Source organism: Drosophila willistoni, chromosome 3R (genome assembly GCF_018902025.1).
Source record: "Drosophila willistoni isolate 14030-0811.24 chromosome 3R, UCI_dwil_1.1, whole genome shotgun sequence".
In the NCBI taxonomy this organism is placed as follows: domain Eukaryota; kingdom Metazoa; phylum Arthropoda; class Insecta; order Diptera; family Drosophilidae; genus Drosophila; species Drosophila willistoni.
In genome coordinates, this window is record NC_061086.1 from 25,715,273 (window position 1) to 26,835,200 (window position 1,119,928).

General features: G+C 38.3%; 134 protein-coding genes, 6 long non-coding RNA genes, 1 other non-coding gene and 2 pseudogenes across 204 annotated transcripts; 73 read left to right on the plus strand and 70 right to left on the minus strand.

The window, feature by feature from the left end:
• The first annotated feature begins 403 nt into the window (after positions 1–403).
• Positions 404–44,165, plus strand: LOC6646923 (nephrin). Of its 4 annotated transcripts, XM_047013682.1 has the most exons (19): positions 404–646; positions 21,063–21,195; positions 22,445–22,659; positions 22,728–22,838; positions 22,951–23,163; positions 23,228–23,397; positions 24,441–24,576; positions 25,627–25,763; positions 28,077–28,215; positions 30,096–30,244; positions 31,052–31,202; positions 31,763–31,977; positions 33,519–33,693; positions 36,314–36,605; positions 38,187–38,458; positions 39,708–39,815; positions 40,626–40,650; positions 43,490–43,506; positions 44,031–44,165. In XM_047013682.1, the coding sequence occupies exons 1-19, from the start codon at positions 406–408 to the stop codon at positions 44,093–44,095; spliced, it is 2,964 nt and encodes a 987-aa protein (XP_046869638.1). In that variant the 5' UTR covers positions 404–405; the 3' UTR covers positions 44,096–44,165. The 4 variants fall into 4 exon arrangements, with proteins under 4 accessions (XP_046869638.1, XP_023034279.2, XP_002069871.3 ...); XM_023178511.2 differs by lacking the exons at positions 39,708–39,815; positions 40,626–40,650; positions 43,490–43,506 and having other exon boundaries at positions 44,019–44,165; XM_002069835.4 differs by lacking the exons at positions 39,708–39,815; positions 40,626–40,650; positions 43,490–43,506.
• A 5,495-nt stretch (positions 44,166–49,660) lies between these two features.
• On the minus strand, positions 49,661–62,831 carry LOC6646921. Its single transcript, XM_023178696.2, has 7 exons — positions 62,769–62,831; positions 61,481–61,754; positions 61,099–61,414; positions 57,843–60,695; positions 51,318–51,597; positions 51,101–51,221; positions 49,661–50,577 (listed from the first exon to the last, which is right to left on the minus strand). The coding sequence occupies exons 1-7, from the start codon at positions 62,829–62,831 to the stop codon at positions 50,204–50,206; spliced, it is 4,281 nt and encodes a 1,426-aa protein (XP_023034464.1). The 3' UTR covers positions 49,661–50,203.
• A 23,415-nt stretch (positions 62,832–86,246) lies between these two features.
• LOC6647347 (probable serine/threonine-protein kinase cdc7) lies at positions 86,247–87,666 on the plus strand. The gene is made up of 2 exons (XM_002069831.4): positions 86,247–86,357; positions 86,430–87,666. Exons 1-2 carry the CDS (start codon positions 86,346–86,348, stop codon positions 87,438–87,440), a joined length of 1,023 nt encoding a protein of 340 aa, XP_002069867.2. The 5' UTR covers positions 86,247–86,345; the 3' UTR covers positions 87,441–87,666.
• Positions 87,667–87,799: 133 nt separating this feature from the next.
• On the plus strand, positions 87,800–107,921 carry LOC26529393 (dynein beta chain, ciliary). Its single transcript, XM_015177484.3, has 21 exons — positions 87,800–87,860; positions 87,943–88,041; positions 90,074–90,247; positions 90,723–90,982; positions 91,042–91,381; positions 91,436–91,701; positions 91,754–92,321; positions 92,381–92,493; positions 92,548–92,839; positions 92,899–93,052; positions 93,112–93,945; positions 94,010–96,688; positions 96,749–97,329; positions 98,405–100,077; positions 100,138–100,357; positions 100,415–102,453; positions 102,514–102,652; positions 102,713–102,879; positions 102,940–105,705; positions 105,787–105,981; positions 107,537–107,921. Exons 1-21 carry the CDS (start codon positions 87,831–87,833, stop codon positions 107,634–107,636), a joined length of 13,689 nt encoding a protein of 4,562 aa, XP_015032970.1. The 5' UTR covers positions 87,800–87,830; the 3' UTR covers positions 107,637–107,921.
• A 2,014-nt stretch (positions 107,922–109,935) lies between these two features.
• Positions 109,936–137,503, plus strand: LOC6647345 (dynein beta chain, ciliary). The gene is made up of 30 exons (XM_002069829.3): positions 109,936–110,130; positions 110,216–110,749; positions 110,973–111,061; positions 112,226–112,885; positions 112,944–113,226; positions 113,290–113,768; positions 113,823–114,322; positions 114,377–114,690; positions 114,761–114,864; positions 115,422–115,972; positions 116,066–116,283; positions 117,452–117,628; positions 117,695–118,072; positions 118,163–118,336; positions 118,421–118,693; positions 119,880–121,331; positions 123,443–123,709; positions 123,893–124,938; positions 124,992–125,544; positions 125,659–126,179; positions 126,250–126,996; positions 127,061–127,649; positions 127,854–128,102; positions 129,317–129,793; positions 129,859–130,223; positions 133,333–133,471; positions 133,542–133,708; positions 133,763–136,540; positions 136,598–136,792; positions 136,862–137,503. The coding sequence occupies exons 1-30, from the start codon at positions 109,936–109,938 to the stop codon at positions 136,959–136,961; spliced, it is 14,574 nt and encodes a 4,857-aa protein (XP_002069865.2). The 3' UTR covers positions 136,962–137,503.
• A 1,006-nt stretch (positions 137,504–138,509) lies between these two features.
• Positions 138,510–139,268, plus strand: LOC6647344. Its single transcript, XM_002069828.4, has 2 exons — positions 138,510–138,613; positions 138,712–139,268. Exon 2 carries the CDS (start codon positions 138,722–138,724, stop codon positions 139,013–139,015), a length of 294 nt encoding a protein of 97 aa, XP_002069864.1. The 5' UTR covers positions 138,510–138,613; positions 138,712–138,721; the 3' UTR covers positions 139,016–139,268.
• Positions 139,269–139,966: 698 nt separating this feature from the next.
• On the minus strand, positions 139,967–142,066 carry LOC6647313 (adipocyte plasma membrane-associated protein). Its single transcript, XM_002069827.4, has 4 exons — positions 141,836–142,066; positions 141,544–141,749; positions 141,184–141,484; positions 139,967–141,091 (listed from the first exon to the last, which is right to left on the minus strand). The coding sequence occupies exons 1-4, from the start codon at positions 141,949–141,951 to the stop codon at positions 140,050–140,052; spliced, it is 1,665 nt and encodes a 554-aa protein (XP_002069863.1). The 5' UTR covers positions 141,952–142,066; the 3' UTR covers positions 139,967–140,049.
• Positions 142,067–147,416: 5,350 nt separating this feature from the next.
• LOC6647312 (putative uncharacterized protein DDB_G0285119) lies at positions 147,417–159,198 on the plus strand. Of its 2 annotated transcripts, none has more exons than XM_002069826.4 (4): positions 147,417–147,520; positions 156,086–156,283; positions 157,427–158,022; positions 158,089–159,198. In XM_002069826.4, the coding sequence occupies exons 1-4, from the start codon at positions 147,473–147,475 to the stop codon at positions 158,348–158,350; spliced, it is 1,104 nt and encodes a 367-aa protein (XP_002069862.1). In that variant the 5' UTR covers positions 147,417–147,472; the 3' UTR covers positions 158,351–159,198. The 2 variants fall into 2 exon arrangements, with proteins under 2 accessions (XP_002069862.1, XP_015032831.1); XM_015177345.3 differs by lacking the exon at positions 147,417–147,520 and adding an exon at positions 155,595–155,959.
• An 835-nt stretch (positions 159,199–160,033) lies between these two features.
• Positions 160,034–161,938, plus strand: LOC6647311 (TRAF3-interacting protein 1). Its single transcript, XM_002069825.3, has 3 exons — positions 160,034–160,168; positions 160,224–160,341; positions 160,398–161,938. The coding sequence occupies exons 1-3, from the start codon at positions 160,034–160,036 to the stop codon at positions 161,936–161,938; spliced, it is 1,794 nt and encodes a 597-aa protein (XP_002069861.1).
• LOC6647310 (protein suppressor of hairy wing) lies at positions 161,925–166,045 on the minus strand. Of its 6 annotated transcripts, XM_047013685.1 has the most exons (8): positions 165,699–166,041; positions 165,464–165,601; positions 164,455–165,398; positions 163,965–164,392; positions 163,770–163,902; positions 163,514–163,704; positions 163,329–163,453; positions 161,925–163,258 (listed from the first exon to the last, which is right to left on the minus strand). In XM_047013685.1, the coding sequence occupies exons 3-8, from the start codon at positions 165,379–165,381 to the stop codon at positions 162,246–162,248; spliced, it is 2,817 nt and encodes a 938-aa protein (XP_046869641.1). In that variant the 5' UTR covers positions 165,382–165,398; positions 165,464–165,601; positions 165,699–166,041; the 3' UTR covers positions 161,925–162,245. The 6 variants fall into 6 exon arrangements, with proteins under 6 accessions (XP_046869641.1, XP_046869643.1, XP_002069860.3 ...); XM_047013687.1 differs by lacking the exon at positions 165,464–165,601 and having other exon boundaries at positions 165,980–166,045; XM_002069824.4 differs by lacking the exon at positions 165,464–165,601 and having other exon boundaries at positions 165,887–166,041.
• A 461-nt stretch (positions 166,046–166,506) lies between these two features.
• On the plus strand, positions 166,507–167,189 carry LOC6647309 (DNA-directed RNA polymerase II subunit RPB9). Its single transcript, XM_002069823.4, has 3 exons — positions 166,507–166,586; positions 166,647–166,706; positions 166,766–167,189. Exons 2-3 carry the CDS (start codon positions 166,651–166,653, stop codon positions 167,097–167,099), a joined length of 390 nt encoding a protein of 129 aa, XP_002069859.1. The 5' UTR covers positions 166,507–166,586; positions 166,647–166,650; the 3' UTR covers positions 167,100–167,189.
• A 72-nt stretch (positions 167,190–167,261) lies between these two features.
• On the plus strand, positions 167,262–170,910 carry LOC6647308. The gene is made up of 7 exons (XM_002069822.4): positions 167,262–168,018; positions 169,126–169,239; positions 169,308–169,556; positions 169,622–170,226; positions 170,282–170,399; positions 170,465–170,621; positions 170,686–170,910. Exons 1-7 carry the CDS (start codon positions 167,595–167,597, stop codon positions 170,798–170,800), a joined length of 1,782 nt encoding a protein of 593 aa, XP_002069858.1. The 5' UTR covers positions 167,262–167,594; the 3' UTR covers positions 170,801–170,910.
• A 1,010-nt stretch (positions 170,911–171,920) lies between these two features.
• LOC6647307 (pro-corazonin) lies at positions 171,921–172,624 on the plus strand. The gene is made up of 2 exons (XM_002069821.4): positions 171,921–172,213; positions 172,272–172,624. The coding sequence occupies exons 1-2, from the start codon at positions 171,984–171,986 to the stop codon at positions 172,501–172,503; spliced, it is 462 nt and encodes a 153-aa protein (XP_002069857.1). The 5' UTR covers positions 171,921–171,983; the 3' UTR covers positions 172,504–172,624.
• Positions 172,625–173,375: 751 nt separating this feature from the next.
• On the minus strand, positions 173,376–182,969 carry LOC6647306 (acidic repeat-containing protein). 3 transcript variants are annotated; one of them, XM_023178672.2, is made up of 7 exons: positions 182,421–182,969; positions 176,745–176,833; positions 176,432–176,686; positions 175,805–175,862; positions 175,649–175,747; positions 175,034–175,582; positions 173,376–174,972 (listed from the first exon to the last, which is right to left on the minus strand). In XM_023178672.2, exons 2-7 carry the CDS (start codon positions 176,751–176,753, stop codon positions 174,842–174,844), a joined length of 1,101 nt encoding a protein of 366 aa, XP_023034440.1. In that variant the 5' UTR covers positions 176,754–176,833; positions 182,421–182,969; the 3' UTR covers positions 173,376–174,841. The 3 variants fall into 3 exon arrangements, with proteins under 3 accessions (XP_023034440.1, XP_046869645.1, XP_023034441.1); XM_047013689.1 differs by lacking the exon at positions 182,421–182,969 and adding an exon at positions 178,459–178,476; XM_023178673.2 differs by lacking the exon at positions 182,421–182,969 and adding an exon at positions 176,902–176,962.
• Positions 182,970–184,166: 1,197 nt separating this feature from the next.
• Positions 184,167–185,136, plus strand: LOC124459784 (extensin-like). The gene is made up of 2 exons (XM_047009406.1): positions 184,167–184,217; positions 184,287–185,136. Exons 1-2 carry the CDS (start codon positions 184,190–184,192, stop codon positions 185,108–185,110), a joined length of 852 nt encoding a protein of 283 aa, XP_046865362.1. The 5' UTR covers positions 184,167–184,189; the 3' UTR covers positions 185,111–185,136.
• A 4,496-nt stretch (positions 185,137–189,632) lies between these two features.
• On the minus strand, positions 189,633–221,866 carry LOC6648010. Of its 4 annotated transcripts, none has more exons than XM_015177382.3 (7): positions 221,580–221,866; positions 214,869–215,145; positions 205,613–205,854; positions 205,324–205,496; positions 204,962–205,173; positions 192,612–192,798; positions 189,633–192,546 (listed from the first exon to the last, which is right to left on the minus strand). In XM_015177382.3, exons 2-7 carry the CDS (start codon positions 214,876–214,878, stop codon positions 189,675–189,677), a joined length of 3,696 nt encoding a protein of 1,231 aa, XP_015032868.1. In that variant the 5' UTR covers positions 214,879–215,145; positions 221,580–221,866; the 3' UTR covers positions 189,633–189,674. The 4 variants fall into 4 exon arrangements, with proteins under 4 accessions (XP_015032868.1, XP_023034105.1, XP_046869646.1 ...); XM_023178337.2 differs by lacking the exon at positions 221,580–221,866 and adding an exon at positions 218,999–219,086; XM_047013690.1 differs by lacking the exons at positions 214,869–215,145; positions 221,580–221,866 and adding an exon at positions 206,439–206,835.
• Positions 221,867–222,725: 859 nt separating this feature from the next.
• On the plus strand, positions 222,726–223,064 carry LOC111519229. Its single transcript, XM_023178901.2, has one exon. It carries the CDS (start codon positions 222,747–222,749, stop codon positions 223,002–223,004), a length of 258 nt encoding a protein of 85 aa, XP_023034669.1. The 5' UTR covers positions 222,726–222,746; the 3' UTR covers positions 223,005–223,064.
• A 1,136-nt stretch (positions 223,065–224,200) lies between these two features.
• LOC6648008 lies at positions 224,201–229,814 on the plus strand. Its single transcript, XM_002069815.4, has 6 exons — positions 224,201–224,307; positions 225,111–225,460; positions 225,522–226,314; positions 226,373–226,800; positions 226,859–227,573; positions 227,647–229,814. Exons 2-6 carry the CDS (start codon positions 225,123–225,125, stop codon positions 229,357–229,359), a joined length of 3,987 nt encoding a protein of 1,328 aa, XP_002069851.1. The 5' UTR covers positions 224,201–224,307; positions 225,111–225,122; the 3' UTR covers positions 229,360–229,814.
• Positions 229,815–230,494: 680 nt separating this feature from the next.
• On the plus strand, positions 230,495–231,110 carry LOC6648007 (cystatin-like protein). The gene is made up of 2 exons (XM_002069814.4): positions 230,495–230,731; positions 230,796–231,110. Exons 1-2 carry the CDS (start codon positions 230,607–230,609, stop codon positions 230,989–230,991), a joined length of 321 nt encoding a protein of 106 aa, XP_002069850.1. The 5' UTR covers positions 230,495–230,606; the 3' UTR covers positions 230,992–231,110.
• Positions 231,111–231,129: 19 nt separating this feature from the next.
• On the minus strand, positions 231,130–231,722 carry LOC6648006 (cystatin-like protein). Its single transcript, XM_002069813.3, has 2 exons — positions 231,390–231,722; positions 231,130–231,328 (listed from the first exon to the last, which is right to left on the minus strand). The coding sequence occupies exons 1-2, from the start codon at positions 231,575–231,577 to the stop codon at positions 231,130–231,132; spliced, it is 387 nt and encodes a 128-aa protein (XP_002069849.1). The 5' UTR covers positions 231,578–231,722.
• A 388-nt stretch (positions 231,723–232,110) lies between these two features.
• LOC6648005 (cystatin-like protein) lies at positions 232,111–232,637 on the plus strand. The gene is made up of 2 exons (XM_002069812.4): positions 232,111–232,324; positions 232,390–232,637. The coding sequence occupies exons 1-2, from the start codon at positions 232,149–232,151 to the stop codon at positions 232,586–232,588; spliced, it is 375 nt and encodes a 124-aa protein (XP_002069848.1). The 5' UTR covers positions 232,111–232,148; the 3' UTR covers positions 232,589–232,637.
• A 1,537-nt stretch (positions 232,638–234,174) lies between these two features.
• On the plus strand, positions 234,175–234,790 carry LOC6648004 (sarcocystatin-A). The gene is made up of 3 exons (XM_002069811.4): positions 234,175–234,299; positions 234,365–234,471; positions 234,527–234,790. The coding sequence occupies exons 1-3, from the start codon at positions 234,240–234,242 to the stop codon at positions 234,720–234,722; spliced, it is 363 nt and encodes a 120-aa protein (XP_002069847.1). The 5' UTR covers positions 234,175–234,239; the 3' UTR covers positions 234,723–234,790.
• Positions 234,791–237,357: 2,567 nt separating this feature from the next.
• Positions 237,358–239,086, minus strand: LOC26528813 (protein new-glue 1). The gene is made up of 2 exons (XM_023178900.2): positions 238,828–239,086; positions 237,358–237,513 (listed from the first exon to the last, which is right to left on the minus strand). Exons 1-2 carry the CDS (start codon positions 239,044–239,046, stop codon positions 237,358–237,360), a joined length of 375 nt encoding a protein of 124 aa, XP_023034668.1. The 5' UTR covers positions 239,047–239,086.
• A 3,421-nt stretch (positions 239,087–242,507) lies between these two features.
• On the plus strand, positions 242,508–243,322 carry LOC6647391. Its single transcript, XM_002069809.4, has 4 exons — positions 242,508–242,567; positions 242,630–242,668; positions 242,740–242,828; positions 242,891–243,322. Exons 1-4 carry the CDS (start codon positions 242,508–242,510, stop codon positions 243,255–243,257), a joined length of 555 nt encoding a protein of 184 aa, XP_002069845.2. The 3' UTR covers positions 243,258–243,322.
• A 28,535-nt stretch (positions 243,323–271,857) lies between these two features.
• LOC6647390 (cGMP-specific 3',5'-cyclic phosphodiesterase) lies at positions 271,858–289,043 on the plus strand. The gene is made up of 13 exons (XM_047010946.1): positions 271,858–272,002; positions 275,475–275,932; positions 279,802–280,069; positions 281,657–281,902; positions 281,978–282,243; positions 284,519–284,608; positions 284,699–284,989; positions 285,057–285,300; positions 285,367–285,458; positions 285,525–285,848; positions 286,615–286,768; positions 286,830–286,989; positions 287,060–289,043. Exons 1-13 carry the CDS (start codon positions 271,858–271,860, stop codon positions 287,670–287,672), a joined length of 3,351 nt encoding a protein of 1,116 aa, XP_046866902.1. The 3' UTR covers positions 287,673–289,043.
• LOC26529175 (protein new-glue 3) lies at positions 285,913–286,272 on the minus strand. Its single transcript, XM_015177465.1, has one exon. It carries the CDS (start codon positions 286,270–286,272, stop codon positions 285,913–285,915), a length of 360 nt encoding a protein of 119 aa, XP_015032951.1.
• A 2,613-nt stretch (positions 289,044–291,656) lies between the features above and the next one.
• LOC6647388 (protein PDF) lies at positions 291,657–292,196 on the plus strand. Its single transcript, XM_002069806.4, has one exon. The coding sequence runs from the start codon at positions 291,657–291,659 to the stop codon at positions 291,957–291,959; it is 303 nt and encodes a 100-aa protein (XP_002069842.1). The 3' UTR covers positions 291,960–292,196.
• Positions 292,197–293,117: 921 nt separating this feature from the next.
• LOC26529714 (putative uncharacterized protein DDB_G0275629) lies at positions 293,118–293,829 on the minus strand. The gene has a single exon (XM_015177504.3). It carries the CDS (start codon positions 293,466–293,468, stop codon positions 293,214–293,216), a length of 255 nt encoding a protein of 84 aa, XP_015032990.1. The 5' UTR covers positions 293,469–293,829; the 3' UTR covers positions 293,118–293,213.
• A 227-nt stretch (positions 293,830–294,056) lies between these two features.
• LOC6647387 (golgin subfamily A member 7) lies at positions 294,057–295,797 on the minus strand. Of its 2 annotated transcripts, XR_002724265.2 has the most exons (5): positions 295,648–295,797; positions 295,140–295,305; positions 294,926–295,078; positions 294,498–294,847; positions 294,057–294,435 (listed from the first exon to the last, which is right to left on the minus strand). XR_002724265.2 is itself a non-coding variant. In XM_002069805.4 (4 exons), the coding sequence occupies exons 2-4, from the start codon at positions 295,296–295,298 to the stop codon at positions 294,707–294,709; spliced, it is 453 nt and encodes a 150-aa protein (XP_002069841.3). In that variant the 5' UTR covers positions 295,299–295,305; positions 295,648–295,797; the 3' UTR covers positions 294,057–294,706. The 2 variants fall into 2 exon arrangements, 1 of the variants encoding a protein (XP_002069841.3); XM_002069805.4 differs by having other exon boundaries at positions 294,057–294,847.
• Positions 295,798–296,238: 441 nt separating this feature from the next.
• On the plus strand, positions 296,239–297,488 carry LOC6647386 (serine protease 44). Its single transcript, XM_023178260.2, has 6 exons — positions 296,239–296,361; positions 296,438–296,579; positions 296,636–296,737; positions 296,814–296,929; positions 296,992–297,184; positions 297,240–297,488. Exons 1-6 carry the CDS (start codon positions 296,253–296,255, stop codon positions 297,382–297,384), a joined length of 807 nt encoding a protein of 268 aa, XP_023034028.1. The 5' UTR covers positions 296,239–296,252; the 3' UTR covers positions 297,385–297,488.
• LOC6647826 (organic cation transporter protein) lies at positions 297,423–302,635 on the minus strand. Its single transcript, XM_002069803.4, has 7 exons — positions 301,737–302,635; positions 299,077–299,523; positions 298,864–299,018; positions 298,636–298,804; positions 298,428–298,569; positions 298,209–298,362; positions 297,423–298,149 (listed from the first exon to the last, which is right to left on the minus strand). The coding sequence occupies exons 1-7, from the start codon at positions 301,850–301,852 to the stop codon at positions 297,596–297,598; spliced, it is 1,737 nt and encodes a 578-aa protein (XP_002069839.1). The 5' UTR covers positions 301,853–302,635; the 3' UTR covers positions 297,423–297,595.
• A 2,314-nt stretch (positions 302,636–304,949) lies between these two features.
• Positions 304,950–306,728, minus strand: LOC6647825 (putative flavin-containing monoamine oxidase AofH). Its single transcript, XM_002069802.3, has 3 exons — positions 306,265–306,728; positions 306,019–306,201; positions 304,950–305,965 (listed from the first exon to the last, which is right to left on the minus strand). Exons 1-3 carry the CDS (start codon positions 306,648–306,650, stop codon positions 305,098–305,100), a joined length of 1,437 nt encoding a protein of 478 aa, XP_002069838.1. The 5' UTR covers positions 306,651–306,728; the 3' UTR covers positions 304,950–305,097.
• Positions 306,729–307,011: 283 nt separating this feature from the next.
• LOC111519203 lies at positions 307,012–307,798 on the minus strand. The gene is made up of 4 exons (XM_023178738.2): positions 307,631–307,798; positions 307,487–307,569; positions 307,255–307,426; positions 307,012–307,197 (listed from the first exon to the last, which is right to left on the minus strand). The coding sequence occupies exons 1-4, from the start codon at positions 307,755–307,757 to the stop codon at positions 307,112–307,114; spliced, it is 468 nt and encodes a 155-aa protein (XP_023034506.1). The 5' UTR covers positions 307,758–307,798; the 3' UTR covers positions 307,012–307,111.
• A 730-nt stretch (positions 307,799–308,528) lies between these two features.
• LOC111519189 (organic cation transporter protein-like) lies at positions 308,529–312,695 on the minus strand. 2 transcript variants are annotated; one of them, XM_047013691.1, is made up of 5 exons: positions 310,415–312,695; positions 309,567–309,765; positions 309,429–309,498; positions 309,197–309,362; positions 308,529–309,137 (listed from the first exon to the last, which is right to left on the minus strand). In XM_047013691.1, the coding sequence occupies exon 1, from the start codon at positions 312,525–312,527 to the stop codon at positions 310,854–310,856; it is 1,674 nt and encodes a 557-aa protein (XP_046869647.1). In that variant the 5' UTR covers positions 312,528–312,695; the 3' UTR covers positions 308,529–309,137; positions 309,197–309,362; positions 309,429–309,498; positions 309,567–309,765; positions 310,415–310,853. The 2 variants fall into 2 exon arrangements, with proteins under 2 accessions (XP_046869647.1, XP_023034401.2); XM_023178633.2 differs by having other exon boundaries at positions 309,429–309,508.
• Positions 312,696–313,912: 1,217 nt separating this feature from the next.
• LOC6647823 (organic cation transporter protein) lies at positions 313,913–316,071 on the minus strand. Its single transcript, XM_002069800.4, has one exon. The coding sequence runs from the start codon at positions 315,802–315,804 to the stop codon at positions 314,125–314,127; it is 1,680 nt and encodes a 559-aa protein (XP_002069836.1). The 5' UTR covers positions 315,805–316,071; the 3' UTR covers positions 313,913–314,124.
• Positions 316,072–317,170: 1,099 nt separating this feature from the next.
• On the minus strand, positions 317,171–319,810 carry LOC6647822 (organic cation transporter-like protein). The gene has a single exon (XM_002069799.4). It carries the CDS (start codon positions 319,119–319,121, stop codon positions 317,415–317,417), a length of 1,707 nt encoding a protein of 568 aa, XP_002069835.1. The 5' UTR covers positions 319,122–319,810; the 3' UTR covers positions 317,171–317,414.
• A 592-nt stretch (positions 319,811–320,402) lies between these two features.
• LOC6647821 (prolyl 4-hydroxylase subunit alpha-2) lies at positions 320,403–322,754 on the minus strand. Its single transcript, XM_002069798.4, has 8 exons — positions 322,463–322,754; positions 322,255–322,406; positions 322,043–322,193; positions 321,784–321,986; positions 321,151–321,734; positions 321,051–321,089; positions 320,828–320,993; positions 320,403–320,770 (listed from the first exon to the last, which is right to left on the minus strand). The coding sequence occupies exons 1-8, from the start codon at positions 322,651–322,653 to the stop codon at positions 320,703–320,705; spliced, it is 1,554 nt and encodes a 517-aa protein (XP_002069834.3). The 5' UTR covers positions 322,654–322,754; the 3' UTR covers positions 320,403–320,702.
• An 809-nt stretch (positions 322,755–323,563) lies between these two features.
• Positions 323,564–340,934, plus strand: LOC6647819 (myosin heavy chain 95F). Of its 3 annotated transcripts, none has more exons than XM_015177347.3 (18): positions 323,564–324,096; positions 335,092–335,286; positions 335,643–335,716; positions 335,789–335,918; positions 335,983–336,144; positions 336,213–336,475; positions 336,541–336,947; positions 337,014–337,758; positions 337,828–338,260; positions 338,316–338,557; positions 338,617–338,837; positions 338,896–339,126; positions 339,329–339,376; positions 339,587–339,631; positions 339,927–340,047; positions 340,121–340,238; positions 340,297–340,398; positions 340,467–340,934. In XM_015177347.3, exons 2-18 carry the CDS (start codon positions 335,100–335,102, stop codon positions 340,748–340,750), a joined length of 3,813 nt encoding a protein of 1,270 aa, XP_015032833.1. In that variant the 5' UTR covers positions 323,564–324,096; positions 335,092–335,099; the 3' UTR covers positions 340,751–340,934. The 3 variants fall into 3 exon arrangements, with proteins under 3 accessions (XP_015032833.1, XP_023034578.1, XP_023034577.2); XM_023178810.2 differs by lacking the exon at positions 323,564–324,096 and adding an exon at positions 334,916–334,981; XM_023178809.2 differs by lacking the exons at positions 323,564–324,096; positions 339,587–339,631.
• Positions 329,640–329,723, minus strand: Trnal-uaa. The gene has a single exon. It is a non-coding gene; the product is annotated as a tRNA-Leu (tRNA).
• Positions 340,935–341,402: 468 nt separating the features above from the next.
• LOC6648183 (probable ATP-dependent RNA helicase DDX55 homolog) lies at positions 341,403–343,416 on the plus strand. Its single transcript, XM_002069796.3, has one exon. It carries the CDS (start codon positions 341,441–341,443, stop codon positions 343,280–343,282), a length of 1,842 nt encoding a protein of 613 aa, XP_002069832.1. The 5' UTR covers positions 341,403–341,440; the 3' UTR covers positions 343,283–343,416.
• On the minus strand, positions 343,390–346,350 carry LOC6648182 (DNA replication licensing factor Mcm2). Its single transcript, XM_002069795.4, has 2 exons — positions 344,110–346,350; positions 343,390–344,041 (listed from the first exon to the last, which is right to left on the minus strand). Exons 1-2 carry the CDS (start codon positions 346,237–346,239, stop codon positions 343,517–343,519), a joined length of 2,655 nt encoding a protein of 884 aa, XP_002069831.1. The 5' UTR covers positions 346,240–346,350; the 3' UTR covers positions 343,390–343,516.
• Positions 346,351–346,562: 212 nt separating this feature from the next.
• Positions 346,563–348,856, plus strand: LOC6648181 (replication protein A 70 kDa DNA-binding subunit). The gene is made up of 4 exons (XM_002069794.4): positions 346,563–346,692; positions 346,763–347,007; positions 347,071–348,304; positions 348,374–348,856. Exons 1-4 carry the CDS (start codon positions 346,666–346,668, stop codon positions 348,683–348,685), a joined length of 1,818 nt encoding a protein of 605 aa, XP_002069830.1. The 5' UTR covers positions 346,563–346,665; the 3' UTR covers positions 348,686–348,856.
• Positions 348,857–350,420: 1,564 nt separating this feature from the next.
• On the plus strand, positions 350,421–353,724 carry LOC6648180. The gene is made up of 5 exons (XM_002069793.4): positions 350,421–350,597; positions 352,136–352,252; positions 352,317–352,826; positions 352,902–352,991; positions 353,057–353,724. Exons 1-5 carry the CDS (start codon positions 350,421–350,423, stop codon positions 353,705–353,707), a joined length of 1,545 nt encoding a protein of 514 aa, XP_002069829.1. The 3' UTR covers positions 353,708–353,724.
• A 17,409-nt stretch (positions 353,725–371,133) lies between these two features.
• Positions 371,134–372,818, plus strand: LOC6648178 (uridine phosphorylase 1). The gene is made up of 5 exons (XM_002069791.4): positions 371,134–371,287; positions 371,350–371,576; positions 371,796–372,140; positions 372,193–372,528; positions 372,598–372,818. The coding sequence occupies exons 1-5, from the start codon at positions 371,203–371,205 to the stop codon at positions 372,736–372,738; spliced, it is 1,134 nt and encodes a 377-aa protein (XP_002069827.2). The 5' UTR covers positions 371,134–371,202; the 3' UTR covers positions 372,739–372,818.
• Positions 372,819–373,858: 1,040 nt separating this feature from the next.
• On the plus strand, positions 373,859–374,182 carry LOC124460354 (period circadian protein-like). Its single transcript, XM_047010956.1, has one exon. The coding sequence runs from the start codon at positions 373,859–373,861 to the stop codon at positions 374,180–374,182; it is 324 nt and encodes a 107-aa protein (XP_046866912.1).
• Positions 374,183–377,385: 3,203 nt separating this feature from the next.
• On the minus strand, positions 377,386–379,065 carry LOC6648176. Its single transcript, XM_023178899.2, has 4 exons — positions 378,802–379,065; positions 378,138–378,625; positions 377,694–378,063; positions 377,386–377,630 (listed from the first exon to the last, which is right to left on the minus strand). The coding sequence occupies exons 1-4, from the start codon at positions 378,989–378,991 to the stop codon at positions 377,434–377,436; spliced, it is 1,245 nt and encodes a 414-aa protein (XP_023034667.1). The 5' UTR covers positions 378,992–379,065; the 3' UTR covers positions 377,386–377,433.
• A 6,617-nt stretch (positions 379,066–385,682) lies between these two features.
• On the minus strand, positions 385,683–419,543 carry LOC6648175. The gene is made up of 3 exons (XM_002069788.4): positions 418,981–419,543; positions 386,556–386,613; positions 385,683–386,171 (listed from the first exon to the last, which is right to left on the minus strand). Exons 1-3 carry the CDS (start codon positions 419,359–419,361, stop codon positions 386,026–386,028), a joined length of 585 nt encoding a protein of 194 aa, XP_002069824.3. The 5' UTR covers positions 419,362–419,543; the 3' UTR covers positions 385,683–386,025.
• Positions 406,503–407,329, plus strand: LOC124462132 (E3 ubiquitin-protein ligase complex slx8-rfp subunit slx8-like). The gene has a single exon (XM_047013692.1). The coding sequence runs from the start codon at positions 406,612–406,614 to the stop codon at positions 407,008–407,010; it is 399 nt and encodes a 132-aa protein (XP_046869648.1). The 5' UTR covers positions 406,503–406,611; the 3' UTR covers positions 407,011–407,329.
• A 3,551-nt stretch (positions 419,544–423,094) lies between the features above and the next one.
• LOC6647900 (chymotrypsin-2) lies at positions 423,095–424,091 on the minus strand. Its single transcript, XM_002069787.4, has 3 exons — positions 423,938–424,091; positions 423,516–423,878; positions 423,095–423,447 (listed from the first exon to the last, which is right to left on the minus strand). The coding sequence occupies exons 1-3, from the start codon at positions 424,073–424,075 to the stop codon at positions 423,145–423,147; spliced, it is 804 nt and encodes a 267-aa protein (XP_002069823.1). The 5' UTR covers positions 424,076–424,091; the 3' UTR covers positions 423,095–423,144.
• On the minus strand, positions 424,079–426,560 carry LOC6647899 (serine/threonine-protein kinase ULK3). 3 transcript variants are annotated; one of them, XM_023178694.2, is made up of 7 exons: positions 426,349–426,559; positions 426,133–426,281; positions 425,849–426,073; positions 425,041–425,783; positions 424,757–424,941; positions 424,611–424,697; positions 424,079–424,131 (listed from the first exon to the last, which is right to left on the minus strand). In XM_023178694.2, exons 1-7 carry the CDS (start codon positions 426,433–426,435, stop codon positions 424,123–424,125), a joined length of 1,485 nt encoding a protein of 494 aa, XP_023034462.1. In that variant the 5' UTR covers positions 426,436–426,559; the 3' UTR covers positions 424,079–424,122. The 3 variants fall into 3 exon arrangements, with proteins under 3 accessions (XP_023034462.1, XP_023034460.1, XP_023034461.1); XM_023178692.2 differs by lacking the exon at positions 424,079–424,131 and adding an exon at positions 424,208–424,318 and having other exon boundaries at positions 426,349–426,560; XM_023178693.2 differs by lacking the exon at positions 424,079–424,131 and having other exon boundaries at positions 424,208–424,697.
• Positions 426,561–426,852: 292 nt separating this feature from the next.
• Positions 426,853–429,114, plus strand: LOC6647898. Its single transcript, XM_002069785.4, has 7 exons — positions 426,853–426,925; positions 427,186–427,361; positions 427,424–427,562; positions 427,642–427,771; positions 427,983–428,077; positions 428,339–428,575; positions 428,637–429,114. The coding sequence occupies exons 2-7, from the start codon at positions 427,291–427,293 to the stop codon at positions 428,736–428,738; spliced, it is 774 nt and encodes a 257-aa protein (XP_002069821.1). The 5' UTR covers positions 426,853–426,925; positions 427,186–427,290; the 3' UTR covers positions 428,739–429,114.
• Positions 429,115–430,182: 1,068 nt separating this feature from the next.
• LOC124462135 lies at positions 430,183–431,614 on the plus strand. Its single transcript, XR_006955411.1, has 2 exons — positions 430,183–430,721; positions 430,797–431,614. It is a non-coding gene; the product is annotated as an uncharacterized LOC124462135 (long non-coding RNA).
• A 789-nt stretch (positions 431,615–432,403) lies between these two features.
• Positions 432,404–447,554, plus strand: LOC6647897 (AN1-type zinc finger protein 6). 3 transcript variants are annotated; one of them, XM_002069784.4, is made up of 5 exons: positions 432,404–432,887; positions 443,774–444,149; positions 444,213–444,374; positions 447,039–447,276; positions 447,347–447,554. In XM_002069784.4, the coding sequence occupies exons 2-5, from the start codon at positions 444,051–444,053 to the stop codon at positions 447,493–447,495; spliced, it is 648 nt and encodes a 215-aa protein (XP_002069820.2). In that variant the 5' UTR covers positions 432,404–432,887; positions 443,774–444,050; the 3' UTR covers positions 447,496–447,554. The 3 variants fall into 3 exon arrangements, with proteins under 3 accessions (XP_002069820.2, XP_046869649.1, XP_023034177.1); XM_047013693.1 differs by lacking the exon at positions 432,404–432,887 and adding an exon at positions 443,509–443,579; XM_023178409.2 differs by lacking the exons at positions 432,404–432,887; positions 443,774–444,149; positions 444,213–444,374 and adding an exon at positions 446,547–446,792.
• LOC124462133 lies at positions 438,853–441,888 on the minus strand. Of its 3 annotated transcripts, none has more exons than XR_006955410.1 (4): positions 441,791–441,888; positions 440,537–440,900; positions 439,524–440,465; positions 438,853–439,456 (listed from the first exon to the last, which is right to left on the minus strand). It is a non-coding gene; the product is annotated as an uncharacterized LOC124462133 (long non-coding RNA). The 3 variants fall into 3 exon arrangements; XR_006955408.1 differs by having other exon boundaries at positions 438,853–439,459; XR_006955409.1 differs by having other exon boundaries at positions 438,853–440,465.
• Positions 445,156–446,717, plus strand: LOC26529962 (AF4/FMR2 family member lilli). The gene is made up of 2 exons (XM_023178408.2): positions 445,156–445,585; positions 445,674–446,717. The coding sequence occupies exons 1-2, from the start codon at positions 445,282–445,284 to the stop codon at positions 446,561–446,563; spliced, it is 1,194 nt and encodes a 397-aa protein (XP_023034176.1). The 5' UTR covers positions 445,156–445,281; the 3' UTR covers positions 446,564–446,717.
• A 6,630-nt stretch (positions 447,555–454,184) lies between the features above and the next one.
• On the plus strand, positions 454,185–455,643 carry LOC6647896 (phosphotriesterase-related protein). The gene is made up of 5 exons (XM_002069783.4): positions 454,185–454,280; positions 454,339–454,851; positions 454,920–455,084; positions 455,149–455,366; positions 455,429–455,643. Exons 1-5 carry the CDS (start codon positions 454,262–454,264, stop codon positions 455,564–455,566), a joined length of 1,053 nt encoding a protein of 350 aa, XP_002069819.1. The 5' UTR covers positions 454,185–454,261; the 3' UTR covers positions 455,567–455,643.
• Positions 455,644–456,497: 854 nt separating this feature from the next.
• LOC6647895 (L-threonine ammonia-lyase) lies at positions 456,498–458,926 on the plus strand. The gene is made up of 6 exons (XM_002069782.4): positions 456,498–456,821; positions 456,879–456,949; positions 457,451–457,901; positions 457,957–458,142; positions 458,199–458,305; positions 458,375–458,926. The coding sequence occupies exons 1-6, from the start codon at positions 456,543–456,545 to the stop codon at positions 458,751–458,753; spliced, it is 1,473 nt and encodes a 490-aa protein (XP_002069818.1). The 5' UTR covers positions 456,498–456,542; the 3' UTR covers positions 458,754–458,926.
• A 50-nt stretch (positions 458,927–458,976) lies between these two features.
• LOC6647951 (tyrosine-protein kinase Fer) lies at positions 458,977–491,657 on the minus strand. 4 transcript variants are annotated; one of them, XM_002069781.4, is made up of 14 exons: positions 491,365–491,657; positions 489,795–490,080; positions 485,613–485,800; positions 465,494–465,590; positions 465,090–465,426; positions 464,732–465,010; positions 464,491–464,668; positions 462,680–464,293; positions 460,700–461,074; positions 460,422–460,635; positions 460,025–460,111; positions 459,836–459,964; positions 459,595–459,777; positions 458,977–459,528 (listed from the first exon to the last, which is right to left on the minus strand). In XM_002069781.4, exons 2-14 carry the CDS (start codon positions 489,988–489,990, stop codon positions 459,377–459,379), a joined length of 4,029 nt encoding a protein of 1,342 aa, XP_002069817.1. In that variant the 5' UTR covers positions 489,991–490,080; positions 491,365–491,657; the 3' UTR covers positions 458,977–459,376. The 4 variants fall into 4 exon arrangements, with proteins under 4 accessions (XP_002069817.1, XP_046869650.1, XP_015032865.1 ...); XM_015177379.3 differs by having other exon boundaries at positions 458,984–459,528; positions 464,093–464,293; positions 491,365–491,653; XM_015177380.3 differs by lacking the exon at positions 462,680–464,293 and having other exon boundaries at positions 458,985–459,528; positions 491,365–491,652.
• A 3,889-nt stretch (positions 491,658–495,546) lies between these two features.
• On the plus strand, positions 495,547–496,921 carry LOC6647950 (odorant receptor 85f). The gene is made up of 4 exons (XM_023178838.1): positions 495,547–496,322; positions 496,384–496,585; positions 496,643–496,798; positions 496,868–496,921. The coding sequence occupies exons 1-4, from the start codon at positions 495,547–495,549 to the stop codon at positions 496,919–496,921; spliced, it is 1,188 nt and encodes a 395-aa protein (XP_023034606.1).
• A 1,323-nt stretch (positions 496,922–498,244) lies between these two features.
• On the plus strand, positions 498,245–499,447 carry LOC111519228 (odorant receptor 85f-like). The gene is made up of 3 exons (XM_047010967.1): positions 498,245–498,259; positions 498,320–498,475; positions 499,394–499,447. The coding sequence occupies exons 1-3, from the start codon at positions 498,245–498,247 to the stop codon at positions 499,445–499,447; spliced, it is 225 nt and encodes a 74-aa protein (XP_046866923.1).
• A 491-nt stretch (positions 499,448–499,938) lies between these two features.
• LOC6647949 (odorant receptor 85f-like) lies at positions 499,939–501,083 on the plus strand. The gene is made up of 3 exons (XM_047010987.1): positions 499,939–500,082; positions 500,817–500,972; positions 501,030–501,083. The coding sequence occupies exons 1-3, from the start codon at positions 499,939–499,941 to the stop codon at positions 501,081–501,083; spliced, it is 354 nt and encodes a 117-aa protein (XP_046866943.1).
• Positions 501,084–501,617: 534 nt separating this feature from the next.
• Positions 501,618–504,886, plus strand: LOC111519227 (odorant receptor 85f-like). Its single transcript, XM_023178894.2, has 5 exons — positions 501,618–501,865; positions 504,103–504,285; positions 504,345–504,546; positions 504,612–504,767; positions 504,830–504,886. Exons 1-5 carry the CDS (start codon positions 501,618–501,620, stop codon positions 504,884–504,886), a joined length of 846 nt encoding a protein of 281 aa, XP_023034662.2.
• Positions 504,887–505,727: 841 nt separating this feature from the next.
• On the plus strand, positions 505,728–507,681 carry LOC111519194 (odorant receptor 85f-like). Of its 2 annotated transcripts, none has more exons than XM_047013695.1 (6): positions 505,728–506,391; positions 506,467–506,620; positions 506,680–506,835; positions 506,895–507,017; positions 507,086–507,328; positions 507,390–507,681. In XM_047013695.1, exons 1-4 carry the CDS (start codon positions 505,778–505,780, stop codon positions 506,946–506,948), a joined length of 978 nt encoding a protein of 325 aa, XP_046869651.1. In that variant the 5' UTR covers positions 505,728–505,777; the 3' UTR covers positions 506,949–507,017; positions 507,086–507,328; positions 507,390–507,681. The 2 variants fall into 2 exon arrangements, with proteins under 2 accessions (XP_046869651.1, XP_046869652.1); XM_047013696.1 differs by having other exon boundaries at positions 507,150–507,328.
• Positions 507,460–508,021, minus strand: LOC6647947 (protein FMC1 homolog). Its single transcript, XM_023178667.2, has 3 exons — positions 507,961–508,021; positions 507,702–507,899; positions 507,460–507,641 (listed from the first exon to the last, which is right to left on the minus strand). The coding sequence occupies exons 2-3, from the start codon at positions 507,896–507,898 to the stop codon at positions 507,533–507,535; spliced, it is 306 nt and encodes a 101-aa protein (XP_023034435.1). The 5' UTR covers position 507,899; positions 507,961–508,021; the 3' UTR covers positions 507,460–507,532.
• Positions 508,022–508,054: 33 nt separating this feature from the next.
• LOC6647946 (N-acetyltransferase 9-like protein) lies at positions 508,055–508,953 on the plus strand. Its single transcript, XM_002069776.4, has one exon. It carries the CDS (start codon positions 508,291–508,293, stop codon positions 508,882–508,884), a length of 594 nt encoding a protein of 197 aa, XP_002069812.1. The 5' UTR covers positions 508,055–508,290; the 3' UTR covers positions 508,885–508,953.
• A 2-nt stretch (positions 508,954–508,955) lies between these two features.
• LOC6647945 (mothers against decapentaplegic homolog 4) lies at positions 508,956–513,353 on the minus strand. 2 transcript variants are annotated; one of them, XM_002069775.4, is made up of 9 exons: positions 512,663–513,353; positions 512,323–512,594; positions 511,778–512,135; positions 511,443–511,679; positions 510,684–511,331; positions 510,312–510,618; positions 510,083–510,251; positions 509,886–510,015; positions 508,956–509,818 (listed from the first exon to the last, which is right to left on the minus strand). In XM_002069775.4, exons 1-9 carry the CDS (start codon positions 512,712–512,714, stop codon positions 509,607–509,609), a joined length of 2,385 nt encoding a protein of 794 aa, XP_002069811.1. In that variant the 5' UTR covers positions 512,715–513,353; the 3' UTR covers positions 508,956–509,606. The 2 variants fall into 2 exon arrangements, with proteins under 2 accessions (XP_002069811.1, XP_015032864.1); XM_015177378.3 differs by lacking the exon at positions 511,443–511,679.
• Positions 513,354–513,517: 164 nt separating this feature from the next.
• On the plus strand, positions 513,518–527,345 carry LOC6648140 (cyclin G). Of its 2 annotated transcripts, none has more exons than XM_002069773.4 (6): positions 513,518–513,606; positions 522,438–523,288; positions 523,362–523,601; positions 523,676–524,050; positions 524,132–524,346; positions 525,341–527,345. In XM_002069773.4, the coding sequence occupies exons 2-6, from the start codon at positions 522,458–522,460 to the stop codon at positions 525,414–525,416; spliced, it is 1,737 nt and encodes a 578-aa protein (XP_002069809.2). In that variant the 5' UTR covers positions 513,518–513,606; positions 522,438–522,457; the 3' UTR covers positions 525,417–527,345. The 2 variants fall into 2 exon arrangements, with proteins under 2 accessions (XP_002069809.2, XP_023034538.1); XM_023178770.2 differs by lacking the exon at positions 513,518–513,606 and adding an exon at positions 515,340–515,891.
• LOC111519207 lies at positions 514,127–515,143 on the minus strand. Of its 2 annotated transcripts, none has more exons than XM_047013697.1 (3): positions 514,995–515,143; positions 514,521–514,924; positions 514,127–514,457 (listed from the first exon to the last, which is right to left on the minus strand). In XM_047013697.1, exons 2-3 carry the CDS (start codon positions 514,654–514,656, stop codon positions 514,156–514,158), a joined length of 438 nt encoding a protein of 145 aa, XP_046869653.1. In that variant the 5' UTR covers positions 514,657–514,924; positions 514,995–515,143; the 3' UTR covers positions 514,127–514,155. The 2 variants fall into 2 exon arrangements, with proteins under 2 accessions (XP_046869653.1, XP_023034539.1); XM_023178771.2 differs by having other exon boundaries at positions 514,521–514,938.
• Positions 518,953–519,362, minus strand: LOC124462136. The gene is made up of 2 exons (XR_006955413.1): positions 519,270–519,362; positions 518,953–519,212 (listed from the first exon to the last, which is right to left on the minus strand). It is a non-coding gene; the product is annotated as an uncharacterized LOC124462136 (long non-coding RNA).
• A 1,555-nt stretch (positions 527,346–528,900) lies between the features above and the next one.
• Positions 528,901–530,012, plus strand: LOC6648139 (60S ribosomal protein L6). Its single transcript, XM_002069772.3, has 2 exons — positions 528,901–529,059; positions 529,199–530,012. Exons 1-2 carry the CDS (start codon positions 528,949–528,951, stop codon positions 529,874–529,876), a joined length of 789 nt encoding a protein of 262 aa, XP_002069808.2. The 5' UTR covers positions 528,901–528,948; the 3' UTR covers positions 529,877–530,012.
• On the minus strand, positions 530,009–531,810 carry LOC6648138 (acyl-coenzyme A thioesterase 9, mitochondrial). Its single transcript, XM_002069771.4, has 2 exons — positions 531,338–531,810; positions 530,009–531,270 (listed from the first exon to the last, which is right to left on the minus strand). The coding sequence occupies exons 1-2, from the start codon at positions 531,498–531,500 to the stop codon at positions 530,027–530,029; spliced, it is 1,407 nt and encodes a 468-aa protein (XP_002069807.1). The 5' UTR covers positions 531,501–531,810; the 3' UTR covers positions 530,009–530,026.
• Positions 531,811–531,976: 166 nt separating this feature from the next.
• Positions 531,977–533,734, minus strand: LOC6648137 (acyl-coenzyme A thioesterase 9, mitochondrial). The gene is made up of 3 exons (XM_002069770.4): positions 533,545–533,734; positions 533,394–533,470; positions 531,977–533,324 (listed from the first exon to the last, which is right to left on the minus strand). Exons 1-3 carry the CDS (start codon positions 533,658–533,660, stop codon positions 532,156–532,158), a joined length of 1,362 nt encoding a protein of 453 aa, XP_002069806.1. The 5' UTR covers positions 533,661–533,734; the 3' UTR covers positions 531,977–532,155.
• Positions 533,735–534,099: 365 nt separating this feature from the next.
• LOC6648136 (tricarboxylate transport protein, mitochondrial) lies at positions 534,100–535,205 on the plus strand. The gene is made up of 3 exons (XM_002069769.3): positions 534,100–534,393; positions 534,450–534,664; positions 534,723–535,205. The coding sequence occupies exons 1-3, from the start codon at positions 534,143–534,145 to the stop codon at positions 535,145–535,147; spliced, it is 891 nt and encodes a 296-aa protein (XP_002069805.1). The 5' UTR covers positions 534,100–534,142; the 3' UTR covers positions 535,148–535,205.
• Positions 535,145–542,608, minus strand: LOC6648135. The gene is made up of 15 exons (XM_002069768.3): positions 542,394–542,608; positions 542,002–542,339; positions 541,603–541,947; positions 541,339–541,538; positions 541,002–541,213; positions 540,685–540,939; positions 540,166–540,623; positions 538,837–540,095; positions 538,390–538,778; positions 537,803–538,314; positions 537,380–537,749; positions 537,059–537,308; positions 536,153–536,981; positions 535,459–536,092; positions 535,145–535,403 (listed from the first exon to the last, which is right to left on the minus strand). Exons 1-15 carry the CDS (start codon positions 542,487–542,489, stop codon positions 535,293–535,295), a joined length of 6,258 nt encoding a protein of 2,085 aa, XP_002069804.1. The 5' UTR covers positions 542,490–542,608; the 3' UTR covers positions 535,145–535,292.
• Positions 542,609–542,721: 113 nt separating this feature from the next.
• On the plus strand, positions 542,722–547,543 carry LOC6647979 (protein pygopus). Its single transcript, XM_002069767.4, has 3 exons — positions 542,722–543,280; positions 543,345–545,938; positions 546,004–547,543. Exons 2-3 carry the CDS (start codon positions 543,639–543,641, stop codon positions 546,122–546,124), a joined length of 2,421 nt encoding a protein of 806 aa, XP_002069803.1. The 5' UTR covers positions 542,722–543,280; positions 543,345–543,638; the 3' UTR covers positions 546,125–547,543.
• A 242-nt stretch (positions 547,544–547,785) lies between these two features.
• On the minus strand, positions 547,786–551,398 carry LOC6647978 (coatomer subunit gamma). The gene is made up of 6 exons (XM_002069766.4): positions 551,258–551,398; positions 550,342–550,997; positions 548,801–550,271; positions 548,550–548,735; positions 548,337–548,489; positions 547,786–548,245 (listed from the first exon to the last, which is right to left on the minus strand). The coding sequence occupies exons 1-6, from the start codon at positions 551,295–551,297 to the stop codon at positions 548,115–548,117; spliced, it is 2,637 nt and encodes an 878-aa protein (XP_002069802.1). The 5' UTR covers positions 551,298–551,398; the 3' UTR covers positions 547,786–548,114.
• Positions 551,399–552,146: 748 nt separating this feature from the next.
• On the plus strand, positions 552,147–561,295 carry LOC6647977 (probable Rho GTPase-activating protein CG5521). The gene is made up of 6 exons (XM_023178582.2): positions 552,147–552,372; positions 553,588–553,698; positions 554,836–555,007; positions 555,070–560,184; positions 560,245–560,429; positions 560,498–561,295. The coding sequence occupies exons 1-6, from the start codon at positions 552,267–552,269 to the stop codon at positions 560,761–560,763; spliced, it is 5,955 nt and encodes a 1,984-aa protein (XP_023034350.1). The 5' UTR covers positions 552,147–552,266; the 3' UTR covers positions 560,764–561,295.
• Positions 561,296–562,934: 1,639 nt separating this feature from the next.
• LOC6647976 lies at positions 562,935–569,733 on the plus strand. 2 transcript variants are annotated; one of them, XM_023178577.2, is made up of 5 exons: positions 562,935–563,069; positions 568,260–568,508; positions 568,563–568,727; positions 568,796–568,937; positions 568,997–569,733. In XM_023178577.2, exons 1-5 carry the CDS (start codon positions 562,955–562,957, stop codon positions 569,532–569,534), a joined length of 1,209 nt encoding a protein of 402 aa, XP_023034345.1. In that variant the 5' UTR covers positions 562,935–562,954; the 3' UTR covers positions 569,535–569,733. The 2 variants fall into 2 exon arrangements, with proteins under 2 accessions (XP_023034345.1, XP_002069800.2); XM_002069764.4 differs by lacking the exon at positions 562,935–563,069 and adding an exon at positions 565,377–565,655.
• Positions 569,734–569,901: 168 nt separating this feature from the next.
• On the plus strand, positions 569,902–573,581 carry LOC6647975 (adenomatous polyposis coli protein). The gene is made up of 3 exons (XM_002069763.3): positions 569,902–570,746; positions 570,806–572,983; positions 573,046–573,581. The coding sequence occupies exons 1-3, from the start codon at positions 570,129–570,131 to the stop codon at positions 573,484–573,486; spliced, it is 3,237 nt and encodes a 1,078-aa protein (XP_002069799.1). The 5' UTR covers positions 569,902–570,128; the 3' UTR covers positions 573,487–573,581.
• LOC6647974 (vesicular integral-membrane protein VIP36) lies at positions 573,466–575,089 on the minus strand. Its single transcript, XM_002069762.3, has 5 exons — positions 574,826–575,089; positions 574,645–574,760; positions 574,379–574,576; positions 573,990–574,325; positions 573,466–573,916 (listed from the first exon to the last, which is right to left on the minus strand). Exons 1-5 carry the CDS (start codon positions 574,959–574,961, stop codon positions 573,710–573,712), a joined length of 993 nt encoding a protein of 330 aa, XP_002069798.1. The 5' UTR covers positions 574,962–575,089; the 3' UTR covers positions 573,466–573,709.
• A 3,651-nt stretch (positions 575,090–578,740) lies between these two features.
• Positions 578,741–586,784, plus strand: LOC6647973. Its single transcript, XM_023178488.2, has 4 exons — positions 578,741–578,812; positions 579,106–579,191; positions 585,843–585,999; positions 586,069–586,784. Exons 2-4 carry the CDS (start codon positions 579,183–579,185, stop codon positions 586,197–586,199), a joined length of 297 nt encoding a protein of 98 aa, XP_023034256.1. The 5' UTR covers positions 578,741–578,812; positions 579,106–579,182; the 3' UTR covers positions 586,200–586,784.
• Positions 586,785–592,045: 5,261 nt separating this feature from the next.
• On the plus strand, positions 592,046–593,447 carry LOC6647972 (cysteine and histidine-rich domain-containing protein morgana). Its single transcript, XM_002069760.4, has 4 exons — positions 592,046–592,167; positions 592,232–592,800; positions 592,855–593,049; positions 593,108–593,447. The coding sequence occupies exons 1-4, from the start codon at positions 592,107–592,109 to the stop codon at positions 593,381–593,383; spliced, it is 1,101 nt and encodes a 366-aa protein (XP_002069796.1). The 5' UTR covers positions 592,046–592,106; the 3' UTR covers positions 593,384–593,447.
• LOC6647855 (RWD domain-containing protein 1) lies at positions 593,396–594,354 on the minus strand. Its single transcript, XM_002069759.4, has 2 exons — positions 594,197–594,354; positions 593,396–594,125 (listed from the first exon to the last, which is right to left on the minus strand). The coding sequence occupies exons 1-2, from the start codon at positions 594,270–594,272 to the stop codon at positions 593,467–593,469; spliced, it is 735 nt and encodes a 244-aa protein (XP_002069795.1). The 5' UTR covers positions 594,273–594,354; the 3' UTR covers positions 593,396–593,466.
• Positions 594,355–594,515: 161 nt separating this feature from the next.
• LOC6647854 (structural maintenance of chromosomes protein 6) lies at positions 594,516–598,750 on the minus strand. The gene is made up of 13 exons (XM_002069758.4): positions 598,503–598,750; positions 598,301–598,440; positions 598,154–598,236; positions 597,820–598,093; positions 597,626–597,752; positions 597,491–597,568; positions 597,264–597,436; positions 596,801–597,198; positions 596,346–596,745; positions 595,209–596,283; positions 594,884–595,102; positions 594,690–594,820; positions 594,516–594,632 (listed from the first exon to the last, which is right to left on the minus strand). Exons 1-13 carry the CDS (start codon positions 598,671–598,673, stop codon positions 594,611–594,613), a joined length of 3,291 nt encoding a protein of 1,096 aa, XP_002069794.1. The 5' UTR covers positions 598,674–598,750; the 3' UTR covers positions 594,516–594,610.
• Positions 598,751–598,878: 128 nt separating this feature from the next.
• On the plus strand, positions 598,879–602,112 carry LOC6647853 (NFX1-type zinc finger-containing protein 1). 2 transcript variants are annotated; one of them, XM_023178518.2, is made up of 6 exons: positions 598,879–599,087; positions 599,149–600,158; positions 600,225–600,392; positions 600,449–601,591; positions 601,654–601,953; positions 602,011–602,112. In XM_023178518.2, exons 1-6 carry the CDS (start codon positions 598,961–598,963, stop codon positions 602,014–602,016), a joined length of 2,754 nt encoding a protein of 917 aa, XP_023034286.1. In that variant the 5' UTR covers positions 598,879–598,960; the 3' UTR covers positions 602,017–602,112. The 2 variants fall into 2 exon arrangements, with proteins under 2 accessions (XP_023034286.1, XP_002069793.3); XM_002069757.4 differs by having other exon boundaries at positions 601,654–602,112.
• An 836-nt stretch (positions 602,113–602,948) lies between these two features.
• Positions 602,949–621,049, minus strand: LOC26529340 (CCR4-NOT transcription complex subunit 6-like). Of its 3 annotated transcripts, none has more exons than XM_023178515.2 (8): positions 620,990–621,049; positions 619,649–619,680; positions 619,248–619,379; positions 618,869–619,055; positions 618,613–618,788; positions 604,847–604,915; positions 604,462–604,774; positions 602,949–604,403 (listed from the first exon to the last, which is right to left on the minus strand). In XM_023178515.2, exons 2-8 carry the CDS (start codon positions 619,653–619,655, stop codon positions 603,626–603,628), a joined length of 1,662 nt encoding a protein of 553 aa, XP_023034283.1. In that variant the 5' UTR covers positions 619,656–619,680; positions 620,990–621,049; the 3' UTR covers positions 602,949–603,625. The 3 variants fall into 3 exon arrangements, with proteins under 3 accessions (XP_023034283.1, XP_046869655.1, XP_046869656.1); XM_047013699.1 differs by lacking the exon at positions 620,990–621,049 and adding an exon at positions 620,052–620,095; XM_047013700.1 differs by lacking the exons at positions 619,649–619,680; positions 620,990–621,049 and adding an exon at positions 620,052–620,183.
• LOC124462138 (homeobox protein prospero) lies at positions 614,491–618,106 on the minus strand. Its single transcript, XM_047013698.1, has one exon. It carries the CDS (start codon positions 617,393–617,395, stop codon positions 615,380–615,382), a length of 2,016 nt encoding a protein of 671 aa, XP_046869654.1. The 5' UTR covers positions 617,396–618,106; the 3' UTR covers positions 614,491–615,379.
• Positions 621,050–621,268: 219 nt separating the features above from the next.
• LOC6647851 (telomere-binding protein cav) lies at positions 621,269–622,719 on the plus strand. 2 transcript variants are annotated; one of them, XM_023178516.2, is made up of 2 exons: positions 621,269–621,494; positions 621,552–622,719. In XM_023178516.2, the coding sequence occupies exons 1-2, from the start codon at positions 621,375–621,377 to the stop codon at positions 622,263–622,265; spliced, it is 834 nt and encodes a 277-aa protein (XP_023034284.1). In that variant the 5' UTR covers positions 621,269–621,374; the 3' UTR covers positions 622,266–622,719. The 2 variants fall into 2 exon arrangements, with proteins under 2 accessions (XP_023034284.1, XP_023034285.1); XM_023178517.2 differs by having other exon boundaries at positions 621,423–621,490.
• Positions 622,720–623,299: 580 nt separating this feature from the next.
• On the minus strand, positions 623,300–626,552 carry LOC6647850 (transcription factor Sp2). Its single transcript, XM_002069754.4, has one exon. It carries the CDS (start codon positions 626,284–626,286, stop codon positions 623,401–623,403), a length of 2,886 nt encoding a protein of 961 aa, XP_002069790.3. The 5' UTR covers positions 626,287–626,552; the 3' UTR covers positions 623,300–623,400.
• A 61-nt stretch (positions 626,553–626,613) lies between these two features.
• On the plus strand, positions 626,614–629,002 carry LOC6647849 (solute carrier family 25 member 35). Of its 3 annotated transcripts, none has more exons than XM_047013701.1 (5): positions 626,614–626,908; positions 626,973–627,008; positions 627,083–627,464; positions 627,513–627,669; positions 627,738–629,002. In XM_047013701.1, the coding sequence occupies exons 3-5, from the start codon at positions 627,217–627,219 to the stop codon at positions 628,263–628,265; spliced, it is 933 nt and encodes a 310-aa protein (XP_046869657.1). In that variant the 5' UTR covers positions 626,614–626,908; positions 626,973–627,008; positions 627,083–627,216; the 3' UTR covers positions 628,266–629,002. The 3 variants fall into 3 exon arrangements, with proteins under 3 accessions (XP_046869657.1, XP_002069789.1, XP_046869659.1); XM_002069753.3 differs by having other exon boundaries at positions 627,534–627,669; XM_047013703.1 differs by lacking the exons at positions 626,614–626,908; positions 626,973–627,008 and having other exon boundaries at positions 627,408–627,464; positions 627,518–627,669.
• LOC6648063 (signal peptidase complex subunit 3) lies at positions 628,342–629,062 on the minus strand. Its single transcript, XM_002069752.4, has one exon. The coding sequence runs from the start codon at positions 628,964–628,966 to the stop codon at positions 628,427–628,429; it is 540 nt and encodes a 179-aa protein (XP_002069788.1). The 5' UTR covers positions 628,967–629,062; the 3' UTR covers positions 628,342–628,426.
• Positions 629,063–630,688: 1,626 nt separating this feature from the next.
• On the plus strand, positions 630,689–647,576 carry LOC6648062 (ankyrin repeat and KH domain-containing protein mask). Of its 9 annotated transcripts, none has more exons than XM_023178748.2 (17): positions 630,689–632,035; positions 634,119–634,157; positions 634,590–634,722; positions 634,795–635,035; positions 635,096–635,267; positions 635,351–635,650; positions 635,879–637,868; positions 637,937–638,001; positions 638,074–638,301; positions 638,367–639,726; positions 639,793–639,935; positions 640,055–640,342; positions 640,401–640,973; positions 641,043–641,373; positions 641,455–646,700; positions 646,765–646,938; positions 647,020–647,576. In XM_023178748.2, exons 1-17 carry the CDS (start codon positions 630,740–630,742, stop codon positions 647,056–647,058), a joined length of 12,618 nt encoding a protein of 4,205 aa, XP_023034516.1. In that variant the 5' UTR covers positions 630,689–630,739; the 3' UTR covers positions 647,059–647,576. The 9 variants fall into 9 exon arrangements, with proteins under 9 accessions (XP_023034516.1, XP_023034519.1, XP_023034517.1 ...); XM_023178751.2 differs by having other exon boundaries at positions 630,696–632,035; positions 639,793–639,902; XM_023178749.2 differs by having other exon boundaries at positions 630,696–632,035; positions 639,796–639,935.
• A 2,589-nt stretch (positions 647,577–650,165) lies between these two features.
• On the minus strand, positions 650,166–652,435 carry LOC6648061 (phenylalanine--tRNA ligase beta subunit). Its single transcript, XM_002069750.4, has 5 exons — positions 652,196–652,435; positions 652,086–652,141; positions 651,864–652,021; positions 650,453–651,798; positions 650,166–650,395 (listed from the first exon to the last, which is right to left on the minus strand). Exons 1-5 carry the CDS (start codon positions 652,251–652,253, stop codon positions 650,244–650,246), a joined length of 1,770 nt encoding a protein of 589 aa, XP_002069786.1. The 5' UTR covers positions 652,254–652,435; the 3' UTR covers positions 650,166–650,243.
• Positions 652,436–660,357: 7,922 nt separating this feature from the next.
• Positions 660,358–661,502, plus strand: LOC6648060 (protein atonal). Its single transcript, XM_002069749.2, has one exon. It carries the CDS (start codon positions 660,358–660,360, stop codon positions 661,351–661,353), a length of 996 nt encoding a protein of 331 aa, XP_002069785.1. The 3' UTR covers positions 661,354–661,502.
• Positions 661,503–669,878: 8,376 nt separating this feature from the next.
• On the minus strand, positions 669,879–670,727 carry LOC6648059. The gene is made up of 2 exons (XM_002069748.4): positions 670,678–670,727; positions 669,879–670,613 (listed from the first exon to the last, which is right to left on the minus strand). Exons 1-2 carry the CDS (start codon positions 670,723–670,725, stop codon positions 669,936–669,938), a joined length of 726 nt encoding a protein of 241 aa, XP_002069784.1. The 5' UTR covers positions 670,726–670,727; the 3' UTR covers positions 669,879–669,935.
• A 377-nt stretch (positions 670,728–671,104) lies between these two features.
• On the plus strand, positions 671,105–671,938 carry LOC6648058. Its single transcript, XM_023178892.2, has 2 exons — positions 671,105–671,161; positions 671,234–671,938. Exons 1-2 carry the CDS (start codon positions 671,105–671,107, stop codon positions 671,891–671,893), a joined length of 717 nt encoding a protein of 238 aa, XP_023034660.1. The 3' UTR covers positions 671,894–671,938.
• A 292-nt stretch (positions 671,939–672,230) lies between these two features.
• LOC6648057 lies at positions 672,231–673,503 on the plus strand. Its single transcript, XM_002069746.4, has one exon. The coding sequence runs from the start codon at positions 672,232–672,234 to the stop codon at positions 673,402–673,404; it is 1,173 nt and encodes a 390-aa protein (XP_002069782.3). The 5' UTR covers position 672,231; the 3' UTR covers positions 673,405–673,503.
• Positions 673,504–673,571: 68 nt separating this feature from the next.
• On the minus strand, positions 673,572–680,443 carry LOC6648056. Of its 5 annotated transcripts, none has more exons than XM_023178452.2 (14): positions 680,375–680,442; positions 678,787–679,444; positions 678,478–678,729; positions 678,252–678,415; positions 677,783–678,187; positions 677,665–677,727; positions 677,551–677,607; positions 677,118–677,492; positions 676,910–677,051; positions 676,614–676,846; positions 676,246–676,555; positions 675,912–676,173; positions 675,733–675,853; positions 673,572–675,658 (listed from the first exon to the last, which is right to left on the minus strand). In XM_023178452.2, exons 2-14 carry the CDS (start codon positions 679,365–679,367, stop codon positions 673,791–673,793), a joined length of 4,833 nt encoding a protein of 1,610 aa, XP_023034220.1. In that variant the 5' UTR covers positions 679,368–679,444; positions 680,375–680,442; the 3' UTR covers positions 673,572–673,790. The 5 variants fall into 5 exon arrangements, with proteins under 5 accessions (XP_023034220.1, XP_002069781.2, XP_046869660.1 ...); XM_002069745.4 differs by having other exon boundaries at positions 677,665–677,715; positions 680,375–680,441; XM_047013704.1 differs by having other exon boundaries at positions 677,551–677,727; positions 680,375–680,443.
• A 608-nt stretch (positions 680,444–681,051) lies between these two features.
• On the plus strand, positions 681,052–682,359 carry LOC6647355 (50S ribosomal protein L1). The gene is made up of 3 exons (XM_002069744.4): positions 681,052–681,314; positions 681,383–681,692; positions 681,750–682,359. Exons 1-3 carry the CDS (start codon positions 681,124–681,126, stop codon positions 682,320–682,322), a joined length of 1,074 nt encoding a protein of 357 aa, XP_002069780.1. The 5' UTR covers positions 681,052–681,123; the 3' UTR covers positions 682,323–682,359.
• On the minus strand, positions 682,319–683,734 carry LOC6647354 (GDP-fucose transporter 1). The gene is made up of 4 exons (XM_002069743.4): positions 683,559–683,734; positions 683,150–683,494; positions 682,709–683,087; positions 682,319–682,646 (listed from the first exon to the last, which is right to left on the minus strand). The coding sequence occupies exons 1-4, from the start codon at positions 683,633–683,635 to the stop codon at positions 682,434–682,436; spliced, it is 1,014 nt and encodes a 337-aa protein (XP_002069779.1). The 5' UTR covers positions 683,636–683,734; the 3' UTR covers positions 682,319–682,433.
• A 128-nt stretch (positions 683,735–683,862) lies between these two features.
• LOC6647353 (protein SGT1 homolog) lies at positions 683,863–684,697 on the minus strand. The gene has a single exon (XM_002069742.4). The coding sequence runs from the start codon at positions 684,586–684,588 to the stop codon at positions 684,043–684,045; it is 546 nt and encodes a 181-aa protein (XP_002069778.1). The 5' UTR covers positions 684,589–684,697; the 3' UTR covers positions 683,863–684,042.
• An 845-nt stretch (positions 684,698–685,542) lies between these two features.
• LOC6647352 (THO complex subunit 3) lies at positions 685,543–686,854 on the minus strand. The gene is made up of 4 exons (XM_002069741.4): positions 686,698–686,854; positions 686,466–686,631; positions 686,030–686,398; positions 685,543–685,955 (listed from the first exon to the last, which is right to left on the minus strand). Exons 1-4 carry the CDS (start codon positions 686,794–686,796, stop codon positions 685,618–685,620), a joined length of 972 nt encoding a protein of 323 aa, XP_002069777.2. The 5' UTR covers positions 686,797–686,854; the 3' UTR covers positions 685,543–685,617.
• A 108-nt stretch (positions 686,855–686,962) lies between these two features.
• LOC124462140 (salivary glue protein Sgs-7-like) lies at positions 686,963–687,352 on the minus strand. Its single transcript, XM_047013709.1, has 2 exons — positions 687,317–687,352; positions 686,963–687,265 (listed from the first exon to the last, which is right to left on the minus strand). The coding sequence occupies exons 1-2, from the start codon at positions 687,342–687,344 to the stop codon at positions 687,048–687,050; spliced, it is 246 nt and encodes an 81-aa protein (XP_046869665.1). The 5' UTR covers positions 687,345–687,352; the 3' UTR covers positions 686,963–687,047.
• Positions 687,353–688,718: 1,366 nt separating this feature from the next.
• Positions 688,719–689,237, minus strand: LOC124462139 (salivary glue protein Sgs-7-like). Its single transcript, XM_047013707.1, has 2 exons — positions 689,077–689,237; positions 688,719–689,025 (listed from the first exon to the last, which is right to left on the minus strand). Exons 1-2 carry the CDS (start codon positions 689,102–689,104, stop codon positions 688,808–688,810), a joined length of 246 nt encoding a protein of 81 aa, XP_046869663.1. The 5' UTR covers positions 689,105–689,237; the 3' UTR covers positions 688,719–688,807.
• Positions 689,238–689,920: 683 nt separating this feature from the next.
• On the minus strand, positions 689,921–691,218 carry LOC6647351 (vesicle transport protein SEC20). Of its 2 annotated transcripts, none has more exons than XM_002069740.4 (3): positions 691,097–691,218; positions 690,814–690,929; positions 689,921–690,751 (listed from the first exon to the last, which is right to left on the minus strand). In XM_002069740.4, exons 2-3 carry the CDS (start codon positions 690,892–690,894, stop codon positions 690,149–690,151), a joined length of 684 nt encoding a protein of 227 aa, XP_002069776.1. In that variant the 5' UTR covers positions 690,895–690,929; positions 691,097–691,218; the 3' UTR covers positions 689,921–690,148. The 2 variants fall into 2 exon arrangements, with proteins under 2 accessions (XP_002069776.1, XP_046869662.1); XM_047013706.1 differs by lacking the exon at positions 691,097–691,218 and adding an exon at positions 690,976–690,994 and having other exon boundaries at positions 690,814–690,912.
• A 3,952-nt stretch (positions 691,219–695,170) lies between these two features.
• LOC6647350 (neurexin-1) lies at positions 695,171–711,934 on the minus strand. Of its 6 annotated transcripts, none has more exons than XM_002069739.4 (13): positions 709,783–711,934; positions 709,233–709,709; positions 708,861–709,172; positions 708,684–708,800; positions 708,238–708,622; positions 707,782–708,152; positions 707,602–707,713; positions 702,732–702,879; positions 701,914–702,671; positions 701,502–701,852; positions 701,200–701,435; positions 698,788–699,136; positions 695,171–696,607 (listed from the first exon to the last, which is right to left on the minus strand). In XM_002069739.4, the coding sequence occupies exons 1-13, from the start codon at positions 710,740–710,742 to the stop codon at positions 695,580–695,582; spliced, it is 5,604 nt and encodes a 1,867-aa protein (XP_002069775.1). In that variant the 5' UTR covers positions 710,743–711,934; the 3' UTR covers positions 695,171–695,579. The 6 variants fall into 6 exon arrangements, with proteins under 6 accessions (XP_002069775.1, XP_015032862.1, XP_023034117.1 ...); XM_015177376.3 differs by having other exon boundaries at positions 701,245–701,435; positions 707,593–707,713; XM_023178349.2 differs by having other exon boundaries at positions 698,788–699,157; positions 701,245–701,435; positions 707,593–707,713.
• A 1,769-nt stretch (positions 711,935–713,703) lies between these two features.
• On the minus strand, positions 713,704–714,430 carry LOC6647349 (protein D3). The gene is made up of 2 exons (XM_002069738.2): positions 714,008–714,430; positions 713,704–713,949 (listed from the first exon to the last, which is right to left on the minus strand). Exons 1-2 carry the CDS (start codon positions 714,400–714,402, stop codon positions 713,802–713,804), a joined length of 543 nt encoding a protein of 180 aa, XP_002069774.1. The 5' UTR covers positions 714,403–714,430; the 3' UTR covers positions 713,704–713,801.
• Positions 714,431–714,662: 232 nt separating this feature from the next.
• On the minus strand, positions 714,663–715,363 carry LOC6647348 (phosphatidylethanolamine-binding protein homolog F40A3.3). Its single transcript, XM_002069737.4, has 2 exons — positions 714,946–715,363; positions 714,663–714,887 (listed from the first exon to the last, which is right to left on the minus strand). Exons 1-2 carry the CDS (start codon positions 715,326–715,328, stop codon positions 714,752–714,754), a joined length of 519 nt encoding a protein of 172 aa, XP_002069773.1. The 5' UTR covers positions 715,329–715,363; the 3' UTR covers positions 714,663–714,751.
• Positions 715,364–716,424: 1,061 nt separating this feature from the next.
• On the minus strand, positions 716,425–717,217 carry LOC6648159 (protein D3). The gene is made up of 2 exons (XM_002069736.3): positions 716,802–717,217; positions 716,425–716,742 (listed from the first exon to the last, which is right to left on the minus strand). The coding sequence occupies exons 1-2, from the start codon at positions 717,188–717,190 to the stop codon at positions 716,607–716,609; spliced, it is 525 nt and encodes a 174-aa protein (XP_002069772.1). The 5' UTR covers positions 717,191–717,217; the 3' UTR covers positions 716,425–716,606.
• Positions 717,218–718,051: 834 nt separating this feature from the next.
• On the plus strand, positions 718,052–719,162 carry LOC6648158 (valacyclovir hydrolase). Its single transcript, XM_002069735.4, has one exon. It carries the CDS (start codon positions 718,254–718,256, stop codon positions 719,094–719,096), a length of 843 nt encoding a protein of 280 aa, XP_002069771.1. The 5' UTR covers positions 718,052–718,253; the 3' UTR covers positions 719,097–719,162.
• LOC6648157 (protein D3) lies at positions 719,120–719,787 on the minus strand. Its single transcript, XM_002069734.3, has 2 exons — positions 719,378–719,787; positions 719,120–719,313 (listed from the first exon to the last, which is right to left on the minus strand). The coding sequence occupies exons 1-2, from the start codon at positions 719,770–719,772 to the stop codon at positions 719,178–719,180; spliced, it is 531 nt and encodes a 176-aa protein (XP_002069770.1). The 5' UTR covers positions 719,773–719,787; the 3' UTR covers positions 719,120–719,177.
• Positions 719,788–719,919: 132 nt separating this feature from the next.
• On the minus strand, positions 719,920–720,924 carry LOC6648156 (protein D3). Its single transcript, XM_002069733.4, has 2 exons — positions 720,180–720,924; positions 719,920–720,122 (listed from the first exon to the last, which is right to left on the minus strand). Exons 1-2 carry the CDS (start codon positions 720,587–720,589, stop codon positions 719,984–719,986), a joined length of 549 nt encoding a protein of 182 aa, XP_002069769.1. The 5' UTR covers positions 720,590–720,924; the 3' UTR covers positions 719,920–719,983.
• A 435-nt stretch (positions 720,925–721,359) lies between these two features.
• Positions 721,360–722,202, minus strand: LOC6648155 (protein D3). The gene is made up of 2 exons (XM_002069732.4): positions 721,709–722,202; positions 721,360–721,649 (listed from the first exon to the last, which is right to left on the minus strand). The coding sequence occupies exons 1-2, from the start codon at positions 722,200–722,202 to the stop codon at positions 721,508–721,510; spliced, it is 636 nt and encodes a 211-aa protein (XP_002069768.3). The 3' UTR covers positions 721,360–721,507.
• A 58-nt stretch (positions 722,203–722,260) lies between these two features.
• Positions 722,261–724,805, minus strand: LOC6648154 (AP-2 complex subunit mu). Its single transcript, XM_002069731.4, has 3 exons — positions 724,487–724,805; positions 723,986–724,424; positions 722,261–723,927 (listed from the first exon to the last, which is right to left on the minus strand). The coding sequence occupies exons 1-3, from the start codon at positions 724,661–724,663 to the stop codon at positions 723,230–723,232; spliced, it is 1,314 nt and encodes a 437-aa protein (XP_002069767.1). The 5' UTR covers positions 724,664–724,805; the 3' UTR covers positions 722,261–723,229.
• An 82-nt stretch (positions 724,806–724,887) lies between these two features.
• Positions 724,888–726,386, plus strand: LOC6648153 (26S proteasome non-ATPase regulatory subunit 6). Its single transcript, XM_002069730.3, has one exon. It carries the CDS (start codon positions 724,987–724,989, stop codon positions 726,154–726,156), a length of 1,170 nt encoding a protein of 389 aa, XP_002069766.1. The 5' UTR covers positions 724,888–724,986; the 3' UTR covers positions 726,157–726,386.
• Positions 726,387–726,711: 325 nt separating this feature from the next.
• LOC6648151 (broad-complex core protein isoforms 1/2/3/4/5) lies at positions 726,712–739,229 on the minus strand. Of its 2 annotated transcripts, none has more exons than XM_002069728.4 (3): positions 738,447–739,226; positions 731,187–732,128; positions 726,712–727,576 (listed from the first exon to the last, which is right to left on the minus strand). In XM_002069728.4, the coding sequence occupies exons 1-3, from the start codon at positions 738,649–738,651 to the stop codon at positions 726,876–726,878; spliced, it is 1,848 nt and encodes a 615-aa protein (XP_002069764.2). In that variant the 5' UTR covers positions 738,652–739,226; the 3' UTR covers positions 726,712–726,875. The 2 variants fall into 2 exon arrangements, with proteins under 2 accessions (XP_002069764.2, XP_023034360.1); XM_023178592.2 differs by lacking the exon at positions 726,712–727,576 and adding an exon at positions 728,684–729,940 and having other exon boundaries at positions 738,447–739,229.
• Positions 739,230–740,561: 1,332 nt separating this feature from the next.
• On the plus strand, positions 740,562–747,198 carry LOC6647224. The gene is made up of 2 exons (XM_002069727.4): positions 740,562–741,077; positions 741,139–747,198. Exons 1-2 carry the CDS (start codon positions 740,657–740,659, stop codon positions 746,973–746,975), a joined length of 6,258 nt encoding a protein of 2,085 aa, XP_002069763.1. The 5' UTR covers positions 740,562–740,656; the 3' UTR covers positions 746,976–747,198.
• Positions 747,199–757,691: 10,493 nt separating this feature from the next.
• LOC111519215 lies at positions 757,692–758,334 on the minus strand. The gene is made up of 3 exons (XR_002724287.2): positions 758,256–758,334; positions 758,082–758,176; positions 757,692–757,997 (listed from the first exon to the last, which is right to left on the minus strand). It is a non-coding gene; the product is annotated as an uncharacterized LOC111519215 (long non-coding RNA).
• A 1,358-nt stretch (positions 758,335–759,692) lies between these two features.
• Positions 759,693–765,687, plus strand: LOC6647223 (putative mediator of RNA polymerase II transcription subunit 12). The gene is made up of 4 exons (XM_023178891.1): positions 759,693–759,755; positions 763,278–764,381; positions 764,437–765,484; positions 765,626–765,687. Exons 1-4 carry the CDS (start codon positions 759,693–759,695, stop codon positions 765,685–765,687), a joined length of 2,277 nt encoding a protein of 758 aa, XP_023034659.1.
• Positions 765,688–767,885: 2,198 nt separating this feature from the next.
• LOC6647222 (protein kibra) lies at positions 767,886–791,481 on the minus strand. Its single transcript, XM_023178352.2, has 9 exons — positions 790,870–791,481; positions 772,210–772,511; positions 770,468–772,142; positions 770,218–770,398; positions 769,738–770,155; positions 769,368–769,679; positions 769,188–769,308; positions 768,914–769,123; positions 767,886–768,846 (listed from the first exon to the last, which is right to left on the minus strand). The coding sequence occupies exons 1-9, from the start codon at positions 791,115–791,117 to the stop codon at positions 768,447–768,449; spliced, it is 3,867 nt and encodes a 1,288-aa protein (XP_023034120.1). The 5' UTR covers positions 791,118–791,481; the 3' UTR covers positions 767,886–768,446.
• Positions 791,482–793,146: 1,665 nt separating this feature from the next.
• LOC6647221 (progestin and adipoQ receptor family member 3) lies at positions 793,147–800,659 on the minus strand. 3 transcript variants are annotated; one of them, XM_002069724.4, is made up of 6 exons: positions 800,570–800,659; positions 799,881–800,012; positions 795,888–796,043; positions 794,356–794,460; positions 793,809–794,282; positions 793,147–793,738 (listed from the first exon to the last, which is right to left on the minus strand). In XM_002069724.4, the coding sequence occupies exons 2-6, from the start codon at positions 799,992–799,994 to the stop codon at positions 793,508–793,510; spliced, it is 1,080 nt and encodes a 359-aa protein (XP_002069760.1). In that variant the 5' UTR covers positions 799,995–800,012; positions 800,570–800,659; the 3' UTR covers positions 793,147–793,507. The 3 variants fall into 3 exon arrangements, with proteins under 3 accessions (XP_002069760.1, XP_046869667.1, XP_046869668.1); XM_047013711.1 differs by having other exon boundaries at positions 800,560–800,659; XM_047013712.1 differs by lacking the exons at positions 799,881–800,012; positions 800,570–800,659 and adding an exon at positions 797,796–798,068.
• On the plus strand, positions 800,238–801,187 carry LOC124462141. Its single transcript, XR_006955416.1, has 2 exons — positions 800,238–800,326; positions 801,035–801,187. It is a non-coding gene; the product is annotated as an uncharacterized LOC124462141 (long non-coding RNA).
• Positions 801,188–803,065: 1,878 nt separating this feature from the next.
• LOC6647220 (ubiquitin-conjugating enzyme E2-17 kDa) lies at positions 803,066–812,714 on the minus strand. Its single transcript, XM_002069723.4, has 6 exons — positions 812,439–812,714; positions 811,804–812,371; positions 808,734–808,797; positions 805,235–805,266; positions 804,162–804,345; positions 803,066–804,083 (listed from the first exon to the last, which is right to left on the minus strand). The coding sequence occupies exons 2-6, from the start codon at positions 811,825–811,827 to the stop codon at positions 803,944–803,946; spliced, it is 444 nt and encodes a 147-aa protein (XP_002069759.1). The 5' UTR covers positions 811,828–812,371; positions 812,439–812,714; the 3' UTR covers positions 803,066–803,943.
• A 423-nt stretch (positions 812,715–813,137) lies between these two features.
• On the plus strand, positions 813,138–867,801 carry LOC6647218. Of its 3 annotated transcripts, none has more exons than XM_015177352.3 (5): positions 813,138–813,958; positions 860,533–861,447; positions 861,514–861,953; positions 862,022–863,762; positions 867,027–867,801. In XM_015177352.3, the coding sequence occupies exons 1-5, from the start codon at positions 813,527–813,529 to the stop codon at positions 867,531–867,533; spliced, it is 4,035 nt and encodes a 1,344-aa protein (XP_015032838.2). In that variant the 5' UTR covers positions 813,138–813,526; the 3' UTR covers positions 867,534–867,801. The 3 variants fall into 3 exon arrangements, with proteins under 3 accessions (XP_015032838.2, XP_046869669.1, XP_002069757.4); XM_047013713.1 differs by lacking the exon at positions 867,027–867,801 and adding an exon at positions 865,813–866,070; XM_002069721.4 differs by lacking the exons at positions 813,138–813,958; positions 867,027–867,801 and adding an exon at positions 821,368–821,448 and having other exon boundaries at positions 862,022–864,090.
• On the minus strand, positions 815,630–829,142 carry LOC6647219. The gene is made up of 4 exons (XM_015177373.3): positions 829,049–829,142; positions 827,989–828,992; positions 815,926–816,644; positions 815,630–815,868 (listed from the first exon to the last, which is right to left on the minus strand). Exons 1-4 carry the CDS (start codon positions 829,110–829,112, stop codon positions 815,676–815,678), a joined length of 1,980 nt encoding a protein of 659 aa, XP_015032859.1. The 5' UTR covers positions 829,113–829,142; the 3' UTR covers positions 815,630–815,675.
• On the minus strand, positions 817,675–818,793 carry LOC26529224 (regucalcin). Its single transcript, XM_015177468.3, has 2 exons — positions 818,015–818,793; positions 817,675–817,954 (listed from the first exon to the last, which is right to left on the minus strand). The coding sequence occupies exons 1-2, from the start codon at positions 818,731–818,733 to the stop codon at positions 817,762–817,764; spliced, it is 912 nt and encodes a 303-aa protein (XP_015032954.1). The 5' UTR covers positions 818,734–818,793; the 3' UTR covers positions 817,675–817,761.
• A 1,532-nt stretch (positions 867,802–869,333) lies between the features above and the next one.
• On the plus strand, positions 869,334–871,536 carry LOC6647259 (organic cation transporter protein). The gene is made up of 4 exons (XM_002069719.3): positions 869,334–869,818; positions 869,881–870,139; positions 870,209–870,632; positions 870,697–871,536. The coding sequence occupies exons 1-4, from the start codon at positions 869,486–869,488 to the stop codon at positions 871,349–871,351; spliced, it is 1,671 nt and encodes a 556-aa protein (XP_002069755.1). The 5' UTR covers positions 869,334–869,485; the 3' UTR covers positions 871,352–871,536.
• A 10-nt stretch (positions 871,537–871,546) lies between these two features.
• Positions 871,547–874,898, plus strand: LOC6647258 (organic cation transporter-like protein). The gene is made up of 4 exons (XM_002069718.4): positions 871,547–872,819; positions 872,899–873,157; positions 873,579–874,002; positions 874,070–874,898. The coding sequence occupies exons 1-4, from the start codon at positions 872,472–872,474 to the stop codon at positions 874,713–874,715; spliced, it is 1,677 nt and encodes a 558-aa protein (XP_002069754.1). The 5' UTR covers positions 871,547–872,471; the 3' UTR covers positions 874,716–874,898.
• A 487-nt stretch (positions 874,899–875,385) lies between these two features.
• LOC6647257 lies at positions 875,386–877,673 on the plus strand (annotated as a pseudogene).
• A 16,246-nt stretch (positions 877,674–893,919) lies between these two features.
• Positions 893,920–896,358, plus strand: LOC6647256 (annotated as a pseudogene).
• A 1,371-nt stretch (positions 896,359–897,729) lies between these two features.
• Positions 897,730–900,177, plus strand: LOC6647255 (nose resistant to fluoxetine protein 6). Its single transcript, XM_002069715.2, has 9 exons — positions 897,730–897,820; positions 897,878–898,250; positions 898,304–898,377; positions 898,441–898,643; positions 898,708–898,820; positions 898,878–899,091; positions 899,160–899,335; positions 899,407–899,872; positions 899,931–900,177. The coding sequence occupies exons 1-9, from the start codon at positions 897,730–897,732 to the stop codon at positions 900,114–900,116; spliced, it is 1,896 nt and encodes a 631-aa protein (XP_002069751.1). The 3' UTR covers positions 900,117–900,177.
• Positions 900,178–902,017: 1,840 nt separating this feature from the next.
• Positions 902,018–903,167, minus strand: LOC6647254. The gene is made up of 2 exons (XM_023178671.2): positions 902,948–903,167; positions 902,018–902,886 (listed from the first exon to the last, which is right to left on the minus strand). Exons 1-2 carry the CDS (start codon positions 903,092–903,094, stop codon positions 902,338–902,340), a joined length of 696 nt encoding a protein of 231 aa, XP_023034439.1. The 5' UTR covers positions 903,095–903,167; the 3' UTR covers positions 902,018–902,337.
• A 23,531-nt stretch (positions 903,168–926,698) lies between these two features.
• Positions 926,699–931,566, minus strand: LOC6647370 (indole-3-acetaldehyde oxidase). Its single transcript, XM_002069713.4, has 6 exons — positions 931,333–931,566; positions 930,033–930,958; positions 929,650–929,883; positions 927,778–929,587; positions 927,101–927,721; positions 926,699–927,043 (listed from the first exon to the last, which is right to left on the minus strand). Exons 1-6 carry the CDS (start codon positions 931,370–931,372, stop codon positions 926,859–926,861), a joined length of 3,816 nt encoding a protein of 1,271 aa, XP_002069749.1. The 5' UTR covers positions 931,373–931,566; the 3' UTR covers positions 926,699–926,858.
• Positions 931,567–931,984: 418 nt separating this feature from the next.
• On the minus strand, positions 931,985–936,479 carry LOC6647369 (aldehyde oxidase 3). The gene is made up of 5 exons (XM_002069712.3): positions 936,212–936,479; positions 935,408–936,142; positions 934,806–935,039; positions 933,269–934,751; positions 931,985–933,201 (listed from the first exon to the last, which is right to left on the minus strand). Exons 1-5 carry the CDS (start codon positions 936,422–936,424, stop codon positions 932,069–932,071), a joined length of 3,798 nt encoding a protein of 1,265 aa, XP_002069748.1. The 5' UTR covers positions 936,425–936,479; the 3' UTR covers positions 931,985–932,068.
• A 191-nt stretch (positions 936,480–936,670) lies between these two features.
• LOC6647368 (indole-3-acetaldehyde oxidase) lies at positions 936,671–941,477 on the minus strand. Its single transcript, XM_002069711.4, has 6 exons — positions 941,219–941,477; positions 940,674–940,831; positions 939,857–940,603; positions 939,555–939,788; positions 937,683–939,489; positions 936,671–937,620 (listed from the first exon to the last, which is right to left on the minus strand). Exons 1-6 carry the CDS (start codon positions 941,256–941,258, stop codon positions 936,821–936,823), a joined length of 3,786 nt encoding a protein of 1,261 aa, XP_002069747.1. The 5' UTR covers positions 941,259–941,477; the 3' UTR covers positions 936,671–936,820.
• Positions 941,478–942,904: 1,427 nt separating this feature from the next.
• Positions 942,905–944,058, minus strand: LOC124459786. Its single transcript, XR_006953800.1, has 3 exons — positions 943,712–944,058; positions 943,132–943,455; positions 942,905–943,064 (listed from the first exon to the last, which is right to left on the minus strand). It is a non-coding gene; the product is annotated as an uncharacterized LOC124459786 (long non-coding RNA).
• Positions 944,059–1,043,796: 99,738 nt separating this feature from the next.
• On the plus strand, positions 1,043,797–1,066,240 carry LOC6647367 (TSC22 domain family protein 1). 2 transcript variants are annotated; one of them, XM_002069710.4, is made up of 5 exons: positions 1,043,797–1,044,241; positions 1,050,111–1,050,552; positions 1,057,851–1,057,963; positions 1,063,316–1,063,568; positions 1,064,287–1,066,240. In XM_002069710.4, the coding sequence occupies exons 2-5, from the start codon at positions 1,050,331–1,050,333 to the stop codon at positions 1,065,694–1,065,696; spliced, it is 1,998 nt and encodes a 665-aa protein (XP_002069746.2). In that variant the 5' UTR covers positions 1,043,797–1,044,241; positions 1,050,111–1,050,330; the 3' UTR covers positions 1,065,697–1,066,240. The 2 variants fall into 2 exon arrangements, with proteins under 2 accessions (XP_002069746.2, XP_046869671.1); XM_047013715.1 differs by having other exon boundaries at positions 1,050,114–1,050,552.
• Positions 1,066,241–1,071,489: 5,249 nt separating this feature from the next.
• On the plus strand, positions 1,071,490–1,072,386 carry LOC6647366. Its single transcript, XM_023178726.2, has 3 exons — positions 1,071,490–1,071,642; positions 1,071,704–1,072,167; positions 1,072,236–1,072,386. The coding sequence occupies exons 1-3, from the start codon at positions 1,071,505–1,071,507 to the stop codon at positions 1,072,321–1,072,323; spliced, it is 690 nt and encodes a 229-aa protein (XP_023034494.2). The 5' UTR covers positions 1,071,490–1,071,504; the 3' UTR covers positions 1,072,324–1,072,386.
• Positions 1,072,387–1,074,429: 2,043 nt separating this feature from the next.
• Positions 1,074,430–1,075,527, plus strand: LOC6647365. The gene is made up of 3 exons (XM_002069708.4): positions 1,074,430–1,074,635; positions 1,074,704–1,075,170; positions 1,075,234–1,075,527. Exons 1-3 carry the CDS (start codon positions 1,074,519–1,074,521, stop codon positions 1,075,316–1,075,318), a joined length of 669 nt encoding a protein of 222 aa, XP_002069744.1. The 5' UTR covers positions 1,074,430–1,074,518; the 3' UTR covers positions 1,075,319–1,075,527.
• Positions 1,075,528–1,085,459: 9,932 nt separating this feature from the next.
• Positions 1,085,460–1,088,315, plus strand: LOC6647364 (sodium-independent sulfate anion transporter). Its single transcript, XM_002069707.3, has 5 exons — positions 1,085,460–1,085,947; positions 1,086,389–1,086,609; positions 1,086,676–1,086,997; positions 1,087,062–1,087,223; positions 1,087,293–1,088,315. The coding sequence occupies exons 1-5, from the start codon at positions 1,085,473–1,085,475 to the stop codon at positions 1,087,994–1,087,996; spliced, it is 1,884 nt and encodes a 627-aa protein (XP_002069743.1). The 5' UTR covers positions 1,085,460–1,085,472; the 3' UTR covers positions 1,087,997–1,088,315.
• Positions 1,088,316–1,097,104: 8,789 nt separating this feature from the next.
• LOC6647363 lies at positions 1,097,105–1,098,311 on the minus strand. Its single transcript, XM_002069706.4, has 4 exons — positions 1,098,140–1,098,311; positions 1,097,814–1,098,065; positions 1,097,635–1,097,757; positions 1,097,105–1,097,571 (listed from the first exon to the last, which is right to left on the minus strand). Exons 1-4 carry the CDS (start codon positions 1,098,229–1,098,231, stop codon positions 1,097,349–1,097,351), a joined length of 690 nt encoding a protein of 229 aa, XP_002069742.4. The 5' UTR covers positions 1,098,232–1,098,311; the 3' UTR covers positions 1,097,105–1,097,348.
• A 925-nt stretch (positions 1,098,312–1,099,236) lies between these two features.
• On the plus strand, positions 1,099,237–1,100,150 carry LOC124459787. Its single transcript, XM_047009408.1, has 2 exons — positions 1,099,237–1,099,813; positions 1,099,911–1,100,150. The coding sequence occupies exons 1-2, from the start codon at positions 1,099,581–1,099,583 to the stop codon at positions 1,100,038–1,100,040; spliced, it is 363 nt and encodes a 120-aa protein (XP_046865364.1). The 5' UTR covers positions 1,099,237–1,099,580; the 3' UTR covers positions 1,100,041–1,100,150.
• Positions 1,100,151–1,117,234: 17,084 nt separating this feature from the next.
• Positions 1,117,235–1,118,197, plus strand: LOC6647530 (tetratricopeptide repeat protein 12). Of its 2 annotated transcripts, none has more exons than XM_023178731.2 (3): positions 1,117,235–1,117,445; positions 1,117,504–1,117,863; positions 1,117,985–1,118,197. In XM_023178731.2, the coding sequence occupies exons 1-3, from the start codon at positions 1,117,249–1,117,251 to the stop codon at positions 1,118,136–1,118,138; spliced, it is 711 nt and encodes a 236-aa protein (XP_023034499.2). In that variant the 5' UTR covers positions 1,117,235–1,117,248; the 3' UTR covers positions 1,118,139–1,118,197. The 2 variants fall into 2 exon arrangements, with proteins under 2 accessions (XP_023034499.2, XP_002069741.2); XM_002069705.4 differs by having other exon boundaries at positions 1,117,236–1,117,445; positions 1,117,922–1,118,197.
• The last annotated feature ends 1,731 nt before the right edge of the window (positions 1,118,198–1,119,928 follow it).

Sequence of the window (1,119,928 nt, forward strand, 5' to 3'; positions counted from 1 at the left end):
CTAAAAGAGCTTGAGGAGAGCTTTAATGGCAAGTTGAAATGGCCATTTTATGGGCCAAATGCGAGGCAAAGAGCAGCACATTGGCGCTTCATTAAAGTCAACTGCGGAAACGGAAATAGTCCTACTACAGTGAAGAGTGAATTGTGCCACATATACAAACGCAGCATATGAATTGAGAACATGATATGTGTGCGATAGACTCGGCAATTGTCCTTTTTGGTTTTGCACTTTGATTTCTTTTTACACTTTTCATTTTGGTCAAATTCAAGTTTCTAACATAAATGACGAGTCGTTTTTGCGTTTGCCACAATGCAACACAGAAACAGCAACAAAGACAACAAAAACAACGACGACGACAACAAAATAAAAGCTATGCAATTTTTAATAACAACCGCAACAACAACAATGCCATCAGCAGCAACAACAACAACAAGAATACCTACAACACATTGTCAACTGCCACACAATGCCCATCGAAAATCACGCACGAGATGCACGTCCTCCCATTGGTTAACAATGTGGGCGAATGTCAGCAAAACGCTTTCGATTGTCGACCGCTCCTGGCTGTTATTGTTGACTCTGTTGATTTGCCTGCAACTGAATGGGTCACTGGCGGACGAGGAATCACAGGATTTTCAAAAGAACAGTGAGTACCACATATACACACTTCCTCAGCAATAAACATTTTTACCTATGCAAAAACAAATTGTAGAGTTATAAAACGTCGAAAGAGATTAAAAGATATTAGATATGGTTTTTATCGTAATTGATGCAAGGATTAAAAGTTTACTTATGTACATGAATGTTATTTATTTGTTGTCCCTTTTGCGGTGGATTAACCATAATCGGAGTAAAAACACTGTTTCAGCACTTTACTTAACCTAAAGTAGGCAAGGAATCAGTCAAGATCGTTTTTATTGAATGAACAGATCTTGATAAAGTGGTCCGAACATATTTACTGCAAAAACAAAAGGAATTTCATTAGAAATTAATATACAAAATAATTGGTAAAGAATGGTGAAAGTAAAAGGGGGACAAGTAAACAGATTTAATAAAATCACACACATCCATACATACAAATGCCTTGTCTGTGTCCACGGGAGTCACACTTTGTGTTAATTGCAGAAACTAACTAACTGCAATAATTGTAGAACCACGGCAATTAGTTTGTTACATTCATTAATTTATCTCTTATTTGCAATCTTTCAACACTTTTATACGCGAAAAATAAAAATTAAATAATTATTTTCACAAAAAGCATGCAACGGCAAAATAATGTTGCCAGACTGGCGAAATATAGCTCTGATCGCACTAGACAAAACTGGTGGAAACATGGAAATTGGCTAAAACCCGCTAAATTGTCATTTCTTGCATTTAGCATGTTTGAATTTAGGTAACGGTTGATCGAAACTTAACGTAAAAAGCTATTCATTAAAGTAAAAAGTTAAGTTTAGTTTAGTTTAAACAGTATGTGAACTTCAAAATACAAATTTTTAAAACAAAATATAATCCTCTTTATTGTTGTTTATAATTTCAAATTGATTTGGTAATAGAATCTAGTATAAAGAATAGAATAAAGTAATAAAACTTTGATTTAGTCAATCAAATTCTGTTTAGACTTATTAAACTAAACAATTTTTGATAGCAGATACGGTTTTGAATTGTTGTTTTTTGTCCAACTTGGATCTATTATTTGACAACTCTTCTTGCCCTATCTAACATTAATATGCCAATCCGGCTTTTTAAGCCCAGTTATCAACACCTTGAATGATTTACTTTTCATTTAAATATTTTGTGGCGCATCAACAAAAATTTCAGTTTTCAGGTGGGTCTCTTCTTCTATGAATATTCTGAAATTTAGGCAAAATATTTTCATCACGTCCACAAATGTGCAACTCGTGCGTATTTGACTCTTCTTAACACCATTCACCATTCCCAGGGAATCGTCTCACCTTTGCCCCTCCCGTTTTGAATCGCATATGTTACCAACTTTTAGTGTGCCATGTTTCAGACAGATGTGGTCAAGTTAGTTTTGATTATCGCTAGCATGTAAATCAAAATCAGGCACTATTCGTTGAAATTTACGCTCACGTGGGCATAAAATCATAGTCAGACCTTTCATGTCTTTCTCTGCCTCTCTTTCTCTTAGTCGGTCTGGCTAACTTTCTTGCAAGAATTTTGTGCAAACTTGCAAATCATGCGCCGACTGCCAAAAAGGCTAAAAAAAAGATCTCATTCTTATCACTCTATGCGTTAGATAAAACGTGCGCACAGTATTTTCTCTGTGTCAATTTTGTTTCGTTTTTGGCACATTTTTCAAAAAAAAAAAAAAATAAACCAAAAAAACGAAAAAAAAACTTGGCAGATTCAGCAAATTTCTGGGCTAAACAACTTTATAATTTGCGACGACTGGAGCATGTGTTGGGGGTGCCTGATGCTTTTTACGACCATCTCAACTGGTTGCTGTTGTTGTTTTTGTTATGTACAATAAGTAGTTTATGTGGGGAAGTCTGGTTCAACCTTGAGGCAAATCGGTTTCAACCCACATCCACATCCCATGTCGGGCACACAAAAACAAATCATAACTCGATATTCGACATCGGCATCAGCATATTTTGTTTCTTGGGTCTGAGCAGCAGTAGTAATGTCTGGGTCTCTCTCTCTCTCTCTCTCTCTCTGTCAGTCTCTCTGTCCCTCTTTGGGTGAGGAGCTTTAGTCGGTCGGCTGAAATTTATGACAAGGATTTTGTGGGACGAGATACATTTGGGCCAAAAATTTTCGATTTTTTCTTCTATTTCATTGCTGTCGATGCGTGGGATTTTGAAGTAAATTGAATTTGTATGCTTGGATTTGGACAGTATTCAATTGGGCGTCATGGCCGCTTGTCTTTGGCTTTGGCTTTAGCTTTCTAGTCTAGTCATTGAGCATTAAATTTAATTATGTATGTATATTCGTGTGTGTGTGTGAGAGATGTTGCTTTATTAGTGGCATCTTCCATTTCCATTTCTGCTTTTGACAATCTCAAGTGGAATGAAATGGAGTGAAGACCAAATGGCAGGCTTTAAGTGGAATTCAAATGTGCTGCGTAACGTGTTGGCACATAAACAACAACAACCCCAACACCAATGCCAAATCCATTACATGCGACTTCAACTTGAATTCGAATTCCAAACTCCGTGCAAGAAGTAGGTCCTTCTGCTTATTGCCACGACATTTGGCTATGGATTTTCCCGTTTTGTCGCATGAATATTTTCATCATAATCGTCGCCGCTATTTTTATGTGTTCCTGCTGACAACTACGACCCAAGTATACACTAAACACAAAAAAGAAATCGAAGGCACTGAGAAGGCATTCAAGTGTTTTGGCATTAGTAGGGGATTTCATATGAAGAGAGAAGGTGTGTGTGTGTGTGAGTGTGGGGGGTAAGCAAATCTCTTGCTGTGTGTTAGCCTTGACACTCCCATTCGAGTTTCGATAGGCAATCAACCCCTTTGTTGATGGGGTTAAAAGGGGCGTGGCGGCAACGGCGGCGTCTCTAAGCGCACATTTCAATTGCAATGAAAATATTTACAACAACATAAAAAAGTAAAAACGTTTCGACTGGTCCTCGTTTGGTTCTTCTACTCATCAGCGCATCATTTGTGTTGTAAAATGATTTTTATACCCTTGCAGAGGGTATTATAAAATTGGTCAGATGTTTGTAACGCACAGAAGGAGACGTTTCCGACCCCATAAAGTATATATATTCTTGATCAGCATGAGAAGCTAAGTCGATATAGCCATGTCCGTCTGTCCGTCTGACCGTCTGTCCGTCTGTCCGTCGGTGCGTACGCGTTTTACTCAGCCATCTTAAGAGCTATCGGGATGAAATTTTTTTTGGGAGCTTTTTTTTACCCGGGTGAGATAAAGTATGAAAATCTTTGGGATCGGACCACTATATCATATAGCTCTAGAAGAAACATTTTTGCAAAAATTGGAGTATCCCCATGAAATTTACCAATATGATAGTAATAGATATAAAATCTCAGATCCCAAAATTTGAATCTGATCCGATAAATAGAACACAAGTTACAGTCAATATAAATCGGTTCAAACGCTGCCGGCAGCGCTGCTTGCTGCCTACTACTGCCATCATCAAATCAACAGAGCACACGCATACACACACAGACGCAACGCTACATGAACTGTATGTGTATGCGTGCCGTGCTTTGCTTAGAAAATGATGGAAGAAGAAAAACTTGTGGTAAAAAGAGAAATAATATTTTGTTTGTGTATTGATGAATTGAGTTGCAGGGAAAGAAATTTCAAAAAGGAAAAATATTATTGCCAAGTATACTGCAAGGGTATATAAACTTCGGCATAGCCGAAGTTAGCTTCTTTGATATTTTTCCTCTCTTTTTGTTAATTTTTATGAACTTCAAAGGAACGACAAGCGAAAGAAGGGTGTCTGCCACACACATGTGAACGCTTGTGTGTGTGTGTGTGTGTGTGTGCCATCCAAAAACAGAAGCATGGAAAAATTTCCACATATATATGGATATATCCACAATATGTATTTGCATTTATTTATAAACACGCGCGCGCGTTCTCGCAGTGTCAAAACAGCGTCATAAGTGTTGCAATGCACCACGCGAGGAGGGGATGGAGGCAACCAAGATGAGCAAGGGGGATTGGGGGGGTTGGAGTTGAAGGAAATGGAGTGCAAAGAGTGTATCTTCGATGGCAAAGCGCCACAAGTCAAGTGCACGCAGAAGCAAATGAAAATTGCTTTCGTCCCCCTTCCTCCACCACCTTTTCTCACTCTGTGTCTCTTTCTTTCGTTTCCACATTGCAGCAAGATGCAAAGTTCAATTTCACATGTGGAAAAATAACAGCGAAAATATTGTTGGGGAGAGAACAGACAAAAATACAACAGAGGAAGCACATGTCACAGTGCGCCACTACGTGCTCGGGATAAGGGCAGGACTATGAGCAAGAGAATTTTGTACTAAGACTGAAGACTGAAAACGGCGGAGTGGGAGCGGGAGGAAGAGGAGGTGGAGGGCCAACAACAACTGGCACTGGGCCTTGACAGACGACAGCATCAAGTCAAGCAATGAGAGTGGGAAAAATAAATGTGATTCTATGGGAGAAACGAAAACACATCATCGGGACAAGAGAGGAGATAGATTCAAAAGAAACAAGCTAAAACATTTGCTAGATGATCTCCGATATTAAATACATACATACATATGTAAATAAGATATATCAGAACAAATGCAGAAAACTTAAGATATGGTATAACTTCTACAAATGGTTCAGAAATTTCAGTTTGATCACTGCTGGAATTGCTGGAAGAGTTACAAATTGAATAAATTACAACCAATCGACTTAATCTTTTGGATTGAGATTCCCTTTTTTTTACAAATTCTTGATCTAAAATTGATTATTACTTAAGAAAACTTAAGTAATAACATAATAGACATAATCATTGAGATTAGAGGAGGTCGCTTACCTCCAATCTCAACAATAGAGTATAGAAAATCAATTAAAGTGAAGACTTAAGAAGTTAAATTCACTTCTAAACCCTTTTAGCCAATTCGATTGGATATAAAATCAAACTTAGCAACAGGATTAATAAAATTTGTATAATTAAAAATTAATTTTGCGGAATTTCTTAACTAAATAAAATTCTGTCTCATTGAATTTGCTAATTTTAAAGGCATTTGAATAGCTTTAAGTAAGCCGATAAGTACTTTTCCCCTTGACTGGAGAATTATTTTAAGTCCTTAGTTCCATTCTTTGTAGTATTAAATGCGTCTAATTAGTGAGTTTGCTAATTGACCAAGGTACGAAATCAATGAAAGTAAAATTATTATATAAATTCTTGTACTTATTTGGTAAATTGCAGGTCGAACAATTCTTTTCTCACTCTCGTTCGCCCACTTGTTCTGTCTGTGTGGCATTGTTCATTTTACAATAGAGAGATTGCGACCGTAAACAATGATAATCCTTGCAGTTCACAAGCAATTCACAGCACAACACAACACACACCCAACACACACACACGCACACTCTCCCCACACAAACACACACACACTTACAGAAATTTCGCATTTTCTCAGCTCTTTATACTTTTTTTTCCGAACGAGGCTCCCGAGTAGTTTTTCTCATAAATATTATTGCATTTTCGCATCTTCTGCTGGTTGTTTATGAACTGCATTTCACCCACCACTTGGTGAAAATGCTGGCAAGTAACCAACACATCGCCACACCCATCCACCCGCACCCACACCCCCACTCCTTGTACACTTTTTGCCTAGAAAAAGCTTTCAGACTCTGCAGAAAAAAACACTTGAACTGGCCGCAACAACTACAAAAGCATAGCACAACGGCCACTTCCTGTTTAGCGCGAAATTTCAATTATGAGCAAACATGAACCGACATCTCGAGGTCCAGTTTGTGATCTCCCTCCCAAGCCCCCATCCTTCTGCTAGCCATAATTTTCTAGAATAGAAAGAAAAGTAATATTTGCAAGTTTCCCCGCTCTTTATTAAACAGGAAAAATCGCTTTGCTCCATTTTCATGGGCATCGCGGCGTGCACTCATGCATCTGTTCCATTTCTCGTGGAGTCTCTCTCTCTCTCTCTCACTCTTCGTTTCTGGGAGGCATATACTAACTTATGTCTGTATATATATATATATACAGATGGATGGATAGATAGATAGATGGAGGGATATATATGTATATGAGTTTATAAGTTACTACGCTCGCCCGCTGACTACTCAAACGTGACGGTCCAAAGTTTTTCAATAAACTTTAACAAGAAAACATTAAAAAGCCACAACGAGAGATGGCGCATTTCCATTTCCATTTTCGCTCCAAATAAGCAAAAGGGAAACTCTCTCCCACCCTCCCACTCTCCACTCCACTCGTCTGGCAAAAAGTCAAAGCTTCAACTCCATAAAAGAAGCAAATAGTTCCAGCTTTATCTCCACCCTGCCTTTTGCCAGGATCCGCTTTTGTGTTTTTTAACCAACTTCTCGACACTCGAATATAAATTTCAAATAAAAAGCAAATCTACGCGTTACCCTCCCCCCTCCTCAACGGATGCCTGATGGTGGTGCAGTTTGCTGGTGATGGTGGTTATGGTAATGGTGGTGCTATTCCCAACTTCTGCTCCTTCATCTTAATCTTCTTCACTTTCATTCTTGATGTCAGCTGGTGCTTCTAGTTTGCAATTCTCATGCTTTTTCTGGCCACCCGCGAGGCAAGTTTTCTCCCTTTGTTTGTAAGCATCCTCTCACCCCCTCTCTGTCAATGATTGCAACGCATTACGAGGCTGCAAAATGAAATAAATATCATTCTATGACTTTTTAACTTGTTTCTCTCGCGTTCGCTTCCCTTTTTAGCAGCCTTTAACAAGCGCAATAAATGCAACACCAAAGCGCATCAATGAAGCGTGGGAGTCGTGATCGAGGGGCAGCGAGGAAGGGGCAGATGTTGTCGGTACCTTGGGTGTCGATAAAGATGGCAAGAGGGGAGCATTACTTTCAACTTGGCTATTCAATGCTTTTATAGTCCACACAGCTTCCTTTTGTGTTGATATTTTTAGAGCTGCTCAACGCATTTGCATTTTGCACTTGATTGAGACCTTTTTCACTTCCCACCTACAAGTCCCCTCCTCACTCTTCTACGATGAGCAATGTTTCCGTTCATCAGAGAAATCCAACCCCATCTACTAATTCAACTTGTTTGTTAGTCATCGTCAAAGAGTCAAGCCAAAAGGTGGAAATCAACAAACATCCACAACATCGTTTGGCCTTTTGACCCTTCTTTCTGTCGTTGCTTTACGGTTCACTTCACAATGAAATTAACCCTTTAGGGCGAAATTTTTATTTGTCCACTCTTTTCCTTCGTTCGTGCAAAATCGCATTAAAAGCGCCAAAGGACCATCCTCTCCCCGCCCCCAGATAGAGAAGACTCTGGTTAATTTCACTGAAAAATTTTACAATCAGTATACCAAAAAAAAAAAAGAGAAGAGAAGTGAAATCTTCTATGTTTCTCGTATTCCTTGTAAACTGAAACGATTAAGGTTGAATTTGTGGATTTGTGTGATTCACACAAGACGAGAGAATGAGAAGTCCAACTGGACACGCCCTGGACACAATGCAGCGGCTCACACGCTTCAACGCTTACCTAGAGTTTTGTCCCACAGTTTTTGGTCCTGGCTGCAGAAGCAGGAGGCCAGGGTTTCCTTTCTCTTGGTAATTTTTATCGCTGCCAGGCACGCGCCCTTTAGAGGGGGAGTGGGTTGGGAGGGAGTTGCCGTTTATGTTGATGTTTATGTTTGGACAACACGCCTTTATGATTTCTGTTTGATTGCCGCCAAGCGAATCCGTTTGCCAACCCAAGCGCCATTAGTCACACACATGAAAAGGGGAAAGGGCAAGTGGAGGTCAGGGATGGGGGATTGGTATGGGGTTGGTTGAGGTTCTGGCGTTCAAGTGGAAAATTGAATTTATCACTTGAACATGCCAAAGCCAAAACCAAAGCGTCTCGGCCCTCGGTTTTGCCTTGTTTTTCCGTTTTATGGCTAATTCGCAACAACAACAACAAGAACAAAAAATAACAAAAATTCTATGGAATTAGTCAGCAAATCTATTTGAGACACGTAATCAACTCGTTTGTGCATATTTAACACACTCTACCCCCTACCTCCCTTTCCGCCTTCCTCCTTTATATCTCTGGCCTTGCCACGCCCTCCATTTTGCTTTTCATTTACTTGTACTTTGCAACATTTTCCACTTGGCAGACCTTTTACTTTTTCTTACATTTCTACCCTTTCGTTTCGATTCGTTTGGTTTTTTTTTTTGGTTAATTGAAAATTAGTCAGCCTCAGCGTGGGGCGTGGCTGTTGACGGAAATGGGCGTGGCCAGCAGCAACTGGCCTGCAATTTATTTAATTTGCATTTTAATGGAACTTCTCGAATTTTTGATTAGTCGTTGCATTTGCATAAAATGGAAAATTATAAAAAAATATATAAAATATAAACTACATATGGGAAAAATAATTTGAAATGCCATAAATTGCTTTTGGTCAAAGCCAAATAAATTAGAACGAATTACACAAATTGCAGCTGCATTTGAAGTTCAAACATTTTGTTTGTTGCACTTTTGCGGTTCTGGAATCAGTTATTTATCGTCAGTTGGTCATAAATTTGTGCAGTTTGTCAGCCGTTCTCTCTCTGGGTCTCTTTCTGCGTTTAATTAAAACAAAAATTATCTAAATTATGGCCCAGAAAACATACACATACACACACACACACACACAGAAGGGGAGAGGAAAGGGCGGAGAGCTGTCAGGAGATGAGTTTATTTTATTCCATTTGCATTGAAATGCATAAATTTGGCAAGGGCAAGTCATTTCAGCGGCCACATAAAATAAACTCAATCGAAATCGTACTTGTAAATCTAGAGTGAAAGAGGGATAGAGAGAGAGAGAGAGAGAGAGAGATATATAGAGGAGAGCGAGAGGGGGTCAAAGGTGGTGTTAGTGTTGCTGCTGTCGTAAATTTACATATTTCGCATATAAATAAAACGGATTTTGTCGCCAAAAACGAAGCCTGAAACGAAGCGCTGAAATGTCACAGCATAAAATGGCAAAAGAGAAGCGCCAAATAAATACAAAATAAAACAGCCAACAAAATGGCCAAAAAATATATAAAAAAAAAAAGAAACATAGTTTGGAAGGCCAAACAGCCAAAAAGGGCAGCAACCAAAAGGAGCAAAGCACCAGACTTTAGCTTCAAGGTGTACTTGTGTGTGTGTGTGTATGTGAGAGTGTCCTGCTCCTGCTGTGGGGTCTTACTTGCTGCCAACTAAGCAAATTGAGTGCGCCGCATCTGAGTTATGGCAGTCTGCCGAAGCTGACAACAACAACAGCAACAAAGGCAACAACGGCAACATCAGCTGCGATAACATTTGTCCCTGTCCCAGTCCCAGTCTTTGTCCCAGTCTCCCGGTCGGAGACTGAGACACCCCAACCCGGGGCGTGGCCATAAACTAGCGCAAAGCATTTGATATATGAAACGATTTCGATAGAAATTGTAAGCAAAATGTGTTGAGTCGAGGTCTATGGCCACTTGAGCTTGGGAATTGAACTCCATCGTTTTGCCTGATTTGGTTTATGGCCATAGAAATTGAAAGGCTCCCTCCCAGTGTCAAAGGCAGATAAGATCGTGCAAAATATTTGTTTTCGTCAAAACAGAGAAACAAATTTATATATTTAAAATGGAAGAGGATTAAAATGATTGAAGGCAAACATAAAAGTGTTTGGATTTCTAAAATTTGATTTCAATACATAAACAATTTTGATAGCTTATACATATTTATTTTAAATTTAGTTGTGATTTGGATTAATCCAAGCTTGAAAAATTTCACTATATCTAAAGAAAAACAATTGAAAGGTTTATTAGAAATGTTTAAAATAGGAACTAAACAAAATGAAAATGGCAATTAAAACGCAAATCAAATGCGTAAGTTAGAGTTAAAGACAGAAACGTATTACAGGGACAGAAAGGGCGCTAACCAAAAGGCAGTTCAAAAGTAATTGGATCAAAATGTTGGAAATCATTGTGACAAGATGAAACATTCAAGCGAGGAGAAAGAAATTAAGTCTAAAGTCTATTTTGTTATTATTCTATTTATAGATAGATCCACCTTTCGGAACCAAAGTTGGTGAAAATATCTTTGTAAAATTTGATAAGGGTCTATGGTAAATTGCTTATACAAGATATTTACCCTATCAAAGATTAATTCAAGCAAAACCAAGTTGAAGTTGATATATTTTCCTCTGTGTATCTTTATTTGTTTGCTTTCGTTTTGTTGCGTGTGGAGAGGAGGGGAGAGCTCTATTTCAGTGTGTGTGCTGGGGACAATACTAAATCATCTAATGCTCATGCTCATTAGCAATCAATGCACACGAAGAAGAAGAACAACAACAACAACAAGGCTTCACACTTCATTGGTCTAGGCCCCAGCCTTTTGCTTTTGTGATACAAACCAGCGGGGTAATATCAACGGGGTGGATACAGTGGAGTGGGGAGTGGGGGAGACTAGGAACGATTAACAAGCAAATTAGCATGCAATTATTTCAAAACAGGCGCACACAGTAAATAAATCAATTAGAACTCAACAGCAATAGCAACAACAACAACAATAAAAACAAAGAAATGAACAATCATCAGCAAGTGAAGTGAAATTACGAGAAATTTTTGGTGGTTGGCAAAGAGAGGGTCGGGGGGCAAGAGGGTCACAACGAGGTTGCCGACAGCTGGCCCATTGATAAACAAAAACAAACACTTAAAAGCTTTTATGTACACTGACAGAAATATTCAAGCATCTAATCTTTATTTGAAGACGAAGTGGAATAGAGGAAATAGAAAGTTTAAAAAATGTTGCTGAGACATGAATCAAATTTGTTTATTAATTGTTGATCAGTTTATAAAAGATCTCTCTTCTAAATTATTGTCAGAGAATATACGATTTGTTCAGAAATCTTTCATTAGCTACTTTACAACGATATCCTTAGTTAGTCTGTGCCGAAAACTAAATCCAACAAATGACCTTGAGACTAATCATTAAAAAGGATTAATAAAGATTCAATAAAAAGAACCTTTTGCAAGAGAAATACGTAAACAAAATTTCAGTATATTTTAAATATGTATAAGATCAAACGATATATAATTTGTGACTTCTTTACGCCAATTTACTAGTTACTAGTCGACTTTGAATTAAAATATAAACTTTTTATCACAGTGTGGCATATGCACAACACATTGGCCCAGTCAAAGAGGCCGAAAAACTGGGCCAAAGTACACAAAATATTGAGTTCCCATGACATCGGCAACGGCAACGGCAACTGCAGAAACAGCATCTGGCTCTCCATTTGGCATGAAGCAAACAAAAGCTACAACTTGGCTACGCTTGATGGCAAACACAGATGCAGTTGCAGTTGCAGTTGCAGATGGATGGATGACTGGATGAATATGGAAATGTAGCAGCTGCAACTGGTGATCTGGCCTCAACGCATTATTTTAATTATTTGTTTACGCAAGACAAACAAACTTGCAAGCGGGCGGCACTTTGCTTGTCTTGTTTTTTTGTATTTTGGTGTCATAAAAAAATAACGACTCGAAATTCTTGGAAATATCCAAATGCAAAGCGAAGACAGGGCAACTAATAAATGGATGAAGGATGGGGCGCCTAATTAGCCCAGCTTTCGCTTTGTCGTTGTTGTCGTTGTAGTTGACGTTGGCATTGGCTATGGCTTTGGCGTCATGCGAATTTGTCAAATTAAGCATCAGTCGTGGCTCCAATGAGTCAGCTGTTCGGCATGCCACTGTCAAAATTAACGTTTCCCGAAAATGTGCAGGCAATTATCATGACCAGCCGGCTGGCATGGCATGGTAACTAGGGCAGAGGAGACAACAACAAAAGACAAAAAAAAAAAAAAAGAAAATTTAAATGGCAAATTCAAGAACGTTAAACGGACGGACAAGAAGAGGCTTGTGGAACAGGCATCAGGGAAAATGCTGAACGACTGCGGCGCCACCAAAAGCAGCAGCAGCCAAATGAAATTAAAAGTCACAACTCTTGTGCAAATCGGACGGGCCACCAGAGAGGTGAGGTATTGGGTGAGAGGGTGTCGGTTGGAGGGGGCACGTGGGGTAAGCCCGAGGACAGTGCTACTGAAGCGACACTGATTAAAAAATTGTTTGACAAGAAATCAGCGCGACATTTGTCCGACTACGTTGAGTGGAAACTGAGGGCTTCACAGTCAGGGAGTAGCCATTTGGAATGGAATGGGTATGTGGAGTTTGCGCCATTGCTGCTGCTGCTGCTGCTGCTTCTGCTGATGTTGCTCCTGGAGCATGAAGAGTGTCGCGACTGCTGCTGGCGGAAAAACGCAAAGTGTCGCTGTTAATTTGGCGTAAATTTAATTGTCAGCTACAATTAAATTGATTTTCACGCCGGTAGCAACAGAAACAGCAACAGCAACTGCTGCTGCTGCAAGGCTGTCCTTATGAAGTGGCGCAAAATAAGCTTTAATTTTCTGTCTCTCTCTATCATTTTTTCTTCCTGTTATCTCTCTTTCTCTCGTTTTACACATTTTACTGCATCGTTGGGCGACCATTTTTTTTTCAATTGCTGCTCATTAAGAATTTAATTTTAAGCAAACAAGCAAAAACTGAGAAATGGCCGACAAAACTTTCTGCAGACCCTCAAAATGGACAGTCGTTCATTTGTTTAAACTATGGCCAAGCAACTTTGAAACACTTTGAAGTTAGCCTGGCACACACAAATCATATTCAATGCAAGACAAACATTGAAATGGTGTTTAATTATGAAACAAGTCTTTAGTTTAACTGGCCAAAATGAGTCCAAATCAAACAAGAAATTCTATTTTATAACTTGAGAATATTTAGCACTTGTATAAAGTGTCTTGGGGTACTTCCCTAAGATGAGTTTTTATTAAAATGTGGAACCTTTGTGCTTAATCATTACTCTATTAATTAAACTTTCAAAGAACTCAATTCTGACTACTGTCTTTTTCTGGTTGCCCAATCCTAATTACAGGGTATCACAATGTTTGGTTCAGCTTAACTTGCTGATAACTATGATCATTGAACTTATTTGTGTATAGTATAAGGCTATAAAGAAAAAAACTAAATTAAATTGCATTAAAAACACATAAAAATATTTTAAGCACGCTTGTGTGTCATGGGAAATATCTTTGAGACGCACAACAGAAAAAGAAATAAACTTAAATGTATATATTTATATATATGTATATCTACCTTCAACTAATATAAACATTCCTAACCATGTGTGTGTGTGTGTTTGGTGTATGTGCCGCAGGGCTGTTCGTTGTTTCGTGTTCATCTCAAATCGAAAATAAAAGCAAGAAAAACTGGCACAAATTCAAAATTCAAAATTTACGCAATTTTACGACAACTTGAACAAAAATAAGAAAAACTATAAATAAATTGCCCCTTAGTTTAGTTTTTTTTTTTGTTTTGAGCGGGCGAACTATTTGTATTTGTATTCTTTTTTGTATCTCTTATTTATTTCTTGCATCTTTTTGGTTCATTGGGGGCAATGCCTGGGCAATGAGTCACCAGGATGATGGCTAGCAGGAGGAAGGGTGTGGTGCGGCGGCGGTGGCGGCTATTTACCTATGAAATTTGCTCGCTGCATTTTAATTGAAAATAATAAACACGCGTGTAAATAATGTGCCATGCCACTGTCAGACTCAGAGCCCAGCAGTGTCCTAGATTCGAGCTGCTGTTGCTGTATCTTTGTCTCCATCTCTACCTCCCTCTCTCTCTCTATCTCTCTCTCTCTCTTTCGCACTGTGGGCTGTGTCCTTTTGCTGGCTGGTCCTCTACTTGTTCTGTCCCTCACCATGGCAGAAAACATTGCTCTACAGCTCCAGTAACAGCAAACGGGTCATGTTGCACAGCATGTGTTGCATGTTGCAGCGCCATCCAGCAGCAGCAGCATCAGTAGTTGCTCTTGCTGCGTCGCTGCGTTGGCAAAAATGTTTTGCTGCATCCACTTGCCATATTTCACTTTTTAAATACCGTGTGGCTGCTGCTGTTGCTGCTGCTGTTTGTTGTCTGCCATTTTAATTTATTTGCTCATTTTCACAATTTTAAACTTGCTCTCACATCTCTCGTCGTCTCGTCGTCTCTTGTGATTGTTGGCCATATAATTGAAATCTTGTAATACATTAGGCAAACATCCTAAGAGGAGTGACGAATGGTTAGGGGGTTCCAGAGAGCATTCAGTCTTCGTTTCGATTTAGTTCCCAGTTATTTCTACATTTGTTCAAAATGAAAACTTTTATAAATCATGACCGAAAGTGGTCAAGGGCCAGCAGATGTGGCGCCACCGCAATGCCGTGGGGCATGCCGCATTGCACAAAACATGCAAACACACACAAACTAATATAACTCCACGACTTACATAATATATATGTACATACACACATATGATTCTGAGTAACTCGTGTAATTCGAAATTAAAACTTTTCAAAATTAAATGGAAAACATTACAAAAAAAAGTGTAAATTTGTTTGTCAAAAGTGCAATCGTATAACTTGAGCATCATGAAAACTGAGAGGGGATAAATGTGTGTGTATAAATTGTATAAGTAAATGGCTCATTCACTCATTTGCATTGCAGTGTTTGCATATAATTGAAATCGAGTAATTTATCCGCCATTAGTGCACGATCTAATGAACTGGACCCTATTATTTTGCTTTTTTTCTCTCTCTTATTGTTTGATTATTTAGTGATTGTTGTTGTTGTTGTTTTTGGTTCTTGTTGACCCAGCTGGGCATGGCAATGCAATTATAATAAAACAAAATTACACCTTAACTTCAATGGTTTTATAAATTGTTGTAATTTGTTGTAATTGCATTCACTTGAATTCTGCAAGTGAGCTCCACTTTATAATATTCATTCCAATTTAATTAATTTCACCAAGGAAACCAGAAAAACAAAAACCACTAACAAAATACATACACGGAATGGAGCTCATTAAAAAAAATTAGAGGAAAAAACTAATAGAAACAACAAGTTACCAGTAATAAGAGGATTACAATTTAAATCTGCTAAAACCATCGAAGGGCTTAAATCATTCGAGTGCTGCAAAGTAGGCAATTATTTTTTTTTTTTGGTTCTTGTTTTTTTTCTCAACTATTACTTCTCGAGGGAATGGCCGCAACTCGAGCAAGCTTCGCCCACACGAAGGACTGTGGCCATTTTTTTTGGAGTGGAAGAACGGCCGAGCAACAGTTGCACAACGAAAACAAGTTTACTTCGAGATGGAGCGGGAGAGGAAAGTCGAGAGAGAAAAAAAAAGCCACGTAATGGCCGGCAACAAGGACAACAAAGCGCTGACTGGAATATTTTTCGTATTTTATTATTAAATCACGTAGCGAGTGCAATACGGCGTCCAAAATGACAGCGAACGCATTTTAATTGAAAGCAAAGGCAAACTGCTAGAAAACCAAACGATGCCGTTGCCGCCGCTGCCTCTGCCAATGATGAGGCAGTATCGAAGCAGAGCAAAAACAAAAAAAACAGCAAAGACCTGAACAGAAAGAGAGAAAAGGCAAAAACTAGGGGTAGATGGAGGCGCGTTCCTGCAAAAGACTTTGGCCAAGAAGTTTTCTAATTGAAAATGGCGTCGCAAAATTTAATTTGAAAACTTTCACTACCAGGCTGACCCACAACGACAGCGACAACCAACAACGACTCTTTGGATTTCGATGAAACGGTGGGAGGACACAAACAAAAATAACAAAAACTGTTCATCAGTTTTTTCTAGCTACCTTTCTCTCTCTCTCTCGCGCTCTCTTTGTGAATGTTTGCCGCCCCATTTGTACAGTTCACACTTTAATCAGACAGCAAATAAACTAATGTTCAGGTCCTCTAAAAATAAAGTCATTTCATTTCATGTCATTACGTAAAGAAATACAGTAACAAAAATGCATACGACAGTACCTCAGTGATGTTGATACCCTGGGAAATACTTGACTTGACGGCAATTCATATCTTTGTCAACAAAATTCAAATTCAAAGATAGTACTTTTCTCTAATTCCTGAAGTCCATAAACACTTTAAAGTGCTTAGAAAAGGTAAATCAATTCTTTAGATTTTCAAATTGCTGATTCTCCTTTTCCTAATATACTCACTCTTGTTGGTTACATACAGGGTATGGCAACATGTATTTCACCTAACTAATTGAGTCGCCGTAAACATTTGTTGCTTGACTGGCTGCTGGCGCCACATTTTGATATAGCAATTTGGCAAAAATCCTTTTGCCATCCATTTTTAAACATGAGCACAAACACACACACACACACACACACTGACAGTGAAAATACTTGGACATATAATAAATATATATTCTCATTGCTTGGACTTTTGAAAATAGTTTTCAACAAGCTTTGCCCTTTGGCCAAAGAGAAAAAAAAGAGAGAAAGTCGCAATGTGGAGTATGGCAAACAAAGAACATAAAGCAAAACACAAGAGTCATGTAGGTAAAGCACTTAGTTTACAAAGTTTTTTTTTTTCGACCTCATAGATGATGGCAACCGGAAATGCATACACACACACACACACAGAGAGAGAGAGAGAGAGACAGAAAAGTAGTTGAGGCTAGTGGAAAAGTCAAAGGAAACAATAGGAACATACCCGGCATTTCTAATTATAAGTAAATACTCATATATGTACATGCATATTAGCAGCAACTAAGTGCATGTATGTGTGTGTGAGTGTGAGTGTGTGTGCGAGTGTCTGAGTGTAAGTAAAGCATTTTAAAAACTTGTTTACTTACCCACACATACACAGGAGAAAGGGAAGTCACGTTGGCTAGTCCTTAATGCATGCTAAAAAGTGTGAGAAAGTACATTAGGGTCACTGACGACTTTGACTATACTATACTAGCCAAAAAGGGGCGTGGCTGGTTGGGCACAAACCACTTTCGTTCTCAACTCGCAAACATTTTGTGGCCATGCCGGGTCGGTTCTCTTCTTGTATGTGCCTGTGTGTGTGTGTGTGCCATAATGTACAATTTAAATGTAAACAATTTGCCCCAACGCGGCAAAGGCAAAGCAGAGGCAAAAAAATAGAAGGAATATGCAGCAGCAACATAGTCAAGCCAAAGGCACAACTCGGTCTGAATAAAATATTTAAAAGGCATGCCCCTTCGAGAAGCGTGTTTGGCATTGGTTTCTCTGGTCCCCGGAGCCTGAAAAGAAATGGAGAAATGAAGCCAAAGCTCTCTCTCTCTCTCTCTCTGAGCATATGGGCTGAGCGTGGCAGCTGCTGTGAATAGTGAAACTCAAATATTTATCTTAGCAATTGCCTGTAATTTAGTTTCAGTTCAGGCTTTTGCCACCGCTCTAAATAAACTTTTCATTAGCATCAACACACACGCAGATAAACATATAGAAAGGGGGGGTAATGGCTCTTTGAGAGAGGCAGGAAGGAGTATATAATAGTTATAAGAATCGAGAGCATATACATATTTATGCAAAGTTTGCACTAATTGCATTTAATTAACTAACTTAGTTTCACCCTTTGATTGACTTTTATGTGCTTTTGGCAAATGTTTCTATCTAATTCCCATCCACAAAAGCTAAAAAATAAAATAAAATAGGTCTCTGACCCCAAAACGAAACTGGTTAAGCAGAGAGTGGTAGAAATAGGCAAAAAGTTGCCGCAAACCGCAAAAAAACCCTCACACATACACACACACACACACACACACACACACACACACACACACACACAAATAAAACCGCAATACGTTTAATGCGGCGTATGCGTAATGTTTCAATCGCATTCCAAAAACTTTCACTTTAAAAAACCAAATTTAATAAATTCTCTATATGTGCAAAAAGTGCACAGAAAAGTGCACATCAGCTATTGAAAGGCGGCCAACCAGGCAGCATTTATTTTGGTTTAGTCTCTATTTATTTTCAAATGTTGTTAAACGAGTGTGAACACTATTGCTGTTGTTGTTGTTGTTGTTGTTGTTGTTGTTGTTGTTGTTGTTATTGTTTCTGTTTTTGTATTTTGTATTGGACTAGCGACACAATTTCTGTTGATTTTCTATTCTATTATTTGCTTTTGCAACACTTTATTTTAGATAAATTTTTATAAAAATCTTTTTGGCTATTGTTGATTTAGTTTGCAAAGTTTATTTAACTTTAAAATTGTTTTAAATGGGCTATAGGCGATTTTGGTCATAATAATGTTACCATTATTAACTGACAATTGCTGCCAAAAATATTCTAAAATGACAATTCGTTGAAAAAAGTGCATTAAAAAAGATTAGTAAATCAAAATTTTGACTATACAACTTAAAAATCTTTAGACATTAAGATGAAAAGTGTCACAAAGTTGGTGGAAATTTAAGGTTTATGAGATCTTGTACTCAGGTTGGCGGCGGCAGAGTCGACAGTGTCGAGTGCATAAATAATGACATGTTTTTCTTGTGGCTATGTGGCTTGTGGGTACCCTTAAGGATGTCCTCTACCATTCATTCCATTTCATTCCAGCTCATGGCCTAGGTAAATGGTGCACGAAATGTTTGCCACTCCACTTGCCACTTTTGTCGGCGGTTTCTCCTACTGTGTTATGCATGCAAAGTATTGTAACATGCTGCGTATGCGCAATATGTGTGTGAAAGGGCAAACACACACACGCCCACACACTCGACAGAATTTAAATTGTAATTCTACTTAAAGTATGTTTCTCTTCCACTTTCAATTTTCATAGGAAATACATCTTAATGGGATGGAATTAGATACAGAATTAGAATTCGAATCAGAATTAGAGAAACAACAGCCATAAGCACTCAATATTCGATGGAAATTAATTGATCCATGTTGAGAGCCTGTCAAATGCGTCAATGCACAAATATTAATAAACTAACCCACACACACACTTACACACACACACACGTGCCCTCGCCCCCATTTGGATAGTAAAAATTCCAATTGAAATTGGTGCCTAGTCTTCTGTGTGTGTATGGCAAGCGAGGGCCATAGTAATTTACTTATGGCTAAAAATAACACGGAAATAATGTGATGTGTCAAAACAAAACATCAAAAACAAAGAAGAAATTCATTGGGTCGCAGGTAGAGCTCAGAGCTCAGAACGCAAGGCAACGCATTTTGAATGCGTGGCGGACATCAAAGAGGATGTCGTTTGACGTTGACGTCGACGTCGTCGTCGTCGTCTTGGCTGCCAATAAAAGAATTAAATTTAGGCATAAATCATGAAAAACGAGCAGACGATTGCCGCTAACAACTGGGCAAATGCCGCAGCCAATTAAAAATAGATTTCCCTGATGCCCAAAAGAGTCTCTTTGCTTTCTTTTTCTCTCCAGAGAATTACTGTAAGACAGATAAATGTAGAAAGAGAGAGAGAGAGAGAGAGGGAGAGGGAGTAAACAAATGGAATGTTATTTCTTTTACACCATTCATAAGGATTTAAAACTTACTAGGTGTCCTCTTTGCGCTGCTACTGGCAAATATTTGCCCTACAAGGAATTGATAAATTGCATTGGCAGGAAAATCCAACCGCCATATTTGTCCTTTTACTCAACGAAAGCATCGTTGGCTAACAGGGGGAAAAAGATGTAAATGGGAATGGAGCTTTGGTCTTACTCTGATCTTAAAACCTGAGGATACCAACTATCAAAATGGAGCAGAAGCATTAATTCTTTAATGATATATATGTATTTGTATATAATATTGTCTCGAATAATGCTTCAATTTAAGTGAACTAACGCCCTCGAAATAAAAGGCACATGTTAGGAACCAAAATCGAGTGAACTCAAAAATAGATGAAGCCGTTGGGGCGGAAACAATGTGGAAATTTTACAGGTTGCCCATGTCAAATAAAATAACACAAAACACGAGCCTCAAAAGACAAAAAAAAAGGCACTCACACACACACACTAAACGAAGAAAAAACATTCACAAGAAATACATAGAAATAAATATTTTGTATTCCTTTACATTTTGCGTTCGGTATATGTACCTATATTTTCTTTTTTCTAAAAAAAAAAAAAAGAATATCAAACACGACGACGACGGTGACAACAACCGGCAAACGGAAGCAGTAACAACAACAAAAACAGCAAAATGAATGAAATCGGTGTGGGTTGGGTGGCAAAGTAGTGGGGCGTGGCTTGTCGCGAATCGCAAAGCGGAAGCTTTGTGTTAAAATAACAAACAATCAGCCCAGAATCATGCAGGAAGTGCAAATAATAAATAAATATATCTATAGGTATTCCTTTTTTTTCGTTATTCCTTTTCAGGCAGGGTTCAATTGCTTACCCAGTAGACCCACCTCCAGCTCTTACCTTTTTAGAGGAGGGGGAAGGGCTGTTCGGGGCGTCAGTTTTCTTGCCTGGGCTAATAAAACGAACTTTTATCTTTCATGTTTTCTTACTCTTACTTATTCTCTCTTTTTTTTTCTTTCTTCACAGTACCTGCACGCTTGGTCTGGGCCGCTTTGGGCAGGACTGTGGATTTGCCATGCGATTTGACACCGCCCACGCCTCAGGATTCTGTAAAGTTGTTGCTTTGGTTCAAGGACACAACAGGCATACCTTTATACAGGTGAGTGAGTAAGAAAGCGAGAGTGAGTGAATTGTGAAGGATCCAAATTGATTTCACACACAAAAAGAGAGCGCGAAGTAGAAAAAGAAAGAGAGAGACAGACTCACACAGATGCCAGTTGGCCATTCATCAAAAGCGTTAAATAATCGTCAACATCCTTTTTCTTGCAAATTATCGCGCAAGTTTATCCCTTTTCGTATGCTACATATGTTTTTTTTTTTTGGTCTTCTTTTGGTTCTCTGCGTTTTTGGCTTACTTCCGGCAGAACATGTGAATGTACATGACATGTGTGTGTGTGTGTGTGTATATATTTGCAAGGATGCGTCGCGTCATAATCCACTTTGTTATAATAAATGTAAAGCACATCCGATTACATCTGCCGCTTGGCAAATTTTCACGCATGTAAGTGTGAGTTGTCAGTGTTGTCTTTTTCGCCATTTTTCCAATAGATCTGGCTTTTTCTGTTTGGAAAACTTGAAATTAGCTAAAAACGGCCTTTTTTCTTGTTACTCACAAATTTAGCCGTTTTCCTTGATTGAATCAGCTTTATGTGCTCTTAAAAATATGGCATCACTGCCGTGAGTCACCCTCTTTCTCTGCATGTGTGTGAGTGTGAGGAAAAAGCCTTTACAAATTTGTGTTAATAAATTTTCAATATAAATTGTGGAAAAATGGCGGCTTGCATTTCAAGTAGTTTGCCCTCTCGGTAACTACTTATTATTAGGATTTGGCGCTTAGCTATGCAGGTGAAGCGCTCAATACCCATTAAACTGCAACAGCAGCAGCTGATAGAGAGGGGGCCAGGGTTCGGTATGGGGTCATAGTGAGAGTGAGAAAGGAAATGGTAGCACTGCCCTGGTACAAAACAGAGTAATTTAGTAAAACAGCAACAAATTACTGCAATTTGCACAAAGCTGCCAAAGTCGCGACGTGGCACGAACACACACACACACACACACCAAAACACTCTACAACTGTCGACACTCCAGTGTATTCCTCCTTTCTTCCTCTCATCATCATGATGATGGCTCCATGGCTCATGGTGTGCAAATTGAGCGTCATTTTTTATGGCCGTAAATTATGCGAACCTGGGCGCCAGGGCAGTCATCTTATGGTCGTTGTTCTCCCTCTCTCTCTTTCTTTGTGCATATGTTTATTTATGACATCTAATAATCGCTACATGCCCCGCCCACACACTTGTACACGCACTTATATAACTTTCTTTTCATTTGCTTTCTCTGTTTCACAGTCTGGACTCGCGGGGCGGCAATGTAAAATTGGCTCCACATGCGGCCATAGCTAGCGATCTGGGCCAACGTTTATTTTTCAGCATTGGCGATAATCCCAAAGATTCACGCTTGCAAATAAACGATGTGAAGCCCGAAGATGGCGGCGTCTATCGATGTCGCATTGATTTCTTTAACTCACCCACTCGCAATTTTAGGCACAATCTAACTTTAGTTGGTAAGTAAAAATATAGAGACAAGATTAGCAAAGTTCCCAAGACTATGATATGGATTTCTCGTTTTTAGTGCCGCCAGAGGAACCACGCATCTTTGATGCACAAGGCAAGGAAATCTCTCAAATGGCCGGGCCATTTCGAGAGGGTTATGAGCTATTTCTCTGCTGTCAAGTGAAAGGAGGTGAGTCTTGTTTGACCCAATTTGTGGGCGACAACAGTTGCGTGTGACACCAACAGCAACATCTGCCATTGACATTTGTAACCTGCCTTCTCCTCTTCATTCTATCTGCCAGGACGTCCGCCACCCAAGGTCACCTGGTGGCGCGATGATATCGAACTTATTGGCACCAGTCACACATCGGTTGAGGAGGGAGCCACTGTAATGGTTAACCAGTTGTTGATTGGCACCACCACACGAGATTATTATGGAACGCGCATTGAGTGCCGCGCCCAGGGCACTCGTCTGGTTGAGCCTGTCACCAAGGATGTCACCGTACAGGTTCACTGTGAGTGCTCTTCTCATCTTATTTGCCATAAATGTGTTATATATATATGTGTTTTTTCCCTTAGTAAAACCCGTACGCGTCAAGATCATTACGCCGAATGACCTATTGACCGCTGGACATCCTGTGCCCATTCGCTGTGAATCCTGGGGCTCATATCCGGCTGCGAAAATTGCCTGGCTCTTGGATGGTGAACCCATACGCAATGCCGAAGTTACTGTCCACAATGACAAAGAGGTAAATGTCGCGCAGTTAGCCACCAAAAATTTTCTTCTCTCGAGCAAAAGTTTCTTTTATTGTCATAGTTTCCAGGACAACGGCAAATTTGCTTAGTGCGTTTGACATTTGATAGGAGTCTCTCTCCCTTTGGCTTAATAATGTCAAATGCATTTTGCCTCCACCCCCTCCCCCTTTCAAAAAAAGAGAGCATCTAGACAAAGTTTTACAACAGACCAGACAAGTTGACTTCGAGTGGCCAAGGCAAACTCTTCTCTACTTGGCCATCTTCATCTTTGATGAACTGCACTAGGGGAAAAACTTTCAACTTGGCCAAAATTGCACAAATTTGCACTCGATGCCAGGCGCAGCATAAAAGACAAAGAGTATAGAGAGAGAATGAATTTTCGCTCGACTAATATGCGAATTTTTATTCGAATTTATGTAGCCCAAGCAGGACCCAGCAGCAGTAACATTTGTCTACAAATGGAGGGTAATTTTTTTTGTTTCTCTTTCAACCGAAAACTGAAATTTATCAGCTTGCATGCAGCACGAGTGAAGGCGAGTGAGTGAGGACCCAGGCTAGCAAAACGACCAACTGACTGACCGTACGAACGACCGAACGACGGTCTGTCGACTCAGTTTTCGGCATCCATTAGTTCGTTTTTGGCATTTGACTTTTTCGCTTTCTAATTATGCCATGTAAATGGATAGAGACACATCGAATGGAAAACTGGGCAACGTCGCCAGGCATTAGTCAACTCGTGCATAACCGATTCCTTATGTAAGAGAATCCATTCCAGATACCCCCGTCAACTCACTCACACACACACATACGCGCGCAACTCATGTCTCTGTCGGAAAAGAATAGATTCGAGACGCGACGCGAGTGCGTGTGTGTGTGTGTTGCCTTTCTGGCAACTTAATACTGGTCACATAGTTTCAGTATTCAGCTTTAAATTCGTCTCATTATTTTCAAAAGTCCATGCAAGAAACAGAAGTCCTTCTACACGTCATAGCATCTTTACTAACATTTTTCTCTTTCTTCCTATCGCCTCTTGCAGGATGCCAACATTACGACCAGCACACTGACCCTGAAGGTAACATCGGAAAATGACAATGCGGAGCTGACATGTCGCGCCACGAATCCTTGGTTCTCTGGTGGCGCCATCGAGGACAAACGTATTATACGTGTAGCATGTAAGTAGTAGTAGTAAAAAAAAAAAAAGAAGAAAAACCAAGAGATTTTCCTTGAAACCGAAACTCGTTTTATGCCTGCTGCCGCTATTGCCGCTGCTGCTGCTGCTGCTGCTGCTCCTATCCTTTCAATTATAACAAGCACAATGCACACTGAGGCAGACCTCAGTCTGTTAGAGTCCGGGGCAAGTCCAATTAGAAGCATATTAAGGACAGAGCAAACATAATTTGATTAGAAAACCCAGTCACAGCCACAGCCACAGCAAAATGAAGTACTAGACTAAAGAGCAGAGGATGGAGCTGAACCTAGCTCTGGGGCAATATCAACCTGTTGGCCGCCTTTCGTTAAGCTGCTTATAAAGTGCAGCCAAGTTGCCAGCGTCGTCGTTGTCGTCGTTTTCTGTGCTTCGACTTGTCTTGATTAAATTTTCACTGTTATGTTTCTTATGCTCATTTTTGTGTTGCTTTTCTGTAGCTGCTGCTGCTGCTGCTGCTGCCATTGCTGTCCTCCATAATATTTGCAACATCCGCTTCCGGTTTCCGTTTTACATTACTCCTGCCGCAGCAACAAAGCACAAACTGAATTACCTGCACTCAAAAGAGGCCATGCCCATCTCTTTCCCTCTGCCAACTTCATTTGGTTTTCATTTTGTGAGCCATTTTAAATAATTCACCATAAATGTCAGGCGTTCATCGTCGTCCTTTCCTTTAGTAGGCCGCCATTGACATTTGCCCCGACCCCCGACCCGAGCAACCGGACTGGCGCCAGTCTCCTAAGCGTATTAGATTTTTACAACCGTAACTAATAGTCCCCATTTGGCGTGTGGTCAAGAGGCGCCTCTCTCTCCGGCATCAGCAGCAGCTGGACTTAACTACATTACGCAATGGCTCTTAGAGTTTGGGGCCAGTTTCGGGGTCCTCTCACCTTATGAGCCATTGCCGTTTATTATTTTGACTTTGATTCCAGCCATTTGCAGTACTCATTAAGCTGAATGCCCTGGGCACTTACTCACTTATTCTCGATTCTCTCTCTCTCTCTCTTTCCATTTGCAGATCCGCCCACCGTGTCCGTGCATTTGGCCAACGAGGATCCCAGTCGAGTGGTTACACGAGCCGAGGGCCAAAATGTGACGTTCAAATGCCGTGCAGATGCCAGGCCTCCGGTTACCAGTTACTCTTGGTTCAAGAATGTAAGTCCAAACCAAACAGCTGACGCCCACAATCACAGAGATACCTTTGTTTTTTGGGGCGACATTTTCTTTCCTTTTCAGAGGTAGGGGAACGAAACATTCTTGTGGCAACTTAAGCAGACACTTTTCGGTCTCGTTAAATTTACCCAAGAAAATTGTTTCACATATATGTATGCGTATATGTGCGTCACATGCCGCAAAAGAAATCGTTGGCTCATTTTTCAACTGTCTTATAATTGGCTCGTGATGTCCATTGAAGTTCATTCGTGTTGCAAATTATTTAACTATTAATCATGCGACAAATAAACCAGCAAATGTTAGCGAATCATTCACTTCTTCGTCTTCTTCGCCATCCCTTCGCATATGTCCTTTCTCAGATGGTTTCCTTTTGTTTGCGTGTTTGTTTCTTTTGTGACAAAAGCAAACAGAATTGACCCACAGAATGGTCCTTGGCTTTGGTTTTGCCTTTGCCTTTGACTTCGGCTTTGTCTGGGGTTTTTATTATTAAACCGCATGATTTTGACATCCTTTGACAGTTTTGTCCACATGGTCAAATCATCATTTTTCATAGGAAAAACCATAAACTCATAGTTTTCCTTCCTTGTTCTTCGCCTCGCACCGTGTCCGCTGTGCATTTAACAAATTACCAAAAGCATTTTGTGGCTAACAAAATGACAAACTTTTCAATATTCAGGACACTTCGATTTTCCTTTTTTTCATTTCGTTTTTTTTTTTGGCATTAATAACTTAGCAAAAAGCAAAAATGGCAAAGAATTATGGAAAAGAGCGAAGCAGCAAACAAGAAAAGGGAATAGAAAGTGAAGAAAAAAGTTAGCAGATGTGAGGAGAAAAAAAAATATCAGATGAAGCGAAAACTTTGTCACTTTGTTGAGTCGTCGTCAGTTTGGCATATAGATTTTCTTTATCATTTTTTTCAGATGGTTTTTTGGTTGTGTGAGGGGAGTGAGAGCGAGAGGGGAAACTTTTCATTGAACTGAAAACTTTAAAGTTCATGGCCCAGCTGCCAGTAGAAGTGAAATAACAAAAAAAAAGCTAATAGAAGGTAAATGAAATTAAAGTGACTTTTCGCGTTAGCAAAATGTAATTATTTCAGTTCATCAGTTTGACTTTTATTTCATTTTGGAATTTTTAATGAGTTTTATAAATAATCAACCGATGCAATATGCTCACACACGCATACACCCACACAAATTAGCTGTCAACAATATGATTGGTGAACAAAAAAATAAAGAAAAATTACTATATACTCTGCATAAGCTACTTAAAATGCATCATTATCATAATTTAATTGAATTTACTATATAAATGGCAAAGGGAGAGGATCCTCTTTGTTCCCATTCCGTTTCCATTTATCGAAACGAAACGAAACGTCAAATTATTGCCGTGTTAATTGAGCAGACAGCCCAATGTATCCGGACTGTGATTTCGTTATCAATACAATTGAATTGAATTTTCAATTCAATGGCTGCTAAAATGACAATTTGACCAAACAATGGTTAAAATGTGCCAAAAATGCAAAATTAATTCCATTTAATAAATTTTGCATTTGAATAATTCGCACCACTTAGTGGTTGCTTTGGGCTTTGCCTAACCACAGCAAATGTTTGCTAAAATGCTCTTGCCCCATAGCTAATCATATATAGAGCACTCGAATTTCCCCCCATTGCCAAAAATTTAGTGCTGCATTGTGGTCGTGGCTCGCATTAACGTTCCAAGTGGACAGATGTGGTTAGATATGGGGGGAATGGTTACCCGTTTTGAAGAGTGTCTAAGGACTCTTGAATTTCATGAAACTCAATTCCACTCACAATGGCTCTCGTATTAACTTTCTCTTAAACAATTGAACGAGTATTTTAGAGTTTCAATCCCGAGGGAGTTTTGTTATAGTTTTTGACGTATTTTCTTTGTCGATTTCTCCTTCAATACTTTTAAGCATAAAGTATTTGAATTTAAATAAACTTTTATCCTATGTTTCTAATTCCAATATTGTTATTTTCCTTACTAATGGGTTTTGTTCTGGCTATGAAGGGTGGACCTTTTTCAAAAAGTTTCTCCTCTTCAGCTGTAAAACATTATCCCCTTGTTTTCTTTTGCTTCTCGATCTATTTTATCTCTTTTTTACCCTCTATTTACCCTCTTATAACTAGGTGAAACGTGTCTGTTTAGACCATATTTGGTTTGCCACATTTGAATTTCACAATCCATCTTTTACTACCCATTGTTTACTCCCATTTTTTTAAGCACATTTGATCTTTCATTTACTGATATTGCATCTCCTGTATCTATTTTTAGGGTATGCGTATGTCTGGCGAGAGCACGGAAATAATGCACCTGACACAACTGGAAAGGGAGAGTGCTGGCGCTTATGCTTGTGGGGCAACCAACACGGAGGGCGAAACGCGTAGTTCGAGCTTGACTCTTAAAGTGCAATGTAAGTAGAGCAATAGAATATCATCTCGGTGTATATATACAGGTTTTACCATGTACATATAATAATGCCAACTATCTTGTTGGAATACCATGGCAAGGCGGAAACGGAAGCTGCCAAAATGAAATAAAATACACAAAATCACACAACTTTACAATTGGTGTAGAAATAAAATTTCGGCGAGAAACTTTTGCAGCAACGGATGAGGAAATTGCTCAAAAAAAAAAAACCCCACCAAAAAAGATGCATGATGCTACAATCTGTAGATGTGTGTTTGCTAGGGGCTAGAGTTGTCTTTGTGTGTGTGTGTGTGTGCCTTGTTTACTATTGTAAAATTCCTTCTAAATAACCTCCATTGATTTATTTACACGAGCAGACAAAAAGTTTTTCGTTCGCCTATAAATTTAAGAGTCGGAGCAATATTTGTCCTGTTAACTTTTTCATAAACTTCACACTTTTTGAACTTGGACTCGAGGCGCAGCCGCAAAAGCCCTTGGCCATTTTTAAGCTGTGATTAATGTGGATTTCATATACAAGCGATTTGGCTGCATAAATCAGAGTAAAAACGCACAAAAACACACATATACATACACAGAGAAACATAGTCTCTCCTTTTCTTTGGCAATCGATGAAGATTTAACTTTAAACGTAACACAGAAAAGAAGAAAAAGAAGAAGCCAAAGAGCACGGATTTTCTTTTTGCTTACCTATATACGTACATGCTTACTTGCTTAGTTGGGAGGGCGGCACTAAGCGAAAGGTACAGGAAGGGGTAGAGTATGGGTTGTAAGAAGTTTTGCCTCATTGGAAATGCGTGGTCTTTGTTGTTGTTGCTCCCCCAAACAAGAGTGTATCCTTACATAATCATACCACTTCTCGACTGGCAAATTTTCTTTTTCGTTTTTTGTGCTGGAAAACTGCTATTGCTTTTGCAAAACTGTAATGCATTTTCTCTTACCCTGCTCTCTCTCTCTCCCTATTTCACTATGCTCAGTATCCTCATTTCATTTCTATACGACAGTTTAAGTAGTTTATATTTCGAATTATGAAAGTTTCAAGTCTTTGAATTGAGTCTTAGGTAACTTTTTCTCATATATGAAAGAAAATAGCAACAAGTACTTACACATACACAGACAGACAGACAGACAGAAAGGCAGACAGAGAGAGGAAAGGGGGGAGGCAGACTGGAGGCTGGCTTAAGTATTTGAAAACTGAAATGCAGTTGACTTGTGATAAAAGCGCCAAGTAATAAAGCTGAAAATGCTTATCTGACTTGGCGTGACTTACATTTTAAAGGCGGCTTTCACCGCTATACACACATATACAATCAAACACACACACACAAGCATATTTATATGTATTGCCTGGAGGCCAAAGCACAGCAGCTTCCGTGTATATCTGTTCCCATTTTACAATCCCAAACAGGGTAAGAGAGAAAGTTAAGTCGAAACTCCGCCTTTTCCTTTTCTTTTTCGTTTCTTTTTTTTTCTGTTACCAACTTTCAATACCTGGCCCACAGACTCTTAGCCGCGCCACAAGACATAAGCTAACAGACAGGCAGAGAGAAAGACAGAGACAGGGAGATTGAATGAATCTCGCTCCGTTCGTGAAACGGAAACATGTTAATTACTATGCTCAAGGCTATGTTTCTGACTCTTCTTTTTGCCTTCTTCCCTTTGGAGGATTTCCTTGTTTTTTTTTGTATGTATTTTTCTCTCATCTTCGTTTTTGGTAGCCCTTAGAGACAAGACGAGTTTGTTTGCTCACCCCAAAATGGGAACGGGGGCGTAATGGAAAAATTCTCAAATGAAAATTTTGCTTTTACCTACCCCAAAGTTTTATATACATATTTCTAACATTTGTTTTGCTTTTGGTATTTTCAGTCTCGCCACGCTGTAAGCCAGGCACTGAGCAAACATCCATTGGAGCCATCAACATGCACTCGATACAGGTGAAATGTGAGGTAGATGCCGATCCCCCCGAATCGGTGAGATTCAGTTGGACATACAACAATACGAGGAACGTGTCGCCGGTAAGTCCATAGTTCTCTTTCGCTTTCTAGACCTCAGGCCAAATGTCCATGTAACTCTGTAACTCTGTATCTCTGTGCTCCTGCAATTATGCTTTGGAAACGTGCACAACTCAATTGTGTCAGTTGGTTGGTCGGTTGGTGCCAGAGTCGGAGTCAGAGTCGAACTTGAAGTCGAGTTAAAGTCACCATTAGCACAACTTGTGCTAAATACTTGAGGGTTGTCTGGGATTTTCATTCAACAGAAGCCAAACGGGAATCGGACATTGTACGTGACTGAATTAAATTTTAATCAGAATAAATTTTAGTTCATAGAAAACGGAACAAAATAGAACAGAATAGAGGAATCGGAAACGAAATCATTTAAAATGCAAACCATTTAGATGCCAGGAGTAGGAAGTGCAAAGCTGACAGTGCCAACATTGGAAAGGACATACATACATACATACATATGTACGTACGGATAAATGTATGTATGTAAGTCTTACTGTCTAGGATAGCTCTCGCACTTTGAACAGCTGTGCACAATAAATAAAGTAATTCATTTACCGCAAAAGTTATTTGAAAATCTGCACGAAAATCCATTGGGCCAAAAGAATGACTTATCCTTGGCTCTGCACTCCACTCCACTTGGCTCGGAGTTCTCTCGTTTTTGGCCATAAAAACTTATTTGCCTTCAAATATTTATGCTTTGCCTGACTGGCAAGTTCTATGGGAGAAGTGGGAGGACAAGAGAATAAACCAACCAACCAAACAAACGAACGAACGAGTCTAATCCTTTCAATCTTCTCCTCTCTTCTTGCCGTACAGGTGCTCAACTCGAGAATACAATCGAATGGACTGACCAGCACGGTGACGTATCTGCCGCAAACCGACTCCGAGTTAATAACACTGGCTTGCTGGGCCAGCAATGCGGTTGGTAGACAGACAACGCCCTGTCAGGTTCACATACTACCAGCAAGTAAGTATAAAAGGAAGTGCAAGTGCAAGGTGGAAGTTGTTGCCATTGCCGTTACCTGAAGATGCTTTCGATATTTGCCTCCATCTTGTGCCGCAATTTAAGCAAGTCGCCGTCCCCATCTGTGTCCTTGTCCCACCTGTCCGGTGTCGATGTCTGTGGGTGTCTGTGTGTTTGTGCCGGTGTCGGTCTGAGTTCTATCTCTTATGCACACATAAGGATCTACTTACATAATTGCCGGGGCGAGTGAGTGTGTGTGTGTGTGTGTGTCTGTTTGCTGGGTGAAATTGCATGCCTCTCCTTTGCCAAAATGTTTGCAAATAATCATCAGCTTAGACTACTAGCTACTATTACCTGTGCCATTATTGCCAGTTCGGCCAAAATTTGAGCGTTATTAATGCAAACTATGGCGCGCCTTTATTTACCCCAAAATTGCCGCTTGAAGGCGATGAAAATTTTGGGTTTTCATGCAATTACGATAACGATAGCGCAGTGAAGGAAGGAAGCGTACTCTATCTATATATCTCTCTCACTCTCTTTCTCTCTCCCTCTATTACCTGCAGATCCACCTGAGGCACCAAAAGCCTGCGAATTGCGCAACGATACTGTACTGGAGGTAGTTTGTGTGGCTGGCAGCGATGGCGGTCTCTCGCAATACTTTATGCTGGAAGTTGTTGGTGGAGATTTACTCTATGCCAGCGAAACGGCCGCTGCTGGCTTACCTCGTGGACAATTTGGTGAATCAATTGACAATGAGATATCCACACTGAATGATCAGGTAAGGAATGGATGGGAGACAAGAACTTAGTTCATGCCAACTCAACTGAACTCGACTTTAACTAAATTAAATAAAACCATATTGTAAATTGTTATCTGCTTGATTAAATTATTTACAAGCCAGCTAACGGCCTGAAGCAGAGATGCAGAAGCTTGGCAATAATTCACTTGAAATCCATATGGTCAATTAGTGTGCATGTCCTTTGACTTTTCTGCTTGAATTATTAATAAATATTTAAGGGTCAGCCAGTTGCTGCGGGGTTTCTGCAGCTTCTGCCGGCAACAGACTGCTGAAGCTGCTGCTGCTGCTGCTGCTGATGTCCTGGTCGACTCAAGCGTAAAAGGGACAACATAATTAATGCTATAAGTTCTCATATGAAGAGAAGGCAAGGGCAAGCCTTTTAGCCATTCGACCCAACTCGACTATGTCTATCTCTATCATTCTGTACTTTCTTTTTTTTTTTTTTTGGTCTCACCCCCCTAAGCGAATGCATGCTGAGTTATTAAATTATCTCTGTCAGTCGTAAAAGAGAATATCATATGAAAATTTCATTTCATTTCGTTTGGTTGCTTTCAACAACTTGGAACAAGCAATAGAAAGAAGGGAGAGAATGAGACGATGGGAAAGGGATGACAGTAGGGGTAAAGGAGAAGTAGTAGAATGAGCTGGGTTGGTTGATGAAGCGCTTGTCGGGCGAGTTTATTAGCAAAGTAGCCAAGCGCAAAGTATACGACGACCAAGATGATGATGATGATGATGATGACGACAATGATGATGCTGATGGTTGAGGAGAAGGACTTGGACTTTCTATGTCTAAGTAGAGTATGACCCAAGCTTTAAAGTTTCACGCTAGATAAAAACACACACACACAGACAGAGAGAGAGAGAGAGACCAACAGACGCAGACATAGACAACAAACCATATATACAAAGACTAGAAGAAGATGAAGAGTGGCTGAGTGAGATGGGTAGAGGTGGATATGTGGGTAGGTGGTTGGGTGGTAAAAAGTGCCGCCAGGACAACATAAATTACTTACGCTTACTTGAGTGGGAATTTGTGCGTAACCAACGAAGCTCACTCGATTGTGTCCCATTACGGCAAACGGATATTCAGTTTAAAATTTCAGACACTGTCGAGAGACGTTCTCTATCTATGTATCTAGCTATCCTCTTCTACTTTTGGTCAGTGTTTTTGTGTCGTATTTTTTAGGCATGAATAATTATTTATGTGTTGGGTTCTTCCTGTGTATGTATTTGTCTGTATGTGTGTATGTATGCTTACGGTTGTTTTTTCGTTTGTTGTTTGTCCCAAAAAGTTAAAAATATATATATATGTAATGTGTGTATGTAGTAGGTACATTTGTATACGTGTATATAAAGTATAGCATACTTTGCAGCGCGTGCATAAGAGTAAACCAACCATGTGGCAAGTGAATTATATATGCGGCTCCTGTCATATCGCATACAAACTGACAAAAAACCCATAACAAACAAACATACACATACATATATAAATTGTCTCTATATATTTCTGCTTACAGGCGACATCTGCACCCATCTTTCGCATGCAGGAGAATAGTCCACAATTTCGTTTGAATAATTTAGAGCCGGGACGTGAATATCAATTTTTAGTTTATGCCGTCAACGCCAAGGGACGCAGCGAGCCTCCGGTGGTGATTGAACGCGTGCGCGTGGCTGCCCAACTGGGACCATATGGTGAGTACCAAATGCTTCTCTATTCCCTCCTGAACTTGGCTTGCAAAATTGTTGAAACAAAAGCTATGCACAAGATTTTCAATGTAATGTCATCGACTCGTACTAATCACATAAAGAGTCCCAATATATGTGATTGTGACTCGGCCCCTCAATTTTGTTGTTCAGATACATTTTGGTTTGGTTTTCCTTTTTTTTTGGGTCATTTTTCGGTTGAGGCCAATAAAATAGCCTGAGCAGCAGCCGGAGAGCTGTCTAATTCAACGCTTGACTGCATTTTCAAATCAACGCAAGTTCAGGGAAATCGTCTTCAATCAGCCGCCGCGAAAACTTCGCACATGGCCAGGCACACAAAGTATATATATGTGGCAAGAAAGCAACAAAAAAAAAAGAAGAAAAGTAGTGGCAACCTGGAATCGAATCTTTTGCTCTCTGGGCGTTGGGCTTTTGGGCGGGCCGCCCTTTTCTAATCCACTGACTGAGTTATTCAGTGAAGCGTAAAGCATTTCAGCATTTTCCATCAATTCCTTGTTGAGTGAGGGCCAGGCCAGAGACGACATAGACACAGAAACGCACATTACGTATACGCAGGGGCGTGCCACAACAGCCTCTTCATTTTACCCAATGCTTAACGACATAATGTGTGTGTATGTGTGCGTGTGCGTGAATGTGTGTGTGTGTGTGACTGTGTGTGTGTGTGTGACTGTGTATGTGTGTCATTGGCAATGCCTTTCTTTATTCCATGCCAAAGCGTAAGCGGAATTGCTTCAATTTTCGTTTTGCTTAACAACCACCGTAGACACTTTGCTTTTATTGTTCCTTTCGCATTCGCATTCGCCTACATGTCTCCTCCTGTTTGCTTCTTCTCCGTTTGCCTTTACGGACAACAATGTTGTCATTATTTTCATGCTGATTTTTATTTTATCTGCATTTCCATTATCATTTCCATTTTCATTTTCATTTTGCTGCGCCTACCGAAAAACCTTCGTGGCCATTTTCTCTCTTTGTGAGTTGGCCATAAATCACCTATATATGTATATATGTAGTATATGTGGCACCGATTTAATGCCACTAATTGTATTTGATACGCAAATATTCAATTCAATATGAGTGCGTCAATTCACTATCCTTGCAGACCCCATTTACAGGAAACAACAGCTGCCAGGAATTTGAACACACGCAGACACAGACAAACTAGAGCCAGAGTTACTTAGTTATGTTAATGATTTTACTCTCTTCCACTGTCTCTCCCCCTCTCCCTCTCCAGCTGCTAAAAGATGCCATGTGTGTGTTTGTATTTCTCTATGTGTGTGTGTGTGTGTGTCTGTGCGTTTTGGCCCGTAAAATCGGCCTATAAGATCCGAGAATGGGAACGCATCGTAGAGATTCTCAGCTTGTGGTTGAAATCAAGTGAAGGCTGCTCGCTAATTTATGCGGAATTTTAACAGCTTCTACTAGGCCCACAAGCTTTTTCCTTTTTATCTCTCTCCTTTTTTCGTATGCGGCGGTGCCGGCGGCATATGTGTGCGTATACATTCTTGTAGGCAACAACATTTCAGTCAGGCATAAATAAAAACCTTAACAAATCAGTAGACGTTGATTTAAATCAGTTTACGCAAAACTCATCAAGTGAATTTATTGCATTTTCTCGCAAGAAGAAAAAGTGAAAAGTGGCCACTCGACCTAAGCCAGAAAAAAACACATCGGTTGAAGGTAGTAGGAAAAGGCAGCAAATAAATAAGTAAAACAGGTAGAAACCAAAAGCCCAAGCTCAGCAACTGATTAAAACAACAAAACAACAACACAAAAAAAAAAGAAGCGGAATGAAAGAGACCAGAAAAGAGGCAAAATGATGACGAAGAAGATGAGAGGCTGTGAGTTGCCAGGGGCAGAGGCCAATAAAAGGAGGCAAGAACAAAAATTAAATTGAGCCGCAGGTGTAGGCAATTTCCACTCAAACGCTCACTTCAAAAGCCAGCACAAAGAGAATGAGAGAGAGGCAGACGAAGAGAAAGAGAGAGAGAGTGAGAGAGAGAGAGAATGAGAGGCTGCTGATGCTGCTGCATGATGTTGGCAATGTTTCAATTCCGAGGCCGTTGCTTTGACTGCCCGCAAATGGAGCGGAAATGCTGCCTGCCACCATCGAAGTGAGGCGGGCAGAGCCGAAGGAGCAACCTAAAACGAATGTCTGGCATAAATCTTGCCTGGGGATCATCTTACAATCAGTTTGCCTTGCCAAAAGCAAGGGGCACACACATTATGTTGCAATTTCCTCTTGCTGGCAATCTAATAAATATAAACAATACAAATGCCCCTTGGAACTACTCTGCTCCTCTCCCTCTCTTTCCCTCACATATGGCTAATAATTGCCAGAACTTTTGTTTTTTTTTTTTGTGTGCCATAAAATCTAATCTCAAGTAATCAACGGGCAAAGGTCGCATTGAAGCGTAATCTTAGGCCGTTAGATTTTCATATTTCATGACCAGAAGAAGATTAATTATTTCCCTGATTTCAATTTGCCAATTTGCTTAGAGTAAATATGTATGTATATGTACATATATATGCAACTAATTTGAAGCAAATAACAAATCAAACTATTTATTTTCTATTTCCCCTCATCTAGATGAGTCCATACTCTCGGAGGATCCAACGCCGGCGGAGACCACGCATCATGGCGGAAGCGGCAGCGCCGGTGGAGGAGGAGCTGGCGGTAATGGCAATGCCGTTGGCAATGTTGGTACCGGAGCCAGCATTGGTAATGGTCCCGAGAAGCAAGCATCCACACTATTGATATTGGCCGCTGTTGTGGCCATTGGAGCCGTCATTGTGACGTCAATTATAGTGGCCGGCATTGTTGTTGTCTGTCGACATCGGCCGCGACCACCTGAACCGCAGGAGGTGCGCAAAAGCATGAGGTAAGAGGAAACCACGACTTCTAGGAAAAACTAATAATGAAATTGTTTGCCCACCCACACACACACACACACACACCCATAGAGAGAATGTGTGAGCAAAAATAATTATTTATGTGTGGCACGTGAGAAAGTTATATTCAACTGAGAGTGGGGCATAATTTTGTTCACATTTTTCTATTTCTTATTACTTTTTGCCACCAAGAAGGCCAAAGGAATGCCAATTAAATGCCAAACTCAATGAGGAGCAGGGCAGGAGGACGAGGGTTCAATCAATTTGGCTTTAAAATCTCAACAATTGCTAATGTCAAGTTCATTAAAGAGATACCGATTAGCTAGCAGCTGGCAGGTGGCCAACAAATTATGCTTAGACTTGTAATTAAATTAATTAAGCCCAGCACCTGACCCACAATCACAATAAACGACACCAGCAAAAACAAAAAAAAAACGAAAGGAAGAAGCTACATTTTAGATGGGAAATCAGCGATTGTTATCTTTGTTTCTAGCCAGACCCTTTCGAGCTCGCATCTTTAGCCCGCACCTGTTTTATCCCCTTTGCTCAATTGTTGGTCTAATGAAAGATAAACACTTTGAACCACAAACTCTCATTACCCGGACGACCTTTTTTCTTCCCTAGCTGATTGCCTTCTATCTCTCTTCTACTTTCCCCGCTTGTGTTTGAAATAAATTGCTCAATAATGACTCAGAGATTCAGCCAACCACTTCAAAGCGTTTCAGGGCAAATGAAAATTCAAACATATTAATTATAGTTTCCAAATTTAGTCACATCAAAGGAAAAATTGCCCAAATGCTACGCACTCTGCCGCCATGCGGGTCATTAAATTGGTCAAATGTTTCGTCATTGGACTTTTTCAGTGAATGCGTAAAAGCCGCATGAGGCACAGGTGACACGCTCCCTCCGAAATATATTTGCCTCATGTTGTGCGCCTATGCATAAATTTTAATGATTTGCCTTTTGCGGGCAAAAGTATTAGTGCAAATATTTGAGTCACACACGTGATTTCCCCCCCACCTCTTTCTCTCTCTCTCTTTGTCCGTGTGTGTGGCGTAAAAGTTTTGACTGATTAGGGCTGATATGCTGATATTCGTGTGGCTTAATTGGTATTCCCTATTAACAATGGCGAACAAAGTATTTAAAAAATGTTGTGTATACGCCATGTTGAACCTGAGCAATTCAATGTTTGAACAGCTTGACTCTCTCTTTCTCTCTCGCTATCTCTCTAGAGATGCTAATGGCAGCTAGTTGAAGAGTTTTTGTTTAGTTTTTTTTTTTCATTCACCAAGGTTAAAGGAGAAATCAACAAGCAATTCTCCGAGCAGCTCCGTCCACTTTGTCTTGTTTTGGTTTAAGCAAAAACAAAAAAAAAGCAACAACAAAAAAGTGGCCTGCATCAGGGGAACTATTAGCAAGCTGACAGAATTGAAACGGAGGTGCAGAGGCATGCAAAATTTGTGTGTGTGTGTGTGTGTGGGAGGATAACTTTTAATAGATTTAAGCGAGCATATTTTCCTTCTTTTTTTTTAGTTTTTGCTCAACTCTCTGTTAATCTCTTGCCATTTCAGGCCGGCGCGCAACGATGTGCCCAGCATGTATATCGAAGAGGATGAACTGAATGAGCTGGAAGAGGGCGGCGGACGAGCGGCCGAGATTCGTGCACGTGTAGCACCACCCACCTCGCATTTATGTGGCCCCGGGGGCGGTGGCAGTGTTATGGGTGCTGGTGTTGGTACCACTGGACCGTCTAGTGGCGGTCCAATTGTGGGTCTGGGCGTTGCCGGGCCCCATCATTATATATCCGAGAGCTTCATACAGTATGCGCAGCCCAGTCTAAACGGTACTATTCCAAAATCTATATTGAACAAACTGTAGTGGCTATGTATCAATGAAGTAGTCTATTTTGTAGTTCAAGTAGTTCACTAGTAGCCGACCATTTAGTTTGCTATTCACCATATACTACACTTTATAGTATCTATATATCTATCTATAATGCATCCCCTCAAAACACACACTTTCTTTGCGTTTGCCATTTCCAAGTGCGCACTTTGAAATATTAATTTGTATTCATAGTTTTAGTTGATTGATTTGCCCAATTGAATATCGTCGATGCCGTCTGTGAATAGATATGTATATAGAGTTGCTTGTACATATACATACCATATACACTTTACACTCAATACATACATATACACACACTTTATATTTAATGCACATGTATTTTAAGTATCTCTTATGTTGTTAAATTAGTTTAATTTTATACGAACTGGCAACCAAATGAATAAATTGTCAATAACCCATATCCATCTCGCTCTCTCTCTCACTCTCATTCTGTTAGTATGAACATACTATTCTATATATATTTTATTTTCAATTTTGACCCTTTTCAGTTGCATGTGTGAGTGGCTTTTCATTATTCATTGATCTTTAGTTACACCAACCAAAAAGCACACACACTTAATTAACTTAAGTGACATTTAACTGGCGACTGGCGAGATTAATATCAATTTGAAAATGAATGAGAGCTAACATCATAATTACCCTTGATTTAGTAGAGCCAAACAATTTTCTAATTAGCCCTCATCGAAAGTAATCTAATGAGTAATTCATTCCAATTGAATTGAGTTGATTGATTCCCGCAAATTGCAATTAAAACTGAATTAGTGCAAGAATACTTCAACCATTAGTCCAGGCACCTTCCTTCTCTCTATATCTCTCTCTCTCTCTCTCTCTGCCTCTCTATATATATACATACATATTAGATTTCGCATCATAGAACCTAAGTATCACCCCTAAATCCCTTTCAAAAATCTGTAAACTTTCCAAATACTTATGTCACTCTGTCTTCCTTTTGATTCTCTCTATCTCCCTAACTCTCTGTCTGCCTTTTAGATATCCTAGAGTCCCTTTTGACAACTATCAAAAATCCTCAAAACTGAAGTTGTAAATACCTTGTCCAGTATTTAAAGCAATTTAGCCATTTGAAAAGTTTCTTCTACATATAGAATATATACTTTCCCTTCCTCTCCCACTCTCTATCTCTCGACTAACGACGTAATCAAACACTATTCCAACCTAAAACCCATCAGGCGATGTACTGCTACCTTTGCTTGTTACAACAATGGCCAACCAACCGGTGACTAGTTGCCATCCAGCCATCTCGAATGTGGTTGTGGCTCTGCCTCGACATACCGAATGTACTATGCCAACTAAATTTTATGTAACTAAATCTGTGCAGCAAGCCGTAAGACAACAAGCCAGCATTGCCACCACCACCACCACCACCACCACTTCTACTGAAAAACACAAGCTGCAACTGCAACTGCAGCTGGGTAGCCATGTCTGAGCCTCATGCAGCAACAACAACGGCAACAGACTGCTTCAACTGTTGGCTCAACTGGCAACTGACGATTGCAAACTGTCCACATATGGCAAACAAAAATAAAAAGAGACAACAGAAACCAATGCCGAATCCTTCAAATGCTTTTAAAATACAATTCCATATACAATTTTGCTTCATTTCACATTTTAATTTGTCCATTTCTGGTTATCTCAATTTGCCTTTTTTTTCGTTTCGCCACACACACACACACACAAACAATCCATTTGATATATGTACATGTGCATGAAGTATTGCATATAATTTGCTTTGCTTTTTTATCTCCTTTGAACCACTCTTTGGTCTTATTTCACTTTTAATGAAGGAATTTGCCTGTACAGTTAACTTAGTAAGAGGACCCAGGCTAATTGAAAGTTGTGAGTTTTGGTTTCAATTGAAAATAAAACAGACGTACATACACATACACACACACAAAAGATCACAAGCACAAATATTGAGTTCAGCAAAATGGAACAAAGATAGAAATTCCATTCATCCAAGTCCAAAAAAAAACAACAACAACTTTTGGGTGACTAAAAAATTAGCATATTATTTACCTACAGACTGCTGTCGGTCGGTCTGTCTCTCTACCAAGTTTTTCTCCGGACATTCTGCATAAATTTTTGAGGCAAAGAACCAGCAACAAGACCTGCATAAAGTAATATGTGAATATATTATATATATTTTTTGTTAGGTGTACGAATTTTGCAAAATATGCTTACCAGCCCCCGCAATCCACTCTCACTCCTACTCCATCTAAACTCGAGAGTTCTTCCCACATTCCATGTGTCTTTCTGTTTTGCTGAAATGCTTGGCCAGACTTTGTTTTAACTTTGAATTGCATAAATTTTAATTATTTCGAAAGCACTAAATTAAAACACAAAAATAATAATAAAAAGGCACAAACGCACATCACATGAGTCAAAGGACAACGCCACGCCCATTTCCACCCCAAAAAAAAAACGCCTCTTAGGGTGTAGGAGTTAGAGTGTGGGCTTTTTGTCTATTTCCTGTGGCATGCCAACATGTTGGCAAATGCAAATATTATTTAATGGGCAGATGTGTCGTATACGTGATATTATTGCTCTCAAATAATATATACTGTGCGTGTGTGTGTGTGTCTTCCATTCCCCATCCCCCGTCTAGGTTTAATGCGTGTCCTGCTTTGGGCTTAAAAGTCACAAATTAGCAAAATTTGATATTGTCAGCGATTAAATTTTAGAACTTTTTTTCCATTTCTGCTTTATTTTGCGTTGCTTGTATTTGAGTTCTCTCTTACAACTGACAGCGTTTAATTTATGTGCGCTGAAGGGCAAACACCCACACACACACCCACATACACACGAACACTGGCATACATAAATACATTTGACTGTCAAGCGAACACTGTGCATATTTGCAATTCCCCGTTGAACCCATGTGAGACAAACTGACGGGGGGCCCGCTCGCTATGGCACATAAACCAAGTCAACTTGCTTACAAGACACTAACAAGTGCCAAAGTCAGACTGAAGTGCGCCAAAGGAGTTGTCCAGAAGCTGTACAGAAGGGAACTATTGCTTCAGCTGAGTCGAATAACAAAATGCTCTACATTAACTATTAAAAATTACCTTCTTTGTTTCTTTCTTTGGGCTAGTTCTTTCATATAACAAAAGAAATTTTACCTTCATTCAGTTAAAAGTTAATCTCAAGTCTTAGACTTAATAAAAATTAGAAATAACGAGAGACCTTTCATAGTTGAAGAATATCATTAAGCTAGCCCAAATACAATGCTTGTGCTCAGAATACTTGTTCAATCTATTAAACTTCTTTAGTTTAATTATAACAGAACTTTCTTAACACTCTAAAAGACCGAAGATTTTATGGCTCTTCGTTTCACAAACTTCAGTTTTTTTATGTTTTTTTTTATAATAAACCAAGGGTTTAAGCTGTTGTTGGAAATTGGTCGAATTTTATGATTAATACCAATAAGCAATTCTTTGTCGAAACGATCCTTTAACAAAGTTTTTTCCCCAAACTTTATTCAAATGGATAAAGGGCCTCAGACCAAGTCATTTGCCCAGCTGTAAGTCATGTAAAAAAAGTGAACAACTATTCTCACACAGCCATCCAACCAACAACGTTAAAGGTTTGAGACGGGTGAGTGGGGAGGACAAAGCTGTCATTAGCCAACAGTTTTTAATTGCATAGGCCAGGTTCGCGTACATCACACAGGTGTGTGTGCCACGTAGGACCTCTCCTTGGGGGGAAAGCTGAATGCAAAGGGAAATGATGTTAGCGAGATGTTCGTTAGGCGCATTTAGCTACATGTAGTAGATCCTTCTAGAGAGCCAGAGACGAGGAAAAAACGTTTGACTTGGAGTCGCGGGCTTTTTTTACTCATCCTCCTCTCCGTGTATGTGTGTCTGTGTGTGTGTGTGAGTTGTTGTACTTTTTTTTGTTCGTTGCTGTTGTGTGTGCACACATTTGTTTCATCTCATGCTACATACATTTTGGCTCAATGCTTTTTTGCTACTTGTTCTTGTTTTTCTCTTGCTGTTTGTCTTGCCATTTGTTTTCATTTTTTCTTTGTTTTGTTTTGTCTGAGAGCGTCAAGAGTCGCGACGATTCTGAAGAATATTTGTATAGCTCTAGCTGTTGTCCTTGGGCTTGGGTTTCTTCACTCTGCGTTTGTGTGTGTGTGTGTGTGTGTGTGGTACTCGTCTAATTAGACAAAGTTGAGATAGAACCTCAAATGGCACACTCGAAATGAGTAGAATTTACTTTAAGATTTCAAATTTAAAGTGCGTGTGTGTGTGTGTGTGAATGTGAAGGCAGCTGCCTGCTTTATGGGACGCTACTTCATCTCTCTTACTTTGATGTCTGTGGGTAGGGCCACACACAAAAATGCCACACAATTTGCTTTGGCAACAATGTGGATGCGGCCTATATGCTGTGTCACTCACAAACGCACACACACACACACCAATACAATCTCCTGGCTCTTCAATGTCAACGCTCAACGCTCATTCATTGCTGGCGCACTTCCTTCCTTCCTTTCTTTTGCCCTATGACCCACTGTGGCCCTTTGCGCTCTTCATTCGTTTTTTTTTTTTCTGCTTCCTAGGCTGGCAACATTTTTGCGACTTTTGACATTTTTTAATGCTGCCAGGCATGGCGTGAAAGTAAACGTGAAAGGCCACACACACACTTACACGCACACACATATACACTTTTTCCTTAGTTTGTGCGTCTTTATGACTCAAAGACGCCACACAAATGTGACATAAAAGGCGATAATAATAAAATATCAGATGAATAAACGGCGGGGTGGGGTAGGGTGTTCTGAGGCGGTAGTACGACAAAAATAACAAACTGCAAAATCGTAAACAACAAAACGACTAATGCGGACAACCAACGCTAGATGGCGCTTAAGTTTCACTCACAAAAGTAGGCAACAAAAGTGGACGCCCCCCCGGCCAAATAAAAATGAATGAACGAATGAACATCTGACGGCAATTCCAATGAAATGTCCCATAAAAATTAAGAAATTGTTGAATTATTTTATCTTTACGAGAGTAACGAGAGAAGGGCACTAGCCAAAGTGAATATTAATGTTGATATTTTTGTTTGCCATGTTTCAGTGGGAATTTCATTTTATGCTTTCTGCTTGTTTGTTTGCTTTTGATTTTGTTGATTGTTGTTATCTGAGCACAGTTTGGTCACACGCTTATTGCTACAAATTATTTTGCGAATGGCTTTTATTTGCAACTCTGAACTTATGACGTCATTGTGCAAAAGCTATAGAAACGCAGAAAAATGAAAGAAAAACTAATCGGTATCAACATTTTACTTTTTTCCCTTCGTTCCTTTTCCGTTTATACTATACTAACCTTACCACTTTTCTCCAATTGTAATGCTCATTCGCCATTACTCACACACACAAACACACACACACACATAAATTTATGACTCACCCACAAATACATATACATATGTTCTTGCCATTGTTGTTGATTTTGTTTTATGCCAACCAACCAAAGTGTATATTGCAGACCCGGATCTGATATTGCCGCGCGGCGAATTGGAATTTACGACCCTGGATCCAACGCTGAAGTAATTGTAAAAAGTAATAATAAATATCTACCATAGACTACAGAAAAACCCACACATACACACTCACACAAACACATACATAGATTTATATATATATATATATATATATCTACATATAGCCGATCCGCGGTGAGGCCTCATAATTCATGGGCATTTCATTTTATATAGGTGTAAATTTTTTAGCATAAATTTAAAATGCATTAACGCATTAAGTGAATAAGTGTTAGGTGGTAATACGTATTACGTATATATATATATATATAGTATATCCTCCTACATAGTTATGTCTAATATATATATACATATACACATTATCGGACAAACGTGAAAAACCTTTTTGTAATTGTCAGCCATTTACATAATTGTCATACAAATCCTCGAAATAGCAAAATCAAATTTACAAAATTTACGCTACAAAATTGTAACTGAAATCAAAAAAAAAAAATTCTACACACAAACAAAAAACAATTGTACATACAAATCAATCATAGTTATTCCAGGCATACACACAGACAAACAGACAGACAAATATAATATATTAATTATTTGTATTTGAAAATCAAAACTATTGCGCACCATCAATTGTAAATAGGGAACGGGCAAACATTAATCAAACTGCATTTAAATGTTAAATATTAATTGTAATTTCTTATTAATAAGGCGCGAAAGCAAATTAGTTAAATAAGTTATAACGTTTAAGTATATCGTGTGTTAAAAGTGTAATTAACTAGAACTCATAGAGCAGCAGCAGCATCAAACGCAAAAACAAAGCGGAGTAGGTATTGTAATTTCAAATCCAAAACAAAAAACAAAAAGTAAACCAAACCGAAACCAACAAAATTCGTATAAAATATCTCTGCATGTGACTAATTGTTAAAACTAAAATGTAAAAAACCCAGAAAAAAAACTAAACCGTTCAAAGAATTTATGTCGTAATCATGAGAACATAGAAACCAAACAAACATAGATAAATTGTTAAGCATGCGAAAACTTTTCGAGAACTTGAACTATTTGTGAGCACAAAAGGGACAAACTTTATGTGGAAATTTGCGAATTAATTTCGCTTATACAGATTTTAAACCATATAAAGGGCAGAATTTCAGTAGCTGATACTTCAGAAAGTTCATTAGGACTAATTCTTTCGGATATATCCTCATATTTATGAGAAGAAAAGTTTCCATTGGCACTAGCAAAAAGCAAGGAACTCCTAAATCCACGTAGACTGATCCATCTGGGGACTTGGATAAAGCGGAGACAAGCTTAAACGATGGTCCTATTAAAAATGTTATATTTCAGATACTTCAGAGCTAAAATTCAATAACTTTAGCACATTTCCATGAATGTTATCATGTTGGATGTTGACAATGCTTTCATTGACAAATGTCCAATACGTTCGATTCTCTAAGCATAATTTTGAGAACTACAAAAAAAATCCAATGGGCAAACTGTAAGGTCTTTCAACTAAAGTTCTTGTCTTCGGACAACTTTAAAATTAAGCTGGTCCGAAAAACAGAGAAGAATTTCACAAGGAATTGAAGAATGAATAAGCCAACGTCCTTGGCATGCTCGAAGGATGCTTTATACTTATTTTCATTTTTTTCATCAAAATAAATTGCCAGACTAATAATGACGATAGTATCAACAACGTGCAACAATATTGCCAAGGCATTTTCTCTTTTCGAAAATTCATCATTCTAGTTGGATGCCATAAAAACAGAGCAATTACTTGAAGCTATAACTTGGACGAGTTTAAAAGACCATGTCTTTTATGACTTCACGAGGCATTTCTTGGCATTTGACTGGGATAAAACAAAAAAAAATAAAAACATCATATTTTCAAATTAGCCATAATTTGGCCAAGCACAAGCTAAGCTATATTCCAACATATCGAAAGTGTGTATGTATACTGTTATTCTTAGTTTATATATTCATCCATTTGGTCTGCTTAAATTACCATAAGAAAGGCCCGACAACAACAAGAAAGATGAATGAAACTATGCAAACAAATGGTAAAAGTGTGCTCAAAGTTCGAGTGCATTATGAATAAATGTTCAATAAATTACCTAAAGACCAACAACACAAAACCCAAAACAAAAACATTCTCTCATACAAAGAGATTTTCCCCAAAAATGAAAACGACAAAATGTTAAAAGAAGAAAAGGAATATTGGAGAAATGTAAGGAGGAGGAAAACAATAAAATTGAATTCAATGTAAATGTTATAAATAACTAAAGTAATAGCAAAAATAATAGTAACAAGACAGCAGTAATCCAGCAGAAAAGTACATACATACATACATAATCGTAATATCTATAATACGGCATACAATTTACACAATACTCCAAATGTAATTCGAATTCTAATTTCAAATAATTACATACATACATACTATTTACATACATACATACGAACAAAAAGGAAACCAAAAACAAAAGCAAAGAAACAAGACAAAGGAGCAAAATTGATTATGGCAGACTAGGAAAATATACAACCACAGTGCGTATGCGTAATAAAATAAATTCAAAACCTAATAAAATGAAACATATGTTTAGATATATAAGGTAACAGAAAGACAGAAAGAGAGAGAGTGAGAGGGAGAGGGAGAGAGAGAGAAAGCAGGAGTAGGAAATAGAAAAGAGTTAAGGGGTCAAACCCCATTTTCCATTTCCCATTTACTTTCTCTTTCTCTCTCTCTCTCTCTCCCGCTCTCTATATCTCTTTGTCTCTCATTCTCGCGTTCTGTGTCTCTATCACTCTGAACAAAAACCAAACTGATTGTTTTAAGACAGATTTAGATTTATATTGAATGACAGACAACAATTGAATTTCGTATTTAAGTGAAGAAAATGCATTACAACTAAGTCGAAACTACTGAGTGTGTTAATAATATTAACAATGAATACTATATTAATAAACCAGAATTCAAATGAAAACACAATTTACCAATACTCACTTTCCTTCTGTCTCTGAATCTCTATCGATTGCCACATCAAAGTGAAGATTAATGCTGAAAACTTTGAACCGCCAACTCGCCGGATTAAGTCAAATCCTAAAAGCGCCATCGGCCAGCCGTGTAAAGACCGTTTTGAAAAGCTAGTGCGGCTTCTGCTGCACTTACTGCACCTGATTGCCCCTTGGGGGCGTGTAATCGAAACATGGCCAGGACACGAAGTTCATTAATTTGCCTGCCCCAAAGCCAAACACGCGCTAAAAACCCTGGCCAAACGTTCTGAACTTCAAACAGTGCAAGGAAAACTGGCAAAGTTTTCAGTTCTTTTCCGAATGTATTTTCTCCTTTTTATCCTAATTTGTGGCAAGAAAGAAGAAAAGTAACGAGACAGCGCTTTAAGATTGATTAACTAACTCATCTGGCTAGAGACGACGACGACGACTAGAACGAATGGGCAAGGTAAGTCAGAAAAGCTTCTTTTTGAAATGCTTCAAGGGAGATCTAGTTGATGTTTTCGTTTTCTTTTCTGCCTTTTCTTTTCGCTGTTCCACTTACCTCACCGTGTTGATGGCAATTTCATTTCGGTTCAACTGGATGCTGCAATTGCCAGCAATTTTAAGCTGAAACCTAAAGAAGAGCAAAATGGAATAGAAAAGAAAAGAAGCGGACACAAAACAAAATAAATCTATATAAATCCAAAAGATTTGTCTCCAAATGCGTAAATCGAAATGAAATCCTTGGGTCACTAGCAAGCGTGTTGTCTCTTAGCTCTTAAATTACACTAAATAGGATGACATCCGAGCTAAAGCCTTAGTCAGAGGAGCCGTTCCGACTTTAACTTGCAACTCAGCGATTGACTGCAGCAATTATGATGTTCGAGAGTAAAAGAAGTAGAAGCTTAAATTTTGACAAGCTTTTGTTGAAGCAGAAAAAGAAGAATTTTTCCACATTTTCCTTTTACATCTCGGGTAGATGCTAGAATAATGATACCGGCGCCAGCTAAGGGAGCAATCTGGCTTGATTCGGCATATCTATGCCAAGGACATGACGAGCACAATTGTTTTGGCGGTCGGCCACAATTTTGTGTGTGTGTGTGTGGGTGTATGTGTATACAAAAGACATTGAAATTTCACTGCGTATAAGTGTATGTGTGTGTGTGTGGGTGTGCGTCTGTGAATGAAGAGGAAAAACACATAATTTTTAGACATTTTCAACGTTTATTTGTTTGCAAACAGCTGCCTTAAATCTAGAATGAAAACGGCAAAATGTGAAATTCTTTAAATGTGATATTTATGCACTTGACAAGTTTATCATAAATATTTTAAGCAAATTTCCGTCGTTCTCCCTTATCCCTTAGCCCTTACTTATGCAACCCAGTTGTTGCCTTTTATGCTGTCCGCTCCTGCTCCTGCATTTGCCTTATACAATTTTGAAAATCACGACGCTTTTTGTGTGCAATGCAATTATTCTCCATTTACAATGCACTCAGCGCGAGGTAAACAAACAGCTTGAATGGGAGAGCGCACAAGCAGCAGACAACAACAAGTAAATAAAATTGCAAATAAAGTAAAAATGTTGAAATGCCAAAGAAATGCACGGTACATATTTTACATTTATTCATACTCCTACGCCCTTCTCATGGCCCATGGTGTTCTCCCTATATTGCGCTCCGGCAAGGCCAACAAAGGCAACCAGATGGAGATGGAGGCGAGGAGCATGTCCTCACGCCTGTCGCCAGTCGCTAGTCGCTAGTTGCTAGCCCGGGTTCTGGTAAGCCGAGCGTTAATAACAACGCTTATCTGTGGCATTAGCAGCATACCAAGCAGCAACAACAACATCAACCACCACCAACGCCACCATCATCATCATCACGATGAGAACAACAAAAACAGCGAACAGAACAGCAGAAAAAAAAAATGATAATGAAAAACTGAAATAAAAGCGCAGCGCAGACAAACAAACAAACAAACAGCATAGAGAGGACAGACAAACAAAAAGAGAGTAAAATAAAATGGAGTAGAGGAAGCTTCGCTGACTGTGGCATAGCACATAATTTAAGCCTGCCTCCATCCATGGCTGCTGGCGTGACAACTTCAACTGACAGCCACAGCGCAGCGCCATCATCCATTATCAGCAGTTGGCCATCTTAAAGTGCATTGGGGCCAAAACCAACGGCAACAGAAACAACAGAAACGAACAAAAAACCAAAAGAAACCCATATAAGTATGCTATAGTTTCTAGCAGTTACGACCAATGAATACCACGCATCAGAACAGCTTCCAAGGCATTTTAAAAGGTTAGAATCTTGAAAAAATAAAAAAAAAATAAAAGAAGAAAACCGACTTAATCAAATCTATCGATCTTTCCTAATATTTCTATTAAGCTTGCCGAAAGAAAACAATCTGCACGAGAAGTAAAAAATAGAAAGTTTACCCATTGAGTAAAACGGGGCCTAATAGAATCAGTTTTGTTATTTTCTTTTACAAATATATAAATAAATACTAACTAGATAATAGAATAGAGCCATATTTTAAATACAAATTGTAAGCTTACTAAACTCTCTAAAAATGAAAGAGACTTTTGACAATTCTATTTGAAAAATGTTTGGAACTTGGAATATTGAAAGAATATTGGCTTTACTGTATCTCTGTATTATATGCATCTAAAGAATGATCTAATAATGTCTTCTTTTTCAGAATATTCATCCGAAAAATAGGAGCTCACTGTCTAGAGCAGTTTCATTCGGTATACCGCATAATCATCTCGAAGTAATAAGTACGATTACATACCTGGCTGCAAGCCTAATATGCTTTCGCCAAGAGTCAATTGTCATTTGCGTGGTATTTTACATAGAACAGCATCAAAACAGGAACCAACTAGGAACACAAAAAGGAAAAAAACGGCACGCGAACAACGGGCGGTCGGACTGTCGGTCAGAGGCAACTGAAGCAGCAGCAGCAGCAGCACAAAATGTTGCAATTGCATTGTTTTAATGCATTTGGAGCAACAACAATAGCGTCGGCGATGAGCATGAGGATGAGGTTTGGGGTGACTGGATGACGGCAAATGGAAGATGGTGGACGAGGTGGTGGTTGTGGATGTGGCCATGCTGATGGCAATGGCGCATACGCATTGGATTACATATATGTATGCCGCGTGTTGTTACTTGCCGCTTGGCTCGCTAGCGGTATTTGCGCATAGTTGTTGTTGTTGTTGTTGGATCTGCTTGTGTGACTCCTGCCCAGAGGACTCCTTAACTGTGAATGTCACATAGTAACGTTTATTGCTGTCCAACTTTTCCGCTGGCAGTGAAATTAGTTGTTTATTCTTGCCATGCGACAGCTCCAGTGCAACCTTGTGGTTGCATCGATTGCCACGCCCACCGCCAATGTAACCAGCACCACCGCCACCAACACCACCACTTGAGGCTCGTCCACTGGTTAATATTTTCGGCAAATAAAAACTGCTAACATTATCGCTCTTCTTATAGGCACCAAAGCCAAACTTGGGCATGGTATGATGATTCATCATGGGAACTGCAAATAAACAGGACCAAACAAAAGTCAGATTATAAATGTGAAAAATATTTAAATTGCCCACCGAAATTGACAAAATCATGGATTAAAAAACGTATTCACATTGGCTTAGCGCTGTGGCGCGTTGCCTGGCTACAATTTGTAAAGGCAGAAACACAAATTGAATGCAACCAGTTAGCTTCATTCCCCTTTTTGACCCAAAGGGGCAATAAAAAATAAAAAATATATAATTATATAATTTTTTAATTCGCTTGTGCCCTGAATAAAGTGCTCGTAATTAGGATTTATATACATTTTTGCCTTCTCTTCTTTTTTTTTTTTTTGATTTAGCAGCAGCCGCGGGCTTTGAATGTTGGCGTATCCGCTTGACCCAGACTCTAAGAAACACGAGCGAATGGTGAAAGTGTTTCAAGTCGTGGCCAAGCGATTTCCAGCAGTGTCTGCCTAGTGCGATATTTCACGCTTGCAAAGACTTTGAATGGCAAAACGAAAAAGAAACCCGGAGAAAAAGGAGAGAACTTACTGTAGGCGGCACAGGGAATGCCTGTATAGGCATGGGCAGCATGCAGACAGCGATGCGTCTTCGTAGTGCATTGCAAAGCCTTCTCGTAGGCATTGTAGTCCGGACTTAGACGTCGTTCAGCCTGCCATAGAAAAAAAGAGATGAAATAGAGAAAGGGATTAGAACGATGTGGAATGGGGAGGATAGGCAGCATTCTCTCTGTCTCTCTCGCTCTTACCTCTTCATAAACTTCATTAATGTTCTGAAAATTGTTAGTGCCCGGTTTTTGTAATCCCTTGAGAGTCTCGTATAGAAAAAGCTCAAAATTCTTGAATGTATATTCAGTGAAATTATATCGTCGCAGTCTGGTGCCAGTTTCACCGCCAAGAAGCACACATGATTTGTGATAGTCGTCGACGGCCCGCTTAACAAGAACCGACTCATTCAGTTTACTGGAACGTATCTGTAGGGATTTCAGCTCCAGCAAATGCTGAAAGATCTTGCGCTCCATGTAATATCTGCAAATGAAACAAACATAAATTTCAAGAGGAGAAAAGCGCAGCTTGCCCCAGCAGCTCAACCGAATGTAATCATCCAGCCAGTAGTAGTAGTAGTAGTAGCATCCTCATTCTCATCATCATCTTGGGGCAAATGAACGTAAATTGTCATTTTGATATTTTCAAAGGGAAACAAAGGACAACAGAACAGAACAGTCCTGCCTCCCTGCTGAGACCCCAAGACCGACAATACCGAGAGAGAAAGAGGGCAAACTTGGTTCAAGTCCAGACAATGCGCGAACGCAATAAAAAGGCATCATGTTATTAAAATTTCAAAAATACTAAAGTGCGTACGCGGAAAAAATTCTATTAATAATTGAGAGAGAGAGACACACACACACACATTGCGACCGAGAGATAGGGAAAGAATAAAGCGTGGCCCATTTCAAATTAAAGCCGCCAACGGCACGGCGTCTGCCATACCATAAAATGTTATTAGAAATTTTATTAAAAATTAGGCAAATACGTAACAACCAAGCAAAGCAAAGTAAAAGCTAAACCAGGAAGCAGGAAGCAGTAGATGGTAGTAGTAGATACGGAAACAAGAGACCTGCACCTGGACCAGGTGGTAGGTGGTGGTGAAGGCGTAAACCCTGAAGCCCCGAAGGCTGTGGCAAAACTCTTTAAGCACTTGAAAGTTTTCCTCAACTGTCGTCGTTCTGGCACAAGCGAAAATACACACTGCGAAAGGAGAAAAAAATAAAAACTGAGCAAATTTGTCGAGTGCACTTGACGAAAAACGCTGAGCAGCATTTTCAAATTGTTTATGCAGTGTGGCAGAGGCGCAGGCAGAGGCAGAGGCAGAAGAATAGGAGCAAGAACAGGAGAAGGAAGAGGCCGGATCGACACTGCTTGCCTAACCACTTGGATGCGTTCTACAAAATTATGCACAACAATTTGACTTTGAAACAAAAGTTCATTGGGCCGGGCAAGGTAAGAGTGGATGCTTGAGAGCTAAAAGCTGTATAGTAAATTGGCCCAGGGGCTGGCTGGGCTGGGCTGGGCTGTGTTGGCTGCTATAGCCTCTGCCCTCTGAGACCAATGTGCACTGAAGCGCCGAAAGTGCGCAAACCGCCACTCGCTGGCCATTGCTCTTCCGCTTGACGTTATCCTTATTGCTGCCTGCCGCTTGCTGCCTTATCCTGTGGTCATCTTCCCATTTCCATTCTCCATCATCATCTTCATCTGCATCGTCATCGCCATCGTCATCGTCATCTTGCTTGTTTGCCGAAGCGCTTTTCAATTTTACGCCTCGCTTTTGGCTTCACTCGGTTGCGCCTCAATTCTTTAGTAAGACTTTCTTCTTTGTGATGCTGCCTTGTGCCACCAAACAGCGCCTGGGTAAATACTTGTTCGTGTTCTTGTTGTTGTGCTTTTCTTTTTTTTTTATGTTTTTTGCACTGTCCTTGGCACATTTTTTATGCTACTGCTGCTGCCGCTGCCGCTGCTGTTGCTGATTTCCGTTTCCGTTTTACGTTCGCTTAGTACAAGTTTCATTTCATTTTCTTCTGTGCGCGTTGATTTTGTGCGCTACATTTTCAGCAGTGCAACTGTCCGACTGACAGCCACGCCCAGCCGCCCACGGCATCCTGTTTGTGACACAAATGTGACAGGCAAAAAGTGCATTCTGCACACTGCCAAAGTGCTGGATGAAGTGGAAAACCAGCAGCAAAAGCAGCCCGCCGGGCTCTGTGAAGGCGCTGACAACGCCAGCAGTGACAACAAAAAATTCAAAGAAATTAAGCGCTGCGCAAGTTGCAACAACAACAATTGCAACATGCCCCCGAGCAGTGAAATACACAGAGCAAAAGAGACAGAAATAGATACCGAAAGATATGCAGGTGAGACGACGACGACTTTTGTTTTAAAATCGATGCCACCTCCGTCCTGTCGGCCGTCGTCAGCATCTCAAATAATGACAAAGTCACCATCATGGCACACATCACTTGTGTTTCACAGGAAAAGCCTAGACCAAAGTCTGCGGTTGAATTTCGTTTTCTTTTTTTGGGAAAAAAGTTTTGCGCTTCATTTCTCATTATATATCCAAGTTGCTCAACGCGTACTTGAAACTTTGAAGCCGAGTAGAGAGGCCTACTAACTGCCTTGCCAGACAATTTGTGGAACAAGTAACAAAAACAGACGGAGAGAGAGAGAGAAAGGGAGAGATGGGGACAAGCCACGAGTTGAAAATAAAAAAATGAGAGGCCATAAAATATTCGAGTTTTTCCGGGAAAATTATTCAACAAAGATCTAGAATATCCAATGAAACTCGTCTGAAATACTCTTCATGCAAAGTGATGACAATATTTTGAAAACAGAGCTGCTAAATGGAATTGCTTAATGGCTTAGACTTTAACAAAAACAGAGAGAGCCCTTTGAGATGGCTGTTAATAAACAAAATATTTTAATTTAAATTACTTGAAACAATATAAGAAAACATAATTGACATGTTAGGAATGGAAATTGTTGCAAGAAAGAAAATTCTTCTTTGAGGTTTAAGTGTAGAAGGTTTAACTAGTTAGAAACAAACCTTTGGTTTCTTTTATTGAAACTATAAACATTAATGAACAATAAACAATTTTTAGCTATCACTTTGAAAAATCTATGCAAAAACTGTGGTCAATATGTAAAATCTGATGTTATTTTAGTTAGAAATTGCTGTCAATTGATTTTAGCCTCAATGTGGTTCATTAAATACTTTTCGATACAATACTGGCAATCAGTTTTTGCATAATTAAAACACATTTTTGTGTTGCCAGTTGCCAGATTGAAATAATATTCCTAATTGACTCACGCTCAGCTTGTAAATTATCCGCTAGGATAACATAACGGAAACCTTATTTAAAGGACAACAACAAAAAAAAGAAAAAAGTGAACGAAATTCAAATATTTAACAATGTCAATTACGTGAGCGTACATTATAAATCCCAAATCTCACCTGTGCTACTGGGACACACACACCACAAACACACACAAACACACACACAGAGAGACAGAGATGTATATACACGCAAAGAGAAGTTATTTGTTTAATTTATGCGTCAGATAAAATTTTAATCTCTTTGGAGCCAAAACGAAAAGCAAAATAAAGTTGCCAATGTGTGTATGTGAAACCTATATAAAATAAAAATACAAAATATGTATATATATATGGATTTATAAAACCATGGTGAAAAATAAAATAAAATTCTCTATTTACACACTTTTCATGGTGTTTGCTCATGCCACAACGCAACTTCCTCCCCCCCATCATACAGTTGCCCCTCTGGCTTCTGGTTAAAACCGTATCCTACAGGGGGTACTATGGCTTCCCTTTTTTACTTTTTTATTTTTTTTTTTTTACTTCATCGCTGAGCCTCAAGTAAATTTTATTTGACTTTTACGGTCTCTCTCTCTCTCTCTCGCATCTGCCCATTCTCTTCCCACTCTATACATCACTTTCCCTCACTCCCCCCTCTCTCTATCTGCATTTCTCTTTATCTTTCTCGGGGATATGTTGTGCGTGTGTATTTTTCAAGAATTAATTGACTCACACCGACAACTTGTTAAAAAATTGTTGCTCTTGTTTGACTTTTTGGTTTCTTTTTTTTTTAATTTTTTTTGCTTTTTATATTTGCAATGGCATGGATATTGCTGAGAGATCCCTTGCAAAAAAGTTTCATATTTCTTCTGGTTGGTTTTGACTACTGGTTTCGTTTCGTTTTGCTCTCTTTTGCTTGCCTTATGCAAATAGCCAGAGTAGGCCGCATAGTTAAACATTTTCATTAGTCAAGTGGAAAAAAATTATTTATGAAATGCGTTTTTCTGCCGCATTTTTTTGCCCCCCTTGTTTTAAAGAGTATATCAGAGTAGCCATAATCTGTGTCTGATAACGTATTGATCAACATCACTTGATGTTTTTTTGTCTCTGGACTAAAAGGTGTAGAATCACCATGAATCGATCTTGAAGATATTTGAAATTTCTGTAGTCACCTCTATATTTTAGTGTATTTAGGCAATGTTCTTTATAAAATGAGAACTAAGAATAGGAATTCCAAAGTTCGAAATAATAACCATAAGCAGCATCCTTTTAGAATTTTCCCAATTTGTTTTTGATTTAATTAGACTAATTTTAAATTGTCCAAAAGATTGTCAAACATTTTTTAATTTCACAGTTAAGAGTATTCGAAAGGAGATTCTGTTACTTGCTAATGAAATTTGTTTTGTTTTTGGCTTCTTGTTGTTCTCTTTGTCTACGTTTTTGTGTGTATTTTGGCATGCTTTTTGCTCAATATATCTCTCTGGCTTGTCAATTTATTCATCATGAAGGCTGTGGCAGATTAGAAAAATTAATAAAAGTCAGCTTACGCTGATTTAATTAAGTTTTCTCCAGCATTGGCTTATGCAAATGCCAGAAATACAATTGACTTTTAAGTTTGCCTGCCGACGGCTTACGAAATTGATTGCCAGACAGAAGAATACAAAAAAAAAAAGAGAAGAAGCTCAGATATAAATGGTAGGTATAATTGAATTATGCGGAAAATGTGTGGCATGATCCATCTATACATACATACATCCATCCATTCATCCACACGTGTCGCCATTGACTTGAGCCGGGTTGACGAAAAGGATTTCCGTAACAAGAACACAAACGAACAGTGAACACGAAATGGTAATTGCCTCATCTTGGCTTTGCCACTACCCTGCCATTCAATGTCTGCTTCTGCTTCTGCTGCTGCTTTTGCCTTTGCCTTTGCCTTGTCGCCTCTTAAAAACTCTCTCGCTAATCTGCACTAATTCCATTTACAATTAGCATTAGCGAGTTGTAAACGAAGCTAGCAAGTTGGTTACGCTACTGCTAGCTGCTGCTGCTGCTGTGGGCTTGCGGCTAATTTTCATATTTTGTTCAAGTTTTTGCATAAACAAAATATCACACCGCAGGTGGGCGGACAGGTACAACACTTCAGGGGACCGACTCATCCGTATAGTCTCCTGGGGGGTGGCAGGAGAGGGGCGAATGGATGTAAGGGTCGGGCATGTCCGGTGGGCCTCTGGCACTTAATTAAAATGCGCAACTCTTTACCGGAAATGAGCATTTCAGCTAATGACAGCGAATGGCCCTGGCTTGGAGCAGAGCTCGGAGATTTGTTCGGCATTTCAAATAAATCAGTGTAATCATAGGAAAAAGTTTACTTCTGAACCATGAGAGCAGAGAGCCAAAACGCAGTCACGAATATAATATTTGCTTAATATTAAAGTAGATAATTTTAGAATTATTTCCTCTAAAAAGTTTTTAAGTTTCATTTGAGTGAACATTAAACCAATTTAAAGGGAATTTGGTTGAAAAGAAAAAACCATTCAACTATTATATTTATAAGAAAGTCTGAGTTTCCGACTAACAATGATCAATTAAGTTGAACTTAGGTGACATTACTTGGTTGAAAAATAGATTGTAGGAAAGATATTTAATTGAAGAAAATAAAAAATTAATAAATATTGTAGGTAATTATTTTTCCGATTAAACTGAGGAAAAAAGGACAACTGCTTTTAATTGGTCACAGAGTAAAAGTTCCACCTGTTACATGTTAAGGGCGGCAACTTTAACCGGACGAGGTCATAGTTCATGCTTGAGTACATGGCAAATGAACATTAATGCCCTGTTTATTACCTTTAACCGCAATATAATAACTTTAAAGCGCGAATTCTCCTCTTTTCTTCTCCTTTTTTTTTGCCCGTTGTTTGTTAATAGCAACCGGAAGCCTGGGCAATTTATTTGCTGACCAGGACAACAATGGCGCCTCCAATGGAATTTAGAACGGCAAGGGGGAGTGGTGGGCATGAGAGGAGAAAAAATGAGAAAAATGAGAAATGTAGCCGAGGCTATTAAATCCTCCGACTAAATTAACTTTAAGGCGGCTGGACCCACTTTGATTACATTAAAAAGATGGAGATGGCGATGGCGACCGCTTTTGAGGCTGAAGTACGCGAAATCGTGATATAATGTTGATGCCCATGGCTGAGACTGAGCCTCAGCTCGCAGCCTGTAGCCTGGCCACTGTCGGGACAGTCAAGTTGATTAAAATCAAGCATCAAGTAAATAAATCTCCAAGCCAAAAAAGGCAAAGAACGACGCGCCATTGCCACTAACTGCCTGGAGATTAATTTAAATGAATGAAGAGCGAATGAATCTCAGCTCGAATGCGTCTTTCTCTCTCTCTCATACTCACCTACGAATGTTGCGTTGAATGGAGCGCGTGACACTGGTCATGTCGCAGGCACCCTTATCGCCAGGCTTTCGATTCTCGTGACGACTGCTGCAGGATCTGCCGTCTAGAGTGGCATAAATGGGTCGCCTTGGCACAGCCGTGTGGGCTGTGCGTGGTGTGGGAATCTTAGTACGCTCTGCCCTGGGACTGGGCTCAAAGCCAGAATCCTGATCCTTGCTGGTGGCCAAAGCCTGTCCATCCCGTGCATCCTGGGCATTTTTCCAATTCTGTCGCGTCTTGGCCCCACTACGAACACGTTTCTTAAGGCGACGCTTGCGTCCATTGCCCATTGCCAGGGCATCGGCTGCAGCAGCTGCATCACTGGTGGTCATATCGACACCTACACCATGACGATTGCCACTACTGAGGAAGCGACGCAAAGCACTATCGTGCTCCGGGTCAATGCCATCTGGATCATCGATATCATCATCCACATCGTTATCCGGATCAAACTCTTCAAAATCGTAATCCATTTTCTCCAGTTCCGCGGCACTGGGGAGTTTAACCGACGCAGCACCTGAGTTGCCATTCTGGACCACTTGAAATACTTGGTTACTAGAGCGTAGTGTGTCTTCCAGTTCGACCATCGAGTCGTCGCTCTTGAGTATTTGGAAGCTTGATTTGCGTTCGGTTTCGGGTTCATCGGCTGGTTTAGAATTGGGTTGAGTTGGAACTAGTTCATCATCAGCCGAATCGGATGGCAGTAGAGTAAAAGAACGTCTTGATTCTTGCTCTCGCTGTGGCTGGGGCTGTGGCGCCGGCGGCTGCTGTTGCTGATGTGTTTGGGAGGACGGTGGAGGCCGTGGAGGCTCTGCGGTTGGTGGCTTTTTGGGCTCAGGCTGCGGTTGTTTGGGCCCAGTCGAAACCGAAGCTGGCTGCTGCTCTCGTTTCTTGACAGCTTCAGCTGCTGCTACTGCTACTGGTGTTTCTCTCTCTTTAGCATTGGGAGCAACTGCCTGTGGTTTCTCTGTGGCTGCCGTCTGTGGCTTGGCAGCTGCTGGCTCAGCTGCAATTGGAAGTGGATCTGAATGAATTTCTGGCGGTGGGGTTGGTTGGGTTGGTGTTGGTGTTGTTGCTGTTGCTGTTACTGTTGGCTTGGCGTTGGACGCTTCGTTCTCTAATTCCTTCATGGCAGTGGCACTAGCTTTACTCTGCTCCATTGGCTTCTCCTTTACCGATGAAGTCTCTTCCATTGAACTTTTGGACTCGCTACTCAAAGCGGTGGCTGCTATTTTGATCACTTGTTCAACTTCCTTGGACACCAATTGGGTTTCCTCTTCACTTAACTCAACTTTGGCCTCTTTCTCCGGTTCCGGTTTCGGTGCAGGTTCCGGCTCTTTGGAAGGCGTCGGTACTTCTTCTGAAGACTTGGATTGATCTGGCATCTGTTCGGCATCGTGATGGACATCCACTTGGGTTACCACAGATTTAGCTGCCGTGTCATGCTCTTCATCGGTTAGCTCTACGGCATGTAATTCCTCTACTTGTAGGGTTTCCGGCTCGGCGGGTTTATCGCTCTGCTTGGCACTCTGTGGAGGTGATTTGATGAATGTTGCCTCCTTGGCGGCCAATATCTTGCTATTATTGGCACTGCTTTCTCTTAAAATGGGCACATTATGTTCTCCATTTCGGCCATGCGTCTCTTTTTCATCATCCTCATCATCATTTTGGTCTCCATTGCGAAGCTCTTTTATTTTCTTAGTGCAAGTGGCACGCCTGCGGGTTATCACACGTTGCTTCTCCCTCTTGTGATAGCAACAATTCTCACAGGAATCTTCCCCCTCCTCATCTCCATCACGATCATCGTCTTCATCATCGTATTCACTGGTGCTGGCATATCGTTCCCTGGACTTGCGTCGTCTAATCTCTATGTTGCTTTTGGATCGGCAAATTTCACTACATTTCTTATGCTTGGACTCGCCGCAACTGCTGGTCCTTCTGCGCATTTGTCGACGCTTGTGCCGCCTACAAATATGCTCCATACGCTGCTCTCTGCGATACGTTTGTTCCGAGCAACTGCATTCCCCTTCACCGCCCGCGCCATTCTCTTCGGCATTATCGGAATCGGAACGTTTTAAGTAGACAACATATTTCTTAGAGCTGCGCAAATCATGCACTTCCTCCTTCTCTACATACTTGAGAGGACGTACTAGATCGTTGGCATTCTTCTCGTGAAAGGGATTGCCTCTTCTCGCCGCTAGCCGCAACTTACTCGATGGTTGTCCATCGTGAGCTTGCAGGAACTTTGCCGTCGAACGATGTCCGCGCTGTAGAGCGCAATCCAAAGGTGTGAGGACCACTCCTCTAGAGTTTCTGTACAAGGCATTCACATCGCCGCCATAGTCGAGAAGCAGCTTACACATATCTGTGTAATCATTTGCCGCTGCAATGTGAAGCAAACTTCGTCCATCGTTGCTGGTGGTGTTCACCTGTTTGGAACGTTGTGCTAGTAGCCATTCCAGCAATTCCCTTCTGCCCGAGGCGGCTGCTTCATGTAGTGGCAAGTCACCTTTTGCATTTCTTAACCAAAGATTCGCTCCACGTTCTTTAAGTAGTTTAAGCGTTTCAAACTGTCCCTTGGAGCAACCACAGTGGGCCGGTGTGCGTCCCTTCCGATCCTGACGATTTGGATCAGCTTCTAGATCCAGCAGGCGCGCTGTGGCATCCGCATGACCCAGAGTGACTGCATAATGCAGAGCAGTGCAACCATTTGAGTCGATGAGATCAGTTGGAGCACCGCACAGGCTAATTAAAGTATCAATGCATTCGGTGTGACCACGTGAACCGGCACAATGTAGAGCAGTTAGGCCATCTCTGTAAAGGCAAAATATGTTAATAGAAGTTAAGAGAATGTCAAATAAATAAAAAAATCCTTGCAGTTATTAACTATTAACCAATTCTCTTTTCCCTGTTTCAATCCAATAACTTTATACTAAAAAGCGACCCTCGAATCTACATACATTGACTAGATTTTGAGGCATAAGATTTGCTGACCAAATTAAAGCCAATTGAATTGCTAATTGAGTGGGACAAAATAAATAATAAGATAGGGTCAATAAAGTTAAGCTTTTGTAGTTCAAACAACTATTCTTCTCATAAGTATAGCTTCAATTGGTATTGTGGCAAAGTTTTGTTTAAATAAATCAAAAACTTAAGGAAACAGAGAGGAGGTCAATTAAATAATACTCTGCAAGGGTTTTCAACGATATCAACCCACTTGTCAGCGCTCTCCACTCGGGCTCCAGCTTTAACCAGGGCTATCACCGCTTTGGCTGATCCTGCCGATGCTGCCCACAGCAAAGGCTGTCTGCCATCTTTGTCCTGTACATCCACGCTACTCTGTGGATGGGCCAGCAGAATGCCCAGAATCTCCAATGCCAATTTGCTGGAGTTGCTGCCCTGTTTGCTGCTATCATAGCTGGCACCGCACATCTGAGCAGCATAATGCAGAGGAGTGCCACCATTTACATCCGGTTTGGCCACATTTGCTCCGGCCGCCAATACAGCACGCAGCGACTCCACTTCACCGCACACTACATAAGAGAGAAAGAAAATAATTATTATTTTGGGAAGAGGAAAAGCAAATTTCTTCAACTCACCTGTGGCCCAATGGACAACCGAATGCCCCTCATTGTCCACCGCATTCACATCGGCTTTGTTCGCTAGCAGCAAATTGACCATGGCCAAATTGCCCTGAATAACAGCCAAGTGAAGCGGTGTGAAGCCATCTTCATCGGCAGACTCCAGTAGCTCTGGAGCTGCGATGGCAATACTGGCGGCCGCCACGAGGTCCCTCGTCTGTTCCACGTCCTGAGCGGCACAATAATGCAAGGCGTTCCGATTACTGCGATCTCTTTGCCGTAGCAATTGAGGCTGCAAATGATGGAGACATAGGGAATGATTACAAAATAAGTTGGTTGATTGTCAGGCTGGTTAGCGTCTTCCGGCATTAAAATTAATTAAAATGAAACTGAACCAAACTGAACTGAACTATACCGACTGCTGCTTGCCGATTAATAAACTAATTAAAATGTCATTTACATATTGCATCAACTGGAAGTGATGGCTGCTCGTCACCCCCGCCTCAATGGCCCCGAACAGTTCAATTTCATTTAAATTGACAAAAATAAAAGTATATCCTATAAATATTGAAGTATTTTCTTGATTTACATTAAGTCTTTAAAGTCAAAGATTAGTTTTATGAAGAAATGGTTAGTCAATGAAAGAATTCGATTAAGAGTTTGCATTTTATGTTTTCAAAGTTTTCCATTTCAGTTTCATTTGAATCAATTCTTTAAAGGTTTTCCATTTATTTTCACTATATCTTCACTTTATAAAGGGTATTCACTAGTTGTATGGCCAAATTCTTTTTGTATTTTTTTTTAATAATTTAAAATGCCTATAATATATATAAAAGTTATTTTTTGTTTGTTAAGGCCATTCCAATTATTTATGCCAAAATGTGTGTTGTTTATAGGAGGGAAGCCGTTGGCTCTTTTCCCCGTGATGTGTTAAATGCCAAATGTGACAGCTTTCCAATTAATTATTAAACATATTTACGCGTTAATCATGTGAAAATTATTACAGTAACAATAATTTACAATGTTAAAAAAAGAGAGCGATACAAATTAATTGATAATTTCTGCTTTTTTCTGACTCTTGTGTTTTTTGCCGCTCACTGTTGTTGTTGACCAGTAACTAAAGCAACAGCAACAGCAACAAAAGAAACAAAATGTAAACAAACAAACATAAAATGTTTGATTGTGGCGTCGCCTGGAAAGTGCAAGTGTGGCTTGTTGTCCATGGCAACGTGGTGAATTTTGTGTTGTAATTTCTGTTGGCAACATGGGCCAACTTGAGTTGAATTTTTCTTTTTGTAGATCTCACCAGATTAGCGTTAACATTTTTGGCGCGCAAAACGACATCAAACTCCAAGGGGCTGGCGAACATTTTCATTTAACTAGCGAATGAATCGTCTACGGAACGAGCCACATGCCTGCCTTTGGTTTTTTTGGCGTGTCAAAACATGTCAAGTGCACAGAAAATACTGTCGCCGACGCCAAAAAGTATGCTAAAACTTTGCTTGCAAATCGCAATGCGACGACAGCGACGCCGACAGCAGCAGCAAAAGCAACGACAGCGACAGCGTTGGCAGCACGCAAATGAGAAAGTGAAAACGTTGGCAAATCGTCGACCATCTCACTACTAATATAGTTTTCTATAGAAATGGATTGCCTTCTCTTCCCTTCCATTCCCTTTGCCAGAGCCATGTTTTGGTTAGGCATCGCAACAAAGTTTTTGATGTGGTCGGTCGTGGCTTAGTTTGCGCTAATTTCCTGCTTCCTCCCGCCCGTATATTATTCGCTCCCTCTAATTCCCTCACTTAACTTTTAGTTCGTAGGTTTTTATCTTGTCAGTTAGACAGAATGATTGACTGTGTTGCTTTTCCTCTAACCAACATTCAATTTTTGCAAACACTTTTCTATATTTATCTACAAGAGAAAGAGAGAGAGAGGGAGAGAATCAGGGGCCAAAGTATCGCGTGACTGCCATAAAATGCCAGGCGACAAAGGGCAGGCGGCAATAGTTGTGTGTGTGTGTGTACTCTTGTTGTTGCTGTTCAATTTATTGCACATTTAACTATAAGTCAAACAAGCAACCGATAACTATGGAAAGTAAGCCAAGAACCTATTGGGCCAAACTCAAGAAAACAAAAGAAAAAGAACGAACAAGCGTTAAAAATAAACTTAAAGATACTTTCGTGCAAGAATTTGATGAAAAGAAAATAGCGAACAATATATGCAACCTATAAAGAAAGAAGAAAAGAAATTTGGTTTTCAACAATTACTTTGATAGAAGTACCTTCTTAAGAACTTTTCCGACTCTTAAAATATACATTTTATAAAGAGAATGCCCTGTTTTATAACAAAATGACAGAAACTAAAGTGGTCTTTAAGTTGTTTTATATTTTTGTTAATATTTTTAGAGTATCTTGATTTGAAATTAACTGAATGATTCTTACTAATAATAAGTGCAAAATACGAAAAAAGAATCCTTAAAATAGTTTCCCTATTCTTGTTTGTCATTTCTTTGTTTTTAATTTGTCAAATATGGTCAAGATTAACCCCCTTTGCCACTTGATATTTTTATTTTCGTCTAATTCTAATAAATATTTAATATTTCACTTAATTTACAGTCTCGTATTTTTCATTTTCACCCTGTGGTTGATTCAATTTTTACACCCTACCTAAAATTGGATACACATAAAACATCGGAATAAGCAATGCACACATAATATGTAAAAGTGTAAACTTGATATGCTTATCAAGCGAAGATATACATTATAATTATTAGTTTAGTCGTTATACGATATTAAATGCTTTACCCCAATCCCAAAATTATTTGAAACATTTAAATGTAATCTAAAGGGAAGGGCCAAATAATATCTTTTCATTTCTTTTATTCTCAATGCCAAAATATTTGGTTCTGATTTATTCCTTGAAACCTGTCAGATCAACCGAAAGAGTATACAAACTTGATCAAGGTAAAAGTTAGACAGATTCACGCTAGGATTCATTTTTTTCTGTTTTCTTGTTTTGTTGATTGAATTGAATTTTTTTCTGGGAACTTCTGTTTGGTTTGCTTTGGTTTTTGTTTGCCAAAAAATGTACATTGGTCTAATTCCGTACCAAACAAATACCGGAGGGTGGTAGGGAGAGAAGTGGGGGGATGGGGAGGGGAAAAAAAAATGTGTTTACAATGATTTTTATTTGCTGCTTGCTGTTTCCGTTATCTTTGTGTCCCTTTTCACTGATGGCCGCCACTGCCGCCGCTTGGCCTTGTCTGAGTTCCGAGTTGGCTCTTTCTGTCTTACAGTTTTGGGTAGGTGGGTGGGTATATGTATATGTATATCTGGGTGTATATGTGTGTGTGTGTGTATTGCGGCGGACCTACGCTTCAGTCCGGATTATGAATAATTCAAATAAACTGAAATGATACCTAAAAACTTTGACAGCGAGCTTGGTTCTCGTTTCCCTCAGCCCCTTGACCCCTCACCTCTAACCATTTGCTGTCTGCTTTTTCTTTTTGTGCGGGCACAAAGAAAAGACCAAGGAGGAGCCGAGTTTGGCCAGGGGTTGAGGTTGGGAGATAGGGGAACTGAATGTAGGGGGCATGGACTTAACGCAGCGTCAAATAAAATTGTTCTGTTGTTGTTGTTGCTGTTGTTTTTGTTATTATTATTATTATGATGGTTTGGTGTGATTGTTGCCGCATTTTCTCCCTCATCTTTTTCATTCATTCTCTCTCTTTTTTTTGTGTCTCTATCTCTTTTTAGTCTCTTGTCTCGCTTCTGTTGGTGTCATGCAAATTTGCATTCAACTTTTCTACGTTTGCCCAACACAAAATGAAATGCGATAATCAAATACGTCCAACAACAATGCGCTCCAAAAAGAAAAAGAAGAAGCAAACACCATAACAGCAGCTGCTCCCCTTTATAACCATCCTTCCCCCTCTCTTTCTCACTCTCTCTCTACTACCCATTATTGTCTTTCTACGAAGCATGGCTAGATAAAACTTTGGCCTTGCCAGTTGGCCAGTTTTCATTCCCAGTGCCTCACCAACTTTCATGTTCTATATTCCTTTTCTCTCTGCTCCCTTCATTTCTGTTTGGTTGTTGCTGTTTATGCCATTTTAATAGTTTTTAAACAAATAAAACGTGCCCTGGCCACATAAAAATGAAGCCACAGAATGGCAGCAGCAAAAATGGACAGTAAATAGAGTTAATTTTTATACTCTTTAGCAATGTTATTGATATTATTGGGTTATCCCGATTAGCATTATGATAATGTATTATCCATAAATTTTCAACAGCAAAAAATTGATTATCATCAATGGCATCGAAATGTAATGGAATAATGCCGTACATATTTATTTAAATTTGATGTTATTGAGCCCCTATAAATTCGTAAATCATAATAAAAGTAAAAAGAACTAATCCATGTAAAAATAATATATCCTTCGATTTTAATACTCGATGCAGCTAGTTTTGTTAAGGTTTACTATTAAACAAGGAGAGGGGAAAAAGTCTAAATATTGCAAACGGTTCAAAACAAATAAAATGTCACCTGGAGAGTATTTTCCTGTCGAATAGTATAGAAAGAGGATTCAATTTTGTTGTTTTTGTATGTAGTTCCACCTGATTAAAGGCAAATGAGCTACAAAACAAACAACTACACCCACGCATGGGGATTTATGACAGAGAGAGCCCAGCAGCAGGTTCTACACATAGCTACCGGACCATAACCAAGAGCAAATGCATTGCCCAAGCAAAAGCTGGCAGCCAGCAACAGTTTGGCCCGGGGGCAAAGTCATAAAATTTCACATTTTTACGACTCTTTCTCTCACACTCTTCACTCTGGTAAAGGTAAGCCTAAGCCCAAGATGGCACGTGTTTGGTTCTTTAAGCGCTTCCGGGCAAGCAAACAGAACAGAAAAAACGAAAGCAAAAAGAAAGAAATGACAACTAAAAACTTCCTTTTTGGGTTTTACTTCTATATACATATATATATGTATTTTTTTTTATCTTTCTTGCTTTTTAAATCAACTTCCAGAGATCTCAGAGTCAGACTTCTTCATTTGGCAATATATGCAGATATTTATTTGTACGTATATTTATGTATATACATATCTATATACATTTGCATAACTGAAGCGACAACTGTCAGCGTTGGCACTTGTGTGTGGAGGATTCGACATTTGAATCTACAGAGAGAGCAAAAATTATTATCTCAAATAGGAACATCAAGTTAAGACCGATTCAATTTGAAGCCATTGAATTGAATTGTTTTTGATTTCATTCTCTGAGTGTAGCAAGATGTCTGTGTGTATGTGTGAATGGTTGTGCGTGTGTGTGTGTGTATGGGTTGACCAGCATTCGCGTTGCTGACCAAGGCTTATTATTCATATATCGTAAGCCATTAGCATAACAATGAAGCAACAGCCACAGAAGTCATAGAAATTTATACAACTATGACGCATACGACGTGTGGTACGACAATGAGAAGGAGTCCTTTATTGTGCACACACACACACACACACACATTGCCATCAGGAAGTGCGTACAAATATAAATAAAGCATAAATAATAATGAAAGAAGACATAGCAGGAGCCAAGTTACATGATAATGCATAAAAAATAAAATACATACATGGCCTGAAAGCCATGAAAGGCCACAAAACTGGCAACAGGGACAGAAAGAGAGAGAGAGAGAGAGAGAAAGATTGGCTATGTTGGAGTCGGGAATGAGGGGGTTTTGACTATGTTGGGTCAGAGAGCATAACCGAGAATTCGACTTAACGCTTCGTTGGCCAGCACATCCGCCATAATTATGTGTGACGCGACAACAACAGAACAGAACAGAAGAGAAGAGAAAAGCTCAGAACAGCCCAGACCAGACCAGGCCAGCAACAACATGAGCACATTAAAAGACTGCCTGCTTGCTTATGGAGGCAGGAACACGAAAGTCTTCCACCAGGATAACCTCAAGACCAAAAGCTGACACAAAATGCCGGAAGTTGTTGCCAGGAGGCGCCTTAAGGTCGCCATTACCCCTATAAATGTATGTGTGGCCTGCTCAAGATGTCAAGTGACCGACACACAAAAGCATAGAATCTCTTTCACTCAGCCACTCACTCTACCTCCACTCAATGGTAAATTTATGCGTACAATATGTAATTCATATGTTAATCACATTTACTTCGGGCCACTGAAGTTGTCTTTTAATTAATGCAACCGCCAACCACCAAATACAGCCGACTACAGGGCAGGTGATAAGTTTATGCGGGCAAGACGACAGCTTAGCAGATGCCGTCTCAAGAGTCCAGGACTCCCCATCCCTATTTCTTAGCATAGAACAATGCTGCAGTCTCTCCAGTCTAACTGCACCTTTTATACTTCTAATTAGTGCCACGTTGTCAGCTGCAACAACAATGCAATGTGATGTTGCATGCATTGCAGTTGCCGCTCTGAAATCGCAGCCTTTGTTGTGGCTGCTAGCTTGAGGACGAGGATGATGATGATGATGATGATGATGATGAGGATAAGGATGATGTAGGAAGAGTTTCACTACGCCGCATTCTTAAGTAGTTTTGGCAATTATTTACAGCTACTTTAGCATCCTTTTGCTGCTCCTTCTCCGCTTTGGCATCAACTCATCTAAAGGTTTGCCGCACGGATTATTATTATGCCGTGCTCTGTGTGTGTAGTTAAACTTTTGCATAGTTTTTATGCCATGCAACGGATTAACAACAACGGCAAACTTTCATTTTCATCTACAGAAACTTTGTCGGCGTTTTAAGTCCTTTACTTTCCTTACCCACTTCCTCCCCAAAAAAAAAAAAAACCCCCTTCTCTCAGGTGGTAAACAGTTTGCTAAACATCAACAGCAATTTTCATACTTTAACAGCCGTTCAATTCTATCCCATGCATACTTTAAGAAACTTTCAGATGAAACAAGAATCATGTAACTTGCATAATTCATTGAACCAAGAGTTGTAAGTCATCACTTAAGAGTGGTTGGAGTTGGAATCTTTGCTTCTTTTGTTAATTTTTACTGTGTTCAAATCAAATTAAGTTTGGAAAATATTTTAGAAACTTTCCATTCATTTGACCCGCCCTTCCCTCATAGCCAGCCAAGCTCATCTGGAAACCGGGACTTAGCTCAATTAAAAATTATGCACACCGCCCCCACCCAACCCCACGCACACACCCACACACACACACCCGTAAACCCCAGAAAGAGATTCAAAGTAATTTCCGCAACAGAAAAGTTTTATATGCCAACAACAAACTGGTTATGAACCCCTCCTGGACAAGGATCAGCAGACCAGACCAGACCAGAACCCAGACCCGCACCCTTTTGCCAGAACATTTTGAACTGTGCAACGAAGCGCATTAAAATTAGTAACAAGCTATGCTCATTTGTGTCAACTTTGACTGTCATTATGCACTCTGTGCAAATATTGTTGAATACTGAGCAAAAGTTTTGCCTTAACCATCCCTACTTTAGATTTTCTCGCATGTGATTAGCCTGCTGGGCATTTCCTTGAGCAAAAATGTTGCAGGAGCATACAAATTCATACACGGATATCCTTACATGTTCCACACTCTCTCACACACACCCAAGCGCATAGAGAACTAGCCAACTAGTTCTGGGCAGGAGACAACTCCAACTTGGTTGAGGCAACTTCGCAACTCGAAACTGCCAACTGGCAACTGACTCGGGCAGTAACCAGACCACTGCGGAAGTCATTTCCAAAGCCAAACAACAGTGACAACAATTCCACTCATATTCAACCCCCTCACCCGCCTGCCCGCCCATCCACTCAATCCTCTTCCGTCTTCCTTCCTCGCCATTGCAAGACAAATTTCTACGATTTCAGTAATTAATTTGCCATTGCAAAGTTTGACGCACATCCCAATCTGAGAGAGACAGAGAGAGAGAGAGAGAGGGTTAGGAGCCAGTTAGGGCCATTCCTCGTCATAGTCCGGTTACTATTTTTGTTGGTTTCTAATTAATTGGACAGCTGTCCGGCTAAAACCACCGCATATGCTGGGTCGGATGGTCCGAAAGTTGGCCTTGGCCAGCTTTCCTAATCTGGTTGAAATTTTCTTCTCCATTTTCCTATTTCTCGTTGGTTGTTGTTTTCATTGTTGTTGTTGTGGCGGCTTCTGCTCAATTAGCCAGTGAATAGGAATTCGATTCAGTTTTTTGATGAGTCAAAACCTCACGCTTACACCCCTTTTATTGACATTTATTTCGACATTTGTTATGGGCCATAACCTGGAATTAATTGTCCTAAAACATGCCATAATGAATTACGAATTTTAGTTTAATTCCCTGCAAATGTCAGCGGTCAATGGTTAACAAAACCGAACGAGGAAAACTAGTTATTGAAACCCCAACCGAAAGCTTTAAGAAATAAATCAGATTTTAGTATTGCAAAGAAAACAAAGAGAGACAAAAAGTGGAAATTGTCATTGGATTGAGTGAGATGACTGCAACTAAAGTCCCACAGAGAGAATCGGACAAAGTAAATGAGTAAATGCTTCAGAGTCTCAAAGACTTAAGAACTACAAGGGTATAGAAACTTCGGTTTATTGATTTTTTCAAATAAATTGCCAGCTTTTCGTGCACACTAATTGCATTCCATCTTGTAGTCAAAACTTTTACCCATTTCCATTTCCTAGTCCTCCGTGTCTTGCTACATTTATTTCATTTTGGACCGTCCATTTTTACAGTCAATATCGCGCCAATTTGCTTTTACCTGGACAAGGCAAACGGGGCGATTAATTAAAAATTCAAATGACTGCGACTGCAAACTAAAGTTAAATAGATATTGTGAAATAATTTGAATGTCAGCGGCAAAGGAAAATTCAAATGAATGATTCGAAACCGAACGGAATAAACTCTGAAACGAATCAAACCGAAGTGAATGGCAAATGGTAGGAGGAAAATACAGAATGGAAACTTTTTCAACATGCTTTCATTTTCTTTTTTGCCTTTTTAATGAAATTTGAGCAAAATGTGCCAAACGTGTTGAACATTTCGAAATGACGGGTGCGGGCAACAAGAGTAAAGAAAGTGATTGCGAAAAATTGCAATTAAAATTACCAAGCAAAGGCCGAAAAGGACAAGAACTCGGCCAAATTAATAATAATTTGAGCCTTGATTGTAAAAAGAGAGAGAGAGAGAGAGAGAGACAGACAGAAAGAGAGAAAAGAAAATGCATTAACTGAAAAATGTGGCAAGAATGATGATGAATAGTCATTCAATCGATGCTACACAAAAACACAAAATGCCATGCTAATGGATTGCAATATGCTCCAAAAGATGAGTTGAGCGAAATGTATGTAGTTAGCTTCTTGTGCTGCTCGTCACATGCCTCATGCAACATTCATCAGTATTCATCATCAGCAGCAGGTACTACTACAACTTAACTACGGCTAGAAGCTGCTTCCGGCTAAAGTTAAATCAGTTTTGCTCAAGCAACTAAAGTTGAATATTAAATATTTAAGAATCGAGCGCTAAAAAAACTAAAAAAAAAAAAAAGACCCAACCGAGTGCGTACAAATACAAAATTAATTTTGTACGACAACTTTCAACATTGGATGTAGGATGGCTGCCGAAGACCACACACAGTATTCCCCTCGATCCCAGAGGCGAGCAAACTGTTGAGAAATCACCAGCATCCAGCAGGACGGCTGAAGCATACCCTAGCAGTCTGTATTCGATAAGGTGGCTTAGGTAGAACAAGCAACACCTATTCCCAATTTGTAATCATAAAATTGGTATAAGAAACTAAATCAATTGGAATTAAATATTTAAAAAGAAGAAAAAAACAAACATCAAAATGGTCTCCCATCTGCTTATGTAGGGTAAATTATTTGTTCATCATTGAATATTTTGGTTGAAGTTTGTTAAATATTATTTGCAACAAACAAAAGCTGCCCCATGCTCGAGCATCAGCTACTCGCTGAGTTAAAATCAACTTCTGCAGCTGACTTTTGAGCAAAAACTTTTTAGCTGAGAGCTGTAAAAGTGAATGGTTAGATAAAAAAAAAAAACAGAGGAGAGACCGACTCTAGGTTGTGGTGGGTCGCTGGATGGGTGGGTGGGGGCGGTGGCGCAAATCTTAAGTGAAAATAAATAATTCACACCTGCAGCAATCTGTGGCACGGCAGCCGTCTGAGCCGGGCTGCTGCGTGGGCTGCTGCCAGCACCTTAGATAGACATGAAATTACCAACTTGTGGTGTAAAAACTTCACTTTTCGAACTGTTGGTCGAAATTGCGGTTTAAAGTTAAAGGCGGCCAGAACAACAACATTGACCTGGACGCTGAGGTGGCACAATTACACCATTAACATTAACTAAAGAGAAGCAAAGCTAATGGAAGAGATCTCAGATGGGGGTGAGTTAAAATGAGGAACGGTAGACAGAGAGAGAGAGAGAGAGAGAGAGCTAAACAATGCCAAGAGCCAAAAAGTTTTATTTTCTAAGAAATTAAGACTTAATTGGTAAAAAAAGAAAGCACCAGCAACAACAATGAAGGCAAGGACAGGCGAGGACAAGAACTGGCTCTCTAGAGAGCAGTAGGGAGTAGGAAAAACCAACATCAATGAAAAGTTTAAGCAAAACAATAGCAGGCAAGTAAACAAAGTCGATGAATGTTGGCCCAAGTGCTCCTTGTCTCTATCTCTATAAGAGCTGAAAACCAACGATGTATACCAACAAAAGACAAGCATATTTATAGCTGTGTGTGTGTGTGCGAGTTTTAAACTTAGCCATAGTTGTTACTCATACGCTATGTTGAACGAGAGCCAAGATATCGACAAAGAAAATCTGTATTAAAGCTGACAACAAGTAAAAGGCAATTCGCTGAGGCCGTTAACCATAATTTTAATTAAAAATTAAAAAAGAACAGTGAGTAGAGAGAACAGGGAACAAAAAAAAAGAAGAAAATACATCGCAAGACAAACATCAGCAACAAGCTATACAAAAACAAATAAGCCGCGTTTAATTATTCAACTTTGTAAAACTGAAAAAAAGGAAAGCCAAGTTAAAAGTGAAGTGAAATCTCCCGCTCTAACTCAGACCGACTGATGAGTGAGTCGGGAAAATTCAAGATGCTAAAACTTTTAATGGGTTAGACGGCCGCCTTCTTATCGAGGGGCGTGCACTGGGCGTGTAAGCCGCAGACAGACAGCTAACGCGACAGTTTGAGGGCTTGTCAAGACAAATTAAAACATATCCTACAGCCACAAGATAGGCACAAAATGAAGGCAACAAGAAACACAGACACAAATAACAAGAAGATCGCGAGAACAAACATTAATAATATCAGTCGGGATATAATGGCGGCATAATTAGCATTGGCAAAACAACACACAAACACAGACAAAGTTAGCTACAGAATTGTCCTGAACTTGCCCCACTTAGGCCAGCAACAAAACAACAAAATAAAAACAAGAAATAATGGCATGGCTTAAAATTTGCTGTAAGAGAAAATGTGAAAAAACCAAATACCAAAAAGGCTAACCCTAGAAAATGGGAAGATACAAATTGTAGTTTAGAGAAATGTAAAGCGAATCTTATAAAAAGCAACAACTATTTAAAATAATCATACCTTTGCCTTAGTCTAAAAATTCTTTCGTAACGCATTTCAATGTCCCTCAAATGTCTTCTGCTATCAATTATTTGACTATTAGGATGCTTTATTAATTGCCATTAAGGCCAATTCAATGAGAGAAATTTAATTTTTGGACTTAAAATATGATCACATTATAAGGCTTCGAAAACAAAATCCTTCTTTATTCATACATATGTATATTAGAATAGCTGATTTTGGGTTTTTAATACCACCAACAAGGGAGATTGTGATATAAATGAAGTATATGAGACTAATCGACAAAACAAAGTTGTAACAAATTTAAAATCAACTCCATTCTAGTCAAAGCAATAGTCAAAGAGTAACTGTAAGTCTGATGTAATCTTCTTAACATTACAGTTAACGAATTATAGGAAAATGGAAATTTCATTTGCAAAATGATTTTCATTAAATTTTCACTCAACTAAACTGAAATTCAGCGAAATAGCATTGAATTCAAATTACTCATACGCCCCGTTAGCCAATAAAGCAATGCCAAAACGAAAAGTTTTTCTCGCTACGCTTGCTCGCCCGCTCAATGGTTTGGGCCAGTTTGCCTGGGTAAGCGAGAGAGCGCTGGAAAAATGCGGTCATGTTGTTGTTTATGGCGCACATTAAGTAAGTAAGTAATAATTGCCCAACATTTGCCATATTTCACAAGCAAATATAAAGTTTGCCGCACTTGCTTTGCCTTTGGCTGCTTCAAAGTGGCTTCAAACTCATACCCAGGCGATAGGCCAAGGTTAGGCGACAACATAACACAAATGCCATTCTGCCCTATTATATAACCAACCAGTGAAGCGAATTGACGTCAAGCTCAAGCCTCTGCCTTGCCTTCTCATTATTCTCACTGCGAAATGAGAGAAAGGAAAAGTATTTCGATTGAGCCAATGTTCCTCAATGTCAGGCAATTTCACATTAAATTTGGCGTCATTATCAATTACGATGCCAAAATGGCTGAGAGAGAGAGAGAGAAAAGGGGAATCAGCATTCAATTGACCGGCTGGCCGGAAATGAAGCGCATTTGTCAAGCCAAATTAGAGAGAGAACGAATAATTGCAAAACTAGCAACATGACAATGTTTGCTCACGAAAAAAGGGAACAGCCATTACTTTTAGATAGGAGGCAAGTGGCATGATATTCTACCAAATTTATCTGCGTTCAATTAAAAACTTTTCAAATTTCAATTAAATGTGAAATTGGCTGGCATATTTAGCCGCTTGACGAGCGCTTGAAAGCAAAACGAAAACCAAAACGAAAACGAAAACAAAAACAAAACGATGCCAAATGAAATGAAATGTACAAAATTGAGAGGCCGGTCTTCTCGGGAAGAGCATAGAGAAAATTTACTGCTGCTGCTGCCTTTGCCTTTGCGTTTGCCTATGCCTTTCGCCATAACTAAGCTTAGGGATTATTTTGTCAATTTTAAATGTCCTGCCATTTACAGAATTCGAAATTCAACTTGTCTTTTGTCATTGGGAGCTGGGAGAGAAGATTTCGTTTCGTCCCATTCCGGTCTGCCTGGTTGTTGTAGAAATGTTTATGAAGCAATTAGGTCCCTGAACTGTGAACAATGCGCCCAAAATGACTGCAATGGAAGTTGTAAAGCCAGAAACGACCTCCACCTCTTCTGCTGCCACTCTTTGGTCCATTCCAATTTAAATTTCAGAAGTGGGAGAGAGAGAGAGATTGAAGTAGGAGGAGTAAAGGGTTGTCTTTGGCTTTAAGTTTTTGTGTTGGCTCATCGTGACTGTGGAAAAAGATTAAAATCTTGTTACGCCTTTTGCTCCGATTTTGGGCTTTTGTCTGGCTGCTTGTTCTTGGTCCCAATTGTTGTTGTTGTTGTTGCTATTTTCGTGCCCAACACATGTTTGGATGCGCCAAAAAACTTGGCTTTCTATGTACCTAATAGTTGTAGAAATCTCTTACCTTGGCGCGTATTTGGGCGAGAACTTGGATAATGTCGCCTTGCTGACACGCATACATAAGACGACTACAGCCTTCGGCGAGACGATTTTTTATGGCAACTTTAACTTCCGCAACAGCAGCAACATTCACAATGGCATTCTCTTGCTGCTGTTGCTTTAGAGGCTGCTCCTGCTGATCCTTTACTTTAGTACGTGTTCGTACCGGCAATGGACTTTCGAATTGCAAATGCTTTTTCGTGTTGGCCTTCAGACGCGGCGGTTTGACTGGACCCGTCTCGCGTTTCACTTCCGCTGTGGGATGTTCTTGCTGCTGCATTCTCTCTCTCTCACGTTCTCTCTCTCTATCTTTTTGTCTAACTCTTTGTGTTTAGTTTTTCCTTTTAACCATTTTTCGTTCGCTTTGAAGCATTTATGGTTTTATTTTCTTTTTTGCGCGTTTGTTTTTTGTTGTTTTTGAAAGTTAATGAATAGTTTGTTGGTTTAGTTGGTTAGGAGAATCCCTTGTTCTATGTATAATTAAACACTAATTTGTTTGCTTGGCAATGCGGGCGGGTTTGCTATGTTACTCTTCACGTCGATAGTTTGCGGTTGACGCTGACAGTTTTGCTTGCTCAAAGTAAATACGCTTTGTGCTTTTAAGCGTAAACGGAAATTGCCATATTCATACACAGTGTGTGTGTGTGTTTGTGTTGGAGGCAGCGTATGTGTGCTAATGCGCCAACTGCTTTCAGTCGAACGCCTTTAAAATTTTCAACATCCAACGACAAAAACGAAAGCAATGCGCGGCAACAGCCTCGTCAATAATTAATTTCGGTTTTTATCAAAGCGCTGACACACACACACACACACACACACACTGGGGACTAGCTTGACAGCGAAATAGACATCAGCTATACATATATCCCTTGCTTGATCCCGCTTTCTGTACCCCTCTCTCTTTCACTGTCTCTGTCTCTCTGTGTGCTGCGCGCTGGGCGTTGACAACTCCACCGAGCGCACTAAAGTATGCTATGAAAAATTCAATGCATCCGCATTTGATTTAAATTTCCCTTTTCACACATAAGCGCCGCACATTTCACGCGATATCAAAGTGAATTTGAGTTGTTTAATCGCGTGGAAAATAGTTTCATGAAATACAACAAGAACAAAAAATAAAAAAATTATATCCAACAGCGTCTTTTTGAATTTTCTTTCGAATTTTTGGGATTTATTTTTAGCCACAACAAATTATGGCATAATCATCCTTTTGAATGCATTCGATTTACGTGCTTAAAGCGCAAAGTAAAAGCAGCTTGATAAAGCTATAAAACACGATATACGATTCTATCGTCCGCATTGATTGAAAAGTCTGTGTGAAAAGCGAAATGAAATTATATAAACAAGAAAGATGCAATGATGGCGATTGCCAGGGCATTAAACTTTGAAGCGACTGTGGCTTATTTCGATTTTCCTTTACTGCGAGTCTCTCTGCCTCTGTCTCTCTGCCTCCCACACAGATTTACATTTCATTTGCCGTCATGGCTGCAACAGCAATTGATGATGATTTTGGTTGGCAAGGTTTACGAGGCGTTGAACAGGCGCCAACGTTGCCAGCCATCTCGACTCGCGGGAAGGCCGAAGCTTTTAATAAATTAATAAAAAGAAAAGAAACAAAAAATAAAGGCGAAACAAAAAAAAATTGCCTCACTGCTCGCACAGTTCGAATTGAAATGCAATAAAAAAATGTTGCCTCCCCCCCCAGAACATTTTGTCATCATTGATGCTGAGATATATAGAGAAGGAGAGCCTGGCAGTTTGAAGTTTGAGCTCCATTAGCTCGCAGCAGCGAATGAAGATAAAAAGTATCTAGCAAAACGTAAATAACTGATGGCAATTGATTAAATATTGCAAATTGAGTGGATTTCCGAGTTATTTGCTACAAGTTAAAAATGAAAAGTGAAGCATTTTGTAAAGAGAGAAATCATTGTTTGATTCATGCTCTATGCATTATGAAAATTATATTTTCCGCATAGACTTTTTCTAGTCACAAGTTTTACTCATTATCCCTTCTGTCTCCTATAATTGCCAAGAGGCCATTAAATAGCAGCCATTACAGATGTCGCAGAATCATAATAATATAACAGACATGCTACAAGTAAATAGATACTATACTAAGGGTGCTGGGAACATCTACATTTGCATGGGTGTAACAAGTGGGGGTATTCAATTCTAAGAGAGCGTCGGTTTTGCCATCGAACTCTTTACGAAAGTGAGGCTTGAGTTCAATCCGTTTTAGTTAATGTTTCCCTCGTCTCACCCTAATAAAGTAGTGAAAGTTTTTGTTTGCTCTTGCCTTTTGCATATGAGAAACTTTTGCCAGATTTTAGCTCCTTTTGGGATGAACTACACTCATTTGCATTCGGTTCGGTGTGCTCAAATGTGTGTCATAATCATTAAACCGTTTTATGGTGTTGCCATAATTATTCTATTATTAAGTACCAAAACATTTGTCATGCACGCATTGTCCAGGCATTGCGTATGCCATTGTTGTTGTTGTTGTTGTTGCTCCTACTGCGGTTGTTTATAAATGATTAAACCTAGTCCACGTTTAGTAAACTTACAGCAGCCCCAGGAGGTCCCTTCCTTGGTTCTTCTTCCCCTTCTGTCTGTGTGTCTATATCTATATGCTTACACAAGTCTGTGATTGTGTGGTGTCAACCCCAACTATTCAAGTGTATTAGTGTGGTTTTCTCTGGCCGTATGGATGTGTGGTGGTTGGAAGGCAGGTATGGGTGTATGTGTGTGTGTGCTGTTAAACGCAAACTCAGCCGCTTGGCAAATAAACATTTTAGCAAATTTACTACCAACTGACAGCTGTCAGCTTTATAACCATCATCAAACAATGCCAGCAACAACAACAAGTTAAGGATGCTGACAAAAGGTGTGTGTGTGTGTGTAGTCTAGTTTAGACCGCATCACTGTTTGCCAAGTTAGAAGCGACACAACACCAAAACGAGAACTGAATACACACACACACACACCTACAACAGCTGCCTATAAACATATGTGTGTATAGGTACCCAGATAGGTAGCTAGTAACTGAAGTAGCTAGAAGCACCCACCGACCACAGCAGACAGTTTTACCCACTTAACACTTCATTGAAAAACCACTCCAACCACCTTTAGCCCATCTGGCCTCGCATCTAACCACCTCTACCCACGATTTTACCTTCTAACTTTTCACCGGAACAACGACAACGAATTGTTGTTCTCTGTTTGACTCTGTTTATGAGAATATTTTCACTTTGACTTTGTTCAAAATTCATCTGGCTAATTGTCACAGTAAACCCAAAAAAAAAAAAAAATAGAAAGGTTAAACAGGAGGGAGAGAGAGAGTGAGAAAGAGAGAACGGAGAGAGCATTCTCCTTAGCCATCAGCATGCCAGCTTATTTTACTTCACTACAAAGCATTCCAGTCAGCTGTGGTAGCGTACAATTTGCACTCACTGTCCGCTATTTGCCGTTGACTATATTAAACAGGTAAACACACACACACACTCACAGACACACACACACAGGCACTGACAGGGTAAATATTTTGCATTTTTGAAATAGCATTTTTTTCTTTTTGGAGGTGAATTTTTTTTATATTCTGCGGTGAGGTTGAGGTTCACTTGAACTTTGCATTTTTTCTTCAATTTTTTCATTTTCTCTCTTTTGGCATCTTTTTTATTTAATTTAACACACAAATTTTTATTTATTAACAAAGAATTGGTTAAAAAAAGGTTAGCCAAGCTCTGTCGGAATCTCTCACACAACTGGCTAAAAGGGTGTGAGTGTATGTACACCGTGTGTGTTTGAGTGTGTGTGTGTGTGTGTGTGTGTGTAGGTGTTCAATTGGTGCATGCTCTGTTCCATTGTATTGGCCAACGATGGTTGTCATGGCAACTTTACATACCAAACGACTGGCCAACTCTGACTTCGGACACGCATTTCAGCGCCCTTTGCGTGTTGGCGGGCTCGTCTAATAATAAAGTTTACAGAAAACCAAACCAAAACCAAAAAACAAAAGTTTTAAGCTCCATAATTGGGTTAATTTCGATCCATTTTTTATTGGTTTTCCCGACATCAAATCATCATCGAAATGAGTCATAGATTCGTCGGTATTTGCTTGTTTCAATGAAGCAAATTGAAATAGCAAAATGTCAGCTGCATAAGAGTTACTCAAAACGCCGAGAAAACAAAGGACTTAACTGCTGACACTAAGGGTTAAACGTTTAAATTTCAATTAAGCCAAAAGCACCAACAGCACCAGAACAGGACGAACGAACACCACTGGCAAAACGTTACAGCTCATAAATTTCTTGACTTGTGTCAGGATGTGTTAGTTTGGCCGACATTCTGCTTGCAACCAAAGCCAGAAAAAACTTCCCCAGCCCCAACACCAGCTTCAGCCCTTCGTCCAGCCGTCAAAGGCATTGGGAGCCAGGCAAAGCCAGAATGCAACAACAGCGCAACATCAAGAGAGAATCAGCAGGAGAGCAAGAGAACTAGAGAAAACCAGAGAAACAGTAAGACTGTATAAGCGGGAGGGTGAGATGGAGAAAGGGGTAAGCAGTAACCCTGACTAAAGCGGCCAGTCACTTAAATGCCCCAGAAATAAACTGCACACATTGTGCACAAGTTAAGGCAACTTTTGGCAGCTGCATTTGGTAACTGCCAAAAAACAAAGGAGCAATAGTTCTCTTTCCATCAGCCGCCACATCAACTAACGCATGCCCTTGCAATTATGTATACATATGTTGCTTCTTACTTATCAACTAACTGAAAGTAGGTTGACTATATAAAGTTAACATAATTTAGTCTTACTCTTTGTTTGTTTAGCCTGTAAAAGTTGATAGACAATTGCTTATTTTACATCGAGACGAGCTCAGTACGTTAAACCAAGCTCCATTTTAGTTGTTCTCTACAAAACGAGGTATCAAATGGGTCATTTTAGTCTGTAATTTAGTACCGCTTAGTTAACATAACACAATTCGCCCTTAGCCAAGTTTGGTCATATTAAAACATCATTAAAGATAAGATCTATTCCACATTACTTAACAAGGGTCTGCAAAATGCTTTGGAGTTTAGCCAGAAAAATTAGCATACAACTACATTTGAAGCAATTTTGAGTCTGTAATCCGTAGATTTAGAAAATATTGAAAGGGTAAATCAACAAGAAGGAAACAAAAATTCAGACTACCATTCACAACCGAACCGTGTACGAGTATTAGGAACTTGTGGCAATCGTAAAGTACGAGTTTGAGGCGTAACAACATGATGTGGCCACAACGCTGACAATGGCCAAATAAGGCACGCGGTACGATTTTTTAATTAAAGTACGGTCTCTTTTGCAGGATGGCAGTCCACCCTTTTCGTGTGGATTCATCTTCTGGTCACCTGGTTAGCATGCAATTGCTTTTTGGAGCTGTTGCTGTTGCTTGAGCCTGTGCATTCAACATTCAGATATGGGAAAAGGAGGACCGAGAGATGAGCTTATGCATTTATTCGACTGAACTTGGCAGTTCACTGTGTGTGAGTGTGTGTGTGTGTGTGTGTGTGTGTGTGTGTGTTTGCGTATGTGTGTTTGTGGAGTCTCTGTGTATGGACTGGCATACTTGTTGATGTCTGATGTGTTCCCATTTGCATGTTGCATCCGAAAGCTAGAAAACAAGCCGACGCCCGCATGGACACATGCGATGGCTTCATTTGTTTGTTGAGCCAAAGGAGCTACTGCTGCTGGTTGTGCTACTTAGTTGTTGTACAGTTGGGTGCTGTCAACTTGTCAGTTGCTGGGCTCATAAACATAGCAGGCAACTACAAGGACTAGAAGGAAGGACTTAAAAGCTCTGACAGGTGCACTCAGGCACGCACTTGCTCCATGCGTTCCCGCACTTTGTTGTGCTAATCCCATTGGCATGATGGTGCTACTACTGCTGCTTCACATTGTCTATCAGCAAGCTTTTCGTCGACGTCGTCGTCGTCTTTCGACGACTTTCTGTTAATATGCACTCGACTTACGAAGCGACCCAACAACCCATCGTTTGATTGTTTCCCCCTTTTCTTTTGCAGTTTTCCCCCACTTCTTTAGGTATTTCCCCATGTCACGTATGTGGTAAGCAGATTGTCAATCAATCCATCTTTTTATACCCCTTGCAAAAAGGGTATATTAATTTTGGTCAAAAGTGTGCAACGCATAGAAGGAAGCATCTCCGACCATATAAAGTATATATATTCTTGATCAGCACGACGAGACGAGTTCAAATAGCCATGTCCGTCCGTCCGTCCGTCCGTCCGTCTGGATCAACGCAAACTCCTCCTAGACCGTTGAAGCTACAGAGCTGAAATTTTGCATGTAGGCTTGTATATACTGCAGGCGTTGTATATCTCGGATTCAGCCGGATCGGATCACTATATCATATAGCTCCCATACAAATGGCAAAGTCACGAACAGTGACTTTTCTTAATAACTTCATTATTTTTTGAGCTATTGTCGTGAAATTTAATATTGGTGAGTTAATTTCACATATAAACGACTACGCCAAATTTGATCAAGATCGGGTGACTATATCATATAGCTCCCATAGGAACGATCTTTCGAAAACAGTGACTTTTATCAATAACTTCGTTACTTTTAATGCGATTGCTTTCAAATTAATTGTTTGTCAGTTTAATATATCTGGTAATGACTGTGCCAAATTTGATAAGGATCGGGTAACTATATCATATAGCTCCCATAGGAACAATCGGTGGAAAACAGTGACTTTGATCAATATCTTCGTTATTTCCTATGTAGGCCGTTCTTTCGCAAACATTAGCCTTTTTAGCTTAAACGTTTTTCCACTTTGATGGCTATAGGTAAGGAAAGAGTTACCAAAAAAATTGCAAGGGTATACAAACTTTGACGCGGTCGAAGTTAGCCCCGGCCCTCTGGTTTTTATACTAATTGTGGCTGCTTTCACTTTTGTCTATAGTTAGTAAACTGCCACTCGCATATTTCTAAAGGGAAGAGAGACAGTAAAGGTTATATGTAATATCTAAAAGTCATTCAAACCGTTTTTGCCTTTTACTTTAATTTTATTAGACTTTTACATGGAGAAACATTTTTCTCTGAAGGAATCTTTTTGGTGTGCATAAAGAAATAAATTACTTTTTTAGTATGTGCTTGCGGTCGTGGTCTCTTTCCTTCACTTTGTCTCTCTCTCTCTCTCTCTCTTTGTCTAGCCAATTTCACTGGTGTCGATTTCATTTAATTACTGACACTATTCACATGACATACAATTGAACCAGTTGACCTGAAGTTGGGTAGGACAATCATCAAACCGCTTGCCCTGTGACTGGCAACATAATTAATTTGCACTTTCCCCGTTGCAGCAATTTAATTTTTATTTCATTAACATAAGAACGCGAACTTACCACCCACATTACACCAACCACACACACACACACACAAAAACGTTAAGCGGCTTTGTCTCATTAACTTTAAGGTGCACACACCCACACACATACACTTATGGGAAGCAAATTAAGTGTTTGAATGCCGTTGAGAAATTCATTCATTTTTATTCGCTTTGAAATTCATAGTAGCCAGCCACCTCCAACAACCAATGCCTGGAGGTTGCCTCCTTAGTTCAGTTCACTGGAAATGACGGTGCTACGGTTTATAGTGCGTAACGCCATCAAAAATAGTTAACAGCATTGAAATGCTTTTAGCTAAAATGCGTTGCGAGCTTTGAATGTGTGGCTATGCGTAAAAAGTTTCATCCCATCCACACACATACACAGAGAGACAGAAAGAGAGAGAGAAAGAAGGAGTCGTATGAGCTCTACATACAATAGTTCAACCCACGCCCACACTCATCTCTATTCTAATGTGTGAGAAATAAAATTATTTCCGATTTTATGCTTCTGCCTTTTGTCTCTACTGTTACAGCACAATCAGGTAATAATATTACATTAAACACTCATGACAGGCCAACATTTCATTTACATGGAATAATTTTCGCTGAATATTTAGCATACTTATTTGGGCTTGGGCGCATGAAGCAAAAAGTTTAAATTGTTTACACTTGCCTTCTTTAATCGTTTCTGCTGGGCACAGGAGAACTTCAAGAAAAACTTTTCAAGAAATTGCAGGAAGCACAATACATTTTTGTGTATAGGAGGTGTATATATGTATATATTTTTTTTCATATATATCTACTCTATATATTTATGCATGTATATATGAGGAACAAATTTTATTAGCATAAAATTTATAAAGAGCTTTTCGAAGATTTTTCTGCTTACTCTCCCACACTGTTGAAAAGGTCAGAACCCGACTCCTTCCCGAGCATACGTTCAACTTTTGAATAGCAACAAGAAAAAGTTGAAAAGTCCCAAAGTTGTTGACTCATTTATACATATATGTACAAGAAATACATACAGGAACAATAATTATGTGTATATGTGTTTATATAAGAGGACGAGAAGGTGAATCTTTTCTATTGAAGAATTAATTGTTTGGCATATTAAACGTTTGCGAAGTCTACCTTCATGAACTCTGAGCTTAATAATATACAAATTTTAGGATAAAAACAATAGGTACAGAAAATGCTGTTGTATTTGCGACTATTATTATCAACTATCTCGTGTTCATGTCTTTAATGATTCATTAGAAATAAAATTATTTTATAATAAAGATATGTCTAAAGGTAAAGTATTGTTTGAAAGAATTCGCTAATCTTTATCTAACTTTTTAATGTAAACTCTTAGGACCAACAACTTGAAATGTGTTTTGTTTTGTTTGGTTCTTTTAAAGAGTACCCAGACAAGATACTTTACCATTCGTATGCTTCATAAATGATAAAGAATGTCGTTACATAATGATTCAAATTTTTAAACTAACATGACTTGAGCTTATGACTGTCCATAGTTAATTATTCTTTCGATGTGTATATACTCACTCCGTTCTAAATCCTTTCACTTTTAGACACGCGAGAAATATATTTGCTTTGTCAGGGAATTTGCAACACTTTTTCGATTATCGTTCAACTTGGCGCGTTAGATATTGGTTTTAATAGCCGAAAATGACACGAATAGTTTATATGTACGCAAATGGCAAGTGCTTAAGCAGGTGCTGGGACACGTTGTCGCGTTACTAGCCAACTTCAAATCCTAACTGACCGCAAAGTATTCTTACTTTGGACTTTATGCCAAGCAGCAGACGACGACTATGTGGTAACGACGTCGACAGCGACGTCAGCGGCTGCTTCAGAGCTCGAAATAATAACAATAAAATAAAAAACTTTGCAAAAAAAAAAAACAAAAAGAAAAAAAACGGAAAATACTAAACCAAAGCAAAGGCAGTAAAAACCAAAAACGCGAATCAACGCGAAAAGCAGCTAAGAAGAAGGTACACTACCCTACTTTACTCCTTCTCAATGCAGCGTTGCAAAAGAAATTATGGTAGCGCCGCTACCAGCCACTGCCGCTGCTGCTGCTGCCACTTCTGTGTGTGTAGTGTTTCGTTTACGTTGTGCTGTTCGTAGTGTTGTGCTAATTTGTGTTTGCGGCTTTCGCACATCAAACAAGTAACAAGAAAACAGCCAACAACCGCCTGTTGTTGCTGCTGTTGTGGTTGTCGGTCAGCACTCACACATGACAACAAAAAAAGAAACACAAAATGAAGTTGACCTGCTTTCTGGAAACGAACGAAAAAAACACTCTTCAAAAGTGGAACAAATTTACATAGGCTCGGTCGAAATTATGCATGCCTCCGTTGATATTGAAATGGTCGAGCAAGTTGAACTCCCACTGCCACACCCCAAAGCAAGCACAAATCCAAAATCCAAAGGTAAAGGCAAAGTAAAGCCCAAAGGTGAATCAAGAATCGCCATTTGCAGGCGATAAACACGTCAAGCAGGCGCAAGAAGCCAGCAAGAAGAAGGGGAAAAGGTAAGAGAGGGGACGCGCAGTGTGTTAAGGCAGGACGTCAATGTCGATGTCGGCTATGCAAATGGTATTTTGCAGTGCTGCTGCTGCTTCTGCTGCTGCCGGCGTCTCAGGAAGTCGTTACAGCAAAGAGGACGCGCCAAAGAGCAAACCAACGGCAACCTTTGTGGGTCAAATGTTAAACAAAAGAAAAATGAAAGTGTCCTGCTTTTCACCACAAATAAATCAGTGGGCACAGTTTAGGTAGAACTTGGCACAAATCCATTAACATTAACACCCAGTTGTCGCATGCAAAGTGCGAATAATTGAAATCTATTTAAAACTTGGCCAATGTCATGCCAAGACAGACAAAGCACACAATTTGTTAAACCAGATGAAACGTTTAATCAATTCATTACCCTTAACATTACGTATACGCCCCCGTACATTTATGAGCAATCATGTTTAGTGTAACGCCCAACCAAAGTACGACCATGTAGCCACGTCTCTGCTGCTTTCGTATTTTGAGTTGCTGTTTTGACTTTGCCAAAGATATTGCCAATTTAAAGTTAGTGACACACACACACGCTCACGAGTCACCACGTGAGTCCTGGATGGCAAATTGTGGTAGATGAAGACGGCTCCTTAACTCATTGAAAAGTTTCCCTTTGAGAGCATTTATGTTTGCATAACTATTAAATCGGGTAATTTATTTGATGACCTCAGTCAACTAAAAACACTATATATAATTGACCATTTGCTGCTCCCATCCAAGGTCAACTTTTAGACCATTGTCCAATGGGGGCCATTTAAAAATGTGTTAGCAAAAAACGAAACGAATAACCGAAAAGCAACAAACGACACGACACGAAAAACTAAAATTTCGCGATTTAATCTCGAAATAAAATAAATGATTGCAATGGGCTGCTTGCTGACCCAAATACACAATCAAAATGAGGAAAAAACTAGGGAAAGGGATCAAAAGGCTCACTGGGCAGCCACTGAGAATTGCGAGCTGATTATCGCTAATTGCGCCCAAGGAAATAGAAACTAACTCTGTGTGCTTGTGCTTGTGTGTTGGGGAATGGGGGAAAGTGTTTAAATTAATTTTCGTGCCCCTTTAAATATGGAATGCAATTTATTTTATCGATAATTGAGTGGCACAAGGTCGATGACAATATTTTGTTCCAGCAATTGAGAATAATTGAAAGGCAGGCGGCGTTGCTTTCAATGTCAGACGAAAGCAATTTCAACGCTAAGAAAATTAACAGCAGCAGCAGCAGTAGCAGGCAGCAACAAAAAACAGGCCGACTGGAGCAAAAACATAAAGAAATTTCGTTAACTAACAAATATTATTGTTAGGTGAAAACCAAAAAAGTGAAATCGAAACGAAATCATGGCTCATCAGGTAGGCCAAGTTCATCAAATGTCAACGAATAATTGTTTACCTATTAACCTATATTCCACTTTATGTCCATAGTCAAATTTGATGCCTGAGAAGGTGAACAAAATTTCAGTTTTACGAAAAATGATCGGTTTAGATAAAAAAAAGCCAGCTAAAGACTACGTAGTACCAAACAATTCGGCCTTTAATTTGCAACAAAAAAGCGGCACTGCCGATCCTCCAATTTCGCAGGTTTTAGAGAATACAACAAGCAACGGCAACAACATGAACAACAGCAGCAACAGCAAGTGTCCCCATTGCGAAAATATGGCCAAGAATTTTCTGTATCTGGAGAGCCTGATACGTAATAACAGCGATAAGGGTGAACAAAAATGCATGTTATGTGCCTCTTCGCTAAAATATCTACAGTATGTCAATCGGAATATCATGCAAGTGTTTGGCAACACTGACTCAATTGTTAAGGCAGCTCGCTCATTCTCCAAGCAACCGCCGCCAGCTCTCAAGTATTCAGTGGCCACGCCGCAACAGCAGCAGCCGCAGCCGCAGCAGCAGATGTCACAGAAACAATTGGTTCAGCGTGCCAAGGGCGGTGCCGTGATCACCAAACAGAAATCGGCTAAAAATCTCAAACCGAAGACAGCGACAACAACAAAGACAAAGACGAAGACAACGACGACGACGGCGAAATCAGTTGTGAAGTCTCTCAAATCCAACAGGTCCAGCAAGTCCCTCAAGTCCCTCAAATCGGTTAAATCGGCAAAATCATCAAAGAGCTTACACAAAACGAAAGGTAAATCCAACACACTGAATTCGGCTGGGTCCAAGAACAAGTTCGGTCATGGCAAAATGCAACTGAAGCGCAAGTTTCGTGTGCCCAAGCAAATTAGCCATGCTAAAATGACACGCAGCGCCAGTCAGTATCATAGTCTGGGGATCATACGTTCCAAGTTGGCCAACAAGGCCAAAAAGCAAAAGCAATTGGCCACCAAGAAGCGTAACAACGATGCACAGCCCACAAGCATCAATTGGAAATTGTTGAAGAGGAATTTACCCAAACGTTTCAAAATGCCGCTGGCAACCAAATAGAGTGAAAGGGAAGGATGGCTCAAATGTGTTACACGGACTAGAATCATCGTTATACGTTGGATAGAAGAAACACAAACAAATTCACCCACTCACTCACTCACTCACTCACCATCATCTCCATCACCATCAACATCACCATCACTTGCCTGACTACACCTGCCTTCAAAATTCTTAGTAAAATGCTGCTAAAAAATCAAAATAAAATCTAAATCAAATGACATCTTCAACAAATCAAAAGTTGTTCTTTCTTCCTTTCATTTTCAGAGTAGGCCTTGAGATACACATTTGAAGCATTTTCATTTCATGATTTCATTTGATTAGTAAAAGTGAAACAAAATATTTCTAAAAAATAAAAACAACAAAAAAACATAGCAAATAATAATAATAATTATGGCCGATGATGAGAAGAAAAAGGAAGTGGTGGGTAAACTTCCTTCAGCTGCCTCTCGTTCTCCCTCTGTCTGTTCCTTTCAAGATTTGGGTTTCCATTTTCTTTTTACAGGTTGACAATAGACCAGAGTTTTTCTGGAATTATGTGAGCAAAACCATGCGTCTGAAGCAAGAGAAATGGACCAAAATGATAACAACAAACGAGTACAAGGTAAGACTTCATCATCATCAGCAGCAGCAGCATCTTCAGTTCAATCCTGATGTCCAGGAGCCTGTTTGGCATCCTGCTCTTTTGACACTCTTCTGTCCTGTCACAAATTTTTAATTTGCATAATTTGCTGCCGTTTGCCGTTGCCAGGCCTGCAAATCTGCTAAACGCGTTGGCCTTTTTATTTAATTTTTTTTTTTTTTTTGTGTCGTGCCCCTTTTGAAATGTGGAATTATGCGGCAGGTGGCAACGGCCCGGAGGCCAGTGCCTTTTTTATACGAATCCCTTTTTTAGGTTTTTGTTTTTTTGTTTTTTTCCCTTTGGCTTTCCTTAGAAATGTTGTTTGGCTCTTTTGTTGTCATTTAGCGCGCTTTTAATTGTTGCAAATATTATTTTTATTTCGAGTGTTGACAGGCACGCAATTAGCGTCCACTCTCCCGCCCAGACTCCTTTCCTCTTCCCCATCGTTGCTGACCTCGTTTGTTTAAAGATTTTTTTTTTGTTGTAGGTTGGTTGACTGGCTGGTTGGTTGGTTGACTGCCTCAAAAACAACCGCCATACTTCAATTTTCAGTTAACGACCAACGTCCAAATATTTTCACAATTTAAATGCAAGTGCCCCATGGTGTGTAATAGGGATGGGGGGGGTTCGATGGTATGATGGGAATTTGGGTTTTTAGCTAAGCAGATTGCCAGCCCAAAGTGACTTTCAGGCCGCGCACGGCCGGCAGTTTGACAATTTTTCGCCATACAAACTCAAATATGCCGCATACGCAGCTGTGCTCCAGCTACCAGCCTCCATCTGTACACTCCCTCCAACCCCGCCTTCTAAAAATTGTACTGACCCTTCATTTGTTTACCCCCGCCGTCAGACCATTCAATTGGGGGGAGGGTGAGGGGTTGACCCTTGTTGTATTTGTGTGGGTGCACGCTTCGTTGGCCATTTGGATAAAACTTATTAGACACAAGTGTATTTAGCGCATATGTGTCTGTTCCTTCTCCCAATTCCTCCCCCCAGTGTGTGTGTGTGTGTAACTAACTGCGGGTCATTCTTTAGGCAAAACCAGATAGTACGTCCAAAAACAACGCACTTATATATACACACACACACATACAAATGCAGATACCTACATATATCAATCGGATGCCCGCAGCATTTTTCTGCTGTTGTTATTGTGGCCATGGCCCAGGACCAGGACGAGGACCAGGCCCAAAAACCTATGCGGCACAGACCCTCTGTGCATTTGAACAGAAATAATATTTTACCAAACTGACTGAGTCTGACTGAAGCTGCTGCACTTAACAAAATTTGTTTCGGCCTTTCCTATCCAACACATTTTCAATCAATGCCTGCATATTAGAAAAACTTTTTGTTAGATATGTGGGCTGGAAATTCTGCAATTTCTTTAACAGTTTTTTAGATCTCGTTTTAAAGACCTTTTCTTTAGAGAAGTAAATAAAACTCTCTTAATGACATGTTGATAACTTTATGCAAATTTCTTTAACTCTTTTTTAACATATACTATAAATATTAATGACTTTTTTGTTGCTTACCTTTCCGCATTTGTTATACTTTTTATCTTTTTTTTCTTCTAGTGTGGTGAAAAAAAATAAAACAAAAAATACCAAACCTTCAAAAATCTGTGTGACGTTACTGCACAATTCCTTTGTAATTAGATAACGCAACAGAGCAACAACAACAACAACAATGCGACCACAGCACTTCCGCTTTACCTCGTGAATTTTCGTTTCGCTTTTCGTTTTACGTAAAATGTTGAGAGCATTTTCTGATTATTTTGCAAAATCGTAACATTTACCGTTGCTCTTTACCCGCTCTAGTGTTGCTTTTCTTCCATTTCGTTGCCTTTAGGACCCAGAAGGGTATAGAACATAATTAGCCACGCCCCCTGCCCAACACCCCTTACAAACGTTCCGCCTATGACTATGCATGGTGTGTGCTGTGCCTGCAGAATCATCGCAACATTGAATGCACAGTTGAATGAGTAAATTTTTCGCGGCCTTTTTCTCTTCGACAGGACCTGATAATGGAGTTTCTCAACAATCCGAACGTAGAACGTTTGATATTCACATTGAATTCCAGTTCCCAGCTCTATCCCACAAACAATTTTCCGGCCAAACCGCGATCGAAGGTGGCCTATTTCATACGAAACTCTCGACCATTATATCTAATTGAAGAAAATATGTTAAATGTGAGTAGATAAATAAAACGATTACGGGGCATAGCTCGCAAATAACTGTCGACCGTTTCTCGTTGTCTACAAATAAGTGTCTTTTCCTGACTCATTACGAAAAGACTCAGCAAGCAACAGATTTTTCGGTTCTTGAATTATCTCGCTCGCGCTCGGAGCGAAACCGTTTTTTTTTATTCTGTTTTGTTTTGGTTGTTTTTCGGTCAACCTGTCTTTTGCTGAGTCTCATTGTACGAGCGTTTCTCGTTTCGCTCTTTACTCACTGCTCATTAAAAGACCAAAATACAAAGATCTCAACGAAAAGAGCTCAACAGAAAACACAAATAAAGACAGCAAAAGTGTCTTGCTCAGAAGAAGAGCGAAAGAGTATGAGCGGTTTCGGTTGTGCTCGCAACAAGACCGCAAGAAAAAAATCTGTCGACAGTTATTTGCGAGCTATGTTAGGGGGAAACAAAAGTAAAGCTCTTTTTTGTAGTCACTTATGATTGGTGATCTATTGCCCAATCCTCTGGCAAATCTTTCCGTACTCTGCGATGAGATATTTTTCCCTTTGCTTAACAATCCTGTCAACCAAACTGGATGGACTAGTGTGATAGTTAATGACATGAAAACGGAATCACAAGAGATGCGTAATGGCATAGCCCAAATGAAGGGTTTGGTCATCAATCGAACTATATTCCCATTGCCCATATGCATGGATGAGGTAATGGAAGCGGCTCCAGCTATTGCAGCAGGGTGAGTAGCTTAATATAAAGACTCTAAAATAATTATAACTGTCTCTCTCTCTCGTTCAGAGATCTTTCAGTGGTCAATCATTTAATGAAGCATTCATTAGAGTTCATGGTGGTCAAGTGGCTAGATTCTGTAGAAGATTTAGTTGGCATTAAGCCATCCGAGAAAATATATTCCAAAGAGAAATATCCATTGCCAGAAGCTTTATTTCAATTCTGGGAATCACGCTTAGAGAATCTTGATAGTTTGGTTGACCAATTGTGCGATAAGCGTATCAAGACCATAGGTTTTGTCTTGGAGAAAATTCAATCGGTATTCGAACATTCGTATAGACGGATCGTGGAACTTGTTCTAGAGGCTTTAGCCGAGGCGAGAGATATAACCAAATGCCTGGCACCATTGGTAAGACAAAGATATTATATTAGACGAATTTGTGTAACTTTTGCGTTTTTGTAGAAAAAGAAAATGGATAAATTTGAGAATTGCGATATGGACGAAAATAGACCCGAAATTCGTCCACTTATGCTAACCGTTGGATTGGTCTGGGGACATTCTCGTTACTTTCACACGCTCAATAACATGACATTATTCTTCAATCTACTACATAATTCAATTATCGAATGTGCCATACGTACAATTGAACCAGATTCCATTTTTCAAGGCGACATAGATGAGGCCTATAAAAAGGTCGATCAGAATATTCAACATTTAGAGTACTATAAGTAAGTGAATCTCCCTGTGTAAATTCTTTCCTTAATCTCGCACCATTTATAGAACTATTTACAAGGAATGCCGTAATTCCTTAAAGAAATTCAAAATTGGCACCACATTCAATTCTCAAGATTGGACTTGGCATCCAGAAAAGATATTTCATCGTCTCGACGCTTTCATGTTGCGTCTGGGCGAACTCAAAGAGCTGTTCAACACAGGGCGTGATTTTCAGAAATTAGAGAAAATCGTCATGGGTGGACTAAAGGGACGTCAAATTACAGCTGCTTTGGAGAAAATTCTCGATGATTACAATTCCATCTATCGAGAATGGACAAACATACAATATAATCCATTAGATCCAGAAGCAGAGAACTCTGAATTTGAAAAGGATCGTTTGAAATTCATGCAGAAAACAGATGTGATGGAGCGCATGATATCTTTTCAGTTTGAGAAGGCACTCGAAGATACACACGATCTCTTGCTGGCCGGACAGCTTTTATTACGTCCCATTATCAGGGAACACATTGAACCATTTATGCATATTATAGTCGATGACTTTGAGGAAGAAATTCTAAATGTGAAAAAGGATTTTAATGAGTTTAAACAGATCTATCTGGTATCGGGAGAAGAAGTAAGTTGCATAATAGTTGACATTTTAACATAATTGACTATTATATTCCATCATCTCAGGAATTGCCAACAGATGATTGCTTTCCGCAAATATCGGGAGCTGTGGCCTGGCTTAAGAAACTTCGATATCGTATAACGGCAATGCATAAGGAACATGAATTATACGAATATCCGTAAGTGTTTGAAAGAAATTAATTGATTCATTAATTTTACATTCTTTGTTTTAGCATTTTTGAAAATGAACGTGGCCAAAATGTCATGGATATCTATGAACTAATGTTGCAGGAAATTGATGATTTCATTAAGCAGATATTGGACAAATGGGTTGTCGAATGCTGGGCTGGTATACAGCAAGGCATGGCTTTAACTCTTTTGGAAAAGAATGAACACGACATACTGAGTGTGAATTTCAGCGACAATCTAAAAACTGCTCTTAAGGATATTAAAGTATTGCGTTTGCTTCACTGTGAATTGACGCCACAGCTAATGAAGTTCTTTAGTCGCGAGGAGGAGCTATGGGTAAACATGACTAACCAAAACTAATACTAATAACAATAATTAATTATTTCTATTTATAGCAAGCGCGTATTAAACTAATGCGCATTGCCGAATGGTATAATGATATCCATGAAAGAGCCCATGAAACAGAGAAAGGTTTAATTGCCACCGAAATGGCCATGATTGAGGAGCAAATGAAGCCCCTTATAGAAAATATAACATGGAATGAGTTTAGTAAGTATTTGCGGACCAACCACGATTTCATTGCGAATGTAAAATAAACTTTCCATTAGGTCAAAAATTCATTGTGATGATTTTCAAAATGGTCAAATATTTGCATGATCGTTTGGTGGCCGCCCAAGAGAATTTGGAGGCCATTAAGGAGAGTATACGGTCCTGGGGGAAGGTGCCGCTTTTCCAACGCAAAGATTTCAATCCCACACAAATGTTACATACGGATCCTAGGGAACCTATTTTAAATAATCGTATGGAACAGGCGAATATCACTCAACGTCTCATCGATCTACTTACATACATTAATCTAAAATTATTCTTTGATATACCACGACGTTATAGTCTGCCACCAGGTGAGGCTGGTGAGGAGGAGGATGAAGGCGATGGCATTTGGCCACCAATTATAAGTCTGACCATGATGACAAATATTGGCAAAGTGAAAAAGAAGCGCGATGGCGGCGAGGAAGATTATTTGGATGAGGAGGGTGAAGAGGAGCAGTCGGAGAGCGAAGAGGAAGTGATTACTGCATTTCATCGATATGAATTGCTCAAGGGCGTCAGCGAGGAGGAACGTCTACTGTTTCGAACCTACGAACAGTATGTGGATACAATTATAGCTGAAAATCTATTGGATGCAGTCATCACCAGCACCACATACCTGAGAATGGAAGTGGAGAATCGTTATGAGAATAATGCACCCATTTTTGAAATATTTATGGAATTGCAAGAGCCGAATGTGGTTTATTTTCTCAATTTGGATCCAAACTCGAAAGCGGGTTTCCTATTCTTTGTAGAGACAATATTGGGTAATATGAATGAGATGATGAATCTGTTATATCGGGTCGCACAGGATCCCACCGAGGTGACGGGTGAAGAGCCCATACGTTTCATGTGTAAGTAGCTGGCAAAAAGTAATGATTAATGTCTGTTTTTGACTACTTCTCATGATTTGAACAGCTGAGTTGGAAAACAAACCCGATTTGGATAAACAGCGGTTCGATATTATAAACAAAATCAAAATGGCTCTGCAGTCAATACGAGTGCATGGCAAAGGTTATATGGAGTACTCATATCTCTGGCTCTGGGATAAGAACAAATATTTAATGGAAGTCAAAAAATATGGCCGTAACCTGACCCTAGATGAACGAGATGCAGAAGCAGAACAAGAGGGCAGCTCAGGTGTGAAACCTTTAGGGGAAGAGTATCCACCATTATCGGTTTATAAAGAACAATTGGATAAGTTTATAGAACTGCAAGATCAAGTACGCACCTGGGAGACATTTGTAGACTTTTTTGTCTTTCTGCGCCTAAATACGGCCGGTTTCAAGTCCTCAGTACTTAGTCAAGTAGGACAGTGGATAAGTCTCTTTAAAATGGATCTAATCAATCGGGTAAAGAACTCACTGGAGGAACTTCAAGCCTTTGTGGATGAGGCAAATGTAGTACTCAAAATGGAACTGCAAAAAGATGACTTTGAGGGTCTGGTAAAGATTCTATCTGTCCTGAATCAGATCAATGAGAAGCAATATGTCTACGATTATATGTTCGAGCCGCTGAAAGAAATTGTTGATCTTCTCAAGCAATACAATTACGAGTTTAAAGACACAGAGTTGGCTCAATTGAATGAATTACCCGATGCTTGGATGAAAATAAAGCGACTAGCAGCCACCACAAAGCAAATGATTGCACCCATTCAGAGTTACCAAGTAGACTTGATAGAAAAGCGCATCATGCTCTGTGACAACATGTCGAATACTTATCGCAAAAAGTTTGTACTTAAAAAATTCTTTCATGTTCCCTGTCCCAATTGCTACGAATTGATAGATGAGGCTGATTTGGAAATTGTGGCTCTGGAGGAACGTCAAAAGAATCTCGCTGAATCAGCTGTTCTGTTCGAGCTGCAGGGACCAGATGCTGCCAAAATTGAATTATGTCGCAGTGATTTGAAACTGGTCAAGGTAATGTGGGACTTTGCCATTACCATTGAGTCGACAATTAATGACTGGAAGAAAACACCCTGGAAGAAAATAGACATCGAGACCATGGATCAGGAATGCAAGAAATTTGGTCGTGAATTGCGTGGCCTCGACAAGGCCATGCGTGGCTGGGAGCCGTTTATATTCATGGAAGCATCGCTGAAGAATCTAATGACCTCATTACGTGCTGTGACAGAATTGCAAAATCCAGCCATTCGTGATCGTCATTGGATTGAATTAATGCAGACGACCCAAGTGAAATTCAGCATGGACGATTCGACAACTTTAAAGGACCTTATCGATTTGAATCTGCACGAGTATGAGGAGGAAGTAAAGAATATTGTGGACAAGTCAGTCAAGGAGATGGCCATGGAGAAGCAATTGCGCGATATAGCTGCTGCCTGGGCCAATATGGAGTTTGGCACAGAAATTCACGAAAGAACTGGTCTCAAGCTGCTCAAGGCATCGGAAGAGATGATTGAAACTCTGGAGGATCATCAGGGCCAGCTACAGAATATGGCCTCGTCCAAGTACATTGCCTTCTTTGAGCACGAGGTTCGCACCTGGCAACAAAAACTGTCGAATGCCGATCAAATTATTAGCTCATGGTTCGAAGTTCAACGCAAATGGCAATATTTGGAGAGTATTTTCATTGGCTCTGAGGATATACGCTCCCAATTGCCAGAGGACTCTAAGCGCTTTGACTATATCGATAAGGAATTCAAGGCGCTGTTGGCCCAAATGAACTCTGATAAGAATGTGGTAAGGTCCACTAATCGCTCGGGCAGCAAACTTTACGATCACCTGGAATCGCTTCTCAAAATGCTGCTACTTTGCGAGAAAGCTTTGAATGACTATTTGGAGACGAAGCGTCTTGCCTATCCACGTTTTTATTTCGTTTCATCAGCCGATTTGCTGGATATTCTATCCAATGGCAATAATCCCTCTATGGTGGCTCGTCACTTGACAAAACTCTATGATTCGATGGGCAAATTGAATTTAATTTCCGGCTCGAAACAAGCTGCTGGAATGGTGGCCAAAGAATTGGAGGAATATGTTCCATTTCTAGAAAATTGCGATTGCAGCGGCAAGGTGGAAGTCTGGCTAAATCGTGTCACTGACAAAATGCGCGATACTTTGCGTGATCAGCTGAAACGTTCCCTTTCCCATTACGATCACAAGCCGCGTCATGTCTGGATCTTTGAATGGCCTGCCCAACCGGCATTGGTGGGCACTCAAATTATGTGGACAGCTGAGACAAACGATGCCTTTATCAAAGTTCAGCAACGCTATGAGAATGCCCTAAAGGACTATAACAAAAAGCAGGTGACCCAGCTGAATAATCTCATTCTCCTGCTGCTGGGCGATCTCACTGCCGCAGAACGTCAAAAGGTAATGACCGTGTGCACCATCGATGTGCATAGTCGAGATGTGGTATCCACGATTATAGCCAAGAAAGTGGAAGTCCAAACTGCTTTTCAATGGCAGAGTCAATTGCGTCATCGTTGGGATTCTAAGATCGATGATTGTTTTGCCAACATTTGTGATGCCCAATTTCGCTATGACTATGAGTATTTGGGCAATACACCTCGTCTGGTTATCACTCCCCTAACAGATCGTTGTTACATAACACTGACTCAATCTCTACATTTGGTAATGGGTAAGTTTAAATTTCTAGAGGACGTGGGATGTTTAAATGTAATTGCTTTGCCGATTTAAGGTGGAGCTCCCGCTGGTCCAGCTGGTACTGGCAAAACGGAGACAACCAAAGATCTTGGTCGCGCCTTGGGCATGATGGTGTATGTGTTCAATTGCTCTGAGCAAATGGATTACAAATCGATTGGCAACATACACAAAGGTCTGGCCCAAACTGGAGCCTGGGGCTGTTTCGATGAGTTTAATCGCATCTCCGTTGAAGTACTTTCGGTGGTGGCTGTCCAAGTCAAGTGCATACAGGATGCCATCAAGAGCAAAAAGTTGACATTTAGTTTTCTGGGCGAGCATATTTCATTACGAAATACGGTGGGTGTCTTCATTACCATGAATCCTGGTTACGCTGGTCGTGCCGAGCTGCCTGAGAATCTAAAGGCACTCTATCGTCCTTGCGCCATGGTTGTGCCTGATTTTGCACTGATTAGTGAAATTATGTTGGTGGCCGAGGGATTCCAAGAGGCACGTCTACTGGCCCGCAAGTTCATCACGTTATACACTCTGTGCAAGGAGCTGCTATCCAAACAGGACCATTACGATTGGGGTCTGCGTGCCATCAAATCGGTGCTAGTCGTTGCTGGCGCCCTAAGGGTAAGTGCAAACGGGGGAACCATCCTAACAGGCTATAATTAGCTAACGCTGAGAAAAGGATAGCCCAGCCTAACCTAGTATGTAGTAGGGGTAGGTCGACAAATGACCTACAATAAGATTTAGTGTGCTCTCATGCAACTAAACTTAATATTTCACGTACATTTAACCTCCGGGTTTAAATGTCGTAATTTTCTCATTGGCATCGCCAACGCTGCGAAGCATTGCACGAATGTTTTACTGTCTCAAAGTTTGTCTCAATTACGTGCGTGCCACAGACTGAGGCGGCAGTAGCAGCTCATCCCCCGCATGGGAAAAATGAGGAAAGGGGGGGTTGTGGCGAAAATATTAAGACTATTGCTCGATTACTCAGGGTCGAGAGGAACCGAAAGCATCGCAGCCGCCACCCGTTTGTCATTGGCAACTTTTTAATTAAAAGTTTCATTCGAGTAATGGGATATTTGCACTACAAAATGCCACGACTACGACGAAAACGACGAAAACGACAACGACAACGACGATGGCGATGCCGATGGGCGATAGTCGATGGGCGATACCACTATGCTTCTGCAATATTTGTGGGTGTCCATCCTTCTTTGCCTGTTCTCCTTCCCCTATTGGCTGCAAGTATCTAATTGCCAAAAGGATTTGCGAAACTTCAGCCTTACACCGCGATGACCTCTATCTTAATTTGTATACCCTAAATAAATGAATGGGTACATTTACTTATATAAAGCTTAATAGATAATTATGCGGTTAGCAAGTCTTTGCTTACACTTAATTCTAACAATATTGGCAGGCATTGCGATTTAGAGACAATCATAATTTATTTTTAGTGTATTTAAAAGTCAGATAATGCTCATATTGACTTGGCCATTGTTGTTGCTGTTGTTCTTGTTGCAAACTTTTTTGGCAGCAATTGCCAAAAGTATGCCCAAACTCTAAGGCTACGTGAGCCAAACTAATGAGCCGCAAAAGTCACGTGCGCAATTAGCCAAGCCCGACCAATTTTTTTCCATTTCTTTTTAATTAAAGATTACGGTGGACCGTTTTCCTCTTTCTTTCTTCTTGATTGTAGCGCGACGATCGTCAACGACCAGAGGATCAAGTGCTTATGCGAGCTTTGCGTGATTTCAATATACCCAAAATTGTAACCGATGATGTGCCCGTGTTTATGGGACTTATTGGTGATCTGTTTCCGGCCTTGGATGTGCCACGTAAACGTAATCCTGAATTTGAGGCTGTGATTAAGCGTTCAGCATTGGATTTGAAGCTGCAGCCAGAGGAGGGTTTCATATTGAAAATTGTACAACTGGAGGAATTATTTGCCGTTCGTCATTCTGTGTTCATTATTGGTTTTGCGGGCACAGGCAAATCGGAGGTGTGGAAAACGCTAAACAAGACATATCAGAACCAAAAACGCAAACCCCACTACAATGATCTTAATCCCAAAGCGGTGACCAATGACGAATTGTTTGGCATAGTCAATCCGGCCACACGTGAGTGGAAAGATGGCCTTTTCTCTATATTGATGCGAGATCAGGCCAATTTGGGGGGTAGTGGCCCAAAGTGGATTGTTCTCGATGGTGATATTGATCCCATGTGGATTGAGAGTCTCAACACCGTGATGGATGACAATAAAGTGCTGACTTTGGCCAGTAACGAGCGTATTGCTCTGACCAAAGAAATGAGATTGCTGTTTGAAATTGCCTCACTGCGCACAGCCACACCAGCCACAGTGTCGAGAGCTGGTATTTTATATATTAATCCACAGGATTTGGGCTGGACACCGTTTATACAATCCTGGCTGGGCACTCGCTCAAATTCCAGTGAGGTGGCCACTCTGAATGTTCTGTTTGACAAGTATGTGCCACCATTGCTGGAAGCGTTCAAAAATCGATTGAAGAGTATTACACCAATATCGGATATTGCCCGCTTACAGATGACATGCTTCCTTCTGGATAGCATGCTAACACCACAAAATGTGCCCAACGATTGCCCCAAGGACTGGTATGAAATTTACTTTGTCTTCTGCATTGTTTGGGGCTTTGGTTCTTCGTTGTTCCAGGATCAGATTATTGATTGGCGTAATGAGTTTAGTAAATGGTTCCTCAATGAATACAAGGCCGTTAAATTCCCACCATCGGGAAATATATTCTCATTCTATATAGACAATGACACCAAGAAATTCTTGCCCTGGACAAATTTGGTACCAGAATTTGAATTAGATACAGATTTGCCATTGCAATCGAATTTGGTCAATACAAATGAGACAACACGTTTGCGGTTCTTTATGGACACTTTAATCGAGGCCGATCATCCGTTAATGTTAATCGGTCCATCTGGATCGGGCAAAACTATATTGATGAATGCCAAACTGAATGCCTTGCCCACCGAGAAATATGCAGTAACCAATGTGCCCTTTAATTTCTATACAACATCCGAAATGTTGCAACGCATTCTAGAGAAACCGCTGGAGAAAAAAGCTGGACGTAATTATGGTCCCATAGGCACCAAGAGAATGATCTATTTTGTGGATGATATGAATATGCCAGAGGTGGATAAATATTTCACTGTACAGCCACATACTTTAATCAGGCAGTTTATGGACTATCACCATTGGTATGATCGTCAAAAGATGACCCTGAAGGATATACATAAATGTAATTTTGTGGCCTGCATGAATCCATCTGCCGGTTCATTTACCATTAATCCAAGATTACAGAGACATTTCTGTTCCTTTGCTGTGAAGTAAGTAATTTTTATCTTTGCTTTAGAAGTGGTTCCTTGATTTAAATCTATTTTCTACAGCCAGCCCAGTCAAGATGCCTTGTTCCATATTCTGAACTCCATACTCTCGCAACATATAGAGAATCCAGTACACAAGTTCGACAAGACTGTAATTAGATTATGTGAACCACTGGTGACCACTGCCATAGCCCTTCATCAAAAGGTTGCCTCATCTTTTCTGCCCACGGCCATTAAATTTCATTACAACTTTAATTTGCGTGATATAGCCAACATATTTACGGTAAGATCTTTGTATCCATAATCAGGCAATCGCAATTAGTTTCTGTTCTTCTTAAAGGGAGTTCTTTATGCGAATAGTGAGACCTGCCCGAACGCTAATCTAATGATACGTCTATGGGTTCACGAATGCTATCGAGTCTATGGTGACAAATTGGTCGACTATACAGATATAGGTAACTTTAAGAAAATTGTTGCCGACGTGGTACGCAAGGGTATTGATGGCTTAAGCGACGACATTGTTTACAAGCAACCGCATATATATTGTCATTTTGCGAAGGGTTTATCGGATATCAAATATATGCCCATTAGCGATTGGGATAGATTAAAGGCATTGCTCGAGGAGGCTCAAGATCGTTACAATGACTACGTGGGAGCTATGAATTTAGTGCTCTTCGACGATGCCATGTCGCATGTGTGTCGCATTAGTCGTATAGTTGAATCCTCACGAGGATACGCCATGCTAATCGGTGTCGGTGGTTCGGGCAAACAGTCTCTCACTCGACTGGCGGCATTTATCTCCTCGCTCGATGTATTCCAAATTCAATTGACCAAGGATTATAGTGTTAATGATCTAAAGGCAAATATTGCCACTCTATACTCCAAGGCAGGTGTAAAGACAACGGCTTGTTGTTTCCTCCTTACCGATTCAGAGGTGGCACGCGAACAATTCTTAGTGCTGGTCAACGATTTGTTGGCATCGGGCGATATTCATGAGTTGTTCCCCGACGATGAGATTGAGAATGTGGTCAATGCGGTGCGTAATGAGGTCAAACAATTGGGCATTATGGATAGTCGTGAGAATTGTTGGAAATATTTTATTGAAAAGGTTCGCAGCTTGTTAAAGGTTGTCCTTTGCTTCTCTCCGGTCGGTGCCACTTTGCGTATACGTTCCCGCAAATTCCCGGCTCTGATTAATTGCACAACTATCGACTGGTTCCACGAGTGGCCACAACAGGCTTTGGAATCGGTATCGATGCGTTTCCTTTCCGAGATTTCAGTATTGCCCAAAGAGTTGGCACTTCCGGTCTCCAATTTTATGGCCTATGTACACAAGACTGTCAACGATATTTCGCAAGTGTATTTGGCTAATGCCAAGCGTTATAATTACACCACACCCAAATCATTCCTCGAGCTCATTGCTCTCTACTCCAAATTGCTTCATGAAAAGGTCAAAGCCAATTTAGATCGACGAGTGCGTCTGGAGAACGGACTCATTAAGCTGGCAAGTTGCACCAAAGAAGTAGACGCCCTCCAGGATGTTTTAAAACTACAGGAGGTCGAACTGAAGGTCAAGAATCAAGAGGCAGACAATCTCATTGTTGTTGTGGGCACAGAAAACGAAAAAGTGTCTAAGGAAAGAGCATTTGCTACCAAAGAGGAAAAGAATGTGCGCCAAATCGAAGAGGAGGTGACGGCCAAAGCCAAAGTATGCGAAGAGGATTTCCTTAAGGCACAGCCGGCTCTTCTTGCCGCCCAAGAGGCTCTAAACACACTAAACAAGAATAATCTGACGGAGTTGAAGTCCTTTGGCTCACCGCCAGATGCTGTGGTCAGTGTTTGTGGTGCTGTTCTAGTCCTATTCTCTGTCAAGGGTAAAATACCGAAAGATCGGAGCTGGAAAGCGGCACGTGGCATGATGGGCAATGTTGATAAATTCCTCGATAATCTAATCAACTACGATAAGAAGCACATTCACCCAGATATTATCAAGGCTCTACAGCCTTACGTGCAAGATCCTGAATTTAGTCCCGAAAAGATTATCTCAAAGTCATCAGCTGCGGCCGGTTTATGTTCTTGGGTAATTAACATCAATCGATTCTACGATGTCTATCTCATTGTGGAACCCAAAGAGCGTGCCCTGGTTGAATCTGAGAAGGAATTGAAAGATGCCCGTGATAAATTAACTGCCCTGAATCAACGTCTAACCGAACTGGAGGAACAACTCAATGTGCTGCAAGGGGAATACGATGAGGCGTTGGCCAAAAAGCAAAAATGCCAAGACGAGGCGGACAAAACAGCCTTTACCATTGACATTGCGAATCGACTGATTGGTGGTTTGGCCACTGAGAAAGTACGCTGGACAGAGTCGGTCAAGAGGTAAAATACATACAACAGAATATTCACTTTTTCGAAACTAAACCAACTCTGTCTTTTTAGCATTACATCAGGTATACGGCAGTTGCCTGGAGATATTCTAATTATATCCTGTTTCATATCATATGTCGGTTGTTTCACCCGCGCATATCGCATTGAACTTCAGCAAAAAATGTGGATGCCCGCTTTTATTAAAAGCCAGGTAAGTGCAAAGATAGCAATCAAGATAGAGTAACAAATGATTGTTAATCATTTGCCTTAGCCCCCGATACCATCAACTGAGGGCATTGATCCCTTTGAAATGATTTGTGACGATGCTCAAATAGCCGAATGGAATAATCAGGGTTTGCCCAGTGATCGCATGTCAGCGGAAAATGCTGCCATTTTGGTTCAATCTGAGCGTTACCCACTTATGATCGATCCGCAGCTGTAAGTGATTTAAGATCTATTATATTTTATATTTTTAGATACAGAATTTGTTTTCTTCAGTCAAGGCATCAAATGGGTGAAGAATAAATACGGCACCGGTTTAATTGTCCTGCGACTTACGCAAAGAAACTATTTGGATCATGTGGAGAAGGCCGTGAGCAATGGCAGTGTTTTGCTTATTGAAAACATTGGTGAAAATGTCGATGCCGTGCTCAACCCACTGCTGGGACGCATGTTGATCAAAAAGGGCACAGTTCTCAAGATCGGAGATCGTGAAATTGACTTTAATCCGAAGTTCCGCTTGATATTGCATACAAAATTGGCCAATCCTCATTATAAGCCCGAAATGCAGGCTCAAACGACTTTAATTAATTTCACGGTTACTCGTGATGGTCTCGAAGATCAACTGCTGGCTGAGGTGGTGAAAGTAGAACGTCCAGACTTGGAATCTATGCGTACGCGGCTCACCCAGCAGCAGAATCATTTTAAAATTACACTTAAATTTCTGGAAGATGACCTTCTAGCGCGTTTATCCTCTGCCGGTGAAAATGTACTCGAAGATGTAACCCTTGTTATGAATTTGGAGAAAACCAAGAAAACAGCCGATGAAATTGAGGTCAAGGTGGCCGAGGCTAAAATTACCGGTGTTCAAATCGATTCAGCCCGAGAGGCTTATCGCCCGGCTGCTGAGCGTGCCTCCATTATATACTTTATATTGAATGATCTTTTCAAAATTAACCCCATCTATCAGTTTTCACTAAAAGCTTTCACTGTCGTGTTTAACAATGCCATGCTGAAGGCCACTCCGGCAGAGAAATTAAAAGAACGTGTAGAGAATCTCATCGATTCGATTACGTACTGCAGTTACGTTTACACTTCGCGCGGTCTTTTCGAGCAGGACAAACTGATCTTCCTTACACAAATGTGCATACAGATTCTGGTAAATGCCGGCGAAGTGGAACCCAGCGAGCTAGACTTTCTTCTACGCTTCCCTTATATGCCTAATCAAACCTCCAATTTCACCTGGTTAACCAATTTGGGCTGGGGTGGCATTCGTGCCCTTACAAATTTGCCAGCTTTCAAGGGTTTGGAAAAGGACATGGAAGGCTCGCACAAGCGTTGGAAGAAATTTGTTGACTCTGAGAGTCCAGAGAATGAGAAACTTCCTGGTGAATGGAAGGGTAAAACAGCTATCCAAAGGCTATGTATAATGCGTTGTATACGGCCCGATCGTATGTCGTATGCCATGAAAACGTTCATTGATGAGAAACTGGGATCCAAATACATTGATGCACGATCGGTGGAATTCGCCAAAACCTATGAGGAGAGTAGTCCCGAAACGCACATGTTCTTTGTGCTATCACCTGGTGTCGATCCACTCAAAGATGTGGAGAAACTTGGAAAAGTACTGGGCTTCAGTTTCGATCAAGAGAATTTCCATAGCGTTTCACTGGGTCAGGGACAGGAAATTGTGGCGGAAAGGGCCATAGAGACTGCCTCACAAAATGGTCACTGGGTCATATTGCAGAACATTCACTTGGTGGCACGTTGGTTGCCAAGTCTCGAGAAAAAGATGGAATCTTCCCTCAACAATGCTCATCCTAATTATCGACTCTTCCTTAGCGCCGAACCCGCTGGCGATCCTGCCATGCATATACTACCTCAAGGCATATTGGAGTCGGCCATTAAGATAACCAATGAACCGCCCACTGGCATGTTGGCCAATGTGCACAAGGCTCTGGACAACTTTAGCGATGAAACCTTGGAAATGTGTTCAAAGGAGACAGAATTTAAGGCCATTTTGTTCTCACTTTGCTATTTCCATGCTGTGGTTGCAGAACGTCGCAAGTTCGGTCCACAGGGATGGAATCGAGGTTATCCTTTCAATGTAGGTGACCTGACCATTTCGGTATATGTCCTCTATAATTATCTGGAAAACAACACAAGAGTTCCGTGGGAGGACTTGCGATATTTGTTTGGTGAAATCATGTACGGCGGTCACATTACCGATGACTGGGATAGACGCCTTTGCCGTACTTATCTGGAAGAGTTCATGCAACCGGAACTTATTGATGGCGAATTGGAGTATTGTCAAGGTTTTCCAGCTCCGGGTATACTTAAATATGCCGGATATCATCAATATATTGATGATAATCTACCGGGAGAGAGTCCAGCTCTGTATGGCCTGCATTCGAATGCTGAAATTGGTTTCCTCACCACAGTTTCGGAACGTCTATTTCGCATAGTTTTTGAATTGCAGCCACGCATGTCGAGTGGTGGCACAGGAGGTGGCGGTGAATCAGCTTCACAAGAGGACATTACAAAGGGCATCATTGAGGATCTGCTAGACAAAGTGCCCACACCATTTAATATTCTGGAACTAATGGGCCGCGTTGAGGATCGCAATCCGTATATAATTGTGGCTTTCCAGGAATGTGAGCGCATGAATATCCTAATGGCCGAATTGAGGCGCTCTCTCAATGAACTTGATTTGGGTCTCAAGGGTGAACTGACCATATCATCGATTATGGAAGATCTAATGCTTTGCCTCTATATGGACCAAGTACCCGAACAATGGACTAAACTGGCCTATCCCAGTTTGTTGGGCCTGCAATCTTGGTTCGCTGATCTTATGCAGCGTTTGCGTGAACTCGAAGGATGGGTGGCTGATTTCCGTTTACCCTCTTCCATATGGCTAGCTGGTTTCTTTAATCCCCAGTCGCTGCTTACAGCAATTATGCAACAGACGGCACGTAAAAATGAATGGCCCCTGGACAGGGTGTGTCTCAATTGTGATGTGACCAAGAAATTCAAAGAGGAATTCACGTAGGCCATGAATAGATTCACGTGGTTGTGTGTGTGTGTGAGTGGGCGTAACTAATAACAATTTATTTTCTATATTTATAGATCACCACCAAGAGAAGGTGCCTATGTGAATGGTCTATTTATGGAGGGAGCTCGCTGGGATATGAAAATGGGTACCATAACAGATGCCTTCAACAAAGAACTATTCCCAGCCATGCCGGTTATCTATATCAAGGCCGTCACCCAGGACAAACAAGACACAAAGAACATTTACGAATGTCCAGTCTATAAAATTCGGTATGCCAACAAAACAACAAGAATAACACACAAATGCAGAAGAGACACAAAACATCACAGCTAGCCATGTCTAATCGCTGACGGATATCCGTAGAGAAATTTGCTTGCTATTGTTTTTTTCTGCTTTCGTTTTCGTTTGTTGAGGGATTCGATTTTTGTTCCTTTTCAAGTTTGCTGAGTGTGTATGTGTGTGTGTGTGTGTTGTGTGGGTGAGCATTGCCTTTCAATTTCCTCATCCACTCGAACTAACATCCTTCCTGCTGCTGACTTGTCATCATAGCCAGTGTTTCTATGTGTGTGTGTATGAGTTCTGTGTCTGGTCAATCGTCAGTCGACGTCAGCCAAATAACAAATCTCCCCTTGTCCGTTTGTCAATCAATTCTGAATTGTTTATTGAATGTTGTCGTTAGGCTGCCATCGCCGCTAAAGTTAGTTGCGGACCAATGGCCAGTCAACCAGACTCTCCACTGCACAAAAGACGTTTGTGCAAGGAAAATCCTTTAGTTTTTGGGACTGTAATATTGTATACATACAAAATAACCTAAACGGTTAGTGGGTTTGATTAAAGATTCTTAGACTATCTTCGGAGCTATGATTTCCTTACTCTAGTAGTAAGATTCGTTTTAGTCTTAGAAGTGATGATATGCCATAACAATTTTAGTTTCGCTCATTTTTAAAAACGATTTCAAGCCTGCCTCATTGGAAATGTTAATAAATTTTCATAAATTTTTTTTGCGAGTGCTTTTAACACATTGTTTACACTGTGTGTGGTGCCAAATGGTTTTGTTTCTTCTGCTCTTTATCTCCAGATTTGCTGTTGTATTTTCCTTTTTTTTTTTTCATTGAGTGCTTTGTGTGCGGTCATTTTTAAATAGATGCCGCATACCAATGTTCTCATAAATTTACCCAAATGGAAATGCCTTTTGTTCGTAATGAAATAGTGTGTTGACACACACTCGCACCGTGAATGAAATTGCTTTTAAACGAGAGCGACGCCATGCAGTCTCATCCAGTTTGCGCCTCTACCTCGGACCATAGTTTGCACTCCATACTCCCAGTCGTTGCCATGTGATGATTTGTTCACCCATAATGAAACTCATCAGCAGCAGCTACAACATTGGCCAAAAAGAAAACTTGCAAGCAAAAACTCATTCGCGGCGCTTGGCATAAATTCAAAAAGCAAAATGAAAACAGAAAAAAGGGAAAAACGACGAACCCACTTGAATGTAGTAAAAGCATTTTACAGTTTCATTTTTCATGGCTCAGCGCCCGACCAATGTCCGTTTCTGTCCCGGCACTGTGTGCGGCTTTTGTAAGATTTACTTAATTCGAAATGTGCCGAGGCCATCATCATCATCATCATCATCGAGAAATTCCTTTTAAAATCAATTTGACGTTTATTTTTCTTGCGGCTTTCTTTCTTTTGTCCACACTCCATTCCCCTCTCTTTACATTCATACTATTTCATTTCGTTCATTCTTGTTCCTTCGTTGCTTTTCACTTAATGTTTGACTTGGACTGTGAGCACTATTTATGCACATCTTTTATTTTACAGGCTACGCGGACCCACTTTCGTTTGGACATTTAATCTGAAGAGTCGTGAGCGTGCCAGCAAATGGACCTTGGCTGGCGTTTGTCTACTCCTGCAGACATAAGCTCCTGCTGACCACATCCCACTCACCAACCAGTGGCATCAGTTAAACAAACTATGTAAATTGATCCGTTTTGTGTGGGTGACAAACCTATCTACTCAAATATATTTCCATACACACAATATTGATGAGAGGCATAGCCAACAAGAAAAAAAAACATGCTGTATTTGTCAAAGGAGTTAACTGAATTCCAATGCTGAATAAATTCATTAGCCAGAGTAAAAGAAGACAACATCATGGACAAAACATTATCACATATTTGCTATCGAAATATAACAACAAAACATATTCATTGTGAATTCTTTTTCTCTGGGAAACCGATTTCGCAAATGGAAGCTTATTAGATCTGTTCCTGTTTCCAAAGTTTCCTTGTGATCTGTGTCAATTTATTACTAAAGCAAGGAAAAGGTATAAATACTCGATTTCTAATCCAGAATTTTCAGCATTGCTTTAGGTATTATTGGTATTAGATAGACTTTAAAAATAACAATTCCATTTAGTTCATCTTAAAAGATTTTTAAAAAGATAATTTAATTCGAAACATAGATAGATCGTGTAGTTATTAAAGTTTAACAGTGGCAAGTGGTTTTTCCACATTTTTGACCCACATTTTGTAATGCCTTCTCCAAGAAAAGAAGCAACACCACAACAGTTGCGGCTCCCAATGAAAACGAGGGCAATGCATTTGTCCCTTGGGCGCAAATGGATGCAACCAAGCATTGCAAATCCGAGCATTGAAAGTAGCATGAGGCAGGAAGTTCTGGAGGACCAGCAACAGAGTGGAGAACAGCGGGTGTCTGCCATGAGCTTGTTTTTGATGTGACGCTGATATTTTAAAGTGGAGTTCACATCAAAGTTACACAGCATTTTGGCATGATGGCCGTCCCCGAGTAGCACAGACCACCAGCCCCATCCACTGTAAATGCTCAGCGAAAAATAGAAAAATACTCATATGTGTGGGTATATTAAGCTTGACAACACGAAGTAACAACTCTCTAATCGGAATAGAAACTCAAAATTGTGCAGTGAGTGAAATCCTGCAACAAAGCTAGCCACAATTAACATATCTCAATAATTCTGAAGAACATGCATTGAGTTCTGGGCAAGTTGTTTGTGTATCTGTTAACAAGTTCTGTTATGAAATTCCGAAACCATTACTTCGGAATTACAACTAAATGTGAATTACAAATTACTTGGTAAAGAGAAAACAGAACAGCAAAAAGTTAGCCTCATGTTTACTAATTTGATGCAAGAAATTCATTAAAATTCAATAGAATTAACTTTACCTCTCTAACAGAAGATCCACAATCTTTTTGCTGGGCATCCGGAGAGTCGAATCCTGTTTAAGACTTGAAATATTCTTTACTGGAATCTATGTGTGTGTCAGTGTACTTGCGGTAATTGCGTAGCATTTTAACTATGCTTTACTACAGTCGGTTGCTGCGGGTGCTTTTGCCTGCTCTCTTACTTGACACATGTCAGTTGGTCGTCAGTCACTCAGTCAGTGAGTCACTCAGTGCGTTTGCCTTTTTGAACGTTGGCCATGCATTTGCTATAAATTCAACTTTGTGTGTCATACGTTAAATGCACTTGCCCACTTGCCCACTTCCATCTCATTCCCATTGCTAGAGCACTTAAAATGTCCAGTTATGAAGTGGTTGAGCATTTTCTTTTGTCTGAATGTGCGAATATTAAGCATACGGCATGATGGACAGCAGAAATCAACAACTTTCATTGCCACCTTCATGCTCATCAAAAGCGATGCCATGGATTTATGTTCCCGCCACGTCCGATGCTGATGATGATAAACAGTAGAAGAAGCAGAACAAGGTTGATGATGATGATGATGACTTATGAGCGGGCATAACTAACAAAAACTTGCTGAACAAACGGAAATTACATTTTGCTTAGTTCGTGTGCAATTAAAGTGATGTAGGAGTAGCAGTAGGAGGAGGCACACACACTTTAAAATCGTTAGTCTCCCTCTTGTGCGCTTCCACTCGCCTTCTCTCTATAACTCTCTGTTAATTTGAATTTGAAGTTTGATCGATATGCGGTGGCATGCGCCAGTGGGCGTTCACCTGACCCCCCGACAACTGGCCCCGGCATTAGAGGTCGGTCATACAACGCGCCTCATAATCATTTCAACGCCAAACGCCGCACTGAGCTGTTGCTGCTACTGTTGCTGTTTGATTTGCTCAATCAAGCGAAGGCACAGCTTCAATTGAATTGTTTGCATTTCATTTGCACTGCTCCCACATATCCTACTATAAAGTAGTAGTGGTAGTAGTAGTAGCAGACCATGTCCGATGCGGCTGCTTTGGCCAGCAGTGATGAGGAGGCGGCTGTCCCCAATGGCAGCATCAACCAACATTCGACGTATATTCAGCGTGAATATAACGATGCACGCTTGGACCGTGTGGCCACCTATACAATAACCACAATGCGCCTCAAACCAGATAAATGGGGTAAAATGATGGCCAACGATGAGTTTCGTGTGAGTAACCATCATCCTTTTTCAATCTAATTCCAATCGAATCGAATCCAAACCGATTTCCCCAACTCCCGCCTAACCACAACAGCGCATCGTCCTAGACTGGGCAAACGGACAAATACGAGTTCTCATCATAACGCTCAGTCCGGGCGGTGAGCTGGTTCCACGTAGCTGCATCAGTGACTTGTATCGCAAGTACACTTTAGCCAGCGGCATCGGTTTACGTGGCAGTAATCAGCAGCAGCAGGAAGATGTGGCCATGGCCACAGCAACAGTGTCCGCTGTGTCTGCGGTAATGGCGGCTACACCAGGCGCACTTTTGGTCCCATTGCCACCAGCCTCGTCCAGTTTCACCACACTGGATGGTGTGCCACGTGGCAAGTGTGCCTACTTCATACGTCGCAGCAGTGGCGGTGGCTCTGCATTCAAGCTGACAGAGGCTAATTTTGCATCCAGTGTCCTTTATGGAGATTTTCCAGTTCATAGCAAAATCGAGACAATGTCGCTGGTGTTTGATGAGATACTGCAACCCTTACTGGAGCAGGCGCAAAGTCAATGGCCTGCTCTGGTGCAAAAGGATCTACAGACGCGCATCAAGGAAGTAAGAAACACCCTTACAGAGGTATGTGGGTCATGGAGGGGCAGCATTCGCTGAGGCGTTATCTCATCATATTAATCTAATTGAGAGTCTTGTCTACAAGGGGCCTTGGACTAGCTCCATTGTCTTGGAAAAGTATTTCGCTTAATTGGCAAAACTTTTCATGTGTCTAAAAGCGAAATATACAATACATACATACATATATACTAAATATATATATATATATACTTTATTGTTATCCCCACAGATTAAGGGCAAAACCAACAATCGCACAATTTTATCGTTATTAGTTTCGCCAACAATCGTCGAGGAAGTGTTTGCGCACGTGGACCGAGGGTAAGTTGGAGCCCAATTCAATGCCCATTGTCTCAGACCTTAATAGAGGAATGTCCTACACCATGGCCAATTACAGAGAGTGTGTGAGTAAGGAGTGGCAAGCTATCGAATTGAATTTCAGGCAAATAACTTTTACCCATGAGTTGGCGCAAATTGATTAAATTAGTAATTTAGGATAAACTCAAGTTTTCTTTTATTTATTTATTTATTACTCCTCCATTTAAAAGTTTTTTATTTTGTTTTTTTTTTCCTGTTTTTTGCCTACTTTTGGAATCATACAAAATTTCTCCGGCTTAGAGAAATTTTAATTTTTCAAATGTTTTAATTGAATTACTAAAATAAAGAATTAAAAATTGCAACTGAATATGAATAGTGCTCTTACACTGTGCGAAATCAAGGGGTTTTCAACCGAAACTACCTTTTATTATAAATAAGGAAAAACCTATAAGTTTCTAGCTTCATAATTTCATTTTGTGATGAAAAGTAAAGTATCAAAATTAGTAACATAACTTCTTTAGAAAGGATTAAATTCTCAGACCTTTTTTGTAACCCAAATGCATTTATTGTCAAGTTTATGTTGCGAATATCCCTAAAAATAGTTCAAATTTTAAAAACCTAATGTAAAAGTTGCTTCTTGAGTTTGCCCTCAGTGTGGTTTTTCGTTTTAAAAGCAATTTGGCAAAAATGCCTTTGTGCATGTTGCAAAAGTATTTATTATCAACAATTGTTGCCATTTGTGGTCTTTGTCCATGCTTGAGCAATTTGTTTGTACTTGGGCAAAATGTTAAAAATCTAACTAAAGCCATAAAGAAAATAAGCCATTAAATCAATTCAATTGAGGTCAAATGTATATGAAAATTTACTTTAAAATATACAAGACAAAGAGAGCAATAAAATAGAAATAAAGAGAGAGAGAGAGAAAGAGAGAGAGCGAGAATTGAATAGAAAGAGCTCAAAATGGGAGAAGGGGTACAAATGTGCAAATATTTTGGGAATTAGGTCAATAAATGTTTTTGCTCATTAGAAAAAGTTTTTGGCCATTGAAGAAGAAAGTTGCTGGTCCTAAGAAACAAATGCAAAACAAATTGAAAGAAAGATAGAAACCAAAAAGCGTTTAACCCTTTGTTCTTTCGGCCTTTTTTGTTTTCTCTCCCTTGTTTTTAGCCAACTGCGTCCCGCCTTGGATCCAAAGTTTCGTAATTTATTGGAGGAAATGTTCATCAATTGGACAACCCAAATGCATGACATTGTCATGGAGCGTTCCGAATGCCAGCCCATGAGTCTAGCAACGGCTTCTTCAGTCGGCAACAGCATCAGTATTCCCTCGAAGCACATAAATATGGTATCGCTGCCAGCCCAAGAGATTGGCTTCTGGACAAATCGTAAACTAAATTTACAGAATATCTACGATCAATTAAGGGAGCCAACTCACAAAACTTTGGCACTAATACTCGAGCGAATTGAGTCTGTGTATTATGAACCATATGCCAAGGCATTTCGTCAACTTGTCACCGCTTGGCTTGAAGCCCAGGATGTATCGTTGTGGCTGCAACCTCTGCTGCGACACACTTCCGCCTTCAATTCGGTGCAATTTAGCAATGGTCATGAGTTGATTGCCCCACTGGTGCATGTAGTCCATTTGATTTGGAGCAATGCTCGCTTCTACCGCAGTTCCCGAAGGATGAGTGTCCTACTGCGTTGCATCTGCAACATGTTGGTGCATCGTGCTGCCGAAGATCTTGAGTTTCCTCTGCTCTTTCAAGGGGATGCCGATGAGGGGCTTCAAAGAATAAATCGAACCAGCAAAGTCTTGGAGTTTTTCAAGTAAAGTTTCTTATATTTTTGTAAATATATTTCTATGAATATTTAAATGAATCCTTAGACAACGCACTCTCGAGTATAAAGAACGCTATGCCAGCAATCAGATTTTACTGCCTGCCTTGCCGGAAGCTGCGCATTCTCCACCAGTCGGCGACGACGATGAGGGCCAACAGCAATTGTGGCGCTTCTCCAGCGAGGAAGTGTTTGGTCAAACACTTGATGGCTTCTTGGCCCAGCTGTCGGAATTGCGTCAAGTGTTTGAGGCTGCGGTGCAGTTTCAGCAACTAGAGAAATTGGAAATTGGTGGATTGCGTGGCAAGCTTCTCACTGAACGTTTGCGAGAGGTACAAGAGTGAAAAATTGCTTTAAGTTGATTTAAATTCATTTACTGTTTCCAAATTCTTTAGATCTTTAATGAGTTTAAACTGCTCTTTGAGCAGTGGAGCAATGTTGACATTGATCTCGCAGCTCCAGCTGCTCACAAATGGAAATGTTTTAAGAGGGAGCAGAATATATTCTTTGCTCGCATGCAATTGCTAGAACAGAAATTGGCCACAATTTTACTTCAGGCCTTCGAACAGTGTCCCAGTTGGAGACATTTGGTCAGGCTCACACTTATGTTTGGCACTTTGTTGCAGCGACGAGCCGTACAGCCGGAACTAGTGTGCCTCTTACCCCATATAATGAGTATCTATGATCAGGAACTGATGCAACTGGAGCAGAGTGTGGGAGAAGTTCTTTTGGGCTATGACTTGCGTGGTTTGCCAGCTGTGCCCTTGCCATTCAATTTTCCTCCCATTGCCGGGGCCATGATGTGGTTGGAACAGCATATCAAATGCTGCGATGAATTGGGAGCCAAGCCATTGACACAACTGATTGAGATATTGTGAGTCAATTGACATCAGAATATTTCTTCTATTAATTTGACATTCAATTGCAGATTGTGTGAGAAGTCAGAGCTTCAAACTTTACCCTCAAGGTGGAAATCTTTATTGTCACGGCGGAATATTTTGACCACCAAATTGAGTACTCTTCAAATGAAAATCTGGAACAATTGGCAACAGGGAATAGACAAACAAATTGCCAAAGGACTTGAAGAATCGGTTCTCACACAATTAGCCGACGTTAAGCAATTGCATTTGAATTTTTCCCTAGCTCTATTCACTTTGCTTAAGGAAACGAAATATTTTCTAACCCTGCAAGCAACTGGCAGTTTATCAGAGGATCTTTTCCAATTGCCAAAGTCATTGCTTTCGCTATATGCCCAAAGGGATGACTATTGGCAGCGTCGCATACGTTTAATCAAAATCGAGGAGTATTATAATGGCATAAGAAGTGGAAAATGTGCTCCAGCCGAGTTGCAATTGATTGGCCATGAGCTGGTGACTATAGATGAGCTGGTGGAAAAGGCATGTAAGCGTCTAACCTGGCAAAATTATGGTGAGTTATCAGTGTGAATTTGCTGCTGGTAGATTATAATTGATATTTTTTCAGATGATGAACTTATTGGCTGTATTTTTGAGCAGTCAAGCAACTTATTTAGTCGCCTGCAGCAATCGCATGCTAATTTGGATGCCATATTGGCAAGCATGCGTCGTTGGAGTCGCGAGCCATTGCATCAGCGTAGTCTCTATGGACGCAATCTCCTGGATTTGCGACATCAGCAGGAGCGTGTGCGTTTGCGTTTGCTGCAATGTGATGAGACGCGAATGTTGTTGAATCGTCTATTGATAGCAAATTTCTGTTTATTCTTCAACTATGAAACCCAAGAGTTTCAACTTTATTCACGTGACCTTAACGTGCAGGAAGTAAGTCATGCAAAAAACAAAAGAGCATTGCTAGTAACTTGAATGATATTTCTACTTTTGTCTTGACAAGTTCGTTTTAGAATTTCCCAAAGAGCAGCGATATCAATATAATAAATATTTGGCTAGTGTGGATGAGCTAATTGCCCAGGAAGTGCGTCAGGCTATGAAAATCAGGTTTCAACACACAAATAAATAATTGATTAATATTATTTGCTTAAGGCGTCATCTTTCATTTCGACTTTTCTCATTTCATTACATCTCAATTATTTGGAAGCTAATCACACTTTCGCTTGCACTTATTCAATTCTCATACTCGAAAATACAAAACAACTTCATTGCATTTTGACACGCTGGCAGCTACCTTTCATGTCTCATCAAAACTAATCAAGTAAATGAGCACAATATCGCACACAGCAACCGCAAAAATGAAGAAGACCCCTGCAATGGCTGAAACCAGCAACAACAACAACGACAAGAAATTTCTGAAGAGGCGGGGGCATTCATGCGTCAATTGCATGTTTCACTTAACGGCACTTTTCGTGATTGCATGCAGAGGAAAAAGAGACGGCAAACAGACAGACAGACAGACAGTCAAACACATACACCCACACACACTCACACACACACAATATCGTGATGAGGAGGAGGGTGGTTGACGAAATCAGCACAAAACAAACTCAACCTCAACAGTAAATTTAATTTTCGCATTACTCATACGCCATGTAATTCAGTTTAGAGTATTTGTACAAAGAAATGACGGCAACGGCAGCAGCAACACCAACACCAACACCAACAACATCAACAACACCAGAAACGGAGGCAGCAACAAAAATTGCACCTAGTAGTATGGCAAGGTTAGTGCTACAACAAATCACAATGCCGCAAGCGACAACAACAACAGCAACAACAGCAACCATTCAGGATGCACCGCTCTTCGAAGTAAAATTGGAACTGACGGAAACGGAAATACGCTTCTCGCCAGCCTTTGATGCAAGTGTGGAAAATAATTTTCAACAAATTGTCGAGCAGCTGTTGCTGGATATAAAACAGACATGCAACTGCATGCCAAGAATTGTGGCTGACAGTGCCCTGTCAGAGGATGAGGATGAAGATGACGATGAGAATGAGAATGAGAATGACGGCGATGACGATGGCTATGACAACAACGATGAGGCACAATTGGCAAAGGAGGCAAAAAAATCTTTTCAAGAACCCCGCCAGCAGCAGGTCGTGCAGTTCAACTTTCTGGCTGCGGCAAAGGCATATAGCGAAAAAAAGGAATGCAATGGCAACTTAACACCAGGTACATAGCACACAAACCAACCAACCCAACCACGTCTTGCTGTATTTTTTGTTTTCGGTCTCCTCTTTACAGGTAATGAAGACTTGGCACTCCTGGAGCAGGCCATACGCAATGCCTTGGCAGATACTGTGCAGTCCTCATTGACTTATGCTGCCAAATTCCACGCCTATGAATTCCTTTGGAAGCAAGAGAGCAGCCAAGTGCTAGCGGCTTGCATGAAGACAGCTCGCGACCAGACCAACCATGTCAGTGGCGGGGGCTTTGCCATCATGGAGACATTCAAAAAGGAGGTAAAAGAAATCACCCCAGAGAGGTCAGGGAGAGAGTGGGGGAGAAGTGGCCAACTCACAGACACTCTAGTGGGTCAGTACCCAATTGGCAACCACACAATTTACGTTGTGTAACCCCTGAGACCAATAACGGTTGATAAATGTTGACCATTTAGGGTCAAATGTGTGTGTCTGTGTTGGCCGAAAATCCAGAATGTAGCTCAATTCAATGCCAACAACAAAACAGAAAAAATATCAATGCTTTTTTTTGTGTTCTTGTTTCCTTTCGCTCTTAGCAAAGCGACAGAATGCTTAATACTTTCTTTAAACAATTATCAAGCGCCTCACCACCTCGAATCCCAAAAAAGTATGCTATAAATTGCACACATAGACATACAAATGTAAATGCTAAAGCAGACAAACACACAAAGCAACAACAAATCATGGTCACAAGCGTGTGAAATTGGTTGCTGCCCCATAAAATAGGACCCAAAGTATTTGATTTCATTCGACATGAATAACTGAATAATGTATGCCCTTTAATCAAGCCAAATATTTATATCGAGTTCTCATATCCAAATCCTTTGCCAACATATTATTCAAATCGTTTTACAATTGATTTTCTCACTTTTCAATTGAGATTTGAAATGCTTTTAATTATGGATTTAAGTCAATATATAAGCCTACTGCATTAGCTGCCAATGTTCACAATTAATCAGAAACTAATAAGTTTTGAAGCCGGTCTTTACTTTCCATCTGTAGAAATTATATCTCATAAATATCGAATAGTAAATAACTGAGATGTAAAATATCACTAATTTGTATTGCAGACTATATTCACAATCGAAGAATATTAACTTAAAAACTAATTAATTTAAATTGACTTATTTATACTCAAATGAACAAGGCGAAAGACTCTTCGGCAGAGTATAAAAAATCACTGACCGGCATTTTATTTATGACTGGCCATTGAGTAGCCTCTAGAGGCAGCTGGTGCGTCTAATAAACCAAAGCCCACAATACTATTTATACATATATATATGTGTATATAGTATATAGAATATATACAAAAGCCCACACTCACATGGCAAATTAGCAAATAAATTAAGCTACGGGCCAAAGCAAATGAAGTTGTCCCCCCGACAGAGCGATGTTAAAGTGTTCTCTCCATTCTCTCCCTTTCTGACAGATTGAGCACTACAATGAGGTACACGATGCCATCGACCAGGATGAGAATCGGCATTGCATCAACGGTTGGTTGGCATTGGATCTGAAGCCACTTAAATTTGCACTGCTCAATCATGCCTGCAAATGGTCTCATCTCTGCAAGCAATGGCTCTTGCGCTATGTACAATGCACTCTAAAGGTGAGACATTTGGCCAGAGGAGTTAAACAGTTTTGTCATGCATATATAGTGCCGTTTCTCTGATAGGAATTGAATGGCTTTATTGCTCGTGGTCATGAGACACTGCAATTGCATATTGCCCGTCAGGATTTCAAGGCACTTTTGCGTGTCCTGGGTATTGTGGCGGAAATCCGACAACGTGAACCCTATGCCGACAATCTCTTCAAGCCGCTCAAGGATATTATGGGCCTGCTCAAGACCTACAACGTTGAGTTTGAGGCTCAGCTGTTGCGTAGCATCGAACAGTTGCCCACACAGTGGCAGCAGCTTAAATTGAAAGCTCTGGCCAAACAGGAGGCCCTACAGGATACGCGCTACCATCAGCAGCAGCGAGTTGGGGCTTTGATTGGTCTGCACACGTGCCATCTGCAACATTACGTCATCAAGCAATTCCAACGCATGTCGGTAAGTTGCCCTTGTTGTTGTTGTTGTTGTTGTTATTCGTTTGACAAGCGTGGAGCCCCCATTTTGATTGCCTATTTGCGTTTTTGGCAGTTCTTTCGTGTACCCTGCCCGCAGGTCTACGATGACTGCGATAAGGTCTACGTGCGTTTACATCGCTTTGGTAATCAGCAACGTCGCTATACACACTGGGCCAGACTCCTAGATATTCCTGCTCCCGAAACGGCAACGTTGCAATTGTGTCACATCGAACTTCGACGAGTAAAGGTAAGCTCTGCGTACAACTGAAAAGATGTGAAGCTATACACAGATTTCTTTTTTTTTTTTTTTGTTTTGCCCTCCTTTCCGCAGCAATTGTGGGACTTTGTGCGCGTCATCGAGTCCTGCATTGTTGACTGGCATGGGACACCTTGGCTGCTCATCGATACAGATGACATGGAGCATGAGTGCAAGAAATTTACACGCGATCTACGTACACTGGACAAGTGTATCAGAGAATGGCAGCCGTATGTGTACATTGTGGGTGTTCTGCGTGAATTGGTCGCCTCGCTGCGAGCTATTACCGAGCTGCAGAATTCAGCAATTACTGAACGCCATTGGCTTGAACTGATGCAACTGACAAAGGTAAGCAACACTCGAAACTCAAACGCAAACGCAAGCCCAAAACAGTGCAACTCGTCGCAAATGCCTGCCAAATGATTGCGCGGCATAACAACAATGGAATTTGATGGCCAAACCCCCTGTCTGCCTGCCCCCCTTTCCTACTCCTATCTGACTGATATATCACTCTCAGTTCCCAATGGCCCGGCCCACATTTACCAAACACATTAGCAGCTGAATTGTGTGTGTGTGTGTGTGCGATTGTGTGTCTGTATATACAGGTTGACAAACGTTCACTGCATCTGACAGCGACCTCATCAGAAGCTGCAGGACATAGCCATGAATAAAAGCGTGGGATATAGCACTTTCGGCAACATAGTTGCTACAGCTGAAACTGCCACTATAATGGTTTTAGAGAGACCTATTAACAAAATAACGTTTAAAATTGACTACCTAATATGACTTATTCAAAGAAATTGTCCTTTACCTAGACTTTTTTCTCTCTTTTCTTTTTTCTTACTTAAAATTTTTTGAACTAAATTGGAACATCTTTTAAAAGTCAGACAACTTGCTAAAATCTTAGACCAATAAGCCATCTCGGAGAAGAATCAATTTGACAATCTAAACCATAATTCTGTTGTTATATTAGCTAACATCATAATTATAGTTAGAGACAGTTGTTATTAGTTGCATACCAGACAATGAAGTAAAATTAACTCTCTCATAGAATTTCTCTTTGCATTTCAGCTAAATGAACACCATGAAATGAAAACGCTCGTAAGTGAAAATTCAAGCTTAACTAATTTCAAATTTAATTAGGCCTTACACATATAAGCAACAAAGGTGTTTAGTTTCTAGTTGTTGCTTGTACCGGATAACATAATGAAGACACATTGTAATGAGTTATTTCGATTATTTGGTGCATATCTAGCTTATGGCCATTTCAATAATCAAAATGGTCATAATGCGTGTATTATTAAACAAAGGCTTGCCTTCTGCTTGGCCAGCCAAACGAGGCAATCTTGGTATTAATTAATACATTCATGTACATCGATTTTGGCACTTATCTGGCGGTTGCCACTGGCTTCCACCACCCCCCAAAACACCGGTACACAAATCAAATGTGATATGTTTACAAGAAACTCGAATTGAACAACAGACTTCCCAAATTCAAATGACATACGTTTATACAATTTGATTCCACATTTAGATGAGATACAAAAGCAATTCGTCCACCAGTCTGGCCGAATTGCTTACACTGAAACTGCATCATCACGAGGAGGATATTAAAAACACTGTGGATCGTGCCATTAAAGAGATGACAGTCACCAAAGTTCTAGATGACATAAGGGCCATTTGGTCCCATTTGGAGTTCGAATTGGAAGACCATCATACACGTTGCAATATAAAATTGCTCAAAGTATCCGAAGAACTAATTGAAACATTGGATGACAATCAAATGCAATTGCAGAATATATCCACATCCAAGCATATTGAATATCTGTTGGACAAACTCAATCATTGGCAGCGTGTTCTCAGTGGCATTGACAATTTGATTGGCAATTGGTTTGAGGTTCAGCGGAAATGGATTTACTTGGAGTGCATTTTCATTGGATCGGCCGACATACGAGCCCAATTGCCGGCAGAGGCAGCGAACTTTGAGCAAATTGATCGCGATTTCACGCAGCTTCTGGCTCAGGTCAGTCAAGTTCGTGTCGTCATGCAGGTTGTGCTGCAGCATACCGATATCCTGGCCCAACTGTTGCAATTGCAGCAGCGTCTGGCCATATGCGAAAAGGCCTTAAATGATTACCTTGAGACGAAGCGTTTGGCTTTTCCCCGTTTCTATTTCATTTCATCAGCCGATCTCCTAGACATACTTTCAAATGGCAATAATCCACAAGTGATTGATCGGCATTTGATCAAGCTTTTCGATTCCATACTCAGGCTACAATACGAAACGAATACCACTCATGCCGTTGGTATGCACTCCAAGGAGAATGATGAGTATGTACCTTTTGTGGGCGAAACTGGAGGCGGGCAGATCTTCATCGAATGCAGTGGTCGTGTTGAACTCTGGCTACGGGCCATTATCTATCAAATGCGAAGCACTCTGCATGAACTCTTTCGCCGGGCATTGCATGCATTTGGGGAGAAGCCACGCGAATTGTGGCTCTACGATTGGCCAGCCCAGGTGGCCCTCTGCTGCAGCCAAATCAGTTGGACAGCGGATGTGAATCGTTCATTTGCCAACATGGAAGAGGGCTATGAGGGCGTGATGAAAGAGTTGCACAAACGACAAATGGCCCAGCTTAATGCCTTGATCAATTTATTGCTGGGCGAGCTAACCCCTGGCGATCGTCAAAAGATCATGACCATATGCACAATCGATGTCCACTCGCGAGATGTGGTGGGTAAAATCATTTCATCCAAGGTCGACAACTCATTGGCCTTTCAATGGCAAAGCCAACTTAGACATCGCTGGGATGATGACCAGGCCGGTAGTTCAAGTAGTGGCCGTGGTGCCCTTAGCCGCGGCGAAGAGGATTGCTTTGCCAACATTTGCGATGCTGAATTTCGTTATGCCTACGAGTATCTTGGCAATACTTCACGTCTAGTCATCACACCACTCACCGATCGTTGCTACATCACTCTGACTCAGGTAAGTGATTGAAATCGATATAAAATTTAACCTTGAGATGGGCGTTAATGCTTTTAATAGCGGAAATCCGTCACAATATGCACATTAGTTACTCGATTGCGTTTTAAATAATTAAATGCAAATACACCTAGACCTCGCTTTGCGTTGGGGATACGTTCCAAAAAAACACGACGCAAACTGAAACGACGCAAAGTGAATTAAGATTTTCTATAGGCAACTGTGGCAACCCTGCCAGACCGATAACGGATATCGAAGAAATATCGGACGTAAAGTGGTAACGCTCGGGGATTTTTGAAGAGTGACAGCGAACAAGTGTAGATGTACAAAGAACTAAAGAATAAATTAATATTTAAATAAAGTATAATTAAACTATAAATTGCGAGTTGTTACAGCAACCATGGAAAGATCAAAGATAGGTTCCCGGGCTATGAAAATACTAATTTCTAGAAAGAAAAATTGAACAAAGTAAACATTTAAAAACAAAAATGTTATTCCATTCATTCATTAAAAAAAAACTGCTTCCATTAAATCAAAATAACCTAATAAAATATTTGATCTTTATGAGTTTTTAGTGGCTTCGTTCACCAAAAATTCGTCCAGAGTTTGGTGAATAGCTTTTTTTTGTAAATTTAAATAAATTTCTTGGTAGCAGTTGAAAAAACTTCTGTCATTGTCAGGATCGTTTTTTATCAAAATTCTCCATTGCTTCGTCAATCAAGCCCATCGCTTTTGAAATTTGTTTGGAGGATAAACACTGTTCTACGAACATTTCTACTAAACCTTCCCCGAGTTTTGATAGCAAGACGCAATTATAAACAGAAGTAGGTAAGCTAGATGTCAATGTTGAAAAACGTAAAACTGACAAAAATGCAAAGGCAATGTTGGTAAAAGTTTATATTGGCGTTGCTACAATGGCTGATTAAACAACGCATCAACGAGAATTTAACGACGCACAGTGAAAATTAGTACTAATAAAGCAGCGACGCAACTTCGAAAAAACGCAAAACGAAACGACGCAAAGCGAGGTCTAGGTGTACATTGAAACAAAAGGCCATTGTCAGTGTATGTGTTTAACAACCGGAAGTTAAATATCTGTTATTTGTCTCGGGCAATTAGGGGAGCTTTTTTTGCTTGTTCTACCCTTGAAATGTCGCCAATTTTACACTCAAATAAGTGATTGCTGCTAAACTTTAAACAATTCTTCTGCTTTAAGCTGACAATTATATTAAATTTCTTTACTAATTATGAACCAATTCTGATAGATAAAAAAGATATTTGATAAATAGTATGCTTACACTATCAAAAGATATTCATGCTAAAATATTGACAGCAAAATCGTTGTCTAAAGAACGAGAAAAGAAAATAAAAGAGAGAGAGATTTAAGAGATTTAAAAAATACTCGTATACAAAATATAGAAAATTGGTTTGACGTATTCTTTAATAATGGACGGTCAATTGCTTAGACTACAAAACGAGTCTAAATTTAAGGGAGCCAGAGAAAAATTGGTCAATGACCGTGTGTACTGGACAGATATAAATGGCTAAGCAAAAGAGGGTGAATCTATTTTCTTTTAAATTGAGACAAGCACCTGACGATGTTCCATTAAAATTTCAATTGTTTTTTAATATTTATAAATTTCGTAACTTTTACAAAGTCATGACACGAAATCCGTTGACTCCTATTCTGATGAAAAATTTGTTTATTTGGCCTACATAAAAAGAAAAAAATTGTTTTAGCTTTCATTAAATAGCTTAAACCCTTATGCTGTATACCAATTACCAATTATCACTTTTTTACTGACCAAAAATGAAATATTCTGTAAAATATTGAGAATGATAAAATTGTGCATTCTTTTGGTAAAATGAAACCAAATGCATCCAGCCAAAACAAACACCATAAAAAAAAAACAAAGCTAACGGAACTCTGGCCATCAATTTGGTAGAGTTTCAGATTGTTTTACAAGGCAACACGATGCAAAATGAAAGGAAACGCCTTCGCTCTCAGCTTTCTCAGCAAATTAAACAACTCGTTAGTGGGAAAATAAATGTTGCTTGTAATTTACATATGCCCATTTCTCCATCCCCTCTCTACTCCAACGCCCACATGACAGTCACTGAGGCTGAGGTTGGCCGGTGCAACCGCTGGACCGGCTGGTACGGGAAAAACTGAAACAACCAAAGACCTGGGACGGGCACTGGGCGTAATGGTTTATGTCTTCAACTGTTCGGAGCAAATGGACTACAAATCTTGCGGCAACATTTACAAAGGGCTGGCCCAGACCGGTGCCTGGGGCTGCTTTGACGAGTTCAATCGCATCTCTGTTGAGGTTCTCTCCGTGGTGGCCGTTCAGGTGAAGACCATACAGGAGGCGATAAAGGTGCGACCGACCACTGTCGACTACGTTTTTGCTTGCAAATTGATTTTGCCGCTTTCCTTTCATGCCTTGCCTTGCCTTTCCTTTTCTTTTCCCCTATTTTCCACGCTGCACATTGATTACATTTCTCTGGAACGGGAACTTGCAACCTGGACTTGGTTGGCTGGCTGCTGCTTCTGTTTACAGATGCATAAAACCCAATTTATCTTTATGGGCGAGAGCATTTCGCTGGAGTCGTCGGTTGGCATTTTTATCACAATGAATCCTGGGTATGCCGGTCGAGCTGAATTGCCAGAGAACCTGAAAACATTGTTTCGTCCATGCGCCATGATTGTGCCGGACTTTGCCTTGATTTGTGAGATTATGTTAATGGCAGAGGGCTTCCAAGATGCCAGACTGCTGGCACGTAAATTTATCACACTGTACATGCTGTGCAAGCAGCTGCTGTCAAAGCAGGATCACTACGATTGGGGACTCAGGGCCATCAAATCGGTTCTTGTGGTGGCTGGCACACTAAAGCGCGATGACCACAGTCGGCCAGAGGATCAGGTGTTAATGCGGGCATTGCGTGACTTTAATATACCGAAAATTGTGACTGAGGATGTTCCCATATTTATGGGTCTCATTGGTGATCTCTTTCCGGCCCTGGATGTGCCGCGAAAGCGTGTCTTTGAGTTCGAGAAGACCATTAGGCGGGCGGTTAATGAAATTAAACTACAGCCCGAGGAGGGTTTTCTCATGAAAGTGGTGCAATTGCAGGAGCTTCTCGATGTCCGTCATTCGGTATTCATTGTGGGCAATGCCGGCACTGGCAAGACCAAAATCTGGCAAACATTACGTGAAACTTATCGCATACAGAAAATGAAGCCAGTGTGCAATGTCCTCAATCCAAAGGCTCTATCGAATGATGAGCTCTTTGGCATAGTGAATCCCACGACACGCGAATGGAAAGATGGTTTGTTCTCTTCGATAATGAGAGATCAGGCCAATATGCCGCCGGGTAATCCCAAGTGGATAGTCCTCGATGGTGACATTGATCCCATGTGGATTGAGAGTCTCAATACATTGATGGACGACAACAAAATCTTGACATTGGCTAGCAATGAGAGAATTTCATTGAAACGAGAGATGCGTCTGCTATTCGAAGTTGGACACCTGAAGGCAGCCACACCAGCCACTGTCTCGAGAGCGGGAATTCTCTATATTAATCCACAGGATCTTGGCTGGTCACCGTGAGTAGTTGTACTTATAGTATGGTGGTTTAATTTGCATTCAATTCCATTAGGTATGTCTCATCTTGGCTGGAAACTCGTGTGGACATGATTGAGAGAGGCATTCTGACCACCCTCTTTGAGAAATATTTTCCCTGTTTGATGCAGCGCCATCGAGATTTTCGGCGCATCACACCCATCACGGACATGGCCATGATACAAATGACCTGTCACCTACTCGAATGTCTGCTGGACACAAATGGGAATGGGACAAATGGCTCAACCGATGGCCGTATGGATGGACCGAAAGCTGGCATCAATCCACATAGCCTGCATCATGGTGAACTTTCGCATGAATCCGCCGAACTGGCCCTCGAGACGATTTTCGTATATGCAAGCGTTTGGAGCTTTGGTTCGGCATTGCATCAGGATCTAATTATTGACTGGCATCGCGAATTTCACAAGTGGTGGACGGGTGAATTCAAGGATGTTAAATTACCAAACGTTGGCACCGTATTCGACTATCATTTGAATGTGCAGACATTAAAGTTTCAGTCATGGTCCGAAATGGCTGCCCAAGAGCAGCCACCGGATGGAGTACAAATTGATCCCGAGATGCCATTGCAGGTGAGTGTGCGTGCCCCAAAAGAGGTAAACTAATCATGCATACTAGCAAGACCAATTCATCTCTCTACCCATGTCCCTGTTCCTGCCCTGCCTCATTTCGGGGGGGGAGTGTAGAACGTGCTCATTTCAACTGCAGAGACCACACGTCTGGCCTATTTCCTCAAGCTGCTCATTGACCGCAATCTGGGCTGCATGCTGGTAGGCAACTCCGGCTGCGGCAAGGGCGCCATCTTTCGTGAGCTCTTTAGCAAATATGCCAGTGACCAGGAGCTACTCGAAATCGCTGTGACAGCTGTCAACGACAGTCAACAGCAACAGCCAGCACCTCTGAATAACCCGATGTCAACAACAACAACTCCAGGAGTGGCTAGCATACGTCGCAAGTCTTCGTCGTCGACATCGCCAATGCTGACCACTGTGCAGGCAACTCATTTCAACTTCTATACCACGTCCGAGATATTCCAGAAAATGTTAGATGGCCCTCTGGAGAAGAAATCGGGCCGATGCTATGCCCCCAGTGGGCCCAAAAGGCGTCTCATCTATTTCGTTAACGATCTCAATATGCCCGAAGTGGATGCCTACGGTACAGTGCAGCCGCATACCATAATGCGTCAATTCATGGACTACAGACAATGGTTTGTAATTTGTAAAAGAACGTTCATTTATTTTCTATTTGCCTTTTCCTTTCTCTTGCCCCCTATGTAGGTACGATCGTCAGCGTTTACAATTGAAGGATATAAGACACTGCCAGTTTGCAGCCTGCATGAATCCTACAGCTGGCTCTTTCACCATCGATCCCCGGCTGCAGCGTCACTTTTGTGTATTCTCGGTGGCCACTCCGGGCGAGGAGACTCTCCATTATATCTACAGTAGTATTTTAAATAATCATTTGGAGCATCCTGCTCAGGGTTTTAGCAAGGAAATACGTTCGATAGGCAATCTATTGGTACGTGTTGGCATTGCCCTGCATCGCCGTGTGGAATACGCCTTTCTGCCAACGGCAGTAAAGTTCCATTACATTTTCAATTTACGAGATCTCACCAGCATCTATCAGGGACTCATGAATAGTGTGGGAGCACCGAGTTCTGGTCAAGCGGCTAGTTATGGTGGCACCATATGCAGTAAACCCTCTGAGCTAATCCGTCTCTATGTGCACGAGGCTTATCGGGTCTATCACGATCGACTGGTCGATCTGTATGATATCAAATCTTTCAAATCCTCCATACGGGATATCTTCAAAAAGGATTTCGAGGATTTTGACGAGGAATTTGTATTTGCCGAGCCCTTAATCTACAGTCACTTTTCTCAATCGCTGGTGGATCAAAAGTATATGCCCTTGAAGAACTGGGAATCGTTATATCAACTTTTACTAGAGGCACAGGCCAGTTACAATGAGGTTGTGGGTTATATGAATCTGGTACTCTTTGAAGATGCCATGATACATGTCTGTCGGTTAGTAGGAATATTGATTATTTCAATTTCCAATTGTTCTTAATATTTGCGATTTATTTGCCAGAATTAATCGCATATTGGAGAGTCCGAGGGGCAATGCTCTGCTAATTGGAGTAGGCGGCTCAGGCAAACAAACGTTGGCTCGTCTGGCGGCCTTTATCTCATCGCTGAGTGTCTCGCAAATTCAGATAAAACGCGGTTTTGGTTTGCTCGATATGAGAGAAGAAATAGCCACACTCTATATGAAAGTTGGCCTAAAAAATCTAGCTTCAGTCTTTCTCATTTCGGATGCTCAAATACCCGATGAATCGATACTAATGCTGATCAATGATCTCCTTGCATCGGGTGAAATTCCCGATCTCTTCAATGACGATCAAATGGACACAATTGTAAACGGCATTAGGAATGAGGTGAAGCAGAGCGGCAATTTGGACACCAAAGAGAACTGTTGGCGTTATTTTGTAGAGAAAGTACGAAGATTGCTAAAAGTCGTACTTTGCTTCTCACCAGTTGGTCAAACATTGCGAGTGCGTGCCCGAAAATTTCCAGCAATTATTAGTAGAACGGCTATCGATTGGTTTCACGAGTGGCCAAAAAGTGCTTTGGAATCTGTATCACAGAAATTTCTCAACGAAATCAGTAACATTTTGGAGGTTTGTATTCCTTTAACAGTTCTCTCTCTATCTCTTTCTCTCTAGGTTTGTCCATTTATTTATGCATCTGTCGTGCACAATTTACAACTGAAACCTGTCACACAGAATGGAGGCTTTAAGGCCTCCACTACCAGCACAAAAAGCCTTCATTCTGTGTGGACCACTGAGACTGACCTCCGGCTACATTTTCTCACATGCACGCAGCCCGGTCTGGTGCCACCCATTGGGATTTTTATGGCCTACGTCCATGGGACCGTGAATCAGATATCGAAAATTTATCTACAGAATGAAAAACGCTACAACTACACGACCCCAAAAACTTTTCTCGAATACATTTTCCTCTACCGCAAACTGTTGGTGGACAAAAATGGAGAGTTCGCTGAACGCATTGCACGACTCCAGAGTGGCATGGCCAAGCTGGCCGAGTGCGCGCGTCAGGTGGACACATTAAAGGTGAGTAAATGATGAACAGAGAACAAAACTGAATGCCACATACACACACACACGCACCGACAGATGGGTCAGGTAGGTTGCCACATGCAAATAAAATGTGAATGCGGTGAGCCCCACTTTATGCTATATGCATGTACTATCTACATATGTATATATAAAAACAGCGAGTGAGAGCAGAGAAAGGGGAAGAAAGAGGGAGATGCATTTATATACCCTGGATAGGCCACATAGAGAGATAACGGTGGTGCTAGGATCTGACATAGTTAAATTATAGTAACTTACAATACAAATATAGATATATAGGAACTCACTATTTTATGAAATGCTACTTGATTTCCTTATTAGACACTATTCTTCATTGTGGTTACTTCTTAAGAACTTAAGAGTATTTCCAAAAAGTTCCTAAAAGCTTAAAGAGAATTTGATAAAATTGAATCAGATTTTTTCTTTTAAGAGAAGTAAAATCAGTCCAATTCAGTTTTTACAAACCAAATATCTAAAGATATTTACCAATTTCAAACAGCAGTGCCTAAAAGTATGCAACTAAATTAAACACATTTAATTTGTAGTCGTCTTTAGAAATTTTTCGTAAACTTTTAGGGTATAGAATTGATCGATACAACTTCTTGCAATGACAACGCGACAAGCGCACTCTATTCGATCCGTGAACCAATCCGCCTGCCATTCAATTAGTGCGTTTAATTGAATTGTTGTTGCAGCAAATCTGCTCACCATTTGCCATGGCAACACAGACGAAGGAACGAGAAAACCAATAAGTGTGAGTGTGTGGACAAAGCGGAAGGCACTTTTGGGACACAAGTTGAGAATATTCTTTGAATTTTTAGCGCCGTTTCCGGTTACGCATTTATTTCGAATACTAACAAGAGAAAGACCCACAAAGCTAGAGAGAGCAAGTGAGAGGCAGCCAAATGTTATTTAAACTAATTGAATTAAATTGAATTCGTTTGTATTGAACAAGAGGCACTTCAGTTTCACAGCCCCCACACCGCCCACTACGCCCCTCCTCTAGTCACTGACCGCAATTTGTGCTGGAAAGTTGCGCCGTGTAAATATTGAGCCAGCGTGCCTGAGCTTTAATTATTTTCATCAAAAGTTTTTCATCTGGCTTTTCTTTTTCGAAGGTTTGAGTTTTGTTCTAAAAGTTGTCTAAAAAAAAAAAAAACCAAAATCATTCTCTCTTCCGCCATGACCAGCATCAACTGGCCATACAGGAAGTCCAATTGGCAGCAAAAAATGCCGCAGCTGATAAATTGATTGTGATTGTCAGCGCGGAAAGTGAAAAGGTGAAAAGGGAACGTTTCATAGCCTCGGAGGAGGAGAAACGCGTACGCATTATCGAGGAAGATGTTTCGATCAAAACGAAAATGTGTGAAGAGGATCTTAGACAGGCTGAACCCGCTCTGGTGGCAGCACAGGCTGCTCTCAATACGTTGAACAAAAACAATTTAACCGAGTTAAAGTCATTCGGATCACCCCCCAAGGCGGTCATCAATGTGTGTGCTGCTGTCATGGTTCTATTGGCCACAAATGGCAAAATCCCAAGAGAACGCAGCTGGAAGGCAGCCAAGCTGATGATGGTTCGTGTCGATCAGTTTCTCAATGATCTACTCAACTACAACAAGGACAATATACATCCAAATATAATTGAAACATTGCAGGAATATCTTAAGGTAAGCCAAGTAGCAAGGCAAAATAAACGAAATCGACGATTTACTCTCCCTCTCTTTTGGGATAGGATCCTGAATTCAATCCCGATAAAGTAGTACAAAAGTCTGTGGCCGCTGCTGGCCTTTGCGCCTGGGTCATCAATTTGCATCGCTACCATCAGGTCTTTCTGATTGTCGGTCCCAAGCAGCAGGCTCTGCAAGACTCACACCAGGAATTGCTAGAGGCCCGCGAACGTTTGCAATATCTTAAGGCAAAGATCAACAATTTGGAGGCCAAATTGGCCGAAATTCAAGCTGAATTTGAGCATGCAGTGGCCGAAAAGCAAAAATGCCAACAGGAGGCGGATAAAACTGCCTTTACCATCGATTTGGCGCATCGCCTGATACACGGTCTCTCCAATGAGAATATACGCTGGCGCGAGTCCATCCAAAGGTAAGTGAGTGAGTGAGTGAGTGCGTCGCATTTATGCGTAATCAATTATTAAATTTAATTTACATTCCGTGTGCGCCCGCAATCGCTTTAATTGCCTTTCCACAACCTGCCCCAGTCCCAGTCTGATTCCCATTCTTTTCCCCTCGTCCTCTTGAATGGAATGAAATGGCAGTTAAAGGTGGCTGGCCAACTGACTGGCTAGCTGCCACCATTTTGCTGACTTGCGGGACACCACACAGCAACAAAAGGCCGTAAATTTTATTTACTTGCTCCCATTTCTGTCTCTGTTCTGGCTGTTTCTCCCAATTTTGTTCAGGTTCTCGACCCTCGACACGAACAAAAAAACTCATTGCGACTCGACAATTGACTAAAATTGTACAAATGGCATTCCGACGCAGTCCACTGTCAATCTAAAGACACACTAATGCATTTAACCATTGAATTAAGTCAATATACCTTTTGTTTTTATCATTGAAAAGTCTCTGAAAAGGTTTTTTCGAAATTGAAATGAAGTTTTCAACATTTTAATCTCAACTACAATATCACTGAAACTGAAAGAAAAGGGCGTCTAAAAGCATTTCGGCGTTTAAAAGGTTTTGGTCCAGAAGCTTTTGTACTTGTTGCAGACCAAAGACAACAGGATATATGTTAAAGATATTTTGAATCCTTTCGCGTCAATAAAAAACACCGCCTCTCTCAGTAAATGAATAAAGCCTAAAGTTTTAAGAAATTACCTAAATGAGACTTTGGTTCTCCGCTTTAAATTTTAATATTGCCTACTTTTCCGCTTCATTGTTAATCAAATGCATCTGAGCATTACCATTGCCACCTTTTGGGCATTGGTCAACCAATTGCCTATTTCCGTTTGAATGGGCATGCATTTGGTTATGGAAACCACTGTCAATTATATTAACCACCAACAAGTCGACCAACTAACCATACAGGCAACCAACCAATCAAGTTACATGCAACATACAAGCCAAATGTATGCCAAATGCCATATACCAGTTATATAAACTTAATCAAATTCATATTGATGTCAATGGCAAATTGTTGGCCAGCTGCCTCAATTGGCACACACACACCTGCTTGACTAGCGGATACAATTCATTGAAATTCAATTGACTGAGTGTATATGTGTGTGAGTGTTTGTGTGTGTTAGCCAGGTAAAAGGGGATAAAAATCGACAAAATCCACAAAAGAAGAACCAAAAGCAAAAGGGCTCTTGCATTTTCGCACCTAAATAACTCTGAGTACAGAGAAAGGCAAGGATAGAAAGGAATTTCACATTGGAAAGACTTTATGGGGGTGCATCAGAAAGGGAGAGAGAGAGAGATATGAAAATAAAAAATTTCTACAAATGCAATCTAATGCATACGTATGCAACAACAATGCACTGGCAAAGGAGCAAATAGCCTTTGGACGATTTCGAAAAATGAATATAAAACATATTAGTATATATGTAAGTATGTATAGAGACTTACCTACATACACACATACAATTTTAAGAATTTTCAAATATTTATGAAAATATAATTTGACTCACAACAACAAATTGCACCCAAATGGCTGTATGTGTGTGTGCGGGCTTGTGTGTATGACTTGCATATAAATTTCTACATATTTGACAATGACATTACACACACACACAACCAAGCACAAAAATACTCAATACACACACACACACACACAGATACATTGCACAAGAGGATGTTGGGTTATTTGTTTATGTACTTTGCTGTTGTTGGCATTGTTGTTATTGGTAGAGAGAAATGCTTTTTCAAAAATATTGTCTGCACTCTGAATGAGAATGCTCTTATGTCACTTGACAGGTATTTGACCAAAACATTTACAAGAATATTTCTTCAAAACAATTATTACACATACATACATTCACGCGCATAAACACTCACACATACACAACACACTACACACACTATGAATATTTGTAAAATATATTTCAACATTTTCATTCAAGAGGCTTTTTCTTTGTTTTTGTTGTTTTACCAAGCACTCTATCATTTATACAATTTTTTAAGTAATATTAACTAGATAATGGTTCTCGTTTAATAAAAATAAATTATATCTTCAATTCGTAGTTCCCAAAAGTATGCTACGAATAACTAACTAGCCATAACAGCAACTACCTATCTGCTCTTTTATATATATTTCTTCATTGTAGTACTTTTAAACTATAAAACTATAAACTATTTTAAACTCAAAGGGTTTCATTTCTGTGAACAAAGTCTATAGCTTTCTGAAAACAATGATGATGATAAAGCACAAATTCTTTTTTTCTATACATTTAATAATTTAACATTTTTTTTGCAAATTAATTAACTCAAGATTATTAAGGCTGAAAAGAAAATTATGCCAAAGTTCACAAAACTGTCCACAGTGCGTATGAAAAACCTGATATTGAGTTGCCTAACTTAAATCGATTGGAGAGTGTATAAAAGAGTCGGCATATCCTTATGTTTAGTTACTTATTCAATTACTAAGCATAAATCACTTGAGAAAGAAAGTATGTATGCATTTTTAACTGAGCCAAAGAGTAGAGAAGAGACTAATTGAAAATTATTTTATGCTAGTTTCGCATCAAATTAAGTCATAAAGTGGATCTAAAATGGGAGAAGAAATATTTCAATAATAGTTGGCATGCAGCAAATTTCTAATAAGTTATACGAGCTACTCAAAGATGCCATGGCATCCATCCTCCTCCACAATGTCAGCAAGAGCTGTGTGGATGTGGGCAGCTCGCAACTGGTAGAAGGATCAACAACAAGTTGCAAGTAGCAACCTCCTCCTGGTTCGACATCATTATTTTTTCAATTTCCCCCTTATTTAAATGCAGTATAGGAAGCACAACTACAAAAAAAAACACAAAAAAAAAAAGAAGAAAAAACGGAAGCTCAGGCGTCTGAACCTTCAGGCAGGATGCCTGCCCTCTTGTAATTTATACGATTTGTTAGTACCAAATGCGGCAGATTATGCCCCACTACCCCCTCCCACTTTGACTTGAACCCAACACAGCCACTCGACACATTCCTCTTTGTCGGCGTCTCATCTTTCCTCCTCTCGCTCGTTCTCATTGTCTCAAACGTTTTAGTTTACAAGCTAAAATTGGCACACTACCTGGAGATATACTGTTAATTTCCTCCTTCCTGTCGTACGTGGGCTGCTTTACGCGTCGCTATCGTGAGGAGTTGCAACACAAAATGTGGCTACCGAATTTTCGTAAAATCGATGTAAGTCAAGTCCCCCAGCAAAAAGTAAATTCCATGACTGACTGACTGAACTCTTGTCCTACTCATATAGCCGCATATACCGCATACCGAGGGTGTGGATACATTGGCTCTCTTCTCGGATGATGCACAAATTGCTACATGGAACAATGAGGGTTTGCCCATGGATCGCATGTCCACGGAGAATGCAACCATTTTACAACATTCAACGCGTTGGCCTCTTATGATTGATCCGCAGCTGTAAGTAGCAAAGAGAAAGAAGATTGTGGTTATTAATTTAGATTTTTTTTTTAGGCAAGGCATTAAATGGATTAAGAATCGTTTTGGTGCCTCTTTAGTTGTCCTGCGTCTTAATCAGCGTGGTTTTCTGGAGTCCCTGGAGAAGTCCATTTCAGCGGGCGACACGGTTTTGATAGAGCAAATCGAGGAAACAATGGACACAGTCTTGGAACCTCTGCTCAGTCGGGCATTGATCAAAAAGGGACGCTATCTGCGTATCGGAGACAAGGAAATCGAATTCAATGCAAATTTCCGTCTCATCTTGCACACCAAGGTGGCGAATCCGCACTACAAGCCGGAAATGCAGGCGCAGACGACATTGATTAACTTTACTGTGACACCGGATGGTCTGGAGGAGCAACTGTTGGCGGAAGTGGTCAAAATCGAGAGGCCGGATTTGGAGCTGATGAAAACAGAGGTCACGGTGCAGCAAAATAAATTTAAAATCTCACTAAAAGCCTTAGAGGATGAACTGCTGGCCCGCTTGGCATCGGCGGGTGAGAATGTTCTCGATGATCATGCTTTGGTCTTGAATCTGGAAAATACCAAGCGAACAGTGGACGAAATTGAGGCCAAAGTGAAGGAGGCACGTCTGACCACTTTGCAGATTGATGAGACCAGGAACATCTATAGATCGGCAGCCAAACGGGCAGCTATTTTATATTTTGTTCTCACGGATTTGAGTCGCATCGATCCCATCTACAAGTTTTCACTTAAATCCTTTATGCATGTCTTTCGCCAGGCCATTGCCGTGGCTCCAACCGACTGCAAGAGCTATGAGAAGCGAGTGGGTCATCTGGTGGACTCGATTACTCTACAAACCTATCGCTATACCCTGAGGGGATTATTCGAAGCGGACAAACTGACCTTCACCTCACACATGACGCTGCGAATTCTAATTGCCGCCGAACAGGTGGCCAAAGATGAGACAGATTTCTTGTTGCGTTATCCCCACGATCCAAATACTCTGTCGCCGCTTGATTTCGTGGGACGCAGTGCGTGGGGTGGCATCAAATCATTGACCCTGATTGAGCATTTCTATGGCATCGACAAGGACATGGAAAACTACACAAAACGTTGGCGCAAATTCATGGCCAGCGATACACCTGAACGGGAAGCATTTCCTGGTGAGTGGAAGCATCGGACTCCCTTGCAAAAATTATGCATAATCCGTGCCCTGCGTCCAGATCGCATGACCTATGCCATGCGGCAGTTTGTGGAACAAACCATGGGTCGTCCCTATGCAGAGGAACAGACGCCCTCGTTTATGGCCATATTTAAGGAGTTGAATTCAGCTACTCCAGCATTTTTTATACTCTCACCCGGAGTAGATCCCATACGCGATGTGGAGCGATATGGGCAAAAGCAAGGCTTTCATTCAGAAGCTGGCACTCTAATCAACATTTCGCTGGGTCAGGGACAGGAATCGCTAGCCGAACAGGCCATCCAGCAGGCCCTGGACTCGGGTCGGCAGTGGGTAATTTTGCAGAATATCCATTTGGTTGTCAATTGGTTGCCCACTTTGGAGAAACTAATCGAACGCATTGTGCTGCAGAGTGAGACGGACGGCGAATCCAATTTTCGCCTCTTCATCAGCGCTGAACCAGCTCCCGATCCTCAGTATCACATCATACCGCAGGGCATACTGGAGTCTTCGCTCAAAGTCGTGAATGAACCGCCCGCCGGGATGGCAGCCAATCTACATAAGGCATGGGATAATTTCTCCCAGGATGTCCTGGAAACATGCACCCAGGAAGCGGAATTTAAGTCCATACTCTTTGCCCTCTGCTATTTCCATTCGGTGGCCGGCGAACGACGCAAATTCGGTCCTCAGGGCTGGAACAAAGTGTATCCCTTTAATATAGGTGACTTGACCATTTCGGCGAATGTATTGCACAACTATTTGGAGCACAACAGCAATCGCATACCTTTCGAGGATTTGCGGTATCTCTTTGGTGAGATTATGTATGGCGGTCACATCACCGACGATTGGGATCGTCGCTTGTGTCAGACCTATTTGGAGGAGCTACTGCAACAAGATCTCATTGATGGTGACTTCGAGCTGTGTCCTGGGTTTCCCGCTCCGCCAAATCTAGACTTTGATGGCTATCACGCTTACGTTAACGAGATGCTACCCGAGGAATCTCCTCTGCTCTATGGCCTGCATCCAAATGCTGAAATTGGTTTTCTTACCACGGCCTCGGAACAATTGTTACGTACCATTTTCGAGCTGCAGCCACGTGAATCCGAGCTGAGCTCACACTGTGGAGCACCGCGCGAGGAGCTGGTTAAGATTATGATCGATGACTTCCTCGACAAGTTGCAGGATGAGTTCAATTTGGAGGCCCTGCTAAATCGTGTGGAACGCAAGACTCCGTTTGTGGTTGTCGCCCTGCAAGAGTGCGAACGCATGAATGCTCTCATACGAGAGATCAAACGTTCGCTGCGTGAACTTATGCTAGGCCTGAGGGGAGAACTAACAATAACCCAGGAGATGGAACGTCTGGATCATGCCATTTTCTATGATCATGTGCCCGATGCCTGGGCCCAATTGGCCTATCCCAGCAATTTGGGCCTTCAGGCTTGGTTTGCCGACCTCCTGCATCGCATCAAAGAACTAGCCGGTTGGCTAAATGATTTCAAGCTTCCGTGTGTCATCTGGCTGGGGGGTTTATTTAATCCTCAAAGTTTTCTTACTGCCATCATGCAGGAGAGTGCACGCAAACATGATCTACCCCTGGATCGCATGTTGATTAGTTGCGATGTAACCAAGAAGCAAAAAGACGATGTAACGTAAGTCTACTTAAAAGCAGCGAGACTCCAACTGTAACATTTGATATCCTTAATTAGTCTGCCACCCATGGAGGGTGCTTTTGTCCATGAAATATATATGGATGGTGCCAGTTGGGATTGCCAGCTAAATTCCATTGTTTCGCTGCATCCCAAGGAATTACTATGCGCCATGCCCGTCATCTATATCAAGTCTATTGTCCAGGAGAAACAAGAGCTGCAACGCATTTACGAGTGTCCGCTATACAAGACCAGGTAAGCACGTGATTTCGCACCTCTTACCTCAAGCTAGCTCTTAACGTGTTTTGCCCCCCTTTCTGGTAGATCGCGTGGCAACACTTATGTCTGGACCTTCAATCTCAAGACACGCGAGCGTCCAGCTAAATGGGTATTGGGCGGTGTAGCCCTTCTCCTCCAGCAATAAACAAAACGCCAACTACAAAGCGAAAAAGTCTCTTTTTTTATGCCAACCAACTAATCATCAATTTATTTATAGCTCATATCGCGCAAATTCACGTGAAGCTAACGTAATTTTCTGTGTGGCAATTTCTATTATCTAATGGCGTAGCGAAACTCTCGAAATTGCTGTTGCTATCGTTGGACTCTGTATTGTGAGGAGGTTCCATGTCTGGAGTTCAGAACTTCCTCTATTAGGGCTAGGCCTTTTGTTTAAACTTTAAAAACCATGCAATTTCAAAATTCCACTTAAATGATAACACAAGTCAGACAGAGAGATATCAAATGACATTATGGCAGACATTTTTTTCCATTCAATATTCAAAGCTCGACTCAACCTTCCTTTTGAACCCATCGTTCTAGACAAACAACTCGATTTACAGACAGACAAATAACACACAAATTTCATCAGACGTCACAGAGACGACAACAACGTTCGAGAGAAATGGTCAGATTAGCTATCTAACTAAAAGCGTCATATTGCATAGAACAAAGTCTGACCCTTCTCACTCTCCCTCTCTCTCTGTAAATGTTACAAAATATTTATAACTCAAAACTCGTGCCGCACTTTCTCACTTTCTAGAATGACTTTGAGGCCGACCACCAGCTAACCACGTGTGTCTGGCATAATTAGACCCTTGCGACTGACGTAATCTAACAACTAATTCATTTAACTTTTGCCAATTTCCGATCGCTATGCCCTCATTAAGATCTGCAGCCCACTTGCCTATCACGTGCCCTCACCACAATGGTTTGTTTTACACGCCTACAAAGCATCGAGTAGCATTAACCTGCCGCCAGTTGTTAAACGTCTGCTGATAAGGTGAGCAAACCCTCGCCGCCACCACCACGAACGAAACCTTAGCGGGGGAAAATTACTGACTAGCAAAAGTTTCTTGATGACGAGCCCCCCAAAAACGATTAAAAAAACATACGTCAACGGCGTGATCGCAATGAGATTATGATTGCGATTACGTATTTCATAAATCTCGAGCGTGCTAAGCCCTAGCGAGCTGTTGGCAAATCTTTAAATATCAGAGCAAACGACCTAGGTGACCCCGCTCGCCCTCACATTCCCTCAAAAAGGGCCTTTTCTGCCTCTAGGCCACTTTGTCGACCACCTGTTGTTGCCAAGCAAATTTTGGACTGTCTCGCCAAATGTTTGCTCATTGATTTAGCATAAAATTGGTATATATATCTACCTGAGTGTGGTCACAGTTTAGCGTATTCCCCGAGCACGAATTCTACACGTGATTATGAACATCAATTCGGAATGCTATATTCCGTTCCGTTTCAAGATCAAGGCGGGCGCGGACAAGGCAAACATGGCGAAAAAAAATGTGTGTGTTGTGTTGTTGCAGATAAAAAAAATCGAGTTCGTACTGGCCCAGACATATTACTAATAGAAATCAGGCCCTGCGCGAAACGTTTCTGCCTTCGTTTGCGTCGTTGGCGACGCGTCGGGGAAAAAGTATTTAAGCGAGAAATGATTCGGTATGACAAATCAGAAGTGAAATAGCTGTGAGAATAGCAGCACACACCAGAATAACTAATAGACAATAATTCTATCTACCAACGGAAATTTTTCAAATCAATTTGAATTTCAAAGAAGAAAAAAAGGTAAGGGAAATATTTCAAGAAAATATTCTTAAAAACTAGGCCAAACCATTTTGTGTGATGAAATTGTATCACTAAATATGAACTTCCGGTTTCTGCAGATAATACAAAATGCCTACCGCCGCCGCTGCCGCTCACTTACCCGTCCAAAAGCGTAAATACCATGAACATAATGGCGAACCCGGCTGTCAGGGACTGGAGGAAGTGAATCGCATGTTCCGCAACTTCTGGGATCCCACGGCATATTGGGTGTGCGATAAGCAGGGTACACGTGCTCGTCTTCAACATTGTCCGCAATCGCAATTGTATTCCGAGGAGCTGGGTCGCTGCATACACTATGCCGACTGGAGCTGGACGGATTTCAAAGAGCCACCAAGCCGTCCCAAGTCGCAGGCTCTGAACTAAGCCTAGACAACTTGCCCTAACTAGAGCTGACTCATTATGCTTAATTAATTTAATAATTATAATCTAAGACATCATCATCAGACAAAAAATATTCAAATCCATCTTTAGTTTTTACGTTATTATTTTCATTTGTACAAAAATGAGAAAAAATATAAGAAAAGAAAATTTAATGAGAAAATGAAAAATCAGTACGAGAAAAATTTGCTCACATTTCAACAGTTTTCTTCTAAATATAGATAGATTTTGAGCTTAACTAGATATTATATATAGATATATATATATAGGAATGATGATGAAGTGTGAATGGGGTGGGGAATCAGAGTGGAATGGTATGTGGCAAAAGCTAAATTTATATGAAATTGCTGAGTCATATAAAAGGCTGCCTTTAGAAGATCAATTAGAGCTAAGCTTGTAGCTAGTTGTGGACATTTAGCTAAAAATCTTATACTAAAATTTACTGAGCATTATCTTAGCCTGTGTAGAGTGCTGTAGAGTGTGTGGGTGTAGGTGTGGGTAGGTGCAAATAGCGTTGTGTCCAAAAATATATATAGAGAGCATATAAAAAGAAAGAACGTAAAAAAAGAGATAATATAAGCGCCATAGACTAAGATTATCACTAGGAATTTAAATTCAATCAAAATTTTGCTAAAGGCTTTGTTACACAGAATATGGAAATAATGCTTACAGATAACAACAAATGTCTGTGTCTGTCGAGGCAAAGTTATCAACTTTGTGACTAAGCGATATTCACATTAAAATCGATAATAAAGCCTTTAACAATATTCGCCATAACAAATTTCAATAAATTTTTACCGATTTGCTAAGCCTTTTTCAATTTTTAAATTCCCATATTTAAATTTGTGTGTGTGTTGGAGATTTTTGTTGTCGTTTTTGTCGTGGTGATTCCCCAAAAAAAAAAGTGAATAATTCTTTGCGCACTTTTACATCATCTTTTCCATTCCATTTTCCCGTGTTTTGGGTTTTTCTTTTGAACAGGGTATGGGAATGGTCGTTGTGTTTCGTTGTGTTTGAGTTTAGAGTTCCACATGATCGCCTTGTTTATTGATGACCTTTAGTTTCTCCTTCTTTGGCGGCTGAGTATCTTTGGGAATGTCTTCCTTGACGGGCGCCGGTTTTGTTGGAATTGGACGTTTGGTTGTTGTCGTTGTTGTTGTTGGCTTAGGTGTGGTTGTTGTTGTTTTAGCAGGCTTGGCAGTTGTTGTTGTTGTAGTGGGTTTTGGTGTGGTAGTTGTTGGCTTGGGAGTTGTTGTTGTAGTGGGTTTAGGTGTAGTTGTTGTTGTCGTTGGTTTGGGTGTAGTTGTCGTAGTAGTTGTTGTTGTGGTTGTGGGCGCAGCCTTTGGCTTGGCAGTTGTAGTTGTTGTAGCAGCTACTGGTGGCTTGCCCACAGACGCCTCCAATCCATCACCCTCAACACGAACATTACGCACTTTCACTGTGGGCTGCTTGGCCTTTGGGGATTTCACACGAGCCAAATAATGATTAAAGGGTGAACCCAAATACAAGTAATCTTGATATTCCAGGACATGTGACACACCTCCCACAGACTTATCAAAACCATGCAGAGAGCCAACAATGTTGCCATTCCAGTCGACACGCACCACAGTAGTACGTTTGGGAGCCAGGAGCATAATACTTTCGCCATGACCCACAAAATGGATGAAACGCTCTGCGAATTTATTCGGATAGACACTGTTTAGGTAGCGGAAAGGCAGCTCAAACAGGGCCAACATGCGAGCCAGGAATAGACGTATGGTGGGGAAGCGGGCGAACAACGCAAAGCCATTCGGATGCTCGCTATCGGCGGCAGACACAATGGGAACCCACAGGCCTTCGGCGTCGGGTGTCAAATTATCGGGATTACCCGGCAAACCATCGACAAAGACTTCACTCTGTCCGGCATTGGGTCCCTTCAAATGGTATTTAGTTAAACGCATAGCTCCTGTTTCGGCCACCACAACAAAGTCCTCATTGGGACTGAGAGCCACACCATTGGCAAAGACCAATTCGTCTAATAGAACCTCGCTAACGTTCTTCGAACGATTGTACTTGAAGAGACTAAAAGAGGCAGGGGAGAAAGAGAAAGAGAGAGGGATTCCATCATCATTTGGTCTTAGAAACCGGTTTGGGGTCAGCTTTTGTTAACTTACCGACCCGATGGATTGGCAAATGAGGCAAAGACCAGATCTTGTATGGTGAAATCAGATGTGGAATCTGTCCAGTAGATATCACCCTTCTTGTCCACAGCCACAGAGTTAAATGTCTTGCCTGGACGATTAATTTGCTTGCCCGGCAACTCCTGAGCCGGCGAGACGAGCAAAGTTTTCTTATGCGTGGACAGATCAACTTGCCAAATGCCATAATAACCATCGGCAACAATCAGGTTATTGCCCAATGTATCGAATGCCAGGCCCAGCGGGCGTCCACATCTCGACTCCTCATAGATGGCCTCTGTGAAAGAGAAATCACTTAAATAAAGATGCCAAATTCTTTCACTCTTCTCTACTCACCGCAGGGCTGACCAATCTTTGTGACATGGGTAACATGATTTGCCGTTAGCTTGATGACCTCACCGCCATGGATACCGGTATAGATCTCATTATTGCGAGCTATCAGACACTCTGGACCATAGACACGCCCTTCCAGCAGACGCTCCGCCTCGTCCAGGTGAAAGTTCGGCTCCAGAGCCCCCTTCAGTTCTTTGGGCTCACTTACACTAAGGTAAAAGAAAATCAAATTAACTTAAATAATATATGCATACTTTGAAGGTCCAAGTCCATTCAATTGGAAAGCTGAACTTACATGTAATCTTTGTAGGGGAATGTCGTGCGGGGTGGTAGACCGGGCAGAAGGATAATTATCAAGAAGAATATCATGAAATTCATGATTCTTAACTGCAGCGCATAAAACAGGCCCATTTTTGTTTGCTTATTTAGTGTATAAATTATAAATAATAAAGAAAAACTTTTATAATTTAGGAAATTTTGGACACGACGGCAAAGTTCAATATAAAATGGCTGTTAACTAACATTTTTTTTACACAATTCTGTTAAGTCATCGTGACCGGTATCGATGCTTAACTATCGCAAGCAGTGATGGCATTTTTTTTACAGTCAAAACAACACAAAATGGTAACTCCATGTAATAATTATTTAATAATTAATTTAACTTCATTTAAATAAAGTTGCTGATCAGCTGCACCACTCAAACCAAATGATTCTATTTTGCGATTATGTTTCATATATATAGACTAAATTTCCGCCAATTTTCGCAAATTGTCCCGCCAAAAGTGTTAAAAAACGGCTACACTGCCATTAAAGTTAACAGTGCTCACATATGATGGTGTAAAGTTAACAGTGCTCACAAATGATGCTGTAAAGTTAACAGTTGATACGGAACTAGTTCCAAAGCTTTGATTTCAAGCCGTTAAAATTTAAAAATATATATTGAAATCAGAATTATTATTTTGTTTTAAGAAAACACCTCGTATTTTGTGCCCTGTATAACATTTTCTACTGTTTGCTTTTGACCAACTAGTATTACAAATTCAAGTTTCTGTAACTGCTAATTCAAATAATTTGATGTTAATAATTAAATTAGAGCGTTGCCCATGCTAACTTAATAAAATAAACCAAAAATAAACATTAAATTGTTATCATTTAACACTTTTGTTTATGAATGGTTTTTCAACCTTGACATTGTGACTGACCGACCAAACGCACCACGAGCCAGACACAAACTCTATAATTATTATTATTATTTTACCCTGGCTTCAAATCTTGTTTTCTTTTGCACATTAATTAAACTTGATCTCAATTTAAGCACATGATACAAATTTTCCACACTCTACGCCACTGAAAATTTCCTAAATCGATAAAGCATATTGGACACCTTTCGGTTTGAATGATATTTTTTGTTTGGTATGTATACTAAATATTAGTTGCGTTTTGATAATTGAGCCATAATCCACAAAATGTACGAAAACAACATTATTGAAGTATTTTTTTTGTGGATCTTTGTTAACGTTATTAACCAAAATTTCTTGAAGTACAGCAAATGTCTTTGTCCAACTGACAGAGGCGCGAAAAATATATACAAATTCCCTGTTTTTGTACTATTTTTTTTTTTTTTTTTTTGGGTGCTACGTGTTAGAGTAATTAACACTTATTTGATTCATAAAACAAATAATTTGGATAGACCTTTCCACACGTCATTTGTCGTTGGTTATTTTTTTCTTTTTTAATTTTTTTGCTGGCGGATTTCACTTTTTATTCGCATGAAATTGAATCATTTTAGTAAAAATATAAATTATGATGAAGATATTGACAATAAAAAAGAAACCTCTACTATTTTTTCAGCTTTAGTATAAACTTTGCAATCCAAATGGAGTTTTTTTGTGGTTTTTGGTATCAACATTTTTCAAAAAATAGTTTCGATTTAGAGAATTTTAAGCAACGTTTTCAAGGATATTAGCATTTACGGATAAATCGAAAGGGAAATTTTAAAAATTTTAAAATTTCGAATAATTAATAAATCCTCAAAAGTCACATCAGTATACTATAGTATTCTACCTCATATCATCTCATCTATTCTCAAATATTTACGAAATATTCAGAGTTGCCGAAAATTTTAATTACTTTAAAATTGCAAATTAATTCAAAGTGTATATATAATTCGTTGTTTCTGAATTCAAATGCTAGTGTTGCCGTTAATCAATAATTTAATTTTGGTTTTAGTTTGGCCTACTTAATTAACTCACATGAACTTTATCAGTCCAAGGCAACAGGCAAGGATATATTTTTGATTATTTTGGCGCAGCTGACGCTTCCATTTTTTCGATGTATGTGTCTATTTGTGTGGATCACCGTTAGTCAGTATGTTTAGTTTAGATGAGATAAGGGTTATCGATAATGTTGTTTATGTTGCCATTTCGCTACGTACAAACAATATATCTAACATGGATTACCTTGTATGACAGCAGTTAAAAAAGCTTATCTGATGATGGAGCCGATTCTGACAGTCATAGTCATAATGAAACCTTTTTTTGCCAAATCTTATCAGAGTTTTTCAGCTAAAAATAGTAACACACTCACGGAATATTCGCAAACACATGACGCTAACTTGGAAAATTCCCCATTAAGATGTTCACATTTAGGTTTTCCAAGAAGGCATCTCCCTCCAATCGCACAGATAATTATTGTATGTTAATTAAGCTAGAAACAAACGACGTCGTCGAACAATGATGGCGCCCCGTGTGTGAATGGCTAACCAGGTGTCATCTATCAGTTATCATAATCAACTGGGGAACAGGAGAGCTCGAGAAAGAGAGAGAGAGGAAGAAAAGCTGCTTAAGTGATTAGCACCTGATTTTCAGTAGGAGACTTTATCAATACCCTAAAAGCAATTCTAGCAGAAGACCAAATAGTAAGTTCAACGATTGCTGCTGCTGCCTCCGACTTGTCAACAATAATAACAAATGATTATCACTTGAATTGAGCACAATCAATGTTTGTTAGCCCCATCTGGAGCACCACCACAAGCAGGGCAGGATTTAAGGGAGGGCAAGCCCACAAAACGTTACGAGTTTCAGAACCAATAATAGGCGTAATACTAAAAAAAGGGAAACTTTCATACCAGATTTTGCCTATGTTTTGAACAAAATGTCCAACTATTAATTGGTTTGGGGCCCTCGCAAGAAACTCAGCCCCGTAGACCTTAGTTCTGTAAATCCAGCCCTGACTATGAGCGATCATTTCAGTGAAAGGCAAATCTAGTGAGAGGCATATCCCATTCTTATACAGTTAACACTTGATATGATCACTCAAACTCATTGGGGCGATTCCCAATAAGTCAACTCAAAAGTTCTTCCAAGAACATGACTATAAAAATGGGATACAAATGGGATTAATCAGAATAAACTTCAAGTTCTTTAGTCTAGTCCAGAAACTATCTATAAGAAAAAGAAGGACATTAAATATTACAGATTATTTCATCAAAGTGAGTCTTTACTGTTCATATCACATCTATGCACTTGGACTAAGAACTTAGACGCAACTTAAACTCAAGTAACTAACTAACGAACAAAGAAGAGTGAACAAGGAGAGAGAAAAAGAGAGAGACGGATAACAAGAGGGAGATTTGTACAGAGAGAGAGAGGATCGTATCACAACTTAAGCAAATGGAAGCGGGGGATAAAGAGGTATGAGGAGAGCATTTGCCGACGTCAGTTTGGAGCTCATGTCGAATAAAGAAAGAGACAGAGCGACATCAAGAGAGAGAGAGAGGTTAGCAGAGAGAAACTCGATGGTGACTCGTTGTTGTCTCTGTCCAGCTGGGTGCTCCAGTCTCAACTGACATTTTCAGAGTTCAGTTGTTATCGAGTGCTCTTTGAAGTTGGTTGGGCTCCACCAGCAGCACCACCCGCACCACCACCACAACCACCTGTGGCCACGGCTGTGTTTTCTGTGTGTAGTTAGTTTAGTTAGTTACAGACAAACATATACATATGTATATATAGTTAGATCGTGTGTGTGTATTTGTGTTACGAGAGTGTTACGCGCTGCCAAAAAGCTGTATAGATCGCAACAACAACAACAACATCAAGAAAAATATTGATAAGTGTGAGTGCCAAAATACAAAAACAACACAAAAACGTCTAAAGAAATCGCCTTCTGCTTCGATTTGGAGTTTCGTTGCCAAGCAGCATCACAAAAAAAAAACCAAAACATGTGCAAAAAATTAATTAAAACATTTAATGTATATTTTAAATATTTAATATACATTTTCGCCACAAAAATTTAATTTTTTTTTTTGTTGATGTATGTAGATAAAAAATGCAAAAAAAAAAAAAATATATCGCACAACGTTGTCAACTGTAAAAGATCACGAAATGCGGTACACATTTTGCCGTTTTTTTTTTGCCTGACGCAGACGGAAAACAAATTCACTTACCCACACACTGAAAAGCCCACACCCACACCGACACAGACGGACTCACACATACATACACACCCACGCACGAGCCGGAGGCGTATCAAAAGCCACTCTGAAGATTTGCACAAGTGCAAAGACACACAACAAAATGAAAGAGTAAAAGAGTGCGGAAGGGAAGGGAAACAGAAAACTAATGCCGACAAGAGAGCGGGGGACACCCACTCCCCTTTTAGATTTCAAGAGTGACAGAGTTGCCAAAAATTATGTTTGAGACGATTATTCAAATTTAAGCTATATATAGAGGGAAAATCTACAAGATCGTGAGATTTTCTTTCGAAAAACTAAGTTTTTTTATATATAGATCAAGTATATTACAATTCACCTTTATGTTCTAATTATTTTTAAAAAATATAAGTAAATGGTTAATCATTTGTAAAACATCATCAGATTTCTAATTCTAATATAACTATACACGTTTTTCAAACGATCTTTTGTAGAAACAATGTTTCCGAAGAATATTTCAAGTAACACAACAGTTTGGCCTAGTTAAGACCCTTTCTTCGAATGAACTTCTGTTAAAAAGCTAAAAAAAAATGTACTTCATTAAGTTCTTATAAAGAATAACACTTAAAACGTAAGTGTTTTGTTTTTATTGGAACGAAGTTTTTAAAGAAAAGCAATAAGGGCATTAGAAGTATAGAAAAACGATCATTATTATAAAAATATTAATTGAGATAGTAAAAAAGTTTATAAAGTAAAGGGTAAAGCACATTATTCCAGTGGCGGAACCCGGGGAAATCCGTACTAAACTTGGTATAACTATTAAATAGGATAAACTAAAACCTTTCAAGATCTACTAACTAAAAATTAAGTTCTTAGAGCTTAAATTACTCATCACGTCTCTTATATAGATAGTTACAATATCTTTAGGACCCCCAAATAAAGTCAGATAATTTAACTACTTTTTTTCGTTAAAGATAATTTTTTAGAGAATTTCTTACAGTAGTTTTACAATTGTTTTGTTATGGTTTGGTTTGGGGTAAAGCAAACAGCTGAACAAAACTAATATGATCATTTGGTCAAGTGTATAAGTAACAAAATTTCCGAGTGTATCGCAGGCCTTGGCTCAAAAACAAATTACATTTAACTAGCGCAACGAATTTTGATTGCAGCAAACCGACCAAATGACAGAAGGAAAGAAAAATAACAAAATATACAAAAAAAAATACCATCTTATAATCGTGGAAAAATTCAACATCGTGCCGAAAATGAAAACAATTGACTAAATGTTGAAATAAAACCAGAAAAAAAACCCCATCACACATACATAGAAAAAATTTCAAATATCAAAACTTTTTATGATTGTGATAAAAAACAAAAACAAAGAACATATATGAAATTGAATGTAAAGTAGCTTCTTATACTTACTTTGCATATTTTACGTTTTCAGTTGTCAAAAATAAAAACAAAACCCAAACAAAAGACCACAAAAGATCACAGACGGAAATGGATTACATTGTGAAGGCCTACAAAGATTGGAAGCTGCACTCGCAGGTGAGATATATCTATATATGTGCATATGAATCATATCATTAACTGTCTCTGGCCATTGGGCAAGGTTAGGGTTGGGAGTTCTACTATGAAATAAATATTTTGTTTGTCGACAACAAAGTTGCTTTAGATGCGAAAATCTATATATATCGCTATATTCAGAGGAAAAGGAGGTGAATGATCTGAAAAAGATCAGTTATTGTCAGTTATTGAGAAAGAGCATTATGCAAATTATGACAGAGATCGGCATTCTTTTGGGAAGCCAAGCTAAAACCTTTGTCTAGCGCATATGTCATGCCCAATCAAGGGTCGTTCACTTTGATACTATATTTCTTTCATATATACATATCTGATATTTGCCAACATCATGATCGGCAGCAACAACAAGCCAGCACACATACACACACACCGTCAATACTTTCTGCAAAAAATAAAAGGCAATGGTGTGAGAGGGGCAAAAAAGAAACTGAAGCCAAAGTGCTTAACCGCATTTAAGAAACACACAACCAAAAGGCAATAGCAAAAATGAACTTAAGTAAGAAACAAAATAATAAATTATTCTCTTGGAAACACGATCATGTCGAAATAGTCTAGCATTACCCCCCTCTCCTGCCTTCCAACCAAAAAAGAAACACCATTCCCACCTATCATGGTCGTGGCTAGAATTGCATCTTAAGAATGGGGGGGTAAAGTAATAGATTTTTCCTGAATGTGATACAATTGAATAGAGAGACGTTCGGAATATCATTTTCACCAAGCTTGTGAGATTTAAAACCCAAAACGTGGCCATTTAATCATGTTGCCAAACATTAAACAGTTAATAGATTATATAATACTTATAATACAAGTCCTATAAATTGACAGAAATAGATACAAAAACAAGAAAGATGTCTTCGTGAATATTTCAAAAAGTTTTCAAGCCAGAGTCTGCTGAATATCAAGAAGCTATCAAATAATGTGACCAAACATACTTATATCATGTTGCTAAGCCATAATCAGCTGTGTTGCTAAACATGTAGCTAGATGGTTATAATTATTCTTGCCAAATAAAGTAAAATATATCTACATATTTGTCTATGTTGTGTTTATTTTTAACAAATTACTCTTTACCAACAAGTTAAACGATCTAACAAGATGTTGCTAAGCTCTTTAGTTTCTATGTATACGTTGACAGGTCAATAATATTGCTAAACAACAAAACACTTTCAAAAGTTGCTGACTTATTGATTAACCATTGTTTTGGAATGTGTTTAGGAAACGCATAATAATTATTTTAAAAATTATCCTGTCTATATTGAAAATCTATTTATATTAGATATGAACATAAAGCTTAAACACAGCAAAGAAACAAAATTATGTATCAAAAGTCCATATAGCCCGATCTAAATCCTCTAAACTATAGACTCTAGACCCATAAAATATTTATCCTACTACACCCATGATTCGAAATGAATGTTTCTTTGGATATGCCACCCATGCGGGGTGTGTGTGTGTGTGAGTGCATTGGCGATGAGTAAGCTCTAGCAGAGCTTGAAGCGAATCTGGCCAAAAGCAACTATAGCAACATATCAGCCAACAGCAGCCAGCAAAACCAAATAACCAAACAACCAACAACAGACCAGACGCCAGTCATCGTCATCAGAGTCAGTCCAGTAATGCGGCCAGCAACTTATGCATTGCAAATGAGTGAGCTAATGAAACAACAATCAACTGAATAAACTGAACAACAACAACAGCCAACGAAACACTAGCTGCAGCTGCTAATTAGGCCAATGATCATTGCGTATAATGCTAAAAATTCAGCATTTAAGTAGTAACCCAGCCCGGTTCCACATTCCATTGAAGCTAAAAATATCCTTAGGTCTGGCTGCAATCTGAGTTCAATGCACTGCACTCCACACCGAAGATTAAGAAGCCTCTAGCCGGTTTTAAGACCCTCTTTTGGGCCGCCATTTTTATGGCACCTTGGACTCGGACTTGGAGTTTACCATTCAATGGCAACATTAGAGCCAGACCAGAGCAGTCTGAAATGAAGGGCAGTGTTTCAACAACAAACAAACGCAAAAACCATTTCGGAAAGAGGCCAAGCGACCTGCATACTCATATCTTCATGCATTATAAACAAAAAGACAAAAGCCCAAGCAAGCCAACAACACCAAAAATAACCTTAAAAACCTTAAGTTGAAATTTATTGTTAACCCAAAACTAGATAACTTTACCAAACAAGCATAAATTTAGTCTACAAGTTGATAAATTGTACTGCAAATGGAACACTACAAACAAAAGTTGATTAATTCTTGAATTTTAAATATTTAACGAACGTTTTCTGCTCAACCAAGTTGTAGAGTTTATCTATTGAAAGCCTTTTACCACCACTTACCAAGAGCCTAAACCTTTTGAGAATTATAAAGGCAAGTTCTTTCTGATTGCCTAGACTGCCTGAGTCAAATCTTGAAACTTCTTGAACTGCGAATTTCCAATTTCTTTATTGAACGCTTGGGAAAACTCAAAAAACGAAGACATCTATTTAAAGCAGAAAACTTTCCTCTGAAGATGCCGCAAAATCTTTCAACAGACCACACAGACAATTAAGCTGCGAAATATTATGCATAAGTGTGAATTACCCATAAGAAATAAAGGTGGTTTCTCTCTGGAAATCTCAATGAGTCAGAGGATTGGACAACATTCGAAGCGAAATGCGAAACTTGAAAGAAACCAAATAACAGAGTCAATTTGGGGTTAATTATCAATCAATTATTCTTACTTCCTGTTGCAGTTCTACCACAAAAAAGAGAGACTGGTATTTCTTTTGGATTTCGATTTGAAAATCGTTTCTTGTTAAACTATCTATAGAACATTGGATGATGATGATGTTTTTGTGTTGGCAAACCGGTTGAGAATTGCTGACAACTTTGTACTAGTTCCTACCGGTTACATTCAAATCGAAATACAAAATAGGAAAAAATATAGATAATTCAGCATTTACTATGCCTTTCAATATAATCTCAATCTAGCCTTGACTCTTGCATACGTATTATCTACACAAATCTATATATGTATGAGTGGTTCACCCGATTATTGTATGCCGTAAAGTGTTTTCTTTCATTTCCAGCGTCAATTCTTTATGAGGAATTCGACTTTGTTTCAGTCGTAAGAGACGCCTTTGTCTGCTCTCTTACCATATATGCAATTAATCATATTTTAACCCCGCCTTACTTACTATACCTACACATAAATGTAGGTATATATATTCAGAGTACTATATATATTGATCATAAACAAACTTTGTGCTCCAACACCTGCCACCTTTCCCCGTACACAATCTTATCTACAAAAGGAAAAAAATAATAATACTAGTATATACTATGTCCACCAAAAAAAAAACATTTAATGATTGTAAAAAAAAAAAAACAAACAAAAAAAGTAGAAATGAAAGAATAATACTTACACACTAATAAATATAGAATTTAATAGTTGATTAAATCAAACAGAAAACCCACTCGATGGCTCCAATGACAAGAATATTTCTCTATATACATATATATTTGTTGGTTCAATCAATCACTCACTCAAGTACAGAATCGTTAAGAACATAAGGTAGTTAATATATGACTCTTATAAAGATTGATATATGTATACTATATATCCGCCTCTTGGCTATATATATATAATTCTCATAGCTGAAAATTCAATTAACTTGCTGAAAGTTTTGCCAAATGGAAATTTCCTATATACACGATCGTCACACTCATAAGAAAAAAAAAACAAAAGAAACCACAAAAAAATCAAGTAAAAACTTTTAACGACTTTTAGTTACTCTTTAAGAATAACTCTGCCACAATCTAAGTGGCCTAAAGATTTAGGCCTTGCTCAGAAAGAGATAGCCAAGAGGCGTTTACTTTTAAGCAGCCCAAAAGAAGTTAGTTAAATGTCTTTAAAGCTTTTTTAAGAACCCTTCCAGCCCATAGAGTAGATAGGGCCATCAATACGGCATTCCGTTCAAAATTTCATTTTCCATGTCATTCAGAGTCACGTTGAATAATTTTGAATATTTAATTTATTGAAATCTTTTCTCTGCCCCACCGACTGATTCCTTTTGACTTAGATAGAGTTATTTGGTTTTAATGAGCTTTCACAAGTGTCGTAATGATAAGTTTAGTGTCCGAATATAATTAAATTTGTTTTTACTAAACGTTATTAGCTGATAGTGATTGATTATGCCTCTGTTATGCAAGCAAATGACACCAAAATGTTCATAAATTAGTAAAATTATAAAATCTCATCTTTTTAATTTTCCAAATTCTGTGCAACGACATGGAAGTCTCTATTAGGTCGGCTCGTCTAATTTCTATATATATCGAGCGTAAAATATAATCAACTGCCCTTCAATTGGACACACACAACTGCTAAACAGCTCGACTAATAACTAAAACAGTATGTAAGTGCACAACTTAAGGTCTACAATGATAATAGTTGCAGTTACAACAGGAGGCGAACAAAAACAAAAAAAAAAACCCCGTCAATTTAATTTATCAAAATATATACACAAAAATAAACTTAAATGACAAGACACTCAAGACTTGAGCACTTGACTTATGGGTTAGGTAGGCTTACAAATTCTCAACTAGTATTCCCAGAGTGTTATACAAGACCAAAAAAAAAAGGTCTGGACATACGAGTAGTGTACCGAACGACAAGTTAAGCTTGACGCATTAATGATAGATAATTGTCATTTCCATACAAAACTTTGTTACGCAGAACATTTCGAATCAACAAAATAGAATAAGAATTTATAGTTACTTATAAATTTGTCATTAACTAAACAAGTGATTTAACTTATTGATAAGACTTACATGACAAGGTCACTCCTTGAGGTTAGAAGTTCTACAAAGTTCTAAAATCTATAAGAAAACATTGTTAAAACCTTATCTAAACTTATGACTACGTGAAATTGGTAAATTCGGAGATGATTTATCGTAATGAAGACTCTTTCATAGTTGTTTATCTTCTTGCAACCTGATATCGATTCTTGGAAACGTGCTTCAATGTCTCATTCATGAGGTCTCTTGATAGCTTGAATGAAATTATTTCTTTATGTTTTTTAACTTTTAATAAAGAAATTTAATTCCTAATGTGAAATCAGGGAAATTAACTACTAAAAGTAAACAGAAGCTTGTCAAAAGTAGATTCTTTGAGATCTGTTGCATATTTTGGGGGGGCGAATTTCATATATTTTCGTTAACAACGGAACTTTAAGTTCCAAAAATGTTTGAAACGGAACACTTTGAATTTCATGATATATTCATAAAAATATAATAAAAATTTCAACATTTTACCTTCAACGACATCCAAAAAAGCTTTAACTTCCAGTCTCCGTGTACCACCAATATAAAGTATGATTTCATTTTTTTCCAAGTCGATAAATTGCTCATAAAAGTCATTAGAACACTAAAGAAGCAAAAATAAAGCTAAAGTCTACTTTATACCAAAATTTTTGGTCATCCAGTTGAGTTTTATATTTCCTTTATTCAAGAGATAATACGAATTGTAAAGTTTAATGTTTACGGGATAATGATTTAATACATTTATCATGTTTTAGTTTTACTCTTCTATGATTTTATGGCTTGGAGAGAATTTGAAGCAGTTCTGAGGTTAACTCGCTGGAATTTTGAATCTTGTTTCTTGTTCTTAGGCCATTCCCAACCCGATCATTATGAAAGTAATTAAAGAATCAAATTGTGTGTATATCTGCGACTCTGTCAACCATTTTTAGGCTCTACCAATCACAATTCATTTTGAATATTCATAATGTAGTATATTTTATCTTCCAACTATAGATAGATACAAATACTGTTTGTAAGTTGGCACCATTTTGAATTTGGTTTTCTGTTTTGAAATTTGCTTTGGTTTTTGGGGCTTGCTTGCGTTTCGTTTATCAATTTGCAATTTCCTTTTTTGTTCATTTTAATTAATACATACGTATATATTAGTAAGTAGATAGATAGTGGCACATTGGCGGCATTACTTAAATTCAACCTTCGTTTTGAAGCGATTCCATAAATTTTGGTTAATTGAAATCGATATTGATATTGAATTTATGGAATGCCTTAAGCTTTTGGTGTGTGTATGTGTGTGTGTGTCTGTGTGGTGACCTCTCCCCCAAAAAGAGTTAATGGGGTTTGGCCTTCAATTGGTAATATAATCGTATGTAAAGTTCTTGGTTGTGGAAAATGTTGCCAAGCCAAATCAGATAGACAGATTTGTATCAGGTGACTCAGCAGAGAAGCATAACTGATACGTATAATTATTTAGCGTCTTTATGTCTCAACTTGATCTAGGTTTATTTTGTCAAAAATAAATAAATATATATTGTGTTATGGCTGTTGCTTGATTTGCTTTGATTAACATGACCATTAACACAATTACAGAAGAAATAACAAAAAACAAAAGTCCCCCGCACTACATACAAACATGTGAACACTGAGCGATCGCTCGTGTTGTGATCATTAATCAGCTGGTTTTTGTTTATTGTGCCTGGAATTGACAATTTGAAGAGCTTTCTCTATGGAACATACAAGGGCCACATGCCATTTCTAAAGGCACTAGGCCGAGGATTGTTGGGGCCATTTCCGTGAAACCCACACGACACAAGGAATGTCTTCTTCTTTACGGCCTTTGTAGGGGTCACCATCTCATATTGTTTGTCTATAATCATTGTATATATTCGAAAAGAATGCCAATTTTCTTCTTTTTGCTGCTGTTTGGTATATAACTATTCATGAATCCGGACCTGGTAGCAGACATGTGATAAATATATGAGAGAATAATAAATTAAGAATTCCCCTGCGCCGATTCCCACCCTTAATAGAAAAGAGTTGCATGGCAAAAATTAAAACAAAAACAAAACCAAGAGACAACTAAACTCGTGACTGGTTTGTGCAATTGTTTAAATAGACAGACTTATATGCATGTCATTGACCGACACCGTTAGACCAGCTATTAGAGCTGTGAGAAATAGTCAGAGCTCATAACCAAGTACTTGGAAACAAGCTCAGCCCAGTTCTGGCCAGCCCAGCCCCTGTCAGATAATTGGCAAACATAAAGTCGTCTATCAGTGGAATTTATCTCTCAAATGGTTAGCTGAAACATAAATCCACCTGCAGAAGTGTCATAATTCCTATTTGTTGTTGACCTTAACTGTGCCCCGTTGGCTGACCAAATGCAAATTGTTTGACAGAAGGAAGTAATTGTGTACAAGTTTTAGCTGGCCAAGTGTAATAATATTACAAGCCCGCCATCCAATCCATAGGGGAGAGTGAGCGAGATATCATTAATAAATAAATAAAGTCACATGTTAATTAACAATCACCGGCAACAGCAGCAGCACGTCGTCCATTAATTTCCATAATATTTGCAACAGGCGGAGACAGAGGCAGCTGTAGCCTTTATTTGTTTAGTCTTTGTTTGTAGGTACGACCTGCTTTACTCAAACAGGTTGGAGTTAAATAAAAACAAAACGGAAAATACAATACATTTACAAATGTATATATATGTATATATTTTTTAAATATCCATACCTCTAAACAACGGCTCGCTAACGTGTGTTGGTCGATCACGTGAACAAATTATTCAGCCGTCGTTTAAAAACAAAATAAACGAGCGAAAATTATAATAAAAAAGTAAAATAAAAAACAAGCTATGTAATTAACTGACTTCGAAATGTGCGCCCAGACATAATCAGACATCTAACAGTGTGGCAACTCCAAATAGTGATGAGTTTGCTTGTCAGTGATTGATGGCTTCTAGAGATGTGCAACATCAAGTTGCTCAGCTGCTGCATTTTATATATATTCATTTATTTTTTTTTTGTGTTTATTTTACAAACTACATTATTTGAAATGAAACTACTATAGAGCTTAGCTAAAATGCTTAAAGGATAAGTTTTACAAACTATCTTTTAGTTAGGGTTTCAACAATTTTGTAACTATCGGTATTTAAGCCAGCGCTCTCATTCTGTTAATTAGCAGAGTCAAATTGGCTAACATCTACGACAGTGACATGTTATCGATAAAATAAATAAGTTTTTAGTAAACAAGCCAAATAAAATCAAAACGTTCAAAAACTCTTGCAAATTACCCGATGTGGGAGCAACAAAGACCACACATGTAATGTGCATTTGAGAGAGGGAGGCAAACGGCGCAGTTAACGTTTAGTTAGAGGCATAAAGAGCAGCACAAAATACACGAATTTTACTTTTAGCAAAGTGAAAGGCACTGGCACTGGCGCTGGCGCTACTGCTGTTGTTGCGTTTAATATATTTATTTATTGGTATTGGTTTTTTCTCTTGTGGTTTTGTGTTTGCTTATTGTTCGACTAGGTAACTGTTACTGCTTGACACCGTTTTGGGGCCAAGTATTGCAAAGCGTCTAGAAGGGCGCTGTGGTAAGTGTTTTAGGCTGTCAGATTCTCCCCCATCACCCACCCCCTTCAGCTGAGACAGCTGTGACATCACAACCTGCTACATATCTACATATATACAAATATAACTTATATATCTCCAATTTGCAGTTTCAAGAGATCGTGCCTGATATGGATGATAGTGAATTCATGTTTAACGAAAAGCAATCGATACGCGACTCATCGCGCACCCTGAAGAAATATGGAAGTACCTGCTGTCATAATATGAGAAATAACGAGACCCTAATAAGGCATATGGTGGACAAATCCGATACACTACAGGGCATTGCACTCAAATACGGTTGCACGGTAAGTTCATAAGTTATTCAAATTGATGTGTGGACTACATTAACAATTCGATATTTATTCCACCCTCTCTCATATTGGAGCAGACTAGAAACATTCAAAGAATTTCAAATTTCAATCGATTTAATAATCGCCACCCAGTCTACTGGGGCAGTCTTCACACATCCACCATCCAGACCCACTCTCCCAACCGACAGTCATTCAGTTAGCCAGTAAATTATGGTTCCACCTTCAGTTAGCTGCCACGACACGCCATGTGGATGTGATAAGTCGTTCCGTCTGTTTAGTGACTAAAATAAATATCAAAAGATAACAATTACATTTTTAGACACCATCTAATATGTACTGTTCCATCTCCCTCTCCATCTGCACCTCTGTCTTCATATGTATTCAGTTCAATCTTTGCTTTTTCGTATGCTTATCTGCCATGGCTGCAGGTAAATGTTTCTCATTTCGACTCTTGACAGATTACTGCATATAATTTATGTCCACAGCAAGCAAACTGATCTTGTTTGCCCAGTTAGCACTGGTTCAATATTGATTTAAATTTCAAGTTTTTGGAAGAAAGAATAGTTGAGAGATTCCCAAGAAGTAGATAAGCTAATGTGTGCTAAGTGTGTATGGACTAAATTCTAAATAATGCTCAACAACAATATGTAATTTGTTGATAGATAATATCTATGATAAGCTAGAATTTCATTCTCTTTGAATCTAATGGCATTAAAAATTTGATGATATATATTTTTTTAATTAATCACTACAATTTGGTAAGATGATTCCCATAAAATCTCAAAACAATTGAAACTCAAGTATCTATTATTTTTAGAATTTATCATATAATTGTAAAATAAACATTAATCAGACATAATTAAAACAACTCTAGTTGCCTTTTTTTTTAAAGATTTCATCGAAATGATTAATAAGTTTACAATTAATTACTGAATTAGATATTTGAACAACTGTTTGCTCATCCATCATTCAATTGGTTTGTCAATCAATTGTCCATTTAATGCCAATGACAAATAATTGTACAATGACACAGAATAATGTACTTCGTGCATTGATTGTACTCGTAGTGATTGATATATATTGTATTAATCTGTTCACTTATATGTTTGCCTTTTCCTTTTGGGGCGTACCTTGCAGACGGAACAACTACGACGGGCCAATCGTCTCTTTGCCTCGGACAGCTTATTTTTACGTCAATTCTTGCTGGTGCCGGTAGAGAAGAACTCACCCTATTATCCACAGGTGGGCAGTGACACAGTTGCCACGCTGGTCGATGCTCTGGCCACACCACCCGGTACACCCGATGCGAATGTGGAAAGGGAGCAACATCAGAATAATGCAAACACATTAAGTCAAACAAATAGCGGCAGTAGCAGCAGTTGCAATATGAGTAGCTCCACATCAAGTATGCGTTCTGGTTCGTTGCCTCAGAATAGTATGCCACCACCACCATCGCCAGCACCACAAGAGCAGCAGCAGCAGCCACAACTACACCAACAGCAACCACCACAACGTCCATATTCCATTGCTGGTGAATTGCTGGTACAATCCAATGATGAGGATCCCGCATTGATGCATAATCATAATGCGTGCAGCAGCAAGCAAAGCAAATCACTTGATTCGGTTGCCGCCATGACGCCCGAGGAGGAGAATCGCAAGTGTATGAATGATTTTCTAAATAAAATAGATAATACCATATCGGAGTCAAGAAAATATGTGGAACGTTCAAAGGAGTAAGTGTTATCCTAATTGGTATTTCCTATTCAACTAAATTTAATCTCATTCTCTCTCTATTGCAGTATGGTGAGCAGTCAAAGTGATGCGGATATTTGCATAAGCATCAACACAGATGTCTTTCCACAACGCCGCAATAATCACCTGAATAACTCTTATAAGAACAACAACAATAATAATAATCGTCCGCCGCATCATCAGCGTCACAGTTCAACGGGCAGCGGTAACTCGGATACGGCGCAATTGCTAAATACGACACAAACCCGTCGCGTCCAGAACTCATTGAAGCGTCTGGAGAAGCAGCAAGATGATTTCTTTGAATTGTAGCAGCAGCAACCATTAAATCTAGTTTAATAACACACTGAGCGAGAGCCAAGTAGAAAGCGAGAGAGAGAGATAGAGAGAGAGAGTTAATTTTAACAAATTGTTTTTAATTATTTGTGTGTGTGTCTGTGCGTATGAATGCTCTATATGATAAACTTACTTTATCCCTAACTTTGTATGTTGTATGCATGATAAACAACTATATATACACATATATATATATATATACGTTTCACTATAATTGTAAGCGCTGCGCTATACCTAAATCACAGAAACCTGTACACTCTACGATGACAAGGCAGCCTCTGTCAAATGTTTTGATCTTATTCCACAAGCCCCTCTTGTAATTGCCGCCAAATTGCTTGCAAAGTTTATTCCCAATCCCAAACCATTTCCCCCCTACTAGCCCCTATTATAATTACTATTTTTTCTACATATGCCCTACATTAGATTTAATTGCAATTTGTTTATAATTTAGTTTCGAGATTTATTAATGTTAATGCAAATTTTTTATATGCTCATTTCCTGCTCGACTATTTAAGCGGAATGAAAAGTAAATGTTAAAGAAAATTTTGGCAGCTGATTATGTAATTTGTAATTTATTTGTTAGATTTTGAAAAGTATTAAAATTTCAATTGAATATACATAAATATCCATCACATTTTGTGCGATCAAACAAAGATCCCTCCCTCCCATCACTCCAATTGATCTTAAATCTAATACATATTTATATCGAGCCTTAAAAAAGAAAAGACCTCCTGATTCAAATGATATGCAACATAAAACTGAGAGTGAAAAACTATATGTAAATATTTTATAATAATAAAGCGAAAATGTGTTGATCATTAAAATTGTATGATTTTTGGAATTCTTTTAAAGAAGTCATAATAGTGAAATTAATTTTTTAAAAGTTGGTTTAATTTTGTTAAACTTTGAATTGGTTTAATAGTTAATAGGACTAAGCACAATACGATGTAAGATGTCTTGTCTTTTTGGTTAGAAATTTGATAACTCTAAAGCCTTGATTTGAATTTATGGAATGAAAGTCCAACCTGAACACAGTTATATCTAATGCACATATGTACATATATGGTATTAGTTGGTCTTAGACTAATTATTTCAGACTTCAGACGTTTCTTTCTTATTTTTTAAAATACCTTGAGTTTTTTTTAAAGGATCATCTACAAAGGGTTTATTTATTTATACTGTGATTGGGCAGTGATTGTAAATTAAAGCCAATCTTCTTACTAGCTATAGCTACTAGGCCTTAAGCTAAACAAAGGGTAAAATTTGTTTATATCAAAAAAGTTAATACTTCCACGAGTAACGTTTGAGGGGGAAATATACAACACTTTAATCCCCCGTACATCCGCCACTGACCAAGTGTCATATATGTATGGCAGACATACAAAAAGCAGGGGTGTACTGAGAATCACATTTCGAGGGGTAACCAATACCTTTACTTTAAAGTTAAAAATCTAGCATGAGGCAGCTGCCCGCCTGAATTATGGATAATCCATCGATCTGTCCGTGGAATCGTTATTGAAATACGAGAATTTCCGATGACGCCTGCGCAGCGAATTCTCGTAAAGAATGCGTTGCCAGGACAACTTTTTGGTGGACGTGGACAACAAACAAAACAAGCAAAACTAAGAGAAAAACAAGCAAAAGAAAACTTTATAGAAAATGTCTGGCCAAGATTTGGATGCAATTATTCAGGTTACCCAACAATCGTTGGGTAAATATATAAAGAAGCCGCCATTAACGGAAAAGTTGTTAAAAAAGCCACCGTTTCGTTTCCTGATGGACGTCTTTAATGCGGTAAGTGTAGGCAGCTCCGCCTCCCCCCTAGTTAAGTTGCCTCTTTTGGTTGCAGTTCATCAAGCAAACCGGCTGCCTGGATGGTCTATACACAGCGGATGAGCAGCTTTTCGAGAATATTGGTGATCGTGAGGACAAGATACGTTTTCTCCAAAAGATGATTGATGCCATAAGTGAGTTGACCTCTAGAGGTTCCAGAAGTGTGTACTAATTTGCTCTTAACCCGCAGAGCTAACCACAAAGAAGGAGCTAAAAGTGAAAACATCGAAAATTGTTGCTGGTCATGAGCCCGAACTGACCAATGAGCTGCTTCAGGCCATGGCTAGTGTGGCGGAGCAGCATCTAGAATGGCAGACTGCTGTCCAACAGGTGGTGGCATCCTTTGGGGGCAATAAGGAAAAGGAAAACAAGTCCAAGCCGAAGGAAACTAAAACTACAACTAAGAATATTTCACCCAATAGCAAACAGGAAGACGAAACCAAGAAGCGAAAGGAGAAACGCATGTCGCCACAAGAACAAAAGTTACGCAAGGCCACGGAGTTGGCCTCTCGGGTCACGCCCACTGAGAAGGAAAAGGCTGCCCAGCGTAAAGCTAAAGTAAGTAAACAGAAAACTCCGTCGCCGGACAAACCCGTGGCCAAGAGCAAGCAGAAACAACTTTCCACGGAAAGCGAAACCAAGACCCCATCGCCGGCTCCAGCACCAGCTGCTCCCCAATCGGTTGCCGCAGTTCCAGCAGAGCCTCCCACTCCTAAGAAGGAGCCTCAACCAGAGCCAATGCCTACAAAAGAGACTCTATCGCCACCTCCAGCTGTTGAGCCAGAGAGTCGCAAATCCTCAGCCCAGCGCCGTAGTTCGTCATCCTCCAGTAAGAGCAGACGTTCTAGTGCCAGTCAGAAGCAGCCCGAGGCAGTTGCCACGCCTGAGCCAGTCCATGTGCCCATTTCAATGGCTGATACCAACAATAACAACAGCCACAGCAACGCTGAGGTTAAGCGTGAAGGAACCTTCACCAGAGAGAACTCTAATGACACGAATCCACCACGTCCTCGCACCTCGCTGCGTCCACCAAGTGCAAGACCAGCCTCGGCACGACCCGGAGCTCCCAGACGGCGCAATGTCGAGATTGTTTTGCAGCCCAATGATCAGGTGAAAATGTCGGGAATTAATGTTAAACTGGAAACTTTTGGCGATTTAGATGATGATGGCGAGAATCTGGTGATTATTGAAGATGCTCACGCGCATGACATTGAAACTGGAGGCGATGGAGCAGGAGGACAAGGAGGAGAGATGGAAACCGGACAACCAAATGGTGAATTGGATGCTCATGGTCGTTTGGTCCAGCAGATATTGGAAACCCAAAAGGAGCTAGTCCAACAATCACCCGATTCAAATGATCAGCGACAGCAGCAGCAGCAAATAACCCATCAAGGAGCACGCCAAAGCTCCGCACGTCAGGTGAACGATCTGCGCGATGTCATACAGAGCCTAACCAAATCGGTTAATCCATTGGGCAAACTAATGGACTTTATACCAGAGGATATTGATGCAATGCAGCTAGAGCTGACCATGTGGCGTGACACCTACACACAATCGGCGATGGACTTGAAACGTGAAAGGAATCTCACAGCCTCCGCCACAGAGCCGATGAAGCAGCAATTGGTGCAAATTGAAGCGAGCATTTTGGAGTATCAGGAACTTGTGGACGAGAGTCGTCACAAGATTCTGCTCAATAACGAACGTATACACAAGATGCTTATGGAACAGTAAGAGTGTTTTTTATTTTTGTTGCATCTTTAATAGGTTTATTAAAAATATTAACTATATACTTATGTGTATATATATATCTCTCTTGATGATTACAAAATTTATACAATCTATTTAAATATTATTTTAAAAACTTTCGCATTTGACCCTTCAGATTTTGCAAATAGGTGGAACAATTTTCATAAAAAACGTATTTTTAAGGTCACTTAGTGTTCAAACCAAAACCACAAAAATGCTTGAAATAATTAAACCAGTTGGGGGTTAGGATACGAATGGATCTAAAAGTGATCCAATTCGTTTAAAATGGTCCTTAAATCCTAACTTTCACGACGGCCTCAGACTTTTTGATTGACTTCTTAACGCCATCATCTACATCATTCTCAGTGTCCTCATCATTGATGATATCCTCGTCGTCATCAATGTCATCGTTATCATCATGATCCTTGTCTTTGCTGTCGCTATCATCCTGATCCTCGTCACCCAGAACGTATTCAATAACGTCGTCAATGGGAAAATTGTTGAGCAAGGACTTTATGGAATCATTGTGAATGACTACAGTGAAGAGAAGTTTGCAGTATTCACGCATACGTGAGCCATATTCCATTTCTGCATAGTTGTCGCCACCCTTGGTCAAGTCGTGTCCACAATTCTCGATGACCTTGCAAAGCACCGTCTCCTCCGAGGTGTTGGGCCAGCCGTATTTCTTTAATATCGGTGGATCCACTAGCATATCAATCAGTTTGGCCACATTCTCCTTTAGCTTGACATCCTCTTCGGTTAGCACTTCGCCGGTAAAGTCCTCTTCATCGACCTTATCAGCAATGGCCTCAGCCAGACTGGCAGCCAAGGATTTACGTTGTTCCTTCTTAACGACAGGCGAAACCTGGGATGATTTCTTCTTTGATTCTGCTTTGGGTTTCCTGCCCGCTGGTTCCTCTCCACCTTCAATTTCGCCTTCCAGTGGCAGTATGGTGTAAGTCTCATTCTCGAGCACAATTGTTTGAGCGGTGCCATCGCCCTCATCCAAGAGGAATTCACGCACCACAACACCATTGCCTTCGAGCGAATCGGTTGCAGGATTAAGGTCTATACCCACTGACGATTCCTCGTCTGCTGCATCCACCAGTTCAGTAGACTTGTCGTCTTTCTTCTTTTGCTTCGCGGCCGGTGGATCTACGCCAAAGATGTCGTCCGGATCACATTCGTGCACGGTGCGTATGTGCTTACGCAGGGTATCGGTGCTATCGAAATTCTTGTCACAAATGGCGCAATCGGTGCGTCCAGTGATTTTGGTGCTACTGCGCTTGGCGCGTTGAGGCTTAGCTATGGGTGCAAATGAAATAAAATGGAGTGAGTTTGATGCAGATTATCTAATCTCTCTGATGACTCTTACGTGTATGATCGCCAGCGTCCATGTGCTCTTTGAGCAAATCAGCAGTACGAAAGTTTCGCTTACATTCGGAGCAAGTGAACGAGGCTCGTTTCTGTCGTGAATGATCCTTGACGTGGCGTTCCAATCTAAATATAAAAACCATTGAGTACCGATAAGCTGAGAGTTTTTAATCCTGTAAAACTTACTGCTTCTCGGTTTTAAATTTCTCATCGCACAAATCACAGGCATACGGACGCAAATGAACCTTGGAATGGGTGCGCAATTGTGTGGCCTGAATGAAGCTTTTACCGCACTCGTTGCACTTGTGTGGACGTTCGCCAGTGTGCCGTTTCATGTGACGATTAAGGACTTCCTTTACAGCAAAGGATTGATTACACTAAACAAAATGTAAGTTAAATTAATAATTAGGTAGAAGCCAGTTGGAGCAAAGGGCACACTTACCACTGTGCAGCTGTAGGGCTTTTCGCCAGTGTGATAGCGTCGATGCTTCTTCAGGGCCACCAAAGCAGAGAACTTCTTATCGCACAAATCACAATCGAAGGGTTTCTCGCCCGTATGTGTACGTATATGAATGCTGCGGGGATAGATTAAGTAAATTGAGTTTTCTTCCAACTGCCCACTAGAATTGAAACTCACTTGAGTGTGGATAAGCTGTAGAAGCAATTCTTGCACACATGACACATGTACTCCGGCTTCTTAACCACTTGAGTGCCCAGATGCAGCTTCAGATGGGAGCGTAAATTGTCTAGGCGGTAGAATACACGATCACACACCTTACAGCTCATGGTGTCCGTCTCGTTGGCCGAGCATGATGAGTATTTCTGATGTCGCTTTAGATGATAGGACCTTGTGAAATCCTTGCCACAGATCTTGCAAGCATAGGGCTTGCCGCGATTCTTGTGCTGCTCCTCGTGCAGCGTCAGAAGAGGTCCGCTGCGTAAATTTGCATTGCAAATGGAACAGGGAAACGTATTGAACTCAGAGTGAGTGATGAATATGTGCCGCTCATAGCTGGTCTGTGTCTTAAAAGACTTTGGGCAATCCGGGCAATTGATATGACCCAGCTGACGGAAGAGAATATACATTAGTAACTACATAAAAGGATTCCATTATTGTATATACATACATGGAAAGTGTCGTAGCTTTCGTTGCAACAGAAACATATATCTTTCTTCTCCATGACCACCGCATCCTTTTCGATCTTCTCAATGTTCTTTAACATATCCGCCTTGCGAAGATGATAGCCACTGTCATAGCGACAGAATTCCAAATGTTTTTTCAGACTCTTCACGCGACGGAATGTCTTGTAGCATTTGCCGCAGACATGCTCCACAATTTCCTTGATGCTATTCTGATTGCCCGATGTATTGTGGCCACCAGTGACCACTCGACTCTCATCGCCTTCCTCGTCATCGTCATCCTCATCGTCATCGTCTTTGTCTTCGTCGCGGGATACCACAATTTTTGTGCCATTATTACGTGCCACCGCCTCCTGGTCATCACCCTCCTCATCCTCGTCGACGTCGGCCAGAATAAAGGCAATGGCTCCATCATCGTCATCATCATCTTCGTCATCGTTCTGGACGACAACTTTGGCTGTGACGTCCGGCGGAGCTTTACTGTTTTCATTTTTAACCGATTCGAGTACATAGTGATCCATTTTCTTTTTCTTGCTGGGATTGGCCTTAATCTTTACCGTTTCCATGACTGGTGAGGCGAATCGCTTATCGTTAAGAATCTTTACAGCCGCTGGTGCCGGCACAGTGGGACTAATTGTCTTTTTGCTGCCTCCGCTTGTGCGTTTCTCTGCTCTAACGGGTGTGTTTGTATCATCGTTGAGTATTTTAATGACTGCACCTCCTCCTGCTGCTGCAGAACGCTTTTCCGGCTTTCCACTTGACGCAGTTTTGGTCGATCCTGTTACATCGTTCAGCAATTTCATACGTGTAGACGGGCGTTTATTGTCCTTGGTCGGCGATCTAACTTCATCGAGATCCACGATTTTCACTACAGTCTCTTTCTCCCATTTTTGACCCTCCTTGGAGGTATTCATCTTGACTCCTCGTCCAACTGAAAAGGATAAGGAATTTGGGATTAGTCTACTTTTAGGCACGTGATTGATTTACAATTTTTACTTTGCCAGCGTCATCAACGCCTAGAAGCAGCAATGGCGGTCGCCGACGATCGTTTGCCAAGTGTGCGAGCGAGATCACTTTATATGCAACAAGTGTGTTCTCGCTTTGGCTGATTGTATGCTGGCTGGCTGCTCTACTCTGTTGCAGAGTCGTTGTTGTATACCCCCAAAGAAATTATAATTATAATTTAGGGTTGAAAATAATTCTAGATCGAAAATTTAAATTTGTTGCATACTTTTTAATATTGAGTTATCTATGAATTTCTGTTGCCTGGACATCAACTAACCGCAAGACAAAATTGAACTTTACGCACTTCTTCAGAACTGAATACAAATTGCAATGGAATGTGTCAGAGTCGTTGTTGCCGTCAAAGGTGAAAAAGAAAGTGCGTGCCGATAGGTAGATAAGTACATTTCTTCTTACACTGCCTTCTTAGTTGTATCCAGTCCGCCGCTGACCAATTTCGGAATTCGTTTTGTTTTTTCTCTTCACCAAGCGGAATATAATAATTTTTACCTAATTTTATGCTTTAAAATTCCAACACGACAAACGCTGTGTATGACAATGTACAGGTTACTGAGTTATCGTTATCGGTGACACAACTGACTTCGAACTGGTTCCAGCTCACTAAGTGATTCCTGAAAATAAATTATATCTCCAATTAATTAGTGGTAAATATTATAAATATTTTATATAGAGTACAATTTGTATAGCATACAAATTCATATAGTAAATGATTCAAAGACAGATCATAATGATATTAATTTATGTGTAATTTTTACCGCTAGCAAGAAGTACTTTCGAATATGTCACATATGAAAACAAATATTGGTTTCTCATTAAAATTTTTGAATTGACTTGTAATGATTTGTATAAAATTAACACTGTTTAATAAATAACAATTATCTATGTACTAATATATTTAATGGCTTAATTTACAAAAACTAGTTCAAAGGGCTGTTATCGAAAATTGCAGTAATCGTAAGTGTAGCCACCTGGTTAAAAATACCGCATTGTTTACAATTTCTGAGCGGCTACAGGGCTGCAACAACAATTTAAAGCGACTGGCCACACTATTTGCCGCTTGTTTTTACTTGGTACTACAATTTTTTAGCAATATCAGGTAATTTTCAATAAAAATATAGAAAACAATTCATTGCTTACATATTGGACTTTAACATAGCACGATGGCAGCCGCATTTGATGTTTCACATACTGAAGGTCCTGGCTTTGTGGGCATACGGTGAGCACTGCGCCATTTTCCCTTTACGCTAAAGTTTCCCAATTTTCGTACTTCTGTAGCTTTTGTCAGGAATGCAATAACATGCTGTACCCCAAGGAGGACAAGGAGAACAAAATCTTACTCTATGCATGCCGCAATTGTGACTACAAACAAGAGGCCGATTCTAATTGTATTTATGTAAACAAAATTATGCACGAAATCGACGAACTGACTCACATAGTGCCCGATGTGATATCTGACCCGACATTGCCACGCACCGAGGATCATGCATGCCCAAAGTGCTCTCACCGCGAGGCTGTATTCTTTCAGGCCCAGACCAGACGTGCCGAAGAGGAGATGCGACTGTACTACGTGTGCACCAATCAAAATTGCACACACCGCTGGACTGAGTAGACACAATAGATGGCTAATGAATTACGTATAATGTATAACAATAACTTTAATAACAAAACTACACATATATATATTGATTCTAAAAACAAACATTTACAACCGACATTGGCATTCCACACGTCCGCAATAATATCCCAGAGGCGGCATCAATGTTCTGATTGTCGTCAATTGAATCGTCGAGGAGAACTCGCTTTGGGCTTGTTCATGCAAATGACAAAAATTTGTACAAACAATACATACATATATGAATATATATATATATGCATATAGAGAAACAAATTCCAAAAGAAGCAAATGATTGAACAAGTTTCTTGTGCGTAGCAAGCTTTCTAGATGTGGTCCCGGTCCAGCTAGCTGACTGAATAAAAATGTTTAGTTTGTGCTTAGAACTTGATGCGGCTATTACTGAAATGCGCTAGCTGAACTCGTGGTGATCATCAAACAAAAGAACGCGTTAAATTAGAGTTATTAACAAAAAAAAAAAAAGACTAAATTATGGCCAAGTCAAGGTCATCTGAAGGGGCTGCCGCGGCTGCGCAGCAGCATCAGGAGGAGGAGCCCAAATTGAATTATTTTCAAAAACTTTGGCGCTATCGCAAATATATGGTTATTGAACCGTTTTTCTTCTTCTACTTCATGGCATCTGTATTTAATTCGGTGGCCATGGCCAATTTCCCACTGGCTAAGGCTTGTCGTGTGAATCTTGGCTATAATCAAATCGTTTGTGACACTATGCTGGATAAATCTGAGTTGGGCATTGATTGTGATGAAATGACTTTCGAAAATACCACAACGGGAGCAAGTCTAGATCAGGCAAACATAATGATATCCTCTCCGGGTTTTAATTATACCGTTTGCAAGGCAGAATCCGAGGCTCAGTTTCTAGCCGCTGATGTTTCGGGCAAACGTGCGCCAATCGGTAAGACCAGTTTAATTTATTAGACTTTGAATTAGCATTAGAAATACCGGTTTGCTAAAAAAAACATGATCAAATATAATAAAACAAAATTTTTAATACAAAGACGAATCGATTATACACATTTGCGGAATGTCATTGTAATTATCTAATTACACACTTTGTCATTAAATTGTATTTCCCCCCTCTCACTCACTCGCTCTATCTCTGTCTGCCTAAGTATCTATTCAGTCAGTCTCGTGCTACTAAATGTTAGCCATTATAACTATTGGTGATTAATTAATTCAGACACACAGAAAAACCTGTTCCTTACATAGATTTCGTTTTTATTTTTTGTTCTCTATTTTTGGCAATTTAAACATGAGATTCTTAGCATTTCTTCTATGATGTAAAAATCTCAAACATAACTTTATTTCAATTTGCATAAAGCTTAATTCCGGTTTCATTGGGTTAAATATAGTTATTGACTATGGCTAAGCATTAAATATAATTAATCAGATTGCATAAAAAAACCCCGATAGATATTAAATTTAGACATTACAAATGAAAATTGCAACTTGAGTGTCATCAAACATCAATTTAGTCATAAAGTCCAAGGCAGTTTAATGTTATTGCATTTAACAATTGTTTGGAATTTTAGTTACTCACTGGATTTAATTATGATATATTGAATAAATCGAATCATAATGTTAATCGTTTGGTTTGGTAACAACATATATCAATAGTGGATCTAGGTAAAATCAATTGTTAAACAGCCTATTGCATATTTGAGGGGGTGAGTTTCCCTGGAACGACATACAGAAAAATGTATATTTATTTATTTATTTTACTGCAAATAGGTTGGAAAATTCAATTCGTTTCCTACTGTAAATTTAGAATATCCAAAATCCTATAATTTATGGAATAAAAATCATTTTCAAATAAAACGCTACTTCAACTTTGTTTTTGAATATTTGTTTAGCGTCAAATCACAAAATGATTAGCAAATATGAATACAAAGCAAATATGAATAATCAAAAAATGAAGAAAGGAAACCTGTTAATAATTTCAAGTTTTTAATACAAACAAAAGGAGGAAACAAGTTTTATAACATTTCTTTTTCAATTCCAGCTGCCATATTTCCGTTGCTTGTCCTACTATTTGCTGGGGGATGGGCCGATCGCTATAATAAACGTAAACCCTGCATGATTGTACCCATTGTGGGCGAGGCCTTGGGTTTTTTGTGTAAGTATCATCCACTACCTAAGGCGATTGGGAGTATCTATCAATTTAATACAACAATTGTCTTATAGGTCAATTTATATCGGCAATATTTTTTGACACCGTGCCCATGGAATTTGGAGCCTATTGTGAAGCAATTGTGCCAGCTCTCTTTGGTGGTCTTACCTTCTGTTTAATGGCCATTTACAGTTATATTACAATTGCCACACCGGAGGAGGATCGAATTTTCCGTTTTGGCATCTTTGCCATGTTTGTTACTGGAGTTCCATTCCTGGGACAACCGATAAGTGGTCAACTCTTTACATATTTGGGCTATTCATGTGAGTTAAATTGACTTTGAAAGAAGTGTAAAACGTATTTAAGAACTAACTTGCTTCTCTTGCAGTATCATTTGCCTCGGCTTTTGTTTTCCAGATAATAGCCATAACCTACATTATATTCTTTATTCATGAAATTAAGCCGAAAACAGAAGCACCAGCACTGCCCACCACTCAGCCACCTAGTCAGAGCCAAGGAGCCGACAATATGGCCTACGAGACAACTAATGTGGATGATCAGCTCCAGCAACAAGGCAATAAGAATGTTAACTTCCAATTGAATGCTCAAATGGAAGCTCCAAAAGTGGAGGTTACACCGCCGAAGCGTTCCTTTTTTGCTGAACTCTTTGATCTAACTCTAGTGATGGAACTCATCAAATTCCCATGGATCAAGCGTCCAAATAAAGGACGCCTGCTCTTGATCCTATTGATTTTTGCCTATTTTCTAACTGTCGGACCAGCTTCTGGTGAGAATGACTACTGGTATCGTTTCGTTCTAAAGAAACTTAATTGGAATGGCGACAAATTCAGTATCTATCTGACGCTGTCCAGTGGTGCCGCTTTGGTGGGCACCTTTATTGGTACTGCCATATTGAGTAAACTACTCAAATTCGCCGATTCCACAATTGGTTTGCTCTCTGCCGTAGCAATAGTGTGTTCCCGTGTCTTGTTTGTAAGTGCCATCGCTCACATTTTATGAATCAAACTCAATTTCTGTGTACTTTCAGGCCTTTTCCACAGATACGGCTTCATTTTACGTGGGTGGTGTGGTCGAAATGTTTGTTAGTTTACGTGTTATTGCAATTAAAACGATCGGTTCCAGCATAGTTGCCGGCGATGAATTAAGTAAGCCAAGAGTTACCCAAACATCCCAATCCATCCATCAATTGAATTATAATTTTTCTCAATAGGTAAAATGTATGCCATCTTTGGCATAAGTGAGCCCATTGGACAATTCATCTTTCCAATATTCTACAGTGAGATCTATAAAAGCACTGTCGACACATTTCCAGGAGCATTTTTCTTGTTCAGTGAAATTTTCTATTTGCCAAATGTGTTAGTTTTTATGTAAGTATATATAGATGTCAAATTGATCAAATTGAATTGAATTTAATCATAATATTTTTCGTAGCACTTGTTACATCGTTCTACGACGTATTAAATCAAAGGAGACTTCCTTGGAATTGGGACAGAATGGTAACTCAAATGGCCATACAAATCCGGATAATGAAATTACTAGTCTGTAATCTGAATAACTCAATAAGTATATATGTATATATTTGTAGTAATTTTTAATATGTACATACCTTACATACCTCAAATATATATAGCTAGAAGCGCTTTGTAATACAAACTAGCTAGGTATTATATTATTGACATAAAGTCGCTTCACTATTCAGTGCGAAAGCGTGAAAGCGACACAAACTATATCTAAGCTAGTGGGCAATACCATATAATACACTTAAAATTAAATCTTGTTCGCTTTGTCTTATACCACAAGACGAGAGTTTTCGACAAATTTCCGCCGCTTGCTTTGGATTAAACATTATAATACCTTCCGAAACTTATTTAGGAGGTATTCAATATAAATCAGAGGTCCAAACTAAGTTAATACCTCACGAAGTTTGTATAATCTATTAGGTTTTTGTACTACTCTTTTCTTTCTGCTCAAAGAATTCGCTTTCGCTACTAAAAAAATACATCTATCCTTTCATAATTAGCTTAGAAAGAATAGATTTAGAATGGATAGAAATATATAGATTTAGTTTATATATTTGAATATGTTTTTCTGTTCTACGCGATATGTAAACATCGGATATATCATATAGTCATCGTAGTTTAAGAAAATTATGACTTATTTATTTACCCAGCTTCTTGTTTAAATGTGAAACAAAAAGAAAGTATATAAATCGATGGATATCTGAAAGATTAGTTTTGCGAAATCTTGGTAAGTAAATTTAATTTTACCTATTTTTAGATGGTTTTCATCATCCGCAGGCTAAATAGCAGCCTGTTTGGCTTAGGAAAATAGTAATTTTCCAATCAACAAATGCATTCAATTTGAGCAGCCAGCTGGAGAAGATGGTGATGAGAATGGGCGTGGATATGTCGGTGGGTGTTAACTGCTGCTGCTGCTCTTCTATGGTCTAAAACAATTGGATACTAATAATCTCAGTTAATCTGCATAAGTGCGAGTGTGCGTATAGCCTGGAGGCAATTGAAGCCCGCACACTTGTTGTTGCCATCTTTTATGGCCCCCAAATTGAGGGGGAGGTTTGAGCTGAAGACAAGATGGAATTAACCCTTTTGCGATTCGACTATAAAAGCCACGGCCAGAAGCCGTCAAAAGCTCATACATTTCCCAGACTTTGACTCGGTTGTGTGTGCCTGCGTGTGTGAGTGTGTGTGTGTGTTCCAAAATCATTTGCCATGTTGCGTCTGCTATTGCTGCCACTTTTCCTCTTCACACTGTCCATGGCCTGTATGACCCATGGTCAGACATTTCAATATTCCCGTGGCTGGACAAATGGCAAGCGGTCATCACTCTCCTCTACGCCAACCCTTTTGAATAATGGACAACATTTTCATCGTTCCAACGATGTGAGTTTTGCCGATTTCTATGATTTTCCTGCCACAATCAGCGAACGTCGACTGGAGCGGTAAGTATTCTGTGTGCTCCTTTGAAAGTCTTTCAAATGAAATCCCCAATTTTTTCAGTTGCCTAACGCAACTCCAACACTTTGTGGGCAACTCTCTGTTGCATCGATCTTTTGCCACTGGCTTGGATACCGATTCGAGTGATGCTCAATCGAGTAGTAATGAAAATAGTCCATATACGAATCCCAAACGTCACCATCAATCGAGTGAACTATTCGAGGATCTCAATGCTGCAGTTGGCTCTGTGCCCGCTGCTGGTCCCGGAGAACCCAACGATTTTATTAAGCACTAAATAACCACCTGAATCCGTTTATACTCATAGGCGTTAAGCACATGTTTGTGAAATGTTGTGAACTTAGCAAAAAATGCTACAAAAATGTGAAAAAAAACAATTATTAAACTTTTTATTAAATCCTACGACATACGTTAAATAAAGAAATGAATTTAAAAGATGGACGAATTATAGAATGGTGATGTATTCGAAATTCGGAAGCTGCTATATATAGTCATTTACATAAATATTGAAACACCTAACATATCTGGTAATAAACATTTCTGATTTCAGGCTTAAATCTATATCATTTCCTCAGTTTTGTCGATTTTTGAGTTAAATTTCATAATTCTTATTATATTTCAACTTCATTTAAAATATAAATTTTATTACCAGGGTTTTTTTGACTTTATTTTGCACTCCATTTACTTTTATATCTGCTTACCAATATTTTTCAATAGATTCATTTCTGAACAGTAGGCAATGGTCGAAAAGGTCAATTACTATTTATCCCAATCGTCTCTTGAAGATTTGACGAATTAAAAGCGAGTAATTCGCATTAATAACAATAGACATCAAATCAGATCTCAATCTCCTTTAGATTTCGATCCATTTGAATATCCTCAATGTCAGCTTGTAGTTCCAGGGATTATGTGTATCTTCTTTTATTAGTTAAAGAACAAAAATTTCCATTTGCCTCACACCAGCAACTTCAACTTTTTATTACAATTCATTAATAAATGAAGTTACATTATCATAATTACAGTATTGTGTGGTAATGACTAAACGATAGTCGGTAACTAAGTTAAGAACTGCACACAAAGAGGCATAATTATATGAAATAACAATACAATAATTCAAATACTTAATTTAAATACAAATATGTATGTATATGTAGGATGATTATTCGAAAAAAAATGTTACAATATTTGAACATTTTGCAAGATATTGATAAGAGATTGACAATGTTTATGGATAATCAAAAAATATATGTATATGTATTTAGTATCTTATACATAGATCTCTACACATTTAGTTGTTGTTTTTTATGACTTTGGACCACATTTCCCTTTGTAGCTCCAACACACGTTCTTGCTATTCTGTAGTATCAGACTTTATCCATTTTAACTCGTACCGTTTTGTTTTTGTTTTCGTTTTTATTTGCGTTTTGGCTTTCTAAATTAATGCTAATCGTATAAGTATAAATTTTCTAAGAGTGGGAGGGGGGAAAAAATCGATCTCTCTATAAAATGCTAATGTGTAAATGTTTTTAGCCAACAGCATTCCAAAATCTCCAGTCCTGTGCGCTTATTTTGTCAGAGTGTCTTACTAATACATACATATGTATACATATGTATATAGATTTCTGTTATATATGATACCGAGTATATAGATTTATATATATATATATATTTACTTGCTCTTCAAGTGAAACGAGCATAAACTATGTTTTACATAAGTCTAGGCTATATAGTACATTTTACATATATAATGTTATTCAGTTTTAATGTAGGTATTATGTGTTTATGTAGTTTCTTTTTATGTATATAGTTAGTACTTATTAAGTTTTGTACGATATGTCGGTTTGTCTAGGGAATACATATTGCATATATATATATATTTGAAGTAAATAGTTTTGGAAAAAACACGTGTATGCAGTTTAGGGACGGTTTCTAGGTTCTTATAAAGCGCAATCGCACTAGATTTTATCGTTGCTGATTTTCTTGGGTATTTTTTGGTTTCTTCTAGTTATAAGAGGGAGATTAGCTGGGCATAAAGGGGGCGTACAAATATTTCTGTCATCAAGAATATACATAGCTACAGATATATATACACATGCATATAGGTACAAGAATTACACAGTGTAACAATAATGATTTTAAAATCTGGTTTTGAACCTAATCCACAACTATGAGAAAACGATATCGTGTAATGATACTTAAATTGTTGTACTATCTAAGTTAGATAAGTAAAGCACATAATCAAATGGGTTTAAAGTTACAATCAAAATGAGAACTTCTTAATAAACATTCAAAAATTTTGCCAAAGTTTTAAATTAAAATCAAATGGGTTTAAAGTTACAATCAAAATGAGAACTTCTTAATAAACATTCAAAAATTTTGCCAAAGTTTTAAATTAAAAGTAAAGTAATCGAATTCTTGTGCATATTTATACTAAAAATGGGAAATATTTGAACTTTTTGACGATTATAATAAAAGCAAATAGTAAGGATAAATTAGTTAAACACTCGAGAACTCATATATGTATAATATTTGGGGATTTAGGGTATTCACAAATTGAAATATTAATCCATTAACCGATTGCACTGTGTAAAGCAAAGATCTATGATTCCTTTCCTTCAATATTGACCATCATTGCTGCTGCCGGCTGAGACACCACATTTGGAGCGCAGAATGGCCGCCAATCGTTGGGTCAACGGCTCTGTGGGGGATTCCGAGTCACTGCATGAGGCTGAAGGTATTTTATTGCCTGCCAAGTAAATGAGAAAATGTAATAACAGTAAAAGGGGATTTGAAATAAAAATGCAAACCGTTGCTGACATCCAAATCTGTGGAGATGGATTCCTTATGGGTAAAATTCAGATTAACCGGCACAATGTCATCTTCCTCTTCGAGTAGCAGGCTGGAGTAGGAATGTGTGGTATTGTCGCTGCGACCTCCGCCACCGCTTGAGGAATTGCGAGAGGAACCAGAGTCATTATGGGAATGCGAATGCTTGTGTGTTGTGTGTACTGGTAAATCATCATTTGCAGCTGCTGCATCAATATCCTGAGGTTCATCAATCGGTAGATCAAAATCATCGCCACTGCTGCTCTCTTCCGCCTCCACATCGACAATGTCAATGTCATCGTCTTCGTCAACATCGATATCATCGTCATCATCATCATCATCATCATCATCAACATCATCATCAGCATCTTCAACATCATCATCCTCATCGTCATCCACATCGGCATCCTCGTCATCAGGATAATGTCCTTCATCGTCGTCATCTTCATCGTCGCTGGCAGGCAACTCCAAGGCCAACTCGGGCGATGAAGATTTATTATAGTTTTCATCACTGTCGCTTGCTGTGGCCACTGTGTGCCATGAAAAGATTACACTGTCAGAAGTTGAAGTTTGGTTTACAAAAACTTACAACTTACCACCACCAACACCACCGGCACCACCGCCACTTCCCAGCTTGTCCAATATGAGTGGATAGAACTCTTTGGCCGTGGCATTGTTCGGCTCATATTGAAGGACTGTGATAGAAAAACAAAGCTAAACCATTTTACATTTTCTGCCTTTTCTCTACTCACTCAATTTGCAATATTTCAATGCTTTCTTGTAGTCCTTAAGCATGACGGCAGACAGAAACTGTATGGCAAAAGAATTCAGAATGTAATAATAATAATAATAATAATCATACTGTAGGGAAAATACCAAAGTGAAATCCTTTAGAAATGCATATCAACTAAAGACAAAGAGAAAACCCGGAGAAATTCTCAACTGCATTCAAAGTTATCAACGAACGAACAAAAGGGAAGGCATCCATTTTTCTCTGCTGTTTGCCCCATTGCCCCATAAAAGTAGAAAATTGTTGGAATACAAATTTATTAGCAATCAATAAACTGGCGCACAAAGAAAACTTATCCTGCCACCGTAATCCTTTTTGCAAGGACTTGAAATTAAATCACAATCTCCGCTCCGTTGCAGCAATTTGCATAACTTTTTCTCAACTTTTCCCTCTTGTTTATTTAGACTGGCTATACATTCAATTGACAATGGGTATTAACAACAACAACTTTGATCTCAGCTTTCAGAGACTTTCGCACTTATATAAATGGGAATTAAGGTAAACGACTTAATTCTCAATTCGATCACAATTTTTATGGGTAACTTTGGTTTTTGTTTGGTGAGATTTGATTGTATATATTAAGTCTTACCTCTGCGAGAAATTCTGTGGGTGCCGATATGCTTTCATCGGCATCTGTGTACTCGGACAGGCTTTGGCTGAGATCCTCACTGGATGCAGAGGTGGGCAAAGTGCCGGCCGATGCAGCTGCCACAACAGCGGCCACAACCTGGCTACCCATGTTGGTTGAGCTAAGTCCATGACCATGGCCATTATTATCATTATCCATGCTGTTGGGTTTGGCTGCATAAACACCATTGCCATTCGATTTGTCCATATTCAGAAGCTAAATCAGGGAAAGTGTAACTTAATTAAGGAATAACAATTTGATAGTAAGTACTCACATTTGACATATTTTTAGTCTCTTTTTTTCTTGGAGAGGGAAAACTAATTACAAATTGTGAATTAGCACTTGCATGGTTCAGCGAATTGTCTGTAAATTAAATTAAGTGAATCGAATTAAAAAAAATTGCAGAAAAAAACATGAAAAATAACACACACCGCGATTTCGTTGTATACTGCAGCAAAATGATTTCGATTTCGATGCTTATCACTAATTGGATTACCTTAACCTGCGACCTTTGGCAATTTTGTTCGAGTGCCGTGGCTAGGCCGAGACGGAAGAGAAGCAAAATTGCAAAAAGAAGACTTTGTTACAAACGCTTTTATTTGGTATGAGTGGAAAAGTGGTTGGGGTAAATGCCAAATGCTAATTTCAATTCCCAAATAGATTCGCTTTCATGCTTCACACTGACTGGCAACCGCAGAAATATATTTAAAGAGTCTCATCATAGTAGAATAAGCCTTTTGGTTGTTTAAACGAACTATAAATACCCTAGTAATAATCTTCTTGGTAGAAATTTAATAAGAATAGGGGTTCTAAATCGGAAAGGGCTACACTTTTGAGGGGTTCTAAATCGGAAAGTGCTACACTTCTTAAACTTTATGGCAAAAAAACGAAAAATTAACTTCATGTTATGATTTTAAAAATTTTTTAAAGAATGAAAGTTTCTTAAGAGCATTTACTAGTTGTCAAGACAGTCAGCTAGAAGTCCATTACTTTTTAATTAAGTTTAAAAACAGTTAAGAAACTATGTAGTGGAATTTCTCCAATTCTTACTTTAAAAAGTCATTATTTTTGACTTTTACAACTCAAAGTGAAAGGGTATTTGAAAACAGTAGGTTACGGATTGGATCCTAGAGCAAGTTATTTATCTAAAAGCCTAAATCTATACAGTATTGATGATGACTGATGATGATGATGTTCAACATAAATATTTTGGTTAAAACCTCTTTTCTATATTGGATCCTTAAACCAAGATTCCTATATTGACTATACCTACATATGTATATATTATAGTCATAATCAGTACTGTACAGATTAGAGGTTTATGTGATTATTTTAAACATTTTAAAAACTTTGGTAAATTTTCTACCATCTTCAAGCTTTCTCCAGCTCTAATATACCCAGATTTTTTAGATTGCAACAGGGTAATAACAAAAGCGAATTTGAATAGTGAGAATTGGGTTTGATGGTGTGGTTGAATGGCGGTGGTTGGCTGGTTGTATGGTTGAATGCCGGGCTATGGATGAGTTCTTTGGCCAACAAGTTGAATAACTATGTTTGGCACGCAAACGATGTGAGCTATGTGAGAGAAGTGCAAATGTATGAAATTTTTGGCGTATTTTTTGGTTTAATTGTCAAACGACATGCAGGCCGGCGAAACGCCTGAAGGTATGCAACGAATATTTCATTATTTATGCAGACGAAACACTTTTGCAGACAGTTCGGCTTCGTTGACTGGCACTGAATGTCTAAATGAAAGTTATGTCTTTCGTATTGTCGCTCTCGTTCACAGTCAAGGACTTTCTTATGCAAAAATATGTTGCATCTGTTTATGGTAAAATCAATACTTCCCTCTCACTCACTCACTCACCCATCCACCCACCCACACACTCAGACCCAATTAATTTTGCTTTTTAGCTTGACTTGACCAAATTGCACTTAATTTCATTTCAGAGCCATTGTATTGAATTCTAATTGCCATTTACCCTTACCATGAACCCGTTGTGCAAACAACACGCCAGTCCATCAGACCGTCAGTCAGTCAGTCAATCAGTCAGTCAGTCAGAACTGTCTGTGATTTGTTTGCTTGTCGGTTGGGTGATCCTCTTTCTTTTAACGTTCTTGTTTTGTTTTTTTGGGTATTTTCAAATGTCAGACATGTCTGGGCCGTGTCTGTCACGCATCTCTGACTTAAATAGCAAAGTTTTCGTTTCAATTTGTACATTTTGTATTCGATTTCTATGGCAAAATCAACAAGAAAATAGAGAAGGAAAATGTTCAAGGCTCTTTCGGTACATGTTGCATTAGTTCACTGCTCAACGTCATGTGCAACAGTTCACATAATGTTTTCCATTGCGTTTCCATAGAATTTCCAATTTTCTACAAAGAACATACAATCCCATCCACTTGTGTTGTGGCTTTTCTTGGAAATTATTATCTGCATATAAAGTTTTCTTTCTCTTCTCGTAAATTTTTGTCTTTTACTTTCGCACAAAGCCTGTTTAGAGTTGGGATGAGGAAGGAAAAAGTTTTCTTTATGCAATTTAAAGTTTTCTTAGGCTTAAAGTTTCAAAGCCTGAAAAAAACTATGACCACCATTTCCCTTGAAATTTTGAAGCTATAACCCAGTGGAAATTTCACTTGGCTGTTTTTTCCTGTTAATATGGTCCTTTAAAAACTTCTTTCGTTCCCTAGTTTTCCAGAGATGACCCTTGCATAATCATGTACAGAGAAGTCTGTGAGAAGATTGAATTTGTATAACCAAGTGATGGTCAGCCGACAAACTCTTACCTGATCAAACCTTCTAACTAAATGAAAACTAAAGTCGGTGTAGCGTAAAGTTATATATGTAACAACATTTGTTTGGTCAGCACACACTATGTAGTGTGTGTGTGTGTGTGTGTGTGTGTAGGGGTCACATGTCGGTCACAGTGCAGCAAATTGCATAAAAAGCCATTGGCTGTAACTGCGATTCGGTTTTGTCCAGTTGTAAATGCAACGAATAATTTATAACAAACACTTAAAACGACAGCGGCGATACGAATCCCTTCACAAGGGTTTGCCAAATTGCCGCTGCCCTAAGGACATTACTTTAAGGCAAACCGACATGCAATATGCAGTTACTCTGCACACCAGTCGGAGGTCGCTGCCAGTTGCCAAAAAAGAATGGAACTGGCCAAAAAGTTAAAGCCCTCTTTTGGGCCTCTTTGCCATTAATGAGTTGGCCATTTAATCGATTTGCTGTAAATATTTACTGACTTACCAACAGCTGAATTGAGTTTTCTGTCTAAGTTCCTGTTTTTGGCATGGCTCTGTCCTGTCCTGTTCTGGCCATAAATGTTATATGTAGACAATTTTCAATAAACCTAAAATTTATGATGTTCATCAGACGAACTTTGAAAACTATAATATGGTTTCCCCTTTCCGCTTTTTGGCTCGCTCTTGGTTTGGCTTATAGGGTTGGCCAAATTGCATGATTATAATGATCACATAATGCTTGTTATTGCCATCGTTGTTTGCACTTTGAAATGCTGCCAAAGTCACAGAAACCTGAACGAGGTCTTATATATGTTTCTAAATACATAAACTTACTGGCCGACATAATCTGTTTTTCGTATAAAATTATAGAAGAAAGAAAGCCTGAAAAGAACTTTATCTTTCTGTCCAGAAAGTAATTCCTCAATTTTACAAGAAAAATAGTTTGCGCTTTTCTTAATTTTTTTAAAGGGCTTTAAGGGTTCAGGTGGAGAATTAGCCATTATTATTATATCATATGAAAAAATGGTAAAGTCCATTAACTCTTTATAATAGTCAACGCAATTTTCAGTTCCTTTTGCGTTTAAATTCTCAAGTTGTTTGTGATGGCCGAAAAGTTGTGTGTGGGAAACTTGAAATTTGTTTTTGTTCCCTTCGACCCTCCCACAAAAGGGGTCAGTAGCCATTTTGCCCTTGTGGTCATTGGCTTTGTACGAATTAGAATCGATACTTACGTGTGTATGTATTCAGAAGGGTTACTGAATGGAAATTGTATCCCTATATTTGAGGTAATTGTGGTTTAGATGGCCAACGAAGCAGAAATTGCACAATTATGTTTTATGAATTTCAGATGAAATGCTCATATCTCTTTGCCTTTGACATGCCACGTATGCAATATAAAGGTATTAGTATTGGTATTTGAAAGAGATAAATGGAATTGTCTTGAATGAGGTTTTATTGGAGCAAGTGATATGGTACATACATACATATGTATGTCGGTATGTGCATATGAAGGAACAATAGAGATATGCCAAACAATGCGGCTTAGAAAAGAATGGCGAGCATTGTCAATGCAGGGGTTTTGTTTGCCCTAAACGGGCTATATACAAATACATACGCATATATGTATATTGAAGAGTTATATGTGTAAAGGGTTGGCATTATCATTTCATTCATGTTGCGTATTTGCTTCGACCTGAAGTCTATAAAGTCGACTCACATCCACTGTGACTTGTGTTGCAAAAGTCGCTCAAGTGGTAATTAAAATTATACCTACAATGCGCCATCACTTGGCTTAAATATAAGAGGAGAAAGGGGGGAGGTCGTGTAAGAATAAGAAGAAGAGGCAGAGGGGTGCTGGCGACTTGCTGACACAGAAAGAAAAGCGGAAACGTTGTGGCCAAGAGTCCTCCTCCTTTCTCTCTATCTCTCACTTAGATGCTGATGAATGCGGCTCAAGCTACATACACGCTAACAAGTTGCGGCTCTACACAGACACACACACAGATACTCTTTCACGCACACACACACTTAGCCACTTGGACACTTATACATACATATAGTTATATATAGCTTTTGACATGTTAAAATATTTATAAGGAGATACGCCTGACGACTTGTAGTTGTTTAGCACAAAGACATTGCCTGACACTAGGCCACATAAAGGATGAAAAGTAAGTGTATACTCGTGTTCTTATAACAAAATATTGTATGACCATAAATAAGAGTATCTTTAAATTGTATTTAATTGCAATTTAAGAAAAAAGCAGAACGTATAAGCAGTTTAAAGATTTTTGCATATGGTATTTAGGTTATTGGATTGAAGTCTTGAGAGCTATTAATCGATCCACGGGGGGGTTAAAACGTACTAAATAACTTCTCGGTAATTAAAAACTCTTTGAATCAGACAACTTCACTCCTTTAATTTTAAACCTACCTATATAGATTCAACACTCAGCTACTCTTCACACTCCAATTCCTAAAAAGATATCTGATTTGTTTTATTTAATATATTTTTACGATTTCTCCAACTGTTATTATTTAAAAACAGACTCTTCAAACTATAGTTTGCTTTTTTTTGAAAATTTAATCGAATATTTTTTTTATAGTAACTAATAAATCTGTTTGTAATGGAAATTCTGGTTCTGATTCTGATTGGATGCTTGTTCTTTAGTTAAGAAGTTCATAGTTATTTAAATAATCTGAAAACCCATTCGTTTGTATGGTAACTATTTTTTTCAAATTGTTACCTATTTCGATATATTAATGGAACTTAGTTTGTTGGTTTACCTTCATGCTAAACACAAAATGTGTTTTATCAATTGAATCCAAAACTTCGGTAAGTGAATAATTGTTATTTCTCTTTGAAAGGTTTATCGTTAAACTCAACATAGGTAAGTGGTTTAGAATGTAGTTTAATGTTTAATAGTAAACGAGGTTTAAGCCCAGCTAAATGAAATAGTGTACAAGTTTTTGCTACTTCTCAAGTTCGTCATTAAAAATGTTTGGCTAGGTGGAGGTGAAAGTTGCTGAAGTGCTTTTCACAGGGGTTTCCATATCCTTTTTGGCAACATGCTTTTTATTTATTTCATTTTTTTTTGCGAAATGGTATTTAATTGAAGTAGTGAAAAAATAAACGGTAATGTGACCATAAATTTTATGCACTTGCCGACAAGGCTGCGGCAGGATGCCTTCTTACCTTTTCAATTATGCACATACAGATGTTGGTACTGCAAATGCCGTGTTTTTCTGTGGGCTGGTTGGTTATTCCAGGTTATTAAGGTTCGCCGTTTTCTGTGGTGCTTAGAGCCAAAAGTTATAATTTGTTACTTGGTTGTTGTTTGCGCCTTCTGTCAGGCTTAATTAGTCTCGTATTCCCTTGACTGTTGTGTCAGGCTGAAATTAAACATTCATTGAAGGCAGTCCACCAACTACGCAGCAGTTGAGACGTAGTGGCACTTATTTTTGTTTTGCACACACATACACACACACGTACACAGAGTGTTCTAGAGTAAGGGCAATAGTCCTCGAGGATGCTTAAAAAATGTCCTTCGAGTTGGTTACACTATTTGGATATTTTCATCTGCAAAAAAATTGCAGAATTTGCATTTGCCTTTTGTGTTTAAGCACAGCACACATAAAATTTGCTATTAAATTTTTCCCCTTTTACATGGAGTAACGTAAAATCCCAAAATATTGAAATTTGTAGCGCACTTTTTGAGTTTTGCGTCGCAGTTTCGCTTCATTGACCGAGTCGACTGAACGAATTGTCCTTTTTATACACACTTGTTCGCTTTTACCTTTCCAAGAGAGCTTTTCCGACTCTCTCTCTCTCTCTCATAAATTTGTGTTCTCTGTTTTGTTTGTGAAAAGCTTTTGGACATACAGAGTGTGCTTACAATTTGTGCGAGGGAAATGGAAAATATAAACCCATTTTCATTTACAAAGTGCATATATAGTGTTTGTCATTGAGATTCGTGTCCTTAGACTTTTCTTTTGAAATAAAATATTGTGGAATTTCATTTACCAGACACCCTGTATATAAAACTACCCTTCTGGATTATGCAAAAAGCCCGGCAAAAGCTTCAATTTTTGGCTCTCAGCCGTCAATACAATGTAAGCCACCATTGCGAGCATTCTTTAGCCATTCTCATTAAACAGCTGTGTATGTTCTCTCCATGCATCAAGGCACCGGAAATTGTGTGGGTCCATGTAACTAAAACAAAAAAAAGGGCAAATGGCGACGGCGGCGGCTTAGTCGATGACAGACAGAGAGAGAGAGAGACTTAAAAGTCAGCTGGGAAAATTACTATGAGCAAAGGCAATACACGAAGGGCAAAGCAGATGAAATAGTCTTTAGCCCATTGAGTGTGAATTAAGAGCTACCGGCTTATCCATGCCATGGAACATATGAGTTTGTATGTGCATTGTGGCACTCATGTGTGTGGGCCTTCCATGCAAATCAACTAAACTTGTGGCTTTACAGAATCTCAACAGGGAAATGCAAGAATATGGTTTCTAGGGGGGGTGCAAGGTTGTTGTATTTTTCTCACTTTTCTCTGTTTTTCCAACCCATGGACAAGTTTTTTTTATGAAAAGTTAAGAGCCAACATTTTTTCAAGTTAAAATTTTGAGTTTTTTCTCTCTCCATTTTTCAACTTTCTTATTATTATTACAGTCCACGACACAATTATTTATTTCATTCGGTATATCATCTTCAATTTATTTACATTTATAAATTGTATTTTGGCATTCGAATTTAAAGTTATTGGAACCGAATAATTAAATATGTTCGTTGTTTAGTTAACCTTTTGAACCGTAGATCGATATATTTTTAAACCCTATTTACACAATTGTTTAAAGACTATCATGTTTTGTTGAGCACATGCCTATAAATTAAGCGGCATGCTCTCAAAAGGCATCAGTGGGTGATTCTCTGCTGGAAAGTTGTAGACATCTCGATTCAACATGAAGATCACCATAGCTATCATTCTTGGTGAATTGATTCAACTCGAAGATCGTGATCTTGTGTAATAATTAAACCAATGGTTTCCTTTCATTACAGTGACTGTTGTGCTTATCGGTTGTGTGGAAGCCAATCGCCAGCCTCCCCGTAAGCCGTCAGCTTCTAAGCCGATACAACACAGACCGGCTCCGGGAAAGTCAGCTCCCTCTAAGAAGTCTCCAGGAAAGCCAATTCCAAATAAGCCGCCTTCCAAAAGGCCAACACCCACTAAGTCGCCTAAAAAGAAGCCAATCCCAAAGACGAAGCCTCCGAAAAAGACAACTCCCCGTAGGCCGGTCACCTGTCATCCAATCCCCTGTCAGCCATGTCCGACCCGTAAGCCAGACCCCTGTCAGCCGTGTCCACCTAAGCCAGTTTCCCCAATTCCATGTCCGCCTAACACGCCTAAACCCCGTCCACCTAAGCCATGTCCGCCTAACACGCCTAAACCAGCTCCACCTAAAACTACTCGTCCACCTACCAAATGTACTACGCCCTCTCCTTGCCCCCCAATCGTCACACGTACGCCCTCTCCTTGCCCCCCAATCGTCACACGTACGCCCTCTCCTTGCCCCCCAATCGTCACACCTAAGCCCACTACTTGCCCCCCAATCGTCACACCTAAGCCGACTACTTGCCCCCCAATCGTCACACCTAAGCCCACTACTTGCCCCCCAATCGTCACACCTAAGCCCACTCCTTGCCCGACTCCCGCTCCATCACCACCTTCATGCGGCTGCAATTGTGGTCCAGGCGGCAAACCTTGCCCAGGTTGCCCATCTAGGTGTGATCTCTGTAGCAGTCTTATTGGTTTGCTGAAGCAACTTGATGAAAAAATCAAGCTTTGCGTTTGCGGTCAACCGAAATGGTCAGTTATCTTATGATTCCAAAGCCCTAACACTGACATTGACTTCTAGATAAATAAACATTGTTTCTTCCTACATAATTTGTATAAACTTCTTTGAATTTGGTAAAAGCTTACTTAAAAATGGGTGAGGGCTTTTTGGCCTGTGGGAATACCTAAAAACACTTTAAGAATGTCAAGAATGAAATAGGTGAAGAATATACATATGTATAATATTACGTCGATTCATAAAGTACAAGAACCTTTATATTGATTATAAATGTTAAAACGCATATTCAATTATATTGTTAATAGTCGAGGAACTTTATTTGATCTAGTATTGAGTTCCATTTCCGCAAATGACTTTGACGTACGATGACGATGTCGCAGAATAATGTAACAAGTGCTAAAATATATAAACAAATATAATTCATCGTTCACATTTATATATATAGGTACCATATGACTTACAGAAAAATTAAAGCATTTGTCAAATGGAAAAGTTCACCGAACACGAAATAAAACAAGTTATTTTCTCGAACATTGGAAATATTAATAACACAGGAAATACTTTTAATGTTGTCAAAGATTTCGGTTATTAAATGTCCTAATGGTAGTATAAACTATGCCAAATAGAGCTAACAGTTTACCTATTTGGGTAATATTACCTTACCTAATTCATTGCTGGCCAAAATGATGGGTCCCATAGAGTTGAAAGTTAAAATGAAAAGTTAAATTAAAAGTTAAAAATCTTATTGTTCGGCTGCTGGACCAAATCCTCTCCGTTGATTGTTTCATAAGCTAAGTTGTTTGATCCTTGATTCTGACTGCATGGATCGCTGGTGGTCAGTCCATGCGGTGTCGGCTTTATCTCTTGGATAACAAATATAATGTAAATAATGCCTATTATCTGGAATGCAAGCAATTCTGCAAAACACATAAATTATGTGTAAAAACGTTGTCGTTTTCTTTTATTAGTTAGCTTTTCTCACACATGAAATCGAATATATATCTTAATATATATAAATCTCGTGTCACAATGTTTGTCCTCAATGGACTCCTAAACCACTTAACCGATTATAATAAAATTCGCACACCATGTGCAGTTCGATCTAACTTGAGAGATAGGATAGTTTAAATCTCAGCGTGGCAGGGTTTCTAGTATGTATATAAGTTTATATATATATTTACCCAACATCGGAAACGACAATGCCTCTATAGACATTGCAATGATTCCAAAATGTAAAAATCTATCCTTGGCAGGCATAACAATGGCGATATAACTGTACATGGCTATCAAAAAGGCATTGGAACCATCAAAAAAAAGGTGACAAAATTAAGCCCCATGGGGGGAATGGAATGGTCCAAGCGCAATGAATTGATAAAATCAGCCAATATTAATTCACCTAGAAGATAATTATCACCTATATTATAATTATTACATATACTCCTTAATATTACCTACTTACATAAAAAACCCAGAGTCCGTTGGGTATTTTCGTTGGCGCTGTATAATATGTTGCACACGATCCTTCTTAATGCCTTGCAAAGTGTGCAATTGAAGTACGATAGAATCCTGAGTGATCCTTTTGACCATGGAAACCGAGAACGATATAGTATTTCAACAAATTTGCCATGAAAAACAAAAAAATAATAGGTTCAAAAACCAAATAATTGCGCCAACGCCAACATTTTTGGAAATAGTTCAATTTTTGATGCCTCCTTCGAGCAACTGCATCACTACCTTCAGAAGACGCTGCCATCATTTGCTGAAAATCTCTTTAAGTGCTCTAAGCTTTGGTTTGGTAAATGATCCAACCTGATTGATTAGAATTAGCTTCATAGAGTTCTAAACACAGATTAAACATTTCATTTGTTGCCGGACCGCATCTTACAATTAGCATTTTAGGCACAAGAAACCTGTTGAATTCTCCTTTTTTATTAAGTACTCATTTTTATGCATATATTGCGTTTTTTCTGGTGGTAAGTATTATTAATAAAACTCAACGATAAAAGCACAACCAAGTAAGCATAAAACGTTTAATTCCTTATAATTTGTATTGCCCTTCTGAATTGCATTTTGTACTATTTTTATACCCTTCCAGAGGGTATAACGAAATATACATAAAGTAAATGCATCATTAATTTTTCCCTACTTTATCCCATTTCATCCCCTTCTTAATAAATATTATATCCTGATATATCCCGATATGTGAATGTTGTCGGTGCGACGACTAACTTTATACTACCAAGAGTATGCGAACATAGGGTGGAATTAAAGTGAATGCAAATGACAGGCAGAAGGAAACAATTCCATTGATTTTATCTACTCCTGATAAGCATTAACAGCCGAGTCGATCCTGTCCGTGTGAACACCTAGATCTGGGAGACTATAAATGCTATAGTCACAGAATTTATTTTTGAGAACTCCTGTCGATCAGGTTTGGTTGTAATCCAAGGAAATGTTTGTTGTAATCCGAGGATAAAATTAACATCTTAGCCATTTATGGTTATGCATCCTGATTGTTTAAACCTAGTCTTGACCATTTGGACTAGACAATAATTCACTAAGGCGAAGTATATGACTAGTACCCTTAAATTTTAAATATAACTGGAGTGTTTATCACCCTGGACAGGCTTTGTTATCATTAAATTATTTACATTAATAAAATGTATTTTTAGCATGCGAATTTGAAGTTATTGGAACCGAATAAAATATGTTTTTTGTTTGTTCAAAAAAATTTGTTTATTTAACCCGTTGAGTGGGCAATCGATATATTTTTAAAATTTATTTACACAATTGTGTCAAGACTACAAGTTTTGGTAAAGCGTATGCCTATAAAATGGGCGGCTTACTTTCGAAAAGACATCAGTTAGCGATTCTCTCCTGGCAAGTCGTGGACATCTGAATTTAATATGAAGCTCACCATAACTGCTCTACTTGGTAAATGGATTTAGCTTTAAGATCCGTGATCTTTTGTAGTAATTAAACAAAATTTATTCCTTCATTCACAGTGACTGTTGCGCTTGTCGGCTGTGCCGGGGCCAATAGTGTTCCATCATGCGGCTGCGAAGACCATACCACTACTACTTGCACGACACCGAAAACTACTTGCACGACAACTACATGCAGACCACCACCGCCACCTCCTTGCACGACACAGCCACCTCCTTGCACGTCACCGCCACCTCCTTGCACGACACAGTCAACTCCTTGCACGACAACGAAAACTACTTGCACGACAACGAAAACTACTTGCACGACACAGACACCTCCTTGCACAACAACGAAAACTACTTGCACACCAAAGCCACCTCCTTGCACAACAAGGCCACCAAAGCCAACTACTACTTGCAAACCACCGAAACCTACTCGCACAACAAAGCCACCAAAGCCAACTACTACTTGCAAACCACCGAAACCTACTCGCACAACAAAGCCACCAAAGCCAACTACTACTTGCACAACACCAAAGCCAACGAAAACTACTTGCAAACCAACCACAACAAAAAGGCCAACAAAGCCAACAAGACCAACCAAACCTTCTGGCCCACCACCATCATGCGGCTGTGGTCCAGGCGGCAAGCCATGCCCTGGTTGCCCGGATAAATGTGCTCTCTGTAAGGAACTTGTTGATTTGATAAAACAACTTAATGACAAAATCATGACATGCGTGTGCGGTCTACCAAAGTGGGCAGTGCAATAGTGCACTTAATCCCTAAGATTGAACCCGATCCCCAACACTGACTTCGCCTTTTGAACATTGTTCACTAACTAGATTAATCACTTTTGTTTCTTGTTACAATATTTTGTTATTAAACTTTTTTGAATTTAAACATTTAACATTTCTATTTCCACTAGACTTTTTTTTTCAGTTCATTCAATTTTAATATTCCCAAAAAAAAAAAAAAAAAGGAAAAACCAACTTAACCCAAAGGTAGCATTTAAATATGAAGCTGGGGAATTAAACGGAATTTTTCCTTTTCCTTTGTTAAAAAGCGAAATTTACGTTGGTGGTGGCAAATCCCTATTTTCATGTATGTAACTGCACTTTGCGACGAGGTCATCCACCATGTACCCACCCACTGGCAAAGGAACCAACTTTGGTGCAGTGAAAAGCGAAAGTTTCTTTTTCTTAGACATAATGAAACATTTTATTGCATTTAAAGATTTCCGTTTTTTGTTTAGAGAACGCGAGAATAAAGAAATTCTTAGGGACTACGAGTAAATTCTTGGATCTGTTAGATGCTTGATTCGTTGGTAACTTAAGTTGATAAAGAGTTATATTGTGTATCCTAAGTATTTAAAAATAAGTTGTGATATGTTTGTTGATTTGGTTGCTTGCAGAACATTTCAAAAAAATTTACAAATTCGTCGTACTAAACTAGCTTAAATTTATAATTAGAATATTTTTCTTAAATGTTTTCAACTTCGGAGATATCTTAACTAAATGTAGTTTGAACTATGGTCCAAAATCGAATATAATGCACTTATGAATAGATAAATCTATTGGATACTAAACCTACAGACAACATAGAAAACACATTCGACTCGTTGAAAATACATAACTGGAACACATTGTTATTTATTCAATGTTCATTTATTAGCAGTTCATATAGTTGGACGCTGGCGTCTCTCCGTTTTTGGCTGGTTCTGTTTCAAGCAAATCGCCACCCACATTCTGATAGACCTCCGCCTGGACCTCAATAGTGCCCACCTGAGGGCAGGGCACTTGCTTGGGCTTGAACGAACTGCACTTGCCGGAGACGGAGTTGGTTTTGGTTAGCTTGCCATAGATGATATTGGAGCGTTCATTCAACTTGATGGGTTGCAGGGTGACTCCATTCTGATTTTGATAGTGCTGCTGCTCGGCATGCTCCTTGGCTTCCTCAATGGTGTTTAGGTAGTTGCTACTCTGCGATTGCGACAGTGGTTGACTGCCATAGACGGGAATATTCGAGGGGAACATCTGATAGTGTTCAGAGCTGGGAGTTGGACTGGTGGGCGTATGCAAGCGCTGGGAACTGGACATGGGCGAGGGGAAGACGATCTGATGCCGTTCATCGCCAGGTGTTGAGCCGGGAGTGATGAAAACAGGACGGGCTGGCGGTGGCACCGAATAGTTGTCCATCAGTGAGCCATGGGCACCCAAACGATAGTTAAAACGTCGATCCTCATGATCCGAATGAGTGCCAGAGTCACCGAGAGACGCGCCACTGCAATTGCTGCCCGTGCTGAGACGTCCTGATGACGACGATGAACTAGAAACACTCTGCAAACTGAGCGAACTGATTGGACGAGCCGAAGATGACTTGAAGCTACTACTGCTGGTGGTGGCTATTGAACTTTTTGTCTCATCGAGCAGACTATCCGCACAGCTTGCCCCACCTCCAGACGAGGCAGAGGCCGCGGCCTTGGGCCTGGAGAAAAGTTTCTTGATTCTCTCAAATGGAGTCTCTCGTTTGAGTTGGGACTTAACCTGATCGTGAATCCTCTCGTACTCTCGTCGCAGCTGATCGATTTGATCTTGTTTCTCTCGGAAACTCTGCTGCACATCGTTGCGATGCTTCCATCGCTCTACAAGTAGTTCCACATCTCTAATCGATAGCACATTGTTTTTGAAATCATGCATTATTTCGGCCAGTTCATCGTCCGCATTGGTCCGGGCGGAAGTGGAGGCAGAGGCATCGCTGGCACTGCGTTTTAGTGTACCGTAGCCAGGCAGCTGCTGTGGCTGGTTGTGGGCCAATCTCGTTGTGGAACGACTCAAACGCAGCGGTTCCTCCACTGGTCGATTCGAGGGCTGGAACAAATAATTGCCATCATCTGCTGGAGCAGTCACAGGTATATTGGATGGCTGCAGGACATAATCATTGCCAGCGACTGCTTGATTCTCCAGCAACTGAGAGCACTCCTGACTAAACTTATCCGGACTGGATTGATACAGGGGAGCCGCATCGACCTCATCGCGTGATTTGTTTTGCTCCTTTGATGGATAGTAGGGCGGTTCGTTGATGCGCAACTCATTAGTGGTTTGTTCCGAGTTGGGAACAATTTCCGGGAGATTCTTGTGAGTTTCAAGATTTTTTTCTGTCACTGAAGTCTGGAGATTATTATCATCTTCTGTCTCGACGCTGATGTAATTGAGATTCGATATGGCCATTGTCTCTGTTTTGGCACGCACTTCAGGTGTGTTTTCGCGCTCGGAACCGCTGGACATTTCCATATACTCGGCCGATGGCAATTGCTTGGGCGGTTTCTGTGCCTTGGCTGGCACTGCCTCAATGACCACAGCAGAGTTGGGACTAGATTTGGCCTGCTGACCGTTACTGGCCTCCCCACCACTGCCGCCTGCAGGAGTGACCGCCTTGAAGTAGTGATACATGGTGGTCAGTTCGTGAAACTCCGAGAAACTGATGATATTCTGGGCCAGTTTGTGGTGACCCTCCTGATCGGCGAGATCGGCTGGAGTGCGGCCGACACAGTTGCGTACACCGCAAGCCGTATCTCCTCCAGGACACTCCATCAGCTGAATGCACAGGCGATTGAGACCCCAGCGAGCGGCGAAATGCAATAAAGTGGGATACTCTTCGGGACTCGACTCGAGACGTGTGAAGAAATGCGGTTGCCTTTCATATGGTCCGTTGAGCAGATGAAAATTTGGTGGCATATTACGCTGAAAGCATTGCAATAGATGCTGATCGAGACCATCTCTATCCACTGGTCCAATGCCCAAGGCATGGCACATAAACTCTATGGGTGAGTCCTCCACCCTCAGCAATTGTTCCAATTCACGCAGACGACTCTCACACTTGATGGGCCGTGCGCCGAGACTCTTGTTGTTCTTTTCGATGCGTATTTCGATCATGGTCGAGATTTCCATGCACGATTCGGGTATGGAGAACTGCAGTGTGTACGGATTGCGGCACTTGAAGTTACGCAATTCGATATGTTCACCGGATTTCTCGACCAGCAGCTTGAGCGTATCATTCTTCTCTAGGGGTTCAGCCAGCATGGCCACAACTTTATTCTGACCGAGTTTCACCTTTTTAGGCATCACAGTGAATCCCTCCGAGCAGCTGGAGAAGCTGCGCGATATTCCCACGCCGTTGCTACTACTACTACTGTCCGGACATGGTGGACGCTGGCACAGAGCTCTGCCCAATATATCAGTGGCAATGCCCAGAATATTACTAATCTGCACCTGGTCGTTGTCCCGCACCACACAGCGCCGCCATTTGTAGTAGCTGGGCAGAGCTGTCTTATGCATCTCCTTGATCTTCTCCTCGCTCACATCCAGCAATATGGCCAGCACCTTATCCACTCTGATAATCGATGACAATTGGGTCATCAGGAAACTGTGCGGCAGAGCCACTAGAACGGGACACAAAATTACAATCTGTAGAGCCGTATTCTGATACTTTTGGGAAATTTCTTCGCTGAAGGGACCATCATCAATTTTTATGTGCAGAAAACTGAAAGAATCAAAAAAGTTAGTTGAAAATATTCAGTGTATTAGTTTATATTCAAGTATACTCACTTGAAGGGTTTGCGTCCGCGCTGTTTGGTGATCTTATCGAAATGGTTCTTCAGGAAAGTGGCACGCAAATAGGCACGTTCACTATGCTTTGCCGTTATGATCAGTATGTCGTCCATATTATAGCCGAGCAGACCAAAGCCCGATGCATTCGTTCCACTTTGTGTGTTGTTCACGTTGCTGCAGTTGTCTGCAAAATGACGAAAACGAAAGTGCTCAAATTAGTAGTGATAAGACATTGGCCCAAGGCGACCTCCAGAATATACATATGTATATGTGCATACATATATGTATGTAAGTGTGTTAGTTGGCGTTTCTCTGATAAATAATGTTGTTTACTTAGGATTTGACTTTACAGTGATTCATGACCTCTTCAAATAGCACAAAATGTTTCATTGTATTTATCTTTGATTTGTTGGCTACAGAATAAACTTGATAGCCTGTTGGGTCAAATGGGAAAAGAAAACTGTGTCACCTGTGTGAGAATTTTTTTGGAATTCTTCATTTTTATCTGCTGGTGCATTCTTTTTTTTTTGGCTTAAACTAATATTTCTTTAATATTGAAAGATTAAAAATTGATTGTCTCTGGCGTTAGTTTTAATACAAACACAGGGTTTTTTTCTATACAGGATTGAGATATGGGCTCATGTAAAATAACCCATGGCAGCCACATCTTAGACATCCCCACAAAAACATAGAAAACGAAAGAGGAAACCAATCAGTAAAGCATAATATCCCAAGAAACTGCTTCTATCCTTATAGATCTTTGTATAGATTTGGCAAAAGTTTCTTAAACTTCAAGTATCTCATCAAAAGTATCTCGAATATAACCACAATAGTGCGAGCGAATTCAATATTTGTATGGCAATACTCAGAAGGAGTTAAAACTGAATGAATTCTTATCTCGAATGATTTTTATGTAGACCGAATTTCACTTGGCACTTTACACTTCGAAATCATAACTGAAAACAATTTGAAAACGCTTTTAAAACGAATTCTCGTGCCATAAGCTTACTTATATGTTTAATACAAAAGAGAATCTCATTTAACATTTTAATTTTGGAAGGCATTGCCAAAGAAGTTTATAAATTTCACTGCAATCAAGTCAAAGCGATTTTTGCAAACTGAATTTGCAAAATGAAATACCTTATCTATAACAACGTTCTCCTCTTGTTAGTCACTTGTTTCAACAGCTGTTCTTAATAATTAACTTGAGTCTTGAACAATCCGTTTTGGGTGTTAAATTAAATGAGAAAAAACACAGAGAAAGAGAATGGAATTATGAAACACATTGTGAACATTTCAGCAAGACAATCCTAAGACAACTGCCAAGGAATGAAGGCCCAGATGCATTTGTTTAGAAGCAGCTGCCCACATTTTGGCTTGTCTTGTCTTTTCTTTTTGTTATAAAAACAAAAGATTTAAATGAAATTAAACAACATAAATTTTAGCTTCATTTTTGTACATTAGAGCGGAGGGAGAAGCATTTAGTTAGTTAAGACTAGTGTCTAGGGCTAATCAGTTTCTATGGCGATCATAAATTTAGTCACGTTTAGCGCATTTAAATAAATCTCACACACACACATACACACGGAGAGACACGAAGTTTTCGGGGGGCGATGTTATCTCCTGGCCAAACCAAAATTTACTGTTGCATTTGCCTGAATTTGAACTTCTTGACACCCACAAATGGCGGCAGCATCAGCTCGTTGTCGACGTTGTTGTTGTCTCGTCAGTCTCAGACAGTCTCCAATCTCTCCCTGCCTCTTCCTGTTGCACACACACACACACACACACACACACACACGCACACATACAACATGAGAGACTTTGCAACGCAGCTGCTGCTCATTATATGGCGAGGGCATAAGGAACTGAAGGCCTCTTGCCTTTCGCTTTATATAAATGCAAAAAAAAAAACAAAGTATAAAAAATATATATGTACACATAATATGAGAGGAGGGAGCAAAAAATAGCAACAACTGAAACGTTTTTCGTCACAAAATATTATATATAGCTATATGTATATATATATCTTTGTGGAGTATTTCATTTTTTTTTTTTTTTTTCTAAAAACCCATGACAACACAATTAAGTGGAATTTCACTTTAGTTTTTTGAGAGCTCTTTCTCTTATATTTGTGATTAATGGACAGAGTCAAAGTTATGTCCTGGTTTTGTTCTTAATGGGCTTTTTTGTTTTAGTTTAACCTTTGAATTTTATTTTTATTCATTTCTCAATTACATGGCAGAAGACTGACGACAAAAATTTGCAAATGTCTGACATTTTGCAGTTTTCGTAGCTCCAATCGGCAATCGGAACATCTGGTAATTGTTAAGGCAATTGTAAGAAAAATGCCAGCTCTTTGTCTTTTTGTCAATAATTTGGTTTCTTCTTTTTTTTGTTTTCTTTGATCGATGCCTTTTTAATGGTCTTTGTATGGCTGCATTCTCTCTTTATCGTTACTTACTCATCTCCATGTTAACATACTCGTAGCCAACCCCATCTTCACACTCGTCATCATCCTCGTCCTCATCTTCATCCTCTTTGGCATGCGACGATAGGACACAGCTAAAGAATTTACAACTGCCCCGGGCAGACATTTTTGGAATTTTTTTTTAAACAAAATTATTTAATTGCTATCAACGCGTTGCACAAAACATTTGCGCTAATTGTCGTCTCAGCATCAGCATTTCAAATGGAACTGGCGATCATGAGATTACCAGACAGAGCATTTAGCTAAACCAAGCTTTAGTTAGTTCAGGCTAAATTGACTAGTCCTACGGTTTTAATTAATTGATTAAAATAAGACGGCTTGTCTCTCTCTCTCTCTCTCTCTATCTCTCTTTCTCTCTCTGTCTCTGTGTGTATGTTTGAGTGATTATGTGGGCAGTTAAGATTTAGTTTGAACTGGTTAAAAATTACATTAAGACCCATTTTAGAATTAGATAAATGTGGAACTCATAAACATTATCTTATTAGATAAAAGAAGTAACATTAAATCAAATCACATTCTATATAGAGTTAACAATATAAAAATCAACTTCAACATAGATAACATAAAAAGATAATAGATAATAGGTTGATCGATAGATAGACTTCAAGTGAAGTAAATGCATTTGAGGAAAGGCATATACAAAGGGTACTTGAAATATTAATTTCTTAATAGGTAAATGCACATAAAATCTTTCAGAACATTAAAGAAAACGAACCTAAAACTAAATCACTGAACTAAACAAAATCTTTTCGCCTTAGATGCAAACATAAGTCTTACTTAAAAAACAAACAAAAACCGAAGTAGAAACTGAAATCGATACTTAATTTTGTTTTCCATTTCCTGTAGGAATTCAAATAAATGCGATTCTTATGTTAGTCCATTTGATTTTTGGGTCTTGCCATTAAAAGGGAAACTCTTTAAGTCATTTCCAAGTATATATAAAAGTGATACTTAAACCGAAAACCCTTATATAACAATAATTCATCAAAATTTGTTCTCAGTATGGTATAATAACTTATAAATGCTTGCTTGATTTTTATTATTATGACGATAACGATGATGATGGCGATGGTGTCCCCATGGATAGGTCCATGAATTTGGGGACAATTTGAATTTGAATAAATGTCAACCCAAAAAAACTGAGTTCTCTCTTTTAGCAAGACATAAATCAACGAAAAGCGAACAAAATAAATGCGGGATTAAACGGACTACAAAAAAAGAGAAAAAAAAAAAATTAAGATTTGATGAAGAGGGGCAAATGGCAGACCGGACGATATATAAATTAACCCTCCCCACCAAAATGCAAAATGTATATAACTCAAATGTGTGTACATATGTAGATTCTGTGTGTGTGTGTGTGTGAATAACAATTATCATTTAATTATGTCAACTGTAACTTAATTATGCGCATATCTTTTAATTCCAGTTGAGTTCTCGCTCTTTTAGTGTCTCTTTTTTTTTTTTTTTGGTTAATTGGTGACTTCCTTATGAGATTTATGCATTTCATATCTTTAATTGAATATGAATGCCTTCATTTTGGGGGCTGTCCACTAAGATAAATCCTTTTGAATTCACCTACTTTGAAACACTTGACAAACGATTCATAAATTTATTGTCTATTGAAAGTGATTAGTTCTGTGTCATTCTGGAATGAAAAGTAAACCTTTATCTAGGGTAAACAAGCTTCGATATCTTTTTGAAGTTTTCTATTTTTTTTATGGATAATGTTTTCTGTTTTTTGACTTTAGGATTTTGTGTGTAACCCAAATACCCCCTAACTGCAGTAATTTTCACAATTTAATAAATCATAAATGATTTAAATTGTTTTTAGTTCTAGTTCCATAAACGGGGGCTACTCATATTCTCATACTCTCTCTCTCTCTCGCATATTCTATGCGTTTTGAGTGCGTTTCCGCCCACCAGGCCAAAAACAGCCGTAGAGTCCCTCCCCATTCCCCTTCACTACAGACAAAAGACGAACAAACTTTGATGTTAGTTAAATGAAAATTGTGTGTTCTCTCATTGTCTCTGCCGAGTGTGTGAGAATTAGACAGCTGGACACTGGTCAGGCCCAACGGGCATTGTATGTATGTAGTAGTAGTAGTAGGGGAATGGGGGCAGGGATATTGTTCTGCCACCAGGCACCAGGCACAACGATTATAAATGACATTGCATTTGATTTGGTTTTGCTCTCAATGAGCCTGCATCGGGGCTGAGGCAATCAGTGCCTTGCTTGTTTAGCATACAAGTGAGGTCAGAACTTGCTGTTTAATGAAAATGCTAAAGAAAAATAGCGAAACTAATTAGGGAATAAGTATAATAAATCAAAGCAAAAATGAAATGCGGAGATATTTTATCTATAGATCAAAGGTAATTCAAAGAAGATGGGGGTCTATATAGTCTCTCTATATCCTTAATATAGATATTTTGCCTGTACCAAAAATGGTCTGAAACATAGAAATATTGATCTATAAATTCTCGAAAAAAAACTTTTATACAAGTATTATCATCTAAGTCTCTATTTGGGCAGCACATTTAGGGCCTTATCTTCTTGGAAAATTTCTTAATATAGCCATACATAAAGTTTTGCCATCGTTTCACTTCATTTTGACCTAGTAAATGTTAAATTTATATTCTTATTGAAATGTTTTTTAATGAAAACGTTTAAAAGCACATCATAGATGTGTGTGTTAGTGTGTGTATGTGGTTGATTTTCTCATTTCTTGCATTCAACTAAAAGGGATACATAAACAACATTTTTGAAATTTCACCAGCAAAAAACAAAAACAAACAAAGCGAGGAAAATATTGAGGCATAGAATGGTTTTCCAAGCTAATAAACATGGCCAAAGGGTAAATGGATGAATGCAGTCATAGACATGGAAAACTCCGGCGCGAAATTCTAAATATATGGCCGAATGTATTGGAGGAATGGGAAGTTTCAGATTTCGAGGCATAAATTTTATAGTACCTCCCGATTGGAGTTAAGTTCATAAAAAAGAATGCAAAGTTCATAAAAGTTGTACAGTTTACGCTAGAGATTATGCAGATTGTTTATCCATCCGCACATAGTTGAGTAGTTAACTAAAGTCCTTGATAGAATGCTCGAATGCAATTTGAATTTTAATAGTGTCTTTGGCAACTGGGAGGTCTTTCCCAGCCAACTGCAGCAGAGATACATGTATGTATGTATGTATGTACGAGTGTATACAGTGGGATGGCCTCAAGAGTCAGAGAGCCTCTGATGTTATTTTTGACGTTTATGACATGAATGTTTTTGTTATTCCCAACTCTCCAACTCCAGGGTCTCCCTACTCACCCTCCTGTATGTCGCTGTCATAAAAGGGCTTGGACTTGGAATTTAGTCAGGGAGAATACATCTTCTCCCACACATGTTGCTTCGGCTAAACTCTTTCGTTTTTTGTGTTTTTTTTTGTTTTACTATATATCCATCTATATTTAGGCGCTGATCTATATGGCAATGATTCGTGGTATTAGGGCATTGAATAATTATCTAGCAGGTGTCAAATGTCTAGTCTCATCTGTCAAAGATTCCCGAAACAAAAAGCCACGACAAAGAAAGGAAATTGTAATTTTTCAACAAAAATATTAAAATATTTTTTATATACCTAAAGAGATTCGTGTAAAATGCTACTTCTGTGGTCTTAGAAAGGGGTCCAAGCGAGCTCCAATTGTTGATTAATGCCCGCCCCAGTTGGGAAAGAAAGACGAGAGCCGACAACTTTGTCAAACACTTCATCAACAAACATTTCAAAAATCTCTCACATTTTCCAGAGGTGTTTTTCTGTTTTTCCATTTCATTCTTTGTTTTATATTTTTTTACAGGGTGGGTGGATGAGAAATGAGAATGCAGATGCATTTGTGTCACTTTGGCTGCTATTTCACTGATCTATGCATTTTGTATGCTAATAAATGTCTTCATAAATTTCACCAACAACATGTCAAACAGAAGCAACCAAAAACAAGAGCAAGAGAGAGGGAGAGTGGGAGAGAGATGGTCTGAGAGGAGGGAAGAGCAAAACGAGTGAAAGGCGGTAGGCGGTTCCCTAATATAGTCATAAATATTTTCTTGGCTAATCTAAAACAATGCACACATCATTGAGTCTTGCATGATAATGATGTCCATAAACTAACTCCTTGAGGGAACTTTGGCCATTTACCAGAATATACATATTTTAAGTAAAAATCATATTTTCATACTTTATAGTTTTGAGATTACAATTTATGAAATCTTAAGATAAATGTTTCCTTTTTCCTGGAATCATATTTTAGAATATCATAATGGGGCTTGTCCCCAAATGTTTTTGAGGAAACTTAACTAAAAAGATTGGGAAAGGGATAAAACTGGCTAAAATATGTTTGAAAGTTTTGCATATATAACATGAAATCTTAACGATTTTTTAATTGAATACTTTCTAAGTAAAACAAAGTTTTTCTTATAGTTCAGAACTATTTTCCAAAGAAAATAGGGTAAATGGTATTAAAGTTGGGATGATATAAAAGAGTTTTCAAAACTAAAGAATATATACAATATATATAGATTCTTGATTCTTGAGAGATTCCCGTTTCATTAACATCACAATCTCAGTTATCTTTAAGTAGAGATTTCAGTAAACGATCCTTAACTTTTCTTAGATTTTATGTCTCACTTTCAAGGTTAATGGGCGTGAGTAAATATAGAAGAGCCCGCATTCAAAATGTTTAATAAAAAACAAAACAAGAAGAGCTACAATAACAATAATAATAATAACAACAACTTGACAATAATCAAGTCAAATTTTTCGTTTCCGTTTATTAAAACAGAATGAGATAAAAAGAGAGGGAATGAGAGCGTTAAAGAAGGAGCCAAATCAAGAGAGAGAGAGAGGAAAAAAGAAAGAGAGAGCTAGTTTGCATGTGTATGTGAGTGTGCTTCCTGCATGCAATTTATGCAGCAAGCTTCGATTACCACACACACACACACACACAAACACACGCACAAGCATAAACTGTCTCATTTATGCTTGAAGCTTCTATGAACGGTTTCCGGTGCGTATGAAGTTGACAGCGCTGCCGCTGCCTCTGCCTCTGCCTCTGCCACTGTTGCTGCTGCTGCTGCGTTTGCGCATTGCCAATTGTACGTTACTTTTAGTTGTTATTGTTGTTGTTGTTGCTGTTTTAATGCTTGTCTGTATTTATGTTGCATTGAGCGGCACCTGCCAATGGCCCGGCCTGGCCTGACTCCCTCTACGTCTAATTCTCAACCAACTCCGGACTGCTTCTGCTCCTGTTCCCCCCTTGCAGCCATTCTCTGCATTTCCATCACGCACACGCGAAGCCCTTTCAATTATAATTGCTTGCCTTTTTTTTTTTGTTCTTTGCTATTTTTATACACTTCAAACAACAACAAGACGAGGAAGGAAAAAAAATATGAAAAACGAAGGAACATTTGAAGCCTAGTCGAAATGAAGCACGCGCCTGCACATCTGTGTAGGGAGGCATATACAGCTGCGTTCTCCCCTTTCTTTTTTTGTTATTAATAATTAAAAATAACAACAAAAAAAGGGAAAAAAGGAAAGCCAAACATAAAGAAAAACTCAAGTCTAGACTGCGTAAATGGTGCAGCTTCAAGGGAAATTCAATCCATTGCTCTCATTTCAACCCCTCCACAAAAAAAAAAGACAATCTAATCCCCAACACACGTAACACACGTAAACGGAAATTGTAAGCCTGATGAGATCCTTAAATTAAAAAGAGAGTTTTCACTTAAAGAAAACCCCTTTTCGAATTTTAAGTGCTTCTCTTCAATTGGTTTTGAATATCTAAGCAACTCACCGCAACAGAACACATCCATTTCAATATCTTCCATTTTCAATAGCATTTTCAATTGTTTTTGTTCTTTATCTTTTATAGAAACATTTTTTACGAGCAAGAAACTTTACACTTTGCAGAGAGATTTTAAGTAAGTTCATATGTTTTTAGTTATTAATTTTCTTCTTTTTTTTTTTGGATTTGGATTTCTGATTTTTGAGCATGCGCAACGTTTCAACGTCAAGTTGCCACAGTCCTTCAACTTCAACTGGCAAGAGCTTCAACGTTTTGACTGTAACTTTGGGCCTTTTTTTCTACTATTTGAATGCCCAGAATAATAATGAGTTGGCCAAAGGTAAGTAGAGAGATAGAGGGAGAGAATTAAGAAGAGAGCGAGAGACAGAGAGAGCGAATTAAAATGCTTCTTTGTCTTTGCTGCTGCTGCTGCTGTTGTTGTTGTACGTGCCTGTGACGTTTAATCAACGTGTTGTCCATTTCAATCAAGCCCACTTCGGGCTAGGGCTATAAACGGAATTATGGCATTTTAAGTGATCAACAGCAATTTGTTTGTTGTTTTTAGCCAGGCTCTGTCCTACCATATTATTCTTGTTCCACCTGTCTAAAAATGGCAAAAGCTTAACAGTTAGGAATGGTGCAAAATGTTTATAAATATGAAAAGTATCAACAAGGTACCTAAATAATATTTAATTTTGATTTAAATGACAGTGACAGAAACTGCAGACAAGGCCAACAGAGAAGAGTTGCCATAAACAAAATCTATTTATTATGTTAATGAATTGTTATAAGCCAAAGGACAGCTGAAATGATATATGTAGGTATATAGAAAACAATCTCTCTCTCTCTATCTCTCTCTCTCTATCTCTCTCTAGATTTGATTTTTTTTGCCATCCTTTTGGTCTCTCAAAAGGAAACCTCATGCAGAACGTGATCAAAAATTTAAGCAAAATTTATGTCCAATCTTATCCTCAGTAAAATTATGTTAATCAACATAAAATTTTATGAATGCAACAAGTGTTTGTGTGGTTTCTTGATTTTTGGTAAGGCTCGCCAAAGAAGACCAAAGATTTTGTTTGTTAAAACGACCCCAGTAGGGGAGTGTATTGAACTGAACTGAAGTAAATTTCTTGTCCTCTCCCCACCTCCTCACCAAATGCACTCTGTGTATGTGTGTATATACAAGTGTACAGTGTGTGTTGAACAGATGTTTCCAAGAATTAAAAACAGAACACAGAAAAAGCCAGAAAGCACATGCCAAAGACCAGAGACCAAAGGCAACTCATATAAACAAAAAGGGAGAAAAACTCCAACTGACTGTTGACCTCAAATCACCTGCTACATTCCAGACATACTACCGCATATTTAGATTCATAGTTGTAAGCAAAAACTGATAAATTGCATATTCACTTGGTAAGTCGCAGTCGTTCTTTGTGAGAAAAAACATCGGTAAGGCTTGCAAGGGGTCTTGAAATCAATTTGTAAATCCGAAACCCGCCAGTCTTAACACAAAAGACAAAGTGTTTCCAATTGAAAAAACTATATATACTCTTTCGCCATATTAACTTCATATCTAGATTTCATACTTTCTGCATAGCATCATTCATCGAAGATCTCATCCGTAGAAGTGTTTGGATGTTCTTAATATACCAAAGAACATTTCTCAGAGTATTTTATAGACTCTCTCTTAATATTTCATTTTCCCTTTGATTTGAAGCGAATAATTAAGATATAGTGGCAAAATGTTCGATGCATGGCTAAAAGTAAACAATATATTTGGCGGGGGGTTTGTTTTTTCTTATTCGTTTTTGGCTTTGATGTATTCACAGTTTGTGCTGCCAATTTGTGAATAACAAATGCCAGAGAGAGGCAAGAATTGGCGCGAGAAGAGAGCGGGGAGAGCTGGTCGAGGTGTGGTATGATTGCTGGCCAAATTTGGCCAATGGCTTGACTGGCACGCGCCATATGCAAAACAGTTGGACGTCCACTTTGTTGTAGAGTTCGAGTGTTGGGAGAGTTGGAGTTCCCTTTTATGCTTCCGTGCCATCAATTATGCAAAGTTCCGTTTGGCTCTCCCCCAAAAACGCAAAAGCAACAGAGAAGCAAACCCCAACCCCATTTCCCTGCCCACTCCCACCATCTCCCATCCGCCCCCAACCCCTTGTGCCATTCATATTGCAGTTTTTTCAATTTATGCCTGTCATGTGGCCACTCCCACTCACACGAAAACCCAGAGGGATAGACGGTGAAGGGGTGAATAGAGGTGCCTTTCCGTTTGTTTAGCATGTTGCCCATCCGCCATGTTGCCAGCAGCATATTCCATAATAATAACAATAACAAAAAAACACGAAATGCATTTGCAATTGTTATTATTGTTGTTTGAAAAATAAAGAAAGAAAAACGGAAATGTATATATGCCCCTTGTCCACAGCCCCCTCAAACCTTCACCAAGCTTGCCTCATTAGCATATGACAGTTTGATTCTGGAAAAACAAATCGTTCTACTAACGAGTCGGGTCAAAACAAATATGGTAAACATTGGCAATTGGTCACTTAACTTTGCCATAAATTTTGGTGTTGAAAATTGATTTCAACTCTTTGGGTGGGTGTTGTGGGTTAATAGACGCGTGCTCAATTGTGATGAAGTTAAAATTGCATCAACTGATGGGCAAGTCGTATGTGTGTCATTAAATGGCATAGAAACTGCATTTCAACTTGGGCAGTATGAATGGAGAGTTGCTAATAGAAAACCATAACCAGAAGGCTATATGACTATATTTATTTAATACTGAATACTTTAATACTTTTTTACTGAAGAGGTCTTAAAGTCCTATAGAGGTACAAAACAGACATTAACTTGAAGAGTAGAGAGAAATGAAATTTTTAAGCCGTATCAAGATATAGTGAAATTCTATTGACTCATAAACATATAATTTAAACTTGATCTTAAATAAAATATATTGTAATGGATTTATGTGCCAGATGAGTAAACAGAATATGCGAAATGAAAATAAGAAATGGATCCTGAATGGTTTATCATAAAACGTCGCAAAGCAACTCGTGACTCGGTTTGTGTGTGCAAGTGTAGAGAATCAGGCATTCTAGTCCCTGTACAATTGGCATATATCATGATCTTTTTAGCTGCGGCTACTGTCAATGTCAACTTGGCCACAAATGTCAGTTAAGAGAAGGAGAAGCGTGCGCGCGCGCGCCCTGTTTGCCTCATTATGGCTGGAATTCTGAAACAAAAAAAAACAAAAACCTGGCCGACTTACTGGCGACAGCACAGCAACAATAAGAGAAACTGCAGCTATTACAATTATCACTTGCATAAACATTTAAATGTTGTTAAATGCAAAAATGTTGCCTGGCGCCTGCCAGCCACATGAACCAATACAAAAACAAAACATAGGAGCTCCAACGAACAGGGCAGACGCTTAATAAGTATGCAAACGTGATGCACAATGCCCTCGTTGATGTCGCCAAGGTAGGGAGTGGGGGGGTCAGTGGAGGATGGAGGCAACTAGTTGGGAGGGGAATACCAAAAGTAAAGTGCAAAAATGCGAACAAAAAACAAGGGCAGGCTATGCCATCTGACAGGGCAGTTTGTCTTTGTCAAGAGAAGAGGGCGTTGAGAGACTACGTTTCCTATATACAGAAAATGCTGACAAGTTAGAATTTTTATGAAGTGGAATCAGAGTTTCTAGTAAACCTAAATCTCTGAAATTTAAATTCAAAAATAAAGAAAATTCTTCTCTAGGTTCAAAAGCATGATAAAGGTATTGATAAGAATTATAACTAGATTTATAAAAATTACTTCAGATCAACATATATATAGTTTTTCAGAAGAATGTCGAAAACACAATCTACACAAGAGATGTTTCAATAAAGACGAACATAAACTAATTTTAATCAATATACAACAAATTAGCATTGACTTTGCAAAATGGAAACCAAATCGATGAAGAAATAGGAGAACACGAGTTCTGTGACATCTCTTCAAGAGTTGACACACACACAAATTGTACTCACCTCTTCTACGATGGGAAGAACTGCGAAATTTGTTGGGCGAAATGACTGGGGGACGTGGAGCCATCATGGTGGGCACCTCATCCGGTGAACCGAGGCCAATCGATGTTGCCGATGTGTTATGTTGACGTCTTTCGCCCTGCCCCTGCGCCCAATTGCCAAACGAATGACGACGCACTCCGCCACTTGGCAGGGTGTGATGACGTTGGGACTTGCTAAAAGAGCGACAAAAAAAAAAGAAGACAAATGTTGCACAGACGATTAGCACAGTCAATAGATGCATAGAAGGGGGCGTGAGAGGGGATTGCAGATCTGGGGCAACAGCTGCACAGCTACATCCTGTCAACACGTTAAAGCCAACTCACCTTGCTGGCGATGATGTCAACGGATTAAAGACTTCGTCGTGCTCAATGCCACCTCCAGGGCATTGGGAGCTGTGCGTCTCATTACAGGAGCCAAGACGTTCGCGAAATGTTTCCGAATGTGAATTGGACGAACGCTGGCGATGATGCATCAGCGGCTGCATTTCAAAAGATTTCTAAACGGAAGAGGGCGTAACATTAGACAAATGCAACAGGAAGTCAATACAGACAATTTGTAGTTCTATAGATTGTGAGTTAGAGATATGTATATATTTGCTGATCTACTACTTACTTGCGAGAAGCCGCCCAGAGAGTTGAAGCTGCCACGCGGACTGCCAAAGGCCATGGATGCTGTGGTATCCAGATTGGCCGATGTGATTAGGCGCATCTGTTCCGGATTCGTAACCACCACGGGTCGTGGACTACTTCCGCCCTTGGAGTTGCGGCGTTTGAAGATCGAGAAGCCTCTACTGGACGTCTGTGAGTCCGGTGTACGAGGCGATTTGGTGTCATTGCAAAAATAATATGGATTATCTATAAGAAACATAACAAATTATATTATTGATTTTTCGTTTCTTAAGTAAAGAATGGTTGAGTTTAAGTATTTTTTGTTTCCAAAGATTATATATATTTTCTAAAATTAAAATGGACCTATTCTAATTCTTTTAAAGTTACTTTTCTCATATGAGATTAAGGTTCCTTCAAATAAGACAAGGATATTTTAAATTCTGAATAATATCAAAATTGACAACTGCCTTAAATTTTTATAGTTATAAACTAAATATTTCACTCTTTAATTTCTGAAATGGACTTTGTAGTTAAATATTGTATACAAATTAACTTAATTATATGTCCTTACTATTTTACTTGTTAATAAGTCATGGAGCTTGTCTAAATATACACAAGTCAAGGAATTCTGATCTATCTAAGTCATTTAAAGATCCATGAGATTTGTCTAAATTATGAGCTTCTTGAAATATATGTATAAGCCCTTGCTTTCGGAAAATCTAGTAACCAAGTTTGGATTATAGAAAGTCTTCCTGATGATTCTGAGATACTTTATAGACTATAGCAACCTCTTTTGCAAATAACATGTCTCCATTTACCATTTTGTTTACCTGAGAAAAATGTGTTTGTATTGGTATCCACAGTGACAAACATTTTGAATGATGATGATCGATGCAATTGTATGGCAATTGCCAATCGTATATAAATAACTTTCACAAATGTCTATCTACAACTTTGATTTGTGTTGCATTTTTGTTTGTTTGTTTTGTTTTTTTGCACTTTCACTAACTGCGCATGCGCACGCGCCAAAAAAGTCCCACGTAGTGAGTTATGCCAGAAAAATAACCATAAATTTTAGCTGTATTTTGCTTTTCACTGCGTGGCCAGGGAAAACTATACGAAATGATTGATGGATCAAATCAACTTAACGCGCCAAAAACAAAATCACTTTTGTATCTTCTTTTAACTAAACTAAATATGGTGCGTGAGTGCGTGTGTCTGCATTGACATCCCGAAACGGAATAAATTCTAAAACTTCAACAAGAACAAAACACTTGAGTCCAATCGACTTGACGTCGCTGCCTCTGCCTCTGGCTCTGCCACTGCTCTGCTTGCTCTGGCATAGAGAGAATCCCTCTGGTAATTTTTGGTTTTTATTTTCCCTACCCGATGCCCATGCCCATGCCCAAGCCGCTTCTTCAATTCCATCAACGTGCGAGGGCAGCATAAAAATCATTTGCTCTCTCTCTTACTCGCAACTCGTATTTGCCTCTCGGTTGCATGCGGGATCAGTGTTTAAATATGGTTGCCATATTGCACCCACTCACAGAACGAGCGGTGGCACAAGGGAAAACTCTTCACAGAGGGCAAACTCACTTTTCCAGCTACGTTTTTTCTGTCTTTCTGTCTGTCTATCTGTTTGTGTCTGTGTCTGTGTGTGTGTGTGTACCTGCGTGCATGTTTTTCTTTTGCGTGCGTTTTTCGCATGATGATCAAAATATATCCCTCGATTCTTGATTCTCGATTTCAATTCCTCATTCTCCGACCACAACAAACAAAACAAACAAACAACTCCTCCCACTTCTCATGCCTCATTGGTTCTCTTATCCGTCGACGTGTTTTGTGCCCGTTGTGCATATCTGATGAGTTCCGATAGGTAAAAATCAGGAGAACTCTGTTTCTTGGTTTTTAATATATTCCCTGTGTTCAAATGTTATCCCTAATTTCCATGTATGTACGTTTTCAATTGGTTAAATAGGAAATGCTGATGAGGTTTTTGAATTTCTCTCTCTGGTTTTCCATGAGAACAAACAGAAAGATCAGCCGAAAAAATCCCACCATTAGGAAAATGTTAAGAAAAACCAATAGCTTATAAGAAAATCGATTGCAAAGGCAAACTATCTCGAGGTAGTGACCAATCCTTAGGAACCTCCAGCTTTTCCATTATTGATTCTGTCGGCCCTATTTGTGTTCTAGAATTTGCCATACTGTGACCGATTCGGACCAGAAATAGAAAAACATAATAAAAGCCATCAAATAGACAACACATTAGAAGCAAATGGGCAAAATACAAACTGTTTCATCTGAGGTAGGCACATTAAAACCAAGGGAATGGTTTGAAAACCAGAGAAGTTGTATTTTCAGATCGTAGAGGGGGGACAATTAAGTGAACACATTTTCACTTTTGCCAAAGACTACAAAAATGTTCAAGTGGCAAAAACAAGAGCGACTCCATGTGGTCTGTCTGAGGAATTTCTAAGTGGACTCGGGACAGATGCAGGGCACATACACACACAGATTTGGGACCTATGGAAAACTCGTAAAAAAAGACTCGGAGAAATTGCACATTTTGTGTAGTTCATAAATGCCAAGTAAGAGTCGAGCGAGGGTTGCAACTGATCACTCTTTCTCTCTCTCTCTCTATCCCTCTCTTTCTTTCTTTTTTTCTTTCTTTAGCTCTCTGGGGCATCGGCAAGTGTTGTATTCAGTTTGGGATGCAAATGATCTTGAAATGCAATGCACTGGGTACTTGTAGAAGTGCCTTTGCCTGCACATAAATGTCAAGTTGTTGTCTTCGCCTCTACGCTCCACGTGGCACCCATTCCACCGCATTGGAAGATTGAAGATTGGAATTGGATTCGGGTTTTTGCCTCGTAAATCTGTTAGGCACACAAAATGTGTCTCTCTACCTCTCTACCAGTGTCGTTGCTTGTTAGAACAATGTGGAGGAGCAACGACAGCAATTCCTATCCCTTCTATTCATGTCGGAGCTGCTGTTGCCACTAAATTTTTCTCTCTTAGAGGGCGCCATTTACTCAACTCGCTGATTGTTCTATAGCGTTGACAGGTTAATTGTTTTGATGTTCTGTTCTCTAGGGTCAGTTCGGCGTATTCTGTACAAGAATTAAGTGATTCACCTTTACGAAAACAATATACATATATGCACATAGGGTATAGGGTGTTGATACATAAAATACTTTGGGGAATATCTTTGCAGTTTGTAAGGAAAAGTTTTTCATCTAGATTTACCTAAAAGGGCACTGAAAGCAGTGGTTCTAAGGACAAGACAACAACCTAGCCAACCTAAAATATGTTGACTAATCATGTCTTCTATAACATTTTTTGCCGCTTTAGTTCCATGCTAAAAATACTCATTTAACACAAAAATAAACTAGTTGCAATTGCTTTTGTTCCCTTGCTAATTTAATTGTTATTTTTCCTATATAGAATTGTATATTGGAAAGCAATCGAATCGATGGTAATCTAATAAAAATAACAGCCAACAAACGAGGAGGGACAACAGGAAGATGGCAAAGCGCACAGAAATTATAATTGGAATTGGAATCGATATACATATATTCTCTAGTTATATATTTTTTGCCATTAAAATTGTAAATTATTTTGCCATCGATTACTTGACAAGAGTTTCCTCTGACACACCCTGCAACCTGGCAAGCCACTGCCCTCTCTCCACCTTTTGCCATTCTGTCTTCTGGTTTGATGAGCGTTTTGTATATTTATGCAAAGTCTTGCAACATTTGTTGTCAGGAATATTGCATGCAATGTTCATCCATGGGGGCATGGTAATGGGCAGAGGGGAAGAGGCATGCCAAGGCGGCGTGTGCTCCTATTTACTCAGTTAGTTTCATTAGAATTCTGCGTATTTCAAAATGTATTTCTTATATTTCCCTTTTTTTTGTACCCCCTCTTTTCCTTCTTTTTGGATTTTTGAGTCATTTTATGCGCACTACGAGTTTTCCTTCACGTTCAATTGAAAATTTTTGTTTATTATTTTCGTTCTTTCTATTTTTTTTATGATTTAACCCCAAAGGAATGAGAGAGAGGGGGAAAAAGAAACAATAACAGAGAACAGAGGGCCCCAGAAGGGGCTGAGAGAAGTCTGCCCGGAAGTTTGGCAGCCAGAGAAGAGAAGAGCATATGTAAAATGGGGAGGGCATGATTATTATTATATTATAATTATGATTACATTCAGACAAAAGAACATATTTATGTCTGCTGCAGGTGCTTCTTCATAGACTATTTCCTTGGAAAAGACAACAACATGTCCATTTTATTAAGCATTCATCATAATATCCATCGGCAGTGACTGGACCAATTCCAAGACCACACAAAACAACAAAAACAACACACTTTCGAGTTGAACTAAAGTCTGTTTTAAGAATGTTATTTTAGTTTTCCGAAATGGTCATTAAAATCATGGACTCGGCCAAGGCTTTTCATAAAAACGGAAGTGAAGTGTCCTGTAAGATGAGACCACTCGAAAAATAAACGAAAAAAAACAACTTGCGAAAAGTGGGATGTAACCGAAGGATTAGTAATTAAATATTCCAACTACAAGAACAGGAACGTGCTGTCCATATTGAAATAAACCTCTCTCCAAAATAAAACTATAAAAACCAGAAGAACCAAAAAAATATCCACAACGGAAATGCCAAAAAGAAATTACCAAAAACCAAAGATCACTGCAAGATCCCTTTTCATGTGTGTGTGTGTGTGTGATGGAAGGAAGTAAAGGCAAGATACAAAAGGTGTGCGTGTGTGTGTAATGTGTGAAGACAATTTTTACTACCTGATATATCTATAGTTAGCTACCGATTCATGTTTCTAGGTGTTGGCGGGGGTTTTGTGTCAAAAGTGCTATCAAAAGAATCAAATAAACACTTTTATGATCTTTGTTTTATGTGCATTTGTCGAGTTTTGTGTTCTTTTGTGGTTGACATCGGCATAGGAAGGAGCTATGTTAACCCCTCTATTATATATTTGTATTTCTAAGATTTGTATTAAATTTTTTTTTGGAGGGGTGGGGATATTTAAAGGTGTTTGGATATGCATAAAAATGTTGGCATCTCAAAAATCCAATACATACAACATTTATTTGGGCATCGGCATCAGCCGCAAAGACATCTGTTCAACAGATTTCATTCCCGAGACTGTTGCAGTCAGAGCGACATTCAGTCAGTCAGTCAGTCAGAGGCTGGGGCACTGGCAAACAAATGTTTAATTATTTTCTTAATGGAAATGCACACTGAGAGCACATGACAAAAACAAAAAAAAGAAAATAGACAACGGCAAACGGCAACGTAGTCTTCCGTGAAAAAAGGAGGAAAAAAATGAACAATCCCCGTGCCATCTTCATGTGCATTCCTCCCCTATACTACAGTCATTCCCTTGTTCCCTCGGTTCTCTGGTCCCCTATGGAGCGCGTGTCTTTCGTTTCGTTTTCTCTTTTTTTATGTAACATATTTTTATCGCCTCGCAAAGGAAGCTGGAGCAGTCGCAGTTGCTCCAAAACCATCCGAAAAGAATCTAAAAAGGAGCGGCAACAATTGTTATAAATTATAACGTGCCTAGCATATGATTCCATTGCAGCTAAAACCGCAGGTTAATGTTAAATGTCAATTGACATACCCCAGAGGATCAGTGTCGCATTAATTACGTCCCCTAGTTATCTTGCCTCTTCCCCGACTCCTCCAGCTCCGGCTCTCCAATGATGCCTATAATGAAGTTGTTGATCTCGTAATGCTTTGCACTTGGCATTCTCTTTCAAATATTTGATTTATTTTGCTTAGGCTGCCACTTGTAATACGAAACTTCGATAAGACCATGGCATACACACACACAACACACACACACTTGAAGCCAAGCGAGTTCTACATATGTATAAGTGTGTAAAAAACCAAGTCTAACTTTTATAGACTTATATTGCAAAGTTCATTATTATATCTTGGGCATTTATCTTTATAGTTATAAACAGTTTCAAATTCAGCTGAGATTAATAACTCAAAGATCTAAGAAATTGTCGTTCTAGGGGTAAAATCTTTTATCTGTCCAATGATGATCTTATTTCTTCTAAACAAGTATAATAAAACTAAACCCTTTTTGGCAATTTTTTAGAAGGATTTGCGTACTACAAATGTATAACTTAATGTGACCTCCCGTTTTGCTCATTTCATTGTAATTTTCAGTTAGAATAAAAATGTCATGGAGTTTTGCAATAAATTGTACAACATTTCCTTATTTCTGTCGACATAAATATTCATTGTATTGCCTGAGTGGAATGTGTCCCAATGTGACGATCTTTCGCACTGATCTTTTATGCCAACCCACACATTGTGGACTAGACAGTAATCTCGCCATGGTTGCGCATCGTTTCATTTCATTCACGAAATTTGATCAAGTTCTATTCTGAAAGAAATGTATCTACCTACCTACCTAGTCCTATGGCCACTCCCACTCCCACTTGCACTCTAAATTCATCTTGTGGCAAATGATTATGAGGTGTGTAATTAAAATTTTTACGCTCTTGTCTTTGGGCATGTAATTCAATTATGAAGAATCATTTGTAGCAGATGAACGAATGTCTGGATGCCTGGCAGGGTTTAGTTTTTAGACTATTTTTAGAGAGAGAGATCGAGAGGAAAAGAGGGAGTCAGAGCAGCCCCTGAGTCTAGGAGTTGATTTATGCCAGGGCCATATATATGTTATACAGCTAATTGTTGCTAATAATTCCTGGAAAATGAAACGAGACGATAAAAATGGAAAATAAATAAGTAAACTATCAAAATGATTCAACTCATTGTCTCTCTGTTATTTTTTTTTTGTATTTTTATTTTGCGTAAACAATGCTAAACTGGGCAAATGTCTGGCTGTGTTTCTTTGGTGACGTCGTCGTCAGCAACGTGATCGAGACCAATTGGTAGTGCCTCTGGTCCACTTTTCTTTCAATGTCTGACGGCAGCGTTAATAGATTTCTTTATTGTCTGCCGCTGCCAGCTGTCGATATATACAAAGTCAGACAGAGACCAAGACAATGCAAATTAATTTGCGTAAATATTTATAAACATTTACAGGAGCATTATTAATAAATTTAGACGTGCATTTCAGGTGCGGCAGCAGTAAAATTATGACGAAGATTAAACTTGCATCCCAGTGAGTCAGTCTGGCATGTGAATCTACTCATAATTATTCACATTACGTCAATGAAAGATTCAGATTCTGATTCACAGACAGTTGGTCAAAAATTTCACTTATGCCCAATTAAGCCAAATGAATAGAGTCATTGAACTAAATAACAAAACAAATAGTATTCAATGCCTAATCTATGGGAATTCTTGTGAATGAACCACAAATTCAATGAGCTAACAATAATGACAGTTTTTATAGTAAATTTATCTATGTATATGTATATAACTGCATAATGAATAGAAATGCTCCAACTGTCCATTGAGTGCAATTAAAATGCGCAAATGAATGAAATTCAATGCAGATTTAATGAATGATTTACTTAGACAACGATGACAGAAACTATTTATATAAATAAAATGGCACAAAGACAAACGCAGAACTTGATGGAAGTGTGCTAACCTCAAATCACACAGACCATTTAATACTCTATGTGTGTGGGGTGAGTTGGCATAGACACAATTATGAAATCAGTTTAGAGACTAGCTAAAAACCACAAAGATCAGATAAACAAATTTTCTGTAGCAGTTTAAATTAAGCTTTTGGCAATAAAAGGCTTAAATTTTTTTGGAAAATCCTCAACTCATCTCGCAAGCCAAACATTTGATCAAAAATGTAACAAATAGGATGATTTAAGAATCCAAATAATATAACCTTCTGTAAATACAGAAGAAGGAGGCCTCGAAACCAACAGCTTCCAGAGTTTTTCTCTTTGTTCTGGCAAACTGCTCCTCAAAAATTATATACCCTTACGGATAGATCACTCTATATTATATATATATACATATATTCATATAGACGAGGATGCGGGCAGTGGCACTAGTCCATTGAGTGAATGGGCGAGGGTTGGTCGCTTCTATCTCTATCTATCCATCTATCTCTGTGCGTTTGCGTCTCTTTGCCTGGCTGTGTTTTTGTGTTTTAATTGCATCATTTCCCATATCAGGCGGGGGCTATAGATGTGATTATTTGTTCTACATACATAAATAAAAATAAAGAGAAAATGTAAAAAGGGCAGAAAGAAATAATGCAACAACAATAACAACAACAACAACAACAAGCTAAACTCCACTGGAATTGGGGCCATGCCGATGGCAAGCCACAAAATCTGACTAATTAGATGACTTTTGTATAGCAGAATTTGGATTTTGTTTTGTTATTTATTATTGTTGAGGCTGTCCTTTTATTGTTATTATTGCTAGACAAATTGATGGATGACCTCGCATCTTGTAACTATATTTGAAACTGTATCTCTATCTCAAAGTCTACATATGCAGATAGATTGATTGCCTCTGCATTTGAGACCCTGGGAAACTATTGCACTTTCTCGTTGCTATTTTTTAGGTGGGCTCCCCTCCCCCATCTCGCTTCATAATCGTAGGAGGGGCAAGATCTTGGCATGTTCAGTGTACGCCCAATTGTTTCTACTGTTTTGTTTTGGCTCTACTTTTGAGTTCTTCAACAATACTTAAGTGGGTTGATCCCATACCCTGGCCTAGACTAATCGTTTCACTTTTCACTCCTAGCGACAGAGACACAGAGAGAGAGATCGACTGAGCGAGGTCATAAGATAAATGCGTTGGCGTTCTGGGAAATTGCTAATGTGTTTAGGTTCTCTAATGCTCGACTATGTTTTTCCATTTTCCACACAGTAGTCCCCGTGTATCTACTACTACAAACTCGATTTGGTGTCAAGTTAAGGCCGAGGCGTGAACGAAATTGTCATGTTTATGTCGTGTATGGGACACGCATCGCTTAGGCAAGTCACCAACTATAGAACCAAATCTAGTTAAGTAGAAAAATCATGTATTAATATCTTGTAATGTTGGTTGGAGGAATTTTGATTTCTGAGGAGGTTTCTTTGTACGATTTGCCGCAAAATTTAATGATGATTCGGCAATTCTTATTCTTGCTATCCATTTTGGCAATTAATCTAATTAATTGTGTCTTATACAGATCAGGACACAACTTGAGGACTACAAACTTGTATAAAAAACTTTAATTTATATAAGATTATATATTTAAAATTAATTTATTTATAATTTATTCGCACTTACCTACAGACATTTTGGCGATTCTTTATTTAAATGGATCTATGCTAATTGTTCTTCAGCAATTGCTTTGGCCAATAATAATTATTCTTTTCTTTTTTGTTTTGGCTATGTTTTCTAGTTTTAGTTTGTCTCCATATGAGGATTAAAGTTGCTGCCTATCGCAGGGCGCGGGGGCTTTGCACTTGTTTTGGCCGCTTAAGGTGCTTCCGGCGGATGTGACAACAACAAACAAACCAGAGTCCAAAAAGTTTTTGGTCAAACCACTAAGCCAGCAAGCAACCTGAGAAAGATAGATAGACAACATAGACAAAGGGGTAAGCATAACAATTATTATTTTTCTTCTTCTCTCAATTAATTATGCGCATGGCAAAGCAGCAAAGCACAGGTGCCTGATGGAAGGGGGAATTTGGTAACAAAAAGGGACAAGAACAAAATTAAAACTATAATACATACAATGGGAAAACTTATGGCTAACGGTTAACAAAACCATATGGAATCCTCAATAGTTTTTCAATCCCCCAAGAGAAACGGAAGCCAAAAGAGTTTTTCCCCAAACACGGATACCAAATTGTGGCCGGAAATGCAGCAATATACTCGTACATAACTAGCCCGGAAGGTGACATCAAAAAAAAAACATTGAGCATTGAGAAAATACATATATATACTATCTACTTGTTATTATATAGTTGTCATTGGTTGTTGGCCCACCAAAGTTGTTTCAAAATTTTACAACTTCCCCTTTGGAATGCACCACAAGGGGGAACTTGGAGCAGTTTAAATGGAGGCAGTCAGGCCAGACCAGAAACCGCAATTAGTACATCAAATTATTAAGTACAAGTGGGTAATAAATGGAAAACAAAAAACATTTTAATAGCTGCGCCAAATACGGCGGAGTTGTAGCTACATTATGTTGGTATTTGCCATTTGCTTGAAATATTTTTGTTGTATTTGTTTTTTTATTGGCATATTTCTGATTTAGTTGCCAATTAATATTCACGCCGCATAACAAACCGCAAAGTGATTTCTCGATTTCTGCTCGGCTCATTGGCCATCCCATAGCTCCTCACTCCTAGGCGTCGATATCGCAATCATCGGGCATCTATATATCAACACCTATCCATTTCACTAGCATAAATCGCTGGATTTGAATTTGTGTCGAAACCTTGACGAATAAAATATAAAAAAGTTCTCATTTTATGACCACTCTATGCGTAGCATATCAAAATTCTAGAAGAAATAAGCAACAAATTTGATTTAGGTTTGATATGAAAAGAAAGATCAATGATCCATTGATCTACTACAAACACAAACCTACACACACACACACACATAGGCATATCAATTGATTTATTTGCCTAGTCTTTCCATGATTTTGAAATAATTTCTTGCACTGCTTGTAATTACTTTTCTTTATTATGTTTTAGGAAAAATTTATGAAATTTTCCCAACATTGGGAAATTTTATTTTACATATGTATGTAAATTGTCTTATGGCATATCATTTAAAAAATTTATACAACTCAATGTTCAACTCCTTTTTTTTAAAGGAATTTCTCCATTAGCTAAGAAATTATTGCTACAGATTTCCTTATATCAACTAGTTCTTGGAAATACAAGGCCATAACATATGAGAAGTAAATATAATTTTCATAACAATTTTGTACATGAAAGCATGAAAGGCTATTAAAGATGAAACATCAGAAAAAGATATATGTATAAACTTATGTTACTTGCCATTCAGTCTATATCAGAAGTACATATTATACTAAAGAAAAGGAACTCTGTGCCTTCAAAAAGGACAAGTACATTTAAAAGGTTTGTTTTCGGTTTCTAGTTGGACCCATCCAAAGACCAAACAAACCCAAATTAAACCATAAAACGCTAAGTCGATATCACAAAATCAACCGTGACTAAGTTTAAATTGACTCACGATTTTAGGTATGTTTATTAATTAATAAAGTTTATTATTCTAAATATCGACAACTAAACTGAGTATAAAACATCTACTTAATATTCCTAAAATTGTTGGCTATAGAAATGTAAGTGCAAGAAACATGAAATTGTTTACAATTTTGTTGTAACCCAATTTGAAAATGTACTGCAACATACCCACATAAAGAGAAGGAAAGACAGAAAGAGAGAGGGAGAGAGAGAGTGCGGGAAAAGTTCTCCAAATTCTTGATTTTGTTTTTGTTTCAGCGTTGTTTATGCCATGGTAATATCTAAATTTAGTTAGGAATTCTGTGGGAAATATTATAGGCATATGTAGCCTGTACACGTTTTGGCATTGAATGCACGATTTTGAATATGAATATATAGAATACTTATAATAAAGTCATTAAAAATGAAAAATTATTAAGTAAATAAGTCATTAAAAAACTCATAAATGTGCCTCTTAAAGGCTTTAATGTCTCACATTTGGAGACACGCGATGAAGAGAGAGAAAGCAAAACAGAGAGAGAGCGAGAATTGAGACTTTAGCAGACTGAGAAAAGCAATTAAAGTGCACAATTTGGGATGATGGTGGGTCTATAGGCGAGAGGGGAAAAGCCTTCGTTTAAGACGATTATTTCATTTAAGATGGTGACATTCATTTGCATATCAATTTGAGAGTTTTCTGCTCTGTTCTGTTCTGTTCTGTTGTTCTCTTCTACTGACTTTTTTATACATTTCGCTTATATATGGGCATTTTTTTCGGGCTTGATTGCTACGATTTTCATTACGGTTTACCGGAAATTCCAATTTAGGTAAATGCGCCGTTGAATGCAGGCAGCCAACCAGGCAGGCAAACCAAGCCGAGAAGATATGAGTGGAGAGGAGAGGAGAGAAGACGGCCCGGGCAGGGCAGCCAAAACAGTTCAGTCCAAGCACGAAGCGGGATTAATGTGCTGACATCCCCAGGAACGCCGCACAAGATCAAGTGGAGCATGCCATGATGGAGACGACAGTTGCTGACTGACTGATGAGGCGAGGTGAGGGTTCTGTAAGGGGAAACAGTAGTTCCCCTTTATCGGCGAGACATGTCTGCTGGCATATCTTTTGTTTTTATTCCCATACATATAGTCCTATAGTCATTCTATATAGTATTTGTAGCTAAATCTGCTTAATCAATCGACATCGATTGATTGCCAAATGTCTGATTTATTTTGGCTACTTCACTAGAAATTCCTTGTGCGTATTTAAGAAACAATAAATTTCATTTAGTTGTTATAAACAAATTTTGGCCAAAATAGCTGGCCAAATAATACCCGCAAATATGTGCGTTGTTATTGGGAAATTTCTGCTAAAAATACTCATCTGGGCATCAAACCGAGAATGATGGATTAGTTAACGTAAAAAGATACTAGCTGCCATTTTAACCCAAAAGATTTCTTAAGCACAAATCCTAAAAATAAATGCTCTAAGAGAAATGTCTAAGCACTTGTGTTTTCTTTTAGAAAATTTATGTTAAAAAATGTTAAGTTGTTTTTAAAAAAAGTTTTAGATTAATCACTGAGCTCTTTAAATTTTATTGACATTTAATAGGAAATCTGGTAGTACATCGGTCTGAATTTAAATGGCCTGAAAAGCTTACCAAAATATAATATTCTAACTTTATCTTATTAATTGCTGATAATAGTTTGATAATTTAGAAGTAAATTGTGACCCAAAACGTTATTATAAAAATATCAAATACTAAAAGGGCAACTTTAACTTAGTGTAGGGAGTTTTTTTTTGGTAATAGAACCCACACATTACATGACATATTCAAAGAATAAACTCAGAGAAAGAAGTCATTTTCCATAATTTCCCACGAAAGAAGAAAAACCATTTAGCATCTCATACTAAACACATCAATAGATAATGGAAAGTGCTATAGGAATCATTTATGTCTATTGTATCTATTCATCTATATATTTATCCATAATACAAAAACAGAAAGTTAAAATAATCATAATCATTAATCTTGAATTTAGAAATTTATTTGGAGCCTTGCAAATAATAATTTGGTGAGTCGTTTGCATGTATCTATACTAAAAGTTTCCAAAATGAAACTTCTAAAATTTAATATCAAATATTCAAATTTTTCTTTTAGCTAATTTTATGATAATGGAAATCGAAAAATCACTAGCACACAATTGATGTATGATGTACCTTATGGTCCTTTATGGATTGTACAAATTCTGAACAATAACTGCTTGAGGGAATGTGCCTGGTGTGTGGTTTATTATACTGATAACCATTTCGATCGAGTCTTTATCACATTGAACACTATAGCACATACCATACGAAATCGGCACGTAGAATTCGCATCAAAAGTGAACCGAACGATCGCACACAACAACCGATTTGGAAAATATTTAATATTATAAACAAGATCGTTTACAAAATCGTTTATTACACGTTTTTCGTAACGCTTCAATTGTGCAGTTCTTTTGGTAAATTAAATAAAATCGAATAAATCAATTGAAGCGTTTTCGAATTTGTCAAAAAGCCAATAAAAGTAAAGGAAAAAGAAAAATCTTCAAAAATCGCGCCCGACTACGAAATGTTTTGAGCGCGACAACCATACACAATGCCAATAAAATTTATAATAAATTTGCTCAATAAAAAAATACAAATACAAAAAAAGAAAAGAAAACAAAAAAAAGAAATACGTCAGAGAACAAGAGAACATTTGTCTGCATGTGTGTGTACACAGAAGCAAAGTCAATTTATTTGCGCAATAACAAAAAGATCGTTTATAAACAATTAAAAATAATTTGCTAGATGACCAAAAGGCAAACAATTTGAATTTGAATTGAAAGAGAAAGAGAGAGAGAGAGACTCAAAGTACTTAAGAGAAACAGCAATTAAGAGAGAAAGTTGCTCAAAAAAGTTGTGGCAAGTTTATTAATAAAGAAAACGGAATAGATTTAGATTAGAGAGAAACAGAGAGAAGGAGAAAGAGAGAGAGAGAGAGTGAAAGAGAGGCCAGTAAATGTAGGACAACAGCTGATCGACAGGCATACATAAGCCAAATAGAAATCACTCATAAGCAATGTTGTACATTCCTTTGTGCCTTTCGCCCACTCGATCATATTTTTGTTGTTTTTACCACCCATTTTAAAGAAAATTAATCATGCAAGCTATGGTAATTATTTTCTTTCCAAGAATTTCATCTGCATTTCACTTCTGTTTGAATTCCCTCGTCCAAAAAATGTTCAATAATTCTGTTTGTCTCTTTTGTTTTTGTTTTTTGCATTTGTGTCAAGTTTTTGTTCAATTCTGTTTTGGCCCGCTTATCGCGATCAGCCGACCGAAATGAATGTGTGCCAACTTGTATTTTATGTGGGTGCACCATGAAGCAAACAGAATTCTACATAGATAGACAGATACATAAATTTCGTACGTTTCGAGGCCCCATTCAACAATGATGTGTAAAATTGTTAAGCAATAATTATGCAAAATGTTGAAAGAATTAAAATTTAGTTCAATTGTCGCAAAGTTTTCAACGCCTTGTCTATGGCAAAACGAGAATTCCTATTGTCTCAGATGGCTAAGAAATTTCGTTTTATTTTAGTTGTAAAGAAATTTATCAAGAATCGAGATAACACACTTGAAAAAAAATGTTACAAAAACTAATTCTTGATATCTTGATCTGACAAAAATCTTTAAAAGCTTGTTCCTTTTTTATCTTATGATAATCTAGTAGGCGAAAAATATAGTCTAATCTAGTTTTACATCTTCAAGTTAAGCACCTTGTCTTTTATCTTTTATCTTCTATCCATGATGACCCTAAAGGTATGCTATGAAAAACAACGACTCAAAGACTCTGATGGAATCTATTCCATTTAAACGCATAACAAAATTCCATTTAAAGTCTGCCATCCATAATTAATACCAAATCTTTTTTTCCCCAACCAGTCAATACCAAACACATATAAAAACTGAAATCATTGTTCGAATATTTCATATATGCTATGTGTGTGTGTGTGTGTGTGTGTGTGTGTGTGTGTGTGTGTGTGTGTGTGTTGGTGTGCTGCTGTGTGGGGGGAGAAGAAGTGCTTGGAATATTAATTAAAGTTTGCGCTTAGTTTGATTTCTTCCACAATGGCAAAAGGCAGACAACAAGTGTTTTGCGTTGTAAAAACAAGCGAAAGCAAAGGGAAACAACAACAAATCGAAAGCAAAAAAACAAATTGTATATGTATATGAAGAGATTCACTATGCCTTAAAAAATACCCTGTAGAAAGTCCTAAATAGCCATCAGTCGACTTTAATGCTCCTTTTTCAGGCATTTTACAATCATTATGTTGGCATTATGATCGTTGATATACCCTTTCAGTCCTCTGTATATACATACAGGGTATTTGGTAAAAAAAAAAACATTCAAATTCAAATTAAACGCATTCCAGAGAAGAGCAAAAATCAACGGGCGAAGCATGCAAAACGCGTAACCAAAAGCCAAGAGGAGAGAGAGGGAGACAGTGTGAGATCAGAGCCGGGAGATTAAAAGGCGGCAAATGCAGCTAGTATCGAGAGGAACTGGCTAGAAGGGGAGTGCGAAGGGAGAAGGGGTTGCGGGTGGGGTATTGCATAAATGGCGACCCTCTTTGGGATTTAAGACACGCATCTTGCATATTTCGCCTTGATGTTGATCGACAGTTTGACATTTTTTATGTCGTCGTTGCTGCCTGTCAAAAGGATGGCGGTTATTTTTTTTCTGTTTTTCTTTTTTCCGTAATGCACTTACAACGTCAAGTAGCTAGCAATAGACAGAGAAGGAGATATATCTGTAGCACAGCACTGCACTTCTGATGCGGTTCACTCACTCATACACACACACACGAAGCACGTTGCAGGTGCTCTAGATTTAACGGTAAACTAGAATTCAATCACAGTTCATTGGGCTGATGTTTTCTGTTTTGTTTCTTTTCAATTTTCCCAAACTCATTTGCTCGAACAAATGGTACAACAAACGGTACATAGCGTACGTTCCACACCAAAAACACACCGAACATTAAATAGCGGATCAGATCATTGGGGCCCCCGAAAAGCACGAGCGAAGCAAGCGAAAAGCAACGAGCAACAGAGCGGGTGGAATTGAATCGAACACAAAAACTTTGGCGCGAACGTGATCCACCGCTCGCCATTTGCATTTCTGTGGCATGCTCTGTGCGTGTCTGTGTGCTCTAGAGATGAGCATGGGCCTCTTTTTGGGGCACGGCACGGACAGACACAGGCGCTTTTAATCAACATTTTTAACCCAATTTTTTGTTGCATGTTCAAGTATTTTATTAATGCTATTTAATATGATATTATCCAAGTTTTTCATTTAAAATTGTGCCAGAAGTAGAAAAAGAGTCGAAACAATTGCTTGAGCAGTTTTCAACCAACTTCTGAAAAAATAAGAGGTAAATATCTATAGTTGGCTCTTTGTCACTACTTAGCACTCTTTAAAATCTTTAAGAAAAGTAATCACGTTTTAAATAAGCTAAAATCTAAATTAACAATGCGGCTGAGTTCGTTTTAAGTCATTAAGAAGATTTTCACTTCTTTTTGGACTTCTGCCTACCGTGCATCGAGACTTTGGCCAAAACGGAATTTAAAATAAAATTTAAAATAGACACGGCACGGCCCATGCCCATCTCTAGTGTGCTCTTAATTTGATAATCCAAAAGAGAAGACCAGCGAGAATGAAGAGTGGTGTGGATCGGAAAGAGAATTTTATGTATACGACGCACATTTAAACGATTTGATAAGCAAATACATATATTTGCTAAATGTGTTCTATAGAACACCTGAACTAACTTTTATTTTTTATTGGTTTTTAGTTAATCCCCAAGCATCTTGTGTTGGTATTAAGAGGTACAAGTTTTTGGCAAATTTACGCCAGTCGTTTAAAGATCGAGCTATCAAAATGTCTTGCCTGAAATATTTACTACTATCGCTTGCCATTTTCATTTACCTGGATCAAACGGATGCCGTTACCTGTGATGTGGCCCCACTCGATGCGAATTGCATTAATTGTCTACTCTATCCCACCAATACCGAATGCTTGGCCAGGTATTTGTCAACGAGCAGCACCACAGTAGCCCCAAGAGGCAGAGGACGTCGACGACTTCGTAGATTCTTCAATAGGCTTGTAAATCGCATTAATCCTAAGAGTTGGTTCTAAAATAAATATTTTGATTGAATTGTAACTGACAGCAATACGAATGGTTCAAAATTAAAGAGCTTAAACAATGAAATTGTAGAGTTTGAATTAAATAAATTGATCTAAAGAATGAATTTGAACCGGAAGCGGGAATATTTTTGCGACCGGAAATAAATGTCATCTGTTCAATTGTAGAAATTTTGATAACTGAATAAAGGAATACCAGCTAATCAAGTCTGACAGAGTATAAAAAAATTTGGGACTCCCTATGACCTGAGAATTCCTGATAGAAATTAGCCTGAAAAATGCAATTAAAAAACGATCAAATTTTGTTTTTAAGTGAATTTATTCAAATCGTTTTCGTTATGAATCTGGATTAGCCTGATTTCCTTTTAACTTTGATAACTCGCTTGGCTTTGTAGTTCATTTTAATCTTGAATCTCTTCCTTCGGGGACCAGTTTTTGTGGGGGTTTTCTTAGTGGTTGCATCCACCGTGGATGTAGCTGCTGTTGTTGATGGTGTTGCTGCCGTCGTTGATGGTGCCGGTGTGCTCGTAGCCTCAGTAGTTGTGGTGGTGGTTGTGGTGCATTCATCATTGTCAGGATCGGTGGTGCAGTCAATGCAAGCTGTGTCCGTTGGATCTTCTGTACATGTTACTGCTTCTACGCCAGATAATTGCCAACTCAGACAATAGAATAATGCAATGAAAAGGATTAAATATTTGGATAATTGCATCTTTAAAGACGTGCTTGCTTTTTCGAATTGCCTATACCACAAAGTATGAACTTGAAACTTATTAACTACCATATTTATACCGAAGCCGCAATTGTTTACTTCTTTGAAAAATTGGCAATACGAATTTTGTTATTTCAGATGTTTCAAATTTCATGTATAGGCTTTTGTCTTGAGAAATTTGGCAATATTTACTGATCAAATTATTGACATAGATATATTGCCGTGTTTTTTTTCTTTTGAAAATGTTTGTACGTCATTATTTGTTTAATTAATATTATTCTCAATCAAATATCAGCAGATGTTAGATTAGGCAATAATATGAGCAGCAGTTTGAAAAAATCAATTGCGCGGTTAAAAATCTAGCTCCTAATTGAGGAGTTTAACTGTAGTCGATAAATATATTCAGCTATAGCTACTTAAGCATCACCCCCAGTTGAAAATTTCTGGCAACCCTGTTCGGAACAGCCATGGCAATTCTAATTCTTCTTTCTCTGGTCGTTCGTGAACATTTTGCAAGAATTTATTTCGCCGCATTTAAAAACGGCCGCTTAAAAGAATGCAATCGTAAAGTTCGGATTAAATCAAAAGGTAAATAGCCGGGACTGAGTCGTACTTCACTTTGACATATTTAACCTCAAAGTGGACCTCAGCAAAGTGAACCAAAATAAATTGAAAATAAAAATTGCGTCTGAAAATTGGGCGTGATGTAACCGCGTGGCGCTGGAACGATACATTTCAGTTGGTCAGCACTTTGTCGGTGGGAAAGTTAAAAGGGTCCAGATGTTTGTTTATATTCGGCTTTTAGTCTGGAATATAAATAAAACGACTTAACCTCATTTTGTGTCCGAATTGGTGTTTATAATTGGAATATTTCTTATGACAAAAACCCTTTGGGGGCCATGAACAAAGCAGCAACAAACACAATGTGTTGGAGCGGGAAAGCTAGTGTGTGTTGGCTGGAAAGCTTCAGTGATACCATAATAAAAAGCCAAAGTTTATTATGTTTGATGTAAAGATTTTTCATAATTCTCAGAACAATATGTTTAAATAGAAGTTTGTTTTTACTATTATTTTTTTATGGTTTAATCTCAAGCTTGTTTATTGCTTGTCAACAGAATGTAATTTAAAAGATTAATTCTTATAGCCAAATCAAATGGAGGTAAAGCAGAAATAGAGTGGTTTCCCACCACCATTGGAATATCACATGGTGGCAACACTGCCACCAGTTTTTTTGCTCTCCTTTTCTCTCCCACGAACTAGAGCACATGTTGAGCTGCCAATTGTTGCTCGCGTCTGACAAACAAAAAACGAAAACAAATCACTTTATTGTTGTTGTTGTGTGATGCATTGATTTTCGTGTTCGGTTAATAATTGAACAAACTCTGTTGCAGGCCAAGAGAGTGATGAACAATTCGAGTTATGGTAGATTCCAATGGATACAGCACCACGCCTCCGGCGACGAGACGGAGGCGGAAACCATAGTCGGAGGCGATAGGGAACCTACAACTGCTTTTTTGGTAAATGGCACTGCCCCGGACGAAGATCTCGATCACATGGCGGCCGAAAATCTAATTTTCATGGCACGCGATGGCCAGCTGGATGAAATTATAGCTGCGAATGATGCGGATTCGGGCGGTGCCGTGCTAGCCTATGCCTCGGACAAACCTTTTGATGATGAAGCCGAGGTGGTCACCGAAGAGGTCATTACCGATGACTGGGTCCAACATCAGGGAGCGGAGAGGTAAGTGATAAATAAAAATCTTTCTAAGCTAGAAATTTCAATTTCGTTCTTTCTTTTAAAGGGTGGAAATTGCTGCAGAGCAAATAGCTGGTACCACAAGTTCCCAAGAGCTATTGGATATGGAGCAGGATGAATATACAGTGCTGCGTCCATATCCCTGTGATTTCTGCAGTCGCCGGTTTCGCAAAAAGGGCAGCCTCAACAATCATATGCAGGCCCATCAGAACGATCGGCCGCATCTCTGCAAACTGTGTGGCGCCCGCTTCTCACGTCGCGGGGAGCTGATTAGTCATTTCAAAGCCCATGCGGAGGCCCAGGATGCAGCCGATGCTGAAGCAGCAGCAGCAGCGGCCGCTGCTTCCGCCGCAGCAGTACCGTCTTCGTCGTGTGCATCAGTAAAGTACGAACAGCAACAGCAACGTCAACTGGATGATCACTACTACGAGCAGGATTGGCCATTATATCAGCAAGAGCAGAATCAAGAGCAGCAATGCTTGATCGTATCCAGCAGTGAGGTTCCGCAGTTGATGCAACAAACGAACTATATGACCGAAACCAACAGCAATTTGGCCACACCAGTGGCATCTGCATCTCGAGGCAGGATAAGTCGACTAAAGCCCAAAGAGGAGACCACCCAGTATATTGTGATTACCGAGAGTGTGCAGAATGAACCGGCTCAGAGCCAGGTGGTGGCCACATCTACTTTAGTTGAACCGTCATCAGGCGTTGTGTCCGCCTCAGATCCTCCTGAACATCTTCTTAATTTCCCAGTCCTGGATGAGGGCAAACCATTTGTCTGTCAGGAATGTGGCTTAGCCTTTGCCCGGGAGAAGGCTCTGGTGTCTCATATTAAGGTATGTTTGGATGACACGGCACCCACAGTCCCAGGATTAATCTTAACTCTTTTTTCAGAATCACCGCGTGGACTCACCCTTTGAGTGCAACCAGTGCCAGGAAATGTTCTGGGACAACAACAGCCTGCAGGAGCATCAGAAGACTCATCAGTTTGAGGAGAGTAACTCGGAATACGATCCGGCTTCGGCGTCAGATAGTGGCAGCGAGTCGGAACAGGAGGATCAGCAGCTTTATGGTGAATTCTATTGCAACGAATGCGGCATTTCCTTTCACAGGCAGAATCTGCTACGTCGCCATGCCAAAGAGCAGCACCACAAGTCCGCCAATGGAGCGCATCCATCAGAGAGCCACCAGCAGGAATTTGGCGACGCGGAAAATGCCACGGAAGGCTCTCCGCATTGTTGTCATACATGTGGCAAAGCTTATCCCAGCGCCCTCGAGCTGCTTGCTCATGCAGAGATTCATGCCCGTTTTCCGCCCTTTAAGTAAGTTTAGTCGAAGTTAGCAATGCTGAGCCACTAATGGATTTCTCTTGGATTATAGGTGTGTCCTGTGTGGGATGAGTTTCTATGAGGAGCAAGCTATTAAGCGTCATTTGCACACCCGCCATCCCCAAGAACTGAAGCCCAATTCGTGTGTGTTGTGCGGCAAGGAGTGCCGCGATAGAAAGGCTCTCATCAAACACGCCTGGGACCATTCACGTGAGAAGTGTCACTCCTGCTCCAAATGCGGCAAAAACTTTCACAACAAAGCCCGACTGAAGCGCCATATGGCATCTCATAGGGATAAATCGGTCGTCTGTGAGGTTTGCCAGGAAGAATTCCCCGATGGGCGAACTCTATCGAATCATCGACACTCACACAGCACCACTTCGCCGGGCAAACTGTTTCCCTGTCATGAGTGTGGAAAAACATTCGGCTCACGTAGCTCCCAGCAGATCCACGTACGTATCCACACGGGGGAACGTCCATATGGCTGTCGCTATTGCTGGAAAGCATTCGCCGATGGCGGAACCCTGCGCAAGCATGAACGCATTCACACTGGCGAAAAACCCTATGCCTGTTCGGTCTGTCCACGTGCCTTTAATCAGCGTGTGGTTCTTCGTGAGCATATTCGCTCCCATCATTCGGGTCTCGATGTGACAAAAGGAACCTATCACTGTACAGTCTGTTCGGCCGACTTACCCTCATCTAACGAGTTGATCCAGCATCTCATCCAGCATAGTGACTCGAACACGGCCAAGCAAAGAGCGCCCATTGTAAGTAAAACTTGATTTTATTTCGTTATGGCTTTGAATCGATTTCATCCCTCGCTCTTCCATTTTCTTGTAGACTGGTCCACGGAAATACAAACGGCGCCGCAAGTTACAGCCTCATGAGATAGCTCAAATGCGTGATGAGCACCAAGATGTTGAAACTGCCGGCGATGATGGTTTAGTCGAAGACGAGGGCGACGAGTATGCCACTGACATTGACATCTGTGACTTTGATATGGAGAATGTGGATGATATCTTTGATATGGCTTCATCTACGCATACCAACAAAAAAGAAAGACGCAAGAAACCCGTCACAAAGGACTCCAAACCAGTGCGCAATGGAACCGGGGCCAAGGGGCCGGATAAAACTACATCTAAACAGCGCTTTGACTCCAATAGTAGTCAATCGGAGCGTATGTGGGACGAGAAACTTTTGCAGGATAATCAAGTGGCCTTCTTTCAAATTGACTCGCTGGTGGTGGTTAACGATACCACTCTTGAACCAGCCAGCTCTGTGACTTGTTCCAATGGTGTGGGGAATGCGGCAAGGACGCGAAGAGCTGTCAAACAATCAGCCCAGACCAAACTGCCTGCGCCAGTTGATAGTAAAACCGATGTGATTGCCACTGCCGCAACCTATGCTTCTTCTGGGAATACGAATAGCCGCAGCAAAAAGAAGACTACAAGCAAACCAAGTGCCTCCACCACCTCGCGTCCCCGTATGATACACACTGAAAAGACTAAAATGCCTCGAGCAACGGCCACAGAGAGCTCGAATGGTGGTGGAGCGGCAGGAGTGAGTACCACTAAAAGGACTCGCGCCAAAACCTATATAACGCGCACAGAGACTAACAATCTGGATTTGCTTGCGGGAGGTGGCGGCAATCGTGCCAAACCAAGTTCCACCGCCCCTGGAAATATTGTAGACGACTATGAGATCATTTCCCCTGCCACTCAACCTCCTAATCAGATAAGTTCCAGCCCGCTGCATATAAAGCAAGAACAGGAGCAGCAGCGTGTTCAGATGATGTACGACGATACGCTCCTCATTGATGCAGCACTCCTACGTGAGAAGACCTACGAGAAATACAATCCCAGCATTGTTAATGATTTGGAGGAGATTCTTCGGTCACCACTTAAAAACGATCGCAACACAAGTCGCCTGCGTTTCACCAGTGAATCCTCTACAACTCCACAGTTCCTGCCCGGTGAGGAGCAAAACCTCATTAAAATTGAACCAACTTCACCCGATCTACGTGAAATGGTTGAGGGCCAACAGCGGATGACAAATTGTAATATTGCCACGCCCACAACATCCTCATCATCGTCGTCAACAGCAGCATCCAATTCCCGGCACTTGCGTCAACTTACAGCCAACAGTCAGAGGACAGCAGGCAGCAAACGACCTAGCAGCAGCACCAGCACCTCCAGCAAAGCTGCATCCACAACTGCCTCAACGAGTTCCGCCAAGAAACCCGCTACTTCCTCATCCACGGTGGCCTCCAGCAAGGTCACCAGAAACACAGTCAGCAATTCCTATCTAAGCTATGGAGTTGGGGTAGATGCCTATAATGTGAATGTACCTGCCAATGCCAGCACTGCCGATGTGAATTCTGGTTTCTTCTCCATCTCCGAAGTTGTCTCCGCTGCCGAGACAGCCGATGCGGCAGCCAAAGAAGCGGCTGCCGGCAAAACGGAGCGAAAGACGCGAAGCTTTGAATGTGAAATGTGTTCGGCCATATTCTATGATCGAGCCCAATTGCTGGACCATGTTCACATTCACATTTAGAAGAAGGCTACAAGCATTTCAAATGGAACAAAAAAGATTGGCACACCAGGGTATTTGGCGCTTCGAATTAGCTATACGAATGGCATTAAATCTAGTTCTCCCAAATGATGATAAATGCCTCAACACTTTCTCATGGCAAACCTTGTATTTTTTTGAAAAGAAACATTAATCTAAAAATTATTTACCATATACATATATATCTTATATGAAGGTATATATATAAAATTGAACTAATTTCACATTTCTAACTGTGTATAGATGTTATCAAAGGTTGGGGTACTTCTTGATGTTGTACCATCAAGTCCTGATCGTTGATTTATGCGTTATTTAAATTGGATACTACATATATAAGAGAGCTAAGAGTTATTAAGGCTTTTTCAATTTGTACCTCAGCTTTTGTTTTTGATTGAAGAATAAGAATTGGTATATTGAATTAATAAATAAATATCATCTAATGGTTTTTTATTTGATATACAAAAAATGAAATTGCATTGCAAAGTGTCAAATATTTTGCATTCTTTACATTTAATAACATTTTGAAAATTAACTATTTGTAAATATTATTTCAAGAAGAAGAGGTAAACAAAAATGTTACTACAAACATAAATTTTTTTGTTGTATTATTCATACTAGTCAAATCAGATCGAGGTGGCCCACTAAAGAGAATTTTTCCCATATATTAAATGAAACAAACAATGAATTATTGTATGAATAGCTTTTATTTATCGGCTCTTTTGTATTATTATATAGGAAACTGTGATCTGTATAAATTACTCAGCCCTTTGACGTGAGATCATTGGATGAGTGAGAGTATATAATACACAGCTATATTCTGTGCTTTGTTTATCGTGTTCTAGGGGACAAGTATTTTTATTTTTTTTGTGGGTAATCGAAGAACTATTCGATAATTAATCTACATTTGGTCAGTTATGTTTAAGTTGAATGTTTTTGGCTCTCTTACTGTGATAATATATATGTAATTATCATTAAAGTGGAAATAACTGTAAACATAATCAATAAGTCAACGTGATTATCAGAGAGACAGAGAGAGAGAGAGAACGAGAGAGCAACCTCATGAGTGGGAGTAACAGCAGGCAGCTATTTGTTCAGCTCGCTCAGTCATGCCAGCTGAATGAGTCAGTCTCGGTTGATTTTTAATGACAACCGGTGCCGGCGATTTCACGCCTTGTTGTTCCCATATAAAATCCCCTTTTCCTGCTTACTTTTAGCTGATTTCAATAACAACAATGTCCGAGGACGGTGATATTTGTGGTGGCATAAGCCAACTGGTTGGCCAGGAACGTGAAGAGGCAATTCAGTTTCTGCATTCAACACTGGCTAAACTGAACGAATTAAATGGGCTTGGTTATCAGTGAGTAATTCTCTTTTTGAATTCTAAATATGTTGTAACCAACAAGTATTTTTTTACCCTGCAGAGCAATCGAGGTGACTTCCGTCACTGGTCAAGTGGTGTCTGGCACGCTAAATGTCTATCAAGTTAAACTGATGAAAGGAAACACTTCCGTGCAGTGCTGTGTGGAGATCTGGTCACAGCCCTGGCTCGAATCGAACGGCACAAATGTCAAAATCAAAGTCGAGGGCGATACCGAAGAAGAAGAATATACCTTCTAGTCAAAAATGTGTCGACTCTGAGTTATCTAAGACGTGTCTTTTTTTATGTCGCTTTTTAATGTTTCGTATAAGTTATTGCATTTTGTTCATTCCAGTTAATAAATATAACGACAATCTTATTACTCCCTTGGCAAGTGCCTACCAGGTTTGGCTTTGTTCAGTGTCATCTCCGGTGCATTGAATTTTAATATTGGTGCCATTCTCTGTCAGCCAAGGCTGTGTCCAGATCTTGACAGTGCAATCCTTGCCAGCCTCGTCGCCATGAGTGAGTTCCACTTGGAAGGTATTCAAGGTGCCGGCTACAGTTTGACCCTTCACCGAAGTAACTTTAGTAATCCTGTAGACAATTGTCATAAATATTTAAGTATAGGCAAAATCTTTTTCGAGTGTTCACCCACTTGTAGTTTGGTCCATTGCCAGTTACGAGTTTGGTCAGAGATGCGTCCAATAGGTCTAAGGCTTCCTTCCTACTATCCCCACTCAATTCCTTGGCAGCACCTCGTGGTGTCAGGCCCGCGCTACGACAGAAGGCTCCCAAGCTTAAGAGGATCACACAGAATAAATAGAATACTTTAGAGCTATACATTATTGAAACTGATGGAATTTAAACAAATCTAGCTCAATTTATAGCCAAAATCTTATCTATTTTTGGGAATTTAAATTTGGCAAACAATTATTTATCTCTCACTTATTGTCCGCCTCCTTTTTGGGTGTATTTTGTTCATGATTAAAACTAATTGTATATACTATATATAATATTATACTATCAATTAGAGATTTCTTGGTCCAAATGCATTATGCATTATAAAGAGTGTATAAAAAATCATTTCTTATCATATTCATTTTGTTGTATGAGATCGAAAACTGGTTTTGGGATTTAGTTTGATATTTTATTTTAAATTTCCACTCAGTTCTAATCAAGTGTAAAATTAACGAGATCTGTAGAAATGTTAAGAAATTGATTTCCATATTTAAATATTCAAAGTCTACTATTAGCATATAAATTATCATCGAGCTCCAAAGCACACACACATACACACACACAGAGAGAGATGCCAACAGATATAGAATTTCCATGGGTATATAACTGAGTGGTGTTCGCTCTGTGACTTCAGTTTATTCAGCGCTGTGTTATACCTCACACATCACCTTCAACTATGATGGCCTTTAAAGTTTTCGTTTTGCTCATGGGCTTGATTGCCCTCACCCATGCCGAGGACGCACCTGTTCTTGGTGGAGTAAGTGAATTGTCAGGGGATGAGAGGAAGGAAGCTCTCGCACTTCTGGACACCACATTGGCCAAATTGGCCACCGGTGATGGACCCAGCTACAAGTGAGTAGGAAAAACCCAATTTCTTTGAGGTTAATTTATATTTCACTCAATATCTCACTCTACAGATCTGTTAAGGTGACTTCAGTTACGGGTCAAGTGGTGTCCGGTACCTTGAATACCTACGAAACGGAGTTGGCCAATGGCGATGAGCCCAGCAAGACATGCACTGTGAAGATCTGGAGTCAGCCTTGGCTGAAGGAAAATGGCACCAACATCACAATCAAATGTGCCGGTGATGACAAAGAACTCGATAAGACCTGGTAGAAAATAAACACAAAGATCGAAAAATGCAAAATAAATGGAACATTTCGTACATACTTATCTTTTAACTAAGCTGAAAGCCACCTGTTTAATCAGCAATTGTGATCATGAGTTAAACAGTCACAACTATGATAATTTCAATTGGTTTTGCTTTATTTGAAAAGCTGTTTACTCACTTTACTTTCCCCAGGCTCCCTTAGAGTAATCTCTACTCTGGTCTGATGACTAGCCTTGAAACCTCATCTCAGATGTGACTGCGGTTATCACGAATGAATTGATATTTTCGACCCACACTAATTTGTTTTCACAAAATTGAATTGGTTTGCCTAATTAATTAACTGTGTAATTTTCCACCGATAAGATGATGGGAATGAAAAAAAAATGCTAGGGGGAACCACCGCCCTCTATTAAAAGCTGTTTGACAGCTTTAGACGAATTATATACTACTTTTTTGAGAAGTTTTAAGAGAAACCCATTTAAACTTATTTCTAAAAGTAAATTAAATTTGAAACTGCTCTAAAAAAAATTAGAAAATTATTAAAGTTTCGTATTTTGGTAGTTAATTTAATGCTAAATCGAATACCAAACAAATTTACGTATTCCCAAAGTTTTTCTGTCATTTGAACCACTGTGCGTCTTATAATTGTATGCATGTATAAGTGCACTCTCATAACCTGAAACGAATTAATAATCCGAGATCTTTGAACGTCTTTCTATAGCTTAATAATCGCATAAGGTATATGTATACCTAACCACATAATATATATTATATAATATTTAATTTGAATAAGTTTGCCCAGGTCAGGAGTTCTAGCAAATTGAGATAAAGATGGCAATTTAATGTCCCACTAATAGATAATCCAGTAATTAGTACTCTTACGTTTAAAATGCTTGACCAAATTTAAATAAACAATCTAAAATCTTAAATGTCTATTTCTAGTACAGTCTCAGAAGAACTTACTGAGTAAGTTAAGTTACTGAGTAAGTGTCAAGCCACAAACGTTGATGGAAATTTGTTTAGCATTTACTGTTTGCACTTATCAAACAAAACAATGTATGTACATATAGAAGGAGCTTGTATATATTCTAATAAATAATACTAACATTTTCAAAGTAAATTGTTTGGTTATAGATGATGTATGAATATTCAGATATGACTTTGAGCTTTTTTTTTTTGCTTGTTTGTTTTGTTTTTGCTGCCAAACAGCTTTTAATAGAGGGCGGTGGTTCCCCCTAGCATTTTTTTTTTTCATTCCCATCATCTTATCGGTGGAAAATTACACAAACCAACTCAATTTTGTGGAAACAAATTAGTGTAGGTCGAAAATATTAATTCATTTGGAGTCATGTAATGTGATAACCTTAGTCACAACTGAGATGAGGTTTCAAGGGATAAAAGCCGGTACAGACAAACAAAATTTTTGCTCAGAACTGTATTAGATTCAGAAGTCAGTTTAATAAGCAACGGAACCACTGTGCGACAAAGATCGCTCAACAATAGATGAGCGCAAACGTAAATAATGAGAAATTATTTTTGTCATTCTCGTCTCGGACTCTATAAAAGCGGCCAGTTGTCCCACATTAAGCGTTCAGTGTGAAATAGCTCTTTGTGTGGTGTGTCTAAAGAAGGCAAATTCAATCTTAAGGAAACAATATGTTTGCCATGAAAGTGATCTTTGTTTTGGGTCTGGCCCTTCTTGTCGCGGCTGATAACGTAAGAATTTTTGATAATGGAAAAGGTTCAATGTTTTGTATGGCCTTGGTATTGTCTATATGTAGATTCCCGGTGGCATTAGTAAATTGGAAGGTGACAGGCTGAAGGAAGCCGAGCAGACTCTTAATAACTCTCTGTCGAAATTGGCCAGCGGTGATGGTCCCAGTTACAAGTGAGTCGAATCGTCTAATGGTATAATAGCTGAACTAACTTTAATTTCGATGTAGATTGGGTAAAATCATTTCGGCCACCCATCAAGTTGTCGCAGGCAGCAAATACGTCTATGAAGTGGAACTGATCGATGGTGAGAGCAAGACGAAGCAGTGCAATGTCCAGATCTGGTCCAGACCCTGGGAGACAAATGGCACTGAAGTCACTTTCAATTGTCCATCAGAACCCCAAGTAGTGAAATCTCACGCCTAAAGAAACGCATCGGACAATTTCTTGTCCTCTCCCATGACATTGAAATAAAGTTTGCATTGGCAGTCACAGAATGAAAAAATTCAAGTCATTTGAGGGTGGGGACAAAGGCGTTACTTAATTAGTTACTTAGCGAGCAACTAAAAGATGATGTCAACAAATCTCACACATCGTACACATCTCACACTCACTCACACAGACACACACACACGCACACTTACAAGGCAACTGAAACTGGTTTAATTAACCGAATCCAATCAACAACAATATTTATTTATAGCAAAACTTATAACTTTTTCGTTCTCTTGATCAGTGCAAAGAGATTATTTCAAATTCTCCAAACTTTTCCCCATATACCCATAAAACTTGGATAATTTTTGGAGAATTCTTCATTTTCGGCTGGAAACAATTTTTTTAAGTTTCCTTATCTTGTTATTGCCATTAAAAGTGTGTAACATTAGAATAACTTTGGCATATAACATTTTGAAATCGTTTTGGAATTGACTGAGTTATAGGGTAAGATTATAAATTTTTAATTTAGTTCTTGTTACATATGTTGATCAAAGCAAAACTCACTCTTTGAGTTTTCAATTTAGCTAAATAATAGATGATTAGCTTCTACTTGATGTATCTGATTGCCCACAGAAAATGAATGAATCTATACAACAAGAAAAAAACTTTCAGAGTTTTTAAAAGGAATTTTGACAAGACTTTTTCATAAATTCTGTTAATTTCACTTTATTTTGAAAGCTACTCCAAACGAATATTGAATGTAAAATTTATGGGAATTCGTAAGTTCGATCTGCTTCTGCTGTTCTTTCTGTTTCCGATGGGGTATTCAGGGCTTCTGGCTGGTATACAATCTGAGCTACTGGCATTTGCCGTATCGGTACAGTCCGTGCAGTCAGTTGTTACAGTATTCGAACACGCCACAGCATCGCCATCTCTCACACAGAATATGGCTATAATGATGGCGAATGCGAGAACTAATGCACTGACTTTCATAATTGAAGATAATCGACAGATGATAAACCAAATCATCACACTTTCAGTGCTTTTATACCGAAGAAGTTCTATTTGGCTGAATATTTACCCAGTTGGCTTTAAATTATGTTTGGTCTAGTTCAATTAATTTTTGATTATTATCAAAAATTTGCTACAATAATATTTACAAAAGAAACAAATGAACTGACAGTCAATATCATTGAAGACACGCGTAAAAAATTCTCTTTAGATGGCTTGGTTAGTATGGTAGTGTATCTTGGTTTAAATTTATACAGAATTTTAGAAAATGTTCATCATAGTATACCAAGTTTTATTTTCAATCGCAACCTTTAAGCTGAGATAAAGGTTTGGCCCACGAATCGGCTAATCGGGTTTGTCTGGTCAAACTAATGAGATTCTTAAGCTTTCAGTATTAAGATTTGCGTACTCCGTGCAATCAGTAGTCACTGTAGCCAAACATGCCACAACATGGCCATCTCTCACATAGAATATGGCCAAAATGATGGTACAGTTCAGAATTAATCCTCTGACTTTCATATCTGCAAATGATCGAGAAATAAAAACAAATTTGGCAACTTTTATATTGTATTGGTTGTATTTGCTTACATATTTACGCAGTTGGCTTTAAATTTATTTGTTATTTTGGTCGCCTGTTATTTGGCTTTGTTCAATTAATTTCGATTATTATACCAAAAAAAAAAAAAGATGTCGCTACTAATATTTACTTAATGAATGCGTCAATTTCATAGAAGAAACGTCTGCTAAAATCTTCTTCAAAGTTAATTTTAAAGCTTGCTATGCAGCGAATATTGTGATAGCTGACAAAAGTAGATATTGCTAAATCGATTTGATATTTTAATTCTAATCATATAGACTTTCAGAAAAAGATATGTTCTTTTTGCTTGTGGGATTTCATTTTCGCTATTCTCAAGGCATTTATTCAAAAAAGAGCAACTTTTTTATTCATAAAGTTTAGCTTTTGTTTAACTATTGTTTATAAAATAGGATAGATCTTTATTCGTCTATTGGTTTTTATGTAAAGTAAAATGATAAATTTCCAGGACTGAAAGACCAATAAGCTCCAATATAAGGTGATCGATATGACGCCGGTAAATTTACCATGGTCAGGAATAATGATGGCACAGGATCCCTGAAGATCGTTCAACCCCTGGACTATAAGGATCAATTGCAAAGCAATGGCTTCCGTTTCCGCACACAAGTGAACGATAAGGGCGAGGACAACGATATTGATAAGTACCATGTGGCCTACTCATGGGTGGTGATCAAGCTACGCGACATCAACGTGGAGGATAATGCAATCAAATTCCTTAAGGACTATTGACCTGTTCTACCCGAAGATGTGCCACCACGTAAAGTTGTTGAAATGCTTGCCATCGACGATGATGATCGTTCCAAGAGCAATGGACCACCCTTTCAATTCCGTTTGGATCCCAGTGCCGATGAGTAAGTAATCATATTTCTGGGACTTTGTAGAAATTTGCGATTAATTGAAATAACATAATAATAAAGAATTCAAAAAAAGAACAAGTTTTTTGATTGATGCGCCTTAAGTTTATTATTTATTTCCATTTTGTTTAATTCTTCACAACAATTTTAGTTTTAAACTGATGAATTAACCAGACCGGTTGTTCCTCCTGTTCCTCCTCCTTCTGGCAGCCCGCTGCCTGCGCCTTCGGGCAGCCCGCTGGCGACGTCGCCTGGCTTGCCTCCTTCTGGCTGCGGCGCTGTTATTGCTGCTGCTGCTGCTACTGGGGCTAGAGGGGCTTGTCTCAGAGTCACCTGAATTGCTAGAGCTGGCCTCTGTGGACGGAGAAGAAGCTGGGGTGGATGATCCGCCAGCTTCAGTTGGTGCAGTTGTCGGAGATGTTGATGCTCCTGACTCGGTGGTTGTCGTTGTTGTCGTGGTGGTAGTTGTACAATCTGCGTTACTGGCATTTGCCGTATCGGTACAGTCCGTGCAGTCGGTTGTCACGGTAGCGGAACAGGCCACTGCATCGGCTTCTCTCACATACAATATGGCTAGAAGGGTAAAACCCAGAATTAATGTTGAAGCTCGCATCTTGATCAGGTTGTAGCTGATGGCCGATGATGATGATGAATTAGTGGCAGGTGCTCTGCTTTTATACCCAATTTTCTTCCGCCAGTCACCTGTGGCAATAGAAAGGTTCAACCAATAATATATTAAACCTTCATTTTCAAATAAATACCTATTCTCTCAAAGAAATATTTTTGATATAGTTTTTGTTTATTAAAATAAATATTTAATTAGCTGTGTCAATCGAACGCACATCTTTGTTTTAAACAGAAGATCTCTGAGCTCTGCCATGATCTTTTCGCAATAAGCTGACAACTATGAAACTTTGTTGTGTTGCTTTGGCAATTCTGTTGCCTACTTTAGGGCACAATATCTCAATTGAATATTTGCCAATCACACAAAGTTCACTCGTGTAAACTAATGTGTTTGGTTTTAGTTAAATTCATAACATCAATTTAGAATTTAAACTAAGGATTTTTTTTTTTTTATATTTCAAGTATCTGAGCTGGATTTTTTAAATGCTGCGGTCTCTTAAATGAGATACTTTGAAAATATTTGCAACAAAAACAAATTAAACCTTTCTAAAATGTTATATTTGTATCTTGTCTGAAGTTATATTTCTCTTTGCTTGGATTTGGCCTTTGGTTACTATAAATTCTCTTTACCAAAATGGATTTTCTGGACTCCCCGTTTACCATTCTCTAAATACATTTTAGTCATTTATGTAATGTTCATATTATTTATTATTGTCAAATTATGTTAATATTTCACAAAAATTATTCAATTTCAATTGTCAGAATGTTTTGAAAAGATATAAAATGTCTCACAGATCGTTTATCCTTTGTTTTTACGTTTTTTCTGATTTCGTTTTCTCCTTTTCTCTCTGTTTGCTGCTCTTTTTGCCCTTGCTTGTGCTCTTTTAGCTTTCCGTATATTTTTTTTATTCTTCTTTTCCAATTGTTCTTTTTGTGATTGCAAAGTGTCAATTTTCGATTGTGCCGCTTCAAGCTCAGTATTCGTAGTCGAAGTCGAGGTACTGGATTCAACGGAAGATGTTTCAGAGCTTGAGCTGGGAGTTGCACTGGTTGAAGTGGGAGTGCTTGAAGAGGAGCTCGCGGGGCTTGAAGTGGTGGTGGTGGTGGTGGTGGTGGTGGTGGTGGTGGTGGTGCTAGAGCTGCTGCTGGTCCCTGTAGTGGATTGTCCCGTTGTCAAAATTATGCTTATCAGGCATATGGCTAGAACACTCCATATTGTAGCGGCTCTCATCTCTCTCAAGGTATTCAAAACGGATGATATTCTGGCCCCGAGTGCGACGCCTTTTATACCATTTGCAATCTATTTGCACAAAATGCCTCCATCATTTTGTTTAAATAAATGCAGCTTTTGTTTGATTTTTGAATCAATAGAAAACATTGCAACAAATGTTATTTAATTTGTTTTTATTTAAATTTGACAAAATTATACATTTTCTATATAATTAAACAAATGGCCAACACTGGCCAACAGAAATTTCAGTTTGATTGATCTTGTAAATCATTAAATTTAAGCGAGAAAGAAGACATTTTAATATCCTCAGTTCCTTAAACTTTTTTGCTGATTAAGTTTTTCGAAAAGTTTTTGTGTTATCTTAAATTTTTTTAATATTATAAAAAACTTCTCACTAAGCACACTTTATAAAGACGATTTTCGATAGCTGGTTTCTACGGCAGTTATATGTTATAATAGTCCAATCCTACCTTAAATACCAGGAATTATTCTAGTAGATTTCCAGATGGACAGACGGACATGGCTCCATTTACTTGGCTTCTCACGCTTCTCAAGTACATGTATAGTTTGTAGGATTGGAAATATCTCCTTTTCCTCGTTTTCAAAAATGAAAATCAATAAATATTCAATGGATAATCTACATTCTAAAATATATTTGAACTGTTTGCAGATATTAAAGATATTGTACATTATTAGCGACAAATTATTTATAAGACAGATTAGATAAAAAGTACAGCCAAAAACCATGTAAGTAAACCAACAATTTCAAGATTTTAATAGGGTAAAATATGATAAACATTTCCAATAATGGACACTATAAATAAAATTGTCAATAAATAAGATCGGGTGATTTCTAATCACGGATACAAAGGGCGTGATCGGAAGTCCAATTTTGTAATACAAGTATAATGAAGAACTCAAATAGTTTTTTTTTTACTTTGATTTCAAAACTTTTCGCCTTGGACTTAGTTTCTAGTTACTAATATAGGAAACACAACACAAAAAAAGTTTGTCTATTTTACAACGTCCACCCTGCGTATACGCGATAAATATAGAAACATAGAAACTTAAAACGAATTCAAGTAGTTTTATAACTTTTTATGCAAATGTGACAATTATGAGAATGTAGGATGAATTTTCAAATGCAAAAATTGTTTACAATACATGGTTGTATATCATACAAAAACCAAGCTAAATGTAGTTTTCTGTTATGATCTTGCTTGATCCTAATTTAGATCTGTTTTAGTTTAATGTGTGAAGTTCTTAATCATCTAAAGTAATCGAAGCATACGACCAATTTAGTCAATCAAGTCAGTAATTTATTGACTTGACTAGTTGTATTAAGCCGCATTTCAATTAAAATGGAAAGGTTACATATTTTCTACTTAAATATTACCTATATGCAATCAACATTTTAATTTGATACAATGATTTCTTTTAGTTCTTCAACCACGTCTCCGATAATAACACATGTTTAGAACTCCAAGCAATGCAGTTTTTTATTCAATAATGAAATTAAAGAAATATGTGTATATTTGATTTTTATTTAATTGCACAATGAAGAATTCAGCCAACGATCACATTAAGTTTCTTTAATTTTTTGTTTCCCTTCTTGAAATTGATCCGTCTCTTGTTAATATACAAACGAGATCGCCTTGTGAACTTTAATCCTTTAATATGAAACTTTTTCTTTTTTGCTTTGGATTTCGATGTCTTCGCTGTGGTGGCGGTTAAAGATGTTGCTGTTGCTTCAGTGGTTGTTGTTGTCGTTGTTGTCGTTGTTGTGGTTGTAGTGGTGGTTGTGCTTGTCGTGGTTGTCGTTGTTGTTGTGCAGTCCGGATCAGCGCTATTTGCGGTATCGCTGCAATCCGTGCAACCAGTTGTCACTGTAGCCGAACAGGCCACAGCGTCGCCATCTCTCACATAGAATATGGCCAAAACGATGGCACATTCGAAAATTAATGCACCGACTTTCATATTTGCAGAAGATCCACAGATAGCAGCAAATTCATCAACATTCAACCCTTTTATACCGAATCGTCTATCGTTCGAGGTTACATATTTACGCAGTTGGCCTTAAATTTTGTGTTTTGCATTCGTGGATTCTTATTTGATCTAGTTTAATAAATTTGGGATTTTTTTGCAACGACATTTTTTGTATAATAATATTTGTTAAACGAATTTGTTAATTTCATAAAGAGCACTCGTCTATAAATTGCCTTAAAAGAAGCTTTCATAATTAGTTTTATATGGTGCATCGCTGCGGAGAAGGCGAATGGAAAAAAAAAACCTTGAAAATATGAGGGTTGCATTTAAATTCTTTTTATTCATAATTTTAACGATGATTATGTCATGAAAATATTTTGAAAATTAATCACAAATTGCAAAATTATACATATGTATGTAGGAAGATTGAATCTTCTATAAGACTTAAGCCTGTCTTGGTCTTCACTGAGGATTTCGTTTATAAACCTTTGGAGAATGGTGATAATTTGTATTGAAAATAAACTCAAATTCTCTTGATATGCAAATGATTATTTATTCATGTTGAATTATTTAATTTAACCAGATCGATTTCTTCTATTCTTTTGCCTTTGCCTCTGTCTTTTTGCTTGCCGTTTCCTTCGCTGTTTTAGCTTTTTCAGACGTCTTTTCAGGGCCGCTGCCCTTTTGGCGGCTTTGTTGCTGCTGCTGCTGCTACTGCCACTGTCTCCACTGGAGCTAGTACTTTGTGAAACTGATGCACTGGAATCTGTTAGGGTAGCTGCTGTGGTTGAATTTGAGGCACTTGCTGCGGGAGTAGCTGCTGTAGTACTACCCGATGCCGCAGAAGAAGCATCGGTCGAACTACTGGAGTCGCCACTTGTGCTCGATTGCGCACCCACAGAGTTGGTTAACAAGAAGCATATGGCCAATAGAGACCAACACCAAATGGTTATAGCTCTCATGTTTCCGAACCTGTTGATGGAACTGCTTGGTGTGGATGATATTTTAAAGCAAAGACGACTCCTTTTATACCAATTTCAAGATATTTGCATTGATCTTAAGATAACTTGTGTCTAAATTTAAGCAGCTTGTTTATTGTTCTAAAAAAAAACCTTGCTTTAGCTATTTTTACAGATGGTCCACATAATATAAGAGGAAATTCCAACGCCTCTTCTACGAACTTTGGTTCACTTTGTTTTTAAAATTTTTTGCCATGTTTTGTTTGTTTTAGCGTGAGATTATTATTGGGTTTGTATGATGAGCTTTTCGCTCATTGTATTATTGTTATTATTTTCTGTTTTAATTATTATGACGTCAGTGCTACTAACTTTTGACTACGAAGCGAAGCGAGAACAATGGATTAACAATGGAAGTGTAAATGAATATGGAAATATTTTCCAAATTTTAATGCGAATGACCATTGGGTTTCGAGTGATTCTCTAGTCAGTTGAACCTGATCACTGCTTGGATTAACAATGAGACAAAATCTAACGCTTTATTTATATTTCATATTAGTTTTATTCACTGGACAAGTGGTAAGTTGAAATGAAATGTATACGCATCTGGGTAGATAAACCTTTTCTCAACTTTTTAATAGCTCTCAATATGTATACCACCAAATCATTGCATAGAAGATGTAAGTATACCCAGTAGAGAAATCCGAATTAAGATTATTACTTAACAACTTTCTTCTACTCTTAATTCAAGATGGAAGCAGCCGATGCAAAGGAACGTTTTGATTACGTTCGCAACAAGTATGAGGAGGTGGAAATGAAAATTACCGGCGAGCCTGTTGGGTGAGTTACACATTGCACTGGCAATGGACAATGATTTAGATATTTCCCCTTATAAACAACAGTTTGCAAGGAAAATTGGTAACCCATGGCGACATAGAGGAGCAGCATATAGTGTTTCAGTACATGGACAACACTCCACATGACATTATCCAGACGTGCGCATTTGTGGTCACCAATGCGCCCGGTCAATGTGAATCGATTCAGACATTTTGTTCGGGATTTCTAAGCCGCATGCCGCGTCCTCTGCTGGAGCGGAAACCATTGACCGTTTGTGAGGACGGGGTACGTGAAACGGAAGCGGAAACCGAAGCCACCGCAGAGACAGAGAACGATGACAATGAGGGCCTGGGTGAAACAACAGCGGAAACATTGCCATCTCAGCAGGAACAGCAGACCACCAAATTGACCAAAGACAGTGAATTAATTTGACTCCAATTCGATGGACAATTTCTAATTGCCAGCCTAAATATATGCTCTAATAAATTTTCTTCTGATCAGCTGGCACAAACATTTTGCTTTGGGTCTAATCAATGGCAGCAACATCTGTTGGACAAGCCAAGGCTATGTCTTTTGTTTTTCAATAGCGCCTGCGCTGATTTTTAAAAAGAGACTATCAAATACTCGAAAGAGTATCTAAAAGGAATGGTCTAACTTTGCAAATCAAAAATAATAAACTTATAGTAAACTTGAAGTTGTAATCTAAACAAGTCTTACGTCGTTTTCAGATCAAAATGCTGAAAACAGTTCTTTAAAGACGGCAAAATTATGGCAGAATATTGAATTATTGCACTTGGAAGGATATTCAATGACATCTGAGAAAACTTGGAAGAATTAAGACCTTTTCGAAAAAATTAAGTGAGAAAAATTGTTTAAGAGCGTTTGTTATTAATTTAACGAGTCATCACCATGGTTCCATCTGTCTGTTCTTAGAATGCAGACCAACTAAATGGAAGTTATAAATAATTTGAAATTCAAAAATTTCTTGCATTAACCAACACTACAGCCGAAAGCCAACCCCAATTACATATGGGCTCCCCTTAATGCAGGCGGAGAGTACTCAACACCGAGAGAGCGAGAGAACGTGTGTAAGTAAATGGCGTGCGTCAAATAACTGTAAACAAAGCGAAAGCACAGCTGCTGCTGCCGTATCAGTTGATGTCTGGGCGCCAAAGCCAACTGGAGCAACGCATCTAAGCTGGCCCAAGCATCTCTATGCGAGCTACGAGCTGCAAACTATAACCAAAAGAGAGCCGGCGCTTGAAATTTTACGAGTATTCTGCCGCTGCCTCTGTCTCTGCCGCCCCCTCACAGCTCCACTGCAGCAACCGAATTTGTTTTGATGAGAGTGAGAGCGTAAATTTCTGTGTGTGTGTGTGTTATTTGGCGACACAGTCCAGGCACTGGCACTGGCACAGGCACCAGGCAGAGAATTCCGTTACTCAGTCGCTCAGGTTCTCAGTGTTAAAGTTGTCGTCGTGCTGTGCAAAACTCGTGGGCCGTGTGTCTGTCGGGCTAGTGACCGCCCCACAAAAATAAAAAACCGTCCCGTCCCGTGGCCCCCCTTCTCCAGTCTACATTTGCTACGCTAACCAAAGACAGTGCGTGCGCGCGTGTTGCGGAATCGAAATTTTGCCGCCGGTTGTAATAAAAGAAAAAGAAGCAAAGGAAAAAAAAAACAAGCGAAAAAGGAAAGCAAAGGAAAGGCCAAATGTAAAGACAAGGCAACTAATGTTTTTGCATAATACTTTCTTTGCAGGACTCAAAATCAAAAAAATCAAAACAAACATTAGAAAAACAAAAATAGCAACAACGTTAAAATAAAATTTAAACAAATTAGTTAATCATCTGTAGGTATGTTTCTGTCAAGTGCAGTGCAAAGCAATTTGCCATTTGCTGTTATTTCTAATAAGCACTTAACATACATATAAACACACAAACACAAATGTATTGATATATTTATATATACCGTTATCGCAGCAGCATTAGCGCGTGTTATCAGTCAATGCGAAACGAGACAAAAACACAAAACGCGTAAAAACAAAAACAAAAAAATAAATATAACAACAAAATTGCAAATGCATGTAAATGCTTAAAGTCTTCATGTGTTTGCCTGTGTGTGTGTGTGTGTGTGTGCCTTCAGCTCAGCTGTGTGTTGAGTGGGTAAACAAATTCAACCAAAAACCAAATACAAATACAAAACACACATACACGCAGACCGAGAAATACACAAATTAGTCGAGCGCCTCCGTAACCCCCTTTACCACCCCTTCCTCTTCTTCCAGCGCATACCCTAATATTTAACCGCCATCTATAACCCACCTAAAAGCCCAATGTGGAAATTATAATATTTCACCCTTGAATGCTAGAACCCCACCAAAAACACACACACACACACATACAGAGAATGTGTGTAAGCATGAGTTTAACTTTTTAGCAACTTTTTTTTTGCCTCCAAAATAATATAAATAAAAAATTGAGCGCAAAAAAAAAGAAAACTTTGCTCTAACGTGTAATTTCTAAAGCAAATTACTTCAAAGTTAGTCGTTTGCAAGCATTTTCCCGCTTTTCGCACGCTCACTTACAATTTTCCTTTGGCTGGCTTTTTCTTTCGCCTAAGTATGTGTGTGCGTGTGTGTGTCAGCCTTAGTCAAAGTGTCTGTGAAATCCATTAAGTTTTGTTTTCTTTTTATGAACAGCATGGCCTATATCAACTTGCTTAGCCCATTTCCATTGCCTCAACCCCAACCGTCAGCTAGAAGTTCCCCCCTCTTTCGGGCAAACAATCATCCACCTTAATACAACTGTCACAAGTCTTTTTATTTTTTCCCCACTTCTCTCCATCGACATCGTGTGTGAGGGCAAGAGAAATGTTTTTAAAAAATGTTGCCAAACTTATTGACTTATTTTTTATATTTTTTTCTCATCTGTTTTTGTTTCTCTTTTTTGTTTTTGTATTATACGGCTTTATCGGCTGTTTTGTTATTGCCCCAATTCTTCTAACGTAGAACGTGACATTCCTATTGAACTCAAGTAGAAGTAACTAAGCTAAAGAGAGACAAAGCAACCAAAAAAATAAACGTAAGAAGAGAATTTAGTTTAAGATTGAACTGTTTTTGGAAGTGTTTATCCATTCTAAGGCAATTTTAGCACCTTTTATTACGATATTTTTTCATAATTAATTAACGAAATTTTTTGTCTTCAGAAATTTATTCAAACGAAAGCAATCAAAGTTTTCAAAAATTTATAAGCAAAGGCTAAAATACTTACAATTAATATCTGATTTCTTGAAATCTAAAACAGATCTAGCAGAGTATTCCGCATTTTGATTCCAACTAAGTCTCCCTCTAAAGAAGCATTTATTAATATAGTTTGAAAATTCTTGTCGTTTGAATTCGAGTTTTCATTGTGCTAACTTTTAAGAATTCTTTTAGATCCATTGTGCTTAGTTAAATTCAGTTTATACAATTTACTAAGTGCAATTAAAGATAAAAGAAGTTTCACTCGAAACGGTTTACCCTTGACTAAGCTAAGTCACATTACAGTTCTCGCGAAATTTACCTTTTTTATCGCCAGTTGGAAGGGTTAAGGTCGCGCGGATTTATTAAAGGACCTGGTTCGGTAAGGTCCATTGTGCTTTCTCTCTTTTTGTGCTTTTGTGTTTGCGCGTATAAATAGCTGCCTGGCGATTTTCTCAATAGCGTTTCTCACATGCCTTTCACACTCTTTTAGCTCCCTTGTCACCGCTTTGCAGGACCCGACACAATCCTTCGCCCTTTCAGAAACCGTGAGCCCTGCTTGGCGCAGTTTGCCTAATGTCTCGCTGTCTCTGTCTCTATGAACTGACGTTCATTGGCTTTTCGTGGGGCTATTTGTTTTTTTGTTATTCTTCCCGTCATTCTCAGTACCATTTGCCCGTTTGGCTTGGCTACTTCTCATCCTACTTTGCATCCTGTGCCACTTTTTGCCGCCAGCTTTGACCAGCATTCGGGTGACATACGTTCTCTTTATAAACTTGTCAAGTGGGTATAATCACTTGTCGCCTAAAATTTGTTACACAACTATCCTAAATCACTAAACTATGTCTGTCTGTCCTTAGACTTGAGGCAATTATGCTTTGTTCGCAGTTACATAGCCGATGGTTATGGTTTTTGTTTTAAAAATGAGTTCTTTAAGTTCTTAGTTCTAAAACTTTAAAATAATTAAAGAACTGGCAAAGGTAAAACGAATGTCTTAAACTTATATATGTTTGAAATGCTTTTCCAATTCGATTTAGACAGGTTGACCATATCATACGACACCCCTGGGACTAATCTCTCAGAATGCAAATTCGCGAGGGTATCCAAAGTAAGGGCCAACCGAAAAACATAGCCTGACACTTGGGATGTCTTTTTTGTTCGTTGTTTTCAGTGTTTTTTTGTTTTGTGTGCCTCTTTTGGTTTAACCTTGTCCGTTGGTTGCTTTTATGGCCATGTCTCTTTAACCGAACCCCATTCCCATTGTCCCAATTTTCACAAGTTTATTGTGTTACACAAATTCTTTTGGCATTCTTTGCATTTCATGTTGTTGTTTGTTATCGTTTCCCTCGGTCGTCTTGGGCATTGACCAACTTCATCTAATCAGCAATTCATTTATTAAAACGCCTCACAGTTCTATGGGCTATGGCCAGAGCATTTTATTCTGGTTTATTGATTCCACTCTGAGGGCCTGCGAATGAAAGAGAACTAGAGAGTGGAAGAGAGAAAGGAATAGAGATAAAACTGACACTAATTCGTTTTCGTGTGTCCAAAATTATTGCCAAAGATATATAGCCAAGACCATTTAATTACATTTGATATTGTGTCCCTCTTTTTTTTCCTTTCCTTTTTTGGGTGAATTTGCGTTGAATAATTTAATATGCTTACCAGATTCTTACCCTTAGTTACCATCAATTGAATCTTTAACTAAAATAAAATCTTATTTTAATGTTGTTTTTTCTCTTTTCTTGCAGTTATCGTAAAAAATATAAATTGGTAAGTTGCTATAAGAAAAAGTTTATAAACTTGCTTTATGATCGCTTAAAAAATTTAATCCACTAAACAAACTATCATTAATATTAACCCACAAAAAGATATTGGCAGACTTTACTATCTTTTAGTTGTGAAATGCCATCAAAAGCAGATTGCCTTTTAGCCAACTATGAACTTTATCCGGGCCTTGGCCAGGAAACAACCTGCACACGATTTTTGGGGGCAACCGTTTCGCTCGCATTCTCTTTCGTTCTCCTCAGAGTTTTATTTGCCATTTTGTGTTCAATGGGAAAGTAGAGCAAAATATCAAAATCAACAGCGAAAAGAAGAAAAGAAGGGAGAAGAGATGAAAAACTTCATCTTTAGCCGTTTTGTGCAGCGCTTATCCGTCTTACCCACTTTGAGCCATGTTTTTCTCGCCATTCTATGTCTTTACTATTTTTTTCCTGTGCTTGTTGTTCGAGAAAAAAGTTTATGCCACGTTTAGTAGTTGGCATCAACCATCCAGCCATTGATTCTCTCTGTTGTGGCCCGGGCACTAGCTGACTCTTGCTTTTTGGCGGAAATAACAGATAGAAGAAGAGAGAAAAAAAGTGAAATAAAAAAGCGAAGCAAAGAAGATAAAAACAAACGCAGCTTCTGCATTTGCCTGGTTTTTTTTGCCGCTCGCTTGGTAAAATTATTATTGTCTAAGGTTGTGTCCCAGCCAAACGCATAAATTTTGCTGAGGAGTGTTTTTTTTTTCTTTTGCACCCTCACATACACAAACACAGCCACCCCTTCACATAGTTACATATAGATTTGTCCTGCGACCGATTTTTGTTATTATATTGTTTGGCTTTTGGTTTTTTTCTATCGCTTTTGTTCAACGTCTATTTTTAGCCAACATTTATTTTTGGTCGATTATTTTGTTGGAAGTAAAAAAGCATGACTTTTGCTTTGGCTAAGCCATAACCACGTTGTTTGCAAACGATAATTTCCATTGATGGTTCTTAAAACATTAGCCTCGACTCGATATCGATTACGCGTGTTTGTTGTTTGTTAGAAAGTTTGAAAAAGCCACGTGGACTTGTCGACACGTAATTATATTTTCATAGCCCAGTAAGTGGCAATTACTTATATGAAAATAAAACTATATAAAAAAGATAATAACACATATTACGCATACGCCGCATGTGCTAGGCAAATGAGGGTGACAACTACTTCTACACAACACACAGACACATACACACACACACACACATTATGTCGTTGTCATATCGCAAGGGTTGGGTCCTTTAAGCCTAATGTTTGGCATGGGAATAGATCATGCTTACCTCATCACGATAAGCTCATTATTAACTAACTACAAGAACTGGTTAAAATGCATTTGCAGTGTAAAAGGTGAAAAATGTCAGACTTTTATTCCTCTAATTGCTATAACCTTTTACGAAAATTAACCCTCAAATAAAAAACTTTTGCTGGGCGCATCTTCCTAGAGCTAGGGGAAAACTTGACCCTTGTTTTCCAAGTTGCCAACAACGACAAATGGCTTAAAAGCGTTTGGCTTTACTACTCGTACTTATTTATGCCCTCGTCTCAGCATAATTAAATTATTCCACAAGAGTCAGTCATTGAGTTAATTTGCCAACAAGTCGACATTTTTGCTTTTGCAAACTTTCAAGTGTTTCACTGTCGTTTGTTGTCCTTAATCATCGTCATTACCAGCATCATCTTCATAATTATCTTTGACATCATTATGATTGGATGGTCATTTGGCCAACAAGTGCACTGTGGCCTAAATGATTTTCGATTTTCGAAACAAATATTACATTTTATTAGAAACAAACAATTCAAAACCATATAAGAAGACCAAATATAAAATATCCAAAATCCGCAAATAGAAGCTTAGAAGAGTTTATATGCCTCGTGGAATAAACTTGGCTAGCGATATTACTATATGTACATTTAAAACAGATTTCTGTCCACTGTGCGGCGACTTTAACTTTTAGCAAAAAGGATTAATTAGGATTAAAAGTGTGTGCTTGAGAGGCGGCCACAGCAGCAACAGGAACAGTAACCAGAAATAAATAAACACAAAAAGTTGCCATTACCTTTGGCTTAACCGTTCTGCTGCCAGTGCCCTTGTCACTCCCTCTGCCTCTGCTCCTGCCCCTGCCCCTGCTTCCCTTCCTCTTCTTGGCATCCTGCAGTTGGTTAAATTGTGCGACATAAAAGAGTCAACCCAGGTTGGTCAACAAATTCAACTTGGTTGCTCCTTACTCTCGTGTTTTTTACGGTTTTACTTTTTCTTTTTGCATTGCGCATTTAATTAACATAATTGAATGTACAATATAGCAAGGTTTTTGTACTTTGTATATTTTTGTTCTGCATTTAAATGAATTAACCATAAATTGCATTTTATTACATATGAATGTTGTTGGCTGCCTTTTTGATCTCTTTTACACTCTGTCTCTTTCACTCTATCCACCTCTCTTTCTCTTTCGATTGGCAGTTGCCATGGCATTAACTTCAAAGCTCAGCAGGCTCAACTTTTAACTTTTGAAGGAAACTCGACACTTCTCATCAGCCACCCACTCTCACCCCTCTCCCACCTTCTAGCTCGCCTGCTCAAGCACCCATAAATCCACAAGAAAATTAAATTTTCCAATTGAATTAAAAACTGACAACACTTTACAAGTTGCCAAATTGAATTAGTTTTCAAGCATTTCTACTTTTCTACTGTATTGGCAAAAGCGACTTGAATCCTCCTTAATGGAGTTTCAAACAAAAGTAGGGAGGCAAACTTGCCGTTTGGCAATACAGCTCAATTTTTCATTAAAAACTCCAATGGAAATTATATTTAAATTGATTTCACTTTAAAAGAAATTTATTGCTGACGCAAAAGTGAACATCCTACATACATTTATCTCCAACAATCCATGGAAAAAAACTGCAAACGAATGATAACCCTTTTTTTTTTGTTTGATGGTTTCATTCTTTAATTTTTTTTTATTTTTGGTCGACCTTGCCCCCAAGCAAGAAGCCCACAACTACAACATACAACGACTAAAATGCCAGAGATATTAGTTAATGCTCCACTGCGGTCGCCCATGCAAAATTGTTATTATTTAAATGGTCTTTTCATTCTGTTACTCAACCTTTTTTTATGGTAGTCCCAGAGGGTAAACGTTGGGCATTGTGCTTTTAAGCCTAGTGCCGAACTCCGAGTACGATTTGGTTGAAAATAATGATATTGCTTAATTCGACAAAGGGAATATTGAATAACCGAGACTAACTTCAAGTGAGTTTAATCATTTTGCCTAAAACATAGTTCTCAATAGTCAAATTTGTACTTGTTTAAGGAATACTTTAGCTAAGGTTAACTGGCTTTATTGAAAATGACTGGAATCTGAGGTAGAGTATAAGCAAGTCGTATTGCATGCAAAAATTTTGTTCAACTTGTTTTGGCTTCTGAAAAAAGAGGGAAAAAATCCCTGGCAAATTTTGGCTAAACTGCACATACATAGCATTTGTTGATCCAACAAACCGAGCGGAAAAAAACTTTTAACTATAACGGGCCAAACATTCTTATACACCCACACACACAGACACACGCGAATCCCATACACCGAAATACACATCAATACACACACAAAGTTGAAAAACGGTGAGCAGAAAAGTTGAAAATTGTGAAATGTAAGCAAATTTTAGAGGCTTAGAGATGCAAAGAGATAAAATGCCCATAGAAGAGGAAAACCCACACACACACACACACTTAAACTGAAACCGTGGCATAGAAAATTTCCTGGCTTTTATATCTAAGTTTATTTTTTTTTTTGAAACGCAACAGTGAGCCGCATAAGTACACGACTTCTAAGTAAATGCACACGAATGTATGTTCATACATATGAATATTTTATTTAGTAAATGTGACTAAATATATATATATAGGCAATGCCGCAGGACCAGTCTTTTCCATGAAATCTGCAAAAGGACATATGTAGTGAGTCAGTGTGTGTGTGTGTATTTGAGTGTTTGGGTGTAGAAGTGTTTGCCTGTTTGCCGGCAAGGCTCGTTTGTGTTTTGCGGTTTTGCAATTCAAGATGTGGCACAGAGACATTGCCTCCAACTCTCTCCTCCAAACCCATTGAATCCACACTTTAAGTAAAGTCTGTTGCTGGCTTGGTCTTGGTCTTGTGGCTTTTGCTTAAGTGCCCATACTCTCAGCAGCCCCTTTCAGCCCAGTCAGTTCATAAGTGTATGTGTGTGTGTGTGTGTGTGTGTATAAATGGGCTCTGTTTTGAAAGGGGGCTTATAGTTTGAAGACCATAAAAGCCAGGTATTTATCAACCAATTATCGGTTTAGATAAGTTATCTATCGTTCCTTTATTGTCAATTAAGCCTGATGTTATAGAAGAACCTGACTATGACAAACAAAAACAAAACAACTTGTGTTTTTTTTTTAATATCAAAATATAGTAATCTAATTGTTAAAAACACTTAATGTAAGTGAGAAAAGTCTTTACTTTATCATCATGAAATATCTGTAGTTTCTAAATTTAAACAAATTTCTAATATTCAGAACCCCTTTTTTATTTGTGATCCCTTTCGCTGTCAACGCATCTGGATTACCGTATGAAAGCCATAAACGATTTCTTGCTGCTTATGCTAAAAATCTATGCTACATTAGTTCGTTAGCTGGAGCACCAGGACTAGGACCAGAATTAGGACCAGCATCATCATCGTCATCAGCATGTTGTTCTTTTGTTACATATATTCAGCATTCGTTTTGTTTTAAGGGTCATGCTGTTGATGTTTGTTGTTGTTGTTGCGCTTTTGTTTTGCCCCCTTATGCTCGCATGCTTTGTGAGTGTGTGTGTGTGTGTATGCCACTGAAGTGCGCTTGAGGTTACCCCAGTAAGGGGCAAGTCGTGAAAGAGGGGCAAAGTGTGCAATCACAAAAGGTTTCATGCTCATGTACTGGCATTTAGCTACAGCCTAACCATATCTGAGTAACAAGACCACAAAATGATACAAAAGAGCATCAGCATAAAGCCATAAACCTAAAACATGCCCCACCCCCCACCTTTCTGCCTCCTTAAACTTGTGCTGTACTTGTACAATGTTCATGTAATTATGATGACTCCAAAGTTATGCTGTCATCCATAAGTCCTTACCCCTCTCTCAGGCCCATTCTTCATTCTGCTCCCTTCTGCTTAGTTGTCAACAACTTCTGACTTTTGTCGCCTGTTGTTATGCCTTAAGCTTAAAATTGGATTTATATTTCATACAAAGAATGAGCTAGAGAATGCATTTCATTTTGGATAGCACCTGCAGCAAATGCCACAAATAAGTAAGCAACTAAAACATTATTATAACTTTATGTTAATTAACTGTCATGTTTTAGTTTTAGACAAGTTCATTTTGCATGTTGCTTTAAGCAAAAGGTTTCAAAATTGAGTGGAATCCAATTCGGAATTCAACTGCAGTTGCTATTGCCGTCGAAGAGGCAAATGATTGTACGATGACGACAATTAAAACGAAAAATCGCTGAACATCACGTATACGCCATGTGACACTAGTTTTCGTGTTTAATTACAGTTTTTATGGACCCCTGAATGGGTACCAAAAAAAAAGAAAAAAAGCCCCATTCGCGACCACATAAAAAGGGTGGCCATATCCACCCATATCCTGGGCACTACGAGAAAAGATGAGTAACGGTCAACGCGTTCGACTGGCCGGAGAAAAGGAAATACCAACTGAAGCACATGCAATAAAAATGAAATTAATTACTTTTAGCTATACACACTCTCGCATTCATTTCCATTCCCCATTGCCATCGAAAACTATATGAAAATATTCATAAATGGGTCAAGTGAAGCGTAGAGGTCGTAGTCGGGGAATTGTGGGGGGGAAACGCTATTGACAAGTTCAAGGTGGATCAAGTCGAACTTTTAGTTTTCTTTAAGAAGTTTCATTTATATTTCCTTGGGAATTGTTTGAAAAAAAAACATAAAAAATAAAAGAATTATTATTGCTACTTAGTTTAACTATAGCGAGGTAAATATACAATGTTTTTATATATACATACAAACATATATATGTGTGTGTATATATAAAATATCGTACAATGTGCGTGGCAATAAACGTGTGCATAAATTTTCTGTGTGTTGAGTTGAGTTGTGCACGCAATGTGGAGAAGTCTTCAGGAAAAGCTATGGCGTCAGCTAACATTTGAATAACACGCACACACCCACACACCAATTCACCCACCCACACAAAACATTTTTCCAAACACATACCAATACACGCATGTGCAGTAAATACTCGCAAATTGCAATCAAAAGAAAGTGTAATTGGAAAATGAATCTAGAAATCCTTTAACTCAAATAATCCTTCTTTCATTTTATTTTGATTGAACTTACTTTAGATGGGCTTTTCTTAAGGTTAGACTGAAATTGTTTCCAAGTTAGTTAGCTTTGAGATTCTAGAGAGAGACTTGATTTCGATGGCTTGCAGATCTGAGTTTGGATTCTAGTGATCCTTCAGTTATTCACACTCGTTTAATTTATACAAATGTTCAATTTGAATGACTGCTCACTGTACCTAAACAAAGTGTGCGTGTGTGTTTGTGGGGGTGTTGGTGTGTGGTAGTACAATAGTTGTACGTATATTCAGTTTACGTGCCCTTGCCGTCACTGCTGTTTGCTTTTCCATTTCACTTTGGCGCTTGTTATCGTCACTTCTGGATTCAATCAATCTTCCTTTTGGTGGCAAACAACTTTTGCACGCACAACCAACCAACGAGTGCCACTCTCAGCCCGAAAAGGAGCTCAAAGAAGTAAAGAGCTCACTGCCAAGGTAGGAAAATGTTTTTTTTTTTTGTATGGGGTGGGTGGGTTTGAAAATTTCTGTGTTAATATTTGATTTTGCTGCCTGTCACTTTAAAGTGAGTGAGTTATTTCTGGTATTAGGCCTGTGGCATTAATTTGACAAACAAAATATTAATCTATTAGCTGATAATCGTTTCTCAATATGCAAATTTACTTGCCATAGGCCTATCATCAAGGACAATGGACAACAATGGTAAATATTGAGCTTGTCAGTATGGGTAAGGTGAAGGCAGCATGTGTGTCTGGGGTAAGGTGGCAAGGACACGCAATTGGCTTGCGCAAGGATTTACTCACAGTGTATGTATGCGGGCTGTGTGTGTGTGTGTGTGTTGATAATAGGCTCAGACAGTAAATGTTTACTGTGAGAGAAGCAGACAATAAGAATCATAGGTTCCATGTCCCCCATTCTCTCTCTCACTTCCTCTCTGTATCTCTCTCTCTTTTGGAAAAGGAGAAAAATCACGTACTCGACTTTTGCAGTGTTGTTTTTAGATTGCGACTATGGTTAAAGAGTTTTACCATGTCAACTAGATACAAGTTTATTGATTTACTCTATTTCTTTCAGTTAGTCTTGATAAGTTGCTACAATTTCCATCATTCATGTTATATCAATATGTCAATAATATCAATATTGAAACGCATTTGCATTTACATTTTATCCCCTTTTCTTTCCCATTGTTACTGAAATAGTTGCCGATGCGGTTGGTTTGGCTTGTACGTTGGTCATTTGGTTAGGCGTCCAACTGGGCGTATGAATAATTTTTCATTTCCTTTTGCCTGGCCTTGTGAGAAACGAGGAAAAATTACGAGCAAAGATTTAAGGCAAAACGCACTCAAGCTGAAAAGTAAATTATTTTCAACTATTTTCTGTTATACACATTGCCATAGAACATATTCGGCTTAAGCCCCACAATCTAAATTTGAATTTGAAATTCATGCATATTATGCAATTTAAAATGTTAAGCTCTCTTTTCTTTTATGTTGTTTGTCTATTTGTGCATTGAGTAAACAATATTTCCTAAGCCATTCACAATGATTCTTTCAAACATTTGCCCCCCTCAAAACAATCTTCGACACAATATCCAGTTGATTGCATTCAAATCTGAAATGCAAAATGCAATTGTTCATTGATTTGTTCAGTGGCCGTTGGCATTCACTTCACATTCTTGTCGGCATCATCATCGGCATCATCATCAGCATCATCATGAATATCATCGCACATCATCTGCCGGAAACAGTTTTTGTAAAACTGTTGCCACTGTGAAAGTAAACATCTGCTGGGATAGTTATTGTTACTATGAAACAAAAACATTTATGATGAAAAAGAGAAGTGAAACCGACAGAAAGTGAATCAATTTATACTGCAATCAATTCAAAAATATATTCGTATGTATTCAACTGATTTGTGACACGCAGAGCATTTTAATTGAATTCTGCTATCAGTACGTTTTTAGAATTTTTAACACAACCAACTGTCTGTCTGTCTGCCTGACTGCCTGACTGACTGACTGACTGACTCTCTATGCCCTGTTCCTGTCCTTGGCAAGCCAAATGTCCTGACTGGCTGCTGGACTGGGATACAATAGACAAAGTAAACAGCAGTCATAGGGAATGCAAAACGCACAATAAATATGCAAAACGCGAACGTTTCATATTTTTCACAAAAAAAAAAAACAACAACAACAACAAAAAACCAGACAAAGTTGGGGTCTGTTGCTTGGTAGCTTGACAGGATTCTCACACGCCAAGCAATGTGACAGAAGAGTGACAGCAGGATGACATCTGATTGATATGCAGATGGTGCGTGATGGGTATCCGTGTATGACTGTGGTATGTGTGTGGTTTGTGTGTAGTTCTCGCGCGCGTGTGTGTGTGTGTGCAACAGGATGTTTCAAAACAAACCACAATAAATACAACCGACATAAAAAATAATCATGTTTAAAGCACTGATTAACCGACAGATGCTTATGAAAGTGAACAAGATACAATACATCCATTACTGCAATCAAAAACTTATTCTTTTTTAATGATTTGATTAACTTTAATAGATTTGCCTATGTCACGAGAAAACTGGTTGAAAAAAAAGAAGAACAACTCAAATTAGCAGCCATTTAGCATGCCAACACCCAAAGTGTCGCCTCCGTCTCTCTGCCTCGCTCTTTATGTACTTGCTTCTCATGTGATTTGAATATAAACTTCTAGACAAACATAACTGCGAATTTTTTAAGTCAATAGGGATATTAACGAGTGAACATTGCGGGGGAAATAAGCCAAGTAAATGGTAAAATGCGACGCATTCATGCCTTAGGGGTTTATTGTACATATTTTGGCTTAAAACTTGTAACGAACATTGGCCATAGAAAAGGGCAAAAGAAAAAAAAAGAAACAAAAGTTATAGTAATCTTCTATCAGAGAGAAGACTTTTAATTTTTGGCAAGAAAAGTTAACAAACTAAAGTTTAAACAGTTGCCTTTTTGCGATTATAATTTGACTTTTACTCTCAAGTGGCTCCTAACTAATATTCCTTATAAGATATTTCAAATGTCTTGGCGTAGCCAAAACACAAATTGTTGCATTTACAACTTAGCGAAAGCAAAAATCATTTATTTCACATACATTTACTTTGCCGCTTTGTGACATTTGGCAATTTATTTTGAAAATAAAATTTGCCACCGCCTTTTTTGGTAGCAAATTGCTTTTGATGTCTGAGTAATTCGTCAAGCAAATTGTTGCCTGCTTGGCTCCGCTGCCTGTCTGACAGGCTGAGAGCATGCACTTGCGTTTGATATAGATTTGAAAAGGGTCATTAACACATCTGTGTTAAAATTTAACGAGCGAAGCTCGTTCTCTCTCTCCTGTTCTAATACTCTCAGCCAGGACAATGGCAAATGCTGCTGCAGTTCACAGGAGGGAAAAGCAGGATATGGAAGATGAGAATTCGAATGTGGTGGAGTCATAAAAGGCAATGCGGAGGCGTCCGGAAGTTGTAAAATATCCGCCATGTGTGAGGAAACGGAAAGTCGACATTTGTGTGCCCAAGCGTAACGTCTCTCCGAAGGACAAGATGAATGCAGAAGGAGCAAGCAGTTGGGGATCTGTTGCCTCTGGCTGCTTTTGTTACTGCGCCAAAGGCCTTATAAAGTTATATAGTATGTATTTCTTTTTTTTATCTTCGTTTCGGCAAATATAATGAAAATGTTGGAATGTTGCAAGGCTTAAATTACGCCCCCTTAAGTGCAGCAGTATTTCGTGAATTTTATTTGCTTTTTTCTCATATTCCGTATTACATTTATGTGAGAAATTTGTGTATCCGTTTTTCCGTTTTTCGGAGATCACGTATAATCCCATTGGTTTTTCTTCGTTTCTTCGAATCGTGCACTATCGATTCGTTGTTGGTGCTTGGCAATGCTTGTCCATTTCCTTTTCATTTTGGCAATATTTATATTTTTCTTTTGCCCATGAAAGTAAGTGCAAGTCAGTTTTGTTTGTGAACAAGCTGGACATTGACAGGAAATATTCGTACACAACATGTTCACTTTTATTGAGTACCAGTTTGGATAGACAGACAGACAGGGCATATGCACATATGTTAGGTTGTTATTTTGGAAAATTAAAGTCACTTCTGTGTTGTTTATATTTAGATGTATTTGCCATTTAGTTTTGAATCGTCAATTAGTTTCTAGTTATTGCAAAACCAAATTGTTATGCATTCTTGGAGGGAAAACAAAATGAATATAAACCAACAGACGATTATTTATCAAAGGAATAGAGAGAAAGATTGTCTACATTTTATACATTTATCTTGGACTTTTTGCTCACAAATGCAAACATTTGCATGTAGTCTGACTACCACTCTTTGCATAATACCTTGGAGTATGAGCAAAAACCTTTAGAAGCATCCCTTTGCCACTTTATAATAAACTGACTGACAAAAGAGTGAGCTTCAGAAGCGTTGAGAATTTTGCCGTTCATAAGTTGAAAAATTCATAAGGTAAATGCCAAATGGCAGGAATGAAATGAAAAGAGTAGAAATGAAAAATGTTCAACTCATAACTTGGATGCAGTTTTCAATGCTATAGAGCTATACGCTTGCCAACCTGCCATTTTCCATTTGGTCCATTTCCATGATGAGCTTGTCGGATGTGCACCATTTCAATAAGCCAGCGGCCAGATTGGGAGACCGAGACCAAGACAACCACAGAACCATCCATCAACAAGTAAAGCTCTTCCTCTCTATCGTCTCCTGTAACTGTTAAGGTGAAATGTTTATTAAATTTGTTCTCCAGTTGCATGCAATTCCTCCGAGTATATCTGCTCAACGAGTCCAGACGAGCAAGACGAGGCGAGATGAGAGGAAACAAACAAAACAAACAGAAGTGGCTTCAACTCATACGCCCCGTTGTCCTGTTGGCCGTGGCTATGTTCCCGTGTTTTCTCTGTAATGGCATTGTGCGTGGCTTACTCGGCACGAATGCTTGTTAAAGTTGGATGTTGATACCAATAACAACAACAACAACAACTACAGCAAGAACAACAGCTGCAACGGCAATAGGATCCGTAGCAGCAGTTGGTATGCCACTTCTACTGGGAGAGATGTCTGAATGGCTGTTAGCTTCGTTTCCGGTCTGGCATTGTAAAAGTTTTATGCCAGTCTTACATAAGTTGTTCTACCCGTTAAATGAAAAAGATAAACGAAAAAAATAAAGTACATTTACTTTGTCAGTAGGCGATATGAGAAGCAACTTTTTTGCACTAGAACCAGCTGACTTAATAAAGTTCAACTTTATTTTAGAGATTGTAAAGTGTGTTCGTAAATTCGTTTCCATTCAAAGAGTTGTGCCTTCTGCTTTTTCTTTTACTTTCTTAAGTTTTTCAATATTTTCTTTTTATGACTTGTTTCCTCTTGGTTGGAATTACTTGGTTTCCTTTCCTTCCATTTGCCAGCGATAATGTTCACATATCGAGGTATATGACGTGAAATAAATATATCGTTAATAGCCCATACTCTCTCGAGAAAGAGAGTTGCCTTCCCGTTAAGTTGACGCCTCTGTTTCCGTTTCCAGGCAATTGGATCTCTGCGTCAGCGAGTCAGAATCAGAGGCATGCTACGCTTAATCCGATATCGTCAATGAAATGAAAACTGCAAAAACAAGCAAGCGATGTGTGTTTGTGTGCGTTAAGAAGGACACGAAATTGACTGCAATTAAAAATGGCAACACCGACAGCAACACAAACAGCATTGACTGCACCAATGGACCATGAACATAGTGTCTGCTTCAATTAAGTCACTTGAAGTGCGAATGAAAGTCAAGGTGGTCAAATGATGGTCAATTTCAAGTGGTCTAACTCATAATTTCTAACATAGGGGGCTACACACACATCGATTTAGCAATTAGAGTAAAGTTTTTGGTTTTTTGATCAGTTTTAGCTTATGCTTTATAAAAATATGAAAATTTAAACATTTTTCACTAGCTACCTCTGACTTTTATGCAAATTTATTAAGTTTTATATTGAGTTTTTTTTTATCTTTGGCTTGCCCACCTGCTGTTCTCTTTAAACTATGCCTTTGATGAGCCCAGAACTTGACTCGACAGACCATTATCATCATCAGACAGCAACAGGAAATTTGCAAAAACAAAAAAATTAGGGGAGGAAAAACTCTCGAAACGAAAAGTTTTTCAGTTTTGTTGAAGTTTGCCTCAAAAATGCTTATGTAGTCAAGGTGTTTCTTTTTTCCTTTTCTTTTTGCATTTATTTACTAAAATATGTTTTGCAAATTATTTGGCTCAAAACTTTAAGCTTTGATTTAATTTCTCATCACAATCTCTTAACATGAAAATGAAAATGATTAAATTATAAGCCATAATCTGGAAATCTGGCCTTAGCTTCAATTTGGCAAATTGACTTTAATTTCAATTTGATTTGAGTTATAGGAATGCATGACCATGTCTTTGGCATTAGTTAAACTTAAATTAAAGGCATAATAATTGAGCTGGTGGGTCTGTGTAATTCTAATTAATGGTAATAAGCTGCCACAGCGCATTAGAACGTGGTCAAGAGCGCACGAGAGCGTAAATTAACAGAGTAAACGGGCGCACTTACCCTCTCGTAATTGAAGAACGGGACAGTATTGTTGTTTCGCGGCTATTGTCACTGTTGACCCAGTTAGATGGGCGACGCTTGATACGATAGAATTTCCTTCCCTCACACTCTGTGTCTCTCGCGCTCTCTCTCTGCACTAACACTACATGTTACAATGATAATGACAGTGTGATACAGTGGGAGTCGTGAAAACGGGGAGCCAGAAGGCTATGAAAACTTAAACATGAATGCAAATCCACTTGACTTGATTGAAATCATAAAAAGGAAAATTGTCATTGCAGACAAAACTGGCGGCATAAAAATAAACGCTCCGAGGCCGTGAGGAAGGGTATCCAAGGGTGAAGGAGGGTAGGTCGTAGTTAAAATACATCAATCATGTGCTTTCGTCTCTCACACATATGCACGCAAATAATACTCATACGCACTGTGTTGTCAGCACTTTGAAAATATTGTAGCATACATTTTGGGGCCGAAAGTTTGTGCAAATGATTTTCATAAATGAAATTTATGTACGCAAAAATTGTTTTGTCGCTTGGTCATGTGCCACGCCCCCGCTAGCAAGGCCAACCCCAAGAGACGTAAATACGGAAATGATGTGTGAATGAAAGAGATGGCAATAGCGAGCGAGTTGGATGATAAACGCGCATTTGTCGCATGATAAATAGCAGCAGGGCAAACAAGCTGACAAACTGAGAAATAAACAAACGTTAGTCCTGCTCCCTCTATATATGTGTGTGTAGTTCATTTTATGTATTTGGTTTGCCCTCCGTTGGGAAATGACATACTACTACTGACCATTCAATGGACATGTAGAGAGAGAGAGAGAGAGAGAGATAGAGAGTAAGCATGGGACAAGTAGCTCAATCCTCTAGTCAACATAGTATTTATTTGAGGTTGTCTCACATTTTAGCCGAATTGGCCCAAGACATAAATTTCAAATGTCAATTGGTCAGCGGCGTTCTATATGAAATTACACAATTGTTTATTCAAGGGAGCTACCGACGTCCCGATGACCGAATGACCGCCCAACCAACCAACCGACCCCATCCAATTTATGGTTGGCACATGAGCTCCGTTGTGTGCGTGTGCATGTTGGTCTGATTTATGCTAATTACTTAGACAATTAACTAACAGAACACACTAACTCACACACATAAAATGCCTCTAAATCATTTTACTTAAACCAAAAAAAAAAAAAAAAACCAAGAAAATGCCAAAAAATTAAGAAATTCTGCTATATTTTGCTTCATCTGCTTTCCATGTTCAGACATAATGGCCTCTGGACCCAACAGCAATAATAATCTTTAGCATTTATTTAGCTATTAATCTCAATCAAAATTAATGTTAACAAAACCAAGGCTTCCCCTCCCTATTTCCCAAATTTTCTCTTTCTCTCTTCCTGGCCTGGTTTTATTTCTAGATTTGCCTGCATTTGTTGCTTCGTTTTCCTCTTTCGGTCAGTATTTGGCAGTAATTGCTGAAATGGTTGCTCATTTATTTAATCTTTGACTGTTTATTGTTTTATTGAAAACATTTAAATGCCATTTGATTCTTTGGTTGGCCGAGATTCCAAGAAAATGTTCTTCCAGTTCAATAATTTGTGTTTTCTTTTTTGTCTTTCTTAAAATTTATGTCAATTGTCCTTAATATAATCATTAAATTTTCGTTTTTATTCATTGTGGGCCCCTTTCATTTATTTTACTCAAATTAAACTTGAAAGCGATGCAATCACAGTTTCTGGTTTCCTAGAAAAATCAACATTGGTAGCCACTTACTGAGCTGAACTGAAAGATGGGTCGAGCGAGAGACTGAGCAAGAGGGGAGACTCATTTCGCATTCATGCAAATTTCACTTTGAATTTTCCTTTTTCTTCCTGCTTTCTTTTTCCCATTCCTGACAGCAGCAGCAGCAGCTACACACACGTGCGCTGGCTACAAAAATATATATATATATATTTGTATATGTAAAAAAAAAGAAATGTTTTCCCCTCCCTTCCTCTCTCCCCTACACTTTTTGAGTTGGCCATGAACAATGTTTAGTAATTTTTGTATCTTTGCTTGGGTTTTCTTTTTTGTTTTTTTTTTCGTTAGAAAAGGAAATATACTTTCTAAGTAAATTAACCTTGCCTTTGGTTAAGATCCCCTGCTGTTGCTACTGTTTCTGATACTGAAACTGGCCTTGGTGTTCTAATTTCCCTGTTCAATGTGTTCTTGTGCTTAAATAGTTACTTAGTTGCCAGAATATTATGTACGTACCTTTTGGGTAACCATCAATAAATGGTTTCCATTCCTAGTTCTATGTTGATTTTGTGTTTACAAGCATAAATCACAGCTGTCAATTCGATTTGGCTTCTGTGTCTATCTCCCTTTACATGCATATAGATCCCACCCACACACATACGCACACACACACACAAACACACACACACAAGCCTTAGCGCACACATGTGACTATGACATTAATGAGTTTCACAGGCGGCAGCTGTGACACTTGAACATGAGATTTAACTAACGTTTAATTAATTAATTTGCTTGTTATTTTTTGAACGTGCAACATGGAAAAGTTTTTGTTTTTCTTGTATTTATTTTGCTGTTGTTGCTGTTAAAAAATGTATGCCCATCACCTGTGCTTGGACAGCATTCATATCCAAGAGAACTCCCATAGATACATAGTTACATATATAAAAAGCACTCACGTATCTCTATGCCTTCTGTACGTGTGACTGGTTTCGTGTATTTTGTGTGGTTTTTTTTTTTTTTTGCACAACACATGCGACACTTTTTGCAGATCTCATAAATTCGAAACTCACATGCATAGGAAAGTTCCAAACAGCAACAAAAATTTCTGCTATTATATATTTGAACTTTATTCCACTTTTTGTGCTGTAAAATATTTATGCATTTACAATGTACATACAATGAAATGAAGTGTAAAATTTTAATTGCATTGCACAAAATGAGCAAATGGGGTAAATTTTGTAATTGAGTTGCCCTTTTGCAATTGGGTTTCGATTTCATGTTGCCCAGCCAAAGTGCAAATTACAAATTGCATTAAAAAACTTGCATCGAAATCAGTTTCAAACGGAATATCAAATTTTACTGATAATGAATCAATTTTTACATTGCCATTAGAATAGAAATTTGGATTTGTTTTTGTTGAAACTAATGAGTTTATTTAAGTGTTACATTTCAAAAACTTTGGTAGTTTTTTTTAGTTGAGTTCATTTAGCTTTTAGTTTCCTACCAACTTTATGAAATTTACAAATAATTAGTTTAAGCTGCTTATCCTGAATATAAAATGCAATTTTCTTTAAATCAAAAAACCATTTAGTAATCCACTAAAAGAAAACAGCTTAAATACAGATTATTTTGAAGAAACCAAACCAAAAAAATTCATTTTAAACATTTTAACTGGAAGCACTTAAGCCTTTCAAGGGATGGAATAGCGTAGTGTAGAGACATGTGTGTGTATATAAATTCATATCATGGTGGTTTTCCCTTAATAATCATGCATGTGCGATATAATCCAACCCGGGCCAGCAAAAGCAGTGAACCTCGTGTCCTCTGGCGAAAGAGCCATTAACAATTTGCCAATCGAAATCGCATTAAAAATGAAAAGAAAGAAGAAAAAAAAAAAACGATGAGTTGAAAAAAACAAGTGGAGGGAAAAACCTTCTTTATTCCAATTGAATGACGGCAATTTAAATAGCCCAGTCAAGCGTCAGGAAGTAATAAAAAAGTTTCATTAAATGAGTGCTCACAGTTTATGTCAGGCTGCTTATCTGCCAACATTTATAATTTCTGAAACAGGAGTATCTTTATATCCTCGTATGTATGTGTCCTGTATAAACAAGATTAATAAGCTTCCAATATATCAGTATGTGTGTGTGTGTGTGTGTGGTGCTGGGTAAAGTAATTCCCATTTTAAATGTGAACATTATAAACATTTTAGCGACAATTTACACTCATTATTATTGGTTATAAAAATAGCCGAAGCAATGGCAAATCGATAAGTGATGTGCCCACCTCCCGAGCAAGAAAACAGGGACAAAGTCTCTTAACTTAAGCTCCGAAATCAACAATTCACTTGACATTTGCCAGAGATGAGTGCACTTTACTTAGATCCTTTTCTCAAACATAAGACGCACACAAAAAGCCAAAGTAAACGTAAATATCCAACTAACTACCAAATCCGATGAAAAACAAACGGAAACCGGAAACGACAGAACGAATGCCAAGTGAAATGGCAAAGTCATTTCGTGTTGTCTCGTTTTTTAATTAATGAAAAAAACAACAGGCACTTGTCACTTAAGCAAAATAAAGTAAAGTAAAGGACCCAGCAACATCGACACATAATGGTAAAAGTTTTTCGGGTATAATAAAACACACAGAAAAAAGGAGGGAAAACCCATTTAGCAGCAATTTGGCCTCATGCAACCCAGGTGAAGAAAGCTTTCCAAAACTTTCGAATTTGACCTTTTTGCCGGAATGAGTTACGAGTAACTTTACTCTGTGGTTAAAGCAATGGTGGCTGAAATCCCAGGAGGGGGGCCTTAAAGTGTTGTGAAAACTCATTAGGGAGACTCCTACTATTAAGTTCTTTGATAATTAATACCTCACATACTTATTTAAGTTTTTTATTTTCTTAAATTAACATTTAATATACCAGGTTATTCTCTCTTATTACACAATTCCAAGAAATCTTTTTCACCTTTTGACTTTTGAGCTCTTTGTAAAGGTATTAATTACGTATGTATGTATATGCTTGTGAATTTAAAGAACAAAAACTGTAGCATACTTATTACGTGCAATTTTCTAAGCGGATGTTAAGGTTGCTGCCATTAGCAATCGCTTCCGCTTGAAAAGTTTGTACAAAGTAAAAGTATTGAACTATCAATTTACTTTAATTTGCTAAATAATAATACTTTATTATTAAATTAGTAAAGAGTAATAACAATATGGAAGCTACATATACGTATTTATTGTACCTACATAAAAAGTTATGAAAGTTCTAGTACCACACAAAACGTAATTTTTCTCCAAAGTTCTAAATCAAATTAGAATCATAATTAGTAATTTACCTCACTCGTTTTATGTTGCTTTCTCTCTCCCTGTCTCTCTTTTGTATTGCAAGTGTTATAAGCCAATATATTTTAATTAGTTTTCACTAATGCGGTTTTCTTCTATGAAACTTGCGGTTTTTCCCACTTGTCTAGTTTATGTCGTTTTCACGTTTCTACCACACTCGTTTGATGTCCAGAGGACTATGGGGCTATTGAGAGGAAAAGTGGGGTCGATTGAGGGTCAGTTGTTGTGGTTCCCAACATTCTCAGCATGGCATAGACATGCTAATGACATTTCAATGTCCATGTTCATGCTCGTGCCCACAACCGTGGCTATATATATAGGTACATACATAAATGTGCCGCTGCGGCAATTATTAAATGAAATATTGGTAATCATTTTCAATATTTAAAGAGACAAAAATTTGTGCTTTGTGAGGTTTTATTGAATTTTTGGCTTCCACCCCAAGCATATTTAATTACATAACATAAACCCGAGAGCACATCGTTATCATCATCATCATCATCATCAAATTTGATCAGCATCCACATCATCGACCACAGACAATGTGACATTGTAAACCAAGGGCTGTGGTCTGAGGGATTTGGGCTTCAGTCAGGTGTGAAAATGCAACTGCACAATGAAGTTAACTAATCACCGAAATGCATCTATGTAACCAACTAGTTGAAGCAAATTGATCTTTTATGACTTAATTGGCATACACACACTCACACAGAACAACAGACACACACACACACACACACACACATCAATCAACCTCAAATTAAGTCTTAGAGTAATTAAACCACCGTAAACATAAGTAAATCTCAGCTTAAAATTGAAATTTTCAGGAAAATCCTTACTGTGCTGTGGCAGTGAAAAGGATTCTCATGTTTGGATTAGATTATCAAGTCTGATGTCATTTGAAAGCTTAACTAACTAACTACATGACAGCCAACATTTTGTAATGCCATAAAAACCCTCAACTATAGTGAACATTTTGCGCATTTTTTCGCTGAGTCAGTGTGTGGCGCTTAAAAGCCTCGAATTATTTGCAGAAAATACTTGCAAAAGAGAAACGAAAAAAACGAAAAAAAAAAAAATGATAATCAAATAAAATCACAGAGACATTGAGAATGTGAGAAACGCAGACAGAGAAGCAGAGGGCAACAACAACAACAAAAAAAGAGGAAAGCAAAAGTTAAGAATAAAGTGTATAGACTTACATATATAAAGCAAATGTCAAAGTGAAATTTGCTTTATGTGAAAAATGACAACCGTTGCTTTGATTTGCTTTATGAATGTGCCATGTCCTTGTCCTGCTAACTGAGTGACTGTATGTGGGTGTTTGTGTGTCTTTGTGTGTGGTGTCTGTGGACGTTTGTCAGTGTGGGTTGCATAGTAATGAGTCACAGTGCGAATCCCTAACCCAAAAACCAATCGCAATCCCAATACGCATACGAATCGGATTCCAAGTCATTCACATACATTTACAACAATATTACAAGTTTCTTTTCGCTTGATGTCAAGTAATTAATATGCTTTACGCTTCTCATATTTTCTATTTTTTTTTTCTTTTTGCCTTCAACTTTGACGTTAACGTTGTCTTTGTCTAGAGCTGTCCAAAGCTCTCTCTGTCCAGCTGCCCTGTCTCCTTTATCCTTGAGATCATCATCTATAAACTGACTTTGAATTGAGCATTGAAACTTTGCTTGTTTTTCTGGTCATTTTTAATCGAATCTATGGCACAACTTTCTCTCGCAAGTCTTGAAAACTTTGAACTGTCCCAGCCAGAATAAAGCAATTTATTATTCAATATTGCTTGTTGTTTTTTCTCTTTGAAAGTTTTAATTGCAAACTTTTCCTGTAAAAACCGAAAACGCACAAATTAATTTCCCGCCCCATTCTCATGCTTATTCTCATTCTAAATGTAATCCTAATAAAATTAAAATTCAATACTGGATGGCCGCAGGAATTAGCTAATTAAAGTGTAAAGTAAAATAAAAGTAAAAGTATGTTTTTCATGAATTGTAAACAGTTGCTGGAAAACTGTAGAGTAAGCAACAGGGACGTGGTAAGAGGGAAGAGGGAAGAGATGTGGCAAGTGCGTGGCGTGTGTAATCAATCAATGCAATCAAGCAGAAATTGTCTTAAAACAAAGCCAAAGCTAAATATTGTGATGCCATTAACAACAACAACGGATCAGGAGAAGGCAGTAACGGAAACGGAAGCAACTGCAGCTCTCTGTCACCTTCCCTTCTGCTCTTCTGCTTCCTATTCTTCATCTTTGTGTGCTCCCTCTTGGCTGTAGGCCACAACACAAAAGCCAATACCAATGCCACTTAAGCTTGTGCAAACCCAAAACGTTTCAGCTTGATGATGGACTGATGGAGAGGTGCAGACGAGAGAAGGTCTGTCTCTCTGTCTCCAGTCTGACGCTTCATGTGACAATCTCGACGCCATCAACGAGCAAACGAAGCATCTTCATCGACACACACACACACACACACACACGAACACACATAGACCCTCTTACATCCAGGCTTCACTCCGCTCAGCTCCATTCAGCGTTATCAAATTATTCAAGAACGTTATTATTGTGGCTTGTTTCGTAGAATATTTCGTGTGTTTTTGATGGCAAATTGAATAACAAACATGACAGCATGAAATGTCCGCCAGAGGGTGCCAAAGTAGGCCAAATTGGTATTAGATTGCCACTTCAGGCGAGAGAAAGCCTAGAATCCAAGCCACATATGACGATATACCCAACCGCAGCTAGTGGAATTGAAACCAATTTTATTTCGTTTGTTGTGGATAAATTCTGCTTTTAAATATTTTAAAATCGCTCAAAGCAAAATCAAATAAATGAAGAATTTTTGAAAAAGATATGGCACAAACGATTTTATCAATTGTTAATCGTGAATAAATTGTGCAAACTTCAAAGAAAAATAATCCTTATTTGTTATTAGCGGTATAAAAGTTTATAATTTCTTTTCTGCATAGTTTTCAAATTGCCTGCAAGTTATTTAAGTAGTTTGGAGTAAAAAGAGTAAAGAAATTTCGCGCCCATAATGTTTCAGCTTTTCACTTCTCTCCCTAATGAATTTCCACTGCCTGGTGTCATTTAAGCCATGTTGAAGTGGCAACTTTTCGTAATAGCCGTTTGTCCTGCTGCCAGAGGAGCATAACAATGCAGTGTCAACTGGGCTCGGGCTGCTCCTTTCCCCCGTCACACTCACTTTGTGCCTTCGCCCGAGTGAAGCTGAGCCGCTGTTGCATTATTGTGTCAGCGTGCAACTATTTTCAGTCGAGAATGTTGACATTTATGCCCCTAGCCGAAGCAACAGCTAAAGGAGCATTAACAGGTCCTGAGTGCACTGTTCTAAGAGTTCTGGGATTTAATCTCGAATATGCCCTCAGTCAGCTGAATGTGAAAAAGAAAAAAATATTTAAGTAGAAAATTGGCTATTGTGTTGCAGTAATGGACATGGCCATATGACATCATATCGTAAAGAGGGCAAACTCCTTACATACCATGTCCTCGAGCTAATGTTTTAATTAAAGGAATGCCAGCAGTATTTCTGTTGGCTTCTTGTGTTCTTTCTTCCGCTCGGCTTTGTCTCTTCAAAGTTTTTCAATTATTCTGCTTTGACAAGATTTGCACTGCTCGTGTATTGTGTATTTCATTAGACAAAGTGCAAATTTTCCACAGCTGAGACAAATATTAATGATGTTTTGCTCAGATGACTGGCCTTCAGCCTTCAGCCATCAGGCATCGCCTTCAGACTTTAGCCACACAATCCGCACTTTGTGGGTGGAAAGTTTTTTATTTTTGATGCATTTGCCTCTAATTGAATTTGTTCTCCTTACTGTCATACTGACATTTTGCAAGAGCTTTGTCAATACTATAGTCAATTGCATAAGAATCTATTCCCCAAATCTATTTAGACTTCATTTTTCTGAAAATTTATGATAACAAGCACCCAAAAAATGCTGGACGACTGGAAACTTGTTTAATCGCGAATTTGAGACGAATTTATTACAATATAGAAGTAATTTAATAAATTGTTTTTCTATATAAAAGAGATTGAAGAAATAGCTTGGGCACAACGTAATAAAGATCCCATTTTAGATTAATGTGCCATATTTCCATATATAACTATATCTATGATTATTGGTAATGATAACAAACGTTAGACAAACTTCAGGGTTAATCGTGAGGCCAAATTATGCTAATGGCATTTCCCAGTTCCGTCCTTTCTTCGATGCATTGCTGGGAAACTTTGTTGCATTTTCCCATCCATAGTCAACAACGCGTCAGAATGCCAACAATTAACCGTAATTGAAGCTATGCAAATGCATTTACTTGTTGTACAGTGTTGTCAGTGTCAACATCAACAACAACAACTCAACTTATTCAACCATTCAGTCAGACCGAACGACAGACGTTTTGGGAAAATTTGCATAATATCACGTAGGATAATCTGCAATATGCCAACGGAAGAGAAAAAAATAAAACACACACACACACACACAAAGAGGCAGAACTGTTCCACTGCAACAATTAGTGTTTCACATATGTAGGCATCAATGTATGAACAAATTATGCGAAAGCAGCCACATGACGGACTAACACGGGAGCTACTACTTTTAGTCCTAGTTCGCTTTCAGTCGTGCATCACGCACACTCCACACGGAAATGAGTAGCGGAAATGGCAAACATTCAGGGCATACAAAATGGTGTTTGTGTGGAGCAAACAAAATATGCGAGTTGAATAAATTTCACTTGTTTCGAGACTTTTCAAACTTGCCTCAAAGTTGTATGTAAAAGTGGTTTCTTTTCTTCTTCATGAAATATTCTCCATTTTTTGTAAGATATTCCAAGAAAAAAGATATGGCAGCCAGAAAGTAAAGTTTAGAAATGATAATATATATATAATAATAATATATATATATATCTTCTTTTTATGCTCTATTTCAAGTTTCAAGCCTTATTTCATAGTTCAAACCATTTAAATAAACTTGCTGAATACAAACTGAACATTAGCTTCTCTTTGCTAATAAAAATGTCAATTATACCTAATGATTTGCACAAATGGATGTACATATATCCTTATATGTACAGGTCATGCAAACAAAATTGTGTAGAGGAACTAAAATTATATTCTAAAATATTTATATGAAAATTGCAAGCACCACGGGAATCATTGAATAGAAGGTAGGGGAAGGGACGTTGGGTATTTATACTCATATTTCCGTTAATTAAAAAATGTGTTGTAGTTGTTATTTTATTCGCGTAGCTGTAGTTATTTTTAATTAAAATGCACCACGAGCACGTCAGCGGGAAAGGAGCAACTCAAAGCCGGTGGTCGCGTCATTAGCTGCAGTTGTGGTTGCATGTCCACAGGAGGGCTAAGAACGAGCAAGAGTGGGAAAGAGAGAGAGGGTGACTATGGAAGGGGCGGAGTATAGGTCGAATGCAAATGACTGCCCATGGACTTGCGGTGTAAAATAGCCCACCTGTCCTCGCCTCTAACCTACTGAAGCGCGCGTAGCTAATGGTGACCATAAATAGGCGACTAGTCGAGGAGCAGGACTTTGTCTTTGTAGTTGTGCACTTGGTTTTGCACACGTTTGAAATTACAGAATTACAGAATTAGTGGCTGGGCACAGAGTATACACATTGTTGCAAGTGTTGCCGCCATTTTGCAACCGGAAGTACCTATTACCTACACACTCTACTACATGTGCGTGCAAGCGGGAGGCGGACGAGAGGCGACTGCAAACGACAACGGCAAAAACACGTTGACTGAAAATTAACTTTGTGGCTAGTTTGTATATGATGCGGGTAAGCTGGCTTTGTCAGCGCCCTTCGTTTCATGATTTCAATTTGGCAAATTGCAACGTTGCTACATTTTAGAAGGCGCCTTCATCAACGACGCTTAACGGATGCCACAGCCCAATCCCAACACCCAAAAGCATCATGAACTCTTCCTCTCGGGGCCACAATGATGCATTGACAGGACAGTCACGTAGTGCACACTGGAATACCAAAGGCTTGCCATGGCATGGCAAGGAAAATGTGCCCAAGGCTAGGGATCTGCACAAGTCAGATCACAGAACGAGGGGTACGAAATGTTTGGCTTGTCCTACATAATGTATGTTTGTGTGTGGTGTTGACATGCCACAATTCCCCACTAAACCCACTACCTAGCTGACATTACCCTTTCTCCGAATGTGTGTGTGTGTGTGTGTGTGTGTGTGCATCTGTTAGATGCTGCGGTAATTCTAATTTTACATTTCCCCATTGCAATTTTCCCAACCTTCCCCTGCACAGCTCTCATGTACGACATTTCCTTAGACAATACTTGTTGCATAACAGATGCAAGACCTTGTAAATGGCATTTAGTTGAAAAGCGAAAAAAATATATACATATATATAAGTAAATACCCAAACCGAAACAAACAACAAACTTGGCCAAGATGAATAAATCGTTTTCCAAATTTGCAACCTGAGTGCTGGAAACTGTGACAATCTCCTTACAACAAACATTCAACAGAAATAAGTCTTCAAATATTTTATGCATATAAATATGCATGGCTTGCTGCCTTTTCATGTGTCAAAAACTTGCAATCAAATATATTCCCATTTCTTTCAAATGTTTAAAAGAAAATCAAAATCAAAATACCAATCTCTTGACAAACTGAAGTTCCTTAATCATTTATGATTATGTCTTTGACATTTGAAATGCAAAAATATTGATAAAACGACAATTTTTCATATTCCTCTTGGCACTATTATTGATAAAATTTGTGACAAACTACCGAAAACGAAAGTTAAATATTTAAGTTTCGTCTTTTTGCTGAAATTTCTGAACTTTGATAGTGAGGTACATATTATTGATTGAACAATAATTCGAATATGTTCAGGAAGAAACCAAAAAAAAGGTGCTTCAGCTAGCAATTTTTTTCTTATCTTTAACTTTTTACTCATGGCGTAAGTCTAATAACTCACAAGTGAATAATTCGAAATACTTGAAATTGACATTAAGCATTTTTAATTTCTTTTTTTGGTATCTTAATGCTGTAAATAAGATTTTTAGTATCATTCGAGTAAATTAATTCGTAATCTAAGAACAGTAAATTTATGAAACGAAAAGTTGATTGAACTTGATTTTAGAACAAAAAGAGACTTAAAAGATTCAAAGTTTCGGGTAGTTAATTTTGAATTTATGGCAAAGCTTGCTCGACAACCGCGGGCTAAGCAATGTCAATGAGAGCTATAAAATAAATTTGTTAACCAATGAACGCATTAAATTCTTAATCTTTAGTGTTGACATTAAATTCACAACTGGGGATGGAACTACACGATTGAAAGGAGAGTGTAGGGTGACACCCACAGTAAACCGAAGTCGAACAAAGCAATTTCATACGCACTCTGTTTCTCTCACAAAAGAGGAGTTTAAAAATTTATTACCCAATTTGAAATTGCAAACGAGTGCGTTATAAAGTCCATGGCTTTCGTTGTTTTTGTTTTGTCGTTGTTCTTGTTTTCTTTTGTGTGTGTGTGTGTGTGTGTGTGAATGTGTACTATTATTCAAAATGTCATTGTTTATGGCAAAAGGGGACTTGAATGCAACTTACATGCAAAGTAATTCTTGGTCTGGTCAACAAAGACCCAAAACTTGGCCAAACAATCACTTTCAAGTGTTGACACACTTTGATGTTGGTTTATGAAAATGAAGGTGATGCTAGTTACTGACTATATGAAGTAGAGTAAAGACAAAGAGAGACAGAGAGACAGAGAGAGAGAGAGAGAGAGATCATAGAGGGAGATAGCTGACTTTAACATTCAGGCTAAAGTCATAGTCAGAGTCAAAGCCAACGGCTGTATCCTCCAGCATCCCCACCACATGGCAAATGCCAAAAGGTGTTTGTGTATGTTTCTCTTATTCGTTTTTCTTTTCGTTTTTTTTTTTTTGGCATGCAAATGCCGAGAGTCACTTTAGTGCAAATGTTTTTAAATGGCAACTTTTGCATTTATCCATGGCATCTTCAGTTTTTGCTCTCCCTATCTGGTTGAGGCACTACTATTCTGATATTCCTTTTGTGTCTGAAATGTGAGTGGAGGCATTCAAGGTGGTAGATGATGATGATAGTGATGGTGGTCCCTGGATGGGTCGGTGGTTGTGCCATGGCATTTGCATTTGACGTCCACTGAAATTGCCTGTTTGCCATGGCATCGCCGTGGAGCACATATAAATTTATGTTTTTTAACTCGCCCACAGACAATTGTGGAACGTTTAAATATATTTTCAAGAATTTCGCATGCGAAAAATTTATTGGCCACAAAATAAATTCTATTTGATAAATTTCTTTATGCATTGGGGAAATTCCAATTTTCTGTGTGTTGGTGTGTGTAAATAATGGCTCAGATTGGAAGATAAACCTCTAAAGGTAATCACTTGCTAGCCCATTTCGAAACTGAGATTTGAGTTTTTGAGAGACTAAATATATGTATGTATGAACCTATATAATGTGATATGAAAAGACCAAGAAAATTTATTTGGCATTTATTTATTTTGAACTTTAAGAAACTCAAACAAAGGTTAAGAGCACAAAACTTTTAGCTTTTAGCTATAAAGTTAATGGTTTGGTTAAGACCACGCCCATTTTATCTCAAGTGTTCCCCGCCACCATTAAACTTAAGTGGCCCTGGTCAAAGTTGCGTCTAAACTTTCCATTTGTTTCCATTTGACTAGCAACTAATCCGCCATCAAATACTAACTTGATTCCTCCATGCTTTCTGCTTACTTTCACTTTCCACAGGCACTGGAGGCTAAGAAAATCAAACATAGAAATGAACTGTTAAATGGCTGTCAAGGATTAGAAAGAGACAGAGCAAAAAGAGACACAAGAGACACATGAAGCAATCGAAATACAAGCAGACAGTGGTCTAAAACTGAAGCAAACGTGCTTGAACTAAGAAGAGAAAGAAACATTAAGCATCTGTAGGCTGAACCAGGCAATGGACCTACCAGCAGGTGCTACTAAATCGGCCCCTGTATCAGTAGTTGATGTCCATTAATACTTAAACCCGCGGAGACGCTTCTCAAAGAGAGAGAGAGGGAGTGATACAGAGTGGAGATTGGAGAGGGGAGCAACAGGTTGCCTGGGATATAACAAATCCATGTCTTAGACGCACATAAGTGGGCGTGTACGTGACTTAATCAGTGAGCACAGCAGGAAAACCTTTGCTACTCAACGCCCCCTTCTCCCTATATCAGGTGGGTTAACGAGGCTAACGAGGCGACGCCTGGGCCATTTGCCGCAATGATTTCATGCACGAGCTCAACAGTAGCAGCAGCAGCAATAACACCAAGAGCAACAGCAGCAGACAGACATTGAGCAGCAGCAGCAACATGACAGATGTGTCAGCGGCAGCCGGCGGCGCCACAGCCGAGCCACCGACAGCCACAATGTCACCCACATCAGTTGAACCGCTGACCAATGGCGCCAAAAAGTCGGCAATGGCAACGACAACAGAAACACAAACAGCAGCAGCAGCAGCAGCAGCTACAACAACGCCAGCAGCAACAACAACAGTAACAGTAACAGCAGCAGCAACAACAGAAGCCAGCACAAGCAACCAGGTCAAGCTGGCAAGAGTTGAAAATGTTCTGGGATCTACATCTACATCCTCACCCGCTAACGAAACTAAGCCAAAATCCTTGCCAGATGGGGGCAATGCCTCAGTTGCACCTGCCAGCAGCAGCAGCAACAGTATCAGCACTCAGACGCTGATTCAGAGTCAAAGCCAGCCGCATGCCAAAACCAACAAATCGACGACAGTGGCCAGCCAGCAGGATGTGGATGAGGTGGCCCGTCTATTTGAAGAGAAACCTGAAGCATTTGAGAAGTGGCTAACTGAACGTGCGCCTCCCGAGGCTTTGAGTCGACTGCATGAGTTCATCGAGAGTCGTAAGCCGCCCAAACGACCGTCAGTTACTTCAGATTTATTTCAACAATGGATGGCCTCCTCACCCACTGTGCAGCAGGTAAGTGTTGGCTTTAAAAAGAGGTTCTTTAAACATCATAAAGAAGGGTGGGTCCGCTATTCTCTAGGTGGCCACAGTATGACAGAACTTTTTGTGCCTTAAAGTAATTTCAATTTGCTAAACATCTAATTTAAAAAGAAAGAATATAATCAATAGGTAGCTAAGAAGGGAATTTGAAACAATTTGACCAACTGTATTACCGTTATAATTAGTAATCTAAACAAAAACTACCAACCTTACCTTGCACAAGCTGTCGGCTTAGTGCTTAAACAAGATTGTCTTGCCTTTTTTCTTTTTTCTACTTTTCCCCATTAAATTCACTGTCGAAAAAATTGGTATAAAAGTTTTTGTTTTAACACTTGTTCTACTGGAAATTAGTTTTCGTGGGCAAAGCAAATAGTATTACATCTGTAGCAAAGATATCAGACTTGGCAGTTGGCCACCCGCCATTTGCCATTTCCCATTTCCCATTTTCACATTTTCCCGCTGCAGTTACTCTCTTTCGTTTTGTTTCTTAACTTGGCTAACAAAAGTAAGCAACTGCAATGGCAACTCGGCTTGGGCAAATGCAGAGTTGAGTGGCACTGCCAATTGCATTGCTCTGTCTCTCTCTTTCTCTCATACACACACAGACACACACACGAACCCTGTGAGTGTGTTTGCTCTCTGCCTCAGTCGCTTTTTGTGTCTGTGCCACTATTTGTATTTGCTTTGCTTTGTTTTGTTGTACTTTTCGCACCAAGTTCGCTTTGGATTTCCGCTTTTGTTTAACTTTGTCTTTGCGCACTCTTCTTGCCCGAGCCAAATTAGTTAACTAAATTGATATTTTCACAAATTCTTTTTCTTCAATATTTTGTCTGTTTCGCCAGTTTTGCTGTCTTTCGCTGTCTGCGTGTGAAATGCTCTAATTGGAAATGCACACACACACACAGTCACAAACGGAGACTTGCTTAAACAGAGGAGTTTCCATTTGTTGGATTTCTCCTGATGTTTAATTTATTATTAAAACAAAAAATTGAATTCCACATACGCCATGTATGCCATGTACACATTTATGTCTGCGTATCTGTGAGTAAAAGAGTGTGTGCAATGTTAAAATACTTTTAATCGACGTCGAGAAAGAAAAAAAAACAACATTTCACGAATTTTGTTTCTCTTATTTTTTATTTCTTTTTTTTTTGTGCTTTTTACTTGGTTATTGACAGCATCAAGTCCTGGCCTGAAGGTTTTTTACGCGCCATGTTTGGCGTGAGGTATTTTTCAATTAACTTTTATTTGATATTTTTATTGATATATGTATGTGTGCATACTCACACACACACGCATTGAATGTGTATATAATTTTAAATTCTTTAATAGCATACTTTTCGGAGCTGAATATTTTAATATTTAGTTGATTAAACATAAGATGGATATTATTTCGAATGGCGTATAAATTTCATATTTGCTTCAAGGAGAGAGAGAAAAAGAGAGAGTATTACTAAAGTCAATCACTCATGACTTTTGACATTTTGATTGTTTTGTTATATATATAAATATGTGGGTCCTTAAACTGGGAGCACTTGAACTTGTTTGAACCACTCATTGCCATTGAAATTGCCATTGAATTTCACTCATGCATTGCACTTTCTGAGTGCTGCTTTACTCCCATTCTCTCCCATCCTCGCTCCTCCTCAGTCTCTCTCTCATTTTTTACTTTTGTTATGCTCCTTTTTGTGGAACATCGAGCAAAATTATGTGTCTGTGGCGGCTCTGTGACTGGGCCTTGGTAATTGGTGTACTTATTTTCGATTTTTCAAGCAGTTGACCTGCCTGTTAACTGAAGATAGCAACAGAAAGAAAAGGTAAATCCATTCTAAAAGGCAAGTCATTCATAGTAACAATGATTTTTGTGTGCCTTGAACTACATGTCGTATACGCAATATTGGGCTTGAATAATTCCCAGTAGACTCTAGCAGTAAATTTGCACATTTGCAGATTCTTGCATAACAAAGGACCAGCCTAGCATAAACGTTTTTCCCTCTATGAGTGTGTGTGTGTGCGTGTGTCTGCATCAGTGAAAGGTGAACAAAAAAGTAGGCTATGTCAGGGTTAACTGCCAAGTGTGCAACAGTCACAATACAATGCCTGAAATCCATACAATGCCTGTCAAAGCTTGACTCTTATATGTATGTGTATGTTTGTTTCCCATACTTTCATACCCCCCTCCCTCCACTCCGATGGGTTGTCTTACCTATTATTCTCTTTAGAGGTGCTTCCACTTGTCTACCTTAAGTCGATATTGTCAATTTATTTAAGTGCATGTTACGCAATACAAAATACTGTGACTGCACTGCACAGCTGCAGTTTCATTTCCCTTGTTGTCATACTGATAGACTTGAGTTTGGCTCTTCTGTCCTCTAAATAAAGTGAATTTCATTTAATTTACCACAAGAATAAAAAGACAAACAGCATAAAAAGAATATATAAAATAAAATCACATACAATTTGCAAAACTTTTTAGAAAAGTGAAGCTCAAATGGAAGTTTAAAGACGTGATTGTTGTTTTCGAAACTCAAGATAGACGCCTTTATTTAGTTACTTTTAGTTTAAAATTGAATGCAATAAACATGTTTAGCGAAATTTAGCGAAAATAGTTATAGTTACTTTCAGTTCTATTTAGCTTTAAGCCCAACTAACTAAGACAAAAGAGACAACAAGTAAATATTATGAAAGGACTTGCATATTAGCAAATTATAACTTAAAATTTATTAAGGACAAAATGCATAAATTTCTAGTAATATGAATTAAGTTTCAATTGCCACAAAATTATAAGCCTATCAACTGTGCCTCTTGGCCATAGATTTTCTTAGTTTGCTAACTTTCGGGGGCTTAATTTAATTGAGATTATGTCTGACGTCATAAATTGTGTTTAATTATGTATCTAATGTTGCTTTAACGAGGCCTCTATGGATTCGTTCAACTCATTTAAGACAACAGACGACAACAGGGCCAATTGCCAGCCTGGCTGCTGCCTCATTCGAACCATTTGGAACCACTCCAAACGCTTGACACTTGTTTAAACAAAAACGAATGGCATTTTTCAATGTTATCACTTTAAAGTTTTAATCCCACGTGTTTTTAGTCTAATAATTAAATTTTAGTTAAACAGCAATTCATAGGCAACAATAACAAAAAAATTCTAATTCATTTATTTTTAAATGCATTATTATCGATAATTCTAACCAGGGGGGAGAGTGGTGAAGCAGAGGGAAAGGGGGGAACCAATCGTACTAAACTAAACAACAAATTACCTTAATTTGGTTGGTTGGTTGGTTGGCAAAGCGAAGTCTTTTCTATAGGATAGGCTTACAGCACGCAACATTTTGAGAACAGTTAATTGACTTTCGGCACGCAGGACTTTCGTCCCTTTCTGTATTCAATTACCACATAGAACGGCCCCAACGGCTGGTATGTGTGTGTGTGTGTGTGTGTGTGTCGAAGAGTCGAAAAAGGAGTTAATAGTTAGCTATTTCAACTGAAGCAGGTTAATTTCCAATAGAAGCAAGGTTAAATATACGCCACAAATAGGTACAATATCGAAACGAGAGCACGAGATACGGGTCGAATCGGGGGGATCGAAAGGGTGATTGAGGTAAAAATTTAATATTTAAATATTTAATTTTAATGGGCATATGAAATGTGAGGCTTGTGTCCGGTAATAAAGCCAATTAAATAATAAAGTCATTTGTGTAAAAGCTAATTAACTGGCCGGTCTTTGCGAGAGAATTCAATTACATATCTACCATCAAATTTGTGCCCTCCACTAAGCCTTTCATTAACATTTACTGTTGTTGCCACCCCCTCCAATTCGTCTTTCTCCCCCACAGAAATCACCGGGTCGCAGCCTCTCGAATTCATCGGCCTCCTCGCTGCCCGAATGTCGGCGACATTTGATGGACCTGGACGAGGGTGAACTGTTCATGGAACTGATACGCGATGTGGCCAATGAGCTGGACATTGATGTGCTCTGTCACAAGATATTGGTCAATGTTGGTCTGCTCACCCATGCGGATCGTGGTTCTCTGTTCCTTGCAAAGGGTACGGCCAACAACAAGTACCTGGTGGCCAAACTCTTCGATGTAACACAAAAGACAGGTGAGTCTCGACAACACAACACAAGACTAAAAAGGAAAAATGCAAGGACATAGCAAATGAAAACCTTTTTCATTTCCAAACTATTTGCCATGGGAAACTCTAGCTTTCTCTCTCCTTCTCTCTATCTACTCTCTGTGTTCAGCTTTAATTAAGATGAACAATGCACAAAGTGAACTAGGACCACAGAACAGCACAATGAAATCGAAATGAAAGCTGATGGCAACAATATTGAATGATTGAATATGGGCAGGCAGAATCGAATACGAATACGAATTCGAGTACGTGTACGTGTACGGGTACGGGTTTTGTGGCAACATTTACCTAGAACAAGCAATGAGAGTGGCACAGAAACCACAGCAGATGTTCAAAAGGGACAGAAACCCACACAAATAGTTGCTTATCTAATTACAATTGCTGGCCCAATTTACAATTCTCAAAATGGATTTTCCATTTGAAAAAGGGTTCCATTTATTTATGTTATTGGCTAATTGAATTTTGCCAGTAGTTTCCGGTTCAAGTTTCTGTTCTTAATGGCCCAAAACTTGCAAAAACTCATTCATTATGCTTAAATTGCCAACAAAGTGTGAGCCAAAATTATTAAAGAAATCTAACTACGACTTTTGCGATACCCAGTAATAACTTGGCATAGAAACATAAAATAAAAGAGGTGCCAAAAAGATCTCTGCAGCAGATTAATAAGGATAAGTGAGATCTGACTCTCTTATGTATCCTTTGACAAATTGATGGGAGACAGTGGAAAAGTGAGAATGATCGAGAATCTGTCTCTGGTCTGAAGGGTAAACTTTGTCATTTCCCATTGACCCAAAGGGCTTAGGGAGTACAAATATGTATTCAAATTTAACCCATTCGCCGGAGTACAAATTGGCACTCATTAGCGGGGCACCAAGTGAAATATTTCGTTTACTTTTTATGCTATTAATGGAGGGCAAAGGGGAGAGTAGGCGACGGAGAGAAGTGTGAAGGGAGGGCAAAAGCATTAGCAAAATTAAGCCAGAGCGGAAGTGGGCATTAAAAGTTGTTTTTTTTTGCCAAACCAGGGGCATAAAACTCAAAAGGTCGCTATCAAAATGAGAAATAGATGCAGACCAAAAACGTGCTCAAACACCCGCACACACACACACATACACATACAGAAACACACACATACATGGATACATTTGTAATGAATTTGGCCATAGAATCGTGAATAAAAGCCGATGCTGCTTCCGCTACATAATTTAGAATGAAAATGTGAAAAAGATTAGAAATGGAGCCCAAAATGAAGCAGAGCATGCTCTATAAGATTGTCACACACACACAAACACACGCCCATACAAACACACACACACACACACGTATACCTCAAAGTAAAGCCACCGTGTGGAACTGAGATTATGATTGGGCGTGAGCGAACTCATGCAAATACATATTTGACTTTTTGCCCTCGCATCGTGTGTGTATCTTTCTCAGTATCTTTTTGCATGGCAGAGTGAATATTTTGGCTATAAATTAAATATTATATTTGTGTGTACAATATTTATTTATTTCAATGCATTAACGATACACGCGATATACCATTACATGTAGCCCTCAAGGATGCTGTGACGCGAGCCAGTACCGAGGAGATAATCATTCCTTTTGGCATTGGCATTGCCGGCATGGTGGCCCAGACAAAGCAAATGATTAACATCAAGGAGGCGTACAAGGATGCACGCTTCAATTGCGAAATCGATCTAAAGACCGGCTACAAAACGAATGCCATACTTTGTATGCCCATATGCAATTACGAGGGCGATATTATAGGCGTGGCTCAAATTATCAATAAAACGAATGGTGAGTATCCTCCATGCATCCCTTGCCTCATTTATAAACCATTGTTATCCATCATCATCTCATCATCTCGTGCAGGCTGCATGGAGTTCGATGAGCACGATGTGGAAATCTTTCGACGCTATTTGACTTTCTGTGGAATCGGGATACAGAATGCGCAACTATTCGAAATGTCCGTCCAGGAATATAGACGCAATCAGATCCTATTGAATTTGGCACGCAGCATCTTCGAGGAGCAAAACAATCTCGAGTGTCTGGTGACCAAAATTATGACTGAGGCACGCGAACTACTCAAATGTGAACGATGCTCGGTGTTTCTAGTCGATTTGGATTGCTGTGAAGCGGTAAGTTCAAAAGAAAAACACTTAACGCCCAACAATTGACAATTGAAAGTGGCCAATTCTACAATACGAAATCAATTTAATGCCATTTCACTGACCATTGACCAGAAGGCAACACACTAAAAGCCCAATGAACCAAATAAATTTCGTTTAATTTTGTGACAACATATTATTTATGCAGGCCATGGAAGTTGCTCATAATAGTCAGAGAAATGTATTAAACAACGTTCATTAGACGTTTATATAACTTATTTACCAGACAATTAAGTATACGCACTGTAAGCCAAATATAATTGCCGCCAAGATAAGATAATTTCCAGTTAAGCACATAAATAGAAAACTTGACAAAATGTAACCCCTTTTCGCTACCACATCCATGTAAATTGCCCAAAGTAGATACAAACTATACATGCAAATTGTGTGTATGTAGGTAATATGTTAAATTGACGCCCACTAGGAGCCGTTGCGGTTGCTTTTTGCCGTGACTGTTGTGTCCGCTGTGTCAGTTTCATTAAAATTGTTTAAACGCCAGAGCGTCGGCCATTTTGTGCGTGTTTGTCAACTTTTTGCCACGTTTTTGGTGGCGCGCACCCCAAGGAAATTAAAATGTGCAATTTACATTATATGATAGATACGAACAGAATGAGAATGACTTGGCCCCCAACGACAGGACACCAAAAACATGAAACAGGAGGACAAAGAGAGATGGAATGACATTAAGCGGAATTGTGACAGCATGAAAATGAAAGAAATTATCTCAAAGCCAAAGCAATTTCCAGAGAGTTTTCGCCTCTGGCTTACAACAGAATGTCATCTCGATTGTGTGTCTCTCATAATTTGGTGTCTGAATTAATTAGCTGACTAAATGAAATACAGGATTAGCGGCATTGAGTACATATATGTACGTATGTATATATTGTATTTGTATATGCATAATTCGAGCAAAAATTAAAAGCTGGCAAATAATTGTATGTACAATGAATTTCATTGTGTGAAAATCCTTTAATTATGTTTGCCAAATTAATCAGAAAAATGCTTTAATTAAATTTATTTGCAATATTTACTTATGCCCATGGCCGGAGTCAATTAAAGTTTACAAGGATATGCTTTTTAGCCTCCATATTTGGCATCAACATGTTATATTCCTATGTAGGAACAAAATCTGATGATGCTATTTTATTTTATTGAGTAATAATATACATATTTGGAATTATTCAATTGATCACTTCATTGAACTCTTAGTCATTATAACTATATGTTAATTAGACTCTCTTGACGAAAAACATTTTGTCATCAAAGCAAATTTCTCTAAAGCCAAACAAAAACTATAAATATTTTTCGTTAAAAAAGAATTAGCTTTTATAACTCAATATAGTTTTGTGAATTTTGTTATTAAATTTTTGACCATAATAAGCCAATGTTTATGCGCCTAATGACACAATGTGTTGGCTTGAAATATGCATTAAAAGATACAAAATGTTGTTTTCCAAATTAATTGAGCATTTTGCATAAAATAAAGAGCACAAATGTTTTCCCTGCTGAATTAAATGCATATTATTATTAAGCCATTGCCTATGGCCAAAACGATGGGTCATTATGCTATACAGATATCATGGCAGAGAGAAAACAAAAAATAGCAAGAACAAAGACAACTGTCAGTCAGTCAGTTATGTGGTGTAATTTATTACCATCACTCAATCAGCCAAAGGCAATATAAATAAATTATGGCCATCTGCCTTCCCCTTCTACCCCTCACATACCTTTAAACTATGTGCAATTTTATGGTAATTATTATTTACTGTTGGCTTATTACAACCGAGAGTAAATAATTTCAAGTACAATGGATCAAATGGATCGACCACCAAAAGCCAATTGCCACATGCCTGCTAACTGCATATTATCAGAATGAAATGTTCTTGTTTACAACATTAAATGGATAAATTAACAATTAATGCAAATGGAACAATGCACATTTAGTTGGCTATATAGACCAGAGTGTCTGCCCCAAAGGGACAAAATGACCGTGGTGAAAACTTTTCCCCAACATTGCCTGTCATGTGCAACATGTCAGCTTAATTATGCTCCGAGGCCAGTGTCCAGAGTCCTTGCCTTGCCTTGTCTTTGAGTGAGATGCAATTTATCAACAAGTTCAACGGGTGTGTGACGGGAGGGGTGGGGAGGGGAGTAGCCACCATTAGTAGTGGCTGCCACTTAATGTACTTTGCCATCTACTTACTCACTCACTTTGGTTGGCCCTTTTTTATTCACTACTTTACAGAGCCATTTAGAGAAGATAATCGAGAAGCCCAATCAACTAGAGCAGCGGCCATCTCGTGCCATCAAAAGTGCTGACAGTTTTGAGGAGAAGGTAAAGGTAAAATGGGCAACATTGAAAATGTTTACTTAGCACAAAGAACCAAACTAATTTCCACAATCTCTCACTATCTTTCCTGGGCAGAAACTTCGCAATCGTTTTACCGTCCTGTTTGAACTGGGCGGTGAATATCAGGCGGCCAATGTTTCGCGGCCCTCGATTAGTGAGCTAAGCCACTCCACCCTGGCCCAGATAGCCCAATTTGTGGCCACCACCGGCCAGACAGTGAACATATGCGATGTCAACGAGTGGGTGAGGGAGCACAATCATCAGATACGTACCGAGAGCGAGATCGATAGCACCCAAGCAATACTCTGTATGCCCATTGTGAATGCTCAGAAAACTGTGATTGGTGTGGCTCAATTAATTAACAAGGTGCGAGCAACAACCATAAATATTAATTGTCAGCATTAATAAATATCATAATCCTCATTCTGTTAAGGCAAATGGAGTTCCGTTTACCGAATCGGATGCCTCGATTTTTGAGGCTTTTGCCATATTCTGCGGCCTGGGCATACACAATACTCAAATGTATGAGAATGCCTGCAAATTGATGGCCAAGCAGAAGGTGGCCCTAGAATGTTTGAGTTATCATGCCACAGCGAATCAGGATCAGACCGAGAAGCTTACACAGGATGTAGTCGCTGAAGCAGAATCATATAATCTCTATAGTTTCACCTTTACAGGTAAAAGCAGTTACAAAATGTCTCTCAATTTGCCAACTAACTTGAATTTTCTTTTTTTCAATCTAGATTTTGATCTAGTTGATGATGATACTTGTCGTGCGGTATTGCGAATGTTCATGCAATGCAATTTGGTATCACAGTTTCAGATACCCTACGATGTAAGTTCAATGAGAAGTAGAGAAGACTCTATCCATGTTAATTCCAATTACTTTTGTTTTTTTTAGGTTCTCTGCCGTTGGGTCTTGAGTGTGCGCAAGAATTATCGCCCAGTTAAATATCACAATTGGCGGCATGCCCTCAATGTGGCCCAGACAATGTTTGCCATGCTAAAGACAGGGAAAATGGAACGTTTTATGACAGATTTGGAAATTTTGGGTCTATTGGTGGCATGTTTATGTCACGATCTAGATCATCGTGGCACTAACAATGCATTCCAAACCAAAACCGAATCCCCATTGGCCATATTGTATACGACCAGCACAATGGAGCATCATCATTTCGATCAATGTGTTATGATACTCAACTCCGAGGGCAATAATATATTTCAGGTGAGTTTAGTATAATTTTATTTAAACCACTTTATAAGTACAAGTTAACAAGTGTGGGCCAGATTTAACCGCGAACAACACGTACATTTCGGTTATTCCTGCGGCCACTACGACCAGTACGACGAGCATTGACCCGGCGTCCATTGCGTGCACGATAGCGACCATTGCGAGTCCGTGTCGATCTTGTGCTGGAGGTGGTTGTTGATCCTACCCTAATCTTACGTACGGCTGTGTAGGTCAAATTGCTAACATAGACTTTCTTCCTTTTGCCGCCCGTTGCCGAAGACGATGTTGCCGATGAGGATGTCGCTTCCGTGGTAGTCGTTGTAGTTGCTTCCGTGGTCGTAGTATTAGTTGACTGTCCATGGACATAGGACACAGCGATAAGGACAACCAAAGTAGCTAGAATGATTGATACTTTCATCTTGATTGTTGTTGAGTTGATTCAATTGACAACTGATATGATGAACGCTTTCGCGCTGGGTCTTTTATACAACTCGAAGATAGTTAGAATAACCTTGCCAACCCATGCCAAGTCGTGAAACGGAAGGTGAATCGCTAAATGATACAAAGAACTTTCGAAAATATGATCAACAAAGTCGGCAAATATTGGGTTCCGCAAAACAGATGTAGACATAGCGATTTATTGACATTCATTTGTAGTTTGCCAAAACAAAACAGAAGAAAAATATTGAAATGGGAGAGAGAAACATAGACAGAGAGAGAGAGAACTTAATTATAATTAATTATTTGCACCATATTTTAGGCCCTCTCACCAGAAGATTATCGCTCCGTAATGAAGACTGTGGAAAGTGCCATACTCTCAACCGATTTGGCCATGTATTTCAAGAAGCGTAATGCCTTTTTAGAACTGGTCGAGAACGGTGAATTCGATTGGCAAGGCGAGGAGAAGAAGGATTGTAAGTGAGCAAGTGATATGTATATGGGAAGTACTAATTTTATGTTTTCTAACATTTTCAGTGCTCTGTGGCATGATGATGACTGCCTGCGATGTGAGTGCCATTGCCAAGCCATGGGAAGTGCAGCATCGTGTGGCCAAACTGGTGGCAGATGAATTCTTTGATCAGGGTGATCTTGAGAAGCTACAACTAAATACTCAACCAGTGGCCATGATGGATAGGTTAGCAAATAGATACCCCCCCAAACCGGAAGATGTTTCTGATTAATTGTAATTATTTTGATTTTTCTAGAGAACGAAAGGATGAGTTACCCAAAATGCAAGTGGGCTTCATTGATGTCATCTGTCTGCCCCTGTATCGTGTGCTCTGCGATACTTTCCCCTGGATAACGCCACTGTACGAGGGTACACTGGAGAATCGACGCAATTGGCAGGATTTGGCCGAAAAAGTCGAAATGGGCCTAACCTGGATCGATCATGATACCATTGACAAGCCAGTGGAGGAATTTGCCGGCTGTGCCGACGAAGATATCAAGGACATTGAGTTCACGGTGCAAACTCTAAACTGCAATCAGCAATCCCAGGAAACTGATGCCCACACCACGCCCGAACATCATCGCAGCGGCTCACGTCTCAGCATGAAGAAAACCGGCGCCCTGGGCAAGGCGGTGCGCTCGAAACTATCGAAAACGCTGTACAACAGCATGGACGGCTCCAAGCCAAAGACCTCACTGAAATTGCTCGAGTCGCATGTGAGCGAGGATATGGATGACAAGAGTCCGACTAGTCCATCGCAGCCACATGGTGGCAGTGTGGGACGCATGTCAGCCTCATCGTCCACCTCATCCGCGGGCACTGTTGTCGACAAGACCAAGAAGCGCTCCAAGCTGTGCGCTCTCTTATGACGAAAGCCATCCAATTAGAATTTAATGACCCCCTCCACTCCCAGTACAAGTAATGCTGCTGCAGCTGCCAGCACTGAGACTGAGAAGAGCGGAGGGGGGTTGACCGATTTCTAATTGGATGCTAGTATAATACAGAAATAGCAAACAAAACAAAAAGCCTATACATTAAATTGTATTAACTAACTTTGCTGCTCTACCTGTTTGTAAATGTCTTAAACATAGTGAAACTACACACATACACACACTCACCCACACACACACACTCAGTTACTATTACTACAGAAGCAAAAATGCAATTGCAATATTAAGCATAAGTGAATGTCAAAATATGTGATCTATTTAAGGTCCCGAAGGTTGAAAAGCCCATGCATAAGACCTTTTGGTATACTCTCTTTCTCTGTCTCTGTATCCTTCAGTAAGCTTTTAGATGTTTGTACTCGCAAAACTAACTAACTAACTAAACCAACTAACTAACTAATAAGTAAATAAATGTATGTGTATGTAGCTAATTGTATATGTATAATATGTAATAGTTAATCAATAATCCCAAAAATTGTGCTAGTCAAAAACTCAAACTTCATATATACGAAAATATTTAATTGATGAAACGTTTCAATTGCATATACATACATAAGAGAGAGGCTATGCGAAATGCATTTTTTTATGCAATTGTAATTAAACCAATGACAGGGAATGGCATTGGAAGCAGAATGGAAAACGATTTGCAGGTATCAACCAACTAGTCGCCTAATATGGGCTAGAAAATTTGTCGAGAGTTTTGTGTAAATTTGAACTAAAACAACAGATGGAAAACAAACGAACATACATAAATGGTCGGAACTCTTTAAATCTGTGTGTTAAACTAAACTAAATATTGATAAGTAATTATAAAAAGTATACAAATAGCAAATGGCAAAGAACTATATAGCAATATTACAAAACAACATGATATTATCCCTCCTTGACACACCTCAACACCAATCAATGTGAGCACAGCACAACAAATATTAAATATGAATGGAAAAACAACAACATTATGTTAAAGGCACGCACATACACACACACACTCAGCAAAAACCAGATGTATTTGATGGCTAAATAGAAATTTAATTGTTTTCATACATACATACATATATACTAATACATATACAAAGAGATAAACAAAAACTTTTGAACAAAAGAATCAACCGTTTTATTGTATAAATTAACTATATAATCCACAGTCAATTTTTGAAACTTAAACTCAAATAAATGAATGAAAAATACACACAAAAATATTAATAGTAAGTTCAATCAAAAACTGAATCTCTCAAATTTCTAGTTGTTGCAAAAGAACAAAACAAAAAAAGAAAAAAATTAGTTTACTTTATACATATATACCAACTAAATGTGTGTGTACAAAGTAATTTATAAATAAACATTTATATAAGCTATTGACTCAAATTATATTGTATGAAACTTGTATATGTGACTAATCTGCAAAACCACACAAAAATTACAAAATATTGCTTGCAAATTAGAAATTATAATACCTACCAACAAAAAAAAAATAACCCAATTTATCCATCATCAAATTCTTTTGTTATCCATTTGAGTGTGTACTAATCAAATTTTTCAAATGTCGACGCCTTTCTAAACTAATGAAACATACGCACATTCATAGGTAAATCATATTTCTCTAGTTCTTATGTCGAGCTCCCTTTAAAAAAAACAATCGAAATCGCAATCCAGACAACTTTATTAACCAATTTGCATTAATTATTTCATTTTGTTAATTGTATGTAAATTTTTATTATGTATGTATATATTCAAAACTATTTGTTGATTTGTTTCTAAGAATATTTAACTCACATTGATTTGCGAAACTATGTAAGACTTGCAATTGAATCAAAAATAAAACACACCATTTAAAACTATTTCAAAAACTAAAACCTGGGACATATATGCAAATTTACATGTTGGAAGGAGAAGAAAAAGGATTTGTTTTACAACCAAATCAAAACTTCAAGATTAATCGACTTCATCTACTTTGGGGTTTATTTTTGGTGCAAGTTTAATAGACAACTTACTCAAATTTAACAATGATGCTAAAAAGAAGAGGTAAGTTCAGAATTTGTTTTACCAAACTGCAGATTCTATTGTCAGATTTAAACACAAATATTAAGATCTCAAGGTAAAAGTGTTTTTGTGGACGAAATTTCATAAATTTTGCGGTCTGCGCTTTTGTGAGTTTCCAACCATTTAAAAAAAGTTATATTTCATGTTGACCAGAATTTGATGCACTTTAAAATGTTACAAATTGAAATCTTGGAAAAAAATATTTGTACCCGGTAAATGATGCAAAAATACCCAATTTTGATGGTAAAGAATGTAATCACATTATTTATTATTTTTAATGTGTTTAAAATCATATTAATTTAACAGATTTTATTCCGAAAAGAAATATATGAATTTTAAAAATAGGTCAAAAAATGACTGACTTGTAGGTTGGTAATATGAATTGGTTTTTGACCAAAATTTTGGCTCACTTTGCCCATTTTTGCATGTTTTATTTCTTTAAATAAGCAAAAATTGTGTATTCTACTTTTAAATATTTCAAATTCAAACAATAAAAACTTGATCGAAATAACATTTGGTAAATTTTTGAAAAGTTTTATGTTCGTTTGCCTGTTTTTATAAAAAATGTCTCGTGAGCTAAAAAATATATTCCTTTTGCAAATTCAAACTTGGTGAATTTAGACTTACCTAAAACTTTGTTTTTTTTTTCAGAAGAAGTTTTTTAAATGCATAATCCTTTTAATTTTATCTTGAAATTGTTGAACTTTATTGTTTCAATTGATATGGTTTTCAGTTATGGGTCTACAAATTAATTGGTTTCATTTTCTTTGTTCTCTCTAGCCACGTCTTACTTTAAGTCCCCTCTTCTTGAGGAGATTCCGAAGGCGACGATTGCGTAGACGTGTGCTCCGGCTGCTGCTGCTCTTGGAGCTGGTGGAGTTCTTTTTGATGTGAATTTTTCTCTTTGCGGTGTATTTGAGATTGGAAATGTAAATCTTCTTCCTATGTTTCTTGGTGCTGGATGTTGCTGATGATGATGTCGTTGTCGTCGTTGTTGCATCAGTTGTTGTTGTGGTTGTTGTTGTTGTTGCATCAGTTGTCGTTGTTGTTGATGTTGAACTTGTTGAGGAGGAGGAATCTGTAGCAGCATTTGTTATCCAAATACAAATGCCCACAATTAAAAGTCCTAATACCAATTGCCCTGATCTCATGATGGTTACTTTTTGGTAGATTGGTTAGTTGGTTGGTTGGTTGAGTTGTTGATGAATTACTTGTGATAATTAGCTACATAAGCTCAAGACTTTTATAGCAAGTGGCAACAATTGCTTAATTTGCACAACCAATATTTACTTTATAATTGCCAAAAATACGCATTTTGCTACAAAATGTATGTATTATTTTGTTCATTACTATACATACATCTATTATATAGAAGTATTTGCACAGTCTGTCGTTTACACAATAGAGAAACCAACTGGGGGGACCCAAAAGGAAAAGCCGTAAAAAAAATTTGTTATATTAAATGCGATGGTTTTTATTTTTATGACCCTCAGTCCAAAATTAATCATGACGAAGGCGAAAACAACCGAGGTCGCAATGGATGTCGCCATTCCACAGCTTCCATAGGTATGCCCCAGCATTAGCTGCAGTACAAACTGCCAAACATTAAACACTGCATAAGTAAATATTTGCCGGACTGACACAACAAGTTTACGCGTTGCTATTTGCCTGCGTCTGACATATTGGTCCTGGCGTTGACAATGTTAACTGATACGCAATGCTGACGCGTTGGATGGGATTGGATTGCGTGGTAGCGACCACCCGCTGTAGGTCTTCGTTTACCTAATATCCTGGCATCCTGGCTATAAAAATCGGTGCACTTTCTAGGGCCAACTCATTCACAAGTTAGTCCTCAGTCTCAGACGAATGGCTCGCTACGGCATGATATTCTCTTTGCTTATTTTGGCCATTTGCTGCCATTGCTGTTGCTGTGCAGCTCTGGCTGCGCCCGATGAGGAACGATACATACGAAAGGATTTCAATCGGGATCTTCTGGATTGGTATAACAATGCCAATCAATATCCATCTGGACAATTGGCCAGCCTTTGTCGGTATCCCTATTTCCTGGACAACTCACTGATTGGCCCTGTCCGCATGAGGAAACGCAATTCGGAGCTGATCAATTCTCTTCTAAGTCTTCCCAAAAACATGAACGATGCTGGTAAATAAACTGAACACTCCCTTAAAATGGTCAAATCTTGAATGGATCTGGACAACAAGATAAGCGATGTTGATATTTATGTTTGGGCAAAAGAAGGCGAAGTCTTTATGGATTAAAATGAATTATTTTAGAGATAAAAGACCTCATACATTTAAATACTCCAGTGTGTGTATATATGAAGAAGTATTACTAAATAGAAAATTATACATAATAGCACGTTAAATATACACAATTCTAGCAAAATAGACGGAAACTTTATATATAAACGAATGGAAATTGATTTCCTTGAAGAAGAGCCAAGTAAGTGTTATCACTGCACTAAAGGGGCTTCTTCTTCGACTTCTTAAAGATTTTCTGATTTTGGTACTTGTTATTTATTCATATTCAAAATTGTGCAAATTACCGAAAAATGTGGCATACTTTTTGGTGTCGTTTAATTTTGTTGGTTCAATGGGCGACGAAGTTGAATAAGAAATCGATGTATGGAAAGTTGGCCGAAAAGGAGAAACGTCGTTTGGACCTGTGTCGATTGTCTTTATGAGGTCCTGGAATGTCCTTTGAAAAGTCAAGATGAAAGACCTTCCCACAGTATGTTATGTCCTGAATCCTTAGATGACTCCCACTTTTTTTAATGTCAGTCGATGCGCGTCATCACGCAAACCACGGGAAACCTTGTTCGTTCGTCCGATTTGCTCAATGCGACATGTTTTGCGGATTTTAGAGCTTAAAAACGAAAAATTGAACAAGCCTTATGTATCTAAGCAGGACGTTGAATAATTTCGGTAGGATACGCTTTTTTTGTATCCCACAGGATCAGAACTATCAATTTGCATTCAAAGATTTTCAATATACTTTGAAAATCCATCAAAGACTACAAATTATTACAAAAACAATTAGCACACATTTTTGAGCAGGCGAACAGTAAGCAAAAATGGCCAATCACAAAAAAGGACTACATGCGAAAAATTAAAAATATCTTGAGAGTCATTTGAAGAATCATAACGAAAGTTATGTCAAACGACTCCTTACATCAATAATATCTGTGTAAAGGACATCTTACTAGTTATGTCAGGAACAAAGACATCAAAGATTTTCTGATTTTAGGATTAAGCAGCAAACAAACTTAGTTTACTTATTTTAAGTTACTGCAAAATGGATATAAATAGACTCAAATCGCAGTAGCCTGTAGTTCTCTGTATATTTTGATCTTTATTCACATTCAATTGTCCTATTGGAAATGGAAGTGTTTCCAGTTTCGTCATTTAACCAGATTTCTTATTAACCTTAATCTTGCGGACGCTTTTATATTTCAAATTCCGGATTGTGACACGTTTTCTATGCGAAGTTGAAGGGGCCAAGGTGGTTGTAGTGGTTGTTGATGCTTCGGTCGTTGTCGTTGTGGTTGTTGTTGTGGCGTTTGAACTTGTTGTTGTTGAATTCGTTTGCGCTGAAGTGTCCTCAAGTAGAAGCACTGTGGCCAGAAGGACAACGGCGACGATATAAGTAACTTGCTTCATTTTTCTATTGTACGACAATACAAAACCTTAAATCTATTATGATCTGCTCTATCAATTTACAGCCTCCTTTTATATAAGATGTCGCTCTGAATTTTGCAAAAAGTACAATAGACTCTTGGGTAAATACTGGAAAATCTGCACAAAGTAGACACATTTTGCAAAACATATTTTTGATATAGCAAATATTTACATTTCAATTGCGTTGAAGGGAAGGAAAAAAACCAAATACACAAAAATAGATCTGTTGCTTAGTGTTGCTTTTTTTGTTTGTTGTTTTAAACGTCTTTGTTCATACTTTCTTTAGAGACGACAGTTTATTTGCTTATATGTATTTAAAATTTTTGCGGCTGCTTTGCTCATATATATGTATGTATATAGTATATGGTTTTTTAATTCATTTAAAATCGAACAATCTTTTTTACGATTTTTTTTTTGTTTTTGTTTTAAAGGTTAAGTTCATTTGGCATTGTTCGGAATATGAATGTGTTTTTTGTTTTTGTTTAATAGACGTGTCTGCTAGCGTAAGTATGTAAATATATATGTATATATATCTAGAAAAGCGCAAAGATTGCGTTAGAAATGTATAAATTAGACAAAAAACATTTTAATAGACAATTAAAAAATAAAAATGTAAACAAATCTAGTTGTAATATAAAAAGAGAACAATAACATATGAAAATGTGTATACAATCAATGTATGACAGTATGCGGTTAAGCTGAAAATGCAGTTTCACTTATTTACTTAATAACTAACTTGGTGTAACTATTTATGTATGTATGTATGTAACCCTGCCTTTGCTAATTGTAATTGTAATAACTTGTAATTATGTTAATGTGTGTGTGTGTATGACTAAATACATCAACGATATAGCTATATAAATATCTATACGTATGTAGGCATGTATGTTTATCCAGCACATTTAATACTTATGACTAAGTCGCTTGCCCCACCAAAAAACGCGTCGAGCTAGTGAGATAAGTAATTGTAAGTTGCAAATTTAAATTGAACATACGCATACTTATACTCACGCATTATTGTAGATTATAAAGCTTTTTAGCTGATCCCACATACACACGCACACGCATACACCCACACACAGACACCGATTCCGGGGAGGGGAGACACACACAAAATGGCTTTGACTTTTTGCTTGATTAAACTCTGTTTGAAACGGATTTCTAACTCTTCTTGATGTGTATTACATGAAAAACTCATTGGCCGAATGCGAAAGCGGAAGTCACGTTCGCCCCGGGCGATCGAAGATTGTAATCTCTATGACGCGAAGACCACGAAATGTTGGATCAATTAACTGTAGACCCTTTGGATTGTAAATGCGCTCATTTTGGGAAGCAACAAATTTCGATATCTTACGTAGAGTCTGAAATAAACAAAGAAACCACAAAAAATTGATTAAATTCATATCTCTAATTGGATAAGTCATCATCATCATAGGAACCTTTTCATAATGTGTCTCGGAGCACATGTAGATCAAGTATGCTGTTATACATCCTATACAGCCTTCACAATAGGTGCCGCACGATCCTTCTTCCGCCTCGGCATAAAATTCGTTTAGCCTATTGATTGTGGCCTCGAAGACTTGTCGTTCAATCTGACAGAAGAGTGAGTAATTAGTTGGTGGCCGATATATTACGCATAAGATGTGTACTTACCATACCATCCAATTCTGTGGGAAGCCTTGTGTGGAATTTTACTGAGGTACCTTCGCTATAGTCCCTCTGGATGAACACTTTATTAAAGATTACACCCCCGCCAGAGCCTTGCAATGTGCCGGGATTACCGCCCGCTGGAGTGCCTGGACCCTGGGACATTCTGGCTCTAAAATAAGTACACATTGCATTAATAAATTCATGCTGAAGAGAACGATAGGCGTAATTAAGTGCTATCATTTTATAGAACTTAATGAAACTTTAATTTAAATGAGGGCACGTATAGGAATTCGTGCCCTTCGAACACTACACGCACGAAGCTGGAAAATAAATGTTATTATTCCAGGCTTATGAGATTAATAACAGATGTAACTGAATTGATACATATTGTAAATATAATTAGTACACAAGTGTGTGGGAGGTGGTGGGAACATATGTTGGTAAAAGTGGGCACATACATGAGTGTGTGTTCAGGTATCTGGTGAATTGCGAAGCCTTATATCTTTCCTACCTGATTTTCCAAGTGCAATAAAAGTTAAGTAGCGTATAGCTATAAATAAGACAGCGATTATGTGACTTTGATTATCTCAAATTAGCGATTTTTAACAACAATAAAAAATCTAAAGTTTTGCTTTTTTTTCTATTCTTCTAGAGGTGGAAGTTCCGCGATAGGTAAACTAATCGATAATAATTTCTCACTGTAAAGTCTGTTAATTAACAGATCTGTTACAGCGACCATGTTCACACATTCACGCAGATGGCGCCACAGAGCACGGACTATAAATTATTTGACAGATGGCGCTAATAAAAAACCGTTACTTTGTATAGGTAAATATTAAAATTTGTTAAGCATTTCAAATACGCTTGACACTTAACTCTTGTACTTTTGCTCTTCTCATCCAAGTCCTCTCTTCACTTTTGCTGACGCTCAGCCGTAGAGATTTCAAAACATTCGCATTGAAAACACATATATTTGCACAGCTTGTGCCCTTTTGTTTTTGTATCCACACTTATATATACATTCATATGTCTATTATTTAAACTTAAAACTGTTTCTCCCATTTGGAATGTCGTGACGATCGTGGTTATCAGTATCTTTTCAAAGTTCTTTATAGCATGAGGGCTCATGGTTGTGGTCACCTGTGCCTGCTGGTTCTAGTCCTCATCCAGGCTAAGATTGGTCGTCTAGTGCCCATAGTTGGAGGCCGTCTTGTAATTAGCGTGGGCAGTATAAGCAATTCTCTCTCTTTATATCACAAATCAATTGGAACTTCTTTCTCCTTGAATCTTCATTTACTTAGGTAGCACCAGTAAATATCCATTTATGGTCTCATTGCAAGACGTGGTGCAGCGAAATGGAAGTGTGAACTATCAACATTTTTGTGGAGGCAGCTTAATCAGCGATCGCTGGATTCTTTCAGCTGCTCACTGTGTGTGGAGGAAGTGAGTGAGAGTCACAACTTTAACTCTTTTTTAACACGAATGCTTTTGCTTTGCAGGAAACTGGAAAATATTGCGGCCTTTATTGGTTATGATGACATTGGCCTTAAGCATCTCGAGCCATATGGTCTTGAGAGTGCCGAGTATATATACTTCCAACCGTACGTCCAACAACAGCTGAGTCAAGTTTAATACACTCACACAGCTAGCGAAACAAAAACCCATTCGTATTTGCAGGTCTAATTTTCGGAATGATATTGTTCTACTCCAAATGAGCACGGCCTATGAAACATCTTTTAGGGATATGCCTTTTGCCCAACTACCGCCACAGGGCATGAAACCGGACCAAAATGGTAATTGGTGAATCGCAATCCTTTCACCAATGTTCTTCGATCCTTCTTTTTTGCTTTTGCAGAATCCTGCCGCATTATTGGCTATGGAGCAACTCGACATGCAGGTCCTTCGCAAAAACATTTGGCCGAGGCTGAGGTCCGAGTGATAGACAATCAACAATGTCGCAATATTATTGGACACGTTTGGGCTCCTCAAAATGGAAACACTGTCTGTGCTTTGGGCAATAATCAAGACTCCTGTCAGGGTGACTCCGGGTAAGAGTTCATTTCACGAATATTATTAATCTATTACTGAATTTATCTTAACTAGTGGTCCATTGATTTGTCCGTATGGCGGCAAGGATTACATCTACGGACTGGTTTCCCATGGTCTCACCTGCGGCATCAAGGGTATGCCGAGCATTTATACCGTGACGCGTCCCTATTACGACTGGGTCCAACTTTATATATCCTAGATCTCTCCGTGCCGCTTTGAATCTTTCATCTGGTCTGGTATAGGTATATAATTTATTTATTATACGGATATCAAACAGAGAAAATATTTACGAATACAAGTACACACATATGTATATATATAATGCAAAGGAATAGCACAGATTAACAATGATTAGGCTTAGGCTAGAGAACTGCTAATTATTATAGACTTAATCCTAATCTCCACTGCCTCTACTTCTTCTCGGCCTGCTCCATGGGAGCAGCATCGCAAGCCGGCGAGGTAGAAGCAGCAGCGGCATCGTCCACCTTATCGATCAGTTTGCCGGTGCCCGTTTCGGGCAGAGTGAGGGTCAGCAGGCCCGCTACTAAAACTAAACTTCCGCATATAGTTGTTGGAATGTACCAGCCCAATGCGCCCAGGACATCGACGACATAGGGCGCAGATATCGATCCGATGTGGGCGAACGTTGAGCATGTGCCCAAGGCCGAGTTACGTATCTCGGTGGGATACAGTTCAGCTGTGTATAGAGTGACCACCGAATATGTGGCACTGATACCAAAGCGTCCCAGCATAGCGAATGCCACAATCCAGGTAGTGCTGCCCGCGGGCACCGAAAGCACCAACAGCAGCGATATACCCGTCCACAGGAAGAGGAACGATGTGGTAATCCGACGTCCAGTGAAACGCAGCATTATCACTGGCACCAAATACGAGGGTATATCAACGACTCCAGTGGCCACGATATATAGATAACGGCTCACCGACAAATTGGAAGCATTCAAAGCTGCAAAGGATCACCAAAAGGATAAATTACAAATCCCACAACTTCTTAATTGAACTTACCCGTAACGTAATAACTCAGCGATGTCACACAGAACATAAAGTACGAGGTGAAAATCAATTTGCGCACTTTCGGATTGCTAAACAGCTCAATGATGGATTTCATGGGTCCATCCTTAAGCTTCTGTATCAGGGAAACATTAACTTCCGTATCCAACTAAATGAAAGGGGGGAACTTTAGAATTTGAAGAACTTTTTCTAAACCAAATCTTTGACACTTACAGCTTTCTTATCGCTAATAATCTCTGTAGCTGCTGCAATGGGTGGTTGAATCTCATAATGGCTCTGCTGCTTGAAGAGTATCCTATAACAACGATCGTAGCGCTGCTTGGTAATAAGCCAACGTGGTGATTCATTCATCAGACTAGAATGGGGGAAAGAATTTGTTAGCTATATTTCACTCCTTAATCCTTGGTTAAGGTTGACCTACTAGCAATTGAGTATAAGCAGAAGCGAAGGAATAGTCAGGGCCAGCTGTAAGTACCTCCAGGGCTGTATGAGATAACCAATTATTGCCAAGATGATCATGCCAACGGGATACGAGGCCGAGAACGCTATAGACATCCAAGAACGATGCTTCAGACAAATGTTCTCAACAACTGAAAGGGCAAGAACAAAGCGTCAGAAAAGTTATGTTTCAATTTAATACTTAACTCACTCATGGTAAAAGCTGGATAGAAGAGACCCGATGAAGCTGCTCCGAGGGCAAAACGACCAATCAGAAAGAGACTATACCAGGGCGAGAAGGTGCAAAAGAAACTACCCACTATGAAGAAGGCTGCTCCCAGTGTAAAAGATGCCTTGCGACCGAATCTACAAAAACAATTTTAAGTAAACTCAATCTCATTGTCAGTTTGTCACTTTCACTTACTTGTCAGCCAATATGCCAAAGGAAAAGGAGCCACAGAATTTGCCCAGCGATATGGAAACCTGAGCCGATGTCCGCTGTAAGCTACGATCACAGGTCAGTTCCCAGTCAGCAACGAATGTTGTCTCGGGATGGGCATATTCATAGTTGCCCCTAACCTTGCATGAGATCTCCGAAGGCCGTTCAATCTGGGTCATGCGATTCGTATATTGCAGAGCCGCCTCATACGACATGCTACTCAGATGTTTGTAGTCCCAATTCCAGACAGTGCAACCACCCGAATTTAAATCCCTTTCGGCAATGCTTCGCTTCTGTTCCGTTGTCCAATTGGTGGACTGCAGATCTGAGATGCCGCACCATTGATCATCCGGCAAATGACCCAACAGAGTGTAGGAGGAGACATGAAAACCATTCAGGATATTCGGTGTAACGCACAGGAAAAATATTGCCCTATAATAGAGACACATAGACTATTTAGTTATTTGTGAAATCTATTTGTCGATCTGTTTTGTAATCAAAATTTCACTAGATGTTAATTAAGATGTCGTTAGTCAATTGTTTACCACACGCAAGTTTGAAGTTTCACACATTGACACCCAGCAAAAGGTAAAGTAAAGTAAATATTATTAACATAAACCGATAATTGCAAAATTAAAAAATCAACAATAACAGCTGTCGAGGTTCCAAAAAAAAAAAAAAACTATTATGATTTGTATTTTGGTGGACACTTTCAGATAAACACAATTAAGCATTCCCCTCATGCAGATACACAAAAATACTTTATTACATATTTGAAATAAATAAGTAAATACAAAAACAAAAACAAAAGCGAAAACGGAAAAAAATTCAACCACCCAGCGTCATTAATCATTAAACAAATCGGGTAACCGGAACGGCAATGCGCAATATTTACATACATATCCGACTTATTTTTTAAATGCTTTCAATTCTGAGCAGATCGTCAAAAATTCAAAGCATACGCCGAATATCATTTTGTTATATAGCTCACGTCGAATAGTCGAATAGTTGAATGACTCTCGGTGCAAGTGTCCTCTAAACTTTGCTCTCTCCCTCATGCTGTTGAGGAATCATTACAACGATCTGGTTTAGTTAGTTAGTTAGTAAGTGGCTAGTGAGTAGTACCGGTTCTACATAGATTACAGTCACGAATCATTGACATTTACTTAATTGAAGAGCGCGCCAGATCAGAATTTTCAAAATGCTTTCTTATCAGCTCATTGATTAATTAAATTGTATTCAGTTGCCGGCCAGTGGCTATAAATAGGGCAGACTGCCCTTTGATTGGTTGGGGTAGGAAGGCGCCCACCACCATCACCACCCCCCCGCAATACGAATTTACATAACAAAACCTCAATCAACTTTCCGACAATTCAATACATCGTGTTTGACATTTAGTTAGGATCTAGATTATATCTAAACAAAACATTTTCTCCAGTTTATGATAATTACTTGTTCGTGTTTTAGTTAAAAATTGTTTTGAGAACACGTTGTAAACGTTTAATTTAAATACTAGATAGTTTTGTATTTTGTATTTTATATTTTCTTTGTGCGCATTAGAGAAATGACAAAAAACGAAAACCAAAATGATCTCCCAATGGTGTATCATTGGATCTCATGGGAAACATATTAAATATCAATAATTCTAGAGAACGTCACCTATATAGAGGCAAATGCATTAATGCATTTTGTAGGTCAAGTGAAACATGATTCACTTCAGCACTAAATTTTTCGCTGCATAAATTTCCTATCGCTTCCTAATAAACAGTCGATCAATAAAGTAAAATCACAAAACAGCAATAAATCGAAACTGAATTTCTATGCCGGTTTTTGATCATCTTATTCATTAAAACACTAATTTTCTTCAAACATTTTTAAGCTAACCCACAAGACCTTATTCAAAACATTGAACTCACATTTAAGAATATTTGCTAAAAATTGTGGACTTAATTGTGAATTGTGGCTTTGAAAATCTTATCGAAAGAGATTTCAAAAAATAGTTTTTCTAAAATTTTGCTGACTTTTGTTAAAAGCTTGTTAAGTTGAGAGTTAAGTTTTTGAAGAATAGAGAACAATTGATTTATTTATTATTTTTTTAAAGGACGTTTTGTATTCTATTGATCTAGAATGAAAATTTAAATTCACTTTTCTAGCTGCTTGCCGATTTCAGAAAAGTTTACTTCAGTTATTTCACATATGTAAAAAAAACTTAAGATTATTAAAATTTAGAAGAATTTTTTAATAAATTTTTGGAAATTTATAACTTGCTTACCATTAAAATTGACAAAAATTTCTACATCAATTATGCGAAATTTAAAAGAGGTCATTTGATGTAAAATCATTGGGATTTGGCAAAGTTAAAAAATATAATCAACGATCAACAGAAACTTTAAGGGTTTCTCTAAATATAAAATACTTGAATCAAAGATCATAGAAAAAAGACGATAATTTATGATAATTTTTGAATCTGAATAACGTTAATTTAGTAAAAATTTCTTTTCTTTTTTTTGCCTATTTATAAAGTGTTTGACACTTGAAAGGATATAAAATGCTTCACTACAATTAATTTCTATTTATTATTCCCATTAAATTGTTGGGTCATGTTGTGAGACTTTATTGACTCATTGTGTGTGTGTTTAACTTACCATACAAATGCTCCACCGCTTCCGACAATTTCCAATTGCTTGGTGAGCAAATCTTTCATACTCTCCTCGCTGATCGGCTCACGTGTTTTTTCCAGATTTTCTTTTGATTTAGTCATTGTGCTTAATATGAGATATCACAGATTTAGTCAAACAACAAACAAAAAAGGATGTTCTACTATAATTTTAGGTACACAACACAAGTAAGTATTTAAATTAGTATTTGGTGATAAGGGATTTTAGCTTTTTCCTTTTGATTTGTTGTTGTATATATTTCTAAAAATACACAATTCACTGAATTTTGCGAAGCTTGGAGTTCTTTGACACTGAACTTGGCAATATTATTTTGTGCAATCTCTAAAAACAATATATATATGTATGTACATATATTTGAGTCTGGATTTAGATTCGATTTGACGATCTCATCTGTTGTCGAGCGATAGATGCATCCGAGTGCAATAACTTGGCACTGGGCCGTGGTTTTGCTCTTTGTTGTTGTTGCCGTTGACTTCTTCTCTTCAGATAAAGTCGCAGCGGATCGATGGGTGGATGGATGGATGGATCGATGGATGGATCGATCGATCAATCGATCGTTTGTTATATATTGTGTAGCTTAGGTATTTACACACACGGTTAAGACTTTTCACTTTCACTTCTTGGAAAATGCGTTTCAACTCCTGCACGTTTGTTGATGTTTATCTGGTTGTTCTTTTTTTTTTGTTTTTTTGGGGCTTTTTGGTTTTCAAATTTTCTCTTTATGCTTTGTGTTTGTATATTATTCTCAATTGTTAGCCCCCTCCTCCCGCACACACACACACACAGCAAATGGGATGTACTTTGTCTATGACATAGAGCGACACGTTTTTTTTCTTGTTATTTGAAATTTTCTTTAAGTCAAAATAAACATAAAAATGTATTGAAAATAAAAATTTTGTTTTTTGTTTCGTTGTTGTTTTCTTTTTTCTTTGGTTATTTCTTTCGTTTATTCTCTTTTCTTTTTTTGGATTGCACTGTCGTCTTTTTGGTTCGTTTTCTTGTTGTTTTTCTAATTTGAATGGTTTTTTGGTCGAGCGCGTGTATTTGTTGTTCTCCTTGCAGTTGATGTCGTTTGCTATTACTACTACTTGCCGCTTCGAAAGCGTCTCACAAACTAAGCCCACGGGAGGTCGATCGCAGTGTTTTTGTACGCGTACGCGCCTCAAGTCCCCCCCCCGCACCACCTCCATCTCTGCTCCTCCCCGCTGCCCCTTATCACTGCCATATAGCTCCCCAAAACACACGGTTCCCTCTCGCACACTCGCACCCATCCCCCTTCCCATTTCATGCCCAGAGAGAGAACGTTTCCCATACTTCTGGTGCTCTACCCAGCTCCGACTCTATCTCTGGGACTTCTGCTATAACCGACACGATCCAAGCCGATTCGAATCGACTCCAGATCGGTATCGTTCGGCACTTTCCGTTCCATATGCTTTATATATTCGTATGTTGGACTTGCATATGGTTCGTTTGTTTTTTCTTCTTTTTTTTGGATTTGAGTGAAAGCATTAAGAAAACCCTCGTTGCACATTTAAGAGAGATTATTTACAAGTGACAAACAGATTTTAAATACCCTACAGCAGGAGAAGTCGGCCATATCTCATTAAATCAAACTATTTTCAAGAACAATTTGAAACTCTAAACCCCCTTAACTTTGAGGTCTTTCAAAAGGACTTAATTTCCCTCTTAATAATTGTTGATAATTCATTTGTAGAGCACTGGGCACTTCTATATGACCGAATATATTAAGAAAACATTCTCAAAATTCTGTCATCGTCGTCTTTTTTGTTATTGTTGTTTATTTGGTTGCTCTTATCGTCATTGTCGTCTTTACCCAGGATCCCCCTTGCTTGAATATTTTGTATATACTCGAGCATAAACTACTTAGTATAAGCATTTGGGCATTCGAATGCGACACTCCCCATTCATTGAAATGCCGAATTTCATATTCTTAACATAACATTTAATTATTTTCTTTTCTCACACTCATTTACACTATTCTGTTTACCCTTGAGGAAAGAAGAGGGCCATCTAAAGGAAGAGAACACAAACGAGAACTAGAAAACTCTTATGACAATCTTATCGTATATCAAAACAAAGCGAAACCAGATTTCTACGCAGTGACCTTTCGCTGGGGGCGGCGAGGTGGGGCAAGGGCGGAGATTCGATTAAGGTTAACCTACTCGGTTATCGGTTATGAGCTATTAAGAGTCCTCAACGCTGGCTAAGATCCATTCAATTGATCTCAATTAATTGGCCATCGAGTGAGGTAAGGCTAAGTAAATATCTATCAATGTACGTCAATCGGCGATCAATAGAATGACAATGATCGAGCATTGCAAAGGGAACTGGAAAGGGTATTCAACTAAGCTGGGATTCTTACATATCCCTTAGTGCAAACGACCTTCTAGTTAGTGAAGTTTGTTTCCGGCATACTCATTTTACTATGCTTCTATTAACTAAGTTTGTTGTTTGTTTAATTATTGTTTAAATTTTCTCATGCATTCTAATCAAATGTGTGTAGAATTTACCTCTATTCAACTATGAAAATTGCACTGACATGAGTCTCTCACTCTCTAACGGAATTTGGATAAGTAACAGAGGGTGGAGGAGGAGGAGGAGGGCATTTGGTTGAACGATTGTAATTAGAGATCTCTGTTCGTTGGCATATTTGAGCGCATTTGGGGCGTGGGTGTGGCACTGACGCACGTGATCCTATTGATGGGTTTTACGGTTTACAGCACAATGGAGCAGAGCACAGCAGAGCAGAGGTGCATATACTTGGAGCTCAGCCCACACCCTATACCCAGACACACTTTCACTTTGAATTCAAGTAGATCTACCCGCTGCCGATCGGCTAAATCTATAATTCAATTACTATAAATAGTCACACAGCTAGTTGAGTTAATTTAACTTGGAATGGGACAAAGTTACATGATCTATTATTATATGATTATAATTATGGTTTAGATCATCTCTAATACATATATGCATGTATATGGACTACCTCTCTCAGGGTTCTCTATTGAATTCAATTTTCTAAAGATGGCAGGCAATTTGTGATTCTGGCGTTGGCGATATTTTACTTAAGTGAATGATTACCCACAAAACGAGCTTAAAGATTATTATGCAAAAAGAAAAAGTGTTTTTTTTTTATACTTGTATTCAAAAATCTAGGCATCAATTTAATAAAAGAGATTTATTATGGCGTTTACGACTCGTCTGCGACTTGACTGGACTGGACTGACTGACTGAATAGCAAATGACAAAAGAATTAGACGAGATTCTAGTCTCCAGACACACAAAATTATGCTCTCTCTCTTTCTCTCTAAGAGACTGAACGATTGTAGCCTATGTTGAGGATAAAAATGATTCCCAGAACGAATACACTATAGAATGTAACATTGTAGAGATTAAGGCGACTGAGCAGGCCTCTTACACGACCCACATTGACGCCGGCATACTGATCCTTTTCATCTACATCCATCATATCCTTCCAGCTGACTACCTGAGGCCGAATCACGAAGAGGGCACTAACAGCTGCCCGTACTCCGCTCTGCACAGCTCCGCCCATCAAATTGCGATAGTAGGTACCAACGGCTGCCGAACTGGACCAGATCACCCGATGCCAGGGTGTGATTTGTGGACTATGAAGGGCCATATTCAACTCAAAAGTACTCTGCTGATATTCCAATGGGTGTTGCATCTCATCGCCAAAGTATTCAGACACCAAATCGAGTACAGTTTGCTTCACCTCGTCCACTTCGTCCTGAGTATGCATCATGTAGCCACGGTAAATGCCCGATCGACACTCACGGCCACACACAAGGGGCTCAGAGCTCAAAAAGTGGCCGGAATAACCCTGGGAGCGCCAATAGGATTTCGGATATCGCATATAGAACTGAGTGATGACACGTCGAGGCTTTTGATAAGCTTTCACCGTCTGCTGGAATTCCTTTGGCAATGGCGGATTAAACTCTAACTTTTGTACCTTATTCCATGGTATGGCCAGTATCACAGTCTGTGCCGTATGTTTCATTCCCAGTGAATCGCTCACCTCCACATAGTTCTTGAAGTGATCCACCCTAGTAGCCCGACAGTTCATTACCATGTCGGCGAATTTGATTTTTTCCATAATATTATCAACTAGTTTTCTGGTCGAGAACTCAAACAGTGAGCTGGGAAATGTAAAGTACCTGTCAAAAAAGTCGAATTAGCCAAGAGTCAAAAGGTCTCAATGGTCACCCACAAATCTATTAGCATGCGCAATCCTCCACATGAACTGCACACGACCATAAACTCATCATAATCCACATCGCTGGGATTGGCGCCACAGGCGATTTCCACCACATTGAACATGAAGAAACGCGACTTGTTGAAGAACAGATTATTGCAAATATGTCTTTCCATAGTAGGACCCCGATTACGCAAGCTGCAGAATCAAAATCAAAGAATTAAACAGATTTCGCAAAGTTTCAAACAACGAGTAACCAACTTGAATTTCTTCGAACCGAACTTCTTCATGCGAATCTCCAACATATTTATGTAACGCCACAACTCAAATCTGGCCGGTAAGGAGGTCAGACCTCGATCCAGATCCCAGCAACGTCTCAGAGAATCGCTGCTAAAATCTGGCACATAGCGATGTGGCAAGACCTGAACATACGTCAGGAAAGTAATCATCTGGTCCTGGTCGCTGTTCACGAATCGGTTACCACTCTCGCCCAACTGACCACCGGGCATCGGATTCTCATCAATAATTTTCATTTTAAGGGATTGCTCTTTGGAGAGTATCTTCACGGCCGAAGCAAGACCTGACAGACCAGCGCCCACAATAAGCACATCGAGCTCTGGAGTTTGTGTACCGAAAGGCAGGTCCATATCTCATTTCAAAATGGTCATTTTCTGTGTACACACAACCGGAAAAAAAATATAACAAAATACACAAAAATTATGAATAATTTTACAAAGGTATTTCAACTAACAATATACATACATCTATATGAAACCGACTTTATAGAGTTCGGAATAAGTAATTATGTGTGTAATAGTTTTTTAACATGGAAAACTTATACTATATATTCCAGCCAATTAAAGTTTTACAGGAACTTTACAGTTTGAAGATTTTAGCGGGGGAAAACGAAATATGTAGCATACTTTTCAGCATCGTTTTTTGTTCTTCTCTAAACTAATCAGTAAGATTTGAAAAAAATCAAAACTCATTTACATATATAATCGCACGATGAAACTTCTTTATTTTATTAAAAACTCTACACGGAAAACAATTCAATTAATTATGTTTGAAATAGTTACAAACTTTTACTCCTTCTTGTTTATTATTTTTACAGTTGGGCCTGCTGATGCTTTCGGGTGGCTTGAATCTCCTTATACAACGAGTAAATGCCATACAAGATATATAAACCAAACACTAGAAGATAAAATCCATGAAATATGAAAAAGAAAGAAAAAACTTAGACAAACTTACGCCAAGAAGGAATAACTAAGAGAAGCAATATCATTACGGAACATTTTGTCGATTGATTTACATTAATATTAAAATCTATCTCGTATCCCATAACAGTTGAAGACTGAAATATTATATATATCAATTGGATTCCAAAAATTATCAACCAGGGCAGTAATAAGAGATGACGTTGCTGCAATTACATTTGTTAGATTACAAGTTTTTATAAAATAAACAAATATTTTTAATTTACCATTTTGATGCCTAAGATCATCATGAAACCACTCTGAAGTTTTACAAAAACGATTGCCAAAACAATTAGCATAAAAACCTCACCTATAACAGGAATATAAATTAACTATCGTGTCTCCTCTCTATCCGATTATCAGTTTCTTACCATACGCCACATAATCAATTACGAAAAACAGAAGCAATGCCAAGAGTAAGGTATTTACAACGATATCGATCCCACCGAATACATAGCCAGCGGTTTTTAACCGCATGCAGCACATTCTCTTTAACATTCTGATTTGATAAGCTGATCCTGACTAAAGAGGGGATTAAACAATCTTCTCAAGTCGACACTTGTACTACAAATAAGAAAAACTATTACAGAATAGAAATTCAGAGAAAAGTTATACACCAGAGGCCAACTAAATAGCCACGCTTGTGGAGTAGATTACAAAAATGTATATTAATTGATTAGATGTAGTTAGCTCGAGTTGAGGCCCTCTGAATGATTAACAATTCCGATAAATTGATTGTATGTAACTGCCCTTTGCTGTAATTTAGTTGGAATCGTGGTTCTCTGTTAAACCAGTTTGTTAGAGAGAGACAGTGCATGTAGTGAATCATTTTAATCATCATCATTTGAATTGAAAATTCCCTGAATGATTATAATTATAATAATAATTGTCATAATTATAAAATAAACCTATAATGTTTGGATCATTGTCATAGTACTTACCCTTATATCTTGAAGAATTCTTGTTGTCAGATATTTAAAAAATATTTTAAAATTATATCTAAGACCTCCCACATTTAGAAAATGCTTGAACCTTATCAAATTAAATTTCAACTTGTAATCTTACACAAAGTCAGTAAGAATAAATAAAATTTGTGGCATACTTTTCAGCATTGAAATTTTGTTTCTCTCCATAATGTAAAATATTAAAAAGCAAATATATCAAATACGTAAATACGTATAAAAAAATATTCCAAATTCTTTCACTTTTATTATTAACAATTAATATTAATAAATACTTTTATCCTAATATTCGTAACTCGCTGAGAAATATGAGGAACTGAAAGCGAAAAAATTCAATTAACAGTGGATAACATATTAAAACAAATCCAAAATTTCGTTTAAATATAACTTAACCCATTATTTTCCTGATTAACTAGACTTGCAGAATATATAACAATGAATTAATGTAGTACACAAGTTTTACATCTTGTTAACTCCTTCTAAGTAAAATTTAAAGTCAATCCGGCTTTCTTTTCAGTACCGTTCGTTGCCCATATCAATAATTAACACAAGCATTAAAAATTGTTGATAAGACAAGACAATTGACAACAGGTGACGCATTTCACAATTCTTAAACAAATTTCAAACTACACAATGATTATATGAGCTTATGAGGTTATGGGCAAACAACTTGATTTCCGTTCTGGTCAACAACACGTTATAGAAAAGATATAACTGGAAAACAGATCTTAGTTCTAGTCGAGACAATTCCTGAGTATTATCAAATAAAGTATGAATTATTAAACACTTTATGTTTCTTCTTGTTTGTTAGATAATGTGCATTGGACGTATGAGAATTGGGCCTGCTGCTCCTCTCGAATGGCCTGAATCTCCTTATAAAGTGAGTACATGCCGTAGAAAATATATAAGCCGAGAACTAGAAGACATTAACAATAAAATGTAGAAACTTAAAACAAGTTTTGATCTCAAACTTACGCCATGAAGGAATAACAATAAGCAACAAAAATAATAGTTTTATTTCTGGGGACCGATTAGCATTGAACACAAACTCAAGTCCCATTATAACGGAAGAACAGAAGACAAATGCTATCAATAGAATGCCATAAAGTACTAGCCAAGGAAGTAGGAAACGATGGCGTTGCTGTAAGAATAAATTAAAATGTCAAACATTAATATTTCCAATGTTTATATATAATTTGCAACTTACCTTTTTGATACCCAACAACAGCAGAACGGCAATCAGAATTTTTGTGGAAATTAATGTCACTACAAGAAGACTAAATTCCACTGCGCAATAAAAATAATATACTTTCTGTACTATATTCTTTGATATTGAGTTTCTTACCAGGTGCCTCATATTCTGGATCAAACAAGCAAATAACAAAAATTATGAATGCCATGATGTTACCAATAATATCAATCCAACCGAAAACATTGCCAGCGGTTTTTAACCGCATACAGAGAAGTCTGTCCAACATGATATAAAGATCAGTTGATCCTGACTGAAGCGGGGATTGAACAACCTGCTCAAGTCGGCACTCGTACTACAAATAAAGAGAGTTTCAAAATATTGAGAGCTGAATCTCTACAGTCGGCAAAACCGTACACCAAAGGCCAACAGTTTAGGGACATTTGCGAAAAATGCAAACCATGTTTTCTAATAAAATGGCAAGAAAGGAATATTATTTAGCCAAAGTTGAAATTTGTATTAAATAGCACTGTATTTTGTCCTTATTTGTAAGTATTTATTTAATTTGGATATTTTGTTTGCACTGTTTTTCCGCAAATATCCTTTGCTGTAACTGAGAATAAAGCATTTTTCCCATTAAACCTGTTTATTAAAGAGAAGCAAATGCAGATTCTCAGTATTTACTGTGAGTCATATAAAAAGAAATTTATATATATACAGATGTTTATTTTGTTTTCGTCTTGCAATTGCAAATTCTGCGTACATATAGAAATGTATATCAATAAAGAGAATATAATATACATATATACAGACAAGATTATCTCTTTTACGTATTGAATTGTTGTTATTGTGGGATAACCAGACAATTAACTTTACAATTAAGGTTGATAGCTTAGAAAATATGTCCTCGAAGTGAAATTTCCAAGGATAAAAAATATATATTTTATTTTCTTTGATGGTTCAACTGTATTTTTGTTTTTATTTAAGGAAGAATTGAAACTTACCAGTTCTTTAATTACCAATAAATTTGCACAAATTATTAATTAATTAATTAGTTCAATCCTCTTTAATTCGAAATAACAATGAAACCAAAAAGTCTTTTTGTAAACAAACATTAATTTTATTTTATAAACATTATAAACATTTCTGATACAAAACAAAGCGTTTTAGCATTTTTTAGCACATTTTCATTTTCAGTTTTCGGCTAATGAAAAAAAACTGTTTGCTCTGACATTCAATTTTCGCTCATGGCCAATTTATCGTTATGTTTATTCAAAAAAATATATAAAAAGATTGATATACAATCAATATACTTTAGATGCATTTAAGTACGTTAAAACGAATGTAAAAATTATTCAAATGGTCAATTTAATCGATTCTCATAATACTTATGTAAATTAAAATAGAAATGCAAACAGAAAATGTTTAACCCCAAGTTAAGAATTAGTTTGATCTGCCATTGAGCATATTTTTCATCTCCTCACCCCCTTCCTCGGCCACAATGCATGCCTGGCGTTTCTTGCCAAAATTCTCCCCATCCTCAATGGTCTCTGGCATGGGTTTATTGAGGGTTTCGGGCAAAAGTAGCGACAGCAGACCAGCCGTTAACGAGAGTGCCCCACAAATAATTAGGGGCAACGGCTGCCAGATTTCCCCCAATAGTTTCAGATAAGGAGCTATTATTCCACCCACACGAGCCACCATTGAGGATGTACCCAAACCCACATTCCGCACCACTGTCGGAAACTGTTCCGATGAGAATATATACACAGTGCCATAGGATGAGGTGATGGCCATTTTGCCCACCATGGCACAGACTATAATCAGCCAGTTCATGTCCCGGGGCACAATTATGGTCAGCAGTAGACTGATACCAGATACAACCATAGCGCCGCAAAGAATGGTTCGGCGACCCCAGCAATTGAGTGTGAAAAGCAAGAAAGTGTAACCAGGAATCTCAACAGCTCCTGTGATTAGGAAATTGAGCAACTGATTGCCCCCCAAGTTGTTGGTGTTCCACGAGAGGCCATAGTACACGGTGGCATTGACAAACCAATCAAAAAAGATTAACAAAGTTTTGCGACGTAAGTTTGGATAACGTAAAAGATCCAAAACGGATGGGACAGGCTTCGATGCGGTCAGCTCGGCCTGTTTCTTCTTCTCGGCCACTTCTTCGACCAACTGCTCATAAATCTCGCTTGGAATTTCCACTTTATTGACTTTGGCTGCTTTCCTAATAATAACAAATGCCTCATCTTGGCGCCCCTTTGACAGCAGCCAGCGTGCCGACTCAGGTATGAGCCAATAATAACAAAGAAACAATAAACCAGGCAAGGAAAGAGCAATCTGTAGCCAACGCCAATCTCGTATAAAGTAGGCAAATGCCGCCGTTAACATAAATCCAACTGAGAAGAACATTTGCATGAATACGCCAGCAAAAAGACGTTTGGAGGAACCCACCATTTCCATTGCTATTACATAGGCCACCAAAAAGAACCCAGATGTGGTTGCCCCAACAACCATGCGCCCAATCGTATAGCTAAAGTACTCGGGAGCCACACCAACGAGTATGCCAAAGACCACCTGAATGACCAATGCCGCAAAGAAAGTGGGCTTACGTCCCACTCTATCAGACATTTGGCCAAAAACGAAGCTCCCAAAGAGTACGCCCACCATGAACAATGAATCACTGGTGGCACTCATCAGGCTGCGATTACAAACCAAGTCCCACTCGCTGACGGCACTGTTCAGATACCTGCTCTGATCGTAGAGATAACGAGACGAACACTCCAATGTGCCGTTTTGGGTGAAGGGTTCACTTCCATTGAGATAATCCTCGTTGTAAGCGACATTGTAATACTCGCAGGTAGACAGTTTGCCTGTTACTCCATCTACCGGATAGGCTAAGGACCATTTCTCCTGCGGCAGGGATGAAAATTGAACCGTTTCTCCATTCTCAAACGGCAGCTGGCAACGAAAATCAGGACGAGCTAGCAGAAACACGCCAGCCAACTTATGAAAAGCGCAAACTATGGTCGGAAAACAGAGAAGCAAATGTATACGCCTCTGATAGCGACCAAAATCGCCAAGGTACTTGATGACATCATCGTAGCCCATTTTGGAAAATTTTTCGTTTGTTGTTTGTTGTTTGCGGCTTACTTCACAAAATGTTTCCTCGGAGTGTGGGTTTGAGTGGCTTCAGCAACTTGGCTAACTCTTTTTTTGCTTATTCAACAAACAAAATCAAAAATAAATTAATACCTTTGAACAGAATATTTTCAGTGGCCGTTCAGTTTTATTGAATTCATGCGCGAACAACCGTTCGCCATGGAATAACGCTAACAATAGAAGCAGCTGTTAAAATGTTATAGGAGAGTTCATTCTCTTTGTCAAAGAGAACGTCAATAGTTGGTGAGAGATATCGGAAAATAAACTATGTAGTAACCAAACATTTTATCAGCATTACATACACATACGTACGTTTATATACTGAATACTGATTTCATTATTTATGACATTAAACTGATATTGAGTTTTAAGACACAAGAGAGGGAAAATTCCTAGGCAGAGAGAAATGTAAGCCTCTAAAGAGAAACCGATTAGTGGCAAATGCATGAGAATAAATTAATCCGATGAGAACATATATGAGGAAATTCCCAATACTCAACCAGAGCGGCAAGTATTATTTTAATATACATAAACCAAAAAATAAAGTCAAAAACTAATTTCGCATGCTCTCATTAAAATGTTTTGAAGCATATTGTAGCCTACTTTTAGGCAGAAATTTGTATGCTAAGTGAATTTTGTATATCTTTTAGATAAAAATATACAACATACGGCGAGGAGATATACAAAGAGTAATTAACTCTAATGGCAATGGGAAAATGTATAAGGAACTTTATTTAATTAAGTATAATTAAGTCTTAAATTAAGCTACAGACAGAGTTTAGAGCACAAGAAGGTTCGGTGAACCCAGAAACCTAGAATAAATGATAATAATGATATTTGTAGAAACCAAAAAAAGTATTTATCACTTATGTTTGAAATATTATACAATACATTTTAAGAACATTTTATGAATGAAAATCAAAGTTATATGCAAAATGCAAAGCTCTTTCCATATGCTTTCTTCAAAGCCTTAATATAAGAACAAGATATGGATATATTTTTGTTATCAGCGACACATTTTCGATAAGAATCGAACGTCAATGATGATAATTTAATGAGTTTCAGTTCAATGTTAGTATGTCTGATAAGGCCAACATCCCGCTACTCACTCTCTTCCTCCCTCTCACTCCCTTTCTCTCAGTCTAAGTGCAATTGTTGCACTCTCTTATCAATTGAGACCATTTAGACCTAATTTCGGAATAGACCAACAGCTATTAGCTTATCAACATGCTTCAAGCTAATTAAACAGAACAAAAAAAAAGACAAGGCACAAATTATATATACATTATTTTTTTTTCTATTTTTAATAAACAAAGTTTAACAATAAAGTTCATTGGTTCTTCATCGAGACAAAACAAAAGCCAATGACATTTTTATTACAATTTTTCATATGGCTTCTTTATAATGAAATAGTTGGGAAATCAAAATGGAACATCATGCTTAATGAATGAGTGGAAATACTTCTGAAATGTCTGAGTCGGTCGCAATTTGTTTAAATTCGTTGTTTGCTCAATTGAGAGGCGTCATTTGTGTTTATTGTCAGCAATTAGCTGGCCTTTCCGTTAAGCATGCCACTCAGTTCTTCCTGCATCTGTCCCGTCTCAGCAGCTGCTTGAGGCTGCTGCTTCTTGCCAAAGTTCTCGCCATCCTCAATGGTCTCTGGCAGCGGTTTGTTGTGCGTCTCAGGCAGCAGGAGAGAGAGGAAGCCAGCGGTTAGAGAAAGTGCCCCGCAAATGATCAGGGGTAGCGGCTGCCAGATTTCGCCCAAAAGCTTAAGATAGGGTGCCAGAATACCACCCACACGAGCCATCATTGATGAAGCACCTAAGGCCACATTGCGCACCACAGTTGGGAATTGTTCGGCGGAGAAAATGTAAATTGTACCATAGGATGAGGTGATGGCCATTTTGCCAATCATGGCAAAGACTATAATCAGCCAGTTCATGTCACTAGGCACAATTATGGTCAGCAGGAGGCTGATGCCGGCCACAACCATTGTGCCACACAGAATGGTGCGACGACCCCAGCGATTCAGGGTGAAAAGCAGCAGAGTATAGGCTGGGATCTCAACTGCTCCAGAGATCATAAAGTTGACTAATTGATTCCCTCCCAGATTGTTTGTATTCCACGAGAGACCATAGTAGACGCCACTGTTGACAAACCAATCGAAAAAGATCAGCAGGGTTTTGCGGCGAAGATTCGGATAACGCAAAAGATCCAGTACAGAAGCTGCTGGCTGAGACGAGGCCAATTCGTCTTGTTTCTTCTTCTCTGCCACCTCCTCGACTAATTGATCGTAGATCTGGCTTGGAATTTCTACTTTATTGACTTTGGCTGCCTTTTCAATAATCACAAACGATTCTTCTTTCCGTCCCTTGCTAAGCAGCCAACGTGCCGACTCGGGCACAAGCCAATAATAACAAAGGAAAACCAATCCTGGAAGAGTCAGAGCTATCTGTAGCCAACGCCAATCGTGGATAAAGTAAGCAAAGAGCGGAATCAGCATGAAACCTATAGAGAAAAACATTTGCATCACTGTTCCAGCAAACAGACGATACGAGGGTCCAACCATTTCCAAGGCTATAACATACGCCACCAGAAAGACACCCGAAGTGGTTGCTCCCACAATCATTCGCGAAATCGTATAGGTAAAGTACTCGGGGGACAGAGCAGCCAAAACGCCAAAGATTAACTGAATCACCAATGAGGCAAAAAATGTTGGCTTACGTCCCAGTTTGTCCGACATCTGGCCAAAGCCAAAGCTTCCCAGTAGTACGCCCAACATAAACAACGAATCACTAGAGGCACTCATCAAGCTGCGTTGGCAAACCATATCCCACTCAGTGACTGCACTATTCAGATACTTGCTCTGATCGTACAGATAACGTGATGAGCACTCTACTGTACCGTTCTGGGTGAAGGGTTCACTGCCACTGAGATAGTCCTCTGTATAGGCCACATTGTAGTACTCGCAGGTTGATATTTTGCCCGTCACACTGTCTTTTGGATAAGCAAGATACCATTTCTCCTCTGGCAAGGATAAGAATTGTGCCGTTTCATCATTCTCAAAGGGCAGCTGGCAACGAAAGTCTGGACGAGCCAAGAGGAACACGCCAGCCAATTTATGAAAGGCACAAACAATTGCCGGCAGACAGAGAAGAAAATAGATGCGTTTCTGATAGCGACCAAATTCGCCCAGGTGGGTAATGACGTCGTCGTAGCCCATTTTAGATTACAAAACTTAATCGTTGACACTTTGCACTTATCACACACGCAAAACTCGTCTCGTACGATCGCGTCGTATGAGCAATTTATGCAGGTGTTGCGTATACGCCACTTGTGCCCAAAATGTAACTAGTTTTTGGAATTTGTCAAGTCTGAGGTCAGGCCTCGTCTCTAGGCCTTTTCCACTTTGATTTGAATTGAGTTCAATTTTCGAGCTACGAGTTTTGGAGCGCTCGATCAACCGCTCACTAGCTACACCCATGCACGACTAACTGCTAGAGGCACACAGGGTGCGTTCTTTAGCCTCTGTTTCGACTGTGATTATGATGATTGTCTGAGTCTGAGTGCGACTCTCTCGCTTGCACATTATCAATCTAGGGGTTGGTTGTAGGAACCAATTTTTAACTATTACCGATGATCAGTTGCAATTTGAAAGAGAATGGTAACCAGGGGACAGATACTGCAGCTGCTGCTTAAGATGTCTTAAGGAACACCAGAACTCCCAATATACATATGTGGCCTGACCCAATCCCTCTCTTTTTATCGGTCAACCCGTCTCTCCGAGTAACACAATCTCTTAATTCTCTCACAGAGCGTTTTATATTTTTCTTGTATTCGCGATTTGATTTTCTGTTATCTATCAATGGTTTGTAAATCACTTTTATGTGGAAACACGCGACTTATTTGTGAAGCAAACGAGCAAAATAAACTATATACTAAATCGAATTAAGGATACCTAGTACTAGTATTAAGTTAATTACTTTCCAAACTCTGAGTTTGAAGTAAATCCATTTAAAATATATTTAAAAATATTTATCAATAAATACATATGAAATATTGTATGAAAATAAATTGTTTAAATTTAAATTTAGTTTTTTTTTAGAATACTAAAACTATAAAAAACATATATTAGGCCTAATTTGAATATTTTCCACTTTTATAGATGCATATAAATCGTATATTCAATTACAAGTATGTCAAATGTTCAAGAACAAAGTAATAAATTGTCACATAACAAGTTTTGCTTTGGAAAGATTTAAGTAAAGCCAATTGAAAGCAATTTATATATGTATTTGTTTGCAAGTCGTTAGCTGTTACTATATGTGTTCTGTATGTAAATTCAGAAGCTAAAATTAGTATTTTTTTGTTGTGTTTATTTGAGCAGCACACTTGGCAATCTCGTGATTTTAGCATTAACTAAATACCAGTCTCGTGTTTTGTTTTGAAGTGGGTGATGATAAGGAAAAACGGAAACACGTTTGACACTTTGGACACTTTGGACTAGCGCCATCCGGGTTGACAATGGGTCAAATAAAAATAAGGTTACTCGATTTATAAGTTAATACAATTTTTCTTTATTCTCAAAATACAATTTACTGGAATAGATGAGAAAGAATAATAATAATCCTAAAGAAAATAGATGCCAACCAAACATTAAGTTAGATAGAGGGCCTGGCTAAATGCTAAATAAATTTTATCTAAGAGATTTTTTTTAGGTAATTTGTATAATACTTTGTCTTTTGGTTGAAAATTGTTTAATCGTCATAGGTTTAAAGTTATCCCTGCACAGAAATGTATTCTTTTTATGATTTCCTTTGAATTAGGTTTTTGCTAGTTCTTGTGGCCATTGGCAAGGCCGTTGGCAGCTTTGAGTGGCTGAGCCTCCAAACTGTTGGTGTCGTACATCTCTCGTCCCGTCTCCAGATAGACATTACCCTTGGTCTGTTTGCCGAAATTCTCACCATCGGCTATGGTCTCCAGAGTCGGCTTGTTGTGGGTCTCGGGTAGCAACAGGGAAAGTAGGCCAGCACTCAGCGAGAGAGCGCCGCAGACAACCAATGGCAATGGGGTCCATATGTTGCTCAAGACATTAAGAAATGGCGCCAACATGTTGCTTATGCGAGCCACCATTGAGGCAGCACCCAAACCCACATTACGCACCACAGTGGGAAACTGTTCGGCAGAGAATATGTACACTGTGCCATAGGAGGCGGTTATGGCCAGCTTCCCGAGCATTGCGCATGCGACTATCATCCAATTTAGGTCCTCAGGAATGACACTGGTAAGCAACAGGCTGATGCCGGCCATCAGCATGCAACCGCAGAGAATGGACCGACGACCCCACCTGTTGAGGGTGAGCAATAGGAATATGTAGGCAGGAATCTCGACGGCGCCAGAAATCAAAAAGTTAAGTAATACATTGCCACCCAAGTTGTTGGTGTTCCACGAGAGTCCATAATATACACCACTTGTGACCAGCCAGTCAAAGAACAGGATTAAAGTCTTGCGACGCAAGTTGGGATAACGAAACAGATCCCATATTGATGGTGGCTTCTCTTGATGCTCCTGGTCAATTGGCTTGGCATTCGGCATCTCTGACTCACCCTCATCGAGCAGTGTGCTCAAGGCCTCATAGGTAACTTCCACACGATTAAAACGAGCCGCTCTCTGGATATTAGCTATGGCGCACTCCTTGCGTCCCTTAGAGAGAAGCCAACGAGCCGATTCGGGTATGACCCAGTAGTAGCACAAAAATATTAAGCCCGGCAACGTTAAAGCAATCTGCAAATTTCGCCAGTCGTGCACAAAATATGCAAATACAGCCGTCAGCATATAACCGAGCGAGAAGAACATACACACAAAGATGCCGGCAAAGAGTCGTTTGCTTGGACCCACCATTTCCATGGCAATGACATAGGCCACCAAAAATACACCTGATGTAGTGGCTCCCACCATTAGACGGGCCAGTGTGTAGGTGAAATATTCAGGAGCCATGGCCACAAGAAGACCAAAGACCACCTGGATGACCAGCGAGGCAAAAAAGATGGGTTTCCTTCCGTATTTGTCACTCAATTGGCCAAATACGAAACTGCCGAGAAGTACGCCCAACATAAACAACGAATCACTGGTGGCCGCCATGAATCCTCGGCCACAGACAAGATTCCATTCGGTCACTGCACTATTCAGATATTTGCTCTGATCGTAGATGTAGCTACTGCAACTATGGGTTGAGTTTCCAATCCGTGTCCAACTGCCATTATGATATTCCACTTCATATGACTCACAGGCGCCCGCCGATTTGGGTGGATAAGCTATTTGCCATTGTTCCGGTGACAGCTCATACTCACTACCCACGGCAGTTTCCGCAGACGCCAGGTCAAAGGGCAAGGCACATCGAAAGTCCGGCTTGGCGAGAAGAAAGACTCCAGCCAATTTGTGAAATGCCACAGGAATGGAGGTAAGACATATCAATAGATATATAATCATTTGATAACGTCCAAAATCTCCAACCACACTAATAGCCTCATCGTAGCCCATTTCAATAACCCCGAGCACAAGGTTCTATGTCGTGTGATGTCTGTCCGTTCAATACGAAATCTTTTTTCACTAAAGCGGCAACTTGGTTGACGTGTACTTTGGTCGGATGTCGAGGCAATACTGACTGAAGCACTGAGCACTGAGGCTAGCTAGCTTGCCGGCAGTATGCGTAAAGCAATTATCATCTAACACGTGTTTGCCAAAAAAAACAACCAAGAGCAACAACAATATAAAACTAAATAATTAATGCGAAATCCGAATCGAAAACCGCAACGAAACCAATTCGGAACTTTTTCGTTGGACTCAGCTGACTATATGATGATGATGATGCGTCACCTTCCGCTAACCGAACAGAACTGAGGGAAAAAGAGTCGCAGCAACAGAAATTGCATTTGCAGACGGAGGGAAAAACATGGCCAACAGAAAGCAGAATGAACTATAATATCTAGATACAAATGTGTGTATATGTGCCTGGCCATCTAACAATAAGATACTCGAGGAGACGAAGACGAATGTGTGTCGGCTGTTCGGTTCTCTCTCCCACCCATTTTCGTCTTCCATGTCGCTGTTTCTCTCCGCTCTCTCTCTCTTTCTCTCTCTCGGTGTTCCTCTCTGGGCCTGGAAAGAATTGAGTATTTGGCTTTTGCCGGTTAGTTTTACCAAGTTTCAAATTCAACAGAAAAAGGCAGGCGATAGGTTTCAGTTTGCCGGCAATAACAAACACAGACAATGAGTTGAAGCAACCCCTAGAAAATTCGAGAGGGGGGCTGGTGCTATACACGGGAAAAAAATATTCACCAATGCATTACATAAGGGTATGAATGCCAATTATATTTAGAAATATTCAAAACGATCACAAAAAAGATTTAAGAGCAATGCAAAAATTTGGAATTCCATTCATCTTTCTTTAAATTTTAAGGTTTCCTTTAGTGTGTTCGTTTTCTTTTAAATAGTTGTTGTAAGGATGCACAGGACTTAAATTTTATGCAATAAATTAACTTTAAAAAAGATAGACCTAGGAGATTGACCCTTTATTTAAGGGGCACAAGATATATCAATATTTATATAAAACATGTACCTAATTTATTTTAGTTAACTATAAATTACCATGAAACATTTCTTATAAAAGAATTGTTTGGCAATATTCCCTATAAACTAGTCTCTAAAACCCACATAAGCTGACAATGGCTACAAGCAATCAGAGACGAGTAAATATTTATTGTTTGAAAAAGAGAAAGGCTTGCATTTCTCTCAGTGCATGAGGTTAATAGACTGATGACGTATCTTTGGCATATTTGAACAGCCGGCATTGGGCATTTTTCTTTTCTATTTATTAAAAATATTAAATTTATCTACCTCAAATTCTTAGCCATCTTGGGTAAGGGTCAAATTCTATGTACATGTATATATACCTACATATACAGTAATCAATTGAGATTTGTCAAAGCCAATTAAAACTATCGTACGATTTCCAGATAGCAGCAGTCTCAATTAAGATCAATTAGTTTGGGTAACACATTCTGATTATGGTTCCAAAAATCAAAGAAAATCGTACGATACAGACCGACTGGAGTCTATTGATTACTTTTTGATTGACAAACATGGCCAACGAGTCATTTGATCAAAATGGTATATCCATTTGGTTGCCACTGCAATTATTACAAGATTTGCAGTATCAACTTTATTATTCTTTGAAAAAAGCTTACCCCATTTATTGCCAAAGAGAACTGGACAAGCAGAATGGGTGGAATCTTTGTCCCCAGACATAGCATTATCCAAATTACGAAAGATCAGTGCGGAACCCTTCTTGGGAAAATATGAAAGACGTAGAAATGGGAATACGGTGGCTCCTCCTTGTTGCACATCTGTTAACTGAATTGTCAGGTAAGCTAGTTGAGTAAGTCGCCAATTTTTAGTTCATTAACTTACGTAAAATAAAACCGTGGCTAACCGATCACCATTTTCTGCCTATAAAGGGAATACATAAAATGAATGAAATCTCCAAAAGGCCACAGAAGGTGAGTCTTACATTCTCGTCAAAATAGTCACAATGCGGTGTATACTGACCGCCCAAACCATAATTTATAACTTGCAAATCTTCTGAACTAATTGCCGTGACATAGAGATCTGTCATATCGGCCGCACGCTGTGATATTGTCTCCAACAAAGTGATCCCAGTTTCCTCCATAAAAACGCTATTGGATGTGCGATCAACATCCGCTTGATCTATGTCAAGGGTATGATTATACAGAAGACTACGTCTTATTTGGGGCGATGACATGAGTTTTAGTTCCTCAATTTCGCTATCATTGAGAACATCGTAGTAGGCTGCCACATAAGGACTGCGATTCAATAGCTCCACCTTAAACGGAGCAATACGCAGAAATGGATCTGCTCCATATTCATAATAACAGCTCAATCCTTTGGGTGGTTTATATTCTCCACGGCAGCACTCCCGATGATCAGTCCAGTATTCTCTTGTAACTGATGTTTCTGGTTTGGAGTGCACGTAAAAGTTCCTTTCGATTTCCCGCAATTTGCGGAATAGAATGATATCATGGTGCGGTAATAGAAGGGCCTCCTTAAGGACCTTCCAAGCTTCCACTTTCTTATCTACAAAACTCAATTAAACATATGTTACTTCACACTTCGAAGTACTTACTTTCTTTTAGAAGGTTCCTGGAATAAAGCTTGGAGAATCGAACAGGATCAAGGCCCATCAGAAGAAAGTATTTATGTTGTGATTCTTTCAAATTTTGCTGATAGTTCCAGCTAAGATAAAACCATTCTAATGCCTCCTTGTAATATTCATTCCTCAAAGCAAACTGAGCTACTGCATAACAATCCAAGGCATCAAGGCTAGAACTTTTGATATAAATGTAAATTAGTTTCATTGTAAGGATCGGATATATAGTAATTACTTATATTGTTTCCCGTTGAGTAATCCTTTAGCAAAGTCTTGTGGGGTAATCAGATAAACATCCAATAAAACATATATGCTGTTTAATGCCCCGTAATAATCATCTTCAATGGGTAACTTATGTCGCATCTCTTGAACACGATCTTGTGTCTCTGCAACAAAGAAAAGTCTATGTATTGATACTTTTATTAAATTTGTATGAACACTTCAAACCTTTTGCCACATTTTGCCTCATAAATTGAAGCCACTTGGGCCAGTCCGAGTGCAGACGTCGCAAACTTGAGAAATAATTGATCTGGTTATATTCCTGGCCTAGAATATTGTCCTCTAAACGCCTTATCTGAGTCTCCAAATGACTAATGCCTCTATAAGAACATTTTGAGCTTTTTTGTGATGTGTACAAAATTATTTCACAACTCACTTCTTCACAGATTGCAATTTGCCTTTCAATTCAGTGGCATATAGTTCCAACTCAGATATTAACGAATGTTTTAAATCTTGCAAACTTATCATGTCCGATACTGACGATGAGTAATATTTAGCATGAACATTTAATTGGCCCGCAACATAAGAAACACATAATAACACAAGAAACAGGAATAAAAATTTCATTCTGCCTCGAGTTAACTGAAGTAGTTAAATGAATTTTTGTAAAATGTTCGCCATTTATTGGCGACTGTAAAAAATCAATCCACCTTCTCAATAGAGCGTGAAATAAAGTTAAACTGTAAAAATAACAAGTCAATACATATGTGCTGCCAGAGAAAATCAAGTAGGTTAGATTAATAACTTTGTCGTTTTTCCAAAATATATCTTTAAATTAAATTACTTAATAAACTTTTCAAGATTATATATATCACTCAATTTTTGTACGAAATTTAAATTTTTTTTGTTTATTATTTAATTATCTAAAAAGTATTCGCACTTCTTCGAAAATATCTAATTTTTGTTATCGATATTTCACAATATTTTATTATTTATTTATTGGACTCAATCTGGAGAAAATTGATTGGCAATCGAAACATAGGAAATGCATATATGTATAATAAAACAATAACAAACTTTTTCCTCTTATTGGTCTATGTTTTCCTTTTCTCTCAGTGCAGACACTTCGCCTCGAATCTTCTCAATTCGCCCAATTGCAACATAACCCAGTATTTGAACCCCTATTTTAAAATTTCAGTCTTGGGAGTTTTTAAATTTGTTTAATTTGTATTTCATAAATAAGATAAGACAGTTAATGTTGTTAGCGGAAAATTTGCAAATCAGTGTTGGATATAGAGACTACAGGCGCCAAAAGCAAATTTAAGAGAGTCGAGGCGAACATGTTCGAGTTGGCATCATTGTTATGAGGTGGTTCGATGAGCGGCGAGTGTCAATTTTTTAAGGCGAAAAGGCAAGGTTTTAGGGCGAATGGCCAATTTTTTAAATTTTACCGCGAATATTCGCTCGGGCGAATTCCACATTTGACGGAAAAAAGGCTAATTTGGCAACACTGTTTCGTTTGTTGTTATTATTTTTCAAGCAGCGAGGGTGTGCGGTCGCGATATCGGCGGATATTGATATCTAGTAAATTTATATTTGGCCAATTGGATAAATTAACCAAAATTAAAAAGTTTAATAAACACTAACAATTGCGGCTGCGCGAATGTCGGGATCGCTTTTCCATTGATCGGTGTGTGATTGTGGCTTATAAATTTTACTGAAGCAAAAACAAAATTAAAAAAAATATAAACAAAACACTCAGTTGAAATACGTCAACTTTTTGTGTATTTTTTTCTGGCGCGTTTCACCGTTTTTCTTAATTTTTAGATTGCAGTATCAAAATTCTTGCTCCCACCAAAAAACGACGGTATTCAAAAAGTTTGCGATTTTATTTGTGTGTGGTGCGCGTTTTTTATGTGTGTGTGTGCATCGGTTTGATCCTCCAGCGACAGGTGAAGTGATTTGATCCATAGAAAGGTCGAAGGTCGCTTGAACTCCAAGCGGCCCCCCGTATCCCCGTAAGACGACGCAACGGCGGCACGCAAGAAGAAACAGCAGCGGCAGCAACAGGTAAGCATCGAAGTCCTTAGAGAACCTGTAAGCCTGAGATTTTTATTTACCCGTCATTCGTTCACCTTTTTTCATTATCTTTGATTTTGAGTGCAACATAAAGCTGTGATAAGCAAAGGCGGAACTTTTTATTTTCCATCTTTTCTGTTTTTTTTGTTTTTTTTTTGTTGTCTTTTTTGTTAAGTTTGTCAAAAAGCAAAACTACTGGGACCTTATACACATACGTTCTACATATGTACATATATAAAAACGTGACGGTGCATTGAGAAATTATGAAATATAAAATGTATAAATGTATGTACATATGTACATACAGAGAGGGAGAGAGCGCAGTCGCAACTGCCCTTGTCACCCCCGCAGGAGAAGAAAAAAACAACCAAACATTTGTCAACCATCCACCAATTCCATTCCCATTCACAGCTGCTCACTCCCGCACAGATATAGAAAGAGATAGTTATAGATAGCGAGAGAGGGACAGGGCTAAGGGATACTAAATTTAGAGTCAATGTCAACATCGCTCGCTCCCCCTCTCTGTTTGAAGTTAGAGGTTCTCGTTTCAAAAGCGATTCCTCAACAAATTTTAATTGAGTCTACGGAAATAAACAAAAAATATATATGTAGATATATATTTTATATCACTTGCAGTACATAGAATTTATGTGCAATTCATTTATTTATGTATCCGCTTCCTTGAAAACCTCATCATTTAGGCGTCATATCGTCGCGTCTCATGCGTGTTCCTGTCCAGAGTCAACGTCATCGTCGTCGTCGTCGCCGTTGTCACCAGAACGTGCCCATTCGATTCTGCACATTTTAAAGCCAATTAAAAGGGCTTTACAATACAGCACAATACCAACCAAAGCCAGATTATACACTATCTTGGTTGTAGGGTATAAAACTTATACATATTAGGCAAATAAATTCAAAATAAATTCAATATATTTTCTGGAGTTATCTGTGAAAGTCTGTCACTGAGAGAAAAAGTATGTAGATGTGTCTATAAGATAAGAGAAACACCTCATTTCACAATAACAAGGATATATTTAAGAGAACCTTTAATCCGATTCACTGTGAACCAGAAAGATGCACTTTTCTAGTAAATACTTTCTTAAGTTTGTAATCTCTTTGCCAATCGTAGAAAGTGTATACAGAATTCGATTCTTGCCAGCTATTTCTTGGTTTATCTACCGGTTAAGCATTGCTTGTTGTCGTTATTGTAGCTGTCACTCAGCCAAACCGAATATCCCTTCCCTCCGGCACCACCCAGCCCACTGCCCTCCCTCTGTTTTGGCCTCTATGTTGTGTCTTTGATACCATGAAACGAGTAGAAAAAGTGCTGCCCAAAGGGGATTTTTGCACGCGCCACACAGAACCTACATACATATAAGGGCCTGTTGTGTATATGTAGCTCTGACAGGAACTCAAATGTCGATCCTGATCAGAGGAGGAGAACACACCTTCGTTCATGCTTGCTTCTTTTTCCAGAGCACAGTCAGCAGCTGCCCTTCTGAGGCATGCAAAAATTATTTTGCAGAATATTTAACTAAACAAAGCAAAGTTATATATGTATGTATGTGTGGCTATAATAAATCGAAACAAAAGAGAGACAACTTTGCATATATATTTACAAAAATATTGCGGCCTAACCCCTTTCAGTTTTTTAAGTGCCCAGATGCGTTAGATGGATTGAGATTTGCATATGAGACAAAAGTGAAAAAATAGTCGCTGTTAATTTTTTGTTTTTCCAAGAGAAAGTCACTATGAGTGTGTGTGTGTGTCTGTTTGTATTAGCGGTTTAATTGCAGCTTTTGTTTTCTAGATAAATTAACATAATTTTTTATGTTTTTGCATCTTGTTTTCTTCTGTTTTTATATGTTTGTCTGTTTATGTTTCGGTTAGCTTATACCAAATGCAAAATGGCAATGCATGATGTGCCCCTTTTGCTTAATGAGTTAACTTAATGAAATGCATGAAGAGAGATACATGTATATCTATCTAATGGCTAGAGTTTCCTGTTGTTACATCACGAACTCTAACGGTCAGCCAAACCCCCAACCCACTAAATAGTTACGTCAACTTCCGTTGTGGCACATTGAAATATATCTTAAATTAATTTCGCGTTTTATTACCAATTATTCCATGAGAATCTAATTCAAACTAATTCTTGAAACCCAAAAACAATTAAGGTTTGCCATTTCCCATGTCAAAATTTGCCAACTCTTGACTTTTTTTTAAATGGCTTGCAATCTATTTATAAATCTTGTAATAATTAATTTCCAAACAAGCTGAGATAACTTTAGACAAAAAGCGATTATTAATGACATTCCCATTAGTCTAAAAATATGTTTTGTTGAATAAATGACGACAAGTGTGTGAATATTAGAGACTTTCTTTTTTTATGAAATTTCAATTCGCTTTGTTTCCATTTCTTTATATCGTTTTGTTTGGTGGGCCAAAACAAATACCTGCACTGTTAAATTAGAGATAAGATTAAATGTTGAACGATAACAACAACAAATAAAGGCCAAAAGTTTAGTTAACATGGGCTAGCACAAAAACTCCTAAAATGTTTACCAGTCAAATAAATATAGGTACCTATATATTTATTTTTCTGTATTGCTCATTTATTTGAATATTGTTTCACATCATGTACATATATAGGTCTGGCAAGTGCACTTGGCCATTGAAATGAGCATAAAGGGAGGGGGAGGGTGACGATGGACGTGAAGCATATGGTTAAAATCTGTGAACATGTGTTGACCCCCTCCTCAAATGGCTTACCATGCCGCACAAACTAAGGAGGGAAAGATACCTCTTCCCCCTTTCTGTAGGAAAAACTGTTGTAAACAAGGAAACGCCAAGTGTTAAATGGTTTCAGCGTATTTCTTCATCAAGAGTTTTCCTCTTTTCATTTTGTTTTGGTTTTTTTCTTTCCTTCGTTTTCCTTTCTTTTTGTGCATTAATTGGTTCCACTTGCGCGACGTTTAACTATCGACAAAAATCCAATCCAATGTTTTTAGTCTTTGCAGTTTATTTTCTTCCAAGTAACTCGTATGAATGGACAGACGGACAGGCGTTTTGATGATTGTTGCCAGTCAGTCAGTCGTTGAACTTCGCTGCACTGGAAAAACTAAGCTCTCTGCATTTGCGGGGGGTCGCTACCGAAAACCAAAATATATAAAACGCTCCGAAACTTGTTTCGCTCGTTGATTTGCGCATGCTCAGCGTTTTTTGTTTCACTTTACGGTACAGTGAACTTTAGCCCGTAAACAAAACAACAAAATGAAAATGTTTTTAAAGTAGAAAGACGAAACGTACAAATCATGTTCCTGTAACGCGCTTTTGGGGCATACAGCTGCAGCTCCTCTATTGGGCCCCCCTCTTGACCCTTGGTTAATTTAGGGCTAGTTAATACAGATGACTCATCAGCATTTTCTACTCCCCATTTTGGCATGTGGCAGCTGCAAATAAATGGATAGCAACTGGTTCAACTGGTTGCAAATCCCTGCCATGAATGCGCTCAGTTGGCCCCCGCGAACCTGTCGCACAGTTAGTTAGTGTGTCCACGTCCCTGAGTTCCCAGTTCCAAGTTCCCAGTTCCAGGTTCCCAGTTTGGTAGTTGAGCCTGCTGCGCTTGACTGGTTGAACTTGATATTGAAACGATTTGGTCAAAGAACTGACCAGCAAAAGCGTAACTGGTTTTTAGATTCTTATTATACACTCTCCCAAAAACAAATAAACTGGGTACATTAACTTTAACAGAGAAATTGCAGAAATACAAAAAGAGCATCTGCAGTTAACACTCATTATTCAATTACAGAAAGCGTAAAATTTGTAAGAGTATTATCATGTCGTTGGCTATAGAAAGTGTTAGGAATTAGGGCCTGAGCTTCTGGCCGGGCCTAAACAATTCTAAGATCTTTTGTCGTATTACCAAGACAATGTTCATAAAATTCCAATGAAATGCCCCAGCGATTTATTATTTTGCTAACGGTTCTTCGTTCTCATCGCGCTTTTATTTCACTTCTTGTCTTCTCTTTTTTTTTTTTTGGGGCCAGCTCAGACAGTTCTTCATGGCTTGTAAGTTCAAGTGTCGCAATTATTACACAATATTCGTGGTTTGTGTTTTTGTCTCTCTGTGTTTTGCGTTTTTCTGTGCCACTGGCAGCTAATACGAAATGGTTTTTCATTTTTCTTCCACAATGTAGGAAGAATGGTAAACTAGCTTTTGTTATTGTCTTGCTTTGGGTTATGAAATTATGGCAATTGTCTCAATCTCTTTGTATGCCATCGGGAAGTGGTAGAAATAGGGCAAAGTAGGAAGAAAAACCACAGATACTCTTTGGGGAACTTGTGTAAGACCACATTTTGCATTTCGAAAGGAAAAATCGATTTCTTTTCAACTTAATCTAATAATTATTGATTCAATTTCATTCAATCAATTTTCAATTTAAATTGATTGAGACCCGTTCGGTCTTCTTCAACGAAATCATCTTTGAATAATCATCAGTCACAGTCTGAAAAGATAAATCGACAAAGCAAACGCCTAAAAAACTCACTTTTGTTTCCCCTTTGGATGATCTCGAGAGTTATAAATTAGTTTTCCCCCCCGTGTGAGCAAAGAAATGCTTAAACTCTTGCATTTATTTAACGCAACAAATTCGTATTGCGCAATGTGCAACAGAATACATAACACAATGTGGCATACATGCAGACATAGACATAAAAGCCAGCATATCTACAAACAATAGACGCATAACGAACAACAACAACAACAACGTGATTGTTAATTATTCAACACAGGTAACGGCCACAGAGACCTTCCCGTACGCTTTGCTTTATGGTTAGTGGGTTTAGGCCAAACGGAAGGAAGACTCGACTCTAACCGCAGTACTATATTAGAATAGTTTTTTGAATAGAAAATAGTCTCCCCTGCTGTAAGTCATGTATGTAATACATAGCCAAAAAGGAGGCACTCCAAAATCTTTGATTCTTCAATTTAAACTTATATCTTTTACAAACCTCGAATTTGAAATAAATGATTTATACTTTTTTATGAAAAAAATCTAATTTAAAACATTCATAAGAACGTTAAATTATCTCTTTCACTATTTTCTTTTTTATTATAATATATATTTTTTTTCCATTCTTCAACTTTTTTATAAAATGAACAAGAAAAATCAAAAAAATTAAAAATTATTAGAACACTATAACAAAATAATTCAAATTATTTCCTTTCAATTATTTCCTTTCAATTATTTCAAGTTCCTGTCCTCTTATAATTGTTCAAAAAAGGCAAAACAAATAAAAACCATTGAAATTGTGTAAGAGTTAGCATTTTTTTTATACATAGATGACACTTTATTGTGTTGAAAAAGTTCTTACGTATTGATCTAATAAAAGTAAAATAGAAAAATTAATTTTAAAATTTCCTTAAGCTACGAAATTGTTAACAAAATATAGATAGAATGATTTTGAGAAAAAAATTGTTTATTTATTTTTCTATTAAAAATAAAAAAAAAAATTACATTTCACTTTTGACTTGTCAGGTGTGGGGTTCGAACCCACGCTCTCTCTCGAGAACCAGAGCTTAAATCTGGCGCCTTAGACCGCTCGGCCAACCTGACTTGTGTCTGCCTGTGCTCCGAATGTGCTACATGAATATTTCATTCTCAGTCAATATGAGGGTTGTTTCTGTGTGTCACATGTTGTTGTTGTTGTTAGTTGTATTGTCATGTGAATTAATTGAAAAATTCAATTGTATTAATATTATACATAATATATAATTTTATTCTCAAATTAATTATCGAATGCATTGCAAGTGGACTAAATATAATAATTAAATAAAAAAAAATCTTAATTAATATTGTAACAAAATATACAAAATACTTTAAATATTAGTTAAAGGTTAGTCCTTGACCCTGGAGGGGATTTGAACCAACACTGTTTCAAGCGCAATTCGTTTCTATGTAAGTTTCTATATATAGAACTCTTGCGATAGCAGCCTTTACTATACCTATGTATGTATGTATATAAACAGAATTTGCCACTTTTTGTTTGGTTTCTCGTATCGTTGTTAATCTGAAATAATAAAAACGCTTGGGCGAGGGCCAGTCCGGCAGACAGCTGATAGGCACACAATGGAGGAGGTACGAATTCCTCACCTCACCCCACGCCAACCCTCGCCATTGCCCCGTCAACCCCTTTCTGTAACAACAGTCAGTCACAGTTCAGTGCGATTTCTGATCTCTCTCTCTCTTTTTCTCTATATCTCTCTGACCTTATCTAACGCTGCATTATGCAAAAAGCTTATCTAAAAGCTTTATGGGATGAGATCTGAGGGTCTTATTGTTAGATACTAAATCTTATTCTAGCCCTTGCACGAGTCAAAAGTATGGTCAACTTCATTTGACACATTGTGTGGGCCGGGTGTAAGTTATACCGGAAATTGTTGCGCCAAACTGAAACTTTAATGTATATAATTGTATTGTTGTGCGTTAGAGAGAAAGAGTCATCATGCAGCACAGAGTTTACTTCCTGGTGGCTTCGGGCTAAACTTGAGGTTGAAGTGTTTTTTGGGGACCATTGTTCGCCCTGAATTGGAGCATAAACAATATGATCAGAGGGAAGAGGCACACAACACTCACTGACAATACACACATCTCTGACACGCAAATGGAATCATTACTGTGACACCCACACACAGGCAACACAGAGAGACTTGTGGCAATTGCGGATTCGGCGCAGTAACTTAAAACTGGAAATATCGTTTACGATATTAAAGCAATAACTACCCTCTCCCGGTAAGCGAAAGCATCCTGCCCAGAATCCGCAAAATTCAGTGCATTTTGAGAGCTCGTTGCAGTCAGTTGCCCGATGTGCCACGTGTCGCGTCTGTTTGCCATCTCTCGTCAGCTCTCTCTCTTTTTCTCACTCGCGCGGCATCATCACGGGGCGGGGTGTCCACAAAAAAAGGAACTCGGTTACTGGGTGAAAACTGCACCACAACAACAACAACAACAACAACAACAGCGAATTTTTTGTTATTATTGCCAATCGAAAGTGCGTCATTTGTGAAAAGTTTAAAATCTTGGATACCTAAATTGGATAGTCCATCTGCTTGGAGTCTGCTCCATCTGCCTTCAATCTCTCATCTGTTGCCATTTTATAATACTGTAATGTAGGTCAGAAATTGCAAGCAACACCTATTCTCGCTTTTCAATCGAGGAAATTCGATTAAAATTGAATTAAAAGCGAAACGCTCAAAGCGTAATCGTAGTGAATTTATCCAACGTTTCGAAAAATGGGAAAGCCAAGTGAAAAGCAAAGTGTTTAATCGATAGTGAAAACTCAGTCCAAAAATTGCACAGGCTGTTGTCAGGCACAACCCCTCAAGTGCTACACCCTTCGTATATCCTCCTTATTGTCTGCCTCTTAGGTGGTAAAAGTTGGAAGAAAAAAACAAAAGGGAGTTGCCCTCTTGTTGTTATTTGGTGCATTGCACTCTAATTAACCTATTGAGAGAAGATATATCTACTACAAAATGGATTTCTACTCAAATACTAATAACAATCCCAACGCTGGTAAGTTAAATGAACTTTATTTAATTAAAACTTTATTACCAGAGCAAATTTTCGTAATCTAATCTCGAACCGAAATAAGAGACGGTCATTATTTATTATTATGGCGTTTAATTATTAAACTTATTGTTTGATATAAGCCAAATGACTTGTTAAATTCTGTAGTTAAAACAATTGTTTGTACGCAGTAGACTTTAATAGCACATCTTTATTTCCATCGATCATTACAGAAAACAAAGAGTTTTTCCTGACTGACCGATAATAATTTTGGCCAAGTACGTTGGCCTTAAAAACACTCGGTCTTTCTCTCGAACTTCAGTGTAATTAGAAACCTTGTTTACTGAGGTGATAAATCAAATCCAAAGTGTATCACAGAATGTAGTCCAAAGGAATACAATTGTCCAGAACAATTAAGAACGAATTTAATCTGATTTTACTATATATGTACATGGAGAAGTTTTTTAAGGAAGTCGGAATTCTCTTCAGTCAGGTCATTAGCTTCTGAATCCAAACTTGAGCCGTGACTATTCAGGCTTTTCCCCCATATTGTCATGCGATTCGAAATCTGTGATATGTCTACTTGGCACTTTGCCTAATGCATAAAGCATTAAGACTAGAATACAAACATTGTACACCCATGCCTTCATTTTAATTCAGGAAAATTGCAATAATAAATCACAGACACGCAAAGGAAAAGGGCGAGTCTGTCGGTCGGACAGTAGGTAAACATTCTGTCTGATGATATCATGTGACCCCGCAAAAAAAAACAAAACATAACTACACAAGTTTGAAACGCGGCCGTTTCTAAAGAGGCGTCTGCTTTTACTGGCTAAGCTTTTGGCTAATTGGCCGGCCCTTTGCTTGCTTTGACTTGGTGTCATGTCATGTGCATGGGCCTCGGGTTACGGTCTCGATGCAAAGCAAAATAAGCCTGTTAGCTCTTTTTTTTTTTGTTTCTTACCATTTGCAGTTCAATCTTTATGTCCATTTACTGAACACAAAAATAACAAAAACCAGAGTGAAAAAGACCTGATGGCGGTGGCTTCACATTTCATAAGCTCTTGACGTCTTGGAGCATGACTTGCGGCAGGCTGATTCTCTCGTCTGTCTGTCTCTCTGTGTCGCCCATTTATGGTAGCACCTTGGTTTTGCGTTTTGTCTTGCCTGGCCTGGCCATTGTCAATGTCATCTTGAAGCCGTTTCCTCCCGTCATCAAAGTCATTTGTGCTGCCCCTCTTGGGTTGGTTGGGGGGACTGGGAAAACTGAACTCTTCTGGGGGGGACATGCATTTCCATGCAATGCAATCAGCAAGAATGCTGCCAGTCAACTTCTCTTCAAAGTTCTCCATGTATGTATGTATAAACGGCCATCAAATGTTGCATACAACTTTTTTTTTTTTCTCTCTCTCTCTCTGTATGTTTCCTAGGCAACTTCTTCTCTATACTTCAGTTTTATTCTTTCTTTCTATAATTTATGCCGCTGTCGCCTCCTCCCTGGCCAAAGATTCAAGTGCTCAGACAAATTGCCAACATAGAAGGCGACAACATTCAACTCTTTGTTGCTTGGTTGCATGTGTTTGCCTTCTCCATATCATCATCATCATCAGCATTTCATACATTTTCTATATGTATGTATGTACATATATACTCTCTCACTCGCTATCTGCATAATCGAGATTATGTTAAATTGCCTGAAAAATTGTTGTTAATTTCCTTGGCACATTATAAAGCAATTGCAACAGCCGCCATATGCAAAAGGTTAAGTTCCACTTTCTTTAGAGACCAAACTAGGCTAATTATGATGGACTGGATTGCAGTTGCTGCACAGATAAAAGAAAGAAAAACACGATACGCCTGAAATGGGGTTCAATAAAATTGGTAATAACACTCTGAGACACTCGTGAGTTTGATAATAGTTTCGTTTGAGTCGGGGGAAGAACCAGAGCCAAACGTGACGTTGTGAATAGATTGTTGATAAGGTTCTCTCTCAATGCATTTGGGTTATATATTTCAGTTCAGCTGTATGATTCATCTTGAAATTAGAATTAGAAACTCTTTAAAGATATTGTTTTCAAACCACTTGGCTAAAGTAATAAATTTTCCATTGTAATTAAAGTGAAAGCACATTAGTTTATTTGCATAAAGATCTCTAATCATTAAATGGAATCTCTCTTTATAACAATTACTATTCTCGGCATTGGAACACCCACAATACTTCATAGCGCGCCTTTCTTGGCAATTCGACCCACTCTTGTGTTCTCTCTCGCTCTGTATCTGAGATCTCTCTTTGTTTGACTCATTTGGCAAAATGAAATAACGCTTAACAATCATTTAATAATTTAGCACTTTTTTGTGTGTTGTTGCAAATGTATCTTAATTTATGCGCGGACTGCGCGACGGTGGGGGAAGATTACATTTCAGTTGACATTTCCCCCAAAGCTATTCTATTGTTTTCTACCCGACAACAATAAAATCTTTTCGTTCTCATAGTGTAGTTACCCTCTACGATTCGAGGCACCATTAACCCAGCGAACTAAATAAATGGATTTCACCTTGACGCGCTGCGGCTAAAACAATTGTCAACGTCATTGTCTCGCTTACTGAAATGAGATACTCTCTCTTCCTCTCTCTCTCTGGAGAAAGATACTTTTTGCGGTTTAGTTGGTTGAGGTGGGGGCCGTGGCATGGTAAACATTTCCTAGGATTGTTCTAACAACACAAGGTCATCATATTTGTTCCGTCTCCCAGTAGTTTGATTTTGTTGTCAACACCTACACGGTTGGTGGAGTTGGGGCTTGTGTGTGGCTTATCATTAAACCAGCGACGCGTCGCAACCGCCCATGAGTCAGTGAATGCATGACCAAGAAAGGTAACCAATGAATAGACACACATATAAACGGAAAGCAAAAGAAGCAGAAAACTGAAATTGCCACAGCGACAGAAGAACACAATGAGAAGGTGAGATTGGGAGTGAGTGTCTGTATGTTTGTGTGTGTTTGTGCGAGAGAACAAGTTAATAGCTGAGAAAACGTTAACTCTCACAGAACCATGGCCATAAAACACCGGTTCGAATACACTGAAAAACGGCAAAAATGGCCCTAATGACGCCAGTAACGTCAGATAGGGAGCGTACCCGATTGTAAGACAGAGAGAGAGAGACAGAGAAAAAGAGAGGAGTAATGGTAGTAGGTACACGGAGACGATCGCTCGCATATGGTTCTCCTCTAGCACCTCAGTTGCTATTCTGAACTCTGACGACGCGGCTCACACAGTGTGTTTTATTTTTCCACTTGGCATACACAAATGTTGGTAGTGCGATAAGATTTTTCATTTTGATTACAACTGTTTAAAGCCCACTGATTTGCTCTAGACATTTGTACTAATAGTCATCATTTCTTCCCCTTCTCGTCTGCAGTGCGCAAAATGTTGGAGGACACCCAACTAGTGTGGGTGAGAGATGCCAATGAGGGTTACATACAAGGACGGATAACAGAGATCGGTGCCAAGGAATTTGAGGTGACACCCATCGATCGAAAATATGCCAAACGCACTTGTCACCACGATGATATACACTCCTCATGCGATGGGCCACAGGATCATGATGATAACTGTAAGTAATTCACAAAATTTGTCCAAAAAGAAGCGACTCTCTTATGTAATCAGTTGGAGGGTAACAAAAAAATATTCAACAGTTGTCAAAAACATTTGGTTTTTAAAATGTTTGACAGTTATTTCAATATTCTGCAGTCTGCAGAATTCTTATCTTAAATGTTAAGCTAGATAAGCTGGCAACGATTCGAAGAATACCCAGAAATGATCTAAGAGAAATTTAACATTTATACTTTTTATACGTGAGCAAAAACAACTTGAATGATTCGAATCAGAGTTTTGATTGCTCCATTTCCATCTCTGCCCCTGACCAGGTGAAAGCAGTTAACCGACCTCACTTTTGCTCTAATTTTCCAGGTGAACTTATGCTGCTCAATGAGGCAACTTTTTTGGACAATTTAAAAACACGTTATTACAAAGACAAGATCTACGTGAGTAGTTAGCTCTCAACAAACTGGAAACGTACTAAACAAAAAAATAAACCTTTTTTAACCCATTTCTAGACATATGTGGCCAACATACTGATTGCTGTGAATCCCTATCGTGAGATTAAGGAGCTGTATGCCCCCGATACGATTAAGAAATACAATGGACGTTCCCTGGGTGAACTTCCGCCGCATGTGTTTGCTATTGGTAAGAATGGACTTGACTGGGCGCATAACAAGATCATTATCATGATATTAATTACTTCACACAGCTGATAAGGCCATACGCGATATGCGTGTCTATAAGTTGTCGCAGTCCATTATAGTATCGGGCGAATCGGGTGCCGGTAAAACAGAGTCCACTAAATATTTGCTCAAATACCTATGCTACTCACATGATAGTGCTGGCCCCATCGAAACCAAGATATTAGATGGTGAGTAACTAATAATATTCTAAAAGACACTTGATCTAGGAAAGAAATACTTTCCTTTTCTCTAACAGCTAATCCTGTATTGGAGGCCTTTGGCAATGCCAAGACAACACGTAATAATAACTCATCTCGTTTTGGCAAATTCATTGAGGTCCACTACGATGCCAAGTGCCAAGTGGTGGGTGGTTACATCTCACATTATCTGCTCGAGAAGAGTCGCATCTGTACACAGAGTGCCGAGGAGCGTAATTATCATGTTTTCTATATGCTCCTAGCTGGAGCTCCGCAACAATTGCGTGATAAATTGCATTTGGGCAAACCAGATGATTATAGAGTAAGTATTTTCTTCGTCTCAGAGTGTCTCCTTGATCTAATTCTTTCCCATTTTTCTTTGCATAGTATCTATCTGGATGCACACAGTACTTTACCAATGCCAAGACCGAACAATTGATACCTGGCTCACAGAAGTCAAAGAACCACCAACAGAAGGGTCCGCTTAAGGATCCCATTATCGATGACTATCAACATTTCCATAATTTGGATAAGGCTTTGGGTCGCCTGGGCATGTCAGAGACGGAAAAATTGGGCATATATTCCCTGGTCGCTGCTGTCCTGCATTTGGGTAACATTGCCTTTGAGGAAATACCCGACGATGTCCGCGGTGGCTGTCAGGTTTCAGAGGCTTCGGAGCAATCTTTGACCATTACAAGCACTCTACTTGGTGTGGATCAAACCGAACTGCGTACCGCTTTGGTTTCACGTGTCATGCAGAGCAAGGGTGGTGGATTCAAGGGCACGGTTATTATGTAAGAAGTCAAATGAACATTTTTCTAATATGAAAGCAAACTAAATTACTAATTTTCCGTTTGTAGGGTTCCTCTTAAGATCTACGAGGCAAGCAATGCCCGCGATGCCTTGGCCAAGGCCATTTACAGCCGTCTCTTTGATCGCATTGTTGGTCTGATCAATCAGAGCATTCCCTTCCAGGCCTCAAACTTCTATATTGGCGTTCTGGATATAGCTGGCTTTGAGTACTTTACTGTCAATTCGTTTGAACAGTTCTGCATCAACTATTGTAATGAGAAGCTTCAGAAATTCTTCAACGACAACATTCTCAAGAACGAACAGGAACTATATAAGCGAGAAGGTCTCAATGTACCAGAGATAACATTTACCGATAATCAGGATATTATTGAACTGATCGAGGCCAAATCGAATGGCATATTCACGCTCCTCGATGAGGAATCCAAGCTGCCGAAACCATCGCCCACACATTTCACCGCCGAAGTGCACAAATCCTGGGCAAATCACTATCGCTTGGGTTTGCCGCGCTCCTCCCGCCTTAAGGCCCATCGCACGTTGCGCGATGAGGAAGGTTTCTTGGTGAGACATTTCGCCGGCGCTGTTTGCTACAATACGGAACAGTTCATAGAGAAGAACAATGATGCATTGCACGCCTCATTGGAGGGACTTGTCCAAGAGTGCGAGAATCCATTGCTCAAGACTCTATTCCCATCGGGTAGTTCCACTTCTATACGTGGTAAATTGAATTTCATATCTGTGGGATCCAAATTCAAGACTCAATTGGGCGAACTGATGGAGAAACTCGAGCAGAACGTAAGTAACAGATAGAAATCAATGAGCTTCCTCACTCACTCTCTTTTATTTTCTTTCTCTCTCTTAAAGGGCACCAATTTTATACGCTGCATTAAGCCCAACAGCAAGATGATCGATCGCCAATTTGAGGGCAGTCTGGCTTTGGCCCAATTGAAATGTTCGGGCACAATTTCTGTCCTGGAGTTGATGGAGCATGGTTTTCCATCACGTGTCCTTTTCGCCGATTTGTATAGCATGTACAAGTCGGTGCTGCCGCCAGAATTGGTTTCACTACCAGCTAGAACCTTTTGCGAGGCCATGTTCCAGTCGCTCAACCTAAGTGCCAAGGACTTTAAGTTTGGCATCACCAAGGTCTTCTTCCGGCCTGGCAAGTTCGTGGAGTTCGATCGCATTATGCGTTCAGATCCAGAGAATATGCTGGCAATCGTGGCCAAGGTGAAGAAGTGGCTGATACGTTCCCGTTGGGTTAAATCAGCGCTGGGAGCTCTATGCGTCATCAAGCGTAAGTTTTGCCAAGCTAATATTTATAAACCGAGAGTAATACATTTATTTTATAGTGCGCAATCGCATCATCTTTCGTAATAAATGTGTCCTGTTGGCTCAGAAGCTTGCTCGCGGTTATTTGGCTCGTAAACAGCATCGTCCACGTTATCAGGGCATTGCCAAGATCAACAAGATTCGCATCAATACACAAAAAACAATCGAAATTGCCAGCGGTCTGAAGATGGGACGCGATGAAATCGTTGGTGGAGTCAATGATATTTACAGGCAAATAGATGAGGCCATCAAAAAGATCAAAGTAAGTTGCAATGGTTTTCACTTTTAACATCTTCACTAATGGAATATTCATCGTTTCAGCTCAATCCTCGTATTACCCAGCGTGAAATTGATTCCATGTACACTGTGGTCATGGCCAATATGAACAAGCTCACTGTGGACTTGAATACCAAACTGAAGGAGCAACAACAGGCCGAAGAGCAGGAACGTTTGCGCAAAATACAAGAAGAACTCGAACGTGAACGTGCCGCTAAGGAAGCAGAAGAACTTCGCCTACGCGAAGAGGCCGAAAACAAACGACTGTACGTAGAACTGTGCCATTTATGTAACTCAATCTTTAATCAAATCTCCATTCAACAGCAAAGTGGAAATGGAAACTCGACGCAAGCATGCCGAAGCCCAACGTCTACGCCAGGAGGAGGAGGATCGACGTGCTGCCCTAGCATTGCAGGCACAACTCGAAAAGGAGGCCAAAGATGATGCCAAGTATCGCCAACAACTCGAACAGGAGCGTCGCGATCATGAACTAGCCTTACGTCTAGCCAATGAATCCAATGGTCAGGTGGAAGATAGTCCACCTGTTATACGCAAGTACGTACACAGATTAACTATATCCATTGTATATATATCTACATATATTTTTGATTCTTGAGTATTATACAAATAATCTAATGAACTCACCAAAATGTTTTCCTTCCCTCCTCCACCCTCGACACAATCCACAATCAATCCCGAAAATACACACACTCACACCCAACCCAAACACACACACACACACTTGACACACACACAGTGGTGGTGTGAATGACGCCTCTCCCATGGGTTCCAACAAACTGATCAGGTATATAGCACGCTTTACAATTTATTTTATTTGTTTTTAATTTATTTTTACTATTTTTTGTATATTTATTTTCCTATTGCTTTTAATTACCTATTTGCTTTCAAAACTAATTGGAAATATTATGTAAAAACAAATTGAAAAAATCATCTTTACCTTTACCATTATCTTTACTTCTTTCTTACTTTTGAAAAATCAAAATATCTAAACAAGTTTCTCACAAGTTGTGTCAAACATTGCTTCGCGCTATTTGAATAAGTGAGTTGGTGCTGGTTTTAGAAAACTTTTCATAACTTTTAATTAACACACGGAAACTATAATGTCCACTTAACAAAAGCATAATTACTAATACCTGTACTATAGATATCTAATTGGCCTAAATTAATCATTAGTTAAAGTAGTTTTTATTGAATTGTTTTGATCTAAATCCCATTTGTGAATCCATTCAAATGCCATCGATAACTCACTTTGTTTTGCTTGAGCGCTTCTTTGTAATGTGATGTAATTATTTTATTTTTGTAAAAAACTAATCGGAAATGGATTTACTCCTTAGATCGGAGAATGTACGAGCTCAACAGCAGGCGTTGGGTAAACAGAAATATGATTTATCCAAATGGAAGTATTCGGAATTACGTGATGCTATCAATACTTCCTGTGATATTGAGCTACTGGAGGTACGTTGATAGGGTTATATCCATATTTCTTGACAATTTGAGAACTAATAGAGGGGCGTTTCGTTTTTAACAGGCCTGTCGTCAGGAGTTCCATCGTCGTTTGAAGGTCTATCATGCCTGGAAAGCAAAGAATCGCAAACGTACCACCATGGATGATAATGAACGTGCTCCACGCAGTGTAATGGAGGCGGGTAAGTTGCGCACAACGATATGTATGGAAACCAATTCAATGTCTATTGTCTATTGCAGCCTTCAAACAGCCACCAATTGTGCAGCCCATACAGGAGATAGTTAGTGCTCAGCATCGCTATTTCCGCATACCTTTTATGCGTGCCAATGCGCCGGATAATAGTAAGTCTCCGAATAAGATTTAACCCCATTTGAATAAAGGCTAATTTCGATTTCTCTTTACCTCGTAGCTAAGCGTGGCCTGTGGTATGCCCATTTTGATGGCCAGTGGATTGCTCGTCAGATGGAACTACATGCCGATAAGCCACCAATTCTCTTGGTGGCCGGCACCGATGACATGCAAATGTGCGAACTGAGTCTGGAGGAGACGGGTCTGACCCGCAAGCGTGGCGCTGAGATTCTCGAGCATGAATTCAATCGCGAATGGGAACGTAATGGTGGCAGGGCCTACAAGAATCTTGGTGTTGGTGCTAACACAAATGGTCCCCTTGCTGCTGGCGTTCAAAAACAATAGGCCACACATCCCCAAACTATTTAGGAACAAAACTTATGAAATGAAAATTCTAATATATATTCCGTTTCAATGGTCTAAATTATCAAACAGTAAAGAAATTCCAGAATATTTTTGCATAAATCAAGCGAGAACAAAAAGAATCGTTGATAAAAGCAACCGCGTCCAATTAAAATCTAGAAAAATATCAAGGTATATATATTTTTTTTTTGGAAAATTCAGTTTTTTAATGCGCCCAGACTGTGTATGGAAGAAAACTGGCGTCGGGGGCCTTATATATGCATCTCTTATATTATTTACTAAGTGTGAAATCAAATGATAAAAAAAAAGAAAAATTATAAAAAAAAAATAATGAAAATGGCAAGTTGTATTTAGTCTATAATGGATTCTATTTAAATTGTGTATTTAGTTCACTGCGATACATTTACATAATTGCATTATACATACATATATATAAATATATATTTACAGTATTTTAAAATAAAAATATTTGAAATGAACTTGGAAATTGTTTTATTTTGGTTAAAAAATGTATAGAGGGAATAATTCTTTCACTTTTCAATTCAAATCGAATCAAATCTTGGCGGGCAACATTTTTGAATTGTGCAACACTACTTACGTTTCGATTTTTGCCCTTCACAACACTTGAGTTTGTTCACACGTGTGATTTGTTTTGATTTTGTTTTGTTGGAAATGTCACGCAAAAAATGGAGCTCCTTGGACAAGCCACCAATTTCGGAGCCTGTGCTGTCGGTAATCCAAGGATTTGGCTTTGACGTAATGACGCCAGTGCAGACGGCAGCGATTCCCTTGCTACTGGCTCGCAAAGATGTCTCCGCTGAGGCTGTCACTGGAAGCGGCAAAACGTTGGCGTTTTTGGTGCCTCTGCTGGAAATCCTACAGCGACGGCACAAGGAGACACCTTGGGGAGCCAAGGAAGTGGGTGCGCTCATCATTTCACCCACACGGGAGTTGGCTCGTCAAATATCCGATGTGCTGGGCCAGTTTCTGGCTCATGAAGAGCTGGACTATTTGAATCAACAGTTGATCGTAGGAGGCAATAGTATTGAGGAGGACATTGCTATGCTCAAACGGGATTCCCCATGCATTCTGGTGAGCACTCCGGGTCGTTTGGAAGATCTATTCCAACGCAAAGGAGCTGCCGACGATCTGAACTTGGCCGCTCGTGTAAAGAGTTTAGAATTCCTGGTTCTGGATGAGGCGGATAGGCTGCTGGATTTGGGTTTCAAGACGAGCATCAACAATATATTGGGCTACTTGCCACGCCAGCGAAGAACTGGCCTTTTTTCGGCCACACAGACCACCGAAGTGACAGATCTGATACGAGCCGGACTGCGTAATCCTGTCCTGGTTTCGGTGAAGGAGAAGGCATCGGTTAATACGCCAGCCAAGCTCCAGAACTTCTACAAAATTGTTGAGCCTCAAGAAAAATTTCTCACGCTGCTGCAGTTCCTCCGATCACCTGCTACAAGCTCTGGAAAGGTGATGGTCTTCTTTCCAACCTGCGCATGTGTGGAATATTGGGCAGAGACATTGCCCCGGCTGCTGACCAATCGTCCAGTGCTGGGCATTCATGGCAAAATGAAGAATAAACGAGCAAGTGTGGTCGAGAAATTCCGCAGTGAATCGCAAGCGGTACTCCTCTGTACGGATGTGCTAGCACGAGGCTTGGATGTACCCGAAATCGAGTGGGTCGTCCAGTGGGACCCGCCACCAAATGCCTCTAGTTTTGTGCATCGCGTTGGTCGCACAGCGCGCCAAGGGAACGAGGGTAATGCCTTGGTTCTCCTCCTGCCTAGCGAAGATGCGTATGTCAATTTCTTAAAACTAAATCAAAAGGTTGAACTAAGTGAACTGCCCCAAGACTATCTTGAAACAGTCGATCAAGATAAGGAAAGAAAGCTCCTGGACAACACATTGGAGCAACTGCATCGCCTGCAGATTGCCGACAAGGGCGTCTACGACAAAGGTATGCGGGCATTTGTCTCCAATGTGCGAGCCTACACCAAGCACGAATGCAGCGCCATTCTGCGTCTAAAGGATCTAGATCTGGGCAAAATGGCCACCACTTATGGTCTCATCCAGCTGCCCCGTATGCCCGAACTGAAGAACTACAAAGGTGATGGCTATATTCCACCAAAATGCGAAGTAGATCCCAATAAATTGTCGTATAAGAATTCACAAAAGGAGCAAGTGCGTCAGCAAAAACTCCAGGAATATGAACAGACAGGCAGTTGGCCAGGACAGAAACTGCATAAGAAACGTACCGAATCCTGGGATCAAACCAAAAAAGCAAAACTTGACGCAAAATCCAAAAAGGAATTGCGGAAGGCCAAAAAACAACGCAAAAAGGACGCCCAAGCCGAGCAAGTTACACGCAAGAGAAAGCAACAGTTCAGCCAGGAGGATCTGGATGAGCTGGCCAGTGATATTCGATTGTTTAAACGTTTGAAAAAGAAGAAAATAACCGAAGACGACTATGACAAGGCAATGGGAATTGAGGAAGATAACTAATGGGGAAAGTATCTATCTGTATATAGATTATCATAAACAAAAAATGATATACTTATAAATATAGATTTCTGATAGATCGATACTTCTTACTTTAACTAAACAAAATATATTTTTACTCAATTTATTAAATTAAATATTAAATGATTGATGGATTTAGCGTGAGGATTAACAAAACAAACATACAGAAACTAAATGAGATGAGAACAGACGATTCTTAGGGATTAGGACATCTTCTTAGGCGGTGTTGCCATCAACAACAATCTGAAGAATGGTACGACGCTTGGGATCGTATGAGAAACCATTCGAACGGAATAGTTCAGATTCATAGAATGGCTTAAGATTGCTGATATCCAGCTGCTTGGCCCGTTCGATCAAATCTCGCTCCATAATCTCCACATGTGTGGCACTGGGACCATCCTTGCAACGAATGTAGGCCAACTGATCCAATGTCAGTTGACGGAGTATGAAGAACAGCAGTTCGGAATGATCCTTCTGGAAGGCCAAATACTTTTGGAATGTGTTGCGCATCTTTTTCATGACGCTGAACTTTTGAGCCTCAATGAAACTCTCTAGCATCATGCGTATGGCCATGCTGACATCAGCCTCCAGGACATTCTCGCGCAGATGCAAGCGAGCATGAGCCTCGGACATTCGGATGACACTCTCTATGTGACGCACAGTGATGGGTAACGAACCGGTGGCAAAGGATTCCTGGCGCAATTGTGCATACATTTTGGCAATCTTATCTTCATCAATATTCTAAAAATTCAGAAGTGGGGAATACGATAAATATGTGTAACTAAAGAGAGAGTAATCTAGAAACTTACCGTAAGCTTTGGTCTTATATTCTCCTTGGCATAGACAATATATTGACGCAGCAAATCCTGGGGAATCTCATCGACACTCTTTAATTGTGGTTCATCGATTTCAGGGACCTCCTCCTCGCTGGGATGATGTTTCATATGCGAATGGACCACGAATTTGGCCAATTGCTGATCCTGCATAGGATCGAATTCATCTTTTACCACACACAAAATATCGAAACGCGATAGAATGGGCTCCGAAAGATTAACATTCTCCGAAAAGGTCATCGAAGGATCATAGCGACCACCAATAGGATTGGCAGCGGCTATTACCGTGCAGCGTGCCTGCAGTGAGGTAACAATGCCTGCCTTGGAAATGGATATTGACTGCTGTTCCATGGCCTCGTGTATGGAGGTACGATCCTGGTCGTTCATTTTGTCAAACTCGTCGATTAGACAGACGCCTTGATCGGCCAGGACCAGAGCTCCTGCCTCCAGGGTCCACTCCTTAGAGACGGGATTGCGTCGAACATAGGCTGTGAGACCCACAGCGCTGGCTCCTTGGCCAGTGGTGAAAACAGCTCGAGGGGCTATCTTTTCAGTGTACTTGAGGAACTGCGACTTGGCCGTACCGGGATCACCGCAGATCAGCAAATTGATATCGCCACGCACCTTATGCTTCTCACCAGGATTTTTGGACTCGCCGCCAAAGAGGGCCAGCGCCAAGGCTCGCTTTATATAGTCATGCCCATAGATGGAGGGCGCCATGGAGGCCACAACTCGCTCAGCGATGCGCGGATCTTTGCTTAGTTTCTGAATTGTGGCTATATCCTCGTCGGTAAGGGACTGCACCACCTGCTTGGAGTCTTTTACGACCACATGATTGGCTATAATCACAGTGGCAAAGACAGGGAAACCCTGATCCGTATTAAGAGATCCATCATAGTTGTTGGTATAGATGCCAGTGACTTCCAATTCGTCGCCTGGCTTACACTGGTCACACAGATCCGCCAGCAAGATGCAATCCTTGCTACGTGGTATACGTCCAGCAGGTATTCGTCCAGGAGATTCTTGTAGTGTGATCTTCTGATAATTACGATACAGTGTCTGTTCCATGTTGATGGAGAAGGGACCAAAGCTCTGGCATTCGGGGCAGGAGCCTGGCTTTACTTCAGAATTCTGGGACTGCACAAATGGACCCAACACATAGCCACACTTGACACAATCGTATTTGATCACCGATAATTGAGGCAACACACCCGTGGTGGCCGTCACCACGCCCAGGGTACGAACCAGTTGATTAAGATGCAGTTTGCGGAATGTTCGCAGCTCCTCGATCAACGGCAGCTCGGAAATTCGCACATGAATCTCTGTGGTCACACGTTCGTATGTGGGAAAAATGGACAAAACCATTTCTTTGGCCACCTTGTCGAAGATCTCGAGCATTTGGAAGGGAGCCTCGGGCAGAAAGTATGCCAACACATGCTCTTTATTGGCCAGATCAGTGTATGATACAACAAACGAGGATTTGTTCTGTTCGCACATGCGACGAATCCGATCTCGATAGGTGTAGGCACCACGTTCATCCACGAAGGTGCGGAGGAACGATTGGAAACGATTAGCGATTTCGGTGCGAGGTCCCAACATGCTGACCCACTCCTTTGTGGAGTGACCCTTGGTATCTTCCAAATTCTCAATGGATTCAATCATTTCGGCATCTTCCACTTCGCCAACAGCGGCTTTCTCTCCTGCCCGCCGCTTGGCCCTTGGTCCAACATCATCCTCATCATCGGACTGACCAAAGCCCACATCACGATCATCGCGGTGTATGCCAGCAGCCCGATCTCGCTTACGCATCTCCGACTCGGCTGCGAAACGATCGGCCTGTGAAATCTCTGAGAAATCCTCCTCATCGTCCAGCATAGCGGGATCATAGTGATCCAGCTCTGGCATGGGACGATAATCATTCTCCATGTTGTCACCAAACAGTTCCTCGCCATCTTCCTCCTCTGCCTCATCTCGCACAGTCTGATCGCCAAGAATCTCATCCTCATTCTCAAATGGTTCGAAATCTCCCACGGGTGAGGTCATGGTGGCTCTGCGATCAATTACATCGCTTGGAGTATTCGGTGGCGGTGAACTTGGATTATCCATAGCGCTTTAGGCAGGCAATATATATTTATAAATAAATTAAATTCACTCTCTGATTTTATTCCGCCTCTTGTTTCGTTTGTTGTGTTTCGACGCGTGTGAAAAGCGCGGGAAAAATTAGTGGGGAAAAATGAAACGCGCTGGTAACACTGCGAGAAAAGTTATCGATAGCACTTTTATCGGCGTTTATCGATAGCACGAGCGAATTCGATACACAATTTTAGTGGGAAAAAGTGAAACGCGCTGGTAACACTACAAGAAAGTTATCGATAGCACTTTATCGACGTTTATCGATAGCGAATTCGGTCGATATTATTTCCCGCCTCTTCCTAGCTTCACATTCTCAATCCCTGGCAAAAAAAAACTTATTCGTCTCAGAAAAATTGCACTTGTGAAATTCGTAAAATAGATTAATAATAAATTTACAAGATGTCTTTATCGACGGGTGTTATTGGTGTAAGTCTCGACTTGAAATTCATCCAAGGTTTTGCAGCCATTGATTTTATGTGTGTTCCTTCTTCTGCAGCGCATAATGCAAGGCGAGGATGTGGAAAATCCTGTCCTACAGATTCTGGCCATCAAGCGAATCAATAGCAATGTGGAATCGGAACGCTATCGCATTTTAATATCTGATGGCATGTACTTCAATAGCTACGCCATGTTGGCCAGTCAATTGAATCATTTGCACCAAGCGGGTGATTTGGAAGAGTTCACCATTGTCCGACTGGACAAATATATGACATCCTTGGTGGGCAAAGAGGGTGTGGGAAAGTAAGTGCAATCAATTGTGCTTAGTTTTAGAGATGTTTACATATTTTCATTTCCCTTTTACAGACGTGTCCTAATCATCAACGAATTGAGTGTTCTTAAATCTGGATCCGAGCAGAAAAGCAAAATCGGCGAGCCGGTAACCTATGAGAATGCCAAGAAAACACCCGCCCCTGCGGCCCCGTCCATTCCCACCAAAAAGGAGCCTCTCTTTGGCAATATCAACAGCAGCAAGAACAACAATAACAATAATAATAACAACAACAACACCATGAATTCTACACTTAATGCTGGATTAACTCATCCCATAGCCAGTTTGAGCCCCTATCAGAATAAATGGGTTATCAAGGCTCGAGTTACCGCCAAAACGGCCATACGCACTTGGAGTAATCCACGCGGAGAGGGTAAATTGTTTAGTATGGATTTGATGGACGAGTCTGGTGAAATACGTGCCACCGCTTTCAAGGAGCAATGTGATAAGTTCTACGATCTCATCCAGGTCGATGGTGTCTATTATTTCTCCAAGTGTCAGCTAAAGCCGGCTAATAAACAATACTCCCAACTGAAGAATGACTACGAGATGACCTTCACGGGAGAGACGATGGTTCAAATGTGCGAGGATGAAGAGGACAGCATTCCCGAGATTAAATACGATCTGGTGCCCATTTCCCAAGTCTCTAATATGGAAAACAAGGCAGCAGTGGACACCATTGGCATTTGCAAAGAGGTTGGCGAACTACAGACTTTCACTTCACGCACCACCAACAAGGAGTTCAAAAAACGTGACCTTACCCTGGTGGACATGAGCAACTCGGCCATTAGTCTGACATTGTGGGGCGATGATGCCGTCAATTTCGATGGACATGTTCAGCCGGTAATATTGGTCAAGGGAACGCGTATCAATGAGTTCAACGGTGGCAAAAGTCTCAGCCTGGGCGGTGGTTCCATCATGAAAATAAATCCCGATATTCCAGAGGCTCACAAACTGCGTGGTTGGTTTGATAATGGAGGAGGTGATAATATTGCCAATATGGTATCGGCACGCACAGGCGGAGGAACATTTTCCGCCGACTGGTTGACCCTCAAGGATGCCCGAGAGCGTAACTTGGGCAGTGGTGACAAACCCGATTACTTCCAATGCAAGGCTGTGGTTCACATTGTGAAGCAGGAAAATGCCTTCTACAAGGCTTGCCCCCAGGCCGAATGCAACAAGAAGGTTGTCGATGAGGGCAACGATCGCTATCGCTGTGAACGTTGCAATCAAGATTTCCCCAATTTCAAATATCGCTTGCTTATCAATGTAAGTAGAAGATTTTTATCCTCCCACAGGAGATTATACTTATGTTTCCACACTTCTCCATTTCCTTAGTTAAGCATTGGTGATTGGACCTCTAACCGATGGGTCACCTGTTTCAGTGAGATTGGTGAGCAGCTACTCAAGCACACTGCCCAAGAGGTGGGCGAGGCACTGGAAAACGATCCACCCAAAGCAGAACAAATGTTCTCGGGCATGAATTTCTCGGCTCACATTTTCAAGTTGCGTTGCAAGAACGAAGTCTACGGCGACATGACCCGCAACAAGCTCACAGTTCAGTCCGTCTCACCCATTAACTATAAGGACTACAATAAACATTTGATTAAGGAACTCCAGCAGCTAACTGGCATTGGCAGCTCCAATTAAATTTACTCTCAGTGCAGTGCACGTTCCAAAATACATATATCTTCAATAAGCTACACACATAAGAATGAAATTTTTTCTATATATGGAATCAACATTAACGATTTGCAAATAATATTTATATGATTGTACATTTATTGCCAAAAAGAGAACTCATGAAATTCCTCAACATTATTCGACCTACATATATTATATTGGAAATCAGTTGATTATTAATTGGTTTTAAACTTGAAATTCATTCCTTTAACAATATATCTCTCTGTAGCATACACAGGTTGGGACATTTAGAATATGGGATATTAAATGATCATAAATATGTATCACACATTGTTTAAAGGAAATGATTGTTTTGTGTATGCGCGAATACGGAGATAAATAATATTGGTTTATTATAAAACTTTTAAAGTTTTTATTGTTATAACAGAATATTAACCAACCAAATCGTCATTACAATTTGTAAAATCTATTTTCGAACTAAATTTTGAATTGTTTTTTCGATAAAGTTGTAAAGATTGATTGAAAGTACTGTTTTAAAATTTTCCAACATTGAGTGTATGAGAATTAACCAATGAACTTTTAGAAATTGGCAAAATTAGAGACTTGGTAAGAAGATCCTTATCAGCATCACATATGTACATGTCAATTGAATGACATTCCCATAGTCATAGAAAACGCTCAATTGTTACATTCAAATTCTACAGATTATGTAGCATACTTATGTGGTGCATCTCAGCCAAATTTTGGCCTCAATTTGTTTTTATTATGGGAAACGTTTAAATCTATAAAACTAATTCGCCTTCACCTTGTTCAATTTCATGATAAATACAATTGTCAAAGTTATGCAAAATTTATTTTAAAAAAAATTTCTAATAGGAATTGGATGATTTCTGGGAACAACTTTTTATCCCACTTGAAATTCTAGATTTACCTAATGAAGTTAACCCCCTAAGAACACAAAATACTCGGCCCAATTACTAATTGCTGATATATATCCGAAATTGGGTCGAACGACTTAATCCAATTTATGTGCTCTTACATATATTAACTGTGCATAATTGTTCGATTGGAACATCAACAAGTTTTATTGAGACACGCAATGCTGCAGCGATTTTCGCCATGGCTATCTATGGCTAACGAGAACTTTCCTTTTTTATTAAGGCAGACATAAATGGAGAAGGCCACAGAAATAGCTATTGGAATTGGGTTAAGCTAAGGCAGCCGTGGCACAATTTTTGCGCAATATATAACGAAATTTATTTTATGTCCAAGTCTCGTTACGCCATCGACTGACTGACTAACTGCCTGACTGAATGTTTACCCAAAAATGCTCAAACATTGAAGCAAGAAGAAATATTTACATAAATGGCCAACAAAATTATAGTTACGCAAATGGAATGCAATCCCTATAGTCCTCCTGAACTTCAAGGACAGATGATAGCCGTGCTCAACTCACGTGCCTTAACCTAGGCTATAAATAGTAAACGTCGACGTCGTCGCCACCGCCGCCGCTGCCTAGACAACCAGCCAACCAAAGTGGTTTAGAGGAAAATTGTTGAGCTAGCACGTGCCTGGTACGGATCAGTGTGCAGCCAACCAACTGTGTATATGAGACACGAGTCTATGGTTTGGGTTGAGTTGAGCACGAGACTGGTTTTAGTAACGCGGCATTTGCTGAACGCAGCGCTACTTCCGCTTACCCAATCTCCAGACCCGGACGAGCACAGAGCCAGCATACAGAATGACAACCAGTGATGAAATGGGTGGCAATTTCTGTCATGACCATATCCAACATCCGTTGATGTGGTGCGATGAGAAGAAGCGTTTAGTTGAGCGCAAAAACGCCGAGGAAAGTTTACGTATGTGGAGACGTCGCAAGGCCGAGGAATGCGCCCGCAAGGAGAAGGACAAACAGGAGGTATGTATAACTCCATTTTTGCTTTTTTTTTTGTGTTTAATCGATGTGGTGAAAGGATAATTACCCGACTAATTGTAAGTTAGTTGCCTAATGAAATTTTAAATTAAAGTCTGGAATATATTTGGAACTACTGTCGTTGCAAAAATATGTTTTAAGCCACTTGATTGAATTTAATGCATTAATTCCAAATTATTTGAGTTCTATTCAATTCTGAGATAGTAAGAGACCTTTTATGAGAATCTGTGAGTAATGTTATTACTAAATTCAACTAAGTTGACGATCGAATTTCACGTGCAGACCTATAAATAATTAAATTATAAATTAAATCCTCTGTGCAATGCTGCTGCCATTTTGGATAATGCGGGAAAATTAGATAAGAAATGTTTTTTTACCCTTTTTGGATATAAAAGGCAGCCTTATTCAATAGTAAAGATCAAGGGAATTCGTTCCATGATACAAATATTTATTTGCCCTGAAATGTATGCTATATTTTTCTATATGAAGACCAAGAGCAGAAACTCTAAAGCTTTAAATTGTTTTTTTACTAGAAGGGTTGAAAGATCTCAATCTAGATCAGACAGGTCAAAGATAGGGCAAAGTATTTATCAATATTTTCCAACTAAATTTTTGTAGTTGTCTTAATTCTTAACAACCTAAATAGGAATCGAAATTTATCACTTAAAATTAAAAATAATAGCCAAGCATTAAAAGTAATGACCGAATTCATTTGAAACAAGTTTATTCCTATTTAAATCAAATGAAGAATTTGTTTTGGAAATTCTTGGAATAAAAATACATTTGCTCCATCATGACGGTAACAACTAAGCGATTTTGCATTTCTAATTCAGATAGATAGATAGATTCTAATCAAAGTCAACGATTGAATAGCTAAGAAGCCAACTTTAAGTTGGCTTTTTATAGAAAATTGTTCTGGCAAAAACTATTTGGTAGTATAAATCAAATCTCACCCACGCGATATTGTGGCAGCAGTTCAAAGACCTATGCCAAGCAACATGTAATAAATCCGTTCTCTGGTATTTTTTTTTTTTTTTGGTTCAACAAACCCTTTGACAATTTTGACTTTAGTAATCAAATCAAAAACGATTGAAGAAGGCAAAGCTTCATCCTGGCCCAACTTGAAGTCAGTTGGGAGCTCCTTTGCGTGACTACAGTGACTTGATATATATTTTTGGGCAGCTGCAGCTTGAGTTACGAGGCCTCAGCCATATATGGGTGAACGAGTTTGAGTGAGGCACTCCACAATTGCAACTATAACAACAACCTACAAACAAAAGCCAACAGTAAGGGGGCAGATGGGAGCTGGTGGGGGGTGTTATTGCCAATTTCCGTAAACAAAGGCCTAGCCCACGTAGTGACACACTAAAGCAAAGCATAAATAGGCTGCCATTAAATCGATAAGGCACATAAGTTGACTACATAATCACGAGAAGGAGGAGTCCACACTGAGAGAAAAAATATTAACTGGCGGTTCTTTTTCCTGTTAACAGTATTACGATCTTTCATTTTCCTGTTAACAGTATTACGATCTTTTTCATCAACATTGTCCTTGGGGTCGGCCAGGTGGTGGTGCACCCAATATTGAAGTGCGACGCAAGGACATTACGGCCGTCGGCCTTCATTCGACGCCCACTGTGGTGAGAGTCCATCTGCCATGTACCACCTGCCGCGCACCTTAATCACTCTACTTCCTTTCCCCAGACCACTGCTCACAGGATGAACTCACTGCAGCCATGCCGCTACAATGATTACTTCTCGATGCAAAAGAAATGCAGCAATAATCCACTGGCTGCTTATCATCATCATCATCACCATCATCCGCCTCCGGGACCACCGCCAGGGGGTCGTTTGGCCCATGCCCATTCCATACATCATCTGCAGGAGAGCGGACCACGTAGCAGCACTGTCACCATTTGCGAACGGGAATTGCCACCACCGAAAGCGAGGCACCCAGCGGGTGAGAGTCTTCAGATACAACTGAAAGAGCATCCATCAATGTCTTTTCGCAATAAAGGACATGTGGATATTGAATTGCGTTACCAGAAGCCCTCGCCTCCATGCAAGGGCAAGCCGCCGTTGCTCGACAAGATTGTGGTCAGTGAGAGTGAAGGGCCGCCGTGTCCTCCGCCTCCCCAGCCTCCCGGCCACTGTCCATTGCAAGAGAAACTGGCCACACAGAAGAAGCGTTTGCAGGCCAAACTGGAAAAGCCGGTGAGCGGCATTTATTACTCATTATTCGCTAGATCTATAACCAATATCTTTCCATCTCTGTTTCTATTTTGTTAGCCCTGCAAAGAGCCGTGGGGCAAGGCGGGGCCTGGCGGCAAACCTTGGCGCAGTCACAAAGAAGTTGGCAACTGTTTCATGAAGTCATTGGTGAGTAGAAGCCGCCTCCGCCTAGGCAAAGCCATTAACTAAATGTTCTCTTCTTTCTTCTGCAGGGCTGGACCAACAAGGAGATGTTAAAGGAACTGGACCAAGATAATCCAGTTACTCCAGCCGAGAAGAATACATTCCGCAAATCGAGAACCAATCATAAGCAACAGCCAAAGCCTCAACGGTGCTGTGAACGTTGCACTTGTACTTGCCCCGCCATGAATAGCCCACAGAAGCCAGTGGTGGTGGTGGGTCCCAAAAAGGTTTCTAGCTGCCCATCGCCACCCAAAGTGGTAATGCATCATCACCTCAAGCCGCAGGAATGCGGCAAAACGGTGAAACTATGTCCACGAATGGGACGTGCCGCCCATTGTCCAGGCAGCAATGGTGCCACTAGCACAGCTACTCCCGATGCCAGCACGGCAGACAACAATGGCAATGGCGGCGGAGTGGAGCTAGTGCCTCTGCTGGCCCGACGACGCGGCCTTCATCGACCCATTAGCCTGTCCAGTACGGACGTTACCAAGAGGACACCGTCGCATGATAGGTATGCATCCAAACACCCGAACAAGATCAAGTGCATCAACAGCATCATCAAGAACATCAGCCACATGAAGCGGTTGCCCAAGTTGCCATGCTGCCATGGCAACAATTGCCCCACAGCCACTTTCAATGCGGGCTGCTGCCTCAAGCGGCTCATCGTGCACATACGTTAGGCTCCACCTTCACCTCTTCCGCCTCCTCCTCCTCCTACTTACGTTTCCCCCATTTTCACATTACCCCATTTCCGTTTCCGTTTCTCATTTGCTTGCTCTGCGCCATTCAAAAAATTTTCGCCTCATTGTTAATGTCTCTATTTGCATTTTATGTTGTTGTTGTTTAATGGTTTCTCTACCTCCCGCCCCGCCCCCCTTTTTAAAACACCCGCGCTCCATTCCACTACTTCAGCAAGAAAATATCCATTGTAATACAAGTGAAAGTATAGCAACCAAAAGAGCAAACCCAATATCACCATAAAAAAAGAAAAACAAATTAAAAATTAAATCCATAATCAACCAAAAATCTTCTATGTATCCCCGTGCAAAAAACCGAATAACCGATAACCCAAAAAACAAAAAAAACTAACAATAACAAAACCAATATATAAACCATAAAAACAATCGACGAATCAAATTTGCTGCCCACCATCTGCATCCGCATCCTCCATTACTATGGATCCACAGGATACAAACGGCCGCCGACATGCGTTATCTGCACGATTTGAATGTCCAAATCTCACAGAATCGTCGCTCCGTTTCCGTGTCCAAGCAACAGGATCGGGATCTATGCAATCAACATTTCGACACTTTCGAAACCTTCTGGGGACGTCCGGGACATGGAGCACGTGGTGATAAGATCAACAAATTAAAATTGGACAATTTGCTTTACGGCGCAAGCGAAACGACGTAAAATAAGATAAACAAAAAGCAGTCCATAGGCAGCTAAGACTAGTCAACTGGGCCTTGGCATTCGCATTGCATTCGAATCGTTGTTTGATTCGAGTAAACCAATCGATGTGCCAAGGTGCCAGGTTTTGGTTCACTTTTAGCTGGAAAACTATTGTGGGAGTGAGAATTTTGCCAACTTGCCGCATTTGGTAAGTTGCCCAAAGTTGTCGCCGGCCTCTAAATCAGCTTGAAAAGTTTAGTTTGATAATGGAAAGATTATTTTTTCTATTGGGACTGTTTGGATTTAGTTTTCATTGTTAACAATTGCTCATTTAGTTATTTTATCACACATAAATCTATTCGGTTTCCTCGAATATGTTATACCCTTTAAAAAATTTGATATCTTATTGTCTGCTCTCGTTATATATCATTATATTTTCTCACTCATAATTCAATTTTAAATCACTTTTCTATTCTATATACCATTTCGAATCTTAAAGGGTGTAAATTAATATATTTATCTAACAAATAAATTAAATGTAAATGAAATAAATAGAACTAAGAATCAATATCTTGTAAATATCATAATTAAATTGTTAAAATAAAAAATATATTAAACTTTGGGTACTTCCTAAATAATCCTTAATTTTAAAGTGTTACAATTATAGTGAAGTTTTAAAAGAAGACTCAAGATAGAACTAAGAACTCTAAAAAACCATTAAGATTATAAATCGAAAAGATTGCTTTGAATAAGATATATAAAAATTCCTAAATTTTTCATACTTAGCTATTTCTCAAAGTTTCCGATTTTTGTGGGTAGAAATATATCTTAAAGACTGAAGGAAGCAATTGTTCTATTCAATTTCCAAACCTCAAATGGGTGCGTGTCTCTGCTAAAGTTGCCAGTGACTCTCCAACTAAAGTTAGCAATGACTCTAGAACGTTTGACTCTTTAAATTTAAACTGAAAAACTCAATTCTGGCAGCTGGCAAAAAGATTTCCCAACGCCTCAAATGTCAAGTCACGTTCTCGTCATTTATTATTTTAGTTTTATATTAGCCAAGTCGGAGATACATACACACAAGCAAACAAATCTACATATACCACATATGAAATAATGTTCATCTTTCTAATGGCAGCAGGGAGTTCGTGGTGAATGGGAAGGAAGAGTTGGTCGGGTTTATGATGATTATGAGCCTAGTTGCCTTTTTCTTGACATGACTTCCGAATGTCTTTAACTGACTCGTGAAATAAGAAATTATATGTCTACGAAAATATTTACTTAATTTAAAATTAAAATTAAAAGCTAATTTGATTGCATTTTTCCATTAAACTTACACCCAACAAGCAAAAAAAAACAATAAAATAAAGTCAGTTAAGGTGAGGTTCATGGGCCGAAAATGTCTTGAGAGTTCGAGCAACTTTTAACTTTCTGCTAAAGTTCTTTTCTTAACTTCTTCTTTTGCAACTCCTTTTAAGTAATAAATAAATTAGGCTTTAATTAAAAACATATTTAAAGTGAGAATAGCGCGAAATATTCACAGGCAGCAACCTCAAAGCTAATGAAGATGACTTTGGCGACTTCAGCGGATGGCAAAAATGGACGAAAAGGCAATCTAAGCCTATCAGCGGGAGAGACAACAAAGGGTAAAACGAAAAATCAAACACAATATCTACGAAAAAAACGTTGGAACAACAAACGGCAGGTCAAAGCGGAAAATCGCATCACAAAAAGATGGTAGGAAAATGGAAAGGCGAGCAAAAAACTGCGACCACTTTGAAAATGCAGATCTCTTTGAGTGGTCTCCGAAAATTGCTTCATGGGCGGGCCGATTTAAGAACTTTAAAAACTACCAAAAGCAAATATTTTCAATCAGTTGACACTTGAATGCACCAAATTCTCATTATCAAACGAAATAAAAGTACAAACACGATGCGATGACATTTGTAATTAAAATGCAAATAATTTTTCGAAAGGCAGTGAAAAGTGCTTTTGGATGGTCAGAAATTGTTGTTCAAAAATGAAAATGGGCGTCTTTGCTAAGAGAGTTTTCACTGTAGCAAGCATAAACAATGGAAACATTTGCTAACACAATGAAATGTTGAATTTTTGTGATTTAATTTCATTTAATGCCAACAAACGTAACTTCTCTAATTAAATATAAGTATACAAAGAGCATGACAAAGGTTATCCTTTTTGTGATGTTACATCTACACTCTAACAATTGACAATCAAACTATCTAATTACATAAAAGGACAATTTTGTCCACGTGTGTAGATAGTTAAAAGCCAAGTTAGTTATTACGTTTTCCTGCTGTTTCACCAAAAATACCTAGCTAATTTCATGGGCATGGACATCGTAATTTCATCTGAGCTAGAAAACTGTTTGAGAGTCGAGGTTCTCAGTTAATTTACAACGTAAATGTTGATCTATAATTACTGCAAATAAAATACGAAATGACTGTGTATATCATGAAATTGAAGCCTTTAATCGGGCCAAAAAGAAGTTTGTGCTGGAGCAAAAGCCACAGGGAACATATAAAATACCAGAGCAGTCAGTAGCATTTTCTATCCTTCTGTTTGCAGTTTCCCTATTCTTTTTTTCTCTTTTCTTTTTTTTGCACTGGAGTTTCGGGAGAAATTCTTCATTCTCTTATGCATAAAGCAACCGTTGACTTTGCTCCGATAACCAACACTGGCAAGTGGAAACACTGTCACTGGCATTTGACTTGGGGCAAAGGAAGAGGATGAAATTCTCCTGCAAATATTTGACAACAATTTTTGTTGCTGGCCAATGGGGCTAATGGGAATAAAATTAACTATACAAGATAAAGGAATGGCTAGTCTCAGATTTAGCATTCTCCGGTTTTGCATGGAATGTGTAAATGTTCATGAGAAATTCAATTTTACAAAACAAATGCCACAAATTAAATAAATAAATACAATTCAATTTCCTTTCTTTCCCTTTTTTTTTTTTTGGTGACTGCTTGAAACCGATAACGTTTGTCTTCCATTAACAATATAAACACAAAAAAAAAAACAGCATATGTCTGTGTGGGTGAGTCAAAGAGGAGTGTGTCTATGTATGTGTGTGCCATACATAATAAGCTTTTCAATAAACTGTAGCATACTTGTTGGCGGATTTGCATTTGTCACATGCAAAAACAACAACTCGAAACGAAACGAAAACGAACTCCATGCGATTTATGCCCAAAAATGCAAACGAGACAATTTGAATAAACACACACAGACACACACACACACACACACACACACTTAAGATGAAGAACAAAAACAACAAAAAAAATGATAAATTCAAATCGAAAATCGAATGTTATCCGCTCTCTTAGTTCAAGTTGTTTACTCATGTTGTTTGTGTGAAAGCGGTGGGCATGGGGTAGGCGAGGTAGGCGTGGCAGCTTCTGCTCATCGCATATGCTGATTTGTAGCTATGTTTGCATTTCCACGTAATTTGCAAGGGAGATTTTCTTGTTCGTCTCGCTTTCTAAAGGAAAACAAATATCACACACTGCCAGGGCGTAGCAGGGCGTTGGGTGGTGTGGTGGAGGGGGCGTGGCCAGAGGAGTGAGATGTGTGCTAGTAGTTTAACAATGCCAGACATTCTATGTGTGCTGTGTGTGTGTGTGTGTGTGTTTTCATTGTTTATTGAATTAGTATCGATGACGTGTTGGAGAAATTTACACACACACACATACATAGAAAACATTTCAATATGTACACATTTTATACACAATAGCAGAGACCGTAAATTGTTCCGTTAGCTCGTTTATTCAACCAAGGTGTATGTGTATATATGAGTGTGTAGGTGCGTTTGTGTGTGTGTGTCTGTGTGGGTCAGGCGATAAGTGTTTGATAAATGCGCCATTTTGTGCAAAGTTTACACAAAACAAATTGTTATAATAGAATATTGAAAAAAGATTACCAACCAAGCAAGTAAATATTGCATTTCTAAATATAATTTACTCAAATCAGATGTAGCATTTGTTGAAATAACTAGAAAAGTTGAGTAATTACATGTTTACATTTGAATAATTTGGAGTTTTGAGTTTCAGAATAGTATTAAAGAAGTAAAATATTGAAATACTTTGATCGATACCCAGTGCGAGTAACTCTCTGATCAGACTTTAGTTGCGTTTTAGTTGGCACTCGAAATGTAACCCACTAAAAAGCCTTTTAGTCTTTAAAGTTTTCCTTTATTACTCTTGACTCTTTTAAATGTGGCTTAAGCATTCACTTTAACTGCTCAACGAAGTATTTATTTCTGGGCTCTCCATACATAAACTATATGCACACATACACACACAAACACATGTACAAATGTTTACTTATTCACCGTGAACACAGGGTGACTGTGGCATCGTTTAATTATTTATGCAAGAGGGTCGCCTCTCCTGTGGGTTCTGCTTTTGGTAAAAGTCTCTCGTTTTGGCTCTCAAGCCTTTTAATGTGTCACACACACACACATACACACACACTGAAAAAAGGTGTCTGCATTTAATATTTATGCAACTTTTAGTTTCCGTTTCTTTTGGCAATTAGAGATGCTCGAAGATTTGTACTGAAAGTCTCGAAAATGTGTATCCTATTTCCTGTGCTTCTTATATTAAATATTATATCTACTATATAACAATTTAATATTTATAGAGTTTTTTGTGACCATATTCGTTTAGCATCTGAATGTGAAATTTATTCATGGTGCACTTGACTTAAAGTTGACGACGCGACGCTACGATTGACGTATGCAACAACAAGTGACATACATTTTACTTGCCCTCTCTGACGTGCTACCTCTCCCTTCCTCCTCTCTCTGTCTCTGGGACATGTCATGGGGCTACATGTGTTTACATGCATGTCCTTAGAAGCAAAACCCACTCGTCGGTTAGTTGGGTAACAAAATAATATTGCTCAGAGTCAGAGTCAGGCCACCTTGTTCTTGTTAGAGTCCATGTCCTTCGCCTGGGCAAAACCGTGGCATACCGGCGCTCTCTCAAGGCTTCTCGGCTGCATTCACTTCACTGAAACTGTAAGTTAGATGTGTTTGTGTGTGTGTTTGTGTGTGGTCTACAAAAAATCCATGACGTAAAAACCCTTCTCTTCTTTGTTGCTTACACAAACGCATTTCATCAGCGTTGACACGTGACGACATCTTTAAAATAATTTACAAAACGACTTTCTATCGATAAGAAACCAAGTAAACAAGAAACCATTCATCATTCTCGCAGTAAGAAATATTAATTAGCTTCCCATTCCCTTTGAAATTCGTTATGCAAATGTTAATTTGCGTGAAATAACTTACATTTAAAGTCAATTTGATGAACAATGAAAACTTTTTGCGCAACAACCAAAAAAGGAAGAAAAAAAACATTTCCAGAAGAGGCCAAGACCAAGTTAAGTTGGTCAATTGTTTGCTTACCAAAGCCAAAGCCACAAGCCACGAGCGAAGAAGCCCTTTCACCAAAAACCTTTCCTCCTACCATTCCATCTGCACTGGCGAGCAAGAAAATTTTCTACAAATTTGTTTAAAAACAAATTTTCTTCATTTTGTGTGGAAATTAATTAAAGGTAAATTGCCCCCTCCTCCAAAAGATTCAACTGAAAAGTCGAAGTAAATTTATATTCTTCTCCATTTCAAACGATATTCTATAGATAATCTTGTTCCCTGACAAATTGCACATGCACATGCAAATCAATAAGTGCAACATTCCTCAAAGTCAAAGCAAGACAAAAAAGAGAGAGAGAGAGAATAAGGATAAAAAGCAGCTCAATTCTGGTATTAAATGTCGGTAATATGTCTTTATCAGCTTTACCAAAGTGATTTGACTTTTGAAACGATATATGTACATGCATATATATATATTTGAGAGTGAATAAATAGATGGGAAATGGATGAGAAATATATCTCATTTGCTATTCAGTTTGGCTTTGTACTTGCATTTTCCATTCAATCTCATGAGTTTTTTACCTGTTTAGGGTTTTCCTGGTGCTTTAAACTTGCCTTGGGCCATGAGAAACAAGAAACATGAAAATGAAGCGAAGCTTAAAATGCTAGATAAACAAAAAAAAAATACGAAACGAATATTCTGTGACACGCTTGTGCACAGTTTCTCTGTGTGTGTTTGTGTGTGTGTGTGCTGAGCATCAAAAGGATGCAAGAGTGTGCGGTATATTGCGAGGCCAGGACATTCCCGCCGGCTACCTTGTACAGGAAGTGCATTAAAAGTGCCCGGTGAATGTAATGCATGACTTTATCGGACACACAAGTGGATAAACATCACACGAAAGAGTAAGAAATATATAAAAAACCAACACCCGACCCACTCCCCTTTGGGCTGGTTCCATAAAACATAAAAGAAAACAATAAAATGCCATTATGGAAATGGATTGGAATGAAACAATTATCCTTAAGCAATCATTTCAAGAAGGAAAAAAGTGTGATAAATTCAATTTACGCTTTGGGCAACGAGGCGTATACGCATTATTACTTGATGGGTCACAAAATAAGTCTCCCAGTCGCACAGCGAGCCAAAGAGAGAGACGAAAGAAGGAAGACAAAACAGTTCAGAGACAACTGAACCACAGATGCTAATTTTCACTGCACTGCCAACAAATTTCTCCTAACAGTAGCAGCATAATAACAACTATAATGAAAATGCCGCGCCAACAACTCGCGGGCCAAAAACTGACGCCAACAACGGCGGCAACGACAACAACAACAACAACAAAACAACTTTAATTGGACGCTGGGTTTGTGTGTTGGGGGGTGAAAATCATAAATATTACTTGGCACACAGCCAAGAATACAACAGGCAAAGAGATGGTAAAGCAACTGCAATGAAAATGAAAGCCGTCCAGTTAGCAAAAAAAAAAGAATGAAGATTGACATTAATTTTGGGCATGCCAAGCATATATTATACAGTGAAAACTTGCTGAAAGGACACCTTTAAATGGGCCAACTGCTTTTTTCGCCCAATGTTTTTGTCTTGGACTGTCTGACATGCCTTTAAGGCGATCACGAAACTCATTAATGCGGTGTAAAAATAATGAGTATTAAAATTAAGTTTAGTTTAGTTGGGAAATGTAGGGAGCTAGAGTTATTAATGTCTCAAAAGCTGTTTGATTAACAAATTTTGGCTGGGATGTGAATGAATCTTATACAAGACAAGAGCAAAGGAAAGTACACTTTTAGTGAAAATCAAGAAAAATTGAAATTTAAGTTAACAGCAAAGTGATTCCATTTATCTACCCAAAGAATCCGACTATTCAATTAAAAGAAAGGGGCAAATTCAACTGTCTGCCTTAAAGAGTGTTCACAGTATACATAGGTAGAAGGAAATTTCAACCCAATCATAACAAAGTCAAGCGGAGGCCTATACAAGCGCCTACAAGTATGCTGCAGTTTTTTCTCTTTTCATCTTCTGCTTTCTGTGTGTGCGTTTGTTACTTTAACGCTTTTGCTTTTTCTTCTTAAGTCCATTTGCATTAGCACGTCAATGACGTCATTTGCATCCCAACCATTTCCTTCCACCCCGCCCCCCGTTCTAGCACTTTGTGACCTTCAAAAAAGAGAAAAAAAGAAAAACACAAATACAAATTCTGTGTGGCGCTTTTTGGCAGCAGCAAAGCTTTTGCCACATTAACGTCGCCATCTGCTGTTGCTGCATATGCCAAAGATTCATTTTTTTTTCACTCTCTTTCTCATTTCTTAGTTGCTTTTCCTTTTTTTTTCATACTATTTGCCTTGTTGCGCATTTGCCATGGTTTGTGTGTGTATGTGTGTGTATTTGTCTGTGTGTATCTTTGTGTGGCCCAACACATGTTTGCCACTGACAAACTCATCAAGCCGCCACACACATTGCTCTCTGTGCATGCTGTGAACTTGGTTAATAATTTATTTAATTACTGCATCTTAAACCCAAAAAAGAGAAAAAAAAAGGCAAAAAGGCCTGAAAACAAATTTTACAGCTTGGCCTTTAACACTTTGACTAATTGTGTGAGAATATGTCAACCGCATGTCAAGCCTTTGCCTTGGCAAAAACACAAATTTAACTCCCGAACCTGTGTAAATTGAGCCTGATTAAATTTTAATTTTAAATTTTAAACCTCAAATGGCATAGGAGAAATAAATTAAGCAAAGATTTTAAATTCAAGTATTATTCATTTACAATCAACAATATTCATTCTTATACACAAATTGCATAAGTATGCATTTTCTCACTTTAATATTTCCAGGATTCCTTTTAAGCGAAAAGACTTTATTGAGGAACCTTTAAGACTTTTGGAAAAATTTAAGCCCTTTCTTCCTATCAGATTTATTTTCAGGTTAATCATTTTTACCTTTATCATTTCATTGTGATCTTTAAAGCCTAACCATTCTGAAATTTAAGACTAATTGATTTAATTGTTCAAGGATAACATATCTTTTGCTTGCTAAATCTGAAGGATAAGTTGCATATGGGATTCCTTTAGTCTCTGAATGGCTAATTGGCAATCGGTTAGCACATTTAATATTGGATTAATTACAAATGAGATGCTATCCGCTACATATGTATATATATACACACAGTTTATCACGCACAACAGTTGCAAAATTTGCACACCTGTGCTGTAATTAATATTATTACCTGCAATTTGTTTGGCTTATTATTATTGGCTTATTGAGTTGGCCTCTCCACCTCTCTTGGCTGGCTGGCTGGCTGCCTGCCTGCTGGCACTTAATCATTGCCCTCTGCACAATCAGAGATGAATATGATGAAATATCATTTATTCAGCTCAGCTTGTTTCTCTCTTTTTTTTGGTTTTGCTTTTTGCAATTTTCCATGCGAGCGAGTAATTCGATTATTCTTCTTTTTTCCTTACGCTGTTGGCACATGTTCGCTTTGCTTTTCATTTCAAATATTTATACCTTCATCTGGCATTGTGTGTATGTGTGTGTGTGTGTGTGTGTGTGAGTGTGTGTGTTTGCTGTATTTGATTTGCATTTCTTATCAAAATGGCTTTTAAATTTTTAATCGTTCCTGGAGATTTGAGGCCGTAGGAGCTCTTGCCAACACACGGCTTGGTCTTGGCTCACTTGACTCACTTTAATAATTACCGTAAAGCGTAATGTGAGCACGTCGCATTCATTGGAAGTCATTCGCTCGTTCGTCGTTCGTTCGCGGCAAGTTCTGAATTATTAATGCCTCAGGGGTCGCAGGTTGCCACATCCCATGAGTCGGCGGTGCAATTATTAACACTTGCTTGCCTGTAACACACACACACACACACACACACTCACACACATACACTTGTCGAACCTTGGCAAAGCGAATTATGTAGTTTTTGGCTCTTGTATTTCATTTATATATTCATATGCACATATCAATATATTTTTAATTAATATCGACAACTCACTGCAATAAAATGCCATTTTTCTTCTTTAAATATTGTAATAAATTCAATCGAATTCCACACCTTTAAGAAATTAGCTATACCTATGTATAAGTATGCTAATACTTTTCTGGGTAAAGTGTATCCTTTTTGGACATTGACAATTTTTGTCTTAAACATTCACGTATTATGTAATTCAATATTATTTATCAAATGGTTAATAAATATTTAAATTCCTCTTAGTGCTTGTATCTATTCTATTTATTTGGCTCAGTGTATAACAGACAAAACACGCTGCTTATCTCCCATCAGTGACTACGAAATCTTAGGCATATTCTGTGTAAACAAATATTGGCATCCGCATCCGCAGGATGAAACGCGTCACGGCATTTAATTAGCTTTTAATTACAATATGATTATAGCTTGATTCGTCTTGAAACGTGTTTATTATAGATAAATTTTGTGATTAAACTTCGACGTAAGTTCAATAAACTGAACATCATATCAAAATTAAACACATTTAGTTTACAAAATTGTAAAAAAAAACTCTTCTCACTTTGTTTTTTACTTGCGCGTTGATTAAGTGTAATTTAATTTAAATGTTAATGAAACCAATCAATTTACATTAACCAATGTGAGTAAAGTGACGGAAAATTGATTGTAAATATTGAGAGGAAAAGGGTGAAAGTATTTAAAGCCATTGCGACTTCATTTAATGAGCGTTTTCTGTTGTTTTTTCTTTTGAGTTCTCATAGCCTACATCATTTTTTAATTACCCATCTGTTTGCATAGTGAAAAATTGCCACAAACCACACGTAAATACAATTAAAATGGTTTTAAAATTACTCCTAGACTATAAATAGGTACGTAAATATAATCATGGATAAACTATGTGTGGAGGATATTTCATTTTTTTGAATATGCGAGTCCATCATCATTATGAAATGAAAACTAACATTTTCATTAATTTTTTCCATTGAGTTCTAGCCTGAAATTCAATTACAATTAGCCACAATTTGTACTACGCCAAAGCCAAATCAATCAAGAATGAATTAGCAGCTAACTCCGCTCAAATAGTGAATAGTTTTTGCATCAATCAAAGTCACCAAAACGCAATGTTCGCGCATATTGTGAGGGAAATTGAGGGAAGAGCTAATTAAGGGAGAGCTGATTCTGTCAGAACTGATTGGGTCTGGGGTAACCACAAATTGGTTTAATGCTGTCGATGCTCAACTTCCGTTTAGGTGGCAAACCAAAAGCTTCATGCATAAATTACAAATTAAATACCGGGCAAACAACAAAACTCAAACAAAAACTGAAATTATAGTGACTAAATCAGGAATCGAAGACAAAGTACTTAGTAATTAGAAACGAATTTCGCATGATTTCTCATTAAAAGTTGTATGAATTAACAGAGTAACATATAATTATAAAATTTTATTATAGTATTTTATTGTAAAGTAAGTAAAGTGAAGTTTTTTTTCGATTCTACACAAATGTATCAGATTCGAAATTGAAATTAGAACAATTCACTTTCAAAGATAAGGCATTTTTAATTCTTTTTCTATTAAAATTGAGGCTGCTAAACAAATTCTGCCGCCTCTTTTTCCTTTCAACTTGAACATGCCATTTTCATAGCATACATTTTGGGGCAACCCTTTAATATACGCCAGCGAAGTAAATTATTATGGAATATTTTGCTGGGAAAAGTCGTTGATAAATCGTCTAATAAATTACGACAGGTGCAGGGAGGACGTATAAGCCACCAGGCTCGATTTCAACATAACCGCATTTCGCATGCCGCAGGAGCAGAGAACCAACACCAAATTTGCATTAGACTAACGGAAAAATAGTCGAAAAAACCGCCGAAGAGCAGCACGAACCTTAACTGGTATGGGTAAGGGGATAAACCGGGTGACAAAAGTGCGTAACCATCATCGGAACACCAACACCATTGCAAACAGCAACAACCAAAGCTGGTTCCGGCCTTTCTCTCGCTCAATGGCTGGCTACTTTGCTGATCCAACGTTTTTAACACCTGACTGCCCATCCTCATGGGTTACAACATTGTGGCAATGCAGAGGTACGGGGCACAAATGCTGGTGCAGTTGCAGAAAATCAATGAATTCATGAGTTCTACCAAATAGCAAACAGCAGCAGGAGCAGCAGCGGCGGCGGCAGCAGAGAAAGTCACGCGGATTGCCTAATGACGTTGAGCTGTTAATGCTGTCGGGTTTTTTTTCTCGCTTTCCCTCCCTTAGTACCTCTCGCACAATTTGCGGTCTTAGTGTGTAGGTTTATGTGTGTGTGTGTTTGTCGGATGAACTGCAAATTCGCATTGCAGTTTGCTATTTACATTTGGCCACCTGACCACCAACTGACTGACTCGCTGACCAGTCATTTAAGAATTGAATTCAATGGTATGCAAAAAAAAAAAAAAATTATTCTATTAGCCTTTCAATTTATTTATTTTAATTTTGTTTTTTTATTCTTTTTCTCTTTATTTTTTGTTGTTGTTGTTTGTACTTTTATAATTGAATACTCGGACGATGGCGGCGGCTTCTGTGGTTGATGAGGATGAAGCAGCAACAGCAGCACATCCCAGGCATTAAAACAAAGGCCAAACAAGCTTAAGTACGTACAAAAACAACAACATCGTCAGCGAAACGAGGTTAAAACAAGTTAAGGACTTTGGCGGAGGTAGGTACATAGATGGTCAAATGGTCGGATGGTCGGTAGCATCATCATCATCATCATCGTGATGCTGGCCCAAAGTGTTGGTAACTGAAATTCGACGGGCTTTTTCGTCGTTCCTTGTTTCATTGTGTGTGCCCAGTGCGAAAAATTTTACGAGTTTAATGAAACCTGAAGAGGTAAACACAGTTAACGTTTCTCCAGGGACCAGTTTACAGTTCGAGAGCGTAAACCCACACACACACACACATATCTCTATATGTATTTCAACTTTCACTGTTGACCGCGTAGGTTAATTGCATCAAAATCTCTTCCACACTTTAAGTTACGCTTTTTGATTTGCCCAGAGCTATTTATATAAGTGTAAGCAACTATTTGTGGTATGAGAAGCCCAGGAAGAAAATTGTTTTATGTTCTATTTCATTCTAACTTGAGAGAGAAGAAGAAGGTTAAGTTTAGACCTAATTTTGGTGGGTATGCCTAGAACTCTTTCGAATTTTGACACGATCTGCAATAGAGGATTACACAAGAAATATTTATGCTCTTTATATACACAGAGACTAAAATTAAAGAGTTTTACTGTTCCTTCTTGCCACGATTTGGAGGATAACTACCTCAATGTAGATTCAAGCAGAGCTTAGCTCAATTTTACTGCAGTTCTTTATGGTCGTATACATGTATTTCATTTGACTACACCTACTTTCACACTTCAGGGACTTTAGACTTGACTTTGGGCCCCACCAGAAATTTGTAGACAATTTCGTTATACGCACCATAAACGCAAATTCCCGTCGCTCGACGCCTGGGTAAATAAAATTTATAATCAGACGGAAAAAAAGTCCTTTTCGGAATGTATATCTATGGCTTGGCCAAGTATCCGCAGCACACACAAAAACGGCAAATGTTGACGCCTTTATTGAGTTTAAAATGGGAATGGCGTCATGCTTGAGTTTGACATCAAGGCGGGGGCGTGGCGGTCATGGCTTTTAAAGCTTGTCGTAAGTAGTTGACATTGCCCAAACACAAAAAAATAAACGGCATCACAAAAAAGTACGTTTAAGCCAACTCTTGAGCCATGTTGAGGACGACAAACACGAAATTCCAATTAGCCTTCGATTGTGCTTTAAACAAATTTTTACCACACTCACACAGTTGATCCTTAGATAGGACGAGGTAGGGATTGCTGACCAGGCACAGAGATATGTATTTCTACTGTTGACAGTTACTATCCTGCCACGTTTTGTTACTACAGCTGTCCCCCTTGGACTTTTTTTTCCTGTTTTCTGCTCTACTCGAATTTCAAATGAATGTAGTTTTTAGTTTAGCTTTATTTACTGATGCTTGATTACATATACATACCTATATATATATATATATATATAGAGACCAATATTCCACAGTTTCCACTGACAGGATGACGCTGCTGTTGCAGTTTGCAGTTGGCAGTTTACTGTGTCTGTGTGGTTGCAACATTACCGCAGCAGCAGCAACACCAACAACAACAATAACAACAACGGCAACAGCAGCTGGCGTGGTGGCACGAACTTAACTGTTCGGTTGATAAATGTCACTCGAACTGTGGCCACGCAATTGTTGATACAAAGAAATTGCATTTTAAGTTATTTATGGTTTGCTAAAAGGTGCATCGAAATGTGAGCATCAACAGAACAATATTGCATCACAAAACGAATATCCTACAAAAGAACTGATTAAAAAATTAGTAATTTAATTATTTTAGTTTTGGTCAATTACATTTGATTTGATTAAGACTCAAATATAAGTCTAACATCTTATCTTTCTTTATTTTCAATTATCTCTATAGCGATTAAAATTTATACAGTTTATATATAAATAATTAATCGAATTATATAATTTTGTATATCATAAACTAATGATATTTCTTTCAATTTCAAAAACCACTTACCGAACACTATTACCTCCTGTTAAACTCCATTTTTCTTCATTTCACTTTTTCTCAAGGCTTCAAACAAAATGTTTATCCTTTCACTTTGTTTTCATCTCCTTTAAAAATGAAATAAAAAGCTATTATCTACGAGTTGAGCTTCAATCACACATAAACACTAACACATATACGCCGCCAGCGGAGTCTTAACTAAAGCAAAAATGTATCATTTCTTATTATTTCTATTTGCTTGCAATTAGTTAATTATGATCTAATTTGTTTATTCTTTTATGTAGTTTGAATACAGAGAAAAAGAAAAACACGAAATTGCGCGGCAAAGAACAAATAAAAACTGACAGAGTTGCCAGATGCTAACATGATGCTTAACACTGATCGAGCTTACAGAGAAGAACACTGTAAACTTAGCAGTGCTTAAGCCGCTAAAAGGTAAATGATGAAATAATAGATTTTTAAAAGATTAATCATTAAAAAACGAAAATTGTGTTATTAAATAAAATATTTTAACTGAGAGATGAAAGGTGAAACGCTAAAAGTGTCGTAACAAATATTTTGACTATCTTCCTCATATCCACTTCTTCAAATATACAAATCTATATTATAGAACTCCTAGATCAATATGTTATATATACTAAATAAACCCATACTGAGTCCCATTGATTAGAGGGTATACAAATCAAGAGAATAAGTCATAAATCATTGATATAAATATATCGGTATTGCTTTTAAATATTGTAAATATTTTCTTTTGGTGTTTTTACATGGTTTTCCATATTTGCATTATTAAAATGAAAGAATTCTATAGCCAAAACCAATCCATATCAAATCCCATAGCAAAAAAAAAAAAACATCGTGTACAAATATGTATGACTTACCAATGTCAAATTGTGATTGCACAAGCTTTATAAATGCTAAATGCTATATTGATGGTCGGTCAGTGGTTTGTGTTTCTATACATATACCATACATTTTTTAATAAACTCGCAAAGCGACAAAAATTACAAGAATTTCTGGCACACAGCCAAAATGGCACACAGGAGAGACATGCCATAGAGGGAGGGAAAAGAGGGAATGAGACAGCAGAGAGAAATGCCGAGACAAGAGGAAAATAAAGCCGAGCTACCAAAATATGTCGACTGCAATGGCGTAAGGCTTTGCCTTAATTTATGCCAACAAAAATTGCTACACAAAATGAGGGAATGGGCCAAATGGGAGATGGCTTATATGTATCTACATATATATGTTTGTATATGTCCATGTATAAAGGGAATCGCTTGGGGCAAAGGCATGCCAAAATGGGGAAATATTATAAAGGAATAAATCAAAGCATTTGTCTGCACTAGACAGAGAAAGTGGGCAGTGGTCACGCCCATTGTGTATATGGTTGTACATTATTAATGCCCCAAACATTACAAACAAACATGTATGTATGTATATGTGGACAAACTACCTACTTATGAAAGTAGCCATCTAATATAGTTTGTCACTTCTTTTTACCCATATATAAGTCTCAAGGCTGTTTGGCTTTTGTTTTCAATGCCTGCTTTAAGCCCCTTCCCAAAAAATATGTCAGCCAGGAGAGAGCAACAATTTATCATCTAGTTTTGGTAACTGATACCGCACCGAAAACTCAAATCCTAGTCCCTATTCCTGGTCAGTAGTCCTCATCTAGGCGATGAGTGAAAGCCCAATGCCTCTGCCTCTGCCTGTGACTTTGTCTTTGCCTGAAGCTGTCAAACACAAATGTTTGCTTGATGTTTGGATTAGCATAGAACATGCCAAGGACATATGTTTAATATGCACCATATGCATACACGTGTCCTTACAGAGCGTCATCAGCTGTGGAACTCATTCCGGTCGTGTGGAGTGTGTGTTTTCCTTTCATTTCGTATAACAAAAGTTTTTACCCGCTCCTGCGATAAATTGGACAACAGGTAAAAAGTTAAATCAAATTGAAAAACACACAAAGAAATTGAATACATATCAAAGGGAATGAGCAAGCTATTTGATTTTAGGAATTTTGGAATATAGATGGCTGGGGACTTTGGGGACTTTCGATCTCCCGATGGATGAAAGTTTCAACAGAATTGAGTGTTCTTGCTGATAAAATACCTATACCTATTTGAGAGTTAGGAAAGTACTCCCCCTGCCAGCCAAATACTTGTTCAACGTGGTCTGATTATACGTTGTTGCTTTCTGGCTTAAAATCAAAATCAATTTCAAAGGTTTTACATTTACTTTTAACTAACTTCTGCAGACAACTTACTGGTCTCTTGCTACAGGCAAGTCCTTTGCTCTTGGGCAAATCCTGTATCTGCATTTCAGCCTTATTTATATGCACAAAAATGATTTTTGGATTTTAGCCACTTCCTGTTCACAATCACCGCAAGCTGCTCCTGCGGCTAAGGGCTTTGCCACCCTCCAAACAGTTGACACTCGAGTCCAGAAGGTTTGGTTTGCCTCCGGTTGGGCCACAATCTGCCGCATCCTTTTTTATGTGGACTGGCAAGTTAGATGTGGACAGGGTATTCCAGTTGCCTGACTGCCAAAATTGTTATTAATAGTCTCTGTGATATTTCTTTTTCCGTTTTTTTTTTTGTATTCATTCATTCCTCGCCTCGCGTAGCCTATTAATTTTTGATTGCATTTCTGAAACGCTGCCAGTAAAAGCAAAGTTATGTTTTTGTGGTCGAGATCAGGTGAGTCAGGGAAATACATTTCAAAATCAATACGCAAAATTTAAAAGACAAAAAAAAAAACACCACATTCAGGCATTGTAATATGGTCGAGAAAAAAGGCCGTTTTCGGTCCAAGCAAAAAGTCATGACATCTGCTCCAAGGCGACGCAATGTCAGTCATCTGCAGGGTAAGTGGCAGATAGTCCCGGGGGCAAGTGAGTTTTTTAATTTTATTTTTGTACATGTGTAGGTGGTGTGGGACTATTGACTCAGCAGGCCAGTCAAATGAGTAACAATTTGTTCATAGCCCGTCGCTCGAGTGGCTTAATGTCCGGATCTTTGGAGGATAGACAATCGGGTAGAAACCTTGTACGTCTCTCTAATCCACGAATTTCACAGATAAAAAATGATCGTCTTTATCATCTGGGCTTGGACACTTCAAATACCAATATGCCCAATGAATTTGGTGAAATTAAGGTGGGCATTGACATAAAATTCCTTCCTTTCTACCATTTTTAACGCCTACTAGTTGTATGACTTTGAAATTTTTTATATGACGGCGACATTTTTGATGAGTTTTACCTACTTGATTGGTTTGTTCTAGCCTTCTGTTATTGAATTATATTTCGAAATGTCGTGGTCATTTATGAGAAAAACACTTTATGATAGATGAAATAAAACTTTTCATGTTCCCAGTTTGTAGTCATTGGTGAATCTGCTGGTCAGATGGAGGAATTTGCCCGACTTTTAGCCAAAGATATATCACAGTCCAAGGTAAATAATGTCGAAAATCTGGCTCGTGGAGGTGATAGTCCCTATGTCATGTATAAAGTGGAGGATGTTTTGATATTAAGTCATAGTCTAGGTGCCCCATCCATTAGCATACTGCTGAATGAGCTCATTAAGCTTATGCATCATGCCCATTGTAATAGTATGACTTTTATACGAATTGGTCAAAGCGGAGGCGTGGGTGTACGGCCCGGAACAGTAATAGTTTCAGAGCAAGTGTTTGATGCACAATTACGTAATTCCCATGAAGTGGTAAGACATACGTATACAGGTCAAAAATCTGAGCTATTCTCTTTATTAACAGGTAGTGATGGGTAAGCCACGGCTCTGGCCCACCAAACTAGATGGGCAACTGGCAAAAGAGCTCACAGAGATGAATATACCCGCTAGTGATGGTTTCGAGGCAATTGCTGGCCATACCATGTCAACCAATGATTTCTATGAGGGTCAATTTCGTTTAGATGGAGCCTTTGCCGATTACAATGAGGTCGATAAGCAAGTGTTTCTCTCGCAATTGGTCGAGAAGGGTATCAGGAATATTGAAATGGAGAGCACGGCATTTGCTGCCATCACCCACAAGGCCAATATCCGTAGTGCCATTGTGTGTGTGACCAATTTGAATCGCCTTAACGGAGATACGGTAAGTCAATCGCTTATACGTCTCTTAAATCATTAAGGTAATATTTCACAATCCCATATACGTATGTAGATAACAGCAACTAAAGAACAACTCGATGCCTGGGATAGACGACCCCAGAAGCTTGTCTCTCGGTACATACAACAAAATTTAAATATGCCCAGCAGCACAACCAAAGTCAACTTTGGTCCGAATTCAAGAAACTCTCAATAAGCGACAACAACTCAATGTTCAAATGCCGCATCAAGTGAAAGACAAAAAACAAAATAAATAAAGTAAAACCGAAAAAATCATTTAAACGGAAAGATATTGTGTGACAGAGCAAAAGCTCAAATAGATACGAATGGCAAGTCAAAGACAACCGGAAAATAATGTGCGATAAGGGATAAGAACCTAAACAACACAAATATAACAAAACAAAAAGGCAAATATATATTTTAGATACTCAAGTTAAGGCAACGACGTTGAGTTATCCTCTAAAATCACCTGAATGAGCCACCAATTCTTGTATTTGTAAGTCCACAAATGGCAAACTCTCTCACTTTCACTACTTTCCTAACAAATACAGGGTACATATTACCACAAAATAAGTAGACACAAAAAAGGGAAACCAAATTGCCACTTGAATTATTTACGCTAAAGTAATTTATAAGAAATTTTCGGTTCATTTTCTGTGCGGCCTTGAGAATAAAAAAGGATAAAGGGCAACGTAAAGAGTTATCTCACACCCAAAAATAGATCTCAATCTCAACTTAAATAGTTACAAGAATTCAAAACTTTAAGTTTGGTTTATTTGTTCACATGGTAAAGCCTATTATTAACGTAAATAATGACTATTCAAATTTTAACAATTGAAACACCTGTCAGTTCACAATAAGACAATACCAAATTACTAACAATGCCTTGCATACCTATGAATTGGAGGCTCGTGTCTCGTTTTTGTTGATTGTGTTCACAACAAATGACGTTAGAAAGAGGTTTAATATGGTCTATCAAATTAAGAAAGTGAGAGTTTTTTCTCACAATTTTCATAGGAAAGTTTTTTTTTAAAACATTGTCTCTTAGAGTCTAACTGTTTGTTGATTTAACAATTGTTTCGTATACCTGAGTATATGTTAGACTTGATTGCAGCTTTGTAAATTAACTTAAGAACCCATGCAAAGAAATAAAATAAAAAAGTCTATAGAATATAGAATAATATTGACATAACACATAATTTATAATACTTTTGCGTAAGTAAAAGACATGAAAACATGGGGAGAAAAAGTATAAAAACCCTTGACTCCATAGTATTATTATTAAGTTTGTTTTTGGCAGTTGTAAAAATTTAGAAATGAAGGTAGTCTTTATACTAGCTGTGGCTATTGTGGCCATCAATTTGGATGTAAGTTTTGCGGCTTCAACTACTGGTGGATCAGGCACCGGAACAACTGGAACCGGTACTGGAACAGGCACAGGAACAGGTACTGGAACTGGTACTGGAACTGGCACTGAAACAACTACAACCACCACAACAACGACAACAGAGGCACCCACAACAACAACAACCACAACTGTAAAGACACCAACAACTAAGAAACGTGTACATCGTCGCAAGCGTCGCATAATCATTATCCGTAAGATTCACCGTAAACGTGAAGCCGCCAAACGAGGTTAAACTTAACTGATAAAATGTTGAGAAAATCAATGCTGAGAAAAAAGACTTGAAAACTTCATTTGTTGTTTGCTTTTGAAGTTGTTCTAGTAATAAAGATTTCGATGGCATGGTCCAATAAACAGCTAATAAAATGCTTGACTGGAATTCTTCTTCTCTCTTTTTTCCTGAAAAAAATACATAATATTCAACTACAACATGAAGTGGGATAAAGGACAAGATAATGGTGAAAGTAAGAAAAATGTGCCGTCGAGCATATCAGGTTATAGTTTGTTTTGCGACGCGGAAGACTCTCTCTCTCACACACACACACACGGAAGTCGTTGTGTGCGGTGGCCCCAAAAAAATATGCTATATATTTATATGTGTAGGTATTTGTTTATGTAAGGATATAAATTTTGCTCTTTGTATGTTATGTTCTGGTATGTGGGTGAAAGGAGGATGGAAACATTATTCAATGCCTATTGTTACCTTGTGTCGCGTGTCCTTGCATGACAATGTCCTTGCCACAGCTGATGCTGTCCTGTCTGCACACACCTACCACACACGGAACATCATCATCGTCATCATCAGGAACTTCGACCCCAAACCAACTCTCCATCCCCAACCGAAAAAAAAAAACCCGATGCTTTGCTAGTTTCTTCATTTGTTTGGTTTGTTGCTCTACACACATAAATGAATGAAACAAAGTTCTAGCGCAATGTATTATCCTGATCCTGTGCAGAGAGGTGTGAAATTCAATTTCGCCAATTCCAGTCAGCCATTGTTGGCCTTTTACTTTCACTTGTCGGACTCCTTTTCACTTTTTTTTTGTGCACTTTTCGACTGTGCCTGTGTCTGTGCCCTTGCCTTTGCCCCTGCCTATGCTGTCCGTTTTCATTATTATGGTCATTTGGCTATGACTCTGGACTCTGGTGTGACTTTTGCCAAGAATCTTCAATGCCAAAGTTGACTGACAGACAGATTGCGGGCAGAACGGTTGGGAAATTAAATTCCAGTGAAATAAAGTAAGAGAAAATGAACGAAATCACGAAATAATTGAATTGTGTGGCTGGGGCAGAACGCTTAAAAATTCATTAGAGAGACACATGCATAGCAAATCGACAAAACAGGCCAACAAAACTTTCAATGTGACGACGGCTCAAATAAAACTTGGACAAACGACCCAATCTCTCTATTCGCAATCCAACACTAAAACCCTTCCCAATACCCAATCAATGCTCTGCAATTGCTACCAGCTCCTGTCATTCGTCTCCATTTCCATTTCCATCTCCATCTCTCTCTCTCGTTGTCCTCATTCTCATTCTCGTTTATGTCGTAGTTGTAGACGCTGTCGATGGTTGGCAATAAATTTCAAATGAAATCAAGTCCCGATGTCGATAACATAAATTATAAAATTAGTTTTGCGAATGCGTCGTACTTCGTCCCAATTCGACCCCCGAAAATGTTGGTCATCTTCTCGTTTCGGAGGCCCTTTCTTTGTTTCAATTCTGGACTGTCTGTCTAAAAGACGCATAAGCGTAGCCTTAAAGAAATTAATATTAAATTTAATTCATGAAATCTAAGCACAAAGAGGAAGAGAAGAAACCTGAGGAACAGTGAACTCGTTATTCTGTTCTATTCACTTTCTATTGAGACATAGTCGACGCCCATGTAATGGCAAATTGCTGTAGCTGTTCAATAAATTAAATTTACGCCATTTGAGTGAATTATTGCATTGCTACTATTGTCGAGCAGATTATTTGTTGATGTAGTTTTCCATTTCTTTGGTTTTTTATTATTATTTTTGGCATCTTTCGAAACTTTGACCTTCAATTAATGTAATCGACAGTCTAACGAATTGAAATTGACATAGCAATTAAAGCAAATGCCATGACGGCTGAAAATTTTTGTCGGCTCATAGATTGCATTTCGTATGCAATTCACTTGAATTTCTATCTAAAGTTCCATTTGACTTATCACAGAATCCTGTGAAGTTGGTCAACTGTTTTATCCAATTGCAGTCCCAGATTGATAGATACTCTTTTCAACTTACCAAAAGAAATGGAGTAATTCAATCTCAGAACATCTTTACTTATGGTTTAACCTTGACATTTTGGATCATTTCTCATTCTGCTTAATGAATTTTTAATTAAAATTGAGCCAATTCATGGAAATTGCACAATTGAGTCGACAAATTCAGTGAAATGAGTTAATTAGTTTAACATATGCTCTGATAGAATTTCCGTATAATGAGCGTTGGATATATATATGTATATAGAAGATGATATCTAAACTTAGATTGCTAAGCAACTCAGAAAAGTGGTCAAATGACCACAAATTGTTTACGCATAGGCATTCTCCTTGTTTGTTCATTGTGGGTTCAACGTGGCGTATGAGCAATTGCCAGCAAAGTCAGAATTTGATTAATTAACTAAAGTCTTGGCACTCATTAAAACAAACGGCTTGTGAAAACGGACATATGTCTGTTCTGGTTGGACATATAAGACATTATATTTGCACAATATTTAATTCATGTTGTGATTAATTAAATAAACATTTCGTAATTTGTTTAACTCTTGAAATCTTTGTGGGCTAATTTTGTTATATTAAATACAGCAAAGCAAAAGTGCAACGAAACACAAAAGTACAAAGAGTGAGGGGGAGGGAAAGAGGACGCGGCACTAAGAAGTCAAGGCAATGCAAAGATGTCGAGCATGAAAATGAATTAAATTTAAATATGAATGAAAAACCCAAAGAAACCCAAGAAAATGTCCACCATCTGCTGTTGACAGTAAAGGGCAACATGGGCGATAAAACGCAGAAAAATCCCAACTTTCAAGCCATGGGAACAATTACCTGTTTGCGTCTCCATTCTTATCCCGCCCCGCCCCCAATGATAGTGACAGTGAAATCCAAACAGAGGGAAGTGTGCAGAAATTGTATTGCCATTGCCTGCAGCTGACACTGATATGCAGTAGCAGCAGCAGCATCAGCAGCAACAACAAAAACAACAATGTAAAGAAGCCAAAGAGCAATTAAACAGCAAAATGTTGCAACAAGAACACGAAGAAGAAGAAGAAGATGAAGGGAGCAAAGAAGCGCGTTAAAAGACAACCTTTCACTTGATATACTCACTTAACAACTGCAAATGGCATTTGTTTTTTCCACTACTTCTTGTAAATTAACTTCAAGTTTATTATTTAAAAGACTCTTGTTTCGAGCAATATACGTAGATTTTATTTATTTAACATTGTAACTTTAATAGCAAGTGGCTAGCTTTTAGCCAAAGCTCCACGATTCAAGAGCCAAGGCAAAACAAGTGCTATATGCTTGCGATAGCGAGGATTTGCATGTAGAGGACACAGAGTCTCATCTCCTGGTTCAGAGGGCTTCAAAAGATTGGCCAAGCTACCAGAATCTTTGGGATCCAATAAAACGAATCCCATCACACCAGTTGCCACCGAGTAACCTTTATGAAAATTTTAGAAATAGTAAAATTATCTTTACAACTTTTAAGAATAAATGTAGTTACCATAAGTGCCATGCCTCAAAATTGTCATATGCAACTCACGTAAAGTGGGCAACGGTTTGGTATACTTGAGTAATTTTAAGTTTTCCACAATTTTGTCATGATAATATTTGATGTAGTGATCAAATTTGCTTATTTTATCTTCCAACTTGGTGGAAGACAGCAGAAAATAGATAAGATCATTTGCCACATTAGCATATTTCGATAATTGAAAGTCAACAAAGTAAGTATCTTTGATCGTATCAGAAGAAGAATCATATTGGAACATGATGTTATTAGACCAACAATCACCATGATTCAATACATTCAATTCATTGGGATCTATTTTGCCCATGCTCAACATCTCATCGGTCAAATGGGGTTGCAGGTTTTTCTACAAAACAAAGAAAAAGAAAATTTATATTATTTTCAATAAAAATTTTTGTTTTTATTTATTTTCTTTCTTACCACTTGCTCGAAATATTCATCCTTGCCCTCATAGGTGGCACAGCATTTCATAAATTTAGCCGACAAGCCGCGATTAATCATATCCAGCATAGGACGATTTGCCTCCTTGTATAGACCACTTATCATGGCTTCGGGATAGGATCCTTTATTGGCCACCCGGACCACTGAAGCTGCATGCCATTGCGCCATTTTCTCAAGAACATTTTCAGTATGTTTTTGATCCAAACCCTCAAGGCGATTGACGTTCTTGAAGCTCTGAGGCCGCAAATCCTCCAGCAACACATAGTTACCCACGGCCTCTTTCAGTCTATAATAGCGGGGACCAAACTTGATGTCCAGTCCCACATCATGATACAATTGCTCCAGCTCTGGTATTATATTCTCATAGATATTACATTCGGTATCAAAAATAGTAGATCTCCGATTCTGAAACATTTCCCGTTGATGAGGCAATTTAATCATATAAGAAATCGGTTTAGTTGAGCCATCTGCAAGCAAATGAAATCCAGAAAATGGCATTAAAGTTTTGAGGGTATTCCCTTTGTTAGTATTTTAGGCCAAGTTTGTAACTTTTGTTATCTGATAGTTCGAAGCAGAGATAAGACACTCTCAAACTGATAACTATGTTGGCTAGTGTACAGAAGAAGGCGAGACCTCCTCTTACCTTTCAGTTCCACTTCGATTTCGATGCGCAGCATCAAAGTTTGATAGTTTTCACCAGCTGTGGTTCCAGCATTGACCTTAAAACTTTTCGTCTTTAAATAATCAGAGACATTTGTTTCGAGTAACTCGGTGAATATCTCCGCCTTCAGCCAATCTGGCACCTGACTGCTGTTTGTATCACTTGCAGACATTTTTGGTAATTTTACTAATTAAATTAGATTTTCGGTTACAGCAACACTTTACGACAAATATTGAAGAAAATACTGTGTGCCTGCCTCTCTTTTGGCTACCCCAAAACGCAACTGGTAATAAACAATTGTCTAAACAAGTTTTGTGGCCAAACCTTTTATTTACCTTATCACGTCAGACAATTTTGTTGTTTTCAAGAGCATGTGAAATTGTAGTTAGAATTTGTTATATGCGCGGGCGCCAAATGTCTGTAGGGGGGTATTAGAGATATCTCTATGAACATTATCAGTGTTTAATAATATTAGAGTTAACATTGTTGACGTTTTGTTTACTATCTCACTCTCGCTATCGGTGTTTCTACGGCACTTAATCTCTCTTTCTCACCCTTTTTGTTTATGCTCACCTTCACATTTCTGTATTTTGTGTAATTATGAGAGCTTTTCATGTTGTTTGAACAAATATAAAAAAAAGAATAATATTATGATATTTAACTGGTTTGCCATTGTTGTTTATCTGCTCTCTTGTCTCTCTCCCTCTTGTCTTTCTATGGCTTTTAATCTATATCTCTTTCGCACTTCTTTGTTTATGTTCACCTTCTCATTTCTGTTTATTGTGTAATTTTGAAAGCTTTTTTAGCCACTCGTCCAAAAGTTTGCCCAGCCATATGGAAATAGGTCATCAAAGTTAATGGCATTATCATTTAATCAAAATATATTTTTAAAGCTTATACGACTTTGTGTTACCCGTTGACTTCCCACTTTTAGCTCTTTTCTAATGTAATTTCTAGTGATTTCTTTTTTAACGGATAAAAATTATTCCTCTAATTGTAAGAAGCTTATAATATTTCACAAATTCAAAATAGTTCTCTTAGAATATTTTCTTACTTTAACTCTCATTTATAATAATGTACATAAATAACTTAAACTTCAGGATAATGATAAAACTTGTTGGTTTTTGAAATAAGTTTTTGGAACTTCTTACTTTAAATAGTATAAACCTAATGTTAAAAACACAAATATCTGTGTAGTTCTCAAAAGAAACGTTTATAAAAGGTCCTGGTGAAAATATAAGACAAATTTGCTTGAAAATTTTAATAAAATTTATGAAAATTGTTGTTAAGCTTAACTGTAGTCGATTTTCATCTACTTTCTTTTGCCTAATAGCAAATGCCAGTTGAGTATATTAATATTTGAGCCTTATCTTACCAAAAGCAGATATGAAAATGAAATATGGTAACTAGATTATCTTTTAAACAGGCAACAATAACCACTTTCTGGGCTAAAATGACTTTGGTAAAGCAAAATCAATATGCTTAGCCTCGAGATGTTTGCCTAAACAAACAAAGCCTTTGGGCAGGAGGCAAAATTTGTTTTAATTCCTTTAACCCTTGATATTAGCCAGTTTGCCCATTTGATGCTATCAGAGCTGTCATTTGCGATAGAGGGGGAATGAATGTGCCACACCCATGTTGAATTAACTGAAACTAGAATAAGCGGAGAATGTCATTGTCATATTAGTAGTGAAATGTCAGTCTCATTATGCCTTTGATTTCATTCTATGCTCTATTAGGCACTAGTTTTTGGTGTGGTCCCTCCTATTTTTGTGTCAGTTGCATTCTGTTTACCAGGGGACTAGGTTCGTTTCCGAAACCGTTTCCTTTACCCTTCAATTTGGCATCGTAGCCCGTTGCATTTATTGGTCAACAAGCTCTTGGCAGCAGAGGCATTCATTATGGTTTTGTTTTTCTTTGGCAGTCCAGTTCAGTTGGTTTAGTTTTGGTTTCGTTTCGTTTCGTTTGGGTTCTGGCATGCCTGGCATTTATTATGTTACCCTCAAGGACATTGAAGCAGTAGCAACAACAACATAACTAAGGCGTTGTCTGCCAGCAAACACGCCCACAAAAATGACGTCTTTTGCTTTGCTTTTGTTTGCTTTGCACACAAAGTGTGATAAATTAATTCCTGTAACACATACACCTACACACACACACACACACACATATATATATTTGAATGGTCATATATGTGTGTGTGTGTCTCTGAATATCCTTTTGTGCAAGTTTTGTTGCAACAGAATCTGCAGCTGATTGTGTTTGCAAAAATTGTCAACATTATTTCATACTCAGGGCAGAAAACAGAAAAATTCATGTAATCAGTTTACAGAGACGTCTTCGAGATACCCTGCACAATCTTAATGAAAGGATCCCGCAAAGTTGTAAAGTATTGGCTACGAATAACAATCCTGTAACCCTTAATAGCTGATTTCTGCTTTGATCTGTATTTCTGTTAACAAAGGTCCGGATTATAACTACCAAGAGAAAGCAGGAAATAATATGGCATACCCACTTTGTTCAGTATCTACAGGGTATACAAATTAATTAACAAATATTTACAGAGATTTTGCCTAACCAGCTTGAATCTTAAAGCCATCATGAGCAGCAGCTGATGCTCCAAAAATAGCGCACGAAATGCGAAACTAAAAACTAAATGAAATGAAATGAAATGGTACTCTCTATCCAATCTCTGGCAATTGCACAGAGTCAATTGAGAGAGAGGGAAGAGATGGCCACTTGGGTCTGAAGGATGCAAGAAAGGAACGTTAGCTCAAGGAAAGTGGCTCGTATTTCCTATCCAACTTGATGAAGCGTTAAGCATTGCTGCCAGGCCTGGGCCTGGGTCTGGGTCTGGCCCGTCTTGGCCAAACATCTGGCCAAAAGTAGTCTGAAAATGATTTTATTGAAGCACTCACCTCACTGCTGCACATATATAGACATATATATATATATATATATACGTATGTATGTATAGTTTATAGTTTTCCTCTTCTCTTCTTTGAATGCCACTGACCGAACTAATGGAGCGCAATGCTCCATTTTCCTTCGCATTTTCTGGCCTGGGCCACATTGAGCCGCGAAGTTGTCTTTTAATCAAGCGCATTGCAATTTCGCTTGTGGCCATGGCACGGCAATGGCTTTGATGCCGACGCCAAATTAATCCCTTTGACATTTTCAAGGCTACATTTATTTTGGATATTTATGGTCTCACTGCCTCTCTCACTCACTGTCTATCTTGTTTTTTCGCACTCACAATGCCGCGTAATTGCGGCAAATCCTTTTGCTGACACAAAGAGCGCCATTTATTTGTCGTTTTCATTTTGCATTCGCATTTTTTGTGTTTTTTTTTTGGCTCTTTCTATCTGCAGCATGCCACTAAAATGTTATTTTTGTGAACGATATGTAAAATGCGTGGCTTATCCGGATTACCAAATGCTGAGCTTACAAAGAGCCAAAGCCCCCTACACTTTCCCAGACACAATTTAAAACTGTAACTTAACCATGACAGGATTGGTTCAATCAGGCAGAAAGGAAGCAAACCACACCATTAGACACAATGGAATTCTAGAGGGAAATCCTTAAACGAAATTAGGAATAAGCTCTACAAAGCAAAACCACAATAGACCAATAAAAAACCGACTTTCTTCTTAAGAATTATTAGATTAGTTTTCACAGATTAATTTATGTATGATAGTATTTTATTCAATCGCACATATATAGACTAATGAGCATGATTAATTTATGAATATGAGTGTGTTTTTTAAACAAGTTTTTCAGATCATTTTTAGATGTTTCTTTTTTCTACGCATATGAAAACAGCAGCTTGTGAGGTGTGTGATGGGGGATCTTTATATCCCAAAATCTCAAGTTTTGGGGAGCAAAATTATATAAAAAACCAGATGTATTATACTTATCTATGGAATAAACTGAAGTACGAGTTCTTTACTTGCAGAAGGGAACAGATTTCACTGGATATAGCTTGGTGGTCCGCCTCTTCATGCTGATACGAAAAAGTATAGTAATATTTCTTAACCCACTGATAAATACTTACTTATTACTGCGGCTTCTGTCACACACTGAGTGTGTTATAATCATGACGAGAGCCCTTCCTTTTGTTCGCCCATCCATCAACTGGGCTGTATGCCATACAATTTTCAACATAATGCCAAAATTTATTACACAATTGTCGCTGTAACGATAGCCCATAAAAGAAAGAAAAACACTCTTCAACTCATCTCACTCTCTCTCTCTATCTCTCTCTCCATGTCCTTGCCGTAGGAACAGCCAGTGAGAATAATATTTATTGCCCACTGAACTCTACACTATTTCTCAGCTAAACTCATTCATTTCTCTTTTGCATCATTCCATCTCGTTTTCTTTGTTTTTCCCATTGGGGGATTCTTTTTCGCATGTTGATACACTTTTCTATAGGGTATATTCACTTACAGAAAACTCAAAAAACCAAAAAACACTTTAGTTTTATTAATCCTTTAAACTAAATAGTCTGTTGTAGATTTCGCTCTTACATAGAAACAATCAATTAGAGATTCAAGAACTCCTTACTCTTAATTAGTTGATTGATAAAGACGTATTTCCTTTATTTAATACTGAAATCTCCTTTGTGGAACTATTTTTAAAGGGTAATCAAACTGCCTTACTAAATGAAGAAAAGTTCATAGTTTTTCTTTGTTAGTTTTTATTGTTTCAAGGAGCAAGAAAGAATTGAGACTTGAGGAATGGGCCAAATTAATTCAGTAGTTTGTAATTAATATGCATTGAATAAAATTAGCTACAAACGTCTTGTTTTTTTTTTTATTTTTTATTATTTATTGAAGTTTATTACTAAAAATTTAAATTAAAATTGTATTTTGGTATTGGAATTACATATACATATACATCTCTGAATACATAGTTAGTATTTTGTAATTTCAATTGTAATCTCATTTAGCATTTTTCATTGCAGCTTGCACAAGAGAGAGAAAATGTTTTGCAAAGTATTTTTTGTTTTTTTATTTTTTAATGCACTTTTTTTAATTGGCACAAAGTCACGACAAAGTTAAGCCAAACAAAAACAACACAACGCAACACAACAATAACAAATAACACTTAATAAAATGTAAATTAAAAATACATAATACAATTTATCTTTTCACAAGTTAATTAAAATGACAAAATGTCACAAATGTTCAATTGAAATGTTTTTTAATATATGCAAAAATGATTATACTATAATTAAGAATATAATAATTTTGAAATGATTGATCTCAAAAGCTTTCAAAATTATGGCAAGCATTTTTGACTTTATTTTTTTGTGGTTTTCTTTGCTTTTTGTTTTTGTTTTGGAGGAACTAACATTTAACAATTATGTTTGGTTTTGTTTTGTTTTTTTTTCACACTTATCATTTGCCGTAAATACAATAATTATATATATATATAGTGGAAAGCCTTAGAGCTAATTTCTATGTAGTTTTTCTTTTTTATTTTCGGTATAGTTCTGTATGGATTTGTTGAACATATATGTATGTATTTATCGTTTTTTTTTTTATATAAGTATTTCTTGTTTTTTTTTATCATATTGTAAATAATTTAAAAATGGAATCGCATATCTGCTGCTAGTATAAGAAAATCGTTTAGAACTTTATCTTTATATATATATATGTTTAACGTAATTTTATACGTGTTTTGGTTTTTTTTTTCTTTCTAATTGGTTGTTGTTGTTTTTCTTTGCATATAATTCTAAATAATTCTAATAATTATCTTTGCTCGATTTATGGTTTATAGCCTAAGTCATATGCCGAATTGGTTTTTTTGTATTAGATATTAGCTGAATATTTTCGTTTCGTTTCGTTTTTCATTTTATTTCTTTAGTATTATTAATAATTTAGAATTTCATGTACAGAGTGAAAATTTTGTTTTCGTGTTCATTGAGAGTTATCAATTTTGATTTGAATTTTCGTTTTTATATACTAGATAATTCATCCCACCTTAAAATTACATACTCGATGAGGGTAAACTAAAAACAACGAAAAAAAAAACATTATCATTAGCCAAAATGATTCCATAATTTTATATTACATCAAAATCCAAAGTCACAGACCCCAAAATATACTCACTGTGACTTTGCAAATTGTGTAATCGAAAAACAAAATAAAAGTTTCTTATAAGCAAACTATCAAATACTCTGCCTATTTGTTTGCAGTTGCCAGGAATATACGTTTTGCCTAAAATCTTTGCCTTACAAATTGATTGCTAAAGTCAAGAAAGTAGACTGAAAACCTTGTATGAACCGATTTGTAATAAGCAGGGTATTGGAAATTCTGCTTACAAGATCTTAGCTCAAGTACTTATATGAGTTGATGATAAATCTATTGATATATCTTGCTGGTAAATGTAAAAAAGAGCTCCCATGATGGCCAGGAAAAGTTTTTTGAATATAAGATTAGAATCCTTTAGTGACTCCATTTCTTAAACCACCTATGGGATCTCTCCTGTTTGCATGGTGTGGGATTGATAAGTTACATTTCATTAAATTTTCTCTATTATTTAACTATTTGATTTCGTTTTCATAATATTATCTTTATGCTTTTATATTGTAACATGTGGTTAGTATAAGTATTATTTTTTTTTAATTTTTCAGCTTTCAATCAATTATCTAGAAAGACTTTTTTTTAATACTATCTCATATATGAGTTTGGTTGTGTGTGGGTGTGTGTATGTTGATCTCTACTTAGATATACATTCATTGGGTTTTTTTTAGGCAGAGTTCATGTTTATTTAATTCTCTTTTATGCAGTTTTCTATTAGCTTTCGTTGCTAGAATTTTAAATGTTTTATTCTTTAATCTTATTAAATTTCTTTGCGTTTCGATTTTATTTTTTTTAGGTTTCTTGTGGGAAGACAGTGAGAATTACAAGCTTCAAACATATAGATATCAAATAAGAAAATTTTTTGCTTGAATTTTGTGTGTATGCGAGTAAATTATATATATCGTTTATGTATTCGAACAATGTCAGAAATTTTATTTGATTAGGTCCCGTTCACAGAATTCATTTAATTTTTCTTTTTTAAAACTTATAAATGCTAAATATTGGAATCGTTTTGTTTTTCATTTTTTATTTTTATAATACACTGATAAAAAGACATCGTTTTCAATGAGAACAAAGCAAATCAGAAATTGTAATTGAAGCAGAAAATAATTGAAATTTAACGTCTTCCATTGAAACGATTAACTAAAGTTGGCCAAATAATCGACATCAGGGGTAACATCAATAAGAGAATGGAATAGGCAAATTGAGGGGCTGAATTGCATCCATCCTCTGTGCAGCAATAGGTTTGGGTTTCCCAAATTTCTAAATGAAAAATAAATTACAAAAATTGCATAAATAAAAAGTTCCCTTTGACCAAAAATATTTTTGTAACTGTTGAACAGAAAATGCAAACGAAATATTTGTTATACATTTTCCTAATGTAAACATTTATCTAATCGGAAGAGAAACATAAATATTTATTTGCATTTTCACTGCCCATCTAGGGTTATAAAATGTCCCTTAAAGTATGCAAGTGGTAGGTCACAAAATTGACATTTTAAAACAAATAAAGATTTTTTGAAATAATAGTCAATTAGAAAAGTTCAAAATCTGTTAAAAACAATAAATGCTCTTCAAGTCCATTGCATACTGTAAGGGGCAAAGTTCCCCTCCTGGATTCATAGGCCTTAAATTATTGTCACTCACCTTTCTCCACACATTCGGTGGCACAATCGCGCACAGTTGACAGCTCGCTCACATATTTCTGAAATAAAGAATATTAAATTAGTTAACAAGAAAATATTTTATCTTGGATAATCGGCAATTTTTTTCGTTATGCAAATACATACAAAATATTGTATAAATTGTGTCAACATGGCGTATGGATGATTACATAAAGTTGTATTTGCACGTTTATTGCCTTTTGGGCCATTAAAAGTGTCAATTACCAGATATTCATATTGATTCAATATAAAAATCACAATATGTGATCAAATATTACCGAACAAACTCTTTCAACAAAACTGAATCGTGTGATTGAACAGACAAAGACACATCAAACAGAAGCCAAATGAAATCGAATAAAATTTTAAATATTTATTTCTTTCAGTTCTTTTTATACTTTTTCGCCCCCGTTGCACATTTCTTTTAACATTTTATCCACAATTGTTAAATATTTTATGTAGATTGTTATCAAATTTTATCAATTGCATTTGCAATTCTGCATGGCAATGCGGTCAAATAGTTCATTTTATTATTAATTCATTTGGCTTAAATACATTTCACAATAAATTAAATGCAATTATCAACATATTACATAATTAATTGTGGCTTTGGTTGAGATATATGCAAAAAGAGAAGCCACCTATAATTTAGTTAGATTTTGACACAAACCAAAAAAAAAAGAAGCAAACAACGAACAACCTATTACAAAATTTACCACATAAATATGACATTTGAATATTTATTTGAGAATCCTAGCGCAGATTTACAGACAAATTTATGTGACCTTTGTCCCCTATGAATATTTGATTTGTAAACTTTATTAATTTTAAACGTTTGTAGTATTTAATTGTGTGGTCCCAAGCAAAAAACTTCTCACATATCGTCTGACCATATAGCCATGTCATTCAAGATTTATTCGGAAGGAATAGAGTTAGTGAAGAGAGCCAACTATCAACCGCTTAGAAGAGAAAACCCGTTCTTAGGAAGAGAGGAGATTATAGTTTGAATCAGTGCCAAGAGTTAAAAATATTCGTTATAAAAGATGGCAGATCCTGTGAAAAAATAGAGGGAACTTCAGTTCTTCTTTTATATATTTATTTATCTGGGCTTCTAGTTCAGAATACATGTAGATTAAGCCAAATGTGACAAGTTTTTTAGAAAAATTACTCGCCATTTTAACGCTTTGATTGAAACAAGTGTGAAACTTTACACTTTTAGTTCTTTCGAGCGTTTCAGAGACTAAAATAAAGTTCTATAAGTATTAACAAGGCTGAAAAAACTTTAGCTTGATATTTTATTACTGCATATCTTTGTTTTAACCCCAAATAAAAGTCACTCAGAGCACGAAAGTCTTAAAATTTAATTGCATAATGTCACTTTATATTTGACATTTTGTATTTCACTCACAGACAAGCAAATGGGCAGTTAAAATGCCATCAATTGTGTGCAACTAAACTATGCTAAATCAACTTTTGATGCTATTTTAACGACAGGTTCGTGAGTTCAACTTCATAGACCAACACACACTGACACACACGCACACATACATACACACAAATAATAAATAAACATAAAACACATAATACATAACACTGCATAATGTACGTTACAATCTGCAATCTGTCTCCTGGTTTTATTTTAGAATACGTTTTTGACATTAAAGTTTACGAGCAACATAAGCACGGGACAGACACTAAAAAACTGAGGAGCAGAGAGATAGGCCCCGGGTGCAACAGAGTCATAAAGGATTTTACTGTATGTATCTACACACGACTGAGTTTGAAATCTTTTAGCTTGAAATCCCTCTAGCGATTAAATTGAAATCTAGACGTGGAGCTACTTGTTGCCGGAGCACTCCTTTTTTTGCGGTCCATTAAGCAAATAATAAACTTGTTCAATAATTGCAAAGGCATTGCCCCCCAGTGCCTCTTAAACGTAGTCGTATCTTCATCATCATCTTCGTTGTGCATGTGCATCATGTGTAAGTGTTATTATTTAACCGCAACACGGTAACAATGCACCTGCAACCAGAACTACCAGCATAAGCATCTCACAATGGTAAACGCCCCAGGATAGGCAATACAAAACACGTGTTCACGCTGCTGCAGCTTATGCTGGGCCCAGTGCAAGCACTTAACCCACTTAATCGATTCAGGGAGAAAGAGCCAGACACAATCTGCAGCAAGTAGTAGTCCCAAATGCCTCAAACCTGTCTCCCTCTGTCTCCAACCAACCAACCAAACAACCAACCATCCAACCAAGCCAAAGCTAAGCCATTTCACAGCACTTAACAACTTTTGCGTGCTCTTCGCCCATTTATTGCAACAAATTTCATGGCATTTGCAGCTGGCAATGGCCACACAGACACAGAAACAGAGAGAACATCGGCAGCTCATTGTTTATGTAGGTTTCCTGACCGCTTTTATAACCCAATGCACTTTACTGAACATCAGCCCATCAGCCTAGCCCAGCCCACTCCCACTCCCACTCCCACTCCTACTCCCAATCCCATCTAACAACCCATCTAACAGACGACAAGACAATTGTGGTCCCTGCTCATCTTCATTTCAGACCATAACCATAATGTTGACTTATTAAAATGGCACCACACCTAACACCCATTATACCTACTTGTAATAGAATGCACAGTTGGCATATATGTACATTGTACATACATATATACCAAGTAGATATATATCTTGAACAATGTTTGTGCATAATTTGTGTCAAGCAACCCAAGAGGGTAAGGGCAAAAAGCATGGCAAAAAAGGGTTAGCTCATTATGTAAGACCACAGAATGCGTTTATCTTGTGCGGATTTGTTAAATGTGTCACACGAATAGCTCCTTAAACAAAATGAAACATGATAATTTACTATTACAGAAACTCTGCGGAAAAAAGGGTGATTAAAAAGCAAGGAATATATAATATTAGAAGTGTAGTTTAAAAGTTCTTAAAAGGGAAATCTGATATTGATTTGAAGCTGTAAATAATTTGAAACTATTGCAGTTCAATTGCTGAAAATTGGTGATAGTCAGTGCCCGATTAAGTCAGCGCAGGGCTTAAAGCAATCAACAACCCAAGACATAAGTTTTTGTAGATTCAATGCAAATCATTGCATGACTTTTCACTGTAAAAGCTAAGATATATCATAAAGAAAATCATTTTTAAGAATTTTTCAAACAATCGTCCATTTTTTGGTCATTCTGCCTTTTCTTCTCAGATTGCATTTTAGCCAATTTCCAAATGATTTGAAAAATAATAAAACAATGAATAGTGATATAATGAAACAGAAACAAAATAGTCAAAATTTATTTTTAAAATTTTAAAGCAGATTGAGATTTATTTCAACTTATAAATTAAGACATGCATTTTTCAAAAACTCCAAGAATTAAAAAGAAATAATACAAGACTTTTGTCTAATGCTGCCTTTTGACATCGAAAAAGCGACAGCTAAATTTATGTTCTCAATGAATATTTTTGAACTTTTACCATTCTGAATAACGCCAAAGTTCCATAATCTTGTGTCTTATACAGACTTGCTCATGCATATATGAATCTATTTCGATTTGTAATAAATTCTGCTACTAAAATACTTAAAACGAAGTTGGCGTTGAAATCCTACCTTTTAAGCCTGACTAAGTTTCCAACTTAATTGGCTCCAAAAAATTGTTATGCCACTTACAACTGATTTCTCAGCAAAATCAACTTATAAAGTTTTGCCATTTTTACATTTCCACTTCTATCCTTAGTAATAATTCTTTTTACAACTTTTTCGCATGAAGTTGAAATCTTGGTAAACTCCGCTTACCATAAATATCTGGGCGCTTAGCTACAAAAGATTTATGCAACTGGCCTAGTTTAAAATAAAATGCAGAGACAACAACAACAACAACAGAAAAAGAAAAAAAATGCAAAACTGCATGTTATTTGCTTGTTAGGCCAAAAGTTGCTATCCAAAAAATGGGGCAAAGAGTAGAAAGAATGTGATACGAAACAAGACGAGGAAAAAACCGCTGAGAGCAAAGCAATAATCTTAAGTCTGCCAGACACAGTAGAAGGACCTCAACTGTGTGCTTAGTGTTGTTTTAGTTGTGCTCTAGTTTCACTTGAGCTAGTTATATCATCTTCAAATCATTTTAGTTGTGATTTGAAGAAAACCAAACCAAAGACTAACCCCCAGAAGACCCACAATTCAAAAACGCAGGGGAGAGAGAGGCAACTGATGACGACGTTGATGATTTCAATTTTGCATGCAAGTGACGGCAAAACGTACACACACACTCACACACACACATAAAGAAAGGGCAAGAGACAGAGCGAGTGAGTGAGTGAGAGGGCGAACGATGGCGATGGCGGCACAAGAATGAAAATGTAGAAAAGTGGTAATGACAGGAAAAGTACTGTCATTGCCAAGAAAATGAAGCAAAAAACGAAAAGTAGATGAAAAATGGGCGCGAGGGTCGAGGCAACCAAATGAACGAGATCCAGTCAGCCAGCCCATAACCCAACGTCATCAGTGGCAATGATGGCAAAGTTGGTTGGGCAGGTGCACAGACATTCACATACCAACCATGATGGCATCGTCCTTAAGCCATTTATGAAAATTTCAAGTGTTTGCCTAGCAGGGCAAGGGACACGAGGAGATGAGAAGGAGGCAAGACGACGATGCTCATATACACATATATCCTTTTAAAGTACAACAACAACAAAAAATATAAAGATTATTTGCTTGAAATATGAAAGACATATGGCTGGCAAATCATTTGAGCCATATATATATATACGTCTTTGTGTGTCTGTGTTGGTGTGGGTGTGAGTCTGTAGATGTTTCTGTCTAATGCAATTCACATTTTCTTGGGCATCCAAAAAAGTATGCAACATTTCCTGGAATTCAAATGTAATAACTCAATCTCTTGAGCTTGTTGGCTTGTAAATACTTTCGTTATTCCCATAAAATATTGATCTAGACCTAAAGATTGAAGAATATTTTGCATTGCTTGTTGGCCAATCTATTCAAAATTTATTATTTAAGCATAGGGATAAATGTGTTTTCTTAATAATCTCTTGCAAAGTTTCTTAGAATTTGAATTTTAGCTTGTTGGCTTTCTGGCTCGCATACTAAATTTTTGTATTGAAAAATTGAAGCATTTAAGTCCATGGCAATTAATCCACAATAAACATCTAGTTTAAGCACATGAGCTGAGACCATTTTGCAAATCTAGTCACGAATTCAATTGTTAAATTCATTTAATCTTTCAAGAGCAACCAGAGCTTTGACATTAATTACTAAAACGTGACTTATTAGCTATATAAAGACGCAAAAACAGAGACATGGCCTTATAGTATTAACGGAATAAATTCATACGAAATATTGTTAAATGAGAATTTTCTATTGGACCACATAAAGAAGTAACATAAACGGCGAATATAGATCATAATTTTGGTTGGGCAAACCGTTGATTTTGGTTATCCAAATTTTTCAAGATGATCTTCCATAGTTAATTTTCAAGCTAAATTGACTTAAGAATATATTTGAGTAAATAAAAATTAATGAACTAAGTGATAGAATGGATAAAGAAATAAGAAATGTAATTATAACCATGTGCTGCTCAAATTTATATAAATGGAAAATAGCCCAGTGACAAATCTTTATAATGCCGATTGCAGACTTTATTGGGCAAATTTTCAACGCCCACCTTGATATATATTAGGATCAACCACTGACTTTCAAATTTTCTCTTAGTGTACGAAAATTGAAATGGAAGTGTTGAAAGGATTCTGTTTGCTGAATGTAGAAGTGCAAAGAATATATTCTCTCCGAGTGTGAATATACATGTGTGTGTGTGTGTGCTTGTCTGTGTCACATTTAAGAGTCGCCTTCAATTATTAAAGCAAAAATATGCCCAGATGTGCCAACAGTGGCGGCAGGTGATGGAAAGAAAGACTGCTCCTTTCTCTCCAACAACAGCAGAGGCAAACAGCCTTGAGCTCACGCTTCAGTTGCCGCATTCAATGAGCACACAGAAAACTGTCTATACTATATACAGTATATAGTATATGTATGGGATAGTATATAGCTGTGTAAGAGGACGACTGCCGCTCCATTATCAAAATGCAATTTCATCAATGCTGGCTTTGAGACCCCCGAAAATCCAGACCAACAGCAAAAACAACAACAAGAACAACAACAGCAGGAACCAACCAACCAAAAAAAAAAAAAAGAGAAAAAAGAAAACCGGCTAGAGAAAATTTTCGTCTGAAATTTGATTTTCTTTCTAAAAGTGAACGTTGCACTCTCATGCAGGCGTAGGCCACCAGAACCAGCAGCAGAAGCAGCATCAGCATCAGCAGAAGGAGCAGCAACCGTTCAAGTAGTAGAGCCAAAATGCACAAAGAGAGCAGCCTTCAGCCAGTTTTTTGCCACATAGTAAATATTTTGCAAGTGCAATTTGCTGTTGTTGTAACATGCAAACCATGCACCAGGAATAAACTTTTCTTTCTTTCGGTTTCCTTTTTTTTTGCATATATGTGCATTTAGATGGATATATGTATGTACATATATATAAAGCGGCGCCCTATCTATGGTTGCTGAAGTAATATGATTGCCAAAAAAACGGAAGCTTCCTTTTTGCCTGCGGGGCGTATACGTAATGCAATAAACTGATTTAGCTCACCCACTCAGCCATCTCTCTCTCTCTCTCTCTCCCACTCTGTGTATGAGTGTGTGTAACACTTATCTAGAAGCCAACAATCAAAAAGAGATTTATTTAAATTTAAATTGAGGTCGATTTACGCATACACAGAAAACAGTCACTTGATTCCTAAATCAAATGCATACAAAGTATTTTACTATTATATAAAAACTTTTTTAATAAATGATTTATTTGAATTCTCATTTTCACCACTAACTAATGGAGAAAGAGAAAAGTATTAATACTAATTAATAAGTTAAGGGTTTAAACGGTACAGTAAAAGGAAAATATTTTCAATTGGGAAACACTTCTTATACCATTTTGTTTATATCAAATGTTATATATTTTAAAGGATTTTTTAAGTTTTTTTAGTAAAATATATTTTATTATTTTAGATTCTACAATCTTAAGCATAAAGAGATCAGTTGATTAACGAATTCCAACTTTGAAAGATCTTCAACTTAAACTTAACTTTTCTGGTTTTATTTCAAATTCTTTTCAAATCTTAAAACGAAATTTCACAAACTCAGAAGTAAAATTTTAAGCAACAAAATAATGTGGAGACTTTATCAACTTGGTGCGAAAATGATTAAAAGAGAAAATAAATAACAAATAATTTATCTTTTGATGAGAATTTTTGAAATGTAATATTCCCATTTTTTGTGCAAATTATTTTCACTCAGTTAACAGTTTTGCCTTTACATTTTTTGCTTATCAAACAATAAAAGGCAGTCAAGTTATTAAATTTCATTTCGCACACAATTTTATGTGGTAATTGGCAATTTTGTTGACTTGTCTTCTACCCGCTCAATTGAGTTCTCAATTGACTGGCAATATTATTTTATAATATTTTGATGCCAAAAGTTAATTGTGATGTGCATACATTTTATACATTTAATGTTTAAATTATTTTAATCGTTTATTTAAACATTTTAAATGAAGCGATCATTGGTTTATGATACTGAAATTATTCCAAGTCTAATGAAAATGTTTGGCCAACTTGATTTTACCATTTTTAGTCCAATTTGGATTTACAATTTGCTCTTAAGTAACGTCATTCTAAACTCACCTTAGTTTTAATTGAGCAATGTTTAAAATTCAAAATAAATTGTGTTGGATTTGCTCTTTGGTAATAAAACGTTGGTCCAATGGGAATTGATGACATAAAAACCAAATGACACAGATAAAACTCTCTTGGTTTATCGTGGTTAGGCTTTGGTAGAACCACTAAGATTTTCGCTTGAGCGGCGATAACAAAAAAAGATAAACACAAAATACACTAAAAAACAACAACAACACCAACAACATAGCCACTAAACAAATGTGACCAAGAGAACAGATGCATTTGTGGCTTTTTGCATTGACCCGGACTTGGAGCCGGACACAGACGACCGGCACAACATGACATAAGAACAACAAACATCCCAAACGGAAGCCGGATGTATTGTCATTTATATACAATGGCATTGGTAGAGGCGGGAAAAGCTTCGCCTTATCGCACAGTGGCACAATGTCGATACTTCAAGTGTGCATTGGATGGACAAACAAAGCCATCTGCTGCGATTATACACACTTGTTCAACCGTTTATTCCCCACTTTCTCTCTCTCACTTTCTGCAGTTTCTTATACATACATCAGGCCATTTCTATGTATGCCCATTATCGATTAGTCGGCTTCTTGGACTCAGACTGGCTTTTTCCAATATACTTTTGCCTTACTGGCCGCTGCTTAGTGGTCATCGGAAGTTTCCTTTAGATTTCATGTGGCATTAGTTGTATATAAACGGAATAATACTCTTGATAGGATTTAACTGAGCGACACCAGAACATTCAAATTACCTGTCCGACTACAATGTAGTAATAAGAAGTAATTAAAATGTCACAAACAATTACAATTACTCAAACAAGGAAATTACCCATTCAATGCAGGATAGAACAATGGAAGACTTTTACTAAACTGAAGAGGGATTCGGCTTCAATCAATATTTAGGATATAAATGAAGATTGTTTGGTTAGTAAGTTTGTCGATCGAATTCCCTTTGACTATATCTGTCTAAGGCTGCCAAAGTATCAACATTTCTTAACTCCACACCAAAAACCACTTAACTCTTTCAGTTAACACTTAGACCACAAAGAAACACATTCCATGAGACATTTCATGTTCCATACCATAAAATCCCAACCAAACACAATATTGGTAGCCATTGGAACATAAAAGCATCGACTTTAGCAGTTGCTAACGTGTCAACATGCAATTGACACCGAAAATGACAACGTCTAGGAGGTTTCGCCCCTCCCCAGCAGCACGGGTTGACAAGGGACAAAAACCATTAGTGCTGATGCAACACACAACACACAGTGACTCGCTGACTGATTGTGAATGGCTGAACCAGTATCCGTAGTCTCTAGTCCCTTTCTCTTCCTCTTCCTCAGTATTCCTTCTGTCAGGGATTCAAAAACACAATTCAAACTCATACATCACGATGCTTGGTTATCTTCTGATAATGGAGATGCTAGAAATGGACAACTCAAAGACACATAACTCTGATATACACTAAGCAAGGACATGAAGCAGTTCGTTCGATATCGGAATATGATTAAAGTAATGAATTAAGTTTTCAAATTTCGGGAAAAAAAAACCATCTGCTACTCTGACATCGAAAGAAATTTTTCCAATAAAGCGAAGTAATCAATCATTTAAAATGAAACAAAATCATATTCAGCAAAACTAAAATTAAAGAGTTTCCCTTTGCTTTCTTTATTCATTAAAGTTTTGCCCTCTGTTTATTGCTACCTTTAAGTTTGCGTATTTATTAAATGAAATCTGCTTACACTTTGGCATTATGCAATCAAAATGAAATCAGTAAAATATTCATATTATAGATAGATAATATAAAACGAATATTCAATAAGCAAAACTTGTGCACCATCTTCAAAGTTTGTCTACGTGCGCAAAAAGCCAGAGAGAGAAACTTTTGCTTTGGCATTAATTTGCGTTAATTTTAGCTAAAGAAAAGGAAGGCCAAAAGCGTCAGTAGTCGTCGTAGCACCATTGCTATTGTAATTAAATTTGATAAATGATGGCCCGCAAAAGGCAACTTCACCCCGCCCACCAAAGGCAAAGGGGGGGTGCCTTAGTCCTCGTTGTCGATGTGCCGACGGCTGGCACGTAGCCAGCTGGCGAGCTGTTGGGCTCTTTGCAAACTGTTCATGTGTAAATGATCTGCGATTGGCTTGAATTGGATTGTGCTAATTTCATCGAGCTGTTGACACACACACAGACACACAGAAAGAGAGAGAATGACGATGACGACGACACTGACAATTATGCGAATGCTCGGCTATACACTTTATGAGCTCGTTAAGGTGTGCGTGTATGTGTGTGTGTGTGTTTCTTTCAGTGTCCATGTGTGCTCTAATTAATGGCTGCTAATTTATCGAAGAAGGCAACTGCAAAACCGAACAAAAAACAGAGAGAAAACGAGACGAATCCTTTAGCAAATTCATTTGCAACAGAACTTGATTAATGTCGGTGTTTATGCGGTTGTTGTTCTACTGTTTGGTCCTTGGACTTTTTGCGCAATGCCTGAAATTGTAAAATGGGCGGAAAATCGGTAATTAATTGGATGGCCCCGTAAAGTATGCAAAATAAAAGCCCAGACACAGCCCAGCCTTGAGTCTTCAGCGTATTAAGTATACGTCATGTTGTCTGTGTGTGTGTGTGTTTGGCTACCCAACTCAAAATAAAAAGCCGCTGCTGTTCAAATGTAAATTGCAAAGCATTTAACATTTGCCAACGAAGAAAAAACTCAGAGAAAAACAGATTTTAAAACAACTCAATTGGTTTTTAATTGCCAAATTAAACACTTAACCAAAGTGTTGCCAAAAAAAAAGAAAGAGAAACAAATCTCTGCCACAAAAAGGTTAAAGGAAACAACTTATTTGACAAGCTCAAATATGTTCAATAAAAATGGCATTTTCTTGTTGAAATTTTTGTTTTTTCATATATGCAATTTTATTACCCATAAATACTAAATGTCAGAGTTAACACACTTTTTTTTTGCTTTTTTGTCAGGCCAATCGATTTCTTGCATAGGGTATTCCAGTTTTGGTAACAAAATTGTAACAGTTCTTCGATTCAATTTAGTATAAATCAAATAAACATATCACATCACATATTTCTTCAATTCCATTATAAACCTGTCATCAAAAACAACAAACAAAAATATTTATGTAACTAAATACGTCTGTAGGGTCTCAAGATCTTATCGACTTCAATACCCAATGGCCAAGATGGATCACATTCTCGAGAATTAAACAGACATGCCTGTCTACTTTGAAGTTCCCAAACTGTAAGAGAATTTCCATGCAATTAAACATTACTTCAAATGTCCATCAAAGAGCTTACTTTGATTTTGTGTGCACATTATATTTCTCAATCTGCATTCATTTCGAAAAGTGCACGTAACTGTCCGTCTCCGATCTTTCCTATAAGCAGCGCAAACGGGAATATTCTGCGAGGTGCATAGCTTGGGACAACGTTCCGCTAATATAGCCAAGCAACTGATCGATAAAACAAACAATATAACCAGATAAGATCTCATCTCTATGAGCTAGATCACTTAATTAATCATCTTAGGCTTACAAGTGACTTATATACTGTCAGATGAATGAAACCAGACTAAACCCTGAAGGTAAATTTCCAGAGAAAGGGCAAATCATTGATCATAAAAACATTCATTGTCACAGAAGTTAAGTACAATAACAATTTTTATTAATAGCAATATCGAAAATATGTTTTAACGTGGCAACAAAGGTATTGTTTTCTTACACGTGCTCGAAGCTGCTAAACTGGAACACAAGATTGCCAGCTGTCAATAGTCGACTATCAACAGGCTTCTCCATAAACGATAAGTGAAATTGTATGCTCTGATAATAAAACTACAATTTATCTTCAGATAACCTTTTTATCAAACGGTTCTAGCTTAAGTTTTGCTATATAATCTTGATGACAAAGCGTTTAGTTAAGAAAAAACCAATTAATTGTTTATTGTACAAAGCAAATTTCAATGTCTTTTACATATCAGTTCAAAGTTTCTGGAAAAACCCAAAGTATCTTAAATTTAATTTCAAAAGATGTCTATCCCTAGGATAAGATTGTTAATAGGTTCTTCATTAGCCCAATTTTCTTAAACTTACAAAATTGGTAAGTAAAAACAGCAAATAGTAAAACAAATATAAGCGATTTGTAAATAAGTAAACGATTCAAACAAACTTTTATTTATAGTCTCTGTTGTAAGGGTATAAAGACTTCGTTATGTCCCTTAGTTATTATAAAGTTGGTATTTTTTTGTTGGCCATTTATAGCAAATGCGTTTATAAATTGCAATACCAGCAATGGAGAGTTTGTTTTTATTTACACAAAACATCAACCATTTATCATGTTAAAATAAACATTTTAAATTTGCATAAATACAAATGCAAATATCATGTAGACTAGGCAACAAAAAAACAGAAAACAAAAACTGTAAATCTGAATACAAAATCTAACAATAAAACTTACCAAAGTCATCAATCAATTAGATGATCAATCAAGGCCAACACAAAAAAATAACCATCATCATCACATTTGATGGAAGGTGTGAGATATTTAATTTAAGTTTCCTAGTTTCAGACGAGACCCAGAGGCTGGTGGAATGACTGATTGGCTGTAGGACTCTCCGTCTGACTGACTGATTGATGATAGGCTGGTCCACATCAAATGAAATTAACTAAAGTGTTAATTCGACAATATAAAAGCAACTGGCTAACCCTTTTTACCCCCCTTTTGCAAGTCATCTTCTTTACAAAACAAAATGTATCTTTAAGCAAAAACCTTAATTTTTGGGTTTTTTTTTGCCTTTGTTGAGAAACTTAACTTACACTTTTCTCGGCTAAGGGGAAAGTTTTTCGCAAGTTGCAAGTTATAATTGCCACCAAGATCCCCTTGCCACTAATTAATTGCCTTTGTTTGTTTGATTCCAAGTGACTTTTGGATAAATAATAGTTTTTGCTTTGCTATAGCAAAAGTTAAAGGTTTTTATATATTTATAGATGTTTGATTTTTGTTTTGCAACTTTTGCATTCCATTAATTAAGAATTGCATCATGAATCATAGATATACAGATCAGTGGCGGATGCATGAGGGGATTTTTCATTTTCAATTTAAAAATTTCAAATAAATTGTTTTGTCTCTATAGTTCTTTTTAAATTTGCCAAAGTCCAAATAAGTTACATATTTGTATCTAGCAGATCTTCGAAGTTTCGAGATTCATTCTCTCTTCCAAAATCTAACAATTTTAACCCCAAAAATCTTATTGCAAATCCGCTCCTTTATATGAACTCTACAGTTAAATCTTACAGTTTTTTTTTTCATAAATAAAGCAACATTTAAATACATTTTTTGATGAGCCATTAGAAAAAAAAATCCTCATTCTACAATAGATACAACGAAAACCCTCAAAGATAAATGTAAAGACATTTGACAGCATCTGCCCAAGTGAACTCAGATGGAGAGAACGAGAGGATTGTGGCTGGTTGGTGAGGGGAGGGGTAAGAAAATGGCATTCAGGCGTTAAAATTAACGAGTGTCACAATTTACGCATGTATGTGTGTGTGTTTGTGTGTGTGATTTACGACAACAATTTTCCAACTCCAGCTGGTGGTCGCCTCTTTTTCCCTTTTAATTTTTTGTCGCTTTTCTTGTTTTATTTTTTTTTATTTTTGGTCCGGCAAGGTCAGAGAGGAACAGCAACATGGAAAACCACTTGGTAATTGTAGACTGGCATTTTGGTAGCCACATTTTTATTACTTAATATTCTTGTTGTTGTCATTTATCAGCAGCCACAACAATAACAACAACAACATCAACGAATGTCCTCGTTATTGTCCTCACTTATACGACGTTCGCCTCGTTAAAATTAATTAACCTTGCATAAATTTTTTCATTAACCAGAAATATGATTGTATATGGGTAAAGCAAGTATACATATATATATATATATATGTATGTGTAGAGAATACCTATACATTACGGGCAAAGAACAAAAATGGCATTCTATTAAGTATATTTGTGTGTCCTTCAACGGTTTTCATTCTTCTTTTTTTGGCATTGTTTCATTGGATAATTAATTAAATGCATTCACATAGTTAATTTTTATTTCATCTCTTTTTTCTGTGTGCTTAACTAGAAGACAATCATTAAAAGAAAGAAAACTAGACAAGAACATTTGATAATTAGTAATGAAAAGATGCTTCTTGCCTGTAAAATGTTTGTTGAAAAGGAGTAAATGTTAGTAAGAATATAATCTTAATTGGTATTTTATTATGAGTGCTAAACAAAAAGGAAACTCACATTCAAATTGTCAAAGTTTCTATTTGATTTCAAAGAATTGCAATCATTAAATATAATTATATCTACGAAATTACATTCGCAATATGCTAATGGAAACTCAAACAGACTTTAGCCATGTTGTAGCCTGAATATCCTTTAGTCTTGGGAGGCATTGGACAGAGCCTTGAATCTTTTTGTAATAGAAAACGCTTGAATATCACTAATATGCCCAACCTTTTTTGCAAGGGTATTTTAATCACAATATGCAAGTTTCATCTACTTATACGACGAGGACAAATATTTGAGCTTAGTTTTGCGTGAAAATTAACCAACCCATAAGCCTGAAATGTATTTTAGACCAACAGAAGTTTCACCACAATTAGCCAGCCGCATTGAGAGCACTTAGTTAGTTAGTTAGTTTGACTAAGCTAATGCCACAGTCCCTACCAATGCGGTCTAAACGAAAGAGACCATCTATTTGTCTCAAACAAACTCCCATCCAAAAGACTTTCTGCTCTGCAGGTGTTCTTTTCTAAATTAGCCATTAAACAAATAGATACTCGTATGCAAAAACTCAAGTACTGCCATCAGCTAATTCATTGTCATTTATACTGCAGACACACACGCTCGGCACACACACACAAACACACACACACACTGGGTTGTCAAAAACGTGTTGGAATTTCTAATGGAGCTCCCCCTTCAAGGCAAAAGGAACAAACTGATATTGTACAAAAGGATGACACTAAAATGATGCCAGACAGTTGACAGCTAAAAGATTGCAAATTTTCACATATGCATGGCCTAAATTTTGTTCTAGACATTATCATAGAGACACCACGTACAGTGGAGCAATTTTGTCTTTGTCGAGTTGCAACAAGATTATAAAATGCTTCATAAAACGTGCTAATTTTGTGCCATTTTCATTCAAAAATTTGAAAATGGGACAAAGTTGGTGCTTTTTTTTCGTGACGTTTTTATATACACATTGTGGAGAAATTGTGTCAATTATTTCTCATTTAAATGCAATTATCTGGCATGTATATACATATATGTATATTCATGGTTGTATATATCTAATTGTATAGGGAGGCATTTGTATATTTGGTTCGCAGCCGCCATTGAAATTATCTGCGGCTTCTAAGCGTTTTAGCATTTTTCTCTCAACGCGTAAATCATTTTAAGTGTGACAATGCCATGCCACACACAATGCCACATTCCACAAGGCTGAGCGGAGAAAGGGGTCCAAAAGGGGATTCACTTACAAATTTTTTTAATTTCAGCTTTAAATATTCATTTTGAATGGTTGACAATGATATGCAGAACTTTGACTCTTTGTGGCAAGTCTAAATATAGGTAAATCCATATGTATCTTGAGCTGATTTACATTTGACATTGAATTTTTTTTTACTTTTCTTCAATAAAGGCATAACTTTCCCCATTTCATCAACTGATATTAAATTATGTCACTAAGTTGACTCTAGAAGTAAACTAAACTTTAATGTATTGTGTTTTTAATCTTTTAGTATCCCTTACAGAGATTTTTGAAAGGTAAAGACCTCTTTCGCTAAGCATTTCTTTTTTTGGATAAGATAAGAATCTGATCTAATTAATGTATTGGTAGAATCTTTTAAACTATGTTTCAAGACTCTTGACTATATATTCAATTGCTTACAAACAGTTTATTGTTATAAAATGCATCTTTATTTATTCTCTCCATCCATAAAGGGATGCATTCAGTTGCATCCTTTTGTTTTTTTGGAAACTTATCCATATATGTTTAAGCCGCGACATACACACAAAATACCTAATCTAGACATTTAAAAATGCATTTTTCCATACTTTTTATTAGTTATTCAAAAATCCAAGCTTTTACAACCGAGGGTTATCTTTTATCCACAGGACATTTCACAAATTTATTTATATTTTCCAAAGAGGCAATGCTCACACTGCTTATTGCATGCTTTAGGAGACACTTCCTTTGTAATTTGTAAAGAAAATTTCTAAGAACCCAAACTTCGTATTTATCAACTGATCTGAAAGAAGAATCTGCAGCTGACTCCCTTTTAGCTACGCCCATGACATGACAATGTCGGCATTCGCTATGTGGAATTGTGTATGGGTTATGTCTGCATTCAGCCAACTTATTTTGTTGTACCGCACAGTTGAAATATTTGAACATAATTTAGCTGTTCTAGTTTTTTTTCTCTACACTCTTTTGACTATTTCTAGTGTTGTTTTTTTTTTTTTTGTAGTTTTTGTTCATATTTTCCTTTTTTGCTGTCGTCTGCCATTTTCATACTTATTATTGTTACCCACCATGCAATTCATTCTTTCTTTATGCCTGTTCAGCAATTTTCTCTCGTTTTATTTTCCTTCTTTTTTTGGGAGTGGAGGGAAATGCAGCCGTTTAACGCTTTCTTCTATCATTTTTGGAACATTTTTTTCATTTTTTTTTTTTTTTGAGCTTCTTTTGCACAAATCTTTGAAATATTTTAATGTGCTTTGCGTTTGGATTTATGTAGAGAATGAATGAAACTGAAAGATAGAAGTAGAATAAGTCGTTGCTTTCACTTAATATCATGCCTTAACCGCATAGTCCCTGCAGATAATGCGCTGTTTTATGTACTTGATTCGCGAACGTTTGACTTTTGGTCCCTCATAGTGGTTAGCTCGTGGTGCTAGCGGTGGCGGTGGTGATGGAGGAGGCCTAACCATTAAGTGGCTTTCGCTTGCAGCTGATAAATGAGGCCAGTTTTGGTTTCGGTTTGTCTAAAGGGGGGACTATAAACATTTTGGTTCGGTTGAATGAAATATGATAATCTTGCGGCTAGTGCTAAAGGGTCCATAAATCGTATAGGCTGACCTCAAAATGCAAAGGCAATAGGCAAAAGCCTGAGAATATGTATTAGTTCTTTTGAGCATACTTTTCGGTTAGCTTAGAGAAACAAATGCTTAACATAAACTTTTTTTAATCCGTTCTGCTTCCCTTCTTTGGATTCTTTAGCCGGATATCCATGAATATTTTCAACAAAACAAAACAAAACACACACACACACACACATATGGGTACAAAAAGTTGACCAAAAATGAGAATTGAAAAAGGTACGCAAAAAAAATACAAATAAAATGAGCAAAATTAGTTTCTACTACAAAGAAATTTCTATACACTTACTAAGTACAATTTCTGCTCTAAAGTTTCTATTTCCTTTTCATTTATTATCCTTTAATTTACAAAAATTATTTTGATAATCTTTTAAAGGAACTTAGATTTAAAATAAAACGGTTAATGGAAATGGAGCAATATTAACATTTTTAATGTGTTTTTCAAGGTCTTTTAATAGGTCTTTCACTTTTTCTAAACGCAAAATTTGGGTAATCTTTTCCATGGGTAATCCAAAAAGGACAAATAGCTTTCTATGCATTATAATCCTGAATCCTTAAAGTCCTTTTTGAGCAACTTTATCATAGTTTTCCTTAACCCTTTATTTTGCTTTACTCAAGTCTTTTTGGATTACATCTATGTACTTTAAAACCCTCTAACTATATAATAAAGAAGATTTTTTTCGTCTATTTTGTTCAAAAATCATTTGACAGTAAAGAAAATCAAACTCAAGTATCGAAAACAGAATACGTATTGACTCAGTGACCACAACAGCCAAAAGTGAAAACTCCAAAAGGCTCACTGCGAAATGAATTGATTTAACATCTTGTTGATGTCACTCAAACATAATTTCCATTCACATATACGCACTTGTAGTACGATTTTTTATGTAGAGTATAAGAAAACTGTAGAAGAGGAGCTCCTCCTAGACCTCAGCCAAGACACGAGCCTTGTAAAACGCTTCAAATTGTTGGCAAAACTGGCCAAAGAGACAGAGAAAGGGGGAGAGAGAGTGAAAGAGAGAGAGTAAGAGTGGCAGCTGCACTTTGCCTGTGCCACGTAAGCGCAAATTCCGTGCCATAAATCACGGGTAAACAATTTTTTCTTTCACCTAGGTGAAAAAGCTCTGAAAAGGAGAACAACCCCAACAACAAAACCAAACAAAATACGTAAAAACAACAAAAAAAACACGGCAAAACCAAGAACGCCGTAAAATTTCAGCTACAAAATAGTTGCGTAACTGGCCAGCAACGAGGTCAGTCAAAAAAAGAAAGCACAACCAACCGGTCAAAAGGAAAAAAAAAGCCTGGGACACAAATCAACAGCAGCTAAATTGAACGTCAACATGACTTTGATTGTTCTATGCATGTGTGAGTGAGTGTTTTTTGTCTTTGTATGCGAGTATCTCTATGTCTGTGTGTGTGTGTGTGTGTGTGTGTGTGTGTGTGTGTGGGGTTGGATGAATATCAGCTTCAGCCGCTGAAATGGCAAACAAACCCACACATAGACAACACACACACACTAACAGACAGCAAGAGTTATCAAGAGCAACTCGTCCTGGCTGCCAGCAAGAGTAAAAGCAAGAGCCACTCATCAGCACACGTGCCAACAGTAAGGCCCAGGCATCAGCCAGTTAGTCCCAGTCAAACATAGTTGAAATTCTGGCTAACAATTCAAAAAGCTAGCCAACAACCACAACAATCCATATCCAAGTGCTCCGTTGTCGATGCTGATGCTGATGCCATCGCCGACAGTTGGCAGCTGTTTCCTTAAAGGCCCAAAGAATGGATTTTTTGCTTTGATGCCCCCCCCCCCCCCCCAAACAGAGAGCGACAGAGAGAAAGAGAGGAAAAATGCGAATATATTCCAAAATGTCAGTCACAAACCATGTGCAAAGTATCTTGTCGCCCAGAGAGAAAGACAGAGACAAACAGAGATAAAGAGGGAGACAGAGACAGTAATATGGCAATTTCTAGGCAAATAAACACCTTGCTCAAGCAATAATTCATTACATATACCATTTTGCAGATTTCGAGTGTTCTATCTGGCCCCATGATATCAGAGATATATGGCCTTAAGGATTGTAAATGGAGTTTATCATGTGTCGTATGATATTCTTCCTTAGGCAATCATATTAAATTTAATGGATCTCTAAAATTTTTCAACCATATGAGTAACATGAAAATTGATTTGGAACAATTGTTTAAGCAGAAATTACCTTGATAAGACTATGTTGATTAAAAACTTATTATTTTCATACTTGATTAAAGGTAAACTCAATTAATGATGCTAACATTAGTTAAACGAACTTAAGGATCTCAAGCAACTCCAAAAGAAGAAATCATTTTCAATAGACAAAGATGTCATTTTTAATCAGAAAACAAACTGAAACTTTATAAAATGTTGGCGGGGATGTTAAAGAAGCGTTGAAAAATAATGCAAAATTCCCCTGAGCCTAAGTTAAATGAAAGTTTGATAACACAAAAAGGATATGATCTCCATCAATCTACAACGAATAATGTCGTCTAGATCCACAAAGTATTCTTAATATCTTTTAAAAGTTTTCACTGTGTTAAAGTATTCGTTTGTCTATATCAAACTATTGAAAATACATGCAAGTTTAGTTTCTACAGTGATTTTCAGTTTATGAAAGGGTCGAAAGCTGCTTGAAATCCACACCTCTGGCATATATGCATACATATATGTAGATGCAAATGGATGTAAAGGGGATGGAAGCAACGAGGCGGCAATAAAACGGTTTGCCTTTTGCAATTTTTTTCGGCTTTCAGCGAGTGTCATGCTCTGTCGCGTAGCCAGCCCCCAAAATGGATGTAATAGAAACATTGCAACACATAGAAGTGGCAAGGGGGCCACCACTTCTTCATTATTTTAGTTAGACGTTTCTACATAGAACATAATAGGCCAAGATTCGATAATTATTTGAGTCAAAACTTTACCTTTTTACGAACAGTTCTATCATAAAGTAGTTATGCTTAAAGCATCAGAAAGTATATTCGTAAAAATTTATACATATTTATATATATTTTATTCCTAAACAACAATCCCTTATTGAAGAAGAAACTTTGGTGATGGGCAATATGAGTTCCACAAACAATGAATCCGATTCCACTTCAGGATCTGTCTCAGATAGCGAGGATATAGTAGAGACAAGTACGAATTCAAATGCCAATGAACAAGAACTGGATAATACACCCAGTACTAGCAATAAAAAGCCTCGAACCCCGAAACGTTCCGTTATTAGTCAAATTGCAAAGAAACGTGCTCTTTTGAAGAAATCGCATAACCGAGCCAGCTACTACAAGTGTCCAATCTGTCAGGACAATGCCGCCGAAAATCATCCATTTTCCACAAATTGTGGTCATGTCTTTTGCCGAGTGTGCATTAAGCGCTGCATTTTTATGTTCCACAAATGTCCTTTATGCAGGAAGTCATTAACCTTCAAGAAAATAAGGCCCATCTATATTTAAAGGACGATCCTAGTCGAACAGCCAGTAACCTATATCGCAAAGAAGCCAAAAAAATAGTTTTTCTAGTTTCTGTTTACAAGTTCAAAACTCAAATAATTGGAATTAAAAAAAATGTTTCCATGTTCCTTGCTGCCTACACGTCCATGTTTTACACCTTTTCGTCTAGATAGAAACACTGATTTTAATTAAGCCATCAAAAAAGATGACACACAAAAACCACGAATGGCCAAAGGCCTACAAAATGCAATTAAAATGTTTTATCAAAGTGTTAAACTTTAAATAATAAAATGCAAACGGTTGGATTTGCACTATCAATTAACATATGTACATGAAATATGCAAGCCTAATGCCATGCCAACGAAAAGAACCCATTTGGCCAATAAAAAAGAGCTTAAAACTAAGCCAGAGATGGTAGATAAAATGAAATTTTGACAGCTGGGTCATCAAAAACAGACAATTTGCAGTTTGAGAACATCTTTTGAATGGCTTGAATTGGTTAAAGTTCCCAAAATGTATCTATGATTAATATTAATGACCGAGGATATATACATGTGAGGCCATAAAAACGAAACTTGTATGGCCATTAAGCCATAAGCCATAAGCCAAATGAAGCAACTCTGCCAGAGACAAAGCCACCGCCAGAAAGACAATGCCTGCTGCTACAACATTGCAATGGTCTCTTACAAGTTTCCTGCGGCATAAACATAAAAAACTGCAACGATAACAAGAACATTTCCCACTGAGAAATGTGGCATTACGATGAGGGACATATTCGTCGTTTATGGTCCTGTAGGCCGAAACGAGAATTTATATTGGATGTTGTAAATTTTTACAACTTGTCGTGTCTCCCTGCCAGCCTGCCTGCCTGACCTGACCTCACGTGTAAAAATTTCGTATGGCAAATTGCAAAATTTATGGCTTGACAAAAGTTTTGTAACGAATCAAAAAAAACCTCCTCACTCATATACAAACATACATATGTGTATGCATGTGTATGCGTGCATTTCGTTAGCTGTTTCAAGTTGTTGTTCTTGTTATTGTTTATTGAAAACTTTGTGAAAATTGAGTTCAACAAAACTAAAACTCTCCCAGGACCAACCTTGCCAGGATAAACAAAAATATGCTTGTTGTTCTTGTTATTGTTTGGTTTTTGTTTGAAAGTTTTGACTCTTGCGGTTCACTTGATTGATTGTGAAACGAAAAACCAAACAAAAATTTCACTTGATTGATATAAATGACTAAATCTATGAGATTTATTTAAACATAATCTAATGCTCACTTCTGGCCAAGCATCCTGTCAATTAGTTAACCCGAGTGCTGGGCCATCGATGTCGATCTACCAATATGCCATTATTTCCTGCAAATTTTCGAGCAACGGAAGTCAGCGATTTGCCGAAAGGCAAGTATCATTGTCACCCACTCAACCCAACGCACAGTGGCTGCTGCAGGTTTGTGTACTTGTACGGCGTGGTCTTTCGTCTCGACGTCTCACCGTTTAAAAACTGACTCCAGCGAGAAATCTAAAAGTTCAGTTTTTTTTTCTCTTAGTTGCCTTTTATTTTATTTCATTTTATTTTTTTTTCATCTTAGCCAGAATGTCGCTGTCATAAGGAAACTAAGGATTTCCGTTTTGGCTTCGCTTCGGTAAGCTTTATAAAAAAATTTTCAGATGTTGTGACAGAAAAAAACAAGAAATGACACAGAGAGAGAGGGAGAGGGAGGGAAAAACTCACTCACATACAGAGGAAAATTATGTAAAAAGTTTGTCGGGCACGTTTAGAGTCTCGGGGCTCTCGGCTACTCTTCTTCTGGTTATTAGTTGGTCACAGCTGCTTTCCTGTAGGGGCAACCATTTTTCATTAAGTTTTCGCGCCATATTGCGACTCATGCACATATAACATGTATATATATATATATTTTATTAGTATCTTGGCAATTGTCTGTCTCTGACTGCTTGATATAAATTTCGAGCAATAAATTATGGGTAGAAGTCTTGTTTTTTTTTCTTCTGTTTTGTATGTGTTTGCTTGCTGTGGGTTGTGCCCAATGAACTGGCAAAGTGGCTTTGACATGGTCCATGGCCATAACTTAATCCTGTCTGTCCTATAAGTCGACCTTTATCAACATCAACATGAACATCATCAACAGCCGCAGTAGCAACAGCTCATCAACAAATACAGCATTCTTTATTTGACAAGCGACAAAGAGAAATTTTGAATTTGCATACACCGCGTAAACGTAATATGTTTGAACTTCTTTGCCCATCCCATCTGCTCTGTGTGTGTGTGTGTGTGTGTTTGTCTGTTATCTAGAGAGAGCCAATAAAACCTATTGTCAGTCCAACACAAGAGCTTCTGACGTCTGTGACCCACTTTCTCAGTAAAAATAATTTGAATTTTAAATAATGAAGTCGCAAATATGCCAGTGCATGTGTTATCACCATCCAAAATCACAACTTTGCCATTATTTTTTGGGTTTGGACTCACATTCCCAAGTGCCAGCTGCCAGTTGCCACATTCATTGTGCAGAACAAGGCAAAATCACACAAACACACACACACACACAGAAACAGAGAGTATTATTTTGGTAAAATGCAGCCAACTGGGTAAAACTAAATGAATTATATTACCCTTGCCAGGCATTTCATATACAATATGTATAGAGCTAACTTTCTTCTTCTTTTTCTCTTTTTTATTTTGTCAGCTTAAGCTAAATCTTTAAAGTGCCTTGAGGAGCTATAGCATTGTGACATATTTTTCATGTTCTTTTTTTTATATTTAATACTTTTAAGAAAAGATTTTAATTTTCTTTGAATGTCAGAGCCAACGCTTAACAAAATTTATTAATTCTGCTGCAACGCTTAACTCAAAAAGCGATTATTTAGTTGGTTTAAAATTTAAATTCAGTAGTCTTAAATATTTTGTCTTAAGCTAAATCTGCAATGAAAAATCTTTGTGGTTATTGAAATATTTATTCAGAAAATTTGATCAGATTTTCTGCTTTTTATAACTACTTTTATAAATACTCTTAAAATTAATTTTTGAAAGACTCAAAATCTAGTTAAATCCATTTTATCAAACTACTTTTAATAGTTTGAAATTTAGCAAATTTAGCAGAATAACTTCTTGATCATTGAAGCCTCATTTTAAACCCATGTAATTTTTATAACTTTTTTTGATATTTTCAACAGACTTGAGGTCTTTAGCATGGAGAAAGCCTTTTAGATTAACGACAATGTCGTTCTTATTGGAATGAAACCTTCAGTTTTGGTCCTTTGCTTTAATTACTACCTTATTTACCCTATATTTAGTTTAGAGACCTCTCTTCCTATTATTAATACTATGGTATCTGCATCATAGGTATCTGTTTTTTTGAACTGATCGGACACTTGAACTTTCAGGCCATAATCTTGGCCTAAAGTAAGTAAAAAGTTGAAACCAGTCCAGTCAAGGCGCCTGGATCAGCCTTTTTTCACATAAATTGAATGATATTTTTGTGGTTTTAAATATTAATGCCCTTGTCAGATATTAGAACTAGAACTATTTTCCCTCATAGATGGCAACTTAAGCTTTAAAAGTGCCTACAAGAGCCTCGAGCAAAGTTTAGCTAGAACATCAAAAACTATTGCCTACTTATGAGCACTCATTATGTCTTGTCCGGGGGAAATGAGGAAACGAATTATAATACTAAACAAATAAAAGTAACTTGAATAAGTCACAGAGTGAGAGACCAGGCAAACAGTTAAACAGTCCGAGCAAAACTTTCTGACTAGCAAATCCATGTGAAAAGAACAAAGGCTGATAAATAATGCTACAAAGGCAAAAAGTGACAGCCAAATTTGTTTTGAAGACATTCGGGCCTGAGCTAATGAGCTCTTCTGAGTGTATGTAGAAGCTAGAGTTAAGCAAACGGAGCGCATAAACGTTCGAGGAAACCCAAATGAAAGCACATAACGCTGGCAAACCAAAACTTACTCAAATAGACAATGTGTAGAAGAGAACAGAGCAAAAACTGTGAAATGAAAAAGGGTCAAAAAAAAAAGAAGAGCCCAAAAAGAGACTTACTTACGAAGAGATTGAAAGAGAAGTTGGTTAGTGGTTGGAGGGCAGAGACAAAACAATGTAAGAAAAAGCCAAGAAAAATGAAACTCAATTGCCCCACACAAAACTGAGCGGCCATTGTTTTCTTAATTGAGTGCGCCCTCTGCCTATTCTGTGTTGAATTCTAGTGGCTAAATATGTGTGTGTGTGTGTGTGTTTGTGTTTGCTCAAGAGCAATTTGGAGTGACGTAGTGCCTCTCTGTCTCGCTTTGTCTCTTGCCTATCAATTGCATTACATTACAACTCAAGGCCCAATTTCTGATTTCTGTTGACTTTTTTTTGCCATGTCAATCAGTGAATGCCGGAAATGATGGAACTTCCAGTTCCTACTGATTTCACAGCTCGTCACACGGAAATTGCCAGCCTTATTTACGACTTCAACCGATATACACTTATTTCAAAAAAAAGGTATAAAATAAATCCATAAAAATATATGTATGTATGTATGTATGTATGAGTAGGTAGCATATTGCACTTGAAGCGTTTGCTCACCTTTTATTATATACATCCTATACATATTTGCATGCCCTAAGTCGATCCTCTTCAATGTCAGACTTAAGCTTCAAATGATTTATTCCGCTCACGTAGCAGTGCACATTTTGATTGCTGTCGCGTTGGCATGTAAATCTCCGTGCCATCCTCCAACCTCCTTTTTTCCACCTTCCTTCCTTCCACAAATGCCCACGTCAACACGCATAATCGCGCTTTTAATTTTACATAATAAAAATCCTGAATATCCTGGAAAAAACAGTAACGCCGACTAAATCTCTTCCTTGGGCAATAAATACGAGGGTCATTCAAAAGGTTGTTGGCAAACATTATCAGAAATCTGCTCATTGCCGAAATTGTTAATTAAAAGCTGCCTCATCTGACAAAGTTAACTCAGTATTGTTTCAACGAAACTTGTGCTAAATCTGTGTTAAATTCTTATTGTTTTAATATTTACAATTATGTAATTAAAGAAATTATGACTACAAGGAAGAACAAAGTATTCGTTGAAGTATATTTTCAGTAGACAGATCTTCCAGTCTCTATATCTATTAAGACGCATATGTGACGTATGAAATTGGAGAAGATAAAAGTCAGGCATATAATTAAATTGAATTAGTGCAAAACGAACAAAAATTAAGTACAATTGCGTCTTGCTCAAGACTTTTTGTTCTCAAGGATATCTCTAGAAAAAGTAGAAAAACGTTATTGTTTTTTTTTGTAATATAAAATAAACCAATTTCAGCATATCACAAAAATTGGCAAACTTTTGGCATAACTTTTTACGATATTCTTTAGTATATTGAGTTAGAAAATTGTTTTGTTGCTTTGCCTGTGATTGCCTTGTTGCCTTTTCCTTTTTGTTTGGTAAGTAAACCTTTAATAACTTTATTCGTTTCATTTTTCTTATGACCCAAGTTCCTATTAATTAACTAACATTAAAACAAACATTGATGGTCATTTATTATTCACTTACCTTTTCATCACTTTTGGCCAGCGAAAGAAATCTAAAATGTTTTACCAATTTATGAATAAATGTGTCAAGCTATAAATGGCAAAAATTGACAAACCGTAAACTTCAGATAAGGCCAACGACCCTGAGTTGATTTGGCCATCATTTCGTCTGCCATTCTGTCTGTCTATTGACCGTCACTCAGCAATAGCTATCTCAGTTTTGACAAGGGCATGGCAAAATTTAATATAAATAAGCGCCAACTTTTAGAGAAATATTTTTATTTTTATTCGAACTTGTTTATCGAAGAAATGTGAGAAAAAAATTGAAGTCAAAAAAAAATAGATTGAAGAAACTTTTAGTAAAAACTCTTCTTCAGGTGGACTTTCAAATTAAAGTCGTTTAATGAAATGAAATGGCATTATAGATTCCATTATAATTTATTTTGAAATCATACTAAAAGTATTACAATTGTGTTTAAGTTTTGTCGATTTCTGACTGTTGTTTCCCTTGTTTCTTTTCGCTGTTGCCTGTGTAAACATTCCTAATTGCAAAAACAACAACAAACAAAACGGAAGAGAAAATATTTGTAACAAAGCAAAATGAAGACAAAATATTTGCATGCTGTTTCTTTTTTTTCACTTTAGTTGATGGGGCGTGGTCAGTACTGCCCCAAATTCTTATTATGTTTGTTATTTTTACTTGGTTTTACTTATTTTATTTTCCATTGGTCACCGTATACATATGCAAAGGCACGTACAAAATGTCAGAAGCTTTCGTTATGCAAAATTTTACTTGGGCAGAAAGTCCAAAGAAATGTTGCCGAAATTCTGGCAAAGACTACAAAATACTTGGTTCCTTTAAAACATTTTTTAAAGAATTTGACTTTATATAAGAATAACATAAATAAGAAATATTCATGCTGTAACTTGTTGGAAACTTTTCATTACGATATCATCAAAAAAACGTTGTAAGTAAGTCAAGCCTTACAGCAAATAAAAGAAGAGTTTTGGGAACAAATGGAAGGTGAGACCAAGTGATTAGTTCTCTCAGTTTTGGCGGTTTTTCAGTCGTTGATTGATGAAAAGATGATCAGGAATTGTTGTTGGCCGCATGTTGGCCATTCTAGTTCATTGCGGTCAAGTCTGGCCAAGCCTTTGTACTGAAGCGTCGAAGCGCTAATGCCCTAGATGAGAAAATGGCGCAGTGGAAAATTGGAAAACGAAACAAAACAATGAAAGATATTAATTACTTGTCTAGGCGAGATGCCACAAATATCAGTTGGCCACATGCTCTCTAGGAGGTCAAGGGTTAAGCCCACACACAGAGACACAGAAATTGCTTGTTAGAACATGCAACTCATTATTGAAATTATAAATAATGTATACAAAGTGGAAGCTAACCACCCGGCTAAGTGACTGGCTGGCTGACTGACTGACTGACTGTCTAAACGATGCTGACTGAACCAATTTGAATACAAATTTTGCTCATAAATATATATAAGCAGACGTTGGAAGGCGCCAGCTCGTAACTTTTTGGCCCCAAAACTAGCAACATAAAACAAATAATCGACACACAAACAACAACTACTTAACAGCGTGTAACAACAACAACAACAACAACAGCAAGGAAGGGCGTCAGGTCAAGCATCAACAACCACCGACCCCGACCAAGAAACACTTTAACTTTTATGTTTTGGCCATTCTAAGATGTAGACAACAGCATAAAGGAAGAGAGATGGCTAAGCATTTATGTTGTTTGTTAATATTTAAACAAAAGTGTTTTTTCTTTCGCTTTTGCCTTTTGCTTCTTGTTTTTCTCCCATTTTTCCGTCTCTATGGCTTTTTGTTTTTGTGAGTTGCAACATATTTTCTTTTTGTATTGCCTACATTTCGGGGCCATCCGCCTTAGGTCATCATCATCATCATCTTCATCATGATTTTTCAGGGAATACTTTGGCATTTTACGTTTTGCGGGTGGCATAATTTACGCCACTAATTAAGTGGCTGCCAAGTTGTTAATAACAAAATGAATGGCAATTATTAACTCAAGAGAGAACCGAAAGAAGAATGCAAAACCCCAGAAAAACGAAGATAAAACTGTACGATATTTTGCCTTTTAAACATCTTCAAAATAACTTTCGTATCTTGCTTTGCATTTTGCTTGTCTAAGAGTGCTAAAAGTTTCTTAAGATTGGCTTAAAATCAGTTAATTTATAGGTGCAGGCAGCAGGTAAACACTCAGAACTGTTGGGACGTATAGAAAATAATCTGCAATTATTAATTTAATTAATTGGTTTTCAGAGTAAAACGCTGACGCTGCTTCCATGGGTAACCCAAAACCCAATTATGCCAGGCTTAAAATCAGGAATGGTTGGTTTTTCCCTCGTTTACACTATTTAGCATATTGCTTTATGGAAAACCATCCCGTGTAACTATAATAAATTAAACAATTTGGCTTTTCAGGAATTTATTAAAACCAGCAATGGATATTTTTGCAATTAGTTAAGCTCATCAATTGGTAATTGAATCGCAATTAAATCAATGCAATGCAGAGTGAAGTGAATAGGTTTTGTTTATCCGATTGCCATTACTAGATAATTATATGTATTTTAAGCACAATCACTAACAAATACAACTTGGGAATAGAACAAGACGAAGCCATGCGTCTGGCATTGCCAACTAGGGCCAACTACAACCTGGACTGGCAATTTCAATTAGTTTTGCGGTTGCTTCTGCCACGATCTGCCTTTTCCCTACAGTACGTGCAGTAAGTTTGCCCTTTGGCTTCTATATATACCTACATAAATATGTATGTATGACATACAGTACTGCAAAGTGGGGTTGGGTGTGTGTGTGTGTGTGGTGGGCGTGGTTGGCCAATTGTGCGCATAAATTGTGGCATATTGTAGTCTTCTCGTCTCCGTATGTGTGTGTGTGTGGTGTGTGCGGAGCACTTAACGGATTGCAGCGGCTGCCTGTTTGCGCTTTTGGCAATCATTAAATATTTAACACCTACTTGCCATGCACAGCTGGCAGCAACGAGAACCTTCAGTTCTTCTCAACTCAGCATGGCGAGAAATTAAAGCACAAAAACTAGGGGGAAAAAAGGACAGTGAAAAAACACAAATTGTTAACATTTTGCTTCACTCAAAAGCTAACACGTCTACAGGTAACCTGACTCGTAATTTACTTCAATCTCATGTGCTGTAGGAAATCTCTATAAATCTCAATGAGCATTCTTGCCATGCAATTGGGAATTTCACACTGTTCCCTCCCAGACCCTAGTTTAGTATCCTTTTTCTTTTAGGATATAAAAAGGGAAGTATTCAGGTTGCAGAAATGTTTATGTTAAATTATATCCTGGATTTGTGAAGGTCCTTATCCTTTCATCTGTTGTAGCAGGCTAGTTACAATTTGATTTATTTGAACATTGGAAAACATTTAGAACCTTTTCCGAAATATTTCCACAAATAGCTTGGTCCAAGGATCCAAAAATATCTAGACTCTGCGTCCCTATCTATTTCTTAACCAGATCTTTTAATCCTTAATTTTATTACAATTATTTCTACATTATGAAAGAGTATAAGCTGGTTAAACTATCTAGATTTAATTGACATTTAAATTTATGCCAACATTGACATTCTACTTGATTTTTTGTTTATTTTTTTATTGATTATATTTCCTACTATTAGTTTTTGTTTGATTGCCTTTTATAGCTGATTATTTTTGCATAACTCATCCTTGTTCTGTATCCTTCTCCTTCTCACACACACTGCTTGTCATTGATTTTATATTTATTGAGATTAAAATTATTCATTTTACGTGCATAATTATGATGACTTAATTGTTTGCATAATTATGGAAGTGGAAAACAAAAATAAAAAAATATGCGACAAATTATTGTTGCAAATAAATCAAAGTTATAATTTATTTTATTTAATTAAATTAAAAATTTACATTTGCAAAAAAACAAGGTTAAATTTAAAGAAAGAAAGTCTTAACTAACTTTCTAACCGAGAAAGGAAAATATTTTATATAAATAATGGAAGATGTGATCAAATAAAATTAGAAGGAGAAAAGTCTCGATTAATATTATCGGAATTATATACACAACTATTTATTCGTAGAAGTTATTAAACGATTGATTACTACCGAATAAATCCATTTATTGTTTCTCTGCCTCTTTCCTACAACCATTGCAACACCTACACTGTCACACACACACATAAACGTACTCATGTGCCAACTTATGGCAAATAGAAATAGTAATGGAGAGGAGTAGGAAAGTTATGAAACGCTTTGCGGTTCTTTGCTGCCGCTGAGCCACGAAAAGAGTGAGAGAGAGTGCAGTTCAGTGAGCAAAAAAATGCTCCCACGCTTTGCGGTTCTTCGCTGCCGCTGAGCTACGAAGGGAGGGAGTTCTCTACGGTTCTTCTCTTGCTGGCTTCGCTGACTACCAGGTGATTAAGAAAAAGAGAGAAAGCAGATCAGTGAGAGAGCTATTCTCCCACTTGGCGCTGGCGCTACCTCTGCCAATGCCCCTATAAAAGTAGCTGCAGCTGTGGGAGCGACTATAAAAGTAGCTGCTGTTAATGGGGCGCGGTAAGTAAAATCATATTCATTTTAAATTGTCCATTTGGATTTTTATCTTTGGATACACAATCAACTTTCGAATTATTTCTTCAGAAATTATTTAACTGGATTGTTGGCAGTCTTCAAAGATTTAATCAATGTTTTGGGTAAGTGGAACTTTTCCGATGCATTGCCATCTCTAACTAATCAGTTCTCTCAACTCCAGTGCTAACAAATGCAATACTAATAAATAAAAGAATGTAGTGTTTTTATGATCCAACTAGAACAACAACAATCCAACAATCCAACTAAAAATTAAATTTTTGCATTATTCGAATGTGCTTAAAAAGAACAATAATTGATAAAAAAATGGGTTTGCTTGAAAGAGAATCAATAAAATCACAAAACCTTCTCTCTAATTAAGTCTTAAAGTGTTTAGAAAGTCATGTCTGGGCATAATTTCATTAGATGACTACCCCACATACTAAAATGAAGTCAATAAATTTGTTTAGTGAAAATTATTTCTCCACTGTCCTTTGTCCTGTCAGCCAAGTCTCGCCCTTACTCTCACACCACAATTGGGCGAAATCATTTACTCTGTTTTTATAAGCAATTTATCTTTTCGGCTTGACAATAAAACAGCAAAAAAAATATACAAAAGCACCAGCAAATAGAAGAAGTACAAACAAAACTGCCAACGAGTTCAGTTCGAGAAGAATATATTGTATGAACATTGCAAGGATAGCTTACACATACATACATAGAAAGAAACAAATACACATAAAGTAAAATGGAAACATCAACTCGAAAAGTCATCAATGGGCAAAAAAGGAAAAACAATGATAAAAAAAATAAAAGCAACAAAAAAGCATTGGCATAAAGACACACAAACACTCACATTTCGGCATTTGGTATATGTATGTGTATGTTTGCTTTGCCCCCGCCTTTCGACACTCCTCTCTCGTAAAAACACATATAAATAAAGACAATGACAACAGCAATGATCGACAATAAAGCAAAATGAATGAGTGACTGAAATGAGTGCAGTGTTTCAATTCGATTTGTGATGAATAAAATCAACGAAACAATCATTTGGATAATCTCATTTTACTGTCAACTGAGTAGAATAAAAGAATTAGACCTTGGAAAATAAATATCTGAGCTAATTTAGACCTTAATTAGAACATACAAAGAAACATACAACTCGAACTCACCTCGCCCGTGCCTGAAAAGGGCTTTTCGTTTCCATTTGAATTTACTTTTTTTTCTATAAACTTAAAGATTTAGGTCTTTAAAATCTTTTGAAAATTAACTGAATTTGAGTCTTTTAATTTGAAGAAATTGCAACCTAGAAGTATGCAACAAAAACTTTCATTCAAAGTCAATACAACAAATGGATTAGAAACTTAAACTTTTTTAATATAGAAATCTATAGATCATTGGGAAATGAGATAAGATAGAAGATAAGATAAGAAATATGATTCATTTGATTCATTTTTTTAATCAATTATGGGAAAACTGCAACTAGAGAAATGATTTAAGAAATCTTTTCAAAATTGGACTTAATATAGGTTTATTTTGTACTTTCCAAAGTTCCAGCGAAAGTTTTTAGTAACTTCAGGGCAGATTTTAGATTTACGAGGTGTTTGGACAAAAAACAGATAGTAGACTTAACTAGATCAAGGTAATTTTCAGATAACCAATATTATTTACACACCTAAAAGGGTTTATAGTATTTTTTTTTAGAGAGACAGACCAGTACCTCTCTCACACTCAATGCCATCGCCTTTGACATTATTTTCTATTTTGAATCTAGTAAAAATGTAAAAAAACGCTTTTAAGTAGAAAATCTCACCACACAATATTTCTCGCTCTTCTTGGTGCATTCCTTCAGATAGAGATGGGCAATATCTTTGGTATAGTTGGTGCAGGGCGTAATGGAACCGACACCCTCATTATACTGTCCACACATATGACACTTGAGACCGTCGGCGAATCCAAAGTTGCCGCTGCACAAGATGATGGCCATCAAGAGGGCGGCAACTGCAACAGTTGCTCGGCTCGATTTGAATAGATGCATGGTAGATGCTGTTGAAGTAGTGGAAGTTGTCGATGTGCGGCAAGCGGATGTTGCTGATGATGTTGCTGATGAGACGGACTCATCATCGTTGAGGGCAACGGCGGTGACAGCGGCTTTTGTTGGCATTGCTTCTTGGTTAGACTGCGACATTTTCATATGAGTTCGGGTTCTGACCTTTGACACTCAATACACACACTGATATACACACACGCACACACTCACTCACTCACACACACTGACTGAAGCCGTGTGCACTCACTGAAATTGCAATTTTCCCTTTGTTTCTTGTTGAGGGTTTTGGCTCGTTGTCGCGTATTTTGTTTTTGTCGGCCTTTTGTTTCTTTTGGTGGTTATTTGATTAATATTTGTTGTTGTAGTTGCTGCTGCTTCTTTTTACAAATTATTTTTTATGTTTTCCCCTTTGTGTTGGTGTTGCTGTTGTTCAAATTTGACGGACATTTACCTTATTCAGATTGCTAAAGGTCACATATAGAGACACACAAAATCATGTAAATATAGTAAATTTATCAGTTGCGATAAAATATAAAAAAAATAAGTGAGTAAAGAATTTTTTAAATCCTTTATCACGATTTCCCCAAACCCTGTTTTTAATAATATTTTTTTTAAATATAAACTCAATTGTTTAAAAATAAAATGTAATGTGATCTTTACATGAAAATTAAATTTAAAAAAAAAACGAATTTTTCAGTTATTTAACTAATTGAGTATAACTTATATTTCTGTTGGAGTTGCGTGAATGGAAAATCCAAGGAAATTCGATCCTTTTTCTAGAAATTTTCAGCTGGTTTCAGATTTCCTACATGCGAAATTAAATTAAGCATTGACTTTATTAAAGTCGTTAGAAAATTCTATAAGTTTCTGGTAGATTGTTATTTAAAAAGTCGATTGGGTTAAGAGCTTAGAAAGGTAATCTTCTCTTTGTTAAACTTGGAACTCCAAAATGAAAAATAAAGTACGCTAAAAAGACAATAATTTATTTATCCATGTGGAATTTAGAGATTGTTAAATAAATGTTTATTTAGACTCATTTTTAATATAGGCCCATGTATTGTTTCTTACTTAGACACAATTGGTTCCACCTAAACTACTTAAGGAATTATTTCGTACATAAAGACGAACGAAATTGCCAAAATTTCAGATGTCCCAGAAGATAGTTTGAGTTACTCAATTATTTCATAAAGCTTACATGTGTTTCCCCTCTTAGTTGTCCTCCTAGTACATTTTGATATGATACATTTTGAATGTTATTGGTTTGCTATGCTTTTTGCGGTTACCAACATGACTAATCGCTAAACATTTTCGATTCGATTTCAAAATGCAGTTTTTTTTTAATCGCTTCAATAGAAGCTTTGGGAGTTGGGAGAGGAACTGCAGTTGCAACGAAAGTTGTCATGGCCCTGAGAAATGCACAATAAATGTTACAAATTGCCAAATGCGGCCGTTGCCACGCCCCAGCATCCAGTTTCAGGACCCAAATATTGCGCGATATATATATATATATATAGGTATGTCAAATACTTTGTGTGTGTGTGTATGTGTGTGTGGCACGTTTCTGAAAACTCAAAAAATTGTTTTCAAATTGCTTTTGTTATACGCTAAATGCATGTGACTGTATGTTTGTGTGTGTGTGGGTGTACGGGTGTGTGTGTGATGTGAGACTACGGCAAGTGGGTTAAAAAGTTCTCCTTTTACACATACATACATATATGCGTTTTCCACAAAATTCGGTACGTTTTTACAAAACAGCAGCCTAAAATTGTATTACAACAAGTTCAGTTCCACTTTGCCTACTTTTTGTGAGGTTTCCCTGATTTGATTCCATTTGATTTGATTTAGCAAATGTAAGTGGGACACAGGTATCGATGTATGTGTGTGTGGGTGGTGTATGTGTGTGTGTGTGTGGTTTGTGGTGGATCAATTTGGTGGCTTGCACTTGTGTGTCCCATCACTCAACTATCCGTTGGACCCCGCCAAAAACTAGCCAATTAACAAGTCAGTCGTTGAATATTTTTAATTAAATGAATGAATGCACTTGAACGCACACAGAGACACACACACACACACACACACTGGGTGACCCTCTGATAAATCCAAAAAAGAAAGGAAAAAAAGAAAACGAGACACGACCAAACAACACCAACAAGGGAAAGATCTTTTAAAGCATTTTAAAAAAGTTGTTATTAATTGTTTTTTACACTTTTTAGTTTATTAGTTTCAAACACAATTAAATAGTTTAGTTTTTGATTAAATTATTAAGTTAAGACACATTTCGAAATTTCAAATCTCAAACACCAACTGACCGTTGAAAACAAATTTCTGTTTTTAACTTTTGTTTAAGGTATCCGCTTAACACGTGCTGCACGTTTGAGTTGAATTCGTCGACTGCCAGCATCAGCCGAGGCAGAGGCAACAGCAGCAGCAGCAGCAGAGGCAACAGCAGCGGAGGAAGAGGATGACTGTGGATGGACCATGATGGGGACCATGCTTCATTCTCGTTACTCTGCGCGCGCACAACAACAAAGAGTCCCCCTCCCATATCAAAAAAAAATTGACTTAGTCAAACATATAGAAATCACTATAAAATGCAGCTTAGTCAGAGATATTTACTTGCGGGCAAGATCGGTTGGTTTAGATTATACATTGATCTTTAAAGAAATCTTATTTGGGAACATACAAAACGAAGCCTGAATGAATATTTAAAAGTTTATTCCAAGTTGTATTAATATTTTTGCAAAATGAGTTTATTATTTAAAGTTTTCAATCTTTTTGATATATAGAGAAACTCTATTATTCGAAATTATGTATGTGATGGGCTTAAAAACTTATTCCATTTTGTTTTAATTAGATTAAGTTAAATTGCAGTTTAGTATAAATTCCAAAATTCAAATTCTAAATTCAGATTTAATGCTTTTGAATGGATTGGCAAATAAATTTCTTTTGATTTAAATACATCAATTAAACAAAAGTGTATGAAGCAGAAAATATGTCGCAACAGTTTTTTAGATCAGTTGAAATCTCCAAATGAAAAACAATTGATTCTTGATCAAAGTTTTAAAAGTTAGCGATTTAGTCTCTATTCTATTTTCTCTATTCTCTATCTCTACTATTCTATAGATATTCAAATTATACATATTTTCTATCAAACACTATATATACTTGTGATATTATATGCAATTCAAAATAACTGACTGAAAGTTTTACATTCATTGAGTCTGAGCAAAAAGTTTGAGAGTATTTCTGGGTTTGTGTCTGGACTAAACATACTTTAAATTAACAAAAATTCATTTGTTACTTTAACATTAATTTAACAATAAGTGCACTTTTTTTTCGAAATCTTACAAAATAAAAATAAATAAATAAATTTTCCAGATAAATATATATTGTAATTTATAGAGAAACCTTTTTTTTAGTTAGTTAAATAACTTTTTTCCTCAATTTCTTTCAAATTTCAAATTGATACGTATGTTACAATTTTAACTATTTCTTTATTTTAAGCTAACATCAAAGTCCAAATCTAATCTAGAATATATCATCTGAACCATCCCCCCTTTTCTTGAGATTATCAAATCGAAGTGGATTAGCCATTAATAACCATTAATTGAGAAATCCCTCAAGGAAAGATTAACAATTTTAACTCAATGGGACAATCACAACGTAATGGCACCTTCTTATGAATTACGACTGTAAATTCGATTGAAATGCAAGTTGTTATCAGGCAACTCGAGAAAAATGGCCATCCTTCTTCTAGTTATACTATAAGTATTTGAAGTTCAAATGGCTTATCAAACTATAAATCAGAGTCCCACCTATGGAGTGGATCATTATCATTGAACGTGTCGCATTGGACTGATTGTCGAGTCATGACAGATAGATAGATACATATATTTGATTTATTTTGAGTGTTAACATGTCTCCTAACTACGCCAATATAATTTGATTCCTCTTAATCCAGTCAATATATTGGCTGACCTTGCAATAGACACCAGGATATGGGGCCACAGTGCAGGGCTTAATGCTCCAGGACACAATGCCAACCTGTCGATTCTCGTAGATTAGAGGACCGCCCGAATCGCCGCTACATTGTCCCTTGCCACCCTCGTCGACGCCGCCACAAATGTGATATTGGGGATCGGTGGAGCCATTGTGACGCTCTACACACTCCTCATCCGAATAGACCTTAAGTTGAACCTCCTGCAAAGTGTTCTGAATGGTGCCACCAGTCTAGGAAAGATAAGGAATAATAATTAGACTTAATTCAATTGAAAATTGGTGTCTTCCTTCCATCTTACAGCATTTAAGCCCCAACCGACGAGGACCCCATTACCACCAGCATCACTTTGAGGCGTGGCAAATTCAAATTCGGGCAATTGAACGGGGGCCAAGGTTACGTAATCGAATTTAAAGGGCTCTGCCACTTGCAACAGGGATATATCATTGGCATAATGGTTATTTGGATTATAATCCTCATGCTGAATAATCCTTTGAACGGCGACAATATTCGGGCCAGTTGCATTGATATTGGTCACACCATATTGGACAGTCAGCTGGTCGGCGGTGCGGCCGGCCGTGCAATGAGCTGCGGTCATTACAAATCGTGGGGAAACGATTGAACCACCGCAAGAATGCGAGCCAGAGGGACCACGTAGCGAGATCTGGAATTGAATTTCCTTCCTTAGATCTTAAATCCAATTGAGCTCTGGCCATTACTCACCACAAATGGATAACGTTCAATGCTGGAATCGGTGCCATTGACCACTCTACCAATGGGCGAAGATGGAGCCGCCTGGCATACGCTGGCCACTAATAAGCACAGGAGACCTGCAATTCCTACGTCTTGAACTGACAACATTTTCTCTTACTTCCCGACTTGTTAGAATTGGCGAATTGTGGCGGCATTTATACCCACTTTGTCGCATTGATAAAATTCAATTTATGATCAGCGATAGGAAAACCATGAAGATATGAAATAGTCGTGGTTGTATATATGTATATACTAAACAATTTTAATCAAATTAAATACAACAAACAGTAATAAATATATATGCATAAAGCATGGCGACCCGCCTGGGAATGTGTTTCTCCTCAAATAGAGCTTTAAATAGACAAATCGTTTGTGATGTGATAAAAGCAAATCAAATTAAAAAGGAGAAAATGGACAAATAATATGTAAAATAATAAGCCCCGTGTTAGAATACAAATATTTAACTTTGTGAGTGAGGATGAGAGATATAGCTAAGAATTGTCTACAATGGATCTACAAAAATACTCTACAAATGACGCACCAGGCGTCTAAGGTATAAATTGCTTTTGTCATCTATATATGTATATCTATGTATATATAATTAATATTCAGATTTGTTCTATTGGATGCTGCAACTGCGTACCGTAGATAGCTTTTGTTCCTCTTCATCCAAATGTTTAGTACTCAAAATGCTTTTAATGCTCTCCGCCTCTTTCATCCAAAACTCCAACTAAAAGAAGAGTAAACATTTGATGAATTCCAATCAATTGTACCCAGAACGTATCCCACCTGTTGCAGCAACAAATTGCGTCGTTCACCCTTTGGTTCATTATTTACGAATGGCACAAGTATGCCCAGAGCTGAGGTGTATGACTCCAGTGCGGCATCCAACTTGCGTTCGTAAAGATACAATTCGCCCTGGCGACCGATTTCTAGACCAGTCTTTAAGGACGGACTTGAGTTTGATAAGGCAACTGCAATAAAGTACAACAAATAATGAGAAGATGTATAAAATTACCTAACAAAGTGACAAGCAGTTACTCCAGCAGTCATTAAAAATATTTTGGACGTACATAATTGCTTATAGAGTGCATCTGGTTCCAGCATTTCTGAAATACACACATTGCTGGTCTGCGGCTGAGCAACTGCACCTACAGCTCCTGCTGGTGCTGCTGCTCCTGTTCCTGCTTGTGACGAGGATGGTCCCTTTTGTTGTCGCTCAGCCAATTGTCTGTACTCATCCTCAATGATGCAATTCTTAATCTCCTCAGCTCGTTTCATATAAGTTAGAGCTCGATTTCGCAATGCCTGACGCTTTGTGGCATCTGATTCTTCTGTTATTAATGGTACAAAATACTGCAATGCACTGCAGTAGAGATAATAGGCCTCTTTGTAATTATGCTTCTCATCGTATTCACATGCCTGTGTAACCAAATCAATGGCCTTCTTTAGCGTGTGTTCTGTGGGAAATGTTTTAAGGTCTAAAAACGGATGGGCAAAAAAATCCGCAAAACTAATGCGTGCCATTGGCTCATGGGCCAAGAGACGACGTAAGAGATCATGACACTCGTTACTAATACGAGCATTTGGTGGCAGTGTTATTGGTTCAGCATTCCGTATACGCAATAAGAGCTCATCAATGGTTCGTGAGCTATACGGAGCTTTGCCGAATAGGCACTCATACAAGATGACCCCGATACTCCATAGATCTGCTTTTGCATCATACTGATGTTTGCGTACAATTTCCGGTGCCATATACAATGGGGATCCCTTCAACTGTTGATTGATTTCACCCAATTTCAAGTGCTGGGCAAAGCTGGAAAACAAAAATAATTCCCTCAATATTTATAGTTTTCCAAATGAGTTGTAGGGAATATTTACCCAAAATCAGCAACTTTTAGGGACACATTATTAGCTCCTCGTGTGAGTAGCAAATTCTGCGGCTTGAGATCGAAATGGGAGACTTCATTGGATCGCATATACTGGACGGCAGCCGCCAGTTGTCGTAAAAAATAACGACACGTCGACTCCGGTAAGGCCTTTTTGGTGCGTATAAAAGCAGATAAATTTCCAGCGTTGCAATACTCGAGCACTATATAGATATTCCTATAAAACAGATGGAATATAAGATAGTTCAGAGCAAATAATTCAATGTTTATTTGTACTTGTCATCCCAGAAGAAATCCTGAAGTGTTACAATGTATTTGTGCTTGAGATCGCGCAGCAAACGAATTTCAGTTATTAAATTCTCCCTCGAGGACTGCGATAAGCTTGACATTTCCACATACTTGATAGCGTGATAAGTTCGCTGCTTCTGCAATTAAAGGCAAAATATAGATTAGTCCAAGTGTGTCATTAATATTCCTAAAAACTCATCCTACTTTGTGACGAGCCTTAAAGACTGTGGCATAGCTTCCTGCTCCAAGTTTCTCGAGTATTTCATAGTCCGTGATGCGCGGCAGTGACATGTGGATAAGGATATTGTGGTCATCTAAACGTCGGCGTGACTTAGTTTATCTTTTTATTTATTTATTTTTTTTTACTTATATGAACAATACAGCTCTACGGCGTTGCCAGTTGATAACAATTTTATTACTGATTTCAATTGATAAAATTTTGCCTGTTATCGATTAGTTCAAAAATTGTTCGTTTTCTAGTTGAAATTCATTAAAATCCATTAATGGCAATATCAAATAATAGAAAACAGAACGCATCAACGAGAATAAGAAAAACACACAAAATGTGTAGATACTGCAGGAATATAGACGAGTGAACAAGTTTCATGTACTTTTGACATTTTCAAATGTGCCGCGCTCTCTATCGATACACTTGTTGATTCCCCTCACTTTCAACACAGCCCTGTGTCTTTTTGACGATGTGGCAACGCTTATCTGATTCAGAGTTTTGTTGTGGAAGCGTTGCGAAGGAATTTGTGTATTTTTTTTATGTTTTCTAGAGGTAAATAAAACCAAATCGCTTTGGAAATGTGTTAAACAGAGGCTTCAGTCACCCAATTAGATCATGGTGCTATAAGCAAATAATAAAAGAAGCTCTAATGTGGAGAATTTGGACAAGATAGATACAAGCCCAGCTTTAGCAGGTGGACCGCACCCAAAATAAGACAAATTAAGCAAACAACGCCCTAATTGAAATATTTACAAATATTCAATGAAATCTTATTGTAATAATCTTCATATACTTCTTGTTGCACTTAATAGATTGATTTCAAAAGGATTTCCTATTTCCTGCTGAGTGTGACGTCACTTGAAAGGCTTCATTATCAGTATTTCTAAAAGACCTTCCACATATCGGTTGAATTCAAGATGAATTATGGCAGAAAAACACCTTCAACATATCGGTCGAATCCCTCGATGTATTCCCATGCAACGGGCAGGTGAGTATTGTTTATAAAAACACTTTAAAATCACAGCTAATTCAATATTATTTACTCTACAGATCCTCGACCAATTTACACTCAAAAATGTCGCGATCCACGCGTTCCGTGAGAATTCCTTGGTACCAGCGACCTCTGCTCAAGAACAATCAGTATATTGATATACAAAAAGGTGCCATGCTTATTGGATTATTTGCCATTGTAAGACTATATAGTAGATAGTGTAATCGATTCTGCCACGAGCACAGTTTATTCATATATCCACTGTTTATGTTTGCAGTTTGTTTCCCTTTTCACAATTGGCACAAGCATCTTTGACATCTATTGCTATGCCATGGCTGCGCCTGGATCGACACATTATGGCTACTACATCATATCCTATGAGTTTGTCTATGTGGGTAATAGACATGGTATGTATAAGAGATTTAAGGGACATTTAAGTTAGGATTATTTCGAAATTTGCAGTAATTAGTATAATAATCAAGCGAGAAATCAAAAACTAAAAGTCGATAAAAGTATTGTCTAAAATAGTTACGAGTTACATGCAACTATATCTTCATTTTCAGTAGAAAACAGAACTGTCATTCTTTACCCTTTCCAATCTTCTCCATCCAATTCTAGTTCGCAACATGCTGATTGTATTTGCCTTGTTCTCGTTGATTATGGCTCTTGTGAATTTTGTGACCAGCGTTTTACTTGTAGTTGCCCTGCGCAAGGTGAGTGGAAATGTTTAAACTATCAGTTAATTATCATTATACTTCACATATCATTTTACAATTCTCAATAAAAACAAAAGCAAGAAAAACTTGGAGCACAAAAACGTTTACTGAAACGAAGGGTAACCAAATGCCTAATCATAACACTTTCATAGAACAAGCGAAATTTATGCACCATCATCTAACGAATTGGCTAAACTCCTTGACATTTGGCATGGATTATGTTTTAATAATCATCTCAATTTGTTTCATCTCATCTAGGAATACGAACGCAAGGTGATGCCATGGCTTTGGTCGTTTGCCATATTCACGGTTTGGCGTGCTTTGGCATTGATATTCTTTGCCATTGTCAATGATCTGTATTTTGCGTACAATGTTATTATGGTCTTGCTGTGGACCGTATTCTGTTTGGTTTCCATTTACGGATGGGCTGTGGTCTACTCACTGTTCCTCGAATTAGTTGATCTAACTAAATTGGAAGATCTTGCGCATTTGCGGGTATGTTTTGACAAAGAAAACCAAACAAAAAGTTATAATTTAATAAATGCATCTTTTCTAGATGGGTACTATGGCCTCATTGCATGCTTCAACTGCCAATTCATTGGCCGGATCACGACCCACTACGCCGCACAGCACTGTGTCTACCATGCCTGTGGGTTAAAAGCAAAGAAGAAAGAAAACCCAAATATATTATATGTAGGGTATTCACAACGAATGAAGCACAATTCCGAAGCGATAACCATAGATAATGAACCGATTCGTTCTACACATTCCATCCACCAGTTTAGTGCCTTAGAGATGCGATTTAATCATTCGAATATACACATATATTTGATTTATCAAATATTCAACAACTGCAATCACAAATTTTATACACTATTCTATACTTTTATATAGCGTCTGCATAATTTAGTTGATAAGTTCATGTTCCGTCCACTTTTTCTTAATTGTAATTTATATTTGTTGATGAATCTCTTGACTTTATATACAAATTGCATATCATGTTCTTTTTTAAATATGTAAAGCAAACCAATTATATACAAACAAGAATAACAAAAAAAAAGTATGTACACCCATTTCTGCTAATTTTGTATGACAATTCATCTTAGCTAAAGCCGGACAACGACATCGGCAAAAGGCCTTTTGCAGTTCATTGCTAATGACTGTCACGTACAGTGGTTTAAGGTATCGGCCAAAACGTGTGGAATTACACAAGATCGTATAAAGTTCAATTCTTGAAAACACTTACAATTAACTTCTATAGAATGACTTAATGAAGATATGTATTTATACTTGTGCGATAAATTGGAAATTAATCATTTAATTTAATTCGTATAATTCAAAATATGTTAGAATTTTGACTACTGTGCACGCTGGGTTTTTGTGTTTTTTTTTTTGCATGTGGTCATTAACACCCGAAATTATGAGCTTTGCACGCCAAAGTGGGGCAATTTAGGTTCTGATCAAGATGTTGATGATGATGATGATGACCGAATAAAGTTCAATCAACTGTTTTTTGCTTATGGAGATAAAGAGGTTCACAAGGGCAAAGAAGCAGGAGGAGGAGGCGGCATAAGTTAACTGGTGCAATTTTCTCGATGACTTTTCTAACTTGCTTACTTCCTTTTACTAACTGGCGTAATTTGCTGTACAAAAATTGGAAACTACGTCATATAAACAAATGTACAAACGTAGATACATGGAATAATATGCAGTCTGTCTTGTCTCTTTGTTATTATTGTCTTGTCTGGCAAGTATACAGTAGAACGCAATTTGTTGGAATAACAAAAGACAGTAATGCTTACAACCCCAATTCACGGGGTATTTCTCTATACTCTACATCAAGGCAGTTAAGGATAAAACAAATACATTCGAATTTTTGTTAATTGCATTGACGAATATCTGGATGTTTTTAAGAGGAGAGATACATATAGGTTATTATAAATTTTCAAGAGTTTATTTAAGATCGCGAGTTGTAATGGCCATACCATATCTTAAACGCTAAAAGTAGTTCGGAATTCAAACTATGTATGTACATTACTACAAGAACTTTTGATTTATAATTCAAGTTGTTTTTCCAATTCTTATCTGATTTATGTAGAGTATACTATAATCGACATCGTATTGTTAAAATGTTTCAAACTTTTTAGCTACGTTTTATTTTATACGTTTGCTTTTTGCTACGCATTAAAGTTGATTAAATTGCGTTGTCATCAGGTCCTGTTACCTCTCCTGCTCCCACACTCCTACTGGCATCGTCATTCACACAGCTGTTGATCATTGGCAACGGTAAAATAAAAAGGCAACAACAGCAACAAAACAACAAATGTTGCAGTTCACCATATCGTGCACCTGTCCAAGTTGAATGCACCATTCAAAAGAGAGATGCACACAGACCGAGAGAGAGAGAGTGGCAGAGTGTCTGTGAGAGGATAGAGAGTGCGTGCCAAAAAACGAAATATGCTAAAAATTAAAGACAAAGCTTTGTGGATGCTTCTTCTTGTATAGATTTACTCAATACATTGTCCTTCGACCTCCCCCTACTACTTGGCTAGCAAACCCAGAGACTGCGTCATTTCCAATGGGGCACTATTAGTTTGAATGATAAACAAAACTGCAGTGTAAGTGCGTAAGTGTGTGAGTGGTGAGTGTGTGTGTGTGGATGTTTATGGGAGGGGTAATGTTAATGTTTGATTCTAATTTTCTCTATTCACCACAGACATGTTTGGAGCAGCAGAAACCACCCCCAAAAAGATGTATGCATGTCGATTCACCTCGGCTACTTCTCTGCTCTGCCGCTGCTCTGTTAATAAATGCCAAGCAATTTGTTGTTAAAACAGGAAATAATGTTAAATTTCTACCGCACAAAGGCAGATATTCTAGAGCTGTTTTTTTTGTTTTGTTTTCTGTATTCTTCTCTTTTATTTTTGTCATAACCTTGCCAAAGCCTTTGCTTTTGGTTCACATGAGGCGCCCCCGCAACTTTACAATAAGTTCATTAACATTAGCACGCTTTTATGGTTTTTTTTATCAACAATATTAAGTACACACCAAGGTTGAGATGTAGGACTACAATTATTATTATTCTAAATAATTTAAAATTATTAACAAAGTGCGCAGTTCGCATTGATGACGCAGCATAGCCTCTCTCGCTCTCTTTGGCTCTCGCGACTTTGGCCTGGCTACAATATGGCGTCGTTGGAATTGTGTCGTCGCCTAATTTAAACGTAAAATAATAAATGTTTTAAAAAAATAAAAGTTAGTGAATCGCCAGCGAGCTCAAGTTGCTAGCCCCTCAAATCCCTGCTTGCCCCATAAGTCATTCGATTTAATAACAGTGCAAGCTTGGCTCTCTTTTTTGTTATTTTGCGTTGCATTGGTCTTTTGCCCCCTCTCTGTCTTTCTCTCTGCCAGGGCTCTCTTTCTCCCTCACATTACTCTTATTGTGGGTGCACTTTGTACTATTGGTTGGCTAGGGGCTTCGCAGTCGCTGTTATTCAACATAAGAAAATAAAAGACGTTTTAAACAAATCGAAATACGCATTTTCGCCTTTGCCACATTTAGTTTATACTTTGAATTATAGCTATTTTATCACTCATGTGTGTGTGTGTGAGTGTGTATGTGGGTGCGCGTGTGTGTGTCTGTATTTCCTACTTGGCCCGTTTTCCACCACACCTTGTCACAATCGTCCGTGATATGCGATTTCTTTTTAACTCTTTGCACCCTACACATGTTTCAGCACTGCCTTCTGGTTCGTTGTCTCACTCTGCCTATGATGCAGAGCATTTTAGGCGTCGCCATGACCAATGCTATTGCTCGCTGCTCTGTTGCTCTCCGTCTGCGCTGTTAACAGCGCTGTTAAAGGTGTATTTTGTTTTGCACTCTTTGTTCGACTATTTTGCTCGATGTTCGCCCCCCTTTCGCCCGCTATACACCCCCTTCGCAGAGAACCACACGAGTTGCATCAAACGAATTAGTTCGAAGGTATGGTATCGCAGAAGGTTTCGCTGTGCGGGTGCTTGCGTTCTGTTACTCTCCGACTGCGCTGTTAACAACGCTGTTAAAGGCCTGTTTGGTGAGTTTCGATTTTTTTCATTTCTGTTCGAGTGCTTGGAGACTTCACATCGCGTTTGGAGGATCAGATCCACGTTGGGAAACTACAACTCTGTCATCGTCATCTATTAAAAAGAAAGAAAAAAAAAAAACAGCAAAGAAAAGAAAAAATAAAGAAATAATCGCGTTGTCTCTCTCACGCTGCTTCGTCGCTGGTTGGCCCTGTGTTCGTTTGTGTGTGTGCATGTGTGAATTGAAATTGAAGGATTTGTAATCAAATTTACATTTCTCAATAAAAAAAGGAAAATTACCAAAAAAGAAAATCGTCGGAAATTTAAGGAACGGAGGCAGGACCAGTTCGCAGCTGTGAATTCTGTCTGCGTCAGCGTCAACGTCGTCGAAAACCTAACGTCAGCGTCGTGAGTGCGACTTTAATTTAACAAAAGGCAAAAAAGCTGAAAAAAGGCATTAATTATTATACAAACCTAAAAAAGCAACTGCGTCGTGCATAATCTTGTGATATCTATTTGGTCCCCTTCAATACACCACCACCCCCCTCTCACATCCTTTACTCGCTCTTCAACGATCCCTGTGCAATTCTCTCTAAAAAAAAAAAAAATAACTGTGATTCTTAATTAGAAAAAAAAAAGTTTTTAACAAATTAATAGAAAAATATCTGCAATATTACTACCACTACCACCAACAACACCAGCACCGCACAAAAAGAGAAAAATACAAATTGTTTAACAAAAAAAAGTAAGTTAAATTAAAGTGATATTTAATGAAAAAAAAAAAAAGAGAAGTAAAAATTATAAATTATTTCTTTCTCGCTTCGTTTTCACCACGCCATTAACAAAGCTCTGCTCACCACGAACGCACACACTCACACAATCTATCCATGCATGTGTATTTTTGTTTGTATGTATGCAGACGTGTGTGACAGTGTTGCCAGGCTGACTAAAAATTTGTAAAAGCGAGAGATAAATAAAAGAAAATGCGAAGAAAAAAATAAAAGTTAAAAAATTTAAGTGAACCAAACCACAAATCGAATGCTCTATTTTTTTTAAAGGGTAAAAATAACTAAAACGGATATAAAAAGTGCGTTTCGTGAGGTCTACATAAAAAGAGGGGATACTCTTTCAACGACCTTCAGCTTTTTGCACGTTTATTCTTTTTTTTTTTTGGCTGTGTTGCCAACAATTATTGCGACTTTGCTGGGGCAGCGAAATAAAAAAAGGAAAACTTTGAAGGACGTCTCTTTCTATTTGCTATTGATAAACTTAAAATCTATGATTGATAGCCCACACAGTGGGGGGGAGAGAAAGAGAGAGATATGACTGCTGCTATCGCATAAAATTTAAATAACATTTCCTTATCTGCGACTACATTTCTTTGTACATTTATTATTCGCCTTCACTGCGTGACTGGAATGTTTTAGTGTTTACTGATTGTTGATGAGTCACTTTTGGCCGCAACCGAGAATCTATTCATCCATCTATTATCCCTCTAGATAAACAATATGCCAGCAGCAGTATTTGCTTCTTATCAATTTACTGCACTTTTTGTATTATGATGATGAGGGCGACGACGACGACATGGGTCAGAGGGCAATTTGCCACCATGCGGGCTGCATGGCGGTCGTTGCGTTTCTCAACACTGCAAGTACTGCGTTTGCTTTCGTCACTCTCTCTCTCTCTTTCTCGCTCCCTCTCTCTCTTGCTCACTTACACTCTTATTTATGGCTATTGGGGTGACTCACTAACATTGACATTTGTTTGTTGTTTGTTTGTTTTCTTACCTGGCCTGGTCTCTCTCACCTTGTAACGATTTGCCATTATTATTAAATACTTTTATTTGTTTTTTCATATTTTTTTACTCTACACACACTGTAATTATTCGCTTATCTCCTCTCCTTCTTTATTTCTTGAAGTTTCTCTATATTATTTCGTAATTTCTTTCTTCTTTGATAAGAATTTTCGTCACATTTTGTTTCAACTTGCTAAATAATCTTTATTTATTTGTTTCTTTCACTTTTCCCACATAATGGCTATATACACTTATATAGAAAATGATTCATTATAGGTTTAGAGAAAAATAAAATGAGTAAGCTAACAAAATGTTTGCCAAATCGAATTTTCTCGATTGACTTTAACTGTTTGAGGCGAAAGTGACTAAAATTCACACGTTTGTTTCGATCAAAATGTCACTTGGGTTAGAAATCTTTATGACGTCACTGATACAGCTGAAAAGGCGGAAAACTTGATCGCTACTACACTTTCAGTTTAAGTAGCGCAGTCTTTTTCGAAGAACTCACTATTCTATTGGCCAAAATATAATATCACCTGTTTCTGTTTCCAGTTATCATCGACGTGACAAATGTATGTATGTGTGGATGGATATATTGACAAGGCCAATTGGCACGATTTGTTAGCCTTTAATGGCTATAGCTCTCTGTATATCTACTTGAAACTTGTTGATAATAAACAACACGTGTCGACGTCGACGTCGTCGTTCGTTTTCCATGCAAATTAAATTTAATTTGTTCTCATAATAAAAAGATTCAAACAAAAACAAATCAGAGTCTCGTAAATTCTACGTATATATCATTTTGTATCAGTTTAAAATATTCCCCATTTTGTGTATTGTGCTCCTATTTTTGTTTTGAAACTGATAAGAGCGTACGGGGCGTTCCGTCCCGACAAACAGTCAGACAGACAGACACATGTGAGACGCGTGTACGACGACCGCGTCCTCATTTTTTGTTGTTATTTTTTGTGGGCCTTTTTTCGGCATACCCTGTAATACCCAGAGGTTAACGAAGGGGTATATTGTTGCTCACTAACTTAATTAAAACATGGTAAAGTGAGTTGGCAAAAAAAAGCTTAGAACAAATTTTTGGAAAGTCATCTAAAGGAGACATCGTTAAATGTGTGTTAGGGTTGCCTTCTAATGTAAAGAAATGTAAAGTTGTCAACCCTAATTCTGTTGAAAAGGGCATCATGTAGTCGAATAAACCTCAAAACGTGGTGTTTTTTGTTCAATTTGTTTATAGGTCGCGTGTTAATGCTTCCCCCGCCCACACACACACACACAGACACTCATACAAATAAAGAAGAATACGTTGTTCCACCGATCGTGCATCGACGTCGTTTCGGGTTTTTGCTTGAAATTTATTTATAGTGTAGTATCCAAATACCCCCCATTCATCCTATACCCTTGCCCCGTTGCCCCTTTCTTCTTCCTTCATGCTTGATCTTCTTTTTTGTTTTGTTTTGTTTTTCATTTCTTGTCGTTGTTGTTGTGTGTGTTTTTTTTTTTTAAGTTTTAAGTTATGCAATTTGATTTCTTGTTTTGTTTTTCTTATGTTGTGTTTGTTTCATTCATTTCTATACACACTATAAAATCATGGGCTAAACTGTACCAAAAGAATCAAAAATCTTTGAATATGTTTCAATGCAGAAACAAATATTCACTACATACATTTATCTATATCAATTATTTCTGAATTTGAACTTTGTCCCAATTTCTATTGACTTGGATCAATTCAGTCAGAAATTTATATTTTTCAAATTATTGTTACTCATGGGATGCACCCTCAATTAACCTTGATTCTCTATTCTTTTCTAAGTAAAATGTGACGAAATATATTCAATTTAATGGTATTTTAATTTCCTTTTAAACAGAAAAAGCAGCAGTGAAATACATGAGCGTAGGTGAAATTAATTAAAGGTGTTGTTTGTTATACGAAACTATTTTGCAAAGAAAGAGAAGCTTTCTTTTAAATTGTTTATTGGGTGGTCTCCTCCCCCTCCCCCTCCTATCCATGGAGACAGCCTCAAAGTCAGAAATTATTGTGGCCTTTGTTTTGCCATTTCTGTTTGGGTAAATGAAAATCGATTAAGGATTTGAGTTTCGCCTGTTTTACTTTTTGTTTTTCTTGTTTTTGCTTAAAGTTCTGGCCCTTATATTCTGCCACCCACACACGCACACATTCACACAGACATGTATTAAAGTTTTTACCCAAAAAAAAACAAAGTTTTCTCTGTTGTTTTTCAACACAGACGCTGACGTCGTCGTGGACTTCTGCAGCAGAGCGCAATATATATTCACCACATCTGGCAAACATGGCCCCAACACATAGCAGAGCAGAGCGCAGACAGTAAAGTACCGTTAGGTCCCACCAGACCCCAAATGAAAAGCGAAACTTTTTTTCTTTTTGCTTTTTGTGTGTTCCTTTTTGTGCCTCGCCCTGACTGGTATACACACACACACACACACACATATATATATGTGTGTGTGTGTGTGAAACTTCTTTGTCTTCCTTGGTGTTTTGCAGTTCATTTGCCTTTTGCGTGGTCCGCGCCACCGCCGCCGCCCACATGAGAAAGAAGAAAAAGCAACAAATTGAAATGCATATGTTGATATCAAAGAAGAGAGAGAGAGGGAGCGCGAGGGAAGGAGAGTTAGAGAGTGTCAAAAAGGGAACGGGGCATGCAAGTGCAAGAGCGAGAGGAGTTATTTTCTGAGTCAGCTGGCAAATAGTAAAAAAGCACAAAAAACATAAATAACGTAAAAAATATTGAAAAGCTTCCGCATCTCTTTTGGATTTGTCTTTGTCTTCATCTTCTTCTTCCTCATCCATCTGCAACTTTGTCTCCCTCTCTCTCTCTATCTCATTGTCTTTGTTTTCTCGTTGAACGGCCTTCACTTTACGTTGGAAGATCTTAAATCTCCTTTACTGCTTTTTTGCTTGCTCCTTATGTATTTTGAATTCTATAAATTAAAACTGGTTTTACTTAAGTTTTTTTTATGGTTTTTTAAAGAACAGACACAGACATCTATAAAAATACATCATTTTATGTTTATAAATAAACGATATATGTACATAGAAGAAAATGTTTAGCTGACTGTATTTCTAAAACTTTGGAAATATTTTATAGATAGTTTGGAGGAAAATTGTAAGTTAAGCCATACATAGCCATTTTACCTGGTTACGATCTATTCATGAATGTATGTAACTAAGGAAAACCTTCCTTTCTGTTAGTTTACTCTCAAATTAACTGGTATTTTCAAAAAAAAAAAGAAGTAAATTTTTAATGGAATCACAGTTATGGGTTTTCGTCGCTCTTTTTGAAGAGGATTTGTGCATTTTCACTTAATTTTTGAGTGCCTACTTATTTAGTTTATGTTTTTCTTTTGTATTTTGGTGCATTACTGCTGTAATATCAATTTGCCAATTAGTTTCGCTTGCTTCACACAATGGTTGCTACGCGCTGCTCTCCTTCCCCCCCGCAGCGTTGAAATGCTGCCCCACCACCATCGATACACATACAAACATATGTATGTACATATGTATGTACATGTGAAGTGATCGCAGTCGTCGTCATCGTCGCGGTGGTTGCTTGGTCGGTTGGTTGAATCTCTGTCTCTCTGTCGTCTGGCTTGTCAACGTCGTTTCTCATTTCAGAGAGTCTCGAGACTCTCTACTACACTCTACTCTACTATACACATGCTCGTTCACTCTGGTAGCGTTTCATATTTCATTTTCCCATGCGATTTTCATTAATCTTGTGGGTCTCCCTACCTATTTCCCCTCCCCCTTTCTCGCTGTAAAGTGAGTCGCAGTCGTCGTCGTCTGCGTCAGGGGCAACTACAAAAAAAAAAACTACTTTATAACAATTTAGGGATTACACTACTGATGGACGACTCTGTGTGTTTTATGTGTGTATGCGGGGGGTATATAGACTCTCACACACACACACATAAAGGACACCACCTTGCTATTTCCTTTCCTTTTTTTAATTTATACCTGCAGGAAAAGGAAGAAAGGTGTTTTTGTGGTGACTTTCGCCTGGAAGAGGTATTTTTTTCTTATTTTTTTGCACATATTTTTGTGTTACCTCTCGGTATTTCGTGTTTGTATGTGTGTGTGTGTGTGTGTGTGTGTGTGTGTGTGTGTGTGTGTACATATGTATTCATTCTACTCTTCTGGCCCAGCCCAGTTTTATTTTTATGGCCTTTTGCCTGGACGAGCCTGAACACTTAACTTGCACATAATTCATAAAAAATGGTTCTGGTTTGTTACCCCTCTCCCTCCCCCTTCACCATCTTGCCATCTATCTATCCTTTGTGCTCTTCAGTCTTAGCCATCCTCTGTGTAAGTGTGTGTGTGTGTGTGTGTTGGTTCAAGTGAGTTATTGAGGCTCGTAAATTCTTATAAATGAAATATAAATTGCTTTGAAAAAGACGTAGTATTTCTCTCTCTTTCCCTCTCTCTCTCCTTTTCTCACACTAATTAATAACCAATTTCAACAACCAACTTTAAAAGCTCTCTTTCATTCTAATTTTAAATGAGAAACTTTGTTTTTTTTTATTTTTTTGTTGACCTTCCAAGAAAAGAATCAATAAAAATGTACAAAAATTATCGTAGAACAAACAACAAGAGAAAGAGAGAAGAGAGAGAGAAATGTTTGACAATCGTTTTATTGCTTTTATCGAAAGGCAGCGTCGGCCATTTGCTGCACATTCCTTTGTTACCCTAAATGCAGGTTGGGTATATTGACTTTCATTGTAAGCAAGTAACTTTGGACGGAATCTCTCGGTAGAGGGTATTCTTAAGGTCGTCAGCTCTAGCTGTTGTTGTTGGTGGCTTTGTGTGGGGAGCCATGGACTTTATTTTGTTGTTGATTTGCACTTTAGCCAAATATCACCACCAGCACCAGGTTTTTATTTTGTATTTTGTTTTGTGTTGTCCACATTCATATTTGTTTTACTCTCTTAATGGCCGCCATTGTGTGTTGACTTTTGTGGTTCTTCCTGCGTTGCTTTGCTTTGCTCTTTGCTCCTTTGTCTCAGCCGTCGTCGTCATCGTCGTTGCTTAGCTTAGAGTTCAAGGTAAAATCAGTTCAAGTCATCATCATCATCATTTGCTTCTTCTTCTGCTTGCAGGCTGTTGTTATTTTTTTATCCTGTCACGCAGGCGTACAATATAAAGTCTGAGTTTGGGGGGTTTTTCTTCCTCTCCGTCCCTTTACCTCTGTGTATTATTGTTGGTTAAATAAACAAATCAATAGCTTGACGTTCATCGTCATTCATTCACCCTTATGGGGCTCAGTTGCTTGACCCAACATATCAGTTTGGTTATGGCTTGGTTTGTCTGTGTGTGTGTGTCTGTGTAATTTTCGACAGGTGTGCTCGTTTTACCTTCTGTTAATCCTTCAAAAACCACATGAACGAACCACCATGAACTCTCTACGTTGAAGGCTTCTTTAAGTGGGGGTCGCACGAAGTTTTAAGTGCACATGGGGGAAGACGAACGCGCTCTCCTACTAAGAAATAAAGTATATCGAATTAAGTGATGTATTAGCTTCCCTATTTTATACAATTTTCTACCATTTCTCTTGAATTTTTTTCACCATGACTCTTAATTTTGATTAATGACCCTATTCATATCTTTCCCTCTCTCTCTTCCTCTGTCTTCGTTGCCGTTATTCCATTTTAAAATCATGTAAATATTTCAATTTTATATTGATTAATGATTGGCGTTGTTGTTGTTGCGAATCTTTCTCTTCTAAATCCTCTGCGCTGGATGTGTGTGTGCGTGTGTGGTTTGGCTGTCGTCTGGACCGGAAGCAGCAGCTCCATATTGTTGTGCCTCTGAAATTCTTAAACGTAGCTTTAAAGCTCACTCTGTCTCCCTCACACTTGGCCTGAGCTTGGAAAGGGCAACGCCATTTTACTTTATTCCTTTTTTTACTTGTTTTTTTTTCGCTTTAGTCGCTCTTTTGAATAAACTTGAATAATTCATTCAATGAGCGACGGCGCTGCCTGCTGCTGGTGCTGCTGAGCTTGATGCTTTCGGCTGATGTTGGTCTCTTTGTTGCATTTCATCAGCATGTTTGTTGTCTGTCTGTCTGTCTGTCGTCCCTCCCTCCTCTCTCACGTCTGTCCTGTCCTGTCGTCTGGGTCTGTTGATGTTGCTCATTAATATGCAAATGTGACTCAGAAGAGTTGGACCTGCCCCGTGTGTGCGTGTGCGTGTGTCGTCTGTACTGGCTCACACTCTCTCGCCGCTCTCTCTATCTATCTCTTTCCCATCATCATAATCACCATCATCATCTTTGTTTTTGGGTTGCCTTCTTACACCCTTTGCTTGCTCCTTCTCTTCTTTTGAGTCTGTTGTAAATTTCATTATTTAAATGCAGGTCAACAGCACATTAACCTGTATGTGTGTGTGTGTGTGTGTATATGCCCGTCGCTTATCAACATTTTAATATCAAACATATTAAAAGTAACAAAAATGGGATGAGTAGGGAGGGAGGAGGAGAAGGACCCCTGATGTGGGAAAAAGTACAAAATGTATGTCAAACAGAAATATCAGTTCGGTAACCTTAAGATTTACATACGTCGCTTGCCTCTTTAAAAGTATTGAAGTATTGGGAATTGATTTGCCATTCCCCCACAGGTTTTCCGTAATGAAAATGACAACGTGGACTCATGTGGTTAAAGGGTCGCGGAAATCCCACACTTTTAACGTATTATATATGGCATAAACATTGGTTTTTCCTTCGTTTTCCTTGTTATCGATGCAGTATATAGACTTGCATAATTGTAAAGAAAAACTGAGTGCCAATTTCTGTTTGTTGCTAATTGTCTTGCACTTGGTATTAATATTGTATTTGCTGTTGCTGTTGTTGTTGTTGTTGCTTATGCAATTCACACTCAGCCATCGAAATACGGTCAATATTTCCCAACGAGAAAACTAAAACGCTTTATGAGGAAGAAAAAAAATAAATATATAAGACGACAATGACGTCAGAGATTGATGAACGAACGAAAAATACATCATATGATTTCCTATTTGTGCCTCGTTCGTTGTTTGCTCACTCACACACACACACACACCTACAGAGATGATAAAATGTATACGCGTTAAAAATAGCAAGACGTCAACTGACAAAACAAAATAAATACAAAAAAAAAAAAAAAAAAATACGCACAAACAAATGTACATACATATTTATATGTATTTGTGTGTGTACATCCATGTATATGTATTTGTATGTACAGCTTTAATTCTTGTTGATTTCATATAAAACGAAAAACAAAAAAATAACAACAACAACAGCGCGTGTTTGTTGACGTACAGGCTGCTGACTGACTGTTGGCTGTGGCTGTACATTATTAGACTAGTTTTGTTTTATTTTTCCGTTGAAAATTTGAATTTGTTGATATTAAATGCATTCTCAAAGGATTTCACAAGAGTTAGAATAAATTTTAGACCATATGCAAGTCATTGTCACCAGAGTCTCAAAGTCGTTAGCTGGTTGGTTGACTCATGGCAAACAGGGGTAACTTTAAATATGCAAGTCATAACAAGTTGTACTAAGTGTACTGACTAATTTTTGCAAAATAATAGAATATATATTAGTTATAGTCATGCTGAAAGACTAAAATGAAATGGAATGAGAAAATGTTGCACTTTAATACGTACAAATTTCCATTCTGTACGACTCGATACTGTTAAATTGTTCAAATTTTGTCACATATGTTCAAGTTAATACGGTTTATTGTAGGACTTTAATATTTTCGACCAGACTAAATGTACACACACATGTGAATTGAGTACAACACTCTCTTTTCGTCTCTCACTTACTCACCCACTCTCAGCATCTGTTTGTGGGGGATGCTGCCTGCCTGCCAATTGTTGTGTGGGGAATTGTATTTATTATTTTTTTTTTTTGTCTGTAGGTGACATTCTCCCTTTTCTTTGTGTGTGTGTGTGTGAGAGTCTCTGTTGACAGACAGCTGTTTTTTGGCTTTCGTAATTAAAATTGCCAGAGGGCGAAAAATAAATCAGATGCCTAGTAAATTATATTCAAAATTGTATTTTATGTATAAATCTATACATAAATATAAATTTTAACAAATTTAAATGTGTTGTAAGACAGAATGAAGAACAACAAAAAAAACATTGCTGCTAACAGCAACAATTAGCAGCAGAGCTACGACAGCGACGGTGACATCGACGCTTGCCAAAGAGGGGAAAGAGAATAATGTTCACCTCAGCAGCAGCGCAGCACTCCCTCGGCAGAAATAATAATAAAAGAAGACAAAAAGTAAAACTCCCCATGCTACGTTGTAAATGTAAAAGTCTCTTTCTCTCTTTTTGTGGCCATATTGGTGGCTGGTTTTTATAAAAAAAACGCAAACATACATAAATTTCATTTGCGTTTGTATTAAAATTGGCTAAATGTTGTGCAATTCGTTTATGCATTTTCTTTTGTCCATTTTCCATTTTTTAGCCAATTGTTTTACATTCATGTAATTTATTGACAGCAGCAGCAGAGCTCTCTTTTGTTGTAGAAATTCACCATACTGCTGCTGCTAATTTCACCACTCTACTAAGGTCAAATTTTGTATAACAGAACCCACACACACGCACACATTGAGTATGCCCCCCTCTGCTTGTGGTGTGCTCATTTCAATTCTGGCTCCCTCTCCACGTTGAAACTAACAGTACATATATAAATATAATTGTGCTCAATTCTGGGTTTGATTTTCCTCTCTGCACACATTGCCTCGGATTCATTCCAACTCTCTCTCTCCCTCTCTCTCTGTCTCTCTTTATCTGTTACTTTTACATATTTTTGGGGCTTTTACTGTCAAGTTTTCGATTGCTTTTTGTTGTTGGGGATGAGAAAGTGATCGCGCTATGCAATGCGATTTCTTGCCATTAACAGCTAACAGCTAGGATATGATTACAATGGGGGAAGGAAGAAAGAAAGACAGACAGGCAGAGTGAAAGAGAGGGAAAAGCCCCGTTAGGCGCGGCTGTTATTATTATGTTGATTAAATAAAAAACAAAAAAAAAACTTGTTTAATTTTATTTGCATCTCGTCCATACACACACTCTCACTCCATCTCTCTCTCTCTTCCACTTTGTACAACTCGTTTGCTGAGTAAAACTGGTTTAAGCTTGACTTCTTTCTCTCCGCTTGACAGCCTTGAAGAGAGACTCGATATAATACAACAACTATGTCTGTTTTTTTGTTTTTGTTTTTGTTGTGGTTGTTTTTCTTTTGCGGTTGCCACATTTTGTGGTGGGTTTTGTAATAAAATACTTTTTTTTTTGTTGTTGTAAAGAAAATTGATTACATTTGTAGTTCCCCCCTCGTCACACTGGTTTTCTCCCCCTTTCCCCGTTCACCTTCCTGAATATGGAGTCATCTTTCGATAAATATAGCTAAAATACATATTTATAAACAAAATTTGGGGATATCTCTGATTCAGATCATAGTCTCATAGTTAAATAATTCGAATTCTAAATCATTTTGCTTATATAGCTGTGTTGGAATGACAGTATAGACATCTCCCAATATTATTACATCATTACCACCCATACATATGTACATATATTTAACACACACAATTCAATGAAATTTATCGGTAATATTACATCAGGTTCTATATAAATTTATGCAAATCTGAAAATTAGCAATTCTCCATAAAACGAACATATGTATTCACAGTGCCCTCTTTTTAGATCTTGTCAATTAAAATTATACAAAATTTATATGTAATAGTAGTAATATTTTATTAACATTTTTTTTTTCCAATTTTTCAAATTTTTTCATGTGCAGTTTTCTGTGGTCACGAAAGTAATTGGACAAACTGTTGTTTGAACAGCAGCAAGCAAATAAAACGCAGAAAGATTTACAACGGAGATCAACCAGTAATTCGGAATAAGAAACTATAAGCAGGAAGAAAATACAATTTATATTTGCTGAGAGAAGGAAGCAGAAGAGGGGAAGCGGCGCAAAAGCACGAAAAATTTCGCTGGGCGAAAGTAAAAATATAAATCAAAAGCAAACTAAAAAACCTAAACAACACACACACACACACACAGGCGATTTAGCCATGGAACGTGAATCCAATCCAATGCAACCCATGTGCCGCTCTGGATGCGGGTTCTATGGTAATCCAGCCACAGATGGTCTCTGTTCGGTATGCTATAAGGTAAAGTGACATAGAATGACTTTTGAATTGTTAAATATTTGAATTAACCGTGATTATTTGCAGGACTCGCTTAGGAAAAAGCAACAGCCACCTGTGAGCAGCACACCTGTCTCAGTTCCAAGCCCACAACCTAGCCCAACATTCAGTCCGGCCATTGCAATCACCAATACCGCACAGCCCACAGTTACAAGCTTACAACAGCCACATATTAATGATGTGAAAGAGGTATGGAATAACTCCATTAGATCGAACGATTCTCTATTTAAATTTAGAGACCAAGAGAGAGAGAGTGAGCTAAAAACACACAGAATAGGCCTTGATTAACATGTAAAATTGAAAGTTTTTTTTTTTTTTTTTGACTGGTCAGAGAGAGAAGTTAGTCAGATTGTCAATCACAAATCCTTTTCTTTTTCGGTTATACGTAAATTTAACGTTATCAATTTAAGTGAACAAATTATAGAAATAATTGGATAAATAACGATTTGTATCTGGGTGATGAGTAAGTGGAGGGGTAAAGAAGAAACCGTACGATATCAAGAGACTTAAAAGAAAAACGGATGTATGTGTGTGTATTATTAAAGCAAATGATGTCCAAGTTAAGCAGATAGTAAGGTAAAATGCAGACGTATTGCTCTGCGGAGGTAAAACCCTGTAATTGCCATGCCCAGTCCAGCCAAGTAGAGAGCCACCCAGCCCAATGCATAGCTTCCATTACCATTATCTAAAAGTAATCTAAAAGTTTTTAAATTTCAAGAATTCCCATCTAAAGTGAGTTAGTCGTCAATTAGTTACAAGAATTTACATTTCAAATCGGTTTAAGTCCTCAATTAGTTATCCATCTTTGTATGCTCCTTATGAGTTTTACAACTATGACTAAATCGAAATAAACCGAAATATATCCCTTAAGGAAGAGTATAAAAAGAAGTGGAGTTGAACAAATTTATTTAACAAAGAGATCTGACATGGTGTGCCTAGAATTTTTACATTTCAACATGTATACATAGTCGTCATTTGTCAGATTTATTCCAGACTTTCGGAAGAAGACTTGCTTCAAAATTTTTCGGTTTAATTTTAGTAAAAAATAAATATTTCCAAATTCTAAATTGCAAGTTCAATCAGCCAGCAGCGCACTATGCCTATTCTGGGTGCTTCTCAACGTTCAATGGGTCGCTTTGCTGCACCCGCTGCCAATGTTGGAGGATCAACGATCCTTCCTTTAGGCGGAGGAGGTCTATCAGCTGCAGATTCCACAGCATTGGCAGCGCGTCGTATTAACCGTAAACGAACCACAATTCAAACGCGTTCCTCGGCTGGTGCATTGGGGGGCTTGAGTGGTGTAGGAGGAGGGCCAAATTATTCCAACTCTAGGCTGGGCATGGGCATGGGCATGAATATCTCTAGCAATATGCTGGCGACATCGACAATTACAAAGAAGGGTATTAATTATATTCACATTAGCATAATTCTTGGCGTCCTTCAGACGCACTAACATCATTTCATCATCTTCGTCCCATGCACAAGCAGAACAACCAGCAACAACTAGCAAATCAGCAGCACAAGTCAACAGATTTTATCGCCGAAGTGCAGCAGCAGCAGCAGTCGCCGTTCAAGGAGCCAACTCCTCTGCCACTGTTGCCACCATTGGTAGCGGCTCTACTACAAAACCGGCGGCATCGTCTAGTGCAGCACAAGGAGCGGCTGCTGGTATTGCCCTAACGCCCATACAATCCACCACAAAAAAGAGTTCACTGGTGCGTAAAGTTGGTGGCGGAGCCAAAAATATCAATCCCTTAGATACAATCAAACGCAGAGTTAAGTTCTCGGCCAATGTGCATACGTATCCATCGAGTACTAGTACCAAGAAATCGGCGCGTATTGGCGAAATTCAGTTGAAGAAGCGAGTTAAGAAACTCAAGCGTAATCGTTCTCGTAAAGAGGGCGGAGGAGGCAGTGGCGCTAGTTTATCCACGGATAGCCAACACGGTTACATATATAACATAGACTCAAAGCGGGTGGCTCCATTGGCACGTGGTAGAAGTGCGTCGACAGGTCTATCCAGTGGTGGCACAACAACCAACAGCAGTAAGAGATTGACGAAATCGTCAACCCAAGCCAAGGCCAAGGCGGCAATTAGTGAGGCAAGAGTATCAACAACGACAACAAGCGCCCCGAACAAGAAGCATCAGCAGCAACGCATAAAGGCTGGCGGTGTTGGTGGAAGGATTAGTTCGACTCGAACAGTACGAAGTGTAGCTCTAACCGAAGCGGCGGAGGCTGTAATTAGTAAAAAAACGGCAAATCAATCTTCAGTGGTTGGCCGCGACGCGAATAAAAGGAAAACGTCAACAGCAGCCCCAACTGGAACTAAAAAATCAGCTACATATTCTCGGCGTAGCAATGGACAAACCCAATGATAACAACAACAAAAAGTCACCGCCATCGACAACGCCGTCGCCTTCAAATTCATCAACACAAAAGCAACGTGGTTGCAAGCGTCGCCTAGAACAACATAATGCCCCCGAAACGGTGACCAAAGATGGTAATGGCAGCGGTGGAGCAAAAGGAAAAGAGAATAAAACAGAAGAGGCATCTCGAGAGACCATAGCCACTACATCAGATAGCGATACAGTCATTAAAAAGCGGGTAAACCAAACTACACACAGTAACTAAACACGAACTACTACCGAAAAATCGACCTATATAAATGATAGGGATTTGGTTCATGCTTCTCCTTCTCCTATAGAGATAGAATAGAATATACATGCCAATATAACAATATGCTCCTCTCGATTTGGGTTTTAGAAGTTAATAGAAGTCAATTTCACTCACAGAGAATCCTTTTTAACAAATTATCATTATTTTTAAACAATCTTGCTTTTTTTGTTGTAGAAAATCACTGAAGATGTTGCCACCGCCGCTGTTGCAGCCGCTGCCGCTGCTGCTGCCGCCGCTGCATCTGCTGTTAAATCTAATAGCGAAATTATACAATCGGCATCCGGTCCAAATACTTCCACACAAGCAGCCGCCTCAGCCAATGATGAGGATGATAAGGACAAGGAAGATGATAAGGATGCCAAAAAGAAGAAGAACCGATGTGGCGAATGTCGTAAGAAGGTTGGACTGACTGGTAAGTGCTATTTGCTTGCCCTTTCGATTGAGAATCTAATTTACTAATTTGGTTTGGCCTTCTCCTGTAGGTTTTCAGTGTCGTTGCGGCGGCTTGTACTGCGCCGTGCATCGTTATTCCGATAAACATAATTGCACATTCGACTACAGAGAACATGGTGCACAGGAGATTCGACGCAATAATCCGGTTGTTGTTGGCGAGAAAATTCAAAAGATTTGAATTTTTCTATAATGTGCCACCAGTAACAGTAGCCGTAGAATGATAATAACCAATCTAAACATAATAGTATATATATATACGCTACGCTAGAAACAAAAAAAAACAAAACAAAAACACAAAAAACATCAATGAAAAACCCAAAAAAATAATAAACAAAAAACAAAAGATAATAAGAGCAAGCAACACAAAAATACACACACACATACAGAGAGAGAATAATACTATAAGTGTAATGTAATTGTAAACAACACACACACACACACACACACACACCACGAACACACACACACATCCTCACAGACAACACACAATAGTACAGAGAAACTTCAACCAAATACCCCGCAAATCTGCAATAATTGGAACAACAATAAGAAAATAACTTCAACGAGTAACGAGAACGAAAAAGAGATGGAAATATAAAAGGCGCAGCGAGTAGCGAGAGTTATGTGTGAAGATGAAAAAGCTCCATTTCGCCGCCATTCAGCCCTGCAGTGTGTATTGTGTGTGGAGCCAGCCCAAGTCGCCAATCCTCTACAGAATTCTTCCCTCTTTCACCAGAAAACGGACGCGCAGCAAAAAAGCGTTAGCAAGCAGCCGCTACCCAAAACAATCAATCCTGTCAATCAATCAATCATCCGAATCAACTAAACGAATCAAATCAAATCAAACTTTGTTCACCCAACACCAATGAAAGCCACAATTCAATTTCTAATTTCGAGTTGAATTTGTCCAGCAACAATTATGACTACAGTTGAAATCTTTTGTTAATCCAAGAAAAAGAAACCAAAAAAGGAAAAATCATAATTTTGCTAGTTTTTTTTTTGTTTGTTACAATCACACACACACACACACATACACAAACACCACACAAAAACACACACACACTCAAAAATTAACGAGGACAACGAGCACACAACAATCGCAACAACAACAACAATTGTTTCAACAAAGAAAAAAAACTCAACTTTTAAGTAAGACAATGTGTGTAATTTGTTTTTTGTACGAATGTTTTTTTGGCGTGTGTTGTGTTTGAAACAAAAAAACAAAAAAAGATAACAAAATATGTAAAGAAAACATCAAATTTCAAACCGAGCAAATCAACACACACAACTTTCTTAATTCTTAAATACTAAATGAAGAAAAACAAAATAGAAAAATGCATATATATATTAATTGATTATTTATGTATATGTATTTAACACACACAAAACGATTATGGCAAAAATTAAGCATATAGAAACCATAAGAAATTGTAAAAAAGAAAGCGCTAGGAATCGGGATAAACTTTACGACCAGAACACTCTAAATTTAGTTAGAATGAGAAGATGGGAACGAACTTAAGAAAGAGGACGAAAGCAGCGCGTTAAAACTGTAAATCCTTATACATAAACACAACCACAACAACACCAACAGCAACTACAAACCACATACATCTCTATATATATATATATATATATATATATATAATTATAATTAATTAGTAAATCAAAGCAGGCAATTGCAGAAATAATGCAGTGTGTTGCGTTTTTCTAACCTAAATCTATATCTAAAATTGAATTGATTTTGATTTTTTTTATTAATTTTTTTTTGTCAACAACCCCAAAATAATAATAGTTTTGTGAACTTATCAGAAATATATATATATATGCATATAGATTAACATATATAGGGTAGACTTTCCAACCCAGACACACACACGCACAGACATACACTTTGTATTTTATACTGGTTTAGCTGTCTGTGTGTGTGTGTGCTTCTACTATAAAATGCGCTGCTTGCTAAGCCAACATCTAACTGGTTGACGGATCGTTTATATATATATATCTACACACATATTGCTTAAGTCAATCTTTTTCGAAAAGCTTTAGAAACCAAGAAGAATTTCTATTTCAACTAACACTCGAAACCAATTGTTTCGCCCCTAGCAAGCAGGGTATTTTGTTGTCTACTGTTCTCTTTATCAAAATATGTAAAGAAGTAAAACCCAACAAAAACCTATTGAAAAATCAACAAAAAAAAAAGTTAAAATTTTTTAAAAAATCTTCATGGTTCTTTGTCGAGGTTTTTTTTTCTTCCCTTTTTACTTTATATTGCTTTAAGCGTTATTTAGTTTTTTCTTTTGTTTATATTAAAAAAAGGCATCAACTGTGTGCGTAAACGAAATAAATTCATTAATATTTTGCTTTCTTTTGCTTTTTTTTAGTATATTATATATAATTACACAAGAAAAAAAGAAAAACACTAAAAAAAAACACACACACACACAAAAAAACAAAAAACAAATCAGTTTTTATTAAAACGAATTATATATTATATATAGAAATATAAATATAGAAATAAATTTTGTTGTTAATCCTCCTTCAAGCCCACTTTTAAAACATTAAAGTAAACTAAAATAACTAAAAAAGAAACCACAAAAAACGATACAAAAAAAAAAACAAAAAGGAAAATGCAATAAATTTTATTTTTTATTCACAAATATTTCGGAAAATCAAGCAAATAAAAACCGAAAACAGCTATAGATATTTTTAAACTACCACACAAGCTATATATTGTTTAATTGAGAGTCAAATCAATAAGATTTCAAAAAATCTGCTGGCCTATATATAGCAAAAATGTCTTCTTTTGAATTAGTTTGAAGTTTTCATCTAAAATGCTTTTAAAATGATCAAAAGATCAAACAAAAACTTCATGAATTGTCTTTTAGAATGCTTCCTTTTAACATATAGCCGCTGATCTGTACCCATATCGAGCTATATCTAAATTCTGATCTGTAATTCTTTCAAATATGTTGGAAAGCTTTCTTCAAGTTTTTTGTAAACTTAACAATTTGGAATCTTTATATCAATTAGAAACAGAATTTTGGTGGTGAGTTTCATCTGTATTGATCATTATAGTTTGTGGGGTAAATATTATTATATATATATCGCGTCTTGATACATCCATCCGGCATAAAAAAAATTCAAAAGAAGAAGGCAACAGAGTCAATAACAAGAGCTAAAAACAATAATGAAATATATATTTCACTTATAGGCACAAGTCAAATGCAAAATAAATAAACTGTACAAAATATATTTAAAAAACAAAAACAAATGTATATTAAACAACAACAAATGCATTGTGTAAACTGACAACAACAATAGTAGCAACAGCAGCCAACAACAACAGAACAGCAAAAATGTCATTTTAAATTTTAATGAACAGTTTAGTTATTTTTTTGTGTTTTTTTGTTTATGTTGAACAAGAAAAACTTACGTATATACATATATATATATATTTTATTATATTACACAACTTTAAAATTAATTAGTACAATTTTATGAAAGAAAAGTAAAAAGAAAACAAAACAAACAACCAAACAATAATAATTTAAATATGGGGTTAAAAAGAGATTGCAATTTCCAATAATTTGCTTTTGCTAATCACTTCAACTAACATCAATTGAATAAACTTAACTTGGGGCCATCCAAAATTTTTCAAATGTTCTTGCAGTTTCCAAATAATTAACAAGTTTTTCTTCCAATCTTACTTGCATGATGTTCAATTGAGTCCTTTACTATATTTCTGCTATAGCTTTATCAACTGCTATGATTTGTTCTATATGGAAATCGAAAAAATTCTAAGTTCTATCGAGATAAATGATAACTAATTTCTAATAATTTCAAAAATCTTAGCAAATGTTTTGCTTTTATTATATATTTATGTAATTTTCGCTTTATTCTTTTTGTAGTTGTCGTCTTTTAGTTAGATTTTTTGTGTGTGTGCTAAATTTTTTTCTATTATTATTATTATGTTTGCATTATTAACAAAATTTTTGCTTAGTTGAATTAGGAATTTGCAGGTTTGAAAGCGTGAAAATTCTAGTTGCTTGTCGATTTGTCTTCTCTAGTTAGACTTGTATATTTCTTGTTTTAGCTCTACTCAAAGTTTTTCCAGCCTTTTAAAGAAAATTTCTTAGCACAGATTTCAATATTTTAAGTATGAGAATTTTTTGTGCATTGAATTAAATTTCAAATTGTCGTATGAAGGGAATACGAATGCATCAATATCTTATATATAAAAACTTTATAAATATTGTACTAATATGTAATAAAAGAAAACTAAAAAAAAAAATCTCCGAAAACTTCAACCTAACAAGAATGAGAAATGAAAACAAAAATGGAGCATGAACAAGAAATGGTAAAGCTAGAAAATCTAAATAGAAATAGAATATTTATACAGTAACAAACAGCAACAAAAACTATTTTAATTAAAAAGTTTAAACAAACCAACAAAAGAAAAAAAAATTTAAAAAAATACAATAATAAGCCAAAATAAAACAAAATGAAAATAAAAGCTAAAAAAAAAAAGGAAAAATTGCAAATCAAAAAAATATATATTTATATAGCTGGAGAAAAGTTCGATTACGTTTTCCCATATATCTAAGAACTAATTTTTTCAAAAATTTATTGCTTTTTTCCTGAAAATTTATCTGAATTTCATTTGATTCAAAATGCTGTCGGTCGTTTGCCAAGGTGCTAAAAAGGAGAGGAAAATTAGTATAGGAAAAACGGGGAAAATCGTTAACGATCTGCAGGTTGACAGTTTTTCTTTATTATGATTATTATTATTGTTTTTATTCTTCTATGTAATAGCCATAAAATTTATTTTTAATAATGAATACCTAACTAAAGTCACAGCAAAGTGTTCAAAAAAACAAAATGAAAAAACAACAAATATTTAACAAAAACAAAAGTCAGCAACTTAAAACTAAACTGAAGCATATAAGGAATATAACTATATATATATGTGTATGTATCTTATATAATCGTTTTAATCCAATTTGGTTTCTATATATATTTTTATTTTTGTGGTTTGTGGCTTAAAAATATTCTTCTTTCTTGCTTACACTCACTCCACTCCACTCCAATCCACTTCGCTCACTTACCAAAACTTGATCACTGAGCAAATTGTTCTCGTAACCTTTATCGAGTAAGTTTGCGTAGCTTTATCTAAGAATTAACAAACAAGAGAAAAGAAAAGAAAAGAAAACCCCAAAAAAAAAGAAGAAAAAATCCGAGAAAAAATAAGCGCAAGAATTACAATATTAAATATATATATATATATGAAAATAAAATCGGTTAGCTTGTAAGATCTAAATCTAAAAAACAAGAAGAAAAGTGAAATAAAAAACGATATATATATATATATATATACATAAAGTTAAATTTAAAAATAAAATGCAACAGCAACAGAAATGTCATGCTAAAATAATATATTAATAATAATAATAATAATAATGATGAAAAACAAAACAAAAAATACAATCTAAGTATAAATGCGTATATATAGACTATATACATATAGATGTTATATCTGATAAATGAGAAAACGCTAAAACTGATTAAATTAAACCTAAGTAAACATGAAACAAGAAACAGAAACAAAATACAACAAAAAAACAAAAAAACGGAAGAAAAATGGAACTAATAAAGAGAATTATTCTGAGAAATATATTGAACGATCCTTGAATTTTTAATTCTAAAAAAAGTAATAAAATAATTACAATGGAATTTAGTTTGCAGATCCTTAAAGTTAATGTTGAAATTTTAAAGTCTGAGTGCTTGAGATCTTTCTTTTTATCTAAACTTGTTTTTGAACTTTCTTAAGTATTATCGACTTTTACTTCATTTGGGCCATAATGCAATTAGTTAAAGGTTTTATAGCTTAGACCAGCAAAGAGTATATTAATCCAAAAACAACAACACAATTTAAATTAAATAGACTTTCCATTTTCGATTGCACTACATTTTTGAAATATTTTAGTTCTTTATTTATATCTGAACTTGGTTTTAAAGTTTCACAAGTATTTTCAGTTTTCAGTTTCACTTAGTTTAGAGTAGAGAGTAGATTAGAACTCCTTAGAATTAGACGATTTAAATGAAATAGGCTTTAATTCACGGTGCAGATCAGAAAGAATATGATTGGACAAAGCCTGGAGTACGTATTTGACTTAAAATGTTAATTCTTTGTAGATTATTTAACCCTGTTGAGGCTAGATCCGCCAAAATATGGGATTTTACATCTGAAACTGTTAAAATTTTGATGTCTAAGAACGTTTTTCCATGCAAAACATCAGAATTTCATAAAAAAAAGTTTTTACATCTGAAACTGCTAAAATTTTTATATCTTAGAAAATCGTTCCATCCAAAATGTCAGATTTCCATGAAAATTTGTTAACTAGTGTAACAACTTTCGTGCCCACCCGATCCTTCTGACTAACTGTTTTGTTTTTATCTTGGGTAATCAAGTTTGGACTTATGACTGAAATTATTTTTATCTTTATCTTTATGATCCTATTTGGTAGGTACTAAGTTCTGTATCTACGAGGAGTATTCTGGCGATGGTCTTTTTCAAATAGATCACTTAGGAAGAGTCACATCTACATCATGAAATTCAGAGCGTTGACCTATAATTTGCATATTTTCAGTTAATTTTCATTTACCAACTTCTTAATGGATGTCTAATAAAATGGATAAATAATGGAATCAGCAAATGCAATCGCTGATAATGCGCAGCAGCTGAAGTCACAAGAGAAAGAGAGAACAAAGAAATTTCCATAAATCAGATTTATTTACATATGTATATATATATTCATTTATCTCCATTTCCAACGCTGAGCTCCTCTACTCCATGGAAGTTCAGTTGTACAGAAACCGCTGAAGCATTCGCACGCAAGCAGCTCTTTCTATATATATAGATTTTGACCCCAATTTGGTCCAACAACATGTCGACTGTGCAAACCGGTGAGTGCCAGTTGACTGGAGATAAGTTTCAGTGCTCATTTATCTCGATTTCTTGTAGTTCTTGGTGCAATCACACCCAATCTGCTGGGGAGAACTTTGACGCACGAACATGTGGCTTTGGATTTTGAGCATTTCTTTAGACCCCCACCGGCGGATTTTGAGAGGGAATTGCAGGCCAAGATTAGTATGTCAACATTGGGCTATGTTCGTATGTATCCGTATTCCAGCAAAGAGAATGTACGCTTCTACGATGAGGAAGCTCTTGAGGCAGCCAAAAAGGATGTCTTACTCTATAAGAAACACGGAGGCGGCAGCATTGTGGAGAACAGTAGCTATGGATTGAAACGTAACTTGGAATTTATTGTCGATTTGGCCAAAAGTACGGGGGTTCATTTCATTGCCGGCACCGGGCATTATATACATGCCGTACAGGATGCCAGTCATGCTAGCCTCACCGTGGAGCAAATGAGTGATCTCTATTCCAAGGATATTATCACGGGCATTCAAGTCAATGGTGAGACCGTTAAATGTGGTTTCATTGGAGAGGTGGCTAGTGTATATCCTGTTCATGGTAGGATTCATCCATCCATATCTATCTTATGGAACTTTGGTTTAGTAATTTTGGTGTGTCCATTCTAGAATTCGAGAAACATTCCCTTCAAGCTGCTGGCGAGATTCAAGAAGTCTTGGGCTGTGGCGTCTCTTTACATCCCCATCGTGTGACCAATGCTCCATTCGAGATAATGCGTCTGTATATGGAAGCCGGTGGAAGAGCCAATAAGTGTGTCATGTCGCATTTGGATCGTAAGTGAATGGAATTGACTGCATCATGCGAAAGATCTTTACAATCTTCTTCTTTTTGTGGTAGGCACAATTTTCGATATCGATGAGCTGCTGGAATTTGCCAAATTGGGTTGTTATATGCAATACGATCTCTTTGGCACCGAGTGCTCATACTATCAATTGAATTCCACCATCAATATGCTCTCGGATGGCCAAAGAATTGATAATTTAATGAAACTAATTGAAGAGGGTCTAGTAGATAGACTACTCATGTCCCATGATATACACACAAAACATCGCTTGGTGAGTTACGGATTCCTTTTCGATCGTTCTTCCACTTGCTGACTCTTTTACTTTCTTCCCAGACTTCATATGGCGGTCATGGTTATCATCACATTCATATGAATATATTGCCAAGGATGTTTGCCAAAGGTGTTACCATCGAACAGGTGGAACAAATGACAGTTACCAATCCAGCCAACTGGTTAGCCTTTAATCCTTGAAATCTTAGGGTATTTTTAATTGTCAATGTCAATTTATATGTTTCTGAACTTTGCAATGAATCGTATTTGTGTGTTTATTTTTCTAGTTGCATCTCTACGGCTTATCAGTGCTCATTCCCGATTAGATAAGCTCTGTTTGTTGTTTCAAAAAAAATAAATAAATTGGGTGTGTCTTTTCACAAATTTTGGCTTATCAGTTGGATTTTGTTTTGGGGCTCGTGCCAATCTGTGGAGTCTTTGGCTTATATGATGCTCTAATGAGCTACAGTTTAGTTAAAGAAATATTTAAACATAGAAAATGAATATTTAAATCTGGTTTACTTCTCTGGTCACACTCTTTTTCAGTCTTAGTTAACGGGAGACTTGAAATTGAAAATTTAAAACGTAACATACTTAACATTAAAGTATTAGAAAACTAATCCATCCATTTCCCATTTGATCACATTTTCCAAAAGTGTTTCACAGGTATGGAAATATTTCGTGGACTGCTGATTTTTCAAAATGCTTGGAAAATAACCAAAATTTTTCCATTTCATTTGCTTTTTTTGGGCTAATTGTAAGCGAAACCTTATCGCTGACCCACATTCATGTTGTTTTTCTTTCGATATTAACGAGTCAAGTTCTTTGGACTTGTTTTTCTCGAGAGTGATGATTCCCGAATTCGTTAGAAAATCACAATCCTTATCGGTTGCTTTTGTTTTCTTATTTTTTTTGGCATATATTTTGGTAACGAAAGCGGCGCTTATCAGCACGATGAACGTGTCGTCAGGCCAGGCCTCATAAAATGACCACAGCCACAGTTAATCGAACCAAAAAGGTGCCGTTTTTACGACCATCAGCACGTTAATATAATGTACATAGTACTCTCAATTGATTTGCCTTTATATACGTACATATATGAGCTATGTCGATTCGCATTATTATGCAGTAGTCTATAGACATTTGTCGGCAGCAGTTGGAATAAACACACACAAAAATGTCAAAGCCAGTGAAAATTGAAACGCCAACGGTTGTGGAAACCCTTTCCATACCTGTTCCAAGCACAAATGGGAACAGCAAAGTCAATACCAATGGCTCCTCTTCAAATGGACTGAAAGTTAGTGATATTAAATTGAGACCCCGACATGTTTCGGGAGGAACTGAAGAAATAGTTGATCCATTTTGTGATCCCAAGAATCCGCAACGCATTTCCTTTCATGATGTCACCTCGGCTGCCTTTCTAATCAAAGGCGGAGTAGAGCGTACTCCTTGTCCAGTTAGTATAGAACCGAAATAGATCTCGAGATAGATAACTAATAATTTATTAATACAGAAATCTACCTCATCGGAATCGTATGGCATGGACTTGTATTTGAAAAAGGATTTCCTACAATACACTGGCAGGTGAGTGGCAAAAAAAGAGTCCAAAGGTCATTTGGCCAGCTCAAGATCAGCTTGTAAATTCGACTCGTAGTTCGACGTTTCTAAAATCTATTCCGATGCGCATCGTAATGTTAGCTGTTCGAGATAATGCAAGTCGAAAGTGCAATATCAATAATCACATATATAGTATATATATTCTATATTGTCTAGTCGTTTATATTGATAAGAAAAAAAAAACAATAATAGTCGGCGTAGAAAAATCCAATTTTTTTTTGCCTACCCTAAGAACTTGATTAATCATCTATTGTATATGGCCTGACCACGCGCCTTTTTTGTCGTTTCGGCGTCTTCAGTTTGCCCAGTTTACTACGTAGTTGTGGCAAAATTGGCTGACTAAAAATAATCACATCGATAAGATTGATAAGAAAGTTTAATAACCAAGACTGGTACCAAATATTAATGTGTTGCTAATTGCTTCGCTTATTTATGATCAACAACATTAATTATTTTCTCCTATCAAAGTTTCAAAGAGCGTGGAGCACGTTACGCCCTGCTTTCCCTGAGCGAGGAACAGAAGCGAAAGGGAGTGATTAGCGCCTCGCTGGGTAATCATGCCCAGGCATTGTCGTATCATGGCTGGAAACTGAATATACCCGTGACTGTGGTTATGCCCACAGCGGCTCCCATTATGAAGATACAAAAGTGTCGCAATTACAAGGCCCGAGTGATTGTCGATGGCAATGATATGGGTGAAGCTAAATCCCTGGCCATGCGCATGTCCATCGATGAGAATCTCCTCTATGTGAATGGCTACGATCATCCGCATATTATGGCGGGTCAAGGAACAATTGGCTTGGAAATTTTGGAACAGGTCCCTGAGCCAGATGCAGTAGTGGTTCCTGTGGGAGGCGGTGGCCTCATAGCAGGCATAGCCACAGCTGTGAAGGCTCTATCCCCGAAAACCAAGATCATAGTGAGTATTACGCACAAGCCAAGGCATGAATGGCATTAACCCTTTTTAAACACAGGGTGTGGAGTCCGAGAAGTGTGCCAGCTTTAGTCGGGCCATGGAAAATAAGGGACCCATAGATACTTCCATTAAGAACACTTTGGCCGATGGCCTGGCAGTACCCAAAGTGGGTTACAATGCTTATTGCACAGCCATGCCTCTAATTGATCGCATGGTAGTGGTCAAGGAGGAGTACATAGCCGTGGTATGTCTCTATTAGGTGTATTAGTTGTCCATCCATTAATCCACTTGATCTTTCAGGCAATATTGCGCCTAGTGGAAGAAGAGAAATGTGTTGTAGAGGGCGCTGGCGGAGCCGGTCTAGCTGCCATTCTAGCTGGCCATCTAGACGATCTCAAGGGCAAGAAGTGAGTATAAAGAGATGGAGTCACCTCAAGATATAAATATACAACAAAGTGAAATTTCTGTTTCTATAGAGTTGTGGTCCTGTTGTGTGGTGGTAATATCGATACCACAGTCTTTGGACGTTGTCTGGAACGTGGTTTGGCTGCTCTGGGTCGTCTGGTTAAATTTAATGTGGAGGTCAGTGACCGTCCCGGAGGCATCAATGATCTGTGTGCCCTGCTAGTCCGTATTGGTGTCTCCATCAAGGATATTATGCATGAGCGAGCCTGGCTGCGAGATATCTACACAGTTGAGGTGAAAGTTGTCTGTGAGACATTGGATTGGTCGCACAGTCTACAACTGAAGAATGAGCTCAAGAAGTTTTATGCCAAAGTGGAATTCTCTGATGTGCCATTGGCTCTAATGGATAATAGCAATGCGGATACCCAAAACCCACTTATTGCAACTTAATTATACACATATCCAACATTCATTTTGGATGTATACATGTGATTTTTATATATTTGTGTTTTTTTTTTCCAGCCAAAAAAAACCTTAAGAACTATTAAACTTAAAACGTAAACGTAATGATAGTCGTGGTAGAAATAATGTAAATACAATTTAAATAAATATACAAAATACAATAGACAGTTAGATATACATAAATAATATACACAATGTTCTTAAAAACTAAAAACACTCAAAAAAACAAAACAAAAGCAAATAGAAATTCTATAGTTTAGGCTAGCAATCAGTTTTTATCAAGCACACAAATCAATTTCGAAAAGGGATATCATATCATTCCATTCGTTTTTCATTACTTTCCTGTTTCTTTTTTTGTTTTTTTTTTGGCACATTAAGGATTCGCTCAGACAGAAGCACACCAGTTACAGTTACAATTACATATTACATGGCTATAAAATATATATATATATAAATATCCGATTTCTTCTCGCTCTCTCTCTTTTATATGATAAAATGTATAAGTAAATACAGGCATTTCGTTGATGTACTTTAAAAGCGCTTACTAACTATAAAATCTACATTGATTATGATGATTTTTTGTTTTGTTTTGTTTTTTGTTTTTGAAGATCTTAATGGCTGTTATCCAAACGCAAGATCAATGCATCGACAACATTATAGATTTCATCAAAATGTGGACGAGATTCGGCATCGGCTGCCCAGCACTTAAGCATTAGACGATACATTTCCGGTGGCGTATTCTCCGGAGTAGGCATACGATACCCTTTAAGAATCAAAAGAAACACAGAATGAACTCTATTCATTTGTCCATTTCAAATTCAATACCTACCCGTATCGATGCGTTCTCTGGCCCGGGAATTACTCATACCCGAGTAGGGTGTATCACCTTTGGAGAATATTTCCCACATTAATATGCCATAGGACCAAACATCACACAATGATGTGTATTTGCCAAAATTAAGAGCCTCGGGTGCTGTCCATTTAACGGGTATCTGCTTCATGCCATCGGAAACTATAGAAATTCAAAATGTTAGAGGATACTTTTCACACGATCTAACTGTATGGATTACCTATATATTCCTCCTCTTCGCGTGACATGCCGAAATCGGAAATCTTTACACTATGCTCCAGATCGACCAGACAATTTCTCGCTGCTAAATCGCGATGTATGCAATTCTTTGATTCCAGATATCTCATGCCTAATTGGGATTATGGAAAATCAATAATTTGAGATTGGAAGAATTTTTCAACACTCTTACCTGCAGCCGCATCACGACACATTCCCATCTGTTGGCGTGTGGACAGAGCATTTGAATTCTTTCGCAAATATGTCAGCAAGGAGCCACCTGTTAAATGTTGAAGCAAATTAGAAGGGGTTCTTATAAAGTATTTACCTTTTAGGACATATTCTTGAACTAAATCGAGAGTTTTAAAAGCCAACAAACCATTCATTGGTCTATAAATTTCCGAACATCTCGATTTTAAGGAATATTTTCATAAAGTTTTCCATCAAGCTATAAATTGTTGTCAAAAATCTTTGATTTTCATAGCTTACAAGTCTAGATGCCCTTAAGTCTAGGCCTAAAGTTTAGGGCCTAAACTAAACTAAATTCTTTTGAGCAAGCTCTGTTGGAATCTCTCTTAGATATTACTCACCTAGAACTAATTCCATGACTATCATAATGGGCTGCTTCTGTACACAGATGCCAATCAGTTTGACAATATTGGGATGATCATATTGCTTTAAAATGCGTCCTTCTTGCAGAAATTTGCGTTTCTGTTCATCGGGCAGGGTCATGCGGCAGGTTTTGACGGCCACATCTTGTTTGGTGGACTTCAATTTTGCCTTGTAGACATCGCCAAAGTTTCCCTAAAATATAAACAAAGTTTAAAATAAAAAACTACAAATGAAAAGAAGTTTCTGTTGTGTTTACCCTGCCAATCCGTTCGAGAAGGACAACATCATCATTGCTGAGCTCCCAACGTTCCCGGCACACGGGTCGTCGGAGTATGGCTCCCGATTTAACTGTAACTGGTAGTTCCGAATGATATTGATGCATGATCAGTTCCTGTATGCTGGGAAATGGTGGGCCCTCGAATCGGAAGTGCCCATCGCCCGTGGTCTGGACAATGAAATGCTTATGTCCATTCCAGCAGACACTCAACACAATCTGACTCTCCTCGTTGCGAATGGTTTCGCGGACCAAGAAGTCGCCATCATTATTGAGCAGACGAACAACTTCCTCACGTGGCAAGACCCCATGGAACCATTCCTCCTCGTACAGTGGACGATTCGTTGAGAGTGAAAGCTGCAAAACATTAAACAATTATGTTAATCCCTTGTCCAAATCATCACAATGCTCTAAGATTAGTTAGTCAAGTATACAGAAAACTCATGCAGAGCAAAAATAAATTCCAAATAATACGAAAAATGCTTAATACGCCATTCCAAACGGAAATGCGTGGGTGCAATTGACTCTGACGAAATTGCATTATATACAGCAAAAACAAGAACAGCAAAAATCAAAAGTATATACAGTTTAAATTAACATTAAATACTTAAAGCAGATATAAATAAATAAATTATTACTACATTCAATATGGAAAATGGTCAAGGTCTCTCGATTCACAGGTGACTCACAAACAATTTGGATTTGGGACGTTTTCTACGAGCCGGCGGAACGGGACGACCGGCAAATAATATTGTCTCAAAGATACTGCAATCCATCAGTGCACCACCAATGGAAGGATTGCTACTCTGTGGACTGTGGCCGGAAGTGTTGCTGCTCATCACTTGCGCAATTCAGAAGAGATGCGGTGGGGAAGGAGAAGGCACGGGAAAAGACACGGGCGCTATTCAAATACAGATTATTTCCAACAGTTTGTCGACGCCAAACATTTTATAGATATATATGTTTCTTTTTTTTTTTTGGCCGGATTAATGGTCTCTGGGCTGTCCAAGCAGCTAGCCAGATCAGAGAGAACTGAATGAACTGAACTGGCAAATGTGCGTCTCGCTCTTTTGCTGCTATAAGTAAATTTAGCCATGAGAACTTTTCAATGAAGGTTTTTTAAAAAAAGTAAAGCCAACTATTCAATACCCTTTCGAATAAACTTTGAGACTGTAAGATAACTAAATGAAATAATGAAAGAAACTGATATAGATTTTCCGAAACTTTCACTAAAAAGTTTAAGAACAAAATTTAAATCAAAGTATTGAAAGTGTTTGAAAGAGTTTTCATTTGGCAAGTTCATTGTATAGATCGAAAATAGATTGACAGAGATTCAAGTGCGTCCGCGTTGTATTTTTAGCTGTGTCTATATAAAAATCAGAGAAATGGCCAAACTTTGGCCATGCCGATGTTTAGATACCCTTAAAGTTCATTGAAGTAAACTCTATTCATTTGTAAAAAGTTCAATTTCCACAAAAGGAGAACAAAGTTTAGAATATAGGTGAATTATTGATGATATAATCGTCTGAACGGGCTAAAATCGATATATATATGTATATACATATATGGGCATTAAAGTATTTCTATGTTTCATTGTGTTAATTCTTTATGTCCTTTTTATCCTAATCAAAAATACATTTGTAAACAAAACGAATATACCCCTTTTTGCTTTCGAAGGTATCTGAGCTTTTCCTACCCTTTCCATATTGAAGACAAAGAAAAGTTGAACACAAAAGTTGTTGAACATGCAAATCAATCAACATGCAATACTGAAAGGAAGCCACTACGACTACGGCTGAGATGGCAATGCAATGCGGTATAGATGGATGAGCCAAGGATCGCTCATCTGGCATTCGTCACATTATTCGTAAAGTGTTTAGATACTGTTGAGAGTGCGAGGAGTGGACATTGTTGCGCTGCTTGTTGGTGAAGGGATGGATTGTGGGTGGATGGGGGACTCACACTGGCCGCCAAACTGGGCACACAATAGCAATGGTCCTTCATGCTAAGCACATCACAGTCACTGCTGTTATCCTCCTCGTGGTCAAAGTCCTCCTCCTCCTCCTGCTCCTGATGAAGATGATCGTCGTCGTCGTCATCGTCGTCCGAGCTATGCGACTGTCTGTTTTTAATCTTCTTTTTTTGGCTAGTCACCTGAATGGGTCGTTTGAGTTTCGTTGTGGGCACTGGTGTAGGGCAATTGCAGAACTGCTCATCCTGTCCAGCCTCGAACTCTTTGGCAAAATCAAGTACACTCTTGCTTGGATGGATGCGACGACGTTTGGTGCACTGTTTGCATGGCTTTGTTTGTCGTTTCAATTGAAAATTGAGCAACTTGGTACGGAATGTCTGGCGTATGGCTTTCGATTTCTTTTGTATTTTGGGCACTTTGAATTTCAGTCTTGAGGTTTCTTTGGACGGTGTCATTGATGATGTAGTTGTTGTAATTGTTGTAGTTATCGTACTTGTTATAATTGTTGACTGTGAGGCACATGGATTTGCACCCTGTGTGGATTCACTACTACTGGAATGTTGACTTGGTTCCGGTTGATGCTGATGCGGATGCTGCTGTTGCTCCTCCTCGGTTAGGGTTGAAGTCTTTGCCATGCGAGCCAATGGACTGCGAGAGAACTCTTTCAGATTGGTAAAAATGCTGCTTATCGATTTCTGTGTAAAGGATAGCGAACGTTTTTTGGCAGCTCCCATTTCTTTGGAGGAACGACACTCTGAGCTCGAACTAGAGCTACGTTTGGCCTGACTCTCGGCATCGGATGGCCCACCATTAACGTGTCGTGTCTTCACCTGTTTGGTCGACTCTTCCTCATTAGCAGCAGCTACCGCATCATCGACTCGTTCAATGGCATTCACATCACTTGCAATCGGTTGCAATGAACGCTTAAGGCGATCGTCTAAAACACGATTTATCTCATCAATCCTATCCAGATGAGCGTCAATGGAGTTTTGTGGTTGTGGCGTCGCCTCTCCATTGATTTCAATTTCAATTTGCTCACGTTTTGGGGCTGGCAATTCCTCTAGACTATCGCTCGAGGTTATTTTTGTGGCCAGCTCCAAGTCCGCATAGATGTGATTATTGTTATTCGTGTTAGTAACGGCGGCAACTGTTAGGCGGGGGGTAAGCGGAACAGCTGGAGAATCGGAGGACACCACTGGCAACGGCTGCAGCGGCTCCTCATCTTCACCCAAACACAACATGGAACATTGCGTGCGCCGTAGACGGGGTAAAACTGGCGGCGATGACGACCTAAATACAATCTCCTCATCGAGATTATGACCGACACTGGCCGCCAGACGCAACGGGTTAGTAATGGGCTCATAACAACGTGCAGGACTACCCACATCCCTACGCATCCCTACCGACAACGATCCCAGGCTCTGTGAGCGTGGCTGCATCTTGTTGAATCTTCCCTGCCTGGATCTGGTCATCGGTGTTGTGGGTTGCGGTGTGGACTTACGCTTAAAATGCCGGCCACGTCCCCGAAGCAGCGTAAGGACACCGCCGCGTCGCATCAACTCGTTCATGATGCCCAAACCGGGAGAACTAGTCGAGTTCGAACGCTAATGAACAGCGTGAGAATGACGAGTTTTAAAGAGATTGAGAGATGTTAGGGTTAGGGAAATGTGTGTGTGTGTGTGTATGGAGAGATGGGCGGCATCCAGAGAGAAAAAGAGATTGTTAACAGAATAAAATTCACCTACTATCCCACTACGTATCCACCACCAAGGACATAGCCATCCAATTCCATTTAGCTTACCTGTTGCTCATTATTGTAGCCATTCTCGATAAAGTTCTGTTCGAGCGTTAAATGATCATCACAGCCGGATGGTAGCTCCTCGCAACCCACTTCATTCAATGCACACTTGATCATGTCGACCAATTTCTGTTTTTGCTTCTCCTGGCAACGTAAGGCATTCAGATCCTTTGATTGTCGACTGCCAAGAAAATTAGACATATATTAGAGAGGACTTTATTCCTCATCTGCAGTGATAACTCACCACATACTGTCCTTGTTAGATTGTATTCCATTCGAAGTGTTGCTACCATTGGATATAATGCTCCCATTGGCCTTTGGTGAACCACCATTGACATGCTCAATCATCTTTAGCTGCTTCTCTTGGCAATCCTTTACAGACGCCTCCAGATCCAGGAGCCGTGTACGTAACCAATCCACAGTCAGATTATCCACTGTCAATGTACTCGATTGCAGTTTCCCGGGTATATCCTCAATGAGCGTCTCATCGAATTGAAAGAGCAACGGTGTGGTCGGTGATGTTCTGTAATTAGAGCAAAAGAAATTGAGTCAGTCAATTCAGTCTTCATATCAGAAACCCTCTATATCTCCTATAGACTTACTTGTGTTTCTCGGTAAATTCGCCATATTCTTCGGCTGGATTTATATTGCTTATCACAGTGTTTATGCGTTGCTGGATTTCTGTATACTTCTCTGATGTTAGATCGCCATGCTGGGCTGCTTCCTGTAATATATTGCGCCACAAGAGTATGAAACTCTCCTGGACGGATTGCTGGTGCTCCAAGAGGCCTGGCAGCAGGACTGTACGGAAATCCTTCTCCACCTCAATGGCCTCTGTAATGGATAGCACATATTCGTTATGTGTCAGATGTAATTTGCGGCAGGCCTTTTGATATTTGTCACGAACATCGTCCAGTTTACGTCCACTCCGACCGGGTGCTAGGGGAAAACGATGTGGAAAGTGTTGAGATTATTCATAATCCGCAATGGAGGAATGGAGGCTTACCCTTTATATAGTGCTCCTCGAAACGTGTACGCAACGCCTTGTAGCCCTCCAAATGTTTTTGGTATTCGCTCTTCTTACGCACCACTTCGTCAGTCAACTGCAAAAGCAAAAAAAAAGAAACAAGTTGTGGTCACAATGCGGTTCCGAATAAGTATATATTCAGCAATTTTTATGGTGTGTGTGAGTGTGTGTGAGAGTGTGTGTGGCCTGTGCCATTAAACCACTTTCCCAAAATAAAGCTTGTCACATTACATCATGACAAAACCTCAGGCTGCATGCTACGTGTGTTGTGTGCTCTATATATAAAGCCAGTAATGGCAATCGGAGGAGTTGTCTCTCACACTTTCTTTGGGGCCAAACATTTTCTCACGTTTCTGCTGCATATTATGCAAACTCACAGCAAATGAGTGATAACTGACTGGGCAGAAAGGACAAAACCACCAACTGGCTGGCTCCCCCTTTCCCCTTGCCCCTTGCCACTTTTCAAAACATGCAATCGGCCAGCTGAGCTAGCAACATCCGTTAACATTGTCAACAAAATCAACTGCAACTTCAAAAAAACAGCAAACTAATGGCAACAAAGTGCAGTTAGACAAGCAGCTGCAAAGTTGCTGACTAACTACACACACCACAATCACACTCACACACACACAGCCATACACACTCACCAAAGCTTGCAACAATGTTTAGTAACAAATGTTGCTGCAGTGCAACGATAAAACCAAAGATATTAAATTAATTCGAACAGGATTCGATTACTAAAGCTGCATCTAAGTTGAAAAATAGGTTTCTTATAGGTTTTTTATTCCATAAACTGATACTTCTTCTTCTGTTAAAGATTCAATTACGTATACGCCTAGTATGCCAGCTAAATTATTTAAGTATGGAAAATTTGAATATGTCTAAATTAAGTTCGCAACTTTGTCTTTCGAATTCGATGCTCGATGGCTTCAATCATGTACTTTCTTGCATATCGTAGAGGTAGCCGCAACTTTCCAAACGACTTAAGATTCGAATATTTGGGATCTTGAACCATTCAATTAGAGATATATTTACAATTTTTGTGAGTTTTATATGTTTATAAGTTTCAATTGAAATATGCATAAACACTGTAATAATATTTGACTTGAACACAATTTTAGGATAAACAGAGATAATCTTTGTACTTAAATTTGTAAAAACAGTTCATAAATTATTTAATTAATTTCTTAATTGATCGATTGATTGATTGATAAGTTAGCATAGCTTGATGACTGTGGAGACAATACGCTTAATTAACAAATGAAATTTCAATTTCAATGCACTAGAAATAGAAAATCGAATACCCTCAAAATAAAGCGAATATCTGAATGTCTGTGTGTGTTGACCCACTTAACACAATTTGGCATTGAATATTTGTTTAAATTTGTTGCAATTTATATATAGTTGTTGTTATGGTCAGTTACTCCCATTTGTCGACGTAATAAAGCAATAATTTTTGTGCTTATGAATACAGTTTTTTTTGGGTGTTGCTTTTGTTTATTTCTTTTTCTTCTTTTTGTAATGTTCTGGCCACCTTTTTGGCAAGTGGTTAAGCAACTTTCAATGCCTTCGCAGCTGCTAATTTGCCTAAAAAGTTGTTTAGAGAGAGAGCACCAAGCCAGGGAGGGACAGTAAGAGCGTGAGAGACAGAGAGAGAGAGAGAGAAAAAGAAACATGGTTTGAAAGTGGGTCATGAGCCGCGTATTTCTTACTTCTGGCCAAAAGTTAAACATAAACAGTCAATACGCCTGCCAACCTCGCCTCACACATTGTTTACAAATGATTGCCAATTTTTCTCTCGTTTTTTTGATTTCAGTTTGCAGAGAATCCACACAGAGACCCCGGGAAAGTTGCTTACTTGATGCCACCTGCAACTGAGTAAACTTTCTCAATTTTCTCACGCCAATTTTTTGGGTTTTTGGTGTGGTTCGCAGTGAAAAGCGCCAAGAGTTTTTTATGATGATTCAATGACGTTAGAAGCAAAATACATAAAAAGTCTTCTTCTGCTATCGAATATATATATGTATGTATCTATGTAAATGCGGCGATGACCTAATGGAAACTGTGACAACTTGAGCCAACTGAAACGTTTTGCATTAATCAGCTTGATTCTGTTTTTGTTTCGAATTCTGAAAAGGAATGTCTGTATACATACGTATTCTTTGGCAAAGTAGCAAAAATCTTGCCTAATTGTTAGACATATACAAAAGGAAAACGAAATAATAGAAGATATTGAAATATTACTGACCTCAATTCAAGTCGAAATCTGACAGTTATATGTCATTTGTTTTGTAAGAATTTGATTGGCGAAAAGTATAGAAATGCGAATGATGATTTATTGCCATTTGCTGTTTTAAGTCGATCTAAACAGTTAACGAATATTATTCAATCATAAACAATTCACTGTAATTAACCACTTCATTCGATGAATAGAAAACAAGTCATTTAATGCTTGTTATTGTAAAAGCGAAACATCCGTTTCCCTCCCAGAGCATCTACCCCCCACAACCCCTTTTTGAGTTAAGTCGATAAAGAAATCAATTCAATCAACAATTTCAACCAGAAATTGCTTTTAATCAAAATAAATTTGTCAAATGTATTGCGGAACGTGATGCAATAATAATAACCAACAGACAAATACAATATACTCTAACCCCAACACTGGGGGACTTGGACTTTGTCACATTTCCATTCTCTCTATCTTTATTGTTTAAAATTTTTAAGTCTGTAGGTCTCTCTGTATTTGTCTATGGTTATTCGAAATAGTTTAAAGGATTCTTAAGGATCGATAATGGTTAAACATGTTTAAAGAACTTGAGGCAATCAAAGGGGAAACTTGTTCGTAGTAACAGAAGGGACCAAATGCAGATGAGAAAGGCAAATTTAGGCCTTTACTTTATATATTTTTCAACAAACTTTACCATGTATGACCCAAACAAAATGTGGCATTAAAGATCATACAAATGATTTTATAAATTTTCAAATGTTTTCTAAAGACTTTTAATGCTAAGAATTCTAAATATTTTTACTCCATTCTCATCTCTAAAAGAGGAAATTATATTGGCAAAAATATGTATATTATCTTTAGTGCTTTACTAATTTTCTATTAAGTCCATTTCGGAGTTAATATAGTTCTGTAAGAGTATTAAAGCTTCGGTATGGAAATACCATAACATTTCTCTGGGGTTTTTTCCCAAATTTTCTTTTTACGAGCAGGGCACAAAGGCGTGAGATAGTTTTTTGTTTTGCTGTACAAGCTGTGACAGAGATTTAAACCAAAAATATAAAAAAAAATGTCATGATTTTCCCTTTTGTATTGGACAATAGGAAATAGTCGTTGGGAAATCAATGCGACTGGTTTGTCAAAGAGGTACAGGCGGTGGGAGGCGGGGAAGGTGGCAAAGTGGGGAGGCATTTCCATGTTTTCCAATAGCGCCAGGCGGTGCGGCATCACAAGCTGTTGTTGCATAAGCGCTGACAGCATTGACAATAGTTTCCATGTTGTTTTTGTTGTTATCGTTTATGAAATATTACAATGTCAAGTCAATTTTGACTCTTGCAATTGCAAATTATGCAAATTTATGACCATTGGTCAATCAGCCAATAGCCAACGACGACTTCTCGAGTGTGGGGTGGGACAAGGGCGGGGCGGGGCGGGGGTCTAGGTCAATGAACTGCAAGCTTACAATGAACACGCTAATACTTATTTACAGGGAATCTCATTTTTGGTAACGGTTATTTGCTGCTGCTGTTAACTTGTTGTTCAAACAAAGCTCAGTCTCCATAATTGCCACGCAATATCTTCACTTTCATTGCTCTGATATTTAAATATCATTTGTGCAAAAAAAATAATAAGAAACAGCAAATTTGCATGCCAGTTTCAACCAGGTGAAAGAGCTGGAACTGACGAATGGACGTTGAGGGGGCATAAATTCATTTTAAATTATATCTGATGATATTGTTGAGCACTTTCTATTTCAGTCGAAACGAGACAAAAGAATAGAATGGCAAAAATTGCTGCTTATCTCGCAGTGAAAGTGTGGCTTAAGCAAACATTTTCTTCTTCTTTAGCTTTTTTTTTGTTGTTGTATTTTTGGCAAGTTTGTTGTTTGAGTCTTTCGTTTGTGGCTGTTGCCATACGCACACATACACACCCATAAACATACACAGACACAGCCGGGAGGTCTCAATTTTTGTAAACGCCGCAGGCAGGAGATGCTGTAGAACCACTTTTCAATAAGCAAAGCCACCTACGTGTCGCTTGCAACTTGTTTTCCATACATCCATCCATAAAAAGAAACGAAACCAAGCAATATAGAGGCCCCGAACCCAACCCTTCCCCTCCTCATTACCCCATTGAATGAGAAATCTGATAAAATATAGTTCTCCGACGTATACTCTAACTGGAGTATATAGTGAAGGAGAGGAACTGAACTATTTCCGGATGTTTTTGCCATCTCCAGGAACTATTCGAAATTTTATCTACGATTATACTTGTATATACTAATAATTCTTATCCTTTATAAAGCCTTTACACCATAATTCTAGAGATAAACAGCCAAGGAGCCAAATATCTTTCCGACCATTAATGAATCTAAACTTGTTAAGGATCTCTTTTAGACAGTTGTTCAAAAAGGTCTAAGTGTGAACTTCGAGGAGTGAGTCTGTGAAATCTGTCAATTTGGGAGCTTTAGAAAAAAATACTCGCTATTGGGGGATGAAAGTTCTATAATTTCCTCCCCCAAGAATTCATCAAGGGCTTTCCCGATTTCATCTTTGTTATATCCTAAAAATACTCAGTTTTCTATAAATAAATTTCTCAAAACTTTACTAAACAAATCCTCCTAAGAGTTGTTACTGAAAATCAAATGATTCAATTGCTCACCAGTTGGAAATTGGAATAGGCCCATTTCGAAAAGACTTACACTACTTGATTTGACTTGACTACACAGAGAGACATAACTTTGTATAGCTTTTGAATTGAATTTCTTAATTCTGTAGAGTGCAAATGTTTCTGCACTCAATAAACTGTTCGGTGCCTTCCTTTTTTCAATCACAATTTATGGGGCTTTGGCATTATATGGGCGCCTATACATATATGTGCATGTTTCTTTGTATATGTATAGGTATATGTGTATGTATTGTGTGGCTATATCGCATGTACATAGTCTGAACTTGATCCACAGCATGCACAGCTGCGCTTTTGATGTCAAGGGAGTGCTCAAACACAAACCAACAACACACAGAGAACTCTCTGGGCTATGTTGGCCAAGTTATTAAAACTTTGTATTGAGTAGCTAGACAAGTCGGGAAGTGGTCGGTTGGTTGGATGGTTGGTTGGCTGGTTGGCTGGTTGGCTGGTTGGCTTGATGGTGATCGGTTGAGGCTTCAGCTTTGTTAATTTATTTTTACTGCCGCTTCAAACATGATGAAGTACTTGCAAGCGGCCAGAAATTAAGTTGCAGTCACAGCTCTGCCCCAAAGCTAAGTGGCAGGTACCTACAAACATACATACATACATACAGAAAAGTCTTCCCGGACTATGACTTTAACTTCAATGTTGAACTGCAACAATCCCGATCCATAAAGTATTTTTCGCTGCGGCGGCGCATGCGCAGCTAACGAGACGGGGGAACTCAAAAGCTGAAGCCCAGATTCAGGCTATATTGCTTTAGGCCCTGAAATGGGTATGGGTTGGGGTTGGGGGTTTGGGTTTGCGTTTGGGTTCTTTATTGTGTTCTCTTTCCTTTCAGCTCCCCTCTCTCTCTCTAAGTGTGTGTGTCTGTGTGCATGTTGCAGACTTGTTTCATAACTGGTCCACAATTCTTGGAATTGAAAGGAACAAAGGCTGGGTCTGATTTTGATTTTGACCGACAAACGTTGTCTGCGCTTGTTTGCCATTGCTGTTGACTCTCTCTCTCTCTCTCTCTGTCTCTGTCTCTTCTGCTCCCCCTCTGTCTCCAAGTTTCCCCTGGCTGCTGACTGTTTGCTCAGCCTGCATCTCAAACAGAAAACCAGAAGAAGAGGAAGAAAAAAAGGCAAAATGTACTTGAAATTGACTGAAAAGATACGAATATGCCGCACAGGCGCGTAGATTATAATAAGATAAAGGCAAAACCGACAAAAAAAAAAGACGAGAGACAAAGAAAAAGAAAAGGGTTATAGTCAGACAGTTCGTTGCCTGTTGCTGTTGTTGTTGGCGTGTGTTTAATGAAATGCTGAAAAAACAACAACAACAACAACAAACTCTTAAACACAGGTAAATGTAGCTGAGCAACTTAATTTTTATTGCGTCTGTTTTGTTTTGGGGCTAAGCCGCAACACCAAATCAAAAAAAAATCAAAAGCTCTTGCAATATGAGACGAGTGCCTGAAATTCTAGAAAGGATTGATAATTTGGTGTGACTACTTAACACGAAATCTAATTCGCATCAGGTAAACAGACAGAAAACGCCAAAAACCAATAATTAAGCCGGAAACCAAAATATAAATAACTCACAATTGTCTTTTTGTCGCTTTTTAGTTGGTTTACTAAAAGCAAAAAAACGATTCAATTAGTTTTTGAATTAAATAATATAGAAAAGTACTTAATGGCTTTGTAATTATATATTAAAAAGCAATTATTAGATAATTAAATGCAACATATTAAAGTTTTATTATTATTTCTTGAACTGTTGACTAATCATATATATTTCTCATATATTTTGTCGAGATGCTTTCTATTTCTAAAAACCGTTTCTTTTAATGATTATGTCAATATTAGCAGTTTTTTTGTAGAGTCATTCTCATATCGTCAAATGTAAACTAATCAAGTTTATATATAGAAAACTAGTTTTCTTTTAAATGTATTTTCTCCACACTTTTGCATAACTTTAGTACCTTTTAAAATAGTTTCCTCTTCTATTTAGAAATACCTACTGATGCCTAATCATACATAAGCTCTACTTTAAGTCTATAAAAATAGTTGTAGAGATTTGCTAATCCTTAAATTTCATCTCCTAGGGCTATTCTAGAATTCCAATCATTAAATTCAGTTCAAAACTAAATCTATGTGTCATCTCAAATTATTAATTAAGCACCAAAAATGTTGAAATATATTTATTTTTAGCCAAATTCATTAACCAAATTGGTCATGACCAAATTGGGTATGAACGAATCTCTAAATTTTAGACGAGAACCAAAAGATAGCGCCACAGTATATATTTGGCAAATCTGATTGTGAGAGTAAAGCACGGATCAACGATTGTTTTTTTGGGGTTTTTTTTTCGGTGGTTGGTGGTGAAGCAACTGAATTTCATGGAATGAGTCGAAGCATTTGACAAAACAAAAAGTTCACACAGCAGATAAAAATCAAGGCACATATATAGATACATATGTATATACACTTTGTAGATACATATGTATCTTTGTTGCTTTGATATTGTTCTTGTGCGTTGTTTCTGGCTGCTGCTGCTGTCTTCTAGTATTTATCGTCATACATAGTCTGTCACTTTTTTTAATTGTTTATGGCCTTGTTGGTGTGTTGTTTGGTCTTGTTGTTCTTCAGTTTTCTCCGCTTAAATGTCTATGTTGTTGTTGTTGTTGTTGTTGTTATTCTTGTTATTGTTTTATTCAGTTTTGTGACCATTTTCTCGTACCAGTCTGCGCGAGGGCGATCAACTTTGCTCATTTTTGTGATTACTTTTTTATGCTCTGCCTTCTCTTTCTCTCTCATTGGGGTTTTTTTTGCGTCAATTAAAATGAATTCTTATAAAAATAAATACACATATACATATATATATATTTATATATATGTATGTATTCAAAGCTAAAGTGGAGAAAAGCTTGTTCTTATTGTCGTGATGTCAAGTGCATATTAACCGGTTTATCACAAGAGTTCAAAATGAATAATAAAAGAAAGAAATTATAATATAGCCGCAATATTTATATACACTGTGTCAGTCAGGTTTAAAATATTTACTGATAAGAGTAAAAATTGAAATACTTTATATTACTGGCATACATATGCATATTACAGGAAACTAAATATGTAAGCTCAATGGCAATTTGTAGCTCGAAATTGAAGTTTTAAAGCGAAAATTTGATCTTATTTACATCGTATATACATTCTCCCTTGCTTTCCGATAAACTGAACTCAAAACCTCATTGATACTCTAAATAAATACTCTCCAACTGAGACTACTTTAACCTTATTACAAATAGGAAACGTTAGTTTTGTTAAACTTTATTGATAAATTGCAATCAAAATAAGAGATTATGAATTACTAATGGCAATCAAACTAATTACATATAATGAGATTTCTTCTACTCCATTAAACACTGGCGATATGACAATACTTTTCTCATACACTGTGTGCAATTGGCTAATTGCGCCATCTGATTTTTGCTTATTTCTCTGTGTGTGTTGTGTTGTATTTGCTCCACTTCCCGACTTCATTACAAGGTAATCAATTGTTAATTACATAAATTGGCAATTAGGAAAAACGAAAGCCTGTATCTTGGCTGTATGATTTATTCTTCAGTTACAATTGAGATGGCAATTACATGATTATGTTTTGTGAGTGGCATTCTGTGGGCGTGTTCCATTTAGCAGACAATTTTGCTTATGATTATAGGGTATTAATGTTTGGATAATTTGTTGAAATCGTAATTATGATAGGAGTAAATCCTCTTTGTCGGCTTTCCGAGCACAAATTAGACAAAGACGATTGGAAGACGGGGACAACTTTCACGCACGAAAGTTGGAATGTTTTCTTCTGTATTTTTTTTTTAAGACATTAAGAATTTCTCTTTCGCAATAATTGACTCCAAATCTCTTCAATTAAGCATTGCAAACCGGAGCTTTAACGAGAACCAGAAATAAATATCTATATGGAGGCCTCTTCATGTCTCCTCTGTCTCTCTGTCCTCTTGATTGTATGTACATTTTGTTTGTTTTTAGTTGATTTTACGAGTGTTTCTTGTTTTTGTTTGTTTTTTTTTTCTGCAAACGCGTTCCGGTTATCTGCTCCACTTTTCTGGATGCGGATGTGGCGCATGAAAATCCGCCAGTAAAACAAGTTCAGCTGACAATCAACATCACTTGACGAAGCCACCAGCCACTACGTATATGGCCATATAACTGGAACACACACCAGGCCCAGTTAAGAGAGCCCAAACCCAAATCGGTGACCTTACAATATCATCTTTGGCACGTACCCCACTGCATCATCATCACCATCATGATCATCATTGGTGGTCATTGTTGGCCATTGACACAACAAGTTTATTGTCTCTAAGCCATAAATAAAACTTCCATAGGCCGCCCAAACACACACACACTCAAACACACACACACACTGCACACTCTCTTGATGGGATTTTTTTAGTGGCACTTTGTCAATTCGGTTTTCGCCTTGACCAAATGCACATGACGATGGGGCCAAAATAGTGAGTTTTTGTTTGTTGTTGGCTTTGTGAGTACATTGGCAAAGTTCAATGCCATTTGCCATCTCTTGTGTAGCCAGCCATTGTCTACCTCTGCTTAATTTACTTCTCTTTACTTTGTTTCGCGAATAAATAAAATTGAAATATTGTTGATATTTTTAAGTTATGACACGAGTATAAAGAAAAAATACAAACAAAAACTAGCAAGTGCCAAAAAAATGTTATAAATATATTCTAATTGCACAATTTGCGATCAAAAGGGTAGGAAAAGTCATTTCAGTATATAAACTAGAGAAATTCTAAAAACTTAGAGAAGAAATTTCAGAACTCTAATTTTGTATTAAGTCCTCGTTTTGGAAATTGTCTGCCATAGTAAGTAGAAAAGGAAGATATACATAGGTTTTTTTATAACTAATTTAGAAGACCGATTTGTTGAGGATTTGTTTGAAAATTACTCAAAAAATAACTCGATTCAACATTTATTTTTAAAGGGAATGCAGGGAGGGAGCCTGGGCTAACTGAATACACTCTGAAATGCAAGTTCTTCGTATGATTTTTTACTTTTAAACACACAAATTTAAAGATAACTTAAACAAAGTTTTAGCCAACAAAATCATGTATTTTCTTTAATAACGACTTGTTTATAAGATGCCAACTAGAATAACACTTCGTTGTAAGCCATTGACTTCACCTTAAATACTCTTATATAACACCATTTTAAGCTAAGCCATTTTGCCTTCGATATAATGTAACATAATGATTATTATGTATTGTGTCATCGGGGTCTCTCTCTCCCTCTCTCTATGTGTGAGTTGAATTTTTTGCACTTTCAATTTATTATTTAGCACATTTGTTAATTAACACATGGTCTTCCCAAATGATGTCTACAAGCTGACCTCAATTCTTAAGAAATCCATTAAAAAGTGGAAACAGAAATCTTGTGTTAACTTTTCAAACGTCCCCCAAATCGTATATAAACGGAATGGAAAGTAAAACTTTTGCTTTGTCCCTTGCTTGTGCACATTTTGTGGTCGTCTGCACTTACATTGTTGGTTACCTTCATTCATTGAGCCGTTCAAGTATATATTTTAATGAGACCGAAAACAAAACAACAAATTCTGTTGTCCTTTATGTTTTGTTTGTGTTTTTTATGGGGGTTGGTCTAGGGTAGTCAGGGTGGAGGGTTTCAAGGTGAAACTTTTGTGAAATCAATCGATTGATTTGCATAGATTAACGAGAAGGTAAGAGGCAATGGCAAAAGGCCAACTGAGAGGGTAGCAAGTGCCAGTGACATGACCTGTGCCCACACTTGTGCGGTTTCCAGAAGACAGAGAGAGACTACCACAATAACAATAACAACAACAGCATTAATAAAGGTTTTTGACTACCTTTTGATCTTGTCATTAATAAAAATACATTGCTATACATATAGTTCAATCATTGAGTCATTCCCTGTTTAGCTGCACTGAGCCAATTTTTATTTTTAGTAGTCAGCTATAAAATATTTTCAATCATTTTTGGGGCAGATATTTTCACACGAAAAAAAGAGAATACGACAAAAAGTCACAGAAACAGAAACAATTGTGTGTTCATATTAATTTTCTAATACTGCAGCTGTCGCAGAACTGCATTTAGCTTAAATACAATATCAAAGGAAAAAAATGTCGCGGCACACGCGGCGGCTACGTAATGTGCTATTTTAAGATTAGAAAATAGTCTAGGACGACGCCTCGCAGAGAGAATAAATGAGAGAAACCGGGAATATTAGTATTTTTGTCTCATTATTGACAATAGTATGCGATTTATGCCACATAAATTAGCCGCACCGACAACATAAATTTTACAATTGGACGACGAGTAAAACGAAATCAGTTTAAAAAGCATAGAAATAATCAGAGACAAAAGAGACTAAACGGAACTGAATTGTTTAGCATTTGCCAAACTTGTTGAGTTAAGTCAAAATACAGTCAAAACTTAATAAATCTAAAAAGGGGGCAAATGTGAATATATATACAAATAAAGTATTATAAGGGGACAGATGAGACAAAGTGAATCGGGGCCTTTTTTGCGGCCAACTTTTTGTGGTTTTGCCAATTACTAACGATTTTCAGGGAGTTATTAATAAGATGATAAAGAGATTTTCTAGTTAACTTTATTTTCTGTTATTATAAAACTCAACAAAAACTTGGTAAATTGTATTGTTGTAAGGTGCAACAAACACTTTTTTCGCTTCATAGTGTTGTAATTCCCAACTGGTTTTAAGCTTAAACCATTGATCAACTTTTCGAAAAGCAAATTAAGACTTTTACTTCACTATATTTTTGGATAAACGTAAAATTTGTTTAATTAGCTTTAAGTAAGTAAATAATAAGTTATTTGTATTACGTTTAGTACACATTACTTTAAAAAAATAACTTTAAAATTGGTTTAAAGTGTGGGAAACTCCAAAGGCTTTGACAAAGATTTGTATTACGTTTAGTACACATTACTTTAAAAAAATAACTTTAAAATTGGTTTAAAGTGTGGGAAACTCCAAAGGCTTTGACAAAGATTGATAGTCAAATGGTTGACATTTAGTTAAACATTTCGTTTTCATTTAAATCTCTTTACTAGGCCTTCACTGTAGAATTTAAAGATTTCAAAGTTTTTATTTTCAATTTGGCGCCATGCCAAATTAGCAAAAACCGAATTAACACAGACGCTGGCGCTGCCTGGTTTGCCTGTTTTTATCTCGTTGATTTTCAATTTTCCACTATTTTCTCAACAAATAAATTTGCCCCCCTTTTTTTCCTGTTGTTGCCGCTTCACTTGTTTGTTCGGAAACAACACTGCGTATGAGCAATGTGTAGAGAATGGTGGAAAATGCCGCTGGCTTGGAAAATGTCTTGTGCTGCGGAAAAAATATTACCACAACCCCGTAAAATTGTCGTCAACATAGTCATCCGAAAACGAGAGATGGAGTTTTGGTGGTTGAGCTCAAGAAAAGCGACAACGTTGTTGAAGTTTTGTTGATTGCTCTGAATTCAACCCCGCCCAAAAGAATCAGACCAGACCAGGCCAGAAGTTTGCTAAGGAAATTCCCAAACAATAATGCGTTTTCCATTAATGGCGACAGCATTGTCATTATCATAGGCAGACGGCAAAATTTCTTCAGACCGTAATCTAAAAATTTGTGTCTGGCTCAAATTTTTGCCAAATTTCGTATACGACGTGTGGCCCTTAACGATTATGGGTTTTATCCACAGTCTTTGCCAGCCGATGGTAGGTTTTTATTCGACAATTTCAATTAATTAAAGTCCTGTCTGATTTATGTTCTCTATTAGTTAAATTAAAACGCAACACAATTTTCGCCCGATTTTTCGCAACACACACACACGAATTGAACAACAAAGTTTGCCATAAATGAAAATTGCAGTTTTTTCTGTCTGGACAGCTGTTGTAACTAACTGGATATAGCCCTCGACATGACATCTACTGAAATTGTTGGCACTTCGCTCCGTTTTTGGAGAATAAACAAATTGCCCACACATTCAGAATGGCTGAATGGCAGGAATAGCAGGATTCTGCTGACCTTTTGCCAATCAGATGCAAGCACAGTGGTTCAAACTGTCCTTTAAAGAGGAACTTTTGGTTAGAACTCTAGCATTTGACAACTTTAAAGGGAGAATGCCTTAAAAACGTAAAGAAATTTTGTTGTGAAGCTGAAAATATTCCTAGAGCTGGACAAAATTTGGATTATTTCCATATCTAAATTCAAGCTTATATGGAAATTTCTATCTAAAATTCGAGTCATAACTCTAATTCTAAATGGGGACTAGGTTTTGTTGGCTTTGTAAACCTCATTCAAAATCAATTGTACTTGAACCACTGTGAACTCTGTTTGACATTTTGGGCATTATTTGAATATTTTGGCTAAGGGTTCTTCGCCAGTGACTTTTAATGCATTGTCGCTGCTCTGAGCGGAGACTCGTGTCAGTCGGTGGTTCGCCAACGTCATCGCATTTCGCCTGTCTGGCTGACAACCCTGTGCTTGACATTGCACACACACAAACACACACACATACACCCACACATGCAGACTGCCTCGATCTGCATATTACGAGTAGTTGTTATATATCAACCCCTTTCAATTTTCCAACCATTTTGCGGTTTAACTCAATTTGCCACCGCAGTGAGTTCCAAAATTAAAATGCAAGCCTAAGGAAAGGAGGGAGTAGGACATCCCTACTCCTTGCCCCTTTCCACCTGCCTTGCCGACCAAAAAAAAAATGTTTGCTTTAGAAAATTAAGAGCTATAATTTGTCGTCATTTATCGAGCTGCAAAAATACGAAAAAAGAATTATCAGCACACATGTATACCATCTTTTGTTTATAAATAAACTTTGTGTGTGTTTATTTATTCATTCTCATTCTTCTTTATTTTCTATCTCTCTCGTTTTTTCCCCCTGGTATATGTAAACACAATTTTTTTTTTAGCTCGGACGCTGCTAATGTTGCCTTTTATAAGCGAAATGGCAGCGTGGGCAGCGTTCATACCCCAGACCCAGGGGCGACTCACCCAGTCTCCCCTCGCTCTCTGCTAATTTGCAATCTAGAGATAGAAGATACCTGGAAGATACCGCACCTTTTGCATAAACAACAACCACATACATATAATTAATGTTATTTGCCTCAATTTCGTGTCTCTCCCCTTGCCATTTGTCTCTCCCATTTCAAACGAAATTGATTAAAAGAAAAATTACCGCAGCAAAATTAAATTTAGACAAAATCATGATCGACAAGGAAACTGAATAAGAAAAAACATATGATTATATATCCAATACGTAAATGGATAAACAAGAGATATATGTATATATAATACCGGTACGAAACCGGAACACCAAATTGAATGAAACCAAAACCTGAAGCAAATGTCCAAAATGGAAGCAAAATAATTACCGAAATTGTATATAATAGAGTTTTATTGCGTAGAAATCTAAATCTTTATATATTCAAAACTATAGTTAAGAGAATCAAAATAAATTAATAAAACTTCATAAATTTCAACTGCTATAAATCTCACTTGGACCAATTTGGGCTTATCATATGTAAGGCCAAATCGAAAATGTATTAAGATTATGCAAAGAAATGTATTAATATTTTTGATTTACTCATTGATACTCATTGATTTCGATTACCTTTGAGTCACTTAAATTTCAATTTCTTATTGCAAAACGATTTGAAACTAGAATAGACCAGAATGATTGGGAAAAGGACAAGCAAAATGATGAAATTCTTGAGTTTCCCCTCAGTTTTATTTTGGGTCTTTTTGAAAACTGATAAATCATTCATCCCGCCCTTAAGTATTTAGGAATAGTTACTAACTATTTAGTAGTTTCACTTTTGTTTGGCATTTGGAATGACTGGCTTTATGAAATAATCAATCGACGTTTGAACCTTTTCCCAGAAAACTTGCTTATTTTTTGTGGTTTTTAACGAGAAATCATGAATGCAAGGCAGGGAAAGCACGTGGAAACTGCACTTGCTTCAGCAAGTGGCCCGCCGCCCCAAAAGTAAGCGGAAGTAATCATCGTCAACGTCATTGTCAGCTGGGTCATGCTGGGGCAAAGCCCCAAACACGCATTTCGCACACACAATGACGAGACGGAACGGCAAACAATTTGATGATGATGACGACGACGACGACTTTGGCCGTCGATGACGTTGCCATCGATAAAGGCACTCTGGTTAATAGTTCCGCCCTGAAGAAAAAAAGGAAAGTTGCAAGCAAACTCCAACTCCTCAGAAGTTCCGGCCAGCGGTATGCGGAACTGGCGCCACTGTCATTCCGTGGCATTATGTGGCAATTATGTGAGTAAACGTTGCTGGGCATTTTAGAAAAACCACCCCGGGTGTTTGTCGCCAGACATAGACACATAAACACACACCCCATCGTGGATGTCTAAAAGTTTCGCTTTTGGTGGGGTTGCCCCAATAGAAATTACAGTTGTTGGCCAAACTTATTTTCACATTTTTTGTAGTTGGCTGCGATTTGAGCACGCGACTCCAAACAGAAACTTGGCCTGGCCCGGCCTGGCCATTGGCAACATGTTTGTTGTCAACAAATATCAACTCTAATTTTTATGCTGCGTGGTAGTTGCTTAAATTTCGCAGCTGCATGGCACGATAGAAATCACCAAAAAACTAAAAAAAAACAGAGACTTGCCCCCACATACAACAACAAGTTACGGCAGTGACTAGCAGATAAAGATACAAAGAAATGTATCTACAAGTTGTGCCATGTCGACTCTTAAGCAACAGTCTACAAATGTGTGCGTGTGTGTGTGTGTGTGTTGAGTGTGTGTTTGTGCAATTTGTGCAGCTTTTTGTCGCAATGTCAAGAAACTTTTCAAACGTTTTAACGTTTTTTATGTGCAAAAAGAGAATTAAGGTATCAAAGAGCAGTTAATAGTTCTAGTTTTCTAAACTATCCAAAAACCAAGGAACTCGCATTCTAAGTAGCCATTTTTCGCCCCCTTGTGTATTACTACAATCTAACATTTAAATTAAAGCCTTAGGCGGCTATGTGTCTTAGCCCTTCTTTGTGGGTGTCATGTTGCGGTTTATAATCATGCCCGGATTTTGTGTGTGAGTCCAATTATGCATAAGGGGGAAAACTTTGTAGACACTTGAGAACTCTCTGGACACAGGTCAATGAAGCACAATTAAATGCCATACCATGTGGGGGCCCTTTCTTGCCCTTGGTCTGGCCATGACTCTCAAGTGTTGAGACCCTTTCAGTAATGGAGAAAATGTTTCCTTTTTTTTCGTATAACTTTGGCGCCGCCTTCGTTGCTGGCACTTGAATGGCATTAGAAGCGCTCTTGTTTTGTCTGTCTTGATAAAGAATTTTAATCAAGCCAAGCCATGTGCAATATGTACATACATATAAATGTGTCTATAGAGCGAAAGATATAGATATGCAATTGTATGTAGATTTGTTGGCTTGTTGGTTGGAAATGCTTTGAATTCATATCTTATCGGTCTTATCTGGCATACCAAGCAAGGCAGACGGCCTCTCAAGTCATAAAGATACTTTCAATTGAATTGATTGTAATTAATACAGCTGCGAGAACTATATATAGAGGGGGGAGAGAGAGAGAGAGAGAGACAGAGACAGGGTAAGTAACAGAGAGAACAAGAGGAAAAGCTAATCCCATTTGCAGCATCTCTCGGATTGTTGTTCATGGTCGCCCAGATTGAAATGTATCTCAAAGTTGTAGAACAACTCTTCATGGCATTTTAGCATGCTTTCTGCGGTTGAGATAAATAAACAAATATCGATATACAATAGATATCTTGGAATGGGTCGGGGGAAGCCACAGCAAAGCTGACATATGTGTGTGTGTATTAGTGTGCATGTGTGTGCTTGGAAAATCCACCCGGAAGCAGTCAAATTGCATTCGAATGCTTAAAACCCTAATGCGTTTTGTATTTCCCTTCTAATAGTTTTGTTGTTGTTGCTAAGGGGGCGGTGCCTTGAACAAGCTAAATGACACGAAGAGATACATTAAAACCAATTTCATATCCATTAGCCAAGTGTGCGGGTGGTTTTTTCGTTGGTCTCTCTTGGCGCCCTTAAGTGTTGTCAATTAATAACAAAACTCTTGGCGCATTTCATTCTTAGATTCTTGTCATGTCTCTTCTGATATGTCTAAGCCAAGACCCACTTTTCCTTCTGAGTGATAGAAGATAGAGAATGGTAAATACATTTCATGTCTTCAGGTTAGCGCCCTCTTAAATGTTTATCATTTTTCAAGCCATTCAACAATTTTTATTCAAGAATCTACCATTTAGTTAAAGTTTAGATGCCTAAAATTAGTAATTGAATAATAATCAAGTTATTTGCAGCACTCAAATGCCAATGTAGAACTAATTGTAACGTAACCTTTAAGACTTTAAGTACCTATTGAAAAGTCATTTGAATTACCATTCATAAAAGATAAGATAAGGCTGATTAGACTTTAAATTCCTTTAACATAGAGGTATTTTCTTTAGTTGAATGCATAACTAGTACAAACTCGATAGAATCTTTGAAATGGACTTATGTACGAGGTAAGTTTCCAAAGTCTACTTCTAGTCTTGACTTGAAATAATATCTTCGAATGTCTTTATCACGCTATATCCTAGAAACGCAACTGAACGATCTATTTGTTAGATACTTATTAAATCAACATTTACAAGCAGTTTTTCGACAAGTTATTTGCCATCTTCTTTACAGTCCAAAGTTCAAAACAAAACAAATCACCAGATAGAGTAAGTATCTCTAAAAAAAAAGAGTCAAGCTGTTGACTGCCCATCTTCAATTTATTCACCAAGAGGAGGAGAAGAGAAGAGAAGAAACTTCTGGCATCTTTCTTTACCCAGAATTTTATTTCTTATTTTTATTGCTGCTGCTCTGTGTCTGGACAGTAATTTGTTGCCTCTTTTTTTCTCATCTTAAATTTTTTTTCTTGTTATTATTATTATTATTATTGGTAGTTCACTAAATTGTTGTCAATTGACTTGGCGCAACTTTCAAGAGCATGTAAACTTTGCTCTTATTTTTCTGATCTAAATGGCTCTTCATTTTGTTGTTGGAAATGGCATAAAAAAGCATTTAATAAACAAAAATTTGTACGACGCAAAAAATGAATAAATGTAGCTATCTTCTTTGGTGCCAAACACAGAAAATCAAACAAATATATAATCTCATAAAATGGGCTATAACATGAGTTTGTTTATTTAGTTTGGTTTATTCTCCGACACGGTAAGGATATAAAACAGTAAAACACCATGTACAAAACGGAAATTCATTATACAGAAAATAAAATGAAAATCAAACAAATCTGAAACTGGGTCGTCATAATGTTCTGTCTCTCATTCTCTCTCCATGTCTCTTTCTCTTTTCAACATGTTGCTGACTTAATATATTGCCATGGATTCTATATATACCCCTGGCTAATGGGATATGCTATATTTTGAACGGAATGTTTAGGAAAGCTGAGTTTTAGTTCATTATGCTTTTCATTTTTTGCTATATAATATCATATTAACTAAGTTTTTATTGATAATTGATAAAACTTATTTATTGTTTTAAGGATATGTCTGCTTATTTTTTTAAAAATATCTTCTTCAATTGTTTGGTTGATCCTAAACTATTTTGTAGAATGTCTTTAAGCACTTTTTAAAATAATAAAAACATTTGAACAGTATTTTAATACTCTTTAGGGTATAAAAATTGCGATTAAGAAACATTTTTCATAGTAGAATCTTAGATTTCAATCAAACTTTATATTATAAAAGGAGACAAGAGAGAAGCCACAAAAGCTACTAAATTTAAAGAGCCTCCTTATATGTAGATATAAAAGGCCTTGATCCTGTCTCAATTGAGATCTACTTGAATTATAATACTGTTGTGGTCGAGTTTAAGCGCCAATCTAGTTGGGGTTTATCCCCCAAAGGATGAAACTTAGTTCATCCAAGAGATACTAGAAAGATCTTTAAAAGAATTTTTTAAAGGTACATGTTGAAATGTTTACCAGGGTAATGAATTGATGGTACAATCAAAATTAGTTTGGTTTCCCCTTTCCTCTTCTTCTATAGTCTCTCAGTATTCCTCTGTCTCGCTATCATATGTAAATTTGCTGTCAGCACCCGTAAATATGGAAATTTGTTTGACCCCTTCTGCTGCTTCTTCTTTATGTTTTGTTATTGTTGTTACTCGTGTTGTTGTTGTTGTTGTTAATGTTCTAATATTTTGTTCCCCTTTGGGTTAATAAACTTGTTGCCGCTTGGCTCACAAATAAACACTTCTATTGATTTACTACATGGCCAGGCCATAACAAAGGCATTTTTTGTTCTCTTTCCTTTTATTTATACTTATTATTCTCCCTCTCTGCCTCTATCTCTATCTCTTTCTGTGTTACGCATATTTACAAACCATTTAAGATGCTTAAGTAACCCAAAAGACGGCGGCAGCGGCAAAAAAAAAACAAGCAAAAATTATCTTTTTGAAGGGAAGCAAACACAATGACAATGACTTTTTGTTATTTTAGCATGTAACATTTTATTTATTTTGATTATATAGTTGGGTGTTTTTTTGATTAAATAACGTCAGTCCAATTATTAAACCCCAAAGGGGATGGTAAAGCACTTAGAATAAACAAAGTTTACCCTTGAAAAAGGTGTTGATCGAAGATAACTGAGTTAGGATATCCCCAGGTATTTTAAATTGGTGCTAAATTGGTAATAATCGAACCTGATTATGCTTATTATTGGAACAAAATGAATGGGAATGAAATAAAGCTAATGTCAGACCATGAAATTAATAGAAAAGTTGGGGGTCTTTTACCATTAATCATCTAAACAAATTAAATATTGACATCTTTTTGTCTATATCACTCATTTTTATTATAGATAATGTTCGATTTTTAAATTATCAACATTTTTTGAACTATCAAGCATCGATTATTGGATTTGAAAACTCAAAACTCAAATCACAAAAGAGTTTTAGTTTTATTTTTCGCAGTGTAACATAATTTTAAAGCGGCTTAATAATGAATTATTTGCTTTAGCCATTTATTTGGGTGTGTTTTTATTTTTTTTGTTTATATACATATATTTATTATGATATTGGATTCTCTTTTACTCACATGATTCAGACGTGCTGCAATTTTGGCATGCTCCTCCTGATAGGTTTTGCGTGCCTTTCGTTTGTCCTGTGAGAGATGTGTCAACTTTTCACAGACCACTTCAAGCTGTTCGGCATTCAGTTTGAACTGTTTGGCCTGTTGATCTAGCTCATCCATATATGAACGCCAGGATTTTGTCATTAGGCTACCTGTAAAATTCGATAAATAAGAGAGAAATGTAACTTAAACTTGCTCAAAACAGATTTAAAACTCAACACAAGTCAACTGAAGTGGACTGACTCATGCCAATTGTGTAGACGAGTGACTAATTTGTTTTGCCCAACTTTAACTTCAACTGAAATTTTCATGGTTTAAATGTATTCTTGAAAGAGTTTGTCTTGGCATTTTATATAACATGAAATTGTTTCCGTTTTTTAAATTTTTTTTGCTCGCTTCGTTAAGTTAGAAAACGTTGGTTTTTGGCCATATTCGTCGGGTGGCTCATTCATCGGATGGCAAGTTCATGGTCAAGGTGAAACGAAAATTTTAAACAATCAAAGAAAAATTGCATTGGCATTAGTTAAAATTTTGCGAAAAGTTTTGTGTGCAATTTCTCGTTACTCGTGTTTTGTTTATTCGACAACAAAAACAACGTGAAGATAACAAAACTGACACTGGAAATTATAGCAATTATATGTATGTATGTATGTAGCTCTATATAGTAAATTCCCTGCAGTACGCGTCTGCGGAGACTCTCCGTCGAGTTTGCGGGGACATGTCCGCTGTCTTGGGGGACATAGCGGCGACACGCTCATTTAAGTTGCGGCGACATTTAACATTAGATGACCTAGCAATAAGGACAATCGGGACAACTGAGCGACAACGTCGACGGTATGTCCGCGGATGGTTTTTCGAAAATGTTTTGAGGGACATTTGCAAAGAAATTTCCTCTGAACGTCGACGGTACGTCGGCAGGTCTTATTTGCGTTCGTGTCAGAGGACGTTCCAGCGACATTTGCTTTGAATGTCGACCGTTGATCGATGGATTTTCTTTGCATGCGCGTCAGAGGACGTTCCATCGACAATTGCGTTGAATGTCGACCGTTGATCGATGGATTTTCTTTGCATGCGCTTCAGAGGACGTTCCATCGACAATTGCGTTGAATGTCGATAGTGTTGTCCATACAAAAATAAAAAACAAAATACAAATGTTCTTTTGATTAATTTATTCATTTATTAAATTTTTATTTCACAGCAATTTATTATATTATATTTTTTATTTATATTTATTTATATATTTATTCTTAATTTTTAACTAATTTTATTTAATTACAATAAGCTGTTGATCCAGACAGACAGTCGGACAGACGGATTCGAACTCGTCTTGTCATGCAGATCAAGAATATATATACTCCATATGGTCGGAAACGTCTCCTTCTGTGCGTTACAAACATCTGATCAATTTTATAATACCCTCTGCAACATAAAAAATTAAAATTTGTCACTTCTATTGTTACAATTTATTTTCATTAAACTTCATTTGATTTATTTTGAAATCCATGCAAACTTACCTTTATAAATTTTTAATAATTTAAATATTTTCACTGTAATATTTGACAACTGTCTTGTACGCAATTCTAAATCAAATGCAAAGAGAAACGAAAATTACAAAGCGACGCGTGCCGAAATGGTAAATAAAAACAACAATGCAATGTCCCGTTTTAACTTTGTTCTTTTTGTCTTCCTTCTTGTCGCGTGCCGAAAACACAGAGTATGCTTGGCCATAACCGACGATGCAAGTAAAATTATGTAAAATTTACATATGTTTCGCATCAAAAGAACATGCTTATTTAATGATCAATTTATAAGTAACAAGTTATTGACAAATTATGTATATATAAAAATAATATGTATATGGTAATAATGTTCAAATTTTTCCCTCATCCATAAGTAACAAGGGTATGGAAAAGCCGTCATGAAAATAAATATTATTTGATGCTGCATTTTTCCTATTCTTGCCTTTTTTTTTTTTGTGTCAATTTTTTTCAAGAAATTGTGTTTGCTCAATTCTTTTCGAACGACGAAGTGTTTCGACGACCACATTGGATAGTTCGGGCACCGTCGGCTGGTCTTTGCTTGTCGACGCCGGCAGAATTAAATTCTGCCGACGGCGGTATAGTCGACGATGCGGCGACATTGTCGACCGGGGACATTTGGTACTGGAGGGTTGTTTATAGCTTGCGTGTGTGTGTGTGTGTGTGTAAGTATCTTTGCTTTGGCAAGAGGGCTGCACTTTGTCGACACTTTGATTAGCTTAGATGGCAGGTTGTAATGTAGTATCTTACAGATACAAACTTGCCAGAAACACACACACTCAGTCACACACACGCACACACACACAAACACACAGACGTATGTCATGCGGAGCCAAGTTGAGGCCAGTTGCAGAGGCCAAATGCAGATGGCCCACACCGACGAAGACGACGACGACGACCGGTAGTTGGAAAACAATTTGTTCTGTCTATCTGATAGTCTGTCTGGCATTCGTTTGTTAGTTTGAAGCTTCTGCAGATCCCCTTACGTCTCTGGTGATTATCTTAAATCGTTTGAAATAAACCTTCACGCGTATTATTCACTCTGGAAATGCGATCAAGTCACGCGATTTGGCCCTCTCAAAGTAACTGCTGCCAAAATTCACACCAAGAGAAAATCAAAAAAAAAATAAATACATACATACACACATATGTACATATGTACGACTTATGCCCAAAAACCCTTTTCCACTCTTTAAGCGGCTTATCATAGTAGACAAAAGGAAACATTTCAATCTCCATTGTTTTTATACTCATCAGGAAGCGCAAATCTTTACATAACTGAACTTTAACAATAATTATAATGACCATTAACCATTTGTGTATGTCTTGAACTAATTTAAATAAATATCCACAAGTTAAGTTAAATTATGCAGTTTAGTTCAGAGTTAAAGCCTAAATGTCTCGTATACACACCCTGTTAACATGGCTATTACTGGACCTTTGAGTTGATTGACCAGTTGGCGTCACAATGACAATCAAAATGCAACTGGGCGCCGCAAAAGTGAAAGCTTTTTGGCGCCTATCAACAAATGCATACATCTCGCATATATATGTGTATTTATATATACATACAAAGCCCTGATGCCTGATCTGACTAATGGTTTGGATAGGCCAGACTTTAAACCGATCTGACGACAATTCGCATGAGTAAGAAATAAACTTATCTGTAAGAAAAAGAAAGCATTTGCTGAGACTTTCATACCCTTTCTCAAAGAAAAACAAAACAAAACTTAAAAAATTCGCCAGAAATATCATTAACAATTAGGAAAATTTTACAGAATTTCCTTCTCAGAGTCATAAGTTGGAAAATGGCATAAGCATTTCTTATGTTCAGATTTCCTCAATTTAGGATGACGATTGACTTGGCAAATTACTATTTCAGTTTATTCTGTTTAACTCCAAAAAGTGAAACAAATTTTCAGAACTAAAAGCGATTTACGACATTAAATTTCTCTGAAATTCCAATTAACATTTTTACACAACTTTTATAAACCAAACTAGATACCAAAATTCTCACAAATTCTCATAATTCGAGACTTTTTGAATCTCTAACTCAGTCAATTTTGGTAGCATTTTTAAAATTCGCATCTTAAATTTAAAACCAGAGATAATTCATTTATTTATTTATTTATTTTTTATTTATAGTCTGAATTGAAACCATAGTTGCAAATTACGGACAATTCTTAAATCTAGCTATAGCTACTAGGCATTAAGCTATTTCATTAAAGTCAAGTTCTAATGGAAATTCTAGAATTACGTTTGATAACAAAAAACTAAGCAATAAAAATGCATTACCTGGAATTTGCGATTATAAACTCACTGAATAAGAATGCACTTGAAATCGGTGGATTGATAGTTTTCAGCTGACTATTTTTTATGGCATTGATAAAATGCCGTTTAATAGACGTTTTTCAGGTGAAAAAAACAACCCACATTTCTATCTCTATCTATATTTTCTTCTATCTCACTCAGGGCTATTGCACCGCAAATATCATTGACCAAACAATTGATTTTTCTCTATCTTATCAGCATTTTATGTTGTTTCAATTGCATTGTCTTGAGTATATTTATATATATTGCCGAATATAACTTCGATTCGCATTCTTACCTTGCATTTCATCAGCCCTATCGATCTTTAATCCCTGTTGAGCGACAGCTGTCAAACTAATTGCGTATTCCTTGTCGCATTTGGCCTTCATTTGTATGGATCGTTTCATGGTCTCCATGAGACGGAGTTCAGCATCCTGACGCACGATCAATGCCTCGTGTGCGGCTCGGCTTTGTAGGGCCGATGAGAAGCCCATTTCAGTAGTGTATTTTGGGTATTTTGGATGTTTTTATATATATATTTTTGTATGATTCACTACCAGACTTGGATCTCTTTCTCTCTCACTCTAAAATAACACATGAAATTTAAATTAAAACTTTTGGGTTACACAACACTTTTTGAAGGGGGTTGGGGGCGCGGCGAGAGGGACTGCAACATGTGGCAAACACTTGTTGCATCTCAACAAAAAACCGAAAAATTTATGACATTTGCATTTCCATTCTCGTTATGGCACTCACACACATACACTCACATACGATATTAATTATTTTTGTCACACACATTTTGTGGCTTACATTTAAATTTCTTTAACGAAAAGCAAAAAACAAAGAAAGAAAAAAAAACAGAAAATTATATGCTGCTAAGGCAAAAAAACTTTCACATGCGTTGACATTTTTGGTTTTTTGGTCGTTTATCCATTTGCTAATTACTCATGGTCCCGGCTTTTGATTAACGACATCATTAGAGTAGCTGGCAGATACTTTTTTCCGCTAATTAACGCATTTTCCTACCGCAAACCCAACTGACACTTCTTCTTCTTCTTCTCCTTCGTTGTTTCTAGACATTTGCATAATTAAATGCCATTAAAAATGTATTTTTTTTCTCTGGTTTTTGCTGTCAAATATATGTTTGTAGTGTTTTTTTTACTTCAGCAACAGTTGTCTTCAGTTGAACTTTTCACAAAAGATTTTCTTCCTCAAGTCAAATGCGGCGCAGTTGTTTTTTTTTTTTTGTTTTTGGTTGTTGCCTGTTTGTGCTAGCTGTTTTTCTTTTCAAAAGGAAAAACTTGTTTTTCCCGCTTGAGCACTGAGCGCGGGCAAACAAAAATAAACATTGCCCCAAAGTCGCCTCGTCTTGCGCACAGTCAATAAGGAAGCAAGAGGAGAGAAAACAAAACAAAACCAAAAACCAAAACAAGGTGTGCACGGCAAGTACGTGTATCTTACAGATACATACTCGTATATCTTCAGATGCACCAAGTAACCAGAACTTGATGTATTTCTCTTCTGTGTGCGTGTTTGTATAGATCGGAGTTACCCAGTCAAGTAAAGAAAGAAGGAAAAAAAAAGAAAAAAAACTGAACATAAACGGGTTAGCCAGCAGCCCCATAGTCCATCCTCTGGGCAAAACTTAAGAACAAGAACAAGATCAGCAGCTGCAACAGGCAACACGCACCGTTATAAAAATAAAGCCAAGTACAACAAATTTCCAAGTGCCATAAATCTTGAAAAAAGAAACCCATAAACTTAATTACTTTTCAATCTCAACTAATTGAATTCTCAGCACATATTTTTTGCTCTTTTTTTTCTTTTTTAGTTGTTCACTTTTTGATTATTTTGATTTTCTTTACCGCTTTCAAAAAAAAACAATTTCACTTTCAATTTGCTTCAATCAAGTCAGCAAATCTTTGCAGACTCATTATTATATATAGATCGTTATCGGATTTTATCTCTTTTTTTATTTTGGTTTTCAATGCTTTATCAGGTATCGCGAAATGAGATATTTCAAATTTTTATGCTTGAACTTCACATGGCCGGATAGATTGTTAAAAGGCGGCAGCAGCAGCAGCCGTCGGACGAGAAAAGTTGCAGATACAGATACAAATCGAATGGCCCGAACCGTTCGCCTCGAGTGCTCAATGTAAACTAGTGATGTAAAATAAACAGCGATGTATCGAACTTCCAATGCGATGTATCATCACTAAAAACAAAGCAAAAAACAAACGCAGTTTTGTTCGAACCACCCGAAACCACCCGAAGCCTTGTCAAACCCTCCGAACCAAAACAAACTCGAGCCACTGAATCGAACATCGAACAAAAGAGTCGAACATTGAACACATACAAACGTAAACCCAACAAACATTTTCAGAGGCAAACAACAATAAGATACTTTTGCTTGAAATACTTTTGAATAGAGAAACTTTAGCTTGAGCTACTTTTGATTAGAGAATCTTTCAATACATTGACTACAGATTATGTTAACTTATTGGCTACTGTTAGTGCTAACTTTGAGATACTTTAATTTCCATTAAAGGAACGATACGACACTTCGAAAAATATTAAGTTTTAATGTCACTACAAAAAGTTGATCTATAAAATTTCAGTAAAGATCATAAGACAGTTTTCGGTGTTCCCGGGGGAAAGGGAAAATGTCAAATTTTATACACAAAACCAATATATTATTTTAAAAAATAGTCAAATTTTAAAAATCAAAGAACGAAGAATTTCCCTACAAAAACAAAAGGTAGAGCCGCCACTGCTTTAATTCAGTTTCAAAATTGATAAACATTTTGCATATTTGGCCCCAATGTGAGCATTGAAAGTTTTTAAAAGAGAATACATTAAAGAAAATTTTCGAACTTTGTATATATAATTTGCGATATTTATTTATCTTCAGATTATCTCTTCGATGTTGGCGCTATAACTTATGATGACACAAAGATTAGGCGGACTTTTCCTAGACAAAGAAAATCTATTTAAAAATTTCTGCCCAACGATAACGAAAACTGTAATTACTTTAATTTACCAAGAACAAACTCAATTAAAGGTGTCTCAGTATCGTGTATCAGAAGGTTTTAAACTATTCTGTGACTTTCCGGACTATTAATTATCAATGTGCAGCAAATGTTTTATCAATTTCGTATACGATTTCCGTTTTGTTCTTTTGACAGCTGCCGAGCACAAAAAAAAACCCCTGACTACGAGCAGCGACCTCCACCCACAACCCTCACCCGAAAACAAAGACCCGAATGTAACCAAAACAAAAGCTATGATAAATGTTATGCAGGACCAGAGCCAACCCTTGAATTGACCACTGCCCTCCCACCATTCCTCTCCCACTCCCACCTTCCTTACTACCGATTGGATGTACCATAGCAACGATAACTGTAAAATGCATTTTCGCTCATCAAATGCAGTCGAGGCAATAAATTCATTAATAAATGGGTGGAAAAGTGAAAAGCGCAGTGCGTTGGCTCCTGACGCTTCAGGACGCTCTTTGTTAGTCCTTGGGGCGCATAATGCAAATGTTGTAGTGGCCCTCCTCCGCCCCGATTCCTTTTAACGTTTCAGGCATAATGGATATTGAAATCGCATCGAGGGAAAACTCGGTGTGGGAAATTGTTGTTTGTGCGGATTAATGCTGCACCCACTTCCACACTTTTCCTCTTGACTCTGGACCATGGTGATTTGATTGCCGGTAGATGCGGTCGTGGACACTGCGTCAGACAGGACAAGGGCAAACAGGCAACAGGCTGTCCTTTCTCCGTCTCTATCTCTCTCTTTCTTTCTGAGTGTCCTCTCTATGTCCTTTTTTTCTTTGTTTGGCAAACAGCAGCCATTCATCTGAGTTTCCTTTCTTTCTTTGTGTATTTTTTGTTTCTTTTGGCTTTTCCAGGATATTTGTCTTTATGTGGGTGTATGTGTGTGTGTATGTTTATTTTTATTAGGACTCAGACACAAATACACCTCATAAAGTATTTAGTTTTTCGGCGTCACCAATGCGCGGCGGCACTTTAGGACCCGTCTGTGTGACGTGGGAAAACCTTTTGCATCTATATCTAGAATCTTGGATGTTTGTACCTATATTTATTAAAAATGTTCAAATTTGAAATTTAAATTTAAAGTAAAAAGCATGAAGATACATTGAGGGATGCATTAAGTATATAAAATCTTAGACCATGATTAAAATTATTATAGGAATTTCATAATATTTTTTAGATACTCTAGAGATGAGTTAAAAAGTTAGATAAGCCATTTAAGATTCATTTAATCTACATATAAACAAGTATATAAACTAAATTAGTTCAATAAATGGCTTTATTACTTATATATTCTATAGAATTCTCACTTATTTTATATATGTGTGTGTGTGAATTGTGCCAACTTGGGTTAACTATACATGTAATAGATCGTTAGTCAATTGAAATTAATGAATAAATTACGACAACGTCATGCAAGACAGTAAAAATTGATGATGAAAGAAGTTCAAAGCGAGATGAACTCTTTTTCAATTGTGTCTATAAACTTACTTACATATATGTACATCGTATATCGTATATGAACTTCCATAGATACATTTATGAGAGATGAAAATTGTGCAATAATGTTGACATCAATAAAATGTTATGACGGCCCACCAATTTCTCTTGAGACTTTAGTTAAAAACAAAACAATTGAACACTTGATTGGACTAATTGTAAGTACTAAGATATCTTCTTTAAAGTGTGGATAATCTCTTATTAGAACTGTGTTTTGTATTGGCTTGTATGTATAAGTGACACCTAGACAAGAAACACCTGCTATGGAGAATATTTTACTTTACTCTTTGTTAGACTATTGTCTTTTGTCCTCCTTTCTACTTAGCATTCCACTCAGAGAGTAGCAAACGCAGAGACGAGGCAAGACGAGACGAGGGGAGGGAGAATGACTTCAATGACAATTTTCTTGGTGTGTGCAAGAATGTCACTTATGCGGCGACAAGTGCAACAACTAACAACAACAACAACAACTGGCAAATAGAAACGGTAAATAGACGTCCCCTTCCTCACTCCCCCCCAACCAACACACCCTTCAGATAATAGAGAAGAAGCTCATTTAGTTATGGAAATTATTAAGTGCATGACCAAGTAATATTTTTCTTTCTTTCTTCTAGGCATTTTCCATAGATATTGATTACTAATCGCAGGTGTCACTAAGTGACAGATTTTTACACCTGGGTGTGTCCTTTTAGCGGAGAAAAGTGGCACCTGAAAATCATGGAAGTTGGATTGTGGGGTGTGGGGATGAGAAAACCGCATGTATTTCCCAGACAAATGACCTTCCTTGTTCACAAAAAAGAGTCATAAAAATAAGTACATATGTATATACAACCTTCTGTCTGAATACAAAATGATTTTTATTATTCCAACTTTAACTCTTCACATTCTTTAATTGATCTTAATTAATGTTAATATTCAATCTTTGTTCTTGTGTAAGTGAAGATTCTACGAAAGTGAAAATATTTTCCACATGGTCATTTCTTTAAAAAAAAAATTTAATTAAATCACAACTCTCTAAAGACTAAAGAGAATAAGTCTTTAACCTAAAGACACTTCCTAAAGAGTCATTGGCAATAAGCTTAACAATATAGGGGTAGTACCATTAAAAAATGGAATATACAATCTAAGAACCAGGCGATCCCATAGATGGATAATACCTTTTCACTTTTCCCTTCTTTGAATTGAGCGTCATGTACTTAATAGTAAACTTGTAATTACCTTTGTCTTTGTTTTAACTGGATTAGTTTCCTTCTAATGCTAGATAGTGAGTGACAAAGATTATTACTAAATATATTTTTCAATAGTTAAATGGCAAACTCTTAGACCGAAGGTATGTACCCGATTTTGAATAACAATACAAAATAATCTGTGCTACACACCTGTCCTTAGCTCCCATGGCAAAAACCACATCAAAGACTTGCAAGCAATTATAATTCTAACAAAAGGTATAAATTGTTTGGTCAATCTGGTTGCTAAATCCAAAAAGCCAACGAGATGGAAACCGTGCACTACTCCTATGAAGATTTCATCCGGATTCCTGCCCAAGTTCATCGTCTCATGGGCTACAATATCTTGGACTTGCCGCGTAGAGCTTGCGTCAAGTGGCTGATGCTCTTCTATCGCTTCTTGTGTATCTCTAGTCACATAATCTGTGTGATTTTCATGATATACAGAATATACGAAGGGACAAGTATCAACACAATTCAGTTACTAATGCGCTATGGCACCCTGGTTACCTATGTCATTCACTCGGATACGAAATTCGCCACATCGCAGCAGAAAGAGGACATCAAGAGGCTTAGTCGTAACTTATCAGAATTGTATCCAAAGGACACTGCGGAGAGATGCAATTATCGAGTTAACGATTTCTATTGGTCACGCCCTCTGATTGTCATGATTTCCACCTACATTATCTCATCGGCTATGGTGGTAGTTGGACCACTGCTTCAAGCAGCTTTTCTATATTTCTATAATGATGATAAACACTTCTTGTATTTGCATTGCTACGAGTATTTCATAATAGATCCAAACGACGAGAAGGCAGTCTATCAATACGTGTGCGCCTATATATTGGAATGGTTACATAGCACTCACATGGTCATCTCGAATGTGGCCACGGATCTGTGGCTGGTTTGCTTTCAAGTGCAAATTTGCATGCATTTCAAGTATATCGGACAAACTCTCGCCGAATATCAACCTCATTGGCAAAATGATGTCCAAGATCGGAAGTTTCTAGCGAAAATAATAGAAAAACACAATTGTCTAATTGTGTAAGTGATTGAAAAATGATACCAACTTTTTACCTTTCCTCTTACAAGTGTTTTTTTGTAGATTGCAAAATGATTTGAATTCCATATTTGGTGGTTCTTTACTCTTGAGTCTACTAAGCACCGCTGGAGTCCTCTGCACGGTTGGTCTATACATTCGCATGGGGGGCTTGAACTTGGAGAGTGTTAGTTACATCATGTTTATGACCACATCGTCCATGCAATTGTTTTTGGTTTGCTATTATGGAGATCTAATCAATGTGTTGGTAAGTCAACAAACAGAGAATCAGGCTGCTAGTCTGAATGGTAATGCGTTCTTACAGAGCCAATATATGGGTTATGCCGCCTACACACATAGCTGGTATGAAGCCTCTATAGGATATAAGAAGTATTTGCTAATTATCATTGTACGAGCCCAGCAATCGGTTGAACTAAGTGCCTGGGGTTATCTCACCGTTTCTCTGGACACTTTTAAGCAGGCAAAGAAACAAATAGAATGGGTTGGATTAAATAGAAATTCAAATTAAAGAATCGAATGTCTTTTACAGGTGATGACCGTCACATATCGTGTTTTTGCTCTCATACGTGAAATGATACAGTAAATCCTGGTATGAAGATAATTAAAATTCAACTTAAAATATTATATATAGAAAAGAAATATAGACATGACACTTGCTCAAATTTATTAACACCTTCGTAATTAAATTTTGTTAAATCAATATAACAAAAGCCACAACTTAATTATTCATATGTCAATTGGTAAGGATAAGTGCGGAAGTGAGTTTCTATCGCAATTATAAATTTCGTTCTTATAAAAGACTCTGACGGAGCAAGCCTTCACACAGTCATCGACAAATCCTAGAGCATACAAGATCATACAAGGAATATTTAACCCTTTACCAATGGATCCAGGAAACTCTGAAGATTATTCATATGAAGATTTTCTTCGAATACCCAGTTTACCGAATCGAATTGTTGGATACTATTTGGAGGGATCTCCATTAACACAACGGACTAAACTGTTCTTGGATATCTATCGTTGGATTTGTAATATCGGTCATTACATATGTGTGTTTACAATTGTCTATACTTTTTTCTGTGATTCTAAGGATTTAAAAGTCCTCATGAAATACGTCTGCGTGATAACCTATTGGATTAATTCAGATCTAAAATTCTTTACCACGCTACAGCACAATTCCATCAAGAGGCTCAACGCCAAGTTGGAGGCATTGTATCCAAAGACAATGGAAGAAAGAATGGTCTATCATGTCAACAAATTCTATTGGCCTCGTCCTTTGATATTTTTTATTCGGACCTTCTTTGCGACTACTATTCTAGTAGTCTTTGAGCCATTGTTGACGTCGGTGTTAAAGTATTTCCTTAGTCCAGGCAGTGAATTTCTCTATCGTCATTATTATCCATTCTTTCACTTTGATCCTCAACGTCATACAATGTGGCGTTATATAGCAATCTACTTCCTGGAGTTTTTTCATGCCTCCCATGTGGCCGTGTACCAAATGGGCGCAGATCTTTGGCTAGTTTGCTTTCAGATGCAAATCTGTATGCAACTCAGTTATATAAATCGAGCATTGTTAAGTTTTGAACCACATCGTCATCATGATTACACGGATCGAAAACTTCTGGCAAATCTGGTGGCCAAACACAATGAATTGTTTGAGTAGGTTTTTCTTTTGTAATCTGTCGAAGAAAACAAAAAGTTTATACTACCTATTTGCAGCCTTCAGAAGGATCTTAATAAAATATTTGGAGGTTCCTTGCTTTTCACTCTATTAACCACTGCCAGCTTTATTTGTGCTCTTGGAGTATACATTCAAGTTGGAGGGTTCGATAATGAAGGAATAATTCTTTGTGCATTCACAGTGATAACAATATTGCAATTATATTTGATCTGTCATTACGGCCAAATGGTTAACACATTGGTAAGGCAATCAAAAGGGCTTCTTCTGCCAGTATGGCAAGTAAAAAATTTACCTTTCTAGAGCACGAGCATTGCGAATGCCGCCTATAGCAACAACTGGTTCGATGCTTCGTTGTCCTGCAAAAAGAACTTGCAGCTTATAGCCATAAGAGCCCAAAGGCCGGTTGAGCTGAGTGCCCTGGGTTATTTGCCGTTATCTTTGGAGACGTTCAAAGAGGTAAGCAATTATATCGAAATTGTCTATACATTAAGCTCAGCTTTTTTGTGTCCACAGCTCATGAGTCTAACATACCGGTTTTTTGCTCTTGTACGACAGCTGATAGAATAACCAGGAATAATTGAGTTCCACATGTTTTTGACATAACAAAAATCTTTATTAAAATTTGTATTAACATAATAAATGAGGATAATTAAAATTTGATACATAACTTAACATTTAGTCATAGCACTTCCTTTATTTTTTTACACCTTTTCAATGACTTGTTGTAAAATCAATATAACAAAACATACTAAAAGTCAATTATTCATATGATAATTGATGATATGTGAGGAAGTGAATTTCTATAAAAGGCTACAGTACCGGAAGTCATTATACAGTCATCGACAAATCCTAGAACTTGCAAAAAGAATCGGAGAAATATTAAAGAATGAGTGGAAAAAACTCTGAACTTTATTCCTTTGAAGACTTTCTTCGAATACCCATTTTGTCGAATCGATTGGTTGGATACTATTTGGAGGGATCTCCATTAAGACAGCGGACTAAACTGTTCTTGGATATCTATCGTTGGATTTGTAATATCGGTCATTACATATGTGTGTTTACAATTGTCTATACTTTTTTCTGTGGGTCCAAAGATAATATAAAGGTCCTCATGAAGTATATCTCGGTAATAGCCTATTGGATTAATTCAGATGTAAGATTCTTTACATCGCTACAGCACAAGGTAATTAGCAAACTTAGGGATAATTTGGAGGCATTGTACCCAAAGACGAAGGAGCAACGAAAGGAACGGTTGAACTAAGTGCCTTGGGTTATCTCACCGTTTCTCTGGACACTTTTAAGCAGGCAAAGAAACAAACAAAATGCGGTAGATTAAATAGAAATTCAAATTATAGTATCCACTATCTTTTACAGGTGATGACTGTCACATATCGTGTTTTTGCTCTCATACGTGAAATGATACAGTAAATCCTGGTATGAAGACAATTAAAATTCAGCTTAAAATATTATATATAGAAAGAAATTTAGACATGACCTTCGAAATGTCATTTTATTAAATCAATATAACAAAAGCCAAAACTTAATTATTCATATGTCAATTGTTAAGGATAAGTAAGGAAGTGAATTTATGAATTTCGTTATTATAAAAGACTCTGACAGAACAAGCCGTCTCACAGTCATCAACAAATCCTAGCGCATACAAGAAGATACAAGGAAAATTTAATCCATTACCAATGAGTCGAGAAAACTCTGTAGATTATTCATATGAAGATTTTCTTCGAATACCCAGTTTACCGAATCGAATTGTTGGATACTATTTGGAGGGATCTTCATTAACACAACGGACTAAACTGTTCCTGGATATCTATCGTTGGATTTGTAATATCGGTCATTACATATGTGGGTTTACGCTTCTTTATACTTTTTCTGGTGGTTCTAAGAATGATTTAAAGGTCCTCATGAAATACGTCAGCGTGATAACCTATTGGATTAATTCAGATCTAAAATTCTTTACCACGCTACAGCATAATTCCATCAAGAGACTTAACGCCAAGTTGGAGGCATTGTATCCAAAGACAATGGAAGAAAGAATGGTCTATCATGTAAATGAATTCTATTGGCCTCGTTCCTTGATATTCCTTATTCGGACCTTCTTTGCGACAACTCTTCTAGTAGTCTTTGAGCCATTGTTTACATCAGTGTTCAAGTATTTTTTTAGTCCAGGGAGTGAATTTCTGTATCGTCATTATTATCCATTCTTTCACTTTGATCCTCAACGTCACACAATGTGGCGTTATATAGCAATCTACGTCCTTGAATTTCTTCATGCCGCTCATGTCACCGTTTACCAAATGGCCACAGATCTTTGGCTCGTTTGCTTTCAGATGCAAATCTGTATGCAATTTAGTTACATTAATCGAGCATTGTTACGTTTTGAACCACATCGTCATCATGATTACGCGGATCGAAAATTTCTGGCAAATTTGGTGGTCAAACACAACATACTATTTGAGTAAGTTTCCTTTTCTTTATTCTGTTGAAAGAATCAGAAATGTAATGGTAATCAATTTGCAGCCTTCAGAAGGATCTTAATCAAATATTTGGAGGTTCATTGCTTTTTACTCTGTTGACCACTGCCAGCTTTATTTCTGCTATTGCCGTATACATTCAAGTTGGAGGCTTCGATACTGAAGGCATAATACTAATCGTATTTACAGTAACAACAATATTGCAATTATATTTGATTTGCTTTTACGGTCAAATGGTTAACACTTTGGTAAGGCAATGAAAAGGACTTCTTCTGCCAGTATGGCAAGTAAAAAATTTACTTTTCTAGAGCACGAGCATTGCAAATGCCGCCTATAGCAACAACTGGTTCGATGCTTCGTTATCCTGCAAAAAGAACTTGCAGCTTATAGCCATAAGAGCCCAAAGGCCAGTTGAGCTGAGTGCCCTGGGTTATGTGCCATTATCTTTGGAGACGTTCAAAGAGGTAAGCAATTATATCGAAATTGTCTATACATTAAGCTCAGCTTTTTTTTGTCCACAGCTCATGAGTCTAACATATCGTTTTTTTGCTCTTGTACGACAACTGATAGAATAACCAGGAATAATTGAGTTCCACATGTTTTTGACACAACAGAAATCTACATTAAAATATGTATTAACATAATAAATGAGGATAATTAAAATTTGATACATAACTTAACATTTAGTCATGGCACTTTCTTAATTTTTTTACACCTTTTCAATGACTTGTTGTAAAATCAATATAACAAAACATTCTAAAAATCAATTATTCATATGATATGAGAGGAAGTGAATTTCTATAAAAGGCTACAGTACCGGAAGTCATTATACAGTCATCGACAAATCCTAGAACTTGCAAAAAGAATCGGAGAAATATTAAAGAATGAGTGGAAAAAACTTTGAACTTTATTCCTTTGAAGACTTTCTTCGAATACCCATTTTGTCGAATCGATTGGTTGGATACTATTTGGAGGGATCTCCATTAAGACAGCGGACTAAACTGTTCTTGGATATCTATCGTTGGATTTGTAATATCGGTCATTACATATGTGTGTTTACAATTGTCTATACTTTTTTCTGTGGGTCCAAAGATAATATAAAGGTCCTCATGAAGTATATCTCGGTAATAGCCTATTGGATTAATTCAGATGTAAGATTCTTTACATCGCTACAGCACAAGGTCATTAGCAGACTTAGGGATAATTTGGAGGCATTGTATCCAAAGACGAAGGAGCAACGAAAGGACTATAATGTCAATGAATTCTATTGGCCGCGTTTACTGATATTTCTCGTTCGGACATACATTATCACCGCTGTGGCTATAGTCTTTGAGCCGTTGTGTACGTCGGTGTTCAAGTATTTCCATAGTCCAAACAGTGAATTTCTCTATCGTCATTATTATCCATTCTTTCACTTTGATCCTCAACGTCACACAATGTGGCGTTATATAGCAATTTACGTCCTGGAATTTCTTCATGCCGCTCATGTCACCGTTTACCAAATGGCCACAGATCTTTGGCTAGTTTGCTTTCAGATGCAAATCTGTATGCAATTTAGTCACATTAATCGAGCACTGTCACGTTTTGAACCACATCGTCTTCATGATTACACGGATCGAAAATTTCTGGCTAGTTTGGTGGTCAAACACAACATATTATTTGAGTAAGTTTCGTATTCTTTCTTCTGTTCAAAGAATGAAAAATGTAATAGTAATCATTTTGCAGCCTTCAGAAGGATCTTAATAAAATATTTGGATTGTCATTGCTTTTCACTCTATTAACCACTGCCAACTTCATTTGTAATATTGCCGTATACATTCAAGTTGGAGGCTTCGATACTGAAGGAATAATTCTTATTGTATTCGCAGTGATAACAATATTTCAATTATATTTTATGTGCCATTACGGCCAAATGGTTAACACACTGGTAAGCCAATAGAATTTGCTTGTTTTGTCACTAACACTTTATTTTTGTTCCAGAGCACGAGCATTGCCATTGCGGCATATGGCCACAATTGGTTCGATGCTTCATTGTCTTGCAAGAAGAATTTGCAGCTTATAGCATTACGATCCCAAAGGCCAGTCGAGCTGAGTGCCCTGAATTATGTGCCAATATCATTGGAAACGTTTACAGATGCAAGAAATGATTTCGATATTATCTACGAATTATTAAGCAACATTTTTTATTATTTGCAGCTCATGACCCTAACATATCGGTTTTTCGCTCTTCTACGTCAAATGATTGCATAAAAAGCTAAGGTTAATAATGTTTTTTGCAGAGCAGAAAACTACAATGAAATATACATAAATTATGTAAATAAAATACATATATAAATTAATTACAATTTTAATAACAATTGCAGGAGGTGCATATAAATTACTAACTAATTAATTGTCACTTCTCCTAATTGAACGTTGTCAAGATAATTATATCCATATCACGATTGGAAAAGAAAGTAGAAGACAACTTGAGCTTTTATCAATAACAACTATAATAAGAAACATTAATTGAGACAAATTTTATAATAATAATTTTGCAAGTTCAATAATAAAAGTAATACAAAAATCTATTGCATACTTAAGAGCGCAGCACAAAATGGGATGCCATTTTAGAAAGCTAAACAAAATGTAGCTTAAATTCTTGAAATACTTTATTTTAGATAAGAATTTAATTTATGTCATACTTCTATATAATATGGCCAGTTAGGTAAGTTTCTAATTAAAAGAAAAATAATTAATTTAAGTTAATAATTCCTTAGAACCAAATAGACCACACTTAAATATGTTTAATCTCATTATTTATTTATTATTTCTAATTGTTGGAAAGCCAAAGGTTTCATGACAAAGACAGTTATGGCCACCTGTCATTGGCTTCACCCTTACCCATTTAAATTGGACACATCGGCCAATGGCAACTAGTAACATGTTCGTGCTTAGGCAATCACAATCGTTGGCACTTTGGATTAGTTTCCATTTGGAATAGTCGTACGAAGATATCAATCAAATGCAGCCGAAGGATTATTCATATCAAGACTTCACCAGAATCCCGCATCTGGCCCATCGCATTATGGGATATTATATGCTTGGATCCCCGAAAAATCTATCAACCAAAATTCTAATGTTTATCTATCGTTGGACATGCAATATCTTTCATGGCCTGAGCTTGTTCGTTATGATGTACCGCGTCTTTGAGAGGAGCACCATTAACACGCTTCCGATACTTACGCGCTATGCTTGTATGATTCCCTATGAACTCAATTCCGATATCAAATTCGCAACTTCGCAACAGCGTGATTCAATCAAAAAACTAAGTAACAAGTTATCGGAATTATATCCAAACAGCGCAGAGTCCAGGATTCGACATCAGATTAATAAATTCTACTGGCCTCGACCTCTACTTGTGATCATATTATTTTACTTTCTATCTTCGGCCATGGTAATCGTTGGACCATTTTTTCAATCATTTGTTTTCTATTTTTTCAATAGAGAGAAGGGATTTCTTTATCTCCATGGATATCCCTTTTTTATTTTCGACGCGCAACGTCATTCCGTGTGGCGATATGTGGGCATCTATATCATAGAATATTTTCACAGTGTTCACATGGTCAGTTCGAATATGGCAACGGATCTCTGGTTGGTTTGTTTTCAAATGCAAATCTGCATGCATTTCAATTATATTGCAAAATCTCTTCAAAATTATAAACCACATCGTAATCATGATAAGGAAGACAGAGAATTTCTAGCCAGATTGGTGGATAAACACAATGTGCTTATTGAGTAAGTAAGAACAAGAAGTTGAAGAATACGAAATACATGTACTCTATCTTTTTCCATAGCCTCCAGCGAGAGATTAACAGGATTTTTGGTGGATCAATGCTTTTAAGTTTGCTAAATTCTGCGGTTGTTCTTTGCTTTGTGTCCTTGTATGTTGAGGTTCAGGGCTTGAATATGGACGGAGTATCCATGTTGATGTTCACCTGCACGAGCACATTGCAATTGTATTTGGTTTGCTATTATGGTCAATTGGTTAGCACTCTGGTAGGATATATAATCTATTTTATTTTTGGAAATTTAAGTTGTGAAAGGATATTATCCATTCGCAGAGTGAGGACCTCATGCATGCTGCTTACTGTCATAGTTGGCAAGATGCATCAATATCCTATAAGAAATTTATCATTATTATCATTCGACGTACCCAGGAAGCTCTAGAGTTAAGTGCTATGGGTTATCTGCCCGTATCCCATGAGACATTCAGGCGGGTGAGTATGCAAAAATCCCTGTGAGACGAATTATTTTAAAATGTGATTTATTTTTCCCACAGCTAATGACTATTGCCCTTCGTGTATTTGTCTGCATTCGTGAAATGATTCAGACATAAAACCGATAACAGTGATGATTGAATAAAGAGGAATAAACATGTTACACAAATTTTGCACATAAAAGAAATCCGAAACACCCCACTACATTGAAATATGAACATAAACTGTTTTTAATCACAATTTCAAACTCTTTTAATTACAATTACAAGACGTTTTTATCAATTAGTAATTAGTTTTGTTACTTTTCATAATTGATTATTGACACGACATATTTAATTACCTCTAGACCATACTATACAAATTTTGATATATATATATAGACGACATTAAGTGTGACAAATACAGGATAACATTCTTGTTAACTGGGATTAAGTTAGTCATTGTAATCTTCTATAGAGCGCTCATTCAATAATAATAATGGAAATACCAAAAAATCTATTGCCTACTTAGGAGCGCAGCAGAAAATGGCTGGCATTTTGCAAAGCAAAACAAAATGGCGTTGCAATCTTTGTACATTCTTTTAGGTAAGAATTTTATTATATTATATTATATTTCTACACATTTGGCATTTTTCCATAATGAACAAAATCAAATTGCTAATTGTGGCTGCAAGATATAGGAAAAAAACTGACGTGGCTTTAGAATATGTAATAAGACAAGCTATAGAATTGCGGCTAGACCACATTAAAGACCAACTTAAGGCCAGCTGCTGACCGCAAAATTATTCCATTGTCTTTTGCAGCTTATATAAGTTTCCCCTTGCTAAATCAAAGTCATAGAAAGTCGTTGAAATGCAATCAGTGCAGTACTCTTATAAAGATTTCACCTGGATTCCAAGTCTGTCCCATCGTTTGATGGGGGACTACATGTTATATCCGCCAATGAAAAGCTTTTTCAAATATCTTCTGTCCGTTTATCGGTGTCTTTGCATTTTAAGTCATACGATATGCATGATTATTATGATTTTGAACATATACGAGGCTAAATTTATGGACAATATTGCATTAGTCATTGAATACGCCACCATGTTTACGTTTGCCATCAATTCGGACATTAAATTTGTGACATCGCTTCGTCTCGGAGCCATCAGGAGACTCAATGAAAACTTAAAAGCAATCTATCCACAACAAACTATCGAAAGGATCGAATATCTAGTGAATGAATTCTATTGGCCACGACCGCTGCTTATAATGATTATATTCTACTTCGTTTCTACGGCTATGGTACTTGTTGGGCCATTCTTTCAGTCGGTGTTTATGTATTTTTATTATCCAGGAATTGAATTTCCATATCTTCACTACTATCCATTCTTTCACTTTGATCCTCAACATCACACTGCTTGGCATTATTTAGGGATCTATTTAATAGAATGGCTACATGCCTCTCACATGATAGTCTCCAATATGTCTACGGATCTTTGGCTAGTGTGCTTTCAGATACAAATCTGTATGCATTTCAGTTATATAAATCGATCATTCTCAAATTTCGAACCACATTCTGAAAATGATTTACAGGATCGACAATTTATGGCTGAATTGATAACCAAGCATAATATATTAACTGAGTAAGTAAAAGAAATATATTCCAAAATAATTCTAGATCTAGAGAAATAGTCTAATATAAGGTATAATAATTGCAGACTTCAAAACGACTTGAATGGAATTTATGGAAGTTCATTGCTTTTCACTATGGTAACCACTGCAAGCCTCTTTTGCACAGCTGCCGTCAATATTCAGATTCAGGGATTTAGTCTGGAGGGAGTAACTCTTTTGATGTTCATGGTAAACACTTTGGTAAGTCAACTGTTGAGTGGAGTAAATGTACACTTTAAACATTGACATCTATTTTTTAGAGCACGGATATTGCATTTTCTGCCTACAGTCACAATTGGTCCGATGCGTCCTTGTCGTATAGAAAATATTTACTTATTATTGCAATCAGAGCCCAACAGCCAATCGAACTAAGTGCTATGGGTTATATGCCAATGTCGCATGACACTTTTAAGCTGGCAAGTACAAACAAAGACAAATTCAAAGAAATTTCATTTCATTTTGTTATTCCATAAAGGTAATGACTGTAAGCTATCGCTTGTTTGCTCTGCTGCGTCAAATGATCCAGTAGAAATATATGTATGAATTAGCCTTCTAAACTAATCAATGTTGTATGTAGAAGTAGTGGGGCATCAAATAGGTAAGAGTCTAATTATAAAAAAATAATTAGTTTATATAATAATTTAAAAATTCCTTAAAAACAACCAGACCAGACTAGACAAAGACGCTTAAAAATGTACAATCCTTGTTATTCATTAATGATTTCTGATAGTTCTAGCAATTTCAATGTTACACATTAGAAATATTTATCATGCATGCTGCTTACTGTCATAGTTGGCAAGATGCATATCCTATAAGAAGTTTATCATTATTATCATTCGACGTGCTCAGGAACCTCTAGAGTTAAGTGCTATGGGTTATCTGCCCGTATCCCATGAGACCTTCAGGAGGGTGAGTATGAAACAATCTCTATAGGGTGTTTCGACTTAAAACGTAAATACTTTTCCCACAGCTAATGAACATTGCCCTTCGTGTAGTTGTCTGCATTCGCCAATTGATTTAGACATAAGAATTAGACAAGATTTTTTTCTGATTATGTATAGCTTTAATCACTCTCTAATCACTACACCTAGGCACTAGCAGAAATAACACATTTCACTTGGGATCTGTTGGCAATTTGAAGCCCACCAAATCTGCGGTCTCTTTAACCGTGCGCTCGCCGCGTCCATGATACTCCATGTACAGCTCCTTGTAGTTCCTGAGGCTGTGCATATACATAAACTTATTTATAGAGTTTTCTTTAATTAAGCGTAGATATATTTACCTAGCGAGATATGTATTATAGGTGTTTCCTAAGAAAATTGCTTCATTGCGGGCCTTGCAAAGCTGCTGATCGGTCGTTTCGAATTTCTTATATTGGGCCAGGATGTATTTTGCCGCGAGAGAATCCTTAATGCAGCCGTTGGGAGATGCTCTACGCAGTTCGTTGAGTAAGGATCGTAGTACTTTGGTAGCCGACATTCTAAATTATTTTAGGCAAATAATCAAGTTATTTTGGAAAAATAGTCGGTAGAATTGCTTACGTGATTGTGTTACGTGACTTTAAGCAAAAAACATATGTAAATAGGCTTGAGAACGTTGCCACTTATTCACTGTCACGGCAAATGCCAAGATTTGGTGGGTATTTCAAATTAAAAAGAACAAAATTATGACAAAAGCATCACTTTCAGTGCTTTTTGATTTTGTAAGCCATTTTTTTTTTCAAATTTATTAAACAAAACATTAAAACGCAATTCTAGTTGATTAGTCCGGCAATGTTCTTTAAATTTGTAACGTCTAAAAATCAGCTGGTACCAGTGTAGTCCGGCAACACCATTTACAGCAATTGTTATTGTTATTGTTACGGGGAACCCATGCGTTTGAATGAGAAAACACGAATTGTTGGACAGCGGGTTATCCTTGTTCCTTACGAGGCTAAGCATGTCCCCAAATACCATCAATGGATGAGTAATGAAGCCCTCAGACAGTTAACAGCATCGGAGGAACTCTCCCTTCCAGAGGAGTACGCCATGCAACACAGTTGGCGTGAAGATGACGACAAACTGACTTTTATAGTTCTTTCTGCCGATCTCTATCGGCAGAGTAAGGATGAAATTGCTGCCATGGTGGGTGACACTAATCTCTTTCTGCACCAAGATGAAGATAGTGGACAAAAGATTGCCGAGGCGGAGATTATGATTGCAGAGCAGGACTCTAGAGGCAAGGGCTATGGGCGTGAGGCGATGCTTCTAATGCTTAAATATGCACGGGATCACCTGGATATAGATAAATTTGAGGTCAAAATCGACATGGACAATGTAATATCTCAGCGAATGTTTCAAAGTTTTAAATTCGTGGAAACACGACGTGTGGAAGTCTTTCATGAGGTGACCCTAGAAAGGTCTATTACGCCGGATTGGAATAAGTGGCTGGATGAAGAGGTGAAGCTGAAAATAGAGAGCTACTAAGGAATATTATTTGTAAATAACAAAAATATTAGGTTTAAACTATAATAAACAGAGAGTAATTGTAAGAGATGTATCTTGTTTCGTCTGTACTTATGGCAATATAAATAGTTGCGATCTATGTTTTTTTTTTTTTTTATTACATTTATTTTACAACTACATGCTTTTGTTTGTCTTATCTATGTTGTATGTATTTATGTATGTTGAATTTTACATCTTTTATGTGTTTTTAGTCGATGTTTGAGTTGGTTCTCTTGTGTTTTATCTTGTGGTTTGTTGTTATGCTATGTATTTCATGTGTATGATTGTGGCAGGATAATGGCAATCCAACAATTTAGGCCATTTGTCAGAAATCGGAGATAATGTTGATATTGGTGTGTATGTGATTTGTGTGTGTATATGTATATTTAAATATATATAGTACATAAAACTAGATGCTTAGTGTTTTACAGCTGCATACAAAACGGCTCAAATGTTCTTATTTCATTTTTTTTGTTTTTGTTTTATAAAAATTATTATTAAATAATTAAAGGCAGAAACATAATCAGTAATTGCAAATTAAAAACGAGTTGATCTCTTATACTTTCATTTTGTTGGTTCTCGTTGTTGCCTCCTTCTACAAAAACTTAAACGAATGATAGCTGCTCTTGAAATCTTAAATCTTGAACTTAAACATGTTGCTGGATAGTAAATATATATTATATATATTTCATGTTGTTTGTAAATTAAGCAGCAGCACGTGGTCCATCGATGGGCATGGCGTGGAGAACCTCATCAAGCAATTGCAGAGCCCGATGCAAATGAACCTCAATCCAACACGGTGTCTCCTTAATCGATTGTCGCGGATAATCAGGTCCCCAGCCCTTGACAAAGCTTAAACGCAATATGCAAAGACGACGCAGATCATCTACCCCAATTCCAGCGGCAGCTGTGATGCCTGTAAAGCACACAAAAAAACATCAGTGAATTCTCCGTAATTCAGTGAGAAGCGAAATTCAACTTACTTCTACCGCCACCGCCCATCTGTTGTTGATTGGAGACGCCAGCAACGGCGGCTGCTTGTGCAGCTGCGGCAGCCTGGGCATTGGTGGCCAGTGAGTGCATCTGTTGGTGACATTGTCGCAAATCGAAAACCTAGAAATTAAATCAAATGTTCCTTAGTTGTTTGCGTCTTTTTAATCATTGATTTGAATGTCCTTACTTTAATGCAGGCTGCCGGATAGATTTTGTGGACAGCATCGCCCGGCGTACGACCCGCCTCACGATCCAGGTAATAGCTTTGTACAAACACAGAATTATCGCTGAGGCAACGTAGCCAAACATCGCCCTCGCCTCGCAAATCCAACTGGACGCCCTTGCCAATATGCAGCCTAATGGATAAATCAGTTATATAGATCTGTTGGTATTCGGTGCCCATGATATTCTCTCACCTGGCACGCTCGGATTGTTCAGTTCGATGAACATTGCTGAGGGCACCCAAACAAAAACGATTCCCACCGGAGGGATCCACATAGCCATCAATAATAACATTTGGCTTTGCCGACGGGACTTTGAAGGTTTCACCCACTTGAGTGTCCAGCTCAAAGTATGCAATGGAACACCAGTATTCCGGTGGCGGTTGACGGGAGAGCAAACGTGGCTGCTGCTGTTGTTGTTGTGGTTGCGGCTGCTGTTGCTGGGGTTGTTGTTGTGGCGCTTGCTGTGGTGAAGCCAGGTCACCCGTTAGCGATGAGTTCCCTGAAAAAAAAAGAGATGAAACTCCACTCTAAAGGCTGATTTGAATAATTTCTTTATGCACATACAGAATGCTCCTGGCAATGAGCGTGGATCGGGCGGCTGCATTGATTGTGTGTAGGTGAGAGTATTGGGACCTGTCCAAGTACCAGCAGCTGCATTACCTCCGCCTTGAACCTGGCTGCTTGTCGCACCAGCAGCATTTGTTTGCGGTTGCACACCTGCTGGTGATTGTTGCTGCTGTTGCTGTTGTTGTTGCTGCTGCTGCTGCTGTTGGGAATTGGGTGGAGCAGATGCCCCAAAACCACCAGCACCCGCCACAGCAGCTGCAGATCCTGGCTGGGGTACATAACCGTTTTGCTGAGCATGCACAGATGGCGAAACTTGAGGACATTTGCCATCGTTACTAACATTTTGCATCTGATTGGCCGTGGGTTGAGGGCCATAATATTGTCCTCCATTTCCAGCACCAGCGCCGGCATTGACTGGTCCATTAGGGCCATTGGGAACACCTCCAGGCGGTTGTTGTTGTTGCTGCTGCTGTTGTTGTTGCTGCATGGCCATACTGGCAGATGGATCGGTTGGTGAATTAGCCTGGCCATGATGGACACCATTTCCTTGCGGATTCTGAGCTTGTTGGGGCGGGGGTGGCGGCGCCATAACCGGTCCCGGATTCATTGGTCCGGTGGGCATACCTGGCATGCCATGTGGTACGGCTTCAAAGAGAGAGGAAACAACAATTAAACATTGATAAAAGAAGGCTGATATATTGCCTAAAGGTAGCACTGTCTTCGAAACGAAATAAAAAGTTAAATGAAAATTCTTACAAAGCGAGTGGGGAGGACCCTGAGATTGGGTCTGTGTTTGCTGCTGCTGCTGCTGAGAGGGCGGCGGGGGCTGCTGTTGCTGCTGCTGAGTCTGTTGTGGTTGACCAAGCCGTGGTGGTGGTGGTACCATCCATGAACTACGCGACCCCGCCACCACTCCATCCTGCGGTTCGATTTTTGGTATTGTACGCCCTTGGGCGAACATTGCACTCATGGGATTGGTTGAGGCATCGCCAACTAAAGAATTTTACAAAACATAAAAATAAAACCGAAATAAAGCAAGAAAAAAATAAAAACCAAAGGAAACAAACATAACTAAGCGAAAACGGACATACCGTATTCACCAGGTCCTTGGGCATAGCCATAGGCACCTCCTGGCCCCACCATCTGCGTGGGATGATGCTGTATGGTGCCAATATCTGTGCCATCAATATCCATGCCACCCACTAATGGTCCAGCCGAGTATTCATCTTTAACCAGGCGACTGGGACCCGATTGCAAACTAAGTCCAGAGAGATCGATGCCAGGCGACACAACGCGTTCATAGTGATAGGGATTCACACAAACTGAGTCGCATTTCAGATCGAAGGCGAAAGCACAGTATTTGACATGTTTCAGCTCGTTCTTATGGAGATCAGGCCAACGCCAGATGCGAGCATAGATCACATGTGGAAATCCCTTGCGTCCAGCCACCTGGAAGTAAACGCAAAAACCGAATTGAAAAAAAACTTAAGTGAGATAAAATGATTAAATTTGAAAGGGTCAAACATTAACCGGAAATGCCTAAACAAACATCAGATAAAATATACGGAACGCTCGCTTGAGTCATTTATAAATTATCTTTAAATAAATTGGGGCTACTTTTTCTATATTTGCCTACCTGTAGCCGACCGTCGAGGGTGCGCTGAATGGTCACACATTTACTTGGATGCGCTCCGTTTGTGGTGATGGCCGTTATGAGGGAATCCAATTCGTCCCGCTTCTCCTTAAGCTTCTTTACCAGCGATTCGATGGCTCGCTTAGCGAATCCTTCACTCTCACCGCCCTGGCGATGGCACATCAGTGAGTGGACAATGCTCAGGCAGGCATCGGCCGATGTCGGAGCATTCGATGGTGGCGGCGGTGGCATCTGAACCATGTCCCGCACTATGACTGCAATGGAAAGGAAAGGAATAATTATTAATTTTCTATGGCTTTCTGACCTGATCTTGGCTACTTACTATCTTGTGGCCCATACATATGAGATGGCGGACCTGCCCCTGGTCCACCCATGCCAAAGTCCTGGGCAATGCCCAGGCCACCGCGTGCATGGGCATCCACTTCGGCGTTGTTATTATCGCCGCCGTCACAAAATCCGTAACCAGCTGATGGCCACAAAGTGCTGCCGGTATGAGGAATTGGAACAAAGGAGATAGGTGCGCTTCCCCTCCCCCCACAAACTTCTTGGCTATTGCTCTTAAAAATTGCAACCAACAATTTAGCTTAGGCTTGGGGGGTTGTTACACACATACACACACACAACGACTAAGAGAGAGCGAAATAGAGAGACAAAACATACACACACAAACACACACACAAATGCAGGCGCGCAGCTCAACTATGTAAACTTGAACTCCACAAAGTTGGCGTAATTACAGCGGCGAGGCTAGTGCTCCTTCCATCAACTTCACCTCCACCTCCTCCTCCGTCTGCTTCTCCTGCTCCACTTCCTTGGCGTAGATTTATTTCCTTTTTGTTCTTAACTACCACCGCTCCGACAACTGTGAACACAAACAAATACAAAGCTCAGTCATTCGCGCGCAATACTTTTAGTCACAATTTCAATTATTCTTTTTATTATTATTATTATTCTTATTTGCTTTTGATTCGATTCTTTCGTGAAAAATCTTTGCTCGATAACGCCGATAACGATAACGTTTCTCCGATAATGTTGATAACGATAACGTTGCTCCGATAATGTCGCTAGCGATAAATTCGATTCGATAATATCGATTACGATAACGTTGCTCCGATAACGATTTATATAAAAATCGGAAAATATAACTATCGAGGGTTGTGCCATCCATAAGCCAATCTTCAAAAAATTCTTTGGGAATATATTTTATATTTTGTACCTGTGCCGAAAAAGAAGCGAAAATACTGATCTGAACTCAGAGGCATCCGGGTAAGTGTCAAATTATTGTCTCCCGAAACATCAATTGTTGAAATTAAGTCTTGTTCAATACGTAAAACGGCCTTTTTATCAAATGACCAAAATACTTTTTACGCCACGAGTTTTTTTCCTATCCAATATGAATGTGTGCGTAAGCATGTGCATACATACATGTATATATATATATATATATATGTGTGTGTGTGTGTGGATGTTTGTATGTGAGTAATGTGGTGATGAAATTGAAATACCAATATTAACTAAATGATTACATATATACAACATATGTACATGTATATTATGTAGATAAGAATTTATGTGAGAGAGTTGCAAGTTTAAATAGTTACAGCCCTAGTGGTATGAGTTTCCAAGTGTGCCTGTGTTTGAGTGGGTGTGAGTGTGTGTGTGTGACAGGTAGTTGTTGTTGCTAATAGGGAAAACTGAAATAGCTTTCATTCAAAAAAGGAAAACACTGTGCTTGGCAACAGCGCAGTGCAAGATACATACATATATAGAGAGACCGAGCACCCTGTATTAGTCAAAATTTATTATATATTTCATTTAAGGTTCTTCCGTTATTTCATAATAAGTGTTGATTTGATGGAGGGGATACTTTGGTATCATGTACTCCATTCTCATATTACGACGAATTGTACATTCTTGATATTTGCGCCAATCGTCATATTTTTTCCCATGACACTCCTCAGATTTGCCAGACTCGAAGATTTCCCTTCTAAGTTGCATGTATAAAGGACGGTGCTCATAGCAATGATTGGGCGGTTCTTTTTTTAGCCACTCTTCAACTTTTGGAATATTATATATTGTCGATTTACCATAACACACACCACTCGGTTTTCCAGTTTCTTTAAAAGAAATATAAATGGGTTTACTAATTATAGAGAGTATAATAAATATAGTAAACAGACCGGGATAGTAGTTTTTTGCAGCGAAATGGTCAATTGTGATTCGCGGTATCACTGGCTTGTCTAAATTGTGAAAACGCGTATCCAACCATATATCGCCATAGGTGACGGCCCAGGGATTGAATACCCAATTGCCCATTACATCGGTATTAAATTTTGGAATCGGTATGGTGAGCTCCCTGCCTGGATTATTTCCGTTTCGTTCAGCTCTGCCTTCTTTTTCGGCTTTAGCCCATAGTTGAAGCAACTCTTTTGTAGATTCAGGTTTCCCTTTTATCGTCGTTCTTGGTAGTTTTGGAAACAAGCGTAGGCCACCAGCAAGATCTGTATTATCAGCAATTTCCTCATCATCAAGTTGTTCCCTTAAATTTGTAGCATGGTTAACCAAAGGCAGAGCATAAATAACTCTATCCAAAAGAACCTATCAATGAATATCATAACTTTTTAACTAAACTATAGTTACAATTGTCGTCTTACACAAATCAGGCAAACAGCTGTCCAAGATACCAAGTGTATACTCCACATTTCAAGCGGCAAACCAAAAATTGTTTCTTAAAAACTTGTCATAACTAATAATAGATTTTTTTGATTCTACCTCTTATGTTAAATCATTAAAAATAAATAAGACTAATAGCAAAAAGCCTATTTGAATTTAAAATTTGAAACATTTGGCGCTGCAATTTTAAAATCTGATTCCTCTATTAAGCTAGAGTTGGTCACACTCGAATATTCAATTGCGTGAGCGAATTCAGAATGGCTGAGCGAATATTAAATGAGCGAATTGGCTCTGCTTTAAAAAGGAACGAAACGGAATATTGGCAATGAAACGACATCTGGAAACAAGCAAGAGAAGACGTGCGCGCGAGTGTGTGTTTGATAAATATTATTTGTGATTGTATGTGTGCGTGTGAATGTTTGAATAGAAATTTTTACAACAATTTGAAATTAGATTCTTTAAGCAAAAAAGTTTCAATATCACAATATATAGAGTCAGCTACAATGTCCAGCTAAAGGAATATTACAGTTGCCCCAAAGCCCCACTTTGAAACTGGTGTATGGGAAAAATCGATCCACCAAATAAGAAAGAAGAAAAAGAGAAAATGTTGGCTTAACAATTTCGAAAAGAAACTCTTACAACACCAACAAATTTGTGATAAAAATTTCAAGTACAAATTAGTTAACGTAGCGCTTAAATGACAACTAACAAAGTTTTATAACAAAAACTTTCAACGCTGAAGAGAAAAAGAAAGAAAAAACAACAACAATTTACACACTTATTTTCAAGTGCAATAAGCAAAAGAATAATCCAAAAAAACAAACAAATTCGTCTCAACATTCCTGCGCAACAGAAAACAACAAAATGGCTGTAAAAATGTAAGCAACAAACTAAAAAATTTTTTAAATTATATTCTATTGCGTGCAACAGAACCAAAAACAAAAAAGAAAAAAAATCGAAAAAAAGGCCTTGAATCGAGAATCGAGAATTGTTTGCCAAAGCAAATCAGATGATTTCTTTTATATGTTTGCAAAGGAGAAATAACAAAAATAATTGTTTAAACAAAGAGATTGAAACTTTTTATATATATACATACATACATATATATGTATATACATGCATATGTATATGCATGTATGTATATGTAAGTACAAAGAAACAATTTACGTGTTTGTTTCAGTTTTCATATCGTTTCACAGCTGTTTGTTTGTGTCAGTGTGTGCGTGTGTGTGTATCTCCGTTACTTAGTGAGAGGGTGGAGTCTCTCTCAGATGGTTAGAAGGGGGGAATATGGAAACGGTATTTTATGTATGTGGGGCTGTACAGTTTTATGCAAACTTGTTTCATAGATTGAGCAACAACTATACATTCTAGCAAATATCCTAATTTCCTATTCTATGTTCTTTGTTGTGAATTTCGTTGGGGGCGCACTCTGTGAAATATTCTTTTCAATTTGCGTCAATTGTTTTTATTTAATGCTGTTGACTCTCGCCTTCTACTGTTTGCCCCCCTTCTCATATATATACACACACACACACACACAGACACTTGTACGCTCTCAGTTGATGACGCGCGCGCTCTGAAAGTGATTCTGTGTATGTGTTTCATTTCCACTGTTTTTGACCAGCAACAAACAAAGGCCTTTGGTTGTATTGGTGTGCGTTCCCATTTGGATTTATATTGCGTCAGCCAACAAAATAAAATGTATATATACATGTACATATATGTATGTACATATGTATGTACATATATGTACTATAATATGATTTACTTGTTTTTGTTTTTAAATGTTGTTAAAAACAATATTATTTCTTAACTTGACCAAATAATTAACAACTTTTGTCCCGTTTATCATCTTCGCTTGCTGGCTGGCTCTTTTTCCCTCTCTTTTTCTATAAGCGTCTCTCTTCTTCATACGCTTCTCTTTTTTACTTGATTTCACCTTCAGTTTTGTATGTGTTTTCTGGGTCATATTTGTTGATTTCAATTTGTTGTGTAAAAACAAAAAAAAAGAAAAAAGCTGCAAACACATAAAATTGCTTAATATTTTGTTGATTTTCATATTTTCCGTAGCCTCCATTAAGCAGTATGTATGCATGTGTAAAGGCCTCCATTCACACACTTACATTTATGCATATGAGTGTGTGTGTGTGTCTGTGTCTATATTTGTGTGGGTGTACTGTTATTTGATTTATTCTTCTACGCCTTTTTTTAACACACCAAAACTAATTTAAATTTTCTCTAAATATTGTTGCATTTCAACTGACTTGTATTGAAATAATTGGTAGTTAGACAAGGACCGCGATAGTAGTCTGCCTCTAAATAAACTGTTAATCCATAGACATTAAGATTTCACTTGCTTCTACCCTCCTCCCGTCTACTCTACCTGTCTGTTTGTCTAATTGCTGTCTCCCAAATTCAGTTTGAAGCGACTCAGCCTAAAGTGAAATTTAATACTGGACGACAACAGCTGACCATCCCAAAAAAAAAAAACAAAAAATAACCAAAACCGAAGTCCGTTCAGTCGAACTCCATATACACTTTGGCAAACGATTGACTTTTCGCTTTAGACAGGGTATCAAAACGATTTTTGTAAGCCAAATGAAATTCAAAGCCAAGAGAAACACCCCTTTCACGTGATGTCTCCTTTTGTCCTCCTCCTCCTCCTCCATTATCTAATTGAATTTTTTTGAGGTGACAACAAATTCTAAATTCCAGCTGTTGCTGCAATGCAGCTGCTTGTCGTCTGCCGCCTCCTCCCGCTATCCCGTTATCGTTTGTCTCTTGTCTGCCCCTGCAGTTCTATGGCTTTTTGGCAAAATGGCGATAAGATCGTATTGCTCTCTCTGTCTCTGTCTCTCTTCTTTTTTTTATCGTATCGAACCATTCAATGTTGTTGCTTACGTCATGGAATTCTTTTTTCTCAACCGAATGGGGGGCAAAGAGAAAATAATGGAATAAATAGATAAGCGTAACTACTAAATGCTATTGTTATATCAGACAATTGAGAATTATCTAAATGCAAAAAAAAAGGTCATCATGTATGTATGTAGTTGTGGTAACGGGGGATTAGGGTAACCAAAGGCAAACGTAACTTTCTATAAGCGAGCAGTCCAAAGCTCAACTATAATTCGATTTCCTCAATGACCGACAGACGATTGCCGTCCGCTTATCATTACAATAATTATCAGCAGGCAGGCGGGCACACAGTCTTTTGAAGACTTTCGGTCTGATCATCGGTCCGTCACGTTCATTTAAATTCATTTTGAAATACATTCTTGAAATGCATTTCCGTTGATAGTAAAATGAAAAACTATATGTACTTAAAAATTTATTTGCACACGAGAAGAGGAGACCAACATTAGGCAGATAGAACTACCAAACAAAAGGTCAATCCCCTTCCCGATACGATTTCCAAGGGAATTTCCTTTACTTTGAATTTTGTTAAATTATACAACGAAATAAACAAAACGTAGCTAAGCAATAGAGAGCAAAAACCCCGAGTACAATGGCTTATCCATACGTCCGTGCGTTGCTCTATTATTCTTTTGGGTTTTTGTTTCTTTTTTTTTTTTGTCTAGGTTTTCCAAAGATCAACTATCAAATTTATGCTTATCCACATGCCATAACATCGACTCTGGCAGCTGCTGCGCCTGCGCCCAGCCAGGCGGCATCGCTCGGCGGTTCCTATCACATACACATGAGTCACTTTGTGTTCTTCTATTATCTGTCTGTTGGTTCAGTGCTTTGAGCCCTATGTGTGAGGGGTTGAATGAGTTCAATGAATAAATTGGGGGTTGTTGGGCATAAAAAACCACCCTGACCAGTTCTTAGAGTTATATGTTTGGTTAATTATGAACAACTGAAGTCGTTTTCACCTTTTCACACCCCGTTCTGCAAGGGGATTCCCCCCAAGAAGAGTATGTGACCAACAGAGAGAGTATTTCAAAGTCGCTTTATTAATTAATTTTGCTGTGGAACAAGTTTTGTGAGAGGGTTGTTGTTGGTCCTTGTTGTTGCAAGGTGTTGAGAGGGGCCTGATTGAAAGTCACGTTCCACAGACGCAGCCTTAGGATGATGCAATAAACTTATTAACTTCAATCAGTTTAATTTCTTCTTATTGATTGACTTAAATCGATAAATCTGTATGTTTCTTCATCTCTCTTTCCCTTTCTGTCATTTGTTTGACCTTCAATGAGCTGGGGGAAACTTTTTGGAGATCAATCATCAATAATAAAGCAAGACAACAGACATACGATGCTTAAAAGAAAACAAGTAATATTACTAATTACTATTGTTTACGGGTTTTCACTTTTTGTCAACACATATTACAAAAAAATTTATGAAAATATTTCACACCTGTTTTTACACACACCACGCCACGCCTACCTTAGGCTTCCGGACAGTTTTATACACAAACTTTAAAAAAAAAAAAAAAACTATAAACAAATCAAAAAAAATAGGCAAAAAGTGAAATTTTTTTGAAATGGTTTATAAGTGTGTGTGTGTGACTGTGTGTATTTCTCTCTTAGGCTATGTGTGTGCGTATTTATATGTGTACGTGCTTATCGTCAGACATAACAAAAAATAACTAAAACTAAAAAGAAAACACAGATACATACATACATACATACATATGTTTTTCAATTGAGAAATTGTTGTAGTTGTAGATATGTAAAACGCATTCGAGCATGACAAAAGCAACTAAAAGCTGAGCAAAAGCAACTAAAAACTTACAAAATCTTGTAGTTTGAGTAACAATTTATTTACTTTTATATAAGCAAAGACATTCTAAATGTCCAATTCTCTCACAATTCCGTAAAAACTCGTAAAGTAACGGGCTCATTGTGTTCAAAGGGCAACACCCAAAAAAAAAAGTAGTTACAGTTGCATATCATCATCATCTTCTTCTTCCAGTCACAGACTGATCTTTGACCCCCCCTCCCCCCGTAAGAGCTAGAGTTTAGGTCTGCCTATGGAAGCAGAAAAAAAAAATACTTTTCAAAAACGAAACAAAAACTAGTTTTTACGTTGCTTGGGTGGGTGGCGACAACCTTGAATTATCTTTAAAGCAAGCAAAGCAGCTTTTGGCTCAAAGATCTCTTGACCATGTCTTTGTTTTCGAAACTTGAAACGGAAGTTGTATGAGCAAGAAAAGTGAAAACCTCAAAAATGATTCAGAAATAACCAATGATGAGTTTTTAGTCATATGATTCATTCTATGATTCGTTCGTTTTTAAAATATTGGTTTCGTTTCAAGTCAAGTTTAATCAATATTTAAAAATAATTGAATACTTTCAAGTACAGTTTCTCTCTGGGTTGTGTTTTGTGTTTGTTTTATTAATAGAAGCAGCAACAACAACAACAATAACAACTAACCAACCTTGTTTCATGTTTGTTTTGTTTTGTATTTTGTTGATAGCCATGAGAGAGGTTAAACTCAAAGACGTTTTTAGGGTTTCTTTGCATTCTTGGGTCGTCTTTGTTTAGTTTCCGCCATTATTGAAAAACTTCCTTCAACATTTAAAAATAACTTGCTGCAACATCTGGTGGATGCAACAAAGAGGAAGGAAGAAGGGGCATCAATCAATTGGCAACTCTCGAGTGGTTTAAGAAATTAGAGAAATTTAATTTATGTTTTGTTTATCTGTCATTCATTTAAAGTCATATAAACTAAAATCTTCAAACTAGCACAAACAAACTGAATAGTTTTATTTTTGGTGGGTTTTTTTTTCTCACTTTTTGTTATGTTTACTCAAGTGTCTGTCGTGTGGCTGGCTCTGTTGAGCCTCTTAATATTGAGTTTCGAATGGAATGTTTTGCTTTTTTAGCTTATATTGTTGGCTTATCTTTGGCGTTCATGTAGCTTTTGACGGAAGTGCGAATGGAAATCTATAATATAAACACTTTGGAATTAAGAAGGGGAATTCAGTTTCAACACTACAATTTGTGTGTGTGTGCGTGTGTGTTAGATTTTGCTTATCACAATAGACGAAATAAAAAGTTCAAAGAAAAATATACATACATACATACAAGAAGCTGCTGAGTCTCGGTTCGTTTAACATTAATTCGTATAGTATAGACAAAATGTAATAATCTGTAAATATGAAAACTTAAAAACTAGTTCACAAAGAATTCTAGTATTTTTCAATATTATCTTGTTGTGCTTGAAAATGCATATAAATTGTGTTTAACAAGGTATTTTTTACTTGAGTAGTTTACCTTGAGAAAAGGCAAACGTCCTCCTTCTTTTGCCCGCCCCATCAACCTCTTGGCCAAGTTGCCTTGTGATAAACACGATGGGAATATATAAAATTTTATATAAGACGACACAATTTTTGTGTTCATTTTGAGTTGAGGTCAAAATTAAATCAAATAAAATTTGTAATTCTCTCAATGTCATTCACCACTACCAACAACAACAACAACAACAGAATTAAAAAGGTCGTTACACGTATTGAGCAAAATTATATATATATAAAAAGTGAATGAAATTTGCTTGGCAAAGTGCATTGGCACATCAACTAACTAATTGATGACTGATAATGTTTAAATAATATTTATTTATTTTCAATTTTATTTTTAATATTCCCTCTTAATCCCCTATATATGCACTTATTTAATCTAATTGTTTATTAATTTCTTTAATTTAAAGCTCGTAAGTTAAAAAGAGAAAAAAAAAAACAGCTAAAAAGACACTCACTGAGAGAAAAAAGTTGAATTTAATTGACGCTAAGAGTTTATTATCGTGACAAGCATTGAGCTAATACATAATAAACCACAAGTAGCGCTTTAAATTCTTAAATATTGAGATTTATTCTTAAAGCGTACACATTTATATGGGACTGACTGTTAGACCAATAATTTTTTTATATTTGGCTAACTTTATTTGTCTTTTTGTACACTAAAAAAAAAAGAAAAAACAGATATATATATAAATACTATATATACTGTTGAGGGTATTATCAATTGTTTGGTAAATCGATTGCAAATTGTTTTCCAAGTGGGAATAGCATTAAGGTCATTTGAGGTCTTTTGATTTTCATTTCGACCAGTGTATGCATAACAAGTAGCAAACGATTTTGGTTTTATTTTCGGTCTAGAGTATAACCAATTTATGTGTAATACATAAATTGGCATATTCTATAATAATATTTTCATTCTTGAGCCTGACTCTGATCAAGCGCGAATCATTCATTTTACCTATCACTATCAACTCCAACTCCATTATATTATTATTCCAAATTTGATTTTGCTGAAAATAAAACACGTAACTAAACAAACAAAGAGCTCGAATTGAGATTATCTCGATTCTTGATATTTGTTTTGGCCTAGTTTTTGGTTCTTTGCGTGCAAAGTCAGTCAGTCGTCGGTATTAACCGCAACGCTAACTATAACCTTACTATAAACAAAAACAAATACAGGTACTAGGCCAGCCCTCACAATGTCTGTCCCTGTACGCCACTCTGCTGCCGCCGAATACGCCGCCGCCGTTGAACAGCAACATCAACTGCATCTGCAACTGCAAGAAGAGCAAGAACAGTACCACCAATATCACCACCGCCGCCAGTATCAGCAACAGCAACAACAGGAGGAGGAACAAGTGGTGGATCTATATTATTGCCAACAGCAGCAGCAGCAGGAGCAGATCAACGAGCAGGTGTTGAGGCAGCAGCAGCAGTTGATGCAGCAGAGGTCATCGATGTCGTCGTCGTTGGTTATGCCAGGTCTTGCCCACACCACCACCATCTCCCACAACAACAATAACAACAACAACAACCAGAACAACAGCATCAACAATCCAACTATGGATAACATTAGCATCAATGCCATCCTGGTTGATGATGAGCAACCCTCAACATCAGCTCAGGCAGCGGCAGTGGCGGCTGCAGCAGCAGCTGCTTTAGCTAATGCTGGTGCAATTGGTGGTGGTGCAGTGGGTGGCAATGACAATGGCATGATGGACCACAATGAGGCAGAGATGCCAACTGATTGGATGAGGATTGCGGAAGAGGGCCGGTATGGGACACCGGGTGCTGCTGGCTTGGAATATCAGAAGTACGAACAACAACAACAACAGCAACATGTGGAATCCAATGAGGCGGGAGTTAGTGGTGCTGGAGCCTCCAACAACAATGAACCAGCTTCAGCTATCAAAAAAATGGAGGATCAATTGCACGCCCTCACCTCAGATGAGCTCTATGAGACGGTTAAGGAGTATGATGCATTGCAGGATAAATACCATACGGTTCTCCTACTACCCAAGGAATCGAGGGTAAGTCTACATCCTAGGCTTGATAGCTTTACAGGGTGTTAATGTTGTTCAATTTTCCAATTTTTCCGTGTAGCGCGAAGTGACTGCTGGCGGACGAGATGGCTCGGCCTATGTTTTACGCTGCCTCAAAATGTGGTATGAATTGCCCTCCGATGTTCTATTCTCAGCCATGAGTTTGGTGGATCGTTTCCTGGATCGTATGGCCGTAAAACCGAAGCATATGGCCTGCATGAGTGTCGCCTCATTCCATTTGGCCATCAAACAATTGGATTTGAAGCCCATACCAGCCGAGGATTTGGTTACAATTTCTCAAGTAAGTTGGAAAATCTTAAAAACAAAGTTTTATTTCTTTACTACAGATATCCTTCTCTCTCTTCTCTTCTTCAGTGTGGCTGCACCGCTGGCGATTTGGAACGTATGGCCGGGGTCATTGCCAACAAATTGGGCGTTCAAATGGGTCATGCTCCCATCACATCTGTCAGCTACCTGCGTATCTATTATGCTCTCTTTCGCAATTTGGCCAAGGAGATTGGCGGCGATTTCTTTAAGTTCTATCAGCAATTGATTAAGCTGGAGGAACTGGAGAATCGTCTCGAGATCCTATTGTGCGATGTAAAGACAACAGTGATAACACCATCGACTTTGGCCTTGGTGCTCATTTGCCTGCATTTGGATTTCCATATCAAGGAGTCGTACACGCGCGGCAGTCCCGAACTGAAGCATGTCTTTGAATATATTCTTTTCCTGCAGCAATTTATGAGGGTAAGTTAGAGAGACTAGACTGAAACATACAACAGCATTCTTAATTTGGGTTGCCTTTTCTCTTATCTTCCATGATTCCAGATTCCCGATCGCGTTTTCACCTGCGGTTTCAGCATTGTCTCGGGCATTCTATCCCATTATAATGGCCAGAATAAGGCGCCCTATAAGCAACGGCTTGTCTGGAAGTTATCCAGTCGCACGCTGCGTGTGTTGCGCCCTATCAATCGTTTCTCCTCGGATCTGCCCACCATTGAGGAAGGCATCTCGAATGCCATCGATGAGGGACTACGTTCGAGGTAAGCATAAAAAAATAAAAATAAATGACGCCCCACCACATACACAAATGTAACACACTAACACACAGAGACGACATATGTACAATATATGTACATAGCTAGACCTGGGCTGGTTTTTTATTTTTAGTATACATTTTTTTGTTGTTTTTTATTATTTTGTGTATGTTTTCGTCTTTGGTGTTTTTTGGCGTAAACAAGTTTCTAGAATATTAGCGATTTCATTATCAGCCAGCCAAATAAACAGCAACAACATATAAGCCCATTAGATGATGCCTGCCTCGCTGTGTGTGTGTGTGTCTAGGTGCAAATGACTATATGTGTGTGTGTGTGCGTGTGCGTGTGTTTTTTTCGACAATAATCTTATCATGGTCAGCAGCAGGCACTAAGACACTGAGGGTAGTTCTACACTGTGGGAAATGATCAATTAGGCGGGAAGACGTGGGAGGACCTGCCAAAGAAAACAATTTTTCTCGTGACCATGAGCATTTTCTTCAATGTCATGGAAAATATGTGTCTGTCTGCCATTCAGTGTATATTTTCTTTTTTGGTTTTTCCTGTATTCGATGGGCGTAGGTCAGCATCCTTTCTAGGGGCAAGGTATTTCAGGTATTGGTAACTTTGACTTAAAGAAGCAATGAATCATTTTAAAGAGAAGAAAGGTCACCTTTATTTTTAGTTACTTGACTTGAAGTAGAAAGCAGCACCCTCCACCTTATCACCCCTTCAGTACCGCCCATGTTGTATTATCTAATCTGATTGCTGTTTTTGAATTGAGTCATAAGCAGAGAGGGTGGGAGAGAGGGGCAGAGATGTAGAGAGTTCAATGCACTTGTGGACTTTTGTTTCAATATCAGCTGACTTGAATTGCTTGTTCAATGCGCGCCTGCCCGATAATAAATTTTTAACCATTTGGCCTTCAACTTGAATACAAATTGCATTTCATACAACACTAATTAATGAAATTTGTTTATCTTTGTGGTTTTTCTATTTTCAGAACCGAGAGTATTAGCTCTGAGGAGGAAGAGGATTGGCCAACTTCACCCATAATTCCAATTTTCGAACAATGTTAGTAAAGAACTGCTGCAGCAATTAACAGCAAAGGAGCAACAGCAGCAGCAGCAGCAGCAGCATCATCAACAGCGGCATCACTAGACCAGATTAGATCAGATGACCAACAGTTGGCCGCTCACACACCCACACACACCACGCGATTCGCAGCAAAAGGAAGGCGATTAAACATATCTCCCCCCCTAAAATCCAATCACATCTACATCCTTTTGCCCTTTTGGAATGTGTATGTGTAGGTGTGTGCTTAGATATTTTGCTAAAATGCATCATAATTTATCAGGTTTTTAGCATTATGTGCTGGTTCTAACATTTAAGAAACTTTCGGAGGAGGCGTTGAAGTAGAAGAAATGCTAAGGCAATTTTTTTTCGATTTATTTGCGGCAGACAAAAAATACGTGAGAAAAAAAAACTACGAAAGAAAAAAATTCTTTAAAAAAAACCCAAAAAAAAAACAAAAATTTAATGCTGCGGACCATCATATAAAAGATTGATGTTGTTCCGGAACATTATATCACAGATCGAAGAGTTGAGAGGAAACCAGAGAAAAGGAAAACAACAATGAAAAACAACTGGAAAAAACAGCAATTTTTTGTTGTTGGTTACGCTCGAAAAACAAACAAAAAAAGTTAAAAAAAAAACAAAAACAAAAACTGAAAAGAAAAATTTACATTAGTTTAAATCAAAAAGAAAAAAAAATTTATGTTCTCCATGTTTGTGCCGCCTCTAATAATTTTCTGTATTTAAAAACGAAACAATGGACCCACAACAACAACAACAACAACACATGAAAGTATATTTAAAACAAAAAAAAAAAAAAGTACAAAAAATTAAACGTAAATCTAAGCTTAAAAAAACAAAACTTCTGATCAGAATACCATTAACTTTTAGCCGCGCTTCAAATAAGAAGAAACAACAACAACAACTTCATAATTCTCCTAATTACTAAGAATTAACTTAACAATCTTAACAACAACCAATATATAGTAAACAAAAAAAAATATGTGTCTAGTAGATTTTTGCTCTGTATAATGAAAACAAAAAGTAACAAAAACTTATACAATATACGAAAAACAATCAAAAACAAAAAACAAATTTAAATGCCGCCCCAAAAAAACAAAAAAAAGAAAACAAAACCAAAATAATATAATCTAACAATTTATCAATTATCATTTGTTATCATTATTATGTAGATGTAAACGAAAAATCGAAAGCCTCCCCCCTTTTTTCACTACCGATATAGAAATCAAAGTGATTCATTTCTTTTATATATTATTATATTTCTTTTTTGTTAAATAATCTTTATTAAATTATTAAAAAAAAAAACCTGTATAAAAAACACAAAGTCAATTCGATTTAATTCGAAATTCGAAAAAAGTTTGATTCATATTTAATTTTTAATTACACCTAAATTAAAGTCTAATAAGTTTATTCGCTAAATAACCAGCAAAAACCACTTAAAAACAAAAGCCAAATTCTGTAGCGCGGCAAAATCTGTTTCATACATTTTTTTGTTCAACATTATGATGCATCATTTAGCAAGATAAACGCAGGCCAGAAAAAAAGAAAATAACAATTAGGAAACGGAGAACATAAATGCAAAAACTACCGCAAATCAATACAACAAATGCAAAAAGAAAAAACAATTTTTGAAACTTTCTGTAAAGGTGAAAAAGCAAAATGCAAAAAAACAAAAAAATCACATTTCAATTTATTTACAAAAAGTATGTGCAAAGTGACCCCACAAAAAAGAAAAAAAAAAAAAAGACAAGAAATTTCTTTCAAGTCTTTTTTTTTGATGGGGTTAGTTTTATTTCTTGTCTGTAAATTTAAATAAAAATGTCCCATATCCTTCCCACACACACGGGTATGACATTGTAATGCCTTGTGGTGTGCAAGTGGATATAGAATTTTCATGAATATTTACAACAAAACGATCAAATGTTTTATTCACATTTATGAACCAGTGTGCAGGTTGAGTGATGTTGGGAGAGAAAGGACCTCTTGGAATGCCAAATTACCCGGCTCGACGAGCAAACCATCTATCTGTCCAATCATCCAGTCAACGGGTCCCACAAATGTGAGTACCAATCAGCAAGACAAATTCCTTCTAAATTCCTTTCCTCCCCTCCCCTCCCTTTACACAAATGTATTTTCAATCACAATTGCCACCTGCACACTATTTAGAAATGTAAATATAACGTTTAGATTTTAATGTAAATTCCCGCTAGAATTTTATATTGTGCAATAGTTTAATTATATATGCAATGTACATGTATATATCTTTATTCTTTTACTTCTCAACAACATTTCCAACATTTTCAAATGCAAAAAAAACTAAAACACATACACACAAGAAATACTCGAATTCAGATTTGACAAAAGCTAAAACAAAACAAATGAAAAACAAAAACGAGTTGAGAGTTGATTGTAATATTTAAGAGAAAATGTGTTCAAATCAAACATTTTTTGTATTTTTAACAAAAACTTAGTCTAACAAACAAACCAACCAACAAACAAACAAACAAAATGAAATGGCAAAGTGACAAATAAGCAAAAGAAAACTAATATGAAAGAAAGTTTATAGATCTAAGATTTTTTTCTTTATAAATGCCCTGACACCACCGCCAATCCAGCTCTTTTATGTGCTGGATGCAGTAGCAGGGACTGCTGAGATTTCAAAATATTTTGTATATTTTAAAAGCTAGTAAATTTTACATTTAGAAATTTAAAAAAAAAAGAAAAGAAAAAACGCGGGCGGAAGTTAGTTAAATATTTGCAACAACTGAAAAGCAGATGAATGTTAAAACAAAATCTCAATTACATTGTACAATTACATACATAAACCATACATAAACATTTATGATCTGCTAGTACAAACATCAACATAAACCAACAACAATGGATCGATATGTACTACGTCATTATCTTAAAACATTTTTTAATTTATAATTTAAGCTGAAAAACTGGTTTAAGGTGGAATCTTTGGTTTTGATTTCAAATTGAAACAAAAAAAAAAAACAACAAAAAAAAAAACAAAAATACGAATTCATTTTGTAAATTATGTATCATTCATTTTAATTTATTTTAAAAAATTTCAATTGAATTTGTAATTTAGAACTTTACGTTAGATATGTATATCAAAAAAGAAAAGGAAACAAAATGAGGAGCGAGCAGTTTGATTTATCGTGTAAAAACAAAACCAAGTTGTTAAACAACAACTAAAACTCGTGATTTAATTCATTGTACACACATTACAACAAAATAAATGGAAAAAAGTATTACTAAATGTAAAAAAAAAAATTGTCTTGTTTTTTATTTATTGCGCCACTTGTTTGTTATGGCCTTGTTTGAATTCGATATTTTTATAATTTCATTTTTTTTATCGCAGTTGATAACCCTGGCGAACACAGGGTTGCTTCACGAAGCAAATATATCGATATGTTATCGAGTTCTTTTTCTTGCTGCTGGCAATGCTGCGCTACATAACCTTCCTTTTCTAAATAATTTTTGTGCTGTGTACACGTGTTCTCCACAATGGCACCCGTCGAGAAAGCTAAAAAGGTCGCCAAATCGGCTAAAAAGGGCAAGAAGCACCCTCTCAACTCGTACCTGAAGGGCGGTGTCTTGCGTTACTCCAAGGCTCAGGTAAATATCATTGAAAAAACATTGAAAAATGTTAAAATCAAATAGACGCCGAGGTCTCTGCTGCTGCCGCATGGAATGTGGTGGAGCCCCTCTCGCTTCGATATCAATTGTTTTCTGATTCGAATCGTTTCGTTTGTAGATGTACAAGCGTCGTGGCTTGTACCGCCTGAAGGACAAGAAGAGCCCAGTCGTGCAAAAGGTGAAGGTGCCCATCAAGAAGGTAAAGAAGATCGGTGGCCCCAAGAACGGAGGTGAGCGCACTGTATATCTGCGTAAATCCAAGGCCAACTACCCAACCAAGACTTTCGTGAAGAGCCGTCCCAGCAAGGCCAACTTCAGCGAGCATAAGCGCAGCACGCGCCGCAACCTGAAACCAGGCACAGTACTCATCTTGTTGGCTGGCCGTCATCAGGGCAAGCGTGTTGTGTTGCTGAAGACCCTTACCTCTGGCCTTCTGCTGGTCACCGGACCCTTCGCCCTAAACTCGTGCCCACTGCGTCGCGTGTCCCAGCGCTTTGTCATCGGCACATCGTCGCGTGTGGATCTCGGCCAATTCAAAGTGGCCGAGCACATTAACGATGCCTACTTCCGCCGTCTGAAGGCCAAGAAGGAAAAGAAGTCTGGTGAGGCTGACATCTTTGCCGCCAAGAAGGAGCGCTTTGTGCCCAACGAACAGCGCAAGAAGGACCAGAAGGAAGTGGACAGTGCCCTGTTGAAGGCCATCAAGGCCCATCCAGATGCTAAATTCTTCAAGAAGTACTTGCAGAACATGTTCGCTCTACACTCCTCCCAATATCCCCATCGCCTTCGTTTCTAGGCGGACGGACAACTTCAGTTTAAGGATTTTTTAAAATACTTGAGACAGAGAAACAGAAAAAAAATACAAAGAAATTTGTAAAATAAAATTTACAAAACCGGAATCAAACAATCGTAAAAATCTGTGAAAAAGTTAAGATGATGAAGTGTACTAAGATTTATTTACAGTATTGAGTTTCGTTCCCGATTCATTTGAGGACTCCTCCGCTGGGAGATCGTAGGTGGGCTGAAGATTGAGGGCCGCCAAGAGTTTGCGTCTGCCGTGAACATACCAAAGCATCTCACGATATGAACGCGGTAGAACCTCATCAACAATCTTGTCTGCCTTATAGGTGAGATAGAAGACATTGGTGGTCTTGTCCTCGCCGCTCTGCGTGTCCCAGACATGGGCCACCGTCATTACTTGTAAATAGTTTTGCGCCGTATAGACCACATAGGCAGTCATCTGGAGAAATGAAGTCACCTTAACGGCACTCATGAAACTAATGTCTGAGATGCATTTTAGAATGGGTCGTCCGCCTACATAGATGCTCGCCATAATGAAGCTAATCTCGACAGCTTCTCGCATGATGTAGCCTCCAAAGATTGTGTTTTGGGCATTGCGGTTTTCCGGAAATGGAGATAACATTGAAGTCTGCTGGGAATTCTCCATCCAACGGCATTTTGCTGGCAATATGCGTCTATTCAGATCCATGCTGTCGGGTGGTGTGGTCCTCTTCAGTAGCCCATACATGATGGTCTGTTCGTGTTCCCTGGGCGGTGAATTGAACACGGATTCTGATTGGGTCTCGCGACGTTGTTTTTGCCTTAGATCTGCTTCTTTCCAGGCCAACTCTTCAAGCTCGCCAATTGGTTTGAGAGGATTAACCGGCGCCGGCCCCGTGTTGGTAGCATTTCGAGCAACCATCAGGAACAGGGCCTTGGTCACATCGATATAATGGCCACCAGTCAATTGTCTGACATATATAGTTATCTCCATGGAGCTACGACCCGTCCATGAGACATGACCGCTGAATGAAATATCCTGATTGGCCTTCAATTGCTCGATATTGAAGAACTCCACCTTGTCAACCAACAGGGTGACAAATGTATATGGCAGTGGCACATCTTTGGGTAGATCTGGCAACTGGACATGACGATGGCACAGCCAGACGGCAAACATATCCAGCTCTTCCATGATGCGTCCCAATCGTACGCGACCCAAGTGATTAATATAACGCTCACGGATTACCTCATCCGAGCTAAGCGGCAGCACTGCCGTCGTAAAGGAGTCCATCATGCTTCGCGCTGGCAAATCCTCGAACTTCGGTTGAAACTTCAATAGATGATCTCGTGGTTTCGGTATGGAGTGGTAGCCTATCTCTACTCCATTTCGTTCACGTATCTTCCTCACAACTGCATAGAGGAAAATCAATTTAGTCAATTCGAATTGAGTCCTTTATCCATTTACCATATCACTTACCATCTGCTAGGGTTCCCGAACAGTCTTCAGAATTCAATTTATAGCTGGGACTATCAGTATTAATGCCAAATGACCGTCCTGAGAGTGCAGTAATCCTTTCCCTGCCATTGGGCAAGTGCCTTCTACAGATTGTCACTCCACGTGTCATTAGTCGCTGCAACATTCTGATCTTTAGCAGGTTTATATTTCTTTGATTAAAATTCTTGTTTGAAAAACTATCACGTAATGAGAGAAAAAACAACTGAACACATTTGCATCGAGTACTTGTCGAGAGACTCTTGCCAAGATCTTGCTCATCGAGTGAGTGTTTCTGTTGTGGTGTGTCTCTTACAGGTTTGGATTCTCTTCTGTCAGTGCGTTATAGATGACGCGCCAAATACCTTACAGACCTGCCAGTCTGTAATCACTTTCATCCCCATTGCCAACCCAGGGGCGGTTGCCTTTGGGCCCGTTTATAATAAATATACGAATTTCTATTGACCTTTTGAAAAGAGTCTAAAATGTCATCATCTTACAAAAGCTGCTAAGATTTGAGCTAAGCTTTGATATTGGATTAAATTAGTTTTCACTAAAGTGAGAGATTCGCCCCTTGCTGAAAACCCATTTCGACCCTGGCTATAGTTTACCTTTTGGCTAACCTTATCTGATTATATTAGGGTTTATTCCAAAAGCAAAACAGAGAACATTCAGGCATACATAAGTACATATAAAGAGTAAGACTCATAGGCGCATACATATATGATAATAATAACAATACGCTTATCATATAGTCTGTCGGTTTCACCCAATTATGGTTTGATTCTGTGCGAATCATGCGTTTATTTTAGACCCATGCTATACTCGAACTTGCGGCGTCCCTGTATATACCACATGGTCTCGTGATAGGAGCGTGGCAGCACCTCAGTCACCGTGTCCGGCGCTGAGAACGTGTAATAGAAGGTGTTTGTGGTAACCTGATTGCCCGTGTGAGTGTCCACAACATCGGCAACAGTCATGATCTGAACATAGTTCAGTTTAGTATAGACAACATACGCGGTCATCTTAATGAAACTATCGACACTGACAGGTTTCTCGAAACTAATATCAGAGATGTGCTCCAATTTGGGTCGCGTCTTGCAATAGAGAAAGGCGGCAGCCCAGCTAATCTCGAGAGCGCTGCGCATTAGAAAGCCACCGAATACGCGATTGTGATGATTGCGATGCTCCGGAAATGAGGGAATAGTGCTCATCTGAAAGGAGTCCGACATCCAGCGGCTGTTTGGTGGCAGAATTCGTTTATTCAGCTCCAATGTGTTGGTCGGTGTCGTTCGTTTATACAACTCATACATAAGCGTTTGCTCCGGATCGTTGGGCTCCACTTTAAAGATGGACTGGGCACAAATGATCTGGCGCTGTCGTTTGCGATCTTTGCCGCCGGCTAAAATCACCTTCTCCTCTTCGTTGGCTGGTTCAATCGGATTCACGGGAGCCGCCGCGGTATTTGTGGCATTTCTCGCTGCCATCAAAAAAAGCGCACGGGTCAATTTCTTATAGCTGCCGTTAAGCATTTGCTCCAGCCACACGACCACCTCCATCGAACTAGTTCCCACCCATGAGACGTGTCCCGAGAGGCGTATATCGGCGGTGCCAGAGGCCAGCACATTGGTGAAATCAATGCGATCCACAAGAATGGTGACAAACGTATAGGGTAGATGGACGTCTGATGGAAGATTGGGCACAGCCAAATGCTTGTGACAACACCAGCAAGCAAACATATCCATATCCTCGAGTAGTCTACCCATGCGCACACTTCCCAGGTAGGTAACATACTTGTCCTGCAGCACACGATCAGTGCTCAATGGAATTATGGCGGATGTGAATGAATCCTGCATAGCCCGAGCCGGTAGCTCCTCCATTTTCGGTTGATATTTGAGTAAATGTTCACGGGACTTGGGCAACGGTTGATAGCCTGGTTCCAGACCAAGCCTCGTCATCATCTCCTGTTTAACTGTAAGCGAGAATTTCAAATCGAATTAGCACAGATTATCCAAAAAGGTTTGCTGAAAATGAAACTTACTTTGGGCCATGGTACCAGACTCGTTGGGCACAGCCGATTGTTTGATGTGTGTGGGTGGAGGCGGGGAATAGTGTCGGCTATACAAGAATGCATATGTACAGATATAAATATCAACTGATTTCAGAGACGCCTCCCTTTGTGGCATACTTACAGAGATAGCTCGGCGATTGGGGAGAACTTCATAGCCATGCCCGAAAGATATCCAGTCTCTGCTCCACGGCTAAATAAGCTCCAGCACTTTTGTGCTCTACTCAACGAACGAAACATTTTGTATACAATTTTCTTCCTTTTTTTAAAGAGATAATACTTCAATAGATTTCTCTATACCAAGACTAAGACGTAGCAGCAGCTGACTATTCACAGCTGATTGCTACAGTGGGGCGAAACTTAAGATATTATTTAAAAGAATTATGAAATGTTATGAATTGAAAGAATATATTAATCCCAATTCATTGATAAAGCTATTCGACAATTGCTGAGCGAGAGAATTTTCTAACATTTGAATGTTTGGAAAGTTTATTGAATTCCTCTGTTCAACTGGAACAATGGATGACGTCATTGCCCGCCAGTTGATAATTTTAAATTAAGTATACGCAACGAGCCTCCAAATTTCAATTAACACTTTTAAAGTTTTGTATGTACACGATTTTTCCATCATTTTTTGATTTTAATAGATCTTATAAAATATATTAACTACACAAATACGAGTTAGCACACACAAATACATAATTTTAAAGAAATATACATAAATGGCACCCGATGGATCAAAGGGTCTGAAAGGGGTCGTGGCTGGCGGTATTACGGGAGGCCTAGAGATTATGGCGACCTATCCCACAGAGTTTGTGAAAACGCAATTGCAATTAGATGAGAAGGGCGATGGTCGGAAATTCAAAGGAACATTAGATTGCATAAGAAAGACTGTGAATACGAATGGCGTTTTCGGTCTATATAGGGGTTTGAGTGTGTTACTGTTGGGCAGCATACCCAAGAGTGCCGCTAGGTATATTTGGCATCATCCATTGTCTTGCCAGCAATCATCGATCCCACATTTCTTAGGTTTGGATCGTTTGAGTATTTTAGCCACACTTTCCAAGGCTACAAAATCAACAATCAACGATTTATGGCTGGCTTCTTGGCCGGCCTGACAGAAGCTGTGCTGGTTGTTACCCCAATGGAAACGATCAAAGTGAAGCTCATTAATGACAATCGAAGTCCAAATCCAAAATATAGGGGTTTATTTCATGGTGTAACAGAAATTGTCAAGGCAGAAGGTAACGTCAGCATTTAATCATTTGAAATGCACAAATTTGGAGTTATAAAAATTCTTAGGAATTGGCGGTATCTACAAGGGTTTACTACCCACCATGGTCAAGCAGGGTACCAATCAGGCCATCAGATTCTGTGTGCTTTTCGCTCTAAAGGATATGTACACTGGAAATGATCCCAATAAGTCAGTGCCGAAATTGGGAGTCGGTATTTTTGGTGCCATTGCTGGAGCTATATCTGTGTTTTTCAACAATCCCGTCGATGTGGTGAAAACCCGTATGCAAGGCATGGGAGCGCATAAGTATAAAAACTCAGCCGACTGCTTTCTACAGACTCTACACTCGGAGGGTCCAATGGCATTTTACAAGGGCACATTACCACGTTTGGCTCGCGTCTGTGGGGACGTGGCCCTTACATTTATGATCTATGACACTATTATGGAGATTATTAACACTGTTTGGAAGGAAAACAAAATAAATACTTCGTAATTTACTCAAGATTTCCATCTTGATTTTAAGATAAATATATTTTATTGTAAATAATTAACTTAAACCTGTTTATTGAGTATAATGTACATATATTGAACTTAGAGACCCCTTACCTTATTATAAACACAGTAAGGGATTGTGTCTCTTATAGATTCAATTCTTTAAGGGCAAAATCAAGAATGACAGGCAGTATGCCAGCATCTTCTAGATCTAGAATTTGCTCACGTAAATTATCCATTGGCCGTGATAATATGAGCTGCAATAAAACAGACTCTTAGGATCAGTTAAAATCTTTGCTTTGTTGTACTTACCTTCTTGATGTCCTCACGCTGTTGGGAACTCTGGCAGAAGGCGAGTAATGCGGCTGCCATATGCGGTCGCTGAATCAGTTTACAGTGTTGAGCGAACTGTTGCAAATTCAAAGCATGGACAACTGGACAGCCCTGTAAGCGCAAGAGGACCTTGTGCAACTGTTCATCTTGCTCAAAGGAATGCGTATGACTGGCATTTTTAAGTGGATGACATAGCACATAGTCCCAGGCCACAGCTAGGCCATCCAGATGAAGCAACTGTGCCTTACAGCTTAACTCATCAAGTAATGCATTCAACTCCTGGATCATGTGAAAGATCACCATGCGTTTGAGTATGCCATTCCAGATTTTAGGCAAATGAATGTCAAAGCCAAGACAAATGTTGGCCATCACTACCAAGGAGAGAGGATTCTGGGCATTACGCTGCCAAATCATTTTCAAAATGTCAATTTTGTTACACTGATCGTCTTTAAACTTATCAATGTTGCAGTTGTAGCCAAGAGCTTTAAGATCATCAACACATTTTATGGTGATAAATTGTTTCTGGGTTATTATGTCGGCAAAGATATTACTGCCATCATTAAGCTTCAAAAAACACTCGTACATCTGGAGTTGAGTCGAGGTATTCACTGATCTGTCAGCCAAAAATAATGATAAATAAAAAGAGATATTAGAAATTCGTTCATCAACTTACCCGCCTTTAAATATGAAACCAATAAGAAATTTAACGGCGTCCGACTTTGGCCAACTGCTAAGTACATAGACAGCTCTGATCACATTCTCACTGGTAATGTTGACAGTGAGTCCATTAACAGCATCGATTCCATCATTCGGTGTGCCGAAGGGATCCTCCACAAGAGTTTCCTCATGGACGGTGACATCTGTTTGTTCCATGGTGACCGATAGCCATTTCTGCAACAAACTAAATTGTATGGCATCCAGATCCAATTCATGCAAATCGGCAATCTCCTTGACCAGAGCGTTAATATCAATCGTGCCAGACTTTATAATCAGGTCGTTATGATAGAGACTGGAGATGAGCTCTCTGGGATCTGAGACAAGCTGCAACAGCTTCTCATCGGTCAAACCATAAGTGTGAAGCAACAACATTGTCTTTTGTTTTGGATATTTAGATCTAATCTTGATCACTTTTTCCTTGACCATTGGGTCATTTAGCTGCAAAGCGTGCTTCTTGGCGAATTTCCAGCACTCGTAGGCGGCTTCCACCTGATCGGCTCCACTGCGAACATAGTTGGATACATAGTACAGCATAAGAAATGCTTTATTGTGACTATTCATGTTCTTTGCCAGACGCAAGACTGCTTGCAGAAAAGCATTGTTCGTAGGACGCAGACTCCATGCGTCCGAATTACTTTTGCATTTCAGCTCGTCCATTGAATTCTTAACTGCTGACATACAAAAATAGTCGCAATTTTGGGGACTATCCTTGGACCCTTTCAGTGCCGTACACATTTGAATTAATGGAAACCAGCTCTGACAGTTATCCACATTTATATCATAGTCTGCAATAAACAAGGCAATAAACGGAAAAGACATTAGAAGGATGGAGAATTGATTTAATGTTTCTGGTGGATCCCACCTAAAATATCCTTGAGAGGTTTCTCCACAATCGGTTTGAATGGCAGACGATATTGTGCAATTTTCGGTAAAACGGAGTTTTGAGACATCTCTATTTCCAGTTGACTAGGACGATTACGACGTCGAGTGATCATTTTGTGGCGCAGAAAATGCAAAATATTTGTCCAAATTTCCATCTCTTTGGGTGCGGCATTAAAATAGATCAGCATATTAATGACACACAGGTACAATTCATAAAAGTAGATGTTAATCTAAGAAAAAAAAAAGCATGTAAAAAGCAAATCATGTAAATCTCACGCATCTATAGTTATACACGACCAACCTCTTCGATGAACTGTTTTAGTCTGGTCGTAAATAGATCTATATTCTTTATTTCATTAATATACGGTTGGCACATCTCCCTCATTTCGTCCGTGTTACTCAACATGACCAGCTCTTCGTCGCCAAATGTATCGCGTTTTATCTCAAAGCGCAGTTCCTGGGCGCTTAGTATGCTCATTATTTGAGCAATCAGTATCTTCTGGTAGTCGAAGCCGAAATCGCGACTCATACGCTCTAGGAGTTGCACATCCAGCTGTTTGTTATGGAACTCCTTCAGCAATTGCTCAATATTATCCGTATCTGCATTGAATTTGCCCTTAATAGAGGGATCTTGCTTGCAGAATTCCAAATAATAATACAGCTTCAGGCGTCTGGCAAAAAATATGTTTAGATTATTTCGATTTCCAATCAATGTTATACTCACTTGGCACGTATTTTCTCCACTTCATCCGTTTCTCCGATATACTCATTGTACATAGCAGACAAAGTGAGGTAGTTCATTTTCTGCTGATCTGTTTTGATATCGGTAGAAAGTTTCACCATCAGAGCCATTGAATGACTATCGGCCAACAACATTTTAAATAGCTCTATGAAATTCACATCCTTGCTACTAATCGCATTGCGGATGAGTCGTCTCAATTGCACCGTCACGAATCCTTCATTGATAATTCTCTTTTTGCTGCGCCCGGTTGTCTTCTGATAGTCCAAAAGATGCTGTGCCATCGGATACCACACACTGTGCTCTTTTTCCCTCGTTAGCTGCTCCAAAGACTCAAAGAAATCGGTTCGAGCACCATCAAGATCAAGTTTTAGATTTTCGTCTAGCATGTTTCGTAATTCCAATAGAAGACAATTTTCCGGTTCTATTTCAATCATCATGAGTAGGAGAGTGCGTGACAAGAACTTGACCACGGGAAGACGATCCTTGATGTCCTTCTATCGAAAAACATAAGTGTATAAACAGAATTGTTCAAAAGGTTTTAATCAATTAATTATTAAAAAAATGTATACCTTCTTTAAGGCCTGTTGTCCTGGCTGAACATCAACTTCATCAAACATTGACACCGAGTTGCGACCCTTTGATGATTGCGGCTTCACATCGAGGGATGCGAAAGATGCATTGGTAAAATTTAGAGTAGTTTCACCTAGGGCGATGCTCGCTCCATCCAGTGATCGTACAATTTCTTCGTTAATGTTTTTCTCTTGGACTGTGCCCTGATAATGCTTATCGATGACATTTAACGGATAGTTAATAAAGGCAACGCGTACATATTTAATTATCTCACAGAGATCGCGTTGGCGACTCTTTTCGTACTTTAGGCTAGATGTCAGCAACTCGTAGGCGAGGGGAAAAGTTAGGGGGTCGCTATCTTTAACACAATGCAGGGCAGACGGTGAGTCTAGGAAGCAAAACATATATTATGTTAAGCAGCCGTTGCAAATTATTATAAATCTTACCCTGAGTGTTTCCTTTGGCTATGCTAATTTGCTGGGCAAGCAACTCCATGGCTAGATTGATAAAGTCTCGGCTGTTTTCTGGGTTGCAGTCGACAAATTGGACTACATGATAGGCCAGAGCACAGCTTAAGGGCAGGCAATTCATTCGTCGGCATATTTGTTCTATACCAAAGACTGTAGACAAATTTAGCAATTTGCAGAGATCTCTCATTTCACTAGCAATAAATGTGAACACATTTAAAGTGGCCTGGGCACGCCCCATTATTCGCTCCACACCCTCCTCTAACAACTCCCGCCGTCTACGCAGTGGGATAAGCTCACTGATGGCGTTTACTTCAATTTGAAATTGTTGTTTGAGATGAAAACGTTGGTATATTAGTAAATATCGCTGCTTATATGTGGCCTCCACATGGGGTAGCAATAGTTTGAAAAATTCCAGTTGGTTCAAATGCTCTGTGGCCTTTGTCTCATTGGACAACTCGAGTGATGAACAGCTCTCCAACATATTGGCCAATATTGCGACCACATCGGATTTCGTAGTCTTGAGGGATTTGTAAAACTCATGGGCTTGCTCAATCTGACCGCGTCTGGCCATTTGGTAGCAGCAATTGAAATTAGCGCTTACCGAAATTTCGGGAGCTGCCTTTGTCAATGTGCGTATGTCATGCATCATTTCGGGTAAATTCATTTTAACAATTCGCATTGAAAATAAATCCAGATTCATATCGGCCGAACTGTCTTCTGTCCAACCGTATTTGATCTTCATGATTTTAATCACTTGAATCTCGTATTCTGCATTGATCTTTATAGCTAGTGGATGTGAAGAGTTTCGTAATTTTATTAACGGCGTTAAACACTCTGGCCAGGGCACTTCTGCGTTTTGCAGAATAGAAAGGGCGCACTCCAATCGGCTATCCTCATTGTGAATATGCCTAACACAGGCAATGGCACGCTCTAGCCAAGAGCTGGATGACTGACGACTGGCCACTAATTGGGCAACATACTGTTGAATCACTTCCACGGGCTCCTTACCCTTCTCCTGGTATATCGGGTACAAGAAATCTGTTACTAGCTGTTGCAACTGATCCAATTTCACATGTTGCAATATGCTAAGCGCTGTCGCATCAATTGTATGCTGCATGTAATTGTCCAACGTTAAGGACATGTTGTAATTGGACTTTAATATTGTTAAATCATTTAGAGCGTTAACAAGGAGTCGCAGTTTATTTATATTCCGTTCATGCTGCCGGCGCACATCGCTGTTAAAATCCAGGTTAAGGGAAATTTATTAACTAGTAGACAATCATTTGGGGGGGGATCAACACTTACGAGTAAGAAAACGTAATTTCCTCAAAAGTTTTCAAAATCTTTGTGGAAAATTCCAAACCAATATCTGGCCAATGAGGAGAAAACTGCAATTTACGGGTCATCTCAATACCCCAGTCGGCTATAAAGGGCATAATGCCGGGATGAGTCTTGCTCACCAACGGTGTGAATTGGCTCAGCCATTGCACCATATCGAATGGTTTCGTATTGCTTGGAATGAAACCCAGCAAAGTCTTAAGCTCATCCTCGTTGACATTTGGTAAAATGCTGCTTGCATGACGACGCCAGATAATGCAAGCAGTTGGCATGTCGGTGTTAAACATGGACTTGACTGTTTTTATCAAATTATTATCATAGACAAACTTCTGCCAGTCGTTATTGCACTCATAGGGATCGGTAATGGCCAAGGTTTTCAGGCGATACAATTGCTCGTCAATCTCCAGAACATGTTTCTCATCTTCCTGGTTATAGGGAATTCCACATAAATGTGTCGTTAAAACGTCTCGTCAAAACCCAACTCACCTCAAAGTTGAGCCGCTTTCGGATTTCTTTTAAATACCGTTCAAGAATGGGCCGTGAACTTAAGTTGATCATTCGATTGCTTTTGATGAATGCCTTGCTTTCAATTAGTTCTAATAATTGAAGCAATTTCTGAAATGTTTGCTCTAGCTTTTTGGTATCCAAATTGATGTTGCTATTGCAAAGTTCCACTAAAATATGCTTGGCTTTGGCCTCATAAATAGGTTGTAGGCACAGTTCAAATTGCTTGCCGAAATCCTGAAAAAAAAATTCAATCGAATATTAAATATTGTGTATTGACTCCGGAGAAATCTATTTACCTCAGCCTCTTCGAGGCGTCCCTTGGCAATAAGTTTTTTCAATCGATCACTGGGATCGGTTTCCGATACGATCATCATCTCAACTTCTGATGGGAAGGAAGCACTTTTCATGTCTTGCTTGGCTGCCATATAATAAAGATTCACGGCACTTTTAGGCTGGCGGATTAGCCATGCATGCTTGGGTACTTCCACCTCGGTTTTGCATTTAAAAGCTAGAACATGAGTTGTGCGATTTAGCCATACTTAGAAGAAAAGAACTTTTTTCCAATTTGGAAATAACTCTTGGACTTAAAATTAGAAACAGGGAAAATGATCCAGGATAGTAATAATTCCTTACATGGGTATTCCACGAGTTTAATAAGTCGAGCTTCATCCTTAATTTTAGTTAGTATTAACAACTCTATGTTTTCCTCACTAGTTTCCATAACTAGCAGATCTTCAATAAGAAATTCTTCTTTTGGAGCTAATTGATACGCATCAACGGTGCGTGTGAATGGACAAATCTCTACCAAATGACCAGAGTGGGTTAGACCAATCCTAAAAATGGTTGAATACGTTTATAGTCAAATCTTAATTAATTAAATTGATTGCCTTGACCTACACGTAGTAATCCAAATTGTAAATGTATTTAATGTCGGCTAGGTGAGTTGGCAGAACTATACGGGTCGCATCGTTTGTAGATGTCCTCCAAATCAACGACTTCTGGGCAGCAGCTAAGAAAAGATCATAATCGTCGCAGGGTTCCAGTTGATTGTTTTTGGCATAACTATGGGCACAAATTTTTCTTAACAAAATAGCGTTGTCTATATTCCCAAGAGAGCGGTCTTTGGAAGTCCGCTCTAGTGTAACGTCATCCAGAATTGTCTTGTCCCCGACTGTGCTCTCATTTTCATTTAATACAATACTAGCTACAGACTCCAATGAGGCTTCATCAATTTCACTTAAACTACAAAACAAAATTATTAAGATTAAGAAAACTGGCCCTTTTAGGGGATCATACCGATATACGCTGCCATTACGACAGGTAAAGTAGATCCGCTGATTCATCTTATGGATGTTGGTGAATGTGCTGCCCGAGAGACCTACATCTTCCATTTTAATGGAAACACTGAACAAGAGGGCACCCTTTATGTATACACCATGAACTGTCCCATCGCTCAGGCCGCACACGATCAGGTTTCCGTTTGTAGAAACTTCAATTACTTCGATCTGGGCATCAAAGCTTAGGAAACTACACTTGGCCACCAGCTCATCTTCTAATAGCAGCAGACTTTTGTCTATAGATATCGCCATTTTGCCGCTTTGTACTGATCCCTGAATAACGGGATACTTCTCGACCTGAACAAAGGGTCATATGTAAAATAAATTAAACGGGATAAAAGACTGGGTTACCTGATCCTCGCTGGTTATACGAAAAATTCCACGGGACGAGAACATATTAGATATGGTCTCATCCTCCATAGGCGAAGCTTCAAAATTGTGCCACATACTGCTCTCCTTCTTTATATTAAAAATGTAGTATAGAAATATTTTAAAAAGCCACCGCCAAATCTAAAAGAAATGCAAGCGTCCAAAATTCGTCCGGTGATGCCAACTAGCTTTAAAAACCAGGTAAGTTGCAATCTATCGACGATATGCGATAACCAAACAAGGTTATCGATATTTACTCCACGATATGCGATTACTTATCGATTATATGCGATAGTTAATCGCCGATAGACGATCAACAATAAAAAAAAGCGAGAAAGAAACGGAGAAGAAGAGAACTGCAAAACTATAAAAACCGAAAGAAACTGTAAAAAATAAATGCTAAAGGTGGTTATTTTTTTTGTAAAGCAATAATGAAATCTTATGCGAGAATAGTGAAGTGTTAATCGTAACGCAGCAAATCGCTGCCGCTGCGTTGCTTGCGCTTGCAAAAAGAACATTAAATCGCCTGGCAAGAAGAAGAGCGGAACGGAGCAAAGTGTGTGTGTGTGCGTGTGTGAATAGACAACAACAAGAGACTTGAAGTGAAGTTCAAATGCAATGGAACTGCATAATTCATCTAGATAAATATCAGTAGCAATCAGCAAATAAAAACTTTAGTTTAGTTTACTTTTTACATTGTTGTTTTGCTGCCGCTGCAGGTGCGCGCTTCAATAGCAACAACAACACGACACGCACGACGACGCTGCCAACAACGCTGACGACATGCGCGCGTAGAGTTGCCAGCTGCAAATTGCAAATTGTGTTTTCCTCGAAATTGTGCACTTTTTAGTGAAGAAAATGATGAATTGGTAAATGTTATGGGCCACCTTTACTAAGAGCAGATAAATATTTTAATTTCATTTAAATTTGCAGGTTCATTAGCTCCCGCCGATTCCAGTTGCTGTCTCCCTTGATTGGACATTCCGAAACGAAGTAAAACAGTCTCAGCATCTGCATCTTCATTTCAAATATTCATATCCAAGTGCAATTGTTAAATCCAACCCAGCGCAGAGATCAGACACGGTCTTTGTTTTAGTGCTCAATCAAAAACACTTTTTCAACCGCGTTGTGGTCTCCATTGTGAGATCAACGACGCCGCTTAAATAAATTTTCCTTCTCCGACGTTGAAAAAAAGCTGCCACCATTCGGAAAAAAAACACCTCCAATATGACCCACAATCTCGGTATGGCGCCGTATCGATTGCCGGGTCCAGCAGGCGGACTATGTCCGCCTGACTTCAAGCCGCCGCCTCCATCGGATATCATCTCGGCGCCGAGTAATCCGAAAAAGAGGCGAAAAACCTCAAATGCGGCTAACTCGGCTGCGGCTGCTGCAGCAGCGGCGGCTGCAGCTGCGGCCGCTGCCGCCAATTCCATGCAACAACAGCAGCAGCAATCGGCTCCACCAACGCCGCAAGATCTCCTACCGCCACCACCAATGGGCGGGTTTGGGGACACGATAGTCGCCTCCAATCCTTTTGATGACAGCCCTCAGATATCGGCTATGTCTAGCTCGGCAGCGGCTGCTATGGCGGCTATGAACCAGATGGGTGCAGCAGGCGGTCCAGGAGGTCCGGGCCACTTTGGAGGTGGCCACCCACATCCACATTGGGAGGATCGCATGCACATGCATCCTCACATGCATCCACATCATCCAGGCGGTCCGATGGGACATCCACATGGACCACATCATATGGGTGGACCGCCCATGCGCGGCATGAGTCCAATGCATCCGCATTCGATGGGACCGGGACCAGGTGTTGGTTTGCCGCCGCATATGAATCATGGTCGGCCCGGTCCTGGCGGTCCTGTTCCCATGGGTAGTCCAATGGGAGGGATGGCTGGCATGGGTGGAATGAGTCCAATGGGAAATATGGGCGGACCAAGCATATCACCACATCACATGGGCATGGGAGGATTATCGCCAATGGGTGGTGGTCCCAACGGACCCAACCCCCGAGCTATGCAGGGTTCACCGATGGGAGGAGCAGCTGGCGGTGGTCCTGGTCAGAATTCACCGATGAATTCATTACCGATGGGCTCTCCAATGGGTAATCATCCCATAGGTAGCCCATTAGGCCCACCGCCCGGAGCTGGACCACAGCAACAGCAGCAGCAACAACAACAGCAACAACCTCCGCAGCCACCCATGAATAATGGACAAATGGGTCCTCCTCCTTTGCACAGTCCTCTTGGCAATGGTCCTGCGAGTCATGGCAATCATATGCCTGGTGGGCCAGGTCCGGGACCAGGTCCTGGGCCAGGCAATCTAGTCGGGCCTGGAGGCATTTCTCCCGCGAATAGCAACAACAACTCTGGCGGGGGTGGAGGCGGTCCAGGAATTAGCAATACTCCCAACAACAACAGCAACAATAATGGCAACAACAATCAAAATCCTCATTTATCCCCGGCCGGTGTCCGTCTAGGTATGCCCACGTCAATGCAGTCAAACGGTCCTTCATCATCGTCTGCGTCCACGTCCTCATCATCGTCGTCCTCGACGGCCGCATCAGCTATCACAGTCCCGCCTACATCATCGTCGTCGGCGACAGCCACATCGATGTCAACGTCAGTGCCTACATCCTCGCCAGCGCCGCCCGCCATGTCACCGCACCATTCACTGAACAGTGCCGGTCCCAGTCCAGGCATGCCCAATACGGGACCCAGTCCTCTGCAATCGCCAATTGCCGGGCCCAATGGACCCAATAATAACAATGGTCCCATGATGGGTCAGCAGATGAACCCTAATGTTCCTATGCAGCAGCAGCAACAGCAGCAGCACATGAGTGGCTTACCGCCTGGCCACGGCCCTGGACCCGGAATGGGAATGAATCAAATGCTGCCGCCACAGCAGCCGTCTCATTTAGGTCCACCACATCACCCGCAGCTAATGAATCACCCGCATCATCATCCGGGTGGAATGCCACCACATATGATGGGTCCAGGAGGCATGCATGGACCCGGCGGCATGCCACACATGGGCGGCGGACCCAATCCGCACATGATGGGTGGTGCAGGACCGCATATGGGTCACGGACACATGGGAGGCGTGCCCGGACCGGGTCCAGGTCCAGGCGGTATGAATGGCCCCCCGCATCCTCATATGCCGCCTCATGGACATCCCCATCATCCACATCATCACCATCACAATCCAATGGGTGGTCCCGGCGGCCCGAATATGTTTAGTGGCGGCGGCGGGGGAGGAGGAGGACCAATGGGTCCCGGTGGTCCTATGGGGAATATGGGCCCAATGAGCGGTCCAATGGGTGGCGTAGGGCCAATGGGCGTAGGGCCCAAGCCGATGACAATGAGTGGCGGTAAAATGTATCCACCGGGTCAGCCGATGGTCTTTAATCCCCAAAATCCGAATGCACCGCCTATATATCCGTGTGGTATGTGCCACAAAGAGGTTAACGACAACGACGAGGCCGTCTTCTGTGAATCTGGTTGTAATTTCTTCTTTCATAGGTGAGTAATAGGATAAGAAAATCTTGTGGCCGAATAAAACTAAACATTCACTTTTCATCTCTCAGATCCTGTGTAGGCCTATCGGAGGCGGCCTTCCAAATGCTCAACAAGGAGGTGTTTGCGGAGTGGTGCTGTGACAAGTGCGTGAATTCCAAACATATACCCATGGTCAAGTTCAAATGCTAAGGCTAATGCTGAGGAAAAGAACACCTATGACAAAGCTCAACTTACACTCGTAGACGGAAAAGGAGACGCATATGATAAGGGCAATCAAACAGCAGCTAGCACCACTCACTCACTGTATAAATATCCAAGCATTAACTATATCATAATTTAGCAATTAAGTCGCTCAATAGTCAAGAATCCCCATGACCCTCCCTCCCACACTCTTACTATCTCTACCTATTTACCTAACCCGCCCAGCCACTCCACGCCCACCCAAACTCAACGAATGCACTATAAGAAAGAACCAACCGATGTGCCGGAGAAGTGTTGTGACCTTTGGCTCCGGACCGGTACTATTACGTGAATGCTTGAAAGCAAAATGCATTATGAAAATGCTAATGTAAACCCTAACGAAATATGTTAATTGTAAAATAGATTAAACACATATATAAACAAAAAAAGAATGTTGGAATCGGAATTCGGATATGGCAACGGAAATGTAAAACTTAGAAATTAGATTTAAATAAAAAAAAGAGAAGAAAACATAACTTTAATACACACACACACACCCACACACAAACACACAGAGACAAAATCTTAATTTGTATTATAAACCAAAATTTTCATGAAATTATCAAACAGCATTAAAGTAAAACCAAATTCGGACATTTTTTTGTTTGAATAATAAATGCTCCACAATCATGTCAGATAAACACACAAATACAAATATGAAAAATATACAAAATATCTAAATAACATATTCAGACACACCTTGCGACAATGTCTCTATATATACATATATATATTGATGTATTGTAAAAACCTTGTAACTTCATGAAATTATCATTGTGTGCATGCGTTCAATTGATTGATTGATTTATATATACACCATATATATATATGTATATTTTTATCTTTTCTGCGTGTGGATGGATCTTGAATAATACAAATTTTTAATCTTGATTGAATTTAAAATGTGTGTGCGAATGAGAAATATAGAGTATGTTAGCAAAGCAGATGAAAAAAAAAACACAAAACACAAAAAAACATTTTACGATATACTAAAACGATGTGGGATAATATATCAATATCGAACAAAAAGCATAAAAGAAAGGCACAAGAAATTCGAAATTACATTGAGCAAAGAGGGAAATTTTTTGTAATTAAAGATAAGAGAACAATACGCAAGCTCAGCGAGTTGGAAGTAATTGGGAATTCGGAGAGAGAATGAGAGAGAGAAAAAACAAACATCAAGAAAACAAAATTGTAAAAATAGGAAAACAAAATTACTAGAATATATTGAAACTTTAAGTTATTTATAATTAAATAAAACTATAATATTAAATAAAGGTCAATGAAGTTTATATATATACATACATACATCTCGGAATGTAAACAAATGCTGATCATTTTAAGTAAAAGTAAATTTACTGAGTTTCATTTTATTTGTTTTATTAACAGATATTTTAAGACAAACTTTGATTTCATTTCAACTGTAATCGTTTCGATCACAACTTGGTTACAACCATTAACTCAATTTTCTCACCTTTAAAGATGATCATAATTTCAAGGGATGTGTTGCTACATCCTCATTCCATTTGTCCATTTGGTGATACCACAATATTAACTCCTTGGAGTTTTCCCATTTTTATTGATTTAATCAAAAACGAATTTGCGAAAAATCACTTTGCATATACATGTATTTATATATTTAGACTTAAAACTAAACGCACAGGCTAAATACGGGGGCAATAACAAATAGATAATTGAATGTTATGTGTTGGCTGTTGAATCAATTGTGTGAATGTTAGAAAACAAATTAACGCAAAGCGCTGGGGCCAGCAGCCACTTTAGGTTCGAATAATTAGGGTTTCCTTTTGTTTCTATTATTGTAATTTTAACTTTTCGATCTTATAGTGGATACGATCCTCTTTTAAATTTCCGTTCATTTATGTTATATTTTGTTAATTGCACGCAGAAAACCAACAAGATTTCTGCATGGCTCGCTGTCTTATCCAATGGCCGCCGTTATAACCTCTGCTACATCTTGATCTGTGCTTCGCACAGTTAGATTCAATGTGACGCCCTCGGAGAGTGCTAATTTGGCACGTACAAGGACCTCAATGCCGCCTCTAAATGAGCCTGTAAGAAACAAATGATTTGAAAAATTATAATTTATTTGTCCGTCGTTGTTTTGGAAGCATTTATAATGTAAGTAAACCGATATATATACCTGAGCAAAGTAATGTGTGTATATGTGTGCCTTCCGGAACTTTTTCCGACAGATTTGCGGGACCTAGACCCAATATTTTAATTATGCTATTGACGGCATCCTGTAAAGTGGTGACAGCGGAAAGCACAAAGGTATCTTCGGCTTGAAGCCACTCTGGCAAGAAGAATTTAAATAGAATTAAAATTTTAATCTATAATTTAAACAGATGCTTACCCTCGCTATCAGCTGCATCCCATGCCACTTGAAAGTTATTCTTTTTCGTTTTCTGCACCTGATCGGCCACTGTGATTTCCAGATCTTCCAGCATATACTCATCATCGTAGCCTTCTTCTGAATCGGGTTCGCCTGTGTTAGGGTCGCAGTCCTTGACCACAAACCGCAAAGTGGCCCCAAATGTGGCTGGAATTAAACATAGATTTCTCTTAAATACAGTGAATTTCGATTTGTTTGTAGTAAGGTTTTACCTAAGGAGCTGCCAGCATCGGGTGGGAACTCCACAATGGCATAGGTGGTCTGCAGCTCATTGTACGGCAATTTGGGACAAGGTATAATGCCGTGCGCACTATAGCCTTCGGGTAGTGTTAATTCCACTCGGACATTCTCCAGAAATTGGTCAGATAGAGTGTTGAGACAATCGAATTGGAAGACCACGTGCTGGGCAAAGATATGTTTGATGCACTGAACTGTGTACTCGGTCTCGCTTTCGGTTAGCTGAATAGAAGCTGTGCTACGATGTATGGGACCAAAGACCTGGATGCCCGGCAACTGAGCCAATCTTGCAGCGCTCTCTTCCTCGCGAGTAATTTTGGGTGGTCGTGGAGCGCTGTTGGTCACCAGCATGACATCATTGCTAATCTCGGCCTTGACAATGGCTGCCTTGGGTATTGTGGAGATATCAAAGCGGGAGTCCAGCTGGCCATTTAGATGCTCAACCAGAGCCTTTTCAAGCAATGCTAGCGAACAGTTCTCGCGTTCAATAATATAGTCTTTATAGATCTCCGGTTTCTCTGAATTAAGAATGTTGAGATAATAAGTGGCACGGTCGCGCACTTCATCATCGGGATCCATTTGACAGCGGCCCAACAGGACCAAAATGTTACCCTGGAGAGCCGGACAGGAGGCTCCAAACTGAGCGAGTGCTGTGACAGCAGCGGCTCTAACAATTGGGCTCTCGAGGATTACACGATTGTAAATGAAGCGTATATACTTGGAAGGAGTGGCGGCAAATGGTCCCTCCTTGCCCAGCAAGTGTAGGATGCGCACTGCCAGAGAAACGTGTTCGCAATCCTCAATGAATTCGCACAAATGCGATAGGCCCGATTCCTTGGCATCTGCGTTTTCCTCAATAATGGTGATAATTGTGTCTACAATCGATGTCTTGTACTCTAGACCGCCCTCCTCGCGTAGCATACTGCTAAGGAAGTTCATCAATACAGTATGCTTACGAGGATACTTGGTACATAAGGCAGAGATGGCTTGAACCACCACCACTTTGAATTCGTCAGAGATTTCCGCCACAAATGTGGAGATTTGCTTCATTAGGCGCTCTACAGAGGACTCTGCCCCCGTCTTTAGCAGCGTGGTAATTGCAAGAGTGGCCACAGATCGATTGGAGTCTGTGATAAGGCCCTCAAGATCGAGATTGCAAGTGGTCACAGCAGCCGGATGCGTCATGGCCACCTTGTTAAGGGTACGTACAGCGGCGAATCGAAGAGTTGCCTTGGGCGAACTGCAGAACAATTGCAAAATGGAGAAGGCTGGAGAGAGCATGCGAGGATTAGTATTCTTTAGATTGACAATGGCGTGCGCCGCTTCATAGATGACCATCTCGCTCTTGTGACGCAAACAACTTTCAATGAAGGTGAATAGCGGTGAGTCGGATAACTCCTCGGATGGTATGTCCTCCTCCTCGACCAGTTTGCAGGCGATCCGAATCTGCAGGACAGAAAGTATAGTTAGTTATTAAATTTGCCTTGCACACGGTTTATTTTTTATAAAGACCTACCAGCATACAGGCTGCATAGGGACTCTTTAGAGAACCGCGTGTGAGCTTGTTGACTAACTTAGAAACTGCCAGGCGATCCGATTTGCGAATGTGATAGAGTAAGCCAAGGGCATGATATTGCACCATAATGTTGTCACTGTTCATGGCCTCTTGGGCCTCGTTTGCCCAACGTTTCACCACATCGCCGGCTGTGCTGGCTAGGCGCAGAGAACTGACCAGTGCGGCACACGACACGGCAGCATTTTTGTCCACGATGCACTGCTTCATGTAACGTTCGACGGCCTGCAACATTGTATGATCTGTAATGCTGCACAGAGCGCGAATGGCAGCGGCACGATACAGATCTTCCTTGCCGGTCATGTCCTTGGTCAGTGAACTAGTAACAATGATGACATCCTCGGCAATGGAGCTTAGCTCCTTTATACCCAAGTAGACCATGCGACGCAACACTACATCCTTTGACTGAAAAAGCTTTGTCATAGCAAAGAAGCAGTCGGTTGCCTCACGGGCCACCAGCTGCTCGCCCTGATTAATCAGGTATAAGATTTTGGTCAGAATGTGGATGCACTTGCGGGCATTCACCGGCGTTTCGTTGAACGTTCGTGTCTCTTGCAGCACCGAAGTCTTTTCAAGATTCTGATAGGCATTTGATGGACCTGCACGTCGTTTGATCGAGGATTGTGAGAAATAAAACATAGTTTGTTATTCCCTTAATCACGATTAAAATGACAAATTGAGCTTGTTTTAAGTGTGTGTTGTGTGCGTGTCTGTGTGTTTTGGGTCGTGTCAGTATGTGTGCATGCCAGCGGAGCACATCACTTATCCATTCTTATCTTGCAACTAGCTGCTCGCTACTTCATTACCCCATCGGCTACTCCCAAATCCCGGCTACTACAGGGACTGCCCCATCACTTACCATCCTCCTCCTCCTCCTTTTCGCGGCGAAACGAACCCATTGCAGTTGGAACTTTCTTTATAAAACTTGAATTAAATAAATAAAATAAATGGTTTTTCAGCTGCGCTTTTACACGTCACTACCACACTCGATAATCTGGTATTGAAATAATCTTTTGGTCATACTAAAATCTGTGGCCACCGTTATCATGTTTATTGGTCACACTAAAACAGATGGTCCCCCCAGTGCTGCCCTAATCTCTGAAGCAAAAATTGCTAAAACAGTTATAATGCCAATCAAGTTTCGATTTTAAACTAATATGCGTATTTAAAGGAACAAAACAAAGGAAATTGAAAATACCTTTATTAAATAAGATAATGATATCATTATTTAAAATGATTATATTAGCATTTTATTAAGTATTGCTTTGAATAGCCAGTAGGCAGGTTTTACAAAAATTGCTTCCTTTTTTTTAAAATGCATTTTATTTATCAAAGTTTGTGCCTTCAGGTGCAGAAAAGGGAATGAAAAAGTAAATAATTAAAACGAATGTTAAAATATTCAAATTGATGTATTTGTGGCTAATGGCTTAATTGGTATCACTGGCCCCACCGATAACATATTGTCATCGATATGTTGTTGTTTTCATTGTTGTTTTTGTTCTCATGGTGAGCGGGGGTGTTATTCGCTGCTGAATTTTTGTTCGTGCATTAATAATAAAATGGAAGTGGTGTATTTGTTATGATGAAAGATGAATTGGTAATACCAATTGTTTGCAAAGGTTAGCAGTGCACAGCGAACAGAAGCACCCACGTCACCGGGCGGACGGGTGCTCCGCTGGACAGCAGAAGTGAGGAGAATAAAAAGAAAAAAAAAACAGAACGCACATAAAATAAATATCAAAAAGAAAGTCTAATTGTGTATGTGTGTGTGTTTAGGTACATATGTATGACTGTGTGTGTAAGTGCGCGATTTTATGTGTTGAGCAATAGAGAACACAAGGTGCAAAAACAACAGCAACACCAACAAAATGTTTACAAAGAAATCCCATGCGGACGTGAAGAAATCGACTCTGAAGCTGCAAGACTGTAAAAAGGATTCAGCCTCCCGCCTGCGCCACCTGCGCATGATATTAGGTAAGGTGATCCGATCATCAGGCCCACCATTGCGTTGGTGTTTTCAATGTTAAATATTGTCATAATTTATGGTCTGAATAATAATAATAATTAAATGAAATCAAAGAAAGGCAAACTGGTTCGAATCATTCGAACGCAGGTGGGCGTCGTTCGGACCATTTTAGTTTTAATTTTTTTTTTTCGCTCAATTTTACTCGATCCACACTGATAGAGAACTCTCTGCATTAGGCCCAACCATTGTGGCTGCCATTTCCTGTTGGGCGGCAACAAACATTATGTTTAAGCAATATTCTCGACCCGTTCACTCTGGTCTTTGGATACCCTTTCTTGTGGGAGTTTTATTCATTGACTTTATGCACCTGTATGCAGATTATGAATTCCTATAACCAACGGCAACATGAACAATGCCCACAAATGCGTATTACTCCCACCAACCCCCACAGTTGCCATGGCTTAGTACTTTTAACTTTCTTTTTGTGTCATTGAACGAAATAATTTTCCAAACAACACAACCAACAATAACAACAACAACAACAACAACAGGTGCTCATTGCTGCAGTCGTGTTGGTAGTGGTGCTCCATGTGGCAGCCACCCATTGTTGGCAAATTGCACGCATTAGACATTCTTCTACCATTGGGGCTTCCAAGTTAGTGATGAGTTCCCGTTTGTTGTTGTCATCATGATCATCATCATCAGTATCAGTATATCAGGCCTCGGCAGACATCTTCGTGTTGTTGCCTTGCCTGGCCTTCTATTGGAGAAACCGGTTTCTAAAGGTCTCTGCTTTTTCTCACCCATTGCTTTTCACTCTTTGTTTAGCTTTCTTCTGTTTTGCGCTGTTTTTCGTGCTGATGACTGCAAAGCCGGCAATGCCCTCCACCCCAACTCAATCCCCAACTAGCTCTCTGTGATTCACCAACCTTTTGTATTTAAACAATATTAATATTAGTAGATATTTTTTTGTGGTTACTTTTGCGCATTCGTCACGGGCGGTTTACCGAAATTCCATATGGAAATTCAGATTGCCAATAGGGGATTCGCTTGTTATCAGTAAACAGGCTTTTGCGTCACCTGTTGTGGCCCCTCGATGGAGGTCTTATCATAGACACTTAAGCTAGGCTATTATTTTATCTTCCTACTCTATACGTACATACATATATTCAACATGCCCTATATATCAACAATTCGTTTACTTCATTACATTCTTCTTGCAGATAATGTGGATTTCGAAGAGTCTAAATCGCTGTTCGAGACAAATTACAGTCATGTGTACTTCATACTCTACGATACCTTTATTCAGGCCGAGGCCAATCTGAAACAAAAAGGTAATTAAACTACATATATCCGCATCTCTATGTTCCATTATTGAAAGTATCAACATATATTTTAACATGGAAGAAGCTATTAGAGCGTAACTTAATTCGTTTAGACATTTTTTTTGTTAAAATATTTATAGTATTAATAAACCCTTTAAGAGTTTTACATCTAAGAAGTAGCCTAGAAATCTCAATCGTTTTATATTTCATTGAATTAGAAGCTAAAAAATAAGTCTTTACTACGAATTATCAAATATAATTTAATCATACCGATTGAAAAATACTGTAATTAATGTTTAATTTATAAATTAAAAGTATAAATATTTTAATTAGGGCTTTGTAGTTGATAATCTAGAGCTTGAAAACGATCTTGCATAGTTACAAAATGGTAGGTTTTTAAATATTTATAAAGGGTATTCAGAACTACTGATTGTCTTAGAAATACTTGTTTAAAATTTTGACCCATTTAAATGTGTGTGGTTAATTTTGCTCGTATCTTTTTCGGGCCAATTAAGATAGCAAGTCAAGGTGGCATTTCTACAGAATGGTTGCTTCCTATAGCTACTTCATTTTTTACTTCTTTTTTTTTTGGGTCTTTGTTAATCTTTTGATTGTGCTTTATTTTTCGTTCCTACTCCCATTCTAGTTTATATTTATTTAATTTAAATATGGATATAAAATCGACAACGCTAAGATCAAAGAAATTCTAAATTAAGATTTCTGTTCTATTTTTTATCCAATTTTCTCTCTCTTTCTCACTTTCTCTCTCTCTCTATATATATAAATGTATATATAATTTATTGTTGTAAATCCTTTAACCGGCAGAACTTCCGTTTCACATTGGTAAGTCAATGGGATATCCTAAAAATGAAAATTTGCATCCGCCCATTCGATTTTGGTTTAAATCATAATGTTTGTTTTATTTTCCCTCCCATATAAATTCATAATGCATATTCCTCTATATACATAAATATATACAATATATAACCCTTTTAGTGAGCATATTTATATTAGAAAAGCATTTCATTTGTCTGTTCCTTTGAAGCTCTACTTCTTGTGTATTAGCCATTGGCATGACTATTCCATGAATTGGTTGCATCTTCGTCTTACCATCTTTGTCTATATTAATCATTCCACTTCTTTTAGTGCATAAGGCGCATCGCGAGGAACTGGATGGTTCATTATGGCTGCTCGAGAAGATTCTGTGCCTGCTGCCGGAGCTGTTGGCGCGTCGATGGCAATGCCATTCGCTGAGTCGCATTATGGCCAAACTTTTACATTTGGGAAATTCTCCAAAACTGCGACGCGAGGGTGTCAGGTAAGGAGTAAATTGCTTATTGTAAATCCAAACAATATTCTAATTATGGTAATTAATTGCAGATACTTTCTACTATGGTATCAGACACTGGGCGAGAATGCCCCTGGCTATGTGCATGCCATGTATGCGGATCTAATTCCCGGGCTTATTGTACCCCAGAAGGGGATCGCGGGGCCTGATACCGAATTTAGCGCGTCGGACTTTCTCACACATCCCAATATGAAGGCAGATGGAGGAATGGCTTCTGTATTCCATGACAATGCCTTTTCGCATCCTGTACAAAGTTCTGAAGTAGTAGCGTTGCTTCCACCGTCTTCCAGCGAGAAGTCAGCACCGCCAGATCCGAGGGACGGTCTGGAGGTGCTCCTCAATAGCATGGTCCAGACGGCGGCTTGTCTTCGGTGGCGTGACAACCGTGCCCAGAAAGATCATCGGGCATTTGCGTTTCTTCTGCAGCGTTTCATGGATGTGTTTTTGCCCGTCTTCTCGCCGAATTTCGATGCCAGCTGCTCGATATATAATCCCCGATTAGAAATGCCTGTCATGCGATCAATCAACAAAAAGGAGGAAGTAATGGCCTCCTGTGTCGTGGTCCTGATTAATTGGGTCTCGCGATTCACTCACGAGCGTTTGCTCAGTCACCGTCTGGACTGTGCCCTTCACATCGAGGACGTGGATCATGTTCGTCTGCAGGGCTATCAGCAGGGCCTAATCGTGCGCGATGTCTTTTATGTAAGCCGCGAGAACATTAATTTCGTTCACGAAGTCTATCGTCAGGCTTTCCTACTGAACTTCACATCCAAAGCTCAAATTGAGGCTATTCGCACGGCCATCGCTGTCTATCGGGATTGGATGACTGGTGATACGCCACCTCCATTCTTGCTGGAGCCCAATGATGATCCACCGCCCATTTCAACGGCCGGCGGAACGCCACGGAGTCAGCGCCTGCGAACTCCCTCCTATATCGGAGCCATGACCAGTTCAAAGGATCAACTAATGGTGCGTGCTGGCAGGCAAAATGTTCTGCAAGTCTTTGTCACCAATGCAGCGAATGTCTTCCTGGTGAATACGGCCAATCTGAATATCTGTTTCCCCACCCGTTCGCGTAACTATCGTTCCACGCCATTGGAAGAGCAGACAGAGATTTGCAAGAAGGTTCTCAACGTTTATCGCACTATGGTTATGAACACGGAAATGGATTCGCGAACATGGGAGCAATTGCTGCTGGTTTTGCTACAGGTCACCTCAGTCGTGCTCCATCAGAATCCCTATCCCCATCCACATCCACCGCAAGGCGGCGGTGGTAACATCTCCAAGAGTGCAACTCTTGGTGGAATATTGGGATCAGCTATTTTCCAGACGCTGATTGTTACATGGATTCGTGCGCACACCAAGGTGCCTGTCAACGTGATACTTTGGGAGAAATTTCTCACAGTTCTTCAGTCACTGACACATCGGGAGGAGCTAATTGTTGAATGGAACAAAACAATTCAAACTTTAACGCGAGTTTTTTCCCGATACACCTATGGGATAAGTTTGTTGGACCTGCCTCTGGATCGGGTGGCCGAAAGCCGGGCCGAGAAACGTCGGCGCATAGGCAGTGTGTGGCAAGGATCGGGTAGCACAGCCACTGGAAGTGCCGCTTCGTCGGCTGTAAGTCAGAGTCGTCAGCGGGAATCGTTGCCCGAGTTTAACAGCAGTCGGTCAGATGAGAACACGGGCTCCCAGCCTCCGTCGGCCATTACACACCATACCCGCCCCAATCACCAGCATTCACAATCCCATGGTGGTAATGCCATCCCAGGACAGGGCTCACGTCCTGTACCATTGACTCCCATGCTTAGCCGAAGCTATAGCGAGGGTAGCTTAGCCTCGGCGGCCAGGAATTCGCGTATTCGTCGCCGACGGGCTGCCACGCCCAAACCGAAGGCTTTACATCAACACGAAGAGCAGACACCACCTAATAATGCACAGGATTTGAGGCGAGCCATCTCTTTGGACTCTCTGGCGGCTATCCCATCGAAAAAGACCGATGTGGATGATACCGATAGTTATCGGGGGGAGGCGGATAATGAGAGCGGACCTGGCTCAAGAAGCCCATCCCCCACGGCTAGTAGTGGGATTGAAGGAGGATCCATTAAGGATGCCCAATTGCAGATTGATGCCAGTCTGGAAGATGGAAACTCCGGTAGCTACGGCAGCAATAGTGGATCAGGAAGCATTTCAGGACGCCGTTGCATCATTCTCGGGGGATCAGCAGAGGGATGGCATCCCGACTCCACATCTATTATGTGGAAGCGCATGCTTGGAGCCTTGGGCGATGTGAATCGCATTCCCAAAGCTGATTTGCATGCCCAGGTTTTCATGCATCTTCTGGAGATGACTCAGAACTTGATAAAGATTAAACAGAATCAGGGCATATCTACGGACAATCAAAGTACTCCACCGCCGCCCACTCTAGTGCCGCCTATTGGCATTGTGGCACCCTGGTGCTATGGCTCTCTCAGCTTGGATCGATCCTTTAAGAAAGGCAAGCTGTGGGCCCTCCAATTGCTTTGTTCCCTGGCCATCCATGGAGCCGTCGGCATGCAGCAGCTGCCATTGTTTTATCATGCCTTGCATCAGCTTCTTACTGGCGAAGATCGCGATCTAATCTATGCGATACTGAAGCATCTAGAGGGGCCGCGACTATTGAGTTTGCTTTTGCCTGGGCACACTCTACTTCTGCTGGATCTGGTACACGCAAGCGCCATATTGCTTACCTCTTTGGAAGTGCAACGCAATGTTACGCCCAGAGCTGAGGTGGCCGCTCTCTTAGGTTCACTGCTCTGCTATCCCTCGTCGCTGTTGACACGTCCCGTTCTCCAGCCGACGCCGCAACAATTCGAACTGATGGAGTGTCCTGATCTGCAGGATCATATCTTAAACATTATGCTGCGCTGTGCTCGGCGTGAACCCTCCGCCAAAGCTCGATGTATTGCTCTCTGCCAGTTGGGCCAGTGGTTGCTCCTGCGTCTCTCCCCGGTTGCGTCATCCAGTGCAGCTCGCGCCGCATCAGGTGGATTTCAACAAGCTGTCCCCCATCCAAAGAATGTGCACCCAAAGGAATCAGCGGCCAATTTCAATCCTCGCATAAAGGAAGTCCTACAAGTTTTGCTTCACGCACTCCAGTTTAAGCATCACACCATTGCCATGGTGGCTGTCGATTCGCTTAAATTGTGTGCGGAACGTGGACCCCAATTGGCGGCCATCGAGCGAGTTCCTCAGCTTATTATTACGGCACTATGCAAGGCACTGGAAATACAGAATGTTACCAAACCCAGGGATTCGGATAAGGTTGTGCTCACATCACTGATGCTTGGTCTCGGCGAGTTCTGTATGGCTATTCCCTCGGCTCTGATGCTGGCCCCGCTCAATGAACAGGGTGATACTCTGATTCTTCAAGTTTTGCGGGTTCTCCTCCAGGTGGCATCTGGTGCCCCGCGCCACGAGCGTGTCAAACTAACGGCCGATGAAGATTTTGACATGCAAATTGTGAACGACGATCTGCAGGGGGATGGACAATTGCCAGGGGCCAACTATCAGACATCCGAGACGATTCAGGTGTGCATAACAGCCATTAAATTGTGCGCCAAGGCGGTAACAATGAAGCTAATCACTCACCTGGGACACTTTCCCATGGGCATTGGAGCATCGCGACTCAGTTCAATGGTTGAGGAGCAGGATGATCTGCCCAGTGGGACGGGCGGCAATCAATTGGCAGACAATCGGCGCGACTCTGTGGAACTGCCATCTGTAGTCCACGCTGCAAATATGCAACTTTTTATGCTTAACTCTGGCCTCGTTGCCAGTTTCATTGAATTGCCCACACTGAAGTTGCCGGGCGGAGGAATAACTGCTGGATTAGTTACCGCTGAGAAGCAAGTGCGGGTACTTATGCGGGACTTGAATGGAAAAGCCTGCTGGGACGCGTCCATTCTCTATTCGGAGCCGCGTAACTCAAAGCCGGACGAGATGCCCCTGCGAAGGTTTTCAAAGATTGCAACTAACACCCAAGCACAACCATTGGATTCGATGGTTTCCTCGATTGTCGGACTGGAAGTCCAGGCGCCGAGGCATACGCTGCGTCATCGGCCTGCTGGTGTCCTGCCATTGGCCAAGGACATGGCTCCCGACTTGGACCAGTTGGACGACATGTTGGCTTACATTGGACACACAAGTCCCGAGTGTGTGCCGCCCACAGTAACGCAATTGAATGCGCCCAGCAGCAGTCCTATCAGCAGTAACCAGGAGGCACAGGCAATCTCTGTTATTCTCAATCAGCGAGTACTGGAACAAGAATTTGTAACACATTCGGCACAAGCTCCGCAGCCAGTTTTAAGGCATGCCAGCTCCAGCTCTTCGTTGCAACAACAACAACAGGCGGATCAACGATCCGTGCATTCGACCACATACGATTCCCTGCCCAATCGAACGGAAATGCCGTTCCAGTATTGTCGCTTGCTCTTTGCCCACTTAGGTCTAGCCGGTTGGGAGCGACGATCGCGCACTCATTTACTACAACGAAGCGAGAAACTGATGCGTGAACTGCGGAATGTTGATTTGCAGAAGTGCCGCGAGACTCACAAAATGGCCGTGATTTATGTGGCCGCCGGGCAAGAGGACAAGGGGAGCATATTGAAGAATACCAGCGGTAGCAGCACTTATGAAATGTTCGTCTCGGCCCTCGGTTGGGAAATCGATTTGGAAACGCACAATGGTTTTCTGGGCGGCTTGCCACGTCAGGGATGTGGGGCAACAGCCCCCTACTATGCCACACCCTTCCTGGAGGTAATCTATCATGTGGCCACACGTATGCCCTCCGATTCCTCGGAGGCGATGCTCCTGAAAACGCGTCATTTGGGCAACGATGAGGTGCATATAGTGTGGAGCGAACATCATCGGGACTACAGACGCGATATTCTACCCACAGAGTTCTGTGATGTTCTCATTGTGGTCTATCCGCTGAGAAATGGTCTCTTCCGTGTAACTGTGAATCGCAAGCCGGAGGTGCCCTGGTTTGGTCCCCTAGCGAATGAGAGTGTTGTCAGTGGAGCCTGTCTGGCCACTTTGATACGGGCCACAGCAATCAATGCCAGTCGCACCAAACGATCTGCCTTACCCCTCTACCAGCAATTGTAAGTACTAGATTAGCTTAGAACCTTTAGACTTTACTTTAATCAAATTAATTTCCATAGCTACGAGGAGCGTAATCGGTCGTTGGACAGTGTCTCGTCGCGTTATAAGGAGAGCACAACATTTGAGGATTTCGCAAGTCGCATATATAATCCGATGCCTTTGTCCACAATGGGCACATTGAGGGAATCAAATCCAGCTCCCCTTGCCTCCGCTTTGCTTGATCACAATCGTGCCTCCGTTAAGGGTAAAAGAGAATTCCCTCAAAAACTACAAAACTTACAATTAATGAATTCAATATTGTCGTAATTTCAGGCTGGGTTCAGGCGTCCATTGATGCGGCTCCCATGCTGGGCATTGTCCCATCTGCCTCAGCAGGCTCTACAGCGGCCATGGAAGCAGCCGCTGCCAATAGTGTGGCGTCCGCGTCACCACGCGGTCCCCGTAAATTGGGTGCCCCATTCAAGAACGTCACCAAAAAGCATTCGCTGCAACATATTGTCGTTGGAGCCGGCAGCAGCACTGGCAGCGGAGACACACCGCCAGAGAGTCCAACATTGCCACAGCGACGACTTAAATAATAATATTTGGCATTTTCAAATTAGTTTTGCCTTTCTCTACCATCTTTCCACCATATTGCACTAATACACAAATCTAGTACTCATTCCTCCCCGAAATTATTCCCCCACCCCACCCTCCAGAGAGCAGAGAGTTCTATTGCAAATGAAAAGTATTGCGAAACACGTTTCCTCCTACACATACAGAACATACATTTATTAATTTATTTGTTATTTTATTTTTATTCCTACTTAAATTAAGTTTAACCAATCTTTGTATTAACCTTTTACATATTTATTTTCGCCACCACAAAACACTCTCTTACGCCCATTTCCAAATGCAACACACACACACACACCCAATCCGTGCGTGTGTGTGTGTGGTTAAGTCTATAATAATTAATACTTGCATACATGCCTATAACATATAGTGTAACGACTCGCTACGATTTGTTACACAACTCCGAATTTTATTTAGTTGTTGATAATTTTGAATGAATTTCTTTTACATATTGATTTCGAATGCAATTCCATGTTACGTCCACTCAAAATGAATTGAAATTATTTCAACAAATGCTCTCAATCGTGTTTATTAACCCTTTTTTTACTATTATTAAATTATCTATTATATTAATTTCCAATGAATTATTTGTGTTCGCTTTGTTTGTTGCACTAATGACATACTCTAAAGTGAATACCAAGTTTTTAAATCAAAGTCCCCCCACTCTTTTGATTAGAATTATAAAACTATTATATTTATATTTAATTTCTTTATCTGCTGTAAAGTATTTCGATATTTTATGCTTGGCAACGAAATGCAAAAATTCAAAGAATTTAAAAAATCGTTTTTTAATATGCACAAAAAAAATAATTTAAATTTAAATTAAAAAAAAAAACACAAACAAATCAACTGCAATTAAATCAAAAGGTTTTAGCATATAAAAGAAAAGAAAAAAAAAACTTATTTTTGTCTCTTGACTTAAAGCAAAGCCCTCACTACTACTTATAGTATTATTTAAACGAGCTCTTTGTATAGTTAACCTAGTTTTAGGAAATCGAAAGTTGAATGGCAATCGTCGAGATAAATCAATCTTTGTGTTTTATATATATTTTTGTGTATGAACGAAATCGAAACCAGAATAACGAAAATTGTTTGTTAAATGATTTAAAAGAAAACTGTAATTCTTTTTGTGTAATTTACGGCGAATTGTTTAAACAAATTGATCAAATTTATACACTTACAATATATATATAAATATATATTTTATGTATTACAAAAACAAGCAAACAACAGTTATGGTTCATTCATTGCAATGTGTTTTTGTTGCACAAATGTTTTGAATGCAATTTTAGTCTAATTAAACGCAGTTTTATATTAATAAACAGAATGGAAGATAAAAAAAAAACAGCATACATAGATAAATACATACATAAGATATGTGAAAATTGTAACTAACACCAAGTAAACGCATTATATACATAATATATTTACATTTATATATATATTTACTTATTTATTCGAAAACGAACCGAAAGATTCAAAAAAAAAAAAGAAGAAGAAAAAACAGAAAAGATAACGCGAGTATTTTTCGTATAATAAAACTAAAATTCAACGATACCAAAAAAGAAGTAAACTATCTGTTCGACCAGGTGTCTCTATATGAGCATTATATTGCAGTAATTAACAGTTAGCTCAGCTGGGCACGCAATCGCTCCACTGACACCCATTCCAAGCGATGTCCCAGGCGGCGCCAGGCCCAGGGTTTGGGGCGCTCGGGTCTAATTCGGTCATTGGCATTGTCTGAATTTATTAGGGGTGACTTCTTGTTGTAGGCCCGAAAAATAAAAAACACACCCTGAAACTAGGCAGACAGACAGACGACATGGTATGTATGTATGTGCATGTATACGCATCTTACCACCAAATTAGAATTGGAATTTTTGTAATAGTCCCCCCTCCCCCCTTTGTCTAAGAGCCACCTTTAACCACCTTGGCCTGCGCACAGTTCTCTCCGAACGGTCGTTTCGTGTGAACGTCTCATTCTTTGTACGCGCTTCGTTCGTTTCACATCTTTGTTTCTAGCCATTACCAATTATTCCGAGTCTCCAGTTGTTAACAACATCAAAATGCGCACTCAAGTTCTCAGTTTTTGTATAACCATTTTGCTAATTGTTTGCCTCATGTAGGCGTTTGAATTTGGCCCAGTTAACAATTATGACTGCCCTTGCCTCCACCATGTTGGGAAATACCCCTCAAAGAATACGTCGATTGGGCGACAGTCTTCAGATGCTGACCAAGGAGGCTCGCCGTGAAGTTGTGCGATGTGAACGTAAGTAAATATACATATATCATAAAGCTATTACCCATATACCCGTATGTGCATTGCATCACCTTTCCAATTGTTTTTCCTCACTAAAAATATAGTAGTAAAAATACCCACTGACTGGTCAGATCCCGTCATCATAGCATATCTCTCTATGTGAAACATTCAGACATCGCTCAATATTTAATAGTACGATTATGATTGATGACTATCAGTATCTTTTGTCTGTATCTATATACAATATGTAGGTACATGTATATAGCAGATTTATTGCTTGTAAAGATGTAATAAATTCATGTGAAATATTGCCAGCGGCACAAACAACAGAATTAACTCTGTCAATTTGCATAGACAACGCGTCATCGCCAATTTGAACATTGAAAACCAGAGACATATGCATATCGAATGGTGAAAGCTATATCACGATATGTGTTATATTTTGTTTACTTTAGGTTTTCCATTAGGATAGAAGCTTAAATAAATACATATGTTGGGACAGCATATTTTTAATGGAATAAATAGAAAAGATATATGATGAAAGAATAAAAATAGAATAATTTCAGATAGTTTTTGCCCTTTTTGTTTCCAATGTTTGTACGACATTTGTCACATTTAAGTATTAATGCAAACAAAGAGTTACGGAAAAATGTGATATTACAAATTACATCCTTTTTTGTTGTTGTTGTTGTTTCTTTATGTGTGTGTTTCCCTGGGGAGGTAACTTTAGCTAAATTTGTAAATGAAGTTTTATATCAACAAAAAAAAACTTAATACCTAGATGAATGCCTGTCACGCGATAAACGAGTGTGTATTTACATATGCATGTACATATCTGTGCGTGTGTGTGTGTGTGTGTGTATGAATATTTGGAAAAGTCCTTGAGCCTTGCTGGTACTGCTAATTAAACTAACCTTGAACTGGCAGAAGTGGGCTTTGTTTTGAAGGTCATCGCAGATAGTCACTTCCATGGCAAAAGCGAGAAATCCATTAAAACAAGAATAACCAAGAAAGGATTGCCATTAGAATTTACAATTGGTGAATTTTAGAATGGTTTTTTCTTTTTAAACAAGTACACAAATCCAGTAAGTGTATTTTTCAAAAAATTTTAAAACTTGGGCATATAAATGATAAGCGAAGTCGTTGAAAAGTTTGCTTTGCTTTATCAGTTTGGTAAAAATTAGAAAAGTTTTTGATAGAAGAATTCTTCATATTCAGAGTTTGTTGTTTATATTGCGTATGCGACCCTATAAACGAGTTGAACGAGCCAAAAATTCCAAAATTTTACAAAAATAAAATGGCAAACATTAATGTCCACACCCACAGTTTAGTAAATTAGAATAAAAAAGAAACAAACAATACATGAAATATAAAATCAAAACAAAAAACGATAACAAAACAAAAACAAAACAACAATTTGGAGAAATCCGAAAAACAACAATAAATAAAACGAAAAAAATAACAAAGAGAAACTGCCTCGCTCATGAGAGACACGGAGAAATAGAGAGAGAGAGAGACACCTAGAGAGACACAGGGGGAGAGAGAGAGACTCTCTCGCAAAGAATACTGGAGAAGGAGAATTACTATTCGGTCTGATTGGTCTGGTCTGAGGCGACAGTGTCTAAGCAACGGCGACGAGCTGCGGTTGGTTCTTCGATACGGATTTTGGTCAATTTGTTTGGCTTTTTTTTTGTTTTTGGTTGTTTTTTTTTAAATGCGTGTTTACCCGATTTTTTCGTTTCGTTTTTCAAGTAAACTCAGCGCCGATCTCATTTACATATGCAAAATACATGATATCGAGTTCTAATGCAGATAAAACACACAACAAAACAAAACAAATATAACCTTGAGTGGAGGAAGAGTAAAATTTTCACACAGTTCTATTTATTGAAACTCACTTAATTAGAGAGCACGAAATGGTGTTAATTTTGGCCTGTTTACGTATACGTAATGTAGTCAAGTGTTTTTCAATTCATGTAAATTGATAGCCCAAAAAAACTGTGCACGCAATTTGGTGGGGGAAGGGGCGAAGAAGAAAGGAAAATTGTTTTCTCTGTTTCTGCATTAATTTCAAATCAATTATATTCAATTATTTTGATCGGTCTAGCAAATAGAAGCGAAGCAAAAATAACAAGCAAAATTTCTTTGCTTCATTGACTTTTGGGGGCTCAACAATTGGAAATTGCAACAAAATTTATGATCAACATTTATATATCTACATATAGATATCAATCTGTTTCATTCAAATTATTTATTATTCTTATAATAAATTTTCCGTGCTCTTTTTATGTTTTCCGCTTGTTAGTTCTGGAATATATATATACGTATATATATTTACTTTCGGAGGCCATAAGAACTCGCATAAAAATCAAACAAATGTGAAAAATAACTAAACAAATTTCTAGTTGGATAAAGTCGTGAAATTTCATGAGATAAAAATGTAAAAATAAATTATACTTCATGTGAGAGAATTATCAAAAAAACTATAAATTCTACAAGGAAAAAAAAACAAATAAATTCCCCAAGTAATCATGGAGCTAATCAGAAAGTACAAACAGGGAAAGCTAACCACTGGTGATATACGAAATCTGAATAGTATGTTTTATTTATAATATTAATATAATTATTATTTTTTTTTCTGATTATATATATATATGTATGTACATATATTTACATATTTTCGAAATGTGTTGTGGCCCTTCGAATGTATTTTTAGCCTCAACCTTCATAACAATGAGAAAAATGACACCAAAACAATGTGAAATTTGTCGAATAGATGAAAACTGTCGAAATGTTGTTATTGACAAGGAATATTTTTGATCAATTAAGGCAAATTCGTTATGCTTGTCCGGCTGTCCATCATGACGGATGAGATGATGATGGCTGGCATATAGACATATATACTGAATATATTCGGTTAGGAGGCACGTCTTCTCTCATCAATAAACTCATAAAAGGCGTTGCAATCATCTGGCAAATGTTTTCAAAAACTTGCAGACAACAAATTTTAGTAATGAATATGGCCCTGACATTGCACAGTGGAGCAGAGCAATGAAACCGGTTTAAAGATTTATAGTTTTTTATTAATACACAGTCCAAATCGAATTCGAAAGGTGCTAAATAGGCTAATGTGTTAAATTTTGTCAAATATTATTGCCTATTTTTCTTCTTTTCTTTTTTTTTATTATTATTTAAACATTAATTTTCTTCCCACTTTGCCTCTGACGTTTCGTTTTGTTTGTGTTTGCCTTAACACACGGAAAGGGGGATGGCTGGTTGAAAGTTAATAAACAATTAAACAAGTGGGCAACAGTATGAGTGGATACAGTTCATAATGCGCATACGCCATGTGGTCTGCATTTAATGGCATCAACAAATTTTGGCAAAAATCTTAAGAACACCATAGAAAATAAACTTCCGCGACTACTTAAAAGTAGAACTAAAATTAATATTTGTAATAATGTTAACAAAAATTACAGCAAGAGTATAAGAAAGTTGATATAAACCTTTTATTAAACACTTGATTCAAACACTTGTTCGCCTATATGAAAGTGTACATTATGATGTGACCAAAATTGGAGTTTCTACAATATATGTGGGCATTTCAAGTTTAATTATTAGGTACTAATAGATGTTTGGATCAGACATAAGTATTAGCTTAGATTATAAGTCTTCTGCCCACTTATTGTCAGACTTTTTTTGAGTTACAATATAAATGTTTTTTATAGTTTTCACTACAATATTACGCAATCAGCGTACAATTCTGAGTCTTAAATCCATATACAGTTAAACAAACTGGCCAAAAAGAGCACAAACAAAACTGTGATGAGCTAACGATTATTTGAGTATCTCATCGAATAATGGCAATGACATTAGCTCAGGCTAAGGCTTAGGCCTATATCTACATACATACATATTTATTAATGTTTTTGTTCCGCACTCTGGCCGAGATGTGGGGGCATGATACACCAATTGATGATGTCATTTACATGTGTTTCCCGCTCTCAAGCGTTTCATGCAACTTGAAATATGTACAAACAAATATATGCGTAGTAAATGGCATGAAATGTATGCATATAGAAGTATGATTGTATTGTATTGAATGTATATAGACATAAGTATATTCATCCAAAACACACACACACACAGTCACACCAATAATATTCTATTTAATGCGTTCAAAGCACTGGGAATCGGTTGATGTTTTCTCTATTACTTGTAAATATGTATATATTTAGTAAAAAATCATCCGCCCATTTAATGGGCAATTAAAATGTGCGAAGAAAATGAAAGCGACACTTTTCTCAAACATTATCGTAATTTTCAAAACAAAAATTACTTTTTTGACTTTTGCATTTAATGAAACAAAACAAAAAATATACACATACGTCCATATATGTCAAAATAACGCATAGCATTCGAAATGTTGCATCAATTTATGAATCCCTATTGAACAGCAGGCATCACGACGAGACTCGTTAACCCAGCCCCGTACAACATTTTAGAATGATATCATACCTCCAATATAAACTTTAAAATCTACATAAACACAGCAAGCCAAAACCTGCCACTAATTCACAGCTGTCTTTAGGTAAATTTTATATACAAAGTTCATTCAATCAGGCACCCCAACCTTCCCAGTAGACGACGCATTATTCTTATAAATTTTCTTCGAATTTGTTGTAAACGCCAAGTTCCTGGTTTGTCAAGCGTAATAAATGGCAAACAATATATCTCTTAAAGTTTAACCTTGCCAAAAAAACTATATACAATATATTATAAATATATCTACAAGCGAGGCATGGAATGACCTTTGTTTGAAGAAAACTCTCATAGATACGTCAACAGTGCGTATACATGATATCTCGAAAACTATGAATAACGACTAATCATCTATACATTGAGAGGCATAAATAAAAATAAATGTAATTTGTATTCTTGATAGAGCTTCTATTAATCTTAAAGATATACATAGCTGTCGGTGCCTTTTTCAACATTTCGACGTGATTGTAATGTGAAATTATCAACAATTTACAATTATGATTTCATTGATTACTTTCTTCATTCAAATACTGACAGATAGTAAGATATCAGTCAATGAAGTAAGGTATTTGTTCAGCTTAAATTTTTGCAAAAATGAAACCATATATAATATATTTTACTTACAATTATTTGTAATTTCCAAAAATTATTTTTTAGATATAGTAATATGTCTACTGATACTCGTTGCTGTTTTTTCCATTGTATGGAGCTTTTCGCTGCGGATGTTATCAAATGATTTCTATGATGGCATTATCAGTCCCGAACTACAATTTCGACGACGCGAAGAGCATTCAAATCAGGAGGTATTCCATAGAGATTTTGTCAGGATACGACAGTCATTTAGTTATGGCAATAGGAATACCATAGAAAATGATGCCATAACTGAATCTCTAACCACCGAAAGCCGTAAGTAATCTAATAGTTTATAAAATGCAGAGGTTAATCAATGTTATTGTTTAGAAACTTCAATGCCAATCGTCTCGCATATCTATGCACTGAAGGAGGATCGATCAATTCCTGAACGTAGAATTGCCGAAGAAAATAAAACCACAAAGGCTACCACGAAATCTCCACAGCCAACTGTGGAGCCCAATCCTGAAGCAGATCTTCAATTTCTGGAGCATAGTAAGCCCATTTATAGTAACTATATTTAACAATGATTTAACCATTTGATTTAACCTTTATTTTGATAGTGTCTATTGATATACATACCACAATATGGAGCAGAGGATTAAGTGCTCAGTTTGTTTATGCATTTCCTATATTATCTGAAATTCTGGCCGTTATATGGACAGCAATGTGCCTGATCTTTCGAACGGGCAGCAAAAAGAACTCGTAAGAATTTGAAATTAAATTATTAATATTTGTTTTAAATGTTTTCTTTAAACATTTAGCGTTTTGCCGCAACCTTGGCGTATTGTAGTTCCATCGATAATAATTTACACCCTAATGAGCTTGGCCAGTGTGGCATATACGATTGTAACGAATGGACATTTGAAGCGTTTATGCGGCCAGCTACGTCAGAATGTCACAACTCCAATCAGTTGTGGCGATGCCATTGCCCTGCTGCGTCCCTATATACGGGAACATTATGTCTCCCATGATGTGTACTTGGACCTCTTCCGTGCCAGCTATATAATTGTAATGGTGCTCTGGCTGATGGCATTAATTATAACAGTGTTGCGCTTCATTTTTGCTGTCGACTTCCAATTGGTCGACATCGATGAAATGTTTGACCAACATCGAGCTGAGGTGCCTCCCCAGATGGTCTCCATTCAGCCAGTTTATACAGAGATCGTGCAAAGCAGTCCACAGCATCAGCAGATCGAACCAGGACAGAGGCCACGATCCGAAGATGATTATCAGAGTGCCAAGTCTCGATTGAGTGACCTGGCTATGCCGTTGCTTGAGCAACGGACGAGTTTAGCATAGAAATTAAATGTTTTAATGCATTATGTATACTTAAGCACATATAAGCAATCTCAGGTTTATTTTTATACTAAAATAACTATAATAATGTTCAGTGATCATTTAATTGATTATTGATTGATGTACATAAGCTTAAAACAAGGAACTAGTGCCTCGAAATAAAATGTATAGGTTTATGATGCCTTCACTTAGCATATGTAAATGAGCTAAAAAAAAACATTTATTCAGTGGATATTGAGCATATTGGGAACCCTGTTGTTTTGCTTTTTGAACCATGATCGACCGTTAAATTTCGTGCACTGGTTCCGATTCACAGGTGTCACGCTGTCTATCGATTTCGATTGTTGCGTGGGCGGTCGATTACACAGCTTCATTCCGCTTGCGCTATCGGCTTAGAAACGCGACATAAACAACATTCTCCATTTTTATTGTATCCATTTAGTTAGCTAGTATTATTTAAAGGAATCTGTTTATGGTGAGATAAACAATGTCCATGCCGGATACCTGAGAGACAAACTCACTTTGGCATAAAAAACATTGGGAATTTATATTCGCGGAATTCAAATACAGATAGGTAGAGAAGGATAATTTGTAGCAATGACATTGAACGAAAGTGACGCACACAAGCAACTGGAATTGACGCGCAACTTCCTAGAGCTCTCCCGCAATGAAGACACCTGTTCGGCCCTACGTAGCTCTGATTGCATTCAACTATTGGTGCAGATCCTTCATGGCAATGACGAGGGTTTGGCCACCGCCAGAAAATATGCCGGCCAAGCTCTACATAACATCGTACGGAGCAATGAACGAGAAGTGAAGGTACTTCGGCTGCTGGACCAACTTCTTGACTACTCCAATTTTCTAAGGACGCAGCTGCAAAGTGGTGGAGAGGCCATTGCCGATGATATAGATCGGCATCCCTTGGCGTCTGTGAAACTGCTAATGAAGGCCAGTTTCGACGAAGAGCATCGGCAAATCATGTGCGAACTGGGGGCTCTAAAGGCTATTCCAAATCTAGTCCATTTGGACCATGCAGTACATGGACCGGCCGCCCGTGAGCAATGCAATTCGTTAAGGAGCTATGCTCTGATGTCCTTGACGAATCTCACTTTTGGCGATGAGAATGTGCACAACAAGTCGTATTTGTGTGGCCAGAGACCGTTTATGGAGGTGCTTATTGCCCAGTTGCATACAGCGCCGGATGAGCTCTTACAGGTTTGTGGATTTACTCTTTCAAGTCCTCAGTTCTTTCTACTTTCTCTATATTCTTTTAGATTGTTGCTGGCGTTTTGCGTAATCTTTCCTGGCGCGCCGACAAGCATATGAAGACTATTTTCAATGAACTTGGAACAGTGACTGCTTTGGCACGGGCTTCTATGCAGAATAAGAACGAGAATACATTAAAGGCCATCCTATCTGCACTGTGGAATCTCTCGGCCCATTGCAGCACAAACAAGGCGGAGTACTGCGCCGTCGATGGAGCGTTAGCTTTTCTTGTTGAAATGCTGAGCTACGAGGGTCCGAGTAAGACCCTCAAAATAATCGAAAACGCAGGTGGTATCCTTCGTAATGTTTCCAGTCACATAGCTGTATGCGAAAGCTACCGACAGATCCTTCGGCAGCATAATTGCTTATCGATCCTGCTGCAGCAACTGAAATCGGAGAGCCTAACTGTCGTGAGCAATGCCTGCGGAACGCTATGGAACCTCTCGGCTCGCTGTCCTGTGGATCAACAGTTTCTCATAGACCACAATGCCATACCGCTACTACGGTCCCTCATTTCTTCGAAGAATGCCATGATTGCCGAGGGCAGCGCTTCGGCTTTGAAGAATTTGGTAAACTATCGAGCTTCCTTGGAACTATTGTCTTCTGCTGATAATACTTCCCTGGAGAAGGAGTCGAACGGGCATGCGGGAACACTACCGCGGCGGTACAGCTCCATGCGGTTGAGCTCCAATCCTACGGGTTCCTTAAAGAAAGTTCGACCCACCACAGTGACCACTGGCACCCAAGGGTTGTTGCCACGAAAATGTGAAAGTCGCGAATCGATATACTCGGGTAAATCGGACTCAACAAAATACTCTAGCAAGTCTGACGGGTGTAAGAGTCATTTTGAGATGGTCACACCAACAGAAGAGCAGCCAATTGACTACTCAATGAAATATGTAGAGCATAAGGCACCTCCAACCACTGCAAAACGCTTTGAAATCGACTTGGATCAGCCGACAGATTTCAGTGCTCGTTACAAGGAAATTAGACCTGCTCAGCTTCCACAAATTACTCCTGCTGAGAATGAGTTGCCATTGGGCAAGACAACCTCTGCTTCAGAGCTGAGAAAAGAGAAGGGAATAATTGTAGATCCTGCATCAAAGCAACAACGACTTACACCCGAAGCTGAGACAGAACCAGGAGAGCGTCCTATCAACTACTGCGAGGAAGGGACACCCGGTAGCTTCAGTCGTTTCGATTCCCTAAATAGTTTGACCGACAAGACTGAAAAGCCTGACCCAAACAAAACACCTGTGAAACCAGCTCCACCTCCGGCACCAGCTTTAATCACGGACTCGGCCCTGGAAACTCCCCTAATGTTTTCGCGAAGAAGTTCCATGGACTCGTTGGTGGGGAATGGAGAGGATGACGACACCATTGCCTGTGATGACAACGGTTCGGTTATCAGTGAGTATAGTCGGATGCAAAGCGGTGTTATATCGCCCTCAGAGCTGCCGGATTCTCCAACTCAAAGTATGCCACAATCGCCGAAGCGAGAATCGAAGCACACCAAATCAGAACTCCATGGACAGCAAGAGGAAATAAAAACAAATAGCAATGTATTCGCGGATAAACTTAACAGATTTCACGAGGAAACCACGCCAGCTGTGTTTTCGTGCGCCACCAGCTTAAGTAATCTAAGCATATTGGACGATCAGAATGCGAATCTTTGTCGAGTACAACCTATCGGCAATGACATCAATGGCAACAATGGAGATGCCCCTCGCAGCTACTTCACAGAAGATACGCCGGCATTGCTTTCAAAGGCGGCCAGTAATAGTGATCTGTCCACTTTGTCTATTGCTAATGCCGAGGATCAAGAACAGCCTCCGCTGCCAGCTCGGGCCAGACCAGAGGATCCCATTGCAAAGATGCGTTGTGGTGGCACCGGGCCCCTGCCCAGCTACCTGCCCGTAACAGATGAGATGAGCAAATACTATGTAGAGGACAGTCCTTGTGCCTTCTCCGTGATATCTGGCTTATCTAATTTAACCGTGGGCTCCGCCAAAGTGGGGCCAGCTCTCAAATTGCCACCACGAATGGCTGAGCAGGCGCCTAAGTTGCCACCTCGACGCACTGCATCGCAAGCTGATGTTGTAGAGCCACGCCTTCCGCCCAAGCGCAGTGATTCACTCAGTTCACTCTCAATGGATTCGGATGAGGACTGTAATTTACTAAGTCAAGTAAGTAAACTTTAAACTTGTATAGATTACGACCATAAACCATTTTGCTTTCGCACTTGTAGGCTATCGCAGCCGGTAGTTGCCGGCTGCCACCAAGTGGAGCAAGCACTAGCAACACCAGCACCAATACCAATCTCAGCATTTTGCCCAAGCTAAATGGACAACGAAGGCAGACAGTTAATGGAACTAAAGCTGAATACAGCTCCGATGACTCTTTGGACGAGGATGATGATGGCGAGTCCAAGTCGCTGTTCGAACAGTGTATATTAAGTGGCATGCACAAATCGAATGACACTCTAGAGATGGACAACGAAAGGCAAACCCCGCCGCCGCCACCTCCGCTCCCTGCAGCGACACAGTTAGGAACAGGGCAAAGCTCCCGGGATCGTTTTGTTAGCAATCAGGTTAAGCAAATTGAATCGATTCTCGCCGGACGGCCTTCCTCCTCTACTCTTAGTTCTAACAATAGCAGCAGCAGTCGATTACCTGCCCATTGGGTGTAATTCGATCTAATTTAATTTTTAATCTATGCGGTAATATTCTTACGGTCTCAATTTTCCTATAGTTCAGATTAAAAATTTGCGCTTAAATTTAACAATTTAAAGAAATGTAAATAATTAGTTGTGGTAGTTGGGATACAGCAGTCGATATACATGGATATTTTTAAATTAATTTTAGTGGTCAGCTACTCCTCTTTCCTTATCCTCTTCTTAGGTTTGTTTCAGCTCAATAGAAATGTTTTCGCGCATTTCGCTCTTTGAAAAACGAGATGGCGAAAATGGCCACTCCCGCGGCTGCGACCACAACAAATAACAGAATAAAAAAGATTTTGGCATTGGACATGCCCGGCTTGGGATCCTCTTTGTGCTCGCGGGGTGGTTCAAATGTTTTGGCATTTGGTATGATGTTGGCCCGAGCCATTGTATCCTGGTACTGGCAATCGTAATAGAAATGATAACAAAACTATGAATATTTGAAAGGTTTTGTGAAGATTAGGTAAACCTACCGGCACATCAGAATTTGTGTCGATGTCGAAGAACTTAAAACTGTGTATATCATGATTATCCGACAAGTCACCCGTTGTGGCAGATAGACCAAAATAATACCCTGTGGGCAGTTCAACATTGGTGACTACAAAGCAGTTCTTCCACTCGTTCTTGTTTTCCAAGTCCGTGGACACGGATAATATGTCGTTCTCGTAGCGTATGCTTATAAGCGTTTCATAATCCACATTACGAAAGCGAACTTCACAGCCTGCCAACTGAGTGTGGGTGCCATCACGATCATGATCATAGCTCCAGCTGCCATTGTTAACCATGGCACTCAGATATGGATGTTGATGCTGCAGAGAACTAAAGTGAGTATAATTCAACTGGTAAATGCATTGTCACTCACATTATGCGGACCATTGTGATTGCTGTAGGTATCCAATATAACAGCCAGCCCGGAGAAATGGTCTTTGCTGCCGAAAACTGAGCCAGTTTGCATGCGATCCTTGGTGTACCACAACGCAAAGCCATCACCAAAGAGTTCAGTTCCTTTCCCATGCACTTTGAAAGACACATGCACCTCCCAGTTTCGTGACATGACGGGCTGAGGGAGATTAAATTGAATTACACTCAACCGGCGTTTTCTTAAACCCCTCCCCCTTTTTATCATACCGCATAGTTCCAAAGGGCACCGCTCTTTGATTGCAGATCGGGCGTCAGTCTTATGTAGTTGCTGGTTACCATTGTATTGCCCAGGAAGTCCCAGTGAGGCAGTATAACGCCAACGCCTGCAAGTTTCGTCATTAGTCATAATACGAATTTTAGTCACGGCGATCGTCATTAGCGATATTACCTTGAAATGGACGCACCAAGCTATGTTCACGCTTCATGTAATCCCCGGAATTGCTGTTATCACAAGCAACCAAATTCAGGGCTATTACAGCGCCAATGTAAGCCAGGACGAGGTAGCCACTGTTAGTCTGCATCATTGTGGCATGCGGGGGCGACTTTTGTACAAACAAAACTTCTAGAAATTTATTGTAAAAAAAAATTTTTTTTTTTGCAAAACCGCTTGATTTTAATTAGAGGTGTCCCCAATCACTTATCGATAACAATAAAAAAGCCGCGATTATTTCACAGCTGATGGCCTAAAAATAAATAAATTTCAATTTATTTTGATTTTAACCTAATTGTGGCCGTGTGCTAGAACTGTGTTTAACGAAGTTAACTGAATAATCCATTTCTAGATATATATGTATACGTATGTATCTATAAAAATTCTTAAAATTCAGAGTTGAAGAAGTACTAAAGTCAGCAACACCACGTAACGCGCCTTGATTCTAGCATGTACATTTTTTTTTATCTACTATACTAAATTAAATTTATTGAATATTAAATTTAACAAAATGCTTCAATTAGTGAAACCTCCCCACGACAAAAGGCCGAAAAGTAATCGACGTTTCAGTCCGAAAAATTATCGATGTTTTGCTTTGATGACTTATCGACAATCGATGCCTTTCACCGTTGCATACTTTTCAAACATTATTTTCGTCGCCGTTAAATTAAAAAATCCACCTGCCTGGGATTTTGAGAATTTTTGTAATACATTTATGGTCAAACTCCTTAACTTAGTCAAGCTGTATATTGGTGAATTTTCAGCAGACTTGAAACGCAAATAGGTATTTATCTATGTATCTATCTCACACCATAAAGACCTTTCAATACATTAAATTCTGGGGAAACTAAAATTTCAACCCGATTTTGGCAAAACAGATATCACGATTTTTACCGAAAATGGGTCGAATATTGGTCAAAAGATACTTTGCGAGGTTTGAATGCCAATTTATAGCAGCAAAAGAAGATGCGAATTTCTTTAATCGTTCCAAAATTGGCTAAGTCGCAAAGTCTAAGATTTTGATAATTTGGTTTGGTCAATCTGTATTTTGACCAATTTTCAAAAAAGTCTCAAAAAAGGAAACCCTTTAACCTTTTTTAATTGAAAATCTTAATTTGAAACATAAACGAAATTAAGAAGTCAATTTAATTTCAGTAAGCTCAGACCGGCTATGGTTTCATTTTTAAATTTCTTCATATCAACATAAAAAACATTCAAGTTATTATTAAGATGTGGAAAATTGATTTGTTTTAGGAATACTTAGGTATGTAGCGGAACTAAAACTATTAAAATGCCTATGCAAATGACAAACAATTTTCCCCCCTTTCCATTTCAAAAGCAGGCCTTCGGCCGTTATCAACCTGTTTTCGAATATTTATCGGATTATGCCTACAAAATACACGCCAACATACAAACATTTTCAAAGTTTATTAACTGTCCCCCCCACCCACTTCCCCGTTCTTCATTACCAATAACGGTCACCGTTTTATGGCCTTATTGCACACGCATATTTCGCGCCTCGACAAATGGGGGAACCAGAATTACTAGAAACCAGTTCCATGCAAGACATTTCTTCCTCGCATTTACGCAGTGCCTCCACACCAAACGTTTATATGCAATCAACTTTTGCTGGGGCATTGTCAAGGTCGTAGCGTGAGGCCGAGACACGATGTGGTTAATTAAGGGGGGAGAGAGAGATGTCAATGCCAATATATCATAATTCTAATGCACAATTTGGGCACAATTAGTCGTTAATTGACAGCAGCACAAAATAACGGAGATTACAAGATTTGTCAACTCGAAAGCGAGGGAATGCTTCCTCAACACGTTGCTAATTGGCATATAACGTGCCTAATTATAACAGAATATACAAGTGAACTCGTCGTCATTTCACTTTTTTCTCTCCACCTGTTTCCGCTGAGAGTTGACAAAAAAATTCTTTCATTTTACTTCCTTGAATGTGTAATGTGTAATATTGCGTTTAATTTGCATATGAGTATTAATGTTTATTTTTGGAAACCGGAGCCGAAGATCATCTTCTTATGAAGATTAATGGGCTGTCCATAGGAGGTTAGCCCAACAGTTTAGCTGAGGATTGGAAAAACTAAACAATTAACATAGTTGATGTAGAATATCAGCTTACTATAAATAGAATCTCTTTAGCAATTAAAGGCACGCTTAAAATCTCATTTATTAGCTTTTTTAGCTGGCTCTCATATGCAGACAAGTTCCAGGCCAAAAACACAGATAGTTGATTCAATTCCTCAAAATGGCAATAACCTCTTTGGCCAAAGTGCTGAGGCCGCAAATACAAAAGTTTTGGCAGAGCCAGCAAGTGATTGATAACTTGGCAAAGAAAGCCAAAGTACGAGCAAGGCAATTTGTTAATTGATTAGCCATAAATCAATGGCAATCAACAATTAGCTACTTTAATTGCTCTCGTGGCTTACAACAATTGAAACTGAACTTGACCCCTACACCAGTAATGCTTGGCCAGAGCGAGAGAGAGAGACAGAGGGAGATCAAGACAAAGACAAAAGCAAAAAAAAAACTAATTTGACTTTGGCGGTTACGAATACACCTACCTTCTGTAGGGGCAAGCGAAGGAGCTTTTGTGGCCAGCTGTTGGATTGATCTTGAACTTGCTCTATCAATCCCCCCTATCACTCCCCTCTCCATCTAGCATTCTTGCCTTTGTGACGGAATAAAACCGCTTTAGGTAAACGCATTTCTCGCATAGCTGCGATCAGCAAAGTGTGCAATTTGTATTAAATTAAATTCAATGAATGCTTGACTAGCATTTGTTACTAAGGGCTGCACAGTGGGTTCAAAACAAATTGTTTGAGACATTAATATTTTTTATTTAACCCAAAATATTTTGCATATTTTTACGTTCGTAATAACTTTGATCACGAAAGTAGATCTTAATGTTCATTTTCCATTTATCGCAATTTATTAGCACCATTTTTGAATAGTGGCCCAGTGTGGGACGCGAATGCGATCTCATAAATGTCAAATGCCTGATGTTACACATAAAATAGACACAAAAAAAAAAAAAACAAGACAAATAAACTGCCGCGTAAAAGTTCTCAGCTAAAATATGCTTAAATGATGTGTAGATATTACTGCTTCCGGCTGCCGGAGATTCCGTGCGTTATGATTATGACTATGATTATGCATATTGCTATTTGTTAAATAGTTGTCATTTAAATCAACATCAACTCTCCAAAGAGGCTTACTAAAGACAGCAAAATTTCACGGTCAAGTGCCAGCAGAGGCGGAAGAAATTGTCAAAGCAAAGTGTGCATGTGTGTGTGTGTGTGTGTGTGTGTGTGTTTGCTTGTTGCGCTTGTGTTTGCTTTGATTTCTCACCTGCAATCAAGTCATAGGGTGTTGTCAGCTTTCCACTTACAAACATTTGCTTGAGCTTAGGTTTTTTTTTGGTTTTTGCATAAGCAGCACCAGCTGATTGACCTGTTTGTTAAAGCCAAACAAACTGGTTACCGGAACAACAACCGCCAGTTAAACTATTTAGATTACTAGAAAGTTGCCCAATGCAAATGCAAATGCAATCAATAACCATTATATACATATAGGCTAAATCAAGAACATATTGTAGGTACCCCCACATACATATATGATCACGTGCCACAGATCTTTTTTTTATATGGCATATAGCAAAAGCAAGTTGCACGTACGCCAAAAACGAAAGAGAAGAAAAAACTCACTCAAACATTCACTCAATTGAAAACGCACGACAACAAAGCAAACAGCGGGCAGCAGGCAAAACGTCCAGCCCCGCTGCCTGCCATGGTTTATATAAAATCAACTGAGCATATCTGTTGGAATTCATTAAACGTTTTACTGCACAACTCGACAGTCGACACTCGACACACAGCGAGAGCGCTCCACAAAATAAAAAAACAAACACAACACAATATTCGTGTAAGCAACACAATTCGCCACATTTGACTTAAGTTTTTCTTCTATAAATTCGCGTGTTTGCATCGTCGTCGGTTACACAAACAAAAAAAAAAAAATACAAAAAAAACCGTGTGCATTTGTTTGCAAAATCTTAAAAAAAAAAATTTCATCAATTTCATATGGAAATGTATATTTGCAATTAAAAAATTCAAAGCCAAAACGTTTACGTGTTTTTTTGAGGAAAACAAAACCAAAGTGCAGCAAGTGATTTATTTAAAGCAATAATATTTTCTTAATTTATTAACTAATTGCAGCTTTGCACACAAAGTTGCGAGTCCAGCAAAAAATATAAATAAACAAAACAAAAACAACAACCAAAACCATCACCAATATGAAATTCGTAAGTTTTAGCAGCAAGTTTGTTGCCTAAGTCTTTTGTTTTTTAAGTCATTTTAATCGGAAAATGTGACAATTTTCACAACATTTTCATTTCTTAGCCGCAAATTGAGTCTTTTGTTGGGGGTTTTTATTGTGTTTTTTAGAATTTTTATTGGACTTGCCGAGGCAATTTAATTTATTGCCCACAATGTCGTGTGTCAATTTGTGGTGGTGCCAGTTCAACCACCAATGTAAATGGTTTGGCGGTTTTGCTTTCAGGTCATGAAACCAAAAGACTGCTAATAGCCCCCACAATAAGTCCATATATACGTACATACATACAAAAGTTTATGGCCAGAAACCACAATGGATTAGAAGAAAGGAAACCAAATGACAACCACAAGTCCAAGGTTCAATCAGATTAGTATAGGAAAATATAAAGGGCTATAGTCAAAACGAGCTGAAGGAACATCGATAAAACCATAATTGGAATCATAAGCAAGAAGAAGGATCTGCTTATGATTTGGGCACATTAATTCGACAGGAAGCTGTATTGACATGGATTTAACTCAATCTCTGTTTGAGTTCTCTATCATAATTCAATAACTATTTATTTATGCAATCATTTGCGGCCTTTCCGCCCAAGAAAAACAAAAGAAAAATAAAAAAAGAATGAAAAGATAAATATAGACATCTAACCTGCCATTACATGATAAAATCATAGACAAAAATAAAAACTCACGCAAAAGTTCGAGCGAAAACGTTTTCAAGTTCATGTTGAAGGCCAACTTCAGATAGAGATACCAGACAAACAGCAGACTCAAACGCAGACCCAGACGCAGACGCAGACGCAGTGGCAGAGGCAGATCAAGCCAAGCCAAGACACAGGCCAAAAACGTGCTTGGGCCATGCGTTTTTTCGTATCACACTAATGGAAAAGTGCGATACACACGCGCCAAATGGCCAAAGCCAAGACCAAGCCAAACCAAACCAAATCAAACCAAAGACCAAGCCAAAAGTTGTAAAAACGTTTTTTTTTTTCCTTTACTGACCAACTTCTTGAACGAAATTGCGTGTTGACCATGCTCATGTCCAAAGTCAGGCATGAATGAATTGCAATCAATGGAAACTGTGCGTGGCCAACACGCAGCAGCAGCAGCAACAACAACAAATTATCAAAAACGCAAGCGTGCAGTGATTTAGAAACTAATAACTTATGCAATGCAATTGAGAGTCGGCTTCGTTTTATCCCGTACCCATACCCATACCCAAGGCACCCTGGGAAACTGCAATCAACGTCGCTCTCGATTAGGATGAAAATGAAAATGGGGAAAAAGATTTATTAATTGCCATCGAGGGGCCAAACGTTTTTCACTCTCGGTTAACCAATCGTTCAACAACGAACGAATGATGTTGTCGCCGTTTGCCGTTGCCTTTTACACGCTTTGCGTGTGGAAATTTAAATTAATTGCCATAAAATGTTGTCGTCTATTGCCTTGCTATGGACTTGTTGCGCTTGGTTTCTCACCGCTTCGTCCAATGTCTAATGAAGATGTCACGCCGGAAAGCGGTGGCAGTGGCAATTGCCGGTTCACCGATTGCCCAATGCCCATGTGCTGCGTCTGATTGTGGGCCAAAGATCAGGCCAGACCACAGTCAGAGCGTGCATAATTAGCTTAAGCAACTAAAGTTTTCTCAGGGCCATAAAATCAAAGAATACGAAAATCATAAAAACCAGATGCAAGTCTCTACAACACATCATAATTATAATCGTATCATCATAATGCTCTTATACATATCCTGGTCATCATAATTTCCTTTAACTCTGTCTCTAAGCAATAAGGAAATATGGCGTAAAATTGTATTCATAGGATCTCGTTGGATAAAAGGGATCAAGTTCAATTAGCAAACGATGCTTAGCTAATTCTTGTTTTCATATCTTAACTCTCAAATGTTATGTTTGCCATAATTAATCCTCACCCCTTGGGGATTAGTTATTGCCTCTTTGACTTGGCCATGTTATTCGATATCGTCTCTCATCGGCCACAAATTTTTGTTCATTACAATTTTTGCGGTCGTTTAGGCCGCGATTAGCCTATGTTGCAATCGTGGTTAGATTTTGAAGCTGGAGCAGCATTTTTTGGCATGTTGGATTTTGGATTTTGGTTTCGGTTTCGTTTGCCCAGCTTGACTGTAGCCAGTCAGTTATTTTGTCTGCCTTTCTGTCCGTCACTCAGCCAGTAAGTCAGTCAATGCGCATGGCAAGTGCATGGCATACACATGTCCAGCTCCAAAAGCTGCCCACATGCGAAGTTGCGAAAATATTTATGTTAGATTTATCGGCTGCAGCTGAGAGAGTGGTAGGAAGGAGGGATGCCTGTCTGATTACCATATTTATAAGACATGTGCGTTGTTGTTATTGCTGTTGTCTTTTGCTCTGTGTGTTTGGCAGTTTGTCAGGCTTTAAATGCTACAAATTTGCTAAATGCAAAACAATGAAAAACCAGTTGAACTTGAACTCATTTCGCTTTTGCAGTCAGCAGGCTGGCAGGAAAAAGGAAAAACTTCATCAGCATCAGCATCTCCGATCATTATTGTTGATTCTCACGCTGCTGCAATTTGCACTTCCTAGTCAAATTGATGCTTAATAATTCAATTACAATTGACAATAGTTTTGCGCCTGAGAAGTAGATTAGGCAAGAGCAATCAGCTGAGGCAACTAGTCCAAACAGCTGGCCACGACTCGACGACTGACTAGACTAACTCGATTTGACTTCATTTCCCAGCTATTAAACACAATTCAAAAGTAATTTGAAGCCAAGACTTGTGGAGCAGTTGCACCTACATAAAACCTACCCGCACTCCCCGCACTTCCCCTGGACATTTCAGTTGCCTGTTGCCTGTTCCCTCTGCCCAGCTTCCCAACTTCCACCTTTCAGCACCAGTTAAAGCCTCAGTTTTTGGCTTCAATGTTATTTGCGTTTGGCAACTTGCTAAAAAGGTGTCCAGTCAAAGTCGAGAGCCTTCAATCCACTCACCCGTATCCAAAGTCAGCTAAGCTTCCGTGTTGAAAGTCTCGCTCTCGGTCTCAGTCTCACTTTGAGTTGTTCAATCGAACATTAACCCCTCAGTTTCAGGTAGCCCCGGCAGCATCTCTGCCAAAATCCAAACCAAAATGAAAGATGGAAATAAAAATGGGCGTTGCTATCATTAAGAAAAGATAACAACAATAACAATCTTTTCGTCGTTGTGTTGTTGCTGTTGTAACAATTGTCGAAAAAGTGCAACCAAAAGCAACAGCAACAGCAGCAGCAGCAGCAGCAGCAGCTAGCAGATCACATTCACTTTTTGCTTGCACTTTAAATTAATTATAACCAAAAGGCCCCAAACAAAATGACAAATCGTTTAAGCCTAAATAAGATAAATTAACCAGGCACCTGGAAATCCATCAGTTTCCCCCTAGTTTCTCCTCCCACTCACCCGCTCACCCGCTTGGATTTTCGCTTTCCCATTGCGTCCAGAAGTGTGTTTGTGTGTGAGTCATGAATTTGAATTTACTAAACAAATTCAGGAAAAAACACAACGAGCTAAGAATTCTCCATACACAAGTGTCATATATAAATATATTGGGAATATAATTCTCCGATTACCTGTTCAACGGGCAAAGGCAATAAAAAAATAATTTATTTTTCACTACACATTTTGAGCCAATCAAAATCTAAACGCCAATAAATGCCAATACCAACGAGCCAAGAAAAAAATGCAACAAAATTAATAAAAATAAAAAATCAAATTGAAAATGAAAATGGGAAAATATAAAGTAATAAAAACCATAAGCGAATTTTTTATTCTCTTTCCCAAACAAAGATAACTAAGCTGATGCTTAGCACTTTGATTTTTATAATGGAAAAGTTAATATGGTCATAGATAGATAGACTATGAATATTACCTTTACTTTTTTTGTTGATATGTTTCTGTTAACATTTATTTTCCTCTTTAAAAGGATAAAAAGTTGGTTTGATTGTCTTATCTTAAGGGAGAACCAAGTCCTTATACCCATTCTAGGCTATGGAACACAATATGTTTCTATTTTTTGTTTTGTTTTGTGTCTTGTGGCTAACAAGACAGTCGATGTTGTTATTGTCGCTGTCGCCGGCCTGTCTCCCCGTCCCGTCGTCCCCTTTTTGGTTCAAGTGTTTGCTTTGGTTTGGTTTTAGTTTTTTTTTTGGTGATTTTTTATTTAACTTTAAATGCGCTGGCACGCTCACATGTTACTGGCACTGGAGCTACTGCTGGCTACACTTAATCATGGCTGTTGTGGGTGGGTTTTCCACCATATATCCCCCGTGACCACCACCCCCAATCCACCCATTCCAATCAGTTAGATGTCTGCGTGCTTTTGCTTGGCTTTGCCACCTGAGAGCAGCCTAAAAATCGCCCAATTACGAAATCATATCTAAGGTCATTTGTTTAACTAATTTGTTATTGCGGTGGCGTTAGCAACCAATCTGAGACGGAGGGGCGGGGGGTACACTTACCGCAAGACTTGTTCTCAAATTAGCTAACTCTACTTAACAACAATTTAATTAGTTTGAACAAAATACTTTCAAAATAGCAAACAATGAGCGGAATGCAAAAATTATTTGATTTTCTCACTCAAAATGCGGTGGCTTGACATACGAAAAGGCTTGAATGGAGTCCTTGATAGACTTCAACTCATGGCAAAAGGATCTCTCAAAGGTGTAGACAGAAGCTGCAAAGTCTTTTATTTAGTTTATATCATATTTGTATATCCCTAATGAATCGAGATCACTTTAAATCTTTTAAAAACCTGAATCGAACCAATTTTTGTATATTTTTTTTGCAGCTCTATTTGATGTGGCAATAGAGACTCACTTTTTTTTCTAAGACTTGAATTCATGTACTACATACGAGTACAACAGTAGCAACAACAGCCAGTGCAACAACAACAAACACGAATTAATTAAAAACATTTTCACAAGTTACTACTATGAGAGACTGAAAACTCTGAGAGATTTTCTGACTACCTCTTGTTGGCAGTTTAGTTTTTTTTTGCTGTTTTGTTTTATTTTGTTGTTATTTGATTTAAATGCAATTTTTTTGTTTATGCATATTTTTGGTTAATAGCAATTAGCAATTTGTTGTTGTTGTTATGGTTTTTGTTTGTTAATATTTGATAATTTTATGCAAGTTTAGTAGGGCTAAACCATGTGGTTATTATTCCTTTGGCCAGGTTACGCCAGGCTCCCAGCAGTGCAATTTGTTTATATGGAGGCGCGGCCCATTAAACAATTAATGAAGCACACTAAAGCAAGCGAGATTTTGCAATAGAAGACAGAGGGGGGAAGGGGGGTTGATAGCTGGCCAGCTGTTTGCCGTTTGCTACTTATTATACAATCGATCGACTGTGCGGAGTGTGAGGTAGAAAAATAATAAAAAAAAATAAAAAGCAAAACCCGTTCTACTTATTAAGCTCAAGCTTATGCCCTATGATTAGTGTCAGTTGCGTGACGGCCTTAAATAAGACATTAGACACCCTCAGAAAATGCAATTGCTGGTGATTCAATAAATATTCAATCGGCTTGCAGACAGGCCAAATGGATTTATGAACTTAATCGACTGGCTCAGTGCACAGTCCGCAGTCAATTTGCACAGCATGTGGCTTCCAATACAGAAATTCGCTTTTAAATTGTGCCGCTGCTTATCTTCGGTCTGAAATTGCAGCAGTAGATGGAATTGGGTCAGCAGCAACGGGAAAACAAACTGAGAAAATTGAAAATGGTTGTTAAAGCACAATTGTTATAAATTTGCTTGCCAATTGTTTAGTTGATTATTACCAAGAGATTCTGATTAAGCCAACGAGTTGCCATGAATGGTGTGAAAATTGATTGGATGGTAAATGTTTTGGCCAAGCTAATTGCAAGTTTGCTCAAAATTACAATAAAGGATAAAATGAAATACCAAAATGAACAAATCAAAGGGAAACACAGAACTCTTAAAATGAAAAAAATCAACCAAGAAATATCAAGTATACGAAAAAGCTTGAAAGATTTTATTTCCTAGCAATATTTTGGACTAAGTCAAAAAATTTATTACAAAAAGAAAGACAACGGATTCATAAATATTAAGTATACGACAAGGACAAGGAGGAGTACATATGTAATTCATTTAGGTACTCAATTGTGTTGTTGTTTCAATGAAATGAAAGCAAAGGTTTACATTTGTTTTGGATAAAATCTTGAAGAATTGAATTCCATTGAATTTCGTTTGGTAACTTGGCAATTGATATGGCTAATTGCAAGAACTAAGAAATGGTAACTGGAACTGGCAATGCATTGGGTTTTTGCATTTGGTTAATACTTTAGCAGTTTTGGCTCGTGCTCAAGGCGAGTGTGAGTGAGTGTGTGTGTGTGCATATGAGTGTGGTATAAATGCACTTGACCGGCCAAGTCGACGACTGGCGGCATTCTACATACACACACAAACACACAGCACTTTTGACTCGCTTGTCTCTTGTTGGCTTGTTGGTTAATTGTTTTCATTATGGCATTGGCATACATTTTGCATTGTTTAATTGCTGTGGCCAACAATGTCGGCGCAACGTCACTTGAATTGTCATAATATCTAAATGCTTTTCCATTTTCATTTACAGTTAGTCACCATTGCCGCCCTCTGTCTGTGTCTGGCCTTTGCTGCGGGTCAACAATACTTTCTGGGTCAATTTCCAAGCCGTTCACGATTTGCCTACGATCCCTTGGCTCTAGCCCAACCCTCAGCCAGCCAAGTGCGTGATCCACGTCAGAATAGAGGTGAGTGAAGAAGAAGGAAGAGACGAAGACGAAGGCTTTACCTTTACAACTTTCGTTTCTCTCTCACAGGACCCGTTGTCTTCCCCCCATCTCCACCAGATGCAATTGAGGAGTCCAGTGGTGTGGTAGTTGGTGCCTCTGGCTACGGCTTTGTGCCGCCACAACAAAGTAATGCGAATCTATTTAAACGCACTGCCTAATGACAGCAAAAACAAAAAACAATACAAATAAACCTAGAGATAGAAGCTAGATTCAATCTCATTCACTCACTCACATACACATACAGACACAACCTCATTCACACAAACACACACACACGCACACAGAGAAAAGCTTTATTAGTGCAATAGTAGTAGTGTCTTTTAGTTGTTTGTTATTATTGTTGATAATATTAATCGTTAAATAATTGTTTTAACTGTTTTATACAAATGTTTCAATTCACAGGCACAATCTTTGGTTAGCAAATCAAAACAAAATATATAGTGAAATCTCCCTCAAGCCAACATAAGTCATTTAATTAACCATCGCACAACCTACACCTACACCTACACCTATACACCCACACACACACACACGCACACCCACAACTCATCCAAGCAACACATTTAACCAGCACCGGAAACGGAAATGCATCCTTCCTCTGCTCCTCCTCCCCTGCTCACTGCAAATTATAGTGCACCCAAGCCGAATTTTCCCCTCCCCTCCCACTCCCCCTTCCTCTAGCACACCTTTAACAACTTAATTGTCCATTAAGCCTAATTTAGTTTAATTAGCTTGAAATAAAACAAAACAAAATTTACAAAATTTGTTATTATTTCCATTATAATTTATGATTTTGTTTATTATTTTTATTTACTTCTTTTTTCTGTAAAACATTTTACGTTTATTTCATTTAGTTTTTATATTTTTATAAGTTTATAAGTTTTTCCCTTTTTTGTTTTTGCTTTTTTAATTTATAATTTACTTTTTCACAAAATTGGACTTGATTCAAAATTAAATTATTAATAAAACACAATAAGAAAAAAAAAACACAAACATTTTAATGCAAAAGTTTATATTTTTGGTTTGATTTTGGCTTATTTAATTATTTATTGCAGATATTTGTTTAATACTTTATTTCCTTTTCGATTTCGATCTGCACATTTATTATAGATACAATTTATATATACAAATAATCTTAATCGTTCTTTATGTACATACATACAAACGTTTTAAATGTCTGTGTGTGTGAATGTGTTTGGATATTTTATGGCAATTATTTAAAGCGCACATAAAACTAGCGCCTAATTAGCAAATGCCAACAGCAACAATCACACACAGAAACACAGAAACCAAGTGCCAAAGTGGGCCTAAAGATGAAAGAGACTTGCCCCCCGGATATGCAAGAGGAGTGAGAGAGAGAGAGGGGAAGTAGTGTGATGAAGAGGAAAGTAGTCAACAGCAAAAACTATAACCACTTGTTAATGCTCTCTCTAAAACAAAAACTTGAACGAACTTTAAGGAGATTAGTGGGATTAGAATTTTAGAATTTTAAATTAAAAAATTTCAATATTTATTGGATTATTAAACAAAGAAGATAGATGAGAAAAGGATAGTAGATGACATACTTCCTTATCAGTAAAACTATTTGAACTCTTTTAAATGTAAACTAAAGAACTGATTAACTAAAAGCTTAGACTTAGTAGGCTTAGCCTTAAAACTACATATATAGTAGATAGTTTAAAACGTTTGAATATAGACAAATTGACATTCAAGGAACAATAATTGAATATGCAGGATACTTTTCGATTCAAAACCTATCCACATTTGTAGTCTTTGAAGTGAATTTGCTTTTTAAGCTTCAACATTTCACAACAGACATTAAACTGTTGCTTTTAAATGGGTTCAAAATATTAAAAACTTCATTATTAGTTGTTGATTGAAAACTTTTGTCGTATACTTAACGCATTAACAAAGTCTTGAAGCTCAGAAAATTGTAGGAAAACAAAAAGGCAAACCGCAAAAAAAAAAATATGAACAGTATAGAAATAGCATTTTAACGATCAGCCAACCAAATTGGCAGCCAACAGGCAGAAGCAGGTGCTGGAACAACAATCAACAGTCAGATTCAGACCACAAATGGCACTCTCGAGCCCGAAGCCCCCAAAAGTGTAGCCTGAGGCGGCTGACTCCGCACACAGATGCAGATGCAGGAATAGCGAGAAGGAGCCGTAGAGGAGAACGGGCAAAAGGAGAGCCAAATGATATGCGCGACTAATGCGACTTTTGCTTTGCTTTTACCGCATGCAAAATATGTTGGCAGTAGTTTTTGCTGTTTTATTTTTTTGCATATCGATTTTGAGACAGACAAACACACAGACAGACAGACGGCCAGAGAGAACGAGCAAACAAAAAACTAAAATACCAAAATGCAGAAATGGAGCAACTTTTTTTCGGCATTTTTTTTTCTTTTTTGGACTCATTGTACAAATGAATGGAAAATGCATTTCACAATGAATCGAACTAAGATCGAACAACAATCGAACACACACACACACACACACACACTGAAAGCGACGCCAAGTTAAGATAATTTTTACAATTTGACAATTTATGCACGATTGCTGGGCAACATGCGAGTTAAACGAGGACCCGGTCAAATTCAAAATAACCGAATCCATTGTGTAATTATTTTCTGACCAAAACACTAAGTGTTCTCTTAGCTAAATATAAAGACCAGAGTCCAACAGACGACTTTCAGTTACCCTGTACTCTAGTATACACCTTAAGGCATTCACATACATACATATGTGTGTGTAGAGGGTAGAAAACTCTTGATACGCAATTCCCAGCTCAGTTGTCTTCCTGATGAGGTGGAGAGAGACTGCCTGCGGTTACGAGTAGCATAACAATTGGGAAACAACTGAGCTGAACTGAACTGAGCTGAGCCTGGCGTAGATTAATGAGTCCATGCGGCGAATTCAAGCGGCGATTGGAATTGCAATTGCAACCAACCACCCACCCACCACATAACTTCAAATAGAAAGAGACAGGCAGGTTTAGATTATGACGAAGATTTGATACCCTTAGTTAATTGTTCATTGATTTATCTTTCCATTGGCTCGAGGCGTAAGTCAAAATGCCCCATTGGCCAGGGTATAAAAATCATTTGGAGTACAATTACAAGACACCGTCCATTCTATAATCAATGTGGTTGGGCGTTGCCAGTTACAGATTCAGACCTCTGACGCACACTGGACAAAAACCAGAGACAGATAGATGACGATGACGTCTGTGATTTTGATTGAAGCCGTGCATAACCATTAACCTTGAGGCGGCGGCGCCCACACTTGGAATTTACCAGCACCAGCACCACCAACAACAACAGCAAGAGCAGCAGCACACGCTCAACTAATAGCTCAACCCCTTCCTCCGCTTTCCCTTCAAAAACACCACCCGCCAATCAGCCTATCCAATGTATAACACTTGCCCAATTCGTTTCAAATTAAAAGAATGTCAATTCATTGTTTGCTTCTCATTTTCGTTTTTCCCAGCAGCAGTCGCAGTGGCAGCAGCAGCAGCAGCAGCAGCAGCGGCAGCAGCAGCTGGTGGCAGGGATCCAACCTATTTTGGTGCCACATTTCAAACACCAGATACTGCCTATGCAACATATAACTTTTTCAGTAATCCATATACCACACGATTTAGTTATTTCTGAAATGGTTGCTCCTCAAGCAGCTACGAGTCATGTCCATGTGTAGTCAGTTAGCCGAAGACCAAGGCGAGGAACCGGAGGATGATGAGAAGGAGGAGGAGAAAGAGTTGGGAGACTAGATACAAATTTTCCTTGTAAATAAATGTGTTTAACATTAGTTGGCTTGCATTTTCAATTGGGCCCCAAAAAAAAAAAAACCCACAAAAGCAAACAAAAGACTTGGGAAACGAACTTGAAATCGTGCAAGCGTGCAAAAAACCGAAATATTTCACTACAGACTTGTATTTATATATCATTGTTGCTGTTGTCTGATATTGCGTAAAGAGCAAAACCAAGTAGGAAATGGTAATTAAAATTGGTCAAACATCGTGTAAGCCTTTGACACAATTCGATGTGAATTGAAATAATCTTCTCAATAAAATAGAAGTTTATCTTACACTAGTTTACATATTTCACGATTCTGCGGAAATCAGACCAATGCTCGTCATCTCGATGTGTGTCTATGGAATGCTGCATGCATGGCAACTGCAATGAAATCTGTGCAGTCAGAGAAACATGACATGCTGCTGCGCCACATGTTGCATGTTCGCCATGGCCATTGTATGCTAAATTACGTATACGCCTAGTATGCCCGGGCCAAAGACAAAAGCAAATAACACCAAAGCCAAGCGCCAAACGCCAAGTCAGGCCAAGCCAGGGCAGGCAAGGCAATTGGGTGTTAATTTCCATTGACACTGTGGCGGACGATGTGTTTGCCAATTTTAAAATCAGCAGAGATGACCGCGTGAGTGAATGAAGAGGGAATACAATTCACATCTAAAGTATAATTTCGATTTAGTCGTATGATAGAATATCTATGTAAATCAACTTGGTTGCCAAAATTTACATAAATTGGAACACCAAAACCAAAAGAAACACTTATATACACCTAGATACAATTGTGAATATCACGCTGTCATATCTAATTTCGAACCTTTATAACTTATATATATTTATTTATTTGTATTTGTGGTTGTCAAAAAGTGCTCGTATATATATGACAATAAACTAAAAACCAAAAAAAAAAATGCAGTATTGTGCAAAAGTCAAACAATGGACAAGAGCTCGAAGAGATCATTAGCAATGGGCATGATTCACAGTAGTAAAGCAACAACAAACACAACAAGAACAACATTACTTATATCAATATGAATGTGGAGGTAAGTTTCAGATTTTTTATTTTGTGTCATAATTTGTATGAAGTGCAATCGCATTGATAACCTTGTTGACCACAAGAATTTCCAATGAAACGACAATTTGCTGATTGCCGACTTTGCAAGTTCAATTTATGCTCTAGAGCTTGGGGGCAATAAATGAAAATGAAACCATAGTTAAAAAACGGGTTAGAAACAAAACGAAAGAAAACTGAATATGTAACTATATGTTGGCTTGCATGCAGAGATTGATTGTGAGACATAACCTGGGGGCAGCCCACATCGACACCTTTCCCGTTCTTGATCTCAAACGAGCCATTATTTAATTAGCATGACCCACATGACTCACTTACAGAGTCACAAAAAGGAATATGGCATAAATAGATTCCCATGGTTTAAGAAGGTTTGCAATAAAAATATATGGCTTATATACCAAGTTCATATGTCAAATTCTTCATGTTGTTATTTGGCAACAGGATCGTTCGAATATAACTATATAGCCCATTAGACAATTCCTGGGTTCATAAATCAAGTCTTTATAAAACTGTTCGCTGGCCTTCATAAGCCACATAAATATTTTAGTCCAAACCAATTCGCTTTTTTTCAATTCCGGCTTGCAATTGTAATTAGACACATTCTCTAAATACAATAGAGTTCAAAGCTCTTTGAGCATTTCGGTCTATAATTAACATAATTTGCAATTTGACTATCACTTTTAATTGTTATGCATTCGCATAAGCCTTTCCAAACATTCACATTGAAATTGAAGCAAATTGGAAGACAGATTTAATTGTTCTAAAGCTGGATTTGAGATAATCATTTTATGATTTGCTATCAGAAGGGGGGGTGTAGGAACATGCACTCTCATACATATGTATATGTATATTAGTTAGTTGATATCAGTTGATATATTAGTAAAGTTTAATGTCCTATACTGTAACATAGTTTATAATCCAGTTACTATTTTTTGACTTTTAACTTTTTAAAGCATGTATACAGCTTATTTAATTTGCATTCATATGGACACAACGTTTGAATTTTGCGCTTTAAGCTTTCGGAGTGGCAGGGCTGCAAAAGCATTGATATATCGATAGTAACCATCGATAAATGCGGGGGGGTTTGTTGTTGTCAGCTGTTGTAACGGAGCCGCATTTCCGATATTATTTATAAAAATAAGAAAACCAACAGACGGAGAGTTCCAGAAAAATAAAATTTTTAACATGCTGCGCTGCTACAATAAAGGATGTGGGCAACTTTACGATGAAGCCACCAACAACAATGGTAAGATTCAGTTCTTGGGCTTTAATTCAGTCGAAGGAATTTCAATGAACATTTGTCCGATTAGAATCCTGCCGGCATCATCCTGGCGAGCCATTTTTTCATGACGCCTACAAAGGATGGTCCTGTTGCAACAAAAAATCGGTGGACTTTACGGAGTTTTTAAACATCAAAGGATGCACGCTTTCCACTCATTCGAACATCAAGCCACCAGAGCCCGAGAAGCCAGCAAAGGATAAAGAGGCTGACATCAATGAGGTCATTGAGGTGCGTGCTCCAATTAGAGAAGGCTTGCCTCGGCCACCCATCGATACCAAATTGACGGTGCTGCAGCCAACAGTGCCGGCTGCCGTGAAGGAGACTATAGACGCTGTAAAGATTAAACAGCCGTCAGCAACTACATCGTCGGATGATAGCTCGGTTTTATCTGTGGGGACAACCTGTAAAAATAGTGGATGCACATACACCTACACGGGCACAAGTAGCGATTACGGAGAATGCAACTATCACCCAGGTGTTCCAATTTTCCACGAGGGCATGAAATTCTGGTCATGCTGTCAGAAGCGCACTTCAGACTTTGCTCAGTTTATGGCCCAGAAGGGCTGTGTGTACGGTCAGCACAAATGGGTAAACGATGTAAGTCCCTTGCAAATATTATATTCAATCTAACTAACTCATTACGAATTTCAGAACGAGGATAAAAAGGTTGTTCAATGCCGCCATGATTGGCATCAGACCGCTACCAATGTGGTGGTCACTATCTATGCCAAAAAATATCACTATGCCCAGAGTATAGTGGAGGTGAATCCCATAAGGCTCCATGTTAATCTTGTATTTCCCGAACAGGAGAATGCTCAATTCAACTTGGACTTGGAGTTGCGTGGGGTAAGGTCTTAATCGAAACGAAGTAGTTGTTGGTTCCATTTCAATGATTCTCTTTCAGATTATTGACGTTGACAAAGCCTCGGCTCATATGTACGGCACTAAAATTGAGATAACTCTGCCCAAAAAAGAGCCAGGCTCATGGACCAAGTTGAATTTTCCACGTGACTCTTTACCGGCGGCGCAGAAATCCTCTGATGTCAACAGCAAAGAGTTGGAAAAGAATAATCCAGAGTCAGACGAAGAGTTCTTTGATCTCGATGACATCGAATCTGTGGCCACACATGGAATCAAGTTGTCCGAGATGAGCTTGCAAAATCCCAATGGCTTGGACTAAAATAAAAACACATTTTATATTTCAATGTTTTGTATAATAAAAAAGTACGCGAATATGCCTTCAACTATTTTATTCTTTTCTTTCTAATCATCCGCTCCTGGCACCCAATCCTCATCATCGTCCTCGTCGTCATCGTCCAATTCCAGTTCACCAATATTTTGGAAGAGTGTTTCATCAATTTTAACATTCTCAATATTCTCGCCAGCCTCCAACAAATATTTAATATCCGATTCGTTCAGTGTGTTGTCCCGTAGGAAGAGTTCTCGGCCAGTTACCTTTTTGCAATCGTTATTTTTCTCTCGTTTGGCCGCAATTCCCGTAGTCTCCTCAAAGTCCTGCTTCCATTTCATAAATGTCTCGACTGTCACCCGGGTGCCCTCGAATTTCTTCCGCTCAGCTTCTTCTACTTCTTGCAGTTTACGTACACGGGTCTCCTCCAATTCCCTTTTGTGATCATCCCAGCGTTCATTAAGCCACTCTTGACCACTGCTTACCAATGAGAATATCATCTCCATACCAAGGTTTTCCTCAATTGTCTTGTGCAAATGTTCCAACAGTCGTGTTTCAAATGAATCTTTGAAATTCTCAGCATCCTCGATTTCCACCTCAGGTGCTCCATCGGGATAGTTCGCTGTATAGGTAAAAACTAATTTGCAGGCCAGTCCGTTATCATTATCTTCCGAATTGTACTCTTCAGTCGCTATAGGGATTTGGAATTTATGGAATGGCTCTGTTGCCAAAACTGATGACGAGAGAAATCACGGGTTTGGATCACACTTCTTTCATATGTATATACCGCCTTTTTCTACTTACTTTCCATTTCACCGCAATAAATAGAATCCAGAGCTTCTATCTCATTGGTTTGGTCCTCTTTATAATTCCTACTCATTTTGTTAAATATTGTTTTATTTATTATTATTTCGGCTTCTTTCTTGCTTTTTGCCACTAATAATTTCGCCTCTTCGCAACACTTCCGAATTCGCCCAGCCGCATGGGATAGAGTAACTATCGGTTCACCTTCTACTGAGTAAGTATCGATACGTTTCCCGATAGCAAATGAAGCGGCAAACTTAAAACTTAAAAGAAAATTGTCAATGATATTCGTTTATATATTTCACTTAAACACAAGAGATTTAACAGCTGGGTTTTATTTATAAAGTTGCCGAGATGTAACAGAGAATATTTACATTACATTACTAACCGCAAAAAAAGGGTCCTTGAAATAGTTTAACGCTCTGGAGGTTCCAATCTAAAATATATTAAGTAGTTATTAAAGAGGATAAAATCTAAAACCAGATTAACATACTTGTGGACCTTAATGAAGTTGCTTGCTTCCACTTCGGTATCTTGGGGGGTCAAAAAGCAATACTGACGCCTTTTATGATCCATACCTTCATTAATGAGAATTTGTGTGATAAATTTTCGATTGACTTCATCCTGTTAATGAAACAAAAAACAACTTTATAGGGAACAGAGGGAAAATTTAACCTTATAGCTTACAGTGAAAACATCATATTCATCCAGAAAGTAAAATGGATGCTCCGATGTGCTCCAAAGACCCTTTAACAACGAAACGGTTGTGAAAGACCGCTCTCCTCCCGAAAGGCTTCTAGTATTTGAGGTTTCATTGCCGCTCGGTGGATACACATTTATCTCCCATATCTTCTCTCTATAATTGCTATTGAAACTTACCCGGAAGTTGCGCAAACCAAGTGCAACCTGTATGATTTTAAACAATATATATACAAATTAATGTTGAACCAAACGTCTAATTTTGATGAACAATAATACTGTCAAGTATTTCAATGCGCGATCTTATATTCACCTCAAACTGAAACTGGACCATAGTAAAATAATGATGACGAGACTTTTGAAATAATTGAGCTCGCTCGTGATAAGCCATACGTAGTTTTTTAACAACAGATTCAATAATACGAAATTCCTTTTCCTGAATGTTCAATTTGGTGCGCAGCTCGGCCACATCGTGTTCCACCTGATCAATACTGTATGTAGACTTTTCCAATTGTTTTATTTTAGATTTATAGCTTCCGATTTGATCCCGTATTTGTTCTTCCGTTTGATTTGTACTGACAAAATCTCCCAATTTCTCAGCCTCTTCTCTTGCCTTAGCTAAATCGCTTTCCATGGCTTTCTTCTTACTGATAAACTCTCGCTCCAATTCGAGTGTTTTCTTTAAATTACGTGTATTCTCTTCATAATGAAGATCGATACTACGTATTTTTGATTCCAGATTGCTCGATTCTTCCTCCACTGCATTAACCTGGTTAGTTATCTGAGTTAGTAATTTAGCCTCATCAGATTGTGATGTCCCGGCTATAGTTATTTTCTTCTGGACTTCCAACAATTTTTTTTCCAGCTCTTCACGTTCCTTCTGTACGCTTTTGATTTTTTCAGTGGAGTCGGCTAAACTAGTCTTTAGGCGATCATATTCTGGTAGCTCCTGATACTCATAGTTTTCAATGGCTATAATTTTCTGCATGGCTTTCTCGTTTTCTTTATAATATCGCTCTATTATTGACTTTTTTGTCTGGATCTCGCTGATAGCGCTCTCCAATCTCTGCCTGGCTTGTCCAAAGTTGAACTCCAGCGGACCCTCGCGTTCTTGCAGACTATACAGTTCATTCTGCAGCTGTGTGATGCGTTCATGAACATCCACTTGAATATACCGCGCTGGTCTACTACGTTTGGAGTAGACGCCATAGTTCGGCGATGGAGTATATTCGAGTCCAAGGTTTGGTACGACGACTCGACTTAAATTGGGTGGAACATTCTCCGACTCCGATGTCAAGAATTCAGCAATTTCTTTGGACTCTGTTACCAGAACAGTCTCAATCCGAAACATATCAATAAGGTAGTTCATTACGACTGGATCTTCGCAGCTAAGGAAAGAAATCGAATCATTAATTTAGAAAAAAAATTTTGATTTGTTAGACCTTCTTACCAGATTTCATCTATTAATACTGTGGTATTTGGTGTCGTTGTACGCACTTTATGTTTAGATATATTGTAGGCCCGATCACCAAATGGAGTTTTATAAATGGGGGGAATATTGCCTCCAGGATATATCTGATGCAACAGGACTCTTAATGATTGAAGATCTTTGTCTGAGTTAACGATATATCCATTAAGACATGACCGTAGTTCATTTTCAACCAGCTCCCGGTACTTGGGATTCGGAACAGTGATATATTGGCCAACGGGACCTCGTGGCATATAAAATTTATTTGAGCCGGTATACTGAACACGTAGTTTATTGACCACATGCATTGCTTGTTCGCCGTAGACTGACAGTTTATTGGCTTGGTTTCTTGTCAAGGATTTAATTTCCAATTGAAAGTTCTCTGCAAAAAAAGAGTCATGTTTCGGAATTTAAGTTGAAATAATTGCGCGACTTACGTTTGTTTCCTTGCAATTTGTTATGTTCATTTCTCAGCTCCTCCGTGTGCTCTTTTAGGGCAGCAATTTGTTCCTTCATTTGCAATTGCTCGTCCCGTACTTTGGTAAGTAATTCCTCATTTTTTGCCATTTCTGTTTTAAGGATCGCCAACGTGTTGGCATGATCTTCCTTTAGTTGGTTTACTTTGGTGTAGTCGGCATGATAATTTTCCACGTACTTTTTGCACGCTTCAAGAGAATGTTCCTCTTCTTTAATCCGTCTCTCCGAATTCTTTATTTGGTCCTTGAGTCTCATAGCCTCTAGAGCCTTCTCCTCAACTATTAACTTAGATGCCCTGACTTTAGCCTCCTGGGCCTTATAAGCTTCCATTATACGTCTCTTGGTTGCCTCGAACTCGCTAGTTATAATAAAAATGGGACTTGTAATAACAAGATGATTCCACAATATTAATCTATAGTCTACCTGAGTTGCTGGGAGAAAGCAGTTTGAGTGCTTTCTTTATTTGAAGTATTTTTTTCTAGAGCTGCTTTTTTTGCTTGAATTAGCGACAAAGATTTCTCAAATTTCGCTAACTCCTCCTGAAACCGTGTAACTGATTTCCAAGCTAACTTTGCTTTAGCCTCTGTCAACTTAATCTGTAAAAAGAATATTTATTACATTGAAGAAATAACAAATGTGCACAATTCTACCTTAAAATTTTCTTTGTTTTGTAATGCAGTAAGTTTATCCTCTTCCACTTCCAACTGGGCTTTCAAATGATTTCGTTTCTGTTGAAATGACAATCGTTAAGATGACAACCAATTTAGTGTATTGCAAATACATACCAGTTCTTCATTTTCAAGCTCCTTATTGAAAGTACATCGCTGCTTATGACATTCGGCTAAACTTAGGGCACAGTTGTCCAGTTGTGTGGCCTTCATAACTAGTTTGTAGTTCGAAGATGGCTCAAGCCTGTTGAAATGTAAATAGGAGATTTTATTTTAACCCAATTGGTAATTACCAAAGGAAGTTAACTTACGTTTTCAGAAATTCTCGTGCAGCATCCTGATTGAGAAGGAAAATTGGATTCTCCGCATAAATGCCAAACCGAAGAAGCATCCTGCGAATTTCGTCCAATTTCTTGGAGACACTCTTGCCGTGTGCATCCTTCATATCATATGTAGACGAGGACTGGCGAATGTGGCGAACCACAGTGATATGTGGACCATAAATGTCCGGTTTGAACCGACAGCTACCTATATTGGACAAGGTTATCTCAATGCTGGCACTAGTTTCTCCGTTCCTAATCAATTCTGAAATGAAAACGAAATTGTAATGTTTGGAGCTGTTTGAATCCCCATGGAGTAGCTTACTTTGTATGGTACTGGCGCGATTCGTGGCCCGAGCGTTGCTGGTTAGACCCAATGCCAGCGCTGTAATAACTGCGCTTTTGCCGCTTCATTAATTACAAGAGGACTTGTTAATTTATGCCCCAAGCGTTGTATTTGTTTTTCACTTACCTGCCATTGCTACCCACCAAGAAGTTAATGTTAGGCCCAAAACTCAGGAAGAAATTAGAGTGGCACATAAAGTTGGTTAGACGCATAGATATAACTTTTCCGCATCGATCAAATCCCCCACTTGGAAGTGTGGGTTCATGCTAGGATTACCAATAGAGTGTTATTTTAAAAACAGGAGATGATGTTACAAGCGTTAGCTTACCAAAAAAGATGAGGCATTCCTCTGACTTGTGGTAGACAAATGTTGTGAAGTCGAAGGTTCATCGCACAATGTCTCCGAATCTTGATCGCGTCTAGCTCTTTTCTTCCTGGGGGCCGACATATTACTATCATCGTCTGATGAGGGCTTTCTTCGATTCCGACTTTGATGCATTTATTAATTGCGCGGGACTTATTTACAGAACGCATCAACAAACTACGACTTTGTTATATTAAAAACGACCACACTAAGACTGGCGTTCAACGGTCACACTGTTTTCAAGAAAACGGTCACACTAAAAGTATTAATAACACTCCAAATTCGTAATGCACCGTCCCTGGTATTTTACATTCCATAACAGATGACCATGCAAAGAATATGGTCACACCGTTTACTACTTGTCGTGGAAAGCTTTAAAAAGCAAGAAACTGGGTATTCCCACGCTATAACAATATTTCATCATGTCAGACTCGGATGACGATTGGTTTACAAAGGACCCGGAGAAAATTGTGCAAAACGTGCAGGAGCATGTCAAGCGACAACAACAGGATGAAACTGAACACATTAAAATCCGGGATGAGGATAGCAGTAAACATAAAATGGACCAATGTGGTTTTTTTTTTTTAAATAAGTCTATAATATATTTCAGTGGACAACTATCTAAAGCAGCTCAGCTTGGACGCTTCTGCCGCTGATCTGGGATGTGGCGTTAAGTCCACCGACCGTTTTACTACAGGGGAATTCGGAGTCGCTCTGAAAAAGCCGCCCATCGACATATTTCTATATTTCATGTCAGAGGGAAGAGATTTGTTTTCAAATCAACTGAATGCTAATGATTCGCATAAGCGTCTCTTGCAGTATGTGGCAATTATTAAATCCCTGTGTCAATTGGAGCTAGGAGGCTTCGATGAGCAATTCTTGCGCGAATTTACCCAACAGACCGTGCTAATGGATATGTTCAAGCGCTATATACTACGGCTTTTAACGAAGTCCCCGAAAGCCAAATGGGATCCTGACTGTGAGCCGTTGTTAAAGGACATGAAATGGCTAATGATACGTGCCCATAAGTTGGGAGTACTTCATAACTACGACGTAGTGGATTTATTCAAAAAGCTAATTGCGGAGTGTGCCATACCCCAGGACTTCAAGAATGATTTTGCAAGTCAATTAAACATATTTGATATTGTTATCGGCAATGCCAAAGATGATATTTATCCTACACTAGAAAAATTACTATGCTCCACTGTTGCTGTCGAAAAAGGGAGAGTAAATTGTGATCCAAGTCCAAATGATGTGCACGAGTATATAAATAATCAACGAAAGACTTTATGCGACGATTTTACAATACCTTTATGGGAATTTGTCCAACGGTTGAGAGCCAAAAGTGATCTCAATGCCCTAGAACAGCAGGGCCTCGTTTGGAACACTCGTCTGAAAGAAAATACAGAATTTGCTAAGGCTTTGCGTCATAGTTTGATATTCGTCGATCTTAGACCCAATGAGAGTGAGAAATCAAAGAAATTAACAAAAATAGAACGTGAGTTTGTTAATAATACAAAAACAGGATCCCTGCTTTGCTTTACCACTGGCTTTGAGTTTGAAAATCTACTGCTGGCCACTGTTACCTACACAGATCCGGAACAGCTAAAACAAGGCTATGTAAGATACTTGAGATGCAGCGCAAAGTTCACTCTATATGTTTCTAATATCAAATATTCTTTGCAGCTAAGTGTGGAGATAATCAAACAACATAATATTGGAAATATATATGGCAAGCAGCTGTATATGTTTCAAACTCCGGTGTTTTTCGAGCCCTACTTGCGGGTTCATAATTATCTTAGCACGTGTAGTGCTGATAACTTTCCCATGCGTCGGTATATTGTGGATGGAGTGGTAAATACTTATTTGTCATATACTCAGACTTTAATTAATTGATCTTGCTTTTGTAGTTGGAGACTCAATCCCCCGCTTACCTTAAGGGCCAATCCTTAAAGGTGAATAGCAAACTATCCAAGGAACTGCCTCTTAATGAAATGCAACAAAAAGCAATTCAATCAGTACTTACCAATGAGTTTTGTTTAATCCAGGGCCCACCTGGAACTGGTAAAACCCATGTTTCTGTTCAACTAGTCAAAACGCTCATTCAGAATTCCAAGCAGCTAAAAACTGGTCCAATAATAGTGCTGACTTACACCAATGAATCGCTGGACAAGTTTTTAATAAATGTAGCCAAATATACTGAGGAAATAATCCGCTTTGGCAGCCAGTCACGGGATCCGGCAATAGCCAAATTTAATGTGCGCACCATGGTGGATCCAGAAGTGGTGCCACCGCGGTTGAAGCATGTTTGGTGGCTCATTAGCTGTGAATATAAGGAACAGTTCGAGCATCTGCAAAAGTTGCACAATAATTTCGATGGCAGCGAGCCGAGCTATCAAAAAATTTTAAGCGAACAGCTAAAGTTGCAGCAGTTGTCCGAGAAATTGAACACTCTGCAGGTAATCTTTCAGTACTATTTGGCCCGAGGCAAAGATCTGCTGGCCATGACCACAACGTGTGCTGCGCGTTTGAATTTCTTATTCCGCTTACTTCAATCCAAATGCGTATTGTTCGAAGAAGCTGCCGAAATACAAGAGCCTCACATCTTGGCCTGTCTCACACCATTTACCGAGCATGTCATTCAAATCGGAGATCACAAGCAGCTGCAACCTTTCACTGGCTCTAATAATCATCAACAAATCTCCATGTTTGAGCGGCTTATAAAGGGCGGGTTTCCGGCAACTGTGCTCAACATGCAATATCGAATGCGTCCGAATATTGCCCAACTATTGGTACCCAGTTTCTATGATGAGCTCCTTAATGCAGCTAATGTGGAGGCATACGAGGAGATTAGTTGCCTGACTAAAAATCTGTTTTTTGTGCAGCATAACCAACCCGAACACCAATTGTCCGACATGTCTATTGAGAATGAGTATGAGGCCACAGAGTTGGTCAAACTAACCGAGTTTTTAATTAAAAATGGTAAATATAAGCCCATCGATATAGTCATCCTTTCGCCTTACAATGCCCAAGTAGACCGCATCAAGAGAACTGTGAGTAAACGAAAAATAACATTTTCAATCTTTAATTCTGATTTCTGTCCTTAACTTTACAGCTGCCTACATCTCTTCGATCAGAAATTAAAGTCACCAGCGTGGACAGCTACCAAGGCCTAGAATGCAACATTGTGCTGTTGTCATTGGTGCGCAGTAATTCCAAGGGACAGATAGGTTTCTTGCGCCAGCCGAATCGTGTATGTGTTGCTCTATCCAGAGCACGAAGGGGCCTCTATATAGTCGGAGATATAGAAACACTGCAGCGAGGCAATCGTGAACTCTGGGGAAGAATTTGCCAGCAACTAAACGAAGACAATGCAATTGGTGAAAAGTTCCCTTGGCAAACAAACTTTGAAAATGTAAAACTATAGATTACACTGTGGTTTCTTTATACTTCTTGTTTTTTATTTATATAGAGATGAGTTCGCTAAACGAAGATTGCTTGCTATGTACGTGCACGCCTCGTATGATCAGATCAATTGGTTTTTTGATGCAAATAAAACGTTTTTTACACTGAATATTGAACAAGCGCTATTGGTGCGGGATTGAAACAGTTCCATTATTGATATTTTTCATTTTTTAGCTTTCTTTCTTTCAAGTGTTTTTCTAATACTAACAGAATTATTTTTGATAGTTTTTGATGCCAAGTGTGATATTTTTTTTTACAAGACTTAAGCATATTAACAATATTTAGACCTTGTTATACACACATGCCGTGACATATACATATATACACATTTTTTTAATATATATATATATATAATTTAAAGAATGAAACTAAATGTCGAATGAATAATAATGTTTTTTGATCAATATTTCATATTGCATCTACTTAAAGAATATCTCTAAGATTTCTTTCAGATTGTTTTTTGTTTGTTTGTTTTTTTTTTTGAAAATATGCTGGTTGATTAAACCCGTTAAACCGTTAGCCGATTTAATAACTATATATATATATATTTTGTTTAAATCCCCAAATTACATTCTTTACACATTCTAATACATCTTCATATGGCTGGTTTATCTGTTACTGTGTTACTCTGACACTCTGCTTTGTCAATCTAAATTATCGTATTTTGTTTATAAATCAATAAATTTGTATTTGCATATAATTTAGATTGTTTGTTTGTTTGTTTGTAACTTTACTTGCTGAATTTTGCTTAATTTTCATTTTTAATCTTACAAAATTAGTTTGGTTTACTTTAAGCTTATAACTTAGTTTGTTGTTATTGTTTACTTTACTTGTGTTTGCATTTCTCTGGTTGTCAAATTAAACATTTAGATTTGTATAAGAGCATGTGTTTTTGTATGGTGAAGAACTTAACAATTGGATGTATAAATATATATATATATTATGTATATGGTATTTATATAATTTATTCGATGTGAAGTTGATAAAATCAAAACGAGAAACGCGGAGTAAAAGAGCTGCAAGTTGTATAAAGATGATAGTTGTTGGTTTCGGTTGCATCACGGGCGGTTTCAGGGCAATTCACTTTGCGATCCAGCGCACAAAGGATTAATCCAACCACCACCCAGTCACAACCTTGTCTTCATCATCATCATCATCATCTCACTTAGTTTATGTGCGAGTCAAAATCGAATCTAAATATATGTAATAACTAAAACTGATTCTTGATGCGAGCAGAGCGCCACGTCAGCTGATTAATGTTTTCTTATGTTTTTCAAAGGCGAGGGTGGAGGCAGATAGGGTCAGGATTAGGTTCACTTGCTTCATGAGGGTGGCGGTTTTTGTTGTTGTTTCTCGCAGGTAGTTGATGACTGAGGTGTAGCGGAAAGGGGAGGCTTTCTTAAAGATCCATGCGCGGCCAGACGAATGTTTGTTCCACCAACACCACCACCACCACTTCCACCGATACCGCTGCCACTGTTGCTGCGTCCTCTAAAGCTGTTGTGCATCATGCCGGCTCCAAACCCAACTCCACCCCCACACCCGCCGCTTGTGGCTGTTGTCCGAATGGGTGTCGTGGTCATCATGGTGGTGGTGGGTCGGCCGCGTCGATGATTCTATTGCTACCGACGATTTATAAGCCCATTGGGAGGCGTCTGCTGGCTGGCTGTATGCATCAGTTCCAGTTCAACAAGCAGCGGGAAATGATCAGATGGTATATGCGGATGGGGACAGCCCACAACTTTGTTTTCGCGCAGCCAGTCGGTCGATACTGGTCCCAGCAGGCCCAATGGCACCATGCCAGTCTTCGTGTAGAATATATAATCAATTATGCCCTTGAAATCGAATGTGTAGTTAGTATGGGGCATAATGTCTTCACTATAGGCTGAGGCCAGCTTGAAGGAATGCGTGAACTCATTCGTATCGTTCGATAGCAATCGCTGTAAGCATGATTTATAACCCATATCCTTGAAATCCAAATGATCCATGGAAACGCGACCGTTGCCCAAATACTCAACCACTCCGGAATCGGGCAATGAATTGAAATCACCACAAAGCAACAGTTGTACGCTATTCGAGTCATTTTTGTGTCCCGGCCGAAAGCTATGACTCGCCTCATCAATGATTGTCTTCAATTCGTTGCTCAGCATCATTGTTTGGATTAGTTTGACATCGCAGAACTCGGGATCCCAGTGTATGTGGGCCGTGCACACAAGAAGCGGCTGTGAGATTTGCGTCACCTCAGACATTGGCTCCCAGGCAGTCTCTTTCACCTTAAGTAGTGCGGCCAGACCGATGTTGTCCTTGGGCATCACACGATTCAACATATTGTCCGAGCCCTCGGCATTAGCCATGGCCAACTGATTAAACTCAATCAAGTGCTCCTTAATTAACGTGAATCTACAAGGAATATATATATTCAAACACTGATCTGTTGTCTATCTGACTGTGTACTCACTTTGATGATCTAAAGAATATCGCACAGCCATCGACATATTTGCGCTCCACTTCTGACATTGTCTTGGCCCGAGATTTGGGGGAGAAAATCCCCTCATAACCATCGTTCTTCAGCTCCGGCAAAAAATAATGATAGAATTGCTCTGTCTCAATCTCTTGCAGACTTATGATATCCGCTGCATAATGCCGGATCTCATCGATAATCGATTTTTTTCTATATTCCCAGCATAATGCCCACGATGGACAGTATCCATACATTTGCCTCGTCGCATATTTGTCACACAGCACATTGTAGCACATTACCGTGAAAATGCCTAAGAAAAGATTTAGTTAAATGTAGTTAGAAGACATCTAGAAGGTCCGTGTCCCGTCGTCGTGTTACTTACAGGCTGGTCGTGTTTTATTGGGTTTGGCCAAAGGTAACCATGGTCTTTGTGGCGGTGGATTGACGGTAACTGTAAAGAGGACAGAGAGAAATCATTAGCATCTATATACAAACATATGCATGTGGGCAGAGTGGGTAAAATGTTAAGTGATGATTATGAAATTAGCACCCGCGCTGCTTACAATACTACCTCCCTCCCACCCACTGACACACTCTTGGCCTCATCCACAAACTCTTCCCCACTAGAGACCCTCATAACTTGGCGCCGCCGCCGCCGCCAAAAAGTGGTTTCTACCTTCTCAATTGCTGTGATTGCAGCAAACGGTGAAAGTGACATGCACAAGCAATCAAATTGCTTCCGCCTTTGCCTTTGGCTTGCCACCGACACAACGAAGGGGCAGGCAAGCAGGCAGGCAGGTGTTTCTTTGGTGTCTGGTTTTTTTTTTATTATTTTTTTTTATTTTTTTTGCATACTGCAACATGGGTTTCACCGCCAACTTCCAAACTTCAATCTGACTGAGTTGCCGCCTGGGGGGAGTAAGCATAAAATTGAGCTCGGTTGCGGGTGTTTTTTTGCAAAGATTGTGGTTCTGCTTACAACATATTCATCACCTTTTGGAGCTCGGGGTCGGAGGCAGTCTATTCAAATACATAGATAGAGGAACGCCATGCTGCATACATACATATGCAAATTTACACATGTATGTTTGGGGGCTTGAAACCTGGATCGTCTGCATGTACTTGGGATCCACATCTTCCCCACCCACCATCACCCTTCTCTCTCTCTCACTCTCTCTCACAATCTCTCCTGGCAGGCGCTCCGTTTTATGGGCGCTCTCTCGCAAACTGTTACTGCTGCTCTTTCTTGACAATTGTTTTTGCATTTCGCTTGCTCTCTCACTCTCTACTAAACTCTCAATCTCTCTGCGTGTCGCTGCTCTCTCGATTAATTTTGTGCGAACGATAACATGAGGCGAGATCCCGGGGAAAACTTTCACTTTTTAATAAAATTTTGTGATTTTTCATAATTTCGTGTTGTGGCTAAGTTTGAGTGTTTTCTGTTGTTGTCTTGTATTTAATTTGTATACCCTGTTAACTTTTGCTTAAAGTAAACAGTATATATTGAGTGGATTATCATACAAGGCTTAGGAAAATGAGTTCATTTTAAATCGGATAAAGAGATTTATTTAAGTACACTGTTTCTTTAGATTTAGATCGAATCATCTTTAGTTAAAACCTACAGTTCATCACAAGTACTGAAAAAGGGTATCAAAAAGTTGGCGAATTGCTTTAACTGGGCGTAACCCCTCCCCTTTCCAACTCTTATTATTCACCCTTTAATGACCACATTAACAAAACTTTGATTGCATTTTAATTGCACAATTTGTTTTAGGACACTTTTATTGTTGTTGTTTTACCAGTTACTCTTAATTATGCAAAAATTGTTATTTAATGTGGATGAGTCATCGGAAACTACACCAAAATGTAAATAATATAATAATAGTCTACAAAATATATAAATTTATACAATCATAATTGTACCTCAGAGTTGAACACAATAGAAATGTGTAGTGTATTATAAACCGAATTGAAGAAAAATTACAAAATGCAATTTAAATCACAGAGGGGGGCAAGAAACTCAATGCCACCACCTGTTGTGGTCATTAGAAGACATGGTTGTAGCAAGGGGCTAATGAGAAGTGAAATTGTAAATAAGATTCTATGTAAACTAAAGCCGATCTTATGTACTTTATGGCAAGCTTTTCACTAAAGTTAATATGCCCTTTTCTCTATTGGGTACTTTAACAAATAGTACAAGTGTTTGTCCATGACTTTTGGGCATAATTAGTTGATGTTGGCGGAAAAATTATGAAACTTTTACTCGACGCGTGCGCCCACGCATTCATTTTCAAAAATTGTTTGTGGGAGAGAGATTTTCGAGTAGGATGGTAAATAATTTCACCGAATTTATGAGTGATTATTCCATGGCCAGGTGTAACAATAGATAGACCCAAAAAAACACTTAAAGAAATCAGTATATTAACAGGAAACAATAGACTAAGAGATACTCTTTTTTCAGAAAAATAAAAAAGAGAAGAAAAGCCTTGATTTACGCCTTGAAAAGTAAGATGTCTTATTTCAATATATTTTTGTGTACTGATGAATTGTGATGCGATCGACTCGTTAATCATGAATTCCCTTTAGAGGTTTATGCCTTTTAAATTTGTTGATATATCCCCCCTAATGTATAGGGTATATTAACAAAACGATTGTTTTGTTTGGTATGAAAGCAAATTAGTTTAGGCAGCGAAGCGTGCCGCGTTTAAGTGGCAAATGTGTGGGTAAGGTATGAGGAGGCAGGCAGCCGACGAAAGGTGTCAGACGAAAAAGCCCAATGGGCACATACTTTATAAAAAAAAAATGCCTACGATTAAACGCAAATAGATAAAAAATATAATATTATTTTTAAACATTATGATTCAAGACAAAAGTTATGATTTATGAACATGTTTCCCCCCCTTCCCAAAGATTTTTGTTTCACCATCGAGAATGTTTACTCGATTGAATTAAAAAGAAACTTATTGATATTGTGTGTTTTTTTTTTTTGGCAGTTTCTCTAAAATGGAAACACAGATTTCCAAATGTTAGTAAACGATTCAAAGTTGTTTAAAGTGGAGCATAGCCCAAGTCTTATAGCCAAATTAAGGTAATTTGGTCAAATCTTATTTCGGCTTGTCGCAACTTTGATTGAGAATATCAATCTCAACGAAAACTAACCATACATGGATTATTTTCCAAAAATTTCTGCCTTTCTACTACAAATATTTCATGGCCCTTGCTTGCAGAAACAAAAACAATAACAAAAGAAAAAAAAAAACAACAGAAAAGAAATAAAGTACAAAAACAAAAAGCCAAAAACCAAAAGTTCGAAAGGCAAAAACTCAAGTGAGCGTATCGAAAAAGAAAGTGAAATTCAAATTGAAATTTGGTGCGATTAAAAAAAAAAAAAAGACAACAACTTCAAGAGGCCAAGCCAGGCAAAAGACTAAGGGGGAGGGAGGGTGAAGTAGAAAAGACGGAGCCTGTCTTTTTGGGTTAGCCAACAATTTTTGTATGCACAACATGTCGATGCACAAGAGTTGGAGGCCCATGGACACGCATGTAGACTCAAGAGCGAGAGAGAGAGAGAGAGAGACAGACAGACAGAGGAGACCTGCACCGCATAGAAAATAAAAGTCAAGTCGCTGCCACTTGCCACACTTTGGAGCTGCAATTAGATAACTTGTTTCATTTGCACCAGTTTGATTTTTTTTTTCTTCTTTTTCCACCACTTGATTCGCTGCTTTTGCACTGCAAATGATTGCCAATGTTCAATGGCATTTGGTGGTGTCGATGTTGCTGGCTCCACCAGTCGCCAATCTCCATCGATATCGACGATGCTGCTGCTGGTGCTGCCAGTTACCACTTATGACAATAATGAAACAGAATTTAAGGTGCACTTCATGCATATGCCAATGCAGTGCAGCACTTCAACTTTACTCCGACTCCATGTGACTGCTGCACTCCATCCATTTGAGTGTGTGAGTTTGTGTGTGTGTGGATGGGAAACCAGTTGGGTAGCATTTTTAATACCCTCATTCAAATTGATTGGGGTGGCATTGGGTATATAAGGCTAACAATCCTAATTAATATAGTTCTTCTATAAAATGTTAGCCATATTTGTCTTTGACACCAAAATTTTTGTCCAAATTGGCATATATTTCAATTTCATCCACATTTTATATTCTGACTTTCCCTATTTAAGTGGGGATGCCTAGGAAAATTAAATTAAAACAAAACTGAGACTGAGAAGAATTGTTCATGATGTCAATGGGTATAGCAAAAGTCGATTATATAGTCATTTCCAGATCTAAATATTATTTGAATTGTGTGGTTACTGAGATGAGTGGAACGAGCTCCATTTAGACATACATGCATGCATGTCTTCAAGAGATTCAAATTGTGCTGCGTCACATGGAAAATCAATTGAAAATTGTGCGCACAATGATTATGCCGAGGCGAATGGATGGGATCATCAGTAGTCAGTTGGTAGCTTTTGATGTGGTTGGGGGCTTTCTTTCCCCAAATAGAGAAGAGAGAGAAGAAAACAAAAACGCGGGAGGTAACTCACGCGATGTATGATCATCCACTCCATTCATCCATCTTCATCCCCCCTTGCCAATAGTGCTGCTTGGTTACGTTTATTTCTCATTCGCTGATCCACTTTTAAATCTTTTGCGCACTTTCTCTCTCTCCCGCTGTCTTGGTCTTGGTTGTTGGTGGTGGAAAGTTTAAGTGTTGGTGGCAATAGTGGTGCTGGTGGTGGTGGTTGTAGGTGGCCCCACCAAGCATTTGTTAATTGCAACAGCTGGCAAGGTGATATGGGCAATATTTGAGTATCGCTGACATTTATTTGCCCACTTCTTTCGCCCTTCTTTTTGGCTCCCTCCCCTCAAACTATTTCATTTAACTTTCTAACCATTTGCACTTCCTTTTACGCAACAACAACCTTGATGAAAGCAAAAACCTCAAAAAAAATGAAAACGAAACTCTACAAAAACAAAAACAGGCTGATGGTTAGTTGGTAGCCCACTTCCGGCTTCAGAAACCTTCGAGACGCGCTCGCATACATTTCCGATTTTTATTTTATTTCGTTGTTATAACAAATATGGGCCAATTATGCCAAAAAGCGATGAACAAGCAAACAAGATACAAAACGGAAAAAGCTTTGGCATGACAAAGCAAAAACCAAAAACATGACCAACAATAAAGAAGACAAAAAAAAAAAACAAAAAGAGGTTCACATTTCGTAACCGAAATAACCGTTAAAAATTCAGAAATACAAAAAGCGTTGGTCAGCCTCACGGTGGGAGGAAGGGCGGTGGGAGGAAAGTGCCAGGCAGCAGGCAGAGGTTTTAAATTAACAGCTGTCTGTTATTGTTGTTCCCACTTTTATATGTATTTATTATTATGATTTTCTTCTTCGTTTTTTTTTGGCACTAATATCATCATCATCATCATTTGTGATCTTCTTCTTTTTGAATTGCAGTTATAAATACCGGTTCCACGTTAAAAATAAATCATAAAATTGTTAAGAGAGATGGAGAGACGAGGGAAGGGAAATATGACTCCAATAAATGGTATATATTCTTGATTACAATCGCAATCTATATAGTTAGAGCTCTGGTTGTAATTAAGACTCTTTAGTATCTGACACACAATATCTACAGGATTATTCCTTGGTATAAACCTTTCAAGGGCCAAAAGTGAAATCCCATTTTTAAAGATCATTTTACATGATAGTCGAAATTGCAGTTCGTCTTCCAATTTAACATTTCTATATAGTAGGATAGATGTATTTATAATGTCGATAATGTTGAGAAACGGTGCGAACTGATGAATTTGCTACTGATATGTCTACAGCAAAAAATAAATGCCAATTTGAAAACTGTCATACAAATAAAACAAAAAAGAGTACATTATGAATGTTAAGTAGAATATGAATGTCAGATATAAACCTTTTATAAGGGGTATTTAAGAATAAATACCTAATTTTTAAGGTCATATCAGAGTAAGCTTCTCTATGGATCTAAAATATTGCCCACTTTTTGACTACTCTCTATTTAATGGAGGACCACAACTTCGGACATTCGAATGATGATTCGTGGCCCTTTTTTAACCTTTTGGAATACAGGGTACTAAAATAATAACCAAAATTAAACTGGCTTGAACCAATTAAACGATTAGGTAACAGTTACAACAATAAAGTATATGCGGCACACACACACATACACACACACGCACAATAAAAATCGTCATCAGCAAAAAGGCAGAGGCAACCGCCGCAGACAAACCAAGTTATAAACCTACATAAAGTAACAAAAAGAAAAAGAAAAAAAAAACACAACCAAGAAAGAAGTGGAGGAAAAAAAATAAAATAAAAAATTAATTCATGTTGTGCTCATTTCGTGAGTGAACAACAACAGCAACAAATAATCGTCGACGTCGTATAGTGAGTTGCAACAACACCAGCAAAACCAAATATATATATGTATATTGTTAACACCAAGAGCTAGCTGCTGGCCAGGCGGCTGCTCGGCCATTAGCAGTTAACAGACCAAGTTTGATTTAAACCTTTTAGATGCGGCAGCCACTGACTTTAGCCCTTCTTGTGCAGCTTCTTTAACTCTTTCTTCATCCAACACCAAGAGTAGGCTTGCGTCATAGACACACACTTCTTTTTCTTGTGCCCTTTTGGAAACGGAATGATGATTTCGTCATTGGGCTTTAGAGACAATACCTATATGTATGATGATGTATGTTAAATGAATGCCAATGATGACAATGACGTTGAATTATGATTTGTGTGTCTTTGACTTCGTGGTCTCCTCACTGGGTTACCTTTCGCTAATTAGTATGCATACATACATAGAGTAATGCCATTTAATTATTACAGATTGATTGATAATTCGGTCTAACAAGCAGTATTCAAGTACTGAGAATTCTCCATTAATTGAACATCATGTACTCGGTATTATATTTTAAATTTGACATGACTCTCTAACGAAGAAGACTTTGAAGAATTTTCAAGTCTGTTAAGAGACGGTGAGATGATCGGAGGTAGTTTTACTTCTTTTGCTCTAGTTGCTATCTTCACGTACTTTATGCTGAAGAATTGTTGTTAATGTGGCACAAAGACACAACCAACAACAACAACAACTCAAAGAAGGGGCAGAAAAGCAGCTTACCACACAAAAAATAGTCTGTGAAAATCTTAAAGTCAAGTCGACAACAGCAACAACGAAGCAGACGACTTTAAAAGTGGAAAATAAATGTAATAATGGCATTTTGTGTTGGCCGTTAGGAGTCGGAATTCTTAACTGTTTGACATTTTGCGTAACCTTTTTCCATAAGACATTTGACCTTTAATGCGCGGGATTAACAGCATTTTCCAGCTCGACAGGAAGTTGATGAACTTTTTTCTTCTCTCTTGATGAGTCTGGCCCACTGAACCGACCAAGTTAATTGGCAGGCACAATTTAACTTTCAATTTCATGGCAAAGAGATGTACAATTTTCCATCAGCTTGCCAGAAAACGAGAACAACTAAAGAATAAACGGCACAAAAGCAAAGTGAGTTGTGGACCAAGAATTACTTGAAAATCCGTTTTACCGTCATTTAGATATGAAAGATTTCTATTAAAAGAAATAGAAAACTAATTGAAATTACCATAATCCCTCTCCGCTTCTTCTGGGAAATAACTATTTAGTTAATTTCAATTTGCTAGAGAAATTTATTGAAACTTATAGACATGTCTAATTATGCATTTTATGTCGCGCGACAAATTTATGAGATTCGACCGAAAAACGTGTATTGGTAGAAGGAAAACAATTATATGGTAGACACTAAAAATGTGGGGACAGACACTAACAGAGATGGCCCCGCAACCACCAACAGCAGCAGCAGCAGTTACTACTAAGAAGCAACAACAAAAAGTCGACGCATTTATTGACATGGCCAAAAGACATTAGCTAGTCGTCAGCCAGTAAGTCAGTCAGTCAGCCAGTCTGTCAGATAGCCAGCCATTGCCATCGTCGCGTAGCGTCTCGTCTCCATCCATTGTAGCCGGCTGATGGTGCAAACAGTGTTGCCAATGACCCAATTATCCACTGACCCACTCAACAGAAGCGTTGTCCGGACCTGAGCGAAGTTGCTTTGGTTGTGAAAGAGAAGAAAAAAAACCCAATCTTGGCTTTTAGAAGCAGCGCAAACTGTCTTGGGGTCTTAGATTAACCAGAGACACTCCAAGAGAATGGTCAAAATGGCATAGATGAGAGATGATGAGACCCTAAACTGGAGACATTAATTAGCCTAATGACAGGCACAAAAAAGAAATTAATTTGCCAGTTACGGTTATTACGGCGCTTCATGAAAAAAAAATACCATCTTTAAAGGTTTTGTTCTTTCACATTTTGCGAAAACTTTGAAATTAAGTGATTCCGAAAAAATAGGTGAAAGGTATAACGACGATGAGACGCGACTGCAAACAACAAAAAGATCTTCACAACGGTTCAAAAAGTTTGCCCAAGAGATTTGTTTGCTAAGAAAACAATAAGGCTATGTGACCAGCTAATGCGTTTGGGAGAAAGAGACTTGGAGATTAGGCCAGGCTTGCTTCCCCCTCCAAGGAATACTTCTGCGACCCATACAATTGGATGGATGCTTTGCTTTCTTCGTTGCGTTTTCCAAAGGGCACACACAAAAGAGACCTTCGAGTGGTTAGAGCTTCCACTTTCCCAGAGAACAGAGATCCAAACTCACAACTCTCAAGTGTACCTCATTAGAAGATGCAGTCATGTTTGGAGTTCATTTACCATTTTTTCTTATTTTTTTTCTTTTTTGGGCTATCAAAATATCAATCGACGAATGAGTGAGTTATTAGTCTTTTGCTTGTTGTATATTTCGACGTTTTCTGTTTATCTTTTTTTTTTTTTTATTGAGTTCTCTTTTTTCTTTCATTTTTTTTTCTCGTTCGATCTTAATCAAAATAGTAATAAATAAGTTGCTTGATCATCATAATTATATTGTGTTGTTCAACTATTGTTGTGATATTTGTGCAAAAACGATGCCAACTTACAGACTAAATACAAACACATATGTATATATATATATAAAGAAATGAAAACATAATATAATAAATAGCTAGTGAAAATATTAATTAAATAAATTAGCTTCAAAGTGGTAATTTCTATCTGGGGAATGGTAACAACAAATGACTGACTGACTCTCTGTCTGCCGGAACTTGCCAATGGAAAACTGTGACATTTTTCCAAGCAGTCAGCAGCAAGCAAGCCATCGACTCAATTCAAGTTGGAAAATTTCAGACAATTTCTTCTCTTTGCGTGTAGTTGGTGTGTGTGTGTGTGTGAGTGTGTGTGTGAGTGTGTGTGCGAGACGCTTGTGAGTTTCTTTTAATTAAAAAAGAAAAAAGGCGAAAACTTTTACTCGCAACAACAACACACCAACAACAAATAGCAAACTAAGCAGGTAACTAGGGCTGCTCTTGTCTTAGATTTTATGGTTGGCGATCTCATGTTTTTTTTTAGTTTAACTGAATAAATAATCATGCACATGAAATTGAAAAAGCTTACAAATTATATACATGAAACCCCAGAAAGAAGAAAAACAAAAAAAAAAAAACAACTAAACCGAAACCCGATGAGAATTTTTAACATTGAAAAGAAAGGAAATCGAATTCAAATGAATACGTATAGAATAAATTAATAGAAATTTAATTTCTCTCAACTATCGCAAGGAATAACTAAATGAATTACCATTCCTTTCTAGACTTTAATACAAAGAATGAAAGTGATGAACAAATCTAAATACTAAAATCTGCAGATCCCAAACACTTGGCAGAGATCGTTTTCTAATTCTACTTAAATACTAAAAAGTTCACTTTGTAGCGCATCGATTAATATATAGATGTATATATAGTACATTTAAAACAATAACTATCAATTAATTTCACACAAAAAAGAAACCAAACCAGGACGACTTAAACAATAATGAAAAACCCGCACAAAATATATGATAAATATGTATATAAATATAATAAAAACACAAAAAAACCATATCGAAATAGGAACCTGGCTTTTAAGACCGCGACCCGAATTGAACTTTTTCTTGTTTTCTTTTCGATTGTTTTGGGAAATTTAACCAAAGAGAGAACACTAACGTTAATGCACAAATAACAACAACAACAACAACAATAACGACATTTACATTAAACCAAAACTACAATTACTACATTTAAATTTGTATGTTTATATATAGATTTCTATGATTATTTTAGCTTTGTTCGCTGTTTTTCTTTTTTTGTTTTGTCTCCCTTGAAAAAATCTACATAAGACCTCGAGACTCTCTTGCCATCTTGTCTGTGGTCTTGGCAAAAACAAAAAGATATGTCGCTTCAGTGAAAGTGAAAGTTAATGTATGTATATAGGTGTATGTATGTGTGTGTGTGTGTGTGTAGTCTTTGTATATATGTACAAGGTTTCCTGGCACGACCATTTCCATCTTCTGCGCTTGGTAGCGACCCGTTTGGATGACTCTTTGCTATCTCTTGGCCTTTTGTTGGTGCTGCTCTTCTTTTGCTTCTTCGTCTTCACCTTCTTGATTTAATTGCTTTTCTTTTGCTTTTTCGCTTTTTTTTTTTGTTTCTTTCTTTTTGTTCGATTATGTAATATGAAATTTACATTTCCTTATCCGAATGATGGGAGGAGATGCAGAAGGAGGAGAAGACACACCCACGCCATGTCGTTATAAAGTCTCACGTTTCCAATTAGCTCAAATTTCCAAAACTTTCATCCGTTTTCTGTTTTAAGGGCTTCCATCTATCCATCCAACCAACCAAACTGACTGATCGTCGTTTGGGGTTCGTTTTTCTTCATTTTTGATTAGTTTTTCATTGTCGTCTATAGCGTAGACGGCGTCACGAGATGGTGGAAAATGCTGGCTTCAATTTCCCCATGCTGGTGCCCAGAATTAGTTTTGTGGGTGTGGTTGTTTTGTTATTGTTGTTGTTATTGTCGTCGTCGTCGTCTTGGCTTAGTTTGGCAGCTGCCAGTTGGCTGTCATCGTGGTTGCCATGCCACAGCAAGTCGAAGCAATTGTTATAAAATTGCTGTTGCTGCTGCTGCTGCGATTGTTGCTGGTATGCAGTTGCTCCCTTGCCGCCTTCATTGGAGTCACTATAGTTCTTGTTGTTGTTGCAATCCACTGAAAAATCCAAAGATGTGGGCGTTGCTGCATCCGTCAAATTTAAATGCTCAAAGTTAAAGACCAAACCCGTCGTCGAATCGCAATTATAGCTGCTGGCACTATCCAAACCGCTATCGCTGCCTGAACCACCTCCACCACCACCACTACCACCATTGAGTTCATTACTAACACTGCAGGTCTCGATTAGTTTCCTTGATATCTCATTGATGCTTTCATTTAACAATGATTCGGCATTCGCCACTCCGCCATCGCCAGAATCCACGGATGTTGCCGTTTGCCTTTGCCTGAAGCAATTTTTGAACAAATCGTTGGCTATATTAATCCCACTCAAAATGTCTCCATAGCCAGAATCATCGCTAAGACATTGCGTGGGACCTGTCACCGTAGCTCTACCAACTCCTTCATGCTGATGATGTTGATGATTGTGGGTCTGACCCATTTGGCTACGTTGTGAGCCAATGACACCCACAATCTCGGCACGTTTGCTATGCCCAGTGATGGGTGCAAACTCCTCCGTTGGCTCTTGCGATATGCTATCACAAGAGCTATCCGAATGTGTAGACGCCACAGAAGATGACGACGAGGAGCCCTCTCTGCTATCCTTCTCACTGTACGAGGCATCGGAGAGTGATCGACGCAATGGATAGACCCAAAGCGAACGTAAGGGATCGCAATCTCGGCAAAAGCAAACACCATGGCTATGATCATGTTGCCATGAATGGCTGCCGTTTCCATTTATAGTAGGCAAAACCTGAGAACGACCCAGTGAATGATTGAATATCGAACCGGCGGCGGATGTCACAAAGTTTTGTCGCAGCATTTGTGATTGCTGCTGATGTTGATGAAATTGTTGTTGTTGTTGTTGTTGTTGCTGCTGCTGCTGTTGATGATGATGATGGTGAAGATGATGCTGGTTATGCAACTGATCTGTATCCAACTTAATTAGAACGCAATTGGCCGGCTTACGATCTTTTTTGCGGCGTTTTCGTGGTTTTATTATACGTGGTAAGCACGTCTGATCCTGATCCACCTGACCACCACCTTGCGACATAATTAGCTTCTCATTATGCTGCTGCTGCTGCTGTTGCTGTTGAGTTTGTGTGGGCAACACAGCTGGGGCAGAATTTTGATAGCGAAGGGCACGCGATTGCTTAAAGTTTCCACTTGGCGGCTGACCCTGATAAGCGGGCCAACAATGATGAGGATGTGGTTTATGATTAGCACCGGCGGTTTGTTGTAGCAAAGGCATCCCAGATAATTGGGATACAGCAGCAGACACCATTGTTGCAGTTGCAGTTGCATTTGATGTTGTTGTTGTTGGGGGAGGCGGTGGCGGCCATGTTGGTGGCACCACCGATTGCGGTGGTCCGGACGGAAAAGGCTTGGTTAATTTTCGCAGTAAACGCTGACGTTGAGATAGATGAGATGATGCATTTGATATTAGAGGAATGCCAGCACATTCGTTAATCCTCTGCTGGTTGACCATAGGACTGGGCATATTAAGACCATAGTTGGTTGGACCAGGCCATTGTATGGGAGTGGGGGTTGGTGGTCCATGATGTTGTACATTATAGCAGGTCGCTTGAGGCGTTGTTGAGGCGCCGGCGGAGGTCCAGCTTATAGGAGCTGTTGGATATCTAGCATAAGGTCCTGCTGCTCCTAGTCCAGCTATGCAATTTTTACCCAAATTGTCTGGCACACCATAAACGGCTACATGCGATCTCATAATCCTGCCGATCAACTTCTCGAATCTCACTTAGTTTTCTTATGTGTCTTAGATTAAGATTTCGATTGCACATCACTTGGCCGCTTTAATTTCAACACTCAATGATGCATTATGCGAAATAACGAAGCAACGAAATGAAAAGCGAGCTCCGAGAAACTGGGACAAAGCAGTTTCCACTGTTGTCGGTCAATTACGAAACACTACCACCACCAACAGCCAATTGAGAGCATGCGCAGCGGCTCAAAAAGAATAAGTGTATAAGTTGCGGTGCGAGGTTACGGCACGACGCGGAGTAAGTGCGTCCGCTATGTAGCCAATCGTTTGGCAGACTGAAGGCAGTTGAAAAATACAATACAAGCTTTTTCACCGGCTGCCGATGCCAATGCTACTGCTGCTGCTGCTGCTGCCACTGCTGGCCCAAAACAAAAGTTAACAGTAAAAGCCGTTATGCTGGCTTATACTGGTAATCTCTCTCGCTCACCCGCTCTCTCAGTCTCTCTCTGAGCCTCTCTCAAGTAAAATCAGCCGGCTCAAACAAGTTGCTGGGTTTCTCTCTCTGCTTAGCTCTCTTTCTCAGTGTCAATCTCGCTCTGCCTGTGACTCTCTCGCTCTCTGTCTCTGACAGCGTGCCAACGTCCAGCGGCATTTGCGTGTCGAGGTCGTGCAGTTCTTTTAAGACTCTGCCAATTGTTGTAATTGTTGCATTCAATTAAAAATAATTATAACAACAACAACAACCACGCATTAACATCACATGTTTTTGGTATTAATGAGAGAAAAAACCATGAGTTTGAACTTTAATTACCAAGTTGCCAAGCAGGTCCCACTTGATCCTGATCATAATTGAAAACGAAAGCTACATAAGAGAGGAAAATCATTTGAATTTAAACAATGATTTGTGATATTCTGATCTGAAGGAACATTTGATCGTTTATGTGTGCAAATTAATGTTTAAATTATCGTTTATATAGTTTTAATGTAGCCTATGCAAGGGTATCCACAATGTACAATCTACTCCTCACTAGCAGGGTAAAACTTTCTCTTTTTATGTGCCTTTTGACTATATGTATGTATGTATTTGATTGGCCCACCATTTCACCCTCTCTCTCTCTATCTTTCTCTTACGCACACAGGGATCTCCACAAGCAGGAGCGATCCCCATACACATACGCATACACAAAGCAAAATACAAAACGACTCAAGTGTCGGAGACTCACATGACAAGTTGTCCAGCATGTAGGTGAGCAGTTTTTGAGTACCATTCGGTTCATTGTAGATGTTCATGAACTCCTTTTGCAACGGATTGCCCATCAGACCCAGTATGACCAGATGAAAGAGCTTGCCAATCTCATAAGGCAGCACGCGCAGAAAGTTGTTATTGAGTAGCAATTCCCTAAAATGGGAGCATACAAATGGTTAAGTGAAAACTCATCAACTCCATTTGGATGGGGGATATATGACATGGATGCATACCTCAATTGAATTAGTTCGCCAAGTTCGGCTGGCAGGCTCCGTAACTTATTGCTAGATAAATCCAATGTCCTCAAGCTAATCAACATGCCAACATCGGCGGGTAATCGCAGCAGTTGATTATCATTCAAATAGAGGGCGGTCAGATGTTCAAATTGCCACAATGATGGACTAATATTCCGAACGCATCCTGTATGAAAATAATTCAAGAATTAATTAATATCTTAAGCCAACAATTGTATAGATGCAACTAAACATGTTTAGCAACATGGCTGGTTAGCAACATTACATTAAAGTGATCATTTTTCTCTTAATACAAAATACGAAAATAAACTTGCATTTTATGTATAAAACAATAAAAAGAGAAGAATAACCAACAAACCTGTTATCTCTAGGCCACTCCAGTTTGTCTTTTTGCCGGCTGCAATATCCTCAGGCGATAGAAAGATCTGCTGTCTTCGATTGGTGCTGTCATATTTGTCTTTGTTACGAGACATTTTATAATGATTGCCGCCTATATAAGTGTGTAATAAGGTAAATGGTAAGGAATAGGGAGAGAGACAGAAAGAGAGAACAGTAAACCGTTAGAGAATCATGTATAAAATGTTATTTGGATAAATTTGTTTGTACTACAAAGTTAGGAATCAAACTCTCGCTTTAGCAACAAAAATAACATTTGGAGCAACATTTTTTTTTGTATTTTTTTTTTTTTGATTATTATTAATTGCATACTGATTATTGAATATTGTAATTAGATTTAGGAAATTGGAATCAAATTATAACCTTTCATAATAACCGCCTGATGATAAGCGTCTCTGCAAAATATTAATAAATTGGTTTCAATTATTATACTGTATATTAGTAAACAAAGATAAGTAAACATATGTATGTAGGAGGAAAGTCGTTTTGTGGTGGAGGTGTTCAGATGGACTGGGGGGGGAGGGGAGGGATAACGGGAAGGGGTATATAAATGCAAAACGAAAGAAAAAGGACAATTGTAAGCGCGCGCAAAGTGCAAGCACACACACACACACATATATATATATATATAAATATATACACTCTCTTTCTCTCATACAGACACACACACCCGCCCACACACGCTCGAGTTTTTGAAATTTTAACAGTTAAATAAAATGGTTGGGAAGCATTTCAGTTCTGAATCTTTTTAGTTTTTAGTTTTTACCACAAAGAAATTTTTTCACTTTTTGCAGATTCCTGGCTACAAATTCTGGAAAGATGATCACGATTATGATGATGATGATGTTGATGATGTCCAAGTTTCTCTCGCCAAATTTTACTCGCACGTTTGACTCCTTTCAATTAAATTTAATTTATTAATTACTCAAACTTAATAATTTTGAAAAGACCAAAACGATTTTTAATATATGTATGTATGTGTGTTCTGGTTTAATTGTATTTGGCGTAGGTGTGTCCGTGTGTCCGTGTAGGTGTAGATGTACGTGCAGACGTTGATTCCTGATGTTAGGAATAGTCACAAGAATTTTGTTCTTACAAAAAAAAAACGTAAAAACAATACGCGCGGTATACTGGAAATTTGATTTGGAGTTTTCTCTTTATATTGTTTTGTTTTTGATGTACTTTTTTAATGCCTTTTATTATTTTGTTTCGGATACCTGTCTTTATCATGTATCGAAATGCAGTAAATTAAATGACGAAATTTTTGTCTATTTTTCCTTTCTCGTTTTGGCTTGCCTTTTCTTTTTCTACGCCGCTTGCTTTCCATTTATTATTTATTGCGCGATTCGTTTTCATCTTCTATTCTTGTTTTTGTTGTATACATGATGGATTGTTTGAGGGGGCTGCCCGGGTAGTTGCCACTTGAGTTTTTTTCTTCGTTGTTTTTATGTTGCTTTATTCAGTTTATATCTTAATAATATTTAACGGGTGGAGTTTATGTGGTAGCCGAAATACGTTAAACATTTAAGTAATATAATTTACTTCAATTTTGAGGGAAATTTCAATGTTTCATTTGTAGATAAAAATGAGAAAACAAAACAAGCGCGCGCACACATACACACACACACACACATCACACATTTACACTTTTTACAGTTGGGAAAGGAGGTGGGGGTGGCGAGAGGAATAAAGAAACCTTCGTACTATTTGCTTTGCTAGCCACTTTAGAACGATTATTTCGTTTAAATATGTATATAACGAAGCTTTCGTTTTATATTTTCTTTGGCTGCGGTCCAAGTTTATTTAATTTGTTGTTAAATTAATAATTTCGATTTCAGATCTTGGTCGCGTTTCGTTTTTTTGCATTTCTCTTCCTCTCCTTCTTCTGCTCAATAGTGTTGCCATCTGCAAAATATTAATCGAAAATCGATAACAAAAATGATAACTTTGCTGCGATAATGTCGATAACGACAGGGTTGCTCCGATAATTTCGATAGCGATAACGTTGCTCCGTTGCTCAAAATATTTAATGAAATTTTTATAGTTTGTACACAACAATATTTTTTGAACATTGCTATTTGAATGCGAAATGTCGCTGTTACTTAATTTGGAGACTCTTAGACTCCACCAGGAGGAGGAAAAACGTTCAATGCTGAGCGGGGCCAGTAAGAACAACCAGGATTTAATGCTCGATATATTTGAGCGGTCCGTAAGTGTTCACAGTTTTTTGGCGGTCGTACAAACCAAACACCTTTCCCAATTACAGAAAGTGACCATTGAAGACCTTAAGCGCCAGTATACTTCAGATGAGGTAAAGGCGCTCTGCTTGCGGACCAAGTTACAAGTAAATATGACGCACCTCAATTGCGTATATGATGCCAAAAAGAGACTGGACGCGAAGGGACGCCTGGCAAACCGTTCCAATCGTTTCATTGATAAAATGTTGGCCAAAGCAGTCAATCGCCGAATGGTTTCGCCCTATTCCGATGACGATGTGGCTAAATATAAGTACCTCAATCTTTGTGAGTTCAAGAAGGACAATAACATTCGGTTGGATTGTTGGAAAAAAAGAAAGATGGACAAATCATTAGATTTGCGCGAGGATCAAGATGAACGCCGATCTCTACCCACACCTGAAAACGAGGCAGTACTGAATAATTTGGAAGAGGCTTCTGCAATTGAAGCATTTAGCGTGGATGGCATCGGCGATGACATCGAGGAGGACGAAGCCGATCAAGGGAATACCAATGAGATTAGCAATGTATCTGTGCCTTCGACACAAATAGTTGCCCAACCTGATTGGCTCCGGGAGATCGATGAGATCAATTCGGAATCCATGACTTTTTGTTCTAATGAATTGCTTCAGACCCAGAGTCAGAGTCAGACTCAAAGCGAAGGTCTGGGCGCCGACTACGTGTCATTTAATACTCAAGTCCAAACCACATCCACCCAAGATTCGGCTGCGCATATGTGTTTGTAAATCCCAGACGCGTAAACATTAGAATTATGATTTAGTTAAGAATGAAGTTTTGTGTTTTGAATAGAATCGTCTGTTATTGAAGCATTTAACGTATATGGCATCGGCGATGACATGGAGATTAGCAATATAGCTGTGCTCAGGCAGGACTGGATAATTTGGAAAAGGCGTCTGTTATTGAAGCATTTAACGTAGATATCATCGCCGATGCCATCCACGTTAAATGCTTCAATAACAGACGCCTTTTTCAAATCATCCAGTCCTGCCTTAGGCACAGCTATATTGCTAATTTCCATGTCATCGCCGATGCCATCTACAGCCATATTGCTAATCTCCATGTTATTACGTGTCATTTAGTACTCAAGTCCAAACCACATCCACCCGGATAAGTCTTTGTAAATCCCTGACGAGTAAACAGAATAATGATTTAGTTAAGAATGAAGTTTTGTGTTTTGAATAAAACTGTGTGTTTTGTGTTTTCTTTAAGTTTATGTATATATATATGTATGTCTACTAAAATGAATAATAAAAAATAATGTCTTGATTTAAAATTTCGCTGAGATTCTGTTCCACAATGTCTTGAAATTGTTAAAGCATGGGTTTTTGGTCATTTTAGAAATTTATTTTGATACTGTACAATTTGCATTTTTCAAATAGGGTTATAAAAATTGCCTTAAACCTGTTTAGGTTTACATAAAAAGTTAAAAATCTATACTTTTAAAATGTTAAATTGGACAAAAATCACGTAAGTCAAAAATATCATCGACAAACTATATACAGTTCTTATATGTAACAATACATATTTCTAATCGAAACAAGGATAAATATTTTTTGCTCACAAATTATATAAAAGGGCGGGGGGAAGTACAATTTTAGTTTTGTATTTTCATTTTGATTTTTGTCTTGTAGTGTATCCTAAGGTTAAAAAACTTGAACTAGACATTATAATGATATATATTTAATATGTATGTGTATATATATATATATATACAAATGTACATTTTGATGGAGTGTGGCAGGTGCGTTTGGGGGTGAGGATTTATACAATTCAATTGGATCTCGTTTAAAATTCTATAACAATCCTGTGCTATGGGAAATGATCAAACATGAACTGTTCCATGAACAGGGACTCCGAATGCTAGTTGGATGAGTTGTTTTCGCCCAGCTCGCTAACCGAAATGGTCATCTTCTCCTCATCTCCACTATCCTCATCGTCATCATCTTGTTCGTCCATCTCCAATTCGTCATCCTCTTCATCATCTTCGCCATCTTCCTCGGTCATTTCTTCGTCTTCGCCTTCTTCGCCATCATCCTCCTCCTCGTCATCGTCTTCACCAAAAGTATTTATGGCTCCATCTTCCTGATCCTGCTGTTGATGGGCAGCTGGCAGTTGAACAATTGTGGCTCCTCCGGGCGTTGCCGTTACAGTTGAGCCCGCAACCGTTGCGGCTACACTTGAGGCACCACTTCCGGCTCCAGTGCCACCACCACTGGCTCCAGCAGGCAACTCAATGGTCACAATGCCACTCATTGTACTAATTGTCTTGGGGGCATGCTGTTTCTGCTCCTGCTTGATATTCAGATCGATTTGTTCCACTCCGGAGCGGGTCTTGAAGTGGGTCTTGATGTGCTTAGATAGGTGATCGCTACGCATGAACTTCTTGTTGCATTCGCCGCACTGGAAACGCTTCTCCCCGGTATGGGTGCGTCTGTGCCGCTGCAGCTCATCCGACCGAGTGAATCGTTTGCCACAGAAAACCCAGGAGCAAACAAATGGTCGTTCGCCCGTATGCCAGCGTAAATGGGCACGCAGATGTGAGGTCTTGCCGTAGACTTTCTGGCAACCGGGAATATGGCAAATATGCTGACGCTTACGATCCGAATGCTTCTCTCCATCCGTGCAATTGGGACAAGTGCAGGCCACACGCTTTAGACGGGGTTTGATTTCCGGAGCCAATGCGGGTGTAGCCGCCGGTGCACTTCCAGTGTCCACATTGATATTGACACTGACAGTGGTTTGGGTGGGCGGATTCACAGGAGTTGCTGTTGTTGCCGATGCGGACACAGTGTTTAAATGGCTCGTGGTGTTATTGCTGATGGTTGAAGTGTGCCTTATACTGGCTCCAGTTCGTGAGACCATCTGACCTCCAGTCGGTGCTATCGTTATTTGAGTGCTAATGGGTTGTGTCTTGGTTAAGCTTCTCGAGGAAGGAACTCCTTGAGCCTGGGTAGTTGTTGGTGTCGTAGGTAAGGCTGTGATTTGAATCGACGCCGGAATAGTCACACTGGCTAGGGAATTCCCTTCAGATTGTATGAATTTAATTTGTTGAGTGGTGGTGGATTGCGGAGGATGGACTGAAGGAGGAGGAGGAGGAGGAGCAGCAACAGGTGCTGAAGTAGGAGTGGGAGTAGGGGCTGGAGCTGGAGTTGGGATGGGATTCAGATTATCTGGTGGTTCCTGTTTGATGTGAGTCAACATCTGATTGGGACTTTGGGGTTCCTGTTTCGGTTGGGTTAAGCCAGGTAGCTGACCCATCAATTGCTGTAAATTGGCTGGCAAGTTGCTTGGCAATTGATTTGCTTGTATTATCTGTACTTGACCCAATCCGGGAATATTTTGTATTGGTAAAGCCTGAAGATTGGGTGGCAGCTGCAGTGGAGTTAGTGTAGGAGCAGGCGTGGGTGCAGGAGCGGGTACAGGAAGTGCATTTGGTGGTGCAGATGCTCCAGCGGACGGAGCAACCGAATTCTGTCTTAGTTGGGTAGGAATCACAGTCAGTTGCTGACCCTGTGCATTGGTGATTGTAATCGGTTGATTCGCTGGCAATTGTCCACCTGCTGACGCCTCATTGATGGCCTGTAGAAGCTGTTGTTGTTGTTGTTGCTGCTGCTGCTGCTGCTGCTGGTGAGGATTCTGTATGTGAATGATGTTGGCATTGGGTGGCAACTGTGGATATGGCATGGCCAGTTGCACCTGCTGAATCTGTCCATTGGGCGTCACAATTTGCGCAATTTGTGTAAACTGCGGCATCAACTGCATCTGAGCATGACCGGGCAGTGGAAGTGTCTGGGCTTGCATGAGGTTTGGCTGAGGTGCTGCAGCAGTTTGTACTGGCACATGAACTGTTTGGTAAATGGTCTGACCATTTGCCGTCTGCATTGGAATCTGAACGGCCACCGTCTGCTGCTGTTGTTGTGGCACAAAAGTGGGTTGTTGTGGCAGAGCGGCGGAGGGAAACTGCAGCAATTGAGGACGCAATTGTATCTGGCCATTCTCCAGCTTTACTGCGTTTACTGCGCTTCCTACTCCCGCGCCACCAGCGCCGGCTCCGCCTAAGAGATTCGTTAAATTACCCAACAGACCATTGGCTGCAGCCACAGAGGTAGGTATCTGTAGATTGGTTCCCGGTATAGTGAATGTACCACCACTGCCATTGGGCGCCGTATTTCCGGGTACTGTCACCTGCTGCTGTTGCTGTTGTTGTTGGTGCTGTTGCTGGGATTGGACTTGTTGCTGTTGTTGTTGCTGGTGCTGCTGCTGCTGCTGAATGAAATTTGCGACTGGAATGCTAAACAATTGAGTTTGCTGTTGCTGCTGCTCCTGGCCCAATCCATTAATCGCCGTTGCTGGCACCTGCTGCTGCTGCTGCGGAGCTCTCACAATCTGGCCATTTGGGGTAATAAATGCCTGCTGTCCATTGATATTTACCGCCTGAGCTGTGGCCAGTTGACCCATTTGGGCATTTAGATTGGGAATAAAGATGGCCTCCTGACCATCAATATTCACCGTCTGCATGGGCATCGGTTGGACAATCTGAAACATATTTTGGGGCAGACCAGTCGTGGCACCACCACCAGCAGCGGTGAATTGTGGTGGCATCTGGTGAATATTTATTATCTGCTGCATTTGAGGAACCGAGATACTAGCAGGTTGAGGACCACCTTGAGTGGATTGAGCAGGTTGAGGACCCTTGCCCGTGCCGCTGCTGGCTGTTGTTGTTGTGGCACTCTTATATTGCAGCATACTTATTCCGTTTATGCACTTTACTATTCCCAATCTTTGACTGGTTTTTTTAGTTATCCATTTTTTCTCCTCACTATAATCTTTTCTTTTCGTGTTGTTGCGACGCTCCCGTCTTTGATTGCTCTTTTCTATTTAAAAATTAACTTTACATGCAGACACACACATACACATATATATAGACAAATGCAAGGGCACTTTGTTTACATTTCAATATGCCAATTGTTTTGTTTTACAATTAAAACCGACACAATTTTACAACGAATATAAATTTTTTATAAATTTATTTTTTTTTGTTTTGACAAACACAAACGCGACGGGTACAACTCGAACTTGGTTCGAAGACGTGAGCACAACTCAAACGATATGTTATCGAATAAGTAACATGGTCACACAATTACGAGTGTCGAACACTCTGGTAACTCTGTGGTAGTTTTTTTATTTTCAAAATTTGTGTTTTGGTGTTCGAATGCAACAAAACAATTAACGCTTTAACTAACATAAAAGCATTCAAAGTACGCTTATTTTAGAATATTTATTATAATATATAAAATCAATTTATTTAAACAACATGGAACTAAACTTCAGCAGAGAGCAAGAACAGATCTCAATTCCGATTCAGACGGTAACAAAAACTTTTTTTCACTATGTTGCATTAAAGATCTCATAGCAAATATCATCATTTTCAGATTAGATCATTAGATCCCTTATGGACATTGGAGAAAGTAAGTAAACTATGATAATGATAACCCTGAGAACAATTCCTAACCATGTTTATCTTATCTCAAATAATCCATAGCAAATCTTCGAAATTTACGGTTGAATCTATGTTTAGACTGATGAAAATTTCGGTCATACACCAGGAAACTAGTTTATCATCGATTCATTTGTTCTGTTATTTTTTAAGCGGTTAGACGGCTTAGACAATCCGCAATGTCCGCAAGCGATTTTATTTTAGGAGGAGTGGCTGCAATGGGGGCCACCGTTTTTACAAATCCCCTGGATGTGATAAAGACACGGATACAGCTACAAGGAGAATTGGCACGTCGTGGAACTTATGTGGAACCCTATAAGGGCGTAGCTCAGGCTTTCTATACGGTGGTAAAAAACGATGGACTATTGGCCCTGCAACAGGGACTGGTTCCATCTTTATGCTTCCGCTTTGTAATCAATTCGATCAGGTAAAGAATGCTTTTTATACACTTGTTTATATTACAATCCATTTTAAGAATAGTTTCCCATCCGAGCAGATTGGGCGTTTATTCAATAGCTATGGATAACCATTGGATGCACACAAAAGACGGAGATGTCTCCTACGGCTTGGGACTATTTTGGGGTGCCCTGGGCGGTGTGACCGGTTCCTTTGTCGGGAACCCTTTTTTCCTGGTATATAGAAATTACGTAAAGAAGCAAAAAATGAAGAATGATAAGATCACATGCTCTGTTGCTTACAGATAAAGACACAATTACAATCTCAGACTGTGGATAAAATTGCTGTCGGACGTCATCGTCATTCCCATAGCTCGATGGTGGATGCCATTCGCACCATATTCCATAAAAATGGGTTCTTTGGTCTGTGGCGGGGATCGATGGCATCGATGTATCGGGCCACAGTTGCCTCCAGTGTACAAATCGCAACCTTCGGCAAAATGAAATCCCTGCTACACGATAACGAATGGATCACTCGACCAACCAGCATATCCTTTTGTTCAAGCCTATTTGCTGGAACTTTTCTTGCAGTGGCAAGTACACCACTCGATGTGATTGCCACCCGTCTATTTAACCAAGCAGTGGACTCCAAAGGTCGTGGTCTCTCATATAGTGGTGCATTGGATTGCTGTCTCAAGATTCTGAAATCTGAGGGCATATATGGTCTATACAAAGGATTCTGGGCCAACTATATGCGTGTAGCTCCGCACACGACGTTAACTTTGGTTTTCTTTGACGAATTGGTTCATCTCAAGAATCTGTTTATGTTATAACGATATACAAATATATGTATTTCTTGATATCACTTAATAGTATTCAGTATTTTTGACAATTATTCGTGTTGAAAAGTTTTTGTATTTTATATTTTTTTTTTTATTAAATACACACTAGTTTACCGAACATTATCAGTGCATTTTAAAACTTAATATGTATCTTAAATGGACGATGCCGAATATTCGGTTGGGAATTTGAATGTGTGCTTGCCAGTTGATTGGACTGAGGGCAGTAAACCGGCATTCGGAATAATGTTCCAGGACAGAGATAAGGTCACATTACGATTGTCCTTCAAGCCGTTGCCATCGTCCCAGAAGTAGTATTTGGTATTCATGTTCTTGAAGTCCAACACGGCATTTTCGCCACGCAAGATGATCTTGTCCCAAAGAACGACTTGATTTAATTGATTCGTTGGTGTCTTGTATTCAGCTGTCAAATACAGGAACAGTTGCTTCACATTCCAGTTGAAGATACTGGTGAGATTCGTCTCAAGATCAAAAGTGATGAAGCCGAGGTCATGTTTCTCCCGGGATGCACCATAATCGGGAACATTTTTTACCAGGACACGGACAGTATTGATGTTAGCATCGGTTCGGTAGTCCAGAAAAACGGTGGACAGAAAGCAGCTAAATGTTAGACAAGCTAGCACACTCAGCGAGTATGCCACTGTAGCATTGCCTCTAGTTAGTACCGTGTGCATTTTTTATTCTAATCCTGAGTTTCGGCTAAAATCAAATGACACGTATTGAGTAAAAAATAATATTTGCTGCCAGCAGTGTTGCTAATTCACTTTTTTTTTACGTCAAATCGAGCTGCGGGAATTCTGGCTTTTTTAAGAAGATGACACAATCGAGGTTTTTAGTGGTGAGTGACTGAACGATACCCAACATACAAGCATATGTATGTGTATATATTTTTTGATATTAAGATTTGCGTTGAATGTACGTGATATTGAAATGATTTTGTTTTTTTTAAGTATTCAAAGAAATAGAATAAAAAAATTGTAAATTATATCAGCATTCTTTTACCATCCATTTAAAGAAAATTTAAAGTTATTGATTATTAATATTTTCCATAAATCATTTGCAACACCGGTCACATTTGATTCTGTTAAATTTTTCCAGTTTACCATCACTAGTAGAGACTACGGTTAACAGTGCTCGTAAATGATGCTGTTAAAAACATCCCTGCATCCGGAATAATATGGCGATCCGAAACTCTGATGAAAGACAGAGAATTTTAACGTTGCTGAAAATTTGATTTATTTGCTATATATTTTAAACGGTAATACGCGGAAATATCAGAATTGTGTTTTAAATTCAGTTTTGCATGTATGGTGCTAGTTATAAAATGCATGTAGTACATATAAATTGGTGAAAATTCGCATCGGAATAGTAGAAAGAAAAATTTTCTCTTCATTTCTTCTACTCATTAATTCGCCTTCGTCGCAGTCGCTGCTGTCGTCGTCTTTTCGATTTCGACTTTGGCGTGTGCGTTTCGCTTGGTCGATGTGGATATTTACCTCTCGCTTGTGCACATTAAAATGTCCCAGTTCAATTCACTGTCATTGTCCTGTTGTCTCGCTCTGTAGCAATTCGGGGTCGCTGTAAAAATGTGTAAAGTGATTTTTTATTCGTTCGGGCGAAGTCGAAATTGCTCGAAAAGTTTTTCTTAGTTTTTTTATTAGTAATAATTTGAGTGTTGCAGTTGAAAATATATAAATCTTGATAAATCGAATTAAAATGCAACAAACTTGACGAGCAGTGAAAACGCCTAGAGCGATTATATAAATCGAACGCAAGGCACGCTGAATTAAGTTCAAATAAAACTAAATTGCGCATCGTTTAGGATAAAAAAGCAAATAATTTTTAACAAAAAACGATTTCCTCCTCTCGTATCTGTATTTCTGTGTGTTCATGCATGTGTGTGTGTGTGTGCGTTTTTTGTCTTTCTTTTTTTTAAATACAAATGTGAATTAGTTGAGCATACGAATGAGCGTGCATGGTGAAGAAGTGAAAGAATGCCGAGAGTTGCCAGACTTACAATTTGTGCGTGCGTGTGTGTTTGTGTGCCCTGCCCTCCCCGCATATTTGTATATATATAATATATATATATATAAATATATACTCTAATCTCGAAGAATCAATAAAATTAAAGCAAAGCACCCCTTTCAAAATTAATAATAATTCTGAAATAAAAAGTAACATTGGCATTTTTGTCGATTAATAAATTTTCGTTAGCTGCCCGCAGACAAAATAACAGAAAACATCAACAAAAATGTCAAATTCCTTTAAGTAGTATATTTCGTTAAATATTTTCTATTCTAAAATCAACCGAAACTAAATCAAATTTTTCATTTGTCTCACATTTTCCAAAAAAATTAAAATAAAAAAAAAATATATATAAAACTATAAAATACTAGGACGCGAATTAAGAGAGAAATTGAAAAAAAGAGAAAAAACGAGAGAGTAAAATGAATAATGATGCGAAAAATCATGAATGCGATGACTTAAATCTGCACCTGAATAAAAAATCAAAAACTACAAGTAAAAGCAACAACAACGCGACAGCTGCTTCGTCTGCCACCACAACAGCTACAACAACAACACCATTAGCAGCAGGAAAAACAACTGCCGCTGCCGCCAACATTGCCATACAGGTCAATTATAACGGGACACGCATAGCAGCTGCTAGACATTCAATAGCTGCGGCAGAGCTCCTTCATCTGGCCAGCAGTAGCAGTGGTAAAAAGAAGAGCAACAAGAAGCATGAGGATCTAACACCGATGTCGAAGGGCAATTCCAAGTCGTCAGCATCATCCACAGCCACAACAACAAGCAGATTAAAAGTTAACAACAACAATCCAGCCACTGCCAACACAACAACAACAGCCAGCAACAAAAACAAAATGTCGAAAACGTTGCCTAACGAAACGGCGTCACCGTCAGCGGCGGCTTTTATAACAGCCGGCCCAACTACCACGCCCACACCCACTTCAATACCCCAAGGGGCGGCGGCGGCTGCTCCTGTCACCACCACAACAGCTACATCTACAACAACGACCACAACGAATGCCGGCAGTTGCACCACTGCTGCCACCAGCACCACTAGTAGCAGCAATGGCAGCAACAGTGGAAATGCCAGCGGAGCTGCAGCTAAATTTCGTGCTGCAGTTGCCTCAGCGCCTGCCAGTGCCGCCGCCTCAACAGCCACTGCCTCCGCCTCCGCCGCTTCTGCATCCGCCAAAAAGACAAGGGCCGCCTATGCCGCCCTCAAACGTCAAGTGGCCATGCAGCAGCAGCAACAGCAACAACCTGGTGGTCCTCCCTGCTCCTCCACTTCTACTACATCCGGCGCTTCAAGCAAGGATTCGGCACATTTGAAATTTGCTGCCACCACATTGCTAATGGGCGCTGCTGCAGCTGCAGTCGATAGCAACGCTGGCGCTGCTACCACCGCTGCCGCCGCTGGTGCCCTCAGCATGAGCCTCAATCCCGCCGTGGATGTGGCAAATGCGGCAGCCGTTCTCAAACAAAAATTGAAAGACGCCGCTGCTGCTGCTGCTGCCACGTCATCAACATCGAACCGTTCTGCCTCATCGTCTCTGTCATCGAATGCCTCCTCCCTGTCGTCATCGGTGGGCATTGTGAATGCCATATCATCGGCCTTGCAGAATATAATCACACCTGATACGGATACCGATACCGAATTCTATCCGCAACCTGTACCCACAGATCTATCTGAATCTGAGGAGGAGTCCGTATCCGAGGTAAGTGAATGAATATCAAAATTTAAATCCATATAGATTCATCTTCATTTCAACTCTATACCCCTTTATTACTCTCTGCATATCTATGAGGAGTCTTAACTGCGGCTTTAAACAGATTTCTTAACATTTAAATTTTAAGAAAAGATTATTTCACCTGTAAAAGGATTTTTTTTTTCGATAAATCCAAGACACATGTCCTTCTATAATTGTTTGTCCGATGTCTATAATCTGATAATAAAAAATAGCTATTAATACGTCTACGTAAGTTATTCCGCATTTAATTAGCTTTCCTTATTCCCGGTGGTAAGGGAGTACCGGGTAATATCAGGTTTTTTGTTGGTTTATTGCGGATGGAGGGAAATTACTGTTTTAATTTTGCAAAAAACAAAGTTCAATTTTATAAGAGGGGGAGATATTTCTATATTTCCGTTTAGTCAGTCGTGTCGGCCCGTCCCTTGGCATTGGCTGGTTGCCTGATGATTAATCAGCTGTTAAACGACGACTGTTTCAAGTTTTTTTTATGCATGCCTATGCTTGTATGTGTGTACAAACTTTTTCTTTGTCTAGCATTGAACTAAATGTTGAGAACCCAATAAAAATAAAAGCAAAGAAAGGTCATTAACCAAATATACAAAAATGTCTTAGTAGTAGTAATTCGATCTGACCCTCGACTTCTTAACCCGACCTCCCGCCCACGTTATATGCCACTTTTTGTGTCTTAAATTCTCTAAACAGCAGCAGCGTGACACAAGACAATTTCTCGATCTGGCAACACTGATCAGGTCTTTATGTTGTTGTTGCCGCTGCCGTAGTAGTGAAATCGTGTGTGAAGAGAAAATGCGCAAGTGTGAAGAAAGAGAAAGATAGATAGTAAAAAAAAATAATAATAATAATAATAATCATGGTCGAAAGCAACGTACATGGAGTGAGTGTAATGAACTTTCGTGTCATTTAAAAAATAAATATGACAATTTTGCTAGCCAAAAAATAATGGTTCATATTGAGTTTTCATTTTCGCACACACACACAGAAATCCACACAATGCCCGTAACGAGAACGAACGACGGCAAACCCACGAGAACTGCTGCTGCTGTTGTTGCTGCGACCGTTGATGAACTCGTTCATCGCGTTGTTGATTTTCCAGAGTTCTTTCTTTAGCTGCTTCTTCTCGTGCAATTCAAAAAAAAAAAAGAAGTAAATTGTGCGATTTTCATGTTAATTTTTTTCGTCTAATAAAAGGCGTAGGTGTAGTAGCACACGCACACCCAATTTAGCATACGAATACGCCGCTCGGTCGATGTACGTAAATACATACATATGTATGTATATATATATTTGTATATGTGTGCGGACTGCAATGGACACTAGCAAGTTCCATGACTCATGCAATTCTCAAAATTCCAAAGAAAACATTTTGGTTTTAGTTTCTTCTCTTTTATTGTTGCAGAACACACACGCACACACACATCCATGCATTCATGCATCCATGTGTGTCTGTTTCGATATTGTGCTATCGATTCTTCTCATCCTCTCATCATCTGGCAACCTTGACAGTGATTTTAAAACTTTTGTTATTATGTACTTTATTTAATTTTTGTTGTTTTCTTTTGTCGGTTTTATATTATTTATATATTGTTATCTTTTTAATTTAAAGTTAGCTGTGTGTGTGTTGTCAACTTTTATTACGATCGTTAAATTATTTTTCCAAAATTTTGTTTTTTTTTTAATTAGAAATATTCCCAACAGTTTTACAGAGTTTTGAAAATGGTTAATTGTCGGATTCAGTCCATTTTATTGATTTTTATTAACGTGATGCGGAGTGCAAGATTAACATTGGAATTTATTTTACGATTCCTTGTCCACCACGTAAACACTTTCGACACCATATCCTTCCACTCACTTCCCCTGCTCCTGCCTTCTAACTCTCTACCATTGAAATTTAGGCCATTGGCAGCCTGCTATTTGACCATGTCCGTGTCTCTTGCCTTTTGCCATAGCCATTTTCCGCTTTTTGTGATGTGCCTTGAGTTTAAATTTTATGATTTATGTATATGTTTTCTTTCGTTTCTCTTTTTATTTGTAGATCCTATTGGCATTCTTGTGTTTAAGGCCAGATCTCCTGGTAAGTTTCTCCCCGCGTTTTAATTGCCTCCTACTTCAGCTCTCTTTCTCTCTCTCTTACTAAAAACAAAACAACTAAAACCATGCTACAAAAGTTACGTTTAACCCCACCAAAATCAAATAGTAATTGATTTATTAATTAGTGCCATTAAATTAATTTCTAATCCCAAGAAAGTACTCCTGCCTTTCGTGTCCAATTACACCGAATTTGTTGCTGGCCTTAGACAACAAGAATGTTCTCCTGTGATTGATTGATGTTAAATATTTAAAAATATTAATACATATTTTAATTTATGTTATACTTTGCTCCACTCGTCTAATTCTAGCTTTCGTTATCGTTTTATTCTCTTTCTACTCACCCCCTTTTTTCCCTATGTATTTGCTCCAGCAAAAAACAATGTTATTTATTTTGTTATCTGAATTGTATTTTCAGGACGATATACCCGAGTCTGATCCAGACAGTTGCCCCCATGAAGGTGAGGCACGTGAGGATGAAGACGAAACGGAAGAAGAATCTGAAGATTCGGATGAATCAGCCGAAGACGAAGAGGATGAGGAGGAAATTGGTGAGTCTCTGCAAAACTCTAAAAGATAAATCTATTTACTACTTGTTTTTTTTTTCTTTGTTTCGATTTTAGATGTTCTGCAAGACAACGATGCAGACGATGAGGAAATTGACGATGAGGATGAAGAGGAAGATGCGCCAGTCAGTCCTTTCCTATTGGACCCCAATAACAAACGTCCAAGTAATCTCACCGCCCTGCTAGAGGCTGCAGCTATTGAAAAGCCACCGGTTTTGCGTCATGCCACCCATGCCATCGATGAGACCAAGCAGGCTCTGACCAAAATGCGCTGTGCCAATAGTCCGCGTGATAAGAAGTATGTTCTTTTATCATCTGCCTATACCCTTACTCTATTGTAATTGCTTTCTCTCTGTAGCAGTGGCTTCTCTCGATCCCTTGTCGCCGCCTGCACGGACAATGATGTCAACACGGTTAAACGTTTACTCTGCAAGGGGAATGTAAATCTTAATGATGCTGCCGCTTCCACGGATGACGGCGAGTCCCTGCTGTCAATGGCCTGTTCTGCAGGATACTTTGAACTGGCCCAGGTAAGGGATATGATTTTCTTTTGAGACTCCTGTCGTTTTTAATATACGTATTTCTTCCTTCCCCCTTTCCCTTGTTCGTTTAGGTTCTATTGGCAATGTCAGCAGCCCAAGTTGAGGATAAGGGTCAAAAGGACTCGACACCACTGATGGAAGCTGCCTCTGCTGGTCATTTGGATATTGTGAAATTGCTGCTTAGCCACAATGCCGATGTTAATGCCCATTGTGCCACTGGAAACACTCCACTGATGTTCGCCTGTGCCGGTGGTCAAGTGGATGTAGTAAAAGTGTTGCTAAAACATGGCGCTAATGTTGAAGAGCAGAATGAGAATGGACATACACCGCTAATGGAGGCTGCCTCGGCTGGTCATGTGGAAGTGGCTAAGGTAAGAGCTTGGATTATCTATCTAGGGGGAAGAGCACATATATTCATTAAATGATTATAATCCGAGATTTGAGAGCAACGATATGACATGAATCGAGTTATTGATTTGTTGTACCAATATCTGTGATTTACTTTGATCTTATCTGATATACATACCCATGTATTTCCATTTATCAAATATATATGGTATTTCTGTTTTCCCATTATAATGGTTTCTTCTCTGTTGCAGGTGCTTCTCGAGCATGGAGCTGGCATAAATACCCACTCGAATGAGTTCAAGGAAAGCGCTCTTACGCTAGCATGTTACAAAGGCCACCTAGATATGGTGCGTTTTCTACTGCAGGCTGGTGCCGATCAGGAGCACAAAACCGATGAAATGCATACAGCCCTAATGGAAGCTTCTATGGACGGTCATGTAGAGGTGGCACGTTTACTACTCGATTCGGGTGCTCAGGTAAACATGCCGACGGATTCGTTTGAATCTCCTTTAACTCTGGCCGCCTGCGGTGGTCATGTGGAATTAGCTACTCTGCTCATTGAGCGTGGAGCTAATATTGAGGAAGTCAACGACGAGGGCTATACTCCGTTAATGGAGGCGGCTCGCGAGGGTCATGAGGAGATGGTTGCTTTGCTGTTAAGCAAGGGAGCCAATATCAATGCAACAACAGAAGAAACGCAGGAAACTGCTCTAACCCTTGCATGTTGTGGAGGCTTCAGTGAAGTCGCTGCCTTTTTAATCAAAGAGGGTGCCAATCTAGAGTTGGGCGCCTCGACTCCGCTTATGGAAGCTTCGCAAGAGGGTCACACTGATCTGGTACGATTCCTGCTACAAAATAAAGCCAATGTCCACGCGGAGACACAGACTGGAGACACCGCCTTAACGCATGCCTGTGAGAATGGTCATACGGATGCAGCCGGAGTGCTTTTGTCCTATGGCGCTCAGTTGGAGCACGAATCGGAAGGTGGCCGCACGCCACTGATGAAAGCCTGTCGGGCTGGCCATCTGTGCACGGTGAAGTTCCTCATCCAGAAGGGCGCCAATGTTAATAAGCAAACAACCAGTAATGACCACACACCCCTCTCTCTGGCCTGTGCCGGCGGACATCAGTCAGTGGTGGAATTGCTGCTGAAAAATAATGCCGATCCCTTCCATAAGCTCAAGGACAACAGTACCATGCTTATTGAAGCCTCCAAGGGCGGACATACGCGAGTTGTGGAGTTACTTTTCCGCTATCCAAATATCTCGCCCACTGAATTAGCTGCTGCTGCAGCGGCTAATGCCGGACAGACTCAAGCGGTGGCAGCTGCCGCTGCTGCTGCTGCGGCTGCAGGCTCCAATCAGATGCGGCTGATCAATTCCCAACAGCAGAAGATTCTTCAACAGCAACTCCAGCATCAGCTACAGCAACTCAATGCTCCACCCGGTCTGCATGAGGTATCCGAAGCAGCAAGAGCCTCCAATCAGCAACTATTCCAGCAGCAGCAATTTAGCGCTGGAAATGGCCAATCCGCCAATGTTGTCACACTAGGAGCAGGAGACTTTATGGATGCTGCCGGTGAATTGCAATTGACAGCTGCTGCGTCTGCGGTTGGAACTGGTGGCACAACCGGCACCAGCACGACAGGCAGCGAGGCTGGCACAGAGGAATTTGGTATTTCTGGTGTTGGTGGCATCGATTTAACTACTTTGGGTGCCCAGCAGCAAGAGGGGCTAATTGCCAAGTCACGGCTATTTCATTTACAACCCGGATTCGAGCAACAACAACAACAGCAGCCTACGACGACCGGACAGCAGCATCTCTGTAAGCATTTCGATCTTGATATGGATCATATTAATGCATTACAGCCTCCTCAAAAAGCTGCTCCGCCCCCGCCGGCTCCACCAGTTATGTTCCATACTGTTTGCCAGCAGCCAGTGATGCAACAGCAACCTCAACAACAACAACACCAATCGCAGACTAAACTCAAGGATCTGTTGTCGCGTAAAAATCGTTCACACGCCGAAGTCGAGTTTTCACCCTCGGAACGAAATTCATCGTCCGAGCAAGTGCGTTCTCAACCTTTGGGTGAAGATGGTAAATCACCGCCCCAATTCGCCTATATAGCTGGTGACGATCCGCGTCTAGCACGTCACCGTGGCTTTATGCAGGAAATGAAAAAAGGCGAAGTGCCACCAGATAATAATACTGTCGAACTGACTAGCGAATTGTCCTTAAAAGGTAAGGATGCCAAACGAAATGCGAAAACAACCTACCTATTATTAATTAAATAATTTATTTTCGAAAAGGTGATAGTGCTGCGACTGCCGCATCTGAAGTGGAAACCAACACCACCGGCTTGCAAATGCCAGCAGTAAGTACAAATGACAATCGCATCCTTAACTTTAGTTATTTATTTTCTCTCTGTGTGTATGTATTTCTTCAGCGAAACTCTGGCTCCGCCATTACCCACTCTTCGGAAGTTCTCCAGAGCACTGCCATCAGTGATAGACCCAAGGTGAAGGCTACTAATAAAAACAGCCGCAAGCAGGCAGCCGCCGCAGCTGCTGCTGCCGCCGCCGCTGCTGCAGCGGTACAACAACAACAACAACATAACCAACAAGTACTGCCAAATCTGCAGCAGAATCAAATGGTGTCCATTTACAATAATTTGGTAAGTTTCCTATTAATCAGCGGTCTGCGCATTCCTTGACATAATTTTTTTAAATTTTATTTTAGACGCATCTTCAATTGCAACAACATTTGCAGCAACAGCATCTGCAGCTAATTCACCAGCGAGTGGCCATGGACAGTGCAGCAGCTGGAGGAGCATTATCTCCGGCTATAGTATCTTCGTCTTCTGGTGTGGGAGTGGCAGCATCCGCTGCCGTGGCGCCAAATGTGGTTTACTCTAATTCACCAGCCTCTCCATTAGCATCACCCACTGGTCAAAATAATAATTTTGCCGATCAACAACAACAGCTGCAACAACACCAGCTGCCTATTGGTGTGGCTCTGCAACATAAGCCAACTATGGAAGATTTTCGTGGTCTGCTGGAGACAGCAGTCAATGAATCAAGGGGCCGCAATGATCTGACTGCCATCAATGCCTCGCAATTGAATTTCTTCAAGGATGGCTGGCATTATCTTGGAGTGCAGAATTTCTTCGGAGATCAACCCAAGTCGCCTACTGAGACGCCGCCTGAAATGGAAGAAATTACCATGTCGCCGACTGCTGTCGAGGGTATCGACCCAGCCGAAATGAAGAATCTGGCTACATTGTGCTCAGCGGCCGCTGTGGCGGCTGCTGAAGCTGCTGCTAACAAGAAAAAGGACAATGCTGAAAATGTAGAGAGTGATGGTGAGGGCGATGACACAAAAAGTGGTAGTGGCGGCGGTGATGGTCAAGTTGAAGATGGTGACGAGAATCTTTTGCTTCCCGATCCCATTGATCTGGCCACTGCTTTGCGTGATGATGGCATTATTGTCGAAGTTGATGAGGATGACGACGATGAGGAGGATGATGAAGATGATGACGAAGAGGACGAGGACGATGAAGAGGATCAGGAGGACACAAATAGCGGTGAAATTGAGAAAATCAACTATGATGATGAAGATGCCGAAATCGATGGCGATGTCGATGGTGAAGTGGATTACATAGACGAGGATGAGGCAGGCGGCGACGATGACATTGATGATGAGGACGATGATGAAGAGGACGATGAGTTCTTCATGAATGTCAATGATCCCAATGCTGCTGCAGTTGCTGCCACTGCAGCTAACAATAACAACAACAATTCAAAGAGTATTGGATCTCTGCCATTGAAACAACGTAAAATGTCGACACGTATGGAAAACTTGATTCTCACCAAACCCGAAATCTTTTCCCAAACGCAATACGATTTTCGTCAAGATCTAATCAATTCCGAGCTAGTACATGTTCTGCCAAGTAATCTTAAGGCAGCTGCTGCCAACAATGCGGCTTTAAATACTGTACTCCATCAGCAATTGGCGGCCGCTACAGCAGCCGCAGCCCATGCCAAGGCAGTTCAGCAGAAGCAGCAACAACAACATGCTGATGGAGACCAAGCAGGCCCAGGTGGGATTAGAGGACTACAGGTTTACCCAACAGGAGAATCTGATTATTTGATTTTTTGTGTTCTAGAAGAAGGCGGCGGCAACCCAGGCGATCTTTACCCCGGACTAGAGCACTTTGCTACTGATGGCGGTGATGGGACCCAGTATGATATTACTGAAATGGATGATATATTCCAGGTACTTTCTCATACTAACGAGCCAACTCTACAGGTTAGTTCCAGCGATCTTAATTTGCTGGTAATTACCATGTAAACCAAGTGACTTTCCGATGCACTTGTTCCTATATTGCTGATACCTTAACGCCATTTTACATTTTTGTCTAATCTCAGGAGCTAGCCAGCAATTTGAATTATCCCGAATTAGCTGAATTCAGTTTAAATCAAATGTGCAAGGGAAGGTTTGCTGGAAGTTGGGCACAATCGGCGGCCAAATGGACTGGCCAAGAGCAGCTTGTTGGCGTGGTACGATCGCCGGGACTGGTAAATCCCAGCGATGGCTCACAAGACCCACAGCAGCAGCAGCGTCAGACAAATCTTGTCCTCTTGGACTATCCGATGCAACAGAATGTGCCAATCGATCAGCGTCTCCTTGAAACAACTGAAGAGATGCATTTGCAAGTGAGTATCAATTATTCTCTACATGTTTTCTCTTTACAATTTCGTTATAATATTGCAGCAACATCAGCAAACATCCACTCCTTTGTCATTGTTGCCTTATGGGGATGGTCAACAGCAGGAATTACATTCGGCTGAGTTTCAAGAGCAGCAGCAACTGGCCATTGATAGTGATACAGAACTGAAGCAGCAGTTACAACAATACTCGAACGCACGTATTATAAAAGCAGTTGCCTCACAACATCAACAACAACACCAGCATCAGCAGCAACAGCAACATCATCAGCCGGCCACCAATTTTGTGTATAATATGGAAAGCGGGGATAAGAATGCTCCTCAGCCAGTGCAGTTGCTATTCCAATTGCCTCCCAATATCAATCAACAGCCGAGTGCTATTAGTGTCGATCAACAAGCTGGAGATCAACAACAACTACAAATCGATCAGAATCAGACTATATTCCAACATCGAGCCAGTGGCCAACAGCAGCGTCCACCTACACAGGTTGAATTGGAACAGGTAGCTCAGGAATTGTTGATACAACAGCGACAGGGGACGGGTTCTGTTGTTGGTGTCCAAACCTTACTCACCGTACCTCCTCCTCCGCGTATGCCGGCACCGTTTGTCCAGCATCAGGTAAGACATTGAATTACGAACCTATCGAAAGATTGTTGTCTTATAATTTCTTTAAATGCTGCTGTGTAGGTGGCTACTCAAACGCATCCAGCTTCAGTAGTTGTGCCACAGCCCGCTGTAGGACAATACACACAATTCGCTCTACAGGCACCCCAGCAGCAACAACCGCAGCAACAACAACAACAACAGCAGCACCAGCAACCTCAACAGCCACAACCACCAGGCCAAGGGCAAAATGAACTTTCTATTTGGCCTATGACAACGCCCACGCTTACCCTGAATAGTGGAGCTAGTGCTACTAAATCAATGCCAGGTGGCATAGCCAAAAAGGCAATTGACAAGCAATCGCGTAAGGATCGACGTTGCTCTGGATTCCGTCAAACTCCAGCGGGAAGTCAAGGTATATTATCCGTAATCATCTTACCATTATAATTGGTATTTCTCTAATCCAAATTCTTTTTCTCACGCCTCTCTCATGCAGTTAATACAAATCAGCATTTGCAACCCGCAACGGCAGCTGCTCAGCAACAGGCGCAACTGCAGAATCAATTGGCTGTGGCCGCAGCTGCCAGTGTCGATAAGACCATTGAGATTGATTCGGAAACAGAGTCCAATCACGATACCGCCCTAACGCTCGCTTGCGCTGGCGGTCATGAGGAACTAGTTGAGTTGCTTATCAATCGTGGAGCAAATATTGAACATCGCGATAAAAAGGGCTTCACTCCTCTGATTCTGGCCGCGACGGCTGGCCATGAGAAGGTTGTGGACATATTGCTCAAGCACAATGCTGAGTTGGAGGCCCAATCAGAGCGTACCAAGGATACACCTCTGTCACTGGCGTGCTCTGGCGGACGATACGAAGTGGTCGAATTGCTTTTGAGTGTTGGTGCGAATAAGGAACATCGCAATGTCTCGGATTATACTCCCCTCAGTCTGGCCGCCAGTGGTGGATATGTGAATATCATAAAATTACTGCTTAGTCACGGAGCTGAGATTAATTCCCGCACTGGCAGTAAGTTGGGAATCTCTCCACTCATGTTGGCCGCTATGAATGGCCATACCGCAGCCGTTAAACTACTTTTGGATCAGGGATCAGATATCAATGCACAAATTGAGACAAATCGCAATACGGCTTTGACTTTAGCCTGTTTCCAAGGTCGCCATGAAGTGGTTAGTCTGCTGCTTGACAGAAGAGCCAATGTAGAGCATAGGGCCAAGACAGGATTGACTCCGCTAATGGAGGCTGCCTCAGGCGGATATATCGAAGTTGGTCGCGTGCTTCTCGATAAGGGTGCCGATGTGAATGCAGCACCAGTACCAACATCCAGAGATACAGCGCTCACAATTGCCGCCGATAAGGGGCATCAGAAATTTGTGGAGCTTTTGCTGTCGCGAGGCGCCAGTGTTGAGGTGAAGAACAAGAAGGGTAATTCGCCGCTTTGGTTGGCTGCTCACGGTGGCCACTTGAGTGTGGTGGAATTACTTTATGATCATACTGCCGACATCGATTCCCAAGATAATCGCCGAGTATCGTGCCTAATGGCAGCTTTCCGCAAAGGACACACAAAAATAGTCAAGTGGATGGTTCAGTATGTCTCGCAATTCCCCTCGGATCAAGAGATGATTCGTTTTATTGGCACCATTAGCGACAAGGAGTTAATTGAAAAGTGCTATGATTGCATGAAGATTCTACGCAGTGCCAAGGAAGCTCAGGCGGTAAAGGCAAATAAGAATGCATCGATTCTGCTAGAAGAGTTGGATTTGGAGCGTACACGTGAGGAAAGTCGTAAAGCGGCCGCTGCCAGACGGCGTGAACGCAAAAAGAAGAAGAAAATGGAAAAGAAAGAGGAAAAGCGACGCCAACAACAAGGTGGTAACAATGGAGGAGCCGGAGGTGACGATCAACAGAACGACGATGATGATGCCAGCGATAAAGATGATGATTCGGATAAGGACGACGAAGATGATGAAGCTATTCAGCCCGTCCGCGAAGAGGGTGACTCTGGCATAGATCAGGGATCCTGCTCCAGTGGCGATACTAAAGCAGCTCGTAACACTGCCACTCCAGCTGGACAGCAGATTGAAGCCGCCGTCAGTAGTGTTAATCAATCCAAGAAAAACAAGAAACAGCAGCAGAAAAATAGAAGCTCCACAGCAGATCCACCGACAACAGCCGCCTCAACAGTCTCTATCACTGCGATACCCGCTGTTGCTGCGACGCAGGTTGCTCATCAAGCAGCCACCTCCACTGCAGCATCATCCGTGTTCAAGGGCGGCAATGTCATGGTCAAGAAGCAGTCCACCATTGATACTGTTAAGGCAACAAGCATGACTAAACGCCAAGTGGACACCAAAAAGGAAGAGTCACAACAACCTGCCAAGAAAAAGGATTCAAGTGGCAGCAGCAACAGCTCTAGTAAGCGAGAAAAAGAGAATCTGGCTCCCAAGGAGTCGTCGTCGTCGTCGTCGACCCAACAGTCAAAGTCCAATCAACAGCAGTCTATATCATCCTCCTCCGCATCTGCCGCTAAATTCACAAATAGTGAATCCACAACAAATATAAATGCCGCTGGTAACACCACCACTCGTAAATCAGAAAACGTCAAGGCTGCCTCAGCGACGTCCACTGCCACCACTACCACTGGCACATCGGCGAGCAAGCGTAGCGAAGTGGACGGTTGGAAGGAAGTGGTCCGCAAGAGCAGTGCCCAACAAACAGCGGTAAGCCCTGCTCCCGCCTCTGTGATCGCCTCTAACTCAACTACTAGCCTGCAACATCATCATTTGGGCAACAGCAGCAGTAATAGTTCCAGCTCTCTCTCAGTTAGCACAACGGCAGTGCCTCCGCCTCCCGAGATGACATGCAAAAAAGTTCAAGTTCCAGTGAATGCCATTTCTCGCGTTATCGGACGAGCCGGCAGCAATATAAATGCCATTCGGGCAACAACTGGAGCCCACATTGAGGTAGAAAAACAGGGCAAAAATCAATCGGAACGATGCATTACCATCAAGGGTCTAACCGATGCCACTAAGCAGGCGCATATGCTTATATTGGCCCTTATTAAGGATCCCGATGTTGATATATTGCAAATGCTTCCCCGCATCAATAGTAGCATTAAGGCGGCGGCAGCATCATCGGCATCAGCTAGTGGTGGCAGTGCCGCCGGCGGTTCCTCCTCTACTCCCATGTCTGTTGGTACATGGGACAATCGCACCGCTGCCAATGTGGGCAGTGGAACTGTCTCGAGTGTTAATAACTTCTCATCTGCTGCATCAACTACATCAACATCGTCAAGTTCATCGGCAAGTTCTTCCACACCAGCGGGAGGAGCCACATCTTATACGAATTCGCACAAGCAACAAATGGCCAATAAACCACAAACCGGACGAAGCGGTGGATCCTCCATCACGTCTGCCGTCAAGACAAATGGAAGCGGTAAATTGGTAACGACTGTCTCTGGTGGTGGTGCATCGACTCGCAGCCAGAATACTAGAGGAGGCGGTTTTGTGGGTCAACAACACCCACAGTCTGCTAGAGGCGTTGGTGGTGGTAGTGTTCCTGCCAATGGGTCGAAATCCAAGCAGGATTCAATTGTTACATCATCGAAAGCTTCATTGCCACCAACCCAGCAGAAGAGTTCGAATGCATTGGGTAAGTCGACAAGTGCACCGACAACTACAATCCCGAATTTCGCAAAAGCAGCGGCCGTCGCCCAGTCTTCGCCCAAGAAGGTTGACTCCACACAGCTGGGAGGAGGAGCAGTTATCTCGACTGGAGGACGCAGTGGGGTAGTAGCTCCATTCGGTCGTGGCAAGCCGGTGGCATTAGCATCCACAGCATCATCAGCTGGTGGCGTGAGCCAACTAGGCAGCGGCAACAACAACAATAATAACGCATTGGCTGGACCAATTGGAACCTTTAACGTGGCAGATGTGGCGGCAATTAATGCTGCCGCAGCAGCAGCTGCAGCCACAAATAACAACAACAATGTGAAACCCATTGCCCCGCCAAGCAAAAGGATTAGCTCACCCACACAGCAGCAGCATCAGCATCAGCAAGGTCAACAGCAGCAATCCCAATCCGCTGGAGCTGGAGTAGGAACAACTACAACCAGCACACAACAAACTGTGCCTACCGCAACGCCCCAACCACCACCATCCGCACATCAACAACATCCACAACAACTGCAACAACCACAAGGAACTTCTCAACAGAATCTTGTGATCAATACGCTGATGAACACAGCCGGTGATAGCTTTAGTGCCCAATTGGCAGCCAAATTATCGAATGCCTATTCCTTGTTCAGCGATTATCATCAATCGCAATGGGGTAAACTGGTAGTGGATCAAGGGAACAGTGGCGGAAATGCCACAGCTGGAATTGGTGGCAATGGAGTAGCCGGAAATCCATCGGCCGGTGTTGGAGCTGTTGGTGATGTTTTGCCCCAGGCGGATGCCTCAAAAGCCCCTGGCTATAATCGTAATATTCTTAGTTCCCCCGTGGGCAGCTCGAAGTCTTCATCGAATCACTCAACATCGCCACCAGTTGGCAATGTGATCCAGCAGCAACAGCAGCAACAACAACAACAGCAGCAGCAGCAGCAACATTCAGTACAGGCTCAAAATCATCAAAATGTTCAGCAATCCCTTAATATAATCACCAGTGGTCCTGGCTCTACTTCATCAGCAGCCGCAGCAGCATCTGCTTCCCGATCTCCCATGGTTGTGCCAGGAGGAGACGGCAGCAATACAGCCCCGTCCATGAATGGTACCCAGGCCGGATTATGTGAGGCAGCTCCCGCTCATTCTCCCGGAGTGATAAAACCACCCTCTGCCCCGGCACCCATTCAGAGGCCTGTCCAAATGCAAATATCTGCACCAGATGGGGCTCCTGCATCCACGAGTGGACTCAGTTTCGGTGCGATTGGTTCAACTGGCGTTGGTAATCCCACAGTTTCAGCGGCAGCAGCAGCAGCCGCTGCTATGATCGATCGACAGCAGCAAAATCTTCAGAGACTCCTCTACGATAAGCAGCAACCACTGAACTATCCCATTGATCAACAGCAACAACAACAGCAGCAGCAGCAATCGTCGCCCTACATTGTGGATGGGAATAATATACTGCGACTGAATCACCGCGCTTCTGCCTTCTCCCAGGGCAATAGCAAGCCTCAACAGCCGCAGTCGAGTATGACTCAGCAGCCGCCGCAAGGAGGCAGTGGGCAAGCGAATATGTTTGGTAACCAGCAGCCATCTAGGCAAGCACCAGGCGGCGGTGGAGCAGTGCGTCAGCCTGGCGGCGGTGGACCGCCTCCTGCAACCAATCAACGTTGGTATGGCGGCACCTTGGAGTATCCCTCATATACAGGACGCGATATGCTACATTTGGAAAATGTTGCAATGGCCGGATTGGGTTCTCCATCTGCCATGTCGCCAAATCACGATGACTTACGCAAAATGCCGCGTCCAATCGGCACAGAACGAGCCGCTTCGTGGAAGTACAACAATTTCAATGTGGCCGCATCAGCGCTCAGTATGGATGATGCTTTAGCCAGCGCAATGCCGCCATGGGCACATGAGCAGAAGGGTGGTCAGCCCGCTGGGTTGCAACAAGGGCCACCGCTGCCTCCTCAAACACAGCCCAATTGGTTAAAGCAGCAACAGCAACAATATAGGCCCTACAACAACGGGCCCTATTCCCAGCAGCAGCAACACGAGCCCTTGAATGTGAGTATGGTGCAGTCAATATAGGGGAATGGTAGACTTATTTTGGTATTCTTATTCTTCGCAGATGCCCATGGACTATCACAATATGCAGGGGCCAACGAATCTTGGACAGCAGCAACACCATGTCAATCTAATGCCGCCCTCATATGGCTTTCAGCATTTTGTAGGTGCTCCAGGATCAGTTGACATGCCGCACATTCCCGACAAAGTGGAGGTGTGGGATCATCATGATAAACATGTAAGTTTTATCAACTGCCTCCACTATCCTTACCCACCTGCCTACGAATTGGTGATAATTTGCATTTTCTGTCTTTTTTAGTTGCCCTGGGCCAACTATACCACAAACTGGTCGAATTGATGTTACTCGGAAGATGAGCAACATCAGGTGGATGAGGAGGATTGAGGTCAACATTTATTCTCCCTTCTGCATCTTCATACCTGGACAGAACGACGAATAGTAATAGCAGTACAATGATTTAATGCAAGAATCGATTGCGTGTTTCTACATTTTCTATTCGGCTACCTCTACCAAACCAACTATTATCCACAAAAAAAGCGCGCGCTTCTCAAGAACCGATCAATCAGCAAAATCAGCAACAACAACAAATACAACGAGATAACCATCTTCCAAATGTTTACACCTTAACACACTCACACACGCGCCCACCCCCAACCACTTGGCTTTGTTCATGAGTTTTTTCTTTCGATTTTATAATTTTCTAATTTCCTGGCAAAAACATTTCAAATTTTTGGGAAATTAAGCAAAATTATCAATTAGAAAATTGAAAGAAGAGAGTACGAGTTAACGGTGCGACTGGACAGACAAAGAGAGAGGGGAGGAGCAGGAAGAACAAGTAAATGGCGCCGGCGTTTCCATCAATAACATAATATATATATGCCTGGCTGCAATATATCATTATTTATTTTAACTCTAATTTTTGATATCCCCTAGTTCTTCTGTTTGGGGGGAAAGCATGAGATGAAGTAGTGTATTGTAGTCGGGGTAGGATTCACAATGAAAAGGAAAACACTTGAAAAAAGAAATAACCATTGCGAATAAGGATATGAAAATCGAAAGCTACGAAAACTACACAAATACTTACCTACCTACCTACATATAAACACCAACACACACACACACACACACACACATTGAAAATTGCATATACATACATATATATATATATATATACACACAAACACAAGAAAACTAATTTTAAGCTAGAAATCAGTCTTATGAATGAAACATTAAAGTGAAAAAAGGAAATTATTTTTTTTTCTTAGCTTCCTAGCTAAACAACAAATACCACAGTACACATTACTAAACCTCCCGCTTATACATACTTACGTACTATATTAAATACGTATATATATATATACACACAAATATATATATATATATGTATTATTAATAAAAATGCAAGAAATGAATGTCGAAAATTTTACATTTTAAGGTCGCGAAATTTTCTCTTTCTATTCTTCCCGCCCATACACTGACAGATGCCGATAAACACATATATATTTTAAACTTCTATATCCCATATCTGGTTTCCCCGATGAGACGCCGCCTCGCTACTATAGGGAAAGTAGGAAACATGAAGAAATTACGATTCGATTGGTCGAACAAACGAACAGAGCCAAACATTGTCGCAAAGAAACAAACACTCTAAACAGACAGACACAAATAAGCTATACTTTTTTCTGTAAACTCTAAGTAAAGAAAATATCGCCTTGGATTTTCGATTTTAAATTCGAAACAAAATGAAAACTCTGTAGCTAGTAGAAATTGAAGAATTGCTTAAAATTACAAAGTGAATGACAAACTAAAAAAAAAAAAGAATGCTAAGACAAAACAAAAGGAAGAACCTATAGACATACCTATCTAAACGAACTTTAAAAAGAAAAAAAACGAGAAAAAGCAAACGGTTTAATATTCCATTGAGAAACACGAAAACAAGTTTAAATTATAACAAAAACAAAAAAAAAAAACAACAAAATTGCATAGAAATGAAAGAAAAATTAAAAAAAGGCGCTTGCTTGCCAAAGTTGATGATATATCTATGATCGCCGATAACTGAAATATATATATGATGCTTTTCCCCCTACAAACACTGCGCTTAGACATACTAAGTATATAAATACATACATTCATAGATGATATATACATACAAAATACCTTTTTAAAATGTGTAAAAACAAAAAGAAAACTGAAATCGAAACTGCTGATTAATTGCAGAGGCGTGTGGTGTGGGCGTAACGCGAATAATTGCTATGTAAAATTATAGTGAAAATGCTTCAAATCTACATAGATGCATTATAAAATGGGTTAACACACACATACACACACACATGAAGCACGCATGCGTAGAGACAGAAAACGAAATGATGGTATAAATATTAAATATTAATATTTAAGAACTTTGAAAAACCTACGAATTTTTTTTTTTGTCTGTTTCTGCCTTCTCATTTATTTTTTGTTTGTTTTTTTTCCTCCCCAATTTGTTTGTTTCAAACAATATTTTAGCTGCAAGCAAATTATGTAATGAAAAAAAGGAAACAACAGAAAGTGTTCGTTTAGAATTATTTGATACAACAGCAACAACAACAACAACAAAAGATACGACAAATTATGCTAATCATATATAAATAAATATGTATGTGCACACACACACACCAACACCGGCACCCATATATACACACACACAAGAATAAAAAACGCAAATGAATTTTTGTTAAGACAAAAAAAAAAAACGAAATAGCTGAAAGGACTCGCACAGATGCATCCTTAATTAATTGAGTATAAAACAAAATATGGATTAAAAAATATAGAATTTTTTTCATTGCGAAAGAAATTTATGAATTCACATAGATTTATTAATTTAAAAAATTAAAATAAATTATACTTCAAATATGAGAGTGGGAAGTATGGAGAAAACAAACAAAACAATACAAAAAAAAAAAAAAAAAACCGGATGAAAAAAAAAAACAAGAAACTACATATATATTAAATACATACATACTACGGATTATTATTATTACTCTTATAATTATTATTATTGTATTGAAGGAAAAATATAAAAGAGAACATTAAACAGCATAAATAAAATATACAAAAAAAATTCTTACCATTTTTATCGTTTTTAAAATAATTTAAGAAAAAGTAGTGGACTCTCCAAAAATATATATTATGAAGCTCCGTTTATCCTAAATTATATTTCAGTTATATATATTTTATCGGATTATTTGGGCTCATTCGTTTATTTGGAGTTCTATTACCGTATGTCCATTGAGTAAAACTGGTCGAAGTTTAATCGAGAAATACATCAAATTGTGATCAAAACGTACACCGAGAGAGCGTACTAAAATTATTAACATTGCCACGTTCAAAAGGTTTAATTGCTACTTTTTCGTTATTAGCAACTATGGTAAATGGCTGCAAATCTCTAATGTATCATAAAATTACAATTTGTTGTCATCATATTGTGATAATTTATTTGTAAAACTTTTTGCAAATGTTAAACATTTCAAAAGATTGAGTACAAGTTAGACAAATGGCTCAATTGTGAATTCCACAACTGAGCAGGGTGTGGTCAATTCAAAGGCTTGCAAAACTGTAGGATGAAGGACACCAATTTTACCAATGGCCACATTGTCGTACATCACATTTGCGCAGCGTCCCGGGAAATAGCTGGGATCTGTTATAGAGAAAATTAGTGAGATTCATGTTTTCATAGATTCTTCTTTTAACTCACCATCAGCTGCCTGTAGGGAATAACCCTTGGTTACATTGCCAGTTTTCCATGGCACCGACAGCAGTTGCATTACGCGATCCAATAGACCATGAACCACTTCAAAGCCAGCAGTCTTGTTGCAATTAACAGCACACAAGCGTCGTTCGTTGCGGGCTCCAACTTCGGTCTTCTCGTCCGCTAAGACTACATCACTAATCTCAAAGAGTTTCAGGGGCAATGGCATTTTACGATTGGCCACCAAAGTCTTGAGAAGGCCAGGCAATAAAGTGGTTCTTACCACTTGGAATTCCAAAGTCTTGGGGTTACCTATATGAACAACAGACATTGAATCAATGGACTTATTTAGTTTACGCGCAATGTCATCGCGCGAGCACAGCGTAAAGGTTAAAGCCTCAGTGAATCCAGCTTGGGCCACTTGTTCGCGCAATTGCTCTGTGAGTTTGTTCAGTGGAAACTGTTTGGCTATCTGCATAAAAGCTGGCAGAGATTTCTTAATGTTGTTATAGCCGTAGGCAATGGCTATGTCCTCATAAATGTCACAAGCATGGATAACATCATGTCGCGTGGGAGGAATTTTCACAGTAAGAAAATCTCCCTGCACTTTGGCTTCCAGATACATTCTTGTCAGCATGTCGGCTAATTTGTCAGATGACTCATTGATACCGATGTAGTCATTGGCCCGCTTAACCGAAATCTTCTCTTCACGTACAGCTAGCTCCGGATACGAAACAATGCTCCCATCGGGTTTCACAACATCACAAGGCTCCACTGTGAATTTTTTGTCACAGTGTTGAGAGAAAAGGCAAACGATGGTATCCAGCACCACTTTTGCCTTGGTAAGGTCGGTGGCTGTACACTCGATGAACACATTTTTGGTCTTAAGTGAGATCTTTGAATGATCGCCATTAATAATGGGTGGCAGTGAAAGCACCACGCGTTTGGAATCATAGATCACTGGATAAACTGGCGAATCACGAATGATGGGCAAATATTGCTTGAGCTGGGAATGCGTAGCATAGAAATCCATCAGTTGGACACCAGTCATCTCGTTTTTTTGGTTAAGAGGCTTAAATTTGATTTGCTCCGGAGCAAGGGCCTCATAGCTGAAGGGTCCTTCCAAGGTATCCAGATCATGTGTACCAATGGCCACAAGGGTACGCTTGCGACATATATTCTGATGCAGTTTGTCCTGCAGATCTATGAAGCTATTGTAAGACTCTTGGGTAAAGGACACATTGCGCAGCACTGCGGCGACAGCATGGGGACGAATCTGCGCCGTCGATGGTGCAATTTTCAGCACTTGCCTTTTGCTAGGTTCCACAAACTCAAATTTGGGAGGTTTAACTCTTTAACAAAAGAAGCAAACAAATTAGTCATGTGGGGGATTATTTACACGGTATAATTCGCTTACTTGCCCTGGAACACAAGCAGACCCGTGACCAGACCCTCTAAGCAAAGCAAATCATAACGATTGGCTGGTATATCAATCCGGTATATAATCTCTTCACTGGCATTTGCAGCAGCCGCTACCTCCCCCTGTTCTTTGGTCAGCATCTGCTTCTCCGTCGTCTATATTAAATGAAACTCTGGGTCAGATTTTTTCACTAATTCATTCTGAAATGAGTATCCTTACCACTTCATCCAGTTCCAGACCAAAGGCAAAGCACAGCTCTTGGAACTCGTCATCGGCTAAAAGATTGATAAAATATAAAACGCTACATACACGTGGACAAATATACTCACTGTATTTCTTGCCGAGTGCTTCAAAGAGTAGGTCACGTTTCACTCCAATTGTTGGCATTTTGACAATATTTCTGAGTTATTCACTTTACACAGAATTATACAGGTCAATTAAGATTAGCGGCTTTTTATTTTATTTCAACAATTTTGCCACTTGTTTTATTTTACAAGTAATTATAAACTGTTCGAGCCAAAAAGGAGGCAATGATTTGTTGTGATCCGGTTGCTAACGGTGTTGGTTACCTCAAAAAGTGTCCAATGCAGTGTTGAATAACGCAAAATAATCCCTACATTTTTGGGTTCCCAGTATTAGCTCCGATAATGTCGATAACGATAGGTTCGCTCCAATAACCTCGATAACTTTTCTCCGATAATGTCGAACACGGTAACTATTGCTATCGGTATCGGGGAAATGGCGCTTATTTTAAAATATAATAATATATTAAAATTCAAACAAAAAAAAAAAAAAATAAGCAAATGAAAAGTGTTTAAAATATATTTTTACATATTTTATACACAAGTATGTTACCTGTCTCTACGGCTGATATTGAATCTCACAATCCCACTAGACATTCTTAGCGTTTACGCTTTTCACGCTACCACACTGTGTTTTCGAGTAAATTTACTCGACATAAATTTGTGATGATAGTTAATTTTTCTTTTAATAAATTAAATTCCTTATAAAATCTATCACAAATATTTGAAACTATTATTTGTGTACGATGTATCTACACATTGCAACTATAAGTTAATAATTATATGGCGAATGTGTTAATGTTAGCTTGTTTACGTGTTATCCTTTGCACCATCTGCTGCAACTTTCACAGTTATTTCTATTAAGTACTTGTAAACTACCCAAATGCATAAAAAATACCACACACACTTTGTGTGTTGTTTTGTTGCCTTGTATGGATTCCAAATCACCTGAAAAAAGCGTGTGCCAGCTGTCGCCTGGCGCTGCATTTCCAAAATATTGACCAAAAGAAGGATAAAAAAAAAATCGGAAGTAAAAAGCGTACATTTTTGCTCTCTTTTTGCCTGGCAGTCTACCCCGAGGTGTTTATTTAAATCGCACAAGAGCGAGCCTTAGGCCTTGGGCCTTGGGTCCGCAATTAAGCAGCTAACGCGACAAGTCAACAGAAGAGGCCAGAGGACGAAGAGCTGGACGGACTTAAGACCTCCATGGCAGACGCACGCCAGACCCAAAAAAATGTGGAAAGAGACAAAAAAAAAAAAGGAAAAAAGCATGAACAACACGCGTGTGGCCAAAAACTTAATGAAGCGTTAAAACCTCAACTTGTCGCCAAAAAACGGGGCGAATGGTGAGCTTGTTGCTTCCCTTGACAGCGAAATGGAGAAGAGAGAATTGTCTATAATTTTTGGGTTTATTCGATGATCTATTTTCTTGCTCATAAATATGCATTAAATTGAGAGTTCTTATTTCAAATAGAATAATCAATTTAAAAACGCCTTCAATCGCATATCCTGGCTGGCTGGTGTTTATTTTTTTTGTTTGTTCAACCCTTGAGAGATTGATTATTGTTTATATTTGTGCCCCCATCTATCTATGTTTCTCTATATGTGAATGCAGTGCAAACAAATCCAAAGGATTTGTGGTCCAATGGTCCAGCAGAGAGGGAGAAGGGGTGAATAAATCGACCTTAAACGCCAACGCACAACCCTGATCCTTTCTTTTTTTTTATTCTTTTTGAATTGGGGCAATTAAAGTGGCTGGCCGCTTGGCTGAATAATCCATAAACACGTGATAGACACAAAACATTGAGATGCAGAGAAAGCAGAAGAATAAGAAGGAGCGGAGCCTGTCTACCGACCACGTTTTTTTCGTCTACAGGCAATTAAACCCTTCTGCAAAGCGAGGGCGTTAAGTCAGACACGAGTTTCTGGTCAATTTATCAAATGATTTGAGGTAAATTCTTGGAAATCGAAATGGAATGATTATCGGCATAAAAGAAAAAGAATAGTTCTTACTAGTTAGTAATTATGTTGATTATGTGATTTGATTTCTTTATACAAGTGGATATATTTATTAACATATTTTATAAAAGAGGTAAATGAAATGAAAATCCTTTTGATTAAAGCACAATAAGGGCATACATTCCTATTAGAAATGCTACTTGAGCCATTACTAGTGATTTCACAACTAGTTTGTTCTTTGTTCTTGCCGAATTGCTTGAAAATCCTTTTTTTGCAATAATTACTAAGGACTTAAATTTTCACACGTCTTCAAAAAGACTCAGTCCGATGATGACCGAATTCCGAAGCATTTACTTGGTTTTTTTTGCTCTAGTTCCAATTATCTAACACGCCTTTTTCCTGTCCAAAAAGAAATGGCACAGCAAATTCAAAGTCAAAGATCATTGATCATGTGGCTAATTGGTTTTTCAAACTCTACCTGTGAATGGTTCACACCAGCTTCTGTCCAAGTGTGTGGTCAGCAGTAGACCTCTTCAATGAATTGTGGTTAGAAATATCAATTTTCATAAAATACAATTGTCACCTAATACTACCGAAAACAGAAGGAAAAAACCAACCAAGGACGGGCAAAGATCCTTGCTGAAGATTTTGAGACTGTCATCGGGATTGGATTGTATGTTGATTTCTTCCCCATTCCCTTTATCAGAATAACTCTACATCTACATCAATGTACTTGGCACTTTTATCTGATCAGCAATTTTTCAATTTCATGAACTGAAGTTGAAAAATTGGACTCAGCATCAATTTACATTCGAATTGATTTTATTTTTACACTGTAAAAGGTAAACATATCAATTACCACGACGAGTGACTATCGTTGACAGTAGCCTGGACCCTGGACCCTGGACCCTAACTTGAAATTGAAACTGGACCCTGAGCCTGCTCTGAGCCTGCTTCCTAGAAAGTAATTTCTCACACTTGACCATTGGGATTTGTTTGTATTTGATTTCGATTTCTTTTGTATTGTCTTGTTGCCACTTTCTGCTACTTTTTTTTCTTGACTTGACTTCTGGCTAAGTGTTTTCCTTTTTTTTTTTCTCTCACCCAGACCCAGACAGACGACAGCCAATGGCACCTATGGGAATTATAATAAACTGACCTTAAAAAAAAATTAAGAAAAAAAAATCCTTGAAACCGTTTGAAAGTTTCGCTTTTTGCTCCTTTAAGCATTGGCCTGGCTGACTGGCTGCTGTTACCCTAATTTTGGCTCATCTTCATCATCAGGTGATTGTTCAGTTCGGTTGTGGTTCATCGGCAGCTTATCTCCCTCATTCCCAGTCCATTCTTCTGATTTTCTGTATGTGTCTCCTCTAGTCGGCGCGCACGCGTGTCATTCCCGGGCAGCAATCAAAGTGATATGAAAATTGCATTTGGGTTCAACAGGTTCGCTTTTTGTTGTTCTCAGTTTCTGTTTGACTAAAGGTTAAACGTGCGAATTTCACCCAAAGGCTAAGCGGGATAGTGAGGCTAAGATTGAGGGGATTGAGTTTCATTTTCGGTGGTAATCGGTGGTCTGACTTCTGCTCCTGCTCCTGCCCGGCTCTGATCTCGGATCGACTTCATACCGATCGCGTACGGTACGCGAATTTTGTTGTTTCGCCTAATTAAATGTAATTTGGTACTTCCTTCTCAGCCGAAATAATGCATATAAAATCGTATCTTTTAGCTTACATTTAATATTCGCTGGTGAATCTCTTGCTTGGTCTTGGGCTTGATTTTGGTGTTTTTGTTGTTTTGTTTTTGGTCTTGAGGCCTGAAGGCTCATTATATATAAATTTTCGTTTTCTTTTTGAGTAAATTTTCTGTTAAGGTCAGGCTAGGGGTGAATTTCAAAAGAATTCGCTGCGTACAGAACTACTAAATACAAAATAAAAAAGGAAAAAAAAAACCCTTCTTCTTCAAGTGTAACAATATGGTATAACAAAGACTTTAAACTTGTTAATTGTTTCGCGCTCGAGTGGCGCGGCGACCACTGAAAACGAAACTGAATGAACTGAAATTGCTCGAGAAGATCGCGAGGCACACTTCAGATTCCAGCGAATAGTCCAATAAACTACTACAAAAAAAAAAAACCTATTCATGCGGCGGCCCCCATTCATGAATCCTATGTGTCTGGATTCTCGGCAAGATGGAGGTGAAGTGAAAGATCGTGCAAGACTGAGGGGATAGGCACACTATGGCAAATTGTTACATTTATCCGTCTGCTATGTATCTGGCCAACTTGGTGAATTAGATGCTCGCTCAATTACTTTATGCCAAAAGAATTCCTAAATAATTTCCATGCCAGCCAAGTGAATGACTCATACCACACTCAGTTGTTCATTCACTCACTCCCTCGACTTGAAAGTGAATCTTAACCACGTGAAACCCTTCGCTTTCACATTCATTTTTCATTTTCGTGGCCACATCCTTCCGTAAAATGTTCTCACACTTACCCCGGGTAGCTGGCCCCGCCTCTTGCTCAATATCAGGATCGGAAGTTGAACAGCATCCCCTTCGAATCTATGCAGTTGCAATGTTGTGTCTACAAATTTTCAAAAACTAAAAAACGAAATCTTATTAAAAATTGTTGTTATTTCTTTTTGGAGGCCTCTTTTCCTCTGCTCTCATCGTTGTTGTTTTTCGTTTTCGTTGGTCTTTTTTTTTATTTTTTTTTATTGCTTTAATCATTTTTATTTTGTGCGGCTTCCGTGCCACCTGTTATGTGTTATGGCCAAGATGTGAGGACCTTCTTTTTAGCCTTTTTGATTTTTCTCAAGTGATTGCGTAGTTTTCAACTGTTTTCTTTTGTTTCGAAGTCATCGAGTGGCTCAGTGGTTCAGTGTTTCAAATTTGAATTGATCATTGCGAGGGTCAAAAGCAAAGAACAAAGAACGTGGGATCCTTGCATCCTCTTATCCTACATCCTTCTGTAAATATATCAAAATAGCAATCACAATTTGTCGTTTCTTTTATGAAGCTTACTTCCGATGCTGCTAAAGAGAACGAACAAGGAAAAGCGCATTAATAAAGCATGAAATTAATTTCTAATTGTTAACCTACGAGTCATATGTTCAGAAAAAATAAGAAAAGTAGTCGTGACTGGCGCCAAATGCTTAAGATAGATAGCCATCAATATGTATGGTTGGCAATGTTGGCAAAACAAACTCAAAAACAACAAGAAATATGACTTCAAAGTCAAAGCCGTGCGACAAAAATTGCTCAGTTCTCTGATCTTTGATCCTTGTAATCTTAGTAGACCCAGGCTCGGCATGGGTGATAACCATCTGAACACAATCTATAACAAAGCACCCGAAACAGAGGACAAACTGCAGGGCGTGCCCAAACAATGACACAGTGGGCGCTGCATTGACCTGGCAGAATACAACAGCCATGACAAGGACCAGGACCAGGACCATAACCATAACCAGAGTCAAAGTACTCTATGAACGTGTGTATAATCTAGTTTTAATTTTCATGGGAATTAACCCATGCTCTTGTGTCAATAATGCGCAATTTTTTCTTGGTATTTGTTTAAAAAATGTTTTACCAACAGCATCCATATATGAGGACTATTTGCTATGATTTCCACTTGACTTTTTATTCGCGCTAGGATATTCCATTTTTTTTTTCTTTTTCACCCTTACCAATATTTGCATAGCCAAGTCAAACAAGTGAGTCCAGTCAGCCGGTTGGTTATCGCCCCCTCAACCCATCCCCCCCCTCAACCAATCAATGGGTAAACAAATGAACGGGTTAAAAATTGTTCCACCTTCCATCTCTCCAAATGTGAACTTTCGAAAAGGCATTTGCATACATAAATATTTCATTTGCCTTTAATGAATTTTCAATTTGACAATTGCCAAAATGCCGCACACGAGGAGCCCACCCACATGGAGAAAGAGTTGCTGCCCCCCCTTAGTGGCATGCAATTGTCCATTGGATCGCATGTCCAAGTCCAAGTCATGCTCCTTTCGCTTTTAATTCTCTCTCCCTCTGTCGTCTCTGTTCTCAATTATTTCTGGGGCAATTCTGGTGTTAAATGGTAATAAAATAAGTAACATACAAATTTTTCAATTTGGTGTAGCAAAAAATGATAAAAAAAAAACACAAAGGCATGAAATTTCATTCCATCAGAAGCCGATCACAACACTTTCACGGCCCAAAGCGACTTGCTAATAGGACTCGTTGACGCCTACTTTTTGGTCCTTTCGACTGCATTTACATGCTGAGAAAGGGTACAAAATATGTTTCTTTTAGATGTTGAGAAGTCATTTAATTAGAGTTTATGCAAATTCCACTTACTAAGCTATTTGATTTATAATGATTATTCTATGTAAACCTTCCACTAGAGATGAATAGTTTTTAGATTCCATTTGTTATGCCATTTTATAGAATAATCTTTGAAAGAAAGAGCATTTGAAACTCAACTGTAGTCGTTTTGGTTCACAACTTCTGGAAGCTGTTCCATATCACACACAGCCCCAGTTTTATGCGTATTGACATGAAAAGTACTGCCCATCATTACATACGAACGTGGATGATGATGATGATGATGATGAATATTGAAGTATGGATGATGGTGAGGTCGTATGGAAGGCTACTCTCCATTCTACTCGTTAACTGACAGGCACGCAAGGCGCCGTTAAGGAACACAAAAAGAGTGTCCCTATTCCTATCCCCTCGTTATAGTGATGGGGAGCAGCACGTGTACCTATACTTCTCGTTTTGTTTTTCCTTGTTTCGGGTTGTAAAAATTCAAATCGTTGGCAAATGCCTTGACATCAGCTAATGCCGATAACCTTACAACCAAAAGGGGATACCGTCATGCCTCAACTGCAGGTGTAATCGAGGAGGGTGTCGATCGATGCAACTGCTGTCACTTGTGCGTACACTCGTGTGTACACATATTGGCAAGCAGGATCGTAAATTGCAAAGGACATGGTCAAAGTCAAAGGGCATGGACAAGGGACAATAAATTTGTTGTTTGGCCGCCGGCCCTTGGTGCGGTTTGTTTGTGTGACATTTTTATCTAATTGATATCGACAAAGTGTCCTCGGCCGGCAGAATATCCAGGCGAAACACAATGCACACACACAACTTGGGGCGTGCTCTGGCATAGTTTTTGTTTTTTGTGTGTGGGCGTAGTCGGGGCACATCACAGGGATGGCAGCGACCTCGATCGGTGGGATTCGATTTCCAGCGAATCATTATGAGAATTAAGCGTGCAACCGCCTGGACCACCAAGTTAGTTTGATCATTTTCGCCATGTCATTGCCGGGGACTACAACTAAATTCCCATCCCCATACATACTAAATTAATTGTTAAGCGTTAGAAATCGTTAGACAAGTCAAGTCCTTTATATTATATAAGTAGACTTGATGTTGGCCACGCTTATTAGACAAGGGCCAAGCGTGTCCATGTCCTTGACGAGATAGCGCCGGCCAACTGATCCTCACCGATAGCAATAGCAATTGGAAAATTGGAAAATTTTGCCAAGTTGTAATAAACAAGATTTTTCCATTGTGATAGTCGGAGGCTCGGAGGCGGGTCAAGGCATGCCGAATCGCCTAGGCAGTGGCGGTAAATCTACAAATGAAGAGGCAGGTAGAAACAATTCAGACTAGTTAGAAAGATCAAATCAAATTTGGGTGCTGCTGACAAATCATTGCTGGATTTTTGCAAATTTCACCGCATTTTGCGGTTCTACTAATCCTGTTTAAAGCATACGCATACCTTTTCTTTTGCTGTTTTGTTTGTATTTCCGCCCCCATCGCCCTCTCTCTCTCTCTCGCTGTCTCTCACTCTCTTAGCCCCGTCATAATCACAATCCTCTGGTTCCGGTTGACAGCAACCCTATAATCATCTTGTTAGCGGCTTTAGATATATACCCATTGATAGTCCACTTGGTTTGGGTTTGCATTTTGGTTTCTATCGACCAAGCGCCATTTTAAGCTCCCCCACAAGAGTTTAAGGCAAAAACTCACCACCAATTGCCATTGGCCGAGAGAGAATTGCGGCACGTGCTGGGTCCAGACCAGACCAACAGGCAGGCAGTCAGGCAGGCAACTTGTTTACCTGTCCCTCTTACCTGAAAGTGGTGGATTTTCTGACTGCTTGTGTATAAATAGGGATGCTAGCACGGAGAGCAAGGCAGAAACTCGTCAGCAGTCAACGCAAACGGTTCACCATGTCGTCGTCCAGTGAAATTTATCGCTATTACTACAAAACCTCTGAGGACCTGCAAGGCTTTAAGGGTGCTTCGACTGAAGCGTATTTCAATCCCATGGCTGCCTACAATCCCGGTGTTAGCCACTATCAGTTCAATTGCAATTCGCTGGCCAGCTCAAGTAATTATTTATCGGCCAATGGTTTCATTAGCTTCGAGCAGGCCAGCTCCGATGGCTGGATTACTTCGTCACCGGCCAGTCATCGATCGGAGAGTCCTGAGTATGTGGATCTCAATACAATCTACAACAACGGTTGCCAATTGGAGCAGCAATATGGTTTGACAATGCCAGTGGCCAGCCAACCAACACCAGTAACAGCAGCAGCACCAGCACCACCGCAACCACCACCACCAGTCGAGTTGATGGGTTCGCCAAATGTGGGAACATGTAAAACCATTCACTCATCTCCGACAGCGCCAGCACAAGCATCGGGAGTCCCGGTAACAAAACCCAAGCGAACTTACACTAAGAGAAATCAAGCCACTGCCGCCAATACCTCCAATACTTCCTCCAACACCTCGTCCAACTCCAACTCTAATGTCTCTGTCAATTTGTATGCCGATGAGTTCCAGAATTTCGATTTTGACAACACGGCCCTCTTCGATGATAGCGTGGATGACGATGATGAGGATGAGGACATGATGCTCTTTGGCAGTGGCGGCGAAGACTTCGATCTGGCCGATGGCAATGACAGCGAAGACGGAGCCGCCAATGGAGCCGCAGGAGCTGGAGCTGGCAAGAAGCGTCGCAGTAAGCAAATCTCGCCAGTGGTTAAGCGAAAGCGCCGTCTTGCCGCCAACGCCCGAGAACGTCGTCGTATGCAGAATCTGAACCAGGCTTTCGATCGTCTCCGTCAATATTTGCCCTGCCTGGGCAACGATCGCCAATTGTCCAAGCATGAGACACTCCAAATGGCCCAGACCTATATATCCGCACTGGGCGACCTGCTGCGATAAAGCTAAAGTCGACAAATTTCTTTGTCCAAATTTGCCAAATGTTGTACCTTGATCCCCTCCACTTCAATTCCACCGCCCCTTCTCTAATGTGTGTATATAGTTACAATTACCGTCTAAGTATTATGATGTTTTAGTTAATTTAGCTTAAATGGAAGACAATGATTATAATTTAAAAATAAATATAAAACAAAAATGAAAAAGTAAAAGAAATTTATTTTTAAACTGGCAATAGAATGATCCTTAGTTTTCTCCTAATTTGCTCATTCAAGGTGGTCTGGGCTTGGGAAAATTTAAATAATAATCTCGAACTGTAAAAGTTTATAAGTTGAAGATCGACTTTCCAATGGGATTTTGCGGAATTTAAATTAAGTTTTAATCTAATTTAATCCTTCTATTACTCAATTCTGAACTGAACGTTCTGAATTTGAAGGCGAAGAATCTTAGCTAGGCAAAAAATGGTTTGTTTTTATACTCTAAATTATAATATCGATTGAAATATATGTACAACCTGTTGAAATTAGTTTTATCTGCTTATTATCGATTATCTTTTTTGATAATCTCGACAAGCCTGTGAACAAAGCCCATGGAGTAATGGGTATAGCCCAATCGGATAATGTACCCTACTTACACCCCCAAGTTAATTCATCCTCATTTATCTCGAAGCATATCAATTCTCACACAGTTTTGGTTTTTGTTGTTGTTGTTGATGTTGTGCTCCTTTTCCGGGACCTATTGAATTAAACTTTATTATAAGGGGCAAGGTGATCGATTTGGCGCTTCGCGATCAATTTGTAGACAGTTCAACAAAATTAGGGACCTCAAAACAAATACGCAAAAAAAGGTGATCTTCAAACCGATGCCTGGTTGAATGGACAGAGAGAGAGAGAGAGAGACGGAGGGACCCAAAAGTCCCAAAAGTATTGTGCCAATAATTACACAGAACGGCGCGCCAGAGTGTGGCTGCCAAATTAAGTTAAGTGTTGGGCTGATCTGCTTTTCAGCAGTCGGAGGAGTTCCAAAAAACAAAGAGGGCAAAAAACAAATCGTTTAAAGTGAACTTCGATCAACGATCGTTCGGGGGCGAGAGCTTAGCCAAACAAAAGCCGGCTTAAGCTTAGCCATTGATATGGCCTGGCTTTCTGGAGCTAAAGTTGAAGATGTGCTCCTCTCATTCAATCAATCGGAAGAGATACAAAACCAATTTGTTGATAGCGCGAATGCTGACGATCGACTCCCGAAACCGTAAGCGAACTCGATGACCGATCCCCCGATGGGAATTGGGGCGATATTCGTGGGCTGGATTTGTTTGTTTTTATAAAAATCATATATACATACATACATATATGTATACGGGCGTCGCCAATATGAAACAAAAACGGCAAAGCGAAAACGTTTCGTTTTTGGGTCTCATGATCAAAAGGAAATTCACATAATTAGTTAGCGCGGCATCGACATCGACCTGGACAGGTCTTCGTTAAATTGTTAATGACTTAATTTAGAGTTCGCGAGGTGCGGGCGTCTCCCTTTATGCCTGCCAATTATACAGGAACAGAGCGAACTTCAGATGAGGGGGCGGTCGGTAGTAGTAGTAGCTATCATTGTGGATATCCTGTCTCCTGTGTCTGTCCCCCCAACTGTGTGTGTGTGTGTCGCTCTTGTTAGCGACAATTTACGGCTTTGAACGCTTCCGCACAAAGCGTTGCCGTCAATTTGTCAATTACACAAATTGTTTAGGTCTCCCCGACAGAATCCCGATTCTGAGCCCGATCCCGATTCAGATCCCTCTACCGATCTGCCGATCTTGTTGCCACCTGCATGCAGCTGCACAGATTCAGATGCTACCAAAATGCTGCTGCAACTCTTTTTCAATACAATTAGTTAGAATTCATGAATGGAAACGAATTGGACCCCAGGCAGCTTTTTGGCAATGCCGCCAACTCCAACTGCAACAGCCACGAAGTCACAGTAACCGCAGCAGGAGCAGCAGCAGGAGCAGGAGCTGAAGCAGAAGTTACCTTGCATGTCTTTGTCAATTTATAGACAGCTTGCCTGAGCATTATTAACACGTATTATTATGCGTTCGATGCCTTTGCCTTCGGTTTTACCTTTGCCAATTCCCTTCGTCAATGTGGTAGATTTTTGAGGCAACAGGTCCGTGCAGTAGTATCTCAGTAAGCAGGGACACAAAATGGATGTACAACAATTTGTCATGTCGATAATTGGCAAGCTTTATTTTGAGGTTTCTTTCGTTTCCATCTCGGGGTAAGTTTTTTTTTGGTTAAAGCCTAAATATGTATCTGCATCTGTATCAGGATTAAATAAGTTAATGAGCTTTAACACCATCAATTTGTCACTTCTTGTTAGTGTCAACCATTGAATGTTGTGGTTCAGGCAACAATTTTGTTAACTGCTTTAAAATAAATGTATTTGTCAAGCCAAAGAAAGTGTAAGGACATCAATTGATCAACCGTAGTTCGAATTGGTACTCTTTTATGGACTGCTGGAGAACTAGAGTCCTGTATCTGACTTAGTTTTAATTTGCTACGATTTTAGTTATAGTCAGTCCCCAAAAAGGGGAGTTTCGATTAGAAAATAATAGAAAAGCTTTCTGGATTAGATTTAAAACGAATCCAATCATTTGAAACTGAGAAGTTTGTCTGAACGAATCGACCTTTTTTTTATATTTGCTGTTCCTTGTATCAATCATTGCGGTTTTACAATCCATAGCAATTATGGTTATTTTTACAACAATTTCCGTCGCCTACATAAAACATTTTCTCATGCCCATTTGAACATATTTTCTGTAAAGAAAAAGAAATGTATAAATGGAAAGGACTAACCACAAGAGATATTTTTGTAACATTTTTAATGTTTCTTCTCTTATTTTTTACAATTATTTTTTATTTTTTGTTTGAAGTGCAGTTTCCGTTTCCGTTGATTTGTTGTTTTGGTATTGTTGTGTGAACATTTTGCGCTGATCCCTTAATTGTTGCGCAATTCTAAAGAAAATCGGTGAAAATGGAAAACAAGTGGAAAAATTGTTGCGACTAGAACCACTCCACAGCCTTCCATCCTCGATTGCCATGAAGGAATCGCGTGTTTGCGTGTGTGCGGGCCAAAGATCGGCTTAAGTTCAGGCCAAATGAATGCAATTATTAAGTCATAAAACGAACAGCCGAAAATGCCAAAAAAAAAAAACGAGAAAGAAAAAGTAAGAGAAAAGAGCCTGTAATTAGCGACACCAAATCACACCAGACACGCCTACGATTTGTGTGCGGTCCCAATGGATGAAGAGACTTTAACATTAATGGTTAACTTACCTGAACCTGATCAGGACGCAATGTTTGTTTAAGGAAGTTTTGGTCCACAGGGACACACACACACACACACACTCACACAGGAGGAACTAAACATTTCGGCAATTAGTCAAAAAGATTTGCTACGCAGCAAATTCCATCAATTAGGCGCTGGCTCCGATTACAGATCCTCATCATCATCTTCATCATCGTCCTCTGAGAACGTCATCATTAGGTCAAGGAGCAGGAGCAAGAACAGATTTAACCGTTACACGTTTGACAAATAATTCGCACGGCCAACGGTCCAGATTTTGGCCCATCTCTCTCCCTAAGTTTTAACTTGGGTAACTCAATTAGGCATCGGCCACAGTTGACTGATTTCAGTTGCCAAATTGTCCATGTAGGTGGGCGCAGTAAAAAGGCAAGTTCTCGTCCAGTATCTCACGATAATGCAGTCCACTCGATGGATGGAAGATTGACAACCAGCGGCGAGTAAAAGTAAACTGCATCAAAAATCCCAAACTCAATTAATATCGTCTCGATATACACTAAAAAGTTGAATGATTTCCAAGTGTCATTACTTTAGTTTCTTAACATGAATTAAGAAAATACAAGACTCTTTATCATTAAATTTACTAAAATAGTAAAAAATAGAGATCATCTTAAGTTAAATATAGTATTTACTGCTGGTGAAATTCTGTGTATTATATTAACTATTTCATAGAGTATACATAATTCATAAACAGAATGCAAAAAAATAACATCAATTTTTTAACAGAGATTGCCACACGCAAGCCATCGCTTTGTCACGTTAAGAGAGATTCGAAAATCGAGATCTCTGCTGCCTACAGACGTCTGGGACTCCTCCCTCTCCTCCTGACTACTTAAAGAAAGAATCTTCTACCCAAAAATTTTGGTTGGTGTGTAATTTTGTATTGACATTGGGTCATTTGATACAGTTTTCCAGCTCATTTGCTTGTAATTGGGCACCAAAGCATCGCGAAAGCTGCAGCTTCAACTCTTGGCTCCATCTTCGCATCGTTTCGTTTCGTTTCGTTTCGTTTCTTCTCTTCTCTGGGTCTCAGGTTGACGACTTTTCAAATGATCAGTTATAAATTTTGGAACTTTGTATACTAACCGTACAAGTCATACGTTAATCAGGATTTCGTGTGAAAAATGCGCCAATGGTCCAAGCTCCTTCAAGCCAGACAGGCTCAAATCAGAGGCAAGACAAGACAAGGTATAGGAGAGCAGTCAATTTAATGTCAACGACGTCGGTGGCGTTGGCATCACTTCATCTCTTTGGCCAGTTCATTTTTTGTTCTTTCTCTCCCTTCTTGGGTCCTGTTTTGGTTTGCTTTAGCTTTGCTTGCCACCTGCATTTTTTGGTTTTTTTTTTGGAGCTTGGTCGCGACTTGGCTTGGACTTGAGGTGAGTGTGAATTTAATCCCTTGGCCCCAATTATTCAAGTAATTAAGTATTAATGTGCGAAATTTTATCACCTTTTATCGAGCAGGGGTTGAGCAAGCTGTGATTTTCCAGACGATTTGTGTTTAAACGTTCGTTAAACGTTCATCGAGATTCGCACGGGCGGATAATCGTTTCGAAAAGTGGGACTTGAATGGTTTCTGAATCGAAAGAAAGTTTCTTCTGCTTAAACTTTGAAGTGACCTGTCAGTCGGATGGCTTGATTAAATCATATCTTATTGATTGACCCTAACTAATTTCGATTTCTTATGAAATTCCATAATTTGTCGACTACCAATAAGAAGGCAGCCGATCAATAGAAGCCGCCAACTTTAGAAGATGCCTTTACATGGGCAATTAGCAGATATAATCCGTGTGATTCCACCCAACTAAAATGTCAATAACAATAAATTCCTAGCAACAACATGAGAAAAACTCCACCGACAATCAAGATAGCAGCCACAAGACAGTCACATAGTGGCCAAAGGATCAGCTCATAACTGTCAAAAGGCAATCAATTGATTTGCGCAATGGACCTGCCCTGCCCAGTCAGAAGGGACCTCACAGGACTCGCTTCGCTGAATATTTAAGAGGCGTGTTCCGCCTGTCAACATTTTATGTTGGTGGTCAGAAGAGTCAAATTGTGGTCGCAGCCAATGCTGAGAACCTCGCGGGTGTTCCCAGGCGCAGGTCCTTGAGGAAAACGAACAATGGGCCCAGGCCCAGTTGAGTCCTTTGTGTTTTGGTAGAAAACAAAGGCAACTACTTACGGCACATTATGACATGAAAATGCACAGAATCTGGCAGGGTTTTTCTCTCATTTTGGTTTTTTGTTGGGCATGGGCATGGGAATAGGCATTTTATTGCTGACCAAAGATTCATTGCTCTATTTTGGTTGCAACTGCGGCATAGTCCTTGTGTATCCTTTTGATGCTGGTCAGTGCTTTTGAATTTGCCTGAACCAAAACTAATTTTATTGCTCAATTTTTCCTCTATTCAGGACTTTGCGGCAATTTTCTCTCTACTCTAATTGAACTGCGCGTTGTGTAAAATTTTACATTTGTCTCAACCAACCAAGTTGATTATTTATTTGGATATTTCTTTGTCGATCCTTGATGTAAATGAACTTTCGCTTTCTTCTTTTTGTTGTCGCTGCTGTTGCTGGTATTTTTGGTTACGCTAATTTAGAAAATAGAATTCTAGAATTCTCCACGGCTCAATGGGTTAATGTTTTGGTAATTTGTTAATCGAAACGATTTATTATATTATTTAAATGAATTCAAGACATGCGGAGGTGAAAGCGAATTTGATTTAACTTTGCCTAGAATGGAAAGGAATGAGAATTCAAGAAGTGAATGATATAGAATGTAATTATTTGCTTGTGCTATTTCATGAGAGCTCTACTCTAGTCTGCTCTTTGGAAATCTATTTTCTTTTTGCTAGATTTTCCTAGCAATTTAATAGGTAGTTTTATAATTATGGCCAAGATTCTCCAGTAATCAGACCAGCTGACGCTTTTTGGGTCTCATTCGACAGACACAAGGCACACGTGTTCATTTGTGAGGAAGGCGCGCGACTTCGAATTCAGGGATCAATTTGGATGGAATCGTAAACTGAGCAAAGCAGAGGAAGAGAGAGAGAGAGAGGGGGCAGACTCATCTGTGTACACATATTATAGATATGTATGTGTGGAGTATCCTTGTTCGTCTCACACCTTTCTCAGTTCATCAGGCAGCCAGCAGCAACCCTTTCCAAATTGTTGATCTTCGGACTGGCTGACTGACTGAGTATGTCCTTTAAGCGGTTTATCCTGCTGTTACTGTTTCTCCCTCACTCGTGCTTATCGGAAGTCAGCAGTAACTGTAGGAGCGGCCAGGCACATGAGTGCTTCTGCTTCCTCAATGCAGCAAGAAAAAGAACCTCCAACCGTAAATGAAACTGCTACAAGAAATAAAAACGAAAAAAAAGTAACCTTAACGAAGGAGCAAAGCAAGTAGGCAACGGCAAACCCAATTTTCGAAGTCAAAAGTAGCACCAGATGACGGCATGCGCCGCTGCGGTCCGTTTTGTTCTGGGCCCAGAAGAGAGAACGAGAGAGAAACAGAAAAAGAGAGAGAGAGAGAGAGAGAGAGTAAGAGATCCTTGGTCCCAGCATATGTTGCACTTTGGCTTGAGTACGAGTCCTTTTTCGCTGGCTTTCACTCGCATGCCAAGCGGCTTGTTCCTGTAGACAGCAAATAATAATAATAATGATAATTCCTTATTGTGTGTCTCTGTGTGTGTGTGTGTGTGCTGAAGATGCGCCAGTTGGTTCAACAATAAAACCAAATTTATATATATATGTACATATTCCTAACCTAGACGCCTTGGGCCACCGCTTCTTAACATTCGAACAGGGACATAAGCCACCGCCTAGTTACAGTTATCCACAAACTTCTCCAGTAGCAATTCTCTCGAGAAATTCATCGCAATTAAAGCTGCATCAATCAAAATTAAAAGCAATCCCACAACCGATTCTCAAGCCACTAAATGCGTCGGTGATTTTGATAGAACTCACATTAACTTCAACCTATTAGCATGTGCCAAAGTTAAGACCAAGCTCAAGGTGAAGATTATTAAAATCGAATTAAAACAAATCCAAAATACAATGTTGTTGAGCGACTAAATGAAAGGAGAATAAAGTTTTAAGAAGTGACTAAAGGATAATTGGATTAATAGTCATTAATAGTCATTGAAATGCCATTGTATATCAGATAAAGAATAATGAGAATCGAAATTTAATTTCCCAGCTTGAAATTGTATCTATAAAGATATTGGAATGCATGTACAGAGATTGTTGTTATATAAACATTTTCTAATTCGTCTTCAAATTCTAATAACTCTCCAAAGATATGTATGTTAGTTGTTTATAATCCAAATGTCTTTAAGTCTAATCTAGTCCATTCTAACAAAGCTAATGCCAGGCTAAAAATTTTAAGGTCTTTGAGTTTTTCATTCCCCACTGAACCAAATATCTATGTACTTGACATGAGTTTTCAAAGAAGGAAAAATTCGTCAGTTGTCTAACGAAAATGCTCAACAGATGTTGGAGTAGGTGCTGCCTCCTCCTCCTACTCCTACTCCTTGTCCTCTGTTGTATCACAGAATTTGGTGTAGCTACGATAACAGCAAACAGCGATCATCATCATCGGGAACAACTGTTATGGGTAAGAGGAAAATGCAGAGGCTTGTCTAAAATTGCGCCAAAGTCGTCTTGAAGACATTTTTCATGGCTACACTGCAAGCAATTGGTAGCAGGCACAACTGGCCAAGTGAGTGGAAATACATTGCTAGAAATTGTGTTCAGTGTATGGCAGGTCAACATAAATTATTTGCCTTAGTCTGACTACGGAAATGGCTGGGGGAATGGGACATGGGAATAGCTCTCGATCCTTCTCTATGGCCAGCTGTTGCTTCAGCCCGTTTCATCGTAGTTGTGGCCGTCTTTGTCGTCGTCGTGTGGTTGCCACGTGTCGTTCCAATTGGTCAATTGCCCAATGTTATTTAGTTTGCATGTTTTGAGTTTGAAAAGTGAACTTGCTATTAGCCACAATCGAAATTATATGCAAGACAAACTTATAATATGCAAATGCCATGCATGAAACAGAAGAGAGAGCAGCTGTAAAATCAATCAAAATGTTGTCAAATAAATGTCAATAGTTTTCGGAGCAGTTCCCCAGCCAGTCCCATGCATGCATAAGCAATGAGTAAGCAGCGGCAGGATATTGGTTATCCTTTCTGGGTGAATAAATTGTTCTTTAATTCGATTATAACTTCTGTTTATGTAGAACTATTGCAATTTGCGCGCTCTTCGCTTAAAAAGTTGCGAATTTCGGAAACAACTAAGTCGCTGCATTGCTGAGATTGAGCCACTTGCTCCTGGGATTGTTGGCGTGTACGGACCAGCAGCAAGGAGGCATTATGCATAGCCTGTGCCATGTTCTGATTGATCTCGGTCATGCCACGCAAAAAGCAATTGTTGCCACTGGCAAAACCCAGCGGGGCCACGGCCTCCGTGGAGGCGCCTAGAAGCTGGCAGAAGTGTGGCAATTGACCAATCTGCTGGACAAGAGTCTGGATGGAGCCCACCATTTCTTGAGCATTATAGCGGAAAGATTCCATCGAGTTGGACAAGGTGGCAGTGCAACCGCTCAATTGATTTGTCACATTGGCAATCAATTCCTCGAGATTCCAAGCTGGATTACAGTCAGGATTGGCTATGAAGAGACTGTTCGTCTCATAAATGGCATCACTTAGCTCTGACATGGCATTGGATATTAATACCTCCATGTTACCCGCAATTTCCTGTACAGTACGATTCATTTTTGATTGCATCTGGATGGTGGATTCATCGCTCACATTGACGGCAATCTGGGCTAGACTGTCCATAACCATGGTAACAGGTCCATATTCTGTCGTCTCTGTTTCGCTGATGACCTCAAGAGCATGGCTCTTTTGCTAAAGATTCATTAAATTGATTAAAAAAATGGTCAAATGATTTTGAAAGTAATTCTCTACTCACTGCCAAAGTCAGGCAAAATATAACAATTATTCCACTGATTCTCATCATATTGTTTTGCTTATACTGTGAGATTCTTCTGATATTCTCTGAGATATATATACACCACAAGATATAGACAGAACATTTGCGATAAGTAAAACAAGAAGCAAACAAATCGACATAAATTTCTCATTAAACTAATGACAAAAAATAAAAGTGAATCACACTCTGTGTGGAATTTCGTTTGGCTGAATCGTTGTTACCCTAACTTTGTAGTCTCTGAGAATTTTTATGATTCCTCTGGCTTTTTTATATATTTCTTCTCAAAGAGTCATCAGTGTTTGACCCTTTTGGGCTAAAGAAATAGTGGTTAGACTCTTTGAGAGTTGAAATCAAATGACATTTCAAGTCTTTGGTATGTCAACAGTAACCATGATTCAGTATCAAAATGAGGTTGGTCCTATTGTCACCGGAGCTAAAGTTACTGCTGCTGGCATTCTTATGTGTAATCATTAACCACCACTTACAATAATTGAAAACAAAGTTATACATCATATCTTGATATTACCACTTATAGCAAAACGTTTGCCAAGGCCAACGAATCTGGCGCAAATATGGACCACTTTATGAATCCACGAAATCAGTTATCGCTGAACAAAGCTTGCGTGCCTCCAATCTATGGAATAGTACCCAGAAAGTGATTCATCAAAGGGCGGACCAAGTGCAGCAGACCAAGAATACCATAGATGAGGAGCAGCGCATAATTAATGCACGTCTCGAGCAATTCTTCAGTGTCCAGCATAGTCCTCAGCTGAGATCTTGCTATAAGCAATATGAACGACAAGTGGCCAGTTTGAATCGTCAACTGATCGATAAGTATAAGGTTTGTAGTCAATCTTTGGATACCATATTGGAGCACTTCGAGGAGGAAATCGTATTGGAAGCCAATTTTATGAGCATTGCTTCTGGGGAAATTGAAAAGTTAACCAAACTTTGCAAAGTTTGGCAATTGAAGCAATTGTCATATAACCATATGGGAGTTTTGCTCTGTACTGTGTCGGGAATCGGTGGGATTAATCAACGTTTGGCTACCAGCTTAGAGCTATGTCGGGACATATTGCTGGAGATGTCACCGGAAGACTTGAACACACCAGGTTGTCGAACATATCAACAATTAAAGATGCAATTCGATCAGGTTTATGTGGATATTCAATCTTGCATAGAGGAGTCCCAATAAATACAATTAACGAGTCTTATAGCCAACTCTATGAAAAGCAGCTAACTCTTGTGTCCCTTTTTGTTTTTCATTTAAATTATTCAAGTTTTTTTGCCATTCATAATGAGGTAAAAACTGTTTATTGATACATTGAACCGCATTTGTACCAAAATAACTAGTAATACCTTCATATTTGCGATAGATAGATAAGCACAGAGATTAGCGCTGTCTAATCGAAGAATTTAAAGAAAATCCAAGTGTGGTCACAGCGATAAGTAGTGTTTTTATGGCTTGTAGTTTCTAAGTTACTTACTAGAGGGCCCCCTCCTCAGTTGATTCCGCACACTTGACTGGGCAAAATGTTAAGAAATTGTCTTGGCGTAATACTAAGCGGTTGTCTGTTGCTCTCTAGCTTGGCTAGTGGACACCAAGAGCTATCCACCCTCCTACGGCAGCAGCAGAAGGATTTGCAACTCTCAAGTGTCGAAGTGGAGGCACTCAATCCATTGTATCGTGAACTGCAGGCACAGTTTGACTACTTGTATAGCCTTCAATTGCAACGTGGGGATGGCAGTGCCCAGCCAGAGGCGATGACTGAACCGCAATTGGATGATAACTATGTGCAAGTCTTTGATGAGTTTCGCAAAAAGTTCTCCATATATTTGGATGATGTGCCAACGATTGTCTACGATACCCAATTGCCCACAATAGAGGAAATAATCACCATGCCGAATAAGCATTTAAGTTCTCAGGAGATAGCCGAGTTCGAGGACTTGCAGGCCATCTTGCAGGATGTGATCGATGAGGCACAGGTGGGAATTGATAATTTGGTGGCTCGTGCCATCGATCTGGAAACAAATCTGATAACCCTTAACAAACCGAAAATTGTGATGGCAGCTATCGGAGGACTTGGCTATATGTGGAACTATTGGGGACGTGCGGCGCAAGCTGCCTACTGTAGCTATGCCCATGTGCCGCAGTTCCAAGAAGCCCTCCAAGCTGTCAGTGATGGCGTTGATTGCTACACCTACACAATGTCCCTGGTTCTTCGCATTCAGAACGAGACAGTGGCCTCTGTGAAGGAGATAAAGAAGAGCGTTCAGGGACTTGTTACCATATATAAGAAAATTGCCTCCAAACAGACAACCATGGGAAAAATCCTTTCAGGCACATTGAACGCTCTAAGTGCCATTCGTCGAGTTCACGACATTATTGCCGTGGGCCTTGGCGAATATGACTTGGTTAACAATCAACTGCCACAAGCCCTTAACAATACGGCCAACTGTGCCGTAGGTTTTGTCAATAGTATACCGCAAATGATTGAGACGGCTCAGAATCTAACTGTCTGTATAACTTATGTGAGTGCTCAGCCAGAGTACGAGTTTGTGCGCCCAGAAGAGGATCGTTATTGGAATATTGGCGCAGATCCCCCAGAAATTCCTCATGAGGATATTGTGGATGATGACGATGATGATGACTATGTTGACAATGACAATCTTGATGATGTTGACGATTATGTGGATCATCGATAAATTGAAAAAAAAAGTTACAGTAAGCTTAATTGTGGCCCTTTTCCACAACTATTGAAAATTGTGTAAATATCTTCAAATCAATTATATAAAATTGTGTCACATTAAACCTAAACCCATTTCTATTGTGACTCTTTGGAGTGATTAAGATATATAATGAGACATTCAAGTAGTAGGTGATAGTTTATAAAAACAATTCATATTGACCCCTTCAATAGGGGTTTTTTGGGTGTGAGTGGACATCGAGTGTGTAATAAATACAGTTTTGGGTTAACGACTGACAAACAGACGGATCAGGTAACTTAATTACTCTCCCGCCGCAGGATTTACATTCTAAATATTATATAGTATTATGACTAGATTCTGGACATTTGGACATTTAATATTGACTAGACGTCGCTCTCCTTGAGTTGGCGTACATATTGTTCGCTCAATGACTTGTTCAGTCCATCGTAGTTAATGGGTGAGTGGGGAGAAGCTGCCTGCGGTGTACTCTGTGATTTGTGTACATTTCGTCCGCCACTGGGCGTCCGTGGACTGGCTGGAGGGGGTGGTGGTGGTCTCTCCCCACCCAAAACCTGTGGCAAGGCAATGACATCGGCCATTAGTGTTTGCCGACAAAGCGCCGACAAGGCACTGCCAATGTGCATGGCTGTCGCAGGGGGCTCTTTGGGTTTCCTGCCACCACGACGCAATTTGGAGGCAAGTGTGGCAAATCCCAGTTTGCTTGAAATCTTTCCACTTCGGGTAACAACACGCGGCAAACTGCCCACACTCTCCTGATCTGTTGTGACTTCTTGCTGCTGCTGTGGCTGCTGATGTTCTCCACCCCGAATGCTTCCGGCACTGATGCTCTTATGAATTGGAGCCGGGTCGTGAATCGTTGTTGGTGTAGTCGGCTCCTGTCTAGGGGTTACCGGAGCACTCTGTAGGAACTGTGTCTTGGCCTGCTGCAAGCGTTGTGCTCGCTCGGATAAAGGCGTTGCCGGTCGATGATCAGTAGGGGACACAATAGAAGGAGGAAACTCAAATTGCTTTGGCTTGGTTGGTGTCAGCGAAGTGGTCTTTCCCTCTAGTTTACGTTGAATGCGAGGCAGAGTATTGTCCAGTTTGTTTGGCAACACCAACGGTTCGGGAAGTGGCATCGGAGTCTTGGCTACCATCGATCCAGAACTTGTTTTCGCTATCTTATGCTCGATATTGTTGCTCACAGTGGCACTATGGGATTTGTGCAGCGAATGCTTCTTATATAAATGAACTCTTCGGGGAGGAACTTCTGGGCAATTCGGTTGTTGTGTGGAGCGCAGCGAGCGCTTTGACTGCAGCAGACGTTGCATACTGTCACTTGCCAAGGGAAGAGGCACCGATATGGATCGACGATAGAGATTCTCACTACTCTGACACTTGCGGGGATCATCCCTGAAATGCCGTGGGGTCAAACGATCCAGGCTAATCGATTTGTATAAATTTAGAGGCCGTGGCACAGACTTTGACTTCACGTTCACCACCTCCATCATCGGTTTCTCATTGTCCTGGACACTAATGGTCGGACTCTCGAGTTCCTTTTCAATGACCGCAATGCCCTCTAATGCATTGGGCTCTGCAATAGTTGTGAATAGTTTGCGTTTGGTTTTTACAAAAACATTTGCATTGGTATTGTAATTTCGGGTGTGTGATTCCGGAAGAGGCGGCGGAACAAACCCGCCCAATTTGCTGGGAGGAACTGCAACCGGTGCTATAGATTGACTTTGCTCAATAAGCTCGCCGGGCTTAACTTTCAAAGAGCCATGAATGACTTCCAATGGGGCTGGAGTTGTTTCTTTCTCATTCGATGCCGGCTGGACAATGGGTGGGCATGACCCCAAACGGAAATCATCATCCAGAGATCGTTGTTTGAGGCGGAAATTCTTGCGTCGTAGACGACGTGGAGTCTCCAGAACACTGTGGGTCTCTGCATCGCTGCTATCGCTTTCAGTTTTGCTATTCTGCCTCGATCCCATTTTACGCAGACGCAAAAGTTTCTTCTTGGCAGCATTGACATGCGAATTGCCGGCTGCTCCCACACTGGATCGACATAGTGTTCCCGTGGTGGTACTGGTTTCCGTCTCATGTTCCATGTGTGAGGCTCCGCTTTGATCCTCTACCGCCAGCTGATCACGACTGGAATTATCGCATGTGGATTCGATCTGCTGGCCATCATCAGCCGTAATGTTAATGTCCGGAACAATGTCTCGGGGATAACGATTCGAACCGCCCTCTGCAAGAAAAGTGGGTACAAACATATGAGTAAGGATCGCCTTTGGGGGGCATCGCCAAGTGACTTTTGCTTACGTATACTTAGTTTGAGACACTGCAAGGATTCCAGCATACCCTGAATCTCTTCAAGGTACTCCATCGTACGTTCTTGCATAGTTTCCTGACAGCATGCCTCATCCAGCGGTGACTTTTGACTCTGAAAGATGGCAACATAATGAAAAGTATTGAGTTTGATTGGCCGTCGCCACCCATACCAGCTCGCACAGACGTCCCAGTTCACTTTGGACATCAGAGACGGCATTGAGCACGTTCGCCTTCATCAGATTGTTGGAGTAGTATGGATAAATATTACGTATGCTAAGCAATGTCGACTGGCAATCCCGCATAACAGCATGCTCTACCAAATCTGGCGATGCATTTTTCAGCTTTTCAAAAAGCTCATCGGCACGTTTGAGGGCCCCAAGCAATGGAGCCAAATTCGTGTGGGATTCAAAGCTTTGCACGCGTCGAGAATTGCTAAAAATTGAAAGAAAAGAATTGTATGGAGTGAACACTGCGAATAAACTGAAAAAAAATAATGGTCCTTACACGTAATCGTTGCATTGCACTTCCTCGTACTTGTATATTGGTGTCTGTTGCTCCACCAATGTATGGGCGGTGACCAGGGGCGAGGCTGTGTCGTGTATATGTTCTTCCACTTCCACCATAACCGCTTCGGGTTCATCGTATTTCTTAAACTCATGATCCGTTAGGGCATCAGTGCTATCCTTGATTTCCTTCAAATCGTTGACATGGTTCAAGGATAACGATGACGCCTGTTGTGAGATGACGTTGACGCTAGGAGACACGCTGTCCAGTGAAAGTGATCGACTTAAGGCTGGTGAATCTTCTGCAGTGGCTGTGGATGCAAAAAGAGACTTAGAAGGAACATCTTTCACAAACATTTCGTTTCGTACCTTTGTTACACTCTTTATTAATACGTCTGACATCGATGGGACAATAGCCGGGATGAAGTAGGGCAAAAGTGGAAGCCTCTGGTCCTATGCCCCTGGCCTTCTCCCATTCGTAAAGTTTACGCGTGAATTTCCTGGAAATGCCTTCGAATTTCATGACCTCACCGGCTGAGGTTTTTACTTCAATTTTCTTGGAGGTATGATCGGGTGCCACAATGGCCTTCAGGCGTGACAGTCTGCAAAGAATCATCATTGTTTATAAATAGATCTTGTAAGGGGATTTCTTCAATTTGACAAACTTCTCCTTGTCGTGAGGCTTGTGCTTGTACCAACGATCATCATCAGAGCCCCGGCGTGTGGATTGGCTGTGCTTAGAGCCACGTTTAAGTGAATCATTGTCGGAATTTGTGCCGGGCGAACACTTTAAGCGATTCCATTGCTCTAAAACGAAGAAACATCTTGAAGTTAAAGGGACTGAGATTATTTCTGCCAATCATCGACTCTCACCCATCTTTTTTTGGAACTTTTCCGGTAGATCCTTTTGATCTGGCAAAGCACACAAACCCTGACCCTCCAGTTTTAGTTGACCCAAGCTCCATAGATTCCAATCGATCTTGGGCTTAACATCGGTAGCACCACTACCACCACTAGATTGGTTCTTAGCAGTGGGACTGGTGGCAGTGTCAGAAGAGGCATAGGCATTGTAACAGCTTTGCTGCTTGGCCCGCCACTTGTGAAGCTTCTTTTTGAACTGCGGCGTTAGATTCTGTTCCAACTGTTCGGTGGACATGAGTTCATTGTGCAACAATTGTGTGGGAGAATGCTCTTCACTGCTGCGTTTCCCACTGCCACTTCCGCCACTGCCACTGCCAAACTTCACACCTATAATAATGGTTTTGATTATGGCTATAAGAGTGAGACTTTTGCATTTGAAACTTACTGCGATTTGTGGTATTTGAACGTTCAAATCCGCATTGCTTGTGCTTAAACTCCATATCTAGTTTGAGTACGAGAAGTTGATAACGTTGAAATATCTCATCATGTTCATTCTTACGATTTGGGGTTGTGGGTTCCGAAAAGTCACCACTGGAAAGATCCTCGCTCTCTGTAAAGGAAACTATCAAGTTTATGACAAGGGACGATGATGACGACGATGGCGACCAACTACTTACCGAATTCTCCAAAGAAATCCGAATGTCTAGAAGGACTACTGGGTACTGAGGAATTGCCCGGTGAATTAACGCGTCGCATGCGTGGTAAACTCTGATCTTTGGGACTCTTGAGGGGTGAATGAAGTTGGGGCAAATCACTGCATACCTGGCTAAGATTCAGCGGACTTGGCGGTAACTTTTGACGTCGAGTGCTAGTCGATTTAATCTCGGCTACGTGATCCTCCGGCAACACTTCAAAGTCGGAGAACGCCTTGGAACGACGCAGTGACTTATTTGACGATGACTTAATAGGCAGAGCCGACTTCATGCTATCCAAACGTTCATCTATGACTGACTTACGCAACTCCACCTCAAAATTGGACGCCCGTGAATCGCAACGAGTGTCGCTCTTTGAAGAATCGCGTCCTAAATAGTGGAATTAACTATGTCTTAGCGAAAATTGGTTTTAGCAAATGAATGCAAAATTTACGCATATTATGGCGACAGGTGGCATCTAGTTCATCCATGGAGCTGGCCGAAGATATGGTGCCCGGAGTGCCGCCAGTATCGCTCATAAAGTGTCCCGATGAGGAACTTATAATGCTGTCCGCTGAACTGCTTCCACCAGCAACACTTACGGGTACTTTTAGATATCTGCCAAATGCGGGGAATACTGGAATTATGTTGCAATGTCTAGTGGAGTGGAAAATACGCACCTTTCTACCTCATTGTTGACTGGTAGGAGGACATTTGATTCTTGTGCGCTTCCAGAAGGTGGTACATTGGCTCTTTCCCATTTAAATGCTGCTTTAACTTTGGTCCATTTGGACACCTTGGATTTGTTGTCGCTATATGTGCTCTGACGTCGCAACAGATAGGGTCTGGATAGAGAAGTCTTCAATGGACGTTCATTCTTTATATACATATTTATCTCGTCTTCCATCATCGATTTACTGCGCTCACGTATACTATGTAGGGGAGAGTTAGATTCGTATACACAAAAAAATTTAAATTTCGCAACTCACCGCTTAAACTTTCCCTGCTTGAATGCAGGAACAATTTCCGTGCCCAATAAAGACTCCAGCCAGGTTAGTGAGTGCTCCAGTTCGAATTCTGTATCAGATGAGGGTACAGCTGGCTGACTAATTGTGGCATCAGAATGTTCCTCCTCCTCCTTCACGACCATCGTCACATCCTTGCCATCTAGCCTAATGGGATCTTCCTTTTCGGTGTCGATAATTGTAGCCAATTTTTTCTCTAGAAATCCTTCAAGTAAAGCATAGGTGTGATTTAGTTCATCCATGGCCTCGATGGCTGAGTTTAGACGTATCTTAAGCGGCTCAATTGTTCCTCTATCTGCTCGATAAGGCTGACAGAAGAAGCAACTATGTTTTCCATGTGCACACGCCGGCAGATCCTTTTCATCGCTGAGTTTATAATTTGGCGACGCGGACAGATTGCGAGCCCGCGATGCCACAGCCGGAAATTGGAAGATATTCTCATCGGCCCGTCCGGACATGGCCGGCGGTGCCGTGGGCAAGGACTCATAGTGTAGGGCATTCACTTTTTGACGAGTTCGCCGAGGTTTCGGTGGTCCCTTATCCATGTCTCTTCTCTCATCCGCGTATTTAAGAAATGCTCAATTGAATTCGCATTTGTTTGTTTACTCGAACAGATACGCCACTAAAACATACAAGAAAAACGCACACAAGACAAGAAAATCCAAGAATTATCAAATCGAAAAGATTGTTTATAAAAGAGGAAGACAAATGTGGAACGTCCGCCACCGCCACCGCTTCCATACCCACACACACACACACACACACACTTAACGACACACACCGTCCTCCCTTCGCTATAGACAAAAGGAGGTTTATGTGAATCTGAAATGTCTTAAAGTGTAATGATTAAAATTCATTTTAATGTAAACAATAATTTTTGAAAAACAAAATTCAGCACGTTTCTCCACATGTGCAAAAGTTTTGAAAAATATTCTAAAAATATTTACGCGTGCGACCATTTAAGCGAAACGAAGAATCAAAAATCAAATACAAATGCACTTCCACTGAATCCAAAAAACACAAAGAAAAACAAAACCGAAATCAAAATAAATAGAAACAATGCCGCAAACTATTTTTAAAATGCTGACACTCATTTTCGATTCGCCTGCCCATTGTGAGAGCCACTGCCACTGGCTGCCTCCCACAAGCACACACACTTCCTTTATTTAATATTATTTGATTTTCTATTTAGGTTACACGCAATTAATATTTCCAATTTATGCCAAAGTGCACACAGCAGCAGCAGAAGCGAGTGGGGGAGGTGTGATGCGATGGATTTTCGTATCTGTATCTGTATCCGTGTCTCTATTTGTATCTGTCTGTATTGGAACCTCATTACTTTCACTAGGCATTTCGCCACTTGTCCGAATGTTATATCGAGAAATGTTGCCACACATTGAGTAAGCACACAATACACATTTTTCTTTATATTCTTTTTCCTGACCGAAAAAAGTTTAAATTGTTTTCATTAGTTTATATCTCAAGGTTCTTAGGGCTATATTCTTAGTAACACTCGTTTGCAACATAATTAAGAAGAATAAAAGGTTATTACTTGCACTTTTCGAGTGTGCACACAAATTCTTTTCGCCCCACCACCGCTGTTCACTCACTCTTTTTGTGTTTTTAGTCTATATAGAATCTTATTGTAAGTATTTTTTGCGATTTTTCACATTTGAATACCGTGGCGTGCCGTTCGTTGTCGAAGCTATAGCTATTCTGAGTCAAAAAACATTTTTTCGTACGCATCAGAAAAAATTGAGATTTATATTTAGAGAGAATGAAAGAGGGAGACTGAATGTATAAATGTTCTCTTTGGGGCATTTTCATATGCTCTTTGTAAGCATAAAAGTTCAAAGCACTTTATATAGTCAAATTAAAACAGATTGACCAATTTTCAAATTCATTTACTATTACAAAGTTGAATGAGCTTAAATTATAGCTTCCGCGTACATTTGTCGCTCCTGTTTTCTGTAATTGATTCCAATTTTTAACGTTTTTATTGCCCAGTTTTGCCTTTAAGAGTTCGAATATTCATACAATTTTAATTCCCCCAAAATGGAAATGTAGAAATATAAAATTTGAATGTCAGTTACATTTTCTAAAATAACGGTAGCTTTTGAACTGGTTCGTTTTTTTAAATATGTCTTTCTTTTTTAAACTAGTTCTAAGGCTTACGCGCTGAGTTGCCAGTTGCGGGAAAATCTTGAAATATTTGATTTTTTACCAGATTGGCAACACTCCGCCTCGCAAGTTAGTTATGCAAAGGTGGATTTTGTTGTTTTTAATATATTTGTGACTGAAATGCAATCTTTATTATCGTCAATACGGGCTCTAGCGGTGCGGCAGCATCCCGGCGATGCCCTGAGGTGTTTGCACCTAACTGCAGTCACGGAAGCGGCTCGTAAGGGAACTCGAGAAAAGGCACGCAAGAAGAAGGTTAAGGTGGAAGTGAAGAAGGTGGGATTTATTCCGCACAATCAGCGCGACAATAAGTAAGTACATACATATGATATTTTTTTATGACCAAGGAGTGCAACAAATTAAATATTTTTTTACACAGGATTAATGTAAAACGGGCCGACAAGCATGTGGACGATTCGTGGAAACAGGTGCCCAAAGACGATGTCTATGTGGGGCGATATTACCGGTGGACTGTCTACTCTGTAGCCGAAGCAATCCAGTGCCATCGTGAGACACATCATCCGAGCATGTACAATGTGCCCAATGCGCCGCTAAATGTGGAAATCGAATTGAACATGCAGGGTGAGAAGGCTACCCGCTTTGTGGATAACTTTCAGCGCATGGCTATGATTCCACACAAGTTTGCCCATGGCGAGGAGCGCAAGATCATTGTGTTCACCAAGGGCAATGTAAGTATCTTACCTGTTTTAGTGAAATTCGAATACCAAAACCCCCTTTGATTGTAGAACGAAATTATTGAAGCACGTGAAGCAGGAGCCTCGCTTGTTGGCGGTGTAGAGCTTATCAAGGACATCACAGCTGGTGAACTATTGCTGTCCGACTATCAGTACTTTATTGCGCATCCCAATATCCTTGCTGAACTGATAGCCCTACGTGGTCTAATGAAACGCAAGTTTCCCAATCCCAAAAGCGAAACTCTCGGCACAAATCTGGCCGAGATGATTACTAAGTTCTCCAATGGCATTAGTTACAGTGCATCAAAAGATGAATACCAACAGAACTTTGGACTAATCTCCGCTTGCGTTGGCACTTTGGACATGGATGGCCAACAATTGGAGGAGAATATACGTTATCTCCTGCAAGATGTGGACACAATGAGACCCAAACGTGAAGGACGTTTCATAAATCGTGTCCTGCTCAAGAGTCCTCCCAGCAGCGAGCAGCTTAAAATTGATCCCTTTGTCTATGTGCCCGAGCTGTGGGATAAGAGTACGATGAAGCCAAAACGTGAACCCAGTGGCAAGAAAGTAGAGGCGGAGGAACAAGATCAAGCAGTGGCTCAACAGGCTTCGAATTAGCGAAAATGGTTAAATATATATTTGTATTGTTGATGGATCCTGTTTGTGCATTCTTTGAGCTAAGATCTAGAGAGTCTTATGGAGTAAAATTCACTTTGGCTTTCAAGCTTGTCAAGCTTTCTGTGGGGCTGCATTTCGCTGCTGATGGTGGCGCAACATTTCCAGCTGTTTGACCCTAGTGTAGGCGGCGCTAGCTACCAATACAACTACATTGGAAGTCCACCAAAGTGCCGAACGAACATCATGATAATACTGGGTAGCGATTACAGTCTGAGCACAAGCCTTAGCCGTGCCCGAGATGTTATGCGTTAGTGGGGAGGTGACCTAAAAAAATTAGAGATAAACTTAGGGTGTGATAAAGGTTTTTCGGAAGACCTGTGACTCACTTGAATTTCAAGGGCTGTAACAAAGCCAATGGCAAAGCCACAAATACCACTCAGCGTCATGGCAGCCCAGAACCAGGCTGCCCACATATGAGGATATGTTATAATCGTTTCCAGCTCACCGTTAAGTATAATTAAAGGCAGGAATAGAATTGTGGAATACAGGTTATTATAATAGCTGAGCAGCCATACTTCCTGGTTGACATAAGATAGGGATTTCTTTGTCTGAATGGAGTACATTGCCAGGGCCAATGAGCTGAGAACTCCGTATACAGTGCCACGCCAAGAAAACACTTCTGTCAAGCTCTCCTGATCGACTCCAAGCCAGAAACCCACCACAATGGCTCCGCAGCAGAGCATGCATTTGAAACTAGTGCGTTGCCTGTTGGCGGAGTAAGGATGTGAAATATTTTTGAGTTAAACTAACCATGACGCATTACTTGCCTTAGAAGCAACCATGATAAAACCACACTGAACACTGTTGTCAGGGAACGGCCAATGTAGTAGAAAGCTACGGTTACATTGTGTAGCGATAGATTATTAGCTCCTATCATTAGAGTGTACAGAACCGACAGCGGCAGAATTTTTCGGAATGTGTCAATCTCCAAGGGGTTCCCATCGGGAAAAGTTATGACACTAGGATATTTTCGGCTCAGCCGACACGCTGTATAACAGATGATGGTAGAGATGACGCACTGAAACCAGGACATGAACAGAGGTGCTCCCAAATTGACTGTGTCGCTGCTTAGCAGATGTTTATTCACGAATACTGTTAATATTGAGGTGCACCTGTGCGTAGCAATATGTTGTTAAAAACGCGTCCACCATAGTCCCAGCTTCGAGTCTTTCTTACCAATATAATGCAACTACAAAGAATATCTTTAAATATTTGTTGACCAGCCGGTTGTGCTCTTCCAGATTTTTATACATCTTGTCGTGCTTTTCGTTACCCCGATTTGTGCTTTTGTTGCGACAATATTCTTAATTACACGTACATACAAATGTGTATTGTGTCGACCGGTCGATCAGCTGTTTGTGCAGCAATGTAACCCTAGACAACAAAAGGCACAGTGGTCCTTAAACATACAATAATTAATCAAAAGTTTTTAGTTTTTAAATTGCAACAGACAATTCTGGAGCTCTTTAAAACCTACAAATAGGATAACAATTGCGGTTTTATTTATAACTCAAATTTTTTCCATACAATATTTGTTAATTTTCGTTTTTAGTATTTTCTTTATGATTTGTCTGCTGCTTTTATTCAATGATGCAAGAGTTGTGTGTGCTGATTTTTATTTTATATTATTAAAGGTTATTTTTACTCCGGTCACTTTGGTTTACTTGTCCCATTCGCGGAACTCGGTTCCTTCTGGCGGCTTAATGGGCACTTTATCCTGAGAAACTTCATTCCAGTTGGTGCTGAGCACGGTGCCGCCGGACTCCGTAAATGATTTGTTCATGGCCATTTGCACCTCCGGTGTGGAGGTGCTGTAGATCTTTTTGAATAATTGATTGAGAGCCGCTTCACCTTTGGCTTCTTTTTCATCGATCTTTTCCTCCTCCTTGACCAAAAGGTCCCAGTTCTTTGTTTGCAGTGCTGGTGGTGCAGTTGCGGCCACAGTTTCCTTCAGCTCGAGGCTCTCCCAACGCAAGCCAGTCTCCTTGGCCAGAGTAATTTCAACTTTTGATGGATAGGCTTTGTGTGAAGAACGCTCAACCACAATAGGATGAAGCAGTGGAAGCAACAACTCATAGCCATCGGCCGTCAGATGTATTTTTTGTGACTCAATTTTGACGTCATAGTTCTTCTGGGCAGCGTTCTTTAGCAAAACAGTGATAACCACTTTGGACTCTGATTGATACCAATCGTGGCGCACAGACATATTGATCTGTATAAAGTTATATATTTTTACAAATTTAATTTCAATTTTAGTTTTTGAGTTGCTGGGAGTTGCTCATCTGACGCTTTGTTATTGTTTCTGTCCAGTAGAGCTGGGAAAACCATCGATGGCACCATCGATATTATCGATGGAACCGATGGAGTGCGATAAATCGATGGAAATTTTTCGATGTCGATATATCGAATTTCTTTTTGGGTCCAACATGGGTGTAAGTAAATTGCAATATATTGTTTTTTCTGCCTTTCTTTACATACAGGTCTACTTACTTTTATTCTATTAGAGTACCTTTTTAACCCTGGCAGTTCCTCTTGTAAATTGGACAAGTTTTTGTAAGGTTTTTTTTGTTTTTTTTTTTTTTTTTTTTTTTTTTTATAAATAAAAACCTCTTATTAGCAGTAAGTTTGGAAATCGCCCATTGTTTTGTTGTCCTTAAAGAGTTTTTTGTTTTCGTTTTTTGGACTTAGGACGTCACTCTTTTGTTTTTATCTTGAAACTATACATTTTGTTTTTTTATTTAAGAACATTTCAGAAATTACAAGCCAAGTCTTTTTTATATATTTTCGGTTGAATTAATTTATAAAGGGCTAACTTATAGTAGTTAAATTATACGCTAGATAATTCGTATCGATGATTATAGACATATGAATATTTGAAACTGTGTAATATTGAAAAACGACACCAAAATATATATGTTGAATAACTTGTTTAAATATTCGATGGTACCATCGATAGTATCGATGGTTTTTTCCATCGATGGAAAAAATATCGAGTGGAGCAACCATCGATGGATTCCCAGCTCTACTGTCCAGGCCATCACCCTAGTGATGACAGTTTAGTAACTATCGCAGGAAAGAGCTTTGCCAGACTTTGTCCACCTCACGTTATCGTTATCGATCTAGAACTCAGTTTAAAAATTACAAAACTCTCACAAGTCAGTTGCTATATTAAAAGGGATGTATCAATTTTAATTGACGGTTTTAGTTCTATATTTATTGACTATAAGCCTAAAATCTATTCGGGAAAACCGAAAATCTTAACATTGCCGGCATCGCGGCGTCTGTCACTCTCCTTCTCGTCGCAGGCATAGGCCAGCAGATATTGTTTTGGATGCCAGGCCACTGTGAAGGTGGATGCTTCAACACGTATATCCGTGACACGTTCGCCGGTTTCCGTAAAGGCAATGTCTATCAGGGAATCTTCGCTGGCCGATGCTATTAGTCGTTCATCATGGCTAAAGGAGATGGTGCGAACAGGCCATTCTAGGCGACTTATCATTCGTAAGCAGGATAATTCGTTGGCATCCCAAAGTGATACCTGAGCATCTGCTGAGCCTGTGGCAAAATATTTGCCTGCAGAAACAATATAAATTAAGAAAAATTTTTCATAATTCTAAAAACATTAGTTAAATAATTTATGTCTCAACCTGTGGGTCCAAACTCAATGCAAATGCAGTTGGCAGGGTGTGCTTTTAGTGTAATCTGGTGCTCCAGGCTTGGATAATTAAGTACATGCATACAGCCCAAGCCATTGGTGAGAAAAAACAAGTCATTCGTATTATTCCACGATATTTCATTGACCTCAAAGCTAAATGGTTCCTCGACGCGAATTTTGTTGGTGCGTGTATCAATGAACGTAATGAGATCCTCTTTGTTGCCCACAGCAATTGTTTTGCCATCAGGAGACCAGGCAATATTGATATTTTCGCCTTTGGTATTCGTTACCGAAACACATTTACCTAACCGAATGTCCCAGATACGTACAGTCTTATCCCCACTGGCTGTTGCAAACAGATCTAAATGCGTTTCGTGTTATAAAACAAAATATAGTTTACTTGCGATGGTTTGCCGAAAATTACTTACCTGGATTGGTCTTATGCCAGCACAGCTGATCGACTGACGCAGTGTGTCCACGGTAGATGCCGCCTTTGACAAAGCGGTCTCGCTCCAGCGAATACACAGCCACACTCTTGTCAAATGAACCGGATGCAAGGTGGCGGCCATCAGCGTTCCAGCAAACCGAGTGAACCTGCCAGGGAAAGAAAATTTGTAAAAAGGGAACGCTTGTCTGGTAAATTACATTAAATTTGATTACCTTGGACATATGTGCCCGCTGCTCACGTATTTTGCTGTGACCGCGAAAGTGGGCTTTGAGATCCTCAAAAATTTGATCCGTCCGGCTCATAATATGCATATTTTATTAAAACACAATTTTGTTTACTAGAAATGCCGGACGCAGCGTTGCCGGAATCTAATAAATGATGTTATTTATGAGTTATCGGCAACTATCGGTGTATCGGATCAATCGATAGTCTGTAGCAGTTTAAAAAGGTAGCGGAGTTTAAATAGCGATGGATAACTCAAAATTTATTTTCGTTCTACAAGAATTTAATAACAATTAACAATTCAAGAGGCATAACATTAAGTGGAAAATGTTTGGAACTTTCAATTCAAAGCCCAACTTGGTAAACCGCAAACGCATTGGCCTATTTGCTCCTTAAGGTCGTCCACTTTGGAAAGTAGTTGTTGACATAGCTGGGACCTATCAGGGCAATTCTTGCAAGGAGCACCACCGGGACCGCATAACTCGTCAACACATGAGCATGGTGGTAGTGCTAGCCCAGGACGATTGGCCTCAACATAGCCAATTATGACGATGCACACTGTAAGACATTTGTAATAAGAAGCTCTCTGGTTTAATTATAGATGCTTACCAATAATTGATACAATCAGAAATTTCATATTGAAGTTTTGTTACGGATTACTGTGGGACTGCACAGGACAATGGAAAGTGACCAAGTGATAGCTTTCTTAAAGTTAGCATCTCCTTTTATAGCGGTTTATCTTTTTAAGATTCTGCCATTGTTCTCTCCATTGTGTTGCAATTGTGCAAACAAGTTTTAAAAATACATTTATTGTTTTAGTAAATAAAACACAAACCATCTTCTCGTCAGAACGTATGTTTGAAATGCTGACTGGATATAAATGAATGTAGTCCGATCTTAATATAAAGTTCTATATTTAAAAATAAACGAAAACTTTCCATTCAGGGGAAGCAAGTCAACTTCACCTAGGCAAAAATCCGGGCCTTGGCCTTTTGAACTTCGAATATTTTTATGCGTTTTAAAATCTTTTATATAGCTTGCGAGCTCTAATTTGCTATTATCGGACCTTAGCAATGAAGAGGTTTAATCAATTACTAATCAATTTGACCATGGCTCGGCACTCACTTTCCTCGACTGGCCCAAGGTTGCGGCAGTCTCAGATGTGGAACAAACATATTTTCATCTCATTCATAATTTGAGAATCAGCGTGAAATGGTTGTCTGTTCAATTATGCAAAGTTCTCTTTTAATTCTCATTTTGCTTGTATTTGGTTGTGTACAAAGCAGAACTGTATTGGATCAACTTTTCCAAGGAAATAATTATTATAATAATGATTACAATTTTTCCCCGACATATTCATCGCATTCTGGCTATTATGGAAGCGGTTATAGACCAGCCCAGACGAGGGCTCGACCACAAGAAAATCAGCGTTCATACAAAGATATTTGTCGGCTAGTCAACACAAATGGCTTCACAAATCCCGGTGGCGTGCCCAGATGTCCTTACTAAATACATATGTATATTTATACGATATCATACAATTAGCATTTACACTTGGAAATTTCCATACAAATTGTAAGATCAAAATAAAGAGATGCAACTAACAAGTAGTAACCGAGTGCCTAGCATTAATATTTACTATGTCCATGGTTTTAAAGGCTCCATGCTGCCTGATCCTTGTTCCTAACAAACCGGCTACCAACTAAAATAGTCGCTTCTGGACAATGTAGAATACACAGGCAAGAAATAGGAGAAATGCAAAAAATATAAAAGAATTTTGTCAGTCGAAAGTGGGCTTTGAGGTCCTCAAAAATTTGATCCGTTCGGCTCATAATATGCATATTTTATGCGGTTATTAAAACACAATTTTGTTTACTAGAAATGCCGGACGCAGCGTTGCCGGAATCTAATAAATGATGTTATTTATGAGTTATCGGCAACTATCGGTGTATCGGATCAATCGATAGTCTGTAGCAGTTTAAAAAGGTAGCGGAGTTTAAATAGCGATGGATAACTCAAAATTTATTTTCGTATTACAAGAATTTAATAACAATTAACAATTCAAGAGGCATAACATTAAGTGGAAAATGTTTGGAACTTTCAATTCAAAGCCCAACTTGGTAAACCGCAAACGCATTGGCCTATTTGATCCTTAAGGTTGTCCAATTTGGAGAGTAGTTGTTGACATAGCTGGGACCTATCAGGGCAATTCTTGCAAGGAACACCACCGGGACCGCATCTCGGGGAAACACATGAGCATGGTGGTGGTGCTAGCCCAGGACGATTGGCCTCAACATAGCCAATTATGACGATGCACACTGTAAGACATTTGTAATAAAAAGCTCTCTGGTTTAATTATAGATGCTTACCAATAATTGATACAATCAGAAATTTCATATTGAAGTTTGGTTACTGATTACTGTGGGACTACTCAGGACAATGGAAAGTGACCAAGTGATAGCTTTCTTGAAGTTAACATCTCCTTTTATAGCGGTTTATCTTTTTAAGATTCTGCCATTGTTCTCTCCATTGTATTGCAATTGTGCAAACAATTTTTAAAAATACATTTATTAATTTTTTAGTGAATAAAACAAACACCATCTTCTCGTCAGAACGTATGTTTGAAATGCTGACTGCAAATAAATTAATGTGGTCCGATCTTAATATAAAGTTCTATATTTAAAATTAAACGAAAACTTTCCATTCAGGGGAAGCAAGTCAACATCACCTAGGCAAAAATCCGGCCCTTAGCCTTTTGAACTTCGAAAATTTTTATGCGTTTTAAAATCTTTTATATAGCTTGCGAGCTCTAATTTGCTATTAATTGGATAGACTTCGAATCTCTTATCAGTTTCAGTTGCTAATTAATTTGACCATGGCTCGGGACACACTTTCCTCAACTCTCAAAAGTGGAACAAACATATTTTCATTTCATTAATAATTTGAGATTCAGCATGAAATGGTTGTCTGTTCAATTATGAAAAGTTCTCTTTTAATTCTCATTTTGCTTGTATTTGGTTGTGTACAAAGCAGAACTGTATTGGATCAACTTTTCCAAGGAAATAATTATTATAATGATTACATTTTTCCTCCGACATATTCATCGCATTCTGGCTATTATGGAAGCGCTTATAGACCAGCCCAGACGAGGGCTCGACCACAGGAAAATCAGCGTTCATACAAAGATATAGATAGATAGATAACACAAATGGCTTCAGAAATCCCGGTGGCGTGCCCAGATGTCCTTATTAAATACATATATTTATACGAAATCATACAATTAGCATTTACATTTGAAAATTTCCATACAAATTTTAAGATCAAAATAAAGAGGTGCAACTAACAAGTAGTAACCGAGTGCCTAGCATTAATATTTACTATGTCCATAGTTTTAAAGGCTCCATGCTGCCTGATCCTTATTCCTAACATACGGGCTACTAACTAAAATAGTCGCTTCTGGACAATGTAGAATACACAGGCAAGAAATAGGAAAAATGCAAAAAATAAGAGCATTTTGTCCGTCCACTCCCGTCTGCCGTATTTCTTCAGCAACTTGCCGGACATTGTAATGCTTCCTGCGGTGTTTTGCAGCTCATCACTGGTAGCCTCAACATTTTGGGAAGAAGCCACTAATGTCTCCAAAGTAATGGCACTCTTCTGTGTTGTCTCTGACAGATGCCGTGATATGGCCAGCATTTTTTCAGTCACATCATTTTCTTGCGACACCAGACTACCACGATTATGACGGGCTCCTGCGGTGGGGCGCTGTCGCAGATCACTCTCGCCCGTTATAGCCATGAGCTCTTCGCGGTTGGCCTTTTCGATTTCCAGCATAGTAGAGACGTTAGCCTTTCGAAACGCTTGCAATGTTTTTGAGAATTGATCTCGATGCGTGTCTACTTCCTTGGCCAACGCCGGGTCCGCCATGTCCCGGGACCAGTCATCCAAACGCTCAATGTTTTTGCGTATAGCCGACAGCTTGGCACGACCAGCCTCATTTAGTTCCTCTAGTTCACTCAAAGATGTTCGGCTATTTAGAATATCCTGAAAACGATTAATTTTACAGCTTAGACTTTAACAAAAATCCTGGATAAATTCTTACTCACCTGAATAATGGCTTTGGCTTGTAGGTTATTATCTATTAACTCCTGCCGTATGGTCTGGAGTGTAAACTTATCCTTGTCCATGTCGGTAGAACAAAGTATCTTTCATATAAAGGGAACTGAAATAACAAAGGCTGCTATTATTATTTATTATTTTTAACTTACTATTTCCGTATATTTAGCCTACGTCACCGCTGGGAATGTGATAAAACGGCCGTTTTACATACCGGCCAACACCTTATTTGAACGAGTGTTATTGTTCGAAAAACAACAATATGACACTTACCCGGATGCTTCTGAGCTCAGATCAGTATTTGCGCTCCTTTTTTGGCACAGGTACAAAACATAAAATATATTCCCAAATAATTTTTTGAAGATTTGCTAGGGATGGCAAATTCCACGACTGCTCCATCCCTGTACTGCACGACGTAAAGAAACACATAACCGTACACGTAAACACGTATATTAGCGACTGCTGAACACTCTTTCGTTTCAAACCCACATACGTGATAGAATTGTATATTATACTAAATGATAATAAACACTAATAATAATAATAATAATAAGTACTAAATGCTGTAAATAGTCAAATCCTCCCACGATACCCTATGTCCAAAGCACTATCGATAGTATCGATACCCGATAGATCGATACGTCTTTCAGAAGCAGTGTTGGGCAATTTTAGTAGCCGTGGTGTTGCCAGATGTTCGTCTTAAAAGTTCGTTAACAATTGGCACTTCATTTTTGTTTCGAAATAAGACAAGTTTTTTCGTTCTGTTTTACCTAACAAGATGAATATAAATATAATATACCAGTTATGTTTTGTTAAAGTTTTTAAAATAAACATCACAAATAAATCAGAAAGCTGAGGTAAGTTTACTTTCGGATTTAGGTCTAACTAGCTAGTCCGAAGGATCAGGAAAGGGGTGGTAAATTTGAAATGATTCTCAGCAATAAACTATTTTCAAGGTTCAAGATTGCATCTTGAAAATCCTTTTCAAGTTAACATCTTAAGCCATTATAAGGACGATCCAGATGTTATCTTAAAAAAAATTAAATTTTGTGCGGCAAGGTATGTGCATTTAACTTTTTTTTATACCTAGAAAATACCTTACAAAAAATGATATCTTAAGATAAAGGCTTCATTTCAATTATATTTTTATTGTATTTATTTTATGCAATGTTATAATTCTGTGTATTTCTTTGTCAGTCATTCTGTTTTTGTATGCATTTTACCGATTTCTTTTTGTTTTCTCGTTTCTTCTTCTCATAAATAAAAAAATCTAACATAAAACAAAGCAATTCTTTTTAACAATCACTGCCGCTACATATACATACATGTTACATTTGTTGTTATATATATATATATATATAAGTGGGCGCAGGTCGATTACTGCGCCGCGATTACATGATCATATACATACATATTCCTTGTCTATATATATACGGGATGTGTGTCTATGTGTTTCTGTGGTGTGTTTAATTTGTATATATATGTGTGTCTGTGTGTATGTGTATATATTTATATATATGTATATATATTAGATAACAATGATATTAAGCCTAAATAGATGTAAGTTTCGTACTGATACAAACTTGTCCCCCCCTAATTCTGTCCACATATTCCATTCTATTCCACTCTGATCATTCAACTATTACGTTACATGCATTAACTATTTGTTACCTAACTGTACTTTGCCCAATGCCTGCTTAATATATCAATTATAGTACATATACATAACATTAATTGGTATTCTTTACTAATATTGTATTTTTTTAATTGGATTTGGTTTTGGTTTTTGGTTTTCTGATCTGATCTGAAGAAGAATTTTGCAGGGTCTTAATTATCTCATTTCCGTTTCCGTTGTGCAAGGCATAAAAATGTAAATAGTCAATTGAAATAATTTGTAATAATTTTCTTAAGTTTCTCTGTGGTTTACTTCTTGTTTTTGTTTTTTAAATGCAAATGTTTTTTTTTTCTTTTGGTTTTCTTGTGCAGCATTAACATTGTGATAGATATAGAGAGAAAGTATTAGTTGTAGTTGGAGATAGAGAGTGTTACATAATTTAGTGGGAATGTTAATTTTGTTTTTGTATCAACAGCATTCGTTTTGGGTTTGTTTCATTATCGAAATCGAAGGGACGCATAATACATAATAATTCATATAATAATACATTATATCGTATAAGTTTTTCTCTTTTCGTCTTGTTGTATATATTTGTTTTGTTTTTTATTTTATTTGTTGGTTTGTTTACATATGTATGTATGTATAAATAGTATATATATGTAGTTATGTTTTGCTTGTATCGTGTATGTATGTTTGTTTTTTATGTATCTATGCAATTGTCCTAAAGTGTTGCCCTTTCTGCTAGATTTGCTAGTTTGTCTTTTGTATACAAGAGTTCAAGAGGATCTTAAAAACTCGAAAATATATCAAAAAATGTTTCTTGAAATGCAATATATATGTATTTTAGTTAGGTATATATATTTATATATATATAGAGTACTTTTCTAGGCATATACAGCATACCCCACACACGATGTGTTATATTCATTTAAGAGAAGAATTTAAGAGAAGTATCAAGTAATGTTTTAGTGTTGGTGTTTGTTTTTCTTAGTGTGTGCTTGTGTGCGTGTTGATGTATGTATGTATGTATATAAGTACATAAGTATTTGTTTGTTTATATTTTGTTTCCTTTTTGTGTATATAGAATCCAAAATGATACACTAATTGCTATATATATGTAGTTCGAGATCGAGGCAAAAAATTTGATAATATATATAGCGCATCAAAATGATATATGTGATGTATACATCTTCATCTTAAATGATTTTCTTCATATTTTCTCTTATTTTTTTTTGTGTTTAGTTTTGCCGAAATCGTATCCTGTCCAATCCGTGTCAATGTGTCTGTAAGTGTGTGGATGTGTTTGTGTGGTGTCTGTGCTTTTTGGTCTGTGTTTGGCCTGCTGCTGATTGTGTATACGTCATGTATGCCTCGAAAAATATGCATAAAGCTGCTTTAATACTGTAAAATTGTTGCTTGTTGTCCTAGGTTTCCCTTTTTGTTTGTTTTTGTCTTTCTTTTTCGTTTTGCTGTAAAGTAAGTTATCATTCACAATTGTAGTAAAAAAGCTAGGTAGGTTCGCTTCAGATTGTGTGTGTGTGAGAGAGTGTGTGTGTGTGTGTATGTTGTGTGTGTGTTGTGTCTTGTTACTTGATATGTCCGAGTTCATATTGCATACAAATCGATGACAATATCTAGTCTCAAATACATATACATATTCAAAAAGTATATATGTTGGTTTTTCGTTTAGTTGTTTTTGTCTTTTTTTGAAGAATTTGTAGATTTTCGTTCATGTTTTTTGGTTTTTTTTTTTGGTTTGTAAACTCAAATTCGTAAACGAATTGCTGCACGCAAACGAAAAAGTCGCCTTACGTAACCAAAAATTGTGGGATACTGTACTTAATTGTTTAATAATAATTAAAGCCGCTTGCAAATTCAACAAACAATTCATATTAGCATTAATTCTGGCATTCATTCATTAGTATTATTTAGTGTTTGGTTTTTTTTTTTATGTTATTATTATTATTATTGTATTTAACCTTACAGCACCACAATTTGTTTTTTCTTTGGGTTCTCTTTCTCATTTCCTGTTATTCTGTTTTTTTTTTGTTTGTATTTCCTTTTTTTTGTTTTTCATTTTGGTAAGTTTAGGCAACATAACTGAATAAAATGTAGATAATTTAATTATTTTTCGCAATTATTATTAATATTATTATTAGTTTTTAATTGAATTTTTGCTAAAATTTTGTGTGGCTGTTGTCTCTAGTTAGTATTTCGTTAATTTTTGTAATACCCTTGCAAAGTTTATCAAGTTTTTACCAGGAACAGTGTTTGGTATAAGAATTAAAAAGTTTCATTTTAACTAATTACGATCATATGACTATAATAGATAAAGATTGAATTTTTAAAGTGTTTCTTTCCAGTTTATTTATGAAAAACTGAAGAGAAGAAGTCATAAAAGTATTCTGTATCGGAATTATCTTTAGCAGAAGCAAGGAAATGAAATTCGTTTTCCCACACTTTTGGTTATCTATATCGATTTTAATCTATAGTTTTACATGGCAAGGGTATTATTGATTCTTCGGTGACCCGAAGTTACTTTACAGTAGTTATTTTATTTTTTGCATGGCGAACTTGTTTTGTTTTGTGTTTTTGGTTTTTGCGAAATATTTTACACAATTATTTGATTGGCTAGTGGCATAATTTGTTATAACATAGTGATATATATATATATGTGTATATATAGTATGTAATATATATATATATATGTAGGCTTAAACGCGGCACGATTTTCCTTTTTTTTTTTTTTTTGGTTTTAGCAAGTCTTGAGTTTGAAGCTATAATTTCTTAGGCATAATTTCTTGTTGCTTTGTTTGCTAAAGTATTTGTTTAATTTTCCTCTCTTTCCTTGTTTTTTTTTACTGCCAACAACATAAACCGAATCACTTATTATCCTTCCGTTCATTTGTACACATTTCTATTTGTTTTTCAACCGCATCTCTTATTTGTTTGTGAGTGTGTATGTGTGTGTGTGTGAGTGTGAGTTTGTTTGTGTGGCATATTAATTGTTAATGGTTTACATCTTTCGTTTTGTGGCTGGCGTTTTTGCACTATTTGCACTATGATTTTAATATACTCATTTGTTTTCCCTTTGTGTTTTATTGCTAATTTGACAGTAATTCCATGTATTCTGCTACCTGCTTACACATACCACTCCTTGACATCCTTGGAGTCACGTTTCTTGGCCTTGGGTTGCACCAGGCCGGCCATCTGAGGCCTGCCATCGCTGCCATAGCCAAGTGAGCCACTGCCACTGGACATCATGCCTCCGCCACCGCCTCCGCCGCCTCCATTGCCATTGCTGTGCATCTGCTGTTGGCCATGATGCGACTGTTGGCCACCTTGATGGTGATGTGGCTGCTGCTGCTGTTGCTGATGATGATGCTGCCTCTGTTGATGATAGGAGCCGTTGGTGCTTGTGTTGCCCAATAAAGCGGCATTTGGATTATGCGATCCATAGGCAGCAGCCTTTTCACTCTCCGTCTTGTAGCCACGATCGCCATTCGATTTAAGCCACAGCACGAGGAGAATGACCAAGATGACAGCTATGAGAATGCCCGCCACAATGCCTATAATCATGGCAGTGCGTTCTTCCTCAATGGAATTGATGCGTCCTCCCTTGCCGCCCTTGGGCCGATAGTTATTCAAATTGGTGTTGTATGTATTGCCGCCATATGGTCCGTATGGTGGTGGATCTTGTGGTGGCAGGGGCGGTGGCATTGGTGGCAAGGGATGATGCTCCTCCGGCAATTGCATGTTCTCGTGATCGATGCGTCCACCGCCCACGCCATTGCCATAGACATCAAAGGGTGTTGTTTCACGTTCGGTTACAGTGCTTGGAATTTCTGGGGGCGGAGGTGTTGCCTGTGTGGTGGTGCTTGTTGTTGTTGTCGTGGTAGTGGTTGTTGTCGAGGTGCTAGTGCTGCTGGTGCTGCTAACGGCGGCACGTTGCGTCGATGAGGTTCCCGCACTGCTGCTGCTGGTGCTCGATTGTCCTGGCGTATTGCTGCCACTTGATGAGGGAGTCGTCAAGTAGATGGCTGTGCTGCTGCCACTTCCGCTGCTGCTGCTGCTGCCACCCGATCCGACCGTACTACTGCCATGTTGCTGTTCCGTTGTCACATCGCTGCGTCCTGTTGTGGTGGCTGTTGCCAATTCGTTGTTGGACTCTGTAAGTGGGTTTTTGGGCGTATTGTGTTATTATTTTAATATTTATCACTTTAATTGTGTATGCTCAAGTGTGTAGGTACGTGTGTGTGTGTGTGTGTGTGTGTGTTTGTGACTCTTCGTGTGTGTGCTCCCAACCCAATTAAGTAAATACTTGACCATTGATAGTTTGCTTTACATTCACATACATAGTTTATTCAACATAGAGAGATAGAGATAGAGAGTGTTAGAGATTTGTATAGATTTGATATTGGAGAAAGATATGCACTGGTTTATCATTTTGGATCTGGGCTCATATGTGTATATATACAAAAATATGTTGAAAGACAAAACTAGGGGTTCATTCATTTACTCTTACACATTTAACGCTACTATATACAATCGAATACATACACACACACACATATATACATATTTATTTATATATATATATACATACATATATGTAGACTAGACTGAATCCATGAACAAAGTTCATCGAAGAAAGTATTGACAATATTAAGTATACGACCAGTTGCTCAAAAGTTTTAAAATATTTAAATATTGAATAACAATAAAGTAATAAAAAATTGTGAATTGTTCAAGCTAATTTGTATGTAAGAAGTAAAAAACTTTTAACTTTTTGGAAAAATTCAAAAAGAAAACAAGAGGGAACAATTGTTTGCGTAACATGGCGTATGAGTTATATTTTTTGGTTTTACTTTACGTGAATATTTAATGATAAATCTCAGGGTATCCAGTCTAATATACACATGAGGTGCAAATATATATATATATATATATATATATACATTTATATATATGTATAGGTAACGCTGACTTTTAACCCTCCTCCTGCACGTCCTTTTCCATCACCTGAACTCACTTAACCCCCACAATTCAGCAAAGTAATTTTTTCTTTTCGTGCATATTTACGCTTAGTGATCGGTGTGGTTGTTATTGTTCTTTTGTTGTTGTTGTAGTTGTTGTTGTTGCTGTTGTTGTTCTTGTTGTTGTTGTTCTTGTTGTTGTTGTTATTCTTGGTTGATGGCTCTCGTTTAAGGCTAGACACACAGTGGGCCTAGTTTTAGTTTAGTTAGAAGCTTAGCCTATGTAAGTGCTTTTCAATCGTTAAATTGATTTCTCTCTGCATTTTGTTTAGTTTTTGTTTGTTTTGTTGTTGTTGTTGTTGTTGTTTTGTTGCATTAAGTTAGTTAGTTAGTTAGTTATATTAGATTATGGAAATTTACAGAGTATCCAAGGCGCAATCACAGTCAGAAATATGAAGGCGATTTCACATTCTGAAAGAGACACATAAGGCGTACTCATTGTCAGTTCAATTCAACAAACAGAGTGAATGACTTTGAGAGAGAGAAAGAGAGAGAGCTGAGAGTGAGCTGGATGATCGCGAGAGAGAGAAAGTGAGAAATTTTAAATTGATTCTTTTTTTTTTTTTGTTTGAATTTGAATTGAGCGTACTTGATTTTGATTTGGAAGGGGTGGAACGGGGGGTTATCGGTTGATTTTGGTTTGAAATGCATTTCGAGAGTGCGAGGCGTAAGTATGACGTATGTATAGACAAATATATTTTTGCATATCATATTTATAAGGCGGAGCCCATTGAGTCTTAGGATTGAAAATTGTTTATAAATATGATACGATCTATATATATATGAAGGTATATATAGGTATATATTGTTAGTATGCACATGTTGAATTGGTCAAAACTGTTCTAGTGTAAGCGTTTAAAAGCGTTTTGGCATTTTTTTTTGGCATTGCAAAATATTCGTTGACCCAAATCCTTGACATTTAACAATAACAACAACAAGTTAAAGAAATTCATTAAACACCAACTACCAAACTGACTAAGTTACTATATGTATATATATATATGACTCAACTAATTAAGTATATACATGAACCTTAGCTTAACCACAAAAACAAATTCTGAATATATGTGTATATAAAACGAGTATTATGCATGATTATCTCTAATGCAGTAATTTTGAATAAATGGCTAATATCCTTAGCAACCTAATGTCTCTAATGAAACAAGTGTCTATGTATGCTGTGTATGTGTTTGTATTTTCAGTGTGTGTGTGTGTTTGGGTTTGTTTGTGTGATCGATCCAAAATGCCAATGACAATGACACCACCGACACCGATTTGGTCAAGGATTTTCAACTGAAATATCCAACACTCACCTGCTGCCCCCTTGGCCGTGCTAGTCGATGTGAACTGTTCCGTCGTCTCGCCATAATCCCCAGAACCATGGACACAATCCTCATCATCGCAGGCCCGTTCGGTGCCATTATTGTTATTGCTTCCACCGCCTCCTCCTCCAGTTGCGCCATTGTTTGTACTCTGATTATTGCCCTGCTGGGAGGTGGTTGTCTGTTTTGTCGGAGGCACATAGACAGGTGTGATTAGATCATCTCCACTGCCCGACTCGAAGGGCGGCGTACATTCGTCTTCATCGTCGCCGCGACAACCGGATCCGGCACCGGAGAATATAAGATCATCTATGGCCCCAGGATAGCCACTGGCCGGCGTCTGTCGAGTAGAATTCAAAGTCTAATTTTACTTCAGTTGATCTGGTGCCGTACTGGCCAAGCTTTATATATGTAGTTAGTTAATAGTTTACTTAAATTGTTGTGCGGCATGTATGTAGCTGAGTTCATTATGTATGTGTGTATGTATGCAAGTTGTGATAGTGTAAATGTGCTTATGAATCACTGAAGTTCTTACGAAAGTTTCCCAAAAGAAATAATCATATTTTATTTGCCTTTAAGAAGTTGCAATTAATAAGCTCAACTGTCTAAAAGGATTATTTTTTTCAATCTTTTGAAAAATCAAGGCAAATCGAGGTATGTAAAATGGTAGATCATTGCCCTCAGAAGTATGCAACAGACTGCAAATAAATGCATTGTTATCAAAAAAAAGTTCACTTTTTTAATGTCCTGTTGCTAAAATATGAATTGTATATGGTCTATGAACATCAAGCACCATTTCATAATTACAGATCTTTTCGAAAATTTGTTGAATGTCTTAAAAAGCACTTTCTTCCTCCGAATGTTGCTGGGGCGCATTCACCTTTCCGCAACTATAAAGGGAGTTTATTAATGTTAGTCCTTCATACATATCTTTTTAAAAAATTTTGATGTTCATATTTCTGAATTTCAATCGCTCGCTATAGATAACTATGTTGTTTGTTATATTTCCTCTAAACAACATTGAGTTCAAATTGGCTAAAATTTCAAGAAATCAAGAAAGCAAATAGTTGATTCATTTACATTTCGCGCTTATTTAACTCAACATGTTTCTGATCAGTTGAAAGTTTTAACTTTGAATTAACCATTTAAGTAATAAATTCACTTAAATTGTTAAGTATTTTAGTCTACCCATGGAAAATGCTTTTTAATATAACCAAAAGTTCCATATTTTTTGGTTTTAGTAGGATGTATAATCGGAAAAGTAGCCGCAGCTAAGAAGTTCTTTAAGAAACCTTTAAAATCAGTTAAAAAACTTTTAATAACATATTTTAAAACTTATTTTTCTTAAAATTTGTTGTATATATAGCTAAATAAATGATACATATAATGCTAACTAGTTCGATTCAGTGCCTTTGGGCTTAAAGAAGTTGATCCTATTGGATATAGGTGAGACCTCTTGGGTCAAGCAAACTTCAGTCTTTAGTATGTGATTGCTGATGATAATGATTATGAGATGGATTTGCAGGTGATTAAGTGTTATTATGTTGGTTGTGCTTAATGTGGAAGGAGTCATGCAGCATAAGTGCGGTTAAATTTGGTGCAAAATGGAAGCAAATGTTAGTTAATGTAGATAAATGTATTCGTATATATGTAAATATATTGGTATAATATATATTATATGCTTATTGGGCTAGCATTAGTATTCTAAATATATATATTCACAAAGAGAATAATTAAAGTGCTGTGCAGCAAATATCAATGAACAAAAAGAAACTAATAAAAAGAATAAATTCAAACTCAAAACTGGTTAGTGGAATTGTTATTTTGGAATTGGTTTTTTTTTTCGTTAGTGCGTAAAAGCGTTACAGAACTGAATACGCAGAATGCGCATTTCTGGCAGAACCGAGGGAAATCATAAGGTTCAAATCAAATGCGGCATTTACACTAAATATTTATAGATAATTAGGTACATTTATCATTTAGCTAATACTTTTAGTTTTCTTTTTGGTTTTTTTTGGAACGATTAACGCTTGTAATATATAATATAGGTTTCATTTTTTTTGTTTTTTTGTCTGAATGTTGAACCAAATTTCCCCGGATTCGATGAAAATCTTTTAACTTTCGGTTATGCAATTATTTATACGATATATATTGTATATGTAAATGGGAGTGCTTGGAAAACTGTACAACATTCTTGGCATTTCGGTGCAATAAAATCAAATCGTCTTGGGAAATGGGGTTCCACAACTCATGAAGCTGATTATCGGTTTTAGGTTTAGGTTTAGTTAAAGAAAGAATTTTGAATAAACTTTGTTTTTTTGGTTTTTACGATGAGAAAAATACTTGGAAAGTTGAAAAGTTGAGAGAGGAATTCAAAGAAAAATTTCAAATAAATTCCCTAACCTGCTGCATTCTCTGCAGATCATTTCTATCTAATACTCCAGTTACCAATTGAACATCTCCACGAATGGTGATATGAGGATCACGTTCGACGGCCAAATCCAGTATACGCAACTTGTTCACAGAAAGGCCGGCAATAACGCCAGCAAATGGCCGTTCGATACGTGTGCGACCGTTGCGGCTAAATTTACCGCCCACTTGTATATTGGACATGGTGTTAAAAACAGTCGAATGATGGCCTGAAATTTGAAGTTTTTGAGATTACAATCTATTAATTCTCTGAAATAAGTTTAAATTACTCTTACTCTGCGGTGTCAAGGCCTGGACATTGTAGTCATCCAGCTGGAGTGTGGCATTGCCTCCTTTCCTTTGGAAACGAACCACATGATAGGAATTATCATTGACCTTGGTGCCAATTTCCCCCAGAGGCAAATCCACACTGCCTATATTATAGACCATAAATATGTTTCCCTCGACAATTTCCAGTTCCATGTAATCCTGTGTGGTGGCACTTTCAATACGCAAAAGCACCGCATCGGGCTTGGTGGTAATGAAACCCAACGCAATGTTATCCTCCTCGGTATCCGCTTGGGCATTCTCGGGGTAAGTGTATTGGACCATCCCTTTGTTGTTGCCAAACTCATAGGCAATGGATTCTATGGGGAAAATGTTGACCTTGTTGCTAATAGAATTCGCTTATTTGTGACTAGAACTTACCATCATAGCAGGTGGGTCCTGTATATGAGGTCATATCGCATTCACAGGCATAGGCATTCCATTGCTGTACACAAATTCCACGATTGGCGCAAGCATTCTGACTACATTTGGTTGGACCCTCACAGCCGGTGACCACCAGAGAACTGGGCACCACTGCATCATTGGTCAGTGAGGGCGAATTATCACCCAGATCCAATGAGGCCAAGCAGCCCTCGAACCCGGAACGCGATGATATGGAAGCTGGCAATTTCGAATACATGTCCTTAAAGACACCGCCAATATACAATATGCCAGCCAATTCCAAATGCATATTATTCCCAGTCAAGCTAATTATCTCGAACGAGTCATCCACCGTTAGGGTATGAGTTTTGGGTCCTGGCCGCCTTATGCTGACCTGATGCCAACGATTATCATTCATATGTATGCGAGACTTATCCCTCATGGTAACTGGACCATCGCCCAGATCGAAAGTGTAGTGAATGTGTCCATTAACCAGCTCCACAGCCACAAAATCACTTCGTCGTCCGCCATTGAAGACGAGCAGGCCATTTGGCTCCACAGTCTTGAAGCGAAAGTCTATGGAAATGCTATTATAGGCCTTCAACATGGCCAGGCCAACATACGAATGCTTCGAACGGAAGGTGGCCGCATGATATGGCTGACCCGCTGGTGAGTTAACAAAACGAGCTGTTAGCTTAAACGTTGCACTCGGTAGGGCAGAAAGTTCTGGACCCAGAGATTTTACTATATCCAGATAGCTAAATTGATTAGGAAGTTAATGAAGTGCAGTTCCCAATTTCTTGTTCTCTGTTGCTTACCGCTGTCCATTGAAGACAAAGCCCTGCATTTGTCCCACAAAATTCGGCATGGTCGAGGTCATTTGTATCTCCTCTTCGGCATGGAACAGACCACCCAAATGTATGGAACGTATCTCCATGGTGCTATGGCGTCCCAATATTGTCTCAGCTAAGCAAAGAAGCAAATCACAAAATATTTTCGAGGGGAAAAACGAAAAGAGAAATTGATAAAACTCAGGGGTCTTTTGGGCCGCTATAGGGACAGAAGCCAGCATTGACTTTTGATCTAATATTTAGTCTAGGCAGATTACCATTAAGATTAGATATTTGTATATTGAATATATATATAGGTATAATAGATATTAGGTATTATATGGAGTGGAGTGACAAGAAGCACATACGCATATGTATATTCAAAGAGTATTAGAGTAGAGTATATATAGTATAGAGATATATATATATATATAGGAATGCGTTCATTTTGTTTTTTTTTTTAGTAGTAGTAGTAGTAATAGTAAGACATAGAGCTAAGTTTTGGTTCAAGCAGTTTTTTTTTTTTTGTTTTGTCACAGGATATGCGACTTGAATGTAGTTAGAGTTTTGAATATATTTTGCAGCTTGGTACATACTATAAGAAAGGTGCAGATTACAATACAAATGTTGAGAGTTAGGTAGGTTTAGAAAAAAAAGTATACAAAAATCAAATATGTTGAAAAATCTCTAAAGAAAAATGAAAAATACTTCAGTTAAGTACTTTTATATATGTATATTAATATATAGAGTTATTTGGTGCAACTTTTGTATTGTTTCCGTATTATACACTTGACATTTTCATTGAATTTTGTACGCCATTTTTGGTGTGTGAGTTACGGTGACATTTTGCTTCATTTTCAACGGTGCGATAGTAATCGAAGAGACAACCAAAATCAAGAACATTAATAAATGATAGTTACCTACGTACAGTTCAAAAAACAAAAACCAAAACAAAAACAAATAAATGAAATGAAAAGTTGTTGTTGTTGCTGCCTAAACGACACTGAACTAAACATCGATTTGTTTAATAATATTCCTCTGTATAGAAGTGTGAGTGAATTTGTGTTTTACCATTGTATACGTGTGACCTGTATGGGTGTGGGTGTGTCTGTGTGTGTGAGTGTGGGTGTGCGGGACTAAGTTAATAACGGTGCATTAGGCTTAACGAGCGAGACCGCATTAAGGACGAATGGGCAATGGCGAAACTAGGGAAAATAGTGAAAATTTGCCCCCAAAAGTATGCCAAAGCAAGTTGAATAAATTATTTAACTACAAAGAACTTTTGAAATATCCTGTCTGTAAAGCCCAGGATATTCGAAAAATTCTTTATAGTGTTAATAATTTGTCAACTATTTATTGCATACTTAGAGGGGAAAATATTCTCCAATTCATTGAATGACTGAATGATTGACAACTTGACATGCAAATGGCTGCGAGTGAAATAGAGACAGGACAGAGACAGAGCGAGAGAGAGAGAGACAGCGACAGAGTATTAACTAGTCGTGGTGATTGGTGAAGTAAGGAAGTAGAAAGTAAGAAGAAGAAGAAGTTGCTGAGAAATGGGGTATACAGTTCTTACAGCTGCTTGCCAAATGTTTATGGTAATTTTTGGCGCATTTACAGTTATTGAAAGTGAGAGTGAGATACATATATATATACTATATGTTATTTACATACAATACAGAAATATATATATAGTTATTAGAAGTTTTGCGAACCAGACTTAAATCGTGAGCAAGTCATGCGATTTTGAATTATTTATTAGTCATAGATATTAGTTGTTGTTATTTGCTTTGATTTGCTTTGCTTTCCAGAGGTGCTCTCACATGCAAACGCTTCAAGTGTGCGTGTGGGTGTGAGTGTGTGTGCACTATAGTGAGTGTGTGTGTGTGTAAGTGCGTCTCTGTGTGTGTTAGTGTATGTATTCGTATATGTTTGTACGTATTTGTGGCTGCGGTAAAAGCTCTCAGAGACTTTGGCCAAATATGTGATTTCTTTTCTTTTCTTTGGCCATTGCCGCCAAAGCGTTGCCCACTTTTTGGCCAATCGTTTCTTTTTGAATGTATATACTATACACTTACACAACAAGAAAACTAATTTGTACTTAGGACACGTTTGTTAGTTGCTTAGTTGCTTAGTTAGTTGCAATTGATTGTTATTTTTGGTTGTAGTTGTAGTTGCAATTGTAGTTAGGTTTACTTAACACAAAGCTAATTACATATTAAATGGTGCAAAATTACAGCCCTGGGCACATACAAACATTGTTTTGCCTTCTCGTCTCAATAGGTCCTTCCCGTTTCAAAAGGTGTTGACTCGTGTCCTGCGACTTCTATTGAGCGATTCGACAAAAAAATGTTTCACCGAGTTCTTGCGTGTCGATTTTTTCTCTCGCCTAACCAAAAAGAATAATTACGGAACAGAAAAACGTAAAAAAACTGTAACCAACACCAAATTCACAACGTTTTGGATTGGGCATAGAGAAGGTCATTTGAAATATATTGCATTCTGCAACTTTTCTCGATCGATGGATTGACATTTTGTTTTCAAAGTTGTAGTAGAAAATTGAGTTGTAGTTGGTTGGTCTGATTAATGTATGTAATACACACGTCTGGAACAAACATTCTTCTTCTTTTAACATACCGCACTGGATTTATCTGGTTTAACTTATAGTACAGCAATTTATATGAAATTTATTTAATTTTCTTTAGCTTAGATTAAAATACTTTTTTGTTTTTGTTTTTTGATAATATGGCCTGTAAATACAAATCTTCTTTATGTATATATATATATTTACATGACAAAGAAAATAAAATAACTTATAAGTATTCATAAAGAAATGAATAAGAAATCAAATTTAAAGAGCAAAACCATTTTTGAAAATGCTTAAAGCCACATTGAATTGATGAAGAAAGGTTTTAGGCCATCTTTTAACAGATTTATCATGTCTTCGAAGGAAAACTTGAAATATTTTGATTTGTGGCAAAGTTATCAAAGCTGTAGATATAGTTAGACAAGTTGGAAAAAAACTGATAATGCAAATAATATAGAAATTTTGTATAAAGAATCATTATAACACATAAATTTACGAAAATAGGGCCACTAAAATTCTTCAAGAGATAAACAAATCTTCTTATTTGGAGATTCTTTTCGGCGAAAGATAAATTTTTATATATGTATTGATATATGAAACAGTAAAAAAAAGCTTGAGAAAGCTATGTGTTTGAAATTAATTTATTATATAGAAAATTTCCATATATAAAAGACAATTATTACCAAAGTTGACTGTATTAAGTCAAGGTAGAAATGGGCAGGTCCCCAATGGAATGGGTAAAGTAACTTCTCTTAATCTTCTGAAGAAAAAGATGACAATAAATAATGATAGATTTCGCCAAAGTTTATTTAATATTAGTTGTAAAACTCTTTGGACTAGAAGATAAAGTTCACACATTTAAAATGTGTTTTGAGGTAAACGTTTTGACAATAAAGCAACAAAAAAATATTCAATTAAATGCAAAAAAAAGAAACCCAAAGAGACAATAAACTAAAGTGTATAAATCAATGATACAATCAGAGTTTTCATGGACAAAACAATTTACAAGACAATCAATTGATATTTATAACACTGAAGGCTAATTTAAAAAGGACAGCTGAACTCAGCTGAGCTCTTTCAGCTGTTTGGAACATTTATTTGGTTCTAGTCTGGTCTGGTTTAGTTGGATTTGATTCGGTCTATACATTTTTTGTTGATATTGGTTCATTACACTTATAAGTATATATATTTGGCTGTTTGATTGACTGTGGTTTTTTTTTTTTTTAACATTTTTGAGGTCTTTTTTGTTATTTATTTATTGGTATTGGAATTGGCAATCTTATAGTTCGAAAATCAAACAAATTTGAAAATCGCAAATTAAAACACAACATCGAGATGTTTGAAAGAGTTTCGGAAAAAAGGTCGTTACAAGAGAAGTTTAAAAATATATAAAAATTATTTAAAATGATTTTCTTATGAGTTTTCGAATTAAAAGTTGTAAATAATAAATTGTGAAAAAGTTTTGTTATGAGAAGGCATAAGGAGAGAGAGACGAAAACAAACAAACTGTTTTAACAATGTGGAAAATGTATTTGTGGATTATGTGGCATATGGTGTTTTCTTTTTTTTTAAATGAGAATTTCTTCAAAACTATATTTTGCTTAAAGAATACGTATATTGAGAGAGAGAAAGAGAGAGAGAGTAGGATAGAGAGTTTCAGATCTAATATAAATTTATCAAATTCGTCATCATCGTCAAAAGGAAAGATGTGGAAAATGTGTTATGCAAAATGAGGATCGAACGAATCAAACTTGCTAGATACTTTCTTTTTTATTTTTTTTTTTTAATTAGCTTTTTAATGTTTTCGTACTGCATTTTGTAGTTGTTGTGTTTGATGTGTGTATATGTGTGTGTGTGTGTGTGTTAGTTCATAGTTAACTAAAAAAGCTCTCAAATAAAAAGTTTCAAAGTTGAAAACTAAAAAAATTATTAAACTGCTGCCGACTGCACTTTCGTTTGAGGTCTTTTCCTTCTCTAAATTATTTTCTAAAGCACCTTAACACACACCTGGGTCAGGGGTCGGAGGGCATAGGCAAGGAATTTACTTTTAATAGTTAGTTTTGTTTTTTTTTTCTTTAAACTTGAACCATGAATTTAGCGCTGGAAGCACTTTAACTGGAAACTAATCGAAAATTGCTTGAAAGGGTCATTCAAAGTCTTGACATTCGGGAAAATTGTTTGGTTTTTTTTTAATGTACAAAAAAAAAACGACACGGCACGACACGTAGTAGGGCAAATAGATGTGCTGGTGATACATACATAACATACCCCTGACGGGGGGAGCCCCGTCAACTTGTAGACGCAGATTCGATGCCCTGCGCGAGAAGCGTATGGTATGCCAATTATTGTCATTGAGCACCGTTTGGCCAGCCAGGAGATTCTGCAAAGTAAATCAATGTGGAGAATAAGTTTCTTTGGGATCACTAGATTCAGTTTGAGTTGGCTTACCTTCTCCCTGTCGCTTAGCCTCACACTGGCGCGTATACGTCCTGCTACGAGAGCAATTTCCAGACGATCTGGGGAATTGGATTCGGCACTGGTCAAGAGGAGTAAGCCGGCTGGTCGCGAGGTTTTAAATCTTATGACCAATTCCTCTGTTTGTGTCTTTGTGCCTTGGCCATTGCCCAACCAGATGGTCATATGTTGACTTCCATTGAATGCCAGAGTAGCCAATTCTCGGCCACATGTCGGTCCGCCGTACAAGGTGGCCGAGCAATCGCAAATGGGTCGATTCCAGCCCTCCAGGCAGGTGCCGCCATTGAGGCAGGGATTGCCATTGCATACATTGCTTTGGACATGGCACGAGGGTTTCACCGAGGCTAAGTGGTCAAAGTGGGTTATCAGTGGCCACCATCAGCAGCAGGCGACGCCTCCAACTACTACTACAATTACAACTGCACTTACCCGAGTCCTGAACGCGTGCAAAGGCCGCTATATCGATTGCCTTGCCACTCAACACCAGGTCACGCAAACAACCCACGAATCCCTGACGCAAGGTAGCTGTCCAAATGGCTGCTGGCCAGGCCACGCTATTATAGGCCGGGCCCACCCCACCCACATACATATGTCCGTCCAGTTCGAGTATGGTTCCATCTCCTGGTGTCCGAAAATCATTCCAAACCCCATCTACGCTCACCTTGGCATCGCGCCCGTTGCGACGCAATATCAAATCGTGCCAATCCCCATCATCTACGCGTCGTCGTGATGCCCTTATCTTCGAGGCACCCGAACCCAGATCAAGATGTATATAGATATGACCATTTAGCAGCTCAATGGCAATCAGAACGGGCTGTCATTAAAGGAACAAAGGCGGTTAATATGCCAAATGAAATCGAATCTTAGCTACTTACATTTTTAGCCCGGGGTTGCTTGGATCCTGTGGCCAATACGATGATTCCATTTGGTTCTTTTGTGCGAAATTTAAAGCTAATCGAACTCTGTTTGCCTGTCTCCCATGGAGGTAGAACCTAAAATAGAATGAGTTTGTTATAACTAAGTCAGGATAGAGTGCAAATCATTTTACTTACCAAATGCGATTCACGTGTGGTAAATGTAACTGGATCTTGGGGATCTCCGCTGGGACATTGATATTCCAGATTACCAGCCACTTGGATTAATTTTGAACCACTCTTGGCCAAATCGATTAGATTCAAGTTCAGGGTATCGGCAGAGAATTCCACCTTTCGCAGACAGCCCACAAAATTGTTGTGAACTCGAGCTCCAAGCAGAGCCCGTGGATTGACTGCACCACCCACATAGACCCGTGACGAGGACAACATGGTAAACTTGCCAGCTATGTGCGAGTGATCGGTGTAGACATCATCCACCACAGTAACAAGCTAAAACGTATTTCTCAGATTTAGTTAATCAGCCAAATTTAATTAGATTTGTCTACCCACCCGACAGAAACTTGTTATCGATGATATTTCCTGGATGCGACGATGCACAGTCACCTTGTGCCACTGATGGTCATCGAAACGCACCTTGGAGGGCTTAATGTGCATCTCCTGTTTGCCATTGGCCAGACCCATTGTAAGAGAGACGCCGCCATCACGCAGAGCCAGGTTCAAGTAGTCGGTGCCGTGACCCGTGTAGAAGAGCAAACCATTCGGTTGTCGTGTACGAAAGTAAAACGATATCGCATCCTGGGCACTAACAATCGGTTCAGCGCCCGTTTGGCCCAGATCGTAGGAAAGGAACTGTGTACCGCGGAACGTGGCTTCTGATGGCGCCTTCTCCTTCTCACAATACTGGCCATCGTACTCAAGATTACGACACTCGCAGATTGGACCGGAATCAGTTGATATGCAAATGCCACCGTGTTGGCATGGATCGTTCCTCTCGCAGGCATCTGTTGTGTTGCCACCGCGAACGCCCTAGAGATAACAGAAATAAGGATCTATGGGTTATGGATTGCCCAAGAGTGGAAAAGAGTGGCGAATGACTTACCCTTAGACCTCTTTCTCGAGCTGGCAATTCGGCATGGTCGCATGGCGTATCACCGCATTTGATGTCACGCGGTTGCTTCATTTCCTGTCTCCGGGTAATGCCACCTGGTTGATCTGCATACACCAGATTCCTAATGGCTCCACGAAATCGTGGCTCGAATATGACACTCGGTAGAGCCAATAGAGCCAATTTGCTGCTATACCAATTGGGCATTCCACCCACATAGACATCCGAGTTGCTGGCAAATTTACCAAACTGAAACTCTTTGCCTTTCGTGGAACGCTGCTGTGAGACTCCGTCGACAATGAGTGAGGTCTGTTCATCGTTGCGCAGGACTTGCACCTTATGCCAGTGGCCATCATGGAGTTCCCTGCCCACAGTGATAATCTGAGCACCGCCGCCAAGATTATACCTTAGACGAAGGGCTCCTTCGACCAGTTTAAGTTCAAAGAAATCATAAGTGCCACCATCGTCGGTGTAGAGGACCAGGCCGTTGGGCTGTTCCGTCTTGAACTCCAACTCGAGTGTGCCATTAAGTCCGGTATACCATTTGCGGAACGTGTAGAATGAACTCTGAGATCCATCCAGTTGAAATCCAGCACTGATAGTCACAAAACTGGCCGCTAAGCTGACCAACAAGGCGGTAATAATCAGCACTCGATATGAACGACGGGTTTCCACCACAATTCGCTTGCCATGGACTTTACTTTCGTTATCTTGAGGGTCTTGAGGATGTCTTCGTCGTCGACGCGCCTTATTGAATAGCAAATCGGAGGAGGAGGATGGGGAGACGGAGGTGGCGGTTACTGGCCGCTGCTTGCGCATCTGAGCCAGCGGATTATTTGACATTTTTCTGTTGTCGTGCTTGTCGTTTAGTTTAACTGTCATTGCCTCAAGAGCATAGTTTGTGTCCTTAAATATTGGACTGGGATACTGATATGCTGCACTTGGAGTCTTCATTCACACGCACAACACTTACGCACGCTCACACACACACACTAACACACGCGCACGCGAACGCACACACGCAAGTTGCGCGCGTAAAACGTAAATTGTCGCCTTGTATTCTTTTCTGCGTATTCCAGTCCTTGAAGAAAAGCTTTTCACTAGTGTCCTTGTATTAGTGTGTGTGTACTATTACTATGCGAGACCGAAACGACACTGGAAAATTATCCGCGCGTGTGACTTTCATTGAACTTTTGTTTGAAGAGAGAGAGAGAGTGAGAGTGTGAGCGAGAGTTTGGATGAGAGTGGGCGAGTGAGAGAAGGGAGCGAGCTCAATGAGAAAAGCTCTCACCTACACAAAGTTGGCTGCGGCTGTTGTGGCTCTGTTATCGCTGTAACTCTCGACACCAACACAAATATGAAGGAACAAAATGATTGCTAATCTTGGCTTGCCCGACGAATTTCGTGATTTCTATTGCAATTTACTTTAAGTTTTTGGCATTTTTTACACTTGATTTGCATAATGTTTGGTAAATTGCTTACTAACGCGCACATTCCGTTGCCGTTGGCCATTTATCTCGTGTCACAGAATCATTAGCAGCCTTGCATGCGTTGGCCTGATGTGAATTTTAGTGATTTGGGGGTGAAAGCTCGTCGCTGCTTACCCCCGCTGCTGCGCTGCTGCTGCCCCAAGCTGCTGATGTGGCGCCCACGAGCGTTTCAACGTACATGTACATACTAAAAATTTCGAAGAAAAAAAAAAATTTTCACTGCATGTCGCAAAAAAATTATCTATATGAGTTTTGTCTTTTTTGTGGCAATCACTTAACAAATCATAAGCTATGCAGTGCGTTTTAATTCACACACAAACGCATGCACACACACACACACAATGGGAGATTGTTAATTAATTATCTATATGTATCGATTACACTATTGATTGAAGTTTGCTAACTTTGATTTTTGCTTACACAATTTAACGCACTCTTTCATTTTTTTTTTTTCACTTAACAAATTTGCTTTCTTTTTGTTAGCCTTTGCAGGTAGCATTTGTTAGGTGTAAAGGAATTTTCAAACCGATGTATTAGAATTTTTGTCTATTTTTTTCCGTTGGAGGGATACAAAAAAAATTTTTTTGATGTCGAAATTTTTTTCTGCAGCGTTTTCCGCTTTTCCTAGTTATAATATCGATCCGCGCTGCATCCACGACAAGACTGAACTGCAATTTCAAACTCAATTCCTTGGCAGTGTTTCCAATGGATAACGAAAGCTCTTTTATAGCTTATTTTGTGAGAGGAACCAGCTGATAGGCTTACACGACACGACATATACGCTACAGCAGAGACAATGGCCAATTCGGAAAATGATTAACATCAGATTAAGTTGAAAGAAAGCATACATTGGCATTTCATAGGCACAAAAAACTCTTAAATGTATGCTATCAAAACTGATGGTTTCCTTTTTGTATGTGGGTTCGAAATGCGCACAAATGTATGCTACAAAAAAGTAACAGTTCGCTTTGTGTGTAGGGCATGGGAATGCCAAAAATTAAAAGCTCGCTTACTTCGCACGAGGCATGCATATGCGTACTACTAACACACATACACACACACACACACACACTTACACTCTTACACATGCGTAATAAGAGCACAACACGCAGGTTCATAACCTGCACCACTCGAAATTAGATGGGATACGTACACACAAATACCTTTACATAAACACCTACACTTACATACTAGTACACCCACACACACACTCACACACTCACACCTACACAAAAACAGAGAGGACCCATATAAATGCCTTGACATTTACTACACAACTTCGACAAGTCGGCGTCAAATTCGATTTGCATTTGAAATGGAAATGTAGCTTGTCCTTGTCTCCGTCTGTCTGTGTCTGGCTCTGTTACTCCTTTAATCCACACACTCCAGCACACACACACATACACACACACAAACAGACAATCTGCTTGCAAGGCCAAGTTAGACATAAATCAACGTTACTTGAGCATATTATCACGCACTGACCACTGACCATTACAGCGTCTGACAAACATTTTCAAGCATTTTTCTCTCTACGCTTTTATTATATTAATAATTTTAACGAAACACGCAAAAAACCGCGTCAAGGCAAGCCACAAATGCCAACACGTGTGCAGTCGAAGGACATAATGCAATCGAAGTGGTAGAGAGTACAAGGATGATGAAAATTGTAACGGCTGCTAGAAAGCTTTTGCCACCAATTACTGCAATCAGTTTTGATCGATAGCCGGAATATATCGAATGAATTTTATATCCTTTATGTTTGTATGTCTTAACTGGATGGATGGAGGTTATTTCCCTTTAAATGCCATTAAGATAATTAGACTTCTTGACAATTTGGTTGAGCATTCAGAATAGCCGCAATTTTTAATGTCAATACCCCAGTGAAAGACTGATAACCTTTGAAGGTTCTTATCAAATAAATTCAATGCCAATTTGACCTTTGAAAAACTAAATTAGTAATTGCCACCCCCCAAACCTCTGTCAAGTTTTAATCCGTTTAAGTAGGAGCCGGCATCAGCATTCTAGGTAACAGTAGATTGATCCTTTACCTAAGAAGGCCTCAGTTCCTTACATTGTTCCACTTCCACGGTAGATGAGTAAGCAATCGTAGCTCTAATGACGAGCATAGGAGCACACCTTTTAATAAGATAACACGGCAGACAAACTTATCAAATTTCGAGTAACAATGATAACAAAAAGGCATGGTCATGATGGCATTTTGGTTATAATCGAATTACTCTTTGAATTTATGAATGTAGCATATGTCTTTCCTATTTTAAGATTCGACTGACTAATAGGTATTCCACAGTCGAACACTTGTTGTTGCGTTATGTTGTCTTATCTTATAACAAGAAGCCAAACCAAAGTCAGTGGCTCTGATAAGCTACCATGACCGGAGATAGTGTATTCAAAAACTGTTTGGTTGTCTTGTTAATAATTTTTTTATAGAAGAAAATAACATACTTTTTTGTGATCAATGTATGTAAACTATGCTGATCAGAAAAAAACTGCATGAATCATTTATTGTCCATCCTTCTGAAACTGAGCATGGAGTTGGGGAACATATTCATCGTATTGAGCTTCAAAGAAGTTTCCAGCGACAGGTGCTCCAAAATTATACTTTGCAACGTAATCGCGAGTTTTCACATTGATGCGGGGCTCCCGTGTACTGCAGAGAAAGTTTTTTGGTTAAAGAATCAAACCATTAATCAGTTTTAGGCACTCACGTTTTCGATATGAATTTGTCAGTGACAATTTTTTCGTTTTGCTTGAACACCAAAAACACATAACGATGCAAGCCGGTACCCTGTGGAGCACCTGATCCAACATATTCGGCCAAAACCTGACCATCGGCTACTTTATCGCCGGGAATATTGATCACAGCCCAGTGCAAAATCTCCCGGTATTTGGGATCTGCACGGGTTGGTGCATCCGGATCAACCATCAGAAGAGTGTACAGTGAACCAGCGTCGGCATCCCAGGTAACTGTGGGTTGATCCTTAACCTGTGTGGGAGTCAATTCCTTGCCCAGATCGACCTCAACTCCAGAGGGATATTTAACTGTGGCCTTAGCGGCGGGCTTGACATCGATAATGTCGGGAATAATTCCAGCGGTGTCCATGGTTCTGATCGGCTACAACTGTTTGGCGCTACTGACTTTCCCGCAATAACAATGACTCGGTTTTATATCGTCCGAATGTGATTTAATCAGCTATAATACCTCCTGATAAGAACGACCGAAAGTGACGGGGAAAATTACTTTCGGCGAATTATTTGTGATTGCGATACGACCATTGAAACTTTTAGTTTTTGTCACAATTTTATCAATTAGTTAAAATCTTTTGCACAAGTTTAAGGCACTCATGGGTTAAATTTGTTATATTAGTTCAAAATTGTAATTCTTTATTTTAATTTCTTAGTGCATCTGTTAAATTTTACCAAAATAAAGTACAAGCGGTAGTTTTCAAATCTTACTTCAACTGGGCTTGGAGAATGGGAACATAATCATCGTATTGGGCTTCAAAGAAGTTTCCCGCGACTGGAGCACCCAAATTATACTTTGCAATGTAGTCACGAGTTTTAATAACGCGGCGGAGATCTCGGATTCTGCAAGGCAAGGCTTTTAGTTAAACAACCAACCCAATATTAATCATAAGATGCTCACCCTTTAGGCAATAGTTCATCAGTGGTGATTTTTTCGGTCTGCTTGAACACCAGGAACACATAACGAAGCAGGCCTAGACCCTCTTGGGCAACTGATCCAATATATTCCGCCAGAACCTGACCATCGGCTACCTTATTGCCGGGAATATTGATAACAGCCCAGTGCAAAAGCTCCTTGAATTTCAGTTCTTCTCGGACTGGAGGAGCTGGGTTAAGCAACAGAAGAGTGTACAGGGAGCCAGCATCAGCTTCCCAGGTAACTGTGGGCTGATCCTTAACCTGAGTGGGAGTCAACTCTTTGCCCAAATCGACCTCAACTCCAGAGGGATACGAAATGGTGGCCTTAGCTGAAGGCTTTACGTCGATAAAATCGATTTTCTCCATGTTTGTGTTCTATTGCAGGTTCTATGCTCCACTGAATATCTCACACTAAAAATGACTCTGTTTTATATCAACCGTATGTGGGTTAATCAACTGCAACGCCTCTTGATAAGAGTCCAACCGAGTCTATGCGGAAAGTGACTTTTGACAATCAACTATGACATTTAGATTTTGTCACCATTCTCACATTAGGTTTTATATTTTTTGTGTGTAACTTTCAGACACTTATCGCGTTTATTGCTCAAATCTGTTGAACTAATGTTTAACTATCAAAGAAGCTAACTTCGGCTATACCGATGTTAGTATACCCTCTTTGGTCATTATATCAAAAATAAAACACAATTCAATGGATGAATCGTTTGACGTCACCTTAAAATTTAAATATTTTTTCGTCTACATCTAAAGCAAAAGGTCAAAACAAAGATTTTTTATATATAAATAAAACATGTTCTGTTAATGCCTTTAGCTTTTTGATAAAGGGCTTTAAAAAGACCTGATATAGGTTTTTTGGTGCCCCACCCTACACGGCGCCTGAGGCAACTGCTTTAACTGCCAAACCCTGGCGACGGTCCTGGTTATTAGTTCAGCTGGCACACCGTGCGTATACGTTATTATTGGCAGATAAGCCAGTGTACAAGTGTTTGATACGCATACAATCCTCTTTTTGTTTGGTTTTACGTTTGTGTATATAGCAATAGAAACGTTTTTTTGCTTCAGAGCTGCGGCAGAGCTCAGCGGTAGAACTACAACCGCCAATTGATTAAACTCTATACCTATCCGAATAGCATAATTGCTTCATATACTCAAGCATTTATAACAGCCAATTGATTAAACCTTACACATATCCGAATAGCATAAGTGTTTGATATACACTAATAAGCAAAAAATCAAGATTTTGACTGTGAGACGACGGAGATAAACGACTCGAATATAGCTCATCAGAAATATGTATGGGGTCGAAAACGTCTTTTTCTCCCCCACTTCTTTACTAATGTATGACTAATTTTGTGATACCCTCTGAGTCAAATTATTTTTATGGATATTAAATGACTTTTATCATAAGTGTATTTTGTAAATATATTAACAGAAGTCTACATAAATTTATTTAGTTTGAAAGCAACTTCTTCTGAATGATTTTATTGTAACCACTTCAAGGGTAAAACAATTTCGTTTCATCAGCACTGAACACACCGTTTGTAATGATCTTCGAAGAATTTTTCCGATCTGACCAGAACACTCATCAATGGACTCTAACGGATTCCAAGGGATAATTTTCACATTTCACTTAAACTGAGCATGGATATTAGGCACATAGTCATCGTACTGGGCCTGGTAGAAGTTGCCAGCGACAGGAGCACCAAAATTATATTTGGCAATGTAGTCACGCGTTTTGATATTCAGGCGACCCTCTCCAGAGCTGGGAATTTAAATGTCAATCAGTCAAATAGTTCCCCAATAATTTCGGGAAATACTCACGTTATAACTTTGTCTGTGACAATTTTTTCGTTTTGCTTAAATACCAAGAACACATAACGATGCAGACCAGTGCCCTCTGGTGGACCAGATCCAATGTATTTAGCCAGAACATGCCCATCGGCTACTTTATTGCCGGGAATATTGATCACAGCCCAGTGTAAAATCTCTCGGAATTTGGGATCTGCACGGCTTGGTGCATCTGGGTCAACCAACAAAAGAGTGTATAGTGAAGCAGCATCAGCTTCCCAGGTAACCGTGGGCTGATCCTTAACCTGTGTGGGTGTCAATTCCTTGCCCAGTTCCACCTGAACTCCGGAGGGATACGAAACCGTAGCCTTAGCGGCGGGTTTGACATCGATAATGTCGGGAATAATGCCAGCGCTGTCCATACTTCTCTGTGTTGTGTCAATGATCTCTTTCGTTGACTAACTGACTCTCCGGGCAAATTCTGTGGTCCGCTTTATATCAACCGATGATGGTTTAATCATGTACGTGCAACTGCGCATACTTGTAATTTCTTTAGATAAGAACTTAGGATTCAACAAATAAATTACTTGCAAAAATTGTTAGCCTTTGGCACTTTTGCGAAATTATTATGGAAAACTTTAAGATCAAACTTATATCAAATTAATTAATTATCCTTTTAGACTTTTATTCGTTAAAAACAATAAATTTTTTTCAATATTTACGCAATGTTTGGGTATTTAAGGTTACTTTTGTTTATAACCCATTTCATATTCCTCATTTAATATGGTCAAATACATAAACCACAAACTAAACTGTCATACTTTTAAGAAAATCTATATAAATTAATAATTTTGTAGAAGAAAACTTACGATTTAATGAAATCTGTTCCATCCCTGGCAACATCTTACCTTTTAATTGGTATATATTGAAAGCTCCATGAAAATGACAAGTGAATTCTAGTGCAAAGCTTTTTTATCAATCATGTTTTTTCATTGTTTATAACAATTCACAGATTACAGATTTCTAGACAATTTTAAATTCAATTTAAATGTAACGGTCGTTAAAAAGCTTTCGATAGAAAAGTCGATTGGCAAATGAATGAACCATATTTTCTGCCTGTAAGTGTTTAATTTAATGCACTTAATTTTATAAATATTAAATGCCAATATATTTAGTCCCTGCTTATAAACAATTTAAAAATTATTTTCCAAGTTAAATCTTTATCTACATTCTACAAAAGATCTTTCTTTAGTGAATTTGGCAACTCTTGGCACGCGAGGAGATTCGTAAGCTTATCAAAGCTTATCACCAGCCACTTACAAGGGGATCAATACAACAAACTAGGAAGATTTTACAAACAAACCAACAAACGTGTCGTATGCAGTGAAGAGTACTCCAAAAATTCAACTGGTGACTGGGCAAGTTTGTTGCTCTTGGCACTTGAGATCCACTTGCATTTCCCGCTCTCCATCTTATATAATCACAATGCTTGGTCGTCTGAGATTTGGACAACGGCTGCACCTCCTCATGGCCCGCTCCGCCCACACAGAGCGCAAAGTGCAAGTGCCGGGAACCGGCGTTGACTTGCATATTGTGGAAAGTGGCAACGGACCACGCAGTCTGTTGCTAATGCCCGGTGCTTTGGGCTCAGCCTGGACCGACTTTAGGCCACAAATCGAACAGCTGCCCAAACTATTGCCCGAACACACAATCATAGCCTGGGATCCACCGGGCTATGGCAAATCTGTGCCGCCTAAGCGTGAATTTGGTTTGGAATTCTTTCGTAATGATGCCCAGGCGGCTGTTGACTTGATGAAAGCACTCAATCGTCCCAAATTCTCGATACTTGGTTGGAGTGATGGCGGAATTACAGCTCTCATAGTAGCTGGACGCCATCCTGAGGCTGTGGAGAAGTTGGCCATTTGGGGAGCAGGCGCATATTTGAATGCCGTCGAAGTGAAGGCTCTCAAGAATATTCGCGATGTAGCCAAGTGGTCACCACGTATGCGAGAGCCCATGGAAAAGGTATATGGCGTAGAACGTTTCGCCCAGCTATGGGCGGAATGGGTAGACGCTGCCACTGCATTTTATGATCAACGAGCAGGAGACTTTTGTCGCTCCGAAGTCGAACAGGTGAAGGCGCCCACGTTTATTCTACATGGCAAGAAGGATCCCATGATAGCTGCCGAACATATTCCATGGCTGAGAGAGCGTCTAACTCGGGCAAGATATCACGAATTCCCCGAGGGCAAACACAATATACATTTGCGTTATGCCGAGGAGTTTAATAAACTGGTGGCTGACTTTTTCAATGATAAGGCTAAATGAATCTAACAGGAACACAATCATAGTTTACGATATAAATATTAAATTTATTACTTCATAATCATTTTAGTTCTGCGTTGTGGTTTATTGAACCTGGGCACGCAGAGTGGGCACATAGTCATCGTACTGGGCTTGGAAGAAGTTACCGGCAACGGGACCACCAAAGCTGTACTTGGCAATGTAGTCGCGGGCCTTGACACTGACGCGTCCCTCACGGGTTCTGCAAAGCAAAAAATTTTGGTCAAATACTGATCAAGAAGATCCTGCAGGCATAGAGCACTCACGTCTTGGAAATGAATTTGTCAGTGGTAATTTTGTCATTCTGCTTGAACACCAAGAACACATAACGATGCAGACCCGTACCATCAGCTGGAGCAGCACCAACGTATTCGGCCAATACCTGACCATCGGCGACCTTATTGCCGGGAATATTGATCACAGCCCAGTGCAAAATCTCACGCAATTTGGGATCGGCACGGCTGGGTGCATCGGGATCAACCAAGAGAAGAGTGTACAGAGATCCAGCGTCGGCCTCCCAGGTGACTGTCGGCTGATCCTTAACCTGTGTGGGTGTCAGTTCCTTGCCCAACTCAACCTGAGCTCCGGAGGGATATGAAACCGTAGCCTTAGCGGCGGGCTTGACATCGATAATATCGGGAATAATGCCGGCGGTGTCCATGTCTATTCACTCTTGCGTTAACGCACTGACTCTGACGGACGGGAAGAAAGCGTTCGCTTTATATCGTCCCTCTCGGACTGGTTGTCTAATCAGTTCAATTGTGTGCACTTTTCGGGAAATATATAAGCTCCGCTAGATAAAGGTGGGTAAGATGATAGCGCTTGTGGCGTGAATTTCAATTTATTGACAAAAAAGCATGAGTGATCATAATCTAGCCAGTGAACTCTTTATTACGGATCGGCACATAGTCATCATACTGGGCCACGTAAAAGTTGGCAGCAACCGGCGCTCCCAATCCATGTTTCCCCGCGAATTTCCTGGCGCTAAAATTCAGTCGGCCCTCACGAATACTGCAAAAAGGTGTTATCTTTATTTAATCTGTATATTCCAATTTGAAATCCACTTACGTTTTTCCTATATATAGTGAGTCCTGAATTTTTCCCCGTTGCTGATACAATAGAAATATATAGCGGTGCAATCCAGTGCCTTTGGGTGGTCCTGAACCTATATATTCGGCCAACACTTGCCCTTCTTTGGGAGCATCGGCTGGGATATTAATTTTAGCCCAATGCAAAATCTCACGATAGGTCGGTTCACTACGGCTAGGTGCATCCGGATCGACCATAAGCAGAGTATAGTACTGATTGCTCACATCCTCATTCTCACCCACAAGACTTTCCCACGTCACTGTTGGTTTATCTTTCACTTGGGTGGGTGTCAGTTCCTTGCCCAAATTCACTGCTAGAGAACCGGGATATATAACTTGTAATATGCCAGCGGGCACCACATCAACAACATCTGGCACTAGGTCATTCATTTTGGTTGGTCCGAAAATTAAAATGTAGATATGACTCTACCTCTTCTTTCCCCCCCGCTTCTTATCGAAAATGGTAATCAAAATCCTCCCACTGACTCTGATAAAGCTAAAAAGCTTCAGTTCATATGGCGTGTCCAATATTAAAATTTCCAAGTCCAATTAATTAATATCTAGGAAAAAAGCTGTCAAGGTTATTTGGCAATGGCAACTGCTATAAATATTACTATATTTTTTGTTTCTTAATATAATATGAATCAGTTTGAACTTTGATTCAAAGTAAAAAACTTTGTCTGTCCCGAGTGCCGATAGCAGATAGCAGACTAACCACAATGAGAAATCAAAAACTTTACTACCTGTTTGAGAGATAACCCAAACGTGGAAAAAATGAAGCTTATGTAGTTCACACATGAACGTTTACATTGATTCGAAAGCTTATTCTATGGCCTTCTTTAACTTATTCTAGCGCCATTTAACTTGGGATTCAATTGTGTGACTTTTCAATTCGATTTATAGGAAATTTTCATTAATATAAGAGAAAATCTTTATACTTCCTAAGAACTTTAACTTTAACTACCTAAAATTCAACATATTTGAATGATACAAAGCAAACTTTGATTAAAAACAATTAAATCTGTGTATAGATCAAATAGTTTTCGAGAAATTTCTTTGATTTTAAATATATTCAATGACTTATATACGTTTTTTAGTACTAACGAGTATTAAAGCCTGAATAGAAAATGTTTTTCCGAGTAAAAATACATATTACAAATTTTAAACCACTGTATTTACTGCCACACAACACATACACACTCACACTTTGTGTGTGCTTAACAAATTAACACTCTCGTATATCAATCAATGGTATATAACAAATATACGATACATTCTATATTTATATGTATGCACTTTTATTATCTGTTACCAGTCCACTATTCCGGCATTTCTTATGGGAACATAGTCATCGTAGGCAGCTATATAAAAATTACCAGCAACAGGCTGGCCCAAACTGAACTTTGTAATAAACTGACGGGCATCGAAATGAGTTCGGCCCAAACGAGAGCTGCAAAAACAAGAATAGTGTTAGAATTTCATAGAAACTTGACTGTTCAATTGACTTACTTGCTGGCTATAAATTGATCCGTGATAATGTTAAATGCTTGTTTAAAGATCAAAAATGTATAACGATGCAAATCCGTATCTGGCGGTGGACCGGAACTCATATAATCGGCCACAATTTGGCCAGCGGTTACATTATTTCCAGGCACATTGACAATGCACCAGTGAAAGACCTGAGCATAGGTGGGTTCAACACGACTTGGGGCATCTGGATCAATCATTAGCAGGGTATACCAACTCTTATTATCTTCGTCAACTGGCCAGCTTACTTCAGGCTTATCCTTAACCTGAGTGGGTGTCAATTCATTGCCCAGATCAACATCGACTCCCGAAGAAAAGTGTATATTGAGTTTATGCAATGGCGCAGCATCTATTATCGACGGCACGAGTCCACTATCAAGCCAAGCAGAGCTTTGACTTTGATTCGTAGTTGGCAAGCTATCAGCCAAAGTCAAAGCAGTCATGACAATCAATGGAATTAGAGTTGAATGCATCATGTTTGGCTGGACCAAGTGTTGGCCGATTACTATTTCTGATAGACCACTTCAACAGTTATTTATATTTATATATCATGCTATTTATTAAACAATTCGAATATTATTAACACTTGAATATCAATAGTTATCGCAATGACAGACAGGTTTTGGTCTACTAAATACGTTTAGTTGGATCTTTGTTCTTTGCACAGAAAATTATATATGTATGTATATATATTTATGTATATAATAGGTATATATGTATGTATATAATAGGATTAATACGACAAAATAATATTTAAAGAGTTGTGAAAACGTGAGTGTGAGATTTGAGAAGCATTTGGGGAGGGCGCATAAAATAAAAACAAAATAGTTTACAATTATTTAAAAAGAAAAAAAAAACTCAATTTTGCCTAGTGGGGTAAATTGGAGATATCCCGCAAAAGATTTACAATAATTTATACTAATTCAATTCTGTGAGTTATCTTCTTTGTGGCGAAGTTATTTGACCCTGTGGCTATGTGTAGAGGAGAAAGAGAGGCTGAGAGAGCGAGATGAGGGTGCTTCACTTACACTGTGCTACAAGTATTAAAATCATTTGACATTTTCATGATGATATTGTCTCAATATCGATTCAGAGTTACATTTGATTTTTAACGAATTTTTTACGTTAATTTCTTGATTTTTTCTATAAATCTAAGGAATGCCAATATATGTAATTATAATGTTATAACAACAAACCGCAATGAGAACCTAACAAAGGTGGTAATAACAATCATTTTCGAAATAAAATATATATATAATAATTATTGAATTGTTGTCTTTTGAAACTTACATCTCAAGATCTCAAAATTTCAAGTATACTTTTGCTGCACAGTGTAAGTGGTGGTTTGCGCCACCCCACTGGAATACATCATTGACATTTACATATACAATTTGATTGAGGAAATACCAATTTGGGCTGGCAATTACACGTATTTCAATAGTTAATTTTTTAGTTTGTTTGTTAAATTCAACTCTATTCCACTACGTTCCGTTGTTGTTACATTTAACAGCGCGTCTCATAGAGACCACTGCGTCCAATGTAGCGCACCCATTTGACCACATCGTGATCTGAGTAGTTTAGTTTTGGCTCAAATACCTTCAAGTAGCGCACCTTGAAGCCAGATGGTGCAAATGGCACCTCAAAGTTCATCGAGATCGGTGGCCGTGTCCATTTCTTCTTTGTGTCCGTTTCCAGCAATTCAATTTCAGCCGACAATTGTGTCTCCTTCATGCCAGCCATGCGCTTGATTTTCCATACAATGGCATTCTCTGAGGCTTTGTACTTGGCCTTGCCTTTGAGACAAATCAATTGCACACCCGAGGTGTTCAGTGGCGTTGGGATTTTCACCTCAATCTTCTGGCCCAATAGCGAAGGCTTAAAGTTGGATTTGAGCACCACTTTGACCTCCATCTTGGTGCGGCCGACCTCACGGACCAGTGGTATAACACGGAATGGCAATGAAATATCTTTTGTGGTGCGATATCGCATCAGTTCGAATTCACCGTCCGGCGGTATGAAGCTAATGGAATGCTCCGTTTCGAATTTACTGAGTTTGACGCATTGATGGAACTGGCAATCATCAATAACGACTACCGGCTTGCCGGAACGTGAAGTTTCCGCCTCCGAATTGCCAGAAAGACCGCGGCCCTTGGATTCCATGACGATTTTGTCGTTGATACCGAACTTACACTCGGGCATGCCTGGCAAGAAGATAGAGATTAGTCTAATTCAACTTCATTTAGATATTGCTTGGATTACCTGACAGATACGACTTCATAACGACTTTGCCAGCCACATGAGCCGACAGCACCTGACCCTGGGGACTCATCAACAAGTTAACATACTCGAGCACATCAAGGAACAGTTCATTCCGTCTGTATTTGATGCCCTCGCGTCTCCAACCAATCTGACCAGTCACCTGAGAGGTTATCTGCATTTGCTCCTCCTTGGTGGCCGACTTAATACCCTGTTGTGTGATGAAGGTCTTTAGGGTGCCTGAATCGGTATTTTGCGGATACCCAAAGTCCAGAATCTCATCCAGCAGTTCGTAGATGAGCACAAAGTTATTTTTAATGTTTTCCTCGGAGATCTTACCGAAATACGACTGCATCACTTCGATAATCTTCAGCAAGAACTCAAAGACCATGGCAGCATTAACATTCTGCTTGGTTACAGCGGCCAGCCAAATGTTGGCACGCTACAAAGGATTGAAAGCGGATAAGATAGGTTGGAAGATGGAAACTATTAGGATTACTTTACCTTGATGTGAAAAAAGCTGGTGCGAGCGATGTTCGTTACTGGGGATCGCACTTGCTGACGGGCATGGATGACGTTGACCCGGAAGGCGTCCACAGCATTGCGTCCGATATCGTCACGGTAGACGCGCGAGATAAGGACCTCACCCTTGTGGTTGTAGACAAACAAACCACCAATCATTTTGTGCGATGTCTGCTGCTGAAGGATTACTTTGGAAAAGTTCAAGCCAAGGAAATTCGCACCCACGAAGCAAAAGCGAGAAAAATCTTTATCAGAAAATCAATCAATTTCACTCCCCTTTTCTTGTGATCTGGGCACACTACTCGCGCTTAGTGATGGGAAGCGTTATCGATAGCACAATGTCCCACTATTTTTCTGTCTACGATCTGGTAGCCCAACAATCGCTGGAAAAACTGGTCACTAGATGACATTGCGGCTTTGAGAAATTTCGTTGTTGTTTCGTTTATATTAAAATAAAATCTGTCAATTCGTCATAGAACAAAATGCCAGCTGAAAATCTGGAAGAGCAGGGCCTGGAGAAGAACCCCAACTTGGAGCTAGCACAGACAAAATTCCTACTCACGCTACCCGAATACAAACAGGATGCAGTACTTAAGGGAAAACTGCTGGATGCTATCAAGGCTGATAACATGGCTCCCTGGTACGAGCACGTCTGCACGGAGTTCAATTGGCCCATTGACAAAGACCTGCTGGCCCGCATGAAGGAGAACAATCGTTTGGAAATCCTGCAGCTCGACGCAGCCATTGAGGATGCTGAAAAGAATCTTGGTGAGATGGAGGTGCGTGAGGCGAACCTAAAGAAATCGGAATATCTGTGCCGCATTGGCGACAAATCGGCAGCCGAAACGGCCTTCCGCAAGACATACGAGAAGACAGTATCGTTGGGTCATCGCCTGGACATTGTTTTCCACTTGATCCGCATGGGTCTCTTCTACCTGGACCACGATCTAATCACACGCAATATTGACAAGGCAAAGTATTTGATCGAAGAAGGCGGCGACTGGGATCGTCGCAATCGGCTCAAGGTCTATCAGGGTGTTTATTCGGTGGCTGTGCGTGATTTCAAGGCGGCAGCTACATTCTTCCTGGACACTGTAAGCACCTTTACCTCATATGAGTTGATGGACTATCCCACATTTGTACGCTACACGGTCTACGTGAGCATGATTGCTTTGCCCCGCAATGAGCTACGCGACAAGGTGATCAAGGGTTCAGAAATTCAAGAGGTTCTGCATGGTTTGCCCGATGTGAAGCAGTTCCTCTTCTCCCTTTACAATTGCCAATATGAGAATTTCTATGTCCATCTGGCCGGAGTGGAGAAAGAGCTGCGCTGTGACTATCTCATCCATCCCCACTATCGTTACTATGTCCGGGAAATGCGCATTCTGGGCTACACTCAGCTCCTCGAATCCTATCGTTCGCTTACCCTTCAATATATGGCCGAATCCTTTGGTGTCACCGTCGATTATATCGATCAGGAATTGGCCCGTTTCATTGCCGCTGGACGACTGCATGCCAAGGTGGATCGTGTTGGTGGAATTGTGGAGACAAATCGTCCGGATAACAAGAACTGGCAATACCAAGCAACCATCAAGCAGGGAGATCTTCTGCTCAATCGCATACAGAAATTGAGTCGCGTCATTAATATTTAAATATAAGCCAGGTTAAATTGTAAACAAGAAATTTATTTAAAAAGGATTTCAACTCTTATTATATACACTCGTACACACAATATACACAACCCTAACAGTAGGTATATATGTAAAAAAATAAAGAAAATATAAAGAGAGAGAGAAACAGAGGAAAAACAATTGGAAAATTCATTGTCATTGTCTTGCTGGAAAAAATTCGCTAAATAAACTGTATGTTGTTTACAACTAAATTCTTTGGAATTGTTATTTTTTGGCCAACTTTCTTTTTTATACCCTTGCAGGCGATGCACTAAAAAATTGTCCAAGTCCAACTGGAGTAACTCTTATTTCTAAATTTATTAAATTTTATTTTCAATTTGTCTTAGTTTGATCTCTTTTCTAACAGCGAATGTCATTTTTTTAGATTAGCCAAATAAGTTCCTTGGGGAATATATTAAGGGAACATCCTTTAAAATGAAATGAATTAGCTCTTAAGGCATCCAATTCTGGTGGTTCAATTCCCCTTAATCAGCGTTGCAAGGATATATAACATTCGGTGAGCCGAATTTAGCTTGTGGTGTTTTTTTTTTTTGTTTTGTCTTTTAATGTATTTGAGTATTATTGCCTGCAGTTTTGGTTTTTTCTTTTCTTTGTTTTGTACTTAATCTGTCATTTGGTTAACTAACAAAATCTCAAGCTTGGCCAGAAGAGTTTCCAGCCAGAGCATAGGGTCTTAAATTCTAATGCTGAACACCGCCGCCCTCATTTTTGCCTTTCCAGGCCTCTTCTTTGGTCAGATCATTGGCAACGGCGTTCTCCATATTCTCAGCCACCCTGCTGCTGGTGGCCATTAGGGTGCGTGCCATATCCTCCAATTGGGCACTAGAGCTGCGCATGCCGCAGTCCAATGGCTCGTCCATGTCTTGTTTAAGAGCTGCCTCATGAGCCGCCCGCTGTTGTTGTTGCTGTTGTTGAAGATGATGCTGCTGACTCGCTTCCGCCGTGGCTTTGGCCAGTTCATGCAGATTTTGCATGACCACCTCGTCCATTGGCGGATGGCCCTGAGTCAGGGCACCTGGCAACATGGTGGGCAATACACCAAGACCAGATAGATTATGCCGTCGCAGATCGGGGAAACGTGAAGTACTCAAATTGATAAGGGCGTTCATCATCACTTTATTGCGCTGGTAATCCTTTCGCAGATGTTGACGGATCTCCGTGTGGCAGTGCTCGTTATTGGTCACAATTATCTCACCCGTATCCGTGGTCGTTACACGAGCCTTGCAATTGAATTTCCGTGATAGATTGCACTGCCAATATTTCTTATCCTTGCGCACATATTGTATACCGAATGTGTGTCCATCGTGAACCAGCAGCGGTTTGCCCCGCTGACTAAGCATAAACTCCAGTTTGCCTTGGAACCAATGTTCGCCGGGTGCGACTATAATACAATATATATGTAAAACGATTGGCAAACGATTGAGGAATTGAGATCTCTAGATCTCAATTTGTTTGACTAGGACGGTTTTTATTTGTTTGTGTGTGTGTGTGGTTTTGTGAATGTGTATGGTGAGTTTCCTGAATGTGTTAGATGTTTTGTTCGATGTCAGGACGTACACGAATGAGCCCAATTACAAGTTGCATAAATTATGTTGGTATCTATGTAGGTAAATATGTCTGTATGTAAAATGTTTCGGTTCATGCAGAAATCTTTTATTTTCACTTACCTGAGATTTTGGGGCGGTTAGTGGAAGGACAGCCACTTAATTTAATAACCAGTTTAAACTAGAATATATATATATACCCAAGAGACGCTATGAAATTAGTTCTTCTTCTAATAAGGTAAATACTTTCTGATTCTTTCCATTCGTTAAACTAACATCCAGGAAAAAGTTTCTCTTCTATCCTTGTAAACTACATAAATTAGTTAATCTAGAATCTAGATTATCACCTGAATTGCTGATAATATATGGAATATCTTCAATAAACCTTAACTTCTTTAAATGTCCTAGTCCTATCAAACAAATTTTAGAGGTTTACTACTCAACAGACTTTCGAAAATTAACTAGTACTCATTGGAAATTAGAATAAATTCTCTTTTACAATTGTAAAAGTAAACTTACAAAGTCTTCAAAACTCTGTTTTGAAACGATTTTTAACTAAATTTTAACAAACTTCAGATAAAATTCTCACTAAATATTATGTAGAATTAGTTCTATATAGCTTTAAGTATAGTTTTCTTTTGAATCGGACAACATTAATCTATATAATGTTTAACAATTATGTTAATTCAAAGATAATCAAAAGAATTCTTTAGAATAAAAATCTAGAATCTAAACCTATTATGGTTCTATTTGTTAATTTTGGAATTAGAAATGAGTAATTGGTTAATAGATTTGTTACACCATTTTGTTCTACTCTTAAATAGTTTTTGTTGCTTTTATGAGTCTTGTTTGTTGTTATTTTTGAGTTATGATGATTTTTTTTAGGACCAATTTCATAGCGTCGGTATTAACCCCAATATTTTATGTATGAAAATCTCCATTAGTTTAGGTATTTCGTTCGGTTTATCAATTATTAACATTAGTTTATCAATTACTCATATACAGAGACATAAGTAAGTATACATAAGTATATACAATGGAAAACACGTAAATCAAATTGAATTTGTTGCCGCATTCAATTTCAACTACTTCAAAAGGTGCTAACTAATCGGCTCCAGCCGCAATAAATTACTCCTGCTTACTGTCTAGATGAATGGAGGGGTTAAACGGAGGACTCTCTCCGCCTTACATGTTCTCCATTTTGAAACTATGCCCATGCCTACTACTGGGCGATATGGTTATGGAGTCAATGACATGCGCCGTCGCCGAAGAACTCTCCGCTGATCCATCGGCATTTGCATTTATATCTACATGCTGCTGTTGTTGCTGCTGCTGTTGGTCATCCACAGAAGCTGCGGATGACTGCTGCTGGGCTGATGGACTCTTCATTCCCAAAGGCGACTCTTGGGCATGCATCGAGGTGCTTCTCGTTGACTGTGGACTCGGCTGCTGCATATGGGCCGGGGATAGGAGAACAGAAGGATCCGATGACAATTCTAGATGATGTTGAGATGGCGATGGTCCTGCCCCACTTGCGGCATGGTGGTTATGAGGCGAATGCTGCTGCTGGTGGTGCTGATGCTGATGCTGGTGGTGGGGCTGCATCGGTAAATGCATCAGATTTGGATTGTGCATTAGGCTGGTATGTGGTCCATGTTGCTCCATATGCGATGCCGGATGATGCTGCACTACCAAATTGGGCAACGACTGCGGCAGGTGATGATGAAGTGGCGCTGAAGGCGGAGGCGGTGGCGGAACCGGTGCAGTTTGATGGGCAAATATGTTGCCACCCACACCACTTAAACGGCTGCCCGATGTCAAGTCGGGCCCAAGGTGATTGGCATCGGCGGCAATGGTATAACAGGGCCCCTGTGATATATTCGGATTGGTGGCCAAACTAACTGTTATGGGGCTTGCTCCCACTCCTCCACTGCCTGCTGCTGAGGTAACTGCTGATGATGCTCCCGCCGCTGCCGCCGCTTGGCCACCACGCATATGAGGCGTATGATTGTGAACGCCAGTGGCGGATATTATACGGCCGAGATGGGTTATGCAGCGGGCTCGGCACATGCTAATCCGATACGACTTACATAGCCAGTAGGTCTTCATGCCCTGCTGGGTGGCCACCGTGTTATTGCGATTGAACACACAATTGCCATGCAGAAGTGAGGTTGTCGACAGCATCACCATATTGCTGCCGTCTGCATCAGCATCCGCGTCCGCAACAAACAAATGGAACATTAGTTTGGGGGGCAAATGTCTTTTTGGTGCACTTATTAATTGCACTTAACAACGTATGTTATTTACAAAGAGAGAGAGAGAGAGAGTGGCTAAAAACTCAAAAAGGATCAAGTGGTGGAGTGGGGTGGGTGGGTGGGTGGTTGGTTTGGGCAGTGGCAAATGGTGTGTGTGGTGGGTTTGGTGGTTTCTCGTGCATACAATCCCAAAGCCGCAAAGCCCCTCATCACCAGAGATGGAAACCCCTCGCCCCATCCCATGCATGCATTTCAAGCAAATGTCAAATTAAATGTATATAAATCGGCGTTTATAGATATAGCATTCCATTCAAACAAAAAAAAAATAAGCAAGTGTATTGATGTAAATGCACTAATATCGAAAAGAAAAAAGTATTCTGAATTAATTTATACCAATTAAAGGTCTTCGATTTGCATATGACGAAAGGGAAACTTAAGTACGAGAAACTTTTGCTTATGTAATCGAAGGTTTATGCAAAATCAAAACCAAAATTAAATTTTCTCGTTTGCCAATTGCCTGTTTCCTAATATTTTAATATAGGTCCATATATATATATGTATATCTTCTCGTTCAGTAATAAGTTTGCACTTGTTTTTTAAATATTTAACTCTACACAAGGCCCAGGAAAGGAAATTTCTTTCATTTCATCCTCTCCCAAGAATGGACGGATTTAGGAGCTAGTCCAAAGTTTTTAAAACACTCTACAAATATTTCTTTCTCAAATAATTCTGGACTTTTTCGGCTCCTATTAGTGAGTCTTTAAAGTGATATTTCCACAACTACTTAATTTTTCAGGCAGAAAATCATTATAAAAAATAATAATACAAATCGGAATACATAATAGATTTATATCTAAAGGAAATGATCTCTTCGAAATGTCTACTTATATCTTTCTCGGAGAACACACGATTTCCAAATTTTCTTTTAGACGGTTTCCATCTCTGGCCCAAAAAATTAACGACTTAATGTGATTAATAGCTAATAAATACTTTGATAATTTGAGTTCTTGGTCATCTAATTGATGCGTGTGTTTGTGTGTGTGAATCATTGAAATGAATATGCAAATGAGATAAACAAAAAAAAAAATAAAAGGTTGACAGAAATGAAAGCCCAAGCTACATGCAACAGTGAAACATTTATAGTAAAAATTATATTTCTGATGAATTGAAAGTGACAACAATTGACACCTACTTGGCGGAATATCCATGTGATTGGCAAAATTCTTGGTGTAATCATTGGGCATATATAGGTCATTTGGATATTCAGTGTTGAGTCCGGCCGAGCCATTGCCGTTGCCACTGCCAATGCTTCCACTGGCATTGCTCGAACTGCTTCCAGGACCTCCGTTGTTGTTGTTGTTGTTGCTGCTGCTATTATTGTTATTTGCCTTGTAGAAATTGTAGTCCAGATTGAAATTGGGCCCAAATGGATTACGCAGAGACGGCGTAATCACTGCAGTGCTGCTGGATGATGCGGTAGGGCCCGAACTTCCGCCACCCGCCGCTGATGGCGGGCCGTGATGCATTTCCGTTTCACGTTTCAGACCCAAGTCATAGCGTGGCTCAACCATTGATATATGTGGAATGGGTGGCAGGAAGAACTCTTCAGCATTCAGAGGATTATTGTCCATGCTGGCTGTATCCGCATTATCGCTGCCCTCATTGCCATGATCGTTGGTTAGGGAACGACGCAGTTGTTTGCGGGAGCAAATCGACAAGGAATCGCTATTAAAATCAGATGGTAGAGATCTCTTGCTCAGGCTATATAAATGATTGGAATCATTGTTGGCAATTCTGGTGCTGTTGTTACCGCCAGGTGAAGTTGCACGTGAATTACTTGGCGTACTTGGTGTCAGCTTCGATTCACTTGGATCGGTGGCATCCGTTTTACTAATGCTGCCATTGTTGTTGTTGTTATTTGCGGCATCATCCGGTTGAGTACCTTGACTAGTGGATTTCTCTGATGAACTAGAACCTGGCGGGGATGCAGAATTCGTGGCTAAGCCCTTGATTTGCAGTAATTGGCCAATTTTCATGAAGGACTGCAGTTCCGTGTGCTTGACATTGACCACACCTTGATACATAAACTCCAGCAATTCGCACATAATATTAAAGCTGACATCTTTGAGTATAACTAAAATAAATAGGAGACAAATAGAAGAAAAACAAAAATCAAGCTATTAGCAAGTTGTTTATAGTTTAAGTCTGAAACTCTTCCCCCATCCTCCGTTCCCCTCCGACCATTCTTAGTACTTTGTAATTGCCCCAACACCGTGTATTACACACAGAAATGTTTGTCTATTTGCCTGAGAGACGACGTCGACGACGACGACGACGACGACAAAAACATCAATACGAAAGGAGGTCACATTCATAGTGGAGATGTTATCATCGAAACGTTCAAATACTAAATCAATACATAAAAACAGCTACGATAAGAAATCTGAAAACTTAAATATAAACTCAACAACAGCCAGCAGCAGCAGCAATAATTATAAAATAAGTAGCATGACATATCATCGGCGTGTTCAGGGCTCTGGCTTCTGGTGGCTGTCCGGGAATTGTTTCCCTCTCCATAACCGGACAGTGCCCTAAAATCACATTTTAATATTTTTGTTGAACCTCAATCCACAAATTGAGCAAACGAAACAATTGAAAAATAACCTTACCAAACACTGCGAGAAAAGTCTTGTAGATTAACAATCTGAATCTACTTAAAATTAATTAAAAAATATTTATAGAACTCACTTATATGTTTAGAACTTCTCAATACCACATTTCTAAAGCTAAAACTAGTTGAGAATTACAAGATTAGCAAAGCAAACAATCTAAAATTAAAAAAAAAATCGAATGAATTAATCTACAAAGCATTTTCTTGACAGGTATCAGGTTTTCATTCCGATTAGCTTGATTATAAAGCCACAAAATGCATGCTTAATTAAATGAATCAAACTAAATCTAATCAATAACTATAAAACCAATTCATTATTACTTGTTGAAATGCATAGTCTAAAATTTAATCAAAATATATTCTATTGAACTTTTATCTAGGAATTTGGACCTTTGATTATATAAAAAATGTCTTCCATGGAATTTAAATCTTCAGTAGAAATGCACAAACTATTATCGGGAAAATTAACTAAAGATCATTTCATCAAACCAAAAATCTATTTTTTTTTAAATTTCTCACTTATGACCTATAAATATTTAAAAATACAAAACCATGCTTATATAAAAATTAGTTATTATTTCAATAGAAGTGCGAATAAAGCCAAAGTGTCTTTCAAAAAAAACGTTTCTTCTTAAATGAATTTATTTAAATTTCGACTAATTTTGTTCCACAGTGCTAGGCAGCATCAACATCTAGTTAAAAACAATATTATCACTTGTTCTCAATAACAATTTTATATATATGTCTGTCTACTATATACATATATTTTTATGGATGTGTGTGAGTATTAAGTCGACGATCAGACTGTCGAACTGTTGCTTAATCTGACCGTACAAACGTTGCCATCTCCGTGAATGCCTATCTATCTATTCTGATGTCGACTTTGCCGTATCATTCCGTATATATTTGTATTTGAAAAGATCAAATCCGGGCAGTTATGTATGTATGTGCCTAGAGTACATGCGTTTATATACACGTAAGACTTTGTTTTAACCCCGATCTTCATTAGCCTTTTGCATGATAATTCCCTTCTCTCCTTCTCTCTCTCCCTCTTTACGAGTACAAATCATTGATATGACCAAAGGAACATATTCAATTGTACATACATTTCATTAATGTATTTATTTTATAGTTTATATATATGTATTTTTTTTCGATGCCCCCGCTCCGTCGGTTATCAGCGATAAATGTTAACACATAGGTCTCAAATTAAATATAATATTTGTACAGCATGAGTTTGCAATCAAAATACAGATACAGATACTTCTCGTCGTCGACTGTATCGTCGTCGTATCGATTGCTCTTTTTTCCTGTCATCCAGACAAAGGGATCTTTCTATAAACATCACCCTGCCTCTCTTCCTCCCTTCTCCTCCTCCTCCACAATCAATCGATGAGCAGGGGAGAGTAATAAGCATCTCGTGGCCTGTTTATATAGATAAACTTTTGTCTAAAGTTCATGGAAAATGTGATAAATCCGTGAATGCTGATAAGACTGTCACCAAAAAAAGTACAATTCGAGCATCATTTTTAAATGTGTGCCCATCGATAGCTTGGCATTTGCTTAAATATGTGCCAGAGGAATTTATATGGGGTTTTTGTTTTTGACGAGCACATCTGACCCAGAGTGATCTTTACTGATATCAGAGTTCAGCAGAAATAGATCAGCAACACCATTAAAAAGTTATAGCTAAATCTATCTTCAGTGGACAGAATGGAAGAATGATGACGACGATCATTATTGTGGCTGGAGGAGGGCTGCTCTTTGTAGTCATATCTTTTGATTTACTTCATAAACTATTCCTTCCTCCTACTTCTAGTTTGCTACACCCATTTAAACAAAGAACACGCCCCATTCGTAGACATTTCCACCAATCGCATTGCAGTCGATCGATTTCGAAAACAATTTTATTTTATGATTATGATAAATGTTTATCGAATCAGAACGCCAATAGGTTTCTTTTTTTTTTTTTTTGTCCTACTCTCTTCCGTCGCCTAACATTCAAGTCGAGTGGTTTGCCGCGTTTTGACAATGTCGTCGCAGTCGTCGTTTGGAACATTCATAAATATTTGTTATCTGTAAAACGCCATAATAGCCGAGTAGTCAAAGAGTCATAGTGGTAGTAGTACAACCTGATAAAAAAATAAAAAAAATACCTACAACAACTACAAGAACAACTCATCCAAATGGCCACAACCCACAACAGCTCTAAACAATGCCAAACCATACATTATGTAGTTCCTTCTGAAATTATTTCCATTCCTTACACCAATTCGATCGATATACAGAGAATTTTAAATGTCACCCACAATCAATTTGGTACATTTTTCGCGTATTAGCCAAAGGGATTAGCCGTAGCCGATAACTAAATCTATTTGTTGCTACTACCATTTCGTATCATAAATTACTATTTGTCAACACAAAAGGCAATAAAAAAAAAAAGAAACAACAACAAAAAATGTATAACATTTCAAGTATAATTCATATGCTCAAAGTCTGATATTATATGATACGATTATAAACTTGGCTTCTGGGCACGACGTAACCCATATCATCGAATACAGAGTCAGTCAAACAGGAGTCATCAACGGAATGATATTAGGAATGGTTTGGACTACTCGTTCTTGTTTGATTTCTAAATGTCTTTCAATTAAGAACCGAAAGACCTTGCAGAGACCTTTGGAGCTCTATTTGACTCATGTCAAGTATCAATACTTCAAAAGCAAAAAGTTTTTTAAAAGCATGAGTTTTGAAATAGATAGTTTTGTTTTTTTTTTTGTATAGATTTTTATCTCAAAAATTGGCATAGTATTTTAAAACATTTAGAAGTTTACAGGTAAAATGGGTTTGTATGATAGTTCATAACTGATTGTTTCTTTCGACCAACAATAAACTATAGAAAGAGCAGATTCTTGTATCGCTTAAACATTATCTTGAGATAAAAGATCGGAGTTTTTTAAATACATATTTCATATTTTAAAGATTGTTAAAACCCTGCGTAGGATTAAGATACACTTTGTTACAATTGCTAGATATTTCTGCGACGGGAAATATAAAATACAAAATATTTATACAATTTCTTTAAATTTGTCACACCTAATTAATGAACTGCTTGGGAATTTGTTCCGACTGCTTCTATTAAAGATCTACAATGAAATCTTATTAGAAATTTGAATGGGATCCACTTAGAAAACCAAATTAGTTATAATATTTTCCTTTTTAAAAAGACGATTCTTTAGGAATACTTCTTTGTATATACTTTCCAAGAGATGTTGAATGTTAAAAAAACATAATCTCATTTTCAATGCCACAGAATCGGATTAGATAACTGCTCTTGCTACTAATTTCAAATAAATTTGTTCTCTAATCAATAATTTGCGATTTAAATAGTATTGTATTGCTCAAAATGCATAATGACGGGGTCTAAGAAAGCAATTAACATTTTAAAAATATACGGAATTAACAACAGATTTAATTATCTCCAATTTGAATTTATCAAATATTGAAAGAGACTTTAAAAATAACAATAATCATTGTGTATTTGGTAAAAATTTAAACCAAAACTATCAATTAAATCAATAGTTCAATTGCCTTAGATTTTACAAGACTTCAAGACTCAAATTTGATCGGCAAACAGAGCTTTTAGATTAACACATGTCTATTTCTGAATATTTACGCAATTTTTCTATTGCACATTGGCAAAACCTTAAATAATTATATAATTTCGATAGAAACAATGGCTCAATATACCGATTTGCAAGTCCAGAAAAGGTCATAGCTATTTAATTCTTTATATTGGGCCCTAATGAAGTCAACTACATACTAAGTGCTGCGTGTTCAATAGTCTCCACCCCGCTCCGTCCCGTTGTAAGATTTATATAGCGACTCTCTGGGGCACTTTGAAAAGCTGCCATAATATATATATATGTACATATATATTATATATAGCATTGGGATTTGATATTTACGACTAGTCGAAGCCAAAACGATATTATATTATCTACGTAAAACAAAAACGTTTATGGCGACTGGCTTCTTATATCAAGCAATTTCGATCGCACGGGAGAGCACTTGAGGAACAGATGGCCTGGCCAGAGACGGGGGGGAGACGGGGAGGTCTATAACTAACATTAGGGTGGCTAGTTAGTTGCTTGGCCAATTCTCTATGGGTCTGTGTCTGAGTGTGTTATCTAGCTGGAAAAACAATAATAAGTTCAAAATCTTATTTTACGATTAAAAAAATAAAATGATACACCCCAAAAGTAAAGTGGCTAGGCACTAAACGCAAGGCTGATAAAAAAAAAAAAAAATAATAATATTAATGTCGATGTCCAATTGGCTATTGTTTATGCCAATAATAAAAACTTAAATGAAATTGAGATAGATAATATTTAGAGGATTAGCATGTGCTTGTCTGCTCGATCAATGTGGTGGCCTAGAGAGAGGTTGGTGGATGGGTGGGTGGGTGTGTGGGTGGGTGGTGTTCGAACTTATATTCCTAATCAACAACAGAAAATATATAAAAAGTCTTCAAGTGGTTTGAGTGGAGAATGGGGACTCGGCTTGCTCAGTTGGGTTATAAATGATTGTTAAACGCGATAAAAAGATAAAATATTTTTTTTTCGACCATTGTGTGTGTGTGTGTGTGTGTCTATGTGTGTGTTAGAAGTGTAACAACGGCAGCAATAACAACAATAACTAACACCATTTGGCTTGTTGTTTAGCACCTTGATGATTGTTGGTTTATTTTCAAATAACTTCCCCCCCAAGCCATTATTTATAGGGTATATTAATATTCTTTATCTTTGGAAATAACGCTTGTTGTACTACAGCAGCAGCAGCAGCAGCAACACCAACAACAACAATTGCTGGTAGGTAGCACCTTTTCTGGCTGCTACTTGAAAGATAAAATATTTTTTTTTTTTCCTTTTTTTTTTTATTATGCCCCTATGATCTGATAAAGCCACCGTGCAGCAGCAACCTATTCCGTGTCGAACATGGACGGACCCGGCTAGCTAGCTAGCTAGCGATATCATATCCATGCCCAATTCCAGAGTCCATGGAATCGATATGTAGGTTGAGTTTGTGAGGCATTTGAAGTACATTTGATGAGGTCAGCAACTGAAGTGGTTGAGGAGCTGCACGGCTTGGACCTTATCAACCGATATACATACGTATGTAGTGCATATGCGTGGCTTGTGTAAATACTTGATGATGGGTTCTGCTCTCTGTCAAGAGAAGGAGACAACGTGGCGACCTACCAGAGACCACCAAAGACCACCACCATGAACACTCACAGGAGGATTATCAGGCCTAGTTTGTTGCATTTGCTTCTGCCTTCTGCCTGCTGCTGCTGCTGCTGCTTTTATTTGTCTTTAGATTTATGACAAGCGAAATTGTTTTATTAGACCGGGTGGTGGGACACAAGACTAGAGTAGAGTAGAGTAGAGTAGAGAGAGGTAGTCACCCTGTGCACGTGCTACTTTTTTTTTGTTGTTGTTGTGAACTGGAGGCGGAGGAGTTGATGATGATAACTGTTGAATGTGTCATGGAATTTAATACAAAAAAAGAGTTGATTTATATCAGAGTCAGGTTTTGACAACGTTGACGAAGCAACAGACTGACTGACTGACGTGGGGGGTTTAGATAAACGTAGACAGCAGACCAAATGGAGCTTTATCGATGATAAAATAAGAAAAACCATAAATATTGTATGTGATTGTGTGCGTGTGTGTGTGTGTGTGCTTGTATACAACTTGGGGCAATGGAAACAAAACTCACTTATTGGATGCTGGCAGGGATTCGTCGTAAAGATCTCCTGAAAGTATGGACTGCATATGGCCAGGACAATTTTGTGGGCTTGCAGCAATTTGCCATCACAGGCTAGGGTCACATCCACCAAATCTCCGCGATCGTAGAGATTTTGAAAGCCGCTGGCAATATTGTCCTGGAAATTCTTCCAACAAAGCTTGAACTCATCATCCATGACGATGTCGTCGGTGGGCGTCAGTTGTTGTCCAGCCTGGAGCCCTTTTGCTGGTGGAGAATTGTCGACAAAATCTTTCCTATTGAGAGGCACTTTTCGTTTAAGTTAAGCTTCTGCTTCTTCTTCTTGTTTTAGCGCTTTTTGGTGTGTTGTATAGTTTTTTTTTTTGGTTAATGATTCTTGTTTATTCGCTTTTGGGCCGTGATTTCTTGGCTCGTTCACTTTGCGGCTGACATTCACAACTTGGCCAAGTAGAATGTAGAAATAAACACAAAAAATATGCAAACTTTTTATTCTCTCGCAGCCACACACACACACTCGCTCTCTCTCGCTCGCTCGCTCGCACTGGCTCTCGCTCCCACTCTGTGTCTTGATTTTAATATTTCGGGATTGGATTCTAGCTAATCGATGTTTACGCGCGCTCACTTTACTCACGATCTCATACCGTCAGCGTTCAGAAGCACATTGATTGTGATTTTGGCTTTAATTAACACTTTTCTGATTTAAAAACATTTTTATCAGAAAGCGTGAAATGGCAGAGCGAGACGCTGTTTACGTTCCGGCATTTGTTGAGTAGTGTGTGTGTTTGTTTGTGTGCGTGTACGAAAGAGCAAGAGTGATAAGTGCAGAACGCGAGAGAGAGAGAGACAAAAATTGGAGAGAGATCATGCGCAGAAGAACGAGATGGAAATGCTAACAGCTGTTTCGCTCACTGGCGTCATCTATGGCATTTGTTGCTTTGGCGGTTACAGTTACAAATTTAAACATCATAAAATAAATTTCGTTAAATAATTTTTTATTTGTGGCAAAAAGTTGACTTTTTTCCCATTCAGCCAAAATTCTCTTGGTCTGTTTTAGTTAATATTTCAAAATTTACCAATTTTAAATATCAATCATTCGATTTTCGATACTTTCAGGCCGCCACATTCGATAGTTTCCTATGTTGGTGTTTGAAACAAACGTATTATTAGCCCAGATAAGGTCTTATCTAAATTGGTAAATTAACTGGCAAAAGTCTAGGCATGACCGACATATCAAGTGCGCTGAAAGCGTAGAGCTTCAGTGCTTTTCCATCTATTCGCCTATAACCCAATTGGCGCAATTTTGTCTGATAGTTGTACCCACTCCTCACTCGTGGCCGTAAATAACCCACTTTACATTTTAAACAACAACAACAACAACAGCAACGAAAAATTCTTATCAATAAGCCATGAATCGTGGCCAGGTATACACATATACTGCAATTGGTCACCGGTTTGATTTTTCTGATTTAGTACTCAAAGAACTTTTCGCTGATTTGGCCAACGCTTAACTATTTTTTGCCATTCTAATGGGTTGTTGTTTTAGTAAGTGTGATTTACACATATCTATACTAATTAGTACTTAAATAATGACGTATGTATACATATTTAATAGGTACAAGTAAATCGGTTGATTTGCCCCCAGTGCCTCCGGCAAACAAACAGCCCCGCCAACAGCCAACACCTGGAAGTGGAAGTCGCGGTGGTGTTGCCAATGAAGCACTGGAAAAGGATTAACATCTAACTTAACATTAATCAAATCCAATTCGCTGCGATTATGTACAATGGAAATTTTATTTTGATACTGCCAAATGGCAAAAAATTGCTTTGGCCGTGAGTCATCTTCTTTGACTTTCGTTCTTTTCAATTTTATGAATTATGTTGGGACTTAGCAATATTTATTATTTTTTATAAGCAACACTTATATACTGTTTTGCAACAAATAAAGATAAAATGTTTTAAAATGGCATGCCTAACTACTACTAACTATTTAAAATTGCCGCTATTAATTGGTACTGTTCTATCGATAACAACGATCCTCAGCAGCGACCCCTACGTTTTAGACTATGTTATCACAGGGGACAGTTATCGATGTCCAAATTTTTCATCGATGTTCTTTCCGCGCACGTGTACGCGGTTGTTTTCGTTTTAATTCTTATATTTTATTCATTTTAAAACAGTAATTCAACAGGTTGAAGTATATAATGGCCATTCAACCCAATCGGCGCAAAAGAAAACATGCTGAGGCAACTGCCGGAGCGGAGGAACAACAGGATGAGGGCGAATTGGCAGTGCCCAAGAAACTGGCCAAAGAATCAGACACACCACAGAAACAAAAGAAGAAGAAGAAATCCAAAGAGTCCCAAATTGCTCCAAATGATGAGGATATGACAGAAGCCGTCGCTCCAGCAGATGAGCATCAAGAAGAAGAAGAGGAAACGCAACAGGTAGATTTGGCCGGTTCTACTTCCAAAAAATCAAGACACAAGGAGGACAATGAGGCCGAAATCAGCCCCGACTCTGGCATTGAGCCGGAGGAGAAAGCTGCTCATGTCCAAAGATTTCCCAACGATTTCAAAATGCTTAATTTCCGTACCAAATTGCGCGGAAACAATTTCATTACAGGTAATCTCAGTAAAATTCGAAACTTCCTTTAGTTAATTTAGCCATTTTTGGATTCCAATAGAATTGCGTCACTTCCTGCACATGTGTCAAACCACACGGCCTAAACTGGTGGCCAAGTACATTGAGAAGCGTGGCAAGCCCTTGGAATTGGCCGAAGCCTTTGAAAGGATCGACAAGAATAATATTTTGCATGTGGACTATCTAACGGAGGCGCTGCATCGTGTTGTAATGGAGATATTGAGCAATCAAAAGAGTCACATGGAATCGGCTGCCCATGGCTGTCGTTATTTCCTCAAATCTCATGGTGGTGTCCTTGAGCAGCTGTTGCAATCGACGAGTCCAAGTCACCGAAGGAACGCCCTAAAACTGCTTACGGCCATAGTTTGTGTGGAACCGCAACTGGGACGCCAGGTTCTAAACTCCTATGACATACTATCGAATGTTAAGACAATGGAGCAGATGCTGTCCCACTCCAAGAACGACTACAAGAACGAGGAGACCGTGAGGAAAGCCTATATACACTTTGTCTTGGCTTTTCTGGTAGATGGCAATAGCTTGCTGATCCGTAATATATTGGATCGTGGACAATTGATTGGTGTCCTGGCAAGAGGATTAGTCTATGACGATCATGTCACAGTCTGTGTAGTTGTTAATGCTTTGCGGCAATATGTACTGGAAAATCCTGATATACAAAAGACCAAGAAGGTTTTAGTTTTCGATCTAGAGTGCCTCAAGAATCTGCGAAGACTCTATGACTGGCTTGGACCAAAGGGCTTGCACGCGATGTATTGCAAAAAGCAGAAAGAAGAAGAAGTGCCAGAGGTCGAGGTAAAGCCCGAGGAAAGGCAGGCCGTCGCTTCAGCTGTTCATGAACTATTGCTCATGCTGCTTACATCAAGGAAATATGGCATCACCTTCGATGCCATGACCCATTACAGAGAGAAGCACAATAAGGTGCAGGGCCGGCTATTGGGATCACTTGATAAGCCTTTCAACAATCCGCTTAAATGGGAATTGGTCTTAAAAACTCTAACCGCCTGTCCGGATTTGGGACGAGCCTCTGTGAGAAACTTCTCGGTTCTGATTAATAAAGCCAAAATACCTCGGAAGGATATCCCCAAGGCCTGTGAATTTCTGGCCGAAGTTATAGCCACCCTTCCACCCAGCTCTCTGGGTGCAGCCATGGATAAGATGACTCTAACCGATCTTAGCTTCTGGATTAAACAAATTTGTTTACCTGTCGAGGCTATGATCCAGATTGTTGGTCGAGATCTTTTGAGAGAAGATAATTTTGCCATTCGCCTGGCTACCAATCGTTTACTCCTCTCCATGATGCAACAATATAGCAACTATATGCAGGCAATCGAACTGAGAGAGCAGTCAAAAAAAGCTGGCAATTCGTTGCGTAAATTTAAATTTGACTTGTTGAACCATTTGCTTATCAATTTTCCCAACATAGACGTCATCCTATACTCGCTCTATATGAGCATTCAGAAGCAAAAGGATGAAGATGTCGATGTATTGGAGCACCTGTCCGTCACACTAGATTTGATTTTGATCATGTGCAAAGAGAATAAAGCATTCGTTAAGAAGACAAGTCAAATTCTGGACTATTTGGATGTGCTGCGTCCCCTCTACGAGGCTAACTTTGATAAATTGAAGAACAATGAGGATGATGATAAAATCAAATTGGAATTAAAGTCAATCAAGACGATATTAATGCTCTTTCCCCTTTCGTTGGATCCAAAAGAAAAACTCTTCGAGAAGGTCTTCCGTTCGTTTGTCAAGGCCTACATGCTTGAGGATGTGGCCATTAAAACAGAAGCTGGAAATCTATTAAATCGACTGTTCCGTAATACAGGAATATTCGATTCCTGTCGCCATGAGATTGACATTTGGCTGGAATCTTTGGTATGTTTCGATGCCCACGTTGCGGACAATGTAACCGATATTCTGCTTACCATTCTGAGTCTGGATTGGACCGAGATCACATTGCCCGAATTGGATATGGCCGAGACAGCGAGTAATGTAAAGAATCTTGGTAAATTATTTACCCAAATCGAACAGGGACAGACAGTGCAGGCCTTTGTAGAGACTTTAACACTAAGCAAGATGATGCCTCTTCTGCTTGAGGGTGTCTCGCTAGAGGAACCCTATGATGCCTATGTCGAATTGGTGTTTATACTGCTCTTCCATTACCACACCAAACCGGAACAGGTTTTCCGTCTTTATAATGGACATTTAACCAAATACAAGAATTATCTAGAGAGTTGGCTAACAACTGGAGGACAGATAAAATCTCTGCCCAAGGCCGTCAGCAAAATTTGGCCAGACTTGAATCAACTTTTGGAGGAAATCAGTAAACCCAAAGATGGAAAAGTTCTCGAGTTGATTTTTAAACCCAAAGATGAGCAGAAAATCTTTAAACTAGAACTGGAGGAGGGCAAGAACTTGCAATTTGACTCTAGTTTAAGCAATCCACGACGGAATCATATCTATGTACAGGAGCTGCTCTTTGTTCTGACTCAATTGTTTAACCAACAATTGCTTACCCAGCAACAGGCTGAATTAATTGCAGATTGTCTGATACGCTTCCTACAAATCGCACGCCAATTGGATGGCAATCTATTGGAGCCAGGCAAACTCCAGAATTTGGATGAGGAACAGCATGTGGAAAGTCATACCGAAAATCTATTGCACTACATCTACAGCATACGACTGAGTCAGCTGCGCCTCACCCAGTTGCTTAGTGAGACGAATGAAACGCATTTAAACTATATAATCTTCCTAAGACGATTGACAGAACATTGTCGTAGTCTGCCCGGATTCGCTAGCCATACAGCCAACTATCGTCTGCAATTGACCAAGTCACTGGAAATTGGTCTGGCCACATCCAGTGTGGATTTGGATCAACAACAGTTAATGGAGTGTGTGTCCCTGGTCGATGCTTTTGAACTGAATGCCAAGGAGTGCGGAGATATGTTGGACTTGCTTATGACTAAAGCCACAGCGAAGGATTACTTTGTGGCTCAGAGGCAAAATCATTATTACGATTTACTCTTGCGTCTGCTGACACGTCTGGCCACGATAAAAGAACCCATAGATTGCTCTCAGTCGACAATTAAACTTTGTTCCTTGTATAGAGATTTAAATACGCAAAGTGAATCCCAGCTGGAACCACTGGAGACTGCTTTTCTGCAATTCCTGGAGATCTATCATCATCATATATCGTCATGCGATTCTGAATTCTTCTCCACATTTTTTAATCCAACACGCAAACTGAGTAAATCAGCCATCAAATTGGCCAGTTTACTGCTCGAACGTCAGCCGGAACTGGCAAAAACATTTATCGAACTTCTACCCGATCATCTAGAGCAAAAGGAACTCATTTATCCACTGCTGGATGTGGCCTTTGCCAAGAAGTACGAGTTGCCTCAATCGCTGTTGCAGCGTTGCTATCAAACCTACAAGAGCGGCTTCATGAAGAGTATCGAGAAGCCACAGAAGGCTGCTCTTATATATCGAGAGCACTCAGATGCCAGTTGTGCTTTGATTGCCCTATGTATGCCCAAGTCAGAGTGTCTCGATTATTGCCAGAAGCAGTTGAAACTTGACTCTGTAGAACTGTTTCAGATGAAAGTGTTGCGTGAGATTTACTGGCAGGCTTTGGCCTCCAGCAAGGATGAAGTGCAGCGTGGAACAGTTTTTGTTGGCTACATCAACTTGCAAATTCAAATGTTGAGCCTCGATCTAAAGAAACAGAGTGTGGAGGCACTCAAGATTGAGCAGATGGCCTGGAATTGCTACGAGTGGTGGCAGCAGCCGCAAATCAAGGAATTGCAATTGGATTGGAGTCGTCTATTGAATGCATCGCACTGGATAAATTTCTGCAAAAGTTGTCTAAAGACAGCGCTTCATTTATCGGAAGATTCCCAGCAGCAGCAGCAGGCGGATCCACTTCATGGACTCTTGCTTAAGCTTCTCGCGTTCCTTTGTGATCGTCTGTACGAGGACTATAACTTGGAAGATGGTTCCGGCCAGGATGGGGCAGAGGCAACTCCTTCTCTATTGTATGAAATGATCTGCACACATTCCTGCTCGTTTGATCATTTGCTGGGCAACCAAAGTGAGGTAAAGACCCAAATCTTAAACATAATGGAAACACTGGCAAGGAAAGCTCCAGCTGCCTTACACTCCACCCACATCCCCGTCATCCTGGGTGCATATCAGGCGAAATTATCAGCTGCTGATCGTTATGCCTTGGCTCTGCTAGAACACTACGAACGCTTCGATGTGGGTCTACAGCAGTACAGACCATTTATTTGGGGGGAAAGCGCCGTAGCCCATTATGCCCTAAGAGCCACCGATGAGGATGAACGAGCTAAGCTACAGCAGCAGGAAACCAATGTGGCCCAAGTGCTGGCCTTAATAGTGCGGCAGACATGCGAATATACCATTGAAAACTTTCCCATTTGGCGGAGTCTTCATGCCAGGGAACAATTACCGAAGTTGCAATTTGAGAATCCTTTAATTAAGTTCCAGGCATTTGGCGATAACCTCCTGGAACAAATGGTGGAGCAAGGTGTGCAAGAGTATTCGCAGGAGCTGCGACGTATCTGTCCCAAAAGAGAGACAATCTACGAGAATTGCTATGATCCCGCATTCATGGTGCCGTTAATGCTCCACTGCTTCGCTCCGGAATCTGTGGTTCGCGCCCGTTGGCCCGTCCAAAATGGTTTGCTCGCTTTGAGTTTTTGTGGCTTGTCCTCGCTGGATAAAGATATGCGATTGGCGGCAGCCAATGCCCAGCAACGCTATCGGACACACTTTGAACTATCCAAATTCTATGAGCGTCCATTGTGGACGCAAGCCTATGATAATATACAGGCGGGTTTATCAGAGCTGCGCACCTCGTGGCTGGCCCAGAGGCGAACACATGGCGGAACTCCAAGGGTTCCGCTTATTCCGGCCCTCTTCATCGCCCATAGCTTTAATTTGAGCACAGAACCGACGCACTTACTCTACAAACGTTTGATGATGTACTTGAGATTGAAACAGAGTTTCAACTTCCAAACTATTCCCGATTTCAATGTGTTCTTCTACTCTCCCGAGCCGGAACATCAACAGTATCGTGAGTTCATTGTGGAACTGTTGCGTTGTGGCATCAAATGCAGTGCCGATCTCTTCCTGCTGGTGTCCACGAATACGTTTAAAGTGCTGCTCGGCTTCTACGGTTGTAGTATGGCCACTCTGGATACCAATCTGTTGCTTCTCTCTGTGCTCTCCACATGCGTGAAAATTCCTGGCGCTGTGAAAATCATGTTGGAGCATGCGGGAATTCTCCCTTGGCTGCAGGGCGTCATCCGAGACACAGAGTTCCATCAATTCGACATTATCGAGGGAATCATAAGCATTATCAACAACTTATGGTACGCCCTGGCTGCTAGTAAATCGGAGTTACCCGACTATGCCCATTTCCAATTGCGATTGCATAGACTGATCCTCCAGTTGCTGCCGATGCTCTCGCCACGGATATCAGTTCCTGCATTGGCTCGTCTTCTGAATGTACTCTGGAAAACGGCCACGATTTGTGGCCAACATGGGGCAATGTCTGGTGATCAATTGGATCAACTTTTGGAATGTCTTTCCCGTCACTGGCCAGATCAACTAAGTGAAGTCCGCTATGTTCGCTCATTTGGCGGCTCTGCAGCCTGTTCCCGTTCCGAATACTGCAAATGGTTGGCCAACGATCAACAATTGGAAGTCCATGCTGTGCTCGCCCTCTCAAGTCTACGTGAATACATAAGTGATTGGTGGGTAGCCAACAAGAAGAATATTACCTCAACCACTTCTCCCCCTCCAGAGAGCTCGACTTCGACGACGACTGGCGTGGCATAGTCTTCATTTTAGAATAAATATTGGAAATTTGTTTATCGTTTAAGTATAAAGTTGTTTGAATATAGATTGTACATCAATTATCCAGCTAATGTTTTCTTATTTAATGTAATCTCCATAACACAGCTAAAATCATTTTGTATTAAATTAAAAATTTGTTAGGAAACCAATTGTTATATCATTCTATGGAAATGCATTAAAAGTAAAAGTAATTTAAAAGTTTTAATACCCTTTCTTATGCTATTCAAACTTGCTTGATTGATAGCCAACAAAATGAGTTTATGTAAGCTTCAAGAGTTATCCAAATTGTTCTCGTTTCCTGTGCCTTATAGTAATTTAATTAATACTCGATTAAATTTGAAAGTTAGACGTCATAAATGTAGAAAGCATTAGCCATACCAATGCCTATTGAGAAGATGTGAATTCTATGAACGATAAAATTACTAAACTCTATTGCATATGACATGACAAACTAGAAATTAATTAAGATCTTTGTTTGAGGATGGGGGCGACATAATGACACCATCTATGTATAATCTAAGTAAGCAAATAGGAACCATCTATCGTTGATAGATGTGTTGAAAGTAAACTGTCATACAAGCCATCAGCTTTGCCAACATGTGAGCATCGTCAACCTTCATTAGTCTGGCCCGCAACTTATGACAAATTACCAAGGCATCAGCATAACAAAAGATCATATCATTTGTTTTTGGCTTAAAGTTACATATTTTGGCCAATTCGTTTTCACACGCAGTCAGCACACGTGGGCGTAAATCCAGGCACCACCTACTACATATGCACCAAGACGAAGACCAAGACCTAGACCAAGTCTCTTGGTTCAACGAAATGTTAATCACCTAAAGCCAAACGCAGAATATTAATATAAAAAAAGAGGGAAATATTCAAAGTTATTTTGTTTAACTTACCCTGTTATTTTTTGTCTTCAGCGAAAGGTTGCATGAACATCCAGAAATTTGTGGAATCTTTAACTTGTGATGTGTCTCAGAAGAAATAAGAAATCTTTTTGGGATTATAATCAGCATTTGGGAAATCATGAATTCTGAAAACTTAACTACTGATTGATTGAATTAACTACTCAATAATTTAAGATTAATACATATTTCAGCTATCAACACATGAAGAGACAGGAATTAAAGAATGAAAAAGTGTCCAAAATAATTGCATAGTACAGGGTATCATTGAGTCTTTGCCATACTTCAACCAAAAATCATTTTGTTTTATATGTAAAGCAATGTGCGCAAAGTTGATGCAACTTGACAGAAATATATTGACAAGATTTATGATTTTAGTAGTTCATATTGAAATTTAATCCATATCGCTTATATAAACAACGAAATCTCTCTCTATCTCTCCACTTCGACATAATTGATTGACACAAGCAAAGTTTTTGCTATTTATGAGTCAAAATTTTGGCTAAAATAACCAAATAAACGATCAAAAATATCAAATTTCGCTCATTAAAGACATAATTATCTTTTTTGCTTAGTCCAATAAAAAATAAAGGAAAATCTGAAATACGATATGAAAAATTGTTAATCTGCCATCCAAGCAAAAAGATATTTACCCAATGCTATTTTGACCTTTTCACACAATGCTATTCACTCTCCATACATATACATATGTACATTCTGTCATACTTATCAATCAAAGACTTTCAATTTATCACTAATAGAAAAAGGGCTGGGCTTACTATGGACCCTACTTGGGTTTGTATGCCCTTAATCACTTTTGTTTTTATGCCCATTAATCTCAAGCGATTATAAGCTTTAAACCATTTAACATTAAAGTATGAAAATTGTGAGTCTAAAAAAATTAATTGGGAATAAAATCAAGAAAATTTCTTATGTAGTACAGAGGAAAGAATTTTTCATCACTTTGCTCATCTTTACTGGGTCTTAACTTAGCCCACTTTATGCCGTTTGATCTTAATTCCAACGCCAAATATTTAATCTTATAAAAGTCATGAAAAAGTATATAAAACTAAAAGTTTTTTTCAAAATTTTTTAACTTAATAAAAAGTTTTAAATTTCTAAATTTCAATTACAGTTTTGAAAAAAGATTATAGATTTGGCTCATTTATTAATTGATTTCGGGTCACTCAAAGCGTAGCTTAACTGCATTTTAATAATTATGGGTCAAAATTAATATATATATAATATATATTATTCATTTAGCTAGAGTATAAAGAAAGCTATGAAAAAGAAAAGCGACACTTTTATTAATTATTTCAATAGTTTCTACACAATAGACAAAAAAAGTCTAGAAAAAAGACAGCAAATTGAAAAATGATTAGAGACACAGATGGACAACATAAAGAAAGTTCAAAAGTTCATACCACATAATGTCCAATCGATCTCAGTAGCTGAACTGAACCAAAGCCAAACAATGCGATCATCAAGAGTCAAGAAAGGGCTTCGTGGGTGTGGCCATCAATATATATGTAACTGTGTGTTTTTATAGGTTTACCCACAATTTACTGCCTGTCAAATGATTGATTTAGCTTACTTAAAAAACCATTTTGTCTTTTAATCCGGAACCGAACGAACCGAACCGACATTCATGGCCCAACGACCTCTTGAAGCGATACAAACAAACGCCTGGAAATACAAATTGGTAGATCGATTCCACACACACACACACATACGAAATGCGTTGGCAAATATTGCGTCTGATGCGTTCATATTTCACACCTTAAACGACTACCCAGTGTTTGAAAGGGGAGGGATTAGCCAGGGGGGAAGGCTGGATGGACCATCTACTATTTGCATTTTAAATTATTGACGACTGTGGCGGCTCATTGACATGTTTATTTTATGGTCGCCGAAAGGCCTTTGCATTGTTTCACACAAACACCGATAAAGAAATACATACTTACATATATACGATATACATTTGTTTATTTATTTTTAAACAAATTTCTCGATTGTTTTCCATTGCCTGTGTGTTTTATATTTATTTTTTGATTATCTGTCGTATTTACTTTTCTGATCCCAATCCGCGGAAGATGCGCAGATGTCTTGTTGCTTTTTGTGATTAAATTTTTGTTTTTTTTTTTGCTACTACTAATCATAAATGCCCAAAAGTGAGTGATTTCGTGACGGTCTGTCTGTCCGTCTCTTTGGGATAGATGGTTGATTGGTCAAACGTCCGGGGAGACTGTCAAGTATATGTCATAATTGGAGAGTTTCAAATTTAGCTGCTCATTTGGCTTTTCTATCATCCAATTGATGACTTTATTATGCTTCAATATGTAAATGCAAAAAGGGAAGGTAGCTAGTTTCGGTTTAACAGAAAATAGGGCGTGGCTAACCCAACATGAAACGCTTTGTCAAGGTCAACAGTTGCAAACACGATGTCTGCGGGTCAAATGCAAAAGGTTAAAACGCCCATTAACTTCACCTTTAATTGGCAACAAAATCAAATCATTGTAAACACTTTGCCTTGAAATTTTGTCATCTCTTCTACGTAAATAATTTGTATATATTATTTGCATAGGCCAAATGTATTCACATTTTAAGCTATTACTTTGATTACTACAATTATTGAAACTATAAAGCAATAAATTGGTTAAAGTTGAATTAGAAGACAGATTTCGTTTACAGGTAATAGTAGATTTTGTAGGTTCAGTTAAATCTATAAACATTTTTAAAGAAATAAATATTTTCTGAAGTTAAAAAAAAAATTGTAAGTAAACAATTTTGGGGTAAATTTTTAATTTATACTGCACGCTTTTCTCTTCTTCCTTGGATTTCCTCATATGAAGAGAATTTTGAAGAGAATTTTTTTGGATCAGAAATACATTTTTCTTCCCACAACTATAATACAATTTTCCCTTTTGGTTTTTAAACTGTTATCTTCTAAATATTTCCCATCAAATGTAGAAGATATTCAAAAAGTGCTCCAATAAGTAGAAAATAGTTTTTAAAGTTGTCATTATACAAAATTACAATAAGGAAACTGTAAAATTTAGATATTCCATCCATTTGGCCATTTAATTGAATAAAATTATAGTCCAAATGAATGTTATTGTCCATAAAATAATCTCTGTTTTTATTGCAACCACAAAAATTTGTTCATATCACATATGTTGCACTCTATTTGAATCATATCCAAAATAATGCATATACAATTTCATTTTTTTCGTCCTCGGCCAGGTGAACGGTAGCCGCCGCCAGCTGATCACGTTTAGCCTCCAGTTGGAGTTAGGCAAATGACCTGCTGGTTCTTCTGGTCTCTTTTTTGTTTCCAAGACACAATCAAAATTTGTTCAACGTACAAAATGGCAACAGCAGCACCCACCTCAACAACAACAACAACCATGTAGGAGTGTATATATATGGATATATCGTGTCGTTGTTTTTCTTAGCCCCAAAAGTCAAATTGAAAATTGTTCATTTGAAAAACGTTGAGGGGGAGAGAAACGCATGTCGATGATGCCAAACGGAAAAGGGTGCAAACGGGTTCAAATGGCGAACAAGGCGATGAGGCGTTCAAATATCAAAAGTCACGACGAAGAAAGCAGGTTTTTCTTTTTTGGAGGAAAAGAAGGAGGAGGGAGTTTGACTTCAATGTTCAGTGTGTATGTGTGTGCAGGTTGCGCTTTAACAAAACAAAAAAAAAAGCATTTGCCAAATATTAGGCGACTAAAAGATGTGCCTCCTCCTTTTCCCCCTCTTCCTTCTCCTCCTCCAGCCATGTGCAAACTTGTCATGCAATCGGCAAATAGTTTCACTAGATGCCACCGATGCCAACAGGTATCCAATAACAAGAAAAACTCACACAAAATCTACTTGCATTTTAAGGTGTTTGCCATGCAAACTATTAACTATTTGGATAATGAATTATTATCAAAGGTTTCCCCCAAATTTGTTGAGCAAAGGATGTGCCCTGTCACTCCATCAATCTCTGTCACTCCAGCTCAAAAGATAACTATTGATATAGGCTTTTCAACAAAGACGTCTTTCCCAATCTCATCCTCCATAAAAAGGGTTTCATTCTTTATTAAAGCTCATTTTGCATACGTCTTGAATATTGAAAAGCTTAGTTATGCAATCTCAATCAGATTTCACAATCCTTCTTTGAGTTTTGTATGGGAAGTTGTGGAAAATATAGACCTTTGATTAAAGATTTTTTCAAAAAATGTAATTGCAAAGCCAACAGACGCAATTTACGATAGAATATTTTTCTTTGATGGTTCTTAATGAAAGATTGAACCACCGAAAAATAGTTTTCTTTTGTTAAAATATACTATTCCCTAAAGGCATTCTTTCCATAAGGGTCTAAAAATTAATAATTTCTTAAACATCAATTGAGTAAACTCAAACTAATCTATCAAAAACAAAGGAAAGTTCAAGTAAGTGTGAGATTATTCTAGTCAATATGCTCGATTTCCGCAAGAGTATACAAAATGTGGCATTCAAGAAAATAAATGTTGATGTAAATAGATCTTTCACCTCAAGTCAACTTTGCATTGTAGTTTCGTTACAACAAGTCGTTGAACGATGGTCATCTTCATGGCCAAAACAATGCTTTCAAGTGCCAGTTGCCAGTAGTTTGATGGAACCATCAAATCATCATCTCTATCAGTGTGTGTGTGTGTGTGTGTGAGTCGAGTAGAAGAGTGGCCAATAGTTGGTATTTCCCGTTTTTGGTATCTAGCAAATATTTAGCCATGGTGAAAAGCGAAAATGAAATAAGCAATTGAAAAGTTTTCAAACTGAAGATGATCAAACGGAAATCCGGAAATTAACGTATGTATTGATTATGGAAAATGCGTATGGCAATGAGTTAATTTACATACACAAATGGTGCTAATTTGAGAGAAATTTTCTACCATGAAGTGGCCCAGACGGCCACGCGGAAGTCTAACATGGAGAGGAGAGGAGAGGTAACTGCAGCCACGAGCCAAAGCTCCAACTTTGATCTGTGTGCGAATGCCAAGCCCCGTTGGCGTTGTGGACGGGTAATGAGCAGACACGGCTACGGGCAAGGATTTGGCCAAAACAAAAACAAAAAGAGCTATAGCAACAAAAAACCAGTTGCCAAGTTGCCAACTGAAGATGTGCCACACACAGATGCTGGATGTGAATGCGAATGTTGGGTAACATATAATCATAAAACTGTGCCCAAAATCCAAAACGAAATGGAAAGTCTGTCTGTCAAAAAAAAAAAAAAAAGAAGAAAAAAAGTTGTCAAAATGAACGCACGCATAAAACCTCGCATAAAAACCCTAATGAAGCCACCACGTATTAAGTATTGTAGAATAATCATTTGATTTTAAAGATTGCATCATAATAAAGATATATATATAAAACATAATGGACACCAAAAGCGTGTAAATTTGCAATTGACTGGCGGCCAGGTTTTATAGCCAAGTTCAAGCGGCATATCGATAAAAGGGCCAGCAGCAGCTTTCATTCATTAGCCCGACAGCAATAAACGTACAAAAACATGTTGTTGGCAACATTTGAGGCCAGCAACATGTTGCCAAACCAGCCACCATGAACGAGCAGCAGCAGCAGCATCATCTTCAGCTTGTCGGTCATTTCTTTGGCAAGGAGGCCGCATTGAAGCTTGCCAGGCCTTCAGTCTGTAGCAAGCGTTCAGATGGTTTAGTTGTTGTTTTACCTTTTTGCTGGCGCTGGCGAACCGCAAATAGGCCCCCCCCCGACCCAAGAAACGAATTAAAGACCCAAAATCGCGCAAATCAGTTACAATTGTTGTCGTTGTTGTTGGTGTGAATCGATTTTAGCTAATTTGAAAATAACGAAAAGTGCAACAAGACCAAAAGCTAATAGACAAATCAAATGAATGAATAACCAAATACGTTAAAAACTAATTAGAGTTTGGTTTTTTTGAGATTGTTTTGATTTTGATATATTACAATTTGATTGCGTGTGAATTATTTGCCTCTATCTTAGAGTGCGCAGATAAGAAACGAGGAAAATAGAGAAGAGATTGGTCAACTTTTGGATATAACTCTACAATTCATTTTGGATTATAATGGCCATAATGGTAAGTAAAAAAAAGAAGATGTATTGAAAAACTTTCACCAGCAAAATTTACTAATTAAATTATATTAATTAACCAAACGAAAAAGAAGAAAAAAATTGGAAACACGCCCAACTTTGGCACTTTGAATGTTATGAGTGTGGGAGTTTTTTTTATTTTCGCATCCGACATAGTGACGAATTGAAAAATCGAAGCTTATCCATCGGGGGAATATATTTGAATTTCTGTTTTTTCATTTCTCTCATGGTTTTTTCTTTTTGGCAATATCAAAATTATTGATAGTCATTTTGAGCGAGTCATTTGTGTAATGGGTTTTTAATGCCATTTAATGATTCCATTTCATAGCCGAACGCCATAAACCAATGACTAAAAGCCAATAAAACAATTTAATTAGTCGCAGTAGACTCATTTGATTTACAGATCACACAGAAGCGATTTGCTAACTGCAGATGAAGTTATTTTATGATAGACACAAACAAGATTAAGATCGTTAAGTCTCCCCCCCTGCAGTTAGCCAACAGGAGATGGAAATTGAGTTTTTGATCGTTTAACTAAATTAGCTCATATGCCTAGGCGAAGGTTGTCAAAGTGTTTAAACACATGCAAGGTCGTTTAAATTGATTCTACACCAAAAAGCTTACATACTAAGACAGCCCGCATATATATATATATTTATGATTAGACTGTAACACACCCTGGGCATATCCGATTTCATATTATGCAATATACAATTTATGGCCAGTCGACCTGTTCGCAATACCAGCCAAAGTTGAGAGTTGGCCACAGACTGGAAGAGTGTCCAGTCATCATTGAAGACGACATCCCAAAAAACGCAAGATGCTCGCCGTTGTAGTAGTAATTGTTGTTGTTGTTGTTGTTAACATGCAATAAAATTTCACTTTTCACCGTTGCATAATTGCAGTTTGACAATGCTTAAAATTGATTATGTTTTTTTCTTTCGGTTTTGCGAATATAAATAAAACATAGCTTCCTTGCCGTTCGCAAGATTTCACCAGCCCAAAATTAGCAACTTGGGTCATAAATCATGCAAAGCCTCAGACAAAGTGTCAAGGGAGGTGTAAGAGGAAGTAAAAATAAACAAAAAAAGATCAAAAAGATCAAAGTTGACATATCCTAAAATGAATTTTTGTTGAAACACTCTCGCGGGAAATAAATCAAATTATATTCCCATAAACATTTGAATAATATTTTCATTTTCTATTTCAAACTTGTGTCAAAGTTTTTCAGAATTTTCAGTTACTTTCGTTTGTCTTCTCGAAAGTTTGCCACTCTTTAAACTTATAAGTAAAATATGAAATTGGAATAATGATAAGCGACCTCTACCCTAAAGTTATCTATTATACCCTTCAAAAGTTGGAGTTTAATTCTCCAATGATTTGTTCGTTGAATTCGTTAATTGTTGTTAAAGTGAATTCACAAATTCCACCATGAAACTTATATACCAAATTGCCACTTTATAATATATTTAGGTGGCATTTCATGCCAATTACAAAAATCTAAGGAAATTTCTTTTAATTGAAAAGATCCAATTGTCTAAAATTTAAAGATCAGTATGTAAATGATTTATTACAAATTTCGCAGATCACTGATCAGATATCACTCATCCGATATCAAAGTACTATTTGATTTGCTCTTTATTGTATGCAATTGAATGAAAGTAAAAGTTCAAAAAACAAAAAAAAAACACAATCACTCATGAATATTTTCATTCATGAATTCAAAAGAGGAGACCGCACACCATATCAGAGTGAGAGACGTGTCTAAAGATCTGTATCTTAGAGCAAAGGAGTTTGCACGAAATTGTGCAACTGTCAAAATAACATTTATCATATATGCATAAAAAAAGGGAAGAAAAGACACAAAGACACCTTTTCGCCGTGAAAAGCACATGAGCAGAGGCATGTCAACAAGGTAGTCGCATTTATCCATCGGGATGTGAGACATGAATCGCACTTGTTGCTAAATATTTGACAGCAATGCAATGCATCATTTCAAACTATGCAATAAGTTAAAGCATGGTCGGGAAGGGGGATGGTGAAGTTCGTTGCCTAAGTCTTTTGTTTTTGTTAAGACTTTTTTGTTTACGCTATTACGATTAAAGGTCAACAGCAGTCCGAATATGAGAGGAAAATGGTAACTGGCACACGACAATGCACACAATGTAAACGATTTTTACATAATAATATGTAACTACATACATATATAAACAGATAAAGGCAGATGCTGATAGAGAGCCAAAGCGAGATGGAGATAGTTTGGACCGCTTAGTATAAAAACATTTACCACATTGAAATGGCCAGACAAACAGAGACAATCGTCTCGATCATCTTCATCTTCGTCACCGTCTCCGTGCCCAAACTCAGAGAGATGCTCCGACGTCGATAAAAGTGAAACCGAAATTGCCAAGTACACGGCGCGGCACTCGCGGCGGAGGCGCCGATGATGCCATTGACATTGCATTTTTAACTCTCAACGCGCGGCCATTAGATGTAAAGAGCAAAACAAAAAAGTAAAGATTTGCCAGCCAACCACCTCCCCCCCTCCCCCTTGGCCACCGCTTCTCCCTTCCCTCTTTACCCTCAATCCCTCTATCCAAATAGATGCAAACAATGGGCAGGCCATTACGCCAAGGCGCCCGCAAAAAAAAACACAAAATTATTGCTAGCTGGAAAAATTATCTATGTGTGTGTGTGTGACTTGTTTTTTCACTCGCTCGCCATCTCTTTTCCTCTTTCACTCAGTTGAAAATTTATTGTAATATGCGCACATTGGTAATTTTGTATTATTTTTATTATGAAATGCTGTGTGGATAAATAAAAGGCATGCGGCTGAAGATGGAAAATTGCGTTAGCCATTGGCTGGGGGTAGTAGCAAATATAATAGAGAGAGAGACAGCCAAGACAGGTGAAGATTAGGATTTTCACTCAACTGTTAATGTTTCTTCTTTTTTTCTTTCCGGCGAGAGTTGGGCGAAACTTGTTGCCAATATTAATGTAAAATCCAATCCAACAAACAAACACACAAACCAAAAACCAGACATTTATGAAAATCTCACAACATTTGAACCTCAGCATCTGTTATCAACGCCGATTCATCGATGATAAACTTGACCTCTGTTCCAAACTATTGTTTGGCCATCGAAACTAAAACCCAATTAAATGCACATAAATATGCAAATTAGGAGAGACGAAAAAAAAAAATGGCCAGCAAAATGGAAACTAAATGAATTGTAACAAGCAATGAATAAATGATCGAAACATATATGAATATATATACATATATATATATGTATATTTGGCAATACCCAATATACGGAGGCCCCATCAATGCCAATCAAATGGCCAACTAGCATGTCAAAACAAATGCTGATCAAGTAGGCATATAGCCAAAGATTATGGACCAAGTTTAAAGTGAGAGAGATGGACGCAGGGCGCGTCAATGTGAAATTATGCAAATGTGCGGATAGCTTGTTATAAATACTGATTGAGGTGGACAGGTATGCAGATAAAGATTGGACTGAAACCGAGAAACACACACAAACACACACACACACAAACGATATACACCTTACAACAATTACATACGATTTTATTCGACTGAGCTTTGAATTCGTGTGATGGACAACAAAAGTTTGGTAGCCACAAAGGCAGTTAAAAGGCCATAAAATACTGTAACAAATTGATTGGGAAATATTAAAAACATAAAAATAAAGCTTGAGATGAACAGATCTTTGTATTTCCTTTAAAAGTGTCCCAGTGATCACACCTATTCAAGTAAATCTATGGTAATAATTCGATTCGAATCGGTAGCACTTTGCAATGAACACAAGCTTTTAGATTAAGTCTGGTTACAAATGACGATTCATTTACATTTATCCATCCAAGTAGAAATTTGTCACTTCATTCATATATTTAACCACAAGTTTGCACAAGTCACAGATCACAGTCACAGATCACAGCCACAATCACAGATCTGAAATTGAAGATAAAAATTATTTTTCACTTGCAAAGTCTCTTCTTGGTCAGCCTTTGAATTCATATTCCATCTCGCTCTAACCAGTGATAACGACATCTGAATGCAGTTCTTCAAAGTTGCGGCTTCTTTTATACATTCAGGGAAATCGTTCTCCAAATATATGCGCTCTAGTAGATCTGGAAGGGAAAAGATAAAGAAAACATAATAATGATTACAATAATTAAAATTAAATAATAATAATTATTATTTACTTACTCAGAATCTTTTTAATCAGCCATTAAATATATTTTTTTTACCACTGCGACAAGGGACGTCGAGAACCGAACGGGGCAGCGCAGCCCCGGCAACTAATGCACCCCCCTCAGTTGCAGCGACTTTTATAGGCCTAGCGCTAGCAATGAGCGGGAGAAAGCGCAAGAATCATTCTCCCACTGAAGTGCACTGCACTCTCTCTCCCTTTCACTCACACGCTTCATTGCACTCACTGTCGTAAGCTTGCATATGAGAACGTGCATGTAAGTGGGAGTCAGTGAGTTACAGCAAGAGAGTGAGAGTGCGGTTTGGCGCGCTTTGTGTGGGAGGGAGCGCAAGAATGAGTATGGAGTGAAATGTAGGGATAGAAAGAATGCATGCTAGAAAGAGAGTCTTACACTGGGAGAGTGAGAGGTGGTGTTAGTGCGCTTTCAGATCGTCGCAGTGTGTGAGCGAGAGAGCTTTTTAGTGAGGGAACTATTCTTGCGCTTTCGCTCTCTTTCTATTCTAGGGTGCAATAAAAGCTGAAATTACTAATTAGCAAATCATGAAAACTTCTAGATAAAAATTAGATAATTTAAAAAAACTGCCTATAAAGTGGATTCGTTTAAAAATTACCAATTATTTAATACATTTATTTTGGATTCTAAGCTGAAAATTAGATTTATAAATCAGTTTAAATAACTAGTTTGCTGAAAACTAAACACACGATTTAAAAGCTTAGACAAGCCACTGTCATAGGCTTATGTATTTACACTAAAATCAACTGTAATTAATACAGGCTTAGCTCTTGTTTAGTATTTGTTTTATAAATCTTAACTCTGAAAGTAAACATAAAACTTTGACACAAATAAATACATATTTTTAAATAGACTCTTTTCAATACACTTACGAAAGAGACTAATATTAAAAGCCTAGAGACGAAAAATAATTGTTTTTCATTTTATAAACGACAAAATAATCAAGCAGAAAATTAAATAATCATTATTTCATAAGTGAAATATCAAAAAACTAGCCAGCAACCTTGACAAGTAAAAGTTGCAGTGAGAGCTTTGAGATAATTTAATTAATTTTTTTTATTTCATTTTGGCCAGTTTTGCAATTGCTTAAAATGTGATCTCAATCTAAACACTCATTTATATGCATAGACTTACAAACTTAATCTTATGATGATGATTTGCATTTGGTAATAAAATTATAGTTATTAGCCCCGTAAAGGTTAGCTAGTTAAATATCTGTGTTAGTTTTTTCTTGGGCGTGAACTAGTCCGATCATAAACAAAATTTTATTTGCCATTTTATGATTATTATTTGAATTTTTTTCGATTGGAATTTATGATTATTACTGGCATAGAAAATATATGTACATATAATTAATACAGAAACATGTTGGCCCACATAAAACATAAAAAGCAATTAGCACACCGTTCCAATGGTTACAATGTATCCAATGGATTACGTTATCTGCCATCCAGATGGACAACAGCAGCAACTTTCGAGCCATGTTGGCAGCAGGTTTCCTCTGGTTATCATATGGCACACATGACGTGGCCACAGCTGCTTAATAGTGCGTGGATTATGCTACCAAGCTTAAGCAATCCTCAATCCAATCCTCGAAAATGCAGAAATGCAGAAATGGAAAAATGCAGAAATGCATCTGCAAAATGTGAATGTGTCCGAGTGGCGGGGCATGTGCAACAGGCGTGAAATTAATCACCCACAATGTATGTCTGTATGTAGCCACAGGCGGCAGCTGACAGCTTAAATTACTCGCATATTCGCCTTATGGGATATGGATGTGATGTGATGTATATGATGTACCCATTTTAGTGTTTTTTTTTGTACCTCACAGATCTGGGTTACCCAGTCTTACATATCGAAAGTGAAGTTTTTATTTAGTTTTTTTGTTTTGTTTTTGGCCAGTCTCTTATATAATTTGCATTTGCTTTTCACTCGCACAAGTTTCCTTCAGAAAAAATTTCAACCCACACACAAATGAATTGAAAAATAAACACAATATAGACTGCTGGAGATTTGATGATTTGATTTATTGCTAATTTACTAAAGTTGCTTTTTTTTATTGTTGAATCATTTTTACACTTTGCCTAGGCGCATATTTGTGGCTTAAAAGCCATTGAGCTCTTCTCTCCGTGCGGAACTCTGTAGCTAGTCAAAAAAAAATTTATTGAATGGGTAATTAAAGAAATTTTATTGAGCTCTTCGTGTGTGTGTGTGTATATGTGTGTGTGTGCCTGCCTTTTGGCATTTTAGATGCTCGTTAAATGTAAGTTTAGCACGCGAATAATTTTATATTCCATAAATTTATGAAAGAGCAATAACCGACATGGAAAAATTGTTAATTTTTTTATTGAAATATATAAACAGATGATAAAAAGACAAAAAAGTGTTGGGAAGATAAACTATTACTTGGGATCATAGTTAATATAATTAATATAAATGCATTCAGAAGCGAGACAAAACTTTAGTATATCAATTTACTTTAGTATATCAATTTAAACTAGACTTACTAGATTAGAGCAAGGCCAAAATGATATGAGTAGAAAAATTGGCAATTTTGTTAGCAATTGAAACTATCTCTGGCATATATTAGGTAAAATAACAGATCATTAAGGCCTAGGAAATTTAATAGATATCGAAGGTATACAAAAAGTCATTACTTATTGTTAATTTTATTAGGTTTAGGTAAGAGCTAGACAAGTTATTGTTTTTAATAGATTACAAAGGCAAAATATAATTAATAATTTAATTTTTTCTGAAAAGTTAGGAATATACTCCTAGTCAAGCAGAGCTTAAAAGACTTTATACTTTTCATATATAAATAAATTGTAAGAAATAAAATCTGAAAAAGAAGAAATAGGATGTTGAAATTTCCTTGGTCTACCAAGTTTAAAGTAAGGATATAGAGAGAGATTTATCTTTATTAAGCTATGTTAAACATTCCACTTCAAAATCTCGAACTAAGCTTTAGCATTACTTGTCGATCATTAGAGATATATATCTAAATATATATATCTCCATATATCTTTTAATGACAGTTTAATTTTAACATATAAGCAGACATTTGCATAATTGGTCTTAAGTATCTTAAGTATGATGAACAATTAAAGTAGCCTTTATATGTTTATATCTTTTTTGTAGTTGTGGGATTCAACACTTCCGCTTACAGTTGGCAGGCGAAATTCATGTTTTCGTGTAGTAAATAAAATGAAAATGCTTACATGCAATATTACTTACCTATTTCTTGTTGGCTTTACTTTAGCCATGGCGATTGACCATTACAATTTATGATGATTACTTCTTTTTTTTTCAAAGGCGAGACTTGTATACCGAAATCTCGCCCTCTGTCTCTCCGTTTTTTTTTTTTGCTGCAAAAGGGAACCGGCAACTTGATTAGCGCCAATACCGCAAGACTTGACGAACTGTCTAACCACCAACTGTATCTGCATGTCTGTCTGTGGCCAGCTTAATGCCAACGATGATTTCCATAGTGAAATTGACGCAAATGAGCAGCCAAAGCAGACAGCGCTATTGATTTTGTGGCTTTTTATTTGGCCAAAAAAACAGAAAACGAAATAACTGCAAGAAAACTAGTTGTACAACAAAATAATTTCCCATCAAATGTTGTTTTCCTGCAGTCAAACTGCAATTGTGGGTGATCTATGCAATTGCAACCATCCTTAGGTAGTTGCCCTTTTGCAGAACTTGAACTTTAACCTTGGCTAAATTTTATCCATTTGAGGGCAATTCAGTTTGAAGTTGATGGAAAAATGATTGTTTAGCATCACAAATGATCAAGTCATGTTTTTTTCTTGAATTGATCGATGATTTTTGTGTTTTTTTTTTTGTTTTAGAAAGTCGTAGGTGCTGAAATCAATGAGAAGCCTGATTACCTGTCGATCTTTCACACACACTTACACACACACAAGTAAAGTAAATTAGCCAACATGTCTAGCTTAATTTGATTAACAAGAGAAATGTCTTATATAAACCAAAACGAATTCAAATCTACATAGGAATGTTTTGTATACTTATATATTTAACTGCCTCTCTCCTTCTCACTCACTTAATTTTCATCTGTTGCTGATTTAAAGAAAATTTTGCAAGCAAAATGGAAAAATGCAAAGTGCCAAGTGGCAACAACGTGACTGACAAATCCTGGGGCACCCGCACCCTCACCCAAACCAAACCGAAACCAAAACGAAAACAAAACCAAACCAAACGACAGGTGGTCAGATAGGTTTTTGCCTCCACAGCAATTAGCCTAAACTTTCAGCAACAACAAAGCGTTTGCAGGCAATTTGCAGAAATCAATCGTCAAGCTGTTGAAATTGGGGGGAAAATTGTGCAAAAAAAAAAAACAAGAAATAAACTCTAGGAAGACTGAGACTTCAATGGAGATGCACCATTACCCAATGACTGGGCAGTCTCCCCCATCCCCTGGAATTCGTAGCATAATGTGTTATGATTTACTGCCTTGTGCAAATACCGCAAAGATTAACATGCTGAGATTAAATGTTAGCTTCACTTGAACTAACCATTGAATCAGTGGTAAGGAGGAGGTCATACCAGTAACTCGAGTTGCTCAACTAAAAAAAATACAAAATATTGCACAATATGCAACACGTTGCTTTTGTTTTTAATCACAATATCATTTATTTAATGAACTCTTTGCTATTCAGAAAAATAGGATCTAGTCCTTTCAAGCTTACAGATCCCAAGGTTGCCTCAAGTAATCGAGCTTCAAATTGGAGCTAAATGGAGCTTCAACTGAAGATTGGTTCATTAATAACCCGTGAAATGAAGGTCTTTATGAGGGGGGCACAGTGACTTGTTTTATTTTTCAATGAATAGGTGCATATCTTATGGATATTCGCTAGAAACTAAGAAAAGTGAACCACTGTGCAACTTATTAAGCTATCACACAAGTCATAATCTTCAATCATTAGGCATAATGTTGAATATTTCCTCTACAATTTTTGTTTTTGTTTGTACTTATGACCCGCAGAGACAACATTTCAACAGTTTGCCCTGGTTGCTGCTGGGTGTGCTTTTGTTGGCGGCATTAATGCTTCAATTGGTTGCCGCCGAGGAGGAAACCGAAAATGCCAGCACCGAGAGCAATGAGATTATACCAAGAGAAGCCATACAAAAGTTGGATTTTTCGGTGCGTCAAGCTCTCTTGCGGGCCATCGATAAGCTGGAGCAAGAGGAGGCGGCAGAGTCAGCCAAGACAAAGAGCACGGAAAGCCCACACATAGCATCTACCACCCAGGCAACCATTTCGCCGCGAGAGAAGGAAGAAATCCTCGAGGAGAGCACAAACGAAGCTGAGACAGAGCCCGTGGTGCCCACTGTGCAATTCTATACGGCAACCTTCGATGAACGTAATGCCCAGGAGCAATTGCTGTCCTCGTTCATTGATCGCTCCAAGGTGTGGAAGAAGACAACTTTGCGCAAGCAAAGTTCTCCCATATTGCCACTGGAGGAGGAAACGGGGCCAGAGAATAAGCAACTAACACGTAGTGTCGATAGTGCCTCGGGTAAGAGTGGTTCTGGTTCTGGCTCGTTGAGCAGCAATGAGATCTCTCATGATGGCAGTCAAGAGATTAAATTCGAGATACGTAGCAGTAATGCAAAAACCACTACAACGACAACAACAACATCTACGACAACAACAACAACACCCAGACCACGTACCACACGTCGTCGCCCAACAACTACAACAACAACGACAACCACCACTCCACGTCCCACCCACAATGAAGATGGTGAGAACATTGAACTGGTGGACAAACAGGACATACGCATACAAGAAGCTCCATTGGTCACTGCCTTCACCGTAGATTTGGATGAACGTGGCACAGCCCAGAAATTCCGTCCACTCAACTTGCCCAATGGAGGTCAATCTCGGCCTTTGGCCTATCATCATATTGGACCCACCATTACCAAATTGAGTGTATTGGAATCGGAACCGCCGGCAACTCCGCTGCCCACTCAAAATCCAGCCACATCGAGCACAACTCAAATCACCACGAGCACATCTAATAGTTTCTCGACGACTCCCGCTCTTTTGGCCAGCAGCAGCAGCACCACCAGCAATTATATCAAGGTAAAAATCTCATATAAATCTCTAGATTATTTCTATTTTTATGCTTCTTAAACAGGAACCACTGACCAACTTGGATGCACCGCCCAGTGTCAACAACTATTTGATTGAACGGCATCGTGCCCTGGAGCAGCAGATCTATCAATTAAAACTCCAGGCCCAGCAGCAACAGGCTTTGATCTTGCGGCAGTTGAAATTGCTCGAGGAGCAGACACAGAGTCGTTTTCAGGCCGCCGCCGCCCCCATTGCGCAACAGCAGCAACAATTGCCGTCGCCTCAGGCACAGCAGCAACAGCAACAGCAGCAACAGCAACAGCAGCAGCAGCAACATGGTTCGTTGGAGGCCATACAGACTGCACTGCAACCGCCCTCGCCGGGTTACTCCATAAGACCTTCGGTGGAATTTATACCTAGCACACATACCAAAACCATTATCTATCCCACATATCCGATTGAACAGCAGCAATTGCCGTTGCGCGATGCCGTTGCGGGTCATAAATTTGCCCTACAGGGCAGCAGCAGCAACAACAACAACAATAACTATCAGAAATTGCCAACACCAACGAATGCAGTGCAACAAATTTTCCAAAATTTGCAACAAAATTTACAAAAAGCCAATGAAAATGCCAACAACAATAACAACAACAACAATAATGTGCATATACAACCCTCAAATCAGTTTAACTTTGCACCTGGTGAGGCGTCACTATTACAAGCTCTGCCCCAGCATAACTATCAGCAATTTCAACCGCAGCAGCAGCAGCAGCAGCAACAATTGCTATTGCCCAGCTATGTAACAAATGCACTCTATCAACAACAGCAACAACAACAACAGAGGGCACGCCACTTTCGTCAGGAAACGGGCACTGGCAACTTTGGTCTTAATTCAAATGTGGAAATCCAACCTAGCAATTCATTTGCCACAACAATTGTTAGCCAGCAACCAGCAAGCAGCAGTTCAAATCTAGAGAATCAAAATTTCTATCGCCAACATTTGACGCCACAGTTGAGTAGCCGTTTGCAACAGAATGCCCAGCAATATTTGCAACAGCAACAGCAACAATTGCAGCTGCAGCAACCGAATGGGGCAAATGACATCACACCCAGCATCAACTCAGGTAATCCACATTATAAATTTAAACACCATAATAATAATAATCATAATAGTCCCAGTGACATCAATCAGCTTAGTCAATTTAGTAATTTAAGAAACTTTGAAGAATTGAAAGTAATTAGTAAAGTTTTAGCTCTCAACCATGGCATCCCACAATTCTCTCCACAAAAACTGCACTTCAATGGGTCCTTTTGAGCACCACCAGCACCAACACAAACCGAAGCCATCACCAATTCTCCTCCCTACTCTACCGCACATTGCACACCACCAACACCATCACAAGCAATCCTCGAATATTTCAATTGTATATCTCCCTTGAGCTGGATTTTTTTGAAGTTTACATTTCCGTTCCTGTTCCTGTTCCCACTCGTCCCCCTCACATACGTTCCGCACTTTTAACGTAATTAAGTTTATTTTTCTATCTTACAAAACATCTTTGTAAATACGCATTTTAAAACATAAGATTTAACGAATAAGCAATTTAACAACAACAATTATAAAATACAAAGGAACATCAACAAGTAATGTGAAAAATAACACACAGAGACAGCGGAAAATGTTGAAATGTAATAATTATTTATTTTTTATGTGAATAAAATATATCGTCAAGTACACTTTGAAGCGATTTTCAATTCTAATATCGACAGATGTTGCCTAATTATGGCTAAGGTAAGTTAAACAAGGTTAAGAGGTAACGTAAATTTCCATATTATTATTAGCAATTTACATAGAAAATTATTAATTGTTGAGAAACAGAATAAATAATCAACAACATCAAATTTTAAATGAAAGCCAAACACTTTCTTTGTTTAAAAAACTCCCTATTTTATTTGTGAAAAAGAGGATAGAGGAATCAGACTTTGCCACAAGAGGAAAATGAGGGGATTGTATTTTCCAAAAATTATAATCAGTCTTTAAATGTTTAAACAAAATAATATTACGGAGCAAAACAAGTCACCTACCTTGCTAATTACTTTACACACTGGAAATTAATAAATATCCAATTATTTATTCCTTTTAATATCTAAAGTTTAAAGTCTAAAGTTTAATCATTTAAGAAAATATAAAAACAAAGGAACAAGCGAACACGGCGAGCGAATGATTGTGGCAGAAAAGTGAGTGGATCGAGAAGCATAATTTAATTTTACATTAATTTCGGCCTGATGGAAAATTTAGCATATTTCATGTACAAAATTTCATTCAATTTAAAGATATAGTCTTGGATAGCTAACGAAAATGGTTTAGTACACATTTTATAGTATTTATTACTATAGAATAGATATATAAATCAACTTTTCCATTACAAACGACTCAGATAAAACCTATTATTAAACCATTAGGTTAAGTTCTTCTTAAGTTCTTCTTCTTGCTTCATGTTTAGAAAAATTTATTGACTGAAAGAAAATTTATAGTAAGACTTGGAATAGAATAGATTTTCCTCTTATAATTTAAACCATAGAGGAAATTTATCTTAAAAGTTTGGAAAAATCAATTGACTGAAATAAAATTTAAAGTGAAACTTCGAGCGGAATAGATTTTCCTCTTAGAATCATCTGGTTAACAACTAAAATATTGTAATTATATAAAGAATCTCTTTTAATGGAGAAATTTCAAAAGTTTACTTACTGTCATTCTTATATAATGTTTCCAAAAAGGCAACCGAAAGTTGATATTTGTTTGAGTTATGTCAGTAATATTATTATTTTGTTTATTGCACAATTACAATATACATATTCACTTTCATATAATTTATTACAACTAAATTACTATAGAATAGAAAAATATGTGTGTAGGTTGGTAGAGGGGCGGGGTAACAGAAGAGGTCTCTGTATTAGTTTCGAATGTACTTCTAAATTGAGTAGGGGCGGGATAGGGGGATGGGGGAAAGTTTAGTTAGTGTTAACATAAGCCACAGCAATACTATAAAATGGAAATGGTAAACCTCCAAGTAACTCTTTAGTTTTCCCGATGGCCAATTGTATAGTATTACCATTTTTATATATCTCACAATTAACAATTAAATAATATGGTACATTCACTTGTTGTTTGTTTTCTTTTTTTTTTTGTAAAGGGCTTTTCTTAGGATTTTTTTTTATAAAAAAAATTTCAATATACATAGGTAAAGAATTCGTTTTGAGCTTAACAAAAACGCAAGCTAACTAAATTTAAAAACAGATTAGATTAGAGTAATATGCATTCAATCATTCATTCATCAGTAAAATAAATATATATATATATATTTAGATTGTATATAGATTTGTTGTTGTTGTTTGTTGTGGTTCTTGTTATATTCTTTTGAATTATCATTTTTTGTTTGTTGTTGCACGTGTAAAAAGGTATCACTATTTCTATATATGCATCTATGTTTATATATGTATATAGATATAAAAATATTCATTAACATTCGTATATTTTTTTGCTCAAGTCTCAGGAATACAGTTGGTTTCAATATGAATTTTCAAGGTATCTTTTTTTTTGGGCGTGGGGCTGGGTAGGGGGGACACGCAATGTGCGTGCTAAAGTTAAGGGGCAGGGTCTAAATTTTCTTATTTAGTGGTCATCAGTGGGTTGGGCATGGGAAATGGGGTCAATTTATATAACAGACTATGGATTCATTATTTTATACATAAAACTTAAGAGTACAGGGTTTAAAACTAATACATAGCATAATGCATGATATATTCGTGTGTGTGTGTGTGTATTTGTGTACATATATATATATATATATCATTTGTTGCATAATTCTTTTGTTTAATTCTTGGCTGGATTGGGTAGTCCAACACGTTCTCTATAAGGCACAGATTTTTGTTACATCAGTTGATTTTTTTTCTCGTTTCTTTTGTTTTTGTTTTCTTCATTTTATACATATATAAATACTTGTTGCTTATTAAAAAATAAATACTAAACTAATTACAAAAATGTACAGCGAGGGTGGGAAGGCGATGTTAGGTGGGCTATACCTCAACACCATAATTGCGATCGACGACGTAGTCGAAACGCTGCTGATCTGGCTTATCATCGCTAACAGTTGCCGCAGTTGTTGGTGCAACAGCAGCTGTGGCAGGAGCAGAAGAAGCAGAAGCATCAGCAGTTGTGGCAGCTGTGATAGGAGTAGGCGTGGCAGAACGCTTTGGCACTGCACCACTGTTGCATGCTGCTCGATGGTGATGCTCACTGAGATTCTTATTTCTATTGCTACTGGCTACCAATGCCGTATTAATGGCAATGGCCGTCTCAGCAGCATTATCATCCTCTTCCTCCTCTTCCTCGATGGCATCTCCATCGGCCAATATGAATTCGCTAGGCAGCTCGGGCACCGATAGGCCCTTACGTGTGAAAAATGTAATTTTCTCTCTGCAAACGAAAAGAAGAGAAAGAGATTAGAAATTGTTTTTAACTTGAAAGTAGAGTTAACACTCACTTGAACGAGACCAAATCGGGACATCCTTTGGGTACCTTGGTCTTCCGCAATTTATGTATTTCTTTGGCGGTTTTCATTAGAAGCTTTTGCAGCTGACGCTCTTCTGGGCATTTGGCGGGATCAGCGCGTGCCACAAGACGCTGGAACTCTTCATTTTCAATGGCCCATGCCGCAATAAGTGGATCCTTGCTTTCGCATCCCTTTTGCAAACTATTAAACAAACAATACACAATTAATTTTAATCAAAAGTTTAAATTACTTTTTTGCTACTTACACATCCTTGAGGTTTTGCAATTTGGCAATTTGATCATTGAGGAAGAAAAGTTTACTGTGCTGAGCCTGCAGATCCAGTTCCAGATCCAAACTGGTGCGCGGTATATGAGTATGATGCAATTCTAAGGAAAAGAAATTGGATTAATAATTAAGCCCAATTCAGTTGGCTAATAATAATTACTTGTTGCTGTTTTGGGGGCCTTGGTATGGAAGCGCAGGGAACGTCGCTCAGCTGCCCCGCGATGGAAGGTATGTGGGGTGACACCAAAGTGCATGGCAGAGTCCGAATCGCTGCGATTTAGACGACAATTGTAACGACTCTTGCTAACCGCCGCCGAGGGAGTAAAGGTCTGTGAACGTTTCACTGGCCTGTCGTCCAACAGTTGAGATTGAGCACGTGACTTTTCTGGTGGGAAGGCACACTCGGTGTTTGTTTCCTTATCGGCATATTGTTGCTTCATAATCTTTAGATAAGTATCTAGCATACCGCTTGCTATAATAGATATTGCATTAGAATATTATGTTGAGCATAATAAGTTAATATAACTTACAATTTGTCAACTCTTCGGTGCCAATGAGTTGCTGTTCATCCTCTTCTTCCTCATCGTCATCATCATCGTCGTCGTCATCGTCATCGCTGCATTCTTGTTCATTGAGTCGGACATGCTCTGGCAGTTCCTCGGCTATTTGCGCCTGCAGTTCCAAGGGTGGTGCCTGATTGCGCGTCAGGGTCGATGTCTGCGATGACGTAATGGTGGACTCATCTGAGGATTCCTCACGATTGTTGTTGCTGTTACTGTTCATTGCGTTTGTGTTATTTGCCGCAACAGCAGCGGCAGCAGCTGCTGCGCTTGTGGAAGGAATGTCAAGCGACTCGAAGCTCGGCATGAACTTGGAGCTAAGCACATTGTACCACTTTAAAGTTGAATCATCTGGATTGAATTCGGCCATGCTGATTTGCACAGTGCCCTGAAATTAAACCAACGAGTGTTATTATCGTTATAAAACATAAATTTGATGTCTTGACTTACAATAATTTCCTCCTTTTGGCCCGTCATAGAGACCACAGTGACCTGCAGGCTCTTGGTAAGCAATTTATCCAATGAAATGGGCACCGCGAATGTGTCATTGAAGACGGGCTTCTGGAAATCACCCAGGGCCTTGGTCCGTATGGAAGTCAGGGAATTGGGTAGCAAGGCGGCACGCAGATAACTAAATAAAGAAGAGGTAAACAAATAAGTTCATGCAAACATAATCAGAGTTAATCTTCGATTTACTTACACCTGGGAATTGTCCGAGGAAGCTGTCCACAAGGCCAATAAATTGTTGGCCCGCTCAAGGGAAACCACAAGGACACCTTCTTGCTTAAGATATTTCAAACCAATCTGAACTTGGGCCAATTCGCGTCGCGGCAAATGGGCACGGGATGCCTCAAAGACTCCCGAATCACCGGCTACGGATTCATTGCTGACGGCCGCCGAAACGGAACGTGTATTCGATGTGGATGAGGAGCGACTTAGCATCTCCTGCGGCAGATCCAACAGGGATGGCTTCTCCGAGATTGGAGAGAGGGGTGCAGCCAAATTGAGAGGCGAGTTTAGATTTAGTTTTTTCAGTTTCGCCTCCAATATCATGCAATCGAGAACCGTAGAGTCCAAATCATAGGCATGGGGGGCTCGAACCGCGGCAATGGGAGCAGGCGGCGGTGCTGTGTAGGCGGGAGGGGCGGGTAACGCATTGGCATATGTGGGCTCCTCTTTCGGAGGAGCAAGGGAGGCGGCGGCAGGCGGTAGCTGAGGCTGATCGGCCCCGGCATTGTATTTCATTGGCGAAGCGGGCGGCGTTTCCATTGACAAGCTGCTACGCGGTGATAGAGAAACCTCCGAGGATTGTTGCTGTTGCAGGACAGGATGGCCGTGAACTGGAGGCAATCTATGTTGCTGTTGTTGCTGCTGCTGCTGGAAGAAACGCTGTGAACGACGCTGCAGATCCACCACATCGATGGGCGAATCCACGGCAAAATGATCCACATAAATGTCCGTAAAGCTTAAAGCACTCTTGCTGCTGGCCGTGGAGAGAGAGCCAAGACTGCTGCCGCTACTAATCGAGAAGGTACTCTCCGATGAGAAGGACTTGAGACGTTCCTCCAGCAATTTAGTGGACTTGAGAGCCTCTTGCAGTTTATCCAAGAGATGTTGTTTCTCCTCATGGAAGCGCAGACGATTGGCAATGCAGGTGTTATTGGCCTCATAGGCCTCTTTCAGGTCATCCTCGAGCTTCTGTCTGGTCTGCTGTATCACTTGAGTCTCCTCCAGGCTGCGTGACTTGAGTGAAATGCTATTCAGATCATTTAGCAGTTTCTCCTTCTCTTGGATCAACAGAATGCGATCCTTGTCCGATTCCAACTGACCAGGTTCAATGCGTTCCACATGATCGGCCAGTTGTTGTTGCAGTTTCTTGATATGCTTACGCCATTCAGCATACTGTAGTTTGGTTTTGGCCATTTCAGCAAATCGGGCACCACCATTGAGACTCTCTCCAGCCCCACACAGATCGGTTTGGCTGGCCACACACACCCGATCGAAGGGCGAGGCGGCATTGAGAAGATCAGCATTTTCCTCATTCATCTGCTGGCGGCTGAGCTCATTCTTGATCTGGACCAAACTACGCATTAGCTCCTCACGCACCTTCTCGCCGGATACCAGCGATTTGTGCACCTTGAGCATCTCCTCGCGAATGGCCTGAACTTCGGCAATGTCATAGCAACCATTCTCTCTCGCATTGATCTTCTCACCCACCGAATAGAGGGTATTCATGCCCCTTTCCGTGTGGGATATATCATTGGTAATATGATTCAGTTCCTGTTTGAGTTGACGTACCCGTTCACGGGCTAACATAAGATCGGCCCGCAATAGTTCTGGATCGTGTCTGCTCATAGAACTCGAAGACGAACATACTGAAAACGCAAAGAGTAGAAAGATGGTCAGTCAAAGTAAAGCAATCAATTAGTTGTTGGTACTTACAGCTACTGCGACTAGCCGCCAATTTGTTGAGATGATTGTATTCCTCTTGAGCCAAAAGCAATCGTTGCTGCTTCACATCATACATCTCTCGTTTATTCTCCAATTGATCCTGGGCCGCCGATAGATAATCACTTAACATTTGCTCCTGTACACTCTTCCATTCCTGTCGCGGATCCTCCAATTGTGTACTTTGGGCTATATGATTGATATAATAGCGTCCAATATTCGGTTCATAGGCCTCTTCCCAACCCACTGGCAGTTCATCTCCTACACAATCCTCAAAAGATTGCGGCTTTGTGTATCTACAAAGAGAAAGAGAGAGAAATGTATATTATTTATCTGACATTGTTAAACAACAAAAGACAACAGAAATCGCTAATGAATTTCCGCCTAGATGATAAGTATTTCTTTTGGATATATCTGTATATATTGTATTTTAGCCCGTTCCCACGCCAGTTAGTTCAAAAGGAGAGGCATTTGGGGTTATTTTCTGGTTTTGTTCGCTATAACTTTTCGTTCTTTCGATAAGATTAGCGGCATTTCCTGTGTGTGTGTATGTGTGTGTGCATTTTGGTTAAAAACAAAAATGTTAACAACAAATGTCTTGAACTCTCTTTAGGAATGTGTCCATGTCTATGCAGTGCGACTACATGTGGACAACAGTGCGTATTGTTGTTGCCATATGGGCCTAATCTTATCGAGGTCGCCCATCATCATCATCATCAGCAACAACAACAACATCAACAACAACTTTGCGGCAAAAAATAGAAACCGAAAACGATGACGACGATGACAAAGTCTTTGACGTTGCGGCTAAGCCTGTTGCTTTTAGCCAACTTATTATTATTGTTGTTGTTGTTGCGGTTGTAGTTTGTTTGCGAAACTAAATTTCAATATCAGCTAAACAACAACATTTTCGCATTCCAATGATAATTGCTAATCTTCATAAATTGATTGTTCAAATATATGTAGGTACATATAGAAGATAACATGCTGCGCTTGCTACAATTGAAAATAAATAATTTTTTTTTTGTTTTTCTTAAAGGCTAGCATACAAACAGACATATGGTTAATTAATCATTGCTATGGAATTTGTGTGCGGCCATTAAAAACAAAAAACGAAAGAGAAGCTAACCAAGATAATAAAATGTTCGCCATATTGCGCTGGATATACATATATATATAGATATATGCTTGGCTAGATATGTTTGTATATAAGTTTTTCAGTTGCAATTGGCTAGCATTTCCTCGAAATATCTGGCTAGCCAATTTAATTTAGCCAGAATTCTCTCAAATTGCTAATCAAAATAAAATTGTTCAATTTATGATTAACAACAATCCATACACATACATACATACATATAGGGAGAGTAAAATTAAACAATTGGGGTCATTTTATGACTTTCAAAATATAAACTACCATTTATAGCTCTCAATTCTAAGAAAATTTGCACTAAAAAAACAGAAATAGATTAATGTACAGACTATAGAAACTATATGATATAGTTTAAACATCTTAAGAATGATTAATCAAATTGAAGATTAATGAAATATATAAAAGATTCTGGTTTCAAAAGCTTTAAGATTAAATGTCATATAACTACTCAAAATGTTCAAGCTGATTAGGAATATATAGTTAGATATATATTTTTAATAGATTTCCGTAAATTTTTGTGATCATCTAATAACAAGGAGATTAACAAATCAGTAAGTACAACTGGTCTATACCAGAACGAGAAAAAAACTTATAGATCGTAAACCCCCCCGCCAAATAGATGACGATGACGTTTTGTCAGCTGTTTATTAGATTAATGGCATTCTAAAGCGAGAATTTTTATTGTTTGTCGTGGCCATGTGAACGTGCACTTGGTCAGGGACGCAAAAACAATGATTAGCCAGGTGAATTACTGGTAGCTAACTAAAAAGTTGCTAAAAAGCAATTGATGTACTACCAGATTGAACTGGGAACAAGGTTCACATCTCAGGGTCTAAACAAACGAAAAGACATGTTCCATTTTCCATGTGCTGTCTGTTTTGAGGGGTGGGGAGTCGTTTGGGGGTCAAAGGGGTGGAACCTTCTCATGCACATTTGACATATAAAACCAAAATCACGATTATCGCATGAGCTTGAGGTTTGATTTTATTGTTGTTCAATATTGCTAATGTCAACAATAACAAAATGATTTCATAATTTCTTTGTTTTTCTTTTGACACAATTAAATCTATCTATCGAAATTGAGTTACACTTTTGTTTGTCTTTCATTTGTAAACAATAGCTGTAGGGGGGGAGAGATGGGCAGCAACACCTGAGACAACAGTTTCTAGAATTAATCAGAAAACATTACTCAATTTCGTCTCCTTACTGCTTTACAGTTTACTTAAATCATACGGAAATCAATACATTTTTATCTCTCTCGATAATGGGTCTTTAATTAACTCAATAAGAAAATCGTATGCAAATTTTTATGGGTTTTCCATTAGCGCTTGACCTCAACGACACCAAAAAATAAAAAAAAAATTGAAAAATCAAACGACAAAAATCAATGGAAACAAGAAAATAACAAAAAAAAAAAAACAACAACGTAGCCAACTGAATGAACTAACCCCAAAAAGGTTGAATGGGCGTGGCAGTAATAGGGCTTCCTTTGGCACTTTTGCTGATGCTGATGTTAGCTAACTAACTAACTAACTAACATACATACTAACATATACACTTGTAAGAAATGTCTATGGCTTTTGGTTAGAACTTTGTAGATACTTAACGTCAGCTAGAAAATAAAACTAATTCTTGTATAGAGTATAGAAACTATCACATTAACCGAACTTGGCCCGGCTTTCTGGTTTCTGGCTGATTAACTGACCGATTGTTTGTATGTCTGTGTGTGTGTGTGAGACTTGCAGTTAGCCAAAAGACGCGGCCAGCCCACATTAAACGTTAACGTTTTTTTGATATGCATGTTTGTCCGAGACAAGAAATCTGCATAAATTATATTATATTGTAAACAAAATATTTATGGCGCGGCGACAACAACAAAAGCAACAAAATCAACGACGACGGCGACGTTGAACGTTGTAATAAATTCGCGCTTTAAAGAAGAAAAACAAGAAAGAAAAAAAATATAAATGAAAAGAAGAAAAAAAAAAAACAAGTTTTGTGACCAAAAATATTTCAGCATGAATTCCGTTGTCACAACAGCAACAAAATATGGTTAAAACATGGGCATGGCAATTGAGTAAAGCACACACACACACATACACTATATGTATATGTGAATATCTGTAGTATATGGGGCCATTGACGACGACGACGACAACGACGAAGTTGTCATTAGCCAGCACTTAAATTAACTAGATACAGATACTTGAATGTATCTAGATACATACATTCAGGCATGCCAAGAAATTGCTTGCTATGTCACTGCATATATATATATACATACATATATCAGCAATATTATTTAACTGTTTACGTTGAGTTTTTATGCTAATTGACATTAAATTTAAAGCCGACTATTCGTTACTGTAGATAAAACTATCTGACAACAGAAGGCCTCAGAACCTATGACAAATGTTTCAGTTCCTTTAGACAAGCTTTCCTTATAGAGGAGCATCTTTTTCAGGAGAGTTCTCATCTATTTGAGCAATCCATAACATTCCTATATAGAATGTGATAGAATTATAGATATAGAACTTGCTATAAGTAAAATATCCCACTTTGAAGTTCAACTGCCATAAATCAATCCCTCGAAATGTTGTCCTAGTCTAAGTTTGTGAAATTCTCTTAAAAACAATTCATTCAGAACTCAAAATGTAATCTCATTGATGATTTTAGACATTCTTTTGGAATATTTTTAGGAAATTTTCGAGAACTTGAGATATTTCAACTTGATATTCCTGTCATTTAACATTAGCATAGTTCAATGTCATCTCCATTTCCATCTCACTCTCAACCAGAAAAAGATAAAAACCCTAAAAATACCCACATTCTATTCAAATTATAGCGCCATTTTGGATTTTGTATTTTGTTTATTTTTTAAGTATTTAAAATTAATATGCCAGTTCTTGGGTCTAAGCTCTACTCGACAACGTGTTGTGACAAAACAACAAATTAATGATCACAATCTGAATCCGATGTCTCCCCCTTTTTTTTATGTCATTTCTTTGCTTCTCTTCTCTTCTCTCTCTCTTCTCTCTATGGACTTCTAGTATTTGCTTCTAGTTTAAAAATAGCCGATCATTAAGTCAGTTTGTTTAGTTCAACATAATTTAGCAATTCAAATTGAGATCTTTTTAGTCAGTTAGTCAGTCAGTCAGTCAATCAAGCATCAGTTCATCAGTTTATCAGTTAAAACAGTTTAACACAAGATTCAAGAAAATAATTCAAAGAGTATCTCAATCTATACGCATAATATTAAATTCAAACCCCGCTGATCTACTTAGTAAATGTTTTGATTCTCTTTTTGATTCAAGTCACGTAGCTCCCCAAGACATTTTTACTCCATTTCCAGTAGGTTTTGTTTTTGCTATTTTTGCTCTGCCGGAACTGAGAAGCCAACCACGCAGTATCTTAATGACAAAGTGTTCCGGTTTATATTGCAACGAACAAGCTGTTCTAAAGCCAACTTGGCCAACATTTAATATAACTTTTAATCGCAGTATCTTTTATCACCTTGACATAACTAATAGCATTTGCTATTAGTAGAAACTAGAATTTGGAATGATATAAACAGAAATCTAATAAGTCTGTGAGTTCCCTTAGCGTATTTGTATCTTATGCAATTTAAAACTGATGATACCATTACTAACTAGCTAGTCATATCTAACTATAGCTGTCATAAATAGAATTTAAAGCTTTTGGGCAAATACATTTCAACTTCTAAGTGGAAACAGATTTATTAATCATTTGTTTAGGCAAAACAAAGTGACAGATGCTACAAATATAATTTATGTATCTACGACTGCTAAAAATAGTTGAATATTAAACATTATTAATCGCTCAACAATTATGAAAGAAAGCAAGAAGAAGAAAAACAAAAATGTGAGTTGAGTTTTGCTCTTATCTCCCCCCGAGGCAGTCCTGAGCTTAATCAAATTACGCTATAAAGGTCGTACGTCGCACGGTTTTATCTTATCTGAAATTTGTTCGTTTGGTTACATTTTGGTTTTGGTTTCTAGTTGGTTGCTACACACAGTTTCTCAACAAATTTCATGTGGGCCTGCCTATCTGTCTGTCTGTCTGTCTGTCTGTCAGTCAGTTAGTTAGTCAGTCTTGCTTCTTGGACAAATTAAAAAGATATTAACTGCATTTCCTGTGCAGGTCAGTTTCACAGTCTCAATCTTAGTCGCAGTGTCTCAGACATCTCAACGTGTCCAACTTCCTTCCGCAACGGAAACAGCTCTGTGGCAACCAACCGGGGCAATTGTGAAGCTTATCAAATGCATTTTATATGTCGGCCTCAGCTTGACTATGCATATATATTCCCCTTAGCCAAGTCAAGTCAATGAACTGCGCATGCGTTGAACATTTTTCAAGATAAGCCAAAGGCGTTCTTTTATATATTTTTTGGTGTTTTTTCTTTTATCTAAGAAAGTATTTGACAATTCTAGCCAATGAGAAATATTTGGTGTGTGTGGGGAGGGTCTCTCTCTCTATCTCTCTCTGTGTGTGTGTGGGTGTCAATTACACAAAGTTTAGAGTCACCGCTACAACAACCTCACGACCTCAAGGCATTCCAAGTGGTGGCGTGGGCCCTGAAAAACTTATAGAAGAATAAACTGCCTGAATGTCTGTCTCTCCAACTGACTGATGATGAATTCGATCCGATCCAAATTCAACCGATTCAAGTCGATTCAATCCCATGGAGCTGTTGTTGCTGTTGTTGTTTGGGCATTTGGCGTTCATTTCGAAATCACAAAATGTCTGCCATAAATTCCAAAGTGAACAATTGAAATAAATTTTTGCGCCATGAGCATGCCGACTGCATACAAATGAACTATTAAAAAATTCATAGAATTTATACATACATAGATACACACACACACACACAAACACGCTACTATTTACATAGACCTATCTGTGTGTGTGTGTGTGTGGTTGTGGAGAAAAAGCGCCCACTTGATGGTTGTTGGCTCATGGCAAAAGGAAAATAAACTTAAATTGAAATTTATGATTTTTTATGACTTGTTGACGGGCGGACAGCCGCAGTGGCAGATGGAGACGGTGAGAGAGAGAGAGGGAGAGGGGCAGCAATTGAGGCATTCAATCGATCGATCGACGATCGATTTCAATAGAGATTTTGCTCTGCTCACTTTGTGTATATATGCAAAAATCTTCTTTAACCAAATTGTATGCCAAAATTTCTTTCTTTTTGCCTTCTCTCTTCTTGAAATTCTTTTCACAAAATGAAAAATATATGCAAACGGTATTCAATACGTCAACAAAAAGCAAAAAATTCTTGGTATGCGCATTATAAGAGATTTCAATTCGACACGAAACAACTCGGAAACATTTTTTTTGTATGTCGCCCACATGGAACATGCCAAAAAAAAAAAAAAAACTATACTCTATATAACAAAATTTACGTATTTATGCATATTTCTTTTTCACAAAATTCCTGTTAAATATACATACATACAAATATATTTAGTTCTCTATATATGGGGAAGGGAAACCTTGGCCACATCAAGAACAAATACAAAAAAAGAAGAAGAGCCAAGTTTGCTTTGCCTTGGTTTTAGTTTTGGTTTTTTTTTCTTCCACCTGAGCAAATTTTTTATTTGTTTCATTTGTCTGTCTGGCATTAGTTCATTCTGGGAAAAGTTGCACAAGTGGAACCAAAGACACTATTGAGTTGAAGATTGGACAAGTGATGAGTAGAGAGAGAAGATGCAGCCCAAAAGGTATAAAGATACTTTTAAACAGAAGATACATTTGAGTTTAAGCCATATTATTGATGATAAGTTGCAATTTCGTTGAATAAAATACTTTTAAGAGATAATACAGTCTATAAAACAAAGATACATTTCAGCCAAAGTAGTGCCAAATGTTCAATTTGGTTAAATCAGTTAATAAGTTAAAGATTATGATGATGATGAGTAAAGATGCTAAGATACTTTTGTCCTGAAGATATTAAATAATATTTAGCTAGGGATTAAATTGTGTACGGAAATAGTAAAGTTAAGAGAAAGATTTAGTTAAATGTGCTAACATTTCATAGATTATGAGATACTAAAGGTAATTCTAATGGGAAAAAGTCAATAATTTCTATATTTCACATAGAAAACTATGCCAAAGGTTGAAAGGTGAGATTAAGCAGCTGCTTTAGTAGCTACTAAGTCAAAGGTAGAGTGTATCTAATCAGTAAGAGGTCGCCTGATGATCCACCGCCAATTATTATAGTTTTTGGCCTTTGATCGTCATTAATGTGGCATGTTGTAGTAGTAGTAGTATTTATAGTAGTACTATTCGTAGTAGTCCAAGTCGTCGTCGTCGTCGTTGTCGTCGTCTCTGTCATTAACAAAACAACTGTTGCGACCTTCACATACCAGAGCAACCAAGCGACTGTGCTCGAACAAGCACACACACACACACAGAGACACAAACATGCATACATGTATCTACATACATATGTATGTATATACCTATGTACATATATTGTATATTAAAATAATCATAAGGCGAAAAATCCGACTGCAAAAACGTGAATGTGAGCGCAAGCAAACCGACGTCAATGTCTGTATCTGATAGAATTTTTGCTCGTAATAATAAGCGCATTACAGAGAGACCGAGAGGGAGAGAGAGAGAGAGAGAGAGAGAGAACAAAATATGAGGGAAGTTCCATTGTAAGCCTCGGGGCGCATTCCACACATAAGGTCAGGCGAATAACTAAGCAAACTGAGCCATAAACACAATCAACTACATATATAAAAAGGGGAATTGAACGAATTGTATAAAAGAATAAATTCCTTACACTAACAACAACAACAAAAACAAGACAAAAATGATCGACATGATGAGTTACCCTATGAAAAAGAGTTAGACTCATTAAACGATTAATTAGCCAAACTGAAATCGAAAGCCATAATTTCCTATCACAATGCACACACACACACACACACACACACACACACACAAACATATATGGTATATAGTAGCATAGGATATAAAATTATATGATATATTCGATATAGATCTTATGATATATATGATGGCTATGTAATAAATAGTTTCAGGGCTATCGCAAGAACCAAATGAGGGGCAAAATAAAACATATTGAAAATTTCCCAAAAATATTTCAGGTGATAAATATTTATTTCATTCTATTTTGTGTGCTTTGGCAATTAAAATTATTTTTATTTTACTTTCGCAGACAATTTGGCAATCGCAAATATTTATTTATATATGCACATACACATGTACATATGTACATATATGTATGTATAAGTATCTGTTTATCTGCCATATATTTGTACGTGGATATCTATTTGGCTTTTGCAGACAGTTTGGGAACCTCACATCATGGCCAACAAGAGATTCCGTTTGCTTATTTTTCTTTTTGTGTCGCCAATTTTTTGTGATACTCTCAAGAGATGTGCAAAATCTGAAAAATTCTCCAAGCAAAATATGGAGAATTGAGAATTCTTTAAACTGAAAAATCTGTTTAATTGGAAACCAATAATAAAGGATATCAGAAGAGATGTTTACAGATAAGTGAAATGAGAGAAATATTCCAAATCTTTCAAGATGTCGCTTTTAGTGGGAAGAAACTTGATCAATTTTTAACCCCTCATGGATCCGCCCCTGAGTATCCACACAATAATATAATATAATTTCTCAAATATTTAGTTTTATTTAGACACAAGCCGACTGAAAGCCATTCTATAGAAAGAGCGAGAAAGAGAGAGGGTTGGAAAGGGGGCTAGAGTGAGAGACAATGAAAAATGCCGCATGTCAAATGGGCCCAATTAACATTTCTGTTATTTGTTGTATATATTTTTTTCTTGTCTTTTTGCCTTTTGTTTATAAATAAATATGCTTTTGTTGAATTTTTGTTGTTGCTTTGTTTTTTTTTATTTCTTGTGGTATGCAAAAATGTTGTGTTCGAGCTGAAAATAAATTATGTATGCATTTTGTTGCTGTCGCAGCAGTTTATAATTGTCTTCCCTCTCTCTCTCTCTGGCTCTCTTCAGGTTTATTTTTTGTAGGTTTTTTTTCTTGTTTTGGCTGCTTCTTTTTTTTCATATTTCTACTTAATGTGGCATAACAATAATTTCTATATAAATCCGGGCAAAACAAAACTAAAATTCCTAGAGATTTTTGTTTTGTTTGTTTATCTTACACACAGATACAGACACACACATACAACTTGAAAGATTTCCAAAAACAAAAACAAAAAAAACTCATAGATTTTATGGTAAGCGCTCGTGGCATACCATGGAATTTTTGTTCTTGTTGTTGTTGTTTTTGTGGCCATAACCAATTGGCTTTTATTGATTAAAGAATTCTCGTTCGAGGTTGTTGTTTTTGTATTTTTTTTGGGTTTCGCGTTCTATGTGTATACATTTATAAATATGGCGGTCAGGGTCGGATCGTAAAGATAATGAGAATTTAGAGCAGAGGGGCGACCACTCAATTGAGACAGAGAGAGAGAGAGTGAGTGAGATTTTGTGAAAAATTTGAAACTTTAGTTAAGGACACATTCCAATTTTTTAGATATCCTTTCAAACACATGCGTATGATTTTTGCCGCCACTGTACATTCTGATCTCAATACTTTGGACCCCCGCAATGTTTTGAAAAAACAATTATTTATCTATGAGTTGTTAAAATAAATTTTAAAAATAATTAATTACAAATTCCATTTTACTGGCAAAAAGGAGGAAAATATATATCAAGGGGCAGGGGTGGGGGCAGAAGATCAAGTAGAAGTTCGATCAAATATTTTTATAATACGGCAGCAGATGTACACATGCACACACACACACACACACAGATACATATAGACGCAAGCACGCATACTTGGAAGAAAATGCTTATGCATGTATGTGTGTGTATGTGATCATTTACTGCGAAGCAAACAAATAAACACACGCACAAACATGCATAAATAACTCGCTGCAGTTGCAGCAAGCAAGCAACAAAAATGCAAGCAACTGCTGCTGCTGCTGCTGCTGCCTCCAGCAACGCAACTCACTTACATACACACACATACATATACACACAGCAACGGAGCAGCAGCTGCGCAGCAAGCAGAGGCAAAGGAATGCGGTTTTGACAAGTTCTTCTAAAATTGTACGGGGGGCAACTTTGCTATTTACGCTATGAAACGGCGACGTCGACGACGACGACGACGGCAGAGCCAGCGATCCAAGTGAGCGAGCGAGCGAATGTGCGAAGGAGCAACCAAAAGCAGAACAAGAAAAACAAGCAGCTTGCCGATCACCGCGAGAGAGAGAGAAAGAGAGCAAAGAGTAAAGCGGGAGAGGGATTGCTGCTGCTGCTGGTGATGATGGTGGTGAAGGTAGAAGGGGGTCCCGAATACTGAACGCTGCTTGGGGGCAAGCCCAGCAATAACAACAACAGCAACAGCAGCAACAACTATGCAGCAATCGTCGTCGTCGTCGTCGTTGGCTAGTTGAACGAACGACAAAACTGCGGCCGAGGGGGCGTTGTGCATGCCGGAACGAGGTAAAATGCATTTCGTGTTTGGAAATAGGCTGACGACGACAACAACAACAACAACAACAATCTTGCGTTGTTTTTGTTGCTGTTGAAAAATATTTCAAAGTTGCTGTGAACTCGCAGGCGGCAGCGGCGCCAATTGAATGCAATTCGCGTAAGTGTATATGTGCCTATGTGTGTGTGTGTGTGCATTTATTAAAGCAATGCGCGCATTGCCTTAAATGCCAAAGCTACTACGTAGATACATACACACACACATAGACACATACAAACATACATACTACGCCCTGCTTTTTGTATTTGGCAAACATTCCAAGCGCTTGGCAACATTTGCTGCCCATAAAAATGTTCTTTCCTTCACGTGTGTGTGTGTGTGAGTTGAGAGAAATTCTATGGGTGACAATGTATGGGTGAGGGGGTGGAGAAGGCTAAAGAAGCTTCATCAGTTGCAGTTTGTTATGAATGTCAGTTCAGTGCACATTTAACCCCCCGCGCGAACCTTCTCTTCATTCGCCCCTTTTGGCCCATATACGCGACATTCACTTGACTTTTAAGAGCCGCTTTCATTCATTATATATCCTAGCATAACGAATCTATAAGGATATATGAACATAGTCCTTAGAGAGAAAGTAGTTAAATCATATGAAATTTCAGCAATATATAAAATAATATTCGGTCAAAAAACAAATGAAACTCTTGCAGATAATCTTCAACGAAATTTATCCCCGTCTTAACTTTACTTTACCAAAACAAAAACAAAGAACAACACAGAGAAAGAAAGAAATGAAAAAAAAGAGTTAAAGTTAAATTCCTTGAACTGACCCACAAACCAATAATTTCCCACTTAAGTATCTAAAGAATGCAACAAAAGAAACCAAAAAGGCAAAGCAAATGAATTATGCGCTGTGGTAAACATTTTGACAGCTCACAACAACCAAAAAAAACAACAACACACACGAAGGAAACCAACTTGGCAAAAGATACAATTTTCGAGGCATTCCTGGAATGTCAGAGAGATACAAAGCTAAAGTCCACATATGGCTCTCTATCTATCTGTCTCGTTGTCTCCTTCTCCCTCTCTCTCACGCAGTGTGTTGTTGTTGCTGCTGTTTGCCTTATCACTTCATTAGGCCATAAATTCGACAACAAAATGAAATTCCACAGACGAACGAACGAACGAACCAACGAACAGCAGCAACAACAATTTAAGCACCTACAAGATACACAGTTACAGATGCAGATGCAAACATTCTTCTTCTTCTCCTCCTCCTCCTGTGCTTGGCCCTTCTTAAGTCCTCCATCTCTCTGCCATTCCGCCCCCCCTCTACCACATTGTTCATATTAATTATGCAGCCAGATGAAGAAGAAGACGACGACGACGATGCTGGACAACAGAAAATGCGCGTGCGCCTGCGCAAAGGCCATAAGCTTCAGTCGCGTCTCCTCCCCCCTGCCTGCTGCCCTTTCAGCTCTGGGGCAGAGACTTAAGAATATGTTATGCGCACTCAAATGGCATTCGGAAAGTGCTACTGAAAAATAATACAAAAGGTAAACCCCAAACCAAAAGACTCCAAAACAAGGAGATCAGACAGAGACTCTTTTGTGGAATGCCACTCTCTGTGTCTCTCTCTCTCTCTCACTGTCTGTGTGTGAGTGTGTGGGTTTTGGGGCCATAGGAACAGCTGATTACAAGGAGAATGCTTAATGTCTGTAGCATGTCAAGTGTATGTCTGATTAGGGCAATTAATTGCCAAATGATTAAACGAAAGAGGTGGAAAATTGTTTCCCCCTTGACTGGAACTAAGTAACTAATAAGAAATCAACAGGTCTATAATAATAGAGTTTGATTTATATGGAAATTTCAAAGATTATAGCAAATTTTTTTTGAAAATCCTTTCTAGAACGTGTAACTTAGAACCACTTGGTTTTTAACTGCTAAAAAAAACAATTTTTAAACGATGATTAAACCTTTTACTTGAGTTCCAATCGTAGTTTCTTATTGGTAATAGATTCGACTCTAATTTGTAAACTTCTATTTGGAGTTTAAAGTTGAAATAATATAAATACATCTGCTCTGTAATCTGTAATTACCTTTAAAATCGCAATTATTATTCATTTTCATAATCTGAAATGTTTCAAATAAAGCAATTTCTGTAATTCCATTGACAGACAATTCCTTCCGCATAAAACAATCAAATTGCATGGCAACTACATACGATAAATACTTTTCATATATGTATATATATCGCAAAATGTGTATCTCACAATAATTTATCTTGAGTGTGCACATTCCTGCGCTGCCGCTGCTGCTGTTGTTGTTGCTGTGACCGTTTCGTTTCATTTCACTTGCTTTATTATTTTTCATAGTCCCCACATGCCATGGAAAATTGCTACCTTTGCAGAGATTCGTAAGGGGTAAGGGAAAGAGGAGGACTGGGGGGGACACGATGTGTATATACAAACGCATATATCACGATCAGTCAAGAAGAAGAAGAAGAAGCCAGCTCAGCACATGGCGACGACGACGATGATGATCAGCATGCAGACGAGTGCAAAAAGAAGAAGAAGAAACGCCTGCGGAACGCGCGTGCAGGCAGCCACAGCTCGAAATCTAAATCCCAGTCCAAAAAAGGGGTGGGTGTAGGGGAGGCGGTGTGGAAAGGGGAGAGACCCCTCCTCAATCGACATCTTGTTGTTCCCTCACTTCTCTCTTGCTTCTTACGAGTTCAACTTAATTTTCTGCTCACGTTTGCAGTTTCTGTGAGTGAAAAATTGTTCAGCTGTGCAAATGACAGCTGAATTATTATAAATCGATATATACATAGCTATATACATATATATATATATGCTGGCTACTCAATGGACAAAAAAGAGGGCTACCTCTCTCACACTATTTTACAAGGGAACTATTTCTACATTTATGCTGGTAGAGCTGGATGAGGAGGAGATGGAGCTGGAGCTGGAGTTGGAGCTGCTGCTCCCTCTTAATTAGCACATGTTGAAAAGGAAATCATTATGCTTGATAAAAATCACAAGTGTTGAAGTGCTGAAGAACGTTGTTGGCCACAACATACTGACATGCAACAAGTGCGAGGACAGGAAAACTTTTTTTTTCCTCTCATCGTTGTCGTCCGCAACTTTGTTGTTGTTGTTGTTATTATAGTTGTCGTGGGCAACTTTAGCGACCAGCAGCAACATTGCAACCTACAACTACAACAAAGTGAGTTGCAGTTGGTGGAAAAACCAATGCTAAAATGGGCAAAACATGCGGTGCGGACTAAAGAGTTGGCTTATGTATCTGCCAGATACATTATGTATCTATATATGGATGGAGAGTGTCGCTGGATGTTGCAGCAGTTGCTGTTGCTGCTGTTGCTGTTGCTACTACTATGGCTGCCAGCAAGTGCAAAAGAAAATATTTTTTAACGCTTTGGGCCGTTTGGGCTGGCAACAAACTAGAAAATGTTGCTGTTGCTGTTGCTGCTGCTGCTGCTGGCGTTGCATTCATGCGCGTAATCAAATTGTAATCATGGCTTCGACTTTGACTTGGACTTGCTGCAGCAGCCACAGTGTTGCAGTTGCTGTTGTTGTTGTTGTTGTTGTGGCTGTTGCTGCTGCTGTTGTTAAGTGGAAATACTTGTTGCACAAATGCAATGTATGCGCTGTTGCTGCTGCTGCTGCTGATGTTGCCGATGTTGTTGCTCTTGCTTGTGTATATCTGCATCTGTTTCGCTTTGCTGGCTAACCACAGTGCAACATGGCTAAATGCAACTCCAATCAGATACTATTTAATATATATATATACATATTTATTCACTCAATTGACCTGGAGGCAATAAATGATGAAAACTTATTCGAATTACTAACATTTTTGGGGGTATCCCGACCCCTCAGACCTCCCCTTTATCAGTCAAAGTCTTATTTAAAGCAAATTTCTGAAATTCTATAGAGAAAATCTATGGCAAAAAATCGCAACCTTTTTGGCAATATGATTTAATTATTCCAAAAATTATATTTATATGTACCTATATCAAAAAATTCAACTTTTTTATCTACCTATAGATTTATATTTATAAGGAAGAAGCAAAAACACATCCACATTTAATCGCTTTATGTATTTTCAAGTGTTTCTAATGAAAAAAATTTGATTAAACAAAAATTTATTCCCAAGAAAAAATTTTACGAGTTGTGAGTGGTTTGGATTAAGGCAATTAACACTGTACAAGCACACACACACACACACAGAGAGACATACACACACACACACTCACAGTGAGTGGAGTAAAACTGCAATTGCATCTGCATTCTTTCCACTTTTGTTGCTGTTGTTGTTGTTGTTGCATTGCCTTGTGCAATTTATTAAATAAAAAAATGCCGTTTTGCAGCTTTCCAACTTGCAATGCCTCTGTGTGTAGAGATATCTCGACTCTCTGGCTGTGTGTGTGCAACACACGTTGCAAATGTTGGCATCTCTCTACTAAAGTCAAATTGAATTTTATGCAAATTTTTTAGTTTGGACTCTGACAGAAATCGCCACATCTAATGCATAATGGCACGCATAATGCCTTAGCTCTTGGCCAACTCTTGTCTTGGCTCTTGTTGTGACTGCATTCTCTTCTCGCCACATCGGATTTAGCCATCTTTTGTATCTAAACTTACAACAAAATCTTGTTAGGCATTCAAAAACGATCAGCTTCAAATTGGCTTCTACATAGTTGGCGCCACTCTGTCCGCCGCTTTCGCTAGGCCGCATGGATATATCCATCTATATCTATATATGTATATATTTTTTATGTATGTAAATGCAAACGAGTTCCAGCTGACAGACCAAAACCAAATTGATCAGCAACTACAAAAACCCAAAAGAAGAAGAAGAAATGTTCATCTTATGAGTAGATCGAAAGAAATCGAACTGTCACCAAACATGTTTTTGGCTCTTTTTTTTTTTTTTGTTTTTATTGCTTTTTAAATACAAAAATATTCCACTGTCTGTCTATCCGTTTCTGCCCTCCTCTTATTCTTCTTCTTCCTCTTCTTATGGCTAAACAATTGGCAAAAACCAAAAGGAAAAAAAATGCCAGTCGCATGGCCGAAAGCAAAAATGCCAACATTTGTGTTTCTGTTGTTGTTGCCGACTGCTAAAACTTTTGTTTATACAACAAAATAAAAAGAGAAACAAAAACTCCAACAAAAAATCACTAAAATACCGCGCCGCCCGTCGAAAACTTGTACAAACAAGTGAAATATTTATAAGTTAAATTCAACACAAAAATACAAAAAACGAAAAGCAAAATTATTGAGAGAGCCGCATGGAATTCAAATGAAATTTGTAACGCTTTGCCCATCATCAATATCTATAATTAAAATGAAATTTTATTCTCAACGATCTGATTTGATATGGCCCACAAATATAGTTCAAGGAAATTTCAAATTCTATTCCTACTTACAATTAGCCAGAAAATTATTGAAAAAGTATTAAAAAATATAAAGAAATTTTTAATAACTTTAGAGAACAAAAAGTCTCTCTTCATGTCTCAAGCGAATTTTGAATTATAAAGAAATCTATTGTGGGATTATTTCTTGATCGGTAGATCAATATATATGTATATGGTCACATTAAAGGCATTTCAAGGGTATTGACAACTTCGACCTTGCATATTTTTATCTTGTGTATATTTATTTCGGTGATTTTTTTTGCCCATTTCCAAACGTGGCGAGGTCTTTTGTTGTTGTTGTTGCTGTTGGCACCCGAGGCCTGGCTCGCTTCGCGTTTATTGTAGAAATTTATTTATGGTTTATTGGAATTTTTGCGCGCTACGGGCAGCAAAAATATAAAAATATTTCAATAACAACTCGTGCGACATAGAGAGAGAGAGAGAGGGCGAGACATAGACAGACAGAGAGAGAGCATAAATAATTGTAGTAAACTATGCGAAACGTGCAAAATGTCAAACAGAGCTTATTATATGCCAAGACTACGTAATAAATTCCTAATTTGCACCTACAATATTCAAAACGAACCATAACCAAAATATTGACGGAAATGAATAGGAGAATAACAATAACCAGAGGGCCGGGGCTAACTTCGACCGCGTCAAACGGCCTACAATCTTGGCATAGGAAAGATATTGATCAAAGTCACTGTTTTCCACCGATCGTTCCTATGGGAGCTATATGATATAGTTACCCGATCTTGATCAAATTTGGTACAGTCGTTTGTTAGTGTAATAAATTCATAAATATTTTGACAACAATAGCTCAGAAAATAATGAAGTTATTGAGAAAAGTCACTGTTCGTGACTTTGCGGTTTGTATGGGAGCTATATGATATAGTGGTCCGATCCGAGATATACAAAAATCAGCTCTGTAGCTCTTACGGTCTAGGAGGAGCTTGCGTTGAACCGGACTGACGGGCGGACGGACGGACATGACTATTTGAACTCGTCTCGTCGTGCTGATTAAGAATATATATACTTTATATGGTCGGAGATGCTTCCTTCTATGCGTTGCACACTTCTGACCAAAATTAATATACCCTTTTTGCAAGGCTATAAAAATTTACTCTGTAAATCCGTTGAAAAATGTCAAATAAAACTATTTTAGTGTATTATATTATTGTTAGCTAATGTCAAAATATATATTTCTACAGAAAAACAATAAAATCACTCATACGACATGTTGTACAATTATTTAAGCCTTCTTGAACAGACTTTTTTTAGGCAGTTGCATTTTTTACGTAACTCAAAATCAATTTAAAAAAAAAACACAACTGGCCCACATGTCGTATAATTAATAATTGAAATTCTCGAAAATCATTACAACTTAAGTAGAAAATTTTCCACAAAATAACAAAAACTTATAGAGAAAATGTTTTATATTTTCCTGTATAAAACTAAAGAGAAGATGACGAAGGAGTGGGGGGGGGGAACACAAATTCCTCAACGCTGCAGCAGCAAAATAGTCTGGCGTTTTGTTGTTGTTGTTGTCGTTTTTTTGTTGTACTTTCTGCGAGTTTAATTCAGTGAAACATTTTGAACAATGTCCATGCAATTTGAAACAAACAAAGGGAATGTTTGTGTTAATTGAAAGCGTGAAACACATAGATACACACAGGCATAGAGGGAGAGAGAGAGAGAGAGAGAGAGAGCTATGTACAAAAGGAGAATTTCAGAAATCAATTATTTCGAAACTGGGCAAAAAATTCCAACGTTTCATTTGCAATTGTTTAAAAGACAGACAATAAGGTGGCAAAGAGATTTCCCCTCACCACATATCCCGCTCACCGCTCAATCGCTCAATAAGCCATAATGGTAGAGAGACAGGCCCACCACGAGAGAGAGAGAGAGAGCGATAGAGAGGAGAGATCGAGAGCGAACGGCACTAAAATGTATCTCATAGATACATGGCCTGATGTGGGGCTCGCTTGCTCACTCACTCTGTCCCCGTCTCTTTCGCACACACACATTACGTATGAGATTTTTTAGTTTGCTCGCCTTTTTTTACAATTTTCGTTGTTGTTGTTGTTTTTTTTTTGCAGATCATTCGCCGAGCTTTATTTAACTTTTGCTCTCTCACATAACCTCCCCCTTCTTCCCATCTCTCACTCTCCCACAGCCCACCTCATTGCCCCTTTTTTTTGTTGTTGCTGTTTTTTTGTGTGCCGAGGTTTGTGTCTGTTTTCATGTTGTTTTTGTGTTTGTTGCTGCTTGCCACTCTCCCGAGTTCAGTTATATTTTTGGAGTCTTAATCATAGCATTGGAATGTTTACTTTAAGTTTTTTTTGTTTCTGTTTTGTTTTTTTTTGTAATTTATTTTTGTGCCTGCTCCCGCAGCGGCTGCGACTTTTGCTTGCCGCATTCCTTTCTTCTTTCCGGTTTCTGAAGGTGGGGCAGGGACGGGGGGAACATTTATATGGGTTTTTTTTGTTGTCTCTTTTAACTCCTTATCTGTCATTTGTTTTTTAACCTGCGATTGACTTACCGATCTCTGGGATCCAGCCATGTGGTCTTTTTGTTTATGTGATCTATATAATAAGTTTTGCCATCAAAATCCTTGGCTATATCCCAGCCATCAGGCAAGGGAAAATCACTGTGATTGTGGTGTCCATGTTGTTGTTGTTGTTGTTGCTGCTGCTGTTGTTGCTGTTGCTGATGATGATGGAGCAGATGCTGCGGATGTTGCGGATGTGGCTGCAGGTGATGAGCCTGTGTTTGTGGCAGATTTGACATCTTGTCTAAATGTCGAGGGGGGGAGTGGGGCGTTGGTTCAGGGTTACGGGGAGTGACCAATTTTTTCTTTTGGTTAATTTGTTTCCTTGGTTTTCCCTTTCCCAAGCAGCTGCTAAGACGCGCGCGGGCGTTGTTTTTCTTTTTTTTTTTTTTGTTACACACGCTCTCAATTATTTATGAATTTTATTTTTTCTCTTTCTTCCTCTCTCGCTTTTCGTAACTGCATTCCATTCCAACACACACACACACAAACACACGCACGCGCACACTCACTCACACACATGCACACACACACACGCGCGCGCGATCTTTTCACTACTGGCAGGCATTATTTTCTTTCTCTTTCTTTCTTTCTTTTTTTTTATTGTATTCTCAATATGCAGTTGCAGTTGTTTTAATTAAACTAATTAGCAAAGAATTTCAGTTGGATATCTATATATGTATGTTGCCATTCAATTTGAATTATTTATCCACTTGTATTTTCATAATTTCGCACTGGGAATTGTTTATGTATCCTATACAGCCTTTTCTTTGATCTCGATATTCCGGCACACGATTTAAAATATTTATTTTTAATTATTACAGGCTTTTATCAGGGTTTCTTCGCTGATTTTCAATTAATTTTACCGTATTTTCGATATTTTTAATATTTTTTCAAGCGACGATCCGCAACACGTCCGTGATGGTCAGTATTCTGCGCTGTTATGGCGCTGTTATACCGCTGTTACGTTGCTGTTATGGCGCTGTTAAAATGCTCCAAAACAAACCTCCCCCGCGCGTTTTACTCACGAGCTCGAACAAGTTCGCGCGTTTTACTCACGGCTCATTTTGAGCAAAGAGCATTTATTATCGATTGCTTTCGATTAACCAGAATTCGTCAGGTTGCCAATCGACCAATGTTCGAGTTGGCATCATCGGTATGACTTGGCGCCAATTGCTCGATGTTGGATGTAGGGTATCGTGGGGATGTTTGATTATTGGAAACAATGATCACTAACAATTTACAGATATCACTAATCTGGACAGGAAATTAAACTAACACATCCATGTTTATGTAGTTCCAAAGCTAAAAACAAAAATACATTAAAATTTAGTGTCCATTATTTATTTATAGCATTATAAAATGAATACCCAGGATTCTTATGGACCTCAACCTGAATGCAACCTATACAATAAGCAATTTTAAAACATGTAAACATGTAGAAACATAAAACATTGTTTTTAAACCATTTTTAAGAAACAATGCCTTTAAGAAGTTATAAATTTTGTAATGAAATGATTGCTTTTCCAGCCTGTTGCATACTTTAAGGGAAAACGGTACCCCCTTTTCACTGCCCATAGATTCGCACATCGTTCATCAATCATTTGAGCAAAAATTGTGTTGTGATAGGGTCTCAAAAGCAAATATTTGAACATTTCTTGCTTATCTCCTATTAATTGAAGATATTATTATATTAATTTTTTTAAATTGGTTTTTGTTATTAAAGACAAAAATTGAGATTAAATCATTGTTTACCTTTTCAATGCCTAAATAACAATAAACTCTTCCAATTTGAAAAATGTCCAAAAAAGTCTTCTTGCAGCTCCTGAAAGTAATCATACCTAATTCCATTACGTATACGACAAGTGGAACAAGGAACATTTTGCAATTTGGAATGATTGGTGACAAAAAATTTTTAACAAATGTTCATTAATTCAAAAGTTTCTCTTTGTCTCCAAAAGATTTTTAAAAAAGACTACAATTTTTGTCTTCAACCTATCAGAAATGTTCCTGGATCACTTGTCGTATACGTAATGGAATAAAGTATGATCATTATCAGGAGTTGCAAGAAGCTTTTATTCAGCAATTTGTTCAAATTGGGAAACTTTATTTTTATTTGAGTGTTTTGTGTTAATACTGAGTACATTTTAAGGACCAAAAGGATGCAGTCTAACTCAAAATAGATGGAAATATACACCACAAAAATGTTCGTCAATTAGAGTGGAAGATCATCAAGAGAATTACAATGTTTTGAAGGGAGTTGTTGTTGTTTTTTTTTGTACTTTCGTTATATTTGCATTCAAAATAAATTTGTAAAAATTGAAATAACCAGATTTTAACACAGCTTCAGCTCAAGCTTATATATATACATGTACAAAAACCACTCACTTTAATGCCATCCAAACTTATTTAGATGGATGGCAGACAAACGAGTCCCTAACTAAAAGTATATATATGTATATATATCAATTACTTATATATATATACAGACACACATAAATTAATAATATCGTTGAACAAAAAATAAAGAAACTCTACAACTAAATATTAGTTAATATTCAGGGCATATGAATGGGGGAATTGTTTGTTTAAACTAATTGTAAGCTATTTAAAGTTACATATATAAATTTTAGGCTAGAATCGGTGCACTGCAACCATTATTGAGGCGATATTCGGCATAGACAAGACCCGTGTTATGCCAATGATAGAAGGCGGCCACAATGATGAGATGCCACCAGTTGTGCGAGTGACCCACAAAGTCCACTTTGCCAGTGAACCAACGTTCGGGAATTTTGGCTGCATAGAAAACAAATGCAACGAGACAGAGCACATACATGATCACAATGCGAGGCACCATCAACTAAAAGAGACAGAAGAAAAGCAAGAGTCAGACATTTCACAGAGAATGATAGTTTAATTTGCCAACTCACCTGAACTAGCTCATTCTCCAGACCACCCATAACCACAGTCCAATGTCCCAAGGGTATCACACCATAGGCCGACCATAGCAATAGAACTGCTACCTTTGCATTCATGGAGACATTCAGTTTGGGTATCTGAACGGCTATGGCCAGACCAAACATGCCCAGAGCAATCGTCGAGTACAGGGTGCGTAGGAAAGTGTGACACCAAAAGGCATAATACATGCCACTTATGTAGATGGCCACCAATGATAGGGATATGCCCAGAAAGTCAACCGATAGGAATAGCTCATAGTGCTCCTCGGATCGGCATGAGAATATATGATATATGGCCGACATTAGCATACAGAGGCAGAAGCAAACCAAAAGGCAAACAACCAAAACTTGATCACTCAACGAGGCGTGCAAACGCAGAAATTGAAAGTCAAATATGGTAAGTCCGATGAATAGTATGCAACCAGCCAAATGGCTCCAGATATTGATCTGTAAAAAATAAACATATATGTTAATTTTCAAATGTTTCCAATCTTAGATGCTCGGTCGATGCTCTTCTTACCGTCTCATTGGTCCACCAGAAAATGCTCTGCAGGCACAGTTTATTGGATAGGAATGTACGATAGCCACGTCGTATGTACGGATTGAATTTTAGATGGCTCGGCGCCTATAAAAAATACAAAACCAACAATAACAAATCAATCAAAGAATAATACCAAGATAACACTCTGTGTGACTGATTGAACATTTGCCAAAAATAAACGAACATAAAACCACAAAATGGCAAGTTCAATTGATTGCACAATTGAATCAATTTAAATACATTAATTAATACCAAGCAACAGCAAAAGTGACATCAAGCATTTAGCTTTGACTCTGTGGTTCAAAAATATATATCGTGTCATTCGCCCTGAGATAAAATTTCTTTTAGAAACTTTAAGAAACCTAAAACTGACTGACCTGACCATCACTTGATGTTGGCCATCAATTAACAGGGACATAACCAAAGACAAAGACTAATTGCCGATGCGCCTTCCATTTTCAATTGGGTTTAAGTATCAATTTATTATTTACGCCTTTACAATTAAATGTAAAATTACCAAAAACAAATCACACAAAACTAAACAAATTTGGCGCGCGCGTCTTGGCAACAATTTGCTAAATAATACAACAAATAATACTTTTATGCAATACACATACAAAAGAGAGGCCAACGCCAACTAAATCAAGGTCAATTTTATTATTAACAAACCCAAAAAGAAACCCCAAAGAGCAAGAAACAATTACAAACTGAATACGATATTCATAGACATGGCGAATATATGTATAAAAAAATGAAGCTACTCATATATATTTAGGTCAATCGCTTAGACTCTAAGCACTACTTTGTTAGATAATTTTTGTATTGTGGAGGCCAAGACAAAGCTGATCTTAAAGCTAAGCTAGATCAATTACTTAATTCCTCAAGATTTACTTAAGGATGTGTCATTTGTTTATATTTTTCAAGATTTCTTAAGGTTCAAATAGAAATTGGTTTCAGTAGTTGAACTTTCCCGCTTACATGGACATGTTTTGAAGCCGAAAATATATATCAATACCTAAAAACATTGATTAGCTATAGAAATTCATAAGTGATCCCATTTGATTATTATGAAATGTGACAATTCCTTTTAGACTTTATGGAAAGAGTATTCAATTCAAAACAAAATACTCCTATATGCTTCATAGACCTCCATAAAGTCTTAAAGGAATTGTCACATTTCATAATAATCTAATGGGAGCTTAGTATAACGTGTTAGTTAAGTAAAATTTAAAAATCATTTTAATCTATTTTAAAATAGATTCAAATAAACAAAGGTCATAATATTAATAAATTTTGAACCGATCTCTATTTTCAAAAAGCTTCCTTTTGTTATAACTCCTAATAACTAATAGCTGCTAGTCATAAACAGTCCTAAACACACCGAATAAGTTTATAACAATCCATTCTAATAAAGTCATTCATTTAATCTACCAATTACTAATGAAATTAACGTAATAATTTCCATAGATTTACCAATTTGCCATTTCATTTATATTTATGTATTTACTCACATCATCGAAATTGCAGAGCCATTTGAATTTGGACAATTTATCATCATAGCCGGGGCCATGCCCTAGAACATTGGGCTCTTCGTTAGCCGGAAATTGATGTGCAGCATCCAATGTGGCCATATCAGAGGACGACATATGAACCAGTTGGCCATCATGCTGCAAAATGAATGAAATAGAAGAAGTTAATCAAGTGTTTAGATAATGATTATCGTTCATAGAAAAACAACAACAAAACTAATTTGAATTGAGGACAGAAATTATATGCTTATTTATATTTTTTCGTTTGTCTTCTTCCGCGTGAGAACAAAAATTTATTTATAACTAAATGGTTAACTAAAAATGCAGTTATATGCAGATTTGCAGCTGTTTGTATTTGTTTCTTTTTCGTGTTGTTAAAGGTGTTGTTGATGTTATTGGTAGGGTTTTAGATTTCGTATGTAAACAACAACAACAACAGAAATGAATCGAAAAATATATGGCATAATAATTATTGCAAAAGTTTTTAAGCTAAAACGTCAACAATAACAACAACAACAATACTTATAAGGGGGCTTGACTATAATTTGTTTATCCAGTTTCTATTTCAACAATAATAACAAAAACAACAAACAAACAAAATTACCAAGTGCAACCGCATATGCATTTTCAGATTCGATGACGTTTTTTGTTTACAATTCGTGCAATTTGCATACCCTTTTTATTTTTGAATGAGAGAGAGCATATTGAGTTCTTTTAGACATTTGGAATAGAAGTCTTTTCTATTATGAAATGAAAAGAAGACTTCCAGTCTTTACGACTGTTCGGCAAGTTGATAACAAACAGGCTTAGAGACAGTTTAACCTTAAGAATTCCCTGAATTTATAAGAATTTCACACTTATATATTCTTAGTCACAAGAAGTCTTAGAAGCACTTTATGTAGCCCTTTTCAACCCATTTTCTGTATTTCTAATGAGCTTGTTTCGACCCTTTTCAAGTCATTTTCTGTATTTGTAATGCTTTTTTAGCCTGTATATCACACTTCTTTAGGGATCATCTTTTTTTTGCAGAGTATTTCCAGATCGCTCTCTTATATTTCTATAGAGTTTCATAAAGATAAATGGCCTGAGAGTAATTTTTATAGATTTTATTAACTCCTTAAGGGCTTTTCTCGAGATTTTATTAACTCCTTAGAGGCTTTTCTCGAAATTTTCATCTAATTGATGTATCCTCTTCCTTGTTTACAGGATATCTACAAGTCGTTTGTCTAAATTTTATCGTGTTTACACATTCTATTAAATCGCTTAGAAAGCTTTTGCAGTTGGTAAGCTATAAGCTGCAGCCAGACGAGCCCCAGCTAAGCTGTTACATCGATACACCCAATGAAAAATGTTAAACTATTCGAAACTATGCCGAAACATAATTTTGAAAATAAATTTTTATAATGGAGTTTTCTTATTTAAACAGTTGTGAAACGTGGAAAACCTCTATTGAAATTTAATTAAGATCCTTAAAGAGTTTCGTCATGAAATCTAATTAATAGAAAAGAAATTTCGATTTAGGATAACAATTTCAAAATTTTGGTTTTACTTTTCCCAGGTGTAAACTGTTTTTTTTAGTAAACATTTCGAAAAAGGTGATTGAAGTGCATCAATGCGAAAGTAAAATCAAATATTTTTTCAAAAGAAACAACAAAAATTTAAAAACAATGACAGCATTTCAGTTAATAGACAGTAAATAGACTTAAATGGTTACACAGCGAGAGAGAGAGAGAGAGGGACGGAGGTAGGGGGAAAGAGGTGAGGGGTAGAATTTGCAATTGATTAGCCATTGACGTAGTTTTTTGTTTGTTATATTTGTTTTTCCGCATAAATACACTTTGCATTGAGTTAAACAATGATTAAACACACACAAACACACAAATATCTTACATCCTTGATTTTGTTGCTTCTTGGATTACGCTTTAATTCATTTGCATTTGTTGTTGTTGTGGTTGTTGTTACAATTGTCGTTTCCATCATTTTGAAAAATTATTTTCACAAATTCCCTTTCAAAATATTTGAAATTAATTCCAGTTATTTATAAAAAAAGTTAACACGTCAAGTTACACAAAAAATTTGAATATTATTTTGTAACTTCTTTCAACACATTCTTGTTTGTCACTGCTCGAGGTCGATATCTCTTGAGATACTTTCCCAACCGTTACGATTGAGATCTTTTCCGCAACTGAAACATACGCGGATACACGATCAACTGCAGCCGAAGCAAAAGATACAACAAATTTGAAGCTTTATGCCGAAAAAGCTTTCGAGAAGCAAGTATGCATATAGCTTTCCCATGCTGTTTGGTTGTAGGCGAGGGCGAGGGGGGCTTGGCAGAGAGACACTTATGCCAAAATTATGCGAAATTTTGTTACAGGTGCTGCTGCAGGTGAGAGAGAGAGAGAGAGTGAGAGAGAGAGAGGGGTGTTGCTTTCGTTGCTTGACTTTTGGTCAAGGGAATACAATTATATAAGCCCCCCTCCCAGTCTCACCCATATTAAAAACAGGGTGTTTTTTCAAAGGAGATCCTCGTCAGGACTGCAACTAACCTCAAATTAAGATAATTTTAAACATAAATTTCTTACTAAAACATATTTTTAGCCAAATTGCTGCAGAGTCTTACAAAATCGGTCATCTTAAAATGGGCCTATTGAATGGATTTTGTAAATAAGTTGCATAAGAGTCTGAGAAATTGAGAGCTTTCGCTGGTTTCAGCTTTAATTGTTTATAACATCTCAAAAGACGAATGCCTGAATGATGGGTTTTTCTTTTCGTTTTTGTTGATTTCTTTTTAGCATGGTCGAATAAAAAATAATAACAAAATTGAAACCAGTTTTCAGTATTTTGCGTGAAACTTTAGGAATTCCGTGTGAATGCATAAATGGTGTGGGGGGCAGGAGGGGGTAGGAGAGGGATGGGAATTTAGACTTTCGCAATGGACCCTCAGGCGGTATGTAAATATGCATACACATAATATCAACAATGTGGTAAGACCTAATCGGGCATTAACTATTGCCTACGTTCAACTTGACCTTGACTCCATTCGATGTGGGGGCATGAGTGTGTGTGTGTGTCAGTGTGTGTGTGTGTGTGTGTGTGTGTGTGTATAGCCCTGGTGAAAATCGCAAACTTGCCCAGTTGACGTTTATTTGGTTGTGTCGCTAAGGTTGACTTAGCTCTCGAATTGACCCTTGATGACTGATATTTTGTCTATGCACGTGTTATTTGGAAATCATACAGGAGCGGTTCCATCCCAAATGAGGTAGTAACAACGTGAGTTCCCGTTTGCTATTAGTCTTATGCATTAGAAGAGAAACGTTGGCCCAAGTGGCTCAAAAATGTTATTTTAAGCAGGAAAAATGATCCTGCATTTAGGAATAGGCATTATAGGTGGTGAACTGTCCTTTTGAGAGGAGGGGGATTCCCCATTTCGACGCTGCCATCACTCCAGCGTTCTCTTTTTCACTAGTTTTCCATCTAAACTCTAAAATTTTGAACTAAGTCTAACTGCCCTTAATTGAATACTGGCTAAGCTCGTCCTTTACATTAATAAATATAAAATATGGTTTAAATTTGTTTAGGAAACCGGATTTGATCAGTTTTTAATATTATAATGAACTAAGTGTTAATAAATGCATTGAAAAAGGAAAATTCCTATAATTTCACCGCCCTCTGTAGAGCCAGAACTTAATATAATGCAATATTCTCATTTCTCTTTATCGAAATCTTATAAAGAAAGTACAAAAAACGCTAATAATTATGCTAAATCCATGAATTTATCAATGAAAATGATAAGTTCAGCAACTGGAAAAACATAATTTATGATTCTACTCCTTCAAATAATGTAAATCCAACTTCTTGGAGCTCTAGCCACAAGTTTACTGAATAGACTACCCTGAACAAAATTTGATACTGCTCTCAATAGAATTGTGTCTATGTATGTATGGATCAATGTATATTAATCTCTTGACTTACCCAATTATCAGTAGCATCAGTTGTATTATTCTTTTCAAATTTGCGATTATAACATGTCGATTCAGCAACACTTAGCAGTTCCACCTCTGCCCTCTCATGCGGTCTGGGACTCATTTTTGTGGCACGTGGATGCTAAAAACGTACATAAAGCTAAGCCTATTAAAATTTGTATCAAAGTGTCTAAATAGACCCTAATAAAGTGCAATTTGGTTTTATTCTTTGTTGCCACTGACCAAAGTTTAGGCCAACGTGTAGCATAAATATCACGGAATAGTGTAAAAATCGAGTTACATTGTGGCTAAAAGTGCTAAATATGAAACAAAGAAAGCAAACTTTGCTTTGCTGTCTCTGTCCCTCTCGTTTGGACAGTTTTTGTGACATCTTTTAAACCGCTTATTGTCACCTTTGTTCATTATCATAAACAAAGACTCTGTGAACTAATTAAGGTAATAACATTTTGAACTCGAAACGAGTACAGCAAAAATTTTCCATTTACATATATTTTTTTTTTTTAGAAAGTCTTTACGACAAAAGCAAAATAGAAAAGTTTCTTCACAAAACTGTTTACATAACCAAAAAACAAAAAATAAATTAAAGTTCCAAATAGAAATTATTCACTTGTAAATGAATTATTTGAAATACTTTTCAATAAAACTAATGAGAATAGATTCCTAATTACTTTTTTAGACCTTGGCAGATCCTTCAATTGAGTCGCGCACAAATCGAAAAAGAAATGTTTTACAAAATATACAGTTGAGAAGAAGAACCACACGCAAGAAAACTGAAATCAAAACTGAGAACCCCAAGGAGAGAGCGAAAGAGAGAGTGAGCGATCGTGGAGACACCGTTACGAAAGCCCCAAGCAAACACAATGTGTGTGTGTGCGCGAGAGAGGGGAAGCAAAAGCTCTTTACGAAAGTTTGCCATGCTGTTGTTGCCGGTGCTCCAATGATGCTCTTTTCCATCTCTCTCAGTCGCTTCCTCGCGCCATCAACAGTAGCCAAAGATAACAGGGGCGGAATTAGGAAAAAAACAGACGCCAATCATAGTTTGCCAACGCTATTTCAAATTGTATCTGCATATTAAGACTCTATGAAATCATAAACTATTATTAACTAAAAAAATGGTTTTACCCATTTAAAATATACTTCCAGATCAGAACTGAAGCTTAAAGGAATCCGTTTTTTTTGAGAAGACAAGGGCCTAACAAGGAGATATAATTAAATTACCTTCGAAATGACGAAAAGTTATCAAAACCAAATATTATAGTAACATATTATAAATATAGCAAAGATCAAATCATTTTATATAGTAATACAAATCTTTTAGAATATGCTTTCAATTCTGATCGTAGGACTTGCCACATCATTTTCATATGGATAGTTCTTAAATCCTTTGGATCTCACCTATTATATTTATAGAACCCTTTCTGGGCACTTGTCTATAAAGCATTTGTGCATAAATCCAGGAGCGCATCTAAAACAACCCCCCCTAGACCCAACGACCATGTCTATAGTCCAACACTCACACACTAACGTTGTCTATTAATTGAGTCTATGAATGTGAATTGATTAAATGTTAATTTAGCATGCTGGTGCTGTGCCGCATTTTACATAGGCTTCTCTTCTCTATATTGGCCCGGCATATATATAAATAATGAATATATATGTATGTATATACACATATTTGTACAATTTAGTTATCGACGCTTTCTTTTTGATGCCACAACGAATGCAAATGCCCTTCACATTGACCGAATTTCGAACATTCATCCATTTCCCCGCATCCGCAGCAGCACCTGTTAATTTATTTTGTAAATTATTTTTTTTTTTCTTTAACTAATTGAAATGTGTCAAGTACAATGTTAATGAAATCTTTTGACATTGCTTCACAAAATAGTCAACAAAATTTTCAAAAGTAAGACTAAGATGCTGGTCACAAATTAGATCAAGTTGATTGCCTTTTGTAGAACTTTATCTGGTGGATTGCCTTCATTTGTGTCTTTCCTAATCTTTAGAATATGCTAATCAGTGATTTGATTATTATTGTACCTCGACAATCAGCACTATCTAAAGATTGTGGCCTATATTGTTGATAATGACTGACAATTTCTTAAGTAATTAATGATAATCACAAGATTTTTATATTTAGAACTACCTGATTCATCAAGTTTTAAAAATGGCTATTAAAGTAAGTGCAATTTCCCAGGAGATATGGTTCTATATTTTCATTCATAACAAAAGATAACTTTTGATTTTGATGACTTTAGTCTATAACTTTTGGTTTAGTTATACTTGAAAAGCAAATTTCTTTCAAATTAAGCAATAAAGACTATTAATCTTGAAGAATTTCTCTCATTAGAAACGTTATTTTAGGATTTTTAATTAGTTAGTATTCAATTTTTCAAAAACTTGGAAAATATAATAAACTCTTTTACATAAAAATGCTTTTATAACTTAAATAAAAATCTGTTCCATGAGTTAATAAATAAATGGAGCTTCAAATATCAAACTATATATATGTATATTCATCTATAACTCCCAAATAATCAGAAAGATCGTCTAATATCCTAAATATTGATGAGAATGGGCATCTATTTGGGCTATAGAGGAATGGATAATGCATTTATAAATCGTAGTATTTTGACCATTTGTTGTTTATTATTTTTATCGTTCAGTAGAAATAATATAGCTACAATCCTTTTGCCCTCTATGTATATATGTAAGAATATATATATCGGTTACATTGCCATCATCTTTCACACACATCTTTTCCGCTTTTTGGCCGCCGCCGTTGCCGTTTTGCACATCGATTGATTAATTAATAGAAAGGAAAAATGTTTAATAACAATTCGGATATATATAAATATTTTCATGGCTAATCATCAAAAACAAGGAGAAAACTAAATGATGCTGATAATGGTGGTGAAGAGATTTATGGTGGTGGTGTTGGTGGTGACGATGGAGGTGGTGGCTGAGGTTGTGGGGCGATTTTGGTTTTGGTTTTTTTGTTTTCTGCTTTTAGCGCTTTTGTGTAAATTGAATTTTTGTAATTTTTATTTTGTTTTTTTTTTCCGGTTCTTTAAATATAATATAATAATAATAATAATTTTCCAGCTGATGTTTTTTTTTTGTTTTTTTTTTCTTCTTTTTTGTTGTTTTATTTATTTGTAGTTTTTGTTTTTCTTTGTATTTAAACTTATGTGTTGATGCTGATGTTGATAGCTGTTCTTTAGCTTTAAATGTTTAATGCTTACATAATTTTTCTTTTTTTTTTTTCTCAGTAATTATTATTAAATTATTTTCTTTCTGTTGTTTATGCTGTTCTCTGTTCTGTTCTGTGTTTCTTGTTGTTGTTGTTGTTGCTGTTGCTACAATCTCTGCCAGTTGTTTCTCTTCTTGCCAGTAAGTTGCAGCATCATTTAGATGTTGTTGTTGTTGCTGCTGCTATTCTTGCCACATCGTTGCCATCGTTCGTCATCGTTCACCCACCACCACCACCATTCATCGTCCTCCTCCTCCTCCTCGTCCTTTTGCATGTTTTCATTGAAGCTGCTCCCAAATTTGATGATAATGCTAATGTTGTTGTTGCGGCTACAGAGGCGGCGACGGCGGCGGCTGAGATGACGGCGATGGCGAAGATAGCATTGAAGATGGCATTGGATGACCTTCTTGTTGTTGTTGTTGTTGTTGTTGTTACTGCTGCTGCTGCTCATGATGTTACTTTGCTTCTGGTTGCTGCTGTTGTCGCGTCCGCGGTTCTTGCTGATATTGTTGCTGCTCTTCTTCTTGCTGGTGTTGTTGTAAGCATTTTTATTGTGGTCAACCGCACGGCGGCCATTGCCATTAACGCTGACGCGGCTGCAGCTATAACTATTTTTATTATTAAATGGTGTTATCTTTTTTGCTGTTCTTGTTGTTGTTGTATCTCCTGTTAATTCTGCTGTTGTTATTGCTATTGTTGTTGTTTTTGTTGTTGTTGCTGCTGCTGCTGCTTTTGCTGTTTTTATTATTATTGTTTTTGTTGTTGTTGTTTTTGTTGTTGGACTGCATTCTGGAACGCATCACATAGCATACTTTCTAGTCCACTCTCGTGCCAGCTCATTGTATTTTTCCCGATCGGTTTTATATATTCTGGCAATCTCTGGAACAAGCGGATCATCTGGATTGGGATCACAGAGTAGAGAGCAAATTGATAATAAGACTGCAAAATGAAACAAAAGAAAGAGAAAATACAATTTAATTAGCATGAATATATATAGTGTATATAGAGTATATATACCTTTTGAAATAGTTAATGCTGGCGACCACTGAGATCTTAATATATCGAGACAAATCGAACCATTGCTGTTGATGTTTGGATGGTATATGCGTGTTGTAAAAGCCACTTTTGGTGGTTTAAAGGGATAGTCTGTTGGAAAATGTATAGTTAAGAAAAATACACCTCCTTGATAAGGGCTGTCCGGCTGCAATGAAACAATAAATTGAATTGATTAATTGATTGATTAACTTTATATACCATGACCTATCACAGATCGGTTCAGACGGGAACGACAAGAAAAGAGTTCAACTTCATTCAAAACGAATATTCTAATCACCATGACACTCAAATTTAAACAGTCTAAATTGGAATCTCTTTTCAGTTTGATTGAATCTTTTATCGCATTTGATTTTTGAATAACTTTTATCATTTGCAAAGAATCGATATTTTGATACATAGATAAAGAAATTGTTTAGCTCTACACTTTGAATACTGTATGGAATATTGTTGTTGTCTACTGTTTGCTAAATATTTAGAATATACTAAAGTTTAATCATGTTTGGAACATTTAGCTTTCTCTAAGATATATATTCCATTAATGATAGTAAACAATAATAGCTATTAGATCTTTTTTGGTTTTTACAATTGAGTAATTTCGCTTAAACTTTAGCTGATTAGAACTGTAGTTGAATTTACTATCTAAAAACCTTATAAAGAAGACTCATTTTCCTGTTAAGACTTCAGAAATTGGTTAACAAAAGTTTAGAAACTAGTCTTCATCGAAATTTTATCGAATTCTACTCTAATTCAGTCGAATTGAAGATATTACTTAAATATATCCTCTATAATTGATGGATTGTACAAAACTATTGATCCTTGAATACATTCTAATGCAATTGTTGTCCGTTTTGTGTATCCATTGAACTCCCTTTGCCGTTATCCGCCCTTTTCCGTCTGTAAAATACAACAAGATGCATATTAAAATGAGTTCAGTATGATAAAAATACAATGTAAAGACCAATTTTGCATTAGCCAGAGCTCATTAGAGCTCTGTGTTTGAGATCGTCTCTCTCCCTCCCTTCTCTCGTTCTTACCGGGCCCATTATTGTAGCTTGCCAGTGAAATACTGAAATGACAAAAAACATAAATAACAACAAATTAGTAATCAGTAAGAAAAGAAAAAAACAGAGTGTTTGTAATTAAAGATCTTCTCTTTAAGAGTCCATTTTCAAGTTGCAATTTCTATATCTATTGAGTCATCAGTTTAAACGACCTAGACTTACGATGGGAAGTGCTTTTGTTTTTCGATTTCTTGGAACTCTATGAAACGTTTATATAAACATCGGAAGCTTAATTTGACGCATCAGTAATTATAGACATACTTAAGTATACCCCTCTGACAAATTCTTTAACGCAATTTTCATAAAGCAAATTAGTCTTTGCATATTTTATAGTTTAAGAAACTTATGTAGTATTAATTTGAGATAGCGAAATGATTCAGTAGAAAGAGAGAAAGAGACTCTCAAATGGAAAAACCATTTGAAACCAGATTTTAGTCGCAATCTGTGTCTAGTTTGACCTTTGTTAGCTGATCAAGAATTTATACTTTGTCATATCCTTCTGAGCTTAAAGCTTCTCACCAAAATGTACACATGAATCCCGTGTGCCTTGTGCAAAGGGTATTAAATGAAAGGCAGAGAAAGAGAAAAGGGCAGAGAGGAGACAACGACACTCATTACTAAATCAAAATGCATTGACAAATATTACTGCTGATTTTTGCTCGTTCTAGTCTCCACTCTATTGCCCCCCGCCCATTGCCCCCTTCTCACTGGTCGTTTCCGTTTCCTTCTTCTCGCCTTCTCTATTCCATTTTTTTGTTTTTTTTTTCCTATGCAGCAGCAACAAGGCCTGAGCCCGAGCCAAAGAGCCTTGGCACTAAGAGTTGGCAGGTCTCTCTCAGCTCGCTCTGGCTCTCTTCTTTCGTTTTTAACCTAACCCGCTCGCTCTATCTCATTCACCCACTCTCTGACAGTCCCCCCTTTTGGCCCAATCCCACAAGTGCCACCTCAAGGCCCCATCTGCAACAACAAGAACAAAACACACACACACACACAGGCACACCACTGTGCGCACGCGGCGCTGTCAATGTCATTTACTTCTGCGGGACTGCGGTGCTGCTGCTGCTACTAACTTCTGCTACTTCTGAGAACTGGGCCGCTTGGACTCCAGCTGGTTATGGTTAGTTCATGGTGTCGCAATTGTTAAACCGCAATTACACAAAATGTTCATTTACAGTTGGATTCTTTGTTGTTTTTGTTACTTTTGGGCAGACAACAATAATTTTTAATCAATAAAACGACGGACTTTCCACCTATCATTTATCGATAACATTGTGTACTCGCTCCGTACTGACACACACACACACACACACGTGAGCACATGCATGTGCATGTGGCAATGAAGTGGGCGGATAACTTTAAAAATAAAAATAAATGAAATAAATGAGGGGAAACTATTAGTTAAACAAAATTGAGCAAAACATTCAAAATTGAGAACTTATCGAATATTGACAATTCATTTTAAATAGTTTGTAACTAATGAAATAGTTAACAATTTAATGGTGTCTATAAAAACTAGACTTGAACTTGAAGTGCTTTTGGCCAATAACTGAAATCCCCTTTTTGATAAATGCAATTTGCAATCGCAATTGATGATGTAATCGTTTATTTTCTTTTTAGAATCACGATTATATTTTTATCGTTAATGCTTTCTGATTACAGAACAAAGTAAGAAAACAAAGAAAAGAACAACAAACGGAGAAAACCATCCCAAATTAAGTTACGGAGGACGGAATCTGACTAATATTTCTTAAATTAAGCTTTCCTTTAAGATAAACTATTGGCCATTCTGTATTCTAGAAATTCATATAGTGAAATGCAGTCTAAACTGATAAGTAACCATAACGGAAGTGATTATTTTCATTCAATTAAAAGCCACATCATAATTACACTTTTCTCTACGCCAGGAGGAGAGTAAGAGAGCAACAAGACATGAGCAAATTAATGATAATGGGAAATTTAATCAATTAAATTAATGAATTTATGATTTATTATCAAAGATGCTAAATGTAGATACATAATAGAAAGTAGAAAGAACATTGAAAGCTTTAAATTCTCCTTGAATGATGATGGCTATTATTGTATTCATTTAGATTTTCCCACACAACACACACACATTTGCTCAAATAACTAATAAATAAATAAAGATAGATTGCAGTATAAATGTAATCGAAATTTGTGTGGTGCTTAAAAGATTTTGATAAGGTTTACTTTTAAACTGAGGGGAACACTTTTTGCTAGTATTAGAAGCAATTCCTGAGGAACTATGAGTCCGCCGTTGGTTGTGGTCAACCGCTTTTAAAATTAACTTAAATATCAAAAGAGAGTTACATTAGAAGCCCATTCAATCAATCATTTAAATATTAGGAATATAAAAAGAAATGTGACCTATTTTATAAATATGTAACTCTTTTTTCATTTCATCTGGTAAGTTTCATTGTTAATGGTGAAATTCTGTTGAGCCTATGCTCTCTGCCTTATTAGGCGGTTAACTTCGATTTCACTTTTCTGTGACGTCATTCAAATGACCTCCTTTTACACTATAATAAAACAAAAATTCAGTTAAAGTGAACAATTACATAGGAAATTTCAACTGTAATCGTTGTAATCTAATTGCAGGCAACGCATTTTCGGTTTCTTCTTTCAATTCACACTAGAAAGTAAAACAAAAGTCAAATGAGGTGATCATACAATTCGATTTGTTTGCACAAAAACAACAAAGGCGACGTAAAAGAGGAAACGAAATGGCAAAGAAATTAGCATAAACGACTAAAAACAAATGTCTATACAAACACATGTAAAAGAGAACTGTCTAGTCATGTTTTTGTGCCATGACGAAAAGACGTGTTAAACAATTTGAAATTTCATAAATTTCTTACAAGTTTAGCATCCGGAATTCCAGAGTGAGTAAAACTTGATAGCTAATCGTTCTTGATATATATATAAATGTATTTCAATTTCATGTAATTCGTTTCCTTGCGATAACAAAGTGTTTATAAAGAATACAGAAACCTCAACTAGACCCCTTTCAATTGCTAATATTTCTCTATTAGAATTTTGGTAACAAAAAGGTTCTTGGACTAGAACTTGTTGGCCACTTTGACTCCACCCTTTTCCGGTTTGAATATATTTTTTAATTTAAGGTTTGTTTACAAATGTGCACCGTACCGAAACCAAATCAAGTGGAGAGACAAAATTGTACCTTTTCGAAGCGAAGGGTTGTATCTGGCTTCAACCCTTCAATTGACACTCTATTGTTAAAAGATATTGCTGATAAAACTAAATTCTTGATATAGGAGTAAGGCTAAGAAATGAAGCGGTTGCTAGATTAAAGTTCTTAGGGTGTTCTTCGAGAGGTTTCGGTTGTTCTGAACTAATAATCGTAATCGCGCATGACAAAGTAAAATAATCTCTGTGCCCTTGTTGATGATAAAGAAAAGAGATAAAGTTGATATTAAGATAGATATATACTCACAGTCATCTCCAACTGGACCAGCTGAACATTGTGCAGGTGGATCTCTGCCCAGATCTTGCAGTTCCTGTTAAATAAAAGAATAAACAATGATTAGACAAAAATACATAATTAGCTCATTGATTCTCTTTTATATAGTCAATTGGGGATAAGTATGGACAATATTATGTAAATTTTTGTTGTTTTCAATAAAATATTAATGTTAAAATTGTAGAATTTGTGGTTCTTTTATGCCAAGTGACGCAAAAAATCAAGTTCGTTGGCCCGAACCAAATGGCGTTCTCGCTCGCCCTCCTCTCTCTTTATCTTTCTCGCTCTAGCACTATATCTCTTGGTGCTACAGTATGCGCATCTTTCTCGCTTATGCACACAGCTGAGCGCCCCCCTCAGAGTCATCACAGCTGCCCAGAGTGTTTGTGTGAGTGAGTGAGTGTACGTACGGATGTGTGTGTGTCTGGTGTAAAGTAAACCGGCAAAAATGAAAAGTATAAAAGAAAACCGTACAAATAAAGAGAAGATGAGCTGTGAAAGGTAGCTAGCAGGCAGTTACAGCTGAGAGAGGGGGCGGCGGCAGCTACGACAAAGAGGGACAAGAGGGTGGCGACGAGGACCGACCATATGTCTGTATGTAACGGCACACACACAAACACGCACGCATGCCACACACATACACACTATAAAAAAATATGCCGACGGAAGATTTCAAAAATAGCTTAAAGTGGGGGCCCCCAAACGGTTCTTTTAATTTTTTTGCTGTCTTTTTTTTGTACCTGTTGAGCAGATAATAGAAAGAGAGAGAGAGAGTAAGAGACAAAGAAAGGGGGGGGGGGGCAACAAATTACATGAAATTGTTAACGCCAACGCCAAAAAGCAGCAACAAAGTGGAGCGAGCGACTTTCATTGCAATGAGTCATAGGTGAGGGAGATGAGAGGGGGCGACCGACCAACAAATAAAAACAAACTCACTCACTCACACACACACTCTTTCACAGACGCAACGCTCACACACACAGAGGCACAAGCAAAGCTTAAGCTTGAGCCAAAGCGTCTCTTTTGCGCTGCTGCTGTTGTTGTTGTTGCAATTGTTGGCAACAAAAAATTGAGGCCAAAACCTTGAAGAGGAAATAATTGCATGAAAATGCAAAAGGAATTAATTAATAATTTTAATTTTGCTTTTAAAAGGCTCCTCTCTCTCTTCCTCATTTTCATTTTCATTTTGTATCAAAGAAAAATAAAATAAATGAAAGAAAACACACAAAAAAAAAGAAACCAACAAAATATAAAAAATTCAATGGCCATGACGCGCGATGTCGTGACGCGGCGTCGCTGCTTTTGTTGCTCAAGCAGCAGCAGCAACAACAACAACGACGAGACAGTCAGCAGATCTACCTACCCGCCCCCCTGCGTCTATTACTCACACATACACACACAGTCTTACTCGCACACACTATTGTCTCTCTCGGTCATAAGCCTGTACGAATTCCTCGTTCACCATTCATTTTATATGTAAATTATGCCTTAATTATAATTTATAACTAATTATTTGGGCCCCGTTTCAAACGTTTTGCAACACTAACTCATACTCAACTCAACACACACACACAGAAATACACAACGGCTTTTTAGCTCAGCCCCATTCGGTGCAAGAAAGAGCCAAAGCGAGACACCACCACCACATAGCTGCCTTTAACTACATGCCCGAGGTACTAGAGCAAGCGGGATGGCATAAACAGTGATACCAAATGGCCAAGGCCTTTGCATGTATGTTTGATTCTAAGTGTGTGTGTGTGTGTGTGCATGCGTGAGAGTATGTGTGAGTGGGGGATGACGAAGACGATGATAACCGCCGGCTGCAAAAACTAAATTGTAAAGTTATAAATGCTTTTTCTAACAAAAACCTAAAAGCCCAAATATATATATACGATATATATAAATATATTGAATGCATCGTATTGTTAAATAAAGAAAAAAGATTCGAATAGTATTTTGTATTTTCCGTCATTTAGAGGGTTGGCACTTGAAGTGCGAGTGAGCGAGCACACACGAACAGTGGAACGAAATAAAAAAGAAAAACTTGCAATTGCTGTCTGCAGTTACTGAAGTTGGCTGAAGAAAAACTTTTGACTGGCAAGGACAAAAATATAATTATCTATGTGCCACATGCATGAGCGTGTGTGTGGGTACATCCATACATATATTAATATATACATATGTGAATTATCAGCTCAAAAAAGTAGGGTTAGGTTAAATTTATACGCTTTTTTTGTCTTCGCCGTTTTATTTTTTGCTGGATCTTTCTGCGGCGCTGGCACACACATACACGTACACACACACACACACACATGAGCACATATGTACAGCGAGCGGGTGAGTAAGTGTATGTGTGTTTGTATGCCCTGCTATATATAAAATGAGTGTATTGGGTAACCATCAGCAGCAGCAACTGGATGGAGGACGGGGAGGCGACTCCTCCAAAATGCAGTTGCATTAATACCTCCAGGTGCCCGGCACATTCACACAAATGCACACACGATGACACACACACATATACTCAAATATATGTATATATATATACACAAGAATGCATTTCTCTTTTACACGCTCACTCACACACACACAGAGACACTGGGCAGGCACATGTAACGGAAATGCTGCCACTGGCAGGATCTATATTTTTTTCTCTCTTGATTGCTCTCTTTTGTGCTCTTTAAGGATTAAATTAACTTCTAATCAGAATTCGTTAGAAAAAACAGTAACTAAACTCGTTTCTTTTTTTTTCTCAATTTGTAATTAATGCACGTCGTCATCGCCCATTTTTCCCCTCTTTTCATTTCTTTTCGCTATTTTTTTTTTTCTTTTTTGCACGTTTTCTTCTCTTGTCTTCTTTCTACTTGGGTTGTTTCATTTCCTATGTTTCACATTTCCATTTCTTGCATAAATTTTTTTTCATTTCACATTTGCTTTTGGGTTTTTTTTGTGCGTTTTCAGCAAGTTTTTCGATAGTATTTTTCATATTTCTTTTGTCTTTGTTGGTGTTTTTTGTTGAATTGATATTTAAACTTTTTTCACATACCTTATTGATTCTTTTTAACGCCATTTTCTGATTGAAATTTGATTTTTCTGGTTTGTGTGTGTGTGTGTAGTTGGGTTGGTGTTCGTTTTTTTGGTTTTCTTTTGATCTCTCTCTGTCAATGTGCACAAATAACCGAAATAGTTTAAATAATTAAACGAAAAGCTACAAAAACTGAGTAGTTTTTGCCTATTTTCTCCTCTTCTTTATTATATTTTTCCTCTATTTAATTTGTGTTCCTTGTCTAGAAATATCGCAGCACAAAACGGCGACCGAACCGACGACGACAACTACGGCGACTATTTCACTAATCGTGAATTCGCTCATCCGAATTGAATATTTTCGCTCTCAGAATGGCTGACCAATACAGAAGCAGTACGAGCAGAAGTGAGATGAAATGATTGCGCTGAACAATTGGTAGGCAGTAAGGGAGAAAGAGACAAGCACAACTAACAGTCGAGGGTGTATTGTGTAAGTGTGCGCGTGTGTTGTAAAACGACCAACAGAACAGCAGTTCAATCGAGCAGCACGGGAATATATTTCGTCACAATGTGGCCAGATCGGTGTATACCTGCAAATTGGTTGGGCAACTCTTTAATAAACGATTTTTAATATTCAAACAAATATTTTCAGCATACCTTGGGGAATTTTCTTGACCAATAATAATATAGATTTAACTGACTAAAACTTAGCAAAACAAATAAGTTCTTTTTACAACAAGTGGGTGGATGGTAGCCGGCAAGGCGACGCAAACGTGTTAATTATTTAATTGCTTGCACGTTCACAATGGCTGCATATCCGGAAAACGTTGGATTTTGTAATGTTTTGAGTTGGAGTTGATTTTAGCTCACAACGTGTCGCTTGCTGCCGGACTATTGATATTGAAAAATTTTGAATTTTTGCTGTTTCATGTGCTTGGGATGAGACTTAACTGAATGGCTACTGTAATTGAGAATTGTGATTTTTCAAATTATTCAGATTCTGTATGCCAACTAGATAATAAATTTTTGAAATAATAAAACTGTGCACTGTTTTTCCTAGAAAGTTATTTGGGTGTTTTGAAATTATCTGGAATTTTTATATATCTAGTAGAAAATCTTCATTTAAAAATTTGTCTCACAGTGCTGTAATTTTTTTTGATGTGGCAATGAGTTCCCTAAGTATGTTTTGCAGCACTGTGCGAATAAACATTTTCCAATACTGGTGGACATCTGACAGTTATCGATATGTTGGTTTCTAAGCAACTCTGAGCTTGTGTATTTTTCAGTATTTTTCGTACCAGGGCCTTAAGTGTGGCCAGATTTCAGAATCCTTATTTTAAAACAATACAAAAAGTGCTTGTAAGATAAATAAATAAAATAAATATTCCGTTAATATAATTTACCAATATAATAGTGAAAAAGCAGTTGTAATTTGTGTCATTTAGCGTGCATTGTTTGCGCTTTACATTGGTTTTGCGTTCTTTCGTCTGGCTTTCGGCTTCGTTTCGCACATATTGAGTTCAGCCTTTTTTGTTTGCCAAAAAAAATATGTGTGTAGGTGTGTGTGTGCAGGTCAATTCCCCATTTGTGTGTGTGTGTAATTGTGCTTAATTGTGCAACATGCGGCTGCATCCTCAGCCTGAGGATGATAACCACAAAGGACGCCACGCCTACGCCCATGACCACCAACAACACCATAGCCACCACGCCCACAGCGCCTTTTGCAGTTTATAGTACGCGTAGTCATGCCAACAACAACAGCGTCAGCAAAAGTAATAACAACAACATCGAAAACAAAAGAAAATTGCGATACGCCAATGGCGTCTGAAGCAGCAGCAGCAACGACAGCGTCAGCAGCAGAAGATCAAGGAACACTAGCGCCAACAACAACAACAACCACAACAAAAAAGCCGACGCCAACGCCAACGCCCACGCTTTTGCCATTGCTGGCATCGGCCGCTGCCTGTAATAAACAGTTACTCTTCTGTCGGCGCTTCAAGGATCAAACGGTCGAGACTGTTGGCAGCGTTGTCGGCGGCGGAGGTGGCAGCGGTGGCGGCTTTTTACGTAACTTTAACTCTTTACCGTTATTTGTCTATGCCACTTCATCGTCGACACATGCCAGCTCTGCCGATGGTGTGGGTGTTGCAAAGGAAGCGGCAGCATTTAGTCAAAAGGTAAGATCACATTTTGTCCCTCTCTCTGTACTTATTTTAGCTCCCTTTTTCGTTTTAACAGTGTCCAGTTTGTTTTGTTCTCTCACTCCCTTTCCCTCTTTTGCCCTCTCTCTGTTCTAGTGTTGCATAATTGATCATTTCCGTTGGATTTTGAAAGTATTTTTTTTTATTATTGTTCTGCTTGGTTGTTGTTGCATTTATTTTGCAGAATCAGAGATACAGAATGCGTTTTCAGGGCCGCACTAGGGGAGGGCTCTGTAAAACTAAGTTAACCCCTTTTTTATGCTTTTCCAACATAAATTTTATTGTGCATTAAGTAAATATATTTTGAATTAATGCAAGCCAATGCCTCTCTTCATCTAAAGCCTAGAAACCAGCCCTGAGAACACTCAATAAACATATTTCTTTTAATAAAATAAATGTTTCTTGTTTTTCGGATGTTTTTGTTGTTGTTGTCTGGTGCTGTTGCTGCTCTGCGGTGATCGCTCAGACGTGTCAGTCATTAATGAACCCCACCGGAGCCTAGCGTAACTGTGCTTTGTCTGACAAGTAACAGGGGATGGAGATGGGGGGTGGGGCGCTGAGAATGTGTGAGTGAGGGGAGCGAGGATTGGGGAAGTGGGTGCGTGCTTTGTTGGCTACAGGTGCAGCCACTGTCTCTCCTTTTGTTGTTCATTGTGGTTGGCTCTCTCTCTCTCTATCTCTCCCTTACTCGCTTTGGCTCTCTGCAACGCTTCACTTGTGCTTGTGGTTGTTATTAGTGTTGCAGTTCAGTGAGTTGCGACGTGCTCGCTGCTGCTCATAAGCTTCATCAGCAGACAAAAGCAAAACAAAATACTAAAAAAAAAAACCCCAAAACTACAGATTTTGCTTCTTTTTTGCCGTTTGCATTTTTCTTTAAAATTTACGCCATTTTATGTATCCCCTCTGCTCCCCACTCTCTATACAAATATTTTCCCAACATCAGGCAGAAGTTAATCGATAACACGCCAAATATTCATCGAAATTTCTAGAATCAAGTCCAGAAAAAACATGTGATATTATGGAATTTAGATTATAAACCTCTTTATGTACCATATATCCAATCTATGTATATGATATTTGGAAACCAAAAGGGACCCATTTTTAACCCTTTCCATTAGATCAATACTTTGTTTTTGTTTGGTGAGGAAAATCGAAACCAATATTAATCAATATTGAATTTAAATATTTGTTTGCCCCTTGAGAACATTTTCTGTTGTTTACATGCTCGAAATTTAAAACAATTTCTCGTTCTGATTGAGATTTAAGTGGCAGGTTCTCCGGGTCTTGCCGCGCCTTGTAGCCTCTTTTTGTTGTCCCTTGTCACAATTTCATTACTTTTTATGTTTATTGTTGCCACATGTGTGTGAGAGTGTGTGCGAAGGAATCTGTGTATCGGAATAAATGTATCTTTTATTGCCCATACAATATGACATATGCATACAAGATACATTACAGAAGCATTTGACTCCATTCCCCTGCATTGTGTGGGGGATTCCATATCTCTCCTCCTCCTTCGATCACTTCAATCGATTGTTAGTTGAGTTGTTTTCTCAAATTCCATTTAATTGAAACCCAGAGAGATATGAAGCGGATCTATTCGTATGACTTGCAATCAATTTAATCAGTTCTAAACTTATCTTGCGGCAATTTAGAAAAAATGGAAGCATTTATTTACCACACAAATACATTTTGTCTAGATTTTGAGATTGACCCCTGGAAGACCTTTAGCATTCAGGCCAGTCACCTTGAAGGTGGTGCCAGCTGGAACAGGTTGCTCATGTTTCGCAGCTGTGGTCACGTAGAGAATATCCAAATTTGGTCCACCAAAGGCGACAGAAGTGATTTGTTTAGTAGGTATTTCAATCTTGAGCAGCAATTCGGAGTTTCTGCAGAACAAAACCAAACAAATAAAACATGGAGAAATAAACAAATTCGAGTCTTACCTGGGATCCACCTTGTAAACGGCTGCACCATTAAAAGTTGCTACATAAATGTTGCCATCGGTATCAATAGCCATTCCATCGGGTTGCAAGTTATCCTCACTCTTGGCGCCCCGAAAGTCGTATATGACCGTGGAATTGCAGACGCCACCAGTTTCTACATTGTAATCAAACGCCTTAACCTCGTAGTCATTCGTATCGACATAATAGAACTTCTTGGCCTTTTCATCCCAGGCCAAGCCATTGGAAATGCCCACATCACTTTTAATTACATTCACCTCTCCGCCAGCTTGCCACATGTATAGTTCACCCTTACGCTGAATGAACACATTACCCGTGCGACACATAGTGCCTCCAAACCACCGACCACGCGGGTCGACTTTGGCATCATTAAGGCGATTGTCCTTTAAATCTGACTGCACTTCGAACAATGTTCGCACCACTCTGGCCCCTGGCGAGACGCCATCCCAATTTACAATGCTAACGCGACGATCACAGCCAACGGCAAATTCCTTCTTATTTCCTTCAATGGGTATAATGAAAGTGGCAAACGTTTCATTTTCTATATAAGCCTTGTACACCTTGTTCTCTTTGTAGTCGTAACGATGGATTCCAGCACGTTCTAAATCCACATAATACAAACTCTGACGTGCCACGTCCCAATGAGGACCTTCGCCCAAGAAAGCATATGAATCCGGCAAAGCTTCCACTACATACGACATCTGAAAATAATATACTTATAAAATGAATTGAATTAAAATGAAAAGGTAAACCAAATCTATTTTGGTTAGTAAATTAGTCAGAACATTGAAATAATCACATTATCTCTCTCAATTAAGATGGATTATTATTAGAATCATAAAATCATTAGCTTTTTAATAGTCTTCACTTTATAAAATCATAATTTTTAACCTTTATCTGTCAGAAATGAAAATAATAAACCCAAATCTAACAAATTATAAAGTGTAGGTGTAAAAAAACGTGTCGCAAACACTAAAAAATAACTCTCAAATTGATCAGAAGATAATTTTGACCTACAAATAGTTGGTCCAAGGGCGAGAGATACTACAAAAATTTCACAACAACGCCCAAGTCTTATCTAAGTGTTGGAAATACGCCGGAAATTAATAAATATATAAAAGACGAATGCGTTATACTCTGGCTTATGCCTAATAAAGTTCAAAAACCTATGATACAGAATGAATGGGTTACTATATATATTTCCAAATTAAACCATTCATAGGGGTGTATGTATATATAATTTATGTAGGTCTAAATTGTGGTGCTACCCAAACTGTGAAGTAAAATGAGAATACACTTTTCTGAGAGGGCAAACAATCTAGACAATGACTAGGCAGGTGGTAATAAGTAATAATTAACAACTTATAAATCTATAAAAGTATTTTCTGAAAGAAAACGTCAGTCAAGAGAAAAATACAAGTGGATTGTTGCCATATTGGGGGTGTGTTTTGACATTTATTTAACCTTTTTTTTTTCTTGGTTTTTGTTTTCTATTTTGATAAGAAAATTTAGAAGTATATACACTTCGCGTCACTTGAATAGACACAGAGTGACAGAGAGGAATATTACCTTTAATTATTATCATTTAGATTGACAATTGTTTGCCTAATGATAGGCTTATCGTGATTGTTAGCCAAATGACTATTTACTTGCCCTATTTGATGCTTTGTTTGTGTATTGAGAAACTGTCAATTTATCAATCAAGCAAACAAATTGATTAGATGCGGAAAGTTTTATAGAAAATATATATGTATTATATTTAATAGATCAAAAACTATTAACAATATGATTACGTTTATATAGATAGCTAGAGCCTCTTTAGATTTTTAGACTGACACCAGGAAGACCTTTAGCGTTTAGGCCGGTCACCTTGTAGGTGGTGCCAGCTGGAGCAGGTTGCTCATTATTCGCAGCTGTTGTCACATAGAGAATATCCAAATTTGGTCCACCAAAGGCGACAGAAGTGATCTGTTTCGTGGGTATGGTGATCTCCAGCAGAACTTTGCCAGTGCTGGATAATGGAAAAAATTATTAAATGACGGAAAGAAGGGAATATTCCAAATTGTCTAACCTTGGATTAACCTTGAAGACGGTGGCACCATTGAAAGTGGCCACATAGATGTTGCCATCGGTATCAACAGTCATGCCATCGGGTTTCAGATTATCCTGTGGATTGTTGCGACGCAGATTGAAAATAACCTTGGGATTGCTAGCAGCTCCTGTATCTACGTTATAGTCGAAAGCCTTAACCTCAAAGTCATTGGTATCAATGTAATAGAACTTCTTGGCCTTCTCATCCCAAGCCAAGCCATTGGAAATGCCCACATCGCTTTTGATCAGCTTCACCTGTCCGCCAGCTTGCCACGAGTACAGTTCACCTTTGCGTTGAGCGAAAATATTGCCGGTGCAAGCCATGGTGCCACCAACGAAACGACCACGAGGATCGGTCTTTGCATCATTAAGACGATTGTCCTTTAGATCGGGCTGCACCTCGAATAGTGTTCGCACCACTTTGGCCACTGTCGAGACGCCATCCCAGTTAACAATTACCGCACGACGATCACAGCCAACGGCAAATTCGAGTGGTTTGCCCTCAATGGGCAATATGAAAGTGGCAAATGTTTCACCCTCCACTTTGGCCTTGTACACCTTATTCTGTTTGTAGTCATAACGATGGATAAAACCGCGTTCCAAGTCAACATAATACAAGCTTTGACGTGCCACATCCCAGTGGGGACCTTCGCCCAAGTAGGCATAAGAATCGGGGAGAGCTTCCACTTTGTAAGACATTTTTGTTTTGGCGAATTCCTGGCAACTGCTACACACGGGGGGCGAATGCTGCTTTTAGACTAAGTTAATGCTAGTTCTAGTAATCATATTTATACACGTCGAACATGACCAGAAAAAAGTTCTCGATTTACCCACACAAGTGCTCATACACACACACACACACGGAAAATATAAGTTGATAAGTGGACAATTTAGTTATTGCTCTATAGCTGCCTAAGCCTCTCACCCACCTCTCCACATTCACAATAACCAGATAACCAAACGGCACTCACCGGCACACACAGATACAGCGAGCCCCAAACATGACATCAACACAAACAAACAGAAAATACATTTACAATTTGTAAAAATTCTAGTGAAGAAAGCTAACACCACATACTAACAATAGTCAATGCAAGTGAATTGAAATTGAATCAAACTATTTGGTGCCAACTGGGAATGCAGTCACAAATACAAGAGAGAATCCATCAATTTCTAATAGAAAAAGGGTTTTTGCGCCGAGTTTTTTCATTATTGCTTAATTATTAAGAAACTGCCGTCGAAATTCAAAAGTATTTCGATGGAAGAAGTTATAAAAGTAGTTATCTATTTAATTTTTTAAATTATACTATATTTAGTTACATTAATTAATAGGTTTGAATTTTAAATGAGGATAAAGTAAGTCTATGTTGGACTTTTCTTTTCATGTACTTAAGTACCGGAAAAAAGGTCTTTGGTTAAAATGTTAAACAAAGTCAATTAAATCAGATGGAAATGGAATGCTATAAAACTGTTTAAGCATATATGATGACGATTGTCTTATCAATTTCCATAAATATCAAACAAAATGCTAGGTCTATAAAATGTTCCCCTCCCCACCCCGAGTTGTCATTGATTAAACCTTTTTTATATTGTTTTTCTTTGGTTTTGGTTAATGCCATGGTAACGCATCGTACATATGTTTGACTGAGTTTCATTCGCTCTCAGAGGGTGAGGAAGAAGGAGAGGGTAAAAATATCTGATGGCTAGTGGGCTCCACCAGTCTTTGGCTCAGTTCTGACTTTCTGTGTAATTAAGCATAGGCGAACTAGAGAGAGAGAGATAAGAAAAGGCCATGGCAAGTGGACAGTGGGTCACTTGTACACTTGGCTTCTGTATGGTCTCAACCTAACCGATGACTACCGTCTGTTTCTTGTTTGTCTTCAGTTGCAGCTATAATAAAAACTAATGAGTTACTACGTAAATACATCTATCTATCTATCTATATATATATATATGTGTGTGTGTAAGTGTGTCTAGTGCATTACCCTTTGCCACACTTTTCTTTTGATACTCCCCGAGTGTAATTATGTGTAATTGATTACCTTCTAAGCAAATGAGTGGAGGATATTTTTTACTTCTTCATTTTCAACTGGATTGTGGAATGTTTACCTACAAAAACAAAAAATTACAAGTCAAATAAACAAAAAAACATAAATCCCTTTCACACGCAGCAGCAACAGCAACAACAATAACAATATAAGGAACAAGATGCATAACACTTAGTTTTAGTTAGAGCTCTTAAAGTGCTAGTCACTCTTAAATGGGGAAGACTTCTCTTCCTCTCTGAAACTCACTAACTTTTAGTCTCTTGATTCAGCAATAATTGCTGAATTGAATAAGAAAGAAAGAAAAGAAGGAAATAAAATAAAAAACAAGCTCAAATTTAATTTAATAAATTTCAATTTAGTGAATTTGCCTTAAGAAGAGTTTCAGACAATTTCGTATAAATTTCATATCCATTCGATATTTCTTTTAATGAAATTTTACCAAAAAAACGTGAGGAAAAAACCCAAAATGACTCAAGCCCTGAGTGTTTAAGAGTGAGTGACTCATACAAATTTAGCGCTAACATGCAGGTCTAGAGACTAGCCACAGTTTTCACTCAAACTGGCTCTCTAGAGACTCTCTCTGTTTCTCTCTCATTCGGTGTGTGTTGGCGTATTCAGCCACGGGAGGGAAACCAGCTGTGGCAGCTGCTGTTTAGTTGTCAAACAATTGCAGAGTCGCGTACAACGCGTTTTCCGCTTTGTATTTGTAGTAAAACAAAAAAAAAACAAAACCATATACAAATATACAAAGAAGTATCTTTAAGATACTTATTCTTAACAACAATCAACACTAGACACACGTGTGTTAAGTTAGTTAGTGCCTTCAAAACCAGATAATCGGGGTAATTCCTATATATACATACATATATCTCTTTGTTGTGAAAACCTTCGAGTTCAAGATGCGTCGCGCAAACGGATCGTGTGTTCTACTTACTTAATAAATAAATAAATAAATTGAAATATATGTATATATACATAAATTAACTTTTCAATTTGTTGTTTGTGAATATTACGAAATATCAAAAGTGAAATTTCTTTCTCCCTCTCTTGTATTTTATTTTTTTCTACATCAATATCACCAAAATCAAAAGAAATTCAGAGCTATTTAGCATAAGCTATTTGCAAATATTAAGTGTCTGTGACTGTGTTAGTGTGTGACTACATAATACAACCTCCCCTCTCCTTCCCCGCCACTCACTTAAGTCATCTCATCTCGTGGTGGGACGCTTTCATTTGGATTAAATTCAAGCCGCATTTTATTTTTTTATTTTGGACTACCGCAGGAATGTTACGGTGCTCCGATTTATTTGGAAATTCTATTGCTGCCTGAGACCAGTTTTTGTAAATGAGATCAACTAGATAAATGGTGCGTATCTTAATACGTTTTGATAAATTGAAATTATTTCATTTCAAATTGGTTAGACCGGGGCGGAAGTTCAAAGCACTTTAAAGCGTTTAAAAGGTGATTTTTTGTTTGTTGTTGTTGTTTGCCTCTACGAAGAATTGAAGATTGGAAACCATAAAAGAGGAAACCAAAATGAACAACTTAATATTAAGTTATTAAGCAAAAAGTGTCAGTCAGCATTAAAGTTATTCGAATATGGCTCTTTATTTGGATTTCAACGAGTTTTAGAATATTTGAAATAAAGAGAGTAGATATTTCTTTGATCTTGGAGTCATCAATCATCTTTATTGGTAAATTATGTCATATAGATTCTAAATAATGGAATTTGTGGGGGAAATCCTTATAAATTCTTCAGCTATGAAGGGTTTCTTGTTGAAATAAAGCATCAAAAAGGTGAGAACTGATTAACTCTCTTGCAAATAACTGCCTTATAAAAATGTAAAGTTTAAAAGTAACAAACTAGTTGTTTTTAGAGGGATATTTTATTAAGGAAAACGTTCGTAATATTTCAAAATTATTCCTATAATATATCTCAATTTATAACATTTATTAATTACCACAGTCAAATAATCTTTGCCGACCGTGGCAAGGGTTCATTTCCACCCACTTTTCGATATAGCAGCAACTTTTAAATGGTTTATCAAACTTTAAGAGGTTGCAGGTCCTTGAAACCAAACAAAATATTCACTTTAATTCAATTTGAAGCGGTTCATTGACCCTAAAAAGTGCACCCGCATTAATCCTAGCCAAACTGTTTTATGATCCACTGATGGATGGACATTTGAAAAATGACTGCACCCTGTGAGTTTTAGCTGGAGTTGCACTCAGCTAATTGCATGGAAAAATGGCAACATTATTTCATGGCAAAATGTTTCGCCTCGCTTGTTCTCTCCTCTTCTCTTCTCTCACCTGTCTCTTATGGTCGGTCCCTAGTCATGTTAAGGTCTTGTTAACTAAGCAACAACTAACTACTGTTTAATGTTTAATTGTTACTGCATAGTAATAATTTGTGTTGCTCTTTGTCAAGCTCAAAGAGAGAGAGAGAGAGACAAGAGAGGGAGCGAGAAGAAGGAAAGATATAAAAGCCTATTATTATTGAGTCTGGCCTTAAAGTTTTTCTTACTGTCTCGTTTTATGTATTTCAGCCGCCCCCGTCTTTGATAATCTAGCCCCACCCTCTTTGGAATTTCCATGCGGGTTTCCCTAGTTAAATTTTCTGTGTTTATTTAGCAATTAATTTATCTTTCTCGCTCTCTCTCTCTCTATCTATCCATCTATCTCTGTTTCGCCGTCATTTGGCGACATTTTACATACCTCTTTGTGAATGGGGAACTTTGGTTATAACGCAGAGAATTCTCAAGGGCTTACAAAAGAGTATTTATAATTCGTTCATACACTAGATTTGACTTGACTTTTGCTCGTTTGTTGTGCTCTGTTGGCATTTTTAATTGTTTCGGCTGAGTTTTCATTTGTTTTGAACTTTTTTTATTATTCATTTTCGTTTTTTGTTGTTGTTTATTTTGCTTTGTGGTTGCATTATGGTTTAATAATTTAGCTTGATTCGGTCTTTTGTAATGCGGTGAAATTTGTCACAAAAAAAAAAAAAAATGAAATTGGTCAGACTTTGGTGCTTCTCTTTCGCTCATTCTCTCTCGCTGTCTCTTGCTCTTGCGCTCTGTCTGTCTGCACATTCATCAGCTAATTAAGCAATATGGCTGGCCGGCCTTTCTACTTTTGTTTTTCACTCTACCCTACATTGTTAATTACTTATCAAAAACTTACAACAAAACGAAACTGAAAACAAAACAACACACAAAATTGGAGAGCAAAACCAATTGAAAATTGCTGGAGTTATGAGAAAGGTTTCGCCATTCTCCAAGAGGAATCTAATGGAGAATAAAGTTTCTTTTTTTTGTAAATTGTTAACAATTAAAAGATACTTTGATAACGGTTTAATAAGAGATTGTATTATAGATGAAATATGCTTTTTTATATTTTTAAACAATAGGAAAATAAAAATCAATCATTACTTATTATTCTTTCGATTAAAAATTGTGCTAAAAATAAACTTTAAACATAGTTGAGATAAGATATTTCGATAGAAATACATTTGTGTTTGCCTTTAGTCAGCTGTTTTTTCTACCCACTTGTATTTAATTCTATGATTCATGAATGCATTTATCATAATCAGACAACTGTTTTTGCAGTTAGATTAGTTAATCTCATTGTTTGTAGACAATTTGCATGCTATTTGCATATGTCTCTCTCTCTCTCGCTCTCTCTCTCTCTCTAGTACAAAGTTGAACTAACCTGAGCTTTAACCTTGAAGCTGCACAAATAAATTTACTAGTTTGCACTTGGTTGGTGGTTTCTTTCAGCTCCTTTGCAGCTCTGTGAAATTTCACACCAATCATTTGGCCAGCCAGCAAAAGTAATGGGAAGTGGCACAAGTAGATTATATTATACATACATATATACTTTAATTTATTTTCATTTATTTGCAAATTAAGTTGGTTATTGTATTTTGCTGTTGTTGCTATTATTATTATAATTATAATTGTGATTTCTCAGTCGCAATTGTCATGTGACTTTTTTTTTTTGTAAAGTGAAGAAAAGTCAAGTGTCAAATATTAAATATGAAGTCGACTCAAAGATACTCTGCCAAGTGTTAGTTGAATTAACATTAGTTAAATGTAGAAAAATTCATGCTGCCAATTTAAATTTGGCCAAAAATCTGTAAGTACTTCAAAAACGTCAGCAACATGTTGCTAAACATATTTGATGTTGCCAGGAGTCATGAGTAAATGAAGGTCCCAAGAAAGTTAGCTGAATCAGTTTATCTGAGGCACTTTAAGCCGATCTCAACATTCTCTTTCAGTCAATTTAATGCAGGGTATAAAAAGTGAAAAAAAAACTTTTGTTCAATTTTTTATCACTTAAATTTTTGTTGTTGCTGTTGCTGTTGTTTGGGTTGCTGTTTTCATTTTCGTCATTGTCATGCATTATTGTTGCTTTTAGCTCTGTGTGTTTGCTGTGCCTTTTCTCACTCTTTTGCCCTGTTCTACTTTCTACGGGCCGCTGCGTGGGTAGCTTGAATAGTTGTTTCCTTTTTGTTCTCCCTCCCCCCTCTTTCGGGTTTTCTCTCTTTCTTTTTTTGCAATAATTTCATAACAATTGCATTTAGACCGTAATTGCCATAAAATGAGGTAAATTGCAATAACTACAACAATAAAAAAATATATATAATAATAATCAAAGACAACACAAAACGAAGTAAAATGCTGCTAGAGAGCACGAGCCATTGGCCCGGCGGGAGCAACATTGAAGAGAGCATAAATTGTGCGCTAATAAAGCGACTCCAGCAGTTGGCCAAGTTGTAACGAATCGCAGCAAATTGGCAACACTTTCCAATTGAATCAGCTTGAAGCTTGCTGGGTTTTAATGCTTTTCCGAAAAGAAAAGAAGAAAACAAAACTATTTGAATTTGTTTAGCAAACAGAAATAGAGAGGGAGAGTAGTGTCTCTCTCTCACTCTCACCCTCATGTGTCGCATCTTTAGCAAATGAATTTGTCAAACGGAATGCGGAAATATTGTTTATTTCGTTTTCTTTCTTGCTTGCACTTTTCTCTTTATTTTTCTACCAGTTTTTGTTTGCTTTTCATTTTCTTTCGATGCGTCACACACACACACACACACACACACATTTTCTTTGTTGCATGACATTAAAGTTTTAAATTTAACTGCAATGTTGTTGTTGTTGCAGTTGCAGTTGACGGCGACGATATGTTGCACGTCTCGATTGCACTTAACGCTTGTGTGCCTACAATGTGCGGCGCACAATGCTCCATTTTCTTAAATTATTTTATACTAAAATGTTTACTTGAAAAACAAATTCTGTTTAAATGGAGAGCAATTGCTGGTTCAACAATGTTAACTACAGTAGTAACAGGCTCTATAATTAAAAGGGGCTCCAATATGTTCAGTTCTTGAGCTTAGAATACTCAAATTCCTGTTTCATAGCTCATATATGAAGTCTTAAAAGGAGTTACAAAACTATCCTTAGCCTACTAATCCTTATAATTAGAAGTTTTGGCATGTTTTATTTGTTTATTATGCAGTGCTTTATCTATTTATTTGAATGTCTTATGTTTTTTTTTTGGATTTGTAAAAGTTGGCAATCTAAATGCCAAATACCTAATCTGCATATTGATAGAAATCTATCTACCTAACTACTAAAAGCCACTGTAGTGCCTTAAGTAAGAGTCACTACCATCAGCTTGACATATTTTATTTTCCTCGTGCATTTTGATGAATAAAACGTTGTTTGTTGTTGTTGTTGGTTGTTGTTTTTTTCCTATTTGCTAGTGCAATTGCTTAATTTCGCATTTCAAATGCTTGCGGGTCGCGTGTTTTTGTAAGTAATTCATTCCAAATGCGATTGTCAGTCGTTTGCCGGTTGCAAATGTCAAATGTGTGTGTGTGTGCGTGTGTGTGTGTGTATGTGCAGTTAGTTGTTTGCTAATATGTATTGACCTACTAAAAAAGTATTGAGAGCATCATCATTCCCTCATTTGCTGTTTATTTTTTTGTTTCAAATAATCTTCTATACGCATTTAGTTTAAATAGTAATTTTTTTTGCTTGCTTGTTTGTACAAGTTTGTTTGCTCTTCTGCGTGTTAATTTGAGTAAATTAACATGATTAAATTACGGAAGCAACATCAGCAACCTCAGGGGCCAGAAGCAACATCATCACCAACAGCAGCAGCAACACCAACGAGCAGCATCACCCAACAGTTAGTTGTCGAAACTTTGCAAATTATATATCTACTTCAGAGCTTGTTGATTTGAATTGATCAACGGTGTGTGAGTGTGTGTGTGTGTGTGTCTATGTGTGTTTTGCACCTTACAAGCAAATAAATTTCACTCAAATTTTTGAAAAGAAATAGAGGGGAAAATGTGGTCTTTGGCATGTTCAATTTGATAAAAAAGAAAACAAGTAATTGGTCAATAAAATGAATTCCATTTTGTTTAAACGATTAAGCCGAATCAATAAAAAATAAATATAAAAATCGAATCATTTTAAAATATTTAATTACTTTGAAATGTTTTCTGAAATGTTTGGTGATGGAGATATTAAAATTTTGAGTCACGTATAAGACTAATAATTCCAACAAGGCCGACAAGGAATATATTCCTTCTTCTTTGTTAAACAAAACTTATGGTTATATACCAAATTCTTATCCTAATAAGGGAAGAGTCCTTCTTGATTTAAAATTTGTCCTATTATAGCAATTCCAAATCAAATCGAAATTGATTCTAGAATTTTCATATCCATCTCTCTTGCTCAATTGGTTCAATAACTTTTATGAAAAGGATGATTAATTTGTTTAATTCTTGTATAGACAATTCAACAGAACAAAACACAAAAAGTTAACGGATTAATCATAAATCGGTCAATCTATCCATTGAATCTATATAACTATTAAAAGTCTACCTATCATTCTCTTTCCTATATTGTTTAAACTCTCCGGTTTTGGCTTAATAAATGACTAATCAATGTTGCAGTGAGTAGTAGGTACAACAAAAATAAAAACTATTTTTAAACATTTGCTATGATTTGATATGGGTTGTGCCTACATACATATATATACATAAAACCACCTTGCGCCCAGTTAGTCATTTGGCATAAAGACACAGCCAAGCACCAATATGGCCAGTATATACAGTTAACCAATTGTTAACCCAAATGTGCTGTCAAGTGAGAAAGAGTGAGTGAGTGACTGAGAGAGGGAGTGATAGAGAGTGCAAAAGAGAAAGAAATAGAAGGAGGAAGGTGAACCTCGGGGCGCGCCTGCGCAAAAGCATTGCCAACTGATTTGTTGCGCATTGATTGAAGGGTAAATTACACCTTGCCACATGCGATTCGATGCGATTCAATGCAATGCAATGGAATGACGATGGAGTTGTAGATACTGTTAGAGCTACTGCTAATTTCTATATATAAACACACAGATATATATATTTGTAGAATTTGTTTTCGCAACTGCTTGTGAATTGCGTCACCTTTGAAAAAAGTTGGTTTTTGGTTATGGTTTGGCTTTGGCTTTGGCTGGCCAGTGCCAGTCCATTTTTGGTTCTGGCTGTCTCTCTCTCTGTCAGTTTCTCTCTATTTTTCTACTCCACATCTTTTTCTCTATAGTCGGATCTGTATCTGTGTCAAACACCTCTAAGTGCATACACACATATTTAATACATTTTCAATGCTGTCACGTAATTAAAGACATTTTCAACATTTGAATAGATATTTGGTATTGGAATTATTTTTTGGTATAACATACGCGTAGGCATGCCACATTGAATGAATGAAACATATTGGTATAAATATAAATAGGTTCAGACTCTAGAGGCTAAATGTGGTTTGTCAACAACCAAAAGACAATGAAACAAATGAAAATTCAAAGACTAAACTAAACTAATCATATGAATGTCGTCGTACTTACATTTTTATGAGATGACTTCAATAACAGAGTGCGTAGAGCAAAGGCACCAGTTTCATTATCATCCTCATCCATATGAGGATTAGTTTTGGCCTGCAATAATTGTGTTCTCCGTATTCTCGCTTGCTTTTCCTCATCGCTGTCGTGTCGAATTTTCCGTTTTAATTTCCTTGATTTTTTACTTGCTGGAGGAGGACCCTCATATTCTAGTTCATTTACTTCGCTATCCTTTCGTACTTTTCGTTTCAATTTCTTTGGTTTTTTAGTCGATGGCTTTTCGTCCTCGTCCTCGTCTTCTTCTTCACTGTCTTTTCTAATTTTTCGTGTAATCTTCTTTGATTTTTTACTTGGTGGCTTCTCGTGCTGCTCTTCTTCTTCAGAAAATTTTCTTGTTTTCCTTTTCGATCCTATAGATTTTTTTGATTTTTTGTTTGGTAAAAAAGTGTCTTCATCGTCTTCATCATCTTCAAAAGATTTTCTCGATTTACGTCTAACTTGGTTGCGTTTTTTTCTCTCTAGTCTCCTAGTCTCATCTCTGGCTTTTCTACGTCGACTATGTTCTTGTGAAGAAGAATCTTCTTCATCCTCTTCGGATGTATCAATGTTCTTTCTGTAGTTTTTCACTGCCCTTTTGGTGCGTTGAAGAAATTTGACTGGCATTGTTCTTGACGATGCTTCTTTGTTTTCCTCCTCCTTTTTTTCCTCTTCTTTCTTTTCTTCTTTATTGCCTTCACCACCTCCACCTGCACCTGCATCTGGTGATGGGGTTGTTGTGTTCGATCCTACTGTTGTTTTCGGAAGCCCTAACTTCATGTGGTAGGCGCAGTCAGATTGACATCGCGCAAGACTGGGATACTCGTTCTTTTTATGAAATTGTGGACACTTTGTGGTCACCCTAATACAATCCATGATAATCCGATGAAAGGCATAAAACTGCCGACGTGGCCCACGACAAGTGCTCTCGTGTCTATACTTATTCTTCACCAAGCATGCATTATTCTTTTGATCTGTAATATAAAGCAATTCTCACAAATGACTCAATTAGATCTAAAACTAAACTTACAGTTCTTGGCGTGGCTTATGGCCACAAGCCCGCACAAGGTTAAGCCAAGGAAAACCCACTTCATAGTGGTAAGGTCGCTCAACGTGGCAAGAGAACTAAATCATCTTTTCTTGAAACGCCTCTTAACTAAGAGCTGTGAGACTAAGTAGATTATTAGATGGCATACAAACTGATTAGCCTCACCTTAAGAAGCATTACGAATTACCAAAGCAAAGTAATGATCTCATTTCCAGTTCTACCGACAATAAATCTAGCCAATCCATCCACACATTTTGGCCAACACATATTTATTTATTTTTTTGCTATTGCTATTGTTGTTTAATTTGTTTTTTTTTTTTTTTTGCTTGTTAATAATTGTACCCCAATCAAATATAATTAGGAATGCATTCAAGTTGTCCAATTGTATTTCCTTTTGCATAGTAATTACAATCCAAAAAGCGCTCAATTACTGTTGCAACTTGCAACAACAGCCAACAACAATAATCTGTCTGTCGATGCGGTAACATGGCTCAATTTTTTGGCTGCCGAACATTGTTATTATTATTATTATTATTTCGCATTTGTTGTTGTTGTTGTTGTCGTTGCTGTTGTTACGGCCGGCCGGCCAAAACGAACAACAACCCAAAAAATTATTAACAATTGATCATTTAGACATAGATATACTTTTTTTTCTTCGTTGTCTTGGGCTAGGCTAGTCAAAAATGAAAAGAAAAGCAAATGCAACAACAACACTCAATGAGGCTTATGACAACAGGGAAAAAATATTACAAATTTGACGTTTTTTTTGATACTCTACATAATAAATAAAATTTTGAAGAAACGTTGAAGCTAGTTTATATTAATTATTTAATTGTGAATACGTAGGAAGATTATTTGAACAGTATATAAAAGATTTTGACAATTTTCATGCTCTTTTAAGTTTCTAAATGTTAAATCTAACAAATCTAAATCTATTAAAGCCTTAAGATTCAAAATTTTTGATTCAAATATAATTGTTCTAGTTGTTCAGTTTCTCTTTAAACTGTCAAGAAATTGACAAAGTTAGAAACTTTAGTATTTTTGTTATAACTTTATTTATTTCATTTAAAAGAAGAAGAGCCTTATTCTAAATGCCTATTTAAATGTGGCAATAAGTGTCGTGTCTACCATTAACAAAGCCTTCTTATTTCGTTTTAGAAAGGGAATTTGAAGTACAAGTCAAAAGACAACAAAAGAAATCCCCAAATGAAATTTGGGCCAATCTGCAACGTGCAAGATGCCACCTACTGTGGTTATTGTTGTTGTTGTAGTTGTAGTTGTTGCTGTTGTTATGGTGTCGCCTCGGTTAACTGTGTAATGTCGTCAGCAGCGTCTGTGGAGCTTCTCTTTTTTGGTCTGACTGTTGGACGATGCCATTATGAAATTGCGACGATCTAAAGTTTGTTTTTGTCGACTGGCAGGCAGTTTTCACCTGTAGCCAGGAGAGGTCGCGCATGTAAATGAAGGCAATCTGGCCACAGAAACTAACTGACAGACTGACTGACTGACTGACAGACAGAGTTACTGACAGACTGTCTGACTAACTTTGGCAATCTATTTGCCTGTTGCCTGTCGTCCACCTGCCTTGCCTGCAATTGCAGTTGCCTTTGCTCTTGCCACCAGTGTTGAATGTTTGCACTTTCGCAGAGTCAAACCGACCCCTCCCGCACTCGCTCTAATCAATGTTGGCCATTAAGCATTCAGTTTTCGGCATTCTCTCTGTGGCTTTTCAATTTCATTTCATTTTATTTCATTTCATTTCATTTCTGTGTCGCAATTATTTCGAAATTAAGATGTTTGCCAAGACAAGGTTTGCCTTGTGTGTGTGTGTTTTTTTTTATCGTGCTACTATCGGTTAGATAAAAAAACAAACAAAAAATAGGGTTTGACGCATTTGAATGAACTTTCTATGGCTTTTGGGGCTATGCCATTGTATGTATTTTGGCCAGGCCCAGGCAAAAGCTCATGTGAAGTTATTTTTCTGCCATGATAAGATATGCGAGTGAGCTAATTATGACTGAGTGCAACAACAGAAGTGAAGTTGGCGTTTTTCCATCCATCTCAAGTATAAGAAAAATCTGTAACAAATCCCCTCGGCAGCTGCTGCTGATGTCTGCCTCATAGAACAAAACTTTCACCCGAAAAAATAACACAAAAACCAGCAACAACTGTGTACACAAGACCAGGCCAACTGTTGCAACTGTGTTTTATTTCTCGAAATTCACACTCTTAATTGCCAACTAGCAAAAGAAAGATACATACAGACATATATCCATACATAAATAGGTATCTGAAAGATCTTTTGAGCCAACAGGGCGTCGGCTTCATTTGTGTTTCAAAAAGATTATTTCTAGGAAAATATCACAAAATACTTATCTTAAAAGGTAAATGTTTAAATATTTGTTGAGGTTGTTTTTGGGGTTTTTCTTATATCTTCCTTAGATATATACATGATTATATATGTTTAAGTGATGTTTAAGTGAGGATGATGTTGGATTGCAAGTAAACATACAAATAAGTACTTTCATTTTTGACCAAAACAAGATGAATTCGATTTCGAAATTAACCAAAATAAAGTCAAAACAACCTATGAAACGTTGACTTAAATGTTTCAAATCTTGAGCATCTCATACAATTCATTTTATTCTTGCATGAATAACTTGGAGTTAAGTTAATTAATTTGTCTAATCGATTTCACAGAAAGTTTGTGAGTACTAAATAAACAAGGCTAGTTTTTGGATGAGAGAACCCTTTACTATGTTTGGTTACACTTAGAAAATAAAACCATTTAGGAGAGTTTTATTAAACTTACCTTAAAGACCCCCTCTCATTGACTACGCCACTGTTGCGTATATAAGTAATACCTACTTATATCTAACCAGTAGGCCTTAAGCAGTACATCGAAGACGATGACTAGTCAAAGAGCAACCTAAACCCAAGCCAACCGGCAATTATGCGTGTTTACGCATCTCTAAGCATTTAGAATGGTTATTAAGACTCTTGTCGACTGGCCCCCAAAGCGGAACAATGAAAGAGAAAATTGATAGCAGCAGCAAAAGCAGAAAGAAGCAATTGCAATTGAGGTTGTTGTTGTTGTTGGTTGCTAGTAAAGGTGTTTGATGTTGGTGCAGTGCTGGCTAATTGAGAACATTAACAGTTTAAATATATGACCAAGATTTCTCCAATACAATTTACGTCTCTCTCTCTCTCTCTCTCTCTGTGCGTGTAGTAGGGATAATTACTGGGTTAATTCCTATAGCTAGAGTATGGGAAATCAAACATAATGATGATAAATCAATACTGTTATTATATATTCTTGACATGATACAAACTGCAATTGCATGTCAGTTAATTCAACACGAAAGTAATGTAATGAAAAGTCAATATAAATGTTTATTGATTGATTCAAAAGAAACAGAACAGAAAAAATGGGGCAAAAATGTTTTATTTCAGCCAAAAAATTAGTGATAATAGAACGCAAACTTTAAAGAAAAGCAAAGAAACTTAATTTTACTGAAAGATAAAGTTTTCAAGTTATGTAAATAAAATGTGTTTTTTTACTTTTTTTTAACATTTTGGGAGACTTAATTTAAAATGCGTGATACCAAATTGCCAATTGGTAAGACTTGACTTGGTTTTTTTTTTTTTAAGGGGAAGTACTTTAGTTAGTGTTTATCAAGGGCAGATTAAAATGTGATATCAAAGGTTATCTCTCGGACAACGGGGAAATGGCAATCAAACCGATGCCCCACCACCCCCTCCTCAATTTGACTTCCAAGTGGAATGAGATGTAAGCGTACGTGAGCTAGTTTCAAGTTTTGCGGTTCTGCGATCAAACTGTTCATGGCATTTGTAATAATTCGCAATTGGAGCTGCACTGCCAACAGCAACAACAACAAGAACAACAACAACACCCACTTGCGGTTGTCATTCAGATACAGACACACAAACACATGATGGAGACAACAAAAAGATAATTTTCTTATTTTTACGCTTAAGTAGGAAAAGCGCTCGTGAGTGTAAATTGTGTTAAGTTCTTTTGGCTTTCTCGTCTCAACTTGTTTGGCTTTCTATTTTTCCCGGCTGTTGTTGTCTCCAGTTCTGACTAATGACGTTTTGGGCCAACAGCCAGCCAGCCAGCTTCTCTTCCTCCTCTTATTCTCTGTCTGGCTTAGCCGTTTGTAGGTGGAGCAGCAGGAACAGAGAGACAGCAGTGGCAGGTGTAGGAGGAAGTGGTTGCTCCCACCCCCCTCTCTACTTTAAGCACCAAACTTGCCTTTTGGCTTTTCTCTTAACAGATTCTGGAACTCGCATACTTGGGTGCTGTTGCTTCTGATGCTCTGTTTCTATTTTCCCTTTAAAATTACTTACTAATGATAATTAGTGGCATTATTTTCCCATTATTCTTTTTAAAGTTTTCTTTTGTTGTTGTTGTTGTCTGCGTCTTTTCGTTTCTTTCTTTCTGTTTTGTTTGCAATTAAAGCATCATTTAACAGGGCGTGGGAGATATAAGATCCAACCTTAACCTCCCCACACAAACACACACACACAAGCCCAACCCAAAACCGGAGATACATATAGATAGACATATGACAAATTATGACTAAAGCCAACCCAGGTGGCTATGGGCACAAAAAATTGGTTATTAGGGATGCATAACGGATTTTGAAAGTTTTAAAAATCAATTATTTGCTGACATTATATTGCCCACACTCTATAACTTGATGGCTAATTGCATAATTTGTTATGAAATCGTGGCAGAATCGTTGCCTAAGAAGGTTGAGTTGTTTGTTTCTAGCACTTTGTAGACGAAGACCGTTTTGTGGAGGCAATTTATATAGAACTTAGTGCTCTATATCGAAGAAAGATATGAAATTTATTCAATATTTGTATTTAATTGAAATAGAAACGTTCAAAACATGAGTTAATTGATTACTTTAAGTCTCATTTTTTTGGAAAAAGAAAATTTGATAGTAATTTTTATTTGGTTTGTCGACTTCCTTGTTGTTCTCAGTTTTTAAAAGATTTAGTTTAAATTTATTAATGTTGCTAACTCCTACTACTCGAGAAAAAAACTATGTGTTTAAGTCTTTTAGTCTAATAAAAGATTTTTTTAAAATTTATAATATCATTTTCAATTTGCTATAAAGTTTTTTATTCCAAATTCTTATATGTCCCTTGATAAAAGTAAATTAAATGGGCTCTTTCCAATTTATATAATTAATGCTTTCAGGCTTATTTTTTCACAAAATCATTAAATAGCATATTGTTATATTGTTTATTTTTTTGCATATAGTATTGGGATGCTTTTCCATCCCTAGCATGAAAATATAGTGTGAAAAAGTAATTTTTCTCTTTTTTTATTTTTAATTAAAACCACAAAGATAACTAATGATTTTTTTTTTTTTTTGGCGCCTTTTTTTCAATTAAAAAATAATGGTGAGGCAAATTATAAATGAGTTTTCTGCCACCGAGTCGAGTTTGTCGGTTCAATGGAGTTATGATTACGCAAAATTGTAGAAAACCCAAATGCAAAATGCATCGGTTACACATCTACACACATGTTTGAGTGTGTGTGTGTGTGCTCCACTTAGCCATGTCCAAGATTAGTGAGTGCTCCTTTTGACTGGTTACTCCGTTTGCGCTTTTGTTGCTGCTGATGAAGATAAAAAAAAAAAAAAATCAACAGCAACAACAACAAGCAAAGTCCGCAACGTCTTCAGTGGCTTCTTCTTTATTTGTTGTTGCTTGTGTGGTGTATTAGTGTGTGTGTGTGTGAGTGTTTGTGTGGCTTACGTGCGATAGCTCTGTTCCATGCTTCCGACTTTCTCCAGATACATACATACAAAGATATAAACATATAGATAGACATATGTACATATGGTGTATAGAGAGATGCATACATACATATATTTGTTTGCTTGTAAGCACGAGGTTCGCGTTATAACAAATTCAGTTTGCTAGACAGTCCAGCCAGCCAGCAGCTGCTGCCTAATGATCCGTCTTCGTTACGAACACACATATGTATCTATCTATGCAAACCGGCTGCCAAATTGAAATGTGCACAGATTATGCTTTTGTTTTATGAAAGACGAGCTGCCTCTGCCTCTGGTAGTCGACGAGTCTCTGGCTATTTGCCAACAAAACACAAACAAATAACCAAAATAAAGACTGAAACTATTTTCCCTCTCCTCAGTACATGTGAGATGTTTATTGTTGTCTAATCTTTGTCCATGCCAAATGTTGCTCTTGCTGTTGTGTTGTTGTTAATGTTGCTGTTGGCAATTTCATTTGAACACCAACTTAATGATGAATTTTATAGCATCATAAATTGGGAATTCTCTTGCAACATTGCAAGTAACAAAAAAAAAAAAAGAAAGAAAAAGATCTCGAAGAATTTTATGAAACTGTTTGTTTATTTTACCTCAATGCTTTCAACAGCTCTCTAATTTCTCCCATTCTTCAGTTCGAATAATAATTAATTATGATTTAATAATAAATATTTATCTTCTCTTTTCGTTGCAGGTGAGTGGTCTTAAGTCGTTTGGTAAGAATAAGAAGTTTATGATTATGTCTAAGCCTTTGAGTGTTGGCTAACTGAGCGGCCTTTTTGACCATTTCTCTCTCTCTCTCTGTCTCTGTGTGTGTGTAACATGCGAATTAAATATATACATATGTGTATATATTGTTGCAATTATAATAAATTATATTCGCGTGGATTAACGAGTTAATGACAGTCGGTTCGCTTGCTTGAAAAAGTGCGCGTGTTTTTAATTGTTAAATTGCTTTAAGAAAAAGAAAACAAGACAAGGCACAACACAAAACCAAATAGCAGCAGCCATAGCCAGCTAGTCGAGCACGTCTCATAGTTTTGCCAAATTTGTGTCATGTTCCAAATAAGACACATGATCTGCCGCCAAACCACATTCAACCATCCGGCTAACTACTCATCCGACTTCCCCACGGATGTGGCCAAACTGAGAAAGAAGAAGGAGAGGCACGAAAAAATGTATTTTCAAAATTGATAAAAAATAAAAAAAAATAAAAATGATGCATGGATGCCAGGAAATCTAATAAAAAGCAAATACTCACACACACACAGACACACATGCCCAGACTCAGTGCGGTTTAGTTAAAGCATTTTCCTAACTCTTGTCTCTATATATGGCTATATTTAGCCAACCTATTGGCAAAGACTGAGGAAAAGCCGATGTAAACAAGTTGGCGACCAACAAAGACGACGTCGACGACGACGACCTAAATTTACCGTAAAATTCATGAGAAAAACGCTTTTTCGACGTCATGGAAATGCCTTGGCCATAACGCCGAGGATTGGAGGGGAAGGTAAGGGAAGAGATTCTATATTCCCTCCCGCACTGCGTCTGCTGGTGTCTCAGGTGTCTGCAGCAGCAGCTGTTGCACCAACAGCTATGCGACAAGCAGATGCAACAAGTTGCCAAGCATCGTCGCCAAGGTCATCGTCGTTAAATGTGGCCAGCATCATTAACATCATCATCATCATCATCTTCTTCTTATGTTGCCTGCCTTTTTAAACTGTTTCTGTTGCCTTCTTTTTTTTGGTAACTCTTCTCTCTCTCTCTCATTTATGGTTTTTTTTCTTGCCATCTTTACCAGTTTGGCAAGTTTTTTGCTGAGGTTTCTTGCCCATGTTGTTGCTGATGTTCTTGCGCTCGTATTTCACTTCATTTTGGATGTTTTTCTTTTCTGTGTTTTTTTTTTTTTGTTGAGTACTTTTTTGCCCATATGGCGCCGCTAAGGTGTCCCATGGCAGACAGAGACTCGCATTTAAGGCGGAAAATTTATGACCTCTACGAAAAGAAAGCTTCACGTACCTACTGCTTATACTATACAATTTCATTATAAATTATGCAAGTCCATGGCCTTTCAATAAGTCAACGAACCCCCAACGAACTGGCTACAATCCAAAATCAACGCAAGAAAGAGAGAGAGGGCATAGAACTAAATATATAAGTATTTCCATTATTTTACATTATCATATAATTTTGAAGATTATGTCATATTTAGTTTTGGCCAAAAATTACTGTCGTGTGTCTTTTGTGGTGTTTTTTGTTCTTCTAATTATTTTAATTTGCACACGAGTGTCGAGTTTTTAGAGAGAGAGAGAGAGATGAAACCCTTGAACCCAAACGTTTGCCAAAAAAACACCTAAAATTTTGTATTCTCCCTTCCATTTTAGTTAAATTTCATAGGAAACACTCGTTTTGACCCAGTCATTAAAATATGTATATTCTATTCTTTTATGCTATTTGGGTTCGTGTGTGCGTTTTATGGGTCTCTGCGTAGCCATAAAAAGGATATATTCCGTCAAAAAACTTGACCCATCTGAGTAAATGAAAAACAAAATGGGGAAGCCACTGACACACACACCCCAAAAAACCACTGAACCGCGAATGTGTTGTGGGGCGGCCTGTCAACGCTACGTATACTTAATATCTATGTGAGTTTGCATTTGGGCTGGTGGCTGGCGGTCGTTCGCAATTATCGATCGACATGAATATTAGTTGACGGTTGTCCTCATTTAACAACCAAAAGCCGAGAGTCGAGAGCTAGGCTAGGCCTTTCAAATGGTTTGTTTTTCTCCCATTTTTCGTTTTTGCCATGCAACACATGCAAACAAGTCTTTTATAGCCAGTGACAGTGCATCACATGGCCATGTTTGGTTATCTTTTAACCGTTTGGCATATATGTATGTATGTATGTATGGATGTAGTTGGACTGGGTTTAAATTTAGTCTGATGCTTGTGTTATTATTATTATCAAAGAAGCTTGAGATACCGGTTTAATGCTTTACTGCCAAACTTGTCTAATTAATTGCATATTTAATTTATTCAATTCTGATTACTTTCGCACAGCAAATGCAGTTAGAGAGAGAGGTATAAAGTTGGCATCTACTTGCAGGCAGATGCTGTGAACCATTTGGCCTATTGTGACAAATCTCCATAAATCAGCAAACAAACGAAAAAAACATTCAAATCGTGACTAAGAATATGCTGTTCTTTTACGTTTTTGGGTTTTTTTTTTTTGTGAATCAAAATCTGCAAGTATAATGCGAGGGCAAGCAGTCTAATGCCCAAAAGTTTTCGTGTACCCTCAAAAAAAAGTCACAACTTTAATCAAAAATTCTGATAAAAAGAAAATCTTTGAATGCAAAAATATGATTAATTGCTGACTTAGATAAAGTTAAAGCTGAAGTAGAAGAAGAACCAAATCAAATTTAAGTTCAAGATGCTTCTAAAATCGTTTGAGGTCAGTGAAGATTAGGCGTGGCATTTTTCCATGCCAACTAATTGAATTGTTAAACCAAAGTCTCTTATTTCAATTTGAGTTTATTCGCTGCTGTCAGCAGATCTAACTAAGCTACACAGTTCAATTGCAGCGATTAAAGACCAAATGTTGTAAATGCCACTGTGCCTCTAATAGACTGGGGTTGGGCATCATCGTCATCATCATCATTATCATCATTTGGACAAGGTCTTTGCCTGACGTTCTCTTGCCATTGCATTAAACGAAGGTAAAACATTTGCTTAGTATTATATAAAAGCTGTCTTTGCCGCTGTTGTGGTTGTGTGCCGTTGCCTCATTAGCTTACAGTTAACTAAACCTAAATAGCTTGAATAAGTGCAATTCATGGGGTTAAATAGATCTGTCTGAGGAGGATTTTCAAGTATTTTCAAGTGTATCTAATTATTAACGGCGGGCGGCGCCTTTTTTGACCTCCATACAAGCAAACATAAGACCAATTTGTGAGCGCCATCAAGCAGCTACCGACCAGTAAAAAAAGTATACACTGGTTCAATGTCTAAAAAATAACTTAAAATCTTTTCATAACCTTTTTATTTATATTTAAGCAGCAAATATTTGAAAGGACTTTTGTTTCATGCTGGAAAAATCAAATACATTCTTTTATTATAATGAGATTCTATAACTTTATGAATATCTTAAACACAATTTCGATTGTAGGGTCAAGGTATGTGTACATAGTTTTCTAACTTTAAGTTTGCTTCTGGTTTTTTTCTATTTCAGTTTTTAATTACTCTTTTTTTTTATCTCTTTTTTCGTAACTTTCTAAAACTTCTTAAGTCATATGATTTATGACTAAGATGGCTGGTTAACAGATGCTTGTACACATCTTAAATTAGTAGCTACAATAATTGACCGTTGGCCAAAAAACAAAAACCTCTAAAAAACAAAAATATAAAAAATTCTTAGAAGAGGAACGAGAGATAGAACAACAAAGAACAAAACAAAAAAAAAAAGCAACAAAGTTGGAACCAGTTTTTCTTTTATTATAGTTTAACCAGAAAAATTAAACCTTGATAGCCAATTGTTAGATTTGCCGGTTTTGGGCTATTAATTGACTTGAATTGGCGACAGCAACAACGACAACAACAAAACAAAAGATAGACAGATAGATAGAATCGATCAATAAATGGAATGAGTGGAAAGTTGCGGCCAATTGGCTATGCTTTCAGTGTTAATGGTTTTTTGGCCCAAAAAAGGGTCGCAGCCAATATCAACTTTTCCTCCTGCTCCCTCGTCCTCCCCCTACTATTCTTGAGCCTCATCCACTTAGTTTGTTAAATTTTCAAAAAGCCATGAACCTTGAACCAAAAAGTACATAGAAAAACTAAACGTAAAAACACAGCAAAAAACACAAAAAAATTATATGACTGGGCTTGGCTACTTATTATTATTATTATTATTATTTCGGGGTTGAGTTGGCCAAAACTACAAAAACAACAAATTTGCCCAAGCAGCCAACCAACTGACAACTGTCTAGATAGTAGAAAGAGACACAAAATTAGCCAAATAGTGTCAAGTTTAAATATTTTTCGTGTGTTGTTTTATGGCATCTGTCAAAATGTCGCAGGTTTTTTATACTCCATCTATGTTTAATCTGATAAAAATAAATTTGAATGGAATGGAATCCGCCAAAATTGTTACAATTCCATCAAAAGCTTAAGCCCTTAAGGCGTATTGATTGAAAATGCTTCTATTAACAAGTTTTCCATCCCAATGGCAATGTAGTTTTTCAATCTATATCAATATCAATTTAATATACCCTTTTCCCTTATCAACCGTCGTCCTCTTTGTCTTCTAGCTGACGCTCGACTGTTGACATAATGACAAAAGATTACAAATGCAAATAAAACAAGCAAGCAGACATTGAAACAGGTAAAAATCTAGCCGGCATTTGTGTCATATGATATGTAAGGTCATTAGTCATTGGCATAGTCGCTCTCGCAATTGTACTATATACGAGGGTTATACCATAAGTTTGTGCATGATGATAATGGCAAAATTAGGCAATGTTTTCACAAAAGACTTTGAAGGATATGAAAGTTTTTGGACTACCAAGATTGATTAAAGAGTTTTTATATTATATTTTCATCACAAACTTATGAATCTGGCCTCGCTTGCATGCATTTATACTATGTGCTTATACAAATGTATACAGACTTAAATCCACTTGGCTTTAAGCAACAACAAAAAAACATCAGACAGCTGCAGACCCTTTTGGGCTTTCTGTCAAGCCAATTAGAAGTACTACAAATGAGCAGAAAACAAAAGGCGTCCTAATTAGTTTCTCGGCCCCTTCCCGCCTTTAGGCCCCTTACAGTGAGGCACTAAAAACCCCGAAAAAAAGCTAAAAAACTTGGCCTTCAGGCCAAAACCCTCAAGAGAGTACTTGTTACTTTTATGCGAGGTGCCAGAAACAGAGGGAAATACATATTTAAGTAACAATACTTACAAATTTATATTTTTGTGAGTTTTTGTTTATATTACTGTTGTTGTTGTCTATTTGCTGCGCCATTTCAATGCAATTGCCATGGCAATGCAATTTAAGTTTTAATGTTTCTAGCCTCTTTGTGATTGTATCTATGGTTGTAGCTGCAGATGTTATTGTTGTTGTTGCTATTGTTGCTTGACTTTCGCGAACTAAGTGCCTGCAATTTCAGTTTCAATTTAACCAATTTTACCATGACCTTTTTTTGTTGTTGTTGTATTTCTATTTTGCATTTTGGCTAGTTGGCCAATTGTTTTTTGTTTTTGGATGTTTGTTGTTATCCCATCCCATTCCAACCCATTAACAAATAGTGTGTGTGTGTTTGAGAGAGAGAGAGGGAAAAGCAAACAAAACGAAAATTGGTGCTAAATTATGCCGGAACTGAACCAAGTCGAACTAAACTGAACTAAGCTAAGCGCGCACCATATTCACATTCGATTTCCTTGGTCATGCGAGAGAGCACTTTTACTTCTATGTACCTACACTTGCATACATATTGTTTTGTTCGATTGTGCAATTGAAGAGAGAGATTGTACATAACGTATGTTAATCCTAAAAAGAAAACCCATTAAAATCAAAGACAATGGCCAAGACAATTATTTTATGGCTTGGTTAAGAAAAATCCATAAATGCATCATGAAAATGAAATGCAGTTTTAAGAAATGACAATTTCGAATCCACATTTGGGTCATAATAGAGGGTGAGAGGAACTAACAAGAATTGCCTTCCTTAGCCCACAAATGTGAGTGATCCAAAAGTGACTTTAACACCTTTTAATTACTTTAAATCTAGCTACAACTCTTTGCTTCTTTACTTATTTCAAAATTATAGCTTATGAACTTGGAAAGTATGAAAAATTGTAAAGAAATTATTGTTAATGCCATTTCACCAATCAATCTAGCATCTCCACCTACTTGGCAATATTTTTACGATTAATTTAAGTACAACATGACCAAGCATAAAAGTATTTCAGCTCCATTAGCAGAGATCTGAAGTGTATGAACGATAAGATTTTTGTGCAAAATCATGCCAAAGTGGAGCTGCCTGTAAAATCCTTTTATTTCATGGTTTAACATGCCGAATTGTTAACTGGCCAATACCTTTCCTTTTTCCATCTATCTGATTGTTTGTCTGTCGGAATAACTGAGGAGGTTTGTAATTAAAACTGAAATCCTCATTTCACAATCACAATAATGTGTCAGGCATGCATTGTGGAAAAAAAAGGAAGCTTATCTCAAAGTGACGACAAACTGGGAAAGTGGTCGCGTCGTCGCCTGCTAATGAAAATATTAACTATATAATGAAATTAATATTTCTGCGTTGGCCATATGGACATGGACATGGCTGGCCGGCGGTCGGCCAACATGATGAAATTCATTCGAAAGAAAATGCCAAGCGAAAGTGTTGAACGTTAATTTCTAACCAAAGAGTTTGTGGTAGTACGCATTTGGCGGGCCAAAGCGTCAATCAACGTTGTCGCAGCTGTCAGCCAGAGACCGAGTCCGAGCCTGGCTAAAACTGGCCAAGTGATGGCGTCTGAGTTCATATTCATTCACTCGAACTAGCTGCAATGGTGTGTAGACTTTCGAAAGCAATTTAGCATTTGTTAATGAAACTTAAATAATGCTCCAAATAAGCAAATGGCAATCAAAAGTTATTATGTGCATATAAAGCTTTATTAACAACTGTCTGTCATATACAATAGTTTTTTTTTTTGCTTTTTGTTTTGCTCTACCAGTAGTTACACACTCTCAAAGTTCCCCTACTCCCATCTCCTGTGCTCAGTCAGCTGGTTGTTTTACACCAGAAAAACCGACAAAACAAAAAAAAAAAATCATAAAAAATAAGGGGAGCCAAAGTTTTGCATTCGGTGTTGGTTTTTGTGTTTGTTTTTTGACGTGTCTCGAGGCTTGCGGCCAACTGAATACAACAACAATCTTTTTACAATCGCCCTTCAATGGAGGTTGCTGCTCAGCTAACTGACAGCTCTTTTAGCTGGGCTCTAGCTAGTCCCAAAGCCGCCAAGCCAAGCCGAGCCGAGCCGAGTCGAGTTGAGCCGGCTGTTGTATTGTTCAGTCGCCCGTTTATAATGTAACCACAGTTTATTTTCCACAATTTTTTTTTGTTTTCGTCTTTCTTTCTCTCCCCCCATTTTGAAACATATAATTTTTCTCTGTCTCCTGGCAAGTATAGTATTACCTTTTGATATGCTACACTTACAATAGGCGTTATGCCCAATGATAATAATAATATATGCGAGGTTATTATCTAAATAAAGTTTAGATAATTTGTATTGAAAATGTTTTTTCTTTGGGAAGGGGTGGGGAAATTTAGCAATATTTGGGGAAATACTTGTAATTTTAAAGAATTACTAATGAAAGAACATAAGAACTACTTATCAGCATTTCAGAGAGTTGGAAGAATCTATATAGGATCTATCTTGATCAGTAACAGACTAAATAGATAGAGGATAATTATCAAATTTAATTTATAGAGTTTTGGTATGCTATTTGATGCCTTTTCATAACACAAAGGAACACTATGTCCAAAAATAGTAACTTTGAAGGCTTTTAATTTATAAATTTATTGGTTTAAATTTAAATTATGTGTCTTTCTGTTTTCTAAATTGGTATTTTAAAATAGGCCCTTAAAATCTATTGAAAATTATGTCTAGTATAATATGGCAGGCACTTGGCTATTTTGCAGTATTCTGTTAGTATAATGCTATTGTTAATATGAAATTCCACTTTAAAAGATCTAATTATTACTGCTCTTTGCTTTAAAATTTTCTTTATTTATGTAGATATTAAAAGGCTTTCAGCCTTGTGATTATCAACTCAACAGCTCAAATCTATATACTAAAATTGAAGATCACAACCTAGTCAAAGTGGTTTGTTAGTATTGACTTTCTAGTGAAAGTCTTTTAGGTTTCCTTGCATATTCTTATAGACACTTCCTTCTGTGCCTTCTTCCTGCTTTGAATGGATTGTCCTTCAGCAGTTTCTTCTTTGCGGTGTTCTACCTTTAATGTGGTTAGCGAATGTATCTCTTCAGACCATATATATGTAAATGGACTCCAATGACTTTAGGGACTCGGCTTTTGGCTAGTGGTTAGATGTGACACGTTGCAGTTGCCTTAAATGAAAGTGTTGCGGTTAGACGACCACCAAACAACGAGCGAGCACTCACCCTTCTGGCAAGTTGAGTCGTCGAGCAACCAAACAATAATTTATTAAAAATAATGGAAATGGGAGGAAAAACAAAAAGAATTACCAATCCATTGCATTGTCTTTTGTGTGTGAGTGTGAGTGACTATGACCAAAGTGCAATTGTTGTTGGGGGCCCTTCCGTTTTGAAAAATTTGTATTTAAAAACTTTCATGGTGGCTGGACGCCAGGCAAAAGCAAAACCAAAACCGTTCGATGCTGCACCGATAATAAATTTTCCTCATTGTTGACTGCCCACACATACATACGTACATACAGTAGACAGACTGACTGAATGAGTAGGTATATACCAACATATATATAAATGTATATAGCATCATCATAATAAATTTCGCCTGATGTACGACGATAGTTGATGTTGGCTGGCTATCTGACTATCTGGCTGGCTGTTGGTAAGGTACTTTAATAAGCAAAGTGCTTGGGCTGGTCGCTTGGCTGGTTAAGAGAGATACCTTGGCTACTGTGTGTGTGTGTGTGTGTTTGTCCACTTGGCCGCTTGCAACCTGCAGTCAAGTTTATTGAACCTCTCCCTCCTTAAACCTCTAAACGAGGCAGTAGCAAGAGCTGCAAATAAGTTAAATGCCTTCAAGTGTTAGTTTGCTGGCTATTTTTATATATTAAATTAATTTTTTGTTGTTGTTTTATTTCCCCATCTCAGTATTCGTTGGGGGCATTATTCAAGCGTTAATTTGCATGCGTCAATGTTGGTGTCTCTCTGTCTTTTGTCTTGTGTCTTGTGGTGTGTCTCTGTGACTAAGCGTCGCATATTTCCGCCTTCATATTCAAGCGGGCTAAGATATAGTATAAAGTACTTACTCGCATGTACGTGGTTGTCACTGACACGTACATGAGGCCATATCATTAATAAAATGTATACATATATATATATATAAAGGTGTTAATTAGTAGCTCTGTTGCATGGTTAATAACTGGGACGTTATAAAGAGACGAAGAGAAATCCAACTATTTGGCAATCTGTGTGTGGGTCATACTTAATCATAATGGCATCGCATTAGCATTACATTATCCGACATACGGACTGTATTATAATTTCTAATGCAATTTTCACATTACTCACCCACATAGTTTTCACTCAATTGAATTAAATGCAAATGTCGGCGGAAGTTTTGCAACAAAACATCATTTAAATAACGCTCTTACCAAAAATTGTTGGTATTTCTCAAAAAACCTTCTGAGCTAAAGAGAGGCACTAGAAGTGTAAGCCATGTTTGTTAAGAGGGAAATTTGTAGCTTGATTCATGAGTTTTGGCCATTCTTTTATTTTCCAGCTGAAAATACTTGTTAACTTTCTTGTTGACACTTTAAAGAACCAAAAAAACTCATTCATAATTCACTCATCATATTCATCATGATGATGTACTAGGTTTCACTTTCATTTGACTTTATGTACTCGTCGTATATAAAGTTCACTGCTCTTCACTGCCCTTTTGTTGTAGTTGCATTTCTTTCTTGTTTAGCGTTTTTTTCTTTCTTTTCTTTTCTTTCTATTTCATTATAATTTGTAGTTTATTGTTTTTTCATTTTCATTTTCTTTTCCATTTTGGCATGCAAATTGCCTTCATGTTGCCAGCCTACTAAATTGCCTTGGCAGCAAAAACACAGAAAAAAAAACTTCATGTTGAATGAAATATTTTCACTTGCTGTGCAACCAAAACTAAAATAATAACTTTATTGTTTTCCCTCATGCCCTTGGCATGGGCAATCGCAACATCACATCTTGGGCATAACCACAATGTGAACGCTTTGGAATTTGTGCAGAAAATCACAATATTTTATGTGTATCATGAGCTATTTAGCTTGTTTTTAAAACCCTTTTTAGGGTTTCCATGGTTAAAAAACAAAACTAAGAGCTGTAACTAAGCCTTTTCTTAAATTTAAGTCCTCAACGCTTAAATTGTTTTACTTATTGATCTAAAATTTAGTAGAATATTGGACAATTTTTTTTTAGAGTTTAGCTTTGAATCAAATCTTCCAATAGTGAGACAAAATAAGTAACTATGTATATGAAGAACTTCTGTAACATTCTTGATATAATTACTTATCTTCTTCTTTGGTTTGCTACAAATTTTAAAGTTAACTTCATGTTATTTGTATAAGATGATAAAATAAATGCTGTTCTAGAATTAGAAGAGTGTACAGAACTAAGTTTTGGCTTGTTGCCACTCGTTGTTGCCTTAACTACATAGATGCAACTGTTGCACCTAGTCCATTTGTGTACGTTTTTGTTGTTTGCTGTGCTAGTTTGTCCAGCTGTTTATTGTGTGCCTGTTTTTGTTTTGTAGCATTCCCCATGTTGCGCATTGTGTTACACATACGCCCCGTTGGCGGTGGCAGTGCATTTATGAACTCATTTCATTTCATTTCTTTGCCATCTACATACGAGCAACTTTAGTTAAGAGACGTGTTTAGAATTAGCACAGACAACATGTCTATAAATAAAATCTAGCAAAAAAAAGAATGCATTTTGCCTGCAATTGTTGTTTGTGAGTGTATTTGTTGGTTTTATCCATGATCAGCTATCACATTTATTTGCTGGTAATCGTTATTAATAGATGGGGCAATTACACCATCCTGAGGCGAAGGTAACTTAGTAATAGTTTAACTAACTATCCAACTGTTTTTACTAGGTACTCACATGTTGATGTATAAGAAAAAAAGAGATTGCATGTTGTTGTAGTTATTGTTGTTCACAAACAATAAAAAGTTTATTAAAATTGCACACAGCTATATAATTGTATATGTGACTTTGGCAACAACAACAACCATCAAAAGCAATAAATAAAAGCAACAGCAGCGTCCGCAGCCGCGTTGTGCTCAATTAATTCGCCAGGTTTGTTTGCATGGCAGAAATTAATGTTGAAATTAAAAAATATTTGCCACTGCAAATCACGACTTAGAAATCATGCAAACGAACTGCTAAAACAACAAATTGCGAAAATGCATTTCAAATTGAAAATCAACTTGAAGAGCAATAAGCAGCGGCTGCGGCGGCAGCAAAAAAAAAAAAAAAACATACTTAAAACAAAAACTCAGCGGCATGCTAAAAGGTCATTGTCTGCCAATCCGTAGCGAGAAACCGCAGAAGACAAGAGCAACACAAAAATCAAAAACTTGAGCTTTATTATCAGATTATTAAATACAAAGCAGGCAGCTGGTCTCTTAATACTACAGACATACACTCTGGTGTTTGTGGTTTTTATTGTTCATCCCCTCCCCTGAATACCCTTTCAAAAGAGAAGCATATTCACTTTGCTAAAGACACTTTTGGGTTCTCTATGGGTTAATGCTGTTCAGAATGGTTGGTTAAGTGATTGTTCTACATGTGAATCCTCAAACTTTTGTTTTGCATGGTATAAACTTATTAATTTGAAATTTTAAGCCATAAATCGGAACTTCTATATGTCGTATTCCACCCACCAACCATATAGAAGATATAGAATTCTGAATAAAACCAACCTTAGATTACTTTTACCTACCTCTGTACCTATAAAAGCGTTTACCTTACATTCTTCTATTCATCTTTTATAGGGTATAAATAGATATTCATAGTGACTGGTAATTGGCTCTTTGTGTTTGAAGTTGGCTAACCCTGCCTTCTGCTGCTGTCTGCTGTTTCTTTTTGCTTAAAATTTATAATTATTTTTTTCTGCTAGTTCAATCAAATGATTGGGATTTTTGTTCGTTTCGTTTTTTATTTTTGAAAGGTGGCAAAGTTCTGCTTCCCTCTCAAAACTTCTGAAGGTTTTTTTTATTGTTTGTTCCATTCAAGTTAGTCATTGTTCGGTATTATCTCTGATATGCAGCTGAGATTTTAATAACTGGTAATCATTAAGAAACTTAAATTACAGCTGTTTTTTTTTTTTTGTGTGTTGGTCTTAACTGCATTTAGCTACAATTTAGTCTTAAGCGACAGCAGCTTTATGTCTCATTCGAGGCAGTTCCAGCAAGGCCTTGGGAAATCTCTGACAAAACAATGGCACATTAACGGCGGCTTATAACAGTTGTCTGTGTCTGTGCTCAGTGCATTTGAGCCCGGCTTTTTGAGTGTGTGTATCTTTATCAGTGGTTAGGATGGAATGGGATGGGATGGACGGGCGGTTGCTTAGTCGGCCTATACCATTACCAGTCGGCTTCATTTTCACTTTGCGTTGGAGCTTTTCATTAACACATTTGAGTCGTTGAAAAGGAATTTCACTTTCACACATGTCAGATTTTGTTGTCATGAATTGTGATTGATTTTTGAGACTTTAGACAAAGTTTAAAAAATTTTGGCATAAGTGAAAAAAAAATCTACATCCTGCTGGCGAAAGAAAAAAACAATGTTTATACATATTTTTTGCATTGATTTTAATGTGATAAATGATTTAAAGGAGAAAGGAAATGCTTAAAAGATTTTATCGTAAATTTTTCTATTTCATATTGACTGTTAGTTTCTCTGTTTGGACTAAAGTAACTAAAAGAAAGTCAAAACTTAATATCGCAATATCTATTAAAGTAAAATAAAATCTACGTAAAAACCTTTTTTGAAACATTTTAAAACCTCTTTATAAATCTTTGCAAATCCTTTTTTGAATCAAACTCTCGTTTGCGTTTGACATTCACTTTCTCACATTATTTGATCGGTTTAATAACTAGTAAAAAAGAAAAAAACATGATTCAAAGTGATTTGACATTAAACCTACAGCCTGATTGAATTGCTGTCATTAATTTGGTGTCTAAATGTTCAATTTACAATAGTTTTTTTTTCTGTTTTTTCTGTTTTTTTTGTTGCTGTTGTCGGAATATATCCTTCAAGTTTCAAGTTGTCATCCTCGCACCGTTTGACGTCAACATTGAATGTTTGGTCGATATGATTGAGTATGGAAAATTTTCCTATGACTTTTGAGTGACATTTTCCGTTGAGCGCAAAAGTGAAAAGTTGTTATTATAAATTTTCATTCACGATGAAAATGCTGTTAAAAGTTACGGCCTCTTGCTGACCAGTTGATATTGATAGAGCTCAAAAACTGGAGGTGGAGAAATAAGTCTTACAATGACAGTGTTTGCGCGATTACTTTTTCAAATTTGTTTTTGCATCAAATTTTATGCAAATCACTTTAACTATATATAAAATTTTAGTTTTTCTTAGTTTATTTTTTTTTTGCACCCATTTTGGTTAGTTTAACCTTCACATTTTTGTAGACGGTGTTGCTTTTTATAATAAATAATTAGTGTTTTTTTTTGTTTCTTCAACATTATAATTAACTAAGTTTTAATTGCCGGAAGCAATGATCAGATCAGGTGTGTTATGTGTTTGTTGTTTCTATCTTGTTTTTCATACCCTCTGAGTATCGGCCGGAAGGGCATATTTAATAAGACTAAAGTCGGGAGTATATATTCTTGATCAATTAGTAAATTAATGTGGCCTTTAGAGGAAAAAAATTTGTAGCAAATTTAACTCATTTCCATGGCTCTTACCCAATCATTGTTCTAACTTGAATCATTCCAAAATGAAATCTTTAACAACAAATGGAGTTTGAATTGGTTTCTTTAAGGGTATTTTCCAGTCGTCGCTTTGACTTAAAGTAATTAATAATTTTGTTTTTGTAGCTTTTCAATTTCATTTAAATAAGGCACACTAATGCCTGTCTGTAGACTCATTTATCAAATTGTAAAAGCAAACGATCGCTCGCAAAAACCTTTCCCATAATTAAATTAAACAGTTGCCATTAATAATTGTCATGGGTCGGGTACGGCCCGCGAGACGGCATTACTTCCTCAGCCCATATATAGATCTACACTATTTGTATGTATTTGTATGTTATTCCGAAATGTCGCGAAACTATAAATTCGAACGGGGCAAATAACAAAACATAATAATCCATGTGACAATCAGACAAACGAAAATTAACCATCAGACCATTTATGAAACACACAAATGTCAGGAGAAGAGAAGCCGCACACAACTAGTCGCTAGACCGACCCCTCCCCTTGGCCACCTCACCACCTGTTCGACTGGCGACTGGCCCAGGTACTTACAATTCAATTGAATTCGCATTCAATGGAAATTGGGAATTGGAACCAGCAAGGCTGAAGCCAAATGTGGGCAACTCTAGACACACACGCGATTCGCGTCAATCTAACAAAAATTATGTAAATTTGCTTTCTTAAAAAATCGACTCGATTGGCTATGTCGATGGCGATCCGAACGGCATCTGAATATGTGTGGCAGACAGTTAAATTGATTTTATTTCACAAATACATACACTTACATGTAACCAACTCTAATACGAGGTGATTAACTAAAGTTGTTCAGGTAAATTTGTAGAAAATTTCGAATTTAGGGGGTCTTTTCAATATAATCCTTAAAAAATAATCACGCATCCATAACAAAAGGTAATGTTAAATGAATAACTTTTATTTATATATACTCTTCATAATTTAAATATTACCAACTAGAAACTCTTAAGCTTCACCTCGCTGTCACACTTTACTTGGGTTTGCCTCAAGCAATAATATTTTGTTTTTTACCAAATTTGGCATCTGAAATTTGTAAATGATTAAAACATTGACTGTAATTAAATAATTGCTTTAATAAATTTATAAAAAAAAGTAAACACAAGTGATCACTTCTCTGTGTGAGGTCATTGAACAACAAGAATAATTGATTGCCATCGTTATCTTCTTGCTTGGATTATGCTGGAAAATAGTTTCAATTCCTTTGCTCATCCATTATCTCATAGTCTGGGGCAGCATTTCTAATTCAGTTCAGTCTGTGTGATCTAATTATCACTTCAGTATAACAAGTTTATCAGTTGTGACCGACAGGGCTATAAAACCCACTCATCATCATCATCATCTCCACTCCAGATCGTCTTCGTCTACTTGGCGATGTCGCACGCATCTTTTCGTGCCAATTGCCAGAGAGATACAAAAGGTTTCTTTCCAGTTTTTGTTTATTTTTTGCCCAAAATCTATTCTCCATACACAAAACAATGAAAAATCAAAGTTTTAATGACTGGAAAAAAAGCATAAAAGATTCATGGCTCATAATTCATTTGGTCTGGCGCGGCTATGGTATTAACGTGATTGCGCACTATCTTTTTTTTTCTAGCCATGGCCAAAAGGCCATTTCACACTATCGACGGTGTTTTATCGGTCGGTTTTGATTTTAACGGCCAAAATTTACCAGTTTCACTCGAAATGGCAAAACGAAATGCGGTTTTAACCTAAGGACATAGTCCAATTTGTTCTCCCTACTATTTCTTTAACCCACACTATAAATATAAAATATAAATATGAAAATCGTAAAAATTTTCTAAGCTCATTATTTGCTCATAATTTTTAGCCATTGGCCGGCAGGGCCAAACAGAAATAGTATAAAAAATAATTTTTATTTTTATTTCTTTTTTGTTTGTTGCTTTCTGATGACAAAGTGAAAGTTTTTTTCTACCGTCTTTGCGACTGCAAAACGTAACAACTAAACAAAAGCTGCGGGCCATATAGATAAATAGATATAGTTATGTATATATATATGTATATGCATGTTTATATTGTTTATATATATAGCCTAGTTTGTCGGCATGTCAAAGATCATCTCCGAAAAATGTTGTGTGTAGGTTCACAATATTTGCCACATCATGTTAAAGAAAGGCAAACAATTTGTTGAGAGCTTCATAATGAGACAAGTAGAATGGATATATGAATGTAGATTCAAGGAGTTGAAAACGTTTTTAGCATCTACTTAGGGTAACTAAAATATAAACCAGACTTAATGTTAAAGTAAGTAAAAGTTATGAGGATCTACATAATCACAAACTATTATCACAAATAATACTAAGAACATCTTAGTTCAAGGTAGATTGTAAATGGATCGACATGTCTCAAATTCAATTTAAAATACTATTCGAGAATCAAGAATATAGGAAAGAGAACCACATCTTTTAGTAATTAGACTAGAGTTTCAGTTTTTCAGTAGTTTCTTTTAAGTATTTGAGATTTTTGATTAAACGGGTGGCGATATATATTAGAATTTCATCATATTAAACATTAATACTATCCAAGAAAAGGGGTTAAAAATATTGTCGAATTTCACAAAACTTCAAGTGTTTTGAATAGATTTTTTTTACGATTGTCACTAGGTAGAAATATTGATACTCAATGCATCATATCGGCGACTAGCGCATTTATTTATAGATATAAATATTGATAAGATATTTCTGTATGCCTAGAACGGAGTTTCATTCGATTATCATGTGGTATGTTAATTGGTTTGTTGTCCTAGCACATATTTTGCACTAGATACTAATCGATATTGACTTGTTTGGCATATACATATGTCTAGATTTTTAATGCAAATCGCTTTAGTTTTCAACTTGGAAAGAATTTAGTAAATATGTATTAAGACTAGAAAATTGATATATTTCAAACAGTTTTCGTCCAAATGTGTAAATAAAAGCATTTTTCGAGCTAGTTAATTGATATGGCGATAGTAATAATGACGTAAATTCTAGTTTTAGCATTTTATATTTACATAAGAAATGTCAGTTATTTCAATGTTTTATAAATTTCACTCAATTTCCACTCCCTCTCTCTCTGTCTATTATTATTATAGTATAGTGAATCACAATAAACCTTATCGAATATCAGCTAATGTACACAATCTTTTCATACAAATACATACGTATCAGCTGGGGCAAGTTTCATGCTAAAGCAAATATTGTTTTGCCAATTGTTTTATCAGCTAAACCATTTTTCTGATAAGCCATAAAAAGTCAAAAGCATTGAATGCGCTTTTAAATTGCGTCGCCATATTTGGATCACTTAGTTTCAAATGAATGCAAAATAATGTGTGTGGTTCCAATTTAATGATGAAGTATGCGATGTACGATACATACATCCATACATAGTAGACTTATATATTATACAGGTGGGCGCAGCGCCAACAGTTTTAATGGCATCAAGTCGAGCTCCACGTTGGGGCTGGAGACTGGGGCTGGGTCTATAGATACCACAAACTGGGACTGTGGATTGTGCATGGGCCGGTTCGGTTCAATTTGGTGCTGACAAACTGCACATAATAAATATAATATGTATTTTGTATAAAATAAATCAGAGCTGAAAGTGAAACGTACCGGATGTTTGGAAGATTGACAAAACGTTTTTTTCTCTCTCTTTCTCGCTGTCCGCGCACTAAAACGAATCGTTACTGAAACTATCTATCTATCTATCGATCGATAGTTTGGATCGATGAATTGCTACGTTCATTTTATGCTCTATCTCCTTCTCATTCAGTGTGTATATATCTCTGGTTGGATGCATTGACAGATTGTTGTAAGAGCTGGGATGCATAATCGCACAATCGTGCAGTCATTGGCACATTAAAACCAACCGGGGCACGTTCAAGAGAGCAATACGAATTTTATATGTGTATACAAAGACAACTAACTCAGTCTATTTTTGTGTTGTGTTGGCTCTTCTTTTGTAAAAGTGCAATGAACAGCAAAATTAATGCGGAAAAGGGCGTGGATTGGATGAATGTATGTTTGGTTGGGACTAATGTTCGTTTCCCCATTTGTTTTTGTTTGTTTTTAGGACGGTTTTAAGGAGGGATGGGGAGGGAGCGAGCGTTCTATATAAACAAGTGGACAGCTGGCTCCAACTTATTGGACTCATTGAAATCAAAGACGTTGGCAGAATTTGCAACAGAGACGTGCAAAGTTGACAAAGTGGCCAACTTCCGGTCAACAGTAATCAATGACAGCGCCATTTGTTGCTGCGCCTCAGTAATCGCGTGACCAGCGGGCGACTCTCAAATTATTGTGCCGCCATGCTAATTAACAGAACGAGCGAACAAAAGTGTGAAAATTGTGTGAAAGTGGTGTCCGAATGGCCACGGCAACGTCGACGACGACGACGTCCAGCGATGGCGAACAATGAAATATTGACAAAAGTTAAAAGCAAAATGCAACCTCTGGTCAAGATTCGACTTACAACAAAACTCTCTATTGCTGGGGCCTTTTGGGCCCCTCGGCCATTTTCACATGAGAGACGGGGGGACGGAAGGGGGGAGAAAAATCGATTAGAAATCGTTGGCAAATGACAGCAAGAGGTGTGCCCCGTTGGCCATAATAGACAGACTGAAAGACAGTGTCGACGTTGTTGTGCGATAGCTTATAAGCTCTTCCATGACTGCCGGCAACAGGAGTTCCCCAAGGATATATATGTATATATACACATATAAATGTATATATCGCAGACAGAGGGACTGACAGCGCCCATGGGAATAACCAATTTATAAACGTTTATCATCGTCATCATCATCATAAAAAAAAAAAACAGAAAAAAATTACAGGCGAAAGTTATTGTATATAGAAAACTCTTTTCTATTAAATGAGTTTTAGTTTATTTACTGACTTCAAGCAATTCAATTTACCTACCGAAAAAAAGAAGCAAAAATGCAATTAAATACCATAAAGTAGTTAATTAATTTAATGCAAAGTGGCGTATAACGGTCGAATCGGTCCACTAACCACTAGAAACAACCAACCACTGACCATTGACCATGCACAGTGGGCAAAAAGAACTCGAGCAGCAAATACTTTTCATCGTAATCGAAAGAAATGAGAACAAACTGGTAGTTAAATATATCATTTTTCAATATTTTTCAAGAGGGCAACCATTGGAAATATGTTACAGATAAAGATTGTAATTGAGCTTGAGAATGGGTCTTTAATAAATGGCAAAAAAACATTTCTATATAACAAATTCAACACTAGAAAAGTTGTTGTTTCTTAAATTGTTTTGTCTTTGATAAGGTTGTTGCAACCTAAGCAAAGGCACTTAATTGATCTGAAGTTTATACTACAATTTTGACGCAAATTCTTGTTTAAATCGCAAAAGAAATCATTCGAAAATATTCAATAATTTGTAATGCACTGCTGAAATGCTTCTTGAAGATTGTTTTCCCATATCTTACCCCTTAGATGAATCATTTGTAATGAAAACTGACAACTTTAGCTATCAATATGAGTGAATAAAACCAAACCCACAATCGACCTACGATTAAAGCTTATATCATAGGTTTATGGCAGCACTTCCTAGTCAAACATAATTTTTTATTATGGTTAAGCAACATCTTCTTTAACTCCAGATTGAGATAAAGAGATATATTTCTTTTCGCCAGTTTAATTAACTGTCTTTGGCTGTTGTGTCGCATGGTTTTTGCCACAGTGTGTGTGTTGGCTTGACTTCTTTTGATATGTTAACCAAGTTGTTATTAAGTTTTTGGCCAGTTTCATGCTGCATAATTTATGTGCTTAATTAAATGTGTTTTTTTTTCTTCTTTCTTTTCTTCGCGGAACATTTTTTTTTCATTTATCTTGTTGCTTGGCAATTGCATAATATCAGTTGCCGTAGTGCAATGTGTTTAATGGGCTTTATAAATAATAATAATTTCATATATTTTTTTTTTTTTTACTTTTTTGGTTATAGTAGGCAATTGGTCTGGGTTTTTGGCAGTGGCAGTCGTGCATAAAGTGAGTGCAATAGGAATTATAAGAAATTAGAGCAGGAGCATGGAAAATCAGGCTAATATAATTCATAAATTATTTACATTTTAATGCCAATTGAGTTGATGGATGGAAGAATTTTTGGTTTTAAACTTTGCTTAATTTTAAAAGTTTTTGTGTTGGAAGATTCAATATTTTAACACAAAAAGCCCTAATAGGCTTTTCTTAATTATTGAAGCTTTCGCCTTTTTACATAACAATCAATAGCAATTACTTAAATATTTAAATAAACTATTAACAATTTAATTGCCGCTTGGTATCGATACGGAAATGTAAACGAATGAACTAAAGTGTTTCCAACTATAATTAACCATTCCAATTGAAAGCGGAAGTGAGCTTAAGGGATAAACCCTTATATTTGACCTTCAGTTTGCCTCATGGCAACAACAACAAACCATAATTTGTTGGTTAGCAATATTATTTTATAAATTTAGCTTAACTAAACAAAGGTGGAAGAACAAATAATTGAGACAATTACAAACAAAAAAACAAAAATAAAGTACCAGGAGGCAACCAAACAAAGAGAAGAGGAAATTTGACAGCTTAAGTTTTTTGTCAGATGTCCGACAAGAAGAAAAAGAAACAAACCAAGAAACGATTTAAGTTGCAACAGCTGTTGTTGCTTTTTGTTTTTGTTGTTGTTTCTGTTGCTGGTAGTGTGTTGCAGCAACTCCTTGTGTATTTTTGGGCACCTTTTTGTAAAGCGTCGAACAAATAATGGTTAATTTAATTACAACACTTGCGTTTCATCGCTGTTCCGTTGAGTGCTGCTGCTGCTGGTGCGACTGTGCGACGATTACCAAAGTTGCCAAGCATCAAAACGAAATAGACACAGACACAAAAAAAAAACACATTAGACAATTGCCGGCACCCAAAAATGTTGGTTGGTCTTTAAATGATTGCCACATGTGGAAAATTATGTGTTGCAAACATTGTTAAACAAAAAAATTGAGTCTCTTGGATGAAAAACATGAAAATGAAAATACGACCAACTAATGGCGCCTAAACAGTTTTTATTCCTTTTTTTTTGTTGGCGTGGCCCGAGGCAGGCAAAAGTTGCAGATGTTTAGATTTGACTGCAGGCTTTAGGCTTTTGCTATTGTACTGACACTGCACAACTTGGCCAATAGGCAAAACGCATAAAGCCTCTTGGTTGCGTCATCAGACAAGAGGCCAAACCCAAATATTCATACTCAAACATAAGTTAACATGAAACTGCATTTAAATTGAATTAAAAAATACAAAAAACAAAAAAACAATGAAATGAAATGAAATTGACTGTTCGAAAAAAAATGCTACAAGTCATGCCAAATGTGGCTGCAGCGGCTGGTTTAATTAATAAGTACTCCAAATCGTCTATAAATAAATTTTCATTAAGACCCATAATTATATATGCATTAACAGCAATGTAATTGTTGTTATGCAAATGCAGAACTAATTGAAATTTCGAAAGTTACAGGGTATTCCTTATACACTTACGCTTAACAATAATTTAGTTTATATAAACCTATTCTTGCTGCCATGCATAACCCAAGAGAAATATACTAAAATCCGTAACAGAAGCAAAAAGTGAAGCGAATTCTAACAATTTAATGGTCTAATTTGTTGCCTCGCCATTTTGGTTATCCTGTAAAATGCCTTCTAATGACAGAATGAAAATTTATTTAAGTGAATTAATAATTCTTAATAAAGAGAAATGTTTGCAGAGGGCAAATCTTTGCCAGTTCGATTGCAACTTTGATATGACTGAGAAAGGTAAAAACAGAAACAAATTTAGCTCCAAAAGGGCTTATCGAATTTTGTTTGCTCCAAGATCAAACTTAAGTTTTAGTTGCTTCAATCTAAATATATCACACAATTTGCATATACCCAGTTTAAAATATGTACAAGGTATTCGTGTATGCATACAAAACACAGTTAAATGGGTAAAGCGCAGTGAAAACAACGTGTTTGTTAGTTGAGGCGTTGCAATCGCAGTGCCACGTTATGTTACGTTACGTATACGCCACCCTGCCCCAACATGCCAAGTGAAAAGAAAATAAAGAAAGAAAAAGACATGAAATGAGGGGATGCGAACCAAAAATCGATCAAACAAACAAGTATGCCGCCAGGTCATACAAGAAACTTGATGGGTAAAACAACAAAAACAACAACAGAAAAACAATGAAAATAGAAATAATCATAAAAAATATATATTTATGTCGCTAAGTACATAGCTACAGTTAAATGTGGCTTTTGGGTAAGCATTTATTTATGGTTTGTCATTGTTTTAACAAGTGCCGCAGCGGTACATTTAATTGCCAAGTGTGAGTGTACACACACACACACGCACAGTCTTACAGGGATGCAAGGGAAACTCTTTGCTCTTTAATTGATTTCTACCTTCACCCTAAATCGATTGTTTTAGCTGTTGGTTGTTTGCATGTCTTTCTGTAATAAGAGGAAGGCAAAAAATTTCCATTGCGTTGGTTGGTGCAATCTATAACTGGTCGATTTCTAATCCTCTCTAACAGCTGTGACAAGCCCAGAATTTTGTTTTTCTGCTTTTTTGTTTTTTGCTGGCTAGTGTATAGGCCTCAAGTGGTGGGCAGCTTAATTGAGCGGCTCAAGTTGCTCTTCTCCATTGCTCTGCTGTCTGCTGTCAAGAGTAGATGTTGGCGATGACGACGACGACGACGATGACGACGATGATGATGATCAACCCAATTGCCGGCAAGCAATAAAACTTGAAGATTCAGCAATGCGTGGCTGCCACGCAGAGCCTAGCAATGACAGTTTCGCCCACGACAATCATCATTGGATGATAATAACGCTGAGGCACGATGGTTCGTTAGACTAGACTCTGCAGCAGCTCCTCTGATGATAGGAAGGCGCAGCTTTTCAAAAAGATACAACGCCTCGCTGCTTGAGTGGCACAAAAAACACTTGTGTCGTGAAAATTTACATACGCGAGTTGATGTGAAAAGTATCTGGATATATAATAATACAATGCCAACTTTTATATGATGGATGTATGTATGTATGTATACCTAAGGTAACAACTTTGCCTTTTTGGTAATTAGTGGACAGAGACAGACCGTCACTCGAATCAAGTGGGCCAAAGGCCAACTTTATAAGTTAATTGCAAGCAATGAGAAATTTACAAATCAAATATGGGCAAAGCTCTCAAAACAGATGACAGAGTAAGTCGCATCGTATCGCTCGGCATTGAGTATCTACTCTTTTTCATTTTTTCTGACAGTCGCGACTTTTCAATTGTTTGGTTTCAATTTCGTGGTTGACAATGGATTTTGCTATATAATTACATGATCTTCAATGTGACTTGGCTGGGGCTGTCACTTCCCAGGCTTAGTAGTGAGTAGTGAGTTCGCCACGCTTCAAAGGCAAGTCGGTCAAAAAATAAGAGTATTTAATAGAGTAGGAAACAAAACAGTGAAAAGTGCATATACAAAAATTATGCAATGCCACTGAATGAATGAATATTGTGATGACTTTTGCTTCCTGCACTGTGTCCTCTCTACCCATCTCTCTCTCTCTCTCTCTCTACCTCTCAATCTCTCTTTGGCAGTGTTAATTAGTTATTAAATAATGAAATGACCCAACAGTAGCAGCAGCAGCAGCAGCAGCAGCATCGCCACGGTCAGCAGTTATAGATAGATATTGAGTGAATGTGGGCCAATTTTTATGCTTCATTTGCAATGATTTTTACCATTAAGCTGACCAACTTAGCATGCAATCACCTCTTTTTTTTTACAGAGAGAATCTAATGGTGGCAACCCAGTTGCCTGCTTTTGTCTACCAATCGTATCGAGTATATATGTATCTATATATAAATAACCATTTGTTTGTTTGATCAATAGGCAAAAAAGCCGACTCAGACTCTACTCTGGCTTGGCTGCAAGTCAACAATTTATGTTTATTGCATGTGAAAGTATTTTTTCGTTCGTTATTGAGAAGCATTCTCATTTATTCTCGTTTAGTGAAAGCTTTTTGCTTCAAGTTGACAAACAAATCGACTCACACGAATCGAACTACTTTTACTTCATTCATGATCATGGGTCGAAGCACTACTACTAGATGGGACGAGATGGGAAGGGGGTGGGGGGCATGCCAACAACCAACATGATTGTCACAAATTGTTGCATCGATTGTATATTGCACTTTTGCTACAATTTTCTCTGCGGGTCGTCGCCAGAGGTTTGATCAGCGGGCGATCGTCTCTTGCCGCTCTGCAATTCATCAATCATAATTTGTATGTCATTCACTAATCGTTTGGGGGCTTTGCTCCTGAACTCCAATGATTGCTTCACCATTGACGACGATGATGATGATAGATAAAGTACACACACACTCACTCAAATGGCCCAGTGAGTTTTATGTTTTGAGAGTTAATTAGTTAGACTGCAGTTGGTTCGGCCCTTAAGTCTTGGGTAAAAGTGCAACAGACAATCGCCTACAGCTAATGAACCAAAATTTTTAACCATAAGCCATTTTAACGACTTTTAAACACCCTGGAAATAGAGGTGAAGGAATAAATATGACATCTATAAAGAGGATCTAATTTTATTTGAAACTGAAAACTTTTGGATGGCTTTCCTGTTTTTTCAACATAAGAATTGAGACTTGGACTTTAATCAAAAACTTACATACCAATCAAGTTCTCATTTCAAGACATATAGTTTAAGAATTTAGCACAGAGACCATTTTTACATTTTTTCTTGGAGAATAAGTAGGCTCATTACTTAGTGTTTTAGTTTAATAAAAATTGGTAAACTATTGCAGATAAGATAAAATTGGCATTCTTATACTAAAAATTTCCTTACCTTTCTCTTTTTACAGAATGAAGGTTTCGAACTACCCGCAACGCATGGCCTCAGTAAAACGGACGGTAGCTGCATCAGTCACGGCCATAGGCAGAGCAACGGCAGCGCAAAGATCCATAGTACTAATTTACGGACCACAGAATTGGCCATGGAGTGCCTGCCATTGAGCAGCAGTGGTGCTCATCCGCATCTAATGGCCAACAGCAGTGTCAGCAATGGTGCGGGCGCGGCGGGGGCATTAGTGTCAGCTGCCTCGCCCACAACAACTGTTGTGGTAGGCGCCGCATATCCACATCATTTGCATCATCATCATCATATGAGCCATCATGTGCCGTACAGCCAAAGCTATGGCAGTCACATGGCTAACACTAACCATTCACATCACATACACAGCGAACAGACCAAATCGCTGCAGGAGCTACAGCATGAGGTTGGTGCCCTGCTGGAGTTCCGGGATCTGGTCATTGAAACATTTCCCGATCTCAAGCATAAAATGGCATCTATGTCTGGCACACCAACGACACCCACATCCTCGGTGGGTGTCATTATGGGCGGTAGTCACTCGGTGGGCGCTGGTGGCATCGGCGGCGGCGGCGGTGGAAATATTTCTGCCAATGGCGGCGGCGGCTCATCCTCATTAGCAACACGTCGTGAATGGGAACCGGGTATACGCATGAAACGTAAACTTTCGCACAAAGATCCGTCCACAACGTCTGTGGCAGCTGCTGCTGGGGCGACATCCTCCTCCGGTAATGAACCGTCGTCGTCCTCATCGCTGACTCGCAGTCGCAGCAACTCGCACAGCGGCAAAAAAGAGCCAAAGAGCGGAGAGAATAATAATGGCAGTGTTGTCCAGGACTCTGGCTTCTCAACGGAGACCAGTTCTTCCAAGGATGGACACAGTGCCTCCTCTACCAATGGTGCTATAACGGTAAATCCAATGATTTTGCTCTCCATTATTGGTAACCCAATTCAAATGAATTTGTTCTTTCTACAGGTGGCCCTAGCATCAAATCGTTTGAGCTGTGCAGAATCTGATGATGAGCTTCTAAACCTGCTAGATGTCATACACCGTAAATCAAATCGCTTACGCGATGAAGTGGAACACCTACAGAGCAAGGAGGGGAAGATTGCTGCCGGCGGTGATGGAGGAATGACTCCACAGCAATTCCGGGAGCAAGTGGAGCGCTTAAATCGTGAGGATATTAAACAATTACGTAAAGAGCGCGACAAATTGCTGGATAAGTTGGCGGAAATGGAAGCGGAGACGCTAACTGGTCGCATTAAGGCAGCCAAAATGAACGATCAGGTGGAGGAACTGATAAGCGTGAAAAAGGATCTCGAAGAGCAGCTAAAGCTGGCCATGGCTCAGAAATTAGAGTTGAGTTCGCGTGTGCAGCAATTGCAGCAACAGCAGCAAAGCAAAAGCTCATCCAGGTAAGAGACTTTGGAATATTTCTAATTAATTTCTTACTAAGATCTTTCTTTATTAATCCCTATTTTAGTGTCAGCCAATCGGACTATTCCAGTCAACGCAACTTTTTATCCTCAGCGACGACTGTTTTATCCAATGGCAGTCGATCTAGTTATCAGAATACATTCCAGCCGGTCGTCGTTCATGATCAGCCATCTCAGGATGCATTCCATCAAAGCGCAGTCAGTGATACAACAACAACAACAGCAGCAGCAGCAGCAACATCAACGAGGAAACAGCCACTTGGCCGACTGGACGGCATTGTGAGTACGCCAGGGGCGCGCAATACCAAATGTCGAGTAACAGACTCAAAACGCTTCTCGGCCATTCTGCTGGAGACGAATGTTCTGGAACTGCAACGCCATCTACTCACACTGACCGTACAGAATCAGGTGTTGGCCCAAAAGCTAGATACGTCCAGCAAGTCCAAGACAATGCTGGCGAAACAGCTGAATAAAAATCAGGAGGATTACGAGCATATGCGCTATCAGTTGGAGGAAAAGACCATTGAACTGGAGGGCACCAAAGCCCAATTGCGGCTGGTCGAATCGCGTTTGCATGGCAGCAATAGTACGACGAATTCATATTTAAATTCCTCTCAGCATGATTACGAAACGAATCGTTCCTCCGCCTCAACAACACTGATGCTCAGTAGACGAGGTGTGCCCGATTCAGTGGACTCCACATCGACAGCCATGCCAGCACCAACAGTCACGCAAATAAGCACGCCCAGCATGAAGGCCATGGTGCCTCTGGCCATGGAGGAGTTGCAACAGCACAGCAGCAGCACGGAGTCGGCCCACGAGCATGAGGCAACGCCAAAGGGACAGAGTACACCGAACACAACACTCTCGAAGACCATAATCCAGGCCAATCCCCTGGGCACTAGCACGCCCAGTAGTATTGCGGCCCGTGTCATGAGCACCAGTGTGGGTGGAGTCAGTCCCTTTGAACAGACGCCAACATCACGTCAGAATGCTTTCCGTAAATTTGGTTCGGCCAGTAAACCTAGCAAAATTCCGCTGCCGGGCAGCAAAGCGGCCGCCTACTTTGCCGGCAAACCGCCAACGGGTAGGCCATCGACAGCCGGAAGATCGCCCCCATCGGTGCACAATTCAAGTGGCACCTCGTATGGCAGCAAGTCCTCGCTTAGCCGGAGCACTGGCAATTTGCAGAGTTTGCGACGAGCTGATTCCGCTTCGAATCATTCGTTGAGCACCAATACCAGTCGCAGTTCCACATCATCCTCCATACCATTGGCCACCACACCCTATTCATCTGGTTCGACTGGCAATCGCAGCCAGAATGTAACGAATCCGTCCCCGCGTGTGCTTCAAAACTCACCGTTGCCCAAGCTAAAGCGTGAAACGCTTAGCTCCAGAGTGCGTCACTTGGACTCATTGTCACGTTCGCAGCAGTCGCCATCGGAGAGCGGTAAAAACCATCATCACCATAATAATAGCTCCTCCTCAGCATCCTCCATAGCAGCCCAGTTGAGCTCTACGCTGCGCAAGGATCTCCAGCTTAACTCAACGGGAACGCCGACCTATCATCATCAGCATCAGCATAGAGCACGCAGTGGTCAGCGTTCACCGGCCATCATGGGGTCCACCAACTTAACAGCGGGCAGTGAGCGGGCCCCATTGGGTATATCTCGACGTTTGAGCAGTGCCTCTGTGGGATCGGCAAGTAGATTGAATCGAGATGGTGAAGCTAATCTAATTACGACCACGCCCACATCCAGCTATGGTGGCGACAGTGATAGTGGCAAGGTACGCACTCTTAAATCAACATTATTGGGTTGGTTTAAATGAGTTAATAATAATATAATTACCATGATAATAATAATTATTATAATAATAATATTACTACTACTGATATTATCGATACAACAAGAACAACAACACGTACACACATTTATATACATATATAAACAAAAAAAAAACATTAATTATCTACTGATAACAGAAATATACATTTGCCTATGCCTTCGATAACGTTTACGATATACCAACAAAAACAACAACCATCAGAATCATCATTTTCGATACTACAGAAACAACAGCTACAATAAAAACAACAGCAACAAACAAACAAAAAAATCGGTTAAAAATCTAAAGAGAAAAGAAAACCGATCTATACATAAAACATATATACATTTATTATAACGCATATTTATTTATACATACATTGTACAATTAACTAACCGCCCCCTCTCAGCATACACATACATACAAAACTACATATATATACAATATATATATATATCGATATCTATTTAAACATCTATGTATCCCATTTACATCTAATTAATGATTGTGTGTAATCATCATCGTTGTCCTCCTTTTGCCCCCCTCGTTCACATCATCATAAACCGAAAATGTCATTTGTTTGTTTCTAATATTTGGCTTGAAGGCCCACAAAAATCAAGTGAAATTGCCGCCTCGTTTATTCTCAGAAGATAAAACGGTAAAAATATCTATTTACATTTTTTTGCCTAACTTTCACTCAACCTGAAAATTTTAATGGAAAAAATGTTTAATTGTATACTCTTGTATTTAATTTTTTGTTATTCAACAGAAAAAAAGAGAAATAATGTTGAGAAGTAATTATTGTCGATTTAGTTTTACTTTTGAAAAGTATCCGCCAGCCTATATATGCCTTATATATACATATAATTCCAGCTATTTATGAATGGTGCCTAACCTCCTGCTCCTTTTATCCTTCCTATCCACAAATTAGCTCTCACTGCCTAGCCCAAAAAGCCGCCTTAGGTGCTCAGACACCGCGTTTAAATCAATTAGCCAATTGCCAATGCAATGCCAGCACATGCAGCAGAGTCACCACAGTTAAAGCCAATAATATAATTTCACCTATTGCATATTTTTTGCATGTACATCAAATAACATTTATTTCATTAGCATGTCTCATTAAAATGATGATTATGGATGATGATGATGATGGGAGTCTGACTAAGAAGAGATGATTACGTCAGACAGTTTCTCGAAAGTGTTTAAAATTTAAACAAAATTTATCTACATATTATAATTATTAGTTTGCGTGTATTATTTGATACTAATTATTTTTGTATTTTTTTAAAATTAAGTTTATTTTGATAAAAAAAAATTATCAGTTATTACTACTCTTACCACCTAAATGGGTATAATTTATTTAATTTTTGTATAAAAACAAGCAGAGAGAAAAACCCATGCATCTAAATGTGTATAGAAATATAAAAACAAATTTAGTATATAGCATAAAATTTGGATTTGTTTTGTGAAATTTATGCTTTCAAAAAAGTAAAAAACAAGAAACTTGCCCCAAGTTAAATCGCAAAAAAAAGGCTTGCCAAAATCATATCATTACTTTGGTATCATTCGATTGATCATTAAAAGAATTCTACATAGACCACAACTAACCCCATAGAGGAAACACTTGGAAACACACACATGTACACACTCACACACATACACAGATACATTCATTTCATGGCTTATTGAAAACTACATCAAGTATATCTATATGTAGAATAATTTTTGTTGTACCTAATGCTGTAATTTCTTTTTAATTTTAACTTTTCGTTTTTTTTTTCTTTCTGCCCTTCCACTATGTAACTATGTCCAAAAAAAAAAAACTACTGTCTATATATATATATATATCATATATACTGTCTGTTGTTATAACTTACATGTGTACACCTCCTCGTATTTTATATATATCCAAAAACTACTACTGACCGTACCAATCAAAAACCAAAAAAAAAAAAACAATATATCCCTCGATCCACATCCATTCAACAATCAACCAACAATCAACAAACAGCCTATCCAAAAATGTAACTAAAACCATAATGATGGACAAACACATACATTTCCAATCAAAGTATATATATATATAAACGTATCTAAGCTGTGGATCTGGTGTGGAATAACAAACAACAACAACAACAACATCAACAACAACAACTGGTGGTTACCCTACATATCTATATGGATTTTTTAATGGTGGTGTATATTGAATTGATAAATTGAAAAATTTGATGTGTGTGTGTTTTTGGTGGAGAGAAACAAGCAAATTAAATGCTGCATGCCAAAAGAGAAATAGAAATGCTAACATAATATATACTATACAAACATATATGCGCCTGGAGTTATGGGTAAAGGACAGCAGCAGGAGCAGCAGCTAAATGAGGAGCCGATAAATGCGTCCAGCCCAGCCATCGCCCAGTTCATCTCCTCCTCGGCACAGCTCAGCTAAGCTCAGAACGAAGCTGCTACTCCGAGTCTTTCTGTTCTCAATATTTATATATGTGTACATATATATATCTATATATGTAACAAAGTTTACACAATTTGCCGCAATTTGTTTTTACGCGTAAGTCTCTTTATTTGTTTCGTTGTTGAACACATTTTTTTTGTTTTGATTACATTAAGCTTTCCAAAGACAAACTGTCCACTTCTTACAGAACCAAAACACCCCACTGCTTCATTTTTATTTTTTTCCCCCCTCTCACTTAATCTTATAAAACGTGTATTGATGGCTTTGATTTATATATTTGCTTTTGTTGTAGTTTATATAGTGTGTAGAATCTAGATTACCTCATCCAAACAACCAACCAACCACCCACCTACCCCTTCAAAGCAAATGGGTTGCACCTAAAACCAAAAAAAGAAAATAAATACGTAAGCATCTCTGTGAAACACCGAGAGACAGAGAAAACCTGATATCGGTTCAGATTGTACATATATATGACTTGCATTCGTAATAACAAAAAATATATGCGAATTTATACCCAAAGGTTGAGGTTCTCCAATTAAATCCCGCTCTTTGCCTAATACCAAAAATACATTTTATGTTTCTTCTAACATTCTATTTATTTTATTTCTTTAAATTTCTTTTTGTTATTGTTCTATGTTCTCTCTCATTTTCATGTTTTTTGTGTGCACTTTGAAATCCTAAGAAACAAATCTTTTAATATATATATATATTGTATTACCTTTACTTTTTCTTTGCTCCACCCATTGGATGATGCACAGAATTTGAGCAACTCGATGAATAAGCCAAATTTTCGCTTTAATAACAACAATTGGCAAACCTTATGGCATAGGGAACTGGAGCCGCCACAAGAGATATCAGAGGAGACAGCCTACGATTCGTATTACACACAATTCACAGAAGGAGGAACACAGAGTCACGATTCCTCAATGGATCTGGGCAGTGATAATCTTCTGGTGACCTTTGATTATGGTTATAGTGATTCGATTGATGCTAGACAAGCAGCTTATGTTGAACCTGTTGTCGGTGATGATCTGGGCGATGGCAATGGCGATAATAATGATGATGCAGATGGTGCAATTTGGTTTGGCACTCCACCAAATGATGCCAAACCATTTGAGGTGCATCATGTGCAGCATAAGGTATTCGATGCAAGTCTTCAATCCATGATATCGTATGATGTAGATGATTTCGAGGATGAACTATCAGAAAACGAGCAAGATCAAGATGAAGATGAAGAAGTTTTCTATGATAGCATTGAATGTTGATCCAAATTATTTGTTATTAACCATTAGATAGCAGTTGGGCTAGGGACTGGCAGGCAGGCAGGCTCTTTGTTTATTATTTTTATTTGATAGTTATCATAATTTAACTAGTCTATGCAATCGAGATATAATGTGAATCTATTGATTTTTAAGTGGTAGTCTATATATATTTTGTATATTATGTCTTTATTGTATGTATTGTATGTGTAAACACACACACACACACATCTTATATATTGCGTAAAACTTTCAATACATAAATTATAATGTAGTTGTGGAATTTGTGACTGAATCTAATTTGATGAACATAATTGTCAAATGTCTCTGCTAAATAGAATTCAGGGCTTTAGTCTTATGATGGTTTCTTCTTCTAATTACTACTACTACTACTGCAAAAAACTTTAAACTACTGCTATTTATTATGTAATTACAACAATTTTTCTACTATATTTAACTATGTATATGCAGCATTCGTATGTAAAAGTCTTAAGTTAGTTATTATGCACTCTATAATTATATTATTTTTGCTTGTTTACTCAAATCCAATTTAATTGCTAAGTAGTTTAGTTGTTAAAACAAAAATAACATTGTGTGCATGTAATGTGTGTATGTTTATGTATATGTACAGATCGTTTAAATATATATATATAGCATCCTACCTATATTATATATGGACTTAAGCCAGCAAAAACCTAGCAAGCAAGCAAGCAAATGTAATAATTTTATGTGTACTCTTTCGTGTAAGGATTTATCTATCATGTTATCAAAAGAAAAAGCGTTTACTACATTTATAAAACAAAAAAAAAAAAAAGAAAAACAAAACAAAAAAAACACAAGTAGAAAGTGTGAATGAAAGTAATAATTAACAATTATGATTCATTTAAATATATATTATATATAAAGCAAATATATTCAAAACAAAAGGCAAACAACCTGTAGACATATGTATATCCCATATATAAACACAGCAAATTGTAACTGAAGCAAAATCTATATATAAAAAAAAACGACAAAAAAACACAAAACAAAAACAACAAAAAAAAAGAAACACTAAAATAAAATAAATTAATAAAAAAATTTAAATCAAGTCACAATTTGTTATTCTTTACTGGACAAAATCAATTGCCAATAAATTTAAATCAATTGCAAACTCTTTAAAGTTCATCTAACTATGTTACTACAGTTTGGGGCAGATGAATAAGTACGCCTTACCTATGTTTGATGAGAACTTTGTTTCTACTTTGGCAAACTGCATCAAGTTTTGTTTTTTTTGTGTAGTAAAGAGTTGGATTGAGAATAAAAGAAAGATAATTTGATTAGTCTTATGAAAATGAAACAGGTTTCTCATGTTATTAGATACACTTTCGAAAATTCTGAATGTTAAAACAAAACAATTATCTATTACTGAATAATAGAGAGAGAGAGAGAGAATTAGAATCATTTGAATTTATCTTGACCTCAACTTGTTTTGCTATTAAATTGTTCATATTTAATAGATTTCTTTTATATAAAAAATAATCCTCGTGCCGTTATGACTGCAAAAAGTTTTTTGAATCTTGGTTTTTTGGCAGTTTATTCCATAAAAATGTTGGTAGAGTAGGGGAAAAATTATTGTCACAAAGCACGGTGCGCCTATTAGGTTGGCAAGCGCTGTAAGAGATAAACCTACAAACTTTTTCTCTCTTACACATTTCTCTTTCTCTTTATGAAATGTGAAATTTCTCTACATCTCTCTCCCTCTCACTCTCTCTGAATAATTGACTAACAAATGTTGTGTACCCCAACCAGTTGTCATTGTGCACTCCAAGCCGCCAGAACATAAACGGCGAACGGGTTGCCGTTCAGTCAACTATTTAGTACCATAAAAAACACACATTTGGATCAATTTAAGCGATTACTCGTGTTTTGCGTGTAACAAATATGTGCTTATCAGATTATTGCTAAGGGTGGCCAACATGGATTTTGAGGAAATTCTAGCCAAATGCGGCAATAGTAGTCGTTATCAGTTTCTCATATTGGCGCTCTATGGCTACCTCATGGTGGTCATATCCATGCATTACTTCTCACAGAATGTGATTAGTTTTGTGCCCGATCATTGGTGCTATCATGAGGAGCTGGTGAATCGTTCGTTTGCCGAGATTGAAGCCATATACTCACAATTCAAGAATCCTTCGTGCACCCGACTGGATGTCATCGATTTGGCTAGTGGCAATGTGACCGTGAGTGATAAACGTTGCGATCGCTGGATATATCATTATGATTTTGGCTATAAGAGCATGAATACTGAGGTAAGATCTTAATCTAATGTTTGTTAATAAGTTTGATTATCTTGTATTTTCTCTCTCTACAGCTTAATTGGGTCTGTGATGAGGCCTACAAGGCGCGTGTGGGTCAATCATTGTTCTTTGTGGGCTCTGTGTGTGGCACTTTGGTCTTCGGTTTACTAGGCGATCGCATTGGACGCATTAAGGCTTTGATTTTGGCCAATTGGTGTGGTTTCTTGGGCGATTTCTCCACTATATTTACTCAAAATCTAACTTCGTTCTCGATTTGCCGTTTTGTGTCTGGCCTGGCAGCCGATGCCAACTCGTATCTCATGTATATATTGAGTAAGTATGGATCTATAGACTTTTTAGTTCTCCATATTGAGAATGTACATCTGTTTTTTTTAATTATAGTTCTCGAATACGTTTCGCCTTCGCTGCGCAATGTTGGCCTTAATACTGTCTTGGGTCTGTTTTATTGTCTGGGCTTGATTGGCGCTTCTTGGCTGGCTGTTTGGGTTGGCCATTGGCGCATTTTCTTGGCCTGCTCCTCGTTGCCGCTTCTTCTGGTGACACTTTTCTATTTCCTGGTGCAGGAGAGTGCCCAATGGCTGGTCACACGCAACGATATTGACGGAGCCATCATGAGACTGCAACGTGTGGCGGTCATTAATCGTCGGCAAGTCAGTGATGATGACTTTAAAGCGTTTCGCAGCTATTGTGAGCAACATTATCGACAGGATGTCAAAGAGGACGAGAGCTCTAAGCAAACTAAGTTGCTTGACATGCTGAAAACGATACGCATGCGCAGTACTGCCATCAAATTGTTGCTGATTTTGTAAGCATTCCAAAAAAAAACACACAAAGTGAAAATATTTCATATTTAACATCTCAATTCATAGCATTATCATTACGCCGTGTTATAATACCATAGCCCGTAATGTGGAGGGCCTGGTCATATCACCCTTTATTATGTTCTCATTGAATGCCCTGATGTTGCCGCCTTCGGGTTATCTTCAGGGACTACTTCAAGATCGAATTGGACGCAAGGCCACTGCAGTCAGTTGGATGACATTCACTGGATTGTTTGCCGCTGCTGCGGGCTATGTGATATCACTGGGAAAAGATCAGAATGTTATCTTACTGGTGGGCCTAACGCTAGCTGCACGTTTCGGAGTCTCCATTGCCGATGGGGCAAGTTCTCAATTCTCCACCGAGCTGATTCCAACATGTGTGCGTGGACGTGGCGTTGCTGTGGCTCATGTTGCCGGCTTTGCGGCTTCATTTCTCTCACCATATATTATCCATTTGGGCACTTACTTTAAGCCAGCACCTTCCATCATATTGGGCTTGCTCTTTCTAACGGGAGCGTATGTGTGTCTTCTATTGCCCGAAACACGTAACAGAAAACTGCCCATGTCACTGGCCGAGGGTGAAGAATTTGGCAAGGGGGAAGAAATTTTTGACTTTCTTCACAATTTGCGTAAGAAACGAGCTGCTAAAACAAAACCATTGGAGGAAGACACCTTAATGCCAAAGCAGCCAACTCAGAACTAAATCGAAAACGAAACGAAAAATATTTGTTAAAATCAAATAACACTGTGTGACAAAGTTTTTGATTCCAACATTTTTCTCTTGAGAAGAACCATGATAAAATATATTAAATCTTCATTTTTAGTTCAAACTTGAAGTCAAATGTATTACTTAATCAAAACTAAAGAATTAAGACTAGTTAAATGAAGAATAGTTGCTTCAAAAAATTGTTATATACTTTTTGGCAATTCGAATAGAATTGAATAGAATTTTAAAGAATTTTTGTTTAAAAAACACTTTTATGTTGGAGCTCGAAAAGCAACTTTGTATTTTTGTAATAACGAGATGGTGAGAGTTTATTCAAATAATTAATAAAAAATGGATATAACTATGGATATTAATAACAATATTTTAGCTTAAGATTCTTAAGTTATGACTAACATTTCCATTAAAAAATAGGGAGTTGCTGTTTGCCAATTTTGCCACACAGTGTAATTTATGAAACAAGATTTGACAAAAAAAAAAAAACAACAAAAAAATTTAAATAGTTCTCCAATACATTTTTTATGGCATTTACTTTCAATCTATAATATTCGTGGCCTAGCATCAATGGCAAGGCCATATAAGCTACTTGGAATTGTAAATTAGTTGATCAGCGAAAAAATATAACAAGAACAAGAACAACAACATTAACAAGCAACACTATTGCTTATCAACTGCAATAATTAAATCAATATGCTTAACTTATAATCAAATCAGGCAGCTCATTCTAGTTAGGGCGATAAAGGCAAACAAAATGCTTATCAGCCAAGCAGAAGACAAAAGAGGCGTTCCAACTACATATTTATTCAACTCCCAATGTATCGTTATGGTCGCTGTCGCTTTCACAATACACACAACACGCATTCAGCTCTTAACTATTCAGGGAGAGAACAGAGCACCAGCTGGCAGTACGTGCGTGGCAGTGACGGAGAGCAGACGACCCCACCAAACGCCTCCACCTTCACGACTAAAGCGGGCCACGACTCTATGTGTCTCCAAAAACTCGTAGAATCTCAGAGTGCATGCTAGCCCCACCGTCTCCAAAAAACCAAAGCGAAATCGAAAACGAAAACAAACGACGAGCGACAAACGACGCAGCGCCATGGCAATTGATGTGGACTTTGATGTGATATTGGCCAAGTGTGGGGACAACAAACGCTACCAATACTTGCTGCTGGCACTCTACGGCTACATAATGTTTGTCACTTCGAGACATTATTTCTCACAGAATGTAATCGGCTTTATGCCCGATCATTGGTGCCATCATGAGCATCTGGAGAATCGAAGTTTTGCCGAAATCGAGGCTATCTATGCTAAATATGAGAATCCCTCGTGCACACGACTCGACTGGATCGATGGCAATGAAGCAATGAATGCCACAGTGAGCAGTCAACGCTGCGATCGCTGGATTTACAACTATGATTACGGTTTCCGTAGCATAAATGCCGAGGTGAGTTTTTACCAATCAATATGGATTATCGCACTATTATCGCATTAGACCCGTTCTCTCTCTCTCTCTCCATCTGTAGTTCAATTGGGTCTGTGATGCAGCTCTCAAGGGTAGAGTGGGACAGAGTCTCTTCTTTGTGGGTTCCATGTTTGGGACATTTATCTTCGGACTATTAGGCGATCGTATCGGACGTATTAAAACATTGATTTTGGCCAATTGGTGTGGCTTTCTGGGTGACTTTGCCACAATCTTTGCCCAAGATCTGACTGCATACTCAGTAAGTCGCTTTATCTCTGGACTAGCGGCTGAAGCCAACTCATATCTTATGTATATATTGGGTAGGTAGAAGTTTATAATGAAGGCGATGCCATCTTAAGGGCATCTTAAATGATTATTTCAGTATAGAATTTAAAGAATTTCTATAGAACAAAAAAAAAGAAAAAGAATTAGTTATAAAACTAATCTTCTAATTAGTTGGAACTTCAAAAGAAAGAATTGTAATTTTCACTAATTTTGTAAGTTCCACACTTAAAAATCAAAAGATGTGAGTTTTTGGCAATTTATAAAGAATGTTACTATCAAAGTCAACTACCAAGAAACTTAGTCTTTTACGAATTGCAACTTTTGAAATATTTCGACTTTTAAAAACTTCTTTTAAAAAATCATTTTTCGATATAAACTATAAGCCTATGAAATATTTTGGAAATTTGTTTTCTAAACCATCATAGCCCGTCAACTAATTTATATTTCTTCTTTCAGTTCTCGAATATATCTCGCCGTCACTACGCAATATTGGCTTGAACACAGTCCTAGGCATATTCTATTGTCTGGGACTGATAAGTGCATCTTGGCAGGCAAGATTTGTGGGTGACTGGCGCGGCTACATGATGTGGACGGCGTTTCCTTCTCTGCTGGTGACAAGTTTTTATTTCCTCATACAGGAGAGTGCCCAGTGGCTAATCACCCGGAATGACATCGATGGAGCCATTTCCAGATTACAAAGAGTGGCCAAATTCAATAAGCGTCAAGTCAGTCAAACGGATTTTGATGATTTTCGTAAACATTGTTCTAAAAGTTCAGAAAGTACTAAGTCCAAGGAGGTTGCACATAAACTACCAGGACTTTTAGATGCACTGAAGACACCTCGTTTGCGGAAAACGGTAATCGAAGTCCTCATTCTTTTGTAAGGCTCCAAATGCTTAAATTCCTTGACACAAATATAGCTTACATTCTCTTTATTTGCCCCGCAGTATGATCATAACAGTTTGTTACAATACGATGGCTCGGAATGTGGAGGGCGTCGGAATTTCACCCTTCATCATGTTCACGCTGAATGCTTTGACTCTGCCACCGTCGGGACTGATGCAGGCTCAACTTCAGGAACGATTCGGACGCAAATTTACTCTTGTGAGCTCTGTTCTTGTCACTGGACTCTTTGTAGCCGCCTATGGAATAGTTCTGACCATCTGGAAGCAGCCCAGTATCACACTGCTGGTTTCTTTAATGCTGACCTCCCGCTTTGGAATTTCCGTTGCCACCGGAGCCACCATGCAGTTCTGCACTGAACTTATACCCACCTGTGTGAGATCGCAAGTATTGGCAGTGGGCACAATAGCTGGAGCAGCAGCATCCTTCCTATCGCCGTACATTCAATATTTGGATACGTATAGTAAGGCTGGTCCGGCAATTATACTTTTCCTGCTCTTCATTGTCTGCACGTGGCTCTGCTTGCGTTTACCTGAGACATCAAACAAAAAGCTGCCCATATCGCTGGCCGATGGGGAGCAGTTTGGCGTAGGAGAGCGATTGTTTGACTTCTTGAGGAGGAAAAGAGGCAGTGAAGTCGACAAAATCGATGCAAGTGGCGAGACACAAGAGAAACTAATGCCTGAATAAATGACAAATGAGACACAGAAAATTGTGCCAAATTGTACTCTCTACAACATGAGATCCTGAATGTGGTTCAGATTTTATCAATAAGAACAATCTAACTAATTAATATGTGTATAAATGCAAACACAGTATTTTTGGCTCGTTGTGTCTGTGGATTCTATCATTAAAGTTAATCTAAGTTTATAATGAGAGCGTGTGTTGATTAGATAACCTGGCTATAAACCACTTATGTTTGGGGAAATCTTTCATAGACAAAAGATTTTCTGTAGTGTTCCGTCTAGTTGTTTAAATGATAGTTATGTTTCCCTTTGTGTAAGTTATATTTACGTTCTATTTATACTTAAGTATCTTATTAGATTGAACTTCTTCCAAATTTATATATGTACATACAATTACTTCTAATTATCGCTGATTTTGCTGAATTTGCTGGAGTGAAAATCTGCATTTTTAATGTCAGAAATATATGTGAGAATGTTTAGAGAAATTTAATAAAACCCCCAATGTTGTTTGTATGTCCAGATGATTATGTTGTTCTTATAGTCTACATAAATATGACATGAAGAATATAAAGATAAGTTTTACAACAGTCAGAACGTAGCATAATACACTCATAAGTATTCACGAGAAGTAGTAGCTGGCATTGTGAGCTCGGCAGTAGAAAAGAACAGACGCCATGTCAAAGAATGTAGATTTCGATGTGATACTAGCCAAGTGTGGGGATAATCATCGCTACCAATACTTATTGCTGGGACTCTACGGCTACATAACATTTGTCACTTCGAGGCATTTCTTCTCCCAGAATATTATCGGTTTCATACCCGATCATTGGTGCCATCATGAAGAGCTGGAAAATCGTACTCACAATTTATGGATCCTTCGTGTACCCGTCTCGATGCCATAGATTTAGTTAGTGGCAATGTGACTATTAGTGATAAGAAATGTGAACGCTGGATTTATGATTATGATTTCGATTTCGTTAGCATTAATGCCGAGGTGAGTCTATCAATCTATTTGGATTCTGTCTACAAGACTATCTCTCCCTTAAATTATAGTTCAATTGGGTCTGTGATGCAGCTCTCAAGGGAAGAGTGCGGCAGAGTCTATTCTTTGTGGGCTCGATGATTGGCACATTTATCTTCGGGTTATTAGGCGACCGTATAGGGCGTGTTAAAACATTGATTTTGGCTAATTGGTGTGGCTTCTTGGGTGATTTCGCCACAATTTTTGCCCAGGATTTGGCCACATACTCAGCATTTCGCTTTATTTCTGGACTTGCGGCAGAGGCTAACTTATATCTAATGTATTTATCAGGTACAAATAATCGAAATAAGAAAACAACACAAGTTTTTCCCATTAGAAATCTTCTTTAACTTCTCTTTCCTCAGTTCTCGAATATGTCTCGCCGTCGCTACGTAATGTTGGCCCCAATACAGTAATGGGTATATGCTTCTGCCTGGGACTGATAAGTACATCTTGGCAGGCAAGATTTGTGGACGACTGGCGAAGCTACATGATGTGGATGGCTTTTCCCTCTCTTCTGGTTACGATCTTTTATTTCCTGATACAGGAGAGTGCCCAGTGGCTAATCACCCGGAATGACATTGATGGAGCCATATCAAGACTGCAGGAAGTGGCAAAATTTAATAGGCAACAAGTCAGTGAAGAGGATTTTAATGATTTTCGTAAACATTGTTTAATAACTTCGGGGGATCCTGTTCAAAGAAGTACGAATACTACTGAGTCTAAAGAAGTACTTCATAACCAAACAGGATTATTAGATGCCCTGAAGACACCTCGTTTGAGAAAAATGGTAATCGAAGTCCTTATTCTTTAGTAAGTCTGTAAATTCTGATGTGAATCAAAAAAACTTATGGTTTTTTATTTATTTATTCATCCAGCATGATAATAACAGTTTGCTTCAACACGATGGCTCGCAATGTGGAGGGCGTCGGAATTTCACCCTTCATTATGTTCACGCTGAATGCTTTGACTCTGCCACCGTCGGCACTGATGCAGGCTCAACTTCAGGAACGATTCGGACGCAAATTTACTCTTGTGAGCTCTGTTCTTGTCACTGGACTCTTTGTAGCCGCCTATGGAATAGTTCTGACCATCTGGAAGCAGCCCAGTATCACACTGCTGGTTTCTTTAATGCTGACCTCCCGCTTTGGAATTTCCGTTGCCACCGGAGCCACCATGCAGTTCTGCACTGAACTTATACCCACCTGTGTGAGATCGCAAGTATTGGCAGTGGGAACAATAGCTGGAGCAGCAGCATCCTTCCTATCGCCGTACATTCAATATTTGGATACGTATAGTAAGGCTGATCCGGCAATTATACTTTTCCTGCTCTTCATTGTCTGCACGTGGCTCTGCTTGCGTTTACCTGAGACATCAAACAAAAAGCTACCCATATCGCTGGCCGATGGGGAGCAGTTTGGCGTAGGAGAGCGAATGTTTGACTTCTTGAGGAGGAGGAGAAGGAGTGAAGTCGACAAAATCGATGCAAGTGGCGAGACACAGGAGAAACTAATGCCTGAATAAATGACAAATGAGACACAGAAAATTGTGCCAATTACTCTCTACAACATGAGATCCTGAATGTGGTTCAGATTTGATCAATTAGATTATTCTAACTAATTAATATGTGTATAAATGCAAACAAAGTATTTTTGGCTCGTTGTATCTGTGGATTCTATCATTAAAGTTAATCTAAGTTTATAATGAGAGCGTGTGTTGATTAGATAACCTGGATATAAGCCACTTATGTTTGGGGAAATCTTTCTTAGACAAGACATTTCTACTGCCTATGTGATTAATGTGTGCAGTTCAAGGAGGCCTCATCAAGGCTATGCCTTTCCCCTTAATCCTGAATACCAATTCTAAGAGCTGCTTCTCAAAAATTTGCATTAATGCAGTTTCTCTTTTACTCTTTTTTTATGCATTCTAGAATTCCATCTGGCCGATCCCGAGCTGAAATAAATATATTTATTATATTATTATTTATATTTATAATTTTGCTTCTTAAGAGGCTCCAAATGTACTCACTCTCGTTCACTGCATAATTTACATAATAAATTCATTTTATTCTTCATTTATTTCATCCCCAAATTCTGAAAAAAATTATTCGTTATCCACAATCGTTTCCGTTTAGGTATTTTGTCATTGTGTCAAGGAATTCGTCTGTAATAAGTTATTCATTTTCAAATCTGAAATCCCGATTGCTTAATCGATTACTTTTTAAGCCATTTTTGAATCGAGTGTCAGTGAAACATTCGATTGTTCGATATTCATTACGTAACGTAACGTAAGAGATTAAAATATATTTCGCTAGATGGCGACGCTATAGTTTCCTTCAAAAGAAACGGTTTGATTTGATGTAACATTTGAAGAGTACAAAGTTCAGACAAATTAATTTACTAGTTTTATTTAAAGTACTTTCTATATGAACAATATAATTCGTCCTTTTCTAACATGTTTTCCGTCAGGCACAAAAATATATTTAAGATATTGAATGGAAACTTATATGTCTAGACTCTAGACTCTAGAATTGTTCTGAATAATACAACTTTCTATACTAAATTAGTTACTAAAAGCTAAGAAAACATACTTAATTGCTGCATATTGACTTTACTGTAACAAATACTGCAAAAAACTTTTAATTACCAGCAAAGTCCATTTTGCCTTTTTATCGCAGCGTTAAAAATATTAAAATGACCCACCTCAATCCAAATGTATTGTTTACGTGAGCCGTCGTCGGATTCGTGTCGTGTCTTTTTGACCGATCCCCTGCGCCTCCTCCCTTCCAACCAAAGTATCTGCAATGCACACATGCCCGGCTAAATGGCTATGAGAAATGTAAACATATTCAAGTGATTAATGCTTAACAATTTCGGCCCCATCGAGATGGGTTTTTGGAGAGGGTTTTCTTCATTCCAGGACGTTTCGCGTTTAGTATTTGCTCGTCCCTGGCTACGTAATTAAACTTGATTAATTGTCTAGTCAGCAACACAAAGGTAAAAATTTGCCCCCTGACCAATGATAACAAAACGGAAATGGAAATTAATTAATATGAATATTACGAAAAAAGAAAAAAGAGGCTAACATAAGATAAGCACAAAGGATAACGGTAATACATAGGCAAAAGTCTCATATATCTCTTAAATAGAAAGTTTAGAATATCTTTGAAATTGACTGCGAGAAAAAAAGTTGCTTGCAAAAGCAAACAATTTATGTGGGCAATCGATCCGGAAGCAAAAGAAAGTCACTTCTTTATTATAAAGACTTTTTTCATGACCCTTATCTTTTACTATACAAACAATAATAATACATTTAAAATTAATATGAATTTGGCTAAGTATTTCTTCAACATTATTACAAAACCAATATCTTTTTCAGTATAAATGTTTTGTTAGTTCAATTGGTGAGAAAATTCTTAAAGATGAGATTAATTCAATCATTATTCAACATTCGTTTTATATTAAGTTCATATTGAGATAACTATATTTTTGAAATCAATGAAATGAAGATATATATAAACTATATCCAACTATGTGAATAGGTTTGTCCTATGCGAAGGACAAACTATAGATCTCTGCTCTTCAAGTTTATACCACTAATTAAATCGCATATATACATACATACCTTCACATACAAATTAAATTCTTATACACTTATTACAAATATACAGATAAACAGGTGCAAACCCAAACCAAATGCAATTTAACTACTTATTTTTGCACCTTGGGCACAAAAAAAGGGTTTCATTTTGCTATAGCAAGCAAATGAAACCAAAAAACCAAAAATTTCATGTGAGGGCGTTCGATGCTATCAACGATTCAGCTGCATGGCCAAGTATGGCAAGTTGTTAAGTGTTTTTGGGGCCAATTATTGTTCGAATTGAAAATACAAACATAAGGATATGAAATATAAAGTGCCAATTATTTTAACATAACAAATGATATTCATACTTTCTTAAGAAAAACTCCTTTTGATTTCACCAATTTAACCGAATTAGAAGAAAAAGTTACAGACTATATTTTAATAGTTAAGGGAGAAGATAGAATGAAAAATTGTAGGCACAATCGTCACAAATATCCCATTTTATTTTAGTTTTATAACCAATTCAATGCCAATTAACTCTTTCTAGGCAACCGTTAGTATTTTCTATAAAAGAAAGGCTAAACAAGCTTTTTCGCCATAAAATATATTTTGAAAATTCAATTAAGATAATTCTTAACAATTCATGGTTATAAATCTCCAAATTGTTAAGTGTGTTCCATAAACTGCGAAATCTTGAAGAGATCAACATTATGTTAACTATTCCAGATCCTTTAAGACATGTATTAAAATAAGTGTATCTAAAATTCATTGCTCATAAGTTAAGTTATCATTTACTTGGCAGTTTTTTTGACTTTACATAATTTTTGCCTTTGTCTTTTTGGCTTTTGTCTTTCCGTATATCCTTCCCAATCAATTGTGAGTTTAACATGTTCATTCATTTATGGCTGATTTTTTTTTGGGTATTTTTTTCAGACCAATTTTATATACACATCTATATATGTATATGTACATATAAATAATTCATTTCTATAGCCATAGGCTTTTCGCCTTTTTTACTTTTCTCTCTTTGTGTGTGTTTGTGTGTGTGTGAACTTCCTTTGCAAACAAGCCACACCTAAAATAAAAAAAAACAACACGAAAAAATTAACAGCTTTATCAATCGCATAAAATGCCAACCTATGCCGCGGGGGCCAACAGCAAAGGAACTCAGGAACCAAAAAAAAAAAACAACGGAGAGAAAAAAATATTTATAAAAATAAAAAGGGGAGCGTCTGTTTCTGATTTTGTGAGGCATGCAAAACGGAATATATAGGAAATAAATAATGAAAACAAAGGGCGCATAAATAAGTATCTGAAGATCGTTGCCAAAAAAAATTAAAGCGGTACGAAAGTAGGTGGGAAACAAGTGAATTGAAAATTATTTCCAATTCGTTTGCTTTTCTCATTATAATTGAGGCGCAAAAGTTACTTTTTTGCCTCTGGTTGCTTGCATCTTTTTGATACCCTTTAAATTGATGGTTAGATGATGATGACTTGTTAATCACGAGATTGAAACGCATCATAAAGAAGCAAAAACCTAAATTGGAAATTTTAATAATTTTAATAAAGTTTTAAGCATATCAATGAAATTTTTAAAAAAGAGACGAAAGAATTTGTGTGTGATTTTATCTGCAATTTAAAACTAGAGTAAGATATTTTAAAGGAAAGAAAAGTTTTGCTAAAATAACTATTATTTTCATTAGAAGTGAACGTAAAATGTGTTATTCGTTCCACCATTGAAGATGTTCTTAGTTTGTGAACATATTTGTAGGGTATCACACGTTCTATACCCTCCAAATTATTGTCGCGCTTTGTCCCTTGTGTCTGTCCCTTTGAAGGCAGGCCACAGATTTAACTTACAGATTTTATTTGCTACTCTTTTTTGCTTTACAAGAAGGGTGAGACTCCTCGTTTCTGATAGTTGGACTAAGTTTGTGAAGTTTTGAAAAGATATGTATAATTAAATTAAAAGAACACACTGGAAAACTATTAATTAAATCTGTTATAGACATTTAATCACGATCCCACAGAACTTGAGAAGAAAATTATTACGAATTATTGTTTAGAGATATTTATAGTATTATACAAATTATATTTATTAAAGATGCAAATTCTAGTTGCCTTTTGCAGGGCATTAAAACTTCGTGGATCTTCGTTTGTTGATTTTGGTTTTTATATTGCATTTCAAGTTAACATTTGGACTTTTTAATGAACTTGACTGGTTTGACTCAATTATTTTTTTGCTGCCCTTTTCGATTAAAGATATATCTACCTTATAGCATAAACATTTGTATGTATTCTTTGCTCATATATTGGTTACATAATAATTTGCCTGCTGATGGCAGGAACTGCTGCGAAATATGTATTTCTCTCATTTGGTATCAAAAGTTTTCCGTTGTTTTGTGTTTCCTTTTTTTTGTGATATCTTCAAACAACAAAGCCGAGAACAATTTAATTTAATTTTCCTCTTTTGCCTAACGAAATGCAAATCAAATTTTCACTTCTTTGTTTACTTATTTTCATTTTTGGTTTTCATTTGTTTCCCCCTTTGGTTTATTTTGTTTTTTATTTTTGCTAGAGTTAAGTGGAAAGGAAAAGGGATATGTATATCTAAATATAAGGAGAGGACTGCAGCCTTTTGATAAGCAGATTATATGCTTTTCAGCATTTTCATCCTTTTATTTCTTTTGTAGTTGTTGCTTTTGCTTGTTTCGAGGAAAATGTTGAGGATTTTCATGGCGCTCGTGTTGGTTGTATTGTTGTATTGACATTGGGTGGCATATTGCTTTCAGTCGTAGTCGTAGTCGATTGATCTGCACATTGCTTTAAAAGAAATCCTCAAATATTTCTTTAAAATTTTCCATAAAGAACTGTTTTTTTTTTGCTTTTTATTTTTCTTCTTTCTTGGGTCCACTTTGCCGTGGCTAGGAGCCATTTGTCTTGCTTTTTGTACGGAAGGACGCAAGGAGCATGTCAACCTCAAACAAACTGTCCCGCTGCCAAGTTTCACGTCAGGATAATTAAGAAATTTTTCAGTTCCCATTTATGCCATGGGGATGAAGTGATTCCCACCCATTGCCAGTCCCAAGACATCTTTCCCCCCCTCCCCAACCACTCCATGGACGAACGGACGCTGCTTTCTTCCAGTTGGGTCTTGGTGGTGCGACTTTCGTAATCGAAATAAATGAAAATTGATTGAATTCCATTAGGCCAAGCAACGGACAAACCATCCAGTTTACCACCATCTTCCCACCCCCCTTGCGAAGCCTGCATTTCAAATTAGGCAAAAACTAATGAGCCATGCACATGGCCATCGACATTCAAGAACGGACATTGGACATTAAAAGAACGTTGCTTGTTTTACTTGTGGTTAAACTCAACTCAACTATCATTTGCCTCAAAGAATTATGGCTCTAACTTGACTGGCAGGACTCGTCCCTTCTCGTCCAGACATTGAGTCATAGACATGGACATCATGTGCTTCATTAGAGATAGATATGTAATAGACCTTTAAGTGAAAATGGAAGGGGTGTTCAAGTAAATACTTTGAATAAGGAACCCTCAACAATAGTTAAATGGATTTCAATCTTTTAAAACTTAACACATGGCAAATATATTTAATTTGTATGATTAATGGTTAAATAATTAGTCTGTAAGTCTTTTATATATATTTTGAAAGGAGAACTAAAAGAATTTGTCAATACTTTTTATCTAAATATTTGTAAGATGTTTTTCTTGCCCATCGAATGAAATTTAATACATTTTCTATATAAAACTAAGCACTTAATTCGATATTTAAATGTTTTGAGCAAATGATCATTGAATAACTATATCAGTATTGAGATTGAATGATCAAATATTCTATTGACCAGCCCTTAACCCCTTGGACCATCAAGTGTCTTCAAATGTTGAATATATTTGCAAAGATTGGTTGTATATTTTGCATACTTTTTGGTGAGTATATATGTAACTTAACTGACTCCATATTAAAATTGTAGATGGTTGGAAGCATGGCATGATTGTCAGTTAGTTCGTCAGTCAGTCAGTCAGTCAGTTAAATCAGGGTAAGGCATGTGTGTGCCACATTCATCATAGTCAGAAGCATACAGTCAGGCCAACAGATTGTTGCAACATATTTTATGTGCGGATTGAGGGGTTACCTTATATCCCCCCCCTTCAACCTTATCCCGTCCATCTTTACTTCACAATTTTCCCGCTCCTTAAGTTGCGTGAAGATTTTTTCAATTTTTAGCGAAAATTACATCATCACTTATGCTGAATGAGATTTTCGCCTTGGCCCTCACTGACTTTGTGAATTATTAAAAAATTTCTTTGTCAACAAATCACTTTGTATGTGTGTGTGTGTGCGAGTGCGAGTGTTTTTTTTTGGTAGGTTTACTAAATAAGGTTGAGGGCAGCTTCATACACACACTGGCACATGCGATTTACATTAGCCTCTCTGGGAGGATAAAAACGACGCGGGAGAAAACGAAAAATTTAAAAACGTCGCAAAGAAATTTGTTAACGTTGGAGGGTTGTTAGCCCGCCCCCTCCCGCACCACACTCCCCTGATGATGTATGATGGCAAAGGTAGAAAATCGTTTTCAAACATAATTTTGTTTGCCTGACACCTACACAACGGGCAAATAAATCTTTCAGCTTAAAGCTGAGCCAAACAAAAAAAAAAAAAACACCCAAGTTAAAGCAAAAACTTAGAGCCCGAGGCCAGTCGTTGACAAATTCAATAATTTTTTTCCATTACAAAAGGACATTTTTTTGTGTGCGACCAAAATTGATTGACATCAGACGGAAAGGTAGGGATAGAGGGAGAGGCAGAGAGGGAGCGGAGAAGAAGCCACAGAGTTGGAGTTGATGAGAGGCGTGGATAAATATAATTTCATCAAAAAGAAGAATATATAGAAACTTGAACTTTGATGATGTTTGTATACCCTTGGAAAAGTTGATGTTTTAACAGATTAATCGATTATATACAGATTTTATATATACAACGAAATTTTGAATATGTCTATCACCTTTGGCAATCATTGATTACGAAAATTTCGTATTCAAACTAATGTGAGAAACATTTTTGGTCTAACTTGATTAGGTTCTTTTGGAGGTATTATATCAAATTTTGGTTCCCTTTGCTTTTCTTTCAAAAGTAAATCTTATCTTAAATTACCTTTTGGGTAGTCCTTCAACTTAGGTCAAAGTTCACTTATTGATCAACCATGACTTATTCAATTAGATAACTTTTTCTTAAATATTTTGTCTTTACAAATACCATTGACTAACAATTATCACTTTTGAAACTTCTATTGACAAAGTTTAAGTATAAATATTGTTTGGGCCAAGTTTTAAGGGAAATCAATGTACTCGATTTGGCTGTAAGGGTATCTAAGACAAGCAACGAAATCGACACCTGCCTTGGAAGCCGGAAAATAATCAAAATAAAATATGGATTTTTTCCATGTATTTTTGCTTTGTTCCATTATTTTTGCCCAAAGCAGCGAAATCCATCCATCCTGTCTCTATCCCTCTGCGTGTGTGTGTGTGTGTTGGTGGCGTGTGTGTGTATATGAATCTGCAATTTGTCTTGTGTGTGTAGTTGGTAAGCCTCTCAGCAAACAAACAGGCGGAAGTTCTACTCCACCAAAAGATGCGAGCGTTAATACTTGAAAATTTGCGCTAAGACTTAGCCCAAAAGTAGAAGATAAGCGGAAGGGGCTCCAACCCACCCAACCAACCATTCCACCACCCATCTACTCAACCACTGTAAGATAATTCAAAGAAAGCCGCTTTTCGGCATAACAATGGGGGGTCTTCAGGTGTGTCTGTGTATCCTGTGTCGAAGTACAAAGATAACTAGGCGAAAAGGAAGGAAGAGCTGTAGAAAAGGCTTTAAGAAATGGAAATGAGATTCTTGGAATTTGCTTTTACCATATGCTTTTTACCCCTTTGCCATTATTCTTCACTCCATTTGCTAGACCACAAGCATCACAACCATACCAATCCAATTCAACACAAAAACCCCAAAAGTATCGATATCCTTGCGTTCTTAAGCCAGTCAGTTGGCCAGTGGTCAGTCCAATAGCTGCCAATGACACTGCCAGTGGCATTTCCGACTCAACACGGATAAACTTCAAAACTGACCGCCCACCATTCAAGTGGTTTTTGGTTTCTTCACCACAGAAAACCGGCTTCTCCCCTCCCCACCCTCCGCCCACTACTCAAAGCTCTGACGCCACTCAGTGTCATGGTCTCTCTCTCTCTTTCTATATCCCCTCTGTTTTGTCGTTACGTATAATAATCTTGATTTTGTGGTCAATTGAATTCTTAACTTCTTGAAAAGCTCAACACACTGAGACACACACACACACACAGCTAAAAAGATATCTTGAGGGCGTGGATGACACAGCAAAGGAGCTCCTTTCAGTCCAGTCTGGCTCCTTGGCATGGCTTCTTGATGACGACGATGATGGTAAACGACGCCAATTGCCAATACATGGAGAGCTAAAGAAAATGACTGACCAGAAAAACGATTTTTCTGTTGCCTACTTATTGGCCATTGATTCTCAAAAATTGGCCTAAACAAGGCTACATCAACTCAACTGAGAATTAGCCAATTTTATGCGTTATGATCCTTATGATTGGCCCTTACCATGTGATTTCTGTGTTTTGGCTCTACTCCACTCTTTAGATTACAATTTAAGCCGCTCATGCGAATCAAATGTGAATGCCCCTTTCACCCCCAACCCTGAGCCCTCTCCTTGTATTTTCTTTATGGCTAATTAAAACTTTTTCCCATTTTCGCCTACAAAATTTAGTAGTTGTTTGTTATTGGGTTTTTGCCTGCCTGCCAGAGAATTTATTGCTAGTCAATAATACAATTTTTCCTTGGCTTTCCGGCAGATATGTGTACTTCGTGTTTGTTGGCAAACTATTTCTAGAATAGTTTTCCCTATAAGTGTGTGTGTGTGTGTGTGTGAGTGTTAGTGGCGGCATGTGGCACGTCCTCTGTTTGTGTTCCACAGTTCAGTTCACACTCGAATGTGCAACATTATTGAAATTGAAGCGAGTAAACTGTATGTATGTGTGTGTGTGTGTGTTCGTGTGTGTGGGAATAATTTTGCGCAAATTTTGCTGTTTCATTTGGTTTATAGTTTTTGGTGGATAAGTTTGTTGGCAAATTATTTTTACTTGTAGAATGTTTTCAAGTGCAATTATTTGTAGTTTAATCGAAAAACGGCAACATTTTTGTGTGTCTAGTCAAGTTTTTTGCCAATTCCACAATTCAAGTACTTTAAATTACATTTGAAATGGATGATTTTTGGTAACAAATTTAAATGAAGAACAAGAAATTCTTTACGTTAGTTTAATTGAGAATTATTTGCTTAAAATCAAAGTAAATTTATCTATAATCTAGTAATATTTTTGCTATGATAACATCATCAATTCTGATGTATTTACAATTTCAATCATATTTCAATTTGAAAAACATTCTGTTTGCCATCATGTCCTGTCATTGTGTCCCTGTGCTCTCTGTGCCCCAACCGCAGCACTCAATTAGCAGCCACATCGACCATGGCCAGTTTTGGTTAATTGAAAGCAAACAAAAACGCAGCGGAAATGTTAGTCAAACACGCTAAATGCGAACAACATTGAATAAACTATGGCTACACAACCCCTAAAAATTATTTATGTTGCCACATATATTGACCATTCATTTTGGGCTTTTAACGCCAAATTGGTGTGGATGGGGAAAAAGAGAATAGAAGCAGAAGCGAGAGATAGGAGGGTGTGGCAGAGTCCTATGGTCAAGCGACAATATTTATTAACCAACTCCTTGACTCGACTCGACGCCTTTTTTATATATATATATTCAAACATTGCCGCTGATTGTTGGTGTCGCCTTGCACGGAAATTAGTGAAATTGTATCGTCGACGTTGTCGTTGTCAGGTTTTGTGGTTGTAACTTAATTAAGAGCTTCTGGGCAGGGCTAAGTCCGAGGCAAAGGCCGAGTTCCAGGCAATTGACACGCTGACACCCAAGAGTTTGAGTTTCAATTCGTGTGTGAGTCCTTTCTCTCTTTGAATGGCTTACATAACTCACCTTGTCTTGGAAACTCTTACACTTTCTACTGGGGTATATTGAAAATGTGCCCAAAAATGTGCTCATTAAGCATAGAATTATCTCTGCAAATAAGGAAGTATACAAAACTCAGCTAAGCCAAGGATTCTTGACCTCCATTTAGTAAAAAAAAACGAATCGAATTGATCATGAATAACTTGATTTATTTGTGGTTATTTTCTTATTTAAAACTCTTTAGTAGATCATTCAAAATTCGACTTTGTTTCCTTTAGTTTATATTTTTGTTGCCAGTTAATTTATATTTCGTCTGGCCTTTCATGTTGAGCCAGCATAATTTTGTTTTTTTTCAGGTCAAGTCATTTCGGCCCCCGCAGCTGACCAGTCCGGAAGCATTTTGCTTAAATGTCTGTGTCATTTGTAAATAGTTCGTGTTGCTACACTTGACGGAAATGAGCAAGAAATGACCACAAAAATGTCACGACTTTCACCTGGTTTTAGGGGTTGGGGTTGGGGATGGGTGTGAGGTTTGCGTGGAATTTGTTTGTGACTTTGTTGACTCTACAAGAAATTAGCACAACATTAAATAACACGATTTGGTGGCTGTGATAAGAGACTACACACAGCCAGCGACAGAGACACAGACAGAGAGGGGCAGAGGCAGGAGCCAAAGCCAAGAGGTTTGACATGAATTATGGATCTTGTTATATATATCTTTATTCGGGGTTGGGTTTGGGCTTCCATGCATATTTTATGTGTCAGTTGGTATATGTTTTAATAAGCTGAAGTGAATATGAATTAGTATGTCATATTATAGTTTAATTAGGCCAAAGGTTTTAGTGGCGGTTCTTCGACTGCTTTTCAGGAAAATGCCAGGCAGAAGAGATATTTACCACACAAAAGGTTTAATAACTTTTAACTAATGAAGAAAAGAAATTGAGAGGGAAAAGTAGTAAACGAGGAAGCCAAATAAGGAGAAGCAGGAGATAGATTTCTGTAGGCATAAGTATGGACATTTAATAATTATAACTTAATTGGCCCTTCCCCCAAGTTGGTTTGATCAAATACAAATGAAATGCCATGCAAAAGTACTTACTTAATATAAAAGTTTTCCACAATTAGACCCAAAAGTCACCCCACTCCTTTCTCTCTTTCTCTCTACCATTAAGCTCTCCTTCCTTCATTTTGTTTTGCTTTCTTGTAATATGGCCCACTCATTTGGATTTTTACTGGTGGCTGGAACTTTTCCTACTTGGTACTTTTGCCAGTAAATGGCTGACATTTGTTTTCCACAGCCAGGATACATGGCCAGCCAGCCAGCCAGTCAGTCAGTCAGTTAGTTAGTTAGTTAGTTAGTGAGATAAAGAGAGGTTAGCGGGGGCAGAGGGAGAGTAAGAGAGCTGAGCCTGATACCTCCCTGTGGTCGTTCATTTCATGGCCTGCATCATCAATAACTCATGCCAAGCCAATTTGTATACTTTGGACAGTTTTGTGTTCGGCATTCCTCTTCGGCTTTTGGCCAAAAAGAAAAACACACACACACACACACACACACACGCAAAAACCAATTGAATGCAAGAAGGAAGGGTCCGGTGTGGTCTCTGGTATCGCGTCTAGGCTCTAGACCCGAGACTGAAGCCACATTTCAAAAACAGTTTCCAAGGCATAAATCACTTAAAATGCTTTACCAGAACCAAAGAAATAGTTCAAAGTTCTATGTGTGTATGGATTTTTCTCTTTACGTTTGTTGCTGCTGCTCAAAGTGAAAATTGATTTTTTGTTTTGGTTTGACCAAAAAATAACGATAAATTGAGCAAATGTCACTGCAACTGCGAGTTGAAAAGGCCAAATATCAGTGGTCGAGTTGAGTTGAGTTATAGTCCTTTCGAACCTCATATGTATGGCTCTCGGACAGGTGGACAGCTGGACAGGTAGGCGGCTTCATCTTCATCTTGGCATATCGTCGCCTAATTTGTAGAAAATTGAGATTTATTGAGCAGCAGCATCAGCAGCAGCACAAAAAATGTTTGAACTTTCAGCTTAAAGTTTTTGGGGCAAAAAAAACAAAAAAAAAAACATTTAAGTAAGCAAGAAAAATCAATGAACATGGAAACCCTTTTTAAATGTTCCGCTCATTTAATTATGATTAATGACCAGTTGGTCTTTAATGACGCTTTTTGCCTTCATTCAGATGACATATCAATGTCACACATCAGCGCATTTTCTGTTCAAGTTTTTCATACAAATAGATGGAGTAGCTTGGGAAGACTCAAAGGAAGAGCAAGAGGATAAACATTCTGCTAGAGGGGAAGGAGCAAAGGCAATCAATAAGGGGAAATACAATTTAAATCCTAGCATATTGATGCTTAAAAAAATACCACATAAATATCTGTGTGTGTGTGTGTGTGTGTGTACATGCAAACATAACGACAATTTCACGCTACAAATGTTTCGATTAAAAATTCGTCTCCTGTTCGTTTTTCTTTCTTTTTTTTTTTTTGCTATTTGTTCATTTTTGCCGTTCTTTATTTAGGGTGGTGGCCAATAAAAGTACAAACACGCCCAGCTCATATGTGCAGAAATTCAAAGAAAAAAAAATCTGTGTATATATATGGAGAAGAAAACAAAATTTATATATACATAAGTAGTTGAAGTAGCAGGACTATCCCCAGCAGCAACTCACAAAACTTTATTTGATATTTGCTGAAGCACGACAATGAATAATAACTACATACAGGGAATGCATATGGTAGCAAAAAAAAAAAAGAAACCAAACCAAAGCGAGAAAGAAGGATGCCAGGACATAGCGTTAGAACCACCCTGTTAAGTCCACAAAGAGGAAAAAAGGGTAGAATTTGCCATTTTAAATGTTGCCCCCTTTTTTGGCTACATATATTAAACTAAATAACATTTTCAAATAAAAATATGGTAGATAACATCAACTGAAAGATAAAGGGCCCGAATACCTTTTCCCTTTCGGCAATTGCTGCTTAATGCCAAATGCTTAGACAATATTTGGCTAAGGTAAAACATTGCATATCTATAGGCGAATTTTTTCGTTTGCAAAGAGACAATAGCTAATAATTTTGGTCAAAAATGGGCAATGCATCATAGGAAGAAGCATCTTCAACTACTTAAATTATCATTACTAATCAGTATGATGTGATGAATTTTAGTTTCAGTTTTAGAGGAATATTAGATCAATAACTTCTTTATTTTGAAAACTTATTATTGTTAAATTTCACACTTGTTAGTTAAAGTTATTAATACCATTTGAGAACGATGGACTATTCAGTTTTAGATCAATAAAAGCTTAATTTTTGCTGAAAGGCGATTTTATAGGCCGCTTAGTTCAGTTTTTTATACCTTTCATGATTTTTGGTTTACATTTGAGCACATTTCCTGTGTGAGTCTACAGTAAAATCTCTAAGGACACTTTGTCTATATCTAAATTTATAAACTAAATCTAAATCTATAACTCTTAAATAAACACATGCTTAAAATAAACTCATTGTCAGCCATCGAATTGTGTAACAAAGGCGTTAAACTTGAGATTCAAGTTCAAGTTGCCTTATTCACTGTTGCTGAAAGTTTGTTAACAAAATTTCACTGCGTTGATTATTTACCTGTTTGCTTCAATGCAAAATGTACCATTTATGGTATTAAGCCTTGCTTAGAGTCCTTGGCCATCTATTTGAAACTGGATGCAATACAATGGAATGGCAACAATGGAGCCAGCCCAGTCATGGAAGCTTGCACTTGAAGTCATTCATGGAGCTGGCGGGCAAGTAAAAACTTTTTAAGTGAATTTTTGATTAGATCTGGACGAAAGTTTTTGTCGCTAGTGCCAACACAGTAACAACAACAACAACAAAAACAATGGAGTACCAACTGGACAAAGCGAGAACCGTAAAGGGGCAAGGACAACGGCATACATATATAACTTAAAGTCGCCATCGTTAGTTGTGCTCCTTTTGTAATTTGCGCAAAAGTATAATAATAAAATATGCCCTACCAGATACGACACAGACCAGGTAGAGAAGGATGGCATTGCAGTTAAGAAAGTTCGAAAAACGAAACTGTACCTACTGCAGTTTTCGCGAAGTTTTGTCTGCACAAAGTTAATAAAATTATTTGCCACAGACTTTTTGTTGATAAAAATGACATAGGTCCTGGCCAAATGGCAAATAACAACATCAACCAGGGGGGAGAGAAAGTGCCAGTTCCGTACGATATGCAGCTGGAAATGATCTCCGTTCTGTGATATGAATTATTTGTTAAAGTTTTATTGCCAGACTACTTAGTCTTATTGTTGCATGAGATAAATGAACCAAAGGGTTCTAGATATTTTGCAGATTCAAGAAAAACTTTCAAGTAGCTAATACGATTATCCTGCTGAATCTATTTAACTTTAAGTTATGAACTCTGATTGGCCCAATCCATTTACTTTTCAATCATTTGTTAGAAAATATGATGATCATTTATTTGAAATTCAAACTAATTTAAAGCTACAATCAATAATTCACACCAGGCAACTGAAAGATTCTCAGCTGTCAATTGCCAAGTGTTATTGCCCAAACAGCTTGCAAATCATTTACAAAATGTCACTTAACAAACATTTGCCCAAGTGACACAAAATTAAGTGCCATAGCCAATTTCAATATGAAAAAGAATTGTATAAAACCGAAAAATTGAGCAACTAACTGAGTGAGGCAGACACCTCCAAGGAGTAACTTGTAAAGAATTGGTTAGGGCAAAATCAAACTTCCGGCATAACAATGGCTCTAACAAAATTTTTGCATAAAAAATTTCGCGCGCACTTAAAAAAATGTTTCAAGTGCAATGCAGAACTCTCTTTCCTGTCTGGATTTTCATTTTCTTTCTCTCCTTGTTGTAAGTTTCTTCTTCTTTTTTTTTCTTTTCTCCTTCACTGTTTTGTGAAATTTGCACAAAATTGCAAATAACTTGCAATCAAGGTGCAGCAGGCTGGCTGGCTGGCTGGCTGGCTGGCTAGCAGGCGAGTCAAAGTAACCTTCGAGTCACAACAAACGATGATGGCAAATGTCTGTCTTGAGTTTCATTTCCCTCAACGTCTGGAAATCAATTTAAGTTAACTCAAGTCTATTGTCTCAGCGTTGCTTGCTTCCCGCCGCTTAAAGAGCTCGACTTCGACTCGAACACGGCCCTCTTTTGGTTATTTTTTTTTTCTGTCGTGGAGCTAAGGAATTTTTATGAGCTGCCAGCGTCGTCTACAAAAGTCCCGACTCGCTTGTTAATATTTCACCTAGATTGATACTGCAAAAAACTAAAAAGCAGAAAAAACTAAAAATGGATGCGGGTCTAAAGGAGTCGTCTTTGGAGGAGCAACATGCCGCCAAGTGGCATCGTTCTCGTGGGGCACAAAGCAGTTAGGAATTTCATTATATGCACCACCACCGCCGCCGCCGACAAAAGCCAGCCAAAGGACAAAGACATGTTTTTAATAGTTTGGCATGTTTGTGCTGCCGGTTTTTAGTTTCTCTTTAGCCGCTATGGGTTTGTCTACTTTTTTTTTTATTTTCTTCTTTTGGTTTTACTCTAAAAGTTGCAGAGATTTTTGCTTTAGGTAGTTTTTTTTTTGCTCTTTTTATAATTCATACTTGGAGTTGCATATTTAAAACAGTTCAAACTCTGCATAGTAGATTAACAATGTCTGCTAGGGATGAGTTAAAGGGCAAAAATATTGCATCTGAGTGCATATCAGAGTTGCTTAAAACTGAACTTTAAATTATGTATAATTTGATTTGATTATCTGTTAAAAATCTCTGTTATCTCTGATATAAAAAAAATATTACAAATTCTTGATAACAAAGAGTAAAAATAAATTATATTGACCTTAAGTTAAGTACACAATATCATGGTTTTCCTTAAAACAAAATGACTTGCTTTATAAATATAAAAATCATAACGTGACTAAAATGTGTTTTTTGTAATCTGGATGATTATAGATTATAAAATTAAATATTATTTTCAAGTTTCCCAGAAACTATGAGCTTTTATGTTGAAGAGTACATAGATACCCTTACAATTTCTTTACCTATTATTATATTATATGGTTTGCTCTTTAATGAAATACTAATAGTTTGTAAAAACAGCAGAGAGCTGGACTAGACTCTAGATGGACTTTTCTGGTGAAGTTTATTAAGAATATATCAGAAATAAAGACTCAAGAAGGGTATAATTAAGCCATTGTCCGTTAAACAGTTATCATAAGTACTAGCACTCAGGCTAATCGATAAAGTGGAACACACTTCATCAAACTGTTTTCGTGTGAATTTCCATATTATTAAATCTACCATATATAAAGGTTTTTGGGGCCAAACAATTCTTTACAGTACCGAAGTTAGACTAGACTTGATCAACATGTTTAGTGTTAGCCGTGCTTTGGCTTTCTTTTTATATAGTTTACCCCTAATTGGGGCTTTTCAAGCCGAATGGTTCGATCGCAGCCTAACGACATTTTCCGATAAAAGAGTAATGTTTCATCAAAACTTGGAGAAGATACGCCCTTTGGGCGTGGAGTTTGTCCAATATTTTAAAAATATTTCGGTTTTGGCAGACAGTCAGCAGGATATAGAATGCGTGGCAGACTTAACACAGTGGATGAGTGGTATAAGTAATCGCAGCTACTGGGCTGTAAAAAGTGAGTACTGCATGTGAATAATTATGATAATTGTAAATTCAAAATTAATTCTTAAAGGGATTGATTCCTGGGGCTCCATTCCGTCGGGGTATCTTTATGGCAATACATACGATTTGGGCAACTACGATGAATGTATAAGGATCAATAATGACATTACCTCTAGCCAGAATATTAAGGGCAAATATTGTTTTATGGAGTTGCCCCTAAGCAACTTGGATCTTGTTAACATGGATATTGCTGTTTGCTTTCCCGCTTCATGTTCCAGCCAGCTAATGAAAGTTTATCTGGAACCATTTTTTGCAACATTTACTTGGCCTTGAGAGTGCCAACGGTTTGGTTAACATAGATGAGAATCAATGCCAAACAGGGGATAGTCAACCTTTGGATGGCCTCACCATTTTTGTGATGTAGGTGGTATTACCCATACGATAGAGCTCTACTGAAAGTTATTTTGTTTCAGTGTGATTTTGTCGCTATTTGGATTTGCCACCTTGCTGGCCACGCTCTATGATTACTTCCTCTGCCACGATCAAGGTAGATATTGAAAGGTTACTAATCCTTTACGCTAAAGTTATAAAATTTCTGTTTAATTCTCAGATCAATTGAATCGGATTGTAAAGATTTTCTCGGCACGGGCAAATTCACGTGGCATATTCCGCATAGTGGAATCGAAGCCGAATTCAAATGTCATAGATTGCCTTCATGGCTTGCGTTGCATGTCTCTCATCTGGGTTGTCTATGGTCACGAATATATATTTGCATTGATTGGTCCAAATATTAATCAAGTGGAATTACATTATGTAAGCGACGCTTCTATTTTGACAACATATTTATACACTTAGCAGGATTTAATTAAGGACTTTTTTCTCTCGTTTTTGCAGTGGTTGGAGAAGCCATTTGCCTATTTTATATATCATGGCATCTTTTCTGTGGATACATTTTTCTTTATCAGCGGTTTATTGTTGGTTATGCATAATCTGCATAATATGCAGAAGTAAATCTCTTGAATTTTAGTCTTAGGCAATTTAAAACAAACGCTGAACTTACAGATCAAAAGGTAGACTTAATATTCCTTCGATGTACACTCATCGCTATCTTCGGCTCACTCCCATTTTGGCCTTGGCCATATTGGCCTCCTGGAAACTCTTGCCCCATTTGGCCAAAGGGCCATTGTCGATTCGAGGATTCTTTGTTTATACTGTTTGTGAGCGAACTTGGTATAAGACGTTGCTATATGTACAAAACTATGCTAGTACAGATATGGTGAGTGGCCAAAATTAAAATGTGTTGGTAAAACTAATAACGATTCTTGTTCTTTACACAGTGTTTGAAGCATTCCTGGTATTTGGCTGTTGATATGCAGTTATATCTCATCTCACCCATTCTATTAATTGCTCTTTACAAGTGGGGCAAAAAGGCAGCAGCTGGAATATTCATTTTAATGCTTCTGCTTGCGGCTTGCCTCTTTAGCACAATGTTGCTGGGTGATTTGTCCAAGCAGTTTAAGTAAGCTCAAATCCAAAGATTTTGAAGAAAGTTTCAATAGTTACTTTTTGCCCATTATTAGGAAAAGCGAGAAATCTGTGGAATCGGAGAAAAAACTGTTTTATGCTACTCATACTCATGCCACACCTTGGTTGATTGGCATTCTCTTTGGATATTTCTTGCATTTGACTCGTGGCAAAAGATTTCAGTTAAGTCGGCCACTTGTATGGCTTGGTTGGTTGCTGAGTCTTGCCATAATGTTCACTTCGATCTTTGGCACATACTCGGCCAATTAGTCAACTCCACCATTGTCTACATTGGCAGAATCCTTTTATTATACCCTGACACGAATCGGTTGGCCCTTGGCCTTGAGCTGGGTAGTATTTGCTTGTATGCAAGGATATGGTGGATTGGCTAATAGTTTCCTCTCTTCGCCGCTTTGGCAGCCCTTGTCGAGGCTGTCCTATTCGGTCTATATTTGGCATTTGTTCATGCAGGAGATCAATCATAGACGAATGCGCACAGTATCATATTTCACGGACTATGATATGGTGAGTGGTTATAAAAAGGTTGTAAAGGTTTCAAAGTATACATTCTTACCCTCCTTTCTTCAGATGTTGCAGTTCTGGTCCGATTTTGGTTTCACAGTAATAATATTATATGTTCTATATATAGCGATTGAGGCACCTTTGGCTGGTTTAGAGGCTTTACTGTTGCCCAATCGTAAAGCTAAAGATTCACCGCCTACACATCTCAATAAATCAACAGAGGACACAGTAGCTTCTTAAGAAATATTTTAAGTTCTTGGGAAACTTTTATTAATTTTCGTTGGCTAGAGATATATGTAGTCATATAATTTGATAAAAGGCTGAAGGTGCATTACAAGATGTATTACAAATACACTTTAAAGTTGATCTTAAGTCTCTGTTGTATGCCATGTCTTAAATTTACTTCTTTCTTTGTATTAAATGATTATATTTATAAGCATCGACGATTTGAATTCCCTTCTCATTATCATGCATTCAGCTACCGACATATATAGAAGCAAAGGTGTTTTTGTCAGATTGTGAATTTGCAATAATTTGATATATTGCAGTTGAAATATAGGTAATTGATTTGAAGTTTTTACTCAAAAAATTTGGGTAATCTTTTGTTTAATACTAATGAAACACTTCACAATCTAATTTAGATTAAACTAAACATAATCAATATTTTAATTTATGTAAAGTATATACATATGTATGTATTGTAAGTATTTCTTAGAAGAAGGAATCGATTGACTATATCACATTGGACCTTCAAAGAAATTTGATTATTTTCCTTCTTGCTACATAGAACAGAAACTTCTCATAACTGCTCTTTGGCCTCTATTTTAATATAGCGTTTAAAATCCATAAAATTAAGTATAAGATGGTAAACTTTAAAGTTGAGAAACACAATTTTGCTGATTATTTATGCTGATCGAACAAATTCGAGGAATAATAACAAGAAAAAGTAATTCTGTCTAATAATTTCCATCTGTCTGAAACACCTGAGTCTAGTGACTGCGATTAGACTAACTTATAATGGATACTTTTGCTTCAATTTTGAGCTAAGATAACAAAAGAAAAAATAGCGTCATTTAATCTGAATTGTGCAAATGTTGAAATCCAATAGGTCAGTAATGAAATACATAGATTATTAAAGTAGCACTAGCTTCCAGATATATAAATGAGTACTTGAAAAGCCAGTGCCGGAACTAGAATGATGCGAGAGGCGGCGAAGCTTATTTTATTAATATTTGAAACCATAAAGAAGGGCACCAATTTGTTAACGGTATTAAGCGGTCCTGTGAAAAGCAAGAACCAGAAGCAATCAAACTGTCAAACAAATTGATAACGTATGGATTCTAATCTATTCGACGAGATAAAACGGCGGGTGATTTGTGTAAATTCATTCACAATTTAATGTTAAGCCCTGCCGGAAACAACATGCTAAATATTAGCGGTGCTTTAGCTGTATTTTTATATAGTTTACCGATAATTGCGGCTATTGAACCCAAATCATTGCTACAAGAATTGGAAAGGAACTCTAATGGGAATCCAATATATTCAACTAAACTTTTGGAGTTACGTCCTTTGGGTGTGGAGTTCTCTCAATATTTCCAAAACATTTCGGCCATGGAATACAGTCAGCAGGACTTCCAGTGCGTGGCTGACTTAACACAGTGGATGAACAGTTTTAGTAAGGGCAGCTATTGGGCTCTGAAAAGTGAGTACTGCATGTGAATAATCTTAATAATTGTAAATTAAATTTTAATTCTCAAAGTGATTGATTCCTGGGGCTCCATTCCGTCGGGATATCTTTATGGCAATACATACGATTTGGGCAACTACGATGAATGTATACGGATTAACAAACTCGTTACCTCTAGCCAGAATATTAAGGGCAAATATTGTTTTATGAAGTTGCCTCTAGCGAAATATTTACTTGGTATGGACTTGGATATTTCAATTGTTAAAATGAAAATCGCTATTTGCTTCCCCGACTCGTGTACGGCCCAATTGATGGAACGTCTTGTAGGACAATTGTTGCAGCATTTACTGCAACTTAAAAGTGCCAATGGTTCTGTTAGCATCAATGAGAATAGATGCCAAACAGGCGATAGTCAACCTTTGGATGGCCTCACCATTTATGTGATGTAGGTGGTATTTCCCATATGATAGAGCTCGACTGAAAGTTGTTTTGTTTCAGTGTGATTTTGTCGCTTTTTGGATTTGCCACATTGCTGGCCACGCTCTATGATTACTTCCTTTGCCACGATCAAGGTAAATATTAATAGGTTACTAATCCTTTACGCTAAAGTTATCAAATTTCTATTTTATTCTTAGATCAATTGAATCGAATTGTAAAGATTTTCTCGGCACGGGCAAATTCACGTGGCATATTCCGCATAGTGGAATCGAAGCCGAATTCAAATGTCATAGATTGCCTTCATGGCTTGCGTTGCATGTCTCTCATCTGGGTAATCTTTGGACATGAATACGTATACGGTCTGTCGGGACCAAACATTAATCAGTGGGCATTAAATACGGTACGTTACACAGTTCACATACTAAAAAATATGGGTTATTTAGAATTTCGTTCTAATTTCACAGTGGTTCAAAAAACCTTTTAGTTTGATTATACTTCATGCTCCCTTTTCTGTAGACACATTTTTCTTTATCAGCGGTCTGTTGTTGGTGGTGATTGGACTACGCTCGATGGAGAGGTAAATTTCTATAATCATCTCGTGCTTGATTATCTAAGACTTGTTCTGTTCTTCCAGATCAAAGGGTAAACTTAATATTTTTCTTATGTACCTTCATCGCTATCTTCGGCTTACACCCATATTGGCCTTGGCCATATTGGTATACTGGAAACTCATGCCACAGTTGATCAATGGGCCTCTGGCGGACTACGGTATCATGGATTATTCTGCGTGCGAGAGAACTTGGTATAAAACGTTGCTCTATGTACAGAACTATGCCAGTTCGAATATGGTGAGTAGGAATGATTAATAACTAATTGACTACTGCAAATTATAAAATTATAATTTTCATTTAAATAGTGTTTAAATCACTCTTGGTATCTGGCTGTGGATATGCAATTGTATCTGTTCTCACCCATTCTGTTAATTGCTGTCTATAAATGGGGTAAAAAGGCTGCTGGCGGAATATGTATTTTAGTGATTTTGCTTTCCGGCTGTCTCTTTAGTACCATGTTACTGAATGAATTATCCCGAGAGTATCGTACCCTTCAGTAAGCAATTTTATTTCATTTATTTAACAAACTCATAATCACAATATATATTTCAGAAATGTCATGAACTCTGAGGAGTCAGATAGAAAACTTTATTATGCTACTCATACTCATGCCACGCCTTGGTTGATTGGTTTTCTTTTTGGATATTTCTTACATTTGAATTCCGGCAAAAGATTTCAGTTAAGTTGGCCATTTGTATGGCTTGGTTGGGTGCTTAGTCTTGCCATGATCTTCACCTGTATCTATGGCACCGGTGGCAGCTGGATAGGTCCTTCATTGTCTACACTAGAGCAATCCTTTTATTATACCCTGACACGAATCGGTTGGCCCTTGGCCTTGAGCTGGGTAGTATTTGCTTGTATCCAAGGATATGGTGGATTGGCTAATAGTTTCCTCTCTTCGCCGCTTTGGCATCCATTGTCGAGGCTGTCCTATTCGGTTTATATTTGGCACATGTTCATGCAGGAGATCAATCACAGGCGAAAACATACAATCTCATACTTTACGGACTACGATATGGTAAGTGGCTATGAAAATGTTAAAAGGATCGTATGCATTCTCACCCTCCTCTCTTCAGATGTTGCAGTTCTGGTCAGATTTTGGTTTCACAGTAATAATATCATATGTTCTATATATAGCGATTGAGGCACCTTTGGGTGGCTTGGAGTCTTTACTGCTGCCCAATCGTAAAGCTAATTCGCGTCCCAAATCTTCGCCCCAACCGGAAGTCAAGAAACCAACAGAAGTCACTGCCAGTTCGTAAGAGATCAGAAGCTAACTTAGAAAAACTTTGAAACCCAAAAAAAAACCATGTATTGTTAACAATATTATATAAATCATAACTGAAAATCGGTTCCAAAGTTACTACCAAAAGACATAACATTTATATGTTTGTGTGAAGTAAATATAGGTATATTTTCGAATACCCTTTACAGTAAAATTGATGTTTAATTAGTTTTCACAAAAGAAACTTATCTCTACGATCAGTTTGTAGTTAAATGTCCACTGATAAATGTTAATACGACAAATTATTTGGTAGATACTCCTCATTAACTACATATAGCTCAATATTGAAAAATCTTTGTAAGCTTCAACCGAACACCAACCATTCTCAAACGGAGCACGTTTCTTGTCTAGCCGCAACTTCCACTTCAAATAAATCAAGTGAAACTTTATAATTTATGAACCTCGAGGAAAAGAAGTGTATTTCTGTAAGACATCTATTAAAAAGAAATGTCAAAATTAATTGGAACACGTACACACACTTCGTTCTTAACCCTTTTTGCCTGTCCTATGATGTGCTACATTAACTTTCGTTTTCATTTCTGAAAAAGTTTCCCATTGTATGTGGGTGTGTGTGAGTTTTCCTTCTCATTTTTTTTTTTTTGTGCAGACTCATCGCATGATTATGTCGATTCGTAAGCCGAATCAGCCAAGAAATCATGTTGTGCACACACATACACACACACACACACATAGTTTGCTCCCATTACCGAAAAGCCAACAAGCACAAGCAGCAAAAGGAATTGGGTTGGAAGCAGAAGCTATTGCAGGATCCGGACACAATTATCGTGGGCAAAAAGGCTTTCAATTTCACTTGGTTTACTGCAAGTAAACAGCTTTAGATGACCACCATTCGTGCCAGCTCCCTCCAGCCCCTCGTCTAACCCACGCTTCAGTCGATTGGACTCTTTACCCAAGTCAAGCGGCACGCAAACGCATCAAATCAATGAAAGTGCCGAACGATACGATATACCGCCCACTAGCCAAGTTTTTGCACTTCATTGACTTTACCACAACTGGACAACACACTGGACGGATAGTCAATGACTATGGAGGAACAGAAGGTAGCCGGTGAGGGAAGGGAAAGTGCTGGAGTAAGAGTGAGAGTAGCCAAAGAAGCACGAACAAAACGCATGCAGCTTGTACTTCGCTGTGTTTTCCTATTTTCCAGTTTATGAAAATGAAAATTGCCAAAAGCAAAGAAAACCATCGAAAGAACAAAAAATATACTCGTATATATACATACATATGGCACGGTACACGAGTTCATCAGCTCAAAGCAATTTCTTTTGGCTTCAGTCTATGTACTTTTATTTTACCTACTTGAATCGAACAGCAACCGCATTGAAATACATATAAGTTCTATAGTTCGCTTGATTTAATGTGAATACAAATAGCTTATCAGCTGAAAAATATTTGCAAAAAGCCAAAATTCGTTGGGCAAAAAAGAAAGAAAAGAAAAGCCGCACAAAAGATAATCATATGCAGACAAGCAAACTAAAATTCCTTATTTATATTGAACATAAAATTCAAAATGCCGCAAATGTTATCGGCTTAACATATCTTGAAATGATCTTAATGAACTACCATTTACCTTTTGGTTTATCTTCTCTATGCAACTGCTTTTTGATAAGAAGGTTAAATTTATCATCGGCATTAGACTTGAAATGGACTACTTTTGGCATGACTAATGAGTGAACTTGTTTAAATTTGATATCTTATCGGTGATATTCATTAAATTTGGCTATTTATCGTGATTCTTCAGTTTTGTTGAGGCCAAATGGATGGATCTAATGTAACTTAATGTAAATAATTAGAAAAAGTATTCTTCAGTAAGGTTTCTTACTTTCATAAATATGTATTTATGACTAATCCATATGGTTTGTTGCTGATAATAACATCTATGACACTTAATCTAAGTACGTAGTATTTTAAGTATTTCGCCTGATTTAATGGATCGATTGTCAAACTAGATTGGCATGTTCTTAATCTCTAATTAGCTAATTGAGGGTAATTTGATTTTTAAATGGTGAATGAAAACAAAAAAATTGAAACCTCTTTGTGAGTCATTCATTGACTAATTTAGTGGGCTGCAAAAATTATATATTGCAATTAGATAACAACAAGCCAATGACTATTGAAAAATTTGACTAATATGAAAGTGTTTTATAAAATTTCATTATTCTATTAACATATGTAGTTTATTCTTTCAATTTCGACCACATCAAGGCAAAAAGCGCTAATGACCAACTTGTTAGCAAAATAAAACCATTTGGAATTCCATGTCGTATGCCAGAATTACATTTATCGGGCGATTGCATTGTCCAGAAAATTTGCGAGCTCACATCCCCGGCGTATTTTTCGATTTGATCCAGAATTTGTGTTTTCAGTTGAGGATCCAGTTCACGTTCTCGTGTAAACAACTTAAAGAGCGGAACGGGTGAGACTGTGGCATAGCCACACATTAATGCGAATCGATTATAATCTGTTATTATCATTTTATAAGTAACTTTAACACTGAGCAATTCGCTTTCATAGTTCAGATCAAAGACACCATTCTGAGTAGTTGTATTCCAAGGGAAGCTCACTATCTCCTCCGTAGATTGCCACTGACCATTCACAGTGCTTATATATTTCAAATCCAAATCAAGTTCATTTTCAGTACTAATATTAGCAGGTACCGAAACATTCAGACACTGTAAGACGTCCTGATTGGGCACTCGAGCAGCCTCATACCAATAGCCAGACAACTGAATAACATAAAATTATAAATTGTTAATCTATAAATGAAATCTATGTATGTATACTTACGGCAGACAAATTGAAGGCAAATCCAGATACATCATTCTGACAGTTATAGCTTTGGGCAGTGTCCGATCTTTCGGGTATACGCATTTGCATAAAAACTTCCTGCATCATACACAGGGTTATCAGCACTGTCAATGTTCTCAAATACATTTTGTCGTTATTATTTGTAGTTTGTTTATAAAAGTCAGTTTTTGAAATTGATCCGCTCTCCCTCAGAGTAGCTTCAAGACTAAAATCTAAACATTGAATATACACTGAGGCGTCGGCATAGACTCAACATTTTGTCGGCAACAGCTGTTGATACATAGTAAAAATGCTTATCGCAAAAATATTATATTATGCATTAAATAAAACAAAAAAACTGAGGGCCTATTATGTCGATGTTTGTATACTCTTACAGATATTTCGTTTTATCAAGCAACAACTGCTTATATCGGTAATAGATAAGGAGTTGCTGACTGCTCTCCTCAAATTATCTTATATTTTCATAATCCCATCTCAATTAAGAACAAATGTGTTAGTACATGTCTTTTTGACATTTTCTTGGACTTGGCTAGCATGTTGATTAAGTTTTTATACATTTAATTTCATATGATTAATTGGGAGAAAAACTAAAGTCATAAGAAGCATAAGTATACTCTAATTGAAAGAGTATTATTATATAGTTTTTGTTGTTCAATAAATGCTGCCAATATGTACCCTTCTGTAGAGTAGATAACATGAGAGGGTTCTATGTAATTTTGATATCGAACAATTGGTCAAACTATGACTAACAGGTGTTTGCATCGATTATCAGGTTGTGCTATCAATTCGATTGGGTTATTAGTATTTCAATGTGTTTTTTGTATTATAGTCAAAGAAAACTCTCAAAAACCATAAACATACATACATATTTACATCAGAATGTTGAATGGTTTCAAGTGTAAATTAATCTTCAATTGTAATCGTTAGCTTGGTTTTGTTTCATCTACAAATGACATATTTGTCGCTCGAGGAAGCTCATTTTCGTATGATATGGCTTATGTTCAAGGAGTTAGATTACTTTGTTTTCATTACATATCGAAAGGCTCTGGATATTTAAGTAAGAATTCTTTGATTTTATTAAACGAAATGTTTGTTTGCGGCAAAAGTCAAGTGAAGTCAATAGAAATGCGCACAAGTAAAACTACTCGTAAAAATCGCATGAAAATCGATTGATGTTTAAAGTGAAATTGCACAATGTTTGCAATAAAATGTTGTTGTTACAGTAAAATATTGCCCGATGCAATTTTTCGTTCTTCTTCCTTACCGAGACATCAAGTTTGCCTTTGCAGTGACTGAAATGACGAAGATAAAAACGTAATCAAACAACAACAAAAACTACAACCGAGAAAAACGAAAAAACGAAATATCCAAAGGTTGACTTTGGCTGTTTCGAAGATTATATACTCTTTGCAGGCTTTGATTCTGGCGATATGATAAACGATATATCCTTAAAAACTATTTAATAGGCCAGTTTGGTAAAGATACTCTATCTTTTCTACCGATCGTTCCTACAACACTCGATGTTAATGGTAATAAGAAGCTTCAATTTCATGCATTATCAGTAGAGCTCTTAAACTGAGAGATAACTATTTATCGACCCAGACAAGTGTACGAAAGGACAGATATGTATGTCTATATCGACTCGGCATTTTATGCTGATCAAGACTTTATGAGCTTGGAAACGTGTTCTTTTACAAACGTTTGACCAAATCTATAAAACTGTCTGCAAGGGTATAAAAAAATGTCAATTCAATGGCAATGGCAGATGGTGTGTATGTGTGTGTGTGTAAAAGTGTGTAAATGCACTCGAGCACGCGTCACCGACTCAACAAAGATGGCACATTCCACAGCATATCGAAATCTGTAATACACTTTTTAATTTTCCAAGTTATACCTACACACATATTTTTTTGCCAGCTTTCAATTCTTACAGTATCTTACAAATATTTCAAAACAAACCTGTAGCCTTTTGAAACTTTGAAGTTAATTTCAACGACCACAAAAGGGTTTAGAAATTCATGGACATCGACTAAACTGAACTCTCAGTTTCGCACTATATAAAGCGATTTTTCAATCTGTATTTAATTTCGAATTCTAATAGAACAAATCCTGAAACTTACTTCACCAATCTATCACATGTGTAAAGGGAATTTGTTAGGATTTTTTTTATCGTTTGGCTTCTTTTTTTTTGGGTAGAGTATTAACATTACATTTCAGCATCGATTGTCGAAGCAGCGCTGCCAACTTAACTGTGTTAAAGAGTTGTCAATGTGCTGTTTGCAGAGTTGTCATTCGTGCGTTAGCTGAAAAGGACCCCTCCCAACCCATTATCAAACCACCTCCTCAGTACTGAGTGTGTGTGTGTGTGTGTGTGTGTAGGGATATTGCAGTTGCAACGTGTTGAAGTGGCGCCTCGGTTAAAATTGTGTCAAACTGTGATTGCATTTTTGTGACTGACATTCAATTGCTGCGGCTGCTGTTTGGCTATGGCATTTCTCTTTCTCTCTCAAACACTTTCCCACTTTCTCCCATCAAGTGTTTGTGAATGGGTGGAGGGAGGGTTACTGACCCACACACAGATGGGCAATATTGAGTGCTGTCAAATGCAAAGGAATGTCAAGGTTTATTAAGGAGAAATGTTGCCAAAAGTATGAAATGTATGTATAAATATACATACATATCTTTCTGTAAGTATAAGTTTTACAACTTACTGTACCTGCAATATGTTATAGATGTGGCTGCATCGTGGTCATCATTACTCAACTACTTTGAGCCTTGCCAGGTAAATAGCAGCCACTTTACGACTTGGGCGGTCTGCCTGTTTCGCCGTAAACAGCATCCAAACGTGCCGGGCATATTTAACAAGGAGCAAGCCAAAGGAACGGCAAATTCTTCAGTTGCAGCTAACGTGAACGGGAATTTTGAAAAATGGTCAAAAGCCCTTGCTGCTTCTGTTTGGCCAATCCTATTACACTAACCGCCAATGCATAGCTCCTGTGCATGGAAATGCACATATGCCAAAAGATCACGCTTTGCTTGCATAACCCAGTTCCCGGCTGCCAGTTTTAAGGAGTCCGCTCGCAGAGCACGTGAGTTCTGACTAATCATTTGTCTTCCTTTCGGGCTGCATTCACATTCGGCTTCGCATCCGCATCCGCATCCAGTTGGCACTAGAGAGAAGTTTCCATTACGCACTGACAGCTGATTGCCAAGTTTATTATTGCCTTTCGTTTGCTTATGAACTGCCAAGCAATCGCAAGATGCAATATTCCACCAAAATAAAAACTAAAAACTCATAAAACTATTTATCAAGACTTGACCTATCTGGATGGCATTTTCCGTACTTTTCTTATTGACTCAAACTCATTTGTTTTGCCACTGACAGTACAAGAATATGCAAATGAAGTGAAAGGAAAATGGAAAAGTTATTTTCAAAAGACATTTTAAAGTTTAAAAAATAGATTTGGTAAATAAAAATGAAGAAATAAAATATGTTTTAAGATAATACTCGTAGAAAAGCCAAAAAAAATATTCATGAAAAATATGATAGTAAGCTGAAAAGATGCCAACTCGAATACAAGAGACGAGGAAAAGCCGATAAAATAGAAAAGAATATAGAAAACACAAAAATGTGTGGTTAAATATAATAAAAATTTGTTTTTCCAATGATTTGTTAACCAAAATCCAATTTCACAGTTTAAAATTCAACTGTCATGCATAAAATCAAATCATTAAAATATGTTATCCTTATTTTTTTTTTTAAGAAATAACAAATGAAACTTTTGCTCCGCTTTTAGTTAGAACTCCAAAAATGCTGTCATAAAACTTTAGCATTTTGGCTCTCGTTTATATTCTGAGGTTTTCTGATACTTTTATTTCTTTTGTTTTGCAGTGCTAAAACAAAATTCAAATATCAAATTCAAATGTCAAATTAGTGTCTAAAAAAATTGCAAAGTTTTGAGAGATAGTTGAAGCAAAAAGAGAGAAAAGTGCACCTATCACAAAAAAAAAGGAAGTTGGAGTTGTGCCTTTTTGGTGATGTCTTTGCAATTAAAGGTTTAGACCTAAACTGCCTGAATAAATGGAACAAGGGGAACGAGTAAGGGGGAAGAGTTGGCCAAAATTAAATGAAAAGCAAATCCAATTAGATTAATGAAAGAAATATATAAACATTCCGAACTTTCATGATTGTTTTCCAATAGGCACACGCCTCCCCATCTTGAACCATAAATCAGGCAATGTTGTGTGTCCAAATATGAATTTAATTAAAGGAATTTTATGACAACAAACGTTGGTTGGTTGGTTGGATGGTTGGTTGCTTGGTTTGTTGATTCGATGGTTGGTCGTGTGCCTGGCGGGCACTTTAAAATATTGCCTATATTGTCTGCTCTCTGACCATGGCCTCCTGCACTCTGCCAGCCCCCCCGAGTTGTCTTTCCCTTGCATTAGGCTTATTAGACGCACACGCGGCAGAGAGACTGTCTAGGGTGCATGCAACTTTTCGGTTGTCAAGGTTGTCATTTCAATTCCCCCATCTCTTGGGCCATCTCTTCACTTTGTTTGCCACAAATATTGCACGCATCAAAGAAACTGCAAAACGCATCCCTGAGTGTCTATATTCTATTTCTGATCCTCCATCTACATGGAAGATGGACATGGTGAAGCAACTGCTTCTACTTTTTGATGTATTTCCTTAGTCTTAATGTCCATTACTCCATTCCAGTTGATGCATGCAAATCCTGATTATGCTCGGGACACGCGTCACTGACTATATCCTCCTGCTTCTGCCACCATCTACCCCATCTCCTGGCCACACCCACAAGCTCTGCGTCGTTTTTACTCAATGTCACGTGCTTCTGTGTGACAATATGGTAACAAACGAACCCGATTGCCCAGGGTTACCCGGGGCGGATTTTATCTGTGGTGTGAATATTTAGTGGGAATATTATTTGGGAACTGATCGAATTGTCTGTGGAATTATATGGGGGTAAGGGCAGAGACAATGCTTACATAAACAATAAAGGAAATTCAGTAAAATTTCACAGAGTTCATTCATAATTATTACAAATAGCCAAGTGGGTAAGGGCTCCTTTTATGCAACATTCTTTAAATAAAAAGGTATCGTTAAAGCAGAATATAAATTTTGTATAGAAATGTAAATTTTATATTTATTTTAAGCTTAAATTTGTATACCTATTATATAGGCCTGACTCTCAAATTGTATTTAAACTAGTCCTTAACTGCTAATCAAGTCTAAATTGCGATACATTTCATTTCTCCACTTCCAAGTTTCTTTCAAGTCTCGGAGTATTTTGCTTATGTCAAATACTAATATTCATAAATAAATCAAATTTTGACTTTTAATTAAAAGTTCAAAGTTTGTGGATGGGTGAACGGGGTGGTGAGATGCCAAATGTTTTACCTTCTACGTGTCCTTTGTCTGGGTGGCTTAATTTTGTTGGGCCATCGCACCCTCATAAATCACACACGAAAAGATCAGCCAAAAAGAACGAACGGGGAGGGTTGTTTGGGTTACTTTATTTCTTATTTCTCTCTTTTGGCTAGTACATTAATTGAAGGTGCAAATGCGACAGACTGAAACGCACCCCAAACAAAAAAACAAAAACGAAATAAAACCAAAATAAAGGGAGAAACAAAGAAGTGAAGGGAAAACAATGAGAGGAATGCAAAATACGCAACAGTTTTTGATGTTCGTCCTGGGACGGAAGTCTCAATTGCAGTAAACGAAAAATAAAACTCAAACTTCAATTCCAAAACTCAGACTCATCCTTAGAGTCTATACCACATTATTTCCGCTCCTCCTGCTAAGGGTTGCTGATGTTTCTCGTCCTTGTTGTCGTCTTGGTTTTTCATCTCGGCTGTTGGTTATTTTGGTGGTGGTGATATCGGTGGCATTGGTGGTGTCAAGTTCTGCTTTTTGCGCCGTCAAGTCGAATTATCATAAGTAATAATCATAACCCAAGTTTGTATCCGGGTAAGGTGCATCTTTAAAGCAGAAAGAGAAACACCAGGTGGTGGGGGGAGAAGTGGCATTCTGGATTTACTTCCTGTTATTTTGTCTGGCAATATCACTGGGGAGTTTTTAAATAAGAAAATGTAGCCCATTGTTAATTGTGCGACACTTGGGTTGACTCTCTGTCTGGCTATATAGGGGTTGAGAGGCGGGTTTTCAACACAAGGGAATGCGGCTTTACACTGGTTTATTAAAAGTACTTGAATATTTATGGAAGATAGTTGTAATAAAAGATTATATAGTTGACATTAACATTATATAAAAACAGATGTTATAAATTAAGTTTCCATTCTCAATATAATAAGGTCCATTAGCGATCATCTTCCTGCAATATTTTTAATTTTGAAATATAAATTTTGAAGTAGTCTTTCTTTTTCTTGCTTTATCTAGTTAAGGTTCCCAATGAGTTATTAAGGCTAAAATGGTAAACGAAAATCGATGGCGAGGGATCAATCCTGATATCTGTTTGGTGTTGGTTTCGTTGTGATATCTGAATCATATTTGAATCATAATTTTAGTTAATTTTCCAGTAAGTTCTTTGGCAAACTAAAGTAAATTTGCATGCTCTTTATCTCATTTTTGCATACAATTTTATCTTGGGTTCATAAAAGTAATCTTTGCCCACATCTCGTGACTTTTCTACGACATATATAGTAGTATATGCATATGAGCATATATGTTTGTATAATTACACTTTCAAAAATGAGCTGTAAAATAAAAAATAAAAAAGAAAAAACAATATGCAGACACAAAAGCAAAAAAAATAGAGAAAATAAAAGGAAAGTCGTGCAACTCAGCGGGCGGCGACTGTTGACATTGACAGCGTCCTGGCTCTGGTCGTGTTGGCGTTCGTACTGAGCCTGGTCCTTGTTCCTGGTTCCTGCTGCTGATGCTGGGCCATATGCGCTCACGTATTGCACGTATCATAAAAAGGATAACAATATAATCAGCTTAATGAGTGGCTCTGGATGCTCTTGCTCCCAGCTCCAAGCTGGCAGAGCTGTATGGATGCGACAGAGAGCTTTACTTTTACTTTTATTTTTTATGCACTGCTTTGTTTTCTTTGGCACGACAAGAGAGGGTGTGTGTGTGTGTGTGTGTGTGTGTGTGTGTGTGTCAGGGGCAGGAAAGTGTCGTTGAAAGTGGCTGCTGTTGCCTGTTAAGCTTTGTGTAAGCAATGTACTTTGTCTGCCGTATCCCGCCAAGAATCCCCTCTTACAATTGAGAACTCTCCTCTCACTCTATCTCTTTCGCACACTCTATCACTTTGCTGCATTGATTTACACAGAGGAACAGAAACAGAAGGGGAAACGGAGACAGACTGAGCAAGAGAGGAAGCAAAGAGACAAGGGTAAAGTTTAAAACAAGCCAACGGAAACGGAAGTGGGCTGCACGTGATGCTCGTTGAGGTGCCCCAAGAAAAATATAAGCAACCTTCGCCATCCTGCGTATGGGTGTATGTATGTGTTTGTGCGTGTGGCACACAGCTGCTTTTTATTACACTTTCAATATGTGAGGAGAAGTCAAAGGGGGCAGGGCTGTGGTAATGGTAACATCTTGGCCTTGCAGCTTGTTTGTTGCCATTGTAAATTGGTTAAAAGTTAATCCGTAAATTTATGACATGCCAAAAAAAGGATCTGCGAGTTGCTTTTTCGTTTTTGTGTGAGACATGTGGTTGGTAAAAAAAAAATAGACATGCTAAGTGCATAATAGACAATTGCTCTTTGAACTGGTAATTAAATAATTCTGCAAATGGAATCCAAATTATAACAATTTAGAGCACAAAAGAGTTTACTTTACTTCGATAGTAGCATTTGGATTCCCTCGAAAGATTTGTAACTGAAAGTCAAAAGTTTTTAAGTGATTTTACAAATCAGGAAAGATATTTTTGTGGATGAATATCTCAGTGTGAATGAATGAATGAATGAATGAATGAATGAATATCTTAGTCGTCTAGTTTGAATAAATATACCTACCCTTTTCAGCAAGAGTATCATATAAAATAAAATGCAAATTTCTTTTCGTTTGCTTACAAAAACGAAAATTTAATAAATGAATTTGTCAGCAAAAACCGAAAATAAAAAAAAATGAGTAAAGAATGCTGAGAGAAAGAGAATAAGTACAATGGCCAGACAATGGAAAGTGAAACAAAAAATATGAAAACAAATGTAATTTAAATATGTATTTAAGTGACGACAATTCCGTCGAGGACTCCAACGATGGCATCCTGTGGTTGCTGGCCATGGCTCAAACAATGAGCCATGTAAACAAAACTGCGGGACGCACAAATTTTCATAATCATAATCATAATCAAAATGGCATTAACAACAAAAGCAATGCAAATAAGTGAAATGCAAACAAAAACAAACCGACGATGGCGACAACGATGCGAAAAATGTGTAACCAAAATGTGGCATAATGAAAGGAACGAAAATGAAAAATACAGAGAGAGAGAGAGAAAGAGAGAGAAAAAAGGAAAAGCACAGAAAAATACAAACTAAACACACAACAATAGTTTCGTTTCCATCTCCTGTTGCTTCTTCTACTCAGTCTCCCCTTTATCGCTGTCGTTCCTGTTGTGCATAATGCAGTTTCAATTTCAATTGTTGTATTCTGCTCCTCCTTCAAATCCTCCAATCCTCACCTCGACCACAAGCTCCATCTGCACTGGCACTGGATGCCCGACTGTGTCTGTATGACTCTTTGGAGTCTTGTGACTGGCAAATTATGCTAATTAGATTAAAGCATAATTTCATGCAACTTACATTTACAGCTGTGCATTTTGCATCCTTTTATGGCGGCGTCCTGAATGGCAAAGGATGTGTCAATTTGTCTGTTTGTTGATTAAAATAATATGATTATGAAAATTAATGTCTAACAATAAGTAAATCATTTTTTTTGTCAAATTTGTATAGCATACTTTTATGGTAGAAGTATATGTACATATATTCAAAATGCTTTTTGCGTATTTGCAGTTAAAAATTTTGGGGGAGAAAATTGGCTTAAACCATAAGGACAAAAAGATTTCAGATTTGATTTCAAATGTTGATCATATCAATCTTATATTTAACATAATTACTATAGATAAATCTTTGGATTACATTTTCGGTAAACTAAAATTATTCATAGCATACTTTTCAGGTGTGCATAGTCACAAATATTGAGTCAAGAGAATTGCAAACGCTTATTAAGAGTTAATAACTAATTGTAATTTTGATACAAACAATACCAAATATTTGTGGGCTTTATATGAACTTAATACGTTACCAAATTAAAGCTATTTTAAGCCAGCATTCTATATTGTTAATAAATTTCTCACATTTGATTGCCTTTGCCCTTTCTCACTTTCAATTCTCTTGCCATTTCAATGCAAATACAAAATAATTATTGCCGAATTTACTTGGCTTGATTGGGGGAAATTTATAATGAGTATTGAGCTTGATTTCAGAATATGCAAAATATGATTTAATTATTGGGCATGGCCGCAGGCCAAACTCCTTCCCTCATTTCGTTCAATGACTGGTGGCAATGCACAAGGGGAAACGCTTGAAAAGGGCAAATTAGGCAACCATTGTTGGGCAATTCACTGCAAGGAGGGCTTTAAAATAAGGAAGAAAAAAAAACATGGACCAGCTCTGTAGGAGATGGAGATGATGATGGAAGTAAGAGCAGGCGGTTTAAACTGCTACATCGTTTAGGGGTGGCAAAGGCAAAGGCAACAGCAACAGCAACCACCGTGTCAAGCCGAAAACCTCCACTTTTTAGCCAGGATGACGGTGAGTCAAGTCAGTCACTTGTTCGCGCTGTCATGGTGAATCCTCCAAGGATTTAACCCAATTTATGAAAATTTTCTTTCCTTTTTTTTTGCCAAAGCAAAATATTTGATTTTGTTGCGTTTGCTTGGCACTTCATTTTTCAGGGCAGTCGGGAATGGAATGGAATACGTATAAACCCCTCAGCTAACCAGGACATGCGAGCCATGCCAATCTTATGCGATTCGAGAGGGTTGTCATTGTCATTCTTCAAGGCTGTCGCTGTGACAGTGACAGGTTCACATTATATATAGTACGTACGCATTTGGATATACTCTTACATACATATATTGTTTTTCCTCGCGTAACAGCAACAGGCCTTTAGATTGCCTCAGATTGAACCTCAACATCCTGTCGTGGGCCAAAAACCGACAACTGTCACCTTAACGAGCTTAATGAACAACTCATTAATCATGCACATTTCTCATTCATAAACTTGCCACGAACAATCCAACCAATTCAGCCATCCAGCCAGCCAGTCAGCCAGCCAGCCATCTATCCATCAATCATTCAATCAATTGCTGCCAAACAATTTTTGGTGACTTCCAGTCAAAACATTTTTTGGCCTACAGACTTTCTTTCAAATGCATATTTTCTATGTGCGTATGTGGCTATGTAGTATGATTGATGTGAAGAACCCCACTTGATCGGGTATTAGATGTATTTTGCTCAAGTTCAAGAAGGATTTTCGAAGGGATTTACTTCTAATGAGTGGAAAGTTGCAGTTCAACCAGGAAGATTGATGGTATATTAAGTCAAATCTTACTACAAAGAGACCAAGTAAATAAAAATGCCATGCAGCTGTGCTTAAAATGATCATTGCAATTGATCCAATATTATAGGCCAATATTCATGCCTCAAATGTTCATCAAATTTAATTTCAAGCAAGAACTTAATACGAACAAAACTAAAGGTTTTTCTCAAATTATTTATATACATTTTTGAGTTCTCATAAAAAGTATGTTTTAATATAAAAACTTTTGCTTTAATCGCTGACATAAACAAATTTAGCATTTATCAATTTTAATTGCAAAAAAAAACTAAAACTTCTGTCTAGACGCAAAATGTCAATCATAAACAGAATCCAAGTTGGCAATTATTACCAACAAACGGGCAGCGGCTGTCATTCAATAGCCATTTTGAAAAGTAATTTTAAGCCTTGAAATGAAGCAATATTAAAAGAAGTTGAGATGAAGAAAAAATAGATGATGAAAACCGAAAGGAAAGAAGTAAAAAAAACCCGAGACTGAAATCAATATGACGCTATTGGCTAGACACTTCTTGGCCCTGAAGTGGACATGGACAGGAGACTAGAGAAAGGACAGTTTTGAATCGCTGCCAAAGGACAATGTTCGAATCGTATTGTCGCATTGACACGTCAGTGTCATTAAAACCGAAAACAGACAACGCCAACAATTTGAAATTAAATAAAAAAGTGATTACGAGCATTGCAAACAATAAATAAAACCCAATGCCAGGACAAAGGATAACTGCAAAGCCAATAAAGTTGAAACAAAGGTCAATATAAATCCAATAGATTCTTCTTTTTGAATTTACTGCTCAAATTGGTTTCCTCTACTAAAAAAAACTTTTCTGGTTATAGATTAAAGAAACTCTTTAATCTATTAATATCACATTATTTTAGATGAAAAGTTTCTATATATAGTAATCAGCTTTATCCCACCCTTATGCATGTAAATATAACTCTCCCATACCCATTCTTCTATGTTTGTAAGGCCAAATGCAAATGAAGCAAAATATTATTTTCTGTTTGAAGTTTGAAAGAAGAAGTAGAAGAAGCAGAAAGAAAGCAAATGTTTATATAAAATTGACACACTCGAAAAATTTACATAGGGCCTTCTCCACCTTGATGTCCTTGGCTTCTAATTAAATTAAGAGTGTCCTGGGCAAGACTCGATTTGATATTCAATTTTCGCTGAGCGTCAAGGCGTTAACAGCATTGAATTAGGTCTCTTATGGACTTGGACTCGGCCTCGGTCTCTGTCTCTGTCTCGGATATTGGACTGGGTTGGCCCATTTCTGGGTAGGTGTAAAATTCATATTTACAACTAATTAAGCAATTTCCCCTCACAAAACGAAGACTGTTTGATGTCGCCAACCATTCTTTATGTCCTTGGTACTACCTACTTCTACTTGTTCCTACATATATATATATATATATGGAGAGTATTTAGGTAGATTTAATATTCTTTTTAGATTTTATTTTTTGATGATGTCAGGCTTCTGCCACTAATTTGAGCTTTTGTGTCATCTTTCACTTCCGATTCACCACAGTCTGTGGAGAGGGGTGGCCAGGGGAAGGTCCTTCTTCGCCTTCAGTTCTCATCGCATTCTTTTGGCTTACCATTTATTCTCGCAACTATTCTGTGACAGTTTTCGGTGTGTGGCTTTGTGAAAAATATTTAAATGTCATTTTGCAAAAGCTTGAGCGATAACAGGCAGGATGAACAGGATGAGCGGGTTGTCTGTCCTGTCCTAGCTGCTGAAATTGCAATAAAATATCTGAGGAGGGAAATGTTATTACCGCTCCACAGATTTTTCCTGCATTATGCATTTTTTTTTGCTCGTTTTTGCTGATGTGGCACAAGTGGTGAATTGTGGTTAAATCAAGGGAGAGGATAGAATTATGGCAATAGCTTTTAAGATATGGAATGAGCGTTTCCAAAAAGGTATTCTGGGTAAATGGTCTGTTAAATGCGTTATAAGTATATCTGTTTATCGACCATGTTAAAGTCAAATATTCCCTTGATGAACTCATTTGTCCTGGCTTATTGTATAATGGTCTCCTTAAGTCAATGAATTCGTGGGAATTATTTACGTTTTTTTTGTTTTGTTTGAATGTTTTTCAACAAAATGAATGCAAATTTGAAACTTATGATAAAATATTTGAATTTTTTCCCTCCACTTTTATTCATTCATTCACTTGATATTAGCAATAACTTGAGTAGTTTAAAATTATTCATTTAACTTTTATGAGCATTTAAAGCTGACTCATTGACGGCTTGGACAGAAACCCTTTAGCCATAGATCATCCATGTTTGTCTATGGGCCCGTTATCTTTATTGCATTGTTAAGTGTTGGCACACTTTAAATTTAACATTCATTCGCATAAGGAACCAGTTGCATGACAGCTGCTCCCACTTTCCCACATTCCCATACCCATCCTTAGGGCCCATTCCCATACGACATGCCCGGCTCGGCCCATAAAGCTCAACTGAAAAGCACTTTTGGTTTATGTTTCAAGTCGAAATAAAACTTTAGTGCATACTGGGCGCAGTCTCCATTTCATCCTTGGTGCCAAACCATCATACTCTAGCCCCACTTGACTTGAAAACTAAAATCTAATAACACTTTTAGCACAAATACATGTTAATGTGACCCCAAGGATTCGCCGTGGAGCGTAAAAAGTAAATGCAAAGTCACGCATATGTATTCCTCAACCAAAAATAGTTTGAGGCCGACTTCGACTTTCATAATTTTTTTCTCTGTTTTTGTGTGTTGGAAGTAAAACTTGTCCATAAAACTAAGCCGCAATGAAGAACGGAGAACCGGAGAGCTGGGCAACCTGTGCGCCTGGCAACTTTATATAGCATTATTAGCCATAGTAAAAGTTGAGTTTTAGCTAAAGTCCGAAAAATGTTTCCTAGCGCCTTGGCTTTATTAGATTCCGGACTGAGGTCTACCTACCTACCGACCGTAGTCGTAAACTTTTCTCGCCACTTTGTGTCTGTGCATTAAAGTAAAAGTACATACATACAAACATACAATCAACAAATGTTGCAGAAAGAGAAAGAAACTTTTTTTCTGACCCTACAAAATTTGCTGACCAGGCAATGTCGAGTTCAGTCTTTAACTATAGGTATATATAAATTCCCTTACCATTTCTCTTATTTTGTTTAATATGCGGCAACATTGAAAACTTTGTTTTTGTATGCTACGCCTGAAAAAGTTTTCCATTTCCCGAAAAAAGTATTTACATATTTGTAAGTGTATACAAAATATAATGGAAAACATAGGAAAAAGTTGTAATTGTTGTTGAGGTAAGAAAAATTTATTATTTGGTTTATTTATAGACAAAAAAAAAAAATGCCCTTCAGGGGCATATCAACAGCAATACCGAAAAATATATCAAGAAAATTAAACGAAAATGTTTTTGTTTGTGCAGCGATAAAAAAAAAAAAATATTGTCCAGGTAAGATTGCTAGTAAATAGTTAGCTCGATGAAGTAGTTGTTATTTTTGAGACTGAAAGTCTAAGCAATTCTCATTTGTTGAGTCGAGATTTATGTATGACCGCAGGGCAACAATTAATTGCCTTAATAAAAGTGCTTGAAACATATTTTCTTCATTTAAATTGCAATTTCAACCTTAACTTTAAATAAATGTATAAATTGTTGGTATGCAAATGTATATATTTGTATGTGCATATGTGTGTTTATATATATATTCAATTCGTTCATTATCGCAAGTGGCAGACCACAACACTTCAATTTGAAGTGTATGGCGGATATTCCGGTCAATATTCATATTCCTTCCCCCCCGTTTTCCTATCCATATCGATATCCATATCAGACACTTTTGATGATGATGATTCTGATGGCGGGATATCCGTCCAGTCATTGGCATTTTTATGTTAATTAAATTAACCAATAAGAGCTTGTTGGATATGATAAACATACAGATATAAATATAATAGGTGTCCTCCTGTATGTGTATATGATATCATTAATTATGTAGGTCGCCGTTCTAATTGGTAAACCTAAACCAAGGGCCGTGTACCTAAGGAAATAAAGTATCAATTTAAGTTTGCCATTTTGTTGGGCTTGATTTTGGTAATTGAAACCCAAAATCACGTATCGATATCGAGCATCTGGAGGGCATGCTCTACAAATACTTGCACATTAATACATATAAGGAAGTTGCCTTCATGCCATGTCACCTGGCAACCGCGTGCCACTAATGAGACTTCAAAGTAAAAGTAGGCAAAGAGGCTTTGCGTTTGTTTTTGTTTTTGGTTTGGTTTGATTTTCATCTTCATCTATCAAAAGGGCGGATGATGATGGTGATGGAATATGTACATGTGTGAGCGTAAAGAGATATGCTTTTGGGTGATTAAATGAGGCGGAAAAATCGGTTAAACACACACTTATTTGTAGAGAAGAGAGAAAAGGTTTTTGTTTTTTAAAGCCTACTTTTAGGATTTTGAAGGATTTCAATTTGTGTTTAAAGAATGACGTTCAACACATGAAATGGAAGCAACAATATGACCGAAAGCCCATAGCCCATGAACATGTATCCATTTGGGGAAATGAAATGCATTTATTTATTTTAATTCCGCCACAACACTTCCGTTGTGCAATCAATGCAGAGGCAGATGCACAGTCTCTGCGTGTTGGCCATAATCATGTGTACATATGTATGCATACATATATGTAGATGTGTGTGTCCTTTTGCGTTTCCTGGTCCAGCCAAGTGCAAGGCAATCGGTGATCACTTTTGCGCACACAAAGGCACAAAAACAATAAATGCAAATGACAATGATGACGACGACGATGATGATGACAATGAAGATGATGATGGGGGCCAGGACAATGCCTTTGTTGATGATGACGATGCTGACCAGACATTGTCGCGCCCACCCAGACAGCCATTATTGCCCATGAGGACTGACCGTCCCATGCTCTGCAGACATGAAATGCATTAAAAATTCACAATTTGCAGATTATTTTTAACGATTTTAAATACACATCACAGCAAAAGGCTGAAAAGTCCCCTTCCAGCTTTTAGCCTGTGGGCTGAACTGGGTTCAGTCACACACCGAAATGGATCACAAACATGGCTTTGGTTATGGCCATGGTTTGGTTGACCAGACCACCACCAACATCATCACAACGGAAGCACCAGCCAAGCGGAAGTTCAATTGCATTCACGTTAAACCAGAGCAGTAGCAAAGGACTCAATAGATTGAATGGTGAAGGAAAACAATATATGAAATTAAATACCCACTATACAGGTCGGTTGATCGCAATGGGAGGATATAGTTATCAAAGGTTTTCAAAGTCAAATCCTTCTTCTATTGGGTGTGCTCCACGAAAGTTTGCTAATTCTCCATCATTGTTGATTTGGAAAATTGTGTCTTCTCAATTATATTTCGACTGGTAGGTACCTAGTTGAAATGTTTCGGGCTAATTGTTCGCTCAAATCCCTTAATACAAATCCTCTAAATTGGCTCAAGCGGAAACAAAGTTCGCGTTTATTTTCTTTTGTTTCGACGCAACAAAGAATTTTCCAAGTGGTGGAAAAGCTGATTACCCCAAAAAACTTTTATTTGTAATTGTTGTTATAGTTGCTTGTTGTCGTTGTTTTTGTTTCTGTTGCTGCTGTTGCTGCTATTGCTGTTGTGGTTTGTTATTACACGCTGCACTTTAATTACACACTTGTGGTCATTTAAAATTATTTGAACTGAACTTGCAGCTGCCAAAAGACTCACGAAGCCTCTCTACCCTACCCAACCCCTCTACCCCATCCTAGTCCATCTCAGTATGGCAATCTACGCTGGTTTTTCTTGCTGCTCATCCCCATTGGCAATTTTTTGGCTGCTTTTGTTTTGCTTATCTGCAAAAAAGGGGCAAATAGAGAGGAGAGGAAAAGAAAAATGGATAAAAAAGAAATGAAAATGAAAATGGCAAAGTTAACACTTGTTAAACTTTCAACGAGGTCGTTGTTGTTCTTGTTGTTGTTGTTGTTGTTTTACAAAATTTGTAAATTATACAAGAAGATGCAACATCAGACCAACAAAGTTGCCAAAGTGCCCAAGCGAATAATTAGCCAAATAACCATGGGGCATAAGTTCAAGTGCAACAAAGTTGGCCAAGAAACAGCAACGGCAACGGCAAAAAAAAAAAAGAAAGCAACAAACTTGCTTATTCTGAATGATAGTCGTCTGTCGTTAGCTTGAGAAGAAATGAAACCAAATGGAAACTAGTTCACAATGTTGTATGTAATAAGAGTAGCAAATCTACGCTTCTCAACATGATGCTAAGCTTACGAAACATGTTGCCAACACGCACAAACAACAACACACACACACACACTGACACATTGACAGCAATTGCAAAGGCGCTTGGCATGCATGGCATGTTGCCAGAGGGAGAGAGAGAGAGAGAGAGAGTGAGGGGAGAAGACAGTCAAAGACTTCCCAAACCTATAAATTGTTGATGGTTATTCTTGGAGCTAAAGGTGGGCGCCAGGTTGGATCGCTGCAAATGGCAAGAGGGAATATTTCTTGCATTTAACACTCACTTCAGCGTTGGCGTTGATGTTGCCGACTCGAGTTGCAGTCAAAGTCGTTTTGTGCTGCCGTTGACAAATGTTTTAGCCGCATGCTCGACGTCCGCCTTAACTAAACACAGTTAAAAGTGTTGGCCGGAGCAGGCTTTATGACTTGGGCAGCTCTATAACTATCTGGTTACCACCAACTATCTACCTCAATCTATCTCACTACCTGCCTGGCTGACTACCAACCACCTACCTACCTCAGTGTGTCGCTTAATCAATGCAAAATCCATTGCAAATTCACAACAAATTGTTCAACAGTTTTCCCTTTTTTTTCCCCTTATTGTCTTCGTTTTTAAATTCGGGTGCATTTGTTGGGTTGTTCATTTGGTAATCCTTTAGTTAATTATCCAATGACAGTTTGACTAACTAAAAGTATATAGAAAAGCAAAAAGTTATTGACCCTATGCAATAAAATTATTTGCCATTTTAGTATTTGGTAGATTCTTTTACAGGGTATGTTTAATTCGTTACATTGAGTTTTAGCTGCTCCTTTGTGGCTAATGTGATTTATTATGCAGTTCTATTGAATGGGGCTTGTCCTGCGGGGCATATCCAATGAATTGTCTATGGTTATGGGTTTGCCTGATTAACAAAATTGCAGTTAGATCGTTGATTAACCAATGAATGGGTGGAAAATGATGAACTATAAATGACTCTTGTCAAAACAAATAGTCACAAAGTTAAGGAATAGTTTTATCCTTTCGCCAGACACATACACAAACACATTGACACACCGACAAACAGACACACTCACTTTGGCAATTCAATCTTTGTGGTTACCCTCAAATAGAAACCACAAAATGAAAACTCATTCAATTTCGCACTTTCGCCATCAAATTGAAAGCTTTTCGGCTTCTATTCTAACCACATTTTCCACACAGCTGTTGTCGCTGTCGACTTGGCCCCGAGGCGCCGAGATAGCGTCATAACGTTCCATGCAAGGAGCTACGTGGGAAATAGCCGAAAAACGCGACTGTCAAATTAAATTAATAAACACAACAATTGGCAGGATAAGGGAAAGAAGAGGTACAGAGTCTGGCCAACTGTCCACTCACACAGATACCCACACACCCTAACGCCCACACACACAAACACAAACAGGCGGGGACGGCAATTGTAAATGAAATTTTTATCAAATTGAGTTTTTGGCCAAAAGCAAGAGCGCAACGGCATTGCGGCAAGGACTCAACTTTTGCCTTGCTCTGGGCCATTAAGGGAAATGGCGCAAGAAGTGGTAAATGGGAGTCTCGCGGGGTGCCTCTATGGCATTTTGTATTAATTACAACGTAGCCCTTGGCAGTCCAAAAAGTTGCAACAAAAACAAGGAACCAAAAAAACTGAAATTATTCCAACATAATTGATTTCAATTTTATTTTCCAACGAAAGTGAGGAATGTATTTTTGACCAAGATATTCAGAGAATGCATGAGGTGAGGGGTAAAGAAAAGGGCTTTATCGCTTTACCGATTGCATTAAAGTGCAAATAAATTGATTTAATTATTGCCTGGCCAGCCAAAAAAAGTAAGAGAAGAAGATTGCTCACAGAAACTTTCAGTGAAAATTTCATTTTTAATTTACTCAGATGCATGCAACAAACCAAAAAGGGAAAACATCAAAAGACAATTGTTGAAACTCTATCGAGACAATGTGAGACGAATTTCAAATGTCCTTTCCCCTTGCAGGATAAGGAAGAGAGAGAGAGAGAAATGGGTCATCTAGCCAAGGCAAGGATCTGCATCTGCAGTTTCTGTCCTTGTCTAAGTGATTCCTTGTCTTAAACCTCAAACGTTATATCCCTGACTTCTCGATCGATGATGTCCACTCATAAATATTAGATACCCTTACTTCATATAGAGTATGGTGCCAAATGGCTATTGGATTTTTATTTTTTTTTTTCCTTTATGCCATTCAGTGCTATCATTTTGTCCTGCGGCAGTGCGTCTGGTTGGTTATTCCTTTTTGCATATTCACAGATTGAGTTACGCTCGTTTGTGTTTTGCGTCCTTGCGTTGTCGTCGGCCATCAGTCGCGAATTTGTCTGGTCCGGCACAGCGATCTGTCGTTGGTTATCACCCTTTTTTCCTCACCCAATGGAAGTTCTTTTCCTCATATGAACGTTATTGTTGCCTCACTTGGGGACTGGTTGCAGTTGCAAATGGGATTGGAGTTGGAGTTGGCGTTGGCGTTTGGTTTGGTTATTGAAAAATCGGATGTTGCGTATTTTTTAATTATGAACGAAGTGACTGGCCTGAGAGGACCCCGAATACTGAATACTGGCAACTGGATTTCCGTCTGGCATATTAAGTGCCATTTTGGGCTTATTTTTAATTAAATGCAACTGAAGTCTAGGGAAAATACCTTTTTCACTGCTTTATCAACAGAATTTAAATCTTTCCAAACTTATGCAAAGATAATCCTTTCATTTTTTTTTTCTTTGCGACTCTCACACATGGGGAAAATGTGTATAAAAGGGAATGCCATTTGAACAAATAAACTTTAAAATGTAGAAATAAATGGTAGACTTCACTATCCTTGTTTGGCCAGACGCTTGAATGGGTTTCCATTTCTGTTTTGCCTTTTTTAACCTTCTCTCTTCCTTTCTTGCTCTTCCATAACAAGGACCAATGGCAAGGACAAGCTGCTGCTGCAGTGGCAAACTCGAAATTTTAATGATATAGAATATATATTTTTATACATAAATATATGTAGATACATATACACATATATAAATATATATATATGCAAGCACAATGCAGTCGGCATTAAGTGGAAAAGGATGCGCCAAAGGATATGTATATATGTATGTGAGCTGTGCATGCGTAGATTTTATGTATTTGGCTCACGATTTAAGCCCCAAACGTCGTCTACAACGAAAGACATTCGTTGCGGCGTAAAATTCTACAATGAACCCCATGCCATGCCAGGCCAAGCCAAGCCTGTGAATTATGTTGCCCACAGGATATGCGCCAAAAGCGTACAAAAATCAGAGAAAGAGAGAGGCAGAGAGAGAGAGAGAGCGAGTGAGGGGAACAGGAAGAGAATGAACAACTAACAATCAAGAGGCGTCTCTCCCTATTCATCTTACTCTAAACTAAAAATGATGTACTTAATTTTGGGTAGTTTTTCCTATTTAATAAACTACTCCAAAACTCAAAAACCCCACAAAAATGCAAATGAAAATGCATTCAAAAATTGAGTGAGCAAAAGAGATGGTTATGAGAGCGAGAGAGAGGCATGTCCGTGCACCGCAGGACGTCTAGACTCTAGACGACGGCAGCGTTGACGTCGTTGGCGTTGTCGGTGTCGGCACCGATAAGCATACGCCGCACGGTCGCGGCAAATATTATAATACGTGGCCATTATCCTGGGCTATGCAATGCTCGGGTGATAAATCACACCAGGACATCTTTGTGTATGCCAACGGCAGACAGTAGCCCAATCTAAAATCCCCACCACACACACACACACTCACACATACACTCGGGCACTTCTCTGCTCCTGGATTGTGCTTGGGGAAAACTGGAGCAATTGTCGTAGTTGTTGCAACCAAAAAGAGAATAAGAGACCCTCCTCAAAAAAAAAGAGTGTAGAAAATGCGGTATCAGACGTTTCTCGCTGGCTTCTCTTTGGTCTTTGGTCATATCAGAGTCCCTGCATCATGGGCACGCTCATAAAATGCTCTCTCTCTCTCTCTCTTGGACTGCTGCCCCTTACCACTTTTTGCGCCTTTTCCTCATTCTATACGAACGACAAATTTGCTTAGAATTTGAAATGAAATGCATAGCAGACAATGGCAACAGACAGATAGACAGACAGACGGAGAGACGCAGAGACGAGCGGACAGACAGATGAACGGACATGGCATAGGAAATGAAAAAGAAGTAAAAGCTGTCCGTTTCCATTCCAGAAAAAATAAGGAAGCAAAATGGGCGCAAGAGAAAAACTGAATGGAGGTTTGTTAGCTAGGATCTCGGTACTTCCGAAACGAACATTATTATTGTTATTATTATGGGTTGCAAGTTCAAGTTCATGGCTTTGCCAACGCGTCTCCGTCGGAGTCTGGATTGGAACGTGCTGGTGTCAGTTCCAGATGAAATGGAAACCAAGTAGATAGTGCAGTAGCGGAAAGCTATGCAAATTGGTTGCATTTCTCTAGTTATGTTAGCCGAATGTTCCAATTGCAACAGAAAAAAAAAACTATCTTTTGATCCACCGAAATCCGCGTAGAAATTCACCTGAAACATTTAAAATCTAACATTTTTTATCTTTTGCCGTAAATACTGAAAACTTTTCATTAAAATTAATGATATAAAGTCTTGGTAACAACTTCTGTTATTTGTCTCTCATTTGACAACAGAACAAACAGCCGAACTAACTGTTGGCAAACTTTTGAATAATTCCACGACCTTTCATGGTTTTATTTATGCAGCATGCACCATTGGAGCAGGCCTTTTATGCAGCTGGGTCTGATCCCAGCCCAGTCAGCCCCCACCAGCCCGTCCAATTGGAGTTTCGGACTCATGTGCTGAAGCACTTTATGGCCATGTCCCTGAAAACTGTCTGCATCTGCTTGTCGTGGCCTTCAGACGCTCATAAACAAGCGACACACAAATCTGGACACACAGCAGGAGGATAAGAGTTGGGTAATGACAATGGAGCAAGGACATGGACCATAGACAGGGATCGTTGGGGAAATGCTGGGGGGTTGGTGGTGCTGGCGACTAGAGAGGGGTCTAATGTGTTGGGCGTGTCTCTGCATTTATTCGTGTGTAAAATTTTAATTGAAATATACATGGAAATACTGTATATAGTGTATATATATTTAAACAGCGACTGCGACGAATGTCACTTGTATCTGAATCTGTATCTGATTCTGCTGCATCTAACAGATGCGTATAGAGCAACGGATGAGTGCCAGAGACAAGGGCAGACGGATAGCGAATGGCGGATGCGCGTGCTTCTCGCTAATGTTTTCATTTGCATGCGAAGGACATCAACCCGGAAGCGTGTTTATATGCAAATGCGTCCTGTGATTATCGAGGCTTGGTCCTCTCTACTCCTGTTCCGTCTGTCTGGTTGGTCTGTCTGGATCCGCCTCCCTGTCTGTTGGGGTGTTAACTAACGTTGTTTGTCTTTTGCCTTTTTTTTCTCTCCCTTTGTATTCGCGTGATTCCGTTTTAGCCATTCTTGAGGCCAACACATACAGTTTTCACTCTGAAATCTATGTTTATAAGGTCGATAACCAAATAATAGCTATATCTTGGGACTTTTTATTAATTTACAATTATATTAAAGACTCAAACTAAAGACTCTTGCATTTTATTTACCATAATTCTTGCCCAGAGCATATACATATATAGATTGGAATCCAACTCACTATTTGTTAAACCCAAGTGTAAAAAATTCATTAACTTTTTGGCTAGGGAACACTATTATTATTATTACTATTAATAAATCTGGAGGTTTCGAAGAAAAGAAAACTGCTCAGTTTAAACATCAGTCCAGTCGGAGATAGAATTGCATTTGATGACTAATAACATTAAGGGACTTTTGTTTTCTTTTGTGGAACTAAGTTCTCAAGTAATATGGAATAGTTTCTCAAAGAATGTTTGCATATCAATTATCGATGGATAAGATTAATATTACATTCAAACAAAAACTTTCCACTAACAATGTTGTAAACAATTTGACTGAAAACTATGAGCTATAGTATCCGATACACTTCTTTGTGATTTCTTTGTTTATTTGGTTTTTTCCAGAATAAAAAGAAGAATTATGGATTTCTTTCATATTTATATAATAGACTATGAGTTTACTTTTTCATAAAGTTTTATGTCTGTGCCTAGCTTTTAAGCATTAGTTTGGTTGTAATTTATTGTCTGAAATCGTTAAAGTCAGCGAACATATGGCTCATCAGTTTAACCCATTTTCTATTAAAGCCCATTAGTTTTTCACCCTTTCTCTTTCATTTGGGTTAACCCTGACACTTAAGTAAAAATTCAATTGGCACATTGTGCGTCCTTTGTATGAAATATATTATACCTATACTTAGCATAACCAAGCCACTAGAAACCAGATCGATAATATCATTAAGGATGTGCTCATTAACGCGCACAGTTGGTGATATTTGAAAAGTCCATTAGAATCGGCCCTGGCCGTATGTTTTTGCCACAACCGCAGGCCGTGGCGACCAACCAACCCTGAATATCCGAGGTCTGAAGCCTTAAGCGGGGTTCATACTTAACGCTTCGTGTACCACACAATTTCTACTCAACAAAATTTATTTTACGAATACAACAAAAAAAAAAAAGAATTAATGAAGAGGTCTTCCGCGGTATCGGCGGGGGTGTGCCTTTAGCTGCTGGTGTTGAGGTGTTAAGCATTTAAAAAAAAAAAAAAATAAATAGAAGTAAAATAAAACGAAACGGAAAGGAGGATTGTTTAAAGGAGAGTGTGAGAGAGAGAAATGTTAATTCCAGGGTTGACCCAGGGCCAGCGGCAAAAGTTCACAATGAATGTCATTTGGATTTGCGTTTGGATAAGTTTTTAATTTATTGTGCGTAAAACAATATAGGTTATCTGGGAGTGCCCATCTATGTAGTCTGTATGTATGCCTCTAGCTGGTCAGCCACGTGCCGTCTCTCACGCTGTTTCTTGGCTGGTGGCCATGTCGCATCTTGAGCGCACTTAGTTCAGCTTGAATTGGCTGGCGGGCTGGGAGCCGGCATGGAGAACCAATAGTTCGGGTGTCATGGGGGCATTAAGCGTCACCCAGGACTTGGGTATGCCGGCATCATCGCGAGCCGATTGCAAAGCGTGCTGGAGGGCAAAGCCCACAGCTATGGATAAACAGATGGCGGGTTCACCAGTGGCTAAAGGAATAATCACATTAATACGTTTCTCTTTTCATTTGCCTAGTTATGACCTACCCTTTGACCTCATAAAGCCCGCCTTGTTGGGACTCTTGGGCAGAAGTTCAATACGCAGATCAACAGGGATATCCTTTGCACCGGGCGGCTTATACGTCCAGGTGCGATTTGTCAGGCACTCGCCTGTCTTCTTGTCGGTCACAACCTGTTCGCTGGTCCAGTAGCCTAAGCCCATTATGAAGGCCCCCTCAATCTGACCAATATCCACATTTGGATTCAAACTCTCTCCGGTGTCCTCAAGGATATCCACTCGATTAATCAAGTAGTTGCCAGTAAGAACGTCCAATTCTACTTCAGTCAAGCACAATCCACATACGGAATATGGTTCCATGTCGCCTTGCTTACACTGATCACTGGCAATCATATTAATCTTGCGATTATAGGCCTCATTAATCAGCTGATGCCAATCGTTGGGTTTGATTTCCTCCTTGACGGGAGCGAGGCGGGCGTTGAGTGTTTCACAGGCTTTGCGAACAGCAAAGCACAAAGTTTCACTGCCCACAGCGCCACCAGTGACCATAGAATTGGCTCCATTGATGGTATCACTGGCCTCTATGCGGACCATTTGCATGGGAATACCCAAGGTATGGGCCACCACCTGGGAAATCTTGGTATTCATACCTATGAAGGATGAAAATGAGAAGCAAAGCGGGCAAAAATGTTAATGTTTAACTTACCTTGACCCATTTCTATGCCTCCATGACTGACCACCACTGTGCCATCAGCATGATATATCGCCACAGTGGCGGGATATTGACCAAAGTAACCAATTTGATATTCCATGATACAAAGACCCAATCCGCGTTTGTGCCAGCGATTTTCCTTATTGTGTTCAATAATTGCCGAACGACGCTCTTTATATTTGGTACTTTCCAAGAATCTGGGCATCATTTCACCCATTTTATGGGCAGGCAACAAATTAGCATATCGCACATCGGCCGGATCTTCGCCTGTCTCAAAGGCGATATGCTCAATGATATTCTCAATCATGGCAATACCTTCAACCGAGCCAGGAGCACGACACGGTGTGTTGGATGGGGAGTCAGTCAGAACCAAGTAGCCATCAAGTTTATAATTGTCGCTGAATTCATAGCAATTCTTGGACAGAAGCACAGTGTGCCCAATGGGTGATTCATTCGATAGATAACCAGCATCCTCATAGAAACGACTGCGTATGCCAACAATTTTACCTGTCTTCTGGACATAGAAATCGTAATCGCAATGGAAAGCCCAACGTTTGCCTATGGATGTCATAATTGACTCCAGGGATTGGACAAAGCGCACAGGACGATTCAGCTTAAAAGCAGCCACCGAAGCAGCTAAAGCTGCCAGATTGCAGCGAGTGGCCTTGCCACCGTAACCACCGCCAATGCGGCGCGTCTTGACCTGCACTTCATTGGCCCGCAACTTGAGGACATTGGCAATAACATCCTGAGTCAAGTCCATCCATTGTGTGGCCGTGTAAACCTGTAGTCCACCCTCGAATGGCAAGGCAACAGTGGTCTGTGGTTCCATATAGAAATGATACTGCAGACCCATATCCAGCTGGCCGGAGGCACTGATCGCATAGGGCTCTTCTAGTTCCAATTTCTCCAGCACTGATTTAACCTTCTGTTTAATGCGGTCATTGGATTGGGCTCCATCCTTTTCCAAGACATCTTTCAGACTCGGCAGGATCTCATCGGCTCCTCCCTCATAGGTTATTTTAATCAGATCAACAGCGCGATTGGCCAAAGCGTTCGAATCGGCAACAATTATGCCTATTGCCTGTCCATAGAATTTAATGGTTCCGGTGGCAAAAAGTTCCTCATCATCGGAGAAGAAGAAGTCATCCTTTGTCTTGGGTCCCAGGCTATTGGGTCCTGGTATATCCTTAGCATCCAGATAGGCCACCACTCCAGGCAAAGCCAGTGCAGCTGATGTATCCACACTCACGACCTTGGCCCCCACTCGCTTAGCTGGCACAAACGCCGCCCACACTTGATTGTGTTGTGTGGGCAAGTCGTTGGCATATGTAGCTTCACCCGAGCACTGAATATGACCCTCGTGCTTCTCTGTTGGCTTATTGATTGGATAATTCCGCTCGAAAGTCTCAAAGTTCTGCTTGCCACTCGATACAGGGCGTTTGAGTAGAGAACCACCGGTGGCGAATTGACTCGACACCTTCTGTTGTCTCGCATTGGCGGTTTTCAGAAGAAATTTGTAAAACAATCCGCAAGCTAATTTCCGACGATAGGCTGGAGAGGCGTCAGGTAGAACCTCATCGGGTTCCAGCAATGTTGTCAACTGGCCAAATGCCTTCTCCAAAAGTCCGCTCTCATATAGATTGCGACCTTGAAGTAATTGTTCAATTGCAGTGGCATGAACAAATTTCGGATGAATTCCGCCAAAGCAAATGCGAGCATTCTTAACGGTATTCGTCGAATTCAAGTGGACAAGGAATGCAGCATTGACATAGGCATGAGCATTCTGAGCACGGGGCATAATCTAACATAACCGAGAGATACATTGTTAATTTCTGTATGCAATTGCTTTAGCTTTAGGCTTACCTTATATGAGTCAAAGAGGTAAGTCTCCTTGGGATAATTTGCCAAAACAATTCCTCGTATAATTTTGCCCTCCATGGACAATTTCAAATAGTTTGCCAAGCTAAGAGTTTGCTGTGTCTCCGGTCCATCCTGAACAATTATCTGGGCATCCAAAGCCTCCAGAACAATGAAAATGTCTGAGGGAAACTCTGGGTGGGCATGTTTCATAGACAAATTGCCTGCCAAGGTGCCAGCCTAGGTTAAGGTAAGAAAAATTATTAATATAAATAACTAAAGAAAATAGATAAGTGAGTGAGCACTTGCCCTCTAGTGTAAAGGCTTAGCGCTTATCAGCTAGATAACAAAATACTTGATTGCTGTCGTTTGTTTTGTTGTATACTTACATTGCGGACTGGCACATTAGCAATCCAATCAATATGTTGCCACACCTGAGCCAGATACTCAAAACCTGAAGTTTTCTCTAATGATCGACAAATGTCCATGGTTTCGGTAAGACTGAGATTACCACCCAGTGTTAGGAAACCATTTTCCACTTTGTGGGCCTTCAGTTCGGGCAATCCACCAATATCAATAAATGTCTTTATCTCTGTCTTACGTCGGTAGACACCATGAGCGGTATTGCCAGCTACCAGCATGTAGGGTAGATTTTCTTTGACGGTTCCTTGCAGAGCCTCAAATAGTTCTCCGAAAGTCTGAGGCCAATTCCAGCGATTGCCATCAAAGAAGATCTGACTACCCTTGGTTGGTTGCTGTTTCTTGCAGGTTCCACCGCACAGTTCTCCCGTCTTGGGGCACTTTTTGGAACTCAGATCCTCGATATCAACGCATTCAGCTGGAACTTCAATGTTACTGTCCACAGCAAACGACTTCAAGGCGTCCAAAATTGGACGATAGCCAGTGCAACGGCATATGTTGCCACCGAATGAATTCTCCACTTCCTCCATGGTCACACGACCGTTGTTGGCCTTTAGAAGTCCGTACATGTTCATCACAAAGCCAGGTGAACAATAACCACACTGAGTGCCATTCATTTTGGCCAGGCGATCTTGAATGGCATGATAGCCCACTCGCTTATTGCCCAGACCCTCTGAAGTGGTTACCTCAAGACCCAGACAGGAGTTCAACAAGGTAAGACACGAATTGACAGACCAAGTGCGAACTTCTTTGGTTGCAGGATGAATGCCAGTCAAAGTGCAAACACAAACTCCGCAACCGCCTTCTTGACACATGAACTTGGTACCGGTAAGACCGGCATGTTCACGTATGAATGTATTTAGAGTTATATCTGCTGGCAAGTTGGCCAGATTAACTAGAAGGGAAACAACAAAAAACATATATGTAATTAAGGGCACGCAATGAAAACCAGTTTCCATATAAATCTAATTAGCATTAATAGTTCCCTTCAAACGGGGAAATAAAGATGGCCCAAATTTACATAGTCTCTAATTCGAAAATGATTGCTAACATTAGAAATATGTTTCTACAGTTTCAGATAAAATCATTTTTCCTGACATTATAGCAAGTCATGGTGATAAGAATGCCTCTTCAAACACTTTAAGTATAAGCTGTATATATACATATATATTTTCATTTGTGTCTACACAATTTCAAGATGAATTGATAGCAATTAACTGCCCACCTAAGGGTAGTCGACAATGCATGATCTTTTATACTCATACATACCGTCATGTCTGGTGCCGTTGATTGTTAGACTTGCAGCCATTTTAAATTGGTTATATAATAATCCCGATCCGTTGATATACCCGAGTAGGCCCCGTTTCTTATTGTGAAATTAAGTGAATTCTCTATATATGTAAGTACGTTAGCTCCTTGTCATGAGAACTCTGGTTGCTTTATTTTTTACTTTCCAGGTAAGGTACTCTTCCGGAACCTACTATAAGGTATTTCACAATATTAAGAAACTATTTTTGTCCATTAACTTTGTCGATTTTAACTCGACTGTGGCGCAGTTCGTTTTCTTCGTGTATTTATTCGATTCTCAAGTGAGTAAATTTTAGCTTTAACATTCTCTCCCACACTGTTAACTATAATTAATGTGTCGCTCAAAGTATATTTTGGATTTCTCTCTCTCTCTCTCTTTCGCTCTTCCTATCGCTCTATCTAATAGTTACTCTCCATTGACGCCGTATTGCCGGTCGCTTCTTATCGCCATGTAAGCTTTTTTCTACACATTTTTGTTTTGATTTCGTTTCTACACAAACTTTTTCAATAACCTTGCAAGGGGTTGGCTCTGCCGTATGGAGAGTGTCGAAATGGTGAGAACTGGAAAGAGTTGATTGAATTGAATGGAATGAGTAAGACAGACAACAAATAATTAATGAGACAATAGCTTACTTATATTGTTGGAAACGTTTGTATTACTTAAAAATTATATATTATTATAGTTATGAATTTGCATTTATTGCAGAGAAAATGTTTCTACTTGACTGCCAGCATTCAGGACAATGGTTTCTGGTGTGGTTGGAGCACCCAAACGTACCCATTCTCTGGGTAGATTCTGATCCTGTCTAGCCGATTGTATGGCATGTTGGATGGCGAAGAGAACACCGACTGCCAAACATAAAGCCGGTTCTCCTGTTGCCTTAGATCTCATAAAACCCACAGGATTTGGACTTTTCTGCAAAAGTTCAATACGAAAATCAATGGGAATGTCCTTAGCTCCTGGTGGATGATAATTCCATGTACGATTTGTTAGAATGCGACCCGTCTGACGATCATAGACTAAAAGTTCCGTTAGATAATAGCCCAAGCCCATGACAAAAGCTCCTTCCACCTGACCCACGTCAATATTTGGACTCAAACTCTCGCCAGCGTCCTCCAGGATATCAACTCGTCGTATTAAATGATTGCCAGTGAGTATATCCACCTCTACTTCGGTCAGGCTAAGACCATAAATATTGTAATTGGGTATTTCGCCCAGGGCATAAGAATCCGATGCCATGAGACTAATCGACTGAGTCCATGCGTTAGCTACAACTTGCTCCCATGTAGCTCGAGGTCCTAGCTGGCTCTTAACTGGTGCCAGACGTTTATTCAATGTATCGCAGGCTTTTCGTACAGCTAACCCAATCATTTCACTGGACATGGAGTTGGCTGTCACCATGGCATTTGCTCCCACAACTGTATTACTGCTCTCGATGCGAACACGTTCCAGGGGAACTCCTAGTACGAATGCTGCTACTTGAGCAGCCTTCGTATTAATTCCCTGTCCGATTTCAATTCCGCCATGCGAAATAACCACCGACCCATCGTTGTGATATATAGCCACTGTCGTTGGGTAAGAGTAGGCGATTTGAGTGTTTAGAGGGAAATCCATTAAGGCCAAGCCCAAACCACGCTTGCGCCAACGGTTTTGGGCATTGAAGAGATTAATCTCCGTGCGGCGTTTGCGATACTCTGTGGAGGCTATGAATCTGGGCAATAGTTGAACCATTTTGGTGCCAGGTCGTAGGTTTACTAGACGTACATCAGCTGGATCCAATTTACAGGCAAACGCAATGTGTTCCAAGGCAGTTTCTGTCATGGCAATGGCTAGAAGAAAGGCACAGAAAGTAAATCAGAAGAGTGTTTGATGTGATGTCTGTCGCATGTCGCTCACCTTCTGCTGTTCCAGGAGCTCGACAGAATGTCGAACTAGCTGCATCAGTTACAATTGCACTTCCTTTTGGCTTGAAATTTGAATCGGTCAAATTGTAGACATTCTTAAGAGCGGGCAGAGTCAAAAAGTCCACCACATTCTCGTTGAGAGTGCACCCCGCATCCTCGTAGTAATTGTTGGTCAAGAGAGCGATCGAACCACTTGCGCGGACTCTAAACTCATAGTCCGATCGGCAGGCAAATCGTTTACCATTGCACTCCATCATCGATTCGATAGTTTGCACAAATCTAGCTGGACGATTCAATTTAAAGGCCACCAATGCGGCGGCACAGGCTACTTGATTGCATCGACTGACCTTGGCGCCATATCCGCCTCCCACTCGACGTACTTGCAACTGTACTGCATTTCCATCCCAGCTTAACATTCTGGCAATATTATCTTGCGTCACATCCATCCATTGTGTGGAACACCAAACATCCAGACCTTGATCACCCGGTACGACTATTGTCGTCTGAGGCTCCATCGTGAAGTGATATTGTGAGCCCAATTCAAGTACTCCCTGACCCATAACATCGCCGGGCAGTAAAGGTTGACAAGGGCTGAGATTTGCTTCTTCTCTCTGGGAGCTGACAATGCGTTCTTTCACTTTGGCAGCCAGCACTGCATTCATGCTGGTATAGATCTTAACCTGATCATTAGCGTAGATAATTTGCACTAAGGTTGCCGCATAAACGGCCACATCCTGGGTCACGGCTGCTATCACACCCAAGGGCTGATCGTAGTACTTTACACGGCCAGAACAGAAAATTTCTTCGACTTCGCTAGCCAGCAAACTGGCTCTATAGAAATTATTCGCTCCTGGAATATCTTTGGCAGCCAAAAAGGCTACGACACCTTTGCATTGTAAGGCAGCAGATGGGTCGATTTGTTCAATGGTTGATCCCACTCGTTTTGCTGTCACATAGGCACAATAAACCGCATTCGATGTGGTCAATAGATCATTCATGTACTTCGCTTCGCCAGAGCATTGAATGAGACCTTCCAACTTTGGCACTGGCTCCGTAACAGGATAGTTCTTTTTTATGGTCTCGAATTGCTGACTACCAGAGGAGATTGGACGCTGCAGCAGTTGTCCTCCACTCCGATATTGATCTCGTACTAGATTATTTGGTGCCGATCCCAAGAGAAACTTATAGAATAGAGAACAAGCCAATGTCTTACGATATTCAGGTGATGCTTCTGGTGGCATTTCCTCCGGTTGAAGGTCTGCTAGTAGTTGGTGAAAGATTTGAGTGATTGTGGCTGGATCATAGAGATCCCTGCCAATAAGTAGCTGCTCCACCGGCTGAGCGTGGACATAATTGGGTCGAATATTGCCAAAACAAATGCGAGCCGAACGAACTGTGTGTCGTTGGATATTCTGCCATTCGATGAGGAATCCAGCATTCACATAGGCATGAACATTTTGAGCACGGGGTAATATCTAAAAGAAAAGAGAAGAGTTAAGAAAAAAATCCATTAAGTTTCCTGAACTCACCTTGTAAGAATTGAAAAGATATTTATCCTTCGGATAGGCCTTCAAGATGAAACCACCTATAACCAATTTGGGTGTGGTGTCAATTAAATAGTCTAATAGACTCATGACACGTTGACTGCTAGGACTATCATAGACCAGAACATTTGCATCTAAGCTCTCGAAAGTAATGAAAACATCAGATGGGAATTCCGGATGCTGCTTCTTAATGCTTATATTGCCAGCTAGTGTTCCATTCTGTTGATAAAAAGTTTAGAGAAATATATTTCAGTGTATCCTAAACATTAGCGTGATTAGTAGATTAACAACAATAATAAGGTAAAAATCAAATTTTCAATCATACACTAACAAAGCAAAGAGTTAATTGAATGCATTGACAAAAATTAAATTTAGTTAGAATTTTTCAATAGGATTCAAAATGAATTTAGGTTTGTAGAACAGAAGTCATGATAGTCAACTCTTTGATAAATATTCTTTCGATTTATACACAACAAATAATGAAAGTGCATTAGGAAAGCGACTAACTTGTTAACTTGCACACAACAATTTTTGGTTTGATGTCAAAAACCAGTTTCAAGATACAATTTATAGCCATCTTTACTCACATTTCGCACTGGCACATTCGCAATCAGGTTGAAATGCTGCCACAACTGCAAGCAGTATTCGAAGCCGGAACGCTGAGCAGCCAGCTGAAAGACTTCCATAGTCTCCGTGAGAGTTAGATTGCCACCGAGGAGAATGTGATCCGATTCGATGCTGTATTGTTTCAATTCTGGCACCATATTCACGTCGATGTAATGCTGTATATTCCGCGATCTTCTGTAGACACCGTGAGCAGTATTGCCACCCACCAATATGAAAAGATCTCCACTACCCACCTGACTGAGGGCAGAAAAAAGCTGTGCCATTGTCTTGGGCCAATACCATTGAGTGGCTGTTGAATCCCTCAATGATGAACGTGAACAACTGCCGCTGCAAGATTGTCCAGTACGCGGACACAGTAGCTCGAAAAAATCCTCAATATCCACACATTCGGGCGGCACTTTAATTGTGCTATCGACAGCAAATGATTTCATGGCATCCAATATGGGGCGATAGCCGGTGCATCGACATATGTTACCGCCAAATGCATCCTCCACCTGTTCCATGCTCACCTGGCCCACGTGTTGCTCCAACAGACCGTACATATTCATCACAAAACCCGGCGAACAGTAACCACACTGAGTGCCATTCATTTTGGCCAAACGCTTCTGTATCGGATGATAGCCACTGCGTTGATTTCCCAAGCCCTCATCGGTGACTATGTCCACATCATCACAGGTATTCAGTAGGGTTAGGCACTGCAAATGGTTGTCATATATAATTACAAGTTGCAAGTATCCATGAACTGCATCATTTTGAGGTCATACCGAATTTGCTGCTCTTGCTTCAATCTTTCCTGTGGCTGGATTAGAACGTCGTATGACACACACACACGAACCGCATCCGCCCTCCAAACACATATACTTGGTGGCCGTTAGCTGCAAGTGCTCCCTAAGGAATGTATTTAGTGTTATGTCCGGAGCATAGTCCGTGGCCTGCACTTCATAGGGAAAGCCATTCACATTGAACTTGATGCTCATCGTTGCAAAGTTGGCAGCCAAATGCCATGGTCTTGGGGCCAAGTCTTTCTATTTATTTCAAAACGTTGGCTAAAAAGCTGGAAACCTGATTACCAGTTAATTAGGCTAAACGGGTTCGGGTTTTAGATACAAGAAAAGAAGAAAAAAAACGCCATCCAAGCAAAATAAACAAACACTGCAAAAATTTTCAAGCTGCTAAATTGGAATTGAAATTGAAGTTGCTGTTATTAGTGGAATTTTAATTGCTTTGCTTTACAATGGATACTTTATATTTCATTTCTTCAGTATGTATATTTGTTTGTCTTTTATTTATATTGTACACTTTCTTCATATGTATTTGTTTAATAAATTTCAATATATATAACAATAGTAAACCGCCCCCAAATAAGTAAGTGTCTACTTAAGCTTAAAACTAGTTACCTCATGTCCCGCATTTAGCACCAAAGTTTCGGGAGTAGTTGGCGCTCCTAGACGTACCCATTCGCGGGGTAAACCAGCATCCTGACGAGCTGATTGCAATGCCTGTTGCAGGGCAAAAACAACACTTACGGCTAGACAACAAGGCGGCTCTCCTGTGGCCTTGGAACGCATAAAGCCAGCACTGCTTGGACTCGGATTCTGAACCAATTCAATGCGAAAATCAATGGGAATATCTTTGGGGCCAGGCGGCTTATAGTTCCAAGAGCGATTGGTTAATAGGCGTCCCGTTTGCCGGTCGTAGACAAGTTGCTCGCTCAGCCAATAACCAAGACACATAACAAAGCCTCCCTCAATCTGACCTATATCGATGTTAGGGCTCAAACTTTCGCCTGCATCTTCGAGAATGTCGACACGTTTGATTTGATTGTTGCCAGTAAGGACATCCAGTTCGATTTCAGTTAGAGCCAGACCATAGACATGATAGTTTTGCATATCGCCCTCTTTGTAATGATCGGAAGCAATCATATTGATGGAAGCGGCATAGGCAGCCCCCACTGTCTCCACCCAAGTGGCTTTTGGTTTCTTCACAGGCTCCAGACGAGTATTGAGAGTCTGGCAGGCCTTACGCACGGCATAGCACAGACTTTCGCTACCGACAGCACCGCCAGTGACCATGGAATTGGCTCCATTAATGGTATCCGAGGACTCCACTTTGATGAAAGACAACTCAATGCCCAGGGTATGCGCAGCCACCTGGGCTATTTTGGTGTTCATGCCTGAAAGAGAGAAGAGAATAAGTCTGTGATCGATGAGCGAACAGACTAGGCAACCAACTCACCTTGACCCATTTCAATGCCGCCGTGGCTAACAACCACTGTGCCATCAACGTGATAAATGGCCACTGTGGCTGGATATTGGCCAAAATAGAAAATTGGATAGTCCATGACGGCCAAGCCTAGACCACGTTTGGTCCAACGATTCTTGGTATTGTATTCATTAATATCTTGTTTCCTAGCATGGTATTCCCTCGATTCCAAGAACTTTGGCAGCAATTCTGCCATTTTATTGCCCTTGGTTATGTTGAGCATACGCACCTCAGCCGGATCCTTCTGAACCGCAAAGGCGACATGCTCTAGAATGTTCTCCATCATTGCGATTCCCTCCACAGAACCCGGTGCACGGCACCAAGTAGAGCTGGGAGCATCGGTTAGCACAGCATTGCCGTTGATCTTAAAATTACTGTTGGCGTTCAGGTCATAGCAATTGGACGCTGTAAAAGTGGAGTGACCCTCGATGGGACTTTCGTTTGGACACCAGCCAGCATCCTCATAAAAATCATTCTCCATTCCAACAATTTTGCCATTAGCCTGAGCATGGAATTGATAGTCAGAGCGGCAGGCCCAACGCTTGCCATTGCAATCCATCATGGACTCGAGAGATTGGACAAATCTCACAGGTCGATTCAATTTGTAGGCAGCCAAAGCTGCAGAGCAGGCCACTTGATTACCTCGGGATATTTTTGATCCATATCCCCCACCCAGACGACGCACTTCTAGTTGAACATCCTTGACCTTTATCTGCAGCATATGAGCAATCACAGATTGAGTCAGATCCATCCATTGAGTAGCCGAATATATCTTGAGGCCATCTTCAAAGGGTATAGCCACCGTGGTCTGGGGTTCCAAGGTGAAATGATATTGAAGACCCATTTGAAAGATTCCCTTGACACTGACATCTGGATCAGCAGAGAACTTAAGCTTCTTAATCTTCGACTTGGACACTTGAACAATGCGGGATTCGATGGGTTTTCCACTTTCAAACACATCAGATAAACTAGGCAATATTACTATATCCCAACTTGGCTGGCTGTAAATAATCTTTACCAGCTTTGCTGCTCTTTGTGCCTGGTCTGCAGTAAGAGCCACCATTACACCGACAGGTTGCTCATGATGACGCACTGTACCCGAGCAGAAGATCTCTTCTTTTTCAAAACCAAAACTTGGCTCAACAAATGTATTGGTGCCCGGCAGATCCTTGGCACTATAGAATGCAATTACACCAGGTTGTTTTAGGGCTTCCGTTGCATCTATTTCCTCAATGATGGCTCCCACTTTGTCGGCTCCCACAAAAGCACAGTACAGAGTATTCGATGTAGTTAGAACATCATTCATGTAGGTGGCCTCCCCGGAACATTGAATCATACCCTCAACTTTTTCTACAGCCTGGGTGACTGGGTAATTTTGTTTCTGAGTCTGGAAGGTTTGCAGTCCAGATGACAGAGGACGTTGGAGTAAATGTCCACCGCTTAGGAATTTCTCGTTGATCTCCGCGGGGGGAGCATGTTTGATAAGAAACTTGTAAAACAAGCCACAAGCCAATTTTAAACGATATTGAGGCGAAGCATCCGGTAAAACTTCATCTGGTTGCAGGAGAGAAGAAAGTTTGGCAAACGATTGCTCTACTAGGCCGGAATCATAAGGATTTTGTCCAGTTATCAGTTGTTCAATGGCAGTGGCGTGAACAAACTCTGGACGAATGCCACCAAAGCAGATCCTAGCACTTTTCACTTTCGTCACGCCACCGGCCAACTCGAGCAAGAAGGCAGCATTCACATAGGCATGGGCATTCTGGGCTCGAGGCATAATCTAATAGATAATAATATAAAAATACAATTAATGTCGAATTACTCGGAAGAAAATTCACTTCTCACCTTGTATGAGTCAAATATAAAGTTCTCCTTCGGATAGTTGGGCAATATAAAGGCCTTGAGCAAGAGTTTTCTATCTTGAGATTTTAAATATTCGCTCAGTGACATTTGCAGCTCATCTTTGGCATTTTTCATAGCCACCACTTGGACATTCAAGGCCTCAAATGCAATGAATATATCTGAGGGAAATTCAGGGTGTTGCTTCTTAATCGAAATATTACCAGCCAAAGTGCCAGACTATAAAAGAGATATTGAAAGTGATCAACAAAGAAAACCATTATTGTGTAATCTTTTGAACAACTTACATTGCGCACTGGCACATTGGCAATCAAGTCCAAATGATTCCACAGAACCTGCAGATACTCAAAACCAGTTTCTACGGCTGTAGTCTTTAGTATATCCATGGTTTGTGTTAGACTCAAATTGGCACCCAGGGTGAGCTTGTTGCCTTCTTGTTTATGCTGTCGCAATTCCTCCACTTGCTGGATATCAATAAAATGTTTAATATTCGGCGAACGCCTGTAGACACCGTGAGCTGTATTTCCAGCCACTAGCATAAACTCTTCGTTGTCGCCAATCTTATCTAGAGCCTCGAATAACTCAGCCAATGACTTTGGCCAATGCCATTGAGTGCCATCATCATAGACTAATGTCCTTAGCTGCTGATGACACTTTCCCGCACAAAGCTGTCCCGTTTTGGGACAATTTCGAGCCGTGAGGTTCAAATCCTCTATATCCTTGCAAGCCGCGGGAACTTGTATGGTACTATCAACGGCAAAGGATTTCATGGCATCCAATATGGGTCGGTAGCCAGTACAACGGCAGATATTGCCACCGAATGAGTTCTCCACCTCCTCCATGCTGACTTCGCCTCCATGCTTCTCCAGCAGACCGTACATGTTCATCACAAAGCCCGGCGAACAGAAACCACACTGAGTGCCATTCATTTTAGCCAAACGCTTCTGTATGGGATGATAGCCACTACGTTGAGTGCCCAATCCCTCAGCTGTGGTGATCTCCAGCTGGGCACAGGTATTCAACAAGGTGAGACACTGCAAAAGAGAGAGAGGATAAAGCGATAACGACTGTGTGAATTCTAACGATCGTGACCTTGAAACAAACCGAATTAACTGCCCAAGCGCGTTTATTCGCATCCCGCACCACACAAACGCAGGCTCCACATCCCCCCTCTTGGCACATGAATTTGGTGGCCGTAAGTTGCGCATGCTCCCGTATAAATGTATTCAAAGTGATATCCGGCGGCAGATTGGTCAGATTAACTAAAGAATAAATAAACAGAAAGCTATATACTCGACTCGGCAGTTGACTAAACCAAGTGGAACCTATTTAGTTAGGGTATTTCTAATATAGCATTTGCACGCTAAAATTAGATAACTGGTTTTTTTGAGTTTATTGACTCAAACAGAGAATACTGGGAACATAAATTAAAATTCACAATGTTGTGAAACTTTTTGTATAATAGATCTTTGGTAATAATGTCAGAAATACTTGTTCACATTATGGCAAAGTCTTATTTAGGTTATGTAAACCTCTTCCCTTATGGGAACTGTATATATGTATGTATGTACATTAGATGTATGTATTTACATTAGATGTATGTTATGTATGTATGTATGTATGTACATATGTATACATATATTTCTTACCCGTATAGGGTTGTCCATTGATTGAGAATTTCGTCGTCATTTTGATCAATTATTCTCACTCCAAAAATAAATACTATACCCAGCAAAGCAACACACAAATGTCAGCTGTAAATTTGTTGTTTCTATAAATAATGAAAAAATGTGCTTTACTAATGCATTTGTTGTTGCTGTTCCTATACGTTTGGTGCTTTTTGCTCTCTTTTTTTAGTAGTTTCCCGTTGTTTGCTTCTGTCTCCGTCGGCTGTCTTTGGACAACTGATCGCCGCTGATGTTGTCGGCGGCTGTTGATGAATTTTTATTTTGTTTTTGTTTTTTGCAATTTTCTTAAAAAAAAAAAACAAAATATAAGCAAAAAACGCAAATGCCTCTCAAAATAAAAAAACTCAATTATCTGCTCATGGTTATTGTTGTTGTTCATTGGTATAAAATAAGATAATTTTTTGTTTGTTTTGTTGAATAAATTTTCGTGTCTGAACGTGAAGTGTTGTTGTTGTTGTTGTTGCTGTTTTTGTTCCATTCATTTATACAATTTGCCGGCAATTTTTAGTTTTTGCCTCTCTGTTTTCTTTTTGTTATTTTTATTTTCTGTTGACTAGTCACGTTATTTGCCAAACTAGCACAAACAGTAGCTAGGTACGCGATTTGGATGTAACCGAATTGAAAATACGCTTGCTTATAATAATTAAAGTCTTTAAAATTAAACAATTGTTAGCCTTTTTTTTTATTGTTTAAAACAAATTAATAAAGTTTTTGAATATTTGCGAGGTGCTAAAGTGCAAGGCAAACGAAATAAATCGTGTAAATCAAATGTTATAATATTCGATTAGCACTAATTTATTTTGAGTAGAAAACAAAAACAGGCCTGATTTTATAGCTTTTCAATTAGGTTTAATTAAAAAAGTATATAGTATCTTTCTATTTTTTTAGAGACTAAAATATTACAGCATTTCCATATTTATGTATATTGAGAAATCGATGTTGGCGTCTTTGTGTAGCAAACTTCTCTTCAGAGCTGATGTACCTGCTCTTCTACGCTCTCCTCCTAACAAATAATGTAACAAATGTAAGGTTTACATATTGTTATACTGACACCAAAAGATGAGCTTTAAAGCTACTATATAATTTATTAAGAATTACTGGTTTTGTATGCAAACTGCAAAATAATAATAAACAATCAATTATATATCAGATCTATTGTTCGTTTGAATCAAATTTATTTAATTGTATTGCATTTGGTATAATTCCAGTAATTGTGTTACAATTACTATATGTATTTTGCATTTGCATTTGTTTTGGTTCAATAATAAAATCGTATAATGAAGTAAAGCTCATGAATCTACTTATCAGCTTAACGAATCATTTCTCTCACGCAAAGAACAAAGTGAATCTAAATCAATGAAACAATTTGAATGGAATAAACAAAGATACAAAAGACCACAGAGGAAGGTGGAGAGGATAAACTTATTTTTATGCGCTGTACGAAATCAATGAAATAAAACAAAAATATGGTTAAAATGGCTTACCAAATTAAGAAGACAGAAACTGGCTCAAAAGACTTCTGTGACTTTTCCACAATTCAGTTTTGGTTTCTTGATGGATGGAGTAACTGTTTATGTCGAGGCCAAGAAAGATCCTCCTCCTTTTTAATTCAAAAAATTCCTTTTCAATAATAACTTTATTGTTTGCTTAAAGTTACTTTTCTTACATTATTTTTCAAATCTCAGTTATTTCTATTTAGTATATTTAGTCGTCAAGCTATTTTAGTATATTTCCAGAGAATTTCTTGTCCTTTTTATTAGGTAAACTTTATGATGGCCAATCTTTAACCCATCCATACATATGTACCCTTGTTTAGATACATGAAATATTTATGGTATGAGACAGAGAGCAAGAAAGATGTGGCATCAACTCACCTTGTCCATTAAATATGGGCTTGGTTCTTACTCTTGGCTTTTGCTTTATGCTGACCAACCAGACGACAACCCGCCCGCCCGTTTTGTGGGTCAGTGTCATCCATATCCATTGCTGTTATTTGGGGGCATCAAATGGCCGTTGGCCAATAAAACCCAACACTTTTTTGGGTATCATCTTCTGTCTGGGTGTGGGACTCTGTCTCGACTATTGCCTGGGTGTGCGAGTGTGCCAGTGTGTGTGTGTGCATCATCATCTTCGTCATCGGCAGGCTGCTCTCCAGCAGCATCTTTTGGGGAGCGCTTGGCTCACGTCACTTTTTTGTGCTTTTTTGATAAGGATCCGCAATTGAGAATGAGAAGACAAGGTGAAGGCGTTACGGTCAAATATATTGGAATTTTATTATGCATGACAGCTCCAAAGAACCAAAAGGCAACAACAACAAAAAATAATACAAAACAAAAGAAAAAGCAACAAGACAAGAAAGGGACACTCCCATCACGGTTTGGGTTTGGGTCATGAAGTCAAAGTCAGGGATCGAAACTGAACTGGACGTAGTTTTGAAACTTGGAACATGGTTACCTGTTTGACAGCGGGTCTTGGGCTCTTCCCCTCCCCGGTCCCTCCCCTGCTCAGCCATGTGAGAAAAGATTGCGTTTATCATATTTTAATTTTGACTTGTTTAAAGTTGTGTTTCCTTCGCCTCTCCTCCTCAATCTATCTCCTTTTTGGAATACGATTTTTGAATATCGATAAGGTGGCAAGGCGGAACATTTCCTTTTGTTCTTGACTGGTGTGTATTTTGGGCATGATTATGTAATTTTTTGTTTTTTCGATTGTTCGATTTGTGTATTCCTTCCACTCATTCTTCGAAACAAGTATCGATTTATATTTTGACAAATGATTTCCAAATGAGTTGACATTTTTTCTCTCACCCGTCTCGTGCAGTTAATAAACAAAAAATGTATGTAAGAATAATGAAAATGAAGAAGACTGTGTAAATATGTGTTTAATTAATTAAGTCGCGTCAATAAACAGTAAAAAATAAAAACGAGAACGAGACGATAACCAAAGATCATTTATTTTCAATCTTGTACTGACTAATCCAGCCCCCAAGACCTTTCTTTTCGATTTCTTTGGAAATGATAAGCAGCTGCAATTTCTTTGCTGAATAATAAAGCAAAAATTTTTGAAAAATTTCAAAAAGAATCGCAAAACAGTTTTTGGAATATTTACAGGTATATATTTACATACAATATATAACTTTTGAAGTTAGTTCACTCTGTTTGTTGGTTAAAAATGTTATTGGTCATAATATATTGCTCGAAGCCTAATGAATTTTTATTATTAATGTATTTGCCAGGTAAACATTGTATTTCTTTGCCTTTTTCCTATTTAGAGCCCTCTTCTGCAGTCAGTTTCCCTCTTCCCTAATCAAAATAAAACTTAACAAAAAAGAATAACATCGTTTTGGGTATGGACACTGAACCCCTTCAAAGTGGAGTAAAAAGAAATGTTGGTACATTTACTCATTGGTTTGACACTGTTAACCCTTTGTCACTTCCATTGACAGTTCAATAATGCGTCATTTGGTGTGACATGAGATAGGGGGAGATGGAGCTAGAGAGAGAGGGGGGGAGACGGCTAAGAAGATAAGAATGACGTAAGGACCCTTCGTACGTTTGCTGTCACATTGAAACTCACAAATGAAACAGAGATAAACGTAAAGGATCTCTTTTGACTAAAAGATTATCATCAAATATTTTGCAAAGTCAAGATGGAAGCTATTTTTTTTATTTCAAATATTTAACTCTGACTTAATCTCAGGTATGAAGAAATGAATTTAAAATTTAAAGTCAGAGTTCTTATTAACATTAATAGCGTTATTTCTATAGGGTATTCCAAAGTTGGCCCTCTCAGTTATCAACTGGTTTCTGTTTGTTCAGTGTCGCTTGTGGCCAAGAAGATTGGCTCGAGCCTTCTTCGGCTCATTCGTATTCTATAGTCTGTTGTCGCCTGTCGGATGTCACATTAAATTCGCATTATTTGGTTGAAATAATTTTGTGTTTATCGTTGCCAGAGACCAACATTTGCCTCTCTTCTCGGCTGTGGGGGGGCTATCATCATTTTTAGCTGTTTATTGCTTCCATGAATCCAAGAGACGTTGTTGACAAAGATTCCGAGGATTGCAGTGTATTTGGTTAATGACTTTTTGCTGCATTTTGCCTTCCACTTTTGTTTGCTGGCAAATGAGTGATAAATCGTTATTGTCGATTTTGTCTGGTTTTTGGTCGAAACAAAAATCTCTTTTAATTGATTCATCATCGGCTTGGACGTTTACGTTATTGATAGTGTGTCATTTGCTCAACGGTTTCAGATTACCCAATTTGGCGACCCACCAAGTTGTTGCCCGTTGTTAAAATGAGGCCCAGCTGCAGCAGCTGGTAGACTCTTTTCATGGTCGAGCAAACTGCAGGCATTATACAAAAGGCTTTCACAGGGCACTCCAAGCATTAGCACCAGCACCTGTCACACCCTGTTACACCCTCTCTCTCTTTCTCTCACCCCATCTAACCCCATCGATTTCGATTCTCGATTCAACTGTGAACTGTCATTTAACTCATTTGTGGCCCAGACTGAGGGAAATTAAATACATTTCTATTTTTTACGAGTTCATCGAAAAATCCATAAAATCGAAACAAAAAACTTCCCGCTGTCAATTTTATTTGCGACAAATAAACAAAAAAATAAAATACAAAAACCCAATTTTTATTTAAGTGAAATGAGCTTTCCACCAAAAAAAAAAAGAACACACACACACACATACATACATACATATAACGGATATGAAGAGGAAAGCGGAAACCTAATTGAAAGAAGCCACGCAAATTGAGTTAACCAAGCGGAAAACCAGGCCATTAAAATTGGACTGGCTTGCCAAGAGAAATGGGAGTCAGTTGTAGTTGCTTGGAGTATGGAGTGTATGAAGTATTTTGGTGAGACGGAAGTGTGGGAGTTCTGTTGGACACAGACAATCGACAAACTTGTTTCGATTCAAATCGATTTATGGCATTTGCAATTGTGTGGCAATTTAATAGCAATTTGTTCCCCAAAAATTGACGAAACTTTGATGAAATGCAATTGGAAAATTGTCACGGCTACGGCTTCGATTCTGGCTCTAGCTCTAGCTCAATTGACTACACATTTTCGCCCCCATTTCCCCTTCCCTTTATATGTGTGTGTCTCTATCTGTACGTAACAATGGCAACGTGCAGCAAAACAGTTGCAAGTCATTGCAAATGGCTAAAACTATTTTGATCGAAAATCGACAGTCGGTGAGTATTTTGGGTTATTGAAGGCAATTGCCATGAAATTTTCCTGCTAAGGGTCGGAAATATGGCAAATGTGATGTTGTTTTCATAGACACCTTGGGATTTGCATTATGCAATAATACTTGCTAAAAATAATCCGATTGCCATCAATATAATTGGATTTTTAAGCACGAGAACTTTTGAAACGACAAAATGTTGAGGCTACTTTGTTAAGGGATTTTTACTACTGAGGATAGTAAAGACATCCAATAGATGCTTTAGGTAGTTATTAATATCTTACTCATCAATTTGCTAAATATTTCCATATTACAAAAGTTTGAAAGGACTTACAGATAAGATATACATATATAAGATTTGTTTAACGTAGATTAACAATTCCTTTTATTTGATTTCTATTTTCTCTATCGTCGTTAAATCAAAGATTCATATATTATTTCACAAATAAAAAAGTTGTTTGTTTTTTTTTTTGGCTGGAATGAGCAACGCAAAGCGCCTACCTAACAGATACATTTCGACGATAACTAAGCCGACGAACAGCCAAAACGTTGAGATAATAAGATAAGTAGTTTGGCAAAGAAGGGAGAGAGAGACATAGAGAGTGAGAGTGAGAGAGGGAGAACGATGAGTAGAGGGGGGTAGAGGAAAAAAAAAACATAACAGGCAGCAACAAAAAAGTAGGCGCGATAAATTATTAAGTGACTGTGACGGGTCCTCTGGAGCTCGTGCTCTCCCCAGCTCCGGCTTCAACTTCTCCTCCTTCTTTGACTCCTTCTTGGGGTTTTGGTGTGGAGTTTGTCACCAGAACAAGTCAGCAGACGGTTGTGTTTGTCTTATCTACCAGATGAAGGTTGTTGTTTTTTCACTTTTTTTTATTTTTTATCATGCCAGTTAACTGTGGGAGCCAACAGCAACAACAACAACAACAACAACTTAATTTGTGATTTATTTTTTATAGCCGAACAGGAATAGTTGCAAGATTTATGCAGCCTGGCAGAGTTGCTTAATTTATAAAATGAGAAAAAAATTAACTGACGTTGATAATAAATCAATTTCCTGCCTACACATTAAATTATACAGTTAATAATAAGCCGGCAAGTTGAGGAGTTTTTCTTTTTTTTTACGTTTCTTTCCTTCTTTTTCTTTTTTTTTTTGTTTTGCCCACGTCTTGTGTCTCGGCTTGGACTGGGACTTGGAGTCCAACTCAAGCTGTAACTGAAACAGAGACTAAGCCTAAGAGATTGGGATTGAGAGTGGTGGGGACTGGCTGGCTGGCTCTGTCTTTGGTTACATCTGATCGGGTTGTTGCCTGGGCTGTTTATCGCACACAAATCCATTTGCATCTCATCAACGTTTTAGACACAAACTGGCCCTGGCCAGGCAGCAGGGCGATTGCATTGCGTGTCTTCGCCAATTTGTTGGCAGATTAAACAAATTTCCTGCCAACAGCCACGCAATTTGTTTTCAAACATATGTGCCAAGGATCCGTGATGCATACTTAATAGTTGTCCAACTAAATATTCTTGACTCGAGACCGTCTCGATCTATTAAGCAGTTACTTAGGATTTACCCACCTTGTTGATTTTCGCAATGTGTGGACATTGTTGTAACAAAGCTAAAAGGTATAGATAAATGTGCTCCAAACTAAGTAAAAGTGAAGTACGTTCTTACAGTGTTAGTTTAAGTTAGCTTACTTAACATTGTAGATACTAAAGTAGAGATATACTATCTTCCTTTTAATCATATTTAAAACTGATTTTAAGGTTTCACTTTTTCACAGACAACAACAAAATCTGTTACCAGCTTTATCTCATTTTAACTGTTACAGATTCGAATTGCATACGTTGATTGTAATAGCTTTAAATAAAGGCTTAAGTCGTAAGCTAAAGCTAAGGGCTTTCTTGAGATACCTAACCATTGTCTTAAAGATACTCAGACCAGTTTCTCAAGGTTTTCATCGTGTCTTAGCTGCTTAATGCATACGCTCGTCCTTTTTTAATTAAAAACTTGCAGACTGCTTAATTTTGTTTGCCCAAATCCCAGGACTACAATAAAACTTTTTTGTTTTCGCTGTCCCTCAACTGGCTAGGAACTGACTACAACTCCAGCTCTCCAAATTTTCAACGTCAAGTGCGCTTTTCAATTTGAGAAAGGTAACTTCAGCCAGAAATTTTTACACTTTCTACATTTTCTCAAATGCTTCCGAAACTACTTACGATGCCTTGAACTTCATTTCCTGAGCCTGCCAAAGCCCAAAAAAAAGGACTTGGCCTTTGGCCATAAATCATTGCCTTTGCCTTTGCCCTGGCGTGCACAACCTAAACAAAGTAAAAAGCAACACACACACACACACACTCACAAAAAATAGAAGGGAGAAAAATAAAGAAAATGAAAAGAAAAGGTAGATTTTATATGAAAAACTCAGCTCAGTCGAGCAACAAGTTTTGTTTTCATCTTTGTAAGCCTTTGGCTGTTTTATTATTAACCAAGGTAAATAGCAAAAAGGCTAAAATAAAATAAGTAAACCAAAAAAAAACAAAAAAAAATCACGAAAAAGGTACCAAGAACTTTCTCAAGTGTCCTCTTTGGCTTGATATTAATGAGTTTTGGCGTTAAAATTAATTGCATTCTGGAAGTTGGTCCAAGATTTTCATTTCGTTCATTTCCAACCCCCGCGATGCCACTCCAGGTCCAGCTCTCTTTGCATGCTAGGAGGACTATCAAAGGCTTTCTCGAAAAAGGACGCTGGAAACGATAGTTTTGTGAATCCAGGCAAAAGGATTCTGCGTCTGTCATCTTATTTTTGGGCTGACACAGCGGGTGGTCTAAATATTTAACATTTATTTTAAGCTCAAAACCGAAAATGAAATGCGACAAGTGAAGTACAGCCAGCCTAGTCAAGAATTTTTCATATTTTCTTTCGAGGATGTGGCTAAGACAGAGAGAGAGAGAGAGAGAAAAGGACCATTTTGGGGTTAGAAAGGACTTTGGGCTAATGAGTTGCTCGTTAAATAACTGTCCTAAATGTACAAATGCAGGGTGGGCGTGTTCCTCCTTTAATGGGGATTTATGCTTTTATTAACTACAGAAAACTTGCCTTAAAGCTGCAAAAATTATGAGACTTATTGGAAAAAAGTGTGGCTGCACATTTGGACGTTTCAACAGAATATCACAATAAATTAACCCTTTGAGTGGTGGCATTTTCGGGAACTGTACACGCATTTCGCTTTGTAATTTTGACACTTTACAAGGTTTATTCCTGGCACTATTCCCATCTCATTTAGGGTTTATGCATGTGCCAAACTTAATTTCCAAAACGAGCAAACGTGTAAAGTGCTTTCCTGCTGCCGTCCGGGTTCTCTTCGCATGACCCAATCATTACAATGGAAACGCTGCTCTCCCTTACCACCCGCTGGCTTATGGACAACCCATACAAAACTCATCATCAGCAACCGGGAGGAACAACAGCAAGAACAACAACAACAACTGGGGATAGGCCTCTCTGGTCATCAGCATAATTTAAATGCTTTTTAATTTGGCCAGCTAAAATGCAACAACAGCAACATTTTACAAACATGGTAGACCTAGACAAGCCCCATTCCTACCTAAAACAGGCCCCCGTTTCTCTGTCATCCCCCAACCCCATCCACAAGCTTCTGTCATCTTTTCCCCGCCCTGGGGAGGAGCAAAAATGCTTTTAAACTAGGCCGTGGGTATTAAGTGGACTTTTGATGCCACCGCGTTTCTCATTACAAAAGCTGAATCAATATTAAATTTATTTTAACAAGTGCCAAGGTGGATGTGGCTGAATAGGGGGTGGGTGGAGTGAGCTGGTGGCAGGTGGAGATGGGTATATTGTTTGTTGTGGTTGTTTGTTTCACAATTTCCAACAGGAGGTATGAGAAGAAAGATGTTGACCAGGCCTTAATAAACAAGTGAGTATGTGTGTGTTTCCATTTGTGTGTGGCGATTATTAGTTAAAGCTTAAATTTGGAGGAACTTTCATAGAGATGCTCCACATATAGTTTGCCTTAAAGAACTAGTTCTATATTGGAAAAGAAATTCTAACGCAAAGCAGATGAGAACATCTGGCCAACTGTATTCGTTATTATACCATCTTTTGGAATAAGACTGATATTACATACCTAGCAGAAACTTCAAAGGAAATAACTAACTGAACTTTATTATTTTAATTTGACTACATTACTTAGAAAAACACACAAGAATTCTATTATAAGTACATTGGTTTTTAGTTCATAATATTCATTACAAATCATTGATTCTTACAATTCCATTTTTATGAACCAGTTCCTTGTTTCGTTTCGAAAATCAAATTTGCGCATACAAGTTCCGCTCCAAATACCAAAAATCTAGCCATCAGGTAAATGGAGCAACACTCCAATTGTAACCAGCACCGAGCAGCCTCTTCCCTTGCTGTCTCTGCCCCTGCAACTCGCCCCCTCAGCGCTCTATCAACATCTGGCAGGCCCTAATGCTTACCCTAATGCTTGCATATAAATTGGCTCACGTTTCCTTGGCTTTGAGGATTATTACACTTAAATTAGCAACTTGGGAGCCCCGCGCGTGCAATTCGAAACAACACTGAGTGGGGGGTGGACCAAAAAGGAGGAGGTGGAGCAGGTAAAGTGGAATGGGGTACAAGTAGTTGGCTGTGGGCTGTGGACTGTGGGGGGTGGCCAACAATGCATAAAACATGCGTTTCGGGGGTTGCTGCTCGACCATCGTGTGGGAGATGCTTTTACGTGCCATAGTAGAGCAGCCAGATACACATTTCTCGCTTTCTATCTCGATCTCAGAACGGAATTTCACCCAACAAAATCTGACAAAATCAAATTGTTGCCATTTTTACGCATTTCATTTAATTTGAAGAACGTCTGGGTCGAACACCTGTGGGACCAGGACTGACGCTCCTCTTCCAATTGTATCTCTCTTGGTGGAAATGGACCGCTTTAAGTGCCACATTTGACGTTTTATGGTTTTTTCTTTCTTTTTTGTTGTTTTCATTGTTGTTGTTTGGCGTTAGAGAAGAAAATTATGGTCGAATGTGCGGGGCTAAATGGAAAATGAAATGTGTGCTCTTGTAATGAGAATTTTTGGTGCTTTTGTTTAGCTTAAATTAGCTCAAGAGATGAGTTTTTTGTTTACGATTGGAGCAGGAGGGGAGTGTATAAGTACCTTTACAAATATTGTTGGCCGGGGGGAGTAGAAATAAACCATAAACGTATGCTACATGGATGTCCCTTGGAGATTTCCAACACGATTCCTATGCAAAAATGATCCTTTATCCAAGTTTCCATACACTTATTCACATGTTTCTTTCAGTTTGCTGCTGCTGCTGCTCCTGACACTTGACTATCAATTCGGTTCAAGCTCCATTTATTTTTATTAATTGAACGCGGTTTTTTTGATGTATTTGACTAACAAAAATAAAACCCATTTGGAAATGATTTTTTACTTCGATTCTTGTCCACAGACATTTCCATTTTCATTATCCCAAAGTGTCTCTGCTCTGCTCTCCCCTCTCCATTCTCTCTATCTCACTCTTGTTGCTTTGACTGTGTCTCTTTTAATTAATTTTTGAAACTTCATCGATAACCGCTTCTTTTTCTTTCGTCCTGCTGTTGATTTGTAGTGCATTTAACATTAAACCATAGCCAGGACGAGTGCCTTTGGCTTTTTGTCTCATCAAAGGATTTTTAATTTCATTTCTATTTCTTTTTTGCCCTTTCGTGAAGAGGAATGCAATTTAAAACAGAGACATTGTTAACGTTACTGCGAATTTCGACTTTTGTGGTCAATAATGAGAAATTCCTTTTGGGCTAAAATGGGAAAGCCAAAACCAAAAGTCATCGAAAAAAAAAACTGACAAAAACAAAGTCAAGTATTTGCACTCAATTCAATTAAGTAATGGCAACAAGGGAAACTCGAAAAAAAGATTTCGCTATGTTTTCTCTCACTTTTTCATTCTCTATCAAATAATTTGAATGCTTGATATTTCATTAGGTGGCAGGGGGTGAATGTGTTTGAGGGGGCCACCGAGTAGATTGGGGGACTGGGGTGAAAAGTGTCCTTCTCATATGCTCGTGTCATGCACGAACTGAAATGGAATGTGTGTGTGTGTGAGTTACCCTCGACTTGGGCCAGGAGTTGTCCCAAGAGTGTCATAGACTAAGTACAAACACTTGGCTTTTTGGATGGGTTTTCTCTGTTTTTTCAACAGAGAAGAAGAAAGACGGAGACGTTTTTCTTTCACCATTTGCTTTCGCCTTAACTTTTTGTTAGACAAGCGGTTTGTTTTGACGCTTGCTTAAATGTCAGTAACATGTGCATAAGTTATATGTGAAGATGAAATGTTAGCCAAGAAGATGAGATGGGAACCAAAACTTGAAGTTTGCTTTCACCATATAAACGATTTGATGTGACTAGGAAAGAAGTTAAGTAAGTGTGAAATAGACAAAATATTTATACATCCAGTAATCCCTTATGATAACAATTTATCTATTAAGTTTCGCTTTCGCATATGAAAACCACTGAATTCTAAGCATACGATTATCAAATCTCACCCACTTGTTTACACACGATTTCCCTATAGTCCTGTAAGCTCAATTTAGTCTAGTGGGGCATAGACAAGTGTATAATTAAGAGGATTTTACGCAAACAGAAAAACAATAGCAAACTAATACCCAAACTAGATCCGACCATACCAGACCAGACCACACCGAAGCAGGGGGGGCGGGTTAATCCGTCCACCTCTATTGTCAATGGCAGACGAGAAGCAAACACACAGAAGCAAAGACTAGTGCCCTGATAGAAAGGGGTTGATGTTTAAATAATGTGCCTTTAGGTCATAATCTTAATTGTTTTTCGCCATTCAGTACTTAAAAGTGCGCCACACACACAGAGAGAGCGAGAAAAACGGGTTTGAGTTGTGAATAACAAAAAAATAATACAAAATAAACCAGTTAAAACACCTTAGCAAAACAATGTATAACAATGTTGTGTGTCTCTGACAGGGCCGGCCCAAAGAGAACGATTTTTCAATTTTTCGGAATTAATTGAACGCGTGGCCAGGACCTGGCTTTGATTCAATTAGCCTCAGCCAAAAGCAGAACACCATCAACCACAAGCCGCTTGTCCGCCAAAGCCACATGATCCAATAGAAGTTTCTCCATTTCATTAGGTCTACGAAATTCTATTAATTGAGCATTTGTGTAGAAGGAGGAGGAGATGGTAGTAGATGGCGCGGTCTTAGAGCTGCCCACAGCGCCACTTGTCGCCAACAATTGTCCCCAGTTGACAAGGCCCAAAACTTTAGTCTGCCTCACCGCCCCCTCCCTCCTAACAATTCACATGTCACCTTGTGCCAGCTACATTTCCGTCTTTGCTGTGACTTAATTTGATTAAAAGTTTGCCAAACAAGAATTTGCCCTCTTCTTGTGGGCAGCTAAATCGATTTAAGTGGCTCTTGTTGAAAATAAAGAGGAACAAGTAAATAATTTTCAATGATTTAATTGTCTAAACAATTAGTTGGGCAAATCGCAAAATTCAAAACCTTCTGTTCATAGGCCAACTAATGAAAAAGAAAACCAGATTAGACTGTTAGTTGAATAGAAATGTTAGCCCAAGGTAATTTGCCTAATTGAGTATGACTTATGAAAGAGGATCTAATCAACTGTAGGTTCGATTAGTAGTAATATACATTTATACTATATAAAACTACAAATATCTCTCTTAATTTAAAGATTAGATATTTAAATCTGAAAACCGAATATCTAGGCACAGTTTGAATGTATGCTAGAGTCCCGAAAAGTCGAAACCTATATGCCTTATTAAAGATAAACCATTGTTCTCTTCAATTATGCAGGCCAAAGAATAAAAACCAGAGGGGTTTTCTTTATATTCTGTTGTTCCTATAGACAATTAAAACTTTCCTGAAGTACTATCATTGCAACTACCTTTCAGCTGCTTGTGAAAGAGATTGTTCCACCAATTTCTTTTAGTTGTGAGGGCCCAAGGCTTTTTACATTTCACCAGGTATCTGTTATATATACCTTAACCAGATGCATATAATTGCATTTGGCGCTGTTCTTTTTTTTCATCTCTTCTACAAGTAGTCAACGCCATTCAACTCATTCTATTATATATAACAATTGCCTTAACAAGTTTTACTTGCTACTTTTTCGGAGTACTTTCGGGGCGTTGGCCATATGATATCAATTAAAAATTTGTCTAATTAAATTTGAAACTTGTAACAATGCCGTTGGCCAAGTCAAGTCAAACCAAGCCAAGTAAAGGCAGACCTGGCCACTTGAACCCCAAATGGTACTGAACATAAAACTGCCAGAGTAGACTGCCAACTCTTTCGCAGAGACCCAGAAAGGGTGATGGAGAGAGGGGTAGTGGTACTGGGGAGGCAGACAAACTAAAAGCGACACCCACTCAAAACTAATGAAAGTTGCATACAACAGAAATTCAAGTGAATGCTGTTGGTTAACTCTTCTTCTTTTGCCACTTCCATCTTACACGATGGGTGATTGCCAATTTGTAGTAAATTTTCAGACTTGCCACGCCCATCAAATGTCAATAAGTGCTGAGAAATATTTGACTATGGTCTAAGACTCTGAGGTTGAGAGTGCCCACCTAACAACTACATACCATAATGGAAAGAGGGAGAAAAAAAAAAAACATAGAGTCGTTGTAGTAGTCCCTTGCCTTTTTGGACCTTTGCCTCTTAGCAATTAGGCAAAACACTTCTCATTGCACTTTTCGGCTGCTGTTCATATAAAGGAGATGAAGGCCTGATGGGTTCTGCAACATACACTCATATTAAAAGTTAGTAAATGCTTTCGTCTAGTGCGTGTTTTTGAGTGAGTGAAGTTGAGGAGGGAACCCAAAAGCCAAAGCCAAGTCAAGTGACCCTGGGTTTGTTTGCTAATGAAGTTATTGTCAAAACTTCATCCAAAATAAAACAAAAAAGAGGAAAAACCATGACATGAGCTGAGAACAGCTCAAATTGTGTGTGTCCAACAAATCTCTGCCTAAATGTTCCATTAGTTGAAGATCAAATTAAAGTCCAGATTTTGAAATATCCGCAGAAAACATAAGCATTGATTAGGCAAATCTCATATTCACTGTTCGCTTCTGTAGGTCGTAGCAGAATCTATGAAATGTTGCGAATGTGCAACATTCAACCATTTGATGGACAACGCAAACTATCGGAAAATATTTCGCCATAAGCTAAATCCCCTTCTCGAATGAGCCAGCTAAACGGAAAAACAAGTGAAATAGACTCATGTTTTATGGATCAAATGTGACCGAGAGCCATGAATTCGAAGCGAATGTGAATGAATAGACAAAATGGACAAGTACAAAAGCCGGGAATGAGCATTTTGCATAAATATTCCCTCAAGTGGGAATGAGAATGGGATTCGGAATGCGGCTGATGATGAGATCGAGTTCGAGTTTATGTGTGTGTGTGTGTGTGGGGGAGTTGCCTTGTCCAGGGGCAGAAAGAATTTTCCACAGCAGTTGACGATGATGTTGCTTCTGCAATTGCTGTGATTTTCATATTTGCGTGCAAACAAAACAGAGGAAAATACACCAAGCGAAACCCAAAAGACAATACAACAACTGCAGCTAAGCTGTCTCGCGGGGCAAACTCCATCAGAAACAAACGACCTAACGACCAAACGAACGAACAAATTTGGCCCACCCAAAAAAAACCCTAACTCGAACCCAAAACCAAACCCAAACCAATGAACTAGCGAACTTTGCCTTTGATTTTTCCAACACGAAACTGGCAAAAAGGCAAACTCAGTCCCCAACTCAACTCAACTCAACTCTCCTCCCACCAATTGAATGGCACTTGCCAACGCCAGTCAGTGACCAAAACTAAAGACAGGTCGTCCCAGGAGGAAGACAAGTCCACACACACACTGCAAACTTGAAACATGCAACATGGCACATCGAACAGTCTAAAAAACAACAACAAAGTCAACAACTCAACTTGGAAGCCTTAGCAAAAAATATGCAAATGCTTTGCTTGTTCCTTGGCCTTCCTCTACTCCTTCTACCTCAGTTTTTCCTCCTACTGGCAATCTAACAACCATATTTGGCCACTCTGCTTGACAGACAACAAAAGCAGCTCCGGACACGAAGATATACAGTACCTGAGGTCTCTTTTCTTTGACGACTTTTACTGAAATTGCTAGGGAAATTGTTTAGGCCATATTCACTATTATATGAAATAAATCCCCCCGATAAGTTTTCTTTATTATTTATTTCTTTTAGTTTTAACTTTCGAAAACTGTTTAAGTTATAAATATTGAATCAATATCTGAAGTTGTTTGATTTCCCTTTAATGGACACTGCTTTTATAATCTCTGTGCCGTTATTAACAGTCATTGTAAGAGTATTTTCAAGTGGCGGTTATAATTATGAGACTTTGAGTTTTCCAATGTTTTCCATGTGGCTTTAATTCTCTGTGGTATGCAATTCTCGGTTATGCATGCAACTGTGTTGTAGGCCCCACCAAACTCTTCACTTCGTTCTATTAGACCAAGTCGGTTGATCCTTCCACTCTGAACAGCGGTGTGAATGCCCCAACTTGATTTACTACTCAAAACCCACAACTCCATTTAGTCTGTCAATATGTCGATTTGCTCCGCCTTGTTGACCACCTTTTTTTCCTCTTTCTCTTGGCCATTCGTTGGTTTTGGCTTTTATTTTCGGTTGTTGCCAATTGCATGGAAAATGCGCGTTTCGGTAACAAGCTATCCAGCATCAGCAGCAACAGCAACAACAACAACAACAACAATAACTTTTGCTTTTCATTTTTGGTTGTTGAGGTTGTTGTTGCTGCTGCTGTTGGCCTGACCAAACCATAGAGTGGTCAGAGTTTTCATTCTAGCCCGTCCATAATTGACTGACTGTAAAATTCTTGTCATTTTTTTTTTTTTTTTGGTTGCGTTTTTTTTGTTTTGCCATTTCGTTTGGCCACTTTCTGTTTTTGCCCCGTTGAGGTTACTTCGTAGGGGGCGTGATTTGTGGGCGTGTGTGGCGCTGCTGGTAGACAAACCTTTGTTGTCTAGCATTTGTTGATTTTCTTTTCATTTTTCTACCTTCTCCAGCCATGTTGCTGGCTAATGGGTTTGAATGTTGCCCCTGAAACAATCGGCAAGGTATGAGCTTTGGTAAAATATTGATGGATTGAGAAATGGGTATGGAGCAGAACTATGATTGGCACTTAACATTGCAACGATTTTTCCATTATTATACATATTATTGGAAAAGTAATCACAGATTTTGTCTAGTCAATCCAGCATTTCACTAATAAATGTATGTACATAGTTTATGGTTGTCTGTTCTTATTGTTGAAATGTTAGCACTTACATTTTCAATAAATGTTCGCAACTCATTGAAGTCAATTTACTTACCCTTCCTGGACTTATTTGCATGACATCTTGCCAAGTCCTTTGTGAGTGGCCAGCAAGCACAGACATTCCAAAAGGTATTGGCATTGAAAATCAAACTTCATGTTCGAGACGCAGAAGCCAGAAACATGCTTCATTTGGCCATAAAGTGGTGGGAGGATTCGGAGACGAGGGACTTACAACAATGGCAAGCACTGAATTGACTGGAGACAGGCAAATAAGCCAAGACTTTGGTTAAGTTGGCTGACAACACTCGAGCTTTGATTGGCTAGAAGGAGAAGGGCAAGGGATGAACATACACACACACTGACTGGGCAATTAGCAAAGCATCCGAAGCAGTAGCAGTCGATAGAGGACTCCACCTCAAGCGGTGAATGCCTCACTAAGTGCATGAATAAATAAACTAAAGGATGGTCAACCAATCTCTTCTGCCCACCAATCCTTCTCCTCCTGAGTCCAGTCCAGTCGAGTCCAACACATGTTAACAACTTGATGGAGCAAAAGTCAAATGCTACGAAGATGGCAGACAGACAGAAGGAGGGGCAAACACATGGGAATATGCAAATTCAAATGGCAAATAAAATTATTATTCAAATTTTTATTTTGGCCATGGCCCCCATGAGCGTTAAACCAACAGCTTTTCAACAATGGACAACTTGAATACGGTTGACAGACATTCTCTTCAAAAAACCCCCAAGATAAACATTCAGAAGCTTCATCAAAGTCAAAAGCTGTTGGGTCGTCAAGATGAGTAGGTTGGCATTGAGGGAAAGGATGAGTCTTCACAATTGACAGCATGAAGCGAATTAGTCTTTGAAATTGGTATAGATCGAGCAAGTGTCAATCTGGAAATAGATTCTTTCAGATCAAAGAACACTATCATATTTTGCCAACCTGTAGCATTCTCTCCCATAGGAGCCACAGGTGTTATCTAAAACAGTTTCATAATTACTTATTAACTGTGTATGTTAACAGCATATGTTTTATTTTAGGGCATAATTTTGCATTTAGTTAAGCATTGTGAAAGTGTTATGCACTTAAAGTCTTAAGCCATTTAAGCTGACACTGTTGATATTTGTACGTTTTATGAAACTAATCAATGCATTTAGAATGTACTCAACTTTTCACTTAGAGGACATTGAAAGGTAAACATTGATTGTACAAATATCGTGATTGTCCCTCGGGTTATGGGCCAATAATTTTAAAATAGTTGAAAATTAAATTGCAAACTACTAAATATCTAATTGTGAATGCCTCTGAGAGATGTTTGGGACAAATAACACAAATGATGACAACATTTATCTGTCAGAGCAAACAACACTTTGTTTTATACACGCACACACCCACACACACATACACACACAGACATTCAAATACGTACATACATATGTAGGCATTAAATTGTATAGACATATTTGTATATACATAGATAAATTGAATAATGAAATTTACGTAATTGCCACAATGGCAAAGATATCAACAGAAGCAGGAGCAGTAGGAGTAGCCCAAAGTTGAGATTTTAATTTAATTTTTAATGTTTAACTTTTGACCAGCATACATAAATAAAACGAAACGAAAATCAAGGCTGATATAAGGAAAATCTTGTGTAAAATATGTTGAATCTTAAGGGTTTTCCTAAAGCGCCAACCAATATTTGTCTAGCTGAATGAATGACTGATGCCATGAATGACTAAACTGACTGACTGGCTGACTGAGTGGTTGAGTCTCAGACTTAGTCTGAGTTGTTCACTTAACTTTTTGGTCCTGGCCAAGACAAAATTTTCAATTAAAATTGATTTTATGCAAATTTTCAATTAGTCAAACAGACTTATATACAAACTCACACACACACACAGACAGAAGCATATGTTATCTATGACCTAAGAAGAAGTAAACAAAATTGTGTGTGGCCAGAGGATCATCATCATCTTCTGGAGTTGTGTAAACCACTTGAGATAAATAGATTTGAAGTTGCTTGTGCTTTTTTTTTTCTGCAATATATTTTCCATTTAAATTTTCATATAGCAAGAGGACGAGTGCGTGTTTCTGTGTGGGCGTATTTGTTTAAGCATTATCAACTACTCAGTTAAAGTCAACGGCCATTTGCAGGTTTGTATGAATGCTGATTACGTAATTGCATTTTAGATTGTCGTCAAATGTTCGTACAACATTTTGGCGTAGACTTCATTTATAGCTCCTTTCAGCTTCAATTAGAGCCAGGGACTTTACTTCTCTGTATGCGGGTGTGTGTGTGTGTGTGTGTGTCTATCAGCGTGTGCGTGTGTTAAATGTTTTTCAGCTTTCACTAATTGCATTAAAAAAAAAGACGTTTCCTTTCCTCTTTACGCGTCTGTCTGGCGCTTTCGCTAAATTATACAAAATAGAACCAGACGAGAACACAGCAACAACAATTTCAGTCAGACATATAAAGGGGTCAGAGACACGCCTCCTCCCCCACTGTGTGCCCCCAACAACCATCGCTTTGCGCTTTTTCCTTCGTTTAAGTTGCAATTTGGTTGCATGTCACTTGGAAATGCTTTTAGACAAAAATTGTTAAACCAGTAGCGAGCAAAGCAAGCAGTCCAGGATAATTTATACTCTGTCATGTTAGAAACTTGTCGAACACTTGCCAAGAATTCCATTGCCATTTACCTGCTGAAAGTTAAAGTCACAATACTTTACACAATTTAAGGTTTTAATTTGGCTAACTCACATAAATGTTTGCTGCTTTACATGAAAATTGTAACTGTCACTTTTCGTTTCAGTGTTCACATCATAATTGTCCTTGATTTTCATTACCAAAAACTTTCACCAGCCATTTTACATATGCCAAAAACATTAAAAAAAAAACCCTTAACATCTGCATATAAAATCCTTTGCTGACATAGTTTTATAGTGAACTTGATGGCTTAGTGCGGTGATAGCTGCCAACGGAAATTAGGCAAAATGTAGTTTGGATAGGGACAGAGAGAGCGAAAGAGGTAGAGAGGACACCAGGATTCGAATTGGGAATTGGCTTTTTCGAATGGCATTAAAAAGCAATTTTGCGGTTTAGTTTTATTGAAACAGTTTTTCAGTCACAGGTTTGTCATTTCATTGACAGTGTTCAGTGCTCATATTTGTTTAAATCTACAGGATTTGCAACTGACACTAGAGACTATCATGGGTTTATTGAACAAAATTTGTATAATAGATTGATGTTTATAGTTGCAGTTGTTAGAGGCATTTAATTCCGGATTCCAGCGCAAAAGTAGACTATGAAATTTTATTCCTCGAATAACATAGAAGTTGGTATAAGAAAGCGGCTCCTCTTAGAGGAGCTATTTGTGGATTTAAGATGTAATACCTTTTGGCTTACCCGAAAGCAGGTGTAAATGCAAAAGCTTAAGCCAAAAGCCACTGCAAAGCCGTCAACACAACAGTAGAAGAACGACAATAACTGCATTTTGACGGGTTTTAGCTTCTTGTCATTCCGGTTGTGTGTTTAATTAATTTGACAGACCTCCGAGTCCAGAAGAAAGAGAGAAAAACACCCCTAGCAACGGCTCCTATCTACTATACTAAAGAGGAGTTGGCACTCGTCTTCAATCTACTCATATCCTTCGCCCAAACCAACGTCAACGTCACTTAATTAATTTGCCTCTGCACTTAATGCCGGAAGTTGAAGAAATACGGCCGTATTTTGGCTTTATGGTAAATTTCAGCACATGACCTGAAGGAGGCGAACCGAGTTCCTAATGCCAGCATCTATTCCGTGTCCGTGGCCGTGTGTGTTTGTCGGTGTTTATGCGTGTGTATATGTGTGTGTAAATCAATCAAAATGCTTCCGCTGGCACAGGTTCCGTCTTCCCGTCTACTCTCTACCCGATCTCCTCCTCTTTGTGCTCCACCATTTCGCAATTTATGGCAAATCTCATGCAAAAGTCTAAGAAGCTTACAAACGCTCAAAATCATTTACGCATTTTTAACCCATTATGGGGGATGCTGATGCTTCTTTGCCTAGCCCAAGGCCAGGCGTGTTGGTTTAAGCTGCTTTTTGGGCGCCCTCGTGCCCTCTTTACCACTCAGTCTTCTCAGTCTTTCTCTCTGTGGGTCTATGGCTGTTGTGAGTGATGCCGACAAACTCATTAGAAGCCAAAGGCAAGCCATAAATTTACAACCAGTCCAGAGAGACCGAGACCAAAACCGAGACAGAGACCAAATGACTTTGCTCCTTCAAAAACAACAAAAGCTTTCGGCTCTCTTCTAGGTTGTATGGAATTGGTCCTGTTCCTAGTAGGTACTAGTGCATCTCTATGGCTCTTTGTCTAGATTGCTGCACATACATGAATTGCCTGTGGCACGTGGAAATGTTGTTAAACTCAACTTCCTTAAACTGTCAGCCTCTGTGACTGTGTGTGTGTGTGTGTGCAAGTGAAGCGAATAGAGAGGAACTTGGCATCTGAAGGGATTTTTGATTGAAATGCATCTTTAGGAAATGGGTAAACTAGAGAATTTCAAGTTCCAAATACTAAATAAAGTTGTGGATTTTCCGATATTGAAGTGTTAAATTGTTGTGAAAAAATAAGATTGATTAAAACTCTTACCATCAACTTATACAATTTTAATAAGCTTTCCCTCATGTTTAGCTGGAAAATTAATGGAAACTAAGTGGCAAACGGGATTACTCATGCTCTTTTCGTCATGAATATGAGTGTGAGCAAGTGCATTGTCTACAACCCATTGTTTCACTCACTTCTCTTGCTACCTCCACCTTTTTCAAAGGAAGCTTTCATCAAACATCAACATTTGGTGTTGAAATATCACTTCGATGCGCCAAAATCCCCTCCTGCAGTCAAAGGCATCAACACATCACAATCTCGGCGCAAACACTCAGCACATCAAGTGAACAGGGAAAAATGTAAATTCCAATGGAAAGAGATGGAATCAGAGCCCTGAGACTTTACGTAGGAGTATGCCAAAATGTATAATGAATGCAATTCGTTGTTGCATAGCATTTCCATGCAATGTGGGTTGCCATTTGAAATTTGAAACCAGTAACAAAATCTACGCATAATTTACCAAACATTCAGGCAACCCACTAAGCCATCAGCCAATGTCTTCTTCGCTGAATTTCGTGGGGTAAGTGGCAATGGCAAGAAAGCTTTTCTTTCGTTTTTCGCTACTTGGATTTCAGTTTCGTGTGCATGTCTATAGAGGAAGCTGTCAAATCGTCAGCATCTGCGTTTTTTCTTTTCGATTTGCTGACTAAACATTTTTAAGCTTGTGGATGGAAATCGGCATTCCATTGGTGCCACTAAGAGGAGAACAAAACGATTAACAAACTAAAGGTTTTTAAAGTTAGACACCTTTTAAAGAAATAAAACAAACACTTAGAATTCTATTAGTCATTTGCATTTAATTAGTTGTCTTCCATTTTTAAATTATATATTATAGAGTCTTCTTTTTGAATTCAAAGTATATATTTAAGTTCGTCTCTCATCTGAACAGCCATCCTTGCCCTTAAAATGTTATCCTTTTAATGAACTTAGGAAAATTAAAGACATAGAGGTGATTGCTTGTATTTATAATTAGTTTTGCCCTTCCCTTGGGATTGTATTCTGGTAGAAGGCAAGACATAAAGTCTAAAGCTTCCGGCTGCCCAGTCTACTATGTAGTTATATCAGGAAATTGCACAAAAACATATTTTGTATATAATTCTCTTAATAAAAAGGCCGACAAACACACCCACATGGACTCCTTTAACGTAAGCCACCCACAGACTGTTGCTCATGTTGCAGTTTTCATATTTTATTTAGTCTTTTTTTTTGTTGTTTTATTCTACTCGTACTCACTTTTGCGGCTGCATTTTTCCCATTTGCTCTTTCTCTCTGGGCATTGCATTAGCTGCAATTAATTAAGTTTTGCCCTGCTGCCTGCTGAGCTGTTGTGGGTTTTGATGTGGCAGATGGGTTGGCTTTTGCACCACACATTAACAGTTCATAAATATTCCGCTTGCTGGCCATAAATAGTTGCTGGGGGGCAAAAAAAAAGGACTAAGAACTGCCAGTGGATTTTCAGTTAGTGATGAGAGCATTCAGCTGACGATTAATGATATGAAAAACATGGGATACAGTTGGAAATGAGTGGAAAACAAAAGAAAATAACTAAGAAGGTATTTTATAAAAACATTTGCGTTTTCTTTAAAAATATACTAAACATCACGTTTTCAATTTGCAAAGAAAAAACAAACCACAAAGTTTGGTTCAAAAAATGTATAAAAAAAAATAAATAAAAAGAAACCCAAAAAATACTAAGCCAAAGCCGAGTTCGAGTCGTTGCATTTGGATCCGCATCAACGACAGAAGTAAATCCGCCATTGTCACCCCTCAGCCGGCAAAGCGAATGTCAATTGTGCGCCAGCCTTTGGGATGATGGCGATGCTGATGAGGATGCCAGGATGAGGACGAGGATGTGGCTAAGGATGGTGAATTGTGGATTGAGAATTGAGGAGAGAACGGAACACTCAACAAATTGCATGTCAACAGCTCTCGTGTAAATGTCACAGTATTGTGGCCCGACAGGATTATCCCCTGGTGCACCTACCACGACCATGTGCACAGCAGGCCAAAGCAGGATTACAGATGACAAATAGAGAATAGAGAGAGAGGCAAAAAGGTAAGAAAGAACGAAAGACCAGAACTATGGATTGGCAAGCACAGAAGTAATTCTCTTATTTGTCTATTTCCCTATCAATTCAGGTTGAGAAATAATAATAATTACCTTGTGCAAAATCAATCGAGCTTGTAATTTTCTTTTACCCGCCCACGCAGATGTTTCCCAGAGTGGTTTGCCTTTCTCTCTGCCTCACTCTCGTTATCTCTTGTCTCCATTGTTATAATTTTTATGGCCACTCGAAACTGTTTTTTACGAGCTGTCCGAAAACGGCATTGTCAACAAGGTGCATTCATAAATTAGTCCAGATCAGGGTTCCAACTATTCTATTCTAATTGTTATCACTGGGAGTTTATCGTTTGGAACTTTGCAGTTTCCTCCTCGCCGTATCTAAGTATTGTTACTTCATTTTTTTTATTTTATTCTTCTCTTATTTTTCTTCCAAACTAATTAAGTTTCCACAGTCTCCACACAATTTCAGTCCACTGGCTTTACATTTTTATGGCTTTATTTACGACTTTTTCCTTTCGACCAGAGAACGAAAAAAGAAAATAAAACATTGTGTGAATTTTCTAGAGTTTCTTCGTATTTAAGCATTCGTTCTCGTTGTTGATTTTTTTTAATACTTTTTTAATACTAATTACCACACACTTGACTGTCCGTTCATCTTCTCTATTTAGACTCCTACTCTTGGTAGATTTCTTTTCACCAACTACCAAATTTTAGTTTACGACTTTTCACAATTTTAATGGCCTCATCGTTTGTAATGCGTTAAGAAAAATCCAATACAAAATTCCAAATCCATTAAAATGTTGGTAAATTTCGGTTAGACTACTTTTCGTTCCCTTTAAAATATTTTCAAACACCTGTGAACGAGGTGAGTGAGCGAGTAAAAACGATTCTGTAAAACCGACTATGTTATACCCATTGTAAGCATCAATGAATGATGATCTAATAGCCATTAAAAGAATAAGAGTTTAAGGATTCCAATATACCTTTCTATGCTTTGGGTTTCTATCTTTTTTTGTCTCTCTATTTCAATGTTTTTCTTTCCCTTTTGAAATCTTCAGTACAATTTTATGGTTAGATCTTGTTTGTTATTGCCTTTAATATGGCGTGTCAGAAAGTAAATTGGTTTCTAAAAGAAACAACCTGTTAATGCTTTGATTCTTTTGGTGGAATAACTTGTCTCCTCACCCAAATTTGAGTAAAAGAGATTGTCTTTAGTAATTAGATTTGACCTGAAATTCGTTTTTGCTTTGGGTTTACATTGTTGTTGGTCAATTAATCAATGTTAATTTTATTACATTTTCGTATTAGAACATTTTCTGAAATGATGATTATACAATTTTCATGCTTTCTAGTATTTTTCATGGTTAGCCAACTCTTTGACTCTTCTCTGATGATGCACGTGAAGGGATAAGCATGAGGGCCGATTGTATGTACTATGGAGTAAGTCGATTCCAGTTCATAGAATTTGTAAACTGGCTCACCCTTTCATTTGATATAGATTTTCCATTGGGATATCTGTGAATATAAAAAAAATGTTTAAGTGAAATTTATTTAATGGCGGCCCCGAGAAAATCGTTTCGAAACACCAAGCTCCCTCATAATTTTGAGGTCATGTCTTCGATATTTCCGTTATTGCAAAGACGACTGTGGATGCTGATAGAACTCTTAAATGCCTGATAGTGGTTATTTTCTAATTTGAGATTAAAGATTTGTCAGATAATAACAACTTCTAGCCTTCCAAGCAACACTAACTTTAGAATTAGCTGGTTAGATATGCTTAAAGGTCAAACCCCCATTTTAATGTACTTGATGGACTTAATTTTGCATGTCGTGCATTAAAAGGGGGAACAGTTAGTTAAACTTCTCAGTTTAGACAATTATTTATGAACATAATTACGCAACGTTTAAGCCCTTTACTGCATGTGCAATACGACAAATGTTCATTCATGTTTCAAGGGACTTTTACACCAATTTGAACACTTTTCGGACACTTTCGCTTCAACTTTTTTGCTGGTTTCTGATGTTCTGGGGGAGAAATAACCAATTTCAGATGCCAAGGGCGACATGGTAGGATATGGAGACGAGGAGTGCGAGCCCTTCTTCTTAATCGTCCTTTGAATATTACACTAAATATGCATTTATTTATTTACGTGGCTGTGGCCAAAGGATAAACTAGCGAATACTCATCCAGATGGTGTTCATGCTGCTCCTCCATTTCGAAACTACTGCTCCAAGCTGTTGGTGCTGTGGCTGTTGCCATGTTTGTACAATTTTCTGCTCCAAATCATTTTGAGCTTGGAGTGTCGAGTACTGCATGGTGGCAACTGTTGCATCCTTTCGCATTCAGTTTGGGGACATGTTTGCAATTAAGGAAACTCTTAACTAAATGACAATGGCAAACGGATGACACACACATATACAAACACACAGGGAGTTACAAGCATTAGTCAGTTGCCTTTTGCCCTCTAAGCTGCATTTTGGTTGTATGAAATTGTTAACTCTTGGAAATTATGCCAACTAAATAAATGTTGACAAATTGTTTGCTGTCAGAGCAAAAACGAGAAAGAGAAAGAGAGAAACATAAAGAGTGAATATGGACAAAGCTCACAGCTGGAATTGAAAATGAATAAAAGTAATCAGAGGCAACCAGAAAGCTGAACTAATTGTGGCCATCCTTAAATTTGTATACACTAGCAGATTCTCTTTCTCTCTTTTCTAATCAGTGTTATACTTACCACAAATACAGGATTTTATTTCTGCTACTTCCTTCAGCTTTTAAACCGGATTCTGAAATCTTAAGATCAGTTAAATATTTTGTATTTAGCTGGTTTCTATTTCTGTATAAGAATTGTTAAAAGACAAACCGAAAAACTTTTATTTTGTTGGAAATCTATCAATAATCAATACAACATAAAATACAGTTTATAAAATATAAAAAAAAGAGATTTGTGAAGCGAAAAGAAGAGGAAATAATAGAGATTTCCTATTTTAACACTCAATAAAATGGAAGTCATCACAAGAAAATCTTCAAAAAAAAGGGGGAAAACTCTAGATGGGCTCACAAAATGCTGGGAAATATCAATATAATAGACTACGAGCACACGCTTCTCTCGAAAGAGTTTGTCTATTTGTCTGTTGAGGACAATCAAGATGTTGTTGATGAAGTTACAAACAAATAAAATATAGAGGAAGTTGCCAACACAATAAGGGAAAGACAGATATCTGGTGACTGGTCTTATCCTGGCAGACATAAGTAAGAGTTGTTGTGGAAAGCAAGAGGTGGGGAAGAGCGGAAAAACGTTGTGAGCATGCATTAGGCATCACACTTTAATTTACACTTGAAAGCATCTCTCACGAATTTCCCATGCACTAAAAACGTGTCCGCAACAAATGAGCAGCGGCCAACCAAAAGGAGACCATAAAAAATATCACAAAAAAGATTGGAAGATTGAATGAATGAATGAAAGAACTTGGAACCCCTGAATCAAGGAAAATTGTATACACACAATTCAAAACGATAATTCGATTGTCCACTCAAATGAAATCGAATGCACAAAATCACAAAATCAGCCAAGGGTGAGTTTGCTTACCTAAAAACCAAAAAGTTTTTCCGCATTGGTGAATACAAACACACTTTCATAGGAGAAAGGTGGCTGAGAATGGGATAGAATGGCCATGCGGTCGGTGGGGGAGAATAAGGAAGGAAAACTGCATTTCCCAAGCAATAATAACAATAATTGTTGATAACCATATTGAAAGCGTGTGTCGACGTTCTCTCCCCCTAATGGACTCCGTTCAAGTGTTAAGTGTCAAATGCAGGATAAAAGCAACAGCAGCAGCACACTAAGTTGTTGTTGTTGTTGTTGTTGATGTTGGGTGTTTATCCTGCATCCTGCAATGGGATGATTGCCAAACACATCACAAGCAGCAGATTCAATCGCATTTTTAATGCATACTTCAAGGCGTCAGCATGGGGCGTTTCAAAATCACGATAAGAGTCAAACAAATGACAGCCTCTCTCTGATTGTTAGATATTCTGTGTGATAGGCCATGTTAGCACCAGACCCTCAAAGTCAAGTTTAATTTTCGGCATGCACTTTCGAATGTTATCGGGTTAGAGCAGTGTCAAAGAGGTTGAAAATGTGTGTCTAAGTGATAAGGCCTACAAAAAAACACCACTACACATATGGCTGAAGATTGGATTAACTTGCTAAATGTATGTTCAGATCGGCTGTTAGATATATTCAAAATATAGTCTTACTATAGTTAAGGAAGAATTGCAGAGAAACTTAAAAGTAATCTCTTCTTTACTTTCTTTTTATATTAATTTGTTTAATTAGTTTTAATTTCAAATCTTCCAAGCATGGAAGTTTTAAATGTCAAAATTCGATGCATTACATTCTTCTAACTCAAAAAGTTTTTATTATATTTAAGAAAGAAAAAACCTCTTCAGGAGGTCCAAAAAGTTTTCTTCTGATGAATTTTAGCTAATACATTTTGCATTCTTAGCATACTTTAAAAAACGGCATGGATATGGATATGGTTTTTATTGGTCCTAAATAAATGATGCAACAATTTTAGATATAATATTGATGAAGTTTGTGTTGCTGAACAAACAGTTTATGTCATTGCATTGCCTTCTCTAGGAAAAGTCTGTCTTTGAGTTCTATGTGGAGCTGCCTTTCGCGTTTCTATTGATATATCTTGTCAACCGTTTAACATCCTGCAACTTTATAAAGAACTCACATAGTTTTCTTTCATTTTCACAATTTCCCTTGCATTTCGTGTTATCTGGCATCTCATGCTAATTTCTTGCACAAGCCTAAGCCTCGCGATGTCGGCTTAATGATGATTACACAATGTTCATGGACTGCACCAGACGTCACTATTTACACACACACACTACATGCGTGTGTGTGTGTGTAAACACTTCCTAAGTATGGAATTTCTTGTATTATTTGCAGTGCGTCGCACGACGTTTGGTTTTTTCCTTTATTTTGGTTTCTCTTCTCTCTGAGTTTTCAAGAAAGGTGCAATGAGATTTTTTTTCTTTTTCGTTTCTTGTTTTTGAGAAATTTTCGATTTGTGTTTTGGATTTGTTTGTTTGTCCTCAGCGGGCAATGTGGCAAAGGGAAAGGAGGGATGTGTGGCAGAGACGCAGGGGCTGGCTATGGCACAGTCAGCATCCAACCAATTGCGGCATCTTTTGTTTGTCTCCTGCTCGAGGTCTGAGTTTATCCGTTTGCCATAATCAAACAACAAATGGTAATAAAAAAACATAAAAAAAAACTAAGAAGAAACTCTGCTGTTGCATGTGCCACAAGCGGAAACTTCAAAGTGAAAACGAACCGAACCCATAGGGAATCCTTCTTATTCTGGTGTTTGATCAACTTGCTGCTTGATTTCTTGTTTTCAAGATTTTTGTTAAATGTTCTCGTTAACGCATTGCATTTAATGAGCTAAAGGAGATAGTGAGCGACAGAGAGGAAGGATGGAGGGAAATCGAGAATCTAAGGGGTTGGCTGCTATATATATATATATAATAAATCAATAATTAAATATTATGGCCCAAGGCGGCCATCGATTCGCTTGAGAACGTGTGAAAATCCTTTTGCAGTGTAAACAAAATAATATTTTCTCAATTTCCAATAAACGCCACCAGAAAACTAAATAAACAAACAGCAACAACAAAGCTATAGATACGATAAAGAGCACAAGGCGGGGGGGAAAGTTGGGCTTCTTTAACTCATTAATGTCACCCCTCTCCCACAATGACATACACACACACACACACACACGCACACGCACACACAATTTGTCTCCTTCAGGCAACTTTTGTATGACTGCATTTCCCATTTTCTCAATTTTCGTTCAAATTTGCGATTCGATTTGAATTTTGATTAGAGATTAAATTGTCTCTGGCGATTAGCATTGAAAATGCTTCCACTCCGAGTTCAACGCACAACGTTGTGCAAATAAGCATAATGTTTGCATTAGCTTGCTCTCTGCACGAGTCTTCCCCTAGGTCTAGTGCAATGGTCAAACTGCCACCCCAACATCATCATCATCCCAGAAGAACTATCTGCAACCACCAAAGCCAAAGGCCCTTTTCGCATTTTGTTTGATTTAGTTTGTGCTCATTAATTTTGCGGTTAACATTTTGGTTTCGGTGGGAAACTGGTGAGTCAATAGCTTAAACGTTAAATTAAAACATCCCTTGGAATAAAAAAAATATATATTAAGTCTTTAGAAAATTAAGTATTTATGATATAACTATTCGTCTAGACTTGATTGGACATTGGACATGACTAGATAATTTCGAATAGTCTACAGTAAATTGTCAGGGAAATAAAATAACTTCTCGATGGCCATCCATGGTTTCAAGGTTAGTAAGATGTGATTCTGAATGAATTGAAAATAATATTGAGACTCCATTTTATTCTTGCATATCCTTTACACCAACATTTATCCCAAGCTCCGTTTTACCCCTTTAATAACCATCAGATTTCCAAATGGACTACATTTAACTCAACATTTAAATTCAAGCGCAACGTGTTGTCTTTCGTCTGTGAGTCCTTCGTCCTTGGTGTTCGACCGATGGATGGTGCACATCAACTCAAATGTACATAGTTAGTTAACAGGCGGCAACCCAGAGATAAGCCTCATGTCGGGGGCTTATGAATATAATCCTTAAATTATAGCAACAACAAAAGTTTCAGCGCAAAGCGGTGGAAAATAAAAACCCAACTATTACGTGTGAATAAGCCACAGGGTGTACCTCACTTTTCCATCCTTCCATCCTTCGACGGCACCCCCGTCATTATTTGCGCTATAAGAATGAACCTTTCGACCAATTGCCATGGCAGCTCTGGGGTATTTCAGCAATTATGAGCAACAATTATGATAGAAATTGCACTCTTGGCAGGATGATTAGCTTTTTGGGATGTATGTAGGTAGTTATTATCCTAGACACACACACACACAGACAAGCATATACCAGGGCTGACACTATTATATTTTTGTTGCGTTACGTTGCGCATCATCTAATTGATGTGGTGGCCGTTAGTGATGGTTTTAGATTCCAATTTTTGGTCTCATGTTGCGCTAATGACAGTTCACCGTATCACCGCCCCGCTATATCCCCTCCTAATGGGAGGTACCACAATTATGCGACGATTAAAAGAGCTCAACCCCAAAAATCCAGTTCCATGATTTCTACACACACTTTTGAGAGACAAAAACAAAATATGTATGTATGTATATGCAAAATTCTGCAACAAAAGTGAAATTATTCAATGACATTCCAGGCGTGGCAGATCGATAAAATTCAACTGCCAAACGACTGTCAATCAGCATTAAAAATCAATAGGAGCCTAACAAAATGTCGGAAAAACCAAAGTTGATTTGTCTGCGCACTGTGATCCTTACTCCAGGACATGTTTTCTGTGACAAAATTGTGCAAGCATTTCCCCCTTTTCCTGCCGTTTCGCCAGCTTCTCATCTCTTCATCACTCGTCGCTTTGGGCCCTAGGATTATGAGCGTAAATTAACCCTTATTGCCAAAATATATGCGACAGCTGATTGACAGACAAAATGACAGAATACAACACATAAAATATATCAGGCCAGGCAGAAGACAACGACACAGAGAAAGCGACAGAGAAGTATGGAATAGCTTTCATTCATCCGAAGGGTGAGCGATTCATTGATTTGATTGAATTTGATGTACATGTGTTCAACATGACACTTAGTATCGGCTTAAAAGTGCTTAACCTCAAAAATGAAAAATTTCTCACAATTTGAAAAGTGGCGAATTTCCAGTGACAGCTAAGAATGTCATTTAGTTTAATTAAATTTATTCTAAAGCTAAACCAAATTCATTTTAATTAATTAATATAGAAAATAACTCAGGGCACTGAATCTAGCAATATTCTATAATAATTATGTAAATAATTTCAAATTCTTAATGTTGAAATTACTTGAATAATTTTTATTTGATAATAGAATGACATGCTTTAAAGTAAATGCTGTATATGGATACAGTTTAAAATACCTTTAATAAAAAAGAAATTTCAACTTTTTAGAATAAAAATTCTATAGTACAATTTTTAATTTTGTAGAATAAAATTTAATCTTATAGGCAACTTACAACCATTTTTAACTTTTGCTTTGTCTTTCTATTTATCGATTTTGCTCTCTATTGCAACTTTCACACTTTTATAATAAAACTCGAGATGAAACACCATATATATACATATATAACATTAACACGCTCTTAATGAGGTGTCTTCCAATTTTTGCTGCATAATTTTATAATCAATTTCCAATTTCAAATACAACTTCATTTGGTTGGAAAAAAAAAGAAAATTTGTATTAAAATGAAGACATTAAAACTGGTCACAGCTTTACATAGAGAGGAGAAAGAAGCCAACGTTAAGATCAGATTGGATAGATCAGACTCTGAAATGGAGACAATGGTGTCACATTTGGAGCCCACATAAATATGTAGACTTTTCTCCTCTAGATATTAGATCTGTTAACGTATGTGTGTGTGTGTGTGATGGTGGAAAGGTGTGTATGTGTATTTACATATATCAACATATCCATTGATTGTTGTTTGAGGCCCGTTGCAACTTATCAGCAGCTAATCATCGGGCAACATGGTGCCCAAAGTCAATTTGAGATCTCAGCACCTAATTTTTGGGTAGCTAACCAAGTAACCAACTAGCCGCCGTCTGTGAGATAAATTTTCACGGGTTTTGTTTGGAATTTTCGAAACGGTGAGGGAGACAACCCACTGTGAGAGATAGCAAGCCACCGACAGGTTGACTCGCTGACTATTTGACTGAATGAAACTGGGAACTGGGAACTGAGAACTGGGCTGGCTGGCTGTACTTGCCCTGGTGTTATGTGATTTTCGTGTTGTGAGATGAAAAGCAGCTTTTAATTAAGCGATGCCAATGCCAACAACGCCAACGATGGCGATGGAGTCTCAATCTATGCATCGAAACTGGAGGAAATGGAAATGATAATGCCTGCAGGTGTGCAGCAGGAGACCTTTGTTGTCTGATGCCAGATTCTAATTTAGGTAAACACCTACAGCTTCACAGCTCGTTTCTATTCTTGTTTCTGCTTCGTTACATCATCATTTCCCAGGTCTACCATTGGAGGCGAAGAGATTTGCTTCTCTGTATCGATTCCAAATACAAATATAAATGAGCTCAATTATGCCTCTAATCATATTCATAATTCCTATTTTTGAGGCTTTTGACCTACGCCCACCACAAACACCATTCTAACCAGTTCTTTGGTTTGCTGGCTAAGCTGCTTCCTTTAGAATTGAAAATGCACTCTTAAGATGCTCTTTAAAATGCAAATGAAGTGGCTAGATTGGTTTTACTTGACCGGCTTAAAGTCGGATTGGGTATTGGTATTAGGTATCTTTCTTTTCGTTGCGTTTCGTTTCGGTTTCAAGCCCATAATTATGTTCTTAACCACTGGGCACTTGAGTAGGCTTAGAATAGCTTGTAAGATCAAAATACTCTAATTAGTTAAAAAAATGTTCATGTACCTGCTTGCCTTCTTCACAAATAATCCTATTTTCCTTTACCTGTAGATTAAGTATTTTCTTCTTGGAAGTTCACTTTGATTTTTGCCATTCATTTTGCACTTTCTACTTAGGAACATTTGTGAGAGGGGTAGGAGTATTTTGCCTTGAGTATCTATAGAAGTATCTCCTGCCATTTTTGCATCTTTTTGTAACAATGAGTAAGCAAATTTTCATGGCGTTTGCTTTTGCTTCCGGCGCGTTGAAGGTGAACGAGACTTCAATTGAAGTTTGGAGATGCCAAAGGCTGCGATACTGTGATTTTTCCCCAAGTATAAAAAGTGAAGTTAATTTAGATTGAAAAGTGATTTGTTGCGAAACTTGAAACAACGTGAGAAGTTCTTTTTCTTATTAAGAAGTCACCTTTATCTAGATATCCAAGTTTTTTTCGTTTGTATATTTTATTTTTTTGTAAAATTTGTTAATTTTAATCAATTTACAATTCGAGAGCATAAACAAAATACAAACATTCAATGAAGGTTCATGTAGATACCAAGTATAGAGAATAGATAACTTGTATCGTTAGTCACAGATCACGTAAAGTATTCAATTCCTCTCATCACTAGGGTCTGCTTAGAGACTGCAATGAGAAATTTGCTTTATGTGATACATTTAGATGGTTCTCCGTTCACCTCATCTCACCGCAACATAATTAAGTGGCACGGGCAAATATTGTGCCTAGCGGGAATATGGAATTCCCGTGTGTAAATTGATATTCCCGTCATTGCCATAATGATTTCGACTTCCTTGTGCTTCTGAGTGCTCCTTTTTGCCAGCATCCTGTCTGCGGTTTGTCGTTTGCCTAGCTGTGCCACAGGATATTGAATTAAAGAATGGCAGAGAAATTTTTATTCAAAAGATTGCCATTGATATGGGCGAAATGTGGGGAATCCAAAACGTTTAATTGAGTTATTAGAAGATGAAAAAATATATAAAAGAAAAAATACGAAAAGATGCAACAAAAAGAAAACCAAACAGGACGAACATAAATTAAAAATGTGAAGAACGGGATCCTGGAAATGGGTGATGATGAGGAACATTTGTTAGACACATGTTAAAGAGAACAAAGCCAGAGCAAAAGAAACACATTGAGGGAAAAGATAAGAGGAGAACGTTGGTCACTGTCTAACAAAGGGCCTGAGGCCAGCAGGCGGCCAGTCAACCAGTCAGTCCGTACGTCCTGTCGACAGGATATGCATGAGCATCGAGAACATTTCACACCTACAATGCAACAATACAACAAAAGGCGGCATCTACTCACAGGATATCAGCTGCTGCTTCTTCTGCTTCTGCTGCTGCAGCTCCTCCTGCTGCGGCTGCTGTTGAAAATTGAGATACCAAAAATGAAAACCAAATGAAAAGAGAAACCACAAAGGCCACAGAATAAGAAAAGAAGCCAAATGAAAAGAAGGAGTTGACAACACAAATGAAAATCTGCCCTAGGAGAGACCCAAAACTCATATGATTGATAACTAATCCAATGATCGAGCAGAAGCCAAAAAGTCGAAAGTGGAAATTTATTTTTAACAAGAAAAGAGAATTGAAACCTTAAAATGTGAGAGATAAACTCCTTCAATTGCCATTATGATTGATGGAATGTGTAGGATATGTGTGTATGTATGCCTGTAGAGGATGGTCGAGAAGGAGGTGTGAACAGTTGGGCGAGCAATGAGCTGCCACGCCCCTTCCCAAGGGTATAAGAAGTTGGCATGCTACTGCTCATTTGGTACGTGATTCAACCGCAACTCAACTTGCCATTTTGTGTATGTGCATTTCGTTGGTAAAAGGTTTCCAAAAGTCTATGGCGATACAATTGGAGCGCAAGAAACTAATTAAATTGATAGAATTAGACAAAAGGCCGCCGGCGGCCTAACCACACAACAGATGCGGACCACTGAGCAGAAGGAGAGGAAGAGACTGAGAGATAGAAAGGGAGAGGGCGAGAAATGATTGCTCTATCATACTTATCATTCTGGCCAAGTTTTGTATTTTGGGTAGAAAATCGAAGCAAACCAGCCAGTCAGATGGATGAACTCGAATAGTGATGTTGCCCTTCAAATTATAGGGTATTCATCCAACAATAAGTGGTAAGATGACTTTGCTTAGAATAGGCAAATGTTCATTTAGAGGGACTGTGGCTCAATTTTAATCATTGCTTCAAATTGATAGACAAATCAATATGCTTGGCCAATGCTCGCATGATTTTATAGGTTATATTAAATTAATTACAAAACGAATTTCGAATGGATAATGAAATCTTACTGTGCTTATTATCTGGCATGCAAGGCATGTCCAAGATGGGCCACAAATGTGGTCAAAGTGAAACAAAGTAGCCAGCAGGCCATGGCATACGAACATACATGCCGCATCCTGTGAAGTCACCTAAAGGACATCCAAGGATAGCGCATAAATCAATGGAATCCAGCACAGTATAAGCACAAAGGGACGACGAAAGAGAACACTCTGAGCACTGCAGGCCACGATTCTCCAACCCAGTACCAACACAAAGAGATGCGATAGCATGTGAGTTGAATTAAAAATGAGTGCAAGGACTCTTTTGGGCCAAAGCTTTTTCGACTAGGACTTGCTGCTGTCATAAGCTGGACCCAGCATTTCGATGTCTTCAGTGGCGCGTAAAAACAAAAGGACTTTCGCTCAACCCTCCAAAAAAAAAAACAAAACACCATAGCGAAAAGAAAGAACTAAGGAAAAAGGTAACCTCATAGGATTGTGGGACATCTTAAGGATTTAACTTGCTTCGTATTACCCCTCACCGCCTGACGAAACATACATATATGTATGTATGTATGGCCCGGCAATAGATTTTTCATGTTTGGGATTTGTGTGTCCCACAAGTCTTATTCTAGTGCAGTTGACATTTAATATGGCATTATCCTTGCGTCGTTGAGTTATAAATAATGTTACATTTGCCATTAGAAACATAAAAAAAATAACGTAGTAAAATAAAACTAAATGGATGCCGAGCACAACAACACTAGCTTAACCCAAAGCAGGGACTTCGTTTTACCCTTGTTTCCAAAGACCAAAAAAATAGAAGGAATATCCAATGGTCAATATATATACAGGGCAAAATCTTGTTATAACTTACATACATATAAGCATTATGGGGCAACTAACTTGCTTACCTTAAAAGTGATATATTTTATTCACTTTTTATCGGGGTGGAAACATATTTGAAATGTCTATTCAGGGGGAGGAGTGGGAGGCAAAGAAAGAAGCTTAGATTTGGGGGTAAGTTGATCTGAGTCTGCACTAATATAGTAAAAGTTTATTTCCAATAAGATCTATTTATGATTTTTTCAAGCTACTAACCAAAATAATAATTCTACTGTTCACATGAGGTTTAATTCCTAAAGCAGATATAAGGTTTCCTTTCATGTACAGATGTATATCCTGTCGGGGAAGGAGTTTCATTGTAACACTTAAAGGTCGTCTAGTTAAATACTATGAAGAAATATGATATTGTAATATTTTTGTTTATCCAAATCCATTTGATATGCCTTGATTTATATTTTTCATGCAACTGAACAATGACCAGCGAGGCAGGAGGAGTGAGAACAGAAACATGGGATGGGGGATATGATTTATGATTTTGCTTACAAGGATTTTAATGGTCGGATTGGTCCACAATTTCATAAAGTATTTCACAAGTGGAAGAAATACAAATACATAAATACCTAAATAAGCGTGTAACTGCCCACACAAAGTTGCTAATGAGCTGACGACGACGACAACAACAATGATGAGGAGGATGCCTGAGAATAAGGGGACAGGATATGTCCTATCCAATTGCCAGCTCTGTACTTGGTGACATTTTTAAATATAAACACGAATCTTTTATGCGGCATCCAATTTCCCCTAGCTCAGGACAGATAGAAAGAGATACAGAGAATCAGAGAGAGATAGAGAGAGCGGGAGGGACAACTTTGCAACGTGTTGAAAATCGTTGCTGCCACGCATTTGACAGTTGACACTGTTGACGAGGCTGCAAGTCGCGAGAAACGCATAAAATTAGTTGAACAGGGGGGGAAATCAAGTGTCAGTCAGGGCACTTGATGACGCCAGGACTAGGACTGGTCGTAGGACTAAACACACACACACACATGTGTGACTAGATCCTCCAATGTTGTTTGACTTTTTATTTTTTTGGGTGTTGTGTTGCACTCTCTCATTAGGAAGTGACAACAGCCAACGACTTGTGATTAGTAACAGGTCCTAAGGGAGTCCTTAAAGCAACCATGGCTGATGCAAACAAACACGACAGCTGCCAGGACACACACACACACAAGCCCAACTGACTATTGTCCAGCTGCCCAGACAAGATTAAATTGTTACATCATACTCTCTCAAATAAGAATGATGAAGAACATTTTTAAATTCCCCGCAATAATCTGAAATCAAAGTAGCGTAACTAAAGCTTGTCCAAGGGATATACCAAGGATATATAAGCCATTGATAAAAATGTAGGTATCTCTCTGTGTGTTTGTGTGAGTTAGCTCTTGGGCTCTACCTGGGCAGCATAGCATTTGGCCGGACAAAAGCCTTTGTGCTCCATGTGTCCATGGTGAATGTGAAACGAATTGCAGTTAGAAGGATATGCGGATATGAGAGGATGTAAGATCCTGTGCCAGCAGCAGATGCAGGGCCTGCCTCTTCGTCTTTTCCTTCTTTTTCCATTGACAATGACAAAAATGTGAATTTTCAGGCGAAACATGAAAATTGAGATGGAGTCTTTAAGTGAGATAAAGCTTGAAAAATCCTCAACTCTTTTAAATCTTTAGGTTTCATACACTTTAAGTTGTAATCCTATCCTAACTAAATTGGCCTATGGCGCCATTTGAAACGCCAATTCAATTGAATGGCACAAGAAGAAAACCCATATATATGCAAAAGTGCGTCATAAACCAAAAGTGCAAAACCTTCCTTCATTTGTTGAATGCTCCAGGCTAGCTCGAGAGCATAACAAGAATGATTATGGCTAAATCAACAGTCTGGCCAGTTGGTTGCAGCACTCAGTCCAGTTCCAGTCTCAGCTCCAACTGCAACATGCACACGGTAGCCCCTTGCACTGACAACTTCATCATAACGCAAACGCCCCAACCAACTGACCAAGCGAACATCCATTGAGGCTTTTGGGGATCTTCTACCTAATTGCTGAACGCGTAATCAAAAGGCAATGGGATTCTTTGGCAACCTTTGGGATCTGGACCTCGGCTTCTTGTTATTTGTCTTTGCCTTTAACTGGTTCTGTGTTTTGTCTCTCCCTCCATTATCTCTCTTCCTCTGTCTCTCTTGGCCACATTCTGCTTTTGCCTTTTGGTGCCCTCCAGCCAATTTTGTGGTAAAATTCATTTGTTAACAATTTCATTTCATTTCGTTTCATTTTGTTGGCGCGGCGCCTAATTACAGGGTGTCTCCATTGGTGTGTGTGCGTGTGTGTGTGTGTGAGTCGTGTTTGTGTCCTGGTTTTGGCTGGGTTCCTGCTGTTCCATTGCTGCATGGATATGTAAAACTCTTTCAAATTAAGACATCAATTTTAATGAGCAACACTAACACAGTAATTGCAGTTGTTGTTGTTGTTGGTGGTGGTGGTGGATGAGGGGGCGTGGCTGGGTCAGTTGTGCTGTGTCTGCTTTGCTTTCCCGATCGTGTGTTCCGGCAGGTGGCCCATTCACTACCTTTCCTCCTCACTCTCTCTCACCCAAACTGTTTCTCGATACTCTTCTCGGTCTCTCTCTCTCTCGATGTTCTTTCACTTTTTGGAAATTTTTGTTCCTAATTTTTGGGTAGGACCCAACTCAGAATCAAGCTGAGCAGGCAGCTGCCTTCAAGAGAGAGAGAAAAAGTAGCGCACCATATAAACGCCTTTTCTGGTAGGCCTTGGCCATCTAATTAAGTTAATTGTCCATTTTACATATGTTTGTGGCCTTTCGCTCTTTTGTTGAATTCTTTCACTAATTTTTATGACTTTTTAATCGAAAACAATAAAAAAAAAGAATAAATATAGGACGTATCCGGGAACATTTTCATATGCATAAGCCACACTTAAAATAAAGTTTACGCTTGGCTTAATCTAATTTGTATTGGGCGATTTCCATAAGTGGTCAAGCCACATTTGTTGACTCACCTGGCAGGGCCAGCTGAAGGGTCAATACTAAAATGTGACCCAACTTTATGTTTCGCCAGTTTGAAGTCAAATTATTGGTATTTGCCATGCTATTCTATTGATCGATTACTTTTATTTGTCTCTTCCTTTTCATAATCAATTCCCTCGTCTGCAAAACAAAAACATTTCGAAATCCAATTGCAAATTATGCATTTATTATTAACAATTGCATTCTGATTGCCACTTGCCTCGTTGTCCTTTGTCAGAGTCTGCCTCCCATTCCCATTAGCTTTCGGTTTCCCAAGGGCACCGCCGAAACATTGTCCACACTGGCACATGGGTCATTTGAGTGAGCATTTGTTGTGTTTCTGTTGTCCTTGCTACAGCCATTGCCGTTGATTTGGGCCCTGCTCCAACCGACCCTTTCGGCCATCGTTTTGGCTGTTGCAGTTGCCAAACATTTGCATATGCAACCAAGTGTTTTGAATATTGAAAGCAGACAAGCAGCAACGACGGGTCGTTCCCTGACTACTCGTTGACTGTGGCCTGCATGATGAAGACAAGATGATGGCGGTGGCGGCGGGAAAAATCTAACCGAGTTTTTCCTATTGGCAATAGTAGAAAAGTGCCATGCATTTATGCAATTTTCGCTTTCAGAATCGTTGACTGACTTCCACAGTTGCTGCCACTCGAAAGCCACTCAAATACCCTGGCAAGGCACTCAATCAAGTGCAGAGTTTCATGGCTTCCACAAGTTAACCAATCCCCCGCACCCATGCTCTGCAAAGCCCTTTGCCATCTCCTTGGCTCATAATCAAATTGTATTGAACATTTTACAGTTAGCTGCCATTATTCAAGTGATTGAAATTGAAAGAGCTTCAAAGCCGCGCACAAAATGCAGCATGTGCAATGACTTGATTCACTCATTCACCATGATGGGTGATTCATTCATTCATATATTCACCTAAGCCAACCACACACACACACATACACACCACGTCCGCCCATCAGTTTTTATCGTGCTTATTTATTATGGGGAAGTATTGGTTGCCTTATTGAATATGGCATAAATAAAAATTTATTTTTTTCAATTTTCTAGTTGGTGTGGGGGAATGAAAAAAAGTAGGGAGAATGTTAAAAATGTTGGAAAATGCTTTAGAGCTTCTAATAAAATAACTAATCCGATCACGTCGCTCTTTCCCCTACAGATTGTCTCCTCCCCGCTCCATCGCTTCTGCAGCTCTCCTATTCTTGCTTTTGCTGCATATCCTGCTTGAAGGATAATAGCCAGCTGCCATTGGCACAAGTTATTACACATGCCAAAGATAGATAGTGAACACGAAAGCCAGTAAAAGGAAGCGGGAGGCAAAGAGGGAAACGAAGTGGCAAGGCATATGCAAAGTAGCTGCCTTAGGTAGCAAAAAGGGCACGAGAGGTGCCATGGGGATTAAGCTCGTATAGTGCAGAATATGCGGGAAGAAGGCTGTGGGGGGAGATTTTTCGGAAAAGGAATAAATTGTTAGTACGGATGATGCTTCATTAGCATGTGGAGTTTATATGCATAATTTAAGTTATTAAGTGAATGGCAGCTTAAGCATGCGATTTTAGTTTATGAAATGTTTCGAGAGCCCTTTAGTGACCAGCGACCAGAAACTTTAACTCTAATAACAGGTACTAATGTACCTGTGATTAATTCAAGGATCAATAAAAAATCCCTTCTGATGGTCTAACAAAGATGTTTTCAACATTTGCAAAACATTTTTCATTCTGTTTAAATTTTCTTCTATTTGGATGTACTACTTTCTCTCGTGTTGCAATCTTCTGTTGCTGTTGCACCTGTCGCTCAATTTCTTGACAATGGTAAATAAGTTGCCAACGTCTAACTAGCAAAGAAATGGAGAAAAAGAAAAATGAAGGCAAACAAAAAGCAAATAAAGTTCTTCTTTGCCACTCTGACAGATGTCAAAATAGTAAAAAAAGGAAACTAAGAACCGACTACAACTGGAAGTAGGAAGCAAGAAAGCAGAGAACTGCTTCAATTAACACACTGACTACTGGCAAGACACTGGCTTACATTAAACGCATATGACACGTATGTATGCCTGGGCATGTCACTTATCTCTCCTACCTCCATACCAATTTCCATCTCCCACGCCCACTATCTCTTGTTTTACTCTTTATTCTCTCACTCGCACTCCCACTCCCACTACTTTCCCTCGTTTCATAGACAAATGACAGGGCCTTCCATTAGCGTCATTTTTTGTACTCCTTCTGCTGCTTCTGTTTTTCAATGTCTATGCAGCATTTTGGCAAACAATTTGCTAAAAAACATTTTTTAAAAGCTCCAACAGAAACAAAAAAAAGGGTGAGAAAGTGACGTAGCAAATGCTTGAAAGAGATGGATATACATACATACATAGAGAAAGAGAAAGAGAGAGAATGAGTCGAAGAAACACGTAGCAAGTGTAGAAACATTTGACAACTGAGTGGCGGCATGAGTTTCGAAGAAACTCCTTCTCAGACTTTGTCTTCTTTTCTACTTCTGCATTTAGCTGTCAAAAACGTAAGCAAAACAACTACAGCAATGATGCGTGAGGGTGGGGCAGGGAGAGGCTGTATTAAGTACAGCCGCATGTCACTGCACCCACACACACACTGTCCTTTCCATCCCCCAACCCACAAACTGACTGACAGCTCAAGTGAAAAAAATGTTTGCCTCGTGCTAAAATACTCCTGGTGATATATGTGGCCTCAAAATGCATGAAAATTCATATGCCACAGCACACCATATACATATATACATATATCTTCTATATAGCAAAACATCAGATGTATATATATTATTATGGGAAACAATCGTCTGTGCATGACCGAAAAAGTTCCTTTTTTTTGGGGGGAAAAACTGTCGACATTGGTTAGTCTAAAGTTTTGTTTCCACTTCTCCTCGGACTGCAATTCAATTGTCATTTTGACAGCTCACGCAAAGGTTGATGGCACAACTAATCCCGAATGCTAGATCTGAAAGGAAGTTGGAAGTAGGGAGATGGATGTGGAACTTTATTGTTAGTTATTGGCAGGCATGAAACCAATTTGGAGCCGGGGCCAAACAAATCAAATGAAGATGCCTTTGTATCATGGCAAAATTAATTTGAGCAAACAATTTGCCCATTATTTATTAAGTGAGGGTAGAAAAGTAAATGATATTAAATGAAATTATCAATTTGTCCATTGATATTATCCTGTGAACGAGTTCTCAACCAAAATGGTGCTCAAATCGGAAGCCAGTGCCGGATTAGCCAAAGTGCAGGGCCATGCGGTATCTGAGCGCCGTTAAAATAAATTTTCATCACCGAAAAGTTAATGCAGGGAAAAGGAAAAATGGTTAAATTGACAAAAATTTAACTTGAAAAATTTGGAATATTTTTAAGAACCGATTTCCGAGTACAAGCAAGCGATACAAAAAGTGCCAATGAACAGCAAAGTATTCCAATAAACCTTAATTTCAAAAGACTTTAATTTGGTAAATTTTTTGAGTATTTGAAAATTTTATGTCTTTATTTTCAAGTTACAATAATTATATCTTTCAATTTGCATTGAAATATCAGGAACACAAAAACTTGTGATATAAATCTGGGCTTTTATAAAAAAAATCGGATTAAAATTAATGTTTCCATATACCAGATTGTTTGATGCCATTTTATAATATACTAAATTGCGATTTCATTGAGGTAAATGTAACTTTTTAAATCGGTTAGAAGTTGTCCAAAATACAGCCTTCAAAAAGGCGGATTAGCTAATAATTTATATGTACAAATTTTAACAAAAACATTTGCCAATAGTTTTGGGCAGATTTTCATTCATGTTTAGACTTTCACATTGGAGTAAAGTGATCTTTGCATTTGCAATCTTATGGCGAAAATTTATATATATACAAATATGTATGTATCTGAAGGCTACAGGTAAATCCACTTTAAAACTTGTGTTAGTTAGCTATTATGACAAAAAAAAAAAAGCGTTGCCATGGAGACCTTGAACGGATTCTATGAATTAGAATACACTCTTATTGAAAATTCAACATAATGTCATAAAAAAGTTTACTTTTTTTAGGAATTCAATTGAACCCATTGAATGCAAAACCAAAATACAAATATTCTGCTAGTAAATATAAATACGTAATGAAAATCACGCAAATATTGAAATATTGAATTATTATTTATATACCTATAGTCGACATCCGTCTAGTTCTCATCCCTATCATCCTGTCTGATCCTTTGTTGGCAACTAGATTTATTACCGCCTAGTCAGAATTTCATTGAGAGCATAGAAAATAAATTCCTATTCATTCATACACACACATATGAGATATACACATATACATATACGTAAACATAAAGCCAGCGAGTCAATTTCAAAATATATTTGTTTGATTTCTTTTGTTTATGACACACGAAACCGAGAATTTTATTTTGAATTTATTTGAAAATTTGCCAGCTTTTTGTGCTTTTTGCGCCATAACATTTTTCCATAGAGTTACCACTTTTCGTTTGGCTTTTATATGCAGCATTTCAAGTGCGTGGAAAATACAAAATACAAAACACAAACAAAAAGCAGCTAAAACAGAAAAAAATAAAGAGAAAGGAAGCAAAAATAAAGCTAAAAGCATTACGCGAATATAGAATAAAAATGGCTTCAACAGAGACTCCATTCGGCTGTTCCTTTTGTACCTATTTGTATGCCCTTTCAAAGAAAGCGTTTAAGGACTAAAGACTCTAGTAAGAGAGAAAATATATACCTATATTTAATTTTTGAATGTGTTCCTAATCTTTTTTTAGAATGTTTTAAAGATATTTTTCATACTTTTACCTTTTTGAAGTTGAGTTTTCCAACGGTTTTATTTCTTTTTAAATAATATTTTAGAATTTTATCACCACTATTAGGCAAACAGGGTTTAAAGAGATAACTTGTATGATCAGATATATTTTCAGTTTCATTTCGGTTTTCTTTTTAGAATTAAAGAGCATACAAATTCGAATTGGGCTTCAGCCTTTAGTGATAGCCTTCTCTTTGCTTTGGTAAAATTGTATAGTATATTTTGGCCATAAATAAAATCTTGCATGTGAAGTGGCATAGAGAGAAGAGCAGCATCGTCTGTTTCAGTCGTGAATTAAGATTAATTAAACTAACGGTAACTCTGTAACTGTCGCAGTAACTGCAAAACTAAGCAATGAATGTGTGGATGAAAGATGGCAGTGCAGTGGGGCCAATGACATGTGTGTGTGGGGGGAAGGGGGGGGGGGGGGGTGTTGAGGTGTGGTGGGGGTGTAGGAAAATGCACGAAATAAATGTTTATTTATATGCCGCAGCCGAGAGAAAAAAAATAAAAGCGGAAATTGCAATGCAACTTTGCCTTTTGACCACACAACAAACAAACAAACCAGAGGGCCGGGGCTAACTTCGACCGCGTCAAAGTTTCTATACCCTTGCAACTTTTTTGGTAACTCTTTCCTTACCTATAGCTATCAAAGTGGAAAAACGTTTTATCTAAAAAGGATAATGTTTGCGAAAGAACGGCCAACAGTCGTAGCATAGGAAATAACGAAGATATTGATCAAAGTCACTGTTTTCCACCGATCGTTCCTATGGGAGCTATATGATATAGTTACCCGATCCTTATCATATTTGGCACAGTCATTAACAGATATATTAAACTAACAAATGTTTATGGCTATTTGAACTCGTCTCGTCGTGCTGATCAAGAATATATATACTTTATATGGTCGGAGATGCATCCTTCGATGCGTTGCACACTTTTGACCAAAATTAATATACCCTTTTTGCAAGGGTATAAAAAGCGCATAAAACTGTAAACCGAATACAAAATGGCGGACATAACGGTACATGTGAAAATGCCAAAAGTTGTAAGTTGTAAATTGTAGTTCATTTGCTGTTTCACAGATTTTCATTTATCAAAATATATATTGTTAACTGAAATCAGAAAGGCAAAAGGCAAGCGGGGCAAAGAAAATAAACCCTCTTTGTCTTTGTTTCTCTTTCTCCCTCTCTCTCTGTCTATCTCTCCCTTTTAGTTTTAAATATTTCGAGCTGTTTAAAGTTTCGTTTTGGTTTCACATTCATTTGAACTATTCCGCGTTTGCGACTCTTTTGTGTTGCATGTCGCTTTATTTGTGGCCCGGATATAGAAACATGCAACGGAAATGCACAAAACAGAGGTGCAGAGCAGCAAAAAAGAAGGCAGAGAGACAGCAAACTATGTTTGTGGCACACAGAGAAAACGCGAAAGAGAAAGGCCAAAAAAGACTGCCAGGAGGAAGAAGTTTAAGTTCCATTCCGCGGAATTGTTAGAATTTATAGCAAGGTTTCTTTTTTTGGTTAAACTATTATAAAGTACTCTGGGTCTATATAGAGCAACTGCTCTTTAGCAATAAATTGTAGCGAAAAATGAGTGAAAATTCAAGATGTTCTTCTATGAATTTTAAAGGATTTGCCACTTTGTTTTGCATTTTTAAGACAAACTGAGATGGACTTAACTCGTATTGACACAGATCGCTTCTGTCTAATAGAAAACTCTTCATATAGTCTAAGGATTCATGAAGAGTTATTCAGGTCTAGCCGAAGTTTCCTTGAAATATATTTGCAAACTTCCAAGTAGAATTGAAGTACTGTTTTCTAGGAGACTTTAAAAGTCCTCAACTTGTGTCAGCTGTAAATATATTTAATTAATTACAATTCCATTTTGATGTACTCAGCAACTTTTCATCTTGTATTACACGAACACAGAACTGATGTGTGTGTGTGAGTGTGCACAGCCTCCAGCTTCAACCCACTCTCATGGCCATATCCATAGAAAGTGGTTAGCAATGCAACTGAAACCCTTTAAGTACTCATATTATTTGCACATGGCAAAAAAGAAGAAGAACAAAACTTAAATAAAAACGCGAGAAAAAAGAACAAACGAAGCAAGTCAAGTGCTGTATTCATAGTCCACACACACACACTCTCCCAGATGTACAGATGCTAGCAAATTGTTAAAAGGTAATGGTAACGGTAGCCAAACAAACCAACCATCCAACCAATTCCACCACCCCCTTCCCCCTCTCCCCCTTCCATTTCCTACCTGTCTACTCCTACAATTGTACATCCTCTTTTTGTTGTATCCACAACTCAGTTCCACGTTCACGTCCTTGACAATCAATTCCCCGCGCACTCAATTAAAAATATGCATGGTGGCTGCATACGACACACACTCATACACCCATTTACACACACACACACACACTCGCGCACACACACCAACACATAAGTCAACTGCTGTAGGGCATAAAGCAGTGGGTTACAGTGCGGGAACAGAGATGTGCGGCAATGGAGAATGGGGCAAGTCCTGCTGTTGGCTGCATATGAATGAATATTCGAACATTTTTTTTATTTTTGGTTTTTCTCTGTGTTACCCGCATAAAAGTTCATCAGCAAGAATATTGGTGCGAGTGAAACACACACACACACACACACATACAACAAAAAAAAAACAGAAAGAAAAAGAAACAAAAAGGAAAAGTCCCCAATGTTTAGTACACTGATTGATGCAAAGGTATATCTCATTTTGAATAAGTTATAAAGATGCTTGCAATTTTTCCCTTCTCATGCCTCAAATTTTATTTAAAATAAACGCAAACTTTGAACAAAACTTTTTAAAGGTAAGAAGATCAACAGGATTCTTGAGGTTAGTTTTAAAATCACAGATTTAGATGTTGCCAAGAGCTTGATATGACTGTCATGATCGCTAAATCTCATTATCTTGTTCGTTAACAAATATATTTAGATTGTAATAACTTTATTATTATGATTGTCCAAGTTTCATAGGAATATACGTTGATGTTTGTACGGAAATTGCTAAAGGATCAAATTTTTGAATGAAGTTTTTGCACCTCAAAGCCAATCTGTCAAGTTGGATCTGTCAACTTGATTCGTTTTCAAGAGTTTGGTTAAAAGAGCCATAACAGAGCGTTTTTTTGTAAATATTAAAATCTTATCACATTTATTAAGACTTAAAGAATAATAAAATATATAACATTAATATTAACAGATTGAAAGTAATATCTAATAGATGTTTATAAGCCATGACATTGGTATTCAAGGACAATATAAATCTTTTTTGTTCTATTCTCCTATCCATCTTTCAATTATACAAATTAAAAGAGTATTACTAATTCAATATGTCGCCATGAACAAATTTCTTCTGCTCCTTTCGTTGTTGCAATATTTTTGCAATATTCCGCCAAGCACGTAAGCGCGTTTGTGTGTATGTGTGTGTGTGAGTGTATGCTCACATATATACATACATACACATATGTGTGTTTGTTTGTTTGTATGTGTATTTGGATTTGAGCATCCTTGGGGTAATAGTTTTCCACGGTTTATAATTCCGCGTATTTCCCAGCTCCTTCTTCAGGGTTTTCTGGTTTTTTCTTCTATTTTTTTTTGTTGTGCTTTTTTGTTGCTTTCTGTTGATTTTGTTATTGTTGTTGTTGGCCACCACACAGAAATTTATTATTTACAGGAATTTTTTCCGCTGGCTTCTTTTTTTGATGCTCGTTTTCTTTTGGGGTTGCCTGCTGATGATTTGTGTGCTTGTGTGTGTGTGTGTGTGAGTGTGTGTGTTTGGTGGCCATATAAATATTAAAAATATTGCACAAAATTCTTCCATAACCCTCCCACTTACTCCCCCTCTGAATGGCCACAAAGACTATGCGCAAAGTGGGCGATGAAGGGGAACTCAGTTTCTTAAGCGAAAATAAAGATGGCGCTTAATAAATGTTTAAAAAGTGTGGCAAATGGAAAATAATAATTTAGAAGAAAAGAAAACAAAAGGATCTCAGCTTAGAACGACTTTGAGTTACCCTATAAACAGGATAAATGGCAAGGGCTGACTTTACTCACCCTATGAATGACCGAAGGATACCTTTTCCACAAACGATAATGAAAATTGCAGCTTTTTTATTCCTTTCTTGGATTGATAAAGATTTTGATAGCCGATTAAAGAAATAATATTGAAAAAGAGACCCATTTCTACCCAGTTTGGAAAAGTAAACAATGGCCTTTTATTTATCATTTTGTTGACTTTAATATATCCATTTTTATCAATGCCATTTATAGGTACAGGGTATAACAAAAAATGCCATGAAATGATAATAACAAAATTGGGCCAGTGGTATTTGTGTGTGGTCCCCGGTCCTATCTCAGGAAACATAAACATTTACATCTGTATGAGTTTGGTTTCTCTTATTCCCATTCCCATATCCCCCCTCACAGTTCCCCACCCACTCTCTCATTCTCATTGCCAGCCCAGGCTATGTGGTTCTCTTTCATTCTATATCTGGCGATGTTTTGGTTTCGGTTTCGGTTTCTGTTGCTGTTGCTTGCAGTTGCAACTGCGGTAAATGTGTTGCTCGGTTTCTTTTTGCCAGAGCTTTAATATATGGACATAAATATATCCAGGAGTTATATCTGCATTGTGTCCCACGGTTGGATTTGGTTTTTTGTACAATGCCAAGGTAAACAATATTTATGAACTTGCCTTCATTTTCCATTATTACAATTGAACGAACAAATAAAGAAGATTTTAGAAATACACATGAGGAATGCTTTTTAAGAATATTTCAGTAAATATCCTGACGAACACATGCACATATATAATGGCACTTGTATTATCTTTTGTTTCAAGCGATTTTTATCTATACTGTATATTGACGTATCTGGATTTAAGTTTTATGCCTTAAATAACTCACTAATGTGAGTCATGAAATGCTTGTCGTGTTTCCCGAGTGATTCATTTAGATGTGTTTGTATATTCCCTGTGTAGTAGAGTTATTACGTGACTAATTGGATTATGATACTAGGATTTAATACAAAGTTTTAGTATAATAGAGAGTAGGCAAAGTAGAATTGGGCTTAAGTCTGCGGCAATCCTTAAAAGAGACTAGATCTATGCATGATAACCCACGAAACAGCAAACAATTGTCCCTGTTCGTACACCCTCCACTGACTTAAGCCTTATATGTATGTATGTCCTTAGGTAAGCTCACTCCCCTCATCCTCTTAGTCTTCCATGGCACTAGCCACATCAAAGTTCGTAATGCTGAAAGTAAAGCCAATTTGAATGCGATTTTCACCCTCGCCAAACTTTTCTTGTTGTTTACACTCGTTCAGCTCGACCTCGTATGTCAGTTTTAATGTATTTAATATTTGTTTAAGCCCTGTAGATGTCTGTGCGTGTCTCCCATGTGTGTCTTGGTAGTGTGCGTGTGTGTGTGCGCAGGACTCGAGCAAATTATGCCCACTTTTTGGCTTTTATGCACAATAAATTCACGAAACAAGCAAATCCAAATTCAAAGCCAAAGGTAAGTTCACCGAAATGCCCTAAAGCGCATGAGTTGTGGCCTTTGAAGAGAGAGAGAGAGAGAGAGAGAAAAAAAGGAAGACGAAAAAAAAGGACGAACAGGAGAGTGAGTCTCCACCACCACATATTCTCCTCATGCATACATTTATGCTTTTAATTTTGCGCATTAAGCGAGAGTTAAGCCTTAAACGCCCCTGAAATATGGACAAAGTTCATACTACCAAATATCCCTGTCTGCCATGCATAAAAAGGATATAAGGGTTGCATCACAGAAATGCGGTTAAAGTTGAGATTGTGATGTAGCCTAACATCATCATCATCATCATCATCCCAATACGCATCTCTCAGTACGTACTTACTGTCATGTTGCATTAAATGATTGTCAAGTTTTACTTGATATACCGAATTTGACCGTTTAGTAAACTTTATCATCCCCTTCTCTGCACTTTCCACTTTCCACTCCTCCCTTTTTGATACGAACGTGACATGAAAATTGCATTTGCACTTTCGTTCTTTGTCTGTAGCTGATTTGGATTCATTTTTGTTTGTTTTTGTTTCTCCCCCTCCTTTTATAGCCATATGTTTTTTCTTTTTTTTGTTTTTTGCTTTGTGTGGGTCTTATGCAGCCCTTGGTTTTTGTCTATTTATGCATTTTACCGCGAAATAGGATTAAACGCTTATGTAAAGGACCCAATCAAAGTTGCCCATTGTACAGTCACACAGATACCCCCCGCCTCTTACGCACACCTTGATGACGTCTCTATACAGACGGCAAGAGTGGGTAAAAGGGGGGTGGTGAGTGGGAAGGACATACATACGTATCTGTATGTACATATGCCCAGGTTCCCGTTGGTTTGAATTTAATCCGCTTTTCCTTTTGCCGTACTGCATAAAACTTTAACTTTGTTTCCCCCATTTTCAATTTGGCAACTTAGTTTCAAGTTTTGGAGTCGAACGCAAGAGAAAAAATCATTGCATACTTCAAGGCGTCTTTCAAGGCAAAAACTTCTTGACCATTTTTACGCTTTATAATTTCTGATGTCTTTAATTTGTCTTAGCTAGCGGCCAAAAAGTTTTCGCTCTCCCCCATATAAGCTGCAGCAATTTTTATTTTCCGTTTTTATTATGACAAGAACAATAAAAAATCTAAGAATTTGTGGACGGACAGACAGACGGATGAACAGGCACAACAACAGCGCAACATGAAGAACAACTTGTTGTACAAATTTTGTGGTCCATTTTACAGGAAGCAAACACACACAAAAAAAACCTAACGAAAAAAACAAAAAAGGAAAAGATGAAAAGTTAGTGGGAGAAACAAAAATTTATGTAACGTAAAAATTTTTTGATGATGTCCTTAAATCAAAATTTAAATAAATTTTTTTCAGAATACGAGCGAAAAAAACACAAAACCAAACCCGATGCAAAGGAAATTGTGTGGGCGAATTTTATTTCTCTTTATATTACTTTGCCTTATTTTTTTGTATTTATTTTACTTTTAGCATCTTTTTTCTCCTCCCACGGAAAATTTATTTCTGGCCCATGATTATTTGGCATTTGCATGGACTGCAAAGGGAAAAGGGCAATATAGATATGGAAAAGGCGGAGGCGGGATGCAAAAATCCTCGTTGTCTTAGGCAAAAGTTGCAAAAGGAATGGAAATGTAAAAGCAAAACGTAGACCATATATCATATATCAAGGCAGATTGCTTTGGATTTGGCGCTGTGTTTACGATTTTGGTTATTATATTGGTTAATACGAAAATATAATTGCATTATAAAAAGGTCTATGATTTGTTGAAGTTATGCTTTTCGGGACTGGGGAATATAAAAGTAAAGCCTACAAACCACATAATGTTAGGTTATTATAATAATTTGTCAGCTCTGGATCTTTGAATTAAACATTTTGCAAAGTTTAAGTTGGATTGAATTGAACTTATTTATTAACTACTTTTAAACAAGATTCATTTCTTACTTTGTTACTTGTATTATTTCGTTAGCTCATCTGTCTTTTTTGCTAATTTGCATATTTAATATGAAGAAAGTTTTTTCTATCATCATCAATTTCAATTCAATTTCATCTTTATGCTTATTTTTATTTTTTGCTCACCGTTTTTTTTTCTTTTCTTGTCTTGCTAATTAAAATAAACAAAATGTGCATTTCGCTGTGCTGGTTCCTTGTCCCGCGTTGAAGAAGATAGAAGGATGAAGGAATTAAGAATCCGTTGCATGTCTGATGAGTTGAGATGAGTTTGTTTGTTAACAGCAACAACAACAACGATAGCAAGAACAGCAACCGAAGCAGCATCAGCATCTGAAGAAGAAGAGCATCATCAGGATGCAAAGGATATAACTTCAAGTGGCTGACAGTGAAAATGCTTTTTTCGCTTTGATTGACGATGCTTCAAGTGATTTTACACGCACGAGCAGCACAGAATGAAAACGAAACAGAAGATGGCAGAACCTGCTGCCAGGAAGGATAATGCGTACACAACGTTTCCCTTTTTTTATTTACTTAAAGCAATGGCAATCCTTTGCCTTTGCCTGGTGACTGGTGCCTTGGTGAATGGTTTTTTATTTGTTTTGCGTCTCGCATGCGTGCCACTAGTCGCGTGTCCGTATTCGTGTCTGTGTTTGTGTGTGTATGTGTGTGTGGCAATAGTCCTGGCGAAAAGTTAATCCTTTTCCACCCGCTCACAAAATCACAGTCGCCAAATGTTTGCACTTTATCCTGCCACTTGATCAGCAGCTGCCGGCATTTTCAAACTCCCAGTTGACAATCCTTTTACGGCAAATAGTTTACATTTTTAGTCCATTATGAGGGGAGTCGTCCGTCTATATCAGAGATTACCGGGGGACACCGGGACGTATGTATGTACGCACACTTCAATAATTCACCAAACTTTCACTTCATCAAACATAAAGGATTCTTGCGTCCAGCTGAGCCTTGGTCCTAAACCTGAACCTGGTCCTTGGTCCGGATTCGGGCATAAGGCACATTTCAAAATATTATTATGCAAATTTTATGTTTTTTATGATAAACCGCAAAATTTCCGATGCTTTTGGCCAACTTTTCTTGTTGGCCAAAAAGAAAAATATGCATAAACAACGCTGCTCAAGGATTTTGACTATTGAAGGGCCGTTCACTCGCCCACAAATACACACACACACACACACAGCTGGGCGCACATTTTTGGCATTTTTATGAGTCATTGAGTCGATTAGACTGCTCTCTAGTGCTGGGTTATATTATGGCTATATATAAACAGATATATATATATATTTATATATATATATGTGTATAGTGAGCTGTTCGTTCTAGCTTTAACGCAAATGAACTCCACTCAGTCCTGCTAAACAACTTGACTCTATATATGTGTGTGTGCGTGTGTGTGTGTATTTGTTAGCCTAAAGTACTTGAATTTGCTGGCCATTTGTGTTTGGCATAGTGTTGGGTGTTTGTCTTAATGGTATTTTAGTAGTTGGATCAACAAATGGTAATGAAGAGGAAATTGGGGAATTTGCCTTGGATTTTTAATCAGTTACTTGTGTAGGTCATGTTAAAAGCTAGTTTTCATAATGAAAATTTTATGATTATGGCTAGAATCTATGAGCCAAAATGAAGCCTTTAAAGGTTAGGCAGACTGATTAAAGGCTTATTACTTAAAGCTGTTTCTTAAAGCCCACCAAGCTAGAAATGTAGAATATTAAGATTCAAAATTCCTTTGATGAATTTATGTCATTTAAATAATGAACACATTAACTCAATACTGTTGAATAGAATCTCAACCAAATGGTTAATATTCTATTTAACTCATTATTTGCTTTAATGTCAAGCAACTTGCAAATTGATGATGATAAAATATAAAGTGATTCCCTCAATAATCCGCCCACTTCAATAGGTTTTCCCAATTAATGGGCTCAAACAATGGATAAAATTCCATTCAGTGCAATTTTCCGCACAATTGCATTTGGAAATGATAAGAGATTTCAGTCTCTTCTATTGAATGAATTGGCGAAACACCCTCAGATATAAAAACTAAGAGATCCATATGCCAAGAACCCACAAAATCATTCGCATTGACACATTGTGAGGCACTGTTTTATCCTTGTTCGTTTTTGATAAGCAAAAACCCAATTGCAGGCACTTAAAATGCTTAAAATACATATCGATAAATAGAGGAGCGGCGGTGGCAAGCCATAAAGCGTTCAGGCATTAAACCAGCATATGGCATATGGACGATGTCCTGCTAGGGGTCGCAAAAGGATCTCCACGGAGGGAGAGCAGCTAATGCTCGTTTATCGTTTCAAAGAGAGAGAGAGAGAGAGAGAGAGAAAGCGTAATTGTAATTAATTTCCTGTGATTTTCGTTTTTAGTCAGAGAGTGCCAGGAGAGACCCACCCTGGCAACATTATCATCCTCATCATTGTTGTCGTTGTCGTCGTCCATGTCCTTCTTGTCGTCCTATTCGTTGGTTGTGCTAGCTGCCTAGCAACATTTTCCTGGTCGTGTCCCTTTTTAATCGCCAATCGATAAATTTGCGTTAACTGTCAGCGGATTGTTGCTGCTATATTCCTCGGTTTTTTGTGTGCTGCTGCTTCTCCCTTTTAATTTTTTTTCCTACCAAGCTCCGAAGTCGAGAATCGGGAGTCCTGCTGCTCATTTAATGCGATTAGATTTAATGGAATGCTTTTGGGATTTTGGCTTTTGCAGCAGGACATCAGCATGTCGTCACTTAGAACTACTTATGCATCGTGTCTTGTCGTTCTTTTGACCCATTCCAATTTGGCTCATAAAAATCGCCTTAGTCTAATTGGCAATGATTGATTCGTAGTAGCTAAACCTCCCTCCGATTTTCCGCTTTCATCCTCTCACTCGCTCGTTCCCTCTCTGGGTTTGTGTGTAAAGAACACTAATTTGATTCAAGTCCTTGAACAAAAATATGCTTTTAATATGCAAAAACTTTTAGCCAAATGGCTTTTAACTGTCATTAACCAACTGTTACCCCTAAGCTCAAACCAGAAAATGGCCAATGAAATTTTTATGACCCAACGCCAAATGTTTTTTCCGTATATCCTTCTAAAAACAAAATAGAAACACAAAAAAAAAAACAAAAACCACACCAACCCACCGCCATGTGGCAGCTGCTTGGTAACTATATACATAGTTGGATTTTCATTTGGGTGGAGGAGACGGAAGGAGGTGGATTACACACACAACAAATAACGCTTAAAAGTTGAAGGCCTCACCTAGCCATCGTGTAGTTATCCTTTGCCTTTGGCTTGACGCTGTCCTTTTGTTGTGGCTCTAAAATGGTTTTTAATTTTATCAGGCAACAAAGTCTGCACAGTTTACATGCGAAATGATTGTACTGAAGTACACTGAAAGAAAGTTGCAAGAATGTGAAAAAGACAAAAACATTCAATGGACAAATCCAAGCAAAGGTAGAGAAAGAAACCATCCAAATTATTCTAGTTTGTAACAAGTAAGTATTCAAATTATTCAATAATTTTCAGGATATTTTTGTCAATGTTTGATGTTTACTCCTCTCAGTGTACACACTCTCTCTCTCTCTCTCTCTCTCTCTCTCTGTCTCTCTAAATAGGTGTACAGGACGTGCTCTAGGAAACTTGACTCGCACTTTGTCATCATGTTTTGGCGTCAGCTGGTCTTCCCATTTCCTTTTTCCCCCAAATCACACTTCTTCTCCCATTGGTAAACTAGCTAACTAATCAACGAGCATTTCGCTGGCATTCATTATCATTCGCCAGTCGTAGTATCCGTTTAGGTGCCTTCCTCTCTATCCAACCCAAACCCTCTCCTATCCCTAGCCAAAAATTGCAGTCCGGAAATTTTGTGTGTTGCATTGGAATTTTAATTTGGTTTCATTTCGTTTGTTAGCTCAGCTTGGCCCAGCTGTTGCAGTTGCAGACCAAAAGGACCAACAAGTTGACCAAAGATTTAATTGCATTTTGAGTGCCCGGCAATTAATAATTTATATACAAGCAGTTGAAGAAAAAACCAAACCAGAAATATTGAGGAAAAAGTTTAAAAAGTTTTTAATTATTTGCAATTGATTTCGTTTGCAAAGCGAACAGAAAGAAAGTGGGTGGTGCATGTAGAAACCCTGTAGAGACCCTCTCAAAGTAGAGGGTTGCAACTGGCTGACAAACCACAACGAATTGCTAAACACGTGGCTCCCTTTCTTCCCTTTTTAGTCGGTAAATGCGGCAACTGAAAAATGGTAAATTGAACCATGGTTGGAAGAGGCAATCGTAGCACGTGCAAAAATGCGTTAAAATTGCGCATTGAACATTTTGAACACAAACACAAACGCAATTAAGCGCGGCGTCAATGTAATGAAAGTGTCTGAGAATGGCAGTTGGGGAAGCCAAGCCGAGACAAGCCAAGCTATTGGGCATTGGTAGTCACCCCCAATGGTCTTGTTTTGCGCTTGTCTTGTGCTGCTTAAGCGGAGCTCCGGCAAGTCAACGGAAGCGGAAATAACGCAATGGCCCACAATGAGAATGGCAAGGACCATGAGACGATTTGTTGCTGTTGCTGGTGGTCAACTCAAGAGACCGTGTGAATGGAGCAGCCTCTATGAGGTATGCTCGAAGATGAAGTGTAGAAAGAGCTAAATTTCATAATAAATTATTGTACTTACTTGATTACACATAAGAAGAAATTTGTTTAATACGAGTTTCCTGCATGTTCCATTGATATTCTGGCCTACAGGGTATAGTAGTATCTATCACCCTTTGTTTTTTCTGCATTGTCAGTTTACTTCTTGTTTTGTGTTTAGTCAACATTGGCCTATCCAAGGCCATTGAAACTCAACCCGTCATAGCAGAAAAAACAATGGGTGGGAAGAGAATGTTTATATATTGTGTGTGTGGAAACGATATCAGGCAGACACCAGGACTACACTGGACTCCAAACGAAATGGTCTGGACTGGCCTGGGCTGGCCGGGGCTGGACTGGACTGGCCAGCGCGGTTTTGTAAAACGTTTAATTGCAATTTGAAAAGCAAGCTTCAAGCATTTTAGGCTGGCTTGGAGGGGGGGAGTGGCAAATGCAAGGGTTGCTGCGTTGGGTTGTTCAGGATTTATTGCTTTTGGGTCTATTGCACGTCAGACATTGCCCCATCCCCCGCCATCCGACCGTTGCTCGCCGGCCTATTGGTGTCTGAGCGTGGCGACTGCAATTGAGGAATTTCATTTTGAAACATTTAATTTCCAACGTGCAAGGCAAATCTAAACGACCGCCACTACCAACCCTGGGGGTTAGGCATGATGCGATGATGATTTGAAGTTGGGAATGAGAAAGTTGGGGTTAGAGTAAACGGAGGCAGTTGCTGATAGCCGGAAACGGATATGGAAAGCTTCACAATTCCTCGCATCTCTGTGTTCCTTTCTGTGTCTCTCTCCGCCCGCAGTTCTTGTTAAACATATGTTTTCATTTGCCATGCAAAAAGTTGTATAATTGACAATACTTTGGGGTTGGTTAGAACAGGTTAAACCAAGGTGGTTGTGGGTGGGTTGAGACTTTTCTATTGCAAGGTGTGAGAAGATCTACGATGTGTGTCCGTGACAAATGAGTGTCTGTCATTAAATACCTTCCTTTTGGAGAAAGATTAGAAATTAAGTTTTGAGTTTGGGTTTGGTTTTGTCTATTCGGACGGGGTTTTGTGTTAAAATAATGACATTTTGGTGGTAAACGTATTAAAAATGTATTTCGTTCTAAGCTGAGGCAGTTTCTTAATTGCTTCGCCTTTCCACATGTTTTTCTCTCTTTTATGTTTTTACACTCTATAAAAAGAAATTATAATGAATGTCTAACCAAGATATCCTTAACATTTTTCGTCCCGATTCCTTTATACAAAAAAGACAATGTCCTTGTGCAAATTTGATTACAAAACGTTACAAGCGTTAATTTCCATTATTCCTTCTGCTGATTGTCATTGTTGTTTTCCCTTTTTTGCCTCATTTTTGTCGTTTTTCTGGTCATTTTTAAACCTGATTACATGTTGCAACAACGAAAAAGTATAGAGAAAACAACGAAAATATCCTTTGCCAGCAGCTTTCATACCTTTTTTTCGGTTGTTGTTATTGTATTCTGGAGGCTCCCGCTCTTTTTCAATTTGTCCAACGAAAACGAAAAACTCATTCAACTGTGACAAGATTCCCTTTTTGTATTTTTTGTGTATTTTTAGGGCATTTTTGTCATTTGTCCCTTTATTTTATTTTGGAGGGTTTCTCATTTTTTTGTTTTGCATAATTAATATATGTATATCTTCTCTTCTTTTTTTGCTGATGAGACATATTTGAAACAAGAATGGGTAATGCAAATAAATGTTTGGGGTATTATAATGAAATATTGCCCGTTGGCGGGGACCTAAATGTTTGACTCGAAAGGGGGAGGGGAAAGCCGCGGTGGTAGCATTAAAGTAACAAACAACAGAATGATTTGTTTCTCAATAAAATTGAAATATATGTTAAATAAAATACCTAAACTATAGCCCAATGCCAGTTATTAGAGAATTACTTATAGGTATAACCAACAAACCGATTAAGAACAAGAAATAAAATTTGCCTTCCTAAGAAGAAATCGACATTTTCGAAATGAATTTTAGTGCTTTTAGTTTCAGGCGATCCTCAGATATGGGAACTATGCTTCACAGATCATTTACTATGGCATGCAGCTTATTCACAAGAGTTCCTGCAGATTAAATAAACGCCAAAACGTTTTGGCCCCCAATGACAATGTCACATAAATTGAAGTGAGTTGGGCCAAAGAACCGACTCAGTCAAGCAAACTGAAGCCTCTCGTATTTGCTATTGTCCTTGTTGTCATTATAAATGTGCGCTCATTTGCTTTTAAAAATATCCACGACTAAATTAGTCCTTTCGGCTGCAGTGAGCCCCTGGCTTCCCCTGGTTAGGGCTCCTCTGTCTCCTCTGTTGGTTGGGTTGACCTTTTGGCCAGCGAGTGGAACCAGTTTGGTGTTTTGATGGACAGGCGTAAAAGGGTTAAGCGAGAGGAATGTTGACAGCTGTTTTTTGGGAATTAGTCAACGATGTCAAAAATGACGACAACACATTTCTTAGCCATGTTAACATCGGATGGCGGCTAAGGGCAAGCATTTTAACCCCGCTTAAGGTAGACAAGGGGTTGATTAGTCATCGCGGCACTTGGCCCAAAAAAAAATTGGAACTGAGTACTTCATTAAGGACTGCTGCGACTGCTTGTATAGTCGTGCGATCGTACGTTCTACTCTGTTGCCCAAAAGAGCACAAATTCATTAACGCTTTTATTGCATTTTAATTTGGCATGTCCTTGTCAGTGAGGCATGCACAAACATGCATCCAGGATGCGGTCAGAGTGGGGGCTGGAGCACAAATACCCTTTCCACCCAAGCCTCACATAATGTTGCATGTTGTCAGCTTGTCAAAGGCAGCAGCCACACTTGGTTCTCAATGTCCTGCATTGGGCGTGGAGTGCAGCAAGTCAAACATGACAGACCTGACAAGAGTCCTTGGCAAAGGATCTCCCCAAATACTCACACAACCAACATAACAACCAGACAACCCACTCAGGATGCAATGTCATATTGCAATTAGTTTGAAGCACTGATTTTGAGCCTTGTGGCATGTGTGGTCAGCTAATAAACGGTTTGGAGCAAGGATGATTTTCAGGAGTCAAGCTTAGGGGTCACCAGACACAACACCGACAAGGATGTGCGCCCATGTTGTCCTTTTTGGGCTTGTGCTCCGGCTATTATAATAGTCGTCTGCAGCTTAAAGTAATTAGAACGCCATTTTCGTAGGTCTCCGAAACCCAAAGCCAGAGGCCCATAAATTATGAGGCCGCAGCTTAAGCTCGTACTCGCTGCCATTCCAACACACAGAAAAATGGCCAAAAAATATAAAAATATACATAAATGCGCAGCTTTAAATAAACAGGATATAAACGGCAACTTGAATGCATTCTGGAGAAAGGGGGGGAGAGCCAGTCAGGAGGTTAACAAAAAGGATATGGCTGGTCGAGGGGGTCGACCTGTAGGATCCCAGCTGCATTATTACAGCCAAAGTAAATTTATGTGCGTTGTTAATTGAATGCTACCCGCCCGCCCGTTGCATTGGCCAAACAGGTCACGACACCTCGAGTGGGTCGGGAATGCGTTTCCCTCATATCCTTATGCTCGCTCCATCTTTACCGACGGACAAAGCGAAATGCTTTACTTTGCATAAATCCCAAATTTATTAACGAAAAATGTACATAATAACAACTAAGAAACGACTTGTTTATACCCTGAAAGAAATTCATAATTGTCTCAATCTTCTAGATCCTTACATTCTCTTATAACAAAAACACACAAATCAAATATATGTATAGCCAAATATTTTATAATACAAGTATTTTAAACCAAATCGCTTAATTTTATTGACTTTACCCATTCGTTATAGGGTATCATAAATGCATATCGATAAATGCATGGAAATATTCCATTCAAGAGGCCACAGCCATGGCATATGTATAAAGTCCGGTAAGGATTCTTTCCTCTCGGCCATTTTTCATGTTGGCTATAATCAGCAGGATAATGTTAACGGCCGAAAGTGGCCAACGATGAGTGGAGAATCTGAACAGTAAGCGCCAGCAAAAATTCTTGAAAAGATGCAATGATTAAAGGAAATTATTTCATTTAAGAAATTCTTTATTTCGATTATTTCCCCATTCAATGGCATGACTTATCCATTATATCGGCGATTAACCACATTATGCCTGATATTTTTCTCCATGTGAAACTAAACCAAGCATAGGCTATAAACCAATTTTATAGCTGAACCGAGAAAAAAAAAACAAAAATACTAAAAGAGAATCTCCATGAAAACATTCCCCAAATGCCACACTATTTGATAATTAAGTAGACGCGCGACCTCGAAGAGCATAAATCACTTAATTAACTTGACGACACTTTTTCCACACACACAGAGACAACCAGACAGCAAACTGACACTGCAGATGACTGCGGATGAGTCTGTGGTTCTTGGAGAGGCAGTGGCATTTGCATCCTTGAAAGTATTTCAAAAATTTCAGACAATGTTGGCGAGCGATGAGAATGAAATTCAATGCAAAAGACTTTTGTCTCTTGATGCCTTCAAAAAACTATCAAAACTAAAACGAGCGGAACGAGCAACAGGAGATGTCTCTTTCAGAGATCCACTGGGGAGCCATCAATTCATCAAAATATTGTAGCCTATAAATAGCCAACTGAACTTCAATAAAATGCCAAAAGTTTTCATTCGGCGGCATCGGCCTCAGACCACTTCAAAGAAAGAAAAGCATAGAGAGGCAAAATTAAGACTGACATGGACATGGAACTGGGAGCTCTGGGAAATTGAAAATGAATAGAGAAGGAGAATCGGTGTGTGATCGGTGTGTGTGTTGTTCATCAGCCATCCTCCCATCCAACCTCTTGAGAATGTCAACGACTTCCCATCGTCAGAGAGTCAGCGACATCGTTCCATCGTCATGGTTGTATTGCCTCATTACCACGCCTATTTTGTGTTGTACGACCAATACGGTAGCCAAATGTGCTCATCCATTGCATGTTCCATTCGTCGCCATGTTAAGATACAACTCTTCTACATGAAGGTCTCCTTTGCTTTCATGTGGGAGCACCCTGTGAAATACGCCCATTTTTTTTACAAGTGATCGCTGCCCTCCCTATGAGGCATATGGAAGAAAGCAGCCTGCATATTCTCGGCCTGATCCAGCACCGCGAAAAGTGGGCGTGTCTCGTACAAAGAATACTTCCCTCACTGGCAGATAATAAATTACAAAATCTGTTGACAGATTTGAGAAATAAAAAAGAATATATACATACATATATATACATCTATTCGTTATATATGAATGTCATTAAAAATAAATAAACCATGCAAATGATTTATTTACCTAAAGCAAAGGGAATTCTTGTGAATGAAATTTGTGAATTTAATAGAAAATAATTTGTTCCATCTTCTCCCGACTTCATGTCACTTTATTCACGTGCAAATTGTCGCCTTCAGACAATGAAAATTTTTACTTGAACTGAAATGAAAATGAAAATTCAACAACTTATAAATATCTCATGTGTCCTCCTCCTGCTCCTCTTCTCTTAGTCTTTCCCCATGCATATTTTCCCAATTCCCATTGCCTGCTGATCTGATCACAGTGCCAGTTTCAAAGTTTTTTGTGTGACAGCAGGCGACGAGTATTCCAGAGCAGCAGAGCACAGCCAAAGTGAGCATGGTCTGCTCCTGACACCTTCTTCAGATATAATAATAATAATGTAAACACCCTCAGCCGATGCCGATACGCGTAGACTGAGGCAGCAGCTTCGCTTGAAGGCCCAAAAATTTATTCCACACATATAAACAAATATTATTTATACCCTTACCAAGGGTATTATCAATCAACCAACCCAGTTATCAGTAGGTTGAATGGAAATACACACCACTAAGAGAAAGGATAATGTTAATACTTTTAATGCGGAAAGCTTTAGTATGTTACTTTAAGGTTTTAAGGGTTTGTTAGGGTATCGAACCTTCGAACAGCTAATATTCGAGTCGTCCCTTTATTTTTTTTCGTCTTAAATATATGAAAATGCTGTGGGCGTGGAAAATTGAAATTGAGTTTATAAAGTTTTTCCCCCAACTCATTCTCTCTCTATCTATGGCTTTGGCTCTTTCTCTTTCATTCGTACTTTTGTAATTTGTCTATCTTTTCTGTTTGAAAAGATGGAAAAGAGGCGTGAGTGGGTGGTGGGCGTGGCTGTGTGTGTGAGTGTGCGAGTGTGTTTGCCCTTGTTGTCGTAGCTTGTTTTGCAGTTGACATTGAGTGCTCCTCGTCAATGATATGCAGGCTGATGATGATAATTGTATGTATGTCGAGGTATTATGAGTGCCTGTTTAACATGATGCTTATGTATATGCTCTTTGTGTGTGTGTGTGTGTATGTGTGTCTCTGTCTCAGTGTGTGTGTCTCTGTGTGAGCGGGGGTCGAAAAATTTAATCAAATGCCGGTAGAATTTAATTAGATTTTAATTGTATTTACTAACAAGCAGAGCAAAAATTGAGTACTAACAAGCCATCCCTTATGATTATGAGGTGTGACATATAAAAGCTGTGGAAATCAACAGCATATTAATAAGATATGAGATTGAAAACAAAATTTTGATTGATTTGATTACCACAGCGAATACAATTTGTCAAAGAAAACAAATTTGAATTTACTTGAGATACAAATAATTGAAAATATTTAAGGAAATTTTTCATAAGATTAGAAATTGACAAATGGGATATAGGACTACAAATAATGATGGTCCCAAGCATGATGATGGACCCGAAATTAAATTACTATCGTTAGAGGTAAATTATATCTGCATTTCTTTTGATCCTTACCTAAATCTCACAGACATTTTATGCTTCTGGAACTTCAATTTCCCAATATAAATCAGTTGTGATTTATTAAGTTTTCGCATCCCTATCAAATATACATATATGTTCAAGAGTTATCCATTATTCAATTCCTTTAATAATTCCTACAGATCATTAAGTTTTATGTGATTTCTTAGGTAGTGACACCTTGAAAAGGTAAAAGGAAGAAAGAAATATGCCGAAGAACCCTTTTCTTGTGTGTTTGTGTGTGTGTTTTTTGTGAACCTCTTCAAGCCAATTAGAGTTGCTTCGTTTTCATGCATCTCAAATCGGAAGTGATATAAACACGAACAACACATAATCCCCCCATACAGACTCCGATCCATTTATGAGTCTTTTATCGTTTCGTTTGCTTTTGGTCTTAATTTTGTGCCGTCTTTAATCATTTTGGCCAGTCATCAAACGAGGTGCAATGAATAACACCTACTGAACAAAGGGAGAAGGGAAATGGTTAGAAATGAAAATTGGGTAATTTAACAGAATGATATAACACACTTCAAAATGACAGACAGATACATGAAAGAAACGAAATAATAACTGATCCCTAATGATCGTTGCCTGGTTAGTTATGAAGTCATTTCTCTCTAATTAGAACAGGAAGTACTACTACTTCGAGAGCGAACCAACTAACTGTCTATATGGTTGAGCTAACTAATTTCATTTTAATTGCAATTTTCCAATGACTTGAGCTGGCAGATAGAAACTTATCTTCAATTGCTCATCGAGCATCGATGGGTCTCGACTCTAGACTCACTTCGCTGCAATGTCATTTCGTTGTCAACTTTGTCTTTATAAATATGCAGAAATTAGTGGTGAACAAATCTTGTGCAAGTTTTTGGCATTAACACCTTTCAATCTGAACGAGTGTGGCAACATCAGGCTTAGAGCTGGGCAGGTGGGAGGGAGGCAACCTCCTATCTGTACACGCACAGGAAATGTCATGAGCAACTTCTCTTGGTTACTTTTCCTTTTTTTTCTCATTTACTCTCGCGCGTTAGTCGTTTCGTTTCGTTTTTATTTATATTTCTTACTTGGTGTTTCTGTTTTTTTTTCTTTTCTTTTTTTGCACTTTTGAATATGCATAAAAAATTGGTATTAAAACGTCGCATGTAAGACATTAATCAGCTCGCAAAGTGGCAGCAGACAGAAGTCAGCCAGCATACAGAGTTGGTGGCACCTAGGTAAAAGTCACTGAGCAGCAGCAAGTTGAATGCTTGCATCATGCGCTTGATTAATCTGCTCCCCCTCCGCTCTCATCCCTACCCCTCTAACCATCACTTTTTGCCCACAAAATCTGCGCATAAGCAGCTTGACTTTGGGTAGAAGCCAAAGCCCCAAACCAAATGACTGCAGCAGGAGCAGAAGCAGGAGCATAGCCATTGCAGCAACCTCACTTCACTTGCCTCTTGTTGGTCTTCTTGGCTGGCATTTTATTTTTGAGTGCCCACACAGCGCGTCAAGTGAAGAAGACCAAACGAAAATCCGTTTCATTTTGTTGCGTTTTCCGTTTTCTTTAACAAAACAATAAATTCACTTGGCCTGGGAATTAAGTAGAAAATTTTCATTAAAATCATTAGAATGAAACGCTTGGCCTATGAGAACAGACAAGCAGCCAACCAGCTGACAGAAAAAGACAGATAGACAGGGAGACAGACAAACAGACAGACAGAAAGCCAGACGTAGACATAGACAGATCCATGCCCCATAATAATTTTGCATGCATTTTTGAGGGAAAATGAGAAAATAATGTGCCTGTTGATTGTTTTTAGCATCTGTAGCATTGAGTGATGAGACAACAATCGCACACATGGCTCCCCATTCGGCTCCCCTCGCCTCTTGATTTCACCCGCCTGAAGGCACAAGTGGCTAACAGAAATACACATTCGGATGGAACGATTTGTTCTTTATTTTCAAGCTGTCGTAATCTTAATTTTCTGATGTTTTTCTTTACCAGAAAATTGTATTTCAACATTGGGCAAATAAAAAAGCTGAATATATGGAACCCTTGAGATCATTTGATTTCATTAAGAGTATTTGCCCACCTTAAAATATGTAAAATTGATTAGAATTGAAAAGCTAAAACTATTTTGGTCAGCATTTTTAGGTCAAGTTAAATTAATGTAAACTGAAATTTATACAAGATTGTCGATATTTCTAGGAAATGAAATTGATTAGCCTTTTACTTACAATTTAATTCATGAAAAAAGCAGTCAAACAATTGTAAATCACTTGTTTTGTCATCTAATCAATTTATTTAAATCAAATTTAAGTAAATTTTAATACCACTAGTACTTCATTTTCTTTAAAGTACCAAAGCATTTGCTTAAATCATTATTAGTTCATTCAAAAAGCTTTGGTCTAATCTACCCACTAAAATCTACACAAAACCTTTTAACACTGCAGACAATTTGTTCCCTTGTTTACCAAAAATATATGTACAAATTCTATATAGGTTTACATATATACACATATGTATAGTAAAGTAGATATTCCCGATGCCCTCCTTTGTAACCATTCCAACCAATTCAAGTGCCAGACAATTCTCCTACTCGGCAACTAAATGCACCGCATAATTCACAATGAGTGATTCTTAAATTGTCCATTAAGATAATTTTTATGCTAGAGCGAGCAACGGCATCGTGGCCAGAAGGAGAGGAGACGAGATGTTGGGGTGGCAATGGGATGGGGTCCCTAGGCAAACATACCAAGTTGCTGCCTTCTCCATATCCATACACACAACGTTTATCAATTAGGGCGGCGGCAGAGTCTCTAGTTGCATATGAGGATAAGTTCTCCGTTTCACTTTATATCTCCCTCTCTCTTCATTTGTTTGTCTCTGTCTCTATCGTTCTCTTTCGCTTGTGCTAATTATCAGCAAAATGCCTATACACATGGCGTAAGCGAAATGCGGGCTCCAAATTTAGCCAATGTCTAGCAAATGCATTTCATAGTCGACTCTGTGGGGATGCGTACACGATCCCAAGACTGCGTCATGCTCGACAATTTTTCACGCTTTTCTTGCGGTTCTTTTTTGTTCCCCCACTTTCCTACCCCCCCACCTTCTCCTTATCCATTATTCGCTCCGACCCTAACCACTAGACAAAGCGTTGTGTCTGCCCCAACTTTTGTATTCTGGCCGGCCTATGATTGATGTGCAGTTGATGACTATATAACTTTGTATGATTTTTCGAATAGCTGTCCGGGCTAAGGAGCAAAAGCGGGAGTTTTCGTTGGAGGGAGCTTCTCTTCCTCTTGTAGGTGGATGCTGCTTTAATTAGTTCGTTGTGAGTTTGGTTTCTTTTTCAGAGTGAGTTTAGTACATTTACTCATTTGCCTGGCGTTAAAAATGTTGAATAATTAAAATTTCTTGGAATTGTCGTCAGCATAAGCAAAAGAAAAACGAATTTTACTCTCTGTTGTGGTCGCGTGTCTGTTGCTTTGATTTTTCATTTTGCTTCTTTTTCAATGGAAATTCAATTTGTGTATGCCGACATCGCCCTTGCCGTCTTTGCCGCCTTTTCTTGGCTACAAAATTAGTGATTGTGACTAATTATGCTGTTGCTGTTGCTGTTGTTGCCAAATCTGTAAATTGGCTTTCAAAATTTTTCAAGAAAACCAATAAATATAGAATAGGAAGAGCAACAACAACAACAAAAAGAATAGATAAATGTTAGTGTTTGAGACTTAAAGCTGATCAAAAGGCTTCCGGTTGGAGTTTGTCAGTGCTTTTTTTTTGTCAAACGGGTCACGTTCATCGTGTCATTGAGCTGAGCGACTGCCAACCAAATTGGCTAAAAGTAAAGCATCCGTTGCATTATCTTCATCAGGGCCTGTTGTCGCCCTATCCTCCCCTCCACACACCTTACTACCAGCAATGCACTTCCCTTACACTCAAAAACAGAAAGAAAAAGAGATAGAGATGGAGAGAGAGAGAAAGAAGAACAAGGCTCTTACAATTACGTTGAGAATTGCAAACTGCAGAATTGGTCGGTTGAAAAGGTTTTCCTTCTTCGATATTTCTCATCTTTTTTTTTTTTTTTGTATTTTATTATTGAATTTGTGGAGTGGCAACTGTCCTGGACGGTGGCAACTGTCGGCCCAGCACGTGCCCAGACTGCCAAAAGCGAAATGGTGAATCGTTCAGGTCCAACAATGTAGTAGCGCCACAACATTCTGTCTTAGTTCGTCGTCTTACTTCTGTCTTTTTTTTGCTATTCGCTTCTGGCCATCCTCTTTTTGGACAAAGCTGAAGCATTATGATTGATAAGTTCGTTTTGTGAATTTTTCATAAATTAGGAAGAGAGATGAAGCGCCAGATGTGCCATCATATCATCGAGTGCCCAATCGTGCGCCATTTGTCTATTTTAATTAAAGGAAAGCGCCAAAATCCATTCCCATACACAACCCCCCGAACTTCCCTCTCTCACAACTGTTGCTTCCTTTGTGTTTTTGGCATCACGCACGTCTCGCTTCCTCTTACTGTTAATCAGTTTAGTTAGTAGAAGTGAGAGGTAGGAGGCAAACAAAGAAAGGAGTAGCTGGTGGGGGGGAAATTTTAATAAAAGCTTAAACATAAATCAAATCAGTTTACTGACCAGCAGCTGTCCCTGACTTGCGACCCAACAAGAACCAACAAAAGTGATCAGGAGGGGAGGAGAGGGTGGGTGAGGGGGTGCCAAAGACAAAGAGATGATTGGCAATCCATTTGGAGGCACTTAATTATCCTTTGAAGGGTTGGAGATGTCCTGACAGATGCTGCATATTCCATCAAATCAAATTTTATAATTAATCTAGGCAAATCAACTAACTCGTTCAACTAATTTCACTCAACATAGCGGAATATAATATTGAAATATTTTAAAGTTTTTACTTTACACAAGTCTGAATCATAGAAAAGGCTTCAATGGAATGTTTATCCTTTATCCTTTTCTATATTTTCCATCAGTTGATTATAACACTTTAGATTGTATTTTGGTAGGCGAATTAATATATAAACTTTAAGGAGCCACATAACTATTAAATCATATTTTCTTTCCGACAAATTGAATCAATGTGCAATGTGTTTGTCTTTATTATCAAGATATTCCTAGTCGCAACTACATTTGCCATGGCATCTGCTTGTCCTCCTACCATTGCAGTTGCCTTTTAAGAATATGCCGACTTCTCACTTTATTTTCACATTTTTTTCACATTTGCAAATAATTAAGTGACTTGCTGTGGCAATTTAAATCGCGTGCTGTCCAAATGCATTAAGTCACATCAGAGGCAGAGATGGCGACATCATCATGATCATCATCAACATGATGATAATCATCTGGGCTCCTCTGGATTCCTCCACCCCCCCATTATCAGCGACGTAATCTGAATCTGAAATCAAGTCACTACAGCGACTACAATAACAGTTGACAACTGTCGACGGTCTGCAAGGCATTTAAACGCTTGTCAAAAATAATATAAACTGCTGTCAAAGTGACTCGTCTTGGCTGGTCTTGGCTAGAGGGACTTTATTCTTTTGCCATGCCTTCTCTTTCAAGTGCAGTCAAATGTGAGGGTCGTCACAGGAGTTTGAAGTTGGGTGCCCGGGTTCCGAGAGTCGGCAGTTGGCAATTAATGCGAATTTCGACATCATAATTAAAGCGCATGTCGGCGATGACGACGACGACGACGACATTGGGTCTGGTCTGGGGATCTGGTTCTTGTCTTTGGCCCATTATTACACACACGCTTAATGAGTGCAAATGGAAGTAAATGTCAAAGTAGTAGTAGTAGGGCCAGAAACCAGCAGAAACATATCCACTACTCTACTATGTATGTATATTGTATCCGGGAGTATCCCCCATTGCATTGCAATGCCTTTTGGTTAAAATTTGCATATTTTCACATGTCATTTTTATTTTATTTTGGCTTTTTGGCATTTCTTTTCCATCTCTTTGTGAGCGAAGGCAATTGCATCAGACGACGGGATGCGGGATGTGGCTGAAAAGAGGGCGGCATGTTGGGGGGGGGACTCTGCTCGCATAATTAGCCACAGACTTTTGCCGCTTGACAAACTCTTTGAAGCTACAAGCCAACCACAAACACGTGCAACATCATCGTTTTCTCTTCCCGTTTCATTTGTTTGCTTATTTATTGTTGAATGTCTTAATTTATGACTGAGGTCCGACTATGTATGTATATGCACTTTTGTATGCATTTGCCTTTAGCAAGATTCAGACACAAACACAGTCACAGATACAGACATCTATTCATTCATCCAGTCGTTCATTTGTTGAATGATTCACTCTGTGATTCATGATCTCAAAATCTTTGATTGCTGCTTATCTGTTCAGCATATTGCCATGTCCTAAATTTATGACTCGCCAAAAACTTTTTCCCCTATCTCTCTCTCTCTCACTCTCGTAGTCTTAAGTTGCAAGTGCCAAGCATCAAATAATTGTAATCGTAATCTCTTTCAAATTGCATTTAACTTTTACTTATCCCAAAAATGAATAAGAAAACATACTTGCTTTTCGCCTAGAGTAGCTGCACTAGCTGCAGCCTCTTGACTCTAAACTCCGGCTGATGGTTGATGGCTGATTGCTGATGCTGATGCTGATGATGAGCACGTCTTAATGCGCTTTTGGAGCAGAGCCATGAAACCGAAAAGTGCTTGGCAAACTGAACATAAAAGTAAACTTTTCGTTTTTACGTAAATGTTAATTAAGTATGTATAAGTAGTAGTCGGAAGAGATTAAAAGTAAGCACAGATATTGTTAGCCTCAAGGGTTAATTCAACATTTATGTGGCCAAAACTAAAATAAATGATTCTAAACGATGGTCAGTGAATGTAATTCAAGGAACTTGATTCTAAAGTTTTGCATTAAGCAAGTGTTTTAGTTGGTACAGGTACTTGGAATTTTCTTTATTTTATGTTGATTGTGAATAAGATCTAATTAATGACTTAAAGACTGGCAAAATACACGACAAGTGGATGTAACTTTCTTCCGCGAAAACCATTGTACTTAGCTAATTCCTTTTTCTTTAGCCTTGAATATCCTTTAGCCATTGCATTTAATATTCAATTATCCTCACCGATTTATGTATATTTATCTATATTTTCCTTATATATCAGATTTAAGACTATACTTACCTTTAGTGACTTCTACAAAACTGTTGGAGGCCCTGTCTGGGAAAAAGAAATATCCACAAGTAAGTTTTAAATTCTAATTTGTTACAATTTAGCGTTTCGTTTCTGATGGATCGTCTCTGACTTGCATGAACCATTGAGAGACTTTTCTAGTCTTTTCCAACACTGACACTACAAGCCATATAATTTGCATACCTTTAGGTACTTTTAGTGAGAACGTTTCTCTAGTTAGTTTGTTGGTTAGCCAGCTCTTGATAAATTGTTGACTTTGAAATTAATTACTCAGTTCTTTTGTTTTTTCTTGGTAACGGAAGTTCTTTTAGCATTTGACCACTGCCAGGGGGCGTAGTGGGGTGGCTGACTGTGTGTGTCAGGGTGTGTGCGTTCAGCCTTTGTGGCATAAATCAAGTTTACAGCGCCGCTTTTTCAACACTTTTGTTCTCTCGCTTTATTGCCTCCATCCCACCTATGAATGCCTTCTGATCGTGGCAATAAAATTGCATTTAATTACACGAATGCTGCTGTTGCTCTTGCTGCTGCTGCGGCCAAGTGGATAAAAAGAGGCGCATTTTGAAGGGCGAAGAGAAGGTCGGTTAGCCATTTGGAAATTGCCTCTCTGGTCGTGCCGGTTGGTCGTTGCTTTTGCCCTGATAGCTCTTGGCCCTGTCCTGGCCTGCCCTTCATTGTTGTGCGCATTTTTTGAGCTCATTAAATCGGACTGCAATTTTTGCTATGCATTGCGTGTTGTTGTTGTTGTTGTTATTGTTGTTGTGGCAGTTGCTGCTGTTCCTCTTGTCTGCAATCAATTTCCAGTTTCCAAGCAGCAAAAGATGCAAAAGATGCAAAAATGCAAAAATGGAATTATATTTGTGGGGCCCTGGCACATCATTAAAATGCATCGAGTTGCCTATAATGAGACGAACACCTCTTCTTTCTCTCTCTTTCTCTCGTTAAACCCTTTTGCATGCTCCCTTCATTTGCGTGTGTGTCAGTGTTTGTGTGGAATTTCAAAAATTCTGCAACACTTTGCAACACTGGGAGTAAGTGCCGAGGGAATGTAGGAAAACAAACAAAAGAAGAGTTATGGTTTCGGTATGAACTTTACGATGTTGGTAAGGTAACGTGGGTCCATGCTAATGAAAAAGCGTTGCCAGACCTGGACCATGGAAATTAGCATTAACAGGATGTGGGTGTGGCAAAACAAGCAACACAATAGCGCAAAAAAAAAACAACAATAAAAACATCAAATAACATCACACAAAAGAGAGAAGAGGGGAAAGGGCTGAAATAAAGACAAACATGACAAACAGATGGAAAACTGTTATATTAAAATGGTCTGAATCAGTGCACTAAAAGTGACTTAACAATGATTTAAATATTAAATTTTCTAAAATTTGCCAGTAAAGTTTAAACAGAAATTTCCAAACGCTAAATGTAAAAACTTGTCTGCACATATATAATAACATTTTTCTATGATTATAACATTATATAAATTATCCTTGTTTATAAATACAACTTACTAATCCAAATTGATCGAAATTAAATTAATTTCCCTACCATTTGTAATAACCAATATAATTTTGTAGATTTTTTTTTATGCCCAACCTTTGACTTTACTTGCCTGACTACTAAAAATTCACATTTCCACAATTTTCAATTATATAGAGAGTGTTGATTTGACTTTGGCATGCAAGATTTTCTTGTTTTTTTTTCTCTGTTTCGTTTGCAGGTGAATGATTTCTGTAAATTCTTTGGCAAGACAATTGAATGGCCAAGTCTTTTCAGACTGGCCAAGACCTGGCCAAGATGGCGTGTGGCAAAGTCGTAAAAGAAACTTACTGCCTACTTATAAAGTAAATAACAATAGAAATGGCTGAAAACTGCAAAAGGGGAAAAGTGGGCAGCGATGTAGTAGGTTGGGGTCCATTGTTTAAGAATGCGCTAAATGAATGCAATAAACCAACAAGAACATAAAGTTAATAGGAATGGGAAAAATAAGGGGCTGATACGCTTGGCTGACTATTAACCCTTTCCTCTGTGTCTCTCTCTCTCTCTCTCTCTCTCTCTCTCTTGCTCTGTTTCATTAACTCTGAGCTTGTCTCTTTCTTTTGGGAACTAGCAGCCATGATCGGCCGACAAATGGCCACAATCAAGCTTATAGCAGCAAGTTGGACCTGAAAGTTGATTTTGTTGTTGTTTTTATTCGCCTTGTCTCTGTTTTTGACAGCGAAGCGGGAGCAATCATCGCATTGTGAACAGGTGGAAAAACTTCATGGCCAATGAGTTGAATGTTGTTCGGGCATGAGCCCGAAGCCATGCCTTTCCTTGCCCCCTTTTTGCTAAATGTTGGTTGGCCAAATTCAACAAAAGCTGCAACGCACACAGACACACTCACACAGATGTGTAATTTGCTGCATTAAAGATTCACACTGTTGTTGCAACTTTTTTGGTTGGCTAAATATGTTGGTTCACCCATTTTTTTTTCACATTCGCATTCGCATTCGCATTGCTGCATTTACTGTTTAATTTGCCATGCATTTTGGTTGCTCCTTGTTGTGTCGGGACTTGTTGTCGCCTGCCACATGCAGCCGGCAACAAAATGGCGCTGGGGTCCTGCCTCACTTCTCTGAGTATCTGTTCCTTGCACCTGGTTGTCATCGCCTGTCAGCCAGCAATCACAATGCATGGCTCCCTTTCTCTTTTTTTTTTTGATTCAGAGGGGGCGTGTCAGTGTGCTACAAAAGGGTTAAGAATATGTACTCTTAATTTGGCCAAATTTTAAGGTAATTTATGCAACTTTTGTTAAAAAAAAAAATGAATAGCGCATGGCAAAAGTGATATATGTTGTTCAAGGTTTAAAGATTATGGGTCTTGGGTCCTTCTTCGACAAATAGTTTCTTGTCCTTGTAATCAGATGGTCCTGGAAAAAAAATGGTTACTTCTTCTTCCATTCCAAAAATGTCTTCTGAGTATAAATGTAAGGGAAATACTTTTGTATAAATGAAAGTGCTTATAATCACAAGCAAATTCACTGCATAAACACTTAAAGTACAGGCAATTGGCCTTCTTTGCCCTTTTTTAACAGAGTTCACGAATATCTGAACAATTTTAAATATTGGTCCCGATTTACAAGCAATTTAAACCACAAAAAAAAAGAGACCCAGTCACGGTGGCATCATCAGCGTCATCATCATGCAAATGGTTTGCCACGCATATTTAATGAAAACTTTTACACACTTTCCAAGCTAAAAAAAATTAAAGAGTGAAAGAAAAAAATCCCGCAAACACTTTTCACGATCAGTGGTCCGCATAAAAAAAAGCGTCGCCGGAAAGTCCTGGGCCATCGTCCGTGTCCTGTCCCTGCCCAGCATTTTCCTCACACTCTTTTGGCCTCGCTCGCTCTTTCTGTTTCTGTGAATGCATTACGCTAATTAATTCTTGATATATGGGACAGAGGAGAAGCTGTGGCCAAAACGAGGCCACAAAACGTGAAACTGGCCATAAAAAGAAGTTGAAGCAGTAATAAAAAAAAAGAAGAGAAGTAGCAAAAAATAGTAGCAACTACATTTGTTCCAATTATTTTTTCTTGTGTGTTTTCTGTCTGCTATGTAGTTGGTCCTGTAAATTCATATGGGCAATTAAAATTTAGCAGGCTTTAAGGCCCACAAGCTTCTTTCATTCTGGTCCTCCTTGTGACAGATGCCGCTGCGGTTAGACTTTAATGACAAAACACACACACGAACCGAAAGCGGGAGAGAGAAAGGAAATTGAAGGGACACAACAGGGGGGGAAAGGCCAAAGAAGGGAACGGAAGGAAGCGAAAGTGAACAGTTGCCAGGTTCTTTGGTAGGGTTGCAAGCTTCTTGCAGTTTTTTGTATTGGGTTTTTTACGTCTGCCACATGTGTCCTTAAACGCCAACGCATCTCTCTGACAGGAAACCCTACGCAGCAACCGCCAAAATGCGGCAGCAGAGACAACAAGGACGAGTATGAAGAAGCTTCCGTTTAAACAATCCCTTAACCAACTGCAACTGCCTCATCTCCTACTCCGGTGCCGCACTCGGAAAGAACTTTTTCTCACATTCTCGTATGTGAGAACATGCAACATTCTCTAGTCTTTGGCCTGGGCGTGGCAGCGAAAGTGCGCGGAAGTAATAAAACATGCGATGGAGGCGGATTGTGGAGGTAAAGGAGCAAAGCTTGTTGCACTCGCTGTTGCAATTGTCTGGAAAGTGTTGAAGGTGCCGCTGCTAACACAGAGAAAAGAAGAAGAAAACAAAAAAACAAGAAAAAACAGAATACTAGGCGACATCTGCAGCATAGAGATCCTTCCCAAGGAGCACATTACGATGCGAGGATGCAGCATTTGTGTTTAAGTGCCGCAATATTTGTAAAGCGCCAAGGACGAAAAAATATATTTTTTCCTATGTAATTTATGTGTGCGGTTAGAAACACATGGAGAACATAAAGGGAAAAATGTCTAACTAAACTTAAGTTTATTTTTTTAAAGTGACAAAATCTTGAAATTAAAGCCCATTCTCCTGAAAGTTGTGATATCCAAGAATCGATTTATAAATTTAATAGCTTATATCTCATTCTAATTACCTTGGACATGAAAATTAGCAAGTCGACTCGCCCATCCGTCGGAGCCCTTGGGCCATCTCTTTAAAGTCTGGCCAATAATTGGTTAATGACCAAATGCATCAGGTGCTATCATGATTTAGGTTTTTGCCAAAAAAAAAAAACAAAAACAAAAAAGGTCTCCTGATAAAGACATTTGCCAACGAGTGAACCGAAGCATAAATATCGAAAGTGAAGTTAATGGTTGGCCACAAAAGTCAGAATACTTTTGCTCCGCCTTCTCCTCCATTGCATTTTTCTCTATAGCTCTAGAGATATAGAGCTGAGAACATCTGCTTCTATTATGTGCCTGCCGCGAGCTGAACCCAACTTGATCTCGATCTAATTTAGGCGTATTAGTTGCCCAAAAACTGTTCAAAGTTGCCCGCAAACACACAGAAACAAAAAAGGAACTGAAGAAACAAAGAACTCCAGACACAAACAAAAATAGAAAAAGATGAAAAAAGGATCCTTGAGTTGGCAGTTGTTAGGTCCTTGGACTGAGGGAGCAGATAAGGCGCTGCTAATGGCTTCATTAGGTTCTGGTGTATGCCACATGCCGAGAGGCATCCGATGATCATCATCATCCTCATTTTGTTTCTTTTGAAGCACCGAAACGGATTCTTCGACTTGCTCTGTTTAGATACTGTTTACCGATTACAATTCGTTTCGTGAAATTGCATCCACTTGAAATATTTTGGCAGTAACTGTACTTCTTGATTAATATCCTCAAGACTTTATTTTCGTTTCTCATTTTGGATAACACACATAAAAATGAAGACTGATAGAAATCAAAATTTTTCTCGAGACACAAAAGAAAATTAATGCACATAAAAAAATGATAGAACAAACATTTCATTTTAGAAATTTTATTATCCATTTCTTTTCATTTCTGTTTCCATTACCCTGACTCCTCCTGCCATTTGGTTGGCCTTAGCCTTAGCCTTCGCCTCTTCCTAATATTAATCAGAGAAAATGTCAAGAAACGTTCAGGGAAATTCACACCTTTTTCTTGGTCACAACAACAGCAAGGAGTGTGGATTGAGGTCGGGGACGGTTGGAAGAGGGCGCGTCCAGAGTTCAGACCCAATTTTTATGAGTCGCCTCTCTGTTCAACTTGACTTTTATGGCCAAAATTCATATGAAAAGAAATTAAAATTATATGTTTATCCAATAAAGATATGACCAAGCAGCAGAAAAATGAAATTCACTTAACAAAAATGCACAAATTACATTTACCAAAACAGAAAATCCTCCAAGGCAAGTGTCATTAAAATTATTATATTTCTTTTTCTATTTTTTTCCTATGGAGAATATGGATGTCTGACGAACTATTTTCGTATGCAAAAGAAGTTCTTAGAGGATCATAAAGATTTTCGAGTAAAGTGCACATAAAAATTGTAATCATACTTCAACTTACATGCATTCAGGAATTCCTAAAGGAGTACCAAAAAAAGAAAAACGAGACAAAATCGACATTAAAATTACTCATGAACTTGAATTGTCGTAAAATGATATTTGAGAAGTTATTTATAGAGATTTTCTAGAGTTATGATTAGGGGGTAATAATAATATAGAAAATGATTTGAATAGTAAAGGGGAAACCCTTAGAAGCCAAAAAGAAGGCCCTTTTTATACTCATTACTTCCTGAATCTAATCTCTTCTTTTACAAATTCCAACTAAGGTAATATATTTAATAAAAAGATTCAATTTTATCATTCAATTGACATTTGCTAGTTCAATTTGCAACAATTTGGATTATTTTTCTCTTGAATATTTACATTTTCGTAAGCAAATCCCTGAGCCTATTAATTTTTCCTCTCCTTGCTTGATTTGACCATTGCGTCTTCCAAATCCTGGGAGGACAAATGTCATTTATGTAGTTATAGGCGTGGTAAAAATGCCAAATTAGACTGTACATGGGCCCACAAATAATATTTTTTCTTTATTTTTGCCAGTATAAATTTATGCATATTTATGAAGTGGAATTTATTTTGTGTCCATTTCGAATGCAAACAAATAGCAAAACAGAAACGAATGAGATAGTAAAGAGAGATGAAGAGAAAATCGGGGAAATGAGAAAGAGAGCGGGGGAAAAGCTAATTCCCCAAATCCCTGAATTAATAAACCAGAGTACCCGGTACACAGAGCGACCCAACACGCGAATGGGAAATAAGTAAAAACAAAACCAAAAAAACAAAATAACACAGAAGAAGCGGAAAAAGTGTATGTGTTTGATAATAAACTTGACAGTCAGGCAATTTACATGTAGAACGAGAGAGTCAAACAAAACGATTATTAGAAATGAAATTAGTTTGTGTAAACAAACATGTCAACAACAGCATCGGCACAACAAGAACAACTGCCACGGCGACAATCATTTATCATTGGGAACTGGGACTGGAACTGAAACGGGGGCCACCCCTTTCGACCGAGTCTCCAGGAGTCTCAATTCACCTGCCAGAAGTAGGAGGATCCCACTACCATCAGCCAACTGACTCTATATGGTTTCCACGAAAACCTTTTGCCAAGACATGTTTCAGTTTTAAGTATTAAAATACCCTGTACTCGAAAAGGGTATGTTGAAACTTTTGAAAACCCTTCAATTATGGTTCGATTCAAATGAAAACAAGGCCGCTTCATGCAGGGTATGTCAAAGTCGATGAATGACTTAACCACTTGAGTTAGAGAGTTTCATTGTTGTTTTCATTTAATGGTGCAATGTCAACACTGAATTTTTATTTTCCTAGCCAGAGCCTGAAACGTTCCGTTGATCGTCCACTGTCGACTGTCGACTAAACAAAGACATTATTGATGCCCAGATGGTTTGGCCTGATAGGGGACGAGGGACGACAGGCGTTCGGTCAGTCAGTGATCAGATAAGTGCGATGATACACACAACACGCGAGATGAAGGGAGCATTTGGAGGTCGAGAGATAAAGATATGGGGAAATCCAGATGGGTTGGGGTGGATATGTAGGAGCCCAGATCTTACTTTCAATAATTTATAGAAGGTAGTCAGGTGAAGTCTTGTTGTTGGGTTTTTTTTCTTCTGTTTTTGTGGCAATTACGTTGAAATGTAGTCAACTGAGTTGTTGACATGTTTGACTTGGCTTACTTGCATGCAAGTCCCAGTCTCAGTCACAGTTCCAGTCCCAGTCCCTGTCCCCAGACGGAGTTAAAAGTTGGAGTCGATGTTGATGTCGATGCATTGATGCTGATGTTGAAGTTGACTTGGCAGTCGGTGTTGGCTTTGTCTCTTCGGGGGGCCTACGAAATCGCTTTCTGAGGGGTAATTGGATATTGTAAACAAGTTGTAGTAGCAGAGCCTTAGCTATACACATCAGAGATCAGAGATATATGGGTACGATGCTGGGGTGCAGATATGAGTAATGTTCGAATGCCAAGCAATAGATCAATATCGAAGATATTTAATCTCTGAGCGCAGAAGGAGAGAAACACACCAAAGTGAGATACATTAATTGGTTGAGATTTTTAGAAATGAAATCATAAAATCATTCGTGTAATCCGTAATTGGAAAAAAAAGAAAATTTACCATTTACATAAGCCACATCATTCTCTCACGTCTTCTTCATAAACTAAACTGTTTGCTCAGACATCTCGAGTCTTCAATCTGAGGAGACTTTTTCCTTTTAATTCATGTTTGATTTGGTTTCCCGAACACATACCGAATTTATTAGACACAACTTCCTGTATGCGGGCGCCAAATAATAATTCCAAATATTGAGCAAACGCAAGAGAAATAAAATCAATAAAGGATGTGACCAACTGACAGTGCTACCGATCGATCTCTTGCAGAAGGTAACCCAATCCGTATGCCCAATATCATCAAGATAAGATACATAGAAACAAAGAAGGAAAAATAAAACAAACGTACTCTGAATCAGCTTCTTCTCAGGGAGAAGACCACAACAGATACTTGCAGGGAGACAGCCAAACAAAAGGAATTTATGACTTGTGTCACTTTCAGCGCCATCAACTCGTAACTCAGACGCCGTGCCAGACATGCCCATGCCCCAAACCATCCCGAACAGTTTGCCTACCTACCTACCTAACTACCAGAAATTCCACGTATGCGCGCCTGAAAATTAAGATACAAACATGCTCAAGGAGCACAAAAAAAAAGGAGATTGCATCGCATCGCAACGAGGATGAGGATGAGAACGAGGATGAGCCAGCGCACACTTGTGCAACCACAATCGCTCAAGCGATTCTTCTGCTCCTCCGTCTTCAGCGTTTGTCGTCAGCCAGCCACGTCTTTTGGGGGGGAGATAAGTGCGTGGCGATAAGCAAACGCAAAACGACTGACTACAGAGACGACAGGCGACAAACGACATCGATGCGTTGAGTTGCGCCTGCGCTTAAGCAGGAGTCGTCTAACCAAAAAGAAAGAAATAACCAACCATCTGGGCAACTGGACAGAGACAATGACAGCAAGAGGGCAACATCAGATCGAGCAGAGGAGCAGAGGGACTAGAAGGGAGTTTGCACAATTGAACACTTAAATGGTCGCTTGTAACGCACTTCAATGCAACAAAATGTTTAAGAAGAGGCGTTGTTTGTTAAGGGGATTCCTCGGGACAGCGCACAGGAGGCTAAAGGAGGGAAAATGCCAAGTGTTGGCTGTGTAGGTTGGAAAGGTAAATAATGAAGGTAAACGTTTACATAAGTTGTTCACTCGGCAGGTGAAAGAACGTTAGAGTTAGTCTCTCTGAAAACGGAAACAATAAGAAAGAAAATGCCAAGAAAGGTTTCTTCTATATAGTTCTCTTAAGTAATATTCTACTATTCTAATAGAGTAATCGACATAAAAGTGTTTTTGAAATCGTAAAGCATACCACATGATATTTTCTTATGTCATATTCATAGCACTCACTTCATTCCTGCACCTTTTCCTTACAGGCTACACCACTGGCACTCGACATGGCATTCTATCATCGTTGCGTACATTTAACACGATAAGAAAATATGTTAAAGGATTTTTAATTACTTTCAAGTGGCCGAAACCCACTCTACACTTACTGGAAACCTTTTCACATTACAAACGTATGGAGAATACTTATGTCAACGGCAATAAGAAGCCACAACGACAACGACAACGATGAAGAATGCTGGCAATGTTGGGCTCCATTTTAATGAGGCACCTCACAAGCCTTAGCAAATGATCGAGAGACAACAATTATCATTAGCTGGCTAATTGTGATGCTTATCGATCATGTTGGATAGATAATGACAACTTATGTTACTTCTAAGTGGATTATATCAATTGGTGACTACAGCTGCATAGCCCGCATAAATCGAACATTGGCAATTAGTTTCACCGGATGTTTGTTTTCTTCATATTCATAAAATTTCATCAAATATGTATGTATGTATGTTGGCAAAGCCAAATATTCAAATATCCAAAATGCCCAAAATTTCATTTTCCAAAATCATCGATTTGTGCATAATTTAAAACATTTATTTCGCATTCATATGCAATGATTATTTTGCCATTTGATAAATATTCAATTTGTTTCTAATTTCAATGGTATTTTATGCAAATTGTGCCAAAAAAGTGAGATTGAAATTATAAATTAATCAACTGGGGGGTATGTAATGGGGTGAGAGGGACAACATCCATCTCCTATTTCTGCATCACCACATTGCAACATGTGGCGCCAACTTTATGGCTGGAGAGCATCAAAGGAGCCGAAAACCATGAAATGAAAAGTTTTCTTGAAAGAGATGCTAATTATGTTTAGCGTTTGGCTTTTTTTGTTGGCACTTCCCGTCGTTAATTTGGTTTCGGTGAAACTTTTATTGGCCATCGAAATGCAATTAAATGCCATAAAAAATGTGAAAAACAACAAAAACCGGAGAGCCAGTCAGTGAATTATGCTGCCAACATCAAATGTGGCCAAAGACGGCGCTAAGGGTCTTTTGATTTCTAACACCTTTTGTTCTTTTCTGTATCTGAAAGAATAATTGCCTCCTCTTTAGGTGTGAACATTTGGTGTGAACTTGTAAAAGAACATGAAAAAAAGGCTTCTCTTGATATGATTCGAAGGGACAGAGGAAAAAAGGGTTTGGACAAACTAAAATTTGTTGCAATTCAATTTTCGATTTATGTATATTTCATTTCCACTTTAGGCTAGTCCTTTTTTTTTTGTTTCTCTTGTTGACCACATACAAATCAATTTAATTCATTTATTACGTTTTCGTTTCATATACCATTTAATTAAATATACAAATATATGGTTATATGTATGCTGGTTACTCTAATTGAATAATTAAAACTACTAATTAAGTTTTCGTTTTAAGCCACAATAACAAGTATCGCACTAATTCGATGCCATTCGACTCAATTGAATTTGGCAACTATTTGAAGTGCCACAAAATGTGTCGGAAATCACCAAACTCAGCAGAATGTGTCATATGGATACCACTTCAGTCATAATGTTTGTCATAACTGAATAATTGCACTTGCAATTCTGTTTTCAGCAAGTGCAGGCAAGCAAATGCTGCGCCTAATTTAGCAATACGCAACGCCAAGTGCCACATAAATGTCTTGTCAAATGATGCGACTTTTTTTTTGCTTTTTGTAAAGGAGCTGCAACTTACCTACTACTTATATTCAGAGGCGGCCAGAGGAAGGGGCAAGATGAGGGAGAACCCAACGGCAAATTGCATTATTAGCCGCAGCCATAAAAAGCCACCAGACAACTACGACGAGTTGAAGAAGGCTTCTTCTCCTTAGCCAATGCAAGTTGCAAGTAGCAAGTAGCAAGTTGCCAGTTGTGCATCCACTTCCATTGCTTCCACTCGCTCGCTCGCTCGCACTTACTTCACTCTCTGAGGCCATTCAATTTGATGTCTGCCTTTTAACGCCACTGTCATGCAAAATACTTGCAGATACTTTGAATATTCTACTTGCGGTTTTTGCCTTTGCCTCGTTGCCTCTTTGCCTCTTGACTTGCTTGACAATTTGCCTTCAATGAAGCAACAATGAGCCACAGTTAGAGGCGGAAGCTCGTCTTCTTCTATTATTAAGTTGCATTTATGAAAAGTGTGTGATACGAAATTTTAAATTGGGCTATAGACTATATCATCTAAATGATCATGAAGGAAGGAGATAATATACATATATGTATCACCATTAACATAAATGTTTTCTATTAGAACTCAAACAAATGAACTGACTAGTAGAGAAGTATTATAAATCCATTTCTAGCTTTTAATCTAAATAAAACTACTAACTAAGTTAAACTAGACCCATTCAATTAAGCTCAAAGTTATAAACTTCTTGATATAAGTACAATTACTTTTGAAACATCTCACAAACTGGTTTTCGTTTCAAATGTATTGCCTCATTTTGTAAACAAAATAAATTGCCCAATATATATTTTATAGTAAAGTATTCAAGCAATGGCAATATAACAAAGTCGTTAAACAGTTCACCAGACCCAAATCCACACCCTGCCGCTGCCAAGTGCATACAAAATGTCTCAATTCCAATGCAAGGCACAGCATGCAGTCGGCAGTAGTCAGTAGTAGGCAGCTCCTTGGTTCAAACAGTGAGTGAGGAAGAGAGAGAGAGATGGCCAAAACTAATGACAGGTTATCCACAAGGGAGAGGATGCAAAAACAAAGCAAAAAACAAGAACAAGAAAACCTAAAAACACCGAAACACGTCCCCAGTAGGCCAGGCCAAGTGCATGATCCATGGTTAGTGCATGAGATTGGGATGGAGACTGGAACTGGGACTGGCAATGTGGCTACCTGCTAACTGCAATTTTCAAAGTCAGGACCAGGCAGACGGAGGAGAGTTGCCAATAAGTGGCCATGGAGCAGGCATCTAATGTCTAAATTTTCTGCCCGAAACTCAATGGAACCTTTTGCTTAAAAATTTCTTCTTCGTGTTTTCCGTGTTTCCTCTTGTTTTTTTTTTTTAGCATTGCATAACCCATAATTACCCCCGAGTTTGAGATTGTGAGTGATGTGATCCGACGCCTTTTGGTTTCGTTTTTATTTTGTTTTCGTTTGCCTCTTCTCTCATTTATTTTGGGCGCTGCTTGTCTTGTTTTTCGGGTTTAACAACTAAATTTGAAAATTTGACGCAAACAATGTCGGCGAAGTCGAGTGCCCAGAGGGAGCTCAAGCCAGGATTCAAACCTGAGCCTGAGCCAGAGCCAGAGCCAGAGTCTTCGCCTTCGCCTCAGCATATTTAATTAATTTATTTCCATTCCCAAGTCTGGCGTCGCCTTTGCCGTCTGTCTGGGCCTTTGAAGTGTTTCGAAATTAATTCCGATCGTCAGGAGCAAGTTGCAAACCTTTAACCGCAGGGGTGCTAAGCACTCCAATTTTTTTTTTCAGGTTGTCCCGAATCCGGAGCCTTTTCTCTATTGAGCCTAACTTGACGGCGCGTGATTTTGGTTTTTTTTTTTCGTTTCTACTCTCTGGTTTTCTTTGAATTTCATGTGATTAGCACACGAATGAGATTCAGTTTTGATGATGGAAAATGAGGCGGTATGGTTGGAGGCGTGGCTGATGTAGTTTTGTGATTTGCAGCTGGCCCAGAGGAGTGTTTTTATTTTTTATGAAAAATATTGATGAAACGAAACATGTTCTGATCTACATGAATATGTATGAGAAGTGAGTTGAAAGGACGGCAAAATTTTATTAAAATTTCAAGTGGAACTTAAACTGTTTTTCAATATTCCAATGATGTAAGAATAAGATTGATCAATAGAATATCAAATTTGTTGAAAAACTTCTTTCTTTCTTGTCAATTTTCCAATACCTGAAGTGACTTTCTAGAGGAACAGTTCTGATGATATCTCAAGAAGGGGAGAAAAAGGTTGCTCCAACCGGAACAAAGAGAATCTTTCTCTGACAAGTTATCAATTTATAAGAAAAGTCAAAGTTTGTCTAGTTTGTTTTCTCATACACAACGTTTTTGACACTCAAATCCATAAATTCCTGCTTTGGTTTCGAAACATTTACTTAATATTACCCAGTTTGATAAAACACACATTTCCTACTATATTAATATCACAATCTACTCACAAAATCCCTTCCCTTCTTGACAGTCTAGACATCTGCTATAGATTATGTAATTATACAATTATATTTACATTAAAAAATCTGTTACAAATTCCGTCTATATTACTTTTTTTTTTTTTGAGGGGTTTGTGTTTTTGGGAAGTTTCTTACCCAAAAGCAAGACTTGGTTCCCCAAACTGAACTGAAGGAAACACATGTTCTAACGCAACCCCTGATGAACTCTGTAATCTTGAATCTGAAACATTTCTGTTTCACATATTTATTTTTTGTTGAATGATTTCAGTGTACATATATCTTATATGTGTGTACGCGTTTTCTGTTGACAAAAATCGTTTTGAAAACAAACATTAGTTGCGTCTGATTTGAGTGAGTACAGGAAACCAGGAGACAACATAACAAAACGCCACATAAGCTCACGGTCTCACGATTGACATTTGTTATGTCAATTTTTTGTGACAGCCATCAATCGAATGTGCGTTGAGTGTGTTGACATGCCCCTTACCTATTCTGTCTGCAGAAAATACGTACATACACTCGTAGAGATAGTCTTAGTTCAGAGGGGGGAAGTCCAAAGATTGAACATTGAAGACCTCCCAGAACTTTACCTAGTATTTTCTTAAGTGCTTCATGGCAACGGCGCTGAAAATTGATTGTTGCGGTTGCGAAATTGCATTAGTTCCATTTGCCAACTAAACTTCTACTTGTCTTTGTGTGTGTATGTGTGACTAATTTGTTGGTCCTCTAGAGCAGCAAGAATACAACTGTTAGAATAGAACTATTCCAATGCTATAGGATCTAACTGTATGGAACAACCGCTCAATCATCTATCAAACCGTAGCATCTCAGTTAGTTCTGGCAAATCACTCCAGGTAGCTGCTGCAACTGCAGTTTCTATTAGGTTACCTGCTGTGCGTATCCTGAGTCCTTTGACTGACAGCCACTGACTGACTTGCCACTCAATCAGCCAAGGATTTTTCATAATTTTTCAACATTCCTGTTATGTTTTTGCACACTGCCCCCTCGGGAATATAATATATAAGTATACTTTTTTTCTCCTAAAAACTATGTGGTTTTTCATTCTCAACTTTTAATAAATGAAATTTTCAGCCTTTTTTTTGTGTCCTCATGAAGAATTCCTTTTAACATAAACACATCAGGCCAACTGTTATCCTAGCTGTTGTTGTTGTTGTTATCCTTGCACCGTCTTTCAACACATGTTGTCCATTTAATTTTCAGTCTCCCCCGCCCCCTCTCTCCATCACAGCACATTTTTAATGACATTTTCTGTTATAGTTTTCTTTCGTCAGATTGTTATCATAATGACTCTATACCTTTTTTCTGTTGTTGTTGTTGTTGTTGAGTTTGACCCAAAAAAAACGCTGTAAAAACGAAGTGAAGAATGTTTTATTGTATTTTAAATATTTTTTAGTTTTCGAATTTCAACAACTGTTGTTGGTTTCTGTTTTTCTTGGCTCTGAGCCAGACGGAGCAAAGATTCTGCCATTGTTGGCACATTTTCCACTTGGCTGATGTTCTTGAAATGCAAACTCAAGTGTTTTTTTTTGGTTTTTTCCTTGGGTTTTCTCAATTTTCTTTAGGATGTACGCCATGGATTTTGGGTTTTTCTTTTACCCAAATAGTTTAATCTAATAATTTGTTTCTAATTTGTGGTTTTTAACAGACAGACGAAGCCAGAAAACAGGTACATGATGACATGGATTGTTTATGGGGATATTTCGAGTGTATTTTTTTTGCCTCAATTGACATCTGGAATCAAAAAAATGATAAAGACATAAATTATAAAGAAATTCAAGTAGGACTCATAGGAATTGCAAAATTCTTTAACATTTTGTCAGTGAAGTTTTTCAAGGGTCTTTTGGAATTGTAGATGACGTTGTGCCTGTTACTAACCCAGTGAGTTGCAGTGAGTCCCAGATATTTGTAGGCGCCACACTGCCCATTTAGTGCTTCTCTGAGCTGTTGCCTGTTGCTCAAGCAATTAAACATGACACTGAAATGCATTAATATGGAACAAAGTTTCATTGTCACTCGGGCCACACAGCAAGCGAGATGGAACCCAACCCATGAGATCCAAATTCAACCTCAACCAGAAGACAGCTCCATAAAGGTGTCCAGCAGTGGCGTCATCCATTGACACACGCACCAAATCCCCATACTCCAAGTTTCCCTCCACACTCCAGTCTCTGATCAGTTTGCAGAGCCAGTTCCAGGCCCATTGGGGAAAGCTTCGTACGCTTCATTCATTCATTGCATTGCATTGCATTTAGATTTTTTGTTACTCTTTTCATTTCGCTTTCAAAATGCCTCCCTCCCCATCCCTTCTCATACCATTCCGCTCCATGGCCCACCGCCCTCTGTCGTCGTAGTCGTACTTTGGCAGCGCGTTTTGACAAACGACTGACATTCATCAGTGTCAGAGTCGTCTCCTCCAGCAGCTCCAACTCCTCCTATTCCTACTCATCGGCAAGGCAAGTTACTTGCCGCTTCTCTCTCTCTCTCTCCCTTTCTTTCTCACTGACAAACGCCAACAAATCAAAGGCACATTCCAGTCGCCGACAACGTCGACGATGATGACGATGACGACGACGACGACGACGAGTGCTGCTCCCCAAAGCATCTGGAGCGCATTAATCGACACATTTTGTATGAGTTGATCAGGCGGCGGCTCCCCCAAGAGGAAACTAACAGAGAGAGAGAGAGTGAGAGAGGGTGAATGAGAGTGTGATGGGGCGGGGGCGGAGAAGTGAAAAAAAAACAACCAACGCACATCCTGTACAAGCGCTTTGAAGACACCACATAAGCAACTTTTATTATAAACAAACGGGGGCAGCCCCAAACACTGGCTATTCCTCCTCCTCTCATGCCCCTTCCCCAACTTATTGCCCCTCAGTTTTCTCTGTTTCTCTCTCTCTTTCTTGTCATGACTCTGCGGCAGTAAATTTTTGCATGACAAATTGCCGATAAGATCAACGGCAAGCGGCAAGCAGCAGCAGCAGCATCACTTCCACCAGTTACTCAAACTGAAACTCTCGGCGTGTGTGACGAACAACGACTTCCAAGAGCCATCGTGACGTCGACTCTTCCAACTGCTCCATCTCATTGGCATCGTGTGCTGTGCTGTGTTTGTGTGGGGGCTTTGCAGAAAATTTTGAGCAACTTCGTCAAGCAGATTGTTGCATCAGAGATAAAGAGAGTTTTGGGGCACAGTGGTTGGGAGAGGAATCATCAAGATAGCCAAAGTGTTTAGTTATATAACAGATCAAGATGAATAGCTAAAAATGCATGGCAATTATTATGTTCAACTCTTCACGATATATAATCAAAGAGTGGCAAAATATTATTATTAAAATCGAAAGTAAAGTCTGTTTATTTTTTTGCAGGTTGGTTTTTTCTACTAGGACTCTATTCTAGTTATTATTTTCAATTCCTAGATTCAAGATACACAGAATCACGTGAAGAATAGATTGTTATAACTATCTATAAATTGTTTATACTATACACTTTATAGTTTTATAGAGATTTATAGATCTTCATAAGCTTTATATTGAACGATGAAGAGAGCTTAAAGAAATAATTGATAGTAAATGATAACAGATTGTGAAAGAAAAACGGGATCTTTCTCTGTTTCCACTATGTGAGAAATTCCCAATAGTCGAATATTTCATTACAAACCTCCATCATATCGGACTGTAAGTAACTTTGACTCGTTACCAAGCCGATCTCTAACCACTGTGCGTCAGGAAACTATCGCCTTGCTACGTACGTAACGTAACCATTTACGCCTTTGGGGCACAAGCAAAAAAAAAGGGACACAAGAGACCCAAGGAAGACATCGGAGGGCAAGTTAAAGTCAAGACAAGCCATGCGATTTGCAATTCCTTTTAACGATCGCTCATTTAACGCGTTTGTGTGCAGCGTCGATTTTTATGAAGACATTTTCTTTAACATCCCCAATCCCCATCTCCATCCCCACACTCGAACTCGAACTCACATTCGCTTCCACCAACGGCAACGGCAACCGGCAACCACATCGAGGCAAATTGAGACATTAAAGACGCCAGCTCCTCCAGCTTGCAGCGAGATCGCAAATGATCTTCGTGTGGCCAGAAAATTTCACGGCATGAAAACTGGAAACTGGAGAGGAAACACGAGCGCAAAAATAAAAACAAAAAAAATATACATAATATGCACATAAAGAGATGGATAGAGATGGCAAGAGAGTGAGTTGAGGGGAGTTGAGATGGAAATTTAATTAAGGGCGTTGCGTTTCATTTGTTTTCATCGAGCGATCAAAGCATCAGGAGTCCAATTCAGTTCAGTCCACTCCAGCTGCATCTTATCACTGGACAGTTGCATCATCAGCAGCAGCAGCCGAAGCATGATCATCATCATAATCACCATCAATATGCTATCAATGTTTACGCTTGCATTTAAAATGAGTATTGGGTTTCCCCTCCTGCCATGCAGAGAGCCCGCAGACCACGGCCTAGACATTAACAAATGATATTTGATTATGAGACAAATTGTGTGATGAGCCGCCTCGAATGAGAGAGAGTGAGAGAGACGACTCTGGTCTTATCAGAGGCTCATCCTCACTCCATTATCATCCCCCCTTGATCAGCCTCCCTCCCTCACACTATCTTTCTCTCTTACTGGATGTTTGCTTTTAATTAGGCAGCGTGAAGCGCTAACAACAAAATTGCATGGCGGTTGGCTTAGCAGGCGGAGAGTAAGACGAGGGTTAGGGGTCCCGTGTTAACGAGAATTTATGGGAAATTATTTTTTTGTTGTTAATTTTTAATAAGTGTTTTTACTCTATCTCTCTCTCTCTCTCTCTGCCTCTCTCTTTCTCTATGTCTGTCTGATCTGTATTGTTTGTTGAACATTTTATTTTTCTTTTTTGGTTTTTGTTTGTTATCTTATTACGAGTTCGTCTGCGAGGTTTATCATTTTCGACGGGGGCGTTTCAAGTTGTAATCAAGTCAATTAATATTGAGCTTAGGTCAAATGCTTTGTGGGTTTTATTCAATTGAAATAAAAATATATATGCGACTGTGATAGAAAATTGATATTAATGCCGAATTCATATCGCAATAAGTCAAAATTAAAAATATGTAATAGCAAATTCTGGCGATGAGGGATGGAAGTGAAAGAAAATTTAAAATAATTTCTTTGAATGAGTTAAAACATATTTAAGTCTTAGGAGTGCTAACTAAGGAAACTCTAAGAAGAATGCCTTCTCCATTACACAGAATATAGAAAACAGTTCTTCTTTATCATATTTCGAGTCTCTCTAATATTAGCAAATAGCATGACAAAATTTAAATCCTCCGCAAAATTTCCAAAGAGCATAACGAAATCCCTACCAGAATTTTGGCTAACCAAAGAAACCATATGGAACCCCCTCTCATTGCGGGCTACTACAAACCCAATGCTTGACCTTGTCACCTCAGGTGAAACTGTGAAACTATCCAGCTGACAGCTACAACATAAGAAATCAGATACTTAGGCTTACTAACCAAAACCGTCGATAATTTGTTTATGCTCGCTCCCCCGCTGAAAAAAAATAAGAATTAGGAGAATGAAAATGCAGAAAACCCAGAACTCAGCATGTTTCATTCAAGATTCAAGGTTGCATCTAGGGGCAAAAACAGACAGAAACTGCAATGGTCAAGGTCGTAAATGCACATACAAATTGGCCATTCTAACTGGAAAACAAGAGAGAACCTTAACACACAAAACTCTGGGCATACTGAGTGTCTCTGCCTTGTCTTGGGCAGATTTACGATCTTCATAAACATTTTGCTTCGAGGCCAGCAGCAACGACAATGACAAAGACCATAAAAATCAATTACGACACGTCTGTCTCTGCCACAACTTCAACTTTGACATGACCATACAGAGACAGAGCCAGAGACAGCGTCAGAGTCAGAGTCGAAGGCAGAGTCAGGGAGTTGGATGAATAGTTTTCCCTCCACTGAGGATTTTATGACAACTCATCATAGCGTGACAGGCTGGATGGAAATGTAAAATAAAGTCCGTCTATAATTAGTCATTAAAGCGTGCATTGTGATCGGGTTCTCGTTTTTTTGACTATACGAATCAAGATTCGAGCAAGATCATTTTGTGATTGAAACGAGAATCGATGAAGAAAACTTAAAGTCATTTTCTTTGGAATTGTTTGTAGTGTTTTCCTTGTCATATGCCGCCATGAGGGTGAGGGTAACAGCGATTGCAAGATTATGTTGCATGTTATTCTAGCCAATTCTCTACGCCATCATTTTATGTTATCTTCAAATCGAAATCTTCTACTATATCTCAATTAGAGTTTTTCCTTAGATGGGCTTAGTCATGCTTGATTAAGATGCAAGTATCTATTCCAAGGATATTCCAAAGTTAGAACTTCTTGCTGCGACTCTAATATGCTGCTAATTACATTGGTCGACCGGCGATAATTGAGTGTGAACAGTGTTTAGGTTACTTTAGCAGGTAATTCCTCTAATACTTCAAGGACATTTCGCATAGAATGCGTCCTGCGGTGTTTTGAGTGACAAGGTGTTGGCTGGATTTTCATGGTTTCGCTTTAGCTGGGTGTGATGTGATTCGGTTTCGGTTTAGTTCGGTTCGGTTTGGTTTCCATCATTAATTCGTTGCGGTCATATGACAGCTGCATCCGAACCTAAAGCCCCTTGTTATAAAATTGATATTTTTAAACATATGAAAGAAATCAAAATATAAATCCCTTGGATTTTTTATGGCACGCCTGGGGAGTCAAATGTTTATAGTCCAAATGGAGCGACGACCGCGACTACGACGAGGACGGTGACGGTGCACCACGGTGCTGCAGCCCCCAAAGGGGTGTGCACAGTAATTATGGACTATAAAAAAAGAGGCAGAAGCAAGCCCAAAACTAGACTAAAGCATGCTTCTGGGTATTTTGCGCCAACAAAAACACTCGAGAGCGTGAAATTATCCCAAATATTCAGACAAGCAAGCAACGAAGAGAACACCAGAACCTAAAGCTAAAAGGCCCTACACTGTGATTAGAAATATCAATTTCTCTATGATAATATCTAATTCGTTTACTTTGAGTGTTTGTTGCTCGATTATCTCGTTTTGCTGTCAAGAGCCCATTTCTTTCTTGGCATTAAACCCCCAAGACCCAAACAAAATGAGCTAAGTTAGAACCAAAAATTATAAAACATTTGAAATTGTTAAAACTTTAGACTGGTCATTTATGCAAATTTCTAACTAAAATTTTCTTCAAGTGTAGTTGGATGGTGATGTCTGTATCCTGGTCCGCCTGTTCGTCACTTCGCGGCTTGTTTTAATCAAATTATGCCACTAGAGTGCACGGCTCGCTGGCCTAACATGCGGCTTTTTTCATTTGGACGAAAATATTTTCCAGGACTTTCATCTCTCGTCTCTCCCACTCTCTCACTCTCTGTCTCTCTCTGGCTCTATTTTTCCACACTCGCATGGAGAAGTTGAGAACATTCATTTTAATTATATCTTTGGTGCATTTTTCGTTGTTTTTGACGCAAGTTTGGCATTTGGTACGTTAACTTGTGGTTCTGGTTATGGGGTTTTTCCACTAAAAGTAACATAAGCCGCTCAATATGCAGAGGTTAGATAAATTTCCCAGGACCCAGGAACCCCGGACAGATCTAAAACCACCGCCTGGAATTGTTTGTTTGTTTCGCAGTCAAGCATAAACATTTGTGTCAAACAATCAAACAATCGGCAACAATTTCACCTTTGAAGTTGACCCACAACAAGAAAGATGAGAGAATCGGATGAAACTTTTCGACCCAGGCAAAAAAATTTCTGTAGAAATCTCTTCTCAGAGTAAAGCCGATGCCGCCGCCATCGTAGCCACATCATCATCGTCATCATCATCTTTTGAGCTCTTGTTTTAATTGTGCCAATTGCACAATGAGGAACTTTTGTGTCCTTCTCCTCGTTTTTTGTGTCTGTGCAGTCAGTTGTGAAAATGTCCTTTGAGGTTTTTGCTTTACTGTGGCCATGTGGGTTGTTGCCGACCGTCATCTACCTGTTTTCGGGCCTTTTGTCTCTTGTCAATGTCTGGAGCCCAAGTCGCCTGTTGTCACCTCTGATAAAAATGCCGCCATGTCTCAATCGAGAGCGAGAGTCGTTGGTTGTCATTGTCGGCTAGTTCTTTGACCCAAAAACAAAACCAGAAAAACGAAATACAGTGAATAGTGGGACCGGCTGAGGTGGCGGCAGGTTAAAGGATTACTTATTCATTTGTGCTCCCAAGTCAGCAGTTTCTATCATTTGTCAGCGCACTAAGCAGTCCGATGCCCCTGTCCTCGGTTTCGGCCTGTCACCTTTTTCTGTGGTGACACCATAATTTCTTGGCTAACTCTGAAATGTGGCCTTAATTGTTTGGAAATCAATGCAACTTGTGTTTATTGACCTTTTGAGCCAACCGACACTCACACACACACACACACCATGATGATGACATTTGGAAAACTGCCGTTTAATGGGCTGCCTTTAGGAGTCTACAAAAGGATTAGGAGCTAGAGTAGGAGCTGGAGTAGCTCATGATAAGGCCTTCTAATGAGACACATTTGTTAAAGGCCGAGGATTGGAGGTATAAAATAGCTTTATTAGCTGGAAAAGGAAACAAGAAAGGTGATAATCGGACTCGGGCGGCAAGCAATTAGTTGTCAATATTTCAGGTGGCAAATCAGACTCCAAAGTCTGAGATTATTTTATTTTTTAGGATTTCTTTAGAATTTTTATTATCAGAAGTCCCAAAAAGAAAATAAATCGATTTTGGGTTTAAAGTTGAATAATTTTTAATTTTCTATTGTTTGAATAATGAATGGAACTATTTAATTAACTACTTCAGCTAAACAAAGGAATGACTAGTTTTAAGATTTTAGAAAAATTATAAAAAGTTCAAAGTGAGAACAATAAATGAAATTAAATTGAAACAATATATGGAAATTTCAGAAGTTCAGAGAGATAGAATTAAGTAGTAGCAAGTAAATTTAATTTATTATTTACATTAATAAAGATTTGAAGAAATATTTAAAGCTAAACTGTATTAAAAGGTCATTCTATATTAATTTAATGGAAAACCCAATAATTATATAGAAATGATGTTCTTATTTCAAGATAATCTTCTCTCTCATTTACTTTTATACACACATAAGTGGAAGAAAACTAATTTCCATCGACAATTGCTGTTCGAAGAGTAATGGATATCGAAATCTACTAAAAATATTGAGTACTTCACTCTGTTCTCTGCCACAAACCACCCACCCAACTGCCCGCAACTTGCAGTTCATTGGCCTTCCCGCCTGCCTTCATGCCTCGAGTCGAGGCCCAGCGACCGCCTGTGGCTGCAACATATGAAGTTACAGCCGCAGCAGCAACAAACAGTTGGCCTTGGCCCCCGCGATAACAGCAGCAGCAATAACAAATGGTAGAGAAAAACCCATTACACGCAGCCATGTAAACTAATTTAAAAGGTCGCCTCAAAATCACCACCAACAATAAGAAGAAATTTTGGTAGAGAAGCAAGGAGAGGAGGATGGAAGGGGAACTAACAAAGGACACTCGGGGGCGGATTGGGCGGCAACAGTGTCCGAGTGCGAGTCCAAGTGAGACTCAGTCCCACAGTCTAGGGTTGACTTTGCTAATGAAGAAAAAGCAGCTGTCAGCTGTGTGCATTACAAGAAAAGCAACAGCAGCAGGCCACAAAAGATATTGCAAAAACTACGAAATTCAATCACTCCCGTCTCCCGTCCCCCCTTCCCCAAGCTTCTGTCAACCCCAACACACCAGTTTCAAATACAACCCCAAAACAAAATACCAAACAAAAGCAGAAATACCAAATACAAAATACCAAAAATGCAGGTCAAAGGCGTTAATGCACATTTGTCCTGGACATGGGAGCTGGGAAGGGAGAAGAGGAATTACAGCTACTGTAACAAGTGTCAGGCCATGATCAGAAGGGGGCGCAGGGTGGGTGGGTGTGGTGGGGAAAAAGGGCAAACGATTTATGAAAATGCCTGCTAAAGAAATGGAAAAAGAATGGGAAAGCAAAAGGGCGAATGAAGAAAAATGTTACAACAGCAGCAAAATGGAAAAAAAAAGAAAAAATTCGATGAAGGAAAAGCAGACAGAGGGAAAATCAATTGAAAGCAAATTATAGTTGCTGCAGTTAGATAAGCCCAAAACCCAACCCGCCCCCCCACTCTCTTGATATACTCCAACTCCCTCCCCGTTTATCTAGTAGTGTGAATTTATGGGCAAGTGTGAAATGGTTGGCCATCAGAGTTTTTCTTTCCCTTTCCATTGGCTTCTTTTGATAAAGTGAAGCCAAAGTCATTTTGGGGGGTCAATTTGCCATTTCCCCTGTGCCTGCGCTGACGTGGGTGGGGGTGGTGGTGGGGAAGAGGGGAGTGTGAGGTGGATATAAACTCTCTAAGAAATTGAGCTGAAATCTGATGATGAGCTGCATTTGTAATTATGCCAGGCAATTAAACGATTAAGCCAAGGACCAAGGACGATTTATAAGGTAAAGTGTAGTTCATTTCTTTAGTCTCTTTCTTCTCTTTCTCTGCTGCTGTCCCGGGCTGAAGAGATATGAGAAAAAGTTGTGAAAGAAAAAGAGGAAGACGCTTGAGAAATGGCTAAAGGTGTCAACTGAAGAGTTGAGCAAAAGCAATTTCACTTTACGAAGGGTAAACCGAAGGGGCAGTAGAGAAATTTGCCAATTTAGAAAATGGTGTGTAACTAAAGTGCTTAATAGTTAGTTCGCGGTGAAGTAAAAGTTATTCTATCTCATACGAATGGGTCATTATGAGAAAACTATTAATACCCTGCATTCAATAGTTGACAAAATTTACTCTTCCTTAGTAAATGAGTAAGCGGATTTCAAATTCCATTTCCCATTTTTTCCTAGGATATGTAACACTTAACCATTTAGGTAAAAAATCGGATAGAATGTATCCATTTGCAAACCGTTTTGATTTTCCCAAAAAAAAAAAAAACACAAACCCGCACCACGAATCCAAGTTTTTCAGTTCGTGTGGACATGACCATTTGCAAGACACTTTTGGCAAACATTTTACAAGGCCCCAGGATTGGAAAAGGACTAAGCTAAAAACTTTCATTTATGTGCAATGCATGGTCATAAAACTTTTTCTGATTCTTCTGTATTTTATTTTTTGTTTTGCTTTTCCGCATTGAAGGAAGTTTTGAAAGTGCGAGTGTTGGTTGTTTCATCAGTGTCGGCAACTGTAGAAAAGAGCAAAGGATAGGCAAGAGAGAGAGGGGTGGGGGTGTGTTCCAGGAGGCGTATGAAGTTAGTGATTGAGTAACTGAGGGTGGGAGGGGGGAGATATAAAAGGCAAACACGGTTTGGGGTGCGGATGGGTATTCCCCATTTCTGCTTCTAACATATTTGGCAAATGCGGAAACCGGAAATATTCGCACCATGCCGAGACAACAGCAACACCAGCAACAACAAAAGGCTTTTTCTTCCCCCCTCTCTGCTCCACCCCGACTTTCGCTTAGTTTGTCAGTTGCTGCTGCTATCTGTCTGACATTTCTCCGCTGCTTCTCTCCTTCTTTTGCCTTTTTCATATTTTCTAAATGCATTTTTGTTGTTCAATTTCCAACTGCGTCTGCAATTTTATTTGCCATGTCCACCCATCCTCCTCCTCTCTTTGCTTTCTTTTCACCAATTTCTTTTTCCTTTTTGCCACTCGAATCGCCCACCCAATTTTACTTTCGTCCTTTTTACCATTTTCCTGGATCGGGTTTCTCTGATGGCATTGACAAAAGTTTGCTGGTAAAACGGCTTGCGGTTGGAAAATTGTTAGATATTTGAATCTAATTAGGATATAATGACAACTTTCTTTTTATCGTTGGCTTTTATTTCTCTGAGCTGTATTTTGTGGATGGTTTTGGTTTTGGCTGTTTACTTCGTTTTGTAGAAAACTAAAAGTTTTTTTGTTCTATATCTGATGGAGCAAAAGATTTACCTTAATATTAAGGCTACTTTTTATCTTTTAAATAATATTTTCTTTTGTCAATTGGGAAATTTATTAAAAGTAAACCTTTCAATTTTTCTGGCTTTTTCATTAAATTTTTTATTAAAATACTTATTTCTGTTGACATTATTTACGACAGTTTTTGTTTAATTTTAATTTATGATATTTGAAGTAAGATTTGGAATATATTATGAACATCATATTCCAATGTTTTCATTTATACCGACAAATAAGTCTGTTTATATCAAAAATCTTTTTGATTTGGAACACATCAGATTTTCAGGATAAACTTTTGTTTTTTCTACACAAATTCTATATGGTAAACCAAATTTTTCTTTTTGGCAAGCAGCTGGCTGTCTTCTTTGCCTCCTGTGACACAATTGGACCACCCGACAGCTTTTTTCTCGCACTTTCCGACTGTGTTTTCAGCGTTTTTCCTTATTTTTTCTCTTTACATTTTTTTCTTTTTTGGTTCTTTTTTTTGGGCAAGTGAGGAAAAATTGAATAATTTAATTAGAAATTGCCAACGCTGTCGCATTGGACAACAAAAGCGAGGCAAATTGGCTGCCATTGCCGAGAACAGGCAGAGAAGCTGCCAGTAGAAACATAAGAAGAGAAAGGGGTAAATGGAAAATGGAAAAAGAGTTGAATATGGTTGCTTGTTGTTGTTGCTATTGTTGGTGTTGGTGTTGGGGCGGCTGCTTTTGAGTGACGCATGCAAAAATTGGCATCGCTCACTTAACACAGCGGGTGCAAGTGGAAGGTTGCAAGGAAACAGATTCGGGGGAGTGGCAAGTGACAGCTGCTGCTGCTGGTGCTGTTGCCGCTGCCAAGAAGAGACAAGAGTTGAAGCGTAGCTGGGTAAATACACACTTCGAGGCTGCGTAGTTTAATTAAATTTCGAACATTTTTTCAACGCCACTTACATTGTGTGAGAGTTCGTGTAAATAGAGTCGAGGAGTCTGTTGCATGAGGCAGTAGCAGCATCCCAAGCATCAAAGTGGGCCAAAAAGGGGGTAAATAATGGTGAAAATTGTGAAATTGAGAAAGTATCGCATAAAGTGTACGTGTGGGCAAGTGAGTGTGTGTGTGTGTACCCACTTAAGTATCAAAGTAAGCATACTGAAAGGGAAACTGATTTTCCTCTTCTCATTCTTAAGTGCAAAACGAAAATTATGCTAAAATAACCAATGAGCTAAATTAACAAAGTTAAAATCAGCAATGAAAATGCATTTCCACACGCCAAAATTGTGTAATGAAATTATATAGAATATTTAACTGAATAGATCGTTGATATAATGTGAATGTTTAAGTCTTAGATGTCTCATGACTTTCAGTTTAGAAATGAATTAATTTCAATCATGTATTAAAGGATATTTTCTTCTTTTAATCTTTTAATCAAGCTCTTTTTAGTTAAACCTCTTTCCAGTGGACAATTTTCACCAATTTAACTTCCCTTTTAAAACTATTTAACTTAAATTTTTGTTGTCATTAGTTTCTCTCACATTTGCCGCCTATTTAGTTCGTTTGTTTTCAGTTAGGCCATGTGGCAACTACTTAGAGGCATAAAATATGCCTTCCCTATGGGTATTTGGTGGTGACCCACGGGCCAAACAATTTATGGCTGGCCACGATAACCTAAAAGGACCTACGAAATGTTTGTAAAGTTTTCGGCTCGAGTGTAATTACCAACGGCATTAACACCTTTAATTACGACCACAAAGCGAGTGCATCCAGAGTGGAAAATGGGCCAAAAAGTGGCAATGGTTTGGTTAGATGAGTCGGTGGCCAAAAACTGGGGCAGTAGAATATGCAAAATGCACACACCACCCACACACATACAGACAAGCAGACGCACCCATACGCATGCAAAGGTCAGAGATCATAGAGAAATCGGGGCTAAAAGAAAAGTGGAGGTAAACGATATGGCACCGCATATTAGAATAATGCAACAAACAGCATAGCGACAAAGGAATATAAAGGACTTAAATGCAAATGTAGGACGCACACACACACACACACACACACACACACACACATCACACATGAACACACATTTTTACATGGGATAAAAACAAAAAGACACTGGCAAATATGCTGAAAACTGGACACAGACAGGACATTGTCCAAGCGCAGGAAATGCAAGCAAAGTCACACAGTTGGGCGCTGATTTATGACTAGTATATATACATATATATGTATATATATATAGCCCATATATATGTAGTATATACTATGTATCTGTCTCCCACTCTATAGAGGTACACATCCTGCCATATCCTTGGTGACTTTGCATATTCAGTTCTTGCCTTCATCGGCTCGTGCTCCTGCTCCTGCTCCTGCTCCTGCTCCTGCTCCTGCTCCTCCTGCTGGTTTCAAATTTATTAGAGAAGGTTGAAAAAGTGTAAAGTCATGCCGTGTGCTTAGTGGGGACTAGGACTGGAACAGTCAGGGTGTTAGGATGCAGGACACACACCCACATCCACACTCACACTCACACTCATGCATATGCAAATTGTAATGCTTTGGCTCTCTGTGTGACCCAGTTTGATTGTGGGCATGATGGTCCCCCCCTTCAATTCTACTGCCCACGCCCACATTTCGTGCCTCGTTTCGTTTGCTATTTCATTTTGTCGTTATAGTGGGCTACAAAGCTATGGAGAAGGAGGGGGGGTTAGGTGGGCAGGGCCCTAGCGACTATTGTTATTTGTTATTGTTTTTTGTCGATGTTTTTGCATGACAAACAAAAATTATAATTGCACTTGAAATTGGCACAAGGGGAATTGTTGCTATGGCACAGACAGCCCTGCTGAAGCGACAGATCCCACAGAATTTCTCTTATCACGAAGTAAATGTTACATGAGAATCCAAGATACATGGAGATAAAAAAAGAAACACCTTGATCTACATTACCAAAAAGATAAGGGAGCGGAAGCTTCGTAAAGGTCAGACAATTGTAAAGATATCTACATTCATATCACAATTTTAGAGAGTTTGATAAGATTTATGTATAACTTACAATTAGTCACGTTTCAATCAAAAATATTTTCATCGTTTGCTTTAGAAACCCCAAAATAATGCCAAACTGAGACAATTTTAATAGATAAAGTAACTAAAAATGCATTTTTTGGTTCTTTTGTGTCAACAAGTCAAAAATGTATCTCTATTTAATGCAATTAGCTTGAGAGATTAGCTAATATAAAGCTTTATATCTGGGTTAAGTTGAGAGCATTTTCATGTAAATTTAACTAGATTTGTATTTTAATAAAATCTTCAAATAAATTCTCGAATGGTTGTCATATTAAATTTCCTATTGACACAACAATTTGCTCAATGTTCCATGGAAATTTCTATTACATATTTTTGTTTTTCCCCTCATTATGTATCGCTATGCCTTCTATTAATTGGGTTACTTTTTGGTCAAAATTCCTAGGGATCCTGAACAAACATCTATGCCTAATGAAGTTATTCAAAAAGTGTTCATAAATAATCACAGACAACAAAAGTAACCCCTCCATGAAAACCAGGTGAAATGCATGGGCAAATCAAAACACACAAACTCACACACACAACAAATTGCACTCAACTTGTAATACAATTATGCATAGAGATACATATACATATAGAGATGAAAATTTGTGACCAATCTATAAGTATTTATGCAGATGTTTGATGCTGTTCAGCCCCGATTGTCAGAGGACAAATCCTCAGCTTATAAAAAAGGTTTTGTGTGGTTTTCTATAGGCAGATACACATGCATACATGTGTGTGTGTGTGTGTGTGTGTAAGTATGTAGGAAGTATCTGTATCTTTTGCTTTCTCTTTGCATGTGTGTGCAAAATTCATTTCTCTTTATATATATATATGTAGATACAAAATGTAGAAATATTTTTTTGTAAGCCATATCACTTTGACACACAAGGCTTATCCCTGGAATTATTAATTATTATAACTGCAAACATGAGTTTGGTCAGCTGGTTGGCTTGTGTCTGCGTGTCTGTGTGTGTGTTGTCACATAGATACTCATCTAGGTAAGTGTACGTGTGCGTGTGTGTGTGTGTGTGTCGAAAAAAGGACAACCTGGTTGACTAATTGCTAAGCCAAGTGTAGAGATTTTATCAAGCATTTTAGTTTAATTTTTAGCTTTAAAGAACTGATTTAGACTAAGAAACTTGTTAACCAAAAATTTGAAAATTGAAATGAATGAAATTTAGTAATTTTGATACAAATAAATTGATATGATTGATAGCTTTAACCATCTTTTTTTGTCAACATATAAGGATGCTTATTAATTTATTTCATTTTCTTTTTTTAACATATTTTTTTTGCTATTTTAGTTGCCAAAGTTTTTGGGACAAATTTGTTTGGCATCTTTTTCATCCATATGTCAGTCTCTTGGTTTTCAATGTGGTCACCAAGCCACGCCTTGGCCTGGCCCCTATCTCAGCTCCTAATGCCTCTTTAATTTGCGGCCCCATGTTGCCTGAAATGAGCTGCTAATGTGTTTTGGGTGGGCTGGTCCCAAGAAACATTTCACTTGACGCGCCTAATGAGTTCCTAAGGGGGAGAGGGGCAAGAACCACAAATTTCTGTTACAAAAAGATGCCATTCGACTCGCGACTTTGTCCAAGTGTTTGGCTCCTCCGCTACTTGTCGACAGCTCTAAAACAATTTACAAGGAATTTCCTACCAAAAAACAAATGCCCTGCGCCAACCAAAGTCCCCCCCAGGCACTGGCCCGCCTTCCATTTGCATTTCGATTTCATTTTCAATTTCAACGCCTGGCCCAAAATGGAATATTGCATTGAAAATAAACAGAAGGAGGCAAAAAAATATTTATAAACAAAACAGTGAAGGAAATAGAACAAGAGGTGAAAGTGGAATGTAAACAGTGCAACAGAAAATGTGGCAGCAACACCCCGAAAAAAACAAAAACTTAACTGAAATAAGTGAGGTGCGAAAAAATGCATAAACAAAGATAAATGGAAGCAACATTGCATTTAAATGGAGTGAAATTTATCAAATTATGTACTTTTCTCAGATCTTTTTAAAACAAAAGCCCATTTCACTTTGCAGTTGAACATTTTTCAATTAAACATTTCCTTGTGGTATCTAAACATGGTTAGGCCAAGCAACATGTTGCTAAGCTTGTAGATACATGACCAAAGTGTTGCAGCAACAGTATAAGAGTTTCCAAATGTCCAAAGAGAGAGAGAATTCGAGTTCGAATTCAAGGAAAAACTTGCATGAAAAACGACATTGAATTTTCATGCCGGCTTTGTTGCTGCTGCCTCTGCCTCGGCCGCTGTCTGTCTCTCTCTCTGGTGTAATTTTTACATGCCGCAAAATGGAAGAAGCAGAAGAATCGCAAAGCAACAAAAACAGCAACTCAACAAAAAAATAAATGCTGGAAAAAAGGCAGCGCAGCAGCAGCGCCAGAGCAGCGCGCACTCCCGAGACATTGACCTTGATCATATAGTGGGTTGTATTTTGGTTGGGAATACAGGAAAAGCGGGAAAGCGGGGCCTGTTGTTGGAGGAGGAGCGGGGGGCTCTTATTGAAAATGTTTGTTGTTGTGAAAATTGCATATTGGTATGCGAGAATTCGTCATAGCAAAACGATTTTCCTTTTTTTGGGGATAATAATTGAGAGTGACATTGGCCATAACGATTACGATTACGATTACGATGCAGATGATGGACATGATGTTGCTTATGTCATTTGATAGTTTCAAAGTCTGCAAAGGGAAATTTCTAATAATGTGATGATTCACAATTCTTTAAGCTCGTGAGTTCTTGGCTCAAACTTGCATAAATTTATGATTACGTATCCGAAAATATAATTGAACAATTTTATTTTAGTATTTTTTATTTTGACTCTTGTCGCGTAACCTGATATGGCTACACATAAAAAAGAACCGAAAAATTCAAACTGAATAAGCAAAAATATTCCAAAATTTTGCTAATTGCTTTGTTTTATGTACTATGCCCTCCGATCGATGCCAGTTCTTTATGATTATATGACGATGTCAGCGATTGGGGGAGATATTGCCTATAAAATGTTATGCTTATGATTCTTAGGAAACATTACCGATTAACACATTTACGACTTTCAATATTATTCAAAAATTTAGCTGAAGATCTTTCTTTGTGTTTAACTATGAACAGAGATCGGTCTCATCAACACTAGGACATTTTGATAATGGATATCCTAATTTTCGAACAATGTCCTTTTTGCAAAATATATGTACATATGAACAAGAACGGGCGATAACCAAAATTCATAAAAATTTTAAGATGTCATACACAAAAAATTCTCAAAAAAGCCTACAATCCGATTTGAATTTTTACGCTATCGTTTAGTCATTTAACTCTTTACGAACATAAAAAATCGTCCTATGTGCATCCTAGGCAAAGACAGGATTGTGCAAGAGGAAATTCAATCATACATTTACATCAAGGATGAACATCGAAAAGAAGACCATGAATATAGAAGAGAAATTCATACACATATGTAACGGTTACATTGTAACCACAGACCCAGAGAGAAAAAAAGAGAGACAGAGAACGAGAGAGAGCGAATAACAACAATCAACGACGATGAGCAAGGGTGAGCAAGTCGAAACACGAACAAACCCGTCTATCGTTCGCTTCTGTGTCGTTTATTCGGCCGGCAAATACAAATTTGAAATTCGAAATTCAGTTTTCGACTCGCCGTCAACGTCAACGGACGTGTGCCCTCGCGAGTTTTTTGATGATTTTCGAAACAAAAATCTCATACGGAATACGAAACTTTTTTGATTTTCTAACCTATCCACAAAAGACTGACACTCAACCAAGAAGTTGAACCGACACAGTGACTAGTGGGATAAATATATCTATAAGCATCAAAAATATTGTAAAACCACCCGCAAAAATAACAAATTCCACGCGCCGTGCAAAAGTCTTCTCCCAAAAGGAAAACAACAACAAAAAATATTAAAAGAAAACAAACAACCAAAGAAAACGGCAAAGTTTTAAAGGAAAATTATTGAAGTGAATTGTGTATTGTATCTCTGTATTAATTCTGTGTTTATGTGTGTTAAAAACGAAAATTCAATAAGCAGCATTTTTTGAGGAAAAATCAAGCAGAACTCAATCTTTGGACTAAGACTCTAGCGGGTAAGTTTAAGCCATAAACCAAAAGGGAAATTAAGATTTTCTTGACTCCAATGTAGGCGAAGTGAAATCTATGTAAGAAAGGCTTATCAAACGGCATTTGATTTGTCTTGAGACTTTGACAGAGGGGATTATCAATCCAGAGTGTAGGCATTCTAAGAAGAAGAAACGGCAAAGTGACTAACTTAGTCTTCTTCTCCCCATCTCATTCCCTCTTCCTATGCGTTGATAAGACTAAAAGTTTTAAAACGATTTGCTTAGAAAAATGATTGATTGGGTTTTAAGGTCAGGAATGCAATAAGCATTATAATGGCTGTTTTTGTTTTGTTTTAATGTCAATTAAAAACAATTATAATTAGAGTTCAATAATACTTAAATTATAATAAAATTCTGAGCCAAATGGAACAAAAAAACTGTACATAAACCCAGTTTAAAACAAGAAACTAAGTTTGAAATCAATACTTAAAATAAAGTGTGTCAATGATAAGTAAAATAAAATAAACTTTCGTACTAAAAGTTATGACTAATTGGCAAATTGAGACACATTTCTAGCCAATTAAATGATACTAGAAATCCAAATAAAACACTTTTCTTGATGTGTATATATGTATCTTTATAGCCATTTGCAAAAACAGATATTTCGAATTGATATGAGGTATTTAAAAACTGGGCAAACGTGCCATAAATAGACAAAAACAGAGACTAAAACAAATCATTTAAGACACAACAAAAGCACCGACAAAATGAATGGATATGGGGAAGTTCTTCTTTTTTAATTATAATCAAATATTGTAGAGAAAACAAACGAAATGAAATGAAACCTGGAAAAATCTCTTCAACTAATGTCGCACCTTTGTTTTGTTTGTCGTTTGTCGGCATTTGCTAGAGAAAGACATAGAGAAAGAGAGAGATAGATAGAGACAGGGGATTTGTTTTAGGTAAATTTGTTTAAATTATTAGCAAATGAGCAACAAGTGCGTTGGGGTGCAGTGAGGTAAAGTTCATTATTATTATTATTATTTCTTCATCATTTTCTTCTTCTTCCACTTCCTCTCTAAGTGTGTGCTAATCCTTTGGTAAATAAGTAAAAATGTCTCCTCCATCTTCTTCTGCATACCCCAAGGCCTCATAAATTCACGCAAAATAAAATTTATGTTTATAGAGAAGCAAAAAAGGAAAGGAAAAAAAAATCACAAGAATACAAGTACAAGATGTGCCGCATATGTGTGTGTGTATTTGTGTGTATCTTTTAGATTCATGTAGCCGCGCTTTGCCTTTAAATGAGTTGTTAAACATGGCAGAGAGAAAAAGCAGTGGGAAGAGGGGCAGGGAAGTGAAGGGAAGAGTCGCTCCTCTGGCCAGCGATGAAGATAAATAATAACTCAATCTCTGGCCGGGTTAATGGTTAACTTGTGTGCGTGGTTGTAGTCACTTGCACTCCCCATCGCCCATCCCCCGTCCTTCTCCTTACGTTACATTTCTGCTTTGCTCCCAAAAAAGTGTTGACAAGCTCCAAAATAAAAAAAATTAAGTAAATAAAGGGTTCAGCTTAATCCCAAATACATATATATATATAGATCATTTCTACCTGTTGGCAAATTGAGTTTTAATTGTGTTCTGAGCCATGTGCTACACATGTTGGCCCTTTTTTTGTTGCTTTAGGCAACTTTTTCTTTGTTTTTTTTTTTGTGGTCCTCACAGGATTTCCGTTTTTGAGTTTTTGTTTCTTTTTATATCTAATTAGTATGCTTAAAATGTATTTCAACTGAAAATCAAAGTACTTACATGCATAAATTTGTCAAGACCTTTGACTTTTAATGTCTTTATTATCAACAAAAGAAACATAGTAAGAGAGAGAGAGAGAGAGAGAATTTTATGAGGCGTGGGAATTGATGAATGACTCGCAACAAAATAGAAAAATAAAACAGTCAAAAGCAACGAAAACATATGCTAAGCTTATTACCAAAAGAAAATAAAAATTTATATGTATATGCAAATAGATCTACATAATATTTACACAAGAAATCACGTAGAGGACAACATAAACAAAAAGCAACAACAAAAAATTGTAAACTCCGTAACGAAAATATTTGTTATAAGCTTGTAAACGTTGAAGGAAAGCGAAAGCTGTGAAAATGTTGCCAAAGAACTGGAAGGGAGGAACAGGAGAAGAAGGCATTGGGAAAGAGAATTGCTGCCCGTCGGCCAAGGCGCAAAAAAAACTGAAGAACTTTAGCGCAGCCCTCCCAAGGTCCTCGCGCTCCTTTTCTACCTCTCCTTCCCCCCTGTGTAGGGGCTTCTTAATGCTGAGTGACATTGATGTGACATGCCCGTCATCTTCTTCGTCTCGTTTCCTTTTCTCTGTGTTCGCTTTTCTGCCTCAGTTTCTCTCCAGGACCAATTCTGTTCCTTTGCCTCTGTTTTTTTGTTGTTGTTGTTGCTTTTCTCCTTTGTGGTTTATTTAAAAGTTTTTTTGCTTAATGTGGCCGCAGGGGCGTAACAAGTTTACACACACACCTCACTCTCACTCTCTCTTTCTCTCTCTCTCGGCCAACATAATAAATGATATGTAAACTAAGTCAAAATAAGTTTTCAGGGCCAGCGAAATCTTCAATTTTTGTTCTTGTTTTCCCCAACTTATTTTAGTGGAAGACGCTGCAAGGCATATTCACGAGAGAGATTAAGGCGTACATGGGATAACAAAAAAAAACATTGCTTTAAGCCAAGTTTATATAAGAAATTCAGTACACTAAATATCTCTAAGTAACTTGGCTTTAACGAACTAAGGCATTTAATATAATTTTCGAAAGGAATAAAACATTTTTTATAGACTAGTTATCGGTAGCATTGTCTAGCCTACTTTTCCAATCTGTTTCGTTTTTCTTTTTATTACATTTTCCTATTAATTTGCAACATTTGTCTCTCCATTCTCCTTGTCCTTGCTTGGCATTTGTTCCACTTAGTATCCCGTGGTTTCTTATGCCCATAACACTTATCGATACCGATACGATGGAAACCCAAAAACTATACATATAATGTCTCAATTTCCCAATTTTCGTAAATGTTATATGTATGTATTTTTCTTGCCTCTACCTGGACTTGGAATTGAGTTCGTTTACCACAGAGACACCATAGACACACGCACCCATATCAATTTCCTTTATTCTCCCCTCAGACTGTCTCTCTCCGTCCTTCTCTCTCCCACTCTGTCTTTTTGGTCAGAACCCAAAACGAATTAAAATTACACGACGCGACGTTGTCCGTTGGCTAGATCCTTGGCCCAGGTTAAAGAACATTTATCATTGTAGCTAATAAATGTGTTTCTGTTACCTGAACTCGTCGAACAGTGACTTTTAGAACGACCCTCTCTATCCCCCTCTCTCTCTCACTGACTCTGTCTACACGGACACAATTTCAATTGAGCCATTTAAATGCGTGGCCCAAAAAAAAAAAAAATACAAAGCAAAAAAACAGAAAAAAATAAGTTACCGAAACCGAAACTGAAACTGAAACTCTCCTCCTATTGAAATTTCAATTAAAAGCAATTTTTATGGGCAGCTGTATAGTCATTGTCTTTTCTTCTATTTATTTTCTCAAGTGTGGCATATAAATCACTGATATAGCCCGAGTGAAAGTGAAGAAAGTCCTCAAAGATATAGCAAAAAAGGGGTGGCCAAAGAGAGAGACCCGACTTGAACCTTTAATTGGCTTGAAGTGCTTGGAGTTGTGTTCTTTTAAGAAGAAGATTTCGATTCGGAGTTTTAGTTCAAGTTGCAAGTTCTTTTGCTTCGTTTTTGGAGTGGAGAGCGGCCTGGGCAGATGGTTTTAAAGCCAATTATCTAATTGCTTTTGCCTTTTACTTTGATTTGCCTCCCTCCCCCGCCCCACACACACACCCGCTAATTGCCTTACCGCCAGGACTTCTTTGATTTCCATTATAATGCTTACTCCTCTATTTATTTCTCCTTTTTTTGCTCCATTTTATGCTTGAATCTCTCTCTGTCCCAGGAGCAAGTCAGGGAAGGGAAGGAAGGTTAGCCAGGCTTAATCTGAAAACAAATCGATTTGGTCTTGTCTGTCTCTCTCTGTCTTCTTCTTTTTCTTCTTTATCTGTCTCTTCGTTTTGGCCCATTGAAACGTCTTTAGACGTTCCTCTTTTTCAACACGATTTATTTCATTATTTTGTTTCGTTTTTTTTCCTCTTTTCAAGTTAATCACCATCGAAGTTGGAAGTCGTCAGACAATTCAATCGATAAAACCAAAGTTAAGCTTTAAGTTTTGTTGTGTTGTTTTTTTGGGCCTTTTTAAATGAAATTCAATCTTAGTTTTATTTTTTTGCTCTGTGTGTTTTCTGGTCTGGTTATTTTTTTTTTCTCTCTCTGATTCGACTCGATGCCATTCAATTCAATTCAATTTTCTTTACAACATTTCATCTTTGACATGTTTTGTCCGTCTGTCTAAATGTGTGTGTGTGTGTGTGTGCGAGTGTGCGAGTGTGTGTGTTTCCGTCTGTTTGTCATTGTGTTTTCTTCATCTCCTTCTCGGCTTCTGCTTCGTCTTCGTCTTCGTTTTCCTTTGGCTTTGTCGTCTTTTCCCGTCTCGTTTCGTTTTTAATATCTTTTAATCTCCAATGTCAACAGCGGCTTACATTTGATTGCAAGACAAGAGAGAGAGAGAGAGAGAGAGAAAATGAGAGAGAGGGAGACAGAGATACACCCAATCCAACAACAAACAGCAAACAGATTCAATGATTGTAGTTTTTCCTCTTTTCTTATTTGAAGATCTTATCAGGAGACTCTCTTTGGCAATATCTTTTGCCATCTCTCATTCACTCTCTTTCTCGCTCCTTCTCTCATTCTCTCCCTCTTTCTCTCTATCTCTCTCTCTTTCGGTTTGTGAGACAAGTGACAGCAGCTCTCCAACTAATTAAATGAAACCAACTGGCAACATATGTTGCACAGAAGAAGACGTCTCTCTGCCCCACGCAGCATCAGCAACAAACAGACGACTGAAACAGGCAGCACATGGACTCTTGAGTTGCTGTCAAGTGGGCTACATTCCGTTTGGATTTCGACTTAAGCTGAATGACTATATAAGTCACTACCACATCAAACCTTGAATGAATTAAAACTAGGATGAATATTTCTGAAATCAATCAAATGATGGATCAACAACTTTCCAAGTCATGTCATCTTTTTTTACCTTTCTCTCAATTATTTTGTCAGCATATGTGTGAAAAAACAACAACAACAGGAACAACAACAGAACCGCAACCAAAAGGATAATAATAATAATAACACAAAAAAACAAAAAAAAACAACAACTGACAGAAACGAAAGAGAAAAAGCAATTGCCAATGAGTCGACAGATTTACGGGGCGAAAAAAAAAACAACAAGGGGAAAAAAGGATAATGCAGGACAAACTAGCAAAGTAAATAAAAAGTAAATAGCAAAAAATGGAAACGCATTAAACAAAATCAATAAAAAAAAAATGAGAAAAAAAAAATTAACATTAAGCCACAGGGTGGAATGTGGCCATGGTCCTTGATATACCTAAATATAGATTCAAGGGGTGGGTCCTCCTTTGTGTATATGTATGTGTGTGTATATATAGAAGCGATAGATAGCCCAAATGGAATGCGTGTGTGGAGGCTCATTGCTAGGATCAGTTCAATTAGGTGAAGAGAGAAACGGAGAGGCGGAGACGTGCCCGGAAAGACCAAGGGAAGATAATTACTCACCGAGAGCCAAAGGAGACAAAGGACATTCGTGTCTCTGTGTTAACACATGGATAGCTGTCCGACCATTTCAACTGTTTTAATAAGCCAACTAACCAATGTCCTTTCTTTTTGCATTCTCTTTCTTTCATCAGCAGCTTTGCCGCCAAGCGATGAGGATGATGATCAGCTGGAAGCAAATTTGACACGCAGCCAAGGAGGAGAATAATCCATTGGAATAGAATTATAAATATATATACATATTTCCAAACGACTCGACTCATCCCAAATACATAAAAAACACACCAAAAGAGCGAAGAAGACATCTCACACATCCTCACTCTCACACACACACACTCATACACACACACACAAATGTGGAAAATGTTGGATATGATGGATATGACCGATGCCGAACTCTTTATGTTTGAGTGCGATGAATGCGCCGGCATGCCATTGGCCCCACCACCACAATTCTTCCTGCCACCACCGCCAAGGCCGCCCAGTTTGGCCGAATATACCGTTGTGCCGCAGGATTGCAATGAGGAGCAATTGGCACAACAGCAATGGGACAGCGATGTCTGCCAGGCCATGCCGGTAAGTTAATGCACCACCCAAAAGCCAAATCTAAAACGGGCAACCCCTTTGCCTTGCCACATTGATGTGGCAACAAATTCACCCTCTTTTCCCCCTAATGAGCCAGCATTTTGCAAGGCAGCTGTTTAATTTTTCCTCCTTGTATTTTGCAAGTGCTTTGACTTCACCTCCTTCCCCCTCTCTCTCTCACTCTCTTTGGTTTTTGTTCATTTTTATTTTCTCTCTTTGTGAAAAGGTGTCAGAAATTTATGTTGCCTTATTGAATTATGTATATTGCATATTATTACAACTGCAACAACAACAACAACAACAACATCTGCCCGCCTACTTGTTGTAATTGAAGTGGTGGGTTGAGCCCAACAAAAAAAAAAGGGCGTAATAAATGTTAACAGTTGAGCAAAGTTGAAAGACTACAAAAAGTGAAATGATTTATGCCAACAAGCAAAAAATGTCTCACATCTGATATGAAAATCTATGGGAAATTAAATTCAACCATTTGAGAAAATGTTATATACATACACATACCTGAACAATCTTTAAACTCCATGAAAAGTCAATTTTTTTCCATTTTATACACTCTTAAATGTTAACCCTTAAGCCACCTTTTAAATTTAAAAGACAAAAAGTTTAAAGTTCACAAATGTCTCCCACACACACACACACACGCACACAGAGAGAAAATTGCCTAAACAACCACAAGAAATCACTTTAAAGAAAAACATCCTTGAAGTCCGCATTCTATATATATACATCTTTTTTTTCTTGTTGCCCCAGCAACAGCTGTTGCTCTTGTTTCTGTTTGCGTCTACCATTCGAACCCTGGAACTTCGTTATGATGATGAAGATGATGATGCCCACACTCTACGCCCACTTTCCCGCCCACATTTCAGCCCTTGTCCATGCCTTTTCTGGGGGGCAGAAACAGCAACAAATTACAATAACAATGAAAAGTTAAGCGCTATCAACAAAAAATAAATAAAAAAGGACAACAACAACGACACGCACAAAAAAAAAGAAGAAACCAACGAAAAGTGAAACATTTTCTGGGCAACAGCCTGTAAGTAGGCAAAGGAAATTTCGAGACCCAGACCGACCTAAAGACCAAGGCGGCTGGACAACATATGGCCCAGAAAATCATGCCCAAACTCATTCCACCGGACAACTTTAAAGGTTGTCAGCGGTTACAGAATACAGACACACACACACAGAACCATTTCATTTATCATTTTCATTTGTAACAAATTATTTCAAAACCAACACAGGAAAAACGAGAGATAATTTCATAGGGAAAATGTTCTTTCATTCCTTTTAATCTCTCACTCTCCCTCTCTTTCTCTCCCTCTCTCTCTCTCCCTCTCTCTCTCTATGTCTCTCACTCTGTGTTTATTTAGGCAGCGAGGCAAATGTCGAGATCAAATTCCACATCAACACCAGCATTGATAAAAAAAAAAGAAGAAAAAAAAAAACGTCCAGAAACAAAACAAAAAATTATGAAAAATAAAACTCACGTGCTAGCCGCCCCAACAATCTCCCCTCCGCCCCCTTCTGTCAAGTGTTTTCCACTTAATTTTCCAGCATTTATGTAACAAAAAATTTAAATAAACCCAAAACGAAAAAAACCAGATCTGTGTGTGGTCCGAAACACGCACAACAATTTGTGTGTGGGCACTTGAGACTGTCGCTTAGTGGTTTGTTTTTTTTTTTCCTCAACTGGTGAACTGATTTATGCTGACAAATCAAATGGTTTACATGCATTTTATGTCAAAAAGTATCTTATGGATAATCTAACTCTCTCGCAAAGGTGGAGAAAAGTCCAAAAATTGTTCCCACGAAACGCATCACACATATACACACACACACAGACGCAAGAAAGAAAAACCCCCAAAATGAAAATCTAAGCGAAATCAGCTTAAATTCAATTTTGCCATCAAAATCAATTTAAGGGATTAAGTTTTTTGGAGAAAAGTCTTTTTCCCCGATTTACCACTCCCGCCCACTTGCCTTCTCTTTCTCTCTCTCTTTCTCAATCTCTCCTCATCAAATTGATAAGTTTAAAAAGGGAATTGTGCCAATTTCAGTGAAACGTGCGTGTGTATGTGTGCGTGTAAGGAAGGAAAACATGTCCTTAAAGGAAAATGAAATTTAATTTCATCAGCAGCGACTGATTTCTCTCTCTGTCCCTCTCTCACTCTCCCCCTCTGTCAGTGTGTTGAGGTCGTGTGGGCGTGTTTACTTCCCTTTTGACGGTGACAGCGCCAAAAAAATAATCCTTTAGCGTAAAATATTTCAACTTTAAGCAGCAACATGATGATGTTGATGATGATAGAGGAGGAAGTAATGGAAAACAGGGAAGCCAAAATAGCAAATAGCTTGACATTGATATCGAATGTTGTGAGAATGAATAGAATTCCTCTACAGACACACACACACACACACACACACACACACACACACTCACACATATGTGTATGTACATATATATAAATTATATCTATCAAGTTTAGTCGAAAGAAATGTAGCTCTTGGCTTTTCTGGTGTCTGCTTCTTTTAGAATTTTGTGTGTTGCTTGTTGTTTACAGTTGACAGAGCCCAGACACAGCTGCAGACAGACACAAAACGGAAGTAAAGCAGAGAGAGAGCAAAGAGCATAGAGTAGGCAAAAAATGACAACAAAAAAAAAGGGGGAAAAAGTCAAAATTCTAGTTATATCAAAATGCAAAGAAATGTATCTAAGAAATGGAAAGATTCAAACTCATTATGCACACACACACACACTTACACGCAGACACCTCCTAAACACACACAGAGAGATGAAGAGAGAGAGAGAGAAGAGACTTGCCTCATTACACTAGCTAAAGAATGTTTCGTCTTCTTCTACTCTCAATCACAAGTTTGTTTCCAAACAATTGCCTTGGCCAAGTGGTTACAAAACTGCCAACAACAACAACAACAGGAACAAAAGAAAAGCAAGAGCTAACTGGGATGCAGTGAAACGACATAGACAAAAGGGTGCAGGCGGGGGGCAACAGGAGATCGATACTACTCCAGATACATGTGTATGCACGTGCTATGAAATCGAACTTTTCAGTTAGGCCAAAAGCGGAGGCAAAGTGTTGCGAAAAAAACCAGGCACACACTCACACATACGAGTGTGTGTGTTGCATGTTGGAAAGTTTTGCCATTTTATCAGTTGTTGCTGCAAGTGGCACGTGCTTGTTGCAAGCAAAGCTCTTGCCTCTCCTCCTCTCTCTGCCGTCTTACCCAACACATCATCAGTCTCGTGCACTGTTCTGTGTTGGATTTTTTTGTTTTGTTTTAGGAACTTTTGTAACGAGAAGCATCAAAGGATTGTGGGGGGGGCGAGGAGGAGGAGAAGGAAATGAAAACCCGCTGCCTGAAAAAGTTGTTAACTTTAAGTTGCCAAACGGTGAGAACTTTTCACTTCAACCAAAATGTTGGCAGGAGGAGTATCATGAGGGGATGGGTGAGGTGTGAGGTGTGAGCCAACCCTTGCTGGTTATAAACATTTTGACGACTGATTTTGATGACTTGCCAAACCGCCCACAACTTTGTTGCCCTCTCCTCCCTTTCGTTATGGAGTTTTATGCATTTCGGTTTCAACTTCTCTATCTCTGTCTCTTTCTTCATCTGCACTTAAAATTGGGTCAAAGGCAACTCCGAAACATTTTCACTTTATGGCCTACTCAAGGAAGTTCACAGAAAAAACACACACTCCATTTCTCCAGTCTGTCCCTATCCTCTCTTGGCATCCTCCTGGTTGGCTTGCCCTTGAGCTTCTGTCGAGGCAGCGGAGATATTTCATGATTAAAAAGTTGCGCACTCATAAAAATAAACCACATTTTGCAACACTGGCTAACGGTTAATCTCCATTTTCTTTACGTTTTGGCTTTGCCGTTTCCATTTCCATTTCCCAGCACTTTTCCGTTTCATTTTTTGCCCTTCTTAACTTTATGCCATAATTTCATATGCTTAGACCACTTCTCGTTGTCTCTTTCTGTTCTAATGGCTTTCTTTTTAGGAAAGGGAGTTGGGGGGCGTGGCTTAATTATTTTATCACCCAAGTTGGCAGTCTCGTTTGCTGCTTGCTGCTGCTTGCTCACTCTGTTTACATTTCCCTATTTGCCTTGTCATAAATCGTTCAAATTGTTATCTTTATTTCTATTTACCTTGTCTACTCCTTTATTTTTTTTGCTGTTGCTGTTGCTGTTGTTGGAAAACCTTTTCAATCATATTGCCTACTGGAAAATCGCTTATCTCGCTGATGGGCAAACATGACCAGAACACAACACAACACAAAGTAGGGCCACCTCTTCCTCTTAAGCTATTGATAAGTTTGTGTGCTTTCACATTTTTTTCCCCCGTATTCTTATCTCGGATCTGGTTAATGTTAATCCCTTGCTCTCCTACTGTAACTGTGCCCCTTTGGCAGCTGACAATAGCCCACAGTGGCAAGAGAGTTGCAACATCTGGTACAGTTATTATTATTATTATTATTATCATACACGGCCCACCTTGTCTCTGACCCCGACAAGAGGGGCACATATTATTACCTACACATGTATTTCGGATTTATCGATTATCAACGCACACACAAAAAAAAAAAGAAGAAAAAAAAAACCAAAATGGTGATAGATCTAACAACGTCAAAATTTTTGTGGCCACAGCAAAAGACAATGGGAAATTGCTTTCGTTTCTTTTTTTTTTTCATTTTTTCCATTTCGAAAATTGAATGTTGCAAGTGAGATTTGTCTATGAGCTCGATAGACAGCAGAGACACTGCACTCTAGGGAATTTGTAGGGGAGTTCTCAATGTCGAGCATATGAGTTTCTTATAGTTAAAATGCATTTACCATTTGTTTATCAAAAGTATTCAAAGTTTTTAAGATTTAGTTTAGAATTTAGTTTGAAGATTTATTCTAGGAGTAGTATTAAGCGACACTTGAAGATTAAAAACAAGTTACTTTTTGATAATTTCATATTTAAAGCGACTCTGAAAAGTCTTTAAGACCCACGGTAAAGAAAAAAAAACTTATCTCCTGATCCACATACCCAGCACCCAGTCAGTACAAAAGAAAAACCGAAAGAAAAACTCGCGTCAGGTCTCATTAATCAATTTGATTACGCACGAGCTTTGTTGTTGCCTCTCTCTCTTTGTCTCCCCTCCAGTCATACTTTGTTTTGGCTTTTTCCCCCACCTCAAACCACAATATACTGAAAAACCGATTGCACTGGCCCTTTCCGAATATAATTGTTTAATTTATTATTATTGTATTTGTTTGTTATGCCTCTCTCTGTCAGTTCTCCTCTCATATTCCTCAAGCTGAACGCTGAGAAGGGGAAGGGTTAGATCAGCGATTTGTCTTTGAAATGGTTTTCAAAACAACAACAGAAAAAATTTCTTAATTTTCCATGATAAGCGCCAAATGTGAGCAGCTTGTGGTGTATGGTGCTTTGCCCCATTTTGCTCAATGTGTGCGTTGCTCCCTTCCCTTCCCTTCCTCTTATTTCAATATTATTCAATAATTTCGACATGCCCACGAAACGTAGATGTCAATATTTTTATAGCTTATCTCTCAAACTTTACGATTTGAGGGCATTTAAATACCCTTCACAGAAATCTTGAGAGTGAGATCAACAACATTTAGCATCAGTAGAGTATTTCCAATTCGATCAATAGATAAACACAGAAATTGTGCTTTGTTATGATGTGATGCATTTGTATTTGCATTTTGCTTATTTTCTCTGATGCTCTCACTCTCAATGAAATATTAATATTATTCATATTGCCCATGCTTTGGGCGATAAGCGATTGGATTGGGGGCTTCCGCATTTCATCTAGGGTGATCCACCGAGTGGGGTAAACAGAGTATGGTCCGCAGATAGAGAAGGAAACGGGATGGTAGCGGGTGTAGATGGGAGCAAACTGTGCCATCAATATTTTCTGTGTTTGTTGGTTAAATATAAATCAAGGAAAGAGTTCAAAACTCATTTCATTTAATAAATTAGTATATGCATAAAATGCATTACAAATTAAAGAGTGGCCTATATACACACACACACACCCACACACCCACACGCACACACACATATGGACAGTTGAATACACACACTCTTGCTGCACACTGAGGCGAAATTATTTGCACAGCTGTCAAAGTTTGACCTCATTTTTGTGTTGGAAGCGTTGCTTTTAGCTCTTTTATTTCCCTTGGCTTGTTGTCTCACTCTAACGCACTCAAACCCCTCCTCCTCCAACTGTCTTTCTACGGAATTTTAACCAAAAATATATTTTCCATGTTTTTTTGAGTGATTTATGCTATATGTTTGACCAAACGACAGGTGGATGAGTAGAAGGAGATGGAAACGGTAGTAGGTGGTTGGACAGTTTGCATACAATTTTCTACCCCTCTTCGCCTTTGGTCTTCAAATAGCAGTAAAATATTTTCATAAATAAATAAATATACTTAATACAAGCGAGAGATAGAGAGAAAAAACTGAAAGTTATCTTTTGACAGGCAAAGTTGAGGTTAAAAAGACAATGACATAAATGATGATGAAAGCAAGTGACAGAAAACTAACAGAAAATGTTTAAAACTAAATTTGGATAGTGAATAATTTTCCTGGCACTTTTTAGAGGGTATCTAGTAGTCAGCTTGAGCTCACATACTTGTTTTCTTTTTCTTGCATACTCAAGCAGAAATTCAAAGGCAAATTGCTGGGAGTCGCCTTCTTCTATTTCAACTTCTGTCTCTCTCATACACACCTTTACCCTGTAAAGTTGACCTTAATTTCAATTCCTATTCTTACCTCACTTACTGCTCTCAGTCACACGACCCACTCCTTTGGCCAAGACGTAAGATGGCCAAGTCAAGAGGGAGAGAGAGAGAGAGAGAGAGAGATAGAAAAAAAGGTTAACAGCCCAAGTCGCGTGCTCTGCGATTTTGTTTGCATTTCGTTAGGCATATTTACCAAAATATTTGCCTCTTTTTCTTCTTCATCATCTCCATCTCCTTTTTGCTTCTTATTTTACTTGGCTGTGGCTTTCTTTCTTTTGTATTTCGTTGTTGTTGTTGCTGTTGTTGCTGTTGTTGCTGTTGTTGGTTTTTTCTTTCTGTGTAATGTTTGTTTATATGCAAAATGGCTTTGTGTTTGACTTTCAGTTGTTGCGGCTGGGCTGTAAATTGTTGATTTACTCGCCTTTGCCAATGTTTAACTTTTACTTTTTCCATTTGTGATTATTATTAACCTAAACCTCCGCCTTTTCTCTATCTCTCTTGCAGATCTTGGATGCCAGTTTATATAGCAGTCAATCGTTGGCCACCTCTGCGATGATAGCCGTCTTCTCCCTGCTCTTGGTCTTGATTGTGCTCATCTCTTCGCTTTTTGTTTGGAAGTAAGTAGAAAAAATCACATACCAATACTATAACGAACTGAAAATACCCTTTCATTGATTTTGTTGTTTGATTTCAATCCACAAAAATGTGCAATATTCACAAAGATGCTTTAAATGTCTCAATTAATGGTGGGGAATGGGGAAGCCCACACACACTCATACTCACCCCCCTATTGCCCCTGCATTCTGCTATCTTCCTTGTCTCCACTACTCAAACGCCTTGTGTGGTTTTCGTTTTGTCTTGACTATTATCGCGGCTTGCCCCCTTCTGGCAACTTTTATCGCAGCGGAGCAGCTCAGAAAGTTGTTGCTGTTGGTGGAAACTAAAGTTGAAGTTGAATTGGAGGCGTTAACCATTTGCCTGCAACATGTTGCATGTTGCTGTTGCTCTTTGCTTTTTGATTTATGTGCCAGGCAAAAGAAAAAGATTGCCACCAGGCGATAAAATAAAGAAAGACAGAAACAAAATAGAAGAGACAGAGCTTGAAAGCCACTAACTTAATTACAAGGCTTAGAAATATTTCAGGCAATTCGTTAAAAAGCAATTGGAAAACTGTTAAAAAAAAAAAGATTTGATATGCATTTTATACATATTTATTGTTAGAGAACGCTTTGAACACACTTTAACACTCTGAAACATTGTTGCTCGAGCAACAATTTCCATTTGACGCCATTTCGACATATCAAAAATGCAAGCAATGCGGAAAACTCTCTAGCAATGAGAAAACGGGTTAAATGAAAATTCACACGAAAAAAAGTTGTAGAAAAAAAAAACAGATTCCGCTGGCGGAAAAAAAAAGAATGAAAACCATTTGCCAAAGTCAGAAAAACAAACAAGGAAACAAACAGCCAAACGAAAATTAATGTAGTCTACTTTCGAGCGAGCCACCAACATGACCTACATACATATGCATGTGTGTGTGTGTGAGTGTGAGTGTATGTGGGTGGTTATGCACTTAAAACCAAAACTAAATTAAATTGAAATTTTTAAATAAACGTGGCAAAAAAATGAAATGAAAAGGGGGCAAAACGAGAAGTGAAAAATGGCCCAGACTCGCCATGGACCAGAGCATATAAAACAATTTACTTTTACGGTCTACCAAAAAAACAAAAAAAAAACATAAGAGAGATGGAAAAAAACTCTCTGACTAACAAACACATACAGATGGAAAAATCTGCTAGAGAAAAATAACCACAAAAGTAGCAAGTGAAACGGAGAGAGGAAGAGAGAGCGCATAAGGATGTGCAGGGAGAAAAAACATTCTCATTCTTTCGCTTGTTTTCCATTAGTTTTTTGCATGTAGAACTGAATTAGAGAAAAAGCCAAAGTAAATATAAATAAATAATAGAGATGAATAGGGCAAAAAGAGGGCTTAAATAAGAGCAAAAGACTGAAAAATGCCAAGTCATAGTGACTTCAACTTTGCTGTCGTTTAAAGTGGCAAGTTCTCTTATGATTCGTCTTAAATTTTTGTTCGATTGATTGGCCATAACTTTTGGTCCTATGTATTTATTTATTTATTTATTCATTCAGTTTTCTCACATAGCTGGCCCCAGATGCTTGTCTTCTCATTAGCATTGACTTGAAGAATACATTGAACACAACCGACATCAACAAGTGTGTTAACCGAATCATCGATTTTCCTTTCCATTCCTCTTTTAGGGTGAATAACCAACAACACACACACAAAAAAAGGAGGAATATATATATATATATATTCATGCGAATCAGTTTGTTGCCTGTGTTTGGCTCCTAAATACAAGCGTTCCATTCATTTCATTCATTCATACATATTCATTAAAGTTTGCTGACCGCAGGCACGCACTCAAATGGATGAAGAGACGCACAGGGGGGAAAAGGACAACAAGAGGACACAAAATGGACGTTGTTGTGCTTCATCATTTTTGAGGTTATGGCCACATACACACACACGCACATAGAAGAAGCAAAAGAAAAAAGCTCAACGAGCATCTTTATTACACTGTTCTCCATGTCTGTGAGTGTGTGTGGGTTTTGGTGTGTGCGTGTGTTAGATACTAGAAGCTGTTGCCTTAAGTGTTTGACCACCCCTCCTCCTCATTTGTCTCTGTGTTTGTTTGTTTGTTTGTGTGTGTAAACGACTATGAATGTCAGGAGAAAAAAAAAGGAAACGAAAAATGAAAACATGGCTAAAATAAAACTTGAGGCCGAGCCATTTTTTTGGCATTTATGATGTGGCACATTATTCTTGTTTTTATCGTGTGGCATGCCCCAAACAACAACAATAACAACATCAACTAGAGAAACAAGAACCAACCAAGTTATCATCTATAAATGGTAAACTAGATTTTGTTTATATAGAAATTTACCCATCGACAAATCTAAACATCGCAATGAGAGAGAAGAAGAAACAAACTAAAATTATTTAATATATAAATAATTCAACCTTTTTTTGTTGTTTGGTTTTTCGAGTGTATGCAAAATGCCTTTATAAATATTCAATTAACTGAAGAGGTATTTTTTCAGCTTCAAACACCGATTAACATATAAAATTTCAAACCATAAATTGCATTTATTATGACCCCCCCGACGAAATCCTCGTTTTGTCCCTAGCTTTTTCTCTCTCTCTTCCTCCCGCTCTCTTTCTGTTCATAATTACCTTAATTATTTTAATAAACCGCCGGCATGGTACAACTTTTTTATTGCAAATGTTTGCTCACTTGCACTTTATTAATTACATGGATATGCAACACATGTGTGACACACACAACTACACACACACACACGCACACTCGAAGGAGTGTTAAAAAAAAATCTGAAATGCTTGTCATTAAAATTGTTAACATTGTCCACAGCGGCAGTTAATAATATTTAAATAAATATGCTCTACTTAATTTGCATTCTGCGACAAGCACAAAAAAAAATGAATACAGAGAAAAAATCAAACTAAGTAAATGTAAATAATTGAAATAGGTGAAGGAAGCAAAAGTCCTTTCGTCTGTCACATAAATTGAATTCAAAGCCCGTGCGAGGGTTTCCTCATTCATATTAAATAAGGTAACCACAGCAACATTACATTCCCCTTCTTTGCCTCCTTTTTGCCTTCCTCATTTAATGTTGTCTGTTAAATAAATAAAATCAATTTCACCTTCATGCAATTTCATCTTCCTGTATGGAGAGCCCCCAAAAGGTATGCAATGAAAATCATAATAACTTGTGATTCTTTATTTGTTTTGCCTGCTGTTGTCTTGGCAAAAACGAACAAAAAAAAAAATTCTAAAAACAAAACTTTTAATCAAGTGCCACCTGCACCTCCCTCTCTTCCTCCTACTCGCATCCAAATTTAATATATTCTACCTTATGTGGTCTCTGAGTCATAGAGCTCAACAGCTGTTTCTGGCTTTGTCTCCCCCTTCTCAGCTGAAATAATTGTTGGTAATATGATGCCTACTTCAGGTTTTCTTTACCAACTTCCAACTGGCTCCCCACTCCGCTCTTCAGTCTTCGAGTGAGTAAAGTTTTGCTGCTCTTGTGGTTTCGACTCTTGCGGTTAGCTTTATGTCCATCGGTCAGATAGATTATGCAATTGGAATTGCAGTTGGTCAGTGGCTGATTGGTTGGCTGGCCGAGAGATAAAGAGACCACCAAAGAGTCATTGGTGGGGCATCAAAATAAATTTACTTTTAACAAATAAAACCGATTTAAGCAAATCGGCTTTAACTATTGATTTTTACATGGTGTTTTTCTTCTTGATTTTCTTTTGAATCAAGCAATTTCCATATCAAAGTCTTAAATGTGAAAAGTTTCTTGGGAATATTTGCCACTTCTCGAGCCTTTTGTAGTTTACTTCTTTTTCTTTTTTTTCTTTTCTTGGTCTTACGTGCCCTTTTCTCTGTTTCTTTGCAACAACCCCCAAAAAGCAGTTCAGTTGCAGAGTTCATAAATAAAAGATTCTCTTTTTGGCATAACTCACACCCCTTGGCCGCCCAACCGTTCACCCCTCTCACACTCACACACACACACATACAGAAACACACAAATTTCATGCTCATACAAACACATTGTTGCCCCTTTTTGCTGCTGCTGCTTGCCAGCTACTTTTTATTGTAAATTGCTTATGCCAAAAAGCAAAGCAAAGGAAAAGAAAAGGAATGAAAACTCTTTTGCCCCAAAGGTATATGCTCTTGGCTTAAGTTTTACTTCTTTACTTTTTTGCCCTCCTTCTCCTTCAACCCTTTATACATACAAATGTTTTACTTTCTTTTGCCAAATTGTACGACACTCTGGGGCATTGATGCTTGACGTGTTCTAACTGCCCTCCCCCGGCTACACTTTTGGGTCATAACGTTTAGAAATCAAACATGGCTCGCCTGAACAAATACACATACACAAAATTCACTTCACACCATTTCTAATGAAATGAAATGAAGCAAACTTTGATCGAAATGTCTAAGTGTGAGTCTGAGTCTGAAGTTTTGAATTGGTATCTACTTTAGGGCATATTCCCTCACATGAACATAAGAATCTCATAAGTAGGCATGTCATTTTTTAATATACACACAGCAAATTCCCTTCCCTCTCCACCTTGCACTCGACTTGGTTTTTATGCGTTTTTGTTTTTTCGGTTAGCTTCTACATACATAGGTTCGTCCTTTGCCTCTGACTTGTGCGAGTTTTTACGAGCGACTTCCGTTTTGGGGGAAAGTCAGCATGTTTACCTACAAGAACATTACAAGGATACTAACATCTCGTCCCTAAGAACATCCTTGCTACGTGGCGTCAATTTAATTTCACATTTTTCATTATGCTTATGCTTGCATGACAATGTCTTCGTTTTGCCAACAAGGATGAAGGACACACACAAACACACACACGCACGCGATGGCATCTTCCAAGCTGTGTCTCTCTCTCTCTCCCTCTCTCTGTCTTCGGCGTCTGTTGTCTTTTCGCCATGGGCAACACTTAATTATGTTCATTATTTTCATGGCACGCGGTTGCCTCCATCTCTCCGTCTCCGTCTCTGTCACTGCCTCTGCCCCTACCTCTTGCCACACAGGCAACGTTTTGACAAGCTTGTGACGCTTGATGCTCATTTAAATTGAATTTTGAATAGCCTATTTTTTGAATGGAACGGTAGATGTGCACAAGGGGCGGAGTAGTCGTCTTTTTTTTTTTGGCATTCTTTATTAATCAAATTGTTGGGGCAATTTAAAAGAGAAGTTAGCTGGCTTGTTTTTGGCTTGCTTACCTGACATTTATCACGGCTCCAGCTCCACCTCTATTTTGCCTTTCCTCTGGTCATTACAAATCGATTTATCTTGGCTTAAGGCTCCCTTACTAATCTCCCATTTCTCTCTCTCTTTCTTTTGCAGAAACAAACGTAAAGTGCAAAATCTGTTGCCCTGCAAAACGCCCACACGAGGTCCTTTGAATGGGGCAATGCCACTGGGTAGCGGCGACAACTCATCGCTTCATCATCATCATCACCATCATCATCATGGCATGTATGAGGATCCCGATGCGCATTTGGGGCACCATAGGCCATTGGTCATGCGGCATCATCATCATCCGCATCATCATCATTATCAGCAGCAGCCACAGCATCCGCAGCAACATCACACCGAGGTTAGTATCGATAACAGGATGTGTGCGAAAGAGCCACGAGAATAATATTACGACAATTGCTGTCACAACATTGGCAAACTGACATTTTCATTTTGATTGTCATTGTTCAACAAAAATGTCCTTTGAGCATGTCTGTCAGTCCCTCTCACTGTCGTCGTGTTGTCTGTCATAAGCAATTCAACTCATTCATTCAGCGAGTTGGTAGTGTAAACTGAAACCACATTTCCTATCCTTTCTAGTTATTCAATCGTTCCCTTTAGTTTTGTTTATGCATATGATTGCTTTATGAAACGCCTCAATTTACACTTGAACATGAGTTGAGTATATAAAATATATATGTACAATCTATATATGCAGGATATGATATCCTGCTGTGCCAGCTTAATTTCTGCTCCCCTTTTGTTAGTCCTTCTTTTTCTTCTTTTTTACGACTCTGACGCCTGCCTAAAGGGCTCGCAACGTGTTTCCTTTACTGTCATGTCCTTTTTTTTTGCTGGTTTTTTGTATTTCGCACAGTCATATCTTTGGCCTTTGTTTGGCCAGAAGGCAATGGATGGATTGTATGGTGGATTGTGTGTTTATTTTATTGTCTGATAAACAGCTCCTTTTGGGGACAAGCCTCGGGGAGCCAGAGCTACTTAAGCTTTAAATCTACACTGATCTCATCTGATCGCATGTGACTAAAGTTTCAACTCTTTGTCTTCTTTTCTCGTTTTAGCTGTTGCAAGGCAAAAGTATTCACTACCCAAGTGGCTATCCAATGACTCGTTCGCCACCATTTCTGGTTAGCTCATCGCCTGGTCCAGATCCCTATCGTTCCAATGATAATGTCTACGAGGAATTGGGTCCCGGACGCGTAGATTCAGATGGCGAATCTGAGCCGCCATTGCATTCCGATGATGATTTTGCCGAAGATGAACTATCACTGCCAGGTGAATGTAGTTTCCAGAAGGAAATCAATACAAACACAATGTCAGCCAGTATGACACCGTATCACGAGAGGCAAGCAGCTGGAGGAGCAAGTGGGGGAACAACTGTGGCAGCATCAACATCTGGTGCATCCAGCAGTCTCTTGCCCTTGGCGGCCACCCAAGAGCGCCACAGTGTTCTGAGTAGTGGCTCATCCACAGGACAGGATGCATCAACTGCCACAGCCGCCTCCACGACGAGCAACAATAACAACAACAACATCAACAATGACATGGCCCTGATGTCTTCTCGCCGGACTCCACGCATGCGTCAACCACGTTGCCAACCCAACGATGATCTCAACAATAGCAGCTCGACGGCAGAGATTGCCGATCTGGCACCACTCTACGATAATCGTAGCAATCTCATGTCACTCGGCTACATGGCCCGATCGACTGCCCCGCAATTCTACAATACCCTCGAACACGAAGTGGAGCGCAGGAATCGCATCAATGCCCAGCTAAGCAAGGCACCAGGTCCACCAGCGCCTCTGTCCACCATCTATCGGGAACGTATCCGTTACCCCGGGGCCCAGCATTATCCAGCCAATAGCACCAGTGGCCTCCTGGCGGCCACCATGCGTACCAGAACCCAACCCCGCATTGTGGATCGTCGCCTGGGTCCGCATCAGCATCAGCACCATCGCATACATGCTGCTCCACTGCCGCCTTCAGAGCCCGCCTATGGCTATGCCGAGCCCATGATGTACAATGCCAACTATTACTATGAGAGTGCGAATCCTATGGGCGGGGGAGCACGTCCCTATGCCACTGCTAGCACCACCACCTCCTCGGAATACAGACAACCCTATGGTGACTCTAGCTTTGGCTCTGATTCCGGTTACAGCCACCATACGCCAGCAAGTTCGATTGGACGACAGGATTACGATCTGGCCGAGCCACAATTGCATCTGCAACTACACCAACAGCCACCCTCCAAGCCCAACAAGTTGTCGGCCGCCTTGAGTTTTGGCTGGAACAAGAGCATTGGCCGCAAGCAGGCCGCCACCGCTTCCGCTTCCACAGCAAGCCAACCGACAATTGTTTCGGGCAGCAGCAGCAATGAGGCAACCAGTCCAAATAATAATAGCAGTCCCTGCTCCACAGTCACCTCTCAGCTGGACAACAATAATGCCAGCAGTAGCTTATCGCCGGCATAGATGGCTAGCCACTCAACAAATGTGAATAGGAGAGGCTTCCTTCCCCTTCCGGCCTCTCTCCATGTACAGTTAGTCTAAGTCTCCTTGTAAGTTGTAAGCTATATAAGTCCTATATCAATTTTTCAGTCCTGCGTGTACATCGTGAAAGCAATAGATATCTTAGCTAGAACAAAAACAAAAACCGAAAACTAAACTAAAGCTCTATTTGCCATCAAGTCACTAAGAAGCAAACCGTGTAACTTTAGTTAATAATATGTATTTAGCGAAACAAAGAACTTATAGCTCTTAAGTGTTTTTCCAATGTGATTGCCAAATTCTACAATATTTAAAACAAAACAAAACAAAAACCAATCGAAAGCGATAACTTATTTATAATGTAAAAAAAAACACTAAAACTAATGCTAAATTTAAATCCCTTGTCAATACGTTACTTTTAGGTTAAATTTATTTTAATTTGTTTGTTATTTTAGTTTGGTAAGCAAAACAGAAGGACAGAGACGAAAAACAAGAAAACAAATGCAAAGAAATGCCTACAAAAAATATACCAAAATATCAAAAAACATGAAAAAATCTAACAAAAACAAAATTGGCTTTTTATTTTTTGATTTAACTTTAACTTTTCATTTTCAAAATTTCACTTGACATCCCAAAAAATATGGAAATTTATGCAAAGGGGATTAGTGTGTACAAAAATCGTGGCATACTTTTCGGCATATTCGAAAACAGCTTCGTATTCCTTGGCTTGCAATTTTTCATCGCATACTTTTGGGCTCAGTGTCATTTCAGGTCTCTGTTAGCCGACTGTTACAAGCAATCAAAAAAAATCGGCTCTATCCCCCATAGTAAGTAAATTATTTGAAGGATTTTCAACTTTTGCAAACCAAAAATTATTCAGTAATATGTTTTCCGTTCTAATTTGTTTTATTTTTTTTTATATTTCAACAAATAAAACTGCATTTAACATAGCCTCAGATAGGCTCTAACAAGACTGTTTACATATATAATAAATACCAATGAATGAAGAAAAAACTAGATATAATCATCTAAAACATATTTTACTTAATGCCCGAAAACAATAATAAATTGTATAAAACTAAATACTAAGAACTTAGTTGGCTAAAGCTTGTAAACTACTTACTTGAAAGAGAACTACTAAACACCCATTAGGTATATTGAGTGAACCATTTTAGGGCGGGGCTAATCCCTAACTAACCACCCACAAACCACACATGTTAATGATGCCCCCCACACTTGCTACTTAGATAGGTTGTATGTGAGCTGTATATATAGTAAAGCATGATTACATAATAATAATAATAATAATATATATCAAATCCAAAACAATCCCAAAATAATAATAATACATAACAAAAACAAAAAACAATAAAAAAACGTTGAAAATTTTCTTATATGAGCACAATGCAATGTATCCTATAACTTGTAGTTTATATACATACATACATACATACAAATACAAATACAAGTACATACACATATACTTATGTATAGCTATCCCCTTTCTACCCTCTGTCCCCCCCACAACAGAATGATAAGTAGTAACTAATATTAGTAATTGGATAGCATTTAGCCTAGCCTATAGCCTACTAATCATCTGCCATACTTTGATCAGCCATCAAACAATAATAATAATATGAAAAGCATATATGAAATAATTGCTTTAGATCAAGTTCAAGTGTCGTTGTGATTTTTCAAATGCCCCCTTAAAAATAAAGACAACAAAAAAAACCCCTCTCCCTTTTCCATGCTCTCTGCATTGGCCCTATTTTATTTTTCGGCTATGTAAAAAAGAAAAAATGTAGATGAGAAAATAGTTTTGAATATTGAGAAACATTTAATGCAGTAGCACAATCATTGAGCGAGTGACAAAAGGACGAGAAAACGAATGACAAACATCCCTTTTAATCAAATCAACAGCAGCTTAAAAGGATTATCCTCATACAAACAAACAAAGAAAACTCAAAATAAATATAAAATCTAATAAACTCATTCATTATAAATAAACTAGGCTACTAATAAGATAATGATTACAAATTATTATTTGATCAAAGCAGATTACAAGCTTTCAACTACTCCGATGATGAAAAAAGTCATACATACATACTAAATTCTTTAATTATGAGTTCATTTTGTTAATATTTTAAAATCCTAAGCTATCAAAGTTTAAAATTTATGATTTTTGTAAGAAACACTTATGATAACGACTTGATCTTCAAATTTCATTATATTTCTCTTTATCTAAAGATTCCAATCTCTTTGACTATTTTTCTTTTATTCTGTTTCATATTTTTCGAATATCACATATCAAAATTTTCTTATTGAATTTTAAATGAGATATACCCATATAAATACGATTTATGTAATATAGCACAACCTGGTTTCTAACACTATCAATATCAGTACAAACAAAAGAAAATCTTACGACTCTTTTACCCCTCAGATCTTAACAGTCATAATTATCAAACTATTTGGCCTATGTGTAGGCCTCTGGCGAATCGTTTCCTAATCATAATAATTGTATTGTAAATATTGAGACAAGTCAATAACTATAATAACTTTGCTGTATTTGTAGTTCTTCCAGGAATCTTCTACTGTTACACACAACAAACCGAAACCAAAAAAAAAAAAAAACTATTTGACTATATAGGCATTTATGTTAACTATCCTAAGGACATTCTGATATCACATTCAATTTGTATATATGTACTTTATAAAAAACTATATTTAACAAGAAGGTAAATTGTTTTCTGTTATATCTTTTTTGAGATTAAGTATAAACTTTGACAGCATATCAAGCATTGACTTTACATAACAAACATATATATATGTATATGGGGTAACATTTTTCGTATACTAAAAGCTAAACTACATAATGTAGAAGATCTCTCTTACATGTCCCACAAAGAGAAAGCAGCAAATAAAAATAATAAGAAATGGAAGATGGAAAAATCTAAAAGCAAACAAAATGAAAAAAACCAAAACGATTTAATCGAATTTATAATGTTAAAATGCCAGTTAATCGAATGCAAAATAATAATGAAAATCGGAATCGAAAGAACAAGAAAGAACAACAAAACAACAATATTAATATCAATTAAATTAAATTAAATTAACACTGATTAGTAATTATAATTACATACCGATAAATAGTTAGTTTATCAATTTTTGTAAAACGAATTTCCAAGAATTAGTTTCCTTTTTCTATAAGCATCAGATATGGATAATAATTAAAAATCAAATTATGAAATATGAAAACCAAACCAAATGACAATTCATTTTCTGCTCCTGTGGCTTCTAATTGAAGAGCTGTGACACCCAAAGACAAAATGCCAGGGGGAGAAGTTGGCCAAAAAGAAAAGATGGCAAGACATGTGGCAAGAGGCGTAAATCTGCAGCAAATTTAAAATGCGCGCGTGTGCGCAGGAATGACGTGGAAGGAGGGTACAGAGGAGTTGGCAAAAGGAGCTAGGAAAGGATGTAAGTCATGGGCGTAGAAAGGAGATAGCTGGTCGGCCACATTGGTGGACATTTTATGGGCACAGTTTGCCTTTCCACTTTATCTATATGTATATAATAAAGTGATCTTAAATTGATGGATTGATTGTGATTGCCTAAGTCATCTAGTCTGATATTTCTACAATTTAGTTAATTGTTTATATAGGAGTCAGTTATGAGAACTACGTCCATGTGAAAGGGGGATGCGTTTGTCTTTGCTCTTGTGCATGCAGTTAATGTGCTTATTTTAAAATTTAAATTGGCTTGCGCACTGCGTACTCATGAGTAGGAGCCACAAAAGATGGAGCCCATCGTAAGGTGGGGGCGGGGGGCACACCAAGGCAGTTATACTCATCATTTATATAAACGTGTGTGTATGTGTGTACGTGTGTGTGCCTTATTGTGTGAGTATACGTCTCCGAGCAAGTTTCACTTTAATAGAAAGTTTGCATTGCGCTTTTAATTTTTCCTTTTCTCTTCTTTTCACAGTAATTTTTCCTTGCTTTTCTTTTTGCATAAAGCTCATGGTGTAATTAACAGTTACTTGCAGGAGGAGTGTCTAAGAGAAAGGATGAAAAGGGAGACGGAGAAAATGTTTGCATTAAGATAAACAACTTAATTATTTTCTTAGTGTGTGCCGCCTGCACTTTGCTGTGGCTCCATCTCCTTTTGACGTCTCCTCCATGAACTCCTTGAGCATCCAGGATATGCATTTGAAGTGCAAAGAAGTTAATATACCATGCGTACACACATACATATACATATATGTACATATGTATGTTACTGGAAAGCGGCAAAGCTTGTTGAGTAATTAAATAAATGAAGAAAATGCGTGCCGGAGCAAGGTGCAAGGAAATTTCATAGGAAAGTAGGCCAATTAGAGGTTACCTACCTTTCATTTCCTTATATTTTCTGGTAATGTGAAAGTGATTTAAGGTGAAAACAAATGAAGATGTTGGCTTATTACTTTCAAGATTAAAAATAGTCGACAAATTAATAATTCTCTATGAAATTCAATTCTAAATCTAAGGATCTAATGTGGATTTCATTTAATGTAACTGGAGACACGCGCAAAAAAGTCAATTCAGTCATTGTCTTATCAAAAATTGATTGCTAATTGGTAGCAAATTCTTCAAGTCTGGGGCAATTGAAAAGTAAATAAATACTTGCCATTCTATGGTTCTGAGAAATTGGAATGTTATCTATCTATTGTAAAAGTGTCTCCGTTAAATTAACAAAATCCTGGTATTAAATATATGAAGTGCTTGCTGCGTAATATTTCAGGCTCAACTAAGTTATTAAAAAGAAAATCCAAAAAAATTCTTTCCCAACATGGAATTGGTGTGACACAATTTTAGCTATTAGAAAGTTTTACAACAAGAGCGAAAAACTACACCCATGACAATTTACTTTCTTTAAGAATGCCACATGTCGCTCAATGTGTGTCAGCCAACAAGAAAAACCAACACTTTTAAGGGCCTATCTCACTACTTTTGAACTAGTTTCCCCAAAAAAGATGTTAGGCATTTAAAATTAATGTAGCATTTGGCAGGTGTTTTACAAGACAAGGCGAAGGCAGGAGCAGCATGTTAACAGGAAAACTTTTGGCGTTCCTCAACACTCTTTTTTTTGTGGGCTAGTTAACACATGTGGGAAAAGGTATAGAAATAATTGCGTTTTAAAGTTTAACAATGGCCACTTTGGGCTCAGTATTGACATGTTAAAGTGGTAAAGTTACACCTGATATCTTGAATTTTGTATTCTAAAAGAATTTTATGATGTGATTTGTGGTACCTCGTAAAATTGTGTTTTCTTGAATAGCTCAAAAACACCAGCTAAACGAAGTCAGCCACCCCAAGTTACCCTAGACATTCTGGCTGTATTCTAGTATTATTTATAATATTTGCAGACCACTTGACAAGGCAAAGCTTTGTTCAGTTATCTATCTAGCTATCAGAGACCTATAGCCTGAAGTTTTACAATTTTTCATTTGAAATTATATTTATGTATGTAATTGGCATTGCCATTGCCTTGCTTGAAATAAGTGCCAATCACATGTGTGGTTATCGGTCCCATATAAAATATAAAAAAGTAATCTAAAAGTAAAACTCTTTTCATGTAAATGAGCGTTAACCCACACTGGCAATTTTTACATATGTATTGTGTTATCGTATTCATATATAAATCAAAGATATCATATGATGGATTACTATCCATATGATAGAAAATTGTAGACAGTTAGCCATATTTTTCAGTGGGTTCGTGTCACAAGAATTTTCACGTTTCAATTGCAGAATGTCTTCAAAAGTCAACGCAATGCAGCTATTTTGCCTGTTATTGGGATTGGTTTTAATTGCCGATCATGCGACCACAGCTCTTAACCTTACGGACTGTTTTATGAGTTCAAGCACAGAAGACTTAGATTTAGAAAAGGTACGATGAGGTTTTTTGATAATGCATAGTTTTTGATATACTTTATCTTTAAACATTTTAGTTTTCTGGAATCTGGTGGGAAGTTGCTCGTCAACCTTCAAGCAGCGATTTCTGCACTGAAGTCAATATTACGGCGCTGAATCCGGCAACAACAACGGATAATACGACTGTTCTTATTGCCACAACATATTCGAATACCGTTGACTATCCATGGGTTAATCAGACCATGAATGCCACATTGTCAGTGAATAAATCTGAGTTAGAATACGGTTTTGATTTCCTCTACTGGAATCCACCCAACTACACACCAAAGACAGTGTTTAAAGTTTTGGCAATAGACTACACGGAATATGCCTTTGTTTGCGGTTACACCAATTCCTCGGATAATTCAACTTCATTTGGCATACTGCTATCCCGTGATCGTACCCCAAATACAACGACTTTACAGTCCTGGCAGCAAAACGCTTCGGCTTTATATCCAAATTTTGAAGTTGATGGCATGACAGTGATTACCCAAGATGATACGTAAGTTATATACAGGATCCATCGTAACGAATCAAATTGTTTTAATGACAATTTCTTTGTTTTTACAGTTGCTATGCAGCTGGAGCCAATCCCTCTTCAGTTCTATCGATGCTTTGTTTTGCTTTGTCTTTTATCATTTTTGTATATTTAAAGTAAATATTTTCGTATAATAAATTATTAATTGCTATAATTATTATAGCTTGAGTTGCTCATATCAAATGTTGTTGAGTAACTTGCTTAATATCTAAACTGGTGATAAATTGGAAATATCCATCGATTTTTTTTCAGCCCTATGTCATGATGTTTCATTGTCAATTGTTTCATCAGGTGACTGACATAAATCAAAACTTATCAAGAGTGAAACAAATGCAAAGAAAAATATATAGAAATGAGAGAGAGAGAGAGAGAGAGACAATTATAGGTAGAACGAAAGCGATATCACATATGTATTATATAAAAGTGAAGTTGTTGTTTCTTTCTCTCTCTCTCTCTCTCTCTCTCTCCCTCTGTTTTTTCCCACTCTTACTTCAAGTAAAGTTACGCATTTCGAGGTCTTTCCATATCTTTAGTTTGATAAGGCTCACATATCCATATGTATGCCGTCTTTTATTGACAAGATAATGAATTGTTTATTCTTTTGCTTTTTTTTTTTGTACTGTATTGTCTTTTCACTAAACTCATTTTCCACTACTTCTTTTACTTCGCACTGATTAAATTTTATCACTTGTCGAATTCTGTTTTGCTTTCCATTTTCAGCGATGATGATTCAGTCAGTATGTGTCTGCTGGTTATAAACTTAATACATACAAATTTCTTCTGATAAACAATAACATTTTAATATTTTCCCAAAATTAGTTGTTTCCGTTGAGTGTTGAGCAAAGTATTTGCAATGTGGTTACTTGATTAGAGATTGGGCATTCGTTTTCCATTTGTTCTAGACAGGTACGTATGAGTAATATGGTGGCAGTTCGATCCACTTTGGGAAAATACAGAAGTATTCAAACAAGTTGAGACTCTGTTATGACAGTTGGCAAATTCCTTCAGGTTTATAAAAATAAAATGCAAACACTACGCAAATGTTATGATTAATGGATAAGTTTTTTTTTTGTTTTTATGACTCTGTAAATGTTCTCTTATCAGAATTAAATACTTTATAATTTATTGTGGAAATTTCAGAACTAGAAATTATTCATTCAACACAAATATTGTAAGTCAGATTTGTAAATACAATGATAGTAAGATAAAATAAATAATGTCCGAAAGTAATAAAGCCAAACTATATAAAATATATGGTTAGATAAAGAAAAAGCCTTTAGTACTAGGCAAAAAAAGTTTTAGAGGACTTCAATCGCAATGTTTTCATCCAAAATTCGAGATAAATTCCTCAAGAGATCGTCTAGGAATGAAACAAACACAAACAACAATTCACTTAGTTTACTTCAAATTGTTTAATGTTATCGCTCACTTTATTATTATTTCATAGGAAGAACACATCTAACAATAAGATAAATTGTGGGAAATTTGCCAGACCAATAAGGAAAATGGTAATAAAGACATTATTAATTGACATTAATTGTCTTCAACGCAATAAAATATTGCTAAGAACTCTCCCACAATTTTGTAAAGATAAAAATCAACCGAATATTAAATCAAATGTCAGGAAACTTGATAAAAAAATAACACCGTATGACGTCATGCAACTAAGTAAAGCAACTAAAGGAAATAAGTCATAATTGTTGTTCTAAAAACATTTTATTTTCAATTTAATTAAACCTCAAGTTGTTGGTCGTTTGTTCTATTTCTAGAGGTTAATTAGTTCGGGGAATTTATTTTGCTCAAATTACCAACACATGTCAAAATATCATCATGCCAATTGAGAGCTTAAGAATCCAGACAACGTTGCCTTTACCTACGTACATTTTTGGAGATAGTGCAAAAATCACACAGAAACATATACACCTGCAAATAGATATGTATGTATGTATGTATGTATATATCTACACAGTTAGCGCACAGTAAGCCACAAGAGTTTAGTCATAGATCAGATAGAAACAGAATTGGAATCGTATGTACATTACCCTGCGATAACACGAACACTCCATGGAATCGGTAGCTCCACCAAATATATACCTACAGGTACATAATCGTATTCTATATGTAGCTAGGCAATGGGTGCGATTTATCAGTTCGATTATTTTTGTTGTGTCTTGAGCCTATAAAAGAGAATTCAGTACAGGGCGCTGCGACAGTATTACGACGCATTCGCAGCGAAACGAACGTGAACTTGCAGTAGTGATAAGTGAAGTGCAAAGAGAACAATATTTGTATTAATACTAAACACAAATCTAAATATGATGTGCAAAGTGATTTTGATTACAGCCATTTTGGCCATTTTTAATGGACAATTTGCAACAGCCGATTTGTTGACTTGCCAAAATGCAACCAGTTTGGATTTTAATAACACCCAAGTGAGTGTCACTTTGAGAGAGGAATTACATATTTAGATAGTTGTAACTGTTGTAATTTATTTTCTCAGTTGGCTGGCACTTGGTTCGAAGTGGCTCGCAATCCTGCTCCCAGTGTTACATGTGTTGAGATTACCGCCAGTTTGTATACAAACGCGACAAATGCCTCAACCACCACCTACTTTGGCCTGGACATCTTGCAGTCGTCTTCAAACGTATCGACATATCAAGATAATGAATTGATAGCCAATTTCACATTGGATGTTAATGGCACACAGGGATACAATGTCACCCTCTTGAAGAACGGAGTTGCCCAAACTCCATATTTCGTTAAAATCTTGGACCTCAATGCCACTTCCGGTTTCCTCTACGGTTGCTCATACACAAATGCTACGGCTGGAGCCACTGAAGGCGTCGGCTTTATTTTGAGCAAGGCAACGTCCATCAACTCTACCCTATTGTCTGAGGGCAACAATAATGCCTCGTTGTCCTACAGTGTCTTCCAAAATGGCTCCTTTTACAATGTGACCCAAACTGGGTAAGTTCAAAACTCTTTAAAGTTATAACAACCCAAAAATAATAATCAACGAATCTCTTACAGCTGCTACAGAAGCTCTGCTAGTCAGGCTCTTCCTGTGATTTCCGGCTTGTTTGCTCTAATTATGTTGCTGATTAATCGTAATTAGAACTACAAATTGTTAATACTTTTTGCCACCAGCTTTATCTAACAAATACTGTATTGTAATTGCCTCAATAGTTTCAACAATCTTGCCAGTAAGATCTTATTTCTCCGGCCTCTTTTATTTAGTTTTTTAATTTATTAGAAATGAATGTATAATAAAAACAAAAAACTAAGTACGTTCGTGACTCATTTTTGGATGAAAACCCCCCATAAGATCATGTGTTTTCCCTTCCCCATACTTATATGTGTGTACACCTCGATGTGTGTGTGTGTGTACGTTCAATGTTTACTCCAATCAGTGACTTTAATTTGTCGGCAACATGTTCAAAGAATGCCTTGCCATATAAGATAAGATAGCATAAATGTTACAAAAATAAATAACTCTGTTCTATACGTCTGTTCCATACGTCTGCCCTGCCCCACCCCAATGGCCCCGCTACAAACAACCTTCTATCTGAAACAAATTTGCTAATTTACAAGAGCCATCTCTAAATCAATCACACTCAACCTGTTCAACTAGAAGGAAACTAAAAAACCCAAAAACAAAACAAAAAAACAATTATAATTATTTCTGACAAATTTGGAAACAATGATTTATTAATCATACAAAATCCGATTCACATTTCTATATCAATTATAAGCCTGATATGCTTTCGACATTCAATTTTGTCGTGGAGAGTTTGAGATTTATATCATTTGTTCTTATCATTTGTAGACAAACAAGAATATATATATATATTCCTTTTAACATAATTGCAGGTCATTTTGTGTATAGATAAGACTTCAGCAGTTAAGTATCCGATGTTGATTACTACAATAACGATAATAATAATGGTGATGTGATATGTATGTAATATAATTATAATAAATTGCACAATGAGCAAATTTCTAATTAGTTTACATAACTCACCAAAAATTTTATGATTGAAATGCTTGTTTGTAATTATTTGCTTATGACAATGAAAAGTTATGATTTCTGCTAATTTTGCTTTACACCAGAAGCAGTTGAGGTTAATACAAGATTGAAATAGTCAAAGCAGATACGCAAGAAAAGATTTCTATAGGTACATAAATTCAATGCATTTTACTTTAATTTTGATTAGTTCGGATATTATTGCCATAATAAACCTATCTAAATGTTAGTAAATGAAAAGTTGTTGACTTGATGCTTAAAGTTTTTCATGTCTGTTTGTCATATCTAATAATGAAATGTTGCTAAGCCATCTGTCAATATTATCACACACGTCGTCGGTGACGTGATATTTGTAATCAGTATAAACAGATACCGATATTAACGTAATAGAAACCCCTTAGTAAGTTAAATTATGCAGTGATCAGGTCCACCAAAGAGATATAAAGGCTTAAATCAAAATTTGACTACATATATTTGCTGTAGTGTGTCAGTGACAAATCCTTGTATCTTCGGCATAGCAACTAAGACACTTAATTGTCAAGATGGCAGCCAAAGAAGAAGTCAAGATGGAAAGTGTGAAGCTGTTTCAGCCCCTAACAACAACTTGCATCATTTGATCTGAGGGGTTGCCTGTGATTTGTTTACAATCTCTTCCACTTAAAGTCCTGGCCAGGACTTACTACTCCGTTTGACGTAGACAGTGGGAAACGCTTCCTTTTACTTATACACTTATCAATTTTCGCTTAACTTGAGTGGCATGAGTGAAAGAAGATGCTGGTTGTTGCTGATTTCGTGTTTATTTATTTGCTTCAACCCAATCAACACACAAACACACACACACACACAGAGCCAGAGACAGAATTACATGCACACCCACACACAGAGACTCCAGATTGAACCCACACAAATGTAAACACAAGGCCACTAAATCACTGAACACTTTCAGCTTTGGCATTTACACGCATATCCCTCAAGCCTCAAGCCAAAGGCTAGTCCTGGCTATTGCCATTGCCATATTGCTTCTGGCCCTTGTCTGGATTTCTTTTCTCTGTGTTAGCCCCTTTTCCGTTCGAACTCGTCTTGACCCGCGGCACAGGTCCTGCGGTTCCTGCTTGTTCGTTGTTCGTTGTTCCATCCTTCGTTCGTTCCATCGTTTGTTTATATTTATTTGTTGGCACAATTTGGTTACATTGTTTGTTCACAATCTTCTTCATTGTTTGTCCTTGCTGTTGTTGTTGTTACTGCTGCTGCTGGTTGCTCTTGAAATCAAGTTTACATCGATTAAGTAGGGAGACAGAATAACATAAAAATCTTTATGATGATAGTAGATTTGGGTGAAAGAAAGAGTTGGCCAAACAGAAAAATGCAGATGATTGAAAATTTCTAGTACATTCTGAACCCACAGTTAGGAGGAATGGTCCTGGAATCTTTATAACTCTGAATACTAATGCATAACTTTTGGCATTTTCAGTGTATTGAATATTTATAGATTAGGTGGGAATAGCAGCTAATCAGATGCCATCATAGACACTTCAAATGCAATTCCATTTCCAGCTTCAACTCAACCGCAACAAAGTCCAAAGTCCAAGCAGCATCTGCCAAATGGTCAAATGGCAGACAAACAAAGGAGAGTTACAGGAGACGCCTCCAATCAATGCTAATGGCAAAGGTCCAGCCACATCCACAAAACCCACACCTATAAACTCGTCACACACACACACACACACACACATTCGTACTGTCTGCTCAAAGTGCTTAGAAAACCAAAAGCCAAAATGCTCAAGATAGACATGCAGAGATACAAATATCCTTTGCTCAGCCTGGGTCCGATGGGGAGGGAGAAGCACAAGACAGACACACATACACACACACACATGAACAAAACTATTAATTAATTTCCTAGGCACTGGACATCATATTCACCGCATGTCGTTGACATTTCAGTCAAAGGCAAAACCAATGCCAATACAATTTTAACCAGATCAAAATCAGCATCTAAATCCTCGAGTGTCAAGTGGGTTAGGGCCAAAGACGAGAGAGAGAGAGAGGGAGAATGTGGCTTAGTTGAAGGAAGCTAATGAGTTGTAACTGTATGTAAAGACGAGGGGAAACTGTAGAAATTTGTCCATTTATTTTTAGAAAAAAGGAAATTTGCTTATTACCCTGCTAGAGACATTCGAGTGAGTGCTTTCCCTTCACACATACTCAGGATGTGTGTAAGTGTGTGTGAGAGGGAGACGATGTTATCTTACAAATTGAAATCTTTGCTAAATTCTAGCACTCAAGTATCTCAAGTGTTTCACAATCTGCACAATTGGCAGTCAAGATGTAGGTGTTTGTCTTAAGTTGACAACTTAAACCTCTCTCAAGCTAGTTAGACACTGAGCGAAAAATTCTCACATATCTTTTTTGTGCACATTTCTCTGTGAGCTTCTCTGATTGTGAGTGCCTTAATTTACGTAAGACTTTAGCTTAAGATGCAGATGATTTTCAATTTCAAGGCGTTAGACGAAGGACATGATGTGATTGCCAACTGCAAAACAGATAATTTTATTCTAGGTATTATTTGGCCTACAGGTAAGTGTTGGCTGGATAACAGAATATATATATCTAAGTGTGTGAGTGTGTGTGGGGGTGTGTGTGAGTGAGTGTAGGGAGTTGGTAATTGAATGTGGGTCCCCAATCATTTACATTCAATTAACAGTTGTATGCCAAGCGAATTGGCATCTATGAGTTGCTCCTTGTTGAGACTTTACTTAGCATAAATATTCATGGCCAAACATAATTTATGCCCAATGATGATGCCAATAGCAAGCAGACTGCTATTGATAATAATGATGATGATAATGGTAATGAGATGAATCGAGCAATGGGTATGAAATGGGTGTGATTAAGCAAAATTATTCCTTTTTCTTAAATATACTTTAAGGTAGGCATTTCATTTTCTTGAACTTTCTACTTGTACTTTTGCTAAAAGTTATTGCTCATACCAGTATTGAATTATGATTTCAATTATATCTATCCGAAAAAATGTCAAAACAGTTGAGACTCTTCACCATCTCCCCAAATTGCTTGTAATTAAAACAATTAATTAAGTTTAATCCACCTAAAAACACAAATCAAACTATCAAGGTGAGTAGACAAAAAAGGGGAAGACACGTCAAATGCCACCTTTTATTATTATTCCCCCCCCTTCGAACATTATTTTAAATACCAATTACATGGGGGGGATGAGAGTGTGAAGTAACTAGGTGGAGGGGTGTGTTGAAGGGAAAATGGCGCAAATTGCCGTAAATCCATTTTGGAAGGCTTTGCTATGTTTGCTGTCGATGCTGATGCCAATTCCGTGGGAGTCTGTGACGCTTGGGCTCAGGCATTATTCCTAACGAGCAACATGATCATAAAAATAAACGCAAACACACACAAACACACTCACATGCACACACACACACACACACACACGGACAACAACAACGAGTAGGAGTGCCTTAGTTTTTATTTTTACACCTGTTTACAAAACAAACTCTGTGGAAGGAAAAGCAAATTTGACTGCGCCAGCACGCACACAATTAAATTTCCGGTACAACACCTATAGAAAAAAATAAAAATGGTAGGAAAACTCACATCAGTCCCATCCCCAAAAAACATTTTGATTTCCACCAATGGGGGAGGGGGAGGAGGAGGAAAGGCAGCAGCATGTTGAAGTTGCATGTTGAGACCATTAAAATTACGCCTAACACACAGAAAGTCTCGTAAAAATGTTCGTATGAGTAATTTTTTCCATCTCTCTCTCCCACACCCGCTCTATCTATCTATCTCTTTCTACTTAGCGTTTTCCTTTGGCCGCGCACAGAGAAACACGTTTCATTAGAAATCCATGGCACGTCTCTTTCGAGGCGACATGGAGCAATTTTCAATATACACACACAGACACACACAGACACATCCCTATATATGGTGGCATAAGTGGGCGTGGCAGTTGACGGAAACAATGCCGCAGCAAGGCTGTCAAAATTGGCAAAAATCGACGCCGCTTCGTTTGTCCTTAACTAAAAATCAAAGGCAGAAGCAGCAGCGACACTCGCAGCCGCATTTACGTGTGTTGTTTGCCCCACATGCGGCGTATACGTAATATTTGCCAGAGATTATTATATGGGGCACTTGAGACGACGACGAGACGCGTCTTCAATAAAAAAAAAGCATAAGAACAGTAATACTCTAACACACCCACACCCACACCTATACATACAATAAATATATAAACTGTACTTATAATAAAATTTCGTTTAATTTCGAGTTTTGAATTTCATTTTATTTCTTCTACTTTTTCTTAGGCATTTTTTCGTTTTGTTATGGTTTTTTTTTTTCGTTTTGAGATTTTTTGCCAGGTGTTGTGCCTAACTTGTGCCTTTTACGTGATAAAATTTTAATTTATTTTTCTTCTCTTTTTGCTTGCGAATTATAATTTGATTTTTAATGGATTTTTACTGTGGCAATCGTAATCATCATTATCCTACACCGATTTATGATACACTTAGGAGACAAGCAATATTTGAAAGCAAAGTCTAGCAGAAATTAATCAAATTTTGGATATGCCATTTAACTAATCAGATCTACGTATGTAGCTATAAACTATATAGTTAGCAGTTCTCAACATAAGAATTGTTGTCCCGGCGGTTGAAAAGTTAAATTATACCAAATTTCGCAGCCAATTTCATTTATCAAATTCATTATCGAACTCACATCAATCGCTCATAATTTGCTAACCAAATAAAGATTGTATGGTGAAACAGGAAAGAAACACATTGATATAATTGTATATATTATAGGTTTTTAGTGCAAAATTCCCCATTTCCATTCATTGGCTGGGCGCAGCACTCAATAATCTTCTGATTGTTCTTATCAGTAACACGAGTGCAAATACGACTGCAAGATAGTGCCCCAGCGAAATTGGAATGACGAATTTCTTGCTTTAAGACTCTAGATTCCAGATAATGGCCCTTAGTTGAGTTTATTTCACTTGTCTTTTATTGCAGCTCAAACAAAAGATGAAAACAATGTGTCATCCACTTTCTCGGAAATGAAATCGCAATGATTAGAAATTGATTAGAAATAAATTTTAATTAGTCTTATCGTGCGACAAAACCAAAAAAAAAGAACAGAAAAAAGGCAATATTTTTATAGATATGAAAAGAAATATTTTGTGAGAATATTTCTAGTTGAAAATGCAACATCAACTGCTCTGCTCTGATGCTTCATGTTTTCATCTGCACTAAATAGACATTTCTAACTAGCAAACAAACTTTGTGGATGTAGCTTCAGGTAGTAGATAGTTAGGTAGGTATGCGAGTCAGGTGCGTTGTGAATTTTGCTGCAACAGTCATTATAATAATGCCACAACGAAGTGTGCTCGGAAATAGTAATCAGGCATGTCTGGGAGATTGTCCAGCAGACGAGATGGAACTGGTTGAGCATCAGCACAGCTGCTTCAGCCATTCTTGTGTGGAAATGTAGGAGAATGTTGAAAACGTTGAATGGGTGGAAAAAGGTGGTAGGGCACTTAAAATTTTCATTTAAATATGTGCACAATTGTTGCAATCGTTACGATGGCCATAAATGCCGGCAAATAATAACTTTAAGTGCATCATTTTATGAACTTCCTCTCTCACCCTCTCTCTCTCTCTCGCTCTCTCTCTTGCTTTCTCTTTCTCTGTGTTATGAGTTCTTCATCCAGTCATTGTGTCTTATGATAAGCTATGGGAGTACGTGCGAAGCAATTTCCATAAAAATAAGAAAATAAAAATACCTTGCATTGCAACCAAATTTGATGTTCCCTGGCAAGGTAAAGATTCAATGTTAATTTAGGTTAAGGAAAAATGTGCCCAAAGGTAATCACATAGAAATAAATACAAATAATGTAATGTTGGCCTTTATATTTGTTACAGACTAGAAGCTCTAAGACAGTTTTATTTGTAGTACTTAACAGTTAGGAGTAATATTAGTATGTTAGATTTCTCACCTATATGAAATAGATCCTTGATCATGTTTATGGTAAGCTTAAGTAAGAAAAGTGTTGAGTATGTGTAGAGTTACAGCATAATACCATAACACCGGGACGATTTCGAAAGGCTTTGAGAAGAAGCCATAGACTTTATCTGTATTTATTGACTTCAGGCAAGGATTTGACCGAGTCTGGCCTTTAAAATTGAAGCTCAGCTTAATGATAGTAAGCATGCCTCAGGTGATCAAATAGAATTGGTGAAATGGAATAAGTAGGAAAGGGGACATAGCTGTGACTCAAGCCTAGTTAAGACATTCTCATATATTTTTGACATGCGGTATTGAATGACAGCTTGAGCCCTGTAAATTATGTATATTCGTTAGACGTTCTGCAGATCCATATTTCTATATTGGAAAAGTCTCTTATATGATATGGGATAATGGTTATCACAAACTTCTCACTCACATAGGTAATAAGCATGAAGAATTTGTAGGTATATAGTTTTTAGAATAAAATTATTATAATTGCCTCATCTAACTATGTATGTATGTATGTATAGATTTCTGGTTGCCTGCCTGTTATTGAAACATTCGATTATGCCATATAATTGAGAGTCTCTCATGCCTGTTTTTGTTTCTGATTTGGAATTGTTGTTATTTTTTTTTTATTTTTATTATTTTGCCTATCCTAAAGGCTCGATATTTGCATTTTGATTTAATTGATTTTGTGCAAATTTGCAAACAACTCGCCTGCATATGCATACATTTGCAAAAAGCGTCAGCCAAAGAGGAAGTGGGGTGGCGGCTGAGAGGAGGGGGGGATGAAAAAAAAGACAAATGGCAAACCAAACCAAATCAAACCAAGCGCAACCAAACCAAAACCCATTCAAAATTTTACACTCTCTTGTTATGCAAACGCATTTAGCGCTAATTGTTTGCATATATATGTACATACAAATACATATGTATTTGTGTCCATGTGTAAATATATGTGAGAACACATGCATTTATCCATTTACATAACGCACTCAGATTCAAATTTGAAATAACAGACAGTTACAATTGCCGCTGTCCTCCTGCTAATGGGTAAAAATGTATTTATAAATTTCTGACACGCACGAATTGAAAAATTGCAAATGGAATAAAAAAAAAGCAAATTTTGCCTTTTATATGTAAGTTGTGATTAAACGCAGATTTATATAGATTTTGCATAATAACCAATGTAGCAGACAAAATGCAGACTGAAATCGGTTTTCGAATAACAAATGAGCCGATTAGTGCATTAAAAATTTTACCGAAAGGGATTTAATGCATGAATCATAAATCTTCCATCTACATTCATATATGGAATGCAAGTGCCTCCCTCGATTTTTGTTGTTGCCAACTATTTTGATTTGAGGCAACTTTTCACTTAAGACCAAAATGTTAACTCAGTGTCAAAGTCAATCAAAACTTTTTAATTTTAATTTACATTAAAATTATACTGAAATTTTTTATTTGCTTTGACATTTGCTGCCGCCATTTCCATTCCAGTTTGTCTCCTTTGCTTGTTGTTTATTTGTTTTGTTTGTTGTTCGGTTTGGGTTAATTTGCATAAACAATTTTTTATATCTCGCCATTTGCCATTTCTCTCATTAACTTGACGTAGTTAAGGGAGCAAACTTTTCACACGCATACACACACACACACACACACGCATTTGCATAACTCAAAAATCTAGAGACGCAACGGGCACGCAGCAAAATATGTATAAAATGAAAATGGGCACGGAAAATAAATATGAATCATACGCCATGTGTGCCAACCATAATGACTGGGGCATGCAAAATGAATTTGAAAAGTTAAATAAATAAGAAAGAGTCTGTCTCTCAAAACGTGAAAAATATGTAACAAACAAAAAACAAAAGGCAAATTTGTTATAAACTCAAAAGCAATTATGGCAAAGAAGCAATTTGAAACAAATGTATTTACCATTTGGTAAAAGTTCAGATGACTTTTGAAGTTACAGAACTTGTAATGATTTCTGATGCTCTAAGATTTGTCCTTGTACCTTCTTATGAAATGATCTTTCTAACATTGAACTCGAATTTCAAATGTTCAATAATGTATCAACATTAGTTAAACTTTTAATAGTATTTCACAGTCTACGGTGTTGGATTTGGTATGGCCTTTCATTTCTATTAACAATAAGATCCTTTTAAAACCACAAAGTTATCACCTTCTAATATAAAGCAATCGTAGTGGAGAAATCGAAAGTTAACCATATAAAATCTGGAATATCGATCCCTTAAATATGCAACAGACTTCCAAAAATTATGGCCTAGAAAACGTATTTAACTTTTGGTATACAAAGTTGTCATTAATTTCTTAATCACAAGACATTCGAAAATTCATTTCAAAAAGCGATTTATTTGACTGTCTATGTGTTGGATCCAAAAGCAATTATTTTTATTAACTTTGTTCAGTTTATTAGAATGGGCAACTGTTATAGGTAAACGAAAACAATTAGTTTATTCCCATTTAATGTTGCAAATATTTGAGATTGTTTCGATTAGCTGTGGTTTAAAATTTTCATTCATTTGCAAGTTTTTATCTACGTCTTTGACATACTTTTACTACATCCTGCACAAAGCTCTTACCTCACGTCCTCCTCTCTGCAGTTCTCAGGTCTTTGACAATATGAAAAATTTACATAGCTGTGCCATAATTCACACTATTTAATCTAGATATTATCTCATTTGACCGCCAATTAACAGGTAATTAACTAAATTTTGGTGATTGTCGTCGTGATCTCGGACTCTGTTTTCGTGGTTGCGTCTAAGTGAATTTCCAGACAGGCGTAACCAGTACCAAAGTGTCAGGCTTAACTTGTAAATATTGACTTAATAATTAGGGAGTAGAAGTGGGCGTGGCTTAAGAATCGAGACATATGGTATCAGGCGATAACGATTGATAAGTCTAAACGTGACAATGCCATAATTAGAGCAATGTTTACGACAAATGCAAGGCAAAAGAAAAATGGGACGAAATCAAATGGAATCAGCTGATTTCTCTCCTACTATATACACATATATATTATATCTTATACACATATGCAATTGAGCGTGCCAAAAAAGCTCTGATATTTTAAGCAAACAAGCTTAGCCGCAAGATGATCTATTTGGATTTGTATCAGCAAGTCGAGCGAATATAACATCATTTTCAATTCGCGTTTCGTGGCGTAAAGATCTCGCATCAATTTCGAAATGTATCCGCAATTGGAGACGGAAGCTGAACAGCAAAAAAAGGCAACTATTGTACGGCTCCTGCCAAAAAGTGATAACAATGGCACTGAAACGGAGAGAAAAGACCCACCGCCAAGTAAATGGAAACGCCGCGTATTGCGTCATGTGCCAATGTTTCAATGGCTACCTGCCTATAATATGGAATGGGGTATTGATGATTTTATCAGTGGCATTACCCTGGGACTCACCATAATACCCGAGAGTATAGCCTGTGCCCTTCTCGCTGGTCTGCCGGCTCGATACGGCTTGTGTTCGGCATTTATTGGACCTTTGATCTATTTGATATTTGGCTCCATCGATAAGGTTATTATTGGTCCGACAAGTCTGGTGGCTTTGGTTAGTGTTCAATTCACTGTGGGTCGTCCCATTGAGTTTGCCTTCCTCTTGACATTCCTAAGCGGCATCGTGCAGATCATTATGGGCACACTGAAAATGGGTGAGTTGATCTCATAATATACCTCTAGATATAAATAGTTCTAAATTGACTTAAATGAACTATGTGCATATATATGTATGTATGTATGTATATGTATGTAGCCCTGAACTTAAGAGAGGTGTGTGCTTTTTTTTATTACATTCACGAGCATAGCGCAAACCACTTTAGTAGATTGTCTGGAATATCCGATTTGAAGCGGTTCAAGAACCTAATTGAGATGATATTTGGTTTGGGCACGCTGTCTAGGCATGAATAAGTCATTCAAACTGATCAAAATTAACACATTTACAGATAAAAATATTTACCCAGCGTACTTAAAGTTGTAATCAAACAGTTGCTAATCAACTTGCTAAAAAATAAAATCTACATTATATCCGTCATCTTCATTTAGAGGTCTTTTGAGTATGTATGTTAGTAAATGTATGTTATTCCCGTTTGCAGGTTTCATTTTTGAGTTCATTTCAATGCCGGTTATCAAGGCATTTTCCTCGGCCACTGCCATTTTGGTAATTGAATCACAACTTAAAGTATTACTTGGCATCAAGTACTTAGTTGCGGGCCTTCTCAGTTCGGTGAAAACTCTCAGTTCTCGCATCGATGAGGCGAATATCGCTGATTTAATAATGGGCACTTGTGCCATAGTTTTCTTACTGCTCCTCGAGGTAAGTTTATTGTTCATTTAAATGATTTCTGCGCTTTACATACAAAATTTCTATAACTTAATTTAGTTGCTGGAGCGCGTGTCGCGGAATGAGAAACGTGGCAAGTTATTACGCATATGTTGCCGCTACTTATCTACCTCAAGAAACACATTAATCGTACTGATTGCTGGCATTGTCAGTTTCATTTGGTTGGGTCAGACGGGTCAGGTGCCATATTCGTTGGGCAAAAGTGCTTTATCCAGTTTGCCCAACTTCACAGTGCCCAGTTTAAGCATTGAAACGCCAGAGCGTACATATAGCTTTTGGGAGGTACTAAAGGAATTGAATATTGGCATTATAGTAATACCAATTGTTGGCATACTAACCAACATATCGATTGGAAAACTAAGTAAGTTGTAAATTACAAATTCAACAACCCTTTCACTTACCTCAAATTTTGTTATTTTTGGCAGCTCCAAAGGGTCTTGTCGATACGAATCAAGAACTTCTCACTGTTGGCCTTTGCAACATGTTTGGCTCCTGTGTCCAGGCTATGCCCTCATCGGGAGCCTTCACTCGTTATGCTATTAGTACGGCATGTGGCCTTAAGACGCCAATGGCAAATTTGTATTTGGGTAAGTTTTGTTAACTTGGCTCAAAGTTGGCAATTCAAGTTTCTCCTTTCACTGTCTGTGCGTTTGCAGGTATAATTGTTTTGCTAGCTTTAAGCTATCTCAGTCCTTACTTCAACTACATTCCGGAAGCAACATTGGCAGCAATTTTGATTTGTTCGATATTCACGCTATTGGATTTCAAATTACCTTTGCGTCTGTGGCGTGAATCGAAACGGGATTTCGGGATTTGGCTATTATGCTTCTGCGTGTGCGTGCTGTTTGGTGTGGAGGTTGGCCTATTTGTGAGCATCATTGTGACGGCTCTGCATTTGCTATTCCTTTGGGCACGTCCTGAGATTCATGTCAAGATACAGGAGCTGGATGATATGCAATACATTTGTGTAACCCCCGGCAATGGCATCTACTTTCCGGCCATCAATTATCTCAGGGAGCGCGTATTGAAAGCGTGCACACAGGCGGATTTCAAGATCACAGTGGTAATTGATGGTCATCGGATAACAGGATTGGATTACACAGCCGCCCAGGGCATATCGAAGCTATCGAGTGATCTGTGTCGTCAGGCCGATGCGTCAAGTTCCATATTATTGATTCTCTATTGTTTCCCCACCGACCTGCAAAAGTTAATCGATCACACCGATAATCTGGTATTCTGTGACACCGAAACTAAGGTCAAAGAGTTCCTAACCCAAGAATCATTGCGCAATGGTTTCATAAATCTCAAAGAGCACATACGGGCTTCTATTGATTTGGGCTACAAAATAGATATGGAATAGGTCCTCATTTAAACACCTAAAACACCCTAAATTTAGCATTAAGTTTACTTCGTGTCAATTGGAGCAACAAGAAAGAAATGGAACAAATGTCTTGATGGCAGTAATTTATAAAAGCCACACTGACCTCCAACTCTGCCCATACGAAGTCAGAGATACAGAATGAGAGAACTCGGGGGGAACTCGAGAGGGAGGGAGAGAGAATGCCGCTGGCGGCGCCGTCAATGATTGCCAAGCTAATGGATTTCTGTTTACTTTTTCACTTAGAACAGGCGCCAAGTGCAAAAAAATAACCAAGAAAAGAAGAAAAAAGTAAAACCAAACCAACTTGTGAAAAATAGCGCAAAGAAATTAGAGAAAAGCGAAAGCGCAATACAAACTCAGCCCAGTGGTTGGTTGGGTGGGTGGGTGGTTGGGTGACGAATAAGAGGGAAAACTAAAAACTGTAGAGAAAAAGAAAAAAATTGCAAGAAATTAAACTAAAATCCTCGCGTAAAGTGGATCAAACTAACTTTTGCACAGTAGACAAGCAAAAGAACTAACGAACTAATAATTAGAATTAAGTCTAATGCTCTCTCTCTCTCTCTCTCTCTATTTCTCTCTCTCTCTCCCTCTTGATAAATAAAATATTTTTAAAATATCTTAGGAAAGAAAATAAAAATTGTCAATAATTAGAAAATTTTAAATTTTATTTTAAGCTGTAACAAATTGGTCAGACATAAGGAATATGACCAAATATGTGAAGGGTATCAAAAAGAAAAAGAAAGTAGCAAAACAAAAGCAAAAGCAAGTTAATTACGTGAGGTTAAGAGAAGCCACCACTTCTAGCACCAGCATCGTCCTTCGTCATCCTTCTTCATTCCTGTCGTCGTAGTCATAGTCTTTACCCCAGTTCCCTCCTGGATCTAAGTAGATTTCAAGCACTTGAGGCGTTGTAAATGAAATGCAGAGACGCTGCCGCTTTCTTATTCCTTCATTCCCCCCTGACCCCATTCACCTCGTTTAGCTGCTGCTGCTGCTGGTTTTGCGCTTTGTTGATTGCATTGGCAAACGAAGTGAGCAGATTTAATGAAATTTAAAGCGTTTGTCCAAAAGGAGCTGCCAGATGCTGCGGTCGGCCAAATGCAGATTGGCCCTGGCCAGAGGGTAAGGTGACTCTGGCCATTGCAATGCAAATTCCTAGCAAACGGGAGCAAAACTGCCTCGGTAATTATTTCAATGGTCTTTATTTGCATGGCAATTCAACTGACTCCGACTCGGAGTCGGTCTGCAGCTTCCAAGTTTACTTTGCTGTCTTTGGACTCTTGGGTGCAGGGTGCTGGGGAGTTGGAGTTTGTCTTGGAGTTTGCCTTGTACTTGGCATTTTCTGCCTTGTTGGGCTAATGAGTTTACCATTTGCAATTGAAATATGGCCGATAAACGATAAGTGTGGAAATGAGAAAACGAATAACGAAATGGATTAGTTTGTTTAAGTGAAGGGGCCAATCCAATCAATGATTGGTTATGCATGCAAACTGAGATTCTCTCATGATTGACCACATGCATCTAATGTAGCATCTTGTTAAGTGATTTTATCTTGCTAATTAAAATACTAGAAATTAACTTAAACTTTAATCGATTGAACAAGATATAAAATGAAATGGCATGCATTTCTTTTATCCAACAGAGATAACATATTCAATTTAAGTGAAATAATTTTATAAATTTCTTGTTATAATCTTAATCAATCTTGTTTACGGTTTGCCATCATTTAACTAGGACAACTCACTTAATAGCCGGGAGAGAGAGAGGGAAAGAGAGAGAAGGTCAAATATTAATACGAAATCAAATCAGTATATCGATATCAATAGCCATGACCACAAATACCAAACATCATTCAAATTGCGGTTCATGCAATCAAATTCTAACGAAAAAAAATAAAGAACAAATCATTAAAAAACCGGAAAAATTGTGGGGCATACTTTGCGGTATTTTTGGTTGTGTGTTGACATACACACCCAGGCTCACACACACACACGCGCACCCACACCCACACCCACACTTTCAACATGGCCAGCATAAAGCCAAAACAAGCCAAACCGCACAAAATTTCTGTTTATTGCTAAATATGCAATAATTTTTCATATTTCATGATGCAGCAGCAGCAGCAGCGGCATCCAATGGCGGCGGCATCCGAGATGGTCAAGCCTAATAATATTTATTTTCACATGCGGTTAGAAACGTAAAAACCATTTCGTTTCGTTTCGTTCACTTTTTGCGGGGCCAAACAAATTAAATTTTCATATGAATTACTTTGCTGGTCACGTAGACAAAATGAAGAGGTGGGCAAAGAGAGAGAGAGAGAGAGAGAGGGAGGGAGTTTGGGAGTTGGTCCAAACATGTCCATTGATACGTATTATGTGACTGACCAAAAGGCAATGGAAATGTGGTCTGGGGCCTAGGTTTTAGTAACAGACGAGAGAATTTTCCTAGCAACTTAATTGCTCTCTGCTGTTGGCCAACTTCTCCCTTTTAAATACAAACGACAAAACGGCAAAAGACATAATTAATAGCAAAGTGAAAGAGGGGGGAGATGGTTGGGTTAAAGGGGCTAAATGGGTTTGAGCTGGAGGTAGACTCATTTATCGATTTTCTGACTAGAGCCTGCGGCTAGGCTTTTAGGACTATCATTCTCATTCTCTGCTTACAGCTCTCTTTCTCTCTCTCCCCGAGTCGTTGCCAATTGGCCTTTGGTCATAAAGCGTTTTAATATGCGCCAAAGTAGTCAAAGCCAAAGCAAAGAGATAGACGGAACAGGGGAGAAGGAGGTGAACTGGTGTCGCGACGTCTGTTTGCTTGTTTAAATTGTTTAAAATGTCAACTTGATTGTGCTTAATTAAATGCCAAAAATCCTTAAGGACAACACCAACACAAAAAAAAAACACAAAATAGACAACAGGAGCAACGCCAAATGCGGGCAGAATAAAGCGAATGTTGGCGAGTTTTGTTAGGGGGGGACTGAGTTGGTGAGGGGTGTGGCCAAAAAGTTCCATAACAAGCACAATGAAAATAATTAACAATTTGTACAAAATAACAAGCACAAAAGTAAATAAATGAAAATGATGTCAATGAGCGAGAGAAAATTGAAGAAGAAGAGGAAGGAGGAGGAGCTTGTAGTGGTGGGGGTGAAAAGCGGAAGCAACCAACTAGTAGCGACAAAAGGGGATTCCCCTTTTGAGCCACTTGGCAAGCAATTGCAAATGCCATTAAGATGTCACGTTCCCTCAGATGCCTTTGATTTTGGCTTGAACTGCCTGAAAGGATTGTCTCTTCAGTCCTTTTGCCTCTCTATACTTGTCTGGCATAGTTAGTTATTTAAGTGCCTTGTTTTTGGTTGAATGACGAAACATTTAATTTAAATTATAAATCAATTTGTTTCTCAAGTAAGGGGGAAATTGAAATTGAGTTGTCATTTAGGCAGCCGAAGATTGAGTTTGAGCTTGGCATCTTTTGTAGTTGTATCGATTCGATATAATGTTGGCTTTTAGTTTCAATATGTTTTGAAGTTTCATTTTAATTTATATATTAAAATATTTTCTGGAATGAGAAAGATATTTATAAATTGGTTATGGAATTAGAGGTTTATTAAGAGGTCAATTTTGATCTAGTATATTTGTTCCGTTTATTCGTTTAAGGATATATAATTATTATCATAATATAATGCTGATTTAAAGGGAAAGAGACTTTAAAAAAGTCCTTATATTTAAAAAAGTCTAACTAATAACATTTTTCTTTTATTTAATAGATATTTTTTCAGTAAAAGTTTGCTTTGTTTAACCAACCAAATCACATGTTAACTAAAATTAAATTAAAATGTTTTAGTAGTCATAGACAAAGTTTGCATGTATGTATGTATTTCTTGAAATTGTTTGAAATTTCATCTCTGTTGTACTCAAATTTCAATTAAATAAGAGAACATGGAAACATAAGTTTCCATTGCATTCATCAATCATCAAAAAGCCACATAATAAAAGCCAAAAACACAACATTTTGAGTTAAACTAAAATAATTGACTGCTGCTTACTACTTAGACAAAAGAAGCAGCACTTGAAACTGATATCTTAAGAAACTAATATCTAACAATTGTAGATGGAAATTCAAATTGCTATTCCAACTGCCATTTACTTTTTGGGTAATTACAATTGCAACATGTTGAAATGATGGCTCTTGAGTTAAGCTAAAATTGGCATTCAAATAAGTGAGTCCAGAGAAAATGCTTCAAGTAACAGTTGCACTTACAGTTAAAGTATCTATAAGATACATTCATGATACACATGTGCCACCGCAAAGGTTTTTATGACGAAAGTATCTTTATGACTGCACAATACACAACACACACACACACACACACATAAACAAAATGCGTAAGTCATAAATCCAGCTTTTTCCTCTGTTTCAACCGAAATTTGTGTGTATGTTTTTTTTACACTTCTTTTGGCTTGTTTTTTATAAACTTTAAGCAGAAAAGTTAAACGCACATCAAAAGCCAACTAATTTGGCTGTAAAAATAACATTAAATCACATTCAACAATAAATAAGGGAGATACAAAATGAAAACAGAGGGAGAGGAAAACACAAAAAAATACAGAGAATACCAAAAATCGAATTGAACACACGCAAGTGGGGAAGGTGGTATGGTTTTTTACCTTTTCTACCCCTGCACCAGTAGCAGCACCCCCCTCAGCTGGAGCACACGAATTGGTCTTTAAGCTTATGTTGCACTTGACTGAGTTTTATGCTTTGATGCTCAATGATTTTATTATTAAAAGCAACTGTCGTGGGTCGGTGGCATCTTCTCTTCTCTCATCCGTTTGCCGCTCCTTTTGCGTTCCCGTCATTTCTGTGGGGTTGTCTTACAACCCCCGCTGCATATTTCTTTATTTTTTTCTTTCGGTCTAGACACTGAAAATTGCCAACGGCTTCCACTTCACCTTGGGAGTCGAACTTGCTTAGCTGTCTAAATATGTCACTTGAATTTGATGATGGCCAGGCCACTTGCAGCAGGAGCAACAGCAAAAGCAACACACACACCAGGAAACAGGAAACAAAGTGAAAGAACAAAAACTGTTGCCTGCTTTTTTGGGCCCACTCTCACATATTCGCAATCCTATTCCCCTCTTTCATTCATTTTACCCTACTCAGGCACACACGCTTGAGTTTCAGTACTTCAGTATTTCGCCCCCCTCTTAGTGTGCTGCCGTGTGTTGTTTTCTTAAAATATTAGTTTCCTTTTTCCACATCTTCCTATTTTGGTTCTTCTTTTCTTTATTTTTTTTCATCTTACTACATTTGACTTTGACTATGGGGAAATTGTTTTACTGCTTTTTATTGTCATCTTTGTTATTTGTTATTGTAGTGGCTGTTGTTGTTGTTTCATCCCTCTCATGTGACTAACTGTGTATATGTGTGTGTGTGTGTGTGTTTGTATCTGTGTATTATTTGCTTTGACTCAGTTACAGCTACCTCAGGCAACCACCGGGCCAAGAGCAAGTTGTCATGAATAATGAAAAAGCAACGTGAATATATTTCCTTAGGTTATTTGCTGTGGGTGAGTGAGAAGTGCCACAAGTAAGTAGTCGTATGTTGTTCTCAATGGGCGGCACAATGAGCACCACACGTGAAGTACACTGAGAAAATTGGGATGTATTTTGTTCTTTTCAAGTATTCAGTATGATCAACTGCTGAATATAGATCGCCGAACCTAACAGAATACGACAATGAAGTGATGAACGGTTACTCACACAGATTTCTTTCAGTGCATGGCTTGTCCTTTAGGACTTGGCTAGCAGGTATTCATCCCAAACGCCAAATACCAGGACTAACCAAATGTCAATTGCTAATTCACCGTGTGTCGACGTAGTCACACTCCTAGCCGGCATTTGCCTCCTTGTCCGTTTGTCTGTGTGCCACAGTCGTCTGCTTTTTTTTGTGCCATATCATCGTCATGAATCGATTCTCACTTTCATGTTCCTCAATATCGCCAATATATTCCCTTATTTAACGTTCATTGCTGGCAGGCGTGCTCATAGTTTCCCATTCCCGGCCACCAGTTCTTCTTTTTTCTACTTTATATCTTCTTATTGGGTCTGAAGTGTGGGGGCTTTTGCCTTAAGCTAGTGTCCTCCTTCTTTCTATTCAGTTTCGGCTTTGCTGTTTGCATTTCAAATATTCGTTTGTCCATTCGTTGGGAAAATCGAAATCAACAAAGCAAATAAACATTCAATAAACCGACCCTCAAACGAAGGAAAAAACAACAAATGTCAATAGATAAGCTTATCAGGGAGTCGCAGAGGGGGGAAATCCCTGAAAAGAAAAACTGTCCAAGTCGTGGCTAATTAAAAAGAAGAACTTTAAATGAACTGCCAGATCTAAATGACAGGCAGGGAGATATTAAAGCAAATATGCTGCCAGCTTAATGAAAAACTTGTTCATTCACACCCTAGATCCTTGCTGCTAGCTCCACAGAAATATCCAGGCAAATGTCAGCACCAACTAAAGTCAATTTTAGCCCAAAACACCAAACATTGAGAACTTGCCATACGCAGCCGAACAAAATGAAAACTTTCACCAAAGGCAAAGTGCAATTCCAACCCACACTTCCGTTCACTCAAACCAAAAGCAAAAACAAAGCAGCAAAAAAAAAAAAGACAAAAAAGCCAAGGAACAAAAAAAAAGCAGCAGCAAGTCAAAATGAGTTCCGGAAGTGGCAAAACAACAGCAGCAACAGTAAACTGAAATGCTAAACCAACAAATATTACAACCAAAAAGGCCAAGACACAAAAAACGAAAAAGGAAAACAAGAGCATGCCTTGGCTGTTCAAACCGCATAACAGATAAAGGCCAAAATTACTTTCTGGCCAAGAAGCTGCCACGATGCGTAGCCACGAACCGCAACTTGAAAACTAAACACAACCCGAAAACACTGGACAGCAGCAACAGCAACAGCAACAACAACAGAAAGGAGACATTGAAAGGAATATAGTTTGGAAAATGAGTTTATGAGCAGCAGAGGATCCTTTTGGGAAAACTTGTTTTCCTTAGCTGAGTTGAAAGCCATTTTGGGATCAGCCAAAGTGCAATGAGCTGTGATTTATGAAGATCCATCTTGAAGTTGACTGACTGACTGGCTGACTGAGAGTGCCATAAGGGAATTAGATTGTTTGCCCATTTTTTTTAAAGCCTTTGACTTGTGAAAATGTTGGCAAAACTTTAACGTACAACTAAAATGTGATTAAAAAACTTTTCGCATTTGGCTTTTATATTGTTGAAATCTCTTGGCATCTCTGCCAATAACCATTTACACTTTCATGTAAACAGCATTAAAGTCGAATTACCAACAAAAAATCCAAAATCCCCTTCATTTTACATCTTCTGTCGCCTGCTTCCAATTTCTAACTCTTTTGTGCCCTCTCACTCTCTCTCTCTTGTTCGCTTGTTCTTGTTCTCTATCTGAATCTGAATCTGCAAAGCCACAAAACAATCTTACAATTTTCTATGCCACACCTATAAAAAGCCGCAATGTTGCTGCTGCAAGCAACCAAAACAAAAATCCAAAGGCTAAAGCTGGCCAACCTTCTATTACAATTTTACTCCTCTCTCTCTCTCTCTGATTGCAAAAACCATAGGAAAAGCTACAATACAATGTATGACGGCAAGGAGCATAGGAGACAGGCGACACAGCTTCGAAGTAAGAACAAAACTTTGCAACTGTGGCACAAATTGCAATGCCAAAAGGCGGTTGCTGCTGCTTCACCCATTGTTGCTCCTTTTTCTGTAGTTGTTGCTGTTCTTGTTGTTGTTGTTGTGGCTATGACTGTGACTGTGGGCCAACCACAAAAATAAGTGTTTACAGCATTGATTACAAGCGATGGGCGTGGCCCCACCATACAGGAGTGGCAATGTCAGTTGCTGTTGATTAGAGCAGAGCAGTCTCTGGTAAAACCAAACACATTTTTGCATTTTTCTTAAGATTGGTGTGAACATTGGCTCCGTCCAGTTGTCATCCGTGAATCTGGTGTCAGTCAGGTTACCGTGTCAGCAGGGAAATGTCCCCCATATACACCTACACGGTTAGGTTTATATGGCGAAAGATTGAGATTAGAGATGGACAAATCGAAATAGGAAATATTGAAATACTTATGGAATGCAAAACAAGCAAATCGAAATTAGAATTTAAATGTATTGCATGGGACACCTAGTTGGACTCTTAATACTTATGGTATTGGCACGGGCTCTAGAGTAAACCGATAGTTACACACTCCAATCTCTAGTTGATGTGGAAAGTGGGTTATATTTGTGTTTTAGGTGTCGACTCCTGCGGCCGCACACAATTGACAAACAGTGAAACCCTTTTTGTGGCACTTCCGTTGCGTTTGTTTGCTAGTTTACAACCCACTGACGACAATGCAAACCTCCCTCCGGGTCATCTACACTCACCCCTCCCCCAAGCCCATGCTATTGGCATCCTAGCCTTGGCTTGCTGTTGTGACAAAAGTTCATACCCCAAGCATTTGAACTGCATTTCATTATAGGGAAACTGGAACTGGTCCTCGTGCCTGGTGTGTGTGCTCCGAGTCTTGGACCCAAATGCAAATGCAAATGGTGTTGGCGCCATATTGAAAGCACTGCAAACTCTACTTCAATGGCAACACCTACAAAGCTAGTGCCGCCACTCCCCCTAACAGTCACTCCCACAATTGCTACCATGACCCGTATTTCTAGCCGTAGCGTCAGTCTTTTGTGGTCTAGGTCTCTTGAGGGGGAAAGAGGAGGAGCAGGAGTCTGGATGGAGAGTATATGTATACCAAACGAAGCGTATAAGTGGCCCTTATCGTGTGGGTGGGAGTTGGGGTGGTGCGGCTTCCCAATCTCTCCTCTCTTATCCTCTAAATTCTTTCTCCCAAACCTCTACCCAATGGCTTCTATATTGTATATTGGCAAATATTCTCATGACAATAGGAATTTTTATTGAATTTATGCAAAAATTGCAAATTTCATTCACCACTCACATAGTTCTTGTTGTTGTTCGTGTTGTTGCTATTGCTGTTATTGCTTTCTTGTTGTTTTTTTTTTTTTTTGGTTTTGTAATTTTATTTAAATTTCCTTTTGTTTTTTAGAGTTAATATTTGAGAGTAAATAGATTGCATGTGACAGTAAATGAATAGAGTTGAAAATAAAAGGTATTGCAATCGATATTACACAACATAAAAAGTGGGCTTGATGGGCAGGAAGAGAACGGAAACGAGGCTGACAGCCAACAATTTTGAAAATTTGTTGTTTAAAGATAAAAATCTATATGAATGCAAAAGTGCCCCATTTAGAAATCCGAACGCACTTTTTCCAAAAACATTTGTAAATATGCAGTATCCTTTTCTGTTCTTTGGTATTTGCGAGCCATATTTATGGCTGATTCGAATCCAGTTTCGTTATTCATACGTTTCATGGTGCCAGCACGATAGAGCCAAGCTTTCATACATTTGGGATTTAATTTATGCAAGACATAATCCAAATCCAATAGAGCCAAGTTATATTCACGTTTCCTTATCAGAGTAAAAGAAACTTAAGTATAGAAATATCTAGCTTAAAATCTCTCTAAAACTTACTTTACAAAAGCCAAAGCACGATTACAATAGAGAACTGGCGTATCATTAATATACGATAAACCTTTGGTATACATTAAAATGGCACGCTCATAATTATTTTTACGAAAATCATCGTTGCCCAATCTGAGTGAGAATATTCAATAAATAAAGCTCTCCTTTTCAAATCTAACTCAACTTGCCTGCGAAAATTCTCAGCCACTCGATGGCGTTCCTCAAACGCCTGTTGACGTTGTTTTTTAGTCACATCGACTTGACGCATAAACGACATCTGATTCACATTAACCGGCTTGTGGGTTCGTCTTGACACGGACTTTGAGGCACCATAGGATTTCTTACCCTTTGGCATTCGTCGAATGACTATAAAATTGTCTTCTGTCACACCAGCTGTAATATCAACTTCCGGTGTCTTTACATCCTTCTCTTTGGTGTTACTGCGAAATTACAAGCAACAGAATAAGTAGCCATCAATTTCTAGATTAATTTTTGATGAAAAATATATATATACTCTGATTTATTGGCTGCTATAATATCTTCCAATTGTTTCATAAAACTCATAACTTCTGATGGTCCAAATAAAAAGTCCTCTGGATCTTCCATATTTTGTTTTTTTTTTTTTGGTTAGTTTTAGTCGTCTTCTTGACGTAGGGAATGAAAACTGAGCTATATATATTTAAAAGTTGTTTCCAACTAGTTTTTCCTAGCCAACTTGAAGAAGGAAAAGTAATAATCATTAGGTACAGCTGCAGTTATCTGGACATGAACTTGCCTCGAAGGCAACATGTGTGCTCTTCCCCCTATTGCCTCACCTCCCAATGCGCTACTCTCCGAGTGTAATGGTGGCAGGATGAGTACTTTACCCTCTACCCTCTATCTCTTTCTCTTAGTCAGTCTATCTATGGCATGCAGCAAATTAGTTAGAACAAGGAAACTGGCATCTGGCTCGTTAGCCAGCATGTGGTTTTTAGGATTAACTCAATTAAAAATTTTGTGGCATTAAAATTGTCTTGCAAGAGAGCAAAAAGAGGAATGTTGCGAGTGTCGCTGTGTGTGTGTGTGTGTGTGCGAAGAATGGCGTGTAAAAACTGTGAAAAGCTTATGCCGTTAGTCTACCTAGAATTTTCCTTCTCTCTGTCACATTTTCATCTTTATTTGTGCCTGAAATTATTTAATTGAGTTTGTTTGAAAATTTCTTTTAAATTAAGAAAGTTTTTTGCACGTGACATTCTTTTTCTATTTTTTTTTTGTGGTTTTGCTTCCGGCAACTGAATTGCGCTTAGGGGGAACAAGAGAACGGAGTCCATGGCCATGCAGCACGTGCTGTATTAGGGGGAAACTTTGGGCAATCGAAATGACAATAATCATAGAAGTCATGCATATGCTAGGAGAGGGAATCACAGCTCCGAGAAAAGAAAAAAGGGTTCGTCTAACAATTTAACATTATTAATCGAGGCCACAAAACGTTAGGACTGTTGGCTTGAGGTTTAGCCAAAATACGATGAAGATCTATGGGGGAATATTACAGTTAAAAGTATATACAGCTAAAGTTAAGTTAAGCTTAAGTTAACCAAAGGCACTAAACATTTATTCAATAATTTTTATAGATGTTATGAGCTTCCCTTTAAACATCTTTAACCTAATTTGCTTTGTTCTGTCATTTAGTATTCTAACGCGAAAATTATTAACAATTTTCTTTGACTTAATGTTGATCACGTTTGGCAGCATTTTCTCATTAATATTTGTTAGCAGTAGCTGCAAGTGGCCTGTCCATCAGTTGACGTACTGACCACTTTTTCTCATCCTGCGACTTTTCTTTATATGCTGGTCATTGGCACAGAAACCCAGTGACAGAGGCATGCAACATGTTTAAGGACAGATAAGGAACACGAACAGGACAGGGCAAGAGCAAGGGCTGGAGAGCAGGGAGCAGGAGAGTTACAAGAAGCTAAATGTGCGAACATTGCAAAAGCATGGCATACTTACAGGCGCTGATGCTGTCACGCCCGACATTGATGACTGCGTTGACAAGTTGCTACGGCTACAGCTGGACAACAACAGCAACAACAACAACAACTATGGCAAATGCCAGCGATGATGACAAGAATGTGCGGGCGTCTCTCGAGAAATGTGTCAAGCGTGGCGACTTGAGCTGCATAAGCAAACAGCAGGGGATTTTGGTTTGGTGAGTGGGTTGATAGGTGCTGGGGAACTGGTTGCCAGCTAACTATTTCTGGCTTAACCTTAACTTACGCCATTGTTTTGTGAACTTTAAACTTTAGCTCACTCCTGTTCGAAAGTATCTCAGATTTGTGTTTCGCATTTGTTGGCCAAACAATGTTGAAGTTCAGTCTTAAAGGTAAAACGTTTGACCGCCGCGAGCTAAGCCACTTTTCGCCTTTTTCAACGTAACCGCTTTACCTTTTGACCAAGAAGAAAAAAAATGTTCCAAAAGAGTAAAGCCAAATTTACTGATACTCTTATTACAGAACATTTAATGATAAAATCAAAAATTCATAAACTGTGACTTTCTTTATAGTAAACGAATAAAAAATTGTGCTAATAAGCAACTAAACTATAAAAGAGTATTCAAAGTCGGATCTGCCATGTTCAACTCAAAATCTGACTTCTGCCGTTGAAGTGAAAGACAAGCAAAAGATTGTACTTTGCCCTACCAGCCGCCAGGCATACTTTGTAACCGAGCAGAACAAAAAGGAAAACACCAAAACATAAAGATACATACATATAAAGAGTGAGTGAAAAAAAACAAGAAAAGCCAACACGCGAAAAACGTGCAGAAATAAATTGCATAAAGGTTGGCGCGCAACACAACAAAAAGAAAATATGTTAAAAATGTTGTTATTCACACACACACACACACACACACACACACACACACACACACACACACAATCTTGACGATCCATTCCCTTCGACCCTGGCTCTAAGGCTTAACTTGTTTTTTTATACACTTGAAAAAATCAGAGAGCAAGTAAGCCATTATAAACATTAACTCGTTTCAAGAAACAAAAAGAAAATGTGATTTAAATTAAGACTTAAGTTTCGCTAATGGAAATTATAAATAAACTCAACACAAATTTAAAAGAATTTAAAATTTTGTACAATGTTTTTTTCTTTTCTTTTGGACTGGACTCACTTCTTTTTGATTCGCTTTTTATCATGCTGTCACTGTGTATTTGAGCCAGCTTTTTTACCTTGTTAGCCAGCTTTTCTCGATTTTCCGCTATCCTTAGTCACACTATTCTTCACTCATTGTTGTCGTTGTTGTTGTTATTGTTATTGTTGACATGAAAAGTGGAAATCTGTAGTAATTTGTTTCAAGTGCCAAAAAGCATTTGTTAACAATAACAGATTGAGTTTCCAAAGAAAGGGTATTTACCGCATTTACAGTGAAAAGAGCAAAAAAGTAGGCCATTTGAGGATGAAACTTTTCTCATATTAAATTGAAAATCAATTTTAATATACCTACAATATTTGCATGTAGTAGAAGCCACTTAGTAAAACAGAAATTCTATTAATATACAAGGGTGTTCAACAATTTAATATGCGTCTGATGAAATTTGCAATAGCAAACAACACAATAACCCAAATTTCATTTTTTCATCAACAAAATTTTAGCATACGAAATTGAGTTTTCACTTATATATATATATAAAGTATACGCCATGTGTTGCCACAAACAAAGCAACTTGAGCACGAAACGAAATAAAGGCATAGAGAAAGTAAGACCAAGAAAGAGACAGAGAACCAGTGAGAGAGAGAGACCTGAAAACGAAAGAGATGGGAACAAAATTAAATGCTAAAAATTAAAAAACAAGATCAAAAGGATTTTGTTGGCTACGCACATTTTGTGTTACTTTTTTCCTTTTATTAGATTTACTTAGGCAGCAATGAAAAATGAAAGAGAAAAGGCAAAATCAAATGGCAATATAATATTTACATAGGCCAAAGTGTGTATACTCTTTCAAACCTTTACCGATCTACATTGTCAATTCAGTAAATCAGAGTTTGCCTAAGGACCAGGCAAATAAATGAAATATATTTTAATTCTGGTTCACTTTACCTTGCGAATGAGTATATAGGGTATATAGGAATACCTACTTTTATTTTCCTGTAATATTCTGGTCCACAGAATTTGCATTTCATATTTGCATCACGAGTTGGCAGTGAGTGCTTTGTGTGTGTGTGTGTGAGGACCGCACACAAGAACACGCAGGATAAGCATATTAACATGCAAGGCATATTAAGGATAACTGCAGAGCCAAACCAAAAAAGGGAACAGAACAGAATAGAACAGGAGATCTGAACAGGACAAAACCAATAATGCGCATATTAGACTTGATGATGATGACAATGATGCTACCGCCATGTCAAGCCCCTCATCACTCCGATTCTTTTTGAATTATACTGCAGCTGCCTCCTTTTTGTGTCCCTTCTGTGGTGTGTCTGGCTATTGTTTCTTTCGAATTGACCGCACTGAGCTGTGTTTCCACTCCACTGTTTGCAATCCAATGCATTTTGTGGAAGCTGAGCTGCATTTTGATGCCACAGACACACAAGCAGAAGAAGAAGAGCTAGAAGCAGAGGCAGATATAAGGCACTTCGTCTAAGCCAAAAACGTGCACAGTCTCTGGCAATCAACTTTAATAACATCACAGAATGTCAATAAATCCACAAAATGGTTGCCCCTCATTGCACCGACTCCTGTTTTGGCATCCTGGCATCCTTTCCTTTCCATATCCACGACGATGATGATGATGATGATGACGAGGACGACGACGACGACGACGATGATTCCCCTGCCCTTTGCCTCATGCTGCCCTAGTCTCTTTTTCTGATATTTGGCAAGAGTATCATTAACAAAAGGAACTGCGTGCTGCAGCTGACCAAAAAGCATACTCCTCTGACCTGGACCGCACTCCGAGCATACGCCCATTGCCTTCAACCGGATGATGGCAACTTGAGCTGCTTACTAGTTGGACTAACCTAGTGATTCCCTTTTATTTTCATCCCCCTGCCGTCAGCAGGAGCAGCAGCAGCAGCAATTGATGAGTACAAAAACTTTAAAAAGTTCGCACATCCGAATTATTGCAACTGGAAAGTTTTGTGCAACGTTATAATATTGCAACTTTGGGCCAAAGGCTATGGCCTGGTTAAGGCTCTTTCTCTCAAAGACAACGGACAGACAGAAGACACAAGTTGTTATGTTCGGACAAATAGAGAATTTTATCTTTCAGACTTGAGTAGTCTTTGCTATTGAAATTGCGAGAACAAAATAAAGTCATTCAAAATATGTTGCTACCACTAAAAATCACTTCAATTGAATAAATAGTTCATATATATATATTTACTCAATTGATTTCAACTCACTCTATTGCTCTCTCTCTTTCTCTCTGCAAATGTGTGAATATTTACTGAATAAGCATATAGACCATAAATATAATGGCAAAAGTATATGGAAAATCTGTACACACAATTGACACTCGGCGCGACCTAAGCACATTTATCATTCGGTATACTATACAAACCCGCCACATTGCCCCCGCACTCCCCCTCTTGGTCGGAGACTACAAACTGGAATTACAGCGACAAAATTGTTTATGATTATCATTTAGCGACAATTTATGGAGAGAGCAACAACAAGAACAGTAGGAACGACCATAATAGCAATGGAGAGAACAAAACAAATGTTGAAATATAAATAAATAAATAAATGGAATATTATTTTCGTATATATTACATCATCGAGTATTTACTTTATCTGTATCCTTATTGATAATACAAAAACATAAAAAACAACAAAAAAACGGAAGAAAATAGATTGACATAAATAGATAGAAAGAACACACACACAATACAAATACAAGACCAAAGGACACTATCAAATATCACAAACGCTGAAAGTGTGCGTTCAATGAACTATACTTTTAGGCGATTTTCCATTAAGTTATAAAACTAAAATAATTTCAATCAAATCAAAAATGTTACTACATGAGAATTGTTTAAGAATATTTTGCATATACTTTTAGATCTTTATAGTCTTAGTAGACTAGTTTAATTAATGGTAGACTAGAGGCAAAAGAGGCGTTAAAAATCTAGTTGTTTATAAGGACGGATTACTCAGTTGTTGATGCTACATATTTATACTCAATGAGGCGGAAAATGCTTCTTGATTCGGGGACATGGAATAAAAATTGCAGCTAAAAAAACCAACTAAAACTCTTAATTGTGAAATTCGAATTAAGAATTCAAAATTTGTATCATATTAACAATATCATATCAATATCATTGTATAGAAACTCAATATGATATGTCATATAATAGATAAAGAGATATTTATTATATAGTACCCATTATTCATTCCATCCCCAGTCGTTGCACCTGCAATCATAGTGCAAGGCCATAAATTCTTCAACGGCTTTTGGCTTTTGTTTTGCCCACACTGCGAAACATGAATGCCCCCAAATGTCTGGAAAATATTTGTGCAATGCAACAATTTGCAAATCTTCCCAAACCCCTTGCACAAATTGAAAAGGCCAAGGTGTGTAATTTATCATGTAAGGCTAAAGCCATTTGAATGCAGATTGTCATTTAGGAGGGTAGTTAGGACTGGGACTGGAGGCTGAGTGGTGGTGTAGTCAGGGGGTGATTACTACAAGATTTTTCGACTACAGCGATTATGGCGCCCAGCAGCTGCCATCGAATAGAAATTTATCATATTGCTCAGGCCTCAGGTAACGAACTACTGCAAAGGCAATTGCAATTTTTATGGCTCATTTATAATATTTAACCTGCAATCAGGGGTTAAGGGTGTGGGGGCATAAGTATTGGCGGGCAGAAAAAACACCTCTCTCCTCAGCCTTCATCTGACTTTTGTGTGTACTCAATGAATGAATGAGTGAGCCCTGTATTCTGCATGTGTGTGTGTGTGTGAGTGTGTGCATTGGCGATAATAAATTTATGGAAATGGCACTAAATATTTTATTATTGCTAAATATGCAACAATGCAATATCGCAGACCCACTCCAGCTCTTTCCCCACCCCACTCCATCTCAATGGAATTCGAGTGCTCGTGTGTGCAAACGCATAAAACAATCTGCAGCCGAATGAATGCTGCAGTTGGCAGGACGATGCCATGGCATGGGTAAAAGGGTCCCTGGGGAAACAGCCAACCTGCGCTCGCTGACAATGCATATAAATTATAAATACACAGATACACTCCAGATACACGCAGTACGCAATGCTAACAACAACAACAATATGAAAGGATATGGTTGAATATGTTTCAGGTTCGAGGCTGCACTTTGGAGAGCAAGAGAGAGGGAGAGAGTGAGGCATGAGCTGGCGGTTGCTACAAATCGACTGCAGGTAGAAATGCTCGTGGTCAGGCAAAAATTAAAATTCCAAACTTTTAAAACAACCTCCATTCGACTATATATCCATATATGTATATATGTATATGTATGTGTAAATTACGTTTTCGTTTCCAAAGTGCAACATTTTGTGTTTAATTTAGTGCAGAGATTTTCATGAAGTTATTTACTTATGGACATTAATTTTAGCACAATAATCCAACTAAATTGAGCATTTAAATGAGACACAACAGAAAACAAAATAGTCTCAGTTTTGGTCTATTTTTAGCTTTTATATTTTCTAATTTTATACATATTTTTATTCTATATCTCTGAATAAAAAGATATTAACTCGATGAATTCAATGTTATCCTAACCCTGCATAAAGTCTTATATCATAGCAGAGTCTAGGGCGGAACTTTGCGCCTCAAAGTATGCAATAGGCTGGTCAAGTATTCATTATATTCAACAAATTTCTAACGTTTCATATGCCTTATAATTTTCGACTCAAAAATATGACTAAATGTTGCTCTAAAGGGTTAATACAGTTATTGTACATGTAAATAAATGTGTTAACTCTAAAATGTTTTAAACTAACTTAGTTCGACTAATATTCACTTTTATTTATGTTTATGGAATTCCCACATTTGGTACTTCAATTCCGAATCCCACATTTTTGGTTTCATTGAGATTAATGTACAAATCTTTTGTAAATTTCTGGTTCAGCTCATTTGCATATCTCACAGTGGAATATATATTTTGGTTTATCTGTTTAAATTTCCGAGGATTAACACCCTATTCAACACGAACCTTTATAAATTGTACAAAAAAAAAAAACTGGAAAAAAGGAATTGCACACATTTTGAAAGCCATTGTGATTATTGTTATATCTGTTGTCTGTTGTGGTTGGTGGTTTTGTATCGTTTTTGTTGAAAATTTTAAATTTGCACGCAATTGCAATGGTGCAGCACAATTGAAGAGAGGGTTGGGGCTTTGGGGGTGGGGGGTGGTGACCAAACGGAAGTGCTGCTTATGATTTGGAACTAATTGCAGCATTGCACGACCAATAAAAATTGGGCCAAAAATGAGGGAAGGGATTCAGCTGAATACTGGGTGCGGAAGCCATTCGGGTAATTACAATTGCAATGCGGTTAAGGGGCCAAGGTACATGCTAAATCACTTTACCCCAGGGTGATTTTCGGTCGACAACGATTCTGTGTGTGTGTGTGTGTCTATGTGGGTGTGCTTGAGGGAGGGAGAGAGAGGGAAAGCCAATTTTGAATAATGCATTTGCCAAAGCAAGCCCAAGGCAAGGCATAGGCGGAAACGTAGCAGTCTTAGGAGTAGGAGTAGAAGTGGGAGCTGGAATAAGAACAGGACTGGGTGAAACTCAGTGGCAAAGGTAGACCAAGATGGCGTTGCATAAATCAATGAGCACAAATAACCTAACGGCGGGGCAACTGGCGATTCAAAATTTGGTCTCGCAAACACACGAACATCCCAAGCATGGCACCTGCTACCTGGCAATCCAAATGGAAATGGAAATGGAACTGGAGAACTACAGACATTAGATTGGCAAGAGATGAAGCCTCTTGCCCTATGCCATATTTGGCCATTATGGAAATGTTTTGTTGACTTCCACAAATGAGCAAATGCTCGAAATGTTACCAAACAGATGCAATTTGTGTACAAATATTTACGCGGATTTGTGCAAATTAATGGGCCAGGACCAATCTTCACTGGATGTGAGAAGCTTTCAGCTCCTCATTCCCATGATCTATGCTTGACAAATATTGTGTTTGGCTCAATTTTCTATACAGAATTTATTTCTTATTTAATGGACTGACAAATAAATAAATACGAAACGTATTTGCCTAAAGAAAAAGTGAGAGAAAGAGAGAGAGAGAGAGAAATGCCAAATATGCGAAATTAATGTTTAGTCTTGACTTGCAGTTTGATTTAAATAAACTAATTTGAATAATGGCTCAAGCAGATTTAAACATAATTGATTGGATTTAAAAAAAGGAATTCTATAAATTATAAATTAGAATGTAAGAAAGTGGAATTTTAAAACCATTTGCTTTCAAGCAAACAAAATTTCATCACTTTAAAGTAATTATGTATGTGCATCTAATTTATTAATTTTCTCCAGATTATGCTGCATTATTGAAACTTAAATTCCGCAAAATTTTCTGCAAACAAAATGCATATATAAATAAATAATAAATTAAATATTTATAAGCCCATGGACAAAAATCAAAATTACCTGCTAAAGATTTACTGTAAATAATTAAATATACACAATGCATTTTCTATTAATTTATGCATTAACTCAACAACAACAGCAATAACAATAACAATGTAAGCCTAAATGAGGAAAAACTTTGCATTGGCATAATTAATAACATTTTTTGGGGGGGTGGAGAAGGATTCGAGGCGTGGCCGTGACTCATTTTATGTTCAAAATCGCATAAAACAAGCATCAAATTAAATAATTAAATGAGATTAAAATTGGTGCCCGATTGCATGACGATATCGAAGATATATATATATGTATATATACATTTAGCTGTCTGTGGCATCAGCTTTTGGGAAAGGCAAATTAAATTAACCAATTGTGCCATCAATCACAGACAACTTTGATTTTTGCAAGTGAAATGAATTCAACACAGACACTTAGCGACAATTTTAATATAAGGAAATTTGTCTGTTAATGTCTGTTCGTTTATCTGAATATATACAATATAGTCTTTTTTGATGAATTAACTTAGAATCCATGTTTAAATAAGTGTATTTAAGTTTATACCCAATTCTATCCGCCTTTGACTTGAAAGTGTACGAAAATACTCCAATGCAACGCTTTAATTACGTATACGCACTGTGTTTTTATATGGGTGATAAGTGTGTTCATTCATTCATGCCAAGTTTCATCCATATATATTACAAATTAGACTTTATTTTAGACCTTGTACTAAAAAAGAAAAGGGAAAAGAGAATTAGCTTTTATGATCAATATCTGCAAGGGAATATAACCTTGAGAGCAGCCCCACGATTAAGGCGTTTGAGGTTTTCTGAATGTTATAAACTGGTATATATTTAAAAAACTATCATTACACTCTCTTAACAATTTTTTTTATATTTCAATGTAAATAAGTTAAAGTCGAAATTAATTTGAATTTCGTAGAATTTTTTTAAGGCTTTATTAAATGGTGAAAGTGATTTACATTGCCATTCGAACATATTGAAAAATTCTGCGGGTCTAAAAGCAACAAAAACAATGTAAAAGATTTCACAGATTTGTTTTTGCTGTTGTTCTAACGGATTTCGTTTTATATATGCATAGATATAAACAATTTTTTCTGTGTGCCCAGACGCAAAATCCAAACACAGACAGCCACAGACGGGCCATTCGCATAGACAAATAAACAAATCTCGTCAAGTGCTCACTCGCACACACCCACACCCACATACACATACACATACAAGCTGGTCGCATCACACACACACACATACACAATAGTATCTGGCGGATGGCAAATGTGTTTGCGTTTGTCACTTTTGGGGCTCTGCGGTTCTAGAGCAAGGGAAATGGAAGCGGTAAACGGGAAGCCGGATAGCAGAGAAACGACAATGGTGTGAGAGGGCGAGAGAGGGGGGCAGAAGCCGGCTTAGCCTAGCATCAACATTTTGGCAACACTCACTCTCAGCTAGCCACTCGATCCACGCAATTAATTTCTGTATCAGTGAGAGAGCCGGCTGAAGTGCTGGAACAGGTGTGAGACAAAAATTTCAACTCCAAAAAGTGGGGTTGCCCGAAATGTTGAAGTATTAAAAATGAAACCAGCAAAAAAACATCAAAAGCTGACGAGTGGCGTGACAAAAGGGTTAGCAGCCTAGCCTAGGTTAGAGTTACGCTAGAAAAGACGACAAGGTTTGAGGCATTGTTGAGGCAATGTGTCTGCGGGATATGAAAAGCGATGCATGTCTGATTTTTTAAACAGAATACATAATAAAACAGAACAGAAAACCCAAACTGAGGCCAAATGCGGGCTTGCTGAAAACGATATACCCTTGAAAATGGAATTTCAAATTGGTCCATTAACTCATTCCTCATCTATTTAAGTGCCTTTGTTTGTTTCCTATATCTAACTATTTAGCTATTGAATAACATCTAATAACTGAATAAAGTCGATATATTTAATAGTATTTCGATTCATTTTTTCATTTGTTTGTGATATTTCTGACAAATGAGTATACCCTGAAAATACTTTTTGGTTTTGCCTTTATTTTGTTGTATACCATTTGATGCCTAGATTTGCAAGCAGATTTAAAGCTGTAGCTTTTGGAGGAGAGAAGGTAGTAGATGGATGGATGGATGGATGAATGGATGGAGGGGAATGAGTGGGTGGTTGGTCTGTGTGGACCCCAGGAGCAGCAGACACGCGACCGCGAACCGACCATGTTTCCCCACCTCGCTGGCTTTGGCCAGTCTTTAGGCCAACAACAACTGAAAACTGATGTTTTTCACGCGCGAGATTTACGAGCGACGTGCATTTTGGATATAAAACGTAAACGCACTTGACGCTGCTGCTTGTCTGTTTGTGTATGTGTGTGTGTGTGTGTGTGTTGTATGCATGCATGTTTATCTTGGTCCCCCTTTTACTGGTAAGAGTAGGCCTTTTGGCCATAAGAGCAACAACAGAAATGCGGGCAGCCGCTGTACAAAAACGACAAAAAACAAACGTCAGAGAGAAAACAAAAAAAACAAAAACAAATAAAAAAACATTGAAAATACGCTTTGTAGTAGTGTAAAGGAACAAAAGCTTTAAAAAGCATTTAAGCAACTCCACTAGTCGTCTCCCCATTATAGCTCTCTTCCAGGGGGTGGGAAAAAAACCATTTAATTTTACACAAAAACAATGCAAGGGAAAGAAGGCAGGGCCCTAAGATACTATCCACACACACACACACAATGCAAAAAGTAGAGAAACTTACGGGCAATGGCCAACATTAAAAACTTCCGTTTCCGTAGCGAACACACAAAAGAAATGCAACGGAAATGCCACAAAGTTCAAACAACGAACGCACAGGAAAACCGAAAAACCGCCAGGCAAACACTAACAGCATTAAGGTACATGACTAACTCCTCCTAGCAGCTTCTGCTCCTGCCCCTGCTCCTGCTCTTGCTCCTCCTCCTGTTGCTGCACACTCATTACCAAAATTGCAATAAATTTTTGTGCTCTGAAATTATTTGAAGTGCCCTCGCTGCACACATACACACTCTTACTACTGCTATCCTTACACACATTCACATAAAAACGTCCATGGTGAAATTTACGAGAGTGTCCAAGAAGAATGCCCCCCAAAAGTTTTCACGCTTTCACGAAAAGGGACGACAAACGCATGAAGGAGAGAGGTACAACCAGAGAAAAAGAACAAGGAATCGTTAGTTGTTGTGTCAAATGTTCGAGTACAAAGAAGGGGCAACAACGTGGAAAGCATGTTTTAATTGCTTTTCGGAAGGGCAAAGTCTGGGGCACTAAAGCCAAATGATGCAATGATCAATGGCTTATAGATGCGGCGCAAAATTAAATTTCACCCACAGTTATCTGGAATGACCTTTTCTTGACTCTTATGTGCGATCTCTATCGTATCACTGCATTGAAATGAAATTGTGGAAGCTTCTTGCAGATGTATAAAATCTGTAATTATTGTAAATCTCTTTTTACTTTGTCTACTTGATGTCCATAAGTGAAATATCTTCACAAAGTACTTTTAGTATGAACCTGCGCCTTGTGAAAAGAAAGTCAAGACTTATAAATTTTGATGTCCAGACTATTTTATTGCATACTTTGTGGAGCTAGGAAAGGCTGCCTTTCTAATTGTAGTTGAAACTACCATAAGCCTGGTAAACCAGAGAACGATCCTGAATCGTATCGGCCAATAAGTCTCCTCCCCTCACTCTCTAAAGTATGGGAAAGGATTATTGCGAACCGACTGAAAGACATCATTAATGAACGCCATATCTTGCCGGATCACCAGTTTGGCTTTCGCGAGGGACACGGCATTGTGGAACAAGTTCATAGATTGGCGAAACACATACTACAAGCCTTTGATGACAAGGAGTATTGTAACGCAGTCTTCATTGATATGCAGCAAGCTTTTGATAGAGTTTGGCATATGGGTTTGCTGAGCAAAATAAAGAAATTATTCCCAGCACCACACTATAGTGTCCTTCGATCATACTTAGAAGGCCGGCAGTATATGATTAAGGTCAGGAACACATTCTCCAACGCTTACTTTATGAGAGCTGGAGTCCCACAGGGCAGCGTACTGGGCCCACTACTCTACTCAGTGTATACTGCAGACATACCGAGTCCTAACGAAAATCATATGTGTTCCCCCAGCAAAGCTCTCCTTGCCACTTATGCGGACGATATCGCCCTTCTATACAGCTCAAAATGTCGCTCTGAGGCAGCTTCTGGTATGCAGGAGTATCTCAACACGTTCTCAGCTTGGTGTAAGCGGTGGAACTTAAAAATCAACGCACAGAAGACTATGAATCCCTGCTACACACTAAAAACGCTCAGAGACAACACAACGGCTATACAACTATAAGGCGTAACTCTCGAACAGCCCTCGCAAGCTAGATATCTTGGCATCACTCTCGATAAACGCCTTACCTTTGGCCAACATCTTAAAGCTACAGCAAAAAAATGTGGCCAAAGAATGCAGCAATTAAGGTGGCTGATTAATAGGAAAAGCTCTATGTCGCTCAGGGCCAAAAGAGCAGTATACGTGCACTGCATTGCTCCAATCTGGCTGTATGGCGTGCAGATCTGGGGAATTTCGGCTCAATCCAACTACAAACGCATACAGGTGCTCCAAAATCGCGCTGCGCGGCAAATAACGAACTGTCCATGGTATGTGCGTGGATCCACACTACACCGTGACCTCAACCTGCACACAGTGGAGGAACAGATCGGTAGACACACCAGCAGATATAGCGACCGGCTTAATAGACACCGCTGTATCCTCGCAAGACGATTACTACCTGCCAGGCCTCTTAGACGGCTAAAAAGAAAGGGCTTCGCCAAAAATATTAGCTAACCAACATCAACAATAATATTTATAGTCCTCTTGGGTATACCAATGAGGTTTGGTCCTTTTTATATCATCTACTTGTGTTGTTATGATACTATTTTTGTATGTATGGATTCAGCGCTTAAATAAATAAAAAAAAAAAAAAAAAGTTGAAACTGTTTTCAATCCTTTACTACTAACTACATGTATAAATTAGTTGGCAGCTAATCCACAGAATAATTTGTTTCTCTTTCAAAATAATATATACTAAATAGATAATATACCCAACCCTACACCAAGCCCTCGATTTCATCAGACTCAGTTAGCATTGAAAATGTTTAGTCATATTTGAGGTTTTTCGTTTTGAGTTTTTTCTAATTTTGAAAACCTGTTTTTCCATAAAATTATTGAAATTTCTTAAATTTTGTAGTGCTTTAAGCTGTAACTTTCAAATTTATGTATTTAATTTATTGTTCTCCATAAATTTTTTACAATTTTACCTTACTTTAATGTACAATTAAAAGGCAAACCTCAAAAAATAGCTGTCATAAAGAATTGTTTTCAATATTCACATGGATATATGTATATGGTGGACATAACATTTTATTCTTCAGAAATTTTAAATAAAACGCCATCAACTTGTGAAATGTTAATTGCAATTCTCAACGAGTGAATACAATGACAGAAACCAATCCACACACAAACACTGGCTTTCAATATCCATTCATTGACCAGATCCACATCCATAACCAACTATCTGCTGGCCCCTATACCCCCCGCAATCTATCGACCACCAACAAACATGTCACTTGCCATACAAAAAGCCATATTGATACTCATTGTCCACCTCCTTACCATGTTGCTGGTCATACAATTTTTTGGTTTTTGTTTCACTCGCAATGATTTATTAATGACGCTTATTATTATTGCTTAATTGCGGATATTTGCATTCCCATATACACTTACACACACACACATTTATATGATTTATATGTATGTGTACATTTAATTGGCGCAAAGTGAAAACACTCGCCAAATTCAATGGCAGTCGCTACCCTGGCCTCTGATTATTTTCAATAATGAAATTTAAATAAATTTGCATTAAATTGCCAACATATACACCTCCCACACACATACACACACACACACACACACACCTAGACGCATTTTTGATATGCGGTTGGCTTTTTGTGCGCTCAACTCGAAATTGTTTTGGGCCTTTTAGGGGATTCTTTTGGCCACGAAAATTCGTTTCACTCTATAGAAAATTATTATGAAATTTTAATTAATTCGATTAAGTCGCAATTTTTGCATCCAAACCACCAAATGCCTCAATGGATTTTTAATCGGAATGATATGAAAAAAAAAATCTCACACACACAGAGCCAAAGAGAGAGAGAAAGAGAGCCTGGTTAATGCACATTTCATTGGCAGAGCTTCGTTTGGAAAAGATGTGACTTAAATAGTTTGCATTTAATTAAACACATTTTTCAATTAGGTATTTATAATTGAAGAGTAAAATTATCCAACTAGCCTACGGCAGAAGTAGATTATATTAAAAGCAAAAAAAAAATTATAGTCAAAAGAAAAAATTAATCGAAAATTCAATGCTCTTGGCATTAAGACATCAATTAACTGATTTGAGGTACAAAAACACAAAAAGTCAATGATAATGATAAGGCTTTACAGGTCAAACTCTCTATGAACGAAGAACCATAAAGTCAAGACTCTAAAATAACACCAACATCAAATCGATTGGCATTATGTAATAACATAATATATTTAAAAAAGATGTAGGTACAAATTATTTTCCCATAAATCTGACATGAACTTTATAAAATTGAAACGTGTTTAATTTATTTTGTAAATTTTCATTTAAATATCCATTGCAGATTTTTATCCACTGTATTAAATATGAAAATTTTCATGCGCACGTTTCGTTGTTTCTCTTTTATTTTGGAATTGTTTGGGTATTTCAATTTTCTGCTGGTGCAATTCATAAATGATATTTTAAAGCGCATTTAATTAGTGTATTAAAATAAGCCAAGCTTAAATTTCATTTAAAAAGAGAAAGAGGCAGAACGGAAAGATGGGCTTGAAGGGGAATTCGTATACTACTCTTTGCAACACTCATTTGCATAGGCCGATAAATAAATAAATACCCATAATCATACATCTGCATGGTGGACCCGTTAATCAACCCACTCAAACCACCCACTCTCTCTCTCTCTCTCTCTCTGGATAACAATCACAACCTGTTCGGGATGGGGCTTAACACAAACGAACAGACTTTATGGTGGAGATGGCATTTGGAGTCCAGCATTGTCTCTCGCTTGATTATGCCCCACCAGAATCGGATTCTTATGCAGGTTTTTTACGCATTCGCGACATGCAGACACATAAATTTCACAATGTTTCGAACCAGCCCCTTACCAGGCCCAGCAGAAGCACAGGCCCAGGCGAAGTCTGCTGGCTGAATGAGTGTGAACACTGTGTGAAAAATGTTGACTCTGAGACTGAGATTTTTGTCTGCCCCTCACTTGCGAAGATTTTCATTTTTTTCTAGTTGAAAAATATTTGCTTATAATTTGGCGCCTTTAAGTTTCCACACTTTACCCAAATCTCTGTACTCTCAAGTATTGGCAGGGTCAAGTGCTTGTTGTTTGGCGCATTAAAGTAAAACGAAATGAACAGTAAGATAGACAAGAAAAAATGCCTCCAGCAAGCAGAAGTTTATGTCGACCACCTAATACCCTAAAACCTAAAAATGAATGTGTTTATAAAAGATATATTGTGAATCTTATGAATTTTTTCCTATTTCATGGAGTTCAAGAAATCAATGTACTTCTGGGTTGATTGCAGGGTATCACCGAAAACCGAAAACGAAGCGTGTTAACCAACCCCAATAATTTAAGCAGAATTTATGGCATTAAGCAAAAAAGATACGCAGAGCAGCCAAAGTCGAGGACGAGGACCTAGAACGAGCATGGTCAATGGCCCAGGCAAATGTTATTTCTATTTTCTTTTTTTTTTCTGCTTTGTTCTGCCTCTCTTTCTTTTTGTGTGAGTTACGTCTAATCCTTACAGGACATACGCATACAGTGCCACCAGAGAGAAGAGGAGTGAGAAAAGGGGAGACTCTCGGCATTTCATTTAACATAAATCAAATGCCAGCAGTTCGTTCCTTCTACATATATGTGTAAGTGTGTCTATGTGTGTGTGTGTCTGTGTGCGTAAGTGTGTGTATCGTCTATGTTTGGGGTGTTAATTAGTATTTAATCTATGAACCATAAATAAATCCCTTTCGCAAGGACATTCAATTTCCTTGGCCCGGCCTCTCATCTAAAAGAGATGCCTTTTATGCTCCGCTAATAAATTGCCAATTGTGTGTCATAGAAGTTAAGTCAACTAATTGTAGTATTTACTTTTTCTCCATGCCATAATGGCAAAAACGAAAATACTTTAATGGGTAACAATCGGCCATATTAGACGAAGTGTTTGACGTATTTTCTTCTGTTTGGATCGATTTTTCTTACGGAAGAAATGTGATATAGTCATCCTCTCTTGATTCAAGTTGGAACAGTCTTTGAGATATAAAGACAGCTTTAAAATGTCAACGATCATACTCGGACTTTAGAAAGATCTTTTTAAGTCGTGTTTAAATTTATAAAACTTTAACCAAACTTGTTTGAAATACTCTTCAAACTCCTATTAAATCCAGTGAAATCTTCAATTCATTTTCAACTCCTATCATATTCTATGAAAAGGATACCCACCAAGTCTTATTCCTGTAAGGATTTGTGTATCTGCGTTTGTGTGTGTGTATCTATGTGAAAGCATGCTTATGTATAGAAAAAAGTGTCAATAAAACAGTTTAATTGATTGTGCGCTAAGCTGTTGCCAAACATAGCTAACTTGCCAATACCAACACGCTCTCTTCGTCTCTGCCCTTTCTCAACCACACGACCCTCTTCTGGCCATAACCATTAGGAAGCCATAAAAGTATTTTCATGTGATGGTGGCGCCATCTGTTGATGGCAGAGATGAGGTTTTCTCATCGGTTTACTAAACTAAATGCGTACATTTGCATTGCAAATTGCGCATTTAAAAGCGCGACAATTACAACACCCTTCAAACCCTCCCCCACACTGAAGACCCGCCCTCTTCCAGTGCCTTTCAATCACCTTCACCGCTCGTTCACCTACTCCTGCTGCCTCCTACTCGAAACCCTCAACACTGTCTTTAAAAGCAATTAACGATTAGCATGGAAAAACTTTTCAACTTTTTGGAGTCACAATGAAAAATGGAAGGAGGAGCATAGGTTAGTGTGGGTGTGTGTGTGTGTGTGTGTGTGTGTGTGTGTGTGGGATATAGAAATGTGTGGCGTATGTTGACAACTATGCATTAGTTTGATTTGCATTCACTTAATTTATTTTTCGGTTTTCTCTTCCCCACCCCATGCAATCCCTTTCCATGCGATGTTGTTGTTGTTGTTGTTGTTGTTGTTGTGCATTTTCAATTTGCATTCACAATTGCTCATTGATTTTCGCGTTTTAATTTTCTCGCTAAATTAAAAACTCCATTTGCAATTTCCTGACTTGCAGTTTTAATTGTGTATGCATTAAAATCAGTGCACTGATGCATTTTAAATTCAAATGAAAAATCATTTCGTTATCCAGACCCTGAAAGGAAGTCCAAAAAGAAAACGATGAAAAGCATTTTAGACGCAAATAAATGGGCAACGTCGCTAACAAGAAGAGAAAGTATAAGAAAATAAATGCGAAAAGAAAATTTCAAAAATCGACATAAATTATAAATTATGATATGGAAATTGTGACCAAAACTTTATTAAAATATGAGCCTTAGTAAGAGGGCTTTAAAGTTAAAAGAAAAGTCAGGTTAAATAGAGAGTTAAAAATGCCGTTTACATACCAATTACTTTCAAGATTTTTATACGATTTTCCCCAAATTTAGAATTGTTGTTCTTTTGATTATCAGAAAATTAGAAAATGATGAAAACTATATTTTGATTTGATTTAAAATTTCAATCCTAGACACTTATACCTCAAATAATTCTAGTCAACATAAAAAACTAACATCAACAACTAAATACAAACAAAACAGAATAAAAATACAAAAAAAAAAAAAAAAAAAAATAGAAAAAATGAAAAAAATAGAAGTAAAAAAAAATGCTCACACCGACAATTACAGAACAGAAGACACTGAGACCACACAGGAACTGCCCCACATGGATGATGAAATGTCACCGGAAATGAATGAGAAATTTCTTGAAGAACCCTCCAAAGTTCAAGAAGTTCTACAATTTCTCGATCAAATGGCCAATGCCAACAAAATGGATGAGTAAGTAATTAAAGTCACTTCATTATTCTATAATATTATAATCTAAATACTTACATAGAGGCAGCGCTCCTCAGAAGCCTTTGGTTGACAGCAGCGGCCTAGTAACAGATGAAAATTTTTTGGTCTTCAAACGGATCAGTTTCAATGATCGTATGTCAATAAAGCGATCGAAATCGAAAAATAAAATAGTCGGGAATACAAATCAATTTACGTTTATGCGGCAAATTGATGAAACTCAAGAGAGACGAGTCGAAACTCGCATTGAACGAGAACGTGTCGCCGATAATTATCGACGTTTGGGAAATTTTGAATATCGCCGCAATGCTTTTGAGGCTGCCATTCAATTCTATACCCGAGGTTTGGGCTATATAGTCGATACTCCAGTGTTATATGTAAATCGTGCCCTCTGTCATATTAAGTGAGTGAAACCTGTTGCTCTGTTTAGTTTAGTAATCTGTAAGCCAATCAATTAAAAGGCAACACAATTATAAACTTGGCATTAAGGATTGTGATTATATCATTTTTCATCTTGATAAAAGATACCTGCGAGCCTGGCTATATCGAGCAGCGGCCTATAAACGTCTAAATGATGAAAAGAGCTTTGAAGAGAGTGTCTATCAGGCAAAGAGTTTAAATTCATCAGAAATTGAATATATTGAGAAATTTTTGGATAAAATGCGAACCATGCTTTAATATGCCAAATCGCTTACAAATTCTTGTTGTGAAATAATAAAATGAATTTAGAAGATCGATTTTGTTATTTTGTAACCTTAACCTTAAATTAAATAAGGCCAAAGGACATTCTATTTATAAACTTTCGTGGAATTCTTATTATACACATTTTTGTAATTACTTCCAAGTATATACACTTGAAAACAATTTATAAATCAAAAGCTGTGTTTTGTTTGATAAATATTTATGGTTTTTTCTCTTTTTGTTTGTTGGTTATGAAATAATTTAGTCTGCTTGTTAAATTTCCAAGGAAATATTTAAGCAAAGTCAAACAAATATAAATAAATATATTTCTAAGGAATATTGCATTTTCATGTCTAAAAAGGAATTGCATAAATCCAGAGGCAACTGAATGAAAAATACAAATTTCATAAAAAGAAAAATGAAATTGAATAAACAACCGCACAACTACACACACACACACACACACACACACACACACAAATGGATACTCACAGAGGCAGAAGAGAAAAGCATTAGCAGCAGATTACTGTCAGAAGGACATCAGGCACTATGAGGACGAGAAGGCATTGCATCTTGCAATTGGACCTAAATTCAACTCGGATACTCCTCTTCTGGTCATTAGGCCATTCGACCCAGAAAAGCAAACTGACCACATAAAATTTTATGCTGTTTGCCATAATAAATTTAATTAAAAAATCAAATTGACTGAGAGCAAACGGAGAGTAGAGAAGTCAAAAGCAAAAGTCAAAGCCAAAGCCATATTCAAGTCAAGTCAGACGCAATTGGAACATTAGGCACAGACCGGAGTCACAATTTAACCTTTCTCTCTCTCTCTCTCTCTTCGACTCACTCTGTCCTTTTCTGTCGTTTTTTTTTCTGTCATATTTGGGTCAACTTTTGAGCAGAATTTTTTGTCTTAATGGCCTGCAGAAGGCAGACAAATGGACTGCACTTAAACCTATCTAGACAGAAGGCGAAATTGGACGAGTATTCCAACATATATGTACTATATATATATATATATATAAAGATCCATCTTCACCTTTTCAATTAATTTTTCAATGAGTTTTCCTTCGACTCCTCTCTATAAAAATCAATTGCTTGGTAAACTTTTCTTTTTTCCGTCTTCTTTTTTTATGTTTCCTGCCAAGACTTTTATGAGCAAGTTAGCTTGCAGTTAATTAGAAAATGAGAGAAAGAAAATGCGGCTAATCAACTGAAAGTTATCGAGAGACCAAGTCAAGAGCAAAAGGTGTTATGGGCCATGTCAAGTTGGCCATGGAGTCAGGAGTTGCTCTTGAAGTTGGACAGTAAACCAAGCTCAGTCAAGCCATATTGAAGCGGAAATGAGACGATAAAGTAGAAAAAGAAATGAAGATGGCAAATCCCAAATTATTGGCCAAATGAAGGAGCTTTTATTTTAATGTCTGTCTGGGGACAACCAAGACAATCAACAGAAAAGGGTGAAAAATATTACAAATGAATGCGAGAAAAATGGTTACATGGCAAAAATCTTTTCTTTATTCAATCAATTTATTGTTTTTATTGCCTTTACTTAGGAAAAGAGCTTCCCCAATTTCGCTCACCGGACGCAATATGCCACACTTTATAATTTAATTAGATTAGAATTAGTTTTTGGAGCAATGGCAAAAAAAATATGTCTCGACTTTATCAGCATTCAGTATTTTGAACAAGCGCTACATAAATCTATGATTTCGGGTAAGAGGTCTCTTGGGTCTAAGACAGCTGAGCTGAGACTTGATTACTTTTTTCTATAGAATAGTGAT

What these genes read in the sequence shown, in the direction of transcription:
- LOC6646923 (XM_023178510.2), top strand. Translation starts at nt 406, where the DNA reads ATGCCATCAGCAGCAACAACAACAACAAGAATACCTACAACACATTGT. An exon ending in ACGTATTATACGTGTAGCAT is followed by an intron (nt 24,577 to 25,626) that starts GTAAGTAGTAGT and finishes TTCCATTTGCAG; the next exon opens with ATCCGCCCACCGTGTCCGTG. An exon ending in GAGGTGCGCAAAAGCATGAG is followed by an intron (nt 36,606 to 38,186) that starts GTAAGAGGAAAC and finishes TTGCCATTTCAG; the next exon opens with GCCGGCGCGCAACGATGTGC.
- LOC6646921 (XM_023178696.2), bottom strand. Translation starts at nt 62,831, where the DNA reads ATGTTCGCCAGCCCCTTGGAGTTTGATGTCGTTTTGCGCGCCAAAAAT. An exon ending in AAAATGTTAACGCTAATCTG is followed by an intron (nt 61,755 to 62,768) that starts GTGAGATCTACA and finishes CATCATTTGCAG; the next exon opens with CCTCAATTGCTACGGCAAAG. An exon ending in CGAGTGGAGAGCGCTGACAA is followed by an intron (nt 60,696 to 61,098) that starts GTGGGTTGATAT and finishes TTGCCTTTACAG; the next exon opens with AGATGGCCTAACTGCTCTAC.
- LOC26529393 (XM_015177484.3), top strand. Translation starts at nt 87,831, where the DNA reads ATGGCCGATGATGAGAAGAAAAAGGAAGTG. An exon ending in TATAACATGGAATGAGTTTA is followed by an intron (nt 93,053 to 93,111) that starts GTAAGTATTTGC and finishes ACTTTCCATTAG; the next exon opens with GTCAAAAATTCATTGTGATG. An exon ending in TCGTTGCTGGCGCCCTAAGG is followed by an intron (nt 97,330 to 98,404) that starts GTAAGTGCAAAC and finishes TCTTGATTGTAG; the next exon opens with CGCGACGATCGTCAACGACC.
- LOC6647345 (XM_002069829.3), top strand. Translation starts at nt 109,936, where the DNA reads ATGTCCGATGCGGCTGCTTTGGCCAGCAGTGATGAGGAGGCGGCTGTC. An exon ending in ACACAACTGATTGAGATATT is followed by an intron (nt 113,769 to 113,822) that starts GTGAGTCAATTG and finishes ATTCAATTGCAG; the next exon opens with ATTGTGTGAGAAGTCAGAGC. An exon ending in ATGTACAATGCACTCTAAAG is followed by an intron (nt 117,629 to 117,694) that starts GTGAGACATTTG and finishes TTTCTCTGATAG; the next exon opens with GAATTGAATGGCTTTATTGC.
- LOC6647344 (XM_002069828.4), top strand. Translation starts at nt 138,722, where the DNA reads ATGCCTACCGCCGCCGCTGCCGCTCACTTACCCGTCCAAAAGCGTAAA.
- LOC6647313 (XM_002069827.4), bottom strand. Translation starts at nt 141,951, where the DNA reads ATGGGCCTGTTTTATGCGCTGCAGTTAAGAATCATGAATTTCATGATA. An exon ending in AAAGATTGGTCAGCCCTGCG is followed by an intron (nt 141,485 to 141,543) that starts GTGAGTAGAGAA and finishes TCTCTTTCACAG; the next exon opens with AGGCCATCTATGAGGAGTCG. An exon ending in TTTGCCAATCCATCGGGTCG is followed by an intron (nt 141,092 to 141,183) that starts GTAAGTTAACAA and finishes TGCCTCTTTTAG; the next exon opens with TCTCTTCAAGTACAATCGTT.
- LOC6647312 (XM_002069826.4), top strand. Translation starts at nt 147,473, where the DNA reads ATGGATTACATTGTGAAGGCCTACAAAGATTGGAAGCTGCACTCGCAG. An exon ending in ATTGGAAGCTGCACTCGCAG is followed by an intron (nt 147,521 to 156,085) that starts GTGAGATATATC and finishes TCCAATTTGCAG; the next exon opens with TTTCAAGAGATCGTGCCTGA. An exon ending in CACTCAAATACGGTTGCACG is followed by an intron (nt 156,284 to 157,426) that starts GTAAGTTCATAA and finishes CGTACCTTGCAG; the next exon opens with ACGGAACAACTACGACGGGC.
- LOC6647311 (XM_002069825.3), top strand. Translation starts at nt 160,034, where the DNA reads ATGTCTGGCCAAGATTTGGATGCAATTATTCAGGTTACCCAACAATCG. An exon ending in TGATGGACGTCTTTAATGCG is followed by an intron (nt 160,169 to 160,223) that starts GTAAGTGTAGGC and finishes TTTTGGTTGCAG; the next exon opens with TTCATCAAGCAAACCGGCTG. An exon ending in AAAGATGATTGATGCCATAA is followed by an intron (nt 160,342 to 160,397) that starts GTGAGTTGACCT and finishes CTTAACCCGCAG; the next exon opens with AGCTAACCACAAAGAAGGAG.
- LOC6647310 (XM_047013684.1), bottom strand. Translation starts at nt 165,741, where the DNA reads ATGTCCAGGCAACAGAAATTCATAGATAACTCAATATTAAAAA. An exon ending in TACAGCTTATCCACACTCAA is followed by an intron (nt 163,903 to 163,964) that starts GTGAGTTTCAAT and finishes CTATCCCCGCAG; the next exon opens with CATTCATATACGTACACATA. An exon ending in GGACGCTGGCGATCATACAC is followed by an intron (nt 163,259 to 163,328) that starts GTAAGAGTCATC and finishes TTGCACCCATAG; the next exon opens with CTAAGCCTCAACGCGCCAAG.
- LOC6647309 (XM_002069823.4), top strand. Translation starts at nt 166,651, where the DNA reads ATGGCAGCCGCATTTGATGTTTCACATACTGAAGGTCCTGGCTTTGTG. An exon ending in CCTGGCTTTGTGGGCATACG is followed by an intron (nt 166,707 to 166,765) that starts GTGAGCACTGCG and finishes GTACTTCTGTAG; the next exon opens with CTTTTGTCAGGAATGCAATA.
- LOC6647308 (XM_002069822.4), top strand. Translation starts at nt 167,595, where the DNA reads ATGGCCAAGTCAAGGTCATCTGAAGGGGCTGCCGCGGCTGCGCAGCAG. An exon ending in GGGCAAACGTGCGCCAATCG is followed by an intron (nt 168,019 to 169,125) that starts GTAAGACCAGTT and finishes TTTCAATTCCAG; the next exon opens with CTGCCATATTTCCGTTGCTT. An exon ending in CGAGGCCTTGGGTTTTTTGT is followed by an intron (nt 169,240 to 169,307) that starts GTAAGTATCATC and finishes ATTGTCTTATAG; the next exon opens with GTCAATTTATATCGGCAATA.
- LOC6647307 (XM_002069821.4), top strand. Translation starts at nt 171,984, where the DNA reads ATGTTGCGTCTGCTATTGCTGCCACTTTTCCTCTTCACACTGTCCATG. An exon ending in AGCGAACGTCGACTGGAGCG is followed by an intron (nt 172,214 to 172,271) that starts GTAAGTATTCTG and finishes CAATTTTTTCAG; the next exon opens with TTGCCTAACGCAACTCCAAC.
- LOC6647306 (XM_023178672.2), bottom strand. An exon ending in ATTGAAATATTGCAAATTGA is followed by an intron (nt 175,748 to 175,804) that starts GTGAGTAGAGAA and finishes TTTCTATCACAG; the next exon opens with TCCTTCAATATGAGCCGAAC. An exon ending in AGATTTGGATGTCAGCAACG is followed by an intron (nt 174,973 to 175,033) that starts GTTTGCATTTTT and finishes TTTACTTGGCAG; the next exon opens with GCAATAAAATACCTTCAGCC.
- LOC124459784 (XM_047009406.1), top strand. Translation starts at nt 184,190, where the DNA reads ATGAAGATCACCATAGCTATCATTCTTG. An exon ending in CACCATAGCTATCATTCTTG is followed by an intron (nt 184,218 to 184,286) that starts GTGAATTGATTC and finishes CTTTCATTACAG; the next exon opens with TGACTGTTGTGCTTATCGGT.
- LOC6648010 (XM_047013690.1), bottom strand. Translation starts at nt 206,481, where the DNA reads ATGTTTGTCACTGTGGATACCAATACAAACACATTTTTCTCAG. An exon ending in CTCTGGGCGGCTTCTCGCAA is followed by an intron (nt 205,497 to 205,612) that starts GTAAGTAGTAGA and finishes TCTTCCGTTTAG; the next exon opens with AAATCTTTTGAAATGCAGCC. An exon ending in CGCGGACGCAAACCCTTCAA is followed by an intron (nt 192,547 to 192,611) that starts GTGAGTATACTT and finishes TGATTCTTTCAG; the next exon opens with TTTTCTGCACATAAAAATTG.
- LOC111519229 (XM_023178901.2), top strand. Translation starts at nt 222,747, where the DNA reads ATGTCTTGCCTGAAATATTTACTACTATCGCTTGCCATTTTCATTTAC.
- LOC6648008 (XM_002069815.4), top strand. Translation starts at nt 225,123, where the DNA reads ATGAACAATTCGAGTTATGGTAGATTCCAATGGATACAGCACCACGCC. An exon ending in CAACATCAGGGAGCGGAGAG is followed by an intron (nt 225,461 to 225,521) that starts GTAAGTGATAAA and finishes TTTCTTTTAAAG; the next exon opens with GGTGGAAATTGCTGCAGAGC. An exon ending in CTCTGGTGTCTCATATTAAG is followed by an intron (nt 226,315 to 226,372) that starts GTATGTTTGGAT and finishes CTCTTTTTTCAG; the next exon opens with AATCACCGCGTGGACTCACC.
- LOC6648007 (XM_002069814.4), top strand. Translation starts at nt 230,607, where the DNA reads ATGTCCGAGGACGGTGATATTTGTGGTGGCATAAGCCAACTGGTTGGC. An exon ending in TTAAATGGGCTTGGTTATCA is followed by an intron (nt 230,732 to 230,795) that starts GTGAGTAATTCT and finishes TTTACCCTGCAG; the next exon opens with AGCAATCGAGGTGACTTCCG.
- LOC6648006 (XM_002069813.3), bottom strand. Translation starts at nt 231,577, where the DNA reads ATGTATAGCTCTAAAGTATTCTATTTATTCTGTGTGATCCTCTTAAGC. An exon ending in GGCAATGGACCAAACTACAA is followed by an intron (nt 231,329 to 231,389) that starts GTGGGTGAACAC and finishes AATTGTCTACAG; the next exon opens with GATTACTAAAGTTACTTCGG.
- LOC6648005 (XM_002069812.4), top strand. Translation starts at nt 232,149, where the DNA reads ATGATGGCCTTTAAAGTTTTCGTTTTGCTCATGGGCTTGATTGCCCTC. An exon ending in GGTGATGGACCCAGCTACAA is followed by an intron (nt 232,325 to 232,389) that starts GTGAGTAGGAAA and finishes CTCACTCTACAG; the next exon opens with ATCTGTTAAGGTGACTTCAG.
- LOC6648004 (XM_002069811.4), top strand. Translation starts at nt 234,240, where the DNA reads ATGTTTGCCATGAAAGTGATCTTTGTTTTGGGTCTGGCCCTTCTTGTC. An exon ending in TTCTTGTCGCGGCTGATAAC is followed by an intron (nt 234,300 to 234,364) that starts GTAAGAATTTTT and finishes GTCTATATGTAG; the next exon opens with ATTCCCGGTGGCATTAGTAA. An exon ending in GGTGATGGTCCCAGTTACAA is followed by an intron (nt 234,472 to 234,526) that starts GTGAGTCGAATC and finishes ATTTCGATGTAG; the next exon opens with ATTGGGTAAAATCATTTCGG.
- LOC26528813 (XM_023178900.2), bottom strand. Translation starts at nt 239,046, where the DNA reads ATGAGAGCCGCTACAATATGGAGTGTTCTAGCCATATGCCTGATAAGC. An exon ending in CAAGCTCTGAAACATCTTCC is followed by an intron (nt 237,514 to 238,827) that starts GTTGAATCCAGT and finishes GGTGACTCTGAG; the next exon opens with ACAAGCCCCTCTAGCCCCAG.
- LOC6647391 (XM_002069809.4), top strand. Translation starts at nt 242,508, where the DNA reads ATGAGACAAAATCTAACGCTTTATTTATATTTCATATTAGTTTTATTC. An exon ending in TTTTATTCACTGGACAAGTG is followed by an intron (nt 242,568 to 242,629) that starts GTAAGTTGAAAT and finishes ACTTTTTAATAG; the next exon opens with CTCTCAATATGTATACCACC. An exon ending in CAAATCATTGCATAGAAGAT is followed by an intron (nt 242,669 to 242,739) that starts GTAAGTATACCC and finishes TCTTAATTCAAG; the next exon opens with ATGGAAGCAGCCGATGCAAA.
- LOC6647390 (XM_047010946.1), top strand. Translation starts at nt 271,858, where the DNA reads ATGAACTCTTCCTCTCGGGGCCACAATGATGCATTGACAGGACAGTCA. An exon ending in CGATGTAACACAAAAGACAG is followed by an intron (nt 280,070 to 281,656) that starts GTGAGTCTCGAC and finishes CATTACATGTAG; the next exon opens with CCCTCAAGGATGCTGTGACG. An exon ending in TGGCTCAATTAATTAACAAG is followed by an intron (nt 284,990 to 285,056) that starts GTGCGAGCAACA and finishes CATTCTGTTAAG; the next exon opens with GCAAATGGAGTTCCGTTTAC.
- LOC26529175 (XM_015177465.1), bottom strand. Translation starts at nt 286,272, where the DNA reads ATGAAAGTATCAATCATTCTAGCTACTTTGGTTGTCCTTATCGCTGTG.
- LOC6647388 (XM_002069806.4), top strand. Translation starts at nt 291,657, where the DNA reads ATGGCTCGCTACGGCATGATATTCTCTTTGCTTATTTTGGCCATTTGC.
- LOC26529714 (XM_015177504.3), bottom strand. Translation starts at nt 293,468, where the DNA reads ATGAAGCAAGTTACTTATATCGTCGCCGTTGTCCTTCTGGCCACAGTG.
- LOC6647387 (XM_002069805.4), bottom strand. Translation starts at nt 295,298, where the DNA reads ATGTCCCAGGGTCCAGGCACTCCAGCGGGCGGTAATCCCGGCACATTG. An exon ending in CCACAGAATTGGATGGTATG is followed by an intron (nt 295,079 to 295,139) that starts GTAAGTACACAT and finishes CTCTTCTGTCAG; the next exon opens with ATTGAACGACAAGTCTTCGA. An exon ending in CCGAGACACATTATGAAAAG is followed by an intron (nt 294,848 to 294,925) that starts GTTCCTATGATG and finishes TGTTTATTTCAG; the next exon opens with ACTCTACGTAAGATATCGAA.
- LOC6647386 (XM_023178260.2), top strand. Translation starts at nt 296,253, where the DNA reads ATGAGGGCTCATGGTTGTGGTCACCTGTGCCTGCTGGTTCTAGTCCTC. An exon ending in CATGAAACCGGACCAAAATG is followed by an intron (nt 296,930 to 296,991) that starts GTAATTGGTGAA and finishes TTGCTTTTGCAG; the next exon opens with AATCCTGCCGCATTATTGGC. An exon ending in TCCTGTCAGGGTGACTCCGG is followed by an intron (nt 297,185 to 297,239) that starts GTAAGAGTTCAT and finishes TATCTTAACTAG; the next exon opens with TGGTCCATTGATTTGTCCGT.
- LOC6647826 (XM_002069803.4), bottom strand. Translation starts at nt 301,852, where the DNA reads ATGACTAAATCAAAAGAAAATCTGGAAAAAACACGTGAGCCGATCAGC. An exon ending in CTATCCAGCTTTTACCATGA is followed by an intron (nt 298,805 to 298,863) that starts GTGAGTTAAGTA and finishes TTGCCCTTTCAG; the next exon opens with TTGTTGAGAACATTTGTCTG. An exon ending in GCTGAGTTATTACGTTACGG is followed by an intron (nt 298,150 to 298,208) that starts GTAAGTTCAATT and finishes GATCCTTTGCAG; the next exon opens with CTTTGAATGCTTCCAATTTG.
- LOC6647825 (XM_002069802.3), bottom strand. Translation starts at nt 306,650, where the DNA reads ATGGACCTGCCTTTCGGTACACAAACTCCAGAGCTCGATGTGCTTATT. An exon ending in TTCGGTTCGAAGAAATTCAA is followed by an intron (nt 306,202 to 306,264) that starts GTTGGTTACTCG and finishes TTGATTCTGCAG; the next exon opens with CTTGCGTAATCGGGGTCCTA. An exon ending in TTGCGCATGCTAATAGATTT is followed by an intron (nt 305,966 to 306,018) that starts GTGGGTGACCAT and finishes CTTTTTTGACAG; the next exon opens with GTACTTTACATTTCCCAGCT.
- LOC111519203 (XM_023178738.2), bottom strand. Translation starts at nt 307,757, where the DNA reads ATGTTAAAGAGAATGTGCTGCATGCGGTTAAAAACCGCTGGCTATGTA. An exon ending in AATTGATTATGTGGCGTATG is followed by an intron (nt 307,570 to 307,630) that starts GTAAGAAACTGA and finishes TTCCTGTTATAG; the next exon opens with GTGAGGTTTTTATGCTAATT. An exon ending in CTTAGTTATTCCTTCTTGGC is followed by an intron (nt 307,198 to 307,254) that starts GTAAGTTTGTCT and finishes TTTATCTTCTAG; the next exon opens with TGTTTGGTTTATATATCTTG.
- LOC111519189 (XM_047013691.1), bottom strand. Translation starts at nt 312,527, where the DNA reads ATGGGCTACGATGATGTCATCAAGTACCTTGGCGATTTTGGTCGCTAT.
- LOC6647823 (XM_002069800.4), bottom strand. Translation starts at nt 315,804, where the DNA reads ATGGGCTACGACGACGTCATTACCCACCTGGGCGAATTTGGTCGCTAT.
- LOC6647822 (XM_002069799.4), bottom strand. Translation starts at nt 319,121, where the DNA reads ATGGGCTACGATGAGGCTATTAGTGTGGTTGGAGATTTTGGACGTTAT.
- LOC6647821 (XM_002069798.4), bottom strand. Translation starts at nt 322,653, where the DNA reads ATGAAATTTTTATTCCTGTTTCTTGTGTTATTATGTGTTTCTTATGTT. An exon ending in AAATTGCAATCTGTGAAGAA is followed by an intron (nt 322,407 to 322,462) that starts GTGAGTTGTGAA and finishes ATGTTCTTATAG; the next exon opens with AGGCATTAGTCATTTGGAGA. An exon ending in CTCAACGGGAAACAATATAA is followed by an intron (nt 321,987 to 322,042) that starts GTAATTACTATA and finishes TTATATCAAAAG; the next exon opens with TTCTAGCCTTGATGCCTTGG.
- LOC6647819 (XM_015177347.3), top strand. Translation starts at nt 335,100, where the DNA reads ATGTTGGAGGACACCCAACTAGTGTGGGTGAGAGATGCCAATGAGGGT. An exon ending in TGGAGAAACTCGAGCAGAAC is followed by an intron (nt 337,759 to 337,827) that starts GTAAGTAACAGA and finishes TCTCTCTTAAAG; the next exon opens with GGCACCAATTTTATACGCTG. An exon ending in AGTCCACCTGTTATACGCAA is followed by an intron (nt 339,127 to 339,328) that starts GTACGTACACAG and finishes ACACACACACAG; the next exon opens with TGGTGGTGTGAATGACGCCT.
- LOC6648183 (XM_002069796.3), top strand. Translation starts at nt 341,441, where the DNA reads ATGTCACGCAAAAAATGGAGCTCCTTGGACAAGCCACCAATTTCGGAG.
- LOC6648182 (XM_002069795.4), bottom strand. Translation starts at nt 346,239, where the DNA reads ATGGATAATCCAAGTTCACCGCCACCGAATACTCCAAGCGATGTAATT. An exon ending in ATATAAGACCAAAGCTTACG is followed by an intron (nt 344,042 to 344,109) that starts GTAAGTTTCTAG and finishes CTGAATTTTTAG; the next exon opens with AATATTGATGAAGATAAGAT.
- LOC6648181 (XM_002069794.4), top strand. Translation starts at nt 346,666, where the DNA reads ATGTCTTTATCGACGGGTGTTATTGGT. An exon ending in GGCAAAGAGGGTGTGGGAAA is followed by an intron (nt 347,008 to 347,070) that starts GTAAGTGCAATC and finishes TCCCTTTTACAG; the next exon opens with ACGTGTCCTAATCATCAACG. An exon ending in AATATCGCTTGCTTATCAAT is followed by an intron (nt 348,305 to 348,373) that starts GTAAGTAGAAGA and finishes CCATTTCCTTAG; the next exon opens with TTAAGCATTGGTGATTGGAC.
- LOC6648180 (XM_002069793.4), top strand. Translation starts at nt 350,421, where the DNA reads ATGACAACCAGTGATGAAATGGGTGGCAATTTCTGTCATGACCATATC. An exon ending in TTCATTCGACGCCCACTGTG is followed by an intron (nt 352,253 to 352,316) that starts GTGAGAGTCCAT and finishes TCCTTTCCCCAG; the next exon opens with ACCACTGCTCACAGGATGAA. An exon ending in ACTGTTTCATGAAGTCATTG is followed by an intron (nt 352,992 to 353,056) that starts GTGAGTAGAAGC and finishes TTTCTTCTGCAG; the next exon opens with GGCTGGACCAACAAGGAGAT.
- LOC6648178 (XM_002069791.4), top strand. Translation starts at nt 371,203, where the DNA reads ATGGTCGAGAAAAAAGGCCGTTTTCGGTCCAAGCAAAAAGTCATGACA. An exon ending in CAATGTCAGTCATCTGCAGG is followed by an intron (nt 371,288 to 371,349) that starts GTAAGTGGCAGA and finishes GTACATGTGTAG; the next exon opens with GTGGTGTGGGACTATTGACT. An exon ending in ATGAATTTGGTGAAATTAAG is followed by an intron (nt 371,577 to 371,795) that starts GTGGGCATTGAC and finishes TCATGTTCCCAG; the next exon opens with TTTGTAGTCATTGGTGAATC.
- LOC124460354 (XM_047010956.1), top strand. Translation starts at nt 373,859, where the DNA reads ATGAAGGTAGTCTTTATACTAGCTGTGGCTATTGTGGCCATCAATTTG.
- LOC6648176 (XM_023178899.2), bottom strand. Translation starts at nt 378,991, where the DNA reads ATGTCTGCAAGTGATACAAACAGCAGTCAGGTGCCAGATTGGCTGAAG. An exon ending in AATCGAAGTGGAACTGAAAG is followed by an intron (nt 378,626 to 378,801) that starts GTAAGAGGAGGT and finishes ATTTGCTTGCAG; the next exon opens with ATGGCTCAACTAAACCGATT. An exon ending in ATGAATATTTCGAGCAAGTG is followed by an intron (nt 378,064 to 378,137) that starts GTAAGAAAGAAA and finishes TTTGTTTTGTAG; the next exon opens with AAAAACCTGCAACCCCATTT.
- LOC124462132 (XM_047013692.1), top strand. Translation starts at nt 406,612, where the DNA reads ATGGGCAATATGAGTTCCACAAACAATGAATCCGATTCCACTTCAGGA.
- LOC6648175 (XM_002069788.4), bottom strand. Translation starts at nt 419,361, where the DNA reads ATGAAAATGTCGCAGTCTAACCAAGAAGCAATGCCAACAAAAGCCGCT. An exon ending in AGAGCGAGAAATATTGTGTG is followed by an intron (nt 386,614 to 418,980) that starts GTGAGATTTTCT and finishes TCTTTATTTCAG; the next exon opens with AAATATGTGAGCGAGCTGTC. An exon ending in CACCGAATGTGTGGAGAAAG is followed by an intron (nt 386,172 to 386,555) that starts GTGAGTGACAAT and finishes TTTTTCATTTAG; the next exon opens with AAATTTGGGAAACCCAAACC.
- LOC6647900 (XM_002069787.4), bottom strand. Translation starts at nt 424,075, where the DNA reads ATGTTGTCAGTTCAAGACGTAGGAATTGCAGGTCTCCTGTGCTTATTA. An exon ending in TTGAACGTTATCCATTTGTG is followed by an intron (nt 423,879 to 423,937) that starts GTGAGTAATGGC and finishes ATTCAATTCCAG; the next exon opens with ATCTCGCTACGTGGTCCCTC. An exon ending in TCGGTTGGGGCTTAAATGCT is followed by an intron (nt 423,448 to 423,515) that starts GTAAGATGGAAG and finishes TATCTTTCCTAG; the next exon opens with ACTGGTGGCACCATTCAGAA.
- LOC6647899 (XM_023178692.2), bottom strand. Translation starts at nt 426,435, where the DNA reads ATGTCACTGCCGCGCATCACGGACTATGAAATACTCGAGAAACTTGGA. An exon ending in CTAAAAGTTGCTGATTTTGG is followed by an intron (nt 425,784 to 425,848) that starts GTAAATATTCCC and finishes TTTGTTTTCCAG; the next exon opens with CTTTGCCCAGCACTTGAAAT. An exon ending in TGCACTCTATAAGCAATTAT is followed by an intron (nt 424,942 to 425,040) that starts GTACGTCCAAAA and finishes ACTTTATTGCAG; the next exon opens with TTGCCTTATCAAACTCAAGT.
- LOC6647898 (XM_002069785.4), top strand. Translation starts at nt 427,291, where the DNA reads ATGAATTATGGCAGAAAAACACCTTCAACATATCGGTCGAATCCCTCG. An exon ending in TTATTGGATTATTTGCCATT is followed by an intron (nt 427,563 to 427,641) that starts GTAAGACTATAT and finishes TTATGTTTGCAG; the next exon opens with TTTGTTTCCCTTTTCACAAT. An exon ending in AAGATCTTGCGCATTTGCGG is followed by an intron (nt 428,576 to 428,636) that starts GTATGTTTTGAC and finishes CATCTTTTCTAG; the next exon opens with ATGGGTACTATGGCCTCATT.
- LOC6647897 (XM_002069784.4), top strand. Translation starts at nt 444,051, where the DNA reads ATGGAACGTGAATCCAATCCAATGCAACCCATGTGCCGCTCTGGATGC. An exon ending in TCTGTTCGGTATGCTATAAG is followed by an intron (nt 444,150 to 444,212) that starts GTAAAGTGACAT and finishes GATTATTTGCAG; the next exon opens with GACTCGCTTAGGAAAAAGCA. An exon ending in ATATTAATGATGTGAAAGAG is followed by an intron (nt 444,375 to 447,038) that starts GTATGGAATAAC and finishes TTTTTGTTGTAG; the next exon opens with AAAATCACTGAAGATGTTGC.
- LOC26529962 (XM_023178408.2), top strand. Translation starts at nt 445,282, where the DNA reads ATGCCTATTCTGGGTGCTTCTCAACGTTCAATGGGTCGCTTTGCTGCA. An exon ending in ATCGACAATTACAAAGAAGG is followed by an intron (nt 445,586 to 445,673) that starts GTATTAATTATA and finishes ATGCACAAGCAG; the next exon opens with AACAACCAGCAACAACTAGC.
- LOC6647896 (XM_002069783.4), top strand. An exon ending in TAGTGTATATCCTGTTCATG is followed by an intron (nt 454,852 to 454,919) that starts GTAGGATTCATC and finishes TGTCCATTCTAG; the next exon opens with AATTCGAGAAACATTCCCTT. An exon ending in TACACACAAAACATCGCTTG is followed by an intron (nt 455,367 to 455,428) that starts GTGAGTTACGGA and finishes CTTTCTTCCCAG; the next exon opens with ACTTCATATGGCGGTCATGG.
- LOC6647895 (XM_002069782.4), top strand. Translation starts at nt 456,543, where the DNA reads ATGTCAAAGCCAGTGAAAATTGAAACGCCAACGGTTGTGGAAACCCTT. An exon ending in TAGAGCGTACTCCTTGTCCA is followed by an intron (nt 456,822 to 456,878) that starts GTTAGTATAGAA and finishes TTATTAATACAG; the next exon opens with AAATCTACCTCATCGGAATC. An exon ending in CCCCGAAAACCAAGATCATA is followed by an intron (nt 457,902 to 457,956) that starts GTGAGTATTACG and finishes TTTTAAACACAG; the next exon opens with GGTGTGGAGTCCGAGAAGTG.
- LOC6647951 (XM_002069781.4), bottom strand. Translation starts at nt 489,990, where the DNA reads ATGGGCTTCTCATCGGCCCTACAAAGCCGAGCCGCACACGAGGCATTG. An exon ending in TAGGGCTGATGAAATGCAAG is followed by an intron (nt 485,801 to 489,794) that starts GTAAGAATGCGA and finishes CGAATTTTACAG; the next exon opens with GTAGCCTAATGACAAAATCC. An exon ending in GTGTCGTGATGCGGCTGCAG is followed by an intron (nt 459,965 to 460,024) that starts GTAAGAGTGTTG and finishes AATCCCAATTAG; the next exon opens with GCATGAGATATCTGGAATCA.
- LOC6647950 (XM_023178838.1), top strand. Translation starts at nt 495,547, where the DNA reads ATGGAAACCGTGCACTACTCCTATGAAGATTTCATCCGGATTCCTGCC. An exon ending in GAGATCTAATCAATGTGTTG is followed by an intron (nt 496,586 to 496,642) that starts GTAAGTCAACAA and finishes GCGTTCTTACAG; the next exon opens with AGCCAATATATGGGTTATGC. An exon ending in CTCTGGACACTTTTAAGCAG is followed by an intron (nt 496,799 to 496,867) that starts GCAAAGAAACAA and finishes TGTCTTTTACAG; the next exon opens with GTGATGACCGTCACATATCG.
- LOC111519228 (XM_047010967.1), top strand. An exon ending in CTTTGGAGACGTTCAAAGAG is followed by an intron (nt 498,476 to 499,393) that starts GTAAGCAATTAT and finishes TATCTTTTACAG; the next exon opens with GTGATGACTGTCACATATCG.
- LOC6647949 (XM_047010987.1), top strand. Translation starts at nt 499,939, where the DNA reads ATGAAATACGTCAGCGTGATAACCTATTGGATTAATTCAGATCTAAAA. An exon ending in AAGAAAGAATGGTCTATCAT is followed by an intron (nt 500,083 to 500,816) that starts GTAAATGAATTC and finishes TTACTTTTCTAG; the next exon opens with AGCACGAGCATTGCAAATGC. An exon ending in CTTTGGAGACGTTCAAAGAG is followed by an intron (nt 500,973 to 501,029) that starts GTAAGCAATTAT and finishes TTTTGTCCACAG; the next exon opens with CTCATGAGTCTAACATATCG.
- LOC111519227 (XM_023178894.2), top strand. Translation starts at nt 501,618, where the DNA reads ATGAAGTATATCTCGGTAATAGCCTATTGGATTAATTCAGATGTAAGA. An exon ending in TTGTGTACGTCGGTGTTCAA is followed by an intron (nt 501,866 to 504,102) that starts GTATTTCCATAG and finishes ATATTTTCACAG; the next exon opens with TGTTCACATGGTCAGTTCGA. An exon ending in AAACACAATGTGCTTATTGA is followed by an intron (nt 504,286 to 504,344) that starts GTAAGTAAGAAC and finishes CTTTTTCCATAG; the next exon opens with CCTCCAGCGAGAGATTAACA.
- LOC111519194 (XM_047013695.1), top strand. Translation starts at nt 505,778, where the DNA reads ATGATTATTATGATTTTGAACATATACGAGGCTAAATTTATGGACAAT. An exon ending in AAGCATAATATATTAACTGA is followed by an intron (nt 506,392 to 506,466) that starts GTAAGTAAAAGA and finishes TAATAATTGCAG; the next exon opens with ACTTCAAAACGACTTGAATG. An exon ending in TGTTCATGGTAAACACTTTG is followed by an intron (nt 506,621 to 506,679) that starts GTAAGTCAACTG and finishes TCTATTTTTTAG; the next exon opens with AGCACGGATATTGCATTTTC.
- LOC6647947 (XM_023178667.2), bottom strand. Translation starts at nt 507,898, where the DNA reads ATGTCGGCTACCAAAGTACTACGATCCTTACTCAACGAACTGCGTAGA. An exon ending in TATAATACATATCTCGCTAG is followed by an intron (nt 507,642 to 507,701) that starts GTAAATATATCT and finishes GTATATGCACAG; the next exon opens with CCTCAGGAACTACAAGGAGC.
- LOC6647946 (XM_002069776.4), top strand. Translation starts at nt 508,291, where the DNA reads ATGCGTTTGAATGAGAAAACACGAATTGTTGGACAGCGGGTTATCCTT.
- LOC6647945 (XM_002069775.4), bottom strand. Translation starts at nt 512,714, where the DNA reads ATGGGTGGACCAGGGGCAGGTCCGCCATCTCATATGTATGGGCCACAA. An exon ending in CCAAGGACCTGGTGAATACG is followed by an intron (nt 511,680 to 511,777) that starts GTATGTCCGTTT and finishes AAAATTCTTTAG; the next exon opens with TTGGCGATGCCTCAACCAAT. An exon ending in GATGGGCGGTGGCGGTAGAA is followed by an intron (nt 509,819 to 509,885) that starts GTAAGTTGAATT and finishes TGTGCTTTACAG; the next exon opens with GCATCACAGCTGCCGCTGGA.
- LOC111519207 (XM_023178771.2), bottom strand. Translation starts at nt 515,042, where the DNA reads ATGTGGAGTATACACTTGGTATCTTGGACAGCTGTTTGCCTGATTTGT. An exon ending in CAGCTGTTTGCCTGATTTGT is followed by an intron (nt 514,939 to 514,994) that starts GTAAGACGACAA and finishes ATTCATTGATAG; the next exon opens with GTTCTTTTGGATAGAGTTAT. An exon ending in TGCAAAAAACTACTATCCCG is followed by an intron (nt 514,458 to 514,520) that starts GTCTGTTTACTA and finishes TTTCTTTTAAAG; the next exon opens with AAACTGGAAAACCGAGTGGT.
- LOC6648140 (XM_002069773.4), top strand. Translation starts at nt 522,458, where the DNA reads ATGTCTGTCCCTGTACGCCACTCTGCTGCCGCCGAATACGCCGCCGCC. An exon ending in ATTTGGTTACAATTTCTCAA is followed by an intron (nt 523,602 to 523,675) that starts GTAAGTTGGAAA and finishes TCTCTTCTTCAG; the next exon opens with TGTGGCTGCACCGCTGGCGA. An exon ending in TCCTGCAGCAATTTATGAGG is followed by an intron (nt 524,051 to 524,131) that starts GTAAGTTAGAGA and finishes CCATGATTCCAG; the next exon opens with ATTCCCGATCGCGTTTTCAC.
- LOC6648139 (XM_002069772.3), top strand. Translation starts at nt 528,949, where the DNA reads ATGGCACCCGTCGAGAAAGCTAAAAAGGTCGCCAAATCGGCTAAAAAG. An exon ending in TGCGTTACTCCAAGGCTCAG is followed by an intron (nt 529,060 to 529,198) that starts GTAAATATCATT and finishes TTTCGTTTGTAG; the next exon opens with ATGTACAAGCGTCGTGGCTT.
- LOC6648138 (XM_002069771.4), bottom strand. Translation starts at nt 531,500, where the DNA reads ATGTTGCAGCGACTAATGACACGTGGAGTGACAATCTGTAGAAGGCAC. An exon ending in TTCGGGAACCCTAGCAGATG is followed by an intron (nt 531,271 to 531,337) that starts GTAAGTGATATG and finishes TCCTCTATGCAG; the next exon opens with TTGTGAGGAAGATACGTGAA.
- LOC6648137 (XM_002069770.4), bottom strand. Translation starts at nt 533,660, where the DNA reads ATGTTTCGTTCGTTGAGTAGAGCACAAAAGTGCTGGAGCTTATTTAGC. An exon ending in CCAATCGCCGAGCTATCTCT is followed by an intron (nt 533,471 to 533,544) that starts GTAAGTATGCCA and finishes ATTCTTGTATAG; the next exon opens with CCGACACTATTCCCCGCCTC. An exon ending in GTCTGGTACCATGGCCCAAA is followed by an intron (nt 533,325 to 533,393) that starts GTAAGTTTCATT and finishes TCTCGCTTACAG; the next exon opens with TTAAACAGGAGATGATGACG.
- LOC6648136 (XM_002069769.3), top strand. Translation starts at nt 534,143, where the DNA reads ATGGCACCCGATGGATCAAAGGGTCTGAAAGGGGTCGTGGCTGGCGGT. An exon ending in ATACCCAAGAGTGCCGCTAG is followed by an intron (nt 534,394 to 534,449) that starts GTATATTTGGCA and finishes CACATTTCTTAG; the next exon opens with GTTTGGATCGTTTGAGTATT. An exon ending in AGAAATTGTCAAGGCAGAAG is followed by an intron (nt 534,665 to 534,722) that starts GTAACGTCAGCA and finishes AAAAATTCTTAG; the next exon opens with GAATTGGCGGTATCTACAAG.
- LOC6648135 (XM_002069768.3), bottom strand. Translation starts at nt 542,489, where the DNA reads ATGTGGCACAATTTTGAAGCTTCGCCTATGGAGGATGAGACCATATCT. An exon ending in GAAATTACGTTTTCTTACTC is followed by an intron (nt 540,096 to 540,165) that starts GTAAGTGTTGAT and finishes GGATTTTAACAG; the next exon opens with CGATGTGCGCCGGCAGCATG. An exon ending in GACAACAGGCCTTAAAGAAG is followed by an intron (nt 538,315 to 538,389) that starts GTATACATTTTT and finishes GTTTTTCGATAG; the next exon opens with AAGGACATCAAGGATCGTCT.
- LOC6647979 (XM_002069767.4), top strand. Translation starts at nt 543,639, where the DNA reads ATGACCCACAATCTCGGTATGGCGCCGTATCGATTGCCGGGTCCAGCA. An exon ending in TGTAATTTCTTCTTTCATAG is followed by an intron (nt 545,939 to 546,003) that starts GTGAGTAATAGG and finishes TTCATCTCTCAG; the next exon opens with ATCCTGTGTAGGCCTATCGG.
- LOC6647978 (XM_002069766.4), bottom strand. Translation starts at nt 551,297, where the DNA reads ATGGGTTCGTTTCGCCGCGAAAAGGAGGAGGAGGAGGATG. An exon ending in CCTATGCAGCCTGTATGCTG is followed by an intron (nt 550,272 to 550,341) that starts GTAGGTCTTTAT and finishes TCTGTCCTGCAG; the next exon opens with ATTCGGATCGCCTGCAAACT. An exon ending in ACACACATTACTTTGCTCAG is followed by an intron (nt 548,246 to 548,336) that starts GTATATATATCG and finishes TGTTTCTTACAG; the next exon opens with GCTCATTTAGAGGCGGCATT.
- LOC6647977 (XM_023178582.2), top strand. Translation starts at nt 552,267, where the DNA reads ATGTTTACAAAGAAATCCCATGCGGACGTGAAGAAATCGACTCTGAAG. An exon ending in GGCCAATCTGAAACAAAAAG is followed by an intron (nt 553,699 to 554,835) that starts GTAATTAAACTA and finishes CACTTCTTTTAG; the next exon opens with TGCATAAGGCGCATCGCGAG. An exon ending in CTGCGACGCGAGGGTGTCAG is followed by an intron (nt 555,008 to 555,069) that starts GTAAGGAGTAAA and finishes AATTAATTGCAG; the next exon opens with ATACTTTCTACTATGGTATC.
- LOC6647976 (XM_023178577.2), top strand. Translation starts at nt 562,955, where the DNA reads ATGACTGCCCTTGCCTCCACCATGTTGGGAAATACCCCTCAAAGAATA. An exon ending in TGAAGTTGTGCGATGTGAAC is followed by an intron (nt 563,070 to 568,259) that starts GTAAGTAAATAT and finishes ATTATTTTTTAG; the next exon opens with ATATAGTAATATGTCTACTG. An exon ending in TCTTCAATTTCTGGAGCATA is followed by an intron (nt 568,728 to 568,795) that starts GTAAGCCCATTT and finishes TTATTTTGATAG; the next exon opens with TGTCTATTGATATACATACC.
- LOC6647975 (XM_002069763.3), top strand. Translation starts at nt 570,129, where the DNA reads ATGACATTGAACGAAAGTGACGCACACAAGCAACTGGAATTGACGCGC. An exon ending in CGCCGGATGAGCTCTTACAG is followed by an intron (nt 570,747 to 570,805) that starts GTTTGTGGATTT and finishes ATATTCTTTTAG; the next exon opens with ATTGTTGCTGGCGTTTTGCG. An exon ending in ACTGTAATTTACTAAGTCAA is followed by an intron (nt 572,984 to 573,045) that starts GTAAGTAAACTT and finishes TCGCACTTGTAG; the next exon opens with GCTATCGCAGCCGGTAGTTG.
- LOC6647974 (XM_002069762.3), bottom strand. Translation starts at nt 574,961, where the DNA reads ATGATGCAGACTAACAGTGGCTACCTCGTCCTGGCTTACATTGGCGCT. An exon ending in CTTGGTGCGTCCATTTCAAG is followed by an intron (nt 574,761 to 574,825) that starts GTAATATCGCTA and finishes CGAAACTTGCAG; the next exon opens with GCGTTGGCGTTATACTGCCT. An exon ending in GTGCCCTTTGGAACTATGCG is followed by an intron (nt 574,577 to 574,644) that starts GTATGATAAAAA and finishes AATCTCCCTCAG; the next exon opens with CCCGTCATGTCACGAAACTG.
- LOC6647973 (XM_023178488.2), top strand. An exon ending in TGATCCACGTCAGAATAGAG is followed by an intron (nt 586,000 to 586,068) that starts GTGAGTGAAGAA and finishes TCTCTCTCACAG; the next exon opens with GACCCGTTGTCTTCCCCCCA.
- LOC6647972 (XM_002069760.4), top strand. Translation starts at nt 592,107, where the DNA reads ATGCTGCGCTGCTACAATAAAGGATGTGGGCAACTTTACGATGAAGCC. An exon ending in TGAAGCCACCAACAACAATG is followed by an intron (nt 592,168 to 592,231) that starts GTAAGATTCAGT and finishes TTGTCCGATTAG; the next exon opens with AATCCTGCCGGCATCATCCT. An exon ending in TGGACTTGGAGTTGCGTGGG is followed by an intron (nt 593,050 to 593,107) that starts GTAAGGTCTTAA and finishes ATTCTCTTTCAG; the next exon opens with ATTATTGACGTTGACAAAGC.
- LOC6647855 (XM_002069759.4), bottom strand. Translation starts at nt 594,272, where the DNA reads ATGAGTAGGAATTATAAAGAGGACCAAACCAATGAGATAGAAGCTCTG. An exon ending in TTATTGCGGTGAAATGGAAA is followed by an intron (nt 594,126 to 594,196) that starts GTAAGTAGAAAA and finishes TCTCGTCATCAG; the next exon opens with TTTTGGCAACAGAGCCATTC.
- LOC6647854 (XM_002069758.4), bottom strand. Translation starts at nt 598,673, where the DNA reads ATGCATCAAAGTCGGAATCGAAGAAAGCCCTCATCAGACGATGATAGT. An exon ending in AAAACAAAGAAAATTTTAAG is followed by an intron (nt 597,437 to 597,490) that starts GTAGAATTGTGC and finishes TTCTTTTTACAG; the next exon opens with ATTAAGTTGACAGAGGCTAA. An exon ending in CAAATTGCAAGGAAACAAAC is followed by an intron (nt 596,746 to 596,800) that starts GTAAGTCGCGCA and finishes CTTTTTTTGCAG; the next exon opens with AGAACTTTCAATTGGAAATT.
- LOC6647853 (XM_002069757.4), top strand. Translation starts at nt 598,961, where the DNA reads ATGTCAGACTCGGATGACGATTGGTTTACAAAGGACCCGGAGAAAATT. An exon ending in AATCCGGGATGAGGATAGCA is followed by an intron (nt 599,088 to 599,148) that starts GTAAACATAAAA and finishes AATATATTTCAG; the next exon opens with TGGACAACTATCTAAAGCAG. An exon ending in GGTATATTGTGGATGGAGTG is followed by an intron (nt 600,393 to 600,448) that starts GTAAATACTTAT and finishes TTGCTTTTGTAG; the next exon opens with TTGGAGACTCAATCCCCCGC.
- LOC124462138 (XM_047013698.1), bottom strand. Translation starts at nt 617,395, where the DNA reads ATGAGATCGCATGTAGCCGTTTATGGTGTGCCAGACAATTTGGGTAAA.
- LOC26529340 (XM_023178515.2), bottom strand. An exon ending in GAGTGGCCTAGAGATAACAG is followed by an intron (nt 619,056 to 619,247) that starts GTTTGTTGGTTA and finishes ATTTTCATACAG; the next exon opens with GATGCGTTCGGAATATTAGT. An exon ending in GGCGAACTAATTCAATTGAG is followed by an intron (nt 618,789 to 618,868) that starts GTATGCATCCAT and finishes CTCCCATTTTAG; the next exon opens with GGAATTGCTACTCAATAACA.
- LOC6647851 (XM_023178516.2), top strand. Translation starts at nt 621,375, where the DNA reads ATGTCGCTGTTACTTAATTTGGAGACTCTTAGACTCCACCAGGAGGAG. An exon ending in TCGATATATTTGAGCGGTCC is followed by an intron (nt 621,495 to 621,551) that starts GTAAGTGTTCAC and finishes TCCCAATTACAG; the next exon opens with AAAGTGACCATTGAAGACCT.
- LOC6647850 (XM_002069754.4), bottom strand. Translation starts at nt 626,286, where the DNA reads ATGCTGCAATATAAGAGTGCCACAACAACAACAGCCAGCAGCGGCACG.
- LOC6647849 (XM_047013701.1), top strand. Translation starts at nt 627,217, where the DNA reads ATGTCCGCAAGCGATTTTATTTTAGGAGGAGTGGCTGCAATGGGGGCC. An exon ending in TTTGTAATCAATTCGATCAG is followed by an intron (nt 627,465 to 627,512) that starts GTAAAGAATGCT and finishes ATCCATTTTAAG; the next exon opens with AATAGTTTCCCATCCGAGCA. An exon ending in TCGGGAACCCTTTTTTCCTG is followed by an intron (nt 627,670 to 627,737) that starts GTATATAGAAAT and finishes TGTTGCTTACAG; the next exon opens with ATAAAGACACAATTACAATC.
- LOC6648063 (XM_002069752.4), bottom strand. Translation starts at nt 628,966, where the DNA reads ATGCACACGGTACTAACTAGAGGCAATGCTACAGTGGCATACTCGCTG.
- LOC6648062 (XM_023178748.2), top strand. Translation starts at nt 630,740, where the DNA reads ATGAATAATGATGCGAAAAATCATGAATGCGATGACTTAAATCTGCAC. An exon ending in AGAGGATGAGGAGGAAATTG is followed by an intron (nt 634,723 to 634,794) that starts GTGAGTCTCTGC and finishes TTTCGATTTTAG; the next exon opens with ATGTTCTGCAAGACAACGAT. An exon ending in TAGCGAATTGTCCTTAAAAG is followed by an intron (nt 637,869 to 637,936) that starts GTAAGGATGCCA and finishes ATTTTCGAAAAG; the next exon opens with GTGATAGTGCTGCGACTGCC.
- LOC6648061 (XM_002069750.4), bottom strand. Translation starts at nt 652,253, where the DNA reads ATGCCAACAATTGGAGTGAAACGTGACCTACTCTTTGAAGCACTCGGC. An exon ending in AGCACTCGGCAAGAAATACA is followed by an intron (nt 652,142 to 652,195) that starts GTGAGTATATTT and finishes TCAATCTTTTAG; the next exon opens with CCGATGACGAGTTCCAAGAG. An exon ending in CTGCTTGTGTTCCAGGGCAA is followed by an intron (nt 651,799 to 651,863) that starts GTAAGCGAATTA and finishes CTTTTGTTAAAG; the next exon opens with AGTTAAACCTCCCAAATTTG.
- LOC6648060 (XM_002069749.2), top strand. Translation starts at nt 660,358, where the DNA reads ATGTCGTCGTCCAGTGAAATTTATCGCTATTACTACAAAACCTCTGAG.
- LOC6648059 (XM_002069748.4), bottom strand. Translation starts at nt 670,725, where the DNA reads ATGATGAGAATCAGTGGAATAATTGTTATATTTTGCCTGACTTTGGCA. An exon ending in TATTTTGCCTGACTTTGGCA is followed by an intron (nt 670,614 to 670,677) that starts GTGAGTAGAGAA and finishes ATGAATCTTTAG; the next exon opens with CAAAAGAGCCATGCTCTTGA.
- LOC6648058 (XM_023178892.2), top strand. Translation starts at nt 671,105, where the DNA reads ATGAGGTTGGTCCTATTGTCACCGGAGCTAAAGTTACTGCTGCTGGCA. An exon ending in TGCTGCTGGCATTCTTATGT is followed by an intron (nt 671,162 to 671,233) that starts GTAATCATTAAC and finishes TACCACTTATAG; the next exon opens with CAAAACGTTTGCCAAGGCCA.
- LOC6648057 (XM_002069746.4), top strand. Translation starts at nt 672,232, where the DNA reads ATGTTAAGAAATTGTCTTGGCGTAATACTAAGCGGTTGTCTGTTGCTC.
- LOC6648056 (XM_047013704.1), bottom strand. Translation starts at nt 679,367, where the DNA reads ATGGATAAGGGACCACCGAAACCTCGGCGAACTCGTCAAAAAGTGAAT. An exon ending in AAGCCTCACGACAAGGAGAA is followed by an intron (nt 676,847 to 676,909) that starts GTTTGTCAAATT and finishes GATTCTTTGCAG; the next exon opens with ACTGTCACGCCTGAAGGCCA. An exon ending in GTGTCTCAAACTAAGTATAC is followed by an intron (nt 675,659 to 675,732) that starts GTAAGCAAAAGT and finishes CTTTTCTTGCAG; the next exon opens with AGGGCGGTTCGAATCGTTAT.
- LOC6647355 (XM_002069744.4), top strand. Translation starts at nt 681,124, where the DNA reads ATGCAATCTTTATTATCGTCAATACGGGCTCTAGCGGTGCGGCAGCAT. An exon ending in CACAATCAGCGCGACAATAA is followed by an intron (nt 681,315 to 681,382) that starts GTAAGTACATAC and finishes TTTTTTACACAG; the next exon opens with GATTAATGTAAAACGGGCCG. An exon ending in TTGTGTTCACCAAGGGCAAT is followed by an intron (nt 681,693 to 681,749) that starts GTAAGTATCTTA and finishes CTTTGATTGTAG; the next exon opens with AACGAAATTATTGAAGCACG.
- LOC6647354 (XM_002069743.4), bottom strand. Translation starts at nt 683,635, where the DNA reads ATGTATAAAAATCTGGAAGAGCACAACCGGCTGGTCAACAAATATTTA. An exon ending in TTATCATGGTTGCTTCTAAG is followed by an intron (nt 683,088 to 683,149) that starts GCAAGTAATGCG and finishes CTCCGCCAACAG; the next exon opens with GCAACGCACTAGTTTCAAAT. An exon ending in TTACAGCCCTTGAAATTCAA is followed by an intron (nt 682,647 to 682,708) that starts GTGAGTCACAGG and finishes TAATTTTTTTAG; the next exon opens with GTCACCTCCCCACTAACGCA.
- LOC6647353 (XM_002069742.4), bottom strand. Translation starts at nt 684,588, where the DNA reads ATGTCTGTGCGCCACGATTGGTATCAATCAGAGTCCAAAGTGGTTATC.
- LOC6647352 (XM_002069741.4), bottom strand. Translation starts at nt 686,796, where the DNA reads ATGCATATTATGAGCCGGACGGATCAAATTTTTGAGGATCTCAAAGCC. An exon ending in AGCGGGCACATATGTCCAAG is followed by an intron (nt 686,632 to 686,697) that starts GTAATCAAATTT and finishes TTTCCCTGGCAG; the next exon opens with GTTCACTCGGTTTGCTGGAA. An exon ending in CATTGAGTTTGGACCCACAG is followed by an intron (nt 685,956 to 686,029) that starts GTTGAGACATAA and finishes TTGTTTCTGCAG; the next exon opens with GCAAATATTTTGCCACAGGC.
- LOC124462140 (XM_047013709.1), bottom strand. Translation starts at nt 687,344, where the DNA reads ATGAAATTTCTGATTGTATCAATTATTG. An exon ending in TCTGATTGTATCAATTATTG is followed by an intron (nt 687,266 to 687,316) that starts GTAAGCATCTAT and finishes AATGTCTTACAG; the next exon opens with TGTGCATCGTCATAATTGGC.
- LOC124462139 (XM_047013707.1), bottom strand. Translation starts at nt 689,104, where the DNA reads ATGAAATTTCTGATTGTATCAATTATTG. An exon ending in TCTGATTGTATCAATTATTG is followed by an intron (nt 689,026 to 689,076) that starts GTAAGCATCTAT and finishes AATGTCTTACAG; the next exon opens with TGTGCATCGTCATAATTGGC.
- LOC6647351 (XM_002069740.4), bottom strand. Translation starts at nt 690,894, where the DNA reads ATGGACAAGGATAAGTTTACACTCCAGACCATACGGCAGGAGTTAATA. An exon ending in AAGCCAAAGCCATTATTCAG is followed by an intron (nt 690,752 to 690,813) that starts GTGAGTAAGAAT and finishes AATCGTTTTCAG; the next exon opens with GATATTCTAAATAGCCGAAC.
- LOC6647350 (XM_015177377.3), bottom strand. Translation starts at nt 710,742, where the DNA reads ATGAAGACTCCAAGTGCAGCATATCAGTATCCCAGTCCAATATTTAAG. An exon ending in CCACACGTGAATCGCATTTG is followed by an intron (nt 708,801 to 708,860) that starts GTAAGTAAAATG and finishes ATTCTATTTTAG; the next exon opens with GTTCTACCTCCATGGGAGAC. An exon ending in TTTGTCTTCAATGGACAGCG is followed by an intron (nt 702,672 to 702,731) that starts GTAAGCAACAGA and finishes TAATCAATTTAG; the next exon opens with CTATCTGGATATAGTAAAAT.
- LOC6647349 (XM_002069738.2), bottom strand. Translation starts at nt 714,402, where the DNA reads ATGGACACCGCTGGAATTATTCCCGACATTATCGATGTCAAGCCCGCC. An exon ending in GACAAATTCATATCGAAAAC is followed by an intron (nt 713,950 to 714,007) that starts GTGAGTGCCTAA and finishes CTTTCTCTGCAG; the next exon opens with TACACGGGAGCCCCGCATCA.
- LOC6647348 (XM_002069737.4), bottom strand. Translation starts at nt 715,328, where the DNA reads ATGGAGAAAATCGATTTTATCGACGTAAAGCCTTCAGCTAAGGCCACC. An exon ending in GATGAACTATTGCCTAAAGG is followed by an intron (nt 714,888 to 714,945) that starts GTGAGCATCTTA and finishes CTTGCCTTGCAG; the next exon opens with AATCCGAGATCTCCGCCGCG.
- LOC6648159 (XM_002069736.3), bottom strand. Translation starts at nt 717,190, where the DNA reads ATGGACAGCGCTGGCATTATTCCCGACATTATCGATGTCAAACCCGCC. An exon ending in GTCACAGACAAAGTTATAAC is followed by an intron (nt 716,743 to 716,801) that starts GTGAGTATTTCC and finishes TTAAATTCCCAG; the next exon opens with CTCTGGAGAGGGTCGCCTGA.
- LOC6648158 (XM_002069735.4), top strand. Translation starts at nt 718,254, where the DNA reads ATGCTTGGTCGTCTGAGATTTGGACAACGGCTGCACCTCCTCATGGCC.
- LOC6648157 (XM_002069734.3), bottom strand. Translation starts at nt 719,772, where the DNA reads ATGGACACCGCCGGCATTATTCCCGATATTATCGATGTCAAGCCCGCC. An exon ending in GACAAATTCATTTCCAAGAC is followed by an intron (nt 719,314 to 719,377) that starts GTGAGTGCTCTA and finishes TTTGCTTTGCAG; the next exon opens with AACCCGTGAGGGACGCGTCA.
- LOC6648156 (XM_002069733.4), bottom strand. Translation starts at nt 720,589, where the DNA reads ATGAATGACCTAGTGCCAGATGTTGTTGATGTGGTGCCCGCTGGCATA. An exon ending in TCACTATATATAGGAAAAAC is followed by an intron (nt 720,123 to 720,179) that starts GTAAGTGGATTT and finishes ACCTTTTTGCAG; the next exon opens with TATTCGTGAGGGCCGACTGA.
- LOC6648155 (XM_002069732.4), bottom strand. Translation starts at nt 722,202, where the DNA reads ATGATGCATTCAACTCTAATTCCATTGATTGTCATGACTGCTTTGACT. An exon ending in GATCAATTTATAGCCAGCAA is followed by an intron (nt 721,650 to 721,708) that starts GTAAGTCAATTG and finishes TTGTTTTTGCAG; the next exon opens with CTCTCGTTTGGGCCGAACTC.
- LOC6648154 (XM_002069731.4), bottom strand. Translation starts at nt 724,663, where the DNA reads ATGATTGGTGGTTTGTTTGTCTACAACCACAAGGGTGAGGTCCTTATC. An exon ending in CCAGCTTTTTTCACATCAAG is followed by an intron (nt 724,425 to 724,486) that starts GTAAAGTAATCC and finishes AATCCTTTGTAG; the next exon opens with CGTGCCAACATTTGGCTGGC. An exon ending in TATGAAGTCGTATCTGTCAG is followed by an intron (nt 723,928 to 723,985) that starts GTAATCCAAGCA and finishes TCTTCTTGCCAG; the next exon opens with GCATGCCCGAGTGTAAGTTC.
- LOC6648153 (XM_002069730.3), top strand. Translation starts at nt 724,987, where the DNA reads ATGCCAGCTGAAAATCTGGAAGAGCAGGGCCTGGAGAAGAACCCCAAC.
- LOC6648151 (XM_023178592.2), bottom strand. Translation starts at nt 738,651, where the DNA reads ATGGATGATGAGTTCAAGCTTTGTTGGAAGAATTTCCAGGACAATATT. An exon ending in TCCCTGCCAGCATCCAATAA is followed by an intron (nt 732,129 to 738,446) that starts GTGAGTTTTGTT and finishes TATTTATTTTAG; the next exon opens with TTATACTCAAAGATGTCAGC. An exon ending in TCACATGGATATTCCGCCAA is followed by an intron (nt 729,941 to 731,186) that starts GTAGGTGTCAAT and finishes ATGCTGATGCAG; the next exon opens with ACGGCAGCAATATGGTGATG.
- LOC6647224 (XM_002069727.4), top strand. Translation starts at nt 740,657, where the DNA reads ATGGCCATTCAACCCAATCGGCGCAAAAGAAAACATGCTGAGGCAACT. An exon ending in CGGAAACAATTTCATTACAG is followed by an intron (nt 741,078 to 741,138) that starts GTAATCTCAGTA and finishes GGATTCCAATAG; the next exon opens with AATTGCGTCACTTCCTGCAC.
- LOC6647223 (XM_023178891.1), top strand. Translation starts at nt 759,693, where the DNA reads ATGTATCCAATGGATTACGTTATCTGCCATCCAGATGGACAACAGCAG. An exon ending in AGCAGCAACTTTCGAGCCAT is followed by an intron (nt 759,756 to 763,277) that starts GTTGGCAGCAGG and finishes TATGACCCGCAG; the next exon opens with AGACAACATTTCAACAGTTT. An exon ending in CCACCAGCAATTATATCAAG is followed by an intron (nt 764,382 to 764,436) that starts GTAAAAATCTCA and finishes CTTCTTAAACAG; the next exon opens with GAACCACTGACCAACTTGGA.
- LOC6647222 (XM_023178352.2), bottom strand. Translation starts at nt 791,117, where the DNA reads ATGTCAAATCTGCCACAAACACAGGCTCATCACCTGCAGCCACATCCG. An exon ending in GGCGGCTAGTCGCAGTAGCT is followed by an intron (nt 772,143 to 772,209) that starts GTAAGTACCAAC and finishes TTGCGTTTTCAG; the next exon opens with TATGTTCGTCTTCGAGTTCT. An exon ending in GCCAAAAGGAGGAAATTATT is followed by an intron (nt 770,156 to 770,217) that starts GTAAGTCAAGAC and finishes GTTTAATTTCAG; the next exon opens with GGCACTGTGCAAATCAGCAT.
- LOC6647221 (XM_002069724.4), bottom strand. Translation starts at nt 799,994, where the DNA reads ATGAGTCCCAGACCGCATGAGAGGGCAGAGGTGGAACTGCTAAGTGTT. An exon ending in CTGATGCTACTGATAATTGG is followed by an intron (nt 796,044 to 799,880) that starts GTAAGTCAAGAG and finishes TTCATTTTGCAG; the next exon opens with CATGATGGCCAACTGGTTCA. An exon ending in TCTGGTGGACCAATGAGACG is followed by an intron (nt 794,283 to 794,355) that starts GTAAGAAGAGCA and finishes TATTTTTTACAG; the next exon opens with ATCAATATCTGGAGCCATTT.
- LOC6647220 (XM_002069723.4), bottom strand. Translation starts at nt 811,827, where the DNA reads ATGGCGTTAAAAAGAATCAATAAG. An exon ending in TGGTCCAGTTGGAGATGACT is followed by an intron (nt 805,267 to 808,733) that starts GTGAGTATATAT and finishes TTGTCATTTCAG; the next exon opens with TATTTCACTGGCAAGCTACA. An exon ending in AGCATTAACTATTTCAAAAG is followed by an intron (nt 804,084 to 804,161) that starts GTATATATACTC and finishes TTCATTTTGCAG; the next exon opens with TCTTATTATCAATTTGCTCT.
- LOC6647218 (XM_015177352.3), top strand. Translation starts at nt 813,527, where the DNA reads ATGCCAACAACAACAGCGTCAGCAAAAGTAATAACAACAACATCGAAA. An exon ending in CGGCAGCATTTAGTCAAAAG is followed by an intron (nt 813,959 to 860,532) that starts GTAAGATCACAT and finishes CTCTTTTTACAG; the next exon opens with AATGAAGGTTTCGAACTACC. An exon ending in GCGACAGTGATAGTGGCAAG is followed by an intron (nt 863,763 to 867,026) that starts GTACGCACTCTT and finishes GATGATGCACAG; the next exon opens with AATTTGAGCAACTCGATGAA.
- LOC26529224 (XM_015177468.3), bottom strand. Translation starts at nt 818,733, where the DNA reads ATGTCTTACAAAGTGGAAGCTCTCCCCGATTCTTATGCCTACTTGGGC. An exon ending in GTCTTCAAGGTTAATCCAAG is followed by an intron (nt 817,955 to 818,014) that starts GTTAGACAATTT and finishes TCCATTATCCAG; the next exon opens with CACTGGCAAAGTTCTGCTGG.
- LOC6647219 (XM_015177373.3), bottom strand. Translation starts at nt 829,112, where the DNA reads ATGAAGTGGGTTTTCCTTGGCTTAACCTTGTGCGGGCTTGTGGCCATA. An exon ending in TGAAGTCATCTCATAAAAAT is followed by an intron (nt 816,645 to 827,988) that starts GTAAGTACGACG and finishes TATTATTTTCAG; the next exon opens with ATGTCGTATGTAGTGGAAGC. An exon ending in GTTTACAAGGTGGATCCCAG is followed by an intron (nt 815,869 to 815,925) that starts GTAAGACTCGAA and finishes TTTGTTCTGCAG; the next exon opens with AAACTCCGAATTGCTGCTCA.
- LOC6647259 (XM_002069719.3), top strand. Translation starts at nt 869,486, where the DNA reads ATGGATTTTGAGGAAATTCTAGCCAAATGCGGCAATAGTAGTCGTTAT. An exon ending in ATAAGAGCATGAATACTGAG is followed by an intron (nt 869,819 to 869,880) that starts GTAAGATCTTAA and finishes CTCTCTCTACAG; the next exon opens with CTTAATTGGGTCTGTGATGA. An exon ending in ATCAAATTGTTGCTGATTTT is followed by an intron (nt 870,633 to 870,696) that starts GTAAGCATTCCA and finishes CTCAATTCATAG; the next exon opens with CATTATCATTACGCCGTGTT.
- LOC6647258 (XM_002069718.4), top strand. Translation starts at nt 872,472, where the DNA reads ATGGCAATTGATGTGGACTTTGATGTGATATTGGCCAAGTGTGGGGAC. An exon ending in TCCGTAGCATAAATGCCGAG is followed by an intron (nt 872,820 to 872,898) that starts GTGAGTTTTTAC and finishes CTCCATCTGTAG; the next exon opens with TTCAATTGGGTCTGTGATGC. An exon ending in ATCGAAGTCCTCATTCTTTT is followed by an intron (nt 874,003 to 874,069) that starts GTAAGGCTCCAA and finishes TTTGCCCCGCAG; the next exon opens with TATGATCATAACAGTTTGTT.
- LOC6647255 (XM_002069715.2), top strand. Translation starts at nt 897,730, where the DNA reads ATGGAATACAGTCAGCAGGACTTCCAGTGCGTGGCTGACTTAACACAG. An exon ending in CTTCCTTTGCCACGATCAAG is followed by an intron (nt 898,378 to 898,440) that starts GTAAATATTAAT and finishes TTTTATTCTTAG; the next exon opens with ATCAATTGAATCGAATTGTA. An exon ending in ACTATGCCAGTTCGAATATG is followed by an intron (nt 899,092 to 899,159) that starts GTGAGTAGGAAT and finishes TCATTTAAATAG; the next exon opens with TGTTTAAATCACTCTTGGTA.
- LOC6647254 (XM_023178671.2), bottom strand. Translation starts at nt 903,094, where the DNA reads ATGTATTTGAGAACATTGACAGTGCTGATAACCCTGTGTATGATGCAG. An exon ending in TTGCCTTCAATTTGTCTGCC is followed by an intron (nt 902,887 to 902,947) that starts GTAAGTATACAT and finishes TATGTTATTCAG; the next exon opens with TTGTCTGGCTATTGGTATGA.
- LOC6647370 (XM_002069713.4), bottom strand. Translation starts at nt 931,372, where the DNA reads ATGGCTGCAAGTCTAACAATCAACGGCACCAGACATGACG. An exon ending in CTAATGTGCCAGTCCGCAAT is followed by an intron (nt 929,884 to 930,032) that starts GTAAGTATACAA and finishes ACCTTAACCTAG; the next exon opens with GCTGGCACCTTGGCAGGCAA. An exon ending in AGGCATAGAAATGGGTCAAG is followed by an intron (nt 927,722 to 927,777) that starts GTAAGTTAAACA and finishes CATCCTTCATAG; the next exon opens with GTATGAATACCAAGATTTCC.
- LOC6647369 (XM_002069712.3), bottom strand. Translation starts at nt 936,424, where the DNA reads ATGAGCATCAAGTTCAATGTGAATGGCTTTCCCTATGAAGTGCAGGCC. An exon ending in CGAATGTGCCAGTGCGAAAT is followed by an intron (nt 935,040 to 935,407) that starts GTGAGTAAAGAT and finishes TTTTATCAACAG; the next exon opens with AATGGAACACTAGCTGGCAA. An exon ending in ATCTTTTCAATTCTTACAAG is followed by an intron (nt 934,752 to 934,805) that starts GTGAGTTCAGGA and finishes CTTTTCTTTTAG; the next exon opens with ATATTACCCCGTGCTCAAAA.
- LOC6647368 (XM_002069711.4), bottom strand. Translation starts at nt 941,258, where the DNA reads ATGACGACGAAATTCTCAATCAATGGACAACCCTATACGG. An exon ending in GCGCTTGGGCAGTTAATTCG is followed by an intron (nt 940,604 to 940,673) that starts GTTTGTTTCAAG and finishes TCTCTTTTGCAG; the next exon opens with TGTCTCACCTTGTTGAATAC. An exon ending in CGGCATTGAAATGGGTCAAG is followed by an intron (nt 937,621 to 937,682) that starts GTGAGTTGGTTG and finishes TCTCTCTTTCAG; the next exon opens with GCATGAACACCAAAATAGCC.
- LOC6647367 (XM_002069710.4), top strand. Translation starts at nt 1,050,331, where the DNA reads ATGTGGAAAATGTTGGATATGATGGATATGACCGATGCCGAACTCTTT. An exon ending in ATGTCTGCCAGGCCATGCCG is followed by an intron (nt 1,050,553 to 1,057,850) that starts GTAAGTTAATGC and finishes TCTCTCTTGCAG; the next exon opens with ATCTTGGATGCCAGTTTATA. An exon ending in CGCAGCAACATCACACCGAG is followed by an intron (nt 1,063,569 to 1,064,286) that starts GTTAGTATCGAT and finishes TTCTCGTTTTAG; the next exon opens with CTGTTGCAAGGCAAAAGTAT.
- LOC6647366 (XM_023178726.2), top strand. Translation starts at nt 1,071,505, where the DNA reads ATGTCTTCAAAAGTCAACGCAATGCAGCTATTTTGCCTGTTATTGGGA. An exon ending in AAGACTTAGATTTAGAAAAG is followed by an intron (nt 1,071,643 to 1,071,703) that starts GTACGATGAGGT and finishes TAAACATTTTAG; the next exon opens with TTTTCTGGAATCTGGTGGGA. An exon ending in GTGATTACCCAAGATGATAC is followed by an intron (nt 1,072,168 to 1,072,235) that starts GTAAGTTATATA and finishes TTGTTTTTACAG; the next exon opens with TTGCTATGCAGCTGGAGCCA.
- LOC6647365 (XM_002069708.4), top strand. Translation starts at nt 1,074,519, where the DNA reads ATGATGTGCAAAGTGATTTTGATTACAGCCATTTTGGCCATTTTTAAT. An exon ending in TGGATTTTAATAACACCCAA is followed by an intron (nt 1,074,636 to 1,074,703) that starts GTGAGTGTCACT and finishes TTATTTTCTCAG; the next exon opens with TTGGCTGGCACTTGGTTCGA. An exon ending in TACAATGTGACCCAAACTGG is followed by an intron (nt 1,075,171 to 1,075,233) that starts GTAAGTTCAAAA and finishes AATCTCTTACAG; the next exon opens with CTGCTACAGAAGCTCTGCTA.
- LOC6647364 (XM_002069707.3), top strand. Translation starts at nt 1,085,473, where the DNA reads ATGTATCCGCAATTGGAGACGGAAGCTGAACAGCAAAAAAAGGCAACT. An exon ending in TATGGGCACACTGAAAATGG is followed by an intron (nt 1,085,948 to 1,086,388) that starts GTGAGTTGATCT and finishes TCCCGTTTGCAG; the next exon opens with GTTTCATTTTTGAGTTCATT. An exon ending in TTTTCTTACTGCTCCTCGAG is followed by an intron (nt 1,086,610 to 1,086,675) that starts GTAAGTTTATTG and finishes AACTTAATTTAG; the next exon opens with TTGCTGGAGCGCGTGTCGCG.
- LOC6647363 (XM_002069706.4), bottom strand. Translation starts at nt 1,098,231, where the DNA reads ATGGAAGATCCAGAGGACTTTTTATTTGGACCATCAGAAGTTATGAGT. An exon ending in GTGGCTGAGAATTTTCGCAG is followed by an intron (nt 1,097,758 to 1,097,813) that starts GCAAGTTGAGTT and finishes ATTCTCACTCAG; the next exon opens with ATTGGGCAACGATGATTTTC. An exon ending in CGTGCTTTGGCTTTTGTAAA is followed by an intron (nt 1,097,572 to 1,097,634) that starts GTAAGTTTTAGA and finishes TACTCTGATAAG; the next exon opens with GAAACGTGAATATAACTTGG.
- LOC124459787 (XM_047009408.1), top strand. Translation starts at nt 1,099,581, where the DNA reads ATGTGCGAACATTGCAAAAGCATGGCATACTTACAGGCGCTGATGCTG. An exon ending in CAGCAGGGGATTTTGGTTTG is followed by an intron (nt 1,099,814 to 1,099,910) that starts GTGAGTGGGTTG and finishes TTTAAACTTTAG; the next exon opens with CTCACTCCTGTTCGAAAGTA.
- LOC6647530 (XM_002069705.4), top strand. Translation starts at nt 1,117,249, where the DNA reads ATGAAAAAAATAGAAGTAAAAAAAAATGCTCACACCGACAATTACAGA. An exon ending in AATGCCAACAAAATGGATGA is followed by an intron (nt 1,117,446 to 1,117,503) that starts GTAAGTAATTAA and finishes ATACTTACATAG; the next exon opens with AGGCAGCGCTCCTCAGAAGC. An exon ending in CGTGCCCTCTGTCATATTAA is followed by an intron (nt 1,117,864 to 1,117,921) that starts GTGAGTGAAACC and finishes ATCAATTAAAAG; the next exon opens with GCAACACAATTATAAACTTG.